The 1,088,371-nt window shown below is 43.2% G+C and overlaps 6 protein-coding genes and 1 pseudogene across 11 annotated transcripts; 2 read left to right on the top strand and 5 right to left on the bottom strand.

The window, feature by feature from the left end:
* Positions 1-2,659: 2,659 nt before the first annotated feature.
* HCCS (holocytochrome c synthase) lies at positions 2,660-11,996 on the bottom strand. The gene is made up of 7 exons (XM_016211636.2): positions 11,939-11,996; positions 11,258-11,411; positions 8,592-8,740; positions 6,184-6,332; positions 5,804-5,923; positions 4,295-4,381; positions 2,660-3,464 (listed from the first exon to the last, which is right to left on the bottom strand). Exons 2-7 carry the CDS (start codon positions 11,367-11,369, stop codon positions 3,266-3,268), a joined length of 816 nt encoding a protein of 271 aa, XP_016067122.2. The 5' UTR covers positions 11,370-11,411; positions 11,939-11,996; the 3' UTR covers positions 2,660-3,265.
* Positions 11,997-12,308: 312 nt separating this feature from the next.
* On the top strand, positions 12,309-546,379 carry MID1 (midline 1). Of its 4 annotated transcripts, XM_016211632.2 has the most exons (13): positions 12,309-12,515; positions 17,567-17,674; positions 153,483-153,633; positions 184,920-184,982; positions 450,340-451,055; positions 488,910-489,005; positions 509,522-509,629; positions 516,393-516,541; positions 522,669-522,796; positions 527,998-528,141; positions 535,326-535,487; positions 536,604-536,811; positions 542,412-546,379. In XM_016211632.2, exons 5-13 carry the CDS (start codon positions 450,396-450,398, stop codon positions 542,758-542,760), a joined length of 2,004 nt encoding a protein of 667 aa, XP_016067118.1. In that variant the 5' UTR covers positions 12,309-12,515; positions 17,567-17,674; positions 153,483-153,633; positions 184,920-184,982; positions 450,340-450,395; the 3' UTR covers positions 542,761-546,379. The 4 variants fall into 4 exon arrangements, with proteins under 4 accessions (XP_016067118.1, XP_016067119.1, XP_016067117.1 ...); XM_016211633.2 differs by lacking the exon at positions 153,483-153,633; XM_016211631.2 differs by lacking the exons at positions 12,309-12,515; positions 17,567-17,674; positions 153,483-153,633; positions 184,920-184,982 and adding an exon at positions 404,826-405,059.
* Positions 546,380-684,817: 138,438 nt separating this feature from the next.
* CLCN4 (Cl-/H+ antiporter 4) lies at positions 684,818-735,720 on the bottom strand. The gene is made up of 12 exons (XM_087813668.1): positions 735,649-735,720; positions 716,384-716,539; positions 715,780-715,879; positions 711,216-711,403; positions 709,596-709,718; positions 704,162-704,368; positions 703,981-704,061; positions 702,557-703,102; positions 700,829-701,015; positions 699,762-700,160; positions 693,172-693,388; positions 684,818-688,092 (listed from the first exon to the last, which is right to left on the bottom strand). Exons 2-12 carry the CDS (start codon positions 716,507-716,509, stop codon positions 688,002-688,004), a joined length of 2,265 nt encoding a protein of 754 aa, XP_087669794.1. The 5' UTR covers positions 716,510-716,539; positions 735,649-735,720; the 3' UTR covers positions 684,818-688,001.
* A 17,305-nt stretch (positions 735,721-753,025) lies between these two features.
* On the bottom strand, positions 753,026-846,273 carry WWC3 (WWC family member 3). Its single transcript, XM_087813300.1, has 23 exons — positions 845,996-846,273; positions 817,403-817,512; positions 811,726-811,929; positions 802,282-802,358; positions 801,365-801,444; positions 790,216-790,345; positions 786,968-787,108; positions 784,924-784,997; positions 777,618-777,860; positions 777,098-777,187; positions 775,685-776,250; positions 770,880-771,000; positions 770,043-770,117; positions 769,503-769,589; positions 768,583-768,775; positions 767,250-767,447; positions 766,696-766,847; positions 765,145-765,310; positions 761,462-761,626; positions 759,164-759,256; positions 757,196-757,423; positions 756,756-756,883; positions 753,026-755,219 (listed from the first exon to the last, which is right to left on the bottom strand). Exons 1-23 carry the CDS (start codon positions 846,271-846,273, stop codon positions 755,153-755,155), a joined length of 3,666 nt encoding a protein of 1,221 aa, XP_087669426.1. The 3' UTR covers positions 753,026-755,152.
* A 111,688-nt stretch (positions 846,274-957,961) lies between these two features.
* On the bottom strand, positions 957,962-959,598 carry CLDN34 (claudin 34). Its single transcript, XM_016207574.2, has 2 exons — positions 959,338-959,598; positions 957,962-958,873 (listed from the first exon to the last, which is right to left on the bottom strand). The coding sequence occupies exon 2, from the start codon at positions 958,598-958,600 to the stop codon at positions 957,962-957,964; it is 639 nt and encodes a 212-aa protein (XP_016063060.2). The 5' UTR covers positions 958,601-958,873; positions 959,338-959,598.
* Positions 959,599-963,706: 4,108 nt separating this feature from the next.
* SHROOM2 (shroom family member 2) lies at positions 963,707-1,066,307 on the bottom strand. 3 transcript variants are annotated; one of them, XM_016207580.2, is made up of 10 exons: positions 1,066,252-1,066,307; positions 1,033,699-1,033,850; positions 1,024,202-1,024,330; positions 1,019,101-1,021,489; positions 1,017,108-1,017,205; positions 972,853-973,605; positions 968,870-969,400; positions 966,550-966,721; positions 965,671-965,943; positions 963,707-964,550 (listed from the first exon to the last, which is right to left on the bottom strand). In XM_016207580.2, the coding sequence occupies exons 1-10, from the start codon at positions 1,066,252-1,066,254 to the stop codon at positions 964,284-964,286; spliced, it is 4,767 nt and encodes a 1,588-aa protein (XP_016063066.2). In that variant the 5' UTR covers positions 1,066,255-1,066,307; the 3' UTR covers positions 963,707-964,283. The 3 variants fall into 3 exon arrangements, with proteins under 3 accessions (XP_016063066.2, XP_087685542.1, XP_087685543.1); XM_087829416.1 differs by lacking the exons at positions 1,024,202-1,024,330; positions 1,033,699-1,033,850; positions 1,066,252-1,066,307 and having other exon boundaries at positions 965,671-965,940; positions 1,019,101-1,019,365; XM_087829417.1 differs by lacking the exons at positions 972,853-973,605; positions 1,019,101-1,021,489; positions 1,024,202-1,024,330; positions 1,066,252-1,066,307 and having other exon boundaries at positions 1,033,699-1,033,782.
* LOC148090655 (syntaxin-binding protein 4 pseudogene) lies at positions 1,042,170-1,046,546 on the top strand (annotated as a pseudogene).
* Positions 1,066,308-1,088,371: the final 22,064 nt, after the last annotated feature.

Here is a 1,088,371-nt window from a genome sequence, read left to right on the forward strand (position 1 = left end):
GTATTAACTATAACTACCAGGCTGTACGTTATATCCCTATGACATATTTGTCTTACAGAGATTGGTACTTTTGAGCGTCTTCACAAATTTCCCTTGCCTCCTACCCCCCACCTCTGGCAATCACCAATCTTCTCTGTATCTAAAAGCTAAGTTTAGGGGGGCATTTTTTAAGAATCCACATATAAGTGAAATCATATGGTATGTTGCCCTCAAGGTCCATAAATATTGTGAATTGTGAGATCTTTCTTTTTAATGGCCAAATAATATTCAATTGTGTGTACATGTGATATATGTATGATATGATATGATATATGATATGATATGATATGATATGATATATAAAGGGTATCCCAAGACAATGCATACACACTTTGAATAATTATAAAGGCAGTGTTTGTACTTCAACTGCATTTTCAAACTTCCAGTAGCATTTTAGGATGAATTTCTTGTTCAAAGCTGAGTCTGGCTGAAAATAAACATCAGTTGAGCTATCAGCTGTTAAAGTGTGTACATGTTTGGGGACACCCTTGTACAGCATGTTCTCTTTATCCACTCATCTGTCCGTGGACACTTAAGTTGCTGCCATATCTTGGCTATTGTGAATAATGCTGCAATGAACAGGGGTGCAGGTATCTTTTCAAGGACAACCATTCTTGATCACCACGCATGGCTTTGGTCATCATAAATGACCCATAGTACAAGTCCCACAGTCACTGCAGAGTTGAGGCATGAAATGTGCATCTCCTCCCTTTAGCTAGGGAAGAATAACTCCGGTAGAGGACAAACCATATTGGTGACAGTACAGAATTGGTAACTATATTCAAAAACACTTGCCGCCCTGGACGAGCACAAGGCTGTAGGAATCCTAGCATGTACCTACCATTTCATTCACTGACTGTCCTCTGTAGGGCTGAGGTAGGGCTGCACCTTTCGCCTTTCGGCATGCCCACGAGGATGCAGGGAGCGCGATCACTCAGTGAATGGATTTCAACTAGGTAATTACTAGGAATTCTCCATGTTAACCTACAACCCAGTTCACCCCCCCACCTCGTTTGCTAATACTTAGCCCAATGTACAGTAGTTTGTTCTGATTCCCAGTAGTGCTGTTTCCACAGACAACAGACTGTTTCAAGCCCTGGAGAATACTCAAAATGAATTACAAGTTATAAATGATACCTCCTATCAGGGCAGAGAAGTATTGATCCAAACAACTCCAAAAGCTAGGAGGCTGGTCTTTTCCAGGAGCGGTGGGTGTATAAACTGTTGATCTTGTCATCAGGTTTGCTTGACAGTTTACTTTAGAGGTTGTTTTTCTCAAGAAATACTATAGCCCAGCCCTAGCCGGTTTGGCTCAGTGGTTAGAGTGTCGGCCTGCAGACTGAAGGGTCCCGGGTTCAATTCCAGCCAAGGGCACGTACCTCGGTTTCAGGCTTGATTCCCAGCCCCAGCAGGGGCGGCAACCAATCGATGTGTCTCTCACATCAATGTTTCTCTCTCTCCCTTCCACTCTCTCTGAAAAGCAATGGGAAAAATAACCTCGGGTGAAGATAAAAAAAAGAAAATAGCATAGCCCTGTAAAAGGGGTACCTGCCTATGGCTCAATTTTCAGTTTCCAGTTACAACACGGTTTCCTATGCCTTATCCTGCACTTATAAAAAAAAATGCCAACAGTAATGATTTTCCTTAGTACAGGCATACCTTGTTTTATTGCAATTTATTTTATTGAGCTCCGCTGGTGTTGCTTTTTTTTATAAATTGAAGGCAAGACCCTCTCCCAGCAAAAATATCACGATTTGCTTTATTGTGATACTTGTTTACTATGATGGTTGGGAACCAAGCCCGCAGTATCTCCAAGGTGTGCCTGCAAAAATATGATTAGCAGATGAGAAGATGGCTGCCTCTAGCAGGGAGACTGCAGCCATACTTCTGTAAAGGTTGGAAGAAATGATTGTCAGTGTAAAGTTACTCTTAAGAAATTTTGAAAACCTGTTAACTATTAACTTTATTTTAAAATATACAAATATTAAATGTAGGAGAGCTTAAGTTTGTTACATTTAAAAAACTCCATGCAAAGCTGTCACAACAAAGAAATTAATACCAAATTAATCACCCCAGACTGTTAATTCCATCTACTAGTTTAACAACTCAGTATTTAGAAGTGAAAGGAGTTAATATTATCAACTCAAAAAACAAACCCCACAGTCATCTGTAACATGCTGCTCTGAGAGGAACAACAAGTTTATGGATTACTGGTACCAAGAACTTCAATGGCAAACTTAGAGCTCTCTTAAAAAAATCTGAACTGAAAAAAGGAGTTGATGCACACACTGTACAGTTGGGAAAAATACTCTCGTGTATTCTAACACTCAACAAAATAGAATCATCTTTAGAGAGCGACCATCGCTAACACTGCACCTTGAGCCAGACCTTCAAGGTTCAGATTGGGCCGGCTCAGGGAAGGCTTCAGGCCGAAGGAACAGGACTCCAAAGTGGGTAACTTGTCACACACCAGGGACAATGAGACCTGCTTGTTGGGAGCAGTTACATATCAGAACAATGGGAATTAAAATGAAAATTAAGAAGTTAAAACACATATTCTAATGCACATGCACCATCAGATCATGGGGGAGTTGAAATTATTCTAGAACAAGGTCCAGTCTGAAAAACTCATGAGAGCATGGAGAGCCAAGACACATATTAGTTTTGCTGAGAGCATTTCCAGTGTAAACCTTAACATTTTCTTCAGGGGTCACTACTATATCATAGGGAATTTAGAAATGCTGGGGACTCTTTAAAAAGCACAACTGAAGAGCTTTAATGAAAATATTTGACCAGGTCAAAGCTCCTGAGCACCATATGGGTTTGCAGGTCTATATCTTGTCAAGTATTTCAAGAGAAAACAGAAAGAAAAGCAGTGGCTCTCCTCATATTTTAAGAAAAGTGGTTTTCCAGAGGTTGTTCAGACTTTTCTAGATTAAATACACAGGCAATACTGCAGTTAAAGGGAAAACGAAGGGACTGCTTCCCACTTAAGCTAAGTGGGAAGGAAACTTAAAATGATCTGCCATCAACTGTAGTATGAAAACAAAGCTGAAAAGAACACGTACAGGCTGTCCTTCGCTAAGTGAAGTTTAAGGTCATTACCTGCTTAACCTTCCCAATACATCATGAGTGCAATTCAATTTGGGGAAAATAGTTTAACGTATCCCTCAGAAAAAAAATAGTTGATATTTTCCCATCTCTAACAAAACAGTGGTTATAGTGGTTATGAGGTCCAGCGCCACCAGGCGACCTTCATCCTGTCCCACACCGCCGAAAGTGAATCGAAAGCAGGCCGGACGTCCAGGATGGTGAACTGGTACTCCTGGTTGACCTCACCACCATCATAGTAGTCAATGATGTATCTGACTTCCGTCCCACAACGGTTGATGATCCAGTCGTGCCTGTCGAAAGGCAGCTCATACCTGGAATGAAGACATTCCGATGAGTGTTAACCTGCTCCCCGACCTGTACCCCCAGCCCTGGAAAAGAAGTGAGAAAGGTGGAGAAGTGGCGTGTGGCAAGGCCTGCTCTCAGAGCCTAACTTCTAACTGGGGAAGTGAGACTCAGAATCACAGCCTACAACACCGAAGGAAGGTGGTGCTACAGATCTGTGATGAGCCCAGGTCAGACACCAGCCAGTCTGTCTACAAAGGAATAAGGTCCACAGGAAAGAGAGCCAGCCTGGCCTGGCAGGTGTGGCTCAGTATTGAGCACCATCCCATGCACCATGAGGTCACCAGTTTAATTCCTGGTCTGGGCACATGCCTGGGCTCGATCCCCAGTAAGGGGGCGTGCAGGAGGCAGCTGATGGATGTTTTTCTCTCATCATTGATGTTTCCCTCTCCCTCTCCCTTTCCCTTCCTCTCTACCTAAATATCAATAAAGACCCCACCCCCCGACACAGATGTTTATATATATAGAACAGAGAGCTAGCCAGGATGAGTGGAGCTCTGATTATGCTGGAACAGAAGGGAGAAGCCCTAAATGCAGGGACCCAAAGAGGAGTAAGAGGAAAGCCCAGTTCAATCCTGTGATAATCAGAGGAAGTAACCCAGGAAACTGGAATGAATCTGCCCACCACCGGGCAAACTTCCAGGAGAGGAAGAAACCTACAGTTGCACACTGGCTAAGTCTTGGGAGACAGTCCTACAGTTCTGGTGAGTGTTAACCTGCTCCCCTCTGTCTGGTTTTGGAGCCCAGGGAGAGTGACCCCGACACAGGAGTGTCAGTCACCTTTCCGTGCCTCACTCACCCCATCCAGGAGCGGATTCTTGCCCGGGGTGAGTACTCTTTGGCTTTCCCTCCAAACCGGACCAATGAGGGACCACAAGGACACTCCCTAGAAAGCCCAAAGAAGAAAAGTCCATGAAAAGATTTTCTTTCCTTTGAAAAATATGCCGCTGCAGTTTCTCAATAATATACATTTTCTGTATGCATTTTATATACTATCACATTTACAAAGAAAAGTAACTGCCAAATTCAAAGAAATATCCCTATTCGTTAAAAATGTTGCCCTTTATTTCTGGATCAGGTATGTTCTCCTCCCTCCACTTCCTTCCAAATATCTGCACTGCTCTTTGCGGGAAGCCAGAAGCAGGGCCTTTCCATTTGGTGCGAGGACACAGGCATATTCTGACGGAAAAAAGAAGGGTGAAGCATTGGGCATCACACTTCTCTTTTGCATAATAGAGCAGAGCTCGTTTTTGTTTTTTTTCAGATGAACATAAGAAAATCCTATACTCTTCTTGGGCTTGGAACCAATAAATGGCCTTCATGAAGAAAGAAAATGCTGGATGAATCCCTAGGAACTCATGTAATTAACGTCAGATGAACTCCTTAAGGAAGTAACGGCACATAGGCGGAAGGGTAGTGAGGTTCTGGCTAGAGAATCTACTCACTCTCTGCAGAGCCTTGGCAAGGACATCCTCAGTGCCAGCAGCCGACTCCCAGGCATAGGGTGTTAGGAGTGGTAGCATCATGCAAGACCCTCTAAGCCCTGCACTGGCAGAGCTCACGGTCAGCCTTCTCCACAGAAAAAGGCCTATATGCTAAGACATTTTGAGATGTTAGGCCTGCTGGGGACTCAGTAAATGTTGAATGAGCACCTCCCTAGGGCCAGAAAACAATGCCGTGTCCCCTGTCCCACATGCTCTGCTTCAATGGACTCACACTCCTCCCGTTGAGAGGTGGGGGTCTCTGACTCCTCCCCTTGAATCTGGGCAGGCTGGTGATGCTCTGGGGCTTCTGAGGCTAGGTCATCAAAGCAGATGGGGCTTCCATTGGGAGCTTTTGGGAACTCCAGCTCAGGGAACCCAGCCACCACAGCGTGAGGAGCCAAAGCAGCCGCATTTAGAGGCTGTGGGTAGGTGTTGTGGCCGACAGCTGGTGTCACTCACCAGAGAAGTAAATGGGGCCATCAGAGTACTCCAGCCCATGACTGTCAAGCCAACCCTGACCACTGAGTGTTGGCAGGTGAGGTCCCAGACACCGGGGAGCAGAAATGTGCTGTCCCTACTCCTCCTTTTCTGCACCCAGGACCCGCCAAATCCAAGAGCATAATGACATGGCTGCTGTTTTACACAGCTGCATGGCGGGTGTGTGTGTGTGTGTGTGTCTGCCACACAACAGTCACTGGAACAGGCCTGCTACCTAAAATAATTTATTAAAATGACACGTCTGAATAAATGTTAAAACTCCAGAAAGTGGATATAAAATAAAAAAGATGCTGGAAGGACTTCTTTAAGATCTCAAACATACTCACGCAGCATGGAGGGCTTCCCACTTCAAGATCTCCTTCCAGGCCTGCTCATTATTCTGGTTGTGGATTCTAATGATATTATACATGTCCTTCTGGCTGATGTCGTCATCCTTCCACTTCCACCTGGGAAACAACAGTTATATCTGACCAGCCTCCTGCTATCTACACAGACACACACGCCCTGCTGGTCTGTCTCTGCAGAATCCTGGCTAATGCGCCAGCCTTGCGCTATCTTCTGAGAAGTCTGAAAATTACTCTAAACAAATTTACTTTTTAAATAAAAACTTAATGTATGTTTGGGGGACAAAGACCTCTTTCACATTTATTCTTAGATGAATGTGACAAGCAAATGTATGTTCTCAGTAGGATGCTCCCTCACTTACCCTTTCTTTAACATCGCGTTCCAGAACATCTGCTCAGAAGGATACACCCACTTTTTTTCTGAATCTGCTCTCGGAATGGATGATTCCTCCCTCACAGTAGAGAGTGCAAATGGCTGATCAGGGGCCGGTGTCTGATTAGGTGGTGGCATCTGAATAAAACAAACAAAATATTTTTTAAATATTGGAAATATGGTAGAAAGTAGAAACAAGCACTGTAATTAACTACTTTCTGGAAAGCAACACTCACACACATGACCCAGGTTCTCTATTCCACCACTGCACCAAATCTTCAGACCACTCACATAATTTTCCTTGCTCAAGTTCTCACTGTGGGTATATTTTCGGTCTCTTTCTCCTTGAGGATTAAGAAGTAAAAACGAATACCAGGATCTGTAGGCTTTTCTAAAAACCTTTCTATGGCGGGCTTTACAAAAATGACTGTTCACTCTTCTGAGGAAAAGTCTGATAGACTATATGGCACCACTTCCTGTTAAAAAATTCTTTACTTTTAGCATGTTGCTTCTACAATGAGTACATCACAGATGAGTACTGACATCCGCACACTGGGAGACTGGAGGGAAAGGATGCTTCCTCTCAGACAGAGGGGCAGCAACACCGTTATGCAACCACTCAGCCTCGACCAGGGATTCTCACTCTTAGCACTACTGCTGTTTGGGGCTGGACAACACAACATTTGGTTACTGGGCTGTGTTCTGAGCACTGTAGGGTACTTGGCAACATCCCTGACCTCTACCCAACAGTACCCCTCTTCCCCAGTTGTGACAACCAATGTCCCCCGGGGGCAGAATTGCCCTAGGTTAAGAACCACTGGCCTAGAACTACTTTTTGTAGTCAAAGTATGAAGGAATTTCTAGCAGGTGCACGTGAATTATTAAGTCACAATACAGCCCTAGTTAGGAAGATGGCAGGAGAAAAGCTGGGAGTACTGGCACCACACTGAGCATCTTACCTGCGTTTCACCACGGCGACTCTAAGAACCCAGGTCAGAGGCAGATGGGGACTGTTTGGGCTCTACTGCTTCCTAGGTGAGTGATGTGGGGCACACTGCTTCCTCTCTCTCAGGGTTGTCAGCTCTAAAACGGTGACCCCAAGACTACTGGCCACATAGAGTTATTATGAGGCTTACAGGAGAAAGTGTGTGGTGCTCAGCATACTCCAAAAGATGTGAGCAAAAGAAAGGTTTGCTGTTACTACATGTAGGAATCCCACGGGGTAAAAGTTGAGGTCTGCAGGATTCCAAAGGCTCATGTTCTGAACCACTAGAGTATTTGAAATGATCTAGACCAGTGGTCCAACGGGGTTGCTTTTAGAAATGCCTGGAGATACTTTGGGTTGTTACGACTGAGAAAAAGAGGCTCCTATGGGCACCAAGTGCATGGTGACCAGGGATGCTGCTAAACGTCCCACAGTGTACAGAGCAGCCCCCACCACAAGGAATCATCCATCTCCAAGGGCACTAGTGGCAAGGGGGAGAAACCTGGTCTCGTCCACCTTCTGCCCAACACAGCAGTCTCCTTACAGCTTGGCAGGGTCATTACTGAGTGCCACAGACATTCGTTCACACCCCATCCCCCAAATTCACTGAATCTGCCGGCACCTTGATCTTGGATTTCCCAGGCTCTAGAAATGTGAGAAATAAATATCTGTTGTTTATAAGCCACCCAGTCTATGGCACTGTTATATATGCTGTGTTAAAATATGTATTGTTTTATATACATCACCCACACTCTTTCTTTTCCAGACAAAATATTTCTAGCTCCCTCAAATGTTACCTGGTTTGTGAAGATTTCTAGTACTTTTGATAATCCTGTGCCTTCTGAAGGACAGGCCCAAGTCTGTCTGTCTCTCCATTAAAATGTGATTGCAAACATGAAACCTCGATTCCCTATGTTGTCTGACTATCACAAAATGAAGTGAGGCCATGCTTGTCTGGTCCTTGCTTTCTCGATGGCATACCACTGCTGGCTGCCACATGACGCCATGCCACCCCAGTGACTCACATGGAGGCTGGCACCCAGCTGCACCCGAAAAGGCCCCCCAATCTTGCAGTGTGCCTACAAGGTTCCCCAAGACCAGAAACACCTTTACTAACTCTAGTTGCACTCCTACTGGGACGTCCCACCGACTCTCCCGAAAGGAAATATTCCCTTGGCATGCCTTATTCCCGGTTAACACCCTCTGGCCCTTTTTGACCACTAATTTCTTTCTCAGGCACTCTCTGAACTACACTTAGTAACCCATTCTAGATTTTCACTGTGGATGGACTATCGAATTTCTTTGTTTTAGAAGAACAGAAGAATAAACCCTAGCAGTTTGCAGTTTGACCTGGGATTCCATAAGAGCATCTGCATATAAAGTTCCAGGAAGAGGAGCCGAGTGCACATTACCAGATTAGAAGGATCCAGGTCCTTATTCTTGGTTGTAGCACCCGTAACAGGGCACTCCACATACTCGTAGGCACGGTCTTGGTGGGCAGGCACAGAACTGGTTTTGCTCTCACAGGTTGAGTCAGATGGCTGTGCACTCACTGGACAACCTGAAATAAATCAAATATGAAAATGGTGTTGCCACAAAGGCAGGACATCTGGCTCTCTCAATCTTCGTCCTAAAGAGCTAAATTTCTGACCAGCAATGACCACAGGCAAAGCCAGATGTCTACTGTGGAAAGCTGCCAAAATCTAAGCTAGTTAACCCTTTAATATTCTAAAGACCAGGAGAAGTTTTCTATAAATTAACTTTCCCTTCTCTCCTTGTGTTATGCCCCTAGCAAAAAAAACCCAAACCTCCCCCCCCCCCCCCAATCTCAACATCTGCAATGGAATGCTGTGGTTTCAGTAAAGGGCTAGAAGGTACCTGCCTGGACTTACAGCTGTGAGCTGCTGCAGAGGTACCTAAGTGGGGGCTGGGCCACATTTCACCCATCTCCTTGACTCTTTAGTTCCAAGTTCCAGACAAGGCCCAGCCCCAATAAGGACACCGGAGATGAAAATGAGCAGAGGAACCTCAAAAAGGCTACCGGAGAAGTCTAATGCACTCCGCTTGTGCTTTGCTCTAGGACTAAAACAAGGCGCAGAAAACTACCATGTGGCTGAGGTTCCATTCACCGTCAGTACATAGTAAGAGTTGAGCAAGAGAAGGCAGACATTATAGAAAATGTTCCACAATCTCTGTAGGATCTAGATGCCACTCAGGAGAGGTCTGAACCTATGAGAGGAGCAGCAGGAAGGGCAGTCAATGCCCAAGGATCAAGGGTGCTGATGGAAGCAAGTGTGGGGACTGAGAAGCTGGTCTATGGCTTAAGAGAGGGGGCAAGTATCGGGAGAGCCCCGGAAGATAGCAGTGTGAGTAACGGAATCCTTGACTTAGGCAGCAGCCTTAACACCAGGAATATGCTGAATGCCAGATGCCCCACCACAAAAAAGACAAATTTCCTTTCACCTGCTTTCGTCCACTTGAGGGGTGAAGGCAGACTTGCTATACCTCCTTTCCTCTCTACCACTCAAAGTATCAATCTTTTCTGGGCCACTGATCCCAGATGGGCATTAGAAAAAAATACTGTTTACATTTTTCATGTTACACAACCCACGGCCCCTTCAATCTCCTACAAATATCCACATTCTTTACTTATGCAAATAAGTCCAACTGATAGCTCTTCTGTATACACAGCAAATGAAATGAAACCAGACAGGGCTATGATCTCCCCAGCGATGCTCAGAGCAGAAGCACACTCAACCTTTCTCAATTCTTCCCATTCAATTCTTCCCGTTTAGAGATACTCTGGAAGAGAACTAGATCTGTCCTTGTCCAAGGTCAGAGTTTTCCTGGCTTTGCTATTATGAGCTGCTGCAGCTGTAAGTTTCCTTAACTAAAAACTAGGGAGAAAACCTACCACAAGGGATTATGAGCATGAGAATGTAAACTCAATTAGGCAAAGGATTTTTGTCTGTCTTCTACACTGCCGTTCTCTCAGCACAAAACGAATAAGCGAAACCCACCAGAGACTGGCACAGAGTGGGCAGTGAGTAAATCCTTGCTCACTGACCAACGGAATGAAACCTTAGCACTCAGTAAGCATGCCATGTGGGCTCCTCCCCTCATGTCTTGAAACAAGAAGGCACACATCAGGCTGATTCAGGCCCTGGTTTATATAAACAACATAAAGCAGATGTGGATCAATCCAAAATGCAAGCTTTTCCATTTGTACCTAAAGAATGAAACGTAAGTCCTTCAGGTGATGAATTATTTTTACATAGATGAATACTGCCATGGAGGCAGGAGTAAAGTTGCCTTGATAAATAAAGACAGCTAGATCTAGACTGGGGGTGGGGAACCTTTTCTTCTGCCAAGGGCTATTTGGATATTTATAACATCATTCGTGGGCCATACAAAATTTTTAACTTAAAAATTAGCTATGAAAAAAGCTCCTAGATTTGTTGAATTTCGAGTCCCTCCTGCGGTTGCCTTGGTAGGGCCAGATCAAATGTTTTCCAACCCAGGGGCTGGACGTTCCCCACCCCTGATCTAGACCACTGTTTCTCAACCACAACCCCCTGGACATCTGGGGCCAGATGAGTCTTTGTTGAGGGGGCTGTCCCTATCTTGTGCACTGTAGGCTGTTTAGCAGAACTCCTGGCTTCTATTCACTAGATGTACAGATATTGCCTCTGAGCTGTGACAAGCAAAAATGTCTCCAGACATTGCCAAATGTCCTCTGGGAGGAGAGGGAATTGCCCCCTAAGTTGAGAACCACTGATGTAAGCACAGGCAAACTTTGGGGGTGGGGGTTATGTGTGGAACAAACACTATACTGTCATGCGTTATCTCAATTAATTGTCATAACAACTCTGTGAAGCAGAATTATATCCTCCTCTTACAGATGATGGGTTTTGAAGTAACTTGTCTACAGTCACTTAACTTTTAAGTAGCAACATAAGGACCCAGCCCAGGCTGCCTCACTCTGGGGCCTAGGAGCCTCACTAGCATGCGGTACTGCCTCTTCCCTAAAATCCTTTTGAAGATTCTCTTTTTATTTTCTAGAGAAAGGATCGATTACCTTTCATCTTTTCTTCATGCATTGGACATCCTGAAGGCTGGGACATAGTCTGGTTAGCTGAAGCATTTGAGGTCTGAACTGCAACAGCAGGGGTGGACGCAGACAAACCCATGGTTGGAACCGCAGCGTGGAATCCCAACAGTTCTAAATTCGCCTGCGTCAAAGCAAAGAGACACATTACTGCTGACGCCTGGGTTCCAGCTACTCCCTCGGAATCCTTAATCTGGACAACCATTGTTCTTCCTCCTCTTCATTTTTCCACACCTATGGGGCAGGGTATCCACTCCGCGCGACAGCTTTAATACATTACCCCCTTTGGGAAATACTAGCGTGATATGTACACCAGCCTTTGGGGGAACGTTTCTACCGGTGTGCGGATTTGGGGGGTAAAGTGAGGAGGTCCCTGAGAAACCACGTCACAGTGAGGGTTAGGCCGCAAGGCAGAGGGTCCTTGGTGGCGATCCGATGGAAGAGAGGAGGTTACTCAGTCACGAACAGACCCCCGGCCCAGGGCTTAGTGAGCTTTTGTGGGTGTGGGAAAAAGTACAGCGCACAAAAGGGAGCTGGGGAAGGAAGGGAAGGACGGCAGAGGGCAGGGTTCAGAAGGTCTTCCTCTCACGGTTGCCGCGCGTCCCACCGGCTCCGGACCCCGCTGGCCTCAGCGAGCCCGCCCCTCCGCACCTGACTCCCGTCCGAGCTGCTCCGGGCGGCCGGCCCCGCCTCAAACTTCCAACTGCGGCCCGAGCGGCAGCGAACCACCACCGCCGCCTTCCCCTCACTCGGTCACCGCAGTCGCCTCGGTCACCGCTGGCACCCCTGCGTGCCGCGACTTCCTTTTCCGAAGGCGGGACTTCCGGGTGCATGAGCTGTGACGTGCTCGCTGAAGAGAAAGAGCTTCCGTCAATCACGGGGTCGTGGTACCCGCCCCCTCCTGCCTCGGCCTATAAGCGCGAGCGCCACACTCTGGTCCCGCCCCTCCTGGCCGGCGCCTTTCTCAAGCAGAGCCCGCGGGAGTTTTTAGCCTGGGCCAGAGGCACCCCTAAAGCAAGTCTTTCTACTCCAGCTGCTTTAAGCGTAGAGGGGTTGCTTTGCAGGGGTTAGTTTTTAAATTTCTATCTTTTGAGTTGTATCTCGTCGGTTTTAATTATAGTAATGACTCAAGAAACCTCAGTAGGACTGTGGCGGACCCTGGAGATCCTAAGATGAACCAAACAAGATTCCCCCACCCAAGGCCCTAAGTCGGGGTGTGAACCGGAAGGTCTGTATTCTCACTTACCCAACAGGGATGCAGGCAACAAACCCTAGTGGTATTAGCTATATGTGGCACTAATGGAAATTACAGAGAAGTGATGTCACGTGACTGTTGTTTCTGTCTCAAATTACTATTCATCACTGCTTTGAAATTAAGATAACTTCATCTTGTTACTTAAAGTGTTAATAAAAAGCACATGCATTTAAAAATATTATTCTAAGAAGATAGAAACTTCACCAGATTCCAAAGGGGCATATGACACAAAAAGAGCAAACACTCAGTAATGGGAGAGACAGTCATGCGATTTACTTCTCGATATGTTCATGCACTCTTGGGGCAAAGGGAAGAAGTGGCTATTGTGAATATGATGCGCAGGTAGCGGATAGAAAGGAAAGAGTAAGGAACAAGAATGTTTATAGAAATGGAGCTACTAATTCAGAGTGTTAAAAAAAGAGGTGTAGGTGCCTAAGAAAACTGGTGGGATGCCTTCAACCCTAATTTCCCCTTTCCACAGGCAGACATTGCTCTTTAACTGTTTCTTCCAGTTTGTTGATCCATATTCCAAGAAACATGCACACACAGCCACACACTTCCAAAATTATACAATTTTGGGAAAAATTACGGTTTAGTATTTACATTATTATGACTGTGAAAATATTTATAATGACTGACGATAAATTTCTAGTGCAACTTTTTCACTGGATTTTAATATTTACCTTGTTTTTCCCCCCTTTTGTCTGTCTGGGTTTTAATAATAGCCTTAAATTTTCTGTCAGCATTGTAAATCTCCTCTCGCTGCACTCAAATATATCAACTACTCTATATGTTTCATTTTTTTCCCCTTGAGACCTCACTCTTAGATAAGCACCTCACCTCTGTCACTGCCAATTCTAGACTGTTTGGAAATGACTTCTGCCAGTTGTCTTCCTGAGATTGCCTTTCAAACTTTTCCTACCTTGAGTTGGATCTCTGGTTAGTGGTTACCATGTATTCTTGTTTGCATTGTTTGGGGACCATATCAGTTTTTGGAGGTCTTGAAACTCAGAAAATGTCTGTGTTTTACCCTCTCACCTGATCGGTGGTTTAGATATATAATTCTAGGTTTGGAAACCTTTCTCTCAGAATTGTTAAGTGATTGCTTCATTGTCTTCTGGATTCCATTGTTGATGCTGAGAAAAGTCAAATGTCATTTCTTTTTTCCCCTTTCTCAATATTTTTGATATCTTTCCTTTCTTCCAGTGGCCTGAAAAGGTGTGCTTTGACATAGGCCTATTTGCTTTCTTTGGCTTGGCACTTGATGGCATCATTCATTCTGGAAACCTATATATATCCTTCACTTTGGGATATTTTCTTGCATTATTAATTTTCTTGAGAACTTGCTTCCCTCCCCATTTCTTCATTTTCTTTTTTAGGGACCCTATATTACTCATATGTTGGATTCCTAAGCTGACACTCTAATTATCTTTCATTTTCTCTGATTTTCTATCACTTTTTCATTTTGTTTTATTTTTTAGGAGTTTTGAAAAATTCTCAATGTTTTTATTAGGTTTAATTTCAATATCATGTTTGGAATTTCAAAAACGTGTGTATGGATTTGTATGTATGTGTATATGTGCATGTGTATTTGTGTGTGTGTGAGTGTGTATGTATGTGTGTACATGACCATATATCAAGGCCCTGATGTGTTTCTCGTTCCATGGTAATATGATATGAACTGCTACTGTCAGACCCGAGGGTTTAGCAGAGGCAAAATCGAAGCTCTTTTGGAGTTACAAACTGAATTCATGACTGGTCCTGGTAAAATGAGTCTCCTTTCCAAACCTACAGTTGCTTATGTTTATAAAGTGCTGCTTTTGTGTTTCTCAGAGCTCCCACAATCCCCCAGTTTCTTGCACAATTCTCCTTTCATTCCCATAATTCCCATTTCTCCTATAATTCCTTCTCTCTCCCACAATTCTTCATTTTCTCTCAAAAGTCTCTACTCTCTCATGATTTCCCACTCTCTTTCACAATTCCCCAGTTTCTATCACATTTTATCTGTTCTGCCCCCAAATTCTCCACACACACATACACAGCTCTGGTTTTCTAATAATTCCCTGTATCTCCCACAATTCTTAACTGTCTCCACCAACACCCCATTATCTGCACAAATCTCTTCTCCCATAATACTGTCATCTCTCCAACAATTCTCTCTTATTTCCCACAATGCTCTCTCCCAGAATTCTGTATTCTCCCACAAGTCTCTGCTTCTCCCACAATTCTGCATTCTCTCCCATAGTTCTTTTCCCCAAATTCCCTATTCTCCTACGGTTGTTTTCCCATAAGTCTCTGCTTCTCCTACAATTCTCCATTCTCTCTCATAATCCCATTCTCTCCCACAATTCTCTGCTTCTCCCATAATTCTCCATTCTCTTCCATAATTCTCTGATTCTCCCATAATTCCCTGTTCTGTCCCACAATTCTCTGTTTTCCCCATAATCCCATTTTCTTCTCTGTGGAAATAATTAGTGGTGGGTATTGGATTTGCATTTCACTTCTCAAGTATAAACTACAGTCAAGGGCCCCCTAACGTGATTTTTCTTCTGAAGGGGGGGGATGCGGTAGACCATAGTTGTCTGAAATTGCCGTCTTACTGTTTGAAGAAGGTAAGAAGACAGCGAATAAAAAAGGCTGCAGATTTTGAGAAATATATAGGTTTAGGGGCAAGATGAGTTTGGTGTTGGTCACACTGCAGTGGTTATGACAATGTTTATCTAGGCAGTGAAATCCAAGAAGCAATTCAGAACACAGAACTGAAATTCAGGAAAGTGAGAGCTGGTTGCAACTAAGGAAACGTAAATCACCAGGTATGGTTGGACATTAAAGCCACAAGTATGAATGGTGATATCCTTCAAGGCTTTTGTTTTTCTTTGCTATCATTCCATGTTTACCAAAGAATCTTCTGAACATTCTCTTCCTAGTTGGGTTTTCCTACTAGGAAGAGAATGTGCCAATCTAAATATATTCCTGTCTCTTTAACAGTTTTATTTCTTGTAATCATTGTGAATTAATAAGTTGGGAAGAACAGAAGTAAAAGTAGAAGAAAAATCAGGAAAGTGAGGTATGAGTGGCTGTAGAACAAGGAGGGGAAGGTTCTCTTGAGTGGTTTAGACTCATTCTAAAGTGGGATTGAAGCTAAAGCCACAAAAGACAAGCTGACAAACCATTCTCTACCACCACCACATCAAACACAGTTTTCTAAGAAATATGCTTTGGAGATATTAAAATTTGTATTTTAACTCTTGAATCCTAGTAGGTACAGATGTTTGTGATATTTTTTATATGGTCTCCTTATGAAATAAAACCCAAAGATATACAGGCTCTAAATGCAGAGTTATTGGTACAAATATTTAAAAGATATAATCAGACTGTAGCAAAGGTTTGGATTCCCCCGCCCACACACACACACTAGCAATGGCAATATAAGGCTTTACATTCAAAGAAATAAATTGTGAATTATAAAGAATTAGCATAAATGCTAAAATATGTTACTCTTTCTTGCTCCTTTGCTCTGGGGGCTCTCAACTAATTTGCTCACGGTTCCTCTTCAGTTTTACCTCCCTTGATGTTACATCAGAAGCAGAGGCAGCCATGTTAGTAGGAAGCCTAATGCATGAGCTTGTCTGAGGAGTGCTCTTTTGTCTCCAAACGTCTATCTTACTAAATTTATCAATCAGTGCTCTCCAAAGAAATAGAACCAATAAGAAATGTATCTATCATCTATCTATCATCTATCTATCTATCTATCTATCTATCTATCTATCTATCTATCTATCTATCATCTATCTATCATCTGTCTATCTATCTATCATCTATCATCTATCTATCATCATCTATCTATCATCATCTATCATCGTCTATCAGGAGATTTATTTTAAGGAATTGTTCCGCACAGTTGAGAGGGCTGCCAAATCTGAAATCTGAAGGGCAGGCCAGCAGGCTGGAAACTCAGCAGAAGTTGACATTGCAGTTTTGAGTCTGAAATCAGTAGGGCAGGCAGTCAGGCAAGCGTTTCCTGAGCTCCTGCCATGTGCTAGATATGGAGCCAGTTTTGAATGCCATGGATGGGAGAACACATTCCCCACTGCCTCACCAATACTCTTGGTAGTGAGACAGGCATACCTTCAGATGATTTCATTTATTGTGGTTAATTTATAAAGTTACCGTGGGAGTATAAAGAAAATGTATTTACATATGAGATCTCCAGGTGATGCCAGTGCTGCCGGCCCAAGGTCCACACTTTGTTGTTATTATTAGTTGTTGTTTTGTTGTTGTTGTTAATCCTCACCTGAGGATATTTTTTTTCATTGATTTTTTTTTTTTTTTTTTAGAGAGAGTGGAAGGGAGGGGGAGAGACAGAGGGAGAGAAACATCGATGTGAGAGAGGCACATCAGTTGGTTGCCCCTCACACGTGCCCTGTCTGGGGCTGGGGATCAAGCCTGTAACCAAGGTACCTGCCCTTGACCCGAATTGAACCTGGTTTGTCCATGGGCTGATGCTTTAACCACTGAGCCAAGCTAGCTAGGGCCAAGGTCCACACTTCGGATGACAAGGCTTTAGAGTACCTTAGGTGTTGTTCATGGAAAAAAAGTACGGAGGTCAAGAGTAAGCATTTAGAAACTTTTGTAGCAGTTTAAAAGAGTGATTTTTATATCTGATGAATCTGATGATAAAGAAATTTGGCTTACATTTTGTTTGTTTTTTCTTTATTTTATTAGTAGTTTTTGTTGTTTTCTAAAAAAATAGTCTGATTGATCACAAATTTAAAAAATCTAGTCGTTCACTAGATAGTTCAAGAAGCCCTAAATTAAAGTACCTCATGGTGAGAGAAGATTGCTTACCTCCTCTTATGTGGAAGCAAGAGCATTTACCTAATGTTCTCAGTTACCCCAGGTGAATTCAGCTTTATAGTAGATTTAGTGAACTGAAGAGATGAGTATGACTATAATAGTATTTACAATAATAGTATAGTCAGCCCCTAACTTTATTTAAATTGTCCTTACACTTTATTTTGCAGTGTTTTGCAGTGCTGTAGTGCTGAGCACTGAGCCTCCTGAGGCGCTACACCCATGTGCTTTGAGGATCACCTACGAGGGTTCCCCTTCCCCAGTGCATTCATCCTCGGGTGAGTCTGCTGTGATGCTGCAAATTCTAACGCTGAAAAGTGACTGGTGAAATGAACATGCAGCAGGACTCCTTGTGAAACATCATGAAGTGTATGTTTTATTGTATCAGCTGAAATAGAAACAATTGATTGCAGATTATACTAGCAGTTCAATATCTAAAAGAAATTCTAGTTTCTGGGCACTTTCTTTTTGGTGGTGGTTGTGTGCTTATATCCTTTGTTCTTTGTTAGCCCTTGACGACATATCTGAGAACTGTGTGGTGGAAGAAGGGTTAAAAGTAAGAACATTGTGTCTGTTAATCTTTAGACTTCCTGAAAATTGGGTCCGAAGAACCACAGGAAAGCAGTGTGAAAACCGCCACTTTCACCCTTTAACTCCAGTAGATTTTACATTCATTTCACAAAAGTTCCATCACTAAAAACTAACTTCAGAAGCATGGTTGGGATGTTCCTTAAGGAGGACAAGTGAGCATTTAATTGTTGGGTGGTGTTTATTAAAGAGAACATCGGGTCCTTGTAAAAGAATCCTTTTCTCTGCCTTTCTTTATTGTTCTCTCTTCTGCTTTGCTCCCTTCTATCCTTCTGTCCTTCCTCCTATCCTTCTCTCCCCTCTGTTCCACCTTCCCTTGCTTGTAACAAATTATTGAGCACCTGCTATGTGCAAGACATTATACTGGACATGAAAAAGAGAGAAAAGATGTGCTTTGGCACTAAGAATGAGTGAGGCCCCCAGGCCACTGGGGTGGAGGATCTTGAACAAAAGAGATTTGATGAAGTTGATCCTCCAAAGGCCAGGGGAGAACGGTGGTCAGAGAACATTCTGTCCAGAAAGGAGACAGGATCTGAGGACAGGAAGCGGAAGGATGTACACTTCCCCTTAGGATGTGGGAGCGGCAGGAATGCCTGGCATGTGCGAGGTTAGCACCGGGTTAGTGTTATTTAAAGAAACAGGAGCCTGGTCTCTAATTTAACAGGCGCGGGGGTTGGGGTATAGCAGGTGGGGAACCAAAGGAATTTACTGTGATCTGAAAAAGAAGCCAGAGTGCTGACTCCATTCTGGGGGGCGGGCAAGAACCTTCCCTTTTTTAGTTGAAGATAAGGCTCTTCACTCTGGGCTGGAGTTCCTAAATTCCCCTTCTTCCTTTTCCGGAAAACAAGGTGTATACTTTATGCCAGCCACCAAAAGGCACTGACTGTATTTAACGTGAATTCATGAGCTTATTGTGCTATAAAGGGGTTCCTCGGCTATTTCATATGTATACATGCCCTCTCCCTCAAAATAGTTTGTATTTTTGCAGCCCACGCAGCCCACATTTTGTTCTTCAGAGGAAACATCCAGTGGCTGTGGCTGCGTAAGTTCTCATCCCTGTTCTCTGCAACAAGGCCCACCAGGTCTCCAGGCCATCTTGATGTCCCTGCTCTTCTGAGACTGGAGCCTCAGAATAGAGAGCAGGTTGAAAAATCTAAAAAGTCCCTTTTGCTTTGAGAACGATGAAAGTGGGCATTACATTTTATTCATCTCTCCGTGGTACCTCCCGCAATGGCCAGCACATGCCTAATGTACAGATGGATGGGTGGAGGTAATCGGGATGGAGAGGAAAGTCCACAGCACACTACCCAGTGGCTGCAAGATTATTCCTGCAGTGAAGAAACACTTTTTCCTCCTTTTTCCCCCCACAGGACACCTTTCTAAACCTGTCAAAATGGATGAGTGGGACGATAGACTGATGGGTGGATGGACAAGTGGATGAGGGGATGGGGTAGTGGGTGGGTGGGTGGGTGGGGGGATGGATTAAATGTTGTACATCAGTCCCTACTGACCATTGAAACTATTCAGTGTTATTAAACTATCCATATCTGAGGCATTAGGGCAACTTGGCCACCTATTTCTGAGTTTTATCTGGCTGAAGTTTGAAATCACTAAAACTTTTATTCATTTGATTCTGCCACTTCATGGATAATCTGAAATTGTGACAACTCAACAGTGATATTTCTACTTACTTTGTGTGGGTTTGATGTTGGCTTTTGCAAAGTTGTACATACATGGTTTATAAGCCTTCATATTTGGGGGGCTTTAAATGTTTTCTCACTTCTTTGGACAATGTTATAAAACATCTTATGATGAAAAAATTTGAAAAGGGATAGCATGAGTTAAAAAAAATCATAGTTAATGACAGTGGTTTAATTGGGCCAGAAAAATGGAAACCCAAATCTAGATCCTCTAAATGAAAAAACAACTGATTTGGGGTAATTACTTTGATACTGGACATTGCGGCTATGATTGATAGGCATTTATTGCAAAGGGCACCCTGATTGGTAAGATCTGTCAATTGCATGATTCTTGTCAAGTACAGGAATTGATGACTCTGTGACCTAGAAGCTATTAACTCTACATTATTAACACACCTCCACACAAATATATCATAATCTGCAATGTTAGAATTATTTGTTTTGTTTTTTAATTTTAAACAGCTTTGGAGGGAAGAATCATAACCCAAATTTTTTGGAGTAAGAAAATCCCCAGCAAAACTGCCACTGGGGGGCAATGGAAGTTCAGAAATTGCTCTGTTAGTCCCTGAGGCAACCTAGCACTTTAGCTGGTTTATTTATTCAACTGGAATTTGTACATGCAAACCACCAAGCTCAGGCAAATTTCTGGATGAGGAACACAGTCCTGGGGAAAACCTACCAAATATAGAATTAGCACCTTGGGGGACTGCCTTTAACACAAAGAGCTTTCCTTCCTTGAGCATTTTAAGAATTGACTTCAGTTCCCATCAGTCTGAAACAGAGGGAATCAAGTTAAACTGCAAAGAAATGAAACAACAAAGAAGGGTAACTATTGATCATTACCTGCGAACACATGTAAGTGCATGGTTCTAACATCATTAAGGCATTTCTCAGCCACTTGGATCAGAGTTTTGGCTAGTGTGGTTGGGCCTCAATCAGGAACTTTCCGGGAGAAAGTTTCCTGGGGAGAGGAGGGAGGTTGTAGAGTTTATCTTAACGATACTGTGAGTCACAGCTAACACTTCAGGTGACAGTTCAAGAATCTAGTGAGTCAGAGTTTAGACAGGTTTAGAAAGGTATCTTTTAGAAAACGAAGGAGAAAAAAAATGTGTCTTGACCAAAGGGATAATTTTACAGCCACTGGGTGGCATGCTGTGGTCTGTTTCTCTTTCCTGATTACCTCTGTAGAGCTTGGGACCACTGGTAGGGTTGGAGTCCAACCCTGGGACCAGACTTTTTGGCCAGCCCATGACATCAAGCATTATCAGTGTTGGGGGTCCAGACACTTATCCTCCTTGGTCTTCTTGTCTTCTCCAAGATTGAGTCCATCCAAGTGTCAACAGCACAAGGATTTGGTCCTGCTTTGGCTCCAAAGGACAGGGAGATGTGGAACTTAAGAAAGCAAGCACAGAATGTATTTGTGTGTATTACAGAAGGCATGAATATATCCAAGAAATTGTGTTGCATTCCATGTCCCCTAGGCTCTCCATTTCTAAAGCCCTTCAACCTGGCATAGGATGGCCTGGGAGTTCTAAGATTGTAGCTACGACGAGGACTCATGGATCCCAATACCCTAAGCCTGTGCCTTCTAGAAGTTGCTGATGCATGCTTCTGAGGACACTCAGAAAATCTGAAAGTATGTTATATTAGTGAAGACATTTGGGGCTTTGAGTGAAAAGCCCAACTTGAATTCATTAAACAGAGAAAGGAATTTATTGGTTCACATTCCCAGGAAGTCTGGGGGTGGGTAGGGCATAAGGAATGGCTGTATCTGGGGCTGCGCCTCTCTCTCAGCCCCGTGTCCCTTTGTGTGATGGCCTCTCTCCAAATTTTTTTAACATTCTGGGGAGTTAGCTCCTGTGGGGGTCACACACTTTCCCTTGGCTCAATTACTGTATCTGGAGGTAGAATGCAGCAATACAATTTGCAGGGCTGGGGTGTTGTAACTGATAGTCCCCCTGGGACCAGATGCAAGGGGAGAGAGAATGTTCCTCAGAGGAACTGCTGCTGGACAGGCTAAGCATCATGAATCTACATGCAAATAATTTGTCTGTATGGACAGGGAGATCAAGACGCCAAGTCATAGTAAGAGACCTGTTAGCCAGCAGTAAAATTAATCCCAATTGCAGTCTTGCTTCCTTAAATTCTACCATAGGCCTAATGAAGGTACTCTGGATTCTTGTGTAAATAAATTGGGTAATGTCTCTGCTAATTCAAAGCGGATCTATGAACTGTTTTCTATTGACAAATGCCTCTATAAAAAAGGAGCCTGAGTTGGAATCAATACAATAAGGAAAGCACCATGAATCCAATAGTGGATGCTGAAAAGAAAAGGAAACATACAGTCTAATAATGAAAAGGACCAACAGTTGCATTTGGGACTAACAGTCTGAAATTATTCCTGGCAACCCATTAAGGTCCACGTAATTATTTGCAAGGTGCCCTTAATGCAAGTGATCTGCTTGCTATGTCCATCCTAATCACTAAAAATGCATGCCCTGGTGCAAAACATAAACTGAAACAAAATAAAACTTCCAGAAACTCAGGCCGAAAATAGCTGTAAGCAAATGCTGATAAGGTATAACTGGAGACAGCAGACTCACTAAGGCCTCATGGGAGAGCCACATCTACACACAATTCCATCCTCTAAGAGAAAAGCCCTAGGCCTTGTGGTGGGGTGGCCTAGAAAGCTCTAGTTCTCCAGGCTCTGAGTGTGGGAGTCACTTCTCAGAACCTCCATTGCCTCATTGGTGAAGTGGCAAGAATACCAAGCTATGGAATTAACTTATGGGTACAAGAAACAATCATATGTTGGTGTAATCCAGGAGTCTAGGCGCTTTTTTTGTAGAGGACTGGGGAGTAAGTATTTGGGCTTTGTGAGCCACTGTCTCAGACCTAGCAGAAAGCAGCCTTAGGCAATAGGTATGTGAATGGGCGTGGCTGTTTGCCTAGGGCAGAGTTGGTTAATCCAGAAAGAGCATCACCGGAAACCATTCACATCCCTGTGTTTCTAGGAGTGGTTCTCAAACTGTGCTCACCTGGAGTCCATGAGTGTCATCCAGACTGCTTGTTAAAAAAGCACTTCCTGGGGTAGGAAAAAATGCAGTTTCTCTCTCTCACTAATCGCATTTCAATTGCTGAGTAGACATTTGTGGCTAATAGCTTTGTTAATGTATAGCCCAGACCTAGGTTGGTGCATCTCAGACTTTAACTTGGGCATACAAATCACTGGGCAATTTGGTTCAAATCTAGGTCTGGGGTGGAGCCTAAGAGTCTGCATTTCTAACAAGCTCCCAGGTAATGCTAATGGTGCTGGTCCAGATTACTCTAGTCCCTTTGAGTAGCAAGGGACTAGAGTAAACTTGAATTAGTGGTATTCTCCCACTTCAAAGGCTAGGAAATTAGTGTTCATATAACTATATATAAAGTACATAGGTATGCGTACATGCATATATGTGCATACATATGTATCTGAATGTATATGTCAGAACTTGTCTAGGCACATCGGTAAGCTTTGCAAATATAAAGAACACTTCAGTGCTACCTGTGTTACTTGTTGTCTTCACTTTATTTTCAGTTCACCTTACTCTTCTTTGGTTCACTGGAACTAAACAACAGCTGGCTGTTTAACCTTGATTTCAGTCTCCATATTCATATGTTTGCTTTTTTAAATGCACGTCCTAGGCCCTTGCATTGTGTTTCAATGTCTGAAGGTACTTAAAAGTATTTGATGGCTCGGTCTCTCTGTGGTTTTGCATACAGTGTAAGTAAATCCCAGTTCTATTTGGTTTCCTTGTAGTTGTAGATGGAATTTTGTGTCCCAGTATTTGTGGTTCTTTCTATAGATGCTTTTTCATTCTTCTTTAGACATCAGTTTGGAAAGGTTATGAATTACTTCTGAAGTGTTGTTCCAACATTTATCCAATTCATCTGGCTCGTCTGAGCCAAAGCTGATGTAACTCCTAAGCCAGGTTCTAAAAAAACAAGCAAAACAAACCAAGGAAAGAAAGGGGGGGGGGGGGAGAAGAAGAAGAAAAAAAGAAGAAGAAAGAAAGAGAAAGAAAGAAGAAACCAAAACCGAAAAAGAAAGAAAAGGAAGAAAGGAAGAAAGGAAGAAAGGAAGAAAGGAAGAGAAGGAAGGAAGGAAGGAAGGAAGGAAGGAAGGAAGGAAGGAAGGAAGGAAGGAAGGAAGGAAGGAAGGAAGGAAGGAAAAAACTTAAAATTGACTGAGTTCTTTTTGAGGATTTTTAATCTGAGAAAGTTGTTTGAGCACAAATGGCAACGAAAATCATAGTGAAATTAAAGAAATTTGTCATGCTTTCCCCTTTATTGTCCTTTAGTTTCTTTTAGGGGACAACTTTTTTTGTGGGAAAGCACCATTATGCTTAGTAGTTAATGAAATGAGACAAAGGAAGATATTAAGGACATAGCTATTTAAAACTTTTGAAAAATCAGATAATTGTCCACTAAAATTGAAGGAAATAAAATGAAGCATAACATTGGGTATGTCAAAGCAGGACGAAGAGGAAAAATATTGATTTTTACTTTAATCTCAATTTTAATTTTATTATCTATTAGTGGCCATGTGAGGTGGGAAAATTGCATTTCTTTTTTCCTTTTCTTTTTTTTGCATTTCTTTTTTTCTAATGGGACAGGATACTTATTCTGTGTACAGTTATAGATCCAAACAATTATAAGATTGTATATCATACATGAAAATAGCTCTTAATTAAAAGCTTAATTCACAGGTCTAGATTCTAGAGGAGTCAAATTCCCAAGGGAAATCAAGCTGGAGTTCAGTATTAAATGAATAGTCTATTTATTTTATTTCTTTTGTTTTAACTTCATGGATATCTCTGGGTGAAGTTTGGAGTATGGAACATTTTGTGTTTCCTGTGGATCAAATTGTGATTAATAATAGCAACAATAAGCCCTGGCTGGTGTGGCTCAGTTGGTTGGAGCATTGTCCTGTACACTAAAAGGTGGAGGGTTCGATTCCCAACCCGGGCATATACCTAAGTTGTGGATTCAATCCCCAGTCAGGGCACATGCAACCAATCGATGTTTCTCTCTCACATCGATGTTTTTCCCTCTCTCTTCCTCTGTCTAAAAAATCAATAACAAAAGAATAATAGCAACAACAATAGCTAACATTTATTAAGTGCTCAATATATGTCAGCTTTATTAATTTATTTTCATTATTTTATTTAATTCTCATTAACAACTTTATTACATAGGTACTTCAAAGTATAATTTTTAAATAGCTAAAAATACAAATCTCTTGGCGATTTGTGTGTCCTCTTTGGAGAAGTATCTATTCAGATCTTTTCCCCATTTTTTTTCTTTTTTTCTTTTTCCCCCCAAAAATATGTTTTTATTGATTTCAGAGAGAGGAAGGGAGAAGGAGAGATAGAAACATCAACAATGAGAGAGAATCATTGATCGGCTGCCTCCTGCACACTCCCTACTGGGGACCAAGCCTGCAACCCGGGCATGTGCCCTGACTGGGAATCAAACCATCACCTCCAGGTTCAGGGAGTGACGATCAAGCATCTAAATTCTAATCAAATAAAAAATAGAAAGTCAAACACAAGTGCATTCCCTAAATAATTAAATAATTCTTCGGTAGGTAGGTTAGTGCCCCAGGAAGATTTTGAAATGTCATGCCACAGCCCATTTCACCTCATTCAAAATTTGAAATAATTTTCTTAACAAAATTGTAATTATCCACATTTACCACTGAGGAACTTGATGCTTAGAGATATTAAATGATATGATAAGGGAGTCACAATAAGGGCAGACCAAAACTGGAACTAGCATCATTCTGACACTTCAGCCCACTCTCTTGTACTTGTTGAAATCCATTTTGTCCTGTGAAATTCTTTGATTTGTGTGTGTGTGTGTGTGTGTGTGTGTGTGTGAGAGAGAGGGGGGGGAGAGAGAGAAAGAGAGAGAGATTTGGGAACTGGTTTTTTAACCTAGATATTTGGGGGGCTTTTATTGACATAGTTTATTCAGACAATATTGACATTTTGACCATTTTTTCCTTTTTATAAAAAAATCTCATTATCCCTTGCCCATTAAAATATCTCTCATTAAAGGAGAAGTCTTCTCTATTGGTTTCTTAGAAATTGGGGGTAGGGCTTGCACTGAACCATCACACATATTATCTTTTCCCTTGACCACCAGCACACATTTGAGAACTGGCTAGTTAGGGGAGTTAGACTTTGAAGTTCTTAAATAGGCTTTTCCTTGGTACAAAGCAAAATGTGTTCATGCAGAATCTAAATCCATGAACCTCAGTCTGTAATCAACTCAGTTACCCAGCTTAGATCAAAGAGAGCTAATAAATGCCTTTTAGGTGTAATTTGAATGAAGATATTCTCTCTCCAATCTATCGGATTTGAAAGAATGAGGGAAAGGGGGAGATATTACATTAATTGAAGGCAAAGTTAAAATTTGTACTGATCAAGAGGACCAAGGACCAGATTTAAAGATTAAAACGTGGGATGGAGGTGGGAGGAGTGTGTGGATATGGGAACATGGTAGCATTGGTGGACTCTGCTTCCCTCCTTGGTTCTCCTGGTTCTAACCTGTTTCCCTCGCTTGAGCCAGGCAGCTCCACAAAGTAGGTGACTAGAGCAGGGCTCTGTTAAGGGTCCCAGCAGTTGGAGAGACCTGGGCTGGACTACTGCACAGAGGGGATCAGCTGACGATGACTAGAAGGTGGCAGATCCCAGTGTGGTGTTGAGGATGGATGAAGTCTTCTTGAATGTGCTGGGTGTCTGTGATCCCCATGAGTATTAGGAGAAGAAAACTATAAAAACTAACAATGGTCATGTGACCAGTCGTAGAAATGAGGATTGTAATATGCATACATATTTTCTTCTAGTTTTGATATAGATATATCTGTACATATTCATAAAATCTGTCCCTTTCCCCTCTGCCTATTATATATTATAAAGGGTGAGTTTAAACTATATTTCAATATTTAAATTGCAGAATAATGGAGAGCTATCATGACTGAACCAGAAGACAAATTACTATCAACCATTTATGGATAAAATAACAAATAGGACTTTGTGACTGCACTTTTAGGAAAAGTATGAGTGAGTTTTGGATGTATGGAGAATAGTTACATCAAGCAGGACAGAAGCATTATGTTGTTTCTTTGGAAGTTCAAAAGGAGAGTATATGGATGCTGCATCAACAAAGGGGTGGAATGTGGTAGATTATTCATTGTCAAGTAGGTATCTCTACCACCCATCCTAAGATCTGTTTGCATTGCAGAGAAGTTGGGCACTTAAAATCCTCTTCCGCACATGGTCCTGAGTTGAGGTTTGCCAAAGAGAGTAACCAACAAGTTTTTTGTTTTTTCTGGGTGAAAGAGATGCAGAAACTATTATGCTCAGGGGTGGTTGCAGTTGGATGTTGGGCAGGCAGGTGACTCAGTGGCTTTTCAAAGAGTGATTGAGAACCGGCTGCTTTGCTGGTGCAGACTGAGACAGTTGGTGAGAAGTCTCTCAGAGATTCCTGCAACTCAGAGTAGGTTTTTGTACAGCTTTTGTTAACCACCCACGTTGCTATGCCAGGCTGAGAGATTCAGTGCCTGCCTCCCTGGTCTTTCGTAGTGACTTTCTTGACTTCCTGGAATATTTAGAATAACTTTATTTTCTTTTTTTAAACATGTTTTTATTGACTTTTAGAGAGAGAGGAAGGGAGAGGGAGAAACATCAATGAGAGAGAAACATCAACATCGATTGGCTGCCTCCTGCGCGCCCCCGACTTGAAATCAAACCGGTGACCTCTTGGTGCATGGGATGACGCCCAACTTCTGAGCCACACCGGCCAGGCAGAAAAACTATTTTCTTGTCTGACTTATAAAGGTAATTGGATGGAAAGATGTGCATCTCAATGATTCACTTAAGGAAATGCTACTGGAAGTCTAACACCATAAGATCCACACAGGAAGAGGACGTGCTGCTAAGCACACTTTAAAATACAGGCAAGTTAGAAAGCACTGTAATTTTCAGTGTGACCTTGAGAACTGCATCTTTCCTTGGGCTTCAGCCTGTTTGGGGAGCCACTTGCAAGTTATCCCAGGAATCAGCAAACTATGGCCTGTGGGCCAAATCCAGCCTGTCGCTTACTTTTACAAATAAAGTTTTATTGGAACACAGCTGTGCCCACTTGTTTACATATAGCCTATGACTGCTTTCAGCATAATGACAGAGTTGACTATTTGCAACAGAAACCATATGGCACTCAAAACCAGAAAAGATTTGCTATTTGTTTTTTTACAGAAAAAGTTCGCTAACCCCCTAATTCCTACTTCTTTCAAAAATTGAAGCTTTCTCTGTCATCATCAACTTGGCTCACTTGGTGGGATTAGACTAAATAAGAATATTAATTATTTGGCAAAGAGATTTAGGATGCCTGAAATAACCTTTTAACTGGCTCAAAGTACCCACTTACCAGCACTTCTAACTGGCCTGGCAACGTGTCATAAAGTGTAGACAAGCACGCCGCTGTTGCCTGCACGGTTCCCAGGAGTCCACTCAACACGAGGACTTTCAGGAGAATAGTTCTGCTCTCTAACTGCCTGGGAGTGTTGCAGATGCAAGGATTTCTCACTTCTCTCATACTCTTCAAAGAATAAAAAGAAAGGTTTAGATGTAAAAGTGGAGCATTTCACATCTAAATTCAGCATTTTAAAAGCAATTGAAGGGCAGAAATACAGAGTAATAGTGATTAAAATGCTTTGGAAGCCAAACCCTCAGTGAGTCTGTTTGAATTATTATTTTTTTCTCAATTGGCCATGCTAATCTTTTTTATTAAGTAACACAATGGGATTTGCCCTCTCCTCTAAAAAGTGTTGCTATTAAAAAGAAACTCGGGAAAGGTATAATTTAGGACAAGTGTCAGCCGTGTTATGACATTCAGAGAGGATTCATTAGCTTTTGGTTGGTATATTATTGCATCTGCTATCATCCAGTGAGCCTGCAAGTGCATAAGGTAACGAATGCATTGAGAAATATCCATCCATGTACACATGTCATTTAAGATCAGCACGTTTGTTCAATTCATTTAAAAATGTCTTTGTTTATCTGTTTACTTAGTTCTGCCATATAGTGGATCCTGCTGTAGTTCCTGGGCATATGAGGACGGGCAAATATTGAGAGAAAGGAAAGTTCTGGAAAGATTTCTTTCACTCATCTTATTTTAGGGACCCCGAATTCATAGCTTGGAGCTAAGAGCTGTAGTGTGGCCCAGTCAGGCACCCTCCTCCGCGCTCACTTTTGGCTTATGTCTGCTTCCTGTGTTAGCTCTGCTCAGGGTAACTGAAAAAACACATCAGAGGATCATTTGTTTTGTGGAGAGAACTATAGAGTTCCATTGGACCAGAGTGGGAGCAGCAGGAAGCCTCTTGCACTTCCCCTTCCAGCTCTATAGTCTGATGTTTATTCTTCTTGACAGCAAGATAGACTGCCAACTTTGTTTTTAATTACTTGAATAAAATGACATACACCCTCCTCCCTCTTCTCAGGCCTCCCTCTGAAACCCCATCTTCTGTGTAGCCGATGCTGATGGAATTGCCGGTTTTGGCATCGGTGCGCCTTTCAGCCAAGTGAGATGAGCTGAGTTCATATCCACACCCTGAAAGGAAGCCAGAAACATTTACCCCGGCTTGGTCCTCTCTCCCCCGACCCTCTCCCTCCCCTCCACTCTTTACCTGCCGTCCTGCAGACATACCACATGTCTCTGTCGCATCTAACCTGGCACCTGAATAAACATCTTCAAGTATTTTCTAATCCCCTACCTTCCCACATCCCCCTTTTCTTTTCTTTCTTTCTTTTGTGTGTGTCTGTTTTACAAACTAGTCGAGTTCTCTTTTTTTGTATTCTAGTGTAAACATGGAACAAATGTGTAACTCATCATAATGGACATCTGTTACATGAATAGTGGGGAGCTCATATCTCCCAGATTAATCACTGTTTCTATTCATTTGGAATTAGCAACCTGTGACTTCAAGAAACTCCCTGATGAAGCAGAACACACATTCTTTTCACAGATGTATAGAAAGAGGAATAAATCTACAATTTGGCAAATGCTCCAGATGCAAAGCACAGTACATGCTTATAATAAGAAAATATAATAACTGTCTTAGACTAATACACGGTAACTCTGACAAAGAGGAATTTATATAGTCAAAACTTCTTGAAAACAGTCTCACCTGCATAAGTGTTTTCTAAACTCTGGCCCTGGAGCCTGTAGTTTCCTGACAAAGTTTTCTCATGTTATTCGTCCTCCTTGGAGACTAGAAATTCCTCATCATTTAGAAGCAAGATAGAAATTTGGAGGCTATGAAGCATAACGGAATTATCGTCTGTAGGAGCCAGGATCTTACTGGCTACACTTCTTTGTCAAGGTATGTTTTTAGAAAGAGTGCATTTCTGTGTGCTAGGACTGTGTATCCAAGACATCTATCATATACGGACCGTTGAGTAATTGAGTCCGCATAAGCTAATGATTCACAGTTGTATCCCATTGCACATTTAGACAGAATATTGCGCTCAAACCAGTATAAGGAGTGTACAGCATGTGCTGAGTCCATTTTTGCTATGAAATAATGCCGAGGTTGTTCATCTAGCAATCGTTCATGGGTCCTGTTCTATCAGAACCTACCGGTCTGATCCTGGCACTGTCTAATTTGGGATGTAAAGATGTAAACTTTTTTCTTAAAAAATGACTAGTATAATGAAGAAGCCAGATATGTCTACAATGAGGCCAGTACTGTGATATATCCTTTGATTGGCATCTGCACAGCACAATGGCCAACCTCTTCTCCATGTGCCGGAAGCAGCAAGAAGAAATTCAGAAAACACTAGAGGGAGAAGGTAGTGTCATCGCAGAGTCTTGAAAGAGGGGTATTTATCTGGGGACTTGGGGAGAGTGTTGGACATGGAGTGGGGACAGAGTAGGAATATTACTGACTGTCTTCCTTAGGTTCTGTATAATTTCTGTTCTACTTCGAGAAGCAAAGTTAGAGTGCAGAAGATGTAAGTTGGGAAATTATACATCAGGGTCAACATTTGAGAGGAATAAATAAGGCACATCTTAGGCCACTTACAGTTATTACAACCTGATGGTGGGAGAAACATGAATTCACCTCTGGTTTCCTACAATTGATCATGCTGAGGATGGACAAGATAATAAGAAAATTGTAGATCAAAAGTGGTCAAATGTTGGTAATTGATAAGGTTCAATCTAGTAGGTATAACATACAAAAAATGAAAAGTATGTTTCAATCCTGTCCCCCCTGCCCACCTATTTCCCTCCTTAAAGAAGACCACTGCTAGAGTTCTTCCAAAAGATACTCTTGCCATGTTCTAGCATTTCCACAGTGTAACATGTTGAAATGGAGCCCTTTCCAGGGTCAGTTTTGACTGGGGCATGAAGACAGTGGACACCACATTCCAAGATACCCCCAGGACAGTAATTCTAAGTAGAAAACCTGAGGACTCACTGACATGGAAGATAAAAGTCAAGAGGATAGAGAATTAAGAGGAGTTTGTGAGGGGGTGTCCTTGGAGGAAGTGGCACTGGAAGTCTCACCATTCTTTACCCCCAATGATCAGTGCTGAGGTCCTTTAACCCCTAACCCCTGTCCTAGTGAGAGGATCATCTAGGGGACCCACATAATGCAGGCCGAGTCAGCCTTGGCCATCCCTGTGGGTAGCTCTGGCATAAAATGGCCCATCATAACGGTTCCTCCTTGCACCAAATGGCAAGTATTTTATACCTTTGCTTTGACCAACTATCATTGGATGTAGGCCCTGTAAAGGATATGACCTTGGCTTTGACAGTCCTCTGCTGCTAAGTTGCAAGCTGTAGGCTTTCTGCTCGCAGTGCGCTCCCAGAAGTTGGGGCAGCAAGCATTTCATTGAAGGGGGATCCGGATAGCACACCTCAATGCCCATCACACAGGCAAGGAAGGGTATCTCAGCATTAGGACGCAAGTGTGTGTAGTGCTGGGGAAAGAAGCTAAGAAAGGACTGGGGACAGTGAGTCAGAGGAAAGGCCATGTCATGTCACAGGTATCTCCCGAGAACATGGGTACGTGCCTCAAGAAGCAGACACCCCAGAGAGCATAATCCATCTCACAAGGTATGAGTTAAATTAGAACTTTTGTAACCACTTGTATGCATCAGGATACGAGCAGGAAACCAATGGCACATTCATATTGAGTAATTTGCAAAGATTTTAGTGAAGGGTCTATTTCCAAAGGTATGGAAGCCACAAGGAAAGGTACAGTACCCTGGGGCTAGTAAGAATGGATGATGGGAACAAACCCAGCCTGAAGGGTGGAGGGGAGAGGTCAGTTTCCAGAAACCCAGAGATAAGGGGAGCTCAGTCTAGAAGACCTGCTAGCTGGGCTGTGACCTTTGGCCAACAAACAGAGCCTGGCTGACATGAGCCTGCAGCAGCGCCCTGGGAGAATTCTTCAAATTCACTCTTCTCACTTTCTCTGGTATTATACCAGGACTCTCCACTGGGGACCTGATTCATGCTGTCCATATAGGTCAGCCTCCAGGGACACAGAGGTGGCCTATAAGAGTGGAGTGTGCAAATCCTCTCTTCCCCCACTGGGTTCCGGATGGGGTACAAACCTGCAGTGATCAGTAGGCAGATTAGGTGAGAGAGAGAGAGAGAGAGAGAGACAGAGAGAGAGAGAGAGGGAGAGGGAGAGACCGACCCACCTTGCAAGTCTATACTCTATACCACCCTGAGGTCATAATACATCAGTACAACTTATTTGTTTTCAAGATGAGATACAGGATAGAATGAAACTCTGGGGTCTAGTTGAGTCACAAAATGGGTAGGAGCAAGTGAGGGAGTAGTAATCTGTACTTTGGTGTTTGCTCTGGAAAGGGGAGGAGTATCGAGTTTGATTCCTCCCTTTCCCTTCTCCCCTGAAATCATGGCTATGTTTTTGTCCTAGGTCATATGCTTGGGGACAGCTTTCTTTTCACTGAGATTTCGGAATCTGAATGAAAGGAAGTCCCAGAATTTTAACTCTGGGCCTTAATTGAAAAAATTAGTTCTGAGATATTTGAGCCTTGGGAGAAAAAGACACCCTAGTGTTGATGTTTCTGTGGTTAATTTTGTTGCTAGAGATGGATGCTTGATTCTCCTTTGAGGATGATTGCTCTTCAGTTGTGGGGAAGAAAAATGACCACAATCACCCTTTTGGTTGTGCCAAAGGGAAGCTGTAACTCTAAGCAATCTGCATAAAAATTCTTCATTGTAGGGCTGAGTTGTACTCTCACAGGAGGGGTATGTGAGGCTGGTAATCAAGGATAAACTTGTTTCCTCTCTCTAGGTCCCAGGAGAGTTTGGGTATGGGGGAGACAATGGTCAGAAATCCTCCCAGAGTGAGTGAGTAGTGGGAGGTAGGCTATACTCTGCAACATGGTGGGTAGTGGGAGCTACACTATTTTCTTTGTATTGATTTGGGAGAAAGAAAGGAAGGGAGGAAGAGAAAGGGGGAGAGAGAGAGAGAAAGAGAAAGATTGATTTGTTGTTCCACTTATTTATGCATTCATTGGTTGATTCTTGTATGTACCCTGACCGTAGATGGAACCCACAACCTTGGTGTATGGGGATGATGCTCTAACAAACTGAACTAGCCAGCCAGAGCCAGTCCTACAATATTTTTGCATCTAGTTTTACATTTTTTCTTTTGCATTACAGTTGTCTTCTTTTAGCCTCATGTGGTCAGTAAAATTTTATTAAATTATATAGCCTGGTCTTAGCAGTGCTTTTTGAAATTAAAAGAAGGGTCGTGCTCCCTGTTGGGGATGAAGATGTGAGAAGAATTAATGCAGTCTGCTGGGGCAGGTTACAAGACAGGAAGGCACTGAATCCCAGGACTAGCTGTAGCCACAAGGGCACCAGGGGGAACTGAAGCAACAGTCAACAAGTCTTTAGGACTCTCCATATCGGAGATAGCTGGGCTGGACGGCATACTGTGACATGGGGTGGAGATTTGACCACTATTATGGGACATTAAAGGGAACTGCCACCACGAGGCAGGAGCACTTGGAACATCTGGACATCAGTATTAGAGAGACTTGAATGGTTTCTCTGCTACACCGTCTTATCCAGCCGCTGCTTGGATATCTGTACTCTCCCTTTTGTGTTGTCAGATGAGGCTACTTACTAGAAAATTTTTCTAATGAAAATTAATTTCAGGTTTTTTTACTGGACCTTCCTAGCTCTCTTTTTATTTTCTTTCCTTCAGCACTTTTCTCTCCGGTTAAGCATTGCTTTGATCAAGAAGCACAGTGTATGGTAGAAGCATTGCTTTGGAGTCATGAAAACTCATGTTCAACATTGAGTCTACTTCCTACTGGCTGCATATGCTTATACAATTACTTAACTTTTCCCAGACTGCGTTTCTACAATTGTTAGTGATAAAATAGGGATACTCAACTGCAGTTACACTGTTTGATGCTCAGATTTCCACAGATTTCAGTAGTGGGAGCCTCTTTAAGTTGGTTCCAGTGTCCTGTTGAAATTACTCTATTTGTCTTTGAAATCTTCCTTGATTTCTGGCACTGCAGAATGTCCCATGCTTATCTTATATCTTCCCTGCCACTGAACCAGATCTTGAATTGGCCATTTCTCCAAGAAACTGATAACTTTCCGTGGGGAATGGAATTACAGGCCAGATCTAGGGGTGTGGGCATTTATTTCTATTGATCATTTTAGTTAACAGAGCCAGAAAGTAGATATATAGGGTATCCCCCCAAAATGTGTACACACTTTGAATGATTATAAAGTCAGTGTTTATTAACATATAGTACATTTTCAAAATTTAAAAGAATCTAAATAAATGAATAAATTTTTTTGTCGTGCCTGTTTTCAAGCAGATGACCATTCTGGTCCAGGCACTGCTGATAACGCGAAACAATGGAATCGCAAACATCAAGAATCTTTTTGTTTGGTATTTGTGCGCCCTCAATTCATCAACTGTTGCCAGTTTTGTACTGTGAACTTTATCTTTTATGTATCCCCATTAAAAAAAAAGTCTAGTGAATAAATTTTCCTTGTTCAAAGCTTGATGTGGCTTCACCCATTATTTCAAATCAGTTAAACCTGAAAATGAGTGAAAATTAAGTGAGTTATCAGCTGTTAAAGTATATATACATTTTGGGGGACACCCTATATTATATATATATATGTAACTTTAAATTTTCTAGTAGCCCATTAAAAATTAAAGCTAGGTGAAATGAATTCTAATATATTTTATTTAACCCAATATATCAAAAATTATTTCAACTTGTCATCAAAATACAAATAACTGAGACATCTCACATTCTTTGTTCTGAAATAAGTCTTTAAACTCCAGTGTGTGTTTTACATTTATAGCACACTTTGAATAATTATAAAGGCAGTGTTTATACTTTAAATGCGTTTTCAAACTTCCAGTAGCATTTTAGGATGAATTTCCTTTGTTCAAAGCTTAGTCTGGCTGAAAAGAAAGAAACATCAGTTGAGCTATCAGCTGTTAAAGTGTGTGTACATGTTTTGGGGACACTCTGTATTTAAAACTTAAGAGTTCATATTAACATTTCCAACTCAAATTAACAACACCAGTTTCTCAATTCTTTAATTTTATAATCTTAACATTTTCTCCTATGGAAAATCTTTTTGGTAACACTATTAGCATAATTCTCTGCTTTATACTATAAAATAAAGAAAATATTTCAATATTTCAGAATAACAGTACAAATATTGTTATAAAAAATAAAATAAGGAGATGAATGGTAACAGGAACAGCAAACTACTGGTTGATAAATACCAAACTCATACAGTTGTGATGAGGATTAATGATCTACGCCAGCGATTTCCAACCCTTTTCCTCTCATGGCACATAAACTAATTGCTAAAATTCTGTGGCACACCAAAAATATATTTTTTGCTGATCTGACAAAAAATAGGTATAATTTTGATTCATTCACACTGGACGGCTATTGTTGTGTTGGCTGTTGTCATTTTTTCATTTGACAATCTCAGGGAAAAGAGGGCAGTGCCTCTCACTAAATAGTCAGCTAATGCAGGTTTTAAATATTCTTGTGGCTCACCGGTTGAAAATCGCTGATCTTCAATTTCTGAGAATAACACTCTGGGCACAGTCAGAACTCAGTAAATGTTAGTGTTCCCTGCGTCCCGGCCCCAGCCCCCAGGCTCAGTCGAGCCTTTTCTTAGCGTCCGCTCGCTGTTGGATCCGGCCGAAAGGCGGCCTGGCGCCTGGGCCTCTCCCGAGCCGCCTCTGCCCGCCCCGCCCGCCCAGCTGCTCCCCGGTGCTGCTCAGCCGCGTGGAACCCTTTCACCGCCCCGCGCGCTTCTGTTTTCTAGTCCTGCTCGCAGCGCCCCATGCCCCTCCTTCCTTCTCTCCCTCCCAAATGCATCATCTATCCTTTCCCTTTTGAATCGAAGTAACTGCTTTAACAGACATTAAATTCTTATGTGTACGTGGATCTCTTTGTCTTTTCTCATGTTAATACCAGACCCTTTTATTTTAGGGACTTTATTATAATTTTAACACATTGTTGAACAGACCTTTCTTCATTATTACATTTCAAAATTTTCTTTCAGTTTTCAAACTCTACAAACATTTTCACCTGATTCAACACCCCCACTCCCCCCAAAAAAGTCCCACAATCCAAATAAACTTTGGTCGGATTCTTATAGAAATAGGATTAAACCTTTCTATTACCTTAAGTCTTCCAGAAAAGGAACCTGGCTGGTATTTCTCTCCCTTTAGAAGATCTTGTTTTAATTCTTTTAATATAGTTTTGTAGTTTTCTTTATGTAGGTTCTGTACCTTCTTGTAAAAATATATTTTAAAGTATTTTGTAGTCTTTCTTGCTATTATGATTTTCTTTCCATTTCCAGTTCGATTGATATTTTAAAAGCTATTGTTTTAAAAATAATAAAACTGTTATCTTAGGATAATTTTACATTTTACAGAAAAGTTACGAATATAGTACAGAGAGTCCCTATGTACTTCACACCCAGTTTCCCCTATTATTAACATCTTACATTAGTATGGTGCATTTGTCAAAACTAATGAACCATTATTGATACATTATTAACTAAAGTCCATTGTTAGTTCAGATTTTTAAAGTTATTTCCTAATGCCCTTTTTCTGTCCTAGGATGTTGTCCAGAAAACATTGCATTTAGTCATGTCTATTTAGCATCCTCTTGGCTATGACAGTTTCTCAGACATTCCTTGTTTTTGATAACTTTGACAGTATTAGAGTTCTGGGCATATATCTTGTAGGATGCCCCTCTATTGGAATTTGTCTAATTTTTTTTCTCATAATTAGACTGGGCTTGTGAGGTAATGGAAGACCACAGAGGTAAGGCCCCATTCTTATCACATTATATCAACAGTACATACTAGCAGCATGACTTACCACTGTTGATGTTGACCTTGATCACCAGCTGAGGTAGTGTTTGTCAGTTTTCCCCACTGTAAAGTTATTGTTTTTCCCCCTTTTCATACTACATTCTTTGGAAAGAAGTCACTATGCACAGATCATGTTCAAGGAATAAGGAATTATCTTACACCTCCCTGAGGGCAGATTATCTACATGAATTATTTAGAATTCTTCTGCACAGAAGATATGTCTAGTCTTCCCATTTATTTATTCAATTATTTATTTTTGCCATAATGACTCATGGATAATTATTTTAAACTTAGGGTTATAATCCAAACTGCTTTATTTATTTTCTTGCTCAAATTGTTCCAGGCTTATTTTGTGTATTTTCTGCCCTAGCCCTAGATTTAGCCGTTTCTCCAAAGCTCCCTGGTTCCTTTTCCTGGAGAATGGTATTAGAAAACCAAGTTCTGGGTGCTAAGTCGGCTTGTTGCTACTAGGCCCTCTCAATTGGCAGAGCAAGAATATGTTTGTAAATTAAGCTATGTATATGCACATACTTATAAATATTTCTGTGTGTGAACATTTGTGCCTACATTAAGCTAAACATGAAAAGTTGTTTTCTGGCAGTATCTATTCAATTTTAAAGGAACACCTATTTTTACTCAAAATTCCCAATTTGTAGAGTTGATTCTACAGAAATAAAACCACCAATACATAAATATATATGTAGAGGGGTGTTTATTGTAGCATTACTTCTAGAAACAAATTACTAGAAATAGCCAAGATGCTTTTTAAAATGGGAACAGTTGAATAAGTTGTGGAGTTATATAATCCTATTTTTGAAAAAAGTTAAAAAGAAATAGGTATATATTACAATGAGCCTAAGAAAGCTATATACCAAATTGCTAACAAAACTGTGGGATTTGGGAAGAGTTAGAATATTATTATTTTTATTTATATAGCATAGTATTTTATGATTTCCTACAATGATCGTGCATTGCCTTATTTTATATTTTAAGATCTGTTGAAATGATTTAAGTCACACACAGAGGGATGGATTTGAATCTACATTTAAAAAGTGCTTGGACTTTATTCCATTTATTTTGTCAACTGTAAGCTCTATGTATTGCTACAAATTATCTTTGGGGCTGCTTTGGTAGGAAACATACATGATGGAACCCATAACAAACCTTCATTCTTAAAATTATATAAGTCAGCATAGCATTTGAAAAACTTGTTTCAAATATGTGTTACTACCTGGTAAAAGACACCTCATTTTATTCCAATGACAGTTCATGTTTCTGTCTTATAAGAAAACATTTATTTATACATATTTTTCACATCTCCCTTTCAATAAAAATAGATTTTTGTCAGATTCTTAAATTGGTGGACAATCCCCTCTTCTCCCAGGACTGGTCCATGTCATTTTCACTTTTCACTTCTCTGAAATCCCAGGAAGAGGGGTGAGGTAGCTAATCCAGCATTTACACGTTGGTGACAAAATGCAGCCCCCGGTAGGTAACTCGCTGCCGCTCCCCGGGTCTCAGTGCGCTGCTGCGCGGTGGTGGCGGGAGTGTGCCGTCCTCTCGGGCTGAACGTTGCGCTTTCTCCTGCTTTCCTTCTTAAATGCGCCCTCTGACAAATTGCCAAGTCTTCTCAGTAGTGGCGAGGAAGACACGCATGGTGAGGACAGTGGAGCCAGTGCCTCGCGGGCAGTAGGCCTCAAAGCCGATGCAAGCGTGTCACTGAGAACCTTCCGTTTGCGTAAAGCTGGGGCTTGCATGGAAGCGCGTGGAGCGGATGCGCACTCTGGGCGGGGGTGCATGCCCTTCGCGCCCACCGGTTCAGCTCACCAAGTGTCGCAGGGCCGCTCTCCCTTTGGAGAGGGGGGAAACCAGTACTCGCAATTATTAAGTCGTAAATGCTGCATTTATGAAATTGCTATCAAACACTTCATTAAGATCTAAAATATAAACATTAAATTTCTAATATATATGTAAATAATTGAGTAATATTAATGACTTAGGATTGCAGGGATGTAGTTTTAGAACATTTTTAATGCTCTTGTAACTAATATTTTAGAAACGGTCTTTTCTGTCATATAGTTTGTTCTCTTCACCTTCTATAAATATTTAAGTGGTCTTTTCACACAGCCCCCTTTATGAAGATATTGCCAGCTTCTTGCAGTTGGAGAGAGCATAGTGTAGAGAAAACTGCACAGGCTCTGGGGTTAGGTCTGGGTTTAAATGTATCCTCTGTCAAGTTATCCAATACTTCACAGAGTTGCTTTCTCATCTCTTAAATAGAGATGAAAACGTCTTAAGGATTAAACTAGGTCATATATAAAGTAGCTAGAGTTATTGTTTAATAAGTGGTAGTTTTCATATATGCATGCAACAATTTTATAACTCTCTGCTTCTAAAGAGTGAGCTGATGGATGCTGCAATGAAATATCTGCATAAATGAGTAGATGAGAAATTGTGTAAAGGAAATTAAGACTTGGGCCTTGAATTAACATGGATGTTTAATAAAGAATCTAACTCCCTGTAATACATTTAATTATTATAGCCTATTATTACAAAGAAATGTCAGTATTTAAGCAAGCCCTCAAATTTGTCATAGAACTGCATCGTATAATGAATTATTTATAACTTTGGTTCATACTTTTACCAAAACAGATAGACTTTTCTCTAGAAGATTCAGAGCTAATATATTCTTCTCAACATTAATCATATTTTCTTCAATCCAATTAAACTAATTGTTGCCAATTCACAGGAAATTCGGTTTGAAGAAAACATTTATAATTTTGGGATAGCATTCATTGGAAAGCCACAAAAGCAGAACACAGATTAGAGAAACAGTTTCCAAACCAATGTCCGGGATTTTGTTTGGAATTATCCTCAAAACCCCAATTCTGGAGCTTAACTGGTAATATCAAATGACTTTCCATGTCAATTATTTTTCCTATCCCCTCCTATCCCTCCTCTCTGCCAAATAATTTACCCCTTCTAACTATGGCATTATTCATTCAACCAAACCCTCATGAATGTGAGACCGATTGAAAACTCACATGGTGTCAGAAGTGAAAATGGCTCATATTTTTTATTGTGTTACAATGAGCTATGGGCTGGACATGGTAGCTCATCCATGCTGCATCCTTTTGGAAGGTCTGATGTACCACTGACACGTGGATCCAGATGTGCCTTCCCAGAGCTGGAAATGTTACATATTTCAAAGAAACAGTTCTTTGTGTTAATATTTGAAACGAAAGCTCCTTTGTATGGTGTCCCACCCCACCCCATTCCTGGTATGAAACTACATATTTCAAAAATGTCTTGCTTATGAATACCAGGCAGAAAAGGCATCCACAGAATCATTTAGAGGGCGAAGAAGCACACTAAGCTGGATGAAGAGAAGCATAAATGAATTTTGGAAATGCTGTTTTGTTTTTCCAAAGGAGATTCCCTGGTTCCTTTGCTCTCCCTCCTCCCAGTTCTTATGGAGCTATTTCAGAGCCAAAAAGAAAAAATAGGAGAAAATGATGTTTCAACTTTCATAATGTTGCAGCATTTCTTTCCTATCTTCTCTTTGTTTTACTTTTCATGTTGAACAAATAATTCATTTTTATTGTATTTTGCCTAATTCCCTTTTTTATTTTTATTGTTGAGAGTGTTACAGATGTTCTCCCTTCCCCGCCCCCAACCATACCCCTCCATCCTGTTCCAGCCTCACCCCAGGCCTTCACCACCCTATTGTCTGAGTCCATGGGCAATGCATATATGCATATAAGTTCTTTGGTTAATCTTCCCCCAACCCCTTCTGCCTTCCCTCTGAGATTCATCAGTCTGCTCCATGTTTCTGATTCTATTTTATTCATCAGTTTATTTTGTTCATTAGATTCCATGTATACGTGAGATCATGTGATACTTCTCTTTCTCTGACTGGCTTATTTCACCTAGCATAATAATCTCCAGATCCCCCCATGCTGCCTCAAATTGCTTTTTTGTTGCTTGGCCACCATAAAAACACTAATAAAAGCCATCTAATCTATTACTAATATTTAGATTTTGCCTATGGCAATCAGTAGTTGGACATTCCTTCCCTTTCCCTACTCCACACAAGCAAATTCCTTCTCTCGTTCTTGCTAGTCCTAAACACTGTTGCATTTTTAGGGTTTTTGTCACACTTATTAAATATTTTGGGACCTTTCATAATTCTGTTGTCCACCACTCATAGTTAAGTCCTTGAGGAAATTCTACAATAAATAATACTCTTAATTCTACAGTTTGTTTCTTTGCAAATGGACTTATTTTATTTTATTTTATTTTATTTGCTTCATTCTAAATCATATGAAAAGAGTACTGGCAAATTAGCCAGGTTTCCTGTATGTGTAATTTCTGAGAAATGAGAAACTGTGGGATTCATGAATCATTAAGGGCAAAAATTACCTATCTTGTTTTGCAAAACTTCAGTTATTTTCATCTAGCTCTATTTATGTTGTCTGTGGCTAAAATTTTGTGAAGATTGAAACATCAAATTAAATGAAGAGAAAAACCAAGGGAAAAGAGTTCTCTTCCTCCTGCCCCTCCTCTTCTTTGCCATTGAGGTTTTTTGTCAATTTCTTACTAAGGAGTAGATGAAATCAATGCAAGAATCATTAGTTGCCTTTATGAACCAGGAGGGGACTCCTGCTTCCTTCAAGGAGGGATGGTGACTCTCTGAAAGGGAGCATCCATGTTCCAGGACAATATAAATACTTAAAATGTGAGAATTATTTTGCCTTGGTGTCATTTCTTTTTCTGTTTGGTAGTAGAGCAAAAGAATCACTTTTAATGTCCATCTTCTCATTGTTGTGGACTCTTTCCTTTTTATCTTCTTTGGCATGTCACTCAGTTATTCTTAGGACATTAACCAGAGGACAGCTGTATCTGGAAAAAATGTGGTTGGGATAGACCTTGCATCAAGCATTCAGACGATTATTAGCTCCTAATAACACACACACACACACACACACACACACACACACACTTAGAATAAAATTTGATTGATTGCCTGCAAACGGCAGAGGTTTAAATAAAATGTTTAGAACCTAAATGGATATTAAGATCATATTTTTTTCTTCCTGACTGTACTCTGTTATGACTAATCTAGGATTATTTTAATTCCTAGTGACAGAAAACCAATTCATACTAGATAACAAACAAACAAACAACAGAATATCTTGATGTATGTAGCTAAGAGATAAAGAATTAGGGCTGACTTTAGGCATGGTAGGATTCAGGGAGTCAAATGATGTTGTTAGGTCATATATGTATGCATCTTTCTGTCTAATCTTATTTTCTTTTTTTATTCTCAATGGTCTTGCGGTATAAAAAATTTGTTGTGATGAAGTATATATAACATAAAATATAACATTTTAATCATTTGAAGTGTATAATTCAGAGGAATTAATTACACTAAAGTGCTGTGCAGTATCACCACTATTTTTTCCAAGTCTTTTTCATCACCCTAAAGAGAGTCTTTGTAATCATTAAGCAGTAGCTCCTCATCCCGCTTCCCTTCCAGCTCTGGTAACTTCTAATCTACTAAGTGTATTTATGAATTTGCCTATTCCGGATATTTTGTGTATGTGGAACCATACAGTATTTGTCCTTCTGTGTTTGGCTTATTTCACTTAGTAACGTTTTCAAGGTTCATCCATGTCAGCAGATATCAGTATTTTATTTTTATGGCTGAAGAATATTTCATCATGTGTATACACCACTTTTTGTTTATCCATTCATCTGATGATGGGCATTTGGGTTGTTTCCATCTTTGTGCTATTGTGAATAATGCTGCAACAAACATTGGTGTACAAATATCCGTTCAAGTCCCTGTTTCCAATTTTTGAGCGGAATCTCTGTGCCCAGTCTTTATTCCTCTGTAGTCTCCATGGCTTCTTCCTCTGGCAGGCAAAGAAAGCTTGTTCCTTACTCCTCACCTTATATAAGAAAGGGAGAGATTTTCTTTCCCATTGCCCATATTAACCCCTGAAGAAAAATTCTGATTGCCAATATTCTGATCTCCACTCCTAGATGGCTCACTCTACCTAGGGAGAAGCTCCTTCATGACTATGTGACTACCAACCAACGCACTGGGTGGGACGGCAGTTCTTCATAGAAAAGAGCAGCTCTGTGTCTAGAAACAAGGGATGCTGGGGGGCAGAGGTGAGAGATGTCCACTGCAGTCTCTTTCAAAGTGTGGGCAGAAAAGTCATCCTGGTTGTTTATCAGGGACCCTTGGGTGAGTCCTTATGAATGACGTAGTTGGAGCTTTGGCAAGAATAAGGGAAAACAGAAATTGTTGATGCTGCTGATTGGGATATTAATTGCTATCACCTCATGGGAGAGCATTTCGATGACATTTAGCATGGATGAAAATGTGCAGAGGTTATAACCCAGCAGTTTTGACCTTGATATAGTCCCAAGAAAATCTCTTCCACTGTAGCCTCAGGAAACATGGACAAGATTATTCTTTGCAGTACTGCTTGTAGTTGTGAAAAATGGAAAACACCTGAAGGTTTTATCAGCTGACTAAAAGATAAATTGTAGTGTGTTCATAGAATGGAATGTGATGGCACCATTAATAATGACCTGGGTCTACAGCTATCACAATAGATAGGCTCAAAAGGGTAACACTGAATGCAAAAAATAAAGTTGTATCATAAGTGTTGTATTGAGAGCACTTATGTATGTATTAGAAAACATACAAGACCATATTCAGCATTGTTTTGGAATATATGTATATAAAATAGAAGTATAAAACCATATACTGTAAGGGTTCCCATGAAATTAAATAGAGGGACAAATAGGACAAGGCAAAAAATAAAGGAGATTTCAAAATAAAGGGATTTTTTTGTACTTTTTTTTTTAAGTTGCCCAGTGGTGTGGCTCAGTGGTTGAGCGTTGACCCATGAACCAGGAGGTCATGGTTTAATTTCCAGTCAGGGCACATGCCCGGGTTGCTCAATCCCCAGTAGGGGGCATGCAGGAGGCAGCCGATCGATGATTTTCTCTCATCGTTGATGGTTCTCTTTCTCTCCTTCTCCCTTCTTCTCTCTGAAATCAATTTAAAAAAATCTTTAAAATTAGCTCAGTTAAATTAACTATATATGAACAATTGTTAATTTAGGATGGTTGGTACTGTATTGTGTTCTTTTCTGCACTGTTCTCTAGTTTTTAAAACTTTTTACAATTAAAAAAGTAGCACATGGTTAGAGTATAAACAGAAATCAGTTTTATTCTTTAATCTAAAAAATTTTGGATATGTATGCAGATAGAGAGAAGACAGATGATAGATAGAAGATAGCTAACATATTGTGGTTTTTTGGTTTTTTTTTACTTGGTGTTTTTTCAAGTATTTATAAGAACAGGCTCTTGCCAAAATCTCCCTGCTGTGCTATCCTACTTCACGCCATTTTATATCATTTATGAGTTAGAGTGCATTTAGTCCTTAATCTTCCTTGTGCCCTAGTATTCCCCTAACCAGCAAAATGCCCAGTGTGTTTCCCATTAACCTCAAAATTCCTACCAAGATTTAGTCTTGCAGCCCTGAAATGCCTCCTATCATTTTAGCAAACAATCAGACTGCTCCCTGAATGTTAAAAGCTGGCAAAGATAAACCATCCAAATCAGTATTCCTAAGAGAAGAAAGTCCTGGGAGGTGAAGATAGATTTCAGAAATCCTATTCATACCATGAGGGAAAAGTCATTAAATAATTGTGCATGAGGCAGTTGGTGACAGCCTTGTCTCTTTCGGTTTTGCAAAAAATGATAACAAAGATTTGCAACATCTTGCTTGATTCTGAAGTGGTTAAATTTTATAATGGGAACCTTAATGGCAAGAAAAAGAATCTCAGAAACAGCATTGCTCGTTGAGCACTGACATCACCGTGTGGGAATGAGTATTGTCTTACACAATGGAATGCGCCCGATCCCTCCTCCGAGAGGGAATTTGGCTTGGTATCCAAATTAAAATACTGTTTTGAAAAATCTGTTGCATCAAATGACAGAAAAAAATTTTCTAATCCAGTTCTTTGGTCTACTGTTGGCAAAGCAATTGACAGCAAGCTCATCTAACCAGTTTGTCTGGGCCATGCTCTTGAATTTTTGATGGAGTCCAATCAAGGAGAATTGTCCTTTGGCGAACAAGCAAAAGAGCCCTAAATTCTTGGGGTGTCTGTTGAAATGGTTTTATCGGGCATAAAAGAAAGGAAAGACAATTGACTTGAAATACTCACAAGCCCTTAAGATCTTTTAGAACCTGAGCGTTTGTTATTTTGTTCTCCCTTTGTTGGGAAGTTGGTAGGTGAGATAGTGGAAAGCTGGCTTGTTTTGGTAGGTGGCCTTCTTCTTCTCCTTTCAAGCTTACTTGAAGATGTCTATCCCCAAATGAAGTCTTCCGCTCTCAAGTTCTATAACCTGGAAATAATTTGAAACTATTCAGAAATGTTATATATTTCACAGCTCTGCTCTCCAATGTCACTTGACTGGGTTTGAGCCTGAGTTCACTGGTAGGGATTCAGGGAGCCACTGATGCCATCACTCATGCTCAAGGCTCCTGTATCACTGGGGGGCAGTGGTTCTTTTAGAGAACAGCTAATGACATCATTTGACTCCCTGGATCCTACCATGCCTGAAGTCAGCACTAACTCTTATCTCTTAGCTACATATATCAATATACTGTTTTTTTTTCTTTATCTAGTTTGAATTGGTTTTCTGTTGCTAGGAATTGAAATAATCCTGAACAGTGTCATCAGCATCACGTGGGAGCTTGTTGGAAATGTAGATTCTTGGAGTCTACCCTAGACCTACTGGGGGCAGGACCCAGGAATCTTACTTATAAAGCTCTCCCTGTGATTCAGAGGCACACTCAAGTTTAAGAAGCACTGCACCAGGGAAATCTGTCCACTTGGATATAGAGAAGCCAACTCTAAGTCCCTCTACTCTTCCTCCTCCTGCTGTGGCTGAAATCAAAATGCCAAATTTGTCATCAAGTAGTTTGTGGTAGAATAATTTTAAATTGATTGCCATTGTGTACAAAGGACCTTTGGTGTTATTATTTTGGAATTTCCAGAGAGATGTTTTTCCATGAAAAAATAAATGAGGTCATCCTTAGTTGTGAAGAGGGGAATGGCAGTTTGGGATTAGTGCCCTTATAGAAGAGGCCTTGGAGTGCTCCCTCTTCCCTGGTGCCATGTGCAGCTATAGCATCCACTTAGCACATATTTGGATCCCTTTTTCCTTCAAGAAATAAACTTGGAATCAATATTGAAAAAGTCCTTCCCTGAGATTATATCTCCTCTAAGGACTTCTCTCACTGAATCATGCTGCTTTGTGCAGAACTCTTTTCAGAAACTAATTCAGCATTTTAGGTAACAATCTTCAGACAGATAGGGATGCTTCTGGTTGCAGAATGTAAATATATCATTTATATAGGAATTCCTAAATGCAGGGAACGGAATACTACCTCTAGACACTTCGCCTTCTAGTTTTCTTGGTGTCTTTTAAAGGCTTCTTGTGGAAATAGTGCTGTAATTATTGATGGAGGAGATTGAAGAAGAAAACTGTCACTTATCAAATAGCTAGTGTTTAACTTATGCTATCACACATAATATAGCAAACAATTATGAAGATAGGTTACTTGGCCCAATTTACAGATAAAGAAACTGAATCTTTACTTATTGTAGCAGGATATTGGCTGCTCAATGATGATTTACTTTTTATTCTTTTGTTAATAGAGGAACCCACAATTGCTGTGGGTATCATGTAGTCATGTGTTCAGGCAAGGAGGATAGCTCAGTCTCAGGACATGAAATATGACTGGGCCAAAGTCAAACATCATTGCTCTACCTCTTTTGTAATTATTTATTTGGGGGTGGCCCAAATAAATCTAGCCAGTTAAATGCAAGGGGACATTTTGGGGGACTGCTGTGAAAAACTATCTGCCCCGATAAAGTAGAGGCCTGCATAAACAAAAGACCTCATTTTTTCTTGCACTGGACTGCTGTCTTCTATGGATGTGGTACTTTGTTGGAGCTACAGCAGCCATCTTGCAAGTATGAGGCAAAAGCCAAGGGAGAGCTGTTGGGGTTGTCCTGCCTGGCACTGTTCTGCTTCTGATTTTCTGGTTGTGTGAGTTAACAAATCCCTATTGTTTAAGCCACATTTTGTTAGACATCCTATTACTTGATATTGCAAGTGTACATTTTGAGAACATACATGTTTATTAGGCTCCAGAATAGGAATTAGAACCCGAGTTTGACTGATGGTAAACACCATCCTGGTTTGTTCTCTCTTTCATCTGCCTGCCTTCCTGCCTTTCTTTTTCTTTTTTTAAAAAATATATATTTACAGATTTCAGAGAGAAGGAAGAGGGAGGGAGGGAGAGATAGAAACATCAATGATGAGAGAATCACTGATCGGCTGCCTCCTGCACGGCCCCCGACTGGGGATCGAGCCGCAACTCAGGCCTGTGCCCCGACCGAGAATCGAACTGCGCTCTCCTGGATCCTAGGTCGATGCTCCACCACTGAGCCACGCCCGGCCAGGCCTGCCTTTTTTTTCTAACAAAAATAAACTTTGTCTACCATCAGCCTACAGAATTTGAAGTCCTAGAAAGATGACCAACAACGAGAAGGTATATGAAAACATTCTGTTAAGTACAGTTTATTCTAGACCAGATTGTGATGAGAAATGCTTCATCAGTATTTTTCAGGTAGCCTAGCTTATTTTAGGTATGCATGTGATAAACACATTCTTCTTGTAAAAATCCAAATATTACACAAATCCAAAATTGTCCATGACTTACTCAAACTCACTTTTCCTCTTTAGAAGTAATCATCCATTCCTTGTTAGTAAGATTTCTTCCTAGATTATTTTCTATGCATTTATACATTTACATGCTTGGATCAAGATGATTTTTAGAAAATAAATAGCATTTTACTGCATGTATTGTACTGTGATTTTTAAAAACTTCACAATATAGATTTTTCCACATTAATTAAGTATATTTTACTCTTATATGCAACCTAGCGTTCTACAGTTGGAGCATGCCAATGTTTTATTTAGTTATCCCCTTGGCTAAAACAATACCTGGCACATAATAGGCACTTGATAAACATTTGTTAAATCAATTTGTCTTGGAAGTTACTTAGGGTGTTTGCAATGTTTCTGTGTTTCAAACAATGTTTCTATGTAAATTTTAGAGTCAGTTTGTCAATTTGCCTAAAATTAATCCTGTTGGGACTTTGATTGGAATTGTATTGGTGAGAATTGACATCTGTATAATATTAAGCTTTTCCATGCATTTTTTGCATATGTATTTCTGTAAGACAGATACCTTTGAAAGAAATTGATGAGGCAAATGGGATATGATTTTTAAGATTTAATAGTTACTGCCAAAATTATTTTCAAAAAGGCTTCTACAACTATTTGTACTATCAATAGCATATGATGGCGGCAATAATGGTAATGGTGATGGGGTGGTGGTGATGATGATGGTGATGATGATGGTGATGTAGTGATGAGGGTGATGGTGATGACTGTAGTGAGGGTGGTAGTGGTGATTATACCATGTTGCAAAACAACCCAGGGACTTTCTGTAATAATTCAGTTAGGTCTGATTATCCTCAGATATCTGATCACCTTCAGATTTTATTGCTCCTCATTTTGATTGTGGAGAGAAATCCTGATTCTTCAGCTAAACCTCTGTTAGAAAAATGAGGCTTGCCCGAGAGTATACATTTTATAATTGCTACCAAAATATTAGCCTAGCCCTAGGTGAATGCTTGTATTGCAGTGTTGAGTAGTGCTGAATTCCTTTTTAGGAACAGGGACTCCCACAGCCTTAAACCACTGTCATAAAGTATTCTAGAATAGCAGAAGAAGACTTCTAGAGGGAAGACAAGCAATGAAATAAAATAGTTGACTGTTGGTTCATGCTCATGTAACTATTTTGCTGAGTACCAGGAATCCCAGTTGAACTCCTCAATGTTCCAGTTCCCTAATAAGTTTCCAGATTTCTGTATATAGGTGGATCCCCAAACCTTAGCGGCAATGCTTAACTGGCTGCCTCGATTTAGAGTTTGTTTTCACATTTTAGGCTGGTTTTGCAAAATCTAGAACTCCTAACCTTCATCACAGTATGACTCGCTTATCTTCTTAAACTAGCAAAAACTATGGGCACATTGAAGACTTCTTTTGCTGCCATTTTGTGTGCATGTATGTTTAGTTGTTTCTGTTTCTTCTGCAAAGTAGCGTGCCCAAGGATCAATGCCACTAATCCAGTTAACAATAACCCTAATCAACTGAAATAACTCTTGTATATCATACTGTATTAAGCATTGGTATTTACTGTTTTACATGTAAAGTTTTGTTCTGAATGATAAATCCAATGCTTAAATAAGATGGTTGGGGAATTTGTGAATATTCTAAGTTATTTGATTCAATGATTTCAGTGTAATTTTCTAAAAATAAAAATAGAGATAACATTTAAACTTTTATATATACATATATATAAAAGTTTTAAGACTTTCAAAATATGCCCCCATGGGATGCCAAATATCATACTGTCATTATAGTCTTACTACCTCTTGTGATGCTATTGCCCAAAGGTCAACATCTGTTTTCCTTTGTATCTGCCTGAGGAGCAAAATTGAACCCAGCAGAGTCATTGAGAAAAGAAGCTGTTTTCCCACCTGATTATGGAAACAGGCTCTGGGCTATTCCAGAGAGGAACTCACTGATCAGCATCCCTCTTCTCTCCCTGGCTCTCAGGCAGAGTGCTCCTGCTAACCAATGTCAGCTGAAGTGCTGGTGAGGCTACTGCATGTGGCCCATCGTTCCGGTCCCATATAATTCTGGAAGGTCTGTTGGCTGCTATGTAGGAGCTGCTGGTCAATGGGAATTTTGCAGATTGATTCTGGACATATGTCAGAGGAGATGTATTGATTTTGAGTTAATGCATGAAAATTAGAATGCCTTTCCAGAATGTTGATTTTAAATTCCAAAAGCTATTCTTTGTCACTGCTGGGATCCTCACTTGCATGTTGAGAACCTGAAGTAGCCGAATAAGAGGCACCTTGTAGAAACAGAGAACATAACCATGCAGAAAAGAATACTTGGTCCTTACAATTCAAAGTGTGGTCCATGGACCAGCAACACCCTATAACCTAGGAGCTTGTTAGAAATACAGAACCTTGGGTCCCACTGCAGACCTACTGAATCAGAATCTTCATTTTGACAATATTCCTTGGTGATTCTTATGCACATTAAAGTGTGACAAGTACTATTTTAGGCAGTGTTAAGACTGGAAGATGTGCATTTTCACACCTGCAGTTCACCCTACTGCATAATATCACTTTCCATCACTATATTTGTGAGCATTTCAAAGGAGCCTTGCAGGAAAGTGTTTGCACAGACTTGCATAGAGAAGCTAAGGACAGAAATGGCAATAACGAATAATCAAGCAGTTAATGGTACAGCTCCAGCAAGCCCTACAATTGATAAGCTCTGTGTGGCTAGAGCAGGAATCCCCAGTGCTTTAAGGGCTGACCCTGAACAATTATAGGCTGACACTGAGAGATTATGGCCCTGACACATCAGCAAGTTTGGATGGATCAACATAAGATAACACTGTCTAGAGAGAGATGAAAGGATAGGATCACTCATTAGGTGTAGGGTTGTGCCTTTTTTATAGCAAGTCCTATCATGTCTGCACCAACTCTTAAATGTTATGAATAAAGAGAAGTGCTGTGATTGTTTTGTATTGGCTTTGGGTGGCGTATAGGATTTGGCTTTTAACTCTTGTGTCATGGACTCAACTTGGAACTGACTCATTTTCAGAATTCTGAAATAATGATATTTGACCTCATATATTTTAAAAGTGAGGTATAATTAAGCTACAATAAATTGCGTGAATCTTCATTTCAATTAAGTTCTGACAACTATATGTATTAACCATCCAAAAGAAAATATAGAATATTTCCATCATTCCAGAAAGCTCCCCTGTGCCCCTTTCTGATTAATTTAACTATTGTTTTAATTTTCATCACCATACATTATTTTGCCTGTTCTAGAACTTCATATAAATAGATTCACATACGTACTCTTGTGCATGGCTTCGTTCGCTCAGCATAACGTTTTCGAGAATCATCCATGTTTTTTATTGTATCAGTAATTCCTATTCTTTATTGCTGAGCAGCATTCTCTTGTGTGAACATACAGAGTTTTATGTTTACATGGTGATGAACATATAGGTAGTCTCCAGTTTTGAGCTTTATCAATAAGACAAGTCTTTTTGTGGATATGCATTTTCATTCATCTTAGATAATTATGTAGAGTGGAATTGCTGGCTCCTAGGAGAGATGTATGTTTAACCACTAGAAACTACCAAACAGTTCTCCAAAATAATTATACTGTTTTATACTCTGGCTAGAAGTGTTGTTCAGAAATTCTAGTTGCTCCATAGCCTCACCAATACTTAATGTAAGTCTCTTAAATTTTGGTTTAATTTGCATGTCCTTGGTAACTAGTGATGTGGGGCACTATTTCATATAATTATTTGCCTTTCATATAATCTTTTCTGAAGGGTCTGTTCAAGCAACTCTTTTCCCCACTTTTATTGTTTTTTTAAATTGTTGTTTACTTGTGGGAGTGTCACAGATGGATTTCCCTCAACTTACCTGACAAGCCCCATGCCTTCAGTACCTCAGAGCCCAGAGTGCCTCAATGCACTTTTCTCAGTTCTGCTTTTGGAAATGGCTCCCTTGCACTTGGAAAAGGCCTTGTTCATCCCAGGGGGAAATCCCTCTTCTTCCCTGTCCCAGACTTTGGCATAATACCCCTGAGTACTTGGTGGCCACTTGTGGGAATGATTGGGTGGGTTGGTGCAGACTTGCTCTGTGCCTAAGTGCCTTGACATTCTCCTCTGTCATGCCAGACTGCACGTGGCCATTGAACGTGCCCTGCAGTCTTGCTTAATGTTTCCTATCTCTTCCCAAGTGGATTTCTTTTCCACCTACCATTGTGCTGAGTGGCAGCAGTTACAGCTCTCTTCTCACCTGTGAAGGGCAATTATTTTCTGGGGATTTGTTCATTTAGGTTTGTTTGAATCCCCCACTCTCAGATGGATTTTATAAAACTTAGATTTTGTAGCTTATCAGGTTTGTTTTGGTGGTTGGGTGAGAATGATGCTCTCTTGTGACTCTGGACAGAAAGAGACACATTGCTTTAGAATTAACAAACTGAGAGGTTCACAGTAACCCAGTGTAGAAACCCTGGTGTTAGAAGAACCAAACCATTATACTTTTATGTTAATAATGTAAGGGTTAAGTTGGCATCCAGTAAACCATGATAGCTGTTGACTCTGGCACATTACTAAACATCATTGCTACTCAGTTTTCTTGTCTATAACATGGGCATAAAAAAAGTACTTGCAAGGGGTTGCTGGAGGATTAAACAAATTAATATATGTAGAGAGCTTAGAGGCATGCTTAGCTCTTAGCAAATGCCTGGTAAATGAAACACTAGCTGTTATTAATAATAATAATAATAATGACGGTTAGTAGCTATAGTATTAAAAGTTTCTTTATTAAGGACTTACTTTTTCTTGGCCAATCCCTTTTGTGTCTTAATTAAACCTTAAGTTAGAGCTCTTTCTAAAGATTAGTAAGACCTAACAGATACAGTCAATATTCCAGTTCCACAAACAAATATATTAGAATATTGTGGCTTAAAAATTGGTGCCTGTGGTAACAGTTAATATTATTCAGCAATGTCTTTGGTTCTCCTACCTTTAGGTGGTATTGTACCTTTGTGCCCATTTGACATGAGGCAGGCAGGCCTATATGATTTGCATTGGCCAATGAAATGTGACTAGAAATGTATCAGTTCTGAGCAAGTCTTTAGGAGCTATTTTGCAACCAACCCAACATGCTTTCTTCACCCAGCCATGGGGACCAAGGATGTTCCAAGTGGAGGAGAACCCTGAGTGAGGGTGATTTGGAGCAGAGTTATAACTGGCCCATGGTGGACAAGGTAGGATAAGCCAAAAATAAGTCTTTGCTTTAGACCACAGAGAATTTGGAGCTGTTTTTTACATAAGCACCACTAAGCCTATCTTGATACTGATACAGTGCATTTAGCATATAGTCCACACTATTTGCTTTGCTCTGGCTGGACAAGACTGAGTCTAGTGAATGCACTAGCCGAAGCAGAGAACTCCTGGAGACCAGAGCTTGGATGGAGGGGTAGCCAGGCAGTGAGTTCAAACCTACCTAAGACAAGGTACCAGATATTCAGCGTCCAAATCTCTCTAAAGAGCAGGTGTGGGATTCGCAACAGGAGACAGGAGGTGGAGCCAAAAGGTTTGGAGATGAGTAAAGGCAGGGATGCAACAGGAACTGAGAAACTAACCCTGGAACCAGATAAGAGGTCTGTCCTTTACGTCTCATTGCATAGCAAAGGGAGAGCCAGTGCGCGGTCTTACTGGGTGCAGCTGTTTGGTGTGTGGTGGGCTCCCTGGCTGAAGATACAAGGTCAGGTCAACAAGACCTTGGGCTGATTTATCTCTGTATGTGCCAGCCACAGTTCACACCAACAAAATTCCTTGGTACACCCCGGTTTGGAGAGCAACACACAAATTCACGCTGTTCTGGCCTTTTGTGCTCATTGTCTTTCTTAGGCTGAGGGCCTCAATCCACATTCAAAGGGAAATCACTCTGATTAGCTGGAGAATCACACTCACTCTGCCAGAGAGAACCACTTCTGAAACATCAAAACACGCATTTTGGCTCCCTTTTAAGGTACCTTGTCATTTAAATCAGACAAAATGTTACAAATACAGAACTATCCGTGTATGTTTTTAATTGGGTCAGTGATGTTAACGCAGCAGCAATGTAAGCAGAGCATTTTAAAAAAATTCTTCCAGTCCTTTTGGAATTCAGCTCATGGGCTTAACAGACATGTATTGACATAACTAACTTGTTCAACATGTCTTTCTGTAAGTTATAACTGAGGGGAAAGTAAAGCTCTGCATTAAACTAACAGACGAGAATTCTGTATTAGGGATAATATACTAATATGATACACACTAATAGGATACATATCCCAAAGTGCAGTTTCATCATTTAATGCAACATTACCTCCTACTGGGAAATAAGGATTATTTTACAGAAAATATAAATAATCTGAAGGCTTTCTGGGCAGTCAGTAATAACCTGGGATGTGAAAGAACAACGTACCATCGGCCATGTACAGCACCCTTTTATTGAAGATGATCACCAGGGTTCTACGGAGAATGGATTCTTAGGGCTGGAGAATGGACAATTCCTGTTACGATATACCAGGGACCAAGCTTTATAAAAGCTTTTTATTCTCACTTGTTCTCTTAATAAACTAGAAAGGTAAAAAATGGTTGCGTGTTTCTATTTACAGCTATGAAGTTTAACATTATTATTTATTCGTTAAGTTGTCTGTTTTTTTTTGACAATTGACTTGCCGTGGTAATAATATGCATTGGCATACACTGGCACATCCACCTGTACAGAGTAGGTGCTTCACAAATATTTGTCAAAAGTGATTTTATAAACACATTTATAAAGGTTGAAATCTACATTGTCAGAAAGCTGAGAAGAACCCTTCTGTAAAAAAATGCAGGGCAATAGTAAAGATTCCAACAGTTTGTAATACATGTATGTATGATGTTTAGGACATATATTATAGATACATAAATATATTTTTTTATATAGAAAATATTTCTAAATAACATTATCAAAGAATCTTTAAGTGTTTAGGGGAAAGTTTGTACAAGAAAGGTAGAGTCCAAGAGAAAAGCTGCCTTAAATTATTTTATTGCTTCTTTGCTAAAGGTATTTACTCAGACCATCAGAAGTAGAGCTTTAAAGTCAAAAGTCTAGAGAAATTTCAATATGTGTGAATGCTTATGTTTAAGTTGAAGAAGAATGTTGACAGAAATAAATCACTTTTCGGGAGAATTCCCAGGACCCAGGCCCTTTCATGAAAGCTCTCCTGGTCCTTGTGCAAATACGTAGTCCTTTAAAGCCCTAGCCCACGTAATTTATGGGTCTCTGTCTCTATGCCTCTGTTTATTTTTGGTGTGAAAATCCTTGCTTATAAAAGGCTAGTTAAGTATGGCACTACACAACTGTGATCCCTTTTGCCTGACTTAAGAGTTTGTACTTAAGGAACATAAACTAAAGTGGAGGTAATTCAATTAACATTCCGAGCACACAAAGGTACGCTTGCTTCTCAGCTTTAAGGCACGAAGCAGCCGTTGAATTATAGCGGTAATTGCACCACATGTACACATTCTTAAAATTCTCGTGAATCGCAAGGCCAAGCCTAATTTGAGATGTTTGTCTATCTCTGGAGAGAATCAACTGAAATAGAAATCTTGAAGCAAAAGAGCTCAGCTGCTTCTCCAACTTCACAAAACAAAAATGGTCACCTTCCATTCTCAGACAGATACTTGACTCTTCCTGTTTTCTCACCACCCATACTAATTCATCACCAACCTCTGTGGACACTAGTTTTGAAATAGCTCTTGAGTCTGCCCACCTCTGTCCATTTTCTTTGCCATTGCCCTGGTTCAGGATGTCATCTTTTCTTGCCCATATTCATGGTAACGGTCTTGTACCTGTTTTCCCTACCCCTGTGTTGTCTCCCCAACCTCTCCTCCACTCTGGTCATACTTTCAATAAAACAGAATCCCATCAAGAAGGATGCTGCAAGTCTCAGCTTAAACATCACTTCCCCAGGCTTTCCCTGGCTTCAGCGACCTTATTCTGTACCTGCCCTGCAGTCCCTCTGTTGTAACAAGTGTCACACTTGCTTGCGACCCCTCAAGTAGTTGTCTTTCTCCAGAGGTCATAAGCTCTGTGAAGATAGGGATTGCACTCACTGTGTTTACCCCAGAATCCTCGGATTCTAGCTCAGGCGGACTCTCAAATTATGAAGGAATTTATCTCAACTTTTTAATAGTAGAGTCAAGGTATGTACCAACACTCTCTAACATACAATTTTTTTCTCATGCCAGAACATTTATAGCTCTAAGGGAAAATTCCCTGAGGTGGCATGTTCCAACAGGCTTTATTTTAGTGAGAATAGTAAAATCTTATGCATTTCCCCTTTAACTAAAGGTAACAACTTAATTTTCTTCTTTTGACTTTGACTAAAATGCTAGTAATGAGATTTTAAAATATTTTTTATTTTAGGCATGATTTATGATATATTAATATGAAATTACATATAACTATGGTATAAAATGTGGCATGAAAATCTGCACATGTGTGAAATGGGGTGCGGCGTTGGTTCCCTTAAGTGTTAACATGTTAGATGACTTTTCATGCATTTTTCCTATTTCTTACTTTAACACCTTATTTACAGGTTTTTCCCCATAAGTGAAAAATCTGGTTTGGTTTAGACTAGAAGAATGTGATATAGGAAGAAAAATTACTAGTGTCTTTCTGTGTGTATTTGTATGTATGTATATATGATGATTGATTAATGACTATTATTAGCGATAAGAAAAATGGAACACTTGGGAGTTTGTGGAGCAGAAGTTCATTCACAGCTCTATTGTGAGGGAAAGGTCATTGTCAGTTCAAATGAAATCTTTCTTTCCCAGCTTTATTGAGATATAATTGACAGATAACATTGTGTAAGTTTAAGGTCAAATGAAATATTGTCTTTATTGTAAATGTTAAAAGCGTTGAACAGATTTAGTCCTTGTTATGAAAATAGTAGAAATTAATTAATAGTAGAAATAAATTTTATTTCTAATAGTAGAAATAAATTAAATTGACTTGCAGAAGTCAAAGCAAATATTAATTTAATTATGGCCACCAATAAATTTGGCATAAAATCTCACACAAGAAATATAAACTTAAATATACATGGAGATACAGAAATAATTCTGGGTGAAATGGTAGTAATCCAGAGTGGGGAGGGAGGGAAAAGTGGGTAGGGGTATGGAGGAACCATTCATTGTATTTTAGGTTATCTGATGTATTTTTTTTCCTGAAGCAGTGTGGGATTCCAACTTTAAAGAAAAATAAAATTGCCTCTGATGCAACAAAATGACCTGAAGCACACACATGCACACACATGCACACACACAGTGAGTTAAACCAGCAATAAGTGTTAGAGGCGTTCAGACATTAGTAAGTGGACGAAAATGTTGCAGTCTAGTGAATAATCCTATGAACTGAAAGATTTTTGGAAGCCCCCTACTAGAGTGACTTAAAATACGTCATGTGCTCCTTGAGGATAAAATTTAAAATAAAATGGAATCAGATGCATTTCTAGGTTTGAAACCCAAGTTTCTTACTACTTCAAATTTGAGCCCTTTGTGAAGATGGTTTAGAAGATAACAATCTATGGGTTTTTTAAAAATAGAGTCCCTCCAGAGAATTGAAACATAGCCAATCCCTCAACATAGAAAAGAATAATCACTTAAACGAGAAAAAAAAGCAAGTCATCATGTTTCACTTGGGTGTTTTCTCCTCCACATATGGACTATAAGAATCTAGAAAGCAGGGTAACAGTGAATTAATATTCATCCTGGTTCAGTTATCTTGGCTTTTAAAATGCACATTTCTTAAATTTCTGGTTTGTATAATTTCTATATTTCCCCAACCAGCCTTATATCTTCTCTAAGCTTTCACTTTAAAGGAAAAATTTTAGTCCCTTTTCCTCAAGTTTTCCTTCTTTCTTCCCAGACCTTGTTCATAATTTTTCTGGGAGTCTGTTCACCCAGAGCACACTAATGGGATATTTTGTTTTTGAAACAAAATTTAAACACATTAACACACAATCAATGATGTGTAAAATATGTATGGGTGAAGGCAATTACATAATCCAGTTATATCTTCCATAGCTAAATATAAGATGCCAATTGTTTGTTGGTTTGTAAGTGGTCATGCCTTTGAATAGATTATCTCTACTAGCTATGAATATGATGGCATAGAAGTCCTTTCTTTTTCCTGAATTTTTTAGGATATTATTTAGGACTTCTCTGAGACAGGGCTCCTCAAATATCGAGGAATCTTCTCGTGAACCTAGCTCTATGGCTGCATCCAAATATAGCTGGAGTTAATGTGTTAAGGTAAGCAACACTGTCTGCAGTGACTAGTCACCCACATGTCTCCATGACATAACCCAAGCATGGATGATATGGTGTACAGTGAGGCTCTATTGCATTCAGCCATTCAGGGGCCCAGGTTCCATACATTTTATGGCTCTACCCTCCCCTGAGGCCTCAGAAATTGACTGGATCATCTACAACCAAATGTTAGGAAAAGAAAGAGAAAATGCATGGAGAACTGTGCAGGAGGTTTCAGGGACCAGGCCTAGTAGTGACAGACATCTCTTCCACCCATATTGTATGGGCCAGAAATCAGTGATATCACCTAGTAGCATTGCAGAGAAGGCTGGAAAATCTATAACACTGAGCCTAGAAAATGAAGTTTGGTGAGTTCATTGTCTCTGCCACTATACAGATTGACCTGCTATAGTTACAGTGGCATCATGACGGTCCCTGATGTGCCCCAAATACTCTCCTATGACAAACTGATTCCTTGATTCAGCTTGAATCAAGGTTGAATGGCAATGTTGATTCCTGTTGGGTGAGACTTTAGAATATTATCTGTCATTTAAGCTCTCACGTGGATGAAGACTTTGAAAGCAGGTATTGTTCCAGGGTGAGTAGGAGAATTTCCCAGGGATATGGGGTGCCAGCTGGGTAGTGGGAATGAAATACTGCAGGGTGAGCAAGATGTTTGACCAGTTTTTCCTTACATCAGTGATTTTCAACCAGTGTGCCGTAGCAGGCACACTAGTATGCCACAAGAAATTTTGAAACATACAATACCTGACTATTTAGTCAAGGGCGCTGACCTCTTTTCCCTTAGACTGTCAAATAAAACTTGACAACAGCCAGCACAACAATAGCTGTCTGGTGCGAATGAATCAAAATTATACTTATGTTTTGTCAGATCTGCAAAATACATATATTTTTGGCGTATCGCAGAAATTTAGTAATTAGTTTATGTGTGCCATGAGATGATAAAGGTTGAAAATCACTGCCTTACATACTTGCAGTGATCTAACTGCTGACTGCCCGAGAAGGACAGGTGTGTTTTTTTAATCCTTACCTGAGGATATGCTTATTGATTTTAGGGAGGGGAGAGAGAGAGAGAACACATCGATTGGTTGCCTTCTGTACACAGCCTGACCAAGGATCAAACCTGCAACCTAGGTATATGCCCTGACCAGGAATTGAACCTGCAACCTTTTGGTATATGGGACAGTGCTGCAAGCAACTGAACCATACTGGTCAGGGCCCCAAGAAGGATAATTGTAAAGGCTGCTGGACTCTATCCTTCCTCATTACCACCACCATTCCCCCCCCCCCCCCCCCCCCCCCCGTAGTCTTAGTTGGACTCTCCAGGAAACAGACTCTGAGATGGAAATTTGCATGTAAATAGTTTATTAGGGAGTGCTCTCAGCGCCTTTGGGGGAGAGAAAGAAGTAAGATAAACAGAGAGAGGAGTTGAAATGGTCATGGGTCAAGAAGCTTTTGAGCTTAGATGGATCTTTAAAGTTGTACTGCCTTGAGACAAGGGGGAAAGGCCTTTATGTCCCTCTGCATATGACAGTCATTGGATGCAAGCTGCACTCACAGAGGGGGTAAGGTGGCTCTCTTTAGCACTGGGTAATGCATAGAGGAACCCAGCTGTGAATTATCACCATCCAACACTCCTGACACCTAGGAGTCTGGGCAGGACACTACAGCATCTACTACACTAGTAGAATCTACCTCTAAGAAATAGACACAGACCCACTAGATACACCAGTAGTTCTCCCCAGACCTGACAACCAAAAATATCTCTAGATGTTGCCAAATGTTCACTGGGAGTTCGACTCATTCTCAGTTGAGAACAACTTGGCTAGAAACTTTAGCAATAGGCAACACTTGCCATGGTAGCAGCTTCTCTATGAGCAACGGACATTTCTTTTGTGAGGTGGAAGAATTAGGAGTGTGTTTAATGCTAGTGGAAGTCCAGATGCTGACATTCTCTCTTGGGGGTAATGCACTTGTTTTATCTACTCTTGATGACCTGTCTACCTCACAAAATCTCTACAGTTGGGATCGGGTATATGAACCCTATCTTCCCCAAAGTTAGTATCTCAGCTTTTTCAAGTGTTTCTTATGGGCTACATGGTCATAGAATAAAAAGATCATAGTTAATAATCATTTGTTTATTATTTTTTTAGAAACTTTGACCAGCAGGGAAGCATGCGGATTTTGAGAAATCACCAGGGTACAGTGAAAGTTGCCAATAAAAATGTAAAATAATACAGATGTTGTTATGAAGCAGAAACATGTTATGTTTTAAATAAATCAGTATCCTTAACTATTAGCAAGAGAACTTGAGTTTTTAAAAAAGAACAATGGCATTATAATTTTATTATCTTTTTCCTAAGCATCTGGAATTTTGAAAACTTTTTGAATTAAAAAATCCCATTAGATTATTTAAATCACTCTTGAGTTTAATTGTAGTTTTGAGAATATATGGAAATGTTCTGCCTCAAATCTCTTCTTCTTTTGTAGAATCTTCTTAAATTTTTGAAAGAATTTATCTGTGAACTATCACCTAATATATGTAGGTGAAATTCAGAGATAGTCTATAAATTTTGTTTTAAATCACAGATTACTTTTATATAACTATAAAATTTGAAAAATAGAGGTATTAAAAAAAATCCATGTAATTTATAATAGTTTGATGTAATTTTTTAGCCTTTTTTTCTTTGTTTATATTTTAGTGGCTCTCCAACTTTAACACGCATATGAATTGTAGGGAGAACTTATTCAAACAGCATTTTCTACCTGCATTATAAAAGAAGGGTTAAGTATGGGTCCTGGGAAACAGCATTTTAACAGATATCCCAGATGTTTCTGATTCAGGTTCTCTATAAAAAACAGTTGGAAAAACTAATATACATTCTTATCCTGCTATCATATCAGTACCGTACATTGACTGGTTAGGAGAGGAAAGAAACTATGGATTTTTACTTTTGTCTATTTTAAAAAGAACCCTGTGCCTTATAAATATCAATTCTTTCTACAACAATAGCTTCTATTTAAGACACAACATTCATTTTCGTCTTTTAGTAGCCTTTTGGGCTATTTTTCATGGATTGGGGACCATTCAGTGTATTTGCATTGCGCTACTTGGAACAGATATGTGAATGATCCATTTCAGAATTAATAATCTCCTCTGAACTCCAAGAATACTTTACCTATATTTCTCTTGAGATGTGTTAACTCTAGGCAGGAGGTAATGGAGGAGTGAAGCAGGCAGTGCCAGTGTGGAAGGAGAGGAGTGGCATCGACCTGGATGATTGGGGTGGGGGGCAAAATCTGTAGTAATTAGCACCTACTAGGTGGAAGGGTGGATAAGAAGGGGATGTCCTAGGTGGCTTCAAGTTTGAGTTCGGGCAGCTTGAGAGGAAGGCAGCAAAGAGAAGCTGTGTTATTGAGGAATTTGGGGTTGTGGGGGCAGGGAACATAAGAAGGGAAGCATGATGCAATTCCAGGGTCAGTGAGTCATCTATTAGAGATGTGTACAAGCAGTTTAGAAAATTCGAACCATGCTTAGGTTGGTCAGGATTCCAAATAGAAAAGTAGGAGCCAAAGGAGTGAATGGACTGACCAAAAGAGTAAATGTTAAAAGAGGGCCCAAACTAAGCTGTGAAGTAGGCCTTTATTTAGAAACTAGGGAGGGAAAAAGGGGGAATAACACAGGTAAATGGACAGAGAGGAAGTAGGAATAACAGAAAATACCTGTCCTGGGATCAGGGAAGCACTTTGGGGGAAAGGGTGTGTTCATCAGGGGCAGAGCCAGCAGAATGGAAAGACTGAAATAAAGTTGTTGAGCTTGGTGGCCAGGATTTGTTGGGAGACCTTTGATAGAAGGCCAGTTGCTTAAGTAGACTTACATGGAGTGAAGAGCCAGGAGCTTAAGAGAGAACTTTAAACTCAAAATCACAGCAAGAACTTGATTGTTCCAAGTCAACTTGTCCTTGTTTTTGTTGTGGATTTCTGTCTGCAGGATAAATATTCACCTGCATTCTTCCCTGGTGACCCCTTCAGTGTAATCAGTTTAGTATTCCTGGTGCTCCTCCATGACCCCCGTGAAGATCTCTGAATTAGGTGAGACGATGCTTCAGTGGAGTTAATTGGTTCAAATGGCAGTTCACACCCAAGGCACCATGCTTTCCATCTATGGACTGACCTCTTCACGGGGTACACCAGGAAATGGGAGGGAAGTTGAACTAATCTTCTGTAACCCTTTCATTTAATGCCCACAGTGCAATCACTCCTCCTTCAGCTCACCTAACACTACCTCAAATGTTAAAACCACCCAATTCAACTTATCAGATCCCTGAAACAACTGAAAATGATATAATTCAGACATTTGAAAAAGGCACATAGTGGGGTTGGTGTGTACCTGCTTCTATTCCTTTCTAAGGTTCAAAGCACATTTTTAAGAAACAAGTTAATTTTCTTCAGTGAATCCTATTTCGTTGTCAGTTTCTAGGAATTATTTCTAGCATGGCAATACGGCCATGAACCTTTATTTAGCTTTGAAAAACTAAATTACCTAGAAGTTACAGAGTTGAATTTGAGCCCAGATTGCTTTTACTCAATTGCCAATAATATTTCCACCACACCATGCTACCTTTACAGGTCATTTTTCTCTTCAAATTTTGCTTTATACGACTAGATAGTTGACATATTTTCTCTCTGCTGCCTCCTATGGTATATAAATTCAATTAAGAAATAAAACCAAGAAAACACACATTATCAAATTGATTATGTATGACCCAGATGCTTAGGAATGAAAAATTTAGCCTTATACCCACTCATATTGCATGGGAAGCTAACAAGGAGTCCTAGTTTCCTAATGTACCTCTTGATGAGCTGGAAAAAACAACAACATAATGAACTTATGTTCTGTAACACATCTCTAATGTTTATAAATATTTTACATAAAGTCAATTCATGGAGTTAAACTCCTACAACCAGATTATGAGAACTGACAGGTCCCATCTTTTTAAGGCAACAGTTGAAAATTGCTAATTCAAAGGCATCCTAAATTATTTATATGTAAGTTAAAAATTTTAAAGTCTCAATTTTGGTTTGTCCTTATTTTCAGAGAAGGAACACATTGTTTTAGATCAAATAACAAATTGTAAGTATAGTTATATGAGATATCAACTTATTTCCAGATATCGGGATGTAGAATACCCCATAAAGCATGCTCTGAGGCACGGACTAATGTAAGTTTGAGGACACCAAGTCTAGGGAAGCTGTGGGTTTGGTTATGGATGGTGGGTGTTTCTTAAGGTAATGTGATCTGGCTGCTGGGTCAGAGGGATAGTCACTGGAAGGACAGACTTTTTGGTCATAGATGATGAGTCTCTCAGAGAAAGACTTCAGGCAGTAGCTGTGGGTCTATGGAAAATGGCAACCATCACTCAAGGGGCAAAATTGACAAGAGTTGGGAATAGGTAGGGATTGCAGGAGAGCTTCATGCTGTTCCAGTGGAGAACCCAGAGGAAAAGGAGGATTGCCACAATGGGAATTATGAGAATTACAATTGGGTAGCACTGTCCCCTCCTGGTGGTAGGACTTGGTATTCCATGGCCACATTGTCTCAGAAACTGCATCACTGAGCCCACAATAATAACCTAGCTACAAAGGACTGAGAAAGGGGGAAGCTGACACCTTCCAATCAGTTGGTCTTCGAGTCTATAGTTCCATGACGACAAATACTTTACTTTTATTTGTGTGTGGTTAAGTTTCTCAAAAGTCAACAGAACATAGTATATGACTACTGACTCTGGAGCCAAATTGCTGAGTTCAGGTATGGGCCATTGGACAATTTACTTGACCTCTCTGCAGTTTAGTTGCCTCATCTATAAGTTGGGCATAATAGTTGGGCATTAGAGATTTAAATGAGTTGATATTTGTAAAACATTTGGAACTGTGGCTGGCATCGAATACGAGTTTTCTAATTATTACATTGTCAAAACTAAAAATAAAACTTCCATGGATAAGGGAGGACTACTACAGTAATGATACAACACCAAATAATAGGGCCTCCACAAAGATTTCACTACACATAGCTGTCAAGAGAGTCATTTTGCATTTTAGCAACAACATGGCTTGTTCTTAGTTAAAACAAAAATTTGATCTGGTGTTCCATAAATGAATTCAATAGAGCAGCAATGTACACATAATTTATTTGAAAAGAAAACAAAATATTCTCCTACTCCTGTCACTATAAGTGTTTATAGGTTGCCCTTATTTAGGCAAACAAGGAGTCTTGGTGTATCTTTAGTAAATCATGTGCTAGCAGAAATGAATTTATACTGAGCCATTTTTTGGTTCGGTTGCCCTTGTTAGCAGTAGCATTTATTTTCAAGGTGATTGGCTTTAGTTAAGAACCTATTCCATGGCCTTGAAACAAAGCAGAGTTAATTTATGTAGCAAAGGATTTGTTACACTTGTATCTCAACCATGAACCCAGGTAACCTGAAAAATTGACTATGCTTTCTTGCCTGTGGACTTTTCACACACACAAATAAAAGAAACACTTTTTTTCGCCCTCTTCTTTTTAATGTAGGAAGGCATGTATGGCAGATTATATTTTCTAAAAGTTGCCACAGCAATATATCCAGTCCCAGATGTTACTCTAGAATCATGACATACTTACATTGAGAGGTGGAATCTATTTCTCCTCCTTTGAACCTGAGTAGAACTTTGGGACTAGCTCAACGAATCAGATGCAGTGGAAATGACACTCATGACTTCCGAAGCGAGGTCATAAATAGTGTTATGGCTGTACCTGGCTCTCTCTCTTTGGCACACTCACCCTTGAGATCCAGCCACCATGTTGTGAGAAAGCCTCAGCCACATGAGGAGACCATGAGTTCATTACTGACCTAGGCAAGACCTGCTGCTTGAAGCCAGCATCAGCTGCTAGAAATGTTAGTGTACTAACCTCCAGAAAATTCCATATCCCAGTCCTCAGCCTTTAAGCAGCCCCAAACTGCAGAATTCTGAACAAAACAAGAGTTGTCATTGCTTAAGATGCTAAGTTTGGGGATATTTTGTTAATTAGGATGAGAGAACTGTAACCCTAGGGCTTCCTGTTTTGGGGAGGTGTATAGTTTTTGCTTCAGGGGATAGTTAAGAGCCCCTTGTTTTCAAAAGTCAGAGAGAATAAGATCAGGGCTCAGAGAGTACAAGAAGGGAGGCAGTGGTCTAGGCCTGAAGAAGTAAAATTTCTAAGTTACAAGAATAAGAGCTGGAAGTCCTGAGAGCAGTGGAGATGGTATTTCAGTCCCAACTAGGCCTGGAGGGAGGGCAGGACCTCTGACAGGCTGGCAGTTTGGGGGCCTGTGGACCAAATACTAAGCTCTGTGGTCTTGGGATAGTAAAGGCTGTCATGATCCCTTATGTGTGTGTGTGTGTGTGTGTGTGTGTGTGTGTGTGTGTGTGTGTGGTGGGGGGATGGTAAAAGAAAAGCTAGCTGCCTTTAGATGGACCATAACTGCCAGAGAAAGGACAAGTGGAAGAGTGACAACCACATACTGAAAGACATCCGTGCAATCCTTGTCAGCCATTGGGACCCTGTCTGGTCCTGGGAAGGAAAAGGTACTCTCAGAATTTATACTGATGAAGGGTTTATATATGTGTGTATGAAAAGTGGTAGCCGTTTGTTATAGTATCATTTATCAACTGGTTAATTTGCTGGTTAATCCTTTTCTTATCAGTTTGAAATATCATATACCAAATATTTTTATATATTTGATTTTGCTGTGTTTTGTTCTATTAATCCATCTATCTAGACCGCCAAAACATTCCATTTTGGTAATTATATATTTATAATTATTTTACTATCTCATAGAGAAATGTCTTACTATTTTTGTCCAGAAGTTTCTTGGCTTACTCATAAGTGTATTCTTCCAGGCAGGCTCTCTTATTTTGTGAGATACCCTCTACCTCCAATCCCCCAAAAACTCACTAGGAATTTGATTGTGATTATCTTGCATGTAAATAGTTAAGCATGGCAGACTGAACCCAGAATCCCACTAAATGGGAGTAAAGAAATGTGTAAAGAAGATATAAATAGACAAGGGTAAAAATGAAATGGGAGACAACAGTGACAAAATTTTGCAAGTTGATAGGCAGATAGACGGGAGTTAAATGACTTAACAGGCAGAGAAAGCTGAATCCTAAGCTGGAAGTTGGGAAAGGGGAGTAATAACCTAATGTACATTGCAGAATCCTCCAAAGGATCGGGACTTGGCAGGTGGGAGAATTGGTTGAAAGTCTGTTGAAGAATTTAGTCCCTCATATCTCCATTCCAAATTTAGGCAGCTGAGCAAACATCCCTTCCCCATTCTGGCAGGAGACTTGACCTTTATTCTGTAAAGAGGATAAGCAGATGATCTTTGAACAAGACAATACTAGGCACAGCTCAAACAGAGACCAAGTAGAAAACATGAGGATTAAGGAAAACCTGATATATGGGACTTGAGATCTCCAACCTTCTTCCCTCACATGGCTCAAGAATTTTGGCAGCCAGACAGGTACATTCTATGCAGGAGGCCAGAAGTATCTTCTCTGGAAACCTAACTTCCAAGAGAAATGAACACAAGATACTCAAATCAGAGGTCTTTCAAATATCACCCTAGAGAGGAAAGCATTGTTGACAAGCAGAGCTTCCAGTCATCTTTTTAGTGCCCCACTTTTAATATGCCCAGACGGCCAATGACTGCCAGGGATTTATTTTAAAAGCAAAAACTAAGTTGAAATACAAATATAAATGGAAAGAAAAGTCCATAATAACTACTATTAATGTCTTCAGAGAAGACATAAATCTGTGAAGCAAGAAGTGGATACCGTAAAAAAGAAATATTCAGTGAACATGAAACCTTATACATTAAAATTATGATAGCAAAAACTGTTGGAAGATAAAACAAAAGGAACCCCCCAGAAAGTAGAATAGAAAAAAAGATTTAAAAAAATAGAGACTCATCTAGAATGTTCTAGAATAATTGAAGTTCTATGAATACAGGACAGAAATAACAGAGGGAAGGAAATCATTAATAAAATAATTCAAAATTATTTTCCCAGAATTGAAGAACCTGAATATCCTGATAAAAAAAGGATTAGTAAGTGTCCAGAACTATGAAGTAGACCAACTCCAAGGCACCTTATCAAGCTGGGGACAGAAAATAGATTCTACAAGCTCAAGGAGAAAGAAAAACAAGTTTCATACAAAATATCAAATATTAGATGACACCAGACCTATCAGTAATAACAGTGGAAGCTAGAAAGCAGTGGATCAACAACACACTCAAAATTCTGAGGGAAAACAACTTCAAATCAAGGATTTCATATTCAGTACCTAAAAAACAAAACAAAACTCACTTTCCATGCAGTCTTTTTCATGAAGCTGTTTGAGATATGCGTCTACAAAATTGTAGAGATAATCAAGAAAGAAAGAAGACATAGGGCCCAGTAAGCAGGGACTCCAACCCAAGAGAAAGGCTAAGGGAATACTCATGATGGTGATGAAGGCAGATTCCTGGATGGCTTCCAGTTACCGTCATGTAATGACATTTCGGTCAAAGATGGACCTCATATATGATGGTAGTCCCATAAGATTACAATGAAGCTAAAACATTCCTATCACCTAGTGATGTTGTAGCAATTGTAACATCATAGCGCAGTGGATTACTCATGTGTTTGTGGTGATGCTGGTGTAAGGAAACCCACTGCACTGCCAGTTGTATAAAGCACAACACATACAATTATGTACAGTGCATAATTTTTAATAATGATAATAAATGAGTGTTACTGGTTCATGTATTTGCTATACAAGACTTTTAATAGCTGTTTTATTTTTTTTGTCACTTCACTTATTTATTTATTTATTTATTTATTTATATTTTAAAACTTATCTTTATTGTTGAAAGTATTACAGGTGTCCCATTTTTTCCCCCCAATTGACCCCTCCACCTCGCTCCCACCCCCTCCGCAGCCTTCACCCCAACATTGTCTGTGTCCATGAGTTATGTATATATGCATATAACTTCTTTGGTTAATCTCTTCCCACCCTCCACTCCCTTCCCTCTGAAATCTGATCATCTGTTACTTGTGTCAATGTCTCTGGATCTATTTAGTTCATCAGATTCTTTTGTTCATTACCTTTTTGTTAAAGAAGACCCTTCAACATTTCCTGTAGTACTGGTTGGGTGGTGATGAACTCCTTTAGCTTTTTCTTATCTGTGAAGCTCTTTACCTGAACTTCAGTTATAAATGATAGCTTTGCTGGGTAGAGTAATCTTGGTTGTAGTTCCATGTTTTTCATCCCTTTGAATATTTCTTGCCACTCCCTTCTGGCCTGCAAGGTTTCTGTTGAGAAATCAGCTGACAGTCATATGGGTGCTCCCTTGTAGGTAATTAACTGCTTTTCTCTTGCTGCTTTTAAGATTCTCTCTTTGTCTTTAACCTTTGGCATTTTAATTATGGTGTGTCTTGCTCTGGGGCTCTTTGGGTTCCTCTTGTTTGGGACCCTCTGTGCTTCCTGGACTTGTAAGTCTATTTCTTTCCCCAGGTAGGGGAAGTTTTCTATAATTATTTTTTCAAGTAGGTTTTCAATTTCTTGGTCTCTTTCCTCTCCTTCTGGCACCCCAATAATACGAATGTTGGGCCTCTTGAAGTTGCCCCCGAGGCTCCTTATACTATCTTCATATTTCTGGATTCTCTTTTCTTTTTGCTCTTCTGGTTGAGTGTTTTTTGTTTCCTCATGTTCCAAATTGCTGATTTGATTCTCAGTGTCCTCTACTCTACTGTTGATTCCCTGTAAATTATTCTTTATTTCAGTTCGTGTAGCCTTCATTTCAAATTGGTCCTTTATTATGTCATCGATTTTCTCAATTATTTTCATCATACTCTTACTAATATCCTTGAGCATCCTTATAACCATTATTCTGATCTCCGTATCTGTTAGCTTGCTTGGATCTATTTCATTTAGTTCCTTTTCTAGAGATTTCTTCTGTTCTTTCTTTGTGACATGTTTCTTTGCCTCCACATTTTGGCTGCCTCCAGGTGTTTGTTTCTATGTATTAGGTAGAGCTGCTGTCTCCTGGAATTTGTAGAGTGGCTTTGTGTAGTAGGTGTCCTGTAGGGTGCAGTGGCTCAGCCTCCCCAGTCCCCTGAGCTGGGCCTTCTAGGTGCTCCCCTGTGTGGGCTGTGTGCACTGTCCTGTTGTAGTTGAGCCTTGGTTGCTGTTGGCGTCCCTGGGAGGATCTGACCCCCCAGACCAATCAGCTGTGAGGACCAGCTGCAGCTACAGCCAGAGAGCTGCTGTGCTGGAGACACCCCCATGGAGCAGGATTTACTTCAGTGGGGCTCTGGTGTTCACGAAGTCCACCCCTTGAGTGTGTCACTCGTGGATGTGGTAGGGTTGTAATCCAGGGTGGTCGAGTCTGACCACCAGATGCACTGTCTCTGGGGCCTCCCGGGAGGTGCAAAATCAGCCTATGCCAGTGCCTTGCCCAGGGCCACCCAGCATGAGCTACTCAGCAAACCGTAGTTGGCTGCTCCTTGTGCTGGGCTTGGAGGTGCCCAGGAGAGGCCCAGCTATGAGCCAGTGCAGCTGCCGCTGGTGCCAGGCCTGGGGCCGCTTATCAAGCCGCATGGGGCAGCTGCTGCTTGTTTGAGAGATTGTAGGAAAGTCCTAAGCATGAGGCTGGAGAGGTCACTTGCACAGAAAAGCCCCTGGAAATGGCCCGGATGAGCTGCAGGCGGGGAGGGGCGGGGCCTCCGGGAATCACGGGGCGGGGCCAAAGGCGTGAGTCAGGTGCTGGCGATTCGAACATGGCGCCTGCCCACCGGCTGTGCGGGGAGGACTCGCCACAGGAGCCGTGGCCTCCGCCAGCCCTTCTGCCCGGGAGGAAGCCGCCCTCCGCCTCTCGCCCGGATCTCAGGCAGGTTAGTCCCTCCCCGAGTGTCCCGGGTCCTTTCAGGCCGCTGCCCGGCGCTGGGCTCAGAGGGAGCGTCCGAGGGAGTCCGCGCCGGGCCCTTGAGAGGAGCTGCTGGGGCTCCCGCGGCCTCCGCGACCCTCAGGGACCGTCCCCGCTGGTTTCACAGCCCGGAGTGTGGGGGCGTCTCTTCCCGGCCTGGAGCCCTGGGCTGGGGCCTGCTGTGGGGCTGGGACCCCTCGCTCCTCCGGGAAACCCCCGCCGCCGAGATACCCTCCGAGGTTTCCCTGCGGGTGTGGGCCCGCGGCGGCGTCTCCGGGATTCAGCCGGAGCCCCCCCCATCTCCTCCAACCCCCTCCTGCCACTCTGAGTGATGGTGGTTCCCTATTTCAGCTGTAATTTTGTGGTTGCGGGAGGCAGCAGGTGCAGCTGTTACCCGCGCCGCCATCTTGTTTTCCTCCTTAATAGCTGTTTTAGAATGTAGTCTTTCTACTTATAAAAACAAGTTTGCTGTAAAACAGTATGCCATATTAAGCTGGCAGGAGCCTCATATATCTTGTGTTTACCCCGTGCCTTGATACATCATTTTCTCTTGTGCTTGATTTAATCTCGTGCTTTGTGTAGTAACATGCTGTACAAATTTGTAGCCTAGGAGCAACAGGTTAGACCATATAGCCCAGGTGTGTAGTAGGCTGTACCATCTAGGTTGCTGATGTTCACACAGTGAAATCACCTAAGGGTGCCATTCTCAGAACATATCTCCGTCAGTAAGGGGCACATGACTGTATTAGGTATAGAAGTAGGCAGAACTCTATGGAAGCCCCCAAGATTTCCATCCCTTGATACACATGCCCTGCGTGATTCCCTCCCCTGAGTCTGGGCAGGATCTATAAAAGTGATGGGATATCATGCCCATGGTGAAGTTTTGTTACATAATGAAGGTTACGAGATTTTGCAGATATAATAATGTCCCCTAACCAGTTGATATTAGGTTAATCAAAAGGGAGATTATCTTGGGTGGGCCCAACCTAATCAGGTTAGCCCTTTAAAAGATGGTCTAGAGATCATAGAGTGAAGAAGTCAGGTAGCTTTGAAGCAGCAATGATTCCCTCCTGTTGGTCTTAAAAAAGCAGACAGCCATTTTGTGGAGATCACATGGGAGGGAATGGTGGGTGGTCCGTAGACGCTGAAGACCTCCGTTCTATAACCACAAGGAACTGAATCCTGCCAAGAGCCACATGAGCTTGAAAGAGGATTCTATGCCTCAGATGAGAATGCAGCCTTGGCCATCACCTTGAATCAGCCCGGTGAGACCCTGAATAGAGAACCAGGAATGCCATGCCTGGACCCCAACCCAGAGAAACAGTGAGATACGAAATGTGCATTATTTTAAGCCACTCAATTTGTTTTAGTAGATAAGTAATACAGGTGTAGATGGCAATTAACCCAGATTGGAACATCATAGGACACTCTGCAGAAATTTATTCAGAGATGTAAAATTGTCCTACTGTCGTGACAGATGCACACAGCTTGAGGATAATTGGAAAATGTACTAGTAGTAAGTATGCACAAAACTAAGCAATCAAACACAAGACTATTGGTCACTCTAAGAAAAACAATGTTGTATGTGAAAATAGTCACAGTTTGTAATGTGACTCAGAAATAGGATTTACAGAGTCATAATAATGGAAAAACCAAATGACAGTCTCAGCAAACTTACATGATAAATACTGTAGACGAAGAAAAAGTTTTTCTTGATCCTCTCTGAGTCCTTGGCTGGGTGTGAAAACTAGACTGACAAAGACAAATTAATAGGAGAAAAGCATACAGATTTACTTAAGTTTTGGGTGAAATGGGAGCCTTCATAAGGAAATGAAGACCCAAGGAAGCAGTTGAACTTGAGTGTTTTTATGCTAGGTTTGATGAAGAGTGAAAAGTTGTAGAAAGATGTGATAGAACAAAGGGTATGAGGTAAGTGTAATAAACTGAGGGCAAACTTAGCAAGGCCTGTTCTTTCAGATTCCTGTGTCCTTTTGTCTTCAGAGATAAGGATGCTCCTTTCCTCCAGGTATACGGAGGGCATCTCTCACATAAGGGTTTTGTGTCCTGCTTCATGGAGACGGTCAGAAAGTCCTTCCTGCACCTGCCATTTCTCAAATTCCTTAAGCTGGAAATATTTAACATGATGAGGTATCATAGTTGGGGATAATATGTTCTGAACCCTGTTGATAATATTGGAGGGTTGCAGATGGGAAGTGTACATGGGGTAGGGGTGAACAATCTTCCTCTTCCATAGTTAACATAATAGATAATGGTTAGAATGGAAAAAGTCAGAAGTAGCAATATGTGCCTATCATAGTGACTATAGGAAGGGAAAAATTGGAGTTGGGGAGGCAAGCAACTTTTGTAATCAACTGATTAGGGACCTTGTTAAAACCCTGTGGAAGTACCATGCCTCTTTACAATATGTAAATGAATAGATTGGACAAAAGTGAAAATGAATCTGAAGCAAATAATTGAAATTTCAATAGATTAAATATACTTAAGATTGATTCTTGAGATGTCATTTGCATTCAATTTTGGGTTCACATCCCTCCCCCTTATGGGGTGTTTATAAATGAATAAGATTATTAATGGCAAATTCAATTAGCTTAGTCCATGTGTGAACAAATGCCACACACACAAAAAAGAAAGTCCTTTTCCCAATCACATGCATTTCCTTTGAAAAATGACCTTCAGGAAGCTAACCTGACCAAATAAACAAGAGCTGCCACTTGCCAATTTTTTCATCCATTTCAATCTGTACAATTCCAAAGAGCTTTTGATACCAAGAGTAAGTACATCCATGAAAAATGTGACTTTTCAGACTTAGAATTGAATAACACATTTTGTTAGATAGTCAGTGATTTCTAATTCTCAGCAGATATAAAAGAACTGATCTGACCTTATCTAGAAAACTACATTATTGCACTTGGTTATTATTTGAATATATGGAGCAAGAAGTAGTGCTAAAGATTTATCCTTGTGAAAATTTGATTCTTTAATCATTAAGGCTTTGGTCAGAAAAAAAATGAGAAAATGATAGTTTCCCATTTCAGACTTTTTCAGTCACTTTTTACCCATTTATTTCTTGCTCAGAAAACAAGTTTTAAAGCACAAATATCTGTGCTTTCATATTTCTGAATGATAAATTATTAAAAGTTCATTTTAGCCCAATGGTCATTTCTCAGGAAAAATTCTCAATACAAATATAAAGAATAAAAGCCCATTAAAGACATTAATCTTTTGTTTTAATTTCTTTTTCATTCCATTGCAATCCCATAAAGATACACGAATTAAGACATTTAGGGTTAGGGACAGTGAAGTTGAAGATTTCTCTAGAATGCTTTCTTCCTTCAATAAATCATGAAAACTAAATGCAAATACTGTTACCACAATATCTATGTGCAAAGTCCAAATTTTAGAACAGTTGTCAGGAAATTCCAAGGTTCTACAGCCCAATTACGTGGGTGTTGTGGCCTGAATGTAATTTTTCTATTCCTCTTTCCCTTGTAAATTTATACCTTCAGTGCTGTTCTGTTCATGTGGTAAAGACCGTGTCATAATTTGACCAGGGTATGTAATGTGGCCAAGTTCTCACTGCTCCTAAGAATTTTAACTAGGCACTCTCTGCCTTTTGATTGTTCGCCCTTTAAACAATTTTGCATTAATGCATACCATACAGAATGGCAGCTTTAAAGGAGAAAAAGCTGAGGGCAAGGATATTTATAAACTTGCAGCACCCACAGGAAACCGTTCAGTAGGACCGGGTTTGCTGTTTGAATAACTACACTTTTTAGGGCAGTCAGCTCTTCTTCCTATGCATGATGAGGAGAGAAGGAAAAAAATCTTTATATATATATTTTAATAAAAGCTGTGTTAGGCTTGCCTCATTTATCATTCAGCTACAAAATGGAAACTTGGCCTTTGTTCACTCACGATTCTAATTTTTCAAGAAAACGTGCACAGATTTGAACAACTTTCACTTCTTCTAAGTGGTCAACATGAAATGTTAAGTTTTTAGAACATGGAAACAATTTCAACAAAATAAGAAAAAAGTTTAATTTGGAGACTCAAACCCTTAAATAATGGGGATCTAGAGGGGGATTGGGAATCAAGAGAGATCAGAGATCTCCACAGTTACAATAAAACAAATTCCAGTGTGGTGCAAGTGAACATGATGTTAACATAATTAGTTACTATGATAGTGGATTTAAGGAATACATTTTCTGAACAACTGCAGGAAAATATGATTGCTGTCTAATAGAATGAAATTTTTCCTGTTTCTTGACATAGTTCTTTTCCTACCTCCTCACCTGTGTCCTTTTATCCTACTTTTCCTCTCTCCTCTCCACCTACCCCCACCCTATTTCAGTTTGTCCAAATGGAACAGAGGTGCCTAGAGATGGTGGCCCTAGCTGCCCATCCTTTTTACCCCCTTCCTTTTCTTGCATAAGTTATTCTACTTCAGAACCCCAACTTTGTGTATTCACATTCTTTTGGGACATAGGCCTCCCTTTGCCTATGCCACGTGGCCATCCAGTCACTATATGCTCTCTGATGGGGCAACTCGCAAAAGAGGGGCCATCACCACCTTGATTCTCAGATATAATCATTTAATTTGTCATTCAGCAATGATTTATTGCATACTACCATGTATCTGGCACATGGATTGCAGTGCTTATATAGGATGCTTTTTTCCCAATTTACTGTGACTCTTACACTGTAGCTCCTCCAGGCCCGACTCCACTGCCTGGCATGGTTAGCAGGCTCCTGCTTACTTCGGTCGTCTTGAACTCCCAATTTTGTCCCCCTGGACTTAAGAGACTGTCAGAAGTTCTGCTCAACTTAGCCTCTCTAGGCCCTTCTTTTGGATTGGACAGATGTCCCTAAGGAAGAAGGAGCACCTACATGGCAGGCTTATCTCTTTGCAGTTCTTTCTGTTTTTAGTTCCTTGAGCTTAAAATGGTTTACTCTATTGTTAGCTGTTTAATGCCTTAAATCAGCCGTTTTTAAACTAGATTTCCTTGGGGGAATGGTGGTTCCAGTCATCTACTCTACCATTATTGGAACCCTTCACCTTTTAAGATGAATTTCCATATCTTTCCTTTGTGAGATTATATTTCTGATATCCCTTCATTGTAGGCAGAATTCATCATGCCAGTAAACTTCTGGACACATACCTGATTAGAAAGTGTATCCATTTTATAGTAACTTATTTAAGCATTTGTTTCTCCCAAGAGGCAGTTCATGTATAAAGGACAGCATTAATAACTAAACCATGTTTATGTTCACAGTGCCTACTGTTGATGCATATAGTAGATGGTTAATAAGCATTTGTTGGTGTAAATAGTTGGCATTTCATGTAAATTTCATGTTTATAAACTCAGTGTCTCAAATAGCTATTCTCCCACCAAAAGAGGACAAAAGAAAGAAGAAAAACAAACAAAAGGGCAGAACTTATGTGTCTCTTTTAGGATACATGAGATAGGGAAATTTTAAAAAGCATATGTCTTCTTTGGTTTTGTCAAAAGAAGGATGGCAAAATAGGAAGAGAGGAGTATCGTAACCATCAAGCTTAGGAAGAAAAAAGCCCTTACACACAGATTTGGGGGGTTATTTGCCAAGATGCCAGCCTGTATGCATTGTTCAGGCTCTGTGTGCATGCCTCTGTCTCCAAAGGAGAATAACATGCTACCCAAATATCTGCCTCTAACATGGTAAAGTTGTCAAAAACCTGATAGAGTGAGAGTTCAAAAGCCAATTGGAGAATTGTTCTCAGAGGTGTCCGTCTCAGTATTTAGGTTTTCTCAGTGGATATTTGATCAATGAATTTTGTAGAAATATTTAAGAGTACAGAAAAAAAAAAAATAAGTGCATTTTTGGCATAAGGTGTGGATGGGAAAGAATTCAGCAAATATTACTATTTCCTCCAAGTGGAAATTCTTTTATAAGATGAGAAAAATTGCCTTGTTTGCAGTAGATTAGTTATTGTAGATGGCATAAGCAAATGCAATTTGTGTGGAATTCTTAATCAAGAAGTTTATACCGTAAACAGAATGTTGCCATGAAAAATCATTGCCAGATGTGATATTTTATTTCTTCACCTGTTTAATTAATTGTGAAGCAAGCAGAAAAACATGAGTAAGGGTAAAAGATTGAGAATTTCTCTTTAAAGTGGAAATATTATAGTATCAGAGTATTAATACCAATTGTACTATTCTCTAGTAAAATATGTAAAGGAATACAGGCATATTACACCCATTTTTACCATTTCATTCTTGTCCCCTTCTCATTTTCTTTCTCTATATTCTCCCTTATAAAGCCAAAGAAAATTAGCACATGGACAGTTTCCCTCTGTTTTTGAAGGATGTCCCATTCTCAGAATAGCAATAATATGCCTCAATAATGTTTCTAAGTTCAAACTTTTAGTCAAAACAAAAGAAAACAATACCTGTCATTCATATGGGATCAGTTAGGCATGGAAACCATGGTGTGACAGTCTCTGAAATTGCTTCTAAAATAATGAGGGCAGCAGACTTCACCATCATCTGTTCATTCAGCAAACTTCTAGTGTTAAAAAAGAGAGCAAGAGAGCAAGAAGGAAGACTGCAAGCATTACGAACCTTAGCACACCTGTCTTATATTGTCCCCTACAAGCCTGAGAGGTAGGTGATATTGCCTTCTTAGACCCAAGGATTCAAGGCTTCTGAGAAGCGTAATGTCTCATCCAAAGCGAGGACATGAAAGAAGAGAACCAGAACACAAACTGTAGGATCTCTGCTCTCTCCACCTGACCACACTTTTTAGTCGTGAGACAGGGCACAGATGGATGATAGTCTTGACATGTAATGAACCCCTCTGATGTAATGCAAAATAAATTAATGCCAACCCCTAAAATAAGTGTAAAAACATCCCATGATATTTCACAGTTTTCACAAGGTAACTATTGTGGTTAGTTATTATGGAAATATTAGTAAGCAAATATTTTCAAAGACCGCCCCCCTTTTTCCTTCTCTCTCTCTCACGCTTTGATGTTGTCATAGGCACATGCTTTATTTTCCATTTGTGTGATCTGGTACTAGTAAGGGTAGGAACATTTTATTCTCTGTGCATCAGAGGTTCTCAAATAAGGTTTATGGACAACTAAGTGGCCAATAGATGAACTAAAGATGAACTAAAGATGTCTACGAGAGCATTGGAATAGTGTGCAAAATGTTATGTATAGAGGTAGTTTTCTGGAGTGAAGCCTAGAGCTTTTGTTGTCATGTACGATAGCCCAACCACTGCTGTAAAACACTGGGGGTGCTAGAAATTCCAAGAAGTGGGAGAGGAGACTAAAGAATAAAAAAAGAGAAAGTTACACAGATTGTTTTTATAAGAGAAATGCAAGACATTTCACTCATCTGATTTTAAATTAGAAGAAGGATTATAAAGTCTATTTAATAGCTACCAAAATGAAGATCATTTTTGCTAACTTATACAAATTTTCCTCTGTACCCAGCACTGTTCTAAGTATTTTATATGTGTGATTTAATCCTCATAAGAATCCAATGAAGTTAGTATTATTTTTTCCATTTTATTTAAGGTACAAAATATTTTATAAATAAATATATCATAATTCTATATTACTACTACAGTACATAATGGCAAAAGACAAAAGAGAGGAAGGGAAAAAAGAGAAATAAGAATTAAAATAGAGTGAAGAAGGGACAATGGATGAAAGAGTGAGGAAGAGAAATCTAATACTGAAGATTGCTGGAAAAAAGAGAAATCATAATTATTATAGACTGGTGTGACCAGAGCTGTAAAAACACTATTCTGCTACTTGCCAAAGCCACGTGCATTAACAGATTAATCATTTTAGAAGAAAAAGGAATATATAAACCATTAGATTAAAAACATGTATAAACACTGTCAAAATTTATTAGAAGTGTTTGAATTTCAGCCTAATATTTGGAAGTACAGACATTTTTTAAATGTTCTCTTTTCTTCAATTGATGGAGAAAATCCTTATTCACACATTGCAGAAACAGACTGAGAAAATACTAGTCCATTGAATAAACATCCATTTTCCACCTGGTCTTTTGGACATTAATTAATGGTCCCTTTAGTTTGCCCTGTACATTGGTGAAATTAAGCCAAGAACTGCATAGAGACCACAGATGCATGCTAGTCCATCCTTCCTTGCTTGCCAAGTCTACCATGAAATTGAACCTGGGCTGTCGTAATTGGAAAGTAAGTTATCTATATTGTACTGAAATACTCTCAGTATGTTTAAAGTAGCCCTGTGTGCTACCCAAGATAATAAACATACTATTGTGGGAATTTAAACTGGATTCTTTCTGATCTTTAACAGAAAATTCAGGAATGCAGCAAATGTATTAGTGCAGGGAAGCTTGCATGATTTTCCTATCAAATTTAAAAAGATTTATTATGCAAGAGGGAATGGATGATTTAGGCTCAGTGTCAAGTTTCTCATTTAAAAATTTTTTCATCTTTAAAAATGTGGAGAGAAGAGTAGATTTGAACATTAAAATTGACTGTCTTTCTACCTTTATTCTCAGTGATCAGAGTGCCCCCTAGGATGAATCTTTTTCTAGTGTTTTCTAATATATTTGGTATTTGTTGCATTAAGCTGCCCCTACCTCACCCTGATCTCCCTAATACATTGTCTGCTCTACAAGACTGCAAGGCCATGACACTGTACAACTCAGTGGACCAGGGTGGGGAGCCACTAGTCAGGCTCAAAGTGAATTGTCTCACTTATGGAACTGGTTCATAAAAATTAATTTCGACTAAGTGGCTATCAAAGATCAACGTTAAATACTTTGAATTGACTCCAAATGACCAAATTCTTTTTTTCAAAAATTTAAACATATATTCTGAAGATAGAAATAGGACTTGCTTATTCACTGTTTTCTTTATGTTCACTTAGAAAAATATGTACTCCCTACTTGCCTGTTCCTTCTTATTGGACATAAACTGTTGTCACAATCAGCTCATGAAGCTGTCAGCAGGTCTATGGAGACCACTTTATGATGTCAAAGTAAAGGCAGAGTAACATTGATGCAAATCCCATAGTTATTAACAAAACAAACAGAACTAATTTAAGTGACTTTTACAGTTGAGGTCACCTCTCTGGACTCTTCCCCATTACCATGTTTCCATTTTAAAGTCACATCTTTGTTAATAATACCATGGGATTCTGAATTCGCATTGCTTATATTTTTGATAAGCCTTGGGAATACTCATGCTAGAGTTCCAATTTCCTCCGGGCATATCAGAAAACCACAAACTATTTAGAAGATTTTTAGTATTGTCCATTACAGTGCTATATTATTGCATCAGAGTTTAAAATCTTTCCTTGAATTGGGGTATTGAGTGAAAGAGAATTCAGCTAAAGGTATATCACTAAGATATTTGCAGATAAAGACCATTTGAATTAGGGCATCTTTAATTTTTACTCATTCACCCAAATAGAACATTTATTAAGTGCTTATCATATGCTAGACATTGGATATATATTAAATAGGGAGAAGACCATATTGGAAAGAAGGATCAAGCATACGCATGATGCTCAAGGAGTTTGAGTGAGGAAAACCCAAACACACAATTCCAGTACAGCATGTGAGATCAGAAGCCCGGAGCCTGTGGGACTCAGACTCAGATGATCCAAATAAGAACATTCAAGGATACATGTTCACATGATTTGAAACATTTAGCACATGTATAGAAACCTTTCTTTCCACAACTTGATTGAAGTTAACAGTTATGTTTTTTCACCAGAAAATAGTAATCACAATCCTTCAAGTGACTTTCAGCATTGATGGTAAAATAGCCTCAAAAGACCAGAGTCAGCTTAGTCCCTACTTCTAGATCTCTAGCTCTTGAGTACACTGACTCCCCATCTGTGATTTTTGAATAGTCAGTTCCACAGACTCTCCTATGGGCACATAATATTTTGTCATCTTGGAGAATGCCAGGAGGAAAGCATTCTTTATTCCTTTAATGTGTTGTTTACTTTTTGTCCCATCCTGCCTGGAATCATCTCTATACTCTCCTTCTGCCTCCTTCTAGATCCAAAGAGGAATAGGACCCTTACCCCATTTGCTGGTATAAGAAGTTACCACCAATACACATCCTGTGCTCTTTCATCCTGCATTTACTTGACAATTCCCCTAGTGGTTTATACAGTGAATCCCAAGCAAAATTACCCTGCATTGCATATACATTTGTAATGGTAACCAACAGCATTTAATGTACTTTTTTAGCTGCCTTCCGTACAAAGCCAAGAATGGGGAAAGTAAAGGACTGCTATGGGTGGATGTTGACAGAAGTGGGCATAGTGAATAAATTGAAGGTTTCCAGGGGAGCCAAAGAATTGACTGACCCTGGAGTCCAAATTAGGAAGGGCAATTTATGAACTTATTTATTCCTTTAGGTGATTATTGTGTGCCTGTTTCTTGCCAGGGCCCAGTGACTCTTTTATCCCCAGATTTTTGCTTTTTAAAAAAAGGGTTTAAGAAAGGAAATGACAGCCTTTAAGCCCAACTGTGTGACTCTACTTTCTCAGACTCCTTATACCTGAGACAGTCTGCAGTCTCAGACCTCTGACACTTCAGTCTCCAAAATTCATGGATTTTTGTGACTATCTTCTACACTATGTTCAAGGGAAGAGCTGTTGTTCACATGCCTTAAATTCTGTTTTGGCTAGATGGAACTTTCCTTTCCAAATTTATATTATAACAGGTGTTCCACTCGATAAAGAGGGAAGCCATCAATTGCAATAGAAATCAGTTAGTTGGGTGAGGGAAGGGACAGGGTGGATGACAGAAGGGAAGAAGGAAGCAAAAATGATGAAGACGAGAAGAAAAAGAAAAAATTTCTAAAAAGCTTGACACAAAAAATTAGAGGAGTTAATTAAGGCTGAAAGGCTTTGGGAAGTGGTCATTAGGAAGTCTTTAAGATTTAAAAAATGATAGTATCCAATTCTAGAAGAGTGAAAGGGCATTAAGCATTGCTAGAGGCAAAGTCAATTTGTATGGCTCTTCTGGCAAGAATCTAGAGTTTGACAAGAGCCTTAAAAATGTTTGTACCACCTGGCCGGGCGTGGCTCAGCGGTTGAGCATTGACCTAGGACCCAGGAAATTGCAGTTCAATTTCCGGCCAGGGCACATGCCCGGGTTGCGGGCTCGATCCCCAGTCAGGGGCATGCTGGAGGCAGCTGATCAATTACCCTCTCATCATTGATGTTTCTATCTCTCTCTCTCTCTCTCCCTTCCTCTCCCTGAAATCAATAAAGATATATTTTTTTAAAAAATGTTTATACCATTTGGCTTAATATTGTACTTCTGGGAATACAGCCTAAGGATATTTCTAAATTTTAAAGAAAAAAAGAGCTTGATGTACAAAAATTTCTTTCAGTAATGCTTGCATCAGTAAATAATTGGTGACAACCAATATGAATAACAATAGACATGTGATTGAATAGTTTTAAACATTAAGTAATTTCTGTCACTTGATTGAATATTAGGTAGCCAATGAAAATGGTGATTTCGAACGCCCTGTAATGTAGAAAATGCTTATATTAAATTGTTACAAAAACAAGGTATGAAAAGGGTATAGAATCACATGTATGTTTCCAAATGAAGAAAAAAATCTATGGCAAACATTGTTGGGAAACACATCAATATATGAATAGTGATTGTGTTTGAGTAGTGAGCTACAGGCTGGTTGATTTTTTTCTTTCTTTTTAATGAAACACTTTTTAAAAATTAAGGTCTTATTTACATATAATAAAATCCACCCATTTTTAGTATAGAGTGTGGTGATTGTAGTATTCTATGCAATCGGTTATCACCACCGCAATCCAAAAGCTTCTCAGTGCCCTTTCACAGTGAATCCTGTCTTCCCATCCCTGGCCCCAGATGCCTGATCTTTCTGTCATTAAAATTTGCCTCTTCTTGAATTTCACATAAATGGGATCATATAGGATGTGAGACTATAGTTTTTAAGCTTTCTTTAGTCTTCCTTTGAAATGATTCTTCAATGAGCACGTTAAAACATTACTTGAACCTAAAACATACAAATTTCAATTGCCTTTTCCACTAAAGGCAAAGCAGGAAAGAAATGAAGAACTTTGATTACGTAAAAGAAGAGATAGTTAAAACAGACCTGAATTATCAGAGAGCTCATAAAGTCTCCCCACTTAGAGACCATAAATAGATGCCTACTCACCAAGTGCTGTTGTAAGACTGACCTTCTTTCAAGGCTGAGATGGGGTAGAAGATAACTTTGTGAAGTTTGTTTGCAGCCTGATAAGAGGATGATGGAGGAGAAGAAAAAGATAAGAAGGCACATCTCTCAGCAGAAAACTAAAGGAGGCACACTTTTCCATTGCCCTGAATTCTGAACATGTGCTATTATAAATTTAACATTCCATTTAAAGAATGCAAAGCTCCTGTGACCACCCACTATGTTTCTTTTTGTTCATTTTGAATTTCTGCATATTAGTCCTTTATGTTAGGCCATGCAATTGAAATGCAAATGATGCTAAGTTAGGTATAATTATGACCATTTTTAGGAAAATTACAGTCTGAGTTACTGTATGTGGTCATTTGATTGTCTTCATGAAGACCTATGTGCTTTGGATAAGTATGAAGTATAGACACAAAGTTAAATATTGAATGACAAATGCTATACACATACTTGCCATTGGGACATTGTTTTGAGTTAATAAAGCTATTGTAATAATCATAACCTGCATGCCTTTTTTCCATACAAACAACTGTAACCTATTTTTGCCTACCTGTCTATATATCCATACGTGTGCAGCTGAGAATGTTAAATGGAAGTTGATTTTTGTTCTCAGTAACCCTCTAATACCTTAGTTATTAAAATTTTTAATTGTGGTAAAATATCCATAGCAAAATATACCATTTAAATCATTTTAAGTTTATAGTTTAGTAGCATTAAGAACATTCACATTGTTGAACCATCACACTATCCATCCCCAGGATTTTATCATCTTCCCAAACTGAAATTCTGTACCCATTAAACACAACTCCTCACTCCTCACAACTCCTCACTCCTCACTCCTCACTCCTCCTTTTCTTCTGGCAACCACCATTCCGCCTTCTGTCGCTATGAATTTGACTATTCTAAGTACCTTATATGAGTGGAATCATACAGTATCTGTCTTTTTGTGTCTGGGGATTATTTCACTTTCTATAAGGTTCATCCATATTGTAGCATATGTCAGAATTTCCTTCCTTTTGAAACCTTAGTAATATTCCATTGTATAGATATACCACTTTTGAGTATCCATTCATCTGTCAGTTGACACTTGGGTTGCTTCCACCTTTTGACTCGTGTGGCTATGTTGTTTAACAGTAGAACATTTCTAGAAATATTCCACATAGTGACATAGAGAAGCTGATCCTCTAATTATATATACAAAGATGCCATGGGCTGCTTTTCCATTGTATAGACTGTTCGTAGATCCATGACAACAGTACTGTATCTCCACTTTTCACTGAAATATAATTAATTAGTTAATTGTATGTTACTTTATAGTCATATAATAAACCAGACCAGTGCTCAGCCTTACTGAAGGACTCCATTGTGCTGGGGACTTGACAGGAATTTTCAGTCTGGAAACTTAAATTCTGGAAAATTTATTTTTGTATTATTTCTTACATACTTTTTCCCCACAGTATTCTCTAGTCTCTCTTTCTGAAATTTCTAATACTTTGGATTTAATACCTCTTAAACTTATCCTCTAATGTTTTATCTTTCTCTCTAGTCTTCCCAATTTTTTAATGGTACTTTTTAAAAATTTTTACTTTGATATGTCAAGTAATATAATCAACTTGAACTTTTAATCTTCATAAATTTTAATTTCTGTTATCATGGTTTTACTATGGTCTGGTATTTCTTTTAAAAAATATCACCCTGTCTTTCTTTCCTGAATGCCATATTTTTTCTAATCTCTTAGATGATATTCTAGTTTTTTAAAGTGTCCTTCTCCCTGATTTACCACTGTTTTCTTCAGTTCCTCTTTGGTATTGATTTTTGTCTTTCATGCTAGAGGCTTTCTGGGTCTAGGGATCCTTGGCTTCCAGATTATTAAAAGGAGCTAGTTGGTAGCTCTGGATTCCTGTGTGGCTGTTGGGGGAGCAGAGCCTTTTAGAGTTGTGGGCTTCAATGTAGGTCATTGGGTTGAGCTATTTTGTGAGGAGCCCCCAAATCTCAGGATCTGTGAGTCTTTTCTCTGAGTTGAATTTCCCCAAGGCTCCATCTCCTTCCTGGGGGGTGGTTTAATGCTGGCTGAAAACTCCTCAGTGGTAGCTCACTCATCAGTCAGTAGAACTGCCCCCTCTACACTATAGCACCCTTTTCTCTGACCATCTCTGAGTCCAGAGCACTGTCAACCTACCACCTCCTGAGAATATATCTTTTACTGAAATGAGAACAGTTTCCATATTACTTGGGTTAGGGATGATATACATTCCTTTAACTGCCTTTAAAAAAATGAACTAATTGTACTATTTTCTGCCTTGCCTGTAAGCCAATTTTCAAGGTAACCAATGGTTCCAATTCCTGAGTGATTCCAGGGTCCTGTGGTATGAATTGGCTTGCTTTGGGGGTTTCTTATTGCCATTGCACATTCCATCTGTATTTCAGCTTCCAAAATGCTGTGGATATGGCCTTTTCCCCTATGTCTTTATTCTTGTGAGTTTTGGCCCTTCTATAGCTCTGTAATTTTAGTGGATTTTGGGGAGGGTGTCAGGGCAAATGTGTGTATCCAGGCTGATATGTATAATTAGACATTAGATGTGTGAATTTTAGATTCCTACTGAATTTTCCTATCATTTAAAGATTAATTTCTAACAGTATCTTACAGAATTGTGATTAGAAAACATGGGCTGTGTGATATTAACTCCTTGGTGTTGAGATTGTCTTTGTGAACTAGTACAATGTCTTTTTTTTTTAATCCTCACCCGAGGATATTTTTCTGTTGCTTTTTAGAGAGAATGGAAGGGAGAGAGAGACAGAGAGAGAGAAACATCTGTGTGAGAGAGACACATCAATTGGTTGCCTCTTGCACGCACCCCAACCTGGGCCAGGGACGAGCCTGCAACCGAGATACATGCCCTTGGCTGGACTCGAACCCAGGACCCTTCAGTCCATGGGTCGGCGCTCTGACCACTGAGCCAAACTGGTTAGGGGTACATTGTCATTTTTATAAATGTCCCTGAATATTTGAAAAGAATCTCAATTCTCTGATGTTGTGGGGTGCAAGGCGTTTTCTAACTCAATTAGTTCAGGCTTAATTGTGTCATTCAAATCTTCTATTTCCTTGCTATGTACTGCTTTCTGAGAGACTTATTTTACAATTTACTACTATGAGTATCATCTTCACAATTTCTCCTGTATTACTTTTACTTTTTGCTTTATATACTTTGAGGCTACTCTCTCAGATGCTTACATGTTCAGGATCTTTACATATTCTTGGTGAATTTTTTCATTTATCTTTTTATGAAGATCCTTTTTACCTTAAAACTTCTTTTGCTCTTGTCTATTCTGTTTAATAGGTACCTGCTTTCTTTTGGAACATGCCTCTTAAACCATTTTTTAATTCTTTTACTATTACCTTTTCTATATTATTATATACTTTTTAAAAATCTAATTTGTTTTTTCTTTTTCTTTTTTCCCCCCACTGACTGTAGTCTTTCAGTACACTTTATTTATTTATTTATTTATTTATTTATTTATTTATTTATTTATTTATTTATTGTTGAAAGTATTACAGATGTTCCCCCTTTTCTCCCCCATTGAACACCTCCAGCAGGCATCCCCCCATGTCTTCTCCACACTGTTGTCTGTGTCCATAGCTTATGCATATATGCATCTAAGTTCTTTAATCACTCTCCCCACTCACTCCCCACCCCCCCTTCCCTCTGAAATTCGTCCGACTGCTCCATGGTTCTATATCTCTGTATCTGTCTTGTTCATCAGTTATGTATAGTTTATTGGTTGACATATAATAAACTATACATATTTAAAGTGTACAATTTGATAACTTTTAACATATGTATGCACCTGTGAATCCACCGTTAAATTCAAGATAATGAACATATCCATCACCCCAAAGTTACTTTGTGTCCCTTATTAACCCTTCCCTCCAGCCCCTCTCTGGCCCGTACCCCCAAGCAACCAGTGATCTGCTTTCTGTCATTATAGATTAGTTTGAATTTCCTAGAGTTTTATATAAATTGAATTATGTAGTGTGTACTCTTTTTTATTCTGTCATTTTTCAGTATAATTTGGGTTCATTCATATTGTATGTATAAGTAGTTCATTCCTTTTTATTGTTGAATAATATTCCATTATATGGATATACTACAATTTTTCTATTCACCCATTGGTGCACATTTGGGCTGATTCCAGTTTTGGACTATTACAAAGTAGTATGATAATTTATATGCAAGACTTTGTTATGAGAATATATTTTCTTTTGTAATGGCTGGAGTATATAGAAGGCATATAATTAACTTTTTGAGGAACTGCCCAAATGTTTTCCAAAAGGGTTGTGCCATTTTACATTCCTACCAGCAAGCAGTCTCTAGGAGTTCTAGTTCCTCTGCATCCTTGCCAATACCTGGTATGGTTAATTTTAAAATGTTTAGTCATTTTAATAGGTGTGTAATTATATCTCATGATTCTAATTGCATTTCCTTAGTGACGAATGATGTTGAGCATCTTTTTCTTGTGTGTATGTTTGCTATATGTATGTTTTACTTTTGAAGTGTCTGTTTAAATCTTTTGCACATTGGGCTGTTTGTTTTCTTATTGTTATGTTTTGAAAGTTCTTTATATATTGTAGATATAAGTCTGTGGCTTATCTTTGAGTTATGTCTCTCATAAACATCATTATAAAAACTAATTATATTACTCAATTGGAGAATATCCTCTTACAAGTAGATTTAATTTGTTTATATTTTTGCGATTATTTCTATTACCTTATTTTACAGTTTTTATTTACCAATTTTTTCTCACTTTTCTGTTTGAGTTGTCTTTATCTCCCCATTTTTTCTCTGCTTGTTGGCATCATTGCATTTTGTTAATTTAATGTTAACCTTAAAATTAAAAAAGCATACATGTCTTTCATGCAAGGTGTATTTTTTCTGGTCACTACCAGTTATAACTCTGTATTTGCAACAAAGTCCACCCTAGCATATAGGGTTCTTTAAAGATTGGAGTTTTATAGGGGAAAGTAAAGCAAGGGAGTAGAAGGTACAGGCCTCCCTTCAGACCACCATCCTACAGAGAGTCATCCTGAGCCCATGGTGCTGCTCAGCCTGCAATGCGTGCCTGTGTTGTGTGGTGGGAACCTCTCCTTCCGACAGAGTAGCATGGAAAGCATCCTCAACAGTCAGAGAAACGCACAAGCTGTATTTCAAGTTCTCAACAGCCACATGTGGCTTTTACCTACCATATTGGACAGCACAAGTATAGAGTATTTCCGTTGTCATAGGAAGTTCTACTAGAGAGCACTGATCCAGCCTATTGTATTTTATTGCTGATTATACTTTAAATCATTGTGGTGGTGCTATGTTACTTTATTGCAATCTGAATTTAATACTTTCTGTTTTTTCTTTTGACTGCTTGCTAAATATTTGCCCATCCTTTTATTTTTAATATTTCTACATCATTTTGTTCTATGTAGTCTCTAGTAAATAATATATAGTTCTGTTGCGTAACTATTAAAAAAATGAGTTTAACAAATTTATGGTTATTTTTATACTAATATGTTTAATCTTCTAACATCTTGATTTATGTTTTTAAAAAATATTTTCTGGCCCTGGCCAGGTGGATTAGTTGGTTGGAGAGTTGTCCTGTACACAAAAGGTTGTGGGTTCGATTCCTGGTCAGGATACATATTAGGTTGTGGGTTTGATCCCCTTTGGGGCAAGTACAGGAAGGAACCGATCAAAGTTATTCTCTCATATCAATGTTTCTCTCTCTCTCTCTCCCTCTCTCCCCCCCCCTCCCCCTCCCTGTCTCCCTTCCTCTTTCTCTAAAATGAATAAACATATCCTCAGATGAGGATAGAAAATATATTTTTTTTCTGTTGTCACTATTGGTTTCCATCTTTTGATGCACGTGTAGAATGTTGGTTAAGACCATTAGTTCAAGCATGTGCCTGCCTAAGCTTGGATCCCATTTCAGTATTTCAAGACTTGGCAGCTCTTAAATTCTTTGTAACTAAATGTCCTCATTTGTAAAATTTGCAAAGTGAAGATAAAAACCGTGCCTACTTCACAGGGTTATTAAGACAGCTATAGAAATAAATATCTTTTAAATATATATATATATCTTTATTGATTTCAGAGAGAGGGAGGGAGAGGGAGAGAGAGAGAGAGATAGAAACATCAATGATGAGAAAGTCATCACTGATCAGCTGCCTCCTGCACGCCCCCGACTGGGAATCGAGCCCGCAGCCCGGGCGTTTGCCCTGACCGGGAATCAAACTGTGACCTCCTGGATCCTAGGTCGATGCTCAACTGCTGAGCCACGCCCGGCCGGGCTAGAAATAAATATCTTAAATGTGCCTGGTACATAGTAAGTGTTCATAACTATCATTAGTTAATCCTGGGCTGTTTTCCTCTAGAAACTCTGAGTGTATTTTCATTATAATGATTACCATTAAATTAAAAAGTACAGCCTATGTATCTCTGTGAGTTTCAAAAAAGAAATAGTTTTTTGAATTCCATGTAAGATGAGGTCATTAACTTGCTTTTTGTTCTCCCTCCCGTTGTACATGCACTTCATGATTTTTGTTGAAATTATCTAAGCTTATAGAGCCATATTATTTAATATTGAAACTATTTTAACTCATGTACCTTTGCTTTCAAGAATGATGAGTTATTTTTGCCTTCTGTAATATAATCATAAGTATTTGACTTAACTTAGATCTAAGTGTTTGCAATGCTTACCAACAGACCTTTTAAACCTTTCTTATTTTCTTTTTCCTGTATATGTCTTTTGTTTTTAGCCAAACAGTATAACACTGTAGATTTTGAACCTGCCTTTATTTTCTTAACAAGCTCCAAGAAGCAGAAAGATTCATCCCAAGAGTAGAAAAGTAATTCAAATTCAGTTGATATGCCAAAAATGTGAAATATAAATGTCCAACTCCCTTTATTTATTCACATGGTTTGAACCATATAGTTATCTATGTTTGGGTGGTATCCATTTGGCCATTTCACTACGGGTGTGTCACTCTATACAGTGCTTTCCTTGGAGCTAGAATGCACCTCTCCTCTGCTAGGGTATCATCACATATGATTTCAATTACTGCATATACCTAGGCAACTTCTACATATGCATGTCCATTTCTGAGCCCTCTCCCTCTTTCTAGTACAATAACTCCTGGTTTAAATATGTTCTCTCTACAAGTCTGTTGTCCATAAGATATGTATTTCTTCAACTATAAGCAATGGGATTAGATTAAATGATCTCAAAGGTTTATCCTTGGAATAAAAAGTCTATGATCTATAAGTACTATTTCTTTATTATCCCACCAACAGTGCTCTTTTAAATTCTTTTAAACTTCTCCCTCTGAATTATTTTTTCACTGTTGAAGGTAGCTATTATTTGTTGGCGCATACAACCTTTGTAAAATACCCATAACCTTTGATCCTCTTGAACCCACTGTGCTGCAATTAGTGTCTCCAGTATCCAACATTCAACTGCTCACCAATTCCCTTCTTTCTTATTCATCCATACATGTTCTCAACTCTCCAAGGCACCAGAGAACTTATCTTTGGGTACCACTCAAAAAGTAGAGTCAAAAGAGTTAATACCAGTGGAATGAGGTATCAGCTCATGGGATGGTGGTTTTTTCCTCCATTTTTATTTTTCTACCTTTTAAAGATGTTTCAGTAGCACCTGACCACCTGTCGCTGCATCACTTCTTTCTTGGTTGATACTCAGTTTACTCAGAGAGTTCAAATCACAACCTTTATCTCAGGAGTATCAGCATAAATTTAGTCCAGTAGATATCGCACATGCCACACTACTGAAGGCACCAACAGAGAATGGGATAACTCCCTGGGACTGACAGGATCACTTTAATCGAAGTATGATTACTGTTGGGCCATGATGGTTTCTAGTTCCTGTTTACTCGGCTAGTCAGAACACCTCTCAGTCAATCTCTCTGTCTCTCTGTCTCTCTTTCTGTCTCTCATATTTTTCATCTCTAATCCATACCAAAAAATTTCAGGTCTAGATCCTTAAACTACTATTAATGTTGCTGTTACTACTTCTGTTACTGTTACTATGAGACTGTTACTGCTGCTGCTTATACTGCTATGGCTATTACTACTGTTAAGGCCACTATTACTGTCATAGCCACAGTTGTCATTCTCGTAGCTCTTACTCTATGGCATGAAATGGTAGAAACTTTATATACATTATCTCATTTAATTCTACAACAGCCCTTTTGGGTAATTTTCATTATTATCCCTACTTGAGAGAAGAGGAAATGATCTAAGGGAAGTTAAATAAATTTCCCAGCATGATTTGTAAGTAGTGGAGCTGTGGTTTTGAACTAAGGTCCAGTTGATCACAAAGCCCACTCTCGTAACTGCTATCAAGATCTAAGATGAAAAACTCCTGCACATAAGCTGACACTCTCTACCTCCTGGAGTATTAGCAAATGTTGGGAATAGACCCCAACCCTCTTTCTGCGTAAACCCAGATACTATCTCAGAATCCTTCAGAAAGGGCGTTGGCAGCAGCTAGGATAAATCCATCAGATTTCACATGTGAACCAAATCTGAGGAAAGCCTGTTTGTGAACCCTGCACTACATAACACAAAATGGTGCCCACCCCTGCTTTCCATTCTGTGGTTCTCCTCTGGAACTGAGATGACAGGGCACTCCCAGACACTTGAGAGACATAGTACTGTGGAGTCAGAGGCAGAGATTGAGGCTATTGCCATGATATACTCCTGTCCCCTTTCTTGAATGACACATATTGATGACTGCTTCACATTATTTGAACATTGAGTATTTGATTGTGAAGTCAAAAGTAACCCAAACATTTTTATATATTCTCCCTTAATATTTTTAATGTGCAAGTAGTTCTGTGCTTTCCACACCATTGACTACACCATCTCTCTTCACTGGAATCCATTCTTGTACTTTGCAGGAATGGGATTTACAGTATTTAGAACTTTCTGGAACTAGAAAGCTTTCAAACTATGAAATGTCCATGTATGAGAATCACCAGGAGTTTCCAGATAATTATAATTGATGCAATGAAGCAAAGTCTAACTAAATTGCATTTCCATATGATTGTGTCCTTAGAAAAATGTCCATTTATTCTTTGTGATGTTGTAAAATGTGTCAATTCAAGAAGAGAGTTCTTCCTGTTATTATGAAGCATTGCCAAAAAGAAAAGATCAATTATCCTCAAGACACATTTTGTTGAGCCTTCTCCCCACATCCTAAACACCATGTTTATGTGAGTCACACATCTGTACAATGCAGCAATTGTTTCATCTTTCCCAAACTAATAGAGATGCTAGAAACATCTGGTAGTTGATAGTTGATTCATTTTTTTCATTGCACCTTTTCTTAGGAAGCAGGGAACGCAATTCAATATGTCCCCTGAGAGAGTCTTGCATTTATGACAGGTGTGTATTTCTTAACAAGTCATTGTTTGACACCGTTGCTTCTCCTAAGTCCAGCTGGAAGTACGTTCATCTGGCAAAAAAAGAGAGGAGGAAAAGTGAAATTTGCAAGAACATTGGAGTGTCAGGTGGTTGTTGCATAAAGCATCCTGTTCACTCTAGTAATATTTATTCTGCTTATTTTGTGTAATTTCCTGCAACTGCCTTTTACAGGTCTGTCACAATGATGACTTTTTCTGTTTTGAATGTTATTTAGCTGCATACTACTAATTTATTTGAAACAGTAGTATGTGGAACTAGGAATTGATTCAACATAAGGCTTAACCTGTGAATAGACACCCCCATCCAAGCATTCAAGTATCTAAGCATCCCAGCCCCATATGGGGCTCAGAACAGCAGCAGGATGTAAGATGAGTCATTATATCCTGAATTTTCTGACCCCTTAGTATAACCCTTTGATCTCTAAAGACTTTTTTTTGTTTTAGCTCCTTGTGACCTCACTGAGATTATCTCTATTTTCCCCAGCAGTTACGATTAGCTAAGGTTATTTTTACTGAAAACATCTCGGGCTTCAAGTGGGAGGGTGAGGATGCTACATTCTTGGTGGAGGGCCTAGTGTTTGGAATTCTTCCCTTGATGTGACATAATGAATCTTAATTGGACTGCCCTTGGGCTATGGCACAGCAACCCTAGCTGACTAAGCCTGAAGGACTGGTGCAGCTTAGGGAGGGGTTCAGATGTAGCTCAAAGAAATGCCATTAGTAGGCAGATAGTGAATACAGGTCCACCTTCATGACCGAGAACATGGCTTCTACCCTACTGGCTCAGTGACTTCCTCAGTTGAGGACATGGTTTACTAGATAGCTATAGAATATTTATTCCCGAAAAATCAATGCTAATGGTGTTTATGTCACTCTTGCTTATCTCAAATTTCTCAGACTCCTAGGCACTTCTAACAATCCAGCCTTTTAGTTGGCTTAAAGTACTCTCTTCTACACATGCACGCACGCGTGCACGCACACACACACACACACACACACTCTGAATGAAGAAAAGCTCTGCTGTTAATAGAAACATTTGACTGGTCTCCTTTTAACATTCAGTGTTAGGCACAATAGGATGCTTGCCTACTGGCTTGGTGATTTCCTCATTCAATTTCAGTGACAGGGGCTTGGAATATGGACTACTCCTAATTTGTTCTTCAAAGCAAAATTTAAAATACACGCAGAATTGTATTAGACAATACAGCAGTACCCAACTCTCCTCATCCATTTCTCTCAGGAGTTATCTAGTAACAAGTTGGTGATCATATTCCCACTGGACTCATGAGGTCATTGGAGCAATGGGGGATTTAATAATTTGACCAAGGTCAATTCTAATAAAGTGTCTGCACCTCCACGTTAAATTACCCAGCTACTCCTGTTTGTATAACTTCACTTAACACACTAAATTATTCTGATTTCTTCAAAGCATCTATCTTAAAGTGGCAGAACTAATCCAAATAACCAATTTGATTTAGGCAGCACTGGGAAGTGGTGGGGCGGCTGCTTGAGCTTAGATGACCTCAGTGCCCAGGCATCTCCATCCCCTAAAAGGCCTTCTCCTGCTGATAAGTTCTGGAAGGATATTGCTCAGTTCATGCTCTTCCATTAGCTGGCATGCCCTCCCTTATCCTTACTGCCACTTAGTGGCTATAAAGAAATGTGTTTTTATGAGATATCCACTTGGAAATGGCTTTAATAATTGCTGTTTGTGCTGCCTCCAGTCAGTCTTCTTTTCTCTGTCATGAGGGTGGTCTGATGGCCTCAAGAATGCTACAAATGTGGGGAATGTGCACAAGTCTGGGGCTCTGATTTCAAGGCAATTTCACCTGAACTCCCCTCCCCTTCCTTGGTGACTGAAGTAAAGAGAACATTAGTAATTAGGTTAATCTCTTTAAGAAAAATTTCTCGATAGAAACAGTGTGTCAGCACTGGAAAAGTCACAGCAGAAAGGTGGCCTTATTCATCTTGGCCACTCTATCTTAAAAGTTTTCTTTGTCTGAGAAACCAATGCAGTAGATTTTGGAATGACCTAATGAGTGTTATATTTCTTCCATAGCAGGAAAGAGAGAAATTTCTTTTCCCAACTATGGTCTTCTATTCCTCTTTTCTTTAAGTCCCAAGAGTGGTATTTAATCTTTGAGAACATTATGCTTTGCATATGGTAAAGATTGTTAAAACCATTGGGGAAATTTACCAGGAAATTGGCACATTTTTTCCTTCTTCCTTTTCTTCCTAGAACTAACAATGATGCTAACACTGCTTTTAGTGATCTGTGAGTCGTAGTGACAGGGTGGGGTGTAAAGATTCTACCAAATCTGAACAGGCTTGCTGTGCCCATATGTTCTTGGAGCTTCACCTGAGGGAGGTGCGCCAGAATCAGCAATTCACGAAGACGTAGAGCGCTGCCTGTTATCCCAAGAGTTTCTGGAGGGGGTCCCCCAAACTTGCCTCTCTAACAAGTTCCCCGGTGATGCTGATGTTGCTGGTGCCTGCACCCCATTTCTGAAAGGAGAAGGAAGAAAGGGGACCTAGCCAATGCCCCGAGGCCAGCATCTGAGCCATCCTTCCTTGTGCGAGGAAAACCTGCGGGCTCGGTCTGTTGAAGGTGTTGGGACAGCCTGTGCCACACCACGAAGTCGCTGATTCTGTTACCACCCTGTTAGGATGCTTGAAAAGTGGGCCAATGATATATCTGCAAACTGTGACTCTAGCTTCCTGGGAGATACTCAAGGTATCTTTTTTTTTTTCTTTTTGTTCCAAGTCCTTATCTTGGAATCATTGTGTTATGAGAGAAATGACTACAAAAGCCACCAGGAAAGAAAGGTCTTAGTATGATTTTTGTTTTAACACCTCTTGGAGAAGGATTTGTTTTTCCTATGTCACATGGCTTAAAAGGTTAGTTAACCAGGACAAGCCTGGATGTGTCTGGACTGAGCTAATGAGTAGCTAAATAGTTTACCCATAAGTGCAGAGTAATCCTCATGACCATATGATATAATATGGAAAGTAATCAACAGTTTCAAAAACTGACATCACTTGGCCTATTGTTTTCATTTGACTTAACTGATAGTTCCTACATGCCTTAAAGGGAAAACTGGACTAATTAGTAGAGGAGGGAGAAACCACCTGGCAAAAAGGCAAGGCAAAATTCTAATTACTCATGAAAGCCCAGCCACAATTTTCAGTTACAGCGTGTGGAGCTGGGTGAGAAAACAGGGCAGCAAGAAGCCAGTGCCCAGCAAACATTAGAGGTAGAACATGCTGCCAAGGGACTTGACAGGTTCCAACAATGTCACAGATGCTTTGAGAAAGGAACAACTAGATTATAATAGACCAACTATTATAAATGAAGTTAATGACCATGTCTTCCTCTTCTAAATGACCTCTAGAGAGGAGTGTGTGTGTGTGTGTGAGTATTCTGACAGCTTTATGATGAATCTGTAGTCTCTAAATACAAAAGTATAAAGCTTTTTTACAATTTTAGGTTAAAATTAGTTTCTTATACTTAATGGTAGAAAGTGGTACAGAATTATAAAGTGAGAACAATAGGCTAATAAATTAACTATTGATGGAGAAACAAGTTTTTTTCAAAAAACATTTTAATTGATTTTAGAGAGAGGAAGGGAGAGAGAGAGAGAGAAACATTGATGTGTGAGAAAAACACCGATTGGTTGCCTCCGCATGTGTCCAACCTGGGATTGAACTTACAACCTAGGTATGTACTCTGACTGGGAATCAAACCAGTGAACTTTTGATGTATGGTATGATGCTCCAACCAACTGACCTACCCAGCCAGGGCAAGAAACTTAATTTTTTACCGCCCAGCTCAGCACCTCCGTGTTGTCCACTGAGATTTTTGCTGTTGAGTTAAAGAACTGGAGGACAATTATATAGGTTTGGGGCTCTGGATGCCTTCTACCATGAGGCACCTCCCATCCTGTTCTCCAGAAGGCATCTACAGAAGAAAGGTGACAAACATTTGACCAGGGAGGCGAATGATTGTCTCCTGGCATTTCCCATCTCTGCTTCTTGACTGTTGTTTCCTCATTCTGTCACCCTGCCTGCGTTAACCGGTGTCTTCATCCTGCCTTTTGTCTTCTCCCTTTCTGCCATTGCCCACACCAAAGACAGAGAATTTGGAGAATCCCAAGCAATTCTAGTCTGACCTTTAAATGACCTCAGTCTCAGCTCTTTGAGGCTCCCCCATCCAAAGAAATTTTACCATTTCAGTTTTTGTTGGTTGCCTCGGACTGGGCTAGAGAGCCTTCTTGTACTCTGTACCTCACAAAAGCAGTCCCTGCCCATGAATAGAGAATAAAAGTAATATCTAACGTATATTGGGCACTTAGCATAGTAGACATTTTTTAAGTACTTTAATCTAGCAAAGCATTTTACCTGTGTGACAACCCTAGGGTAGTTACCAAAACTATTCCCATTTTACAGATGAGAGGTCTAGGTGCCATGAGGCTAACTTATACAGATTTCCCCGGGTAGTTAGGGCAGAGCTAGGATTTGAATCCTGGTAGTCCAGCTTCAGTGTGTGCTCCTAAGCACGTGCCTGTGCTGAGATTCTTGCCTCCCAGGTGGTCAGTTCTCCCTCCTGCAGAGAAGTATGCCATCTTCCTTAAGCCCTGCCCCTACTCCAATAAGACAAGTAGTCTCACCTTTCTACTCCTTTTTACTTAGGGTCATTTTTGGTTTCCCAAGTCATGACCACAAAACACAAAGTCCTCTGACTGCGCAGGGGATGAGGCTGTTGGGGGGCCTCATGCAAATAACACTTCTGGTGTTCTTGATCTTGCATTTTCATTGAAAAAATGATTGAAATATTTTCATATCAATAATAAGAGCTTTCCTCAACTCCCCTCCCCTTTTAATATCAAGATCCCACTTTCAAGTCCTAATTAATTTAAATTTGCTAAATAAGTAAACTGGGATGGAGGTGTGTGTTTGTTTATAAAATGGCCCCATTCCATTTGAGTATGACTAAAATAGAAACCAATTTTCACATACTCAAAACATATACAAATTTACAAGAATATATTTGTACCTGTAAAGTACTTTATTCTTATAAATATTCTCAGACAAGTCAATTTAGCTTACTTTAATAAATTAGATCCAGAAAAAAAATGTTTAACAATGAGACTGGTTGGTTTCATGTAAATTTTGAGATCATTCATGTCTTTATCTAACATATATTGAGTTCCTATTGTATGCTTGTCAGGGAAGAGACAGCCCTGAACAAGGGAGATGTTTTACAGACTAGTGGTGCTTAAAGTCTACAGGGAAAGACAAATACAGAAATAAATAATTATGGTAAAATCTGATGTGAATTATGATAGTGGATGATAGATGATCTGTGGAAGCTTTCAGTAGACCTAACCATGATAGAAGTGAAGGCCTTTCAGAATATTTGGCATTTATGCTAGACCTGAAAGATTTAGAGGGTCAGTCTGGTGATGAGTAAAGGACAAGTATTCCAGGAAGAACCAACAGCATGTGTGAAAAATCAGGTGAGAAAGTGTGTTGTATACTCAAATAACTGAAAGACTATCTAGAGACAAGTTTCATTTAGCAGAAGAGCACTTCAGACCTAGAAGGGTGAAGAAAATGTCCAGTGGAGCCAGGTGTAGGATGCAGGTCACCTGACTTTAAGAGCTGGCATTCTTCCATACACCCCATGGCCTTCTGCAGATGTAGTAGACCTTTAAGGAAAGGCTGCTGCTAGTCCATATGGCACCTTTGCATGCATTAGAAATATAATCTATTTCTATATTGTCATAATAAAAATTTTTCCTAGAAATAGCCAAAAATTATGACAATAAATATACAAATCTACAGCATCTGCCATCTTAATGGTTCCCCTTAGATGTACAACATGCACAATCATGTTGGTCTCTGAGGAGTCAGATCAATCAAACCTGAAGTAGTAATCTTTAAAGCTTCTGTTGGGGAAGAGTCTATAACTATCTCACTCCAGTGGCTTTTTAATGGTTTCTGATGGGATTCCCAGTGTGGAACCACTGACCTTGACCTCCTCTCACGTGTCTCATCATCTCTTAGCTCCAGATTTATGATGCATTGCCTGCTGTAATCTTCGACATTCCTCTCTGTTCTCCCACTTGCTTGCCTCCTGATTTCTGACTTATTACTTTCCACAATCAGGTTCATTTTCTCAGTCTGAAATGAACATAACCATCAAATTATAGAAGTAGACATTTAATTTTTCCTCCTTATTAGGTTTCTCTCCCTCTCCTATTGAGTCTCTTTTTTTATGGTTGGTCATAACCCTTGTAGCTTTGTTTGGGAAGATCTCCAGAATCTCTTCTTTTTAAAAATTAAATTTATTGGGGTGACATTGGTTAATAAAATCATATAGGGTTCAAGTCTACAATTCTATGATACATCATCTGTATATTGCATTGTGTGCCCACCATCCAAAGTCCGGTCTTCTTTCATCACCATATATTCTACTCCCTTTACTCTTTAAAGGGTGATAGTAATGGAGTCTCTTCTATAAATGGCAAGCTGGAGAAAAATAGAAGGTGGACTTAAGTTAGAATAGATTTTCCCAAGTGTGTTACACGTGGGAAACATTAGTTTTACACAGTATTCATAGGCATACAACAAAAAGAGGGAAGAATCATTAATCAAGCAATCTTGGGCAACTGTGGGGTAAAAGGGGCAACCATCGTTCTACACTTCAGAGTCTCCAGACTCTGTATGCAGCATTCTTAAGATTTATTTGACCATATAAGTAATGAGGTTCTTGTCCTCCATGAAATACTCCTGCCATGTGGGACTGGTGCTCTAATCAGGCCATGAAAGGACTTGGTTCAGAAGAGAGAGACAATAGCTCATTCCTCGATGCCTACAGAGGTATGGCAAAGGAAAGACTCATTCTGGGTGGGCTGTCCATATTCCAGGCAGTATTTAGTGGCAAGGGAGGTAATGGCCAGGGAAGGCCAGAGGTAGAATCCCACCTAGGGAAAGAGAAATGGTAAAGTCTGATGATCACAGCCACCTGAGAAATTGGAGTGCCCATCTGGAAACAGGGGCTGGAAGGTAATGGTAGGGGATAAGTGTGGTACTCCAAACACCTGTCAAAGCAATGGCAGAGTGGTGAAAAGCCCTGAATACAGAGTTACACAGACTATTTTTTCTCTCTTGCAAGTATGAGGGAGATTCAATGGCCCTTGGCCATCTTGAAGCATAAACAATTATATACACCCTTTCATATTTTTACACAAATGGTAGCATATTTATATAAAGCTACTTCAGTTTTTTAAATAACAACATAGAATTCTATTGTATGGGCATGCTATAATTTACTTAGTCTTATATTGGTGGGCATGCATATGATTTGCATTCTTGCAATGCTGCAACAGATATTGAACACACATTATTTCACATGTGAGAGGATCTCTGCAGGATGAATATTCAGGATTGGAATATCTGATTTAGAAAGAATGTACATTTTTAATTTTCACAGATATTTCCAAATTGCCCTCCATAGAGGTTGAACCAATTTACATACATACACTTTCAATAATGTATAAGAGTACATTCCTCGTTTTAGTCATTTTTTTATTTTCCCTACACAGTATTTTTTAAAATATGAATTTTCAGAAAAGGGATATTTAAATTAAAAATTCAGATTTTTGTGTTTTTTGAAAAACTTGACACTGGCCTCACCAACCCACAGGCATCAGTCAGCTAGGATCAATGGTGACTGTCCTCTTTAGTTGGACAGTGAGCGCTCTGGGTTGCCATAGTCCCTAATTTTCCCATTGCCTCCCAACATTGAAGTCATACTTAAGGTGCCATTTATCATCATATATATATAAAATGTATGTGTATATAAATGTATTCATTTACACATATATACATGTAAGAGAGTTAAGAGGAATATGAAATATTTCTTATCTATAGTAAAGAAGGAAATGTGTGTTGATTGTAGGCATATTAGATACAGAGTTCAAACAGCTCTTTGCCTAGTGCCCTACTGTATAGAAAGTACTCTTGATGAAAATGTTTATTAATGTTTAGAGGCCAGATTCATTGGGAAGGGACTAGAGTTGGCTCTCCTCTTGGGGGCCTTTAGTATCTACAAATTAATGGAGTTGGAGACTCTGGAACTGACATTTAATATATGTTTATTGAACCAAACTGAAAAATCTAATTTTAAAAATGATTCTTAAACCCTAGGATGCTTTTGCTAAGCATGTGTATATTTCTAATGGTTTAGTTTTACAATCTTGATTTAGAATTAACATCTTGTTAAAAAAAGACATGGACAAGCAAAGGAGCTTCAGATATGAAAAATGGAATGTAAGAGATTCAATGTAAATGCCTTAGGTTTAACATTTTGCATTCCTCTAATATATCATAGAGAGCTAGGCTTTCATTTCTTCCTTAGGTTTTTATTTGCACTGTATGTGTTCCAGGCTGTCTGATTCCAGGGGAGACAGTGTTCAGTCATTGTCTGGGTAAGGGATGGATCCTGGGCCCTCCTTTGTCTCCTCATGCACTGCAAGTCAAGTCAAGTTACTTCAGCTTCACTTTCCCTCACCCTAAGGGGAAGAATTTGAACTTAAATATATTTTCTTGATTGAAGCACGGAAGTGAGAATACAGTGACCTATAAGGACCAATTGGGGATCAGCTAAGTTATAAGGACGGTAGCTCCACTCACCACCCCCCATTGGAGTTAGATGGGCAGTGGCCATGGCAGGTCTTCCAGCAACATTGACTTCTTAGACCACCTCATTGAGAGCTGGAAAAAAGACAGGCACTCATGTGTGGAATCTAATGAACAAAATTAGCTAGCAAACAAAAGAGAAACAGAGTCAAAGACAGAGAACAGACAAACAGCTGTCAGAGGGGTGTGGGGTTTCAGGGATGGGCGAAAAAGGTGAAGGGATTAAGTGCAAAAAAAAAAAAAAAGACAGCCATGGAAATGGACATTCAATATATTTCAAATTATGCAGAAATATCCCTAGCAAACAACAAGACCAAAGGAGATGCATTGCAACCCCAACAGTGGTCATCTCTGAGCAGTGCATGAGTGACAATTGCCATTTTGTTGTTGTTGAAGTTTCCAACCTTTCTAAAATGAGTGTTACTTTTATAATCAGCAAGTTATTAAACTATAATGATATCTCTGCAAAAAAGAAAAAGATATCAATGACAGCCCTCGGTGTTTATCTGGCTGCTCTGCCTCCACTGCTTGAGTTGTCTCTCCAGAGTGCTGAAAGTTTCCAGGGGACATGTCCCTATACTCTCACAGTGTGTCTTTGGGGTAAGGGCTTATCATCTCTCTCCTCCCCTGCTCTGGGTCTCTGTGGGGAGGAGTTTGATTGCTCCTAGTGGCCCCAAAGGAACTTCTGTTGCTAATGTCTCTCAAGGGCATTGCTGGTGCAGTTGAAACCAATGCCTTCTGTCAAGAGTGTGGATACAGGCCACCATGTCAGCAACATGGTCATCAGAATGAAACAGCCACTGCCATCAATGCCTCCACCAATGCCAGGTCCTCCTGCACAATCACATATCCTCTGATTCTTTGTGCTTCAGTAGCCCTTGGAAATTTTGCAGAAACATTTTGGGTTTTAGTAGATATTTATTAGAGTTTCATTGTCAAGAGACTCAGGGTAAATTCACAACAGCAGAATGAGGGGACAGTTCTAATACAGAACCTATGCTGTGTTCAGAATGACCCCCCCTTTTATTTTTAATTCTCACCCAAGGATATTTTTTCCCATTGTTTTTCAGAGAGAGTGGAAGAGAGAGAGAAACATCAATGTGAGAGAGACACATGGATTGGTTGCCTCCCGCATGAGCCCTGACCAGGGCCAGGGATAGAGTCTGCGATCGAGGTACGTGCCCTTGGCTGGAATTGAACCTGGGGCCCTCCAGTCTGAGGGGCGAACACTCTTACCACTGATCCTAACTGGCCAGGGCTGACCTCTTTCTTTGAAAGCTCACCTGTTTTCTTTGAAACACACTTTTTGCTGTTGACTCTTTGTTCTCAGGATGAGTACTTTTCCAAGAGGCTTCTTGGTCTCTTTTGTGCATAGATCCCTGGTGACTTCACTCTCCTGTATCTTCTTGAGGTGAAAAAAGTTGTTGTTCAAGCCCCTGCCTGAGTCTGTGATCACTGACAGCTGGGAAATCTCGATTCTCAAAAGGAGGTAGAGAAAGGAAACAGAAAAGTGACGGAGGATCAAGAAACCCTTACAACGTCAGGATGTAGGAGGAGGTTAGGGCTGTCCCCTTTCTCCCTCCCGAAATTATCCTGAGCAAGAAAGAGAAAGGAATTGTTGGGTGCCTGCTGAGAAGTGCGCCATGTTCAATATCTTCTTTAACCCTTGCAGATTCCTATAGAGCAGATGTTAGGACCCTGGTCTTACAGATGCAGAAACTGAGACTGAGAAATTTTAGTAATTGCCTGAGCTCATGCATATGGGAAAAGGCCGACTCTGGGTTCTGATTGTGAAGACCTTGACATTTCAACTGCATGATTCTGTGTTTCTGTTTGTTCCTCACCTTGTGTTAGAAGTCCTTCTGAAGTCCAGAGATGCCTCATGTCTGGCTCTATCCAACTCTGTCCTTCTTGGCCATGTAATCCAGCTACTTCTGCATCACCAAGCTGACATTTAGGAGTGGCTTCTTTTAGGCCAGGGTTTCTCAACCATGGCCCTAGTGATATTTTGGGTCACATAATTCTTAGCTGTGGGAGGCTGTCCTATGCATTATAGGTTGGTTAGCAACATCCCTGGATTCTACTCACCAGAAACCAACTGTATCCCCACTCCCAGTTGTGACAACCAAAATTGTCCCAGACATCACCCAATGTTGCCTGGGGGAGGGGGGGCAAAAATGTCCCTGGTTGAGAACCACTAATTTATGGGGTCTAGTTGCAAGGCATCTCTTCTTAGGTGACTCCACTGATCTGCTCATTTCCCTTAACACTGCCTCATTACTCTAGCCACATTTGCCATGAAGATATAGAGACCTGTACACAAAATGTGCTGGGTTGAGTGGGCCACTTGGGCTCTAGACAGACCCTAAGTGAAAGCAATGGCCCTGAGAGATGAGAGATGGGCCAGGTGGGGATAGATGGCAGGAGTCCCTGGCTGATGCTCCAATGCTCTTCTTCCTGCTTCCTTCTTCCTGAGTGGGCAAGGAGTGGGGCAGGGGTGTAGATGAGGTCTTGCCCATGCCTGCACCTCCCTCATTCCCATCCTCAAATAGATCCTGAATTTTTGTTTCAGATTCCTGTGTCTCCCCTGCCTTGTGCTTCCTGTATCCTTCACTTTTCCCTGCTTTCTGCCCCTTCCATGGAGAGTTTGGGCATCCTAGGTAAAAGGGGACACACGTTGGGATGAGTTGAATACTGTGTATCAAAGGAAGCATTACATCCTTTAATTGACTTTATTCCCTCCCAATGACATTGACTTTCTTAACTCAGCAAGTAATACTTGCCAACTGTGATTAGACATATCACAGCACACATGGATACATATGTGCGTTAACACAAACACAGATAACGATACTTTTGCTTCCACTGAAACAGTATATTTTTGTTCCTCTACTCTATTGTCTTATCTAGACACCTCTTAATTCAGGACAGCTTCAAAAGTCACCTTTGATCAGGTCCTCACCAAACTGCAATACCACCCCTGTGTCTGCTTGGCTATCTTTAAAGAATACTAGAGAAAGGTGACTCAGTCCTGATGAGGGGCCTTGGTGGTGGAGGAAAGATAGAAGGATCTCTTACCCTTTGTGACAGAATGGATGGGCCTGTAGAGTATTATGCTAAGTGAAATAAGCCAGTCAGAGAAAGGCAAGTGTCACATGATCTCACTCATATGTGGAATATAATGAACAAAATAAACTGATGAACAAAATAGATCCAGAGACATAGAAGCATGGAAAAGACTGACGAATCTCAGAGGGAAGGTGGGGGTGCAGAGTGATTGGGGAGAGATTAACTAAATAATTTATATGCATATATGCATAATCCATGGACACAGACAATAGTGTGAAGGCCTGGGGGGGGTGGACGCGAGGTAGAGGGGATCAATGGGGGGAAAGAGAGGGGGCATCTTTAATACTTTCAACAATAAAGATACATTTAAAAAATTAATTTGAAATAATTAGATTTACAGGGAGCTATAAAAAAATAATACAGAGATCCCATGTACAATACATATATCCAGTTTCCTACAGTGGTGATATCTTTCTTATACACTACAATGTCAAAATAATGAAATTGACATTGGTTCAATATGTGTATACTTCCATTCTATCACATTAGTAAATTGTGTAACCATCACCACCACAAATCAAGATATAAAACTGTTCTATGACCACAAGGCTCCTTCATGTTACCCCCTTATAGTCATGCCCACCCCCCCTCACCATATCTATACTTTGGCAACCATTAGTCTGTTCTCCATCTCTATAATTTACCTAATTTGATAATTCTACATAAATGTAATAATACAGTACTTGGCCTTTTGAAATTACCTTTTTTTCACTTAGAATAATTATCTGGAGATCCATCTAAATTGTATGTTTTAAGAGTTTGCTCCTTTTTATTGCTAGGTGGTACTCCATGATAAGAATGGACCAGTTTATCTATTCATCAGTTGATGGATATTTGGGTTGTTTGCACTTTTTGACTACTACAATAAAGCTGCTATGAATATTTTTGCACAGCTTTATATGTGGACCTCATTTTTCATTTCTCTGGGATAGATGTCCAGGAGTATTTTACTGGGTTGTATGTTAGTGTAGATATAGATTTTTATTAAAATACAAAAATGTGACCAAATTGTTTAATTTTTAGATATCACCTAGAAGATATAGACTTAGCAAAAAATATTTTATACTTTGTTAGAAAATATGAGCATAGCATTAAGATAATGATGATTCTGTAAAACAAGGATTTGTCCAGAAGGAATTTATATGATAAATATTGTTTTAGTTTTCTAATCTTATCCCATATTTCTAGTTCTTTTTCTAACCTATAATTTGGTAACAGGCTATGACTCCCCAGTGAATTCACTTGGAATGTCTGCTTTCTGCAGTAGGAAGCACAATGTCCTTAATCTCAGATCATCATTCCACTTAAATTTACTCTTTCTATGCAATTACTCATTTCAGTATAGTGAATCTGGGGATGTTTTAATGGTAGCCAGTATATTTTGTTTTCCTTTCAAGAGATACTATTTTAGTTTTGAGTTTTCTGTCTCTGTTTTTTGACAAATGTAGTTTTAAATGCCTATAAACACTGACAGTCCCTTATAGTCAAAAGGCATTACTACTTTGTGGCTATTATCTTGTGTTGCTTTCAGACTTTTAAACATGGTAGAAATAAAGCATCATTGTTTTCCCACATATGCCTAAAGACATCAGCTTCAATGGGATAACTCCAATCCCCTTCCATCCAATGCTGAGAGTCAGCTTGATGAAACAATTTCATGGTGTTTGATTTAGTGACAATTTCAGGCACTGTCACACTGTGCTTCTGGGATTCTCATCACACAGTAAGTCCAGTGACTGAAGCATGAAGAAGAAAGATACTGCCAAATGTGTCGCAACTGCTGATGTAATCTGCAGTTCACTTTGTTTCAGTGGAATAACATGTGGTGAGCCTAAACTTACTTTAAGTCAGAATGGATTCAGAACTGGAAGAGAAAATGAAAGGGGAGAGAGGACCTCATAAATTGAGTGGCACTTTAGATGAGGGCATAGCCAAGATCTTGAAAGCATATGTCTCAACCCTGGAGCTCTGTATTCCAGCCCTCAATTCTTCCTAGACAGTTCTATTGGCTTTGAGGTTTATGATTTATTGACTTGCCATTTATGGATTATTTATGCAATTTTAGTGAAGAAGATTCTGACCAATGTCATGACTAAAGGACAAAGGCTTAAACAAGTTGGCTAAGGTAAACAAAAATAAGCTAACTGTGAAATTGGCATCAGACATCTGGCCCCAGATTCTATCTTCTCAGTCAGAATTAGCTTGAGTGACTATAAGACTCAGTTTTCTCAGGAAAGTCCAGATTAAATGACCCCAATGCAAATATATATATATTAAAAACCCCAAAACCACTGACACACAAAACTATATGCATGAACTTTAGAAACACGTTCTGGGGGGAGGGACAAAGAGTACATGTTGTGCATTTTAAATATATGCTGAAAAGACAGATAAAGCCCATCTGCACTGATAGATACTGAATATTGCTTGCCTTGGGAGGTGTGAGGGGTAAATATTAACTAGGTGGAGGAAGGGAAACCTTCTAGGTAATAGAAATGTTCTAGATCTTTACCTGAGAAACAGTTGCATGAATGTATGCATGTGTAAAAATTCTTAGCACTTTATACTTCAATTTGAGCATTTTATTATTTGCATCTCAATCTATAAAAAGCCAGAGAAGAAGTTATGTAAGAACCACGCCTATTAAACATTTCTATTACATTTCTATAGCATGGCTATCATTGGCATGTTTAGAGCAGTAACCCAAGCTATGAATAAAAGATCTTAACTCATTTTGAATAAGAATGGGGGATTTACCTCTTCCTTACCACTATTCACATGTCACTATTGTTGAGTTCTGACCATCTCTCACTAAAGTTCCATGGTCTTGAGTAAAAATGCTGAGAAAATGAGTACTTCATGGCATGAAGTTGGGGCCAAGCCAAGGTGATGTCTGAAGGTTCAGTTGAAAGGTCCTGGAGACCTGAGAGGTTGACGCTCAATGCAGACACCAGAACAAGGCAGAGCTGAGCACATGAGGCTTTCTTCTCTCATTCCTTCCCTCTCTCTAAGCTCCTGGCTAAGGAAAGGAGAAAGGGAGAAAGAGAATTTGAGGTTGGAAGTGCACCAATTGGCTCTTTCCGAAATTTGCTACAGAATAATAGTATAATTACAAACAGGCAGGCTCTATTTTCATGGCCACAAGAACACACTTGAAGGCAAAAGTGTTGTGGGAGTGAGGAAAGGCATATGGTTGGTTAAAACAACTTTCCTCTTTTTCACCAAAACATTTAAATGGCTTCAGAGCCAAGGAAGGTTCATAGTCAGAGGTGCCAGTGAGTTCCTTTTTATCCCACTTTTCATCTCTGCTTTTGTTCCTATTTTGTGTCAAGGTTTAGAGAGGTGCTGAAGGATTTAGACCAGTGGTCCTCAATCTGGGGTGATTTTACCCCCCAAAGGGACATCTGGAATGTCTGAAGACATTTTTGGTTATCACAACTCAGGAGTGGAGTGTTACTGGCATCCAGTGGGTAGAAGCCAGGGATGCTGCTAAGCATGCTACAATGCACAGGGCAGCCCTTAACAACAAGGAATCCAAAAGTCAATGGTGCTGAGGTTGAGAGACCCATATTTGGACTAAATTCCATGTCTAGCATTAAGGGTGAAGGTGGAGTATGTTAGGATCTAAACTCCCAAAATGAAAATAGTGTCTTAGGAATCTTTTCATTTTATAATTCTGTTTAATATGAATTGCTATCAAAGGGCTTGGGGGTAGACCTGACATTTACAGCATTTCTCAGTGACTTTGTGGGGCATTTAGACAGGTAGGGCCATGGGAATCTATTTGTTCTTGCTATTTTGAGTAAAGATACATTAAAGTAAATGGGAATGGGGTTATATGGAGGAGAAAGTTAATACTATACAATAAAATATAATCTTTTGCAGGAGAGGGACAACGATAGCAAAAAGATCACTGGATGAGTCATCAGAAAACCAGGGTCCTGGTCCTGAATTATCATTGACCTCTGGTTCTGTGACACTGAATGGCCTGGAGACTCTTTCTTGAGCTTGCTTTTCTCATTTATGAAATGAAGAAGCCAAAGTAGATTATTTCAAAATCTCTTTTAACACTAATATTCAATCATTTGATGAGAATCAACATATTCTTCACTAAAAATGATACCGTTAGTTTTGAAATGTCTCAGACTAGAGGGATATAAAAACTGTTATCCAAGATGCTCTTTTAAAAAATTGTCTTACTATGCCTGTCACATAAAGTTCATTTCTCTATATAGCATCAAGATGTGTCTTTCTAACTTGTCAGTTTAACTGTCTGGCAAAATGTGTTCCAGGTAAAGAAAATTAGCTGTGCAGAGCTGTTCAACATTTGTTCCTAATGTTAACTTTTAAACTTTACTTAGAAAAATAATTCTGTTCAGAAATTTGATCTGTCTGCCTTCCTTTTGTATTGCTTTTGGCTCTTCCAGAACTCAGAAATGTCAATTTGTTATTCATGTTTGTCTTCACTAATCCTTTCAAAAGAATGTGAAAATGCCTCCAGTCTTTTATATTAGGAAATAACTGAGATTAAAGTGGATTAAGTCTGAGCTCCTTTCTCTTGTTCTGTATTGATGTAATGAGTAGTATCACAGCATTTAGAAAAGCAATGGGATTTTTCATACTAAACTATCATTTCATTGTATGAGCATTCTGTAGGGGCATTGATATAGTTAGGCCTGGCGACTTTTCACAAGTTAAATGCCAAGATCCTGCGGTGTCCTTCTGAAATGTTGGACAAGGTGGTGGATGGGGAAGGATTTAGAGAAACAAAAGTGTGTGTCGAGTCAAAATCTTGAAGGGGAGTTAAGAAGGGAGTTGATAGATTAACTGAGGACTGTTGACTTGCAAAACCAGTGGGAGAGCATAGCAGGGTGGGAGCAGCCAACTCAAGTGCTAATGAATTAAAAGTAGAACTGTTTGTTAATATCTTCTACATAATATCTACTTTTATCACCAAGAGTAATAGAATGTTCTCCCTGTACATGGAAGGTACTCCAGGCCTCATATCAGAAGGATAGTGTCTTTATTTATTTTCCAGTAATTACAAAGATATGCTGATCTATCCACACCCCTTCATGTAAACCTATTCAGGATGAGACACTGTGACACTGGGCAAAGCTAACCAACCTACAGAAGCTGAAATACATATGGCATTGGGCTTCAATTCTAGCCCCCAAGCTGCCATGTCAGAGACTTGAAAGACAGTGGATGTATTATGGTATCTGTTAGTTATTACTCAACTAGATTCTCTACCCAAGGCCAATGGAAGGTTAGAACCATACTGTCTCAATGGTCTGAGAAAAAGTGTCCCCTTGTTAGAGACTGGATGAGAACGTTCCTTCCTAGAAATCTGAAATCTACTGTTTCCTGTTGCTGCACTTCAAAATGGGAGAATTTCTTCTGTGAATGACTTATGTCTCCTGCTCCATAGTGACCTTCTAGCTCTCATATCCATCCAAAGTGCTGTAGGGCATGCCCCTTAAGGGTTGTGTGGGTTCCTTGTAAAGGAATGGTTTCTCAGGCCTGGCGTGACAGTTCATAGTTCATCGTGGCAACCAACAGTCCAGGATGGAGAAAGCAGGCAGTCACATATATTATTTTTTATGGTTTACTCAAAGAAATAGCAGTGATGTCAAATCTATTTTGGTTTCAAATGGGAAAATCAAATTTCAGTTCTCTATACTATTCAGAAAAGAAACATATCAGTTTAACCCAGAGCTTTTAACCTTTTTAATCTCATGGCTCACATAAACTAATTACTAAATTTCCATGGCACACCAAAAAATATATTTTTTGCTGATCTGACAAAAAAAAATTAGGTATAATTTTTATTCATTTACACCGGGTGGCTATTGTTGTGTTGGCTGTTGTCATTTTTTTTTTCTTTTTCTTTTTGACAATCTAAGAGAAAAGAGGTCAGTGCCCCTGACTAGTCAGTATTTCAGGTTTTAAACATTCTTGCTGCATACCAGTGTGCTTGCCATGGCATACTGGTTGAAAATTGCTGGTTTAACCAATTGATTGTCTTCATGCCAAACACCAATTAAACCAAAACACTCTCCTCCTTTCCACATTCCACTCACTCCAGTTGACATTGTTTAGATTGAATTGTCTTTTGTTTTTTGGATATTGCATGAACTGGACTTTACAAATGGGTATAAAAGAACTAGGAGGGAAGAGTATCTTCAGAGTATCTTCTTCACACCGGATTATTTCTCTCTCTCTCCCTCCCCCCCCCCTTCTCTTGTTACTTGACATTGAGTTTGCTCTGACTCATGGTGACTCTATGAATGAGTGACGTCCACAATGTCCTGTCATCAACAGTCTTACTCAGATCCTGTAGACTCATGCCTATGGCTCCTTTCATGGAGTCAACTCATCTCATCTTTGGTCTTTCTATTTTCCTACTGCCTTCTATTTTTCCCAGTAATATTGGCTTTTCCAAAGAACCCTGCCTTCTCATTATGTGCCCGAATTAGGAACTTTAGTTTTGTCATTTTTGCCTCCAGGGATGTTTCAGGTTTAATTTGATCTAGGATTCACATGTTCATCTTTCTGACAGTCCAGGATATCTATAGAGTTCTCACCCAACACCGTATTTTAAATGAATCAAGTTTTTCCCCAGCCTTCTTCACTGTTCAACTTTTGCATATGTATATAGTAAGTTGGAAATACAAAGACATGGATGATCTTAGCCTAGGTCTCTAATGACACATCTTTGCTGTTGATCTTTCCTAATTTTTCCATTTCTGCCCTTTAAAATTCATACTTCACTTCAACATCATGTATGATAAATGCCTCCTTAAGTGTGATTGCTTGAAATTGTGAATATTTTCAAAAATTATTCTTTGAAATCCTACTTATTTCAAAGGAGAATTCTTAGATAGAATTCAATGATGGTTTTGAGACTGCTTGGTGGTCATTCTGTCAGTATAACCACATCCTCCATTTTTTTCTGTTGAAAACAAAAAAACAGGAAGGCAAAATAAATATAAATAAATAAAAACAAATATCTGTTTCAACTCCCTCAAGCCTTGAGTTTTTCTTAAAGTTCATCTGTTCACTTAAAACATATATCTTGGAGATCACCCATGATATACTAGTATGAAAGTCAAGGCCTTTCCTTAGTGATCACTCAGCATTCCTCCTCCATAGCATTCAGTTTTGCTAGGTCTTCCTTAGAACTGTCTCCTCATCTTTGTGATCCTCCATTCTCCTTGTTTTCTCATCTCTCTGGTCACTTGGTTTTTGCTTCCTCTTTTTCTTTCCTTAATGTGGGCATTTGTCAACTCTCTCCCTTCTTCCCTCTTTCCCTTCCTTTCTTTTCATGTATTAAATGTTATCTGCGTCCCAGGAATACTGTCTGAATTCATGCTTCCAACCTGGTAGTCACTTACCATATGTGGCTGTTGAGTCTTTCTTTGAAATGTGACTAGTGTGATTGAGGAACTGAAATTTAAATTTCACTTTCCTTTAATAAATTTAAATTTAAAATGATACCCAGTTTAGTTATTGGAAAACTTTGGAAAAGTGAATCTCCCTCCCTCCCTCCCTCCCTCCCTGCCCCTTCCTTCCTTCCTTCCTTCCTTCCTTCCTTCCTTCCTTCCTTCCTTCCTTCCTTCCTTCCTTCCATCCATCCATCCATCCTGTACGAATATGGCTTTCACTACTTTTCCTTAATGGAGAAACTCATACCTTTATTCATTATAGACCCATCCTTCTAGATCCATCTAAACTAGGGTTTCTCAGCCTTAGCACTATTGCCATGTGGGAATCTGACAATTTTCTCTTGTCCTGTGTACTGTAGGAAGTTTAGCAGCATCCCTGGCCTCTACCCACTCGATTCCAGTAGCATCCATTTGTGACAATCAAAACTATTTCTAGACATTGCCAAATGTGCCCTAGGGGGCACAATCACCCTTGCTGGGCACCATTGAAATAGATATTGAGCAGCAATGAATAGCAAGAAGTGGGCACAGATCTTAGAAGAAGAGAAATGGTTTTGAAAAAAGTAGACTACCCAACAATGAGATTATTTGGTAGATTTTTCTCTACAGTGAGATTAATTTAACTTTTCCAACAAATTAGAAAGGAAATATATATATTTTACTTTTTCTCACAGGAGATAGTTAATTTTGGAAGGTCTTTGTTTTCTTTAAAAGTTTTTAGCTATAAAGAGCTAAATGGTAATAAAGAGAAATGGTGTCCTTAGAATTTTCATCTTAATTCTGTATTAAAGATCACTTATTTGATCATTTTCCCCATGTAAAAAACAAACTCCTTTACCAAAGCTCTGGAACATACCCAATAGTAAAGGGAAGAATCATATAGTTAAAGGTTAGACAAAGTGCAGGCTTAACGTTTAGACATTTCAATTAGACAATGCAAATATTCTCCTTTAAGCCAAGTGTCTGTCTCTTTAGTGTCTATCAATTTAATTATAACATTTTTAACTTTCTAAGAATTAAAGATACTGTGTTTATATCCTGGCATTTTAGTCTTTAAAGAAGACTCTAGATTTAGGAGACAGAGCGCCTTTGCAAAACAAGCCTGCCATTCAGGTTTTACAAGACAGACTTGCTGCCCAGGGAATTGTTATCAAAATTGTGATTTTAGACTAAAAATATTTAAATGTAGGCACATAAAACAAAGAAAAGCACGATGAACTTTTGGCTAGATAGTTATGCTCCTGGAAATTTAACCTTATTTTCAACTATCTTATTGAGGTCTATTTGGATTTTTATTAGCTTTAAATATTTATAATAAAAAGACAAATAATATAGTCATATATTAGTCATATACGTATTTTTTTCCTCTTGCTCCTGTAATAAATCACCACAAACATAGCAGCTTAAAACAACACAAAATCTCCTAGCACTGTAGGTCAGAAGGACAAGTTGGATTGCCTGGTTTTTCTGCTTAGGAGCTCACAAGGCCGAAATCAAAGTGTCAGCCACCTGGGCTCTCATCAGGAGTCTCTGGGGAGAGATCTTCCAAGCTCATTCAGGTTGTTGGCTCATTCGATTTTTTGTGGGTGTAGGACTGGGGTTCCTATTTCCTTGCTGGCTGTTAATTGGAGCACTTTGCTCCTAGCAGCTGCCATCATTCTCTTTTGTCTGTTTTCTCCATGGCCCCTTCCAGCAACATTGACTCACCCCCTTCTCTCATCTCTCTAACTGACTCCTCTGCCTTCCTCTCTGGCTTTTAAATGCTCATGTAATTCCATTGGGCCTGTCCAGATATTGTAGGAAAATCTCCCTACTTTATGATGAGCTGATTTGGAACCTTAATTTCATTGACAAAATCCCTTCACAGCAGTACCTAGGTTAGACTGGAGGGACATTTTAGAATTTTGCCTACCACAGCAAAAAGTATTCCCAATTCATTCCCCAGTCATAATGTTCTCACCTCTTCCACCAAATAGGTACATAAGCAATATTGTTAATTTATTGTTATCCTTCCAGAGTTTCTTTATGCATATAAAGTATAAATAAATATATAAGTCCTACTTTATTCCCATCTTTTAAAAAACATAGCTTTCCATACATAGTGTTCTTCACCTTGTTGTTTCAGGTATGACTGTATCTTAGAGAACTTTCCATATTGGTATGTATAGAACTTCCACATTCATTTTTACAGCTTTAGAGTATTCCAGTGTCTGGATGTACCATCATTTATTAAACCAATTCACTAGTAGTGGACTATAAGGTGGTTTCCTGTCTTTTACTACAACAAATGATATTGAAACAAATGCATTCTTTCATGTATGTGCTGATATATCTATAGCATGAATTTCCAGGAAGAAAATTTCTCATTGTAATAGATATTACCAAATTGTCCTCAATAAAGAATGAGCCAGTTCGTTATCCTTGCCCCAGCAATACTTGAGTAGTGGTTTCCTACAGCCTCATCAGCACAGAGTATTGCAACACTTTTAGATTTAGGCCAATCTGATAGTTGATAACTGGTATTTCCTTCTTTATCTTTCTGCTACATGATATTTGAACTTTATGACCACAAATATTTTTCTGCTTTAAAAGTATAATTTTTCTTAGAAAAAGGACACAAGTACTGATCCATGCTACGACATGGATAAACCTTGAAAACTTTAGGCTAAGTGAAAGAAGCTGGTCACAAAGAACCATATACTATATTATTCTTTTTATGTAAAAAGTATGGGATAGGCAAATCCATGGAGACAGAAAGTTAATGGCTGCCTAGTGCTGGAGGTGAGAAGTAACTACTAATGGGAATGGGGTTTCTTTTTTAAAGGGTGAAAATATTCTCAAATTAGATAGTGGTGATTGTTGCACATCATTGTAAATCTACTGAAAACCACTGAATTTTACTATAAAATGGACAATTTTATGGTGTATAAATTATATCTTTGGAAAAAAAACAAAACTAGGTTTAGTCTTTACTGTTTGTTTGACTTAGGCGTGGGAGTTATTGAAACTGTTTGAACCCCAAGTGTCTCTCTTCTTTAAAATGGAGTAGAGCTCCCACCAGGGGTGAAGAAAGGATGAAAGTTGATGATGTCTGTGGGGCCCCTGGGTATATTCTGCCCTCAACACATAGGAGTGTGCTGCCCCCTTCGTTCCCTGCACAAATCCCAGAAACAGGCCCCATGAGGACACTAAAGGACTAGTGCCTACAGGGGAATAAGTAGCACCAAGGAAAAGGGGTGAGAACTTCCCAGTCCCCCATCCCTGATTGGACTCTTCTTCATGAGCTGCTTCTGGTCTTGGGAAATCCATGAAGGAGTAGAATCAGGAAGAGCTCTTTGGAGAAATGACATGTTCATCAAAGGTCAAGTTTATAAAACCTTCTGCAGCATTAGCATGGCTAAAATGATGCGCTTTTCTTTTTCTTGAATTTTGGTATCTCTTTTCTTTTTAACCACGCGGTTGCCAAGCCCTATATAAGACAAATAATTTAAAAGAAACTCCTAGAAACTCAAAATGTGCCCGGCCGGGCGTGGCTCAGCAGTTGAGCATTGACCTTGGGATCCAGGCGATCGGGGTTCGATTCCTGGTCAGGGCACATGCCCGGGTTGCAGGTTCGATCAATGACTCTCTCATCATTGATGTTTCTATCTCTCTCTCTCCCTCTCCTTTCCTCTCTCTGAAATCAATAAAGATATATTAAAAAAGGGAAAAAAGAAACTCAAAATGTAAGGTTCTCCAAAAGAAACTGAGATGCAGTTCTTATGTGAAAGGAAATGATTAACTTGATTGAGGGTCCTTTCTCACTGTGGAGGAAAAGAGATATACATTGTCAAATGATTTTCAAGATACTGATTTACTAAACAAACATTGCATGTCTAGTTTGTTCAAAGTGTTGTGCTGGACTCTCTTGGGGGATAAAGAATCAGACACAGTCCTTGAACAGAAGGAAGAAGGGAAATCTATGTTTTTTGAGAGGCTGATTCATTCAAGCCCCACAATAGCACAGGAAGATGAGAATTACATTATTATTTTCTCATTTTTAATGTCAGTTCTTTATTTCCAAATTATATACCTATTTTTCTCTTTTCAAAACGAAAATGAAAGAATAAAATGTTAAGATGTACCCAAGCTTCACTTTAGGAAAACAGCTTCATTTTTAGTTCAGATTATTTCAAGGCAAACATCAGTAATCTGTGTTTTATATCTATGGCACTCTTGACCTATTTACTTCAATCTACTTTCCTGTTATGTTAGGGTTTTATTAGTAATGCTTTATTTTCCAAATGATTGTACATCTCCTGAACATTTATCTTTTATCTTTGATTTATAACAATGGTGAAATTTTAGAAGGCTTTGAGATATCATACATTTGGATATTAACCCTACTAAATGATGTCTATCATTCATTCATATTTTTAAAATTTATTATACCCAATTTTCAATATTAATGTGATTGAACTTGTTAAATATTATATAGTGAGTGATAAAGATTCAAATCTAGCCCTGGTCAGGTGGCTCAGTTGGTTGAAGTGTTGTCCCGTACACCAGAAGGTTGCGGGTTTGATTCCTGGTCAGGGCACATACCTAGGTTGAGGGTTTGATCCCTGGTTGGGGCATGTGTGGGAGGTGGCCAATCGATGTTTCTCTCTCACATTGATGTTTCTCTGCCTCTCTCTGTCCCTTACTCTCACTAAGATCAAATTTTTAAAAAAGGATTGGATTCAAATCTAGATCAGTTTGACTCATACATGTACTTTGTTTTCACTACTCCATATTGCTTCTCTTATTTAAATTTCTTTAAAATGTTTTTATAAATTAGGATTTTAAATGTATTAAAATGGCACTATTATTGAAATGGTTTGTATATTTTCACATATATGTAAATTCATAGATTGAAAATACAAATTTTTAGGTTAATATATTTAATATGTTTTAAATATAAGACTGTGTACTTTACATACACATGCAATTAATTAAAGCAAAAAGTAAATAGCTATATGAAAAAATCAGTATCTTTTCCATAAGGATTATATTTCTGCAAGAGCTTAGTTCTGTATTTATTTGGCTAGAATAATTTTAGACATTTAAAAATAAGCAAGATTCTTTTCCTCCAAAATGTTGACATCCTTAACATTTATGTAGAATCAGATGTTTTTTAAAAATAACTTTTCCCTTTTATGCTTCTTTGTCTTCATCCATGGGCTTCAATTGCCAGCAAAAATTGTTGGAACTATTATGTGAAGTTTTTGAAACCTGTAGCAAGAATATACTAGAGTCAGCAATAGAAGGCACATAATTCTGTTTTCAACAATGGGAAGCCATATGATAAAGGTTATACATTGATGAAAATAGTATTTTGTAACAAATTATAGAGACAGAGATAGTGAGATTCTTACCTGAAGGCAGATTTGTGTTAAAAATTCTATGAGCCTTGATGATCAGCTGATGGAAAATTTCCATTTCGATGAGCTGCTTTGACCATTTATTCAGTAAACATTTAGTGAGTGCCTATTACATACAATGCATAATTCTATAGGATTTCTGGGAAGAATGACTCTATTTTCCAAAACAAAATAGGGAATCATTTTATATTTACGTGAACACGAAGACAATGATATAGAATATTTGCAATCTCCACGATCTCAGGGAATTTCTATTTAATGTCATTATATCTATCATTTTTCTATGTATCTCTAAAAGGCAGAACAGTTGACTGTTTTCTCTCATTTGAGAACTTCTTGATTCTTAAGGCAAGGAAACATTGTAAGAGGAAATAAGAGATATGATTTCTGGCTCTAGATCTTTGGGTAACATCTAAAGAATGATTTATCATAGATGGCTTAGATGGTGTTTCTCTGCCCAGGGGAGTGGAACTAATGACCCCTGCTTATGTGCTCCAAATGACAGAAGCTAATGGATAGAGTGAGGGTGATGGATATTCAGGGTGGCATGGATCCAGGAAACGTGGGGAGGGTTTGGAATTGAGAAAGGGTACTGATTTTGAGACAAGTGGGAAGAAAAGAAGTAGCTAAAGATAGAAGAAAAGTTGAAAGGCTGTATAAGATCTCAATCTTCTCGGAAAAAGTGGATTCATCTAAGAGTGAAGTGGGTGGAGGTGGATTGAGATCCCAGGCAGAATAGAAATATATGTAGCATCTACTACTAAGCCACTAATGAGAAATCTTAAAGGGAAAAAAAATCTAAAATTCAGGGATTTACAAATGATCCTAATTAACTACTTAGGGATTTGCTCCAACATCACTTCGAAACTGATGTGCAGGATGAAAAAATTCCATTATTTGGAAAGAAGTCAATCAAGGTTGGGGATTGGCAAGGCAAGAATTCTGGAAAGTTCTAATCCAGAGGAATTCTAAGATGAAGATAAGGAGAAAACTGAATTATTGATTATTGGCACTCTTAGAACTGAGTCAACAGGCTCTTCAGCTGCATGGCTGGTATATTTCCTATCACACTGCTGTAGCAAATTGCCACAAACTTAGAATATAAAATAAAAATAATTTATTATATTACAGTTCTGGAGATCAGAAGTCCAAAATGAGTTTCATTGGGCTGAGATCATGGTGTTATCAAGGCTGGTTCTTCTGCAGGTTCCAAGGGAACTGGTTGCCTCCTCCAGTTCCTAGAGGCGGCTGACATTACTTTGCTCATGGCTGCATCACTTCAGTCTCTGCTTCCATCCTCGTATCACCTTGTCTGACTTTGATCCTCCTGCCTCCCTCTTATAAGGACCTTCACGATTACATTGGGTGCACCAGTATAATCCAGAAACATTTCCCCATCTCAGGGTCCTTAATTTAATCACATTTGCAAGTCCCTTTTGCTGTGTAAGGTAACACATTCACATATTTCAAGGGTAAGGACATGGATACCTTTGTGGGGGATGTTGTTTGTCTGACAATAGTTGGTGATCCACTAGGAAAGCAGGTGGGGTCAAGGAAGTGGGTGTCATGGGGGCAAAGGAAATGTAGCATGAATTAGGATGTGAAAGAGTTGAAAAGTCAGAAGGTTGTGGCCTATTAGAGAGCTATCTCAGTTTGAGATCTTGGTAGCAATAAATGGTCAAGCGTATTGTGATGCTTCCTTAGAGGAGAGGTACCAAATACCTCTAAAGGACAAGGATCTGTGAGGTGTGCTGTCAGAAAGGGCTTCGATAGGGTTGCTAGAGCCTTAAAGGATGATAGACACTGAAAGGGAAGACTATGGTACATGTTCGTAGTCTTAAAGGACTTGGGAAAGTGACCCAGAGCAAAACAATGAATGGCAAGGGAAACGTGTTAGAATATATGGCAAAGTACTTAAAAAACTAGGAATGTTATTGCATGTTGGTGGTGGGGCAGGAACCCAGAAGCTGCAGAGGAGAGGAGAGAATATTCCATTGCCTCCTACTCTTTCTAATCCCATCTCCGACTTATGGGAGGTGTGACAAGAAGCAACCTACCTTCCTTTGGAAAGGTCAGGATGGGAGGTAGAGCCCTAAGGATAAGCAGCAGGGGAGGATAAGGCAAGGGGCAGAGAGATGAAAGAATAGTATGTTGCAGGGAGATGTTATCCGTAGACTGGGAACCCCAAAATGATAGGAGTGGGGTTATCTTCTGGAGACTGGGCCTGAGATAATTCTGAATGGTGATAAGAAGAGTTTTCTGATGATCAGAGTGAGATGATTGTCCTTATAGCACCAAGTGCTTATAACTGAGACAGTGTCCTTTCTTCCTAGAAGGAGGTCAATGCATTCTTTTGCCAAATATTCCCCATTACAAAGAGGCATCTGAATAAAAAGTACCTATGTACAGCATCTTCACATTAAAAAGCTTCTTCACAAACTCCCGTTTCCTTGAATCCTCTACTTGTGTAGTAGGTATTTGTGTCATTGTTTTACAGATGAGCCACTGGGCTCAGATGGATGACAGGACCAGCCAAGGTCCATGTGGCTAATAAATGGCAGAGTTGGGGTTCCTAATACAAGTCTAAGCTTTCTTTTTCTTCTGCATCCAGAAAGGATAGTGGCCTGAAAAATACTGACATAATTGAAGGGAATGTGAGAAAAATAAGGGATGTTTATTAAACCACCAGATAATTTAAAAATTGCTGCTCAACAGAAAAGAGGAGAAGGTGGTTAAGAGAATTTTTAAAACTTAGGAACAAATATGAAAATGATACCACAAAATCTTAAAGGAAAAATTTATTGCCTCATGAACCACTGTTGTATTGACTTGTTGTTCATTTTGTGGTAAACCCTGAAAAAGTTGGCTTAACATTTTTCCATGTGGTGTGGACACTGCAATTCTGGCTTCCGAAATGACTGTATCATTTTGGAATTTCGAATGACAGAAAGACAATAAAACTCCCAAGCAAAACAGAGCTGAAGTCATCCTTACAAGCCCTTGAATGAGCAAAAATGCAGTTACTGAGTTGTTGCATGCACACATGCGTGCATGCGTCTGTGTGTCTGTGTGTGTGTTCCTCAGTGTTAAAGGGGGGGTTCAGAAATCACTATTCTCACAAATTAATATATCCTGGTTACAAGATTTTGGGTATAATTGAGTCTGTTCTTGGGCCAACTGAAAGGAAAATCAGATGGACAGAATGGAAATATAACTAACACTCCTCCTTTCTTGAATTTAACTTAGAAGCCGTGACTACTGAGTGAAAGCATAATTTCTTTTAGCCAGATTTTGAGAGACTGTCATTTAGGTAAGAGTTTAAACATTTTTCTAATGTTTTTATTTCCAGTGTCTGGTAAAGATATGGAAAAAGATGGGAGGCAAAGAAGAGTTGAAAGAAAAGAGGATTTTACATGCAAGTGAAATTTTTCTGTAATTATCATGAAAAGAAAATTAAACAATGTCAGAGATTAGAGAAACAAATTCCTTCAGGTGGATTTTCTCTCTCTCTCTCTCTCTCTCACCTTTCAACAAAATATTTTACCTCAAATCAATTATTCTGCTGATGTTTATGTGAAGTACTTGGGAGGAACTTTAGATTTTATTTCTGCCAATAATTTAATTATATGTCATAAGAGTTAGCTTATTTTAGCTCAACTAGTGATGAATACCTTCAGCTTAGGAACAAATCAGAGTTAAAAGATTGTAGAGTAGGGAGATTACTCATTTAAAACACTTTTCATTTTTTCCTGTGTCAGACTTAGAAGATGTACCTCCAAAGGAGACCAAATCCAGTAAGCACCTGTAATGGATTTTAAGCATGGAGAAAAATCACTCTGTGTTGCAGAGGAAATTAGGAACCCAGTAGAAGGGTTGCAAATCATATTAAAGTTGTACTTTTATGTTTAGATAGAAATTCTCCTTGACAAGCAACCAGAGATCATTACCAAACACTTTAAACTTGCAATTCTTAGTGAATGCATGAGTACTCTCTTTAATGGAAAAATGATGCATCAATTGCCAAGAGACTGGCTTCCAGAAATGCATTTCCCAATTGCTAAAGGGATGAAATGGTATATATCATAAAAGACAGGTTGTTAGGAGGGAGGGAGGGATATCACGCTACACATTCCAAAAGGAATATGGAACTATTACATTTTCAGGCTAGGAAATAAGACTATATAAAACATCGCCAGACACTCAACCCAACCTGAATGATGATGCTATTCTCCAGAAAAAGTGAATAACAAAAGGCTTTCTCAGTTCAGTGAATAACTGCAATAACAGAGAGACATGATGTCAACCAATTGGTTCTTTTAATTTTGTGAATGCACAAACCAATGTTGACTATCCTTCAGTCTTGCAGAATTGCTTCTTCATCTTTATTCCTTGCCTTCCCCTCGCTTCTCCATCTGAGATCAATAGTTACTCCACTTTGGAGGTCCAGCCTATTGCCTCCACTCTCATTTTCTCCGTCATGGCTGCAATTAGACAAGCCCAGGTTGTAAGGGCCCCCTTTTCATGTGCTATGTGTGGCAGCTTTGGTATTGTACATTGTGCCAATTTCTCTTTTTTAGGGAGGAGGAAAACATTGACTTTGCAGGATAGTTGTGAACAGAAGATGAGGTAAAGGTTTGTAAAATTCTGACCACAGAGGCTGGTATATTTGATTAATAATATATGTTCTTGTTAAAATTCGGAATGCCAGCAGTCTTCTATCAGAAAGGCTTACACAATTTTCCTTTCACTCTTTCTTTTATCTTCACTCTCCTTTACTCAACATTCATGTTGAGAATGTTCCCACCACATTTGTCTGCCAGTTCCTCCACCTCCAGCACTTCATGGACAGCCATCTCCCCTTCACCTCTGATGTTCATCACTGCCACCACCATCACTCAGAGCTGTCCAGTCTTGAAGATCTCCAGCTCTAAATGACCACCTGCCTTCTTCTATCTCTTTCATATATTACATATGTTACAGGTATTAACTCACTTAATCCTCACAATGGCACAGTTGAGGTACTGTTCTTGTTGCTATTTTAAAGAGGAAACTGGCACAGAAAGACAGTGTGATTTGTCCAAGGTCTCACAGCCAGGAAGTGGCAAAGTCAGGATTCCAAAGCAGATTAAGTGGCATCAGAGGTCTTAACCATTGCATTATGCTTCCTTTCCTGCAGTAAGGCGCTCTAAGAACATGTTGTCCACTCAATGGAATCATAGACCGGTGATTCCTTATCCGCCTCCATCTCAGGTTTCTTCCAGCTCCATTTGTCTCAATTAATTCCTCCACTGGGGTCTCATATGCCTCTTCAAAGACCTGGAAACCTCCAAGAGTGTAGTTCATCTATGTGGTTGCTCCCTATCTAGCCTCTTGTTCCTTATATCCTTCTCTTTCTCATCTCTCTTATCTCTCAGTGATGTTTCAGTTTTGTATCACTGGCCTCCAGATTTGCATTTCTCACAGCCAAATGCTCCTAAAATCCAACAGAACTCCACCCTCCCCAAAGAAGGCATTTTTTATACCAATGACTACACCATTTGTCCAGTCCCCTACTTTAAAGCTGTGGCCCCCTCTGTCCTCCAATGTTCAATGTGTTTTTAAGATAGTAGTTCTAATTCTAGTCATCTTCTCACATCTGCCTTAGGCTTTTTTCATTCCTGGTATCACCTGAGTTTCAACACTTACTAACTCTCCATTTCCTGGTTGTAAGGGCTACCCAGTGATTCTGCTCATCAGGCATCAGTATCCCTACCCCTATATGTCCTCTTCACTCTGCACCTATTAGTCTTCTAAAGCCCACTGAACTCATAAACTCAGATATTCCCAGCTCCTCTTGTTGGAGAGAGATAGAGGTTGTGTTTAGGGAACATGGGGAGTTCAATTTACAAAGGTTGGTGCTCTGTACTAATATAGAAGGCAAGTGGGCCTCACGGCTTCTGAAAGATCTCAAGGATCAGAAACAACGATCTTAGTGAACTTTAAGTGACAGAAGGAAAAACAAATTTCCACTCACTTGCTGTCTATATAACTACAGCTATAACTTTGTAAAATATGTATTTTGAATAGTAACATGAAAAACAGTCTTTAGAATAGAATAGATGGAAGAGGAGAACACACATAGAGTAGGGTCAAATAAAATTATTTTGTAGTTTGCAGTCAGCAGCATGTTAGCAGCCATCCAGTTCAAACTGGCACATGGGTGTTTTTGTGTTACATATTTAACATAAAAATGTTTAGTATAAATCCCTCTGGATCAAATATGGAGTACGTGATTCAGGAAAGCTCTAAAATAGATATATTATGAATATGCTTGATGCAAGGAAATAAATATATGAAGTGAACTAGTGAATGGGAGATGATTAGATTGATAATATGGAATATGTTAATTTCATGACAGTATATTCTAATGCAATAAGAAACAGAAAGTAGACTTAATGATTAACTTCTTTTTGTCCTTTAGGACTTAACTCAAGGTTCAACTTTCTTTGAATGTAAATTGATTTTAGAGGGAGAGGAAAAGAGAGGGAGAGAAAGAGAAACATTGATGTGAGAGTGAAACATCGATCAGTTGCCTCCCACATGCACCCCGACCAGGGATCTAACCTGCAACCTGGGTATGTGCCCTGATGGGGAATCAAACCCGTGACCTTTCGGTGTATGGAACAACAATCAACTGAGCCACACTGGCCAGAGCTGAATGTGTTTTCTTATCCTGCCTTCTAGCCTCAGGCTGAATTACTTGAGTGGTATTCCCCTGGAATCCTACTTTGTAGGGGCACATGTATCTCTTTTTGCAGTACAGATCACAGTGCATCATCATCTTTGATTTTCTTGTCTGCTTTACCATCTAGACTTGTGATGTTCAATATGGTAGCCACTAGGCACATGTGGCTATGAAATTTTAAATTAATTAGAATTATATTAAGAATTCTGTCCCTAAGTTGGAATAGCCACATTTCAAGTACTCATTAGCCACAGATGGCTAATGGCTACTATATTGGACAGTACAGATATAGAACATTTTCATCACTGTAGAAAGTTCTATTGGACAATGCTTCATTCCCTTAAGGGATTGACTTTGCCTTTTTATTTTTATATTCCCTACACCTAGCATATAGTAGGAGTTTAATAAATGTTTGTAGAGTGAATAAGTACAGGAAGTTCAAACACTGAGATGAGAAATAATTTACAACCTATATTATTTTGAAGTTATATGTTCAAGTTTCTTTTATTTGTTTGGTTGCTGCAGTGAACATTTGATTGTAATTAGAAATGATGGATTAAAGACAAAATTCCTTGAATTGTGTACAAGATTGGCAAATATATTTGTGCATTCAATTGGTCTGAGCTCCAAAGACGTTGCTTTGCCCAAGGATTAATGGATATTGTCTCTGGGTATATTGCTATCCAGCTGTGAGGGCTGCCTGCAGAAATTTGTTAATAAAGGACATTTCTCTTCTAAAATCAAATTGCCAGATTATTTACTTTCTTTTGAAGCATCAGGTTACCAAATGCACCAATACAGCCACTCTATACTGTTTTATATTTTCAAAGAGTAATCTGAAAACTAATTTTAGAAGAGATGGGAGAGAAATGCATCCAGGAAGTAACATCAGATAAAAGGCTTCCATAGCATGCATTCAGAATCAAGACATTCTCAATCAAGCCGACTTAAACCATAAAGAGAGGTATTAGCTCACAGAAAGAAATGTTAATAGATGGAGCATGTTCAGGGTGGTTGATTCTGTGATTTAATGATGCCATCAAAGATCCTGGTTCTTACTACCATTTGCCTGGGTCATCTTTATGATTGTTTTAACTTCAGGGAGGGTGACAGTAGGACATTTTCATGGTGTTAATTCTTCTAATCTGTGAACATGGTATATGCTTTCACTTGTTTGTATCTTCCTTAATTTCTTTTTTCAATATCCTATAGTTTTCTGAGTATAGGTCTTTTACCTCCTTGGTTTAATTTATTCCTAGGTACCTTATTTTTGTTGTTGTTGTAATAGTAAATGGGGTTGTTTTCTTAGTTTCTTTCTGATAGTTCATTATTGGTGTGTAAAAATGCCATCAAGCTCTGGCAGGTTTTCTCAGTGGTTAGAGCGTTAACCTGTGGACCAAAGGGTCACGGGTTCAACTCCCAGTTAAGGGCATGTACCTCAGTTGCAGGTTTGATCCCCGGCCCTGGGTCCGGGCATGTGTGGGAGGCAACCAATCAATGTGTCTCTCTCACATCGATGTTTCTCTCTCTCTCTCTCTCTCTCTCTCTCTCTCTCTCTCTATCTCTATCTCTCTCTCTCTATCTCTATCTCTCTCTCTCTCTCTCTCTCTCTCTCTATCTCTCTCTATCTCTCTCTATCTCTCTCTATCTCTCTCTATCTCTATCTCTCTCTCTCTCTCCACACACACACACACACCTCCTCCTTCCCTCCCACCCTCTCTAAAATCAATGGAAAAAATATCTTTGGGTGAGAATTAAAAACGAATGCTATCAATTTCTGGATATTGATTTTTGTATCCTGCAACTTTGCCAAATTCACTTATTAGACCTAGTAGTTTTTTGGTGGAGTCTTTAGGGTTTTCTATATACAGTATCATGTCATCTGCGAATAATGACAGCTTTACTGCCTTCTTTGCAATTTGGATACCTTTTATTTCTTCTTCTTGTCTGATGGCTGTGGCTAGAACTTCTAGTAGTATGTTGAATAAGAGTGATGAACGCAGACATCATTAAAATGTCCATAGTACACAAAGCAATCTATAGATTCAATACAATTCCTATTAAAATACCAATGGCATATTTCACAGATCAAGAAAAAATACTCCAAAAATTTATATGGAACCAAAAAAGACTCCGAATAGCTGCAACAATCTTAAGAAAGAAGGACAAAGTTGGAGGGATCACAATACCAGATATCAAACTATATTATAAGGCCATTGTAATCAAAACAGCCTGGTACTGGCATAAGAACAGGCATCTCAATCAGTGGAACAGAACAGGGAGCCCAAAGATCAACCCACACCTTTATGGTCAATTAATATTTCATAGAGGAGGCAAAAGGATACAATGGAGTAGAGACAGTCTCTTCAATAAATGATGTTGGGGAAGTTGGACAAGTACATGTAAAAAAAATGAAGCTAGACTACCAACTTATACCATACACAAGCAGAAACTCAAAATGGATAAAAGATTTAAATGTAAGTCACAAAACCATAAAAATTCTCAAGAAAACATAGTAAAATTTCAGACAGCTCTCACAACAATATTTTTGCTGATGTGTCTCCAAGGGCAAGGGAAACTCAGGAAAAGATAAACAGATGGGACTACATCAAGCTAAAAAGCTTCTGTACAGCAAAAGAAATCATCAACAAAATGAAAAGGGAACCCACTGTGTGGGAAAACATATTCGCGAATGACACATCTAATAAGGGGTTAATTTCCAAAATATATAAAGAACTTACACAACTCAATGCCAGGAAGATAAACAATCCAATTAAAAAATGGGCAAAGAACCTGAATAGATACCTCTTCAAAGAGGACATACAGATGGCCAATAGACACATGAAAAAAGACTCAAGGTCACTAATCACCAGAGAGATGTAAATTAAAACTACAATGAGGTATCACTTCACACCTGTCAGAATGGCTGCTATCAATAAATCAACAAACAACAAGTGCTGACAAGGATGTGGAGAAAAAGGAACCCTAGTACGCTGTTGGTGGGAATGCAGACTGGTGCAGCCACTATGGAAAGCAGTATGGAGATTCCTCAAAAAATTAAAAAAAGAACTGCCTTTTGACCCAGTGATCCCACTTCTAGGAATGTATCCTAAGAATCCCAAAATACCAATCAGAAAGAATACATGCACCCCTATGTTCATAACAGCATTATTTACAATAGCCAAAATCTGGATACAGCCCAAGTGCCCATCAGTAGATGAGTGGATAAAAAGCTGTGGGACAGTTACACCATGGAATACTATGCAGCTATAAAAAAGAAGGATCTTTTATCCTTTGGGACAGCATGGGGGGAACTAGAAAGTATTATGCTAAGTGAAATGAGCCAGTCAGAGAGAGACAAGTACCACATGATCTCACTCATATATGGAGTCTAATAAACAAAATAAACTGATAAACAAAATGGATCCAGAGACATAGAAGCATGGAACAGACTGAGAGATCTCAAAAGGAAGGTGGGGAGGGGGTGGGGAGAGATTAATCAAAGAACTTACATGTTTATAAGCATAACCCATGGACACAGACACTGGTCTGGGGAAGGCCTGGAGGTAGAGTGGATGCGGGGTGGAGGGGATCAATGGGGGTAAAAAAAAAAAAGGAAATCCTGTCATTTGTGACAACATGAATGAACAGGTAGGATATTATGATGTGAAATAATCCAGCCACAGAAGGATAAACACTGCATGATTCCACTTACATGAGGTACCTGAAGTAGCTAATACAGTGAAGCAGATAATACAATTGTGGTTATGATGGGCCAGTGGAGGGGGAAATAAGGAGTAGCCACTTTAATGGGTGTAACATTTCACATATGCAAAATGAACTAGTTCTAGAGATATGGTGTACAGTATAGTACCTGTAGTCAACAATACTATATTAGGCACTCAAAAATTTAAAAGGGTAGATCTTATGTTATGTGTTCTTATCACAAAAAAAGAGAGACAAGGAAATTTGTGATGAATTATCTTGATTGTGATGGTGATATTAGAGGTGCTTGCATATGTCTGAATGTATCAAATTGTACACAAGTAAATATGTGTACTTTTTCTATATCAATTCTACTGTAATAAAGCTGTTTAGAAGTAAATAAATAAAAAGCTATGGAACATTTACACAATGGAATACTACAGGGCTGTAGAAAAGAATGCTCTCTTACCCTTTGTGACAGCATAGATGGACCCTGGAGAGTATTATGCTACTCAAAATAAGCCAGTCAGAGAAAAACAAATACCATATGATCTCACTAATGTGTGGAATCTAATGAACTAAAATAAACTGAGGAACAAAGTGGAACCAGAAGCATAGACACATGGAACAGACTGGTGGGAGCCAGGGGTGAAGGGTGTAGGGGTGACTGGATAAAGAAGATGAAGAGATTAGAACATATCTGCATACCCCATGGACACAGACAATAGTGTGGTGAAGGCCAAGGAGGAGGGAGGTAAGGGTGGGTGAAGGTGGGCAAAGGGGGAGGAATGGGGGACATCCGCAATAGTGTCAACATTAAAATTTTTTAATTAAAAGAAAAGATGGCAGTAGGGATTCCAGGTGTTACCAGACGCAATGCTTTCCAAACAAAGAGGAAAGATAGTCTCTTCTGTTTCTTCTCAGAAGAATTAGGAAACTTTTCCCAGAAGCCCCTACCTGACTTTCTCTCTTTCGTTGGCTATAATAAGGTCCCACACACATTCTCTATCTAGTCTCTGGTGAGAGGACTTATCTATTACCCCAGATCAATCAGGTCCATAGCTAGAGCTGAAAATAGGTTCAGCCTCTCTATCATGAAACACATGATGGCGTGGGAGTAGGGATGTTTGAGTGAAATAGGGATTGCTTAGCAAGGAAGGAAAGGAATGCATGTTGCATAGTCAACTAACAATTCCTACTAATAGACCATCCTAATATTTTATAATATATGACTTAGAAATACTCTATACCTCAGTGGAAAAATAGATACCTTGTTCACACCAGAATATTTTGAAAAGTCAGTACATTCACTAATGGTATCTGTATTAATCAATCTTATGATGTCAACTAACTCCTAAATTCACAATTGGACTAATAGTGTCTCTTATAGTCAATAGAAAATAATGAATTGTGAGATGTAAGTTAATATTCAAGCAACCAAGTTTAGGAGGATAGAGTGAACAAACCCACCCTCCATTTATAATAACTCTGAATGAAATAGTATAATCTTCACAACCTCTTCATCTTGTCTCAACTTCTGGGATGATAGGAAATTATTCAAAATTTAGGCTACTGATTGTCAGTTGGTAGTGAGGTTGGGCAGGACCATGGCCATCAGAATCTCTTAGGGAAGCTTCTTTACATACCTCCTTTACCTTTCTGCCCATCCCATTTTCAATATGTCCCTGCTCCTCTATTCGATGGTGAGACTGAATTTTGGTGAAATGCTTAATTTTTCCTAATATTCTAGTTTTTTTTTTTAATTTCCCCATGAAGTATTAAAAAAAGAATCTTAAAATAGTAAAAGTTCTCAAGTTGTAGAATCAATATTTATTGAATACTTACCATGTGCCAAGCATGGCACTGCGCCATTTAGTACTCATATAATCTACACAGAAATTCTCTGTGGGGAATCTCATTCCTGGATTATAAATCAGACTCAGGATTTGAGAGAACTGCCAAAGGTTCCCCTGCTAGTAAGTCGGAGAACTGGGACTCAAAACCACAGCTGTCTATGTGCAAAGGCAGCCCTCTCTCCATGAAATAATTAATATGTTATTCTGAGAGTAAAGTTTTAAGCTTGTGGAAAGTGGAGCATAGCCTGTCCAACGTCATGGTTTGAGAGTCCAAGAGAGAGCTAGTAGTGGGATCATAGCAAGCCAGTGGGCAGAAGAGCAGAACCTCAGCCTAGAGTTTATTGATAAACAATGACACCTTGGGCAAAATAGTTAACATCTCCAGGCTTCTCTTCCACAAAAAGTTCTACTAGATCAGGGGTTGATAAACCATAGCCCTTGGGCTAAAACTGGACCATCACCTAATTTCATAAATAAAGTTTTGTTATTGGAACACAGCCATGCCCATTCATTAACATACTGTGTGGCTGCTTTTCCTATGCAACAGTGGAGTTGAGTAATTGTGACAGAGACCATATGCAAAGCCTCAAATATTTACTATCTGGCCCTTTACAGAGAAAGTTTGCTGACCTCTGTACTAGATCAGTGATCCTTGACTTTGCTAGTTCCTTAGAACATTTTTTAATCACTGATGTGTGGATCCCACTACCAGAAATTTTTATTTAATTGGCCTGGGGGCTAAGACATTGCTACATTAAAAAACAACACTCTAAGTAAATCTAAAATATAGCCAGAAATTCTCCAAGTGTAACTTCTCTTAATCTCTGTCCCTTCATCTACAAAATGGGGATAATAAAATTTTCCTCACTGCCTCCATGATCAGATTGGAATGGAGTGTCCAAATGTACCTTGAATACTGTCAAGTGTAAAATAAATGTAAACACATTCTTGGAAACATTTTCTGGAATCACTGGAAGAGACTTTGAAACGAATATTTTTATTCTAAACTCTGGTAGGATAATTTGGCTTAAATATGTATTTTCCAAATTTCATTCTATTTCATGTTTTCAAATCTCCAGATAGATGAACAGCACATACCTTTTCTTTCTACAGTATTTGCAGTGTTCTTGCATAAACGCTTTCGCACGTCCTCTGTAGTCTTCATATATCCCACCTTGTTACATATCTTGGGTGTTTTTTTAAATCATTTTCCAACCATTAGCTTCCTGAGCCTTCTTTCTGGCTATGTACTTCTGAACACATGCCAGTGACAGAATGCTTTCCAATCTTTTTGGACATTAGTTTCCATTTTCTCTTTAATGAAGTGCCTGGACCTGTCTACATTTTTCCAATTGTGATCTCATCAGCATCTTCTATAAAGAGGGTCATCTGTTCACAAGCATGAAGTAAAGCCTGTGAGTGTGGCCTAAACCGTGAGGTGGCCATTGCGATTGCTACTACCTGGTCTTTCTTTTATTATTCATATCATGGATTCACTTATTTCTGGGTTTCATTTTCTTTTTATGCAAACAAATTTTTATTCTAGTGTTTCTAGATTTTTTTTAACGTTGACTTTTTCTCTTTAGTTGTTTTCACTTTTTACAAAGCAACTATCATTTTTCTGATACTAGTTGTGATCTATACATTATATCAACAGTTGGTAAATTACAGCCTGTGGGCCAAATCCAACAACTGCTGGGTTTTATAAATAAAGTTTTATGGGAGCACAGCTACACCCATTTGTTTAAATATTATGTATGGTGGCTTTCATGCTATCACGACAGAGTTGAGTAGGCAGGACAGAGACTGTATGTCTCCCAAAGCCTAAAATATTTACTCTCTGACTCTACAGAAAAATTTTCTGATCCCTACATTCGATGAATACACTGATTTGTACATTAACCTCATAGTTGAGGAAGGGAATTAACTATGATATATTTATGTTTCTCTTTCATATTATAAAATCAGTTCATAGTATACTGTCTTTCATTTGTTGATTCATCCATCACAACATGTGTCATACATGACTCTAAGTTGTGGGAATGGAGAGGGAAGTGAGACACACAGGTGTCCTCTCTTGTGGGTTTACATGGTAGTATGATGACAAAGACAATCACAGACAGGTACCAAGGTCACTTCAAAATGGTAAGTGTGGTGAAGAAAGTATGACCCAGTAATGTGGTAAAAAGTGATGTGCATACTGATTCTCTGATGATCAGGAAAGTAATTCCTGAGAATTTAATATTGACATGAAATCTGAATGAACAAAGAAGTGATTATGTTAAAGTCAGAGAAAGGAGCTTTCCAGGCAGAGGGAACAGCAAGAGCAAAGACCCAGAAGAGGAAATGAGTTCGATGTATTCCAGAAATAGAGAGATGATCACACTGCTTCAGAGTTGAAGGAGGGAATGGAGGTGGGAGCTGAGGCAGTGACCAGAACTTGTCAGGCCATGAAGGTCAGAGTACAGAGTCTAGACTTTATGCTAAATGTGATGGAAAGCCTTGGGAGGATGGCAAACATGTGAGAGGCATGCTTTGATTTACATTCATGAGGGATTACTCTAACTTTAGAATGGATGATGGGGTCAGGTGTGAAGGCAAGCAGCCCTGTTATGAGCTATTAACACGATACTGTCTTCATTTACAGAGGAAACAGCAAAATTTAATGGAGCCCAGACCTCCACTTGGAAAGAGAGATCCAGTTTAACAAACTGGCAGATAAAGATGAATAAGCTACCATCCAATCTCCAAATGCGGAGTTTAGCGAAGGAGAAATCATATATATATGTTTCATCAAATGTAAGAGTGTACATTTTCTTTCTACTTCCTTCCATGGCCTCAATTTCCTATTTTTATTTGGGATTTATGTACTTACCTGAGAACTGTCTCAAATCCTGCTTTGAAAGAATTAGCTAAGACATAAAGTGATGGAGTCTGTAATTTCCAGTGTCTACTGGAAGTTCTCAAAGTGATTTTCCCTTTATTCCCTTAGATTCTCTTTGTTTTCCTTAGTGTATTAGTTTACACTGGTTGTGAAAACAGGCCCTCAGAAGGGCTTACGTAAATGATGAACTGACAATTATAATTACAATTAGCATTAAAGCATTCAAACAGTTCCTAAATTGTTCAAGGATGCCATGGACCCTTCTCATCACTACTGAACTCAGTACACTTTGTAAAATCAACTCACTTTCACATATAAATGTAGATATAAATAAGAAGTTCTAATTAGTTCATTAGTGGTAAAGAGCTCTGGCTGTGACAGATTTCTCTACTACCATTACCACTCTGAGTTACATAATTAATTAAGAGAATTCAGGGAGAAATGGCATGTTTAAACAACACTTTCTTTCATTGGTTAATGGAATGCTGGGCTCATGTAAGGGATACCTCTGTCTCAAAAGAAGCACCCTTCTGTTTGAAGTGCGGTCAGCTATTAGATACTTAATTCGAGACTGAAATGCAAGGTTTCTTTGTGATGGATTTACAGTCTCAGGCTACAGTAGAGAGGTGGAAGAGTAAACAGCACTCTGTAAACTGGAGTCTGAAGTCAAATATGCTGGACTGGTCAAGTAATGCCATCGATACATGTGACATAACAAAGACAGCAGGTACCTGCATAAGATTGCACTCTTGAGGCAGAATTTTCTCTTATTACTCTCTCTGTTTCCAGAGCCCAGAATAAGCTTGGCATGGTATTGATGCTGAAAGGTTATTTGTTGAATCAGTGAATGAATGAATGAATGGTTCTTAAGAGTGGAGGACATGTCCCTAGATAACCATGATATAGGCTAGAATTTGATGAATGCCCTAAGAGGGATATGAACAACAACCTAAGGTAGCAGAGAAGGTTTGGAGGGTAGTGAGGAGGAATGGCCTATGAGCTGGGGCTTGTAGGCTGGGCAGGATTTGGAAGGTTGGATATACTGAGTCATCCTATACTGGGAGAAAAGCAAAGACAAATACAGGGTATACACCCAGCAAATAGTTCTTCTTGCCAAGATGCCCAAATCTGAACAGTTAGGGAATATTAGAGCACTTTCAAGGTAACATATCACTTTTCACATGCCCTTAGGAATTCACAAAAAATGTATCTTATTTTTTTCATAGTATAAATTAACTGCTTTAAGTAGAATTTATTTAATTTTACTTAGTAGATGCTTATTTTAAAATCTTAATGTCTAATAACATTATTAATGATATATAAAGACAAATTTTGTTTTCACACTTAATAAGTTCCCATTTAGCAGTCTTTTAAAGTGTATTTTTTAGGTATGTCTTTTAAAATATCTAAGGTTCATGAGGCAAGGAATGAGGTGGGAGGAAGCATGATTTGTTGACAAATAAGTTATTAGCTGTGGGACACTGAGCTCATTGTTTACCAGTCACAGTGACCTCATCTGCACACAGAGGCCATAGTGCCTGGTTTACAGCATGATCATAAACATTAAATAATAGATTGGAAGACAATTAGCAGTTATAAAGAGCAATACAAATGCAATATTGGATGGGGAGTTTGGAAATATCTCTCTACTAGTTTAGAGCCTACTGCACAGTCTAAGTGAAAGAGAAGGACAGCCAGAACCAATTGTAGAAACCTGGGTAGGTTACAATGGATGTGACTGTCATTTCAGGAACAGTTTGGATCAAATTTGGTGGCTCATTCAGTGAACAAAATGCATAGGAGAAGGAGGTCATGAAACTAGCTAAAGTCTTGAACCCATATGATTAAGCAGATATCAGTATACATACATACATATATAAATTCACGCACATGCAGACAGATATGTTCATGTATGTATGTTGTGTGTTTAAGATGAGAATGGAAATAAGATTCCGGAGAATGTTCTTCATTTAATTATGCAGCAAAAATAATCTTGTTCTTTGGTGGTTTTGCCAAAGTGTTTAGGGAAAAGCATGGTTGAACTTGACACCTCCATGGAAATGGCCACCACCCCTCAAGTGCCTTTTGACAGTTGCACAAGGTAGAAGGTATGATTGAAGATAATTTTCTTAGCCATGAATGTCATGTAGCTTTAGAACAGAATTCTAAGGATGCCTTGAAGACTCTTTTACTGGAGTTTTTAAAAACAAGAGAGGTGATCATTCTAAAATAGGTAGCTTTTAGGCTGTGACAAAAACCTGACTAGATGCCCTCTCTTATTCCCCTACCTACAGATTCCCATGATCATCTGTGAAAACGGGGATTGGAATTGCAGAGAGGAAGGGAGGAATGTGAAAACTGAGCAGAATGCCCAAATTTGGCCATCATTGAATCACTAAATCACTCTGAAAATATTCATTTAGTACAAAACTGTGCCAGACCCTATATTAGAGCCCAGGGCAGCAACTCGAGACAACCTGGCCCCGCTCTCAAGCTAATCATCATGTACTGGGGGACAAAAGTACAAAATCGATTGCTGCTATTTGTAATTCATGCACCCCAAATGACACAGTTAAAATTTCTATCTACTTTCTGCTTTGCCTCTCAAGTCTCAACATCCCTGAAATCATCGCTGTCACTCCTCAATGTGTGACAATGTGACTTTGTCACAGGGGAGTATATTATCAGGACTGAAACAAGAAACCACTTGTGTGGTGGGTCCTGACATGTGCCAAAAGCTCCACTTACTTAAAAATAGCTCCCCCAGTAGTCATATGGGCGGCCTACATGTCCTACTTGAGACTCATGCCCTGGGATATAGTATTAAACCTTGAGAAGTTCCTTTAAGCTGTAGTAGTTCCCAATGAGTTCTGTGGAATATTCTTCCTCCAGAACACTGAGGTGAAAAGGAAGAGTTTCATATTTAAACACATTGTAGAAAAATCTGTACTCCAATGACCCGTCCAAGATTTTCGCAATGAACATTAACTTGGAAAGCTCTGGGCATTAAAAAAAGGCTTTGAGAAGTTTTGAGTTTCCAGAGTTTACCCTTGGGACCCTTCTTTCCATGGGACTCTTGTTAACAGCTGGTAAGGTACACAACTTTGGGAAATGCTGCTTCCTCAGATTGGGTGGCATCTGTGAAAGCAGAGAGTTGAGCCTCAGGGAAATGGAACACTAGATGAGCAAATTTGATGGAAGAGGGGAAGGAGAAGATTTTGGACCATGCATGGTCCTGGCGGCCTTCTGCCTCAGTGTTTACTTTGTACACATTGCCGGGCTGAATATCGACTTGCAGAAAAGGAGCGAAGTCCCATTCTCAGCCGCCTTATTGCTCAAGGAATTTTTAAGAGACAAGGGTGAAGGATTCCAACTGCAAACATATATACATGTGGGTGTAAGAAACATAAACAGAAAAGAGCACTTATGGGTAACAGAAGTGCCAGCTGGGACTTCAGAACTGGGTGGTTTCTGTTTGCACAGTTTTTTTAGTCCAGAGTAGTTCTTAGAGTACATAATCCATATGGTGTGTTTAAAATAGACCACATAGTCTGAAAATGGAGCTCCTGAGAAATTCACAGATAAAAATCTCAACTGTTATTTTCATATGTAAAAGCTGGAATCATCTTGTAAAGATAATTCAGGATGAAATATTTCCATTTCCATTTAAACACAGAATTATTTGGTTTTCATTGCAAAAAGCTCCAGCTAGAGCCTCCTATTAAATTCACATGCCTGAATCCAGGCGTTTTTGAAGTGTCTGTTACAACACTTCAGTGTTTAGCTGGCAGGAAAAGATATAAAGACAAGGTAGGTAAAGAGAAGACCCGGAATCAAATGTTCTAATAATAGGTCTACTGGGGAACAGGGAAAGGTGAACTGTAGAGCTCTAAGTGTGGAGGGTGCCTGACTACTCAGCTTTATCATAAAAATTTCAAGTCGTTTTCAACAATGTTCTTTGTTTAATAACTTTAATTCCTGAAAACCATTAAATGAAAAGGAGTTTTTGTTAATTAGATTAAGTAGGTACTAAATAAATACACAAATAGATGTTATAAAGGTTTGTTAAAAGTCATTTTTTATCACCCACTTTCCTTCCCAGTTTTTCAACCTTTCGAGGCTTATGGTTGGTTTCATTATACTAAAAATAAATATATAAAGTTGTAGCACAGAAATATACTTTTGGGGAACCACTAAGGTTAAATGTGATTGGGATTTAAAGTGTAGACATGCACATCTGGCCAGCAGCCATCAGGCTGTTCAGCCCAGTTGCATGGTGTAAGGACCAAGCATACATGATATACATGAAATTTCTTCCATATTATTGTATTCTCTGACTAAAAATTGTTGTGTCAGGTCAATTGGTATGTCATTGCCTAAATAATGTTGACATTGTCATTTCTTATAGTTTATTGTGCTTTGCGGGGTGAAAATTTGATATTCTGGGGAACACAGAATTGTCCCCAAAGCAATGTAACCCTTAAAAGCCATTGTGGCAAAAAAATTATTAACTGCATAGTCATTACATATTAAATATTAAGTATTTTATATTACATTTATTAAGTCTGTATTATAATAATTTCCAGCTCACTTTAAAGAATTGTGCTGTACACTTAGTGGAAGGATTTTAATTTCAGATAAAAGGATGGGAATAAATAACTTGCTCAGGGACTTATATCAAGTTTATAGACTTACAATAAATTAGGCAACATAACTTTACACTGCAGTTTTGGAAATTTTGATTCCAAACAAGTCAAGCAAAGAAAAATGAGTCTATTGGGGAAATCTCAGAGTACTCTAACAGAAGAGCGGAGCTTTTGTCTGAGATTGGCCGCTAACCAGCTCTGTGGCCTTGGGAAAGCCTCATAGCCTCTGGGAGCTTCTCTTTCCTCCTTTGTAATAAAAGAGGAGTGGTTACACTACATGTTCATTAGTGCTTCAAGTATCCACGCTCTGGAAGCTAATAATGTTTTAGTTCACCTCTTAAAGTAGAGAATACAATACATGTGGGATTTCTAATTTAAGATGTCCCCAATGGTTACAGAGTTGTACCTGTACTTATACCTATGCCTATGACTATGACTATGCCTTTACGAACTATGAGAGAGGTTAATTTGGGCATTTTGGAATAAAATCTTTCTAAATCATCTCACACCACCTTCAGTTATAGAAATTGTGGGACCCTACTAAGCCCAAAAGAATTTGAGTATTATATCAGGTTGATAAATGTAGAAACTAACAAACCATCCAGAACCTTGAATTGCAAACACATTCCGAATTGGAGTCAATAAATCACTAGATATTGTCAACACCTACTACGTGCAGTGCACTTTGCTTCTTGCTTTTGTAATCATCCCTGGAGCAGTTTGGTGCCAGATCACTGTTTCAGGAAATTAGTTGCTACTGAGCTTTTCTCAGAGTATTTCCAGAAGTTGGCTTAGTGCCACATGGGTGACTTGAAAGGTGGCATATGCTAATTTATATTGAAATCAAAATGTAAAAGCTGTGCCTTTAATGAAAGGCACCAAAAGTCAGAAAACCAAAAATCTGCATATAAAATTTAATTAGATTTATACTCCATGGTCCCAAGGAACGATAAACATTTTAACTTTACTTTTTATTGACTTTATTGGGGTGACATTGGTTAATAAAATTATATAGGTTTCAGGTGTACAATTCTATAATACATCATCTGTATATTATATTGTGTGCTTACCACCCAGAGTCAAATCATCTTCCTTCACCATTTCTCCTCCCTTTAATTTTATTTTATTTTTATTTATTTTTTAAAATATATCTTTATTGACTTCAGAGAGAGGAAGGGAGAGGGAGAGAGAGAGATAGAAACATCAATGATGAGAGAGTCATTGATCGGCTGCAGCCCGCAACCCGGGCATGTGCCCTGACCGGGAATCGAACCCCGATCGCCTGGATCCTAGGTCAATGCTCAACGGCTGAGCCATACCAGGCTGGGCCTCCCTTTAATTTTAAATCAGAGTGTCTCAAACTTGGCACTCTTGACATTTTGGGCCAGGTAATTCTTTGTGGTGACAGGCTGTCCTGTGCATTGTAGGATGTTTAGCAGCATCCCTGGCCTCTACCCACTAGATGCCAGTAGCATCTCCCTTCCACATTGTGACAAACAAAAAGTATTTCTAAACATTGCCTAATGTCTCCTGGCGGGGGAGGGGGCTGTCAATTGCCCCTAGTTGAAAACCACAACTTTATAGCAAGATAAGTTGACAATTATATTACATCACAAATGTTGTTTTCTTGAAAATGCTATGTGTGACAAGTAAGATTAGTTTGGTGCTAATTGAACCCTGCTTTAAGCTTTCAGTGCTTCTATGCTATCTCCTATTTGTGAATGGGATTCAATAGAGTTAATTTACAGCCCTTTAAATTCGTAGGCAACATAGAGCTAATTCTTAAATATGGAATAAAAGCAGGTCAGGGAATCGAGAGTTGGTCCATATTAAAATGGATGGGGAAAGATTACCTTTGAAATTGAACAAAGAAGAATTTGTTGTTGTTTTTCCTTTGGAGTTGACCTAAGAAACTTAATTTATGTTGATGGTTTTTTCCTTAAGAGTTGGAAGCAAGGAAAATAAAGCCAGACCACTGGAACATTTAAAAATTAATAAATCAAAGTCATTTCTTTCATGCTTATTTCAGTTAAGAATGTTCTCACCAGATGATAATGGATAGACTTAAACTTCCCCTGGAAGGTCATCATGCTTTTGCCCAAAAAACTTTATAATCAGATACAGGCTAACAGTATGTGAGAACATACAAAAAGAGAGAGTCCTAAGGAGTTGATGTGTGTGTGTGTGTGTGTGTGTGTGTGTGTGTGTGTGTGTTTTATAAACCAGTCTTGCCAGAAGCTGAGAGACCAGCCAGGGGACCATTGTAATAATCTAGATAATATTGGAGCAGGTAATTTGGACCTAGGTGGTCAGAGTGGAAGTGATAAGAGCAGGTGATAGGATTTGTTGATGAATCAAATGTGAATATGGAAGGAGCCAAGGGTGTCTCTGAGCTCTTTGGCCAAAGCATAAAGATAGATGGAGTTGTCATTGAATGAGATGGAAAGACTAGGAGGAGTAGGATTGGCAGCAAATGGCAGGTGGAGAGAATATTTTGGATGTTACATTTGACATGCCTATTGGAATCTAATAATGGGTGTCAAGTAAACAGTTAAATTATAAGACTATGCAGTTTGGAAGAGAAGTCTGAGTTGGAGGTAGACTGCCTATAGACATTATATAAGGTGACATGACTGGAAGAGACCTACTAAAAAGTAATGTAGAAAGGTAAAAAAGAGAGAAGAGGCGAAAGGACTAGGCACTTTGGTAATAAAAGGTCAGGTGCACAATAGCCAATAGCTGCAAACAACCCAAATGTCTATTAACAGATGAAACAAATTGTGGTCTATTCATACAATGGAGTATTATTCAGACATAAAAAGAAATGAACTATTGGCACATGCTACAACACAGATGGACCTCAAAACACTATTTTAAGTCAAAGAAATAAAAAACTAAAGATCACATATTATATGATCCTATTTATATGAAATGACCAGAATCGTGAAATCCATAGAACCAGAAAGCAGATTAATGGTTTCCAGGGATTAGGGGTTGAGAGTGACCACTTCCTGGGTTAAGGCTTCATTTTATGATGCTAGAAACATTTTGCAACCAGATAGAGGTCATGGTTGTACAACATTGTGACTACTAAATGCCACTGAATTATTCACTTTAAAATGGTTTGTTTTAGGTTATGTGAATTTCACCTCAGTTAAAAAAAAAAAAAAAGTCAGGGAAGAAAAACAGCAAAGGAGCCTGAGAAGAAACATCCAGAGGGGCAAAGGGAACAGCAGAATGGTGTAGTGTCCTGGCAGCCAGGTATAGAAAGTGTTTCAAGGGAGACAGAGTGGTGAACTTTGTGAAATGCTGCAATGAGCCATGCATGATGAGGACTGAAAACTGAGGTTGGATTTAGTGATGTGGAAGTAGCTAGTGAACCTTCAGTAGAACAGCCTTGGTGAGTGGTGGCTGCAAAAGCTGGATCAGAGGAGATTTAAGAGTTTGAGAGGCAGGAAATTGGAAACAGGAAGTAGAGACAACACTTTTAAGAACTCTTGTAAAAGGAAGTTGAGAAATGGGGCAGTATCTGGAGAAGGATTGGGTGATGGAAGAAATAACTGCATGTTTTGAAGGTGATTTTAAAACTTTGACTTACTCCTCTCTCCACTCCATAATTACTCAAAAGTTGCTGGCAGGCTTTACCATTGGAGAGGGAATGCACTTGCAGACCAATTCATCACCCTAACCTACTATTATCACTTAGGGAAGCAACACATTCAGTGAGCGCAATTATAGAAGTGCAAGATGACTGAGTGACATTTGTGTACTTATAGGGTACACAGCACACACACGGTCATATACTCTATTTACTGGCCTTGACTAAGAAGAGTAGATGCAGTATTTTTATTGTGTATCATGATGCTTTTCTGGCATTGTACTGGATTTGGACCAGCTTGTTGATACTAGAAAATGCTGCTAACTGCAAATAATAGCTAACATTAGATTAATATTTGAGCTGCAGAATGAAGTTGTAGACTGTTTTCGCTATGGCTTTATTGGCATGTTTAAGGACCCACCAAAGAAGAGCATAGCAATGAGTTAGTAAAGAAGCCAGCCTTGAATTGATGTGCAAGCCTTATTAGAACATGGTCCTAAAGTGAGAGAGTGGAGGAGTTGGAAAGAAAATGATTTTAAGCCTAGAAGCAGAGCTGACTTGTTCTGTGTTTGGGAGGTTTTCATGTGAATGGGTTTTATAATGAGATAAAGAAACTCAAGTAGCGTAAAATGCATTGGAAAAGAGAAATTGGGCTCAGAGTACAGTCTTTAGAGGAGTTGTGTTATAAATGACAGGAAATGAAGGACAGAGTGGCTGGAGGGGAATTGGGATAAATACATTTTTTAATGGAAGAAATGACATATTTGTAAAGGTGAGTTTTATAAGTTTAACCTATTCCTTTCCTCACTCATAATTTCTCAAAAATTTATGTGAGTGCACTAGCAAATCAATAGCTATCACCCTCACCTAATAGCACCATGTTAGGACAGCAACTGTGGCCCTTGTTCTTCCCTTAATTTGAAGAGTTAAAACTGTCAACATTTGTTTCTCAAAATAATAAGTAAGAACACAGCTTTAAAAATCTGCATTTCACAAATTTGTGTATTTTCCCATAATCATTTCTCAAATAAGAAGGGACACAACTGCTCTGTCCATTGGCTGGGACAGTGGCTGGGAGAAGGGATAGCCAATGTGGGGGGGACTGATGGATTCACTGGATGATCAATTAATTTCTGAGGTTTGTGTAACAGCAAACCGCATGGACATGTTGTTAATGAGCACATTGGCCCAGCCTTAGAGATGTCCCGAAGCCACTTCATCTCTATGAGAAAAACACAGAGAGCAGGATGCATAGGGAGGCGACCTGCCAAACATCTGCATTTAATTTTTCAGCAGCAGTGACCACCCAGGGGGCATCTGCTTCTTCCCAGGGAAACTCGATTACACCAGCATGAGGTACCTTAACTTCCTAGAGGAAAAATTATACCTTTGGTCAAGCAGGAAAAATCTGCTTTGGAAAGAGTTTCCCAAAGTGTTGTCCCTGCTTCAAGTTCAAGGAGATTTAGAGGGAAACTTTCTAAGCCCAGTAGTTTCCCCTCTCCTGTCACTGGCAAGTTCTGGGGGAAGGTGCATAAACTATGGGGCAAGTCAGTCAAACTATGGATGTGGTTCGAACACAGAGTGGTGGGGCATGGAGTTGAGATCTTGTGTTTTCTGCCCAGTCTGTTGAAGCCATTATCACTTGAGACCAGGGTATACTAATTGGGTGTGTTCCCGGAAGAACTCAAAACTATATTCTGTTAGGTCAGTGCTTCTTTCAGTCATCCAGAGATTTTTAAGGCTGGCCTCCAGGTGCAAGTATCTGTCAACATCCTCGAATATTCCAAGAAAAGCCATAATGTATTTGGATAGAGAACCAAGTGATGTTCATGGTGCCTCAGGTGCCACTTACCAGCCCAGGAAGCCTGCCCTGCCATCTGCTGCATTTAACCCTTTATATCAAATTGTATTCCCTTTACGTTGGCATCACTATCTCCAGACTGTATTCCTTGTCTTCTTTGTGCAACAATATGTTCTTTACCCATCTTTGTCCACTTACACATTAGGTCCAATGCTGAGCCTAAATTATTTTTCATGATTTTGATTGAATTCATTTGCTTTAGTATCTCCTGTTTTTATAGCCCTTCCTCCTGTTAGACTCTAGCACCACAAGGCAGTGTGTTATTGTTATTCCATTGCATTTTAATTAAATAGTCACCTACCCACTGTCCTACCTACACCATTGTCTTAAGGGTAGAATTCAAGGGCCTTTCTTGTCTCTTTTGTCTTCAAGCCTATCATCATGTCTAACATGTAGTGTAGCATTCCATGAATGTACATTGAATGTGTGAATGAAAAGATGAATGAATGAATAAATGAATGAATGAATGAATGAATGGGATGAACTGGCAGAGTTCACGATCTGACACACGCTTTCCACACCAGCCTGGTAGAATTAAACTGTAGACCCTAATACCGGGCTACCTGGGTTTGAGCCCAGCTTCATCCCTTATCGGGCACTGTGGCCTCTCTTCGCCTTAGCTTCCTCGTCTCTAACATGAGTGAACAGTAATACCTACCTCTCAAGTGCTGTGAGAATTACTACGAGTCATCAAGCAGGGAGAACTTCTTGTGACATGTATTAAGACTATGTAAGCATTAACCATTTTTGTATCTCTTCACTCCATGTCCCCCACTCTGTGTTCGAACCACATTCATTCTCATAGCTGATCCTTTCCCTGCCTCCTGGAATATGGTTTCCTCTCTTCTTTACTTATCATGTTCTACAACCTCTAGTTTAAAAAAGTCCTTGGCTTCCACAGTCTGTGCGAGCTGCTCAAACTGTGGGCATGAATGGCACCACATACATACCTCTGTCAGAATGCTTATATTATTTTGTAACTGGCTGTTGTCTGTCCTTCCCACAAAAATGTGAACTCCTGTAGGGTGGGGACACTCTCTTTCATCTGTAGATCTCAAGTGGGGCCCATGAACAATATTGGACCTCCCCAAATATCAGACATTGAGGGGTGTCTGAACCACAGTGACACTTCTGGGTAAGGATATATCCCTGTGTTTGATTCTGACTACGTTTTTGAGGTATTAACTGGATAAAACACTAAAGCAGCTTTCCTCCAGGAGTAACTAGAAGATTTGAAAGACTGAAAGCTGAAAGATAATATATGAATTACGAGGATCCTAAAGAATGCGAAAGCTAGCCAGCAACTTATCAAATTCCAAGTGCAGTAAATTAAATAAAACCAGAGGCTACTGAGAGAGACAGTTTTGAAAGTGATATGGTTCAGTTGGTAGAAGGAGACAGCAGCCCAGGCTGCACTGTGCTGGTAAACTTTTAGCAAGCTTATCAACCTTTGAAACTCCTCTCAAACTCAGGGTGATGTTATTGTGTATGGTCTATTATCAGAATATCCATCCTCAGAGCAGAAAAGAAACATTAAATATGTCCATCATGGGTAGAGAGAAAAAACATCTTGTGCCCTAGGGTTAGGTATACAAGTTTGGAAGCTAGGATATCTAAATTTTTTTGATATCAGTATTTTGGTTTTGGTTATAAAGAGTACTGTGTTTGGTGATATTTTTGCAGTATTTAAGGTGAAGAAATATTTTTAAATCATTGTTAGTTGTTTATTTGAATAGAGACAATATCACAAAGCAGTTAAGACTGAGGACTCCAGAGCCGGATGTCCTCAGTTCACATGCCAGCTCTACCACTTAAGGAACTTAGACAAGGTGCTATGACTCTCTAAGCTTCAGAGTTTTATCTATAAAATGGGTGGCCATAATTAGGGTTGCTGCAAGGCAAACAGACAACAATGATGTACACTTACCTTCATGGATGTACATGGGGCCTAAAAGGCCAGCTAGCCTGGCATGGTCTCACCATGCTTCTAAGGCAAGTCTGAACCTCTGTCAGGGACCTGTGCATCTTTACTGTCTTAAAATGTAATGTGGTCAAGAGATAGAATATATAAAGTGTAATGTGATCGTTCTCAAACTTGGCTTCCTAGTAGAATCTACTCAGAGTTTTGAAATAACACCAGTGTCTGAGCCCCAACCTAGACCAATTAAGTCAGAATCTCTTGCAGAAGACACCTGGGTTTCAGAATATTTTTAAAGGTCCCCAGGTGCTTAGAATGTGTAGCAAAGGTTGAGAGGAATTGTGATGGTTGCTTGATGTGGTGGGAAGAACCTAGACAAACCAAAACTAGACAGTTCAAAACTGGGCTTATTGGCAGTTCCTCAAAGAGTTAAAGATAGAGTTACCATATGACCAAAAAATTCAACTCCCAGGTGTATACCCAAGAGAACTGAAAACATATGTCAACATAAAAAATTGTACATGAATGTTTATAGCAGCATTATTCATAAGAACCAAAAAGTGGAAACAACACAAATGTCCATCAATTGATAAATGGATAAATAAAATGTGGTATATCCATACAGTAGAATATTATTCATCCATAAAGAAGAATAAGGTAGTGATTCATGCTACAACATGGATGATCCTTGAAAATATGCTAACTGAAAGAAGCCAGACACAAAAGACAACATACTGTATTATTCCATTTACATGAAATATCCAAAAATAGACAAATCCATAGAGACAGAAAGCAGATAAGTGGTTTCCAGTTACAGAGAGAAGGGGGACTGAGGAGTGACTACTAATGGGTACAGGGTTTCTTTGGGGCGTGATGAAATGTCCTAGAATTTGATAATAGTGATGGTTGTACAACCTTGTAAATATACTAAAAAATACTGAACCTGTAAGCTTTAAAAGGGTGAATTTTATGGTGTATGCATTTTATCTTTAAAAAACTAGGTCTGGTCCTTCCTGTTTGTGTGACATGGACATGTGAATTATTGAAACTGTTTGAACCCCAAGTGTCTCTCTTCTTTAAAATGGAGTAGGGCTCCCACCAGGGATAAAAAAAGGATGAAAGTTGATGATGTCTGTGGGGCCCCTGGACATGGTCTGCCCTCAATAAATGGGAGTGTGCTGCCACCTTCATTCCCTGCCCAAATCCGAGAGGGGCCTCATAAGGACACTAAGGAACTGGTGTCCAAAGGAGAATAAGGAGCACCAAGGAAAAGGCGTGAGAACTGCCCAGTCACCCTTCCCCAACTGAACTCCTTTTTTATGAGCTTTTCTGGTCTCAGGGAAGCCATGCTGGATGTTATAGACTAAACCTGTGGCCCCCAAATTAATATGTTGAAGCCCTAACCTCCCAATGTGGTAATATTTGACATGGGGGGTAATTAGGGAAGTCATGAGGGTGGGGGCCTCACGAAAGGAAAAGTGCTTTTATAACAAGAGACACCAGAGAGCTTGCTGTCTCTGTCATGTGAGGACACAGAAGCATGCTAGCCAGGAAGAAAGCCTTGCCCAGGAACCAAGTTGACTAGTACCTTGATATTGGACTTCCAGTCTCCAGAACTGTGAAAAATAAATGTCTGCTGTTTAAGCCGCCCAGTCTGTTATATTTTGTTTCGACAGTCTAAGCAAGCCAAGGCACTGGAGTAAAATCAGGAAGAGCTCTTTGGAGAGATGACACATTCATCAAAGCTCAAGTGTATGAAACCTTCGGCAGCAATATCATGGCTTAAAAGACATGCTTTTCTTTTTCTTAAATTGTAGTATCTCTTTCCTTTTTAGCCATGTGGCTGTCAAGCCCTATAGGAAACAAATAATTTAAAAGAAAACTGTGCTGTCTTTTTCTAAAATGGGAAGATTTACAGTTGAAAGCTGTAAGATGTGATTATTTTCCTTATTGTGAAGGAGTCATGATATTGAGGTTCTAATTAGTTAACAGGGCTGAATTTTTTAAAAATTTATCTTTATTGTTGCAAGTATTACAGGTGTCCCATTTTTCCCTCCAATTGACCCCCTCCACTTTGATCCCACCCTCTCCCCAGGACTTCACCCCGTTATTGATTGTGTCCATGGGTTATGCATATATGCATATAACTTCTTTGGTTAATCTCTCCCCACCCTCCACCCCCTTCCCTCTTCCCTCTGAAATATGATCGTCTGTTGCCTGCGTCAGTGTCTCTGGATCTATGTAGTTCACCAAATTCTTTTGTTCATTAGCTTCTTGTTAAAGAAGACCCTTCAACTTTTCCTGTAGTGCTGGTTTGGTGGTGATGAACTCCTTTAGCTTTTCCTTGTCTGAGAAACTCTTGATCTGACCTTCAATTCTAAATGATAGTTTTGCTGGGTAGAGTAATCTTGGTTGTAGTTCCATGTTTTTCATCACTTTGAATATTTCTTGCCACTCCCTTCTGGCCGGAAAAGTTTCTGTTGAGAAATCACCTGCCAGTCGCATGGGTGCTCCCTTGTAGGTAACTAATTGCTTTTCTCCTGCTGCTTTTAAGATTCTGTCCTTGTCTTTAACCATTGGCATTTTAATTATGCTGTGTCTTGCTGTGGGCCTCTTTGGGTTCCTCTTGTTTGGGACTCTCTGTGCTTCCTGGACTTATAAGTCTATTTCATTCTCCAGGTAGGGGAAGTTTTCTGTCATTATTTTTTCAAATAGGTTTTCAATTTCTTGGTCTCTTTCCTCTCCTTCTGGCATCCCAATAATACGAATGTTGGGCCTCTTGAAGTTGTCTCAGAGGCTCCGTATACTATCTTCATATTTTTGGATTCTTTTTTCTTTTTGCTCTTCTGGTTGGGTGTATTTTGTTTCCTCATGTTCCAAATTGCTGATTTGATTCTCAGCGTCCTCTACTCTACTGTTAATTCCTTGTAAATTATTCTTCATTTCAGTTCGTGTAGCCTTCATTTCAAATTGGTACTTTATTATGTTATTGATTTTCTCAGTTATTTCCCTAATAGTATGCTTAAACATCCTTATAACCATTATTCTGAACTCTATCTGTTAGCTTGCTTGGATCTATTTCATTTAGTTCCTTTTCTAGAGATTTCTTCTGTTCTTTCCTTTGTGACATGTTTCTTTGCCTCCCCATTTTGGCTGCTTCCAGGTGTTTGTTTCTATGCATTAGGTAGAGCTGCTATGTCTCCTGGAATTTGTAGAGTGGCTTTGTGTAGTAGGTGTCCTGTAGGGTCCAGTGGCTCCACCTCCCCAGTCCCCTGAGCTGGGCATTCTAGGTGCTCCCCTGTGTGGGCTGTGTGCACTGTCCTGTTGTAGTTGAGCCTTGGTTGCTGTTGGCGTCCCTGGGAGGAATTGACCCCCAGGCCAATCAGCTGTGAGGACCCGCTGGAGCTACAGCCAGAGAGCTGCTGTGCTGGAGACACCCCCATGGAGCAGGATTTACTTCAGTGGAGCTTTGGTGTTCACCAAGTGCGCCCCTTGAGTGTCACTCGTGGATGTGGTAGGGTTGTAATCCAGCGTGGTTCAGTCTGACCACCAGGTGCACTGTCTCTGGGGCCTCCCGGGAGGTGCAAAGTCAGCCTGTGCCAGTGCCTTGCCCAGGGCCACCCAGCATGAGCTACACAGCAAACCGTAGTTGGCTGCTGCTTGTGCTGGGCCTGGAGGAGCCCAGGAGAGGCCCAGCTATGAGCCAGTGCAGCTGCCGCTAGTGCCAGGCCTGGGGCCGCTTATCAAGCCGCATGGGGCAGCTGCTGCTTGTCTGAGAGATTTTAGGAAAGTCCTAAGCATGAGGCTGGAGAGGCCACGTGCACAGAAAAGCCCCTGGAAATGGCCTGGATGAGCTGCAGGCGGGGAGGGGCGGGGCCTCCGGGAATCACGGGGCAGGGCCAAAGGCGTGAGTCAGGTGCTGGCGATTCAAACATGGCGCCTGCCTGTGGGCTGTGCGGGGAGGACTCGCCACAGGAGCCATGGCCTGTGCCAGCCCTTCTGCCCGGGAGGAAGCCGCCCTCCACCTGTCGCCCGGATCTGAGGCAGGTCAGTCCCTCCCCGAGTGTCCCAGGTCCTTTCAGGCTGCTCCCGGCGCTGGGCTCAGAGGGAGCGTCCGAGTGAGTCTGCGCCGGGCCCTTAAGAGGAGCTGCTGGGGCTCCCGCGGCCTCCGCAACCCTCAGCGACCGTCCCAGCTGGTTTCACAGCCCGAAATTGTGAGGATTTCTCTTCCCGGCCCTGGATTCCTGGGCTGGGCCTGCTGTGGGGCTGGGACCCCTCGCTCCTCCGGGAAACTCCCGCTGCCGAGATTCCCTCCCGGGTTTCCCCGCGGCACCGGGTGTGGGCCCGGCCTTGTCTCCGGGATTCAGCCCCGACCCGCCCGCGTCTCCCCCTCCTCCCGTCTCGGTGCTGCCTCAGCTCCCTGGTTGCGGGGCTTCTGTGCAGCCGGATCAGGAGGCTCTGAGGGACGGTGGTTCTGGGTTTTAGCTGTGATTGTGATGCGGTTGCCGGAGGCGGCGGGGCAGCGGTTGCCTACGCCACCAGCTTGTTTCCTCTCAAGGGGGTTGAGTTTTGATTGGATAAGGTGAGGGCAGCATGTTCCTTTAAGTTCTCAGCATTTCTCCAATCAATTCTGAAGAACTCCCAGGCTTCATCTCTCAGTTTCTGGTCTTCAGGAACAAGAAACTAGAATTCTGGGCAACTTCTTGAGTTATTCTCTATTATACATTACTGTTAAAATACTAACATTCTTTATACTCTTTATTAATTATTATAGATACTAAAATTGTTCAATAAATATGGAATTTTCAATTTAGCATTATTTACAAAAAATTTTGTCCTATAACAAACATTCAAACACTCGAAATGATGGCAAGTGTTGTTAGGTAGAATCCAAATAACCTTACATTCAGATCTCCTATTACATTACCAACACTACCCAGAGTCATACATGGAAATTGCCATACATGGAGGGCTTATTTTTCTTCAAAACTTGTCATTTCTGAAAAATCAGTCATGTGGTCTGTATAAAGTATACTGTGCATATCAACTTATTAATATTGTATTTGCATTCAACACAAGCGTGTAACATGGCAGCAGCTGCAAAGGAGGGCTGAATGATTGGCTCATGACCACTTTTCTGTTCTCCTGTCCCAGTTCCTGAAATGCTGACGTTGTTCTTTGACTCCACGCATCAGTTTCCTGCTCTTACTTTTGACTTTGTGTTGGTGGCTTTCATGAAGCCGGTTATGTCTCTACATTGATTGTTCAGTTTTAATTCTTGGAGAAGAATTATAGGAACTTATCTCATTTCCTCAATGTCTCAATTAATTTTTCTTGGAATTTGGGTTTTAGAAACATATAAATTCTTTGACAAATGCCAACAGGGAATTCACACATGCAAGTGCTGCTTATGATAGGACATGGCTTGGCTGCCTGTTGACTCCAGCCACATGGGGCAGGCTGAGAGATACTGGGAGCTGGAGGGAAAACAGCATGCTTGCCAGGTGGGGCTAGCTCCTGGGGTACAGGCCCAGCTTCTGGTACTAGAAGAAGGTCTAGCGTGACAGATGGTGAAGGCTATAAACATACATCTGGCAGACCTGTGACCACAGGGGGTGTTACTGACCAAGGGCCCCAGTTGCTGCACTCTGGAATCAATGGTGGGGTTTATACCAAAGCCCCCCTCCCACAGGAGCTCCCTCCCAGTGGCTAAATGATGAGAGGATCCTAAGGCAGACGTGATCCTGAGAGACACAGTACCCGTTTGGTAGATGACTTTGGTTAAGATGCCCTGACAGCTTTCACAAACTTTCCTAAGACTAAAGGGGGAGACTAGGAGCTTCCACCTTCTTCCCTTCTCTTCTTCACTGGGAGTCACGGAGCGTCACAATCTGAATGCTCTCCCCGCCTTCTTCACTTCTCATCCTAGTTCCTTTCCCACAGGCATGCCCCCTAATGAAATCCTTGCCCGCTTTACCCCATCTTAGCGTTTACTTCTCAGAGGACGTGAACTGTAGGTTCAGCACCCAACCATCATGGCTACAGAAAAACAGGCGTTAGGAGATCCAGTGGGGTGTCTGACAAATGGGGCATGTACATTGGCAGTGGGAATTTTCAGCAATCTCTGCAGCAAGCAAGCAGGAGATTTCAGGAATGTTCTTCCCTGAGTTCATGGGGAGCAAGAGAGTACAGCCCTTCACCAGGTACTGAAAGGAATGAAGGGAGCACATCTCTAAGGAGGCTGAGCTCATTTCAGTTACTGAGATACAGATCACACCCAAGAGGTGAGTGGGAGACCACAGGTGAGGTGATCATACTGGGGAAAAAAGAAGAAATACAGTTATAAGAACTCAGGGCAATATCAGAGCCAAAATGGCAGCCAAGCAAGTAGGAAAGGATGTTCTAGATATTGAACCAGAATTCCTTAAATCCTCCCAACAAAGATAAAGGTTAGTTCTAGAAACTAGCACAGGATCGAACCTTCAGTTATGAAGAACAATATTTGTAGGAAGCTTGAGGGCTCAGCCATAGAAGAGAATGGAGCTACTGAGGTTCCTGCAGAGCAAGGTAAATATAATATGGCTTGAAGAATTGGGCCACCCACTGAGGCGACTCTGGCACAGTCATTTTACTGACTGTTCCTGGGAGCTAGGCTGGTTTATGAGAGAATAGACCTAGGGACCAGAGCAACAGTGGAGTGAAAGTGTTCAGTGATTTGAACTGCTTTTCGCAATTGGAAGTATGTTTGAAAATTATCCAAGTCACAGTCTGGACTTAACATATTTTGGCTGATTGATATGGATAATATTTACAGAACTATTCGTTCTTTTATTCAGAAATATTCACTGGACAACTCTGTGCAAAGCTAATATGGAAAGATGCTCAATTGTGAAGATATTTATATCTATGTTGTAACATATCAATTACTTGCACCTGAAAAGTGTATTTGCTTTGTGGAAAGTCTCAAGAAACCATGAAAAATTAAGTGTTGAAATAGCCCAATGTAATCCAAGATCATCAGAATTTAAAGTAATGAGAATGTACAGTAAATGAGCGGCTTTTAAATGGGTAACTTTATTCATTTTTATTGAGTATCCCTATAGGGGAAATCAAAGATTCTAGCATATTTCTCCCAAGAAATATGGGGTACTGGCAGCATTAAATCTGAATTTGTTCTCCAAAGAGTCCTGGAGGCCAATGTTTCTCTAACTCATACCACTGTTGTCATGGATGACCAAATTTGGCATAGCTCTTCTGGAAACAGATCTTGTGAGAAATTACAATCCAAAAACCAGGAGAAAATTGGAAGTAAAATCTCCTAATTTAAATGCAAGCTGAAATCCCACTCTTTTAGGCCACATATCTTCACTGTTGCTGTCCACATTGTCACGAATAAGAAAAAAGATGGTGCAATTGTGTTAGGTCAATGCACAGATTTGCAATCTAACATATTTAAATTTTTTAAAGCTGAATGAAATAAATTGAGAACATTCTCCCACTGTCATTGCAAACTTATCAATGGAGATACAAAAATATTTTATGAGTTTTCAGGAAAGCTGCTCTCCTAGTGTCAAGGCAAAGGCTACTCCTGTTAATTGGTTTGAGGCCGTCTGTCTCTATAGTCTTCTCGATACCAGGTTAAAAAAACCTGCATGCCATTGTCATTGCTCTGGCTTTAACATAAAGCTGCCCTTGGAACTGTGGATATATGTGGGTTGTGATGATTGCCTTCAGTGTCTCAATGATATTACCAAATGTTATGCCCAAACTGATGGCCTAATATTGTATTCTGAAAGGCAAGCTTGATTTACTGCCATGTCTGAAACTTTTATTGGAACAGGATACTGTGTTTTCTTTCCAGTGACTGCACAAGAACTATACGCTCTCTCAGAATTAGCCCAAGACACCTATAAAGCTACTTTCAAGTGTTTATAAGATTGGAATCAAAACATGAGATCATAAGTCTTTTGCTGCAAATATCATTATTTGTTTAAATGTCCTCTTCTGTCAAGTTACAATATCAGGAAACTGCTCTTATGCGTTCACTGATAGCACAACTGAAATCAGAAAAACCATGCTCAAAGTCTGCCTGAGCTAGATGTTTGTGTTGGTTTAACTTAATTGAAAGGCAGGGAAAAATAAAAATAAAATTCTCAAGTCTTTATCTTATACTGATTTACCTTAAGTTAGACAATGGTTTAATTATTTTCTCTCAATATTTATTGGACACCTACCAGAGGCAAAGATAGAGTAACAGGACATCAGGAGCTAAGACACTCTCTGTTCTCAGTGGGCTCCCATAATCGAATGGGAGTAAAGTACCCCAATTACTTTAGAACAAAGCATAAGATTCAAGGCAAGTGCCACTAAGAAGGGGCAAAGCACAGCTGTCCAGGTGACTGTACAGAAATGACATCTGCCCCAAGCAGAACGTATGAATGGCTCAGCTCTGCCATGGGCACTGATAGGACAAGTGCGCTTGGATCCAACAAAACCAGCATCCTAACCATATCTACTCTCTTGGCATATCTAATTCCTATTCATCTCTAAATCCCAAAATAGCCATAAATTCCTTTAGGAATCTCCCCTGACCTCATAGCACTCTGTATTTCTTGTATTACAGTACTTAGCATGCTTTAATCATGAGTGTTCACTTAATTATTTGAGTCTCCTAATAAAGTATTAGCTCCATGAGGACAGAGACTTAATCAGCCTTGCTTACCATGGTCTGGTACAGAGCCTACATATGATAAGTACCCAATAAATAGTTAATTGCATAAACATATAACCTATGATAATTATATAGAAAGCTTCCTGTTAAGGCTGTCATGAGCAATTGAGCAGGTTGTGCACTGTACAACTTCTGGGGACACTATTCACTTCAAAAACTTTTTTCCAGGTTCTTCCAGGAGTTGAGCAGTGTACAACCAGTATAGTCTCAAATGATGGTTTTTTCCTACCATCTGCTATGTACTGCACCCAAATTTTTCTTTGTTGAGTTAGTTGACACATAGACTTTTAGTGTCTAATAAAAGCCAGAAATTGCATTTAGTCTGCATGTCCAATGAAATTCAATAAAAATTCCTTGGAACAACTGCTTATGACTTACAAATTTTACGTTTGCATGGCCCTTCACAAGGATTAAGGTCTTGTTATCTGGTATAGCAGGAAATTGTTCGTCATTAAAGAATGCATTCTGGTGGTGGTGAAGGGATATATTCAAACAAAGGAAATTAAGACAGCCTTGAGTGAATCAGCATTCTTGTTCTTTACCTGCTTTATCCTGTTAAAAACAAGCAATCCTCTTCATCTCAAATCTTTAAAAAATAAAGAAAAGATCAGAAGGAAGAAGAAATGAAGAGAAAAAGGGAGGGAGGGAGGCAGGGAGGGAGGAAAAAGAAAGAAGGGATGGATGGGCAATATCCCAGAAGAGATGGGCAAAAAAGAAATTCAGGATGAGAGTGAAAACACTGGAATTTTAATACTTATGTTCTTTTTAGTTTGCAGTGTTATCTAAGTCAACTCATGCTGATTTCTCTGATTTTTCTCAGATACAGGGGCAGAGTCCATCTCACTGGCCCAAGTCATCAGCCATTGGTGTTAAAGCCATTATTGCCAACTAATGAGCCAGGAGATATCTATTGACAGTGTGGGCTCAGAATGTTATTCACTGGCTAGGACTTTCAGCGTTTTTGTCATCTGGTAAGTGGGGCATCTACAGACATATTTGCCAGCTGCTCCCAGGTTTACATATTGCCCTCCCCAGGAATGTTTTCCTGTATTTCAACGTTGTTCTGTCTGTAAAAAAAAAGAAAGAAAAGAAAAAGAGGAAGAAAGTAGAAAGGAAGAAAGGATTGCTGATTTCCCTATGTTAATTAATAGCTTGATAAGTATAATAGATGACTTATCTGTCCCCAAAGGATTGGCTATACTGTCTTTTGCTTGGTGTAATGCCTTTGAATGGTTCTGTTGACTTCAGGACTTGGTTTCCCTGTAATTCATTCAGATCTCACTAACTCCTCAGCTCATTTTCCTACTTAAGGATTTAAACTGTTCTTTTGGCTTTTGAAGATTCAAAAACAAATCAAGTTGGTACGTTTCAACAGTAGTTTCTAGTTAAATTGCTGATGTGGTGTGATCAACAATACACAAATATTTATGCCAATGCTAGTTTATAAATCCTGCTACTCTTTACCTATAAGAGAATGCTTATTCTCCTCTACTGCCCTGTCTCTTCATATCCAACAGCCATCTTTTAGGTGTCTGCTTCCATGAAGGAGGTACATGACTGATGCTGGAAGCCTCTCTCAGAATCAAAGAATATTCTTCTTGTGGATGAGGCTGGAGCATCTCTATTTTTAACATGGCTGTTATATGCACAGCAACACTGGAGACCTATGCCTTAGTTTATACCTCTCTCACCTTACCTATTTTTCTTATTTCATTATAGCTGTGTCCTGGTCTTACATATTCTACAAAATATGTTGCTAGACAACAAGAACTAGATTCTATGCATCTTTACTCACCAGGTGGTGCCCAGGGCAGTGTGTTGCCCAGAGAAGGCATTCAGTTTACATTTGTTGTGTTCATTCTCATTGAATGTATGTGAGAGAGATGTGTAGACAAACAAAGTAGGCCACATTTGTGCCACATTTCAGGGAGAATTCTAATTCACCAAAAAAGCAAAATTGCTTGCATCCTTGGTCATTTACCTTTTGGTTTCCAATATTCTATGAATGTAGGTATCCCTGCAAGTTTGATTTTAGAGTAAGTTCTAGAGCAGCACTGTGCAATAGAACTTTCTAGGATGATGGGAGTGTTCTGATCTGTGCTGTTCAATATGGTAGCCACATGTGGCTTATGTGACTGAAGCAATGAATTTCTTATTTTATTTTGTTTTAATTGATTTTTAGTGTATTTATTTATTTATTTATACTCGGTTTGAAGACTTAATTTCCATCCAGTGTCTTAGGTCTGTCCCAGTGGTCCTGTCCTGTTGGTGACCCTCATGGATAAAATAAAATCTGATCCAAGATACAAAACTTCCCATCTCCCTGAACTTGATGGAGTTTTAAAAATAGAAAACCTCCTTGGGTGGAGGAATCAGCAAATACTGAAGGTTCTGGATAATTTCTGTTTGTGTCTACCTGGAGGCTTTGATTTCACATTTAAGATCACATATGGATTGGCCAATCATTTCAAATGTCACTTCCTCTCCCCTTGGCCAAACCTGAGGCTTAACACCCTTGCTAATTCAACTCTCCCATAAAGTAAGTTGAAATGCCAAGATAGGTACAGAGGTGGGCCCATCTGATTAAAAACCCAACCATGTAGTTTAAAATGTCAGGCTGTTAAAATGCAGAATTAAATGAAGCAAGTAATCCAGTGATTTCCTAGCCAGGAGTACCAGATGCACACACCTGGGCCCCGTTTGTAGATGTTGACAGTGCTACTCAGTTGTAATCCTTTCCAGCTGAGTACTCTGGTAATGGACTGTGTTGGACAGTGTTTAGTTTGGATGGTTAACTTGAATGGCATCAAGAAGAAGAAGGTCACATGGGTCTTGATTTTCAGGGATGTTTAATAGACACAGTCCCCTCCTTCCAAATATGACTTAAGCACTTTGCAGGGAGGGTCATTTTAAATATTAGGGCAGTGGTTCTCAAACCTGAGTGTGCCATAGAGGGCTCATTAAATGCAGATGTTGGACCCTTACCCCAGAGTTTCTGATTGGAAGGAGGTGCCGAGAATTTGCATTTCTATCAAGCTTCCCAATGATAATGCTGGTTCAGGGACCACACTTTGAAAAACACTTTTAGGGGCATATACTATATAGGCACCATACATCCCGAATTTTCCAGGATGGTTCCAATATCTTATCATTTTATTCTTTTCTGCAAAGCTGAGTTTTAAAAAATATGTAGCTTAATTTGTGTACAATTGTGCACATATGCAGACATTTTATGCAAATACACATACAAATTAATTCATTTGACAAATATTCCCACCATATGCCAGACACTATGCTAGCTGCTAGCATTGCAGGTATGAAGCAGACAGACCACTTCTTACAGAGATTGTGGTAGTGGATGAAGGCAGAGAGTGCACCTCAAAGTAAATAAGTAAATACGATAGTGATAAAGGGCTAGGAGAATTGGAGCCCCAGGAGTTATATCAGCACCTGAAGGACATGTGACATAAACTTTGATGCTTGGGGGTTCTTCCTGGACTAGGCAATATTTAAGTTGAGATCTAGTGAATAATAAATAATTAAGTGGACCTAAAAGAGGAGTTGGAAATTGGGAGAAGGAGAGATAGAATAAATCTGGAGGACTGGGAGGCACTACGTTATGGTGCTCTGCAGGAAGTGAATGAATCTCAGTGTGGCTAGAGCATAGAATGTGAGGGAGTATTACATGACTAGGAGGGATAAGCAGGCTCAGGATCACACCAAGCCTTGTGAGCAGTGGTAAGGAGCTTGAATTCTTTCTCATAGCCTCAAGCCAAACTTCCTATCTGCCATATCCTTCATCACCTTTTTCATTTTGGAAAATATGGTCACCCAGGGGGGAAAAAAGCAAAACTGAATTTTATTTCATTAAAATGGCCCGATAAATGTATATCAAATAAGGACAACCAATGTTACAATAAAAATAAAACTTTATCTACCATGCTCTCGAAAGAACTTTATTTGGAAGGTTTGAATGTCTCTTGCCCCAAGGTAAAAACGTTTTTGCTCATTCTTAGGTCACATGTAGTTCTTATGGTTATAGAGAGCTGCAAACAGTCTTGGTTGACAAATCAGTATCCAAACCAGGATATTAATGAAAACTCTATAAAGTTGATTTAAAGGCAGCACTTTATCACTTCCCCAGGCTTGAAGCCTCCAGTGGAGGAAAGGGGCATGGGCTTGGATTCCTCCTCTTCCCCAGTCTCCCAGCATGTTGGCCAGAGGGCTCAAGGACCTGGGCATATGGAGGAGTAGGGAAGGGAAGGGAAAAGGAAGAGAGTTGGTCCTTTCAGAGCTGACTTTCCTTTCTCCATGCCTGGCAGATGTTTAAATTGGTTCTTTATCATGTGTGCCTTTTGGGCTCCTTGGAGGATCTGTGTTTGAACCCTCTGACCTTGACCATCTTGAGCTAGTCAGGTGCTTCTCTCTTCTGTTTGGTCATTTACATAATCTCCTTCCACCACCCCCATGTGGCAGATGCTCATACTGTCTTTCTCTATGTGCTGTTAGTCTAGCTGATCTCCCTGCAGCTGAGATGAAAATTCCACACATTCTGCCAATATACCACAGCTCAGTCTCAGCAGCTTCTTGTTTGGTTCTAGGGGCTCTCTCCAAAGCAGAAGGAGACTGTTTAGGCATTGAACAGCCACTGCCCAGAAGTGTGTGGTGGATGTTAATACTCCCAGGAGAGACCCTTATTAAAGGGACAGTGAGGGTCAATAGATAAATTACTTCCATTTTGTTTGATGTGACACTTCTGCGATCTGTTCTACTGGGTCCCCAGATAGTCTTGATTAGCATCGATCCCCAATTGCCCACACTATTTACCAATTCAGTAACTCATTCTTTTGTGGCCTTTTCTCTCTTCCCTCTATCACTTCTCATTCCCTCTCTTCTGTTTCAAATATCACCTCCTGAATTAAGTTCTACTCAAGTTATTATGTCAGACTCTGTTTTCAGGAAAGCCCCAAAGTGATTCAGGTTATCTTTTACTGGTATTTTTCTACCAAATAGGAAGACCAATTAGGACCCCAAACCATACCACACTTATTATCGCTCTTGTGTTGCCTATATCTTGGTGAAAGTATTCATTAATACATCACTTGACCTGCAAAATTCTGAAAGTGTGAACCATCCCAATAGGCTAACCCAGCTCTTGTTTCCACAGCCCAGCCTTAGCTTTCTTATCAGGTAATTATTTCTCTTTAATCTTTGTAATAAGACCTGGAGTCTTATTCCATGGAGGCATTGAACTAGAGAGGCTTCATTCAGACTGAGGGAAAACCTGGCACATTTTAAGATGGAGGTAAGGGTAAAATGCAAGCATGCATAAAAAATATGGAAACCTCATTCTGTACCCCCACCCAGCCCCCTGCTTCTGCATGGCTCCCAGAACATCAGGGCCAAGTTGAGAATCCATGCTACATGTTTGGAGGTCATCAAATGAAGAAGCTAGTGGGCCATCCAGATGCCCTATAGGAAGCCCACTAGTTGCCACATCACTACTTCCCTAGCTCCACACAGAGCTTGCAATCAGATTTCTAGCACTTCTACCAAGAAGCAAGGCAGCCCTGGATCATAAGACATTGAGGAATGGCTTCCAATACACACATACACAAAGGAAATAAATGATTTAAAAAGCAGGAAAATAATTTTAAAAGCTATAATTGTTATCCTCAGAGAAGGAACATATTGAATTGAACATGAACTATATAATATAGAAGAGGAAGAATCACAGAAAAATACTCTTAGAAACTAAAAATATGATAGTTCCTTCCCTCTCCCCGTGCCTTCTGATATTTTTAAGAGAATGGTTGAAAGAAATTTTCAAATAAGTCTCACTAGAAGTGAAAGAAAAAGTCAAAGAGAAGCAATGTGAGAAAAAAAATAAATTTGAATATTAATTTGGGAAATCTTATGAGTCTCACTGATTGACATTCCAGAAATTAAAAGCAGAGAAAGCAGTTGGGAGAATATTTCAAAGAACTTTATCAGTCAGGGAACACTTACTGTTATAACAATAAACTGCTAAACATCAGTGGCTTAATAAAATTAAAGTACATTTCTGGATCACATTTCTGGTAAATGCTCCTGGTTACTAGCCAGCAAGCTGCTGCTTTCCTCATGATTACTAAGGGACCCATGACTCTGCCATCCCAGTACCTTGGTATTATCTTCATCCATCTGAGAAATGAAGGAAAAGAGAATAGAACAATCTACCCACTCCCTCATTGCCTTGGCCCAGAGTAACATGTCACTTCTCCTAGCCTATTGGGGAGAGCTTATCGTCTTGCCTACTTGGATGCAAAGAGGGGGCCAATATTCAGGAAGGGGAAAAACAAAATTCAGTATTCTGAGTCCATTTGGGTTGCTATAACAAAAATACCATAGAATGGATGCCCTATCAACAGCAGAAATGTATTGCTTACTGTTCTGGATGCTAGAAGTCCATAAGGGTAACAGCATGGTTGTATTCTGGTGAAGGCTCTCTTCCAGGTTGCACACTGCCAACTTCTTGCTATGTCCTCACATGGTGAATGGGGCCAACAACCTCTGAGACATCTTTTATAAGGGCACTAATCCTACTTATAAAGACTCTACAATCATGACCTAATCACTTCCCAAAGGACCTACCTCCTAATGCCATCACCTTGGGGATTAGAATTTCAACATGTGAATTTGAGGAGACATAAATATGCAGACTATAGTTAAGGGGAAAAAACAATTCCAGTGGGAGTTTAGCTGTCTCTACCACAAAATTCAAGAAAGATTTCTAGAACTCAAACATACGAATCTCCAGATTGCAAAGATCCAACAACAGCATAATTCAAAGAATCTAAAAACCTCACATCATAGTACATCACTGTGAAACTGCAGAACATAAAGGCAAGAAGATACTAAAATATTCTAGGGAGAAAACTCAGGTCCTATATGAAAGATCAGGAATGAAAACTATTTTGGACTTGAAAACTGGTATCTGGAAGAAAATGAAGCAATGGCTTCCAAAAATTCTGGGGAGAAATAATTTCCAACCTAGAATGCTATACTAGCCAAACTATTCATTTAAAATAAGAGTAAAGCAATGCCTTTGTTCATAGCAAGTTTGTGGAGCATGGGTCATACTCCACAACAAGAAAGTACAACAAGAAAGTACAACAAGAAAGAAAAATTCTGGAAGCAGAAGATGCAACACAGGAAAAAGGAGAAGGTTGATGGTAAAGAGAAGTTTTAAGAAAACAACTGTCAGAAGTCCAAGAGAGCCCAGCCGGGTATGGTTCAGCGGTTGAGCGTCGACCTAGGATCCAGGCGATCAGGGTTCAATTCCCGGTCAGGGCACATGCCCAGGTTGTGGGCTCGATCAATGACTCTCTCATCATTGATGTTTCTATCTCTCTCTCCCTCTCCTTTCCTTCCTCTAAAATCAATAAAGATATATTTGAAAAAAAAAAGTCCAAGAGAGTAACTGGTCCTAATGGAACATAAAAATGGAGGGTACTAGGGAGGAAGTCAAAAAGGAGAAAATGGTAACTTTTTGAACTGAGAGATTTGATGGCATGTAAATCTGTATTGCCATAATTTTATACGGTATTGGAAGAATTCTCCATAGGTGAAAAAACAGCTAAGCAAAGGAAAATGAAACAATTATTAGCACCAGGGGAAAAAGTTTACAAGACAGTTACTTTAATCATAGTAAACATTTGACTTATATTTACCCAATAATACTGAATAACAATTTAACAGAAACTTATCATCTATCTATGTTTGGATGACAGGTTGAGGTGAAGGGGGGATATAAGAGAACCACATAATTATATATCAAAATGGCTAATAAATAGATGATGTCACTTAAAAAACTGGTTCTGTTATGAAACTAGTTTAATCAGAGCTAATTTTGGATTTTGGAGCTTGTTATCTTATATAAACTATTTCCCTTAAGTATTTCCAAAGCATGGTTAAGAAAGGTTTAGATTTTCCATCTTGATGGCCCAATAAGTTCATGCTTTGGTGCAGTTTCTATCCCCAGCACATGTCAGTGATATACCAAAAAGATAAAAAGGATACATGATGAAAGCAAACATTTCTGTATATTCAGAAGTATAAAGAAAAGTAAAATTGTAGGCAGAGGTGAAGCAAGAGACCACTTGGAATCTGGATCTGATAGCAGACAGTTGAACTTCTACAAAGTAAGTGAGACTGAAGTACCTCCTTATTCTCCATCTCCACTTGAGATGCACTAGGATAGGCTTATTGCTTAAAGCTGGGGATGAGGTGGGAAATCCTCTTCCCTCACTAATTAAAGAGGCTGAAAAACTTTTTGCCACTCACTACCTGAGGCCATACCTCACAGTTATCTGTGGGCCAAGCCAGTAGGAGAACTCAGACATAGTTGGTCAACTAGGAACCTAACCAAATTGCCAAATGGCTTGGAGCCCAAGTCTTGCGCACTTTAAATGGCAGGAGCCCTGATTTACATTTTAAACCTAGTTGTAGAATTAGGGTCTAGGTTTTGGAGAAAGAAACAACAAAATTACTGGAAAGAGATTGGTGATCATTGAAAAAATACCTAAGCTGAAGAATGATACGAGTCCTCGATTTAAAAGAATGCCTCAAATACCAAGGAGGATAAATGGAAATAAATCCACACCTAGGCACATTGTAATAAAGCTACAGAACATGAAGAATAATATACAAAAGGTCTTAAGAGCTACCAGAGAGAAAAGAAAGAGAATGGACTGTTGTCTGTTAGATTCCCAGCACATTCCTTCATAATTGGAAATAGATGCCAGAAGATAATGGATTAATAGCCTCAAAGTGCTGATGGTAAATGTCAACCCAGTATTTTATACCCAGTTAACTATCATTCAAAACCAAAAGAAAAATAAGGACATTTTCTGTTACACAGAGACTAAGTGAATTCATCCACACCCCAAAGACCCTCACTAAATTAACAAGGAGTGAAGAGTTTCGGCACAAAGAAATGCAAACCAGAAAAAAAAGGCAAAGTACAAGAAACAGTGGGTAGCAAAAAATTAATAAAATATATAAATGACTGTAATTAACTCTGATAAGAAATAGTTTACTTTTGAAAGATACAAAAGTAAAATTATAAACAATAATAAAAAGAGGGGGGTGAAATTTCTATGGATATTCAAGATATTAAAGTCATTGCTGTGTCCTGCAAAAGGGTGGGACTACCAAATAAAATTGTTAGAAAAATTTAGAATTGCTATGTATGCTAACATACATATGTAGTTTATTGTTTCAGGTCTTATATTTAGGTCTTTGATACATTTTGAGTTAATTTTTGTGTATGGTAACAAATATAACATTCCTACATACTAACAATAAAATTTCAGAAAAAGAAATGAAAAAAAAATTTTTTTTTGCAATTGCAACAAAAGGTATAAAATACCTACAAACAAACTTAACAAAGGAGGTGAAGTACCTATATACTGAAAACTACATTATTAAAAGAAATTGAAGATGACAAAGGAATGGAAAGATAGTCTGTGTTCATGGATTGGAAGAATCAACATAGTTAAAATGGCCATATTACTCAAAGCAATATACAGATTTAATGCAATTCCTATCAAAATCCCAATGGCAGGTTTTAAAGAAATAGGACAAAAAATTATCAGAGTTTTATGGACCCACAAAACACCTGGAATAGCCAATGCAATCTTGAGAAAAAAAGAACAAAGCCAGAGATATCACACTCCATGACTTCAAATTATACTACAAAGTGACAAAAATCAAAACACCATGGTATTGTTAGAAGAACAGACACACAGACCAATAGAACAGAATTGAGAGCCCAGGAATAAACCCAAATGCATATGGGCAATAATTTTCAACAAAGGAGCCAAAAGCATACAATGGAGAAAAGAAAGCCTCTTCAATAAATGATGCTGGGAAAATTGGAAAGTCACATGCAAAAGAACGAAATTGGACTTCTATTTATCACCATATGCAAATTATTTCTTTTTAAAAGAACAGATTAAAAAATTATTAATCCCACAGAAGTCAGAAAAGGGAAGCAAAAATAGTAGCAAAGGGGAAAGAAAGTAAAGAAAAAGAAGACACTGAAAATAAATGTAACTTGTCAGTAAAAATAAATGCAAAAAAATAATACACTTATTAAACATGAAGATTATCAAATTGGATAAAAAATAAAATAAAATATACCCATATGCTGCTCACAAGAGAAACACATAAAACAAAGTGACAAAAAATATTTTTAAATAAAGATATTTTTAAAAAGATATCCAGAGAAACACTAATTCACAAAAACAAAACCGGCATACTAACATTATAAAATAGAATGTAAGAAAAATGTATTAAAAGGGAAAAAAGAGATATTAAAAATGGAATGAGTAAAGAAAAAGTAATTATCTAATGAGACTATTAAAAGGTTTTGGTATTGGTAAAATGTTTTTGACTAGGAGTTGATTGTATCAGAAATCTAGAAGATTTCTGTATATTTTAAGTATTTTATTAACAAATTAAAAGGATTTTTAAAAAGAAAGAAACTTGATATACTAAGCAGTACAATACTGAAAAGAGGTAGTGCAGTGAATAATTTACAAAGGGCTAAGAACATATTTTCATTTACTGTTTCCTGTTTATCAAAAATAAGGTGATCAAGCTTAATAGTAATGAGGCATACAGATTTATTAAGTTCTTATTCTCAGTTTTAATTGTCTGTAGATAAATACAAACCTCTTAGAAGAACAATTCCATTTTTAAACAGCTCAAAATAAAATATTAGAATGTGTGAGTATCAGAATGTGGGAATATATTTAAAAGGCTACTTTCTGTAATAATAAGGAAATACTTATGTTGTGCAAATATAAAACGATTTGAGATAGATATTATTAGTTTGACCTGGAAGTCAGATATATCAAGAACCACATTTTCAGGATAAATTTCAGAAAAGATATGGCAGGAAATTGTCTCTATGGGAATGGATGATTATATTAGCAATCTATTTTTTGAAGGAATGCTGATACTACAGTCATATCTGTGCCCACTCCCTTAATGTACAGTTGTATGTCTTGAAAGATACAACAAAGAGAGTTGTTCTTGTTGCATTATTTGTCACAAAGTTTTTACAATTTTTCACTTACATAGTTGAGCCTCACACATTATTAACTCTTACATGTTAATTTTGTGTAGGCTTGATTGCTTTGCAAAGTTCCTGTCAGTGTTAACACAGCCTTAAAAACAGGTATTATCACTCTACATGTCCTAGTGATAGCAGGAAGTCTTAAGAATTGAGGCAATGTCACTTGAATATGCAACCTAATAATTACAAAGCAAAAATAGCAAGTACAGAACCATGTTGATAAGATAATGTGGAGTGAAAGAAAGATATATGGGGCAGAATTCTATACACACTCTGAATGTTACTATGCAAAATGCAATAATTATATTAAAAGAGAATAAAGAGCTATTGCAATTGGGCAGTAAGATTTTAAATGATTTTCTTCTCTTTTCCAAAATTGTCCATATAACTATTACTTTTATAATTAAATTTTATACTTTTATAAATCTAATATAATTATATTTTAAAATAACAGAGTAATTTGAAAAAGATTTGAAAAATACAAACTTTTGAAGCTAAGAAAATGTATCAAAGAAAGGAGAATAAACACAGCATTAAAAAGGAGGTTCACAATAGCATATTCAGCAGTAAAAAGAATGGGGGGTTCAGGCCAAGGAACAAATCAAATACCAATGCCCAGAAGAAAAACAACTCTTGAGAGTTAAGTACTTCAGATTTTTTATTAGCTCTTAGTAAATAAAGTAAGATTAAAGGAAAGCATTGGAGACAGCCAAGAGATCTTCACTCCTCAACCTCCTCTTGTTTTGGCGGTAAGCAGGAAGAAATTAAATAAAGACCATATGTTCTATTATTTTACCTGGTCAGCAGGCTGTAGACTTTTGAAAGAAGATAAAATAAGAACAACTTTCAAGAGCATTCAGGTGTACAGCTCAGCTTGGGGAGCTGAACTTTGCTTTCACTCCAAGTGGTCACAATGCCACCGAGTAGCCAGTGCTAGAACAGAATCATGCACAGCTTAGTTTCCCACAGGGCTTAAGAATTCTACTCATGACTGGCTTGGCCTTTGTCTGTCTTCAAAGCATTTCTAGCTTTTACTTATCCAAATGTTTATTCTGCCCTAGTAGTTTAATTCATGTATGAAAAAGATTGAGGCATATGAATGTGCATGTTTCCTAAATTTAAAATGGAAGTGGATTCAGAACAGGATTTTCTAAGTCACATCCATACTACAGGTTGAATGTAGTAACTTGTTCTTGAAAGTCCCTGATCTAGTTTTGTAAAAAATTTAGGTGAAATGAAAGTGAAAAATGAATGCCTTGCCACCCCCTGCCCTGCACAGAGCACCAGGCAGTGGGGCATCCATTTGGTTCTTGTGCTGGATCTTAGCTTCCTGGACTTTTCCTTCTAAGCAGGGATCCAAGAGTGATAATGGAATTCAACTTGAATGCACAACCACATCACTTTTATTATTTAACATGGAGCCCACCCAGACTCCGTGAGAAGAAGCAACACATCAGCACCGCCCAGTTAAAAGTAACTTTTAATATTTTCCCCTTAATGACATCAAGCTCAGCCTCCTGCTAGGGACTTTATCAAGATACCTATATAACTTTATTAACCAATGTCACTCCAATAAATTCAATAAAAAATTAAAAGTAAATAATTTAAAAACCTTTAAAAAGAGAGAGAGAGAGAGCTAATCAGATGATCTTCTGCTCCACCCGCAATTACTATTCTCATTAGCATGTGAGGTTATCTTTATAATGTCACTGGAATTAGGTGGGGTTCTTACTTCCTAGGCAAGTGGAAAATGTGCAGATCAGCTGTGGCATCAACTTTTATGATATCTAGTCAGTTTCCCACGATTTTATTGGTCCCTCAAATTATTGTGGTTAAAAGAATAAAAACTATGTTAACACATAGAGAACAGTGTGGTGATAGCCAGAGGGAAAGGGGAGGGATGCTAGGTGGAGGAGAGCAAAGGGGTAGAGAATAGGGATGGAAATTGACTTTGCTTGGGGTGATGAGCACCAAATGCCCTGTGCAGATGATGTTTTGAAACCCTTACCCCAATAAATTCAATAACTAATAAAAAAAGATATTCACATTCAGTAAAATATTCATGTATGAAGTAAAATTTGCACTTTAAAAGTATTATACTTAGCAGTTTGCATTCTGTTTCAATATTTTAAATTTTAAACACAAACTATAACTCCAAATGGTCACATGACATCAGAGAATTGAAGGAAGTCCAGTTCTGTCTCTTCATCTGTACAATCGCTGTGTTATCACTGTTTATATCAACTGTTTAAATACAAGAATATCCAGCACTACAGCGGATGGGAGGCACATAGTGCAGCCAATGCCAGCACAGATGATTCTGAATGTAGATGATTTGGAACTTACTCTTGGAGTGAATGCATGGGTATGAGGGAGCCACCGTGTAACTGAGAATTGATTTCCATGTAGGATTTAGTACTTATTAAAGAATAAGTAATGAAAATGCAAAACAGAACAAAAAAACTATGTTATAGCTTTGCCTGCTTCCTCTCCCTATGTTTTCGTCCTCCTGCCCATAGTTTGGCTGACCTACACAGTGTCTATTGAATTTACTAATGTAACCCCCACCAGCTGATCTTCAGGCTTTTCTCCTCATCCTACACAATTGAGGAGCCTTGATTTATCATTTCTATTCAATAGTATTTTTATAAAGATTGGCATTATATATTTAAGTCTGGGCTAATGTTTGTAATTACAGGGACACTTTAATGCACTCTTGCCTCTGGTTCATTATTACAGATTTGGGAATAGGGTTAGTAAGAATTTCTTCTAAAACTGCCAACTTTCTTGGTTTCAATAAGCAATTTTCTTAGTTTCAATAGACAATTATAGGATTTCAATAAGCAAGATAACTCTGGTCTAGAATGAGGTTGATATTTGTCATGAACTGTTATCTTCTCTATCTCCTCAGGGACTTCCTTGGAGTTTTTAGTACTCATCACAGAAAAGCTGTAAGATTACATTTGACAATTCTGATCCTGTCCAAGAAAAGAAAATCCAAAGCAAAAAATGTTACCCAAATTTGCCTGTCAGATAGTTTAGTATTTCAAAGAAGGCCTCTGATAAGAGATGTGACTATAGACAAAGAAAACTCAACACTATTATATCATAAGTTTATCATTCCTATGTTTTTTGTCTGGGAACCATGGTCTCTATGGTCTAGGGAAAGATTCCTCAGATTCTTCAAGTTTTTCTATCATGTGTTTTCATGTCAGTGATAATCTAAAAACAATAGAAACGTATTTTGAATCACAAAACCAGTCCACAACTTCTTATGCCAAATCCCTAAAGTCAGATGTCCTTTAGAATTCACATTTTTTCAGATTTTAGGAAGATTATATGGTGCATATACTGTATTATATAACACCCACAGTGGAGACAGGGAAAGCCATGAGAAATCATTCATGAATATTTCTGTAGTGAAATATGTGAAACTAAGTGTGATAAACATAAAAATGAATTTAAAAGAAAATATGAAAACTATGTCTTTGTCCAAAATGTAATTAGACTAGAAATCAATAATGAAAAGCTAGCTAGAAAATCCCCCAAATACTTGGAAATGAAATACCGCACTTCTAAATAACCCATGAGTCAAAAGAAAACCACAAGGAGATATGTAACATAAAACATGCAGAATGCAGCTAAAACAACACTAAGAGGAAAATTTATAGCATTAAATTTTTAAAACTAAAGGTCTCAAATCAATTTCTTAAACTCCTATGTGACTAAATTAGAAAAAAAAGTAAATTTAACTGAAAGCAAATTTAAAAATACAAAGGAACTTCATGGTCTGGGAAAACATATTTGCCAAGGATGTATCTGATAAGGGTCTAATTTCCAACGTGTACAAAGAACTCATAGCACTCAGCAAGAGGAAGACAAACAATCCAATTAAAAAATGGGCAAAGGACCTGAATAGACACTTCTCCAAAGAGGACATACAGATGCCAAGAGACATATGAGAAAATGCTCAATGTCACTAATCATCAGAAAGATGCAAATTAAAACCACAATGAGGTATCACTTCATACCTGTCAGAATGGCTCCATCAACAAATCAACAAATGACATGCACTGGTGAGGATGTGGAGAAAGGGGAACCCTAGTACACTGTTGGTGGGAACGCAGACGGATGCAGCCACTGTGGAAAACAGTGTGGAGGGTCCTCAAAAAATTAGAACTGGAGCTGCCTTTTTACCCAGAGATCCCACTTCTAGGAATATATCCTAAGAATCCTGGAACACTAATCAGAAAGAATATATGCACCCCTATGTTCATAGCAGCACAATTTACAATAGCCAAGATCTGGAAACAGCCCAAGTCCTCATCAGTACATGAGTGGATAAAAAAGCTGTGGGACATATACACCATGGAATACTATGCATCTGTAAAGAAGGATCTCGTACCCTTTGGGACAGTATGGATGGACCTGGAGAATATTATGCTGAGTGAAATAAGCCAGGCAGAGAAATACAAACATCACATGATCTCACTTATATGTGAAATCTAAAGAACTTAATAAACTGATGAACAGAATAGATTCAATGGCATGGAAGCATGGATCAGACTGACAAATCTCAGAGGACGGAGGAGAGTGGGTGGGTGGAGGGGGAGAAATTAACCAGAGAATTTATATGCATATGTGCACAGCCCAAGGACACAGATAATTGTGTGGAGAGGGCCTGGGGAGGGTGGTGGGAAGGGGTGGAATGGGTCATTGGAGAGAAAAAGGGGCATCTGTAATATTTTAAACAAAAATAAACAGACCAAAAATAAATAAAAGTAAACAATAATGATAAGACCCAAAATCAGTGGAATTGAAAGCAGAGAAGAGAGAAAAATCAATGAAAGCAAAATCTGTTTGGGGGGGGAAATCAATATTATTGATAAAATTTTAACCAAACTGCTACAGAAAAAAGAGAGAATACACAAATTAACAGTAACAGGAATAAAAGAGGAAATATCACTAAAGATTCTAATGGCATTAAAAGGGGAATATTATGAACAACTTTATGCTAAAAAATGTGATAACTTAAATGCAATGAAAAGAATTGCTCAAAAGTCTTAAGCTTACCATTCAAGCTCATTGAGAAGAAATGTGTAACCTGAATAATCGTATACCAAATAATGAAATGAAATTTGTAGTTAAATGCCTTCCAGCAAAGACTCTTCACTTCTACTCACTGTGAGGCCGGTATTACCCTGATGCCAAGACCAGACAAAGACATTTAAAGAAAGAAAATTACCTGCCAATATCCCCGATTAACATAGACACAAATTCCTAAACAAATATTAGCAAAGAAAATGCAGGAATAAAAAAATGTATTATGACCAAATGGGACTTATCCTAGGAATACAAAGTTGGTTCAACATTCAAACATCAGTGAAACTCTGATGCAGAAAAATCATTTGACAAAATTTAACATCTATTATGCAAACTCTCTATGGAAAAAATGGAACTTTCATTCTGATAAAGGGCATCAACAAAAACAGCTGTATAGCTAACATCATACTTTCCTGTTAAAGACTGATTCCCCACCTCCTCCAAGATTAGGACTAAGGCAAGGGTGTTTATCTTCACCACTTACAGTTCACATCAATTCCTAGCCAGTGAAATATGTCAATTTTCAAAAAGAGCACAGATTGGGAAGGGATAAATAAAACTCCATATTTTCAACAACATGATTGATTATGTAGAAAATCTCAAAGAATCTACAAAAAACACACACAACACCTTTAGAACTAATAGATGAGTTTAGCAACTTTTCAGGATACGAGATAAATTACTGGTTGTAATATAAAATGGTTTCCACCACCAGTATAGGTAAAAGTTAACCATATACTTATTTTATGGTTCAACAGTCCTACTCTGTACTTACATGAAGACATTTCTCTTCATTTGTCCACACAGAACACTGAATGTGAAAGTATTTAAAAGGTGTGTTGTTGTTTTTTAATAATCACCTAAAATTTGAAACAATTCAAACGTCCATCAGTTGGTGAATGGATAAATAAGTGGTGGTACATGTATAAAATCAAATGCTGTTTAGAAATAAAAAGGAACAAACTATAGATACAACACAGATGAATTTCAAAAGCATTATACTGAGTAAAAGAAGACAGTCTCAAATGGCTGTATACTGTATGATTCAATTTGTACGGCATTCTGGAAAAAGCAAAACTATAGGATCAGAATACAGATCAGAACAGAAGCTGCCAGGCTCTAGGGATAATGGAAACAAGAAAACTATTTGGGAGTTATAAAGTGAACTAAGTCACAAGTTCTGATAGTGAAAGAAAAGCAAACTGCCCTTTAATTTTCCTTTTAATAGCAGATGATGAAAAAAACAAATGACTGTTCTGATCCTTTCAATATTTAATGGTATGAATACTCATGAAATTGTCAGATTAATGTCATCCTTTAAAATCCTTTCTGATTTGTCAAAGCAAACCTAATTTCCATAGGCAAGGCAATGCTAACTAAAAGCAGTTTGTGAAAAGATAGAGGTACCCAATGGGAAACTTGAATGGAGGAATTTGTAGAACCTGAATTGTCAAGAGCATATTATGAAAATTCAAATGTATTAAAGTTGACTGAATCACTGAACCCTTCATATATGTTCCCTTTAGGGAGTGCTGGGAGTGCTGAATGGAAGCAGTTACTCATTCTGTTTTCATAGTAGCTGCGCTTCAGCAGATGAACAGATACATATTATTACAGCAAGACCTTCATATTCTAGCACTTTCTAAAGTAAATACCTCCTCTTCTGGATAACACAAAGGTAGTATTTTCTGATGAACTTATTAGTCAAAGGTAGTAAAAACTGAAATGAAGAGTGTGCTATAGGAGAAGTGTGAATAAGATCAGAGACCTAATTTGCCAGTTGTGAAAGGATGATTGTCTTTGACTCAGAGGGCAATAAGCTGATAAACAGAAATCCCTTGGCATCCCCCATGGGGGCATTCAACTAGTTAGGAAAAATGTTTAAAAGCACAGTATTTGCAAAGATCAGGAAACAGACCAACTTCTGTGAAAGAAAAAATTTTAAATATAGTTTGGTTGGGTTGTTTTAAAATGTGTCTGTTATCCCTTTTTTGTCTTTCGTTTTTAAATGTCTCCCATTTGAAAGATCTTCCCCTGATCCCCTTTTCCCCTCCATCTCTCAGCACCATATCTTTGCCCCTTCATACACATTGTCTCCACTTCACCCTCTCTAAATATCTTCTCCACCCATTCTAATCACTCCATTGACATGCCTGTAGTCAGTCTTGAATGATCTCAGTGTTTTCAAATTCAGTGGTCAGTTCTCTGTCCTTAACTTATCTCAAAGCACCATTCAATACAGTTGGTCACTTACTCCTTGAGGTGCTAGGACAATGGGTCCCTAGCCTGTTGCTGACTGTGGACTCTTGCTAGGGAGATACTAGGAATGAAATTAGGCTGTGGGCTTCCTAGGCTAATCTGTAAGCTCTGTGAGGACAAGCATCATGCAAGGATCATGTCTAGTACCACCTTGTGTTCAGCATCACTACTTACAGTAGTTGACTGTGAAATTTATTAATGAATAAATAATTCAAAAGACAGAAGATGAATACCTGTCTTGCTGATTATGAAACAGTGGCTCTCAACGAGGGGTGATTTTGTTTCCCGGGAGACATTTGGCAATATCCGTTTGTGGTTGTCACTGGGGTTGAGGGGAACCACTGGATTCTAGTGGGTAGAGGCCAGGGACACTGCTAAATATTATAAAATACACAGGACAGCTCCCTCAACAAATAATTCTCTGGCGCCAAATGTTCATAGTACCAGGGAGGTTGAAAAACCCCTGCTTATAAAACATCACTACAAGTAGAAGGAAGCAATGACTTTCCCAACATGTTTACTCTAAGGAATTTGATAAGTAACATGAGAACCCAATGGCTTTGGCAAATGGATCTATTACACTAATGAAAACCCTGGCATTGTCCTTCCATTGGTGAAGGTCTAAAAAGACATACTAAATTCCAAAAGGGGAACTTGTCAGAAACCAAATGTAATTGTGAAAAGGCACAATACCCTGAGAGAAACCTGCCTTGAGTACAGTTAGCTAAGTAGAAACTTAGATCTTCAGGTCCTACTGGTGACTAATAAAATCCATGAAAGGCTGTGTGTGGAGTCTTGAGTCCCATGGTATTTAAAATGCCATGTCTTCCAGAGTTGCCTTGAAAATGAAAGTATAGAATTATTTGAAGGTGGAAGCAATGCAGTGGGCTAAAGTTGAAAAGTGAGCAAAAGTGCTAATGTTTACTTTTTAGCTACCATGAAAGGCAAATATGTGGACTGCTGAATTGCACCATGGTTCAGTAAAAGAGATGAATATTCTCCAGGATGAAAAGTCATCTCTGCACTCAGGAAGGAGACATTCCCCATGATGATGACTCCATGTTCTTAAATATCCTGGCAAGTGATGGAATACATTCCAGTGAAATGTACCCTCCTTTCAGGGTTCTCTTGGGTTTTCCAAGTTTTCTTTAAGTCAGCTTTGCCCCCAGAAATAAAACTCACATACCTTGGCTCAGATCACCCAACCAAGGCAAAAAACAAACAAAAAAAACCCCACAAAAACACACACACACAAAAAAACAGAACACTTTTAAAAGGTTTGTTCGGTATACCAAAAGCAAGAGTTGCAGAGTGGATTGGACTCTTCAAAACCTACACATTTTTCAGACACAGATTTAAAAGTGCACCTTTGTTCCTGCCACATAAAAGAAAAGCAAACCTTTGTTTAATGGTTAACAATTTTTGGCAGCTACTACCTTTTAAAACGCTCCAGGGCCAAGATGACTATCTGGAGAGGCAAATTACAGATCACTTAGAGAGGAGATTATGCCATGTTGACCCGCTCTGAAGTTTGATTTTAAACAGTGATTATATTCTTATTGTGCAGGCTACATTTACTTGAGCCTTGTTATCTGGACTAAATGGTAATAGAGCAAGCAAATACATTTGTGCAAACATTGAAATAGAGCTTAGGGGCTATAAGGAGCCATACAACACAGCACTGGGTTTGGACTGAAGAAAATCTTGTTACAAGCAGAAGTTTAAACTGAGATATTAATTTTTAAAAAATTAGTACAGAATACACCAAGTTGCTTATCTTCAAATCTACATATAAATTTCTGGATTTTTGTGTGACTCAGCTGTGAACTAAAATGGAACCCATTCAAATTAAATTCTTGTCTACTTGCTAAACAAAGTGAAAGTTAAAACTGGGATGATGAAAAATTTCTTATTTGGGTTTTATTCCAAAACAAAACCCAAATTTTGTTTGGCTGAAGCTCATAATGTGAAATACGTGCACTTACACACGTGAGTGCATGTGCATGCGCATGCACACGCACACACACACACACACCCTCTCTTGATAGGATGTTTTATTAATTCTCCAGTTTGGTTGTGGCCTACTATATGAACAAGTCTTGTTTGGAGCAATGCCAGGTGAGAGAAGCAAGTCCTTTCTGGTGGCCAAATAAAGAACCTCTTCGCATGTCCCCACCTCTCTCCATTTGTCCTCTCTACCCTGCCCTAAGCTGATAGTGCCAACCCATGTATTCATGGCCAACAGAATCCGTTGGCTGCACTGTCTGATGGTCGCAGGCATCTTTTAAGTGTTTTGAACTGTGGGTTAAATGATATGCCAATTCTGCATTCTTAATATCTGCCTTATAACCCCAAATTGATGCTTTGTAATAAAAATATAATTTGGAATAGCTAAATTACAACTTGGATAAAACCTGAACTACAAACTATTTCTGAAAATTTAGTGGAGCCTCAATTATTTGGAGAAAGTAGGATCTCCGATTTTTTAGCTTCCACTTCATGTCATAAGCAAATTAAATTTAAACAAAACAGCTTTTAAAAAGACACTTTTGAAGCAATTGGAGATATTTGAATATAGACTAAATATTAGAGAACATTAAGGAATTATTGTTAATTTTGTTATTTGCGATTACATTTTATTCTATTTTTAAAGTCATTCAGGGGATTCATATTGAAATATTTAACAATGAAATGAAATAAAATACAAGATTTGCTTGAAAGTACTCCAGAAAAAAAACATACAAAAAATGGTGGTATACTTAATGAAATAAATTGGCAAACTGATGATAACCATTGAAGGTGGGCGATCAGTTTATACAGATTTATTATATGTTCTCTCTACTTCTGTACAAGTTTTTTTTAAATGCTAGAAAACAAACAACTATAAAAACAAAACAGGTTATTTCCTGGATAAAGGGAGACAATGTAAAAATACCTAGGATAATTTAGAACATCAAAACTTAAAGGGATCACAGTGGCATACCACTGCACACTTATTAGAATGGCTAAAAACAAAAGAAACTCTGACAATATAAAGTGTTGGCAAGGGTGTTAAGCAACTTTAACTCATACATTCTTGGTGAGAGTGCAAAAATGGTCAGGTCTTGCCATGGCCAGTGTGGCTCAGTTGGTTGATCATTGTCCCATGTACCCAAGAGGTTCCCAGTTTAATTCCCGGTCAGGGCACATGCCCAGGTTGCAGACTTGATCCACAGTAGGGTGTATGCAGGAGACAGCTGATTGATGTTTCTCTATCATCGATGTTTCTCTCCTTCTCTCTCTCTCCCTTCCTCTTTCTCTAAAATCAATTTTTAAAAAACCGTATTTTTTAAAAAATGGTCAGGTTTCCTTGAAAAGAGTTTTGCAGTTTCATATAAAGTTAAACATAGAATTATCATATGATGCAGCAATCCCACTCCTAAGTATTTACCTAAGAGAAATTAATATTTATATTCAAATAAAAACCTGTATGTGAATGTTTATAGTGGCTTTATTCATAATTACCAAAAACTATAAACAACCCAAATATCCTACAACAGGTAAAGAATAAGCAAACAGTGGTAGATTCATATAATGGAATGCTATTCAGCAACAAAAGGAACACACGTTGATACATTTGCTGTCTTTGGTATGATGCTCTATACCTTTCTGACTCTTGCTTTTCTTGATTTCTAAGTTTACCATATCAAATGAACATTTTTGCACAAAAACATGTACACGAATGTTCATTGCAGAATTATTCATAATAACCAAAAGGCGCAAATAACCCAAATGTCCATCAACTGGATAGATAGAAAAAATGTGGTCTATCCAAATAATTGAATACTATTCCACTATAAAGAGGAATGAAGTGATTCATGTGACAATGTGGGTGAACCTCAAAAACATTATTCTTAGTGAAAGGAGTTAATCACAAAAGACCACATATAATATGATCCCATTTATTTATTTTTATTTTTTTAAAAAATATTACAGATGTCCCTTTTTCTCCCCAGTGACCCATTCTACCCCGTCCCCCTCCCCACCATTGTCCATGTCCTTGGGTTGTGCATATGTCTGTATAAATTCTTTGGTTACTCTCTCCCCCTCCACCCACCCACCTTCCTCCATCCTTCTGACGTTCGTTAGTCTGATCCATGCTTCCATGTCATTGAGTCTATTTTGTTCATCAGTTTATTAAGTTCTTTAGATTCCACGTATAAGTGAGATCATGTGATGTTTGTCTTTTTCTGCCTGGCTTATTTCACTTAGCATAATATTCTCCAGGTATATGAAATTTCCAAAATAGGCAAATCCATAGGGACAGAAAGTAAAGTAGTAATTGCCAGGGCTTGGCGGAGGAGGAAATAGCAGGTGACTGCAAAAGAGTGCAGAGTTTTTTTATTGGGTCTATGAAAATGTTTTGGAATTAGATGGTGATGATTGCCCAACTCTTTGAATATACTAAGAACCACTGAATTGTTTACTTTAAAATGGTGAGTTTTATGGTATGTGAATTATATTTCAATTTAAATAAAAAGACTGAAGCTTCACCAATAAAATAGGAACACTTTTTTGATGCATATATTCTATAGATCAAGTATCCATCAAGTTTTGGTCTTCAAGGTGATTTGCATCTCTGCAGCTAATCATGGCCTTATGTGTTGATTTTATTGTTCTGTTGGGATTATGAATATAATTTGCTTTCACTTTAATGAATTGCTATTAAGAATAGCAATCATTTGCCACTTTCATAAAAACACAAAATTATTGATTATCTTTTATGGGTACAGATCAGTCTGCCTGAACTGAGCCTGATGCCTGGCATATAGCAAGGATTTAATGTTCATTAATATTTCCTGAATTAATGATTCTTTTGGATGAGAACAAACTCTCTTTAGTTTGAAGAGGTTATCAAACTTCCCTTCCTCAGTTATTCAGTTCTTTCATTAAAAGAATTTTACCTGAATGTTCCTCCAATTTGGACTGAGTAGCCTTAATTAGAACTGAAAACTTTTCCTTAAAACTCTTTGCCAGTTGCATGCAGCTCTCTGTGAATTCTTTCCAGCTAAATATTCCATCACTCTTTTGTTCATTAAAAGAAATTAATTCCAGCAGCTCAGCTTTGTAAACAACTTTGCAATAAAAAACAAGTGTTCACATTCAATGAATGAAAACCATTTTAGACAGGAAATGAGCTTCAGGTTCCAAATTCAGTGCCTGTGTTCCACCCAGGAACATGATTAGAAAAATATTGGAATGGGGATTGCAAAGCTTTTTCTCTAAATAATTAACTGAAGACTTTTCAGTTCCTTCAAAATTGAAAGAAATAATGGATTTTAAAATTATTTTCTGTGGTTAAGAAAGGATTCCTATATCAGATAGTATTTAGGTTAAAATGAGAAGAAACAAACATTATCCTTTATTTGCTGGGATGAGAATGATTTTTTTTTTTAATGAGAATTTTTTATTACCCATGGTTTACTCTAAGTGCTCGTATCTTGCTATGATTTAAGACATCAAATTGTAGACTTCTAATCTAGAAAAAACTTTTCAATGATCAGATTCAATATTTCACTTTACAGACAAGACATGAAGGTTCAGAGAGAGCTTAAGTGAAACGCTGTAAAATCACCCTACTGGTTGGTGGCAGAGTTTGTTTTTCTCTGCCTGTCTTATTTCACTTAGCATAATATTCTCCAGGTCCATCCATACTGTCCCAAAGGGTAAGAGATCCTTCTTTTTCACAGCTGCACAGTATTCCATGGTGTAAATATGCCACAGCTTTTTTATCCGCTCATCTACGGATGGGCACTTGGGCTGTTTCCAGATCTTAGCTATTGTAAATTGCGCTGCTATGAACATAGGGGTGCATATAATCTTTCTTCTTAGTGTTTCAGGGTTCTTAGGATATATTCCTAGAAGTAGGATCACTGGGTCAAAAGGCAGTTCCATTTTTAATTTTTTGAGGAATCTCCATACTGTTTTCCATAGTGGCTGCACTCGCCTGCATTCCCACCAGCAGTGGACCAGGATTCTTCTTTCTCCACATCCTCACCAGCATGTGTCATTTGTTGATTTGTTGATGGAGCCATTCTGACAGGTGTGAAGTGATACCTCATTGTGGTTTTAATTTGCATCTCTCTGCTGATTATCGAGGTTGAGCATTTTTTCATCTGCCTCTTGGCCATCTGTATGTCCTCTTTGGAGAAGTGTCTATTCAGGTCCTTTGCCCATTTTTTAAGTAGACTGTTTGTCTTTCTCTTGTTGAGTTGTATGAATTTTTTGTACAATTTGGAAATTAACCCGTTATCAGATGTATCATTGGCAAATATGTTCTCTCATACCATGGAGTTCCTTTGTATTTTGAGGATGTTTTCTTTTGTTGTGCAGAAGCTTTTTAGTTTGATGTAGCCCCATTTGTTTATTTTTTTCATTTTTTTCTTGCCCTAGGAGATGTATTCACTACGTGGGATGTCTGTGACTTTACTGCCTATGTTTTCTTCCAGGATTTTTATGGTTTCATGACTTACATTTAAGTCTTTTATCCATTTTGAATTTATTCTTGTATATGGAGTAAGTTGGTGATATAGTTTCATCTTTTTGTATGTACCTGTCCAGTTTTCCCAGCACCATTTATTGAAGAGACTGTCTTTACTCCATTGTGTGCTCTTGCCTCCTTTGTCAAATATTAACTGACCGTAATGGCATGGGTATTTCTGGGGTCTCTGTTCTGTTCCATTGATCTATATGTCTGTTGTTGTACCAGTACCAGGCTGTTTTGATTACAATAGTTTTGTAGTACAGTTTGATATCTCATAAAGTGATCCCTCCCACTCTGTTCTTCTTTCTCAAGATGGCTGTGGCTATTTGGGGTCTTTTTTGGTTCCATATAAATTTTTGGAATATTTGTTCTAGCTCTGTGAAATATGCTGTTGGTATTTTAATAGGAATTGCATTGAATCTATAGATTGCTTTGGATAGTATGGACATTTTAATGATATTAATTCTTCCAATCCATGAACATGGTATATTCTTTCAGTTTTTTATATCTTCCTCTATTTCCTTTTTAGTGTCCTATAGTTTTTTGAGTACAGGTCTTTTACATCCTTGGTTGGGTTTATTCCTAGGTATCTTATTTTTTTAGTTGCAATAGTAAATGATATTATTTTTTTAATTTTCTCTTTCTGAGAGTTCATTGTTGGGATATAAAAATACCATCAATTTTCAGATGTTAATTTTCTATCTAGCTACCTTGCTGAATTCATTTATCAAATCTAGTAGTACTTTGGTGGAGTCTTTAGGGTTTTCTATGTACAATATCATGTCATCCATGAATAATGGCAGTTTTACTTCCTCCTTTCCAATTTGGATACCTTTTATGTTTTCTTTCTGTCTGATCGCTGTGGAGAAAGATTTTTAAATTGCTCTGTCCACTGCATACTGTTTCAGGCAGCTGATGTGTCTGAGAGTAATAAACTTGAAATAAAACAGCTTGCTTCTAATTCCAATTCTTTTGCTTTCCTACTATATCACCTTGGGACTTTATGAAATGAGAATAATACTGCTTAACTGGAAAAGTTGTTAAGTATAATTGATGATAAATAGAGGAAACACATTGTATAGAGCCTGATAACCCCAGATGTAATCAATCAAACTGAAATAGTTATTGAGTCGCTAACACGTGTGCAAACCATAATACAAGTGTTGATGGCACCCTGAAGGACAAATAATATGCCTACCTTCATGGACTTTACAGTCTGGTGAAGGAACACTGCCAACTTCTTAGGCAATAGAAATACAACTTTCCTTTCCTTCCTTCCTTTCCTTCCCTTCCCTTCCCTTCCCTTCCCTTCCCTTCCCTTCCCTTCCCTTCCCTTCCCTTCCCTTCCCTTCCCTTCCCTTCCCTTCCCTTCCCTTCCCTTCCCTTCCCTTCCCTTCCCTTCCCTTCCCTTCCCTTCCCTTCCCTTCCCTTCCCTTCCCTTCCCTTCCCTTCCCTTCCCTTCCCTTCCCTTCCCTTCCCTTCCCTTCCCTTCCTTCTTTCTCTCTCTCTCTCCTTCCTTCCTTCCTTCCTTCCTTCCTTCCTTCCTTCCTTCCTTCCTTCCTTCCTTCCTTCCTTCCTTCCTTCCTTCCTTCCTTCCTTCCTTCCTTCCTTCTTTTCTTTTTTTTCTTTTTGTTCTTCATTCATCTGTATGAGTGAGTGCAGGAACATTTTTAAATAAATATTGTCAGGATTGGACAAGCAAAGAGTTGTGATTAATAATCCACTAAGTGATACTCTGAATTTCCTTAGGAAGGTAAGCAAGAAAGTGGAACAAATCAAGAAATTCAGTGGACTAAGTGTTTCACGCAGTAGGAATTATCCCTCAGGTGGGGAAGCAGCACCCCTTGAGGGAAAGGTACTGCAATCCTACCTTAATTTAGATGTTTCCTTTGTAACTTTTGAACATGTTAATTTCATCAGCCCCCCCACTTCCTATTTTATGTAAATATTAGATTGTAACTCAAAGAGTTTCATAAATTTAACCACGAGTCCTAAAACCATTGAAGAATTATGTTGGCATCTTTCACATTTATTATTTTTTTTCATTTACAAAGAGAAATCTGGAAATTCACTTTCCTCTCACAGCCAAGGAATTAGAGTGGGAAGTTTTGATCTAGATCAAAGTAGCACTGCTGGTCTGACTCAATTTTTATTAACTCAAACCTTTGAAGCATGAGGTTGACATTAGGTTGTTTCTGAAGCTCCTTCGTTCTTATTCTCCCGCATGTCTAGGTACTTACTTGATCCCTGTGTATGTTATGATTTTATGGAATTTCTCAGTGTATATTATAAATAATGGTGCTCAGCTTCACAGCCCAGGAAATGATTGTGGCTATGATATTTCCTCTAAAATCTTGGAACATTTAGATAATTCTATATTTACTCAAGAATACACGTATTATTTTCCAAATCAGAGAAAAATACTGTTCAAATAATTGAGCTGATCTTTCAAAGTGAATGACTCGCATGAAGGCTTCTCATATATACACCAAGAAAAGCCCCTGGCTATCTGGAAGTCAACAAAAAATAAACTGAAATAGGCTCATTGCATGAGCTGAAAAGCTTTCTCCCTCATCACTTACAGATTTGTAGTAATATTGCATCTTGAAAATACTCTGTTCGTTCACATTATTGCTTACTTGAGGCAACTAATTGTTTTTGTATCTCAAGACCAATATGATGGTAAACCTATTTCTTTTCTGTTGGAAATTCCAAGATTTTAAATCAAAACCTCTGAGTAGAGTCCTAAAATTGCTTAGTGGTGAATATTTTTCAGTGAAGCCATATCTTACAACCACATCTGCTGAACCATAAGGTTTGTCAAGCTGTGGTCACTCTCCAACTGCCCTGTGGTCTACTTAATTTATGCCCGAAGGAATGCATGAATATAATAATCAGAATATTCATAGCGCTAAGACTTAAATGATTCTATAGAATATTTACTAGTTTTGGGGTGTGAAGCTTTTACTTTATTTTCTTCACAAGGTAAAAGCAAATTGTTTATAATTTTTTTACATGAAAAACAATTTGCTTAATATTTCAACCCCAATTTTACAAAATAGTAGATTAAAACATGTATGTATGTCTTACACCAATATTCAATCTAATGAAGTGTAAAATGTTAAAACATCTTTTTGATATTTTACTGAAATTGACTCTTTTACTTCAAATCAAATCTGCAAAACATGACACAGGTTCAAAATTAAATTTCCAGGGAACTAATAAGACATTATGAAATATGAAAATATTGGAAGGTTTTTTTCTCTTTTTATTCATCTCTCTGATGAGTGTCCATGCATTTTGCCTATCCTGCATTATAGTTACATCAGTGCAAAGTCCAAGGCTGTTAAATTTATAAAATATTCTAAAGCTAGGTTAGCCAAGAATTCCACAATGTTTTATGCTACTAGAGAATAAATACACAGAAATATCTTCACAGGAGTTCCAGTTATAAAGAAGGGATTTCAAAGATTCAAGAAAAGCCCAGAGGATACAAGGAAAATAGAATTGATATCTCACTCCTAAAAGGATTAGTTTAATATTTTCTATATATTCTAACTCTCCTAGAGCAAAATAATTTGAAGTTCTCCTCTGGTTCATCCTTCTCTATTTAGCCACCATTAAGTTATAAAAGCTTATATTTCAGATGTATAATGTTTAAGAACATTAAACAAAACACCAAACCAAAGGTGAATCAAAGGATGGAGAGAATGTGAATGTTTCCTTTATTTCAACTTACTGAAATAATTTAAGGCAAGAACTTGGTTCAAATTACTTATATCATAAAATTCAAGTTAAGAGGCCATTTAATAATAATAGTGGCTTATATTCAATTTTGGTTCAAAACATCTCAAGAAACCTCAACGTAAGTTACTTCTCAGATTTAACTTCCAAATAAAAGTATATGCTGTATCTAATTTGGGGGTATGTATTATAAACATAAGTAATTTGGTTAAATTCCAAGACCCTTCATTATTAAGAACCCCCAAAATTGTTGTGCCTTGTTTGAAGTGATTGTAGCCATTTCTTTTATTTCTCTGCCCCTTGGGGAGGTTTTTTAAGTCAAGACAGGACTAACCAAGAAGTACTGAGTATAGAGCCCAAAGGACAGTCTGGCCCTGAGAGCCTTATTGGTTTCGTTTGCTTCAGAATTGACAAACTGCTATCCACAGGCCAAATTTGACTCATTGTGAGTCAAATCCTCCCATGCCCATTTCATTATATACTGTCTAGCTGTGGCTGTGTTCACCCTATAGTTGCAGAATTGAACGGCTGAACAGAGGCCATACAACTTACAAGCCCAAAATATTTATTCTCTGGCCTTTCATAGAGAACAGTTCTTACTATACCAGCTAATCTTTTCTATTTTCTGAGACCATCATGTCTGCCTGGTTTCCTTGCTTTCACCCAGACTCCTAAGTTCCCAGTCCTAATCCCCATGAGACCTTGGCTTATGTTTAACCTTTTCTGCCTATACTCTCTGAACCCCAGAAATTCTTTTGTTCCAGGCTATCATTTCCATCTCCTTCAGACAGACGCTACCAGGAATAAGATCCTCTTTACATCACCACCACAGTGTCATCCCTGCCCTCGCTCTACATTTAGGTTTAAACTCTAGGATTTTCCATCTGGTGCATATTTTGCTTGTTTTTAGGGTAGATCCCATCAGAGGGTGGTGGTATAGCATGTGAAGACCCAGTCAGCTATGCATGCTGTCCTACTGGTCTACCCAAAATTATGCAACCTGTTTCTTTCCTTTGGATCTCTTGTCTTAAAAGGGGAAGAAGCAGCAAGTTTTCCTTAGAGAACAATTCCAGTTAATAAAAGGAGAAAGAATGATGGAAATAGAATTTCTAAATAAAATAGTTATAAATAGAAATTTAAAAACCACACTGATAATTATCTCAGATGGAATCCACCAATGAATGTTAAAATGAGTGGGTAATATCCCAAGAAGAAACATAATATTTGCTTAAGTAGTATTTCTCCCAAGATATTTAGTAATTACAAAGGCAAAAATAGTAAGTTCCTAGTAGAGATTCCTGGCAGATACCATCTCAGACAGGTGATTAAAGTTAACATAACCAGTAATGCCTATGGATACCATGTACCCCTAGATATTCTTACTCAAATGTACAACCTCAGTCTAATCATGAGAAAACATCAGGCAAACCCAAATTGAGGGGCATTCTACAAAACAAGCAATCAGTACTCTTCAAAAGTGTCAAGGTCTGGGAAGAGGAACTCCTCTCACATTAGAAGAGACTAAGGAGATATGACAATTTAATGCAACGTAGAATCCTGGAACAACAACAAAAGGACATTAGTGGAAAAACTGGTGAAATCTGAATAAGTTCTGTACTTTTGCTAATGATATTATATTAAAGTTGATTCTTAGTTTTGATAACAATTTCTATGGTTACATAAGATGTTAAAGATAGGGGAAGCTGAGTGAAGGGTATATGGGACATCTCTTTACTCTTGTTGAAACTCTTCTGTAAGTCTACTGTTATCTCCAAAAGAAAAGATGAATCGTTAAAAAGAAGTCATGTATTGACTCCTTAGGGGTGTCTTGTAGGAATCATGTTAACAAAATTAGCTCCAGAAGTTCCCTTTAATCCTTTTTTACTTCCCAATACCTCTACCATTTTTGCTAACTCTACAAATAAAGGATTCTCAGATTGGCAGAATGATTAATTAGTTCCATAACCTGTACTGATGTTGCTTCCTCTCTCTAGCATGAAGTGTCCCATGCCCAGTAGCCATTTGAGGCTCTTCTTTTTTAGCAAGATTCATGCATTTTGCACTCAGAAGGGCAGCTCTTGTAGAGATCTCATTCTAAACAAACTCAGGATCAAGGGGGTGGGCGACCAAACAGAAATTGAAATATATTAGGAAACCACATTGACAGTCAGAAAACTTCTTGATGAAGGTTGGGAAAGTATTTTGCATCATATACAGAAAGCCTGAGGAGATAGTTTACACTGTAGAAAATACTGTAAGGTAAAGCAAAATGATCATATCTTCTAAAGAAGAGTCTCTTATCAAACCATGTTGGGGCTGTTGGGACAGATTTTCTGCTCTCAACTCTGCCTATTTTCAAAGAAAACTACTTTTTTATTTTATATAGTACTATTGAGTTTCCTTCCTTCCTCAATCAGTATGTAAGTGGGCCCCTCCCCTGTGTAGGTTGCCATGCTGATCAGTGTATTGGCCAATATTAAGTGATTTCATAGAAGAAGCCTGAGACTTCATGTTGGAGGAGCTCCCTTGCAGTTCCGTCTCTACCTCTGTCAGTAGATGAACCTGAGGGAGGTGTGGAGCTGCAATTCCTCAGAACTGGCTCCCCAAATTTCTTAGATATTTCAAAAATACAGATATCCTGCCCATCTTTGAAGATTCTCATTCAGTAGGTTTTGTTTAGGATTCTGATATATTCAAACAATAAGAAGGTTTGTAATGTGTAGCCAAGGTTGAATTTCCCCATAATCCTCACCAGAGAAGCATTTCAAAACACATGGGTTTGTAGAACCCAAGAATCACTATTTATCTAAAGTTCTGTGGATGATTATTAGGATTCCAGCATTTGGGAAACACTGATGAAGAGACAAATTTGGAATGCGGGCTTCAATAACTGTGGACAGTATGATACAAATGTAGGTTTTGTTATGTTTCAGTGTATCCACTGATGACAGGGTTAGCATAACACACTTCCAGAACAAATGCTGGCCTTGACTGAAAACAGTACTGCATTGAAGAATTTGACTTTTCTAAGCTTATAGAGGCAGGAGTTGCCTACGGAAGGAGTGGTATAAGAGAAAGGAGATACCTTCCCAACCAGCAAAATCATGAGGATCAACCCGCAGTCGGGGCACTGACATTTTATAGCTACTATTGCTTAATATGCAGACCACCTGAGTAGAAAAGTGATTGTGTGCTCATGAGATTGTGTCCCCACTGTCCAGGGTACAATCAACAGATTTCAGGTAGTCCTTCCAATATTGAGTGTCCCGAAGTGCCTACTATAGAGTGTTAGTTCTGTCAGATCATCATAGTTCTGTGAAAGACGTAATTTCACAAAAAGGGAGTTGTATAGACAAGTGATTTGGAAAAACATGCCATTTTATATTCATTTCATGGAGATCAATATTACCATATTTAAGACTATGATAAATCCTGCATGGCTGGCTAACGTTTAATCCAACATTTTTCAAATTAACTTTAATATAGAATTCTTTTTTTAATAGGGGGACCTAGTCACATCTGGAGACCTTGTTCGTTGGAGAAATATTGAGGAACACTGTTCTAAGGTATGAATATTGTGCTGACATCTAAGAGAATTATTTATGAGATTTAATACAGATGACAAGGAACAGACATTTATTCTAAGGAGATGAAATAAAACAAAAAAATAGGTACACAGAAAAAAGGCATTTGTTTAGTTAACCGATGAAGAAGCAACCGGTGGAAATAATGACATAAAAAAGAAAATAAATCTTCTGTTCTATGTGTCAGTTTATATTGTGCAATTAAGGGAATCAAACACGTTGTGGAACCTTAATTTCTAAGTCAAGCAGCAGGTATGATTAAATACTACTGGTTACTATTTGCTCTGTTAGTTGCTGTGGACACTACAAATGGGTATGGGGCACAGAGCTCATAATAGATTTGTGATATTAATAGTGAATGTTTATTGAGCCCCTAATATGCGCTAGGGTCCAGTCTGGTGCTGTACATATATTATCTTGCTTAGTTCCCACAATAGCCATGTAAGGTAAGTACTGAAATTATGCTCATGTTTTCTGAGGTTTGGTTCAGGAACTTTCCTGAGTCACGCTGATAGTAGTGAAGCTGCCATCTAAGGCCTGAAGGTTTCACTCCAGAAACTCTAAGCTTGACCACTATGCTCCAGGGCCTACAAACTGCATGCATGGGTCCTCACCTACTAGGCATGCAAAAGAAAGGGCTACTGGGCTTGGGGGCTCATTTAAAAATTTCCCACTTGTGCCCTGGCAGGCGTGCTCAGTGGTTAGAGCGTTGACCCACGCACCAGAGGGTCGTGTGTTCAATTCCTGGTCAAGGGCGTGCCCCTGGGTTGCAGGTTCAATTCCCGGCCAAGGGCGTGCCCCTGGGTTGCAGGTTCCATCCCCGCCCCAGGTCGGGGTGTTGGGGGGGCAACCAATCGATGTTTCTTTCTCACATCTCTCTCCCTCTCCCTCTCTCTCTCTCTCTCTCTCTCTCTCTCTCTCTCTCTCTCTCTCTCCCTCCCTCTCCCTCTCCCTCTCCCTCTCCCTCTCCCCCTTCTCCCGTCCACTCTCTCTAAAAAAAAAATCAGTGGAAAAATATCCTCAGTCCTTGGATGAGGGTTAAAAAAAAGTTTCCCACTCGCTGTGGCCTTACTTTAAAATCAACTTAAAATACGTATTTTAAATTTTATATTTTCATTTACTTGAATATATAAATATGTATGTATGTAGTGTGTACTATTTGGTTTCATCAACATTTACATAATCCCTACATTAATATATATCCAGTGTATCCCATGTATTTGCTTTAATATTCCTATCTCTTCAAGAAACCTCCTAGCCCTTGCTTTTGCAGGAACTTTATTGTTATTGAAAAATGCTTGGCCAAGTTCATTTTTACCATCCTACTTCAGTGGCAGGACGCATGTGAAATTTCAGTCTTGTTTGGACTCTGCACATGGGCAGATTTCATAGTCTGTCATTATTTCCCAGTGACATGAAATTAAAGGCCTTTCCTTGTGTTTGTTGGCAACTTTTGGCTCCTCGGTGGTACTGAGGTACTATAAGCATGAAGTGTCCCCGCTGGGTTAGCAGGAGTTTTAGTCTAGTGTGCCAGATAGCGTTTCAGGCAAACCCTACTTGTTCTTTTCTCTTGGTTGAATTTGGTCTTCTCCTGTCCCTTTGGATATTTGTTTACGCTTCTGTTGTTTTAGAATGCAGCCTTTCTTGTTTCATAGGATCCTTTCAAAATGTGAAGTTAACCATGAAGATGACAAAACACTCTTATTGAATTATCTTTTCTCGTTGCGCCTTATTCCCTGCAGTTTCTTGGTGGGGGGCAAGGGCAAGACTTGCTACTGACGGGGTGCCAAGCTGTTCACCATATCACGTCTGCTGAATATACACATGGCAAGAGCTCATGTTCAGGGCCAAGGGCGTCCTTGGACAAGCCCCTTCCTTTCTAAATCCCTTCTAGGATGACTTTCCTATTTCCTGTCCTGCTGATCGCACCCTTGGAAGGGATTTGAAGTCTGGAGTGTCTTTGATGTTTTCTTCTGGCCATGCCAAAGCCTCCCCAGGAGACAACAGGCTCTCTCCAGCCTGTGCAAATGGGTTTTTAAGTCAGTGTGTCTGCCAAGCTGTTGTGTTTCTTTGCTCTCTCTTTGATGTCCATCTAGCATGGTGCCTTGTATGCCTCACTCAGTGCCTGGCATGGTAGCAAGTCCTCATTACCATTGCCTTGGTATGGAAACCTATATAAAAATGATTTCTGGAACTCCTCCCTACCCATCTCAATGTTATTTTCTTCTTCCCATTCCATCTCCTTCCCTCTCCCTTTTACCATGGCAAACAGACATTTGCCAGATGTGAAGGAATTTCAATAAATGAAATAAAGCAAAACAAACAAGTAAAACCAAGAAGAGATAAGAACATGGTTTCTTTAAATAACAGACTGCAGAATTGGAATAAATTTAAGTGTCACTTTACTCATATACTGAGAACCTATGGTTTCAAAGCTTCAGATTTTCTGACAAGGCTTTCCACTCATCCAGTAAGCCCAGTTTAAATATATTGTGTTCTTGTTCTTTTTGAGGTGTGAGAAGGGTATTTGTGAAGGGGCTGATCCAAAAATGAGGTGTTAAGAACCTTTCACACCTATTGACACATATGTGGAAGTCTACTGACAACTTTCACTACATTCATTTTATTTTATGCTTGCTAGTTGGTTTCCAAATGAAAATTTTTTTTATAAAAGTGAAGTAAAACACAAGAGGTGCAATTGTAAAGGATGCTATGTTAAATTTAGAGTTTGAATAAGGCACAGATGTCATTAAAAATATACACAGCCCGGCCGGGCGTGGCTCAGCGGTTGGGCATTGATCTAGGATCCAGGAGATCGGGGTTCGATTCCTGGTCAGGGCACATGCCCGGGTTGCAGGCTAGGCAGCTGATCAATGACTCTCTCGTCATTGATATTTCTGTCTCTTTCTCTCTCCCCCTCCTTTCTTCTCTCTGAAATCAATAAAGATATGTTTAAAAAAAAGTTTTAAAAAATAAAAATATACATATATGTACAGGTGTTCCTCGACTTATGATGGGGTTACATCCCAACAAACCAATCATAAATTGAAAATATTGTCAGTTTAAAATGCATTTAATACTGCACTGTGGAGTATCAGTTGTTAACCCTCATGATTGCATGGCTGACAGGGAGCTGTGGCTTGCTGATGTTGCCCAGCATCATGAGAGAATGTCGTACTGTATATCGCTAGCCCAGGAAAAGATCAAAATTCAAAATTCAAAGTATGTTTTCTACTGAATACATATTGCTTTCGCATTATCATAAAGTCAAAAAGTTATAAGTTGAATCATCATAAGTCAGGCACCATCTGTACTTCAATTCCTAGACTTATAGACATCAGAATGTTCCAGTGTAACTCCCTGGGAGTGAGTACAAAGAAAGATGTTGAGACATGGAGAGGTTTAAGGAACTTGAGTCCAAGGTCATTCACTGAGTCATGTTTTCTCTCAAGACTTTCTCTAAACATTCTCTTCTCTTTCCTCCTGACTGATGATTCTGGCTCTGCTCCTTCTGGGAATCTCCAACATTCTTCTTCCTTTTCAACTTGAATTATTCTAGTTGGTGCGTGTCATTCTTTTGTATTTGGTGTTTCCCTCCAACAATTTCAGCAGATGCTGCTCTTCTTTCCTTTCCACATCTTTCAGTTTGTGACGAGCTTGTCTATTTCTGCTTCGGTCTCTGCTGTCTTGCTTATCTTGGGCGATATCTAAAATGAATGACTTGCCAATTGTAGATTATTAAAACTAGTCTAGTGTTGGCAGACTTTAGCCCTGGGATTATTTCTCAGGGGACTGGTTCAGCTATATAGAGCCATAAGATTAACAGCATCTTGTTACTTCAAATGATAATAAATAATGCACGGAGAGAGGCAATGTTTAGTGAATAGGGCAGAATATTCACCTTGGCTCTGTTGTCTCTCTATTAACTGTGAAATGGGGAGGATCAGAGGCATGTATAGTCCAGATACCAAATTTGAATGTGAGCTTTTTGTCATTCCAAGCATTCACACTTCAGTCACCAGGGATGTTTAAACACTAGACTGCTTCTCCTGAAATCCTCCCTCCAAACCTCACTTGCTGAAATGGGCTGCATCCCATTCTCTACTGCTTCTTGTAACTCAAATTGTTTGGTTGAAGATATGTTTTCAAGGTTCAACCTGTCTTCCAGGTGTAAGAGAGAAGAGCATCATTAGAAGTATCAGCTCAGCCCTTATGCTCCCTCCTTCTGGGGCGGTCATAGCTCAGAAAGTACTGCCAAAGGAATGGTCAACATACAGAGCATGGTCTCTGGCAATGTTCTTTTATGATTATGGCCGATTCTGTTTTCAAAAGGAAATGAATAAATATATAAATATATAAATAAATACAAAAACATACAAATATATAAATTTATAAAATTATACATGTATTTATGTATTTACTTATTTAAAAGAAAATCTACTTCCTGCTAGAGTGAAAGAAGGATTTATCTATGATAAAAATTATGGAAGGTAAGAAAGAGTTAAGGAAACCATTGGACCAAATGTCCAAACAGCAAAGAGTGTTGCCCTAAATACACAGTTTTTCAAATGTTTTATAGCTATTTATGGAAATTTTAGAATGTTCCTTGCACTGTCTTACGTATACTAGTATCAGAAAATAAATATAAGAGATTATCTTGGCAAACAAAAGCTTTAATATTTGATAAAAAACCAAAAATTTTGCATTGGGCACCTAGATGGCATTTAAAAAAAAGTTAAATGAAAGAATAGGCATTCAAATTATGTTGCTCATAAGAAATGGAGGCAAAAATGCTTCATTTCAACTTAATGCCAGAACCAATGTAAATTTAGAAATATTTTCTCATGAGAAATAGTTCAGAGCTTTCTTAGCAATATGTCCTAGTCAGCAACACTTACACTTATTTACCATCCTATCTTTGCCTAGTATATAATAATAGCAAGTAGAGACTAAGGGAAACAAAAGGAGAATTAGGCAAACACTCAACCATACCTAAAGTGGATTACAAAATATTAGATTGAATTATAGTCTCTTTTCAACCCCAAATGGAATCATTCAGAAGATGGTCAGAAGACAAATTAGAAGACCAACCAAGCCTGCCTTACAGGTACTTGATAACACTGGGATTAAATTGCTGTCATACCCTGAATGCTTCAGCCTAGTATTAAATATAACTGTAAACATTCAAGGTTCTTAGCCACAAATGTTCTAAGCTTAAACATTGTTTTCTATACAGAGATTTTAGATTATATTACATTATATGTTATGGTGCAACAGACAGCCCCTCCTATACCCACAAACATTTGCTGATTCTTTTGCTGTATGAGTTGGTTATCCCAGGCCTCCTAATATTCAGCTGCTGCCTGGGGGGTTGCCCAGCTGTTGTGTAAACTGCCTGTGGTTGGTAACAGAAAGGAGTAGTTTTCCCTTGGGCTCAGGCAGTTTCAATGGCTGTGTTACACAGCCCATGACACTAACCCTGGAAATGATGGGAAGCGATGACACAAAGGACTCAAATTGAAGACCAGTGTCTCTGCTCTTGCTCAAGTTGTCCCTGGTTTTGCTTGGCATGTACGAATGTGGTAGAAGATTACAGGCATTAGAATTCTATCAATTCGCATAACAGCTTTATTAATGTAGAATATGAATTGGACATATTGTGTGCTCAAGGGTGAAGGGATTTCTAAGAATGAGGTTTAACGGAACATAATGTATATGGATGAGCTCCCCAGTTCTCTCTTCTGGAAGTCCAACCCTGCTCTCCTGTGTGGATGTGAAGGCACCCCTTTAGCCATAGTTTTGAAAGGTGGGCTTTTCTGCTGCTTGTATATGTCTGAAACTGAAGATAGAAAGCCAGAAAGAAACTTGAGATTACAAGTAAATCCTAAGCTCTAGAAACCCTTTGTTATAGACAGGAAGGGACATGTGCTCATTATTTTCATGCAGCGAGAAAATAGAAGTTCAACTTAAGTTTAAATGTAGTTTAACCTAAATTCCTATGACAACTCATAACAGGTTAATTAAATTTGCCCAGGTACTTAAATGCACTAGTGAACATATTTTTTGTAGTTCTGTTTATCACACTCCAGGAAAACAGCAACTATAGAAGACGTATGTACATTTGGGGAGGGGTAGCTAACATTTCTTGAATATTTAACATGTGCAAGACTAGTACTTCTCAAAAACAAATTCTAAATAAAATTTTAGCAGATCAAATCCAACAATATATAAAAAGGATAATACATCACGATCAAGTGGGGTTAAGCCCAGGAATACAGGTTGGCATAAAATGTGACAATCAACAACATAATACACTGTATTAACAAACTGTAGAAGAAAAAACTATGTAATAATCTTTTAATGTACAGAAAAATAATTTGTCAAAGCCCAACATTCACTTTGGACAAAACCTTTCAGCAAGTATGAATAGAAGGGAACTTCCTCAAACTGACATCTATGAAAAATCTATAGCTGACATCACACTTATGGTGAAAGAGTGAAAGCTTTCTCTCTAAAATCAGAAACAAGATCAGGATGTCTATTTTCATCAACTCTATTTGACATTGCACTGGAGATTTCTAGACAGAAAAATTAGTTTATGGGAAAAGAAGATTGGAAAGGAGAAAGTAAAACTGCATTTACAGATGACATGATGGCCTATGTAGAAAATATGATGGATCTATAAAAAAGCTATATGGATATAAAACTAAAGGCACAAATGAGAAAACAAGGAAAACAAACAAAACCTCATAGACACAGACAACAGGATGCTGGTTCCCAGAAAGAAGGGAGTTCAGGAAGTAGTAAAGAGGGTCAAAAATATGTTTGGGGAAAAAATGTTTTCACCCTGAGCTAACAGTTTCTTTTAGGAAGAGAAATAATAGGCCACTTGACCTGTGGCAGGTGATGTCCCAGTGATATAGTCGGTAAAAAGGGAAGTTAACAAGAATTTAGGAGGCATAGCAAATATTGAGTGCAGAGTGGAGATTAAAGAAATGAGGCAACCCGGCCGGAGTGGCTCAGTGGTTAAGCATCCGGGAGAGATCGAGTTCGATTCCCAGTCAGGGCACATGCCTGGGTTGCGGGCTCGATCCCCAGCAGGGAGCATGCAGGAGGGAGCCGATCACTGACTCATCATTGATGTTTCCCCCTCTCTTTCTCCCTCTCCCTCTCCCTCTCCCTTCCTCTCTCTGAAATCAATAAAATATATTTTTTAAAAAAGGAAAAAAAAAGAAATGAGGCAAGGCTGGAAATGTGAAAGATGTGGCAAGAGATTGGAACCTATGGAAAAATAGTTTATGGGAAATTCTAAGATCAAGGTATGAACAAAATATTTCAAGGACAAGGATGCTGAAGGTTCAGTTTTACATCATTTGGTGCTACAGGGTAAATGCCATCCTTTGCCTCTAACCTTCAATAAAAACTGCTATACACAGAGCCTTGTGTCATTGGTACTGTGAGTCACATTTAACATAAGGGGATAAGAAGAAATATCTGTTACTTTGGACTCTCCAGGAAGCAGATACAAAGTTGGAGAAAATGCCAATGAAAAATAAGGGAGAGAGAGGCCAGGAGAGCCTTTAATCATCTAATACCTGTGAGGGGAAAGAAGGAAGGAAGGAAGCTTGGGTCGGAAGCTTCCTAGCCTGAAGTGCAGCTCTGAGACCATCGTGGCCTGGCCCATGGAAGGCCCCGAGCAAAGCCTGCCCATTAGAGAATCCGCATCAGACAGGGGTCTGGATTGAGTCCCCTTTCGTGCTCAGTCTTTGGCTGGGAGGCAGTGTAGCCTTGGCATAAACGCCACGGCAGATACATAGGTACAGCAGCTGGCAGCTATCTGCTAACCACACTCTTAGCAGATTCTCTTGAAGGGAGATCTGAGTAGTCCAACCCCCTGGCCACCAAAGAGGATAAGCTCAGAGGGGTGAGGTGGTCCAAACACTGAAGTAATTCATCAGAAGCAGGAATTGGAGTAAAAACAACTAGGAGAAATACAAGCCCCACCCACCCCCAGAGGATCTCTACTGCTGTGGGGATGGAGATACAACCAATTTAATGAGAATCAAAAGGCTGAACATGGCTGGGATGATATCTGAGTTACACCCTGACCCTTCTTATTGAATAAAATGGGGAAAGTTGAGTCAGTTCCCTTTGATCCTTCATCTGTGCATACTGTCCGGTGGTACCAGCAACTCAAAAGTAGATGGAAAAGCTCTCAACCAAAACACTTCCTACAAAATGGTCAACTGTGAAGGAGAAATAAGAGGTGTCTAGTTGTTTTGAAAGTACTTAATATTTAATCTGTAAGTGTAAACATGTCCTTGTCAGAGATCTTTGGTTCACATCAGATGCATTTAGATATGGTCCCCAATTCTGGGCATAGCTGACTGTGGACGCCAGAGGCAGATTCCAGTATAGCTGTTTGAAAGTTGCCACCAGGACAGAAAATGGGCATTTCATTATCTTATAGGGTTCAATGATCATAATGATAAAAGAAGCTACTTTCTAAATTACTTTCTGAATGTAATACTGCATTTTTATCCATACCATCAATGTCCATCTGCCCCTCATAGCAAAACACTAAGTTGATATGCATCTTGGACCTGACATTTATCTTAGGGAGGGTTGGTTTTCTCGATTGAATGTGTTTTTAGAATATATTGTGTTTATATCAATGTCCTGATTACGCTGGAGACATTAAACTACAAAAAGCACTCATTTTAAACTTTTAAAACATTTAAGGTTTTATTGTGGTTTCAGAATTTTTTCTTCCATTTAGACAACTGTGAGCATTTCCAGGGATGATCTCAGTTCTGGGCACATGAAGGACAGTCATGTGTTCCAATATCAAACCCAGATGGGTGCAATTTGTAACCCCCATGACAGGCTTCTCTGCTGTAGGCTGACCAACTCACCAGGGTTTCCCAGGACTTTCCCGGGCACTGAAAGTCCCACATCTTGAGAACTTCCACAGTTCTAGATAAATGGAATGATTATTCACTCTCCCTCGCTCTTACTCTCAAACAAGAGAAGAAAGTGCCATCAGCAGGGTGGTCATTCATCGCTGACAAATTACATTCCTGTTTACTTTCAAAGGTGGTGAAAAAGCAGGATCCCTATAGACATCTTTGATTGCTGTCACATTATTTCAAACATTTAAGAGTTATATTGATATAGGGTGTCTAGTAGATTTATTTGTAGTTATTGATTTATTAGAATATGTCCTTAAAATTCAGCTCTGAACATATCAAAAAATACTATTTATTTTCTAAAAGCAATTAAGGGATGGAAACAATTGTGTTTTCAACAATCTATATATAAATTTATTGTTTGTTCTCTGTCTTGAGTTTGATTTTATTCAGCTTTTAACTCCTTGGAGTTGCCCTAAATGAAGAAATCAAATTTAAGAGTAAACTGAACCATGCATACAATTCTTGCTCTTTTTATTTTTTTATTTATTTTTTAAATATATCTTTATTGATTTCAGAGAGAGGAAAGGAAAGAGAGAGAGAGAGAGAGAGAAACATCAATGATGAGAAAGTCATTGATTGAGCCCTCAACCCGGGCCTGTGCCCTGACCAGGAATCAAACCCTGATCGCCTGGATCCTAGGTCGACGCTCAACCACTGAGCCACGCCCGGCTGGGCAATTCTTGCTCTTTTTAAACTTCAGTTTGTGTGTGTGCATGTGTATTTACATAGACGTATATATTTCATGGTGTATCTTGCAAATCAATATATCATAAGGGAGGAAGATGTAAAAACTGGTGGTTTATTCCTCAAAATAAATTCCATCTAAGTGAATTACTATTTATTTCACAATGTGACAAAAACCAGTTAGGAATTTCCAGGTGCAGAAGTAAAAATGCCAACTTTATTAAAATGTAAGTCAAAGCAGAATCACAGTCTAAAATGGAAATGGGACTGAGGAAAAGACTGATTTTGTTTGGCAAGTACTATAAAATTCTAATTTCATGTAGGTTAAAAAAATGAAACTCCCACCCTTATATAGCCATAGAGGGAAAGACAAGCCTACACTTTGAGTTGCTGATATTTGGAGGCACAATTGATAATGTCATTGGAAAATTCCACAAACTAAATCAAATTATTTTACTAGAGGCCATCAAAAGGGAGATACAATTTGATTTTGGGAGACCAACTTGGACGTACCACATATCTATACATATCCTAAAGATGAAGTCATAGAGAAGCCACATTTTTAGAAAAGATGGGAAGTATGACTGCAACCTTTCTATGAACCAAAGAAAGCCAGTTTTTTTTCAGTGCTTTAGGTGTGATTTCTCTTAGAAAGTGACCCACGTATCTATTTATAACCTACAGATGAAGGCATAGGGGAGCCACATTTTCACAAAGATTGGAAGTGTGCCTACTTAAGAAAGCCAATCTTCTCTGTGACTTCAGCTCTGCTTTTCCTTAGAATAGTGTGCATGACAATGGGCTGAGACAGAGTATTATCTGTAAGATTGTAACTACTTTGATACCTAGTAAAAAGATCATGAGATTTGGAGTAAGGTAGACCTGGGTTCAAATCTCAGAACAATTTATATATATGAAGTATGTTGAAGACAGGTAATTGAGTGTAGAATAGCCCCTGGATCATAGAACTAGTAAGAAGCAAAACTAGCATTTGAATATCGGACATCTCACCTCAAAATATGTTATACAAAAACTAAAATTTTCTGATCAGCAAAAAACCTACCCTACACAAAGTTGAGATATGGCAGATAAAGAGCTGGTTTTATTATGAATCAATACTCTAACAACATATACAGGCAAGTCACAGAAAGGACAATGTATAGCTTTTAAGCAAACAAAGTTCCAGCTCCACCCATAATTAAATAAATTTATATTAAAACAACAAAATACTAAAGATTAAAGCCATGCCATATGTTAGGAGAAATGTGGGGAAACAGGCATTCTCTTTCACTAGGGGTATCAATTGGGGATCCCCTTTGCTATAGCTTCAATGAATTATAAGAATGTGAGGAATGTTATCCTACAAATAAGAGAATACCTAGGGCTCAATGACTTAAATAAGCCCGATTTACTTTTCTTGCATAATTCGAAGTTTGGAAGTAGGTGGCTGCTGGTTTGGGGGCTCTGGGTTGCCCTTGTCTGTTATGGTTCTCTTTACCTTCCCTTCGTGGTGGGTGGCAAGATGCCTAACACAGCACCAGGAATCGTATCTGCAATCAAGTCAGTAAGGAGCAAGGAGGAAGGGAGAGTGTAGTGCTGGCACATCTGTCCCTTTAGTAGGTAAATGAAAGCTTACCTAGCAGGTTCCAGCAGACTTCGATTTATACCCTACTGGCTGGGGCTGTGATATATTGAACACACATAACTGCAAGGGAGACTGGAAAGTGTTAGCCTAGTGATGCAAAGCAAGGGAGAAGGAAGGCAGGAACAGTTGATAGTTCAAACAACTAGCAGTATTATGTGCTACACATTTGGAGAACAATATTCATGGAAATGTATGCATATATATTCATCACCTGGGGATTATCTGTTATTCAGCATAGCCTGTACCATCAGAACAGGTATTCTACTGCATCTCATGGTTTTGAGCTACACCCACCTACAGCCCATCTGTTGCCAACTTCACCATTAAGTTAAGTCCTAAATGTACAATAAAATATCATGTAGCCATTAGGAAAAAATGGGTAAGTCTATATGGACTGAAGAGGAACAATGGCCAAGATAACACTGTTAAGTTAAAAAAGCAAGGTTAAAATCAGTGTGCATGATCTACTCCCATTTATGTTGATAAATATGGAGAGGGGATAGGTTTTGGACTTTGTATATGTCATGTATTTTATTTTTATATGCATAGAACATGTAATAGTAACAAGAGTTACTTCTGGGAAGGACTGGAACCTGGATGCCTGGGGTGAAAATTAAATGTAGTTTTCCCACCCGGTCGATCATGGCTCAGCAGTTGAGCATTGACCTATAGGATCCAGGAGATTGTGGTTTGATTCCTGGTTAGGGCACATGCCCGGGTTGTGGGCTCAGTCCCCAGTTGGGGGCATGCAGGAGGCAGCTGATCAATGACACTTTCATTATTGATGTTTCTATCTCTCTCTCCCTCTCCCTTCCCCTCTCTGAAATCAATAAAGATATATTTTTTACAAAATTTTTTAAATGTAGTTTTCCCTACATATTTTATGAGACTTAATTATTTTTACATTGTGTAAATGTATTAATGTTTTAATGAAAAGTGGCCAGCTATTTTATAAATAAAATGAGAAAAAGTGAAAAATTAAAGCATTTAGAATTTTCAGAAACACCATTTTTATTACCCCTTCAAGCTGATATAAGAATGATCCTTCATATTAGATTGTCTTCTATTCTTAAATCAGTAAATAAATGTAGAAATTCCATATTTTGCTGGGGCCAAATATCTCAATGGGGAGTGAGAATCCAAATTGTTTAGCATGTAACAAATGTGGGGAAATAGAAAACAGATTCCAGCATGCTCTGGAGGTCCATAGTTCTCCTGACTGCTCCTTTAGAATAGAGTGACTGCCTTTTTCAAAATAGCTCATTTTATGCAAAATACGCCACATTTCCCCTAACACTCCCCCACACACCCACACACACTCATTCTCATAACTACCTTGGGAAATATCACTCTTGTCCTTGCTTTACAGAGCAGCAAAAGGAAACCCAAGATGATGGTGGTTTGCTAAAGTTATAAAGAGGCATTGGAACTCTTGAGTAAGTGTGCATTCTCATCATTTAATTTTAGATAGTTGAGTTCCATATCAAATCTGTGTCTTAGGAAGAGAGAGAGAGAAAGAGAATTAGTTAAATATAGAACAGACTATGGTTTGTCATGGTTTGTGTTGTAGCTTCATATATCAGTGGGAGGCTCAGAGGAAAAGAAAAAAATTATGAGCCCCTTGCCTCCCTTAATTGTCTCAAATAAGCACGAGAGTGCTGATGAATGTGACATATGTGATAACAATGATGCAGATGGCCAAGACAGCAGACTGTAGATGCGTCAAGCTTAAAATCATGAAATGAAGTAAGATGCCAGTCAGGATAGCACACATTATGCGACATTAACAGACAGTCCCAAAATCCTAGTCATGTAGCGCAATGCGATTTATTTTTTGATGACGCCTGATAAATAGTAGATGTCTATAAAGGGTGCTTCTCTATGTCATCCTACCTCTTGAACCCAGGCTAATTGAGGTACCAACATATGAAACATCACCAGTCATGACAGCAGTGGGAAGAGAGTGCTGCAGGGCCTCACAATGGCAATAAAATTGCCCAGCTGGGAATTGACACAAGTTGCTTCTGCCCACAGCCTATCAACTATTACTAGTCACATGACTCTGTCCAATGGCAAGGGGGTTTGTTAAGTGTATATCCTCCCATAGTTCTAGGGGAGAGGACTCCCAGATTTGCATGACCGGAGAAGTCTATACCACCAGAATGAAAGCAAAGGCAGAAAGGAAGAGTCTAATGGAATGACTCTTGTAATCTCTCCACCTTGTGATCTCTCTACCTTGGAGTTTTCCTCCAGGACCTAAGAAAATTTTGGTTCTTGGACTAATTTTTTGATTAAGAGAGCAATCCTTACTACTGAACTTTGAGATCCCTAGAACATTCTTACTAGACCCGTGCGTTGGCATGGAGCTCTATTCACTTATACCCTGTCAAAATACAAGAAGGAAATGAGTCATCAAGTAAAAGAAATATTAGTAAGGGAATTAGACCAAATGATATAGATGATATAGATGTATATCAATGTAAATATAGATATATCTCTGATAGGCTGAAAGCTGGGGATGTCTAGGCAGGAACGTGTGACAGCAGTAATTTTAGAGATACCAAATCAGGACCTCGGTTCCATTATTGGTCATTAGAAACCAAGGAGTACTTTGGAAAGAGCCAGAAGAATACTTTGACTAGGTCTAAACCTGTACTGGAAATGCAAGATGATGCCATTTCTAAGAGTGGCAAGTTTAATGCAGTGAGAAAACTATACTCACAACTATAACAGTGGCTGATTGCTTAAGTATAAACATGACACTAGTTAATGTATTTGCTAATCATTATTCCTTCTTACCTGTGGCCATAAGCCTCTATCTCTGTGGGAACATATGGATGAAGTCAAAGACAATCATTCGCTTTTGTATAACAGAATGAAACCAGGTATATGCTAAGCATATGTAACAGGCTATTGAAGAGGTTCATTTGTCTTGTGTCAGAGTTACTGCTAAAGACCTCAAGGGAGAACTGGACATCAATGAAAACAGCAGAGGAAGGACCTCCAAAAATGTTCCCCTCCATAAGAGAAATTATAGCATTGACAAAATATGGTCAGAATCAACTTTTTCAGAACTCTGAAAATTAACCAAAGGCTTGCATCAATCCAAGAGCATTTATTCAAGACAAATGACTGAATCTTGGTAAGAAGAGTGAGCTTTGTGACATTTTTAATTCTCACTGTTCTTATCTCTTCCTCTTCAGCTTTTAACAGCCCAAAATCATGGTGAAAACCAGCAACCTGGTAGCTACTGTAGGGAAAAAATAGAATTAGATTTCCTTCACAGCCTCATTCCCACAGAACTATTTGACCTGTCTGTTGTTTCCCTAGGAAATCCCACTCACAAGGTTGTCTTTATTTGACCTGACTCAGAGCTTACCCAGTGCTAACAACCTTTGCATTGGGGATGTTTGTCTGAAATAATTAGAGGCATTTGTTGAACATCTAAGCTACCTCAGGCAGTGGATAACAGTTGGGGAAAATAATAGGTTAACCAAAAAAGCTTTAAAGGAAAAGCTAGGGAATGAGACGTTCACAGGGAGATTAGAAAGACTCCAATATATTATTAGAAAAATGGAGAGCTACATGCATGTGTTAAGGTTGTGTGCATGCGTAGAGCTGTATATGTGCATAAAAAAAAAAAAAAAAGACCCAAAGAGGCTCTAAACTCTCACATCTGGCTGACTTTGAGGCTCTATGCAAACACAAAGTGAAGGCTAAGGCCAAGTTGTAAACTGAGTGTTGAAGGTGTGACCCAGCATGTATACAGAGTCCCTTAGCAAAGACTGGGAGACTGATTCAGGCATTTAAGGAAATCTCTAATCGTTCGTTGACTACTAAGCTAGCTGAGCCAGAGACCCCAGTGGCCATGAATGATGAAGAATACAGACTTTATATTATTAGCTCAGGAAAGTCACTAAAAAAGCAGAACAAAAATAGCAATAGCAACAAACTGTAGGGAAAGGAAAAAAATCCGATTTTCAGGGTTGCTACATTATATTATTTTAATGTATAGTTTTCAACAAAAGTTATGAGGCATGCAAAGAAATAATAAAGTATGGACCATCCACTGGAGGAAAAAATAATCAGCAGAAACTGTGAGGAAGCCAGATTTTGGCCTTACTATACAATGACTTTAAATCAGCTATTTTAAATATGTTCAAAGAATTAAAGGAAAGGATGTCTATAGAACTGAAGAAAAGTATGAGAACGATGTCTCACCAAATAGAGAATATTAATGAAGAGTTAGAAATGATTTTTAAAAGAACCAAATAGAAATTCTAGAGTTGAAAAGTACAATAACAAATGAAAAAAATTCACTAGAGGGGCTCAACAGCACATTCGAGCAGGTAAAGGCTCCAGTATGAAAACAACAGGCACCAAATGTCCCCGCGCCTATTCACAAATGCCAGAGAACTCACTGGGAACCTGGGCGGCCTCTCATAGCTGCAGTCTCCTTACCACTTCCCTCAGCCTGTATAGGTGCAAGTCTGGGAATGCATTGGAGAATCATCAGAAAACATCTGCCAAGTTTAAGGCAAGTGATGAGAAAGTATCTAGAAAATCCTTATTAGAGATAGAGGATGGCATCTCATTTTGGGGTTGGCTGTTCGCCTATGTAACAGAATTGCTGATTTTTTTCTCTGGGACTAAGGGGCAGGGCAATCACTGGAGAGAGACAGCAAGACAGAGACCAAGGAGAATTCACTTGGGGTGAAGCCAAGATAGTTGGGTTTTCCACGAGTCAAACAGACACAAAGAAATATACTTGAGCTCCCCCATGATGGCTGCCTGTTAGGCAGGGGACCCCTGGCAAGATGAGGCTATGTGGTCACCACCAAAGGCAGTATTTGAAGTAGGTTCAAACTGAAGTGTATCTTTCACATGTGAAAATTGTGTAGTATAAAGATCAATCCCAAGGAGCCTCTAGAAAAATATATCTGAGTCTCAGGTCAGAGGGAGCATTTGTGTTCATGCACACACAGGGCCTCTGTAGAGAAACAGGAATAGTCAACAGAGAAGACTACAAAGGCATTTTTTATTTCAGGGATGTCTGCTCCAGGTACCAACACTCCTGATTCTTCTCCCTAGGCTTTGACACAAAACAGGAAGAAAGAACCCAGAAAAGGGCAGTGTGAATGAAGCTGAAAAAGCTCTCCCACTATTCAAAAGCCCGCAGTCCAAGGCCCAGATTGAAGTTGTAAACTGGACTTGACTGGGCATTTTTGAATATAAGAATAAGGAAGCAATAAAGTATGTGCCTAGGATATCTTTGAAGAAGGAAAAGGGAGCTGGAAAAAGAATGTTTGAAAGGAGTGGTTGGAGAAGAAATATTCTTGTCAATTTCTATAAACTGGTTCCATATAGATATCATGGAAATTATTATACTGAGTGAGTACATAGACCAACACAATTGTGTCATTCTTTTGTATCTAAAAAACACATCCACCGTGTAACCATGACAAACTGAGTTGTTTCTCTTCTCTGTGCCTCAGATCACTCATCCAGAAAATGAACTGGTTTTATCAAATAATCTCTAAGAAGTACCACTTTGTTCTAAATTTCTTCAGCACAGTAAGCAATCACTGTATATCAATAAGTAACTCTGTAGCACTTTAGAAATAGCCCGACTCTTACAAACACACTGGGTGGGTAGGAGAGATATCCTTGGCCCTTTTTAAGATTAGAAGGATTATGAGGCTTAGACAAAATGACTTGCCCAGGTTCCCCCAGCTGGTGAGTGGCAGAGAGCGGACTGTGAAGCAAGCCTTCTAACTGAAAAGTATATCCCCCTTCCAGTAAATCACACCACTTCATGCTTAGTCCAATTCCTGCATTTGTCATCTAAAATGTTTTCCAAAATGCTATTTTTATCTGTTAATATTTCATGCATTAGGAGAGGATTATACTTGTGAGCAAGAGAGAACATTCTGCAAGATTCCTAAGTGCTGGATCAGGTCACTGGTGGTGATGGAGGGGGCAATGCTACAAGCGTTCCCTCCCTGGATGGCCTAGAGACATATGTTTGGACTGGCCAGGACAAGAGGCAATGGGCTGCAGGGAAATGAGGAACCTGCAAAAGTCATCTAAGAAGTTTCTTCCACTGGGGCTAACACTAGAAGGGAAGAAGTCAGTTGGTGACCTGACAACAAGATCAAGAAGAGAAATGCTGGAATCTTTTTATAATTTACCTTCATAAAAATAAAAAGCCCCTCCAGAGATTTCCAGATTTACATTCAAATAGATAGTGCTGGAAGATGGGGGACCTCCAGGCTCTTCACGTGACAATATTTGTGTAAAAACTTTTGGAATCATAGCTATTATCCTAAGAATGACATCCTGGGGAAAGTGCATGTTTCTTTGGATTTTGACATCTACAACCATCTACCACTATGTGAGGCCAGCTCTTATTTACACAAAGGATCACTTTCCAACCTTCTGTCCACTTGGAATTCTTGAAGTGCTGCATTACATTGTTTGATCATGTGGTCATGTGTTTTGGGTTACCCTCATCATAAACTGCAGCTGTAGGAAAAAACTGTACTCAGTCTACTTTAAACTTAATAAAATCTTCCACATGGAAAATAAATTAAACCATCCTATTGTGGTACATGTTTATTGTGATGACAAGAGAGGGGGGTGCTTGGGTTTCTGTGTTTTGGGTTTAGGACATCGGGCTTTCGAAGCCCCCTGGGAAGTTGTCCTCTATAGAGGAAGTCCACTAGGAGGACCTCAATATGCAAAGAATGAAGTGACTAAGTAGGTCTCTGGGGAGAAGAAATTGGAGGCCAAATGATTGAGAGGCATTGTTTCTATCCTTTTCCTTCTCAAAGCTGATCAAATCTGTGTGGTCCCACCCTAAACTACCACCCCACCCAGAGAGTTTGTCACTGACCTCTAAATTGCTTAGAACCACCACCACAACCACCAAAGCCCAATGCCTGGAGTAGTGACTTCCTAGGAAAACTTTCATGAAATTATCTATCTCCTCAGAGATATTGGGCACCATAAGCAAAATACACACCAGCACATTTACATACACAAGATGCTTTTATTCATGTTCTTTATGTGATATTATAATTCAAAGCATGGGATGGTATAGATATAGATGAAAAATGGGAATGAAATGCACCAAATCTCTGTAGATACTGAACACTGGCTGAGTCTTAGGTAACTCTCCCCTGCTCATATTTTTGAGATGAGTTTGTCTGTGTTCAAAGAAATGGGGGTGGGTACCTAGCTGAAAAGAGAACAAAGGGGGCAAGAAAAGGGATTGAGAAAAATATTTTGACAAGACAGTTATTACTTTGATAAATGTGGGATCTAGGGCATGGAAGGCCCGAGGCACCTTTGAATTTCTACTGTCCCTTTTCTCCTGGGAATGCATTTTTTTTTTAATATGTCTTTATTGCCCTGCCAGGCGTGACTCAGTGGTTGGGCATGGACCTAGGATCCAGGAGATCACGGTTCAATTCCCAGTCAGGGCACATGCCTGGGTTGCAGGCTCGATCCCCAGTAGGGGCGTGCAGGAGGCAGCCGATCAATGACTCATCATTGATGTTTCTATCTCTCTCTCTCTCTCCTCCTCTCCCTTCCTCTCTCTGAGATCAATGAAATATATTTAAAGAAGTATACATATATGTCTTTATTGATTTCAGAGAAGAGAGGAAGGAAGAAGGAGAGAGAGATAGAAACATCATTGATGAGACAGCCATTGGTCGACTGCCTCCTGCAGACCCCTGACTGGGGATAGGACCTGCAACTAGTCGTGCCCTGACCAGGAATCAAACTGCGATCTCCTGGATCCTAGGCCGATGCTCAACCACTGAGCCATGCCAGCCAGGCCCTGGGAATGCATTCTGTTGTGCATGTCAAAGCATCCACAATCTAATCACCAAGAAATCCTTAAAGATTACCAGTTGCTTTTACCATAGACAATTGATTATCTGAGAACATCTGAAGAGTGTATACATCTAATGCCTATCCTTAAGGACAAACAAAATTGCAAATTAGAGTAAAACACACACGTACACTTAAAAATACATTTAACTCTTTTAATTCTAAGTGTACCGTATAACTTATTTTGGATTTTCTTGGCTGTTGACTAAAGAAAAGTAACAATTTCTTTTATGAACTGCATTATCCAATGTTAAAATAAGGCAAGCATCAATGTGACTCAAAAATGTTTGATGAAATCACAAGGGACCAAAGGAAACCTTGGTTGGTATCACTTTGTGCATGTGTGTACATGCACACACACATTCACTCGAAAAACCCGTCACTGATCAGACCCTGTAGACGTGGAACTCATTGAGGAATGGATTTGCAGAGGAATCTTGGCCACTATCCTGTATGAACCAAAAGCACAGGAATTAGAGCTTTGCCTCAGGGATCGTCTCAGATTCCCTGCAGCTTCTAGCTGGAACTGGAATGTTCCTTCCAGAGCACTAGGGAATTGCCACTCAACCCGGATTCTGTTGGATTATGTGATTCTTGGCGCCTTAATTATGCTCAAAACTTCACACCATCCTGAAAATCCATTTCAGAGTTCAGAGCTGGGTTGCCCCGTATATGGTTGCTGACAGTCAATGACAAGGGCCATAAACTATCACATAGTTTAGAACGGTGATCACAAAGTGTGTTTGATTATGCCTAGAAGTAATGATAAATGCACACGAATCTTAAATATATGTATATCAATTTAGAAATTATATACATGACTCAGGGGCCATTATATTTTATATATTATAAAACATACATAATGGAATAAAGATTAAGTAAGTAAATAATATTTTTAAATGTGTTGCTCACTGTGATGGCTTCCTCCCATGGGAAGGCTGGGTAAGATTTGTCTGTAATGGAAGTGGTTGTCAATACTTGCTTTATGTGGCTTTCTTGGTAATGTTAAATGTTTGTGGCTGAGCTATCTTCAGCTGTGAATGAAGGGTCATAATGTGGCTGGCAATGGCCTGCTTGGGTAAGGAAAATAGCTGCTTCTGGCATCTTCTTATTAACTTGAGAGCAGAATAATAATTTTACCTCAACCCATGGTATCCTTACAGAAAACTTTAAAAGCCATTGGTACATTATGTGAGGTTTATTCTAGTTAAAATTAGATAATATAATCTCTAAATGCACTTGACTAGGTTTTTATAAAATGCAATTCATTACAGTCCTTCAGAGCGAGGGTGACTGTCATAGGAACCAAGTGTATGGTGCCGATGTAAAAATCTAAATATTAGCAAATTCTAATTTCTTTTTTATTTGCTAGATAAAAATAAATTCGAATAGAAGTTCTAATCTTTTCTCCCTGTATTCTAATTGGTTAACTTGCTCACCCTGGGTAGTACACATACCCCACTATGGAGATGAGGAGAGCGGCATGGGGATCTGGGCTTTTAAGAGCCTACAGCATGAACTGTTGATCATCAAACCACAGCTCAAATGTCCCCTCTCCAGAGACATCTTCCCATTGACACAGCCCAGCATATCACTGTCACCACAGCATTTATCCTTCTAGGAATTATGCTGCTTGAATATGTATTGGCTCACTTATCTATCGGAGTGTTATTTCCTTCTTATCCTCCATTAGAATCTAAGTAAGCACCACAAAAACAGGTGCCCTGTCTACTTGCATTGCCCTTGTCCCTCAGCCTGGCAATCAGTTAACCTTTTGATTAGTGAGTTTTGTTGGTAGCCATTTGTTTCACTGTCCTCAATACAGTGGCACAGCTATGATACCTTTAAAGTGCTAAGAAGTACAACCTAGCCTTCTTCAAAACTTCTAACTACCTCTCAGATGCTAAAATGGTAATCATAGATGATGATTGGTTTGTGAATGTGGGGAAGAATTCCTAGCTTCCACCACAGAAACAAAACAAAAAAATGTTTCTAGTTCCTGTCTTACCCAAAACTACTTAAGTAAAAATTGCATGTAGTCTCAAAAATTGTTTCCTCTGTATTAATTTGGAAGGTGAGAGGATACAAAAATATTTCATGGAGCTTTCCAAATCTCAAAATGACATCTGAAGCCTAAATATTTATAATTATTGCTACTGAAATATTTATGTTTCCTAACTCAGGGAAAATAATATGTATAGAAATGGGATATGATGAATAGGGGACTATTTTTGAGCACTTTCTCTACATCAGCAATTTTACCTGTACTAGTAATTTAAAATTCAAAAATTAAAACCCTTTAAAGTAGTTATTTTTACCCTCGTTTAATGTGTAAAGACATCAAGGCAACAGAATGTGTCTAGAGTTTATTATGGCATAAGGGAAAACTAAAAAGACCCATAATTTTTACTCTAACCATTTTTCATTATTTATAACAGCAAAGGCGAAAATTTCTAAAACTTTAAATAATTATTTAATAGGTGTTATAGTAGGCAAAATAATGGCCCCCAAAGATGTTCACATCCTAGCACTAGAACCTATGAGTATGTTACCTTCCATTGCAAAAGGGAATTTGCAGATGTGATTTAGTTAAGGGCCTTGAGATGGAAAGAGCATCCTGGGTTATCCAGATGGGTTCAGTGTAATTGTAAGAGTCCTATAAGTGAAAGAGGAAGGCGGAAGAGGCAGAGAAGGAGATGTGAGGATGGAAGCAGTGTAAGAATGTCATGATGTGAGAAAGACTCTGCCAGCCATTGCTAGCTTTGAAGATGGAAAAGGCAAGGAAACAGATTCTTCCTGGAGTCTCCAGAAGGAACGCAGCCCTGCTGATACCTTGTGTTTAGTCTAGTGAGACCCATTTGGGACTTTTGACCTCCAGAACTATAAAATATTAAGTTGCTTTGTTTTAAGCCACTAAATTTGTGGTAATATAGCAGCTGTAGGAAACAAACACAGCTCTGTTATTAGAATATGCACTTCTAAAAAATCATCAATTCCTCTCTGTAGCCTCTTACATTGAGTGCATGACACATTTTGATGGCTCCAACAAGATAGTTGAGTTAGAGCTCTTGAAATCTGAGCTTTGATCATATTAGAGAATCTTTTTAAATCATGCTAATGGGAAAATAAAGCCAAGTTCTTGCGGGTGATTATTTATAGCTCTAAATTCCTATGAAAAAGATCTACTTGACACAAAGCAATAGTTATAAACTATTTGAATGTTCAGCCCAAGCCTCTTATTTTTTGGGAAATGAGCAAATAAGACCATGTTATGTAAGGAGTGTGTGCTCAACAGATTTGACAGGTAACACAAGAAACACAGGTGTCCCCACAAGGTGGTCTTTGGGCCTACAGATCATCCCTGGTTTCAGAGTCTGATACTTGGCTGTCTATAGCCTATTTCTGTAATGGAACTGATGGTATCACCTATCCAGTATTATTTGCCAAATAGAACTAGAAATAATAGCCTGGGAAATGTCCCATTCACTCGAGCTGGAAAGAATCATGATACTTGAAGAGTCTTAGCACTCTGGATGGACTATGATGTTTCATTAATCAAGCCAAGTGCTGCTACCCAGTCTTCACTACCAAGTGCAGTGGAAAGCATGATCCACCAGCAAAATGCTTTAAGAACAATCCATATGGAAACCATTGGCAATAACACATCTGGGCATTAGGCGAGTGACATGTATACATATAAAAATAAGAACTGTAAACATCGCAAGCTATTTTAATTAGTGAAATCCTATGTTCCCCTACTACCACGTGTCCAACAAAGTGTAGCAAAGTATCTCCTCTATCCTTCTCCTGCCTGAGCACCCCAGCAGGAACATGAAGAGTGAAGTGTACAGTAGTGGCTGTGCTCAGTCACTGTATCAGTCAGGGTCCCAACAGGAAGCTGGTGACACAATCCAATGGGTTTAATGAACTTTTAATTCATTAATTAATGAACTGATTAATGAACTTTTAACAGAGGGTTGGACAGGGTTGAAGGACTGATGGAGGGATAGCAGAGCAACAAGGGATTAGCAATAGCGGGAGCTGCTGATAGCACTCTTAAGTCTGAAGGGACAAGGGAAGGGGATGTTCTTTCTGGCACCAGAGAGACCTAGAGCTGTGAAAGTGGGGTATCTTGACAGGAGCCATGCCTATAGCAGAATACAACCACTGGCAGAACCACAGCAGGGAGGAAGTGGGAAGGGTTATTACCGTGGCCTCTTCTTTCACCCATCCATCTATATCTTGCCAGAGCCTCCTCTTAGCCAAACTCAACCAATTTGCAGCTGGTCAATAGTTTGGATGAAACAATCCATGCAGGTCTCTCAAGGAGAGAGAACTGGATAAAGAAAGGTGAGAACAGATGGAACACGGAAAATATCTAGCACCGTTTTTCAATTCAGCAAACATTTTAATGATCACTTACTGTGAGGCATGCTGTGTGGAATGCACGTGGTAGAAGTGATAGAAGTGGTTTCATTTGCCTTACAAAACTCAGAGCCTCCCAGGGGAAGACAGACAAGTAAATGACTATTTGATGGTAATGATAATATGATACAACAAGAATAGAATATTATGGAATCACTTAAAAGAGCAAGCCCATGTATATGAGATTAGTGAAGGCTTCTAAAGGGAGAGTCAAACCTAAGCCAAAACTTGAAGAATTCATTGGCCACCATTAACTTTTAGTGAGAACTATTCTGAAGGCTCCACACATTGTAACATGTTTAATCTTTTCAAGAGCCCTATGAGTCGGAATCCATTATTAATCCTCAATTTAAAAATGGGGAATTTTGCCCTGCCAGGTGTGGCTCAGCAGTTGGGCACCAATCTCTGATCCAAGAGATGGCGGCGGCTCGATTCCTGGTCAGGGCACATGCCCCGGTTGTGGGCTTGGTCCCCAGTGTGGGGCTTGCAGGAGGCATCCAATCAATGACTCTCTCATCACTGATGTTTCTATCTCTCTCTCCCTCTCCCTTCCTCTCTCTGAAATTAATAAAAATATATAAAAATATTTTTTTAAATGGGGAATTTCCCCACTTCCATGTCATTGAATCATTTCTGTTCATCAGTTTATTAAGTTCTTTAGATTCCACATATAAGTGAAATCATGTGATGTTTGTCTTTCGCTGCCTGGCTTATTTCACTCAGCATAATATTCCCCAGGTTCCTCCATGCTGTCCCAAATGGTACGAGATCCTTCTTCTTTACAGCTGCGTAGCATTCCATGGTGTAAATGTCCCACAGCTTTTTATCCACTCATCTACTGATGGGCACTTGAGCTGTTTCTTGCACAAGGATGTGACTTGCCCAATGTCACAGAGCTTTAGTTGGTGAATTCAGGTATTTAACTCCAGAGCTGCCTTCTTAATCACAACCCTAGAGTTAAGGAGAGTTCTAGGTTGAAGGAAAAATGCTTAATCTAAGGTACTGAGAGATCACAGTCTGTTCAGAAAACTGAAATTTAATCTGGCTGATATAAAGAAGGGGAAGGGGCCAGGTGAAAGAAATGGAGAAACGGGATTAGAGGCTGCAGATGTGACAACAGATCATGCAGGACTCCATAAACAATGTAGCAGTTTAGGTTTTAATTTAAGAACAGTGGGAAGCTTCTGGAGTGTTTTAACCAAATAAAACAATGCCTGGATTTGTACTTTCAAAAGATCATTCTAGCTGTACTAGAGAGAAGGTCTTGAAGTGGGTCAAGACATAAGTAGAACAGTTAAGAGATTGCTGCAAAAGTTTGACACCTTGACCAAGAGGCTTTGAAAAAAGGACTGTGGCTCTTTGCTGATAATGATAATGCATAGAATTCTGCATACTAATATTCTGGCACCAGAAGGAAGGCTCTGAGAATAAGCTCAATATTTTGGACTAAACTCTAAGAAGGTACTAAGAACAAGTGTAGCACAATGTCTGTGTGGATAACTATCCTCATATATGTCAATCAATTTTCCAAAACAAGAGTGAAGATATCTGGATTCTTGAGTCAATATCCCTTTCCACATCAAGTATAATGACATTTCATATCCCTTGAGGAAAGTTTGGGTTGTGAAGTCCCCTAATGTAGTTTTAGAGCCAAGAAAATGTCAGTGATCTTTCCGCTTTCCCCTTGGGCCACAATAAAATCCAGACTCTGATTAGTTGTTTGGGCGATACCTAGTCTTGTTTTAATGGAGCTGGGTAAAACAAGTAAGAAGATCCATTTTTCCCAGGACCGTGAAATGCATGTAATGGTAAGAAAATTGGGTTACACTGTGCTTCCCCTGCCAGAACATAGAGTTCTCCATGTAGTTCAATACCCCCTAAGGGATGTTCGAACCTTTCAGCATATGGTTAGTTAATCTCTCTTATGCTGGGTTATCAGTGGGTCAGCTGAAAGGTCAGAAGCCACAATAAGAACATGAGAAGTCTGAGCTTGGAGTTCTGAATTGTGGAATGACTTTTAAAAACTTGGGGTGGGGTGAGGGATGTCTAGGGTAGAGTAAGAAGGGGAATTTCCTGCTCTATTTTTGGCATTTTTTTCTCTATGTTGCCTTTTCTCTTCTAAGAGATTGAAATTATCTGCTTCTCTGATATAAAATCTGCTCTAGGTATTTCCATTTCTGGCAGCTGGTGGGCAGATGTACTGAAGTGCTGCCCCACAGAAATGTTCTCAGCATATCACTGATATTCAGCTGAGACCTGGGACACTTGATTCAAAGCCAAATATTTCTTCTGGTTAAAATATCTTGAGGGAGATGATTTGAACCAACAATATAAGCTAAGAATTTTGTGCAGAGAGGGATAAATATATGCTGGCACTCTAACGTGGTTTTATCTTTGAGGTTTAACATGGGCAAGTTGGGGTGGCAAGAAAAGGGAGCTTTGTATTAACTGTTGATCAATGCATCCTCTCGGTCATACCACATGCTTTCCCTGTACCCTTGAAAGTCATCCATGGAGCACCTGGGAAAATTCCTTACTTACAAAACATTTTTTTTAATGTTCTACTTTCATTGAAAATAAAGTCATGTTCTGCTGCCCTTTTAATAATAAAAATGGAGAGATGACATATTGAAGGAATAGGGCCTGATTTTCTTTCTTATCCTTTTAGTCCCTTATAAGTCTTCAAATCACATTGTTTGCTTTGACAATAATGAGATTTTTTTCAGCCTGGGTACTTGGGAAGCAAGTGAGCAAACTGAATTCAATACTGCTTGATAGAGCACTGAGTATAGTGCAAGTTAAAATTGGATTACTGGGTCATTATTAAGAGGAAAGATTTAAGAGGCAGATGGAAGACAACCCAGATTTCTCATGCTGTGTTGAGGACCTGGCAGCTTGAAATAACATATCTTGGTTCCAAATAAACTTATTAGAGAATTACCGGGAGAGAATAAGCATAGAATGTTATGTTCTGGTTGTGAGAAGACCTTGCCGACAATAACATTTGCAAATCTGGACACAGAAACTTAAAGAAACTTGATTCATAGTGAGGAAACACTTGAGAGTGACTTTTCTTTTTGTATGGAGGCATTATTTTTTGTGTTTCTTTGTATAAACCATACCTGCCCACTTACTGCATAATGCTTTTATTTTGTGAAGCTTCAGACTTGATTTTACTCACAGGGGAGCATCAGTGAAAATATGTTTTTGGTAGCAAATTCAGGAGTTAACTCATTTGCTTCTGAGGATAAAAGAGGTTCCTCAGTTTATTTCTGGGCTGAAATACTAACCTTTAGCATTTGTATTTGAAATACTAACCTTTAGCTAACTTTCCCTAAGCAATAAGGTAAACACCTTAGTTTCCTTGAAGAAAAACAACTGATTCCTATAGCACTGAAAACAAATGTAAATGTTGCTATAAATCATATGGAAATTTTAGTGAAACATTATTAAAATCGTATTTAAATGTAGGCAGAAGAAATAGTTTAGTTGGAAGATACTGTTGAGAAAGAAGGTACATGTAAATGCTTATGCTCATCAGGTGTGTGTTTTTTAATAGCTGTCAATGTCAACAGTCAAATGCATCGTGTTTAATATCTGTTCCAATTTAAGTACTTTTAAAAGTATCTTATATAGTAGCACAGTCTTTTTGAAGTAACTGCCAGATCCAAAGAGAGTTGGGTGAGAATTAAGCTTTAAACTTCGGCTATTCTGATGAGGGGGAAAAAAGGTCCTATCCATATGGCCAGAATTTAAACTGGACGGATGGGAATGTAAATTGATTCAGCCAGTATGAAAAAAAACCAACAGTATGGAGATTCCTCAGAAATTTAAAAATAGAACTACCATACAACCCAGCAATTCCACTTCTGGCTATAAATCCAAAAAAATAAAAAAAAAGGAAACAGAATATTAGAGAGATATCTCCACTCCTTTGTTTATTGCAGCATTATTCACAATAGCTAAGATATGGACACAACCTAAGTGTCTGACATCAGATGAATGGATAAAGAAATGTAATACACACACACACACACACACATACACACAATGGAATATTATTCAGCCTTGAGAGAGAAGGAAATACTGCCATTTTCAACAGCATGAATGGACCTCAAAGGCATTATGCTAAGTGAGATAAGCCAGATGGAGAAAGACAAATATTGTATGATCTCACTTATATGTAAAATCTATAAAATCTTAACTCGTAAAAACAGAGTAAAATGTTGGTTACCAGGGGTTGGGGGTGGGGGAATTGGGGAGGTGTTGGTTAGAGGTACAAACTTGCAACCAGTAGATAAATAAATCCTGGAGATCTAATGCACAGCTTAGTGATTATGGACAACAATATTGTATTATAAACTTCAAAGTTGCTGAGACTAGATCTTAATCATTCTCACCACAAAAAAGAAATTATAATTCTGTGGCATGGTAGAGATATTAGCTAACACTATTGTGGTAATGTATCAAATTGACACGATGTACACCTTAAACTTAGACAACGTTATATGTCAATCATATCTCAAGTAAAAAAATAGAAATTAAAAATAAGCTGGGTGGAGAGATTGGACTAGGTCCAGTTTGGTTAATTTCAGTGTACCTCGTAAAGAAGAGGCTGAGAGCCAACTAAGGTTGAAAGGAAGGTCAATGTCCTGAGTCCCACCCAGATAAAAGTTGATAGCTGCAACTGAGTCCAGGTCATGGGTTACAAATCCCTGCTGAAGGTGTCACAAAAGTGCTCCTCATTCCTCTGTGCTTCACAAGTGGGGCAGTTGAGTCCCCAGGTTACACGTGGCAATGAATGGAGACATTTTTGGTTGCCACAACTCAGGCAGAAGCTACTTGCATCTAGTGGGTAGATACCAGGGATGCTGTCAAATTTCCTACAAGGCCCAGGACAGCCCCTCACAACCAAAAATGACCCAGCCCCAAATGCCAATATTGATGAAGCTGAGAAATCTTATTGTTACACAGGCATGACTATGAGGGGCTTGTGATATGAGATCAGTATGACAAAATTCTAGAAATGTAACCAAAGTATTAGTTAGAAAATTAGAAATCAAATCAAGACCCCATTGCTACACTACCTGCTATGGACTGAATTGTGTCCCCCCAAAATTCATATGTTGATGCCCCTAATCCCCAGTGTCAATGATATTTGGAGATTTGGTCTTCAGGAAGTAATTAGATTTAGATGAGGCCATGAGGGTTGGGCGCCCTTGATGGTATTAGTGCCCTAATAACAAGAGACTGGAGAGCTTCATCTCTCTCCAACATGTGAGCACACAGTAAGAAGGTGCCATCTGTGAACCAAGACAAGGGTTCTCACCAGAACCTGACCACACTGGCACCCTGATCTCAAACTTCCAGCCTCCAGAACTGTGAGGAAATTTCTGTTATTAAAGTCACCCAGCATTTTTTAATGGCAGTCTGAGTTGGAACAATACATTCCTCAAACTGAGGAATATGCAACTGGGACCTGTATCAGAACTTAATTCATAACTTCAGCCAAACTGCCAAGTTTATCATCAATTAACATTTAATAGCCTGACATTTGTCTCATATGTGTGGCAAATAGTGTTGTCTGATTTGTTTTACTCATGAAAATTCATGACATACACTTCATAACCTTAATTATCATTCAGGTTTAAAAGTATGATTCTCATAGTAGTCATTTGTTCATTTGTCCATTCATTCAGTAAATAAGTAAGCATTAGATGACTATCAACTAAGAACATTTTCTGTCTAAACCATAATTGTTTTTACCAAATAATTTTTATAACTGTTATAGATATTTTATAACCCATGGGACACCCTAGTTTTAGACAATCTCATGGCCTTTTCTATTGGATGATTCCGGAAATGTATATTTCTGGTTCTTTGCAAATCATTGCAAACATGTGGTGACTTAAAAAAAGCCAGCTTTTATAGATGGTGGGAGCTCGGGATAGACTTCTGCCTCTGTCACTAGCTGTGGAGCCTTGGCCAAGTCAGTTTTTACTCCTTGGAGACTGTTTCATTACACACACACACACACACACACACACACACACACACACACACTAATAAAATATCACCTTTGGAATTAGATTTGCTTCCTAACCCCAGCTCCTCCCACTTAGTAGCTGAATGGCAACTTACTTCTCTGGGATTCACTTTTCTCATCAGCACATGGCAATATAATACTAATATTTTACTTCAGAAGTTTAAAGAGAATTATACATAACATGGCATGCCAAGCACAAGACCTCACACATACTAAATGGCACTATGATCAAGATAGCTATTATTATTATCACCACTATTCTAAAAAGCTCAGTGGGAAACTGCATTTTCCAGTAATCGTTCCCTCCATAAACTGCACAATTGCACATTGAGACCTTTGCTATTTGATGACTTGCGTGGTTTTTTTCTTCTTTTTAAAAACGTAAGTCTTGGCCCAGCTGGGCGTGGCTCAGCGGTTGAACGTCAACCTGGGATCCAGGAGACCGCGGTTCGATTCCTGGTCAGGGCACATGCCTGGGTTGTGGGCTCGATGCCCAGTAGGGGGCATGCAGGAGGCAGCCGATCAATGACTCTCTCATCACTGATGTTTCTATCTCTCTCCCTCTCCCTTCCTCTCTCTGAAATCAATAAAGATATATATATATTTTTAAAAAAACAAACCCACAAATTTTGGATTTTGACACAAGAGAGACTGGTACCTTAATGATACTGGCTTGTGTGTTAATGTAGAAACAAGACTTGCCTTGGCCATCACTGAACCCTCAAGTGGGAGCAGCATTCCACTACCTGGCATGCAAAGTGTGTAGCCAACCTATGCTTGGACCAGACTGGCATCAGTACAAAACTCTCTGGTATGGAGGCCTAGATTGGCAGCAGGGGCTTTTACCAGTATCATGACTTCAAGTCAGATGGGTGGGAGTGTGGCAATTCCAGGCAATTAGCCCTCTTAGAATCAGTGTCTAAGTCACAATAGGAGGTCCCACTCTGTCACACAAACACACAGAGATAAGACCTCAGTTTCCACGGACAGAGAACTGGTGTCTAGAATGATTGACCCATGCTAGTGTATAGTTTAGAGGGGAAGAACACAAAGGGAATATGTTCCTATCACCACCCTCGTGACCTATTCTAATACATGTCCCTCAATACCCAGCATTTGGCATCTGTCCCACAAAGAAATATTACAACTATTTTAATCAGAGTAAGTAATGTCAGCTGCTGTAATGAACAGTGACTTCCCAGAACACCTGTTCATTTCTCTCATGTTTGACTACAGTGCAGTTGGCCAATGGCAGTGGAAGAGTAGTTGTCTGGGAACCCAGGTTCTGTCAGTCTGGTGGTTCTGTCACCCCTCAGAGACCTTTCCTATGGCCTCAACATCTGGCCAAGAGGTGAGTGAAGAGAGAATTTTAAGAATCATGTAGGAGACTTTGGGATTCAGGCTACCTGCCTCAGGCCAACTCCATTCCCTGGCTCCACTTAACTCCAAGGGTCTGGGAAATGTTGTTTAGTTTTGTGCCCTGGAGGGTTTGCTAAGCACATGCCAATGTTTCTGCCAGAATATCATTTCAATATCTGAGGAAAATGTGGTTGAGCTTGAAATAGGATAGTTTTTAAATCAGCTGTGTAAATTGTGAAATGGATTCTCTTTATATTGTGACAGGGCAAAATTTACATTTTTTTGACAAGAAAGTAAAAATAATCAAAACTCATGAATTTCAGAGACCCACTTTTACCATGTCAATTTATCCCCCCTCATTGCTTCACCCCTCTCCTTCCAGCTTGTGCTGCTACCCTGAAATATTGAAGTTAGCTCAGGGACAGTGAGTAACTGAGCTGGCAGCAGAGAGGGGCCTGGGAGTAATGATAGTGACTGTTTCCAAGGTCCAGACACCATGCTAACCAATAGCAGTTGTTATGGAAAGGACATAACTGAGATATCACCACAGCCCATAGTCGTGAATTGTTTTCCACCCACTTCCTGTCAAAAGCCCAACTGAAATGGTTTATTCCTTCTAATAATTTATTCTCCTAGGTTAGTGTATCGTAGCTTGGTTCTACACAAAAATCACCTGTAATGCTTTGGTGGACAGACTCTAAGAAGACCCCCAATGATCTCCTGTGCCTGGTGTTCTCCTCCTTTGAATGTGGGTGGACCCTGTTACTTACTCTTAACCAATACAATATAGCAAAAGTAATGAGATGTCATTTCCACAATTATATTGCTAAGATTGTAATCCTTGTCTTGCTAGCAGACCCTCTCTTATGCTGGCTTTTATAAGGCAAGCTGCCATGTTGGAGAGGCCCACCTGAAAAGGAAAGGAGAGCAGCCTCCAACCAATAGCAAGCAAGGAACCTGGGACCTAAGTGAAACAGTCCTTAAGTAACTGAATTTTGTCAACAACCCATGTGAGCTTGGAAGTGAATCCTTCCCCAGTCAAACCTTCAGATTAGACCCCAGCCCCAGCTGGCAAATTTACTGTCTTATAAATTTACTCAGACTCTGAAACAGAGGTACCAGTTAATAAGGCATGCCCAGATTTCTAACTCACAGAAATTGAAATAATAAATATATGTTGTTTTGAGCTGTTAAATGTGTGGCAATTTGTTTGTAGCATGATAGCTAATATAGATGCTTGTTAAAAATAAAAATTGCAGGTCCTAACCACAGAATCTGTTTAGCAGGACTGGAGAAGGACTTGGGAATCTGAAATGTTTACCATCACCTCAGATGATTCTGATGTACCTGGTTTAGAAATCATCGCTCCAAACTCTCTAGTCTTTATTCTTACATCTAGTCAGCCACACCAGAAAGTTACATAACTCAGCCGTATTATTTTTACGCCCAATAGAAGTGACCTAAAAGTTCCATTTTATTGATTCTTCTCTTGGTCTATTATTTAAAAAAAAAAAAGGCCTATATTGCCCTGGCTGGTGTGGCTCAGTTGGTTGGAGTGTCATCCTGTACACCAGGAGGTGGCAGTTTCGATTTATGGTTGGGGCACATACCCAGGTTGTGGGTTCCATCCTCAGTCAGGGCGCTTGTGGAGGCAACTGATCAATGTTTCTCTCTCACATCTATGTTTCTCTGTCATTCGGCTTCTCTCTCAAATCAATAAAAAAATTTAATAAAAATTTAAAAGTAATTAATTAAATTGTTGATATTCATTTTCTATTGCTGCTGCAATAAATTACCACAAATTTAGTGACTTGAAAAAATATAAATTTATCTTACAGTTCTGGAGATCAGAAGTCTGAAAATGGTTTAATTGGGCTAAAATCAAGGTTTTATCAGGGCTGATTCTTTCTGGAGGTTCTAAGGTAGAATCTGTGTCCTTGCCTTTTCCGGCTTTTAGAGGCTGCCTGCATTCTTTGGCTTGTGGCCCCATTCCAGAAATAGCATCACTGAGACCTCTGCTTCCATCATCACATCTCCTTCTCTGACTATGACCTTCTTACCTCTTTCATTTTCTTATAAGGACTCTTGTGATTACATTGAGTCCACCAGGATAATTTAAGAGAATTTCTCCATCTCAAGACCCTTAGCTTAATAGTGTCTGCACAGTCCCTTTTTTCATGTAAGGTAATATTTATAGGTCTGGGGGTTAGGACATGAACATTTCTGGAGGGTCATTATTCTGCCTACCACAAGATTCATTGAATAAAATATCTATGTCTTGGTGCTGATAAAATATGTGTCTCTTTCTTTATATCTCAGAAACATGTAATTTGCCTTGTTTCCCTTTATGCCTTGGCTACCAGGGAGGGCTCTTGGAGCTAACAGTTGTGTTAAGTTATAATAAGTTGCTTACTTATCCAATTGTTTCCCTTGGTTTATTATTTTGTTCTTACTCTTTTATCCTTATCATAATGGTTATGTTTTGTCTGTGTCACTTATTATAAGTTGATTTGAAATATAACTAGAATTTAAAAATCCCTGTATTTAGGCTTAACCCCTGAGTCCCCTGATTTCTAATCTTTTAGCCTCCAAGGCCACCAGCCAGTGAAACATTTTCTCTCTTGGTACCTGGGCTGCCTGTACTCTATATCTCCACCTCTTCTTCTTTGTCCTTTCCACAGCCTACCTGGCCCTGCAGGCCACTCACCAATCTAGTTGTCAATTTCCTCTGAGGGACTGTGGGTGAGTAGTTCACCCTCCACTCATTGGGTAGATTCTGCTGAGGCCCTTTACTGTGATGGATGAACTAGTCTCTGAACCCTTGGTCAGCCTGCCCATTGAAGAAAGATCAACTGATCTCAAATACACTGGGCTTATTAAAGTACTTGAACAAATTGCCCTAGTAACTCCCATAATAGCCACACACCTCAGGGAGACAAATAATATTATCCATATGTTAGAAGAGGAAATATTGAGTCAAAGAAGGCAAAGAGGGCTATAGATTCTATTTCTTTGGGAAATTTATCTGGTTTCAGGATTCTAGATGACTTAGATGGATGAATCCCAATCCTGGTTTTCCATTTCATCAGTATACCCCAATTATTGTTAGAAGTGGTTTGACAAAATAATTTCTTAGCCTAATTAAAATATAGATTTCAGATACCATATTTTGGAATGGTCAGAGGAGCAGAGAATGTAGTACAAAGTTTAAAAGCATGGTGATTAAAGTGTCTGCCAAAATGTTTTGAAGTTAAGCCTATATGTTTGGCTTAACAAATGTTTATAAAATGAACACCAATATAGCCACTCTCTCCTTATGCCCAAGTTCTGTCCATGCCTCACAGACCAGATTCAATGTCCTTCAACAAAGACTAGCATAAGCCTCTTATTTGTAATATTTTTCTCATCAACTTCTAAGGCCATCTTAGAATCTTCTTGTGTCACATATCATCTGTATTTTATTTATGGTCTGTGCATGCGTGTACACACACATATTGTATGCACAGTGAATTCCTGAATTATCCTTTGATCTCCCACAAGACTCGGTGTCACTGTTTAACTATAATTTGAATATAGTTCATCAGGGAAGGAATGAGAGAAAGTGCTTGAGACCACAGAGGTCACTTATACTAGGAGTCATGTTAATGGAGGGCACCCAACCCAGGATGAAATAGTCAAGTCCACGATGTTTTGAAAGTTAGACAAGGATCAGGAAGCCAGGCCAGCCAGGGCTACTCTGGACTTTAGGCTGAAGCTGGTCTTTACTGTGTCAGCCTCCTGGGGTTGGGTGGCCTGGGAGCCCTTAAACAATGATCGGTATTAAAAGTGAGTCAGATCTTTTCAAGTGCATCTTGCTCTTGTTTAAGGAGAGAGAGAGTGGAAGAATTACTTTAAAGGAGTAGGGCATATACTACTGCCACTTTACCTACTTTTATATCATTTTACTCTTTTCAGCAGGCTTTTGCGTATACTTTTTTGATTCCAGAACATGGGAAAAATTAATTTTGCTACTAAATTTTAAACTGTTGGCCATAGAAGCCAGTCTCAAGGACATTAAGCAAATGACTAAATGTTTGTAAAAAGACACTTGCTCTTAGTGATCTCTCATTTCATTCTCAGAGAAACCTAAGAGGAGGATACTAGTATCCCTCCCTTTTTACAGATGGTGGAATCAAAGAGCCTCAAAGCGTTTTAATGGCATACCCACGGTCATCTGTCTGCTTCCTAATAGAATGTTTGTTCCGCTCAGCTGTGGTGCAGAGGAGTCTGATACATAATGAGAAAGCAGACTCAGGGATTTTGGTTCAAAGCAAGTAACCCAAGCTATTCTAATTATGGTCTTGTTGATTATTAAAATTTAGTATAAAGTGATACCAATTATGTACTGTGATTTATTTTAGATGATAATATTTGAGTACTTAACTGTGTGCAAGCCACTGGGCTCATGGGATAGGGCACCCCACAAAGTTGTCTTTTCCTGTCTTCTAGATGGGAAATAGGACACAACTTTCTTTGCTTTCAGAAACTAAATCTCTTTGTTCTATTTTTTTTTTTTAATTTCTTTGGTCTGAATCAGGCAAAGCTCTGGCTCTTAATATTTTAAGAAAAACTTTTTAAAAAATTCCATTTATCCCTCAAAAAGGCTACTTTTTAATATATCAAATGAGCTTTGGATTTCAGATAATTATGATTTTCTATAAATTTATTAATTTGATTCAGCAGATCAATTGACTTCTATGTTCTAAGCAGTATCTGAAAGCAGTGTGCACAGAAAAAGTTTGTTGTCACCTGGTACACAGGAGAAGAGTAATAGGTAGGAGACATGGGGGAGGGAAGCATGGGGGATCCAAAAATACTCTCTTATATTCATTATATAGTATTATAGTTTATTATGATGATAGATATATTATGAATATTATCATATGCAATAAATTCACTAATCTTTCTCACCTTCTCAGTTGATCATGCCGGGTTGAAGCCTGGGTGCTTTACTATAAAATCCTTTTATTCATTTATCTCTTCTATAGGTATAGAGATACATAGAGAAAGAGAGATAATCAGTAGTTCTTACCTGGGGGAGATTCTGCCCCCTCCCCAGAAGATTTGGAAGTATCTGGATACACATTTGGCTGTCGAAACTTGGAGAGGGCATGCTACTGGTATCTAGTTGGTAGAGGCCAGACATGCTGCTCGACATGCCACAACACACAGGACAGAACCCTCTCCCCATACACACACACAACAAAGAATTAGCTGACCCAAAATGTCAGTAGTGCTGAGCTTGAGAAACTTTGAGATGATATAAATAGATAGATGATAGATGATGATGATGAAGATAGATGATAAATAGAATAGATGATGATAGATAGATAGAAAGATAGATAGATAGATGATAGATAGATGATAGATAGATAGATAGATAGATAGATAGATAGATAGATAGATAGATAGATAGATAGATGACAGATAGATGATGATAGATAGATAGATAGATAGATAGATAGATAGATAGATAGATAGATGATAGATAGATAGATAGATAGATAGATAGATAGATAGATAGATAGATAGATAGATGACAGATACGGAGGAATAAAGCTAGATATATACTAAGTGCCAGACACTGTGCTCTGCGAAGAATGGCCATATACTTAATGTAAAGTCATTATGTGTCTTCACATCTCAAAATCTCATCCTTGTTTCTAGCCTATGTACAAACCCAATTCTTTATTGGGAAAAATGAAGTTTGGCCTTTCCCAGGACTTATTACATTTCTAATCAGAAATTTTTAGGAGTAAAACCACCAACACGTGTATTTCTAGGTAAAGTTAATTTTCTGTATAGATACGTAGTTCCTAGCACTGATAACAAAGTCAGCAGACTTAATCAGACTCAGATTTGGTATGCTGTTTCAGTGGAAAAGGAAAACAAATATAAGAGGGCACTTTAGAACTTTGGCTCTTGTTAAAGAGTTTATGTAATTTGCTGCATTAAAGTTTAAATCCAAGCTCACAATAATGTCACATTTATGATATAAAACTAACTCAAGATGAAATATGCAGTCCCCAGAGATATCTTCCCAAATCTATCTCCTTACTCTCCCACTTCCAACATGCCAACAATTACCAAAATCTTAATCAGTTTCTACATAGAGATTTCTTCCATATAAAAAGGTGTGTGGATCAATATCAATAAAAGACTTAGAGACCTGAGTGTGAAATTCGTGTTTGAACTGATTTAGGGCACACAGTAATCAAATACCTTTGATTGGCTGTTACATCTCACCTTGTCGAGACTATCCTGACTTATGGTTAATAGTGTTTCAATTCCTTTTTAGAAAAACACCATGGAAAGAGTAACTAAGTGCACACTGGTTTGAAGAAATTCTTAGCATGAATTAATTGCAGATTAACTGTGGGGTTAAGTGATATGGAAAACTTCTGTGAAGTTTAAGAAGAGAACCCCCAAAGACTTGATATGTGCAACTGTGAAAACTTTACTTAACCTTAGGGATTTTTTTAACTATCTTATTTTGCTTCCCATTATATCTATTCCCAGGTAGACCAAAAAGTAGATTGATTTCTAAATAGAAATACCTATTAGGAGGAAGTCAAGGCCAATTCTAAATGTATTCTGTTGGCATTGGCACACTAGAGAGTGTGGAATTCTCAAAGAACTCTATTGACATACACAGCTGTCAGTGTCAAAAGCTTGGTGATCAGTGTTTCCAAGATTCCTGAAAAACTTGCTGAACCAAAGCCATTCATTGACACATCTGTAAAACCTTCAGAATCACATAGAAAAAAATACTAATGTTTAAAAATAGAAAATGGAAGAGAAGTTTCTCAGACTCTAATATATGTGTCCAACCTATGTCAAGTCTCTAAGTTCTTTTAAAGAATGACCCTTTCCTCTGATCCCTATAGCTTAACAAAATAGCAGGGAGCACATAACAAGGCCTGGAAGTCCAACATCCTCCCAGAGACCACCAGTCTATTTCTGTATCTGTTGCTCCTCGCATGTTCCTACCTCTGTGTCTCTGTCCTTCTTGGATGGATTTTTTTTTTTTTTAATTTATCCTTATTGTTGAAAGTATTACAGGTGTCCCATTTTTCCCCCCAATTGACCCCCTTCACCTTGCTCCCACCCCGTCCCCAGGCCTTCACCCCATTATTGACTGTGTCCATGGGTTATGCATATATGCATATAACTTCTTTGATTAATCTCTTCCCACCCTCCACCCCCTTCCCTCTTCCCTCTGAAATATGATCGTCTGTTGCCTGCATCAATGTCTCTGGATCTATTTAGTTCATCAGATTCTTTTGTTCATTAGCTTCTTCTTAAAGAAGACCCTTCAACTTTTCCTGTAGTGCTGGTCTGGTGGTGATGAACTCCTTTAGCTTTTCCTTGTCTGAGAAGCTCTTTATCTGACCTTCAATTCTAAATGATAGCTTTGCTGGGCAGAGCAATCTTGGTTGTAGTTCCATGTTTTTCATCCCTTTGAATATTTCTTGCCACTCCCTTCTGGCCTGCAAGGTTTCTGTTGAGAAATCAGCTGACAGTCGTATGGGTGCTCCCTTGTAGGGAACTAACTGTTTTTCTCTTGCTGCTTTTAAGATTCTCTCTTTGTCTTTAACCTTTGGCATTTTAATGATGATGTGTCTTGCTGTGGGCCTCTTTGGGTTCCTCTTGTTTGGGACCCTCTGTGCTTCCTGGACTTGTAAGTCTATTTCATTCCCCAGGTGGGGAAGTTTTCTGCAATTATTTTTTCAAATAGGTTTTCAATTTCTTGATCTTTTTCTTCCCCTTCTGGCATCCCAATAATACCAATGTTGGGCCTCTTGAAGTTGTCCCAGAGGCTCCTTATACTATCTTCATATTTCTGTATTCTTTTTTCTTTTTGCTCTTCTGGTTGAGTGTTTTTTGTTTCCTCATGTTCCAAATTGCTGATTTGATTCTCAGTGTCTTCTACTGTTGAGTCCTGTAACTTATTCTTCATTTCAGTTCGTGTAGCCTTCATTTCAAAGTGGTACTTTATTATGTCATTGATTTTCGCAGTTGTTTTTGTAATACTCTTACCAATATGCTTGAGCATCCTTATAAACAAAATTCCGAACTCTATATCTGTTAGCTTGCTTGGATCTATTTCATTTAGTTCCTTTTCCAGAGGTTTCTTCTGTTGTTTCCTTTGTGACATGTTTCTTTGCCTCCCCATTTTGGCTGCTTCCAGGTGTTTGTTTCTGCGTATTAGGTAGAGCTGCTATGTCTCCTGGAATTTGTAGAGTGGCTTTGTGTAGTAGGTGTCCTGTGGGGTGCAGTGGCTCAGCCTCCCCAGTCACCTGAGCAGGGCCTTCTAGGTGCTCCCCTGTGTGGGCTGTGCACTGTCCTGTTGTAGTTGGGCCTTGGTTGCTGTTGGCGTCCCTGGGAGGAATTGACCCCCAGGCCAATCAGCTGTGAGGACCCGCTGCAACTACGGCCAGAGAGCTGCTGTGCTGGAGACACCCCCATGGAGCAGGATTTACTTCAGTGGAGCTTGGTGTTCACCAAGTGCGCCCCTTGAGTGTCACTCGTGGATGTGGCAGGGTTGTAATCCAGCGTGGTCAAGTCTGACCACCAGCTGCACTGTCTCTGGGGCCTCCCGGGAGGTGCCAGTGCCTTGCCCAGGGCCCCCCAGCATGAGCTACACAGCAAACCGTAGTTGGCTGCTCCTTGTGCTGGGCTTGGAGGTGCCCAGGAGAGGCCCAGCTATGAGCCAGTGCAGCTGCTGCTAGTGCCAGGCCTGGGGCCGCTTATCAAGCCGCATGGGGCAGCTGCTGCTTGTCTGAGAGATTTTAGGAAAGTCCTAAGCATGGGGCTCGAGAGGCCACTTGCACAGAAAAGCCCCTGGAAATGGCCTGGATGAGCTGCAGGCGGGGAGGGCGGGGCCTCCGGGAATCACGGGGCGGGGCCAAAGGTGAGTCAGGTGCTGGCGATTCAAACATGGCGCCTGCCTGCGGGCTGTGCGGGGAGGACTCGCCACAGGAGCCATGGCCTCCGCCAGCCCTTCTGCCCGGGAGGAAGCCGCCCTCCGCCTGTCGCCCGGATCTCAGGCAGGTCAGTCCCTCCCCGAGTGTCCCGGGTCCTTTCAGGCTGCTCCCGGCGCTGGGCTCAGAGGGAGCGTCCGAGTGAGTCCGCGCCGGGCCCTTGAGAGGAGCTGCTGGGGCTCCCGCGGCCTCCGCGACCCTCAGCCACAGTCCCCGCTGGTTTCACAGCCCGGAGTTGGGGGGGCATCTCTTCCCGGCCCTGGAGCCCTGGGCTGGGGCCTGCTGTGGGGCTGGGACCCCTGCTCCTCCGGGAAACCCCCGCCGCCGAGATTCCCTCCCGGGTTTCCCCGCGGCCCCGGGTGTGGGCCCGCGGCGGGGTCTCCGGGATTCAGCCCCGCCCCGCCCGCGTCTCCCCCTCCTCCCGTCTCGGTGCTGCCTCAGCTCCCTGGTTGCGGGGCTTCTGTTCAGGTGGATCTCAGGAGGCTCTGAGGGAGGGTGGTTCTGCGTTTTAGTTGTGATTGTGATGCGGTTGCGGGAGGCGCGGGGGCAGCTGTGACCCGCGCCGCCATCTTGTTTCCTCCCCCTTGGATGGATCTTTTCTGCATCTTGTTTTACCTTCTTTGGCCACAATGTAAAACTAATGTGCTATATTGTTTTGCTGTTAATGGTTTAGGGTTTGTTTTACTTATTTTCCAACTTTTTTAATAGTTTTATATTTTTAAAAAGTTTTGGAGAAAGCGCAGAGAGATGCTGTTTACCCGTTACTATTAACTAAATTCCAGGTTTCATTTCTATTTCCCTAGTTTCTTCACAAATGCCGTCCTTCTGTTGTAGGGCCCCAGCCAAGATGCTACATTACGTTTAACCATCATGTCTTCTTAGACTTTCCTTGGCTGTGAGTTTCTGTCTTTCCTTTCCTTTTAAAGACTTGCACACTTTTGAGGAGTACTGGTCAGATATTTTGTAAAATGTCACTCAATTTAGCTGCTCCGATCTAAACCTATGTTTCCCCACAAATTCATATGTTGAAATCCTAATCCCCAATGTGATGGTATTAGGAGGGAGGTACTTGGGAGGTGACTAGGTCATGAGAGTGGAGCCCTCATGAATAGGATTAGTGCCCTTATAAAAGACCCCACAAAAAAGAGACCCCACAGAGCTCCCTAACCCCTTCCACCATATGAGGATACATCAAGAAGTCTACAACCCAGAACACCGTGTATCCCCAACCATGATGGCACCCCGATCTTGGACATTTAACCCCCAGAAATGTGAGAAATAAATTTTTGTTGTTTATAAGCCACCTAACCTGTGGTATCTTGTTATAGCACCCCAAACAGACTATGACACTAGGTTTATCTGTGGTTTTTTTCTTGATTAGACTGGGGTTATGGGTTTGGGGGAAAATATAACAGAGGTGACATGCTTCCCCCATAATGGGTACATGCTTTCAACATCATTTATCACTGGTAATGGCTTCTTATCGATTTTTAATACCACTAAGTGCACATTGCTCTTAATTTAAAAACAAGAAAATGGCATGTTTTATAGGTTTCACTAAAATGTAATGTTGAAACTTTTCCAACCTTTAAGTTGCTGTTATCTACTCTAATATATGAATGCGTGTCTGACACGTAGTATTTGCCCAATATTACCTAGTGAATGCACAAGTATCTCTATGTCTGTCTCCATCTTCATCTATACCATGGGTCAGGGTCCCTGGGTGGGAAAAAGATGCAGCCTGGGTGTTAACCATTTGATAGCACAGCCACTGTTATTGATCTGGGTTTTAAAGGGTTAATTAAAAATAAATTTGAAAATCAATCATGTATTTTCATCCTCCTAAAACAATATTCTAAGTTTTCATTTGGTTTTGATATTTAACTGCGGTGTTTTAAAAATTGCTAATGAAGTGAGAACTAAGCATTTAGGAGTGAAAAAATACAGACCTTGGGGAATGGGGAGGTGGTTTAGAATTATTATTGTAAAATTACTTGGTTTTTTTGCTCTTTGAGGATTTTCCCCTGCGTGGTTATTTGCCATCTCATTAAAAGATAAACTCTCAACGACATCATCTTGCAACACCTGCCTGGCAAAATGGAAAGAGGCAGCCTTTTAAGAGTTGTGGTTTAATTTTTTCTGTAGCTTGACTGAGTTTTCATGCTTTACTGAAAGCAGTGAATTTTACTTTGCCAACAGGCACAATTGAAAGATGCAAAGTAAAGTGAATAGTTTAAAAATTCAACTTGCTTTATTTTATAGAACATGCATTCCCTCAAAGCCAACTTTAAAAGGCCAAAATGATTGCTAGCCTTGCTGGTGACACTGATGGCTTGGGGGTACTGAGTGGAGAAGTCAGCTTCTCCTGGGCCAAGGTGTACCTGAAAGTCATCTGCTACTGTGGGGAGGTGAGAGGACAAGGCTGAGCACAGCAAATAAGACTTTCTTTTATTTCCTATTCTTTTCTACATTGGTTATTAATAACTTTAAACGGTCCTGGCATTCTGCAAGCAATGAAAACGCCTCAAATCCCTGGAGATGGTGGTGGTTTGTGGGAGTGGGAGTGGGGTGGGCAGGGGAAATCTGTAATTGTAGTCTTCTGTTTTGAGAGTAAACATTCTGGACTAAAAAGAAAGTGCAAAACATCTCTTCCCCATTGACAGCAGATCCAAAATTCAGAGGATATATCTGTGAGGGGAAATAGGAACAATTCTAGCCTTTGCTTCTCTTTAGGTTCAAAAAATATTAAGAAAAGCATGGGTGACAGAAAGGGCTTTTTACAGAGAATCAAATACCTAAAAATCAGTTTAAAATAGAATTTCAAAAATAAACTCCTCAGGACAATTCAAATACTACAGCAAATTTGGTGTTTGGGTACTTGGACACTGAATTGCAAAGGAAAGGTTTCTTAAGATAAGCATTTGTGTTTCAAATTTCCCCCACTTGGCTCTTTATGATAACAGCTTTCGTAAATAGCATAGCAGTTGAAACATTTATTATTGGAACAGAAATGCAATTACATGCAGATGTTGTCCTGTGATTCATTGCTTTGTGCTACACACGTTTTAAAGCTGGAGGAAGGACAGGCAGGTCATCAAGTAAATGCTCTAGGCTGAGCTCCACTTATTCTCTTGACTTGAGTTATCTAATCTCTTTTGTGAGTGTTGCCACAATCTAGGCCTCTGTGGCCTTTCTTGGCAGCCTGTTTCATTGTGCAATTACTCCAACTACCGTCAAAAATGTCTCTTCATCCAACATAAAATGTTCTTTACTTAATCCAAACCTGGTTCTTTCTCCAGCATTCCTGTTCCGAGGAATATAAAATAACCACCATATTTATTCTTTCCAAGTTTCTCATTGTTTTCTACTTTTTGTCAAGGTGGGGTTTTTTTTGTGTGTGGTGTTTTGTTTTGTTTTTTGCTTTGCTTTGCAATGAATGAACTACAGTAATGTCAGATAGTGATCAGAGGTATGAAGGAAATAAAATGGGTACATTGCTATGGAACCACTGGAGGAAAGATGGCTGGTGTTGGTCCTGGTTGTCATGGGTGGCCTCCTACTGGAGAAGACTTTTGCATAAATTCTGAGGGCTTAGGTTTTAGCAGTGAAGATGCCAGGTGTACTGGTTTCCTATTGCTGTTGTAACAAATTATCACAAGTTTAATGGTTTAAAAGAACCCACATTTGTTTTCTTATAGTTCTCGAGGTCAGAAGTCGACTACAGGTCTCACTGAGCTAAAATCACGGTGTGGACAGGGCTGCATTCCTTCCGTTGGCTCTAGAGGAGAATCTGTTCCCAGATACTAGAAGCTGCCCACATTCCTTGGATCATGATCTCCTTGTTCCATTTTCAAAGACACCAATAGATAGGCAAGTCTCTCATGCCACATCACAGTGACACTGATTCTTCTGCCTCCCTCTTCTGCATTATAAGGACCCTGTGATTACACTGGGCCCACCTGGCTAATACAGGATAATCTTTGTATCTTAAAGTCAGTCGATTAACAATCTTGATTCCATCTGCAACCTTAATTTCTCATTGCCATTTAACATAACATAATCACAGGTTCCAGGGACTCTGACTTGGACATCTTTAGGAGGCAAGTAGTCTGCCTACCACACTAGGGAGGATGTTTCAGTCAGTGGGAAGAACATATGCAAAGGTCCTGAGGTCTGAACAAGACAGGTATGCTGAGGGAAGACAAAGAAGGCCAGTGGGGTTGGAGAAGGTGCTGTGAGATTAGTTTGGATAGACTGGCAGAGTTCATATTATGGAGAACTCTGTGGGCCATGGTATGAAACTAGATTGTATTCTAATTATAGGAGAATACCACTAGAGGTTTTAAGCAGAGAAGTGGCATGTCTGATGTATATTTTTAAAAGATGGTTTTGGCTTGTCTTTCATGCACTTAGAATTAAGGAGGGAATGTAAGGAAGATTTTATGAAGGTGGGAGAAAGCAAGGTACAGGATAGTTAACAAGATTATGTGCTTCTTTGAGGGTGGTTATACCTTCGAGGTGCCTGAAAAAGCTTACCTCTGGCATTTCAAAGGTGAGCTAACCTAATGCACAAGCACAATGAACAGGGCTGGCTTAAACCTTTTACTAAAGAAGTTATAGGCCTGGGTCATGGCTACCCATGTGACCTGCCCAGTTAGGAGTTTATGATCAGATCACCCTGTGAAGTTACTTTCAGTAACTGAATTTTTACATACCCTTGTTTGTATCCACAGATTGGAAAGGGAGGGGTGTAGGGACACATGGGGGCGGGAAAGAGAGACGGGGTATAGAGTGCTGGTCCTTCCTTGAGGCACCCAAAAGACATACCACAGAACTTCTATTGCATTACATATGGGCTCTTTATTCTCCCAGCTCCTCTGCTCTTGGTGCTTATCATGGTCTAGAATTGTAAATCCAGGGAACCTGAGTCGTATTTCCTATTAAAGGATATAGAAAATAGGAAAATAGCCAAAATAGGGTCCCTCTTGCCTTTGTAATCAATTTGAGTACCTTGCCATTCTGGGACACATCTTGTAATGTAGAGAACAGAGGTCTGCAAAGTATAGCCCAGGGTTGGCTGTCTGGTTTTGTAAATGAAGTTTTACTAGAACACAGCCATGCCTATTCATTTACTTCTTACCTATAGCTGTTTTGGACCACAGCAGCAGATTGGAGTAGTTGCTACAGAGAGACTTATAGCTAGCAAAGTCGAAAATATATACTACTTAGACCTTTGCAGAAAACGTTTGCTGACTCCTGACCTAGGGGACTTGGAAATGTATGCTTGTGTTTCTGAATTTGCTCTGCATCTATTTTCCAGTACTTACGTGGTTAATGCCACCATACCAAAGGCTTTACAAGTAAAAGTGCTAAGCTGCCAGTATATATTTAACTTAAGGCTAATATTATTAGCTCAGTATAGTTTTTCTACCATGTATTTTATAGACCTTTCATTCAAATTCTTTATTTATCACTATTGAACACAAGCCTCTTTCTTAATGTCATTTTCCCCCTACTCTTCAAGGTGATTTTGAACTATAATACAATCCTCTGAGGTGTTAGTTATCCAATTTTGCACCATCTGCAAATTAAATCAACTTTCTTTTATTTCATCACTCAAGTAACTGATAGAAATATTAAGAAGAGCCTGCCTCAGGACATCCTTTTTAAATGTCACTGTTTCCCTCAAGGTTCACTCAGAACCACTAATAATCTTTGAGTCTACCTTTAAGTTCCCACTCTTAAAGAAATTGGATCTAGCCAGTAATTTCCAAACTTATAATGCCAGTCATTATTCCAGAAGGGGTATTGAATATGCCTATTTAATTGATCCTTTCCTCCAGCCAAATGGTTTGCCATATCTGTCATGTCTTCAGTTGTCATGATTTCTGGTTCTCTCTCTTTCTTTGAAGTTAAGGGGGGCCAGAGGACTAGCTCTAGCCAATGAAAGGCGAGTGGAAGTATAAATGTCCCTTATGGAATGAAGTTTTGAAGGGCAGTGCAGGATTCACCAAGTCCCTGTTTCCTGTCTGAGCAACAATGGAAGTATGTGTTGAAAGGAACCTTCATCAGCCTGGGTACCTGAGTGGCTAGACATAGGCGAGTCCTGCCTGTTGATCTGTGTAAACATGCAGCATGAATGAGAAACACACCTTTGTTGTTAAAAGCCACTGAGATCTGGGGGTTGCTTGTTAACAGAGCATATCCTCGCTCATCCTGCCTGATACAGCTATTGGGCACTGTAACATTTTTCTAGAAAGCTCCATTGAAACTAGAGACCATTCTTTGTTATATCCTTTTCTGTGTGTATCCTTCATAGACCCTTATCCATAGTACATACCAATTAAATGTTTATTTCATGGAAGTGAATTAATCATGGATCAGTAGGTAGATAACTGGCTACAGTATTTAGGGAATCTTTCTTTTGTTTTCTTTATTACTTTTTTTAATCCTCACCCAAAGATATGTTTTTATTTATTTTAGAGAGAGAGGAAGGAAGAGAGAGAAAAACATTGATGTGAGAACATCTATCAGTTGCCTCCCATATGCACTTCGAGTATAGAGTCAACCCACAACTCAAGGCTCATTACTTTTTTATATAAAGAATTAATGATAAAAATAACTCCATGAACATTTAGCTTCCTGAGCATCTCCAAGATGCTTTTCAGTTAAATGTTCTCATCCTCCTCAATAGTTAGGTAAAGGACATTGTCATGATATCAGGGATGCATCAAGTTTTATCTTTGTCTGGCATTCACCTTGTTTGGCTCAGCCCAGGTTCACCCAGTCTAATCATGGTGCAGCTGGCCTCTAGCCAGTGAAAGTAACCTGCAGTTACTACAATGGGAGCACTAGCTTGGACATCTGTCCATCAGTATTTCTTCATTGACATGGAACTTCAATTAAACATTCTTGTATTAATTGAGAAATTTGGGAAAACATTAATTTCACTTTCCTTCATATAGATGTGCACAGTCATTCCCATAAGGCTGTTAGCTGGAGGAGGGAGGGAATGCCTAACTTGCTACTGGTTGTATTCCTAGGATCTAGCAAATGTCTGCATCATAAAAAGCACCAATAAATATATGTAGAATGATTTTTAAAAATCTCATTAAGAACTATCAGTAATCTGTGAGATGTACAGCCATTTTTATTTCTACTTTGGAGGTGGGCCTCAGAAATGTTAATTCACACAACCGAGAGATGGAACCGGAATGGAAGCATCTTCTGACTCAAAGGTATTTGTTCTTTCTTGGATAGAGTGGTGGATGCAGTAGAAGTAGCAAGCATTCTGGAATCTGATGGACCAAGATTTGAAGTATAGCTCAACTACTCATTAGTTATATGTCATGGAGAATTTCTAAAATTTGTCCTCTCATGTTTTCTTTAAACCATAATGGTATTTTCTCCCCTTCAAGTGAATCTTGTATTTTATTTAGTTTCCCATAAGTGCTATTTTTTGGCACAGTGTAATTATTCAGCTGTAAGTACTCTCTTATTGCGGCCCTCTATGGTTAGGTTGAATTCATGCTGCTTCAGTGACCCAACCTTTCCCAAACCATTTCTTGAGGAATCCAGAATGGATTTAGCAGAGGGTTATATTCCCTCTTTGTAATGTGCTACTTAGAGAGCCAAGCTTCATTTTGACCTTCCAACTCAATAATTATAGCCCAAGATATTTTGTGTTTAAAACCTAAATGATTGTTTGCTTAAAATTGTAAGAACAAATTTGGAGGGCAGCTTAAGGCACTTAAAGGTTTAGCCTGCCCTGGAAAAAAATGCATTCTTTGTCTTGCATCAACATGTTAATAAAGTCTAAAGTTCCTGCATAAACAGAACTTGCTTCAGTGGGAATTGTGAGAACATAAAGGGTGCAGGATCATAAATGGACTATATTAGTGAAAGCCATTTACCTAGCATGGCACAGAGTTTTTATTTAAGGTTAATGAAAGCCCAATAAGTAGAAAACACTAATATTCCTTCTAGTGGGAGAGTTAAGATGAGTCTTAACTTCATACAATAGAAATGTGTATACTGTGAACAGAAAAATGTGTGCAATATTTGTGAAGTTATATTTTCATAATATTTTATAACCCAAATTCATATTCAATAAAAATACACTTCCTATCTCATTTTATGATCTTTCTGGAGTCATTTAAAGGCAGTCACTTTAGCAGTAAGTTATGACTTCATAAAGAGTATTTTAATCAGTTACTATATTGCATTTAAAGTCTCTGGACATATGATTATTAAAAATTATATTTGAACATGGAAAACTGCCATTGTAATGTTCTTCTGCCTCGTCAAGTTGACTATTTTTGAAAATTCTAATGGTGTTAAACCCTAGAAGATCTGGGATCTTGGATGTTTCACAGACTGATCATGAGACTTTTAACCAATCACTTTATCTCTCTGCAAGTCAGTTTTGTTATCACGGAAAGGAAATAGTAACACACACTTCATAGCATTCCTGTTGCAATATAAAAAGAAATTGTATGAGAAAATCTTTGCCCAATGTAAAATGCCATTCAAAGATTAGTTACCCTTCCTGACAGTGCAATTTGTGCAATTTACTGCTCTTAACAGAAACTCTTTATGATTGGTTTGTGCTGGTGTTGGCTTAGGTAGTGTGTAAACATTCGTTCTCTCCTCTTTCCCTAGCAGAGACCTAAAATACAGCACTGAGCTATTTTTACCCAGATTATCACTACTCAAGGAGCAGTCAACCAGTGGATGAAATAGGAACTAATGATTCATTTTAAAGTAGGTTTTATTTAGCAGGCAATCTTCACCTCTGACACTCAGGTATTGGAAAGTCTTGAGTTTCCACTTTATAGTAAAACTTCAGTGGAATTGGTTAGAATTAAAAATAATGATTAATTTACTAGTGGTAGATAAGTGTAGGGGGAAAGAGCCAATTATTGGACAATTGATAGGCTTTACATACTTACATTTAAAAACTATGTTTTGAGCCTAGAGTTAGGCCTTCCCCAGAGTTCTTTTAAAAATATTTTTTCTCCCTGGCTGGTGTGGCTGAATTCATTGAGTGTCGTCTCATGCACCAAAAGGTTGCTGGTTCAATTCCCAGTCAGGGCACATACCCAGGTTTCGGGTTCTATCCCCTGTCAGGGTTTGTGTGGGAAGCAACCAGTCAATGTTTTTCTCTTTCTCTCCCCCTCTCTCTTCCTCTCTCTATAAAATCAATAAAAATGTATTTTTAAAAATACAATTTTTCTTACCTTCTTAAAAATTCAGGAAGTTGTTTAAATTTTTTTGCGTACGATTATGCAAACACACAAGTCTTATATCCCCCCTCCCCCCCCCCCGGAAACCAAATACAATCAAATAACACTTCAGTATGCGGTCTCAGGAGGGTTATTACAGGGAATAAATAGATGCCATTATGTGTCATTTCACCCATCAAAGAATACAGTAGCAATTACTGCATTGTAAAGGGAGTAGACTCAAAGTGATCATATTGCATTATCTGCTGAAGGCCTGGGAAAGTTGAGTAACTATTAGTTATTACACGCAGATAAGGGACAAGCCTCATTTGATAGAGGTTTGTTCACATTCTCTTCCTATCACATGCTCCACTCACTTCTTGGAAAATAATTTCAAGACAAGTTACCCTGGTTTTAAAAACATGAAAGACGAATGATAATATCTTATACTTTGGTTTTTCTCCCTACAATGCGTTCAGATAATATAAGGTTGGTCACAGCCCATGACATAAAATACTAGCTGTTGACTCACAGTTACACTAGAAGGGCCAATTTTACAGACTGCCAGGATAAAGATGATTTTAATTAAATCTCACAAATCCCTTTGTACTGCGACCAAACCCTACTCAGGCTGACTGACTTTGAGCCATTCTGGCGTGTGTAGAGTTAACCAGGTTACTGGATTCCTAGTTAACTTCTTTCACCAGGAATGCAATTCATGTTTACCTATATAAGGAAACCTGTTCGGCTGACCTGAGTTTGGCGGATTTTTTGCGCTGACTGGGAGGCGTGTAAGCACACAGCCTAGAGAGGGGGAGTGATTCCGAGCTGGACAGAGCAAGCTTCCTGAACGCCCCAGCCATTCAGCTGATCCGAGGCAGCCTGACTGGAGGACCTACAGGTTTGCCTTTTCCAGATCACAGTGAGGAACAGAAACCCGGTCCTGGGAAAAATGGGGAAGCCGGTGAGTCTTACCGATCTCTCTCTGCTTGCTTCTGCTAAGTAGCAGCCTCGCTGCTCTCACCCAGGAAGCAAAGGGGAGGCTTAGCTCAGCCTCTCACCCCACAGCTCCTTCCTGAGCAAACACAATGCTTCGCAAATACCTCCAGACAACTTTTCCTGCCTGTTTTGTGCACCAATACTCCACAGAGGCAATGATTTTAGCACTTTAGACATTCCAGAGAGTGTTTTTACTCGCCAAGAGTTTCTAGACCATCACGATGAGCAAACTTTCTCATCTTTGTTGCACTCTAAAACACTGGAAACGAGCCTGGGGTTGCTTTGCGAGAAAGCTGAGTCCCCAAGGAAGTAATAGTAAATCTAAGTGGGGTTCTTACAACCACAGGCAGCGTGATATTCTGCAGAAGTGCAATTTGTCACTAAAAAGGCAGTCTGAAGGTATCATTTTTCATTCATGCAGCAGCAAAATCCGTGCATCTTGCACATGTAATAAAGGACACCTTCTGAGACACTGAGGAAAGAAAGAAGCCGAGCTGGGCTCTTTGTTCTAGACAATGTAAAGAAGCTCACTCTTGCATTTTGACAAGTAGCATATGTCTATTTATATATAAGGCGAGAACGGTGAATAAAGGCTTTATGTCAAAGGCATTGCAGTCGATTGATTTAAAATGTGGCTATATTCTATAAGTATACAGAGATCTCAAGCTGAATGTAATTAAACGTGGAAATGTGAAAGGGTTTAACAGGCTTGCAAGGGAATTTTAGCTATACTCGGGAACAGCCAGTTATAGGACAACTGAGAAAGAAGAAAAAACTATTCCAACTGAGTTCTGAGGCACAGGTACAACTTCTGAAGAAAGTCTTTTTTTATAGTACAGCTGTCAAAAGTGATTTGGGAATCAGGTACAAAATTTTATTATTTTTTTTATGGCAAGGTGGTTTCTTAATTGAGTTAGCTTGGATAAGTGTTTTGAATATTTGATGGCTCATCTGTTAAAGAAATATTGTTTTCTGTCACACACAGTGACTTAATTCTGGGAGTTTAGGGAGCAGGATTGTGCTACTGATTACAGCAAGTGGCACAGGAGCCGATTTTGAATTTCTCATATGAAGAAATTAATTTCTGAAATTAATTTCAAGGAAATTAATCAGCACAAACAAGCAGATTGGAGAGAGTGACTACTTCTTTAAAAATTGCAGGCATAGCCCATCCCCTAGTGAGGCTATGGATTGAATATAGAGGACGGTGATTGCTTATTCATAACAACAAAAGCTGTGGCCAGTTTTATTTAGGGCCCTTGACTTGAAAAAGCATAACTATTCATAGTAACTCAGTCTAAGTGAGCCCTGCTCACCTCTGTGAGAAGGAAACCTAGAAAAGCAGTGCATATGATACAGTAGACGTTTTAATAAATAAAATTCTTAGTAGCACAAAAGCAGCAGAACCGGCGAGACTATTGCAAATGTTTTAAAGCTTGTTATCTCCTAGGTGCCGCTCAGAAAAACAGGAGTCTTGATATTGTGTTGCTTTCAGTGGGAATCAGTAACCCAGGAGACACAAAACACTATTTTCAAATATACGGTTAATAACAGATGTTTATACTGGGTTGTCTCACCCCGCCAATGAGATGGCCCAAAGCCAAATCAACCAGCACGTCCGCCTATTTTCCTGTGAGTTGATATGTACACAGTTATTATACACTAATTACATCAACAGCCAGGGGAATATATAACCAGAAAGATAGATAAGTCTCCTGGGGAGGGGAGGGCCGGGGGTGAGGGCAGGGTTTTTGAATCTCGTGTTTAGAGCTCTCCTTGCCAGTGGTGTCTGAATTACTGTGAGGACTGTACTCCCAGCTCCAGAATCCATTTATCCTTGGCTCCTCAGCAGCTCATTTGGGGGCAATAATAGTGATTATTGTATTTAACACTTTGGCGTTAATAAAGTTCCAGGAGGATTTCTTCTCAAACATTAAAGTTATTTCAGTGTCTGAACTAATCCTGAAAGGCAGCTAGGATGCTGTGGTGTTGCATTAACCCTTTCACGTCACTGGTACTGTGTGTTTGTGTGGATGGTTTAACTGTTCTGCAGCTCCTCAGACTCGAGAGATGTTAAAGAAGTGTCTGCGTTAAAGGAGATTGAAAAATACTGGGGGGCAGGGAAACCAGTCTTCTCAGAGAGTTAATATGCTGTTAGTCTGCTAGTATGCATTGTGACTCCCCACAAAAGTATATAGCATGTGAAGTATAGTTTGCTGCAAACTCATGTGACAGCTGACCATCCTGAGGAATGTTCTTTGAGACAAAGCTTGCCAGTGGATGGGCCACAAGCCCTGGTGAATGATGACTGGCTTACAGGCATGCCCAGATATCCATCTCTCTTAGCATCTAGGCCATCAAACTGTGCTTGGGCTGGGTTATCCCCCCAAGGTTCTCTCTGTGCTGCATATCTCCCTCAATTTCCCCCTATATTGTACAGATAAGATCAATTTCTATATCTGTCATGATGAGTCAGAGCTAAGGCACTGTCTTTGTCACTCCAGGCCAGGATCTAGATCATACAAGTCAAAATTCTGCTACACTGTGTTTACCTGGGTCTTGGGGTTCAATGTGAGAAAGTATACTAATTTTTATTGTCTTTCATGCTAGGGTGGGGATAGCAAGGCCCTCTGTATGTCATCTAGTTTACCCTTTTTATTCCATAAAAAACTTAAAGGGGGTGAGTGTGTGTGTGTTGTCCTATTTTTAAAGATCTCCTGAAAAGCTGATGGCAAAGTACTTTTTGCTGAGATCCTTTGTAACACGAAGTTATCATTTATACGTCCCTTTCTCAAACTGCTATCAGGGTTTGTTTGGCTGGGATTCTCCCACCACCAGTGTGGCCTAGTCCAGAGGCAATGACATAAAAGGACCTGGTTTCAAAAGTTATTTATTAAGTGTAAATTCTTTCCTTGGACACAGTACTAAATTTGTACACAGCATTCCTATTCCTGGTGAACTTTCTCTGGCTTTCTCTGCCTACCATTTGACATCAATTACCTTTTCAAAAACATTTTGCGTTATTAATTCCTGTTACATTCATTCAGCAAATATTTATTGAGTGCCTTTTGAAGTCCCATGCTAAGTACTCTGGAGGAAAAGCGGGTATATAAGAGACAGATGAATTTAAACCAAATCTTCATGCAGCCCATAGCATTTCTGCAGAGAAATATCATTGTTTGAAGGGTGTGCAGCATATAAAGTCTAATTTGCTACAAACTTCCTCAACCACTCACTTTTTGCTTATCACTCTAAGGGACATCCTTTAAGTCGGAGCTTCCCACCTGGTGGGCACAAAGCAGGTAACAGTCAGGTCAGGAGGTTTATGCTTTCAGTGACCAGAGAGAGGGTTTCCATGTCAGACGCATCAGGCAGATGCCAATGAACTTGGTATATATACTTCCAGAAGAAAGACACCACCTCGCTCCCTGCAGATCACCTGTAAGTGACAGAGAGCTGGATGATGCCTCTTTATGTTTTGTTAATGTAATTTTTAAGACCACACTTTCTTGGGTTGTCAGAGGTTCCTAGGGTGCCACATGAAGAAGAGATATTCCCAGAATACTGGGTAACTCGAGTGCTTTTATACTCACATTTAAGCACTGTAAATTATTAAGGTACAAGTTTCAGTGACAATTCTTTTGATGCAGACAAGAGAAGCTGCTGTTACTTCTCAGGTTGTGTATGTAAGGCTCAGAGTTAGGAACTACGAATTATTAACTGGTAGACACCAGTTGGATTTTCCAAGTATCTAGGGCATTGGCAAAACCAATTTAAACTATATTTATATTTGAAGAAAGGTTAGCTGGCAAGGTGAGAGACAGGCCTAGCCCTTCTAGTTAAATGGATAAGTACATTTCCGTTTCTCAATTAATTGCTTGCAATCACATATAAGGGAATATTCTGTGAGTGAACTTTTCAAAGAAATTGAGTTACTTTATATTATTGCCAAGCGTTCAGTTAATTTTATTTTTTATTTAAAAGGAAAATAAAAATGGATAGCAGTGCTTTGTGGGCTATAGTGTTCTCAGACATGCTTGGTACTTAATAGCTATATCTGCATAAAGAATGGCTCTAAACCACAGGGTGGGGCAAAAGTAGGTTTACAGTTGTGAGTACTCGAAACAGTTTATTCTTGTGCTATTATTTACTCATCATTGTATTATTTTCCATATGGACAGCTGTAAACCTACTTTAGCCACACCCTATATATGTGCTCATGTGCTCACACTCTCTTGTGAGTTGCTCTTCGCTTGTCTAAACTTGAGACAGAAATGAAATTAAGCAGAACCTCCTCAATTTGACAGTTTGAGTTTTAACACGTGACAGTAGTGGAATTTTGGTCAAAGAACCTGAGCCAGGAAATGCTACATTAGCTATAGGTATTGTTCTGCAACAGAGGCCTTGGTTAGTTAAACCCAAATTATCCCCCCTCCCCAAGTATCTAATTGTGCAGTTATTTAGATCTGTACTGACACACTCATCATGTATTGCCTGGGGGAACAAAACAGTATATAAACTACTAAAGAACGGATAACACGTTTACTCGAACTGATATACTTGGCTTAAAGTTGAGAAACAAAAGAATTGCAGTTTCCCAAGTTTTTCCAAAGTAGTAGAGGGTGTGTTTAGCCAAATCATCTTACACTTCTCTGGGATTCAATTTCCTCATCTATCAATAGAGACATAAATACACAATTCATTGGACAGTTATGAGTACTGAAAATGGTCATGTCTGTGAAAGCACCTAGTACAATGCTGGGCATGAGGTCAATCAAATAAGTATTAGCTGAATTGAAATGGGTGGGAGTGGATTAGACACATTGCACAAACAATTAAGAGGTTGGAGTAGAAGTAGACACACACTAATGGTCCAAATGTAACTTTGCCCACTCGGTGACTTAAAAATTTGCTTTTCGATGAAGCATGATGTAGTTTCCAATGTCTTGTACCAGGTCGTCTTTGCTTATTTTTGTTACCTGTTTGTCCCCTGTAGGGCTTTGTGTTTGAGACCCTTGTTCTAAAGGCTTCTTCCTTGTCTAAAAAATCTGTTATTTCAAACATAAGTTTCTCCTTTTAAGGTGTTTTTCTAAAACAAATAGGTTTTATAAACAAACAAAAAATATTCACTGTGTACTTATTAATTTGACAGCTTGAAAGCTTTTCCAACAGCCGTGGTGGGAGAGACAGGGCTAGTTACTGAATTTATTGATAAAAGCCATTTGTTTTATAAGTAGAACATTTTTCTGGCTTCAGTTCATAATAATGGTTTTTCAGGGGTCTTGAGGATGGACCTCTCTATAGGTGTTATGTCCCTCAAGTTTACCCTCAGGTCCCACTCTCTTTCTCCCAGTCCCCACCTGCCACATCCCACGCCAGTGGAATATAACATTTAATCTGATGTGGCTCCTGTGATGTAGAGATAATGTATGCTGTGGGCTGATGTGCCCTGATAGAGCTCACTCCTAGCTGAGGTAAGCAGGAGGCATATGGTGGTGTTGTGATAAGGAAGCAAGGCAGCTGTCTTAGTCAGCTCAGGCCACTATAACAAAATACTAAAATACTATAGACTGAATGGCTTAAATACTAGACATTTTTTTCTCACAGTACTGGATGCTGGGAAGTTCAAGATCAAGGTGTGGACAGTTTCAGTGTCTTGTGAAAGCTCTCTGCCTGGCTTGCAGATAGCCACTTTCTTCTCACTGTGTCCACACATGGTAGAAAGACAGCCATCTCCCTCTCTCTTCCTCTTCTTATAAAAGTACTAATCCCAGCATGGTGGCCCCACATTCATTACCTCAACTAACACTAATTACCTCTCAAAGGCCCCACCTACAAATACCATCACATTGGGGGTGGTTAGGGCTTCAACATAGGGAGTTGTGGGGTGGAGGACACAGTTCAGTCCAGAGCAGTAGCTTTATCAAAATGTACATCAAGTGACTATTTTTGACTTCTTTTCACTGAACTTGAGAAATCTATTGTTAGATACAACATTAAGAAAGAAAAAATTTTTTCCAATTAGACTCTAACAGTGTTTTCTTAGCATTTAAATATTTTATGATACAAATATTGAAAACATTCTTTTTGGATTATTTATATCATTTTTTAAAAAATCATACATTCTTCCTCTGCATACATAAAATGAAAATATAGGTGAGATAAACTTTTTAAGACTCCAACTTTTCCACACCATGCTATCATGTTTTGTGCCAAAATACAGCATTACTTTTAAAAGAGTTTCTGTACTGTCTCTGAGTTTCTATCAAAAGGTAACAACCAAAACTATATTCCTTTCTTAAATGGTCCTACCTGAGAATGCAGGTCCATTTGTACTTCCAGGAATATCCACCAAGTTACTGCGCTTCTTAGTGACCTAATTCTTTAACTCTTTTAACATGTGTCCAGAAATGCATTAAGAACCACATGCTTGGTGGGTTTCATAGATCTCATGGGTATCTTTCAAGACAACTTTCCTCTCTCTGGCCTGGGGGAAACCCTTCCTCCTTTCTGTTTCTTTGAGAGGCTTTTTCTAATGGGTGGGGCTTATTTCAAATAATGCCTAGAACTCAACAAAAGTGACAACAATATGAACTTCAGTACTGAGAAGGGCAGGTGGGCAATGATAATTATATCTTTCCATGACTGCAGCCTGAGCAACAAGTGTAAGATATATCCCAATATCAGCTATATTGGAAAGAATTTCCCCTGAGAATGCATGAAATAGAGTGTATCTCCCCCACCCAGACAATGCCCCAAAACCTCAGCATTAGAGAATGATTTCATTGTCTTTTAAAGCATCAGAAGTGCCCTAGTAGAAACTAATGGCTGTAGAGAAAGCAACCCCTGTAGTTGCCCTATATGCTGCTTTGGCATGGATTTCTTTCCAATTAAGACTATGTAAGAGCCCTGCCAGGCATGGCTCTGCGGTTGCACATCGGCCTAGGATCCAGGAGGTCGGGGTTCGATTCCCGGTCAGGGCACAGGCCCGGGTTGCGGGCTCTATCCCCAGTCGGGGGCGTGCAGGAAGCAGCCGATCAATGACTCTCTCATCATGGATGTTTCTCTCTCCCTCTCCCTCTCCCTTCCTCTTTCTGAGATCAATAAAGATCTATTTTTTTTTTAAAAAAAAAGACTGTAAGAGAGCAAGATGCCATGAAGATGAGATGGGATAGGATAGGGATGAGGGCAGGAAAACAGAAAAACAAAAAGGAAACGCTCAAGAATATTCATCAAATTCCTGCTCTGAACCAGACATCCCCCAAGTTAAGGTGGAAGTGGAGCCTGCACTCAAGTAGATAACAGTCTAGTGTAGGAGACAAATGCTGATGAAATGTCATGCAAACAAGGGGAAGGTTGCATGTGGAATGCAAGCTGTAAAGTGTAGCTATATGTAAGCCATGAGATTGTACTAGGAGGGTTTAGCTAAGGAGGGGGGATTAGAGAAAGCTTTCCCAAGAACGGGATGTTTAAACTGAGAGCTGGTACAAAAGAGTGTGAGTCAGTGTGTTTAGAGGGGTAGGAAATGACCAGACTGTATTAGGGAGTTTTCAACAAGAGATGACATTTGTCTTTTGCAAAAGCCACACTGGCAGCAACCTGGAGAATAGATCAGAGGGGTGTCTGATCTATTCAGGGGTGAACCAGACAGGAGCCTAGGAGAGGGGTCCAGGGAAAGAGGATGTCTACTTGTACTAATATCATGGTGGTAGAGATGAAGAGAAGTGGATGGATTTCAGTTATATTTCAGAGATGAAATAGACAGAAGTAGGTGACGAATGGGACATGGGCAGTGATGAGGTACCAGGAAGTGTCAAGGCAGACTCCCAGGAATTTGGTTCACCTAACTAGAGAGATAGTGGTATTGATTAACAGTGTAAGGAACAATGAAAGTTGACCTGGTTTGGGGTAGGGAGGGGAATTCTTTGTAGCCTGACAGAGTGGAAAATGCACAAGTTTTGAGCCAGAATGTTTTGGTGTGGGTTCGAGTCTTAGCTCACCCATTTACTAGCTGCGTGATGCTAAGTTTCTCTGACTCTCAGTTTTCCCATCTTTAAAAATGAGACCATGAACATCCACCTCCAAGGGTTGTTCGGACAATCAAAATAATTTCATATATGGTTGAAGGTCCTACACACATGAGTTACTATTATTACTCCACAAATTCACCAGCAGTGAAGCCTGGAAAAAGAATAGCTGTTTTCAATAACTTCCTGGGGTGTGGGGTGGTGCGTGAGAACCTTGACAGCTGAGATTTCAACACTCTGTAAGTGTACCTAAGTGAAGTTTTCTCCTTGTTGATAATGTACAGGGCAGCTATTAACTTTAGTTGTCTGCTGAATTCCTTCTATTTCATTCCATCCCCCTCTCCTCTCTCAGCCTGGATTAAGGAATCTCATATAGGAATAAGCTACATTGCTTTTCTCAGCTGAGATCCCTTATCACTTGTAAGAGGACTATAGGATTTAGGAAAATGTAACCTGAGAGTTTGCACTAACAGATGAGCACACTTGATTAACTTCACACTCCCTGTAGGCTTCTGGTGAAGGTTTTACCATTCTATTTTTCTAGCATCAATTTAGCGAGAATTTTGTATGACGTGTGATTCCACTGCCCTTGAGTGACCTCAGCGAATTCCTTTCTGGCTTCCAAATATTATCTCATTAAAGGGAGCCATTAAGCAGTGAAAACTGCAGCCATAGGGTTAGGAAAACCTTGGCATAGGCAAGGGAAGGGGAGTGGGTACTTAAAATTTATGGAATCCAGGTATTAGCTTCCCTCTCTGCAGGTGTCCTGGCATTGCAGGATCCAGGTCACTACCAGAATTTTCCTGTTGCCTACTTCCATTTCTTTCCCTTTGTTCTTAACACACGCTAAGTCTCTTTGTTTTAGAGCCGTACTTACCTCTCACTGAATTATCAAGAATATTATGTTTTTCATCGAAAGCCCCTTCAGTTATGTTTCCACACAAGAAATATTTATTTTCATATAGAAAAACATGCGGGAGACAGTGGGAGGCATAGCATTTTGTCACTTCACTGGTGTAATATTTGCATGGAAGATTGTGAAACGTTTTTATGAACTTACAGATAACTATGCTGTACTTGGTTCTCCACCTGGATATTTGAGATTTTCCTACATACACCCAGACTGGGATTTGGGTGTGTGGGAGGAGTGGGTAAGGAAGTGGAATGGAAGCCCTTATCAGAAATAGGCACATTTTTAAGAGCTTCCTCTTTCTACTACCTTCCTCTGCTTTCATAATTTTTTTTTCTCTACATGGTCCACTTTGATGCAAATCATTTCAAGATATAAGGGCAGTTTAAAAAGGCAATTCTAAATCTGAATTGCATCTTCCAGAGGCGTTGCCACTTCATTTCATGGAGACCCATTTGGCTTTAGTTTTGCTAAGTTCAAAGCAGGAACATTCCATAGGAACTTCCAAATAGCACGTGCAGTAGTAGTTGCTCCAACTCTGGATGTTTTAGGAATCACAGTGCAATAGAAGGAAACCAGAGCTAGCCAGTGTCACACCAGAGAAAGACTTCACTTTGCCAGTGAATGCAGTTACCTGCCATTAAATCATTTGCCAACAGTTCAAAGATAATATAGGAATCTGGTAGAATGATCCATAGTGAAGATGGCTGTAAAGAGAAAACACATCAAACGTTACAATGAATGAAAAATGGTGAGAACTTCTGTTTCCAGGCCCCCAAATAAAGCTCTTGAAAAGATAAAGATGTGAGCTTTACACACCATCAGGCCTTCTAGTCTGTTTATCCTGTTCAGAAAGACTGAAATGGAGGAGGAGGAAGGCCTCTGCCAACAGATTGTAGGTCATAAATTAGTTAATAAAATATGTCCCATGTTATCTCTAAAACAGCTTATTTTATATATACTTGTCCATTTGATTTGTTTCTCTGCTTACTCAAGGCTGTATTTTGGTAGCATAAGTCAATATATAAGTTTTAGATTATACAAAGTTTATTTATAAATGACCTGCCTTCTGTGGAGAAAATAAAAGTGGGGTGTGTATGTGTGTGTGTTTGTGTCTTGTATATAATTTATTGCCGTTGATCAGGAATTTCAATATATAATACTAGTGATTCCAATGTATATATTGTTATATGCCAAAATATATTGATTTTACCTTAAGATTAATTTTTATTGCTGCTTCCTAGACATTTCAGGGCTTATATAGTTCTAGTAAAATATTTCCATGTATTTTTATACCTAGTTCTTGTTGACTGGAGTCACTATCAATGATAAAGCAACACTATATGCATCTGTGTACATTTCTTTGTATATTACATATATGGAAATGTATGTGTCCATTTGAAAGTTTCTCTATAATAAGGACAATAAGCTATAGCCATTGTTTAGTGATATTTTTCAAATTCAGATGAAAGAATAAGAAAAGAAAATGTGACAATATTTTAAGACCAAGTATAATGATTTAGAAGATAAGTGGAAGTCCAAAGGAAAAGAAAAAAGAGGGGGAAAAATAGAGAAGCAGATGTTAGAGGAAGTGACGTCCCAAAGCCAAAAAAATCTACTCACCCCTCCCCAGCCAAACACACACTCCATATCTAAACAAAAGCCCAGCACACAAACGTGGAGGACTAAGGGATCAAGAAAAGAAGGGGCAAGCCACACATTGCTAGGAAATACTAGAGACCAAAGGGGGGAGTGGGCAGACGGGGGGGGGGTGCGGGGGGGGAGGACACAAAAGAAAGGAGAATGAATGAAACTTCAGGGTAAATGCTTGCAAAGTTAAAACAAGTGAGCCAAAAGGGAAATACAGAAGAAAGTAAGAAATGAGGAGGTGACATAAAAAAATCAAGAGGTATGAAATGAGACAAGTGGTCATTGTGCTTGAGCTGGTGAATGGCTGAGAAGACAGTCTTCTCTAGGGGTCTTGAAAGGAGGATTAGACACCACCAAAATGAAGGTGGGCACGTGGAAGAGAGGAAGGAGAGAGCAAGAATGAGGCAAAGGTGGCACTGTTAGCCCACATGGGAAGACAGCCGGCCAAGCAGTGGGTCCCAGAAAATGGCTGCATAATAATGTCCTGATGGCATTCATCCCAGTGCAGCTGGCCCCTGAAGGTGGCCGAGCTTGTCTAATCCATAATTAGTTCTATCTACAATAGTAGTGTAAATGCAATTTACCTTTTAAATGTCCCTACCCAAAAAGGCTTGAGTAGCAGGAATTGGGCTTCTAGGTGGTACTCCAGTGGAGGTTGGCTATTCCTGATTGAATAAATGATGATTCTAGGGTGGTGACCGGTAGCTTGGTGGCCTAAAGAGTTAATCCTCCAAATGCTTCCAAACTCCCAGAAGTTAGTTATTAGGCCAGCAGTACCTTGCTTAATATTTATTAAATACTTTGAATTTCTGAAGAGGAAGGGGAGGGAGAGGTTGTCGTGTATCAATTCATTTCCACTGTCAAGCTTTACCCAAGTACCCACTGCTTGACTGGGTAACTGCTGGGCTTAGAGCCTGCCCAAGAAATTCCAAATCCAGTCTCTTGTGGTTTGGACTTGCTCATTTATTTTTACTGTGATTTTGCTCTTAATAACTTATGTTTATAATTCAGAAACCCAAGGAATTGTTTTTATGGCAATCTCAAATCTTATACTCAATCACACGTTTCAAGGCCCACTTTCAGGAAACAAGCTTGATGTAGCTTGTTCACAGTGAATTATTAATTCTTACCTGCAGCATGGAATGAGACCAAGAGTGGTCGAGGAACACTCACCAGTTGTTGACTCACAGTTACACAGCTGCATTTAAAACTCCAGTGGGCAATTCTGAAGATGGCAAACTTTACTTTGATACAGTGCCATAGTACCTCCATTAGTGCCCTGGTTAGAATGCAAACATCTGCTTGCTTTTATTGCCCATGTGTTACTTAAAATGGTCTGTTTCTTTATGACGTAAATCACTGGAATCAACTGACTATTTTGAAAGACTTTTTTAGTGTTTCCCTTAAACTATCACTCTTTACAATTGTTTAATAGATAATTGGCCCTTTAGGTACACAAAAATTACAAAGATCATATTTTCTACTTTTGTGACCTTTTTCAAGGATGACATTATGGCAAAAGTACCCTGGCCTGCTGTGGAACTTGTCTTTGGGGACTGTATGAAATGTAGCTCCATGCTAGCACAGTAGGTCAAAAGAAACTCACTTTGCCATTTACTGAATATAGAACAGTAGACCTGCTGGTTTTTGCTCACTGACCACAGTTTTGTGGACTTGCCTAGTTCAGTTTGCCCTGCAAAGGTTTGCTACTTTCTCCCCTGCATATTTATCTTACCCTGGCAAGTACAATCTATTTGCCCTCCAGACTGTATGCATGTCCTGCAGGTAAGTACAGGGCAGCAAGGATCATCACTTTAATTCCAAGGCATTGGCTGTATTTTAGAGCCTCTTGTTATGCAATTTTTCTTACTTTTATGGTAATTAAGGTTCTGAAGCCAGTGAGACTTCTCAAGAAAATGAGAGCCATGAAACAAAGGCTCTACCTATGGGAGGAAGAAACCCATCAATCATGATCTCAAATACTAGAAAAGATTGGCAAAAAGCATAATGAATAGTAGAATGGCTCTTAGCCTACTGATTAGAAAGGCTTGGGAGGACATATCTATACATACTATGTCTTTTAACTTGTAGAATGTTACCAAGTGGACCATCGGGAAGGGGACTCTCATGATATCCATAAAATATGGCGTACTCGGATCCTAGGATTTCGTGGAGGCAGGAGGCTCCCATGGGATTCCCAAGGGGACAATATTGGAAGATGATAATTTGAAGATTATGAGAATTCCTGAACTTTGCCAAAGAATTAAGACAAGGACTAAATGAGAACTGCAAGAGACCAGAGGAGCACATGTGGAAATGCTAGGTTATAATGATTGATTCCCACACGGCATCGATTTGTTTCCTGCTCTCTCTGGGTTCCAAAGCTGAATTGAAGAAAGTGGAAAGAAGGAAATGAGTGTGCACCAAAGGAAAACAATTAGGGGTGGGGGAAAGAGCCCCCATTGCTTCATGACTAGGAAAAAAAGAGTGGGATGGAGAAATTTGAGACCATTGCATGGAATAACAACTACAATGTAGGGGTTAAGAAAAAGAATATAGTGTTCTGTATGTCACAGATGGAGGGAATGGGATGTGAGTAAGGGAGATAAAGTGCACTTCAAATTAATTTCATTTAATTCATTGAAAAGACTAGATGAGTGGTCTTGGAACTTTTTCAATATGTCTAGGTATATTCTCTCTCTCTCTCTCTCTCTCTCTGTCTCTCTGTCTGTCTCTCTGTCTCTCTCTCTCTCTCACACACACACACACACACACACACACGTTCACATGATACAAATTGTTCCCCCATAAATAAACCAAAATAAAGCTAATATCTGTGTGTGTGTGTGTGTGTGTGTGTGTGTGTGTTGCTTCCTGTCCCAGATAAGGAAAGATGTAGAAAAAAAGAACTCAATTTGATTTCACAGCCCTCAGCTTTCCACAGCCGCCACCATCAGCTGTTTAGTGACTTGTAAGGGGGTGCAAAAGGCATAGGCGTTAGAAGAACAAACTCTTGAGCTACACAGACCTCAATTAGAATTTCTGCTGCCACTTGCTAGCCAGACTTCGTGCTCTTAACACTTAACTCTCTGACCTTCATTTATTTTATCACCTGCCTGCCAAGTCATTTGATAGGACTAAATTAGATGTATGCACAGTATTCTGCACAGAGTAAGTAAGTGCTCAATAAATGCTGGCCAGTATCATCCCCTATAAGTTCCTACAGCCTAATATTTGATAAACATGTGAGCTATGGAACTGTCACTCTGAAGGACAAGTCATATAAAACACACTGTCTTTGGGGAAGAGGGTACCCACTAAAAAGCTTTTGAATTTGTTGCTTAATACTGCTTTCACTCCAAATCACTCAGAATTGTTTAGACTCCCTTCAGGGGTCTGTGGAATTGGGCAGGGCTTAGGATCTCTTTGTTAATATAGCTAATGAAAAGGATTGATAGCATGTCAAGACAGTGACCTGCCAGAGTTGAAGGTGGACATTCATTCCCTATCACCCCACTCACTGTGTTCACAATGGATAGCTTTATACCTTTAAAGAATCTTTCTGAGACTAGATCAACCTAAAACTTCGCATGTAAAACATTGCTTAAATAAATTTGAAGTAATGCTACTAAAATATTTAGTTATGGCAAGCAAACGTTGTAAGGTATGTTGGCTCAAAGCTAGCTTCTAAGATTTTTGCCTGGAGACAAATTCTCTGTAAAATGCTTGAACATATTAAGTACAAAGTTAAAATTTGTTTGGAAGATGGTGTTTTACCCAGACTGGTCTTTTGTTTCTTCTTGGATCAGAAACATGTTAGTCCTTTTAAAAATATACATGCCCCGAAGACACATTTCAAGACAGCAGAAACCCTAATCAATAGCAAACTTCTATTTCTATAAATACACAAAAATGGCAGCAATACTGAATGAAAGAAATTAACATCTCTCACCATTTCCTCTTCTTGTCACTCTCAAGGAAATGTTCTTTTGATGGAAAAGAAAACCATGTTGAAGTCATCCTAAGATTATTAATAATTGTAAGTTTTTCAAAGCACCTCATTGCTGAAGTCTACTTACCATAAACACTTAATTTTACTTACCCTCCTCAGATTCCGAGGCCCAGATGAATGATTTGTTTGCTTGTTTTACTGAAAGGTAGATTACAAAACTATTCCTCTATAGTATTTTATAACAAAGACCACTGAGGACAACACTTAGGATTTCCTGTCCTTCAAATGAGCTATATGAAAATTAAAGAGCACAGACCTTGCTTGCTAAGTTACCTTAGAGCCTTTAGTAAAGATGTTTGTTTTCCTTCACACATGCCTGATCCTTCAGAGTTCTTATTTGTCATAACACTTTTCTGTGGAGGTGTCAGTTATTCTCAATCTTACAGAAAAACCAACAAGGCAGGAAAACCTAAGAGCTCAACATCAAAGGGCTTGAGACAGCCCTATCTTATGGCCAGAATTTTGATCTTCTGGTGAGACCATAATTTGGTTTTTTAACTAGAAAAGTGGTGGTAGAAACAGAAGCTGGGCCTGCCAGCTCACCTGGCTGGGTATCCATTGCCTCCTTTCTCCTTTATTGTTCCACGAGGACTCCTTCTGAATGACGGTACCTTTGTTTATCCACAACCTCTCCAAGCATGCTCTCAAGTTCCATTTTGTAGGTAATGATGTTTGTTAAACAGTATTCAAAGTGGTACATATGAAATTCATTTTTCCCACATGCACATGCAAATAATGTTCACAGTAAAATTATTTAGAGTCTATGCAGTATCACCAAAGATTCAATTTAGTTGGTTATTATTGTTCACTGTTCATTCAGCAATTTTTCTGAACTTCTTGTGTTCAGGGAAATCTGCTGGATACCTAAAGATAGTCAGAATATTGTCGAGAATTCAGCATCTTGTACAACCTTAACATGCAGTTTAATAGAGGATGAAGCAACCCTAATATAAAACACAAGCCATTCATTTGTTCAACCACCATTTATTAGGTACCTATTTATTAGCCTATGGAGACACACGTCTCCTGCCCTCAAGGAAATTACAGTTTGATAAAGAATTTTAAATAGGTGCTAAGTAGAAGCACAAACTCAACATTTTCATTAGAAACATAACTTAAATATAGCAAGTGTGAAGAAAGCTGTGATCTGTTGAATGTCAGAAATAACAACTCTGGCTTATGCTTATATCAATATTGACCTCATAAAGACTGTGTAATTGACAGAAAAGGACTGAAACCGTTGTGTTGGCTGTTCTTTTTCAACTTATTAGCAAGCTGTGGTTTACATTTCCATTATCTACTTGAAATAGTTCTGAAGAGGTTGAAGACCTTGCTCAAGCTTTAGTGAGCTTCAGAATCTCCAGATAAGAGATGGTGAGGAAGCAGAATGAACAAATTCTCATTCTCCCGGTCTTGGGCCCCAGAGACTGCAATTCTAACAAGTTTGCAGGTGATGATGCTGCCGCTGGGCCTAAGACCCTATTTTGAGTAGAACCATTTTCAGATATGGATGCACTGTGGCAGTGCCTCTGAGATCCTGAGGAGAGAGTGAAAGGTGCTGGGAAGTCTGCACTTCTGGCCATTGCCAGTAGAGTGAAAAACAATTGCCTCATCTAAGACAGAAATTAAATAAATTCTTCTTTGGGCTGTTCAGGACCTCAGAACTTGTCTGATAAGGCTTTAGATTTGAGGAATTGTAATTTATCAAAACTGGTTCAACCCTCCTTAGCCAGTATAGTCAACTTGTTAGCCATACAGGTGCATAACCTGCAGGCCTGATGAAAAGGATTTGTTTGCTGTAGTCACAGAGCTTTGGAGTTTCTAGTTCCCATACACACCTGAGAGAATTATTAAACATTGCATGTTTGCACTTTGCTGTTCCTGATCATTTGCTGCCCGTGCCATAAGGCAGTCTCACGTTATGAGTGGAGAAGCCACACAGACCCCATGGAGGGAAGCTGTGCCAAGGACAGATGATTGGATCTGAGCTCAAAATGTCCCTAAGAGTCAAGTAAATCATGTCCCTTCTTCCAGGATGAGAAACACCCTGTGTTTGGCTGCTTCCATCTGTAATTTTACGGTTGCAGTGTGGTAGGATGAGAGCATAAAATGATGAGAAAGAATGGATTCCTTGTGCTTGCTCATTCCTCACTGACTGTCCTATAACTTGTGACCTTTTGGAGTTAGTTAAGGTCTCTAGCCTGGAGTTCCTGGGCCTATAAAACGAGAATCATGATGGCAGGAAATTTTTAAAGGGCCTTTACCATGGCATCATTCATTATCTAGTGTTTTGTGATAATGTTAAAAATGCTTATTTTGAAATATGTGCAAAGGGAAATTTTTAGTTATAAGAATGAAATTATCATTTAGCCCAGAAACTGCTCTCTTGGACATTCATCCCAGAGAAATGAAATATTCACACAAATACCTGCACATAAACATTCATGGAAGCTTTATTCATGTTAGCCTGAACCTAGAAAGAACACAAATGCCTTTCAACACCTATAGGGTTAAACAGGCTGTGGTACATCTATATCATGGAATACTACATAGCAATAAAAAGGAATGAACTACTGATACATTCAACAACATGGATGAAGCTCCAGGGAATTATTCTGAGTCAAGCAAGCTAGTCCCAAAAGATTATATACTGGATGATTCCATTGATATAAAATTCTTGAAATAATAACTTTTTAGAAATAAAAAACAGATTACCGGTTGCCAGAGTTAGGGATGGGGGAAAGGAGGGAGGTGGATGTAGTTGTGAAAGGGTAACACAAGGAATCCTACTGGTGATGGAACTCTTCATATCTTCATCCTGGTGGTAGATAGACAAATCTGCATATGTGAAAAGATTGTACAGAACTAAATATACATACACACACCAGTAAAAGTAAAACTGGGGAAATCTGAATAGCTCAGTAGATTATATTAATGTCTACATTCTGCTTGTGATATTATACTATAATTTTCCAACTGTAACCATAGAGGGAAATTAGGTAGAGGGTACAAGGGGTTTCTTTGTGTTACTTCTTCCAACTGCATGTGAATCTGCAATTATTGCAATAAAAATTTCAATGAAGAAGTTGTTTTTAAAGAGATACAGAGCTTTGTTTTTTATGAGCCACCCCAGTAACCAAAACCTGGTGTTAATATGAATTAAAATGTCATTATACTCAGTAATTTTCACTAATTATTTATCAATGAATCTTCTCTACTTTTGTAAACTTTCTGAAAGTAAACTATTTAACATATATAAAATAATAATAAGTATGATCCTCTGCAGCAGGAAATGGCAAACATTGGCCCATGAACCAAATCCACATCACCATCTGCTTTTATACAGCCCAGGGGCTAAACATGCTTTTTACATTTTTAAATTAAAAAAATTCAAAAGAAGAGTAATATTTTGTGACAAGTGAAAACTATATGAAATTCAAACTTGTCTCCATAAGTAGTTTTATTGGCACACAGCCACACTCATTCATTTATGTATTGTCCATGGCAGCTTTGGGGCTTCAAGAGCACAGTTGAGTAGTTGGGATGGAGACTGCCTGACTCATAAAGCCTAAAACGTCGACTATCCAACCCTTTACAGAGAAAGTCTGTCCACCTCTACACTGGAGGGATAATTTCCCAGGATTTGCTAGTCTTCCCATTGTCACTTGGATTTCCTAAGGTAGCCCTGACAAGACACATGTGGTTTCTAGGCACTCCCTGAGAAAAAATAAGAAAAAGAGTGCTTAAAGTTCACAACATAAATTTGATAGGAAAATGTCCTAAGTATCACTGCCTGAGTCAGTACCATGTAATCTTGGGTCATTTTGGCAGAAACATCACATCTTTACATGTTCAATCGATAAGGCAACAGACATCTATTTAGAGAGAGCGAACCAGGTTTCTCTGGAGCCTGGCAAAAAATGTAGTTTCAGAGTGAGTCAGACTTGGGTTCAAGTTCAACTCACCAATCAGTCATTTATTTGCCAACTCTGTTACCCATCTTTCTGGACTTTCTTTACTCTTCTTTAAAATAGAGCTAATGATACCCAGCCTCAGGGATGTTGAAAGGATTCAATGAACTCATGTCAAGTGCCTGACATGCAGTGGAACTAAGCAAATGCTAGTCCATGATGGGAGGCCATTTGTCTGGGCTCTGCATGCCTCATTCAGTCTAACTCTCCATCACTCAGTCTAACTCCAGGATCTACAAAGAGGCATCCGAATTCTTTTTCAAACCTCACTCCAGCTCCATTTTCGCAGTGTTCTTCACAGGTGTCTATGGAGTATCTTTTTTCAAAACTAGACCATCTCCCTGTTGCCCAGACTTCTCCACTGAGAACCCAAGTGTAAGCTCTGACACAATGGAATATAAATCAAATCTATTTTTCAATTATAGGATGAAATCTGTCTTTAGTGCTGGGGGAAACCTGCAGATTGATGTTATCCCCGTAGGTTCATTACTAGTCTTCAGGAATAGGCCAATTCAGGTTTTAAAATGTTTCCAGGCCTTCAGGTTATAAGGACAACCCTCTTTCCGAAATCGTACAGTCTGAAGGGAAACATGCAGGGGGGCTGGCTTGCCAGGTCATCGTAGGCATACGTTCAATTCTAAGTGCTCTGTCTTGCAATTAATTCTCCACACTGGTTCAATGGGGACTTGGGAGTGCTTCCCACACAACTTCTCCTCGGACCAGTCAGGCTGGTGGCTGGGAGACCTATGTTCTATGCCACACACTGTGGAAAGGACATAAAATCCACTCAGGTGTCCTCCCCACTCTGGGCCAGGCCGAGCAGGATTGGAATGACCCCAGTGCTAGTGAAGACACGCATCCCCAATCATTATTTGATCTCTCATAGAGATGCTGAGAGAGGACTGTTTTAAGGTGCTGGTGTTTATCTAGTTTCCAATATGGTAGGATATTGGCATGACTGAAAGTAGGGTTGGGGGGGGGGGAGTGTAAAAAAGCTCATGAATGATTTTTTTTTGGATAGAGTAAAATGAGTATTTTTGGAGTATGTCAGTCTTTTTGCTTCTGAGCTATGGTTTAAATTACTTAGTTTATTTCACCCCTCTTACCCATGTGTCTTAAAGATATGGCAACCTAACAACGAGCAGGATACAACTACTACATGTATGTAATGAGCTAATACATACTTTTTCTTTGTGGCCACTCAAGTTTAGTTGACTAGAGATAAATGAAAATTGTCTGTCCACACTGTAGCCTGCCTCCTACCCTCATTGCTCTGTCAAAACTGCCCCCCAAAATGCCACTGCTGACCTCTTCTTGGCTGAATCCACTCAGTACTTTAGCCTATGCTGTACTTCAACTCTGTCATATTTTATATTACTTTGTCCTGACATTTCTTATGCATTCCTTCCTAGATCTTTAATTTCAAGGACCAATATGATTTTTTTAATGGAAGGGACTAATATGAGCTGCTGACTCTAAATTTTGCTACTAATGACATAACCAAAAAAAACACTCTTATACAAAAAGACAGCAAAAAAATGGATATTTTACCATCAAAAAGCACAAGTAGAACATAACCTTAGAAGAGTAGTCATTATATTAAATAAATTTAGCTTTATAAAAATTATTAAATTGTCTACATTTTCTTTCACTACCCTCATTTGAAACTTCATCATTAATTGCCAGTTAGATTACTTGAAAATAATGTTTTCAAAATTAACTGCAGTAACATTTGTACTTACCAAAAAGGAGCAGTTATTTGCCTATTTCTGATTTGTTTCATACAATAAGATCTATTATGGTTCATAATGTGAGGAACTTGAATGCCATGATAGAAACACATTTGGACAATTGGAGTTCTACATCCTAGATTTATAGATCTCTCTAGTTGAGAAGAGTGTAACTTGTTCATAAATTTAAAATATATTAACATCAGAAACATCGGGTTTCTACTAGAACATCTAAAGAGCTTGGAAACCATCACTTCTGCCCTCTCAACAAGAAAAAGGCTGAACAAACTGAAAATCAATGATTTTTCTTAGCTCCATCAGAGAATTGGAGTTCACAGGACAAACTTGTTCCCAAAACTGGAGAGACAGGCAAATCCAGAGACTATAGATCAGTTTACCTGAAGCAGAAACCACTGGACCTAGTAGCTGGTAGTAATACTCAAACTATAACTTCAGTGAGTTGCTGGTGGCTGCATATAGACTAGTTTAAGAGTTTAAAACTCCTGGAGACTCAGTCTAAGTGGAGCCTGCAGACTTTTGTGGGTTTCACCTCTAGGATTCCCCACCAAATTCTCACTGTGAAAATCAGAAAAATTCCCTTGTGCTTTTGCAGGGTAAGGGGAAAAGTAACCATTTTGAAATACAAAAGTAGCCATTTGAAATAAGCTCATGGGGAAAGTAACTATTTGGAAACAAACCCAGAGCATTCTTCACAGCAAGGGAAAAAGTGTAACAGATCCTTATCTGACTTGAGAGAAGGGAAATTACCTAATTCCAGCCCCCTCTAGCCTTACAGTCTTACCTAAGAGGAAAAATAATAGCTGAGATGCACTTGTGAATATTACAGCTCAGGGGCATAGGCACACTAAAAACTTAAGAACTAATCGTAGGATTATAGAATGTTTCCCCCCCTCACACACACACTCCATGTTAATAGGGCTCCTGTATAATGATAGTAGATAAGTGAAATAACTGCAATGCTCAGACTTTATTTAAGAAGGAGTTTCTAAGGAAACACAAATACAACAGGAGAGGAAAAGAAAACAAAACAAGGATATTGTTGAAATTGAAGCCTCTGACACAGCTACAACAAACAACAAACACAGCCTAACTCCTAGGTAGATCAAGATAAAACCTATGTCTCGGTTCCTCTTACTCAATACATCATGTCCCACCTTCAACAAGAAATTACCAAGCATTCCAAAAAGCAAGGCAAACCAGAATCTGAAGAGACAAAAGAAGAGTCAGAACCAGACTCAGATATGGTAGAGATTTTGGAGTTATCAGACCAGGAATTTAAAATAACTGATTAATATGCTAATAGGTCTAATGGAAAAAATGGACAACATGCAAGAACAGATGGGTAACATAAGCAGAGAAGTGGAAACTCTGAAAAAGAATCAAAAGGAAATGCTAGAAATGAAAAATACCATAACAGAAATGAAGAATGCCTTTGATAGGCTCATTAGTAGACTGTGCATGACCAAGGAAAGAATCACTAAACTGAAAAATAGGCCAATAAGAAACTTTTCCAAAGTGAAATGCAAACAGAGAAAAAATAATGAATAAAAGGGAACATAATATCCAAGGACTGTGAGACAATTACAAAAGGTATAATGTACACACAATGGGAATAGCAGAAGATGACAAAAGAGAGAAAGGAGCAGAAAAAATAATTGAAATAATAATGGTTGAGAATTTTTCTAAATTAATTACAGAAACCAAACCACAAATCCAGGAAGTTCATGCAACACAAAACAGAATAAATACCAAAAGTCTCTACCTAGCCATATCATATTCAAACTGCAGAAAACCAAAGACAAGCAGAAAAATCTTTAAAATATAGTAGCAGCTACTTATTATGTGCCAAGCATAATATAATCATTTTACTTACATTATGTCATTTAATTTATATGGAAATCTCCATCTCAAGGACTTTATATTTACCCCCAGTTACAGATTATAAAACTGAGGATCAGGGAGATTAAGGCCACTTGGTTAGTAAGTGAAATTGTCAGAATTCAAACTCAGGGCTATTTAACCCTAAAGGCTGTGTGTCAGTACTAAGAAATAGTGCTGATGGGGCATAACTTAGTATAATGAATAAGCGTCAACCTCAGAACAGAAAGTTATAAATTTCTGCATTCAGTTAATAAAGTTTAGAGCTGTGGTTACCCATTAGTATGGAAATCGTCAAACATAAATTGTCACTTTTAATATTTATAGAAAGGAACTGATATTGAACATAAAGGCCAATCTGTAAATGAAGAGGGAAACAAAATCAAACAAAAAGGGGGAATTTTTTAAATTCCAACTGAGCTTTGACTAATTTTTAAAGCCAAGGGAAATAACATAATTTCTCATATTACTAAATGTAATTGGGCCAGAAATTTTTTGAATTTCCGTCTTTACTCTCCATTTATTACAAAATAAAAGCTCTGTCAAAGCTGGAAACTTTCTGATCCAAAGGATTGTTCCCTGATGATGAAGCTAAGCCCAACAGAGCTACCCTAAGCAGCCAGGATACCAAAATGATTCCCAAGGGAATGACTCAGTAGGGAATGAATCCCCTACTTTTAAAACTCAATTTAGGTTGGAATTCTCTCTAACTCCAGCCTGGTTATATCAAGTGATTTCTAAAATTTCTGTTACTCAGTATGTACTTGTTCTTTGTTCACTTTTATTAATTCATTACATCTATGTATTAGTTCACTGTTTTTCTGCCTAGTGATTGCACCCTTTTCTGTTCTATGCTTTTAACACAGAAGTTAAGCGAAAGTATTAGGCCCAGGGGCAATGTGTTCACTGTACTGTTTTAGTCCATTATCTGGGTATGATATAGTTGGGGAGTTGAGGTATCTGTCACTTTGAAAACTAGCCTCATTGTCTTCTGTGGGTCTCAAACTGGTGGCTACGTGCAACAAGCCAATTGGTTTTATTTGGCCTTTCTGTGAGACCCTTGTATTAATGATCTATTGCTACCTAACAAATTGTCTGAGACTCAGAGGCTTAAAACACACATTTATTATCTCATAGATTTTGTGGGTCAGGAATCCAGGCACAACTTAGCTGGGTCCTCTGCTGAGGGCCTCACAAAGCTGTGATCAAGGTGTCCACTGAGCTGGGGTCTCATATGGAGACTGGGGAATAATATGCTTCCAAGATCATTTGTGTAGTTTTGGGCAAGATTCAGTTCCTTGAGGGCTGTTGGACTGAGGGCTTTATTTCCTTTCTGGCTGCCAGCCAGAGGCCACCCTCAGTTCCTTGCCATGCAGGCTTCTCCAACAATGCCAGCTTGCTTCATCAAAGCCAGCTAGGAAGAGAGCCTGCTAGCAAGATGAAGATCACAATATTTTGTAACCGATCATGGAAGTGCTTCCTCTCAACATTGCCATATTGTCTTAGTTAGAAGCAAGTTACTTAAGGGAAGGTAAATACCAAATCACGAATATGAGGAGGTAGGGACTATTGAGAACCATCTTATAGGTGCCTACCACAGCATTTATGGTGGTTTGAAGGACAGCATAATTAGGTCACTGTTCTGTGACCTAACTTAGTCAAAAAGACTTCTAGAGTCAGAAATGAGTTTAAATCCCAGCTCAGTCACTGCCATTAACTCTGGACTTTGGTAGGGTTTATTGACTTATTTAGGTCTCAGTTTCTCCTTTGGGAAATATGGGGATAAAAATTCTGGCTCTGCCTCACAGTTGTGAGAGTGTAGGAAAAGTACCTGCTGGTCTCCCACATGGTGGATGTAAGTGTTCAGTACATGGTAATAGCCCTTCACCACCCTCATGGCTATAACTGAGACTTTAATCAGTCTTTTTGGTATCTCAGCCCCACCCTAAACCTTCTGGAAGTTCTGGAAGTATGTTGACTTCTCATGATTGTCGTAATATCTCACCAGGGCCACATATTGATTAACTCAGTAATGAATGCTTTTTGGTAATGATGGTTTCCAATCATAATATTTTTATTAAATAACCCAAAACATTCAATTCTGACCTGATACTGTTGTAAGATTTTTTTCTGTTACCTTCATGCCATGGCCTACATGTACAATTAGAAATCTAAGCTTCCTACAAACTCTACAGTATTTGTGCTCCTTGCACTCTGAATGCTGGTCAATAATTGATCATTTTGCCCAAACTCAATACAATTCTCTTTTTAAATTTTTGAGGGCCTATTATGTGATTAGAAGTTAAGTCTGCTTATTCATTATTCCTCACTAATATTTGCTTGAGGGAAGAGAAAAGGAAGAAGGGCCAATAAAACTCACATTAAAAAGCTGCCAGTGATCCCACTTCTAGGAATGTATCCTAAGAACCCTGAAACACTAATCAGAAAGAATATGTGCACCCCTATGTTCATAGCAGCGCAATTTACAAAAGCTAAGATCTGGAAAGAGCCCAAGTGCCCGTCAGTAGACGAGTGGATAAAAAAGCTGTGGGACATTTACACCATGGAATACTACGCAGCTGTAAAGAAGAAGGATCTCTTATCCTTTGGGACAGTATGGAAGGACCTGGAGAATATTATGCTAAGCAAAATAAGCCAGGCAGAGAAAGACAAATATCACATGATCTCACTTATATGTGGAATCTAAACATAATGAACTGATGAACAAAATAGATTCAGTGACATGGAAGCATAGATGAGACTGACGAATCTCAGAGGGAAGGCGGGGATGGGTGGGAGGGTGGGTGGAGAGGGAGAGATTAACCAAAGAATTTATATGCATATATATATAACCCACGGACAGAGACAATAGTGTGGTGAAGCCTGGGGTGGGGGAGTGCGGAGTAGAAGGGGTCAATGGGGGAAAAGGGAGACATCTGTAATACTTTCAACAATAAAGATAAATTTAAAACAAAAAGCTATGTGCAGAAACTAAGATGCAACTGGCTACATCACAGTAATATTAGTACTGGTGGCCTGGTAGGTGAGAGGGTTTAAGGAAGGCTGTCCCTCTTTAATTGAATGTCAATCGGATGACCTAAAAGTGCTGCTTGCTAATATTAGATATATTACAAGGTTGATCCTAATACCAGTAAGAACTAAATGTAACGTGATTCACTTTATAAATAAAAATTCCAATGAGATTCAACAAGAAGAAGAAAATTCACCCACAAATACCATTATGATGAGCAAAAAAAAATCAAAGACACATCTTTTTTTATTTCAATATGTGTATCATCTATTTGGACCCACAGTATTCACAGTTATATTCAGGAACACGCAAACAGATGACTGCGAACTAATGAATGACAATGAAATGCCAAGTGTTTACAAAACAGTTTCTAAAATTCCTACAATGACCATACAAGACTGACATTCTTGTTTTCTTTTTTTTCTTTCCTTCTTTCCCTTTTCTTACCCCTCCTTTCTCCCCAACTCAACGCTCTCCTTAGAAATATGAATGAAGACCCTCATAAGCTCATAGGGATTAAATATGCCCCTCGCCACAAAGTCTGCAATGTTTCTTCTCCACCTTTCCAACTTGCCCTAGAAATCTAAGGGAACATAAATCAACAATAGAAGCAAAGCAGAGTGAGGAATCAAAGTGGTAAATTGCTGTTGTAAAGCTGAGAATACTTGAAGCAATGATATTTAAAGAATTTGGATGAGAACTTTCAGAGGATATAAACCAAAATAGGAGAGGGGAGGGGAGCATCGCCATGTGCCAAGCACAGTTGCCAGACCCCTAGGCAATCCAAAATAATGAGCAATGTATCTGCTTTTGAGGGGCTCCGTGTCCTGTGGACAAGGCAGACTAGTCAGGACATGTTTTAATGCAAGGTGAGGGAACACACTGTGGGAGGGGAGCTGCAGAGAATAATTGCTCTAAAAGGAGAATACAAGGAGTTCTACAGGTCACAGCCACATCTTGGCCCCATCAGCAAAGCCCACTGCTAATGCAATACCCTGCCACACTCACTAGGCATCAATAACAATAAAACATCTACTGCTTGGGAACGCAGTGCTCCAGTTTGCAGCCCTGTTACTGCAGTTGAAGGCGCTTTCAAAGGTTAGCCCTTTACTCAAGGCCTGCTTTCTGTCCAGTTAAAGAGCTGGCAGAATAAAAAACAGTGAATTGGCAAAAACTGGAGAAGCAAACACTTGTGAAATTTTCAAAGAGTAGCAATGCATCAAGCATGGGGTTTTGCATATTTGCTTGTCTCATAGAGGGAGTAACATACAGGAATGAGGAATGATACTTAGTGACAAGTACTAATATTGTCTGGTGATGCACTTAATGCTTAGTATCCTATCAAATATACATCTGATTTGGCATCAGGGTGTAGAAAAACCTATGCAACAATTGCCGGATCTCGTTTCAGTGGTTCCATTCAGCATATCCTTGCAATGGGAGCCAACAACTCTGCACCCCAGGGTGATGACTTACTCTTCCAGATAGAGTGAGAAAAACATCAACTATATGCTTGGACTGAGCCGGCTTCAGGGCCTGCATCAGCCCCTAGCTGGCTACATGACCCCAGCAAATTACTTAACCTCTCAGTAAAATGAGAAGTTTCACCTACTTCGTAAGGTGAGTAGAGGACTGAATAAAATAATGTACATAGTAGCGCGCATTGCAGGGTTTCTGTTCTGGTGGTGATGGTATTTTCGTAAAGAGAGCTGATAGATATTGGCATTGGAGACTACACACAGGCTGTTAGAGCCTGGTGGCTTGCTCTGAGTGCTTAGGCAAGCTGAAGGGGAGTGTGCTGTTCACAGGCCTGACTTATTAGGCCCCACTCAAAATATGACTCCAATTGTCCTCATACTTCCTAAAGAGTTCGCTTTGAAATAGTACTTTACCTCTGAAAATAGGAGATAGAATACAGTGAACGCCTGGCCCACCAAGACAATCACTGTGTGGTAGTTTGGATGGGTTAAACTATGTTTGGTCACCTTAAAATTAGCAACTAAATTTTTGCAAAGAAGTTATACTGATAAATGTATCTTCAGTGAACAGAGGGATGAGAGACAAAACAACATCATGCTTTACTCAAGTAGTATTCAAATCATTCATTTCCTTGACTTGTAACTACAAGATGCTCTTTTTTCATGACCCAGTTATTTTAGAAATTATGTAAAGGGTATTTGGAAGCATTTAGACTCCTTCCCTAAACTGTATCCATCATGTCAGTATGACCCCAAAAGTAGCTGTTGAATTAGTTGACGGGAGACCTATAGAAAAGAAGGGTGTTTAAATTGTCATTAATAAAAGTTCAAAAGTTCTGTAATCAGGAGTTAGATTGGAGGCCCTGACTTTCTACACACGCCACCCTCCACATTTGTGGTGAGCCACACTGTTCTTAGAGAAGAATGCTGAGTACACGCCTGCCTTCTCGGACGAACCACATTCTTTCCAGCTGATCACCCTGAACATGGCCTAGTTTGGGTTTTGTTAATAAGAAAGGCAAGGTATTAAACAGATCACAAGATGCAAGCTACTCATAGAGGGCTTAAAGCAAAACCACAAGTTAGATTGAGATGGACTATGTCAAATATTTTTGTCTTCAGCCCAAACAAAACTGTGGGGCTTGTGTAAAGCAAGTCATTAACTCATCAGAAAGAAAAAAAGGAGGAAAAATTATACTAATTGACTTTTCATCTCTCTGTAAACAAAAATTATACCATTTAAAGAAATTATACCATTGATATCAAATATGCATCTGTTGTGAAATCAAAAACCATAGGTCAGCTCCTGTGTGATGCGAAATAATCCATGTATGATTGGCGGCAGCTTTTAAAATGCACTTTTTCAATTAGAATAAATTATTCCCGGGCAAATAATAAAATTTATGAAGACCCCCAAAGCAAAGCTTTTTCGAAGTCCGCGTCAGCTTTACACTAGGTGGCTGGTGTGGATTTATGTTCGGTATCTTGCTTGTTCTTCCTTCCCACCTTTTGCCTCTTGGTGAGCAAACTCACAACCCCATTCCTCCATGGGAAAGCCAGCGTGTAGAGATTTGGTTGATGGCCTTTACTGAGTAATGGCAGATAAGAAGTTTTATGGGTAGTGAGATTTAGACTTGGAGGATTTACTCTTGGATTATAACCAAGACAAGGGAATGAGCCAGTTGGAACACATTTTCTTTAGGTTGTCTTTATAGATTGTTTGTGATTAATGGCCTTTTCAGAATTGTAAAATCTTGTAAGGCCGATACCAGGGCTAATTCTGCTCCTTCTGTTGTTAATCTAAATATATCGTCATTAAAAGAGGTTAGTTATTTTAGCAAAAGGCAGAGACAAACGACTTGTTTTTTCATTGGTTTCAAACTAAAACCAGCTCTCTTCTTTTCCTTTAAAGAGCTCTTCGTACAAATATTATGATCTTTAAATGTCTGGTTTGAAACTAGTTTTAAGATCCTTCCACCAACTGCAAATATTGCTGAGTCTCAGAGGCATTTACAGGTCCTGGTTGTTTTTAAAAAGTGTAATCTTGGCATACAATTCTTGATGAAGGCATAAAATCCTGCATTGAATTTCAAGGAGTCTTCCTACAAAAGCAGTCCTGGCCTTATGGAATTTCAGAAAGATGCTGAGAAACCACCAGGACTCCAACAAAGCAACAAGGGCAACATGTGTACATTCTGGATTGATGCATTTATAGTGTCCAAGAGATAAAATGTGTCAGCATATGTTAAAAGAGGAAAACAAAGAGTATTAGCTGATCTTTTTTCTTCTAGTTTTTTATGTACAGTGTCTTGAACAGTGGTTTTCAACCTGGGGTGGTTTTGTCTGGAGGCATTTTTAGTTGTCATAGCTGAGTGGTGAGTGCTACTAGCATCTAGTGGGTGGAGGCCAGGGATGCTGCTAAACATCCTACAGTGCACAGAAGCCTCCACCACAAAGAATTATCTGATACAAAATGTCAATAGTGCCTAGGCCAGAAACCTTGCTTTAGAGTCATCTCTGAGCCCATAGAAAGCACTAATTGTGTGGAGATGGAGTGGGTGGGTATGTTTTCATTGGCTCAGTATATTTGTGAATTAAGGAAAAGGTCAAAGGCTTGACATTTTTCACCTTCCAGTCTCTTAATGGGTCAACTGTTATTTCAGAGATTAAAGGGGAGAGAAGATAGGTAAGTGCTGAATTTATAATGAAGTCATGTTCCTTCTTGTTTCTTGATTTGCTTCCAAAGAGAAAAGAAACGAAATCACCCACAGAATGAAGTTTATACTTATTTTATCCTTGGGTTAATTAAACAGAAGCTAAAGGGTAGTCACCATTTGGAGGAAAGTGGTATCCATGTCTTAATTGTAGATTCCCCAAGATGCATTGAGTAGTGAGTTGGTTACTCTGAGGTGCTGCTCCAAACTGTCATTTTACTCTGTGATTTATAGGGTGTGTCACCTTCAGTCACTCAGTTCAAGTTCCTTAGCTGTTTGTCTGCTGACTGGTTTCTACTCAACGGTTGATCTTGGGGTTGGGAGCAGCTGGTTTCTTTTAAATGCCTGTGTCTATGTTTGCTGCATATCTATGACAATGTGTTCACACCAATATAATTATGACTGCATTAGCACTTGCCCTGTAAACCACATGATTCAGGGCTTTATGAGTAGGTCATAAAAACTCCAGGCAGAAACTTGTCTCAGACATGGGGCTTTGGGGGTGGGGGCAGTTGTAAATGGTCAGTGTTGGTGAGGACCTTCTGAAGTTTGTAATCATTGGAACCCCCATTTATTGGGTAGCCCTTTGTAGAGCCAAGACTATGTGCTGTGGGACTTAGATCTTTAATCATTTAGCTAAACATGGGACCTTGCCAAGTTTCATCCACAATCATTAATTCTTTCAACAAATATTTGAGTGCCTAAAATGGGCTGGGGCAGGTGATCCTTCAATGAACAGTACAGAGTTCATATTCTACAGCTTATATCCCATTGGATGGAGAAGAGGCAGGGAGGGAGAAGGGAGAGAAGGAAAAAGGGAGGGAGGAAAGAAAAGGGGAGGAAGGAAGGAAGGAAGGAAGGAAAGGAAGGAAGGAAGGAAGGAAGGAAGGAAGGAAGGAAGGAAGGAAGGAAGGAAGGAAGGAAGGAAGGAAGGAAGGAAGGAAGGAAGGAAGGAAGGGGGGAGGAAGGAGGGGGGGAGGAAGGAGGGGGGGAAGAAGAAGACAATATCAGGCGGTAACTGCTTTGGAAAAGATTAAAATAATGTGTATTATTGCTCCTTTAGAAGAATAGACAAGGACAATATCTTGGGAGGTGACGTGAATAAGGAGTCAGCCATGGAAGGGCATTCCAGGCAGAAGAAGCAGCTAGGATAAGCCTCCAAGGTTTGATGTGAGGGAAGACCCATAGGCTGGTGCAAGACGGGCCAGGGAAGATCCAGCACATGTGATAGCCAATGAAGATGGGTATCTAGGCCCTTCTAAATCTGGGTGAAGGGCTTGACTTTTTTTAAGGGTGAGTTGTGAGTTAATTGAAGTTTCAAATAGGTCTCTCTCGCAGTTGTGGGCAGAAGGAGCAGGGAGACCAGTTGACAGACTGCTGCTGAAATCTAGATGGTGATGTTGTGAACTTGTACGCAGGACCTCATATGCACCCCCTTTTGGGGAAAGAATGCAGCTGAAGAACATTCAGGGAGTGAAGTGCAGGCTGACCACCACCTCCTGCTAGAGGTACCATTACATATGATCTCTGTGATTAGGAGGGATGGGAAAAGAACGTGGCTTTTGATAGTCAGTTTGTTCATCTGTAAAATTGGGTTTATAATGCATAATCTACAAAACTGTAGGAAGGATCAGCAAAGTATAAAAAGCTCCTAGCCTGATTCCTAGAGATAATAATTTTCTATCCAGGCAAATCTGTCGTTAACTCATATAAACAGATCAAGTATCCATGGCCATTTTCTAGGGATGTGAGAAGGTGAAGTGCTACCTTTTCATTGCTCTCAAGGCATGACAGAGCCCCTTTTGTGTTCAAACTGATGTATATAGGGAACTATCCAAGTCGCTGGAGTTATTTATTTTTCAATTGATTGATCGATTGATTATTTCTTTGCTGCTCTTCATTTTCCACATCTTCTCAGCTCCTATTTCTCTTTGGTTTCCCACATTTGTAGGACTTCTAATATATATTGCCTCAAATTGCCTTCCAGAAAAATAAAAGCACTGTATGAGAATGTCCTAGTCCCTTTTTAAAAATTGAAATATAATTTGTATTCCATAAAATTCACCCTTTTAAAGTGTACAATTCAGCGGTTTTTAGTATATTCACAGAGTTGTGCAACTATCACCACTATCTAATTCAGAACATTTTCATCACCCCAGAAAGAAACCCTGTGCCCCTTAGCAGCCACTCCCCATTTCCTCCCCCCAGCCCTTGGCAACCACTAATCTGCTTTCTGTCTCTATGGATTTGCCTGTTCTGGACAATTCATATAAGTGGAATCATATAATATGTGGCTTTTGTGTCTGGCTTCTTTCACTCAGCATTATGTTTTCAAGGTTCATCCATGTTATAGTTAGCTCCTATTTCTGAGCTATATATTTACTTGTATTTTTCAAAGTAGGATTATTTTTGCATAGTAGTTATAGTTGGTAGGGAATTCTACCAATAACTTTTATTTGATCACAAGACAGAATAAGTGTTCGGTTAGTCTGAGTTGATTGATTTATTGTCATTACCTTCATATATCTTACAACTAGAATATTCTCCTCTTGGTACCACTGCAGTATTTCCATCAATGATTTCATTTTCCCCCTGGTTTTGTTCTCCCTTGTTCTCAGTTCATTTTCCCCCCTTTCTTTCTCTATAGTCTTATGTTGGAATGACACTATAATCCATGGGCAAAACCTGGCTTACCATCTATTTTTGTAACTAAAGTTTGATTGGAACATGGTCATACCCATCATTTACATATTGTCTGTGGCTGTTTCCATGTTATAACAGCAATGGTGAGTTGTTGCAAGAGAGACCGTATGTCTCACAAAGCTTAAAATATTTACTAACTTGCCTTTATAGCAAAAGCTCGCTGACCCTGATTTAATGACTGACTGAGGACAGGACCTCAGTATTTATTTGGTTCTAATCAGAATGATTTGTGACTCATTGTGACCTCTTTGGGCTGAGACAACTCATTGACAAAATCATGAAGGTGATAAAAGCATTTGTTGAAATAACTGTTTTCTTCTACACAAGAAGGTTAAAAAAATTATTTCAATGAAAAAAGATGTTAGAACGTTTCTCAATATTTCAAGACCGAAAGAATGTTGTTGAACATAACTGTTACCTTGAGGATTATAAATGTCATATTATAGTCACACACACTCATACATACCACCCAGTGGCATACACATGTGTATCAAACTTGACAGCAGGTGAATTACTTAAACCTTCCTGAACTCAGAAAATGCAGGTTTCCTAGGAGCTCTAGCTGGAGGCTTTCCCGATTGCACCAGTTCAGCTCCCATTACAATCAGGACCCACATGTCTGGATTCTTGTAGTAAAGCCCAGGCAATTTTCATGTCATTGCTTGGCCTGTTTTATCTGGCTGAGACATTGCCCCAAAGCACTATTTGGCTTGGATATTGCTTCCTTCCTTTCCTCCCTGAATTTGAGGAACAACAAAGAATTTACAGTCATATTAGCCCTTGTGTTTTCTGAACAAAACTGAAACATGATCTTTTTTTATTATTAATTTCCAATGCCTCCCTTGTAAATATTCCCCCTTTGATAGCAATCTCTTTCTTGACCCCATTGTGCCCTGGCTAGCCTCTCATTTGCCCCATTATTGTTACATTTTATCTTCCCACTGGCCTATGAGCCTTTGAGAAAAGAAACTGCTTTTCATGCCTCTACTCTCAATGTCTAATGAAGAATGTGAAACTGCAAGGTGCTGAATAAATGGCAGTAGAATGCATGCATTCATGTACTTAGGACTTCAAGCATTTTCTTTCGCATAAGTTGTTTTAGTCATCCATGAATTCTTTATATTCATATTATTTTATAATAATTTATTTCATTAAAATTCAGGTGTCTGTCTTCAATGACATTGTCTGCCCTTTAATGAATCCATTCACCTGTTATTGACAAAACAGCCATGTTCCCTGTGGAACATACATAATTTTGCTGGGTCAGGCAACAGGTATTACACAAAGAATTAAAATACTAGCACACATACACACATTTAGAAAGTATGATAAAAGCTCAGGAGAAAAATGATTGAGGGCAATAGAAGAATCTATACAAAGAATAATAAAAAATCTATACTGATTTAGAGTGAGGACTGTGAGTGTCAAGATGCTGGCCACAAACAAAATTCACTTTATATTCAAATGAAAATTTGTTAATGAAGAGGTTACTTCCGGAGGTGGGGCAGAGTTATAGGAACACAAAAGAGATGCCAACTTAACCAGAAAGTAGCATCCGCTGGAGGGGCAAGGGGCAAGTGCTTAATGAGAGCTGGAGCTCTGGTGCTAGTAAGAGGACGTCTTTTCCAGAATGGAACCCAAATAGGAAACAGGGTGGAAATACCTGGACATCCATCTCTTCCAGCCCTCAGATTTCTTATTCATGCTTCCCAATAGCAGAACCCAACCAGGAACCAGCTAGCAAGGGCCCTTAAGTCATACAGACGCATGGGGGTCGGGCACAGAGCAGGTTGGAGAAGGACGGAAAAGGGGTAAGGAAGTGGGGGATGAAATGAGAAGTTGGGCAAAGCCTTTTCTAGGCCATGATATTTAAGTCATGATAGGAAAAAAGGATTTAGTGGTGGAGGCAGGTTTCCAGTTAGAGGGAACAGAATGTGTGAAGCCTCTGAGTTGGGAAAAGAACTCGGGGATCATTGTGGCTAAAGCAGAGTGAAACAAGGTGAGGTATGAGGTAAGCACCTTGTAGGTGTTAAAGCAAGGTTCAGTGTTATCCCCAGTGCAGTGGGGATTTGTTAAGAGGGCTGAATTGCAGACAAGCTGTTCCTGGTGTGCAACAGTCTGAGGAGGGAAAGATGGTGAGAGCTTGGCTAAGGGTGAGGCAAAAGAATGAGAATTCATTCCCCTAAAAATGGAAAATCCCCCACCCTTCCTAATTATGTGTTATTAGCCCACATTTAGAAAACTTACGTTTTCTCTTAATCTCACAGAAAGGTAAAAATAGGATGAAAGCATTTATTTAAGAGTAGATTACTGATATTTTTAATCCATTCATCATCATGGGATTGTCCATTCCTCTAGTTTAAGGGATATAAATTTCCTCATCTAAAAATCTAGAAAGAGGATTTGCCTTAGCAAAGAATTTCTAAGCCTTGACACTATTAGCATTTTGGGCCAGATAATTATCTACTCCAGAAGCTGTCCTGTGCATTATAGGATGTTATAGCAGCATCTCGGGTCTCTACTCGCTACATGCTACCCCCATCCCAAGTTGTTACAACCAACATGTCTTCAGTTATTGTTGAACATCCCAATACTCTGGTGTTGCTGTTCTTTCTTCTACATGGGGTTATTTTACAGCTATTTTCCCAGGGATTTAGGCTTCCCTGAAAGCTAAGGTGATGCCTCATTCTTCTCCCTGACCCCACTTCCTATGTACACTGTCAGCAACATATTGGGAGATATATATATGGAATAAGTGAATGAACATTGAAATGGACTTTAAATGTGATACAGCTTTGAGCATGGGATTGGAATTCAAGGAAACTTAAGTCATTCATTCCCACTACTGGTTCTTCTGATTAAAGAAAGGATCACTAAAAAGAGTATAGGTCAGTTACATCTCAGGTTGTATGATGTATTTCTATTTCACACATAATTACTTCAAATAAATCCATTAAATTTTACAAATTTGTTAATTGTCTAGATTGGATTAATTCCTCTAGTCAGATTCAGTTAATCAACTTCTCTGAGCTGCATCTCCTTGAGTTGAGGGAATGTGATGGCTGACACCTGAGCTTCGAAATCAGAATTTGGATCAAATTCTGGCCCTGCCACTTACTACCTGGGTGATATCACCCAAATGGTTTAGCATGCCTTAGTTTCAGTTTCTTCATCTGTAAAAAGATGGTGATGAAATCTCTCTCACCATTAAATTTAAAAATGTGATAATGAATGTAAAGTGCAATTTCTAAACTGTAAAGTACTATATAATCATTAATGAGACTTAATCAGAGGTCGCTAGGGAGTCCTGTTTGTTTATTATGTTTTTCTAAAAAATTTTTTTAAATTTGCTTTTGTTTGTACTACATTTCCTCTGTCAGGAAAAAAATATATATTTCTTCTGCTTTTCTCTAAGTAGAATGTTCTTTTATTTTTCTAAAATCTTAGTTTTCGTTACACAAGTAATACATGGAAACATTTTTTAAAATATTTAATTACAGTTGACATTCAATATTATTTTATACTAGTTTCAGGTGTACAGCATAGTGGTTAGACAATTACATTATTTAAGAAGTGATCCTCCTGATAATTCTAGCACCCACTGGCACCCTACATAGTAATTACAATATTATTGACTCTATTCCCTATGCAGTACTTTCCATCTCCATGACTCTTTCATAGCTACCAATTTGTACTTCTTAATCCCTTAACCTTCTTCTCCCAGCTCCCCAAGCCCCCTCCCATATGGGAATCCTCAGTGCATTCTCTGTATCTATGAATATGTATGTTTTGTTTGTTCATTTATTTTGTTCTTTAGATCCACATATAAGTGAAATCATATAGTATTTGTCTTTCTCTGACATATTTCACTTAGCATAACACCCTTTGGTCCATCTATGTTGTCTTAAATGATAAAATTTTATACTTTTTATGGCTGAGTAATATTCCATTGTATATATGTATCACTTCTTCTTCCACTTGTTTGTTGATGGGCACTTTGGTTGCTTTCATGTGTTGACTACTGTAAATAATGCTGCAGTGAACATAGGGACGCATGTATCTTTTTAAATTAGTGCTTTTGATTTCTTCAGATAAATACCTAGAAGTATAATTGCTGGGTCATAAGGTAGTTCTATTTTTAATTTTTTGAGACCCCTCCTTCGTACTGTTTTTGTATTCTTCCCCTAAGTTTCTTGAGCATCCTTACAACCAGTTTTTTGAACTCTGTCCCTGGTAAATTGCTTCCCTCCATTTCATTTACTTCTTTTTCTGGAGATTTCTCCTTTCATTTGGGACTTTTTTTTTTTTTTTTTTTTTGGTCTCCCCATTTTGGCGTCCTCTCTGCATTTGTTTTAATGTATTAGGTAGATCTGCTACATCTTCCAGTCTTGGCAGGGTGGCCTTATATAGTAGGTGTCCTGTGGGGCCCAGTGACACAATCTCCCTCATCACCTGAGCCAGATGCTCCAGCAGAGTCCCTTGTGTGGGTTGTGTGTGTCCTTCTATTGTAGTTAAGCCTTGATTACTGTTGCCAGGTCAGTGGATGGGATTGACCCTCAGGCTGGCTGGCTGTGAGGACTGGCCATGACCACAGAAGATGAGGTGCTGTGTGGGTTGAACCCAAGGAGTAGGATTCACCCCAATGGGGTCTGGTGTCTGCTGAGACCTACCTTTTAGTGTTCCACTTGTGGAGCTAATCAGGTGGTGGTTGGTTGTGGCCTAAAGCCAGCCACTGGGTACATTAGTTTTGGGCCCTAAGGCAGGCCACCAGTGCAGGTCACTGTCATTGCTGCCTGTGACTGGCCTGGGACTACCTGTTAGGAGCTACAAAGTGATCCATGCTTGGTAGCTGCCAGTGCTGGGCCTGCATTCCATGGAAGGGTCCACGTTGCAAACCAAGGCTGGCTGACACCAGTACCAGGCCTGGGGCCAGTTAGTAAAAGGTCCAAGGCACCCTGAAAACTGCTGCCATCTGCCATCTGCTTGTATGTTTCAGCCACTGAAAAGAGCCTGCAGCAGGGCACAAGTTGGGTGAGGCAGAGTCTCAGGGAATCACCAGAGTGGGGGCAAGTGGTATTTACCAGCTTAATACAGATTCAGATTCGGCACCAATGCTGGGCCTGAGGCCACTCAGCAGAAGTCTCAGGGTACACTGAGGCCAGCCATCACCAGCCTGGGGCCCGCAGACATTTGCAGTGCTGTGGGGCCTCAAGGAGTCATCAGGGTGGAGCTAGTGGTGTTGATTCATATATGGTCATGTGAGGGGAGGACTCAACACAGAGACAATGGCTCCCCTCCCTCCAGCCTTCCTGCTGAAGCCACACAACTCTTTCTCCCTGTGTGTCTCTAGTACCTCCTGAGCTTGACAGAAGGAGAGTTTCTAAGAAAGGCTGCAATGAGAGTCCAGGCCAGTTGCGGTCCTAATTGATTGGGTAGGGTGGGTTCTCAGGGAGTCATCAGGTGGAGCTAGTGGGCTTTGACAGCTGAATGCAAAATCAGATTTGGCTGAGTGTGGGAAGGGCTCAACACAGAAAGATGGCACCCATGGGCTGTTGCTGTTTGGAAAGAGGGCTCAACACAGGGACAATGGTGGCCATCCCTCCAGCTCTTGTCCTGAAGCCACACAACTCAGTTTATTTTTGTATTTCTCTGGCAGCCCCTAGCCCCAGCTTGACAGAATTCCTCAAGAGTCTTTTTAAGGAAGACTGCAACGCAGGCCCAGGCTTGTTGAGGCTGAGAGAGCCTCTGGCCATGTGCCAGTTGGGTAGGGCGGGGTCTCAGGGAGTCATAGGGTGGAGTTAGTAGAGCTCACCAGGCTAATGTAGATTCAAATATGGCTATGCGGGTGGAGAGAGCTCAATGCAAGAAAGATGGCACCCATTGACTCAACACAGGGACAGTGGTGGCCATCCCTCCAGCCCTCATCCTGAAGCCACACAACTCAGTTTCTCCCTGTATGTCTCTAGTGGCCCCCCAAGCAGCTGTCCCTTTGAGAGAGCCCAAAGTGAGTGCCTGCAAGTGAAAGTTCGTGAGTTGGACCTTTAAGAGGACACCTGGCTCTCCAGCAGCCTTCCTTTTCACCTGGATAGATGGAATCCCCAATGATTTTCACAGCCAGATATTATGTGGACTCCTCTTCCCAGCATTGTTGTTCTAGGCTGGGGAGCTCAGCGTGGGGCTGAGAACCCTCACTCCTCAGTGGGGACATTTGCAGCTGAGATATCCCTCTATATTCTCAGCCACTACACATGGGTGTGAGGCCAAGCCATGTGCATCTCCACCATTCCTGCCAGTCTCGATGTAGCTTTTCTTTATATCCTTTCTTGTAAGACTTCTGTTCAGCTAGTCTTCAGATGGTTGTCCAGGTGGATTGTTCTATAATTAAGTTGTAATTTTGATATGATCATGGGAAGAGGTGAATGCAGTGTCCACCTACTCCATCTTGACTGGAACTCCTGGACACATTCTTGTTGTTATAAAGGATTCAAACTAGCAAAAATACATAAAGTAGATTTATGAAAAATATATTCCTCATTACCCCCACTACCATTAGTTGCTCATTCAAAGGAAACCAGTTTTAACAGTTTAGTGTTCACTTGCTTTTTCTATATTTTCATATGTATTTACTTTATTTTTTTACTTAACTAAGATTATATAATTTGTACTGTGACATTTTTTCTCAATTATCCATATGTCTTAAAAATATTTTTTGCCATTATGTTCTTTAAAATGGTGGATTCTTGAAATAAATATATTGTCTTGTCTTGGACTACCAGCCTGTTCTCCATCTAAATTAAGTACCTACACTAAATTAGAAAGTATTGCCTAGAAACCTGCATCTTTCCAAGCTTCTTAGAACAGAGTGAAAAGAACATCAAATGTATCATGTGTGGATGGCTTCTTGAATTGTGTGCTTTTCCACCATGGCATAATCAGACAACCTAAAATTTTTGAAAGTAGAACTTGTAAGGGGAGTTGGGATTGATGTTAGTTTGTGAGTTTCCATAATGAAAGATACATAGAAAACTGTCAATTGTATTTGGCATTCAGGTATTCAAATCTAATATGAATGCTGCCATTGCCCATTGTTGGAAAGTAACATACGTTTCCCATTCACTTTTGTGTGAAGGCATTGTGAAGTGTAAGTTGTTTGGAGTGCTGTATTTGTGAGTCAGTGTGGGTATGTAATCCCTATAAAAGTCTAATGAGGTTTATTACATTGATGGCAGAATATACTTAATTATTAACCACCTTAATGTTTGGTTTGGTGTGGTTAATTTCATGTATTTTATAGGTTTGTAAAAATAGGATCAAGTATAGAACTCTGAAATAAAGCAGAATAAATTGTTTTCTTCTTTTCTGTAAAAATAAGCATTTTTTTTCTTTTGTAACAAAATATTGATCCATTTGGAAGTCTAATATCGTTATTGAAATTGATGGGAAAACTACTTTTATATCACCAAGAATACATTTCTTCAGTAGGGGTGCCATTTTTTAAAAAGCTACAAATCTGTTTTTAATCTCAAATTTAGTTAAGGAACACTTCTGATGGAAGTAGAGGATTGCCAAACAAAAATGCTTTCCTGCTGCTAAAGAAATGATGAGGCAGGCACTCTGTTTATTTTTATAACAATGTATTTTGATCCTGTGACAAATGTTTCACCATGGCTTTAACATTTTTCCTATTCTAAACTAAATTGTATATGTTAACATTTTGATCTGTCTTGACTTCTAAGAACACTAGGATGCATTGTTGGTGTTGAAGGCTTTTCTTTCTGGTTTCATGTGGGTTTAATTTAATTACATGGTTGATGAATGTGTCCTATTTGCAAAGTATCGGGTAGGTGCTGTCGTGGGATAAAAGATGATTAAACCAACAGTTCTCCATCTGACGGAGGGCAAACTCATCCCTAAGTAACTTGGGCACAAAGCAGAGAGTAATAAGTACTATTAAGAGAGTTAGGAAAAAACACTGTAGTAGGAAAACAAGGAGGTAAGTTAATTTAAATAAAGAAAATCCTGGAAGTCTTCTTGGAACAGGTGAAAATATTGAAAGATGGGTGACATTTAATAGATCACTATGAGAGTGCTGGGGTTGGAAAGCAAACATTTCTATGTAGACTGGAAAGCTTAAAATACAGCTCAGAGATGACACTGTGGCTGTCTATTTAAGGGTATAGTATAGGGAATAGACAAGACTGTCCAATACGGCAGCCACTAGACACATGTAGCTATTTAGATTCAAATTAAACTAAATAAAGTTAAAAATGCTCTGTTATACTAGCCACATATCAAATACTTAATAGCCACCAGGGGCTGCAGGGGTTTGAAGGAGTGGTGGAAAGATTGTTAGTCAGTGTTTCTCAAATTTTAGCAAGCACCCATAGGGCTTGTGAAAACATTAATTGTTGGGACCCACCCTCAAAGACTCTGAATCAGTAAGTCTGGGTGGGACCTGAGATTCTACTTTTCTAACAAGCTCCCAAGTGATGTGGATGCTGCCAGCCCAGGAACCACACTTGGTGTAGTACTGTTCAGTGCTTCTCAAATGCTCACTGTTTTAAATCTCCAATGTCTGGTATACTGATACATTTATTTTCAATGGTATAAAATGAATTACTAGAAAAAGGCTTTTAACATTTTTAACTTACCAAATTGAAGACTGTATTAGTAGATTTGATAGACATATAATTACAGTTTGATGAATATAATCAGAACAAATATAGGAAAGAATGTGTAGAGAGGTTTCTAAACTATCACTTCCTATTTCTCTCCGTATCTCTGTGATGAAGCACACCAAGGGGTTCATGGACCAAGCTGATCCATGTTCCACACTGTTGTAGTTTGAATGTTGGCTGGAGGATCACACTTCATGCTGTTTGTGATAGTGGTTGTTCACAGCTTTCGGGCAAGGAAATGATATAATCCAAATCATAGGAAGAGAAATGTGACAGCGGAGAGGAGTAATGGAGAAAGGACACTCTAAAGCTAGGGAGACAATTCCAAGGCCATGATAAAAGTGAGGCAGAAGGAACTAAGGGCAGCAGACAGGAGGGGCCAGATGCCAAACACACTGAGGTCATAGAACCAACAGGATTGGGCAGCTAATTGGATGTGGGATGTGAGGAAGAGGAGAAATGTGATGATGACTTTGAGGTTTTGATCCTGAGCGACTGGAAGGGCAGCAATGGCCTTCACCAAAATAGGAAAGCAAGAGGTACCTGAGTCACTTTGCACTGAGGAGCAGATACAAACCCTTTTTGTTATCCCTAAGATCAGATTTAAGCTTCATTCATCTGTGTGGCTTTCCTGTAGGTTATTAGTAGCCTATTGTTTCGGTGCACTTTATAAGTCATTATTACACACATCAGAAAAGCATGCTGTCGGGTGAGCGACTCATATGAAGATTATTTGCATGTGAGATGGACAATAAAAATGGTACAGAAAAGTAATATTCTAGTGATCCAAAGTACTGTACAGCTTGCAAGTACAGGAGTGGTCCAGAGCTCTTAAAACACCTTGAGAGCTTTATACAACTTAATCTCTTGATATTTAGAAAAATGTATTGTTGTGTGGGTTTTTGTTTGTTTGTTTTTTAGAAAGGAGTGGTTTTTTAATTGATTTTAGAAAGAGGAAGAGAGAGAGAGAAACATCGATGTGAGAGAGAAACATTGATCAGTTGCCTCTTGCATGCATCCTGACTGGGGATTGAACCCACAACCTGGGTATGTGCCCTGACCAGGAACCAAACCCACCACCTTTTGGTGTACAGGATGATGCTCCAACCAACTGAGCCACCAGCTAGGGCTGTATTGTTGTTTTATATATACAAAAATGACATCTCCAAGAACAATGGAGATGGTCAAACTTACTGGAATGTATTACTAATTATCCAAAAGATCATTCTAAATACCATTTATTTACATATGGTAGTCTGGTGATGGAAGTCATTAGATAGGTACCATTTTAAACCCACAAAAGCAAATGATAAAGTTACCTTTGAATTTAGCAAGAGTTATGGAATATTTGGAGACTTCAGCAACAACAAATTGATGTCATAATAATGCACTAGAAAGGTTCTGGGAAATCTCCTGGGGTTACTAAAAGCAATTTTATGGTTTTCTTTCTTGTTCAAGATCCATAACACATCCATCAGATTTAAACCTACAAACAGCAGTACAACCATCTTTAGAATATTATTTTAAAGGGACCTGTACATCATAGGGTGTATGCCAGGAATATCACTGTCCTACATGTTTGGGGCAAATTTCCATGATGCCAGGCAATGAGGTTTTATTTTCAAATATAACTGTTACTCCTTATGCTTTTCAAAAGGTGGATAATGCATCATTTCCTATATCAGTGAAAGCTCTTAAGTTCGCAAACTAAAGGAGATTTTGTTTGTAAAAAGTTGTTTTAACTCAAGCAAAACCATGTTTTTCCCCTTTCTTTTTTTTTCTGATTTATCTAGGTCATTTCAATATTTCATCCTCAGCTTAAACTATAAACACTCAACCTGTGTAAAGGAACTCAGGGATTCATTGTCACTTCCTTCATCCATGTTTCTTTGAGTCTGGCTGGATTCTTTGCTTCTCTCCTCCCAAACTGTATTTAAAAATATGTTCCTGGTTGAAATTAATGTTTCAACAATTAGTTTAGCTTAACTCCCAAAACAAATTAAGAGATTTCTTTCTCTATTTAGGACCAAGTGCCTGGATTAAGTTTTTTACTTCTTTATGATGTTCCCCGCAATTTATACGAATACAATTCCTACTTTCAATTCTCCACCCCTCCCCACCCCTCGTACCTATAGAGCCCTGGTGATAGATAGAAATTAATGACATAAATTGTGAAAGCCACAGGATTGAGAAGATATCTAATTTTCTCAGCTAACGGACACTTTAAAGGCTACTGGGAGTTAGGCTCATGTTATGTGTCCACACTAAACACATGAATAAAGGTGGGCTCTCTCAAAACTGTTACTTTCAAAATAGAGACTTGCAGAGAATCCAGCCTTTATCCACCATTCCCTCTCTTTCTTGTACTTTAATATCTTTATCCCTCAGTCCATTACATGCTCAGTTAACCCCCAACTTCAAAATTTAGTATAAAAACAAGTACTCAATTACTTCTCCCTCAACCCACCCAATCCTCACCCTGTTGCTCACCCAACTTTCAACAGAACCTCCTAAGAATCATGGACTATTATCTCTACTTTCTCCCTCCCATTCACTTTTCCACCTGATCTGGCTTCCATCCCACAGCTGAACTATAGTTACTTTTGCCACCAGCACCAAAGACCTGCCATGTTGTCAAGTCCAATGCCCCCTTCTCTGAGATCTTCCCACTTGACCTCAAAATAGACTTTATGCTGACAATTCCATTTCTAGCTGTCTAACCCAGGCGTTTTATGACACAGCTCTCTCGAAGTTTTCCTCCCACCTCCTTCTCCTTTCTTTTGCTGATCCCTTTTCCCTTATGAAATCCTTCAAGGCTGCTGTTTTTCAGGGTGTGACCCCAGCCCCTTTCTGGTTCTTGCTCCTGGCGACAACCCCTTTCACCTCCTTGGCATCACCATGACCTGTATACTGCAGACTCCCAATCCAATATGTTTTACCCCAACTTTGTTCCAAATTCCAAGTGAGTGCACCACAGGCACTCAGACTCCGCACACATGAAATTGAATTCCTCTCCCTGTTTGTCCCCATATTAGTTTCCTGTTGATGCAGTAACAGATTACCACAAACTTAGTGGCTTAAACCAATGCAAAAAGTCCAAAATGGTTAGTTAGGCATTACTGCCTTTCTTCTGGAGGTTCCAGGGGAGAATCTGTTTCCTTGCCTTTTACAGCTTCTAGTGGTCACTGTGTTCCTTAGCTCATGACCCGTTCCTCCATCTTCAAAACCAGCAGTGAAGCATTTTCTAATCAATCTCTCTGTGTGCGTGTCTATCTTCCTCTCTCCCTTCCTCTCTTTCTCTCCTCCTCTCTCCTCTCTTCCTCTCTCTCCCTGCCTCTCCTCTCTCCTTTTTCTCCTCTCTCCCTCTTTTTCTCCTCTCTCCCTCTTTTTCTCCCTCTCTCCCCCTCCTTTTCTCCCTTTCTCTCTCCCCCTGTCCTCTACTTCTGTCATCACATCTCCTTCTCTACCTCTGACCATCTTACCTCTCTCTTAAAAGACCTTTGGGTCCATCTTAATCATCCCCAAGGTCCAGAATAATCTCCCTCTCTCAAGGTCCTTAACATAATCACATCTACAAAAATCCTTTTGCCATGTCAGATAATATAGTCAATTTCTAGGGATTAGAACATGGACATATTTGAGGCTATTTTTCTGTTTACCACCCCCCCCCAAAACATTCCTCTCTATGTCTTCTTTCAGTGAATACTTCTCCAGCCACTCAGCCAGTGAAGTTGGAAACTTCTGAGTCATCATCCACTCCTCTCTTTCTCTCATCCCTTTCATTGAAAGTTTCCCAGTTTCTATATGTGCTACATCTGAACACCCTCGTAAATATACCATCTCTCATCTTAATCATCACTGTCTTTATTTAGGCCCTCTACTTTTCTACCCTAGACTCATAAAAAAACACCCAAATTTGCTTTCCTGCTTCCTGTCCTGTTCTATTTGATCAACTCTCAGATCCTGTTTCCAAGCCCCAGGCCTCACCATTCCCAATCCCTTTACCATGCTTATGTGACTTTGTTTATATGTCCTACCTGCTTGGAATGGCTTTCTCCCTTCTCTACCTGATACTTTGATTTATGCTCCAAGGTCTGCTCGGTCCTCAGCACTGCAATGCTTCCCTGCATGCTCATGTAGAGGGAGTCACTAGAGCTTGTGCAAGCACAGCACCTGGTGTTTTTAAACACAGTGACACTCTTCACCATTTCTTGTAGTTCTCTGTCTCTGTGGCTGTTGTTCTGGCATGTGATAAGTTTTATAAGGGCAGGAAAGGTATATGTAACTTCTCATGCCACATTGCTCCTCGGTGGAACCTGCTCTCACTGCCAGGTAGACTTGCAGCTCCTTTGTCTGTGATCCCATTGCTCCTTGTTTGCATATCTCTTTGCCCTAGAAATAACCCTTTGTGTGGCATTGGGTATTTATTTCCTAGAGATTCTGAATAAAAGGACTCATGTACCTTTCCATCTGTATGTCTCCTGAACATGGCATCAAAGGGAATGGCACATAGTAGCTGCTTAATATATATTTATTGAATAAATAATTGAAAATAAGTGAATTAGCTAGGATACCTGTTGCCACCTTCTCCACCTGGAAAAACCTGACTCATTCAACTGTTTATTTCCCTGTTTTCTTGTCTCTCAGGCTGGACAATATGCTGAAAGGAGGGACTGTTTCTAGTTTATTGTAACCTAGTTACAAAATAGTATCTAGAACATTCTAGGCACCCAATAATTGTGTGGGGTTGAATTTTTTTTTTTATCATGCTGTAAGAACTTAATTCAAAAAAGTTAAATAAAAGTTGAATTTGGGTGAGAAGCCTGAAATTAGATATTTGGGCTGTTATGAATACTGGAGTAGATGTCAAGCTTTCTGTAGCTTACTTGTTTGGGTTAGCCTGAGGTTAATCATTTCACTTTTTACAATTTTGTGTCCTCATTTTGAAAACTTGCCTGTCCCTACCTCATAATATTATTGAGATCAAACAGGATAAGGGAAAGGGCATCTTGAAAAAAGGCACAAACTGCTATATGAGTGCAATTTATTGTTATGATTCTGCTTTGAAAAAAAATGGTGTTTTGCTTTGTCTTATGGATTATGGCTCCTAGAAATTCTTCTTCATGCTGATGGAGAAAGAATAAGGGGAAAGCCTTAATGCCTTTCTATCATCTGGACAGTTGCTGTAGGAATTTCATGTCTTCTCTCCATCTGGCCCTCCTAACTCTTAACTAAATATTGAGAGTAGGTTTTTCCCTCATCTACCTGTAAGGAGCTGTTTCTATAGGAAGCTGAGGTTAAGAATTTTTGAAGCTATCACCAATTAAATTAGCAGAAAAAATATCTTACTCCTTGGGGGGTCACCTGGTTTTGAATCAACATGAATATTACAGGCTGGCATTCTTGGGCCCCTTTACCCACAACAGGGAATCTAGGGTATTTCAGGGAGGCCAAGCCTAGCTTGCAGGGGCCCGCATGATACAACTCTTTGACAGGTAGAAAGAAATTTAGTGTCTCTGTCTGATGCGGGGGCTTCATCAATGCCTGCATTATTCTATTTTGTAACACTTAATGCTATGTTTCCCTCATGAGGCTTCTCAGTGTGATATTTAAAACCAAATAATTAATTCATGTCTGCATTAATGAACATTGGACTTGACCAGTATATAAAAATGCATAGATACTCCCTGCCTTCTTGCTGCCCTTCCCCTGCCCTCTCCCATGCTAGGGAGCCACTAAAGCACATCTGACTTGTGTGGTCTTTGGTGTCTGATGTGGAGAAATATCTAATGTGAGGTTTCTTGGCCCAAATTCTCCCTTTTCCCTTTTTTCTTTCCAATCTGCCTTGCCACCCAACTAGCATTTCTTGCAACTCAGTTTATTGTAAGTAATCTATTCTCATATACATGCTCTATAATCCTCATTCTCTATCCTTCCTCACTCCCAACTCCTGCCTGGTAACCTTGGTAAAACCTTCCTTGGTCTTGGTGTTCTCTCTCCCTCTCCATCTCCCTCTCTCCCTCCCTCCCTCCCTCGCTCCCTCCCTCCCTCCCTCCCTCTCCCTCCCTCCCTCCCTCCTCACCCTCATCTCCTACCCCACTGCCCAATGCCATTTAGGACGTCCAAAATTCCATTGTAATTTGCTTCCTACTAAAAATGAAAGCATTCTAGGTCATCCATGCCAAACAGAAGAGGGGTTAAAATTATACCACTTTGGCAGAGAAAAGAAATGTTGAGTTTTTAAATGGACTTAGATATAATAAAGAGCCAAAGATGTCAATCTCTGAAGTACTTGAAAGTGCTTAGAAGCCCCCTTCAGAATTTTTAAAATGTCTTTATTGATTTCAGAGAGAGGAAGAGAGAGGGAGAGAGAGAAATAGAAACGTCAACAATGAGATAGCCATTGATCGATTGCCTCCTGCACGACCCCTACTGGGCTGGGGATCGAGCCTGCAACCTAGGCATGTGCCCTGACCAGGAATCAAACCCTGATCTCCTGGATCATGGGTCAGTGTTCAACCACTGAGACGTGCTGGCAGGGCTCCCCCTTCAGAATTTGACAAAAGCCTTTGGCCACCTCCATATTCTCTTCTAATCAAAGCAGCTTTTCCAGGAGTATCAAAATTCAACTTGAATGAATTTTTTAAAGTATTCCTAATAAAATTTTTTTGTTTTTCACAATATTGTTTTTTGGTTATTTTCTCACAGAAAGCCTAAAGGCTAATTTACTGTTACTTGTAAATTGGCTATGGAGGAGCTTTGAAAACAGTGATTTTGAAATTCTTGAACAAGGTTAGCTTAATTAGAATTTACATTTAAGCTTCCAAGGTGGTTCTTCCCAAAGACCAATGCTCGTTTAGATGTGTAAGTTCCAACACATAGGTTAACGATCACTCTCCAGATTCTTTGTCTTTATTTTTATTTGTGTTTCATGGAACATGTGCTCCCTGCTCCAAACAACCAACTTGAACATCGACTATTGGCCAGTGTGTGAGCTGGACCTGCTTATATCCTGCATTGACTCTAAACTCTTCAACTAATTTTTGCAACAGTTATCCAGAGTTTCTTTTAGTTTTATACCTTCATGACCTCTATGATCCCAGATGAGGCATTTTTAATGCAGGTGTGCAGATACCGGAACTATACAGGACAGGTGTGAAAAAGAAAGATGAGAAAGGGAGCACACACACACACGTTTGAATGCCATAGCTACCGGCTTTGGAGAGAGCATTAAACCCCAGGGAGGACATTTACTAGCTCTGTGTCTTGAGCAATTTCACTTAACTTCTCTGTAAAAATGGGATGGGAAAGAAGTAATAGCTTCTTAAAAATATTTTTTCTTTTTAAAAAATTTCTTGGTAGTTAATATAAACACCTCCTAAACCATCAAAACTAATGGCAAAAATGTAAATTATTGCCCTCTCCCCACCTGAATAAAGAACTATGCTTATAGTGGCTATTAGCCACATGTGGCTTTTTTATTTTAAATGAATAAAAATTAAGTAAAATTTAAAATTCAGTTCTGCAGTCCCAGCAGCCACATGCAAGTGCTCAGTCGCCAAATGTGGCTAGTGGCGAATGGCAGATATGGAACAGTGCAGATAGAGACCATTTTGGTCATCACAGAAAGTTCCATTGGACAGCAATGCACTAGAGTATTACTCTTGACTCTCAGTGTAAGATAGGTCTACAATGACACATTAAGGGACACTGTTTTTATTCTTATTTAATTCTTTAAGAAAGTGCATTCATTTTTATCAAGTATCTTTTATTACCTCTTGAAATGTTCTTTCTCATAGAGTATAGAATGCCATTCTGATATTTCTGAAATAAATCATCCTGGTTTGGGGTTATTTTTATTTCAAAGCTTTCCTAGACTCTATTTATTACTTTATTTTGATTTTTCATTTTTAAGTTCATAAGTGACATTGGTCACTAAAACTTTTTCTTAAGTTTATCAAGTTTTAGAATTGAGGCTATAATTATCTCCAAGAAAGGCTTTGCTAATGTGGGGAATAGCTACTCAAGAGACTTCTGAAGAATTCACCAGCAAATCCAATAATTTCTCGGTGTCCTTTAGAATTCTGAGTTTGGAATGGGGAAGGCCACTTAAAACTCTCGATTTCTTCTCTTATTCATTGAATAAGCAGTTTTCTCCTCTTTGTTGAGGTTTTAAAGTTGAGGTCGTCTTCTCTTTATTGTTTGATTCTTTGTTATTATCTTGTTTTTAGTTATGGTGAGTTCTCAGAATGCTGGTTATGCGCACCATTGAAATAGCCCCAAATCCCCAATAAAATATAAGTAATTTTAACTTTCTGTTACATTATGTAGCTGCCTAAAACTTAGAGTTTATTATGTAGATTTCACTTTAACTAAGATATGACATTCATGTTAATGAAGATATGCTTTATGTTTTAATTAAACACTTTCAAAAAGATTAATGATTGTATCAGATTGTTTTCATATCAATTTTTAATTAACTTGGCATGATTTGTTGATTAATTTTTACTCAAATGCCATTTGTGAATGTATTTTTTTACATTTCAATAATTGGACTTCAAATTAGTGAGGGCAGGAGAGATGAAAATATTAATTTTAAAGAGTTGGGTAAATGGACTGTTGGAAGGTCTTAGAGGCATGTGCTTTGGGACAAGACAACAAAATTCAGTAAGTTTGTGTCACTCCCCAGCCAGGGATTTGTTACACAACCTAGCTTGTGCCAAAATGGAGCAAAGGACTATGGGGGTTCATAGAAGTCACAGTCTTGATTTGTCAAAAGGTTTCCAATACAGCTTAGCTGTCTTAACAATGCAACATAAACATAGTGTGTAAAACAAGGTAAAGTGTAACCAGGAAAAAAATCTAGTATTTAAGTTCAAAAAAGGTCCACTGCGCAACAGCAGAATTGGGGAGATTTGGATTAACGTGAGTTCTAGTAAAAAAACAAAAACAAAAAACCTTGGTATCAGTTGACTAAAACCTCTAACATGAGACAGTATGACATGTGGAGACCAAACAATGTACTCTGAGGCTGTGTGAACCCAGTCATAGTGTCTAAAATGGAAAAGTCATTGCAGCTGCTGTTCTCTACACTACTCAGAACACAGTGATTAAGTCAGGAAAGGCAGGAAATAGCCAGACTTAAATCACACACGCACATACACAGGTGCACACACACTGGCTCTCAGGCAGTTCACCAAAAGCTAATATGTAAATTTCATGATTTATTAAAAAATGGCATTAGAACACTCCAAACAGCTTCAGTAGATCTATTCCATCTTAGTATCTGATGATGGGTTACATGTACATTTTCTATACAATCAATTTCATAATTAATAAAGCATTTTAAATGTGTTCAGAAATAGACGATCTCATTATTACTAATCTAAATGTCAGAATTGATTTTTTCAGCTCGAATTAAAGACTTTAATGTACTTTGGTTTTGCAATAATCTTTCAGCATGTTTAAGAGTTTTAACCAATATATTTTTGTGATCCATTATGTCCAATTACATATTTATAATTAATGTAGTTTTAAAATTAAGCTACCATTCACTCAACCTTTTGTGTATCCCTTCCCAGCTTTCATACTCTCTTTCCACTCCTTTATATGATTTTCATAGCCAATCTTTCGATAAATCTTAACTGTTTTTAAAAAATAGTTTAATGATGATATATCATCAAACCATATAATGAATTGTTTTGGTAATTTATTAATTTTTGCTTTTGATTTTAAATAATTTGAATTAAAATTTAACTTATTCTTTTTTTTTTAATATATCTTTATTGATTTCAGAGAGAGGGAGAGAGGTAGAAACATCAATGATGAGAGAATCATTGATCCGCCGCCTCCTGCACACCCCCACCTCCTGCATGCCCCCGACTGGGGATGGAGCCCGCAACCCGGGCATGTACCCTGACCGGGAATCGAACCCCGATCGCCTGGATCCTAGGTCGACGCCCAACCGCTGAGCCATGCCCGGCCAGGCAGTTTAACTTATTCTTAACTTTAAATGTTGATTTATCTCATCTGTTTTTCAATTTGTATTTAAAATTTAACCCATACTTAAAGTTTAATTTAATTTCTATTTAATTTAAATCTAAATTTTAAAAAATGTTAATTGCTAGATATAGTATTGAAAGACTGATAGCCCATTAAAAATTAGATAACTTGTTTAAAGTAAAAAAATCAGGGAGTGTCATTTGAAAGCATCCAGACTAAAATCAGAAGTAGCTAAAACAGTTCCATTACAAATAAAGTGCCAATTTTTTAAATAAAATGGCTTTTCGTGCAGTAAATATACTCTGACTTATCTTTTGTGAGACTTTTCGTATTTTTAGGATTCTTCTGCTACCTTTAGTGTACTTAACTTTCAGAAAATATATACCAGTCACTAATATCCAGCATTCCGATAAAAACTATTTAAGTGATTAAACATATAATAGGTAAATTTGGTGTATTTGGCTTCTTGGAAAATTAGTTTTTGGCGATTTGGCCTTCCTGTGTGAAAGCTAGGTAGAGATCCTAATGTAAGTTTATGAGGTGTAAAAAGGATCTTAAGGGAGATGGTGTTGAATTATTTTCTACAATTTTAAGAATATATCAAAAGCAATTGTTAATTATGATAAAATGAGTGATTTAGACTAGCTGGGCAGGTTAATTTTCTCTCATAAGGAACATGAATATCAGCCCCATAATTGTTGAAAGGGATATTTCTTCCGAGTCTCAAACCTAATTGGTGGCCTACATTAACACTGGCCTTGGAAAAGTTTAGTCAGAAACTCATTCAGATTTTTCAGTAAGTGATCTTCCAATGAATAGGTAATCTTTTGCGTACTTTCTTCATATGTTAAATTAAGCCCCTGGTAAATACACTAGACTCACCTTCTGCATTACATCACCTGAGATTTGCCTAGTTTGATCCAAAGTGGAAATGATCACTGTCATTTCCCAGAACAAAGGGTGCAAGGACATGAGATCCCTTTGAAAGCACAGTGAGTGAGCAAGTGAGACAATCCATTGTACAAAGCAGGTCCTCGGAGGCTAATTAAATTTGGAGAGAGAAACTGAAAATAGGCTAAAGTGCTTCATGTATGGGATCAGTCCTAAGACCTTTCCTCATAGCGTAAAGCTCATTGTTTTTAGTGTTTTCCATGTTAATTCATTAGCAAGGGTAACTTGCACAGCTTCCGATCTGAAGGAAGGGATGAGGGTAGACCCTGGCTGACAGGTTGCCATAGTGATGACATTTGAGCTTCTTTGCAGTGGTGAATTTGATTAGTCAGTTCAGTGTTTTCCCTCAGTTCACTTCGTTACACAGGAAAAGAAACTCTTAAAAAGATTGTTTCATGTGTATTTGTATTTGATTGAAATATAAATGTTTTTCATGCCAACTCATCTTTGGAAATGGCAAAACAGTCAAAAGCCCATCTGTACCATCTCAGCTAAGAGTTTACACAAAAATCGGTTTGCCCTGACTCCACAATGAAACGAAACGTGAAGCCGGTGAGTAGAAGCAAACAGCATGCTTCATGCTAGAGTAGTTGTAACTCAATTATCTTTCCTCCTTCTGTCCAGGCCGTGTAGAGCTTCAGGGAAAGATTCAAAGTCTCCATATAATTGTGTGGATTGGTTGGTGAGCTGGTAGCTCATCTCCTTATTGAAAAGAACACGAGTGGAAAAAAGAAAGTGAGGGAGTTCAATGCCATCTTTGTTTGCTTAGAAATGTATTTGTTGATGGCCAAGCCAAATCCAAGGTGTTTTAGGTTCTTGGACGCTTCGGGGGGGCGGGAGAGAGAGAAGAGAAGGGATCCCAGTGGAAATGGGAACGCTTTTTGTTAGAAGGAAGTCTTGTCATCTCTGTTTCAGAGGGCGTGTGACAGGGAGTCCCAGGGCACAGAGGACTGAGTAAGGAGGGAGTGTGCTTCTCTCTTTTCTCCTATCCATTTACCTTTGTTTGGTGGCCCTGATTAGAAAAAAGAAAAAAGAAAAAAGGAAAAAAACACAAACAAAAAACCACCTATTAGCAAATAGCCAGCAGATGGCGCTATTTGGTTTAGTGCTAAATTAGCTTCCTGGCTTGGTTTTGTTTTTTAAAGCAAGTAGCATAAAGGTTTAGCGTTTATTTTCACCTTACTAGCCTCTCACAGATCTGTCTAAATACCAGTTCTAGCTGTTATAAAGTGTCATCATAGGTCATTTGGTTACATTCTCTAAGTTCAGGAAATAAAGGAAAATAAAATAATATGGCTTTCTTTTTTAAAAAATTTATCTTTATTGTTGAAAGAATTACAGACATCCCTTTTTTCCCCCATTGGCCCCTTCTACCCCGCACCCACCCCCCACCCCAGGCCTTCTCCACACTATTGCCTGTGCCCATGGATTATGCATTTATGCATATAAATTCTTTGGTTAATCTCTCCCCACCCACCTTTCCCCCTTCCTTCCCCCTGAGATTCGTCAGTCTGTTCCATGCTTCTCTGTCACTGGGTCTATTTTGTTCATCAGTTTGTTTTGTTCTTTAGACTCCACATATAAGTGAGATCATGTGATATGTCTTTCTCTGCCTGGTTTATTTCACTTAGCATGTCATGATATTGTATAGTGCAGTATTGTTATCACTTTCAACTTTTTGAAAATGATAGAAAATTCGAGGAAAGAGTAGTTTCCAGCCTTCACCTTCTTCACACACATGAACACGCACATCACTGTCAGACAGTTCTCAGGAGTGTATTATCTCCATATACTTGGTTTCATAGAACCTCATTGCTCATCTGCTCACTCATTGAGGTTTGTAGCCACTGCTACAGAAAATTTGGCAAATACTGTAGAATGAACCTTAACAAATTGACCAAAGGGGAAGAATGTATGAGTAACCGTGTTGGTAATGGCCATTTCACTCCTGGGGGGAGTGAGGAGGAGGGTGGGTCCTGTGATGTGTAAGGGTCCTTCCAGAACTAACAGACTTTATAGTCTAATGATAATTGAGCTCTCAGAAGGGACTGTAGTCAGCGCCATAGTCTTATATGCCCAGAGCTACAAAATCCTCAATGGTTTCCTGGAGGCAAATGGGGCACATAGAGTCCACTCCAGAAATCCTGCAGCTTTGAACCTGTAAAGTGATGGCCCCTTTCCCTTTGTTCAACAGGAACATTATTTCCTGATTGCTAAAAGACAATTCAGGTGTTATTAATGATTTTCTAAAGTCTGAGGCTGGCATTTACTTTTACTTTTGCTCTTTCTTCTTTCTTTCTCTTGGTGCGGAAAGGGTTATATACAGTTCCATAGGCCTTAAACTTATATTACATTATTGATGTTACAAAAAACGAAATATTGCCCAAACTTTTACATTCAACTTACAAATCTTATTTTTCTGCTTATAATTCTACTAACTTTTTTGTATATAACAAGAACAAATAGTTTCACAGAGGGTTTTGGTTAGTGTTGAATCAATTTAAGTTGAACAATCTAAACTCAAACAGTTGCTCTCATTTCTAAACTTAATTAACTAAAATTCTTTATACATTTTAATCTACATGTATAAAGTTAATATATTCTGTTTTCTGTTTAACTATTCAAGTACCTATCTAACTGGGCAAACTTACAATTAACTGGCAGAATCTTTTTAAAAACTTAAACAACTTTTATAAATCAAATGCATGCATTCATCTATTCAACAATTATGTATATTTAAGTTCATCACCATTTGAACTTTAAATATTTCAACTTCTTACCATTAAAACTTTAAAACATTTAGACTTTTGCCATTTAAACTTTTCAATATTTAATTTTATTAACTATTTAAAATATCCATACTTGTTTGGAGAATTGAAAGTTCACTGGAAGAGTCAATATTATTTACCAAACGGTAAATTCTGTTATACTTTTCAACTTACAATCACAAGTCTAAAATCAATTTCACATTTAAAATTGGAATCAAAAGCCTAATACATTTAATCACTTGACAAATACTGACTACACAATTATGTCCATTTTGTAACATACCATAATCTCTTACATATAAAAAATGTTTTCACTCACATACCAAGATTGGCACTACAATCACTGAATGTATTCCTAAACTTAAAATAAAAGGACCCCATGAAATTCATTTATTAACTCAGTTAAGTTACCATCATGGGTTGACTAAGAATACTAACATGGTGACCGAACAGTTAGAGTTTGACCCAGGATGCAGGACACGGAGGCTTCTGTTATCCAGGGTGCATGCCCTGAGCCTTGAGGGGCTTTATTTACGATCACCATGTCAACATGAGATTCTAAATCCATTTCTTTACCCCGTTTTTTAATCTGATTTGGGTTGAAAGAAGTCAGCTTTATTTGTATTGTCTTTCTAGTAAAAACTCTTAATATATTTTAATTCAAGTAATTACTGGACTGAACTAAAACAGGGTTTGCTTGCCCAGCACCCCTTTCAGCAAAGCCAACCCACTGACATCAGGTGGTAGTGAAGGAAGGATTTATTGTAAAGCACTCAAGAGTGGGGAATGGGCAGCTTGTGCCATAAAACCTGAACTTTCGTGCACTTATTGGTTTTAAAAAGTTAAATTGAGGGTAGGGGTCTTTTACATATGATCAAGATACTCTTGGGTATCTTCTGATTGGTTGGAGCTGGAGTTACAAAGAGATATTTTAGGATTTCTCATCATCAACCCTCCGGCGCCATCTAGTCTGGGGTTTATGTGGCTGTGGTCAGTGAGAGTCAGCAGTTTTCTATCTTGTGGGGGTTCTGGTTCCTGTAAAACAACTCAAGGTATACGTCAGTATGTTATCTGTGATTCCAGAGGGGGATCTACTGCCCCAAGACCTTGATTTATGCCTGAGAAAGTTGACTTAGGTGAATGTAAGGAAAAGGGATTCGGGTCTGGTTTCTTGCAAGTGAGAAACTTGGGGTGGGGGTAACTTTGCTGAGAAGGGATTCTGGCTCTGTTTCTTTCTCATCTGGCTCTAAAGATAACTTGAGGTCATTCCATGGAATCCTGAATAAGTTTCAATCCTTTGGTTCTGTTCCTACATGGAAGATTCCCACATGCCCACATCAGCTGGATCCTCGGATCTGCTGCCCCTATATAGGCAAGGGCTCTACAGTTTATCATAGACCCCCCCTTCCCCAAACACCCTCCCAAGTCAGACAAGGTTTCTCAGCCTCAGCACTATTAACATTTGAGACCAGATAATTCTTTGTTGTGGGGGCTGCCCTGTATACTGTAGGGTGTATAGTACCCTCCTATATATCCTCTATCCACTAGATGCCAGTAGCAACTCCTCCCTCCAGTTGTGACAACCAAAGATGTCTCTAGACATGACCAGATGTCCTGTGGTTAGCAAAATCACCCCCACACCCCACCCACACACACACTGAGAACTACTAGCTGGGGGAATCTACTGCCCACCAAACACAGAGCAGAGCAATAGGACCACTTATGACATGACCGTGTTGTTCTTTTCCTTACATCCCACCAGGGTGCTCAGGCCTGCTCCCTGCCTGTCTTCCTTTGGGTGTTTAAGTATACTCTCCCTGCTCAGACCCTAAGGCAAGACTCTTGGCTTCTGGTAATTGAGAACTGTTTTTTGTTTATTTTATTTTGTTTTTTTATTGTCTTTGTGAGCCTCCATGACATAGACAATATGCTTCCTAGATAAAAGGGCTCTGTGTCAGCTTTTAGCTTTGTATTAACTATTGTTATACAAATTCTGCTATTAAAGACATCCATTTATTTTCATATAGCATCAAGAAGTGAGCTTTAAAAACACTAATATTTCTATACATGCTCGTTGTCCACCCTAGGAATCCAGTTCCACATGAATTTCCTGACTCTATCTTTTTTACATTAACAGTGATGAACTGGAAATTTTTAAAAAATCTACATTGGCAACATTTTTGGTAATAATATTTTGAAACCAAAAATAATCAAAATCTGGGCAGTAAAAGAAAACACAAAGTCTTAAAACCTGGGAATCCAGACAGGCTCAGAGATGAAAGGGAATCCTATGGCCTGATCTCACACACTATATGATAAATCATTTTTTTCTGGGAGATGAGAGGACCTGCATCTTACCTCACAAGAGGACTATACTGCTCAGTCTAACTTTATCTCCAAATACCACCCTTTGAAATTAAGGACAAATTAAATTACCCAATAAAATAAATGAGATTGCTGAAACCCATCATGGTCAATGAAACATTTTTAACTGTGGAAACCTGGAAAAAATTCATCTTTAGCTAGTTCACCCTGCAGCAGGCTTGGTGGAGGTCTTCATGAACCATTCACCAACATCTGCACACCAAACTTAGCTTGCACATGAATGCTTTCTTAAGCATGTCAGGGCAGCTGGGTTAGTGTGAACTCAGTGGACTTGTATGCCTTTCCCTAACATGTTTCTTATGGGCTGAGCATGTTAGCCAGTCTTCACAAGGGTGAACCATGGTGATAATTGGGTTTGTGTGAGATCCTGTTAACATGAGGCGGAGCTAAATAAAAATGGTGTTAGAGTGCATGTTAATAATGAGTTTTCAGAAGCCAAGGAGAGATTCCACGTGAAAGTCTTTGAGGAAAATATGTATTTGCATTGATAGTCCTGTTGGCTCCCATTTGGAAAACAAAAAGTGTATTATCCGATAGGATCACCATCAAAACAGGATTGAGTAACATGCAAATAGGTGGAAATACTATTAGATTGGTGCTATCTAGACCCAATGTTGGTCTATATGGAAATAACAGAATGAATATCCTAAACACAATAATTAGATAGAAATCAAATTAAATCAACATGCCAGAAGGATTTGTACTGAAAATTTCTGTCCTGAAAATGTTAGGAAACTGGACCATGAGGATAGATACAATGAACAGAATCTAACCTTGTAATTGTCCTACACAGAACCTAAAAAAAAGTCTAATATTTAAAAGCAAGACCAACAGATATTCACATATAGTGTTGATAGTACATTAAAGAACATATTTGAACTTTAGTGTGGCTAATTTTACATTGTCATGACTTTTATCTCATAGTTTAGTGTTTATAGTAGCTGTCTGCATACTATGGCCCACCTGTTTTGGTATACAAAGTTTTATTAGCACACAGTCATACCTATTTGTTTACATATAGTCTATGATTACTTTTGTGCTACAATAGCAGAGTTGAATAGTTGCAACAAAGACCATGTGGCCCACAAAGCTGAAAATATGTACTATCTGGTCCTTTTCAGAAAAAGTTTACTCACTCCTGGAAAAATCATTTGACAGTCCTTTCCAAACTAAGATTATTTCTATAGCTAGAACAGAAAGGAAGGCAAGCATTTTGTTGTTAACACTATTTTATATACAATGGGTCATGGTTTTAATTAGAAAACTTATAACTTTTACCCAATACTTATTTGAGGGAGTTGATAGAAGATAGGGGAGAGAAAAGAACATTCACTTTTTAAGGAAGACATGTAATGATCTGTTATGCTTGATTTTCTTTCAAAAAAATTTTATATTTGCAGATTTGTCCATAACATGAAACTTGTGTCCAGAGCAATATAAGTAGCTCAGTGGGACTTACCGTTTTGGTAAATCATCCCTTTTGGGCACTGGGCAAAAAGAATGGCAGACTTTATACTGAATTTTTCAAAAGACCTAAGGTAAGGAAAAGAGAGGAGTTATGTAAGTGAAACCAGAAGAAAAGGAGCAAAAATTAAAAGAAGAAAAAAATCATTGAATACAAATAATGACTCAAATATAAATAGACTTTTTCTTGCATGTTGTACTAAATAAAAACAATAGCTAACATTTATTGTTCTACCATATACTAGGTAAAGTACATACTTTATCTATTGATTCCTACTCCTCAAGGAAGTGTGGTAATAACTGTTTTACAGAGGCACAAGCTGAGGCTCTGAAAGATGAAGGAACTTTCCCTCTGTATGAATATATAGCCATCTGACTCAAAAGTGAATGTGTTTCATTTAGGATTCTCTTAAGATTTTATGAGTAATGTTATACCATCATTATATCCAGTTTAAAAATAGGCCCTGGCCAGATAACTTAGTTGATTAGAGCATCACCCCAATATGCCAAGTTTGCGGGTTCAATCCCTGGTTTGGGCACATACAAAAATCAACCAATGAGTGCATAAATAAGTGGAACAAGAAATCAATGTTTCTCTCTCTCTCCCCTCTCTCTCTAAAACCAATTTTTAAAAGTTGTCACCTTTAAAAAAATTAAAAATAAACTGATCAAATGAACCACTACCAATCAGTGCTATAACCCAAATCTGCCTGGTAGTGATTTAATTATATGTTAGTTAGTTGATGCTGCATAACAAACCACCCCCACATGTAGTGGCTGAAAACAGTTATCATTTATTATGTCTCCCAAGTTCCCAAGTTTGCTGATCAGCTGGATGTTGGCTTATCTGGTCTTGGCTTGGGAAGAGCTCTGCTGCAAGTGCCTGCCATCCTCTTGGGACCAGCAGGCAAGCCCAGGCATATCATTCACATGGCAATAGCAGAGTTTCAAGAGAACAAGTAGAAACTCTCAAAGCCTCTTGAATCCTGGGCTCAGGACTAGCAAACTGTCACTTCTCCTCATTCCATGGGCAAAACAAGTCATGTGGCCAAGTCAAGAGTCAGAGAAGTATACTCTGCCCACGGTGTACTATGGCAAAGGGCTGAGATACAGGTGGAGGTGAAGGATTGGGCCAATCTTTCACTCACAGGTTAATAAAAGTACTTTATTCCAAATGTTATAAGTTTGGATTATCTGAAAACCAGACTCAGAATTGTGCTTATTTTTTTATTGTAATTACCCTGTAACCAAAGAGGCAGCCAACTATTGTTCTCCACCAAGACCTCATGAGAGCAACATCTGAGGTCCACATGCAGGATCCTGGACGTACAACCTCACAGAGTTCCTTGGACCCTTTTCAACCACCTGAATTCTGTTTTATACTAAACTCTGCCCCCAAAGTAGCCAGCACTTTAGAGTACAGGCATATTTTGTCTTATTGCACTTTGCTTTATTGTGCTTCACAGATGTTGCGTTTTTTACAAATTGAAGGCAAGTGTCTCCAAAAAGATTCTGGCTCACTTTATTGTGGTGGTCTGGAACTGAATCCACAATATCTCCAAGGTGTGCCTGTACTTGGTTAGAGAACAAGACCCTGTTGGTACCTGGTAGGGTACATTATTATTGCTTAAATAAGGAAGTCTGAAGTTAAAGAAAGCAGCATCTCCTTCAGCTATAGAAGATTCAAAAGTGCACAGGGTGTGTGTGTGTGTGTGTGTGTGTGTGTGTGTGAGAGAGAGAGAGAGAGAGAGAGAGACGGACAGAGAGACAGAGACAGAGAAATGAAGGGACTGAACGTAGATTCCACATAATTAGACTCTTGTAACAATTTACTTGAAAGTGCTGGTCTACATTTTGGTAAAAGAAATCATTTTCTTACTGTCCTTTGTTTTGAGTAAGAAATAATGGTTGATCCCAGCTGTGTGATAAGATAACTTCCTGCAGTTCTCAGGTACTTATCCAGTCATTAATCGAAAATAAAGGTGATAGTGAAGCTTAGACAATTAGTTTCAAGGCAGGAGGTATTGATTGGTGTGGATATTCTGTAGATTCTCTTCAGCTAGAAGAGCAGGCAAGATAACTATGGATTTTTCCCAATGATTAGCAGGAGCTGAGGGCAATGCAGATTTTTCAATATTAATACAGTTTTCTTTCTTGGTTTTGTTTTGTTTTTTTGGTTTTTTGAACAATACAAAGACAACTTCATATTAACACCCCCCCAATAATACAGCCACAAAAGCACATGTAATTTATGAAAAGTTTATGGGGACAGTATAAAAAGTAAATGTAAACTTTTTTCATTTTCTTTGCTATCTGAGGCATATCCAAGAAAATAAAAGTTATTTTACAGTTTTACAATAAAAAATGTAAGTGATATTACATTCTTCTCATACCTTTAGGGAGAGGGGATTTAACAAGTAAGCCAGCAGAAGAAAGAAAAGAGAAAGGTGAGCAGGATTGACAGTTACCACTGTGGAAAATGGTGCAATTGTAGATTTATCAAAGACAGTATGTGCTTTTATTTCCACCGGAATGAAAGCCTTCACTTTGACTACCATGAGCGTACACTGCGCATTCATCTGTCAGAGGTGTGGTTGGTGGTTGACTTGATGCGAAGTGTTCAACTCCGAAAACAGATCAGTTTGGAAAAGTGCTTCCCAGAATGGTGGGAGGACTACATCCACAAAGGTTGTGTGTCCTCAAGGGGAGGCCTGAGGAAGCACTTTAGGAGGGACCCATGTTCTCAGAGGGTCAACTGACAAGTCCAGCCCAGATTCCCATTGGGCCTCCTCTTGCCTAGTTTATCAGCAGTTGAGTTCACTTGCTTAAAATAATTTTGATATGTCTGTAAGTTGAGTGTTACCAACCACATGGACATTTCCTATGCTAGAGAAGTCAGTGCCTGATTGGCCCTGAAGAGACGAGTTGAAAATGGAAACTTGTTCAGATGAAATGTGTGCAGAGAGTCACTTATCAAACAGACAGCACAGTGAAATCAATGGCAAGGTGACTAAAGAAAAGCCGGGGGCAGACAGGGGAGGCAGTGGAAGGCTCAGTTGGAGCACTCTGGAGAATGGAGAGTGCATAGGCGCTCCCAGGGGAGCAGGTAAAGCAAGGTGGCTTCACAGTGGGCGAGAAGGTGATTAAGGTTATCTTGACAGTGGGTATAGATCACCAGAAACCTTCCTTATCTCACATCACCTTGGAAATCAGATGGGGTGTGTCTGTTTCCAACCCCTTCACACTGCAGGAAAAAGTTCTGAAAATCATTAGAGCCACTTGCCCCACAGCCTAGAGGTACCGCATGCAAATTGAACCTCCCCTTGACCTCCTTCCAGTATACTGTAGTGTAAAATGAAGCAACAGCACTTAGAAGAAAATGTTTCAGAGGCTCACTGTATGGGAACATCCATCCTATCACCTGGTAAATTACTAGAGAATTTGCATTATTTTAGCCGCCTTCATCAGTGCACAATTAGAATAATGTACATGTTTTCAGCATCCCTTGAAAATGGAGTATTTTCTATCTGGGAGCTTCTCACAAGGAAATGAGTGTTTTACAGGATAAAAGATGCAAAATGGGAAAGGCTACGTGTGGGGAACATCTGTAATCATTTCCCTGCCAGCACAAAATGAATTAACTGTGTACAGATTTTAAATAGTTCACTTCATCTACTTGTTGTGTGCATATTTGTGATTTTCATACTTTAAATTTTTGTAGCTTTTCTTAAAGCTTGAGTCACAAATGCTAACTCTATTTGAATTACATCTGGAGGAAAGTGACATGGTAAAAAGTACTATTAAAGGTTGTTTTCAAGAAGACATGGAGCCATTTGGAGACCTGACAAAATTCTTTGTCAATGGCCTACAGATTCAGATGAGGCTTAATAAAGAGAATAAATAAACCAATTTAGGACAGAGAAGCTTTGTATTTTGCCTTGATAGATAAACCAGTCTTAATGCAAAATATAAAGTGAATTATGAGAGCAATTGATATACATTAATATGATTTAAAACCATTACCAGGATTAATAAATAAACTTTTGAGTTACTCTCAAATCGGTATTGAAATTATTGTTTCTTTCTTGTACATATCAAGTTAGTCAAACAGAAAACCTGCTTTATAACTAACTACATTGTTTTGAATACCAAGCCTGAGCAGAGCATTTATTTTCTCATTTTGATAGAGTTCCATTTTCTGCTGAAAAGTAAAATCCAGTGATAAAAACATCCCCTTAAACTATTGATATACTCTTCTTTGAAAAAGAAGAGTTCAGATATAAAGTGTCAATAATTAAAAAGTTATTTTCTAATGAGGCAGCTTCAGAAATACTAAATTAAACCCAAAAATGACATAAAAACCCCACACACTTTTTGGAGCCGCATGCATAAACCTCAACAATTGCAGTAATTACTCATTTAGCTTTTATAACCGAGATAACTTTTTCTACGTTCTACCCCATTGATCTTGCATAAGGAGATCATTTAAACCACTCTTTGGAAAATGTTTCTAATGGATGCTTGTCAATATTTTCCTGATGGCAGTGCTGGAAACCTCAGTCTCTGTCACCGCTTTCATCTGCAGGCGATAGACGCACATGCCATATTTTATGTGGTCCAATTAAGGAGCATGATTTTCATCCATAAACTCAGTAATCCAATTTCAACCAGCCTCAGTTGTGCTAGCACAGTGGACTAGATCCACGTGTGATCCGTGCACCAGCCGCCTCAGCATCAGCCAGGCACTTGTTAGAAAAGCAAGTTTTCGGACTCCATCCAGACTTACTGACTCAGGAACCCAGCAACCCGGCTTGGCAAGCCCTCCAGGGGATGCTGATACACACTCGAGTCTGAGGACCATTATACTAGGATGTTTGGGTGCGTACCGGAGGCAATTAAAATGCAATGAGTGAGGCTGAATGCTCCGGGTATTCGTGGCAACAAGGTGATTTTCAGTCTGGGGGCTTCAGAGAGGAAGTAGTTTTTAAGCAGGGTGAGCGCACCTCTGATTTCTGAGGACAGCATAGGGATAACCTGACAATGCAATTTGGGTCCGGTCCCCTGGGAAGTCACTGATATCCTTTACAAGGGAATTGGGACCCCTCTCATTTTAACTTGCTCTGAAAGTCCTTATCTGCCACCCAAGCTTTCAGCCCAAAACAGGAGGCTTGACTTTTTGCTCTTGATGAATTTCTCATCCATGCGCAGTGTGTGTTTCTTTCTGGAGGATGAGACATTTTCACAACCGTGTGCTGCATTGTTTCCACATTCTTTCTTTCTCTGTGTGTTGGAGTGCGCATATACCTCCCCCTCCTGATATATGCGTAAATGACTGGACACGCAGCCTTGACCCAAGACTGTGCGTGTGATTTCACATGGTAGGAATGTCGGGGATCTCAGGCTCCTCGTCTGCAAAGGGAGGGACTTGGACTGGGGAATCCCAAAGGCCCTCGCTGCAAGTCTGCAGACCCTACTTGTTTTCACTTGTCTTTCTTAGTTTGCTATATAATTTAGCATTTTAATTAGATACAATCAATCTTAATACTCTATTCAAAATGTTCCTCCTGAAATTAAAAGCTTCTTATGAAATTTCTCTGCTTTGCTGCAAACACAGTGTCCTGATTTTTAATTTCACTGCTCACTTGCGAATGATTACATTACACTTAATATCAAATACTCTGAGAAACTTGTTTGAAAACGCTTGCATAAATAAATACATAGCATGGGATTTTTTTTTCCTTCTAAAGAAGCTTAATTTATATGGACTACAGAAACCTTCCATGTTGTAAACAGCTGTTTGCTCTATCCTTTTTTAAAAAATATATTTTTTTATTGATTTCAGAGAGAGGAAGGGAGAGGGAGAGAGAGAGATAGAAACATCAATGATGAGTCGTTGATCGGCTGCCTCCTGCACACCCCACACTGGGGACCAATCCCGCAACCCAGGCATGTGCCCCTACCGGGAATCGAACCGCGTTCTCCTGGATCCCACGTTGATGCTCAACTGCTGAGCTGCGCCCAGCCAGGCACTCTATGCTTTTAATTTGGCTTCCCCATGAGACTGTCTGTGTGCATGTGTGCATACATAGAGAAAGGAAGCTATCTTCTTGATATTGCCTTCATTTCTTAAGGTGGTGTCATGTCACCAAGAAAATTAGTGACAGATTCACATCACAGAGGACAACTCTATTTATTAGATATTTTTTTGAGTCCACCTTCTTTTCTGCTCCCTTGTAGTAAGTTTGTGGTGTGTACGTGCAAGCATGGGAAAGCATTTAGCAACAGAAAATGAAAACAAGCCACATGCCCTTTTCACCAGCTGTCCCACCCTAATTTTGTCCTTGGATTTCTTTATTTCGGTCATTCTGAAATTTCTGGAACTCCGTTTCTCCAAAAACCATAACAAGATGCACTCGCAATACGCTCCTAGGCATCCGCTGGTAAATTGCTGACATTCTTTCCCGCTGAACTCTGCTGGCTCTCACTCCATATTTATTAGTTCATCTGAAATTCCACAGCTGCCACCTGAGCTTTCATGCTGTCGATAAGGACCCTAGGCCTGAGGGTGGGTGAGATTCTGGTTTGGCTGGGCTATAGTCTGCCTTTTAGCAAATGTCTCTGCTAAGAAACAGATAAATCTGTTCTTTTTCTCATGCTTCCTGGGAAATGACAGGTAACTCCCCTTGCTCCATGAAACATCATTTGACATTTAGTTTGTTGGTTTTTAAAATTTTTTTTTCCATGCTCATTGCCAGGTTGTTACTATCTCTCATCAGCAACACTTGAAAAAAATCTGTACAATGGACAATAGAAATGATTCAATATGCTTTATTTTTTTCTACTTTTCATTAGTTTCAGGAAGGGAAGTAGATTTTCGTTTCCTACAATCTTCCCTATGAGTTCCTTTTACTGCTCTGTAGCCTACTGGAGGACGTATTTGGATTCCCTTTGCTTTCTGCTTGTTTTTCCAAAGCATCTCTGTTTAACTCATCAATGTACAAGCAAACTTCAGCCACAGTCCACCTTATAAGCAGCTGAGTAAGATTTACACTAGTATTTTCATGCTTATCCCCTTACATAAATGTCATTCTAGGATGGCGTTTTCACACTTTTCCTATAAGTTTTCTGGCATTGCACTTTTGGTATGAGAAACAGCCTGGTTAAAAAAAATCACATATCTTAGAATCAAACTTATAAAAAAAAAAACATTTTTAGCATAATGTAAACCTCAACATTTTCATGTGTTTGGGGCCCACTTCTTTGAATTTGGATACCTAGAAAACAATAAAAATAAAAATTATGTTTGATGTATTTTGCAACTGAATAATTACCGTTTTTGAAATAGAGACTTTTCATTTGTGATGTGAACTTTCCAAGGGCAAAATTCCCTAGGTCTGAGACTGATGGTGAGATTAAAGGGTCAATGGAAAATGGCCTTCTGGCCCCACAGGTCAGGCTAATCACATCTGCCGCATCACACAGTGCACCTCACTCAGGAAATGAATACAGATAGAGGGAGGTTTTCTTCTTCTCAGCCCTGCTCTGTTAGGGAATTCTTTGTTTGCAAAGATAAAATTCCATTTCAGGGGGTCTTACAGGAGAACATTCAATAGAAAAATTCTCTACATTATTTCAACAGTTTATTTGTGTTAAGGTTATTTAGAAAAGCATTTTTTTACCTCAAAAATATCATTAATTTTATTTCTTAGTGAGAAAAGCTAATATTTGAACTCATCACTCCCGAAGGCGTTCTGTACATTTTCTTTCAAATGGTGGCTCAGTAGCAGCAGTGGGCTAGCAGATGGCAACAAAAGCATCTTGTCTCTTCTTTTCTAATAAGACTATTTGGTGTCAGTAGGTGTCAGAAAACTCACCTGATACAAAAAGGTCTTGAGTTGAACAATATCTCTCTTTAGGAATCCAGCATTCAGGCAAATATTTCACTTGCCCTCAAAATAGTTTTGAAAAACAAACTGCTTGGTTCTTCCAAATTTTTGACAACTTCTGAAAGAGATAGAAATCTCTTTCAAACATTCTCCATCTACTTATTCACATGAAGCCAATCTCTACCATTTGTACAGCTTTTATGGAGATTTGCAAAGGGCTGATAAGGATTTGAATTTCTTACTTGGACTCTTGACAACTTCTACTAAGAATATATTGTCCGCCTCGCTGGGCATGGCTCAGTGGTTGAGCATTGACCTAGGATCCAGGAGGTCGCGGTTTGATTCCCGGTCAGGGCACACGCCCGGGTTGTGGGCTCCATCCCCAGTCGGGGGCGTGCAGGAGGCAGCCGATCAATGACCCTCATCATTGATGTTTCTATGTCTCTCTCTCCCTCTCCCTTCCTCTCTCTGAAATCAATAGAGATATATTAAAATATATATATATATGTTGTCCAGGTTATATGGCTTAGTAGCCTAAAACTTCAAAGAGCTTTGCTTAGTCAAAATTACTTAGCCTTTTTTAGTCTTTTTATAATTGTGGCTCTTAAAAGATTAAGAAAAAAATTTAACGTTCTTTTTAGCATCCAGTTTTCCACCCACCAGTAGTTACATCCATATTTTCTAAGTGTAACTATCTTTTGGCCACAATATGAGAATAATTTTACAACTTTTAAAAATTCTCCCCAAAACTCATTTTCAAATTCCAGGTAAAAAAAAATGTTTCAGACCTAAGGGTTTTTAGAGTTTTTTGACCAGGGCTATATTTTCCCAAAATTGCATTTTTATCCTCTGAGATTTTTAAGCACCTTTCATTTAAAAGTTTTTAAAAAAAAGTGTGTCCTGGATATATCTAATGAATAGTCCTTGAAAACAGTCACCTTATTTATAAATTCAATTCTCTTTCCATTCATAGGACGAACTTTATCCTTCCTCAGGGCATGTATTTAATAACCATTAATGAAATCTGAAATTATATATGAGCACTGAGACCCGAATTTGCTACTCATTTTTTTTACAGTGGAAATTTCATAAGGGTTTTGGCATGGGAACACAGCAGACATTTAAGGCAGATGGAATAATACAGTTGGCCACAATGGCTCCGAAGGAATCATAACAGTTTATAATCAATAATTTGCTTACTAGAGAAGACAGTCTTTTCAGCCAAACCAGCACAGAGCATACTGTTCACCCTCTCATCTAGCCAACTACCGCCACCGTTCTGCAATCTTGTGACTCCGATGGATGTTACATCTGTAGGGTGGGGGAATCAGCACTCATTTGTTTTGTCTTTTAAGATTTCTGTTTCCACCCTCCACTCCCCACCATACATCCTGTTCCCATTTCCCTTTAAAACTGCAAAAGCTATTTGAGCAAACAGGGGCAACAGGGGCCAGATTTGGCAGGCAACTGCAGAAAGGGGCAAGACTTATGGAGGAAGAGGGTCCATCCTAACTGATTCTAGGTCGGAGACTGCCAGATGAAAGGGGCCTTGGGACGCAGGTAGGGGCAGGGCCTTTGGAAGTTCAGATGTGTTTTGATTGGGCATGTTGAGTAAAGTTCTTGCAGAATTTTCTTTTGAAAAGGAAATGGAGAAAACTGTAGTGGACTCCAGACTCTGAAATGTGAGGTTAGCAAGAGGAAGGCAGAAAAACATGTCTTTATCTGATGGACTATGTTACAGAACAATGTCCCAACTTGGGTGCCAGTTTCCTTGCAGAGGATGGAGAAACCTGAGGCCCAGGAGGCCAAGGAGGAAGGGGTCTGGCAACTGGCCTCCATCTGCTTTTGCAAGTCTCGAGGTGGAGGAGCAAGTTGACCGTGCTATCTACTAGGTAGACAACCCTGCATTTTCTCATTTAATCCTCTCAATAGCTCTGTGACATAGGGATCACGATTATCCCTTTTGCTAGATGCCAGCCGGAGGCACAGGGACTCTGGGTAACTTGCCCAAGTTCTCATACTTTGAGAGGGTAGTAGGATTTGAAGTAAGCAGACTGAAGAGATCACACTCTTGGTCCCTGCACTATACTTCTTACCATGGCATTCAGGGGGGCAGGGAGAAGGAAGAAGACTAATTTCAAACTCTGCTGCTGTGTGAAGCAAAGTCCATTGCAAGAGAAGTCAACTGGTTTCCTATGACTCAAGGAGAGGAATAGCCACTGCAGGGAGAGCAGGGTGTTTCTTCTGAAGCTTTGGGAGAGGACAGAGAGGGCAAATACTGACAGTTGATCAATACCATGGAGCCTGAAATTCCATTTTTATTTTAGACAATAAAGACACTTGTTTTAAGTGAGAAAATTACCTGAGAAATCACGTAGCTTGCACTGACATTTTATAGTTTTCTGCTGAAGTGGCAACATCACAAGCACGCATGACTGTGATACTGAGGACACAACCCTACACCAACCCCACATTCCGAATCATTGGCATTTCCCCTCAGCAAATGTGTGTTCACAAATATGCTTCTAAATAAAGACTCACACTTCATCATCTGTCTTGGATAATTCCAGTCAGGCCAACAGCAAATGTAGGTTTATAATTTCAAGTCTTCATGGTCAGTAAATCTGAAGATGGCCATGGATTGGAGAATGTTACTGGGTTACTCAGCAACCAGATCGTGACATTGATGATCATGAAGTTTAGATGGCAGCTTAGAACCAGTGGTAGGTAGTAGCTACTAGGGAACCCAGAGTGATCTACAGGAGACCCAAATACCAACTAGCTCCAGAAGAATCATACAGGTGCTTGCTAAAAATGGAGATTCTTGGGTCCCTCCTCATATCAGTGGACTCTGAATCTCTGGGGTGTGATCTGGAGATTCACTATTTGTAAATAGTGAGTCAGATGCTCAACCTGCTTTGGAAACCAATGAGTAGAATATTGCTCCAGAGGAGTCCTTGGCACAATAGCCAGCTTATCTACAATTATCTCTTTAGTCACCTTAGTTTTGCCATCCTTGTTCCTAACAGCACTGCTCTTTTTCAAAGTCAGTGCAAATTATAATGTGCACACAAATCATCCCGTTACAAATCAAACTCTGATTCAGCAGGTCTGAGGTAGGGCCCGAGATTCTGCGTTTTAACGAGCTCCCAGGAGATGCTAGTGCTGCTGGTCCATGGACCACACTTTGAGTAGTGAGGCCCTGGTCTACTCCTCAGGCTCATTCCTTTATAATGATGACATATCTACTCTACCCCTTTGTGCCTTCCTCTTCTAGGTAATCTCCGCAATTTATGAGTATACTATGGAGACAAAACACTTTCAGTTCTAGTCAAATATTAAAGAAGGGCCCCTGTAATGGAAATTTCAGAAAAGTTGAAAGAGAAGGTGAGGAAATAGTGGCATGAAGATATACAAAACATTCCACATTACATAGTGCAGCTATGCACAAGGATAGCCCTAGAGCCTCTCAGAAATAATCTGCTCTGCAGGAAAAAAAATGCATGACCCAAGAGCTGACTGCAGAGGAGCAGTAGAAAGAAGGGACTCATGCAATAGCAGCAGCAAAGACTGTCTTGCCTTATGGCAGCACCTCAGTGTGCCTCCCACTCCCTACAGTACTGACATGCCCTACCACAGGTTTCTCTGACACATTTAAATAATGAGGCTGAAAGTTCCAGGGCTCAGATTTCTGCTTAACTTATAACCCACTATCTACTATTGCACACTGGGGATGAGCCATTCTTCTTTGAGGCGATATCACATACATACTATACAACTACCAATGCGTGTATTGATAACCTTGAAATTGGTTTTATATCTCCCTGCTTTGTTTTCCAATCATTCACTTTATTATGATTATAGTTCACAGTAGCTTTGAGGGATGGGTTAATTCATAACAATAAATTACTCAGGTGATAACTACCCAACATTATAGTCAATTCATATAAATTAAGAGTTGTCTAGATGTAAAGGCATCAATAACCTATAAATATGCATTTATTTATAACTCAGACCCCCTTCTCAGTTGTTAGGATAGTATATAAATCTTGAATGCTAGCAGTATCAACTTGTATGATCTCAACTTGCTTGTTGTTTAATTTCAGACTTCACAATGTGTACCTAATAAATCAAAGGTGAGTTTTCACATTTAATTGTTTTCTGTCCCATGGGGAGTGCTATAAATTGAACCTGGACCTGGAACAGGGAAACCCTGGCCTTGCTGATGCTGCTGGCTCTGTGTCTTAGCATCCTGACAGCTTACTCGATGGGCAGGGGCTAAAGAACAATGGAACTGCTTGAAGTAGGGCCCTGTGCACAACAAGCAGGGGAGAGGCCAGTCAGGTGGGAGAAGCTGGAGCCAGTTGTCAATGGGAAAATATAGTCCTGGGACAACAAGACTGTATAAGTTTCTAATGATTTGAGACACTAGAATTTCATCTAGAGCACACTAAACAGGTCACAGAAGCTTAAAGAATTGACACAGCTAAAAAAATGTTTCCTCCTTTTCCCCCTGCAAGCTCAGGACTAATGTTTGCAGCTTTTGGTTTTGAAGAGACATAGATATTATATGAAGAATTTTTAGAAAGTGTGGACAGATCTTAAATGCATAAACATAACCTCATAAAATAACTCAGAAACTTGGGGTTTGAAGGATGGGATACTTAATGGGTAGCTTCCAAAGAAACACAGCAGGGAAGTTAATGAGATAGACTTCCATGAAGAAATGAGTTTAAGGCCTAGAGAAAAAATTTAAAAAACATACACACAAATTATTATTTTAGTTTCTTATTACCCATATCCCTTGCCTTAATTAGGAAAATATATACAGCAGTTAAATGAGGTCATGAGGTTGCGATTTTGGAAGATTTGCTCTCCCTTGAAATTCACAACTATTTTAGTTTAAAAACAGGTTGTGAAAGTTTTTTGAATCCTCTGACTCAGAGATTTCTAAAAAACTCAATCTCAGCTGCCCCTGCATTAACTCTCACTGTCGTGCTAATCCTCATCAACTCTATCCTCTACTATTATGACAACTCTTCCTTCCTCTAGTCTCCCCCCATCGCACCCACCCTTCCCCCATCCCAGGCTAACCCTGCTAACACCCAGATTGAGCACCTAACTCTCAAGCTCCAAAGCCTTCGGAGTCTCCCCTCCATCTACTTAGCCTGATAGCAATGGCATTGACAGTGCAAACAGCTCTCTCCCCAAGCCTTTCTCCCCTCTTTCCATCACCTCTTGCCTTCTCCATAGCAACTCACATTATTTTTATTTAATAATTTATGACTTGTCTGTAGTGCTGGAAAAATTATTATTACCTTTGTAAATGATATCAGAATTTTTTAAAAAGTATTTTTAATAGGCCACATAGGATGGACCGTGAAATCTCAAGTGCCTATTCAAGCAACAAAAATCAATTCCTAAAGCACTGGGCATGACACAAGTGGAGAAATAGGTTTTGCCCCTAAATGGAAGGCAAGTAATTGCTTTGCCTCATGCAGAAAGAAAAATTTGGATTTCCAAAGAACTCTATAATGGAAGAGAGAGCAGGTGGCTAGAAAGAGGTAGAAGGCTGTGCAATTTGACAAACCAAAACCTTCAGAAAAGATTCCTAAACTCAAGGATGTTTGGATGGAAACTCTAGGGGCAGAATTTCATGCAAAAATCAAAGAGGCAGTGGTCGAATGTGTAGAATCCAGGGAGCTGAACAACTTTAGCAATGGTAACCCACTGGAAATTCCCAGAAATCTTGGCTTCAGATTTGCCCAAGCTTAAATGTTGGTTGTGAACATGGCCATGGGGTGTCAATCATACTGAGATCTCAAGGGATACAATGGCCCTCAGCTACAACTAGATCATTTCAGAAAAAAGATTAACGCTACTACACCAGTATATTATGTTCTAGCCACAGTCCTCATTGCCTCTTTGGCTCTTCTGAACCCTTGCACTGCCCTACCATGCCGACTCCAGGAGTATAATTCTCTCTGCCCAGAAGCACCTCCAGCTCCTCTCTGCCTGGTGAACATCGAAGCTCAGATAAAACATTCTCTCTTTTGTATCTCCTTCCCTGGCCTCCTTCCAGACACACATCATTGCCTTTTCCTCTGGGATCTCACTGCCTTGTTAGTCCTTGTGTCTGGGTCTGTTTCAGTGGGCGAACTATTCCTCTAACCTCAATGTAAATACACAGAAGATGCTCAGTATATTAATTGATGGACTAAATCTTTGCTTCAATTCTTCTGTATACCTGTAGAAATGGCCTTTGTCACAACATTAATTCCTCTCTTGTCTCTAGGAAAACATTAATCATTCTTCCATACATTGTCAAGCTTTTTAGAGTTTATATTTATCAAAAGATGGGAGCTTCTCAGTAGCATTGTAAACACATAGGGTAAACTTAATTTCCACTCAAAAGTAGTGATATAAACATTTATTAAATACTGTGTATTTAGCACTGTGCTAAAGGCTTTGTGTGCATTTTCTCATCTAGTTGTCACCTAGAGCCAGGTATTCAAATGATCTGGGGAGCTTCTTTCTCTGGTCTCTGCATGCATTTGCTTGTCAATGTCATTTTCTTCCTCAGCAGACCAGCTTTATCCGTGTGATGGGAAATGTGGTTGCCAGTACCCTGGCCAGCTTCACCACTGGAAAAAGGGGTTTGCCCTAGACATGTGTGAACCAGTACCCTGATCTCGTTTATTAAATCCCAATGGCATGATTCTGGTCAGCCTGGTTTGAGTCATTGCCCAAATCCTTGGACCAGTTATAGTAGCTGAGGTGGGGGTGGTTTTGGTGGGTGTTGCTCTTATTTGTAACCCCCACTAGAGCCTATATTGGCTGGGGATTTCCCCAAAATAACAGGGGGGTCTGTCAGTAGAAGAAAGGAGGAAAGTGGTCCTGGGCTGAAAATAAGCATACATTGAAGTTACAGTATCATGCCCCTGTTAAACACAATGAGAACTTGGAGACTTAAGGAATTTATGTAACTTGCCCAAGGTCGCCAGGCAGAAGGATCAGAATTTGAACCCAGGTTAGCCAGACCCCAAAGGCTATACTCTGGCTTCTGGGCTGTGTTGATCCTGCCAGTTACATAATATGTCTGCTTAATGTCGATTTTGAGCTATTTCGCTAGTTAGCTCAGAGCTAAAGTCCCTTTCTGCTTTTGATGGGGCTGATTGAGTCAAGAGCATGGGCTGGCTCAGTGAGTCCTAACGAATGAACTCACAGGACCCAGGTCTTTCAGAGAAGAGCTATGAGCTATCAGGTGAGCAAGTAGCAGAGTGTGAATCCATCCTAATGCCATCGACCTTCATTACTAGTAGAAAATAGCACAAAGCATACCTTTTCCCACAAGGTACCCCTAGTACCATCTCAGTATGAGAAGGGCCTCAGGCTTTCATTTCCCTTTCCAGATCTTACATTATTCCTAACAAGACTGCCTTCCTTTTCATTTTCCCTGCAGCAACGGCCCCTGCTGGGTTGAGAGGCAGAGCTATCCTGCCCGATGTTATCACAACCCCCCCCCCCTCCATTAGTAAGTGGCAGCCTGTGTTCAGTTGCATGTTTCTTAGCAACCACCATACATCATGTCCTTTCCTTTCATTTGTGTCTTCCTTCTCCAACCTAGGGGGCAAATTTAGTAAGAAATGAACCCCTGCCTTCTCAAATTTCTAAGCCATGGAAACCAGAAAATTGACAATGATTGCATTTTCAGTCTCTCAAAATGATGACCAATTTCATGGGCTGGGGGGGGAGTTGTTGGGGGGAGCAGAATCCTTTTCTTACGTATTGGCCATGGCTTTACAAAGCACGTGTGATTTATAGCATGTGTAAACTCATCTTTAGGCAATTGATTTAAACTGAAATTCTTCATAAGATTAAACATGTCTACTGCGTTGTAACTCGCTGAAGTGCTAGACGTGCGTTTAAGCCTAAACATTTCAAAACATAAAGACTGCTTTCTTACAAGTTTCTATCAATAACAGCTAGTTTCCGTAGCCTATTCCTTTTCCTATGGTATGCACTCAGTATGGTTCTGTTTGGGAGGAAGCTTCCCAGGACAGATGCTCAATTTCTTAGAGCCAGCCAACGGCTTGTTCTTATTCTGCATACATGTGAATAAATAACTCCACACACCCCACCCTAAACACAGTTGTTAAGATTCTGGACCATGGAACAAAGACTAGAATTCTTTCTTTCACAAAGCCTGGAATCTTGGCTTTAATTTATATTAATCTGGTTTTGTATGTTTACTTTTAGTTTGCATTTTTAATGCTGCTGTTTCATATTTATCTTTGGCTGATGTGTTCTTCTCCCATCATCACCACATCTCTGTAATTTAATCTCATTTTTTGCCGTTGTTGTTCTCAGATATAGCCATTTAGGTTGTTTGTACCTACATACATTTGGGACACTGCGAAATAGTTTATCAGACAGTGTTTCCTGCGCAAATCATAAAAACGGTCACCCAGCCCTAGACTCAGCCTCTGTAACGCATCATGTTCCTTCTAAGCCACAGTGGTATTCTTCTGTCTAGACGCAGTCTGTTTTCTAGAACAGATGACTGTAATTGAATATGTCAGTTTGCAAGGAAGACTTGCTTCTAATAAGCTTTTAATCCCAAGTAACAAAATTTAGCAAAATGCAAAGACAGTATATTGTTTAAAGGGAGGCTTTTGGAATGGATGTTTTTGGCTTGGCTCTACTAAACTGTTGTGTAACCTTTCCCCTGAACATAATCTGAAAGGACCAGAAAAGTCAAGTCCACCTCATTTGTTTGAATGCCCCCAATAGGATTATCTGTAGACCAAATATTCAAACACACTTGGTTTTAGTTCACTTGATAGGTTAGAGTTAACGCATTAGTCGTAGAGACTGCCAAAATCAACCAATTGTTCCAATGACTGGAGATTTGAAATGCCACAGGGACACTTATGTTAGAATGGGGACACGAAAATCTCATAGTCTTGTGAAGAAAATGAGTCTAATTTTTCTACTGAGAATAATTTGTAATTATTTGAAGAAATCAAGAAGTCAAGGATAAAGTATCTTGCCCTCTGGCTATTTAAACCACAAGCAATTTGTCTTTCATCATTTCAAGTGTTTTCAAGGTACTAACAAAGAAAAGCCCTAATAAGGTATTGTAGAAAATTCCTTTCCTTTGCTATTTGAAAAAAAAAAAAAAAGTAGATTTAGTTCGGTTGGTTGTTAAAAGGACTAAATTTTACCTTCTGCAGTAAGTACATGGTGCCTTTGGCAGGCCAAGGATCCAAATATGTAGAAAGGGGATTTTTTTCTTTTTTTTAACATAGTGTTGTTTTCATGAAGACCCTCCTGCTGTCCCTTTCCTCCTCAAACTCCCTTTATTCCAGCTTCCCAGTTTCTGGCCATAATCTTGAGCGTCATGTAAAATCATTACTTTAACATTAATCCTTCATTCCTATTAAAATGCAATTCCAGAAGAGGGGAAGTAAAATATGGAAAAAGAAACTAAGTTGGAAGATTGAGGCCTCAATATCAAATTTATCTTATTTCAAAATGCCTCCTAGGTTTGTTTATTCCTACTGATTTCTGTTACCAAGAGCTTTATAGAAACATATCATATTTCTTTATTCTCTTGAATATAGCTAGTTTTAGTCACTTATTCCTCCAGACATCCACTCAATTGTAACCTTGAATGTCATTTTGTCACAGACTAATTTTCCTAGAAAGACAAAGCACCTAAGTTAAATGTCATATACATTTTTTTCTCTTAAATTCCCTTTCTTCTTGAGACATGATTTTACATGATTCATTTCAGAAGTTGCTGATTTAGTAGACTGTCTCCCCACACCCAACAGTGGAATCAATCTTCCATTCAGTTTTATTTTATGGTGTTCCTATGCAAGCTCAGAAATTTATGAACAATTGTCTCCTTCCCCCAGTGGACAGGCTTGGAACAACTACCTTTCTCTAGATTCCTAATAACTGTAAAAGGAACAAAGATTGTTTTCAAAGACTGAAATCTTTTTTTAAAAACCTAAGAAGAAAGGAATGTATTGGAAAGAAATAAGAAAAAAAAAGAAAGAAAAGAAAAGAAAAGAAAAAAGAAAACATTTCCTTGTCCTACCTTGTTATCATTTACATTAATTCAGGGTTTAGCCAAGAGCCCAGCCTTGATCCATCTGCACATCTTATCTTCACACAGATCCCGAGCATGTAGGTTTCTCACCATCTCAAAACATTTGCAGAATTCCTCCATCCCTTGACCCTCTTAGTGTTGAAATTGGTATTCTTAATTTATTTCCAAAATCTGTAGTTCCTCCCCAAATCAAATGATGGTATCATGAAATACTTACCTTCTAATATCCTATCAGTAAAATTCAACCCTTAAAAGTCCAACGTTATCTTCTGGTCTTTAGAAATTTGGAGGCATTTAAGGAAAAATGATGTTGACAAAACACAGATATTCCTTTGCAGGATCATAATGAACCTTTTTCATGCATTTCCTCTAAGTCAAGCTTCATCAGTTGTTAATACACTTTGTTCCAATGTTACACTTGAGTTCTGATAATTTTGCCTACTTTTCAAAAATGGTTAGGAAATATTTCTGTGGATTTCTTTGACTAGACTTTGAGATAAGTTACTTTTTGGTGAAGCTCTTAATCCCATCTTTCAAAAATGTTTCTAAATGAGCAAGCCCACAAAACAAGAGTCCACAAACAACATCCTAGACTAATGTGCAGCACTGAAGGATAGAATTATTAATCCACAGCCTGAGATAACACTACTAAAAATAGTAAGTGCAGGTAGGGGCATTTTCTGTGCTAAGAACTTTACATATATGGATTTATTTAACCCTCACAACTAGGTGAAGAAAATATTATTAAACCCATTCTACATTAGAAAAACTAAAGCTCAGAAGGAAAGAAACTTGCCCATAGACATACAGCTAGTAAATGATAAAACAGGGATTTGATTCCAGGAGTCAGTAATTAATCACTGTACTGCACTTCTTTTTCCTCTTTATTAAACTCTGTAAGTTCTCTGAGCACAAATAAAGGTCAGTTTACTTTGTATCACTCATATGGCTTTATGGAAGGCCCCCTCCTGTGGAGTGAGAAAAGCATGGAACTTGAAAATTAGAAGAAGCCCTGATATCGGCCCATGACCGGCCTTGACTTCTGGACTAGTGTTTCCTTATCTCTAAAATGCCATCAATAATTCCTACCTCATAGCAATGCGAACACGTAGCTAACCCCAAGTCCTGTGTAAATCTGAAGGGCCACATGAGCACAAGGTAACCTCTATCCACGTATTTGACTTTCTCCATTTATCTTTTCTCCATATGACATATGGCATCCCAGTTCTCAAAAATAGGGAGAAAAGAGGTGATCGTGCTACAGTTCTAGAATATCTTTAATGTATGTGTCAAAGGCACATGAGATTTATTTTCCAGCATGTAAGCATTTGTATCAACATTTTCTAGATCTATGTATCTTCTTGGGTTGCAGTTTGGAGCCCTCTCTGACAGGAGGTCAGTGCCCACACGTGGGGCATGAAAGTATTCAAAACAGATGCAGCCTGTCCCCTGAGGCCTACCCTCTGACTGATTCTTTCCTGAGGTTTAAAACGCTGTGGCTATATGCTCAGAAAAGAGAGTCTACATTTTAGGTAGAGGGGCCAGTGACATGTCCTTGAATCATTCCAAAGTCCATGTAGTGCCCTGATATTCTCTGAAAATATTTGATGGGAAGTATAACATTTTAGCTTTATCACTTTTTTTAATTCCTAAGTTTCCTATGCTAATTCCTCTGAAGGCAACTAGGAGGGATTTCACAAAATTATGATCTCTGTGATACTTTTTCATTGGATTGGAAAGAAGGCTCTTAAGAACACACATGGGCCCAGAAAAATCATAGTTAGATGGAATCTTAGAAGCCATTTATTCTCACTTCCCACCCACCACTGCTACAGGAAGGCACTAATATAGCTCCTGTTGAACATTTCCAAGAACAGGGAATCCATCTACCCACACACAGGAACAGGATGTCTAGCCATGAAATTCCATCTCCTCAACTGCCCCCACCAATCTTATTTCTGATCCCTGGATCTTTGCTCAATTTATCCAACCAACTGACACCCTTCCCAACACATACCAGGTCTTCTGCTGTTTGGAGAAACGAATACATTGCTTTTTTGCCTGACAAAATATTGCCTGAATCAAAAGAAATGCTAGAATTAAAAGCAAAATAAAACAAGACCAAAAAAAAGCCCTGGCACGTGAGACAAAAGTTTAGGACATTTTTTGCAGTTAGCAGAAAATTGCTATACGGTGAAGGTGTATACTAGTATTCATCATTAACCAACAGCTATAAAAAGGGAAGATGAGACAGTACAACTAGTTAGTGAAAATAAGTTCAGAAATGACTCGGGGGGATAAACAGGTCTAAAACTAGAATTGCTAGATCAAATACAGGATGCCCAGCCTGCCCAGAGTGGGTCAGTTGGTTGGGCGTCATCCCACGCACCAAAAGGTTACCGTTTGATTCCTGGTCAGGGTGCTTAACTGAGTTTCGGTTTGATCCCTGGTTGGGGCATGTATGGGAGGCAACCAATCCTTGTTTCCCTCTCACATTGATGTTTCTCTCTTTTCCTCTCCTTCCTCTCTCTATGCATGTCCTCAGCTAAGGGTGAAAAAAAAACACAGGACTCCCAATTCAATATGTATTTTAGAGAAACAGTGAATAGCTTTCTAGTATTGGTATGTCCCAGATATTGCATTTGTCTTTTTGTCTCTGCCACTCTGTATCTCTCCTCTTCCTTCCCACTTTACCCCCCTTTCCAGAGTGTCCTGTTTCTCTCTCCCTCTCTCTGCATGGAATATACTTATCCTAAAAAATATTACTTCTACTAAAACATTGTTCATGATTTATCTGAAATTCATATCAATAAACTGTATGTGTGTATGCCCACTGACTTCCTGGAGAAAAAAGATTCCAGACAAAGTATCCTGATACCAGAGCCATTGTCTTTGTTTTTTGGGGTCTGAGTCTTACTCCTTCCTGGGCAGGGCCTCCCTCTGTTTACCAACAGGAGATGGTGTGACTGGTAAAATCTGCCGTGACCTTGTGAAAGGCTATAAGAACTGCCGTGGGTGGTCCTACTTTAGGGTTACAACTTCTGCTTCCCACTCCAACCCTCCCTGGCTTTACTCTAGCATTTCCTGTTATGTGTATGCTCTTCTTCTTCTGAGCCTAATGGGGCGGGGGGAGGGGGGAAGATAATGTCTCTTCATGTAACTCATCAAGACAGCCAGAGAGCTGTCTACATCTGCGATGAGATCAGGACTGCCTGGTGATTCAAGAGGTGACTTAAGCTCCCTGAACTTGGCCCTCTGAGGTTTGCATTTCATGAGAGAAGCAGCCCCAGGAGGAAATCACAGGGCTGTCCAACCGCACAGCTGGCCCATGCTGATACTGCTCCCAGGTTCTGCCCTAGCCAGTGGCTTAGCTGCCAGCACGGTCCCGATGGATGGGCACAGCCACTCTCTTGCTCTTTTTCTTTTTTTTTAATTTTATTTTTGTTTAAAATATTACAGATGTCCCTTTTCTCCCCCAATGACCCATTCCACCCCATCCCATCGCCCTCCCCAGTCCCTCTCCCCACCATTGTTCGTGCCCTTGGGTTGTGCATATGTGCATATAAATTCTTTGGTTATTCTCTCCCCCTCCACCCACCCACCCTCCCTCCTCCATCCTTCTGACATTCTTTAGTCTGATCTATGCTTTCATGTCATTGAATCTATTCTGTTCATCAGTTTATTAAGTTCTTTAGACTCCACAAATAAGCGAGATCATGTGATGTTTGTCTTTTGCTGCCTGGCTTATTTCACTCAGCATAATATTCTCCAGGTCCATCCATACTGTCCCAAAGGGTAAGAGATCCTTCTTTACAGCTGAATAGTATTCCATGGTGTAAATGTCCCACAGCTTCTTATCCACTCATCTACTGAGGGGCACTTGGGCTGTTTCTAGATCTTAGCTATTGTAAACTGTGCTGCTATGAACATAGGGATACATATATTCCTTCTGATTAGTGTTCCAGGATTCTTGGGATATATTGCTAGGAATGGAATCATTGGGTCAAAAGGCAGCTCCATTTTTAATTTTTTGAGGACCCTCCACACTGCTTTCCACAGTGACTGCACCAGTCTGCATTCCCACCAGCAGTGTACCAGGGCTCTCCTTTCTCCACACCCTCGCCAGTACATGTCGTTTGTTGATTTGTTGATGGAGCCATTCTGACAGGTGTGAAGTGACACCTCATTGTGGTTTTAATTTGCATCTCTCTGATGATTAGTGACGTTGAGTATTTTCTCATGTGTCTCTTGGCATCTGTGTGTCCTCTTTGGAGAAGTGTCTATTCAGGTCCTTTGCCCATTTTTTAATTGGGTTGTTTGTCTTCCTCTTGCTGGGTAGTATGAGTTCTTTGTACACTTTGGAAATTAGCCCCTTATCAGATACATCCTTGGCAAATATGTTTTCCCAGACCTTGGGGTTCCTTTGTATTTTGAGGCTGTTTTCTTTTGCTGTGCAGGAGCTTTTTAGTTTGATGTTTTTTCTCTTTTTCTATCCCTCCTTTTGTCTCTACCAGTCTGCACCTCTCCTCCCCTTTCCTTTGTATCTCCCCATCCCTTAAGAGTGTCCTTGTCCCTCCATCCTTCCCTCAGTTTTATTTCTGTCTCTCTTTTGTCTCTGCCAGTCTGTCAGTCTCTCTCAGTCCCCTTGTGCTTGTCTCTTGCACCTCTATCTTCCATCTTTTTGTTAAGCCTTTCTCTCCTTTATTCTTCTCCCATGCTCCCATTCCTCCCTCCACTTTGACTTCCCCTACACTCCAGTATTCCTTTGCTCCACCCTTAATTTCCATCCTGCCCCTCTTATTTGTCCCTTCCTCTCACCCTCTCCCACTTTTTTCCTTTCTCCCTCTTTCCCCTCTGTCTTATGCATTCCCATTGGTGTCACAACAGAGGTGGCATTTCTGAGACTGGCAGGGACCTCCTGTGATATTTGTACTTTCAGGCTCTGCAATTGGCCATGGTGACAAGTTCAAGATGGGTTTGGCCCAAATCTACATGTCAAAGCTGCTTAATTGGGCAGCAGGATCCATCCAGAGGGCAGATTTACTGAAACAAAGCACAGTCTTTTCTGGTGCTCTTTGAGCATGTAGATGATAGGGTCTCATCTACAAGGGCCCTGGTATGTGTTTGACGCATTTGCTTGGTTCTGCAGAAACCAGTTTTATAAGAATTATGAGAAAATCCATCAAATCACTCTTATCCTTGGAGCTTATGTTGTTCCTAAGCATATTTCAAAGGGATCAAAATAAAGTTTTCATAAGCTTTGTTCAGAATGAAAAGCAGTAATCTAGACTCTATTTCCCAAATCTGAATTTGAAGGGGAAATATAGAGACTATTCTGAAATAAGAATGTGCACATATATGTGTGTGTGTGTGTGTGTGTGTATGTGAATGTATCTATACTACATATATTTATATATATAGTGTAATATACAGTATAAATACAATAACTCTATACATGTACTTCCTCAAAAATATATTGTGTGTATGTGTAAACTGTATCTGATCATGAACCTATACTGTGCACATATATATATGTACAAATTCTCTAAAGCCTGTGGTTGTGTATAAATACCTGATTAAATAAAGAGACTGTTTACAATGTTATCACAAACCATGGTTATGGAGGAAAGAATGAGGAATTTGAGGGGTTCTGATTTTACTTAAAGATATTATGCCACTTCTTGGTTTACATTTAAATTAGGTTTAAGCATTTCATAAGAAAGATATCTTAAGTAGCTCTCACATATAAGTGTAAAAGGAAATGAGCCCTAGCTCAAACAATCCTTTGGTGGCAGGGGAAGAAAGGCAGCCCTGGCCAAAGCAAAACTCTAAATTCAGAAGTTTGACGTTCTGGTCATGAATGGACTCAGTCCACATGGCAGTGTGTCTTTTCTGTTTTCTGCTATGTATCCAGGGGCTGAAGACAGCCTGGTGACCTTGAGAACAACACTCCACCTCCATCATCAAACCCCAACACGTCTGAATAGCCGTATCCTTGGTTGTCTTTGGGGGAGAGGAGTTGGAATCTTGAACAATAACAGCAAAAAAACAACAACCTGGCTTATGAACATCATGGACAAAATGTATTTCTGCTCTTTCCAAAGAAAAACTCAATAATAAAGCCATTGTGAAGTATTACTTTAAAAACAGCTCCTCCCACCCGCCTCTCACAAAACCCTCCAATTTCAAACTCCATGCAAAAATAGCAATTAGAAAAAGACAACAATTTTATATTAAGGATATCATAGCTAACCTTTGACAACTGATTTTAATTAGTTTACAATATTTACTCCATGGTAGAGGTCAGAAAAATATTAGAAGGTCACATACCCTGGCAGTGGACCTCAAAAATCATAAATGAGTATATGGAATTATATGCAGGAATTCTTTGTCTTTAGAGGCAGAATGTTTTGAAGTTTGAATAAGAAATTTAAACAGAACTTTTAACTTGATACTCACCTATACATAAAATTAAACAAAAATTCCCTAACCTTGTTTATACAGAAGAGATGATAAATTTTCTTTTAGTGTGGGGAGAAAAGGCAAAAACAATTTACCAAAGTGCTTGTACCATTTTACACTCTTCACCAGTGGTGTATGAAGAGTCTTCTAGTTGCTTCACATCCCCTCCAACATTTGGCGATGTCAGTCTTTTTTATCTTTACCCTTCCAGTGATTATGAAACAGTATCTTCTGGTTTTAATTTATATTTCCCTGATAGCAAATGATGATGTCAATTGAACACTTTTTTGTGCTTATTGGTAATTCATATACTTTTCATTTTGAATTTTCTCTTCATATGTTTTACCCATTTGGGGGTGGGGTGATTGTCTTTTTATTATTGAATTGTAGGAACGCTTTATGTATTCTAGATATACTTAGTGTGTCAGATACATATATCTATTAATAAGTTCAAAGCATCAACTTTTAACTTTGTTAAGTAGCTACTATTTATTGGCTTTCTATTTCACTGTTTACTGCTTTTATCTTTATTTTTCCTTCCGTTACTTTGGTTTTAACTTGTTCTCTTTTTTTCTAGCTACCTAATGTGTAAATTTAGATCACTGATTTTAAACTTTTCTTTTTTAAAAAATATTTAGGTCTACAAATTTCCCTCTAAGCAGTGTTTTAGCTGTGTCTCACAAATTTTGATATAATGAGCTTTCTTTTTCATTCAGTTAAAATTAATTTTTTTCAGTTTCCCTTGTCATTTCTTCTTTTACTCATGGATTATTTAGCAGTGTGGTGTTTACTTTTCAAACATTTGGAGCTTTTGAAAAGACTTAATTTTTTTTGTCTACTTGTTTTATCTGTTACTTAAAAGGATGTATAAAAATCTACAACTATGAGCATAGATTTGTGTTTTCTTCTTTAGTTCTGGCAGTTTTTCTTTATTTCATTTCAAACTCTGTTATTAAGAATGTATACATTTATTGATGGTATGTCATCCTGATGATTTGCCCTTTGTCATTATGAAATGTTCCTATTTGTCTTGGAAATATTCATTGACTATCTTATCTAACATTAATATAGCCTGGCCAGTTTTTTAATGCTGAGTATTTGCATGGTATATGTTTTTCTGTCTTCTTAAATTTGTGATTTTGTACTTAAAATCCATCTGTTCTACATAGCATATAATTAGATATTTTCTTTTTTAATGCAGTCTGACACTCTCTGCCTTTTAATTGGTCCCTTTATATTTAGTGTAATTATTGGCATTATTAAGATTAGGTCTACTACCCAGCTATTTATTTTCTATCTGTCTCCTGTTTCAGATACTTTCTTTATACTCTTGCCTTCTTTTGAGACTAAGAGAGTAGTCGCTAATAACTGCAAATATTCTTTCATCTCAAATATTTTCAGGATTTAACTTAAATATTTTTTCTGTATACCTTTGCACTTGAGATATCACATAAATTAAAATTATGCTAATCATATATAAATAACATAAATTTCAACATTAAAGGATAGTCATAGTAATAGAGTAATTGCTCTTCGAATTTTAGCCACATTTAAATTATCTAGATTCCAATAAGAAGTGATGTCTTATTTCTGATCTAGAAGGCTGGTTGGTTGGAAACATTTCCAATCTCCTTAATTTGGGTATCATATACTTTGATTTGATGCTTTTTTCTTGTAAAATCAGAATAATCACTTTTGAAATTATATCTCAATTTTTATTGCTATATACTTACATTTCCTCATATTCTTTCTGTATGTATTTAAATATTCAAAATCAAGCAAGGCTTGCATTCAAATCTGCCCTCTACCCTCATAACAAAATATATGCTAAGCTAATTGTATTATATTTTGTTAAATGAAAATATATGTTTTTAAAGTCTTTAGAAACATCTAGAGTCTCTAAAGTACCTTTTCTAGAAGTAAAAGAATTCCCATTGTACAACCTATTTTGATTATTTTAAAGATTCGTGTCCAAGCTCTACAGTATTTAGAGTGAGTTGTGTGGGTTTTTTTGGGTTTTTTTGTATTTTGTATTAAATTTATTGGGGTGACATTCAATAGCTTGAAATGAACAGTTGAATGACTTACAAAAAGTTCATTTTATTAACAATCACAAGTACCTTTTCAAAAGCTGCATTGGGATATCATCTGCATAAGGTATCATTATTATAGCTCCATTTGCAAAATTAAAAAGTTTAAACACTTAACTTTTAAGTGAATTTTTTTCCCTTTCAGAAAGTCACATGATGACATATACTTGGATGGACATAATGATTTATTTCATTTTTTTTTTTCAGTTCATTTTCTCTTTATGCTCATGACTTAAGGAAGGATTAGCATTCAGTAGCCAAGGTTTAAGAATGTACCGTTGATCCACACAGGCAGACATGGTTTGAAATTTAATTTGGTCGGCCGCTGCTTTAGCTGGACAAAGAGAGAGGAAGGTGATAGCATGACTAGTGCTGTTGTTGTTGGAAATATGACCCTCCACTTTTGAACGGTTCCCAGTTTGTCTGCAGGAGCAAGCCCCTGTGACATAGGAGTGCAGTCAGAAAGGACAGTGAGTGAACATGGATGACAGAAGTGTCTGTGCCACTCATTCATTAGGGACTCACAAAGGGGCATAGAAACTCTGGGCTTTTGTGGGGATTTCTAGCTTCATATCAAATGTCTGTTGAGTAATTTAATTACATGGGCATGGTAGGAATGACACAGTGGTTACATTAATAAACTGAAGCATTAAAGAATAATAGCCCAGTTATTGCTGAATTATGGGAAACACGCTGCCTATTCATTCCTGGTGATATTAGAAGGCAGAAGGAGGGGGCATCCTACTTTGCACTCGTAATGCATAAAGAAACAGTTTCTTGCCTCCCTAGACCTGTGGAAAACCTAGTACAGTGGAAAGCCCAAAGTCGCACCCAGTAGCATAAGTCTTGCTTTGTTTAAGATGCTTAAAATATCATGGTGCTAAATAAAATTGACCTGAGCCAGACATAGTAATGAGCATGTGCTGCACAAACATCTCCAAATAGCCTTTGCAACAAATCTTAGTCCTAATCATTCCCATTCACTGTCCTTCGCCTCTTGTTAATAGAATCCATTTTTATGATCATAGGCTACCACGTTGGTAGATTCAAAGAAGTAGCCTATTATTTAATAGAAGCTAAAGTAATTTTTCATATTCACTCATCCCTTCCGGTGGACTGAAAGCAAATGCCCTTTTCCCTCCTGTACGAGCAAGGAAAAAGGAAAACACACTTTATTTCATATCACTTTTCAAGAAACATTTATTGAACTGTGCCAACACTGTTCCAAGAACTGTGATGTGGAAGAGGCAGAAGAGATGAAGAAAATGCGATTGGTCCTTGACTCTGGTTCTAATAGAGGAATTCATAGCTTCACAGCTGGCCACCTACTTCCATTTCACCCATGGAAATTTCTCTGCATAAACTCCCATACTCATCATCTTGTGACCTGGGTTAAAAAAATATCTTGATGACTTCTAAAGATCCGTACCAATTCTAAAGTTCTTTGAGGCTATAAATTCTGAAAAATTTATTTCAAGGGGAAAATAAACATTTCACTTGCACAAAAACCAATCACAAGTTCTCAGAGTGTCCAGGGTTCAATTCCGCCAAGGGCATGTACCTCAGTTACAGCAATCAATTGATGTCTCTCTCACATTGATGTTTCTCTGTCTCTGTCTCTCTCTCTTTCCCTTCCACTCTCTCTGAAAAGCAGTGGAAAAAAATATCCTCAGGTGAGGATTTAAAGAAAACAAAAAGCAGTAGAAATGCATATTTTTCCCCCTTCTCCTCAAAACTGATTTTAAAAGCCATTATATGAAGGCCCTAGGTAGGTTGCTCAGTTGGTTAGAGCATCATCCCAATACACCAAGTTTGCGGGTTTGATCCCTGATCATGGCACATACAAAAAACAACCAATGAATGCATAAATAAGTGGAACAACAAATCTATTTAAAAATTAAAAAAAAAAAAAAAAAGTTCTTTGAGGCTATAAATTCTGAAAAATTTATTTAAAGCAGAAAATAAACATTTCACTTGCACAAAAACCAGTTGCAGTATACAGAGAATGGTCCAAAGAATCACTCTTTAATAATAGATGTTATATTTTAAGTTTGGGGGTTTTAGAAAAATCTTTGGGAATTCAAATTTGAACAAGTCAAATAATAAAATTTGAGGGAACTGAGGGCTTATTTTCTTCAACTAAACTAGAGTGGTTTAATTTTATGGACCAAATACAAGGTTGAACTGTCCCTGGAAACATATTAGCAAGCAAGCCATTTCCCAGGGGAGGCAGAGACTGTTTACTCTCACAAAAGTCACTTCCGCAGTTACGCCTTAGATCGGTGGTTCTTGAGTTGAGCATGCAACGGAATCATATGGAAGACTGGGTAAAACACAGGTTGCTGGGACCCCTCCTCTGAGTTCTGATTCAGTAGGACTGAGATGGAGCCTGAGAATCTGCATTTGTCTCCATCTATCCCCTCCTCCTTGTTGATGCTGCTGTCCCGGGGACCACACTATGACACTGCTTTAGACTGAATGACAGTGCTCTTGAGTCTCAAAAGAAGTTGCAAAATCTCCTCTATGTTAGCAGAATGAAGACAATTTTTCATTTAATTTGGACCTACACATGGCTCTGATGAGCTAGTCCTTCAGAATTCAAAAGGCAGAGTTTAGAAATAATAATGAAAGAGAAACAGTGTGAATTTTCATTCTGCTACATAACAGAGACTTCACAGAATGGAGATTTGAATGCAGACTTAGTTCTTTGCTTCAGTTCTTCTGAGTGTTCCATCAGGATCAGGAATTTAGGCTTCTAGCATTTGCTAATGGCATCCCTTCCCAGCCCCACTTTGTCCTGTGCCACGGGCACAGAAGAGAAATCCAAGTGTTGCCCGCTGGTTCCTGTGCAGCCACAAGCTTGAGAAAGAGCTGAGTTAGCAGTCCCTGGCTCTCTGACCCACGCTGACCACAGTTTGGCCACCAAAAATGTGGGTCAGCGAGTTGCCAGGATGCTAAAGTGTAGTGGTTATAGAGACCAGAACTCTAACGGTGGAGCATGTGTTGCTGCCACAGTTCCCATGATGGGAAACGAGGGCAAAGGTAAACTCTGCTGTCCTTGGACCCGGTTCTGCTGCACTATCCCCTTCTAGAGCCAGCTGCCCCTTACACAGTTTTCTTTTTCTCTGATAAATTCTGCCAGATGGTGGTTTCATTCAACCAGTCTTGGCTGTTGAATTTTAGTCCAATGTGTCTTTATTACTCTGTTCTTTTCTCAGAAAAAGAAATACTCAACCTAACTTTATATTACAGAGTGATACCTGAAATCCCCAACCTTCAATCTGAGGCTGAGTCATCAGCCCCTTAGTGCTAGAAATGCCTCCTTCTCCATTTTGATTTTGTCACAAAAAACAAGGAAGTAATTCTATTTAAATGTTTGCTGTTTTTCCCTTGTGAGGAATTAGGTTATTAGATTCTATTAATTGTCTTATATGGGGCAAGCCAAAATTATCAATTTGTAAGAAATTACAAATGCTGCTTAGTTGATATCCAGAGAGTCTGTGCTTGCTGGTTCTGGATTAAATATCTAGTGAGAAATCAGGCTTAGATAAGGCAAGTCTGAAAGAAAAATCTCAGGATGTCTCAGTTATCATATGCCTTCCCTGCATAGCTTTATCCACAATCAGAGGCTTAAAAACACATAGTGAATTTTTAAAAGCTTCTACCTTGTTCCATTAAGAATTAAGGAGGCTCAGCTCTAGGAATATAGGACATATTAAGAGTAAGTGTGAGACAGTGCAGGGAAGAAAAATTATGTGCGTGCTCTGCAAAGTTCATTGGCCATATTGCTTCTTTTATGCAGTATGTTCTTCTTTTCCTAAGGATAGTGACCCTAAGCATGCCATGTGGTTATGTCCACTAATGGACAAAGATTTTAAAAATTCACTATTATTTTAATATTGAATGTTTAACATGACCAATATAAAAATATTTCTTTGAAAAATTGGTTACATGCAGCTTTATCCCTATTGAGTAGAATACATTTCTAATTTTTATATCAGATCTCAAGGACCCAGACAATGGTATGGTGAGGGACTGGGGATGGGAGTGGGTGTGAGGTGGAAGGGATCAATGCGGAGAAAAGGGGACATCTGTAATATTTTGAACAAATAAAAAAAAAATACTATTCTACTCCTTTTGCTTTCCTCAAAACCAAGTCTCTCTTAGGCAGAGTGTTTGCTGGGAAGGCATGTGTGGACATTGAGAGAGATGCAATCTGGACCTCTGGGTGCAATGAATGATAGCTTTGGTGCCTGAGTTTATTCATTGAACTTCTTTAGGGTCCTGAAGTGGGCACAGTTGGATTTCTAGATAAGGGCTTGGCACCCTCAGTGTCACAGTGACATCATCCCCAGGAAGAAAAAGAGCGCTTTTGTTTTTTGTAGTAAGATGGTAGGATTCACCTACCCTGCAGGGACATTCGTCCTGAATTGCTTACACAATGCTATATAGATTTTGAGCTCATGGCCAATGTCTCATAACCACAAGGCTCTAACCTGAGGGAATAGCCCTCTCAGGAAATGAAGCCCCACACTGATTTCACTGGTTTGATCTGACATCTCCGCTGAAGCTTGCTGCGAGGCAGGCAAATTGAACCCGTCCCCCAGTTTCTAAAAATTAGAACTATTTTCCCTATGGAAGACCACACTTTATGAGTAAAAGCATATTGGAATCCTATGATGGAAACTCCAGTCAATGAAGGTGACTAACAAAAAGAGTAAAACCGTAGAGCTGACCAGATGACAAAAAGGAAAAGCTCCTCCATTTATTTTCTTTGTTTTTCTATTATTCTGCAGAGAACTAGGTACTAAAGAATCTATTTGAAAGTCCCAGCTCAACTGACACCCCATTCATGAGGCACTTCAGGTTTTCCCAGTTGGAAATGACCTTGCCATCATCCTCTGAACGATGGAGCACCCATACCTCATTTATTGAATTATTATATTCGACTGCGTGTTCTCATTCTTCTTGCACATATCTTATCTTCTTTCCTAGACTATCAAATCATTCAACATGAGCATCATAACATAGACATCTCTGTTTCCTAGGAAAGCCAGCATCTTACTCTGACAGTGCTCAAAACTACATGCTAATTAAGCACATGTACAGGCAGGCTACATATTTTACAGAGCCCAGTGCAAAATGAAAATGTGGGGGCCTTTCTTTAAAAATTATTAAAATTTCAATTTCAGAACTGGGAAATGAAGAGACTATATATCTTTAATGAAATACCACTGTTTTCCTGAATTTTCTCAAATGACTTTTTAAAAATCAATTTTCATCCTACTATGTATTTCTAAGAAGCCTGAGAATGTCCATGTGATGCATGTTTTTCGTGACAAATTCCCTTATGATTTTTAATAGCACAATCACAGAGGGTGGCTTGGGACTGGCTCTCACAGCACCTTTCATTCTTAAATGAGGCTTGTTTATGCAAGTCTGCGAGACAGGAGCTCTACAAAACTAAAATGGGAGAGCAAAGTCTGCCCTGGAAAAATCCAGCTGCTAGAAATGTGGTCTTGTCCAGATAGTGAGAAAATAATTGTCTCCAGGTTTGATGAAGGGTTTATAGCGCTAACATTTTAGGATGAAATACAGCTGGTTTCAAATTCCACTGACAACTCAAGATCAGGCTAATTTCATGTGGTTTGGGGTTTTCCAACTATTTTTTTGCAGTGTACCTCTCAGGACTTTTTGTTCCAGAAACACCCCACCAAAACTTTTTTATTTTACTTCAGCCCCCAAAAACTTACTGGGCAGCATTACTGATTCTCTCCAGCAGAGGGAACCATTACACCTCCATCCATTCTTGAGGTCCCCATTGCCAATCTCTCAAAGGGGTTCTTTAGATCCTGGACCTGGACACACAATCCCTCTGATAAGGGGGAAATGGAACTAGCGAGGAAAAGACAGTTTTACTTTCCAGAGGCAGCAGTTTCTGCAGCTCTAACAGAGGCTCTCTGTGTCAGAGGTTGCTATTCAGTTTCTCCTCAGGAAAACTAAATCTAAGACATAATTTTTGTTTATGTCCATGTTCTGAGCTAGATCTCCAGTCACCTGAGCAATTCCTTCTGCATAAATAAATAAATACATAACTAATACAAACTAGCATAAGATAGATTTTAGTTTTCCTCTTGCAGACTGATATTCATGAATTCTACAACTTAAATGAGCGGAGGTTTCTCAGCCAGGGAAGCTATTCTTGCAGTTTTCATGGCCTGTTTGGTGAGGAAGACCAATTCACTTAATTCCTGCTTGTCTTAGGTTTTTGTTTTTCCCCATTGGAATGGTCATTTAAATAGTTCTCATGGAGTAAAGATTTGTCATCTAATTAATAAACAAGTGGTCAGCATTGCTAAATATCCGTATCATGTAATATATACTTAAAGGGATTGAGGCTCCAAATTCACATTTGTTTCTGTAATTCGCTATGCATTTATAATAACAACATGTACTTCGGTGGGTTAAGCCAGAGGGACGGATCCTTTTACATGGCAAGAGGGAATATTAGAACTAGAAGGGGCTTTTGAGAAATTTACATTCCCTGTCTCCCAAGTCTGGGCAAGAGCATCATCCGTGATGTGACTTTTTTTTTCAGCAATATGCTTGCTTTTAAAAGTATACTTGGCATAGGAGAATATTAAGATGTTTTTTTCTAACCATACATTCACTGAGATGTATAAACATATAGCCAAATAACTGTGGGTGGCAATTTAAAAATATTTCTATGCATAATCCCCAAATAGCAAGCCTGTGTCCTACAGAAGAAAGTCTCCTGCATTGAGTGCAAAATGATTGAATGGGCCTTAACTTTCAGAAAGATATGTTTTTAGATTTAATTTCCTTTGCCCAAGAAAATAGTTGTTGTTTTTGCTAGCATCATTTGTTAAGGAAGTTTTTTGTCCTCTTAATCCTTTTATTCCAAGTTGAACTTTGGATGGGGGGAATTCCATCCTGTGTTTTGGGCACAGAATGGCCATGGAAAATATTTGTTGATTGATTAATGTTGCTGAAGCACTAGCAAAGAATGCTGTATTTTTTGATCTGATAAGCCAGAAACTGACAAAATTATACTTGATATGAATTTGTCTCTGAGTTTGAAACATACAAATCTTTCACATCTGTTATTACTCAGTCCTGTGAATATGATATTGGGTTAATTACTCTCATTCACACTGTGGAAAGCTGTCCTTTAGTTCTGATTACAGAGAGATCTATCTATTCACATGTACACATATGTATGGAAAATGTCCTATTTAGCACACAAAAAACTTTTAACATCTAACTTCATTTGTGAAAAAAGATCAACTTTCTAATGCATGCCAATCAAATCATTTCTCTAAAAACTGCAATATATATACTATACAAAAGAGAGCGTTATGTCTTGATGAGGACGAACTTAGAATAATAAACACTTTTTTGAAATCATCCTATTTTACTGATAGAATTTTATTTTATTTAAACAAAGCCCGGCATTCTACATGTTATCACTAATTGCTTTAGTGGTTATTTTTTTTCCTTTTGTCTGGCGATATTGTTCCCTTATGTTAGCATCTTGGCAGGCTCCTGGGATGTAAACTCTTTTCAAGCTCTACCAGACATAGCCTCATTTCTTTCCCCTTTTCATTGTGTTTGGAATATTATAAATGAGGCTATTGTCATGTTACACACGACTTACTTTTCTCCATGGCTATCCAGAAGTTACGTGAGCAATACCACTAACACAATGGAAACACAAAGCATGTTAGGACGTTCCAGATAGATCGCTCGCATTTTAAAAGGGCTATGCTAGTTCTACACAAGATCAGCAACTCTCAAAGATGAACAGGTGGTGCTTCTTTCAAAAGAGGAATTCCCGACTTAGGCATGAAGGTCCTATGAGCGGTATAGATTTTGGGGTTCACCAGCCACATCATTAGGGCTCCCTTGGATTTGAGGGTCTGCCGTGCCCTCTCCCACTCAACTTGAACTTGGGCTTCGCTTTAAGCTGTGCTCCGGGAGGGCATGCTTCTTCCCTGGGCTTGAGCTGCTCACATGCTGATGAATGTTTCTGGTGGTTTGGGTGTCCAGGCACTGGCACAAAAAGAGGCTTTCCCCTCAGCCTTTGCTTGCATTTTCATTTTCTTTTAAGAGCAGTCTTTGCAAAATTCAAAGAGAAAGCATCTTGCTATGAAGAGTGTAAGAGGAAATTCTGGCAGAGCGTAAAATTCCAAGTGTTCTAAGTACAGTAGTGCCCCCAGGAAGAATAGATGAGTAAACCAGGGCGGCGCTATAATAGTAACAAGAAACAGCGCATTCTCTTTCCTCTGCGTTCCAGATCTCATTGTCACAGGGCATGAAGATGCCAACATGAACGATGACGTTCTTTTCACAGCTTGAAATGGAAGTGAACGCAGAGATGATAGGAAGAATTAACTATTGCCCTCTTATCATGAAAAGACTGAACATGCCCAGGAAACTTCATTAAAAGAAGGTACCCCATTACTCCTGGCCTGAAATTTACTAAATGGCAACACTTAGGTTCTAAAGATCTTTGGACTATCTCAGCTAGTGGGCTTTCAGTCTACATATCCATGAGATCACAGGCTGCACTGAAAATGAGATTTTAAGTGAAGATCCCAGCCCAGATTTTATAGTTTACGTTGTTAAGGATAAGGGAATATCTTGATTTGTTCTTGAGTAACACAAACCTAGAACTTCCTTAAGAAATTCCCTCTGTTTCTGTCTATTTCTCCACTATTTTTTAGCTAAAGCAATGGTTTTGGACTTGGGCATATTATCAGCATCATCTGGAACACTTGGTAAAGCCCACTGAGCCTAGCGCCAAAGTTTCTGATTCATTTAGCTCTGGGGTGGGGCCTCAGAATGTGCGTGTGTAAGTTACTATTATAGCACTGTCTTGGTTTAATCATCTAAGTTCCCAGGAGATGCTGATACTGCTGGTCCAAGGATCACACCTTGGGAACCACTGAGCTAGTCTCATCATATAGGGGTCTCTTACTTTTTCAAGGCCTTGCAGAATCATCTGGCTGGTCTGAAGGACTTACTTTCAGTAGGAATCCTCCTTAACTCCACATCTGATAATTAAAATGAGTTTACAAAGGAAAACAGCCAAACCTTTCATAACTTTTTCTAGAACCCAAAGATGTATCCAGTGGTTCCTTAAAGAGAAAATGCACATTTCTCACTGATCCTCTTCGCAGTTTTTTCCCTCAACTACTATTCTTTGAAGACCTTAATGTTACCTAGGCACTGCCCCTCTCTAAAAGTTTCCTGATATGAAAATGAAGACTGCCCTGACCGGTGTGCCTCAGGCGTTTGAGCAGTGTCCCGTGCACCCAAGGATTGCCAGTTTGATTCCTGGTCAGAGCACATGCCCAGGTTGTGAGTTCAGTCCCTAGTCAGGGTGCATGCAGGCAGCAGCCAATTGATGTTTTGATCCATGTTTCTCTCTAGCAAAGGTGTTTCTCTCTCTGTCTCCCTTTCTCTCTCTCTCAAATCAATAAAAACATATTTTTAAACAAAGTTAACTTCTACATATAACCTAGTCTAGAGTTAAATCTTAACAGCACATGTTGTTACGGCTGATAGTGCTTGAAATAATTATTCAAATGTCAACTTCAAATCCAGAAATTGAATCTGAAGTAAATTAAATCAGGGTTTCTCAACTTTGGCACTATTGACATTTAGGGCCAGTAATTCTTTGGCATGGGAAGCTGTCCTGGGTATTGTAGGATGTTTAGCAGCATCCCTGTCTGTACTCACTAGTTGCCAGGAGAACTTCACCCTGGTTTTGACAAATAAAAATGTTCTAAACATTGTCAAATGTCCTGTGGCAGGACAAAGTCATGCCTGGTTGAGAACTGTTACTTTTAAATCATTCACAAAGTCACTGAAATGTAGAAAAGAATTACAAGGAACATTCATAAGAACCTACTACCCTAACTCACTTGACTTCTCTTTCAACATTTGGCTGGCACAACCCTTCATACACTGCCTCTCGTATCTTTACCCTTTGCCTCCTCAGCTCAGGGACCCTAACCTTTGCTGCTTCTCTGTCTGCGCAAGAGGGAGTATCCATGAATGGGGAAGTAAACCAGAAGTCCTAAACTCCTAATATTGTATATGGGGTCACTGTGCCTGGGAGTGTTTTAATCATGTTTCGCATCATGTACACCTCTATAGTTCTATTAATTTATAATTATTGGAGTGTTTTGTTTGACTTTAGTAGTCACTGTAAAAGGCTTTCTACTTACAACAACACAGAAAACTCTCATTAATTAACTGTCACTTTCCTTTGCCCGGCCGGGCGTGGCTCAGTGGTTGAGCGTCAGCCTAGGATCCAGGAGGTTGTGGTTTATTCGATTCCCGGTCAGGACACATGCGAGACTGTTCTTCATCCTGGCTTCTCAGAGCATCATGAAACCAGCTCACTAATATAAGAGAGAGTATGACATAGGGAGGAAGGGCACTGAAAGGTTCCTCTGAATAGCCCATGCATTCGTATCTCTCCACTGCTTTGGACCAGGGGCTGGTGGTGGGGATGTGGGTGGGAGGTGCCATAGTACCATCATTGAGGAGGAAAAAAGAAGAAGAGCTACTTAAAGAATTCAGCAGTCAGCCTGAAGATGGGACATGGCTGGTTTCTGCCTCTCACTGTTATGGTGACAATATTTTCAGAGCACAATCAAGGAGCATGGTCTGACACAAGAATTTGTGTTATTTCCAGGTGTGAAGAACATCTGGGAAAGGGAGATTAGAAGTCAACATGTTGGAATTTTCCATGATATTTACGTGCATTATGTAACAGGAGAAAAGAAGTGAATATACAAAATCATTATTCCCCCATATATACTGGCTAATGTGATTGGAGCATTTATGCCCAGTGCCTGAATGTGGTGGGTGATCCATCAATGTTTGTCAGAGAGAGGAAGGAGAGAAGGAAGGAAGTTGGGAAATATGGCCTGGTTTCCTCCAAAGTAGGGAATGGCCTGGCTGGAAATTCTTAAAACAAACTAATAACTCTCAGATGGTTGGTGGGGTTGAAAATAAATACAAGTTTTAAGGAAAGTACATCATGTGTATTAAAACCTACACAAAAAAATATATCCTATTAACAATCAGTCCTACTTCTAGGAATTTGTCCTACAGAAGTCATTGGACAAATCTGCTATCATGAGTATGAAATGATGATAATAATAGTCTGTATTAGAGCCAAAATATTGTAAATGATCTAAAGGAACAACAAAAGTGGATTGGTTGAAGTAATGAATGGTATGTTCCTACAATGGAATATTATATAGCAGTTAAAATATTAAAAAGGAAGATTATAGGATAGTATATATGGAATAAGCAAACAAAATATTTATAGTATAGTATAGTACAGTATGGTATATTTATGTGGGCAAAATTCTGGGAGCTTATACAATAGATTGCTACCAGTGACTGACTTTGGAAGGTGGTCTAGCTCATAAGTTGTTTTGATTTACATCCCTGGATTTTGTAATAGTTCAACAATGACTAAGAATTACTTGAGTAATTTTAAAAGAAAAATTATTCTAAAAATAATTCAGTGTGTAGCCACCTCATCGATTTATCCTGATCACTAACTGCTTAATATAGTAACAGCTTTTTCTCGAGAGTTATGGTAAGGGACTCATTCATTTGTTAGATATGTCATTTCACTATACCCAGGTTTTGATTGCAAAGACATCATTGTTGCCCATTATGTTGTTGCCCATTACTTATTAATTTATGTAATTTACTAATTGCATGATTATGTAATTTCTGTGACTTATTCATACAATAGAAATAATCATATAATTCTAGAAAGGAAAAAGTTGGCTGCTGCTTATTTTAGTGTAACTTCTGGGCAAAATAAAAGCAATGGACACATAAAATTGGTCCTGCATTTCTAGTAAGACACAAGTAATGAATTGCTTCATTCTTTTAAAGCATAGAGCAAAAAATACTACCTCCAGTAGGTACCTAAACCCTTTACTGGCATACAGTTTGGGCTGCCTCCAGACCACCCCATCAATGAACCCCCCTGAATTTCCTGCTGTAGGAATTCTCTCATTGCCAGCAATGAGTTCCCACACCTGTAATAACAATTGACCATGAATGTTCAATCGCCAGGTAGCCTCTTTCCCCAGAGAACTCAAGGCACGTAATCTTCCCCAATGGTTAGACCCATAAATTCAGGGCAGTTAAATTGAGCTGTCTCATTTAGAAGTGAATAATCACTTTTTAAAAAGGAAGAATCTGCTGTCTTCCTCTCTCCCCACATCCCACACACTCCCTCCTCCAATCTTGTCCAGACTTTCTGACTTTTTCACTTCCTTTCCTGAAGTTTGTCTTTTGAATCAGAATCGTAATTGTGGTTAAAGATGAGTATACTAATTAGAACAAAATAAGAAAGTTTCACAAGAGGACTACAGCTTCTAAAATGTCATACCATCCAAAAAAGTACAAGATTCAGAAGAAAGGACCAGTGATCGTTAATAAACAGCATGTGAAATCTGTGCCATGTAAGTGAATCCACTTGTATAAATTTGGACTCCAGTTTAAATTTTGGTGGGTGACAACTATGACGGCGGTCAGAATTTGCTAAGTGCCTCTGGCTGCCATCATTCAAACAATTTTCCTCCACTTTCAGAAACTTGTCAAGTCACCAGATTATTTCTTAGATAAATGAGCCAAAAAGGGCAAAACTCTCCTAACCGGCCTGAAGCCTGCAGCTCTGTCTCTGCCAGATCTTAAAAGACTGAGAACTCTACAATATCAACCACACAGTTCATTGCACACGTGGTACTTCTAACAATGGGAAAGGAAAGACACCATCAGCCAACAGCTTTGTTTTCTTTTGTGAAGCCAATGACTGATTTACCTTTTTGGTTATTATTGTTGTTGCAAATTGGCACAATCAGTTACTGAATTGTTGAACAATGTCAGTTTTTAGGTTAAAAACTTCTTTTTTATTAATTAATTTATTTTAATTTTTATTGAACTTACTGAGGTGACTGGCTAATAAAATTATATAGGTTTCAGGTGTACAACTCCGTAGCACATCATCTGTATGTTGCATTGTGTGCTCACCACCCCAAGTCAAGCCTCCTTCCCTCGCCGTTTACCCCCCTTTCCCTCTCCTACCCCCCCACCCCCTTCCCTCTGGTGACCACCATGCTGTTGTCTGTGTCTGGGAGGTGTTTTTTGTATGTGCTTAATGCCTTCACCATTTTCACCCAGCCCCCAAACCCCCTCCCCTCTGACAGCTGTCAGTCTGTTCTCTGTATCTATGAGTCTGTTTCTATTTTGTTTGTTTATTTTATTTGTATCTACATATAAGTGAAATCATATGGTATTTGTCAAAAACTTCTTGAGTACTCACATATTAGAATGTTGGAGGTCAGAATAGTGGAGGTTTCGAGTTACCTCAAAATAAAACCCTTTGAATTGACTCCATTGTTTCCCATCTGGTTTATTGTAGGGTTTCTAGGCAGGATATATCTTACTTCACACAAAGGATATGTTCCTAGAAAGCTAAACCTTAAGAAATTACCATTGTGCCAGTCAAAAATGGTCAGATATCATCAATTTCATAGTGTTCAACCTAAATATGTGAAAATAATTTTTATTAAACCAAATGTCTTTCATTCACTCTAGGGAAATGTCACTGATTAAATACATTTTATAGTAAATGTCAAGGTAAAGTATGGGATCCCTTTGTAAACTTAATAATGGCAAATGAATTTATCCCTGTGGTTCCATATTCTGTTTACTAAAAGCAGGGCATACCTGTTGTCTGAGAAATAGCTAAATGGAGGAAAGGAAAGCCAGTGTTGGCCCTCTGTTCAAAGTGAGGCTTGCAGCTTCTCACTCCCAAAATACCCTCAGGAATGCTTTGGAGAAGTGAATCCCTTTAGTTGCACTTTCTTTTTGTTTCTCTCAGGAATTTCTATTTTCTCTCTAATAGGAGTCAAGTGACCTAAGGAGAAATTAACCGATGTGTGGTTTAGCCCAGAGACCCTAGACTTCCATTAATTTCCCTTTTTCGTTCTGACCTGCTAACCACCCTCTTCTGCTCCAAACTTACATCAAGCTCAGAAGGAACTGATTTGAATCCTGAATTTAACAGAATGTATCCTGACTAAGAATAGGAATTATTTTGTTGCTATTCAATTACTTCTTTTTTTCCCCCCTAACTGGAATAATAATTAAAAAAAAAAAAAAACATGAATTATTTACACATGTCTGAACCATCAGCCCACATTTCACTCCCCTAAAATAAAAATAGTTTCAGACAATATGCATTTTAAGTAACTACTAAATGTTAATATTAATATCCTGGCATAGAATGCCCAGACATTTATTTTTATGAAATATATAACCTAAGATATTCATCTATATCAGTAAAATGACCAGATAATTTCTACAAACCATTTTCCAGTTAGCTGATTTATGATTATATCTCTTTATTCAATAGTAAGTTCTTGGCATTGAAAGATTCATTCATATAGCTCTAGCAACACGGTGCATTTATTTAAACCACACTTGACTAGTGGTATATAAATAATCTCCGCAAACCATATTGATTTCCCAAAGGGAATATTAAATGCTAAATAACTTCACAAATTGGAAGCAGTCCTGTCTCTGTGTTCATTTTTGATATAATAAAAAATGATGACATTGTAGCTAGCTTATTTTTAATAATTCACACATTGAGAGCAAAAGAAAATATTACACCATTGCTGGGGGACATGAACTTGCACAGTATAACACATCACCTTTTCTTAATGAATGATAATGGGTTGACCAACATCGGGATGTCTGCCAGGGATTAAGAATGTGTCTGTTCATAATGGGGCTATAAATTAGCTTAGTGGATTATTCTCCAGATAGCAGATACATAAATAGCTCAAAGTTTTTAGGAAGAATATAGGTTATACATCTTTTATTAATCCTCACAGAATCTTTATAAAGTACATACTATCCTAATTTTGCAAACCAGAAGAATAGACAATGTATTGCTCTTAGGCAATGAAAATGATTTTGACTCTACTGGCAAAGTATGGCTATTTGTTCAAACAAGTCTCCTTTCCCTCATGGACATCTAACTGGACTCCATTTCCTGGCCTGCCTTGTAGTTAGCAGTAGTCATGTAACTGAGTTCTTATCAGTGGAATATCAAAATTCTAGTCCTGTTCTACAAACACCTCCATTGCCATCTGCACACTCTCTCTGCCCTCTATCAGTGGTGAAGGCCAGAACTCCAAATACCGAAAGGAAAGTAGAGCCATAAAGTTCTCAAAGCCTGAGTCCCAGAGTCTTGGTGCAGAGAGGAGCATCCCAGAAGACCTGAAAAACCAGGATCATCCATGTAAGACTGTTGTGTAATTGTTGGATTGCAACAGTTAACCTGCCAGGACTAATACCACCAATAACCTGAAAATACTGTAATAAACCTGAGAGTATTGAACCTAACAACCTTTGCTTCTAGCCTCCCCAAATTCAATGCTTTCCTCACTCACCCAATTGTAGAACTGTAATTAGCTCCAACTATATTATGGATCACTATGTTTTTATATTCAGTTAACATTTTTTGAAAGCATAGTAATTTATGGTACACCTTCTTTCAGGTAAGTCGACTATAAAACATATTTCTATAGAGCAAGGTTGATTGACTTTCTTTTCCAAACTAGTTAGTTCTACCAAAAAAACTTTTGATAGAACAATGTGAAATCTTTTTCTGAGGTGACAGTTACATGACAGACTCTACATTATGGTAGATGACTGGGTTTTCTGGGTGTTGTTTTTAAGGGAAACTGTATATCTTACAGAAGAGCCTCAGGATGAGTAGGAGTTCCCTTAACTCCTTAAACACAAGACTCTTAATATTGTTTTCATAAGAGCAGTGCTTCTTAATTCAGGGTGAGTTCTTCCCCAGAAGATATTTGGCAAAGTCTGGAGATATTTTTGATGGTCATAACATGCGTGTGTGTGTGTATGTGTATGTGTGTGTGTTTATATGTGTGTGTGTAAGGGGTGGAGACCAGGGATGCTGCTTAACATCCTAAAATGCACAGGACAGCCCTCCCTAGCAAATTGTCCGGTTCCAAATGTCAACAACACAGAGGTTGACAAACCCTGGGCTAGCTTATGAGCTCCGTGAGGGCGAGGGCTGTGTCTCTTTTACTCATCATTGCATCTTCAGCAATTTGCAAAGTGCCCAAAGCATAATGAATACTTAGTAATATTTGTTCAATGAATAAATGGACTGAGCCCCTCTCAATCAGTAAATCAGCTGGGAGTAAATCAGCTGGAGCGCCCAGTAAATCCCTGGGCTCTCACTGAACTGTGTTTTTCTTTAGAAAAAACTTCATAGGAAAACTTTGACCTGTTAATGACATAATAAGTGAAGCTTAGAGCTAAATGTGCCTTTAAAATGTCACAATTATGTAGAAGAACTAAAGTATAAATAGGAAAGACTTTGCAACCACTTCAAAAAATGAGGTGACTGATAGAAAGGTTACTGTACCTCTGCACAAGGTGCTGGGTGGACAAAGAGGTTGGGGTAAGTGTTGCACTAGGCACTGGTTTAAAAGCATTCATTTCTATCTCCTGTCCCAGTGAAACTAACACCGTATGGTTTGGGTGCAGCGGACACTAACTAGTCTATCAACAAAAGTTATAACAGCTCTCCGAAATATGTATATTTAAGGGATGTTTTCACAGTAGATTAGTTTTAGTGATTCATATTAGGATAAATTTCGTTCCTATTTGTCAAACATTGGAGATGAAATAAAACTGGCATTTAGTCTATATTGATTTTTTTAAAAAAGAAACTATTTTGAACCCACCAGAGGAAAAGAAGAAATCATTATGAACAAAGCTGGTCTTATTTTAAGCTGTCTTCATCTCTTCTCCTTCCTTATCCATTCTACCCTCTCTCTGTCTCCTTTTCTTCCCTCAAAAGTGACAATGGTTGGGGTATTTGGTATAGAATATAACAGAGGAATTTTAAGTAATTGCTCTTAACCAGCTTTCTCAAAATGAATTGTTCTAGATGTCCACACACAGCGGGTACTATGGTCATAGAAATTGAGGAAACACTTGAACAAAGTTACAGAAGTGTCTTTATACAGGACACCTCAGAGCGTTCGCGATGGCACTTTCTTGGTTTTATGATATTCTTAATGGAAAGCGTCTCAAGGGAACATACTTTAGAAGCATTTAGAAGTTGTGGGGCAACTATTTCCACCCTTCAGAGAGCTCTGTGCTTGTACTCAGTCCAGATACTGAGGGTGCCTGATTGTTGTGCCTAAAATAGAGACATATAGATAAATAAGCACATCATTTTTCAATGGAGATAGCTCCTAAAATGTATAATTACATATATAGAGGAGTATTTATTTTTGTTGGATTAAGTCTATCACATTTCTAACTCTCAGAAAAAAGGAAAATCCAGATTTTATGGTAAACATGCATATATAACATTTAATACTATGTCAAGCATTAACAATTCTTTTGACGCTATTAAGTTCTCTGCAAATTTGATGTTCTGATGGTAGCACTATTATTTTTAGTGAACTTCTTTGTATGACGCTTAAATTAACACTTGAAACTGGTATAAGCCAGAACGGAGAATGCAAGTAACAAGTTGGGTGTGAAATGGTGTGACATCTTTGGGAAAAATAATTGAGAAGGCACAGACCCAGGCATCAGAGTTCTTGTTGAATTATTCATTTATTTAACAGATACTGATGAGAAGTTTTTGTATGCCAGGGATAGAGCACGAGAGAGAGAGAGAGAGAAATGACTGTCCTTGTGGAATTTGTATCTTGAGGAGGGGAATGTTGGCAGATTGACAACATAAAATTAAATGTGTAGACCGGCTGGTGTGGCTCAGCGGTTGAGCATGGACCTATGATCCAGGAATTCGAGGTTTGATTCCTGGTCAGAGCCCATGCCTGGGTTGTGGGCTCAATCCCAGTGGAGGGAGTGCAGGAGGCAGCCAATTCATGACTCTGTCTCATCATGGATGTTTCTATCTCTCTTCCTCTCCCTCCTTCTCTCTGAAATAAATAAAAATATATTTTAAAAATAAAGAAGTGTGTAAGCTCTGTAATGATTAGAAGGTGGTCAGTGCAATGAAGAAAAATAAAACAAGGGGTTTGGGCGAGGCTGCAATTTTAAATGAGGAGATCAGGGAAAGCTTCATGGGAAGGAGACAATTGGGAAAATCTGAAGGAGAGTGAGCAGGTGTTTGAGGGAAGAGGGTTCCAAGTATTGCTTGCTGAATCTATTACTTTGGGCAGGTTACATCTCCTACCTAAATCTGTGTCTTCATCATTAAAGTGGGAACAAATTGTACCAAAAAACTGTATTTATTCTGGGTGATCCAGTGAGGTAAGATATGTAAAACCTTTACATAATTTGTAGCAGGTACTATAAGTTACTATTACTATTACCATTACCCGGTTGATTGTCATGACTCCCCACCCACTGAGGTTATCCATTAGGATAGATATAATTTGCATACCATAAAATTTAATCATTTTAGGTGTGAAATTCAATGTTTATAAAATTTACAGAGTTGTGCAACCAACCCTCATAATAATCCAGTTAGAACATTTCCATCATCTATAAAGATCCCATTTGCCCACTGACTGTCATTCTGTTACCACCCCAATCCCTGGCAACCACTAATCTACTTTCTGTTTCTATAGATTTGCCTTTTGTGGACATTTCTTATCAATGGAATCATACAGTATATGGTCCTTTGTAACTGGCTTCTTTCACTTAGTATAATGTTTTCAACATTCATCCATGTTGTACTATACATCAGTGATTTCTTCCTTTTTTATTACTGGGTAATATTCCATTGCATGGATAGACCACATTTTATTTATCCATTCACAAGATGATGAACATTTAGGTTATTTCCACTTTTTAGTCTTTCTCATTTTTAAAATGAGAAAATTGAATTGGAAGAGAGGATTCAAAGCACCTCAAAAATTCTTAGCCCACATCTTATTTTGTGTTGCAAAAAAGATGTATTAAACATTGACTTTGATGGCTAAAAAAATCCTGACTTTAGATATAATGAACTTATGACTATCTCTTTATGTTTTGCTGTTATTTAGACTGTATATGCTGGTAGCTCAATATGCCATTTAATTTTGTGGTTATTGCACACTATAACATTTTAACAAGAAATAGTAAAAATACTTAAAGGTTAAAGATGTCAATGTTGTGATTTTTGGTTACTTTTCCTGGTATACTTTATGTTTGCTCCAGGAATCCTACTGTCGTGATAAGTTTCAAGCTAAGATATATTTTTTCAAGCTAAGATATATTTGCATTCCTAAATTATGTTGTTCATTGCAGTGTCAGGTTGGGCTCCCATAACAAAATACCACAGATTGGGTGACTTAAACAACAGAAATTTATTTTCTCACAGTTCTGGAAGCTCAAAGCCCAAGATCAAGGTGCCAGTAGATTCAGTGTCTGATAAATGCTTTCTTCCTGGATTGTAGACCTGCCCCCTTCTCATTGAGTAGTCACATGGCCTTTCCTCAGAGCATGTTCTAGAGAGAGAGCAAGCAGTCCAGTGTCTCTTCTTAGAAGGACACTAATCCTATTAGATCAAGGCCCCACCCCCATATTTAACTTTAATTACTTCCATCAGGACGCTATCTCCAATCACAATCACATTAGGGGTTACTGCAGTTTACTTTTTGATAACTATCAATGAACTTTCTGGATGGTTAAATGAATGTTGGGAAAGATTCTTATTGGGACAAACCTGAGTTTTCCTTCAAAAAAACACTGGTATTTATTCAGTTTAGTCATGGATTCAGAAAATGGTGTATGTTTATAAACAAATAAGTAAGATAACTGAAATAAGTCTTGATGTATATATGATTTAAATTATTTAAAAGAATTTTTCATATGCATTTTCTTCACTTTAAGTAATAAAACTATGCATCAAACGCAGTTTGAAGATGTATCTTTCTGAACAGATTATCCACATTTTTGGAAACATACTATATATAGTAAACATTCGTTTTAGAAAAACAATTTCAACCTAGGACTCTTGACAGCTTCATTTTCAGCCCACTCAGCTAGGATGAAAATTTTGCTTCCCAAAGAGAGTTGGCAAAATAGTTTACTTGCTGTAATTAAAAAAGGGGAAATGTCTGAACCACAGTTGTCTTCAATGCTAATGTGAATAACCAAATGTTATTTCCAGTGGATTTTATTTCCTCATTCTTGGCAACTTGGTATAGCTTTGTGCAGTTGGCAATCAGAAACCTTTTCCTCGAGATAAAAATGTTCTTCATGTTAAACGCATAGTGCTGTAATTTATCCTGCACATTCACTGTACACGTTCAGCTCAATAATTTCAATATGGAACCCAAGTTCAATAATGTCAAATTTGAACACTTAGCTTTACACCTTTTCTTTAAAAATCATAGCAACTATGTACTTCTGGCAGAATATTTCATGTGGTCAATGTTATTTACTTATACAATTGGAAAATGACTTGATTGCAACCATGTTGAAAATCTTTGCCAAGGTATGAGCTTTTCTTACATTGGATTTTTCTTTATGAGAAGAACTAGCTTTATTTTGTGATTTTATTTGGTACTGCTCAGTGACACAATCTGGCTTAAGAGACATGCTCGACAGATCTTGATACAGAAAAAAACAAATGGAAGAATTTGGATTACAGATCCTTGCAGATGAACTGCTGTAATAAACAACCAATGTCCGTTAGACTACAATATTAAAGTTAAGTATATCACCCTGGTATTGGGCACACAAATAAGTAAGTCATTGATAACTTCCAGATGTTTTACTTTTTTTAGCTGCTGCTGCTGCATCTCCTCTACTCTCCCCTTCTTCTTTAAATGGAACAAGTTTAAATTCTGAGCTCCCCAAAGAAACTTTTCCAAGTGCTCCATTTCTAATGGACCAATCATGAAATGTCATCATTGTGTATTTGGGAAGAGACAATGGGGGCTGCAGGGGAAGCTGGGAAACTGGGGGGAGGACAGCTCCTTATTTTGTCCACCTAAGCATGTTAAAGTGGTGTTTGGGCAGACTTTGGCCACTGCCTATTGTGTGTATGTCAGTCTTACATGAAGGCTAAGATGCCTTTGAATGGCTTCACCATTTTTGCCTGGCTCCATGGGTCCTATTTACCAGCCTTGAGATGCAGATGGAAATAAAATCCTAAATCTGTCTGGCTAAGATGTAAGAACTAAGGAGGGGATAACACTTGAACACTAATGGGATTCACACTTTGTTAGAAAACAGCCTTGTTGCTCTAACCTTTGCTTGCATCAGCAGCGGCTGCTTAAGAATATTTGCTTTTCTTCTTCCCTGTGAGGTTATATTAATTTCTTTTTCCAGCTTAATGGTCTGCCTGTTCTGGATTTTACATTTTTTTAAAACAGGAGTTTTCAGCACTGCATTCTCAGTTGTTTGTGTTCAGGCTTGCAAGTTACTCTTTAGTTGTCTAAAAAAATGATTTTTGTCTTCATAATTTCAAAGAAATTTTTAGATAGCATTAAAAAAATAATGCTAAAAATCTGCAAATCCATTTTCTCATTGATATTGGAAAAGAACATTACCATTGCATATGTAGACTTCACATCATCATAGAGTAACACTGACCTGGGTGTGTGTGTTTTTGGTTTTTGGTTTTTGGTTTTTGCCAATTGTATAGTCAAAAATGTTGACTCTCCTTAAATTTTATCTATCTAAGGCAATTCCAGTTCTTTCCTTCAACTATCTCAAAGCTGCCTCCTCTTCCTTTGTCCTGCTACTATGTAAGATTTTCCCCCTTAATCTATTATTTGAAATCCCATTTTCCTAAATGTAAAGAACTTTTAAAATTTTTCTTTTCCCCGTTTCCTATATTCATATTTTCCACAGTCCATGAGATACAAAATATATTAATATAATAAAAATTATAATAGATTTTGCTACTTCATAGGATAAATCTACCTTTCAACTGCATTACAGTAAAACTTCATTAAAGTATCCAGCTAGCCATTTTACCTAATCTACATACAAGTGTCTATCTAAAAACTGTGATATTAAGTAAAAGGATCTAAGCAGATTTTAACATTTCAAAGAGTATATTTGCAATCATCTGACTTAAATTATAAACTCTGTCATGTTCACAAATGCATTTTGTCTCACAGAGACTGAGTGTGGCACCGCCAAGAAGTACAGCATAATTTTTCAGGAGGAAGGAGCAAACTCAGGTAACAGCTCTAGGGAAAGACGAGCCAAACCTATAAGAACAGGGCTAGAGAAAACAAATGATGTGTCCAACGTACTCCTGCAAGCATAAGTCACAGGCGCAAAGCTCCAAGCTGCAGCCTTCAGTTTGCAATGGAGCTGCTTCTCAAAAGGGCTACTCTTTGTAGAGGGGTAGGGGGAGGGTTTTCCAAGAATGTAGTTATTTAGTGATGGTTAAACTGGCAAGGCCAGCTGCTGGAATAAAAGTGTTGGTAAAGCTTTTTCTCCATAGGACACATCAGTCCCACATATTTGCACATTTGCGGCATGACCTACAAAACATAAGAGGCTTCTTCAAGGAGCCAACATGAAGTCAGAGATGGAGAAAAGCTTTTTCCTCTTCCTTCTTAGCTTCAGTGACTGGACCCTGTGAAAAAAACAAAAACAAAACTTACAAAAGACAGATTAACAGGACAAAAGGTTTATTTAATATGCATGTGGGGAGAGGAAACATTGCACCCGCCGCCTCCCGCAACCACATCAAAATCACAACTGAAACACAGAACCACCGTCCCTCAGAGCCTCCTGAGATCCGGCTGAACAGAAGCCCCACAACCAGGCTGCTGAGGAAGCACCGAGACCGGGAGGAGGGGCGGGGACGCAGGCAGGTCGGGGCTGGATCTCAGAGACGCGGCCGCGGGCCCACACAGGGTGAACCCGGGAGGGAATCTTAGCAGTGGGGGTTTCCTGGAGGAGTGAGGGGTCCCAGCCCCACATCAGGCCCCTCAACACAGGGCTCCAGGGCCAGGAAGAGACGTCCCCACAACTTTGAGCTTTGAAAACCAGCCAGGACTGTCGCTGAGAGTCACAGAGGATGAGGGAGTCCCAAGGAGCTCTTCTTAAAGGATCCGTGCACGGACTCACTCAGACATCCTCCCTCTGAGCCCAGCACCGGGCAATAGCCTAAAGAAACCTGGGACACTTGGGGAGGAACTAACCTGCCTGAAATTGGGGCAAGAGCTGGAGGGGCAGCTTTCTCCCAGACAGAAGAGCTGGCAGAGGCCATAGCTCCTTTGGCGAGCCCTCCCCACACACAACCAGCAGGCAGGTACCATATGTGAATCTCCAGCACCTGACTCACACCTTTGGCCCCGCCCCGTGATTCCCGGAGACCCCACCCCTCCTTACTTGCAAGCTCATCCAAGCCATTTCCAGCAGCTTCTCTATCCAAGTGGCCTCTCCAGCCTCATGCTTAGGACCTTCCTAAAATCTCTTAAACAAGCAGCAGCGTGACCCATACACCTTGATAAGTGGCCCCAGGCCTGGCACTAGCAGCAGCTGCATTGGCTCATAACTTGGCCTCTCCTGGACAACACCAAGCCCAGCACAAGGAGCAGCCAACTACAGTTTGCTGTGTAGCTCATGGTGGGTGGCCCTGGGCAAAGCACTACAGAGGCTGACTTTGCACCTCCCGGGAGGCCCCAGAGACAGTGCACTTGGGGGTCAGACTCAACCATGCTGCATTACAACCCTACCACATCCACGAGTGACACACTCAAGGGGCGCACTTGGTGAACACCAAAGCTCCACTGAAGTAAATCCTGCTCCATAGGGGTGTCTCCAACACAGCAGCTCTTTGGCTGTAGTTACAGCTGGTCCTCAAAGCCAGTTGGCCTGGGGGTCAGTTCCTCCCAGTGACACCAACGGCAGCTAAGGCTCAACTACAACAGGTCAGAGCACACAGCCCAGCTCAGGTGACTGGGGAGGCTGAGCCACTGGGCCCCACAGGACATCTACTACGTAAAGCCACTCTACCAATTCCAGGAGACATAGCAGCTCTACCTCATACATAGAAACAAACACCAGGAAGCAGCCAAAATGGGGATGTAAAGAAAAATGTCACAAAGGAAAGAAAAGAAGAAATCTCTAGAAAAGGAACTAAATGAAATAGAACCAAGCAAGCTACTAGATACAGAATTCAGAATTTTGTTTATAAGGATGCTCAAGCATATTAGTAAAAGTTTTATAAAAACAACTGAGAAAATCGATGACATAATAAAGTACCAATTTGAAATGAAGGCTACACGAACTGAAATGAAGAATAAGTTACAGGGAATTAACAGTAGAGTAGAGGATGCTGAGAATCAAATCAGCAATTTGGAACATGAGGAAACAAAAACACCCAACCAGAAGAGCAAAAAGAAAAGAGAATCCAGAAATATGAAGACAGTATGAGGAGCCTCTGAGACAACTTCAAATGGCCCAACGTTCATATTATTGGGTTGCCAGAAGGAGAAGAAAGAGACCAAGAAATTGAAAACCTATTTGAAAAAATAATGACAGAAAACTTCCCCTACCTGGGGAAAGAAATAGACTTACAGGTCCAGGAAGCACAGAGGGTCCCAAACAAGAGAAACCCAGAGAGGCCCACAGCAAGACACATCATAATTAAAATGCCGAAGGTTAAAGACAAAGAGAATCTTAAAAGCAGCAAGAGAAAAGCAGTTAGTTCCCTACAAGGGAGCACCCATACGACTGTCAGCTGATTTCTCAACAGAAACCTTGCAGGCCAGAAGGGAGTGGCAAGAAATATTCAAAGTGATGAAAAACATGGAACTACAACCAAGATTACTCTACCCAGCAAAGCTATCATTTAGAACTGAAGGTCAGATAAAGAGCTTCTCAGACAAGGAAAAGCTAAAGGAGTTCATCACCACAAGACCAGCACTACAGGAAAAGTTGAAGGGTCTCCTTTAAGAAGAAGCTAATGAACAAAAGAATCTGACGAACTAAATAGATCCAGAGACATTGACGCAGGCAACAGATGACCATATTTCAGAGGGAAGAGGGAAGGAGGGTGGGAAGAGATTAACCAAAGAAATTATATGCATATAAGCATAACCCATGGACACAGTCAATAATGGGGTGAAGGCCTGGCGGGGGGGAGTGAGGCGGAGGGGGTCAATTGCGGGGGGAAAATGGGACACAGAAATGAAATGAAAACACAACAAGGCAATCAGACCTGGAGGCTTATATACTACTTTAACAAAGGGCTATAAATTGCTAGAGAAGTGACAAGACAACAAACAGAAAAGGTCTTCAGTCTTCTAGGGGCAGTAAATTGTGAGAAGGTAAACACATGGGAGAAATTAGTGGAAGATACGGATTATTTCATAAGATTTGATTATGTAGATTTCAGTGTTGTCTCCAGTGATAAGAGTCGTCTTCTATTCCTGATATGGGAACGTGTAGGGAGACACATTCACGAAGGAAATTTTATGCCCTGCCTTTAGGTGATGGGGGAGGGTAAAGAGCTTTTTCTGTGTCTGCTAGTTCTCAGTTGCCTTCAGCTCAAATTAATCTATGCCAAAATGACATATTTTGGGATAGCATATTTTGATCCCTGTCAATGGGTATATAATTGTAGAAGTGAAAAGTGGGGACAGTGAGGATATTTATCCCCTCACTATAAAATGTTACCCCACTGCCCTTTCTGAATCACTTTTAGTACAACATTCAAAATAGCATGCCCATATAAACTTAGTCTACCTTACTGTTAAATGTGTACTCTGTCCAAAGTTGTGCACTAGTCAAACATAAGCAGGGCATTTAAATGAAATGTGTTTTTGAAAATCTAAGATGGACCATCATTTACATTTTATTTCATTCAAGGGTGAATCACAAATCAGTGTTATGAGTCTATCTCATTTCTGTTTCTTTTGGATAGTTGCAGAGGATGGGAGCGGGACTCACCACATCAGAATGTCAACATGTGATCGGGCCCTCCCTAGTTAATGGTCCCTGCTGACAACAACTAGAATCTCAGCCTGCCTGACAGGGTCATGGCTCAGCAGAAAACATGTTCTCTCCATCACTGTTCAATTTGTTAGAAAGATTTTAGAAGCACATATCAAGGTATGCTTCATGGTACTTAGGAATAAGAAACAACTGGGAAAAGCCACATCAATACTTTGAAGTCTATATATTTATAAATACTGTATTTTAAAGGGTTACATCAGTGGTTCTCAAGAGGAGGAAGGCAATTCTGTCCTTCAAGGGACAATTGGCAAAGTTTGGAGACATTTTTAGTTGTTATAACTGACATGTGGAGAGTGCTGCTGGCATCTGGTGAGGAGAATCCAAGGATGCTACTAAACATCCTATGACGCACAGGACAGCTGCCCCCAAAACAACCCCAAATAATAGTACCATGATGGATAAACCTGCTTTACATCAGAATGCACTGCATGTCAGTGTGCTTCCACCCCCTGCCTCCCAACCATAGCTCCAAAAACAAACCACCACTGCAGTACACTCACAGACACCACACCAGATATTTAGAAAGAGACCAAAACCTTCAATCAATTCATGAGAGTCTAATGTGTGTGTTTTTTTATTTTTATTGAATTTATTGGGTGACATCGGTTAATAAAATTATATGAATTTCAGGTGTACAACTCTGTAATACGTCATCTGTATGTTGCATTGTGTGTTCACCACCCCAAGTCAAGTCTCCTTTCATCACCGTTTATCCCCCTTTATACTCTTCTACTTCCTCCCACCCCCCCTTTTCCTGTTGTAATCAGGAGCAGAATAGAGAGCCCAGAAGTAAACCCACACCTTTATGGTCAATTATTATTTGCCCAAGGAGGCAAGAATATACAATGGAGTAAAGATGGTCTATTCAATAAATGGTGTTGGGAAAACTGGACAGATACATGCAAAAAATTGAAACTATACCACTTTCTTACACCATATACAAGAAAAAACTCAAAATGGAGTCTCATGTGTTTTTAAACAAACATGCTAAATCATCAGTAAAGATATTTGAGATTTTCTCTTCTTTTAGACTTTAAGTGGATTTTTCATGGGAAAAAAGTCATCAGTGATGAGTAGATCTGGGCAGCCCTGTATATATCTTCTCCTTCTCTAATCTTATAATATTTTGAAAGCTCCTGCTAACATAGACAATCTCATTTCCAAATTCTCCTGCTACAAGCTTTTTAAATTTTTCTCTCAGTATTTCTTTTGGTTTTGTTTGGACTCATAGTTTGAGTTTAGGTAATGTCCCCTGATGGGGTCTGGGATCCCAGTCCTTTGAATGTTGATCCTTGGACGGATCATTAGAGAGCCATTAAGAGCTGGCAGTGGTGTCCCTTTGTAAACTGAAGTCAGCATTCTCACCCACTGAGAGTATCCTTGTTAATCCATTGTTTCTATTTCTTGGAGGAAATAGCAGATTTTCATAACTGAAAAAGCAAAACCACCAAATAGATTTCTGAAATAAATGGATTCACTGATCTCCCAATTATAAATGGGATAAAAAGGTACTGGGAACCTAGGGGTGTCCCTGAACCCTATGTTTCTTGAAATGAAGGGAAGGGATACCAACTGTATAAGAAAGTAAGGGTAGATGAGAATTGTTCTAGTAATTACTTCTTAAAAAACTGTTTTCAGAAAAAAAACACATGGGCTGATTGTGGACAAAGACCAGTCTCCTGTTTTGTCCAGGTAATGCATTTATTAGCCAGGGTGTAGCTGGGTGAAATTGTTGATAGAGACCACTTGTACAGTCAGTGTTATTTTTGGATACATCATTCTCCTACAAACAAATCCTAAGCTAGCTTTCTGGGCCCTCTCCTGGTATAGTGCAGCACTGTCCAATAGAAATATAATGCAAGCTGAATATATAATTTAAAATTTTCAGGTAGAAAAATGAAAAACAAAAGAAAAAATATAGATTAAATTAATTGCCATAATATTTAACCCAATATAGCCAACACATAATCAGTATTTTTTTAAATTATTGAGAGATTTTACATTCTTTTTTTCTTGCTAAACTCCAGTGTGTAATTTTACATTTATAGAACATCTCAGACTTGCTACATTTTTTTTTTTAGTTCATTGATTTTAGAGAGGAAAGGAGAGGGAGGGAAATAGAAACATCAGCGATGAGAGAGTCATCATTGATCGGCTGCCTCCTGCACTCCCCCAACTGGGGATTGAGCCCACAACCTGGGCATGTGCCCTGACCGGGAATCAAACTGTGATCTCCTGGATCCTGGGTCAATGCTCAACAGCTGAGCCATGCCCAGCCGGGCTGGACTCGCTACATTTCAAGTGATCGATAGCCACTTGGAACTGCTTACTGTCATATTGACAGCACAGCCTAGCCCCTGCCTATTTCTCCATCTCCATCTATTTCTTCCCTCTCCCTTGTGAAATTCACATTCCAGCTTTGGTGAACTTCTTTCAACTCATCACCCCAAGTGTTGTTTCTTATATCTTGGTCTTTGTACAAGTCTCTCCCTGGAACACTCTCCACCATCCCTCCCACCCTACTGGTGAATGCCTATGTATTCGTCACAAAAGTTGATTCTTCTGGGGGGAAAAAAGCAAAACCTGTTGGGGAGGAAAACTTCCTCTTACCCTCTTAGGTTTAGTGATTGGGGACCTAGGAAATTAAACTGACAAGAGACAGGTTAGTGAGAGAACAGATAGAGTTTATCAACATGTGCAATGTGAGTGCCTGGTGATAACTCAAAGGGGTGCTTAGTTAGAATTTGAAACTTATCTACCTAACTTAGTAGGAAAATGGAGTGGAGAGAAAAGACTTCTATGCCAAGAACAAGTGGGTTTCTTTAGGAAAAGTCAAATGGATCTTTAGGAGAACAATTGGGAGATTTTTTAAAAGTTTATGATAAGATTTGCTTATACAGGTATGAGCAGTTTTGTGACTTTGAAACTTTCCTGGAGAGGGGATTTATGGTAGGTTTACTCTTGGTCTTTCTCCTCGGAGTAGAAGCTACCCTGAGGAAGGAATTTACGGCAGTCCTAATTTCTCAGAATTTTCTGCTTTTAGTCAGATAAGGGAAGCTCTGAGAAGACTTCTGTCTGCATCTGTTGAATCTCAAATGCCTTCAGCCTAAAGAAATATTTATACCAACTCTGGAGTTCCAAGTCAGTGCCCACAGAACCATAGAAAAGGTTAGATTTTGCTGCTCCTTGATGTAATGCTACTTGCACCTCTCATTCCATAGTTTGCATTCACTTTATTAACCCCTCAAGTTCAGTGTCTTTCTTCCAAATAGACTACAACCCCTGGGAAGGCAGGAAAAGCTCTGCATTTCCTGCACATTAATGTGAACTCATCATCTAGGACAGTGGACTAGCACATAATAGACCCTCAATAAATATTTGTGGAATGCATCAACCAAATATAAATACTACTGGAGGAGAGGAGAGGAGAAATATCTTTATCTTCTACCCTTCTAAGTTCTTAGCGGTGGGCTTCTGTAACAAAACTCATATTAACAAGAGAAAAGCATATACATTTATTTATTACAACTATTACATGGCATAGGAGTCTTTATAAACAAATGAAGACCCAGAGATGTGATTAATCCTGTGTTTTATGCTAGGTTTGTTGAAGAGTACAAATACTATTTAGCAAAAAAAACCACAACGGAGTAATGATATATGTTAATGAAAGGTTAAGATCAGTGGTGCGTGGGCAGGCTAAATAGCCATCTCAGACTGGTGAATAAAGAAAAATTGAATTTATTAAAAGGGGGTGGGGCTTTCCAAAGGGGAGGGCTACACAGCACTGAGCCAAAGGTTATTGGGTCCATGATGGCAGCAAAAATATAGTTGGGACAGTGAAGCAAGGAGGAGCATAGAAGAAGCAACAGGAGAGCCTAGGTGGGCTGCTCGGGCTCACTGAGAAGTCAGAGAGAGAAGGGGGCCTTGGAGACAGATTCAGGGGGTAAGCCTGGGATGAGCTGCCACTGCCCATTGCTCCCCTGGTTACAAGTCGCGTGGGGTCCCCTCGGAGCAATGGAGATGGTGCTGGTGTGCTCCCCTGGTGGGGAGCATGAGCTGGGTCCTTTGTTCTGATCATATTTATCTCTTTTTTGAAGGTGGGAATCTTAAGGGTGGTCTCAGGGCAGTGTCTCAACAGAATAGTCATCAGCTTTCCAGGCGTGCTGGTTCAGGGTCGTGGTCTCCACTGACTGGTCGGTGCGGGGGGTGGGGTGGGGGGGGCGTTGTTCATTAGTCAATGTATCTGGTCCTGAGGCAGCCACTTGTCTGGTTTCACTGCTTTTCTGGGCCTGGAGCTGAAATACACCTGGGGACTAGTTGTTATCTTTAGGGAGGAACCCTTCCATACCACACTACCAGAGATATGCTAGGGGACGATAGATTACCCTGGGGATAAAGTTCTTGTTTCCCCAGTTTCACGCCTTTTTGGGCATGGGGCTTCCTGGTGAGTTTCTGTACCTGCCCCATCTAACAATTAGTACATGGATCACACTCAAAAACAATTTATTTAATGAAAGAAGCCACACACAAAAACTCACATATTGTGTGATTCCATTTATATGAAATGTCCAGTAAAGATATCTATAGAGAAAAGAAGGAGTTGCCTGGGGCTGGGGGTAGGAAGAGGGATAAACTGTAAATAAGCACAGGGATCTTGCTGAGGTGTGGAAATATTCTAAAACTGAATTTTGTAGTAAAAGCAATAGTCAAGAGTGTCAAATTCGGCCCAGCTGGGCGTGGCTCAGTGGTTGAGCATCGACCTAGGATCCAGGCGATCGGGGTTCGATTCCCAGTCAGGGCACATGCCCGGGTTGCGGGCTTGATCCTCAGTTGGGGCGTGCAGGAGGCAGCCGATCAATGACTCTCTCATCATGGATGTTTCTCTCTCTCCCTCTCCCTCTCTCAGAAATCAATAAAGATATATTTATTTAAAAAAATAAGCCAAAAGAGTTTCAAATGTGGGTTATTGGATGAAGCTGGATTAAACACTTATAATATAATTGGAGTCATTTGTGTGACACTAGGAAAATATAGTTTTAACTGAATTCATAAACTGTTAAACCAGTTTATATAAATTGTGTCATGTTTGTATTTAATTGCAGTCATTTCCTCTTACTTGACCCCAATTGAAATCTCTAATCCTTTATGCTAGAGTTTTTCCTTCAACTCTTGAAAGGTCATTCAGCCCTAATTCATAAAGAGTTCTACTGTCAACCCTTAATGACAAAACCATTAACATCCTGAATAAATACAGTTCCTCTTGTTTCTGGAAGCTACTGGTGTCTGATCCTCCTTTTTGGAACTGGATCATTATTCACTTGAATCACATGCACATACACATACACACACATAAACTTTATTCATCCAAGGAGTCAATCATTGAATCGTAAATTTAATCTCTCATAAGTAAGTTCTCTGTGATGTGACATGTGCTGTAGGAGTGAACACCATATTTCACATCAGTGATTAAAATGTATTATTATTATTCTCACCCGTGACTAATTTGAAGACAAATTATATTTATTTTAATGAAATATCTTTTTTTAAATTGTATTTTATGTTGTTGGTGCTCTTTTTCATTACAAGTGAAAAAAGAAAGTTATTTTTATAACCCTTAAATACTTTATATCAACTAAATGCTTACAGATAGCTAAATAATTAATTCTTCCAATAAGCAGAAAAAAGAAAAAGTACCTTGCCAGGGAGCATTCTAATTAGTGTTCAATTATCTAAAAAAATTAGGTCAACCTTTCTGACAATCAACTCAGATTGTTGTCCTCTGAGGACATTTTGAAGTACCTTTTAATTTTCTATGAACATTCATTATAAGACTATTATAAACTCACTATCTTTAAAAAGTTAAACTATAATCCCATCACAGAAATATAACCAATGTTCACATTTTGATGTAACTTCTCTTAGAATGTTTTCAATATAAACATAAATGTAATACGTAATTCATTTCTTTTTTTAAAAAATATATCTTTATTGATTTCAGAGAGAGGAAGGGAGAGGGAGAGGGAGAGAGAGAGACATCAGTGATGAGAGTCATGGATCGGCTGCCTCCTGCACGCCCCCGACTGGGGATCAAGCCCGCAACCCAGGCCTGTGCCCTGACTCGGGATCGAACTGTGATCTCCTGGGTCCTAGGCCAATGCTCAGCCGTTGAGCCACGCTGACCTGGCTTTTTTTTTTTTTTTAATCCTCACCCGAGGATACTTTTTCCATTGCTTTTCAGAGAGAGTGGAAGGGAGAGACAGACAGAGAGAAACATGGATGTGACAGAGACACAGCGAGTGGTTGCCTCCAGCAGGAGCACCAACCTGGGCCAGGGATTGAGCCTGCAACTGAGGTACGTGCCCTTGGCTGGAACTGAACCCAAGACCCTTCAGTCCACAGGCTGATGCTCTAACCACTGAGCCAAACCTGCTAGGGCCATAATACATTTCTGTACGAAGATTTATTCAACAAACATTGAGCTTCTATTATGTGCCAGTGTTATTTCCACTGGATGGCACCAGATTTGCTGTTCTGTCACCTCAGCCTTCACTATCATTTGAATATCCTTCCGTGTCAATCAGTCAATTTGGATCTGTTACATCATTTTAAGGGCTGCATAACTGTGACTGATTATATTTTCCAAAATGACCACAATAACCTTTTCACTCACCACCACTCATTTTCTGAATTCTGTCATGTCACACCAAACAGTAGAATCTGTGTCCCCTTATCCTGAACCTGCCTCATTTACCAGATGTGATGCCACGTGACTTCCATGAGAGATCATAACAGGTGACATAGCTTCTGCCTAGCCCTCTCTAAGGACACTCACCCTTGGCACCCAGCCACCATGTTGTGAGGAAGCCCAGCTCACATAGGAGAGTCTGTGTCTTGTAGCCAACAGTCAACAGCTAGCATCAATTTCCAGTCTTCAGATGACTACAGCCTTTAAGCCACAGCAGCTGAAGCCAAGTAGAACAGAGGCGGCAGTCCCTGCTGAACCCTTCCCAAATCACAGATTTATAAGCAAAATGCATATTACTTGTGTTAACCTACTAAGTTTCCAGGTGGTTTGCGACAGAGCAGTAGGTAACAGGAATGGCACTTCTAGGCATCCATTCCCCAGAATCACCATTGCAAGTATAAAATGTCACATGTTCAAGCAAAATAATGCAAACCACAGGAATGCCCAGCAGTAGACTGATGAATCTGTAGCACATCTGTACAGTAAAGGACCATGTAACTGCAGAGAGGAATGTCAGTTCTCCTCTATTTCATAGCCATTGCTGATTTTTCTTTTAGGTGGTAGTTTATTTTCTCTTTTCAAAGGTTAAGCACTTGTTAAACATGAAGGAGATGGGCCCTTTGTCCCCATTCATCTTTTCTTTTGACTTGGCTTATGCGGTTTTTTGCCATGTAAGTTTTTTATTTTTATGTAGGTAGGTCTACGAAGATGATAGATAGATGATGATAGATAGATGATAGATAGATAGATGATAGATAGATAGATAGATAGATGATAGATAGATAGATAGATAGATGATAGAGATAGAGATGATAGATTAGATAGATAGATAGATAGATAGATAGATAGATAGATAGATATAGATAGATAGATGATAGAGATAGAGATGGTGATAGATGATAGATAGATAGATAGATAGATAGATAGATAGATAGATAGATAGATAGATGATAGATGGATGGATGGATGGATGGATGGATGGATAGATAGATAGATAGATGATAGATATAGATGATTATTTAAATATAGATGATTAAGATAGAAATACAGATAGAGATGAGATATTGTTTGGATTCGTTACTCTCCTTGTACTGAACATCTGATATTTAAATAGGTGAAAAGATGAGAGCTGTAAAGATATTAGAGCTTTTATTTGCAAGTAAGGTTGTGTTAGAAGTTCAAACGGATTAACCAAGTATTATTTTCAGTGTTAAGACTAGTGGTGCATACTGACTGGTACAGGGAACAGCTAAGACAGAATAGAGCAAAGTGGCCAAGGTCAATTCAAGAGATATGTTACTTGATAATGAAAAACAAAGACAATCTTTTATACTCAAGAAAAATGTGATATTAAATGAGTCCTAGTAAAGTCTGAAAGTATATGGATACTTTAACTATCTTTGCTGTTGCTTCCATATAATTTTACTGTGAAGGCTCTTAAACTTCCTATAACAGAAAGACATTAGTCCCATTGTGCAAGTGTGTAATAGTGATGTTTTAAAAACCCAGATGTTCCTTTTGGAGGTGACAATTTTGCTGTCAGGTGGTAAACTTTTAGCATATTGAGATCTGCAGTTTTGTTTAGTCTTGCCTGAGTTCTCCACCCAGTACATTCCTCTTTCACCCTACTTCCATCGCTCCAGCCAAGGGGAGTCAGAAAACAGAAGTTAAGAAGGACAGATAAGTTACAGCATTTGCTATGCACCCCGGGGCTCATTTTGCTATTGAGGTGGCATTGTCACCAAGCAGAGGCAGTTTTCTTTCGAGAGAGGAGAGGCTGGCTGGGGGCCTGGGCTAGGGGGTGCAGCCAGGACCGTTATGTCACAGGTTGCATTGTCTCTTGGGAAACTCATCCATCAAACCGTCACCTCTGCTTCTATGCAGGGTCACTGCAGAAAGAGGCGGCATGTCCCCGTTTGGGCATTCTGAAGCGTTAGTATGTAGTGGAGCTGGTGGTGAGAAGCCGGTTCGTTTTGTTTCAGAGGCACAAATGGCATGCTGCCGAACACAGGCGCAAGCCCAGCCGCAGCTCCTTAGAAATGATGACTCCAAGGCAAAGAGCCCTCATTGCAAAATCTAGAACTGTGCCATCTGCTCGTCTCCTCTTAGATTTATTCCTTTCAAGGTTCTTAATGACGTAACAGAAAGGTAAGTCTTGATTTTAAAAACTTGAGGGCAAGGGGGAATTCCAGATTGATTAAAGCATATCTGACATATACTAAGATATCTGTTTTCAGTTTGGAGGTGATTTGGGTTTGTAAGGTGTGAATATTGTTGTGAAACATGAAGGTGAACCCCTGTCCTCTGGGAAGATATGGTAAACTTTAGCTCTTAAAAAAAATCATGCCTTACAACTTAGCTATTTACTTTTATTTCATATCCTAAAAACATGATTTTGACAAAATGAATTTTTGCAAAAAAGGTAATTTTCAGGATCTTTGATAGAGCTTGTAGATCCACATTTTCAAATGTGACATTCTGCCTTTTCTTGATGTTATCAGTTGATTCACTGTTTGGGGAGGACTGGAAGGCAAACAGCCGTTCTCAGTGGTCCCAGGCTGGGACTTGGCGTCGGGTGGGTGAGGGTCGCAGAGGGCCGCTCCTGCCCCGAGGGCTGGCCCTGGGGGAACCGGGCCGCACACCCCGCCCCCGCCGCCCCGGGAGAGGCGCTTCTGCAGGAGTCGCCTGGCGCGCGTGCCGCCTTCCCGGCGCGGGGATCGGGGACTAGGACGTGCTTTGTGAGCGAAAGCCTGGGAGAGGCTGCTGGGCAGGAGCCAGAGCGAGGGCAGGAGGACTTCGGCTCTCCCGGTCCCCTCGCTGGAGCGGCTCTAGGAAGCCAGGTGCCCTCCTAGAGCAGCTGGGGCTCGTCCGCTGGCGCCTTCGCGGGAGACACTGGTAAGGCTCCGTCCCCATGGCCCCGGGTGCTGCCGTCGCTGCGCCGAAGCGCGGGTGCGGGAAGGCAGGGGAGCTGGTTAGCGGTCCCGGACACCCTGCATTGTCCCCGCCCGGTGGATGAGAAGGGCGCTGTTCCCTGCACAAAGGGCTGCGGCCACAGCGTGATCTGACTTTCCCAAACTTGAACAGCATCACTTTTGGGCAACTGCCTTAAGCAAAACATAGGCGCCGGGGTAACTATAACCCATATAGGCATGCAGTTATTTATAGGACAATCTTATTTTTAAAGGGGAGGGTTAAAAAATTTATTTTCCTCCCACCTTCCAAGTTCTTCTCGCTGAGCTAATAATGAAATTAACAGAGACAAATTAACAGTAGAAAATAAAAATGTAATACATGTGCATGGGGAATTCACATAGGCATGAATGTTTGAGGCAACAGTGGGTAGATTTCACATTTTTGGATAAAGGAGAAGTGGGAGGAGGAGACCTTAGATATCAGAAGTGAGAATGGGCTATTTACAAGTAGTTGAGGGAGAGCAGAACACACGGGGCAGGCAAATTCTTGCCACCCAACCCACAAACAATGGGACACAGGGGGTATCTAGCTAACAGGCTTGGAGCCTTCCTGCTGGGGTGAAGATTCTTAAGGTGATTAAGCCAAAGCTCCCTTCCTAAAGCATTTTTTTCTGTCTAAACCTCTTGGGCAGGAAAGGGGGAGGGTCAAAGGTCCTTTCTGACTCTTTCGTTTCTTAATAAATAGCCTAAAATCAATATCCCAATAAACAGCTGGTGGCAAAATTTTGGTTCCCTTCAACAGCATGTATATCTAAATTTGATCAGTTTGGGGGTGCAACTGCATGTGGGTAGGAGAAAATTGGGCTTTTCTAGAAAATTCCAAATTTTCTCTTTCCTGTGAGTATGTATTTCCCATCACATATGTCACCTGTTTTGAATCTAGGGCTGTGCGGACCAAAGCCACTGCTGATAAACCAAGTGGTCCCAAAAGTAAGTTCCAGACAACGTAACATAAGGGGAGAGGAGTCCCACTAAAATGAGGAAAACAGAACTTTGAGTTAGTTCTAAAGAACTTTAGATTCTCTATCTGTTACTCAGTGATTGTTCTAATCAGAAAGAAAAAATGAGGAACCTGCCCCACTGTCGGAACGAATAGGTACCATGTCTCCTTCGGCATTTTCACTGAATCAGCTGGCTCACACCACCTTATTTGGAAAATGTTACTTCTTACTCCCTAATTCCATTCTGTTATTTTTGGAATTGACTTTGGTATTTCTGTGGCGATATGTATGTGTGTGTGTGTATATATATATATACATCCTTTTTATTATAACCTGGGAAACTTGAGCCTGAATAGTTTAGAAATATATTAATTCAATTTGAGGCAAATTATCCCTCAAGCAAATTACTAAAGTCCTTGTGAGTTGGATCGTGTGTGGAAGATAGACGTGACAGACAGCTGTTGTTTCTGTGATGGACAAGTACAGAAGCCTGTCCTCAGAATGAGAACCAAATTCCTGCAAGCCCTGCCCGCCCTTCCCCCACCCCGCAGGAGAGAGTAGTAATCTTTGTTGTGGTGGTTGTTTTGCCCTGAGAAAGTCTGGATGCTGCCTGATGTAGCTGACTCTCTGCATTTCCCCCCCATTAAAATAAAACTAAAAGCTTTGCTCTTTGCAAGGTTCCAGTGGCAGATGTTTAGTCTGTGAACTTAACACGTACCAAATAATACACTTCCTATTATTCCAGCTGAGTCTGTGCTTCATGGAGAAAACAATGATCAGGTGCAATGATTCAACACCCACTAATTACCCACGGCTGCAACTTGCACTTCAATTAAAAGGCGGCCGGTAGAGTTTTTTCTATTCGATGTTGCAGTCTTAAAATGATCTGATTATTAGAATATTCAGAAATTGAAAATGACATTACTAAATAACAGGTTTTTAAAAGTATGTAACTATTTAAATAGTTTCTTTGTATGAACACCTGAAAAATATATATGCTCTTTCTTTAAAATGAGCTAATTATTTGCCTGAGGTGTCTTTTGCAAAAAAAGAAAGAAAGCCAATTCCCTTTCAATTTCCATTCTTCTTCAACTGAAATGCTAATTCAACCCCACAGTTTATCTTTGACTTTAGGAATTGTTTATGGAACACAGGCAGTTAATTTGGGGGTCCTGAATGTGATATAACAGTTAATCAATTTATCTGTGAACTCTGGGGATGCCTGGCAGGTTTTCCAGGTTTGATCAATATTATTTACTATTTTCGGCTGCATGCTGGTTCCATCTGCAAAGACTATTTACGTTCATAATATTTGAGTCCAAGAGCGTTGAGTTTATTAGAATTGATTTTCTTTCCAAGTTGATCTTTTAAAATACTTTTGCTGATCATTTTTCATGACTACCCTGTGAGATTTTCATTCATCTGGCATATATTTATTGAGTGCCTGGGCATCAGTCGTGTGGCCTGTGTTTGCTGGTAGAGAGAAAACTCTTTTGGTGGGGCTCCCTGTAGAGGCGGCCAAGGCCAGAAGGGAAAATACCAACTCTTGCTGTCCTACCAATTGTTTGCATGTTCACATGATTCAGTTGCAAATGTGGTTTCAGCAGCAACAAAAAAATGCTCATTCTCCTGAATTATTGCTACATTAAAATATATTACCAACTACTTAGAACCTGGTAGTCGCGTTAATCAATAATCCTCTCACATTTCACAAGACCTAATGTGTGTTTTTCTCTTCCCTGTGCATTTAAATGATTCAAAAGTAAGATTTCTCATTAATTCATCTGGCCATTACACAAGTTGGGGAAATATGGACAGAAATGTTTGAACAAGCTTAAACTTTACAGCTTATAAATTACCATTTTTTTCTCATTTTGCCTTAACATGTTAATTTGTTTCTGTTAGATGGTTTTTGTTAAATGTTTCATTTTGTTAAACGATATATCACACTGATGGACACAATTTATAATATATCAATAGGAAAAGGACATTGTGGGAAAGAAATGAAAGGTTCTTGAATCCACCCAGTAGCAGATGCTGCCCTGGCCTTTTTACAAGCATGTTATCATTTAATTTCTTCAACAGTCCTGCAAAATAGGTATTATAATGACCATTTTAAAGATGAAAACACTGAAGCTCGGAGAATTTAAGAATGTAATCATGTCATGTGACAACTAAGGTAGCAAACCCAGATCTGTCCCCTGCTCTCTTTAGCCACTTCTATATTGCTGTCTTAATACCCATATCTTTCTTCCCAGATTCCCTATCAATTGATAATTCCCTACAGCTTATCTTAATACTTCCAGAGAATCTCCCTGGACAGTTTAAGCTGTTCCCTAACTTCCTTTATGAGCTTGCAACCAATAGATACAAGTACAGAGTGGACAGGGCCTGTACATGTCTATGTGTAAAAAATGCTTTTGAAACATAAAGGTTGAAACAACATATTAGATTAAAATGTACAATGCAGCACTATAGTTAACACTGCTGTATGATATATAGGAAAATTGTTAAGAGAGTAAATACTGAGTTTCATCATAGGTAGAAAATTATTTTATTTATAGTGTATATGAGATGATGGATGTTAGCTGAACCTATTGAATAATCATTTCAAAACATGTAAATTAAGTCATCATGCTGTACAGCTTAAATTTATACAGTGATGTATATCAATTATTTCTTAATAAAACTGGAAAAAAGAATGCAGCATATTAGATTTGCTTGGTTGGGGAAATGAGAAGTAGACTTGGTTTGGTTTTGGACCATGCCTGCTCTGGTTTTCACCGTATATCTAGGGGGCCTCAGTCTGTGAGAAAGCTGGGATGCAATCGTGTCTCCTCCATTATTTGTGTAGAGATATGGTTTTCATCCTCTCTCTCAGCCTCACTTCATGCCTCCAGCAGGGGAGCGGAGGAAAGGGCAGGGTTGTAGATACCTGAAAAATGCATCCCCACCCCTTCTAAAGCATGAGTTGAGAGAAAGGAAACAACAGCACACCATTAACAACAATGGCTTCTAAATGTGTCAGTGCATTACTCTAGCACATTCATAGTATAATCACTGATTGACCCCAACACATTGATTTAGTCAGCACTATCTATCTAATTGCCTTGTGTATTGGTATTCTATCACTGCTGTAACAAATTACTGCAAATTTAGTATCTTAAAAGGACATGAGTTTGTTTTCTTACAGTCTTGGAGGTTTGAATCCCAAAATGGGTCTAAAACTAAGGTGTCAGCAGCACTGCATTCCTTCTGGAGGTTCTAGGGGAGAATCTGTTCCTTGCTTTTCCAGCTTCCAGGGGCTACCTGCATTCCTTGGCTCATGGCCCCCCATCTCTCTGGATTCTGTTTTCATTGTCATGTCTTCCCTGACTCTGCCCCTCCTGCTTCTTTTCGTCCCTTACAAGGACTCTTGTCATTACATTGCTCCACCAGGCTAATCCAAAGAAATATTTCTATCCCAACATCATTAATCACACATGCAAAGTCCCTTTTGCCATGCTTTGGAGAATTAGAACATGGACATCTTTTGGGGGGAGCATTATTCTGACTATCACACCTTTTAATATTTCTTCATAGCTACATGATTTTTATTTATTCCATGATCTTGTAGGTAATGGGGAGCCATGAAGGATTTCAAATGAAAAGGTGAAATAATCAGGTTTCCATGTTAGAAATCTTACAGAGAGAACCCTATAGAAATAGAGGCCCAACTAGGACACCAACTGTAATGCAGGAGAGAGAAGTTGAGAGTACAGTTGCGACAGTGTCTGTAGAAGAGGGGACAGGGAAGAATCTGAGAGAGATTAAAAAGAGTGCATTGCCCTTGTTGGGTGGTTCAGTTGATTGGAGCATCATCCTGTACACCAAAAGACTGTGGGTTCAATTCCTGGTCAGGACACATACCTAGGTTGTAGGTTTGATCCCCAGTCAGGGAGCATATGTGAGGCAATCGATAGATGTTTCTCTCTCACATCAATGTTTCTCTCTCTTCCTCTCTCTCAAAAAATCAATAAAAACATATCCTCTGGTGAGGATTAAAAAATAATTTTTTTGAAAAGAGTGCATTGGCAGGACAGCTGAGAGGAAGAATTTTGTGACTTGGATAACTCTGGTGGATAGTGGGGAGGTAGAGGGATGGATGACTCTGAGAAGATGTATATATACTACACTAGGAGCTGGGGATACGGTGGTGGACAGAAATACCTCCTTACTTATGTAGCTCAAAATCCATCTGTGAAGACCCTGATAATAGCAATAGCAATGACTCATATTTATTGAGTGCTTTATCTTATTCCAAGCACACTTAATCTTCATACCAACCCTCTTAGGTAAGTATTAGAATCATTATCATCCAGCTTTTCAGATGAAGAAATTGAAACAAAGAGTTTGTATGATTTGCCCAAGTTTGAACAATTTGCAAGCAGAGGGAAGGGATTTGAAGCTTAGTAGTCTGACTCCAAGGTTCATGGTTTTAATTCTTACAGTCTACTGTGTCGGTTAACAATTAATTACGATTTTATGAGATATTTAGTATGAGAACAATCTGTAAATTTCCATAGAAGGAAAATAGGGATAACAGTTACTGCTATCAAGATAAACTGAATTTTTATGGGGCAAATTCCTACAGACTCCTGGCCATCAGGAGGAAGTGATCTATGATAAAATAAAACATTTGTATGGGGCACTGGACTGGGCATAAGAGCACAATTAGAGAAAGATCTTATTTCCCTGCTCTCTAAGAATTTATATCCACATGGAGAAAACCATATTGCAATCATAAAAAATAGATGATATATCTGCAGTAAGATATATCTGCAGTAAGATATAGACCTTTTCTGAAAGGAAATGGGAAAGAGCAAGGCAATGAGAAGGTCAAGCTGATCAGATGCAGGGGTGTCACCAGCATTCATCAAATGACTCAATGTGCTGTGCACTTTCTCCACATTCTCCCATTTAATCCTACTAAAATGGGATTTCAAGCCTTATAGATGGAGAAATCAAGGCAGAGAGGTCAAGTTAAGGAACTTGCCCAAGGTCACAACTTGATCCACAGAGTGGAATTTGAACCGCAGGGTCTCATTTCCCACTCTGCTGTGTGTGTGTTTAAAGGATGTGGGTACAATGTACCAGACAGAACTGTCTTTAAATAAAATTTTTAAATGCCTAAGGAATCCTAAAATCATGTTACATTTTTAAGGTCCTGGTATCTTGATATGGTTGTTCTTCATTATTATTATTATTATTGACTAGTCTGTTGGGTGGGGCTGCCCTGTGTGTATGAAGTTTTGAGTATCAGTGTAGGTGGTCTTTAAAAAAAAAAAAAATCATCCTTGCCAAGAAAGATATATGTAAACATCTTCTTTTTATCTTCTTTAAACTATTCTATAATCTTTGTAGAAGTTATAATGTGAAATTATAGACAAGTGCCTATGGGCTCCTAAAATTATATATATATAGTAATAATATATATAGGGTGTCCCAAAAATGTACATACACACTTTGAATAACTATAAAGGCATTGTTTATTAAAATATATTTCATTTTAAAAATTGAGCTATCAGCTGTTAAAATGTGTACACATTTTTGGGGACACCCTGTATATGTATATAGTAATCATTAGGTAACAAATACCAAGAGATATTATTGGTAGGAATGTGGCACACTCTTCTTTCTTTTATAGCTAGACAGCCCTGAAGATATGAGACCTTGCCCCTTAATTTTGCTCCATAATTTATGAAACAGAAAAATTTAGATTTGTTTAACCTTTTCTACTGGATGTTTATTTAACAAACAATTACTTGGTATCCACTGTGTGTTGGGCACACATTTCATTTTATTTGTTCCTGGCAGTTCTTGTTAGGAAGGTTCTTCACGGTGGAGGAAGGAAAGCCTCAGAGAAGGCGCAGCCGGACTCGACCTCCTGGCCTCTGCCCCTTAGCCTGGGAGACTTGCTTCCATGCCCTCAACCACCTACCTAAAACGGGCGCTCAGAGCCGCCGCGGAGGACGGAGCTGCCCGGCACAGCTAACGGAGAGCTTGCCTATATCCCCATGACCTAAGTTAGGCGCGTTTGGGGATCCCTATTCCTATTTATCAAGATAATCTGCAGCTTGCTTTAATGAAAGAGGATATCAAAGCCCATTTGTTGAAAGGATAACTTTCTGCAATTTTATGATTTGGTTCGAAGTGAGAAGTCCCAAAAATATGTGAATTCTAAAAAATAGCTTGCTAGCCAATCGCTGAGAGATTTACATTCAAGATGACATATATTCAGGCTTACACTGCTGACTACATGTTGGCAAAACACTTTTGGTGAGCCTTCCAGATGTCCTAACCCCCTTTGACTTCTTGCAAAGCTCATGACACGAAGGGGACAGAGCTGGGATTATCATCCCAGAGCATCTGACCCTGGGTTCAACGCTCAGAGTAGGTTACGATTAGTTTTAATAGTAAATAATACATAATTGCTGACAGGTGCCTTTGGGTATTGGGAAATAGCATTTAAAATAATGTTTTCAGTGATATATTGCCTACAGGAAGATGTCATCATGCAAGCTTAATAGCAGTGCTCGAAGGTGAGAATTTGGTATCATGTCGAAAGGGAAAGTTTGTTCAGAATTTTTCATCCACCATGAGGGAATCACACATCTCCGAGTGTGTCTTATGCTTATAAGACTAACAATGAAAGAAGCTAAAATCCACAGTTAAAACCTAAATAAATACAGTCATCAATATGCCAATAAGATCTGCAAAGATAACTAGCCTGAGCTTTCGGTTACATTATTTCATTCAGTGAATTGCCTTTATAAAATTCACGTCTCCTCGGGCCACGGTAATACTGGCTTATTCTGCCCTGCAGTTCTGTTCCACGAGGGTAGGTTAAGGCTTTATTTCCACTAATCCAAGTTAAGGTGGCCAACAAATTTCATTTCCATATAACTTCAAATAGAAAGAGGCTTGAAGCTACTGCAAACACAGGCTTGCTCACTGAATTTGGATTTGATAACACCTACCCTCTTGCCACATGACAGCAAAAGCAAACATTCTAAAACTTCTTATAAGTAACAGGAAATATCCATCTCTGTAAATTATGTGAACTCTCCCTCATTGGTAATGCACTGTATGGCCCCAAGAAAAGTGTCGGAAAGTGGCACATAATTGGGACATAACAGAGTTTTAAGCCTTATATTTTTGGAACAAAACTGTCCTAAATTAAAATAAAAATGACATGCAAATGAGATTTGTATGGCTAAATGTGGACAGAAGGGCTGTAAAGATATCGGTATGTATTAGAACAACATGAATAATTTATTTTATGATGTAAAACCTAATAAAGATTTAATGATCACCCATATGCCTTTAAAATGATATGAGAAACAGCAATATGGTGGGCAAATATAGGCAGTTATTACAACTCTGTCCAAACACTGTTTATAACTCGTCCTATGTTAGTTCCTTTGTGGAAAACGTGGGTCACACAATGATGCAATAAATGCTTGCAAAGAAGTTTCTGTTCCAAGATCCTCATTCAGTGAATGCTTTTCTCTAAAACCATGAAATAAACTCTAGCTTCAGAATGGAACTAACCAATTTCTGATTTATAAATGTAATGATTTCAATATCATAGAATAATTACAGTGAAGAAAAACTATTTTAGGGGCTTGTTTTCCCACAAATATTATTGGCCGGTTGCTTTGAATTCCATTTGAATGCATGCTATGGAGTCGTTGAGTCCATCGTTTCTTGGTTATTCTTCATGGATGAGTTCCAGTTCTTTTGGTGATAGAACTAAATGCTTACAAGATGCTGTGTAGCAGCAATGAAACAATTAGTTGTTGAGAAGCTTTGGGGAAATCACTCAAGCAGCGAATTAATTATTGTGATTCTGGTCTCCCCTCACAAACGCTGGATCTCCGAAAGGATCCCCCACCCATCCTGGTTCCTGAGGCTCTTATTAAAGGTGTAAATTTCATAAACATTTGATAAAACATTATGAAGTCTCTTTCTGTGCAATACAACTGGTATTTTTTCCAGACTTGTATTTCCATAATTAAACATCCTAAAATACAAATCCCATTATTATTTGTTATGTCTAGTCAGTAATTAGACCTCAGCTGGTAGGGCAATTTCAGAACAGAGTTTACCAATTTACATACTAATCCAGCAGAGTCTGGTGGGACATGATTAGCATAGATTCAGTCAACATCTTAATTAGCCTGAATCCCAGCATGCATTCTGAGGTGCCTCACCCCACCCCCACCCCTGTGGGTCTTTTTTCTTCCAAATTTCCGCTCCTCAGACGATATTTTCCAGTGTGCTTTTTCACAGGCGAAATGGTTGCATGTCAAAGTGCTATGCCTGGCAAGACATTTTGTGTGAAGCCCTAGAAATGTGAGAAATCTGCCAGGCAAATGACGGATCCACAAATCTGAAGTAACACCAAAGTACCAGTGTTAGGTTAAAATATACCCACCACCACCCACACTGTCTCATCCCAGACACTGGATAACAAGGTCCATAGGCCGTGCTCAATATATGAGAATCTTATTTCTTTTCTAAGACACTGGAGCAGGCTATTCCTCATTCCTGTCCACAATCAGGAGCCCATTTCATTATTTCGCTTCTCACATGTCAGGAAATCCCTTAGACCTACCGGAGCCCCCACATGTTGCGTATTTAAGCCTCTGGCCTCTCCGTCTACCCATCGTGGAAGTGGAGAGCTCTGCGGAGCTCCTCGTAGAGCTGAGAACTTCAATTAACTGATCTCCTTAACCTCCTCTTCTTCACGCTGAATGTTTCCAGCTCCCGACTCTTTCCTCTTAGGTCCCTTCCTTCAGCTGTTGGATCGTCTTTGTGGCTTTCCTCTGAACTCTTTCCAAGCTCTCCACACCCCTCCTTAATTGTGGAGTGCAGAACTAGGCGGGGTACCTTTGAAATGGTTTGAATGGCCAGATTTCCTCAGGATAGGTATTTAAAATGTCCTGTACCTCCATATTCAACTTGCTCCTATAATCAGTACTTGCTATTAGTTAGCTGGCTAGCTTTGTTTATTCCCCTCCCATTTAAAAAATTGGGTTTTTTTCTATTTGTGTGGTATTCTATAACCCAGAGGGGATTTACTCTGTTTACTTTATAATATTTTATTGCAGCTTATCATGTGCATTTTGAGTTTCAATTTCAATTTGCAAAGCTATAAACCACTGGTAACTCCTGCTGAGGTTTGAAGTCATTTGCGAACTCAGTGTGAGCATTGCCGATGAATTAGTGCCCAAACCGAGGACATGAAGACCTCTGTGGAAACTGGGATGATACCAGGAGGGTACCACTCACTAACAACTTCAGCTAAAGGATTCACTTCTCTTGTTTGTTTGCTCTGTCACCTTCCCTGCTTCTGACCTTTGTCTCATGACATACTTGTTCCCTCTCTTTTTTCTGTTTTCTTTTTACTCATTCTTTCTTCCTCTCCATCTCTTCCACTTTCATTCAACACACCCCAGTTACCCCTGCTTGAGATTATTCCCAGCCAGAAAATTTGTCTAGTTATCCTGGTGGGGAGTGACACAGGAGACCATGGAAGAAGAGAAGCATCTCACCCAGTTTTCCTTGTTAGCTTTGTGCCAGCTCAGCTGGAATAAGGCCCGTGTGGGACACAGATAAGAACAAGTCAGAAGCACCAGCTGATGATATTGTAAAAATCAAGGTGAAGAAGAGAACAGGGGTCACTTCAGCCCCTGGAAGTAGCAGCCCAGGAAATGTTTACATCCTTTCTCTGGGCAGAGTGTTGCTAGGTTTGTGCATAAAGACCAATGTAATTCACACCCAGGCCAGGCATATGTTTTAAATTCCAGAAGGTGTCCTAGCTTGCCTTAAAAGCCAGGGTCTGTATTGATACCTCTCTAGAAACTCAAGAATCTTCAAGATTATGAAAGGTTTATTCATACATCTTTGGATATTTTTTAATAGTTGTATGTCTGTGGTCAAGAAGCAGGTGTGAGGACTTTTGCATGGATGTCTTTATAGCCAAAAATATCTTGCTTTTGAAAACAATAAAGCTATAAAAGCAGTTCAAATATCCCCTACTTTTTCAGGGGTTACTGATGGAAGAACAAACACCTACACTGGACTTTTGTTTGAGTGGTTGGTTGGTTTAGCTTGCTTTTTGTTTTTGTGTGGCCAGTTGAACTTATGTATGTATGCATTTGTTATAACCTAAAATTTTACATTTCTCGCCAAAAAGTGGTTTGCACTCTAGATGTAGAAATGATAAACACACCCTTAGTTTCCTTGTTTCCCATTCTAATTCCTGATGACTCTTCTGAAATCATAGTGAGGCAAATACACTGTCCCATTTTTCACCTGACCAGACCCACAAGTGTGTGAGAAAAGGGACTTTGGAGTTCACTAATTACAGTAAATGACAAAAGGCATCAGAGCGACTTGATCAGCTCTGGCTAAGCAAAGGAATTATTGGTGGGGATATAAAATGATGCGGTCATCTTGGAAAATAGTCTGGAGGTTCCTCAAAAAGTTAAAGTTACCATATGACCCAGCAATTACACTTCTAGGTATATATTCAAGGGAAATGAAAAGACATGTCCACACAAAAATTTGTACATTAATGCTCATAAAAACATCATGTACAATAGCCAGAGTGGAAACGATGCAGATGTCCATTGACTGGTAAATGGATAAATAAAATCTAGTATATGCATATAATGGAATATTATTAAGCCGTTAAAAAGAACGGAGCGCTGATACATGCTACATGGCGCTAAGTAAAAGAAGCCAGCCACACGGGGTCACAGGGTGTAGGATTCCATTTGTAGAAAATGTCCAGATTAAGGAAATCCACAGAAACAGAAAGTAGATTAGCGGTTGTCAGGGGCTGAGGCTGGGGGGTAGTAGGGAGTGGTTCCTAACGGTTACAAGGTTTTATGGGAGAGAAGCCTGTTCTAAAATTACATTGTAGTGGTAGTTGTACAACTCTGCGAATATACAATTAAAACATGACTTACGAACATTAAATGAGTGACTAATATGTATGTGAATTGTATGTCAATGACGCTGTTAAAAATGAAAAGAAAATGAATTATGATACAGAGCCTGGTGTTCCTAGATCATTCACAAAATGCTTTTATTTGTTACAGTTTAAAAAGAGATGACTAAATTCTCTTATCATTTTGATTAAACATTTTCTCCAAGTGACACCAATGCAGACATTAACAAGACAGTTTAAGCATGGTTGTGGCTTTAGAGAATGTGTCCCAGAATGAAGTACCTTGAGCAAGGATGTGGAATCTGGGCTTTAGTCGCCAACTTCGCCATTAAAATGCATTACAAGAGTAAGCCAAAGGCTGGAATCTTTGGTAATTAGCTGCCCATTTTCTCAATGATAATAATGGTACAGACCTCTAGCAAGCTCGCAGAATTACATTAGAGCAAAATTAGATGTGTACTATCATGGCCCCTTAAAGAATGCCATGGAAATGCAAAGCCTTAGTACATAACCAGCAGTATGTATTATAAATATCAAATATATGTACGCTTAATATGTTAACATTTAGGTTGAATGTGCTGATTCCTGTGGTCCTCTTGATCCTGACATTGTATGATTACACATCTCCCCTCTGCACACACAGTTACACCCAAATGAAATATGAAGGGACAGTTACATTAGATATAATTTTTGTTTGTGAAAACCAAATGAATATTTTATATTCCTTTTTAAATCTCCATACTTCACTAATGTAGGTGAGGAATGAGAAAGCATGGCTTTAACTTTTAAGCTTTTAAAAAGAGAACAAGAAAGTTAAAGAAAGTGGGAGGCCAAGTGATACATACAACCAGGTTTATGGGAATTGTAAATGCTGTTTAAATAACTACTGAAAGAGCATCTGAAGCAGTGCAAGCAAATAGATCTTTCATTCCTAATTGTTTACAGAATTGTTTTCTGAATGAATTGAAAATGTGGGGCAAATAGCATTTTTGTTGAAAGTTAACTCATTGTCTAAAACTTCTTTGACTCCAGATGCTCACACACGTGCTGGAATAACGCATCATATGGTTCTGTAATTGTAATGCTATAAGCTCTGCTGAGCACATTCCTCTGCAAGTTGGAAGAAGTACATTTCTATTCTGCATCAAAAATAGATTTCGCTATAACTTTTCTATATTTTGAAGTAGTTGAAGATACTCAAGAGGTTGCAAAACTAGTACAGAGAGTTCCTGCGTACCCTTCACGTAGCTTCCCCCAGTAAGAACATCCTTCATAAGCGCATATAGTGTCAAAACCTGGAAATCAACAGTGACAAAATAATTGAGTTTCATAGTGGTGAAATTTTCCTTAGAAACTGGGCTACAAATTATCACAGAATTTCAAGTCTCAAGTGTCACAGCTGACTATTTTCATTGGATCAAGCTTTTATTATGGAAGGGTATCATTTGATTCTTCATGTAAATAAATGTTGCCCTAGTGTTGTTGTTGTTTTTAATTACAAGTATTGAAACCTAGATAATAGTGGATTTTATCTTACATTTGTATCCAAAAATACTAATAAGCTCCATTTCAAAATATATTACTATATTTGAACTCTGCATTGCTTTCAAACAACACTTAGATCATTAAATTAGATCCTCATTGTTCCCTCAGAGGTGGCAGGAGTTATTAAAATGTATTCTGCATATTTTGTTTCTGTAATTATGTCTAATCAGTGTGATTTGATGCTGTAGTGAAGTAATTAAAAACACATATTTGAGATAGAAGTGGGAAACAAAAGAGAAACTCTCCTACTTTGCTTCTGAGTGACAGAAACTGATAGAAAGTTGAAATATTAGACAAGACCAGCAGCCTGGAGACAAAAATGTGTTAATAGGTAGAGAATGCAAAATTTCTATAGAAATATCTTGGCTTTAAAACAAAAGCAAGGGCTTCATCATTGTGTATTCCCTTTCCCCTGCAGAATGGATTCTGAGAGATGCTGAGATCTCATAAATGTGTCCAAAGACCAGTTCACAGAACCCAGGGAGTGAGGCTTTCTCAAAGAAATGCCTTCCCATGCTGCGTAAATGGCATGTGTCAGGGGGGAAGGACCCCAGAGCCTGTGATTGAGCTGGGGCTGCTGTGGGCCCTTTCCTTTGTGCCCGGATCATTTACATGACTTAGACACAACAATGAGCTCCATGGTCAAGAAAACAAGACACTTTGCCATAGCAACAGTTTCAGAATGTGGCACAGCTTCGGTGCTGTCCCTGAGACACAGAAAAGTACCATAAAGAAACATTCCTTACGAATATGTTTAAAGGTTTCATTATTCCGCTAGTGGTTGTTTCAGATTCCACTGGGTTCAGGTTTTATTTCCGAGGCCCATCTTTCCTTTGCTCCGTGAGAATGTGCTTTGTGTAGAAGTTGGGGACACAACCAAGGGGTCAGAGGGTGGGAAGACATACTTGGCTGTGATGGAAATGGAATGCTTGAGGACATGTGCAGAAAACTATTAATCCTATCCAGGAAACCATGTAAAACTCAGGAATGTAATAGACATCTCTAAGTCATTGTTGGTTTCTTTGAAGGTATATAATAAATGGCCCTTTTAGTGTTTGCACTTTTCACTTCTATCACATATCAACATGTGCATATAATACAACATACTTTAGAAGATCATAAGGAAATGAACTCCACACTCAATGCTGTTGTCCAAAATACACAACACATATGTTATCAAAGCTGTAATTAAGCTCCACTATTTTCCTCTTCTTTCAAGGTCATTTCCTGGCATCATAAAATTTTCCTGCTGAGGAAGTCCTCCTTTTAAAAATGAAAACAATAGTACTTTCTATAAGTTTGAATCTAACGCAGTCTGGTAAAAATTTCACCGAAGAAGGAAAATCAGACAGGGAAACCAGATAAAGAGCTTTAATGATCAGTGATGACAGTTGGATATATTTTTGCTATGCAACTTACAGTGGGTTTCACTTTTAGGAGAAAATTAGAGAACTTTATTGTTTGCTGGCGTGGAGAGTCATTATCTTGAGATGTTTGTGCTTCTTCCAAAAGACACGCCTTCTGTGGCATATGCGCCCTGCCCTTTTCCTCGTCTCAGTTCCCCTTCATTGATTTCTGGGAAGTAGCCATCCCCTAACACAGGGCCCGCTTATAGTGATAGATGAGATGCTGGCCCTGTGCACCTGACTCCATAGTAATGTATAAATTAGTTATGAGCTGGTAATAAAAAACCCTAAATGTCCTTGCTTCTTGGGGAGCCACAGATCCCAGGGGTCGCCAAGCAATGAGAGATCAAACTGGACTCACCAATGAAAACACAATGAATTATTTACACACATCGGCACTTGACATTGGTATCATTTGAATCAGAAGATCCTTTGTTTGCTTCATGCTGCATTGATTTCTTCTCCGAACACTGTAAGTTTGGGTGCATTCTTGTTCAGGCCAAAAGGAGATGAACAGAGAGTGAGTGACCAAAGGTAAGCTCTGGGTGTCAGATTTTATGCACATGTTTCTTGGTGATGTCATAAAGAAAGCATTGTTGGATAGTACAGTGATATTTTAACAGTCTTGGAATCACAAAGCCTGTGTGTGAGTACAGAGTGCAAGGCATGGGGTGGGGGGGTGAAGAAACAATTCTAATTCTCTTATCTGAGGCCAATGAAGGCAAATTCATTTAAGCAGAACTGGAGAGAAGTCTCCAGGGAGAAGCCTTCCAAGTAAAATCCCACTGGAGAAACTTCAGCAACACTAGACAGGACTGTCTCTAATTCGCGTCTCTTGCTTACTCTGCCGTCCTCTAAAATGATTTCTTGAGCACAGCAGGGCTGGTGAGTTTCATTGCAGAAACTTCTGGCTCTATATCATAGGCATTTTACGTGCTAAATTGTGCATTGTGAGAATAAAGCGTGTCCTCTCAAATCAGGATGCCTCTAACATTTAGCCTACTTCAAAGGAAGAGCAGGTTTGATTGTTTTTGTGAACCTGGGAAGAGGAATAATAATCTTTGTTTTGTAAGTTCTCTAATTTTTCAGTTGAAGGGCTGCCATTTGAGTGCTGGGGATTTGGTGGGCTGAGGCTGAACAATCGGAAAATTTCATTAAGCTGAACCAAGGCTAATTTTGAAGCAGTTTTAATACATTCCCTATTAAGAAGAGCGATCTGATTCCCTATCCTTCTTTTCATGCTTGAAGAATCTCAGGGTCCTTGACAAAGTAATGACTGCAATACTGAGGGCAAGCAAACGGAGCCCTCTTCAGATGGTCGGCATTGCCACCCAGATGCTGAAATTGCTTTTGTTTCTTGGAAAGTTTATCATTCAGAACTATTAAGAATTTTTACACTCTTTGTTAGAAGATTTAGATAGAGGTCTTTCCCTAATCAATTTTGACACCTTGATTGCTCACTGCCCCCAAAGATGTAAACATATTCAATATTTAATTCATTTGTACAAGTGAAGAATCATAATTTTCTGGACCACACAGAGTCTTTGTACAAGTTTTGGATCTACTCTCTGCTTTTGTACTAATTCCAAAAAAGTCAATGAAGTCTGAAGGCACTTGGCAATGGAACTAACCAATTTAAATTCTGTGCTTCAGCCTACGACCAAAAAGTCAATGTTTCATAAATATTTGAACATAGTTATTGGAACACCCCTGGTTAGCTTTTTAAGTTCTACTTTGCTCTTATACAAAAAACCATATCACAGTATCATTCTCCCATAAAAACCTGCAAAGTAATGTTTAAATATCTTCACATGAAAAGAAATTGAATTCCAAAAGTTTATTGCCCTATGGTTACTGGACACAGTAACTGATGCCCATGTTATAGATGAATCCAGTTATAACCAAACATGTTGCTTATATTCCTCCTTGGTTCACTTACTCTACTCTGAAGAAAATCACTCAGACTCCTGGACAGAGGGCAGACAAGGCCTGATGCAGCTGATGCAGTTCACCCATCCAAGTGGTTCTGTTCACCATCACAGCATAGTGCTCTTTACCCCCAAACTGGTGCCATTACCTTTGTAAATCCAGTTCCTGTCCTTTGAGGCATCTGATAGGTGGGCTCTTGTCTTTGTTTGGGTTCTCCTGGATGTAGATCTTGAAATAGAATTTCAAATACAAGTGATTTATTTGGAGGAGAGAGATGGGGGAGGGAAAGAAACCAATAAAAATGTGTTATCAAGTAAGTTATCACTATGGACACTGGAGCTTAAAACTATTGGGGAACTCTGGGAGACAGTGTAAAACTACCCGTAGGGGTATCTCATCCAAGTGACAATGGAATTGGGGTACTTATGTACCACTTGGGTCACTCTCTGTTTGAGGACTATACCAGGCCAGAGGTGGGAGACTTTAATTTATCAGCACCCCTGTCTGGCCTGCCAGAGCAAACAAAAGTTGGCTCTAGCACCAGAGAAAGCTCTCTGGCAATAAGATGTAGAGGCTGGCAGTTGGGCATCAGGCAACCAGGCAACGAAATGGAAAGGCTTAAGGAAATATGAGTAGTGCATTGGCCTATCTGGTTCACACTGTTGGGAACTAATTTCACTGCCTGCCAGCCCCATTGGCAGCACGCACATTCCACAAGTCCCTGAGGTAGCCTTGTCAATATTCTTCCACCTGGAAGAGACGTAATTTACTCGTGATTTCTCATTGGAAAAAGTCACCTCTCCTTCTACTGTATACAGTTTCTTATCTGGATATGAGAGCTCATAGAGATTCATCTAACTTCCCAGGCCAGCTCTATATCAGACAGAGGATAAACTAGAAGAATAAGAGCATGGGAGTCTGGGCCTAATGGAACAGAACATCCAGGGGGGAAGCTGGCTGTCAGCAATTGGCAGGTGGGTAGCTCTCCTAATTGCAGGAAGAAGTCCGCACAGACAAGTGAAGAGTGGTAGCAGTAGGTCCGATGATCAGTAACAGATGGAGAGTCACATTGTCAAGCAGTTGGCATTGTGAAGAGCCAACAGGAAGTGGCAGGTACAGAACCTTGGCAAATGCCATGGGAAGAGGTCCAACCTGCATGTGTTTGAGGGTTGGTATTCCATAGTGAAGTGGGGAGATAATACTTTGGCAGCTTGTGAGGACAAAGCATAGGTGGATAATGGTAATATAGGGGTTGGAAGAAGCTTGGGATTTAGGGTTATAGTTTAAGTCCCAGAATAAATTAAATTAATAGGGCACCAAGTCAATGATGCAAGCACAGGAAGGGCTATCATTTTAGTCAGGACTTCTTTGGGTTGTGAATGACAGAAGAAACAAACAAAACCCCCCACACTGTTTTATCTTTTAAAAATTGAAACTTTGTTTGTGTTGGATGTTTGTGTGAGAGGAATGTATCAGTTATCCAATGCTGCATAACAAGCCATCCTAAAACTTAGTGGCTTAAAACAATAATCATTTGCTCATGATTCTGTAGGTCAGCAGTTAGCTACACTCAGCTGGTGGATTCTTCTGCTGGTTTCACTTGGGGTCAGTCATATCTGCAGTCAGCTGGGAGGTCATCTGGAGACTGGTTGGTTTAGGAAGCATCAGCTGTGTGCTTAGATCATATACACCATCTATGTAGAGCATAGATCTCATATACACCATATGGAAGCATGCTATATATGATCTATGCTCTGCATGTCTCTCATCTTCAAGATGGCTAGCCTGGACCATTTTATATGTTAATTGAAAGGTTCCCAGCAGCAAGAGAGGGCAAGCCCCAAAGCACAAACTTTTTTTAAGCCTCTGCTTGCTTCACATTTGCTAATGTCCCATTGGTCAATGAGAGCCATATAGCCACACCCAGATACAAGGAGTGGATAGATTCCACTTTTTGATGGAATTTGTAGCCAAATTCCAAGCAATCTACTTGAGAGGAGGGAAGCTAAGGACACAGAATCAGGAATACTACAGTGATAGATCACCTGTGCGTCTCATCTTTTCTATTCTCTCTCTACCCACTTCAGTCTATTAGGCAACTGTCTTGACAATGCAGGGGCTCTGGTCACTTTCAGCTCTTGGGCCCATATCCTTAATGCATCATAACCTGAGAGGAAATTATTCTCTTGTCTTAGGCTCATTTAAGAAAATTCTGAATTAAGATGACTGGCCTGGCTTGCATGTTGGAGGGTGAAGATGAGTGACTCTCTCCACAGATGGAATTCCACAGATGGAAACAGAGCAGAGTATGCTATCTCATGGCCCTTAGCTTAAGACATTCCAGGGTCTAAATTGATTGGGTACTTACTATACATCAGGCATTTCCAAAGAAAAAAACAACCCCAAAAGACATATTGGCAAATATTATTTCAATCTTCCCAACAATTTGTGATGTGAAGTATTATTGTTCCCATTTTTTGAGGAGGAAATTCAGGCTCAAATTATTAAATAACATGCAGCAGATTTTGATCCAAGCCAACTAGATTCTAAAAATCAAGGTTTTTCCACTACATACTGATAATCACCCCCAAAAGGCATGTTTAGTGAGTTGAGAGACTCCTGTTACCTTCCTAAGAGGTCTTCTCCAACTTATCATGTAGATTACAAATATCACATTTTCCCACCAACACTCCCAGTGTCCCTTACCATATTCTATTTCCCCATAGGGCTCACCCTCTCTAAGGTATTATGTAATTCATTTGTTTATTGTATTTCTTGTATATTTTCTTTCTATCTTGTTATGGAAGTACATCAAAGACAGAGATTTTGTCAATTTATTTTACTGTGTATTCTGAGTATCAAGAACAGTGCCTGGAACATAGCAGGCACTCAGTCAATATTTATTGAATGAGTGAGTGAATGAATCAATCAATCAATCAGAGAGAGTCTTCTGTAGCACATAGTCCTATTATTCCCCTTCAACTGCTCCCCCTCCCGTGGGTTTTCCAGGATTTTATATATTTTTACCTCTCCATTGCCCTGTCCATTCTGGCATATGTAGGAGCACCATAAATTGTTTTTAAATAAGTAACTGGCTTACCAGAGAAAGGAAAAGTAGCTAATGCTATTAGAAGGGTAAGTTCTTTTCATGACAAAAGTGTTTTCTCTATTTAAATTATAGTTTCCAGGTACAGGAAGTACATGAATAAATTTATTATATAAGACCAAATTCCTTTTGGTTTCTATATTTATATGTACATTTAATTATAACTATATTAATATCTATACCTAGATGTCCTAGTTAAAGATTCAGTTGACCCAGCAGAAATTCCATCTTTGCTGAGAATAATCTTTTTCTCTTCTCAAGCCCTGTGTATAAAACATGCTCCTCATAAATAATTCATTGTGTGAATGGCCAGAAACGATGCATAGATATTTCTAATGTTTCACTAAAGAGTTTAGTTAATTGAAGCTAAAGAACAATTCTATTAAAATGTTGGTAGAATTTTTTGTTATTCAAGTAGAACGCTTGGCAGGAACAAATTTCACAACATACATTTTTTGGCAATTTTCTCTTGCATTCCTATGAACAAAACCTTAAAAGGTATGGCTGGGAAGTATTTTCTTTTCTAAAAGTGACACTAGATTTTGGTCTTATTTTTAACCTCCATCACCCAAATAATTAAATTTTGTTGTTTTCAAATTTGGGAGGGGGGGCATTTTTCTGACAATTTCCATTGTCATATTTCAATTCTTGGATTTTTTATGAGAAAATGTTTTCCTTTTTTAAAAAAAAAAAAAAAGTAGGGTTTTTTTCTACCTTTTTGATCAATAAGAAAATTTAAGGCAGGCATAGACCTTATCTTCAATTGTTAAGAACAATTTTCTGAGAAATGTGCTGTGATGACTTTGCACTAATAATACCTGGTGCCAATGATATTGTTTTAGAGAACTTTGGTTATTACATGGGGGTTGATTTCTAAATCAGAAGACAGGAATAAAAGGCAAGACATAGGAACTACTGAATTGGAATCTGAACTAGTTCATGCCTTAATTAAGCTTATATTTTATTCATTAATTTACATGTTTGAAGGGTAATTTATAAAGCTGGGAAAACAGCTAATACTTTGAAATACAAACTCAAGGGTAGGAGGGTAACCTGTCTGGAAAGAGCAGATGGAGCTGGGGCACCTGGCAGGCACAGTGAAGCAGGAAGCTGAGGGCAGTAAAGCTTTACCGAGCCCCAACAACATGCCTAACTCCCTCCTGAATGCTGAAGCTACAGAAGTCAATTAAACAAGTCCCTGTCCTTGCTTGGCTTCTATTCTAATGTAGGATGACAGACAATAAAGCAATATGTCCCATGTGTCAGTGAGAAGCGCCATAAAGACAAATAAAGTAGGATACGGGAGCTAGGGGGCTAAGAAAGAGAGGAGCAAGGAAGTTTGTCCTATTATATATAGTGTTTAAGAAGGCCTTTAAAAAAGATAACAGTTGAGCAGAGACCTGAAGGAAGCAAGAGTGCAAATCATGCTATTAACCCGGGGCAGAGAACCCCAGGCAGAGAGACCAGCAAGTGCAAAGGCCCTGAGACGTGAGCGTGCGGTGTCTGTCTTGCACTGATGGGCTCAGAGCGGCTAGAGCAGCGTGAGTCAGAGGAGACTGGGAAAGGTGAGTCACAGCCATGAGGGCCTTTTAGAGGCCTGTAAACATTGCATGCATTTTGGCTTTTACTCTGCAGGAGGTGGAAGTCGAGAAGAGTTTTGAGCAGAGGAGTTCAAAAGAATCACAGCCTTTAAATAGGCTAGGGAGGGGGTGCAGGGTGAATTCGAGTAAGCACATCAGTTAGGAGGCTTCTGTAGGAATGTAATCAAAAGATGGTGGTGGCTTGGACCAGAACCGTAGGACATAATGAGAGGTCATTAGATTCTGGGTGTGTTTGGAAGGTGAGATTGACAGGATTTCCTGATGAATTGGACATCGGATTTGAGAGAAAGAGAAAACCCACGGGTAACTACAAAGATTTTTGTCTGAGCATTTGGCCGTGTTTTTGGCTGGCTTTTTAAAATATATATGTTTATTTTATTTCAGAGAGTGGAAAGGAGAGGGAGAGAGAGATAAAAACATCAGTGATGAGAGAGATATGGCTGGCTCTTGCTTTTAGGGATTGTCACATGTGCATGAAGGGCCAGAGATGGGACATACAGGAGCAAAAGTGTTCCCATTAAACTAGCCACGGTATTCAAATCTGACAAAATGAAATGAAAAGAATATCGAGGCTTCCATCAATAAATTAAGTGTAAAAGGAAGAAATGTAGCTTAGCAGTCATGAGTAAAAACAATTAGAGGGAATAAGTTTAATGTGAGCTAACAGGACCTAATATTCTGTTAGTTTGCAGTAATAAATTTACATCTCAAGGTGGAATCACGATTGCAGCATCCCCTTTAGTTTTCATTCAAATAATAGAGCAATTGAAGCTAAGCAAAACAAAAGATCATGAGAAGACATGAGCATATATCATACGAGAACAAGTTTACTAATTGGATGAATAGCTCAGAAGCAGATGAGCCAAGAGGCATGATTGTCTGCAAATATCTGTGGGGTTTTATGTGAAAGCAGACTTAATTTAGTCAATATGACCCCTATAGGTAAAAACTACTGCAAGAAACACTTGAGCTCAATGGCAGGATAGCTTTCCATAGCAGGCACGGATAGTGCTCTCCAGTATCTGAGCTCATCTCCATTCTTGGGGCCCTGACACACTATGTGTCCTACCTCCACACCTTGTTAACTAGGTAGGGTCATGTACCTAGGTCAGGCCAATAAAGTGTGGGTCGGACTGCTGTATGCTACTTCTAGGACTGACCCCTAAAGCCTCCTTCAAGATTTTCCCCATGTTCTCTGTTCCCTTGCCTTCTGGCCAGATGCAGAGGACCCAGGGGAAAACTCTGAGGCCCTAGAAGATGGTAGGTGGAAGGAGCCTGGGTATGTGAGAAGAGCCAGAACAGGAACTCCGTGTAAGGCTATGATATGAACATGAAATAAGTCCTTATTGTGTAAAGCCAGGGAGATTTGGGGGTGGGTTGAGGAGGTACTTAGCACAGCTAGATTTACTTACCCTGACTAATATATCTTCTAATTTATATAGCTGTCCAATTGTAGAAGGGATTGCAAGGAAGGGAATGAGTTTCATGTCCCTGAATATGTTCAAGAACATCCACTTAGATGTGAAACTCTTGAGGAAAAATCAAGCTAGAGATAAGTAACTTGAGTAAACAACCTAGAGTACTTTTAAAAATTTTCAGCTAAGGTGTCCTTATCTTAGTCCCATACCTAACTGAGAGGTATGACATTTTACCCCCAAGTGACAGGTTGTATAGTTTCCAGTGAACTGTCTTTGAAGTCCTTTGTTTTCATAATATTATCCTAACCATGAATGCAGTTTCTGTGTTCTTCTATACAACCTATCTGTTTATTTTAATATATTATTAAGGTTAGAAGGGACAGCCCTGGCTGGTGTGGCTCAGTTGGTTGAGTGTCATCCCATGCACCAAGAGGTCATGGGTTTGATTCCCAGTCATGGCACATGCCTGGGTTGCAGGCTCAGTCCCCAGTGGGGAGTGTGCAGGAGGCAATTGATGTTTTTCTCTAATTGATGTTTCTCTCTTTCTTTTCCTCTCCTTCCCTCTTTCTTCCTCTCTCTCTCTAAAATCAATAAAAACATTTTTTAAAATGTTATAAGGGACATACCATTACTGAAGAGGACTATTTCTCTTAAATCTTCCAGTGAGGTAGACCCGTTAGGATTAAGTGTTTAAAATTAATATTTTCAAAGTCAAGTATATCAAAATAAAAAAATTCATATTTAAGCCCCGTTTCAAGTAAAATACAAAATCAAAATTCAAATGAGAATATACATTATTTTTCATCAGGCTAAAGTTTAAGGTCATTTCCTATGTTAAGTCAATAGTATTCCACATAATGGAGTTATAATTTATGTTGCCAGCTAGGGTTCTTTGGAAAACACTGGAGACTTATTTATCATTTCGGTAACTTATATAGAAATTATTTTCATTGCATTTTTTTTACTTAGATGAATAAAAATTATAACTTTGTTATTCTGCCTGCTTACAAAAGCAGTTGCTATAAACATGATACAACTCATAAAACCAAAACTGTGCTGACATTAGCAGGAGCACGGCTTGTACTTGCTCGTATCTCAGCTAGAAGGAGAGGTGGATTTCTCCTTTGGCATTTTCCCATAACCCACATCTTCCTTAAGACCGGCCTTGCCACACAGAGTGAAGTGCAGAAAGTGTGTTAAAAGCTGCAGAAGATAACGTGCCTAGTCTGTGCTTAAAACAAGGAAGAAAGAAACTGTGCCTAAGGACATCATTTTCCTTACAGGCCTTCTTCCCAGTAGATGCTTAGGCATAAGCAGTACCTACTAGTGGGGCCAGACTCGTTCTATAAGGAGTAGCTGCTTTGCTTCCCTAGGGAGAATTTGCCCACATATTTTGTGTACTTTATGTGATATTTTAAAGTCATTTACCCATTTTTATTTTAATATAGATTTTGTGCTAGCTTCCTTAATTATTAATTTACCTTTCATTTTTAAATGAAAGCAGGAAAAATGAAAAGAGGTTATTGTAAATTTAAGTAAATCTTCTTGAAATTTAACAGTAATATGACACTAGAAGAGTCGCAGGAGAATCAGGTGGGATAGTAATAGGAGCCAGGCCACAAGTGAATTGCATCACTTTTTCCCACAACTCAAAACTCAGTCACATGATTGAAACTATTCATGTGAGAAACTGGGAAATAATGCTCTTCCTGTGTGTCCAAAAAGAAAAATAAAATACAACAGGATTTGATGGCCATATAGCAATGTCTCTGCCATGCCAGTCGTCTCATGTATAATAAAACAGTTAACAGTAATTAGCATGTGCTTACTATGTGTGTGCTTACCATTTCAACAGGTAGATAATACTTTGGATTCTATTTTGCAGATGAAGAAATTCAAAGTCAGATTTGTTAAAGGATTTTTCTCTCCCTGAATCACTCATCTTACCCTCTTATTGGTTTGAAATGAATTGGTTTTCTCACAATATTAAATTTGGCTTGTGTATAAGTTAGTAAACATTTCAAAGTATCATAATTCAGCCTTTCATATGGCATGTTTTAATTGGCTACATTTGGTGACTTGAACAACACAGATTCTCTTTTCTTTTTTTAAATTTTATTATTTTTTTGTACTTTTAAAACCTCTATTGAGATAAACTTTGCATACCATAAAATCCATCCATTTAAAATGTATAACCAAATATTTTTAGTATAGCCAGATAAATGTGCAATCATTACCACAATCTAATTTTAGAGCATTTCATTATTTTCAAAAGAAACTGTAAGCACGAACAGCCATTCCCTATGCCTCCCTCAATTTCCAGCACTAGGTAATTGCCTAATTGTCTTTTTCTTTTTAAAAAAAAAAATCTCACACACATAGTTCCAGGATGGGTTCATTGGCATAACAGTGCCATGAAGAATCCGGTGTGTGTCAGTTTTCCACTCTGCCTTCCTCAGTGAGTCAGCTTATTAGCAGGTGGTTGGGAGCTTCAGGCATCACCTCCTCGCTCCCCCATATCCAAAGGCAGGAAGTGGAATTATTCTTTACACATCCCCGTTTCCCCTTTTAATCAGATACTAAAGCCTTTCCTAGAACCCTACTAGCAGACTTCCGTTACTATGTCGTTGGTCAAAAGTGATTTGCATCCCTATGCCTAAACTAGCCACTGGCAAAACCCATGGGACTACCACAGTCCTTGGGAGAGACTGCTGTTAGCATAGGTGAAGGGGCAGGGCCACAGGGCAGTCAACCAGCAGTGTCTGCCAGGTATAATCTCACCTTTTAATAAGTATTACAAATGAACAATAAAAGAGAAAGACCAGAGCAGGGTTTGAATCAAAGGGCTTTGGAAATTATGTAATTCATCCCTCACTTTTCAGATGGATAAACTGAGTCTCAAACAGGTTAATTGGTTTTTCAAGGATGTAAAACCAGCTAGATAAGGGTAGAGGTAGAACTAAAAGTGAATTTTCTGATGGCCAGTTTAGTGTATACCTATAAATATCACTGCTTAGTAGTCAAGAGACTACTGATCACAATATTATGATACATTGTACTTGCTTATTTGGGTTTTGGTTTTTCCCCTGTGAGTATGAACTCTTCAAGGGAAAAGAGTGTCTTATTGAACTTTGACTCTCCAGTACCTAGCATAGTGTCCTATATACAAGAGTAGTACACTTCATGTTTGTACGGTACAGCATTTAACCACTGTTTGCACTTAATTCATACCTAGAGGTGGGTGAAGAAACTGAAGCAGAGGCTCACCCAAAGTTATACAGTCACTGAGGCATTGTAACAATAGCACAGCTATAAAAACAAATGCTAAAATATACAAATAGAGGGAGAGCCTCGGGGAAATCTTTCTTATTATTTCTGCTCATGTGTACATGTATGAAAAATTGAGCTGATGGCAGTGGGATCTCATATTTTTCTGCCAGAAGTAAAGGTTTAAAAATCAGAATTAGGATAAAGCCTGTGACTGGAGATTATTGAGGAATTTTGTTCAATTATTTTTCATAAATATGATGGGCACACAGTGATGTGTACAAGATGAAAGGAAAATTAAATTTTGACAACTGGAGGAAATCCCTAAAATGAGGAATGAGAAATGTGGCTAATTTGTGGTAGTTCCACTTCTCTTTTACTTGCATATAAGACCATTCTGATGCTCGATGGTCTCACCCAGGACCACACTTGAATGGCGATGACTGTATTTTCCATCGTTACCCACAAAGGGATGGAATTGTTCTGATGAGACTCACTAAATGCTTTGGACACATGGAATCAGATGCATCCTTAAGCCCATAATCACCACCAGTCTCAGATTATAACCTATCTGTTTTTTGAACCATGAGTAGTATGTGCCTTTTACTCTCCTATGTCCAAGTTATTATTTGTTTCCTTGCAGGTTTGGGGGATATAAAAAATGAGCACTTTTTTATATCAACCCTTCTAGAGACTAATTCTCCATTTGAAGTTAGAATTTAAAAATGCACAATACTCTTAACAGTTTTATAGAGATGAGTTTGACCCTTCCCAACGTCATCTATTTTATTTTGTGGGGGTAGTACTGGGGAAAGGCCAAATGGCAAGTAAAATTACAAAGTGATTCATCTTTTATAGAATGGTAAGCTAAACAAACAAACTAATAAAAATGTCAAAATATAGATGTGGTGGTGGTAAAAATCCTGGATCAGGAACTAGAAGTCCTAGATCTTATTTCCTGGCCCTGCCTCCTCCATCATTTAAACATAGGCAAATACTGACCATTGTTTACCTTCACTAAAGAGTATGGATTCCTGTTCAAACTACCTCCCAGATTGTTGTTTAGATTGAAGGGTGTGAGTGAATGGGATAATGCCATATAAATCCTAATTCACCAGGCAAAGATTAGGTCCCTTGTATCGCCTATCCATTCAAATTATATCAGGATCATAGTGAGAGAAGAAGCCTCAAGTATTTACCCATCACATCCTCCTATTAAAACATGATTCAAATATGCAAAAAAGGGCAGCTTTCTTTTCATTACTCTAAGCCTATTTTACACCTTCTTGTTCTGCAGAATGGCCTATAGAAAAATAAAGTAAGGAAATGCTGCTTTCTGAGTCTCCCTCTGAAAGAATCACAATATATAATAATATTTTAAAGACTCAGAGAAAACTTAGTTGACAAAGAATATTCCTCTCCCCCCTCCCCCCCGCACAATCGTTGACGTCTCTTGGTTCTGTTCTAAAGGAAGAGATAACTCTTCTCATTTTTGGCAACAAACAAAAATGTGTTTTTCAGAAATTTTTCTTCTGAACTTTAAAATTTCTTCTATTTTGAGCAGAAATGAAGGTGAAAATGTCCTTCCCTTTAAGTTTTTCTTAACATCAGAGAGTGGAAAGAAAGAATAGTTTCTGGGTCTTTCTCATTAGCCTATTTCTGTTTAAATTACACCCTGTTATATTTCCTTTCCACTTATATTAGGTCACCATGTGATGTAGCCAAATACACTTGGGGACTGTACCAGAACGTTATGCCTGGTGGCCTCTTGAAGCCAGGTAAAAAGCTGGAACTAATTTACAGTTATGCTGGCCATTCACCCTCTTCCCAGCCTGTTCTTATTACAAGTACCACTGGGCAGAACTGAACTCTGCCAGCAAGCAATTGCAGAACCATCAAAATTTAGAGCAGGAAAGGATGAAAATGTCTGATGTAGAGTCAGCACTTGTCTTAACCTGGATCCCCCAGAGCCGATCCTGAAGCACAGCCTCCTTGCAGGAAGCCTATATGGGAAGTGGCCTCAAAAAGCAGCAGTGTGGGACCGGGGAATAACAGAGACAGTGGGAAAGCTGGGCCAAGAGCATTATCAAGTTAGTTGCTCCCATAAGCATTCCCAGGGAGTGTTCTGAGGAGCCTACCAAGTGCGTCTTACAACTCATCTTTGGGACAGCAGGTTCCTGTGCCCCATCAGTCTTGGGTGGCTCTATAAGAGTCAACTCCCTGTGCTTCTGGGTGGTTCATCCAGGAGAGCTGAGATGTGAGTCCCATGTCCTATCAGAAGAGCTCCTGGAAGGAATTGAGAAGCCTTTGTGACACCCAGATGCAAGACACCATCAGTCGCACCCATGGGAAATTGGTTGAAGCCCATGTAGAAATGGTTGCCACGGTGGTAGCTTGAAGGAAGAGGTGGCGATGAGAGGACTTGACGCAGCACCAACCCTAGTGGTTTCTCTGAGTGAAGTCTAGCCCCTCGCTGCCTCCCTGAGGACACTGAGACCCTGAAAGGATAACCGAGTTGGCTCAGGACACAAAGCTTGCCAGTGGCAGAGGGAATTGGAGACAGCTCTCCTGACTCCCTGTTCACTGGGGCTTTCAGCCACATTGCAATGCCTCAGCTCTGCATTTGCTGTGGTCAGAAATCATGAGAGCAAGGTGCCATGCGGTTGTACCCATAAAGTTTGGGAACAAGTTCAAAAGTAATGTCTGGTTTCAATAATGGTAATAACAACAGAGAAGCTAATGCAAGATAGAACAGGATCAATAAGTAATGAGCACTACAGTGAGTGTCAGTGGAATTCGAGGGAAGGCAAGAGAGGCTTAAAAGGAAACTGGGCTTGGAGACCTACTATTTGCGTTTGTAATCTGTGTATCTTACACTCTCCAAGTTTGGGAGGTAGTAACATTTTTGTGTCTTCCTTGGAAATTGTGCTGTGTGGCTCTAATGGGAACTCTGGCCCCTGTTCTGGAGCTAAGAATAGCTGAGATACTAATTAGGTTACTTGACAAATGCTGGAGAGGAATTCCTGTCCAGAGAATTCATAACGGGATCTCACGGCCAGACCAAGGTGGACTCTCACTGGGGTTCTTGTGTCGCCACAGGCATATCAACCACCCCTTGCTTTCTCGTTTGGGAAATAATATGATATACTAGAAACCTCTAAATTTAAATACTTGAGTATCAAGATATATTGATCTCTAAATTCAAAAATTGTAAGTTCAATTATTCTGATACTCAAACATATGAGTAATAACAAAGAAACATCGTGGAGGGAAGGCATAAAGGTGGGGTTTGGAGTGGACGTACGGCCCTAGGGAAAGGGAAAGCACGGAGATAACTGAGAGGAAGGTAAAGGAAGTTTCTCTTACTGAAATTTAATCACATGTCTGGCATTTTTTCCCTTAGGAATTGGTTCTTTTGTTAATCAGAGTAGGCAACAGTATTATTCTTTTATCAATGCACTTAAAGGGCACCATTTTAATGAGTTAATGTTAAGGTGTATATTTAAGTGCCTAGTGCATAACAATAATAAATGACTGCCTATTAGCAATCCTTTTTTTCTATAAGAGAATTTTGTCCATTCTTTCCCACTTCCCCTAAGTGCATTCATTCATATTATACTTTGTACTTAAAGAATAAACTTTTGCCCGGCCGGGCGTGGCTCAGCGGTTGAGCCTCGGCCTAGGATCCAGGCGATCGGGGTTCGAGTCCCGGTCAGGGCACATGCCCGGGTTGTGGGCTCGATCAGTGACTCTCTCATCATTGATGTTTCTGTCTCTCTCTCCCTCTCCTTCCCTCTCCTCTCTCAAATCAATAAAGATATATTTTTAAAAAATAAATAAATAAATATTTTGAATTCAGAACATTTTTACATTTACAGAACAATTGCAAAGATAGTACAGAGAGTTCCCACACACCCTTTATTCAGCTCCCCTAACATTAACATCTTACATGACCATGGTACATTCGTCTAGGCTAAGAAATTAACATTGGTACATTTCTATTAATTCCTTGTACTTTTAAATAGATGCTCTCTATTTTTAGGCATTAATTAGGTACCCAGATAATTCTAATGTTGATATTTGATTGAACTGGGATACTTTGTGAATGAGCAATAAATCGGATTTATATTTCAACATTGGACACACAGAAGTTACCATGGGTCTTTGGTGAGGTGGTTGTGGTCCTATGAGATTTCCATCGCTTCTAGCTGCTCTGGGAAAATCAGGTTAATTACTAAAAGTAAGTAAAGCTGACCCCTATTGAAACCAATTTCAAAATCACCATGACTCTTTTAGAAACCTTCAAGTCCTTTTTTTTTTTTTTCCTAATTCAATATCACTTTTTACTTTATTTATTTTTTAAATTTATCTTTATTGTTGAAAGTATTACAGGTGTCCCATTTTTCCCCCCCGAATGACCCCCTCCACCTCGCTCCCACCCCCTCCCCAGGCCTTCACCCCGTTATTGTCTGTGTCCATGGGTTATGCATATAACTTCTTTGATTAATCTCTTCCCACCCTCCACCCCCTTCCCTCTTCCCTCTGAAATATGATCGTCTGCTGCCTGCGTCAATGTCTCTGGATCTATTTAGTTCGTCAGATTCTTTTGTTCGTTAGCTTCTTCTTAAAGAAGACCCTTCAACTTTTCCTGTAGTGCTGGTCTGGTGGTGATGAACTCCTTTAGCTTTTTCTTATCTGTGAAGCTCTGTATCTGACCTTCAGTTCTAAATGATAGCTTTGCTGGGCAGAGCAATCTTGGTTGTAGTTCCATGTTTTTCATCCCTTTGAATATTTCTTGCCACTCCCTTCTGGCCTGCAAGGTTTCTGTTGAGAAATCAGCTGACATTCATATGGGTGCCCCCTTGTAGATAACTGATTGCTTTTCTCCTGCTGCTTTTAAGGTTCTCTCTTTGTCTTTAACCTTTGGCATTTTAATGATGATGTGTCTTGCTGTGGGCCTCTTTGGGTTCCTCTTGTTTGGGACCCTTTGTGCTTCCTGGACTTGTAAGTCTATTTCTTTCCCCAGGTAGGGGAAGTTTTCTGTCATTATTTTTTCAAATAGGTTTTCAATTTCTTGTTCTCTTTCCTATCTTTCTGGAACCCCAATAATATGAATGTTGGGCCTTTTGAAGTTGTCCCAGACGCTCCTTATGCTATCTTCATATTTCTGGATTCTCTTTTCTTTTTGCTCTTCTGGTTGGGTGTTTTTTGTTTCCTCATGTTCCAGATTGCTGATTTGATTCTCAGCGTCCTCTACTCTACTGTTAATTCCCTGTAACTTATTCTTCATTTCAGTTCATGTAGCCTTCATTTCAAATTTGTCCTTTATGATGTCATCGATTTTCTTAATTATTTTCGTCATACTCTTACTAATATCCTTGAGCATCCTTATAACCATTATTCTGAACTCTATCTGTTAGCTTGCTTGGATCTATTTCATTTAGTTCCTTTTCTAGAGATTTCTTCTGTTCTTTCCTTTCTGACATGTTTCTTTGCCTCCGCATTTTGGCAGCTTCCAGGTGTTTGTTTCTGTGTATTAGGTAGAGCTGCTGTGTCTCCTGGAATTTGTAGAGTGGCTTTGTGTAGTAGGTATCCTGTGGGTCCCAGTGGCTCAGCCTCCCCAGTCCCCTGAGCTGGGCCTTCTAGGGGCTCCCCTGTGTGGGCTGTGTGCACTGTCCTGTTGTCGTTGAGCCTTGGTTGCTGTTGGTGTCACTGGGAGGAACTGACCCCCAGGCCAATCAGCTGTGAGGACCCGCTGCAGCTACAGCCAGAGAGCTGCTGTGCTGGAGACACCCCCATGGAGCAGGATTTACTTCAGTGGGGCTTTGGTGTTCACCAAGTGCGCCCCTTGAGTGTCACTCGTGGCTGTGGCAGGGTTGTAATCCAGCGTGGTAGAGTCTGACCACCAGGTGCACTGTCTCTGGGGCCTCCCGGGAGGTGCAAAGTCAGCCTGTGCCAGTGCCTTGCCCAGGGCCCCCCAGCATGAGCTACACAGCAAACCGTAGTTGGCTGCTGCTTGTGCTGGGCTTGGAGGTGCCCAGGAAAGGCCCAGCTATGAGCCAGTGCAGCTGCCACTAGTGCCAGGCCTGGGGCCGCTTATCAAGCCGCATGGGGCAGCTGCTGCTTGTTTGAGAGATTTGGGGAACGTTCTAAGCATGAGGCTGGAGAGGCCACATGCACAGAAAAGCCCCCGGAAATGGCCTGGATGAGCTGCAGGCAGGGAGGGGCGGGGCCTCCGGGAATCACGGGGCGGGGCCAACGGTGAGTCAGGTGCTGGTGGTTCAAATATGGCGCCTGTCGGCTGTGTGGGGAGGACTCGCCACAGGAGCCACGGCCTGTGCCAGCCCTTCTGCCCGGGAGGAAGCTGCCCTCCGCCTGTCGCCGGGATCTCAGGCAGGTCAGTCCCTCCCCGAGTGTTCCGGGTCCTTTCAGGCCGCTGCCCGGCGCTGGGCTCAGAGGGAGCGTCCGAGTGAGTCCGCGCCGGGCCCTTGAGAGGAGCTGCTGGGGCTCCCGCGGCCTCCGCGACCCTCAGGGACAGTCCCCGCTGGTTTCACAGCCCGGAGTGTGGGGACGTCTCTTCCCGGCCTGGAGCCCTGGGCTGGGGGCCTGCTGTGGGGCTGGGACCCCTGCTCCTCCGGGAAACCCCCGCCGCCGAGATTCCCTCCCGGGTTTCCCCGCGGCACCGGGTGTGGGCCCGGCCGCGTCTCCAATTCAGCCCCGACCTGCCCGTGTCTCTCTCTCCTCCCGTCTCGGTGCTGCCTCAGCTCCCTGGTTGCGGGGCTTCTGTTCAGGGGGATCTCAGGAGGCTCTGAGGGATGGTCGTTCTGTGTTTAGTTGTGATTGTGATTTGGTTGCTGGAGGCCGCGGGTGCAGCTGTGACCTATGCCGCCATCTTGTTTCTTCTCGTCTAATCGTTTTTGAAAACATAGAATATCTCTTTCTGAACAAAAATTCCAACGTGCTATATAAATGTGATGTGCTCAGAAACATGATGGTGCAGATGGCAGCACTCTTTTGGGCATGATGTTTGACACAGATGACATGATAGATCCAATATTTTGAAAGGAGGCCCTGGGAAATATCCCAGATGAGATGGCTCATTGGGGACCTTACCAAATGGAATTTGTGGGCCTCTGTCCTAAACACATGTTTTCCAGCTAGGAAAGCTGTGACAAGAAAATTCACCCATATGCATCTAATGGTCAGGTTCCTCTTTATACACACACACACTCATACACACAGAGCTTTGTAAAAATTGAAAATATTTTGATTGCTTAGAAATATTTATTGCTTAAAAATTAAAATGAGAAATTCAGGTGCCAATCTCCGATGGTCCATCATTTATTTGAGATAATTGGAAAGCTGGAGATAATTTTGGATGCTAAGTTGGTTCTCAACTGCTTAGCCACACCCAGCCAGGCCGGTTTTTCTTTATAGGTTACTTTCTTCTTTTCCTTGGCTGCCTTGAGAATTCTTTCTTTGTCATTAATTTTTTCAGTTTTAATACAATGTGCCTTGGAGAAGGCCTTTTTGGATTGAGTTAATTAGATATTTTGTTTGCTTCTTGAATTCAAGGATCTAGCTCTCTCCATAGGTTTGGGAAGTTCTCATACATTATTTATTTGAATAGGATCTCCATTCTCTTCTCCCTCCCTTCTTTTTCTGCTATGCTTATTTTTTTATTGCTCTTTTTGATGGAGTCACATAGTTCTCATAGAATTCTTTTTTTATGTCAAGTGTCTCTCTTCGTCCCTCTGTGTCATTTCTAGATTTCTAATCTTCCATGTCACTAATTCTTTCCTACATCTGGTCATTCTTGCTAGTTCATTCTTGATCTCTTTTATTGAGCTCTTCATCTTCAGAATTTCTATTTGGTTCTTTTTTAAAGTTTCAATCTCTTTGGTAAAGTACTCAGTTCGTTTATTGATTTGGTTTCTGAGTTCATTAAACTGTCTATCTTTGTTTTCTTGCATCTCATTGAGCTTTTTTAGAGCCACACTCTTGTATCTCTGTCATTTAAATCACATATTTCCATGTCTTTCAGTTTATTTTCTGGAGATTTTTCATTTTCTTTCTGAGCTGCCTTGTTATCTTGGTTATTCATGGTATTTGATGTTTTTCTTCTCTGTCAAGGCATCTGTGTATGAGTGGCACTTCTCTAGCCGATTAATATGAAGAGGTCTTTCTATTGTGTTCCATTATGTGGCACTGAATCAAAAGTTTTTTAGCTCTTTGTACTTCACTGGCTTTTCAGATCTCCACAGGGTGGTGGAAAATGGCCTGTGTTCCCTGGGAATGTGGGCACCTCCCCAGTGACCTGGTTGTTCTGGTCCCAGGGTACCAACTTCACAGGGGAACACAGTGGGCAATGGCCTCTAAATCCATGAAATCCCAGTGCATTCCCAGCAGCCAGATGTTATCAGCAGTGCAGCCTCAGTGTGCAGTGGGTGGGGTGCGTTGGGGGAACCCAGCCGCCTCCTTTGTTGCTTCACCTTCCCAGCAGTGGTGACCGCGGACCTCCCCCTTGTGCCTCCACCTGACCTTAGGATTAGTTGCAGAGTGCACCCTTTGCTCAGGAGAAAAGGGTTTCCGTAGTACCAATTCTCACATTTGCAGATAATGTGCTCTGCAGCCCAACACGAAGGGTGAGGGGAGGCGAGCTCTGGGAGGTTAAGGGATGCCAGCCAGGCTCTTTGTTTCTCTGTCTGTAATTCCTATTACCAGACAATCATGGCTGCACCTCTGTGCTTCATTTCTGTCCAGGTCACTGGGCTCAGCTGTAGCTCATACTGCCAACTCCTGCACTAAATCTATTTGCTCCTTTCTGAAGGAAGCACCAGCCACAAACTGATTCCTCCCCTCTCTGGGCTGAGCTCTACAGTGAGTTCTGGGCTACAGGGCTGTGTCCGTGGCTCCTTTGTGTTCTTTTCTCGCCTCCTTGGTTTGCTCCTACTTGCACAACTTTAGACGTTTCAGTGCACAGATCTTAGGCATGTTTGTGCATTGAGTGGGGAATCATTTGTTGAGTTATAGTTGTTCAAATTGTTGAAACTTCAAGGGGAGAGACGGAGGGGATATGTCACATCACCATTTCTCTGATCTCACTACCTGGTACTAAGCTCATATCGATACTGCTTAATTAATGCGCAAGCACAAGGAAAACTCTACCTGTTGTCAGAATAGCCCAATTTGTCAGCATGAAGTCTCTACATCATCTGTGATAGACTTTGAAATTTATGAGCTAATTTCAGTTCCAACGAAGTCAATTCTGGGCCACTGCCTTGAAGTTGTTTAAATAGTAACTTCCATTTGCACAAAATCTTAAGAATACCAATAAGGTGGCCTCTGACTTCTTTAGCTTTTGACATTCAGCCACCAGAGGCTGCTCTGAGACCATTAACCTCCTTTCACTCAGGGTCCAAATCCCAATGGGGAAACCTGTAAGGACTGATTTGGCCTCCACAGCTTTGAATTGTCCTCACTCAGTGCGGTTCCCTGGTGGTCTGCTGTTGGAGTAAATGATTAATTAGAGTCAAGAGGAGGTGCTGAAAGAAGACAAAACTGCACATTACTGTTTTGCTCTCCTCCTTATTTTTAAACTCTTAATCTTGTTCTATTTCTTTTAAGTAAAAGAGAATTGGTCAAGGCTTTCCTACTGGCATTTGCTAATTTTTCATCATTTTCTCTCTGTTACTATATTTTCAAAGAAGATTGCTGAAGACTTAAAAAAAAACCTTTATTCCATAATATTTACTTCCACATGGTTTCTATTCTTCCACATTTTACCAGTGTTTTATAGTTGCTTTCATGCTGTTCCCTCTGTTTTATTTTTTTAAATCTTTGTCTTTCTCCTTTAAGTCTTTCTCTTTGTCTAACAAAACAAAACAAAACTTAAATGGAGTATCTGTAGTTAAGTAAGAAGGATTTAAAAAGGTTTCAGTGCCTGTAATGTATTTTGTATTTAGTCTTGGACAACTAAACACCGATTTAGTTTCTTCATGTGAAACTGCTTTTAGTCTTCTCAGGCAAATACATGATTGTGGTAGACATTGATCAGCCATGAAAAACAACTTGTTCTGTGTTACTGTTAAATATGTCACCCTAAAGAGTATACTTCTATGAGAATAAGTCACTACATAAAGATGTACAGTTTTAGACCCATGGCAAATGCCAAATTAATAGTTTTGTAGCAGGCAAAGCCATCAATATGTAGATGATCTGGAGAATTTCAATAATGCAATTCTTGATTTCTAGACTCTTCTTTTGCGGAATTCCACGTATGATTGAAAAATGTATAATTTAATTATGTCTTCTTAAATATGCTTCATTTTCTATAGATTACAAAAAACATCTATTGAATTTGAAGGAAAGTGAATATCTATTTTATTAGTTTTTACTTATAGTCAGAGATAAAAATTTCAAGATTTCTTTTGCTCATAAAAGAAATTTTTGATATAACATGAACCACTCTTATTGTTTGTTGATGTTATATTCATAGAATGGAACAATCATTAGAAGCATTTGAAATGTTTGATATTTCACCTCCAGTGCAATCATAATGGTAGAGATCCTTACTATAATAAATTCATGACTAAAGTAGGATACAAAGTGGCTTATGTTTTCGGGTAGAATAATGGCAGCCATAATATGTAAATTGGCCCATATTTCACTAAATGCTTTGTTAAGGAAGGAATACAAATGCCAGATTCCTTCTCTGTGGTAGGCTCTGCTTTTCAACTTGCCCCAACTAAAGAGAGAACCAGAAGTCACTTGCCCATGAGTAATACCTTATTAAACCATCATGATTTCATGTGATATATTTTTTTTCTTGATTTGTATGCCTGACAATTGACTTCCTAAATATCACATTTGAGCCCAGCCAAAAATTAAAAAATAGACCCACTGAAGTAATATTAGGTCAGCTTTGTGGGATGCATTAGTGGCCTATCTGAACAAAGACGAGGGACTCAGGCACAGAAAATCATCACATGGTCCTGGCCCTGGAAGCCTTGCAGATGCATTGTATGACTCATTGTTAAACATGCCGAGAACAGACAAATTCCAGATGAGTGAAGCATCTGCTGATCCAACTGCCGTTAGGTAAGTTGCGTGATATTTGTCTTACTTGCTCTTCCTTAAAGAACTACCACTGTGTTTCCAACCGCTCCTGAATACCACATGTGAAATTCACAAAGCAACTGTATTAAGATAAAACTGTTAGCGTTAAAGACAGGCATTTGAATTAGTACAACCCCTAGGCCAGTTATACTTCACTAAATTGCATAGGCTTTAAAATACCAGGAGTCAGTTTTTTAAAATGTATCCATAGCAACCTCTTTGTCAAGGGAATAGTTACCTGAAAGGATACACATCTTTTCAAAGAAACAGGGAGAAATAAAACTGTATTAGTTAACTGTCAGTGATATTACTTGGGTTTAAATTTGATTAGGGGCTTGATTCAAGAGGAAATAGGAACTTTTTTAAAAAAAATTTTTAATTGATTTTTAGAAAGGAAAGAAGGGAGAGGGAAAGAAAAACATTAATATGAGAGTGAGACATGGGTTAGCTGCCTCCTGCAGGCCCCCTACCCAGGATCAACCAACTGAGCCACACTGGCCAGGACAGAAATGGTAACTTTTAAGAAATCTTTACAACTTACATGTTTCTTCCCAGTAGAATATGTTTTCATGTCTTCTTGATCACCAAAGGGTTCTTATATATGAGACTTTTATTAAAATACCGTGAAATAACTTTGGGTTTCAGATATTTAAGAAGAAATCACAGCCCTCCTCATGTTCCTGCCCACAGCATGCCTACCGTTTTCTTAGAAAGCTTCTTCACTAGCGTACACAGTGGTTATTATCCTGAAGTTTTGCTGCACATAGGTCTTTGGTTACTTCATGGATATCTGTTATCAGACAGGACACGGGATCATGTAAATGTCCACAATCCTTCTCCTGTGAGGTGACCTGATCTAAGTCATCCTGTTTCCAAGAAGCTCCCTCTGATGGAGTGACCTTTCATTTGGTCATGTTATATGACATAGGCAGGGGAAAACCAGAAGTGAGGTGAGACAAAGGGGGACTTTAGAACTGAGGAGGCTGAAAATCTCCCATCTCTTGGATAAGGAATGTCAGGAAGGAAAATCTTTTCCTCTACTCTCTTAGGTTTAGTCACTGGGGCCTGTGAATTAAACTAACAAAAGCCAGATTCACAGGATAAAAGGTACATGCACAGGAGTTCCCAGAAGAGGTTTAGTGAAACTCAAAGAAGCTGTTAGACTCAAGGACTTATATGACCTTTTCACAAAGAAAAGAGGATCTGGGCCCTGATCTTAGGCAGATAAAAGGAGGGCAGAGAACTCTTCCTGCATCTGTTGGTTCTCAGTTGCCTTAAATTCAAAATAATCCTGATGTCAAAGTAGCATATTTGGGAGTGGTATATTCTGATCCACTTCAGGAGTTAAACACATAAAGCTTGAAGCTTGTATTAGCTAATGTCAGTCAGGGCTGGCTTCTTAGGCAAGCATGCTGTCACACAAGGCCCCAGCTTGGTTTAATGATTGGCTGAATGGGTATGGCTGCCTTCTAATAAAACTTTATTTATGGACACAGAAATTTCTATTTCATACACGTTTCACATACGTTATAGAATTCTTTGGATTTTTTCAACCATTTAAAAAATGTTAAGAGTCACTCTCAGCTGGAGACCACACAGTAACAGGTGGTGGGCAGAATTTGGCCTGAGGGCCTGAGTTAGCAGACCTCTCATCTAGAGAGGTGGTTCCTAAACCAGCAGTGTCAGCCCCACCTGGGAACTTGTTCAAAATGCAAATATTCAGGCCCCACCCCATACCTGCTGAATCAAAAACTCTGTGGTGGGGCCCAGTAATTCTGTTTTTTGAACAAGCCCTCCAGGGAATTCTGATGCTTGCTCAAATTTGAGAACCACTGATCTAGACTGACCTATGGTTCTCAATCTTGGCTGCTCATTCTAATTCCTTAGGAGAGCTTTTGAAAAAGCTCCCTGCCAATGGTCAGCCCAGATCAATTAAACCAGTCTCTGTGGGTGAGACCCAGACTTTAGTATATTTTAAATCTCCTCCAAGTGATTTAAATGGGCAGACAAGGCAGCTAATGCTTTCATTGTACAAATAAGGAAACAGAGTTTAAGCATCTTGCTCAAGATACATAACATGAAAAAAATAGGTATGGCACAGACTACTTTCAGCATTAAAATACTACGTTTGGTTATGGAACATGTTTGCTAGAAGTTTCAGGGGTCATGTTATCTTTTATTACAAGCACTGATTAATTAAAAACACATCTGGAAACATGCCCTAAATAAAATGAAAACTAGCTTTAGAATATCATTAGGCCAGACAATGTGACTGTAATTGGAAGAAACAGCAGGGCAGAAGCTCAGGACAGTCCCATCTGCAGGCACTTTGGGGCTGAGTGGGGACCTTCAAGACTGTCATGGAGGACAAAGTCCGGAGAACAAAGCCCGGAGCTACCTGCCAGGGGCTCAGCGATTGTCACAGCCTTAAACGTCATTAACTACAGTGAGAAACCAACAGTTGAATGCATATCATGGGTTTTATGACTCTTCAGTACTCCTAAGGCCTTGGGCATTTTTTGAAGGGAACTTTGAAACGATGAGGGCTTTGTTCTGATTTTCTCACCAAGGCTTCACCTTGTCTGTGTATGCCACGGAAGGAAGAACACAGGCCGTTCACACAAAATGGAGCTAGAGAAAGTGAGGCATGGGTGGAAACTGGGTCATGTTGTGATTACAAGTGAAGTACAAACACATACAACCAACCATTGGATGTTTTTACTGTTTTAATAGCTACCCCATCATAGTACAGGTTACGATTTTTGACCATATGCTGGGTTCTCATCATTCTGTGGTTAAGAGTATGTTTTCAGGGGCCAGTCAGCCTGAGTGCATAAACCATGATCTGTAGCCCCCTAGCTTAGTGACCTTGGCAAGTCACATTGCCTCTGTGCCTCAGTTTTCTCTCCTAGAAAATGGGGATAATAATATTCTCATATGGGTAAAGGAGAATTAAACGTGCTCACAAGTGTCTGGCATCTAGTAAGCACTCAGTAAATGTTAAATGATATTTTAAACAAATCGCTGGATTCAAAGCACAATAACTTTAAGGGAGAATAAGCACATGGGCCATATTCACACAGTTATTAAGTGACCAAGTTGCTATTTGGACTAAGAATCAACTGCATTAATTGGGATTAATAAACCAAATATTTATGGATAATTTTTTTCACACATAATATAAACATATCCCTGGACCTTCTTTTTATCTGGATGATTTTATAATGTCTGCGACTCTTCCCATAGGAGACTGAAGCATGGAGGTGACCCTTCCTCCTAAAAGCTCCTCCTGCTGTTGTCCCCATCTCAGTAAATGGTGACTCCATTTTTTTAGCTGTTCTAGCAAAGAACTGGGAAGTCGTCCTAGTCTCCTCTCTTTATCTGAAACATTCACTCCATCAGCAAATCACATTGGCTCTACCATCACAATATATACAGAATCTACCCAAGTCTCCCCAACTCCACTGCCACCCCTGTCCCAATCCACCACCATCTCTTACCTGGATGACTTGGTTGACCAACAAAGCCTTCTCACCAACCTTCCTTCTACCCAACAGGCTGCTCTCTGTTACCAAATTAAAGGGGTCCATTTGCCTGTGTATCAAAGCCCAATCAAATGCAAACAGGAATTTGTAGTCAAGAAAGTGAAGGTTTATTTTTAAGGAAATGGTGTCATGCCTGGAGTCACAGGTGAGCTCGTGTTCAAAAACCCGATTCCCTGACGGCTTCCACGGGATGGGTTATATGGGGGGGGGAATCATTAATCATTGTGGCTAAAGTAGTTGGGGTCATGGGCTCTACTGATTGGTTGGGGCCAGGGTAGGGAGTAGCTGATCAATATATCAGGTCCTGATGTCAGCCATGGCGTTGTTCTGTCTGGTTTCATTAGGGTGTGGTTGGTAGGGTTGGTCAGCTTTCCTGGGCCTAGGGTTGAAACACAACTGAAGTCAAGATGTCTTTAGCTTGACTGAAACACTGTTTCTGTGGTCAACAGACCTGAGGCTTTCTTCTTACGACAGTTGGACGCTGACCAAAATCTAATGTCCTAAGGGCTTAATGATTCAGGAAGAGAGTGGATGGACAGAAAGAAGAAAGGGTCATGTTAAAGAAATGGAGTTTTTGTGTGGTTACATCTCCACCCAGCAGCCACAATGAACTCTAAAAAGTCAATTTGCTGTTATCCCTTTGTGGCTCCAAAGCCTTGGAGTTTCCCCCACCTCACTCTGAGGAACACTCAAAACTCTTCCAGTGATCTACTAGACCCTAGACGACCTGCAAACACACACACACACACACTCACATGCATTCCTGAGACCCCAGCTCCTACTACTGTCACCCCTACTCACTCACAGGCTTCTTGCTGTCTGGCCCTAGAGCTTCTGCAATTACTGTTCTCTCTGCCTCGATAACTGTGTCCTATCCATTGCCATGACTGAAAGTCTTGCTTACTCACTTCCTTAGAAATATGCTGCAATGTCACCCTATAAAATACTAACTTCCTTACCCCACCCCAACACTCCCTACCCCCTCACCAGAACATCTATAACCATCAGACCCACTTTGTATTTACTTGTTCATTTGTTTGTCTATCTCCACCAGAAGGTATGCTCACAAGGGAAGCCCTTGGCAATGTCTGACACATAGTAAGCACTCAATAAATACTTGTTGAATGAGTGATTAGCCATTCCAGCATGAGAAAGGTATACCACCACATCTTGATTAGCATGAGGTAAGGCATGAGAACTCCTCAGCTTTTTCTTATAGGAGACACTTGTCTTTACACTTGAGATCTTCAGATGCTCTGGGAGTGATGAAGATCAATTCATAGAGAGCTACAGATATCTGTATGTTGCTAATGAGGTCAATGACTAAATCACCGATTCACCAATTAGCCTTGAGTAAGGAAAAAACCTCCACAGGCTGCATTTCTAACTGGAAATGAATCATAGAAATGTATTCCATTGGTAAAGCCATGGAGAGATTCTGAATGGAGAAGGAAAACCTCATTCACAGTCCTAAACAAATAGCCCTAAAATCCACATCTTTCCCTACATAGCACAACAGTGACATCTTTTTTTCATGAGGATTACCCCATCAATAGGCATATGTGTGGTTTTTTCCCCACCTACAGATGATCAGATGAACACAGACCAAATTTGGAGAACCATTAAAGGTAAATAAAAATCAAAGTGCTTCAGTTTGTTTTCAAATGTAATGGGAAATTCTTGGTTTATCTCGAAGATGTAGTGTGAGATAATTTGGAAGTTAGACTGAAGTTGGGGATTTCAGAACCAGATCAGAACTTGAGTGGTAAGTCCCAGAGTCCTGTATGAGACCCAAGGGATGAGGGAGCATTGTGGCAAGTCATGGATGTGCTGGGTTTTAATGCTTCTTGGCAAAGGAAAACTGCATCAGGATGAGGGTGACAGCACCATGTGCTAAAAAGAGCATGGACTTTGGAGTCAGAGAGAGATGGGTTCAAGTTTCTGATATACTATACAAACCATGAACTTGCTGCATCTTTGAGATGGCCTGATGTATAACTGGTCCATGATGGATATGGGATTCCTCTCATGTCCTCCTGTCCCATGCAGCACAAATACCTCCTGCTGGGTTTTATTGTATTAAATAGCACATCTCTAGTGCAGGTATCCACTTTATAATTTAAGCTTTAACTAAATTAGACCTCTTAGAGTCTGGTTTATCAGCTGGTTTTGAATTTCTTCAATTGGGTTAGATTACTTTGTCCAGTTGAAGATAAGTATCACCATTGGTTGGTTTCTAAAGATGACCATAACAAAATTATATTTTCCCCATGTGGATACAGTTTAGGAGAAATATTAGTAGGGATTTTTGATTAAACATAGACAAGGTTATGAATAAGAGTACAGTTATATTGTTCATTGTATGATGTTATTTAAACCACTCATTAAAATAATTTTAAACAGGGGAACTATTTATAAAATAAGCTAGACAGGCAATATAAGCCCTTTCTTTTGTAAATTAATAAATCAAAAGAGAAATAAAAGGAAGCCTCATTTGAGTGCAGTTTCTCAGACATTTAGAGCTCTTTAATGAGTATGGAGAAAGCTAAGGCACTAATACACAATGTTTGCATTTTTTTCCTTGCCAGGACTCAATATGTTTACCTTGCATCTTGCACCAGCAGACAGGAAAGCCTATCTCAGTATGTGTGCATTTCCATAGTGGTCCCCAGCGGAGGTCATGATGAGTCATCTAGTTATAAGGAAATAAAGACAAATATTATTTCATTGGATATTAAGAGAGTAAAAAAACAACAAAAAAACCCTGACTGTGTCTAGCAAAGGAAAGAGACATGTAAACCATAATTCTGAAGTAGTTTTTATCTTTACGACCATCTTAAATACAAGTATAGATATTATGTGTGAAGTGGGAGAGCGTTTTCACCATCAGAAAAGAAATGCAGCCATTTCAGCAGTCTTTCGGTGTGTTTGAGGAGAACCAATCTAAAGAATAAAGCGTTGTCTTTTTACAAGCAAGGACGCAAATCCTGCTCAAAGCTTCTTTTGATTAAAAGTTCTGTTCACTTTCTGTCCATGTGATTATAAATGAACCAGCCTGACTTGCTTATTTCTAATGTATAAAAACTGAGATCTGGTTCACAAAAGTAAAATTTTTAATCTCTAAGATGAATTTAAAAATCCGCTTTGGGCATTAAACTATTAAACATTTGAAAGACTAATCCTCTCATACATAAGAAAAGAAAGAAGAATGAGGATGAGAAGTGAGGTGGCAATGTGCAAAGCAGGAGCCAGCGAGTCCCCACACGAGAGCACTGAAATCGAGAGGAGTGCCAGTTGGGAATGAGGAAACCGGGGTGTTTGAGTAGTCTAATGAATTACTAGGGCACCCAGATTGCAGGGTCTTCATTCCTGGAGATCTAGAAGTGTCTGTCTAAAACAGTTTGGATGAGGGCTGTCTAGTATCTGCTTCTCAGTACACATGGCCAATCAGTCATAAACAGAGCAAATTAAATCTGTGATGGGGGCAGAGGAAACGCCAATCACATCATATGTTCATGACATAGTGACCTTGCGCTTAGGGTTTAGAATGAGCCATCAGGCACATAACTTCTCTAATGCTCTATCTACCCTTACTCTTTGGTCAACCGTGGGCCAGATAATCATAAAATACTGCTAGTTTATAGGAAGTGGGCTTAAGGACAAGAAGTTGACTTCATAACCAGCTCATATATTTTATTTTAAATTAATTTAAATTATATTGGTTTTATTTTTTACTTTATTTTTCAATTAGGTTAGACATTCAACATTATTTGTTTCAGATGTATAGCACAGTGGTTAGAGAACTGTATAATTTAGGAAGTGATTCTCCCCTATAATTCCAGTACCCACCTGGCACCATACATAGTTATTACAATATTGCTGACTGTATTCCCTATGCTGTGTTTTATATCCCTGTGACTATTTTGTAACTACCAACTTGTACTTCTTAATCCCTTCACCTTTGTCACCCAGCCCCCCAAGACCCCTTCAATCTGGCAACACTTTGTATCTGAGTCTGTTTTTGTTTTGTTTTGTTTGTTCATTTGTTTTGTTCTTTAGATTCCATATATAAGAGAAATTATATGGTAACTGACTTTATCTATCCGACTTATTTCATTTAGCACAATACCCTCTAGGTCCATCTATGTTGTTGCAAATGGTAAAATTTCATTTTTTATGGCCGAGTAATATTCCATTGTTTATATGTACCACCACTTTTTTGTCTACTTGTCTATTGATGGGCAGTTGGGTTGCTTCCACATCTTGGCTATTGTAAGTAATGCTGATATGAGCACAGAGGTGCATATATCTTTTTGAATTAGTATTTTGGATTTCTTCAGATAAATACCCAGAAGTGTAATTGCTGGGTCAGAAGGTAGGTCTATTTTTAATTTTTGAGGAATCTCTGCTGTTTTCTGTAATGGCTGCACCAATTTGCAATCATACCAACAGTGCACTAGTGTTCCCTTTTCTCTGCATCCTCACCAACACTTGTCATTTGTTGATTTGTTGATGATAGCCATTCTCACAGGTGTGAGGTGATATTTCATTGTAATTTTAATTTGTATTTTCTTATGATTAGTGACCTTGAGCATCTTTTCATGTGTCTATTGGCCATCTGTATGTCATCTTTGGAGAAGTGTCTATTCAGGTCCTCTGCCCATTTTTTAATTGGATTGTTTTGGGGAGAATGTTGGTGTTGAGCAGTATGGGTTCTGTATAAATTTTATCTTCTTTCATTCAGTAGGTGGTCTTTTCATTTTGTTAATGATTTCCTTTGCTGTGTAAAACTTTTTTGTTTAATGTAGTCCCATTTGTTTATTTTTTCTTTTATTTCTCTTGCCCAAGGAGATACATCAGAAAAAAATATTTTTAAGAGTTATGTCAGAGAGTTTACTTCCTATGTCTTTTTCTTGGAGTTTTATGGTTTTGAGTCTTACATTTAAGTCTTGAATTCATTTTGAGCTTATTCTTATATATAGTGTAAGAAAGTGGTGTAGTTTCATTTTTTGCATGTATCTGTCCAATATTCCCAACACCATTTATTGAATAGATTGTCTTTACCCCATTGTACATCCTTGCCTCCTTTGTCATATATTAATTGACCATATAGGCATAGGTTTATTTCTGGCCTATCTATTCTGTTCCATTGATCTACATGTCTGTTTTTATGCCAGTACCATGATGTTTTGATTACTATAGCCTTTTAGTATAGCTTGATATCAGGTAGCATGATACCTCCAACTTTGTTCTTCTTTCTCAAGATTGCTATGGCTCCTAAGGGTCTTTTGTCATTCCTTATATAAATTTTAGGATTATTTCTTCTAGTTCTGTGAAAAATGTCATTGGAATTTTGGTCAGAATTGCATTGAATCTGTAGATTGCTTCAGGCAGTATGGACATTTTAATGATCTTAATTCTTCCTATCCATAAGTATGGTTTATGCTTCCATTTATTTGTATCTTCTTCAATTTCTTTCTTCAGTGTCTTATAATTTTCTAAGTACAGATCTTTTTTTTTCTTGAGAACTTGTAATCTAAAGCTGGTAAAATGTATAATCTGTAGACACAAAATGTGTGATGTCTTAATGGAACCCCCCCCCCCAGGGCCATTTATTTAATTAGAAATATTTTTTAAACTATATTTAGTTCGTTTATGTATACTGTTCACTTTTTATTTTATTGTTAAACATTTACCAGCACACCACTGGATCTCTACAAACTGCTTTATGGCACAGAGGAGGGAAAGAGATTAAGTTGCCCTGGGGCATTTGGAGAAACCACAAGAGTGGTGACATTTGACCTTGTAGGATGGTGGGGCAGTGGGCCACAGGAGAAGAAAAATGGGGGAAACTTTGAAAGGGCACAGTGATTGCGGGCGCAATCCCAGCTCATATTTACCTTTGAGGTGATGACAGCAGAAGGCAAATGCAGTGTCAAGAAGTTTCTATTGATAAGGTGATAAATAGATGTGCCTTGGGATTTAACTCCAGCGATATTTAATGGCAGCAGCTTTGGGTAGCTCCCTGCGTCCCGGGGCTGAGGGCATACCTAGGGCAGGAATAGATGCAGTATATCTCGAAGTGAATCAGTCCTTTGGCAGTGGGATAAAATGCTGCTTCCAAGACTCCTCAAACCTCCTGATCAGATTCCCTTGGAGCAGGGGCAGGAGTTCAGGGATTTGCATTTTTAACAGTCACCCCAGGAGTTTCCTTGCACATTCAAGTTTGAGAACCAATATTTCAAAGCTGGTACATCAGTGGTTCTCACTGGGGCACAGTTTTACCCTCCATGGAACATTTGATAAATGATTAATATTGTCATGCCTGGCTGGTGTAGCTCAGTGGTTGAGCTTCAACCCATGCACCAGGAGGCCAGTTCGATTCCCTGTCAGGGCACATGCCCGGGTTGTGGGCTTGATCCCCAGCATGAGGGGTGTAGGAGGCATCTAATCGAAGTTGATATTTCTATCTCTCTCTTCCTCTCTCTTCCTCTCTCTCTAAAATAAATAAAAACATTTTTAAAAAATATTGTCATGACTATGGGGGTACTATGGCATCTAGTGGGCCGAGGCCAAGGGTGTTGCTAAAAACCCTATAGTACACAGCACAGCCTCACCACAGACAATGATCTAACCCCAAATGTCAGTAGTGCTGAGGTGGGAAAACTCTGGCCTAGGTCAGAGTGAAGAGCTCTGCAGTAAGTATCAAGCTGAAGTCAGCTTGTGTCATCAGGCCGGCCCTTAGCCTACTAAGGTGGGGGCCAGGAGGAGGTTATGGACCTCCAGGCCCAGATATTGGGGCTGCCAGATTTTCACAGACCTGGGCAGAGCTCGCATCTATCAAACCCATGCAGATGACACTCCTGCAGCTGCCCATTCCTTATTTGGTAAGTTGTTGTTTTTTTCTCTGACACCAAAAATTTAAAAATATTTATTGAATTATTGTTACAAAATTTTGGGCACTCTTTTAGGAAAAAATATGCCACTAGTGCTACCCCAAGCAGTCTGCACTCTGCTTGCATTCTTTTGAAATCTGAAAGGCAGATTTGCATTGAAATCATATTGGCTAAGAGTTGAATTAAGTTATTGTTTATATGGAGTTAAGGAAGCAAAGTTTGGAAATTTTTTTAAGTCTGGGTTTAAGGTTCCAAGAAGGCAGTTAGCTTTCCTCCCATTCTCCCTGAGATGATGATAATAAGTTCTCCAGATCAACCCTGCAGATAAGGAGAACCATGGTGAAGGACGATCACACTTAATTTACACTTAAATTTTTTTTTCTTAACCAAACATCAGTGTTTATTTTACTAATAACAATTTTATTATCTAAAATTATGCCTCAGGTCCTCAATAGAAAAAGATTCCTGTTTATATGCTGCATTTCAACAGGTCTGTGTGCATGCATGTTCTGGTAAGATTTTTCTTAGATGGCTACAGTTCATCTATATGGAAGTGAAGGACGTGACACCCTCCTCCCTTGATTGTTCGTTTCGGTTAAGGTTTTCTGCCTAACAATTTGGTTTTCCTCCCAGTGTCTTTGCAAAAGTAGGACTTGGGATGCAACGTTTTCAAAATAGGGCCGAGTGTGGCGCTTTGCTGACTGAAGTAATTCTGCACCTTCCAAATGCTTTGGTGTTTTTAGGGAGCTCTTAAAGGCAAGGCCTTAAGGTCCTGAGCCAGTTAAGCTTCGAGCAGCCCCCAGGGCTGCGAGATAAGAATAGAACTCATCTTTAACTTTTGGAGCTTTGGGCAGTGTTTCCAGCTGCTTCCAGTCATTTAAATCCTGCTGGCTCGCTACCCCTGGCGCGGCAGCCCCGGCTCCCAGGGCCCGCCCCTTCCTCCTGATTGGCCAGGCTCCTGCGGGGCCCACGCCGCCCACCTACGACGTCCCTGAGACCCGATTTGAAATAAGAGCCAGGCGGCCCTGCTTCCCGGCTCCCGACTTTTCATAGGCTGGGGGAGATCAGCTTGAGAAACTTGACATTGCCTTGGGCAGAGTGCATGTAGCAACAGATCAAAGAAAAAGCGGAAGAAAACGTGCTCTTTGCCGCCCGTGGATCTCGCCGAGCTGCTTTTGTCTTGCGGGCTTCTGCGGGGTTTGGCGCCCGGCTGAAGACCGCCGCGGCTCCAAGGCGGCTCGCTCCCTGCCGGATGGGTCATGGAACTCGAAACATGAGGCAGGTAGGCTCGGGGCTGCACGCGTGGAGGGCAGGGCGCAGCGCGGATCGCGGGAGCGCTGGCCGGATAAGCAGATGCCTGGCTAAGGCAGCCCGCTTGGCGTGAAGATGGGGCTGCATTTTCCTAAGGGAACCAAAGAAGCTGATTTTCTGAGGTGCACCCCCTCCCATCCCGTCTACTCCCCCCTCCCCTCCCCACCCCTTCCCACTTTTTCCTTTACTGGTGATTGGTGATGTCAGGCAGTCATTGTAAAGGGCTTAAAAGAGGTTTGCATAATATGTAAATCAAGACCAGTTTGCCGTCGCTGGAATGTATTGTGCAGGATCTATCCGAGCTTTTAGCCTCTATCCTATGCTTTGAGTTAGAATAAAGACAACTGAATATCCTGAAAAAGAATTACACGGGGCCTCTTATCTCATTTTGGCTTCACATTCTCAGCACTTACTGGTTTTATGGCTAAGAAGGCGGAACCAGCTCAAAATGAGCACAGACTGTCCTTCCAGAAAAATGCAGATTTATTTTTCTGTTGTAGGAGTTTTGAAACTGTGTTGCTTCTGGACCTGAAAAGACAACCCTGAAAGTCGTGAACTGAGAAAGGGCTCAGGGATTACTTAAATGAGTCTTTGAAAAGAATTCTAAACCTGCATCTTCTTCCATGGCTCCGGGGCATGATGATAAAATTCCTTATCAGCCCAGGCAGAGGTTTACAGCTTTGCCATTAAAGAAAAGAGTGGGTGTAGGAAGCTAAGAAAATGTTGTAATTTACAACTCACAGTTATGGAAGAATCTTATGTCAATATTTAATTATCAAGATCAATACTCAGAAGGGGAAGACAGAACTGGGAAAACGTGCCAGTAGGCTGGCGAGGGCTGAGAATTACAAGAGGAGTGATTGCTTTTGCCAGCTCTGAATAAATCTGGGTAGGAAAAGTTAGCATCTTCACTTTTTCTTCTAAGTGTGTTGAGCACCTGGCCGCCCTGGGAGGTTTGGGGGAAGTGATTTGCATAGGAAGCAAACTTTCCATTTAGGGGCCTGGGACAGGGGTTTAGAACTTCCTGTCCCTTTCCTGCAGCCCAGGGAAGTGAAGCAGAGCCCCCAGGAATGTTCAGGGGCAAAGACCCCCTGCCCTCTTGCCTCCTTGGTAAATTTCAATGAGTGCAGAAAAGCACACTTAGATGAGCAAGTGCCTAGCAAGTGCCATGTGTTTGCAATGAATTGCCCTTGCCTTGTTAGTGACTGGGTTTGGGGCTGTTTCTTTAAATTCTGCAAACTCACAGTCCTACCCCATTCTTTTTATGTGTAGCAATCAGATGGAATGGGGAAAAGGAATGAGAAGCCTAAATGGACAGGATTTAAAAGGAAAATGAGGGACGTAAAATATTTTTGACAAAGGTCCTTGGCTGGAACAAAGAAGTCATTTGATCCTGTGTGGAGCCACCTGTCCTCTCCTCGATGATGTCTGAGATCAGTTTTCAGAATCTCTGTTCCCACACAGTTCCTCTGGAGCAGTGGCACCCCTAGTGCCTGGGGCCAAAGGCATGCTGTCCTGAGCTTGGCATGATTTTTATCATGCCTGGCTCATTGTGGCATTCATGTGAATTGGAATTCAGCCCAGTATTGAAGTGTTAAGGGTACACATGTAGTAACTCCTCAGTTATTTAATAAATGGACAACTTTTTGTCCCACAACTCTATGTCTAAGAAAGTATTGGTCTGTTTAGTACTTGGGAGAAGTGTGGGATGGGGTGGGATGCAGGGGAAGAGAGGGGGAGAGTCATTACTCACCCAAAGAATCGGGCAGTCCAGCATTTCAGGAACCTAATACATTGTTTCAAAATAGCTAGAACAAGAATGTAGAGAGGAGAGAGGTTATTGGCATGTATTAATCCTAACTGCATTTGGGTTTCTCTTGGAGGGAAAACTGACTGTTGCATCCAGGCAGGGTGAAACATACCTACCAGCCAATTTGTCATCTCAGCCCTGCAGCCCCACTGGACTTGCAGGGTTAACTCTCAAACAGGTCATGTGTCATCAGCTCAGCAATGAAATCCAATCTCTTTGCTGAGGAGTGATCGGTCCCTAGAGCTGTACAAATGCCGAACAATAGTGTGGCAGCCAAGAGACCCCTGCCACTGACTAGCCACAGCGGGTAGCCAGAAATTGCCAGCGGAACTCAAAAACTGCTCAAATGCCGATGAGATTCACAGGGGTTTTACCTTCTGCCAGGTTGGCAGGGAAAGAGTGGTGTAGAGGTATAATATTCTTTGAGGGTCCCCAAGGTCATGCTGAGCTAGGCCAAAGAAAGGGATAAACCTGATTTGCCTTTTTCAGGAAGTAATTTTAAGGTGTGTGCCAACCTTTTTTTGCACTCCGATCATAAATGGGAAACTTTCCTGAAACTTCCTTGAGAAGGAATTTGCTATGTTCCCAGGCAAAAGGAAAGGCATGGCCACCTGTTCTAGAAGCCCAGCCAAAAACAACAGGTTTGCCTGTGGCATTCCCGCAACTGCAAATATCCTCCCTGAACAGCACGCCACCCATTGTCCCTACTCATGAGAAGAACAAATAATTCTTTCTCGAACTGGGAAAAAAAATCAGGCTCCCCAGACAAAATTGCCTACCAGACACATTTTGTGTTTTTAATATCCTGATGACTTTAGAAACCACGCCAAGAGAAGAAGGTGCGCGCTCTGTTTCTGATGGACTAAAACAAATCACCACAGTTGCCTTATAGTGTGAAAGAAAAAGAAGGTAGTTAGCCAACGCTTTAAGCAGCTGCTAAATTCTTGCAAGGCCAGGATGGTGCCATTATAAGGAAGCTGTGACTCAATTTGATTAGCCTGTTTTGCATTCTTTAGATTGGAATGAAGATGCCCAAGGACATCTGGTTTAATAATGAATGTCTTTGTATTAATCTTTCCTCTGAGGATTAGGAAGTGCTTTGCAAACACGATCTATTTATTCTCTTCCACGTCCCCAAGGGACAATGAGGTGGCAGTTTGATCCTCATTGAACAAAAGGGGAGGTGAAGCCAGAGAAAGGTGAACGATAAAGATACCAGCAAGTTCGGTGCAAGTCTGAGTGTATTCTTCTCACCCAGAAAAGCGAATGACCCGTACAGTCTTGGGATCAGCCGTGATGGTCTAGGGACCGAAGCAGAGCTCTCCTATATGTCCTTTCCTTACTCTTTACCCAACACGGAGCATCTCAAGAATGTTTTATGGTTTGCTTCATTTGAGAGTCAAGCCTGTAAAAGTTTAAAAGCATTTCTGTTCTCATTTGTCCCAACATTGAGATCTGGCAGCTTTTATGACATCAACTAGAAAGATACTGTAACTACCCAGAATTTAAAATATGTACCCGAGAAATGTTCCCTTTCAGCAGATGTTTTAAGTTTTGCACGTGGTGTGGAGGTCCAGTATCTTTAGCACATATTAGAATTTTCATTTCTCCCCTGCTATCTCTCCTTTGCAGGGAATGCTACAGCCGTAAGATTTACTGTCAGATTAAAGATGTTTATTGGTTGACTTGAAGTGTCATTTTGGAGTTGGCCTTTCCTTGCCATTCCTTATGACCTGCATTAGCAGTTTGCTTGGCTATGGACCACATAGGCTGCAAACAAATCCTTTAATTGGTAGTTGCATGTTATCCGCAGACATTCCAGCAAGTTTTAAGGGTAAGCATGTATGTAGATGTCTCCTGGCTTTGATCCCTTGTGTGGTAGATAAATAGACATCCAAGGTAGCTATGGCAACCTGGGCTGTGCCTTGGTGACAAGGGGTGGGGGGAATTTGGTTACTGGACAAAGAGCAATTTTTTTTATTAGAAAAAGGTGGTGCCCATCAGGACATTTTTAAACCCTCATTATTTGAGGATTCCAGTTGATCCAAAGCATTTAGATTTTTCTCAATAGGCAAAAAGAATTACTGGCTAACCACAGCCAGAGTATTTTGCAGATGTAGCCTAAATGCTTCTTAATCAAGTGGTTGCTACTTTCAAAAAACAACTTGTAAAATGCAAGGGAAGTCCAACATATTATATCTGTATCCCTGTTGGATTTAGTGTGAATGTTTGTGTTTTCAGAAATTGGTGGGATTTTATAAGGAAAAGACCAAGCTCCAATAGGGCAATGTGCATTTCAGTGATCCACCTGCAGAGGTCAGGCTTGAAGTGTCTATGATGGAAGGCCAGGCGATGACCGCTACTGCTGGGAGCCGGATGGGAGTCAGAAAGAATTCCTTTGCTTATTTGGAACAATTAGTGATTCTTTAATCTTGTGACCAAAACCATGATGAAAACGAGTTCATTCAAAGGAGAGAATATCAAATACTCTGTGATTAAAGAAAGGGCTACAAAGCCAGGTCAAACTGGAATCTAATCTCCATTTAGATATGGGACAGTTTATTAACATGATTTTTTTCTGGCTCATTATCAACTTTTATTTCACATGAAACTGGAAGGTTTTTTGCCTAGTTTTATGAACTGGCATGCTCTAGAAATTTCTAAGTAAAAGGACAAAATATTAGGGACCCTTCCAAATCCACAAGATTTTTTTTTCCCTCCAGAGGAAAATATTCCTTTGACAAAGATCAGGATGGTTAATGACCTACACAAGGTCAGGTGGTGTTAAGGAGCTCAGAAAATTAAGATACTGGAAAAAAATACCTAGAGGGGACCTTCCTAAAAACAAACACAACAAAAACCCTAAGAACTTACCTGCTTTGTGCTATAAAAGAGAAGTTCTGGGTAAAAAAGGCAAAAAAGGGGGTAGTGGAGTGGGGGAGAGGTGATGACTATTTGTAGTACAAGTGGATTTGAAACTTTTATATACAGTCAATTGTTTATGAGCATAATGCAAAGGTTCTTAATTTCTTTTACCATTTAAGGACATATACTGAGTACTTACAGAATTAGTATATTCATTAGTTCATCCAATAAAGCTATTTTAAATGATTATCATCATTTTGGGGCTACAAATATGATTTTGGTATGGTCTCTACCCTCAAAGAACTTTGGAAGATCTGGTGTATAGTTTACTGTCCAATAGCACAGTGTAAGTTATTCATGGGCAAAATGCCTGCTCATTAATAACTATATTTATATGGATAAGAATCTGCTTGAGAAATTGATCATAACCAAAATCTTACTGAACTTAGGAGACTTGAGAAATTATTTGTAATTGTGAAATTTATTTAATTTTTAAAATATTCATTTGTAGAGGTTTATTAATTCCTAATTAAAATTAATTTATCATAATTATTAAATAGTAATTAATTAATGTTTCTTAATAGAGAAAAAGAACTCACAGGCAGCCTGCAATCTAGAGCTTTATGCTCTAAGAGTTTATTGTTTGAAAACCAGAAAATTTTACAGTGAGAAGTGATGCCATGATTTGAGGCAATCTTAGAACACTATTAAAAAAATAACCAGTCTGATTAATGTCAGATTAAGCTCTGAGTTTTGAGTTCACACCTCCATGTCATAGAAGGAGAGCATAGAATGGAACACAGAAGGAGAGAGAGTTGCCATACTGTTCAAAACAGGCCAGTCTTGGCAGTATTTGAAATAGAAAGGTGAAAACTAGTGCAAATTTTTCCTTTCTCCATCCTTCTAATATTCTCTGGGACCTACTGGGGTGTCTCTCCCACTCCTAACCGAATATACAGTGAGTTGGGTTTTCACAATTGCCCATCTTCCCACCCTTTCCTCCCCTATCTCCAAACCACACTATTTTCTCTAGACATCCAGATGTTGGGAGAGAAGTAATATGGATGAGCTAAAGCTCATGACTCTTATCCCTTTAGCCCTCAGGATGAATCATTAATTGGGGAAATAGCAGGCAGTAGAGCCTAAAGCTGAAAAAATCATGATTGCGCTTTCAGGGACATTATTTGTGGGCAAGGTCGTGCCTTTGGCAGGCAGCACTTGTGTCTGCCAGTGCGGTCAGACCTGTTCACTTGTTTTTGTTTCTCAGCATCCTTCCTGAACTTTTTTCACTGGGGTCTTTGTGAGTGACGGCCAGGGAACCACAGGGGACCGGCTATTCAAGAGGAGTAATGGCATTTGTGGGTTTGGGTTGTTTGTAAATACACTCTTTGTAAGGTGAACACTGTCTATTTCGATTAGAATACATGGAAAGAAAATACCTGGAGCTTCCTCTTATCCACACAAGTAATTGAAATGGTGTATTATTTCCAGTTAGTTGTTTGCCTGTCCTGGGACTGAGTTACTCCAGAATAAGACTTACATCTAATTACTTTTAAATCTCCAGGTCCAAGCACAGTGCTTGGCACACAATGAGAATCATTAAATATTTTACAGGCACATGCTGGATGAATTTTAGCAGGAAAGAGAATAGAAAATACTTCTTAAGATCAGAGAGGATACGAGGAAGAAAGGTCATTGGAAAGGTTGAGGGAATAACTAGGACTAAATAAATTAAAATTAGAAAAACATTTAAAATGTGTTGTAATTGCTTAACCGTCTAGTCTATTCAGTGGTGTTTTGGGAGAGGACACAAACCAGAACATTGCAGGCAGCTTGGCTTATACTCCTCATGACGGGGCTACAGAAATGGTTAAGAAATGGGACATACCCTTCAATAGCTCAAAGCCGTAGAGCAAAGATAGAATCTGCTGTTTACTTGTATTGAGCCCAACCTGATGTTTCAGGCCTTTGGCCCATGTTCAGTTGGTTTATTTTGTCAGGTGAGGGGCATGCCCAAGGTCACTCAGCAACTGAGAGATTGTTTCTAGAAGACTGAAGTCTTCCACTCTACTCCATGCATATGGCAGCCACATTTTCAGCAGTGAAATTCAAGACATATGCTGGACAAAACATTTTCACTGCTTCTGGGTGTGACAGACCTTCTGAGAGTTATGGTTAAAATGATGAAATAAAAATTTCTGAGACATTTAATGGTTTATGGAGAGACAACAGGACTCATACATTTTCAAAGGGCCCATGAGTTTGACGATGTTATCTGTCATATGTCGAGTTGTGGAGTGTGGCTTCAGTTGTGTATATTTTGAAGTGGTCTTCTCCAAACAATGAAGAAGTAAGGAGCTATTTGTGGACAAGTGGAATTCGTTGAATGCCCTGCTGAGTTACCAATAACTAGATAGATGAATGGCTGGTTAAAGCAATATGTCAATGGAAGGCATCACCAAATATTAGAAATCTATTTGTACCAGATAGAGTCTTCTATAGGAGAAGTCAGACGAGTACTAGTTAAAAAAAGAGTACTAGTTAAAAGTTTAGTGTTTGTGGGTTGAAATTTTAGCACAGAGAAAGGCTTTACCTTCCATCAAGGAGCCAAAGATATGATGAGCAAGTTTACATCTAGAACCTGAGCCTTCTAGACTCTGCATCTTATTCTCTTTTGACTGTACCACATACCTTCTACTAAGATATAATTTGGATGTTTTGGAGTCACATGCTAATTTAATGTGCTAATAAATTATAAGACAATTTGAATGGATTGATGGTTTATAGTGAGACAGGAATCAGGGAAGACTGATAACCTTTAGGAGAAAATATCATCTGAAAAATCCAAGTAGTCAGATAGTCTTATATTTGGGTTTTGTGCTTCTTTTGTCTATATATTCTTTGCTCTGATTTTAGATAAGTGTGAAAATGTCAGAGTAAAAACTAAGGGGATTATGTTTATACAGAAGAAAGTTCAAAGAGTGAGATGGGTTCTTTTTTCTACAGATTGATCAGCTGTGCATTTTGGAAATAGTGCAGGAAAGTGGAATGGAACAAATAGAAGGGAGAAGAAAGTGTGAGTCATTTTAGTCAACATATAGGGAAAGCAGAATAGAAAATGGCTGTTCGGTGAGTGACTTAGTTGAGGTTTTTTCATTGGTCAATGCTTCATCTAAAGTGGATTTCTGGAGTTATTGATGCTGCTTACCTTTTTATATGGCTTTGGGTGAAAGAAGGAAAAAGAGTCCTAATTGAAATGGGTATGGCTTTCTGAATAAAGAAAGACATGATAGTGGACTATTAAATAATGAATATTTATTGCTTAATGCTTCTCAGCTTTAATGCTTCTCAGCAACTTTCTCAATGTTTTTAACATTTCTCCTTTCTAACATTTCATGTCAGAATTGCATGGTTCACATGTAAACTACATTGTTTTGGTTTAACTAACAAAGATAGTGATAAGACATGAATTGTTTGTGACAGCCCTGAACATTGATAACAGAAGACATTAATGCCTGCAGACACAGCCTACATGGTAAAATTCTGGAAGCAAAAATGCTTATTATGTGAGGCCAACGTGCTTTGACCTAGTTTTGCTTTTCTGCTTGGAAATTATGTCAGTATTAGTTACATCATCCCCAAGGATGAGCAATTTCACATTCTTGTTTATTTCAGCATCATTTTATTAGTTTTGTATATTTAGTTCTGATCTCCAAGAAGCCAAACTAATTCTCATTGACTTGCATTTCCCTTTTGAAATGAGTCTTCTGCATAATAGAGAGGATTTTATGTATTAACAAAACAATCTAAGATGCAGTCTTCAAAGACATTCATTTCTCCTTGATCAGGAGCCACTGCCCTCTTGAAGGCTCCAAGAAGCCAGCCAGTTTTCTGCTGATCAGAATTAGTCTTCTTTTCTTTGTCTTATGGGGATGGAATAGATTGCTGCCCCTAAGACTACCATAGTTCAAAAACTAAAAACCAAAACATGACAAAGAGGCTGATAAGACATTTCCCAGCTCATCATTCTTAAATTTGTCCATTGCATATTTCTGCTTTATTTATCCAGTAGAAACTGGCCTGACATTTTTCCTATTTAACATTTTTATTGAATAATTTTCAAAATGAACTATTTCCTCAGTTGATTTCAAACACTTTTTTTTTTTTTTTTGGCCACTTAATACTTTATATCACCAAGGAAAAGGACCATTTAATTCTTTGATACATTTATGAATTCAAATCTTCAAAGAGTGTGAGTTCTTCCAGTGATCAACTTACATCAAATTTACAAGTATAATTTGCTGCTAAAAGACCTTGAACGGTTTTTGGTGTACATGGTTTAGCATTCCTTATTAACAAATGTAATCACGCAAAAGCCCACAGAATATGTATTTGTGGTTCCTCTTCAAAAATTGACCATTTGCTTTGGTTTTCTAATTAAATCCCTTTGTTGTTAGCTACTTTTCAAATCCCCTGTCTGAAGGCGGAAAACCTAAGAGGAAGTGTCTCCTTCAAAGTATTACCAAACCAATTGAATTTTAACCAGGTAAATTGCTGATTAGCTGTGGATCATTTTAACAAACAGTAAGAAAGTAATTGGGATAGGTGCAAGTCCTGTGATCCTAGGGGGCTTCACATGTTTGAGTTGACTCAGAGTATTGTATTCCATTTCTGGTCCTTATGCTAATTTGAATACTAGTACCCTGAAGAAAAAAAACTTGTTTAGAGGATTTCTGGAATCCTTAATTGGTTTATGAACGTTGTCACCCCTAAGCTTCCCAAAGTTATGAAATATACTATACGTCTCCTATAGTGATATCCATTTATAGGTATTGATGGCAGACTCCCAGAAATTTTTCTGATTATCACAGGCAGGTACAAATATAATTTCCTTATCTTACATAGATAGTAGCTTTCCATATATACTATCTGCACCCTATTTTTTTCCACTTAACGATATATCCTAGAGATCTCTCCATAACAATACACAGAGCTTCCCTCCTTTTTTTAAAACAATTGTGTAACATTCCATTGTGACAATATACCATAATTTATTTGACCCTTCCCCTATTGGTCACATGGGTTGTGTGTAATTTTTTGTCATTAAAACAATGTGCATAGAAAAGTCTCATGCATTCATCAGTTTGTGTAGGGCAGGTGTGTCTTTATTATAAATCCGAGAAGTGGGATTGCTGGGTCAAAGGGTGCATGCAGTTTCTATTTGATGAATAAGTAAAATTGCCTACCCAGTGAGTCCCTCACCAGAGCCCCCGCAAGAGTGCATTGTCCAACTTGTACATCTTTGCTAACTTAATACATGACAGGAGGTATCACTGTGTAGTTGTACATTTCTCTTCTAAGTCATGTTGAAAATGTTTGCACATATTTAAAGGCCATTTGTATTTCTTGTGTGCAATGTCCACATCCCCTGTTTCAGATTGTTCTTTTTTTTTTTTAATTGATCTTACTAAGTGGAAAGGAGGGAGGAAGGAAGGGAGAGAGGGAGAGAGAGATGTAATGTTAGAGAGAAACATCGATTGGCTGCCTCCTGCATGCACCCCCAGACTGAGAATTGAACCTGTGACCTGGGTATGTGCCCAGATGGGGAATCAAACCCACCACCTTTTGGTGTACAGGCTGATGCTCCAACCCACTGAGCCACACTGACCAGGGCCAGATTGTTCTTGATATTCATTTTTAGATATCTATCTTTATAATCATTCACCAGAGTGCTATATCTTGTTGACTGTCCCCAAGTATGTTGCAAATAATCCAAAATGACTCCTGTAGTAATATAGCTAATTCTAAAAATGTTATGTGAATGGAAGTGGAGCTGGTTCACAGCAGACATTCATTTGGGAGCCTAGATTTCTAGGTCTATTTATCACTTTCTATTCTACTCTTTAGCCAGTGAATATCAAGGGGCTGAGCTTTATAAAACAAAAATAACCTCTAAAGTGTTGAAAGCTTGCTCCTGAGTGTCTAATTCTGGGAGGATGCTTATGTTATTAGTACTCAGTTTGTTGGAATTGTGACCATTTTCCAAAGAAGTAAGAGGTTCTACTTAAAATACTCAAGACCCTGGAAAAGTCTTTAAGGAAATAGTATCTGCTTTTCCTCTCAGAAAGCAAATGTCAAGGTGCATCATTTATAAGAATGATTTTAATATTTCTGCACATTGGGGTGGTTCTGTATCAGCCTTCTTTAAGACTGTGGTTTTATGATCAAGACCAACTAGAGGAGAACAGATGCATGGGTCTAAGGCTTCAATGTATGTTCTTTCTTTTAATAAGGAAAATCAATTAGTTTTTATTAATACGCACAGCAAGTACTTATTTTATGGGACTTATCCAGCTACTTAATCATGTGTGATTGCAGTTACCTCCCCTGTAAAATGGAAATAATAGTCTTAGTACCTATATTATAGGATTGTTATGAAGATTCAATGAGTTAGCATTTGTCTACCACTTGGAATAGTACCAGATACAGAGTAAGTTCTGAGTATGCATTAAGTAAGTTATAGATTGGTGGTTATCAAGAATTGTAAAGGGTTTGAGACTTTACCTTACTTGCAAGCCTACAGTTTAGCCTGCCATGGTTTCCTGGATGTTGGCAGAAGACATGAGACTCCTGTGTCAGAGACAAAGGACCTAATCACTCAAAACACATCAAGTAACATGAACTTCATATTCACATTGGTTCTCTTTGCCTTCCAAATCCCACAGCGCAGCACAGGTGGATGTTGTGCAGGTCGTGGGTTTGCCTCAGCTATGGATTCTGAGCTGAGGTAACCTGAATTGCTTATAATGGACAGTAAGCATGCTTGTCCATTGCTCTGGGGGGAGACACTATGTCTTCCAAGACTATTCACTAGACAAAAGTCCTTGAAAATATAGTCTGGAACAAATGCTGCCAGTGCCTCTGCTTGTAAAATGTGTAAAATTGCTTGGATCCATGGAGAATTTTCTCCCAGTGAAGTGTCTGGCAACCTTTGCCTCCTCAGAGCCCTAAGAATTCTACAGAGAACTGCTTGGGGCAGGAAGAGAGTGATTTTGTGCAGACACGGGAAGAGGGAAGAGATGAGGAAATAAGAGCCATCCTCTAGTACCCAGCCATTTCAAGAAGAAGAGCTTGGTGTTTTATTCTGCTTTTTGGCTCTTCTAAAATATTTGGCTTCTGATTGAGATTTCATTTGAACAAAGGCATCTTTCTTTAAAAAAAAAAAAGAAAATGCCAGAGCTAGTACAATGGTGTTTGACATTATTTTGACAGCGATAAAACTACTGTTTAATTAAGAGAATCCCTCCAGGCAGTAGATTTGAAAGTATAATATCAAAGACCCCTTGGGTGAGGATGTTGATGAGTCACTTCCTAGCTCTCTGACCTTGGGTTGATTCCTTAAGCTTTCCAAGTGTTCTTATCTATAAAATGGAAATACTATCACCAACTCATAGGGTTTATGTAATGATTAAATGAAAAACTATATATAATAAATATAAAACACTTAGAGTATTGGTTGCATACCACTCATTAAGAGATGTTAACTTCTATTTTTCTGGAAACAACTTAAGGTTTCAGAGAAGCTGGGTTTTATGGACTTTTTTCTTGTTAGCCTCTGAGTAAATACACACACACACCCATAGACATAGGCATGCATATGTGCACACATGTACACACAGTGGAGTAATGCATTACATGAATATAATGATCTATTCAGGCAGATATCTATGTGTATGTGCACATGCATGCACAGTGCATATATATTTGCATCTATATTTAAAAATATCCCTGTAAAGCATGAGAAAACTGTAATGTGTTACTAGAAGTACTGTATACCTTTGTAGGATAGTCTCCCAATATGCTAAAACAAGACCAAATCTCACTGATGGGCATGATCACTTATCATTAGTTTTCATGTGTTAAAGAAGAAAAATTATTCTTACACTTGTTAAAACAGTAGGAAGACTTTATTCAGGACTATTCCAATAGAAATAGGGGAGAGAGATCTAACTCAACTACAAATACAGCACAGACAGCCAGGAATTTATAGAGTTATAGAAAATTACTTAAAGGAGACATCAGGATAGGGGGATTCTTGCTAAACCAACTTAAGAGGATTCTTACTGAAGGTAGGCTAAGGTCATCCAATATCATGGGTGGAGGATTCTCTCTAAATTGACTAAGTAGGATTATTTCTAACACTGGTCTGTGCAGGCCCAGCACAGACTGAGATAATAACATAATATTGACCAACTCCATAACTGTGAGTGTAGCCACTTGGATGCTCTTGTTTCCCAGGGCTCTGTTGGTATGAAAATACGATTTTTAAAAAGTGTTTCCACTTTGAAATAGTTATAGATCCAGAGGAATTTGCAAAACAAGGTACGAGAAGGTCCTATGCACCCTTCACCCACCCCTGTCCCCCATGCTTAACCACTGGCAACCAGTGATCTATTCTTCATCTCTATAATTTTGTCACTTTAAGAATATTGTATATCCCTGGTGGGATGGCTCAGTTGGTTGGAGTGTCATCCCATCCACCAAAAGGTTGCAGGTTCAATTCCTGGTCAGGGCACTTACTTGGACTGTGGATTCCATCCCCGGTCAGGGCACATGCAGGAGACAACTGGTAGATGTTTCTCTCTCACATTGATCTCTCTCTCTCAAATCAATAAACATATCATATTCTCAGGTGAGAATAAAAAAAAGAATATTGTATAAATGTGATCATGAAGTATATAACCTTTTCAGTTTGGCCCTTTTTTTAACTCAGCATAATTCTCTAGAGGTTTATCCAAGTTGTTTCATGTATCAGTTGTTCGATCCTTTTCATTAGTGAGTAGTGTTCCATGGTATAAATATACCACAGTTTAACCATTCACCCTGTTGAAGGATATTTGAGTTGGCTCCAGTTTGGGGCTATTATAATAAAATTGCTATGAACATTTGTGTGCAGGATTTTGTGTGATAAATTTCCGTTCTTCTGGGATAAATGCCCAGGAGTGAGATTGTGATATGATAAGTAAGCATGTCCATCTATGAGATGTGCGAAGTGTGTTTAATTTTAATATACTGCTCAACAGTTTTTCAGGGTGACTGAACCATTATACACTCCCACTAGCAACATATCGGTGGTCCAGTTTTTCTGCATCCTCCCCAGCATTTGGTATTGTCTCCATTTTTATTTTAACCATTCTGGTAGGCGTGTAGTGGTATCTCACTTGTATTTTCTTTTAAGAGATAAAGAAATACTTCATAATCCAATGTAAGTGTGTTTAATACCTCCCAGGTAAAATTCTCACACCCAAATGAACCTATCTTTGTGCATGACTGAATTGTTAAAATTCCCTGTGATTGCTGGGTCTTCAGTTGAGCCCCTGGATAAAATATTGATGAACAAAAAAGGAGAAGTCTTGTACAAAATATGTCTTTAAACACAAATTGGCCTTTAATTTATACCCTAAGAAGCACAGAGAATTGATACTTACTAAAGATATTGATTCGTCGCTCCCTTTCCTTCCCTCTCTCTAAAAATCAATAAATCTTTTTTAAAAATTAAATATTTCTGTATCAGTTATACAATTTAAATTTCACCTTTGTTTTTCACCCTTTCCTCATTTTACTAGTAGCAGAATATAAGTTGTTATAGTGTGCTCGAATTTGGACATAGTTATCATTAATTCACAGCTGTAATGGCCATGCCATTGAATTGTACTGTAATACAAATCCCCCAGGAATGTTGAGCCAATCCAGAGTGAAGCTGTTCTTTCTCAGGAATAGAGACTTATAAACTGCCTGGAAGTATCACTCTAGAGGAAAGTGTGTCCTGAAGTGTTCTTGTTCTTTTCTATGTGCTTGTGATCCCAGCAAAATAACTCAAATTATACTTAAATACAGCAAAGGCTCTTGAGAATGTATGAACTTTAATAAGAAAATTAACCAAGAAAAAATACACCGAAATACAGATTGACTCCCAAATAATAGAATACATTTGTAAATGAATTCGTTTCATAGTATGGCAAATAATACTCAAAAATACTTGAAAATGCTTAACTCTTTTTTTAAAATTTTTTTTATTTTTGTTCAAAATATTACAAATGTCCCCTTTTCTCCCCAATGACCCATTCCACCCCATCCCACCCCCTCCTCAGTCCCTCACCACACCATTGTCCATGTCCTTGGGTTGTGCATATGTGCATATAAGTTCTTTGGTTAATCTCTCCCCCTCTACCCACCCACCCTCCTCCATCCTTCTGACATCCTTTAGTCTGATCCATGCTTCCATGTCATTGAATTATTTCTGTTCATCAGTTTATTAACTTCTTTAGATTCCACATATGAGTGAGATCATGTGATGTTTGTCTTTCTCTGCCTGGCTTATTTTGCTTAGCATAATTTTCCCCAGTTCCCTCCATGCTGTCTCAAAGGGTAAGAGATCCTTTTTCACAGCTGCGTAGTATTCCACAGTATAAATGTCCCAGAGCTTCTTATCCACTCATCTACTGATGGGCACTTGGGCTGTTTCCAGATCTTAGCTATTGTAAACTGCGGTGCTATGAACATAGGGGTGCATATATTCTTTCTGATTAGTGTTTCAGGATTCTTGGGATATATTCCTAGGAGTGGAATCACTGGGTCAAAAGGCAGCTCCATTTTTTAATTTTTTTTTCTTTTTAGAAACCTCCATACTGTTTTCCATAGTGGTTGCACCAGTCTTCATTCCCACCAGCAGTGTACCAGGGCTCCCCTTTCCCCACACCCTCACCAGCCCCTCGTTTGTTGATTTGTTGATGGAGCCATTCTGACAGGTGTGAAGTGATACCTCATTGTGGTTTTAATTTGCATCTCTCTGATGATTAGCGATGTTGGAAAATGCTTAACTCTTTAAAAAGTGCCCAAAGGGACTTATAGATTATGTTGAGAGATGGCTTTGGAGGGAGAAATATTACATCCTTATGAGCCAAGAAAATGATCCTCCTTTGTTTATAGGATTATATAGTGTAATTTTTACTTCTAAAATAATACATATTCTTCCAAAAGTTCTCTGTGAAGTTATATAATTTCATGCATCCTTCATGTAACGTCATTTAAGACCTGTGTTATAGTAGCATCATGCCCACTTCCATTTCCTACACAGTTCTTATGAACAGAGCAAGAGGTTCATTTATTTTTGGAGTTACATAACAAAGGGGTTCTAGAATCCAAAATAACATACCTCTAATTCCTAACATTGCCTGACAAGTTCTATTTTGAGGTACAGTGTCATGGTATAAACCTAATAATGTCATCTTAGTCCCCAGCCATCCTCATCTTTGCCGTCTTTTATTCCTTTATATGCAAGGATTGTGTAAGGTGACCTTTTAGGCTTATAATAGCTTCTTACAAATTGGGATTATTGCCATGAATGTTGAGCTGAACATTCACTCAAATCCATAAAATGTCAGTAAAGGGGGAAAAAAGGCTTCAATTTTTGGCATTTCTTTTAAACAACTCTTTGAATAAGTCCTTGAAACCTGTACAGTGGATGGTCTGAGCTTTCTCAATGCCTAGCATGCAATTTATTTATCTATCTGCTGAATGTATGGATTACTGGATTAATTAATGGAAAGTGAATTTTAAAATGTAACATACTGGTTATGTGAGGTAAAAATGTCACTTCCATGTAATGGAACAGCATAATTAAAGCTATAGGAGTTTTCACATACTCTAGCTGGTACTAAGCCTCATTGGAGCTTCTCAATTTGTAACATAAGAATGCAATATTCAACAGAAGAAAAGATTTGTCAATTGTAAAAATGTATATAGGAGAGGCAATTCATGGTTTTTTTCTGATCACAATGCCTTCTAAAAGCATTTCAGGCTATACATTAGTTTTGAGATTTTTTAACTTTGAACCAAGGGTAGAAAATGTAGCTTCAAGACTTCTGATTAGTTCCAGCCTAAGGCAATGGAATGCTTCTAGATTTTAAATTATTTTGTTCTTCATAATTAATGTCAAGGTACAGTCCTCCTATGGTTCATGATTTTCTTGTAAAAAACACAGACTGCCTTGTGTTTTTCAATTTCAAGTTTTCTTATGGAGCTCTTGTCTAATGATCATTTTAAGAATCTGCGTATAAAGAGTATTTACCTTTCATATATACATTTTTTCTTTTAAATTCCAATTTTTTTTTTTTTTGCCCAAATCCCTTTTTTTTTTTTAAAGGATATAGTATTAAATATCTGGACAGGTTAAAAATGTCTAACATTTACCTATAAATGTTAACTAATGCTTTCCTTTTTCATCTGCTAAATTGCTGCATAAATGCTTTAAAAATTATGTTACCACTGACATTGAGACATCATCTTTATCACTTTAAAAAACATACCATTCTATGGGTTGAACCATCATAGCTGCTTTAACTTAAAAATCTCCACAACTGGGTTCCTTATCACCACCCTTGCCCCACGCTCTACATCACCAGGAGTCACAAGTCTTTGGTTCATTTCTTTGTACCTTGGCCCCTTTTGAATTACTATAATGTCACCAGTACCCCCTTTCTAATGGCCCCAGAAATACTAGCACACAGGGGATTCTCCCGAGGCCCATTCCGATTTGGGACATTGTTGGCAGGTACAAAGTGTGTCCTCAGATAAAAATCTCTATGTGTCTCCCTATTTCTTTTACCCATGTTTGGCCCCCTCTACACAGCACAGAACATGTGCAGTTACTCTGTTCTCTGACAACACTTCAAAGACAAAGCTAACAGGGCCTTCTGGGGGCAATTTTCCAGGTTAAATATGCCCAGATGTGTTTGATTTGGACTCTATCCTTTAGGATCAAGCAATGTTAGTAAGTACAAATGTCCAACAGTTAAATGATCTGTCCGTGGAAGAGACTCACCTGATTGGAGGAAGGAGATACTGTTCAGCTTCTAGTACTCAGTGATATTAAGGCCACTATTTTAAACTCTCACTGTCTGGATTATAGAGACTTTGCCTAGCTTACTTCTGGAATGGAAATTCTGAGTCTTTGCTAGTGAGTGAGCAATAACGTGATGGCAGGCATCTAGGTACTAAGAAAAAATCATTAATGGACAGGGTTTGAATTTTGTTCCCTTTGCCTGTCTGGTACTCCATGGATTATCACGGTATCTCGGTGTTGTTACAGGACTCAAAATATTAATGAAATAAAGGAGCCCTAAGATGGAAGGGAAGAGAGTAAGGAGCAGGTAAGGAGAGGGTGAGGAGTCGGGAGCTTTCTTCAGATCTGCGAAGCTGAAGGCAACTTAAGTTATTTTGAACATCTTAAGAAATTACATCATTTTTACATAAAAGGCTAGAACTCTGGAAAATACAGACAATGTGTTGGCAATACGATGTTTAGGGGTTGACAGATCAAGTGGGGTCTAATGAAAAGTAGTTCGTGAAGAGCTGGATCTGAACCCAGGCCCGTCTTGTTCCCCGTCTTGGACAGTGCGTGGTGTGTACCAAGCACTCGTGGGTACTGGCTGAGGGAATGAGAGAAGGGGCACGTGGGGGGCGGCGCCCCAAGGGGCTTTGCGCAGACTCGTGGGAGTCCCTGTGGACTCTAAGAAAAAACTGCGGGCTGTTTTTACCATTTCAAAGAACTCGAAGGAAATTGTACACTCATTACTTTTAAATGATTATTTTCATCAGATACTTCTAAACCTGGAGATTTCTGAAGTTAAAAGTGAAGAGGTTTTCTTTAAAAAAATGTTTTTATTGATTTCAGAGAGGAAGGGAGAGACAGAAACATCAATGATGAGAGTCACTGATCGCCTGCCTCGTGCACGCCCCCTGCTGGGGATCGAGCCTGGGACCCCGGCATGTGCCCTGACCAGGAATCGAACCGTGACCTTCAGGTTCATGGGTCGATGCTCAACCACTGAGCCACAGCAGCCTGGCAAAAGTGAAGAGGTTTTTAAAAATATCTTAAGTGAGAGAAGCCAGCCATAAAGGGCCACATATTGAATGATCTATTTATAAAAAATGTCCAGAAAAAGCATATTTCATAGAAACAGAAAGGAGATTAGTAGTTGCCAGGAACTAGGAGGAGGGAAGAATGAGGAGTGGCTGCTAATGGGTGTGACATTTCTTTGTGGGGTGATGAAAATGTTCTGGAATTAACTAGTGGTGATGGATGCATAGCTCTGTGAATATACTGAAAACCACTGAATTGCACTTTAAATGAGCGAGTTTGTGATATGTGAATTATATTTTAGTAAAGCTGTTTTGTAAAATGATAAGCACACTCCCAGCATTTAAAAGGGGGGGAGTCCGTAGTGGTTAAAAGGTCAGGAAGCACTTGCAATTTTATGTAGATTTTATTGCAGATTAAAATACTTCTATTCCATCTCCAAAGGGAACAAGCAGAATATTCCTGCAGCCATAGAGAATGGAGGTAGGCCCTGCTGGTGGTGACTTCCCTGCTTCCTTGGCCCCAGTAATTAGGAAAAAGTGTGGATGTGGAAGTGTAGCAACCACAGTGCTGAGAGCTAGGTCATGAGACTTCCCGGGTCTAGGGACAACTTCATGCTCTCAGGGGGTAAAGTTTCAAGCTGTTTTCACCATTCTCATACCACATAAATCTAGGCCCGGGATCAGAAAACTTCTGCGAAAGGGGCCAGATAGTAAATGTTTTGGGCTTTGTGGGCCATGCAGTCTCTGTCAAAAGTGCTCAACTCAGTCATAAACAATAGGTTAGGAATTGACAGTGATTGTGCTCCAAAATATGCCCTATTTACAGACACTGAGATTTGAATTTTGTATAAATTTCACATGTTGCAAAATACTACTTTTGATTTTTTTCAACCCTCAAAAATATAAAAACCATTTGTAACTTCCAGGCCACACAAAACAGGAAGAGGGCCATAGTTTGCAGACCCCAGCTCTAGGTTAATGGCTTAGAAAGGTATTCAACTAATCAGCAGGTTGTTGCAAAGCCTGTTAAATTCTTTAAACCAGTGTACAATTTAAAGCAATAAATAATGCTAAATTATGTTTAAAGGCCAAGCTATCGAGAGACTAAATTGCAACAGTCAACTTTTTGGCAAATTTTGAAAAATCAGCCAATAAGATCTTTTATAAAGAGTATTTAGAGTATAATAATGCTACATTGTGTGGTTTCAAGATTTTTATTTTCAAGCCAGGGAAGCTATGGATATCTTGAACATAGGCCTTTAAGAAGTCTGCCAAGGCTGTGCATTTAAAGCCCTGGGAATTCTTCATTGCCCCTGGTTGCTGAATTTTAACAGCAAAGTTATTCATTAAGTTCACATTTTTTTAAACTACCAACAATGCTTCTTTATACTTTATCTGCATTTGATACACTTCCAGAAAGATGATCCTTAATTTGACTAATAAGTGTATACATTGTCATTTTAATGACAAGTAATTTACGGAAAGAAAACTCTTCAGCCAGTGTGTCTCATAAATCTGGAAGTAAAGGTCCCCAATGCTCCAGTCCACGAAGGAGCAGTTGCTGTTAGATGGCTCCTACAGGATGCAGCCCCAAGACACTGGCAATACTGCCTGGGTAATGAGCTGGAAATGCAAAGGAAAGAGAACAGTTTGAAATATGTTGGCCATTTTATATTATACTCTTTGGGTTTATTTTCCAATCTGAGCACCAATCAGGAACATAGAGGTATGGCCTACTCTCTGTAACTTCCAAGTATCCCCCTTGGTTTTGTCATAGAAAGATTTAGCTCTATTAATTTGCAGAAAAACAAAACTTATATTGACTAGAATCATAAGAGAATTCGGGGGGGGGAGATCAAATGTTGAGCTCACCACAGTTTTCAGCATAAACTTCAATCTTTAACTGATTATTTGATACATTAATAAGTCAAGTGCCCACTGAGGCCACAGTTCTCAGCAGACTGTGTAGGTATCCAAGATGAATTAAACATGGGCTCTGTCCTCAGGGGGCTTACGGTTTACTCAACTTTATAGAAAAACCAACAGAAATGTTCAAACAAATGTGGCAACTGAAGAACTTTGTTATTAATCCTAAAACTTTTTCCTTATGTTTGTATGTACAAATACATAATATATGTATGAAGTATGTAAAGTATATACATAATGTATATAAAATATGAAGTATATACATAATATATGTATAAAGTAATGAATATAGCATCCTAATGTCAAATGATTCTTTCTACATCATACAATACTCTGTCAAAGCTAAAGTCTGTCTTAAAGAAGGTTAACTGTAGCTTTGTTTTTAAAATATATTTTTAATAATTTTTTTTTATTGAGAGAGAGAGAAATATTGCTTGGCTGCTTCTTATATGCGTCCTGACTGGGGATCAAGCCCAAAACCTGGGCATGTACCCTGACCGCAAATCGAACCAGCAACCTTTCAGAGCGCATGACAACATTCAACCAACTGAGCCACGCCACACTGGCCAGGGCTTAACTGTGGCTGTGTTCTTGTGATCATGGAAGAGATAAAGAGATGGAAAGCATTTTGTGCAAACCGTTACCTAAATTCTTCTCACAATGATATGTAAGTTTTCCCAGTTTCTGTTATCTGGGCCTTTACCTCCTTGCAATTCTGAGTTAAATATTACTATTACTCTTTTACAAATGAGGAAAATGAGGCCTAGAAAGGTTTAAACTGGGCAGTAGATACTAGAGGTGCTAAAATATTGGAAAGACTTCAAGTTCAGCCACATCTGATGCCTAATCCCTTTCCTTCTCTTTGCACCTTAGCATGTAGCTTAGCAATCACTGCTTCTGTTTTCCCTACAGAAACCTTAGGAGAATCAAGGCATGGTAGAGTATTCAGACTTCCACTTATCTTCTAACATAATCCTTTGAGCAGCCCATTATAGGAAAATAAAGGCATGGAAACCTAAAGAGGAAAACGAAATGTTTTAGATGTACAAGGAAAAGTTGTAAGCAGGTAATGTACAATTAAAGTTAAGTATATCAGATGGATGCATGAGCTGGAGAAGATGTTAAGCATGAGGTAAACCAGGTGGTGGAGGGCAGGAAGATCGAGAGCACCAAGAACTTGATCATTAAGTGAAGGTGATAAAAATCCTCCTGAGGGCCAGTTGATTGGAGCAGGGGTAAAGACCTAGGACTTGAGTGACAGGATTGATTACAAGTTCTCAAAGGATTGAGAAGATCAGTGAGAGGCCCAATATTGGAAACTTTATTTGAACTAATTGTCACTGATCAGGGTCTGTGACCTAGGAGATAGATGTTGCCAGGATGCCACTCATTGGTATGATTGGTGTAATTGGTATGATTGTTAAGAAGGGAAAGTGTATTAGTTTACTATTGCTGTGTAACAAAGTACTACAGACTTACAGGTTAAAACCACACCCATTTATTAGCTCATGGTTTCTAGGTCGCAAGTCTGGGTGACCCACTGTGTTCTCTGCTCAGGGTCTCATGAAGCTGAAATCAAGGTGTCGGCCAGGCAAGCTCTGACCTGGATGCCATGGGGAAGAATCTGCTGCCAAGCTCACTCAGGTTGTTGGCAGAATTTATTTTCTTGTGTTTTTAGGACTGAAGTCCCCATTTCCTCGAATTGAGGTCCACTCTTTCTTCTTAGGGGCCATTCTTCTCATGTGGCCATCTCCACCTTTAAAGCAGCAATAGCACATTGAGTCTTTCACACATATAGACTCTCTCTAAATGTCTCTTCTGGCATCAGGTAGAAAAAGCTCTCAGTGTCTAAGGGCCTATGTGGCGAGGTCAGGCCCATCCAGATCATCTTGCTCCCCTAATGTCAACTGTGCTGTGTAACACTCTACACTCAGGGAAGTGAAAGCTCACGTTCATAGGATTTGGGGATTAAGGCAGACATCTTTGGACCACTATTTTATACATTATGCCTATCACAGAAGGTGATGAAGATTTTCAGCTGCCGCCTTGCTCCTTTGTGAGCTGTGTTGCCTACAATAACAATAGCTTTGTGGGCAGTTAGTCCACTCTCTCCCAGAGTTAAAGGGCAGATGAGAAACTCTATGACTTTTCCTTCCTCCTGATACTTGCTTCTTCCTGCAAGAAAATCTGTGTGTTTGGTCATTCTCTTCTCTCTGTGGCCACCTCCTGGGTGTTGGTGCCAAGAAACACGTCAATTTAGGCAACTTAAGGTTTTTGGGAAGAGGCATGATGCAGGCCAAGACAGCACAAGAGGGGAGGGCAGCACAGAGCAAGAGCTGGTAGGTGTTAAAATGCAGACCCACTGGTCCTAGGCCTTTCAGACACGATCTGTTCATCTGTCTTCAGACAGATGCCTCCTAACCCAGACCCCACTGAGTCTTCAGTAAGAACATGGCAGATACAACATGTGCTGACCATGGGCATGTCGCCAAAAATCAACTCGTGAAAGATCTGCTTCATGGAACCCCACTTTCTCCAACTCAGAAATAGGCTGGAATTTATTCAAAAATGAGACATTTAAAATGGAAAAGCTCATCTTTTGAATTCCAGCGATGTAAGCACCACTATTGACAAGTCTGATGCTGCAGCATAGTATTTCACTACCTTTCAAACATTTTTTCCTACCCACTCCCCTCCATGGAGTTTTCTATCTATATATCTGTGCTTTGCACATAAAAATAATAAGATTTTTTTGCCACCAAGAACTAATTTTCTCCCCCCCCCCCCCGGGGGCAATGTCACCCTCATCGACAGTGCATATTGTAATGGGGGAAAAAAAGAAATTGCCCATATTTTAATATTTATTAAATCTTCTGCTTTCATGATCTTTTTGATTTGGCAAGTGGTAGTAATATTTCAGTTGTACTAAAAGGTACTTGAAATTAATCCTGAGAAATCAGAAGAGGCTTCAGACATGAAAAATCACCCAATATATTATATTTAAAACAACAACTCACAAAACAAAATGTAAAGTATGGTCCCATTTTTGTGGATATGATGTACAGAAAAAATGGCTACTAGAAAGATCAATCTACTAAGTGCTGTTTCTTAGCGGTTAGAGTCTTCTCCAGGCCTTTGCTTTGAGGGAATATTACAAATGAATAGGTATTACAATTCTGTCAAGAAAAATACTATTAGAAAAGTTAACCCTTTGTTGCCTTGAACATTAAGGATTAATGGGCAGTGTAAACTTAATCATTCACATGTAGCAAAAGGAGAAATATTTTGTATGGCTCACTCATGACTCCTGTAGATCTCCAGAGGGCTTCCTGCCTCATAGTTTATTGTTGCATTCTTCTTAATTCTGCTTGACCACATGTACATTATTTTCTGAAAAGAAATACCACCTACTAGAGAGTGTTTCTTCTCTTCTAGTAAGGTTTTGGTGTCCCCAGAGCCCCCTTAGTCCTATTTACTTTGGATATTTCAGGGGTTACTGTAGGATTTAACTGTGGTGAGTCGTTAAGCCCTCTTTTTAAATTCACAAACTGCCTCTAATCTTAGAAAAATGTCAGGTTACACTTTTGAGAGGCTTGGGAACTTGACATTTTGTAGCCCAGTTGGGGTGTAGGCTGCTTCCATTCTGAGCACCTTGTTCCAATTTATGTCAGAGGGAATTATATACAGGTCAGGGCTGAGAGCAGGTTATAATTAATGGGGTGGACAAGTGGATTTTTAGTGTTTCATAAAATAAAATGGAAATCACATGTGCTTGGAACTGTTGTGTGTTTTAAAATATTTACATTTATTCTAGTAAACATTAATTATAACTGATATATTTCTCCTGTGAACTTGCTAACTGGGAGGTCACAAGCCATTGTTCACTGAGTAGAAAGGTTGGATGACAAGCTAGTTCTATATATAATTTTTCTCAAAGAGTACTTGGGGAGATATTGGTGAGTGAACTCGTGGAAGTAACCCAGTCTTAGGTTTTCCTCCTAATTTTCTCTCACATTTAAAGCACCCACTTGCCAATATGATCCAGATGTCAGTTTTTTAGGGGAGATTGGGGAGTGCCTAGCTTGTGAAATTCCTGAATGGATCCTAGTGAACACACATGACCAATGTTTAACTACTAGTCTTTATTTTATTAAAGTTTAGAAGTAGTTGAAGCACAACCAGAATCTACGGCGTCCACGTTTTCTTTACATTCGTACATCAGAAATTTCCAGTTCCTTGCAGATGTAGCAGCAACATGTTGCTGAGGAAAGAGATCTTTAAAAAAAACCAAAACACCACAATTTTCTCTTATTACTGATTTTTAGAGAGAGAGGAAGGGAGAAAGAGAGAGAAACATCAATGTGTGAGAGTCATTGATCAGCTGCCTCCTGCACACCCACTACCAGGGATCGATCCCACAACCGGGCATGTGCCCCGACCAGGAATGGAGCCAGCAACCTTTCAGTGGACAGGATGACACCCAACCAACTAAACCACACCAGCCAGGGGGAGGAAAGAGATGTTTAAGAGTTAGAAAAACCCAGATTCTAAACTGGATTCTGCCATGTGCTAGCTATGTGGCCCTGGACAAGATGCCTTAACTCTGAGCCTCAGTTTCCTCATCTGCAGAATAGGGAAAGTGATACCTCCTTTTGAGGGTTTGGGTGGGAATTAGAGACAATTTATATAAAGTGCCTGGCAAATTGTAGGTACTAAAAAAATGTCAGCTACGAGTATATGAAGGAATGGTCAAAAAGAAAAGGGGAAATTCATAGGAAACTTTCTATAAATTGCATTACATGTCACTTATTTCAGTGCTAGGTATATTAATGCATTCTTTGCCCAGAAGTCTTCAACTCCCCCAGGTAAATATTATTTCTTTTAAGTTAATCATTCCTTTTATAAATATTCTTCGTTTTATGCAGTGAATAATCAATATCGGCACACTGTCTGTCAGGGCAGAATGGTTAACTAAGCGATGCCTCATGAGCCCTTTTTGCCCTTTTCCGAAGAAGCTATTTGAGTATTTAATGGAAAGGCAATTTCACATGAAGTTAACAGGCAGTAACCTGCACCAGCTCCTGACTCTGCTTCTGCGTATGCGCCAGAAGAGTGATTGGTGGTTCTGCATGGGATGGGCCACTCGTCCAAGCCCTTTACCCAGACCCGTGTCCGCTCAGCCTGGAAATCACTGTGTTGACGAACGTGGAGCCGCATCACCCTTGTGCCCCTTATACCACTTTGAGTGTCTCAGCTTGGAGAGTCTCTGCAGAATTCTCCAAGGTTTTAGAGCTGTAGTAGTCTCTGAGGGGGTCCTTTAAATATGCCTATATTTGAGGGTCACCACCTTTCTTCAGGGCAAGACTTGATGAAGGGATACTGAGAGAAGATAGTATAAATAGTCAAAATGAGCAAGAAGAAATACCCCATTGATTATGGGCACTGAGTTGTAGATTGAGATAGAAAATATCTACTCAGTACATATATTCTCAATATATATGTGCCCAAGACACAGTAGTCAATAAAAATTAATATATAAATGGGTATGTTTATGCCTTATAATAAAGTCCTATTTTTAAGGTATAACAACTGTACCATTTTCAAAATGGCCATTGTCCAGAAGCACCAAAACTGCTACTGAATTTGGCATCATTGATCTAGAAGGAGATCCTCTAAGTCCGTAAGTGAGATATGCCTTATTCCTTCAGCTTCATTCAGTCCTTTATGGAAATCTTGATGAAAATCCTATGTGCCCTGTATCTAACAGAGTTCCTGGCAAATAACAAGATCTCAATATAAATTAGATTTTGCCTAGTGCTGCTTTGAGGATGAGTGCACGATAACATCCCTCACTCACCCCAGAAAATGTGTGTGTGTGTGTGTGTGTGTGTGTGTGTGTGTGTGTGTGTGTGTGTGTGTGTGTGAGAGAGAGAGAGAGAGAGAGAGAGAGAGAGAGAGAGAGAGAGAGAGAGAGAGAGCGAGCGAGCACACAGGAGCCCCATTCTTATTTTTCCACATACAGTGCAACTTATTTGAAATTGGAAAATGATCTTAACTGACATTTTCAAATCTTTCATCCAGTGCAGGAATTCTTTGTATAATAATGTTCCCCAAAGGGCAGGAAGCCTGATGTAAGACTAGAGGAATCTTTCTGTTGGGCGGTGATTTGATTCAGTAGTGTTGTTGTTTGGTAGCTCAAGGTGGCACAGTATGAAGTTCTATGGGAAACTGAAACATGGAGCCCAAGTGAGGGCTAAGCCGCTTGTGACCACATTATGGAGGGGATGGTACTGAGAGCCAGTTTTGAGTCATCATGTTCCACCATGAAACCTAAATCCTAGTGCTTTCTCAGCGAGTTTAAATATATACATCAAAGGAATTTACAAGGTCTTTAATTTATGTTAATAAAATTGATTGGAAGTACTATAGTAAAAGTACTCATTTTTTTCACTTGTTGAATATCAGGTAGAGAAGGAGCAATTTTTGTCAGTTTCCTTTAGCATGCAAACATAACAAAAACTCAGTTTACCTGAATTTTTCCAAAAGAATCAAACCTCTCTATTAACCAGTTATCTACATTATACATCCCCAAGAGATTTCTGAAGTACAAGGAAGAAGGTGATGTTATGGATTAATGTAAACATTCAACTTATTCTCTTAAATCTCCCCTATTTATGATTAAAGGAAAGGAAGATCTTTACAATGAAGATCCCAAGGAGCAATAAAATTTGAAATTACCTAAGAACCTTTAGATCTAGTATGTGGTTTGTAGTTACGCAAGTAAAATGTACCCAAGTGTTTTAGGAACATTTCAGTGAGGATTTTAAAAAAAAAAAAAAGTTTTCTATTTGGGGTTCAGATAACTAGAAAATTAAATTAACCAGAACTTTCCCATTTCCAGAGAATTTCAATTAATTGTGCAGTTTGCCCGCACTTTTAGTGTAATCTTAGTTTCCATGCAGAAATGAATTTCATCTTATTTCCTGAAAAGTGCCTAGCACAATGAACACCTCGAATGAACAGGACAGTGTGGCTTTTTGGTTTTGGATTTTAAATATTACTATATATCTATGTCTATACATATGAATATGTCTGTACACTTGGAGATAGAGCTCGCTAGCTGGCAGAGCTATTAATGTTTAAAGAAATGCTAGTAGTTCATGTTCTCACTATGATTTGACTTCTCCCATCTTCTTTCAAGTACATTTTTCCCCCTTTCAAACCTGCCATTTAGAATTGGGAAGTATTTTTCTAGAAATAGAGCAATGCTTTCTAGTGTGTTTCTTAAAGTAGTGCACAGAATGAACTGCATCATGGTAAAAATAATTTATAAGTGAAATGATAATGTTTTGCTAAAGATAACCAGGAACGAGGAGCAAAACCCCTCAAGTAGCAGCGAGGCCAGATGGTTGGTCTGTTTGTTTGTTTTAATGTGGCCATTAAGTGGGAAATTTTGCTTGATTGAGAAGACACTGGTCTTGATTTTCATTCAGCAGTTTTGAAGGTCTTTTTAATGAATATATATATACACACACACGCAGTTTTCATTTAGCCAATTGATAATTTGTGCCATTGTGAGATTGTGCTGATGAGAATGTGAAGTCTTAATGATAAAGAAATAAATGGGTTCCCAAGTCTCAGCTATGAAATAACTTGGAATCCGCACGCCACCCTACAAACCTCCAGTCATTACCATCTCCATCATATTGTTGTAGTGTCTGGTGTTTTGTTTTGTTTTCTTTTGCTAACCCAGAATGGAAGAAAGGCTGTTTACCACAGTGGGTAACTAGGGTTTTGTGAGATGCAGGATAGATTCGGGGGAGAAAATAGAATTTGTGGAGTTCAACACTCCAGGGAGCTAATGTGCATAAAGGACCTGAGCTTAATCCTTGGAGCTGCCAGTCAGGATCATGAAGAAGAAGCGCCCATGCAAAGAATTGCTTCTGGATGCTGGTTCTCGGGGGTGGGAAGGGGATCAGAGCACCCCATTTGGACTGTAATGTTTTGGCAGTTGATGTTCCTAGGAGGTTGCCTGGCAGTGGCTCGGGCACAACAAAGCCCCCTTCTGAGAAGTCACCCTGCCATCGTCTGGCACCCTTTGCCCAGCGCCCCAGGAGAGAGCAATTTCCCAATCTGAGTTCTAAGGAAGAAAATGAATAGAGTTGTGAAACAGAATATTTGCATCCATTTATAAGAGAGAGTCACTTGGAGGAATTTGTAATGGAAAGAATAGATTTAGACAACTGTCAGAACTGTTTGGAGCCCTGCCGTGAATCAGGTGTCTGTTGATTTAAACAGGGACAAGCTAAAGAAGCTGTATGACAAGGGATAACCCACCAATCTTTGCCATAAAAATGATAGATCACACATTAGAAAGTTATTTTAAATGCAATGCTTTCTCATATAAATGTGATTCTTTTCTACAATTAACATTCATATTTATTATAAAAATAAATGTATCTCTACTTCAATAAGATAGCCGAGCCACCTTGAAGTCTCACAATCCTTAAAGCTAGGTATCTTTTCATAAGTGAGTTTTAAACTCTAGATTGTATTTCAAGTATTAAGTCTTTTCATTTCCAACTTCACTTACATTCCAAAAGCCAGCTGCTTATATAATTTGATTCAATGTAAGGATAAAATATACAAGATGGAAGTAACGCTTATTAGCTTAAAGTGAAAGTTTTTTCAAGGCTCAAATAATCCCAAACAAACAAATAAGACACAAACCAATACAACAACAACAAAAATACTTAGGATCAAGCCCCTAAGATCAAAGCTTTTAATATTAATTTCAAGACATTAAAATTTTAATATTTCCTGTTTTATAAATTACATTTACAATTTCTCTCAAAGATACAACAAGCAACCATTTGGATAATGCAAGAAAAATCAGAGTTTAGCCTGCCCTGAGAGTATTTTTTAAAAGATGTTAGAAGCTTCACGGAATTTGTGGGATTTATTTTCATACAGACTACAAATATGTATTTTTTACATTATTTTTGCAGATGATCCAGCCTCCAAAGAAACATTTTTTTAAAAAATATATCTTTATTGATTTCAGAGAGAGGAACGGAGAGGGAGAGAGAGAGATAGAAACATCAATGATGAGAGAGTCATTGATCGAGCCCACAACCGGGCATGTGCCCTGACCGGGAATCGAACCCCTATCTCCTGGATCCTAGGTCGACGCTCAACCGCTGAGCCACGCCCGGCCGGGCCAAAGAAACATTTTAAATCTTGGTTTCTAGGCCAAGAAGTCTTTGGGTTAGGGATTACTCACTCTCGGAGAATGACTTGCTTTATAACCCCCTCTATGCCTGACACTCTGTCCTGTCTTAAGCTTTAGTTGTTTCACTGGGGAGTAGCTGGCACCTACCACCCAGACTTCCCAAGCTCTTCCTTGGCTTCTGCTGCAGCTGCAACATCAACAGTAACTCTTTATTCTCCCATAACAATTCTCTCTGTGGTCATCTCCCTTCTAGCTCCTTCTTTAAGAAATGGGCTCTAAATATCATGATTCCGCTGCTACTGCGATTTCACCTCGTCAGTGTATTTCTTTATTTTGAGATACCTTTTGTTATTGTTGTCATTGAAGAGAACAATAGCTCTCTCAGGCAATGTTACCTTCTAGTTTTAATTCATCTTTGATCCTCCAGGCATGAAGCCCTGGCTGTACCAGTTCATTTCCCTCCCATACTGTTATCCTACTTTCCTTTTCCTTCCTGAAATTTCTTCTCCTCGAGAGGCAAAAGCAAAACCAATGACTCTTGAAATGTCTCTCTTAATTTCCTTCACACCCTCCCCTGTACCCTTAACTGCACGTCCATGGTTACTTTCAACTGTAGGTTAACATCCTACATCCTGCCATCAAACACTCAGACATTCAGGGAATTCTAAGTACCGCAGTTCCTGTTTTGTTTTTTGTTTTATTTTTTTGGGTCCACCGTGTGATCGTGGCTTTTCTCTCTCAAATTTCATTGCTAAAATAAATAGAGGTCACTGCTTTCCAATAATTCATCGCTTTGTCTTTTCTTGTAAGAAATAGTAAAAGTTGTATTTCAATGTCCTAAAAAACAAATCATTCCTTAAGTAAATCTGAAACTAAACATTTAACAACTTGAAAAATTAATTAAAACTTTTTGCCCAAATGCTGGGAAGTTTTATCCTGAAATCAACATGTTCTTTGCCTGTGTATTGCTGGGGTAAAAGCCAAAGTATCAAGAAAGCCTGCACAGATATGAGTAGAAATATCTTCTTAGCTAAAATAGACCTGTACCCACCCCTCTACCTTCTATCATATCACCCTTTTTACTTCTTTCATTTTATGTATGGTTCTTTGAAATTATCATGTTTTCTCATCTATTTGCTGGTTTATTTTACGTTTTGCTCATTAAAGCATAAGCTCTCCCAGGGTGGGCCTTTGTTCTCATATTCATCAGTGCATTGTTAGTGCCCAGAGCAGTGCCCGGCACACAGCAAGACCTCAAAATACCTGTTGAATGAAAGAATAATCAGAGAAGTTACTTTCTCATGGTTTTACTCCAGAAGTAGTTCTAAAATAAAAATAATGCTCAGTTAAAGAAAACCAAATGAACGTACATATAGGATTTCTAATATGATAAAGTAACAAAACTAGCTTACTCTTCCAGACTCTAAAAATGAGTCTAGGTCAGAAGTGAAGAGTTGAAGTTGCAGAGCAGATTCAAGCTGATTTGGGACTAATAAGGAAGTTATTAAGGGCTCTGTTTTTGGGGGGCAAAATCTATGTGTGGGGCCTACCTGCTCTTTACCCATTTTCCTGGTTCATAAGCTGATGTTAGAGAATGGTGAGAATGAAGAGCATGGAGCACTTTCTTGGGACTCCTTTTACCTTTGATCTTCCATGGCTCAAGGGTAATTCAATGTCATTTAACTGCCTCTGTTGTAACTGCTAGAAAGCCTAGTGGTAATATGGTTTCTAGTGACCACTATTGGCCAGATATTCAGGAGGAAACAGAATCTGTTTCTGCTGGGAAATAATTCTCCATGGATCTCTCAAGTTTCTCTACCACTTGTAAGCTGAGGTGCTAATGGCCTTTGTTCCAGACTATCTTTTCAAGAATGTTTGTATAGTGAACAGCCTTGGAAGATGGAGATAGTGTTTCCATCCTGGGTAGAAGGCAGGTTTGTTTACTGTCTATTTTTTTTTAAAATATATCTTTACTGATTTCAGAGAGAGGAAAGGAGGGGGAGAGAGAGAGACAGAAACATCAATGATGAGAGAGTCTTTGATCGGCTGCCTAGCCCGCAACCCAGGCATGTGCCCTGACCGGGAATTGAACCCCGATCTCTTGGATCCTGGGCTGATGCTCAACTGCTGAGCCACGCCCAGCCGAGCTGCTGTCCATTTTAATAAACATAGTGTCTCTCTCCAGGGCAAATGTCAGGCAGGTTTGCTTGCAGTCAGTCCATAATAAAAGAGTTGGGTGTCCTAAGATTGGGGTTGCTCAGCTCTGATGCAAACCCCCTGCATACGCAGCATGCACCTGGGATGCTGTGTGGAACTTGAGGGGACTGGGGAACTGATGTGAACATGAAACACATGATGCTTGCTATGCCCTAACTAAAAGTGTCCTTTGTCTCTGATTCACGGAACTCGTGTATTCTGCCAGCATCCATAAAACTGGTCAGCTAACTGAATAGCTTGCAAGTATGAAAAATCTGGAACCCTTCACTGTTTTTGATGGTCTCACTTGCCCCACCCCTGCCAAGGTTCCTTATTTCCTAAAAATTAAAAAATTCTGGTAAAGAATTCATATGGGACAGGGAGCAGGAAACTGAAACTTCAATATCATGGTGGGATCCAATGATAATGAATAAAGGTATGTTAAAGTCTAGGAAACAGCCCGGCCGGGCGTGGCTCAGCGGTTGAGCGTCGACCTAGGATCCAGGCAATCGGGGTTCGATTCCCTGTCAGGGCACATGCCCGGGTTGCGGGCTGCAGCCGATCAATGACTCTCTCATCATTGATGTTTCTACCTCATTCTCTCCCTCTCCTTTCCTCTCTCTGAAATCAATAAAGATATATTTAAAAAATAAAAAGTCTAGGAAACAGATGAGATGGCCAATATGAAGACATTAATTAAAGAGTAATTGATGTTAATAAGAATGCTAGTTTATTAGTCATATAGTGTTCCTTCATTCATATAAGACACTCCATGAACATTATTGAATAAATAAATGGATTTATGTCCTTCCTGTTTCCAAAAGTGGTTTGAAGAGGTTTCCAATAAAAAATGCAGATAATTAATGTATTCAAAGAGGAGTGGGAAGAGGTGGTTCAGGACTAGAGGGGAAGAAGGATGTGATAGCTCCAAGTTTGCCAGGCACTTAGTTTCAAACTCTGTCTCACTTAATTTTCAAAGGACCCTTTGAGATTGCTCTCATTGTCACATTTTACCGATAAGGAAACTGTACAAGATATGCAGAGTATCTGTGAATATAAGATATGTTGAGTAGCTGGCTCCTATCTGCCTTTGCTAGGAAATGGCAGAGTCAGGATTTGAACTCAGGTTTATCTGGTTTCAAGGTACATGTTTCTTTGCACGACACCACACTGATGGTCTCAGCCCAAAACTGGACCAAGGACAGTTGAAGCAATTGAGCTCACGGCTTAACTCCAAGTTTTCTGACAGTACATCAAAGAGGAAGCTGGATTAAATGCATCATCTAAAAGAAGGAAGCCTATGAGTTCTTCTGTCATCTCACCATAGAAGGAAAGGATGGGAAAGAGAAGAATAGTAGCAGAACATAGAGAAGAGGAAAAACCCTGCAATTTCAGATGCAATAGGAGATAGGATATATTATTGACTTTTCTGAACCCCATTAGCTTAGAGACTGCAATAATAATAATAAAATAATAATACAATTCTTATCTGTGATAAATCCAATAAACTATAGGAACTCTGATGATCTTATTAAATACATTGTCATACTAACAGCTTTAGCAAAATTTGCATCAGAAGAAAAGTAGATGATACAAGCCTGACTTGAGAAGGCCAGACTAGTTAACATATTAATGTTAACTAGTTGGTTGTGGTGATTGTTTCTCAACCTAGAACCCATCACACAGCTTCTCCAGGAGTTCTTGAAAGCTGTATTTAAAAGTTTTATTTAATAAAGGTTTTATTTAAAGTGTAAATTAGAGTATACTCTGAATGGAGATATTGTTCTTTTTGTAGAAATTTCAACATCCTTAGTAATATATACTAAGTTAGCTCAGTTACGTAATTTAGAAAACAGTATCATATTTTAAATAGGGCAAAACGTAGATCTGAAAATTTCAAAAAGTGGATCAGGGTTTAAAAAGTGAGTGATTTAATGTGATTTGAAAGCAGTTTTAATTTTATGGTACTTTATGTGTGTGTTTTCCTGATAACCTAATTTTACTGCCCCAGACTTAAAGGTCTCTTGCTGCCCTAAAACTAGTTCATCCATCAGTGTTTAAATCTGTTCAAAGTATTTTTGCTCAAATTTCTTCCAAGATGCTCCCGCCTTTGTTCTGTAGGAATGCACAGTTCACTCTGTTCTTAATATCCTGTTTTCGTTTGTCAGCACAGTTGTCCTTTTCATTGCCATGTTCCCATCGTTCCCCCTCTCATGTGGTGCTTTACAATAACAATTCAGAACAAAAGAGTCACTCCTCTTTCTGTTGCCTTAAAAAAAAAAAAAAAAAAAAAAAAAAAAGCTTCATCCCTCAACTGTAGTGCTTCAGTGATCATGGGGAACGTTTAAAGCATGTTCTTCATAATAGTTAACCAGGAGTTGTGAATAAAGGTTACTTTGCTTTATTTTTCAAGATCGCAAAGTAGCTGCAGGGTATTGTGAGCATGAGGTTTTTGTGTGTGACTAACTTTGAAGTTGAGAGGAAAAGTGATTTCCTTTGAGAGAAGGAGCTATCATATTTGAGAGAATTTCCCAATCGGTTCATAAAATAAGAATCAGTTACTGTGGAGCACTGTCATTACCTCAATGAGTCATGGGACCGGATTGGTTGTTCCTGTCATTGAACTTAAGCTTTCCAGTGCTCAGAGAACAACTGTGAAATGCCACATTGGCCATCGTCTTAACTATTTATTGAGGCATTTTTCTCCTGAGGGATAATAAGTGGGAAGGGTGGAGTGTGCACTTTCTCTGCCTTCTAGAAAAGTCTTTTATAAAATAAGAAAATGTTTTCCCAGGTGGCAAGTGTTTTTCCAGGTGAAATCTATTTGCTTGCAGAAATCGAGCTGAACTGTTTTGTCTTCCAGAGACTAGACCTCTTCTGCCATTTTGCTCATCTCCAGGTAACCTTTTCAGATAAGAGGGGGTGTTTTTTAAAATACATAAATTATGTACAGGTTTCTGGTTGTGCACAGAGGAAGGAAATTTTCTCTAATAAAAGAGGTCTGTGAAGAGTGAATTCTGCCAAGTCCCAAGTAATTTTGCAAAGGTGCTTTTGTATATGTATGTGCGGGGGTATGTACATATATACATGGACATATTTATATATGGCTACAAAAACTAATTCTATTATAGACAAATATAGGATTTTATATATACATGGAAATAGTTCCATGAATGTATATAAAGCTGCCTACGGAACTGTAAATACACTTGGAGAAGCACTCAGGCAGCAGTGTTGAAGCGTTTTTCATCTGTGGGTGGAGTCATAGGATTCAGTGGCTTCCATTTCTGCCACCATCAGCTGTGGGCTGCTCTCCTGGAAGGTCCGTTTAGCCTTCTGTCGGGAGGCTAGCTGTGACAAGTTCCTACTCTCTTCCTTCTCCTTCAGGTCTGCTATGACTGTCCTCAGAACCAATGCTTGCCTGACACCCAGTACAGCATGGACCTGGAAAACATCAGTCATTTTCAATATAGTATAAAATAGGTTCCATTTGCCTTTAAAACTGGATGCTCTATTCCTTATCATAAACTGTAAAAGATATGGAATGTCTGAGACCCTCTGACAGTGGAAAATTTCCTGTGAAGGTTGTCAGAGTATGCTCTTTAGAAGATCATACAATTTGTTGTTGTTTATCATTTTCTTTTGTTTTTGAGGGGTGGAGTAAATGTTTGTTTCCTGATGTTTCAACTTGAGATGTTCAGGCTAATTTTCTACTACATCGCCAAATTGTCTGAGGAACTGTGACAATTTTAATGTTTTAACAAAAGCAGTGCTTTTAAATCTGTTGATTAAAAGATCTTGCAAATTCTGTTTGATGGTGTACATGTGTCTCTTCCATGGATAGTAAAGACTTCTTAGGGAAGTCATCTGTATGTGAAATTGAGTAATCTTTTTGTTTATTGTTAAAAAACAAATGAAATTATGATTTGTACAGACATAAGCCAAGGAAATACATGTTTGCATTTTGATGTCTAAACATGTGGAGTGTGCTTTGGTTTACCGTGAGGTGTTGCAATGGCATGAAAAGTAGGCGTCGCGATTTGCAAACTGTGCAACATGAGGAAGAAGCTCTTGCCTCCTGTTTGCCCTTTATCAAGAATGTTCTTTGGACACCTTTGGTGGAGTCTAGATGTCTGGTGTATAAATGGACGCGTGCAGGTTTGCAGTCAGCATGTTTGTTTGGTTTGGCTTGGTTTTTTTACTCTTTCCTGGTGATTTACTTTAGTTGCGGTTTCTTGTCTTGCATCATGATAAGCAACATCCTTGAAAGAGCAGCAGCGCAGGACACTTTTTTTTTTTTTTTGCTTTTAGGAAGACTATTTTCTCTTCTTCCTTTAAACAACCAATTTTTACAAGATTACTTCCCATTCTCAATTCACTCTTTCTTTCATTATGGAGACTGAAATTTGGGACACCCATCACAGATTTGCTGTGTGTGTTTACATATGTATTATATGCATATATGCACATATGATCCATATGTATGATATGCTCTGTGTGCATAATATGTACATATATGTATGCAGATGCAAAACTTATGTGTGTACATATGTACATATTTCATACCCACATATTTTCAGCTTTTCAGGATGGGAGACTGCAGTTCTGATCTCTATTTTTGGAAGAAAAAAGACTCTGCTTTATTGTGTCTGTGCAAGAGAGCATTCTTCCTGATGTAACATTTTTTTAAAAACTTCTTCCAGATACTGTATTTTAATTCAGAAGATAGATGCAAAATAATAAGTATATTATAAAAAATAGCAAACCAACATCCAGAACATAATGCGATCCTGTGCTCAGTAGGACACTGAAAGGACCAAAATGTGAGGGAGGCAAGCGCCCATCACCGACCCTGGGAGCTGGGTGGGACTCTGTTGGCAGCATGGAAAGCTGGCAGCCAGTGTTCAGCTGTAGGACACTGACCCACTGCCAGTCCCTGTGAGCAACAAGGGTATACAAATCCCAGTGCCACGTTGCCAGTTTTGGGGCGACAAGGCAGTGGGTGTCTTTTCACTTGGTTTCCGTTGAACGCCGAGTGGGCGAGCGCGCAGGGGGCCGCGGCGGGGTCCGTGCAAAGGCGTTTGGAAGCCAGAGGGAGTTTTGATCCTTCAGCTCGGCAGCCTGGCGGGGTGGATGAGGTGGAGCTGGCCTTCCTGGAATTGTCGCGTCGATTTTCCTGTTGTGTTTCACTGTTGACGCTCTCACAGACACACAGGACTGCTCCAGCACTGCCTGCCACCCACCATCTGGTCTCGGTGGCCTGTCTGTCATTTTGTGGGTTCCCATCCTCTGCCTACGGCGATGTTTCTTCTAAAAGAACTAGGGTGCAGTCCATTGGTGGGTATTCAAGGTGATCTATTTGTAAAAATCTGGAGAGATGCTAAAAGAACTATTAAGAACAAATATGTTACTTCCTGTTTTTAACCTGTTTATCAGACTTTCAGTAGAATAAATTGCATTTCTGAGGCTGTTATGGGGGTCAGTTGCTCTGGAGAAATCAGGGTTGTTTTATTGCATTGTCATTTGTGTCTTTGCTTGTGCGCCTGTGTAAATGAACTGCAGAAGGTGTATTTAAGCATTCTGTTAAGTAAACTTGGGAGACTAGGTTTCAATTAAAATAACCAGACAGTGTGACCTAGCTCCCATTTCTCCTTAATTTTTATCATTAAAGCCTTCATATCCCTAAAGACATCTGTCATGCTTTCAAATGATTCTTTTCAGGAATGTTCATTCATTATTAATCAGGTTGCATGGTCAAGAGATATGTGATTATTTTAAAGAATGTCCTAGAGATCCAATTACTAAAAAATGAGTGTGTTATAGACAGATGTGCAAGTACAGAAAAGGTTTTGTGAAGAGTTTAATTCAATTAGCATGAATTCCATCAGGTGGATGTTTGGTGAAATTAAAGGTCTTCCCTGGTCCTCACATTAGGTATCAGGTAAAACATTTTAACTTTAATACTCCTTAGAATAAAAATGAAATGACAAATTATCAAAAATATCTGTTGTCTTAATTAGTTATTTTAAAACGTGAGGCTAATGCTTCAGTGCTTGTCTGCTTGTCATTTTTTTTTCCAATCAGTTCCTCTGGTGCCCAAAAATTCGGTTGGCAACAATTCTTAGTCGTCTGTCACTGATAAAGTAGACGAGCTTGCGTGTGTTGACAGTCGGAGGTTAACCACAGTAATATTTCACAGGCATTACCTATTGAATGTTACGGGATCACTCTCTTTTTTACCTGTGCCTACTCAATGTATTATTTATACTGTTGCTTTAAGAACCTCTTTGCCTTTTTACTGCGCTCTGCCATAATCTGGGGTAGGACATAGCCTCTGTTGTGATAATTTCCAGTCTTTCAGAATGCCATTAAATTCAGTGGGACTCTTCCACTCTTTCCCTCTCTTCGTGGCCCTGTTTTATTGTGATTTACTGACACACCTGTGTCTCAGATCAGCCAGGGTACTAATCAGTAAAGTAGCATTTGGGCAGCGTGTTTATTCTGTGGTTTTTATAACTCAAAGTTAAATACTAAACCATGACTGAATATGGAGACATTGAGTGCTTATGTTATTTAAAGTACTCTGTGGTGAGTTCATCTTGGATGTAGCGTCCAGTTTTTATTGCGTTTCTGTTAGATCATGTTTTGTGGTGAGAGATTATGTTACCTGAGAGGAGAGCAAGTCCCTCTGAGTTTAGTCCCCATTGTATACCCTGCCTCACACACTGAAATTAATTTTTAGTGTTTCACAGTTCCAAAGTTGTGAGTCCTCTGAAAGTCTGTGTTTCTGCTGATCCAAGATAAAAGCATCATTTCACAGCCCTAAAAAAAATACTCCACCTATGGTTCTGTAATAGGCATAATCTCATAGCAAAAATCCAGATGGCAGTGAGTGAACTAAATCTTAATTACCCATGTGAAGAGAGGGAATAGGAAATTGACTTGATTGCATTTCTGAAATTTACATTTATTCATAGCATTTCTGATGCTGTCTCTTTTTCATGACACTTTTAGGAGTTTCCCTTCCCAAACCATTTTTATGTGGCTAGGTGTAACATTATGCAGTTTTGACAGTGTGTTTTTCATCTCAGTTATGTTTTGGTAAATTTACCATCAGGCTTAGTTTCCATACCCCAGAGGGTATTTGGAAAAACACATGGAGGAAGTGCCTTGGGAATCATCTGGGCAGTGGCTGAGAGCCTCTGGTATTAACAATTGATCACAGGCCACCCAGTGTTGGTATCCAAGTTTATTCCTTGGTCTAGTGATTAATTAATTTCCCTCATAGTGATGGCTTTCAGAACTTTACAAAGTGAGGGTTTGAAAGTAAAATTATTGGTGGCCAGAATGCATGCTCTTAGGCATATACTCCAATTTATAAAAATGATTATTTTTCATGAGCCATGCAGGTGTGACATAGCATACATGTACGGAAGCATTGAGAAATTAATATACCTATGATTAAAATGTCAGTGCCTCCATTAAGAGAAATTTGGAATGAAAAAGCTCATGTATGGCATGCTGACAATCTAGTATCTTATTTTAGTAGGTTATTGCACCCATAGGATGCACTTGATGTGGAGACTCCTAATTCTTGGTCACTCCTTGAATATATGGGTGAAATTTTCATACTCTTGAGGTTTTGAACTGGAAAGCCTGCTCATTGACTTTGGCCACGGGATAACCTTGCAACGTGTGCCCTCTTCACAGAGGTCCTAGGTATTTCTTCATGGTGCAGGTTATCTTCATTGTTTCATAGCAGAGGTCATGAGAGACTGCAAGGAGTAAAGTTGTAAAATTCTAAAATGAGCTACCAAGCAGGGTGGTGGCGAGGGTTTAAATGTTTTCTCTGCATTTGACTTGCCAGGTCAATAGTTTAGTCTCCTACTTCAAAAAAGGAGGCCAAAAAGATGTATCCAACAGACATGGACCCCCTTAACTTCCATCTCCTTGGCCTATAACAATAATCCATAAGGACATTCGTCCTGAGTTCCCCATCTCCCTTCTCAAGCTCAGTCCCTACATCTGAACTCTTTAAGCCCCAGTGTCCTTTCTCTTTCACTGGGAACTTTCTCCTTCAATCTGTTTCCTCCAAGATCCTGTACCTTGGAGAAAAGAAAGCCCTTCTCCCTCCAGGAAAGTCCTCCTCCTGGGATGAGTGCTAGCTCAAGATAATGATACCTGGAGCCCAGAGGAAGCAAGGAGCCTTCTGCCCAGGACATTATTCTGCCTCCCCCAGAGAGGGAGGAGTAGAAAATGTGGCAAATTTATGACTTGTTTTGATCAGGAGAATGGAGACACCAGGAGGAGACACCAGGAGGGGATATCAGGGGTCTGGTAGGGCAGACTGGTTTGGGACAGAAGCTGATGAATCCCATGAGATGCACACTCTGAGTTGAAGCACTTACAGGAAATGAAGCAAGGAATTGTCAATAGTGCAGTGGGATTCTGGAAAGAGATGGCACTGCAAGGTACACACCTTGGAGTCATTCTCAGAGAAGCAGAACATGAAATGAATAAATAACCTGGTTTCTTGAAGGAAAGCTGGAAAACACCTAGACTTTGATGAGCTGGAAGGAGCAGTGGTGGAAGATAGAGGAAAACCAAAAAAGCACAATTTCAGTGATGTACAGGATGAGAGAGGGAGGCAAAGGAGGAAGGGAGAGGTGTGAAAACATTTACATCATTGTTTTCATCCATTTATTAATTTCCCCTTTTAAAGAAATGATTTCCTCAGAAGTCTTTAATATGTAAGAGTTCCTTGAAGAGATGTCTGGCATTCAGTGTGCCCCAGGATGCAGGGATTAATTTAGGGATGTGGTTAGAGTGAGTGCTAGAAGGAACTGAAGGGAACATCTGTGGACACTCACCCAGGGACACACAGCTAACAGAGCCGAGCTGTGGATCATTCTAGAGCACCTGGTCACCCTCCAGCTCTCTCCTTTCACTCACTCTTCTGTGCCTTGCTCTAGACTACAAACCTCAGAGAAGCAGAAATGCGAGCTGTGAATTGTTGCCATTCCCTGTTTGTGGCAAGGGGTTCCCACGCTTAGCCACATCCTCCTCTGAATGAGGACCAATGAGCCCATTGAGAAAAGTGTTGCTCTATAGAATTTCCTGACAATGATATGCAAGTGTGATTTCCTTCCATTGTAGTGACACTTAAGAAGCCCCCTCTCTCTCTTTTTAGGCTTGGAAATTAAATTATGGTAGTTCAGAAAAGAAAAGATAACATTTTCTACATAGTCTACTGACACCCACATCTATGTTCATGGTGAACCCCTGTTCATATTCTAAAACCCACTTGGCATGTTGCCTCCTTCAGGAAGCTTCCAAATCCCCTCTTTGGCATGTGTCTTTTGTTATGTTGCATGACAATTTGTTCAGATTTTCTCTCCCCTAAGATCACTTAGGCAGAGACTAGGTGTCACCGTTCCTTGTCCCAGGACCAAACACCTAGAGGGACTAATATTTTGTGAAAGAATGAATGGCATTTTCATTTCTCAAAAAAATATATTTTAAAGAAAACTGGGAAATAAACCCTGCTAATTTTTTAAAGTGTGTGTGTGTGGGGGGGGGGGGGGATGGAATGTATGCTTACTGGTAACATATTGTTGAGTAATTTAACAAAAATGATATCTATACCATGGTAAACTCTAGATAAAAGTAGAAAAAAATGGGATCCACTATAGATGTCAAATCAAAAATCCCCTTACTATTGGCAGCATACAGGCAAAAGATTCAGAAAATTGGCTGAACCTCACTTTGCATCTAGATATTTTGTCATCACTTAACACATTTAACTAGTGTTTACAGCATACACATTTGTACAAGCACCATGCCAAGTACTATAGCAATAAAAAAAAAAAAGATCCAGTTCTGAGCAGCTGTTATTAAATGTTTCTTACATGAATTGCCCCATAGCATTCAACTTACATCATTTCCACTGATGTCAGGGTGAAATCCCATTGCATATCATTTCCTGATAGCACTTGAAACTTGTGTGTTCTTGTCAAAGTCTTACTCTACCATCCTTGCCATTGTTGCCCTCACAGCATTTTCTTCATACCTCTCTGAGAGTGATTTTCATTTATATTTTGACTAGCTGTACATGTCTCTATCTTCTAACACACGGGCCAAATCCAGCTTGCTACCTGGTTTTGTAGACACAATTTTACTGGGCTGCTACACTCATTCATTTACGTATTCTATATGACTCCTTTTGCATGCTACAATGGTAGTTGAGCAGTTGTAACAGGGACTGTGTGGCCTGCAGTGCCAACAATATTGACTGTCTCTCCCTTCATAGGAAAAATTTGCCACCCTCTGTTCTAATACATTGAGAGATCCTTGAAGGAGGTGATTATGTTTTTTTCTTTTTGGTTTTAACCCCAACTTCAGTACATTTATTAATCCAATCAATGAATGCTTGAGTCTTACTATGTGCAGGACACTGTTCCAGTCACAGGGACATCCCTCAAAGAGCAAAGCAAAGTCTCTGCTCTCGGGAAGCTTATATTCTAGTGGTGCAGCAGTGGGGAGAGATGGAGCAGTGAACAAACTAATCCATATGTCGGTGATCAATGTTCTGGAGAAAAACAAACAGATGGAGGAAGGCTTGCTGTGAGGGGTGGGTGGCAGTGGTGGTAGCAGGGGAATTGATTTTATGTGGGTTCACAGAGAAGGTGACACTGGGGCCGAGAGTCATGTGCATTCCAAGACCTTGCGAGGGGGAGACAGGACGTGCTTGGCATGTTTCAGAATCACAGGAGGCCATTTGCCCAGAGCAGAACAAGGGGTAGTGTGGGAGGAAATGAGGTCACTGTCTGAGTCTGTGTTTTCTAGGGCTGGTGGTTTTTTTTTTTTGGTAAACTTTTCTCTGAGTGAGATGGGAAGCCCCTGGAGAGTAGAGCAGAGAGGCAGGCCTCATCATGTTTGAACTGTATTGCTCGCTTCTGAGTGGAGGACAGGCTATGGAGGCAAGGGCAAGGGTAAGAGAAGGCAGGAGACCATTTAGAAAGGCATAGTGATAATCCAGGTAAGAGATGATGTTGGCTTGGCCCATGATCATAGAAGTGGGATTAGAAGGATGCCAGATCTGGCTTCTCAAGCCAGCTCAGTGACTGACATTCGATAAATGTCTGTTGAACAAAATGTCAACCTGTCCATTGGGGTCAGCAGTGGAATCACCTCTAGAAATTCAGATTGTGTCACTCTTGGATGGACGCCTGGCACTTGCTTAAAAATCCTATTGTCATAACTCTCCAGACGTAACTGTTGCTCATCCCTCTGTTGAGATCCATCAGTAGGTGTTGTCTTTGTTTCACCTGAGAACAAAGCAGACAAAAAGGGCTACATTTTTACTTTAATTTACATGCTTGTGATGGGAGAGAGAAGAAATGAGAGATAATTCTATTTTTCCATGATTAACCAAAATAGTGATTAGTAGGTAAAACCTTTCAAATTCTTCCAAGCCACCTGTAGAAACAGTTGGCTGGGACCAAGCAGAGGCACTAAGTTTCTCACAACAGCAGCGCTGGGCTTTGCATGGCAGGTTACAGAAAGACAAGCAAGCTTTTATATTTCAAACCCTGGCTGCCCATTTGTTCTTTCTTATGTAGTTAATTGATATTAGCGAATGGCTGAAGAGTTGTTGTTTTTTAAGATACCAGGCTTCTGTGAAGCCAGCAGCTCTTTAATTTTTAACAAGCTCAGCACATACACTGCTTTTAATGAGCAGTTAGCATTCAGTTGGTAGCAAGATGAGCATTAGTTGAATCAAAGCACCACATGGCACTTCTGAGGGCTGCTAGTTCAGAAAGGGTCAGGGTTTCTAGAAATCGAGAATTTTGTAAATAAATGGAGGTGTGAATACAAAAAGGCTGATTGTCGGGATCACTGAACATAGCTCTGGATGTGAAGCCTTCCCATAAATCTGGCTGAGAAAAACCCCTGGAGGGGCGATTTGAACCTCGTGTCCACCGGGTGACCTGCACTGTTCTCCCACAGCTGCCAGTGGGCTGCATCTAATGCGCCCGGCGCTGCTCCGCAGACCTCGGCTAATGGGCTTGAAAGGGAGAAGGTTCGGAGGCCTGGTTCCCAGGCGTGCTAATGAGCGTGAGGCCTCTTCCCCTTAACGAGCCGGGGGCTTACAGGGATCCCCCCCTTGGAAAGGAAGGCAGGCAAGAGTTCACAAAAGCATCAGGTCCTCATGGCAAGGGGGGTGTGCAGCTGGGCTACCCCAAAGCAGCCTGGAGGGAGCAACAGAGCTGGGGGAGGTCGTGCCAGCCAACATGGCTCTGAGCGTGAGGCTGGACCTCCCGCCAGCCTGGCCAAGCCCTTGATGGGAGTTTTAGCCCAGGGGAGCTGTGCGGTGTCCCTCAGCAGCCTGCAAGCCTCTTTGGAGTAATGCAGCTACCTTCAACTGCTTTCTAAACTGTAATCATTACCACTGTTATAATTTATCAAATGAATATTGTAGCCACTAAAATTCTTGTTCTAATTAACTAAACTGGTATTAGTCATCGGTATCCAACCTCTCCGCAGCCACCAAAAAGGCCCTTAGATATTTGTCTCTCCTTCTCTCTGCCCACCCACGTCCCATCGCTGGGTTAGACAATAGAATTATTCAGAAGAGTAACAAACACATGCCAAAAACATCAGTCATCTTTGTGAAAGTCGATGTTTTTTCTCAGGAATATATTTTGCAAACTGACATCCCACATTGAAGCCTTCTTTCCACTGAAATCATGCATTTGGTTTCATACACATTTCATGCCCATTTCTACAATAAGTGCCTTTCTACTCTCTGAAGCCTGGCTTGGTATTGCAGAGTAAAAAGTCCTTAAAACACATATACATGAATATGTAGGTCCATAAATTCAAAGTTATGAAAGCCCCTATAGTTCATTAATTAATGTTTCTACATGTTAATTTTCAACGGAAGGTAAAACTTGGCTGTCACACAATAAGATGATTGTGATGAGATACAAATTATGAAAATTACAGTTTCAATAACTTGCCAATTTGGAGTAAGACCTTTTAAAGAACAAAATCCCCCCCCCCCCCCAAAATTGCTGCTTTCAATGACTGGAACTTTGAGAAAATGTTAGCTGGTGTACTGGCTTAGGGCTTTACCCTCTCCTTACTTCCCCAGTGAATAGAAAGAGTTATTTGGAATGTACACAGATTTACCCTTCCATGAGCTGTGTTTGGAATTATTCTGAGGTGCATTCAAAGCTGACAACCCCCCATGGCTGACCCCCTAGCACCTAATCAGATCTTACGTTCTGTTTCCAGATAGCTGATCAGCTTCCTTGGAATCTGCTGATGACCCAGGAGAGCTTTGCCTGAAGATGGAAACATTGGAGTCGGAGCTGACCTGCCCTATTTGTCTGGAGCTCTTTGAGGACCCTCTGCTGCTACCTTGTGCACACAGCCTCTGCTTCAACTGCGCCCACCGTATCCTGGTGTCACATTGCGCCACCAACGAGTCCGTGGAGTCTATCACCGCCTTCCAGTGCCCCACCTGTCGGCATGTCATCACGCTCAGCCAGCGAGGTCTAGACGGGCTGAAGCGCAACGTCACCCTGCAGAACATCATCGACAGGTTCCAGAAAGCATCGGTGAGCGGGCCCAACTCCCCCAGTGAGACCCGCCGGGAGCGGGCATTCGACGCCAACGCCATGACCTCCGCCGAGAAAGTCCTCTGTCAGTTCTGTGACCAGGATCCTGCCCAGGACGCTGTGAAGACCTGTGTCACTTGCGAAGTGTCCTACTGTGATGAGTGCCTGAAAGCCACTCACCCAAACAAGAAGCCCTTCACTGGCCACCGTCTGATTGAGCCAATTCCGGACTCGCACATCCGGGGGCTGATGTGCCTGGAGCACGAGGATGAGAAGGTGAATATGTACTGTGTGACCGATGACCAGTTAATCTGTGCCTTGTGTAAACTGGTTGGGCGGCACCGCGATCATCAGGTGGCAGCTTTGAGTGAGCGCTATGACAAATTGAAGGTTAGTCCGACCCGCCTTAAGCCAACCCCTTTCTGCCAGCAAATGTCATGGAAATAAAAAGTGTATTCACTGCTCGCTACATGGCAGGTGGAGGTTTGCTCTTCACCTTTGTTATCTGATTTGTTTTAGCATGTTTTTTGGCAGCCCATAAATGTTACACAATCAGGGTATCTTGTAAAAGCTGACTGCTGCTTGTAGTGCTAGCGTTGTCAAGGTGAGGGCGAATTTGAAGAATCTGGATCATTTGCAATCCTTGCAGTTGAGAGACAGAGACAGTTAGAGGGAGAGGGGAGAGAAAAAGAGCGAGATCAAGAAGGAATGGCAGATAAAATCTGGCTTTGGGCATTTATTTTCCTCACTTGTCAGGGAAAACTAATTTTGTTCACATTGTACCTGTATCTAGTTACCACACAAACAAAAGACTAGGAGGAGGAATGCCTGAAGCGAATGTGGGATTTTATAGGACATGTGACCTTTTATTCCTGGTGGAAATGCTATCCAGCTTATTGGGGAACTAGAGTGCTCTGACCATCTCAGGTTTCACGAAAGAATTCCTTTTCGTGCAGGCTTTTTATTTGGTAAGGTTACAGGCAAGGCCGTTTGAACTTCACTTTTAACATGAAATTATTAACTTAGCTGCAGCTCGGGGAATGATAATTAATATGACTATACGTCAAATTAAAAAATCTCTCTCTAAATATGGATAGAATGCACCAGGGAGGAAATAAGCCAAGTCTCCAGATGTCTGTTCAACTTCAGACTACGGTGGGTCTAATTATTGCAACCTCAGCCGAGAGAGTTTGCTCTCAGAGTGAGATACTATGTTCACCAGCTAATTTTAGTTCACAAGATGTCAATTAAAAGGAAAGGAAGTATAAATTAAGAGCTTTGAGTAAATATATATTGAAGTCCTTCCTCGGGAAAAACACACACCATTTTGTTGAGCAAACAAAAAAAGGAATCACATGATCAAAAGAGTATTACCACTCAGAGCACATCGTCACCTTTCACAAATGGTTCCTATCACTTCTCAGCACGATTGGATGCTTGTGTTGCCTGGGACCTCGCAGTTTATTCTGTGACTCTGGGATTAACAGACCACACCTGTAATTTGGTTTGGTTATTTCTTGTTATGATGAGAGAAGTTGATATGTGAAGTGAATCCCTGCTTCCAAATGTCACTTGGGGAACAAAAGCATCACCTGGGCAGCATGCCTCACTGAAAGTGTCCAATGATGACTGGTGCAAATCCATCTTTAAATGTCAAGAGGAAGTTAAGCCCAAGGATTTAGTGATATAGACAAGGGAAGACAGATGATGACTGGTTTTCTAGTGCAGTGCACGGCAGTAGCCAGAAACACACTATACAAGTTAATAATATCAAAGGCGATGCATGTATGAATTGTGCCTCTAAAACAAATTCTTCAGAAATCAATATGGCTGTCAAATGTGAGAAAACAAAATGAGCTCCCCCCACCCCCTTTTTTATTGGGGACAAAATGTTTAGGATGATTAGACATAGGTGTTTTTGTTTTCCAAAATGTAAACAACTCTTTTTGTTCCCCTATCAAAAATTTCCTTTGATTGAATTAACGCTGCTTTTTAATGATCATTTGTTAAAATGCCACAATGATGTTCAATAGTCAACAGCTCCCGATTTGATATTTAAGCCTGGTAGTCAAGTTTTCCTCTTTACTTGTAAACTGTCACAGAGGAGTTATTAATTATGGATATAACACCTCCAAATTTATGAGGCGATGCTGTCATGTTCTAACCCTTTATGTGATGAAAACGAAACTCTTCAATCATGAGCCCTGCACACTTGTCTAATCAAGCCAGTGGTTTAGCGGTCGTTGATATTGTCACCCGGAGGGCCTGGCAATTAACAATGTGGCATATTTTATCTTCTAATTACAGAAATATAAACATATAAACAGCACCCACTGCACCAAAACACATTTACAGCTGCTCAACAAAATATACTTATGAGCATTTATTTATAGCCATTTAACAAAAATGTGCTTATAAGCACTTAAACATACCAGGCTAGCATAACATGTTTGTGCTAAAACATGGCACTTGTGTTAGAATAAAAGAATCATAAACATATATGACATTTGGGTATCTGTGGTATTTCAGTTATCACATATTTATGAACATATGTACTTCCTTGTGTTTTTAAAACCTCAGTACAATAAAAACTGATTTTTAAAGAAATTAACAGCATCCAAACAGGACAAAAACCAAGGAAGTGTATTTTTGTTAATTATTACTTTGGCCTGGAAAAGTAAATGCGTCTGTAACTGTGTTTTTCTGAGACTTTAGCATCTCATACAGAAATGGGCTTGTGATGATGTGAAGACACAAGGTGTAGAGAAGGCCCTGACCAGGTGGCTCAGTGGTTGGAGCATCAGTTTGGTTCCCGGTGAGGGCGCATACCTCTGCTGCAGGTTCGATCCACAGATATGGGGGGCAGCCGATCGATATTTCTCTCTCATGTTGATGTTTCTTCCTCTTTCTTTCTCTCTCTAAAATCCTCTGGTGAGGATTTTTAAAAAAAGAAAAAAGAAAGCGTGCAGGAATTGGAGGATGCTTTCATTGATAAGACAATAGATTTGCTTTTTTGATTTTGGATATGTAAGGTCTCAGGTGTCTCCTGTTTGAAATTGTTTTTGTCCTTCTGTTAGTAAAAGTCCATTTTTTGAAGAGGGGAATTCTGCCTTGATTATGAAGATTAATCATTTCTTGCAACACCACTAAACTTCAGGGGACATTTTTACTCATATTAAGTCTCAGTATACATGTGTTTATATGAGGAACTGGCATACACTCCTGCACATTACAATTTTTCCTAGGCATAAAAGAAAAAACTCCATTAAAATTCCAACATGTAGAATTCATGCAAATAAAATCTTCCACATCATCTGAAATAGCATCATGTCAGCAATCTAATGCTTCCAGAGACTATGCATTGGAAAGCACTCATAAAATATTGAAGCAAAGAGAAAATTAAACCAGCATTTCCTGAACTCTATTTGAAGATTAAAAAGAGAAAAGTCTTCCTGCCAAATGAATAAGTCTCTAAATGGAGCATATCATAATGTGGACCTTTTTACATCCTTTTAATTGAATTTTGAGAAGCCTGTCAGTCCTGCAAACTTGGATTAAAAGTTTGGTCTGTGAGCCACATAACATATAAGAGAATTTAATAATATAATGCATTCCAGAGTTTTTAAGGAATTACAACACAGTAATTCCTTTTCTTCTGTTCCAACATACAATGTTGGAGCTCTTGTTTCTTTTCTCTAGTTACACCTATAAAAATATACAAACTGAGGAAAATTGACCTTTCCTTGCCCTTCAGTTTCAGCATAGCCCCACTTCAAGATAGCTGACGCTGAAGTTCCAAACCATTGTCTTGCTCTTCTGACTCTAAAAGTTGGCTGAGGGAGTGGATATTTATAATGCTTGCTTCAGTGGATCATCCCATTGGAATTTTGTAATTGTTTGATAGAGGTTCCAATTAAAGCTCAGCTTTTCTCTGTAGCCCTTCTTATCTGGGGGTGAAGACTTGGGATTTCACTTTTGGGTTTCATTTACAGACTATAAGGCTCTGTATTTTTGAAAGTCTTGTAGTTGGGAAAGTTGTAAGTAGATACTGAACTAGATTTTTTTCTGTAACTTGTTTCTTCTTTGAAAATAGTAGCAGGGCCTGGCTGGGCGGTTGAGTGTCTACCTAGGATCCAGGCGATCAGGGTTCGATTCCCTGTCAGGGCACATTCCCAGGTTGTGGGCTGCAGCCAATGAATGACTCTCTCATCATTGATGTTTCTATCTCTCTCTCTCCCTCTCCTTTCCTCTCTCTGAAGTCAATAAAGATATATTTTAAAAAAAAAGAAAAAAGAAAGAAAATAGTAGCAGGTACAGTACAGGTTCCAGTGAAAGGTGTGTGGGTGGTGCAGGTAATGGTAGAGGCCAGGGATGCTGCTACATCTTACAATGTGAGGGTGGATCCCCACCACATAGAATTATCTGGTTCCAAATATCAATAGTGCCCAGGCTGAGAAACCCTTGTCTGTGAGAAGAATTTACTGTTTGTCACTGTGTTAATTAGCTAGGGCTGCCATAATGAGGGACCACAAACTAGGTGTTCTAAGTGAGAGAAATGTCTTGTCTCACAGCTCTGGAGGCCAGAAGTCCAAAATCAAGGTGTCAGCAGGGTTGATTCCTTCTGAGGACTGTAAGGGAAGGATGTGTTCCAGGCTTTCTACCTTGGGTTGTAGGTGGCTGGCATCTCCCTGTGATCCATCACCTGGCATTTTCCCTGCGTGCTTGTCTTTCTGTCCAAATTTCCCTTTTTATAAGGATACCAGTCATACTGGATTAAGGGCCCACTCTTCTTCATTATGACCTTATGATAACTATACTTGCAATGACCCTATTCCTAAATAAGGTCGCATTCTCAAGTATTAGGGGTTAGGACTTCAACAAATGAATTTGAAATGGGGGGCCACAATTCAACCTATAATAGTCACTCCAGGGTATACCTAGTTATCTAGTCCACTGAACACATGTTATGTCCCTATCAGGATTTAATCACCTCAACTTAGGCAGAGACCTTTGGCTCACACTCTCATCACTCACCTAAGACTGAGCACAGGGTCTTGTAGATAATTAATTCTCAATAAATATTTGTCAGCTGCTTCATTAATCATCAACTATTAACTTGACATGAAAGTTTAAATTAAATTCATAATGACATTGCAGATATTCATTCAGATATACGACAAAGCATATGTAAGATCATTTCTAAATAAGAATGGAGCAAGATATCATATTTTATCCAATTGGCAGTAAACTATTATTTTGGTCTACGTTGCATTTTGTTGGCTTAAATTTAATGGTGTCAATTTGGATAAACTAGATCTCAAATAATTGTAGAACAATTCACATTTGTTTCATGCTGATATATGATAGACACTTGATAATCCCATTATACCTATTATGTCATTTATCCTCCCAACAACCATATCTGGAATACAGGTTTTTTTGAGAAATGATGGAAAAGTTGTTATATGCTTAATAAATGAAGACAATATGAGCAGACACAGTTCTCCTTCATGGGGCTTATAGTCTAGTACAGAACTGCAATAGGTAAGTATTTTCTCTGTTGCTGGTGGAGGTAGGCACACCATGCCCAAAAGCAAGAACATCAACCCCAGACCTGAGAGATACAGAAAAGCTTCCCAGAAAAGAGACCATTACACCTACCATTTCCAAGCCTTTAAGAAACACTGTCAAATTACTAGATATCTATACATTTTCTGGTATCAGTCATTCTTTTTAATTATCATTACATATTACATTCCCTTGTGTAATACTACATATATATTTTTTAACTAGTTCACAGTAGTTCCAGGCTAGATTTTAATCTAAAATGTAGATAGACATATCTTAGGATGTTTCGCCACATGATGCCACTGGGACATATAAATAAGTTTGTCATGTGTCTCCTAAAATGTTTTGGTTATATGGGGGTCTCACCAGTTCCAACCGGCCCCTTCACAATGCAATTCTGCTTGTGCTGTTTGCACAGGAACAATTCTGTAGTCTGCACTATGTTTTTAAAATTCCCATGTGGTGAAACTATTGTTTCCAAATATTTGTAAAATATGTTAAACTTATATTTTAAGTTTCTTACTTTGGTACATAATTATTTATGATATACAGAGTAGAAGAAAACATCTCCAGGAATATGTTTTTAACAGGGAGCTCAAGACAACATCCTCCCTGTCTCTCCTTCTCACCTGTCTATTCCTCCTCATGAGTCCCCGCTCCCCCTCCTTCACGAGAGGAGAAGGGTATAGTATTGCCTGATTATTTATTATTATGGGAATCATTTTTGATAAGCTCAGAAAGTTCTATAAAATTCACAGACAAGTACACAAGGTACCTTTTAGTCCTGTGGATATGTAAACAAATGTAATTCTTGGGCATGCCGCTTACAGTTCCTGTGCTGCATTATACTCATCTGTAAAACATGGCCAATAACATACTTCCTTGCATAGAAACTTGGGAGAACAGAATAAAATGTTTTATGTGTACCCTCAGCATTGGGCCTGGCACCAGGGAAGTCTGCAGTATGCGTTAGAACATTACCATATATGTTAGCAACCGGGGGGAGAGTGTGATGGTTGAGATGTGGACTTTGGAGGTAGACTGCCTGCCAATTATTTTTTAACCACTGCTTGTATTATTTGAGGGTGAGATAAGGATTCATGTTGTTGCTTTAATGTGTTTTGTAGCTTTGTTTCCAAAGCATCTGGCAAAGGGCAGAGGCACAACAAGGAATAAACACTTGTTGATGGACATGAAGAATTGATGGGTTGGAAGTGTTTCGGGATTCCGAGGAGGAAGAGATGATTCTGGTTTTGAGTAGACAAGAAACCTCGCTTCAGGGCGGTGGGATTTAGCTGCTATGACAGATCGGTGGATTATGCATCAAAGGAGAGTGAGGCATTCTTTAGGAGTGAGGCCAGCAGAGACGTGTTGGCAGGAATCTGCAAGACGGTTTAGGGATTCTAGACAATGCTGGCTAAAGCACGGGTTGCTGATTGAGCGACCGGGGAGAGTGTTGGAAGAGTCATGTTGGGAGGAGATTTTGGAAGCCTTTGAACACCAGGTTAAGGGTTTGGGGCACTTGTCCTCTTCTCTGGTGGGGTAGCACCTAAGTAATTTTGTTTTTGAGAGAGGCTCCTGTATATGTTCTGAAGGTAAGGTCAAATGAGGTTGTCAGAAGGATTAAGGTTACTGTGTGCACTGAAGAAATAAAAGCGGGGGAAAGACATTCACATTACTCTAGTTTTTGTGATCTGTTTTTTAATTGGCAAAGTGAAGTCGTATCATAGGTCGAAACCCACCACATTGTCAGCAGAAACATGTAAGAGTGTGAGATTCAATATTGCCCATGAAGATGAAGAAGAAATAGGTGCCATTGCTGATCGGCTCTTGGATCCAGGCCCACATGCAATTCTTTTCTGCTTCCCTTGTGCAGCGACACACTGGCAATGGCATGTGCTTATTTCTTCTGGCTTTTTGATTCACTACAAGGAAGATGCTGTTCCAACCTCTAAATCCTACTACAAACCTAGGTAACATTTTCAAGCCAGAAACAACCTTGGAGCTCATGTTCCTTCATCCCCATTCTGCAGATGAGGAAATTGAGGTTGAGAGTGGTAAAAAGGAGTTGCCCAAAATTACATAGTTTGATGACTCTGAACTAGGACTAGAACACAGTTCCCCCACTGCCCAGTTTTTTCTGTGTGTCTTCAGCTACTTCCTATTGCAGCCAACAGCGCCAGCTTGGACACAATTGCCTTTTGAGCGATCCAGTCATTTCTGATATTTCTTTTGAGGTTTTGAGAATAAATCCAGTGATTTTATGTGATTTTAAACACACACTTGGCTTGGCTGTAGGCCACCATCATGGACATAGGATGATACCTCTAGAGCCACCAAAAAAAGATGCCCTAGATCCCCATGCTGATGTTGAGCCAGTGTAGAGACTTCATGGCAGGAGCTGGGTTCACATAGATAGACCCAGATGACCTTGGGGACACCACAGAGGAAAGGTGATGCTCATGTGAAAACAAATGAATCATAATTGCAACTTAAATGGGCTCACTACTTTTTTTCTTAGGGTAGTTTTTTCCTAAGTGTCTTAATATACAGATAATTATTAAATTCCATTTAAATATATAAAGTGAGTAAACATAAATGAGGAGTACCTATTTGTGCATGGTATTTGAAGTTAAGTTGAAAAGTTTTGAAAGAGCACAATTTATCTTGACCAGTTACAAAGTCAAAGCTAGTACAATTTGCTGAAATTACATTAACTAAATATTTTTTAAGGCTGTGATATTCAAAAGTCTCTTTCATTCTTTGTCACTGACAAACCATAAATTAGGTTATTCTTTGAAAGACTGGTACATTTTTTTGACACTGGCTAGGTAAATAATAAAGAGGATATGAGTGGTCTGAGAAGGTGAATGTGGATAAATATTACTTCATTTCAGTATGTGACATAACCATCCTGGGAAAATCTGATAAAATGGCATTTACAAAATCTACTTCAAACTTATTCAATTTATATTTTTGACTTTTGAACATAATACTTAAGGTGTTTCTGTACCCATTAGGATAGCTTTTAAGCTGACAGAGGAAAACACATTTTCTATTTCTCATCAAAAAGCAAATGCTTGTAAAGTGTTTAGCATGGTGATTGGCACATAGTGAGCATTCCATGAACACGAGGTATTATTATATCTGGGCATTTACTGTTACAATAAAGACTTCATTGGTGTGATCCAGTCATGAATTTCCTGACTGTCATAAATTACTCAGCAGTTATGGGGTCGATTGGTGTTTCTGGCTGACATGAGAAACTTTGAACAACCCTCAGGGGAATTATAATTGGGTGGAAGCTTTGATTTGTCCTTCTTTCTAAACCACTCTAAGTAGTAAAATGGACTTTTAAGAAGCAGTGAGTAGTTGACCAAAGAAATGGCTTTGAAAACAAGCACTGTTTTGAAGTTCATGGGGGATGAGCTAGTCTTTCATGCTTCTGGTTTATCTGATGGAATCAATGCCATAGATGTCGACGGAGGACCTGTGACTGCTTCCTAGGAGAGAGGAGCTGGCATTTGGGTTTATGCCATGATTGTCACATTCAGACGTGTATAGACAGATGTGACAAATATAGGTGACATGACACACAGGCAGCCTGGACCAATCACAAGCTCAGTTGGTCAGCTTTCTTTTTTGTTGTAGACTGCCTTTGGTGTGCGAGTGAAAAATGGACCACGCTGGCCTTGGGCTGGGTGTTAGCAGCGCATGTGGTCGAACAGGAAGAAGGGCTTTCACTATCGGTTAGGACCAGAGGAGGGGGACAGCTCTGAAACGAAGGCGCGTGCAGACGGAGCAGGCATCCAGCCCTTCCATTGTAGCTGCCTGGGGTATTTTGTTCTCCATGCTCTTTTCTGTGCCATTGGACAGAATGCATAGAACAGCAGTATTATCATCTGTCTCCTCCCTTCTATTTTCTTTACTACTTATTGGGAGGAAATCAGGAAAATAGTGATTTTTATTCACCATTATAGACTAGGCTCTTATTACTGAAGCAATATAGAAAGCATGAAAGCTTCTATCCCCTTTGTGCCTTTATAAACAATTTTCCCCCATCTGCTTTATCGAACCCTGTTTAACAAAACAAAAACAAAACGAGAGAAAGGAAGCCTTATTTATTCACCCAAGGAATAATTGGTGTAGCTAACGAGATAAGCCCTGGGTAAACTCTGGGAATGCAGAAATGAACAACAAAGATAAGTCATTGCTTCCATGGTCTAGAGGTAATTATAACTTGTGATGTGAGTATATAAAAGGGCTATGAAAAGAGTTCCATGAAACTCAATCCATGAGATAGTATTTAATATGAATAATAGTAAAAAATTGCTGACTTAAGTGTGGCTATCTAGAAATTGCCTAATTCCGAAAACTAAAGTGAAAACTCATTTCAGTGAAAAGTAGTGGTCAGAGAGAACAAACAGTGACATTCACACTGTGCATTCCTTTAGAGTGACAGGTAAGGGAAATATGAAGGTTCCAATCTATGGTAAAATCTGGGCCAGATCCTTTCTTATTAAAGGTCTACTCTTCATGTACTGGACTCTCCTCACTTGCTTTCCTCAGAGGTCTCTGTTTCCTTCCTGAATTGGGCTAATAGGTCAGGTAAATATCCAGGCTCAGAAGCAGTTTGCGGCATTTCCACTCTGAAAGGACCCATCTAGGAAGATGTTGTGAGTGGCAACTGGGAAAAGTGCCATCGTGTTGCCAAGCCAGCTGACTGGCGTGCGTGGTCTGTTCTGGAATTTTTATGAACTTAGGTGTTCGGGTGAATATCCTGGCCTGATAAGAAAGGTTTATTTCCGTCTCCTTTGCCCCTTGGCGTGGTTGTCCAGAGCTTAGTTGCTCTTAAGTTGCTGTCATCAGATTGAAGGCTGAGAGGAGTGAAATGGGCGGGATTTCAGACTTATGCTTGCTAGATGACCTGTTGCTTCTGGAAGATATAGGAGACATAGGGTACTCATATAAGCCCCACCAGAGGAGCTTGGAGGGAGATGCTTTTTTTACCCCTGGATTGCTGAATCAAGCTCTAGATTGTCCCAGCAAACAATGGTCTCACCCATTTATTGTGTTCAGCTTGTTAAGTGAAATGGTTCCAGTTTTTCTTTTATTCTGGAAATTCATCTGGAAACATATTAGGCAGGGCTCTCATGCTGCCTCCATACTTCCAGAAGAAAGTCTTGTAGGCCAGGGCTGGGTTGCAGTAGAGGGAGGGGGAGCTATCTTTCAAGATGCTGCTTCAAGTTGTTTTGAGGTGTGGTTCAAGGGTATTTGTGGATTCAACACCAAGAACCAACTATTATCAAGAGTAATAACTAGATTTGTAAATCTCCAGATTGACAGTTTGCAAAGCACTTTCAAGTATTATTTGATCCTTGGAACAACCGTGTATCCCCTGCAAAAATATGAGAATGATAATACCTGCTCATTAGGGATCTTGAGAGGATTAAATGAGATAATATATAGTTCCAAGTGTCTAGCCGGCGTCTAGTGGGTGGGAGAAGCTCAGTAAATAGGAACCTTCTTAACCATGCAGAACTTGAGGCCACAGGAAATTAAATAGTTTAACTATGGTTAGAGAAATTGAAGTTCGGGAGCTCAGACTCAGGTACCCCATCTTGCCCCTAACTAATCATCACCTGTGATTAAGGCAGAAGGAGCTGTGGCTCAAACATGCCATACTTCAAAAAATTAGCAAGAATAAAAAAGAGCTTGGGTGATGGAGAGACAGAATACTTTTGTATTAGCTTTTGACACAAGGGCTCCCCGAACTGAGCAAAGAAGTTTTCTTTAAAGTGGTGATTATGATTCAAGATGATCTGTTTCCAGTTCTAATATAAATAGAGAAGTAAAAAAATACAAAGCTGAAGTATGGAAATCCATGTGGAATAATTTTTATTTACTTACAGTAATGTTATTTAATATTCATCAGCTACTCTATACATGAGTTAAATGAAGAAATTAATGAATCTCTGATGATCCTTAAATTCACTTCATCACTTGAAATGTGATTATTTATTTGCCCTGGTTAAAAATGGAAATTCAGAATCTTGGTCTATGAGTTTGACATTTCAAATCTCTTAAGAGACCTAAATGAGTTCTTCTTCATATTTAGTTATTTTTGGTGAAGCATGGATGCAAATAAAAATGGCCACCACATGTTCGTCAATAACAAAGCTTTTTGGCCTGTTATCCGTTCTTCTTTCTAGCATTGCTTATCAGAATTGTAAGTTTAAATGAGTTTCTTAGGCCAGAATGTCTCAAACATAAATGCAGACAGGAACCACTCGGGGGTCTTGTCAATGCAGATTCTGATTCAGCAGGTCTGATACGGGTTTGGAGTCTGATTTCAACTTGTACCCTGGACTTGCCATTTTAAAGTTGTGTGAATTTAGGTTGAGGGAAAAAAAAAACAAAATAAACTTCTCTAAGCCCCATGTCCTCATTGGTAAAACAGGTAATAATTTAGGATTGAACCCTGTGACTCTTGACACTTGGGAAGCCCTGGACAAAAGATAGTGGCTCATCTCCCCGTTACTATTTTACTCCCTGAGGGCCACCATGTCTTCCCCTCTTTATTCCAAATTTGAAGACTTTTCTTCAGTTATAAAGACAATATAGCTTTGTCTAAGTCAGACAATCCAAAGTTTATATAAATAAAAGTGAATAATGTCCCTTCCCAATCCTTCCATCCTTTCCTCTATTAACTCCAGATTGTTCTTAAAGGACCAACTCTTGGCTCACCAAAGCTACCCTAGCATAGCTTTCCATAAAATTCTTTAATCTCAGACATTCCATATCGTTTTTACCACTCCTTCATAATCATATAGCATTCCGTATTATTTTGTAAACATTCTTTGGGCACGAGCCCTCCCACCCCAATCATTTGTCCATTTCTCAAGCCCAGTGACTGTATTTTATAGTTCTTCCATATCTGATTACTCATTTTTCAATGACTAGAACATTTTTTAAAATGACAAGGTATTTTATCAGCAGTAAATACTTGTTGAAACAAATGAAAATAGCTCATAATAGTTTAATCAGATTATGGTCTCTACTATGTCAGTAGAATTTGCCCATCAGATAAAAAAGGAAAACTATAGCCCACCATCCATTCTTTGGAATTTTGAATACATAAGCAAGCAAAATATTGCCTTTCAGGTCTCTGCATTCATTTCTGAATCTACAAATTGCTCCCCAATGATTACAAAAGGACCATTTATTTTTTTTAAAACTTTAGTTCAGGTGGGGGTGATGAAATATTTGCTATTCACAAGAGGTAGAACAAAATAACACTGTATACATACACATACAACACTGATACACACACACACACACTTTCTGTATATATATTTTGTTCCCTGCTGTTTCAGTACAGTTTTATTCATTCCATTTTGAGGCAAGATGATAAATCATGAAGACCTTAGGGTCAACTTAGCAGAAGACAGTTGCCTTATTATCAGAAGTTGAGGGTCAAGAAAGCTGATACTGGCATCTAGTGAGTCAAGGGGTAATGTTAAACATCCTAAAGGCACCAGGCATCTCCCATGGCAGAAAATCCTTCTGCCCTAAACATCAGTGGTGCCAAGGCCGAGACACCCTGAACTGAATTGAAGCATTTTTGCTGGCAATGCTCACCTTCACTCTGAGGCATTTACTTGTTTGTGTGACCTCCAAGCCAGATCCATTTGAGAGGCAGAAAGCCCAGCCTTTGCAGAACCCCCCTCCCGCCATCTGTGGCTGCCCTGAGTGGCAGGCTGGCAGCCACCCCAGGGCTCTGTGCACTGCAGGCTTCTTCCACCCCAGGCGCCCAGCCTGTCTTGAGCAGTCTGGGCCTGCACATGCCGTCCTCCGGGCTATTTCAGCAATATTCAAACCTCCAAAGGCTTATTAAATAGTCTTTAATCCCTTCCCAAAACACGATTTAGGTGCAGTTGATACGATCTGCTATCCCCCAGATTTCCTAGCTATTGCAGCTCATGTTCAGGACTACCTTCCAGGTGTAGCTGTCTGTATCAGAGACAGCCTGGGGCTTTCTACCAAGTGGAAAGTCTGCAGAGAAGCAGGCTGGCAGCTGAGAGGTTCACTCAAATGGCTTATATTTGATGTATAATCATTTTAATTGTGATATATTCAAAGTGAATTATTTCCATAGATCAAAAGTCCCTCATTAAATCTCTTAGTCTGTTTTAAATCTGTCTTCCAAAGGAACTGTTTATGTTTACATAGCTCTGCATCTTTATCTGTGCAAAACTGTAGATTCGAAACTCCTGGGGTGGAAAGACTTGGAATGGCATTAATCAGATGTGAGTCTTCAATGCCGAGGCCGAAGTGATTTAGGCATAATTCCCGTGTTTGTTCCTGCAGGCAGATACTGTGTATTTCACAAGAGGTTCATGTTGTGAAAGCCCTGAGCTGGAAGGACCTTTGTCATTGTCTCATCCAGTGGTTCTCCCCCTGGCTGCACATAGATCACCTTGTGTAAAGTAGCCCAGCTCAGTGGAACATGATATTCTGAGGTGCCAAAGCTCAGGCCCTGGGATTTCCCCCAAACTCCCCAAGTGATTCCAGTGTGCAAATTTGGTTGAAACCTTTAATCTTACCCAACCTCTCAGTTACAAATGGGGAAACTGAGACCAGATTAATTCATAAAGGCAAGAGCTAGCAAGCGTTGTATAAGAGCCAGCTACTAAAAAATTGCCGGCTTTGCAGGCTGTATAGTTTCCCCTGGGACTGTTCTAGTCTGCCCCGGTGTGAAAGCAGCTGAGACAATACATAAACAAATGGGCATGACTGTGTGCCAGTGAAGCTGTATAAAAACAGGTAGCTAGCCGTAGAAGTTAAATAAATACCTTTATGTAAGTTAAGACAAGTATCTTAGTGTAGATCCTCTTAGTCTGGGGCACAGAAAATTTCATTATCTGTGTTCTTATGAGAGGTCGCATTTTGAAGATATTTATCAAATTTAAGATAATAATCATCACGGTTCTACTAAAGTTACAAGCCAATCAATAGTATTTCTGTTTTTAAATTTATCTTTATTGTTGAAAGTATGACAGATGTCCCCATTTTTAAATCAATACTATTTCTGCCTGAGAGATTTATCAGCTGGAAAATCAGAAAATACGACGATATGATCAGAATACCAAAACAAGAAGGGGGGAAAAAACATTCTGCTAAGGAAAATGGGATCTGATTTTCTTTCCAAGCAGTGAAAAAATCAATGGTAAATCTCTAATTCTTCATCATTGTGCTGATGACTTAGGAGGGATATTTTATTTAGATTTATTTTGAATAAACCTGAGCAAACTTGAATATTATATCTGATAGCTAAAGATGCCTCCTAGGAGACCTTGGGAGTGGCCATGGCGGTAAGGCTGAGGTGGTGGACATGATGCCATCACAATGAATGTGGAGAGTTATATATTTGACTCTTATTAGCCATTTGTGTAGCCCTTCCTCCAAAATGCACTCACAAAAATAGATTTCTTGGAAGGTCAAAAAGCCATTGAATCTGGTCATTTTCCTTGGAGATTGATTTATCTGTAATTGGTAATTACCTATATTTTTTAGAGAAGATGACTTTATCTCTTCCATGTTGTGCCTAAATGATACATTTGATAAAAGTGTTTGCTGTCCTGAAAAAAATCACGGCCATATTTACAAGGATAAAATTGCTTTCTGTCAATGATTTCTCAGAATGGAGAAACATTAGAGATGGTGAAACAAAATTAATTTGTCTCCCATGGGAAGTGTCTCTTATCTATCTCTAGGATCCCCTACTTATGATTCCCTCCCCCCATGATGTCCCTCTTTATGTTGCCATCATTGAACTGGGTTCACTTAAGGGGCATTAGAGAAGGACACCATAGGTAATAACGTTATAGAGAGAGACATCACAGATAATAGAGGGGACACAGGAGATTAAAGCAGTCCAATACTCCATCTGACCACATAAATAATAGTGATTATACTTTATAAGGCATGCCCATACTAAATTATAACATGCATAATAACAATAGGTCATTTTATGCTTACATAATTGCTGTTTGTTTCCTTTCTTGCCTATTTCTGTGATATTCATGGTCATTGGCTTACAAGTTTTAGAAGACACTGGAAACTGGTTGAGATGAACGATTTCTCTGAGGTTTTGTGCAGTAATCCTCCTGACATTATTAAGTTTTTCTGAATCATATTTGGTTAGAGGTGACTTGCAGCCCCACCAACCTTAATTTGAGTTTTGTCTCTGCCTCACATAAGTTTGCTTTTGAGGTTTCTGAACATCTTTATACCTGAGTTCCCAAATGATAAAACTGGCCCTAACAGCTGCCTCTCATGGCTTATGTGAGGAATATATAGGTCGTGCCTCTAAAGGGTTGAGTAGAATGTCTAGTACTCCAGAAACCTCCAAGAAACAGTGATAAATTATTATCTTTAGTGCTATGATTGTTACTCTACTCTTTGACATAAGGTGGCCTAGGGTGCAGCCTGGGGCTTCATCACAGATGTGTGTGAGGTTAGAAATGCAAGAGGGAGGAACACACTGGAGGATGAATTTATCCCGCATGAATGTGAGGACAGCTATATCTAAGTCTGCTTTCTCCACTTTGCTTACTCCACCCTAGAAAAACTTTACTGCTGCCTTAATCTTTGATTCTCAAGGCTCAGGGGAAGAGTCATTTTTCCAGGGCTGTTGAGAGTTATATAGACCTAAGTGATTTTGTGAAATAACTGTTCCAAAGGAGTGTTCTAGAAGATGAGCAGTATGAGTTAATATGAAGCGTTTCTTCTGATAAGGAGGTATTAGGTGATAAGAGAGCTGCTGAAGGTTGAACTGACCCTTATCCAGGTAAGCTCTGCCAGTGGAGTTGTCTTTGTAGCATGGACAATAGGTATAGAAAATGTTGAGAGAGAAAAAAGTGTGTGTTTGTTTCACGCTGCCATTGGGGGGAAAAAAATACAAAAAAAAAACAGCTATGAAGAAGACACAGTGTGGTCATTAAATGCCACCAAACCCTTGAATGATTTGTTGGAATTTAATGATGATTTATAAATTGCTGAAATTAAAATAATTTTCATTAAACAAAAGCAAAGCATTTCAGAACACGGTTGTTGTTTTCAAAATTGAGGCAGTTCTTCATTTTACTGTTTCTAAATATTGGTTTATTTGGGCGGGGTGGTTTGCTATTACTGCTTAAAGAATAATTAGTGCCTTAAAATATTTTGAAAATTTTTCCTAAGTAATAAATTCCATGTAATAAAAGACAACAAGCAGTGAGTAATGCCAGAACATTCCAGGCTTGCTCCAAATATCATGGCAGGATGGAGGATACAACTTCACGGGGCCATGGAAGTTCCTGCAGGACATGCTATTGTGTGGGAGCTCCATTTAAAACACATTGTCAATATTCAATATATTTTTAAAAGCTCTGGGTATCTAAACTATACACTTATTCCTTTATTTATTTATTTATTTATTTATTTATTTATTTATTTATTTATTTACTGCAGTAGCCAATACTGCCAAACAGAACTAAAGAAAAAAAGAAAGAAAAACTAAACAGGCGAATCATTGACTTCTATAAACTACTGTTAAAAGCAACCAAACAAAATAACCCGAGCACTGTTTGAGGGCATTAAATGGCATCATTTCGGATGTGTTTCTTCCTCCCCCACCGCTCCTCTCCTCCTTCACCCAGAAATAATCATCTTGTCACTACAGGCACGTGTCCCATTTTGCAAGATGTTTACCGGGGCCCTTTTCATTGGTGGCCTGGATATTGGTGTCACTTTCACCCTTTTGGCAGCCTAAAGGATTAGCAGATGCATTGAAGGAAAACATGAGCCATTCTATGATTGTAGACTGAGCAAAGGGTGAAGAACAAGCTTTTATCTTCTTATTTCAGTCATGTATGACACAAGACGTAGGCTCCCAAAATTACCTTCAGAGTTTGTCAGCTGGTATCACAATAGCCTACCACGTGTTGAAAGTCTCATTCATCTGGGCCCAAGAAACCACCTTTTCAAAGAAAGAAGGGCTGAATCTTTCATTAATATTCTTTACCTTGGGTTTCACAAGATATTTTTGTTTACATCCAGATATTTTTTTCTGTTTAAAATCCTGAAGTAAGTCAAGGTGTACATATGTACTGATCTAATTCTCATCTTTAAAAAGGACAGCCTGTATTTCACAAAATCAAGTTTATAGTTATGTTGAATTTTTACTATTTAGGACAGCACCATTTTTACCTGGTCTGAGTTCGTCTGTCTTCCTTTCCTTGCAAATTTGGATTGAAAACTTGGTCAGGCTAAATAGATCTCCCAATAATTGATAGAGATCTAAATAAGAATTAACACTTAACAACAGTTTGGGAGACACCTGTGGTATTCAGAGATAATGATAGGGAATACTACCTATATTTCTACCCCTAAGTTGGATTCAGTCCTATTATTGTTTATGAAACTCTAAATTAGGTCAATGGCCTAGAATTGGTTTTATTTTGAGTGAACTGGACATTAAAATGAAGACTTTTCTTCTGAAAAGTCTTCTAATAAAGATTTCAATTCATGATAGAAAAGCATTTTCTGAATTAAAGTATTTTAATTAATTCCTGCCAAGCAGTCCCAAGCATGTCTCTTCCTAGAAGGGTTTCTTCCACGTGGTAAGGTTAGTGTTGACTGAGGTTTCAAATTCTCTATGTTCTAACCAATGTCACTTAAAGAATCTTGCTTACTTGCTTTTCTCCCTTACGTGTAATCTTGCAAATTCCAACCAACCGTCTGTTTGAAGCACTGACTCTCTTTGGCATCTCAGTTTGTAAAACCAGTGCAATATGTTGTACTCATACGAGGCATTCCCTAGAGATGTTACAAGGAAGAGAGCAAACCCAATGAATGAAAGGAATTAACCTCTTAGAGAACGATGCCATAAGAATCAAGACATAAATCTACTCTAGAAGTCAGATGGTGTTGGGGAAAATAGGCTTTGGAATCAAATGGAACTAGGCCTGGAGGCCATGCTCTAGCATTCACCAGCTTGTGTGGACTTGGGAAAGTAGGCTTGAGTACATTTCTTCATCAGTAAAGATTAGGGTAAGAATACCTTATGGCATTATTAAGAGAGTAAGAGATAAAATATAAAATACTCAGCACATAGTATTATGTTCAGTAAATGGGAGCTGCTATCGCCATTACTGCTATTGGAGTGCTTTTACTAGGTTGCTATTACGGCTGCTACTGCTACTATTATACTACTACTATTATTGTTACTACTATGATTCCTACTGCATGAGGAGGGCCATGTGGAAAAGGAATCGCCTCCTCCACTTCTAAACAAATGAGTTGTTGCCTCATCCTAGCTCACCTTGCCAATCGGGATAGGAGATGACCAAGTGCTTTGCAATAAGGGAAACTCAAGAATAACTCATGGAGAACTTAAACGACCAAAGAGAATATGAGAACCCATGTATGCTCCCAATGCTGAGTTTGTGTGGCTGTGAAAGTTGTTTTTCTAAAATTGAATATTGTCAAAGATGTTGAGTTTATCTCATGGTCAATATTTTATCTTTCTCGGCTGACAAAAACTTAACACACTTCAAAATGGATTAGAAGTATGCAGATTTTGATGTGTGGATATTATCAGGAACATTTATATACCAGTGAGTGTGTCATATGGGGAAAATTATATGGTAGTCAAACTGAGACCTCCACATAATGAACTGGAGTTGAATTGCACAAGAAATTCTTTATTTTAATCCAAAAGAAATTCAAGTATAGTTATGCTGGTATGTGACATAGTTGGAGTATTTTTTAAATGTTTTGAGTTTAAAGTAGAATGGAATGGAGTACTTCAGTATACCCACCACCAATGTCCATATATATTCCCATGCAATTCAAACATTTATTGATCCTACTCAATGTTTGGATAGGAAGACACTAAGATTAACCCAGTGATACCTTTATCATTAAGGAGGTTACTATCTGATAGACCTGGCTGCTATATTTAATCTATGATCATTTTTTTAAACTTTTGCTTTTCGTTATAAACTGGTATAATAGTTGAAGGAAAGAAAATCTTTAGAGCAGCAACGGTTCAAGTCCAGTCCTCTTATTCTTCAAGTTTTTGTTTAGACACTATTTCTGATGTTAATCACCACATTAATTAATTCTTAAGTTCCCACTGCAGCCCTCATCATGACTTTTTCATTTCTTACAACTGGCAGACATTGGTAAATAATGAGCTACAAGGTATTTTAATGTCTTGAACATTTATTCCAACAGCACAAAGTGCCCTATGGAGACATTGCATATACTAGTAGCAATGAGCAAATGTTTCTTTTATTTTTATAATTGTTTTGGAAAACCATATGATTGCCAAAGACAGCATACACATGGTCAATTTGGATTCATCCCAGCCTTTAAAAAAAATCTGCAAAGCACATTAATGGTTGTAATGTATACAGTTGAGGTTTTTTTAAACATGCCTTCCAGCTGTACATTTGTAATGTTTAATTTAGGTGAAAATTCTATGAAGGATTTAATTTATATGATTCAGAAGTTTGTTAACTATTTTAAATGGCCATTGATTTTTGCCAAATTCCATTCTGTGTCATAAGAACATTGTCCACACTAGGTTCTATTAGTGGTGATAAAACTCCCCTGATAGATTTGACTCTTAAGCCAAATGGTGGAATTTGCCTGGAAATAAATGAACCCCAGTTCAGGGGAGTCTAATTAGGCTTGGAAGATCTAGTGGAAATACCTAGCTATGGAGGGTAGCTCCAAAAGTCTTTGAAGTAAGGTGTTTCTCCCTTAAACTTCCCACCTTCCCACCCACCTCCCGATTCCTCTATCGGACTCTTCATTTACTCTGCCTGTGCTCAGAAAGTTCACGCTTGGGGTTTTTATTTTGTGATTTGAACTCATTTTTTAATTTTATTTTACATTTCTAGGATACCTATTGAAACGCACTAAACTACAACTTTAGGCTTACATGTTTAGGGGATACTTTGTTATAGTACAAAAGGCAAATTTTAAAAAACGACTTTAGTGTTTTCATTTTTAAACCCCCATTATACTTTAGGACTAAAGGGAAGAAAGTTCTTGTCAATTAACAACTTCTTCCTGATTTTTAATCTTGATGTATGTAATTGGTTATCAAAAGGGGTGCTTCAGAGTACACCGAAGAATATTTTCTTCAGATTCAAGTTTTAAAGTTAGTAATTTCAGATATTGAATAGTTGCAATAACCAGCTTTGAATTACTAGAGGGAAACTCTCTTACCAGCACCTGAACTCACTGTTTTCTGTTTGTCTATAATCCAGAAACAAGTGTCTACTAATTTCATCTGCTAATATGGGACAGCAACTTTCTAGGTGAAAAGTAGAAGAGGTAGCCCTGGGAGTGAGGCCCTTGTTTTCAGCACATATAGAGAAGAGATTTAGGGTTTAAGGCAGAGGAGACAAATAGGCCTGTTGCCTTTGGTATTTTCCATAGAATGTCAGAATGCAAAGTAATTAGATCCTTCCAGAAATCTCTCAATAGAATCAGAGGTGTCCATATAAGAGAACTGGAAAAACTTCCAACTCCCAGGCAGCACCAAGCATATAGTTCTATAATCTGAAAACATTTTGCACCCCCTAAATTAATTCTCAGGATTTGGGACCAAAGTGTCAAATTATTTTTCCAAACTCTGTAGGAGCTCTAATTCACCTCCCCTTCCACCCATCCATCCACCCACCCATCTACTCACTCATTCACCCATCCATCCATTTCTTTAGCAGGTATTTGTTGAGAATCTACTAGGCAGCAAGCATGGCATTTGAATCCAGTGGAGGAAAAGAGAGAGAGGAGCCCTGTCCTAATGAAGCTTCCCCTCTAAGTGGCTTCATGAGTCTTTTCTACCTGAAGTCCTCTAACTATAAGAAGAGGCAGGGAGAGTCTCAGTATATGTTACTAGAGAACATTGGCACTGGTTGATTTAACATTCACCAAATTAACTATTTGGGGTGGGATCCTCATTACCTACACTGTATATTCAACTTAGGTGGAATCATCTAAATTGGGATGATAGAACCTTCATGATCTTTGAGTACAAGGATGGGATACGAGGACTCAGATGATCAAGGACAAACTGATTCTCATACTTAGTTTAAAGCAATGCATCAGACTCTGTAATTGAGCTAGTTTAGCTTTGAACCTCTTTCTGGGAACTGCAGAACATTCTGCAGACAACAGTTACAATCCTTTATGTGAAATACAAGCATCCCAGGAAACAGACTAAGGTCACAGGGAGAAGTCTTTGGACTGATTTCATAAGTACTTAGTGCTATGAAGAATTTGGGAATTTCCCAAATCTTGGAACCTTGCAAAGGCCTAATGGGGTCTACTCTCTAAAGGCCTTTAAGCAGAATGCAGAGGTCTACCTGAGCTTCCATTCCCATCTACTAAAGCACTTGCATGATGCTGGTGAATGGAGGCCCAATCACCCTATCTGTCATCTATATGACAGGAGTGTGGTAGAGCCACTTCTAGTGAGCCCTGATTTCCTCTGTAAAGACTCAGGAAGTAAATAGTCATTAAGATTCATGCAAGCAGATCTGGATTCCACAAGGAGCCAGGAACCCACCTACCCACTATCTTTCAGCTTCTCTCTGATCCCAGGGGCTGACTGTAGCCAAAATCAAACTCTCTTGCATCCCATCCTTGAGTGAGCTCATAAGGGGCTTCCTTTTTCAGACCTAGGATTTTGTCTAGAACTAGAGTACTCTTGGAAGCTAGAGACCCAAGAGCAGGAGTATCAAATTCTCTAGCAATATCAATCCATCTGGACAAAACAAAACCTGTCTTTCTGATTAGTACGCCTCCAAACTGGTCCACATATATTTTGTGGAATAATTATATTAACCTCTCTCAGGGCACGTTGAATTACCTTTGTATCCTGAGCACCAAAGATGCTATTTTTTATTAAACCAACATGGAGGTCCTCTTAGATACATGTTTTTTATTTTTAAAACTTGTATTGGTTATTGGAGAAAACTATAGCTGCAAATAGTGTTAATTTTCAAGAAACTGGTTAAATGGTAAAATTTAGGAGACTATTATATTCAAGTTTAATCATGAAGAGAAAGTTAAGTATCTGGCTCAGTTTCTTTAGTTATCATTATGTGAAATGGAATAACATTGCAAAGAAAAATCATATAAAAGACTAGAAATCACAGTGCAAACATGTGGTTGAAGAAGTATTGGAGGTCACAGGTAGTGTAAATTCTCTGATTATTACCAGACAGAGAGGAGCTTTATTTTAGGGAGATGGATCACTATTAAGTCATCTGTCTGATCTAGAGCCAGCAACAAGATCTAATGATTTCATTCCTGGATTATTTTTAATATATAGAATTAGAGATATATGGGGAACGTTTGCTATTTTAATAGTATGATTTCCTCCTAAATTGCTTTTGTTAAGGAAAGGAAAGTTGTGTTGGAAGAGAGTGTGTATTTTCTTAGTAATGCTTCGCAATTCCTTGTCTTACAATTCAATAAATCATCTTACACCTGTCAGCACCTATGGTCTAAGTTTATTGCCCGATCCATTGAGTAATAGATAACTCCTTGGCCGGAGAGCAATTTCTGAAACTAATTTAATCAAAGTGTTTTTATAGGATAGTGAACTCTGGCTTGATGTCTCAAATATGTATTGATGTCTTCAGAAAAGTGTGATTTAATCCCATCCAATTTTGAAATAGAATTAAGATTTGGCTTTATGTGATTTCTATTATAGACAGAAAGTCTTTAGTTGTGTTAATATTATTCATGTGCTTATTTATCGAGCAAGCATTTATTGGTGCCTCTATTTGCACAGCTAACCCTCTGCTAGGTTCTGAAATGCTGTAGGAGAATTTAAAAAATTCTGAGTTGGTTGAAAGACACAACCAAAGACTCAGAAGGAGCAACTGACATGGCAGTTATTGGTCGATAAGGAATCCAGTGTAACTGAAGTTGAATGATCGTTTTCAGGGTGGTGGTAATTATAGTTAGCTTCTACTGAGGAAATTCTAGATCTACTGTCATTTTTAGGATTTTGCATGCCAACTCGGGAGTTTGAACTTGATCCTTTAAGAATGAATAGCTATTGGACTTTTAAGAATGTGATGTTATAGTTATACAAGCTTGCTGGGAAGATTACTTTGGTGGCCACCCATGGACCCAAATGGCTGGGAAAAAATGAGAGGAATGAAAATCAGCAATTATGGAAGAAGATAGTTAGAATGGTAACCTAGGGAAGAAAAGGAAGGCTAAAGCCAAGGGGTCTTTTAATGAACAACCAAACAACCTTAGAGGGTAATTAAGGCATAAGGCATGAAAAAGAGGCTAGAGTCTAAGATTGTGTTGTGGGTCTAATCTGGGCAATGGTAATGTCCTTTGTAAAGATTAGAAAGTGGGAAGAAATATCAAAGGGACAAATGATGCAGTTTAAGAAAGTTGAGTTTAAAATAACAAGGAAGTATCAATGCTAAAAGTTGATATAGAAGTGGAAATGAGAGATCAAAGTTTAGGTCAGAGCTGAGATCTGAAATGGAAATTTGAATATTATCAGGACAGAGGAGAAAGCTGAAGCCATAAAAGAGTTCATGTTTGCTGAGGGAATATGTATCTACAAAGTCACTGTTTTGTCATAATCGTTTGGAAATGGAAAGAAAATGTTCTGGCGAAAAAACTCACTTGCAGTCAAAATTACTCAGTGCCGAAAGTCTGCCTTTAATTATAGTAAATGTATTTGATTTGAAAATGTATTTATTAGCTATATAAGTGATAGTTCATTCAGATAAAAGTAATACATCAGAGAAAGACAGTGGTTAGTGGAAGGCCACTGCAGGATTTGCTATCACCATTTAATTCTTAAAGGTGTCTCTGATGTCATATGCTAACGTTCTGCCTCCCTGGAGTTTCCTATCACAGTGGTTGACCGAGGTCATAGACATTTGAAAATCAAAGGACAAAAGTCACACTAAAAAGTCCTGAGAGTAACGTTTAACATGTTTGCCTTCAGTTTGATACATTTTGTGTCAGGCCAAATCTTAAAGAGGTGCACTGACTCCAACTGGGGGGGACGGACATTATTTTTTCATCATAAACAGATGAGTTTGGGTCCTTTGCTGGCTGACTGCCCTCTCCCCCTTTCAACACCACTTAAATTTTTTTAAAACTGCATTTATAAATAATTGAGAATACACTAGGGCAACTTCACCAAGACTTTTTTTCTGAAACATTCTGAACATCTGAGTTCTATCTGCTTTTTTATTAGAAAAAGCAATTCAGAATTGTTAGTGATAATGAGGTAGAAAGCGTGGTTGGCTGAGGTGCATGCCGATTCCCAGCCTCCCCTCGGGGAGACGTCGATCACACCCGCCCGCCGCCCCGTCCTCCAGCCCCCCTGTTTCCCGCTGTGTCTCAGCAGCACCCCCTTCCGTTCTGCTTCCTGGTCCCCAGCGGAGCCTGAAGGAACTAGGGGGAAGCCCAAGAACAGGACCTGATGGCAAAGCCTGAGTAATCGGATCAGAAGGTGTCCATGAGAAAGAGCAGCACAGGGATCCCTTACCGCGCCTCCCCCCCCTCCCCCCTTAGCTTCTCCTCCCTTTAAAAATTTTACCCCGCCCTCCACTGAAGGATCTTACAGTATTTCAGTAAGTGGTTCTCAAACTTTAGCACTGGGGAGAATCGCCTAGAGGACTTACTAAATTACAGCTTGCTGGGCCCCACCTCTGCACTTTCTGATGCTGCATGTCTGGGGCGGGGCCCAAGAATTTGCCTTTCCAGCCAGCTCTCCAGGGAGCTGCTGCTGCTGGGCCCTGGCACAGTTTGAGAACTGGTCTCCATTCTAGACTATACTACGGGACAGGATGAGACATTATAATTCATGATTGTTAAAACTGGCAGGTCTCCTCCCAGTTCTCTGAATACTGGACAGTTTTCTCTCACTGGGTTAAAACCAAATGGCTTTAATATTTTTTCCTAAGCCACATTTATTCTTTGACTACCTCTTTTGCAAAACATTGTGTGTGTAAACTGAAATATATTCCAGGGAAATGAGAATTAGTTCATTTCCAAAATACATTTTCCCTTAATTTGTCTTTAATCATATATACACAAACCAACTCTGGGAAAATGGCTTGATAATTTTTGGTAAAGCACCGCAAATTAAATCATTAACTCTCCAAATTTTTATTTTTATTTTTGCTATCAGACAAGTGGCCATCCATCACAAACAGAATGCTAGAGACAAAGATGGAAGGAATGAAATATTATCACTGTGGTTTCCATCATTGCAAATCTTTGCATTTTATCTTTTAGACTACAGAGGAGTTTCTAGTCTTCAGGGCAATTGTGTTGCTCGAGTGGACCTTTGAAAGAATCTGCATAGGGCAACAAATCTATTCTTTTGTCATCAGAGTTCTTAAATTTTTTCCCTAAATCTTTGATTTACTGTGTAAAAAAAAAAAAAAAATCTTGTCAAATTATAAACATCTGTTACATTTCTGGAGAATAATTACTGTTAAAATCAAGAAACCAAATTTGCTGATACTAACTAATACTATTGCAGAGTATAAATTGAGGGGCCCATTCAGGAGTTCTTTTTAGATATTAGGAATACTTGAATGATTCAACAAAGCATTCCCCTATATTTTCAAGTCAAAAAAGCCCTCCGAATTGCTTAACACTAATAATCAGTATTCCCGGCTAAGCACTCTTGCGTAAAGTTCCTGGGGTTTCCTATGATAAATTCATATAAATTCACACTTCTAGCTATTTCTACATATACTTTTATTCCTGTAATTATTATATACATATGATACATTACAAAAATATTCCTTCTATTCTGTACAAATCTTAAAGTGAAACACTAGTAAGTTGAATAAATTACTAATTTTTGTTTGCTGTATCACAGATCCAGCGGCTTAGCAACCTGACTCCTCCATTTTGAGCGGTAGTTCTTGCTCTTGGCTGCACATTAGACTCTCCTGAGGAATTTTAAAGATCCCAATCCTTGGATCTCGTTCCAGTCTAAATAATTCAGACTCACTGGCGGGGAAGGAGGTGTAGACCGACATGGTGTTTGTACCGTTCCCCGGGTGATTGCAGTATGCAAGCTGGTGCGGGAACCACTCACCTAGTGGACGGTCATCATCTTGCTTCCTTCCATAACTCTAATGTTTCTTTAATTTCAACTCAATCCAAATTATCCTGATTGGACAAAGAATGTCAGTCCTACTAAATGAGAAAGAAATGGCTGGGTAAAGGCGGTGAAGTAAGGGACAAAGGATGCAATGAATTCAAGGAATTTGAGATTCAAACATGTAAAACCCAAAGAAGATTCTGTCTTTGATGGTTACTCAGGGCTGAGATACAATGGCATGCTTTCATATTCGTCTTTGGTTCTCTAGGCTGTCCCAAATGGGGAATTCTCTTACAAAGCATTGATTTTGTAAATTCTTAACAGACCAGACCCACTTTTGATAGAATAAGATTTTAATCTATTTTTTGAGCCAAAGAGTGTAACCTTCCTTGGCTTTAATACTTTCTGCACCACCCAGATGGGGAATGAACTTTCTGAACAATATGAATCCTTCCTGGGAATGCCACAAATTCAAGAGCAAAGCTGACCATGTATTACATTTTAATAATAATCATTTTTAGCAGCTAGTCCAAAAAAGTATATTCTTCTTAAATCTAAAAATTTGAGAATATAAATATTGCTGTAGAAACAAAGCAAATCATAGTTACCTATGCAAAATTGTTAGATCAAAGACTCAACTATATTAGTTTGAAATGTATTCAGTATATTCACTTCACCCAGCATGAAATATCTGCAGAGTGCTGAAGTACTGGCTTAGAAAAAATATTTGGTCTTCCCACAGTATCTTAAAAACAAAACTGCATTTCCATTCATTGAAAGCTAAGCATCCATCATGAGACATTCAGGTCTGGTAAAAATGTTTGATGGTATCAGTTAAAACCCTATTTAAATAGAAAGGCCAGAACATGTTCTTTAATGAGTATCTGGCAATGTCATCATCTACTTAAGACAGAGGAAAGGGGATAAGATCAAAATTATTCAATCTCTGAGTGATGGAGGAAGTAAAACTTGAAGTGACATATACAAACAACGTGTATGACATCCATCAATATCAGGGGATTTCATAGACATTAATTATCTAGTGTTTTAAGCCCCCCTTTGAGGTGTATTTTATGATTAAGAACAAAGGAAAACAAAATTGATGGAAACAGCAATCAATGAGTAATTCCACATTTGGTGTGCTCTTATAAACCCAATGCTTTATACTTATTCGCAGAATGGAATGAACTAATCCTCACACTGTGCCTTCTTTGTTCACTCTTGACTATGTTCTTGCTATAGCAACTGTCATCCAATTTAAGATCCTTTCTCACTCTTTCCCAGTCTGAGTCTTGTGCTTCTCTGAACAAAAGTTAACAGAGAAATTTATTCAAACTTTGTGTTTTACCCACAATTCATGCTATTTTTTTTCTTTTACAAGTTAAAAATTATTGTGGTAGCCAACAAAAAGAGACTAAATGGATCTTCTTTAGAATTAGGCATATTCCTACACTGTCATAGCATGGGTTGAAAATATTAACCAAATTGAATTATATTAAAATTTTAAAAGGGTTTGGACCAACAAGGACAATATTTTGTACTAATTAATAAAAAGTGTTTGGATTATTTTTAAAAAGATCTTATAATATTTTTCAACAGCCCATAAGTGCAAGGGAGTGTCTGTGTTCCCATAAAACTTTATGGACACACAGAAATTTGAATTTCATATACTTTATATGTGTCACAAAATTTTATCCTTCTTTGTATTTTTAAAAATCATATAAAAATGTAAGAAAACCTTCTTAGCTGGCTAGCTATACAAAACAGGCAGGTGGGCAGGATTTGACCTGTGGGCTGTAGTTTGCAGGCCCCTGGTTTAGAAGATTAAAAATTTCCCCAACTTTCATTTGAGCAAAAATAATGAACTTCTACTAGCCTGTTTTCCAATATTTTCATAATCCTTTCACCATCTAATTCTTTTTTTTTAATAGGTGGAAATTATCAAATTGCATTTTTTAATTTTTATTATTTTTTAATTTATCTTTATTGTTGAAAGTATTACAGGTGTCCCACTTTTCCCCCCCAATTGACCCCTTCCACCTTGCTTCCACCCCCTTCCCAGGCCTTTACCCTTTATTGAATGTGCCCATGGGTTATGCTTATATGCATATAACTTCTCTGGTTAATCTCTTCCCACCCTCCGCCCCCCTTCCCTCTTTCCTCTGAAATATGATCGTCTGTTGCCTGCGTCAGTGTCTCTGGATCTATTTAGTTCATCAGATTCTTTTGTTCGTTAGCTTCTTCTTAAAGAAGACCCTTCAACTTTTCCTGTAGTGCTGGTCTGGTGGTGATGAACTCCTTTAGCTTTTCCTTGTCTGAGACGCTCTTTATGTGACCATCAAGTTCTAAATGATAGCTTTGCTGGGTAGAGCAATCTTGGTTGTAGTTCCATGTTTTTCATCACTTTGAATATTTCTCACCACTCCCTTCTGGCCTGCAAGGTTTCTGTTGAGAAATCAGCTGACAGTCATATGGGTGCTCCCTTGTAGGTAATTAATTGCTTTTCTCTTGCTGCTTTTAAGATTCTCTCTTTGTCTTTAACCTTTGGCATTTTAATTATGCTGTGTCTTGCTGTGGGCCTCTTTGGGTTCCTCTTGTTTGGGACCCTCTGTGCTTCCTGGACTTGTAAGTCTATTTCTTTCCCCAGGTAGGGGAAGTTTTCTGTCATTATTTTTTCAAATAGGTTTTCAATTTCTTGTTCTCTTTCCTATCTTTCTGGCACCCCAATAATACGAATGTTGGGCCGTTTGAAGTTGTCCCAGAGGCTCCTTTATGCTATCTTCATATTTCTGGATTCTCTTTTCTTTTTGCTCTTCTGGTTGGGTGTTTCTTGTTTCCTTATGTTCCAAATTGCTGATTTGATTCTCAGCATCCTCTACTCTACTGTTGATTCCCTGTAAATTATTCTTCATTTCAGTTGGTATAGCCTTCATTTCAAATTGGTCCTTTATTATGTCATCGATTTTCTCAATTATTTTCGTCATACTCTTACTAATATCCTTGAGCATCCTTATAACCATTATTCTGAACTCTATCTGTTAGCTTGCTTGGATCTATTTCATTTAGTTCATTTTCTAGAGATTTCTTCTGTTCTTTCCTTTGTGACATGTTTCTTTGCTTCCCCATTCTGGCTGCTTCCATGTGTTTGTTTCTGTGTATTAGGTAGAGCTGCTATGTCTCCTGGAATTTGTAGAGTGGCTTTGTGTAGTAGGTATCCTGTGGGGTCCAGTGGCTCAGCCTCCCCAGTCCCCTGAGCTGGGCCTTCTAGGGGCTCCCCTGTGTGGGCTGTGTGCACTGTCCTGTTGTCGTTGAGCCTTGGTTGCTGTTGGTGTCACTGGGAGGAACTGACCCCCAGGCTAATCAGCCGTGAGGACCCGCTGCAGCTACAGCCAGAGAGCTGCTGTGCTGGAGACACCCCCATGGAGCAGGATTTACTTCAGTGGGGCTTTGGTGTTCACCAAGTGCGCCCCTTGAGTGTCACTCGTGGATGTGGCAGGGTTGTAATCCAGCGTGGTCGAGTCTGACCACCAGGTGCACTGTCCCTGGGGCCTCCCGGGAGGTGCACAGTCAGCCTGTGCCAGTGCCTTGCCCAGGGCCCCCCAGCATGAGCTACACAGCAAACCGTAGTTGGCTGCTCCTTGTGCTGAGCCTGGAGGTGCCCAGGAGAGGCCCAGCTATGGGCCAGTGCAGCTGCCGCTAGTGCCAGGCCTGGGGCCGCTTATCAAGCCGCATGGGGCAGCTGCTGCATGTTTGAGAGATTTTAGGAAAGTCCTAAGCATGGGGCTCGAGAGGCCACTTGCACAGAAAAGCTCCTGGAAATGGCCCGGATGAGCTGCAGGTGGGGAGGGGCGGGGCCTCCGGGAATCACGGGGCGGGGCCAGAGGCGTGAGTCAGGTGCTGGCGATTCAAACATGGCGCCTGCCTGTCGGCTGTGTGGGGAGGACTCGCCACAGGAGCCATGGCCTGTGCCAGCCTTTCTGCCCGGGAGGAAGCCGCCTTCCACCTGTCGCCCGGATCTCAGGCAGGTTAGTCCCTCCCCGAGTGTCCCAGGTCCTTTCCGGCTGCTCCCGGCGCTGGGCTCAGAGGGAGCGTCCGAGTGAGTCCGCGCCGGGCCCTTGAGAGGCACTGCTGGGGCTCCCGCGGCCTCCGCGACCCTCAGGGACAGTCCCCGCTGGTTTCACAGCCCGGAGTTGTGGGGACGTCTCTTCCCGGCCTGGAGCCCTGGGCTGGGGGCTGCTGTGGGGCTGGGACCCCTCGCTCCTCCGGGAAACCCCCGCCGCCGAGATTCCCTCCCGGGTTTCCCCGCGGCCGCGTCTCCGGGATCCAGCCCCGACCCGCCCGCGTCTCCCCCTCCTCCCGTCTCGGTGCTGCTTCAGCTCCCTGGTTGCGGGGCTTCTGTGCAGCCGGATCTCAGGAGGCTCCGAGTGACGGTGGTTCTGTGTTTTAGCTGTGATTTTGATGCGGTTGCGGGAGGCGGCGGGGCAGCTGTGCCCCGCGCCGCCATCTTGTTTCTCTCCCACCATCCAATTCTCACTGACTAATTGGCCACTTCTCTCGAGTCCCGGTGGATGTGCCGTGGCAGCCCTGAGTGTGGTGCTGAGAATTCAGGAACCCCAACAGGGCCGAATGGAGAGAGCAAGCTGGGGAGCTGCCAGGTTGGACGCTCCTGGCCTTACACCCGTGCTCTAATCTCAGGAAATGCTTCCTGTACGTTCCAGTGACGAAAGTTACAGTCATTTTCTCTGAAACATTTCTCTCCATGCATAAACTTTGCAGTGAAGATCATTATTTTTAAGTTAGAGATTTTCGAAGGTTCCTAAGAGTTAAGCTTCCTTTTCTCAATATTGATTCTCAAAACTAGCAAATGTGTTTATTGGCCAGTTGCTCACCTCTCTTATTATAGTCAGAAATAGGGCCAGGGATGGGGAGTGAACAAAAAACACCATTCACATCTTTAACACTTGTAAGTTAGTAGTTGTCATTGGAGCTGCTAAAATTATAACTAAATGAACATAACTATACTAAGATTTTATTTATCTTCCTTAAAATTTGAAAGCTCCTCTAGACCATAAACAGTACTTAAAAATTGTTCTCTTTGTATTATTGACTACCAGATTAGAATAATAAACACTGAACTCCTGATAATAGCATTTATAAATATGTGGAGCAGATTCTGTAGAGTTAATATAGAAATATGAAATCCTGACAAGGTAAATGCAGTATCACATATCAAAATGTTTTAAATTGTAGTCCATGGAACACTAGACTTAAATTTGTATGCAGATTGGGTTTTTATTATGTTTTGAAGTTCCCTGGGTGACCTGTATTGCCAGGGCATTTGGAAATGTTAACTATCATAGCCAACAAAAAAAGGCATTAAAAAAAATCAAACCACCATAAATCACACGTATTTGTGGTCTGTCATGAGTTGAACCTGAAGATAGCCTTAAACTCCTGCAATGTAATTAAAACATCTTAAGAGTTTAGTTACATATAAAGAATTTATGCTTTTATGCAGGTGGCATGTGTTAATGTTAATACGGCAGTGTTTTCATATTAAGGGTTGTGATTCAAGTTTCTTAGAGGGAAATATACGGCTTGTGGCACTCAACATTGTTCATATCCTGATCGTGCTAGATGGCGGTGTTGGGTGTCAGGGCTACAAACACAGTTCCTGAATGTCGCTGTGAATATGATAGAATGAAACAAGCCAGACCTGTGTTTGCCTTGAAAGGTATCCAGACTTAATATTATACTTTAAAGACATTCTGAAGCATTGACTTCGGTATAAGAGCAAACATCCTTTAAGGCCTGGACAAACCCGAAAGGAATTACTGAAATCTCCTGTTTCAGGCATGCATTTTAATAGTAGTGCTCAATGACAAGTCATTAATTCCCTGCAACCCGACTCTTAGGTACAGGTCTCCAAAGGCTAAAATTAGGGGTATTTTTGTCTGCTTACCTTGCTGTTTGGTTTGGTATCCGTGTATGTAGAAGTACAAAGCTCATCTGTTAAGTTCGATTTACTATTCTCAGCTGGTGTCCACATCCATGCCTAAAGGCTCGTATTGAGATTGGTCCTCACAGATTGAATTATCAACTCAGATCAGCCTTAAAGGAGGTTGAGTATGGCTCTATGAAAATGCATTAGAAGTGTATGCATTAAGAATAAACATTATAGGACAATTAATCATCCTTTCTGCATAAAGCATGCAGGGAAACCTCATTCTTTAAGGAGCACATGTTTTTCAACTTTGTCCTTCACAAATTTGATTTTTATGCAGTCTTTTGCTCAATAGTAAGAAACCAAATCTGCCTCCCTGCATCTTTTTGTTTAGAAGGATGATCTTGAATTCTTTATATTCCTCTTATTTAATGGCGGTCCTGGAGGAGAGTGTTGAATTCCATCAAGTAGCTACAAACTAACAAAAGCCTTACCCTTCTCAACAAATAGCCTTAGCACATCCTTTCCCTTCCCAGAATAAGAGTACTGTTGGGGGGCACCTAAGGAAGGGGTAGTAAATAAAGACTCGGAGCAACTTGACTTTGGTTCTAGATAGAATTGGGGTCAATGAAAATTGCTAGACTATTTATATAAACCCCTGTTTATAAAAATTTGTTCAACAATATAGTATTTGCCTTCCTAGAAATCTTGTGGTCTGATGAAGTTACAAAGTATTTAGAATGCTTGTAAACTATCAAGCCCTTCTTCTTGGGTTCAGACTCAATGCTACCAATGAGAAAAGCCCTCAAGTGTAGATGGCACTCTTTTAACAATCTATAGTAGTTGTTAAATGGACTAACTAGTTCGTTGATTTACTACATTAGATTTCAGGGCCGTCCTGTGAATATTCAGTTTTCCATGCTAATTGTCCTCATAATGAGTATTTGAGGATTTATATTGGAAAGGAACTAAGCCATGATAGGTATACAGCAGGCACTGAATACATACTATGGTTTTGTTATGCTCTCTCCTGGGTAGTAGCATTATCTTTGCAGATGAATTCCAGAGGAAGAGCATGTGCCCAGGAAGGAGCTTAGCCTAGGAGCCTGGTTTTTGTAAATAAGGTTTTATTGGAACACAGCTCTGCCAAACATTTACATATTGTCTATGGCTGCTTTCTTACTAAGACAGCAGGAGAACCAACTAGTTGTGACAGAAAGCAAATGCCAGCAAAGCCTGAAATAGTTATTACCTGGCCCTTTACAGAGAAAGTTTGCTGAGTCCCATTCTAGACTCCAATGCTCTGCTGTCCAATAATGTACCCATTAGCTGCATATAGCAGCTGAGTGTTGAGATGTGGCTGACGGAACTGAGATGTGTTATATGTGGAAAACACACACAAGATCCCAAAGGCTTAGTAAAAAGAAAGAGAGAGAGAGAAAGAGAGAGAGGAATGCAAAAAGCTCATCAGTTTTTAACTATTGATCACATGTTGAAATAATATTTTGGAGACTGAGTTGGGTAAAATACATTATTAAAATTAATTTTACCTGTTCCTTTTCACATTTTTTAAGATGACTATTAGAATATTTGAAATGTGACTTGCATTTGTGGCTCACATCAGTTCTAGTGACAGTTCTGGTTTAGAACCTCGAATGTGAAGGATATATGACCAGTAGAAAAAGGTAGAAAGAGGGAAGGTGGGGAAAGAGAAAAAAAATATCTTGTATTTGCATATATCTTTCAAAAGCAATAAAATCTTCTATTAATTTGGCTATTTCTCATAAGAGGGAATACTTAAAAATAATGGACTAGGTTGTCAATAACAAGGTTTTAGTTGAGTTCTCCCAGAAGAAGACCCTGACTCAGAATTCAAACTCGGAGATTATCTGGGAAGCATCTGTCAGGTAGAAGGGAACCTGGGCAGGGAAGGGAAGGGAAGAGGGTGTTTTCATGAACAGGTTCTTGCTGTGGGCACCTGGGCTCCTCCCAGTAGAGCTCTCTGGGAGATTTGAGGGAACAGGACTCAGACTGATCCTATCTGGCAGGTGAGGAACCTGGGCTGTTCATCTACCAACTGCCAGTAGTTGCTGGTTGAGGGCTGCTCCCAGGGGCATCAGCCTCCCCTTGTTCTCTCCCCAGCATGTCCTGCCTGGGGCCAGATAAAGCCCTGGAGCTGAAAGGAATCCTTATTTGCAGCAAAGAGCCATCAGCCAGCTTGAGATCAGTGACTACCTGAAGCATGAGGTTGGGCCCTATAGTGCCCGGTACTAACACCAAACTGAATGTTTTATCTTGTAATCCATGAATTCAACAAACATATGTGGAGTCCCTGGTGTATGTATTCATTTTCTCCTCTGATCTTAACAATAACACAGATAAGTAGATTTATCATTATCTACACATCATGGATGAGAAAACTCAGTCCAAGGGTCATTTGTCCAGGAGAATTCAGCTGGGATGGTAATTCCAGTGTCCTCACTCCACATGGGTGGTCATTTATGCCTGACTCCTTGGATATCCACAAAGCTCAGCTCCATAAGGAGATGTAAATATATGATCTTGAAGTGAGAACAGGAAACTCAAACTTTTGGGGGGGTTGGGGGTACTCCTTAGATATCCATAGGGAAGTAGATACTTATATCCACTTAGTTCCAAGACTCTTATGCCGAAAAGTATTCTATTTTGCCAAAGCACAGTCAAAATCAAGAGGTTATAGGACCTGCTGACCCCCACACAAGATGTTAGTAATACAGCTAAATTCTAGAAAACTCCACAGAAGTCCCTGTAGTGGAAGCTTATGGATGCATGGTTCATTGAGGACTGGATTTTGTTACCTTCCCATTACCCACGCTCTCTTCAAAAGTGTTGTCAGTCCCTTTGGTATTTCTTGGAAACAGTCTCTCTCCCAGCTTCATTTCCCTTTATTATACCTCTAACTGACTGGGTAATTCTTTGCGGACATCAGTAACACTTGTACTATTTAAATTTGAATAACCCCAAAGGATCTAGATAGGTCAATATGTTTAAACCACAGGCTTTCGTCTATATATTAGTTGATTAAAAACAGATTTTATACATGATGTATGCTTAATCAAGGGAGGAGGAAGCAAGCAGATGTTTGTAAAATCTAAATGTGTTAGACTATATTTATTTGGCTCTCTTTCTGACTAGCTTTAGAAAAGTCATACCTATGACAATTGAACTGTAAACAGTTGGATGATGTGTTTCCCTAGAAATTTCCTGCCCCGAAGGGTCAGCCAAAAAGAAAAGTAAAAGGATTCCCTAAGATTGACATAAGAAAAGAAGTTGACAAATATACCATAAAGTAATCATATTTAATAATGGAGTGCCTCAAAATTATGCTCTAGTCTCTGACCATAAAGTGACTAATGGTTACCATTCATTTAATCCAAGCAGTAGGAAAACTTTGGCTTTTGTTGTTGCTGTTAGTAAGAGCTTTGAAAGCAAGTGTTTTTTTTTTGATGCAAACATGAAATCATTAAGTTGCACCTAAATTACTCTGTCTGGTTCATTCTCCAAATTTTTGTTGTATCTCATCCTTTGAGAAATGATCATTTTTTTTCTGCTTTAAAATATTTATAATTGAGACACTTTGAGTGTTTCAAAGCCAAAAATTAAAGATTTTGTATCGGTTTTCCAGTCCAGGTAAAATATGCACAAAACCTTCCTCTGAATTCCGAACACATGAGAATTATAGATGAAATCTATTAAATGGATTTTAAAGAAGAATAACCAAGCTTAAACATAAGTGGAAAGTCTCCAAAGACCAGAAGTGAAAGAAAATGCAAAGTGGTGAAGGGAGGCTGAAGCTGGGCTGCTCAAAAGAAGTAGAGATGAGCTGGGGCAGCGAGGACCTGAGGGGACACATGGTGGAGTGTATCCTGTACATGGCAGGAGCCTCAGACCGCCCTGTACACCTGGAGGTCAGAATACCCCATGCACACTCTAGGCTCAAAGGGTACCCTCCCACTTTCTCAAGGAAGGCGAGGCACTGAGTCAAACCAGCATCTGTTCCTCTATGGCACATGGGTGTCTTGTGGGAATGCCCCCTCTGGGGAAACAACCTCAAGCCCTAGCAATAGAGTGGGCATCTCACCCAGCTGGGCTGTGACAATCCCTAAATCACAGCACAAGGAACAAAGCTCACATCAGATGAGCTGTGAGACAAAAACTGTAAGACACTAGATGAAATCAGATTCTTGGGAAACGTTATACAAACACAGGAAAATATGAATTGCCTTTTCTCAAAAGAGCTTAAGAATAAGTATGTTAGTTCTCTTAAAATTATGAAGGTGGGAATTGCTTCCTGGGAACATGAACAGAAAGTAATCCAACAAGATGATGTGATAAAGAACCTACTGGAAATGAAAAATGTGATCATTGAAATTTAAAAAATTTGTTAATAGGATAAACACCAGATTAGTAAGCATACGTTGCCTGGCCGAGTGGCTCAGTTGGTTGGAGTGTTGTCCCATACACCAAAAAGGTGGGGGTTTGATCCCGGTCAGGGCGAGGATGGGAGGCAAATAATTGATGTTTTGCTCTCACCAAAAACTCCGTTCATCTTTCCAGCCTCAGAGGAAAGACTGTGTTCTCTTGGAAACCTTCTCCAGGCAGCCCTGATTACAGCATCTCTCCCCCAATTGCTTAGCCTCCTCCTTATGGACAGGGAGGACATATTTTTATTTCTGTTTCCCCCATATCTCTCTCAGCCTGGCATATAGTGGAAGCTCATTACGTACTTGTATGAATGGATAAGTACATTAATGAATGGTATAAATAAATAGCATGCAGAATGAGAAGCAATGGAGAACTTTTAATGAATCTTACTCAGAAGAGAAGTTTATTGTGGTTGAAAATGAGATTTAATAATCATTGTGGGGAACTTGAAAGTTGATGTTCTAAAGGAATAGACAATAATTCTAGATTCTTGAGGATAGTGATCTAAGAAATACAGCATTCAAGGAAATTTGATCTGGCATTGATAGGTTGATAGGCAAAAAATAAAAGCATGGACAGTAAAAGGTACTAAGAGTGAGTAAACTTCTTAGAAATGCCTATAAAAATGGCCATAATGTCAGCAAAAGCTGGACAATTCATACCTTCCTCCAACGGGTTGGCCTCAGCCTGCCCACAAGATGGTAAATTCTAAAAATCCAATAGTAGTTGATCTGACGTGGGAATACATTCTTTATATTATTGCCATTTCTTATTCAGATAAAGGAATAGAAATTCAATGACCTCCCTTCTGCCTAGTTCACAACCTAAAAATAACCTATAACTAACCATTCAGTTAATTATTCCTGAGTTAATGGAAGAAGCAGGAACCAAAAGAATGAAATTGGAACATTTTTAAGAGTTCTTTTAAATGCGACTTTTCAAAATTCAGTTTAAATCTATAAATACTTAAAGCTGCATAGACCTCATTGAGGTTTCTGAAAAAATATATCAGTTTTCCTGAGTATAAGTAATTTGTGTATAGTAAAATATTAAAAGTATGCAGAATAATATTTTTCCTCTCTTTTTTGAACAGCAAAACTTAGAGAGTAACCTCACCAACCTTATTAAGAGGAACACGGAACTGGAGACCCTTTTGGCTAAACTTATTCAAACCTGTCAACATGTTGAGGTGAGTAGCTCTGTGTAGTGTGTTTCATATGAAAACTCCTAGGCCACGGTTTTTATACCCTCAACCTTTATATTTTTAAAACTGGAATCTTCTTAAAATTAGATCTTTTGCAGAAGCTAAATCTATAAGATGGATGAAATTGGAAGGAACTAGAACCTCAAAGACTCTCTTCCCATCAACTGCTTTGTCCTGCCCCCTGCTCCCATCACAGCATTCCCTGATCCCTCTTTATTTTACTTAACATTCCTAATATTGTAGATTCTAATCAACCTTATAAAGATCAGCCAAGAAAAGGCACTGTTTAAAAGGCACTGTATTGGCTGCTGTAACAGATAACCACCAACTTGGATGGCATAAAACAACAGAAATTTATCCCACAGTCTGAAGGCCTGGCCGCACTCCCTCTAAAGGCCCTAGGGGAGGATCCTTCCTGCCTCTTCCCACTTTCTAGTGGTTTTTGTAGCTGCAGCAGTCTAATCTGCTTCTTTCATCACATGGTCTTCTCCCTGTGTGTCTCTGTATCTGTGTTCAAATATCCTTCTTACAAGGACACTAGTCATTGGATTAGGGACCACCCTACTCCAGTATGAACTCACTTTAACTTGAGTACCCTGTTTCCAAACACGGTCATATTCACAAATACCAGGCATTGTACCTTGGGCATATCTTTGGGGGAACACAATTCAGCACACTACAGGTGTGTATTAAATGCATCTTGGTTGTCAGATAGGTTTCCATGAAATTGACCACAATTGTGGCTTGTTGGGATTAAGTCAAGAGTGTGTAGGCAGCAGTGACAGCAAGGGCAAGTTGCAGAACTCAGATCTTTCTGACCCTCTGCTTAGATGGATTTGCTTTTGGCAAGAATCTCTCCAGGGAACACTTTGAGCCTTGTTGATTAAACAACATTGTAAATAATAGTGAACAAGCATAATGCTTTCATTATTGTAGGGTAAAGTGAATATGTATTATAGGACTAGATGGATGAACAAAATGGAGTTACCCCAGTGTTACATCTTATTTTTATGATGTGATGGCATTTGATGTTTAGTACAATAAGAAAGAATTATTTCTCTTCAGTAAAAAAAGTTACCTGTGTTTTATGGGGAAATCTTACAAATGCTTTATGGGTTGGGTGATTATTTCATTCAGTTTTAGCTAGTTCCTTCTTAAAGCACTAGTGTCTGGTTTCCATTATGGTCTGTAGTCATTTCAGAACAACTGTCTTGTTCCTAATGCAATATATTAGTATGGCTTGAATTTACAAAATGCTATTCACCCTAACATGTAAAATTACATTCTATAATGTTCAACAATTTCAAATGAAAGATAGATGTGTCATTCAAGAAATTTATAAGCAGATCTCATTTTTATTTCAAAAGATTAGAGATTTAGTTGAGAAATAAGCTTTTAAAATAAAGCTATTACTGAATTGATTGTAGCAGACTTGCAAATAGACACATACAAGCTATTAGAAGTTATTCTGGACAAGGACTAAAGAATATCCATTCCTTTCACTGTTGTTTCTGTATACATCCTTTGGAATAGAAATAAATGTTTGTGGGTGAGTAAATTTGGTATTTGGAAAATTTATTCTAGATAAAAATTAAAGAAACTTAATTATGAGTAGAAAAAGTATGGTACTAGCAGTAGCTATTTTTACATGTTCCCTTAGTCATAATTATTAATATTCTCAAAGTATAATTTTCAAAAAATTGAGCATCTAATTCTCACATAATAATGAAATGACAAAGCAAGTAGTTCATTCTATAGAAACAGAAGATGTGTTGGGGGGTGGTATAAGTAGAAACTGGCTTTGGAGAGATGAGAGCTGGATGGACTTTATTATTGCTTCTAAGTTTGAACTTTATTTGATCTTGAAGTGTTAGTGAGGGTTCAAAGAACACAAGGACCTGTGTAACTTTCACAGTTACAGTCAGCATCCCTAACTTTTCAGGAAATATTTTTGGTTATTGGGAATATAATGTGGATATCTTGGTGCAAAAGGATCACATGTCCAAGGGAAAACATCACAACACTACTAAACTCCAACAGGTTAGTGGCATTTTTAAGCACCAGCATGATAGCCTTTTGAATCGGCATAGTGGAAAAGAATTTCCTGGTTCACATCCCATGTTCCTAGACTGTATTTCTTCCTTTTCCTCTTCCTGAAGGTGTCCTTGTGTTTTAGTCCAAGTTCTCCTCAGGAAAATAATCCCCATGCCAGCTGGAGCTAAAAAACTCAAAGCTCAGAGGCAACTCTCAATTGTTGTAAATGAAATCAATGAGTTCCCACGGAATCCTGAGGAAATGCCACATCCTTATAAGTCCACACCTCCTTCCTGGGATTCACTCTGCTTTTCTTTAAAATGAAAAGAGTTTGAAGGTCTCCCCCATCCCCATTGTTTTTATAACTTGTTTTTAAAATAGAATAAGCAAATGAAATAGTTGTTTTGATAGTAAGCATCAAATCTTTTTAAAAGTAGAGTATGGAGGGTATGGAGGCCAGGTCAGCTTAGGAGGTAGAGGCATCGAAAGAGCAGCGTCAGCTACACGCCCAAGAAACGTTTGTGCGGTCGGGCAGCTAAGATTCGAAAACCTGCTGGATTTTTAGGCACTGGGTTTTGTTTTCTTCAGGAGAGAAATACAATAGAAAATTCCACTGGGATGAGTTTGAAGTCAGTTATATATGGGGTGTAGGACAAGCCTATGGGAAGCGATTAAAATTTGGGTCAGCTGTAAAACTTAACATTTCTAGGTCAAATATGCATGTTTTCTCTTCATCATCTCATCCTTTTCTTTTAAAAATCAGAGGACCTACTTCATTAGTTAAGCAAATACTTAGAATCACTGATGTGTACCAAATTCTTCACACATTCTGAGAACCAATTTCTTTCACAGGGAATACAACACCTGGGCACACAATAGATGTTCATTTTGGGAATTACTGGTGGCCAGTGACTAAATCCACAGAGATGATAAAGAAAAACTACAAAAGGGTGATAAATGTCATAGTAGTTTGGAGATGATAAAGGCTTACCTGACCTCACCGTCCTTGCCCAGGCTCAACCTGGAAAGTTGTCCTCTAAACCAGCATCCCATCAAAGTCCTGGCATTGGCCCCTTTGCCTTTTTTGCCTTGTTTGTAATAACTTTTTTTTAAAAATTCCTTTTTCTATTGTTTTCACACTAAATTTTTAAACTATTTTTTAAATTTTAATAGAAATCTTGCTCTCTTATTGGCTTTCTCGGAGTTTTTCCAGTGCTAGGTGACATGTAGAATGACAAATTTCTTGTAGGTAAATTAAGTGCCATTTAATTTGATTTTTGTTCAGATGTTGACCTCTCTAAATTGAAAGGGAAGATGGTGATGTGTTATAGTGCCTTGTAAGAAATGGTGAAAATTGACTTGGGAAAACAGATGAGGTCTCTAAAAGACTTTTTCAGGCATTCACTAAGCCCTAAAGGCATTCAGTTGTACACTTTGAAATAAGGGGGGAAATCGCTGGGAAGATGAACTTCCATGTTCAATTTTGTTGTGCAATTTTATGTTAAAGCACTTTCTCTCTCTGGAAACCTTGGCAATTGCTTCATCTAGATCCACTGGATTCGGACCAGCATCTGAACACCAGACATGCTGTTTGTGTCTTGTGGACAGGTGTCTGATCTTGGATGATGTGTCTCTTGCTAGGAGCCAACTTGAATATCCAAAGTCGTAATCCATTTTCACTTGCAGATAAGGGTTAGATTCCTACACCATCTGAACCCTTGTGAGAAAGCTCTCAAGGTGTAATTTGAGTCAGATTCTAGGCCTCACTAAGCTACATCAATACACAGTCATCCATGGCTCTCCATGTAAACAGCTCTGGGATAATGATAATGCAGTGGTGCAAATATGATGGCACCCAGAAACTAGGTTGTGATGAGCCACTGTGATAAAGGCTGATCTCCCAAGGTCAAGTCTTATGATTCCCAAGACAAAGGAGAAAAAGAGCTCTCAGCTGCACAGAAATTCATCGTCTCTGGAGAAAATTCATGTTTTGCCTCCTGCATGTGTAAAAGGGCTGTGTATCCAGTTTACTCCAAATTTGCTAAAATTGACAATTCATGAAACAAATTTAGCTTTGCCCAGGGGAAATGAAATTTACTGTTTATTAAAGTAATCTGTAGCACATACTTCAATGTCTCTCCTTAGATTCGGTGCTCTTGTCTTAAAAAAAAAATTGACTTATAAAGGATGTTGGGACCTGTTACCTTCTTAATTATATTCATGAGAAATAATGAGAAGACATCAGTAGAAAGTCTTCCAGTATTTTTGAATAAGAAATTAATCTATGAATGAATGAATGGATGAATGCATGAATATAAGGCTAAGTTAGTTTAGTCTTACTTTCAAAATAACATTCCCAAGTTTCAGCTTTGAAACTTTTCCCAAAAACATGATCCAACCTTTCACTATCTGCAAATCTGTCCATTTTGGATGGAATGACTATTGTGTCATATTCAGAATTCTACCAGGTGGCTCGGATTGGAGTATTATCGCATGTATGTGCCTCTGAAGACAGTCCCCCTGACATATTTGAATTTAGTAATGCAGATTTCCAAGGCTAATGCTCAGATGTGAAATAATCAGCCTTAATTGGGGGCCCAGTGGATGAGCAATAGGAATGAAGAGAGAAGATATGGTTTTAGTGATGTATTTTAATGTGGTTTCTTCACATAGTACAAGAATTCTTTATCACATCACCCCTACACTGTTCCACACACAATTTCCTTGCCTTGAAGTATTTAGATGCTTGACTAGAGCAGCAGGGATGATGTTTCTGGCACGATATAAAGAATAATAAGAACAGGTTGTTTTAAAAATGGCCATTGTAGTTCTAACTCAGCTTTCACATGAGATTATGGTTAGTTGGGTGGATCCAGTTGAGAGAGTCAGAGAGGTACAAGAGGAATAATCCCAGGTGAGAAGGTGACTATCAGGTAGAAGATTGGGTCCCATTTTTGCCCCTATGAATGCTATTCAGAGACAAGCATGATCCCAACCATGCACCATTTTGTTAACCAATCTCTTTAGTTTCTGGTTCTTAAATTCTTTTTCTCAGTAAATGAATATAAAATTGCTTTTTATGATAATCAAGCTAAAATGATCTTAGTTACCAATTCTGAGAGAAACGGGACACATCATCTTTTACCTTCATTCAATTGGCTTCTATTTTTAATTGCTGAATGCTTAGTGAAAACTGAAGAGCTTTGTTCTAATTTTGAAATTCCCCAGCAAAATAATTGAGTCATGCATATAAAATGTTCATTAACAAGAGCATAATTGTAGCACTGGTTATTTTTGTTTGAAACAGAGAGATGAAATTTTCAATTCAGCTATTTAAAAAGCCTGAGGCTACCCCTGAATGAATGCAAAGGCCTTTCAGTGAGGAGCAGCACAAATAAAGGTTTTTACAATCAAGTGAGGTAACTTCCCAGCCTAGGAATTTATAATAGAGGTTTTACTATGTTTTTAAAAGTATTTTCACTAGATATAACATCAAGAGCATATACATGAGGTGATGAAAATTATCATAGTAGCCTAACTCTCTAACTAGGCAAGCTCCATATCAGGCTGTGATGAAGTTCAAGGAAGCCATAGATTGGAAAGATGGTTCCTTGTCCATCCTTGTAGGTGTTGTGAGGAGATGATGACTCTATCGAGTGCTTATAGGTCCACAACAAGGTATAGCCTGTAGTGTATTGATAGCAAAAGTGTTAGGACTTCTGCAAATATGCACAAAAAACAATAATGACCTAGCTCCTATCACTTCCTGATTTAATTCTCTTAATAGCCTTTGGGAGGTAAATGTTATTCAAATGACCAGAGGAATGTGATTTGAAGCAAGACACAATAAGAATTAGCCAGTAAAGAAGCAAACTGAATCCAATCAAATAGTAAAGCAATTGAATGTCAGCTACTCAAGCTGGCTGATAGAGTTGAAAGAGATGATTAAAAGGTTATTTCTCATGGCAAGAAACAATACCACATGCTGGGGAATTGGAAACACCGTCCAACCCACCATAACAGGGGCCCAATGAGTATGCAGCTGTGGTACCAGTAGAACCAGTGAGCCTTCAGGTCTTGTGAATTATTTTTAAATCTTTGGTGATTAATCCTTGACCTGGTAACCTTGATTTCTTTAAGATGATCAGTTTGCTTCCTTTAGGAAATAAAGTTCTTTTGTTCTTCCTTACCAAGAGCTTTCAGAATTATGTTTAAAGATGAAGACCTAAATAATATCCAGAGAATCAATATTTTGTGTAACAATTTAAGACTAAAACATACGTTTGTATTTTAAGGGTTTGTAGCATTTAAGAGACTATGACATATTAAAGAAACTTGACAGATTAGCTTTGAGATTCCAATCAGAAACATATAATTTATTTTAGACCTGTGATTTTATGTTGTAAGCATAAAACACTTTGTTTCAATTCAAAATTGTAATGTTCAAGAGAGCTTGAGTTTCACTACATTTGTAAGTTTAATTTATTAGATTTCTAAGAGCTACTTAAGGACTTGGGGAGGTTTACCTCGTTAGGGTTTTATTTTTACCCCATTGGGCATTTCAAGAACTTATAAAATAAATTGAATATGTTACATTTATAAATGCAATTTAAAATGTTGCAGGAATTTGGTGATAAAAATCTGAATAATGATTTTTATTTAGATTAGGTGAGAATTGACTGGAAGAGGAGCTTGAGGGTACTTTCTGGGGTGATAGAACTATTTTATATCTCATTAATAAGCATGTGCTGTGTGCTAAATGCAAGAGATACTAGGAAAAGTAAGCTACTGTCCTGCTTCCCAAGGAGTCCAGCCAGCTAGCAGAGGGAATAGCCATGCACTTAAAGACAATGAGGATTCCGGCCCAAGGACTGCATCTATATCAGCAAATCACTGTGTAGTTTTCCTTAAGCTTTTAAGTTCAAATTATGAATCTCATTATTCCACTCATAAATTTAAAGAATTTTATAAAACCAAGAATAATCACTCTCAGGAGTCCTTAAGTCAATGTTTGATTAACTCAAGTTAAACAGACTCTAGTCCATTAAACAATCAATTTCAACTATAAATGAGATGATTAAGTTCCCGTAAAGATTTTTTTCAATTGAGGTAAAATTGACATACAAGTCCTAGTGTGGTGCTTTGCCCATTGCGGGCACTCAACAAGTACATAGGGTTGCTTTGTGTATTGTCCCTGGGACACCGGTCACAACCTCTTCATTCACGGAGGGATCAGAGCACCCTCATTTCCTCTCACTGTAATTCCTTAACTACGAAGACTGTTGCAAAGAGCTCTGGAGACCAGTAGCCTTAGCCACCTATATTTTAAGCTGAGAAAGAAGTCAAACTTGACATTGAGAAGCAGGGGCTGCATCGAAAGTTTAGTTCACTGCTTGAATAATAAGCACTGAATGGAAATGTGTGTGGTTCCCAGAGTTACAAATAGGGTTTGCAAGGGGAGAGGGTTGGCTTGTTTCTCTTTGGTGCAAAATGTTTCTTCTTTTAGCATGTTATCTGAAAATGATGATGCCAAAGGGATGAAATCCTAAAGGAAAGTGGGTTTTTCCATCTCTGATATAGCCTCGAGCTAATCTTAAACGAAAGAATGGGAGCCTGGGGAAACAGTGCCAGCAAATGCCTAGAGAACAAATGCCAGTGCTAACCTGGAGTCAGGCTCTGGCTACTTAAACAAAGGATTGCTTTAATTTTTGCAGAATAAAGTATTTTTTCCCTTCTGTTTTTCATGAAATGGCCTTAAAGAATTCCTCTTGTTTGTGGTCTCAGAAAAATTAGAACTATGCCCATGAGGCTGGCTTTTAAAGGTTCTATTAAACAACAAGAAGGCTTTGTTCTTAGTAATAAAATTAAAGCAAGCAGTGTTTCCATTACCTGGCAGGATGCCGTCCCCACCATCCCCAATCCTGACAGTCGTAAAAGGAGCATTCTGTTTCCCAGGTAGGGAGGTGAGAAGGCAACATCTGTCAGGTTTGTATATAGAAATATAGTTGACCTTTCAGATAATGGAGTAATCCCTAACTCAGGTTTTTATAATTCAATTTTACTGCAGAAATTATACCTATTGTAGATTAAAGCTGGAAAGCATTGTTTTAGAAAGACAGTAATTCCACGGTGAGTTGAAATGATGGAAAAGTGAAGGGCCTCTAGATAAACAAAGGTTATTTTAGTCTAACGGAATAGATTCCGTGTGTTTTCTTTTCCAGGCAACTTTGCCTGCCACTGCTCAGATTTAGACCCATTTATGGTCAGTTGCAAATGAATGTTTGTAGGTAGATTGTGGCCCCGAAGTCAAGAATGACCAAGGTTAGGCTAGAAAGCACTGTTAAATGCCAACTCCATTCAGCCCCACAATTAGTCCTAAGTCATTGGAACTATAGAACAGCGACTTTCAACTGGTGTGCCGCAAGAATTTTTAAAACATGCAATACCTATTTAGTCATGCAATCTTTTAGACTGTTAAAAATGACAACAGCCAACACAATAATAGCCATCTGGTGTGAATGAATCAAAATTATACCTAGTTTTTTGGTCAGATCGGCAAAATATATTTTTTTTGGTGTGCCATAGAATTTTAGTAATTAGTTCACGTGTGCCACGAGATGAAAAAGGTTGAAAATCACTGCTATAGAACAAACTGGACAAATGGGACCCCTGTGCCCTCCGACATCCACGACAGCCCTTCTTAAGAAACGTCCCTATTGAAGTCCCTGTAACAGAAGCGCTCCTGTCTGTAGCTGTCAGTGCCAGGCCCATGGAGCACTCACCAGTCTTCTAAGTCCCCTGGCCTGAGAGCTTCTAGCTGCAAACCACTAAGACTCTGGCTGGGGGCTTTTTGCTCATCCACTGCCAGCAGCCTTTAAGCAGCCATTGATGAGGGATATTAGCTAAGTCCTGCTCTTCCTCCCCAGCAGCTGGAGTGTTCTGCACTGTTTCCCCAGGTTACCCATCGGGATTCATTTCCAGGTGCCCACAGTGGTCCTGGGAAGGCCTTTCCTTATCTCACTCCCCTCCCCTTACTGGTGTTTCCTGGCAACAACTTGTGCTTCCAGCCTAGTTTCATGCCCTGCTTCGAGAACAGAATCCGCAGACCTCCTCTAAAACGGCACGATAGCACAAACCCCTTTTTCCCAGCGTAACCATAGCTCAAGTGTTTAATTTCCCTAAACTCTCCTCTCTTTCACTGTATTTGAATAAGTGTGAATATTAAACACTAGGCAACTTAAGATATTTAAAAATCAGTCTACCAGCAGCTGGTATCTTAGTGTGACAACCAGGCGAGATGTTTCATAGATATCACTTGTGGGTGCATCAGAAAGACAGAAACAGAGCTTCACATTTTCCAGTTGTACTTCCAAGTGCAAGCTTTATTGATGACTTAATCAAATATGTTTCCCCACTGCAAAGAGCAGGGATCCAGTTCTCATTCTTCACAACTTTGCAGGGGAGCAGATGGCATCTATACTTGAGTAACTGAAGCCTGAATAGGAGCTCAACTTTGTATTTTTCCAGTACATCTCTATTCAGGAATCATGGCAAACAACTAAAAGGAACGCTACTTAATGAGAAATGGCATGTAACACTGAAAATGAGTAATGGAAGGTCGTGGGATAGAAGTTTCCTCTTTCCATTAGAAATGACTTCCCTTCCCTGAAACACATCACATCACATCACATCCATCCTCCTGGGCACTCATTTAACTATCCTCTCCTGTGAGTGATCTTTTGGGGTGTTTTGTTTTGTTTTTTTAGCTCTGACCACAATGTCTAAAAGCTAATTTTTGCCAAATACATTTGTTGAAAATTACTTGAAAGTATCACTTTTTGGGAACTTTATGAAAAAGACTTCATAGAGACAAGTGCCCATGACAGGTTAATTTTTTTCTGTGTGCCCAACCCAAACGGAAGGGTGTGAAGCATTTGTTTTATAACGTGTGTAATTAATGAGAGAAAGGAAGGGAGGGTTTTTTTGTTTTTGAATGAATTATGAGCAACACCTTCCATTCTGCTGGTTCTATGGAACTGCTTTGAACAGTTACCATTAAACAAAAAAAGAAAAATCTGTGGCATTAATGCCAAAAATGCAAGATTGAAGTCAGTTCAGTGTAGTCAGAAAAACATCCTGGGAAGAGCAGCATTTATTACAACTGACAGAAGTCAGCAGGACATCACAGGGAAAGTAAAAACCGTACTGCAAGTATATTTTCATTTTCAAATCGAAACCCAATGAATGCAGTAATTGCAACTGTTCATGCCTTGAAAAAAGAAAACGAAAATTTATCAAGCACCTACTATGTGCCAGATAGCTTACAGACATTTCCATGGAAAGTATGCAAATAAGGAAACATTCTCACAGAAATTCAACACATTTTTCAAACCTGCAGCTTTTTGACTGCAAAGTCCATAATCTTTTGCTCTGTGCTAGAGGTTGGTAAACTGTGCCCCTAAAGCCAAATCTGACTCATCACTTGTTTTTGTAAATAAAGTTTTTGGAACACAGCCACACCCATTTGATTATATATTGTCAATGGCTGCTTTCTTACTACAACAGTGGCACTGAGCAGTTACAAGAGAGACCACATGGTCCACACAGTTAGTCCTCATGTTATATCTTGCAAAGCCATTGTTTTGGCAAGTCTCCAGGTAATCAACACAAGCTGACGGGTCCTAGAACCTACCATGTTGATTCTATATGGATATTCCAAATAAACAGAGTTTATTAGCAATAGTGATAGTTAGAGTTTCTTGAGTAATTACTATGTGGGGAAACATTTTTCAGTGGTGTTTTATGTACTAATTAATTTAGTTCTCACCACAGTCCACTACAGGGTTTCTCTGCCTCAGCACTTGTGACATTTAGGCCACACTGGCTGGATAATTCTCTGGTGTGGTAGGCTGTTCTGAGCATTGTTGGATGTTTAGCAGCATCTCTGGCCTCTACCCACTAGATGGTAGAAGCACAGCCTTCCCTCCCCTCCTCTCTACCCCCAGTTGTGAGAACTAAAAATGTCTCCAGCCATTGCAAATGTCCCCTGGGGGAACACCTGGTCTACCAGGTAACAGTTGGTATTTTCTTCATTAAGCAGATGAGGAAATTGAGAAATGGATAGTTTAGGCAAATGCCCAAGGACTTACAACAGTAAGTAAGGAAGACCTGGCATTCAATCTAAGGAAGACTTCTTCAGGACCCTGAGTTCTGACCTACTGCCTTTTCTAGCCCTGTTCACACTAAATTTTTTCGCCTTGTTTGACGATTTTGTTTTACTGAAAAATTAGCAACATCAACCACAGCTTGGATGGGCATGTTGTGTATGCTACTCTTAGGAGAAAAATTTCATGTGTGAAGCTTCAAAATCATAGGCATTAGCAGTGGCATTCTGGTGGGACAGTTTTATCATATTGTTACAGTTGCATTTCATTTATAAGAAGACTTATTGCCCAGCTCACCACAGTGTGTTGCAATATTTAATAGCATCTCACTCCTTATCCAACATTCAAGCTTCATAATCTTAGAAACCTCAAGAAAAGGGGACTTACCATGAGGTTCCTGGGAACTATATTTTGTTCTCATAGCAGAAATAGAGCAAAACCCTGTCTGGGTAGTTAATCAAAATGTAAAATTTCCAGCACGCCACCCTGCGATAAAGGCTGGAGTACATGTAGCTTCTTTCCATGTCTCCACTCCTGCTATTTCCCACCAAAAGCACTTTATGAAGGGATTCTGTTTTTATTTTTCTGAAAAGCCTTTCTTAGGCTTTAAAAGTTTTAGTCCAAATTTTTCAATATGAAATTTACATATTAAATATTTAAAAATATTGTCCTAGCCTTGGCCGGTGTTGCTCAGTGGTTAGAGTGTCAGCCTGCGCACTGAAAGGTCACGGGGTTTAGGTCACGGGTTCAATTCCCGGTCATGGCACGTAACATCAACGTGTCTCTCACACTGATGTTTCTCTCTCTTCGCCCCTCTCCCTCCCTCCCTTCCACTCTCTCTAAAAGTCAATGGAAAAAATATCCTCGGGTGAGGGTTAAAATTACATATATATGGTCCTCTACTTCGGCTTCTCCTCCAAAGACAGGGACCCTGGGAACTTAGCCACTCTTCTCACCCTCGTCTACTTGAGCTAGGTCCACAAATATTTGACTTTGGTGTGAGAGAGTTTCAGGGTGAAGATTACATATAAACATATTAGATGAATTACAGTAATACAGCCTGCTCTTACTCATTTCTGCTTGGCTCAGTTTTATATACAAACTCAAGTATTAGAGTCCCTTTCATTGTTCCTTCTGGCAGCTCTGTCTCACTTCTACCCCAGGGTCTGGAATGTTCATCACAGCTGCCTTTGGCAATAAAACCCAAAGCACCCTCAGATCCTCATGTTTCTCTTTGCACTTGGTCAGCGGTCCACCACAGGGCCTAGAGCCCACTAAAATACAGGTTTTCCCTGTCCCCTCTCCTTCCTGGCCAAGTGTTTAGCTTATCTGCAACTCGTGTGTGTTTCAGTTGCCCTGGGCAGAGTGGAATGAAGTCCCCCAGTGTTTGTTTTCTTGAGCATGATGGAATTGTTATAGACTTATGACAATATGAAATAAGAGTGTCGTTAAAATATAATAACAGTAACCCCTTTATATTTGTATGCAGAATGAAAATTACATATTCTTATTAATAGAGAAAAGTGCTGTTGAATTTAAACAATAACATCAACATAGAATCAGATAAAAAAGAATTTTAACCTTTCTCAGGGTCACCTTAATTTGAATCATGGTATAGCATTGCTTTTGCCGTGAGAAGAGATTTTAGGCCAATTTATAAAGTAGACTTTTTAAACCCCCACTGTTGATAGTGATTTCAAGGATAGCAAGGTTTGGAGTCTTAATCCAGAGCGGTTGCAGTTTGATCGTATAATTTCAAGAGTGAACTAATGTTGGGCCAATGTGGTAGGGGGCTCTACTGGGCTGCACAGGTCAAGGGGCACCATTCTGGAGGATTCGAAGTGAATGTTGGCCTTTGGAATTGTGCAATGCCAGCACCCCTCTTTCTTCAACTCCCTGAAATAAAATTTCCTTTCTCTAACACATCGGGATTATCTTCTCCTAGGCTCACTCCAGTGTTTGCATCTGTGAATGAATAGGAAGTGATCTATCAAGTCAGCATATCCTTCTCACAAGAAGAATTAAAAGGTTTTATTCTGAAAATCTAGAGATGGCTAACTCATTCTAACAAAATGAGCTAATGAGGATTTCTAAAATGCATGTTAATAAGTAGCCAGATATTTCCCCCCATTGATGTTTCCTCCTTAGAGTTCCATAAAATATTTCTAAAGATGTTAAGGCCACACATGTCTGAAATCTAATGATGTTTATACCCTGCCCTGAACATATCATTTTGCAGTTAAATACAAGTCAAATGAAAAGAGCAAGTTTTTCGAACTACTTAGAAACTGTTTACAGACTGCTAAAGAACATTTCACAGACACGTAGTCCAATTTTTAGTGTGTGTATGTAATTAAATCCCTTTAATGTTTATACATATATGACAAGAACAAAATAATAAATGGTCTGCTTCACCCCACCCCTTCTGTGAAATACTGTAAAACGCTATTATACCTTAAAGCTTAGCAGTGGGACTCTACTGGCCATTGCTAACAAACTGCCCTGGAGGAAATAGCCAACCCATTCGTGTTATCATTAATTAATCTGAGGAATAAGCACGTGTAACTGCATTTCTAGAAAAGGCAGATAAGCTGTGTACCCAGTGGCAACTTACGCAGGACCGCAGCTGATTATTGGTGTCTGATATGAGTGTTAACAAGGCTGAGTGGCCCTCAGTGCTGAATGAGATCTCAGGGCTAAGAAAGTCGGACATGAGTCTTGACCTTCCATGCTCACTTCATTATTCGACTATCTAATTTATCTTTCATTAGGCTGTAACAGGATCAGAAAGTCAGTCTGTCAAAGAGAAGCAGCAAAATCCCCATAGGAATAGGAGGCAGTGGGTGAACCAGTCCCTACTGGCTAACAGGAGACTGTTCTTCTGTTTCTTACTTGCATAATTTCCCTTCCATTTCTACCTTTCCTGCCCCCCAAATACTTATAACTATTGTGGACACACTAGGTAGTAGGTAAATACAATCGATTCTCATTATTCACGGTACTTATGTTCTATAAAGTTGCCAGGAGCACTGAATTGGCTAACACTGAACCATTGCTCTTAAGGGAAATATGCGTGCGTGCACGTGCGCGCGCACATACACACACACCTCTCACATAGATTATAATCCTAAATCCAAAAAACAAGTCATCCTGGTAGTTTCTATTTTCTTGTTTTATAAAAGAGAAACAGAAGTTCTGAACTGTTAAGTGGCTTGCCTGAGGCTGCCTCACTAACAGATGTCAGAGCTGGGACTCAAACCCCATCCCGCTGGCCCCAGAGCAGAGCTTCTTGCACTGCACTGGCCCTGTGTCTCCAGCCTGTGGTCACACAAGAGCTGAAACAAGAAGGCCGAGTGCCCTTGTTTGATTTAAGCTGGGTGCTAGTAGAGTGACTCAGATCTTTCCATGCTCTGGGAATATCAGCAAATGGATGTGAAAAGGCCACAAGTATTGATTCGGGGGTTAAATTAAATTTTAAATTTTAGCATGTTGAAAAATCTGCAAATACAGAATCTGCAAATAATGAGGACAGACCGTATGATTTGTGAGTTAAATCAGAGCCTGTTCAAAGCAGAGTCACATGTACACAATGGAATACTACTTGGCCATAAAAGAGAAGGAAATCTTACCCTTTGCAACAGCATGGATGGACCTGGAGTGTATTATGCTAAGTGAAATAAGCCAGGCAGAGAAAGACAAACACCATATGACTTCACTTATATGTGGAATCTAAAGGACAAAATAAACTAACAAAATAGAAACAGACTCGTAGGTAGAGAACAGACTGACAGCTGTCAGAGGGGGGGGGGGTGAAAAGGGTGAAGGGATTAAGAAAAGAAAAGCAGGAACAGACAACAATATGGTGATTACCAGAGGGGAAGGGGAGGGAGGAAGAAGAGGGCAAAAAGGAGGTAACCGGTACTGGAAAGAGACTTGACTTTGGGTGGTGAACACATGATGCAGTGTGCAGCTGATGGGTTATTGAGTTGTACACTGGAAACTGTATGGTTTTATTAACCAATGTCACCCCAATAAATTCAGTAAAAAAGAAAAAAAAAGCAGAGTCGTGAGTGCCTGCAAATACCTTTTTCACATCTTTTGGCTGGTTCCTTTCATCTCCTGGTAGACTGGTCAGAGGATTTTTGTGTGACCACCAGTAAAAAGGATCCTACTCTCAGCCATATTCATTAACAGGGTACATTACCCTCTCTAATTTCCTTTATACGTGACATGATTTGAAATTTTTATTTATTGATTAAATTGTTCAGCCTGTTTCTCTATGCTTATATGTAAACTCTGTGATAGTGAGAACTTGGTCTCTCTTGGACCTCACTGCATGCCCAGTACTTGGAATGCTGTCTGATGCACTGTGAGAACCCAGTTGCTGTTATTAGAATGGATAGATGAAGGAATTAATAATTGGATGTAGCTCTTTCAAAGTGAAAGCCGCAAGTGTTCTGTAAGAGTTTCATGACCTGAGCTTGCACGACATCAGCTATGCTGCTTGCTGCCTCAAAAAGGTGTTAGGGCCTTTTAAGAGACATCATCATAACTCCTGAAAGGAGAAATAAATTCTGAAAGAATTGAGATGGGATATAACCTTAGAAGAATTAATTTAGGGCATTTTGTAAAGAGATGAAGTTAGTCCTATGGATTAGAAGACAATGATGGGGAGAAAATGATGCATTTCCAGATGAGAAAGGAAGCTGTAACTCCAGATGTGGAGAAACATGCTTCGCACATGGCTGAGGCCAAAACAGGATGCGGTGAAAGTGAATGAGTATCACTGAAATGAGAATAAGAGTAACACGGGAGAGCCTGGAATGGGGAAAGGGCTCAATTTTAAGCTATATTTTGTCCGATGATGTCAAGGGCTCTAAAGGATAAGGGCCCCATTTCCACTGTTGTCCAGAGGTGGCATACAATAGTCACTCACCTACCACTGGCCAGCATTCCTAATTATTTCCACTCTTGTCTTTAGGTTAAGGACCAAGGAGACAAGACACAAAAGTGGAAGTATAGGTCTATGAAAGTAGGTTTTGAGATCGTTTCTTGCATCCTTAGGTTGGCCCTACTCAATGTATTTCCATCAGCCTTCGTGATTTCTGAATCAGAAAATGTGAATCAGAAATGAAAGCTAAAGTCATAACCAGGGGTTGCCAGCTTTCAAACCAAACCTTGGAACTAGAAACACCTGAACGCACTGCAAGTAACCAATAAACCCTGCCATGTTTGAATTAATAGCCCATTTAAGAAATGAAGTCCAACCAAATCAGTAACTTTTTTAAAGTGCTATATGAAACAGCAAAACTGTGGAAAACTTTGTAGTAGAAGAATTTGAGAAATATAGGATAGCGTTCAACTTATTTTATTGTACCTTTTGGAATATAAGAATGCTAGAGTTACAAAATTTGGAAGCTTCATCAAAGTAGAAAAAGAGATTCAACTTTCCTTGTTTCAAAAGGAGAGTCAAATCCATATTCTTTGAAAGATCTAAGGAAAATAGTTGGCCTAAAATGAACAGATCATGTTTCTAAATTTCTGGGAATTTATAATTTCAGGCAGTGGTGGTTGTGGTATGAGTTTTCTCAAAACATATTTGGCTCAACAAAGTAGATCTCAGTCCATGCTTTATTGTAAAACAAACCTATCCATTGTAAACACTGAATAGTCAGAATTCAGATTAAATTGAACCCATGTTACGATGGCAGCTAGGACAGTTTTCCTCCATAGAGTAACCCAGATCCCAGTGATCTGGAGAGTAAAATGGTTCCCAAACCAAATCATAGTCTATTAACAAAACTACTGCTCAGTGCAGACAATACTATCTCAAATTTGTCCATAGCTTCATAATGTTAATATTTCCCCACATATTATTTCATGTATTCACCACAATAATCCTACTGGCTGAAAGAGCAGATATTACCTCATTTTACAAAATAGGAAACTTAGAAATGGAGATATTCCTTTCCTAATATCATCATATGAGTAGAGCTAGTACTCCACACATTTCATGGCACTTACTCTAGGATTACTAGCGAGGTCTCTTCAGGCTTAGTCAAAACCAGAATATCTTTAAACACAGGATATGTTAGAACAATATCAAAACCTGAGGACCTCACAATATAGTCAACTGACTTATGACAGAAGTGCTAAGGCACTTCAATGGAGGAAAGAACAGTCTTTTCAATAAACAGTGCTTAGACCCCTGGATATTCATATGTAAAAGAATGGAGTTGGACGCCTACTTCACATCACACACAAAAGTTAATTCAAAATGGCTCATAGACCTAAATGTAAGAAACTTTGAGAGGAGAACAGGAGTAAATCTCCATGACCTTGGATTAGGTTTCTTAGCTACAACACTAAAAGCACAAATGACAATAGAAAAAATTTTAAATTGGACTTAATCAAAATAAAAACTTTTATGCTTCAAAGAACACCAACAAGAAAATGAAAAGACAACCCACAAAATGGGAGAGAATATTTGCAAGTCACATAGCTGGTAAGGGACTTGATGAATATATAAAGAAATCATACAATTCAATAATTAGAAGACAAGTGACCCAATTACAAAGTGAGCGAAGGATCTGAATAATCATATTTCCAAATTAGATATATGAATGGCCAGTAAGCACATGAATAGGTGCTCAACATCACTAGCCATCAGGAAAATGCAAATCAAAATCACAATGAGATACCATTCCATACCCACTAGGATGAATTTTTTAAAAAGACAATATCAAGTGTTGACAAGGATGTGAAGAAATAGGAACCCTCATATATTTCTTGTTGCAATATAATATGATGCAGCCACTTTGGAAAACAGTTTGGCAGTTCCTCAAGTTAAGCATAGAGTTGACATGTGACCCAGTAATTCCACTCCTATACCCAAGAAGAAAGAATACATATGTACACACAAATTTATACATGAATGTTCATAGCAATAGTATTTATAGTAACCAAAAAAATAGAAATAACTCAAAGGTCCATGTACTAAAAATGGACAAATAAAATGTGGTATAGCTCTAAAATTGAATATTATTTGGCATAAAAAGGAATGAAGTACTGACAAATGCTACAACATGGAAGAATCTTGAAAACATGTTAAGCGAATAAGCCAGACCAAAAAAAAATCACATTGTTTGATTCCATTTACCTGAAATGGCCAAAACAGTCAAATCCATCAAGAGACAATGTAGATTAGTGGTTCCATAAGCCTGAAGGGGTGGGTAGTTAGAATGTGGAGTTTTTGCAAATGGGTTTGGGATTTCTTTGGAGACTGTAAAAAATGTTCTAAAATTAGATTGTACAACTGAATATACTAAAAACCACAAAACTATACACCTTATAAATGGATGAATTTTATGATATGTGAAATATATTTCAATAAGGCTGTAAAAGAAAGTCAATGTCCTGCCTCCCCCCCCCCCCCCCCCATTAAAAAATCCTTAGGACATAATTTTGTGTCTACACAGTCCTAGAAAACTAATAAATCTAATACCTGCATATTGAGTGCTTGCAATATATCATGACAGCGACTTGCTTCATTGTATTTTACCTTGTTTCTTTCTGGAAGGTCATTTTCAGTAACCGTTCATTCAACAAATAGTTTTTTAATGCCTATTCTGTGCCAGATGTGGTGCCAGGTGCTTGGGATAGATGCCTCATTTAATAAAGCAACCGAAGGTCCCTGCCCTTATGGAGCTTGCATCCTATTAGATTTACCTTGGTTGAATGCTCAAGTACGACATAGTTCTTAGGGCTCATTCTAGGAGATATTTTTCAAGTGTAGGGTGCTACTTCCCAGAAATTTTGCTTTTGCCATCATGATGTGCCCATGGTTTCAATGTGATACCATCCTTATCACAGCTCAGTTGTAGTCAGCTATTAAATTAAATTTGAGGTCAAGTAAATGTTTCCATAGATATGTAAATTTATGTGAGAAGCCTCAAGGAGAAGTAAAAATGATGACATAAAAGTAATAAGTAAGGGAAATTGAGCATAATGATTAACTTCCTTGAAATATTAGCACGAGTTCCACTTTCTGTACTTGTCCATCAATGCATTTTTAATATTTTCTTTGTTATTAAACATTCATCAAATATGTCTGTGTGCTAATCGGACATAGAACAGGATCTGGTGGTCTGCTGCAAATGGCCAGTGACCATCGTCTTCTCGATAAGACGATGTCTTGAGTAGTCTCTCTGCTGTGTCTTATAATGATCAGGAATAAAAGTCAAGGAATCCTGGCCTCGGAAACGGGACATGATTTCTGTGAACAGCCACTGATGGCTTTTTATCCTGAGCTCCTGACCCTACTTCCAGCTTATCTCATTCATAGTGCATGAAATTACTTCAGTTAAATAAAGTATCCCAAATCAAAAGGGCTTAATTAATGACTGGGCCAGGTCTCCTCCTCGAGATATGCTAGAGTAATCAATGCTATTGTCATTCTCTGTAACACTGCAGCTTCTCCTGCACTGTGTTAAAATCATAAAACTCATGCAAGCTATCTTCATTTCCCACAGCTGTGGTTTCTGGGTTTCTGTGAATAAGCATTTTGGAATTGTCATGAGATGGAGGAAATAGCATGTGCGGAGTATTTCCCAAGCCCAGTTGCCAAGAATGAGCTAATTCTAACCCTCCCTTGCATACAATGAGTCTTCAAAACTTCAAATACAAGCGTTTCTGTAACGATCTATCTTTCCAGGAGAATGGCATGCTTTCATTGCAGAACCTTGGTCTTTCAGAAGTATACCAGAAGTGAAATTTAAAATTATGCCATAAGATTAATAAAATACTTAACTATCTTGTGTTTTAGTGATTAAATACAAAGTTGATGTCTGTGCTTAAGAGAAAAGTTTAAATGAATGTGATTTAACCCGTTACCTTGCTTTTGGAAAATTTGTCCTCCATAAATAATATTCGTTTTTTAAACTTACTTTTTGTTTGACAGGCCAAAATTGCACTTTCATTCAAAATATAAACTCAGGTATTGCAAATATATTTCAAGTGTCAATTTCCAACTAATTGGTAATAGGTATGTACATGCTGTGTTAAGAAAGGGTTTGAGGCTGAGTCTGGCTTAGCAGAAAGACTGCTATTATTGGATAATAATTTTTTCCAGGAATGCAAGATGAACATGTAAGTCCTATATTTGCCATCCCTGCATAATTGGAAGAAGAATTAACCTTTAAATATCTCTTCAGCGATTACCAGAAATATACTAGTCTACATTCAAACGATCATTAACTGAAAACAAATGCCAAATTAATGCTTACCATTTTATCTATCCCATAGGTCAATGCATCACGTCAAGAAGCCAAATTGATGGAGGAATGTGATCTTCTCATTGAGATCATTCAGCAAAGACGACAAATTATTGGAACCAAGATCAAAGAAGGGAAGGTATGATTTCTAGGGCAGATTTCATATTCTCTAGCTGGAGAAAATATCATACCTCCATGGACTTCAGTACCTTAGGAAATACTGAATATCTCCTTGTTCTGTATTTTCTATAATATCCTTATAAGTCTTTAAGACATAGTTCAAAGTCCCTCATTTGGCCATTTTTTTCCTCCACCACTTTCTTTGTATTGTCATGGTCTCCTGTGCACACACAACTCTAGGAGGCAGCATGGAGCTCTGGCCTATTATAGCCACTGTTTCCCATCTTTCTTCTCTATGAGAAGGTGAGTTCCAAAGACAAAGAGTTCATTTCATATTTATTGCTGTTGGAGCAATTAACACAGTATTAAATGTTTAAATGAATCAGACTTTATACGTATATGAAAATTCTGAAGTGCTTTTTCATGTCCTTGAGGAATTTAGATATGTTTAATTTCATGGTGGCAAAACTCCTGTACTTTCACTATATCATACACCTCTTTGTGGATATATTAATAGTACTTCTTTCTAATGTTTGTACATTTAAATTTCCTATGGTTTTACAGTAAACTATCAAGAAAGCAGTTTACAAATTTATATTATATTCTTTATGGCCACTTGCATATTCAAAATTTATTCAGGAACTGTTGGTAACTTTAGGATCCATCAGTTTATTTTTAAATTACTCATATTTATATTGAAATACTTATAATCCATTTTATTTTACCCATTTCTGGGCCACCCTCAAAAGATAATGTTGTAAATATTTAAAATAGAAACTTTCATTCAAGATACAACAAATTCATGCATTTCTTTTATTATTGCTCATAACTATACTTTAATAAAATATGTATAATTAAATCAAATTAGCAAGTAATAAGTAGTACACAGAGTTTGTAATAGCTAATATGTGTTCTGTTTTCTACAAAATTTTAAAGCTACTTCTAATATTGTATAATATTAAAATTACTTTTTCTATATAGATTAAAAAATATTTATGCATGTACATTGTGTTGGTGATCAGAAAAGTTGAAGTCAAATCAAAGCGAATAGTTGTTGAAGCTGTTACAGTGAATTAACAAGTTAATATGCAATTGTTCTCTGGCCAAGGACTGACTCAGATGTGTTGAGAAGCTACTTTTCCCCATATACAGATTGTACAATTTAGAAGAGCACTGTGTCAGCCCGGGATCCTTACAGAATATATTTCTTCTTCTATCATCATGCACCACGTGTGTATGTCTCTTAATACCTGACATCTTCCAGTTCTCAGACACATGACTGCCTGAAATGTAGCTGCAATTAATTATTCATATGAGTATGGAAGGTAATTTGTTGCCTTACACGATCATGTGCAGGATCAGCTCTCAATGCTTGTATTAGTTTCTTATTGCTGCTGTGACAGATTACCACAAACCTGATGGCTTAAAACAACACAGATTTATTATCTGCCCTTCTAGAGGTCAGAAGTTCAACATCAGTCTCACTGGGCTAAAGTCAAGATTTCAGCAGTGCTATTTCTTTCTAAAGGCTCTGGAGTAGGCTTTTGCTGCTTTTAGAGGCCATGCACATTCCTTGGCTCATGGTTTCTTCATCCCATGATTCTGAACTTTGCTTCCATCCTCAGATCTCTTTCTCTGACACAGACTCTCCTGGTTCTCTTTTATAAAGACCCTTATAATTCCAATGGGATCACCATATAATCCACTAATATGATGAGACTATTGAGATTTGGTAAAGCTGGTACTGTGTACAGGAAACTTGATCATATTACTTTTTAAATTGCTGAAATTTATCACTTTTTAAAAAGTGCATATTTGTTCAGGGACATTATCTCAGAAGGCAATGTTAGAAAGCAAATGTTACTTGGAAAAGATCAGGAACCCGTTCAGCTTTCTCTTGAGTTACTATTTGGCACATGACCAGGGACTAGTTGAACCCAAAACCCTGGAATTCAGTGACTGAATCCTTGGCTGGGGCATGTAGTGTCAGTTATAAGTTTTGAAGAAAAAAAGAGCATGGATGCCAACACCCTGAAAATCTGAGGTGCTGAGCAGAGAGGGCTAATATGGATTTGGTGCCCAGTGCGGATGCACAGGATGGTGGCTGGGCAGTCTGAGAACATTGAATCCAGAGAGGAGACAGTGAGGCCCTCTAACCAGCACTTGGAATTGGGGAGCTGGAGGAAGAACTGGCGGAATCATGGGGACCACAAAGGTGAATTTCACCTACTTCTTGAGTGCCTCCATCGTCTCTGGTGCCAATCACAAAGCCATTAGACCTAGTGGGAACAAGCTCACCACAAATCCTCTCACTGGGGAGGTTGCCAAGCAGGAGATGTTGTTGTACATTAGTACATACTGGTCATTCCTGCTCTCAGAACATTGTGCATTCTTTGAAATAAATAGTTCAACAGGCTTTATACTTATATGAACTGCACAGTCTCAAGCCATGAGATATCCCGGGAAAGAATTGTCTTATTTCTTCAGTAGTGGGGGGTAAATTTCATGTCAACACATGAAAAGCTGATGGAAAATTCCAGATTAAGCAAATTATGCATTTTATGTTCAGACACAGATCTAAGATAGAAGGCCACAGCTAAAGAGATAAAGGGTCTTTATCTTCACTGCTTTTATGTACTCTAAATCTCCGAAATTTAAGATAATCAACTTGGGCCAAATGTTCCGGCTTTTCTTTAGCCTTATAGAGATGCTGAGTACAGGCCTCATTGTCAGTTCAGATACTTGTGTCAATTGAGGATCAATTGTTTGGACATAGCAATTTTGGAGTAGGAATCCTACATACATATAAAAGTATTTAAAATACATTTAAAGAAAAATAAAGGGCTACTTTTGAAAGCACACGTAAGGTATAATAACCAACCAATAAAATGACATAAATAGGTCTGTGTCCTCACTAAAAGGACATTCCAGCATACAGAATATTTCCATGATGAGTACGGAATGAACTGCAAAGATTACACTGTAACAAACACACTTCCCAAAGGACAAAAGAACAGTGCCGACTCAGAAAACTTTCCCCTGCAGCAGTAATACATGCATACAGAGACTCTTCATATGCATCAGTATCTAGTTATTTCTTTTTAAAAAATCAAATTTCATGTTGTCAGATTTTTCAAATAATACGTTAAAGAGTGTTTTCTAATGAGGAAATTAGGATTTTGCTAAATGCTCAGTGTCTGATTCTGAAGTGCTATACCATGTAAAATAGTGTTTCACAGAGTGTGGTACAAATTGGTGCATTCAATCAGAATCATTTAAGTCAGCAACCTTTTTTTGTAAAGGTCCGGGCCAGATTATAAATATTTTAGGCTTTGCCATATGGGCACTGTTGCAAGAGCTCACCTCTGCCCAGAGTTGTAGTGTGAAGTCAGCCATAGATGATTCATAAACAAGTGAATGTGGCAGTGTTCCAATAAAACTTCATTTACACGAACAGGGTTAGTGCTGGATATGGTCACAGCCATAGTCTGTGAACACCCAACTTGGAGCAGTGGTTTTCTCTCTTCTTTTTTTAATGAAACCTATAGTAAGAAATGCATATGACATCAAATCCGGCACAGACAGACACACACTCACGAAAACGTTTTATAAAACATAACTTGCCGTTTCTACCAGGAATGCACTCTACTACTCTTTTTCTCCTCCCCTCTCCTCCTCTATTTAGTTTTCTAAGTACTAGTCCTGCGCATACTAACGATTCATCACCTACAGATCAAAAAGCATTCCTTGCTTGTTAAAATGCTGATTCCTGCTGCTCTGCCAATTACAGCTCCTTACCTAGGATATTGGGGAGTGACCGCAAACAACTCATTTTTCTTTTTTAAAAAAAAAAAAAAAAAAAGACCCCCAGCTGATTCTTGTGCACACTGGGTTTGAAAAGTTCCAATCTGGTCCATTGGATGGAATTGTACACTGAACTAAAATTAAAATTATGCCAACAATTGTTTTCTGTAAAACATTCTCATATTTTCAAAGGACACTCTCATTTTACCTTGCTTCAACTTGTGCATGATTTAGGACTTTTTTTCTCTTCCACTTATGTCACTTTTAATTTCCATATCATGACTGAAGAAAAGAAAGAAGAAAATGGAGTGCAAGCATAGTTACATCTGTAACCTGCGGTCACTAATAAACATACCAAAAGGATAGGTGGCTGACATGAACTTATTCTAAGGGAATATTTTGACCTTATTTTTCTTTCATTAGAATTGTATTAAACACCTTCAATTCTGCCATGTAATTGAAAACATTCTTTATGTGTATAATTAAATATTCCATTTACTTGCTTTGTTCTAAGGACTCGAAGTTCTTTTTCCTTCCTCTGACAATTTCTTATGGATGTGTTCTCGTATCTTGAATTGGACTCTGCCTCTCTTAGCTTTACCTCTAGATATACTGATGTTAGAAGCTAAATTCTACTTGATGTAAAGTAAGTGTTATTTTTATTCAGCTAATGAACACAGTTAATCTGCTGCAGATGGTCACAATAATTATAAAGAGTTAAGTATTTTAGCAGGCTTAAGATCACATACTGTTTGCCCAAAAATTTTGACACTTCTTTCCTTAAATCTTTACTTTCAAGAATTTTTCTCTCTTGCCTGAAATCTTGTGGCTGCTGCCTCTCAATTCAGCATTCATTTCCTTTGTTTTCTGTAGTACAACATAGCTGGAATCGGACGTTCCTCTGAGGCCTCCAGCTCTGACATCTCCTTCCTTCCTTTTCTTCGATTAGACTTGCATGGGGATGATAATGATGACTTGGAGAAAGAAGGAATTTCTTGGAGTTAGCAGGAATTCTGGAGGAAGCCTGAGCCAGCCTTGTCTGGAAGACAGATGAACTGGCCTCCTCCCTACCCTTTCACCCAGGGCTGTTTTCCATTCCGGAATGATCATAAAGCTGGCCAAGACCTGTCCCAGGCTGTGTGGATGCGGGCACTGGGCGCACGGCAATTCCAATTAGCAGTCTAATTTTATCTTGGCTTCTGGCCAGAGGGCTTCATCTCACTGCACATTTCAAACACCAGAGCCAACGGTCAAGTGGGTTACGGTGGCCTTATCTTGGCCTGCCCCAGAGGTTATGGTCAATTACGTTTGAGGGTCGTTTTCAAGTAAGACAGAATCAGGAATTGGAATGGAGGCTGGAACCAAACATGTGTTTTTATCCCGACTGGGAAATGCTTATCAAAATAGTTCTTAGTTATCAAGTAAGCACAAAGTGCCTGGAAATGACGTTCCCAGTGAGGGGAAATGGCCCAGCTGTGCTTTTTTTGGCTTTCTCTCATCTGCTCAACAGGAAAAATATTAATCAATGGAAAAAATTCTCCTTTTCTGTTAATTTAACACGTGAGTTTTAGATAGTATGGGGAAATAGCAATACCTAATGTTTTTACATCACAATTTTTTTTTTTTTTTTTTTTTTTGCAAGTTGGAAGTTTCTTTCCCACATAAACAAAGTTTGGAGGCAAATTTCTAAGGCTGATGAAGCATCTCTGCTCTCATCAGGGACCGAGGCTCCTGCTTTGTAGCTCTGCCATTGATGTACCGCTCCCATCCTTTCCCTCTCTCCCTTCTTTACTCCCTCTAGGACTTGTTCCATTAATCATCTCCTCTCTTCTGCACCATCCCTCTCTTTTGAGGGAAGGACCTTATCCTGTAAGCATCCCTCCTTGTAATTACTCTTTTACTTACAGCTACCAACTTATTTCCACCCTAGTTCACCACACTTCTTTTTTTAAAATTTTATTTTTGTTTAAAATATTACCGATGTCCCTTTTTCTCCCCAATGACCCGTTCCACCCTGTCCCAGTCCCCCTCCCCACCATTGTCCGTGCCCTTGGGTTGTGCATATGTGCGTATAAATTCTTTGGTTACTCTCTCCCCCTCCACCCACCCACCCTCCCCCATCCCTCTGACATTTGTCAGTCTCATCTCTGCTTCCATGTCATTGAGTCTATTCTGTTCATGTTTATTAAGTTCTTTAGATTCCACGTATAAGTGAGATCATGTGATGTTTGTCTTTCTCTGCCTGGCTTATTTCACTCAGCATAATATTCTCCAGGTCCATCCATGCTGTCCCAAAGGGTACAAGATCCTCCTTCTTTATAGCTGCATAGTATTCCATGGTATGAATGTCCCACAGCTTTTTTACCCACTCATCTACTGATGGGCACTTGGGCTGTTTCCAGATCTTAGCTATTGTGAACTGTGCTGCTGTGAACACCGGGGTACGTGTATTCTTCCTGATTAGTGTTTCAGGATTCTTAGGATACATTCCTAGGAGTGGAATCACTGGGTCAATACATCACAATTTTATAACGTGGATTGCAAGGAACTTTTTAGAAAATGGCTTTCACTGAAGCCACACATTTGTGCCTCTAGAGATGTTTTAGTTTCTTGATGGCACAGCTGAAAATTGAGGATCTTGCAGTAATTGTGTGTCGTAGGTGAGGGAAGAGGCCTGGTGACCCTCTGTAAGTTACCACTGAGCACACCTTTTCCCCCCATCAACAGGGAAGCAATTTGCAATTCAGTGTTTCCTCATAAAACAAATGAGCAACACTTCTCCAAGGAGATAAAGAATACCTAAGACAAGAGTCTCATAACAGATCGCCATATTTCACTATCTGTCTATGCCTACTCTTTAAACTTTTATTGAAGGACGACTTACATACAACAAAATGCACATATCAGAAGGGTCCAGCCCCATGCATTTTCACTACGCCAGAGACACCAGTGTAACCCTCTCCATGCTTTTGTTCAAGGTGATGAGACTTCGCAAGCTGGCTCAGCAGATTGCAAACTGCAAGCAGTGCATCGAGCGGTCGGCGTCCCTCATCTCCCAAGCGGAACACTCTCTGAAGGAGAACGATCATGCGCGGTTCCTCCAGACGGCTAAGAATATCACTGAGAGGTGAGTGAGTGCGGGGCTGCTGCGAAGTTCTCAGCTGCTGAGCTTCTGTGCCTGGGGTGTGATTGGTTGGCCTTGCCCTGGCCTTGCTTTTGTTTTCATTTTCAAGGCTGAGTACCAGACAGAACAGGCACTTTGAGTTGCTTTGTTCCAGCTGAAGATGCTTCGTTTTGACATGTCAAAGCCTTTTCAGTAGCAGCCTGGAGTTCAAGGCCTTTGAAACAAGAGTCCACCAGTTAGAAAGAATAAAATCTGCCTGCTTTTAGGGGGGGAAAGTTTATGATGGCACACAACCAGCATGCATTGTGACCCTCAGACCTGATCTTATCATACATTTGATAGTAAAGAATCAGAAAGAAGGAAAAACGTAAAAGGGAATCTTTTCTTCCATCTCAAGGCTCATCTATTGGAGAAAAATGGCCCAGGTAGCGTTCTCTGTTAGACCTATTTTTATTGGGTTGAGTGGCTTCACCTCTACTGAAAAGGTCAAGGTCAACTCACATGGGAGAGAAATTATCAACCTCATACGTCCTGCTTTTAAAATACCCTCTTTTCCAGGATAGGCAACATACAAATGATGCTATGTGAATGTTTAGTTCGTTAGTAAAAGTGGCATGGTCAGTGCTCCTTCAGTACGTGTACTTGATCAGCTTAAAAATTAACTGGCCTCGCCCTGGCCGGTGTGGTTCAATTGGCTGAGCATTGTCCCATGCACCAAAAGGTTGCTGGTTCGATTCCCCATCAGGTTACAGGTTCAGTCCCTGGTCAGGGTGCCTGCAGGGGGCAACCGATCGATGTCTCTCACATCAATATTTCCATCTCTTTCCCTTCCTCCTCCTTCCTCTCTAAAAAAATTAAAAATTAATTAAAAAAAAAATTACAGGCCTTCACTGCTGCAGACACCTATAGTGATTCTAGTGGAGCCAAAAAAAAACACCTAACACCACCTTTGTGACATCTTCAATCAATGCCAATGGCCTTGACTTTTTATTCATTCTAATTTTCACAGTCAACTGCCCCTTATACAAAGCAGTAGTAGAATCCTATCACTAGAAGACCCCAGATAGCTCCTTCGTGCTGGTCTTTCTCCTATAGCAGGAGTCTGCAAACTTCTGTAAAGGACCAGACAGTAAATACTTTCAGCTATGCTGATTGTAAGGTCTCAGTCACAACTACTTGACTCTGCCATTGTAGCTCTACAACAGCCTATATAGATAATATGGAAATGAATGGACGTGGCTGTGTTCCAATAAACCATTTATCAAAAACAAGCAGCAGGCTAGATTTGGCCCGGGAGCTGTACTTTGCCTACCGTTGCCCTAGGAAAAAAAATACCATCTTAGGACCTGAATTTCTTCAAGGAAGGAGAAAGAAAACTAACATTTATTAAGTGCTTGCTTATGTTGGACACTGTGCTAATTCTCAAAATATCACATAGAGGTAGGCATGGATATTTTCATTTTCACCATTCTTTCAATGAAAGCAATAATGTACAGTATTTTTACAAGCCTCGTTTAGTATCCAGCCAGCTTCATTGTGATATTTGTTATATTTGAGAAAATTCCCTTCCGCAGTGGTTAGATACTTGTCTCTTCCAAAGCACAAGGGTAAGAGCTCACTATCATCCCTTTTATATCCTGAGAATGACCCTCTGTAAGAGAAGCCAGTTTCTTTCCTCATGACTCCTAGGCTCCAAGTGTTTGTGTTCGTGCTCATATCTGGACTTCATCCAGTCGCTTTATATTCATCTGAAAATTAAAAACTGCAAACAGCACTAGTACTCATGTACCCAGGGCACGCTACTAGACAGCGATTACACTTATGTCATGATTTCCAACTGAGATCCATGAGTACTTTTCCTCCAACTATAAATCATGGGATACCCAGATGAAGTGGCTACTATGAGCTGCATTTCTCAGCAATCCCTAAAAATTAGATCAAGTATAATGAAAAACATCTCACCTAGCGCGGGAAGACAATAATGACCTCATAACAGTTAAGATTGAACATTCTGAAAGAAGGCCTGCATTTGAAGTACAACACAAGTGCCTGCACACCCATGTGCGGTCTCCCTCACATACAGCAGGTCGTATCTGGTCCCAGTCAGCTCTACCTATAACAAGGCCATTCATCAAGAATGGAAGCATGACTGATTTCTCTTTCTACAAGTGAGTTGGATCATACACTATATTCTCAAGCCTCACTCGTGTGTAGTTCTGGGTGTGATTATCTGCAAACTTTTATAAATTTAGGTTAAATAAGCAAAACTATTCACTAAATCCAGGCATAAGAAAGTGGGCCTACTACTTATGAGAAGCCTAAACCACCATCAAGTTTGAATACACAGTGCCTGTAAAAACGTGCCAGGAGTCTTTCCCTCTGTTTCTATATCCCCACTCTCTTCGTCTCTATTTGTCAATCCTCTTGGTCAATTTCTGAGCCTTTCTCTTTTTCCAGCAACTGAAATGCAGTAAAAGGGCACTGGGCTTGGACTAGGAGTTGGGAAAACTGGGTTCAAATCCCAGCTCTGCCACTTCATAACTGTGATTCTTTGGATTTATTCATGAGTTGTTTTCTACTTAGAAAACTGGGCTCATAATAGCTACTTCTGTCAGTAGCTGTGATAACATTGCTAATGACTCGTAAGTAAGAACAGGCCTTAAGCATCGTAGATATTCCTTAATGTTTGTTGGATTTATGTTTTCATGTTTCGGTATGTCAGTAAGATCCTTCCTTGCATTTCTTTATTTTAGTGCTGGTCTCTGTCTGTCTTTGTTCTTCAACAGTTAATGTTCTCTAGCATGTGACTTCTTGGTTCTCTGCTTCATATTGTGTCTACCTTGGGCTTTGGTGCCTGCATACTTCTAAGTCACCTTTACTTTTCTGTTGAAGGGTGGAAAGCCCAGAACAAACTTTTAATGCTGCAGGCCTTCCTAAAGTCAGTCTTGGACGCTACTTTTCTTCATTATTAAATCACTAAGACTAGATTCACCTACAAGCTGCATCAAACTGAAAGGTTTTCAATTCAGAAACATCAAAAAAACCCAAAAGGAGAGAGAGCCTTAAGCTTTACATTGTAGGAGACGCATGTGCTTTGGAATCACATGCTTGGCTCTGTGCTATTGCTTAGTAGTGACTATGGATAGCACTGGGCTGCTCCTTAACACCTGTGAGTAGTTCTGCTCATAAGCTCCCAGCAGGCAGGACCCACAGCCATCTTGTTTTCACCAGTGTAGCCTCAGCACATAGCAAACTGCATGACATCAATGAGTGAGTGAACAAATCTATAAAACAGAGCTGATTATTCCTACCTAGTATGGTTGTTGGAGGGAAAAATGAAATAATGCAGTAAAAATATTAGCCCAGCTCCTGTCACAAGTTGAGCATGCAACAAATGCTAATTCCCTTCCTTCCCACTCATTATATGGATGCCAGTGGGTTGTACCACATACCATATTCTCAAACCACACTAATATATAGGTCTTTGGTATGATTGTATATGTATCTTTATAAAATTACATTAAATAAATAAGCAAAACTCTTCACTAAATCCAACAGAAGAAAGTTGGCCTACTTATGATAAATCTAAAATTAAAACCACTCATAGTAGCAAATTATCAAGCTGCGACACAGTGCCCTTATTTGCCCCAGTATATTAAGAGCTTAACACACATACCCACAAACATGCAAACACATGTGCATGTACACACAGAGATCCATGAGTGTAAAAGCAAGGAATTGAGAAAGTGGTATTTTGGCAATTTATCTGAAAGGCCAGAAGATGGGCAACAAGGATTTGGGGAATAAAAACACAGCCTAAAATGTTGAATTTGGCAGATGTCCTCTTGCCTGTCACTCCAATTAAGAATTTGAAATTGTAGCCAAAGATAAATATCTTTCCTTTCATCAAAAAATGTGTTGGTGTTAAAAGCTACAGTAATCTCCAAAGAGTCTTGCTGTCAGTCTTTGCCTCTCAGGTTTAGGATCTTCCAGCCTTTCCATTCCTGCTCCCCAAAGTTCCCACCATCCAATGGCAGGCATTTTTAACAGTGTCTCTTTGACCAAAGCATGTTTTATTTAATTGTTTGTGGACCATAGAACCAGGAGAAGCTTAGGAATGAAATCTATTTTGGATGAGCCTTAACAGAGGCTTCTGCCACTGGATGGAAAAAGTGCTAAAGCAAGATTATCCATTCAAAGCAATTGAGATCCTCTAGCCTGTTGAGCACAAGATCTGTGTCACAAGTGCACCGGAGGGAAATGCAGTAGAAAGTTAGGTGCTTATTTCATGATAACGCATTCCAATTCTCCCTACTGGACATCATGAAACAGAATTTTTATTTTTATTTGAGGAGTTCAATTGGCACTATAACATTTATTTGTTTTAATTTTATTTTTCAGTTAGAGTTTACATTTAATTATGTTGTATTAGTTTCAGGTGTATAACATTTCTTTTAACTTGTCTACACTGTTGCAAATATTTTGGGCTCTTCACTACATGGCATATTTTAAGGATTTAGTATTTGTTGAATATTTGTTGAACAATTCTAGGATCTCTCTGAGTTTTAAAGAGTTTTTGTGTTTATGGGTCATAAGGAAAGCATTTTTTAAAAGTTTTTATTGATTTTTAGAGAGAGGAAGGGAGAGGGGGAGAGAGAGAGAGAAACATCGATGTGAGAGCAAAACAACGTCCCCTACCCAGGATCAAGCCTGCAACCTTTCAGTGCATGGGACAACACCCAACCAACTGAGCCACACCAGCCAGGGCAGGAAAGCATTTTTAAAATACACTTTGACCATCTGTGAAAAAAATGCCTAACAACTATCCCTTTATCCATTAGTTTCAATTAGCAGTTGTTAGTCACAATAATTAGCCTAATTCCCTTGGGTGGAATATTTAGCAAACAAAATCACAGCTCTGTTATTCACTGCTTCTTAGTGAAAGGGTCAGGTGGTGAGTTTAGATTCTCCACTCACATTCAAATACTTGAAACTCTTCTTTTGGATCCCAATGTCATTTTGACTTTTTTCTCTCTCTACTTCTTTCCCACCACAGCACTGAAAATGTGCCAGAAATTACAGAAACTTTCAAGTTGCATATAGAAATGCAATCATAGAAACTTTATTTCCAAAGATTTTGAGCATTTTACAGGTGTAAGTTATTTTTATTGAAATGAAATTTGCCTAACAAAATTAACCATTTTAACATACACAATTCAATGGCATCTAGTACATTCACAGCATTGTACAATTACTATCTCTTCTCAAGTTCCAAACTACTTTCATCACCCCACAGCCATAAGCAGTCATTCTGCATTGCTCCCTCCCCCAGCCCCTGGCAACCACCAGTCTGCTTTTTATCTCTGTGGGTTTGCCTATTGTGGACATTGGTACTTACTAATACCTTGCTATATGGTTTATAAATGAGAAGTCTAACTAGCACTCCTCAATGAAGAGGAGAAACAGTGCATCCATTGGGGGAATTTGTGAGGAAGCTCATGAATATTTTCCATGCCATCTGCTGGGAATATGGTGCAAGAAAATGAACACAAGGAGAATGAAAACGAGCCGGACAAAAAGTCCTTTTTTAATGTTTATTTTAGAGAGAGGCTAGTAATTGATTAAACTAATCCAATATCTGGAAACATTCTTTTTTAATCTTTACTTTGCCTTTTATGCAGTTTGAAATTTGGGAGACTCCTCTTTGAAGTGGAGCAGAGTCGAGTCTGAAAGGAACAAACAGTTTCCCAGACATATGTGTGAAGAAATGCCTGCAGCTATGTGCTTCTAGCTGGGATTAGATGTGATGGGGCCAGGCTGTTAAATACACAACAACATGAAATATGAATATTCTTTTGCCTCCACGGGGAGGGCTTTTCCCCCCTCGATAGTAAAATGGAAGAGGGAAGCCATTCTGCTGTTTTTCCACTTCCCTTGCCTTTTCTTTAAACTGGAGTTCATTTGTGTTGTGTCACTGTGTTGTGCTGTTCCCAGAGTCTTTTTAAGGCTCATGTGTAAAAACAACACTATTTTTAAATGATATTTCTTCTCCGTAATTTTTTTCATTCTTATGCAGGTATAGTGAAAGCCATCTTGACATTTCTAAAAAGTTGTTTTGTTTAAATTACAGAGTCTCCATGGCGACTGCATCGTCTCAGGTTCTAATTCCTGAAATCAACCTCAACGACACATTTGACACCTTTGCCTTAGATTTTTCCCGAGAGAAGAAATTGCTAGAATGTCTGGATTACCTTACAGGTATTGTCTTTGTGTGTTTGGGTTTTTTTAATGTTGTGTATATTCAGTGAAACAAATACTTTGCCACCAGATCCATTCCCTAAAAACCAGAGATGTAGGCTTCTGATTTAGGAGTGGAGTCTAATATTCCCGGAAACGATTTCCAGCCCTTTTTTTCTTCAACCAAAACAACATAGTCCAAGACTAATTGGGGATACAGGAAAAAAGCGAATGTTGATCATTAAAAGCATACTTAGCACCATTTCCGTCACTCTCAGAGTGTGGGTAACACAAATAATAGCCTTGTTGGTCATGAAAGAGATGCATAGGGTAGCATGGCTATTTTCCATTTCATGTCAGTGTGGCATCTCACTCTACAGTGCTTTTGCAGAGAAAAAATGATAGCTAACTTTGATAGCTAACATCACCCTCCTCCAGCTCTTTGTATTCACAACCTTGTTTAATCAACGTAACTTTGAATTGAGGTAGAATATTATAACCCTCATTTTGCAAACGATGGGGGTCATTCATCTTGCTGGAGGTCAGATAGCTAGGGAGTAGCAGAAGCAGGATTTGGCTCCAAAGACCTCTGCTCTTTCTAGTAAAAAACTGAATTTCATCTTGGCAAAGGTCACCATGGCAAAATCCTCCAAATCACGTTTGAATTCCTTGGGCCGTGTTTCAATCCTGTGCTTTCTGATAGGCATGATTGGGGGGGGGGGGTAAAGCTTAAAAAACCAAAGCAACAGCAATAAAAGAGAACCTCAGGCTACTCCTATTCCTAACCATGCTTCCAAATTTTTATTTGCTGTTAACCTCTAAAGTGGGAACTGAAAACATTTGCTAGCAGAATGCGGACTGTTTAGACGACCTTGTTTGTGTTAGCCGAAGCCACTGATGCCTGTGACTGCAGGAAGGCTCTATGGATACAGCGAAGCCAGATGTGCGCTGAGCTCAGGCCATGTGGCCCTCGAGAGACCACATCCCTAACTCAGCACAGCATCAGCATCAGCATCTCCACTAATTCCATGTGTGTGTGTTTATGGGAAAGCAGAGCAGGAGAGAGGAAGCATTGTGCGGTGTTTGTTTTCACAGTCTGTACAGAAAGCAAGGAGTTCTGTGTTCAAGGAGCATTGCACCCAGATCAGTTTTTTCTTTGCAAGGACCTGAGGTGCCACTTTTAGCCTCTCTGCATTTACAAGGGAGGCAAGGCACCCCGCAGACTTCTTATCTTATGTCATTCTTCTTTCAAACCACACCGCTCCTTTCAAAGAAAGAAAGCAACTCAGAAAGCATTGACATGAAGAGCCAAGCTTGGTTTCAACTATTTATGAATATAATGGAGTCCTTTTTTAAGCTTTTAACTCTGAGGTGTATCTAGACTAACACTATCTACAAGCACTGTATGCGATGATAGAAACATTCTTTATCTGTGCTGTCCAATATGGTAGCTGCTAGCCACGTGGGGCTATGGAAAACTTGAAACGTGGATAGTGAGTTTTTACTCTTATTTAATTTCATTAAATTTAATTGAAATTTAAACAGCCACGTGTAGTTTGTGGCTGATGTGTTAGACAGCCCAGGTCTAGGACTTTCTTTGGCCGAGCTGTTTTTCATGATGACATCCTGTTAAAAATCATCTTTGTTTTTTATATTATTTGGTAATGAGTGTGGTTGCAACAACAGAAAATCCAATAAGCAGTGACCAAAGCCATCACGGAGTCTTCATATCATGAAGCAGGAGAATAGAGGCACGTGATCTAAGGGGGGTAGCAGTTCAGTGATAACCGTGCACCCCACTCTTTCTCTTTCTCTGTTCTGCCACCTTCATTGTGTTGCCTTCTGGCCCCATAATTAAAACACGATAACTCCACCTTCAAGTACTGTTCTCAGGTTATACACAAAAAAAGAGGGGCAGAGGGGAAATGATGACAGAAAGCTCTGTCAGCCAAGTTTATCTTTGTTTATCAGGAAGACAGAAAGCTTCCTCGGAAGACCCACCTAGCGAACTTCTGCTTGTGTCTTGTGGGCTAGATCCATGTTGCAAGGCCATGCCCAAGGGCAGAAAAGACTGAAAAAATATTTGGCTGGGCACATGGCCACTCTGCACAAAATCAGCATCTTGTTGACAAGAATATGAACTCCCTATTTCCCAATAATTGTTTAATAGTATTTCAATGATGTCTGCCCATTCTAATCTCTCTGTGAATGCCAAAGTACTGATTAAAGGGGAAATTATGAAAGTACTTTGCACTGACTAGTAACATGAACACCATATATCATCCCGATGGCTGTTTATGCCAAACTAAAGACCATATGGGGTACCTGCTATTATGCCTTCTTAGCTGTCAACTTCAAATACAAATTTGGCCCATTTCTAGACATAACATCAATCCTGGCCATAACATATGATGCTTGGCTGATATTGCCAAGTCCAAATAGTTTATCAGACATTTGTAAGCAGGAAATGAAGTGTTTGTGGAGTATTAGCCCACCATTCCTTATGTCCTGTTTATGATAGAGGCAAGAAAATCCCAGTTCTGGTACCAGGGCCATGAATATTGAAATTGGCAGCATGCTTCTGTTCTCATTTACAGTAAATTGGGTATTGACTTTTCAGGACATAACCATTGGGTTTCTAATCAAAACAGGGTTGGCCTGCCTGACTATAAAAACAAGATTTTTTTCCTTATGACATGCCTCTAAGTGGTATGTCAAGTTAATAACCCGGAGAGGTGACATTTCCTCCCTTACGGCAGCTATTGCCATGTGTCTCACAGCTACTTGCCTATTTAAACATAAGTTTTCTTTACAGTTAATCATATATTGCAATGCAGAAAGAACAAAATCTTTCCACAATGGTTGATGGAGGAATAAATCAATGAACTATTTAGATTGTGGGAGAATAAGCATTTCTCCACTCATCCATGCAGGCTGACCCCACACTAACAGAGACTGCACAGACAATAAGCATGCTTTCCGATGCAGCCAGGCCTCCCCCACAAGATGCATCTCCTGAATGCTGTCCCTGAGTCATCCACATCCAAGTCACAGCACATGACACTAAACCTTGCATGTGGCTACTTCAGAAGACAAATGTATAAATGCATATGCCAGGAAGAATGCTTTAAGGGCTCTGTAGAACCCTCTTATCATAATGCAGTGCCTTCCACATGTAGGTATTCAATAACCAATAGACAGAGCTGGGCTAACTGACTTTATACAGCAGATATAAAAGTCACTTGTTTTGTACACTTTTCCTGGATGCGTCTTCAGGTGGCAAAGTGAAGAATACTAAAATAATCAGTTTTAAATTTACCATTTTCATAAGCTTTTTTCCCCCTCTCTGGGTTTGCTTAGGACTCATGAATCCTAATGAAAGTTTAGAGCATAAAAGAACTCTGCAATAGTATAAGCAAAGTTTGCTACTAACTTGTAGAATGCAGCTATGTTTCTCCTTTTGAAGTTAGGTTCTTTTTTTAATCTTTATTGAGAGTATTACAGATGTCCCCTTTTCTTTTCCCCCCATTGACCCCCTCAACCCTGCACCTGCACACACCCCCCAGGCCTTCGCCTCACTATTGTCTGTGTCCGTGGATTATGCATATATGCATATAAGTTCTTTGATTAATCTTCCCCCCCCACCCACTTCCCACCCCTGCCTTCCCTCTGAGATTCATCAGTCTGTTCCATGCTTCTATGTCTCTAATTTAATGTAATTTTCCATTGAATTTATTGGTGTGGCTGGTTAATAAAACCATACAGATTTCAAGTATACAACTCAATAAAACATCATCTGCACACTGCATCGTGTGCTCACCACTCAAAGTCAAGTCTCTTTCCATCTCCATTTACCTCCCCTTTGCCCACCTCTACCTGCCCCGCCTTTCCCTCTGGCTAACACCATACTGTTGTCCGTGTCTGTGTGTCATCTGTATCTATATATACTTTGTTTTTCACTTAATCCCTTCACCTTTTTCACCCAGCCCCCTCCCCTCTGACCACTGTCCATCTGAAGTTAAGTTCTGGTGTACAGAAAGTAGAAATAAAGGCCTGGATTGAGTCTCATAAAACCAGTTGCTAAAATCTATCCAGTAGAAGCCAACTGAAAATCATTATTTTGGTAAGATTTAGACGTCTCTGCTCCAGAATGTGTTTAAGACATAAAACAGCAGCCTTCTCCAGTGATAAAGTTAACCAAATGCCGACAAATCATGTTTTCCTTGGGAAAGGAAAATGTACTTCTTAGATATGATGGATTGTTAATCTTATTCTTAATTTGAAATATCACCTATAAGTTGAAAAATGAAAAGGAAATAGGGCCACACTAGGTTTTTTTTATAAGGCATCAAAACATCTAATGAAAGAAAATTTTCAAACAATTATTTGGCTAACACTCCAGTATTTTTCCAATTGGATACAATTTTAAATATTAAAATGTATTATGGAATTGTACACTTGAAACCTATATATTTTATTAACCAATGTCACCCCAATAAATTTAATAAAAAATTTTTATATAATATATGCTATTAATAGTGGAGTTAGCAGATACCCTTTCCACACTGGGCATAATATTTACTTTTGAACTGAGTTTAATCTACTTTATCAAGTTAGGGAATTCTCCTTTCATTTCTGTTTTATTAATTTTTTTTTTTAATTATGTGACATTACGTAGCTCAGAGGTTGGCAAAGTTTGGCTCACAGACTAAATCTGGTCCTCACTTGTTTTTGTAAATAATGTTTGACTGGAACATTGCCAGGTCCATTAGAGTGCATATTGTCTGGCTGCTTTCATGATGCTAAGGCAGAGTTAAGTTGCTGAGACAGAGCCCACAAAGCCTAACATACTTACCATCTAGCCCTTTACCAAAAAGTTTGCCATCCCCCCAATGTGGATGAAATGTCAAAAGTTTATCATCTTTATTTTTTGTTTAACATGTTTTCCTTCGTGGATGAGAGAGTATTACTTGCTTAACCTCCTAAACTTGTTTTCAGGATAAATAGAGATAAGTTCCTACTGGCAGGTTGAAGTCACACTACCCATTAAAAATCACACTGATAACAAACCAACCAAATGTTGTTTGGATTGGGGTCGCCATCTCCAGGAGAACAGTCCTGATGGACCTGTTTAGAAAGGCCTGCTTTGACTGTCAAACCTCTCTGACATATATCCCAGAGCTGAATGCTTCTCCATTGATGAACTTTCTTGATGCCCACAGCTCCCAACCCTCCCACAATTAGAGAAGAGCTCTGCACAGCTTCCTACGACACCATCACTGTTCACTGGACGTCCGATGATGAATTCAGTGTGGTTTCCTATGAGCTCCAGTACACCATATTCACCGGACAAGCCAATGTTGTCAGTGAGTACCGCACACCATAGTGGTTTCTCTGCCTGGTGACTGTTTTCTGATAGACTCTATTTCTGAATTTAAACATCAAAGGAAGACAAGGAAAGAAAAAATGCACAATATTTATTGGCTTGTTTTTCCTAACCAAGAAGATGATAGCACTCATTTGTATATACTAGTAAAAATAACTGGCCAAATATTGATGAAAATTAATGATCTCTAGCAAACTACATGGATGAATCTTACAAGCATATTGTTAAGAGAAAGAAACAGGAAACAAAAGAATATATGCAGTATGATTCTATTTATACACTCATGACTTAAACTGTTTTGTTTAGAGATGCATACATCGGTGTAAAAACTATAAATAAAAGTCAGGATGACGGTTACCTCTGATATACGAGGGGAATGGCACCATTGGGAAGAATTATACAGGGGTTCATGGGTTAACAGCATTTTCTGGTTATAGTCTGGTTATTTCATAGTTACATCATGCATACATTTAATTTTATGTACTTTTCTGAGGGTTATTTCATAATTTAAAAAAAAAAAAAAAAAGATTTAATAAAATCAATAGCCAAGAATACCGGAGACCTGGTCCCATTCAGAAGAGAACAGGGCCATCATTTGAAATGTTAGTAATTGGCCCCACCTGGGAAGAATTTCAGACCTTACTTGAAACACAGGCAGGCGCCTCTCTCACTGGGCCCGTGACTATTTGATATCGGAGATAATTCAATGATCTCACTCAGCAGTAGCTGGCCAGAGAGATGGTAACAGAGGAAACACTCCCCCCACCTACAGAGTTATCTAAATTGACTTGAGTAAATGGCAAAGGACTAGAAGAATTGACTTTTCAGGGGAGGTTTGAAATTTCTTTAGCAAATAAAAATAGAATATGTCAAAGTAGAATAGAATAGAGGTTACTTTTCAACAAAGAAATGTTTTGAATAAATTCACATCTACTTAACCTGCTCTTATTATATAAACCTATTGTCTCTGAACTACACTGTTCTTTTCTAGCACAAGTAAATCTGAGGCATGTGATGCTTAAAATAGAAATTTTATTTAGGATTAGTTAAAAGAGAGTCACTGAAAGACCCCGCTTCTAAGTGACTAAAGTATAAATGGTTCCCCCTGTCTTCCTCATATCCCCCCTTTCGCAGCTTCCTTTCCTCAACCCTCTGCCCTTCCACTCCTTAACTGGCCTGCCTTGGAAGCTTTTATGAAAATCTTACCAGAGATTGTATCAAATATTCATTTAAAAAATGAAATTTAAAAGATGGTCAGAAATTCCAAAACAATCAGAAAAGGACACATTGAGGGTCTGAGAAGAGTAGATAGAAAATGGAGGGATGATTTGTTGCAAAAAGTGAACTGAGATCAATAAGCATTGTGTCAGACTCAAAAAACAGAGGGTCTCTGAGAACACACAGAGGATTGATAGAAGCAACATCTGCTGATGAGCAAATAATGTAACCAGAAAAAGGAACATTTGGAACCATGCTATACCTAAAGGTTGCCTCTTGGCCCACAGAGTAATGTTATATTTCTCTGAAATTGTTTTTGCTTGATCCAAGAAAAATTACATCAGTTCTCTATTGCTGTGTAAGACATTTTCCAAAACTTAGCAGCTTAAAACAACACCCATTTATTATTTTAGTTTCCATGGGCCAGGATTCTGGGCGCAGTTTAACTGGGTCTTCTTCTTAGAGCCCATAAGGCTGATATCAAGGTGTTGGCTGGGCCACATTCTCATCTGGAGGTCCAATTAAAGAAGAATTTACTTCCTAGCTCCTTAGATTGCATTCAGAATTTATTTCATTATGGTTGTGGAATTCATGGGAGTTTGCTTCTTCAAAGTCAGAGAGAGAGGGAGAGGGAGAGAGAGACTTTGCCACTTCATGTCTCTCATCTCTAAAGCTGTTCTTTAAAGAGCTTGCTTGATTAGCTCAAACCTGCCTGGAATAATCTCCCTTTTAATTAACTAAGAGTCAGTTTATTAGGGACCTTAGTTACATCCGCAAACTCCCTTCACCTTTGCCATGTAATGTAGTATCACAGGAATGATGAAGATGATAAGACCTTTCTCCTTTGCCATATCTGTTGATTAGAAGCAGGTCACAGATCCTGCCTACACTCACGGAGAGGATTATACAATGTCATGACTAGCATGGAGGCCACAAAAGGGCATGTCCACCACAGATGGTTATGTCGCTCCTAAATTTCTTGAATCAAATTACCATGTTCCCTGTATTCGTTGATATTTGCTGCAGAGCCAACAACCACAAAACCTAAGTAGCTTAGAACAATCAAAGTTTATTGCTTGTGCATCTGGAATCAGCTCGGGGTCAGCTAGGAGGTCCTGCTAATGTTGGTTAGGCTCCCTCACATGTCAGGCTGATAACTGGGGCAACTCAACTGCTACACAGCTCTCTCAGGCAGCTAAATGTGACTAATTTGACTTCCATGCTGTTGGCATGGAAAATAATACAAAAACAAGACATACAAATGGAATAGATGAGAAAAGGCTGTACCTGCAGAAATTCAACAACAGTAACACTATTGAGCATAATGAACTCAGGGTTTTATGCTGGGTGATTCCAGAGAAGGTATTTTGTTCCCGGAAACCAGTTACTACAAGAAAATAAATACAAATGGCTTAATGAAGATTATGAACCTGCCTTATTTAATGCGCACATGCCAGAAAGGCGCGTTCTCCCAGGACAGATGGGAACAGTGGAAGTGCAGGTGCTCATCTAACTGGGGTGCCCTCATCAGCTTGTTGGTATCGGGATTTGTTCGTCTATTTAATGTCCATTGAACCAGTGCAGTGATGTCTTGATGCCAATAGGATCCAATTGTAAGAAAGAAAGAATTTAGGTAAAAAGATAACTGAAACACAAGAATTTTCAAATTATTTTCTTCTCTAATACTATACATATTTGTAGTGACTGAGAGAGACCCGGATTTGAATCCTAAATTTGAACCTCACTAGCTCTATAATTTTAGGCAGATGTTTTAATGTCCTCTGAATCTATTTCATCCTCTGTAGGAAGAGGCAGTGTTTTAACCTCACATGGTTGAGAGAACAGAAGTAAAGGCCTTAGTTCTATGTTTGGCACAGCGGTAGCACATAGATATCCATAGTTATTATTCCTGCAAAAATACAGACTATACTCACCCATTATTGCATTTTTAAAGGCTGATATTTCTGTGATATGATAAAGGTTAATAATGTAATTTGCCAAGATTATATTCTACATAATAGCATTTTACATGATCTTCATGTGAAAAGCCCTCCTTTAATGTCATCTGACCATCTGTCCTATCATTTGGAGGAATATCCTTTGCAGATCTTATAATTCTCAAAAAACTGGCTATAGCTTCTTATGCCACTAGGAAATCTTCTACTGTCTCTAGTTTATATTCCTTCACTTGTCATAATAAATTCTAGTTAATCCCCCTGACTGACTTTAATGAAGGAGAATTACATAATATCTATGGGGCTCTTTAATCTTATAAAAGATCCTACTAATCAAATTCATACGTTCAAATGCAAAATTAATGACATTGGTAATTTTTTATTTTTCATTTTTATTAACAGACTCACAATTACAGATGTTAATGAATTTATTAACAAATAGATATTTATTTTTACAATGTTGTTCATGTTGCTTACCCAAAACTACTTTTACTGCATCATTTGAAATCTTAAATATGTGCCTTTTCCCAGCAGCCTATTTTTATTATTAGCAAAAGTCAAGAGATTTGTTTCTTCAAGATTTAATGGCAAAGAAGCTATCTGTATTTATTTTAGTCAGTTTGAAAACATTCATGAAAGTTATTAAACATATACCGTTTTTATAGAGAAGAAAGAAAAAAATGTTCATTTCTGTCCAATCTGTTAGACAAAGGAAGTTAGAAGCTGGTGTGTGGCCTCTCCAAAGGGTGTCCAGTTGCATAATGTTTTATATATAATGTTTTATGACAAGATGACAGTTGTTATACAAGGCTATGAAATCCCCAATGTAATTAGGATCGTGTAATGAGCAGCATTATGTAGGGAAATGCTCCTGACCCGTTGTGAATGAGAAACAAAATGTACAAAGTTGAAAAACTCAATTAAGTCTCATTATGGACTAATTATCTTCCTAGTTTCATTGTTGTTTTAGTACTTCAAGTGGAATTGGGAAAGGTGAATGTTGGAATACCCTGGAAGATGATTGAAAATGAATTTGGAAAAAAGTGAAGTTTCAGTCAGGATGGTTAGTGGGTGTTTCATAAAGAGATGAATAAAACCTGGTCAACAGTCCTGACACAGTGGGGCATCGAGGCAGAAATGTCTGGCGCTTGGCGCCATGTGAGGAAGTTAAGTGGTGTTGGCGCAAGACCAACACTAGCAATGCAATAATGGTGTATTCCAAGATACCCCACTTACTACGGCCCCCAAAAGAAAATGGCCAGTGTTGCTTTCTTGGCATTTTTAATCAACCTTTCAATTATTACCCTGGCAATAGTAATAATATAAAAGTAAACCTAAACAGTAATAAGTGGTTAGTATTCACGAAGCTACGTTGTCCCAGTGTAAAGCTGTCCAATGAAATTTTACTACTTCATAAACATTTTGTTCTTTTAATATTCAAGGAAAAAATTAGTGACCTCTTCAAAGTAATCAGGATAGTCAGGGTCCCTTTTTTTGTTTGGAAAAGGTTTATGAAACATTACATCTTCTTTGTTGGGTTAAGACTTTGGATTGTAGGCCAAGTTACAGTTTGCAGTGATTCCAGACATCTGCTTTATGATGTTGCTGAAAACAGTCCCCTACCACATTAAACCCAGCTTTGAGTTGTACAGTGATGTAAAGTTTATTGAAACATTGTTACATTTGCTTTCTTTGACCACAATAGTCATTTTACTGTAACATATGCAATTAAACAGAAAGAGTGTAAATGCAGTGGCATTGATGGGATTGTCATTGATTGTACTGAATGCTGTTATTTTCATTCAGGCCTGAGTGCTCTTGACAAAGGTCTAGGAGTATGGATAGAAAATCGTAGGTAATAGAAAAGCTCGTTGTTTTGTCTTATTGCTATTGTAACATTATTATTAAATATCTAAAGTGAGTTACAGGCTTCTTGGGGCCAGAGTTCAAAATGACCCTTCTTTGCTTGGATCAAAATCTACTATTTGGCTGTGGCACTATCCGGAAATATTAAGTTTATTACAGCCACGTTCGAGGAAAAGGTAAGGTGAGAAACTAGCGTAAGTGATATGCGGTAGGGAGAGTCTCATGTTACTAAACTATTTGTGGATGTTTTCCTGGGCCTTACACAAGTAAGAATTTGTAGGAAAACAAAGAGCTAAGGGGTGGGGGTGAAGAGTGGATGGTGCCTTAGCTGCTCTGCTGTATCTCCAAACATGCACACACACACACAACCTCTTCTCTGAGCCTCACATTCTTTCCTTGCTTCATGCTGGCTTTGTCAAACCTGGCAGTCCTCCTGGTGAAAATGTTCCCAGGTGGAAATGTAAAGAGGTGATAGAAAAATCACAAAGTCAGTTACAAACTATGTCTGAAAATATGGTGTGCCCAAGACACAAATCATATGAGGGGAATTTTCACAATTGACAAAATACTTTTATGTTCTTCTCGACTGTGAGACTACCATGAGCAATGTTTAACTCAATAGTTGGAGAAAGTATTTAGTAGGATTTAAAAGCAGACTTCTCGGGGTGTGAATACCTTGAAGTGCAATGCCAATGCCCTAGATTCTCAAAGAGGTGAGACCAAAGAAAGATTAAGGGACTGCTTCTTGAGAGTATGGTAAGGTATAAGTTGCCTCAAGATCGAAAGAACTAACCCTTTGACTTACAAATCCACTGACAAGAAAGGACGGAGAGGTGAGTTTAGAGCCCCTCAGGAAGAAGAGGGGCCAGGCCCTCCACCAAACACTGGTGAAGGAAATTCACCAGAGTCAGGAAACTTCATGACAGCCCAGTCACCAGGGAGCTGGGAAAAGGTTCCATTAGAGTGGAGATTGATGGGTAGAGAGGGGAGAGAGGAGAGTTGGACCCAGTACCAAAGAGATGTTTTCAGCATCAGCCAGCTGCAAAACAAAACGGGCTTCCTTTTTCCTGTGTGTTCTTCCAAGCATCATAAATTCTCAGCCTGCTCCCCAACCCACATCCTGCAGAACGCAGCCAGAGCAACAGCCCCGCTCTACTCGGGAACCAGGCGTGCTAGGGATGCAGCTGGTAGGAATCCCTGCGGACGCTTTCCTGAGACCGCACTGGGCCCTGAGCTGCACTGGTGCCGCTGCTACAGGGTGCTCTTAGGAACCCGTCTCCCGGACTGGTTAATTACGGCCACAATAGTGCTGGATCTCACACAACCCCCAGGATCATTTTCTTAGCTCCCTGTCAGAAATTAGCTTGGACTTGGCCAGTCTCTGCTGGCTTCCCTCCTTCCTCGGCTGGGCAATGGAGCTGTTCCCTGTGCCTCATCCTGTCCAGATGAGCACACTCTCTGCGAGTGTCCTCCCCATGGCAATGGCAGAGGCACGAGGGGGCAACAGAAGTCCTCAAGGCCTTGTAACGCGTCCTCTTGCAGCTGGCGCCTTGGCATTTTAGCCTCACCCTATGGGTTAGAGCAAGTCACATGGGCACCCCAAGCCATGTGAGAAGGGAATATACCCCATCTCTTTAGAGGAAGCTACTGTCAAGTCACTTAGGCCTGGATCCAGGGCATGGTGACAAATTAGAGGCAAACATGCAGTCTACTACATCTACATTAGTAAAGTCAACTTCTCATACGGCACTCAGGTCCCCTCTCACCGTCTGTGAGTCTCCGAGTTGATGAGATGTGAACATTTAATGGTCATCAGAATGAGAATGGGTGTGAGGGCGGGGAGGAGGAGTCCGTGCTTCAGGTGCCAGACAGAACCACCTTTGCTGCTCTTATTCATACTGAACAGAATTTGCAGTATAATTTTAAGTGTTTTTCCATTTGGAGCACACAATAAGAATATAACAAGTTGACCTACTAGAGGCAGAGCACTGAGCACTCAAGCTTATTGGTTGTCTCCCTAAGAGGTGACAAAACACTCCACTTATGGGCCAAATAGCCTAAAATTATGCAAATGTTGCCCTGTGCTTGTGCCAAAGAACTGCACCCCATCTGGTTGTCTTTGCAGGTCTATGTAACTCGGCCGATAGCTGGATGATTGTGCCCAACATCAAGCAGAACCACTACACTGTGCATGGTCTGCAGAGCGGCACGAAGTACATCTTCATCGTCAAGGCCATCAACCAGGCGGGCAGCCGCAGCAGCGAGCCCGGGAAGCTGAAGACAAACAGTAAGTGCTGTACGCTCAGCAGAGCTGTCATCTCTCCCTTCAGAAGAAAGAGCTGTCCCCCTTTCTTTCTCTTTCCTCTGCCTTAGGCATTGCTGACAACCTCAGAAGCAAGTAGCGAGCCAACGGGGACTAGTGCATTTTGCACCAGATACTTCGGGTTCCCAAACTGACTACTCTTAAGGGCAATGAGACCATTAACTTGTCTGGGCTTCAGACTTTTCATTTTTAAAATAAGTAATCATGGAGGGGTTCTTGTGAGAATTAAGGTACATATGTGTATATGTAAGTCTGACACACAGTTAGGGCTCTAACTGGCGGATACCGTTTTCTGTAGCAGATTAGCAGATCAGCAGATCAGTAAGTCTTCAGGAATTCTGTATTTCACTCCAGATATCTGACTAGGCCTGTGGCTCTCAATCAGGCATCATTCTGCCCCCTCACCCCAGGTGGGACATTTAGCATTGTCTGGAGACATTTTTGGTCGTCACAGCTGAGGCGGATGCTACTGGCATCTGGTAGTTTGAGGCCAGGGATGATGGGACAGCCCCTCGACAAAGAATGCTCTGGTTTATACATGTGCCTCGCAATACTGTCATCTCTGTCCGTGTCCCTGCCCGCATGTGTTTTGATTTATCTTTTCTTGACATCTTTTTGCTCTAGCGATAGTATGTTCTATAACACGGTACTTCTTTACGTAAGGCCTCCCACAAGAAAGCAAACTGGAGTCTGTCAGTATAGTGCCATGTTCTAGGATTGCCTGCCAGCCAGTTAACAGAAACAATAACTGTTTTTCAGGGGACCCTCCTTTAACCCATATCCTATCCTTGATTTCAGTAGCCAAATAACTTTATTTCACTCCTGATATATGTGTCTATGACACGTACTCTTAAACATGAAGCTAATTTCTCCTCTTGCTGTTTCTGCGGATAAATGTTTTTGGAGATTAAGTAAGAAAAATGAATAAATACATGCACCAAGGTTAATTCTGTAGAATATATCTTTGAGATAATGCCACGAGTGTGTTTTTAAAGTCTGATTCTGACAATATGTTATTGGTCACATTGAATAAACAGTCCTTTTCCTCTTTCTCTTTTTGTTTTGTAAACTTGTTTCTAGGCCAGCCATTTAAACTGGATCCCAAAACTGCACATCGAAAGCTAAAGGTGTCTCATGATAACTTGACAGTAGAACGTGATGAGTCATCATCCAAAAAGAGCCACACACCCGAACGCTTCACCAGCCAAGGGACCTACGGCGTAGCTGGAAACGTGTTCATTGATAGCGGCCGGCATTACTGGGAAGTGGTCATAAGTGGAAGCACATGGTAGGCAATTATATCTCTTGTCTCCAATTATAAAAAGGCGCATCTCACTCTATACTTTGTCAGCATCAACCCATACTAGGGTCCATCTTGAAGAATATGCAGAAAACCTTTATCAGTCAGCTGTTGCTACAGCCATGCTGCATAACAAACATGCCAAAAGTCCGTGGCTTCAAACAATAATTATTATTACTCATTAACATCCATATCTGTGGATCAACTGAGCAACACTAACCTCAGCTGGGCCTTGCTTTAAGCTGTAGGTTGGATCTAGGTCTGTTATGTGTCTCTCCATCCTCTTTGGATATGTGAGCTGCCCAGGTCATGTCCTTCTCAAGGAGCCCAAGAGCATAAGCCCAACTGTGCAAGGGCACTTAAAGCCTCTGCTTCACTGTGTCTGCTCACTTCACATTGGCTAGTCGCATGGCCAAGCCCAAAGGCAGTGGTGCAGGGAAGTATATTCTTCCCATGGAGGAGAGAAGAGGGGGTAAATATTTGCCAAGCAATCATCTAACCTACTATTCAGCCAATAAGAAAAATAACTTGTTCTAAGTCTATCTAGTTTTTATTTACGGCAAGAACTGTAGCTGATGATAGAGCCTTCATCCCTGGGGAGAGCTAGTATGCTAACACTGCTCTTCCATGCCTTAAAACATGGGTCAGCAAACTACAGCTGGTTTTGTAAATAAAGCTTTACGGGAACACAGCCACGCCCATTCTTTTCCATCTTATCTATAGCTACCTTTGAGCCACACGGCCGAGTTGAGCAGTTAAGACAGAATCCTACGGTCCACAAAACTGAAATATTGACTCTCTGGCCCTTTATAGAAAAAGTTTGCCAATATCTACTCTAAAACATTACTTTCTAATATTTTAAAAGAAAAACTAGTTTCTGTTGCCTTGTACACTTTAGGATTCTAGACTGGGCCAATTTATGCAAATGGCCGAGAGCTGAAGGCTGTGGGGAAGCAGTGATCCTGGGCTGGGAATCACTTCACAAGGTCTGGTAGATCTAGCCCAGGGACTTTAGCCTAAGGGTGCAGTCTGGGCTGGAAGTAATTTACCTTGTCAGGTTATCCTCACAAAGCTGACCTTGCCTGTTCCACAGCCACACACTGCCCATCTTACTCTGGCCGGCTACCTCACAGATACCTGTTTGCTATTGCTCAAAGAGGGAGCTATTTTATTTTTATTTAACCAGCTCTCATCTAGCACAACTATGTGCCAGGCACTAGCCTAAGCATGTTATAAATGTTGACTCATTTATCCCAACAACCCTACAAAGGTAGGTGCTAGTATCCCCTTTTATCCCCTAGTATCCCCTGAAGCACATGCCCAAGGTCACAAAACTCATAGGTAGCAGAGTTAGGAAGTCTGCGATCAGACTGCAAGCTCTTAACCAAGGGTCCACAAACATTGCCTGTAAAGGGCTGGAGAGGCAATATTTCTGGTTTTGCAGACCAGATGATTTTTGTCGCAATTATTCAACTCTACTTGTAATGGGAAAGCAGCCATAGACCATATGTCTGCGAATGGGTGTGGCTGTGCACCAATACAACTTCATTTATAAAAATAAGCAGAGCGCCAGGTCTGGCCTGTGAGTTGTAGTTTGCCGATCCCTGCTCTTAACCAATATGCTGTATTTTCTAAACATTATAATTACTCTTTAGGGCTTACAGTGCTATACTTAATGAGTAGTGGCTTAATCCTTGCTTTGAAAAAAGCTTAAAAGTGCATAACCTGAAGATGATGAGTATTATAACAGTGTTATTTTTTTATATAAGGATGCTAAAACACTTCTCATTTATTAAAAAATCTTTCAATTCAAATTTATGCAAATAATACATTGTGTCAAAGTGCCTTATAGTATTGGCTTAAGTCGGCTGAAATTTAAGTGAAGTCACAAGTTTGGGTGTCTCATTTCTCCCAATAGTGGTGCCTGTCTTGACCAACCAGTAGATTTTCTTCTGTTGTGATCATCACAATTCTCTTTGCTCAGAATCTTTTCCTGTTCCAACATCCTGCCAGAGGATGGAAAATGAATCCTTCTGCCCCACTTGGCTCTGGTCCAGACTAGCATTTACAGTTTTCAGCTACACTGGGGCAAGATAAAAGCCCAAAGGAAAATACAATGAATTTTTGCAGGTGCAAAAGAGCAAACATTACTAGTTAATTAACGTGCTGTATTAATCTGGGATGTAATCCAGTGTCCAAATAATTACAAGTCCATTAATAATTATTTATGATAAATGATACCTGATCATTATGATCTCATTCCCATTGATGAATGGTGCGGGAAATTCCACCAGACCACTTCAGTTATATAAACACAGATCAGCATTACCTTGAAAACACCCTCCAGATGTCAAAACCAACTCATGAAGGGGAGGAAATTTAAAATTAATTGCCACACTTTGGATTTTTACAAACCTGATTGTGTCAATTTCAGAAAATTCTCATGTAAAACATAGTTGAACATTTCCTGGGAGGTTTTAGCAAGCAAGGGGTGACCCTTACAATCAAGTTCCTATGACACTTTGATTTGCAACAGCTAATGATACATATATTTTCTCATGATATATAGACTTGACTTTAAATTAACATGCATGTTATGATCTACGCAATGGGGCATGTTAACATTGCTCGGAGAACCATAATTTTTACACTTTTTTAATTCTCTGAGTCTCACTGTGTAACTTAATGGAACATTACCTTCTGCCTGCTCCTTTCAAGTTCAATAGAAGTATGTGCATAGGTTTTCAGATTAATGATAATATAATGGTATTTTCCTTTGCTTAATGGACTACGCACGTAGTTATTTTCTTATTCTCTGATGCTGCTAATGTGCACTTGATTTTGATGAAATCGTGTTAAGTAAACATGGGTTCACGCGAAGATGACTGGGCCACAAGGCAAAAGGCAAGAGGGCGAGATCCTGGATTTTGCTCCTAATTTTAACCTCCGTGGTTTCCCATTTGCTGAGTGGAGTCAGTCATACCTGCAGCAGCTACTTCCTAGGGGGTTCAGTTAGGGTTCAAATGAGAAATAAACGTCAAAGTTCCAAATTATCTGAAAAATGGCAGCGGTGTCTACCAGGGCATAGAGAACGTCTATGGGGAAAATACAAAAAAATTGCAAAACAAAAATCTTCCCAAAGTGTTTCGGTTAGGGTTCAACACAGAAACAGAAGTCACCTTAGGTTTTCCAGGGAGGAACGGAACCAGATGCTTACTGGAGCCCGGCAAGGGCTGGGGGCACAAGTCAGGGAGCCTGCTGATCCAGTCCATGAAGCCCCGACATGCTATGGGTGCCGGAAGGCTACCCGCATCCCAGAGGCAAGTGTGCCCAGGAGCTCGCCCAGAAGCTTCTGTAAATCTTGCCCCTGCTGTCTGCTGTCCGGAAAAGAGTGTTTCCCCTCCTCTTAGAACTTCTGAATCTTTTGCAAGGTAGTCACGATGGCAGGCCCTGACCCACACTCCTACTGGAAAGAGGATTTTGGGAAATACAGCCCTAGGAATCTCCCTGTGCCTGTAGGGTAGGATTTATGAGAGGCTGAATTGATGGCAGACAGGTTGGCACACTGGGCTTAATGGATTATCGATTCCATTCTCTTTTCCAATTCAACGATGGTGTGTTACATTCATTTTTAAACGTACCACTCTTAAAGTGATTGTACCTTAAGCCCAACACATGAATTTTAAAAGACTGTCATTTTATCAAAGACCAATGAAGTTTTTCTTTCTGCATTGGGTATGGTACCATATATCAATATCTAATTAGACTAGTTTGTGCTATAATATATTAAAAGTTGAACTTTGAATCATTCACTCTTTGTTACAATGATGGGTTTTGCTTATTTTCATAACTGAAATACTACAAATATTACGGAACCATACCTCAATAGGGTAAAAAGAGATTAAGAAGCTTAGGTCATTGTAGAAAGCTTAACTTTTTTTTTTTTTTTTTGAGCAGTGAGATAACATTTAGAATAACCAGGATATACATCTGCTCAAAGACATTCAGAATTCTTAAAAGTGTAGTAGGAAATACAAGCAGAAGGGCTCTTGGTAATGATGAAATTACACAATTTCTGGTGAGAGAAGGCATTAGAGAATGTCGTTTCAGTTTGTGGCCTTTTGAGTCCTCCTAGGTTTAAATTCTGAACTGTTATTTATTACTAATGTGTCACTGGGCAAAAATAATAAAACAACAGCTACTGAATGTTCCATACCCAAGTACCCATCAGTGGATGAGTGGGTAAAAAAGCTGAGGCACATTTACACCATGGAATACTATACAGCTGTAAAGAGGAAGGATCTTTTAGCCTTTGGCGCAGCATGTGGAGGGACCTAGAGAGTATTATGCTAAATGAAATAAGCCAGGCAGAGAAAGACAAGTACCACATGACCTCACTCATATGTGGAATCTAATAAACAAAATAAACTGATGAACAAAGTGGATCCAGAGACATAAAAGCATGGAACAGACTGAGGGATCTCAGAGGGAAGGCGGGGAGAGATTAATCAAAGGAGTTATATGTTTGTAACCATAACCCATGGGCACAGACATTGGTATGGGGAAAGCCCGGGGGTGGGATGGATGTGGGGTGGAGGGGATCATGGGGATAAAAAGGGGACATCTGTAATATTCTCAACAATAAAGATAAACTTAAAAATAAATAAATTCTGAACTGTTATTTATTAGTAATGTGTCATTGGGAAAAAATAATAAGTTACTGACTGTTCCATACCAGGCCTCGTGTCCAGGATTTTACATGTATTTTTGCCTTTACTCCTCAAAATAACCCTCAGAGATGGAAACTGTCATTATCTCTGTTTTATAGATGAGAAAACTGAGGCTGAGTGGTGACAAGGAACTAATCCCCCATAAATGAAAATCATTCTCCATGCTGGCCTTCCGCAAAGCGCACCTCAAGTTGTAGAAAATGGCAGACATGGCATCAGTTGAAAAATTCAGTGGTCAAAAGGAGAAGTCTAGGATGGTACTGTTCATGTAGACATGGGCCATGTGCAGCCATTTAAATAATTTCACTGAGTTAAAATGCAATACATGGGGCAGGGTGGAATGGGTCATTGGGGAGGAAAGGGGACATCTGTAATATTTTGAACAAAGTAAATAATAAATACAATGCAATACATTTAAAGTTCAGTTTCTCACTCTGAACAGTCACAGTTCCAGTGCTCAGTAGCCACATGTGGCTCCTGGCTACCATACTGAAGAGAGAAGAACATTTCCATCATGGCAGACAGTTCTATTGGACGGTGCTGGTCTAGAGAATTCATTGTGTGGGTCATCGTGAGGGTAAAAAAAACAAAGGCAGCAAAGCACAGAGTTCAGGTTCTCTCATAATGTCTGAACTGGAAAGAGGCATGCGGGTCCATGCGATGGCCCCTTTCTGCCCGCTGTGTGGTTGGGAGGGAAGATGATGAACGTGTGTGTCAGGGCTCTTGCCAAGCTTTTCCTGAAGGACATGAGCAGGGACAACAGAGAAGCGAGTTCTCATGACCCCTGAGGACCAGAGAGGGTTTCACGTACACATGCCACGTGCTCACGGTTTAGCTCTTGCTGTCTCATTTCTGCAGGTATGCCATTGGCCTTGCGTACAAATCGGCCCCAAAGCACGAGTGGATTGGGAAGAACTCTGCTTCCTGGGCACTGTGCCGCTGCCACAATAACTGGGTGGTGAGACACAACAGCAAGGAGATCCCCATCGAGCCAGCCCCCCACCTCCGGCGCGTCGGCATCCTGCTGGACTATGACAACGGCTCCATCGCGTTCTACGATGCTTTGAACTCCATCCACCTCTACACCTTTGATGTCTCATTCTCGCAGCCTGTGTGCCCCACCTTCACCGTGTGGAACAAATGCATGACCATTATCACTGGGCTTCCCATCCCAGACCACCTGGACTGCACCGAGCAGCTGCCCTGAGCGCCTGGCCACGTGGCGGGGATTTCTGGTGAATAGGAAGGCTCGTGGCCACCCTTTAGGGGGCAGAGAAAGCACGGGCTTGCAGAGTGGTCAGATCTCACCAAAAAGTATCCAGAAATCAACTAAGATAGGTCTCCAAGTGGGCGATTCCCTGCCCCGTCCCCCTTTTACTGTGTTTTGTATTAAGTACAGTCTTTAATACTTTCTTTGAAATTTTTTTTGTATTTACAGGAAAGTTTATAGATTATTTATGAAAGAAACATAACTGGGATTACAACTCTTTTAGGAATTAATTTGGTTTTGCACATTAAGAGGCCAAAAGCTCTTTACAACCTTTATTTCATCACAGTCTACAACAGTGCATAACAGAATATGCAACTACTTTTAAAATGAAACATAGTTTTGAACCTAGTAAGGAAGTAAATGGGATTTCTTACTCTGCCTTATCTCGAGGTGTTTTAACTGTGATGTTGGAAGCTTTTATTAGGTCAACTACAATGGAGAACGAAAAAGAGAGTAAAGAATTGGCCTTGGCGCATGGAACCTGCCGTGGCTGATGGCTGGTAGGATAATGTTGGAAAGAAAGGTTCTGAGACATTTGGCCATATTTTGCCCAGCTTTTTCCAGGATTAAGGATTCAGGGAGAACATTAAGAATGAGATTACAACTGAAAATAGTCACTTTGAATCCTATTGATTATTCAGAAATTCAAGCTGATTTGTGTTTTATCAGAAGTAGGATTCTATTTCATGATAGAAACCTATTTCATTCTTCCTCTTAATAGTTTCTTTAGGCCTGTGAAATTCCTTCACTACATTTAATAGCTGTCCTACTCCCCACCCCCCCCAACTCATTTTTCTTTTGTCACCAGAACTAAGACACTAAACATTTTCTGTCACAAATGGCAGCACCACTGGGCATTGACTTTGCTGTCCAGGACATCAACACGTGGCCCCAACTGCCACTACCGTGTCCAAATATAAGTCACCCCCAAAACACTTAATGAGTTGATAATGACAAGGGACGTTGCATAAATGACTATTCACTAGTATACGTGCCCCAAAAGTTATTACAAACTGACCTTTATTAAACACATCTTGAAAGTTGTAGAAGTCCCCCTGTATATTCTAGTATAGTTTACCATAGAGTTGTAAGACTAAAAAAACACAAATTTGCTATTCCCACACTGGCACCTGCTAATAGAATATCGAGTGGGACCCTTGGCATGCTGGTCTGACACGTTGGAACGGCCCATGAAGTAAGGCTTTCTCGGGCAGTCCTCGGACCTGGAACCTGGCATTGGTTCACCTTGACGAAGGGCGTGACACCTATGAATCATTTCATTCGCTAAAACCTTTATCTGGGCTACTGGATCAGCCACTTGGACTGAATGGACTGGTGGATTTAGGCCTTGTTTATGGTGATTGTTTTTAACCAAATCAGCCCATTGTTCCCTTGCACTCGGTTCACAGACCCACTGTAGCAGCATCACATTATGTGATTTTGAGTCTGGGCTATCGCGGCGGCTTCCCAGTGCTTCTGCCCTCTTCACTGGCAGATACTCTCTTTTTCTTAACAGATAGAGTCTATATATTTACTATATTATTTATACCCAGATGAATATTTTGATAGCTACTTAGGATAATTTCACATCTAAAAGATGGGCACCTCAACGGGAAAAAAAATGAATCATTCTCTGGAAACTTAATAGGATTTTCTTACAATATAAGAACAATGTATATTTGCCTTCCCAGAAGAAACTGAAAGTGTTGTCTTAGTAATTTTTACATGCTGTTTTTAGTGGCTGGATAACAGATATTTTAATGCACTTTGTACATTAACAGGTGTTAAATAAAAGGGTCTAAAACTCTTGGTCTCCAGGTACCAATAAATGCTACAGTTTGCCTTATGATGTTAATATAAAGCATTTACCAGAAGAACAATATTTCCATGAATATAATGTTTTTCAATATAAAGCAGTTGCTACTCAAATTTTCACTGCAAGCTGTTTAGGTTATGTTTTGACTATTTTTATAAGGACAAGGGATGTTATAATTTTGTTGTGGAAGTCTCACTCCTTGCTAACTTAAAAACATTGTGGCTAGTAGCAGTTATTATGTCCATGTTGTCATATTTACAAGAAAATATGTATATGGTGAAAGTCCACATTGTTTACTTTCATTACTGTAATGATGTAGAAAAGATTGCCGTGTGGATTTTTTTGAAAGTCAAAAAATATATGCTATATACACTTGCTGCAGTACAATTCTTTAAATGGATTGGGGTCATGGTGTTTTGTTTTTGAGGTCCTTACTTCACAAGAAGCATTGTAATTCGGGGGAGAAAGAGGTGGCAGTGCCAATTAAATTAATGCAACAAAACTGATGCAGTGCCAGCCAAGATTGCCAGGTCCAGCATCATGCTTACGTGAACAGTGCTGTCACCATCCTGAGATTCTTACTACTTGTTGAACAAAGAGCCTGCGTTTTCATTTTGCACTGAGCCTCACAAATTACACAGCCAGGCCTCATAACAAAACGCAGAGACGCGGCACCTCTCTTCTTGGTGTATACAAATGAAGAAACCTGCATCCAACGTCAAAATGGCTGGCCATGTAATTCAAGTAGGAATCTCAATGGATTAAGATGAGAATGGGCCCAGAAGATTTTCTTTCCAGCTTTAAAAGAAAATGACTTCAAAAACTGACTGCAAATATTTATGATGGTTTCTGCTGGAGAAGAGGAAAAGGGCAGATGACAAGCCGCCATTTTATTATGGTACTGATATAGTGACCCTAACCTTCCTGAGGAACCGAACTGGCACCCTCCAGTGAACGTGGAATCCCACTTTGGCTCCAGGCACATGTGCATTGCTTGCAGAGACACGCATATATGCTCACTTACACGTGCTTTTGGTGTTGGGAAGTTGATGATCTATCCGATCTACCCTTATAAAATGTTAAAAAAGAATACAAAGACAATAGTGGGGGGCGGAGGTTGTTTTTAAAACAGTGCTTCTCAACGAGGGGGCCATTTGCCAGTGTCTGGAGTGATTTTTGGTTGTTCGAACTTGGGAGAGAGTGCTACTGGCATCTACTGAGTACAGACCAGGGATGCTCTTCAACATCCTGCAAGGCACAGCACAGCCCCACCACAAAGAATTGTCTGGTGAAAATAGGAGTAGTGCCACACATGAGAAACTCTTGCTCTTTGGGGATTTTTTTTAAAGCAAAACTCTCGCAAATATTTTGTACTTTTTCTATAACTAATTCAATGCCTGATATATCAAAGAGAGAAGAAAAGAGGACACCAAAATCTTCATTGCAGTCAGTGGCTCCTTCACTTTCAAAAATATTTGCAAAATCCTCACAAAATCTGAGATCTGAAAAGCAATCCAAGCCAATGTAAATGGGAATCCACTGATTAGTGTCATGAAGATCCAGTTGTGATTTACTGAGTTTGTAGATGGAAAGTGGGCTCTCTAGGCTGCTCCTTTCACCTGGACAAACTCAGTTCCTGGTACTCGAGTCACACTGCCAAGCCCTCACTCAGCCCAGACTAATCTCATCATTGCTGTTGCTTTCTGGTTTAAAATAAAGTCATTTTTGTGGTTCCAAGGCCTTCTGTCTCTGCCTGTCTCTGTTGCCCTTTATTTTGTGTTTTTACATCCACAATTTCCGCAAATATCTATCCAACTTCTTCTGTTCTTTTTGTACTACTTTGCAACATATAATTCATTTTCCTTTATGCCTGAAATTTGCTCGCGTCTACCATCCCAACTCCCTTCAGTAAAAGACTTCAAAATAGCACCCAGGGATTTTAAAAACACAATAAAAGAGAACCTATATGGGAATGGAGACCTGGAACAAGAATGGCTCGCTTTTGAGTCTTACAGGTTGGATGGAGGAGGGGAGGGCAAGGATGATTTGAGCAGGAGAGGGAGGGTCGGTCGGTCGGTACAGTGCGGTCTGGAACAAGCCCATCAGTTGGTCCATAAATCTATCCTCAGTGCCATCCTCTGGCTCACAGGCCTTGACTTTCTCTCATTAGAAACGCAGGCCCCTCGATCTGAGCCGGCGCTGCGCAGTGGGTCACGCTCTGCGGCATCAGCACCGCCTGCGCGCTTGTTGGAAAAGCTAGCTCTGCAGCCCTGCTCATCAGAATCTCGGGGGGGGGGGGGGGCAGGACCCCAGGGGCAAGCAGAGTTCTAACAAGCCCCCCAGGGGATTCTGATACTAGTGCAAATTTGTGAAGTGCTGAATGTGTTTTCAAGGTAATTTGCTTTAGAAGCAGCATGATGTAATGCAGCGATTCTTGACCTGCCTGAGCATTTAAACCACCCTTTTAACAAATGCTGATTCCTGGATCCCATCCTGAAAGATTGGGGATGAATCTAGAGTATGGCCCAGCATCCTGTACTTTTTTTAAAAACTGATTCTAAAGTGCAGCCAGGGTTGGCAGCCAAGGCTATAGTCACAGGTCAGATGTGGCAACTACTCATTGCTGCAGCTGCAGAGTGAAAGCTGCCGTAGAGGACGTGTAACTGCACGGGCGAGGCTGTGTCCCAATGAAACCTGACAAACGGCGCGGGGCTGCGGTCAGCTTATGCTGCCCTTCAGCTCCCGCTGTAGCGGATGCCGCCCTCGGGGCGTGCCCACCGGTCTCCTCACTCACGGCTCAGCCACGGCCCCTCCTGGCTCGGGGCCTCAGTGAGCTCTCAAGTCCTTCCCTACTTTGAATCGCATCAATTCTGAAATCACAGAACTCATGGAGAATTAGAGCACTTAAGACAGGGCCACTAAGGGCTATTAGAAGATTCTTTCATTCAACAGAATAGGGTGTGCCAGTTCTAATGATTAGCTTCACCTCCTTCAGAATTTTGACTTGAATCAGCCCTTCTCACAAGTGACAGGTATGTAAAATATACTCCCTCTCTAAGAGTTCTGAAGTACATTTCATTTGAACTTTGAAACTGAACAGGCACTGCTGTAATTAATCACCTTTTAAAGTCAACTAGAAGGGCATGTCATACACTCCAGAGAGTAGCCTACCCTCTTAAAAATTATTTTTAAAAATATAGAAATAAAATATGTTGAAGAACATATTACTTGTGATTATAGTGGGAGCAGAAAAAGGGAGACACGTGGAACTTGCCAAATCCTTTTCCCGTGAGGATCATTCTTACTGTGCGATGCACATTCAAGAAAGTAGTTGTCCTGTCTTAATATGGGCGATTTATGGAAAGGAATTCAGGTCTCCCTTTGGATCTTTTTCAGCCACATTCAAAGAGAATTATAAAAGTGTGATTAAGTAGGAAGTATAGTAATTAACAAGCAAATATGTCATGGCTGAAAACCAATTACCAATTAAGGAGAGACACATAAAAAAGATTTAATGAACATTGGTTTTTTTGCATGGTCTATTCTCAAAGTTCAATTTTTTATTATATTCATTCAAAGCTGTTCAGATTCAGCAAAGTATTTCAGATAAAGTTTATCTTACACCTTCCCTAATCTTATTCTCCCTTCAGCACCTGCCCTCTCTCACCTCCTCTTTTCTGTCAAGTTTCTCGAAGGGTTGTTCACATGTTCCGCTTCTATTTCCTCACCTCTCATTATACCTCCATACCTCCCCACACTCCATCAGGCATTCGGTGTTTTCACTCAAATAGTGCTCACGGATGTGAAAAATAGTGTCCACATCAGTACATATTCCCATTGGTGTTTGGCCTCATTTTGACATACAGCAGCTTTTGGGATGTTGACCACTTCTGTTCTTTCCTAATCTCTTCTTAGGCAATGACATCTATACCACCTCCTCCTTCACCATTTTGTGCAAATGTCCCCAAATTTAAATCTCTACATCTAATTTCTCTGCTGAGCTCAGCCTCATATACTGACCTCTTTAGGATGCCTAAAGCACACCTCAAATTTGACATGTCCAAAATGCACTAATGATCTCTCCCCAGAACCTTGCCCTATCCAACCAGTTTCATGAGTCAAAAAACAGAAGTTCATGTTTCATGTCTTCCTCACCTAACATGCACAATTGATCACCAAGTCTGTTGATTTTTTTATTATGTTTTCATTATTGATTTAGAGCGAGAAGAAGGGAGAAGGGGAGAGAGAGAAAAACATTGATGTGAAAGGGTCACATTGATTGGCTGCCCCTGCACACCCCCCGCGGGGGATCAAGCCCATAACGTTCAACTAACTGAGCCACGCCGGCCAGGACAGTTCTGTTGATTTTCTCTCTTAACACATTGTATGCGGGAAACATATTTATACGTTTTACGTTGACTGGTAGTAGAGCGCGCGATGAAAACTACCCGCAAACAATGTGTTAAATATCTCTTTAACTGATTTACTCCTCTCCACATCTCCACACAACCTCCAAGTCTACAGCTGACATAACCAGCTAACTGGAGTTGCACTTACATAATTGTCACTTGCTGGTTCACTTCATCCCACATCCTATATAATCCAGGTGCAAATAAAATGGGCTCTAGGACATCACTGTTAACTTTGGTCTTGGAGAAGTTCCCCTCTAACCTTGGTGTCCCACCTCCTTGATAGTTCCACCCAATTTTCCAGAAACCAGACTCCCTATTCTTCATGACAGTATCACAGAGTCCCAGCCTTTCTCATTTCTTCTCTGTAGCTGGGCTCTCTGTCCCTGAACTCCCTCTGACATGATCTGCAGCACATACTCTGAACTTCATAGTCAGCAGCAGCTCTCCGCTTGGAATTTCACCCCATGCCTATGTTGCCTGCTTGCTCAACTTGACCTTAAGTCGTCAGCTAGGCGCTGCTGCCATACTTCTTTGTGTGGGTTGAATTATCTGTTTCCTTCATTACTTCAGAGTCTGTTCCCATGTTCCCAGCTCTGTTGCCTTACAGCCCCTTTAAAACAAAGTGGTCACACCCATGTTTCCCAAAGATCTACTGACTCAAGAACAACTCCAGGCTCGTCTATCCTACACTATATTTAACCTACAAGAAACTCACTTTAAATAATAAAGATATCGATAGATTAAAAGTAACAGGATGACTAATGATACAGCATGCAAACACTAGTCAAAAGAAAGCTGGAGTAGCTGTATTAACAGCAGACTAAGTAGACATCCAAACAATGAGCATTGCCTGGGAGTCAATTCACTTAATAAATAAAGCATAATTCCCTCCTGTTTCCATTTGCTTTCACCCCCAAAAGAATGAGAGTGAGAACAATGACAGGGTCAGTTGAAGAAAAGAGTCTGGAGTTAGAAAATTTGGAGCAGGCCTATCTTAATGGAGTTGGCTATGCAGACTTTTGGTTGAGCCTACTTAATGCTTTTTGGAGTCTCTTGTCAGTACCCAATAAATAGGTTACTGAACATGGTGACAGAGATAAATAGCCTTGGTTTAAATTCCCATGTCAAGCCTTGGGGTGAAACCAGCTTGGTGAGGCCAGGTTCAGAAGCAGCAAGAGACACAGACAAGAATGAGCGTCCAGCTGTCAGTAGAGAACTATGCGTCCAATCAAGGCTCCTGACCTTTGGCCCCTGAGGAATTGGTCCACACAGAGAAAGGAGGGGAGGTGTCCACATGGCAGCATCTGTTATTGGTTGCCTCTTGCTCCCTCCCCGCATTCCAGACCTGGCATTCAGGACATCCTGAAATGGAGAAGGTTGCTGTTGGGGTGTGTGTGTGAAACTTTCAAATGATTGACTAAAAGCAGAAGTGCCAGGGCGTGAACCCTCAACCTTGGAGTTCACAGGGGCCAGCTAGCCTGCAGAGCCCAAGCCCTTGATCCTGCCGGACAGGCAGTTCTCATTAAGCGATGCTGCAGGATTTGGTGCCAAAAACACAAGGCCGCCTGCTCCCTCCTGAGCTCAGTTTCTAGGCCCTGAAATACATGTATTTTTAAATTCCCAAGTCAATCAATCTTTTCTTGGTGGAATTGTTCAAGCAATGCTAACATTTGTTGAGCAGAGGGTTAGAGAGCAATTGTCCTCACATATAACCACATGGGAAACATCCTAAGCATGGAGGACACCGCACAGGCCTCCCACTCCCTGCAGGGAACCCGGCCAGAGAGGCTCTCGTGGACCAATGCAGAAGCAGCACTCTGGGCTCCTGTTTTCAGGACTCCAGAGAGTGCCTGCACATTTCAAAGGCAGCTCATTCTTCCTGAGGTTTTTGCCCTGAAAACCAGGAAGCCCTCAGGGACAGCTCTGACTGCAGGAAAATCAGCACAGCTCATGATAACATCCGAGACACAAATGTGAACAATTTTCCTTGATGCTGTCAGACACAGCCGTCAGAAACATCACCAAAGTGGAATGGCCACGCTCCGGGCTGCAGAAACATTCTGCTGCAGGGAGATTGAAATCATGACACCTTCACAGCCCTGGAAGGAAATGAGATGACTGAGTGTGAAAATGCCCCAGTGAATTGGGTAAAAATGAGGAAGTTGTTCATTCTTGCTAATTACCGTCTGGGTGTCAAGTTTTCATTTTCAATTTAGGCAGGATATTACAAACTTTGTTTGCTTATGTATTTTGGATCTAAGGAGATTGCCAAGTATAATCTTCTACCCTCATGGACACACAGGACAGGGAAGGTAGTGTCTGTTGAGTGTATTTTCCATAAGTGCTTTTTTCCCCCTCACTTCACTTGTTCTGTGGACAAACTGCTCTGATGCCCTGTTTTTACTGTTCTTCATTCTGTGCCCTTGCTGTCCCTCTGTAAAACTGAGCTTCTCCACCTTGGCACTGCGGACACTTGGGGCTGGATAATTCCTTGTTGGGACGGGGGCTGTCCGGCGCACTGTATCATCTAGCGCATCCCTGGTGTGTACACAATACCAGTAGCGCATCCCCCTCCCAATTATGACAACAAAATATGTCTCCAGACAGTGTCAGATGTTCCCTGGGGGCACAATCACTCCTGTTTGAGAACCAATGGCCTAGATGAACACTTTAATTATAATATGAATGTTCTATCATTAGAAGATTATAATGTTACATCAATGTTCTATCATTATAACATTCCTTCTATCCACAGAATCTTCTCATGTCACCTTCCTACCAGTTTTCTAACCCTTCCTCTCTGCTCCCAGGCAACTAAGTCACTTGTGGGGTGTCTGTTGATAATACAGCCATTGTCCAGCTCATTCGTTCAACGTTCCTGGTGTGCCCAGGGTGCTGTCAGTAAAGTCGGGAGGGAGGGAGGGAGGGAGGCAGGGAGGGAGGGAGGCAGGGAGGGAGGGATGTGGGAAGAATTAACACCTCCAGCTTCTCCCTGGATCTGGAAGCTGCCAATGAGCAAATACCCAAGAGATCTGACTCTAGGTATACCAGGAATTCAGGTAGAGAAATATTAGTATACTTGCTAACAATATTATACAAATTATTATTCCTGCAAAAAACTAAGAGATTGAGGTTACAATGTGTGTTTTTAAAAATACCTAAAAGGAATTTACTTAAGCTCTCAAACTATTTTTTGCACTGCAAAAATGGATTATTTCTGGACTTTCTTGCAGCACAGGAAATACTGGCACCCTCATCTTCCAAATTAGACCTCAAGGCAAGACACTACTTCTGGTGATGACCATATGATTGCTCTGCTGTCAAGAAATTACTCTTGTCTTCCCAAGGCTAACAAGAGAATAGTAGTATATTTGCTTGTTTGTTTGCTAACCGCTGGAAACATATTCTACATAAAACATGGGAAGCTTGCTTTTTGAAAGAATACAGTAGCCCCAAGTATAGCTATTGTATCTTTTCTTTCTTCCTCCTTTACACGGTTCAGAAGAACAAACCCATTTTTGCCTTCCCCTGAGGGACTTTTTTCCATTAGAACTTACACACCCTGAAGGTAGGGATTGTGCTTATTACTTTTTAATGTCTCTGGTGCCTAACATAGCCCTTAGTTTAATGTCTTCAGTGGACATTTACTACAAGTAGGAAGAAAGGGAAGGAAGAGAGAAAGGAAGGAGGGGACAGAGAGCGAGCAAAAGGAGAGAACAAAGGGGAGATGGAGGAAGGAAAGAAAATGGAAGGGGAAAAAGAGGAGGAGGAAGGGGAGGAGAATATCGATGTCAGATTTACGTATTAGTCAACTCAAATTTGTTCCAAGATCTAAAATATTTACACAACAGTAAGCCTAAGCAACTCTCATTTGTTGCCATATAACGCAGAGGCCAGCAGCGCCCCGGCGCGCAGCGGCTCATGCGGAACAAAAAGCAGCGAGGTGCCGGCTCAGACGGTCCAAGAGACGCAGGTGAGTGAAACTGGCCACAAAAGAAAATAAGCAACTGTGACAAGGCAATAGATGCTCAGCTTTTCGAGTTACATACATTCGCATTAACTTAATAGCAGAAAAGAGAACAGGCTCTGCTTTGGAGCCATAAAAAAGAAACAGAATTAGAATAAAAGAACAAGTTTAGAAGTCCTGCAATCCATCCCATGACCTTCAAGCAAAGCCAAAAATTGTTTATTTTCCTTTCCTACAGCTTTTTGAAGGCAACTCTACTTCTTGAAAGGTCCTCTTTAAATCACATCAATTTTTCAACTCTCAAATTTAGTCTGTTTTCTCCACCCCAGTAATGTATATTTATTGAAGAAAATTTTGAAAAATATCAAAGAACATAAAGGGAAAAAGGAAAGCAAAATAAATGCATATGGTATTCCAGGAATCATTTAATCAATGAAATTTTTCATTTCTGAAAAACCCCGTTTCTGCTACGTATTACATATGAATCATTCTGCCTATTCAAGACCCAATTCTTTATTCACCATTAATGAGAAGTGTTGTATATTTTTGAAGTGTGTTTAAAAGTCTTATTTTAGGACATGGGCCAAAAGGCAAGGTTCTCCAACTCATTAACCTGCTCCATAAACTTTAAACCACTGTTTCCTACGGGAGAAAAACATACCTGGGAATAGAGTTACTATTTTAATTCTTTCCTTCTATTTCAAGAGCAGTTTATCCCCATTTCATCTGAATGAAAATTACTTGAGAATGTTTCCTCCCTCGTGCAATAGGGACTTAACAATTTAATTCTGGTTAAGAAATCCGATTGCTTCACTAGCTCAAAGAACCAGAAGCTAAACAAAAATTAAGAACCAAAGGAAATCTGTCATGATGGCGGAGGGAGCCCCGTGGAGGGTGCCGCCAATCAGAGGGGCCTTTGGACGGGCTGCACCTTCTGACCTCATTAACCCTCAGCAGAGTCTCTTTGGGCTTCTGCCATGAGGAGGAGGAGCGTGGCCCCTGTATAGTGTTTGTCCACAGCTATCTCCCAACCGTTTCCTTTCCAAAGAGGAAAGGGAATTGTTGGGTTCCGTTTGTATGAATTTCATTTGTTTTTCCACTTCAGGATTATGTTCTTTGGCTGGGAATTTGGGAATTCTGCTTCTGCAAGCCTCAGCCTGAAAGCCATCACTTCTCCAACTTCTCCAGGTGGGAGCTGGTGTCCAGGCCACTCAAGGAGCCTTCTCGGCTTCCAGGGGGCTGGCAAGCAGGGCTTCCTGCTCTGCTTAGGGAAGTCTGCTCGTGGATCTGGAGGGGGGCTGCTTTCCTGGACCTAGCGCTGGGTCCATGCCCACATTTTAATGACACGTTGGAGCCAAGTACTTTGGCTGATTGGGAAAGCTATATGCTTGCTTGGGGCTCTTTAGTCATAAAAAGCCTTTGCAGGCTTTGTTCCCAGGCTGTTTCCACCTTGGCCTTGGGATTCTGAGCTAAATAGTCTGCACACTGTTATCAATGGTCCAAATACTCTGCCAACATATTAGGGCTCTCCAGTGTGGTCTGGCCTTGCACAGAATCAATAAAAGACATAACCTCTGTCTTGAAGACCTTGTGCCCCGAAAGCCTGGTAAGCACATGTAGATATGAATGCCGACAATCAATCATTCACAAACATCTGAAACGTAGTAAAACCTTGTTAATCCACTGTTGCTGATCCCAAATAGCATGTAATTCAAAGCAACTGCTGTTCCTGCCTTCCATTGTTCTTTAATGAATATATTAAATAACTCTAAACTGATGGTGGGAGGTTTGTTTTTTCAGGTCCCTGGCATTTCAAATTTTTAAGATGTTGCTCTAATTTTATTTTCATGATTAAGTAACTGATGTTATTTTTCTATATCCACCACTCAAGTTCTCCCTAAGAAACTTTTTTATTGGAGCTACAATGGCATTAGTGTTCTCATCAGAAAGCCAAGTCTCACATTGTCCAAAGAAATTGTTAACATCAGCTAGAAAACCAAGTGTAGGTTACTGACTCCATTATTTAAAGGAATTTTTATCTGATTTTTAAAATGATATATGTTTATTGCGGAAAGTTTTGAAAATAAAGACTAGCACAAAGGAAAAACAAAAGAATATGCTCATGATCTCATACGCAGAGAAAACACTGGTTTATTTACCTTAAGGGCATGGAGATGTTTACCAGAAGATATGGAGAGAGTAAGAGAGAGAGAAAGAGAGAGCTTTGTTATCTGCTCTTTTCACTTATCAAAAAAACCCTGATAGCTCCTTTATACTAATTTGAATCCAGAGTAAAAAATGCAGTCACTGTTGCCAACATCATAACAAACTCTATTTTCCACAAAGCAGAATTCATGATAAATTAGACACAACTTCCATCTCAATTCCTGAAGTAAAGAGAAACTCATTCCAGGAAGTGAAAGTACAGATTGAGTCCCAATGACAATTTTATATGCTCAGTGCTACATTGGAGGAGATTGTGTTAAACCAGTGGGTCTCAGCTTGGGGTAATTTTGTCCCCCAGGGGACACTGGCAATGTCTAGAGACATTTTTGTCTGTTACAACTTGGGGTCAGGGTGATACCAGCATCTAAAGGGTAGAGACCAGGGATGCTACTAAACATCTTACAGTGCACAGGACAGCCTCTCCAACAAAGAATGATCCAGCCCCAGATATTTTAAACTCATCCCATCCTTACCACAGAGAATCACAATTTAACAGGACACACATGCAGAAAGAACAAGAGACCAAACTGTCCACCTTTGTGATGACTTGGTGGGTGGACAAATATTCTGAGAGTGCAGCATGTTTAAAAGCACTGGTGTGAAGACGAAATGAGTATAAAATAGTGCCATACCTGGTACACTGTAAGTGGTTCAATAAATAGCCACTGTTACCATTATGGGCTAAACCTAGTAATTTTTAACACTTGGTTTCCACACTGAGATGCACATTTGAGATGTCCTCTAGCCATGAACAAATTGATAAAGGGCTCTCAGAAAAAAATGGAATTATTTCTTTAAGAGTTCATTTGTATTCTAAACAAGAGCAATATATTATGTGGATGGAAGCCTTGTTTTGGTTACCTTTGTTCTGTAATCATGGTATAATCAAGTGGTCTAAGAAATTCTTCAAGCTATAGACTGCTTCCCCAATGCTAAGCACCTTCTAATGACAAATGTTAAATGAATTTGTGGTAAATGTTGTAACGATATTCAGTTGAACAGTTTTCCAGCCAAGTAAATCTTTGGCTTCAGAATTCTAGACAGCTATCATCTGGCTGTCCTTCCCAGCATTAACTAATCACCAGTGAAAAATACAACTGTCATTCACAAATCATATCAAAGATGGGAACAGCTGGAATCAAATTCAAGAGACTGCATCATTTTATCATCTTGACATTAATCATTCTACATGGATAGCACAGGCAATCTGGAGCAAAGAATAATTTATGTTGCAATATAAACGTTAACCATTTAGGCCTGGGAGACTCTCACCCTCCTCCCTCCTCCCAATCCAGAACATCCCTAGAGACTCAAGTCCAAGGATTACATGAAAATGTTTTATGAAACATTATTTATAAAGTAGCCATGAGAGCTGGGGGGGGGGTGGGGGGTGGGAAATCCTCATATAAACAAGGCTGAGCTGTCTGGTCATCTAAGTTAGGAGTCAGCAAACTAGTTTGTGGGCCAAATCCTGCCCACTGCCTATTTGTCTATGGACTGCAAGATTAAAATTTGGTGGCATGTGAAAGTTACATCAAATTCAAGTTTCACTGCCCATAAAGAAAGTTTTATTGGCACATAGCCAAGCCCATTTGCTTACATATTGTCTGCGGCTACTTTCAATCTACAATGGCAGAGCTGAGTAGTTTCAACAGAGACCACATGACTGAACAAGTTCCAAAATATCTACCTGACCTTTTACAGAAAAATGCTTGCCCACCCTAATCTAGGGATCTAGTGACTCAACATTATTTCTTTTATGCAATAATTATAAACTTTACTAAATATCTGTTGGGTTTTACCTGTCTTACCACTGCTCCCCAATAGAATAGCACTCCAGTATCCTGATGGGCAATTACACCTACCCTGTGGTGAGTGGTCTTGGTGAAAACATAATTCTCAACTCACCCAGCCAATATATCTGTTACTTCCATCTTAGTGTCCTTTGATCTGACTTCAGGGGGACCTCCTTATGAATTCTCCATGTATTCATTTGACAAATATGTATGGAGCATCTCTTATTTTCAGACACTGTGCTGGTCTTTGCACAAGGTAGACCAAGTCCTAGTACCCATGGAGTATATGTATCTAGGATAGATGAGAAACAAACAAATAAACAAGAAACTTCAGGGAGTGATAAGTGTTACAAAGACAATCAAAGAGGTTATGTGACAAGGAGTGGGAGAGGTTGGCTAATGTAAATCAGCAGTCAGGAGCCGCATCACCAAAGAAGCCGTGTGAAATGTGGACTGCCCATTGACAGGGACCTGGAAATGTTAAGGAGACATTAAGGAGACATTAAGCCTAAAGATAAAAAACTGGAAGTCATAAGTCTTTAAGGAGAAATTTAAATCCTCAAGCATCTAAGGAGAGGAGAAAAGGAGTGAGGGAAATGTGATCTCCAAGAAAACCAAAGGAAGAAATGGTTTAAGAACAAGAAAGTGACTCTGATGAGAGTAAGTTTGAGGCATGTCTCTAAGGGATAGGCCAGCATTGGTCTGACATAGGTTTGCTGGTGTTACAGTCTCAAATGCGGGCGGCCCTGAGGGACAGTGGAGAAAAGAAATCCCCTGAATGTACAGTCAAGTAGGACATCTCATTTCCCCCTTTTCCTGGGATAGGAAGACAGAAGCCTGAATTAGTTTCAATACTGAATCACAGGTGGTGGCTAAAGGTCTGGATGGATGGTTCTTCGGTGGAAAAAGCAAAAATGGAGGAATTGGTAGGAAGCAATAGTCATTGCTGAATGGACCTGGAACACTAAACCTCCCATGTCATATTTGAATGCTAAGCCTGCCAAACCATTGCAAAGTGTTCCATTTCCAAGAAGCAGTATGTAAGAAAGTGTAAATGTCCACCAAAAATTTTTACACCCTCTCCTTAGTATAGAATTGTCACTAGAAAACGGCTACTGAGCCAAAGGCTGCATTTCCTAGCCCATTTTGGCTCCCTTTGTTACAGCAGGTAATCTACCCTAACTGATATAAACCTGAACCCTGGATGAGATGACATACACCAGCCACCCCTATCTGGCTAGCAAATTGCAAGTTATAGTCTCATAGAAGTGACTTTCCATCACATTTGCCATATTTTATTGGTTAGAAGTCACTAGGGCAGCTCACACTCAGGAGGAAGGGATTATGCCAGGGCATCAATATGAGGAAGCAAGGATCATTAGGGATCATACTAGAGGCAGCCTGCCATGCTAAGTAACATAAAGTAGTTGCAATAATGGAATATTAATCCCTCTCTCCCTCTTTATGATAAAGTGATGGCCTTGACGTAGAGGAATCAGCAGAGAGCTACCTTGAACAAGAGGGTAGTTTTTGGTGGGGTGGGTACTATAAAAGGATAGGTCCCCAGAAAAAGGATAGGACTGCCACAATGCACATATTTCTTGTTCAGATAAACAAGATTTCCTTGAGTTGAAACTTGAGATTTAATATGACCTTCTCAGTGTTTCTCCCTTTCCCCAAATTGCCTCTAAAGCAAGCAAAACAATGAGACTCCAGGAGGAGCCAAGTCATGATCAACATGTGTCATTAACTTGGGATATATTAGTCTATATATTTTTCATAGTTAAATAATTTTGAATAACAATAAAAAGACTGTTCCAATCCTGAGACTCTTCTATTTTGGAATCGAAGGCAGGAGACCTGGATCATACAGCACCGTTCCTTTGCCCATGACTCCAACAACTGACCTCTTTTGGTTATTTTAATTTAGTTCTTGGTGCTAAAAAAATCTCAAACTAGGCTAAACTATGTTTGGGAGATGAAGAAGTGAATTGAGCTTTTTCTAAATTATTTAAAGATGCCCAGAAACCATTCTGGAACACCAGTATTTATGAGGACCAAATGAGGGGAATGTAAACAGTGAAGTGCTACCCTTACTTATAAAAGTTCTTCAAATGAAAACTTGCAAGGAAGTTTGATCCATAAAACAGATAAACCCAGAGCCATCTGATTAAAATTTGAGTGGGACATGCAGAGCTCCATCTGCCATAGTACCTTTACTTTCCATAAGTAGACACTAAAGATGTTCTGTAGAGTGGACTTGAAAACCACTGGGCTGCACACTGGAAGGTTCTGTTTGTCTTTGTGTGCATTTACTCTCCAAGGTAAGTAGGTCTGCTGGTTCACCCTGGAGATACTGGCAGGCCAGTGCTTGTTAGACACAGCCTAGAAGTTGCACTTGGAGAGCGTATTTTGGAAGAAGTTGGATGTTTTGGAGCTAAGAGTTTGCCCCCTTCTGAGACCCAAACAAAATGGGGGCAGGGACTTACTTAGCCTAAAAAAGGGCTGAGCTTGGAGAAGGATGAGGTATAGAAATAAATGCTTTAAGGAAGATTCTGGAAAAAAGCTATGCAAAATCACTTCTGACCCAGCCTTGGAAACATGTGTCTCTAGTTTCTTGAGATCCACTTTCAGAATTTAACAAAGCAAATTGCATTTAAAAATTTAAGTAACTGTGGGAGGCTACCCTGTTAGAATTTTCCCAATGGTGTGTTGGCGTGGCCTCCACCAATTCAGATTCTTCCTTCTCTTTGAATTGAATTTGTTACTTTAAATTTATATACATTTTTAAGTTTCTGAAGACTTCATATAATCATTGTATTTTGCTCATGAGCCCCAAACTTAAATTAAACCATTTGGACAACAAATTCTTGGAATCTTTACATACAGTGTTTCCTTATTTGTCATACATTTTTACTGTATTAATGGTGATGACTATAAATTTTTGATAATGTCAAATTATTCAATACAAGAACTTTTCCAAAGAAAAGAACTTTCATATTAAGTTTAACTCAAACATTTGCCTGCTATTTTTTTCCAGTTAATGATATTGACATTTTACTATATTAGTTCATTAGAGCATGAAACTTCCTGTCTTGTTTCTGAAAAGCTATTTTAGTACTTCATATAAAAGTAACTCTATACCACTGAGACATAGCAAATGCAATGAAACGATCAACCACTTGGGGGGGGGGAGCACTGCAAGCCACTAATCATTATTTTAAATGGAGCACATTTTAGACCTCTCACCTCATAGAGGCAGTCCATACTTTTTACCACAATAGTTTCTCCGAAATATCTCTAAACACTAGAGTGGTGAATAGTGGACCTTTTTTTTTTTTGCTTGTTTTGTTGTATTGGAAAAGCTTGTTCCCCCTTTCCATAGGTCTGGGTAGATGTGTTAATTTTTTTTTAAGAATATTTTTAAAAGAACCTACCTGCAGCAGATTCTATTTTTCTAAAGTTGGCCACAAATATATTTCCTGTCCCACATGTTCTTCTTAAAGCGTGTCTTAGCTTATCCTCCTGTCAAAAAGTAGGAGTCTAGGCTAGGCTCCTTCCTCTGGAACCTCATTGAGCTTATGACTGCAGTGACTTCCAAGCCTGGTTATTTGGGGGATGTTCACTCTTGGAATCCAGACACCATGTTGTGAGGAAGTTCAAGCAGCCACATAGAGAGGCCACGTGCAGTATTCTAGTCCCTGCCAGACATGTGAGTGAGCCTCCAGATGATTCCAGCCCCACCTGTTGAGTACCACCCCCCTTATCTTTGATTCTTCCCAGGTGAGGCTCTAGACAATGCAGAGCAGTCACAAGCCATGCCTCTCCGCCCTATCCAAATTCCTGGCCCACAGAGTTATAACATAATGAAATGGTTTTGTGGCACTAAGTTCGAGGTGGTTGTTATGCAGCAATATTAATAGGAACACTGACTTTCCATTTGGTTGTCAGTTTAGTGACATGATATTGTTCTTTCAGCCCTCAAATATCAACTGAGCACCTCAAATGTCCCAACCACTGTGTGGGTACCAGAGATGTGGAAACAGGAGAGGTGGCTCTTGCATTCCAGTAGTTTACTTTTAGCAGGGAGAGACTGCTTGTAAACCAGTTAGTGCAAGAATGGGTTTTAGGTAACATGATGCATTTGCAGGGCCCAGGCCAGAGTTCAAATAGAGGCCTGTCCAGAGCATAGCCCCTCCTATTCCCATCTCCAGCTTCCCATTGCAAAGCACAAAAGGCCTCAAGCATATGAGAGTGGACACCCCAACTTACACATCCAAGGGCCATCTGAACATTCTGCAAATAGCTGCCCCTTAGCAAATTCTCAGGCCTGGAGGTGTGTGCAGCAACATGGTCTGCCTTCTCTTTGATACATGAAGGACATTGGGAAGAACCCATACAGGTATGGAAGCAGGCTTGGGCATTTGGGCATGGAATTCCTATGTCTCGGGTCCAGGGGCATAGTCTAGAAGGGAGCTCTATGTCCACTTAGTCCAATCGAATCCTGGGCTTGGGGAAAGGGATAGGCACAGGAGGACCTCAAAGCACGAGGCCCGAGACTGGTGGGTCCCCTGGGTCTAGAGAAGACATACTCAGGATACAAAGTGGAACTGTCATTCTAACTCAGCCACTTAAAAAAAGCATCATGGACTAGATGACACTTGCACTGCCTCTTGAAAGATGCATTTGTCTGGAAGTAAGATTGTTGGTATAGATGCACATTTTGGTATTGGTATTATTCAGGTTAATCAGTACACTGAGAATTAGCTAGTTGACTAAACATTTTCCTTTTACATTGGTTTTGGTGCAATGTAAGAGTTACAATTTCATACACAAATGGTCATCGCAAGGGGCCTGATGGGAATTGTAAACCTGAGCCTTCTTCTGGGCTCCCACCACCACCTGTACATGCAACTTTATGAAGGTAATTAACCTCTCTGAGTCTGGGAAAAGAGCTTAGAAGCCTCGTACCAGATGTGCAAATCCATAAGCAAACAGACTTAAAATTCTTTCAAGGAAGGTATCACATAAATGAACTGAAAAACCACCAATTGCTCATTGCTCCAAAGGAAATGAGCACCAGAAAATAAAATAAAATAAAATCTTAGTTTGTTAATTAACGGCCCTTCAGGTTAAGGTGTGGTGTCAGCACTTTCTATAAAGGGACAAAGAGAAATGTTTTTGGCTTTGCCAGCCAGATAGACTCTATCACAACTACTCAGTGCTGCCATTGGAATGCAAAGATAGCAATAGACAATATGTAAACAAATGAGCATAGTGGTGTTCCAACAGAACTTTATTTACAAATACAAGCAGAGGGCCGGATTTGACCTAAATGCTGTAGTTTGCCAGCTCCTGCTCTTTGTTAAATACTATCCGGGGCCATTCTATTATGAAATGAAAATTTTCAGTCATTATATTCAAAATAAAACTAAGCAATATGACCCTAATCTTGGCTAGGACCTGCAGAATGTGCTAGAAGTAATCAGCAATATTAATGGACACTTTTGCCTTTTTGTGAGATGGTTTGTTTTGAAATGAAACAAGACCTCCATCATCATTAGACACAGCACAGATCATTGGGATTCTGTGCTCACTGAGTTAATCATATAGGATAAAAATAAAAGAGCAACATAAAAGAGAAACATTTTTCTAAAAATAAAAGGCTATTTTTATTTCTCAGATTACTTACCTTTCTTTGGAATGTCATTTTTCCTAAAACCATTTCCATCTCCAAAGAAAGAACTATGGAGACTGTGTTTTACATTTTTTAATTAAAAATATGTGCAAGACACATAGATAAAATGAAAGATCTCAAAAAGATCACAATCAAATAAGAGAGAGAAAATAAGACTGGAAACTTCCACAATATAAGACAGCAAGGCGAGCAAGGCCAGGCCCTGCCCTAGGCTTGTATTGTTTTGTTACATCCCTGAAAAGGGGAGTTATTTGCGGATGTACCGTGTCCCAGAGACCCTACTTGGTCTGGAAAATGCCCTTCTCAGCAGGGAAAGCAGGCACTTGCCATGCAGGCCTGCTGTGCTAATGTGGCTAGGACAGAGGAGTCTCATTGTGTTCATGGCCCAGCCCTAGCAATGCAGAACCTGGGGCAAGGAAAGCAAAAACAGTTCCAGATCCCGCCACGGTGGACTTGAGATTGATGAGATATTCAGTCCTGGTCTGGGCTGGCTTAGAAACTGCTCAGGAAAGAACATAGAGGGCAGTCCCTGAGTTAGGCTGGGGAAGGAAGGCAGGGTTGACAACGGGTGACAATGACCTATTATTCTTGTCAGTATAGGGCCAACAAGGTTAGTTGATTCTTAAGACCTTTCCTGAGGCTGCTTGGTACAGATTAACAGTTTGCATAGAGAATGTTCCTTTTTAGTGTGGCACCTAAAATGTCTAAAATCTGAAACAAATCCCCTGAGTATAACTTAAACTATTCAGAGACTAGGAAACAATATTTCACACCACTTAAGGTTTGTCAACCAATGGTTGTTGACACCAATTCAATGCCAACAGGAATCCCCAATTTGGGGTGTGGTGAAGAAGGAAACTTTATTCAGTGCAAACAGCTCAACAGTGATACAGCATGGCTGCGAGAACAGCTCAGGCCTGGGCCAGGCCCCTCTCTGGCTAGACAGCTCCACTCCACTCTGCTTGCAGATATCTTCCATGTTTCAGGTCAGCCAGAGAGACTCAGTCTTCAGTGGAAAGGGAAAGTGAGGCTCTCTCAGCCAAAGGGGAGCTGGCTTATATGGACAGAAGCCCGTGCCCTTGATCCCTGACTGGTCTGTCCTCATGCAAATAGGGACTCCAAATCCTTATAGTTTGATTGGTCCAAAAGGCACTGTCCTGATTTGTCAGAATAGAGCTGTTCTGATTGACCAGAACTGCACAGCTCCAATTGGACGGGGAAGCCTCAGTCCTATTGGTTGAAATAGAATTCCAGGAGCTCCTTTTTAAGGGCTGCTCAGATGGCAGAAACATGGTGCAGGTATACAGTTCAGCTCAGGCTTCTCCACGAAAAGCAGGCTTCTCTGTGAATTGCAGTTTGCGGGAGAGGCCCCTGTGCAGAAAAGGCTGCTAATTTGTGCCCAGTTAGCTACCAGGAGCCCTTCTTAGTAAGTGTCTTTTTTCTTGGGGTTCACAAGTTAAAATGTGCTCTGCCAAGAGCATATTCTGTCTTCTCTAGTCTCATTTTCATAGTGCTGTTTTGATTTGCTGTGTGAATTTAAGCAGGTTATTTAATTTCTCTGTGTTTTAGTCTTCTCACCTTACCAAAATGGGGGGGAAAGAAATGGTTACCTACCCCATAGGGCTATTGAGACAATCAATGAGCTAATGCCCATAATGTGCTCTTATGGGCAGCTATAGTTTTGGTGGCCCAGATTTCATCTACTTATATTAATTATGTTGTTATTTTCTGTGTTTTATGATGCTTTGACATTTGGGGCCTTGCTGATCCTGGGGAGACTACCCTTCCCAGAACTCTGTAATTCCTATGGACAGGAAACCAATCAATCCATAGCCCAGCCCTGCCAACTATCTCCTTGATCAAGCTCTCACAACTTGAGCCACTAACCCAGTTATGGTCTGACTTGTGTCCCCTGAAAATCTATGTTGAAATCCTAACTCCCAATATGATGGTATTAGGACCTGGGGCCTTTGGGAGGTGATAAAGTTCTGAGGGTAGAGCCCCATGTTGGGATTAGTGCCCTTATGAAAGAGACCCAGAGAGCTCTCTTCCCATGTGAAGACCCAACAAGAATCTGCAGCCTAGAAGAGGGCTCTCACTAGAACCCAACTATGCTGACACTCTGATCTCAGACTTCCAGCCTCCGGAACTGTGGGGAAGAAGTTTCTGTTGTTTATAAACCACCAAGTCTATGGTATTCTGTTAGAGCAGCTTGAATGGATAAGACAATTCCCCTGCCCTAATAACACCCCAGGGTCAGCTACCAGGCAACAAGGGGCAATCCCTATATCCTGAAGCCCACTGAAATTATTCAAACTGGCCAACCCCTAGTCTGTCTGTCCTACATTATGCTTTCTTTGTTGTGAAAACCACAATAAAGGCATTGCTCATGATTTTCCCTTGCTCCTCTGCCTCCTGACTGACTCACTCTGGTCCTTCCCCATGTGGCCCTGTGTCACAGTGTGTTGTGATTCCTATTTTTAGAGATCTGTGAGTATGAACTTCTTTCATCACAATTATTTTCATGTCTGTGCCTCTTACCATACTTGACTAAAACAAATCCCAGGTACATTTTAACACACTATCCTTCTCCTGTGTCTGTAGTTCAGATCCCTCTGGGGCACTGTATTGGTTGTCTATTGCTACATTACAAATTACCACAAACTTGGCAGCATAAAATAACACAAACTTATTATCACACAGTTTCTTTAGGTCAGGGAATCAAGCACAGCATAGCTGGGTTCTCTGCTTCACAGTCTGTCACAAGTCTGCATCTGAGTGGCTGGCCAAGGCTAGGGTATCATCTGAAGGCTTGGCTGGAGAAGGATCTGCTTCCAAGTGTACATGGTTGTGGGCAGGATTCAGTTCCTACAGGGTGGTTGGACTAAGGACCTCTGTTCCTCACTGGCTATTGGCTGGAAGTTGCCCTCTGATCTTTGCCCATATAGACCTCTCCAACATGGCAGCTTGCTACTTTAAAATGTGCAAGCTCAGAAGGTCACAATTCTGATAACAAGAGAGAAGTCACTATCTTATGTAACCTTATCACAGATATGACATCCCATCACTTTTGGTGTATTCTGCTGACTAGAAGTGAGTGACTAGACACAGCCTTACTCAAGGGGATAGAATAAACAAATGCATAAATACCAAGAGTCAGGGATCATTGGAAGCCATCTTAAAAACTGCCTACTATATAGCCCTGGCCAATGTTTCTCAGTGGTTAGAGCATCGGCCCACCAACAGAGGGGTTACAGGTTTGAATCCCAGTCTAGGGCACATACCTGGGTTGCAGGTTTAATCCCTGGCCTTGGTTGGGGCGCATGAGGGAGGTAGCCAATTGATGTCTCTCTCTCATATTGATGTTCCTCTCCCTACCCTCCCTTTCCTCCAGTCTCTCTAAAAACACAATAGAAAAATATCTTCAGGTGAGGATTCACAGAAAAAAAATTAAGATAAGCTGCCTACTACAGGAATTATCCCTCTTTCATTCTTGGCTCATATGTTTCAAGTGATGCTCCCCTGATTCAGGAGTGGAGCATGTGATTAGGCCTCAGTCAATCAGAACACCACATTCCCCAGGCTTTGTAATTACTGATTAGTTAGAGTAGGCACATCACCCATTCAGCATCAGTAAGATTCTAAAAAGGCACCTCTCACTCTTTTCCATGAACTTGAACCTAAGAAGGTACAAAAGTCTAGACAGCTGCCTCCATCTTGCCTACAAACGAAGTTTGAGGTAGAACCAATATAGAGTAGATGGAGCCAAGAAATGGAAGGTAAGAAGAGGCGGCGGCAAAAAACATTGCTGGACAGTTAAATAATTTTAAATGGCTAGAAACAGTCATCTCATGTTGATGGGGCCAAAGGACGTACCTACAAACATACACCTTTCTTTCCATCCTCAGCCCCTTTTAAAAGCTGAACTGAACACAAAAGTCCCCTTATTTTTTTGATGAAAAAAGCACCGAGTCTCCTGTTTAACAAATATAAAAGCTATGTGCATTACTTGGCAGAGTAGACACAGCGTAAGATATTTTAATTTTTAAAAATAAAGTTACATACAATCCTTTGAGGTGTTCACCAGTTAATATTTAGACCTGAGGATTTAAAAATAATCAGCATCCATAAAAAGCAACCTCTCCCCCTTTTTTCTTAATGCTTTTTTGACCAAAAGTGTTTCGTAGACTGAACTCTTTAATGAGGGAATATTTATATGACATACCAAAGCAGATGTGAGTCTCATTTTATGAAATCCAAACCCAGATGGTCTTTTCTTTCCATTGTCTTATGTAATTTATATGAAAGCAGAACATGAAAAAAAATTCAAATGTAATTTCTTTTCCACCATTTATGCTTAATGGCCCTGTAATCACTTTCATGGCCTCAGTTTCTCTGCCGAGTCTCCAGAGGGTCTGTGGATTACTTCATGTCACGGAGGTGCTTTCCAGCCATTGGAAATGCCCAGTGAGAGTGGAAATGTCTGTTATCATGAAACATGCATTTCCAATTTAGGTTATTCCACCATGTGTCCTCCGTAGAGAGTCCAAAATACTCTTCTAATTCGAATCAGCCCAGAGGATATAAACTAAAAGAAAGACCCATGGATGGAAAAAAAAATGAAATAAAATAAAAAAATGACCCTGAGCTCAACTTCTTTAAATGAGTTTTCTTGGGGAACATTCTATTTCGTTTGGTCATCTATGGGGAATGGAAAAGAGGATTGAGGGATGAAAGAGAGGAGAATACAAAAGGGCTGTGAGAGGTGTCTAGAAATTTCTTTTTGCTTGAGAATTCCTGGAATATGATGGTGAGAGGGTTTAATTTTTCCACTTGGCTTAGTGACAGTTTCTGCCACCTTCCCAGACATTACCTTGACAACCAATTCATGCTTCGTTCTTGAGAATTCGTTAGCAGGCTCAGGACAGAATAATAACAGCCATTTAGTTATCCTCTATTTAAAATTGTATTTGTAAATGTTGGCTTCAAACACTCTAAAGGGCATTTGGAGCTCCGTGGATTACATTAAATTGGACTGTGTAATGCAGTATTCTTTCCAGCACCTCATAAATTGCACAGGATTCATATATTCACAGTGTAGAGATATCTTGGATTCTCTTTGAAATTAAAAATTATTTTCTTTTCGTTTCTTCTTGAATTCAATTCCCACACTCCCAAGCCTGTGAGTAATTGAGTGAGCAAGAGAGGACCAAGTTCTTCCACCAGCGACCAGATACCAGGAGAGTTTCGAAGGGGAGAGAGTCAGTGATTTGGGTCCTAAATGACTATAGCTGGGTGCAGGCAGGGAGGGAGGCCTAAGCAGCCAAAAGAAAATTAATATCAGGGCCTTGGGCATCTCAGGTCTAGAAATTTCCACCGGCCAAGGAGGGCTGAGCACAAAATTCTCTGCATTTAACACAAGGCATTTAGTGCTTTGTATTTTCCTCTTTGTACTTCTAAAAGTGAATGCAAAAAAAAAAAAAAAAATTTTCCACATTTGCAGGCAACAGCTAAGAAGCAATAAGAGAGTTAAAAAAAATTTACACACCATTAAACTTCGAGTCCCTCATAACACTCTGAGCTTTTATGACAGATGCTGAAAATATGTGCCGCCTGAGTAGTGCCGGGGATCAGGTCAGGTCCTTCGTCATTTCACTGTCTTTTAAGTTTATTTTTTCAGGAGATGGACCTTAAAACGTCTTGTATTTCCCATTCACCAAGTCCGTCCTTCCGACAGCACCTTGATTCCCCTGACAGTGTCCTGTCAGCAAATATAAGTCAAGAGAAGCCAGCTCTACCCAGCAGGTCCTGTGACTCCATCCAATTCCGAGTGCCAGCAGAGCTGTGTTCACTTTCCCTGCCTTGGAGACATTCCCCTTGGACTTGACTGTGAACACGGAGTCACAAGGAAAACTTAGGTGGGTGAGGATTACGAAATCACAGCTTTTGAATACACCCAGTGTGTGATGCTTTTCCTACGGACTCACTGTGGAACGGGCCCAGGTCTCAGGGGCACTGTGAAAGTAAATGAAAAGCACACAAAGCCATGAAGGTTGCTGCATGGACTCCGGTGTTTTGTAAACGTTGATGAATTAGAAGCAAAATCGTCATGTCGTTGGTGACTGTCCATCCATAGGTCAGAAGTCTCTGCTCAATAGCAATTTAACCATGCACGACTAATATCTCACTTTTTATATCTAATTAGTGGCCACTGCATGCTGCACTTTTTATGTGGATGTCCTGATGTTGGCACAGCAACGCAGTCCACCCACCATTAGAAAGAAACTTACCTCTTCTTCTAATTGAGGAAGAAATGAGGACATTTGGTGGTCGGATGATTTATATCTGCTAGGCAGCTTCACATATTTTTAGAGTTATATCAGTGACTAAAACCACACAATAAATACCTCCAGATTCGGAGAACTCTTAATTTTTTTTTTAAACACAAACCTTCAAACCTACGAAATGTTTTGGTCATTTCCATAGAGCACAATTGATTTTAATAACTCAGTTATCTTACAGAGAGCCTTAATGAGTACCACCGCTCCCCCTAAATAGAAATAGTTTTGAATTTTAAGATCTTATAAACATAAAAGTATATTATTTGATGATTTTTTATGTAAATAATGTCTTGGTATATTTCAGCGGCCTGCCATTTCCACAGCAAATGCATTTTGGTAGTGAAACCATATTTTCCCCATTAGAAATTTCGTTTTAAATGAAGCCTCCCCTATAAAAGAAAAGATAAGCATCTAATTCAAGAACCCTGGGAGTTTTGAGCTAGAATCTGTGTCATGCAGCTTATGGCTGTCTTTGGCTGGAAAGGTCTGGATATCCGCACACAAAAGCACACTGCTCTATGCTTGCCATGTTTTTAACTTTAATCTCTGCTATAAAAAAATGGCATTGTTGGCCCTTGAAAAGCTTTCATTGTCAGGAGGAAATATAATAACCATTCCTGCACAGAGGCCAGGTGTCCCACAGTAACAAGCCTGGTGATAGAGGGGCGCCTCCTCTCTGATGACCGTGCTGGGCTGATCTTGCTGGGACGCAGTCAAGACGCTAACAACCTTGCACGTGGGGACAGCCGGGTGCACCGCACCATCCCACACAATGGAGCTGGGCTGTGGAGGGAACTGCTGGGCGACTTGGGAAATACAATAAGCTTGATCTCTCATGTGGGAAAATCCACGGTGTTTAAGAGCTTCATAAAGTGCAATGCTTTTGTCTCTGCGTATAAAGTCCCCAGTAAATTCTTACATTACCACCATTGTAAAACACAGCAACGGAAATGCTGAGCTGTGCTATGTGATCCCCAGTGGCAAAGGTTAGGAAGAACCAAAATTCATAATGACTTCCAAGAAAATACTCTTAGAGTGTAATTTAAGGAGGCTTTACGGACATAATTTTTAGTGTGATGCAGAACGTGCTTTCATGACATACACACCCTCACCAAAATGGTAACCCTTCACAAGGAATATTGACAAGAATAAAAAAGATGAAAGGTCAGTAGGGAAATGAAGAGGGTGATCATTTGCCACAATTGGCTCTGCTACACGAGTACAAACAGGATACAAATCGTTATGTAGGATGCAGTGACGAGCACTCTCCATAGGAAAGGATGCTGCTTGCTTTCTTCATAACTGTAATTTCAGTGTGTACCTCGAGCCTGTGATTTGAGGCTGAGGCAGGCACTTCCATTTACTCATCATAGCTCACACGCAGTGGGCACTAGTCACTCAGACTTACACAAAAGAGGTCACTGGATTTTCCCATGTGCAGACCCCAGTTCATGTGCGTGTATCAGTTTCACTGTGCGGTGGGAATAGTCAATGAGGAAGTGAGCACAGACTCTCTCATAAAGCTACTGGGAAGACAAAACTCATAGATCATATCCTTGCTATCCACTAATGTGGGCAGTGGGGTGTTATGGTTAACTACCCAGCTTAATTTAGGATTAGCCTAAATGCATCAATTTTGCATGAAATAAAGGACTATAACATATATTTAATATAGAATTAAAATGCAATAAAGTCCACAAATTTAGAAAATGTATTTTATTCAATAGTCTAGATCAGGGGTTGACAAACTTTGTCTGTAAAGGAACAAATAGTAAATATTTGGGGCTTCACAAGCCCTACCATCTCTGTCTCAGCTGCCCACCTCTGATGTTGTACAAATGGCATGGCCATGTTCCAATAAAACTTTATTTACACAAACAGGCAGTGAGCTGAATTTGGCCAGTAGGCCATGGTCTGCCAACACCTGGTCTAGAACAACCCTGCCCAATAGAAAGAAATATAATGGCAGCCTCAGAGATAGTGTTAAATGTTTAGTAGCCACCTTAAGAGACATTAAAAAAAAAAAAAAACAGGTAAAATTAATTTCAATAGTATATTTTATTTAACCCAATATATAAAAAATATGATCACAAATGTGATCAGTATAGAAATTATTAATGAGATATTTTACAGTCTGGATTTATACTAACTCTCTGGAATCTAGTGCATATTTACAAACACAGCACATTTCTGTGCAGACTGGTCATATTTCAAGGACTAGTGGCTGCTGTTTTGGACAATGCACATTTAGAAGCTTTGACACAATCGTAACTAGTTCCCTAGCATTAAGATTTTGTCCTTCACTATGCTAATTGATGAAGCTAGAATTACTGGTGACAGGTGCTGCATGTGGTCCTCCCATGGAACTAGCAGTTAGGACTCACAACAGAGAAAAGGCCCTAGGTCCCATGCCCTATGTTCAGAAGATGGTTAACTGCTGAGGTTCCCTGTGCCCCTGGGGGACACCCTGACAGCGGCCTGTCAGCAGAGTGGATACAACAACCCCACCCCATATAATGTCAGAGAAGTCATTATGAGGGATGCAGGTTTAATGACAAGATGACTTCTCCCCTCCAGGAAGAGGCAGAGCTCCTAGACCAGATTCCTTCCCATGATCAAGGGAGAGAGCTCCCTGAAAAGTCTCTCAGAACTACCTGCAAGAGGGGAGCCAAACCTCCCATTCTGTGGTGGAATACTTTCTTAGCTACTGGACCTGCAGTCCTCCCCGGGATTCCAGGAGTGGTGAGAGGAGCTCTGGGAGAGGTGGAATATGCCAGTGAACAGAGGGGCAGGGGCAGTTTCTTGATGGATTTGCAAGATGGATCCCACCTGTGCCTGTGGAGTCTCAGGCTGAACTCAAAAGTGCTGGATCTTACAAGTAACTGTTGGCAGAGATGGCTAGAGCCACAGCCCTAACTTTGGGCTGTGGGGAAGGAGAGCTGTGATGGGGCTTAGACAGTGCTGCCTTAAAATGCAAAGGACTGTATCGTCTTAACCAACATGAGACTGTTGAAATAACTGCAAGTGACAAAGTCATGGAATTAGACTGAACTGAATATTCGGAGGGCCTGCTGTTCAGGGCAGTATGCTGGTTAGTAGTTATTACAAGAGTAAAACCATTTGATTTCTATCCTATGGGTTGAGATTCTCCCAATAATAACATGGTCTCCATCCGTAAGGTTTTCACTCAATGGATACAGGAAACTGGAAGTCTGTTATAATTATAAAGGCTTGAGAAACATAAACAGTTATGAAATCTAAACTAAATTTTCCACATAAACGAAAGCTGTGGCACTACAGACAAGACAATTTCAAATAGAATCACTGCTGAGAAAAAGAAAAGGAGCCCCTGACATGCGGGAGCTGGGGGTGCTCCCAACAGGCCTGGGTGCTCTCTTGTTGAACATGAACAGATTCACAGAACATCAACATCAGATAAGGCCACCCTGAGACCGTGATGGATCAAGACAAAAACAAGAGTCCTCTGTAATCATATTTGAACACAGACAAAACACCAACAATGTCCAAGCCACAAAATACAAAACTTCTCCCTCTCCTGGCTAATACCAATTGCTACTTCTTTGTCAATTGCAGCTTTGGTCTTCTAGTCGTCTCTCCTCCTGGATGAAACTTATTGTGATACCCAATCCCAGAATTACCCCACTTCCTGAGGTCATGAGAACCAGAGCAAAGTCCTGCTTCCTTATACTCTCCCCAAAGTCACATAACATGAGTTCAAATCCTATAATAAATGTGCCAGGGGTCACCAGAACCACTCCCAAGTTTGGTGATGCACTAGGATTCAGCATATAGTCATACTCATGGCTAAGATGTATTACAGTGAAAGGATACAAAGCAAAATCAGCAAAGCATAAAGGTTCGTGAGAGAAATCCAGAAGAAACCAGGGACAAGTTTCCAGAGGCCTCTCCCAGTGGAGTCACACAAGATGTGCTTAATTCTTCCAGTACTGAGCTGTGACAACATGTGAAATGTTGTCACCAGGGAAGCTTGTTAGACACTCAGTACCCAATGTTTTTATTGGGGGCTAGTTACATAGGCACTCCCTGCCTACCATGTACCACAATTCCAGACTTCCAGAAGCATCAAGCCACTCTTACCAGTTAGGGAGTGGTGGGAACTATCCCCAGAGTCCAGATTCCCAGATGAAAGCCAAGCCGGCCTTGCAAACAGGGCTTTGAAAGGATAGCAATCTCAGACCTGCATTGTTAACTATTTTCTGCACAAGTCTTTTACAGCACCCTCTTGCCGAGATGCCCCACTGGCCCCCAAGGTGTGTGTTCTCTCTGTCTGCAAGTAAGAAACCCAATTTTTTCAGCTCCAAGTGTGTTCCTAAGGCTCTTTAGCTGGAGGTCATTGACACTATCCAGAGTCAGTGTGGAGGGATCTGCACCAGGGAAACCCTGAAATCCATCCTTACTGGTCCAACGTTGGCCCTAGGAGCCCCACCAGGAGTAGGACTGCAAATCTGACCAGACCACGGACAACAGGCAGTACGATGCTAAGGAAGTAAAGCAAGATGAGCCCATCCTGTGGCTGTGAATATGCATAGCAAGCAGCCACTCAGTCTGTACGTATATATCAAGCACCTACTGTGGGCAGGACACTCTGCAGAGGTTGGGGGAGGACCAGGCTTTTTCCCTGCAATGAGGGAAATAAGGCATCAGTATCTAAGAAGATAAATAATAAAGGATTTAAATGATCACAATATCCAAGACACAGGCAATGATTCAATTATTGCTGATTAAGTAAAGGGAACTGGGAACTAGTGCTGAGTGAGCTGTATGCCTGGAATATATTATCAGCCTTGATCCTCATAGCAACTTCCTGAGATGGACATTGTGCCCACTTCGTCCTGGGTAGTTGGATGTCAGGAAGGAGCATTCACTTGCCCAGGGTCCAATAGTAGGTGGCAGAGCTAGAATTTGATTGCAGGATCAATGGGCTGGAAATCCCGAGCTCAGAGAGTTTCCATCGGCTCTTAGATTATGCGACTCCCATGGCCCCACATTGTAGAGGAAGTAGGGTGATGGGAGCAAAGGCATGAAGGGAGAAAAAGGCAGATATTGTGGAAGGATGCCCCAGGGAGGGTGTTTGGTTTCAAGCAATCGAAACTCAACTCTGGGGATCTTAAAAAGAAGAGTAATTAATTTGGGAATTGAAAGTGTAGCAGATAAACTCAATGAGATGGCTTTAGAAATAGACCCAGAAAACCAGGGGGTGGGCAGGAGCTAGGGAACAAGGGGGGTCTGGTAACTGAGAGCAAAGCCTGGTATTTACACCCTGGTCATCTGACTTCCTTTAACTCTCTTCATAGGTTCATCCTCTTGTCAGGAAACACAGACCAGGGCACAGAGGGCTCCCAGGGCAATGGAGCACAGCCACTGCCCTCAAGGGCATCACAAACTAATAGGGGAGCCATTTGGCATGTAAAAATAACAATAAAAGCAGTAGTCATGGAACAGCATCCATAAAATGCTAATGGAGTAACAAAAAAGTAACAAGAGGGGCACAAGAGAGCTTTATGAAAGTGTCTATATTGCCTGAGAAATGTTCTATTTCCTCACCTTTTGTGTCTCAATTCCCAAAGCAGATTGGAAGCTATTCAAGCATAGGGAGTGTAATTTCTAATCACTTCTTAGAAAAGAACCCCTAGCACGGTGTGGGAATGTGCACCAGTGCCCAGGGTAGACATCTTTAGTTTGATTTTATAGCCCTATTTCCCTGGGCAAGGGTAGGCTCAGCATCTCGCCCAACACGGTTACCAAAATCCACTGCACTTGACCCAAGATATAACATTTATTCTTCATTGCTAGCATGGACATGTTATGGAAAACATTAAAGTTTGCTGCTTTGAATCATTGCCATTTTATACATTTTACTTAATTCCCAGATTAATAAAATGCAAAATAGCTCTCCTTAAGTTAACTGTTTTCATTGACAATAGTTACCTCCTTCAGTAGTTTAACTGCATTTGGTGGAATTATTTAATCTATACCAAGAAACTAGAGACTTCAGAGTGTATCCTGTAAGATGATTTCATTAGTCCACTTTAATCACTCAAATCACAATGTCCCTCTATTAAGCTCTTTAAGTTCACATGAAAAATTCCTTTGGAAACCAGACACTTTGTGCTATTGCCAAAGTGGAAGCCCTTGCAATTACATTGGTGAGAAGAGAGATTCTCCACAGGGAGAGGTAGCTCTTCCCAAGTAGGAGGGGGGTGAGTCACTTGGGAGATGTTTACCTGGTACATATGTCCCCAGGAAATCCTAATTTCCCTGCTTACAATGGGGTCCCTTGCCAGAGTAAATTCCCGTTGCTTTGTGGGAGTGGGTATTCCCCCATAGAAAGGTGGGAACCTGGCTTAGGGAGAGAGGTCAACTTGCAATTCAGAATGAGTATCCAGGTATGCACACTTTGATGGCTTGCCCACAACAAGGTCTAGTTCTTGACCTTCACTGAAGTAGGATGTCTGATAGGTGGTGAGAACATCATCTGCCCCCAAGAGCACTGATGATACATGGGCAAAATCTTTACATTTTTAATAGACAGTCTCCGTGTAGCCCATCTCTTCTCTGCTCTGGCAACATCAACTGGCTCAGCCACCATAGATAAAATCGGTTTGAATTTTCCTGATGAGAGTAGGAGGAACCCCTAGCATATCAGCAGCTCATTTACAAACCATCTCTTTGGCTTCTTGTTTCAGATGGCCAATTTTCTCCATTTTGATTTTTATTAGCTTTGCTTTCAGAGATTTACATTTCTTGATCTTCTCCTAAATGCAGGGTGGATCCATTCCTATACTGGAGCCTTTTTGCATCAATTTTAATAGCTGAGCCCCCCAATAGCTGATTCTCCTACAGCAAGTGGGATTGCTCGTATGAGTTTCATATTTACAGTAAGTAATAATAGTTACCCTTTAAATGCAAAATACATTATTTCTCATTGTTTCAAATACTTCAAAAACCATCTCATATGTTATCAAGACTAATCCTATTCATAAGCATAAGGTCAGTGTTAGATTCTAAATTTGGGGGTTGTTTTGGGTTTTACTTAATATCTTCTTTTACCTGGTTATTGCATGTGACCATCAGAGCCAATCAGTCCATCTTTCTTGGTCTAGTTCTAACTTTTTCTGAAAATATTTGGCTTATGTAGAGTTCCCTATATCTGACCTTCTCTACTAAAGAAAGGAAAAAACTTAAATGATACTTTATAGATAAGTACATGCTTAATAGAAATACAGAACACCATTTTAAATCAATACTCCTTTATGTAATAAAATTAATATAAGAGAATACTTCCCATTCTTGTCATCTTTATTTTTTTATTATAACTTCCTTTTGGACACTTTATATGTATTCATCATGGATTCATAGACTCAACTTTCTGGTAAAAAACAAACATTTCATACCCACTTTGTTTTTCCTTCCAGCAAGATATAAAATCCGATAGTCACAAAATGTTCTTTTAATGAAAAATAGAATTAGAAGCCCAAATCTGGACATTTAGAGTACATAGTCAGGACTTATACCAATTGGCTTTCAGGTCACCTTAGTGATAGAGCTAGAACAATTCTTCTATTTAAGGTCATGACTTCATATGATTATTTCCATTATAATGCTAATACTAATAAATGTCTTTAAAATTTTTGTTTGCATCTAAATTTTTAATCCTTTATGATATTAAATTGGCCAATGATTTCTTGGATATGACACCCAAAAGAAAAAAATAGGTAAATTGGACTATATCAAAATTTAAAACTTTTGTGTATCTAAGGACACTACCAACAAAGTGAAAAAATATTTGCAAATCATCTGATAAAGGGTTAATATCCAGAATATATGAAGAACTTCTACAACTCAACAACAAAAATTTCAATTAAAAATTGGCAAAGGCCTTGGCTGGTGTGTCTCATTTGGTTGGTCATCGACCGTGCACCAAAAGGTTACTAGTTCGATTCCTGGTCAGGGCACATGCGCACGTTGGGGGTTTGATACCTGGTAGGGGGTATGCAAGAAGCAGCCAATCAATGTTCCATTCTCACATAATGTTTCTGTCTCTCTCCCTCTCCCTTCCTCTCTCTCTAAAAATCAATAATAACAAAAAAACTTTTTAAAAAATTGGCAAGGGACTTGAATAAGCATTTCCCCCAAATATATCTAAATGGCCAATAAACATATGAAAAGATCTCAACATCACTAATTATTAAGGCAATGAAAATGAAAACCACAATGAGATACCACTTCATACCCATTAAGATGGCTATTATTTTAAAAAATCAACAGAATATAGCAAGTGTTGGCTAGCACATGGAGAAATTGGAACCCTTATGCACTGACAATGGGAATATAAAATGGTGCAGCTGCTATGGAAAGCAGCATGGTAGTTCCTCAAAAATTAAAAATACAATTACCATATGTTCTAGCAAGTCCACTTCTGGATATATATTCAAAAGAATTGAAAACAGGGACTTGAATAGATATTTATATACACATGTTCACAGCATGATTCACAATAGCTAAAAGGTGGAAACAACTCAAGCATCCATCAGTAGATATATGGATAAACAAAATATGGTTTATAAACTCAATGGGATATTATTCAGCCTTAAAAAGGAAGGAAATTCTGACACCTGCTACACATGGATGAACCTTGAAGACATTATACTAAGTGGACTAAGCCAGTCACAAAAGGACAAATACTGTATGTTTCCACATACATAATGTACCTGGAATAGTCAAACTCATAGAGACAGAAAGTGGAATGGTGGTTGTCAGAAGCTGAGGGAGGGGGAAATTAGTTGTGTTTAATGGGGACAGACTTCCAGCTTGGAAAGATTAAAAAAGTTCTTAAGATGGATGTTAGTGGTGGCTGCACAACAATGTAAATATACTTAATGCCACTGAACTGTACACTTAAAAATGTTAAGTTTTATGATATGTATGTTCTATTACAATAAAAAAGATATGGAATTAAAGAATTATACCATTTGAGATACTCTTGAAGTATTAACCAATATGTAAAACTATCAAACATAGTGTTTCTACTTCACACACATTTTGATCAAATACAGAAACATGCACATCTTCAAGAGGCCTAATTCACTCTGGGTAACTCTGGAGATCTATTTAACCAGTATTTCTTAAGCTAGGGTTAAGGCAGGCCTTGAAACTTCTGCCATTTGATGCACATCTTAAGTGTGTAGATGTGATTTTTTTCCCCCTGGTGTCTGTGGTTTAATTAAGATTCTCAAAAGACTAGGACACTATACCTTTTAAGGATGCCTGAAAGCATTGAGACCTTTAGCTTTGACTAAAATGTAGTCACTAAGCTGACATTAGAACTGACGTGGAGGTGAGGAATCAGGTGAGAAGACAAAAGTACACAGGAGGCAGGTAACATGCATCTCCCAGTTCCCATACTGCTATTCAGTCCTGTTCTCCAAGGTCTATTGCATATGGAAAAACAAAGACATAGCCCTGTCTTTATACTGCACCCATGTGTGTGTGATTACAATACATTTGCTGGGGAAAGACCTTCATTGTTTTAATTTCATTTGCTTGATTATAATTTTATTTAGCTCATTCTTTGGTTATAGAGTGGATTTTTCACATTACTGCTGGATAAAAAAGAACCATTAAACTCATCATGAAAACCTCTCACTATTCATTTGGGGGTCTTTGATAATATTTTTCAAACTATCTTCAGATAAGATTGTGAGAAGGTGTTTCAGGTGTACACAGGGAGGGAAGAAGCCAAGCTGGACCTCCAGACTTTTGACCAGCTTCAAACAAAGTACTTTTGCTTCTTTGTAACTGTCTTACACATACACATACTTCACTGGAAAATACTATGAACTTTTCTGAATTATACAAACTCCACCGAGTATCAAGTTTGGATCAGTCAGTAGAGACTAGATTGTACTACAGTAACACACAGCCTCCAAATATCAGAGTTTCAACAACCAAACACCTCATTCTCTCTCACATGTCTGACATGTTTGTACAGGTTTATGCTCATTACAGGCACTCAAGGAACCAGGCTGATGCAAGCTCCAAGGTAAGCAAAAGGGAAAAGCTAAATTACGTGAGAACTCTTAAAGAATCTCTTCCCATTTTTTTAACCATCCGGCCACACCTACCTTCAGGGCAGTCAAAGGAGAGAGACCCTGTAGTGTGCCAAGAAAGAGGAGAATTAGGATATTTGTGACAGCACAAATAACCTCCATAATGATTGCATTACTTAAGCCACAATCATGTGAGAAGTGTTTTATAAAATGATTAATAGTTTACTTAAAGTTCGGTTTGGAATTATATAATCTCAGAAGATGAGAAAAGTCTGTAAAGGAATTTCCCTACAAAATATTATTTTTTTCTATTTTTTAGAAGACGAAAGGCTAAGAAATGAACTAATCATATTTAGGATTCAGGCAGTGAGTATGTTTGGGCCTACCAGTGATAATTTTGTACCAGTTGGCATAAGCTAGTCAGAAGACTATTACAATTTGATGAATTTGTCTCCACAAATTAGATAGAGCAGTTGTGCCACAGTAAATAGACTCACCCTTCCAACCCCCCTTCCCCACCACTTCTCTGACTGGGCCTGAGCAGAAAGTAAACCAATGAGAGGACAAAATCTGAAGCTGTAAAAGGAGGGGGCCAGTAAAGAACCACCACAGCCTTTTTGTAATGGGCAGGAGTGGGGTGGGTGGGGCACGGAGAGCAGGCAAAGATCTGAAGGGAAGGGCACTGGCATTGAGGTATTACACCCACCCTATTCATATGCCCCCCTAACACCCAATTCTCTTTCCCTGCTTTTATCAGACAGGAAAGATGAGGACAGACCTTCATGACCCAACTAAGGGACATGAGAGAGGATTAATCCCACACCAGCGTAAGCCACATCTTAAAGGAAAGAACAAGTTATCCATTAAAGATACTATCATAGAGCCAAGGTGGGAGGCAACTAATAGGATTCTTCTCCACACCCACCTCCCTTTTAAGTGCTTTGGGTGTTGGCAGCATAATTTGGTGGAAACAGGACATATTGGTTGATCTTGGGATTACTTAAATAGGCTGACTTTAACTCAAGCTAGTACAAAAGTACGATGCAAAAGAACCAACATTCATTCATCCATTCATTCAACTTACATCCAGTAAGTAGGCACTAGCACTTAAACATGTTAAGGCAGCTCCCTACCCATGCTCCCCAAATATTATATTATAGATCACATTTCTACAACGTGAAAATGACTGACTCAGCTTCACATGAAAAACAGTGGACTAGAATACAGGTGTACCTCTTACCCTTCCTAAAATCCCTTTCTTTAACTCCCATGACTATACATACATTTACAAAACAAAAGGCAGAAACCCAGGACAACAAAGAGAGGAGATAATAAGATCAAACTCTCAGCAGCTGGTGGGCAGATGGGTATGATAATTCATCTAGCAGGCTCAAGAAAGTAGAAACCTAAATCAGTAATGGAGAAAGCCAAGGGAAAAAACAGTATTATGGATTCCCCACCCCCAAGGCTCAGGAACTCATTGGCTCAGATACTGCAGCAAAAAAACAAAACAGTGCAAATGTGGAGCTAATGATAGAAGGGTTAGTGGGATTGTTATTTCACAGAACTAGAACAAATAATTCTAAAATTTTTATGGAAACAAAAAAGACCCTGAATAGCCAAAGCAATATTGAAAAAGAACAAAGTTGGAGGCATTAAGCTCCCTGGTATCAAACTATGTTACAAAGCCATAGTAATCAAAACAGTATGGTACTGGCACAAAAACAGACACAGAGATCAATGCAATGGAATAGTAAGTCCAGAAATAAACCCATACATATACAGTCAGTTAGTCTATGACAAAGGAGGGAAGAATACATATGGGAAGGAAACAGTCTCTTCAATAAATGGCTTTGGGAAAGCTAGACAGCTATAAGCAAAAGAATGAAACTGGACTACTGGTCTTGTACACAAAAATAAATTCACAGTAGATTAAAGACTTGAATATAAGACCTGAAACCATAAGAAAAATAGAAGAAAAATAGGCAGTCAGCTTTTTTACATCACTCTTAGCAATATTTTTTTTGGATATGTCTTCTCAGAAAAGGGCAACAAACCAAAAATAAACAAGTGGGACTACATCAAATTAAAAAGCTTTTGCACAGCAAAGGAAACCATCAACAACTTACTAAACAGAAGAAGATATTTGCAAATGACTTAATGTCCAAAATATATAAAGGGGTTAGTGCCCAAAATATATAAAGAACTCTTAGAACTAAATAATTTTTTTTTAATTATCTAATTAAGAATGGGTAGAGTGCTGGTAGGAAAATTGAGAAAATCGGCCACAAAATTCCCTTAAGAGACAAAGACGGATGTCCTTGCCCCTCAATATTATGGGGGTTCACCCATCTCAAGATTATGATGGCCAAGTTAGATTATCATCTTACAGGCATTCACTATGGCAATTTGAACCATGTTTGCAGGTTTGGGACCGAGTTCATGATTTTCAAGCTGGCCATCAGGAAACCAAGGAATAAATGCTGCAGGAGAATCAACAAACTTCCCAGTTGTAACTTTGACCTCTGAAGATGAAAGGTGAAGGCAGGTCAGGCTCCTGGAAGCTTTATTTATACACAGAAGATTCCAATCCTCAGGCCCTGCCAATCACAGAATCAACACAAACACTAAACTCACCTAAACATACTCAGGACTTTTTTCTCCCTGATCTTTTTTTTTTTTTTGTAAATAATTTTTCCTGAAAATATACGTTTCCCTGAACATCACATTTCATCAAATTCACAATTCTCTTTGACATTATGTAGATTAGGGATCCCAGGTAAGAGAACTTGCTCAAATTCTAAAGGCTGGTTATTGCTCTCCTCTATGCGGACACTGAAATTACAGAGAATGGAAAACTGACAATAACAAAAGCAAAAAACAAGCAAATAGCCTTCCTTTCTACAATTTGTTGAAATAAATTATTCCAGGCACTTTTATATGTGTGTGAGTATATTTTTTAAGCAAAACTGGAATCATTTAATATAATCTCTTCAGAGACCTGTTTTCTCAGAGTAAACATTTTTTTCTGTCATTCACTCCTGGTTTCTCAACAACACAAAAATATGTAAAAGGCAAATTTTCTTAAGTGATTTCTTAAACGTTCCCTTATTTATCTCATGGATGAATCTTCTGCTCCACAAAAAAATGGAAAAATGGTTTGGCTGGAAATCAAGCAACTTCCCTTGTACCTCTAGGCCTGCTTGCTTCTATGTAAAACGAAGGGTTGGAAGAAAGTGTCTCTAAGATAAGCTTTGGGAGGGAAGAGCCTGGTCTTGGAGTCAGGGGTGTGGATCTTCAGTTCGCCCCATACTGGACAGAAACCCTATGCTAGTTACTCAGCTTTACCAAGTGCTGCTGTCCTCTGTGTAAAGGGACTGAAATGAACTCACTTTAACAGGCTATGGCATGGGAATTTCCCTGTCTGAAATTCTGGCTGGGGCCCAAAGCTGAAGACAATGGATAATGCTAGACTATCCATAGAGGAGTCACTAAGTGACTCAAAACTGACCCTGTGACCCTCATTCATTGTTCACCACTTGCCTGCACACAAAGGGAACCCAGCCACTGAGATGAGATTGCCACATGTAGAAAGGCGGTAGAGGGCTATAAGTTTGCTCTCCCCCACTTTGGGAGAACAATCAGGGTACTTTCTCTACCTCCTACAAGAATAGAAGCCAGCCTCAGAGACCTCTGTTCTTCCCCTTGTCCCAGAGTTTGGGCCACAGAGACTGGCACCTGATTCTTGTCTTGCTGGGTAGGTTTAAAGATGACAAGAGCAGTCAGAGGCTGCAATTGGCACAGCCTACACCTCCAGAGTTCCATTGGGAAAGGGGCGGAGTTTTTCTGAGGCTAGAGAGTGAAGGTAGCTGTGCCAGAGTAACACATGCCTGCCAGAGTGTGATGACCCCAACGCAAAGGGCTGTGAGGGGCACATGTTCAGAGGAAAGCTACAGAGACAATGGCTGGAACCAGAAGCTAGGAAGAGTCCAAGGTCCGACAGAAGCAGAGCACCCCACATCCCACAAAAGCACTGCACATGAGAAAGCTCCAGGTTTGGGACAGCTTCCCACATTAGCCCCCACGCCAGACTGTGAGAGTAGCAGACCAGTAGAAAGCTTAGCTCCCTGATTTCCCTCCCTCCTCTGGCTGGACACTGTGGAGGAGGCAGAAGCTGCAGGAAGATCGAGAAGGGACAGAAGTGAGGAAAAGAGACCCTGCCCCTTTTCTTCACTAAGGTTTCCAAGCTGGGCAGACTGAGCAATGGGAAAGCCAAGAAATTTGAATTGCATTTGCTATCAAAGTATCAATTTAGATTGGACCAGAATTCTTAACTAAAAATGAGACTGTTCTAACATGCCCAGGAAAAGAAAAAAGAAAAAAACACACAAAACTATGGGCTCTGCCTGAGATTTGATCTGGTGGGACAGGGATTAGGGAAGGTAGATGCAGCTCAATAGATTTTAGGGGTAATGAAGGGAGGAAAATATAATTGTTCCCTTGGGAAACCCTACAGCATTCATCTCAGTGCTGCTCACCCATACATCACCTGGAACTTGTAATGTGCCTATACATCACCTGGGGCTTGTTAAAATGCAGATTGATTCAGGAGACCTGGAGCCAGGAATCTGTGTTGCTAAGAAGCTTCCAGGTGATGCTGGCATTGCTGGCCCATGGAGCTCACTTTGAAAGGCAAGAATCTACACCAAAGGTTGGCAAACTCTAGCCCATGGGCCAAACCTGGCTCACTGCCTATTTTTGTAAATAAAGTTTTATTGGAACATAGCCTCATTTACTCTTTTTTGTATTGTCAGTGGCTGCTTTTACATTACAATGCAGAGTTGAATAGTCACTGCAGAGATATATGGCCCACAAAGCTGAAAATACTTACAATCTGGCCCTTTATGAACATCCCCCTCACCTCTACTAGAGAGGAAGGGGATTTTTTTGCCATAGTTAATGTATTTCTTCTACAAGAACAATGGGTGTCTTAGTGGCCCAACTAAGATGGTGGCCCAACAATGAAGCCCTCAACCTGTTGTCTAAATACCCTCACTCCCTACTTTCAACTCTAACTTGGCCATTTAGGGAACAAAGTCTCCTTTACTGCTGCGTGCAGATTTGGATGGGTCTTGTTTTGGCCACTGAGCTCAGTGCAACATGCATCGGGCATTGGTGGTCATGGGCTCCCACACCCAAGGTCACTCTGGAGCTGCTCATGTTCAGTTACTTCTTAACTTCAGGACGAAACTGTCTCCTCACAAACACCATAACCCTAACCTAGCAGTCCCCCAGGAGTCTGTCAATACAACTTCTCTGCCTTAGAGTCATTCTTCCCTGACCCAAAACTCATAGCAAAGACCCTATGGAAGCTCTGTTTTGTCTTCTTTGGCCCTGCTTGATTGTTTCTGAAACAAGATCCTGTGAAGGTCACAGGTTCTTCACATCTTTGCCTGCCGCCAAAAGCTGCATCACTGGCCAACACTACCTTCAAGTCAACATCCTTTTATCAAATATCTATGAAGCACCTGCTGTATGCTGGGCACTGTCTTACGTGCTGGGATTTCTGCTGTGAACAGGACGAGTGCCTGCCCTCGCCTTCGGTGACCTTTTCAGTCTGTGCGTATATATAATAGTCTCAGGGGCTACTTGGGGCTTTAATGACAGTCTCTGTAAGATCTTTAGATGGAAATTCCTTTTACTTACTCTAGCTTCATATCAGTTAATCTCTAAATTCACATATGATTTGGTGAGACATATGACTTTGAGAGTCTACAAAAGAATGTGCCAAACTTGAAATGAATTATAATGCTAACAAGGGTGATTTAGGCCCAACCAAGAGATGGGAGATAGAAATTCTAATAGAAATACTAGAGAAAAGTCAAGTATTTGTCAATGATTGCTTTGGAGTGGCAACTCTCCCAAAATGGAAGGGGTCCCTCCCAGTGAAATGTGACTAGTACTCTCTGCAGTTGACAACCTATCATTATTATATCCAGCAGACATGCCCTTCTTGCTCATTGGAAACTTCTCCTTGCTTAACTTTTAAAGGGTGAATTTCAAAGACGTACTGAGGGTGTCAACCATAGGCTTCACTGATTTTAAAGGCTTGTTTGATCAAAGCCAGTTGGGTATGATTTCAGTTGGAGTTTTCTAAATGATACCCCAATATCTATGGTAACTGGCTATGGTATATGGACTACAAGGAATATACTATATATGTGGTATATGGACTATGTAGTATATTACATATATACTATATCATATATACCACTTCATTCTACAGATAAGATGGTGATCCTATCTAGTCTCTGAACATTCTGGCATCAATAAGTAACAGGCTGGAAGATGTCCATGCCTCTAGGACATCTTCATGTTCCTTCCCCCAGTCTGCACCTACAGATACCCAGAGGGACTCTTGACTGTTCTGATGCTAATGGTATTATCATGCACATCTTCTGACCATTCTCTTTTAAGCATGCATGTTTTCAGGCACTCTGATCTCCCCTTCATTTTTCAGAGTCTGAAGATGCCACGAATGTGCTCATAATCCTGTTTATGGGAGTTGGAAATAAAAGACAGAGCTCCAGTGACTTGCTCTGAGATATCAAATTAGAATACTCAAGAATACTCATTAGAATACTCAAATACTGAGATACTCAATTAGAATGCAGGTCTCCAGGGTGTTTTGTTAAACTCTTCCCTTCACTAAATGTTACACATAATAAATTTCCAAGGCAGCACCATTCCCGGAATGTATAGTATACATTACCCAGGGCCTAGTAGTGTTAACTTTGCCACAGGTGCCTTAAGACTCACTTCTGTGTTTGCTTCTCTGTTGGTGAGTTTTTAGAAGAAACATTAAGTTTTCACCCACATAGAAAGAAAACATTATTTTCCATAAATGGTCTTTGAATGTACCTGCTCCTTTTCCAAGTTTACCATCTTAGAGATGATTCTTTTCCAAAAAGTTGGTCAGCCCACTGGAAACAGTAGTATCAATTATCTAAATAAATGGTCTCTGTATTTGGATAAGTAAACAGGTTATTTTCCTCCCAAAGCTTTTGGGTCTCTATGGGCCATTTTAGTTAATAATAAAAACAGATGAAATTTATTTAGTGTGTACCCTTTACAAGCAGTGTGCTAGGTACTTTACATAAATCTATTGGTACCTCACAACCACCATTCAAAGATACTATTATTATCATCATAAACATTTTGTAAGTAAGAAGCTGAGGTTTTGAGAGGACAAGTAATTATCCAAGGTGGTAGGGCCAGGATTTGAACCCATGGAATCAACCTCAGGCAGCCCGGCCCTAAGCCACCTCTGTATCTTTTTTCTCTGGTTACCACTAAATCTGCAAATTGAAGTTACTTTAAGAGACAGTTGGGATTGCTGGACATGTTCAGTCATCTCTCTCTGCCCATGCAGCTTCTCCACATGGCTAGCTTGAGTTTCTTCACAGCATGGTGGCAGGCTCTCCCTACAGCAAGGCCTCTTATGCTTTAGCCTTGGAAATTCCAGAATGTCAATCCTACCATAGTAAGTAGAAATGTTCTCTTTTGACTATTGTTTTATTCTATTTTGAGAAAAAGCAAATTGCTTTTCTAATAATTTGGTTTTTTCTTTTAAATGGAAATAAAATAGAATCCAACTCTGAAAAGAGATTAGTTATGTTTTTTTAATGACTGATTTCATTTTTATTGCTCTTTGTATGAGTAGATTATCATTCCTTCTCTCTTCTTAAACTCCCTAGTCTATTTTTGAGCAAACTGAAGACATTTATCCAAACAGAGCTCTGAATTTCATTTCATAACCAGAAAAGCCACCATCATCCCCACTGCCAACAATAAAACAACAAAAATTTCTCAGTTGAGTCCACCACAAAAAAGATGCCACACTGCCATGGATTTTATTATATGTAGACTCATTTGTCACTGATTCCTCAGCTCCATCATGGCCTCCAGCTCAACACATGGGTTTTAGCCATATAAAGGCCACTCCATCATTTATCTGAGAGAATGACACTTTGCAACAGAACAGTTCAAATAGCAATGGAGGAGGAAAACAAGATGGCGGCGCGGGTCACAGCTGCCCCGCCGCCTCACGCAAGCGCCTCGAAATCACAACCAAAACCCAGAACCACCATCCCTCAGAGCCTCCTGAGATCCGGCTGAACAGAAGCCCCGCAACCAGGGAGCTGAGGCAGCACCGAGACGGGAGGAGGGGGAGACGCGGGCGGGTCGGGGCTGAATCCCGGAGACGCGGCCGGGCCCACACCCGGGGCCGCGGGGAAACCCGGGAGGGAATCTCGGCGGCGGGGGTTTCCCGGAGGAGCAGGGGTCCCAGCCCCACAGCAGCCCCCAGCCCAGGGCTCCAGGCCGGGAAGAGACGTCCCCACAACTCCGGGCTGTGAAACCAGCGGGGACTGTCCCTGAGGGTCGCGGAGGCCGCGGGAGCCCCAGCAGCTCCTCTCAAGGGCCCGGCGCGGACTCACTCGGACGCTCCCTCTGAGCCCAGCGCCGGGCAGCGGCCTGAAAGGACCCGGGACACTCGGGGAGGGACTGACCTGCCTGAGATCCGGGCGACAGGGGGAGGGCGGCTTCCTCCCGGGCAGAAGGGCTGGCGGAGGCCATGGCTCCTGTGGCGAGTCCTCCCCGCACAGCCCGCAGGCAGGCGCCATGTTTGAATCGCCAGCACCTGACTCACGCCTTTGGCCCCGCCCCGTGATTCCCAGAGGCCCCGCCCCTCCCCGCCTGCAGCTCATCCGGGCCATTTCCAGGGGCTTTTCTGTGCACGTGGCCTCTCCAGCCTCATGCTTAGGACTTTCCTACAATCTCTCAGACAAGCAGCAGCTGCCCCATGCGGCTTGATAAGCGGCCCCAGGCCTGGCACTAGCGGCAGCTGCACTGGCTCATAGCTGGGCCTCTCCTGGGCTCCTCCAGGCCCAGCACAAGGAGCAGCCAACTACAGTTTGCTGTGTAGCTCATGCTGGGGGGCCCTGGGCAAGGCACTGGCACAGGCTGACTGTGGACCTCCCAGGAGGCCCCAGGGACAGTGCACCTGGTGGTCAGACTCGACCACGCTGGATTACAACCCTGCCACATCCACGAGTGACACACTCAAGGGGCGCACTTGGTGAACACCAAAGCTCCACTGAAGTAAATCCTGCTCCATGGGGGTGTCTCCAGCACAGCAGCTCTCTGGCTGTAGCTGCAGCGGGTCCTCACGGCTGATTGGTCTGGGGGGTCAGATCCTCCCAGGGACACCAACAGCAACCAAGGCTCAACGACAACAGGACAGTGCACACAGCCCACACAGGGGAGCACCTAGAGGGCCCAGCTCAGGGGACTGGGGAGGCTGAGCCACTGGACCCTACAGGACACCTACTACACAAAGCCACTCTACAAATTCCAGGAGACATAGCAGCTCTACCTAATACATAGAAACAAACACCTGGAGGCAGCCAAAATGTGGAGGCAAAGAAACATGTCACAAAGGAAAGAACAGGAGAAATCTCTAGAAAAGGAACTAAATGAAATAGATCCAAGCAAGCTAACAGATAGAGAGTTCAGAATAATGGTTATAAGGATGCTCAAGGATATTGGTGAGAGTATGACGAAAATAATTGAGAAAATCGATAACATAATAAAGGACCAATTTGAAATGAAGGCTACACCAACTGAAATGAAGAACAATTTACAGGGAATCAACAGTAGAGTAGAGGACACTGAGAATCAAATCCGCAATTTGGAACATGAAGAAACAAAAAACACCCAACCAGAAGGGCAAATAGAAAAAAGAATCCAGAAATAGGAAGATAGCATAAGGAGCCTCTGGGACAACTTCAAGAGGCCCAACATTCGTATTATTGGGTGCCAGAAGGAAAGAGACCAAGAAATTGAAAACCTACTTGAAAAAATAATGACAGAAAACTTCCCCTACTTGGGGAAAGAAATAGACTTACAAGTCCAGGAAGCACAGAGGGTCCCAAACAAGAGGAACCCAAAGAGGCCCACAGCAAGACACATCATCATTAAAATGCCAAAGGTTAAAGACAAAGAGAGAATCTTAAAAGCAGCAAGAGAAAAGCAGTTAATTACATACAAGGGAGCCCCCATACAACTGTCAGTTGATTTCTCAACAGAAACCTTGCAGGCCAGAAGGGAGTGGCAAGAAATATTCAAAGTGATGAAAAACATGGAACTACAACCAAGACTGTTCTACACAGCAAAGCTATCATTTAGAACTGAAGGTCAGATAAAGAGTTTCTCAGACAAGGAAAAGCTAAAGGAATTCATCACCACCAGACCAGCACTACAGGAAATGTTGAAGGGTCTTCTTTAAGAAGAAGCTAACGAACAAAAGAATCTGACGAACTAAATAGATCCAGAGACATTGACGCATGTAACAGACAATCATATTTCAGAGGAAAGAGGGAAGGGGGTGGAGGGTGGGAAGAGATTAACCAAAGAAGTTATATGCATAACCCATGGACACAGACAATGATGAGGTGAAGGCCTGGGGAGGGGGTGGGAGCAAGATGGAGGGGGTCAATTGGGGGGGAAAAAATGGGACACCTGTAATACTTTCAACAGTAAAGATAAATTAAAAAACAACAACAACAACAAAATACCAAATAGTAAGGGAAATGTAAGAACCAAGGGATTTGGATTTCTCCAACTTTGTCTAAAAAGTTAGATGGACTCTTAACCAAAGTTAAAATCTTTTGGTGACAATTAGAATAACATCCCATTTTTTCTACTCTAGCCACTTTGTGGTGATAGAAACAGTATCAGACCTTTATCTTCCTCTACCTTTGTTTTGTATTTGTTTCATAAAGCAGGTTTTCTCTAAAAGAACCAAGAGAGTAAACCCGGGAATAAAGATGCTTTTAAACCAAAAACCTTGTCTCTGTGGAAACACCTGTGACTAGAGACTCTGCCATAACCATGGCTGTGCTGTGGGGTCATTGCGTTCTTTTGTCTCTAGCTGACAATGGCAAGCAGGGGAACCATCTGGTCTGGAAAAAGCATCTATTAAATAAAACACATCTGAGTGATAAAATATCCTTTTTATAAAAATAAAACTTTCAGAGAGGTGAAGTTGACTAAAAGAGAGATTTTGTTTTTTTATTTTAATGAGACTTTAAAATGTTGTTGTTGACTTATTTGGGAGCTAAGACTTGGCGCAACAATGAAAATTACTAACTTAAGTGGATGAGTCAGCCACACCCACCTTCCGGTTGCTTGGGATGAAGTCCTCAGTGACATGATTATCTTCTCAAGAGTGAAAGAGTGGACATTGTCCTCGGGTTTGTTGTCTTAATGTTGACTAAGCAAGAGAGATAATGACAAAAAAAACCCACGAAACACCAAGCTCTCCTGGATTGCTGGAGGCCTAGGATGATGTCAAAGATCCTGCAATGTACAGGACAGTCCCACAACAATTATCTGGTTAAAAAAGGTTAATAGTGCCAACATTGCAAAAATCTACCATAGGGTGCTCATCTGGTGCCCCAAGCTTCCCCAGGCATCTCCCAGAGGAGGCCACCTCCTATCTCTGGCCTCTGACCCGTGGGGACGCTCTCAGTTGATCCCATCCCCTCTGCCTGTTCCAGTCCCTTTGGCCTGGAGGGGAGGTCAGGGCTCTTCACAGCCCACCCCAAAAGTCATCCTTTGTGTTGTAAAGAACTGGTCTCCAGGCAGTGCCATCAACAAGACCAAAACAATTATTTCATTCCATGGTGCTTCTTGATTCTTTATATAGCACATGCTTTAGCACAGGAGCAAAGGATAAGATCACATGTGCATTATACTTAACCCTATTTCTAGACAGAAAGCCAATCATGAACGAACACAAAGGATTTCAGAAACATTGCCTCATTTTTTTATTTAGTGACTCTTTAGTTAGCCACCAGGTAAAATACAGAGTCCCAGGGCAATTGGAATTTCAGATAAACAATGAAATTTTTTTTTGCTATAAGTATGTCTCAAGCAAAAATAAGATCTCAGCAATGTCAAAAGGCCATATTTGATATATTTATTTAAAAAAAAATTCCTTGTTTATTTGAAATTTAAATTTAACTGGGTATCCTGTTTTTTGTTATTGCCTTGGGGGGGGGGGGGTGTTTTTTTAATTGTTTCTTGGCCAAATCTGGCAACTCTATTTTCCGTATATTCAGGGCAGTATCAAGTATGAGCCTTGAGTTCCTTCTCCTTCTGGTGGCTTCTATTTTTCTCTCCCCTTCCTCTCACTTCCCAATTCCTCTTCCTAAAATGGGTGCAAACTCTCCTTGTAGCACTGTAGACCACTCTCCTGAATAACTCTGACACATTTTTAATCCCCCTTTTCACAAAAGAGGGACAAGTTCAGGAGTGATTGTGGGTTAGGCATCAGAATCCTTATTCTGAAAAGTCCTACATGAAGAAAATTAAATGCATTGAAACTGAATGTAAACATGTTACTATTTTCATCAGACTTGGCTTTGAAAAAATTCTACTTTACAACAAATATGAATTATTAAATGATTGAATTCTTCATATAATTCCTTTATATAGAAAATTTCCCTTGGACATTCAACATCTGATTTAATTTGCTACTTGAATGATACACTTTTTCAAAAATATGGACTCAAAGAATGTTGGAGAAATAAGTATGGAAGAAAAGAAGGGAAAAAGAAATCTGGGACAAGTAAAAGCTTTTGCAGAAAAAAAAAAAAAAAAGATGAGCAGTACTTGACAGGGATTATTTGTAAGCTCTCAAACATTTAAAATAAGAAAGAAATGCAAGTGGAGAAATTAAATTATAAGTCATGTGTGACCTCTGTAATCAGATCATAAAGTCTTTACAAATGAAGAGTAGAAGCCAGAATACAAGCAATCATACGAACATCTTATTTATAGTGTTTAAAATTCCTGTGACTTCTACCATTTGCAGGGTCTGTATGTTTTTCCCAGAAAGGACACACTACGCTTCATCTACTGATCAACATCCGTATGTTTCATGCAAAGGAAAGGTGAGTTTCAGAAATGATAGCACAATGCTAATAGTTCAGAAAACGGACTCATGAAGGCAGGGACTTGATCTATGTTCACCTCTTTTCCCCTAGTACCTAGAACAACACTTAGGCAAAAACAAACACTTGTTGAATGAGTGATTATATAAGCACAATCATGATATGTCCACTTGCCTTTGTTTACACGCCCTATGAAGTGAATGATGATGAAGCATTCCTTGTGTAATAAACAGAGTAGGGGATGGTGTTGAAGGACACTTGGCTGATTCCTCCCGCCAGTCCTTCAATTATCACCAACCACACTCCATCCCCAAGGGCTACAGTGCTTGAAATTCTCACATTTGTGATGCCTTCTCTTCAAGGAGGGGCGATATCTACCAAGATTTATTAAGCATCTTTCCCCTCTGTGCTTGGCACCGCAGTAAGTACTTGAAACAAAGCTGCTGTCTTCAAGAAAGAAGAGTGAGACGTAAAATATTAGTTTCAACTTAGAGACCTGAGTAAGCTGTGTACCCTTATAGCAAACCAAGCTGCTCTAGAATCCCACAGCAGGAACATTACATAGAGGAAAGGAGCTGAATCTTAAAGGTCATATACAAGATTCTGCAACAGTCAACACAGGCCAACTACCGTAACAAACAGCCCCAGACCTCAGGGCCTCGACACAGTAGTTCTTATGCTGCCGTGAAGTCCAGTGTGATGTCCCCCATCACACAACTGTTTCAGGCAGCCTTTATCAACCAGGCTCATTCTGTTTTGGGCTTCCACCAACTCCTCCAGCCTCAGAGACCTCCAGAGCCTTGACCCACCCTGCTGAATTCTCTCTAACTGGCCAGGCGGAAGCGGCAAACGTCAGCATTGCCCCCAGTCCCTCCTATGTATACATTATCTCATGGCCCACTCAATGCTAGAGTGTTCCTGTGGACCCAGGAGGAAATGGAAACCACTCCATGAATTTTGCATTGATGACTCCACGGGCACCAGAAATGGAAGAGTAAACCAGGCAGAGGAGGGTAGTGAGTCTTGATCAAATGAAAAAGGGAGAAACCAAGAGGGCAGTTTAAAGTAGGAAGAAAAGTTGGAGAAGTCAAGGGCTCTAAAGGAAGGTGACAAGGAGCCATGTGTGATATATCAGGAGGGAAAGGAACCCCTAAAAATAAAGGCAGAGGGGAAGAATGGTGTAATGACCAGAGAGAGGAATGAGACTGGATATTGCCAGAAAGATAGATGGAGAAGGCTACTCTGGCCCCAACTCCCTTCTAGAGTTCAGTTTATGATTTACTTATTAAATCTTCATAAAATTATATGAACATCCCTGATTTATACGAATCTAAGGCTTCTTTATACTTCTTTCTCCTTTCTGCAAGTTATAACAACAAGAAGCTTTGAAAGTGGTTAATAAATATACAGGAATGTGGTCTTTCTGGAAAAGCCACAGGGGAGGGACTGAGTGTACCTAATATTTATGTAAATTTTAACCACATAATGGGCAACTCAAGAAATAATGATGTGACTGCTGGGACCCATCGCTTGAACTGCAAAAGTGTTTTATTCACAAGGAACAGCCTGCTGCTCTGTCAACAATGGAGGCTCTGCATTTAGATCAGTTTTAGTGGGAACTGAAAATAGCAAACCTAAATATTAATGGACTTAGTGATGTCTGTAAGACACAAGCAATCTAAAAATGGATGTATAGCGTGAAGACTTGTTAGTCGCACTGAATTTTAAAAGTACAGATATAATAAGAATATGTTACTGGAACATAAAAGAAGTTGACCTCGAGATAACAGATCTACATGTTTTCTTTTGCTTATTGTGCCCTTTCTGTTGCATCAAAGAGGTGGAGAAACATATATGAAAATATAAGATTCATCTCCTTACTGGGTGGTTCTTTGAGAAATGAAAGACTATGAGACAATAAAATGAATGCTTTAATTTAATAAGTTACACAAGGCTGGAAGGGAAGCGAGCAGAGTGTTCATTTATTTCCCTCTTTTTATTTTCCTGTAATTTTCCTACTTGTTTATTCTTCTGTATACAGAGTGGTTTTGCATCTGTTCTACTTATGCTCCTAGTTCAATGTTTAAATAGTGCCCCTCTGTTTTCCCCATTCTGTCCAGAACTAAGAATTTATTTGCATCATTATAATGTACCCCTCAATTTTATTACCATCTTCAACTCTTTGCAAATGGCTTGTACATCTTCTACCATAAGTTCCATTTAAAATTTAAATTCTCATGAGAATCACTTGCATATTCCAAACCACCCCTAATTTATAATTTTTTCATTTCCTCAAAGGAGGCACATGTATTATTTTAAGAGCCAAGACTGATAGATACAAGAGTTCTCGGGAGCCTTGGGCTCCCGGTTTGGGTTTGTGCCTACTCCACAGTCAGCTTGATTCCTGCAAAGGAGGGTGAATAGCTGGAAATTCCAAGTAGGAAAGTACTCCTTGGTGTATCACTCTAACAATTAGTCAGCCCCGCTTGATTTTAAAACAGCAATGTTTGTTTCTGCAAATAAATATGATCTAAGAGAAAAGCCTAAAAAACCCTAATGTATTTTTTAATGGTACATTTATTACCACTCTACTGCTCTCATTACAAATATAAAAGGTCATTAAAATGTAGAAGACTTTTGTCAGATTATTTAGCTCTCAGGACAAAAATAAGCATTTAATAGCTGGTGGAAATTAACAACTTGGTCCCTTACCAGGAAACACGTCAGTTCCTCTCTATAATTCCTCTTCAACATCATAACTTAGTCAAAATAGATTTACACTTGAGAAGGTCACATATATTCCCCTGGGAAACACTCTCCCGTTCAACTACATTTTGATGCATGACTGTACAAAGAACAGGACATTTTATAGCACTTTCTGACTTCCCTTTCTCAGCTTCGGAACTGCAAGACACGAACAACAATGGGAGATGTCATTTAAAGCAAAGACAGTTAAATTTGGTTTCGTTTAGAGTTAATTGTATATTTTGAGTGATTCGGTTTTGGCAAAATCCAAAACATATTTTGCAAATCACTTTTCCCATTAAATGCTAAAACTCTTTATTTTTAAAAGGAAATGTAAGCCATATGTTTGGAATTTGTTTACACTAAAATTATAAAAATATATATTTTATTCATGTTCCAGAAGCTTTCTGCACCATTTTTTACCTCTTTCAAGCATCAAGGACTTGTGTATTGCCAACAATTAATGAGAGCAAAACCATAAATGTTAGAAATATTGATCTTATGATTCCTTCTGGTCTGACCTTAGAAAAACATGTCTTTAGTTTTCAATCACCCGTTGTAGAGAAAAATGTTCTTTCTTTGGAGAAACCCATACCAAACAGAACCAAACTGCATTCTCATTGTGTCGGGAGGTTTTATTTTGCCTACACTTATCAAACTGCTTGACCAAATTAAATTAAGACAAAAATTAAATTCAGTAAAAACAAGACAAAAACAAACACACAAAAAAACACAGAAATTGAGAACTTTTGAAATGCTTATTTATTAAAAACCATATCCAAAATTGTCAACTTGAACTCATGGGGTTCGTTAAACATAAGAAGGTATCACACAGTCACAAATCTCCCACGGGAAAATAAGGAAGGCCAAGAGCAGATAACGGCACCAGATGTGCCTTTCTAATGAGGCTGAATGTGAAGACGAATTTATCTTCACCTAGGATCACGAAATTGTCAAAGCAGGGATCCACCAACTGTTTCTGAAAAGGATCCAATAATAAATATTTTAGGCTCTGCAAATCACATGGTTTCTGTCACAACTACTCAATTCTGCTACTGTGGTGCAAAAGCAGTCACAAGTAATACATGATGAATGTGTCTGGTTGTGTACGAATAAAGCCTGATTAACCAAAACAGGGGGAACTTGGCCCATGGCCATAGTTTGCTAAGGGCTGTGGCTTAGAGGTACTTCACAAAATACATTACTTTATTTGGTACATATCTAAGGTCATATTTGGAAAAAACTGACTCTGGATGCTGAAAGACACGAATCAACTTTTCGCCCGGCCGGGTGTGGCTCAGTGGCTGAGCTTCAACCTAGGATCCAGGAGATCACGGTTCGACTCCCGGTCAGGGCACAGGCCCAGGTTGCGGGCTCGATCCCCAGTGGGGGCCATGCAGGAGGTGGCCAATCGATGACTCTCTCATCATTGATGTTTCTCTCTCTCTCGCTTCCTCTCACTGAAAATCAATAAAAATATATTTTTTTAAAAAAAGAATCAACTTTTCATCTCTTCTACTGTTTGCATTTTTGGGACTCTCATTTTGAGATGCAAAGAGTTAATTTGTGAAGAGACTGAAATTTTGTCCTTTGTGCTCATAAACATTAGTCAGATGCCTAAAGTTACCAAGGCAAATTTAACCCTTCTGAAGTTAGTGTATTTGCGGCCTACTTTGCACTGTCAGACCTTGTATCATGGGCAGTATATTCTTAATAAATATGAACAACACTAAGATGTTTGAGCCTGGTCTGGTTATCCTGTCTCCAATGTGCTTTTACTAGTGTTTTTGCATAATAAATACACTATGTTGACTTGTGGTCAATGGTTGCAAACCTGAACCTTGGACCGAAGTCTTATGCTTGCATAGCAGTCACTGAGAGCGCAGGCTGTTGTGGAGACAGGCCATGCTGAATCCAACATCTCATCTGCCACTTACTAGCTGTGTGACCTTGGAAAGATGTCAATGTCAATGTTGATGCTTCTCTCTTATGGTAATAAACTATCCATGTTTATCAGGGCATAGATTTCTGAATAAACAACAGAATAAAAACTACACTTTTCAGCTTCTCCTGCAGGTAGTTGTAGCTACATGGCCAAGATCTGGAGAATGAGAACAAAACTGATATGATTTGTTAATTGTTTTCTCAAGTTTAATAGGAAGTGTTTTGTTTATATGTGGATTCTCTTTTATCTTGCTTGGGATTCAGTGAGCTTCTGCATATTGATGTTTTTCATCATTTCTGAAAGTTTCTCAGCCCAACCACTTCAAAATTACTTCTCCCCAAATCTTCCTGTTCCCCCCTCCTCTGTTTCTGAGACTCCAAATAAACATATATTAAGCTTTATCACTATCTTTTGCCTCTCTTCCCTTCGGAGTTTCAGCCTTTGGCTTTGCATACTTCATTTTGGACTATTTCTTTGAGGTTATTCTCAATCTACTGCTAATATAGTTTTTTTCTATTGTATTTTTCAGATCTAAAATTTTTATTTGGCTCTTTTTCAAAATTGCTATGTCAATTTTTATATCTTACAGTTCCCTGCCAAGTTTTTACAATTTTGTTTTTATATTCTTCAACATAATAATCTTTGTTGTTTTATAATCTGAATCTGATCATTCCAATCATTGTAGTCTGCAGGTCTTTTTCTGTTGTCTGTTGTTTCTGTTGCCCATATAGTCTTTTCTCCTTGCATGTCTAGTTAACGTTGATCATGTGCTTGACATTACATTAAAATTATTATTTGTGGAAATAACTTGAAGACTAAGGTAACATTTTCTTAGTTATGTTTATCTCTGCAGGGGTCTGGAGCTAGTGCTTACATTCAAGTATTACCTTGATATAAGTTCTAGATTTGAGATTTTTTGAGGGAAAATCATATGTTTGCAAAGCTAGTTTTCAGATGAGGCAAGGGTTAATTTACTTCCAGTTTACCTTTACTTCTAGGACACAATCCTTTGGAGCCCAGCCTAAAGAGGCTTCAAACCTTTGTTCTCCTAATCCTTTAGAGCCACCAAAAGGACAACTAAGTACCCCCTGGAACGAAGGCAGCTCCAAGTGCTTTGCTTATTTTTTCTGAGTTCTCAGCCTCTCTAGGTTGTCAGTTCAATAATTTCTCAGCATCTTATTAGCTCTTGGATGCTTCTTGGGTTTTAAAAATAATCCATATAGCTTTTTTAGTTGTGGGAGGGTTGGTTCACATTACTCAAAGTGGAACTCCTGAGACTTCCACTCATATTCTTAAGGGGGAGGTAAAGTATACTTTTCTTCCTTCCCTAATAGCCATCTTTACTTTGAAACATGGCTGAAGTAATGGCCAATCTTAGAATATGAAAATCAGTAAACCACTTGAGGGGAAGGCAGAGAAACCAGATAAAAAGAGCCCAGATACCTGGAGGCCTTGTTGAGCACAACAAACATACAAACCTGGACTGCTTATCTTTAGACTATTACATGGAGTAGTAATAATTCACTGCTGTTTTGGACCTCATTACACACAAGCTAACAAGCTATATTCTAACTAAAAGAACAAGTCATCAGAATGATGGTCCCAATTCTTCCCTTGACTTCAAGAAAGCAGGATGCAAGCAGGCTTAAGAAGCACTTGCGTATTTCTCATCCAATGGATTGCTCGTGCACCCCTGCCTCTACCATGGGAAAACGCATGAGCTAGCCTGCAGAAAGCATGTAAAGGGCATATGGAGGAGGGTGAACATACAGTCCAGTCAACTCAGATGAGGCCATTCTAGATTTACTGCCCAGGTGAGCTCCAGTTTACTGTAGATGAATGAGCAGGCCCAGGCAAAACCAGCAGAACCACTGGCTAACCCGTACACTCAAAAACCATAATAAATGGTTGTTATAAGCCACTGATTTGGGGGAAGGGTTGTTCTAGAGCATTAAGTGTGATAAGATCTAATGATTACATGGAGATAATTCTAATACTTACTTCATAGTTTCATTTTTAGACCAAACTGAGGTATTTCTAATATGCCCCTTAGAACAGTCACTAATATATAGTAAGCACTCAAAAAGTATTATCTATTCATATTATAGTTACTGTTGTTATTACCGTAACTATTACTGAGACTCACAATTCCTCCAAGCCAGGAAATTAAGTGCTTATGAGATATAACTGACTCCAATGCCTAAACCACCAAAATTTTCTAAGGTATTGTTAGTCCCTTTGTTCTTCTTCCCTTTTTCCTTCTTATAAAATCTCACCTCTCATATTTAGTACCTCAAAGACCATTTTGCTGTTTCTTTTGAGCATTGCAGAGATGAAGCCTGTGAATACTTGGGTAAGTTCTTAGGTGTTTATCTCAGACTTGGCATAGGGAACAACTAGTCTGAGTGATAGATTGCTGAGGCAGGACTCATAAGGTGGGTGTTAGTCCTGCTTTCTTCACTGACCAGTTGTAGAACTTATGTAAGTCACCTCAGAGCTTCAGGTTAAGTTTCTTCACACAAGGACTGAGATATTCAGTGGCAGACTGGATCTTACCTGTCATTGCATCCCCAGGGCTGATACATTATAGATGCTTGGTGAATGTTTGTTGGTTTTATTGAATGGAATTGAATCAAACTGAGTGAATTGAATTAAGGAAATTGGCTAAACCTCATAAAGTTCCTTTTCAGCTTAGTGTTTCTATGATTTACCACATTTCTTCTTTTAAATCCCCTCTTTTAAACAACACCTCTCCACTATAAACAAATGAAATAAAATCAAGTTGGCTTCCAGTAGAAGTCACTTTCATTCTTCCTTCCCAATGGATATTATTCTTTGAAGCAAACTATTTGGAAAAGATGGGAATATTAGCCATTTTCTGTGTATCCATAGACTTTGTTTTCCTAAAGTGACAGGCTAATTTCCTCCCCTTATCTCTTCAACCTTGCACCAGTGAATATGCTGTGGGAACAGAGGGGCAGGGCTCCAGTATCAGGAGAAAGGACTGACTTTTTCTATTATAAATTTAATGCAATAATAAATTTTAATAATTACTGAGAAATCATGACATGTGAAAGCATGATGGCCCTCAGTCTTCCACCTTAGAACTTGGAAGCAAGCCTACAATTTAAATCTTAAATTGGCCTCCTTCATAATGGTTTTCTTCAATATGTTTACTTAAGCTTTTCAACATGTTTCCTATTCATTGTTTGGTCCGAATTAAAGAAAACAAAAATAGTTTACTGTAAATAGGCCTGTATGTATGTTACTTTTGCAAATAAAATAAAAATTTTCTCTTAAAGCAAGAACTAAGATACACTATCATAAGGTTGTCAGGAAGGTGGGCATGAAGTTAACAGGGAGACCAAATAGTATATTAGCTATCAAGATGGCAGCTTTGGTTTTGAGTGGGGAGGAATTCTGTACAACTCTGTTTCACTTGCATTTTCCCAACACCAACATTGGGAAATGCTAGGTCTGAATTGTCTAAATTGTCAAAATGTCAAGTGTGATTTTATTTGGAAAGTTTTTGATGCTAACCTGATGAGGTTTTGAAATTAGCCATAAATATGGCCACAGACCTAAAATATTTACAACCTGGCCCTTCATAGAAAAAGTCTGATAAACCCTAAGGTCAGGGAAATGCCACCCCCATTCTTAGGCCTAAGCTACTTTTATCCTGGATGTTGGTGAAAGGAGCTGGCATTTTCCTTTAATTTGTGACAGCCACGACTTGAAGTGGCAGGTTTTGAGTTAAAATAAGTATGTGCTGGTGACCATTCTTCTTGTTCTCTCTGCCTGTCCCTTTTCCTTCCCTCTTTCTTTCCCTCCTTTTGAAAAATGTCAAACTTTGTTCAGTACACAGAAGAGACACTACACCTGTCAGGACAGGGGAGGGAATCAGCGCGCTGCTCACTGCCACGTGCAGAGGTGGCGGCAACATTCACTTTGCTTAGAAGTCAGGAAGGATCTGCAGAGCTGGGCTCAGTGGCGAGTGGAGACCTGGTGCTGTTCTGTGTGACTTTCATCTGTACTTTAATGTGCAATCAAATCACCTGGGACATTGTTAAAAAGTAGATCCTGACTCAGTAGGTCTGGGGCAGAGCCTGAGATTCTACATTTCTAATGAACTCCCAGGAGATGGTAATATTGCTGGGTCAAACACCACTCTTTGAATAGCAAGGTGAGCACTGGTTCCCAAACAAGGCTGCTCTTTGCAATCTCCTGGGGAGTTGTAAAAATGCTAATGCTTGAGTCCTGCCCCCAGAGATTCTGATGAACGTGATCTGGGGTGTGACGGCCAGGGCACCGGATGTGCAGTTGCCCAGTTGATTCTAACGAGCGGCAGAGTTTGAGAGAAAGTGTTCTAGAGTTCGGGAGGTGAGAATTGGACTTGGGTCAGTGATGACCATTCTGAAAAGGGATTATTGATAAATATGAATAGGGATAATATTAATTCTAAAATCAACTTGACCGTCTACCCATCACCCATCAAGTAATTTCTATAAACCATCCTCCATTATAGAACTAATTTGGGCTATCAAGGGAATCCATGTGATTCAAAGTTGGATGCACTTTACAAATAAGTGATCTGATTTCATTACTCTTTTTCCTGGGAACTACGCCTGGCCAAGCTGTGATCAGCTTCCTGCCTCTCATTGTATCAATAAATACATCAACATCAGGCCACTGGGACCTCATCTACAGAGAGCAGAACATGCAAGACAATCCAACAGTTAATGTTTTAGACTTGTCTCTTCCCATTTCCAAATTACATACTTATTGTATTCAGGCAAAATCAACATGAGGCCAAGTCTGCAGATGTTTGAAAACTTCCAGATGATTCCTTAAGTTGTTCGTTTTTTATCCCAATGTAAAGATGCCTACATTTATGGTCTTTATTGTATATCTTTAAAGTGTTCCAATAAACCCAAGCGTTCCAATCCTATCTTCCATGTGTCCAGACTAGGATAGAAGACACATAAATGTTTATTACCAAGACTAGAATGCTAGTCCATGTATCCCCACCCCCAATCTGGCCTGTCAGTGCCTAGGTCTATCTGGGCTATACTTCATAGATTATAGTCTTTAGAACCTCATATTCTATTCCTTCAAGGATTAGAATCCATTTTTAAGGTGAGTCTCTCTTACACCATACCACCACCAATACTACTTGTATTCTCTTCATTGCACTCTATTTTCTCAGGGTAATTGATCCAGTTTCCAGCTTATATCACATCAAAAATGGCTACATCTGATAAACTCAACCATTTTTACCTGTGCTGCACAACCTGTCAAATACAGTTCATCCAATTACTATTCAGTGGTTTATATCAGTGGTTCCTAAGTGGGTCCTTGGACCAACAGCACCAGCAGCACCAAGAATCTTGATACAAATGCAAATTGTGGGGCCCTAACCACAGCCAACTGACTCAGGCTTTCTGTGGGTGGACCCAGGAATCTGTGTTCCACAGCCCTCCGGTAACTCTGATATGAGCTCAAGCCTGAGAAGTGCTGGAGTAGCTTAACTGCAGCCATTCTGTAGTTTTGTGATCCTGCTCTCACCAGGTGTATTAGATTAGCTATGAAATATGCCACCACCGGATCTCAGTGACATGCAAGTACAATCAGTCCTTTCTCATTCATGGATTGCTCACTGCTTCTGCAGGCCAGCTGGGGAGCTCCTCTTCACTGGCGTGTTGAGTCCAGGTGTGCTCCATACATCTTATTCTGGGCTCAGGCTGGAGGAGCAGCAACTACCTGGGCGTGTAATTCTTGTGGCAGAAGTCAGAAGCTCCCAGAGCACCAGGCCTCTTAAGGCCCAGCCTCAGAGCTGAGACATCATCTCTTTGCCCTCATTCCATTGGCCCAAGCTGCTCGCATGGCCAAGCTCAGTGGGATAAAGAAATACACTTCCATGCTGGTGACTGGGGGCAAGTGAGGTGGGGTGGGGCAAGGGGAGTGAATATTTGCAGAACAAAAACCTAATAGAGCACATCGGGCCAATGGGTAAATAAACCCAGTGTAAATCTTGCCAGCTACAAAATGCAATTAAATTCTATTAGGCAACAATGGTAATCAAGTGAGGACAGCATTTCAAGAGAGTAGCAGGCAGCTTATAGAGGTTGTGTCATTCTTTCATATTCAAGTGATAAACCCTAGATAAAAAATTTCCGTCCACATTTCCTTTCTGGTTCTACTTCTAAAGAACATATGCAGTATGAACTGAGAAAAAAATCAAGGGAAATGCCTGCTGTAGCACTTTCTCCCATGGTTATTTCCACTTTGAAAAGTTGAGCAAACATTTTTCTCTTCTACTGTATTTTTTAAAGAAAACTCTCTTAAATTCCCATCACTGACTCTCTAACCACATTCAACTGGCAAAAGTCAAAAAGAAACATATCTTCCCTGAAGATATAGTGAAGCCTGCCACTACTAATAGAATTAACCAGGGACCACTCACAGAACCCTTACAGGACTGGGGACAACACCATCATACCCTGGGGTGTTGAGAAGGCAGCTTAAAATTCCCTGATGACAGGACTGAGAGAGCTTTCATTTCCTTAGCTCAGTGGTTGGGATATTGGGCCCAATAAATGTTTGATGAAGTGAAAATGCATGGATTCTGCTCAAGATGTCAAGTAACTGGCAAATTCTAAGCTAAAAGCCCTATTCAAAGGGGAGCAAAAGGAAGTCCACCTGCCATGGGTAAGACACTCAAAGGTGAATGGACATGTGGAATGAAGCAGAAGCACTCCATCCAAGAGGGCAATGAAGTTTACTGAACACATTTTGTAGGATAGGGTTAGTTGAAGAATTTCTAACAGGGAGAGATAGTCTAACACCTCTAGAGGGAACTCCCTGTGCAGGCTGTGTGTACAATCCTGGTTTATCTAGAGCTGTGGGCAGGACAGATTTTCAAAAATAGCTCTATACGGAGTAAAGCGCAACTTTTTGGGAAAAGTAAGATGTTTGTTAAATTCCTGGTCTGGAGCTCCAGCCCTGGCCTTGTTTTTCCACACTGTTAGACACTAGGCAAGTTATATAGACCTTCTCAGCCCTGGTTTCCTCCTCCATAGAATCGGGATAGTATATCTGGGTGGCTCTGAAGCTCAGTTGGCTTTGTATGTGAAATGATCCACTGATATGCAGAATATTCTTACAAGGAATGCTAACACTGGGGAGAACTGGGTGATGATGAACTCTCTGCCCTCAGAGGGACTGGTTGGAACAGACAGCGTGGCTTATATAAATGGCACACTTGGGGTTCTACAGCGCACAGCCTCTACAACTGTATGCTGGTCTGCCTCATTTCCCATCTAAAGGCCACACTGATGAACAGATTTTCAAAGATGGTACAAACATACCACTATACTCACTGAGAGAGTTCTTGATTGTGGTTGGTAGAAAAAAATGTTTCACATTTAACAATAATATTAAAAAACCCTTCAGACACTAATAGAATGATTCCCACAAACACTGAGGTGATGGGAGCAACAGAGTTGGCATTTTTCTTACAATTTTGAAGGTTTTTTTAAACTTTATAGGTATTATCAATTTCAGTGTTTCATTTGGGAGGCAGCATGGGAAGTGCCTTCCCTTTAATTCCCTTCCTGTTTGCTTCCAGCATCACCTCTCAGAGAGGGGAGCAAAAGAGGACACATTCCAGAAGGACCTCAGTCCCTCAGTTCCTTACACACATGCTATGAGCTAGGCATTTAAAGGTAAATGAGGTACCATGTGGAATGAAGCAGAAGCATTCAAGTGACAGCAGTAATACAGTGTCCCAAATCTTGCCCCATTTCTCACTATTTGTGGTGGACACACCCTAAGGTGGCCCCCAATGAGTCACTATCTTGTAGAATTCCCTCCTTTTGAGTATAAGTGGAAGCTGCAATTTGTTTCAAACCAATAGAATATGGCGAAAGTGATGAGATGTCATTCCCATGATTAAGCTGTTATATGGCAAAGGTGACAGAATGCCACTCCTGTGGTTACATTATTGAAGACACAATCTTAGCAGAATGAAGGGGCTCTCCTGCTGGCCTCGAAGAAGCTCACAGCCATGTTACCAACTGCCTACAGAAAGAGCCACATGGCAGGAACCACTGGCAGCCTCTACGACCTTAGAGCAGCGACCAGTCAACAGCCAGGAAGATGCCAGAACCTCAGTCCTACAACACCAAGGAAACAAGTTCTACCAACAACCTGAGGGACCTTGGAAGCACAATCTTCCCCAGTCAAGCTTCTGATGAGAATGCAGCCTGACTGGTACATTTATTCCAGCCTTCTGAAGCCTCTAAGTTTGTGGTAAGTTATTGTGCAGTGATGGGAAACTAATCCATGTAATCCTCTACTGTGTACATCTAATACATATAATACTATATTAAATTCTATTGTTGTTATAATTAATCATCAGTTTAATTCTCTAATAGATTAGAATCTGAGGTGTGTCCTATTCAGAGAGATAAACCCACTGTGGGCTTTTGAGTGGGAAAGAGAAGCTGGGCTTTTCTACCCCACAGCTCTTTCCCTATAAGAACATGCACATTGCTCAGAAGTCACCTCTGCAGAGTGGGAAATCTCTTGGGTGTCTCCCTCATGAGCAGCCCATGGCCAGAAGCTCACCAATTCTCTGGATCACAGAAAACCACACAGAGGCCTTTATGGTTATCTAATTTGATTATTACTGCACTAAAGTTACCCTCAAGCACACAGCCACCTCTCAACTCTCACAGCATTCAAGGGGTTTATAGTTAGAAAATACTCTACTTTTCCCAGTTAGGAGGGAGACTGCAGGTCTGAATTTTGAAGAATTGTAAACTTCAGCATGTTTTGTGGCATTTGACTTGTTTTTCAACATAGATTTCAGGTTTCTTGGTTGCTATTTAAGAGCTTACAGAAAATAGAGATGTTGCATATGGTTTCTAAAATGTGGTCCTTTAGAATAAATTGCATGTAAGCACAAAAAATGTATAGTAGCTCTGATATAAAGTGGTTCTTTTATTTCTAAACTTAAATCACATTTTTATATCATGGGTAGCAATTTCTATTCCAAATCTCATGAGCTGTTCTTAGTCAAACTTTCGATCTGGCTTGGAAGTTCTAAACAATAGTAAGATCAATGCTTTAGAACACATTGAGAACTGATTTGATTTATAAACATTCCCAAACACCCAATTCTTCCTCTGTTCTATTGTGACATGGTCATGGACTCCTTAAATAAATGGCTGCTGAGTATTCTCAAACTACATGAAAGTCTTCAACAAAGTGTCAAGTTGAGTCTCAGTACAAAATAATTCATTTTAATTCATGTTTTATCCTTAATGTGGTACGTGACTGTGGAGATATTTTCAACTCTGATGTTCAATAAACCCATAAAAGTTTTCAGTATCTCCCAAGTCCCATGGTAAACTCTCCATAAATTTTACTTTTCTTCCTCTCCAGGACCTTAAAGTCTGAACTTAAATGGTCATAACTGATCATCTAAATCTATTACATTTTATAATATTTGACTGTTTTCAGAGACTATCCATATATCAGGAGAAATATACAAGCCTGTGGTGCAAATCCATGTGACAAGAAAGACAATGTTACTTTGACTTTCCACTTCATTCTGGCCTTGAGGTTAGCATCAACCATAGCGAAGATGGCTCCTTTAACGCCATCTAGAACAGCTGCATCATGGCCAGGGAAACAGTCTTCACGGCCTTGCTACTCAAAGTGTGGTCCATAGACCAGCAAGCATGAGCATCTCTGGGAGCTTCTTAGAAATGGGGAATCTCAGCCCCTCTCAAGAGCTGCTGAACCAGAATCTACACTGAACAAGAGCCTCTCGTGTGCATGGTAATGTCAGAGAAGCTCCACTCTATGGCGAAATATAAACCCAGGTGGATTGGGCGCCCAGCCTTTGCTACCAATTCTCCTGTTTTCCCCAGTCTCTGTAAACTAGATGTTGAAATGTTGAGCTTACACTCATAAGTGACTGCCTCCAACAAACTATAGCCTTGCGTGGCTTCTGAGGTTCTAGCTATGGTCTTCACACACCATCCGAGGACATTGGTGCTAACAAGAAACAGCAAGGCCAGAATGAAATCTATGTGGAACAAAGAAACACTGGCAGCAGAGGCTTCCACACCAAAATATATAACAAGATTGAGTGCAGAGAATGAAGCAAGCCATTGTTGTCCGAATCCAAGTGGATTTATGAGAAGCTGTTCTCAAGGTGCTGATAGTATGTAATATTTCATGGTCCAACATTTCATTATGATTTAGGTGTCATGGAAAATTAAGAGCAATGCCATGACTATGTGAGATGTTAGCACTAGGGAAGTGGGTAAAAAATACATGGGAATCTGTACAATCTCTGCAACTTTTCTGTAAATTAAAATGTATTCCAAAATCAAAAGCTTATTTTTTAAAAAATACACAATTTGGCTTGCAGTTTAGGAAAACTTTTTGAATGATCTTATTTAAAGACCTAAAAAGTGGGAAAATATTAGAGCAATGGAAATAAACATAGTTCTTACATATTCACCATGTTTTTCCACCCTATGTCATAACAGCATATACCTATTTGCTTATCAAACCCAATGGGGTACAAGGGCATGAAAAAAAATGAGTAATCATAACTAAAGTGCCAGAAATTCATTAATATATGTTAGAAATGTGAAATTATGGTAGAATCTCCCTTCAGCAGTTTGTCTCATCCCTTCCTGCATGATATATACAAGAAAAAAATTTTAGTGGAAAAGGCAGTGAAAAAGTGTATACTTAAAAGGAGCTATAGCTATCATCCCATATATGAAGTATTCAAATTTTATTTTATTGGTCAGGATTCTCACTGGCAAACAATGGAATCCATTCTCTGGTGAGTTTAAGCAGGAAAAGCGTTTATTGAAAGGTATTCAGTAGCTCCAGAATCACTGGGAGGGCTGGAGAAACAAATCCAAGGCATAGCTTCCAGGAAAAATGCCAAAACCATGCTGCAGATTAGCCTAATTTGGGGGGAGACGCCACTGCTGTTTGCTGTTGCCACCACCAAGCCCCTAGTGCCAGGACTTCAGCTTGATTGCAAATGATAGGGCTTCCAGCCTCCGGCTCTTCTGCATCAGGAGCTCAAACTTGCAGCCATCGCCTGCCCCCTGAAAGGCAGCCAGCTGGAGCGTCATCGCTGCCAGCAAATGGAAGCTTGCTGCAAGCCTGTTTTCTTCCTCACTCAGCCCTGAATCCAAGTCTTGGATGGGGTTTTTATTCCAAATGGCAGAGCCTTGGTAACATGCCACATCCTAGTCCTCAAAGAGCCTGGGAATGTGAGCTCTGATTCTACATCTGGGAGATAAGACCTAGGGTGACCAACTAATCCCCACTGGGCCAGGATTATGGTTTTAGCAGTTCAAGTCCCACATCTCGGGGAAACCCCTCAGTCCCAGACAAACCAGGACAATCGGTCACTCTACTGAGACTTCATAACCTGTACATTTCCCCAAGTATTGAAAGGCTTTGAAAATGATGGGTAGCCACAACTATGATGGAAAGATAAATTTGAGGCAATTGCACCTATAGTCAAATTGGTCACTACACTGACTCATATTTGTGATAAATTGACTCATCTCCCTTTCTATTCTCCTCATCTTCCCTAACTCAAGTATCCTAGTTTGTCCCTGTAAATACATAGTTATTTGTATAAAGTGCAAATAATTTTCCTGGTCACTTTGCATTTCTACGGTAGGCTATTTGTACTTGACAATTACTAAACTGGATTTAAAGTAGCTTTTACATTTTCAACATCTCCTCACCCTAACCACCACCATCACACACACACACACACACACACACACACACACACACACACACACACACACACACACACACACACCCACCCACCCACCCACCCACCCCGGGCTAGTTTTCAGGGCAGGTACTGGAAACTGTCCAGCACTCAATCCATTTCACTTCCAGCATGGCTTTCTGTAACATACACTCTAGAACACTGGAAACCTTTCCAGACTCCTTTGCAGCTAGGCTTTTGCATGAGACCTAGAGTCCTGAGAATAGCTATCAGTCTCTGAATGCTGCAACCCCTGGTATTTCACTGCAGCATCTTGGCCACTCTTGCCCTTGTTTGTTCTGCTCCAGCCACACCATTTCATTGGTTTTCCTTCAACACACCAGAGACGATAGGGCTTTAGACCTCTGTACTGGTTGTTCCTTCTGCCTGGAATGCACTTTCCAAATATCCACATGTCCTGTTCCCTCAATCCTTCTGGTCTTTCTCCAATGTACCTCTACACCGAAGCCATCTCTGGCCACTTTTCTTAAAATTACAACCCATTCCCTCATACTCCCAATAACCTATTTCAGCTTTAATTTTCTCCTTAGCACCTAGTACCATCTAACATATATTTTACTTCAGGTTTTTTTTTTCTTTATTGCCCCTTTCTCCACCTAAAATGTAATATCCTCTAGGGCAGTATTTTTTTTTCTGTTTTGTTCACTGTCCTATCCCTGCACCCAGAACACTGCAAACACATAATAGGTGCACAATAAACCATAGTTGTATAGATGACTAAAAGATGTCAAGTTGCCCCGGATTAAGCCCAAAATATAAAACTACCTCAATAAAAATGCAAATTTTTTTTTAATCCTTACTTGAGGATATTTTTTCCATTGCTTTTCAGAGAAAGTAGAAGGAAGGGAGGGGGAGAGAGAGACATCAATGTGAGAGAGACACACTCACTGATTGGTTGCCTCCTGCATGCACTCCAACCAGGGCTGGGGATCGAGCCTGCAACCAAGGTACATGCCCTTGGCTGGAATCAAACCCAGGACCCTTCAGTCCACAGGCCAACGCTCTAACCACTGAGCAAAACCAGCTAGGGCAAATGCCAATATTTTTAACAGAAGAGCCAAAGTTGATATGGAAAATTAAATAAGAAAAAGAAATCCATAAAGTTTCTTGAAAAAAATACATAGAATAAATAAAGGGGGACTAGCCTTATTAACACGTTATAAAGCCACAACACCTTCAATAGGGTTTAGCATGGAAATATAAAAAGGTCAAGTCAGAACTGAAAATCCAGAAATAAACCCAAATACATCCAAGAATTTCAGTATTTGATAAAATTGACATCTCAAATCAATGAAAAAAAGATAGATTTGTCAATAAATTAGGCATGGTATAACATTAAAAATCTGGGGAAAAATAAAAATCCAAAAATGTTCCATAATTCACCCATCATACAAAGATAAATATCAGATAAATGAAATATATGTACTTTTATGTTTTATATATATATAAACATAACATATATAACATATATAACATATATGTTATATATATAATATATAACATATATATAACATATATATAATATGCCAGTACTAGAAAAAAACACAGCAAATTTTTAGGTCTCAGAATGTCAAAGATTTTTCAAAGCATCTACTGATATAATTACGTGATTTTTCTTTTTTAGCCTGTTGATTTGGTGGATTGTATTAATTGATTTTCAAATGCTGAACCAGCTTTGTATACCTGGGATAAATCCCACTTCATTGTGGTATGGTGTATAACTCACTTTATACATCACTGGATTCAATTTGCTAATATTCTGATGATTTTTGTACCTATGTTCATATATATAATAGAATATTACTCACCATTAAAAAAAGAATGAAATCTTGCCATTTTCAAAAGCACTGATGGACCTAGAGGCTATTATGCTACGTGAAATATGTAGAATCTAGTGAACAAAATAAAGAAACAAAATAGAAACGAAGTCATAGATACAGAAAACAGACAGCTGTTAAAGGGGAGGGGTGGGGGGCTGGGTGAAAAAGGTGAAGGGATTAAGAAGAAAAAGAAAGCCTCACAGACACACACAACAGCATGGTGATCACCAGAGGGAAGGGGGTGGGGAGGTGGAAGAGGGCAGAGGGGGGTAAATGGTGGTGGAAGGAGACTTGACTTGGGTGGTGAGCACACAATACAATACACAGATGATGGATTATAGAATTGTGCACCTGAAGCCTATATAATTTTATTAACCAATGTCACCCTAATAAGTTCAATTTTTAAAAGACCAAAAATTTTTTATTTTCTCTTCTACTGGCTTAGAAGTTAAAGCATTACAAATTTACCATGAATACTTAACAAAGTATAAAATTAATCAATATCTTAACTCTTTCCCAACAAATTCAAAGACCTTAGAACACAACTCTAAAAATTTCTTCCCACCTCACACACTACTTCTCTGCAATATTTCAGACAATATTTTCACATTGTTAATTTGTAAAGATAATGTTCATTTATACTTCCATATGCTTTTATAAATATATATGAACACCATTTTTTCTTGCATCTCAAATATTTGTGCTGAATTTACTTTCCTTCATCTTAAATATATCCCCTAGAAATTCCTATTATTCATCCTTGTCCCTGAAGTATAGTTTTACTGAGAATACAATGCTAGGCTGAGGATTATTTTCTGCCAACATTTAAAAGATAGTCTCCATTATCTGGTTCCTTTGAGAATGCAAATGTCTTTTCTCAATGACTGCAGTTTTATAATTATATGTCTAGGAGGAGATTTCTCTCTATTTACCATTGTTGGTATAAATGGTGTTTCTTCCATCTTGAATTCATGATTTTCATTAGTGTGGGCAAATCTCAGCCATTATTTCTTCAAGCACTTTCCCTCCCCGCTTCTGTCTATTCTTTCCTTATGGAACTCCAATTAGATGGACAGGACGCACCACGTAACAACGTGCTGGTCAGCAACAGACCGCATACGCGACAGTGGTCCCGTAAGATTATAATGAAGCTGAAAAATTCGTGTTGCGCAGAGATGTTGTAGCCATTATAACATGGCAGCACTATGCAGTGCCCCCCGTTTGTGGCGACGCTGGGGTACAGTGTTTATAAGTCTGCAGTCATGTGCGGCAATGCCCCGGGCCCTTGGACTCCCTCACCACTCACCGACTCACGCAAAGCAACTGCCAGTCCTGCAAACTCCATTCATGGTAAGTGCCATCTACAGGTGTACCACTTTTTAAAATCTTTTCTACCATATTTTTACTTCACCTTTTCTATGTTTAGATACGTTCAGATGTACAAATACTTACCATTGTCTTACAATGGCTTCCAGCACTCATTACAGTAATATGCTCCACAGATCTGCAGCCTGGGAGCAACAGGCGAGACCACATAGCCTGGATGCGCAGTAGGCTGTACTATCTAGGTTTGTGTAACTGCACTCTATGATGTTCCGATAACGATGAAATCACCTAACAATGTGAATTTTGAGGGAACACAAACATTCAGTCCAAAGCCTTGTGTAAAACATAAAATTCAGTGGATTAAATAACTATAAGTCAAACATCTGTGTAACTCCCTGCCAGCTCAAGAATTAAGACATTACAAGTACTGCAGAAATCTCCACGTATTCCTACTCAATCACAACCCTGCTCCTCCCCACTTTAGGAAATATTCTCTGGCATATCCTGCCATGTCTTCCTTATTTTTGCTTACAGTTTTACTACCTATGCATGCATATATCTAGTTTTAATTACAATGATTTTTTTATTTCTAAAAGTTCAATGTAGTTCTTTTGAAAACCTGCCTGGATATTCTTTATTATTTCCTGCTCCTTGTCATTGTTATTCCATCTATAAACATTTCATAGACACAGAGTCCTTGCCGAGTCTTTATCTGCTAATCCCGCCTTCTGTCCTGGTAGTCTGCATCTCCTAGTTATTGTTTTTGCTGACTCACTTGTATTGGCTTATTTTCTCACGTATTTAGTCATATTTTTATGGCGAGCTCATATTTATTGTTCTTTCCTCTATCAAGATTTGTATTGACCTCTGCTGAACTCCAGGAGTTACATATCTGGAACTACTTTAATTTAATTTATTCACATTCAGGGCTAGCATCAATCTGAACATCAGAATCTAAGTTATAGCAGGTCCATGGTTGCAGACGAACAAAGGAAGGTCTCAGTACAGTCATCGTCATCCCTATTGATATCATCATGATGTTATTTTTCACCCAGAGCCCCTTAGCAGGGTCCTGGCTCATGCAGGAGTTTCGGGGCCAGCAGCCTCAGTTCCCAGTTTTCTCCCCACATTCAACCTTACCTATCCTAATAGCGCCATTTGTGCCCAAGACAACTTTAAAACTTCTCTTTCCCCTGCTGACTTCCCTGGTCTAATCACTCTTGCTGTGATGATTATTATCACCATTTTGCCTTTATAACTTTCCTCCCCTTTATTGGATACTCAGCATTGCATCAAAAAGTATATTGTAATTTATCCAGACACTGCATGTGTTACAGCAACAGGGCTTTTCACACGTCTAGTACCCTAGAAAGCAAGTTTCCCATGTCAAAAATGACTTTCAACAAGTGCAAAGGTAATAAGAGAAATGCAAATTAAATGCACATTGAGATATCATATCTCATGTATTAATTCAGCAACTATAGAAATAAGTTTGATAACAGGCTCTTGGTGAGAATTTGGGGAAATAAGCACTTATTTCGTATGTTACTGGTGGGAATATACACCAGTACCACTTTTAGGGAAAGCAATCTGGCCATTTCTGTCATAGTTATAAATACATACACTGTTTGACCTGGAAATTACCTTCAGGAATTTATTTTACAAGTAGAGCACATGCGAAGCTTATTCATTGAAGCATTACCTGCCATAGGCAAATATTTCAGTAAATTACAGTCGATGGGTGAAAAAGATGAAGGGGTTAAGAAGTACAGATTGGTAGTTATAAAATAGTCATGGGGATGTAAAGTACAGCACAAGAAAAATAGTCAATAATAACATAATAACTGTGTATGGTGTCAGGTGAGTACTGGAAATACTGGGGCGATCACTTAGAAAGTTATGTAATGTCTAATCACTGTGGTGTACACCTGAAACTAATATAATATTGTACATCAACTGTAATTGAAAAATAAAAAATTATCCTAAAAGAGAAAACTGAAAAAAGCAATCAAGATGCAAAAAAAAAAGACTATTATGCATTATTTTTATAAATGACATTTTAATATACTCATATGATGCAATATTCAAGATACATCTTCAATGGCAAGTGTAACATGTAGAACCGTGTGCATTTTATGCTGTGTTTTCAAAAACGTATTTTTTATTTATTTTTTTGAAAATATGCTTTATTGATTTCAGAGAGAGGAAAGGAAAGGGAGAGAGAGAGACAGAAACATCAATGATGAGAGAGTCACTGATCGAGCCCGCAACCCGGGCATGTGCCCTGACCAGGAATCGAACCCGGATCGCCTGGACCCCAGGTCCACGCTCAACCGCTGAGTCAGAAACGTATTCTTCTGCTTGTTTGGATACTCCTAAAACATTGCAATGGTGCATAGAACATTCTGTCGTGTCTGCTGCCTCCAGGTTAGGGAAGTGGGTGCCTGAAGAAGGAAGGTAAGATGGAGACTTATCATTGTAACCCCCTTTGTCCTTTTGCATTTGAAACCATGTGAATTTATCACCTATTTGAAGAGTTCCTCAGATTGCCGTGGGCTTCAGCAGCCGTGCTGAAGAGTAAGCGCGAAGACAAACTCCGCTCTCTTCTCCGTTTGGCCTAAGGCTGTTCCCACCCCGAGCCAGAGAGTGTGGAGCAATCTGGAAGCCAGGTTGTCCAAGAAAGACTGGATGAGCCAGTGCTGATTCATTGTCAGTGCGATTGCCTCCTGACCTCTGCAGGTAACTGGAACGAATCCTCCGGCTCTTTGTTTTATTGCTTTTCCCCGGAAATTTGTAATGCTGCAGATGGTTGTGTTTTTACAGGAATTTAATGCGCACACACGTACAAAACTCCAGAATCAAAGTTTTGAAAAGCAGCAGTTCTCTCTCTTTCTCTTGCTGAGGTCCTGTGTTTTATGTTTGGTGCTCCTGACCGACAGCTTGGACTTGAGACATATTACCAGGACTTGAGAGATGTCGGAAGGAGGAGTTTCATTCCTTGGTCCAAAAACTTGGGAAAGGAAGGAGATAAGTAGGTTTCTTGAGTGAGTGCAATCATACAGCATGCACAACTTTGGAATTCAAAATTAGAACTAGAAAATTCAATGTTCAAACTAGGAAGTTCAACATTCAAACTGAAAATCCACCATAGGAAAAAGCCACATTCCACCACTTGATTGCACAATTCTGTTTCCAAAAACTGGCAAAAATATAAATGCCACAGAAAAACTTAATCTTTTGTTTTGTTTTCCACTTTGTCTTAGGATGAAATGTTTCAGGTATACAGAAAAGAATATCTATGCACCTACAAAAAACCTTTGTCAAATCTTATACTTTTCCCATATTTGCTTCACATAATTGTTCTAAAAGAAGAAATAATTTTGGATGCGCTTTGAGGTTCCTGTGTCCCTCTCCCTCATCCATCTGTTTCCCTCCCTCCCAAGAGGTAACTGTCTTCAGAATGTGGTGTTTATCACTCCCATGCATGCTTTAGGCTGTTACAGCATATGCAGGCATTCACAAACAATCTACGATGCTGGTTTTCATGTTTTAAACATTATATACATGATCGTCTGGATCCACCATTCATCAGCTTCCTTTCTGCATTCATCTTTTTCTGTTGCAGCACATATAAGCTATTTCCATTTTTCCCCTTTACCAAAAATGCTGCAGTAGACATTTTGTACTTGTTTCTGTGTGTACATGTGAGGCACTTTCTCTAAACTAGGAGACAACTGGTGTTTGGATATGCCTCCCCTTAATGTTTCTAGAGAACAAATTACAGTACTTTCAAACATGGTCAGACCATTTTACCCAAAGTTTTCTAGGTATGTTCCCCAGCTTCAGGAAGCAGCAGGAGAAAGTACATTTTGGATCCAACTACTAATTTGGCAAATAAATCTGCAGCAGACGCTGTGGGCACCCCACCCATGTCGCCCCCACTCTTAGCACTTGAGTGCATACCAGCCAACTCCCAGGCCCCGCATTGTGTTTCGCCTGAGAACATTCCCTGGCTGCCAGAGACAGCCCTGCTGTGGGAGCAGCAGCAGCAGTTGGGACGGCTGGAGAATTCACGTCCCCTGGGAGCTGGTGAATCAATACCTCGCTCCTTCGTTCTTTAGGCAGGATAATTCTGAGCCATGTGTTTTATCGATATTTTTGGAGTGCCCAGCAAGATTAAGCCACAGTTGCACAGTGATAACCTGCTTGATATCAAACCCTTTATTCAACAATTCGCTCTTACTTCCTCTCTCCCACCAATGGCCCGGGACTATCTACCAAATAAACTACTTGCACTCAAACCCTTGGCATGGGATCTGTTTCGGGGGGAAACCGAACTGGACTCCAACTAGCTCACATGCATATGCATTCAGATGCCGCTGACGGACATAGGTTTGGGGGAAAGGTCGGCAATTGTAGTTTGCTTATAACCACACCACACAAAAAAGAAGAAGAAAGAATTTGCATATTATTCAGAGACAGGATACAGTAACCACTTTGTTGTTTGGTTCTTGGGGAAGATTAGGCAACAATCCCATAAATAAAGTGCTAACAACTGCTACACCAGGAAGCTTTCCTTTGAAAGTTACACCTTATTTTCCATTCTGAATATCTTCAAGTGCAAAGGGGCAGTGATTTGCATATAAAAATCACCTTATTTGCCTGAATTTGAAGAAAACATCTTTCTAAAGCCTAGGTTTTGGTGTAGCTTTTTGTGGCCTTTTCCTTTTTGTTGTTCTAGTTTATTATTTTCCAAAGTTGCACAAAGAAGCAACAGCTCTATGCATGAGCACTGGGCAGCAGGCACTGCACTTTGATCTTTGTTTTGTGGAGAATACAAATTGATTACTTTTCTAAACTTTTTAGCAAATTTTTAATAAAAGAGCATTTATTGCAATGGACTCTGCAGACATAATGTATAGCACTTTTTTTTAGCTACAAATTGTGAAGTGAAGTAAATCATTAGTCACAGCAAGGCCAAGGCTACTGCTGTGCCCTGAATGTTTGTCTCTCCACAAAATCAATATGTTGAAATCCTAATCCTCAAAGTGATAGTATTAGGAGGTGGGGTATTTGAGAGGTGATTCATTCATAAGGGTGCAGCCCTCATGAATGGGATTAGTGCCCCTGTACTAGGAAGTGGGCTCTCACCAGACACTGAATCTGCCAGCACCTTGATCTTGGACCTCCAGCCTCCAGAGCTGTGGGAAATAATTTCTGTTTAAGCCAATTAAGTCTATGGCATTTTATTATGTCAGCCCAACGGGACTAAGACAAGTACAGAACATGAACCACCCTATACTGAGTAGCAGGCAACCACAGTTTGAAGTCTCACTTTTCGTATTGATGGAAACAGCTTTGGGCTCCAGGCAGAATTGCATATTTCATTGCAGTGCTGGATTAACTGACGTGTGAAGACCTGTCTTCATATTCAAGAACTTGTTTTCATGGTTAACGTTTTTTCACTGCATTTATTAAGACACATGCCACATTGATGGGCATTAGGAAACTCATACTTAAAAACTCACCATCTAAAGTGGAGTGTGATTTGAGTATTGTATATCTGGCTTTGTAGACCTGGCTTGAAGTCCCAACGTGGTCGGGTTTTGTGTGTGTGTGATAGGAAAATTACTTAACTTCTCTAAATTCAGCATCCTCATGTGTAAAATAGTGATAATCATTGTTCCTATGTCATTGATGTCTCCATAGAATTTTGTACCTTACCCTGTAGCCTCTGCAATGGGGAGAAGAATACTATAATTTGTAAATCTTATCAACAAAAGCAAAGTGGCAAAGTTTGTTTTGAAATAATTTTTTCTAACTACCTTTTATAATTAACTCACATTAATGTAAAAAAATTATAGAACATACAACAGTACAAAAAATAAAAATGAAACATTCTCCTATCACCTGGAGAAAAGTATCAGTAATTATTATCTTTGTATATGTTGTGACCCCCAATTTTTACACAAAAATATCAAGTATACCATTTTCTACTTGAGATAAAGTATAAGCTACTAAAAGTATCATGAAAAGTGTCCCACATTATTAAATCATCTTAATAATGTGTTTGCTTGTTTATATGACTAGTTGGCATTACATCTAATGAAGGTACATAATTTATTTAACCAATTTAGTCAGTTTCCTGGGCCTTTGGATTTGTCCCTTCCCAATTTCTGATGCATCAACGACATTCTTTGATGCTACACATTTATGTATATGCATCTCTCTTTCTCCTGAATTCCTAGATGAGCAATCACTCGTTCAAACAATAAGAACACTTTTAAAGTTTCTGATACCTGTGCCAAATTGTCCTCCCTAAAGCTTGTTCCTATCTGCACTGATTCATGTTGTAAGGAGGTGCTTGAAGACACAAAATATTTTATCTGACAAGAGTTACTGCAGATGCTATGAAAGAAAGAAAGCCTCCAGATCTCACACACCTGGTCTTATTTTAAGTTTGGCTTGAATTTGCACCTCAACACATTTAGAAATTTCAACATGTCTTGGTTCTCTAGAAGCTAATGAACAAAATGAGGATGCTAAGTCATGAATACCAAGTTTGTCCCTGCAATTATCATTTAAAATCTGTGACGACTGCTAGGTTCCAGAGGGCACAGGCAACTCTGGTTGTCTCTTCATCTTAAGGACCTGCCTCCCATCTATTGTTTCATGTTCTGGCTTCACTGAAAGAACTGCTCTGTTACGCTCCCCAGTTGTACTGCTCCCCAGTTTCGTTGTGAGATGTGATCTAAGGTGCTGAATTAAACTCTAGAAGGTGTTAATGGATAATATTGTGCTTTCTTTCACTCAGCACTTACTGGCAACAATTATGTGTCAAAGAGCTCTGCTAGGAATGAAGATGCAAAATCTAGAGGCCTTCACAAAGAAAGTAACTTTTAAATTGCTTGAAAATGAGGACTTCCAATGTTTAACTCAAAAATTGTCATAGCACAAAAGAAGAAAATACAAATGGCAATAAAAAGGGGGGACCCAAAGGCTGAGTATTCCTGAAAGTGATGGCATACTAATCAGCTGCACCAAATTGCCTGTGCTCACAGCTCTCCTAACTCACATCCTTCTGTGCAAACTTGAATGACAGCAAGAGTACCCCAACCCCAAACCCGATCCCAACTCCAACCCTAACCCCAACCCCAACCACAACCCCAATCCCAACCCCAACCCCAACCCTAACCCTCCACGTTTCTCCTACTCTTCCACACCTTCGTTAAGAAACTCCTCAAAGAGCTATCTTCCGACACTAAAGAAGCCACATTGGTTTCAGCTGCTTAGATTTTTGTGTTCACAGTAACTGACAAGACGGCATGCTTGCAGCTGCCTGGGCGATAGGAGCCCTTCGTTTCCTGCAAGACGATGCATGTCTTCCTGGGCTGCTGCATCTTCTGCATCCTGCTGCCCACGTCAGTGCCCCTCCCCAGTGTCGCCTCCTGCTGCTCACTCCCCGTCTCCCTGAGGAGACTTCCAACAACCTCTCCTGGCCTCTCCATACTCCATCTATAATATCCTTGTTTCTTTATTTCCACCCCTTTGACCTTCTAGTCCACCAATCTTGCATGTTATGTCTGCTTGCCTGTGTTGAGCCACATTTTTCTCTTCTTCTAACCCACAAAAGTACCTACAGAAAAATCCAGAGAGAAGCTATAAGCCGCTGTATTTCAGGAAGACCTCAAATAGAGATTATAATTGTTGCATATGGAAATCTTATAGGAGCTTCAAAAAAATCACAGACATGTTACCCTACATAATGCCCTTACTTTTCAGCAGGGGTGCATTTGACATGAAGATGCTATTCATTGATTTTGAGGCCACACTTGCTTGTGGCTATTTTCAGCTCCAGAGAAGTTAAAAATCATGAGCCCAAGGCTGTTGACCGTGTTCTCTCCCCATCCTTCCAGAAGCAGCTGTTTGGAGCAACTGACTAATTTCCCTGGAGAATGGGGGGCTTGTTAGGTCCACGATTTAATGACTGTTTTGTCTTCTACAAATTATAAAATGCCTCTCTACTCTGCTTCTGTCTGTATTTCTCTTCTCTCTTCCTACTAGCACAGATACTTGTATTTCCTACCAAATAAGTGAACTGAAATGAGAGTCCATTTATTCACATTCATAACATCAGGAAAAGAAAATAACTGCTTCTGTATTGTGCTAGAACCTGCCAGGGTGAAAGTCACATGATTTATGCCAGGGTCTACTGACCTCAGCACTGCTAACATTTTGAGCTAGACAATTATTTCCTGTGGGGGGTTGTCCTGTATATTAAAAGATGTTTAGCAGCATCTTTGGCCACTATCTACTAGATGCCACCAGCACCTCCATAACAGTGATGACAATAATGTCTCCAGACTCCAAATATCCTCTGGGGGACAAAATCATCTTAAGTTAGGAACCATTGGTATACACTACATGGAGCATGAATGTTCCCGAAGTGACATGAGCTTGGATAAAGCCAAATTTTGTTTACTCTCCATGAGCTAATTGGGTGCCAATTACCTTGAATATAAAAATTAATAAGGTTCATCAGGCTAGGATATGTATATAGGGTATCTTAACAATATAAGGCTATTTATAAACACATAAATAACTTGGAACTGCTTCCATATTGTGCTAAGTGATTATTTGAGAACGACTAACCTCACTACTCAATGGAGTGACAGAAGAAATTAGAAATAGTACATAGAGGCGCCTAGCATTGCACTGGGTGTTTGAACTCACGGGATCTATCTAGTTCCAGAAAATAAAAGGAAAGATTGACCAATTAATTGGGCCAGGATAGGTTACATAGGTTGGCCATAGTGGTCAGGATGCTGGCACCAGGTACGGGGTGCAAAATTATCTAATAGAGTAAGAGAGTATTTAGTATCTTCCAATACTAAAAATGCCACATTGTTATGAGTATTATGAGTATTTAGGGCTGACCCAGAAAGCATATTTTTTAAAAATTTGAATCCAGTGCACTTTCCATTGTCCTAGTGTGGCTCACATGGTTGTCTACCAGCAGCATATCCAAATGGAATTAATCTATGTCCTATTAGCTCACATACCCACACTCCAACATCTACAAGCACATGATTTATTTCACCTACACAGATGATGCAAACACCACTGTAATGTTAGCACTGAGCCCAAACACACACTCAGAAGGCGAGGCCGTGTCTTTCTGGCAGAACCTCACTGGATTCCAATTTTTTACTTATGTGCTGATTTGTTCATTACCTGTGGATGTTTCCTACTTTATAACCAGAGGCTATCCTTATCTTTGAATATGTCACAATGTTCCATTAAGCAAGCATTAACTTTAAGACTATTTTATTCTTTTATATTAAGATTGTCTGTCCTATCAAAAAAGAATATTTGAAACTTTAAAAGAAATTTTAAAACCCCAGTTCTCCTGATTATTTAACTATATAAGAATAAAACATGCATTAGTCTGATTTTTAGATAACAAATGCAAGAGCTGATAATGATTCCTGCAAAGGCTTAACATAGACTTTTCTCATGTAAGTCAGTGTTTCCCAACCTGGCTCACTCATCAGACTTGCTAGACAACTTTTAAAAATCCAGTTCCCCAGGTCCCATCCTGAAATTCTGACTTCATAGATCTGAAGTCAACCAAGGCATTTGCATCCCTTAAATGTCCCTGTGAGATGGTATTACTACTCACAAAGATTCCCTGTGGCTCCCTGGGGAGAACCATACTTCATAGACCCACCTTGGAAAGGAATGAACTTATTATTTTTTCTTTTTTTATTAAATTTATTGGGATGACTTTGGTTAATATGATCATATAGGTTTCAGTAAACATAAAACTACCTACGGCCATTCCTCTCATGAATCACAGAACCTGTAGTGCTGTGTGGTCCAAACTGTATATCAACCCATGGCACCAAATTCTGAATCTCATTCACTATACTGAAAATAAATATGTGAATTCTGTATGGATTTTTTGCACCATTCAGCCTGAAAACAATCCTTGCTTGTTCTAATTCCAGCAATTCTCTGCCTCCCTCTCATCCTGACTTGGGTTCACCAAATCAACTCTGAGATAAAATCAAAGCTGGAGATAAAATAAAACATAAATTGGCTAATTGGGTCCTTGCTTGTGCTTCACTAAATACAGCAAACACTGTTCCACCTGTTCAAAGGCCAGAGATTGCCTGACCATGAGGCAGAGAGATCACCATAAATTCATGAGTTGATGATTTTATCGAGAAATGTATGTTTCTAGGTTCACTTAAGCACAATTTAAGTATTAAAAGAAAAAAGCGGTGCCCACCCGGGCGTGGCTCAGCAGTTGAGTGTCGGCCTAGGATCCAGGCGATCAGGGTTCGATTCCAGTCAGGGCACATGCCCGGGTTGCGGGCTGCAGCCGATCAATGACTCTCTCATCATTGATGTTTCTATCTCTCTCTCTCCCTCTCCTTTCCTCTCTCTGAAGTCAATAAAGATATATTTAAAAGAAAAGAAAAGAAAAAAGGGGTAATGTATCACCTGTGCAAAAAAAAAAAAAAAAAAGCAACTCTTGGAAATTCCAGAAGAAATGCTCAAAATAGCCAGGAAAGACAGAATTATTTCAATTCACACCTGCATGTATTATTTCTAAAATAGTATTTGATGCTGCATCTCCTTGTTGTTCTCTCTCAGATCCTAATCTGATGGCTTAAGTAAATGTGTGTGTTTATTCTTTTGATTCATTCCAGGGGCTTTGTGAATTGGTTGGACTTAAATATTAGTGGCAAAGGAAGGGAGTCTTTCTCCTTTTTTTTTCCTGGCCCAAGTCACAAGGCTAAGAGACTCCTATAGTTGTTTCTGGACATTTCGTAATTCCAAGCATGTTGGAGATATAAAGAAGAAAGGAACAGCTCAGTGTCATTAACTTTCAAGGAATTACCATGAAATGAAATTTAAGCCAATATAAAAATGCAGGTTAGCAGGATTGGTATTAGTCTTTACCTTTCTTGGATTTAATTACATGCTAATTAGATCAATTTTATCAGGTAGAGTGCCCTTCCATCATTAAATAATAAGAGGTCTGTTTCTACCCACAAAGTACATTTGTATATGAATGTACATAAAAATTTCTATCATCAAAGGCTTAACTAGACATGCAGGACTCATAAAGGGAGAAAATATGTGCCATAAATATTAGAGTTTTAAAACTTGAAACAAATTTGAGTTATGAATTTCCAGCTCTGGGGCAGGAACATGAGAGATGGGGTGTCTGAGTGATTTCCCTGCACAACATGCAGAGCATTGTTTTGCATCACTGTAACCCAGCACCAGGGCAGTGAGCGGAGTCCAAACTGAGGCGTTGTGTTTCTGCAAAGAAATTTAATCATAAGAGACATCGTATGCTAAACACATCATCCTTCAAGCTCTCCTAATATAATCCATCAGACAAACTACATCAATTAAAATAATGTAACAAAACACTGAGGAAAGTAGGAAAGAGAAAATTGCTTGTGGTACTTCAAAGGTACCACATGTACCCCGAATTCCCCAGAGAGTTTCCTGTACGGTAAAAATGCAACGTGAGTGAGCATGCTTTCCAGCTGCACAGCCCAAATGCAGAGACTGATGAAGAGGGCTCAGGTTCTAGCTCTTCAAATAAAACTCCAGGTGTTTACCTCGAGGATTGCCTGGAAGAGACAAGTACAATTGGATGCCTAGAAATGAGACTAAAGGAGCTTAAATGTGAAGCAAAAAGCATCCATCCAGAATTGACTTGTGGCCCCAGCACAGGAGATGCGAGATTGTCGTGATGTCCAGCTCAGCAGGGGGAAGGCCCCTCCAGGATGCTGGCCCTGATCCATGCCAAGGGAAAACACAAGCCCTCTCACCCCACCCTGCATCTCAAAACCCAACTCATATGCATACTTCAGGGGAAAAAAGGGGACTAAGTCACATTGGATGGTGCTGAAATTTTCTTCCACAGAAGAGACTTCTCTTGGTGTGCTATTAATTTAAAGGGCATCTGGCCAAACAATTTATGAAGGTGAAGCCTCCAAGGGGGTAAAAAATGAAGAAAAGGGATTCACTTTTTTTGAACTTTTCTGTTAAGGAAATGGTTTCTATTTGCTTGCAAAGATGGGGATTTGAGTCTTTAAATATACTGCCCTGCCTGTTTTTTTGAGCATACCCAAAAGAATGTGCTCAAGAGCATACGAATGTTGGGCTTGATTAAAGCTGTGGGGATGACAAGGTTCTGGAAATAAAAACTGCAAAACCAGTGACTTTCCACACGCTGGCTGTGACTACCAGGGTAATTTCATCAGGTGATTAAAGGCTGTGCAGATACAGCCCAAAAAGCGAGGAGGACACATGGGTGCGCAGTTTTATGAATGGGATAATGAATTTAGGGTGAGGATCACTGCCAAGTCAGGCTGATAGGCGGTATGGAAATGAGCTCTTATTGTTTTCAAGCACATTAGTTGACCAAGTCATTGTGGGTCCGGTGGCTGCATTAGAGATTGTGGTGTTCTCATAAATTCACACTTGAGGCTACTGATTTATTACAAATGAAAAATGGGCTTTTCTTTTCATCAGTGAAGATGGTCAGGATCATAATTCAGATCATTCAACCTTCAACTAGGGGTATGACTTGCAGAGAGAGCTAGAACAATCATTAGGTCTAATTCTCAAAAGTGTGAGAGTTTTCAATGTCTTCCTTTCTTCCTCCTATCTTCTTGTCTCTTTGATGTGTCCCTGGGCCTCATTTTCTAAACTTCAGATTATTGTTTTGGCAGTTTCTTTATATTTGGCAATTTTTGTGCACTCAAGCCTCATTTTGAAGATTATGCTTGTGACATTAACAGATACCTCTTGCGCTCTTATGCACTAGTCCCTGCCCTTGAGCTCCCTGTTGTGCTAAAGGGCATTTATATTCTGACTCCCCTACTAGAAAATAAAACACTAAAGGATAGGGACAGCATTGTACTCTGCTCTGAACCCCAATGCTGGGTGTAATGCTTGCCTTGTATAAAAATCTCAACAAAGTTTTTCCAACAATTTTTCAAATAAAATTTTTCAAAGAACTTTTGTAGGGATGAATAGAGGATGCACCAACATATAATTCAATGTTAAGTGGAACACTTGGAAACTGTTTTCACAATTTAGTTTCTCTTTGTCAAAAATTCTAAAATATTTTTTAACATCATATACAAAAAGAAGCAGATTCTCTCTTTTCTAGTAAAAGAAACTGCCCTAGGATGTGTTTTTCCTCAAAATCACCTTCACATGGCTCCACCTCTGGAGAACCTAGCAGGGATGACTTATAAGGGTGGGCTGGGTCTAGAGAGGTCCCTAAGGCCAGTGCGATAGCCCCAAGCCCCCACTCTGACACACCCCAGCAGAGGTTCTGGGAAAGAGTGGACTCTGCAGAGGGCTCTCTGGTGCAAGGAAGTGAGTCAGCACTGAGCTGGAACAGCCCAGCCACAGGTGACAAACAAGAAGTACCGCACACTGAAGGCTCAGGGGCCCCCAGCTAACCCAGCAGCCCAGGTGGAGGGAGCACTGAATGAGGGCTCAGCCCAGCTGCCCTGTGTGCCAGGGAGAAGAGTTGCACACAGGACAGCAGAACTGAACTGTGGAAGAAACCAGCACTCCCCCACTCGTCTGGGCGCTCCCAGGGGAAAGAGCCCATGGATTTTTTCTTTGCGTGCTCCAGCGCCCAGCACAGGGTCAAGCTCTGGTAAGTGCCAGGGGATGGATGTTGAGCGAACTAATTAATTATTGGGGACCAACCCAGAAGTAGTTGGTGTGGCAGACACACACTAGGGTGGCCCCCATGATCCCCGCCTCCTGCTGTTCACGATCTGTGTAATCCCTCTGCTTGAGTGTGTGCAGAGCCTAGAACTGGTATCTAACTAATAGAAGGTGAGATTTCATATGGCAAAGGTGACAGGACGTATGTGCACATAATTACACAATCGGGGGGCCCATCTTGCTAGAGTCTCCCTGTCCCTTCTTGCTAGCACTGACAAAGAAGCTGCCATGTTAGAGCTGCTAGTGGAGAGGGTTAGTGGGCTGGGTGTCCAACTGCCAGGGAGAAACTGGGGCCTCAGTCTGACAACCTGACGGGAACCAAATGCCATCAACAACCTGAGTGAGTTGGGAAGGGGACCCTGAGCCTCAGAAAAGATGGCCACCCTGGCCAACACCCTAACTGCAGCCATGCAGAGGATCTGAAGCTGTGCCATAAAATAGTAAATGTGCATTTTGTTTTGTTTTAATGTGCTTTTATTGATTTTTATTTTTTTAAAGCAGAGGAAGGGAAAGGGAGAGAGAGAAATATCAATGTGAGAAACATCCATCAGTTGCCTCCTGTACACAGCCCGACTAGGGATAGCACCTGAAACCTAGGTATGTGGCCTGACTGGGATCCAACCTGCAACCTTTCAGTGCACAGGATGATGCTCCAACCAACTGAGCCACACCAGCCAGGGCAAACGTGCATTGTTTTAGGCTGCTAAGTTTGGGGTAGCATCGTTGCGTGGTAATAGATAAATAATGCAACTGAGCAGTAATGAAGTCCAGCTGTGCCTGCTTGCCATGCACCATAGACAGCCACGGAGTGGTTGTGCGGTCCTGTGCCCAGCACGGAGTACACACTCAGTCCTGTCTTTACCTGAGAAGCCTGGAGAGACGATCCTATTCATCCACCCTTTTCTATGTGCACTGGCTGGTCTTTAAGTAGAAAAGAGGGACTGACTGTCCCAACATTTCTTCTGTCTCCATCACCACTTCTCATCTCCAAGTACCAGTGGCCCACGCCAAAATGCGCCACAGCTCATATCAACCGTTTCACACAGATTGGGCTGTCTCAGCACAGTTCATAGGCGGTAAGCTTTATAGATACAATTTTACAGTTTCTTATGGGCCTTAAAATACAAGAAAAGTAGGAAAAAGAATATTCTGGCAGCTGAAACTGTTAGAATCACAGAGTGATAGAAATGGAAGGGATCCCAGAGATTTTGGGGTCTAAAACTCTCATCTCACAAAATCGGAAACTGGATCTAGAGCAAACAGGAGAAAGATCCAGGATCACACAGGGAGATAACTGGTGGGCTGCCAGTTTTTCATTCACCACTCCTTCCTAACATCACGTTCATGCCCTTCAAATTCAGGGTAAGGACCCCTTCAGTCTCTATCAGTCCATGACCCAAGAATTTTCCCAAGTATTATGCCTACCTCTGAAATAAATCCTTCCCCTCTATTTAATTTTTTATTATTTGTCTCCTGTGGTGACTTTTATTTTTTAATTTATTAAAGTATAGGTGATATACAAACTTATATTAGTTTTATGTGTACAACATAGTGTTCGACATTTATATTCCTTCCAGTGTGATCACCACGAGAAGTCTAGTAACCCATCTCTCACCACACAGTTATTATGATAATACTGATGGCGTTTTCTATGCTGTACATTCCATCCCCATGACTTATTTGTTTTTATAACTGGAGGTTTGTATCCCTTATTCCCCTTCACATTTTTCACTCATCCTCCCACCCTCATCCCCTCTGACAGTCATCAGTTTGTTCTCTGTATCTATGAATTTGTTCCTGTTTTGTTTTATTTATTTGTTTTGTTTTGTTAGATTTCACATATAAGTGAAATCATATGGTATTTGTCTTTCTCTGACTTATTTCACTCAGCAAAATACCCTCTAGGTCCATCTGTGTTATTGCAAATGAGAATATTTCATCCTATTTATGGCTGAGTAATATTCCATCACATGTACATCTTTATCCCTTCATTTATCAATGGACACCTAGGTTGCTTTCATATCTAGCCTATTGTAAATATGCTTCAATGAACATAGGGGTGCATATATCTTTTTGAATTAGTGTTTTCATTTTCTTTTGATAAATACCCAAAAGTGGAATTGCTGGGTCATTATGGTACTTCTATTTTTAATTTTTTCAGGTAACTCCATACTGTTTTCCATTGCGGCTGCACCAGTTTACATTCCTACCAACAGTGCATAAGGGTTCCTTTTTCTCCACATCCTCACCAACACTTGTTTTTTGTTGACTTTTTGATAAAGCCATCCTGACAGGTATGAGATGATCTCCCTGTGGTTTTGATTTGCATTTCCCTGATGATTAGTGATGCTGGATTAGAAGAATTAATATTGTTAAAATGTCCATACTACCCGGAGCAATCTACAGATTCAATGCAATCCTTATCAAAATACCAATTACATTTTTTCATAGAACTAGAACAAATAATCTTAAAACTTATATGGAACTACAAAAGGCCCCAAATAGCCAAAGTAATATTGAGAAAGAAGAAAGAACAAAGCTGGAAGTGTCATGTTCCCTGAAATCAAAGTATAACACAAAGTTATAGTAATCAAAACAGCATGGTACTGGCATAAAAACAGACATAGAGCAATGGAACAGAATAAAAAGCCCCCAAAATTAACCCACACTTACACAGTCAACTAATCTATGACAGGAAGGAGGCAGGAATATACAATGGGGAAAAGACAGCCTCTTCAATAACCAGTGTTAAGAAAACTGGACTGATACATACAAAAAAATAAAGCTGGATCATTTTCTTACACTTATACAGAAGAAACTCAAAATGCATTAAAGATTTAAATGTAAGACCTGAAGCTGTAAAACTCCTAGAAGAAAACATAGGCCTTAAACTCTTTGACATTCCTCTTAGCAATATTTTCCTGGGTATGTCTCCCAGCAAAAACAAACAAATGAGACTATATCAAACTAGAAAGCTTTTGCACATTGAAGGACACCATCAACAAAACAAAAAGGCAACACAACAAATGGGAGAAGATATTTGCAAATGATATATCTGATAAGGGGTTAATATCCAAAATATATAAATAACTCATACAACTCAATATCAAAAAACAACAACAAACAATCCAATTTTAAAATGCTCAGAGGACCTCAAACAGACATTTCTCCAAAGAAGGCAGACAGATGGCCAACAGAAATATGAAAAGATGCTCAACATTTTTAATCTTTTATGTATTTAGCTTTCCAAAATGCTGCTGAAATCCTGGAGAAGGATCATATGAGATGAAGGTCCTGGCTGCTGCCTTTACCAGAAGAATTTACTCAGTTCAGGGTCCCATTTTAAAATACACTTAAAATGACAGAAGTTTAAAATAGGACTAATGCTGGGAAAGTTCCATTGTTTGTTGAGCTGTTCTGGGCTCGACCTTTGGACTCACATGACATTCTTCTGTGCCCAAAGCTAGCATTGGGCAGTTTTTCAAAAAAAAAAAAAAATGGGTTCTCTAAGATTGGACAGCATTTCAAATTTCCGTAATGGGGGTCATTACACACTTTTAAGACTTGAATAGCCCCACTGCCTCCTGGTTGGCTGTTGAAAAACACAAAGGGTTGTCAGAGTTTAGGCGAATTGCTCACATTTGGGGTTTTTATGTATAATTTTTAGACATATGAAAGACAAAATAAGGTGCAAAAGCCCTTTCATAAAAGACCCCATCTGCTGCGAGGAAAATATTGTTATCATGTGTGAAAATTCAACTACATGGTTAAGGGGGGAAATCAGAGTGTAATCTAAAAGTAAAAAAAGATCACGTTTCCTTAAATTCCATCTCTTACTCTGTCTCCTCCAGTTCATTCGGTGTAAGATACACACAGCAGACTTCAGCGCTATGCAACCGTGGCCCCAAATACAGCATTTGCTTTTAATCATGGAGGACCTGATTTTCATTCACTTAAAGCCGAGGGTAACCGCGAACTCATGCGGGGTTCAGAGCCGGGAAAGCCGCCCTGGGCCCGCCCCTGGAGGAGCGGGCGGCCCGAGCCGGGGTCGCCGTGAGCTGCTCCCCGGCCGGGTGTCCCCGGCCCGCCGGCGCTGACTCAGCTGCCAGCTAACGGGGCGCCTGAGCTTGGACACCTCGGAGGCCTCTGCCCACTTGATGTTTCCAGGGCTAAAGGTCTCTGCCTCACTGCTGGATTTACTCCCTTGGTCCTCCCTGAGAGGAGGTGGGACGATGACTCACGGCCAGCAGGATTTGAAAGAACAAACACTGACTTACAAATCGCCAATTTAAGAGATTTGTCAGAGTGTGTGAATGCAGTCTGAATTTAAGGTCATCTTCGAAACATTATTAATGTTGAAGAGCTGTTTTCCATCTCAATAAAATGCTAAGAGTCTAGAGAGATGTTCTGGACAGGCTTTTATCTTAGGAAAAAGAAAAACTGTAGCATTAAATGATACCACCATTTACCAATTGTTCAGAACAGGTGCCATTCATCCCCAGCCTTCCCTGCCCAATGAGCCTGAAGTTCTGTTGATTCTCCAACTTTTCTTTTTTATTGTTTATTAAGAGCTGAGTAAACACAAACGAATATGTAAACTGTGTTTTTAAATCATTATAAACTATGTTCCTTTGCTTGCATTGCTGAGTTAATTCAAGAAAATGAACATTATTGTTACTTTTTTCCCTTTGTGCCCCGCCCCAAACCCACTGCCTTCCTAGAGGTATCAGCCTCAGCACTGCCGCTGTTCGGGACTGGACAGCTGCTGCTGGGCGAGGCTGTCCTGTGCATTGCAGGGTGTCCATCAGTATACCTGGCTTCTGCCCACTAGATGCCAACAGCCCCTCCCAGACAAGAAAACTATAAATGCCGCCAATTGTCCCATGGAAGCCAAAATCACCCCTGGTTGAGAACCATTGCTCTAAAGGTAAATCTTATCCTGAATTTTGTGTTTATCATTTCTTTCTTATAGTTTTATCATATATACTTGCAATGTTATTTAGCTTTGCTAAGTATTTTTTAAATTTTGCTAAATATTTAAGAATTTAAAAATTCTTATAAATCTAATTGTTAAGAAAAATACATACAAAACTTAAAATTAAGGCAAAAGATGCATTGAATCTACTCATCAATTGGTAGACAACTAATAACTTTATAATACTGAGTTTTGTGGCAGTTTAAAATATGTCCCAAAATTCCTTGACATTCCCTTCAAAATATAGAAGCTATTTCTCCTACCCTTGAATGTGGGTTTGACTTAGTGACTTGTTTCCAATAAATAGAAAAGCAGAAGTGGCAGAAGTGACCACATGACTTCAGAGACTTTTTTGGACCTCTCACTGGTGGGGAGGGGGCATGTTTAGCCAGCTTTCAGGCTTTTTCTTTATAAAATATTAGGGAAGTTTTGTTCTACTTCTTGTTTATCAAGGTTTTTTATAATAAATATTGAATTTTGCTAAAAGCCTTTTATACATCTATTGATATGATTATATTTCTCCTTCACTGTTTTAATTAGTAGCATCAGTTGATTTTTCTCTTTTTAAAAAATATTACATTTCTAACCTAGACATTTATTTCTAAACAAATTGTCTCAATTTTGGAAGCAGAAATGAGGGTTCAAGACTTAACTCTCTGTCAAAGTGGTTAACCTATCCAATATGATTGTAACCTTAGCAAGCAGAGAAATATAACTGATTTTTTTGTTTTATATGTACTCATAAAACAATTGTATTTATTATTGATGATCCTGAGCTACTTTAAAGGGAAATTTGCCCCAAGTATAAGACATTCTGGAAAAGGCAAAACTGTGGAGACTGTAAAAAGATCAGTGGTTTCCAGGGGAGAGAGGGATGAATAGGTGGAACACAGAGCATTTTTAGAGCAGTGAAACTAGCCTGTATGATATTATAAAGGTGAACATGTGTCATTATATATTTGTCAAAACCACAGGATGTACAACACCAAGAGTGAACCCTAATGTAAACTGTGGACTTTGGGTGATAATGATGCGTCAATATAGATTCATCAATTGTAACCATTCTGGTGGGAGATGTGGAGAGGGAGGCTGTGCACACTGTAGGGGAAGGCAGTGTATGGGAAAGCTCTGTACTTACCACTCAATTTTGCTGCAAATCTAAAACTGCTCTAAAAAATCATCTATTTTTAAAGGGGAATTTGGTTCTTCTTTCATGTTGGAACTGTATATTCGGGTGATTAATGGGCTCTGGTTCTATTTCTAGAATTGACACACACTGAAACATGTTTGAAACATGCTTTTATAGTTTTTCATTTTGCAAAGGATGGAATCGGGTAGAGGGGAAATGAAGAGAAAGAGAGAGATGTAAACAGTTTTTAATATTACATTTCCATGATTTGAGATTTTAACACTACATTATTATTGGAAAATATTTATGTTTGCAAAAGCCTGTTATGGGTGAGGATTGTTTTGATTTGTATTGCTTTGTTTTTCAAGAAAACAGAAGCTATTATAAATAACAACCCACTCAATGCCACAGATGAGTTAATGTTACCAGATTTTGTGATACTGTGCACTTGAAATTACATCTTGAGATTACAAGCATAATTAAGTCTTTCTGATGTATATATTTGTTAATCACTTTTTCTCTACTCTGCTTCTGCTCTTAGTGAAAGTGAGATATTTGAACCCACAATTTAGTGGACTCTAGTTGTGCATTTGTTGTGTGGGTAATGCATGTAAAACACCATGCAAAAATGCTGTGGTTCAGCCCTTCTAGAATGAACTAGAAGACCTCCTCAGAGTGTTAACAAGCTACCCTGCCATCTGAACAATGTTTCACTCACAGACTCAAGTTAAAAGAATAGAGAGATTCTTGCTGAAAGCAAGCCAAAGACTTAGATATTCAAAGTGGGGGATGAAGAACTTGATCAGATATCAAGGGTGATAGGATATCAAGCCTGGCAAGGACAGGATGGCCACAGAAGGCCAAGGCTGAGGCCTAGTTGAGAAGAGGGCTCAGAGGAGCCTAACTAAAGTTTGGCCAAAGAGAGAATCTTTGTCACCCTCTACATATCAGTCAAGATTTACATCCTCCTGTTCTGGCAAACTCAAGGGCAAACACTGATCTTTCCTAAGACCTCTGGTTGAAAATGACTGATGGCCATTTGACTGGTCTCCATGCATATTTTTGAACCAACCACCATGTCTAGTGTAATGTACCATGATTGATCAAACTTGGTTTATGTTTCCTCCCCTGTAAATGACAAAGAGCCCGCACTGGGACCATATAGAAGAGGAGAGAAGATTCTCAAAAGAACCAGAAAAGAGAAGATGGATAAACATGCCAGGCACTCAAAATTTGTGATTGCCATGGTCCATTGCATTCATAGTATACATTTTCTGTAAGACTTTGAATTCATAATAGCAAATAGAAATAGTGATAATAGAAAGTATTTTAGATGTGGCTCACCCATCCAGAACACTTAACAGAATATGCTTTGAATTATATTTATTTTCCTTACCTCCCAGAATGCCCCAGTAAAAACCCACCCTCTCTGCTTGCTTTCGCTAGACAGGCAACTCTTCCATCTGCGTGTGATAGACCACTCTTACCTGTCAATTCTATTCATGAAAGCCCACCCTCCTCTAGGGCCTCAATAAATGCCACCTCCACCATGTTGCTTGTCTAATTGGCTGGTGCATGTCTCATTGCTTACAACCCTGCAACCCCTTTAGATTGTGAGTTCTTTAAGAACTGTCTCCTATAATGTGGTGTACACATTAGACAGCTTCAACATAGCTCCACGATTGAAGCTGGAGTTAAATAAAATTTGCTTAATGAATTAATATATTGATTCCCATTTATTACGAATGCATTCTGAGTGTATAAACTCTTAGTTCTTGCATTTTTCCAAAGCTTTGCCTTAAACTGAATGATTATTTATTTAGGAGTTCACTTATATGACCATCTGTAGACATACTAAGAGGATAGTTTAAATCACTCTTGTTAATCCCTTGGAACTCTGTCTTATCACAGAGAAAGCAGTCAATTGGAAATCAGAAGACCTGGTGAAAGTATTGACTCAATCTTCTTATCTGTAACTTGAGGGATACCTCTAAGGTTCTTTATAGCTTGAAAACAATTCTGCGGTTTCTTATTGTTCCCTATGTACTTGTGGTCATTTGTCATCTTAGGGACTCTCTTCACACTACTTACTTTTAATGTTGTAGGTCTCCCAAACTGCCTGATTATTTCCTGATGAAACAATAAATACTTTTTTCTTTATTGCACTAAATATTTTATCAAGAGCCTTCACAACAAGTGCACTTGATTTTCATAAGAATGCTTCCTGGTAGATATGATTTTCCCCATTTTAATTATAAGAACACTGAGGTGCAAAGAGGTCTCATGACTAGTAAGTAGAATGTCAAGTGTTGGACCCACATCTTTTAACTCCAAGGCCAATGCTCTTTTTACTACTCTGCAATGTCAGGAAAGAACCCAGGAAGACACGTTTTTGTGTTTTTGTACAAGATGAACAAGAATATAAATTTGTATTTGAATATTCATTATAAGACTGGCCTGATCTTCAGAGAAAGGCAAGTAGGACTCAGATTACATGGCCTCAATTCTCATGAACTGGACTAAGAGCTGGTGTCTGGAAATAGAAAGGAGATGATGCATGGACTCTCTTAGCCCACATTTGGTTATATTTTCAATAAAATTAGAGATAGTGCGTAAGTATTCAGACGGTCAAACAAAAGTGCACTTGAAGAAACTCCAGGCAGAAGGACGCTGATGTACCAACATGCAGGCCTGTCTATGATAACCTCGGAATGCTTGTCCGAAACCTCAGAGCGTGTGCCCCGAAGGAGCACCCCTGTGTCACCTCCCCTACCTCCACCTCGATCCTCTTCCCCTCTCCCCAGCAACCTAACTGAACAGGAACCTGGCGATTTCTTTCAGAATGGCTCTCCAGGGGCACTCCCCTAGGGGTTATCAATTAATTTTCCTGGGGTTTTGAAAGCCACTCAACTTACAGGGCTCTACCCCTTTTTCCTACCTATTTTTTAAGGCTATTTTTTCCTTACCATTGTTATTGATGATCCCTCAGATTTTAATAAGACTTAAGACCACAAATCCAGCCCCTGATGCTAACCAGCTGAGCCCCTGCACACTACTGTTGACTGTCACTCAGCTGGTGTGACCTTCAAGCTATTTTTTTGAAATCAATATTTTTAATATGGGTCAGTGGCATGATGTTCAGAGAGAGAGAGCTGTTCTCAGTAGGTTGAAAAGGGAAAGGCAATGAGGGGAGGTTACCACCATCTGTGAGGAATAACTGAGGGAATAAATTTAATAGCAAATTTATACAACAGCAATGACCATTAAGCAAGCCATTTCAGCTACAAGAACTGAGCCAACTCAAAAATGAAATGAAGTGAAATGAGAATAGAGGGGAGTAATGAAAACGAACTACCTTTCAAGTATCTAATGTTCACATGCTTTATATTTTCAAAATTCAACTGGTTAACTCTTATTCCAAACTGATCTTGCACATGCCTCTAAAAAAAACGAGGGAATTCAAATTTCCCAAACATCTACAAATATGTCAACCAAATGAAGGCACACAGGAATTTGTCTGTGTGTGTTTGTTGGAAATAGGGAGGTTCCTCACATCCTCCCCTTGGAAAGAAGAGTAGGTGCCTCTCTCAAGATTGCAACTAACTAGCTTTTTTGGCCCTGTGCAAGTTACTTATTCTTTTTTTTTTTTTTTTTTAAATATATCTTTATTGATTTCAGAGAGGAAAGGAGAGGGAGAGAGAGGAACATCAATGACGAGAGAGTCATTGATCAAGCCCGCAACCCGGGCATGTGCCCTGACCGGGAATCGAACCCTGATCGCCTGGATCCTAGGTCGACGCTTAACCGCTGAGCCACGCCCGGCCTGGCCTTATTCTTTCTGATACTCAGTTGCCCCACATGTAAAATCAATGTAGTTATACGGGCTTCAGAAATTTCTGGTAAGTAATAAGTGAAATATGTGTGGAAAACACCCATTCCAGTTCCAAGCAGGATGGATGATCAATTATAGAAAGCTGCTGTATTTTTATTGCTGTTATTAAAGTTCTGCATGTCAATATCTAGATGCATGTCAATATCTAGAACAAAGTCTAGTTCTGTATGTCAATATTTGAATATCTGTATGGCAATACATAGATATCTGTAGGTCAGTATCGAAAACCAGGGACTCTGCCACCATTCTTCCATCCGGCATGTAGACTGAGAAGGATTTCTTAGCTAATAAATTACAGGTCAAGAAATTAGGAAAAATTAGTAATATAACAACTTTGTTTTCTGGACTACATATTATTTGCCTTTCAGCTGGAAAATCAAGGCCTAAATGACATTAAAACAGCTGTAAGTGCTAAAGAATATATTTTTGTATCAAATATATGGAACATTAATACATATATATGGTTTAAATTGGTAAATATGTTCATATACCTTACATTTTAGCATGCTGCTCTTACATAAAGACTATGTGTGGTAGGCTGAATAGTGACCCCAAAGATGTCCACGTCATAATTCCTTGAATCTCTGACTATCTTACCTTACCTGGCAAAAGGACTTTGCCAATGTGATGAAGTTAAGGATCTTGACATGGAGACATTATCCCAGATTACTCAAGTGGGCCCAATATAATCACAAGGGTCCTTAGGGGAGGAGGGAGGGAGAATATATAAGGATGGAAGTAGAGTTCAGAGTGGAGAGAAGATGCTACACTGCTCGTTTCGAAGATGGAGAAAGGGGCTATGTGCCAAGGAATATGAGCAGCCTCTAGAAGCTGAAAGAGGTAAAGAAACAGATTCTCCGTAGAGTCTCTAGAAGGAACACAGCCTTGTGGACCTATTGTAGACTTCTGACCTCCAAAACTATAAGATAATAAATCTGTGTTGTATTGAGCCACTAAGTTTTAGTATTTTGTTATAGCAGCCATAGGAACTCATACACTACAGAAATATGGTACGACTCAGCACCTCTCACTGAGAGCCCTAGAAATGTAAATTGCCATACCTTGCACTTCTCTTTCTGGACAAGGGTAGGAAGCTTATTACCCATTTGTACCTTAACAATTTGGAAGCTATGATGATGTATTGGAAAAATGTCTAGCAAACACCACCACAGCACTACTCTGTCATTATTTTTACCTCACTGTATGCAGATAAAGGTATCCTGAAACAGATTCCATGTAAATATGACCTGGAGTTTTCGATGCCTATTGTCATCTGCCAAAGCTCTTGTTTGCAAATTCAGATGAACCATTTGAAAAGAAGATTATGTCACAATTTATAAGAAACACAGAGGTAAGTGGGATCACCAGTAATTTATTGTTCCTTGTCCCCAAGGCAATATGGAAATGCAAAAACAATAAGTGAAATTACAGTCTTTCTCATGGGAGTAGTTTTTTTTAACTTCGAGTATTAATAGCCATCAGTTCTCTATTACTCCCAAAGTCACTCACAGTGTTTTCCTCTGCTGGGCTATTTTTCAAGAACTTCCACCAACTTCCCTTTCCCATTTTCTCTTCATACTGGGTACTATTTGACAAAAGAATAATCTTCTAGCAAATTAGGGGTTTAGACAAGTGGATAAAAAAGTTGTGGTTCATATATATAAAGGAATATTACTAGGCCATAAAAATAATGAAATCTTACCATTTGTGACAGCGTGGATGGACCTAGAGGGTATTATGCTAAGTGAAATAAGTACACCAGAGAAATACAAATACCATATGATTTTACTTATATGTGGGATCTAAAGGACAAAATAAATGAGCAAACAAAATAGAAACAGACTAATAGATTCAGAGAACAGACTGACAGTTGCCAGAGGGGAGAGGGGTTAAGGACTGGATGAAAACGGGGAAGGAATTAAGAAGTACAAATTGATAGTTACAAAATAGTCATGGGGATGTAAAGTACAGCATAGGGAATAGAGTCAATAATATTGTAATAACTATGTAAGGAGCCAGGTGGGTACTGGAAATATCAGGGGGAACACTTTGTAAAGTATATGATTGTCTAACCACTATGCTGTACATCTGAAACTAATACAAGATCATATTAAATGTAAACTGTGTTAAAAAATATATAACAAATGAATAGTTGTGTAGTCAAAATAATAATAATAATAATAATAATAATAATAATAATAAATAAAGTTGTTGATTAGAGAGGAAAAAAACTGGGAATGTAGATGAAATTCTGCCTGGAGCTATGGATAACACCTTGCTGATTTCTTTGAGGTAAATGTGATCCTAAAAGAAAATTTCCCAGGCTTTTCTGAAACACTTTCTGGCACTAAAAGAAAGCGTATGGATTCCAGGTCTGTGGCATCTTTGATCTAGGACTGCTCCAGAAAGTGCATTCTCCATGCATTCTCTATTTCCTAATCTGCTGTCCCCTGGTCTATTGCTTCAAATTCTCAATCAACGCAAACTTTCCCTGGCCCCATTGATTCTTTCTTCTGTGAGCTCCCTCCCTCCCTTCTTACTTTATTTTTTCTCCTGTCTTTTTTTTCTCTTTCATTTCTGTCTTTCTCCCTCTCTCTCTCCCTCTCTGCTTTGACACAGGCCATTTCAAGCAAATTTTCCTAACCCTCAAATGCAGAGGGTTTCTTATCAGACTTCACTGGAGCAAGTTGATTTTCCAAGGGCACATAGTTGGCCATGAGTGTCGGGAGCTTTGGAAGGCCCTGGAGAATTTTTAACAGACTTTCTAGTTGGAATTAGCCATTTCCATGTTAATGTCAGACTGCAGTAGGGAGGCCCACAGATGGTGATTCAGAGGGATTTACACCCCCATTAACTTCATAGATTAGACTCGAGGTAAGGAAATACCCATGTGCACAAGAGAAAATAAATTCCTAAATAGCATGGCATCAAGTGGCTGGGCTAGTTCTTTTGTAATCTGATGTTTATAAGGTCATGTCTTACAAACATATGGGAAAATCAGAAATTGCTTCCTGGGCAGCAGGAGTGAGTATGTGGTTACTGACTTGAGTGTCTTCTCAGGGCCTGAGTCAAATTCTCATTTTGCCACTGATAAGTTTTGTGACTTTGAACAAGTTAATTCAACTCTCTGAGCCTTAGTGTCCTCATCTGAAAATATCTGCAGTGTTGTACTTGCCTCATAATGTTGTTCTGAGAATTGAATGATAAAGGGCATGGAAAATGCTTAACACGGTTTCTGCCCCATAATAAAACCTAATAACTGTTAGCTAGAATTAGTTTATCATTGGGAGCTGCTACAACAAAGTACCACCGACTGGGTGGCTTATAAACAACAGAAATTTATTTCTCACTGTTCTGGAGGCTGGAAGTCCAAGGTCAGAGCACCAGAATGGTCAGGTGATGAAAACCTCTTTTTGCTGTGTCCTCACATGGTGGAAGGAGAGAGGGAGCTCTCTGGGGCCTTTTATAAGAAAATTAATCCAATTCATGAGGCTTCTATCCTCACGACCTAATCACCTCCCAAAGGTCTCACCTCCTAATACCATTACATTGGGGATTAGGATCTCTACATATGAACTTGGGGAGGGACACAAACATTCAGACCATAGCAGAGAAGGTAAAAGAATTTTTAGTACTTCCGCGCTTATCTGATCTAAGTTAATATCCATAACGACTCCACCCAGCACATCATGTGAAGTCAGAAACTCTGAAGAGTCGGAGACCTCATCCTACTGGACCTGACCAGAGGCACGAGGCTTTCTGGATTAGAGACCAGACAACTTATCACTCAAGGCAAACCAGCCAGAGTAGTATCTTAGCACCAGTTCCCCAAGCCCTCATCCCCACAGGGCGATGGGATGGAGGCCAGATGTTATGTCCACATGTAGCAGGGTTGTCCCCTCTAAGAGGAGCCCCCAGGTTAGGAGACCTGCAGCTTCTATAGCCCACTGCACATCTGCCTATCCTCAACTCTGAAAAAGAAAGATGACTCATGAAGCAAACCTCACCCATCTGGGGTCGGGGAAGCCTCGCACTTCGCTACGCTGAATGCAAGCAAATGGCTCTGAGCTCAGTCCCTAAGTCTCTCTGACTTAAGGGTGACGCTATCTCTAGCTTCCGAGGCCTTTGCTCAGAAGACCTGAACCCTGCGGAAACATGAAAATAGTCATGGAGAATCATCTCCCTACTGGTATCATCCATACTAGACAAACAACAGCTGTCTGCCTTGGGATCAGGAACAGGAGACACCGAGGCTGGTCATAATGCCAACTCTGCTTCTATAATTTGTTCCCACAGCTCATAAATAGTATTATTTATTGTATTTGTAAGAGCCAGGTCTTAAAGTACTTAATTCAGCTGACCTATTTGGGTGTACTTGGGAAAGCAAAATAGGCTATAAATTACTGAACAGCCCATTGACACTTTTCCTCAACATACCCCTCTCATTTGGACTTACTACTTTCTTCTCCAACATTAAAATTGAACTTTTATTGGTTCCTTTTCTTTGGGGCATTTTAAAGTAATATTAAAAATAAAAATTTACTTTGAGTATTAATGGAATCTTCTAAAGAATTTGTATTTCACATGGAACACTGTTAATAAATATCCCAAACTTGCAAATCCTAAAGATTTCAGACAGGGAGATATTTTGGTGGAAGATATGTCTCATACAAGACATATCTCCAATTAACAGCTACAAGCATATTCATGTACATTGTTTTATTCAACCCATTAAAACACCCAAGGCAGAGGCACTTCAGAGGAGGAAATAGGGAGTTCAAGGTTAAATGTGCCTTAGAGGTTAAGTAGAGGTAAGGTGCACTATGGATCCATCTTCACGTTTGAAGGATGCTGGGCTTTTGTTAGCATCTGCACATTTCAAACCAGTGATTCTCAACTATAGTGTATATGTGTTGGGGGCAGTTCCTTAGAAGGGTCACTATTTCAGATTTACCTGGATGGAAGTTCAAATCATGACTCCCTTCAGAGAGTTTGCTACCTTCCTTGAATGAAAGCCACACTGGTTTGGGGAACCTTGTTACTGAGAGGATAGTGACCCAGTCCGGGGATGTTCATAGAGAAAAGTCCCTGAAAACTACTCATCCAATGTTATAGTTAATCAACATACTTTCAAATGGTTAAGAGAAACAATTTTATGTATTCATAGAGATATGGTCATAAAATTAATACAGAAATTTTTAGTGCATTCTATTCTGGAACCAGTGGTTTATGCAGCATGCACACAAATATTCATATCACTATCTTTGCATAATTATTTTTCAGTCTTGGTTTCCTTTCACTTAAGCAGGAGCATATAATAGTTTTACTTCTGTTTATCTTTTTACAATGACAGCTAAAGGTTACATCTCAGAATGTGAAGTCTGACTTACGTGTGGTACTTAAATTCTAATAATAATGAAAACTAACTCATCAGTGAGAACCCTTTTGGAAAAGATCACTCAAGGAGAAAATTGTTCTTGACAGTGTTAAGAGCACTGCTCCGCTCCACCAACAGGCAATCATGAAGCACGAGAGAAAATCAGCATTAGCATCAGATAACATTCTTCCAGATGCCATCAAAATTCCTCTCATCTTCCACAAGCACAATACTCTGTTCCTCACCACCTGTTTCATTTGAATTAGCTGCCAGAGAGAGGAGAGGGATGGTGTACATTTCACTGTTCTCGATTTCCCAGAAGCCAGACTTTATAATGTAAAATATTTGAGTTTTGTATATTTCTTGAAGTGGGAACATCAAAGGAAACCCAAGACAAACAACAGCCATAGGTTGTATTCTCCTTCTGCTGAATTTGTAGTGCAGGCAGGCCTTCTTTACTATGGCAGCACAGGACTATAAAAAGGACTGTGCAAGCTGGGGAAGAAATTATGATTGCACTGTGAATTACAAAATTTATGTCAAAATATTAAAAACTCTCTTCCCCAGCTGGCGTGGCTCAGTGGTTGAGCATCGACCTCTGAACCAGGAGGTCATGGCTCGATTCTGGTCAGGGCACATGCCCAGGCTGCGGGGCTCGATCCCCAGTAGGGGGTGTGCAGGAGGCAGCCAATCAATGACTCTCATCATTGATGTTTCTAGCTCTCCCTTTCCTTTCCTCTCTCTGAAATCAATAAAGACATATTTTTTAAAATACTAAAATCTCTCTTCTGTCAGTTATAAATGCACAGGGAAATAAACATAGCAAAACTTATATTTATCAAGTACACTGTAATTTAAAACATTAGAAACATTAAGAATCACAGTGTTGGTTGGTTTGTAAAACACTTAAATAACTTACAATGGAGCATCTTTTCTGAGCTTGGAAACTTGTCATACTCCATTCTAAATCTGGCTGCTTACATTTTATCCTTTGTTCCTTCAATACCATAAACTATCTCTGAGAGTTCCTTCAGTGTGAAGATTTTTGCCAGCATCACTTCCCCTGGGACAGCTTCATTGTTTCTGTCACAGCCACTCTCCGCGTTTATGTTGATATGTTTGGTCCCCTTCACTGAGTTTCCCTGGCTGCACGTCTAGAGTCTCTCCAATGGCAGCAGCAATATTCCTACAGTGAGCTTTCTCTTCTTAAGTTCCATGTTTGAAGTGAGTTTCACTTCCACTGTTGTCTCGTTTGCTTTCTTTGATGCTTTTTCCTCCTTGTTGCCAGTCCCCTCTCAGTCACCATTTTGCATACTATCACGTGAGTTTATCGCTGAGGAGCAAGGAGGCGCCACAGCTACATGCTCCGCTGTGTGTGCACTGACGGGCAGATGCACTCATCGGTCATGTTTGAAAAAAGGGCTGGCCAATTAGCCAAATGCCCAATACTCCAAATGCCCCATGTGCTTAAAGCCAATTAAGTGAAGGATCAATTTTCAAAATGATTAATTTGCCAAATGACCAACTGATTGAATTTGCCAAAATTGCTCATTGGTTAAAACCTTCCTTTAAGGGATAGTCTTCTTGAATATATTCAAAGAAACAAATATGCTATTCTTAGGATCATATTCTTCCTAACTACAGTAAATAAAAATATTAAATCATTAGGTTGTAGAATATAGTCAAGAATATATTCAGTATATTTATAATATAAACATTTTCATAATAATATATTCAATAAATAATTCATTAACATGGTTTTCCACAAATATGAACACTAATGGAAAACACATTCACAAAGTCAAAACTAGCCTAAAATCCAGAACTTTTGACAAGGTAATGTGTCTAGGAAAAATACATTACTTGACCAGACTTAAGAAGAACATTCTTAAAATAAATGTTTGGTAAACTTATATACTTCGACAAATCAGGCATTAGGTATTTTGGTCATTGGGAAATTAGTTCTCAGTAAGTTGGCTCTTAGCCAACTGGTTTTCAGCAAAATGTCTCCCAGCTCACCTCTTTGTCCCCCGCACCCTCCACCCTCTAGGTTGGTTTTGATGACCCTGCCGCATGCCCCCGATGTCCTGTACTCCTCTGTCGTGGTAACTGTGCTGTTTTTAACCTTGCTTAAATGCCTGCCTTCCCTTTCCACTGCTAGCTCCATCATGTCAGAGACCTGTATTTACTTTTGTGTCCTAGCACCTAGCATAGAATAAACACCACTTCCATAGGAAACATTGACTTATTTTTCCAAGCCAAGTGCCACACTGGTGCTTTGCATGCATCATTTCATTTCTCCTTCTTGCAGTCCTATGAAGTGGGTGAGGTTATTGTCACCATTTTATAAATGAAGAAACCAAGGCTGAAGTCACACAGTGAATAGATGATGAAATAAAGTTCAGAACCTGCTAAGCAATTTCTCAGTATTAGGCATTTCATAAACATATGCTGAATTAAACACTTACTAATGTTCATTCATAGAGCAGCTGCTTGGGAGAGTATTGTGTGCCAGGAACTTCTGTCTCCATTGCCTCCATGGAACACAAGCAGGATCTTTATGCAGCAGGAGTGGGCTTTGAGCTGGGCCCTCAGGAATTACCTCTGAAACCCACTGCAGAACTAGTTCAGCATGAGTGTTGCTACCTCTCTCTTAATCAAGGAGGTGGAGACCAGGAAGCCACCTCTGGAACTGTTGGCTCCAGGGGCTGCAGCATACATGGTGGGTCTGTACCCAAAAAAAAGAAAAGGAGAGAAGGAAGAGGGGAGGGGAGGGGAGGGGAGGGGAGGGGAGGGTAGGGGAGGGGAGGGGAGGGGAGGGGAGACTGCCCTGGACCCAGCTTTTCAACCTGTGCACTGGGATCTTTGGTAATGCAGAAACAGAAATCACCCAGGCTGAACCCCGTGAGCCCAAGAGACATGCAGAGCCTTCTGGCTATAAACTGGAGGCTATAATACTTGTACCAAACTTCCCTCTGATGTGCCTTCCTGTAAGCTTTTTAAATTTAGATTTTTTTAAGGTCTAAAAGGTTGTGTTGCAGGTCATGTTTCTATTAATATTCCCCACTAAATAGTCATTCACTTGGGAACAAGTAAAGACTTAAATGTCCCTGACACAGGAATATATTTCTTTAATATCTTTATTATAAAGGCCAAATGGAATGTCCCCAATATTCTTCCCTCTCACATTTTCATAAATTTCTAGGAGGAAAATGTGACAATGAAAAGCTACCTTCTAACATAATGATCACTAAGCATGTATTGCATACCTTCTCCTTCGAAGGCATGGAGCTAATGCCATGCATATACTGACTCATTTAATGCATCAGCACTCTGAAGAAGCTCTGTTCTCATCCCTGTTTTCCAGTTATGGAAGCTGAGACACAGAGAAGGTAAGTAACACACCCAAGGTCACACAGGTAGGGGGCATTGGAACCCCGCAATCCCCCGAGTCTGACCTCCAGACTTAATCACTATCCTTCATCTCATCACTTTATTACTTCAACAGACATGTATGGAGCATCTTCTGAGGTAAGACCCTATGCTAGGAGGTGAGGGGGCAAAGCTAAGACCCAGCCACTAGTTTTACAACATGTGCCCTCCAGTTGGGGGTAGTGACATATAAACAGGCCATCTGGCCCCAGGTCTTCACTCTTGACTATTCCATATCCTTCCACTAAAGACAACTCATTTGTTTTCATTTCTTTGGTTACTTCAAAGTTGTACTTTTCCATACAAATGAGTAATATTTCAAGTTTATTTCTGAAACTTGTTAGTTTGTCTTCCCCTACTGGGAAAGGGTTTCCCAGGAAGACTCCAAGTGTTTCAAAGGCATAATTTATACACAGAGCCTAAGAGTGCACATCAGCTGGTGGCTCAGGGTTCCTGTTGCTTTGCTTCGCTTTACAAATGATGAAAGGGGACCAAGTAGTCATTTCAAAATAGCTCAAGTCCAGGGAAATGGAAATTAATTCAAACTAACATAAATATTTACTAGGGTGACTTTAAAATGTTACAAATGTTGAAATATTGGAGAAGGAAAATGAATTATGGTGACAGAGTATATTTGCTAATAGTCTTTGGTTGCATTTGGCAAAAATCAACTTGAGCTGGTTTAGGCAGAAAGGGGATTTATTATAAGTCTACAGGGTGTCTCATAGAACCAAGGGAAGTAATGAAGTTAGGGCTCAGGGAGGAAATGTAAGCAAGAACCAGAAAAGAGGCCCAAAAAAAGGCTGAGGTATGTGTGTGCGTGTGTGTACACGTGTGTATGTACACAGGTACATACATGCATGCCGTTGATTGGCTTTTTCTGCTTCTCTATTCTTGTGACAGAATATGGCTAACCTAACACACTCTCAATTAAAATGCAACCATTCCAAAGACACTGAGTTCAACTGTCTTTTAGTACAAATTGAAGCTCCGAGGAGAGACTCTGATGGCCCACTGAGTCATGTGTACAATCTTGATCTAATCCATTTCAGCCAAAGTTGGCATGGTCACATGTCATAATCAAGGCTTCCCAGAGGGTTATCCATACACCCAGGCTTCCAACAAATATATATTAAGTGCCTACTAGACCAAATACTGGGGAAACAGTCATCACCACATGGGCATTTTCATCCTTGTGGATAGTTCTTAAAGGGAGAGGACAGCTTATGACCTACGTAAACTCCCCCCAAAATTTCTACCATATGATCTATAAGTTTTTAAAAATTGTCTGAAATCATGCGAACTTACTATATCATAGGGCTTTCCTAGGATCCCAATCCTAATCTTAATCTTTAGCCTTTATGCATTTACTCCTTTCTTTCAATAACATTTATTGAGTCTCTTCTGTGTATTAGATGCCAAGGAGACTAGGGTGCATAGTTTTGAAGGGCTCAAGTCCCTTATGAGGGATTCAGACTTTTGAACAAAATTCAGCAAGACATTTATTAAGGTGCATACAGACATATATGTGAGAATATTAGGGAACCAAGGGGTAATGAGGTTCACTCAACCCTGGGGCCAGGAAGGGATGGAAAGCTGATTTTGTGTTGCTCCACCCTTATAATATTTAATTATTATGTATTACCTAATTGTATTTAATTATTCATGGAGGAACCTTAAATGCATATTACGAAGTGAAAGAAGCAAATCTGAAAAGTCTACATAGTGTACGATTCCAACTATATGACATTATGGAAAAGAAAAACTATGGAGACAGTGAGAAGACCAGTGGCTGTCAGAGGATAAGGGGAGCAGGGAGGGGTGAACAGGCACACCTGGGACTCGCGGCCACAGGATGGGGAATTTACCATGGATTGTCATACCAAGGGCAGTGTACATTCAGTGGCATTAAATACATTCGCATTGTTGTGTAACCATCACCATCATCATCTCCAGAACTCTTCATCTTCCCAAACTGAAACTCTGTATCCATTAAACAACCCATTCTTCCCTCCCCTGGCCCCTGGAGCCCACCATTCTACTTTCTGTCTGTATGAATTTGCTAAAATTTCTTGAGGCGTGAAAGTGGATGAATGCAAACCAATTGAGACTTTAAACTAGCATAAAGCTATATACCCATAAACGACTTGCAGGGGAATAGAAAAGATGAATGGATGAGTATGGGATTTATCTAAACTAGTAGCACGTGCTGATGTAAATTTCCTAATAAGTGATGTTCTTGCTAAGGAATCTGCCCTAACACCCTGTCACCTTCTTCCCACACCACACATCTCATTTCTCACCAGATCCAAAATGGTCTTTGCGGCATTCATCTCCTTAGACTAAGAACTCTAATGATCGGGGAAGAGCAGTGGAAAATCAAAATACTATGATGCCCATTTTTTCTTTTTCTTTTTTCTCCTCATCTTTAAAAGCTGACATTACTGAAGAGTCTGAGCAGAATCATGTCATCAGCATCAGGTGTAGAAAAAACCCTCCAACAGGCCAGAGGGGGCTGATGATGCCAGCCAGGTCTGAGAGGTCACAGCACGGGAGTGAGCCAGCATTCATCTGGATGCAGAGTTCAAAGGAAACACGAGGAAATTCTAAGTTCAGTAAATCCCCAGGCCAAAGGTAGACTTTTCAGTAAATTAATAATCTCTGAGTGACAATCGATGAGTTCTTTCAAAGACATTTCCCTTTATGCTGCCCTGACCCCTAACCTTACAAAATTAATGGACCCTGTCGCAGTGACTTTTTTATTACAACTTGGTTGCTCTCTTTCTCTCTCCAGAAACCTTCGGAATGCCAGCTAATCAATTTATACTTTGGCCTTTCTGCAAAAGCTGGATGTTTGGCACCTTTAGTTTTTATACTATTGATTTTAGAGAAGTTTGTTTTAACAAAAATTTAAAAAGTAAAGGTTCAGGTGAGAAGCAAAATAATGTTTCATGAATGCATTGGGCATATACCCAAATAAGCAGCTGTCAAATTATGTTTATAATGCTGTGGTTTTCTTTCCCCAATAATATAGATTAATATTGTAAAAGTCAAAAGTGAAAAACTATGGGTAACTCTAAATGTAGACCTCAAAGCTTAGTTCAGGGGTTAAGCTGTATGTTGCACTACAATCAAAGGGGAAATACTAAACTGGCATTAAGGGAACTAGAACTGACATGTACTGAGTCCTCCCATGAGCTAGGAGCCCTGCTAAACCCTGTGCTTGACCTTACTACAACCAGGGCAGCTACTACCCTCCGTTTTGCAGATGAATAACTTGTTTAAGGTCACATAGCTGAGAAGTGGCAAATTAGATTCAAATTTTTTATTCATTTCTTCATTTGAAATTAGTTATTGGGTGCCTAAGAAGGGCCAAATGTAGAGGGTCCATCATTAATCTTCCTGGAAGTCCTAATATGTACCAAGCACTCCTTTATATGAATTATCAAGAGTCCTCATACCTATACCTGAAACTAACACAAAATAATATGGAATGTAAACTGTACTTGAAAAAAATTAAAAAATAAAAGCGTTTTCATACCAAGCCCAGCAGTCAGATGACATTATTATCTTTGTATTGACTATGGAAGCTAAAGAGGATGAATAGTTTTTCCGAAGTCACATGGTAAGTAAGTGATGAAGCTAAGTTTTGAATCTAGATCTGTCTGATTGCAAAGTAATATTTTTATTATTGTGTTTTAATTAACCTCTCTTAGTCTCAGTTTCTAGCCTATAAAATGGGACTCAAAACAGCTCTATTCATAATAGCATAAATGGCCGAAAGGTGGAAATGACCCCAGTGCTCACTGAGTGGTGAATTCATAAACAAAATGTGGTCTACCCATACAGTGGAATATCACTGAGCCATAAAAAGGAATGAAGTGCTAACATACCCTACGACATGGAAGAACCTTAAAAACACTGCACTAAGTGAAAGAATCCAGACGTGAAAGACCACACATTGTGTATTTCATTTTTAGAAAGATTTAGAATCATAGAGACAGAAAGTAGATTAGTGGTTGCCAGGGGCAGGTGGGCGTAGAGCTGGCATGCAGGAATCACCTGGCTACAGCATAATCATCAGGTTAGTCCACTAAGTTTTCATAGATTTTGTTTTTCATTTTAAAATGGTCATCATTTTTACACTGTTACAGAGCAAATAAGACAGTAACATATATGGTCCAATTTGTATGGCCAACTGCACATTATTGTGACTGTCCCCTCACACATATAAGGGCAAAATGTTTTCACCTCTTAAAGTAGAGGCTACAGGAGCCCGTCAACTACACTGAGAAAACTATCAAGTCACCTGCCCCCCTAATTCTAATTCTTCTTGCCAGTTGAGCACACTCTTTTATTGAGCAACATGGTTCTCTGGCAGCCTAGACAATAAGGGAGTAAGAGTTGAAAATTAACCACATTTTAAACTGTCTTTCCAAGAAATTAATTGCTTTTTCTGAAATGTATATATTTCAAAAAGGAAAATGAGTTTAAATATTGCTAGTCTCAACATATTTAAATTGAGCCAATGTAAAGGAATATGTTAAATCCATTTTAAAGGCTATGCCCATTCCAGACCCAATCAACGTGATAGAGCACTTACACTCTTTAAAGTAAATGTGAGCCCTCTTTAAATACCACCGATTATCACCTCTATGGCCTGTCAGTTTTAGCAGAACTAAATATAGCCTCAGATTCCTTCTTCCTTTCGGCCAGAGAATCCTGAACTGGGAAACATGTAGCCATCTGGTTCCCCTTTGGAATTGCCATGTATTATAATATACACTCACATGTGATAGAAGAAAATGCAGGGAACATATGGTGCGAGAGTCCAAAGGCATTTGAATGATTGCACCAAGGGCCACTTTTAGCTCATTTTATACGTGGCCGGAATAAAAAAAATTAAAAATAAACTTTTTGCCAAGTCATTTGCAACAGTGTATTTGTTTGCCCAGTGTGATTGCATCCTTAATCCATTCTTTTGATGTTAAATCAGAAAGTGACAGTGAAGCAGAGGGACCATTAATCAACAGGTTACGACGGGGTCTCTCTGGCATCCCTCTCCACTCAGAATGTCATGTCAACCAGCACATATTGAGGCAATTCTATAAATTGGGTTATCTTGAGAAGGGGAGAAGTCAGCAAGAAGAAAAAAGATGGGAGAAAGAGCATAGCAAGCTCAAAGAAGCTCGAAATTCCTGATTGGAATCAAGATGCTGAGCTTATGTGACGGGCTGTACCCACAGCTTTGTCTGCCTGTAGAGCACGTGGTTGTGGATTTAAGGATATATGTTCCCAGTTCAGTGACCACAATAACAGCCTGGTATAACTGACTTGCCTTGATTACAGAAGAAAATAATGTATTTTCCCAATAAAATATTTTTCTCTCTAAAGCAGAATCTTAATGTTCTCTCAACCCGACTCCTAAAAATTATCTTACTTTTTATTTAACAATTACTTAGGGGAACTGAGTGAAAAAGGTGAAGGGATTAAGAAGTACAGATTGGTAGTTACAGAATAGTCACAGGGATGTAAAGTACAGCACAGGGAATATAGTCAATAATATTGTAATAACTGTGTATGGTGCCAGGTGGGTACTGGAAGTATCAGGGGGATCATTTTGTAAAGTATATGATTGTCTAACCAATATGCTGTACACCTTAAATTAATACAAAGTAATATTTAATATAAACTATAATTGAAAAAATAATTTTAAATAAAAAGTGTAAAAAATAATAAACATTAAAAAAAAACAATAACTTATACAGCACTTATTACATGTGGGGCATTGTTCCAAGGGCTTGCAAATATATTAACCCTCATAATATAAATATTATATATTATATTAATTATATTATATTATATTATATTATATTATATTATATTATATTATATTATATTATATTATATTATATTATATTATATATGACATAGGCATAATTATTATTCTCTTGCCTATGAGAAAACTGAAGCCAGAAGTAACTTGCTCAGGGACACAGAACCAGTAGGGGGCAGATCTGGAACTCAAACCTATTTCTTGAATCATTTTGTTAGGAAACAAAAAAAAGAAGAAGATATACACTCAGTTATGTCAGGTAAAAGGGGGATATCATAATGCATGTGGACTACTTGGAATTAACCCTGGAGCTGAAAGCCTCCAGCAAGCACGAGGGACTAGCACTCTCTCTGCCTCTCAGTGACAGTCCAGTCCGTGTCTGCCAGAACCTCCCCCTCTCTCTGCATGTCTCTATGCCTCCAGCTTGCTGTGGCCTCTCATGGTTCCTACCCTTCCCCACAGATCCTTGCACTTTTAGCTGTGATCTACAGTGCTCTCCTTCTTCCTCTCTTTGCCTCCAGATTCTCCAGAAAGTGGCCGGTGGCTCTATCAGGCCAGACTACATTGTAGTTCCCTGGACAGCCTGGTGTTGCCTTCCCTTGGGTCAAGGCCACTCTTGCCACTGGACTAGTTACATGAGTGTTGACAACTAGTCTCCAGGGAGGGCTCCTGAGAGTTCTCCCCACCTCCACATGTGCATGCTGTAAGAAAGGATTCCATTTCCCTTGTCCTTGAATCTGGGCTGGCCTGTAATTGAATTACATAGATAAAATCCCTCCAAATAATGGTAAACTTTCAAAGTTAGGTGCATGAAGAGCTGGAAAAAGCAGAATAATCCATTAGATGTGTGAGTAAGAAGACAGCCTCAGAGATGGTGGAAATAGGGGCCTGACACACAGCAAAGGCGCTGCCCGGCAGATGGCAAGAGCACTTGCAATGCAGGGTCTACTAGACATGTCTCCTCAGTCCCTCCTTCCCCACCCTGCCTGAATTTCAGGCCATGGTGGTGGCCAGCTTGCAAGCACACTGCTGGTCTCTCCCCTGGACACCATGCTGTGTCTCTCCATTTGGTTTGCTGGGGGAAGGGGAGGTTCTCTGCAGAGCCCGAGCTCATTAATCCACTTGCACAAGTACCATCCAGATGTCTGGGAGGTTAATGTGCCTGCTACAACCTCAACTAAGAAGAGATGGCAGTTAGTAGATAAATGTCTCCACCTCCCATGCTTCAGAGTGACAATTCTTAGGCACATTGTACACAGTTTCATAGGAGTCCCAGGTAGGACTGAGCCCATTGCCCACAGCTGTGACCCACTCATTAGCACATCCTTTATTAGTTTCTCCACCCTCCCTGCCTCCCTCTCCCTACTCCCCTGCTTCTGGTGATCGTCTCAAAAATCTTTTAAAACCTGCATTGAAGTCCTTATCACAGGTGTTCATCTCGGGGACTAAGACCCAGAGACAGCTGGAAATGAGGGAAAGAAAAGATGAGGTGCTGAAGGAAGATTACATACCCTGGGTGAAAGGTGAGGGGCTGATTGAAGCCAGAAGGGTCTTTACAAAGACAAACCTCCTAGGTCCCAGGTTGCCCCATGGCTGACCTTGCCTAAAGACGACCTCCCCATTATATCCTGAAGGACCAGGCAACCATTGGCTGCAATCTGAACACCTGGTCAGGGCACGCTTCAAGAAAGTCTCTGTAATAAAGGATGCAAAAAGTCACTAACTATTGATACACCCAACTTGGATGGATCTCAGGGGTATGCTGAGTGATCAAGCCTATCTCAAAGGGTCATGCACCAATTCCATTTATATAACCACCCTGAAGTGACAAACTTATAGTGAGGGCAAACAGATCAGCAGTTGCCAGGAGCTGGGGTTGGGGGAAGAGTGTGACTATTAAGGTGTAACATGAGGGTTTTATTTTTTGTGCTGATGGAACAATTCTGTATCCTGATTGTGATGGTTAATTGAATCTACACATGTGCTCAAATTTCAGAGCCCTGGCCAGGTAGCGCAGTTGGTAAAAGCATCATCTTAATACTCCAAGGTTGCGAGTTCGATCCCCTGTCAGGGCACATACAAGGAGCAGCCAATAAATGCATAAATTAGTGGAACAACAAACTAGTTCTCTCTCTCTCCCTTTCTCTCTCTAAAATAAATAAATAAAAATATTAAAAATTCATAGAAATACACACACAAGAATACTTTAATAGTATTGTATCAATGTTAATTTCCTGGTCTTGACAATGTACTCTCTTTACGTAAGGTATTGTCATTGGGGGGAGCTGAGTGAACAATACACAGGAAATCTACTATTTTTCCAACTTCTCAGTTTTAAACTATTTCAAAATAAAAAGGAATAAAACTGAAAAACATTTTTTTTAATATATCTTTATTGATTTCAGAGAGAGGAAAGGAGAGGGAGAGAGAGAAACATCAATGATGAGAGAGTCATTGATCGAGCCCACAACCCGGGCATGTGCCCTGACCGGGAATCGAACCCCGATCACCCGGATCCTAGGTCGATGCTCAACCGCTGAGCCACGCCCGGCCGGGCTGAAAAACATTTTTTAAAATGGAATGCCAAAAGCCAGAGAGAGAGAGACAGAGAGAGAGAGAATGAGAGAGACAGCTTTCTGTTTCTTTTCCTTCAAAGAGCTGCTATGGCCATATTACTGGCATCTAAGGGTGAACTAATGAGATAACCCATGTCAAGGGTCTGCTCCAGTCTGTTCAGAACAAACATTATCAGTTATTATTATTGACAAAGATAATATAAATTGTTACTCCAGCCACCTAATCAGCCAATAGGCTAAGAACCTAGTGAAGGCATTTATTGTAGTGCTTAAGATAAGGGTATTATCTGAACATTTTCTTTATCCTGATTCCTCTCGGCCCCAACTGCTAAAGAGAATTTCAACTTGGCAGAATGTGATTCAAACTGAAGTTGGGAAATGGAGGGGCTGATATCAGTGACCAGGAAAGCAGTCTTTGATCGGGGCATCATCCAGTGAACTTTATGCAACAATTGCATTGAACCTAATCCCGATGAAAAGAAGATCTGCCTGCCATATGTATGGCTTCCACACAGAAGGCTCCGGGTCTGAAACGCAGGCGCGCGCATGCGTGTCTGAGAGTCCCAGGGCATAAGCAGCTATTTGACTAAAAGCCATATGATGGAACAGAGAGCTGGGGCCAGGTGGTGAGGAAAAGGCTAGCAGCCACATGAAGGGAGAATCAGTCACTGCGAGCAGATGTTAGAAACCAAAAGTAGGTTATTGGAAGGAAAGCAGAATTATCAGAGAGCCTGCAAAGTTTAAATCCTTTCATGCAAGCAATTAATCAGGTCATCAATGGGAAATGTTTAACAATATTTTAAAAATTATTTTAGTAGCCTAAGTGTTAAAGAAACCTTGAATGTTAAAGCTGTCAAATTTTAACTTAAAAAATTCTCAAAGGTAAATATTCCATGACCATCTCCCTTGGGCCACTTATCTTTTAACAGATTAAGGGCTGCAAGTTCACAAGTCATGAAAACGGGGAAGAGAGAATCTACAGTGAAAATATGAACAGCGGGCAGGCATGGTGTTTGTCTGGCTTCAAAATGGAAACCTTTCAACCCGAGTGACAATAGCACCAGTAGGAACTCACTGTGAACCCCAACAGAGAGCCTTCAAAGACAGAAAATCAAGGCCACGCTAAGAGATATCTAGCCACTCCCCACATACACACAAATCAGACTTTAGAGCAGTGTTTCCCCCACCCAGATTAAGCTCTAGACCTGCCTCACTATTCTAAACTCTCTATGCTGACACCACTACTGCATTCAAGCTTGTGTCTCCCAATGGCTGCGGGACAAGCTTGCCAGAAATAAAGGACCAGAAAAACCATCTGACTCAAAGTTTAGCAGAAGTAGAAGGGCAGAAACTGTTATGGAAATAAATGGTTTGTGTATAAGAAATCTGTTATACAATTATGTGTACTTTTGTATTAATTCAAAATTCCCCATAATAAAATACAGAGGAGGAGGGAAAAAATCCCTAATATTTCATGGGAGCTTTTTGAACGACGATTTCTGGGAATTAGCATAATTCATGGCTTTATATTTGGCAAAATTCATATAAAAGAACACTATAGCTGGAATCATGGCCAGTATTTTATCTCGGAATAGCGTATGCATTTTGTTTTAATGATTTCTCTAGTCCCTGAGAAACTATAAGGGCTCAGCTGGCCCCTTAATCTATATGACATTTTTATGACAATTAAAATATCACCCCAAGGAGGGTCTTTCATTCTATTGTCAGATTTTATTGGGCTAGCATAAGCTAACAAAGCAGAATAAAATTATACAGTTAAGGTTATATTTAAAACATCAATTTATTACATTTAAGGCTATACCAAAAATATAAACTGGCCTTTGGTGTCAACCAAACAAAATTAATCACACAGATGATTAATGTCTGATTATAATTTCTCCCTAAGAGTAAGTTTCTTTGTCTGGACCAAAGCTAACAAGCTTCATCCTTCCAAACACAATGAGAATTTTAACAGCAACTAAACATCATCTCATGTCCTTTTGTGAGTCCCTTACAATATAGTCGTCCCCCTCCATCCTCAAGGGATACTTTCTAAGACCCCCAGTGGTGCCTGAAACCTCAAATAGTACTGAACCCTATCTATACTGTATTTTTTCCTAATCATACACACCTTTCCACTTAAAGGAAACACTTTACGGCCTCTCTTTGTCATATCTGAATTGCCAGCATCACTACTCTTGCACTTTGGAGCCATTTGAACACCTATACTACACCACCACACAATCAATCTGATAACAGAGACAGCTATGGAATGACTGACGAGCGGGGGGTGTCTACACAAAGGGAGGAGATGCTGCACAAAGGGAGGAGTCACAACCAGGGTAGGATGGAGCAGAACAGCCTGAGATTTCATCAGATTTCATCATTATTGTTATTCATGATAAGTATTGGAGAATTGCTAGCTCTTTTTCTTTCTCTGGAACCATTAACTTTTTCAAAAAATTCACTATCCCCTTGATCTGGTTCCATTACCAATCAATCATATTTGGCCAAAGATCCTGAGCTTAGTCGCAGAAGATCACATGTTCTTGCGTGGTCTAATGCGTGTCAAAACCAGCTAAACTGTACAACCAAGAGGCAGGCTTTAAAAATACAATTTCCCAGACCCACTGAGTTGCAAGCTTCAAGGAAGTGCTCAGAAATCTACCTTTTTAAGAAGCCCCCTCATGTAGCTCTTAGGCAAGTGGCCTGGGAGCATCCATCCAACTTGTTTGGCTGTCGCCTATGTGGCAGGGCTTATAATCAATGTCAAGATCCATTCTGTCAGCCACAATCCGAGGTGCTTCTCACACCTCTATACAATATCCAAACTTTGCTTTTATAGAAGACAAACCCAAGAAATGCAAGAAAAATACAAGACATGCACCAAAAAATGTTTTTGTAATGAACTGCTGTCTGTGTTGTAATTTTCAGGCTGATGTTGCTTGTTCTTGGCATCAGTATTTTCAGATGTAAGGTGGATTTTAAAGTCTATATAAACTGGAAGGAATAAAAGTTCACACAGCATTGCCTCCCAAAATGTCACTAATATGAGGATGGTGGCCACTGACGTTACAAGGTTCACATTTGATTATTCCTCTTGAATATCAACATTTTTCTAGCTCTCACTTCAGAGTAAATGCCCTCTCTGGGTAATGCTTTTTCAAGCAATGTCAGTTTTCATTTTGCTTTTCATAAAGCTGTATTGTCCCAAGCAGACAGACTGGCAATAGAAATTATATCCCCAATGTAAATGAGACAGGGTACATCACTAAAAGCCCATGCGCACGGCCACCAGCACATGCCGAGCAGCATCTGCCTGGGGCCACAGGGAGCCCACAAACACCAGGTCAGCTTGGTACTCTTGGGGGTCAGGTATGATGTCCAAATAGAGCCACAGCCCTCTTTTTACTTTGCTTAGTCCCGATAGAGCTGTTTTTACTCTTTACTCTGTCTTCACAGTGTTTAAGGGGTGGTCTTGATCAGAGTTCACCTAGCCAAACAACAGCAGTGGCGGCGGCAGTGCCCTTTAGGGGGAATTTTCCATTTTTCCCTGAATTAACTTTTACAACAACCCTAAAAGAATAATAATTGTATTGTCCTCTTTTAACCAGTGAGGAAAGTGGGGTTAGTAAAAGTCTAAGTGGCTTGTCCAAAGGCAGGGGGCGATGGGTGGAGGGGCCAGTACCTTCCCAGGATGTAAAGCTCTTGGCACAGCCCACTCCTTCCACTTTGCCATGTTGTGAAAGGGTGAAGCTGGCAACCTTCACTTTGCCTTCCTTTTCATTGGTCCGGTTTCAAGAGTTAACCATTCTAAAATATTTGTACTAAATTGGAGTGGGGGGATTCTTAGAGACCAAAGAGTTTTAATGGGCCCATTGAATTTTAATGAAAGGGAGGAAGGGAAGGGAAAGAAAGGAGGAAAAGAGGAGAGAAGACGGAAAGAAAAGAATCTGTTGCTGGTGGTAACAAACCAAACAGATATAACCCTCGCAGTCCAGCCACCCACAGGTCCATCTGAGCACTCCTGATTTTAAATCGTCATCTCCAGCTTGAAGAAATTTTGGTCTGATTCCCTTAACCAAAGCCAAGCTTATATGCCAAGTTCAGAGTCCCTATTTTACTCCCAGCCCACTAACAATTGTCAGGGTTTCTTCTTGTTAAAACAGTGTTTCATAAAGAAAAAATTATATATGTGTATGAATATAGATATATATATATAATGTGAATACGCATAGAGTTTGGTGCCTTAAGCAAATAAATAACATATCCATTCTGCTCAAAAGGAATTAATATGATTGATTCACACTATTGTAATTTTCATTTCCATGTTGCTAAATTTTGATAATTTTTATACAATCAGTCAATGCCCTATTTTCACTGATGGCTAACACAGTGGAATCCTCTTCTCCCCAAAGAGAGGTGTATGACTAGTGATGTTTGTTGGAGTGGGAGGAAGGAGATTTGGTCCTGGTCCCAACACAGCTGCAAACCTTTGGTAACTCGCTCATGCTCCCTGGGCCTCCACCTACTCTTCTGTAAAATGAGCTGGGACATCCTCCTTAAAAGTCTAGTGCTTGAACCAGCAGCAGCAGCATCACCTAGAAACTTGCTAGAAATGCAGAATCTCAAGCCCCAGCCCAGACCTGCTGACTTAGTATCTGATTTTAACAAGACCGCTATGATTTGAATGCACAGCCAAGTTGGTGAGGCCTTGGCGTAGATGGCCTCTGTAAGTAGAAGGCACCTCACCTGAGGTTCTCTGCATGGCCTGGATTCTCGGCTCTCGCTGAACATTAGAATCATCTGGGCAGCTTTTAAAGTTCTGATGCCCAGACCAGTTAGATTTGAATCTCTGGCAGTGCCAACCAAGCAAGAATCCTGTTTAAACCTCCCCAAGTGATTCCAATCTGCAACCCTGGTGGAAAGCCTCAGCCTATTTCTCCCCTTCTTGGGCGCCCTGTAGCTCACTGTCTCATGTGTTATTTACTCTACTGTGCATGCTTTTTCCAGTCTCCAGGAGTGAAACAGAATTTGATCCTTTTTGTTCTGACCACTCTTTACAACTGGCTGCAGGGAGATGACAATGGCCGCTGTCAGCCACCAAGCCCAGGAATTTGGCATCCACTTTCAGCATCTGGGATTTTGGTTTAGGGGCAGCCAACCAATATTTGTCACAAAATCACCAAAAATGAAACCACCACCAGTAACACCACCTATTTATTAAGCACCTCTGGGTTGTAAGCACTACAGAATGCCAAGAAGTGGAATGCTAATTTCTATACACACACCCTTTCGTCACTCAGGAGAGATGATCAGCAGAAGTGGATGTCCTGCAATTTGATTCAGTTGAGACACTAACTACCCAGAGTTAGCAAAGACCCCACAGGTTCAGGCTCAGTCCCACAAGACTGCTCTTACTTCAGATGCCAGCCCCAAATGGGGTCACCAGGGTACTGACACTTCTGCACGGCCAACTTCAAATTTGGGGGTTCCCACAACCCACCCCCTCAGGTATAGTAATTCACTAGAATGACTCCCAGAACTCAGGAAAGCACTATACTTACAACTATACTTTATTATAAGATACAAATGGACAGCCAGGTGAAGAAGTACATAGGGTGAGGTCCAGAAGAAGCCTAAGCACAATATCTCTGTCTCCATGGAGTTGGAGTGTCCCACCCTCCTGGTACTGATACGTCCACCAACAAGGAAGCTCCCCCAAACATCATTCTGGATTTTGGAGCTGTGAGCCAGGAACCATGGATGAAGACCAAGTCTATACTTCTGTTATAAATCACAGTATCACAACACCCTCCAGAGAGAATAGAGACAGAGAAAGACCTTTCTGGTGGTGAACGGCTGTGCCCAGCTCAACTTTGGGAGAGTTGGATGACCTTTTCTATTTTGAGAAGGTCAGGCCATCTGCATGAGGCTACCTATGGCTTATCATGAATCAAGTAAGCCCAACAGAGAACTTATGCAAATTTTGTGCCTTGAGGAAGACATCAGCCTTCGTGGCTTTTGGCAGAAGGTGTTAATATTTTTTTCATTTCAGAGGTAGCATCAGAATGAGCAGAACACATCCATTAGACGTGGTCAGAGACCAGCAGATGCAGACATGTGTAACTTGGCAGCTGTACGTACCAGGAACTAGAAGGTGCTATTTCCCATAAGTAAAATCATGGGTCATTAGTCCTTGGCAGGTGAAAACCTATTACTCGGAATTTATGAATTGATAATTCTATTTATCACAAGGATATGATGACTCATTATTTTCCCTCCCAGAAATAAAGCAAGTTTTTCCTTTCTTGTGGTTTCCATTGAACATGTTTTTGATGCAAGGTCAAGTGAAGAGGAACTATTGCCCTTTTTATCATCTACAGGTGTGTCTCACTTTACGCAATAGGTAGAGTTCAGAAAAACTGACTTCATTAAATTTCTGAATAGGGAGTCATATTTTAAACCCACAGTGAGAACGACCTACTTGAATAAAACTTGTAGTGAACGACTGTCTACTCCATTGGTAAGTCCTTGTTCTTTCACATGGACCATAATAATGGTGCAAATAGCTCCCCTTTCTTGCAGGCTGCCTCAATCTCTTTTGTGAGGCAGAAGTGAAAAACAGGCTAAGTGCATTCATTCATTAATTTTTTATCTTACACAGAAATGAAGACTCTAGCACAAGACCATCTAACAAGTCACAACCTATTTTTTAGTTTTGCAAGCTTTTGAAATTTTATTTTCTATGGCAAACACTGGGCAAGTAAAAGGGCAAAGGTTGGCAAAGCCTTCCAATTAACTGGGCATTAAAAATTCCCTGTGGGTGTCCCGCAGAACTATGACTGTCTCCAGAGGGCTTTGGGGCCCGGGACAAGTCACAAGGGATAACTGAGTCCTTAGTACTGAAATATATTTCCTCAAGCAAAATTAGGTTAAAATGAACTTCAAAGCCCCCTCAGGTCAGGAGAAACTGGAACATAAATGCCAGGCTCCACAGAATATAATGCTGTGATTCAAATAAAAGAAGTCATCACAAGAGAGGAAAAGTCACGAAGGGCAGCATTCAACTATTTGTTGGCAAATGATTACTGTGTCTCTCCTCACTGTGCCAAGGATGTGATTCAATGAGGTAATAGGCACCTCCACATATTTCAAGAAACTCACAAAACAGGAACGGAAATACATGCGCATGTGCTATGAGAACAAGTCTCTAATTAAGTACTAAAAAACCTAGAGGGTCATGGAGGGCCTCACAGGGGTGAGCATCCAAATCTTATTTAAAAATACCCATATCCTTTAAAAATAAATAAATAAAAAGATCCGTGTGTATGTATGTAGATGGATATACACACTTCTGAAGCTGGGAATTACAAAATCCTTGGATAAATTTGACTTCAGGCTGGTTATTCTGCAGACAAATGCAGCCTCCTCATATTCCTTGAATCATATATTAGCAGCTCCTCTTAAAAATACAATCTCCCCACTTTTCCATTCTGTGTTTATACCCCTCCTGGTTCTAAGTTCTGGTGGACAAAACCAGGCTAAAGGGAATTATGAAGTTCATGAACATGTCATTATAACATGATATTCATAACATGGTAATGAATATAGCTTTCTCATTTAAAGGTATCTACCTTTTTAACTTGATAATGAAGTATAGTTTTGTCTTTTAAAGACACCTACCTTTTTAGCTGGGATTGGAGATAGGATGTTAGGTGAGTCACTTCTTCCAGCTGCATAAGTAGAGAATTGAATTTCTTTTTTCCTGAAGTAGAATCCTGAGGGAAGAAAACAGTCCATTGGTGGATTTCAAAGACAATGAGTTTATTTTCCTAACAAGAAATTCAACTATAACTTCCCCACAAATTATTTCAGTTTGAATAGCTAAATTCTAAAAGGCACATCTAAGGAATAAATGTCCAAATAACAGAGACTATTTTGTCTTGCTTGAGAATGTACCACCAGCATCCTGAACAGTGCTTGATGCCCTGCAGAAGCTCAATAAATGGGTGGATGGGAGGACGGGTGGGTGGATAGGGTGTTATCCTGAGTATAACACCCTGGGATTTTTGTCAAAGAAACTAAAGGTTCTAATCAGCTCCTGAAAAAGTAATACTTGGAAGTTATAAGATAAACCTATAGCATATTCTTTGGAGTTTGTGGTAAATATCTATTTAACTTACAATTAAAATGGATATAGTTCTCTTTCCATAGCATGGTTCATTTATTCTCAGCTAATCCTTTTATTATCTTTACAAAGTCACAGATTAAGGAATCTCTCTGGCTATGTTATAAATTGATATATGAATTGAAATCAAGATAACTATACTCAGAGTGTGGGCAAAACAGGTAAGCAACAGGCCTTGCATATTGTTGTCTCCACCAGGTTTATTTCTGTCCAGATATGCTCCATTTCACATCTGCTTTGCCTAGTGCAAGGCCATCTCTGCTGTTATTTGTGCCTGGAGGTCATCACACTGTCTACAATGAGTGCTAAATCACTTCTCAAGAAAAGGACACTAAGAGCTACAAAAGTCTTTCAAATGCAACTTGATTGATCTTTATCTTCAGATAGAGGCTTCTGGCCCAATGATAAAGAATTTCTTTCTTTCTACTGAGTGGCAACTGAATTCCCTTTTCCAACACACAGTGATATTTTTATTGATTTTTTGCAATTGTTGAGATGCATCGAAGCTTTCTTCATTTAGTCACTTCCTTTGACCCTTGGGTGAGATATTAGGGGGAAGGTAAGGGCTTCTCCTCATCACTCCCTCATCCTCTCAAAGGACAAGGTCTCCTCTATACCCAGCATTAACTTAGTCAATAAACCTTTAAAGCATGCACCGTACTGAAGACTGTTACCCAGGCAACGTTTGATTGCTCCCTTGAAAGAGCTCATGGTCTAAGGTACGGGACAGAGTTAAAAGAATAATTACTTTCATTCAAAAAACTTCTAAAGAAATATTTGCTAAGGCTCAAGTACAAGCATGAGAAAGTGGTCACAGCAACTTTCTGAGCATAACAGCCTTTCCCAGACCTTTTTGAAAACCAGGGTTCTACCTTCACAACTTAAAACACAAAAATAAACAGTCCCAGGGGAGGTTACAAATCTAGCCCAGTGCCTAAAGCACAGTGTCAGAAGATAGTTGGAGGGAATGCAGACTGGTGCAGCCACCATGGAAAACAGTATAGAGGTTCTTCAAAAAATTAAAAATGGAGCTGCCTTATCATCCAGTGATCCCACTTCTGAGCATATATCCAAAGAAACCTGAAATCCTAATTCAAAAGAATATGTGCACCCTGAGGGCATATGGCGGCACTGTGAGCAGCAGCAGAGGCCCCCGCTCCCAGCCACGGGCTCGATTTGCTCCTAAACCCTCCGTAGCCAGCTTGGAAACACCAGAGAAACATACCTGAGTGGACGGGGTGCGAGTGGGGAGCCCTGAGGAGACATCACGGAGGCCGGTGAGAGAGGGGGCGTAGGAAGGGGGAGACCCCCTGAAGCCTGTGCTGGGCTCCGAGCCCCGAGGCCTCGAGGCGGCAAAGCGCCCCCCATCGGGAGTGTGGACGGCGTCCAAAAGCGGGGATCCCACACCCGGAGCGACGAGAGGGGAAGGAGCGCCCCGCGAGGAGCGCAGAGGGAACCAGGAGTGCCCGCAAGGAGGCTACGGCGCCTTCCCAGCGAAACAAAGCTGATGGCGGCCAGGGCCTTCCTGGGAAACAAAGCTGATGGCGGCCGGCGCCTTCCCGTGAAACAAAGCCTCTAATGGCAGCCGGCGCCTTCCCGGGAAACAAAGCCTCTGATGGCGGCCGGCGCCTTCCCGGGAAACAAAGCCTCTGATGGCGGCCGGCGCCTTCCCGGGAAACAAAGCCTCTGATGGCGGCCGGCGCCTTCCTGGGAAACAAAGCTGACGGCGGCCGGCGCCTTCCTGGGAAACAAAGCCTCTGATGGCGGCCGGCGCCTTCCCGGGAAACAAAGCCTCTAATGGTGGCTGCAGCCGGCATCTAATGCTCAAGGTGCAGAACATAGAAAAGGCTGTCCCAAAGTCTGTGGCACCCAAGTGGTAAGGGACCAGAGTCAGGGCTAAGCAGCCGCACACGGGGACCCTCTGCCTCCCTGGGGGCCACTGTGCTGAGCCCCAGAAAGCGCTGAATCTGCGGGGCGCGGGGGAGGGGAGGAGCCCTCCCGCCCTGAGCTCTCGGTGCCGACAGGCTGGGATGGGTGACCCGCCCTGAGGGGCACGGTGGTGGTGCGTGGAGCCGCCCCAGCTTTGCTGAGACCAGCTGTGGGGTGACCTGCGGGGAGCTGACTTTGGGTCCCCTCCCGCTGGGGGCCTTGGCACATGGGCAGCTGGACCTTGCGGGGCGGACTCTCTGCCTGTGTGTTGCTTTGTGCGTTTGTGAGTCTGATCCCGGAACTGGCTCCCACCTTCCGGCATGCGCCGGGCATCCCAGCATGCACTGGGCGGACAGAGCAGCAGAGGCTGGGATTGGGGTCTGCACAGATGGTCTGAGGGGCGCACCTGGAGCAACCAGCCAATCAGAGCTGGGAAGGGAGGGGCGGGGCTCGCCCTCCTCTCCTGCAGCCGGGAGCACCGCCCCCAACAGGAAAGGGGCGGGTCCAAGCTCAGGCCACGGACACCCGGCAGGGCACAGTCCTCAGGGGGAGGGGAGAGGAGCTCACAGGAGGACATCACAAGAACAAGACTCTCAGGGACTGTTGTTTGGGAGCTGGAGGAAAAGCTGAAAACCCTGCTGGGGGCTGGCCAGGCAAGGGGCTCACTGGAATGTTCTTTAATCAAACCCACTACGCCCAGGCTGCCGAAATGACCCATACAGAAAAGGCAACAGGCAGAAAGCAACCTGAACCGCAGCGGGACAGAGCCTGGGGAACTAGAATCGGGGGACAGGGTGGGGACTGAGGAGCTGGCTGGGGAGCAGAGACTAACTCCCGCAGAGTGAGCGCCTGACAGCGACACCTCTAAGGGGAGTGATACCCTGGGCTACACTAGCCACCCTGCACCCTGAAGACCCTACAGAAGACTCTGGAGTAAGACCAGGCAACTACAAGGTTGCAAAATAGCTGACTATAGGAGGTGGCCCACGGAGAAGCTCAGATCAACAATCTACCTAAGGACACCTGAGCCAAACCTGGACACTCCTCACATTGGGTGATACACAAGCACCTCCCAGGAGAATGGAAATCAGCACACAAAACAGTGACCCTCAGACAACATAAGCTGCCCAGAAGAAATGCACCTGATTGATTATCTTTTTTTCTTCTGTTTTTTTCTTTTGTTTTGGTTTATTTTGGGTTTTTGTTTTTATTTGCTTTTTGTGTGTTTGTTTTTTCTCTTTTTCCCTTAGGAAGAAGAGAAAGGGGAGAAAATTTGTTTTTTCTTCTTTCTTAAATTTTATAATAATTTTTAAAAAAACATTTTTTAACTAAATTTTTCTCTTTTTTTTATAAAAGAATTTTATCTTGCTTAGCTTGTTTTTAGTTTTCTTTTGGTTATTTGCTTTGTTTTGTTTTATCCTTGCTTCTACTATCAAGACTTTCTTGATATCCCTGCTTAACAACTGGGACTTCATCGTTATAACCAAGTTTACTGCTTTCCTCTATAGTTTCCACCAAATCTCTTACCGGACTCCCTCCCTGCTTGGCTATATATCTCTCTCTCCTCTCGATCCATTGGCATAACTTTTTTTTCTTTTTATTTTTCCTTTTTCTACTTTTCTTTCATTCTTTTGTTATCCTCCCTTCTGTCTTCCTGTCTTTTTGTTCGATTGTTAGTTTCTCTTATTTTCTTTATTGTATTTTTGTTTTCTCATTTTCAACTATTATCCTATTCCTATTCACTCTCTTAATTTTTTGCTGGCCTTTCTTTCAGAATCTTTTCTCTGCTTCTGTTATCTCCCAGTAGCTTCTCTATTCTTTACATTTTAGTTTATTATTATTTTCTAAATTTTCACCAGTATTTACAATATACATCTCTCTCTCTAAGCGTTACTTTTCTTTCTTTCTTTTTTTAAGCATTTGTGTATGTGTGTGTGTTCTCCCTTCGCTTTCCCAGTTCTATTTTCACGTGGGTTGTTTTCATTGTGACTGTCAAGATATTTTGTAAGATACCTCTTGTTTCCTGGAAGTTTAGTTGTATATTGTCCTGCCTTGCCAGCACCCTTACAACGGCTTACATGACGAGGTTGGGGCTGAGACACAGTTAGCCAACCTGAGAGGAGAGTCCTCCCAAGGACTAGTCAATGACAATCTAGCCCCAACCACAACAGGGGAACATAAAGAAATTACAAAAGGGACACCCACAAGAGAAACATGCCTAGAGCAAAGAGCTCAGAAATATAAGGAAAACACACCTCTGGGCTCCACTGGACCCACAAGACAAAATCCATTCCCACAAGACTGGGAGACAGCAAATATATCTAATATATAGATAAAAACACTAAGACCTACCAAAATGGGGAGACAAAGAAACAACCCCCAAATTAAAGAAAAGGAAAAATCACCAGAAAAAGACTTTGATAAGATGGAGTTAAGCAAGTTATCAGAAACAGAGTTCAGAGTATTGATTATGAAGATGTTCAAGGAACTTAAGAAGACACTAGATGATAAGATCGAGGACCTTAGTGAAAACATGAAAAAAGAGATACATAACATAAACAAAACTCAGACAGAGATAAAGAATGCTGTATCTGATATCAAGAATGCACTGGAAGGAATTAAAAGCAGGCTTAATGAAGCAGAGGACAGAATAAGTGGCTTAGAAGACAAGGTAGAAAAAAATCACACAATCAGAGCAGCAAGAAGAAAAAACACTTAAAAAGCATGAGGACAGTCTAAGGGAGTTTTGGGACAACATGAAGCAAAACAACATTTGCAGGAGCCCCAGAGGGGGAGGAAAGAGAGCAAAGGAAAGAGAACTTGGTGGAGGAAATAATGATAGAAAACTTCCCTAGGCTGGTAAAGGAGAAAGCCACACAAGTTCAGGAAGCACAGAGGGTTCCAAACAAGAGGAACCCAAAGAGACCCACTCCAAGACACATCATAATTAAAATGGTAAATGTCAAGGACAAAGAGAAAATATTAAGGGCTGCAAGAGAGAGACAAGCAGTGACCTACAAGAGAACCCCCATAAGGCTGAGAGCTGATTTCTCAACAGAAACTCTTCAGGCCAGAAGGGAGTGGCATGAAGTTCTCCAAGTAATGAAAAGCAAGAACATGCAACCAAGATTGCTTTATCCAGCAAGGCTATCATTTAAAATTGAAGGTGAAATACAGAGCTTCCCAGACAAAAAAAGGCTAAAGGAGTTCAGTACCACCAAACCAGCATTGCAAGAAATACTAAAAGGACTGCTTTAAGAAAAAGAAGGAATAGTGAGAGAAAGGTACATCAGCATAAAGGGGGAAAATGGCATTAAATAAGTTGATATCAATAGTAACTTAAATGTAAACAGAATAAATGGTCCAATCAAAAGACATAGGGTAGGGGAATGGATAAGAAAACAGAACCCAAATATATGCTGTCTACAAGAGACCCACCTGAGAGCAAAAGACTCACACAGGCTAAAACTGAAGGGATGGAATAAAATATTCCATGCAAATGGAAAGGAAAAGAAAGCTGGAGTAGCAATTCTTATTTCTGGCAAAACAGACTTCAAAATAAAGACCATAACAGGAGAGAAATATAGTCATTACATAATATTAAAGGGATCAATCCAACAGGAGGAGATAACCCTTATAAACATTTATGCACCCAATATAGGAGCACCTAAATATATAAAAAATTTCTTGGGGGACTTTAAAGGGAAGATTGACAGCAACACAATCATAATGGGGGACTTTAACACCCCACTGTCATCATCGGACAGATCATCAAGACAAAAAATCAACAGGGAAGCACAGACCTTAAATGACTCACTAGACCTAATGGATTTAATTGACATTTACAGAACATTTCACCCCAAAGCAGCAGAATACACATTCTTCTCAAGTGCACATGGAACATTCTCAAAAATAGACCACATGTTAGGGCACAAGGCAAGTCTCTACAAATATAAGAAGATCGAAATCATATCAAGCATCTTCTCGGATCACAATGCCATAAAACTAGAAATCAGCCACTATAAAAACACTCAAAAATATTCAAACACATGGAGGCTAAATAGCATGTTATTAAACAATGAATGGGTTACCAATGAGATCAAGGAAGACATCAAACACTTCATGGAAAGTAACGAAAATGAACAGACAACAACCCAAAATCTGTGGGACACAGCGAAAGCAGTCCTGAGAGGAAAATTCATAGCATTACAGGCCTATCTCAGGAAACAAGAAAAAGATCTAATGAACCATCTAACATAACAGCTAAAAGAACTAGAATGAGAACAGCAAGAAAAGCCCCGAGGAAGTAGAAGGAAGGAAATAATACAAATCAGAGCATAAATTAATGACATAGAGACTAAAAAAACAACACAAAAAATCAATGAAACCAAGAGCTGGTTCTTTGAAAAGGTAAATAAGATTGATGCACCTTTAGCCAGACTCACTAAGAAACAAAGAGAGGGCCCAAATAAATAAAATCAGAAATGAAAGAGGTGATATAACAACTGACCCAACAGGAATACAAAGAATTGTAAGAAAATACTATGAGCAACTGTATGCCAACAAATTAGACAACATGGAAATGGACAAGTTCCTAGAAGCATACAACCTTCCAAAGCTGAATTAAGAAGAGGCAGAAAGCCTGAATAGGCCAATAACAACTAATGAAATTGAAGCAGTAATAAAAAAAAACCTCCCAGCAAAGAAAAGTCCTGGACCAGGCAAGTTTTACCAAACATTCACAGAAGAATCAACACCTATTCTATTCAAACTATTCCAGAAAATTCAAGAGGAGGGAAAACTCCCAAACTCTTTTTATGAGGCCAGCATCATCCTAATCCCAAAACCAGATAAAGATACTACAAAGAAAGAAAATTACAGGCCAATATCCCCAATGAACATAGATGCTAAAATCCTCACTAAAATACTAGCAAAGCAGATCCAGCAATACATTAAACAGATCATACATCATGACCAAGTGGGATTTATTTCCGGGATGCAAGGCCGGTACAACATCTGCAAATCAATAAATGTGATACATCACATAAACAAAACAAAGGGAAAAAATCATATGATCATATCAATAGATACAGAAAAAGCATTCGACAAAATCCAGCACCCATTTCTGATAAAAACTCTCAGCAAAGTGGGAATAGAGGGATCATACCTCAACATAATAAAGGCCATATATGACAGACCTACAGCCAACATCATACTCAATGGGCAAAAACTAAAACCATTTCCATTAAAAGCAGGAACAAGACAGGGATGTCCACTTTCACCACTCTTATTCAACATACTACTGGAAGTCCTTGCCACAGCCATCAGACAGGAAGAAAACATAAAAGGTATCCAAATTGGAAAGGAGGAAGTAAAACTGTCATTATTTGCAGATGACATGATATTGTACATAGAAAACCCTAAAGACTCCATCAAAGTACTACTAGATTTGATAAACAAATTTGGCAAGGTAGCTGGATACAAAATCAACATCTGGAAATCAATGGCATTCTTATACACCAACAATGAACTTTCAGAGAGAGAAACTAAAAAAGCAATACCATTTACCATTGCAACTAAAAAAATAAGATACCTAGGAATAAACTTAACCAAGGATGTAAAAGATCTGTGCTTGGAAAACTACGTGACACTGAAAAAAGAACTAGAGGAAGATTTAAACAAGTGGAAGAATATACCATGCTCATGGATTGGAATAATTAATATCATTAAAATGTCCATACTACGCAAAGCAATTTATAAATTCCATGCAATTCCTATTAAAATACCAACAGCATATTTTACAGAGCTAGAACAAACATTTCAAAAATTTATATGGAACCAAAAAAGACCCCGAATAGCTACAGCCATCTTGAGAAAAAAGAACAGAGTGGGAGGGATCACAATACCAGACTTCAAACTGTATTACTGTAATCAAAGCCACTATAATCAAAACGGCCTGGTATTGGTACAACAACAGGCATATAGATCAATGGAACAGAACAGAGACCCCAGAAATCAACCCATGCCATTATGGTCAGTTAATATTTGACAAAGTAGGCAAGAGTATCCAATGGAGTAAATACAGTCTCTTCAATAAGTGGTGCTGGGAAAATTGGACAGGCACATGCAAAAAAATGAAACTAGACCATCAACTTTCACCATACACAAAAATAAACTCAAAATGGATAAAAGACTTAAACATAAGTCATGAAACTGTAAAAATCCTGGAAGAAAACATAGGAGTAAAGTCACAGTAAGGTGAAGCATCATTGATGGCCCTTCCCCATCCATTTCCTCCCACATACAACCAGATGCGAACTCTTTCAATCTATCAAGGTTTTGAATCTAAAGTCTCTTTTAAACAGTACATTGAATTTGAAGTACCTCAGGGATCTCCAGCTCTATCTGAACAGGAAGTTAGAGAAACCCGTCTGGATTTCCAGAGATAGGTCAAGGCCAGGATGGAGAGGAGATGGTCAAAACTGAGAGCCTGCATGAGCTTGCACAGACAAGAAGGCCAAAGCGGGAGCCCTGCGAGCCCCATATTTATGGGTTGGAGGAGAACATTGTTCATCTCAGTGTGTCACACAAGCCCAGAAGAAATCTCAGCAGCAAAATTTCAGGTGCTTCAGAAGGTCAAGAAGAATCCAGGAGGTCGCAGAACCCTGGTTGAGTGCCCCTTTGCTCACGTCCGAACTCCATCTGTCCAGGCATTAGCAAGGATCTGGGTGATGGTGGTAGCGTGCCCTTTTAGCATCTTCAGCCAGTCTCTGAGTATCAAGTCTCCTGCTGAGATAGTTCCCGTCGGTGCCACTCAGATCACTAAAGACTATTGACCAAGGCAGGAGCATCATTTGGGAGGTCTGAACCCCAATTCCTGCCTTCTTTCCTAGGCTAAATCCTCTCATTTGTTATCTTCTAACTCCCATTTTTCCACAAGTTTCTGGGGGTTGTTGATTACTTCCGTGGCAGAGCAGCAGGCCTAAAATTTACTTCACTCTGAATTTGTGCACAATCATGCTCAAACTGCACCAGGAGGGATGTGAAAGGGGGTGGGAAAGACCTGCCAGTCCACAAACCTGCTCATACTTGGTTCAGGGAGGATTGGGAAGTGCACATCGGAAGCAGGATACAGCATGAGGTCAGCTGAATCAAATGGGAGGTGACAGCTGATTTTTGAGAAGGCATTTTAATGACATTTCTAAGCAAGGAAAGAATAGTTGCTGACAGCGGTCGCTACTGTGATAGCAGACGATTTTCTGGGGCTTTGACGAGGAAGGCATTTTGTCTTAACCAACGTGTCCATATTGCAAATGCCAGACGGTCGGCACGTGTAGCACACGGTTTGTGACATTTGAAACCTCGGATGCTGGCCTTCTCTGCTCTTTCATTCTTTCCAAACCTACTGTTTCCAATATTTGCCTTTGAGGATTATATAGTAAAAGACAAGATAAATTCATTGCTCACCATTCCTGTAACATTAGTTTGCCAAAACTAAACTATATAGCACAAGAATGAATCAAATCTGAGCCCTAGTGCTTGCATTTTTGTACTCCAATAAGATGGGTGGGGATTGCCCTGGCCAGTGTAGTTCAGCATTAGAGCATTGGCCTGAGCACCAAAGGGTCACAGGTTCGATTCCCAGTCAAGGGCATGTACCTGGTTTGCAAGTTTGATCCCCGGGCACAGTCAGGGCACATGCAGGAGGCAACCAATCCATCTGTCTCTCTCACATCAATGTTTCTCTCTCTCTCTCCTCTGTCTCTACCTCCCTCCCTCCCTCCTTCCCACTCTCTGAAAATCAATGGAAAAAATATCCTCAGGTGAGGATATATTTTTAAAAAGATGGTTGGGGATGTAGGAGGAGGGGAGAAGCTAAACTTCAAGAGGCAAAAAGCAAAAACATTCCATTCACCTCCCTGATTCTGGGTATCTCCTTGGCCCACACACTCATTTGCAAGAAGCTTTGCAGTGCCCATTTTTCTCAGCCTTGATGTATGATCTATAAAGTCCGTGAGCTAGCTTAGCATAAGGTGTCACATGATTCTTGCTGCATTTAACATCATGATTTTGCAAATGAGGCATATATTTTGTCAAGCCAAAAATGACTAATTGAGTATCTGCCATAAGGTCAAACCAGAGAATGGCAAACTATGGCCCACGGGCCAGATCCAACCCACCGCCTATGTTTGTGTGGCCCACAGAGCAAGCTAGCACTGTGATCCAGGAGACCAGCCAGGGCATCACCCTCCGCCCCAATTTCCCCCCCTGCTCCCAGAAGTGGCTGCTGCTTAGGGTCCATACTGGTTGCCAGCTACACATTGGGGCCTCTGCTGTTGGCACCTGCGGAGCAGCGAGTAGCCCAGGACCCTCCAGCCAGCTTCCCATGTTGAGATAGTCTGGCTCTTCAGGAGGAGAGAGGAGTGTGCTGGGACCTGAGGTCACTGATCAGGGCAGTGTGCCCCCCCCCCCAACCCTCTCCTACTCCCCTGTTCCACTTCATGCCAGGCCCCAACCCTAGGGTTGGTCACTCTTCCTCTGGAGGTCTCCAGCAGATGGTACTGAGTACAAAGTTGCCCACCACCCAAGACCAGCCACCTAGGCAAGTGGGGCGGGGTGGGGCAGGACTCTTCTTGTTACATCAGAACCTACACAATAGCCTCAATTTTGCCTCTTAGTTTTCAAAGTCAGAAATATTTACTACCTAGCCCTTTACAGGAAAAGCGTGAGACTCCTGGTATAAATTTTTATAAAATATTTTCTCCAAGAGATTAATCATGAAGGTGAGGAGGGGATAGAGAAAAGGGAAGTCTCAAGAGCCTATGTTGGAAAATCAGAAGTTCTTAATAAGTATTCAAAAAAGAAATGTAAGCTATATATTACAAGTATAGCAGAACACACACAGTTCTGAAGATGCATTCATTCTTTACCCTTTGAGTCATTTGCACACCACCCTTGGTTATATTGGGTATTTGAATGCCACCTGCTGGGCACAAATGGCCTCCACTCATTGGAAATGATCATTCGTACTCCAGAACAGGACAGTGACAGCTGGCATCTGCTTGCATTGCCTGTGCTGGGTTGCACTGCACGTGACAGCTGGCTGAAGAACTGGAAGCAACTGAAAGGTGTTCCCTGCCACTATCATGTTTCTTAGTCACAGCCGAGCAGGCTTCCTCCACCTCTTTATGGCGGGGCTGTCCTGTGATGTGTAGGATGGTTTCAGCATCCCTGGTTTCTACTCATAAAGTGGGTTCAATTGTGTCCCCTTCAAAAAGTATGTCCATATACACCATGGAATACTACACAGCTGTAAAGAAGGATCTCATACCCTTTAGGACAGTATGGATGGACCCAGAGAGTATTATGCTGAGTGAAATAAGCCAGGCAGAGAAAGACAAACATCACATGATCTCGCTTATATGTGGAATATAAAGAACTTAATAAACTGATGAACAGAATAGACTCAATGATATGGAAGCATAGATGAGACTGACGAATGTCAGAGGGATGGAGGAGGGCAGGTGGGTGGAGGGGGAGAGAGTAACCAAAGAATTTATATGCATATATGCACAACCCAAGGACACAGACAATGGTGGGGAGGGGGACTGGGGAGGGGGTTGGGATGAGGTGGAATGGGTCATTGGGGAGAAAAAGGGGCATCTGTAATATTTTAAACAAAAATAAACAAACAAAAGTATGTCCAAGTCCTGGCAGTGTGGTTCAGTGGTTAGAGTGTCGGCCCATGCACTAAAGGGTTTCGGGTTCAATTCCTGGTCAAGGGCACATACCTGGGTTGCAAATTTATCCCCAACCCTGGTCAGTGTGCATGCAGGAGGCAATCAATCAGTGTGTCTCTCTCACGTAGGTGTTTCTCTCTCTCTCTCTCTCTCCACCTCCCTCCCTTCCACTCTCTCTAAAAGTCAATGGAAAATATCTCCAGTGAGGATTAACAACAACAACAAAGTATGTCCCAATCCTGACCCCCAGGACCTGGGAACGTGACCTTATTGGGAAACTGTGCCTTTGCAGATGGAATTAAGTGAAGGGTTTTGAGACAAAATCATCCTGGATTCAGGGTGGGCCTTAAAATCAATGACAGGTGTCCTTCTAAGAGAAAGGGAAGGGAGACATAGAGGGAAAGGCCACATGAAAGTGAAGGCAGAGATCGGAGCAATGCAGCCACAAGCCACGGAATGCCAAGGATTGCTGTCAGAAGCTGGGAGAAGGGCATGAAACGAATTCCCCTCAGAGTCTCCAGAAGGGACCAACTCTGCCAATGTCCCTCGGGCTTCTGGCCTCCAGAAATGTGAGAGGATACATTTCTGTTATTTAAGCCCCCAGTTGGTGTTAGTTTGGTAAGGCAGCGTCATTGAACGAGCATGACCCACTAGACACCAGGAGCTCCCTCCTCTAGGTGTGATGAGCAAAAATGTCTCCAGATATTGCCAAAGGTCCCCTAAGGAGCAGAATTGTCCCCAGCTGAGAACCACTGTGCTAGCATTACACCTTCCAAAATCTAAAGGGAAGAAGTCTTCCAATCGAACAGGGAGATAAATGCCAGCCAGTCGTCACACCAACTGAACCCAGGTCAAGACCTTCGACCTACTGGGCAGATAGGAAAGGCAACTGCATTGAGGGGGTTGAAATGTGGAAATAACCAGTACCTTTCTCTTTGATCATTAGACATTCTCTTTGAAGCACCACTGGACACAGGCAGGACCCCTTTTTAACCTGTTTTGATTACTAAACATTAAGAGAATTGTAATCACTTGATAGCAAGGGGGGAGGTCAAGTCCAGCTCCCTGGAACTCAGCACCCATCACATGTTCAGGAGGTCTTTCCTTCACAAAGGCATGTTTCTGGGAGAAAATACACAAAGGGGCAGCTCTGACTCTTGGCCTTTTCCACTACCAGTTAAATCGAGATGCTGACTTCAGCTCAATTTCTGGGGAAATAGTAGGCCATTTCCAAAAAGAGGGTGACAGGATGGTTGCTGGTTAGAAGTGGGCTCAACAATCAGGCTGCTTGGTTTAGGAGTAGAGCTCTGCCATGCTCTAGCTAATGGAGCTCCTGTGAGCCCCCAAACCTCCCTACCCCACAGTCCTCATCTGTACAATGGGGGAGCCATGGCCTACTCAGCTCAGAGTGAGTATTCAAAACTGTGGTGAATGGAAAAAGTGCTCAACTTCGCCCTGGCAGGTATGGCTCAGTTGGCTGGGTGTTGTCCTGTACACTGAAAGGTTGTTGGTTCGATTCCCAGTCAAGGCACATGCCCAGGTTGCAGGTTTGATCCCTGCAGCGATCGATACTGCACTGCCACATCAATATTTCTCTCTCCTTCTCCCTCTCTCTCTAAAATCAATAAAAAAAATATTTTTAAAAAAGTGCTCAGCCTGGAGTCTGACTGGCAGAGTAAAGTGTTCAGGAAATATCTGCTATTCTTATCCAGACTGAAAGTCACTCTTGAATTAGCACACCAATCTGGTGAGAACATAGAAGTTATGGGCGCTTTGAAAGCACAGCTAGAGGCGCAGAGCTGCAAACCATTCTGCTCCCGCCTCCTTGAACCCTCAAGAAAGGGTTTGAGTTGCAAACAGTATCCCGGGATTTGCCACCAACCCGGCGTCTCCCTGGGAGAGTTTTGAGCTGGTGAACTCAGCTGTCTTGGATGTCTCTTCTCTAAAGATTTCTGTGCTCTTTCTATCTATAGGTATATTTTTATTTCCCCACCACGGACTTGGCTATTAGATGCACCTGCTGGATACTTTTCTACTAAGTAAACAGAATCACTTTCTTATATTTAAAAGAGAGAATCTATTAACCAAATCCAGAAATACTGAAATTTAATCTCATTTCTATGCTTTCTCAACAATGAACACCAAAAGCATTTCCAGTCAGTGGGGCATTTCTTTTCCCTTTGATGTGACATGTTCAGCAAAGTCACAGGCATGGACTCCTGAGCCACCAGTCTCTGTGTCATTGACAGCCTGCCACACGTCTCCACAGGATCAGTTTGATCAAAGGTGCACCAGGGCTTGGAGAGTCTTCTTTCACAGTCTGTCTTCCGAAGCTCAGGATCTCTCAGCTGAACAGCCCTTCTCAGGCCATGAAACACCCAGCCGATTACCATTTTCTTTTGGCATGGACTGTTTTTTGTGACATCTTACACAATTGCAGATCTGTCTCTTGTGAGGAAACATTCAATGTCTCCAGAAAACTCTGCCAGGATTATTTTCTTGACTTATTCTTTAAAAAATCACAACTAAAGAGTAGGTTTTCAGTGCTTATCCATTCTGCAAAAATATGTAACAATTACCATCAACATGCAAAATACTCAAACTGACACTGAAGACAATGTGGACATACCTCCTTGACCTTGAGAAGCTCATAGATTTGACCACCCAATCCGAGTTTTCAGAATTCCCACTTTAGATATCAATACTCCATGTTAGCTCCGATCTGAAGAAGTAAACTAGAAGTCCAAGTTATCACATCTGCTTCCAAAGACTGCACTTTAGAACTGAAAATTAAGCTACTATGTAAAGCAAGGCCTGCTCTCGGGAACTCTGAGAGTCCAACATGAATGTCCAACAGCAGACCTGAAACCGTCATGAGCGCACATGGTCCCGCCCATCCTGGAAACAGCATGTGCTTGGCAGTTCTCATCTTGAGGCCCAGTAATTGCACAAACATGCCCAGTTCAGATGGTGTTTATTTCCCCCACAACAGCCCTTTCTTGGAGTCTGCAATCACTGTTTATCCTTTCCCATGTCAGTCTGCGGGAGGCCCCCTCTCTGCTTTTCTTCTCCCCTTGGCAGCTGGTGCTGTGTATGTTTGGTTGAAACAAACATTCTTCCCCGGAGCTTGCACGTCTGTCCCCTCGCTCTGGGCGACCAGTGCGCGGCCTTGAATTATGCATGTCTCGGTGCGGTTCTCACACTGGGAATGGCAATGTTTTGGAGGGGAGGCGGGAAGAAGGACTGAGGACAAGGCCAGATTCTCTCACCCCCATGCCACACCGAGGTGTCCCCTCCCCTCGATGAGCCTTGACTGATGATGCCTCTCTGTGTTCCATTGCAGGGACAATTTGGAGCTCACGTTACAATATGACTTCTGGGGCCTTTGAAGTTCCAGCTGCAGGGGCACAGGCACCGGAGTGATTAGGGGCCCAGCCTGCTCTGGGAAAGGGATGGCTGCACAATTGAATACGAAATGCAATTAAAAGGAGCACCTGGGCTGGATTGGAAGCAAAGAATGTAACTTTGGCTCCAAGCAGAAGGGGGCTCATTTAATCACACAAGAATGTTTGTTTCCACAAAGTGCTTGATTCAGAAAAACCTGAAACTTTAAAAAACAATAAAGGAAACAAAACCGAAGAACCCCACAGTGTGCAATTCACGAATTCTTGCTAACGCCTGGGTGCCCCAGGTACAAGCAAGTTAGCTGAGGCTCCCCTGGGGTGCCAGCGAGACCTCTTCTTTCTGCTGCCCGATGTTTTCATACTTCGCCAGCGGCCACGGATTCTTACCTTTTCCATCCTTCTCATACTCATTCTGCCCCCCTACACCCAGGGCTAACTTCCCAGAGGCAAGACCTGTTTCAGGTGTATATTCTTGAACTTAAGCTACATCCCAATTAGCTGTTAAACTCGGGAGACTGGGCTCTGGCCCCAGACTTTCTGACTCACTAGGTCCAGAGTGGGGCAGAAAAACGTGCATTTCTAACCAACTGCCAGCTGACTCCTGCTGCTGCTACTCTAGGGACCACACTTTGAGAACCACTGGGTTAGGCCAACCAGTTAGACTCAGAGACTAGTCTGAGCTACGGGGAGTTGTCACATTGTAGGAAAAAGTTCCTGGACTTAAAGGCACCAAGAAGAGCCAAGCTTGAGCTCTAGGCGGACTACCACCTGGCTGTGTCCACCAGGTGAGTCCCAGAAGCTGGGGGTTCTCAAAGCTGAGCACACACCCCACCCAGCAGGATTGAATGAGAATGTCAGGCATGGCCCCAGGGCATCGGCAAGCTGTGAAACCTCTCTGATCCTCAGCCTCTGAACAATGGGTACCAACATTTTCACTTCCCAGGACCACTGAGAGGCCTAAACACAAATAAATATGAAAACCCCTTCATAAGTAACAAAGTCCCAGTCAAAGGTTAGGGGTACCTTCCTCACAGAAAGCATATTTAAATTTTAACAGAGGTCACCAGTGCCTCTGTAATATCAAAGTCGGGACAGATTTCTGGCACAGGCTAAGCTGTTGGAGAAACTTGGAAGATAGAGAAGCATTTGAACGCTTTCATTCTATTCCACCAACACACACGTCTTCCCTCACTTCTGTTTTTAAAGCTCTTCATATTTTCCATCCAGTCTCAGAAAGGAAGTTAAATTAGCCCTGAGGGCGAGCCAGTGGTTTGCCCATCTTAAGCTACCCAGCCAGGAGTCAGCGAACTTTTCCTGTAAAGGCTGATGGTCAATATCTCAGGCTTTGCAGGCTGTGCAGCACTCTGTTGCCACTACTGAACTCGGCCATTGTCAGTCAGAGGCAGCCACAGACCAATCAGCAACAAATGGGCGTGGCCGTGTGCCAACAAAACTTTATTTACAAAGACAGGTGGCTGCTGGGTTTGGCCTGCGTGCTGTAGTTTGCCAACCACGTCTCCAAACCTTCAATAAAGACACAGAAATGTTCAAAGGTGACTTAAGAAAGCAGCCAGGAATCTTTATGAGATGTAACAAGCAAAGACCACCGAAGGAGGGGGCCAAGGCTGATCACACAGCAGCTGAGCCGAAGGGTGTTCACTTCGAAATACCCAGTTGGTGCAAGATGTGCACCCACACAAATGTCCACTCTCCCCTAAATTGTTGCTTTCTGCGTAAAGTCGGGGACACTCTTCCCCAGCCACCCAGACACACTAAAGCCTGTCCCCAGGCCTTAGATGCCCCACTCTGTCTCTGCCCAACAGCAAGGCTTTTCACCCAGCTTCATGAAAACTAGCCAGAACTTCTGAACCCTCACACTCCCGGCCCCAGAGCTGGGCTTCCCTTTGTAAGCCCAGTCCTGTGAGATAAAACTTATCAGTCTAGTTAGCCACACAATCCACTCCTTTCCTTAGGCACCTAGCAGCATCCTGCAGAAGCACTGCCTCCTGGAAGCCCTCTGGGAGTGCATCCCCACCGCATGCAGACCTGCTGGCTCTCCCTCTTTAATAACTAACTGAGACCTTGACTCTTATGCATGGAGCAGCTGGGCACTGGGCAATGCCCTCGAGAAGGTTCGTAGGTGATCATGCAAACCACCTACAGCCATTCCTGGAAAGGACCTGGTCTTTCTGGGGACAGGCTGAAGTTGGAGAAATGTGCAAAAAGGAAACCTGTTCATGGAAAGGAAGCCAGCTCTGATTTCCGCTTGGTTCGTATCTGCTGGGAACAGGTGGAAGCACTGAGAGTGGGTGTGAGTGTGTGAAACAAACACAGAGCCTGCAGAAGGCAGGAATGTTCCACCACCAGCAAGCACCCTCTGGACGCAACCTGTCAGGCATCCTGCACGCTGAGAATTTATGTATGTGCTTTCCATTCTGACAGAATCTGTTTGGATTGCGGACGGCTGTTTAATCTCTGACATATGTGCTCCACAACAAACGCTGGAATCGCATAGAAATTGCTGCCTTCGTTCTGGGAGCCAAACCCTGGGTTTGGAGGTTTGGAAATCCCCACAAGGTGCTCTTTGCTATTGCTCATTCCGAAAGAAAAAAACCATTTCTTTGATGAAATGCAACTGTAAGAAAACTGCCAAAATTGGTGCTCCCTATCTACCTTCTCAGATAGTAGCTCTTTCTAGCCAATTAACTACCAGTGAACTGGGAGAGCTGGAAAAACAGGCACGCCAGTCCCCTGGCTGTGTCATCCCAGAAGACATAGAAGTTTCTGGTCCTTCCCTGGCCAGCATGAGCTCAGTGGTTAGAGCATCAGCCTGCGCACAGGAGGCTCATGGATTTGATTCCCAGTCAAGGGCATGTACCTGGGTTGCAGGTTCAGTCCTTGGCCCTGGACCGGGCCAGTGCAGGAGGGAACCAATTGATGTGTCTCTCACATCAATCTCTCTTTCTTCCACTCTCTCTAAAAATCAAAGGAAAAAAATAATCCTTCAGTGAGGAATAACAAAAAGAAGAGGAAGAAGAAGGGGAGGGGGAAAAAGAAGAGGAGGCGGAGGAGGAGAAGTTGTTTCTGGTCCTGTCCCAATTCATGAAAGCCCAAGAAACTTGCCCAACCCAGACATTTCTCTGCCAGGCCATTTCCATTCGCTCTAGCTAAGCTCCCAGAATTAAACCTGACGAGTTGTCACCTTTTGGACAAATCCTGTTTGTTTCTTCTCCCCCTGTTTTTTAACTACATTGTGCTGAAGGGAAATATCCAATGCCCACAAAAGGCTGGTCTTTCATGAGTTTTACTAATGAGACTTATTTCTAACCTAACACCATGCCGGTGAGATTTTTCCATCTGGAAGTGTAGTGGGTATTGGGTTTTACATTGTCTGAAAATAAGCAAGTTACACACACTCTAGTGTTTCATGAACTCTTGCTCCAAATTTTAAACTAATCAAGAGTTCAATATTTACATATATTTATGCTTTTCTGCTCTCCAAGCCAGCACAAAGCTAAAGAGAAATAGAATTTCCTACCAAGTGGCTTCTTTTCTAATAATTTCCCATTAATTTGGAGTTGGAGGAAAGTTTTGTTTTGTTTTTTTACATCCCTTAAGAGATCTGAGATTTTGCTTATTTGTTTTGTTTCTTTTGGTTTTTGGAAAAATGACCTCAGAAAGAGTTGGAAACAAAGACAATTGGTTAGCCCACCCTGTGTTTGGTTTACGTGTCTTACAATTAAACTAAAGTGTACTATGTCCTTTAAGAATATAAAATTAATTAATTTCCAAGAGAGAAACAAGATGGCAGCGCAGGTCACAGCTGCCCCCGCCCCTCCCGCAACCGCATCAAAATCACAACTAAAATACAGAACCACCGTCCCTCAGAGCCTCCTGAGATCCAGCTGCACAGAAGCCCCGCAACCAGGGAGCTGAGGAAGCACCGAGACGGGAGGAGGGGGAGACGCGGGCGGGGCGGGGCTGGATCCCGGAGACGCGGCCGGGCCCACACCCGGGGCCGCGGGGAAACCCGGGAGGGAATCTCGGCGGCGGGGGTTTCCCGGAGGAGCAGGGGTCCCAGCCCCACAGCAGCCCCCAGCCCAGGGCTCCAGGCCGGGAAGAGACGTCCCCACAACTCCGGGCTGTGAAACCAGCGGGGACTGTCCCTGAGGGTCGCGGAGGCCGCGGGAGCCCCAGCAGCTCCTCTCAAGGGCCCGGCGCGGACTCACTCGGACGCTCCCTCTGAGCCCAGCGCCGGGCAGCGGCCTGAAAGGACCTGGGACACTCGGGGAGGGACTAACCTGCCTGAGATCCCGGCGACAGGCGGAGGGCGGCTTCCTCCCAGGTAGAAGGGCTGGCGGAGGCCGTGGCTCCTGTGGCGAGTCCTCCCCGCACAGCCGGCAGGCAGGCGCCATGTTTGAATCGACAGCACCTGACTCACGCCTTTGGCCCCGCCCCGTGATTCCCGGAGGCCCCGCCCCTCCCCGCCTGCAGCTCATCCAGGCCTTTTCCGGGGGCTTTTCTGTGCACGTGGCCTCTCCAGCCTCATGCTTAGGACTTTCCTAAAATCTCTCAAACAAGCAGCAGCTGCCCCACGCGGCTTGATAAGCGGCCCCAGGCCTGGCACTAGCGGCAGCTGCACTGGCTCATAGCTGGGCCTCTCCTGGGCACCTCCAAGCCCAGCACAAGCAGCAGCCAACTATGGTTTGCTGAGTAGCTCATGCTGGGGGGCCCTGGGCAAGGCACTGGCACAGGCTGACTGTGCACCTCCCAGGAGGCCTCAGAGACAGTGCACCCCGTGGTCAGACTCAACCACACTGGATTACAACCCTACCACAGCCACAAGTGACACTCAAGGGGCGCACTTGGTGAACACCAAAGCCCCACTGAAGTAAATCCTGCTCCATAGGGGCATCTCCAGCACAGCAGCTCTCTGGCTGCAGTTGCAGCTGGTTCTCACAGCCGATTGGCTGGGGGATCACTTCCTCCCAGTGACGCCAACAGCCCACACAGGGGAGCACCTAGAAGGCCCAGCTCAGGGGACTGGGAAGGCTGAGCCACCGGACCCTACAGGACACCTACTACACAAAGCCACTCTACAAATTCCAGGAGACATAGCAGCTCTATCTAATACATAGAAACAAACACCTGGAAGCAGCCAAAATGGGGAGGCAAAGAAACATGTCACAAAGGAAAAAACAGAAGAAATCTCTAGAAGAGGAACTAAATGAAATAGATCCAAGCAAGCTAATGGATACAGAGTTCAGAATTTTGTTTATAAGGATGTTTAAGCAGACTATTAGGGAAATAACTGAGAAAATCGATAACATAATAAAGTACCAATTTGAAATGTAGTCTACAGGAACTGAAATGAAGAATAATTTACAGGGAATTAACAGTAGAGTAGAGGACGCTGAGAATCAAATCCGCAATTTGGAAAATGAGGAAACAAAAAACACCCAATCAGAAGAGCAAAAAGAATCCAGAAATATGAAAATAGTATAAGGAGCCTCTGGGACAACTTCAAAAGGCCCAACATTCATATTATTGGGGTGCCAGAAGAGGCAGAAAGAGACCAAGGAATTGAAAACCTATTTGAAAAAATAATGACAGAAAACTTCCCCTACTTGGGGAAAGAAATAGACTTACAAGTCCAGGAAGCACAGAGGGTCCCAAACAAGAGGAACCCAAAGAGGCCCACAGCAAGACACGTCATCATTAAAATGCCAAAGGTTAAAGACAAAGAGAGAATCTTAAAAGCAGTAAGAGAAAAGCAGTTAATTACATACAAGGGAGCCCCCATACGACTGTCAGCTGATTTCTCAACAGAAACTTTGCAGGCCAGAAGGGAGTGGCAAGAAATATTCAAAGTGATGAAAAACATGGAACTACAACCAAGACTGTTCTACCCAGCAAAGCTATCACTTAGAACTGAAAGTCAAATAAAGAGCTTCACAGATTAGAAAAAGCTAAAGGGGTTCATCACCACCAGACCAGCACTACAGGAAAAGTTGAAGGGTCTTCTTTAAGAAGAAGCTAATGAACAAAAGAATCGGACGAACTAAATAGATCCAGAGACATTGACACAGGCAACAGATGATCATATTTCAGAGTGAAGAGGGAAGGGGGTGGAGGGTGGGAAGAGATTAACCAAAGAAGTTATATGCATATATGCATAACATATGGACACAGTTAATAATGGGGTGAAGGCTTGGGGAGGGGGTGGGAGCAAAGTGGAGGGGGTCAATTGCAGGGGGGAAGTGGGACACCTGTAATACTCTCAACAATAAAGATATATTTTAAAAAATTAATTTCCAATTAAAGATGCTGGGAGGGCTTCATAACATGATAATATGATAATATCTACCATTTGCATGGTGTATTCCAAGCCAAGTGCTTTACAGTGATTGAATCACTAATTCTCACAGCCATGCCACTGGTCAAGAGCAGTGGCTCCCTCTACAGAGATGGGGAAACGCAGGGTTAAAGAGGTTCAGTCCCTTGGACAATGTCACACAGCCAGGAGGCAAGGGAGCTGGAATTCCAGTGCAGTCGTCTACGTAGTGTAACTCCCTGAAAACTCAGTATTGAAATTGTTAGAATGTTGGTTGGTTGTTCTTAGGATACCATTAGACCACAGATGTTTCCAGGCATGGTGTTAATACCACTGATATGCCAAAGGCTTGATTTATGTCTCCAACCCCAATGATTCCCCTGAACTCTGGACTTGAATGTCCATCTGATTATCTCCAATGTAGCGCTTCCAAAATGCAGCCATTCACCTTGTCTAGCCCATCTCAGTAAATGGCAACTTAGTTGTACCATTTTATATGTACCACTAGCAAATCTGTTGGCTCTATCTTGGAAATAGATCCAGAATTCAAAAACTCTGGGGCAACCCTCTATCGTAACTCACCTACTGGCAATAGCCTCCTAGCTTCTAGTCTGTTATACAATAGCCAGAATGGTTTGTGTACAGTGCAAATCAAATCGTATCATTCCTCTGAGTCCCATGTCTTTACGTGGCCCTACAGGACTCTGGAGCATCTACTTGTGTCTACCCTTCCCCACAAGGAAAAACAAAACCAACTTCACATACCCCACTTCCTCCCTAAGGACCACACATCCTGCAGCCACTCACCCTTGGCAGACCTCCAGCAGGCTAGGCCTGTTTCCACCTCAGGATCTTTGTACTTGTTCTACCCTCTGCTGAGGATGATCTTCCCCAAGCTGTCCTTGGGGTTGGCTCCCTCCCTTAATCAGAGGGGACTCCTCTCTCTGCCTCTTCTAGGTCAAACGTATATAGGCATTCTTTGTGCTGTTTGTTGCTGTTTTTTCAAATTTTCTGTCAAGTTGAAAATTTTAAATAAAATACTGGTGGGGCCCGGCCCCTGTGGCTTAATTGGTTGAATGTCATCCCATGCACCAGGAGGTCACCACTGGATCCCCGGTCAGGGCACAAGCCCAGGTTTCCAGCTCGATCCCCAGTAGGAGGCGTGCAGGAGGCAGCTGATCAATGTTTCTTTCTCATTGATGTTTCTCTCTCCCTCTCCCTTCATCTCTCTGAAATCAATAAAAACACATTTTAACAAATGCTGGTGGGAAAGGACGTAATTCAAATCCTATGGTTCCCAAAGTAATACATAAAAATTTTCTGTTGAGAGGATGAAAGGATGAATGCTAGATCACTACCCAAGCTGTGCTTCCCAGGTTCTGTGCACAGGGAACACAGGTGGCCTGGGGACAGTGGTCCTGCCCCATCCTTGGAAATGTATAGCCTCAGTCTGAATTTTTTTTTGGCTATCACCTGCCAGGCTAAGAACAAGGGGTTTTAAAGGTACCAAACTAATGTCACAATCTTGCACGACAATCTGAAGACTGGGTCTTTAGCTTGGCCGGATACTTCAGCAGTCACCAGAGTTGGGTCTTCAGAGGTTCTTCTCGGTGGAAAAGCGGTGAAATTGGTACCTCTTCCATTTACATGCTTCTTGAGGACTCCGTACTTGCTATATTTTTAAAAATAGAGTTCAAATATTTAATTTTTAATAAGGTGCCAATGTTTACACAGTGTTACAATAAAAAAAAAAAAATTACTTTGTGGTCGTTCCAACACCAAACGCGAATAGATCTCGTAAAAGTTGCACGTAGGCCCGTTCCTGGCACACCAAGGGCGGCGCAAACGTCGCTGTGACCACAACAGTGCAAACGAGCCAGCTTCACGTGCCCTGAGTTAGATACGCAGCCCCTCCCGAAAGTCACTGCAGACACTGGACACGAGCCCGATAAAGCACCGCCCAGCGAGATTCAAACAAAGGCATACGTGACAATTAGTAATTCAGGTCTCCAACCCGGGTTCTCCTGCAGCTCAGCACCTGTTAGTGACCGCTGAGCAGCACCTGCATGTGCCGATCATTTGAAGTAATCAGCTCCCACCTAAGCGAACAAACTGCTCAGAGTTTTTGTTTCTCTGACTTATTAAGGCCAAAAATGTATCCACTGACCTGTCCCCTTCTTTGCAAAGTCTTGGGGAGGGACCAAATGAAGAAACTCGAGATCGCCTGGTTCTGAGTAACAGCAAACACTGAATGCTGATCTGCTTCTAGCACGTTCCTTTCTCTACAGGCCAGGCACACACCTGCATTCCCAGGGGATGCGCTGAAAAACCAGAACTCCGCACATCACTTTAGGGACACTTTATTTGGTGTCTGACTTCAAGGACACAGTTTCTTAGTAACAGAGGGAGAGCAACAGATAGGGCAATGTGCCTGGTTAGAGAACGCCTTGTCCATTGTGTATTTAGGTTTATTTACACTAAAAAAAAAAAAAAAAAAAAAAACTGATTCAGAAAGAATCCAGTAAGTTTTACAAATGCCTAAAGCCTTTGGTTCTGGAAAAAGGAAACAAAAACATTCCTGTGAAAAAATGTTTATTTCATCTCCACATCCCAGTTCTATGCATCTTGCTCATCAGATCACCTAGGAAAGTGATGAAGTTCAACATCTGGATACAGTAGATACCTTCTGAATCCCTACCCACGTGCTTTTTAACAAGAAGGAGTGGGCAAGCTGCGCAGCACGCTCCCCATGGAGTTTGGCTGGTGGGTGGGTGGACCACATGGCCGAGTTAGGGCTCCAGGGGAGGAAGGCAATTGGCCCTGGCATTCCCCATTCCAAGCTCCCCCATCCCTGACCTTAACCTGCCTGGCCTTTAGTTGAGGAGAGAGGAACTCCACAACAAACCAGAGGTTCAACTTATGAAGGAAAACAAGGTTAGGTTACTTAAGTCAAGTAACAGTCTCAATTCTTTCCCATGAATTCACAGACATCCCTACACTAAGCACTGGGGAGAAAGACACAGCTCCCCTTGGTGACCTTGGCCCAGAGTGAACTGGCCCCTCACCCCTCCATGGCCTCAACAGGCAGAGGGGGAAATTCTGTGGTGTCATTGACCTTTGGCTGTCTCTTCACTGTTTCGTGCTCCCTTTTGAAGCTCCTTGTTTCAGCTAAAAGGGCATCCTGGTTTATCTAAATCCAGGCCATGACTAATACTCTCTGGGGAGGCCACGTGGAAATAAGAGGGGAACTATGTGAAGCAATCCTGAAGACTTTTTAGGATTTAAAGTCCAGGAAAATCCAGCTTCACTTGCATTTGTTCCATGGAAACACAATAATAATACCAATATTAGGGTCTGTTACTCAAAACTTATGTGCTGTGAATGAGACAAATTTTATTCTATAAGACCGAACATGGAGTTCTCTACTAATGACCAGTACATTTCCACTCTGAACTGGCTAGCTGAGATTATTTGGGAGGGGGCCAGTTACAGAAACAAATGTTCCATAGTTTGTCAGGATGATCTGACAAATGTCTTAAACACATCAACCGGAAGGTTTCATAGAAATGCACCTTTAGCTAAGTTTTTATCCAAGAGGAATATTATTATTAGGGCTAAGAAATGATGGATTCTGACTGGGAGTTTTCTGTCACATCTGAGAGAGGTCAGAAGAGAATGTTCAAAGAGGTTCAGCAAGCAAGGGTAAAGAGGACAGGAAGGACAATGACAGGGACACAATGATGGCATCCAACACAGCAGACAACACTTCCCTCCCAAGGACCAACCCCCACTTCCTCATTAAGAGAATTTAACTCTTGTTCAGAGAGTAATACGCCTCGCTAAACATTGTCCTTCACAGACTCACGTGCAGCTGGGGGAGCCATGTGACAAAAGTCTAGCGAATGGATGAAAGCTGGGCGTCTCTTGGAGAGCTTTGTTTTCTTGATATTCTCACTGCACCTGTTACTTGTCTCTTCCTGCTTAGAAAGCAAACATCGTACCTAACAGTTCAGTAACCATCTTGTGACCATGAGGCAATAAGCCAAAGGACAAAGGATGGTGGGGGAAAATTACCAAAGAGTGTGGACCCTCGATGACATCATGAAGATAGTCCTGAGTGCCCAGCCCCAGGTTTGCTATGCGGCTCACCACTGTTCATTGGGCTTTCCACGATTTGCAGCCCAATGCACGCCTGATACATCAATACCCAGTGATGAGACTGAGAAGGATGAAGACGACTCGGTGCAAAGAGAACAAGACGAAGAGAAAGAGCAGACAGGTGACTCTCGTTCACACAGCTCATGCAGCGGCTCTAAAAAACGCAGCTCCATTCCTTCCCCCAGAAGAGACAGGAGTCCCGGCTGAAAGAATCAAAGCATCATTACGAAGATGCCCAATGCTTGAATTGGCCGTCTAGGATTTAACTCTGTCCTTCTGTGCTTTGATTGCTGGTATAAAAGTGCATGCTTATACATTAAAGCTGAGCATTTTGCATCCCACAGAGAAGAGAATGGAACAGATTTAGAATCAATTTAGTGTTTCTCTTGCAATCCATTTGGAGGACTTCCCACTGAGAACTCGTATGCCTCACCCTCTCTGCAGCCGTATATAATAAGATCTGAGAGGAAAAATAAGTAGTAACACTGGGTAGCCTGACTCTTGTATAGGCTATCTGGAAATTAAAGCACACTTATGACAAGCTGGCAGCATATAGGATGCATCCCATAGAAAGTACTGGACTGATCAATATTTAAGAATGCACAGGCAACAGCAATAAATAAATGAAGCAAATGCAATGAGGATGCAAATCCGTGATTGGGTGTGTACACTCTCAAAATAAGGATGGCTCCCTTTGCACAGAAGGGAACACAGTGCAGCACTGAACGTTCCAATAGTTCGTCCGGCAGTCCCAAGATGCTGGTCTTGCATAGAGAAACGACTTCTTCACACCCATCAGAACAGGTGATCCTGATGTTGGTTCGGAAACTGATGGATAAGCAAAATAACAGACTGAGAACAGGAGCAAGAAATGGGATAGTCATGCGTGACCCCATACTTGCAGCTTTCACTATGTTTGGATTTCATTTCTTCTTTTCCAACAAAGTAAGTGCAAATATCTTCAGTCTGATTCAGTAACATAGCAGCAAAACTTCAGGAACCAATAAATAAGGACACTGACACACCAATACCCCTCTGCCTTTTGGACTCAAAGCTTCACAAACACCAGCCTTGAACAGAAGGGCAAACATTTCTTGATTCAGCATTTGTGTTCCATTGTTTACAGCCACCCACATGCCCCAGAGCAGTTAGTAAATTCATTAACAAACACAATTTGAAACTCTTAAGGGGTTAAAGCTATAAAATGTCTATTCATTGATGTATTTTTTTAACAAAAGTTTTCATCCTTCCTCCCTTCCTTTCAAAGAACGCTTTTGAATCGTTCATTAGGATAATAACATATTATTTGTTTACTTCTTTTGAAATGACACAGTTGTTGTATTTTTCTCAAAATAATTGCCATCTTGTTTCTAATTAAACATGATGGATTCAGGGTCCTGGTTTGCCATCTGGGCCATATGTCTCAGAACATCCTTTTTTGTGATGATGCCAAGAAGTCTCCTGGAGAAGAAACAAAACAGAAAAAAGGGGTCAACCTTGCAATACAGACTCATGCCTTTCCCTAAACACCAGTGCCTTTTTCACCTGGGCACACAGAGAGACAACATTCCCAGCTTCCCTTGCAGCTGGGTGTGGCCAAATGAGCGAGCTCTGGCCAGTAGCATATGGATAGACATGAGAGATGCCGCCCCAGGCTGCCCGCACATTTCCTCACACTCTCTCCTCAGCTGCCAATCAGAGACAGAGGAGCCAGTGAAGGGCTCTGAGGTCACAGGGGACTGAGTTAGGAGCCGCCAGATTCAAAGACTTGGGTCCTTGAATGACTGTGTGTTGCAGAGCCCACACCTACTACAACCAACACTGAATATGACATGGGAGAAAAATAAACCTGACACATCAGGCCACTGAGATTGCAAACTTGTTTATTACAGCATAAACCTAATATGACTAAAACACACCAAAAAATGAGAAACAATGTAGAAAGCAGAATAGAATTAGAAAACGAGTATTTTTTAACCCCCAGTGTAATAATGAGTTTAGTCAATAATTATCAATGGACTCCAAAACCACTGGGTAAATGGTTGCTGGAAACCAGAAATTGTACATGGCCTCAAAGGATCCATCTACAGATTACATACAAAAAGAAAAATGTCCCTTTCCAAGTGAGGGTTCCGGCCATCACCACCTCATCCAAGTAATGGAGCTTATCACCAACGAGGTCCGAAAGGCTGACATTATGACGTCATCTACTTTGAAATGTTGCCAAAAACTACTTAAACCAAATCAAACCATGAGGAAGCAATCAAACAAATTCAGAATGTGAGCCTACTGGTCTGGACTCTTCAAAAAAATCTATGTCACAAATAACAAACCAAAAAAGGCAAGGAACTATTTTAAACAAACATCCCCTAAAGAATATTGTTCAGCACTAAAAAGAAATGAGCCACCCAGCCAAGTAAAGACATGGAGGAAACTAAAATGCATATTACTAAGAGAAAGAAGCCAGTCTGAGAAGGCTGCGTGATTCCAATCCTGTGACATTCTGGAAAAGACAAAACTAAGGAGGCAGCAAAAAGATCAGCAGTTGCCGGGGGTGTGGGGAGGTGGGAATGTTTAAGGCAGTGCAGCTACTCTGTATGATACAATAACGGTGTGTACATGTCGTCCTCCACTTGTCAATACCCATAGAACATGCAACACCAAGAGTGAACCCTAATGTACACTATGGTCCTTAGTTAATAATAATGTTATCAGTATTGGATCATCAATGGCAACAAATATAATATGCCAATGAAGGTGTTAAAGAAAGGGAAACTGAAGGAACAAGAGAGGGAATATGGGAACTCTGCACTTTTTGTTCAATTTTTCTGTAAACCTAAAACTACTCTAAAAAAATTAAGTCTATTAATTAAAGAAAACAAAACCCTTAGAGGGGAAGGGGCTGCCTGAAGGGAGGAGGTGGTGAAGAAGGCTAAAGCCAGGAATTGTTTTTCATTCTAGCTGTTTAGAGCTACTTGACTTTAAACATGTTCATATAGTACTTTGAATACATTTCTGAAACTTATCAAAATGCAGTCCAGCTGATGACGCCCCATAAAGCAAGACGCTCTTACACTAGATCTGCAAGCCAAGTCTGAGTCCTGACCGAGCCTGCCCAGGCTGTCACAACAAAGCACCACAGACTGGGTGGCTTCTGGCAGTTCCGGAGACTGGAAGGCCAAGATCAAGGTGCTGGTGGGTTTGGTTTCTGCAGCGGCCTCTCTCCTTGGCTTGCAGACATCGCCTTTTTGCTGTGACCTCACATGGCCCTTTTCTCGGTTCGAGCATCCCTGCCATCTCTTCCTCTTCTTATAAGGACACTAGTCCTATTAGATTAAGCCCCACTCTTATGACCTCACTTAACCTTAATTACCTCCTTAAAAACCCCATCTCCAAATACAGTTACACTGGAGGTTAGGGCTTCAACATAAGAATTTGGGGTGTGGGGGAGCAACACAATTCAGCATGTTCCTTAGTAGATGACGAGCTCCTTGGCTTTATTTTTAAACACTTTTTGAGCCTTCTCTAGTTCTCAGGCAAACACATGCTCAGTAAGATGATTAAACCAATGTTGCTTTGAAAAATATGACTTGTTAAGTGTTTGCAAAGTGCTGAGAACTCTACTATAACACACCACACACACACACACACACACACACACACCCCTCCCCCATCCCTCCCCCATCCCTCCCCCATCTACAAAGCCTGGATTTTATTTCCTTATCTTCACCCTGGAGACAGCATCAAAGATCAGGCATCTGCCTAAAGCATCCTGACAGCCTCCCCTTCGAGCACCGCAACTACAGTGTCTGACAGTCCAGCTGGTTACAGCGGTTCTGGGGACACACAAATTCAGCAGCTGCCTTGGGTGCCAGCATCAACTGTGCCCTGGCCCGCGACAATAATTATCACAGAAGACACTGCACATCTGCCCGGAAGGAGGTGGCATCAAATCCAGCAACGATCATTAGTGCCTGGAAATGTTTTATTTGATTTACATCAAGAGTTTGCTCTTCCAGCCCCTTTGGGTAGCAGTTCAAGTGAATCTGATGACTGATAAATGGCCAATCTATGACCATGAATGTAATTCAGATTGAAGCAGCTGAGCTATTCTGGGGAGGCCACCAAGCAGAACTTGGGGAAAGCTGACATCATCTCCCCAGCTCGCTTATCCTTTCTAGGTCCTGTGTATGGAAAATTCCACCCAAATTCGCTCTGTGCCCCTGTAGGCTTCCTAGACACCGGCATTCTGGGGACAAAGACTTCTCTGGTTCCTGGTCTGGTGTCACAATTACCTTGGACCCCAGGCCCTGAAAAATCCTGCAGATGATGCTGGTCAACAGGACGAGCTGGGCTTTCAGCCACCAGCAAAGAAGGCACATGGCGACAGAATAATCAAAAACGCGCGCTGGCTTAAGACGTGCCTGCCCTGGCCGCCAGCCCGGGGAGATGAAAGGCCCCGCACACAAGGACCCCTGGCCAGCACTAACGTATCAGCATCTGTGTTTGTTTAAAATATGTAGAGCGAGAGAGAGAGTGCGATTTTGTTTTCTCCCAGAACATTCGGAGCCAATTTCGGCACCCAAATCTTCACAGGAAAACCTCGTGGGGCTCCATGAGGTGCGGGCGGGCGTTAGGAACAGAATTTCCTGCCAGCCCTGGAAATTCCAATGATAACTGACATTGGATTATTATTTTAAAGGGAAAGAGAAACTGCAATCCACTTGAGACGACATGAGTGATCCCGGTAGTATTTACACCAAGCGCTAGAAATTCAAGTACATAAATGGGCTTCAGTGTTTTGCAAAGTGGGGTCCCACAACCAGCAGCAGCCCCTCGGGGCTTGTTAGAAATATACATTCTCCGCCCCCCTCCCTCCCACCCTCCCCTGCCCCAGACCTGCGCTGGGGCCCAGCATTCTGGGTTTCCCATGGAGGTTTAATCCTCAGAGATTCTGACGCATGTTCAAGTCTGAGGACCACTGAGTTCCTTTAAAAGCCACAGCAAAAAAATCTCTAGCCTGAAACATTTGTTTATTTGTTCCATATTGATTGCCTTTCCCATGTGCAAGACTTCTCCTAGTTGCTGTCAGAGCTGAGGACCACACTTATCCTGTCAGCTAGGAGTTCTCTGGGCCTGTGTGCAAATCCAGCGCCTTGCAGAGCACTGTGCCACTGTTAGCAGGACAGTGGGAAAAAAGCAGAGTAAAGATTACTCACTATTCTCTGGCTATCCTCTGGCATCCAGTCCATGGTCAATTGCAACACTGGTGACATTTTGGGCTGGATGATCCTTTGTTGTTGTGGGGACTGCCCTGCGTACTGTAGGGTGTTGAGGAGCATCCCTGGCTTCCACTCACCAGATGCCAGCAGCACCCTCTCCCCCCGAGTTGTGACACCCAAACTCTCTGGAGAACAAAATCACCTGGGTTGAAAAGTGCTGGATTAAACTGGAGTCCAGTTTAATTGGTTCTGGAGTCTATAGAGGCCTAAGCTATATTCGGGCGATCAATGTCTCCATAACCCGGACCCCACACCTCCTGCCCCCAGGCCCTAAAGGAATGAACTGGGCAGACAACCCTAGGTGCCAGGCTACCCTGACTGAGCCAACCTTTTCCTCCCACCAAGTTTCTGAGGCCGTGCAATCTGGGGTGCGCCTCTGAGCCCAAAGCATGGCCCTCAGGGCACTGCACCTCTATCAGCATCAAGACCCTTCGTCTTTGTGGTGCTGCCTGCATGGCCGGCATAACACAAAGCAAAGGGATATTGCTGTGGCAGAGACGGTGCCAGGGTGCCGCCACGTCCCAGCGCCCTGATGGTGTTTGTGTTGAAAGCATGAACTTGTTTTAAACACACTGACAATTTAGGGAACAAGCTGAGCAGAATGCAAACTTCACATCTGCTTCTGGGGATTTCATCCACGAGAGACTGCAGGTGAGAGCAGCAAGCTGCACCCAGCTGCGTCTGGGGACAGGGATACCCCAAATGCTCATGTCCAGGAGCCAACCTCGGAGCTTTCCCAAGGTGAAGTAACGTATTTATTGTCATAGTGATATATTTCTTAACCATTTAACATGTCCAAAATGGTACTACCATTTTTATTACCTTCCCATCTTTTTCTTTAATGTGTCACTGATGAAGTTTTTGAGGACTGTGCCCCTAACCCTATTTTTCTCACGAGCCCTGTGGCTTTCATTGCTCATTTGTGCAGATGATCAGTGCCGTGACTTTGAGGAGTGTATATGTCACATTACAGCAGAACTGGCTATATCTTCTCCCTGAGCCCGGTGTCAGCTGGGCAGTAGAAAAGCAGCCCTAAGTCCCCTCCTTTAGCTCCTCCCCTTTGTAGTTCAGCCTGCAGCCTCGGGCCAGGCAGCAGCCTCTGCCACCTTCCGGGCTGCACTGGCCCCTGCGCTGGGTTCCCACCGCTCCCGGCACCTTCTCCTCAAAGCGCGCCCCACGCTTACTGCCGTCCTCCACAGGCGCTGGTCCCTGAGCCCCGAGGGCTGAGGCTGAGGCGGCGCCCGGCCGCGGCACTCACCCGCTGCGCGTCACCAGGCACTGGCGGAGGCCCAGCTTGCGGAAGATGTCCACCACCGTCTCCATGGGGGTGTGGTCCGTGACCGTGAAGGGGCTGAGGTTCAGCACGCGGCGCAGCTTCAGGGGCTGCGGGCTGCTGGCCGGCAGCTCGGGGGGCTCCTCCGTGAAGTACATGATGGAGTTGCTCACGATGCCCTCCTGCCGCTGCCTGGCGTTCTCTGGAAGGGGCAGGCGGGAGCATGAGCCACACCCAAACCCGCCGGGCAGCTCCCGACCCAGGCCCCGGGAACACGCACCTTCCCCCTCCTGCATCCTAGAATCCCACAGAAAAGGGGCTCGGGGGGCAAACTCCATGTTCCTTTTTTTTAAATCCTCACCTGAGTGAGGATATTTTTTCCTTTTTTTTCTTTTTGAGACAGAGTGGGGGAGAGGGGAGGAGAGAGACAGACAGAGAGAGAGAGACATCCATTGCTTGCCTCCTGCACGTGCCCAGACCAGGCCCAGGTATCCAACCTGTAACCCAGGTATGTGCCCTTAACCAGGAATCGAACCCACGGTCCTCCAGTGTGCAAGCTGATACTCTAACCACTGGGCCACACCAACCAGGGCCAAACTCCACATTCTTAATGATGGGCTTCAGCCAAACATCTGTGAAATCAGTCATACTGGGCAAGGGTCCGCCTGCTGTGACCCAACTGTTCATTGCCAAAGTCCTGAAAGATGGGCCTGAGCAGGATGGCTCCTTTGGGGGACACATTGCTTCCCTGGGCTCCAGGGCATCCAGAAGGCCCAGAGCCCCCCACCCTTGCCTTTCTGATGCTTCTTCACCCGATCATGGGCTGAAGTTTGACATCACAAGAAACCTCACTTATCTGCCCCATGACCTTAATACATTGGTTTTTTACAAACTTACAGTTGGCCCAAATGACATTGTGAGTCCTGAAAGAAATAGAAAATTAATAGGATCATCCCAGGCTCAAAGCCCAGAAATGCAGCTCAATCCCAAATATGATCCTTGGGACCAAGGAAATACCCCTAGAAAAGCTGCATCTCTCACCCCTTGGATCTCCTCTCTTAAAAATGGGCCATTGTGAGGATATCTCAAAGAGAGATAGTAAAACTGTTATGGTAACAATTAGCCTAGTTCTATCTATAGGCAAGGCCATGTGAAAGAGAGCTGAAGTGGGGTAACAGGAACTCATTAGAATACAGCATTATGCAGTGCTAGAAAGCCAGGCTATTTTAAGTCACACATGAAACAAATCCATCGGTCTCAAGATATTTCTCCAAGGCAATTTTCCTTCTGTTGGAATTTTAATCTTTCTTTTGGTTCATGGGAAAGGGTTAGCAAAAATGTATGGCAAGGCTTTGCCTTAAAACAAATTCTGGTTTCTATAATACAGTTTTCGCTTTCTCAAAGACTACTATTCACCTATATTGTTCTTTGAGAACTAAAACTCGAACTGCCTGCGCTAAGGCCGTTTACTGCAGGAGAGACTCCAGTGGAAAACTGGAGGCATTCAGGTCAGGCTGAGTTTGCAAAAGGGTCTCTGTTTAAAAGAGGAATGGAGGGCCTGGTGGGAAGATACTTGCACATTATTTGGGTCAGGCTAAATGTAGTTACATCAAATGGGATATGATTCAACCACAGATGCCGGATGACACTGAGGCACAACATGTTTTCAAACGGAGATGCTACACAATGCACACTGAGCACTTGTCCTCTAAATCAAGATGGTTCCATCCTGGAGCACTAAGGCAGAGGCAACAGTCAACACATACTATTTGCTCATTTTCATGCACCATTTGAGTCTCAAAGTCCCACATGGCAGGAATCCCATCTTTCAATAATCTGGTTCCACGTTAGGAATGGATCAAGCCACACACCTCAATCAAGAACTGATCACATGGATTTGCTGAACCCCTTATAAAAACCAAATGCAACTTAGGAAACTGTCAGTCGGCTTCTTGAAATAAACAAGCTGACATTTCCTCTGCAATCTACCAACTGGGTTAGAAGCCCTGATTCTAACGGCAGCTAGCTCAATGGATTCTTGCTCCCCAGTGCATTCCCAGTGCCTGGACAATGTCTAGTATACAGCAGACACAAAACAGATATTTGCCAAATGCGTGCATGAACCAATCAATCCAGGAGTGAATGAGGAGTGAGTGAGCCTACTAAATGTTGGTGGACTTGTCTTTGTCTGCCATGTAGAACAGAGCCTGTTGCACGCAGGAGGCATTAGGAATGAAAGCCCATGAGCTAGCCACTGCCAAACAAGGAATCGAAGGCAGCAGGTGGGGTCAGAGCCAGAGGTCTGAGCTGTGCTCGTTGCTACTCCAAGAGTGGCAGCTGCTGCTCTCCCCAGAGGAGCTTTGCTAGGAACTCTATCAGAAAGACTTTTCTTAAAGCTTTGAGCTCGGGGAGTGGGGGCGCTATGCACAGGCTGAAAGCTGGTGAATGGAAGAAGAACCAGCAAGAAAGCTCTGCGCATCTCTCCACTAGAGTGAACCATCTACTCTCAGTTTGGACAAGAAATCTTCATCGGTCACCAAAATGCCTGCAACAAACTTTAGCATGTAAGCTCACAGAGGACAGAGACTGGCTGCTGTCACCCTGTGCTCCAGGTCCTAGGAGTATGGGGGCACATGTGGATACGTAAGAATATTTTCTATGTGGAAGGATTCACTGACTCCTCCCCCAGGGGATGACCCAATGCTATAAGAGAAGAAACTCCCACACCCCACGGATTCATGGGAGCCTTTGTTAGAAAAGAACTCCTCTCCAAAAAAAACCAATGTTTACATGTGTAAAAGACAAGAAGGAAATACACCTAATATTAACCATGACTTTCTATGGGGTTGAGAAAGGGGGGGCTTTTTCTGTCTACTCTTTTCCTTCTGACTTCCCCAATATTATATAAGTACGTATTACTTTCACTTTAAAAATGTAGTAAACTTCATTTTTAATTGTTTTAAAGATCAGACAGTTAAACTGTTTTTAATAAGGAGGTTTATTGTACATTCTGCCAGAACTAGTATTAATGGCCACAGCTTCTGGAAAATGCTGTACATTTTAGGAGCACCTGCTAAGGTCATTCAACTTGACGTTCCACTTCCTCACAGCAATACGATCAGAATGCCAGGTGCAGAGCAGATAATTAAGAAAGTGTTGGTAAAGTGAATTTTGCAAACTATGATAGGCCAAGAAATTCTAAAAGACTAGAAATACTCACATAGCCAGTAAGCTGTTACAATGGCTTTAGAACAATGGTTCTTGACTGGGAGCAATTTTGCCCTACCCTCAGGGGACATTTAGCAATATCTGGAGACACCTTTGGTTGTCATAACTGGGGGATGGGGTTCCTACTGGTATCTACTGGGTAGAAAGCAAGGATGTTGCCTAACACCCTACAGTGCACAGGACAGCCCCTCTCTATAACAAATGAGCCAGCCTGAAAAATCACCAGTATTAAGGTTGAGAAACTCTACTTTGGAGTAATTATGTTTTTAGGGCTGTAATACTTTATCATTCTCCTCATTAAAAATGCTTCCATAGCCCTGGCCAGTTTGTTCAGTGGTTAGTGTTGGCCTGCGGACCAAATGGTCCCAGTCAAGGGCAAGTACCTGGGTTGCAGGTTTGATGCCCAGCCCTAGTCAGGGCAAGTGCAGGAGGCAACCAATCGACGGGTCTCTCTCACATCTCTTTCCCCCACCCTTTCTTCCACTCTCTCTGAAAATCAATGGGAAAAACATCCTCGAGTGAGGGTTAACAAAAAAAATTTTAAATGCTTCATAAAAACAAATGTAATTAACAAGAAAGGTTAAAATGGAAAATTAGAAGCAACTATAGTGGTGGTCAGTAAAAAGATGATGTGATAACAAAGTAAAAACTATTTAGAAGAAAAAGCAGATTATTTTATGATGTCATAGTTTACAAAGGCATGGAGAAGTCCCTCTTATATGTTTTTATCCCCAGCAGGAAAAGCAGACTGTTCTCCCAGGAAGAAACCTTTGTCCCTAAACAGCCCATCCAACAGATCTAACACTTATCTTCTTATTCGGCCCTGGTAAGCATCTCCCACATGCTGGAGAACCGTCATTAAATCATCCACCAGACAAAAGAATCAGAGTTCCCTTAACTCTTGCCCATAACTCTAACTTTCCATCCCTTTAATCATCTTTGTGGCTTCCCACTGAGTCCTCTCTCAACCATCCTCACTTAATTGCAGAATTCAAGACTGGGAGAGCCCGAGCCCTGCTGAGCATGGAAAGAGCTTCATATTTGCAAATGGCACCAAGGAGTAAAGTCCCATTTCCTGGAAATTTGAACTGGGGCCACGCAAGGCCCACTGCTGGTGTGTGACGGTGAAGAGGGCAGCACTTCCTAGGTGGTGCCCAAGAATTGCTCTCTAACAAAGGCGACAGCAGTGGTTTCGTGTTGCAGAGGGACTGAAAATAACACATTTTCAAGCGTCACCTGAGCAGCTGCTACAATTCTTAACATGAGCTGTAAGAAAAATCCTTATTTGCCTTATTTACCATTCTTTTCTTATCCAAACTATCTTGGATCTATCTATCATCTTGGCTCCTAATTCCCCTGAAAGTGTAATTGGCATGAAATCATTACTAGCTAAATGCTGTTGTCATATTTCCATATTCACAAAAGGGCATATAGTTCTGCAAATATAGCTCACAAATTTCTCCACCAGAATCCAGGACTCTTCTATTTCCACATATCAGGAAAACAGCTTTTCTGATTGCTCAGAACAAAACACTCTTTGCCTTTTCACAAACCATGTAAATAGCAGCCTCTACACCGTGCTCGGTGTGATTAAAAGCATATAGGTATTATTTACGCCGAGTGTTGCCTCTTCAGACATTCCAAACATAGCTTCCAGAGGAGCACACGGTTGCCAAGCTTAGACTTCTCCTCTAACCAGTTGATGACAATCGCTGCTTCCCACTTGATTACAGTAATGGGTTTCAGCAAAATTAGTAAACTGTCTTTTAGCAGGTGTGCCCAGAGCTACACAACAGGTAATGGATTCTGTGACATTTAGTACTTTCATTTTTTAATTTCGACCTTTGCTTAAAAGATTTTAGGGATTGAATATTTCCTAAAGACTGCTGATTACATTATTTTAATACAAACCCAATCCTACTTATACAGCTTTTTTTTTAAATCTCCTTTTTTATAAGGCAATATTTATGCCTAAAGGCACCTATCTGCTGAGTGGCAGGACTATAATAAAGAGAAACATCGCTGAAAACTTGGCACAGATGTGCCAGTGTCCAAAATATAAAGTCAGCTGTTGCTTTTGGAAGGTAAATATGTTTGAGCAACAAACATTAGAGGATATAGCTTATCTCAAGTTATTTTTATAAAGCCTTTGATGAAGATCCATTTAAAGATATTTTCAAAGCTATTTAACATGGCAAAGAGCTTTGGGAATTCAAAGGGAGAGCTAAGAGATAGTTAACAAAGGGCAGGGAGAGGCAAAGGGTTGTCCGTGAAGGTGCATTCCCAGTGGGGAGTTCGGCCACCATACCCAGGCGAGTTCCACTGGCAAACTTCATGAGCACTCTGAAAGATGGCATATACAGTAAAATTGCACACCTGAGCTGCACCCTGGGCCCCAGCTGACGGCAAGGTGCTGGGATGGTGTGCAGCTGCTCCCAGCCGCGCCGCGACGGGAGGTCCACCGAGGCTCCGCCAGAGGAGCCGGAGGCTCACTGCTCCCCCTGACCAAGACCCCCAGCCGTTCACATGCAGGCCTTGCTCTTTGGAATCCTCATCCTGCTCCCCTTCCAATGCGGCCATCGCTAGGCTGATGGGGCCCGCAGGCTTGCTCCTCTGAGCTGCCTGTCTTTGGGACACCTCACCCGGGCATCGTCCCCTCTCTCCTCCGCCAACTCGACAGGCTACCCCTCAGCGCAGCTGATTTCAGTTAGCGCTCAAGGAGGGAAAGCATCGCACGGAACGGCCATGATTTCTGCTCGTTAGCCCACGTGGGCCTTGAACTGGCGGGATGGGACATAATGTCATAAAGTGAAGTGAAAGGCTTGTGTGGAGCCGAGAGGCATCTGAGGCAAAGAACTCACCATCTCAGTAGTTCACGTGCCTGAGAGTGTCTCTCTGAAAGCAGCTCCCCCCGGGCCAGGCCAAGCTTTCCCATCCCTTCCTTCTCAGCTTTGCCCAACAGTGAGTTCCCTAAAAGGCAGCAGCTGCTTGCCTCCTAGCAGGACTGGGGTCCAGGTAGCTTCTTGCAAATGTGGTGCTCATCTTCCAGACAAGAATGCCCCTCGCAAGACCCTGCTCCTCACAGTGTGACGTGGGACCAGCAGCATAGCACTAACTGGGAGCTTGGGAGAAATGCAGAGCCTCAGGCCCCACCCCAGACCAGCTGAATCAGAAGCCGCACCTCAACCAGACCCCCAGGTGACACGAATGCACATTCAAGTGTGAGATCCCCTGGCTTAAAGCCCTCCTACCTTTGTACATTCTCTTGACCCTCCTTGAGAATACAGGGGGTACAAAGGCTGCCATTTGCCTCTTAGTAGCTCATGAGTTTTCTCCTCTTTACTCACTTATTGCAAGAATCAGTTCCCTCCTCTGGGCAAATCCGATGAGGCGCTCAGAGTCCCTGGAGACCACTACAGGGAAGCCGTTGAAATCAGTCTCTTTGATGAGCGTCTCCACGTCCTCCACAGTCATGCTGTCCTGGGTGAGCACGGACAGCGGCGGCTCTCCCCGCCGAGGCCGCATCACGTCGGTGGCCAGTGTGCGGTGAGTGAACTCATCCTTCACATCCAGAAACGGGTACCCATTTAAGTGGATGTGGGCCTCGTAGATGCCTTCTTTCCCGAAGGCATCAGCCACCCACTTGCTGGTCACAGCTGCCGCCATCAGGGGTACAATGTATTCCAGACCACCCGTTAATTCAAACATGATGACCACCAATGACACCGTCATCCTGGTCACTCCACCTGCAAGTTAAGAGAGGAGTGAAATTCCACAACTCAACCCCAGACCCTCAGGAGGGCATGAATCGTGGAAACTGACAAGCTGGCTGTAAATTCTCCTTAAGGCACATCCCAGGCTCCTGGCACTAGGAACACCAGACAGCACCTCAGCGTTACACCTGGTTGTCATTTTAAACAGCAAAATCATTAACAAAAAGCACAAAAATGCAAAACACATGGCACTAAATAGACCACAAGGAGGACATCTGTGTCCAGGTGGAGAACTGAATCCAAAAGGTAGACCTTCACCTTAGTCAATTCAGCTGGGGACCTACGTGCATGTCGGATAACTACAATCTTCCACTGCTCTGCAAGTGTCCAAGAGTGACTGTGAAGGCCCCACAAGCATTGATTTAGGGGGTACAAACAAACTTTAGCACGTAGACAAATGCCCAATTATGGATTCCACGAATGAGGATCGACTGCCATCAAAGACCAGACAGAAGCCTTGGTATGTTAAGCTACTGAGACTGAGGGGTTTACTCATCACAGCAGCACAACTTCTCCTATCCTGAGCATGCAAGTGCTCACGTCTTCCTCTGGCCAGTCCTCTAACCCCGATCAGCCTTTATGCTGGTCTGTCTCACCTTTCCCTGCACCTCCCACCCTGCCTCACCCACCCCTGGCTGTACCTAGGCAGGCTGCTGCTCCCACCATTGCGTAAAGTCCCGGGGTGACACAGTCCGCTCCGGGCCTGCACCAGTTCCTGAAGATGATCCAGTCATGGTGATGGTAAGCCAGCTGCTCCACACCGATTCCCACCATCCTGCCCGCCATGGCTCCCACAGCCATGCTGGGGATGAAGAGGCCCGATGGGATCTCCAGGGAAGACACATGGGGAAAGAAGCATGAGAGAAGTCCCAATTCCAGCCTCCCCACCCCCAGTACACACCGTCCCACCTCAAAGAGCTTGCATTTTGCTTCAGTCCTTAAAAGGAGGTGTAACACTTTGTAGTGGGTCAGCTGGGAAAGGTGGGACAAGTGACTGCACCTGCCTAGTCAGAGAATGCAATTTTCCACTTTCATTTCCCAGCCTTCAACAGCTGGCCCAGTTTGCCTGCTGTGGATTAAAGAATGATAAGCCCCACTGCAAATAGCATTCAAAGCGAGCATCTGTCATTTCAGATACTCACCGCTGTCTTGTTCCCCTTGCATGTCCCTCAGATTAGCTTTTAAAATTAAATGTCAAGCCATAGCAGGAAAATGGAAAAAAAGAGCCTGTGGCCGTTCTCAGGTGGAATAAAGAAGCTGACAGTGGCAGAGCAGCCACCCTGGATCTTCCAAAAAGCTTTCCTCAGCTAACTGCCCTCTCAAATATACAGTGGCCAAACACCCACTGGGAAGGGGGCACTGCCCTCTTCCCAACAAAGTCCATTTTCTGAAAAGTATTCTGAATATTTTCAAGCCAGGTTAGAAGCAGCACAGAAATAGACTATGTGAACTAAAAGATCTTGGTAATAGCATGCTTTCTGTTTTGCTGTGTGAAAACACATTTTATCTAGTGATCAAACACGTGCTATAAAACACGCCTGACTCTCCGTGTCCGTGGAGATTGCTCGTGGCTATGATACTGAGTGGGAGCCACATCTATGCCCAGCCCAGAGTGTCATCAATCTCAAAATGGAAGTGGATCTTTAACCAAATTCCAGGTAAGTTTAGATCCTTGAGTGTGATTTCTAGAGTTTAGGACATTCCTGAGGAAATTGTTCCTTTCTGAGCTGCCCCTTATCCCTCGGCCACTTAATCCCCCAGAACTTCAAAATGGACCTTTCCCAGCAGGCACCGGAAGATGAAGCTAGTGTCTTGTCAGACACAAAAATAAAAATCCCTTTTCTAGGAGAGAATGCATCAGAAACAGTAGCTGTTTAATAAAGTCCTCCATCCTTGTTGTCAGGGCAAAAATTCGTTTGTGCCTGACCATTACACACTAAAGTGTAAACTCTCTACATGGTTTCTTAGACTGAAAAAAAAATCATAAGAATAGCACACAGAAAGCAATAGTAATGGGAAACAACGGGGCTTCTGGAGGATTCTCAGTGTTCCACTTCTGATCCTGGTGCTGATTACACAGGCATGTGTTTCGTGAAAGTTCACCAAGCTGCATACATCCCTGTGTGAATGATGTGCTCTGAGCCTTGGCTTTTCACTTGTAAAATGGGATTAAAATCTAACTCATAGGCTTGTTATTTATCAAAATTATAGGTTCTTGTTGATTAAAATAATGTCAAGGGCCCAGCACAAGACAACATTCAGTAAACATCAATCCCCCTTTCTTCCCGTCAAAATTTCATTTTGGCCATTAGGGTGCTTTCCCAAGAAGGACGTGGGTGGCCCACACATCTTCCTTCCCCTTCACTTACCTTCATGCCAAAGGTAAATATGGTGATGACGATTTTGAAGATCAGGGCCAGGGCCAGCTGCCACATGGCCGTGTACACCCCGTGCCCGGCCGGCCTGTCGGGAATGTCATCCACAGGCCGGGTCATGTTGGGGTCGTTGATGTAGTCACAGAGCTGGGAGGACTCGAGGGCCCCGCAGTCATTGAACAGCTCGGAGATGAGCTCGCTCGTGCTCTGGCGCGTGTAGGGGTTGGGGTAGGCGATGATGGCGGTGATGGCGGTCACCACAATGACCTCTAGCACTGGGTACTTCCCCAGCTTGGTGGTTTTGCGCCTCCTGCACCAGGCGATGTTGCAGCGGATAAAGAGGGTTCCCCACAAGCCCCCGAAGACCCCCAGCAGGATGAAGGGAAAGAGCTCGGCCATGTACCAAGGCGTGTGATATTCCACGTAAAAGAGAACAAGGCGGCTGTTCCCAAAGGGATTGATGGATCGCAGCGTGAAGGCTGCCACCAGGGCCGCGAAAAAGGACCGCCACAGAGTCTTCAAGGGAAAGTAGTAACTGACCTGGACGGACAAGTAGAAAATTAGAGACTGGCCAAAGACAGGCGGTACTCACTTCCTCGACCTAGGTTTAATTATGACCCAAATGCGCCAACAAAGATATTTAGAGGACTCTATGTCTAAAAGTGGAATGGATACTAGTCAAGGTTTTTTTTGAACTATTTTTAAGAGAAATGAAAATATTTATCATAATTCTGCTTATGGCACAGAGACCCTCCTAAAAGCAAATAAACCTTTGACTTTGATTCTACAGACAACAGAATAGATCAAGGGTTGGAAAGCCCTGGCCTAACAAACGTATCTGAATGGTGCATGAGCTAAGAAACAATTTTAGATTTGTAAATGGTTGGGGAGGAATATTTTGTGACGTGAAATATTCAAAAGAAAATCACTATTTTGTGACACATGAAAATTCTATAAAACTCAAACTTCAGCATTCATAAGGAGAGCTGTGTTGGGACACAGTCATGCGAGATCACATGCACATTGTCAGCGGCTTTCCCACTACACACAGGGCTGAGTGGCTGTGACCAAGACCCGGAGACCCACAAAGCCTAAAATAGTTACTATCTGGTCCTTCACAGAAAATGTTTGCTGACCTCCAGAATAGATCTATTCGGGTTGCCAAAAACAAAAATATGCTTAATTAATTTGGTTGTGAGAAAGAGAGGACACTGCAAATCTTCCAAAAAATTTATATTGGCAATTTTTCAAAACAGATACTTAGCAGCAAAAATCGTGGCTCCTTAATGAGCTGCAGGAATCATGTCACTGCTCCTTTGAGTCTGGTCCTCAGAGGGCCTTAGATGGAGGCCTAATGCTGAGCTAACCATCCCTGTATCCCTCAGCCAACACCCACATTCCCTGGCCCCCGCGCTCACCTCTTCTAGGCTGAAGAGCACGCCGCCAATTGGAGCACCAAAGGCCACGGAGACTCCAGCTGCGGCTGCAGCTGAAAGTACCTGCAAGGCAAAGTGTCCATGTAGCCTGAAGCCATTCATGAAAACAAGCGCCTGCGGGGGGGGGGGCACCTCCCAGTACAGAGAAGCTGAGCCTGCTCACCTCACGCCTCTTGCCCTCGTTCTTGCTGTACTTGGAGAAGAGGCTGCTGAAGAAGTTGCCACAGCAACAAGCCACGTGCACCAGCGGCCCTTCCTTCCCAAGGCTCAGGCCCGAGGACACTACCAGCACCAGGGTGACGGTCTTGATCAGCAGGGTCCACTTGCCCAAGTAGCCCCTGATGATGAAGCCACTCAGAATGGTCTTTATCTGCAACAGAGGACAGAAAAGAGGAGGTGTGAGCTGCCTCAGTGCCACAGCTGGAAAGAACTCATTCCCCTGAGAGGTATCGCTCAAGCCTAGAGTCACTGAGTCACATCGAAGAGAGGCTGCTTTCATTTCTGATTTAGCTATAGCTTTTTAGTAACAGAATTTATATTAGCATATAATTTTATATTATACTAATGGAAATGTGAAACTAGTGCAATGCATAGCCAATCTTAATTATTCCTAGAGTGGTAAGATCATAATGAGGGCTGAAGAGTAATTATCAGAGTCTCATTTTATTTGTGGCATTTTATCCTGCTCACATTACCCTCTGTTGTGTTGAAAAGAGACATGTAGCTATTGATTTTAACTGTTAATTTTTAATTATTGAAAGATGTTCAAGACACAGAGAGAAAGCTGTGTGACAAAGCACACAGAACAGCATGTCAATGGAACTTCAGGTCGTGTCTGTGGGTCAAATGCAAGCCCACTGCCTAGTGTTGTATGAACCACACACTAAGAGTGCTTTTAACATTTTTAAATGTAATACATAAAACAAAACAAGACTCCTAGCCTTTTAGTGAGAAGAGTTGCTCCATTTTGCCTCTTGGTTCACAAAGCTGAAAACATTGACTGTCCTTTTCCAGAAAAGTCTGCCAATCCTTGCCGACTCCTGCTGCAGGGAATTGGTTTATGGGTGTTCACCTCCAATTCTTTCAACTGTTGTATGTGTGTGAAAATATTCTTAATACCATGTTGGAAAAAGAAGATGCTCAATGTTTTCTAATAACGCACCTCAGAAGGATGTGAAGATGTGTGTATCCATGACGACCCCTCCCTTCCGATTCCTGCCCTCTTGTATTGAAAAGGACTTTGACAACAGGTAGAGTTGCCTCACTCCGTTTTCAAACCCACCACATTCCGTAAGTGCCACATAATGGCTTTCTTCCTGAAGGTGCACATGAGTTTGCCTGATGCTTTGAGAATTCAACTGGGTGCCAACCTAAGTGACGAACTTCGTATATTGGAGCCCTCTTCCTCCAAACTATATTCTTTGCGATACAGAAGCATCACCAATGGGTAAGTAACTTTTCACCTGAATGGCTGAAATGGAGTAAATATTTACAGCTGGCAATTTACAACCCTGTAATCATAAATTAATTAGGACACCGAGTAAATCAGCCAGTGAAATTCATGGTCAGTTTCTGTTTTTCCATTGTATAATAAACAGGGCAATGTTATCTCTTGTCAGTGTCTGGACATTTGCATCACTTCAAAGTGTCTTCTGAGTGGGCATTTCTCTGCCAAGGAATCAATTTCTCAAAGAGCTATAGCAATCCTTCTCAACCTTGGCGCTCACTGGACTCACCTCAGGAATCAGAACCCCAGAGATGTGATGTCATTGGTGTGAGGTGTATCCTGGGCCTGGGGGTTTTTACAGTCTTCCCAGGTGATTCTAAAATGCAGCCCAGGTAGAGAACCACTCACTGCTCCATTCCAGGAGAAAGATGGAGAGCATGTGAGAAAAACTCAAGGCACTCCTTCCCGTAGAACGTGACTAAGGTCTTCTAGCTACACAATCAGATGCTATTTCTTGCACTAGCTGTTAACTAACAGTGGTTAAACTGACCTTTAACAAGTAGCACTTGGCCTACTTGAGCCTGGGCATCTCAGATTCATTTACTTGAGGGGTGTTTTATTATGCCTGCCGCAATCATGCCCGTTTGTGTTGCCTTGAATAAAATTATCTGTAATTTTTTGTCAGTTAGTTAATGTGAATTTGGACCCTAGGGTAGAGTTGAAGAGCCTCATACCATTTAGAAAATTACACGCATCTCGATTACCTGAGCCTCCACCAGCCAGGGCATGTGGTAAATTGAACAATGTCATAGGTACTTTTTAATTCTCTAAAATGATTTGATAAAATTGCCATGATCAAATTAGGGACTAAAGAAAGTAAATTCGTTCCCACTAGATGCCCAAATCCAATCACTTGCTTTAATTTGAATTAATAGAGACCAAATCAAGCAGGGTTTTAATGAGATGAACTTCAGCGGATTTATTAAAGGAGTTAATAAATATCTGTGAGAGCGTTCGGGTTTTGTAATGAAACACCAGCTCAAAGCAAGTTCTAAGAGGACATGATTTCTTACATAGTCAATAGCGGTTCTGATAATGAAGCAAACAAAATAGAAAGAGGACTCCTATGCCCGGTCCTCTCTAAATCCCCAAATCCAAGAAGAGTGTTCGCATTTAAATGCGCTTTAGAGCCAGTAGACAAGAGCATTTCTTACAGAGAAAAATGTTCTCTCAATTTGCATTTAAAATGTTTCCAAAGGAATTTTCATTCTGTCATCAAAATGCTTCAGAGGCCAATGCTGGGGAGGGTGAGCAATTTTTAAACCACGCAGAAGTTCCGTGCGGTCCCCGCTTGTCGGACACTGCACGCCCCGTAACAGCTGAAAGCAGATCAGTCCAATGATGGCAGGCATGGTTCCCAAATAGCTTAGTGAGTGTCTCTGCTAAAACCAAGAGTGGCCCTGCATCTCAATTTGAGTGCAGTCAGTTTACATAGTTAGTTGGGTCTTGACTGGGAGGAAGTTCTTTATATCCAGAAACAATTTATTTCCATTTGTTACTCTGCCCTTTCCCTCCAAGAACTGGGGTAGGTACCGTAACCTTAGTAATATCAAGCTCTATTATAATAGTGAAACTTTTGCTACTACTGAGTCATGATAACCAAAACTTAATTATGAAACCTCCACTGGGTTACTGACACTTTAAAAGACTATTGTGAACTCTTTTATAAATGCAGGAACGGATGGTACATAGTATATGTGGTTAAAAGCATATGAATGAAACAAGTGCCCATGTGCTCACTGCCACACTTGGGAGAACAGTGGGCCCTTTGAAAGCCCAGTGTGGGCTTCCTCAGGGGGCCCCCTCCCGCACCCTGATCGCCTCCTCGCCGCTCTTTGCAGCTTGGCAGTGTGCGCGTCACTAAACGATGCTGCTGCCTTCGGGCTGTTTAGCAGCATCGTGTAACTAGAATCATGCTTTATATATTCTTGCGCGACTGACTTCTGTCACTTGAATTCACTATGTTGAGTTTCATCCCCATCAGTGTGTTCCTTGCACTTTGCTCACATAGGAAACTTCACGCTGAACTCAGCATTGTGCCCCTTTTGACAACTCTCACGCAGAGAAAGACACGGGCTTCAGATGAAGACAAAGTCCGGGCCCTCCGGGCAGCTCAGGTTCCAGCTCCCTGTGGGGGTGCAGGCCCACCCACTGTGCCTGCACCCCCACTTCATGGAAGGCGAAGATGGCATTGCCGTCGGCCTTTCACAGCTGCTTTGAGTTTCCCGCCAGTTCTCCATTGGCCATCTCCTTATTTTTACAAGGTGGCTTCAATCAAAAAATGCCTGCTGTTGGCAGCGGGGTGATAAACTAAGATGCCAACATCCATCGGTTCTTTTTAACGTCCGGGGTGCCGTAGGTCATGGGTATTAAATAAAGTACAGTAAGTTCTGCCATAATTGTTTTGAAAACACAAATTTGTTCCAATGCGATTCGGGCACTAGGGAAGAACTTGAGCATAACAATCTCGCACCTGTTTACGCACAATTTCATCCGGGAGAAACACGGGGTGAGCACAGAAAACGGCACCAGCTGAGCCCAGCCGGGCAGGACGGCACAGGCACGGGCCTCAGACACCTGCCGGTTCACACGTGCACTGGGGAGCACACATGGATTCCTAACCATTTCACGTGTGCAAAACTGGGCTAGTGTTTTTATTGGGCTCCTCTTTCTTCCATGTCACCAATGGAGTTTGTGAGTGTGGTGCCCCAAGCCTTCTTCGCCAGCAGCTCTGTTCGTATTGTGTGATTGTGCAGAGTGCTGGGATCCTGCAGTAATATGTTCATATAAACCCTCACAAAGTCAGCATGATGGTAAGATCCTATTGTGAATTAAGGACAATTAATATACCCTCAGGGAGCTAGAGAGTGGGCAGGCTCTAGAAGCTGCCACAAGGTTTTTGTTAATTCTCCATATATCTTCTTGGAACAAAGGACCATTTAAATTTCCAACCCAAATTCCTAACTTTTTCAGGGCTTGGATTGAGCCCTCCTCCCAGTAAATTCTATTGGGGTTTCATGCCCCTCTATTTCATCACTTTGACTCCCATTGCGCATGTCCAAAAGTTTCATTCCATCGTCTAGTTTTTATTGCGCATGTGCCGAGTAGAGGAATTTTTTTCTGTCACTCCTTGAACCAGACATGTCAAGCTTTTCTCCCAACAAGCTTTTAATGATTCGAGCCCTTTCCATGAACCACCTGGGCCAGCGGCAGTGTTGGCGGCACCAGCGAAGCGTGTGGGTCGCCATTATCGCTCACATCTTGACACTTGCTGTCTCCACTGCCTCTGGGCACAGCTGAAGCACCGACCCAAAGGAGAACTGAGCCGCACAGCTCATAGTGATCATCTAAGAACTTGCAGGTTATTTCTGGCTAAAATGTTCACTCTCTGGGCTTCTCAGGAATTAGCCCAATTATCGTTATTCTACCCAGTAGATCATCCTGGGATTGAAGTCTAGTCTCCGGCGTTCCTCCTAATCGATGAGGTCACTTCCCTCATACTTAGGTTGCATGGAAGTGCTGGAAAATATCAGAAGTCTGAGCTCACGGGGGTGCGTTCACAGTGCATGCCCTCACGTGGAATTGGGTTTTGTAAAGACTGCTATTACTTGTCGCCACAAGAGCAAATCGTGGCAACGGAGTTTACCCATCAGCAAACCTTCTGAGCAACAAACTTCCATTGTTTCTTTCTGCATTACATTGCAGATCTACCACAAGTTACAGAAGTACCACATTTATGGGTGTAGTTAATGAATTCTGATCCCACACGCTTTGAGGGTTTTGTGTGGTTTACAAACAGAAGACTTTATTCATCCGAGAAACAATAGAGCATAAATCCTGAATATAGAGCGTAAATCCTGAGTTCAACTCCCAGTCTACCAGCTTAGTGACCTAGGACAAGTTACTTAACTTCTCTGTGCTTCAGTTCCTCAACTATCAGATGAAGAATAACAGTGCCTACCCCACAGGTTCATTGTAGGGAGTAAATGAGTTAATAGGTGTCAGATGTTTGGAACCTGTCTCGGCCGCTAAGTGCTCCGGAATTATCTGCTGTTCTCTATCCGCACAGGAGAGACTCGGCCCCACTCACCTCCGGTATTCCCGAGCCGCAGGCGTAGGGCGCAAAGACGCGCACCAGGGAAACAGCCAAGAACGCAAACAGCAAGGCCCACAGGATGTACAGCAGGTAATTCAGGATGTAAGCGCTGGCGCCCTGACCAGACACAGAACGAGAAGGAACGGGTGAGCTGCGGCAGGCCCGTGTCCCGCCCTCCCCGTGATGTTCACCGCATTGGGCAGCTTCGGTCTGGGTCCCAGGTCGAGGAAAAGGCAGCGTTGCTTTTGTCGTCTGCCACTACTGCTACAGTAGACACCTGCAGACACAGCCAGCATCGGCGGCCCCTGGGCGTATTAGGAATGCAGAGCCCCAGGCCCCACCCCAGCACTACTGAATGAGACACTCCCAAGGAGTTGGGTGCCCCGCAGAGGCCCTGGATGCATGCTAACGTTGGAGAGGCACTTCTAGACCGGGCAACTTGTTCTCTCAGAACAATTCATTGAACCATTTCTCCCAAATGACCTGATGTTTGGACAAAGCTTTCTGGACCAAACACAGTCTGGGCTCCTTGGTGCTCAGGCCCTGGTCTGCTGGGTGGGGACCACATTTCTCTGGGTCTCAGCTTCTTGCGACCATCTGGATGACTCAAGTGCAGGGCAGAAAAGCAAGGTCACCTACAACGCAGGCCATGGCCATGGCCACATGTGTGCCTATTAAATGCAGAAACATGCTCCAGGAGGCTGCTTGGCCCTTTACACTCACATATATTCACACCTATGTGCTGAGAAAGCCAAATGAAGAACACATATCACCCGCTTTGAAATGTACCTGTTTCAGACTAAACATAACTTCTCACTTTTGCTAAAGGTAATTCTTTGAATCAAAGTATAAATCTTAGAAACGACTAAAAAGATGGACGGCCATGTTTCCCCCCAAAAAATATACTGCAAGTAGGAGAGAAGAAATAAAATATGGTGCTCGGCCAGTTTTGCCTGTCCACTGCTGCCAACCCCAGGGGATTTATTCTGGAAGTGATGGAGAACACTGAGAATGTGTGAGATTTCAAGATCCCATCTACTTCTGAGAGTTGAAGAAATTAATTTTCAATTCACCGGGAAAGAGGTTTAGCAAAATGTCAAAGGGCATTGCAAACGTCATCAGCTGAAGTAAGTCCATCGGGCAACAAAAGTGGAGGCAGGAGGAGATGAATACATTACATTTTCCGAGAAGAGTTCCAATTGAACCATCTTCGCATTTCCCTCAATGTGAACCTTGGCAACCCAGCTCCCCCTCACCTGGGTTTCTGCCCCGTCAGTGACCTGTAGTCATTGTGATAGCCACGGAATTTGGTGAGAAGTTAACCCTTTTCCCAAACTAAGAGTTTTATACGGATCTGAAGCTCTAAGGGCATGAGGGCCAGCGCCCAGTCTGTGGTTCGCCACTCCCCCCTGTGCCTGGGCATTCCTGCCATAGGAGGCCCAGAAACATCCTATGCCATGTACTCATAAAATTCAGTGGAAGGTGACAACTTAAACCACAGTGAGCTACCACCTCACACTTGAAAGTGAAACCACAGAGTCACACGCCCAACGCTGTCCCGAAGTGACTGCTGAGTGGCAGCGTTCCCATTCGGGACCCCGCCCAGAAACCCACCTCTGACTGATTCACCAGCAGTTCTGACCATTTCTGCCACAGGGGACACTTGTCTCTGTCCTCAAAAGTGGTCTCAGTGGAGGTCCAGCAGCACTGCTCATGGCTGTACCAGAAGGCAGACAGGCAGATCCCCTCCTTCAGGTCGGTCATCCAGTCCACAGCAAGGTCGATGACCCCGGCCAAGGTGCCTGCAAGAAACAGCAAGAGCCATTTAGAGGAATCGCCCCACGATGACATGGTGAGAACACACCCCACGAGGCCAGCACAGGAGCACAGCAGCCGAGAAGGCCACATACCAGAGGAGGACGCAAACTCCCACAGGTGCCACACACAGGAAGTTCCTTCATTGTCATGAAGTCTCCTGAGCATTTAGGACGTGGGAGAGGCAGTGCCCAGCCCAACGAGGCACAAAGGCCATGATGTGTGGTCCTCGGTTGCTTTAATCAGGCAGATGAGGGACATGCAGGTCTTTGCTCATCATGAGCCACCAAAGCCGAGCAGCTTGCAGAATCCATCCCTCCAAAATTCCAGAAATAGGGTGCGTGCACCCTACAAATGACATAACCCCGTAACGGCCTCAGCAGCAGGAGGCTGGGGTCACACACATTAATGTTTCTCAGGAAAGTATGACAATTCAGACAAAATGGAGGCATGATGACAGCCTCACTGTTCAAGTAAGGTTTGGCCACCAAATGGGAACCAAACTTGGAAAGTCTCACTTATTTGAACTTTCTGGATTTTTTAAATTATTGTATAAGGGATAGTGGATCTATATAAGTAAATAACCACTTTAAAGTCTGGTAGAAGTGGGATAAAATAGAGTGTGCACTGGGCCACAGAGGGCTACCCTGGGTATCTTTCCAGAATAAGCTAATCAAGTCTTTTATCAAGGGAGGAAATACTCTCGGGCTACTAAATTTTTCAAACTTTTGTTGAATCCTTATTATAATATCACACCTACCTGTATCAACACCAGAGGCATCCACATACCCTCACTGGGGCTCACCCCTCCCTGCTCCTCCTTTGTTACATCAAAACTGCCCATTGTTCTTGGGAGAACGCCTGAATCCCCAACAGGCCGCAGACTCAAACAGCTGGCCCCTCGTACCTATCCAGCCTCATCTCTCTCCATCACTAACCCCCACACCCGCCCACTCCATGTTCCTGGAGCCCACCAAGCTCTTCTCTCTGCACCATCTCAGGCAGCACTGTCCTCTCCACACCCAGCAATCTCCTATTTATCTTCCAGATTCTGGCACTTACATTACCTCCTTCAGGAAGCCTTCCTTGATTCCCTAAGTTTGGGTTAGGTATAATTCCCAGACATTTACCCATCACCATACCTATCATATCCTGATACCATGATTTTATATACATACTATCTATATAATATATATTATATCATGTTGTATATTGTATAGCATGTTACAATGGTGTAGACACTTCCAAAAATAGTCTGGAAGTTCCTCAAAAAGTTAGAGGTACCATCTAACCAAGCAATGAAATGAAAACACACATCCACACTAAGACTTGCACACAAATGTTCACAGGAGCACTATTCACAACAGCAGAAAGTGGAAGCAATCCATATGTCTGTCAACTGCTAAATGGAGAAAGAAAATGTGTTACACCCACACAACGGAATAGTATTTGGCAACAAAAAGGAACGGAGTGTGGAATGGCACGGATAAACCCTGAAAACGTCACGCTGAGTAACGGAAGTGAATCCCAAAAGACTACATATTGTATGAGTCCACTTACAGGAAATGTCCGGAACAGGCAGACAGAGAGACAGAAAGTAAATTGGTGGTTGCCAGGGGCTGGGAGGAGGCAGCGGACACTGGAGCTTGATGGCTAAAGGGCATGGAGGTTCTTTGGGTGCCGATGAAAATGTTCTAAAAGGGATTGTGGCGATGACAGCACAACTCTGTGAATACACTAAAAACCACTCAATTTTATACTTTAACTGGGTGAATTGTATGGTATGCAAATTATACCACAATAAAGCTGTTATATACATGCACACACACACAGTGCATGAGGGGCATGAGGCTCAGGGAGGGAGAAGTGTACTTTTAGAAAAAGTGATCAGGGAATTCCTCAAGGGAAAGATGACATTTGAACAAAGACCTAAAGAAGGTGAGGGAGGGGTCCTGCAGATAGCCAGGAGCCAGACCCAGTGATCACCCTGAATTCCACCACCATTCATTCATTCATTTATTCATTCATTCATAATCACATTATCCCACACCCAGTCTTCCTGCCTAACTCTGCTTCTCACAGTCCTGAAGTTTCAGCTTCCTTCTATGTATGGAATATCAGCAACGCCCAGTGGTGATTGCTGATAAACGCTTCACTTGTGGAGCAACAGCGACACCCTGTGGTGACTAGTAATAAATGCCTCGTTAATGCTTCTTTCCATGGAGCAACAGTGACACCCAGTGGCGATTCATAAGAACTGCTTTGTTGATGTTTCGTTCCGTGGAGCAACAGTGACACCCAGTGGTGATTCATAATAACTGCTTCGTTAATGTTTTGTTAATGCTTTGTTCTGTGGAGCAACAGTGACACCCAGTGATAAATCCTGATAAGTGCACTGCAGAGGAGACCCTAGATTTCTCCATCTCAGGAGTCAGAAGATAATGTCCAGGATGCCACTGAGGAGATGACAGGCCAGGCAGTGGGACACCTGAGTCCTCTCCACCAGCTCTGGAACAGGAAAGTGAATGGGACAGTTTGGTGGATTTCCCTTCAAGGTACATCCAGATCAAAAGAACACTTTGGCAACCTTCTGTCAGTATCATGTCATTCTTGCCTTCCTCCTATATTCGTTTGCTGATGTGTCCATGAGCTCGCCCTTCTCCAGTGGTTCTCACCTTGGCTGCACATTAGAATCACAGGTGGAGGGGGACAGGAGGAAGTGAAAGGGGTCTTTACTCAATGCTAGGGCATCATCTCCAAATATACTATTTGAAGCTCAGGCAGAAGTATTTTTTTTAATTCCCCAAGTGATTCTTCATAAAAGAACTGACAAAAATCGGGCTGACAGTGAAGCCAACTGGTCAATATCAGGTTAAAGACAGCCTAATCAGGCCCTTAGATTAGTCAATAAATCTACACTGTGCTGTTTATTCCAGCAAGATGCCAGAACATCTATCCTGGATTTCTTCATTCCTCTATTCATTTCTCCTCCTTAGGAGCCAAGGATAATGATACAGTGTATGATTTTAAAATCTATTCTAAACAAAGACATCAGAATTCACAGCAAGCTCCCACCTTACCTACCTTCAAAGGTCTTCATAGAAGCAGCCAAACAAATTGGTGGCAATACACCGAACATCCATAAAATCTAATTCCCTTCCAACACTGCTGCCATTACACACTGGGAACATCACTGGGAGAGAACAGACTGGGAGAGATGTACGAACAGCTGCTGTGACTAGAAGGAAAGGAGTCCCCCTTAAGCACTCCTCTTGGCTCTTTTTCATATGCTGAGGACAATGAAGCCCTTCCTATAATTGTATATGGAACAAATGAAGAAGCACCTGGAAATTGAAATCCTCAGTAATCACAAAATCTGTATCTGTGCCCCATTGGTGTTCTGTCTTTCTTAGAGCATTTGCTATATTCCACCCATATTATGGTCATTGTCTGGTCCATCCTATAACCATAACTCTTTTGCTATTATAGGCAGGGGATTTTATTAAAGGAATCTCTTTAGCACGCTCAAATTCTTTATTCTAGACATTAACTTTCCAGCCTCCTAAAAGGAAGTAAGCTTCAGGAAACAATTTCCATGGAGAGCTGGTACACTGGATATTAAAAGTGCAGGTTTCTCCTCCACATATTCATTCATTCACTCTGGAAGCATGGTGCTGGGATTATAAAATGAAGGACGCAGAGTCCCCGAGGGTCTGAACAATGAATGGGCTGGAGGTATCTCCAGCTCCTGAGGTGTCTCACATTATTTTGAATGTCTTGGGATATTTGCAATTCATTCCAGGGTCTCCTAGTATTAGCAAAAGCCAGTCTCATATGGCATTTTATTATTAAAGATCAAAATTTCCCCATACTTTCTTGCCTTCTTCATAAGCAAGTAGTACAGAATGTAAAATGTGTGCTTTCAATAAAATTCAGTATGGCCATAGACTTTCACACTGTGCGGAGAGGCCGGCCAGCTCTCCAGTTACAGCTCTCCAATGACCACACTCGGGCCCTGCCTTCGGATCTTGCCTATGGATGACAGATTTTATGTTCAATGCATGGGCGTGTATTTTTTTGATTGATTGATTTTAGAGAGAGTGGAAGGGAGAGGGAGAGAGAAACGTCAATGGGCTGCCTCCCTACTGGGGACCAAGTCCCCAACCTGGGCATGTGCCCTGACTGGGAATAGAAGCGGTGACCTTTCAGGGGCTGGTCATGTCTTTTGCTCTTGGATATTTCAAGTACTAAATCCCTTGCATGAGATAAAAGAGAAACACTCCATTTTCAAAATAGCATCCCAACAGCTGGCGCTTCGGGTCTTGGCACCTCCGCCTTGCCCCGGGAGTACCCTTCCACGTACCTGCCAGCAGCCCGATGAGCAGCATGACCACCCATCCTGACCAGGCATCGAGCAGGCCCTTGATGAATTCCCACACGGACTCCTTGCTTTTGCTGGTTATCTAGAAACAAAAGACACAGCAGTTCATCCGGGTTTATTCTCCAACTCGCACCTCCTTCCCTGAAACCTTCCTGGGGAAACAGGGTGGTTGGGAAGATGAATGCAGTTAACCAACTGATTTCCCACTCACATTATTCTTTCATTTACCTACCACCATGACAAAATGGGCTTTCTAGTTCAAAAACTTCACTTAATTAAACAAACTTACTAAGTGCAATTTAACATAGGTTAAAATAGGAAGTTATTCAAAATGGTGGCACTGAATCAATGTCTCCCTTCAGAATGACCACTTCTAAAGCTGTGTGTGACACAACCTCCCACCCAAAGCCTCTGGTATTGTAGTTACCTGACCGTATCTCTGCCTCTCCCACAGCCCTCCCCTTCCTTAGAACCTGGTCCACCCATGACAACCAAACCTGAGCCCGAGCTCCATAACTGCAATGGAAGCCCGGCCTAGCCATTTAAAGGAATCCCCTTCAATGTGTCTTTTATGAACACCACCTACCTTTCGGTGTCTGTCAGTGTCCCGTGACTTTTCCCTCAGCCAGTCAATGGTGTGGAAGTCCTCATATGTCCCCACGTCAGGGAATGGCTCATCGAGAAAATCCATCAGGTTCCCAGAGCCGCTCATGGCTCCTGCATCTAACCATGCTAGTTACACCTGGGAGAGAAGACCTGTGGTTAAAAACGTAAGCAGGATGTCTGCACAGACCCGGCAGAATGACCCACTTGCACCATTTCTTATATAAGAAAGAATTATTTCAGTGTAGCCATCTCTGCTGCAATTAAATATATATGTATATCCATACACACACAGTCTGTCTTAGTCAATATGAGCTGCTCTAACAAAAATACCCTAGACTGGATGGTTTATAAGAAACAAATTTTATTTCTCACAGTTCTAGAGACTAGGAAGTCCAAGATCAAGGTGAAGGCAAACTAGGTGTCTGGTGAGGGCCTGCTTCCTGTTCAGAGATGGCCATCTTCTCCGTGTGTCCTCACCTGGTGGAAGGAACTTGGGAGCTCTCTGGGGTCTCTTTTATAAGGTCGCTAATCCCAGTCACAAAGGTTCAGTTCTCATAATCTACTCACCTCCAAATACCATCACACTGGGGATTAGGTTTCAACATATGAACTTAGGAGACACACACATTCAGTCTCTAGCACAATAAATTCTTGTTATTCGCAGAACCATTGGAAACAGCAAAATTACCAATGAAAAGACACAAAAATGTGGAAAATGTGGCACTAAACAGATTGAAAGGACCCTTGTTTACTGTGTGAGAGCTGAAAGAAGGCTACGAAGCACTAACTTCTCCCACCTCGGCTAGAAACGTGCATTTCTGGAGCCTCAAGCTTTTCTCCACTCTGCAAGCGCACATGTTTGTGAATGGATGGGAAAGTGCCACATGCACTGATCAGGGGCTTACAAATAAATGTTAGCAAGTAGGCAAATTCACAAACACAGAACCACAAATAATCATGATCAACTCTATACATTTCTGCAAACCCTCATGTTCTGCAAAAGCAAGGTGTCAAAATGAGAGGGCTGGAGGGGTAAATGGGGTTGAGGCATACCACGCAAGATCGAGTCATTGCAACCAAACCAATCACTGGCTCTGCTCGGACATAAAATAGACCACTCAGGAAGGCAGCCCATGTGGTTGTCACCATGGATGTTCAAAGTGCGTAGCAACAGTAGAGTGAAAATGCTGGCAAGACTTTGAACTGACTGGTGGGAACAAAGGTAACGTGCAGAGGGCAGTGGCCCTCCGTGCCAGGGGGCTACCATGGGGATGGACAAGGGGATGGGCAAGGAGGGCAAGGACCACCTGCTACATGAGCCATCCTATGCTCGGAACACTTGTGTTCCCCCCCCAAAAAAAATCATATGCTGAAATCCTAATTCCCAATGTGATGGTAGCAGGAAGTGGGGTATTTGGGAGGTGATGAGGGCATGAGGCAGTGCCCCATGAATGGGACTAGTGACCTTATAAAAGACCCCAGAGAGAAAAAAAAAAAGACCCCAGAGAGCTCCCTTATTTGCCCCTTCCACCATGTGAGGACACAGCGAGACGTCTGACTGGGAAGAGGGTCCTCGCCCAACCATCTGGCAGCTTGATCTCAGGCTTCCAGCCTCGGGAACTGTGAGAACTAAGTGTGTATTGCTTAGCAGCCACCCGCTCTGTGGTATTTTTAAGAGAGAAACAAATGGCTACAGCAGCTGGAATTGACTAAGACAAGCACCATGCCACGCAGGCAGCACAGGCCCTGGGCAAGGAGCTCTGGGCTCACATGCTCACTTTTAATTTTTCTTAAAATATATAGTCGAAAGGGCACCTGCTGCCAGGGCGGTAGCAAAGTTGAGGGTTTACTCCTTTCCTGCGTAACAATTCCACTCCCACTGTCCAGGCCCTCTTGTCTGAAATGCAATTGCAAATAAACCAAGGCACCGTCCACAGTGCTCCGCGTCGGAGCCTGGCTGCGGCTCACGTAGGAGCTCGCTGGAGACGGGGAAACGCTTTGCGGCGGGGCCGGTGCCCACCAGCAGTTCGCAGAAAAAGCAACGCACTCTCACAGAGGCAGGAGCTTGGAGCGAGCACGAAATAAAAAGGGCTTTGGCAAGGAGCATGGAAATTTGAATTATAGGACGAGAACCACAAAAGTGCTGGGTAAAGAGGTGAAGGGTAGTTATAAAAATATTCAAGCGCAGGCTTCTCACTGCTTTATGTATTTTTATGCATGGAGGGCTCAACCACGACCTGGTGGAGCTGCATTTTAATCAAATTGAAAAGTCACTACGGGCAAAGTGGTGTAATCACCTTACAAGCAATAAAGTGGCCATAGTGATTGATTTATTGACCATCTGCGCAACTCAGCCACTTTAAAACGAACAATTTGAGGTTTGAGCCATGCCAAGCTGAAAACTATATGGGCTGATGAGTGCCCAGGGAAGAATCGTGTTGCATAAGTAAGTAGCAACCAATAATAAAAGGGAAGGAGTAAAATTAGAAAGCAAAGAGTCATTCCCATTTTTACAAAAACAAGATGGTGAGAGCCTCATATTATATGTAGTAAAGAAAATCTCTGATGGGAAAAATAAGATGGGGAGCCCTCATGAGAAAGACCCAGCCAGCACATAGAACTGCAGAGACTTGGATATTCTATTAAAAAGATCATGTTACCTGCAATTTAACCAAATCTCTAGTCAAGTGACAACTCCAGGCAATAATGGTTGAAACAAAAACTCACTCTGGAGAACAATTACATCTTTAAATGCCATGGTCATGACAATTAGACACATAATTGCTAATGGAAAATAAACGTGATCTATTCTGTACATCTAATCAGGGGCTTCCCTGGGCCCAGAATATGAGGGCGTCACTTCTGAGGTTGGGGTTAAGAAAGACAGGAGTGCCAGGAGAAGTGTAGGGTGAGGGCATCCAGATCAGAAAAGTGGGAAAAATTTGATCTGGGATCTATCTGGGGGATGTGCATGGGTAAGGAATGATAATCCAGCCAAACCTGGAAGCAACAAGGAGTGAATTCCAAGGACTGGCTAACTGGGAAATAAACTTAACCCATGTAAGTTCAATATGGTACAAGGAGCAACCTGAAAAGGATGCAAATAGCCACTTTCACTTTCAACAGCAGATGATAACAGACCCTGTCCGGTAAAGCTCACTCTACCCAGGGCACAATGAAGACAAGCACGTGTTGACCGCGGTAGTACCAGTGGTATAATCTATGACTTCAGTGTTGAAAGCAACTCTGAGGGTTGGCTCCTCCTCAGAACAGGGATCTGTGCCATTTTAAGGAAACCTGGACTTTGTATAGTTGGATACTGGCAATAACAAAATGGTTTCTAGCTCTGGCTGGTATTGCTCAGTGGTTACAGCATCAGCCCACACACCAAAGGGTCTCGGGTTCTATTCCCAGTCAAGGGCACATACCTAGGTTGCAGGTTCATTCCCCAGCCCAGGTCAGGGTGTATGCGGGAGGCAACCAATCTCTCTCTCTCTCTCTCTCCACCCTCTCTCCCCCTCCCTCCCTCCCTTCCACTCTCTCTAAAAATCAATGGAAAAAATATCCTCAGGTGGGGATTAACAGGAAAAAACAAATGGTTTCTAGAAGACAAAAGAAAGCATGAAAGCAGCCAGATCAAGATGAAGCACAGGTTCTAAGAATAATCAAGTTTTGACCGAATATAAAGGAATATCCATCCCAGGCTAGTAAGAGTTACCAGCATCTGACCAAACGTCCGGCAGAAACCCACGCCTTTGAGTGTGCCGTTTCCTCCACCCTGAACGGCTTTCCTGTCCTCTCTCTGGAAAGTTCCTGTTCACCCTCATGATTCTGACCCATCTGACCCTGTCTGTGCATTAACTTCCCCACAGGGAATTGGAGGCTTCCTCCTTGGCAATCCAAACACATTAAAACATGATTCTATGCCTGGCCTTATAAATATCTTTTCCTGAAAACTCCTCAAGGCTTTTACATTATTAGAGACTATTGTCTTTCCTTCAAATGAAATACTTCTATTCAAAGTGGAAAGGCCAATAAATGAGAAATTTGCATGAATCCCATCTGGCTGTGCAACTTCAGCTGACCCTCGTTGACCCTCACCGCCTCTTCTCGAACACTCGAGTCCTGGGATGGATGGGCCATTCCTCAGGTACTTTCCACCCCAAGGGCATGACACAGACACCAAAACTTAGTAACAGCCCCTGTCACCCCCTCAGGGACCAGCAAACGTTTTTTAATTTATCAAAACTATTTGTCTCTGCCAGATACCAGCTAAGCCTGTGGAACTTTCCAGAAATTTCAGCTACCTTCACTGCCAGATCTTTATATCAGTCATTACAAAGCAGAAAAATCAAGCCCTGGTCCATGTGGCTCCGCAGTTAGAGCACTGGCCCACACACTGAAGGGCCACAGGTTCGATTCCTGGTCAAGGGCACGTACCTGGGTTGCAGGTTCATCCCCAGCCTGGTCAGGGCATGGGAGGGAGGCAACTAATCAATATGTCTCTCTCACATCAATGTTTCTCTCTCTCTCTCTCCCACCCCTCCCTCCCTTCCTTCCACTCTCTCTAAAAATCAATGGAAAAAATATCCTCAGGTGAGGGTTAACAACAATTTTTTTAAAAGCAGAAAATCATTAAAAAGGACCCTTCCCTGTTGGTGAATTGAAAACTTTAGATGCTCTGTGTGATAATCTCACACCTTCAAAAGCTATCCTAATATCTGTGACCACTGTTGCCCTTAACACTTAGAAGTGGGGACCAAAACGTGTCATTCAGAAGAGACCACTAACTAGATACAAAAAGCAAGCGGCGCGCAGGCGGCGGGAGCTGGTAGGAGCCAGCCCAAGGCCACAGGCCCACCTGCCAGCGGAATTTCTCTCCCTCTCCCGCAGACCAGAGGGAAACGGCGTCAGGAAACCGGGATTAAGCTGAGCATAATCACAGGGCAAGTCCAGGAACGGAGTTATCTACAATCTCTCCGTTTCTCCTGTTCTTTGTAGAATTTCAGTTTTAGTAAACAAAAGTAGTAAATCTAACTAACATGCCCATTTTTGCTACATTCCAGAAACTGCTCTGAGCTACTCAACCGGCCTGGATCTGGGGAACGTGTCTGGATTACCTGGTGGTTAGCATTTTCAGCATTTTTTCGCAAAAGGAATGCACCCACATAACCAGCACCCAGATCAAAGACCAGACCGTGACCAGGCCCCAGAAGCCCCCTTGTGGCCCCTTCCAGGCCCTACCCTGCCCCTAAAGGTAATCACCATCCTGACCTCACACCACAGCCTCACTTTGCCTGGTTTTGAACTTTATATAAATGGGATGTTCTGTTCCCCACTTCTTTTGTTCTACATTATTTTCTAAGATCCATCCCTGTTGTTGAGTGTCATTATCATTTGTTCATTCTCTTTGCTTCTATAACCACAAACTTTTTCTGTTAAGGGCCATATGGCAAATATTTGAAGATTTGTGGGCCACGCGGCCTGTCACATAGAAGCAGACAGAGACCATACAGAAGTCAATGACTGGGCTGTGTTTCAATCAAACTTGATTTACAGACACTGGAATTTGAATTTCATATCTTCATTTGTCACAAAATATTATTCTTCTTTTGGTTGTTTTTCATTCATTAAAAATGTAAAAACTGGCCCAGCCGGGCGTGGCTCAGCGGTTGAGCATCAACCTAGGATCCAGGCGATCGGGGTTCAATTCCCGGTCAGGGCACATGCCCGGGTTGCGGGCTACGGCCGATCAATGACTCTCTCATCATTGATGTTTCTATCTCTCTCTCTCTCTCCCTCTCCTTTCCTCTCTCTGAAATCAATAAAGATATATTAAAAAAAAAAATGTAAAAACTGCCCTGGCTAATGTGGCTCAGTTAGTTAATGGCATCATCTTTACACCAAAATGTTGCCAGTTCGATTCCCAGTCAGGACACATGCCGGGGTTGCAGGCTCAATCCTCAGTGGGGGGCGTGCAGGAGGCAGCCGATCAATGTTGCTCTCATATCGATGTTTATCTCTCTCCCTCTCCCTTCTTCTCTCTCTAAAAATTAATTAAAATATTTTTTTAATGTTAAAACCCTTCTTAACTTGAGAGTCACATAGAAACAGGCAGTGAGTTCGATGTGGCCCACAGGATGACGCATCTCTCCAACTCTTGCTTATAGTATCAGTTGTGGGAAGAAACTCTGTGTATTCATCCATTCTACTGTGGATGGATATGTGAGTGGCTTCCTGCTTGGAGCCATGACACAGCGGCTGCCATCATTTTGCATTTTTACACCCACCCACACACGTCATTGGAGACCTTCCACTGTCCCCTCCTCTGTTGGTCCAGCCATGACCAGGTGCCGTAAGAGCCTGACCACTTTATGCCAGGATTCCTCTCCTGAATCAGAGCATGTCGCCTTATCTGCCACCTTGGTCTCTTCACTGAGCCCCAGAGGACTTGGGCAGGTGGAGTAGAAAGTCACAATTCCAATTAAAAGTCTCCAGTCAGCAAGGAGGGCTGGTCACCACAGGGTAAGTACCAGCAGGTTTCTCAAGCAGCAGAAGCGGGGTAGAAATTGCCACCAGCATCTCATCTGGGTTTCAGGAGCCTTTCCAACAAACTGTCCTTGTCATCTTTCTCCTTCCTGTCCCCTCCTAGTGAGTTAACTGACACCCGGGGTTAGCTATGTTTCCTGCAAAGGCTGACGAAAACTATTTTCAGCTTTGCGGGCCATACAGTCTCTGTCGCGTTTACCCCGCTCAACCCTGGGAGCAGGAAGAAGCCCCTGACAGTGGTAAACGGAGGCATGTGGCTGTGTGCCTGTGACATCATAGTGATGGACACAGGCAGTGGGCTGGCTCTGTGGTTTGCTGGCCTCTGCTTTAGACCAAGCATGTACTGGACTAGCAATGCTTCAACCTGAAAGCTTTGGGAGAATAAAAGGTAGTTACACACACACACACACCTGCATGCACATGTGCACATGCTTGACACACAGGCACACTTTGAGGTTTCTATGACATCCTACAATGAGAAAAGTGTCTCCAACTAATTAGCAGTTTTAATGCTACAAGATCCCAGATACCCTTGGTCCATGAATAAAAATACAACCACTCCATTGCTCTGTAAACTGTTCACGGCCAACAGAGCTGGAAGTCAGCCACAGCACAAGGCACCGTGAGGGGTGTTGGACACAGAGAGGAGAGGACCTGAGAACAGGAGCTCAGAGCCAGACCTTAGTTAGGTGGCAGATAAAAAAAATACCCCCCAAAATCTTCATTTCTTACAGATTTGCAGAAGCTCCAACAATGAATCAATCACTCCCTTACAGAGTCCCTTTCCTTGCCACCTATGTGAGCTCAGGGGCTTACGTCTGCGGGCCAGCAGTTTCTTGGTGCCCTTGGTCTCACAGGGGGTGTCACTGCACCACACAGCCACCAGAGGGCAAGCAGCCCTTCTGCCTGGAGCATCTCCCCTCCTACCCACCCTCTGACTCAAGTGCTTCTTCCCCCAATGTGCTGGCAACGGATGAGTCTCAAACACGGCATGTTAACCAAGTCAGACACATCAGAATACAGTCTGTGATTCCCACCTATATGGAATTGTATAAATTATTTCACGTGTCGGCTGGCGACACAGATGTTTCCTTTACAATCCATGAAGCCATGTGTTTAGGCGTCACATACTTTTTGGCGTGTTTGTGATACTTTGCAATTTTAAGAAGTTTAAAAGTGTGGTCTGCCCATCGGTAAACGTAGATTCTTAGGCACAGTTTTCATGTGTGGTTTTGGCAGCAGGGGCACCCATTCCTTCTGCTGGCATCAGTATTATCATCGTTCTTTAGAGCACAAGCCCGTCCCCACTCTTGAGGTCCCTGAGGTTCAGGTAGGGGGGCTATGCTGGAAGGAAACCCTCTGGTCACAAGGGAAGGCACTTCAGGGTTGTCTGAAAATGCTCACTTACTTTTGAGGCACACTTTCATTGTTGTTGTTGTAGTTGTTTGTTGAGGGTTTTGTTTGTTTGTTTCAAGAAGAGTGGGATGCTCTAAAATAGGCCCTGAAAGCAGCGTGGAGAGTGGCCTGGAGAGGGTAAGGCTGAGAGCAGGGCACGGTGGGGGCAGGGAGCTTCTGGGCCCCACAGCCAGGCTGGGGCCCAGCATCAGCCCACTTTATAGGTGAGTGCACTGCAGCTCCAACACCAGGCACAGTGACTGCCTACGGGGCATGCAGGGGACCCACTCAAGGTTGGGCAAGCACAGCGGAGAAAAAGGAAGTCTCTCTTTCCAGGGTGGCTGACCCAGGAGCCACCAGCCCCACCGAATGTCCACAGCAGGGAAAGGAAACCGGGCAGCCGAGACCAAAGATAAACACACCAGTGGCTCCCAACAGAGGCAATTCTGCCCCCAGGGGACACTGGAGAATCACATCTGACAGGGGCACTACTGGCATCTAGTGGGTGGAAGCCAAGGACGCTGCTAAACATCCCACAGGGCACAGGACAGCGCCATGCAAAGAATGATCCAACCCCAGATGTCACCAGTGACAAGTTGAGAAATCGAACAAACAAGCAAGAGCTACAGAAAGTCCCCGAGGCCAGCCGGCCAACCTGCTTTGTCTGCTTTGTGTCCATCCTAGTGGAGGAGGGAGAGGGAAGTTGGTGTGAAAGTCCCTTTAAACTCTCTCAAGAAGTTTCTGAAATAAAGTTGGATTAGCTGATCAGAACATTTACTACAAGAAATCCTGTTCCACACAAACATTCAAACTGTTAGACTACAGCACCGTAGCTACAAGCAGCTCATCAAACCCCAAGCACACACACAAAAAAACAACCAATAAAACTACACCAAGACGTATCACACTCAAATTTTTAAACCAGTGAAAAGGAAAATACCTTAAAAGCAGCAAGAGAAAAAAGACACATATGTACAAGGAAAATTATTCAACTGAAGTGCCATGAAATACTTTCTTTCTCCTGGAAAATAACTGTCCCATCATCCCTTATAAAAATGATCTCTCACTGAAATCAGTCAGGTCAAAAGCGTGAGCCCCTGACAAAGCACAGGCACCAGAGCTGGCAAGTCCACGTGCAGTGGGCAGAGGACAGGGACTCCCCACGGCATCACAGGTGGGGGCACGTTCACTGGGGCAGGAGGAAAGGGGGAGATGCTCACACAGAAAACCACATCCCACCTGTGCAAATGCCAAGGGCGCGAAGTGACCACCAGGCATCCAAATCCTATTGCCATTTAGGGGCTACTGTACCAAAGTCTCCAGGCCATGAAGATGGACGTGGGGATATACATTTTCAGGAAATATAGGCAGTTGTGCATTTACTTAAAATCAATGCACTCAAAGTTATCATCAATATGCTGTAACTTATCATCAATATTCCTAAACCTTGCACGAAGCTCCTCTCCTCCCCACGCTGGGGGGAATCCACACCATGAACAAATGTGAAGCCATTGGAGGATGGTGGCACTACAGAAGGGGCAAGAGGGCAGCAGCTACAGCCTGGGGAGCTGACTTCCCCTCCGTAAACGTTGGGCTCTTACCAGCTGTATTTGCTACCCAATGCTGCATAACAAGTTACCCCAGAACTCAGCAGCTACACATAAACGTGTGACCTTAGTTTCTGAGGGTCAGGAAGTCAGGAGCGCTCGGCTGGGTCTTCCTGGCTCGAGGTCTCTCAGCAGGTTATAGTCAAACTATGGGCCCTGGCTATAGCCATCTGAGGGCTTGATGGGGGCAGGAGGTCCCACTTCCCAGGTGGCTCCCAGACGTGCTGACAAGTTGGTGCCGGCTACTGGCGGGAGGCTGGGGTTCTGCTCCACCTGCATCTCCACAGGACTGCTTGGTGTCCTCAGGACATGGAAGCTGGCTTCCTCCAGAGCAGGTCACCCAAGGGACAAGGTGGAAGCAGTACAGTCTCTTGTGACCCAGCCTTGGAGGTCAAACACCATTGCTTCCACCGTGTCCTATTGGTGGCACAGGTCAGCCCTGCATGGTCAGGGTGGGAGGGGACTACACGTGGGCATGAACACCAGGAGCCAGGGTCATCAGGGTCTACCTTGGAGGCTGGCCCCACCCCAGTCACAGCTTTTCGTCTCAGCTCTCCCCCTTGCCCGCGACCTCACCAATTTCACACTCATCTGAGGTCATGGGGTCTCACTTTTTTCAACGCAGACACCTTTAGGGTGGTGAGGGGCCACAGCTCATTCGCGCCCCAGCTAACCCTCTAGACCCCAAGCCGGGCTCCCTGGAGGGCAAAGACCCAGGGGTATTGACAGTGAGAAGGGCCCCTAGTGGCCGCGTGGTAAGGGGCCTAGGGCCACAGGACCAGCAACAGTCCCAAGTCCCAACAAGGGGGAAGGTCAGAGACAAAGGACGTGCAGAAAGACATGTGACAATTAAAATTTGCCTGTTTCAAAATTTTGCCTGCAGCCAGCAGAGTGGGGAGGGATGCTTCCTGTTCCCCCGCCTTCCTCTTTGGCCGGCCTCCCGGGCCGCCGGCTCTGCTCCCTCATCAGGGGCTCCCAGAGGCCTAGAGAGCCTGTATGGGCCCCAACCCTCCCTCTGCGCAGGTTCCTATGGCCCCAGGGTCACCAGCTATGTGTCCCATGTTGGAACACAGCCTGCGAATTGGAAAGGGAATCAAGCCAACTTCACGTGGCCTTGGGTGAAATAATGGGCTCGGTGTTCCCACACCCCACCCCAGGGGCCGGGGAGAGGGGCAGGAGGTATCTGCGTGCCCCTTGCCAGGGCCAAGGACTCACAATGTCCCCAGAGACTCCTTGTCACAATAATAATAATAACAGAACCAGATGGTGGGGGGCAAGGGGGAGAAAAGGGGAAGACAGCTGTAATACTCTCAACAATAAAGATAAAATAATAATAATAATAAACAGCAGCTTCATCTAGAGCATCGTGCTAGGCACATCTCAGATATTCAGTCCTTAGGGCTCTGACACTCCCTGAATGAAATACTGTCACCCTCAGGCCCACGTTAAACAAACCGAGGCAGAGGAAAGGTTAGGTGACAGGTCCAAGTCTCACAGACTGGAGCCCAGGTCTCCAGGGCCCTTCTTCCACGACAACCCAGCAGGCCTCGGGGTGAGAGCCTAAGTCGGGCACGCGGTTACCTCTGACTCCCAGCGGGGGAAGGCTCCCACCTCCCCGAAAACACTGCTGTGTTAGTTCACTGGGGCGGCGGCCGAGCACAGGACAGAGGCTGGGCGGCTCTGAGCACCGGGCAGAGACTGAGTGTCACAACAGAGAAGACAGCCTCAGAGTTCCGGAAGTCTGACGTCACTACGGTGACAACAGGCTGGTTCCTTCTGTCCCAGGAATCTCTGCTTCTTCTTATAAGGACACCAGTCAGACAGGGTCAGGGTGCACCCTAATCGCCTCATTTTACCCTGATGACCTCTGTAAAGCCACTGTCTCCAAATAACATCGCATTCTGAGGGGCTGGGGGTAGCTTCACATGTGAATTTTGAGGGACAGGATTCAGCCCATGACAGCTGCTCTGTGTCCCTCCCTCTCCTGGGACTTCCTCAGCCTCACCTCCTCTGACCATGTATCTCCACAGCAATCTCTGTTCCGCTTGTGTGGGGCACTCCTTCCCTTCATGGGAAAATCAAATTTAACAGATACTGGTGACTTGCAACTTTTTAAAGGTTACATGCCCTGGCCAGTGTGGCTCAGTGGTTAGAGTGTTGGCTCACACTGCAAAGGGTCTTGGCTTCGACTCCCAGTTAAGGGCAGGTAACTGGGTTTCAGGTTTGCTCCCTGCCCCGAGTGGGGGTGCGTGTAGGAGGCAACCAATCCATATGTCTCTCTCACATCGATGTTTCTCTCTCTCCCTCTCTCCCTCCCTCCCTCCCACTGTCTCTGAAAAGCAATGGAAAAAATATCCTCATGTGAGGAATAACAAAAAAAAAGGTTATGTGCAAGGAGTCATCAGATTTCAGATACAGTCTCGAGGTGTCCCTCCCATGTCCCCAGAACAAGGCCACAGGGAACATGGCCCAGGGTGGCTCAACCCCCTTCTAGCTGGGGGGCCAAGGCAAGGGCTGAACCGACAGTCAATTTGTAAGGTCACAGAGGTGCTGATAGTGGCGTGACTAAGCGAAGAGGAAAAATGACTCCTGTCATGGAGGCGCTCGGCCTCCTATTAACCACAAGGCTCCTGCAAGCAGCCAGCACCTCCAAGGGTAACAGTGGAGGGAAAAAATGTTTCCCATTCAGCATCTGCAGCCAGAAAGGACATGAAGAACCAAGAGGTGGAGAAGCTCAGTCAGCCCACAGACAGACGTGGTCAAAACTGCTGGGAGGGCACAAGAGAAGCAGGCCCCGCTGCCACCCGGCCACCAGGGCAGGAAGCAGACTTCCCGAGGGGGAGCAGCATGCAGGCTCTGTGTGCGGTCTGCCTCTGGCTAAGCCCCAGGCCTGCCCTGGGCATCAGAGCTTCTGCTAATGGGAGGGTCCAGGGCCTGCCCCCAGCCCTTCTGGACTCCCCTATGTGACTTCAATCACCTCGGACAGGGAAGGCTCTGGCCTGGGACTGTCACCAGTTCAACCAATGGCCAGGCTCCATGCTCCCAAGAATCGCACAAAGACCAGCAGACAGTCAGCAAGATCCCCAGGAACAAAGCTGCCAAGGGAAACAGGTCCAGGAGGAAGGAAATACAAGATGATGGGGGCCTATGCATGGCAGGGGCAGGGAGAGCTCAGGGCAGGTGCCGATGGGCGGGAATGATCTGGCCCAGCGAGCATGCGGCCTGGGGACTCAGCCCTCAAGCACAGAGAACAGCCCTCAGGCACAGAGAACAGCCAGCTCACAGACTCAGTGACAAAATGTGCTGGGCTCAAAGGGCAGTGAGAAAGCTGTATACAGATCTAACTGTGACTCCAAGAATCACAGCCACCAAACAGTAACCTGGGGACTCAGGTGAGTACATTCACAATAAGACAGCCAGAGACCTTTCTAGTATCATATGCAGAATGTACACACTGGTTCCTTTGCTGTCCCTGTGATCACCACCCATCAGGGGAACACTGCCCTGACTGGGACATGAGGCGCCATCTGGGAGCATGGTAACTACACGGGCCCAATTCTACCACCTTGATAGGCAAGGCCCACCCAGGTGCCCAGCACAACACTGCTGCTGAGTGAGAGGCACAGTCAGCTCACCTGGTCACCCAGGTCACTGCTCGCCCGCCGCCCTGCTTTCCGCCTCAGCTACCTCTGACTCTCTTATAGGAGCCAGAGTCACCCTTTCCAACACAAGTCTTGACATATCACTCCCCCATCCAAAAGCATCCAGTGGCCTTCCATCACACCTAGAACAGTCCAGGGTCGGTGGCCCTCCTGCCAAGCTCGGCAAGGTCTTCCCCACTACCCCTCGGAGCATACACCTTTCCCACAGAGTCTTCTCCGGGTTCCTTGCCTCTGGGTGCACCGCCCTCCCTGCAGCTCCTGAAATGCACTGGGCCTAGCCTCGCCTTAGGGCCTCTGCACTGTCTGTCCCCTCAGCCCTGAGCCTTCAGCCCCCTCGATGCTAACAAAGCTCTCCCACACTTCCTCTGGGTCCCTGTTCACGTGCTAGCCTCAGAGCAGCCTTTGTGACCACTTGTCTAACGAGCATTCTCTACCCATCACTGTCCATCCTCGCCTCCTGCTATATTTTAACTCGAGTGTCATTAACAAGAGGGCATGAACCTTGCCCATTTGGTTCCAGTATATCCCACTGCCAAGAGTGGCAGGTCTCAACTGGGGCAATTTTGCCCACCAGGGGACATTTGGCAATGTCTGGAGTTTGGCTGTCCTAACTAGGGGGTGGAGCAGTGGTTAGTACTGGCATCGAGTTGGTGGAGGCCAGGGATGCTGTGTAACACGGGACAGTGCACAACAGCCCACACCATAGACTATCCAGTCCCAATGCCCATACTGTCAAGTTAAGGAAGCCTGGCCCAGACACAGCAGGGACCCAGCAACTATTTGCTACTCGAGTGAATAAACGATGACTATTGAGGCGCACAGTTATGGAAATGCCTTTGCAGCTCTCGTGATACTGGTGGTCTTTTCTCAGGATGCTAATATTTCACTTACCGTTCCTTCAGCGAGTACTTAATGAGCACCTGCTATGCCATGTGCTCTGCTCGGTGTCTGCAGTGGTTAATGGGCCACACACAGTCCCTGACCTCAGAGCCTAGAGGGAGAAGAGAAGATTCTGTAGAGGCATCCAGAGACGTGGATGCGTCCCCGCCTCTGTCACTGCCGGTCACGTGACTGTGGGCAAGTCACCGGACTTCTCCAGACATCTTTTCCTCATATCAAAGTAACATAAGGGTTACTCTGATTTGAAGCTAGCTTCCAACATGTAAATTCTATGCATTTACAATGGAACCTTGGTTCTCGAACTTCATTCGTTCCGGAAGGCTGTTCCAGAAGCAATTGGTTGGAAAACCCAATCATTTTTTCCCATTAGAAATAATGTAAATTGAATTAATTTGTTCCAGACCCCCAAATGATGCCCTGTTTTAACTTTTCTTATATACAGTACATGTCTAATTACTGTTTAATCTATAAACAAACACTTCTTTTCTTAAATTTATCCAACCACCCCCTACTAGCCTCAGAGGAATCCCTCTGAGCACTTGTTCCAGGCCGTGTCTTTCAGGAGGGCAGCAGGCTGCATTCTCACTCTTCACATGTCCCTGCCTCCCAAATGCTGTTCCAGGCTAACTGCTTTACGAATCAACAACAGTTTTTCTCCCTCTTCAATTGCCTTGCTCATAGTTTCTGTCACACCCTTAGCAAGAGCAGCACTCTTGATAGTCTCTTTGTGTGTTAAAATTGGGCTAGTGGATTTCGCCAGCAACAAAAGCATTATCTCCTTTGCTGCCTGAGAGCCGCTTTTTGTCATGCTAAGGTATCAATGTGAAAGGGTCGTCAGGTCACTGGGGAAGTTTAGTTCAACAACCGAGACTTTTTTTTCCTCTGTGAACAGCTTGGTTGAGAACTAAATTGTTTGAGATGCGAGACATTTGAGAAACAAGGTTTGGCTGTAATTGATCTGAGGATCAGTTCCTCTTTAGCATTTTTACATTCATACAATACCACCAGCATTGATTACAAAAGCCTTGGTGATCCACATGTCCCTCAACAGGGGACTAGTTTAATAAATGACCCCTCGAGGGGACACGCTGTGAGCGTGCTGATGTGAACTGATCTCCAAACAAGGGCACGTGGAGCTCCGGTGAAAACGCTCCCCACTCCCACACCTCCTCCATCACAACCCCCCACCTGTCTAAAGAGTCTGCATTTCTTTCTTTTTTAAACTTTCTATTATGAACATTTTCAACTACACAGAACATTATCCAGAGTCCAATGAGGAACACTGATGGACTCAACAAACGTTCCTATTGGGCCATATTTGCCTCATCTCGTTCTTTCTCCACTTACCAGAACCATTGAAAAGTCAATTGTTGATCTAGAGCAGTGGTCCTCAAAGTGTGATCTGAGGACACCTAGAAGGTCCCCAAGACTCTTTAGGGGGTTCTATGCTGTCAAAGTATTTTTATAATAATCTTAAATTATTTACCTTTTCTATTCTGATTCTCCTGTGAGTGTACAGCAGAATTTTCCAGAGGCTACATGACATGTGATCTTGCAACAGACTGAACATAGAGGCAGGTATAAATTCATGTCTTCTATTCAGCCATTTATTAAGGACATCTCCAAAAATGTTTTTTAAATGTAAGAAGTAACTTATTCTATCATGGCACTTCATCCCTGACCACTTTAGCATGCATCTTCAAAGAATAAGACTCTACAAACACACAGTGTATCCACTGCTGTGTAACAAAGTATCTCAAAGCATCTGAGCTCACTGTTTCTGTCTGCAATCCAGGAGGGCTTAGCTGGGTGCTTACTGCACCACAAAATATCACATCTCATAAAATGTCCAGTAGTTTCTTCGTATCAGCTGGTAGGCAGTCACATAAACATAACCCAGGTGTCCCCAAGTGCCTATTATAGATGTTTGTTCAGGCTAGGATCCAATTAAGGACTACCAGCTATATTTGGTCATCGTCAAAGACTGAATGTGTCTTCTCTAAATTCATATGTTGAAATCCTAACCTGCAATGAGACGGTGTTAGGAAGCGGGGCCACTGAGAGGTGATCAGGTTGTGTGGGTGGAGCCCTCGTGAATGGACTAATGCCCTCGTAAGAAGAGGTCAGAGAGCTCGCTGGCTCTCTTCCTGCCATGTGGGGACATAAGGAGAAGGCAGCCATCTGTAGCTCCAAAGAGGGTCCTCACCAGAACCCAACCATGTTGGCACCCTGAGCTTGGACTTCCAGCCTCCAGAACTGTGGGAAATAAATGCTTGCTGTTAAGCCACCCAGTCCCTGGAACTGTGCCCCAACAGCAGTGCTGACCACGACAGTTAGTCTCATAAGTCTCATTTGATGGAGAATCCTCCCCCTTTTTATTTTCTTGCCCAATATTGACGTGTTGCAGAGACAGGGCCCAATGGCCTACTGAGAGCGCCGAGACATCTGAGGCACACAAGGCTGGCAGCAAGGGCCACTGTGGGATACGGGATACAGGGCAGCTGCCTGGAGGGCCCGGAACGTGACTGTAAGAACAGTGGCCGGGAGAGGGTGGCAGTGGTTGCTGCGCCCAGCCTTGCACAGCGGCTCTCTCACACTGATCACCAACCCTCCCTAGGAGACCAGATTTATGGGGCCAGGAGAATCCGAGAGAGAGCTGATGGCAGGGGAATGGGGAGAGGGACACATTGCAGTTCCAGGCCGGGTGGAGGGGGGTGACAAGGACAACTGAACTGGCTATTCTAAGCCCCCACCTGCAATGCCACAGCCATCGCCTCATCCTGTCTCTTGGGAATTCCCAAGCATGCAGACCTTTCTTACATCTATCTTATCCCCCCAAAGAGCCAAGGGAGCAAGACAGCAAGTGCAGTGGCCCCATTGTATGGATTCAGCAGCTGCTCCGAGGGGAGGGGCTATGAGCAAAGCTGCCCTACCAAGTGGCAGAGGACAGACTTTAGACACAAGTCCTGCACTGAAGCTTAAAGCATGTCACCCCCACCGACTAGAGGAGGTGTCCATGTCAGGGGCCCAGGGCAGTTTGTCTTGACCTCCTCAACCTGCGGCGGACATTGCCACCACCCCCTCCCCCCATCGGCACCACCAGTGCCCCTCATCTCATTTCCTGCTCATGCTTTTGCAGGTACCATTTTTCCCACCTTTGCAACAGGAGAGAGACTCAACTGTTAGTCCACCCTCCGGATGCGAGTAGCCCCATACAAGGACATGTTGCAGGTCTGCCACACACACACACGCTGACCCAGTGCCTGGCGGTTTCCTCTCCCTGACACTGTGCCAAGCTGGCTTCCCAGCTACATCCAGCACACAAACAGTCCTCCCCTTCTGGCAGAGCTATTTCTGGAGCCTCACAGCATAAAAGAGCCTCCCATTGTATTTCCAACATATACAACATATGGAAGGGAGTCCGATCTCTGAGCAAGGGCTCAGCATCAAACAAACCATAGGAAGATGAATTCGAGAATACCAGAGCTGAAGACATGTGGGGACCTTCTAAATCAGTGGCCCTCAGCCAGCCAATGGATGCCCGCCCACACACACAGGGGTCAATGCCTGTTGTTACAACTTGGACAGAAGAGAAGGTTTGTTACTGGCACCTGGTGGGTGGAGGCCAGGGATACTGCCGAACATCCCACAAAACACAGGACACCCCCACCATGACAGAATGATTCCACCCCAAATGTCACTAGTGCCAAGGATAGGGAACCCTGTTCTAAATTCCTGGGTTACTTCGAGTATGAGGAAACTGAGGCCCAAAGACACCAAGTGACTTGTCCAAGGTTACACAGCCCCAAAGCCAGATGTGGAATCCAGTCCAGGACTCCCTCTCTACCATCTGCTCGGCTCTGCTCGGGCCGGGCTGGGCTGGGGCAGAAGCGAGGATGGAGACCCGATGAAGCCAGCCTGAGCCAAATGAAGAACGTGGCAATAAAGAAATCCCGGGTTGCTGCAGCCGCGCAGCGGGTGTGCGGCCTCTGAGGGGAACGCCTGCTTCAATTACCAACTAAAGCGGCCTGGCTGTGCAGCTCCCCACCAGCTGCTGCTGGGCCACACTTCACGGTGAGTCCCAACACAGCTCCTGGCTGCCACAGCTCCTGGGGGCTCCGGCCTTACAGGAAAGGAAGCCACGTTCTCCTCCGAAGGGCACCCGCGCCTGTCCTGGCCTCATGTTGTTTTTGAACCAGAGAAAGGAATCTAAACACAGGTCTGGACCTGTCAAGGGTCCATAAAAATCCCACCGAACTGAATAGTCACCTGACCCCCTTCCATCTGTGGCTGAGTCATCATCAGCCCCTCCATTCAGCAAGCTAATTATTCAGCAAGGGAATTCAAAGAGCACTGGGAGTTCTTGGGCTTGGGTGTCATCTCCACCCCACCCCCTTCCAAAGACCATTTTGTTTTTAAGAGATGTGATGTTACGAGAGCTGATGTGCTTTCTCATACCCTAGCGTGTTATCTCTAGAGGCTGCAACGCACTGCATTGTAGTGTAGTGTAGTTTGTTTTATTGGATACTGTTATTTTTAAATCTACTTAAAACACCTGAAAGGAAAAAAACTACATTTATGACATATCCCCTTGAAATGCTGGAACCTTGCAAAACAATGCAAAACAATTCTATCACATATCTAGCTGTTTAAATTGCTGACAGAGAAGTTCCCCTTCTGTCCAGAGCAAAGCAGCTTTTGCTTTAAAGAAACAGAGCTCGGTGCTGAGGCCGAACGGGTCAGGAGGATTAGTAAATGGGCCATTCTTTTAAGAAGCACAGTGACAGCTGCAAACGGCTGAGTTATCTCGGCCAAGCCCGCCTCTCTTTTATAATGCATGTGTCGGGGACCATTCCAGATTTTTTCCCCTCCTGAGCAAGAGGCCAGGTCTTCCTGTTTGGCCCCTGCACACTTTCCCAGGATGAACATGCAAAGATACAGGTCACGCGTGGCTGCAAAAGCCCCCCTCCATCCCCCCGCAGCCCCGCGCCTGGGGGCCTGCAGACTCGCGGCTGCCGGAGGCCCCGCCAGGGCTTTCTGGGGGGCCGCTGGGCTGCAGGCCTGAGGCCCGGACTCGACGGCGACGCGCACCCCTTACCTGCAGTGCCGCATGGTGCAGCCGGGCCACCCACCTGCACAGCACCCTAGAGCATCCTTTCTTCAAGGCGAAGGCTGAGAGCGCGATGACGTCACCGGAGGCGGGTCCCACGCCGCAACGTGACACCGTTGGGGCGGGTGGTGGCAGCGGGCGGGCGGTGGCAGTGGGAGGTGGCGGGTGGGCGGGAGCGGACCCTGGAAGTCCCTGGGGGTGAGGAGCGAGTGGCCGGGAAGCCCCGCTCCAGCCTCCCTCGGGGCTGAGCTCGCGGCGCGACTGGCCTGGCTCTCCACCAACTACGGGAAACAATCGCACAGAGGGAGAAATCCAAATGATTACAGGCTCCACGCCTGTAATAGGATTGCAAGAGAGCTCGAAATAAGGGGAATTAGTAATGGAAGGAAATAATTTAGAGTTTTCTTTTTCAAGTCTTTATCAAATGCAATGGAGAAGTAAATATATTTTCTGCAAATTGAATTGACAGTTAAAATGTTGAGTGCACAGACATACCTTGCATAGAGGGTCAGTGTTGCACATTGCGTATGAAACATGATAGCAAACCCTTTCATTTGAAGCACATTCATCATGGAATATTATACCAATTGCACTGATGAATCATGCTTTTAATTACTCTCAATAGCGGCTTTCCAATAGTAACCTGGATTTGCCAAAGAAAAAGATAGTGACAACATATTTATACTACATCTGATTATTTAAAATCAGGCCCTTTTGCATGATCATGGTTGTACTCATGTCTGTGTTTCTTTTCTTAAATCCTCTGGAAAGGAATCTGATCTCTCTGACATGACAGAGTTAATTCCCAGTAGCTCATTATTTCACATTTTCTAATTTTTATCACATCCTGCAGAAGTGAGTCATCTTATTATTCCAGCAAATATGCATAATGTCAACATCTCCCTCGCACAACTGACAGCAGCCTTGCCTAGAAAGCCTCAGACAACTCCAACTGTGGTCACTCAGAGATTTGAAATGTCATATTTCAAACTTGAGCAGCGAACATAGCAACTTTTCCTGCCAAACCACATAAACGCATCTGAACTGTGAAAGGACAAAAGCAGGAACTGTCTTTATTTGTATTCCACTTTCACATACACTGGTTTACTTGCACTTGAGTTTGAATCACCATTTTCACATTCCCCTGCTCGCGCCCCTGAAAGGGGTGTGAAATAGATTGTTTTACAAGCCGGCGGGCTGACTTACTATTTATTCCAGCAGCCTTCATGCCCTTCTATATTTAACCCGGGCATTTTACCACCGTTCCCTCCAGATGAACAAAATTTCTGTTCAGAGGCCAGTCTCTAATTTAAGGATAAATATGGCCCTCTCCTGGCCATTGATTATTTTCAACACATTTTAAAAATCAACAAAGTGGCCGTGCGGTTTTCTAGGTCACTCTGCTCTAGTTTGTTTTTCACAGTAATAAGCAACTTACCTTTTGCTTTCAGATTCCTGAGATATAGAGTTAAAACATTACCAAAATCCCCTGCTCCTGTGGGTTCAGGGCCTGACGGAGACAGAAACTGACAGGCTCCCTCTCCTGTTAGAGGTGACAGTCCATTTCAGCCTCTCACGCCCAGGCCTCACCACCCCACCCCCAGCCAGCCTGGGAGCATCACGTGCTCGGCTCAGCCACTCAGCCTTGCCCAGCTGGCTCTGTCACCTCTTGTCTCTGGAGGCCCGGGTAGGCCAATCTCCTTCGCCTACATTTGGTGCATTCATGCCCAGAGAGAACCCGGTGTCCCTGACACAGGACGCCCTGCAAGGCTGCACAGACTTCTGTGACAGGAGTTCCAAGAATCAATGGGGGGAGCGGTTGCTATAAAATGCCCTCCTGAGGTCTGAGGTCTGAAGTGACTTGCTCTGTGTCTCATAGAGGCACCTTCCTCCACGTGGGTGATACTTTGCCCGTAGGTTAGTTTCACCTTCTGTTTTCAAGGTGATTGCTTAAGAGTAAAAATCATTACAGCAAACAGGCAATTCAGAAAGGCAAAAAACTGGGACATGCAATTTTCAACAGAATGAGATGCCTCTTCCAACAATCCCCACACCCACCCGTGGAACTTGTCATTTTGGCAGATTTTTTTAAATTAAAAAAAAAAAAGATACCACCCATGAGAATGTAAATTGAACAGTCTTCCTGGTGGGCTGTTTAGCAATTTTTACCAAAAGCCTCACAAGTATGCATCGTTTGAAAAACACTATGGGCCCCACAGCTGTGGGTGTCATTTGCTGCAGGAATTCGACCTGGCAGGGAATACAGAGAATCACCTTGAGAGAGTTTGCTGCGGTATTATTTATGATCTCAGAGCACCAGAAGCAAGTTAAATCTCCAAAAACAGGGTGGGTTAAATCATAAGACATCTGTTCAATGAACTTAAAATGAGCATGGTAGTAGATACTTTTTGACATGGAAATACCTTCGCAGTTTATTAAATGAGAAAAAGCAAACTCCAAAGCATTATGTGTTGATCAGCCCTTCTAATGGAAGTAGGTGTGATATGTTTCTATCTACACAAATACCATAGTATCTGAACATAGAAAATTTAGGAATCGAATTCACGAAAGTATCAGCCAGTGGTGGGATTTCACTGCTCAGCGGGAAGAGGGTGTTTTACATGTTTCCTCTTTCAGCTTAGCCGCATTGTCTGCAGTTAACATGTATTGCTTATGTAAGAAGAAACAGTTACCGTTGCTCGTTTTCTTAAAAGCACTATAGTAGACAAGTGATCCTGGAATAAACATTTTTGGCTACTTTTTTATTGATTTTTAGAGAGAGGTGGGAAGGGAAGGGAGAGGGATAGAGAGAGAAACATCGATGAGTGTTAGAAACATAGATTGGCTGCCTCCTGCACGCCCTCTACTGGGGATCCAGCCCGCAACCTGGGCATGTGCCCTAACCAGGAACTGATCTGGTGACCTCCTGGTTCATGGGTCAATGCTCAACCACTGAGCAACACCAGCCAGGCTTGGCTACTTTTTAATGCAGATTTCATTACTTGAAGAATCTCAAACCTTAACCTTGAAGCCTCAAAAAAATAATTCATAGTCATCCTAGATTGTTCTGTTCATAAAAATCTCTTATTTAAAAAAAAATTATGTTCCTTTATTGGAGCAAAATTCCTGGACAGTCTACAGCAGTGTATTCACTAAACAGAGGCCTGTGCAGAAATTACTGCTATTCATCTAGACAGGTTTCATTATGCTTTGCCTATTGATGGACTAGTTCCATTTATAAAGCTCTACACATCCAAAAGCTCTGAATTTGACCGGGCTGCCCATTAACTCATCTCTGAAAACGTCAAGTGGCACTTCATTTTAGCTACTATATTTTACAGCTTTAAAAAGCTTAGGCATTAGGAAGCTTCTCAAAATGCCGTTCTGTGCCCAATAGCACTCAGCAGACAGAGCAGAGTCCAGCATCTCGCCCAGATTCACGCAGTCGGGTCTCATTTGAGACCAATAAGCTAAATAGCTGGTGCTTAGAGACAAAAGTGCACCTGACCTGAGTTTCTTAACCACCAATACGGACTCCTACTCTGTGAGCCCGTCTTCTCAGCCACCTTGTAGAGCACCAACAAAGACGTGCCAGCAACAGCCCATGTGCAACTTGGCATTATTGCACCAGGTTTGCCTGGTGGTGGGGACAGGCACTGTTATTATAACCAGGTAAACACAGACCCATTTTTTAAAATATGTTTTTATTGATTTCAGAAGAGGAAGAGAAGAGAGAGGAAAAGAGAGAAACATCAATGATGAGAGAGAGTTTATTGATCAGCTGCCTCCTGCACACCCCCGGCTGGGGATCAAGCCCGCAACCCAGGCATGTGCCCTGACCAGGAATCCAACCGTGACCTCCTGGTTCATAGGAACATAGACCCATTTTTTAAATGTCAACTTGAGCCCCAGCCAGTGTACCAGTGGTTAGAGCGTCGGCCTGCGCACTGAAGAGTTGCCAGTTTGATTCCTGGTCAAGGGCACGTACGTGGGTTGCAGGTTCATTCCCCAGCCCCAGTCGGAGCATGTTCGGGAGGCAGCCAATCAATGTCTCTCTCACACATTGATGTTTCTCTCCCCCCCCCCCACTGCCTTCCACTCTCTCTAAAAATCAAGGGAAAAAATATCCCCAGGTGAGTGTTAACCAAACAAGTAAGCAAACAAACAATAACCTGCTGGCTTGTGCACTGTCTGTTTCGTGCTGTGCTGCGTCAATGTGTCCAGTTGCTTCTTGCTGTTCTTTTTCTCCCCGTGAGCGAATCCTGAGAGGGTGCCGTCTTCTCTGGCTTGTGGGCCGGAGGCCATCCGGTTTCTTCCTTCGAAGGAGGAGTGAAGACTGGCGTTTGGGAGCCACCCTGGAAGAAAGTCCGAGACTCAGACGGAAGGGCAGTTACACGTCAGAGAGGCCCTGAGAACCGCTGCTCAGAAAAATCTTGAGGAAACAAGATGCCAGCCAGGAACTGGGGTTAATGTTTAATCGTCCAGCAGTCCAGCCAGGCTCAACTCCTCTTCCATTTAAATTCACTTCCTGTTATGCCCTGTGGAGGTAGAAAGTTCGCCATTACATCCTGCATGAAACAATTCTTCAAACACTCACATTACAACTTTTGAGCTTTCATTTCTCCATATTGGCACCTTCGTTTTTCTCACGGATTTTCTGCTTTTTATCCCTTTGAATCCTTTTCCTGTTGATCATCTGCTGCTGAAACATCTGGCAACGTATGGGGACATTTCTGGCTGCCACACTGGGAGGGAGGTGCTGCTGGCATCCAGTGGGCAGCAGCCAGGAATGCTGCTCAACACCCCACAGTGCCCAGGGCAGCGCATGGCAGAGAATGTTCCAGCCAGGGAATCAGCAGTGCTGAGGTGGAGAAGCCCTGGTCTGTGATTACTTACAAAGTATGATATGATGCCCAAAATATTTCATTTCCCAGGCATTTTTTTTTAAATATATCTTTATTGATTTCAGAGAGAGGAAAGGAGAGGGAGAGAGAGAGAGAAACATCAATGATGAGAGAGTCATTGATCGGCCGCAGCCCACAACCCGGGCATGTGCCCTGACCGGGAATCGAACCCCGATCACCTGGATCCTAGGTCGACGTTCAACCGCTGAGCCACGCCCGGCCAGGCGCCCAGGCATTTTTAAGAGTTCACCTTTGTATAATGCGGTAGAATTCTGCTCATTATATTGCCTGTATGTTCCTACACAGTTGATGTGCAGGCACTGCCAAGAGTGGTTATTTAGGGGGCCAAGGACCCAGTGGCTGGGGCACAGAGGTGAAAGGGAAGTTGTCATAGGTGTGGAAACACATTACATAGTCAAAACCAGTTTTCAAGCCCCCTTACATCAGTGCCACAAATGCTACCAGATTCTCACAGCAGCCTGAGAAGGGAGGGCAAGTATGCAGTGGCCTGTTTTGCACACAGCCTTGACCTGACATCAGTCACCCGCTCCACTGGCTGGGGTGCCCCGTAGTTGGGGTCCTCCACCAGGTGCCCCGGCTTCTCACCCTGGCACCGTCCTCACTCCCTGCGGCCCTCCACAGCACTTGCCAGGTTATATCCAAATCGTTTACTCACATATGCCCCAAGCTCCTTAAAGAGAGGGGAGCTGGAGTTACCTGTCTTTGAAAGCCCAGTGTTTAGCACTGTCTCCAATATACAGTGTTACATCAGAACCAAAATTGTCTCCAGATGTTCTCAAGCAAAAATGATCACCTTTCATCATACACCCATCTTTGAAGTAGGACATGACCGGAGTACAGGATTAGTGCCTGGGCTATTTTGCCAAGCCTCTGTAAGCCTTGATTTTCCCTTCTGTGAAGTGGGGAGTGATAGTAGTCTTCATAATAATGTTCACCACCACATGGGGTGTTGTGGGGCTAAAGTGAGAGATCTGGAAAGAGTAGGCAATGTCTTGCAGAGCCGTAGCAGAAAACACAAGGCAAATGTGGATCCCTAAACATGCTTGTCAAAATATCCTTCCACATTTTGAGCCAAGTGGATGAAGTTAATAAAGACTTTACACTCAAACACACATACACACACACACACACACACACACAACTGTACACAAAGCCCCACGTGGACCAATTTATTTGCTTGCCATAGTCAACTGCATAAACGTAGTTTGTGGGGACCTGCAGGGCGGATAGCCTCTGGCTGGTTGGAAATGACTGTTTCTCTTGCTCAGTAATGCAGAGTCATCAAACAAACAGCCTGCTTTTATTTTAAAATGTGACATTTTGCTCATTGTGAATTTTTGCACTAACTTTGATTTTTATAGATATTATCTTAATTACTGATTTTTTTATTTTTATTTTTGGAGCCCACATAAATTTTGCACCCAAGGCAAGCACATTCCTCACCTCCTCCAAATTCCAGCCTGACTATCTGGTAAATTCTTCTGTAAATGGTGGGTTTGCTAAAACCTAGAGGCAAGGACCCTCTTTCATCTGTCTTATGTCCTGAGCTCCTGAGCATCTGAGCACATTCTATGAATGAATGAATGCATTACCTCACACCTATCTTGGTGCTATACACATGACCAAAGCCATAAAAGATTTGAGGAATAGCCCTGGCTGGTGTTGCTTAGTGGTTAGTGCGTTCACTGCACACCAAAGGGTCACAGGTTCGATTCCCGATCAAGGGCATTTACCTGGGCTTCAGGTTCAATCCTGGGCCCCAGTTGGTGCACCTGCAGGAAGCAACCAATTGATGAGTCTCTCTCACATTGATGTTTCTCTCTCTCTCTCTCTCTCCCTCCCTCCTCCTTCCCTTCTACTCTCTCTAAAAATCAGTAGAGAAAATATTCTCAGGTGAAGAGTAACAAAACAAAACAAAAAAGACTTGAGGACTAGTGATTGATGCAGAATATACAACCTAGCCTTTCCGAGGCACTCTGAGCTGTGGGCAGAAATTGCGATGGCCATTTGAAAGCTGAAAATGTGACCATATTATCCTGACATTTATCCAAAGGGACAGCCTTGGGGGAGGTGACGAACAACAGCTTTAAAAGCCCTCTGCACTTTTGCGGTGCAGTTGTTGTCACGGGCACTGTCCATTCTAGAAACCTGGGAGGAGATCCTGGATCCCCTAAGGAACCCTCCACTGTTTTCCTCTCTGACAACAAGCACTGTGTCATTGACAGTGTCTCCTTTTTCTCCTTGGGGGCAGGAAACTCAGATTGTGCTAAGGTCATTCAGTAGGCTTGCCTCCTCCAATTGGGTGTGCTGGCCCAGGTTCAATAACCCAGCTCTCCAAGGGCAGGGATCGGGGAGCCCTGATCTGTAGCATTGGCAGAATCCCGCGGTGTAAACTCTCCCACCATTGCTGGCTGCAGACTCCTGGGTGTGGAGAGGGAAAGTGACACAGCATGTCTCCCTACACAGTCCATGGAGGTAGACTGTTTGCACCTGGACAAGGGGCAGCTTTTCTCACCTGGAGACCTAGCCTTTGAGAAAACTGATACACGCCCAGGTGCTTTGGATTGGAAATATGAGTTATATCAGATTGCAGTGCCTCTGTATGGTAGGCACAGGTTTCTATTTACATTTAAATTATTGAAATTAACAAAATGTAAAATTCAGTTTCTTAGTCACATTAGCCACATGTCAAGTGCTCGACAGCCACATGTGGCTCATGGCCACCAAAATTTTAGTGCAAACACGCCACAATTCCATCATCGCAGATAGTTCTGTTGGATGATGCTATAAAGCATGTCTTTTCAATTAATTCCACTGCAATAGAACAGTTTCTGTTTACTGCCTGGGGGATTGCGCCTGTAACTGCAGGACAGGAAAAGCAATCTGGCCAGTGCGTGCTGGTGGGAGGGCGGGAAAGCGCGGATCCCAGAGGGCCACGTGCCTCGAGCCACGGCGCCCAGGCAAGAGGCTTCCAACACCACGAAGCACAGCTTCGGCCTTTGGACTTCCCCAGGGGCTGGCAAATCTTGTTCCAGAATAAGAGGGGAACAGCCCATCATCTGTTTCCAAGCAAAATTGAGATTCATAAGACTAGCACACACATTGGAATAAAGGAAAAGGTTCTTCAAAGATGAGTGCTTCTGCCCAGCCAGTGTAGCTCAGTTGGTTGAGCATTGTCCCTGGTTCAATTCCCAGGTCAGGGCATGTGCCGGGTTGGGGTTCAATCCCCAGTAGGGGGGGTGCAGGAGGCAGCTAACCAATGGCTCTCTCATCATTGATGTTTCTATCTCTCTCTCCCTCTCCCTTCCTCTCTCTCTCTAAAATCAATAAAAACATATTGAAGGGAAAAAAAGATGAGTGCTTCTGGGGATGGCTGAATAATGACCCCCAAAAGATGTTCGCACCCAAATTCTGGGGACTTGTTTATATGTTACCTTAGGTCATAGCTCCTGAGATGGGGAGGCGATCTTGGGTGATGTCATCACGAGGGTCCTTACGAGAGGGAGGCAGGAGGTCACTCAGAGAAGGAGATGTGACAACACAAAACATGAGAGAGACATTTGAAGATGCTGCACTGCCAGCCTTGAAGATAGAGCCAGGGACCAAAGCAAATGACCACAGGCGGCCTCTAGAAGCTGGAAAAGGCGAGGAAACTCGCTCTCCCCTGGAGCCTCCAGAAGGAACGCAGCTCGGCTGACAGCCTTATTTTAGCCCCGTGAGACCCACTGTGGGCTTCTGACCTCCTGAAATATGAGAATAAATCTGTGTTGCTTTATGCCACTAAGTTTGTGGTCATTTGTTATAGCCACGATTGTCACCTAATAGAGCTTTGACCCATTGATTCGCTGGTTCCTGTCGACCCAGCGCACGGACTGCCCACAGTGCCAAGCTTTGGAGTGACCTGCTGCCCTGCCCCTGAGCTCATGGTCCATGGGGACAGAGCCAGGAGATGAGTCTTTCCCGTCGATGCTGGGCAGGCTCTAAAGAGAAGCACTGAGCTTTCAAAGTAGAAACTGCCAGTGATGGAAGGAAAAATACAAACACTGATGCCATCGCCAATGCGCCCAGGACAGCTCAAGTAGACAAGAGCTGAGTAAACATACAGAAAACTCAGACACGATCAGTAATCAGAAAAGTAGAGCTGAGTGTATTACGTATGTGTAGTGGGGGGAAGAGTGTCTCTCCCAAATTTGTGTTCACCAGGACCTCAGAATATGCCCTTATTTAAGGATCTTCAAGATGAAATTTGAAGATCCTTGGGCCATAAATCCAATGACTTGTGTCATCTTAAGAGAAAGGAGAGGGATAGTTAGAAGCAGAGAGATACAGAGAAGACCACGTGAAGGCGGAGGCAGAGCTTGGAGCCCCCAGAGGCTGGGAGAGGCTTTGAGGGAGAGGGCAGCCCTGCCAACGCCTTCATTTCAGGTTTCTAATGTCCAGAGCTGAGAGAAAATAACATTTCTGTTGTTTTGAGCCACCTGGTTTCTGATCATTTATTGTGGTGATCCCAGGAAACAAAAATGTATGTAGCAATCAATCAATTCCTGAAACCTCATTATGCACAGTGTGCCTGCTTTTCATGGAACATTCACAAAAACTGACCATATCATAGGCCACAAAGGAAATGTCAGTAGATTCCAAAGAACAAAAATAACACAAACAGGATAGTCTGACTATTTTGCAATTAAAATAGAAATAACAAAAATTTGTCAAGGCTTATACATCTGGAAAAAAATTTTAAAGACACATTAATAAACACCTCTTGGATCAAAGGGGAAATACAAAGTGAAATTATAGAATTTCTTAGGAATAATGATCATGAAAACTCAACATATTAGTTGACAGAGAAAAGTTGATAGCACTAAATTGGTTTCAAATAAAAATAAACACACACAACTCAAACAACTACAAAAAGACAACTGAGACACAAGAAAACAGAAAAAATAACTAATAAAAATAAATAAAACAACCCTAGTTGGTGTGACTCAGTGGTTAGAGCATCGGCCTGCACACAGAAGGGTCTCGGGTTCGATTTCTGGTCAAGGGCACATACCTCAGTTGAGGGTTCGTTCCCCGCCCCCAGTCAGGGCTCATGTAGGAGGCAACCAGTTGTTGTGTTTCTCTCACATCAATGTTTCTCTCTCTCTCCCTCTCCCCACCCCACTTCCACTCTCTCTGAAAAGCAATGGAAAAAATATCCTCAGGTGAGGATTAACAAAAAATAAAACAGTATTTCATAAGATATAAAACAAAAAAACAGGAGAACTAACAAAACCAAAGGTCAGTTCTGTTTTAAAAAGAAAAATACCCCAGTAACTAACCTAATCAAAGAAAAACAAGGTAGAAAACACAAGTACAAAAAGTTGAAAATGACAAGGGGAAAAGACCCATCAAAATAAAGGAAATTACAAAACATTCCTCTGTACAGCTCTCTACAAATAAATTGGAAAACATAGATGAAATAAATCATTTTTAAGGAAAATACAACTTACCAAAATTGACCACAGAAGACAAATCCAAAAATCTCAATTTCCATAGTTGGTTTTATAAAAGCAAGCGTGGTTCTCTGTTAGGAAATCTATTAATATAACCAATCATGTTTTTAAAGTTGAGGAAGATCGTATGAGCATCTCAGTAGATACAGAAAAGGAATTTGAAACAATCCAATATCCATTTATGTTAAAAACACTCAAGAAAACAGAAATTGATGAGAGAGATTGAGATTCACCCCCTAAAGCCAGCATTTTACTAAATGGGGAAATACTGGCTTTTTCACTGAAGTCTGAAAAAAGATATATATAACCATGAGTATAATTGTATTTATCTTATCGTTATTTTCCATCATTATATTGATACAGAAAATAAAATAGGCCAAAACCTGTCAAGAAATACCCCAAGTCAATGAGTCGAACTGTAAAGCATTCCTGACAGACACAGAAGGAGCCTTGAATGAATGGGAGGAGATACATCCTTGGTTAAGAGGGTTCCACACCATAGGATATCAGTTCTCCCCAATTTGTAAATTTAACGCAATTCTGGGAACAGTGTCACCATTTCCCTGATGGAACTAGACAAGTTGTTACAAAGTCCCTTTCAAGGAATAAGCAAGAAGAACCAAGAAAACACTGAAGAAGAAAGGGAGGAGGGCCAGCCTTAGCAGGCACTAAAACAGACCAGTAAGCATCTGTAATTAAAGCAACCTCGCTCAGAGGAAAGCACACCTTAGGCCACGCCGAGATCACTCTCACCTCTGCCGGTGGCAAAGCCTCACTAGTGTGACAACGTTGTACTGGTGATGTTGTGGGGAAACTGTCGCACGCATTGTTGGTGAGAATGTGAAGTGGCACCCACCCTAGGAGGGGAAGGTGGTGATACCCTAGCTGAATGCCATATGCATTTGCCCTTGACCACGGGACCCCACTCCAGGGGATCGATCCCACAGAGACCCTGGCGAAAATATGAAGAGCTGTTCGCCGCAGGCTTCGCACTGCTTAATTATTTTTAATAGAAGACTAGAAGCACCAGGAGATGGTGGAATAGACTACAGTGCCTCCACTAATACAGAGTGCAAAGGAGGGAGAAATGGAGACCACTCTGGGGAGGTGGGAATGAGTGGACGGAATCTGCATGTGGAGTGGACGTGGATTCGAGGGAGCCAGAGGGCAGATGGTAGTGGGTTGAATGATGACTCTCCAAAAGAATGTGAGCATGACGTTATTTGGAAAAAAGTCTTTGCAAGGTAATTAAAGATCTTGAGATGAGTTCATCTTGGATTAACTGGTGGGTCCTAAATCCAATGGCACGTGTTCAGAGACAGAAGAGGAAAAAGAGAGAGACACAGAGGAAGGGGTGGTGTGAAGATGGGGCAGAGGGTGGAGTGATGGCTCTACAGCCAGAGGCCTCTAAAGATGGGCTGGGGGTGCAGCCCAGTGACTGGGAGAGACAGGAAGGAGCCTCCCCCGGAGCCTTCGGGGGAGCTCAGCCCTGGCCCTGCACTTGCCTTGGTTTTAAACACTTCTGGCCTCTAGGACTGTTGAGAATAAATTTCTGTTGTTTTAAGCCACCAAGTTTATGGTACATTGTTACAGTGGCCAATATAGATTTTGGTGGTCTCTTGAAGTGACAAAAGGCAGGTGTTTGCTGTGCTACCATTTATCAGAGAGAGGGGAGCAAACATAGATGTGTACATACTTGTGCATGTATATTCACCTGTACATGTGTGTCCATCTCTGTGGACATGCATGTATATGTGTATATATATTATATATCTGCTTATATTAAAAACAGTGCAAGGACAAACGATACTTCTCAAATGGCTGCCGTAAGGAGAGGGAGGAACAGGGGAGCAGGATGAGAGTAAACTAGACCCCTCTGATACACCTTGTGTTGTAGGTTTGTCTTTGGAACCATGTCAATATTTTACATAATTATACAATGAAATTTAAAATCCAAAATAAAGTGAAATACGTATGTGTCTGACTGATAGCTTAACCACATAGAAGTATTCCAAGTTACCTGAAAACACAGTAATTTGATGACATATCTTAGTAAGATATGCCTTAAGATCTAAAATAACACAAGAGAAACATCAGTTTTCTGTAACTATATGTCAGTGGTCATGTTCGTACTTTTATCTGACACGATTATGTATCTCTGTGATATGGAATAAAGCAAAGGAGTAAATTATGTGAGATTCTACTTCTTTCATCCTTTTATCCTACCTTTAAAAAAAGGAAATATTGTCTACCTACAGAAAAGGCATAAAAACACTGACCAATCCAGTAGCAACGAGTACCCCCACCCCTGCCACCAAGAAACCAAGTGTCCCTGGAGATGACTGTTTCCAGCCAGAAACATCTGGTCATGCAGAAGAGTGAGAAGCCACCTGAGACCCTGGGCCCATAACCAAAGGGAGCCAACCAGGAGAGGTTCCCCACCAGACGGGAGACTTTCAGCACCACTACAGGTAGCAACTCCAATGGATTCCAGCACACTAACATATTTAAATCCATGTGTTAATGATACTAAAAACAATCCCCCAAAACAAACTGGCCACCATTGTACAATGCTAGGGAAACAATCCATTGTTTTTGAAACTGGTCAATAAAGATAAGAATCAAGCATTTATCCAGCTTTTCCCAAATAAACTATCACTGGGTGACCAAATAGATGAGGAAATTTCTCTTTACAAAGAGGTATTTCAAAGTAACTAATAAGTTAAAATTTGATAGAATTAGAATTATCATCATTTTGCAACCCTCAGTGAATTCATGAATCTAGGTGTTGATGGGTCTTGCAAACATTACAAAAGGAAACATTACAAGTCATCTGATGGATGAACATATGAATGTCCTGCCACCCACTTCCGCCCAAAGAAAGGGAAACATGAGCTGGCATCTGATCAAGCTGCTAGATCCAACAGGTTTTTTGTTTTTTACCCCCAGTATTTATTTGCAGGAAATAAAGTTTAAAGGAACAGGGATACAACAAGCAAAGTCTAGAATGTGGGGGGCTAAGAGGACATGTACCCTTGTTTCTTTGACAAATGACATGGGTATGTGTGTGTGTAGGGTGGTGACCCTGCAGATTAAAAATAGACACAACTGATCCCTGGGAAACAAGATGGCAGAGTAGGTAACCCGCCGCCTCCCGCAACCACATCAAAATCACAACTAAAACACAGAACCGCCATCCCTCAGAGCCTCCTGAGATCCCACTGAACAGAAGCCCCGCAACCAGGGAGCTGAGGCAGCACCGAGACGGGAGGAGGGGGAGACGCGAGCGGGGCGGGGCTGGATCCCGGAGACGCGGCCACGGAGAAACCCGGGAGGGAATCTCGGAGGAGCGAGGGGTCCCAGCCCCACAGCAGCCCCCAGCCCAGGGCTCCAGGGCCGGGAAGAGACGTCCCCACAACTCCCCACAACTCCCCACAACTCCGGGCTGTGAAACCAGCAGGGACGGTCCCTGAGGGTCGCGGAGGCCGCGGGAGCCCCAGCAGCTCCTCTCAAGGGCCCGGCGCGGACTCACTCGGACGCTCCCTCTGAGCCCAGCGCCGGGCAGCGGCCTGAAAGGACCCGGGACACTCGGGGAGGGACTGACCTGCCTGAGATCCGGGCGAGAGGCGGAGGGCGGCTTCCTCCCGGGCAGAAGGGCTGGCGGAGGCCGTGGTTCCTGTGGCGAGTCCTCCCCGCACAGCCGGCAGGCAGGCGCCATGTTTGAATCGCCAGCACCTGACTCACCCTTGGCCCCGCCCCGTGATTCCCGGAGGCCCCGCCCCTCCCTGCCTGCAGCTCATCCCGGCCATTTCCGGGGGCTTTTCTGTGCAAGTGGCCTCTCGAGCCTCATGCTTAGGACTTTCCTAAAATCTCTCAGACAAGCAGCAGCTGCCCCATGTGGCTTGATAAGCGGCCCCAGGCCTGGCACTAGCGGCAGCTGCACTGGCTCATAGCTGGGCCTCTCCTGGGCACCTCCAAGCCCAGCACAAGCAGCAGCCAACTACGGTTTGCTGAGTAGCTCATGCTGGGGGGCCCTGGGCAAGGCACTGGCACAGGCTGACTGTGCACCTCCCGGGAGGCCCCAGAGACAGTGCACCTGCTGGCCAGACTCGACCACGCTGGATTACAACCCTGCCACATCCACGAGTGACACTCAAGGGGCGCACTTGGTGAACACCAAAGCCCCACTGAAGTAAATCCTGCTCCATGGGGGTGTCTCCAGCACAGCAGCTCTCTGGCTGTAGCTGCAGCTGGTCCTCACAGCTGATTGGCCTGGGGGTCAGTTCCTCCCAGGGACGCCAACAGCAACCAAGGCTCAACGACAACAGGACAGTGCACACAGCCCACACAGGGGAGCACCTGGAAGGCCCAGCTCAGGGGACTGGGGAGGCTGAGCCACTGCACCCTACAGGGCACCTACTACACAAAGCCACTCTACAAATTCCAGGAGACAGCAGCTCTACCTAATGCATAGAAACAAACACCTGGAAGCAGCCAAAATGTGGAGGCAAAGAAACATGTCACAAAGGAAAGAACAGAAGAAATCTCTAGAAAAGGAACTAAATGAAATAGATCCAAGCAAGCTAACAGATAGAGAGTTCAGAATAATGGTTATAAGGATGTTTAAGCAGACTGTTAGGGAAATAACTGAGAAAGTCAATAACATAATAAAGTACCAATTTGAAATGAAGGCTACAGGAACTGAAATGAAGAATAATTTACAGGGAATCAACAGTAGAGTAGAGGACGCTGAGAATCAAATCAGCAATTTGGAACATGAGGAAACAAAAAACACTCAACCAGAACAGCAAAAAGAAAAAAGAATCCAGAAATATGAAGATAGTATAAGGAGCCTCTGGGACAACTTCAAAAGGCCCAACATTCGTATTATTGGGGTCCCAGAAAGGGAAGAAAGAGACCAAGGAATTGAAAACCTATTTGAAAAAATAATGACAGAAAACTTCCCCTACCTGGGGAAAGAAATAGACTTACAAGTCCAGGAAGCACAGAGGGTCCCCAACAAGAAGAACCCAAAGAGGCCCACAGCAAGACACATCATCATTAAAATGCCAAAGGTTAAAGACAAAGAGAGAATCTTAAAAGCAGCAAGAGAAAAGCAGTTAGTTCCCTACAAGGGAGCACCCATACGACTGTCAGCTGATTTCTCAACAGAAACTTTGCAGGCCAGAAGGGAGTGGCAAGAAATATTCAAAGTGATGAAAAACATGGAACTACAACCAAGATTGCTCTACCCAGCAAAGCTATCATTTAGAACTGAAGGTCAGATCAAGAGCTTCTCAGACAAGGAAAAGCTAAAGGGGTTCATCACCACCAGACCAGCACTACAGGAAAAGTTGAAGGGTCTTCTTTAAGAAGAAGCTAATGAACAAAAGAATCTGACGAACTAAATAGATCCAGAGACATTGACGCAGGCAACAGACGATCATATTTCAGAGGGAAGAGGGAAGGGGGTGGAGGGTGGGAAGAGATTAACCAAAGAAGTTATATGCATAACCCATGGACACAGTTAATAACGGGGTGAAGGCCTGGGAAGGGGGTGGGAGGGAAGTGGAGGGGGTCAATTGGGGGGGAAAAAGGGATACCTGTAATACTCTCAACAATAAAGATAATTTTTTTTAAAAAAGACACAACTACAATGAGACATCACTTCAGACCTAACTAGGATGGCTCTGATCAAAATGACTTAACAAGTGTTGGCCAAATCATGGAGGAATTGGAACCCGTATCCACTGCTGACAGGAATGTAAAATGGTGCAGATGCTTTGAGAAAGTCTGGCAGTTCCTCAAACAGTTCAACATAGTTACCACATGACCCAGCGATCCCACTGTTAGAGACAGAAATGAAAACATCTGCCCAAAACTTGAAGTGAATGATCATAGCAGCAGTATTCATAATAGCTAAAAATATCCAGCTGGTAGATGGATAAACAAAATGCGGTCCATCCACACCATGCAATATTATTCAGCAATAAAGAGGAATGAAGTTCTGACACACGCCACAACATGGATGAACCTGGAAAACACGATGCTGAGTGAAGGAAGCCAGACACACAAGGCCACACACTATATGATTCCATTGACATGAAACGTCCAGAACACGCACATATCCAGACAGAAAGCAGACGAGCAGTCGCCAGGGGCTGGGGGGAGGGGAGAATTAGGGATGACTTAATGGGCACAGGGTTTCTTTTGGCGATGATGAAAAAATTCGACAATTGATTGTAGTGATATCTGCACAGCTCTGAATATACTAAAAACTGCTGAATTATATGCTTTAAAAGGGTGAAATGTATGGTAGGTGAATTCTATCTCAAGAAAGCTGTTACCAAAAAATCCAGGTTGGTCACTGCCAGAGATGACGGTAGTGGGATGGAAGAAATGGGTGAAGGGTTTAAAAAATACATAAAGATTAAAAACTCCCAATAAATGGATCATATTTGGATTCTGTTCAGTTTACGAAAGAATGACCGCCCTGGTTGGTGTGGCTCAGTTGGTTGAGCATCATCCCATACACCAAAGGAAAAGTCGCCGGTTCAATTCCGGGTCAGGGCACATGCCCGAGTGGTGGGCTCGATCTCCAGTAAGGGGGCGTGCAGGAGGCAGCTGATCGATGTTCTGTTCTCACATTGGTGTTTCTCTTTCTCCCTCTCTAAAAATAAATCTTTAAAAAATCTTTAAAAAAGAAAGACCTATGAGACTACTGGGAAGTGAACCCTGGACAATGACATTAAGGACTCAGTAAACATTAAGACACGATAAGGACAGGGGAGGCAGGTGGAGATGTAGAAGAAAGATCAGCCATGACTGAACCGTGCTGAAGTGGGGACAGCTACATGTGTGCTCATTTTACTATTGTTATACCTCTATTTTTATGTTGAAAAAACAATATACATTTCTATATATTTAAGTCTCTGTAATTAAATTTAAAATTTTTATTTAAAAAAATCACACATTTCCATTTTGTTCTTAAGGCAGATTAGTTTAATTTTATAGAAGAAACACTTTCAAGCAATACAAATGACAATTAGAACAGAGATGACTACTGATTAGAACTAATTCCCACAACAGAAGGTTACTGGTTTCAGCAGTGATGATTCGATGATCAGATGAAGTGAAGATCAAATTCCCTTTTCCCCGTGTCTGGATTCAAACTGCTGATGAACACAGCAGAGTGCTCTTAATCACTAAGCATGGTGTAGACAAGTTTAAACAGAAGATGCAAATACCCCTTAAGATGATAAGACTCCACTTTTTCACGAGTGGGTGCTTGCGGGGGGGAGGGGCAGTCTTAACTCATTGGAAGCTGCAAAATCAAAGCAGCTGCTGCAGAGGCAGCCAGGCCGTGTGGCCAGGGGCCTCTCTCACGTGAGGGAGGGTCAGTGATCTGCCCTCCACATCCCCCGAGCCCAGAGGCAGACAGTGGTTGCTGAAAGTTTCAACACTGCAGGCACGGAGAGGGCCTGCCACCGTCCTCCCAGCTCCACGATGCTGCCTGCCAGGCTGCGATGCTTTGCATGTCTCTATCTCCGTCGTGGGTATGTGCACAGAGAAATCAGCCAAAAAACAAAACGAAACAAAAAACCAGCAGAGTAGAGGCACAAATACATAGCAAGAGATGACAACTGTCAAAGCAAAAGTTTCAGTCTTACCACCACTGACAAATTCCATTGCCCGTGACAGGTCGCGCGTCAATGAAATACTTTTACAAAATTCACTTTTAATAAATGCAAAAGGGAAGGTGGCTTATACAAGGGGGCAATTATAGACTAATTAGAAGAGAGACATTGATTAAAAAGGGGGGCACCCCCAAGGGAGGGGCAGAAAAATCTAGAAAGAGGGAGTTGTGTTTTCTTTTCTAATTCATGTGACCACCTCACTTACTTCTCTGAGGCCTCAAAAAGGAGAGTGCATTTCATATATAATAAATATGCATTAGGCAAAATATATCATTTCGCATTTTAAAAGAATAATGGTATTTTCTATTACATAAAAAAAAAATTTCTCATGAGCTACTTCTAAGATTTCTTAAGAAATATTGGGTAGATTCCAGTACTGGGGGGAAGGATTCTGATTTCAATCAAATAACTCACATCCTCTCCTGTGAATGACTGGCTGGGTAACTGAGTCACCGCACACGCTTCCTTCCCCAGAAAAGCGCCTACAGAGGTCAAGCCAAGGTCAGAACTGTCAGAACTGCCGTCGCATGGGCGGAGTCACTGACTGATGAGAGTCACGTTTCTAGGTCCCTTTCACTTTCCTTCATGACAGAGCAGTAGAACGAGAGCCCCGGTCAGATAGGGCACACTGGGAGGGCGGCTGTCCAGGTTGGTGCAGGGCAGTGTGGGCAGCCATGTGGGCAGGCAGGCCCCAGCCGGGGCCGCTTCAAACTCGAGGGGAGCACAGAACCATGCGTGATGACGCAACACAGAAACGAGGGGTTCTCAGCCGCAGTCCCCCAGGAGACCGAGTTCTGCGATGCATGCATGTGAACTACGGCTGAGCCCCGGGGTGGGATCTAAACAGAACGTAATGAGTGTGACAGTGGACAATACACATGATAAAGGCACACATGAAAAGCTGGTACAAGTGACAAATTTAGCACAAAGTGTTTGCATTTCTGTGTCAGAAACAAAACCGGCCCCAAAGTTCCATTCTACTGCATGACAAATACTGAAGAACAAAATTTCAGCCTTAAAATACATTTTAAAGTCAGTATTTTCCTTCAAGGAAAAAAAAAGTACTATAAATAAATTACAATACAGTGAATTTGCCTGAACTCACTTCGTTTCTGTCTTCCAGCCTTTAAGTCAAATAAAACAGCGTAAAAACTGTACACTCTTAACATGATAGTTGATCTTTTATAAAATAACTTGTCTTCAGAGATGTCAATTTCACAACAAGGAAAAACCAAGCCCTGTTGCCGTCACTATTATAAAATATATATGTATAGATATATGTGTTTTTTTTACAAAATGTGTATATTAATAGCTTTGCACAAATATTTTAAAAGACAAATTTAGCTAGTCTAAGAACTTCATGAAAATAAAACAGGAAGATAAATACTTCATGTGTACAAAGCACGACATCAAACATCATCGGCGGGCAGAGGAGGTACGTTAATCCTTGGTCTTGTGAAAAATGCTATCTTCTCCCTGCGATCAGAAAGAATGCCAGGTTAGAAGCTGACATAAACGCACTGAGAACTGCCGGGAGGCTCTCAGTACCAAGGAAAGCTTTTCTTACTCATAGAAAAAACTGAATTTAAATCCCAACAACAAATCTGTTTGTATAGAGAGTCTACGTTTTAACAGAAGTTGCGAAGGCCCGTGAGGGCAAGGGTTTGTCTATAGTGCCTAAAACAGTGCCAGCTATACAGTAGGCATTCAGTAAATGTTTGCATTATTAATAAGTGAATAAGAACAATACAAATGAAGGTGTTCTAAATCATAACTGAAGGAAGATAGTTGTAGTGATTTATGCTCTTTTATGATGGGGATGTGAAAATACAGGGGGGGAAATTAAGGGTGTGCCCAGCCGGCGTGGCTCAGTGGTTGAGCGTCGACCCAGGAACCAGGAGGTCACAGTTCGATTCCTCGTCAGAGCACATGCCCAGGTTGCGGCTCGATCCCCAGTCAGCGGCGTGCAAGAGGCAGCCGATCAATGATGTTTCTCTCTCATTGATCTTTCTCTCTCCCTCTCCCTTCCTCTCTCTCTAAAAAACAATAAAAATGTATAAAAAACTTTTTAAAAAAGTTAATGGTAAAAGTCAGGTCCATATTATTCAGCCATAAAAAGGAATGAAGTTCTGACACATGCTACAATGTAGATGAACCTCAAAAACATTATCCTAAGAAGCCAAGTACAAAAGACCACATACTGTATGTATGACTCCACTTATATGAAATGTCCAGAACAGGCAAACTCATAGAGACTGAAGCAGATGAGTGGCTGCCAGAGGCTGGGGGAGGGGAATGGGGAGTGACTGCTAATGGGTACAGGGCTTCCTTTTGGGGTGATGGAAGTGTTCTGGAACTAGACAGAGGGGGCGGTTGCAAAACACTGAGTCTGTACTAAATGTCACGGAATTGCTCACTTAAAATGGTTGATTTTATGCTATGCGAGTGGATTAGGGAAAACTAATCTATGCTATTCAAATGCAAGGCAGTGGTGCCTCCGGTGCAGGAAGTCTGAGGCTGCTGAGGTTTCCTTCTTACCTGTAGGGTCTGGGACAATTCCCTGAACTATATCACACCTACGGCATGTACCTCCCTGTACGTATACTATGCTTCAATCAGAAGTTAACGCAAAAGGCCAAGGCGATACAAAGATAGATACATATGTAAGTCACTGTGTTTACAATAGCAAACATTTGGAAAGAAGCAGGTTATAAAGTGGAGTATTCCGCTAAATTATATCTATTAGGTGAGCCATTACAGCCAACAAAGGGAACTGACTGTGTGGCAACACGGGGTATTTTAATTTAAACAAAGCTAAATGCAAAATGGAACCCATATTATTATTACAAGTAGCATGAACAAAAGTGTCTAGGAAAAAAGATCAGAAGAAAACATCTAAACGCCAATCGCATGGGGAGTCCTGTTTTGTGGGTTTTTTCAAGGCTTACATAAGTTTTTATGATGACAAAGGTATGACAGTAAAGAGTGGGAAAGTGAACCCTGGTTCCCCACCTGAAGGTCTGCACTTGGATGGGCTCTTTGTGGTTCTGCCCACGCAGCTGGCAGACCCCTTTGGAGGCCTTCTTCAGCATCTTCTCAGCTGCCTGTTCTTGATGGAAGTCAAGTTTGGTCTGTCTGGTCTGGAAAGGCAACATTGGATGAACCAGACGGTTTACTTCTAGTTTTAAGGAAGAATGAATGAAGCCACTCCCAGCTCTGGGGACACAGAGGGGAGAAAGGCCTGCCCCGCCCACTCCCCCAAAGGAATCTTCATAGCCGCTACTCAGACTCACACCTCGAAGATGCGAGACCCTAACACCCCACCACAAAGCAGACAGGAAGCCCAGCTTGGCTTGCTGAAATAAGTGTTTTACCATCTGAAATGCTTACTTCCAAACCCGCCAGCACTGGAGCAAAGGGCAGTGGCCATGACCAGGCCCTGGGCCACTCACCTGCCTCTCTGCTTCCTTCAGCAGAGTCCGGAATCGCTCGTCCCGCAGCACCCAGTGCGGGAGGTCGGTCTGGCCTCGGAGCTGGGCGTCCTCCAAGCGCTGCCTCAGCTCGCGAAGGGTGCAGATCTCCTCATTCAGCTGCCTCTGCCGAGTTCTCGAAGCCTGGAGGTCCAGCTCCAGGTCCAGGGAGGTGCGGGCCATGAGCTCGGCCAAGGATGACCTACAGGACTACAGGAGACCATGACCATGAGCACACACGTGAACCAGGCACACGGGCACCAAGTGGCCAGCAAGTTCGGGTCTTCTAGAAGGTTCTTCCCCAATTCAAGAACACAGGTGAAGCATAGGTATTTCTCTTCACATGGCCCAATGTTAAAAAAAAAACACATGGATTTGGGCGAGATTAATTTAAAGCTCTGGTTCAATATCAAGTTAGTGACAGCAAATTGTTTTCTTTAATGATGATGGCTGTATTTGCAAAGGTGTAGAGAAACAGACCCTCTCATATGGGGCTGGAAGGATCAAAAATGGGCATAATTGTACTAAAGTACTATTTCACAATATATATCAAAAGCCAAAAAATGTTCATTTTCTTTAGTTCTGCAATTTCATTTTCACTTGCATTGGAAGGACACAACTGATGATGTGCCCAAGTGATCCAATTAGGGCTCATGACAGAAAAAAATCTGAATATATAAGAGGAAACTTATTAATAAATTACAAGGCCAGCATAAAATGTAGCCATTGGGAAAAGTTGACCAACTATTGACACCTCTGAGATGTCACAGGTTCAATTCCCGGTCAGGGCACATGCCCGGGTTGTTGGCTCAATTCCCAGTAGGAAGCATGAAGGAGGCAGCTGATCCATGTTTCTTTTCAATGTTTCTCTCTCTCTCCCTCTCCCTCTAAAATCAATAAAAACATATTTTTAAAAAGAAGAAGAAAAGTCCAAAGACAAGCAAAGAATTCTGCATGTGCGTGGAGCTGAGAGCAGTTCTTCCTGTCCCATGGGAAGCAACCCTGGGAATGGCAGTTACTACAACAAAATCAAGCCTACAAGCACATCAGCATTGTTCAGCAGACTAAATAACTGTGTGCTTTTTACACACACTAACATCATCTGCACATATGCAGAATTTTAACGCAAATATGTGATGTGACTTAGTAAATATAAATTCATTTCAAAGCATTGCTGAATTCATAGCCGAGCTCAGTGCTTTTCAACCAGAGGTGGCCTGGCCCCCAGGGGACATTGGCGATGTCTGCAGACATTTCTGATTGTCACAATTGGGGACAGTATTGCAGCTCTATATCCTCCAGTGCACAGGGTGGCCCCATGACAAAGGAGGATCCAGGCCAAAATGTCAACAGTGGTGCTGCTGAGAAAGACTTTTGCAGCTGGATATTTTCTTAGCATTCTCAATCAGTGGTTACTTGAAATACAACTGCCACATGGAAATTGGGGATTTTAAAAAATATGTATCTTTAAAAGAATCTTTGCCCAGAAAAGACAGGGAACCACTGGCTTACAAACTAGAAGCAGCAAAACTTTGTAAAGGAGCATGACGTGGAGAAAACGCTCGGTGGGTGAAGTAAACAAAAAACCGTAGAACAGTCCTGTACAGAAGAATGCTTGATGCTGAAAACCAAATGTTCTCAACTATACATACTCCCTGGTCCAAAAAGGAAAAAAGAATCTCTATGTGCAATAGTTGTTTATTAATTTACATTTAAAAATGTAAAGAACATGAATTATCTTACATCTCAGATCATGATATTACCTTAGGAAATTGAGAAATATGGGAAACATTTTGACAGCATTATGCTTTTATAGTTTTTATCTAAGTAAACAAGGGAATAAATGTATTACCTTTTGATTAACGTTACCTAAAAGATTACCTTTTTAAAGGTTTGTAAAAATAACTCGCAGGTAAGTGTAGATTCCATATTAGCTCACGTGGCACACACCTGCTTATAGCGAAGGGTTCGTCTTTCCAAAGTGTTTCGGACAAAGGGAGACTTCCGGGGCAGCGTTGAACTGTCGCTGTCACTACGATAAAGCTGCACCAAAAAGAACGAGGTTCAGATACTTTCTCAGCAACTCAATATTCCTCTCTGTACTCTGAACTGGGTTGTTTCCTTTCTCACAGGCACTCAGATGTATTTATAATAGTAGTGCTTTTACTGAGAGTCCCGGTTTCAGTACAAACAAAGCCTACACAGGAGTTTTAAGTAAAACGAAATACAAAAAAAAACGGGGAAAAATGAGCAAACCCCCCCCCCCCACCCCCAGCCCAGCCCTCCTTCATGTCCATCAACCGAACCACCTGAGCTCTCCAGGCTAATTGAGTCAACAAAACTTCAGTCCCATCAACAGCAATGGTGACTTGATATGGTATGTGACGCTCATGAGAGCCAGCACTGTCCTCAGTGCTTTCACTTTTCATCATTGTCATTTGCTGTATTTCTGGTTTGGGCCAGATCCAGGGAAAAAATGGCTTTCCAAAAAAGAGGACTGTTCCTGGAGCAGAATAAGCCGGCTTCCCAAACACCCGCCATGCCAGGCAAGGGAAAAGGTTTGCCTTTAGAAAGAAAATAAATAATGCCTGCTTTATGGCAGCCAAGACATTATGTATTCCATTTGGTGCGGGTTCTCACTTCAGGATCAATGTGTATCTGTGTGCAAGCCAAAGTCCTTGCCTTCCTGGCCTTATTTTCCACGCCAATAAACGCAAAATGCTTAGGCAGCACAGAGGCATGGCAGCTGACAGGCCTCCCGATCACTGGGAACATGTATGAGAACAAAGAGGTCTCTGAGAGCATGGTGGGTAAGCGCATGCTTTAAGGCGGGGTGCAGAGCAGACAGGAGCTGGAAGCCTTCCTCTGGGGAAGTAGAGGGTTTCCTCCTCCCCACCTCTCCTCCTCCATGAGCAGGCTGGGATCTGCTCCACAGTGTCCCACAAGAGTCTAGGATAAGGAAGGGACGTGAGGTGGCCTTCAATCTAGTGCCTCCAGCCGCCTGACTAAGCATCGGTCCCCTCAGGGCTGAATTCAGATGGGGCAGGAGTGCCTGGGCCAGACCCTGAGCTACCCAGGGGAGCTGTGATCTGCACACCTCGCTTCTGTGCCAAGGAGAGCAGCAGGTCTCACGAACACGGCAGAAGGGCAGTGTTTGACCTCTGCAGGGGCTGGAGACCACAGTCAGCCATGCAGGCAATAAACTGTGCCAACACGACCAATCCCACAGAAACCCTGGCCCAAGGCTCAGGGCAGTTTCCCCGATGGGCAGTGCTCTGTGCGTGCTGTCACCTGTCACTGCTGGGGACAAATACGAGCTGTCTGCGCAGCTCTATGGAAGAGACCAACCTGAAGCTCGTGCCTGGTCTCTCTGAACTCGGCCCTAGGTGCCTCTTCCTTCTGCTGACTTTGGTCTATATCCTGTCACGGTAAACAACCTTGATCACGAATATAATAATGGCTTTTTGAGTTCTGTGAGTCCTAACAAATTACTGAACCTGAGGGTGGGCTTGGGGACCCCTAAACCGCACTCCCAGTGCTTCCTGCATGGGTCTGAGGGCCTGTTTATGTCGTGTGATTGAACTCTGGCTTTCCCCTAATGGGCCAGCTCCTGGGCAATCCCTTCAACACGATCAGTCTGGAGGAGCAGGAAGGGTCTCCCCAATCCCATGTCGCCTCTGGGACGCTGTGTCAAAACCATTACTGCTTAAAAACCCTTCTCTTCCCTAGTCTGTGCTGTCACTGTCACCCTGCCACTGTCTGCCAACCTCCAACATGCTGTCCCTTCTGCAAGGACCACAGTGGGTTGGCTCTCCCTCTTCACCTAGTCAGGGGTCTCACCCCTGCGTGCACATCAGAATCATCTGGAAGCGTCCCAGAGCTCCGATGCCCTCAGCAGCCCGACTTGCCCACCTCAGCCCCACTCAGCAGAGCCCACTTTTGATTTGTTATCCCTTAGACCGATGCAGAAGCGAGTTGCCCTGCTTCCTGACCACAAGTCGGCGCACACACAACACTGAAGGTCTGGCGGGAAATGTATTAGAACCGGAAGGAATCCAGTTAGACAAGCGCGGGCAAAGCATGGACATGAAATCAGCAAGGATTCATATCCACACAAGCATGCTGCTCATTTACTGCGATTAGTTGTGAGAACACATATGTCTTTTAGCACAGAGTAAAAATTAAAATGCAACCAAGGGGGGGGGGGAGGAAAATTTCTGTTTTCGGTGGCAAAGAATTTCGACTTACTCTGCAAACATACTGGCTCCGTGCCCCAGGCGAGAAAGTCTGGGAACGGACAATTGTGCTACTGCGGACGAAAGGCGACGCGCGGGCCCTGCGGCTGGGCCGCTCCTTCGGCAGAATCGCTAGTTCTTCGGGGAAGAGGTCTTCTGTGTTGGTTTCCTTATCAACCTAGACAGTAATTCATTTATTACCACGACTTTTTCTGGAACACAGAAATGAACTTCGCATGTACCACCACGTTCTTGCCTTCTCCGCTTGGAGCTCTAACTGGCGTTTCACACTTAACACATCCAAACCTGAGTTTCTGCTATCCCAACCCCTCCTCCTCTGACAAGGATCTCTACTTGCCATTTTTCATGCCAAAGAAGTCCCCGTGTCATTGTGCACTCTGTTCTCTTTCGCACACCCTGTATCTGATCCAAGATCAAATCCTGTATTCAAGACTACGCATGTTTTGACCGCCTGTCACAAACCCTCCATCTGGATCACCGTAGTCTTGGGCCCAATTCGTGCAGTAGGTTTCTCACCCATGTCCTTAATTCCATGCCTGCCCCCCTTCAATCTCCTCTCAACACAGCACCCAGGAGCTCCTGCTAAAATCGAAATTAGACGCAGCCATTCCTCTCCGAAAAGTCTACCTGAAAGACCTGAAAACCTGAGTTTGCTACCAAGAATGGAGAGGGCGTCTAAGCTGCCCCAACCTGATCAGTAACCAAGGGAACACAGTAAATTCCTAAGTGAGGCCTTCCGTGGAGCTAGTCACGTAGGCTCCCTAACAGTCCCAATTACAAAGATAAATGATCATGGAAGGCAGAGCCTGTTCTTTCTACATCCTGATAAAGGTTTCAAAATAATTGCTTCCAGACCCATTCCCATGACTCCCTGACTCCAGATATGTGATGACCCTACCTTATCTGTGCATTCCCTCCCCCATGTGGAATCGTTTCCTTGAATGTATGGAACGCACTGAAACTGCTGACGTGTAGCCGTCTCTCAGTCCTCCGGCCTATAAAAGTGCTCCTCGCTCACTTGCCTGAAGTCAGACGCTGTTTCAAGGCTTCTTGGAGCTCTGCTCTCGGGCATGTCCTCCATTGGGCCCACATCAAAAAGTCTTTTCTGAAATCTACAAAGGTCCAAGTCTTCTTTTCATCAACAAAACAAATACTTTCACACAAATGTTCACAGCAGCACTTTGAAATAGCCAAAAGGTGGAAACAGTCCACATGTGCAGACGGAGCAGATAAAGGAAATGTGGCGGGTCGTACAAGGGAATACTCCTCAGCTACAAAAAGGGCCAAGTCCCAAAAGATACCACAACATGGATGAACCTTGAAGGTATTAGGCTGAGTGAGAGAAGCCAGACATCAAGGCCACATATCAGATGACTCCATTTACAAGAACCATCCAGAACTGGCAAATCCATAGAGACAGGAAGATCAGTGGTTGCCAGGGGTGGGGGGCAGGGAGAGGATGGGGAGTGACTGCTCATGGGTACAGGGTTTTACTTGGGGGTGACAGAAGTGTTTTGGAACCAGACAGAGGTGGTGGTTGTACAACACTGTGAATATACTCAATGCCAGTGATCTTCACTTTGAAATGGTTCGTTTCATCTTATGTGAATTTCATGTCAATAAATTACTTTAGGAAAAAATCAACAAAAAACCTTAAGTCAGATCATGTCACCAGTTTCCTAACTGTCTCAGAAAAAAAGCAAGAGTCCTGAGTGGGCGCTATATGATCTGTCCCCTTTGCTTCCTGTCCTCAGCTCCAAGGTTCCCCCCTTCCATACACCCCCAGGCCAGCACCTGCGGCTTCCTCTACCTGAACGCCCTTACCCAGACCTGTGCAAGGCTCCCAGGCCTCCTCCCTTAAGATCTCTGCTCAAAAATCACCTTCTCCATGACCTTCCTTTCTTTTTTATTGTAAATAACACATAATGTGAAATTTACCACAGTAACCATTTTTCTGTGTACAGTTCAGTAATGTCAAATATATTCACATTGTTGTGAAACAGATCTCTAGAACTTTTTCAGCTTCCCAAATGGAAACTCTGTCCCCAATGAACGCTAACTCTGCATTTCCCTTCCCCCACCCCCTGGCACCCACCATCTACTTCCTATCTCTATGAATTTACTCTAGGCACCTCAAATTAGTGCAATCGTACAGTACTCGTCCTTTTGTGACTGGCTTATTTCACTTAGCACAATGTCTTCAAGGTTCATCCATTTGTAGCATGTGACGTGATTTCTTTTTTAAGGCTAATATTTAATTGTATATATGCACCACATTTCCTTTATCTATTCATCCATCAGAGGACATCTGGGTTGGTCCCACCTCTTGGCTACTGTAAATAATGCTGCTGTGAGCATGGGTGTGCAAATATCCCTTGGAGACCTGCTTTCAATTTTTTTTATATATATCCAATGGTGGGATTGCTAGGTCAATATGGTTGTTCTGTTTCATTTTTTGAGGAACCTCCATAATGGCTGCACCATTTTACAATCTTTATCTCTCTAAAATGTAAATGCAAATTTCTACTTCTAAATGTAAATCCTTTCTAAGATGGTACATCTTTCTGAAGTATAAACCCCACCTCTCTACCGCCTCACCCTGCAGTAGCGCCTCTGACTCTCAAACATCACTGTATTTCACTGATTCACCCATCTGCTGCCTGCCTCCCTGAGGGCAGGACTTCATGTTTTCTTCGCTGTTGCCTCTGCAATGACCAGCAGCTACCCACATACTCAGAAAGAGAATGCAAACGTGGTGAGGAACTAACTACCAGGGAGTCTGGGTGGAGGCTATAGGCAACTTCATTGTATTAGTCTAGCAACTTTTCCACCAAGATTTGAAGTGTTTTAAAATGAAGAGCTGGAGGAGTAGGACACACCTCCTAGCCTCCCACAGCCACTCCCCATGAGCTGGGCCAACACTTCCGAAGGGTTTCGGAGCTGGACAGCAGCAATGACTGGGCCCCAGCCCCGCATGTCCTCCGAGATGCCCCATGCGCTGTGGCCTGGGAAGCTGCTGAGGGAGTGGGTTTCACTTCTCTCAGTATTTGTGTTGGGGGTGAGGTCAGGGACATGGTGATAAGATATTTTGATGAGCTGAACAGTTTGGAAACAAAATTTCAATAGAGCCTCAATATGGTATCTTCCAACTGCACTGCTTCTGTTCTTAACATCCCGAAGGGAGAAAAGCAAGTATCCAAAACTGTGGGACCCCCAGAATAGCCTGCACTGTGGGTGGCCCTGGAGATGGGACTGAGCCATCATCAGATGGCATGTGAAGGAGTAAAAGTCAACCCTCTTTAGTGTAGTTGTCCTTTCTTTTTCATTTAAAGTTAACAAACATTTCTATGGTCTCGCTTACTGATCTTAAGCCAGTCCCTGCTTTTCCTGGGCTCTCAGTGAAATAGTGCCTTCACTATTGCCCCCTAACCCAACAGCACATTTCCCACAGCCACAGTTACCAGGGCTGTCTGTTGGTCATCAGGGCTGTCAGTCAGCCACTTCTGTCATTCTACTCCTGTGTCTGAGCCTATCAGCTTCAGTTTCCTTTAGCCCTCCTACCCTGTCAATTCCCTCCATTTCACCTGAAGGCCATGGGGCACACGAGCTCTCGGCCAGCTGCAGTGCGGCAAAGCATCTGGGGTTCCAGAAAACCCCTTTTCCTTTGCTACTTACCTTCCGAGGAGGGGGCTGGAGTTTCTCAACACTGCAAGGATCTGCCTGGCCCACAAATGGCTGTCCATGGATGGAGTCCACAGTGGTGCAGCAGGGCTCTGGGTTTGGGGGGCTGGTCTGGGTGCAGCTGCTACAGCCACTATCCACCGAATCGGCCTGCCAGCTCCTAAAGGGGGACATGGCAAAGGCCCACAACACGCTCACCCAAAGTGATGGGTTCACTGCTGCACTCAGAGCACAGTAGCAGAGACACCGGTATTTGCTTCCAATCATTGCAGACAGTTGCTTTTCTTATAAAATGCACTTATGGCCCGGCAGGCATGGCTCAGTGGTTGAGCATTGACCTATAATCCAGGAGATCCCAGTTCAATTCCTGGTCAGGGCACATGCCCAGGTTTCAGGCTTGATCCCCAGCAGGGGCGTGCAGGAGGCAGCCCATCAATGACTCTCTCTTGTCATTGATGTTTCTCTCTCTCTCTCCCTCTCCCTTCCTCTCTCTGAAATCAATAAAAACATATTTAATAAAAGTAAAAGTTCACTTATGTTTTCTCGGGAAGAAAATGCTACAAGGCCTTTCGTTAAGAGGCTCCATCTGCCTTCATCACCCAACAGCACCGCTGAAGATGCGAGAATCCTGAACCCCCTCCTCAGGCCCCTTCCAGCTTCCTGCCTGGGCCTGAATACAGTCCTCTTACCCTCAGCCATGCCCTTCCCTCCATAAAAGAAATTCCTCTCAAATAAATCCAGGGAGAGCTACAGGAAGAAGCGGGAAGCTCTGGAAATATGATGCTCTTTATGGAAAACTGTGGAAGTGAAGCAACGTGAAAGCACCTCTGGGAAGAATCAGACAGAAGCCAATTGACTCGAGATGCTGCTCATGTGAGTTACTCCTCTGTGGCAGGCGGCTCTGTACTGAGTCACAGGGTCACCAGCAGGCCTCTTCTGGCAAAGCGGAAGGGCCATCACACGCTTCCACTCAGATGAAATGCCCAGACCAGGCAAACCCAGAGAGCCAGCCAGCAGACTATGGTTGCCAAGGGCTGATGAAGGAAGAATGGGGGTGACTGCTAATGGGTATGGGGTTTCTTTTTGGCCTGATGAAAACTGATTGTGGTGATGGTGGCACAACTCTGTGTACTGAAAGCCACCAAATTGTCCACTTTAAATGGGTGAATTGTATGGTAGGTAGATTATATGTCAATACAGCTGTTGAAAAAAAACTTAAAGGGACATTATTGTATTCTCTTTGGGTAGAATGGAGTCATTCAATAGTCCCACGCTTTAAGAGAAATCGCGGAACAGAAGGAGAAGGTGAAAAGCCTACATGGAGAGCAGGGGGACAGAGGTCACAGTATTCTATCAGCATTCTATCCCCCCTCAGAATCCCCACTTCTGGGAAGAATCGCCCAGCACTTTCTACAGAGGCAAGTATGCACCCGGTGACACAGCTCCTCCCAGAGCCACACTGACTAGCATAGCGACAGCCTCGTCTCCTGACATACCAAACAGGACACCACCTCCCTCCTCCCTGCCAGTCCCAAGGAGCCTCACCGCTCGGACACAGCCTCGGTCTGCTCCTCCTTCCGCTCCATGTCCAGGATCTCCTCCTCCGTGTACTCCAGCTTCACCCGCTCCTCCGCCAGCTCTCTCTCCACCGCCTGCAGCTGGGCTGTGGTTCTAGCCAGCAGCACCGTCACCGCGTCCTGGGGGAGGACAGGGACCTGTCTGAGAACTAGCTCAGACCAACAGGTGTCCTTTCCTCCAGGCTGGCGTCCATTCTTAGCTGCTCTCCAGTGGGAAAAAATCTACCCCACTGTTAACAGCAAGACAGGAACATGGCCTTTTCCTGTAGCTGAAGGCTGAAGTTTAAAAACAGCCAACGTGCCACTCACGATCATGAACACGCTTGTGTTAAACACTATTGTGAATGGCGGTGTGCATCCATATGTTCCATTTCTATGACTTCCTTGGAACTACACTCCTTCAGCACTACATTCTAAGATTAAGTCCACACGGATGCTTATTAGAGAGGACCTGCCCCAGTAAAAGCCAGTCTCAAAGCCAGGAAGCCAGAGCAAGCTGCTCTGCAGGCCAGGCACACGCACCGTCTTCCCAGAGGCAGCAGCTGCCGCGACAGCAGCGGCGGCGGCGGCATGCGTGGGGTCCCGGGTGCCACTCTTCTCGGCTCGCTGGCTCTCCCTTGCCCTGGGTGGCTCGGGGCTGGTGAATACCTGGACTGAGTACCAGCGCAGCTGCATTTCACTCGGACTGTTACAGTCGGCCAAATTAATTTGAGCAATGCCCTGCAAGGGTGTTAAAAAAAAACAAAAAACAGTAGAACAGGCACTGAGTGATTTCACCTTAATAATCAATGTGAATCTTCTAAAACATCAAGGTCATCCCTCAATCCTAACCAGAGAAGAGGTACGATGTTTCACTGTCATTCAAACTGAATCCAGTAAAATGAAAGTGGTCACAGAGGATCCTAACAGGGACTGGGGTGGTTCCTCTATTGCTTATTCAGCCCAATCAGAAAGCGCTAGAAGGGGAACAGGGGCTGAGAACGGCCAACCTGAAGTGGTGGGTTGGGTTCAGGGTCTGCTGCTTGTTACGTGGCTGATGCTCTCAGGAATTTCTGAAATCAGAGAGGCTTGGCTGAACTCTGCAATCTGTAATTCTGCTGCTGAGGGGCCAGGACCAAAGGGCAATACTCCAACCTTGGAAAGAAATCACTCTGGCCTCCAAGTCCCGGGCTGGCATTGGATGGCTGGGTACTGAAGACAAACTGCCCAATAAAATATTGGGCATCCAGATGAATCTGAATTTCAAATAAGCAATTTTTTTAAAATGTCATTATGTCCCAAATCCTGTATGGGACATACTTATGCTAAAAAAAAATATCTATAGTTTATTTGAAATTCAAATTTAACTGACCAGCTTATATTCTTATTTGACAAATTTGTCAACATTACTTAGTTCCCACAACTAAAAACTGGGCAAGTTAGAAGTTCTTGACTAGGAGTTTTACAAATATTATTTGAGATAATATACTTAGAGTACAAAATACGTGACAATATAACTGGTTTTGCCATCCTTTTCTGTACTCCCAGTTACAGAGACCCTTAAGAGGACAATTTCTAAGCAACCCACCACAGGAAACTGGTAGGAAGGGACAGAGAGGAAAGGAGGGAGGAAGACAGGGGAAAGAATGAGGGAAGGATGAAAGGGAGATGGAGACAAAGAAAGGGGGGGCCAACATGACACAAAGACTAAGAAAGAAACAGGGAGAACAACAAAAGACAGAGTTGTGAAGAAAGAATGGGAGACAAAGAAAGAATGCTGGAAACACAAAGAAACAAAGGAGGGAGGCAGGGAAGGGAGAGGATAGGATATGCGAATGGGGGGGGGAGGGAGAGCTCGCACATGCGTGGGCCATACCAGCAGTTCTTCCTGAAGCTGCGGATTCACTGAACATACATATAATTGAAGGGACTTCAACGTCAACATGCTTGAATGCACGGGGATTCTGAAAACGTCATTAAATACCAGGGGGGCCTGGAATTCCACAGCCTTGGAGCAGTAGGTGTCTGGTGTGCTGGAGTCCAGCGATGGCAGGTAGACACGGATGTGTCTGGAAGCAGAGGAGAAAGAGGCACACAGGCTACTGACAGTCTGCATGATACCACGTGCAAACATGCGCACATGACACGTGGACCCATTTGGACGCCATGGGCGGAACTACCAGGTCTTTCGGACAAAGTCTTTTTCTCAACTAAGAGTAAGTCCAAGGAATTTATGTGCCCTGGAGATTAGGGAAACCCATGCACAAAGAGCAAGACTTCAAAGGCAGTAGCCAGGAGTCAAACAGAGGTTCTGCTTTCCCGTGTTGTTGGGAAGATATCTGCACTGATCTCCCCATGGCCCCTGGCGGGTGTGGGGGGGAACCACTGGCACACAGCAGAGGCTCAAACACTGGGGAATGTGGAAAGTCACCAGGGAGCCCTCAGCCACTTCCACCCAAGCGCCTCATTAGATCAGAGCTGAGTGTGGCTTCATTACCACCCAGCCCAGTGACCCAGATGGACATTTTAAGCCCAAACACAGCCCATGATGAGCATCTGGCCACTTTATTTGTATCACTACACAACAGCCCGGCTCCATGAACTTCATCTGCCTCAAATAATGAAACAGACTCTTTAAAACTTAGAGCCCTGGTTTTTAAAAAAGACACTCTCTGGTTTTACTGTAAAATTCAGGTTCCAATAGGTCATTCCCCAACCCTAGCTGCCAATCAGAGCAGTCCAGGGAGTGGTACGGGCCAGGGAGGCCTCGGCTGGTGGGCTGGCTCAGGAGCTTACATTTTGCAGTCTTCCTTCACGACCAGCCCAGCGAAGTTCTTCAGCTGGAGCACATTCACGAGGAGACATTCACTGCCACTGTCATGCCTAGAAAATAAAATACTAACTCACAAACCACAAACTTCCCACAGTATATAAATGCATCTGACTAAACTACAGAAACCGAGGCCAATTCTGCCACCCCCCCGCCCCGGGGGACACATGCAATGTCTGGAGAAATTTTCTATTGTCATGACTGGGAATGGGGGTGCTCCTGGTATCTGGTGGGTAGGGACCAGGGATGCTGTTCAACACCCGACAGTGTGCAGCACATACCCCAAAACAAAGAAGGATACAGTCCCAAGTATCACTAGTGCCAACACTGACAAACACTTGACTGAAACAACAAGAGTGAGCAAAAGAGAATCTGGGTATCTAAGGTGGTGAGCAGCCCCGATCGTATGGGTTCTTCCATCCCTCCTGGCTTGTGTGTGGAGGTGTGAGTGGGCCCCAATCTACAGCTCATCTTTACAGCACCAGGAAGGAGTCTTCTGTACTCACCAATACCCAACATGGATCTGCGGTCCTTCGATGACACAAGCGTCTCCATGTGCAGACTCATCAGCATCTTCAATCCTGAGCACAATGGGAAAGTCACAGGGGTTACTCCACAGCACTGCTGACTATGGGTTTAGCACAAGCTCTCTCGTGTTAGGGGTGCTTTGTACTGAGAGCAGCTTTATTAAATTACGATATAAGTTGATCAATTCTTCCAGTGACTCTGAGGGCACAGCAGGTCCCCCGGGCGATGATGCATCTCGTTGGGTACCTGCCTATGAACTGTTATATTTTAGAAAATAACTGCGTGCCTGTCAAAACCACATGATATTCAGGGCGAAGTTCAAAAATGAGCTTCTGGAAAGTTTGCAATAAATGAGATGAAACAATGACGGTAAAGATAACAAATAAAAATAACACCCCAAGTCCCAAAAGGTGCTTCGTCATTGCCAAGCGATTCCTCCAGCTAAGGAGAGGAGGAAGTCCATTTCTGATGTGTCCTTTCTAGCAAAGCAGGTCAGGCAGGTCTCTCTCGCATGGATTCTCCTTTTCCTGCTCTACTAGGCTTAAGCCTTAAACCCACCAGGGCCACAGAGAGAAGTCGTCCTAGAACCACAGGATGAGGGCCGGCCTCCAAACAGCACGCTGAAGCCAGAGGACTTTTCTGTGGAGGTTGCTAAGGCCCAACCTCCAACGTGGAGAGAAGCCAGAAAAGATCCCCTCCACCACCAGGTACACACGAAGTCTCAGGGTGTGGAATCTCAGTGTGGGTCCCTTTCGTGCTGATCAGGAACCTGTGGGATGGCTGCTTGGAAGAAGGAGACAAGATCAGCTTCTAACCTTTTGGTTGGAGGTTCAAATACCCCGCTATCAGTAGCCAGAGAGTAATCCGACAGGCACGCAGAAACGCGGCGCGCTCTCCTCTCCAGCCTCTTGGCGCTGTCTTCTCGAAGAGTCACTGCTGCAAATAAGAGACGGGCGGGGTCAGGAGACAGCACGGGAGGCCAGGCACCGTGGTGCGAGGAATGAACACTGGGTTAGAGCGCAGACACAGTTACTGTGTTCCCGAGACACGCCACCGTGTGCATGCGTATGTTTCAATACGCTGCACTTGACTTTCTTTTAAACATTGAAAAAAATCAAAGAAATAGACTTCTGGCTACTTCTTTAAAAGCTCCTGAAACTGTTTTAAGTCTCTTTTCACCTCCTAAATGAGAGCAGAGAACATGAGGTGACAGTGGGAGCCCCTTCACATTGCACTTTGAGAGACTGTCAAAGACCAGGAAAGAAGTGTGAGCCCAAATGGGGACAGCAGGTGAGCTCTCTGAGTGGGAGCACATAGTTTTCATTTCCTTCTTGATTCTGTTTGGTATTTTCCATGTTTTATATAATAAACATAGGCTAGTATTTTACAATCAGAAAACAAAAATTTTTTTTAAAGTATCCAAATAAACCGTAACAATATGTAGTGACTTTCAAGTCAGAGGACGCGGTTGGGCCCAAACTCAGCCTTTGAAAACTTTTCTTTGAACAGCAGCCTAGCTTTCCTGGGGTTAGAACGCTACCGTTTCTAGGCAGCTTGTTTTTGTCTTATATCTATTTTAATCAAGAGCCTAAGGTAACCACTGACACTTTTCCTTCCTGCCATTTCTTCAACTGTTTCTACTCCTTCCCTCAGCACCAAGTGCTTTGTAACAAAACCAACAAAAACCAGGCCTGTCATCTTCCTGCAACACGTGGACTATGTCCCCGGGCCCCCAATTGGGCCTCTCTGTGACACGGGGATGCCTCCTGTTAATAACGCAGGTCCTCTGTTGTCTCTGCTTTTCTTCAGTCATCTAAGCTCCAGAAATTGAAAATCTAGATACCTGTGCAACCCCCAGGTTGAGGGAAATTAGTGAGTCCACCTACAACCATCTCCCTTTTCCACCAAATTACTATTCACACACCAATGAAATCCAAGCATGTTCAACAGCACACAACACAGATAGGCTATGGTCCTTGGTCTCACAATCTTAACCAGGGTGGCTGGAGGCACTGACTCAAACTGTATATCAGGATCCCCAAGCCCAGCTCTTCTCGTTGCTCCCGCCATCTGGAAGGGCCCAGAGTCCCCAGCTCTGAATTGCAGATGGAACCTCTTGGTTTAACGCATAGATCCCAGGAAACAAAAACTACCATTTTCACTCCCAGCCCTGACACTCGGCCTGGCTCCAACATGGCCTTCTGTTCCTTTAAGCCTTAAGGGAATAACACTATGTAATAAGCACTTCCAGTGAAGCAGGCGGTGCAATTCTGACAGTTTCTCTCTCATTGCCAGGTGGATGAAGAGACAAAGGAAATGAAAGAGTTACTCCTCAGTGACCCCAGGCTCAGCCACTGAAATCACGGAGCAACTGGAAGCAGAGTTGACGGAAGGAAGTGCGGTCAGCAGTTGCCCCAGGTGAGAAAAAGGCGCACAGGAGAGCCCCCTCCCTTCACACCCTGCCGTCTGCTCTCAGGCTTCAAGGCAACGAGATGGATCATGGGAGCAATGCCAGTGAATCCTCCAAACAGTCATTTATAAAATATCAGCTTTTCATCATTAAAGACACACAGACACACAGACACTGAGACCTACAGACATCAACACTGCTTGACAAAAAGGAAAAAAATATAATGAAAAGCACACTGCAAGCAAAGCTGCCACTTAGCATATCAAAGTAATGAAAGCCATTAAAAATCTAGTGGGAAATACATAGAAGAATAAAGACCAAGCTTTTAGAAAAGCTCCTCCCTACATGGCTTTAGTAGGCATGACGAATTTTAATGTTTAAATAACAACAGTGGTAATTGTTGAACTTCATTAAAGTCCAACTATGAGATATGCCCTCTTGGCCACACCCCGACCATCCTGAATGCACGGACTCATCGCACAAAGATGTGTCACAGCCTGACCAACAAGGTGAAGGAGAATTGCAAGGTCACTTACAGTGAGCGTTTCTGTCGAGTCGCATGAGAAAAAGAGATAAAAAAAAAAGCACAAAGTGAAAAAACTGCAGAATTCAAGCCAACAATTTTAAACAGAGTATGAATATCATAAAAACATCAAGGAAGAGATAAGCAAAGTCAAGGATTTCATAGATTTAGATTAGCAAATGCCAATGGAAATAAAAATTGAAAAGTATTTCAAAACGATGACACATTTGACTTTTAAAATTCAGGGAAGATAAAACTGCGGTAAAAATGTAAAAAATGTTCACGATTACAATCTATTGCCATACTTCTCTGCATTACCTTCTGTTCCTGCAAACTGATTTTAAAAACACGACAGAAGGTTGTGTTATATATCCTAGGGCTTGCCTTGTAGGTTTGGGCAATTTTGAATTTTATCTTACTAAAATTGTATCTAACTAAAACTTGCTTGAGGTCAAACTTAGGCTGTACTGTTCCTAGTGAGACTGGAATAGAAAGTCAGAGGAAACTATGTAACCTTGGGCTTCGGAAATGAAGGGCAGGGTAACCTGAGTGCTAAGGTCCTCGGGAACTTATGAAACTACAATGGCTCTGGGATCAGGCATGTCCACAAGCACCAAGGGAAGCAAAGGAGTCACTTGTGTCCGAGCCTGAAGCTGGTTACTCAATCCAGCCCTTTAGGAGCACCCATCAGGACCCCCATTCCCTTGGTCATTTCTAGTTTGTAAGATCAGTCAACTGACAGTGTCATACAAGAATATACCAGCAGGTGGCAGCATCTCACCATAGTATACGCAAATACCTTTCAGTCTAAGAAGTTTGAAGCATTATAACATTGGCAACAAAGGGCAAAAGAAAAATTAAGAGATCAGGATCAGAAATTAAGTCAACTCTTCTCTTTCCCACCATGTCTCTCCCCTGGCCTAAAAGGGCCCTTGGGCCTTGTGTGCATTTTCTGCAGAATGAGACTGATACTCTTGTATCTCAACCTTTAAAGAGAAGTTGGCATGGGGGGCCAGGGGCACTGAGAAAGTAAGCTTAAGCAACAACAGATGTGCAATTCAGTCCTTATTTTGTATTTTCTTTTGGAAATGAAAGGAGTAAACATGGAGCCCTGAACCTGTGATTATAAAGAACAACAAAGCGAATGAAGATCACCTGTATATGTAAATTACAGAAACCCTGTATCTGAGGATATGAAAGGTGTGTTTGCAAACACAGAGGGGAAGGCACAAAGTAACAGATGCCAAAAAGCCCTGGGGCTGCCTCAGAACATAATGGGTCTCTGGTTAAGTATGTAAGAGTTAACAGAGACTATTATTTTATATGTATATATAGTAACCAATGTGGTTAGATATTTTTAAAAAACCAATGGTGGTGAAAGGAAGAGTCCATAAAGATCACCTCATTCAAGGGCAGGGAAGCTAAGACTCAGTCAAGTCTGGGGATGTGCTCAAGGTACCCAGCTAGCAAGTCAACAGGACAGGGGACAGAATCCAGGCCTATAAGCTGCGAGTCCGAAGCTGTTTCCACTATACCACCCTGGTTCTGTATTCACATTTTATTTCTACCCTTTGCTACTAAACTACTCAACAGTATGTGACCAGGATTTCTCAGCCTCAGCACTACTGACGTTTAGACTGGGTCGTTCTCTGTGGCCGGGCATCCTGTGAGCTGTAGGGTGTTGAGCAGCATCCCTAATCTCAGCCACTAGATGCCAGCAGCGCCTCCCGGCCAGCGCCCTCAGTTGTGAAAACCAAAAATATCTCTGGACATTGCCAAGTATCTCCTCAGGGACAAAACGCCCCTGGGTGCCATCCACTATGCAGTAGAAATTATCCAGTGCTCACCTAATAGAATGTCTAAAGCAGTTTTGCTGTGCAAATAAAAATTAAATAAGCTTAACTTCAGGAATGAAAGGCCTTGTTCTTGATCTTCTCTCAAACCCGAGGAAGTTAAACTTTCTGGAGATTGGTTCATAAAAGTAAGCAGGGTCAAGATAAGGAGGGTTGAAGCCCAGGCCTGCCTTGTGCACAAGCCATCAGCTGGCATACTCTCTAGAAGAGCAGTTTGGTTTTCCATGTGGGCTACAAGCTGACAGACCTGGCATCAAGTAGAAGCTGAATTAACAGCAACTGGATGGATAAAGTTCCCAGTGGCTACACATTTCTCGGTTTAAAGACCACCAGAGAAACTGATCTGGCAGAAATGACTGATGCTTTGAAATTATACCAATTATTTTCATTTCCACTTCCGATAGAATTACGTCCTTGAAAACTACAAGGACGAAGGATGAAGAGATGAAGTCATAAAGACAGAGGAAGCAGAGATTTCCCTGGGCTACACCCTGGAGAACTCACTGAGGCCCTAGCACCTCCCTATAGGCCTCTGGATGTGGAAGACTGTGTTTCTCTTCCCCTCATCTTCATCAATTAAGCACACCCTGAAAACAAGCCAAACACCTGGGAAAGACTCTTTTGCCAATTTTGATGACCTTTCCAGGACAGACTGGGGAAGGCCCCACATGACAGCGGGCCAGCGTCCCTCATCCTAGCGAAGGTCCTGAATTTAAAGCTCACTGTGTCGCTGCAGAGCCAGCTGGCCTCAATGCCCTTACACACGACTTCTTCCCTGAATTTGAAGCCTTCCTCCCAGGACCAGGGAAACCCACAGGACTTGTCAATACTTACTTGTACTGGTGGCAATGGCAGCCACTTGGGGTCCTCGCTCACGAGGTCCTTCCCCATCCCCGGGGAATGCATGCTGCGGAAGGGACGCCGTGCCCTGCAAGTCTTCCTCTCCCAGTGCAGAGGCCTGAGCCCGCAGTCTGTCTAGGGTGCCCAGACCTGGCACCTCCAAACTGTCCCCCAATGGGGCCAAAGGCGAGTCACGAGAGGCTGGGAGGAAGGGCGTATCCAAGGGCGAGCTCGGTGGAGAAAGGGAGGACAGGGAGGAGCGGGAGGACAGGGAAGCCAGGGACTGAGGCGTGTCCAGGGAGCGCCTCTGCTTGTGGAAGCCCACGGGGCCCGGGGGGTCTGAGAAGGGGACATCTCGCCCTAGGGAGTCGAAGGGAATCAGATCAAAGCGCAAGAGCTGGCTGCACTCGACATCAGGTTTGTCGTACTGTGGCAGGCCGTAGATGTCGGTGAAGCTGACAGAGCTCAAGGAGCCCCGGCTGGAGGCCAGCGAGCCCCGGCTGGAGGCCAGGGACCCACGGCTGCTCCCCGAAGACACTGTCAGGGTGCTGGCAGACAGGCTGAAACGAGAGAGCCCACACCCTTAGGAAAGCAGCTGAAGATGAGCACTGGAGCCCTGCTGTTCACCACAAAGCTGAGCAGCTAATCTCTTCCTTCGGGAATAGAATCTTCCTCATCCTCCCATGAACCAGAGCATGTCTTTAAACCCCTGTGAGCACTGCAAGGCACCTTCATTAATATTCCTCTTGTTTCCTTTCAGTGTCTGTAGAGAGCAGTAGTTAACATCAGGGGTCATGCCTGAGTTCAAGGTCCAGCTCCCAGGAGGACTAGCTGAGTCCACGTGGTCAACTTATTTGCCCTTTCTGAGCTCCCCACTTCTGGCGGCTATGAAGGAAACAGCTCCTATCTCCTGGCCTCTTTCGAAGAATAACAGAAAATTCTACATAGAAAGCCCTTAATGCTATGCTTCACAATACAGTAAGTACTTGAAAACAGGAGCTACTATTGAGCATCCAAGTCGCATTTTAAAATATCCATAACCAAAAAATATATATCCATAACCTTTTTTTAAAATAAAACAAAATAAAAAGGTCCATGTGTATGTATGTAGATGGATATACACACTTCTGAAGCTGGGAATTACAAAATCCTTGGGTAAATTTGACTTTAGACTAGTTATTCTGCAGCCAAATTCAGTTTCCTCATATTCCTTGAATCATGTATTAGCAGCTCTTCTTAAAAATATAGCGTCCCCACTTTCCCATTCTGTCTTTATACCCCTTCCAGTTCTAATTTCTGGTGGAGAAAACCAGGCTAAAGGGAATTATGAAGTTCACGGACATGTCATTATAACATGATATTCATAACATGGTAATTAATATAGCTTTCTTGTTTAAAGGCACCTACCTTTTTAGCTGGGACTGCAGATAAGATGTTAGGCGAGTTGCTTCTTCCAGCTGCATAAGTAGACAGTTTCTCTTTTCCTGAAGTAGAATCCTGAGGGAAGAAAACAGCCCACTGGTAAATTTCAAAGGCAGTGAGTATATTTTCCCAACGAGAAATTCAACTATAAATTCCCCTCAACATGATTTCAGATTGAATGGCTAAATTCTAAAAAGCACATCTAAGTCATAAATGCCCAAATAGCAGAGACTAGTTTGTCTTGCTTGAGAATGAACCACCAGCATCCTGAATAGTGCCTGATGCCCTGCAGAAGCTCAATAGACGGGCAGACAGGTGGGTGGACAGAAGGGAAGGCACACACTCCCTCCACCTCCTTTCTGCTTGGCGAGGAAGCAGGCCAGGCAATAGCTGCCCTAACCAAGGCCCTTCTCAGGCCATATGCAAGTTCTCTGGCAGAGCTTTTCGAGTTGGTTCTTCATAAGAAGGTGGGTGCTGCTCCTGGAAGTGTGGAGGCCAAGCCCACCTTTCCGTGGCGCCCTGCACGGAGGTGGCCCGTGCGCGCTGGATCTCCTCCTCCAGGCGCCTCCTCTCCTCCTCTAGCCGGGCCACATCTTCCGCCGGCCTTCTCTGCTGCACAATGAGCTGCAGCTCCTGAAGCAGGGCTTCTTTCTCCTTGACAAGCTGCAGCCGGTCCCTGTCAGCCTCAGCCATGCCCGGCCAGGACTCACTGTCCAGCTGGGCCAGTTGCTGCTGGATGTTGGAGACTCTGCAAGAAACAGAAACAGAAAAATCCATGAACTGACAAAATCGTCTTCACACATTCTCAGCACCATCGCAGTGATTCTAGAAACTCACTTTGCTAAGTAAACACGGAAATTATTGCAGAGTGACCCTTACATCACAAAAATAAAGAATTGGGGAATGACGTGTATAAAAATGACGTGTAAGTCCTTTGCATAATCTCCCCTGGGCTGACACATCAGGCTTGTGTCAAGGAACTGGCAAAAAGGCTGGCTGTCCTCCACACACTGCGTGCTGAGCAGGTTCAGATCCATGGTTTCTTACGTGGTCCTGTCCCAGAGCAGGAGGGAAATGGCTCTTTCCTCCCCACCTCCCATCACCACCAGCTAAAGCACCACTGGACATGTGAGTGGGGCTCCCAGCTTCCTGCCTGCACTGCTGTGCCTGCTAACACCACCTTGACAAAGTACAGGAGAGATGTGCACCCATGACAGCACTTCTGAGTGAGGGGCTCCAAAGCCCGGTGCTTCGTGGGCTCTCTCCTGCTCCAGAGACCTTGACTGTGTGTGAAACTCCAAAAACCGTGCAGAGAGCAAATAGTCAACAAAAGCTGAGCGCACAGAGCAGTGCGTGCATGCGCCAGCAAATGTATGGAAGGGTGAGAGTTGGCCCCGGTGAGCGTGGGCATGAGCAGGGCATGAACTCATCAGCCACACTAAATGTGTCACCGCCACCGTCCTCAAGGTGCAAAAACACAGACTCTATTGTCACTTTCCACGTGCCTCAATGTCCACGTTGTTTCCCCAGCAAACAGACCGCACACTTTTTGTGTCCTAGGGTGTTGGCGAATGCAGATTAAGTGAAATAGATGTGCTCAGATTTTCAGAGCATCCTTTCAAAGCAGAAATAGCATGTTTTTCAGTGTGAGTGTTATCTGTTTCCAGACAGAAACAAGGGGCACCAGACTCTACTCAAACCCAGCACTGTGGAGGACAGAGGTTGGCATGCATGCCCAAAACAAAACCCAGATTTCTCGGGAGTCAAAGGGAGCTGTGAGGACAGGTAAATGGCAGGCGCACACAGTACTGCAGCCTCTAAGGAAGCAGTTCTCATGGCAGGGTCCCTGACCCCCAGCCTCAACATCACCTGGGAGCTGTTACAAATGCAAACCTCGAGCCCCACCCAGACCTACTGATGGTGACATTCTGGGGACATGGTGGGGCAATTTGGGTTTTAACAAGCCCTCTGCTTTCAGGCAGCCTGGCTGGTCTGGAGGTGGCCCACTGGCCTTGGGGCTCTCAGGGGCTCGCATCAGGGACCAACGTGATGATCCTCACCAAAACAGGAATGGTGAGAGTGCTCCTGAGACTACCAGTTCCTGTGGCCAGGGCACATGTCACTAATCAAAGCTGGCATCCTGCCCACTGGATCCAGAATCCTCAACACTGTGCTCCCTGCAGGTACTGCCAATCAACTGGCGCTGGCCCATGTGTTAAAGCTTGTGGCCAGCCCTGCACCAAGTTGGGCTCCTCCTGAGCTAGACATGAGCATGGGGACCAGTCACCCACCAGAGGACCAGGCAAGACTCCTTCTTCAAGTACCAAGCCAGTGAGAAAACGCAGAGCAGACAAGCTATGGTTTAGATGTATGCATTTTACTCACGTCCAATGCCCCAAGATGGTCAAGAAAATAGTTGAACGTCAGTAGCTTTATTAGGCAAGTTCTTTCCTAACTTAAAAACTAATTTCCTGAAAATGTGTTGGAAAATGGTGCCAAATCATGTCACTGAAAAAACTAATGACAGAGGCAGCTGAAAAGAGTTAGGAATCCAACTGGGGTTAGGCGTCCACCTATGTCTAATTAGTGTAATTAAAATTTATGGCACTCATATAACCAAAACCCAAGGAAAATACACTCTAAGCAGACCCATAAATAAATCAGTGCCAAATCGGACACTATACTCAGTGAAAATTCTGGAACATTCTACTGGAGATCAAGACAAGTCAAAGATAAGGAATAAATGTAAAAGAGATGAAGAACAATGAGCAAATCCATTGTGTCCTCATAATTTTTCATTTCAATTTAGCGGATCAACAGGAAAATCTATCTGAGCCCAGCCAACGTTAGTGCATTGCCTTGTAATATGTACTAATTCTCATACATATGCTGCAAGCAGGTGTATGTTAAAAGCACTCCTTTTGAGATTTCTGAGGTGTACACATCAGATCAAGATTCCTTTGAGTCAGCTCCAGGTTAGCTGAAGTGCTACAAGGATTCAAGTTGTTGAGGGTGACAGAAGATGCAAGCCTAGATAATCCTAGTCTTTCCTAGAAAATCTCAAGGAACAACACTATCAGAAAAGAGAACGGGGGGCAGGGGGAGGAATTGTATGAGAGAGGAGAGGCAAAGGGCAAATTTCAAAAGGTCTGCCCACTGTGGGCATCAAACAAGTAGTACTGTGGCCCAACTTAAACACTGTAGTATAACTTTGCACAGCTCACGAGAGAAATATGCAAAGACATACAGCGAGGGGCAGCCTTGGGAGCAGATACAAAATCTGGATGAAGCTGACTTCATGCGACCCATCTGGAAAAGCTGTTTGTGCTGTGCTGAACACTAGGCAAGCATTTCTGTGTTTAAGAATCATACTTTTTTTTAAAAAAAAAAATTCAATTCCACAATGATGCAAATGACTGCACATCCATTTCAGAGCCATACGTGAGTCTAGAAGAACACTGGCATCTTTTGCGAAATGCAATTTCTTTCCCTATACCCACACTCTGGATGCAGCCACGTGGGACCTGCTCTCAGCCAGGTGGAGAGAGCACATGTGTCTGTCTGTCTGCACTGGAAGCCAAAAGCTCTAGAAGGATTCCTTCAATGATTCTTTGTACTTTCGCCAAGGGATAGACAAGACGGCTTTGCCCTTAAAACAATGTGCCTTGTCTACCATGCTGCGAGGCTGGAAACAAGCCACCCCAAGGAGCAGCCTTAGTGTCAGGTTTACGGAGGAAACAGACTTTCCGCCTCAGGCCAAACACGGCTGCACAGTTCCAATGCTACATCCACGCCAAGCAGCTGACCCCAGGCTTGGAGCCCCCTCCTGAGAGTGCCACCATTCCAATTCTGGGTAATACAAGAAAAAAAATTCCAGAAAGGCTCTTTTCTGAAATATCACTTCAGTGAAATTAAATACATGGAAGCAAACTGAGGTCATGATTAAAGTTTACAAAAAAGAAACTTTCCCAAGTTCATTTTTAAAGAACTGAGAACAACTTAAAATTGGCGAGGGTTTTTTTTCCCTATAGGTCAACTGTATTTTTTATTGATTCTTATTTCTGATAGGTAATATATTTTATGGCCTGTGTATAATCTCTCACAAATGCCTTTAAAGGCTTTAAAATCCATGTCCCTGTGTTCATGGTGGTGAAGAAATGAAAGCCAGTCCTCAGTTAAGCATTCAGGTTTCATATTTATTATGTGACTTCCAAATTCAATTCCCCGAACAGGTCTAGCGTGGACAGAAGTAAAACAGGAATCCTTTTTCCTTTACTATTTTTGCCCAAACACCTTTTCTGTTACAACCCAGGCACCAGGAAACCATGAATGGAAACCTGCATTTATGCTGCACATGCTCCTTGGACCCTCACAATTCACATGAAAGTCTTAAAATATGATTTGAGTTTTTCCAAGAAAAAATGCCCTTTCTGTATTACACAGTTTTGAGGCATTTTTACACAGCCAGAGTAATCCCCAATTATTTGATTGATAGCTAAATTCTGCAGTCTACTATATATTTTCCCATGTTTTTGAAATACTGCTGCTTCCTGGGACGGAAGTAACAGTCCAGGCAAGCGCGCTCCCACATGACCGTGATGGGATGTGGCGATCCCGATGCTGCATTCCAGGCCGAGGTGTCAGCCTAGAGCCTCGGCCTTCAGATTTCGATCACAGCAACTGATCTGATACCCGTTAAGTTTGCTCACCTTCATTTTCTTTTTGTAAATATCCATGTAAATGAAAAGCACAAGTTCAAGAAAATCTCAGCTGAGATCTAAGATGAACGATGAAATCACTTCAGCTGATTGAACTAAACATCGATAAACCAGTGTCCACTTGGCTGAACTCTTAAGTCTACACTGGAAATCTGAGAAGTCTGAACCTAGAATAGGCCGCGTAAGGGTCTACTAATACCCTGACATTCCTCCCTGCTCTCACATCTTTTCCCCTTTGAATGAACAGATCTTCAGAGAGCGATGTCTTTAAATGAAAAGCAGACAGTCTGCAGGCTTCTTTTTCTTGGCCTGAACGGGGAAGAGGGAGCTACGACGTCAGGGATGCTCTCCTTTGTTTCTCATAGCTGTGCCCCACCCCCAAAACCCAGATACACAGTCACTTGAGAAATGAAGAAAAAATCCAAGCGACTGATCAAATTCCACTGGAATCCTAACACCACACTGATTCCTGACAACGGATGAACAGCAGGACCCATCCTGGCAACAAACACTGAGACACAGAGAAGCTGGATGGGTTGAATGTTTTGTTCCTATCTGGACTGCGAGTGTTTCTATGGAAACAGCTACAGTTTGTGCACAGTTCTGGAACAAGTGCTCTTAGGTTAAAAATAAGGAGCTATCTGCGTCATCGAGATTGCTTCAAGAAGACTTGCTCTTCCAAACTGGCCTTGAAAAATTCCAAAATTTTTAACCAATAAATTTTAACCAATATCCCTATCATAAGGTCTGCCCTGAGAATCCAAAGTGATGTTACTGAAGAGAAAAGAAGCAGCTGTTTGGGTGCATCTCACATAACGCAGAGCTGAAAATATAGAACTAGTCATGATGTGGGGGTTTGGTCTGGAGAATTCTCTAGAAATCATACCACTATTTGGAATGATGAGTCCCACCACTTCCACAAACATCCTTAGAATTCAAATACATATGGGACCCCTCATTGTCCGCAATACTGTATTTTAATGATTTCCCAACTCTGGAAAAAATCGTACATCTAGACACACAAGCAAAGACCTCTCTGAAGTACATGCATGGGGACACTTTTCCCAGTTTAGAAATGCAAAGCCCAGGAGGTTTTGGAGGTTTTAGAGGTTTTGCAGGCGGTGGAATGATTTTGGATGACACTAAGCCACCTATATCACCCAGGATCATCTCACTATCTCAGGATCCTTAATCCCACCAGATGCTAAACGCACCTCCCCAGAGTTGTAACAACCCAAAATGTCCCTAGACATTTTGGGCCAGAAGTCCCCTGGAGGGTCCCCCTCCCCCTGCTGGGAACCCTGCTAGTGGGAAAAGGACAGTTAGTGCTTGTCCAAGCCACCCCGGGAGGTCTGTACTACATGTCCCTACTTTTTAAATGTTGCCAGTGCAGCCCCAAAAGGCCTTTCTGAGGAGTCCCTACTGTCCCAGAAAAGTTGAGACACTGGGGACAGGACCCTCCTTTGTGGCTGCAGTGTCTTTTAGCACATTTCCAGCAACCTTGAAACACTACCTTCAGTCAACAGATACTGACCAAGGGCAGTGTCCTCCCCTGAGTAATTTTCTCAAATACTCAACTTTTTACCCAAATGTATTATCTCGACATACCATCTCTAGAAAACAAAGATACCATTTGCTCTATTTGGTAAATGTCACAGCAAACACGTAGCAATTATGTTCCCAAGTGTAGCAACCACCTAGTTTCTGCGCTTTCGACAACACAGCACATTCCAGCACCCACGTCGCGCAGTTCCAGTGGGAACATGCGAGAACGAGCAAAGGGACACTCCAGGGGGACAGTGATCCTGACCCACACCAGCCAGCTCGGAGGAGGAATGAACCGAGATGGGGAATATGAGCTCAGAGATAAGCGCGTGGCCGCCTGGGCTTGGCCGCAGTCCACGTGCAAATGGAAAGCCCACCACGAGTACCTCGGGGAAAGCCAGGAAGGATGGGGGAGACCGCCTGGGTGAACAAAGGCCCGTGTCAGTCCCAGCCGGCCCTCCAGCGGGGAGTCAGATGATCTGCTTTTGTTGCTATTTTTACATTTTCTGAAAAGGCAACAAAGTGGTTTTCCAGACATCCATGAATGATACAGTATACTGAACAGCCCCAATGACTGGGCTTCCAGAAGGGACCCCTCACCCCACTTGGCATTCCACTCCTCCTCCCCCGCCCCCCAAGATAACAGTTCCTATGCAACAAAAGAAACTTTAAAAAGATATGCTTTACAGCTTTCCGAAGCACATATTTTGAAATCATTTGGTTTTAAGACTTTCCAGAACGCAAAAAAGAGAGAATCTCTGAAGAGAGGACAAGAAAGCTAGGCAGGGTCAGAATATTGAAAACAGGGACCCTGCAGACATGGGGAAAACTCAACATGCTAAACCTCCCCTGTGCCTGTGACAACTACATACTACTTTTCAATGTTGCCCAGGCCCTGTGGCTAAGACTGAGAGGCAGGGAGAAAAGACAAATTTGAAAATGCACGAACAAGGTCAAGTCTCAATTTTCTGAAGGCAGATGACTTACAACACAGGTTAACAGAAATGACTGCCTTTCAATTCTCTGTGAGCATTAAATAGGTCAGGTGCTGCTATCACCTGTTGACCTGATCCTTATGAAACTCTCTTTCAAACCAAGATACATGACTTTTTCCATTAACCTATAGAGTTCAAAGCTACATATTAAAAGATAAAACCATTTTGCTTAAGCTGGTCTGAAGGACTGATGCTCAGATGAAAGGGGTGAGGGGCATAAAGGAAGAGAGGAGAGAAAAGAGGGTGGGAGGGAGGGAGGGAGGCAGGGAGTTCTGAACTATCTGGGAGGATAGGAAGAGCCGAAAAAGTCTCTATTTTTATTAAATTGTGTCTTTATAACTATTCACTATCTTGAAAATTTCACCATTTTAAATATACATGAAATTTTGTCCATGTATTAAGAGGCTACACACAAAATGAAGATATTTTCTTTTTTATTCTATCAGACACTGCTTTCCAAATAAAAGGTGGACAATCACACATCAGAATGCTGAACAAAGTCTTTCCTGGGAGAAAGAAAGGCAGCAGAAAGATTTGAAAAAGGGGACCTTACCTCTTTCTGGCTTCTTCATACTGCCAATTAAGCCGGACTCGGTCCACAAGTCTTGTTTTATCATCGAAGACAAACTTCCAAAACGGGGGTGGGGGTGGGGGGGGAAGGAAAACATATTAAAAACATATTTTCAAAGTAGAATATTCATTTAAATTTCAGCAACAATGAAGAAATTTTAATTCATCTTTCAGTTTCCATTTTTCAAAGGTCTGGAAGGAAACACACGGAATACTACTCAGCAGTATATTCTCTCATTCCCTAACAAATGCAAAATGAAGTTCTCCTAAGAAGTCACCAGATCTAAGATGATGGGCTAGCTGTGTGAGGGATGGGCTACAGGACTCCTCCAAATGTTCCATGGCCTGTTAAAGAACCAAAGGAAAAGGAAAGAAAGCTCAAGATTGGGGCGCATCACTTTAGGAGTTAGACTTGAAATGCTATGCTCTGCTATGACCACTAGCTCTACTTAAATATTTTCATACTAATTACATTGAAGTCAACAAATCCCTAAGCAAAAGAAAAAAAGACCTGTATGGGAGGTAACAGTAGCTCCCCCTGGGTACTTCCCTTCATTCCTGGAAATACATGACTCAGTTTCAATAAATTGCCTCCATCTGTAGATCTTACCTTACTAGACCATATATTAGGGCTACTAAGCTTCTATTTTTTAAAATAACCTCGTCAACAAATATTTGAAACTATTCTACTTGAATGATTAGCAATGAATTTACTGATACACATCGTGTAAGTGCATCCACGCAGCTCAAACCCACGTAGCCAGCCACTCTCCCCTGACATTGTCAGAAAACTATCAGAGAACCTGCAATCTAACCTGTTTCTCTCAAACTAGTTAATAGTCTCTAAATTCTAACCTTATGATAAGCAGCAAAATTATTCACGGAATTCACTGAGTCTTGTACTTCTTTCCTTCCCTCCTGCCAAAACCTTTAGGCAAAAAATGCCAGACGTTTTTGACTTACAGATTCTTATCGTGGTCACCATATTCTTTAAACCAAAGATCCTGGTCAAAAACATCTGATCCTACTTTTAAAAACAATGAGGGGAAAACTGAAAATAGGGCTTTTCCGGGACATCTAAGACATAAGAAGTCATTATTTTCTCTACTATAGTCCCCTCAAAGAGGCACTATCTGCCAAAATTTCAGAATGTTAGCTAATTATTTAAAACCCAGAGGTTTTTGTCAATGGTTTTTCCCTTTCTTTTTTCTTTTTTAATTTAATTTGGGGGAGGGCATTCTGTATTCCACTGATATTTTATCTTTAACCCCAGAGGAAAAGAAGCCATCCAAACTGCTTTTCCATTTGTAACAAATAAATTATAAACTTCACTTGATGACATTACAGCAGTAGTGCCTTCAAGTATTCACCACCCTGCTTCAAATGACAACTGCCGACTGTATTTCTGTGGCTAAGTCAAGGTTTCACTAATCATCAAAAAGGGGCATTATGAAATTCTTTCAAGTCCCAAACAAAATTAATTTTAATTCAATTCAATTTCCTGACATTCTTTTAGAAGAATAAAAAATAGCAACAAAGTATAACCCAAGGATGACACAGCCACAAAGCCTTTGAAAAATCACTGTACTAAGCCAGAGATCAGCAAACTAAGGCCCAAAGGCTCAATCTGGCCCACCACCTGTTTTTATAAATAAAGTTTTATTGGAACACAGCCCTGCCCATTAGTTCACATCTTACCTATGGCTGCTTTTGCATTACTACAACACAGTTGAGTAGGAGTGGCAGAGACTGCGTGGCCTAAAAGGCCTCAAATATTTACTATCTGCTCTAAAAGTCACATGTCTGGCAAAAAGACATCTGAACTCAACTCTCAAAAGGACTCTGCCATTTTTAAGGATCTGAATCACAAAGTTAGAGGTAATAAGCCATTTAATTTCATCCCAGGCCAATGAACCTAAACAATTCTAATTCTGAAGAGAAAGTGGAAAACTAAAGCACACGAGTGATGGCCACACAAATGCAGCCCTCTTCTCTGGGCCCGCTCAGTTCTTTCCCCGTAAGCATACCTCTCCGATAATGTCGGTCTGAGACCCAGCATCACAGAACTGGTGAGAATTGCCAAGTGCGCCTGGATGGTGAGGGAATTCTTGCAGAGGGTCAGTAAGAGAAAAGTTATTCCTGAAGCCATCAGTGAGCTTGGCCAGGCTCTGCAACAGAATGAATGAGCCGCTTGAACAAACATGGCCATGCGTCTCTCTCTGTCTCTAAAAACAGTCATTTCCCTCCAGGTCCAAGTCGGCAGCTTCATCACTGGAGGGCTGGCCACCCCAACCCCCATTCCCATTAGATTTCAAAGAAATGTCCGGCACCACATGCACCTTTAATACAATTCTCAGTGATTTTAATCAGATAGCAATTGAGTACTCCTGGCAGAACATGAATAACATAGAGAACAATTGTGGTACCATTTTTACTGTTTTCCAAAACTTTGTGTTTCCTTAAAAAAATAAAATAAAAAGCATCCCCTCCCAAAAAACTCAAACTCATAGAACCAGAAAGTAAAACGGAGGTTGCCAGGGGTGGGGCGGGGCAGGCGGGAGGGATGTAGAGATGTCGGTCAAAGTGTACAAACTTCCTGTTATAACATGAATAAGTCTGGGATGTAATGTACAGCAAAGTACCTGTAGTCTACAGTACTGTACTGTATACTTGAATGTTGCTAAGAGAATAGATCTTGAAAGTCCTCACCACACACACACACAACAAAGATAACTATGTGAGGTAACAGAGGTGTTAACTAACTTAATGGTGGTAATCATTTCACAATATATATGTGTATTAAATCTTCACATTTTACACCTGAAATTTACACAATTTTGTTTGTGAACTGTACCTCAATAAAGTGTGGGGGGGTGGGCATTCACATCTCAAATGTTCTATCAATAAATAAGTCTGAGATTAATGCTACCTTGAGATCTTTATAAACCACACAGAAGGTGAAAACAGCTCCCAGACAATATTTACACATTTTTATAACCTGACTTTTCAATAATTCTACATGGTCAAAAGTCACCTCATAGGTACACTAGTTTGCCAAAAATCAGAGGAAGTATGTATTCTGGCCCACAGAAGCCCTCTGGGTAAAAGTTAAAGAGAAATGAGATTTTCTAAAATTTTTTAAGACTATTTGCCCAGCCAGCCTGGCTCAGTGGTTGAGCATCAATCTATGATCCAGGAGATGGTGGTTTGACTCCTAGTCAGGGCACACGCCCGGGTTGTGGGCTCGATCTCCAGCAGGGGGGCATGCAGGAGGCAGCTGATCAATGACTCTCTCATCATTGATGTTTCCATCTCTCTCTCCCTCTCCCTTCCTCTCTTTCTGAATTCGATAAAAATATATTTTTTAAACGACTATTCTGCAGACACCAGGATGCCCAGGTGCAGTGTAATGCACAAAGCTGGTTCTGGATCTAGACCAAGGCATCCCGCAATGCACTGATATTATTAAGCTCATATAAGAAAGACAAAACAGCTTAGTTGATTTACTAAAAGATAATGCAACCCATGTCTCTTCCTGGAGCTTCTCAGAGAAGATGCTGGGATCTAAAGCTTCTTCAAGAAGTTCTATCTCCAACCTCCAGAGTGGAGAACCCAACTGAGGCAACTGGATGGCTTTGCCCCGGCTCTGCACACTCAGCAGGGCCAGGGCAAACTCAACCTCCTGGGGTGAGGCCTCCATGTCCCCGTGATGGAACACTACCTGGCTCAGGCCCAGGGTTCGGGCTTAGACTAGAGGGGTAACATCTACAGGGCACCTCTGTGACACGCTCAGGGTGTCTCAGTGAATGACAGCTGTTGTCCTTGCTACCAGTGCTTGGAGAAAATCTGACAATTGACCTCTCATGGCCTGGAGAGAGTGTCTAAAAATACAGATCTCTGGGTCCCATGGCCAGAGATTCAATCCAGTAGGCCTGGGGTGGGGCTCGGTAATCTGCAATTTAATGAGCACCATAGGGATACTCTACAGTTCTCTCCTGTCCTTGACCTTAGGAAGCAATGCCCTGCAAGGCAGTTATGTGTGCATGTGTCTCATTTCGCCCATGAATCTGAGCTTTGCTTCCCAGATCCTTCTGTGTCTTACATTCTGCAGAATCAAGACAAATGCCTACCAAGCGCTAGGTGCTCACTTAGTGTGTTGAGCAAAAAATAAAAGCTGAAACAGAAACAATTGAATGCAGGCCAGCACGGAGCAAAAAGACCAGCATGCATCCATTTGCAAAAAGTCACCTTTTTCTAAGAACAGCAGAAACTATAAGAATTAGAAGTGTAAAAAAATAAAGTAACATAAAGCTGCAATGATCCCAGCCATATAATTAAATCTATGCAAGTGGTAGAACACCACACAGCTGTATTGAGGGATGAAGAAGCTCTCTGTGCACAGACATGGAAAAAGGTACAGGGTACAATCGTTCTGAGGGAGCTGGTGAGACCAGCAGGTACAGTCCTGGTAGCCTGTGAGGGTCACTGAGCATGTGCTCACCCTGTCGTGTGTCCGCAGAAACACAGCAAGGGTCCACGAGCTAATAAAAGTAGTTATAGGTAGTGACGGAAGGGGGAGACAGCAAGGCTTCTTATCATAGACTTTTTGAGTTATTTTGATTATTGAACAGTATAAATGTGTCACCCATTGTTGTGGCTTGAATTGTGTCCTCCAAAAATGATGTTCAAGTCCTAACCCGTGGAACCTGTGAATTTGAGCTTATTGGAAAGAGTCTTTTTAGATGGAATCAAGTTAAGACATGGTTATACTGGATTAAAGTTGGTTCTAATCCAATGATTGGCGTCCTCATGAGAAGAGAAAATTTAGACACAGAGACACAGGGAGAACACCATGTGATGACCAAGGCACAAGCCAAGGAATGTCAACATTGCCAGCAGCCACCGGAAGCTGGAAGAGACAGGACGGAGCCTCCCCTAAAGCCTTCCAGAGAGAGAGGGGCTCTGCCGACTCCTTGATTTCAGACTATGGCCTCTAGGTTCTGAGAGAATCCATTTCTTTTGTTCTAAGCCACCTGGTTTGCAGTCCTCTGTTATGGCAGCCCTAGGAAACTAACACGCATTATTTTAACTATATATGTATACACAGGCATAAAAGATATATATGCATATATAACATTATATATACGTGTAGTCTTATAATATATATGAATTGTGCATATGATAAATATGTAATATTTTTAAATTCTAAATAAAGGAAAGAGAGACAGGCAGGCAGACAAATGGACACAGGCACTGAAGAGCACCGGCCTCTAACCTGCATCAGGTCCCGCCTCTCCTTCTCGCCTGTACAAATGGCTTTCTTGATGGTCCGGAGCTCATTCATTATAGCCTGTGCCTCATCCAGCTTGTAGTTGGTGTGAGCATTGGACATCTTACGATCAATCCTGGTTAAAAAAGAAAACTATTGTCATTTCATTTGACATTATCACATTCCATTCCATTAAACAACAAAAAACTCAAAAGCTTCATAGAAAGGTGGGAAACAGTTACAACAATGTTTTGGCAAAAGAAGGTAAAGATCCCATACAATTCGCTTGCTGTGGGGAAGAGAGAGAGATGAGACTGTGCCATGGCAGGTGGGGGTGACGGTACAGTCAGGATTGTACTAATAAGGCAACAAGACCATCAACCTGAGTGACTGCCTGAGATTTTAAACTCCCCTCTCTGAGAGGAGATCATGTCTTACTCATTTGTCCCCAACACATGGTCAAAAACGTCCACTAAATAAAGGTACAACTGAGTTGTGTGCAAGGAGAATATATGGGAAACAGCAAAAAGTAGTGAACTTTCATTAACGATGCCTTGTACAAAAGTTGGAAACTCCTGTCTCCTCTGGGTATCTCTTTCTTTTATCTCATCCTGGTTCTTATTTATCACACTCTTTCTCTCTTCTACCCGTAACCTACTTAATTCTTTCCTTCAATCCAAATATCCCTTCACCCTTCCTTTCTTCCATGCATTAAAACTTCCTTCCTTTCTTCCTTCTTCTCCTTCCTTCCTTCCTTCCTTCCTCCCTTCCTTCCTTCCTTCCTTCCTTCCTTCCTTCCTTCCTTCCTTCCATCCTCCCTCCCTCCCTCCCTTCCTTCCTTCCTTCCTTCCTTCCGTCCTCCCTCCCTCCCTCCCTCCCTTTCTTCCTTCCTTCCTTCCTTCCTTCCTTCCTTCCTTCCTTCCTTCCTTCCTTCCTTCTGTCCTCCCTCCCTCCCTCCCTCCCTCCCTCCCTCCCTCCCTCCCTCCCTCCCTTCCTTCCTTCCTTCCTTCCTTCCTTCCTTCCTTCCTTCCTTCCTTCCTTCCCACCCCTCCTGTCTCCCCGCCGCCCCCGCCGGCCCCTGTGTGCACAAGGCCTGCTTCCGGCTGGTAGAAGCAGAGCACTAACCAAGGTGAGACTTGGTTCTGGCCGTCCTTTGTCACGTCCTCCATACCTAAGTCTTGAGTCTTAGAAGCCCTCAGGGCTAAAGTAATTGGGATACTTTGGTCCAGAAATGGAATGCGCTCCTCTAATGGAAAGTCATTAGCTTGCGTTTCACGTCCCAGCCCCACCACGATACGGCTTCTGGTTCTACGCTGCTGCCCCCGTGTTAACTGAAATTCTGGACCCGTAAAGGCCAGCCCAAGGTCCCTTACTTTCCATTCACAAAAGCATCCTGCCATGCTGGGGGATACAGTGACACTGCAGCTCTATAGTGGGACCCTGGGCAAGTCACATCACCCCTTTAAACCTTAGTTTCCTCGTGTCTCACATGGGGACACTAACAATGTTTCTCCCATTTAATGCAAAGATGTAAGGAAAGGGCTGCCCCGGCAGAGGCCTGGAGTGTCATGTTTGTGGTGATTATTACTATTACCAAGACGATGCTGAATCTACTTACTCATGGGAGAAAAAGTAAATAATTCACCAACCCCGGTACTTTATTATCATTAACAAATTCCTGGCCACATGCGTCACAACTCACAGCAAAACTCAGCACTGGAGCTGATCTGAGCTGTCAGCGCCCTTGGAATAAGAGAGGACAAATAGCACGAGCAGGAAACCATCCCCTCCCCTTGGAAAAGGGCTCCAGGGCTCGGCTGTGCTGTGACTGCCATCAGTTCCGAATGAAATATTTACGAAAACTGCTCCCAGGTCCTCTTCCACGGAGAGCGGATGCAGGCGCACCATGGGACCCCACACATTAAATGGTGACACCCCTACATCCCAGCATGGCCTGGCCATGTGTTTTTCCACTTCAGCCCTTCTACGGAGAACCAAGAGTCTCTAACGCAAGACAGCAGTAAAAGGCCATCCATCTCACATCTGCCAAGGAAGTGGCCCAACTTTTCTTGTGGAAAAAAATCTAGACTCATTTACATAATAATGTCTTCTTGTATTCATCTTCTGATCAAAGGCTTCCCAATACGGCTCATTTATGTCACAGACCGCAGCCCACATAGGCTGATGAAGTCTGGAGAAAAGGTTACAGCATTTCCAGACAAAAAACCCTAAGGCCAGAAAAGTCTGACTTCTCTGTAACAGTCAATGACCACGGCCTGTGCTAACCAGGTCTGCTGGCTCCTCCAAAGTGACGAACACAGCAAATGGATCCTCACCCGACACTGACACCTGTACAGGGAAGTGAAAGTTCACGGCCTTAAACAAAATTGTTTCAACTGCTTGAAAATCAGTGCCAGTCAAACAGCCATAGATGCACACCACGGTTCAGGCTGCAATGAGAGATGCTGCCTACGTCAGTCCCACTTTGTACTTAAGTGTTGTGATTTCCTTTTGGCTTTCACAGCCATAAAGCCTCAGTGTGGCCACCAGGAAACCCAGGGATGGAGCCAGCGGTTTCTCAAAGCACCAGGTTCTACGCTGGGAATGGCTGCCATGCGGAGGAAAACAGGCTGCAATTCCCATGAGGGAGAGGGATCAGCAGCCCTGTAACACCGCACAGGGCCTGCGAGTTCAACTTCAAGGTCACACACGTGGGCTCTGGCCTTAGCTCTACCCAAGCACTCTGAGACCTTGAAAGAGAATGAAGACTGGCCTAGTGCAGCTGTTTTCAATCAATTCCGAGGGTGTCCCCACGTGGTGAGCAGGAGTAGCTAAAGGGAGAGCCTGCTAGGGCTTGGGGACCCTCAGCACTGCTTCCGAAGCACCTCCCCCCGTTTCCAGTCTCAGCTATTCTGGTTCTACAGAAGATGTTTGTGGGGAAGGAAAAGGAGATAGATTCCACTGCTTAAAAAATGTGAAAGGTATTCGAGAATATGATCTCAGTGTTCTAGGAAACTCTGAAATACTATCATTTAAAAAGAGTTATATATTATTGTAGAACACATAACTATATAATAAAAGATATATAAGTATAACCTTACATGAACATTGTGTATAGTATGTATCAGATTACATTATACAGTTATGCAAATAGCTTATGAAAATAGTTCAATGAATCAAGGACCTACTAGGGTCTTGCTGTGTGCATTCCATTTTTCACTTCCTTTAATCCCCTCAATGGCTTTATAAGATAAGCATAAGCATCTCAGATTTTATAATGAAAAAACTGAGGCTCAGAGAGATTTAACTAGGTAGCCCAAGATGACAAGCTAAGATGTGACAGAGCCAGGGTTCAAACCCCCATCTCCTAATCCTCAGTCTGCATTGGATGTCCCCGATACCACAGGTGGACGCCCACTCAGAGTGGCCAAGGCAGGGTCCACAGGATCAGACACGAAGAAGCGATGTTTCACAGAATTCAAGCCACTTCCATTTTCCAATGTGATCAATTTACATCTAACAAAACTTCAAAGGACAGCAAAGCTCATCCCTCACACCTGCCAAATTCATTTGGGAGTTTCCTCCCCTTTTGCAAATTCCCTCTAGAACTTTGGTAAAATTCAGAAGATGTTCTCAATGATTTGGTCTTTTCTAAAATATCAATATATTCTGTTTCATAAAGAAAATCATAACATCTGTGACTGCCAAGGAACTCTTTTTCTATTTAAAATTTTAATTAAGAGTCCAAGACAGTGTTTCTACATGTCAAAATGATAGAGAATTGATAACTGCTCGACAAAAGGTGATACTAGGACACACATTATTAAGCAGTGTGCTATGATCTGAACGTGTATGGTATCCCCCCACCGCACTCCCGCTCTACCCCAAATTCACATGCTGAAGCCGATACCCAGTGTGAGGGTGTTAGGAGGCAGGGCCTTTGGGAGGCGAACAGGTCGTGAGGGAGAAACTCTCATGAACGGGATCAGTGTCTTTATAAAGGAGGCCCCACACAGTTCCCCTGCCCCTTCCCCACGTGAGGACATAGCTAGAAGGTGGCCATTTATGAACTGGGAAGCAGGCTCTCACTAGACACAGAACCTGACCATGAAGGCACCCTGACCATGGACTTCCAGCCTCCAGAGCTATGGGAAATACAATTCTGGTGTTTATACGTCACCCAGCCTGTTATTTTGTTATAATAGCAACCCAAACGGACTAAGGTACAGTGTAAAAAACCCAGTACGCAGGATCTGCGGTCTTTACTTTTCCCCTCAACACTTTGCAGCAGTTTTGGGGACGTTAAGTGACTTGCTCAAGGTCACACAGCTAGTAAGAGGCACAGTGAGGTTCCCACTGAGGCCCCTCACACCAGCACTCATCCCTTTCACTGTGGAGTTAGCAATACACTCAAAGTCAAGGCCTCCAGACTCGCACTGTGTCAAACTGCAGGCCACCCACACAGTCAGTCCAACGTGGTCCCAAACTAAACTGGGGATCTTTACGGTCTGCTCTTGGAAGAGATGGTTAGAGAGAAAAGAAGAAGATAGCTCCAGGTGATGACCATAGTACTATCGAGAAGGCATTTTTGAGATGTTTATCACCACCCTCTTCCTCCCACTGCCCTAAAGTTTCCAGGTTTGTTGTTCGAGTTAAGATGTCAAGAGAACTGCTCTGGCAGAGGTAAAACCAAACGACTTCTTAAACCCACATCTTGAAGAAAAGGGCTGCCAGGCCTCTAAAGATATTCCCTGTTAATACCACACATTACAACCCAAAAGAATGAGAAGTTTTGTTACGGCTCTACCTTTTACATCACCAGCTCTGGCAGGGGGCCTCGCGTGAACCTCAGAACGCTTCCGGCAGGTTTCTATCAACAGCAGGCCCTGTGTGGAGCGCCAGACCTGTCCCGCAGCAGGAACAATGCTCTTTTTGTTTCCGCCCCATTTCTGTATGTTTTACTGTTATCTGAGTAGTGCCGGGCTTTTCGCACGGGCTGTACCTTATGTGCTATGTTAATGGGATATTGTTGGTCTGAGCCTGCTCTAACTGTGAACAATCTTACTTGCTTCTGAAACCACAAAATCCCCTCGGACAGAAAATGCTAATTCCAATATCCAATACTGCCTCATGCTGGTCTCGAGCGCTCAGAAGAGAGTAGTCACTCTTATTTAAGGAGACATGGGTTTAACTTCACTCATACCACCCCCACAGGAAAGAAGTTCATCAGGCAATTAAAAGGCTTGAAGCAAAGGGGCCACCTGGCTAAGAATGTACCTCATGGAAACTAGTTATTGGAACATTTCATTTACAGCTCTTTTCTGTGACTTGAACAGCAGTAATAAGGAATGGGGCTTCTTAACGCACAATGTGTAGCAGGGAAGGAAATGCTACAGGGTAGTTAATAAGAAGGTGACTGGCCGATTTACAGAGACCTCCCGAGATCCTCACAGCCCAGGCCCTCACCATGAGGGTCCCAGTGTCCAAGAATGAAGAGACTTATGGGATAACTCCCTGTGGGCAGGAGCAGTGACATCAACCACTCTGCATAGCACCCGGGGAGCTTCATTCATTCCACAGTGCCCTGCCCTGTGCCTGGAGTTGTCCGGGCCCTGCGGCTGGAGTAGGGACCAAGGCAAAGTCCTTGTCCTCATGCAGCGTTATGTTAGTCAAAGAGGCGTATGTCAGGCAGCAATCGGTGTTTTAAGAAAAACAAAGTTGGGTTTGGGAAGAGAATGAGACAGAGAGAGGGTCCCTTTTTAGATGCAGTGGGTAAACAAGGGTCTTGTTGAGATGTCATTTCTCTAGAGAGGTATGGAAGGAAGGAAACAAGTGTGCAGAAATTTGTGGGGAAGAGTGTGCCAGGCACAGGGAGGGAGAAGCAAGCTCCGGTGCAGAGACCAGCAGGGTGGCCAGCAAGGTCACCGGAGGTTGGCGTACGTAAGGGTGAGACTGTAGGGAAGTGAGGTCAGGAGAGGGGGCAACGTGTCTATAAAGACTGGACTGTATTCTAACTAAGAGAGAGAAAGTCACTGGGGGCCACCAGCAGTGGACATTTTAGAAGAATCCCTGTGGCTGGACTGTGAGAATGGTGAGCCATCACAGCACTCGGCTGAGCGCTCCCGGTGGAAGCTGTGAGGATGGAATGGGTGCCAGGCACGAAAACAGCACACTGTGAAAGACAGACAGTAAGAAGGCAGTTAGGATGGTGCGCCCCTCAAAGTGTCTTGGGCCATCATGCCAGCACTCGGGGACATTATAGGTGTCATGGCGGAAAAAGGCTTCAATGGCACGTAAGTGTGGGAAACTCGGGCTGAAGCAATGTTAAATGAGCTTCCTGGCTGCAGGACAACTGGGAATCTAACACGAGGCGCGTTCCAGATCTGTGCGAGATCTAGAATAACTAGAGGGGGAATCTCCCCACACCCATTGGCACACTCGGCATGGCCTTGTACATCACCCATCTGGGAAAGTGTGCACAGACTAGCTCTGAGTCCTCCCCCTTGGCCCCTGGGTGCCAGTAATGAGGTACAGTAAGATAATTCTTCCAAATAAGTGTCAGAAACGTCAGAGAAGCAGAGCCCAGTAGCTCTTTCACTAGAAAAGCCCAACTTTCCTGAAGACTTTTGTTCATCAAAAATGTTGCTCGGATTTTCTGAAGACGTTTATAAAGGGCTTCAAGAAAAATGCAAATGACAACTTCACTGAGATGCTATCTCTCACCTGCAAGACTGGCACAAACGCAAAAGCGTGACAACACGTTCTGCTGGCAAAGGCGTGGGAACATGGACACTCACCTATTCGTGTTGGGAATGCAAAATGGTGCAACCCCTAGAGGGGTGAATGGCAGTATCTCAAAATACCACCAATGCATTTAAGCCTTTGACTCAGCAAACCCATTTTTGGGAACTTAGGCTGAGGTCTCTCATATCTGCATGTGCATAGCATTAGGTGAAAGCTGATGGGCAGCATTATAAGTGGATGTACCAGGCAGACAATGCCAGAAACCACCAATCGTCTGCATACCACAAAAAGAGAGCCAGGGAGTGTGTACCTCTGCATGGAAGTAACACCACCATCTACAAAGCATACATACCTCCAGAAAAGGGAAGCAAAAGAAATGGAACTTGAATCAGAGGAAGCCCCTCGAACTAATGACAGCAGTTGGCATGAATAGCAGGAGCAGGTTAAACGACACCATGCGTGTTCAGGCAGCAAAATCCACTGTCGGGGCAACTCTACTGGAAAAGCAAATTTGCTTCTTCAATAGAGTTGTCTGAAGGAAAAACACAGGAGGGGGCTAGAGATTAAGAGACACACCAGCCAAACGTACTGTGTGGGCTTCGTCTGAACATGGACCTGAACAAACCAGAGAAATGGGCAAACTTGCTGGAAAAGGGACACTATCAAGAGATTACTATTCAGTGGGGCATAGGTGTTACAGTTATGTTTTCAAAGAAGCCCAGAAGTTTGGGAGAGATACGGATGGATTAAATGTGATTCTGGGATTTGCTTCAATAAGGCAGTAAGTTTGGGGATGAGGGGGTGTGGGACCAAACAAGATGGGCCGTTGTGTGTTAGCTGCTGAAGGGGGCTGAGGGGTACTGGAGGGGGTCCATTATACTGTTCTCTCTACTTTTGTGTATGTTTGACATTTTCCATCATTAAAAGTTTATATGTATTACACACACACACACACATACATATTCTATCATTAACCCAGAGGCTGTGTTCATGGCCAGCTCCCATCTACAAAAATTAACAACATACATAGACTCAAAAAAAAAATACAAAAGGTTCTTTTTTCCTCACTTGGACCCAAGTGTAATGATGGATTTTCTTGCTAGCCAGGAAAGTTCACCAAGATAAACAAGTCGAGTTTTAAATGTTATGAGCAGCCAAACTCCTGGTGAGGTGCTCTGGAAAGGAATACACTGGATATTCTGGGAAGCCAGACAGCACAAAGGTTTCTAGAGGAAAACGAGGGTCTCGGCCTTAAATCGAGGTTGGCAATAATATCCAAGAAGCCCAGTTATGGACCACAACGCATGGATTCTCTGTGCTTGGAGTTAAAATTGGACAGTAGGGGCAGGGTAATCACCTTACCAATGCCTACCAAAGGTTTTCAAAATTTCTCAATAAATAATACCAAGCTGCATGACACGATCCAAGCGTAAGAGCCATCTTTAGTACCGGAACTGTCTCCGTCTCATGCAAAGGCCAGGTAACTCAGAGGAAGGGATAGGATGACTTCTACTTGCTAAGAATTTTAAGCAGGCCCGGCCGGGTGTGGCTCAGTGGTTGAGCATCGACCTAGGATCCAGGAGATCAGGGTTCGATTCCTGGTCAGGGCACATGCCTGGGTTGCAGGCTCTATCCCCAGTTGGGGGCGTGCAGGGGGCAGCCAATCGATGACTCTCTCATCATTGATGTTTCTCTCTCTCTCTCTCTCTTTCCTTTCCTCTCTCTGAAATTAATAAAGATATATTTGAAAAGAAAAAAAAAAAAGAATTTTAAGCAGGGCACAAGTGGCCATGTTTCCTCTCTTTTCTGTGAGTTTGTCACACAATAAACACGTACAGTGACAATGTAGCATCTGATTAAACACTGCCTTTTGAGGCAGCACTATCTGGGAAGCTAGGGTGGGTATCCCAGGATCAAGGCCAGGTCTAGAACTTTCCCCCAGGCTACTTCTCAGCCTCCACCAGGCTCTGGCAAGAAGTAAGGACTGTTCCCTTGGCAAGGGGCTATTTACCGTTGCTGCTCCCAAGCATGGGATCTTCCTACGGAAAGTAGAAAGAAAACGCAGACAGCACGGGCCCTGCTCTGTACAGCACAGCTCACACTCCGAGCTGGCTACAGGTGTAAAGTTACAATCCCCCGCCCCCCATACTGGCTCTTGCTTCCTGTCCAACAATCCTGGAGAAACCAAGGCTGCCCTTTCCTATTCTTAAAACTACTTTTACTACAAGTGCTGAATTTACTTCCTAGCAATGCCAAGGGGAAGGGCTTTCTCAGTCACCTGAGCCCTGGCACCTTTTCTTTTCTAGAACAGCGATTTTCAACCTTTTTTGTCTCATGGCACACATAAACTGATTACTAAAATTCTGCGGCACACCAACAACTATGTTATAATGTGTTATGTTTTTTGTCAGTCTAACAAAAAAAATAGGCATAATTTTTTTTTCTTTTTTTGTTTTGTCAATCCTCACCCAAGGATATTTTTTCCATTGATTTTCAGAGAGAGTGGAAGGGCAGGGAAGGGGGAGAGAGGAGAGAAAGAGAGACATCGACTGACTGCTCCCCTCAAATTCCCCGACCAGGGCTGGGGATCAAACCTGCAACCCAGGTATATGCCCTTGACCGGCACTCAAACCCATGACCCTTTGGTGCGCAGGTCGATGCTCTAGCCATTGAGCGACGCCAGCCAGGGCAAAATAAGAATAACTTTGATTCATTCACACAAGATGACTATTGCTATGTTGGCTATTGTCATTTTTTTTATTTGGCAATCTAAGGGAAAAGCAATCAGTGTCCCTCACTAAATAGTCAGGTACAGCATGTTTTAAAAATTCTTGCGGCGCACCAGTGTACCTCTCATAGCACACTGGTTGAAAATCACTGTTCTAGAGTTTTCAGTCTTAAGCTGATGTTGCAATATAAGCTTTCTCTTCAAATAAGGAAATGGAGATGGCTGGAGTGATGGCGGCCAGGCAGAGGGACAGGAGCTGGGCCTGGCAATCCCGCTACAGAAGCCAGAGCCCACCTCACTGAGAATAGCACCAGGCGATTCCTGCCATCAACTGAAGGCTGACTGGGTAGTGGGCGCTGGTGCTGCCTTCTGGACAGTTTAGCCAATCACTGTTGGTATGGACTGAATCGTGTGTCCCCCACTCCCCCAATGGGATGGTATTTGGAGATGGGACCTTTGTGCGGTGATTAGATTTACATGAAGTCATGAGTGGAGCCCCATAATGGGATTAGCATCCTTGTAAGAAAAGGAAGGGACACCAGAGACCAGAGATCCCTCACAATCCCCATTCAAGTGAAGACACAGCAAAAAGTGGGTCCTCACCAGATACCGAATTTGCCCGTTCCACTGATCTTGGACCTCCACCCTCCAGAAGTGTGACAAGTGTCTGCTGTTCGAGCCGCCCATTCTCTGGAATTTCGTGACAGCAGGCAAGCTGACTAAGACAATCCCATTGACAGTGAAAACAGTAGGCAAAGAAGGTGTAAAGCGCATGCCCAAGTTCAGCAAATGAAGCCGGGCTCTGAAGCAAAAGAGAATGAATCTTGACCACCAAGCATACCCTTTCTTAAAAAGTTAATTCTTTCAGACCAACAATATCACCATTTATAAAATACTCTTTGTTCATTGAATTTGCTCACTTAATACAGCTCACAAATGATGATATTCATCCACAAACTCTTAGTAGGGATACGTTTTCATTGTAAAGATACCAACAGGAGGAAGACCTATAGACCAGACTGTCCAACAGAACAGTCTGTGGTGATGCAAATATTCTATTAACTGTGTTGTCTGATGCAATGGCCACTAGCCCAGTGGTTCTCAACTGGGAGCTAACGGGCCCTCCAGGGAACACTTGGCAAAGCCTGGAGACACTTTTGGCTGTCACAAATGGGTGGGAAGATGTTACCAGCATCTAGGGGGCGGAGGCCAGGGATGCTGCTAAACATCCTATGATGCATAAGACGGCCCCACCACAGAGTTCTCTGGTCCAAAATGTCAACTGTGCCGAGGTGGAGAAAATCTACACTAGCCACATGTGACTACTGAGAACTTCAGATGTGGCTACTGAGACTGGGGGGGGGGGGGGGATTTTTATTTTATTTCATTTTAATTAATTTGATTTTAATTTTTAGAATGAAAAAATTTAAGAGACCAAAATCAACAAGATTGGAATTCAAATTTAAACAGCCATGTGCGTCTTGGTGAGCACAGCAGCTATGGAGAGTGTGAACAAATATAAAATAAAGGTCTTGATTCTGATGCTCATCAGGAAATAATGAGCATAAACAAAATCATAGACGCAGACCCCTGAAGCTTTAGGACTCGGGTCCAGGCACCGAAGAGGCCAGCACCAAAGGAAATCACAGGCACTGCTCCCTTCCATCACAGCAGGCAACTCACTCTTGCAGGGTCTCCACCCCCTTCTCTTTGTACTGCAGTTCTTGCTTCATCTGGGTCAGTTCTCGTTTTAATCTGGAAAGCTAAAGACAAATAACATTTTTTTTTTCAAAATGTAGTTGCGAAAAATGGTTTCTACAGTTGTTACCACTGTCACTCAAGTTTCTGATTAGCTTGCAATTCATGAGACCCTCTGCTCTCCCCATGAACTTCCATTCACACAAATAAAATAGCCTCCCTGGAAGAACTAACGGCCTTGCTTACATACCAAAGTTCCAGAGCTTATTTTCTTTAGCAAGGTATTGATTTGCTCATTACAATTAGCAAATTGTGTAGCACTTTGTCCATCTTCCCTTCTCCTTGCTACTCACAGGGCCCACGAGTGAAGCCCTGCTGCTGAGAGCGAGGTCTCTATCATCTGGCGTGCTTTTTGGAACAGATTCTGGAACCCACTCTGGGCCTGCGTTAAAGCTCAGAGGGTGGGCCTGGGAGCTCACACAGTTACCCAACTCCCCAGATGTTTTTCTGAGGTGCACTAGAATTTGAGAACCACTGGCCCCAAAACATATACTCTGCTTTAGGGACTGAGCCACCACAGCGGGAGGCTTCATTTCCAGGGTGTCGCCAGTGCTTTGATACAAATGTAACAAAATGAACCCCCTCCTCAGACAAGGAAGACAAAGGGCTGTAGGGGTGGGAGGAGGGTACACATAGGAACACAGGCTACTTTTTGTTAGATGGGCTGAGGTTTTAAAATGAAACATTTTCCCTCCTACTCGAAAAAAGTAGAGTGTACAACCAAATATAATAATAATCCATGAAATCAAAAATCTACTAAAACATGAGTCTAGTTAGACACACTGACCACCCTAAAACGAACACATAGGACATCTGGTTATGGAAACACATATTTTACTCACCCTATCCCGACGACTTGCTATTTCTGCTTTAATTTGGTGTGGGTCGTACTTGGTATTTGTTGAATATCCAGAGAAGGCTAGACAGAAAGAAAAGACTTTACTTTATAATGGATCCTTTAAAATAAATAAACACACATAGATAGGAACTTCTGATTCTCCATATGAAAGGATTAAGTCTCAGATTTACAAGCTGGCACTGGCTTCTAAAGAATCAACATTTCACGTTCTCAAATCTGAATGTTTGATTTTTGTATGAAGTCTGTCTACAGGAGCCCACATAATAAACCAGATGGCTACAGGTAAATCAAAACTCTGCTTACTTCGACTGCAAAACTCCGAGGCTTAAAAACCACATACACATGGGGAGGGAGACATCTGATTAAGTATGGAAAACTGCTCTTACTGTGTAAATAGCACACACACTATGAATCATTTTTACTTTCTTTTAAAATGTGCACACAGGGAAGTCTCGGGAAGGATCAAGCCAAAGTGTCAACTGTGGTTATTTTCAATGGTTTCATTAAAAAAGTTTTTATTTTCTTCATATCTAGTCTCTAGATGAACAATTTTTGACGTAAGAAAGAAAAAAATACTAAACATCTATAAAATGAAAAAGCTTTCTAGTAATGTGCCAGTATCTGACAGGCTTGAGAAAAAACCATCTTTCCAGCTGTTTGTTCCAGCAGCTTGTTTCTGATGACTGTTTGGCTAAAGCACATCACAGCTGAGTGTGTTCGTAAACAGTACAGCGCACGTGGTTTAACCTCCTTCAGACACAGCTTCACTATGAGTAGCTGGTACCTGAGGGTAAATGAGACGTGAAGAGCTGTTCATCTGTGTGTGCTGAGCAGTTAGTCCATTTCTGTCTGTGCACAGAGCTGTAAGCCCCTTCTGCCATCTCAGCAGCTGGAGCGGCTAGTGGCTGCTGCTAATTCCATCACTCCTGTCACCTCTGTGCGCAGCTATTTCCTGATGCTTCTGTCTCCTGGCTCTGAAGCGGCGGCTGAAGCCTTCAGGTTTGGGGCTGCAGTGACTTGGTTTCTATCCCTTCCTGAGTTGGGGAACTGCTCCTCTGTCTTCATCTGTGGTCACCCTACACTGGTGTCATCTGCCTCTGGGTCATTTTCATTAATGTCACCTGCTCAGAAGACCCATTGGCAGGGGCAGCATCTTTCTTTTACTCCTTTGATCTGCGGTCCGAAGGCTGTCATTGAACTAACTAGGTGCCAACACCTAGAAACTGGTTCAAAACCATGTCCTGACTTTCTACTGGGAAGGATGGCTCAAGGCCAACAAGAGGCTTCAACAGTAAGATTATTTAACAGGCCAACTATATTCAAAGTTAATGTGAGCAGCTGAGATACCTCCTTTTTAAAAAACAGTTCTAGCCCCAGCTGGGCGTGGCTCAGTGGTTAAACATCGACCTAGGATCCAGACGATCAGGGTTCGATTCCCGGTCAGGGCACATGCCCGGGTTGCGGGCTGCAGCCGATCAATGACTCTCTCATCATTGATGTTTCTATCTCTCTCCCTCTCCCTTCCTCTCTCTGAAATCAATAAAGATATATTTTTTAAAAATAAAAATAAAAATAAATAAAAAACAGTTCTATGGCAAATCTACTATGTAAGCCCCCATCAGTCAGAATTTCGAGCTTGAATCCACTGGAAAGAAATATCTGGAGGAGCCAAGTGTTTGCCAACTTTATGTTCTTATATTTCGAATTGTAATCTCTCAAGACATGGAGCAAAATGTTTTTAAATAGAATTCTTTCTCAGATGAAGAATGTCTATTTCCAAATCTTGCAACTTCTATCTTGTCTGGCTTTGTTTTCACTGAAGATCAGTAATGAATCATTTCTATAAAATCTCCACATTAAACTCCTGGGACTTAAAAGTTTCTCAGACCTGAGTTTAAGGGGCTTCCACTTGGGACCCAGATAACATGCAAATGGTCCCAGGGTTTGCTGACTCCTCACTTCCACTCTGTCAACTTGTCACCTTGCAGTTGAGGGAGACCATGACGACAGTTAGCACTGAGACCTTTCCCACTGGGGAAGAAAGTAACCCCACCACCAGAGTCGAATGTTAAACATCAGCAACAATGATCTGTAATCATTGCCAAAAAACTTGAGGAGCGTGTGGGAGGTGAAGTAAGTACAACTGGACAAATACAAGGCAACCTGTCCACCCCCCCATTCCTAACTACCAGCACCCTGAGGCTGTCAGGTGTCCACCTCACCCCAGGAGACTTAGGAAGTAGGACCTGATGAAACACAGCATCCCTGAGCCACCGAATCCCCAACAGGAAGTCACCCCACTTGCAGGGCTGCTATGAAACAACTCACTTCCCTACTGTGTGGGCCCGTGGGAGTTAAGTCTTTTCTGTGACTTACAGCTGAAACCATCCTAAATCACAGACTACATCTTACTTATATTGATACCATTCAAGGTACCCTTGCTACAGCCTCTAAAATTATAAAATTCCAGGGCAGGGATGAGGGAAAAGTCAACTCAGTTACCTGAGACAGTGAGTACATCTTATCTTCAAACGCTAAGGAGAGTTGTGAACACTGGCGAAGCTTTTAATAGTATAATCCGATTTATACAAATCCTCATTTCCTTATGTCTGCCAGAAAGTCTAATGGAATCCATTTCTGGAGTCCAAGAAATAGCTCAGGACTCCAGACAGCATTTTTAACAGCATGTACTCCACATCATTTAGAAAAAGTGTCTTCCTCTGTTAAGACATGTCTGCAATCCTAGGGTTTACGATAAATACCAGACTTTCACCTCTGAAGCTTTCTTCTCTCTTGCAGAGCTGAGTGGGCAGAGCTATTAAATAGCTTAAGGAGTCCACTCAGGTGTACACTGTTGTTGGGGATGATATAATCACAAGGTTTTAGTTTAGCTGGACCACAACAATGCAAATTATTGCACCTTGGTATTACAGGGTGCCTTTCACATTTATTTCATCTATTCTCATAAAAATCTTTGTGAGAGATGGTGATTATGCTCCCCCACTTTAGAGATTAAAGATGGAATTTGTAGTGACCTGATCTGCATTATGTCATTAAGTCACAGAGGGACTTGTGAATGGAACTTGGGCTCCTATGGGCCAGCTGTCCGATATCCTTTAATCAGCCTGGCTTTTCCAAAGTAAGAAGGAGCGGTCCTTCAGCTCCCCAAAGCCCACTGCCCACTAGGTGAACTAGATCTGTGTATTTAACACTCAAAATGCTACAGACCGCAGTACATATGGCGGATTTCAATTTCCCAGGTTATCGAAAGGGGGAAACTGTGTGTCTGTCTTTGTCTCTTGTCTCCTCTTCCACACAGGCCTCCTCTGTGTGCGAGAACCTAAGGTCACACCCCAGGGGGATGATATGCTTTAAAAGACCAGCAGTCGTCTTCAAAGACGTCCTCTGGACAGATGGCTCCTCAAGACCAGGTGCGCCTCCAGGCATCGGCACTGTAGGGGGTTGCTCAAGGGAGCCAAGGAGACTGGCGGAGAGGAGGCAAGCCCCGACAGATTCCATGCTGACAGGTACTAATTACCAGAGCAGCGATAACCAGGCCAATGAAGGAGGGCAGGACATTTTTTTTAAAGCACCATAAGCAAAGGATCAAAAAAATCAAGCCCACTCAAGACCTCCAGAAGCACCAAATCCAAAGCAAGAATCCTGTCTAGAACAAACGAGGGGATTATCTCTCAGTAAACGTGTGTACTCTGCTACAACCTTCAAGATTGAGTCTTGCCAACTAATACCTGTAAAAAATGCTGTGTGATCCATTTTCTCCTGCTTGCTCCAACACGCTTGCAGGAGGGAAAACAAAGGGCTGAATGGATGGACTTTGGCCCTTATCCTAATCTAGATAGTAGATGAGAAAGCCTTCAGCAGAGAACTGAAGGAAGATAGTCTTTGTGGGAGGGCCTTGGGCTGCAGAAAGAATGTTGGCGGGACTGATCACTGATAAGGTCAGGCTTCACCACCACCTAACTCAGGAATTCAGGGTGGATCAGCACTTTCCCAACAGAGATAAGGCTGACTCTTTCCCAGCCACCCAGAGAGACTTTTCATGTAGACTTCTGGGAGCTCCTGGGAGCCAGGGTAACAAATAAAGCCATATTCCTACTGCTAAAAGAGTCACTCTAGAATAGTGGGTCTCAACTCTGGGAATCACTTGCGGAGCTTTTTAAAAAATGTCTGGCCCCACTCAAGGCCAATTCAATCAAAACCTCTGCCCAAGCAGCAGTAGTTTTTAAAAGCCCTTTGGGAGATTTTTGTGTGTAGCCAGGCAGCATTGAGAACCACTGGTGTGCAGACCAGGGACTGGGAAACTTTGTGAAGGGCCAGATAGTAAATATTTTTGGCTTTGTAGGCCATACAGTCTCTGTCTCAACTCAACTCTGCCATTGTAGCTGATGTAGACAATAGGTGAGTGAATAGACATGGCTGTGTTCCAATAAAACTTGATTTAAAAATACCCTGACTAGACAGTACTTAGCCTGTGGGCCATCCATAATTCGTTGACCTATGGTTCAGACTACAATTTACCACATGTAAGAATCCCTTCCAAAAGATGCTGCAAATGGTCATATACTTCATCTGAACACATCCGGAGGCTAGAGTTTCTCAGGAAGAATGAAAGAGTAACTCCAGAAAAAAAGTTTCTGAAATAATGAATGTATTTAGTGTTAAAAGGAAGGCAAACAGCAGGACATATTAGCATGAAGACAGTAGGAGAAAACTACAAAATGGAGCTATAGAAAACATACCAGGACTGGGTAGCAAACAGCTAGCTCTCAAGTTCACACAAATAGAGTTAGGTTCTTAACCTATGGGGACATGTATGCTTAAGTCCAGCAAAGCACCCAAGTCTGCTTTGGTCAGGGACAAAAAAGATCAAGGCTCAGATATTCTTAGGTGCAGGTGGTACAATACTGACACCAAATCTTTCCTCTCCAACAAACGGGGTTTTGTTCTGGTGATTTCCATAACTCGGGGAAACCAGTGAAGGGTGTGGACAAGATGTGCTTCCCCTCCTCCCACCCTCCTCTGTACCCTTCTGCTCCAGTATTACACATGGCTGCTCTAGTTCACTCCTCTGTTCACCATTACTGCTTCATTTCCCCCATAATAAGTCATAAATTGGGTCCCCTACACTTAGTGTCCCCATGTTAAAAATTAAATAAATAATTCAGCAATCCTACTGTGGGCCATGAAAAAGTCAAAAAGTAGAAAGTGCTCTGCCTCCCACTTGCCCCATTCAGTGTTGCAAAATAGTCAGATGACTTGTCAACTTACAACCGGTCTTTATTTCCAGATAACTTGAACAATGGGAGGGCAAGGTGTTCCAAAAACACAATCGGCTCTTGTGAGCTGCCTCTTCCATGTCTAGGAAAGAGTACAGAGCACTGAAGGCTACATATACAACCAGATCTGGACTCAAATCCAAGTTCTCCCATTGACTGGGTATGGAACCTTGAAGATAATTCAGCCTCCCCAACATTCAGCTCCTCGCGTGTCCAATGAAGGTAGTAGCATCACCTGCTTCACAATGTTGCAATCATAACAATGCACAGAAAACACTAGTTCACTGAATATTGCTTCCCTTAGCTTCAAGTCTTTAACAATGAAAGAATAATGGGAAATAAGTCCAAAAACATTTCTGTTCCTAGGACCAGAGCAAGGGTACACCTCTCCACTTTAGATGACTAGCACAGAGAGCAAGCTGGGCTGTGAGAGAACCTGTATGGCCAACTGCAGTCCAGGAATTCTACAGATCCTACCACCAGCAGCTCCTGATGTGGGCCCAGACCTCTACAGGGGACATCTGTTAGATCATGAAAATTCAAGCCAACAGGATCACTGTCTTAAACTTAATCCTGTGGCCAAAAGTAATTCATTTGAGTAATATCTAAGAGTTTTCCTCATTATAACTGGTAGTTCAGGTTAAATGGCAAATTGAAAGAGCTTGATCAAAACCCCAGGGACAGCAGCAACCTGACAAACCACTTGAATTAATTCCAGATTCCATTCATAGTCTGACATAGGACCCAGCAAGACCCGCTGGCATCTCCAGCCCTTCATGAAAACTGCAGGCCAGGTCTGGCTTCCAAGGCAACCAGCACGAGTACATGCGGAGGTGGTGTCTAGGCAGAGGCTTCTAGTGGGTCAGGAAATGGAATCTGAGGAGCATGTTAGAATTTCAAGTCAACACCACAGTCATGTTTCCTCTACTGAAGGTTTCTTCAGATATCACTTCGAAGACAGCATCTTAAGAACTTTTTTACTGGGCATTAATGCAATTCCATGGAGCACAGGAAGGAATGTGAGTGAGTACAATTCCCTATTTGCCCAAATGTGAAGGGAGTGCAAAGCCCATGAAAATATAAAAATGGATGTTGAGGGATGGCCCAACTCCGCAGGACTAGAAGTTCTGAATGCCCTTAACCAGCAGCCTGGGTTGGATTCACCCTCGCTCCTCTCGGGCTGGGTGTGGAATCCCACAATCCCATGGGCTGCAATAAGGTACTCCTATATATGCATCCTCAAGGACTCCAGTCCTCAGTCTCCAAGCTCACTGCAACTAATGTCCTGGTTGCGCTGGTATAGTAGCTGGTAGGTAAGACACACCTTTCCTAGGCAATGTTTCCTTTCAATCACTGGCAAGAAACTTCTACGTTTTTCTGCCATGTCCTTCTCTCCCGTTCTATTCTTGGAAACACTGATCAGAGAGCCTCTTTGGAGACCTAACCAAAAGGGACCATGGAACAGATAAGGTGCCTGAAGGCTACTGGGAGGAAACACTCTATTAGGTTGAATCATATAAAATTACCAATATTCAGCCCTTTTTAAGCTACAGAAATGACAATTTTATATGGTTCAACCTAACTTCTACCAAGTAACTTTCTGAAAGGTTTAGAATCACTAGCTCTATGTTCTCAGAAACAGTTAAAAGCCAATGCTTCAGCTAGATGTGACTTCAAGGCACCGAGTCCATGGGCTTCCAATCCTATGAGATCAGTTAAAAGGGACCATATGCTGGGCCATAAAAGTCATCTTAATAGATTTCAAAAAACTGAAATCTTACATAGTGTAGTCTCTGACCTCAATGGAATTAAATTAGAAATCAACAACATGACATCTTTAAAAAGCCCAGCAACTTACTTTTCCAGAACCCCTGGGTCAAAAAATAAATCATAAAGGAAATGAGAAAATATTCTCAACTGGCTGAAAAGGAAAACACCAAATTTTGAGGGATGCAGTTAAAGTGATACTTCGAGGAGACTTTCTACCTTTAGATGCTATGTGAGAAAATAAGAAAGGTCTGAAATCAATGATCTAAGTTTTCACTTTAGGAAACTAGAAAAGGAAGAATAAACTGAAGCCAAACTAAGTAGAAGGAAGGGAATAATAAAGAAAAGAAGGCAATAAAACAGAAAACAGACAAGAAATGGGGGGGAAGGTAAACCAAAAGCCAGTTCATTGCAAAGATAAATACAATCGATAAAATTTCAGCTGCACTAAGAGGAAAAAGAAGACACAAATGATAAAGATCAGGAATGAGAGAGGACACCACCACAGAGCCTCCAGGAATTAAAAGAATTATAAGGGAGCTCTGCGAAAACTTGACAAACTTGACTAATTCCCTGTGGGCTAATTCCAGCTCCTTACCTGTTTTCATACTTTTATCAGAACAAGCCACACACATTGTCTCTGGTTGCTTTCGCAGTGTAATAACAGGGCTGAGTAGTTGCAACGGAGGCAGTATGGCCCACAAAGCTGAAAATATTTACTATCTGACTCTTCAGAGAAAAGATTACTGAAGGTCAGATTAGGTGAAATAGACAAATTCCTTGAAGCACACAAGTACTGGGACTGATTCAAGAAGAAACAGAAAATCTGAACAGACCTGTATCTCTTAAAGGTACTGATTTTGTCCTTAAAACATTCTCACAAAGAATTCCAGGCCCAGATGGCTTTTCTGGTGAATTCTATCAAATGGCCAGGGAAGCATTAATACCAATCCCACACAAACTCTTTCTGAAAAGAGAGGCAGTGGGAATACTTCCCAATTCATTCTGTGAAGACAGTATTATCCTGATACCAAAATTGGAGAAAGACATTAAAGAAAACCTATGGAGGCACAAAACCAGCCTCTCAAAATCAGCATGGGCTGACTCACCACATTCTGAAGGGCAGTTAAACTAAAAAACAAAAAATCTAGGGCATACCAATATCTGAAGAATGAGAGAAAACCACCTGGGAACAACATGTCATTATACCTGAGGCCCTACATCTCTCAAGGCATGTGGTAAGAGAACGATCTGAAATTCCTGTTCCAGGGCAGGGGAGAAACCCCACCACTCTTCCTCACAACTAGTAGGGCTTATTCACCTTCAACAGCAGAGACAATAAAAGAGACCTATGACCCCTTGGCCTTAACGCCATTCTGACCTGCAACACAGAATAAAAGCTTTGACCATGTCCCTAATGTTCAGAGCTCTGTCACCAGAGCCAAATACCTTGCAGTATGATGGTCATGTCACAGGTAACTCTTTCCATGTCTCAACTAGACTTAGGTTTTTACAAAATAAAACCTGGCGGCACAGACTTCATACATTTTCCCCAAGGTCACTGGCAGCCAGGACAGTCACAGCCGTGCACACTTGTGGCAGGCTGTTAAATGTGGCGACTCAGTTGGGAAGGGTCCGACTCAAGCAGTGACTGACTAGATCAGTAACAAAACGCCTTGACTTCTGAGACTGGACCTGGTTCCTTCAATACCTGAGCATCTACTGAGTACTAAAGAAACAGGGGCCTCCAGCAGCCTCCAAAACTAAGAAGGCTTCAGTATGTGTCCATCTAACTTGAGGGGCAGAAAGAGTCCCCAAACTCCCTGGGTTATACTGAGCTCCTCCACTTTTGGTGGCTCCCCAAGAAAAGACCCTACAAAGAGATAGGTACTTGACATGTGTGAAGGCTCCTGATCTTTTCTCCAGGATCAACAAAACCATGTTTGGAATTTCTCAAGGATCACCTGACACAGTGCTAACTGCAGAGGTCTCCGGGTGAAGGCTTCTTCCACGCTGACAAATGTGAGACACAAGGTGGTTTTGTGTCACTAACTGAAATTGGCTTGGTTTTTTTCCACCTTCCCCACCTGAATGTAAGCTCCATGAAGGCAGGGAACTTTCCTCTCTTAGGTGCCACTGTATGCAGTGCCTGGGCACAAGGTAGATACTTGATAATATTTGCTAAAGGAGTGGCTAGCAGATGACCATCTGATTCCAGTGCAGCATACTGATGGTCTAACAGTGCGCAAATAGAAAATTTATGAAGCTGTCCAGGCTTAGTGAAGTTTGGTATTTGCGGATAACATAGCAGAGAGATGGCTTTTAAAGTCACACATGTTAACCAAACGAGTCAGTCAACTCACAGCTGGCATACGAGCGGCTGTCATCCTCACACATTTTGTGCAGCTGCTGGAACTCCTCCTGAGCCAGTTCGAACCGCTGCTGCTTAATCTGGTAGATTTCTTTCTTGGCATTGAGGGCCTCCTGGGCTACAATTAAATATTCCTTCAACATCCGTTCTTGCTCTCGCCTCCACTGTTCTCTGGGGTCCTCAATCTGGGTAAGCTCTGAAATTAAAAGCATAAGACGTGAGTGAAATAAAACAGACATACACACAAAGAATGTAAGTGACTTCAAAGTCATATCTTTAGGTTGGCCAATAGTCCCGTGGTTATGGGACTAGTCGATATGAAAATGGATTACCAGGATAAACGTTATGGAAGAGTCTACGTAACAAGCCTTCCTAAGTGTGGAACACCTATTTTTACATGCACAGTTAAAAAATGAGGGGAAAAACTCTACAGATATAAAATAGTTCATGGGAGGGGAAGACAATACCAGGCAATTTTTCACACTGTAAATAACTGTTGGCAGAGATGAACCAAATGAGCTCATTACTGTCAGGCTAACAGATTTCCAGCCCTCTGCCCTCAGACTTCTTTGACTAGAGTGCGGTCCACTCCTCTGCCCTCTGACTGGCTTGCCTCCCCCCCCGCCACCCCCCAGACCAAGCAGCCCTTCTGCATTCCCCATGGACTTGCTTGTCTCCTCCCATCCATAAACTCCCCATTTCCCACTCTGGCTTTCTCACCCTACAAGCTCCCGTAAGGGCTCAGGCTACCTCTGGCTCCATCCTCTCTCCTGAGCTCCCATCTTTGCTTCCCAACTGCCTCCTAGACGGTTCTCCACCTGGACAGAACCAAAGTAATTCTGAGTCCTGCATCCAAAGCAGAACTCATTCTCAGGCAGCTCCCCGAACTGAAACGAAACCAAACAATGACACCTGTGCATTTGTTCATGCTGCTCCGTCCTTCTGCCCACCGAGAAACCTTAACCTCTTCCAAGTCCCTTCGCAGAAGCACCACTTTCTGAAGCCTTCTCTGCCCCTCAGAGCACATATATCTCTAGGCAATGGCTAGGGCTGCTGTTCCTACCACTTAGCACATAATTGTTTTTATATTTCTTTGTTTCTCACATAAAGTGCAAGCCCCCAGAAGGCAGGCGCACAGCCTCAGTCATCTATATTCTCAAGACCCTTCATCAGTCTGAAACCCAGAAGGCCAACAATTGTTGACTGTGGGCTCAATGAAAGAGGAATGAAAGGGGTGGTCTGCTCCAAGGACAGAGGACTACAGTCCCAAAATCAGATTCTTAGACTGAGGGGCAGACTGAGCAAACAGGCAAGACGCCCAGAGTCAGGAAGGACTCGCTCTCTTCAGACAACGACTCTCCTAGTGGAGGTTTCACCAGAAGTAAAAAACGGAAAGCAGTGTCCCTGTTCCAAATGTACAGTCCCCAGGCTATGATGGCTCTGTTATAATACTGACATATTGATAAACATATGCAGGCTGCTGTCAGCTGAAACAAAATGAGAGTTTAGCCCGGCCAGGAGTAGCTCAGTGGTTGAGCGTCGACCTAGGATCCAGGCGATTGGGGTTCGATTCCCGGTCAGGGCACATGCCCAGGTTGAGGGCTTGATCAATAACTCTCTCGTCGTTGATGTTTCTATCTCTCCCTCTCCCTCTCCTTTCCTCTCTCCGAAATCAATAAAGATATATTTTTTTTAAAATGAGAGTTTATAGGAGAGAAGGGCTGGTCAAATTTCCCCACCCATATCCTAAGTAAATATGCAAAATAATCCAATGTAATATTACTTGGCCATGAAAAGGAATGAGGCTCTAACAGATGCTACAATGTGGTTGAACCTCAATGATGAAAGAAGCCAGACACAAAACATCACATAGTATATGGTTCCATTTATATGAACTGTCCAGAATAGGCAAATCCATAGGGAGGGAAAGGAGACTGGAGGTTGCCAGGGGCCAGGAGACTGAGGAGAAATGGGGAGTGACTGCTCATGGGTTCGGGGTTTTACCTGAGGGTGATGAAATGTTCTGGAACTAGATAGAGGTGGTGCTTGTAAAATGCCACTGACCTTTACACTATCATGGTTAATTTTATGTTCTGTGCATTTCACCTCAAAATGGTTAAAAATGTAAATTTTATGTCTGGTTTACTTTCTGTCTCTCACACACACACACGCCCAGGAGTGCTTGCTAGCATGTTTCAATAAGTTCTCCTTTGAAACGCCTTCCCTCCAACACCCCTTACCATCCTTTCACACTGCCACCCCAGGGCCCTCCCAGAAGCCTCTCCAGGCCTTAAAAGCTCACACAGGGAAATAAGAAACTAAAAAATCAACAAGAAGTAGAGCCTTGCCCTAGCCCCGGAGTTCAGATTCAGCAGGCCTGGGGCAGCAGTCAGCACTGTCTGTAACTGCCTGGCATCTCTGACACTTGTTTAGCTGTGGTACCCACTGCGCCCACTGGCATCGTTCGCACTCTGTCCAGTGTGCTGGAGGGTCCCGGGCACCTCAAAGGTGGTCAACCCTGGACCCCTCTGGCCCCTTACCCTACTGTCAACCTGCACAGTCCAGTTTAACGTAGCAGGCCTCCTCAGCTGCTGTGTCTTTTGAAAGCTGTGCTATCAAGAGTTGGATTCTCAGGGGCCAGTTTTCTGGAATGAGGTCTTTGGCCCCTTATGCACAAATTATTACAACAATAACCTTTCTTGTTCCTGAAAAAATAAAAGAGATGGGTTCTCTGAAGGTCCCAGAGGGAAGAGGCAGTATGACCCGCATGCCCCATGGTGCTGGCTCATCCCAGTTATGCTCACAGTGGCATTAAGAAAGTCCTAATGTCTAGAGTGTCCTGTCGAGTCCTCGAGGGTGGAGGCTGGGTCTCACTTTCCTACATCCCCAGGGCCTACAGACTGGCCAGAACAGAGAAGTGCTCTCTAACACTTGCTGTGACTCAGCACGCGGGGGGGGGGGGGGGGGCATGGAGGGATGAGCAAGCTGAGTTTACAAGAGACAAGCCAGAACAGATCCCCGCCTCAGCCACAGGCAGGCAGGCTTTCCAGAAAGGTTGTGTAAGGCAGATGCCTGTGCTGTTCAGTCATACCACCTGCCCCAGGAGGCCAGAGCCTGGGGTGAAGCCCGCTGTGCGCAAGCCCAAAGCACAGCAACCTGGCGGAGCAGCCTCACCTGTGGGAGTGGCTTTAGCCTGTGGGAACTGCCCTCCCTTATGGGAGCAGCCCTCCCCTGTGGGCGTGGCTCTCCCTTGGGGGAGTGACCCTCAGCTGTGGGAACTGCCCTCACCTGTGGGAGTGGCCCTACCCTGTGGGAGTGGCCCTCCTGTGGGAACTGCCCTTACCTGTGGGAGTGGCCCAAACCTGTGGGAACTGCCCTTACCTGTGGGAGCTGCCTTCACCTGTGGGAGTGGCCCTCTCCTGTGGGAGCTGCTTTCACCTGTGGGAGCTGCCTTCACCTGTGGGAGTGGCCCTCACCTGTGGGAACTGCCCTCCCCTGTGGGAGCAGCCCTCACCTGTGGGAGCTCCCACCAGCACCTGGAAAAGCAAGCTCAGACACCCCAAACACACACAGACTCAAGGCACTGGGTCAGCCAAGGTGGTGGATCCACCTAGATAGAGGCCCTCTTGCTACCCAGATACCTGCTTAGGAGGCCAGGGCTGTACTGATCCTGAGTACCCAATCTTTGGGTAAGAGCCATACTAGCGTGCAAGGCCGAGTGCCACGTATCAGGAACTCCACTGCCCCAGGACTGCCCCAGGAAGCCTGGCCAGTCAGGTTTCTTTTTTTTCCCAACTTTTTATTATCTGATTCAATGCACATAAAATTAAATTTCAATAAATATAATTAGAACAAACAGAAAAGGGAAAGAGAAAAATAACAATTAAAAAAACTGTTGTTCATTGAAAATGTGCACTTAAGATTAATATAATTTCTGTGTCATTTTTTGTTCTTCCATTGTAATTGAAGAAATTATGAGTGAATAGGTAGTTCTGTAGAGTAGACTATTTTTGGGTATACTTTAAATAAATACCATGCAGATTGGTATTTTTAAGTTTTTAATGTGATAAAATTAGTCTGTTTGTTCCTTGCCTATCTGACCAGAGTGGACTGAACAATGCTACCCTCAGGGACTGATATGTATCTAAACTGCTCCTATGTTCTGTTCTTTCTTGTTTCTTATTTTTCAATTACAGTTGACATTCAATATTATTCTGTATTAGTTTCAGATGAAATATCAGGGGAACCACTCTGTAAAGTACATGGCTGCCATTCAGGAGGTGAGTCGGCAAGTGACAATGAAGGAGTTGGCCCTAAAGACACCTGGGCAGATCACACTAAGGGGCTATGCAGAGCCATGGAACCAGAGTGAAGAAAGAGCTTTAAAGTCACTCTGTGGTAGGCCTGGTGCACCCTCAGGCCCTCCCAGCTGCCCTGCACTTAACAAAACAGAGGACAGAAACACAATAAAGGGAAGCCATGCTTCATGTCCCCAGCAGTAAAAAATGACAATGACAGAAACACTAGAATGAAAATGGGAGAGAACAAGAAAGTGTGGCTCTGAGAGAGAAATGGCTCCCCGGGTGCTTCCTCATCGAGGAAGGCTGAGGAAGAGGCAGAAAGCCAAGAGGGCGGGGTGGAGAACAGATCCAGAATGAAATGGGGCCTGTGAAGGAAGCAGGGCGGGTCGCCTTCGGCACTCCTGACATTTGGGGTGGGCTCATTCTCTTGTGGGGCTGTTCTATGCACTGTAGGAAGTTTAGCAGTGCCCCTGGCCTCTACCCACTAGATGCAGCAGCACCTCTGCCATGCATGACAATCAAGTATTAGCAGATATTACTAAGTTTCCCTGGGAGGCAAAATCAGCCCCGGTGAGAACCACTGCTCTAAGCAGTTCTACAAATGCGGCAGGCATGGCTAAGGACCCAGGATTTTAGCTGTAGTCTTTACAACATTTCCTCCCATCACACAGACTAAAAAGGTTTGGTGAGTTCAATTTAAACGTATAAGCCAAAATGACGTTATGGCAACCACTTGGGTAGTTCATTGTACCAATAATATGTAAGATCCACTTTGCAAAAATCAACCTTCTCATTGTGAGAGGTATTTCTAGTTCCAAACTAATTGCTGGGAAGTGTATTCCTTATATTAGACACTAAACCCCCCCATCAGCCCTGGTCAGATTGGCTCAGTGGTTAGAGCGTCGGCCACGGACTGAAGGGTCCCAGGTTGGATTCCAGCCAAGGGCACGTACCTAGATCCCTGGCCCCGGTCAGGGTACATGTGGGAAGCAACCAATCGATGTGTCTCTCTCACATTGATGCTTCTCTCTCTCTCTCTTCCTCTCTCTCTCCCGTTCTCCCTCCCCCTTCCACTCTCAATTAAAAGCAATGGAAAAAATATCCTCAGGTGAGGATTTAAAATAAAAACCCTCCATCAGACATCTGCCATGCAGTCCTGAGTAGCATACAAGCAAGTTAGCTACATAACTGCTTCGCTTTTTGAAGAACTCAGCTAATGAAACCTTCAGGTTATATTTATGAAATCCAGTTGAATGCTGCATTGGGCAGTAAAGGTGGTTTTGCTTTACAAAAAGAGTTTTTAGCATCCTTGAGGTCAACATGAAAACTCATTCACACATAATGACTCAGTTGTGGCACTCTACTTACTATTAATGTGGTCCATGTAATAAATTCCAATTTGTTTATCATACACCGTTTCCCATCCCAAAGGAAGTTCATCCCCAACACAATCGGCAAAGGTCAATGGCTTTGTTATCCTGCAAAACAAAATTATAAAAGGAAATTTCAAAATCAGGTCAATTTCGTGTGAGTTTGCTGAATCGACTCTAGAATCAGGTTTTAATACATAATTATATATTATCTTATCTAACTGGCTGGTTTTGCCCCAACTTTGGGTTGGAAAATTAAATCACCGGCTTTGCCCTAAGCAATAATCAGTAAAAATATCAGCACACTCACAGTTAAAAGCATTATTATCTCAAAGTGCAACTTAAATACCAGGGAAAACAGATATTGAAAGTTACAAAACAGGTAAGACAAGCATCTTCCTCCAAGCAGTGTTTAATGAGGTGATGACAGGGGAATGTGGCTCTTCCAGGGGACAGCAGCTCCGCTTTGTTCTCATTCCCTGCGAAATGTCCCCCTCCCAACCTTCTATCCAGTACAGCTTCCATCTGTCCAAAATGGAATCTTTCTATGACCGATGATGATCAGTTAAGGAGTTAAATATTAACCACTGACCAAATGCGAAAATCCAAACAGGCATGGTAACAATACGAGGACATGCCTACTGAATACTGCCTAGGCGCCTGATACAGTAGGAATCAAGATGGCAAAGGGTCCTTTTCATTTTCTGGAGAAAAACAACAAAAGCACATTGTCTGCACACCTCTCTCCTTGAAGTAAAGCTGATTAAAAACCTTGGCTTGACACAGATAGATAAAGGAAAGGTTTCCAGATGGGCTTCTTTATAAGTATAACTCTCCCCTTCCCCACACCCCATGATCACACTGATTGACAAGACAGCTCTTGTATAAAATGGGCCACACCTATAATTGTCTAAGTCGGGGCTGCTATCTATTCGGGAGTCTGTATAAATGCACACTGACTGGCACGCATGGGAATCCGATAACCTAAATTTCACTAACTCAAATCCTCCCACATCCTCTGCTCAAGTCCCTGGCCTGAGGAAAGTGAGACTGCACAACCACAGGAAACCCCACAAGACCACTATAAGTTTTGAACATGTTATTCCCCCAAACTGGTTCAGCGACAAGGCTTTGTCTCTCCCAGTAGCATTTAGAAATTGATGAACAGCATCAGAATGGCACTGATCAGAATTTATCTTCATTTTAAACATATGGTTTTAAGAAATTAGCGTCAATATCAAGACAGAAATACACAGATGGTGAAACATGCTGCTGACTTCCTCTCAAACACGATGCACTCAAGACCCTACAACATCAAGCACGGAGTTTGCATGGTCACCCACAGAATCGGTGCCTTGAAGCGAGCCGATGAGGAGTCATGCCTGTCGGTCTCCGCACCCACAGGAAAATGAACAAGTCCTTGCTGCTGGTCTCATCAGTCCACAGGGCCCACATTTGGGGCTCGTTTACTCTCCCTTGACAGCAGCTTGGACAGTGATGAGGTTTCCTAGCTCTCTAAGACAGAAGTGGTAAACTAGAAGGCAAGGACGGGGATCCCATGCAGCAAAGGGGGCAGCTGACAGCAGAGAGCAGATAAGCCCACTCACTGGATTCATCCACCACACTGTGAAATACACTCACCTGCAGCAATTTCTTAAACAGTTAAACAAAGAATTTCCATATGACCCAGCAATTCTATGCCTAGGTGTATACCCAAGAGAAATGGAAACATGCCCACACAAAACAATGTCCATACCAGCATTACTCACAACAGCCAAAGGTGAAAACAACTAAGGGCCATCAACTGATGAATGGATACATAAAACACAGCCTAGCCACATAATGGAACATTATTCAGCCATAAAAAGAATAAAGTACTGACACATGCTACAACATGGAGGGACCTTGAAGTCATTGGACTGAGTTAAAGAAGCCAGGTACAAAAAGGCCATGTGCTGTGTGGTTCAACCTATAAGACATGTCCAAAACAGGCAAATCCATAGTCAGACAGTACCAGTGGTTGCCAGGGGCTGAGGGAGAGAGGGAATGCGAGTGAGTGCTAACGGGTATGGGCTTCCTTGGGGGTGATAAAAAGTTCTGGAGCTAGATAGTGGTGATGGTTGCACAACTTTGTGAATATACTAAAAATGAATAAACTGTACACTTTAAACGGTGAATTTTATAACATGAGAATTATATTTCAATTTTCAAAACTATGATGAAAGGAGCATCTCTGTGTATAAAGCTCATCATCTATATTTATAATTACTTTTTTCAAAAGATTCCCAGAAAAATTTACAAGGTCAAGGATGTGAAGCTCCTTTCTCCATATCTTAAATTTAATGTAAAAAATCCAGACAGTAAAGTGTAAAGAAAAGGAGATGAAGTCACCTATAATCCAGAAACCCTGGATTCATACTTTAGCTTCTTCTCTCTCCATTTCCTACATATATCCTCAGCTGGTATCATACTTGATACAATTGTATCATACTTGATACAATTTCATACACTGATTTCTTTCATTTGTATATTTCTTCAGGCCCTTTAACTCTTTGTCAGCAGCGCCGTCTATCATTTTGGAATCTTCCATTATGTGCAGTAAACCATAATTTACTTACCAGGCACCTCAAGTCATCTATTTAGGCAGGTTCCAATTTTCTGCTCTTTATTGTAAGGAATGAATATGAGCTTATTGTAAATGCCTGACATATATTGCCAAGATGCCTGACCATCAGCATACACACCTCCCAGTGAAATAAGTGACAGTCTTTTTCATCACCCTCTGGGAGATCTTGAACACATTTGTTCAAGGGCTCAGAATCAATCCATATGGCACAAGCACACTTTCCTTTCAAGGAACAAGCTGGTAGGGAGTACAGTGTTAGTTCAAGAGCATTTTCAGGAAGTGGGGGAGTTGGGAAAACATGGTAAGCAATGAACTAATGAGCAGGGTACACACTGATGCCACCCTTCAAAGCGTGCTCTAATATTGTATCTTACAAAGACCCTTGTGATTATATTGGGCCCACCTGAATAATTTGGAATAATTTCCCCGTTACAAGATTCTTTAGTTAGTCACATTTGCAAAGTCCCTTCAGCCACGTAAGGTAACATTCAGCCCGGCCGGGCATGGTTTAGCGGCTGAGCATCGACTTGGGATCCAGGAGATCGGGGTTCGATTCCTGGTCAGGGCACATGCCCGGGTTGCGGGCTCAATCCCCAGTCAGGGGCGTGCAGGAGGCAGCCGATCAATGACTGTTTCTATCTCTCTCTCCCTCTCCTTTCCTCTCTCTGAAATCAATAAAGATATATTTTTTAAAAAACAAAACAAACATTCACCAGTTCCAGTCCTCATCAGGACATAGACATCTTGGGAGGCCATCATTCTGCCAACTACAGACAGCCACTGGGGAGGTTGCAGGGCCAGAGAGGCTGGGCAGAGCAATGGATGGCAGTCCAGCGACTCAAAGACCATGCCCTGCCTCCTGGCAAGGCTCAGGGCCTGGGATATCTGACATCAGTTACACCAAACTACAGAAAATTAGAGGTGGGCAGCAGACAGTGAGAGTAGAGAGAAAAGTATAAACACTGATTCTTAACACACTTTCTTTATCAAAAACAGGCCAGGGCAAGCCGATGGCACGTGCACTGCACTCTCCAGTCTCCTGGGACAAGATGACCTTCATATTTCCAATTCCTGCTTGTTTTCAACATGCTATTCAGAGAGGATACTCTTCGTCCCAATTTCAGTCCCAAAGCAGTCTTTGAGAAATGATAATGACTTCCTGCACTTCTTCTAACATACCTGACTCACAGTGAGTTGCAGAGCCCACAGAACATGGACAGAGTCTGTTTGGAGTTACTTATGCAGTGGATTGGGCCTCATTTGCTGTGCTAGTTGCTTCCCCAACTTCAATGGCATAATATCGACACCAGCGAGCCAGGCTTCTCACTTAGCACTGAGCAGGTCCCTGAACTCCCTGAACTTGCACTAAAACACTGATAAGCACAGTCCGGGACTTTCAGCAGATTCCCGGAGATGGTAATTACCCCCAAAAAACAAAGTTGAGAAGCTCTTTTAGAAAGATTCCTCATTTCTCTGTCAAGTTTAAAAGAGCAGTCAATGTACCACAAACCTGCCACATGTGTCCTGAAAAGTCATGAATAATCACAACATTTATGTTTTAAGTACAGACACTTAGTTGGAAAACATGTATACACTGGCTTGTCAATTGTCATCAAGTCCCAATTCTAGAATTTAGGGTAAAGAGTCATCACACCTAGAACTCAGTCCAAACATTGCAATTGACATTTCAGTGTATTAACGTAGCACGAGGGACCCGATTTTCGTGATAAGAGTCTTAGAATCATTCTTGAATTACATTCGTGATTTCTGTGTGAAAAGACTGTTTTCTTGAGAATTAAAAAAAAATAAAATTATACATTCTCAGTCTTTTCACCAACTCCAATAGAAAGCTAACAGTTGCGGTTCACAGACAAATTCCCAGACTAATCTGAAGAACAAACAGCAAAGACATTTCAAGGGAAGAGAAGACATGGAGGTTTTTATGAATGGCAGTGTAGCCATGAGACAAATGACCACAGAGAATGGGACATGGGTGAATCCCTTCCCCTGAGTATCCCAAAACTGAATTTGCAGGAGACCTCCAGTCTCCAAGGCCTGGATTCAAAAACAAAGGTGCTTTAAGTATTGACAAGTTTCACCACTATCCTTTATGCCTCAACCAGGTAAATCTTACTCTGATTTTTCTAAGTGTCATTCCTGGGAACAAAACCTCATTTGGGGATGCACTTGTCTTCCTAAGCCTCCACAGGCAAAGCCAGGGGCCAACATGTTCTGAGGGGCACAGCTTTGCACAGTGGAGAAACAGGCCAGCTAACCTGAAGGGAGATGGATGGTAGAGTCTGTTCACAGTCAACTCACCCAAGTTTGAGGGTCAATGTTGCTGATAATTCAATGGGGAAATTAACCAGGTCACAAAGCCCCACTTCAAAGCATGGCAAATGCATCTTTTAATAGTTACAATAAAACGTTCATGCCCGATCAGTTGAGCCAATATTTACCCAAAGTGATGAAGGAGCAACAATGCTAGCACTGCCACCAAACCCCTGCTTCATTTTCCTCCTGGGCACACAGAAATATCACATCTCCCAGCTTCCTGGGCAGCGGAGTGGAACCATGTGGCCGGGCTCTAGTCAATAGGCTGTGGAGGGCAGAGGTAATGTACACCCCACACCCCTTCCAGGCTTGTCCCCGAAGCTTCCTGCAGGACCCTCCATGCCCTCTCTCTAACCTTTCCTTGTCAGCCAAAAACAGGCAAACCAGTAGAGGATGGCCGCTAGGGGCTGCATATTTGTGTGCCCCCAAATTCATATATTGAAATCCTAATGCCCAATATGATGGTATTGGAAAGCATGTCACCCGGCAGGATCCCTCAGTCACAAAAATAACAAAAAAAAATAATTTCTCATCAAGCCCATCAAGTACACAGTCCTGAAAACACTGTGCTCATTTCCACACATAAACTCTAACATTGTAACTTAGAATAAAATAAAGACATTCTCTGGCCCAGTTTTGGAAAGGAAGCTGTCTTTTCTTTGGCCAGCCTCAGCACTTTCTCTCTCCTCTACTCCTGGGACATTTATTAGGACTATAAGTGGTTATCTATTTACATCGCATCTCCCTTAATGTTTGCTACTTCTGGGCAAGAATGGCACCTCCTCCAGCTGAGCACCCCAGCAGGTGCTCCACTGCAAACACAGGGTGAACCGCAGACTTGACCTGCTCCGTGGCGAGTGGGGTCTGCCACCAAATCTATGTCTACGGCAGCTCTAGAGCTGAGTTGGGTGGTGCTGTCTTAAAAGTATATATGCTCGTGAGCATGTGTGTAGATCTGAGGCTTGAGGGACTGGATCTGAGGGAAGAGCCTGTGCAGGCTGGAGGGTCCTCGCCAGGAGACCCCAAAGTCAGCTCTGGGCCTTCCAATATTCTGCAGCTGCCCGCCTTCAGTAGCCAGTCTCCTCCAGATGGACTGGGTGGGTCCTCCTTCCTGGGCTCCAGACTCGAGGAAGCTGGCCACCAGGGAGAACCCCAGCCACAGCAGTTCATCCAACAGGGAGGGTGGAGAAATGATGACTCCCAGGAGAGTCTGACTTCTGGAAGTTGCCTTTCCAAGGAGGAAGCACACAAGCCAGTGTTCCAATACACACACACACACACACACACACACACACACACACACACACAATGCAGATCAGTGGTTATTGGGGAGTGGAACAGGGAAGGGGACATGGGGGAGATGATGGGAGATGGGAATGTTCTAAAAACAGATCATGGTGATGGTCGACCAGCTATGTACATTTACTAAAACTCATCAAACTCTGCGAAAATGGGTGAATTGTATGCCATGTAAATTACACTTCACTAAGCTGTGTTAAAGATACACACACACTGAGGTTCCTAGTAAGTACTATGAAACACTTGGGAGGAGAAAACAATCAGAAAACTCAGGTGCTGTCGCTAGCTTCACTGCCACCTCACTTACGTTAAGCTATCACATGCAACTGGCGATTTTGATCCACAAATTCCAAATCACACTGTCATGAAACTGTGCTTTTGGTTGTGTGGGACACGAAATGGTCTCCTTCCTTTTGGAAGCAGTCAGCGTATTTGCAAAGGCCATGCTCCAGGATATACCCGCAGGTGGACGCATCCAGTCACAGAGCACCGAAGTGGGTCCCAGCCCTGGGCAAAGCCCGCACTGCACTCGGCCGGACAAGGAAAGTTTCCTTTAAGCAGCACCACAATTTTCAAAGGTGCAGCCATTATCACCACCCCCACTTTCCCGAGGAGGAAGCTGAGCTCAGGGATGCACATCTGAGGTGGCAAGTCCTGGCCACAGGAGTGGGCAGTGGACTCGGAAGAATCTTGAACGGGTCCCCAGGGCTCTCTGCACCCCCACTGAACTCGGGGAGGAACTTTCAAGCAAAAATTAATAGGTTCCGGTCCAGCCGGGCATGGCTCAGCGGTTGAGCATCGACCTAGGATTCAGGAGATCAGGGCCCAATTCCCGGTCAGGGCACATGCCCGGGTTGCGGGCTGCAGCCGATCAATGACTTTCTCATCATTGATGTTTCTACCTCCCCTCTTCCTCTCCCTTCCTCTCTCTGAAATCAATAAAGATAACTTAAAAAAAGAAATTAATAGGTTCCAAGAGGCAATCAGGCAAGGAACCACTACCCTGAGGAAAACACTAGGAATAAAGATGCAGCAGGATTGCTATAAGAATAAGCAGATATGTACCATTTTCTGCTTTTTAATCTTTTGTTATCTCCCTGCCCTCCTGACCAATTTCTACTGATTGCTCTGATCAGGTACAGGGGGTAAGTTCATGACCACCACCAAGTTCATATGGCCTAAATGCTAGCTGAGCATCTCAACATAGTCCTTTAAAATAAAATGCATCATTAGAAAAGTTTGGTTCTCAACTTACTACTGAATATAAAGGACAGGAGGGGATATTTAAAAGTTAAAATGGGAAGTTTTAAGGAAAAATTTAGGGGGGAAAGAGACAAATAGCAACAATTGATGGGAGAAGTAAATTCAGCTGAAATGCGGGAGGAAAATGGGCCTGGCCAAGGGGAGCGAAGAGCCCGACAATCACATTCTTTAGAAATGCCATCACAGGGGGAGGCAACCCAGGATGGTTCTGGTCATCTGTTCAGACAAGCAGCACACAGCAGTGGCAACGTCACAGTCCTCTGGGCTCTGTGATCTGTTTCAGCTTTGCGAATAGTGCCAAGATCGAGCTCTCCCCTGTGTGTTGTACCCAGTTGCAGAAAGACCCGCACAAGGCTTCTAAGAGTAAAAGCAAAGGGATTTTATCACCCACCCTTTTCTGCATTAATTAACTCTCCCAGCCCACCTCTCAAACACAACTTTCAGCAGTCACTTAATCTGTTTTCTTTTTGGCAGGAGAATTCCACTCTTTATAGATGCATCTCTGCATACATCACCAACTGAATCCATGAACAAAGGCACAGGGGAAAATGCCTGAACATCTAAGACACTCAGTCATCCATCAAGCTCATGAGAAGTAACACGCGCCAGGCAAGGAAAGCTTGCAGGGACAGCGGTTCTTTTAGGTCTTGGATCTCTCTGGGAACCTGAGATAAGCTGTCAATCTCCTCCCTAGAAAAATGTGCCTACACATACACCCAAAATGCTGCCCTCACATATGCGCAAAATGCTGCCAGTCCGGCAAGTCCAGTTTTGAGATGCCTGTTCCTAGCTCCCCGCCCAGGGGAAGAGGCACCAGGTAGGGAGCACAGCTCCTGGGGGAAGGGCTGGTTTTACCAGTGGTGGGGTCAAGGTCTCAAACCCACCCAGGAAAGAGCATCAAAGCCACTTCTAACCTGCCCTGGGAGGGCAGACGATGACACTGATGGATTGTGGACCTGTCTTGGCCCCATGCAGGTGGAGAGGGTGAGCAGGGCAAAAAGAAGCCTCCCCCCAGCCCCCTGAAGGCACGGGCTGTCATGACAAAGAGCAGGGCATGGGAGGCAGGGCGTGCTATCATCAGATCTGCTTTGGAGAAAGATCCTTTAGGCTGCAGAGAAAGTGGATAGCAGGGAGAGGGACTGGACGTGTGGGCAGGAAATGAGGCCTGAAGAGCACTGGGCCAGGGCAGCAGTGACAGGGGCCAGGTCTTTCAGCCTCTGTGAAGCTACTCACCAGGCCCTGAGCAGGGTGAGGTACACAGCAGAATCTCAGGTGTCTGCCACAGAAGAGTCACAGGAACATGAGCGGTGCTTTGCAACCATTTCTGTTCACTTCAATGACCCTAATAGTTTCCCTCCCAAGGGCCATCACAAGGAGGCACTGAGTCGAGGTCTTCTGCAGTGTATCTGCTCTAATGCATGCCTACCCAAGGGACAACTCGTTATGGGTGTAAAGGTGTCTGCAACACCCCCTCCCGTGAGACCCTCCAAGGAGGGATGGATAGACAGGGATAGATTAACAGAAGGATGGATGGAAGAATGGTGGGAGAAAAGGAGGGAGGGAGAGATGGATGGGGGACAGACAGACAGATGGACAGATGAAGAACCCATCTACATAGGCCAGTGGGGAGGAAACCTCTTGAAAAGGAGGAAGCGAATGTTACGAGTTAAGAGAAAACTGCCTCCTCCTGTTGGGTCTCTCCTGTAAGCCAGAATTCCCAAATCAGATCCCTTAGGGTTTATAAGCAAACACATTCTGGGCAGGATTGGAAGACCAGAGGGCAGCCCAGTTCCTTTGTATCTTAGTTATGCTTTTTTTTCTGTAGATCACTGTCCTAATTGGGATGCTGGGAGGTAACTAAAGAAGGGGCCGAACTCAATAATAACCACACACCAACCAAGGAGAAATTGCCCCAAAACTTGCTAGTGATCTGATTTTCAGCAGGGCCACTTTGAAAAGGGGTGGGTTTGTTGGGGTGGCACAGAGAGAGGCTTTCCTGCACTGTCCATTGTGGCAGCCACTAGCCACATGTGGCTAAAGTTAATTTAAATGAAGTAAAATGGAAAGTTCATTCTTTAGCTGTACTAGCCACTGTTCAAGTACTCAAGAAACATGTGGCCAGTGGCTGCCAGACTGAACAGGGCAGGCAGTGAATGTTTCCATCATCACAGAATGTCCCAGTGGACAGCGCTGCTGCAGAGTCAAAGGGCAGTGAGAGGACGTTGGTCTCTCGTGGGAAGGAGAGTGGGTGAGACAGGGGAGTAGAGAGAGGCAGTGAACAGCAGTCCACTGAAATATTTTCTTGTAAGTGCTTTGGTTATTGGTCACAGAGAAAGGGTGGCTATAAAATTACTTGATATATCATCAAGTTTGGGTTCCTTTGTTTGCAAAAACAAAAAAGACTAGAGAAGACACCCCAACACAGCAGTAATTATAGGTAGAGGGCTGGATGGGACTGTTTATAGAAATAAAATACTGTAAGTCATTTTTTTCAAAGGAGTTAGCCAGAATCCAACATGGCCTCTTCTCTTGTTCTCTTCCCACGAGCCTCAAGGACAAGTGTGGCCATCATTGACTGCTTCCTGGGTTCCCACTTCTCTACCTCGAAGAAGGGCAGGCCAGGCAGCAAGAGTGGGAAGCACATGACTCCAAGGTGCCTGGGGCCATCAGACGTCGGCCTACAGACGTGTTCAGTCTGGTTTGCAGTGCTGGCCCTCGGAATGTTCTAAAACCCCCACAGGTTGCCAACATTTAAACTGAGAGTTCATTACAAACACCTAGATTTCTAACTCTCCTGAAAATCGGAAGAGCTGGAACACAGGGATTACAGTCAGCAGAGACAGAAACTGGGTGAAGCTGAGCAGGGCCACTCGCTAGCTTGCCCAGTCCCCACTACTCCATTACCTCTGACATGTGGCCATTTGGTTGGGGGCCCAGTCCTGGTGGGCATTTGAGTCTGTAATCACCACACTGAGGTGAAGCGCAGAGGTGGGAAAAGCCTTCCCAGGGAATGGCCTAGAAAACAGAAGGCATGCAAGGGAGTTCCTGCCAGGCAGAGGCAGGCATGAAGCTTGGTACAAACGATGCTCACGGTCTCAGGCATGCAATCTTGGCTAAGGATGAGAGAGCTTGGGGACCCCACCGTAGGAGAAGCACTATGAAAACTATAAAGTGCTACTCCTTGTATTTAAAAATTCACTGCAGGAAAGCTATTTGAGATGTGAGGTGCCAGGAGTTAACCTCAAGGAATTCAGCTCAGCCAGGGAGCAAATAAACAACAAATTCCCACTACTCGATAAATTCTGTGAATGGCAGGGCACAGATAGAGGGCTGTGGAAGCTAAGAGGAGGAAACAATTCAACATTAATATAGATTATTTTTATGGTCAGCAAAATATCAAACCCATCTCCCATCTCATGCTCCAAAACAATAACACAATGGCATTTAGAGCTATTTGACTTTTCTTTCCCCTTTACAAACTTCAGCGTTTCTAGTTTCCAAGGTCAAGGTTTATCTGCCCAAGTTTCGTGAAGGGGTTAAAATCATAGTCAAATATTCATTCATTACTGTGAACCAGATGGAGTATCATGAGACAATGGATTCCCACCCTGGCTGCTGTGAGAATCACCGGGGACATCTGGACTGGCCCAGGAAGTTGGACTTAATTGGTCTGTGGTAGAGCATGAGCAACAATAGTTTGTGAGGTTTTTTTTAATATATCTTCACTGATTTCAGAAAGAGGGAGGGAGAGGGAGAGAGAGAGACAGAAACATCAGTGATGGGAGAGTCACTGATCGGCTCCCTCCTGCACACCCCCTACTGGGGATCGAGCCTGCAACCCGGGTATGTGTCCTGACCAGGAATCAAACTGAGATCTCCCGGATCATAGGTCAATGCTCAACCGCTGAGTGACACCAGCCAGGCAGCAATAATAGTTTTTAAATGTTCTCCAGATCATTGTAACCTGAAATCCAGGTTGATGCTCAAAAGTAAATGGTCATCCGTCTCCTGCACTCGAGGAAGCTCCATGGAGAGGGGAAGATGGCAGGTGAGTGGAGTCAGGAATCATATATGGGAAGCACATGATCAGTTATCTTAACCAGCCTCTGCTTTTCATACTGAGAATTTCACCTCAAATATTGAAAATATCTTTAGAAGTGTAATAAAATAATTATTGATTCACCCACCGAGGGGTGAGTGATGGAACTGCCATTTGCCAAGCGCAGGAAAAGCTCTGGGAAATGAGAGACAAGGACAAGCCCCAGGCAGTCTGGCCAGGTGGGGAGAAAAGAAAAGCACCAGTGAAGCCCATGGACAAAGTAGGCTCGGTGGTATGTGCTTCCTTGTGGTGAAATGCAACACCCACCCCAGCGTCACTTCTCCTTTCCTGGAGGGAGACAGTGGTCCTAAAACAGGAACCAATTTTTCAAATTGGCATAGGGAGCACGTGCTAAGCAAGAAATGTACAGCTGACCAGGAGATTATTCAAAACAGGTTCCTTTACCTTCTTTCTCTAAAGTCAAACATGATTCGGCACATAAGTGAAAGGGTCCTATAAAAACTGCCCAGGCAAAAATACCCTTTGCCCTGACTTGGAATTTCAGAAAATACGTGCGCATCTATGGAACCAAATCCCTGTGTGGTATCTTGTAGTCTCCCTTCCCGCCCATCAAAATCAGTTCTTAGGAGTCCTGTGTTGTTCCCAAAGTTGTGTGCAAGAAGTCATTTTAGACCAGCGGGACACAGGGGAGGGGTCCAGGTGACAGAAGGTCCGCACAGGGAATGCGGCAGGCCCACAGCCCTTAGGAGCCCAGGCGCCAGAAGGGCCCCACGCCCAGCTTCTTACCGCGTGAGAACGTCTTTCACTGGAAAGCTCCCTGACCAGCCCCAGGACCATCCCACCCTCTCAGCTAACCTCTGGAGCTAAGGGGACACGAAGTAGGGGAAAGAGGTTGATGGTATCTTTCTTCAGAGGGGGAAACTGCAACATTCCACATTCACATGATTGAAGTGATATTTCCAACAAGCACCAACAGTGCTCTCTCCATCAGCAGAAACCGAAAAGAAATACGTGCGTAGCTCAAGTCCTAATGTGAATGCCATGGGGCCCTTCCCAGAAGAAACAAGCGGACAAAATGTCACGTCCTCAGAGGCCGGCCAACATGTCAAGTCTAGGTGGTACTTCAGGGAGGCTGGGCCATCCTCTCATGGAAGCAATCATGATGAGGAGCAGCCTACGGCACACTTAACAAATACTGTGCATAGAACTTTCGGGGGGGGCAGGGAGCTGCCACCAGCTGATTCTCTATGGAACTATGGGATTCTGTTGCAGTGCCCATTCAGTTCGATCGTCAGTCACCTTAGTGAAACTACTGCTTCACCATGTGGTTTTTTTATTTTGGGGTGGAGGAGGGGCTTATCAGAACACCCTGGGTAGCTTGAGGATAAGGGGCTGCATTTTGGGGGGTTTTTGTTCGTTTGTTTTTTAAGAAAGCTTCCCAGGCACTTTGTAGGAAACCCCAAGGATCACTGGTCCAGATCAGTGGTTCTTGAGCCTGGCTGCTAATCAAACCCAGCAGGGGGACATTTTAAAAATGGTTAAAAATGGACACCAGCTGCAAATCATATATCTGATAAGGGTCCAGTAACCAGAATATATAAACTCCTAAAAGTCAACAACAAAAAAGGCCAACAAGCCAAAGTAAAAATGGGCAAAGGACTTGAATAGACATTTGTCAAGATATACGAGTAGCCATCAAGCACATGAGAAGATGTCCACCATCGTTGCACATCAAAACCACAATGAGATGCCATCTCACAGCCACGAGGATGGCCTTTTTTAAAAGCAAACAAACAAACAAAACCCAGAAAATAAGAAGTGCTGTCTGTACTATAATAAAATGATGTCCAGCCATGAAGAGGGATGAGTCCTGACACATGCCACAGCAGGGCTGAACCCGGAAACATTATGCGAGACTAAAAAGGCCACAGAGCCTATGATCTATTTGTAGGAAATATCCAGAGTTGGCAAACCATAGACGCCGAGAACAGACTGGTAGTTGCCAGACCTGGGGAGGAGGGAGCAATGGGGAGTGACTGCTTAATGGGTACAAGGTTTTCTTTTCTTTTCAGTGGTGAAACTATTTTGGAACTAGATAGAGGTGCTAGTTGCACAACACTGTGAATGTACCAAATGCTGCTGAATTAACCATTTCATATGGTTAGTGGTTAATTTTATATCATTGAACTTCACCTCAATCTTTAAAAGTGGGGGGAAATGGATATGAGGGAGCTTCCTGGGCCCTGCTGATCAGGACCTCCTGGGGTGGGGCAGCGTGTGTGCACGTGTGTGTGTAGGTGTGCATACAAATGCAAATATACAGCTCCCCAGGTGAATCTTACATGCGTCTAGGACTGAAAAGCATGCAACCTGAAATTGATATAAAAATAAGAGTACTTCTGTGGCTGAGACCTTAGAAGCTTACCTGACGCAACACTCTCCACGGGAAAGGAGGGTAAAGAGTATGGCATGCTGCCCCGTCCTCTCTCTGAAAAAATAAGCATTTCAAACAACAAAAATAGACGTGTCACATTCAGGAAAATGAAGGCAATCACAGCTATGGGGCCCTCAAGAGCAATCTAACCAGGACGGTGTATGAATTCAAAATCCTGCCCCCAGAACGATGGAAGGACCCACAGTTTAGTCCGCATAGATGAGCACAAAACAAACTGGAAAGGTGTCCTCAGTATCAATGAACCATGCTGTGCTCCTTGCAAACACCAAGGAAGGGCAAATGTTACTAGACTCTTATGAGAACCAACAAGGACCAAAGGGATAGGTGAGGTTGCAGCCAAGGCCAGCTGAGCAAAAGGGAAAATGGCAGAACTCTGAGCTGGCTAACCACCCGTGGTTAGAGATGTCATGGGGCAGAAAGGACCTGGCCACCTGACTGCTGATGGCCAACGTTCAGTCTGTAATTCCTGTGGGACCTGGACAAGCAAGACAGACACTGAAACAGAAATGCTGCCTGTGGCTTCAAGTCTAGGATGTTCCAATTCTGTTCACTGTAGATAGTCCCTGTAGGTATTTCAGAAATCTGGTTTTACTAATACTGATCAAAGGTGATGCAACATTTTTTCACTAAACAGTTCCACTACAGTGGAGGTGGTCATCATGAGGGGCCCTTATACATGGTATTCATCTGCTCCTTTATAAGCAAACTGTACTACAACTCTTTCCCCAGCACTTTCCTTTTCTGGCTTGTGGAAAGTTCTGACTTGGACCCTAAATGTAAGACCTAATTCAAAAGAACAGTGGGTCGCACTCCTGTCTCACCTTTACTTTCATGAGCCGGAAAAAGAACTGCAATTTCTTCGAAACCCATTTATTAATACAAGAATGAGAACCTTACTGTAGCACTGCCTTTTTGGTGAGGGGAAAAAAAAAAACACCCAACCACTTCTTAACACCTCCCAGCTTTGCAAACACTACCAGCCAACTGCTTCCCCAAATCAATTCCAGTAACTTATATGCTGGCGGTGCCATTATGTCATTGGTTTGCTTCATGGAAAATTTCCCAATTTTCATTTATTTTAGTGCTTTGGAACATGCCAGGGCACCTTCCTTAATTCCAGGTGGAGAGGTAACGCAACCAAACACCACTGAAACATCAGAGACCCTGGGAAAGAAAGGAAAGGCATAGAGGCATTGTGTTGTTTCTCTTACACAGCAATGATCTCCGCCAACACTGACTACCTCCTGGGGAATCCAAGTGTAGCTCTTGCTCCTATCCCACCACCTGGCTGGAATTATTCCACAAGGTTTTATACTCCAAAAATGATAAAAGTAGCATCTACCCCCAAAGTAACACGCTAGGGTAAGGTATTATTGTTCAACGGTGCAAAAGGGGATGACACTCGCTCCACCTGATGCAGAGTGGCAACTAACCACCCCGAGACAGATAAGAAGACAGTGATATGTTTCTCTACTTTACATAACAAGATAAAAATTAGCCCATCTGAAGGAAATGCAGACTTTGGACTCCAAATATTTACTGAGCTGGCACTAGATTTAAAACTGAGTTGTTGACAATGACTCAGGAAAAACAACTATTTTATTCGTTACATGTTTATATAAAACTGTATGGTGCTCCCTGTTTTTAAAGGAGCTGGGTGATAAATGGCACAGAAAAGGGAATTATCTCTGTTAATAATTTTAAAGGCATGATAAGGACATGAGTTCTTCTTTCAAAATTAAAAGTGTGTCTAAAGCCGCGAGATAGAGCTGAGGGTTGGGAGTTGCTCCAGCAGGAATTATTGGTTCTGGCCACCACGGTAGCACTTAAAATGCAAATGCTACCCTGTTCTCCCCTGAGTACATGTGAACTCAAGAAGCTATTTTTGGTAATCCTTGACATTTTTGTCAATATGCCATCTGCATGGTGACATTTTGGAGGTTTATGATATTGGAGGGGGAAGGGTTTGATTTCTGGTGTCTTGGCTTTTAACAGTGAGATTAACACGATGACAATTTTGGATCAACCTGAGCCACATCGAACACAGCATGATCTATCTGAGATGCCTCCTGAAGCATGCAAAATGGTGTCACAGTGCTTCAGAAGCAAGTCACAATGTGACAAAAGCGCTGCAGAGTTGGCCACCATGTGCTGGAGCCGTATCGGCTTAGATCACAAACCACCCAGCCATTAGAAAGCAGCTACCTACCACTTTTCTTTTAAATAATAATTTAAAAAATCAGTTTCCAAACACAAAAATTGGTAGCATTATATGGGCATTCCAAAAGCATATCAAAGTCTTCTCTAAAGACATACCCTTAAGGTACACAGCTCAACTGCCAGAACAGGAACAAAATCCAGCTGCCACATTTCCTGTTCCATGGAATTCCTCCACCACAGGCCCCCCAGCAACTAAAACTCTTTGTAGCATGAAACATTAGCTCTTCACCTGTGTACTGTGTTCAGCTTTATTGAGATGCAATTATACAATGGACATATACCATTGTGTGTGTTTAAGGGATATACTGCATCGACCTGATACACTTATTTGTTGCAATATGATGACCACTGTAGTTAGCAAATACCTCATCACATCATATAATCAGCATTTCTTTTTTTACAGTGAGAACATTTAAGATCTACTCCCTTAGCAATTTTTAAATACACATTATCAATAATATCAATTAGTTCCCCAGAACTAACTGTATTTTTAATGAAAATCTTTCTAAAAGTAGTTCTTTCCCTGCCTTATATATACAGTTGTCTTAATTTGTCTGGTATTGAAGTGATCCAACTTCCCCTGGTTGCCTTATGGCAGATGCAACATCCCTTTTTAGGGGGAGGAGGGAGAGAAATTCTACTGCGGGTTCCTTGACTAAAAAGTGCCCACCTGGCTCTTAGGATTCCGAGCCCCTTCTCTCTAGTTAGTTAGACTCCCCTCTGGGATCTTATCCTGCACCCTCCCACCCCATCCACCCCCACTGGCCAATGGTTCCCTTGATTAGACCCCATACAGCAAATGTTTTGTGTAAAGGGCCAGATAGTCAATATTTTCAGCCTGCAGCCACAGGGTCTCTGTCCAGTGACTCAGCTTTGCCCTTGCTGTACAAACGCAGCCACAGACGATAAACACGTGAGTGTGGCTGTGCTCCAATAAAACTTTATTTACCAACACTGAAGCTGGAGTTTACATAACTTTCACAAAATACTACTCTTCTTTTGATTCTTATTAAGCCATTTCAAAATGGAAAGCACATTCTTATCTTGCAGGCTGTCGATAAACAGGGTGGACTGGATTCAGCCCAGGGGCTGCTATTTGAAAAACCCTGTCCAAAGATTCCCCCAGGGCCAGCCATCAATTTGGAAAAGTTTCCACTCAATAAACATTGGTTTGTCAACTGACGATAAGCACTGTCATTCTGGCTGTACATGTAAGAAAATCTAGCCCCAAAGAAATTCAGGAACATGCACAGGTGGTAGGAGCTGACTGCCCATCCTGACCTTAGGGCTGACCCACCCCCATCTTGGGATTGCTAGTTTATGTCGGTCTTTTGTTTCTGGGCTGCCTTCTCATCTCCTGGAGGAAAAGGGCTAGGTGATCTTAATGGTCTGTTCTGCTCCATCGCACCAGGCACAGACATAGCATCTAGATTATTAATGTCTTAGTACATGTTAGTTTTTTGGCTTCCTGTCCCTAACTTTAGAAAGAAATGTGAAATATTTTATACTTCTCTCTTTCTCAAGGTAACCAACTTTTATAAAAGCTAAATTACGTTGATCTCTTTTCTTTGATCTTCAATTCACTTTTCTTAAAGGATGCCAGCTGCTCCCATGGGCAAAGTTCGCACAGCTGCCCTCAGTCAGGATCACAAGATGGTGGGTCGCCTGCATTAAACCAAAAGCAGCACAAAACCAGATCCCTACAACATGGGTGAACCTCAAAAATATGATGCTGAACGAAAGAAGCCCGACACAAAGGGCCACGTATCGCGTGATTCCATTTATATGAAATGTCCAGAACAGGCAAATCCATAGAGACAGAAAGCAGATTGCTGGTTGCCAGGGGCTGGGGGATGGGGAGTGACTGCTAATGGGTACAGGGCTTCCTTTTGGAGCAAAGAAAATGTTTTGGAACTAGACAGAGGGGGTGGTTGCAAAACACTGTGACTGTACTAAATGTCACTTAAAATTGTTCGCTAAAAAAACGAGTAATTTATGTGAATTTTACACCTCAATAAAAATACATTTTTTAAAAAGATGGTGGTAGAACTGTGTATTCTTTTTTCTTCTTTTTTAAAGTTGATATCCATCACCACACATAGTTACAAAAATATTTTTCCTGTGATGAGAATTTTCAAAAATCTACTTTCTTGTCCTGGCCGGTGTGGCTCAGTTGGTGGATTGACCTGTATACTGAAAGGTCGCTGGTTCACCAGTTCAATTCCCGGTCAGGGCAAATGCCCAGGTTGTGGGTTTGGTCCCTGGTTGGCTTGCATACTGGAGGCAACCAATCGATGCTTCTGTCTCATTGGTATTTCTCTCTTTCTCTGTCCCTCTCCCTTCCCCTCTCTCTAAAATCAATTAAGCCCGGCCGGGCGTGGCTCAGCGGTTGAGCATCCACCTAGGATCCAGGCAATTGGGGTTCGATTCCCGGTCAGGGCACATGCCCGGGTTGCGGGCTCGATCAATGACTCTCTCATCATTGTGTTTCTCTCTCTCTCTCCCTCTCCTTTCCTCTCTCTGAGATCAATAAAGGTATTTTTTTTTAAAAAAATCAATTAAAAAATAAATGAAGAAAAGAAAAGAAAAGAAAAGAAAAGAAAAGAAAAGAAAAGAAAAGAAAAGAAAAGAAAAGAAAAGAAAAGAAAAGAAAAGAAAAGAAAAGAGAAAAACTCAATCAGGCAGCAATTCGGTTGCCATGATGCCGAACAGTTCATTTTTTACTAAGTTTTTCACTGCTTTGGTTGCATTAATTGGTTGATCAGTCACATGAAGTGCATTAAACTTCATAAATGAGTACAACAGGCTTCATAACGGCCTACTATTAGGACAGCATCATCCCCTGTTTAAAAACGCTAATTTTCTCTTAGAACTAGGCCAGTGTGCACGAAGGATATTTCGGGACAGAGGAAAAATGGAGGGGAGGGTGTGAATATGAGCACTGCAGCCAGACCATCCCTGCACTGGTCTGTGAATGCCAGGTCCCATCATGGAGATGGGAGCCCAGCAGGCCAGCTGGACATGACCCCAGCCTAGTCTCTGACCTACCACTAAGGTCGTCCTGGGCCAGGAAGACCATACCTCCCTCCATCCCAAAATTCCAACCCCTCACGTGTTTCACTGAAATATGCCCACCAGTCCCAATGTAACTGCCCCTTCCAAAAATTACAACTCAGGAAAAAAAGGGCAAGAGAAATTTTTTCAAAAAAGACAGGAGGAGCAATTCTCATGCAGTATGCAATAAAAGAGATATTTGTTAAAATTTTGAAATTCCAAATGCACAGTGACAAACTGAAAATATCCACCTAAGATCAACATTGTTAACTGTAGTGAGCTGTAACATCATCATTAGAAACCCAGTGTACTCAAGGCTCAAGGTTGGGAACAGAAAGTTGCCAGAGAAATTTACACACAACTGACAGAGTCAGATGAAGGAAGGAGGGGGGAGGCAGCCGGAGGGGTGGGAGGGCTTCCTAAATTCATGTGTATAACACCACCCTGTTCGCCTATGCTGATTTTCCTCCTTTAATTCTTTGAAAAGTTTGTATATCCACATGGTTCAAAAACCAAAAAGGATAAAAGATCTGTTGCCCACCCCAGCCCCATCTGCCTCATCTTCACCATTCCCACCACCATCTCCCCCAAACAGGCACACAAACACATTTGAACACAGATACTTGTTCCTCCCTTCAAGACATGCAGGCTGGGCCACACCTGGCCCCTTCTGCACCTGCATGTGCCATAGGCTTCCGCGTCTCAGTCCTCCAGACCAGCGGTTTTCCAACCTGGCTGCAATGTGGTGCCCTACGTGTGAACCATTCAAGCTGCCTTGTACCTGAGGCTGCCGGTGTGTGGGACTCAGGCTCTGCGCTCGGCCCCCTCACTCATGGACCTTCGCCCAGTTCCACAATGGCCCCAGTTTATATGGGAAGAAAGCAAAACTCAGAGGTTAGAAGGAGGTCCAGTTAGATAAATGACAGCCACAACCCTAAGGCAGGTCTGTCCAGCTGGTCCACAGAACAAGGGCACCTTCTCCTTGAAAAATAAACAAATGGTGATCTTTGCCCAATTTGCAGAGAAAAATTAATAAACTCATAAAGTCAATTTTAAGATTTCCAACTCCAATTTTGTTAAACACCAGCACCCCCTATATCACTTTTCCACTAGCCCTGGCACAAAATGGTTGTGACTCGGCTACACACTGCAATCCCCAGGGGAGCCTGGAGCTCCCTGGCCAGGTCGACCGCACACCGCCCCAGCGGGGAGGCCCACTCCTGGTTATCAAGGAGCCGAAGCCAACAGAATAGGAGCAAAGCAAACAGCTGATCACAGCCAGCCCAGACCTCGCTTTTTCCATCAAGTACACGAGGTTATGTTTATATTCTGACATTGTAAACATATGAATGGTCATTTTTCTGTGAGTAAAACAGTTGGCAGTTGACATAATGGAATCCAAGACATAGCTATTTCCTGTATTCTGCGGGGAACGCCTCAACAGGGAGGGCACCTCAGGGCGGCTTCCAAATGTGCTCCAGCCACACAGTGGAACAGTATTTGGCAATGAAAAGAAATGGAGCATGATCCGTGCTGCGACACAGATAAACCTCGAAAACATTATGCTTAATGAGATAAGCCAGACACAAGGCCACAGATTATTTTACTCCATTTATACAAAATATCCAGAATAGGCCAATCTCTAGAGACAGAGAACAGGTTAGTGGTTGCCAGGAGCTAAGGGAGATGGGCAGTTACTGGTCATGGGTACAGGGTTTCTTTGGGGGATGATATTGGTGATGGTTACAAAACCTTGGGAATATACTAAAAACCACTAAATTGTGTACTTTAAAATGGTGCATTTTATGATTATGGGAATTATATCTCAATTGTTTTAAACAGGGATAATTTTCTGGGCAAATCCAGTTCACCCACACACTCAGGGCTCCCTCACACTGGAGACAGGCACCTTCCCGCAAACAGAGCTCTGAGTAGCAAAAACGATCCATCTCCCACAATGGCTGCCTGGTGTCCTGCCCAAACTGCATGCAGCCTAGAAATGGATTCGCCTTGGCCGTGCTCTCTCTCCTGGTGGCACTGAGGCTGGTGCACAGGAGTTGCTTGGAAGATCTTCGGCCAACTGCAGGGCTTGTCCCCTCGGGCTTGGCCCAGCCAGCTCCTTTCCTCCGTCCCTCTCTCTCCTTCAGCTCCTTGAACTTTAAGAAATAAAAAGAGGACCCTCCAGCTGGAAAATGCTGGAGATTCCACAGCCCCATGAGCAGCCTTTCAAGACACCCCTGCCCTGTCCTTCTAGAGCTTCTGAGCAAAGGCAGAGGCAATCCTCTCCTGTTCCTTTGGCTACAGAGGGAATCAAAATATCTGGGGGCATCTCAAGCAAACTGATACTCCATCCACCCACCCACCCACTCCGCACACACACTCAGAAGGCCAGGCCAGCTCTCTAGGTTGCTGCAGAATACTGAACTGTTCACAGATTCATTTTCTTCTGTTCCACTTGACACTCAGTAACTATCTATCAGTTGAGAATATTCTAAAAGTTGAAGAATACACTCGTACTAAAATACATCCCCAACCTTTCATATGCTGGTATTACTATTTCTTATGGTATAATAACTTCAGGGTTTGTCCTATAAATATGTTTCATATCCGTTCTTCATGGAATCAGAAATCAGGCCTCTGTGGTCTTCCCCTCTGTTATGTAACTGTCGATCTGTTTGAAACAAATAGCTCCTAAACATGAAACATTGTAACCACGTAGACAAAAGTAGTTCAAGGTTCTCAGCCAGGCCATATTGCCCTGCCTGCATGCCCCCCCCCCCCCCAGCGGACACTTAGCAATGTCTGAAGACACTTTTGGTTGTCATGACTTGGAGGGGTGTGCTACCAGCATCTATGAATAGAGCCTGCAGATGTTGCTAAACACCTGACACTCCACAGAAAGGTCCACAACAAAGAACTACCCAGTCCCAAATATCAACAGTGCCGAGGCTGAGAAACGTGCTCTAGAGGAACACCTGCCCAGCCTAATGCATTAGGACACTGCCCATCACCAATACAGTAAGGTGAGTAACTCAACACACTTCTCTATGTAACCACATGGGGAACACATACAATCAGCAGCAGCCAAAACAGCGAAGGCTTCTGAATGGGGTTAATAGAAGGCCTTCAGGTTGACCTCTGGATGAGTCTCAGCTCCTCCTAAGATGTCAGCAAGATTCCTTTTGCCCCCTCCTGATTTCACCTGCCTTAATCAAGCATTAGCTAAATCCCAGGCACTTCATTTCCTTCACAATTCCTCTGACATAATCCCTGCCTTTTCTAGGCCTAGTGCCCCGGATCTCTCTAGCTCAGGCCCATCACCATCTGTGAAAACCACTGATGGTTTCCAACTGGCCTTTCTCTAGGAAATCCACCCCGCCCACTGTCCCATATTTGGCAAGCTCATCAGATCTGACTTGGTGCCTAATGTGAGCAAGACTCCAGGCTCAGTCCACAAGAAATAAGGACCCCTAGGGATGTGGTGAGGAGCCAGGGAGAAAATAGATATAAAATGCTTAGTATGATACCACCTAAGCACGCAATAAATGTTAGCTACTGGGGTTGTTCTTAAAGACACCCAGCTGACCAGATGCTTCCACGCTCGCGGGGAAACAACGCATTAGTTTCCTACTGCCGCTGTAACAAACTGCCACAAACCAAGTGACTTAAAACAACACAATGCATTATCTCACAGCTCCAGAGGGCCGAAGAGCAAAATCAGTTTTATTCGGCTAAAATCGAGGTGTCAGCAGGGCTGTGTTCCCTCTACGGGCTCTAAGGGAAAATCTAGATCCTGGCATCTACAGGCTCCAAGGAAAAATCTAGGTCCTGGCCTCTTCCAGCTTCCAGAGGCTGCCTGCATTCTCGGCTCATGGCCACGTGTCTCCCAATATCTGCTTCTGCTATCACATCTCCTTTTCTGTCTCTGACCCTCCTGTTTCCCTCTTGTAAAGACCCTTGTGATTATAGGGGCCCCACCAGATAATCCAGGATAATCACTTCATCTCAAAATTCCTAACTTAATCCCACCTACAAATGTTATTTGCCACAGAAAGTAACTTATTAATAGGTTTCAGAGACCAGGACATGGACATCTTTGGAAGGTCATCATTCTGCCTACCACGGGGAGGGGTTAAATATCAGACAGCAATGAATGCAAGATAAAATAACCAGTGGGCATAACGTGGTGCAAGAGAGAGCTGAACTCTGGAGTTGGACAAAGGCTGCCCCTCACTGGCTTTGGGAAGCAAGGTTACTAAGTCACCCACCCTTGGCCTAGTTTCATCACCTGCCCACCTACACTTGTACAGCCTCTGTGGGCTTTCCGTAAAAGCATCACACAAACGCCTAGAGCACTTGGCACATGGTAAGCACTCCACATATGTCCGCCATAACCACAGACCCAAGGGATTCCAGCGGGGAGAAACCAGGAGGTAGCAATAGCATGGTGATGCCTTAGGGGGAAGGACACAATTGCACTGTGAGCCCAATGGAGGTAGGGACCTGTCTGCTGGTCCACTGCTCACCACTGGAGTCCTGAACCCTGGAAGAGTGACTTGAGAGGCTGTGCGGCAGTGAGTGGATGGATGGATGGGTGGGTGGGTGAATGGAGTAGGGACTGGGCCATTGGGTGGCATAATGGAAAGAGCACTCGTTCCTGGTCAGAAAACACAGTTCAAGTCCCTGTCCTTCCAACTCACAGAAAGACACACCCCTTGACTGTAGCCCTCAAGTACAAAATGAGGAGTCTGAACAGGACAGCCCTAGCTCTTCCAACCCCAACACTGCAGGATTCTAAGTTATGTGTGGTCTTGCCCGAGTCTTACCTCCCTTACAAAGGCTCTGGCTCAGTCAAACTGTCCGATTCCCTCATTTATTCCGAACACACCCAGCACTTCCTCATCTCCAGTACTTTTCTCATGTTCCCACTTTTCTTCTCCAGCGCTGAGAAAGCACGAGAAACCCTCAAGCCAGGAGACAGATGGATAGATGAAAAGATGCCCCCCGGCTCGAGTGAGCCCTCTCTCCTTTTCCCGGAAGCCACCACCAGCTGACAACAGTACCTGGTAGCCACCACTATCTTCATTTAGTATGTCTGTCTCTCATCCCCCAGACGAACGTCCCCATCCTCCATCCCAGCACACCAGAGGCCAAGAATCTCTGTAAATAGTTCATTTTACTGGGTTTAAAGGGAAATAACTGAACTCAACAGAATTTAACTCTGCTTTTATTCCATCAGATCAACTTGATTTAGTTTGTTGGAAAGGCCTCCAACATTAGCAAAAGGGCCTGGGCTGGAAGCAGTTCACCAGGTTCACCAGGTGACCTTTACATGTCCCCTGACCCAAGGGTTCCTGAAGTAGAACCTACCCGAGAAGGTGAAGCACACTACTTCCACTTCCAAAATCAGAGTGAAAGGGAAGAAAAGGAAACTTAAGAGATTTCCAAACATCCGGGAGCTATTTCTGGAAATGAATGACTTTTCCATTCACTTAAAAAAAAAAAAAAAAAAAAAGGAAGGAAAGAAAAAGAAAGATATTAGACCAAGAATAGACCAGAAGTGGTTGTTGATCATCTCAATGGAAGAACATTCTTGCAGGAGTCCACCCCTCATGTCCTTAAAATCAAGACACTCCCCCATGTTCATACAAACACTACCTATAAATGAAAAATGGAGAAATCATTACTTGTTTATCGGAAAGTTTATATAATCCCAAAATAGACTCATTGGGATAAATACAGCAAACGTCCTATTAATTAATACTAAATAAGCGTTCCAAGAAGGTAGCAATCAATGACGTCATCTGGCTCTGTTCTGTGGAGCTCCAACCTGGCAAATTCCCAAACCGTGGATTTTCTCCTTAAAGCAATAGCCTGTCCAAAGGACTTTTAATATACCATAGAATTCCTCCATGTGGAGCAGGTCAAATCCACCTCGTGAACAAATGGATCCCTAAAAGCTTTTATTACGATATCATCTAGGCCTCCCACCATCATCATGATCATTCACACTCTGTTTGGATCTCAAATGTGATATGGTCCCTCATTCTTCAGCTGCTCAAGGCTGGCATTTCCAGTAGTGTGCAATACAAACTGAGCTAGAGCAAATAGAACATGAAGTTTCAACCACCCAGTCCATCTATAGCAGGGGTGGGGAACATCCAGCCCGCAGGCTGTATACGGCCCACGAAATCATTTGGTCTGGCCCTGCCAAGGGAACCACAGGCGGAACTCGAAATCCAATAAATTCAATTAAACATCTGACTAAATATAGCAGGCTAATTTTTTCAGTTGATAATTTTGTATGGCCCGCAAATGATGTTATAAATATCCAAATGGCCCGTGGCACAAAAAAGGTTCCCCACCCCTGGTCTATAGGATAGTATCAGTGCAACCCCTCAGGAAGCAAAGGTATGTACATATAACCGTCAAAGGCACTAGATTTTTCCAAAGGAAGCAAAAATGTTCTTCCCATATTTTCCACCTAAATGGTAAATACCTTTTTATAAAGTGGTCATTGAGCTCAGAGTTAATATGTGTAGACTACCACATAAGACTCACCCACAAAAATTACCAGCCACAGAAATGGTGAATTAACTGTATTTTTTAAGAAAGTTTTTGGGTACGATTCCAAAAACTATGAAAATTATTCTCACAGTGCTGATCTGCAGAGGCAGTAAGTTTAAGCCTAAGGTGGGTTCAGAATCAAACTAAAGAATTCTGTTTTGAAAATACTGAGATGTTTACAGCCACATTTGTAAAGATGTTTCCTTAGGCTTGCAACCCCTTTGTTGTGACTTGAAAAAGAAAGTACAGCTACAATCATTCACCAGCATGCCCTGCACTGGCAATATCAAATGCTGTTAAACACCACAATAAATGGAATGAACAGAAAACTCTAGAGGAGATTGTTTACCACCTTGGCCCTGGGTTACTTTGCTCTAGCAGTATATTTTACCCTATTACAGTTTGCGCTAAATTATATATGCGATGTTTTAAGTCAGCAACAACTTGCACCTAACCTACTACACTGAAATTCCTCCATAATTTCAATTTCATTTTTCATTTTCTATTTATCTGCCTCTATCCTGTCCGTTCTGTCTGTGGAAGCTGTTTGGGGCAAGTCCTCATTTCTTGAACACCGTTTTCTGATCGTATGAATCAAAGGCGACTCAAAAGGGGTTTTAACTGTCAGATGCATATGGAGAAAATGTGCTCCAACACAGTTTTCTCCATATAATAAAACAATGCCAACTTTGAAGGATAACCGGTCACCTATAAAAACCGGCAGGGTTCTGTTTTGAAAGGAGAAGAAGAATGACTATTACACCATTTACACCCTTCAGAGACTCCCCTTAAATGTTTGTGGCTTGCCGAACATTCCATACATATTTCGGGCAAGGTATTATGGGAGCTGAAGTGCAAGCTGTCCCCTGCTGAATTTTCACTCACTATAAAAACAATGTCTCATAAAAGTATACACATGTTTTTACTTTACAAAAAATGTCAAATATCCACTTTTGTTCACTCAAAAGACACTTCTAGCATTAGAAACAAGACTTTTTAAAAATCTCAAACATAATCGATGTCTGCAAAGGGGGAGAATGTCATTGAGTAACAGCTTTCTGGAAGGAGAGACATAGAAAACGTGTGTGAAACGCACAAAAGGAGGATTCCGCAAGCTGACTTCTGCAGGGTCTGCTCACCTATGTCCTGGGTCATACCGTAAAAAGGGAAATTCTTACGTTTATACTTTTCATCATGAATCCCCACTCCAATGTAACCACAACTGTTTTATATTATCCTCATAAAATAAGCTTTAGCCTTTTCTAAGCAAAACGCTATTCTTAATTGGTTCATTTTCCAGTTGTTTGGGTTTTTAACACACACACAGTATAAAAGGGCACCACATTCCAAGCAGTTCTAGCAATTCCAGAACCATCCAAGGCTTGATCAGACAGCTGTGGCTCTGGCCTTTGGTTAAAATTATAATATGATCTCACCTGATTTTCAAAATAACTAAGCATCCTTTTAACCCATAAAAGTGTGCTAGGATTATCTAAGTTTCTGATTATCTTAAATAAAGAGAATGTCAGGGAACCACAATCCTTTTGCTTTGTTTTGTTTTTCCCTGTCTGAACCCAGAAAAATCTTCAAACAGTAATTCAGCAGCTTCCCTCCCCCAAAGTTTATTTTCAAACGCCAGTGCCATGCAGCGCTGCCTTTCCTGTGTGCAGGTAGGAGGAAGCAGGCGCGATGTCACCACTCGTGGCCTTTTCAAGTCCTAAAGTCACTGGGAAGCCTAGAGTATTTCCTTTCTGGCTCTCAGGCCATGGACAAAAGTTGCTCCAGACAGGACAAGATATCAGATAACTATTGGAAACACTCGGTTTCAACAGAATTCCCAGTTCCGTGAAAAATGCATCTCTCCAAAAGCAGCTAAGCCATTGAAAAGGTTCAAGAAAAGCATCATTACGTGAACTTAATTAAATGCAAGAATCCATAGGATTTATTTACATGAATAAGACAACTTAATGCCCTATTCACATCTTGCACAAAGAGGAAACATAAAATTCAACTCTTGTTTTTCGTTTTTTCCAAAAGCATCTGGGTCTAATCATAATCCCTTCTGGCAGCAGTGCACAAGGCTGTTTCAATCAGAATTTTAACTCAATGTTTAAGGCGCTAGAGAGTAAGTAACCATCGCAGCTGGGAAGAGGCGCTCCCGGCTCCCAGAGAACTAGGAGCCCCTGAGGTGTCCCGTCTGGCTGCAGTCTCTGGATGGAAACTAGGCTGAGCCCGACAGACAAGGAGCCCACACCGCCAAGCTGGGGCGCAAGTCTGTGCTCCGAGGTGACAGCTCATCTGGCCACCGCGGGGCCGGGGTGCTTGCGGGGCCAAAGCCGGGGGCGGTGGGCCGCAGAGGCCCGGCAGGGATGGGCGAGGCCGCGGCGGAAAAAGGAAAAGAGGGCCATCCGTCAGCCCCGGGAGAGGAAATTCCAGGCGCCCAGCTCCCAGGCGCCGGTCACCGGGTGACGTGAGGGAACCCAGTGTGTCCGCCGCGGCGGGGGCCCGGAGGAGGCCCGGGCTCCGCGCTCCGGGGCTCGAGGCCGGGAGAGAAGGTGCCTCGATCCTCGGCCCGGGCCCCGGGAAGGGGGGCGTGGGGGCGCCCTGAACGTCGCCCAGATCCGGAGACCTCCCCGGCGTCCTCCAGCCTCTCCCCGAGCCTAAGGGATGGGGCGCCCGGGTCCCGGCCCGGGCCTCCCGCCGGCGCCCTTACCGGTCTCGGGGGTCGATCCACGACGTCTGGCGCGTGTTGTGGTCGATGTAAAAGACGCGGCCGTCGTAGTCGCGCGCCTCCTCCCAGCCTGCGGGCAGCGGCAGCTCAGCGCTGTCCCGGGCCCGCAGCGGCGCGGAGGGCGCGGGGGGCGCGGGGGCCGCGGCGGGGGGCGCGGGCTGCGGCGGCTCCCGCGGGGGCTGCGCGGACGCCGGCGGCTCCCGCGGGGCCTCGCGCGCCTGTCCCCGCCGCCGCCGGCGGCCGCCGCTCAGCCAGGGCATGACGGCGCGGGCCCCGCCGCCGCCCGGCCGCCCCGCGCGCGCCGCCTCCTCAGCCAGCACTAAGGCCGGGCGCCCGAGGCGCGGGGGCGGCCGCGGGGAGCCGCCCGCCGCGCCCGGTGCATCCTCCGCCGGGCGCCCGCGCCCCGGCGCCCGTCCGCCACCCGCTGGTTCCGAGAGTCGCCGTGCGCGCAGCCGGCCCGCTCCGCCCGGGTCGCACGAGTCGCTGTCGCGCGTAGAGTCACAATCCCTGAGCTGCTGCGGCCGCTGCTGCCGGCGACTCCTCAGTTCCCGCGGCGCGCCCGGCCATCTTCGTTCCTCAGCGCGGCCCGGCTGGAAGGGGCGGGGCGCTGGCCGGTCACGCCCCCTTCCCGCCCCCGGCCCCGCCCCCTCCTGCTCCGTTCCCAGGCCCGCTGCATCTCCTTCCATCCCCAGCAGCTGCTCCGCCTCCAGCCTCCCCTGGGACTCCTCCGCTCTCCCGCTTCTCTACCCTCAGCCCCCGCCCGTCCGCCGCTTCTCCTCCTCCGCCCCGGCCGGCTGCTCCTTTTCCCCCATCCAGGGCTACTCCTCCCCCAGTGCCCCGCGCGCTCCTCCCTCTCCCCTCCCGCTCCACCCCCCTCCCGCCTCGCCGGGAAACCGCACGGGGGCCAGGATGGGCGCCACCGCGTCCGTCCGCCCCCGGGCCACCACGGAGAGGAAGGGGGGCCGGGAGGACGGCGCCCCACCCGGGCTGCAGGCGCGGCCTGTCTAGGGCTGACTCCTTGGGGCCCAAACAATTCCCGGGGGGAGAGGGCGGTCACCTCACTTCACCCACTCCCGGAGACCTGGGGTCCTCCCCTCTGCCCTCTTGGGGTGTGGGGGAGCTGTGCCCTGGGTCTCCCGCATACCCAAGATGGTCTCCCGAATGTGGGTAAAGCCCCTGAGGGGAAACCGTGGGAGCTCGGTAGCTGGAGGAGGAACTCGAGGCCCCGTCCTCTTGCGTGGGGAGGGAGGACCACCAGGAGGTGGGGAGCTGGGCAGGTGGCCACTTGGTGTCCCTGCCCGGAGAGCTCCAGAAGGGCTTGTCCGCAATCCCCACCCTGGGCCAGGCCCCCTGACCTGCCCTGAGCATTTCCACCTTCCAGTCTGCAGGATCCCGTAGTTTGAGCACAGACCCAAGTAGGCCCCTGCTGGGGAGGAAGCCAGGTCAACTCCTAAAACATGAAACCGCAACGATAATTTATGTTCCACTCACATCCCATAGCTGGGAAAACTGAAGTCCAAAGTTAGGGTTCTCTCTTGCTCCAAACCCCCCAACTACTTACTGCTCCAGATCCCTGGCCGCAAGACTTAATGTCAGGAAATGTAGGAAAATATCAGGGCGGTTATAAAACACTGTTAGTGATGCAAAACTATCTACTGAAAACTCTAACAGGGCTCCGAATGGAGATACATAGGGAAAGGACTAGAGGGAAACGGTCCAAAATGCTCATAGTCATTTGCATTCCTTTAGGGACGATTTTTAAAAAAATTACTTACCTTCCAAATTGTTTGTACAATGGTAACATTACTTTTAGAAGGAGAAAGTTGTTTTTAAAAAGAAGAATGTGGAAAGCATGGAAACTGCTAATTGGGACATATCCAGGGAAGGCCTTTCCTCCCCTCCTCCCACCACAACACAGAAACTCCCTTGCTGCCCGAGTATCTGCCCCCACCCGCATGTTATATGCCGGAAATTCCATCACTGGAGTCCTTTTAGTGAAACCTGGACGGTTATGAAATGTCCAAGGGAAAGTGGGGAGAGTATCAAAAAAGCAAATACTTGGTGATTTTGTAGTTCCAGGGACTGCCCAGTGTGGAGTGCCCCCGCTCTGACATCTTCCCTGCTGATTGGCATGATTTATGGCCACTAGGGCCGCCACTGCCTTCTTTTCCCCTCTCTTCCTGCCCTCCCTGCAGACACCTTACCACCCTACATGGCCTGGCCGGCGCTGCATCCTGGCCCTCCCAGGCACCGTGTCATCTCAGAATTTCACAAATCTGGGCGCTTTCACTGGAAATTGCCCTGAATGAGGCTGGAGCGTATTGGAGTGCAGCCAGCCTCTGAAGAGGGAGGTGGAGAGAGAACACCCCTGCACTGCAAAGACTCCAGGAAGGAAAGGCAAGATGAAAGTATCAATAAAGAGGAAGGGGTGGGGGAAGCTCCATCCATTAGGAGCCGAGGCCTTTCACTGTGGGTGACAGGTGAATGACTACACCTGTGATGTAGTCATTCAGACTGGCAGCGAGGGTGCGCTGGAGACCTACTACGTGTAGGACTTGTGCTGGTGCTGGGGTGCTGCAGAGAACAGGACAGGGTCTGTGCACTCCCCGCTGCCCGAGTCTGGGACTAAACGAAAAAATAGGTACTATGACTGTGACTTGTTTACAGTTGAAGCCAGGGTGCCAACCTCAAACTGGGGACTCGGGAGGCCTTGTGAGACCAAAAGGAAGCCGTCTTGGATGAAGAAACTAAGGCTCAGGTCTTCAGATTCCCGAGTTCTGAGCCCTTATTCCTTGGCACGTGGACCTGCTGTCATCAAACACTTGTTGATTTGCATAACAGATGCAGCGCCCCACCCACATCTCCTTGGCTTGGGCTGCTGCCTTTCAGAGGATTAGTAGCGGCTGACAGATGTCTGAGATGGTCTGCCCACCCCCCAGGGACTCATTCTGCACTTTGACAGCCCAGCCCCCTTGCCTTGGTGGGACAAGCGCTAGTGCACCACACACCCAGAGCTGCCATGGGCTGCCCTGGCTTTGCTAGCTCCTCCCTGCCCTAGCCTGCCTCCCATGCTGCCATCAGCCAGCACCCCCATTCATTCACTTGCATAAGAACCCCCATCTCAGGCACTGCTTCCACGAGGCCTGACCTCGGAGAGTGTGCTGCGCTGGCTCCCTCCCAAGCACTTAGCAAAGGTGCATTGTTTGATTATCATAACAACAACTACAGGTATCCCTAATGGCATTTGCACATGAATAGAGAGCTCAGGAGTCTGACAAGGCCTGCTTGAGACCACAGATTAGAGACCCTCCCTGAAGAAGTTTTATCCACAACCCCTGGATGGCCCGGACTCAGATAAGTGAAGGAGGCCCCTTGCATTTGTCTTCCTAAAATGAGCCAACTTGGAAGAGGACAGAACTTGAGGTGACCGAGGCCTGTCTATTGCATCATTAGTCCTTTTGACTTGTAATGTTTTTCCAGGCAGCTGCTGATTGTCCCTAAAGACCTGTGCAGGGGGTTGGGATAGAAGAGAAGTTGGTAGGCAGTGAGGGGACTCTTAACTCCCCAGCTTTGCCATAAATTAGGGAGTCAAGCGTGTGTGTGTTAATTGTTAGGGAAAATAAGGCCTGTCTTTCTTACAGTCAAGTGGGGCTTTCCATGTTGGACAAAACACACACGCACACAAAGCACTGTAGGCAAGGAATCTTTAGTCTTAGCTGAACACACAATTATGCATTCTTTATTGCCCCCATGTTAAAACCTCAGCCTCGCCAACAACAAAAGTACAAACATTGTAGCAACCTCTCCTCCCACCGAGATTTCTGATGGAAAAACAACTCAGGAAAAATCCACTTAGGCTCCGGGCAATCGAGACGCACATGCTGGTCCTCCTCACAGACCCTCTGGGAAATCCCCTTGCAGAATATTTTCTTTAAAATGCTTGTTAAGGAGTAAATCCAACACACTCCTTGCATGCCAGACAAGCAAGCACAGAGGTTGAAGATTTTTATTCTTAGATTCAGCCTTCTCTCCCCACCCCTCTTCCCAAAGGATCACCTTTGTTTTAAAAAGGAAGGTACAGCCCTGGCCGGTTTGGCTTAGTGATTAGAGCGGTAGTCTTTGGACTGAAGGGTCTCATGTTCGATTCCGGTCAAAGGCATGCACCTCGGTTGCAGGCTCAATTCCTGCTCCCGGTCAGAGCATGTGCAGGAGGCAACCAATCGATGTGTCTCTCTCACATCGACGTTTCTCTCTCTCTCTCTGCCTCTGAAAAGCAATGGAAAAAATATCCTCGAGTGAGGATTAATAAATAAATAAAAGGAAGGTACAAAATTTCATCTGTACACATTCAATACTTGAGAAAAGGGAGCACCATGAAGGTTGCAATCATCATGTCTCAAATGAGAGAAATAAATACTGCCAAAGAAGTCTTGCTTACTTGTGTAAACAATCAAGTGTTCTAGGAAGTGACACATTGGGTAATTCTGTACAATGTGCTAAGAGGAAAACGGAAATGGGCCAGATTGGGTCTAAAGAAGAAATCGCTCATTGTTTGACATTCTTCAAATGCTGGAATAATTACTCGGTTATGGGCACTCCCCATATATTTAAATAATGCAAATCCACACACTTGGGAGGAGATTAGATGTAATTCTTGCTAATTCCTGTCTTGCTGGTTTAGAGACTGCAAAGGAAGAGAGAAATACCGAGATCCCTAAACCCACACCTCTCCCTGGGCTCTGGGATTGGAATGGGGAAGGGGCGGGGTTATTCCTGGAGCCTTTATTTCAGGCCTCTATCTCCTTAACTTTGGACACCTATTTGACTTGTGATCGGAAAAGTCTTTGTTTAGATCTTGTGTGTGGACAGGGAGACCGGGAGCACTTTTCTCAAATGGGACTTCCTGGATTTGTGTAGATGCGCCCAGTCTTGAGGTTAAGTGGCTTTCTCATTTCCTAACGGGCCGCTCCGAAGAGATGCAGGGTATCCGGGCAGTCGGCGCGTGCCCGGGCCGGTCCATGTCTGCGCTCCAGCCTGCGCTGCGTCGGCTTCTCAGAGCAGAGCGATGTCCTTGCAATTGGGTTGTGGCCATCGTATGGTAGGAGGACTCCATTCACACCTGGGTTACTCAAATTCAGATGTCAAAAATGTTAGACCAATTTCTCTCCCAAACTTAGAACATTCGTAGTCACCACTTCCTTCCTCTCCAGGTCTCCGCTCCCAAAGCTGCATTTTTACTTTTCCTTCCCAGCCCATGGGTTATATTCAACACAGTGCTAACGAGCCAATTGGAAATGTGTCCCAGGCAGACCATCATTTCGGGAAGACGCAGCTGCCCTGAGCCAGCCTACTACACACTTCCTCCTGGCTGGATTCTCTCCTGTTTAGGATTACGACTCTGGTCCCCTGTGTATTTGGGAAAACAGATTCTTACACTGCAGACCTCGGCTTTACGAGCCAAGCAGAGCAGCTTGGAAGGCTCAGGCTTGCAGAAACGAGGGGGGGGGGGGATTTAGCCGACACAGAAACGAGCAGTCTCTGGGTCATTAACAATATTTTTTTCATTTGATGACACCAGCATTATAAATTAGTCTCTTTTGTAGCATGAATGGAACAGTTTTGGAGCACATGTAACCTCACTAGATCCTAGAGCAACAACCCAAGGTGGTGGTTATATATCAGTGGTTGTCAGCCGGGGCGACTGTGGCCCCAGGGGAACATTTGGCAGTGTCTGGAGACATTTGTAGTTGTCATAACTGGAGGGACGGGTCCTACCGGCCTCCACTAAAGCTCAGGGATCCCATTGGACCTCTGCAGTGGTCAGGGTTCTCCAGGGAAACGGAGGCAACAGGGTGTATATACAGGTGTCCCAAAAAATATCTACACATTTTAACAGCTGATAGCTCAATTTTGAAAATGAAATGTATTTTATTAAACAGTGCCTTTATCATTATTCAAAGTGTGTGTAGACATTTTTGGGGGACACTCTATATATCAAGATTCATTATAAGGAATTTGCCCACGTGATTCTGGAGGCTGACAAGTCCCAAGAGCTGCAGTGAGTAGACTGGAAACTCAGGCCCGCCGATGGTGGAGTTCCAGTCCAAGGCCAGGGGGCTCGAGACCCAGGAAGAGCTGAGGTTTCAGTTCAAGTCCAAAAGCAGTAGAACACTCATGTCCCAGCCCCATCTGTCAGGCGGCAGCAGCTGGCGGGACAGGAGATCTTTTTGTTTTAATCAGGCCTTCCACTGATGGGACGAGGCCCACTACTTCTGCTGTCCCCAGTCTACCGATTCAAAGATCCGGCCCGTCCAGGAGCCCCTCACAGAGGCACCCACAATCACATCTGACCCAATGCCTGGCCCTCAGTGGCCAGGGCAGGCTGACACATGAATTACCCGCCATACCTCCCGACTCCATCACCAGCTGCTCTGTTTTTAGGACCCGTTCTGCTCTAAGCGTGGTTCATGGACCAACAGTGCAGGCATCCCTGAAAGGCCCAGCCCAGCCCCATCAGCTTGCAAAGCGCTGTTTTACCCACACGGAAGGGGGTGGGGGTGGCATCTAAGGAAAGCGATTTGACAATATTGATTCAAAGAGCCATCTGGGTAGTGTTCTTGCTACTCAACATCATAATCAATAGGAGCGTATTTTTCAGCTAAGAGGTGCCAAACCCTGCCCTGTCACTAAGCAAATGCTCACACATGCTCCGAATCAGCACATTTAAGAGCCTGGATGTGTTTGTCACTCGGCTTTAGGCCATGTGTCCATGAAGTTCAGCCAGACTTACCTGGCACAGAAGCAGAAATGGGCAAAAGGCCAGCCCCCAGCCAACCACACTGTGAGCCACGTTTGATTCTTGCCCGACTTGGTTTTCCTGGTGTTCCCACCAGGACCGGCTACAGCTTGGGGTCTAGGTTTTGTGGTGCAAACTGAAGAGCTGGGGCCCCGTCTCAGTCGGTTCAGGCTGCCTGCACCACGTGCCACACACGGGGTGGCTTATGCACAACAGAACTTTCTTCCCCACAGTTTTGGAGACTGGAAGTCCAAGATCAGGGTGCCAGCACGGCCGGCTGAGGACCCTCCTCTGGGTCACAGACTTCTGGCTCTGTCCTCACTCGGTGGAAGGGGTGAGGGAGCCCTGCGAGGTCTCTTTTAAAAGAACATAGATCGAATTCATGAGGCCCCTTCATTGTGACCTAAGCACCTGCCAAGGGCCTCACCTCAGAGAGCAAAGCCAGGGACGGGGCGGGGGGAGGGACTCCTGTAGAATTTGGAATATCCAAGAATGTACATGCTCCTTCCGCCATCATGAAAAGAGACACACCCAGACATGAAGCGCCTCTAAGGATGAAAACACCGTGGCTGTGAGGCAATTCTGCCCCAAGACCTGCACCCAATCTCATCAAGGCATCTCCAGAGATTCCGTGGATTCCAGAGCTCTTATTAGCAGATAAAAGGGTATCTGGGATTCTTGGAGTGCAAAGGTCTTTAGAGCTAGAGGGAAAGTACATACTTCGAGGACCACAGAAATGCAAAATCCAATCGAGGGGTCAAGCTGCCAGTTACAAATGTCCCTGGGTACACAGAAGAATCAATATGTGTACAGCTTAAAACGAAGGGTCAGGGTCTTGGGACCGCCTCCTGGGAAGCAGGGCATTGTGGACACAGCAATCATTAATAGACTTCAAGTGGTCCATTAGGGTCACTGACAAGAATCCAGCCGGGGCCAGCCCCAGTCCAGGGTGACTATGCAGGCCAGTCACGGGATGGTGACTACCATGTACAGGGGCGATTCTCAGCTCCAGGAGGATTTGGGAAAAGCACAGAAGCTTTTCAGAGAGTCACAACTCTAGGGTTCACATCTGCGGTGAAGAAGGAATGTGTGCCCCTTTGACATTTTGAGCGTTTGTAAAGTTTCAAAGAATTTCTGAGCTTTGGAAGCCACTGCAAATGTATAATTGGGTAATGAGTATAAACTTGTGATTTTAGTTGAAAACAAATTTTATATACAATAGTGGCACATTTGAAGAGAACTAAGTTTCACTGTATTTATCCTTTTAATTTATTGGATTTAAAAGTTATTTGCATACTTGGGAATGTATTTGTTCACTGAGACAATGGAAGTGATTAAGAAGAGAACCGAGTGCAATAGACCAGGAGTTTTAAATGTACTTTAAAATTCATGGACGTGTTTAATTACCTAAGTTTGCAAGAGAGACCAAGTATTTTCCAAAAGCCCCTTAAAAAGTGGTCACTATTATTTGCTAGACTCAAAAATGAATTTAAAAACAAAGAAAAGAATAAAGTTTCTAAGCTGAACTTAAAAGGTTAAAGCAAAGCTAAGCATTTGAAGTTGTAACTTAAATAAGTTGACTATCAAGTTTGTAAAACTCAATACATCTTTTTTTGTGCACGCGCGCACACACACACCACTTTTGAGAGCTGTAATCACCACTTCTGAAGGGCCGTCCATTGTCCAAATTACGGTGCTTACATTAAAAAAAAAAAAAAAAATCACAAGTCCATCTTTGCAACCCTATGTCAATAATATGATCAAACACCGATATTGTTTATCAAATAAATTCCACCCAAACTCAGAAACCGTGCTGGGCCCTCCAGAGCCTGCTCGGAGCTGATAAGGTCTGATACGATTCAAGGCGCATTCCTGCTACAGCACTCGCCTTCTTGGCTTCATGCGCGAACCTGAATCCAATTCTCTGCCCGTGTCATGTTCTCACCCATTAACAGATGTGTGTGTGTGTGTGTGCGTGTGCGTGTGCGTGTGTGTGATTGGTTGTCATCTGAATAAATTATTTCATCCCTAACCAACTGATTTATGTTCCTTATCAAGGACCAGCTTAACTCCAAGCCAATTTCGCCAGGGGCTGTTTGCACCAGTGTGTGCTTTGCCAGGGACTGAGCTCCGACCGACTGAATTACAATGTGGTCTGATTGTGCCCAACGTGGTGAGCGTCACACTCTGCGGCCCACAGAGCAGCACAATCGGGCCTCACTCCACACCTCCGGAATCAGAATGTGCTTTTTAACCAGAGCCTCAGGTCATTCCCAGGCACATTAAGGTTGGGGAAGCATCGGTCCAGACCAGAACTCCGGTAAAAGCGAGCGCCTTTATGGTAATGTTGTGTTGCTTGAGTTTCATGCTCGATAGAGTACATCGCAGCATTTATTTATTTTAAATGAAAAGCTGACAAGTTCCAGTTCAATTAAGTCCATAAGCTGTCTCTACAAAGTATTAAATTCTGTGTGTATTTGTTACTGAATTCATGCGAATGGTGCTTGGGTGATTGGAATATAAACATGCTACATGAATGGGTCGACGGAAGTCTCCCATGACATGGAGAGGGGTGGGGATATCTACTGTAACCAGCTGAGGCCCTAGCGCCCTAGGAAGTGTGGCAAGCTCCAGCCAGCTCAGCTATCACCCCAGGTAAAGTTCTGGGTGGGTTAAAGAAGGTCATAAATGCATTTCTGTTGCTCATATCAGGAAGGGGAATCTATTTCCCCTCCTGTGGAGAGGTCACCTCGTGACTTACTTGCCCAATCTAATGCAGTGGAAATGATGTTCTTGGGCTCCCATCCCCAGGCCTGAGAGAACCGGCACGTTCGCATTCTTGCCCCTGGGAGTCAGCCACCGTGTAAGAAGCCTGGTCACTCTGAGACCTCCGTGCTAAAGGTCGCCCCAGAGAGCCACGTGGAAAGGAGCACTGAGGAGCCGAACTCTGGAGGTCACGGCTTCTTGCACCTTCCATCCTGGACAGCCGTGCAGCCCGGCGCATGGCTGCGGCCGATTCCACGTGGAGCAGAAGCATCATTTAGCTGAGCCCAGCCTGACCCACAGAATCACCGGCAAACGCTAAACTATTGTTGTTTAAGCCATTAATTTTGGAAGTGATTTGTTACACAGCAATCAATACCTGTGACAAATGCGTAGCCCTGTATCATGCCAACCTAATTCCTAGTCATCATAGAATAGATCTGCCCACACCAAGAGGAGTCCCTCCCCTAACGGCGGGGGCAGGTAGTGAGGAGAGGAAAGCAATGAAAGCTGAGATACAGAAGAACTAAGAAACAGAAAGCCACAGAAAGCAGAAGACATTTTGGCCTGCTTTGATCTAACTATATGTTCCCAGATGTGGCCAAGGGATGCCCCCCATCACTCCTTTTCTTTCTGTAAGTTCCGCTGAAGCATAACTTACTTACAGGTAGATGCACAGATCAGCAGTGTGACCTTAATGATTTTCACGACGTGAACTCACCCATCTCACTGGCGCCTAGATCAGCACTTGCGATGCCCCCTCATGGCCTCTTCTGGTCACTGAACTGTCCCCCACAGGGTTACCACTCCTGACTTCTATCAGTGTCGGTCAGTTATGCCTGTTTGGAAACTTTTTTTTAATCCTCACTTGAAGATATTTTTTCCATTGCTTTTCAGAGACTGGAAGGGGGAGAGAGAGAGACATCAGCATGAGAGAGACACATCAATTGGTTGCCTCCCCCTCTGCGCAGGCCGGGACGGGGGATCGAGCCTACAACCGAGGCATGTACCCTTGGCCGGAATCGAACCCGGGACCCTTCCGTCTGAGGGCTGACACTCTAACCACTGAGCCAAACTGGCCAGGGCTATTTGGAAACTTTCTGTTTGCGAGATTCATTCCTGTTGTGTATAGTTGTTCATTTGGTCTCAGTGGGCTGATTTTATCTAAAACAAAGGTTGGCAAACCTTTTCTGAAAACGGTCAGGTTGTAAATATTTTAGGTGCTGCAGCCACAGGTCTCTGGAGAAGCTTCCCATCTGCCACTGTCACTTGAAAGCAGCCACAGACCATATACAAGGGAATGGATACGTTTGTGCACCAATAAAACTATCTTTATTGACACTGAAATTTGAATTTCATATCATTTTCAAGTGTCACACAATTGTATTCTTCTTTTGATTTTTCTAACCAGTTAAAATGTAAAAAATACTGTTTTCACACTTTACTTTTTGCCTAACTAAATGGTTTTGTGGGTTGTTTTTTTTAAGTTCCCAGATGTCAGAGAGAGAGCAGGAGAACAGGAATTCGCAGGGAATGTAAAGTGAGGCATTCCTTGGGGCTGGCAGTGAGACGTTATATATATCAAACACCTTAAAAATGCTCACACTCTGACCATTTCTAGGCTTTTCTCCAAAGAAAATAACCAGAGATGTGCACGAAGATGAATGGGCGAGGATATTCATCGCAGCATTATTTATAATATTAAATAATTGGAAACAGACTACAACTTTCAGTTCTGGCGATTGGGCAGATTGAGTAATGCATCCCATGCCCCTCATATTTCCACAAATACACAGACATGTTGTATAAAATACAATGCAAATATGAAATACATGAGCTAGCCAGAGAGAAACGTCACTTTCCTGGGTCAGGAGGGGACTGTATCCCAATACAGACCCTCACTATTGAGGGCTGGGGGGGGGGGTTGGTTTTGGTTAATCCGCACCTGAGGATATTCTTTCCATTGATTTTTAGAGAGAGTGGAAGGGAGGGAGGGAGGGAGGAAGAGAGAGAGAAACGTTGATGTGAGACACATCTATTGGTTGCCTCCCCCACATGCCCCCACTGGGGCAGGGATTGAACTCGCAACCTGGGCATGTGACCTTGGCAGGGAATTGGACCTGAGATCCTTTGGCGCGCAGGCCAACGCTCTAACCACTGAGCCACCCCGGCCAGGGCAGTTTCTTCTCTTTTTAAGAGAGTCATCCAACAATAATATTTATCTCTTCCCTTTGACATTGTCAAGGTTGGATGAGGTACCGGGAACAGCTACAAATGTCTCAATCCCAGCGCGATTAGGAAGAAGGACAGCAGAGAAGAGAAACGGCCAGGCCCAGGCCCATCGCGCCGTCACAAGCTGGCGGCTCAAGCTGCCCTGGAGACAGCGCCTCTGGGCGGCCTAGGAAAGGAGATCCGCACCCTCGCTGCTTGAGCCCGGGAAGTCGTGCTTTCTGACTGCTGCGTGCTGCTGTGCAGTGCGGGGGCTCCCGCGTGTTGTGGAGTGTTGTAGCTGCACTCTGCTTTTCTTAACCAAGCCCCACGCACACCCAGCTCCAATTAGTCACTGCTACTGTTGCTGTTAGTCTTGAGCTAATGGACATACATAGAACCCCGCATACAACAGTCAGTCAGCACGCACATGGACCGGTTACGAGGTACGAGCACAGACGGCAAGTCGGAACGCACAGCGAAAGGCCACGATGGAACAGGCGCGCTGCGGGGGAAGACGAGCCGCAGCGCAGGACAGGAAATCTGCGAAGCACCCGGCCGTCACTGTGCCCGCAGCTGGCCTGTGGCTGCCCAGCCTCCCCTGCCCCACTTCGCTGTGCACCTGCGACGTCGACCTGTGTGACTGAGCCGGGTGCTCGGGTCCCCTCTGGTCTGCGGGCGCAGCGCCGGGGAGCCCGGAGGCCGGCCGTGCGCGCTCCCTGTCCGGCTCCCGCCCACGGGCAGAGCTGGCCCGAGACCAACACTCAGCGCCTGTGAACAGTTACATTTCCCGGGCTCTGCTCACTCCCGCAGGTCCCAGCCTACGGAGGCTCCGAGGTGTGGCTGTCCTGCAAGCCACCCAGGCAGCCTGCCCCAGTTTCGGGGACACATCCTGACTTAAGGCACCAAAGCCCCGGTCAGACAGACTCTGTTACAGCAAAAGGCAGCAACCAGCGCAGTTTCTCGAGTTGGTACCCAGCTCCCGGGTTCTCACGGGGCGACGTGACAAGGGCCCCGTGTCCTGCGCGGGGTGGGAGGAGGTGCCGCGGACAGGAGCCCGCGGTAGGAAGCCGGCCGTTATCGGGCGGCCGCCCGCCCATCCTCCCCGCAGACGGCCGCCGCCATCCGGAATGCAGGCAAATCCCCGGGGGCGGCGGGGGCCCGGCGCTTCCCCGGGAGGTGAGCAAAGGTCTCGGGATGGGAAGGCCGGGGATCCTGCAGTGTCTTCCCCAGGGCACGTTCCTTACGTTCTTTATCTTTATTACGGCCACTATCTCCGGCTCTCGAGGCTGGCTGCCACCCGGCCATCCTGGAACAAAGGTTCTCAGGGCCGTTTGCTCACAGGAGCCTGACCAGGCGGAAACGCCCAGAAACCCTGGGAAAGTTGTTGCCCAACGCTTGCCCCGCCGCCCCAGCCCCGAGGGAGCGCTGCCGCCTGCTGCCCACTGCGGGTGCTGCGCCCGCGGCGCCCCGCCGGCCCCCGCCTCCGCCGCCAGCGCCTCCGTGAAGCTCGCCTGAAATCCCCGGGCGTGCGCCCGCCGCCGCTTCCTGCAGACCCCGTCGGAACGAGAAACACATTAAAAAATCTACAAGCCAATAAGGAAAACACAAACGACCCAAGCGGATAATAAGCGAAGGCTACCGATGGGAAACGCACCAAACTCGAAACGCGCTGCCTAATGAGCCTGAAAAGGTGCTTAACCTCGAAAACACTGGCAGCCACGCCTCACACCACACGGAGGATGTGAGGAAATGGGGCTCGTTTCACGACTGGCTGAATTATAAACCGGAGTCGTTCGGGGGTGCGACTGGGCCTGTGCAGCGGGACGGAAGGGGCGCCCTCGGGAACGGCCGTCCAGGCCCGCAGCGCGGCCGCGGCCCTCGCACACCCGCCCCGTCGCGGGAGCAGGGCTGCCAGACACCAGGATCCACCTGAACGCTCGCCAACACCAGAGTGCTAGCAACTTATATTTATAACGATAAGAGAGCAGGTAAAATTCACTAAGTCTCTCTGAACACAGGCAAACCTCAAAATCATAATGATAAGTGAATAAAGACTACACAGCGCCGCCCGGCGCGGCTCAGTGGTTGAGAGTCGACCTGGGATCCAGGCCATCGGGGTTCAATTCCCGGTCAGGGCACATGCCCAGGCTCTGGGCTCGATGGATGACTCTCTCATCATTGATGTTTCTGTCTCTCTCTCTCTCTCTCCCCCTCTCCTTTCCTCTCTCTGAGATCAATAAAGATATATTAAATATATATATATACATTTATGTGTGAATGTATATTTCACACATAATTGTATATTTCACACATAATCGTGATTACATTTAGGTGTGGAATTGAAAAACTCTAACAATACTATATTGTTTATGGAAGCAACTTTTGAATGAAAGCCTGACATCCAGGATAGGAAAATAAACACCAGCTTCAGATTGGAGGTGACTTTCAGATGGAAGGATAGAAATTAACTGGATAGAAGGACCTTAAACTCGGCCTGTAAACTTTTCTTTCTTAAAAATATCTGAAGCAAAGACAGTAAAAATTAAAATGCATCAAATTTGAGTGGTGATTACTTGGAAGACTATTATATTTTTCCATGCATATTTTCTACCAGGGAAAAGCTTTTATCATTTAAAGCCAGCTAAAATGGCCTCGCTGGCCAATTTACATCAGTTAAACAAGTTACGATGTGTCCAAGGGCTGGAACCCAATGCAACCTTGAAGAAACACCATATCTAAGAGGACAGGGAAACAGGGAACGGCTCCAGAGATATTTGACGTGAAAGGGTGAAATAGAAAACTATCGTATAGGTGGCACCTTTTCTTTTAAAATGTGCAGCTTCCTTTTTTCATCAGGAATCTTCAACCATTAAGGTAAACACCACATTTGCAACTTTGGCTTCATCTGAGTACTGCGTTTTCACCTATAGATTAAACACTGAATATAGTCATTTTATTTCTAAAAAAATTTAATCAATAATTTCTGCAAAGAACATGTCAAAATCACTGAAAAATACATATAATACCGTGTTAAAGTTCAGACCCAATACCTTGAACTAATTTTTGATCTTTATTTGATGGGTTTGTGCTGCCACCAAGTGGACAAACAAAAGGAAGCTCTACGAGTGTAGAATAATTTTTACAAGCCAGATGTGTTCTTTACATATTGATAAAGATACTACATATAACTTACTATTAACAATTAACACATGCTCATTTTAAAACATCTAGAGCACCCAGAAAAGTAGAAAGGAAAAACTCACCAATAATCTCACTTTGCCATTGGTTCCTGAATCCGAGTTGTTGGGCGGATGAAAGATCCACTTACAGCTGTTCTCTCCCGATAAGTCAATTTTTTAGCTCTTTGGGTGCTGACCTGGAACTTAGTTTGATGCTTGATTCTCACTTTGCTCACCTATCTTCAAGCCACTTAAAAAATATACAATTGGACCCTGTTCAATTATTTTGGTTGCTTTAAGATCTCTCTTCTTTAAGATTTCCTTTATGATAAAAAAAGTAATGAGCATGTTACATATACCATATGAATGTATGTACAAATATGTATATACAACATTACTGAAATTACATGATTCTCTCTGTAATGTAAATTCCAAATGGGGACTTGCTGCGCCGTTACATGCACTTAAAATGTAATAGATCTGGTCCTGGCGGGGTAGCCGAGTGGGTTAGAGCATCATCCCAGCACCCCAAGGGGGCAGGTGTGATGGCCGGTCGGGGCAAATACAAGAACCAAGGATTATTGCAAAAATAAGCGGAACAACAAACCCATGTTTCTCTCTCTGCCTGTCTCTCTCTCTCTCTCTCTCTCTCCCTCTCTCTTTCTCTCTCTTTGCCTGTCTCTCTCTCTCTCTCTCTCTCTCTCTCTCTCTCTCTCTCTCCCTCGCTCTCATTCTATCTCCCTTCGTCTGGCTCTTCGTATCCTTTCGTCTCTCTCTAAAATCAGTCAATAAATAGAAATACATTTGAGAAAACACTGAACCATACAACACCCACAGTCAATTTCAGACCAAATGCAGTGAAATAATTTGTGCTCTTTATTTCATGGGCTTGTGCTGCCGCCCAGTGGACAAACAGGAGAATGCTTCGCGAGTGTAAAATAATTGATGAAATCCTGATGTGGTCTTTACATGCAGATAAAGATGCCACATATAACTTATTGTTAAAATTAATACTTGCTTTTTCTACAAAATTTAGAGGGCCCAGAAGAGTACAAAGAAAAGAAAAAGTCAGCCATCATCCCGCTTTGTCATCGGGTCAGGATTCTGAGATCCTGGGCACGGGAGAGAAAGGGCAAGGGGCAGCGGTTCTCGCCTCATAAAGTCAACTTTTCTGCATCCTCGGTGCTCACTTTGAACTTAGTTTTGATACTGATTCTTGCCCTGCTTACCTATGATTGAGCCTGTTTGAAGAACATTCTAGTAATTTGACCCGGCTCAGATAATTTGATGCTTTAAATTCTGTCTCGTTTCAGGGTTTTTGTTTTGTTTATTGTTACGATTAAAAATGTTGTATTGAAAGTGTTCTACATAGCACGTGAATACACATATTTGAAATTACATCTCTGTTTCCGTAGTGTACATTCCAACAGGGTCTTGCTCAACAGCTACATGCATTTATGAATTTAATAGAGCTTGACCTGGCCGGGTAGATGAGTTGGTTGGAGCGCCATGCTGACATGCCAGGGTGCAGGGTTCGATATCTGGTCCAGAAAAATACAAGAAGCAACAATTAATGCATAAATAAGCGGAACAACAAATCCATGTTTCTCTCTCTGCATCTCTCTCTCTCTCCCTCCCTCCCTCCCTCCCTCCCTCGCTCTCATTCTATCTCCCTTTCTCTGGCTCTTCCTCTCCTTTCGCCTCTCTCTAAAATCAGTCAATAAATAAAAATAAATTTGACAAAACACTGAACCATGCAACACCCACGGTCAATCAGACCAAATACAGGGAAATAATTTGTGCTCTTTATTTCATGGGCTTGTGCTGCCGCCCAGCGGACAAACAGGAGAATGCTTCGCTCGTGTAAAATAATTGATGAAATCCTGATGTGCTCTTTACATGCTGATAAAGATGCTACATATGACTTATTGTTAAAATTAATACTTGGTTTTTCTACAAAATTCGGAGTACCTAGAAGAGTGCAAAGGAAAGGAAAAGTCAGCCATCATCCCGCTTTGCTGGTGGCTCAGGATTCTGGGATCCTGGCGGGGGAGAGAAAGGTCAAGGTGCGGCAGTTCTCCGAAGAGTCAATGACTCGGCTATTGGGGCGCTAACTTTGAACTGAGTTTTGACACTATTTTTGTTTTGCTCACCTATCTTCAAGATTATTAAAAAGTAATACTAGCAATTGAGCTCTGATCAGATACTTGGGTTACTTTAACTTCTGTCTCTTGTTTAAGGTTTTCGCTCTTTTGTTATGATCAAAAATGTTGCAGTGAGCATGTTACATGGAGTATATGAATGTATCTATAAACATGTATATATAAGTTTAGTGGAATTACATGATTCTTTCTATAGTGTAAATTCCAAACGGGAACTTGCTGCGCCCTTACATGCATTTAAAATGTAATAGATCTGGTCCTGGCCGGGTAGCCGAGCGGGTTAGAGCATCATCCCCACACCCCAAGGGGGCAGGTGTGATGGCCGGTCGGGGCAAATACAAGAACCAACGATTGATGCATAAAAAAGCGGAACAACAAATCCATGTTTCTCTCTCTACCTGTCTGCCTGTCTGTCTGTCTCTCTGTCTCTCTCTCTGCCCGTCTGTCTCTGTCTGTCTGTCTGTCTGTCTCTCTCTCTTTCTCATTGTATCTCCTTTTCTCTTGCTCTTCCTCCCCTTTCCTCTCTCTCCAAAATCGGACAATAAATGGAAATAAATTTCAGAAAACACTGAACCATACAACACCCACCGTCAATTTCAGACCAAATGCAGTGAAACAATTTGTGCTCTTTATTTCATGGGCTTGTGCTGCCGCCCAGTGGACAAACAGGAGAATGCTTCGCGAGTGTAAAATAATTTATGAAATCCTAAAGTAGTCTTTACATGCTGATAAAGACACTACATATAACTTAGTATTAAAAATTAACACATGCTCATTTTAGAACATCTAGAGCACCCAGAAAAGTAGAAAGGAAAAACTCACCAATAATCTCACTTTGCCATTGGCTCCTGAATCCGAGTTCCTGGGCGGGGAAGAGAAAGATACACTTACAGCTATTCTCTCCCTAAAAGTCAAATTGTTGCTCTTGGGGTGCTCACCTGGAACTTAGTATGATGATTCATTCTCACTTTGCTCACTGATCTTCAAGCCACTTAAAGAAAATACAATTAGACCCTGTTCAGACACTTTGATTGCTTTAAGTCTGTCTCTTGTTTAAGATTTTTTTATGATAAAAAATGTTGCAGTGAGCATATTACAGATAGCATATGAATGTATGTACAAACATGTATATACAATCTTAGTGAAATTACATGATTCTCTCTGTAATGTGAATTCCAAATGGGGACTTGCTGAGCCATTACATGCATTTAAAATGTAATAGATCTGGTCCTGGCGGGGTAGCCGAGTGGGTTAGAGCATCATCCCAGCACCCCAAGGGGGCAGGTGTGATAGCCGGTCGGGGCAAATACAAGAACCAAGGATTACTGCAAAAATAAGCGGAACAACAAACCCATGTTTCTCTCTCTGCCTGTCTCTCTCTCTCTCTCTCTCTCTCTCTCTCTTTCTCTCTCTTTGCCTGTCTCTCTCTCTCTCTGTCTCTCTGTCTCTCTCTCTCTCCCTCGCTCTCATTCTATCTCCCTTCGTCTGGCTCTTCGTCTCCTTTCGTCTCTCTCTAAAATCAGTCAATAAATAGAAATACATTTGAGAAAACACTGAACCATACAACACCCACAGTCAATTTCAGACCAAATGCAGGGAAATAATTTGTGCTCTTTATTTCATGGGCTTGTGCTGCCGCCCAGCGGACAAACAGGAGAATGCTTCGCTCGTGTAAAATAATTGATGAAATCCTGATGTGGTCTTTACATGCTGATAAAGATGCTACATATGACTTATTGTTAAAATTAATACTTGGTTTTTCTACAAAATTCGGAGTACCTAGAAGAGTGCAAAGGAAAGGAAAAGTCAGCCATCATCCCGCTTTGCTGGTGGCTCAGGATTCTGGGATCCTGGCGGGGGAGAGAAAGGTCAAGGTGCGGCTGTTCTCCGAAGAGTCAATGACTCGGCTATTGGGGCGCTAACTTTGAACTGAGTTTTGACACTATTTTTGTTTTGCTCACCTATCTTCAAGATTATTAAAAAGTAATACTAGCAATTGAGCTCTGATCAGATACTTGGGTTACTTTAACTTCTGTCTCTTGTTTAAGGTTTTCGCTCTTTTGTTATGATCAAAAATGTTGCAGTGAGCATGTTACATGGAGTATATGAATGTATCTATAAACATGTATATATAAGCTTAGTGAAATTACATGATTCTTTCTATAGTGTAAATTCCAAACGGGAACTTGCTGCGCCCTTACATGCATTTAAAATGTAATAGATCTGGTCCTGGCCGGGTAGCCGAGCGGGTTAGAGCATCATCCCCACACCCCAAGGGGGCAGGTGTGATGGCCGGTCGGGGCAAATACAAGAACCAAGGATTATTGCAAAAATAAGCGGAACAACAAACCCATGTTTCTCTCTCTGCCTGTCTCTCTCTCTCTCTCTCTCTCTCTCTTTGCCTGTCTCTCTCTCTCTCTCTCTCTCTCTCTCTCTCTCTCTCTCTCTCTCTCTCTCTCCCTCGCTCTCATTCTATCTCCCTTCGTCTGGCTCTTCGTCTCCTTTCGTCTCTCTCTAAAATCAGTCAATAAATAGAAATACATTTGAGAAAACACTGAACCATACAACACCCACAGTCAATTTCAGACCAAATGCAGTGAAATAATTTGTGCTCTTTATTTCATGGGCTTGTGCTGCCGCCCAGTGGACAAACAGGAGAATGCTTCGCAAGTGTAAAATAATTGATGAAATCCTAAAGTAGTCTTTACATGCTGATAAAGACACTACATATAACTTAGTATTAAAAATTAACACATGCTCATTTTAGAACATCTAGAGCACCCAGAAAAGTAGAAAGGAAAAACTCACCAATAATCTCACTTTGCCATTGGCTCCTGAATCCGAGTTCCTGGGCGGGGAAGAGAAAGATACACTTACAGCTATTCTCTCCCTAAAAGTCAAATTGTTGCTCTTGGGGTGCTCACCTGGAACTTAGTATGATGATTCATTCTCACTTTGCTTACTGATCTTCAAGCCACTTAAAGAAAATACAATTAGACCCTGTTCAGACACTTTGATTGCTTTAAGTCTGTCTCTTGTTTAAGATTTTTTTATGATAAAAAATGTTGCAGTGAGCATATTACAGATAGCATATGAATGTATGTACAAACATGTATATACAATCTTAGTGAAATTACATGATTCTCTCTGTAATGCGAATTCCAAATGGGGACTTGCTGAGCCATTACATGCATTTAAAATGTAATAGATCTGGTCCTGGCGGGGTAGCCGAGTGGGTTAGAGCATCATCCCAGCACCCCAAGGGGGCAGGTGTGATAGCCGGTCGGGGCAAATACAAGAACCAAAGATTATTGCAAAAATAAGCGGAACAACAAACCCATGTTTCTCTCTCTGCCTGTCTCTCTCTCTCTCTCTCCCTCTCTCTTTCTCTCTCTTTGCCTGTCTCTCTCTCTCTCTCTCTGTCTCTCTGTCTCTCTCTCTCTCCCTCGCTCTCATTCTATCTCCCTTCGTCTGGCTCTTCCTCTCCTTTCGTCTCTCTCTAAAATCAGTCAATAAATAGAAATACATTTGAGAAAACACTGAACCATACAACACCCACAGTCAATTTCAGACCAAATGCAGGGAAATAATTTGTGCTCTTTATTTCATGGGCTTGTGCTGCCGCCCAGCGGACAAACAGGAGAATGCTTCGCTCGTGTAAAATAATTGATGAAATCCTGATGTGGTCTTTACATGCTGATAAAGATGCTATATATGACTTATTGTTAAAATTAATACTTGGTTTTTCTACAAAATTCGGAGTACCTAGAAGAGTGCAAAGGAAAGGAAAAGTCAGCCATCATCCCGCTTTGCTGGTGGCTCAGGATTCTGGGATCCTGGCGGGGGAGAGAAAGGTCAAGGTGCGGCTGTTCTCCGAAGAGTCAATGACTCGGCTATTGGGGCGCTAACTTTGAACTGAGTTTTGACACTATTTTTGTTTTGCTCACCTATCTTCAAGATTATTAAAAAGTAATACTAGCAATTGAGCTCTGATCAGATACTTGGGTTACTTTAACTTCTGTCTCTTGTTTAAGGTTTTCGCTCTTTTGTTATGATCAAAAATGTTGCAGTGAGCATGTTACATGGAGTATATGAATGTATCTATAAACATGTATATATAAGCTTAGTGAAATTACATGATTCTTTCTATAGTGTAAATTCCAAACGGGAACTTGCTGCGCCCTTACATGCATTTAAAATGTAATAGATCTGGTCCTGGCCGGGTAGCCGAGCGGGTTAGAGCATCATCCCCACACCCCAAGGGGGCAGGTGTGATGGCCGGTCGGGGCAAATACAAGAACCAACGATTGATGCATAAAAAAGCGGAACAACAAATCCATGTTTCTCTCTCTACCTGTCTGCCTGTCTGTCTGTCTGTCTGTCTCTCTCTCTCTCTGCCTGTCTGTCTCTGTCTGTCTGTCTGTCTGTCTCTCTTTCTCATTGTATCTCCTTTTCTCTTGCTCTTCCTCCCCTTTCCTCTCTCTCCAAAATCGGACAATAAATGGAAATAAATTTCAGAAAACACTGAACCATACAACACCCACTGTCAATTTCAGACCAAATGCAGTGAAACAATTTGTGCTCTTTATTTCATGGGCTTGTGCTGCCGCCCAGTGGACAAACAGGAGAATGCTTCGCGAGTGTAAAATAATTTATGAAATCCTAAAGTGGTCTTTACATGCTGATAAAGACACTACATATAACTTAGTATTAAAAATTAACACATGCTCATTTTAGAACATCTAGAGCACCCAGAAAAGTAGAAAGGAAAAACTCACCAATAATCTCACTTTGCCATTGGCTCCTGAATCCGAGTTCCTGGGCGGGGAAGAGAAAGATACACTTACAGCTATTCTCTCCCTAAAAGTCAAATTGTTGCTCTTAGGGTGCTCACCTGGAACTTAGTATGATGATTCATTCTCACTTTGCTCACTTATCTTCAAGCCACTTAAAGAAAATACAATTAGACCCTGTTCAGACACTTTGATTGCTTTAAGTCTGTCTCTTGTTTAAGATTTTTTTATGATAAAAAATGTTGCAGTGAGCATATTACAGATAGCATATGAATGTATGTACAAACATGTATATACAATCTTAGTGAAATTACATGATTCTCTCTGTAATGTGAATTCCAAATGGGGACTTGCTGAGCCATTACATGCATTTAAAATGTAATAGATCTGGTCCTGGCGGGGTAGCCGAGTGGGTTAGAGCATCATCCCAGCACCCCAAGGGGGCAGGTGTGATAGCCGGTCGGGGCAAATACAAGAACCAAGGATTACTGCAAAAATAAGCGGAACAACAAACCCATGTTTCTCTCTCTGCCTGTCTCTCTCTCTCTCTCTCTCTCTCTCTTTCTCTCTCTTTGCCTGTCTCTCTCTCTCTCTCTCTGTCTCTCTGTCTCTCTCTCTCTCCCTCGCTCTCATTCTATCTCCCTTCGTCTGGCTCTTCGTCTCCTTTCGTCTCTCTCTAAAATCAGTCAATAAATAGAAATACATTTGAGAAAACACTGAACCATACAACACCCACAGTCAATTTCAGACCAAATGCAGGGAAATAATTTGTGCTCTTTATTTCATGGGCTTGTGCTGCCGCCCAGCGGACAAACAGGAGAATGCTTCGCTCGTGTAAAATAATTGATGAAATCCTGATGTGGTCTTTACATGCTGATAAAGATGCTATATATGACTTATTGTTAAAATTAATACTTGGTTTTTCTACAAAATTCGGAGTACCTAGAAGAGTGCAAAGGAAAGGAAAAGTCAGCCATCATCCCGCTTTGCTGGTGGCTCAGGATTCTGGGATCCTGGCGGGGGAGAGAAAGGTCAAGGTGCGGCTGTTCTCCGAAGAGTCAATGACTCGGCTATTGGGGCGCTAACTTTGAACTGAGTTTTGACACTATTTTTGTTTTGCTCACCTATCTTCAAGATTATTAAAAAGTAATACTAGCAATTGAGCTCTGATCAGATACTTGGGTTACTTTAACTTCTGTCTCTTGTTTAAGGTTTTCGCTCTTTTGTTATGATCAAAAATGTTGCAGTGAGCATGTTACATGGAGTATATGAATGTATCTATAAACATGTATATATAAGCTTAGTGAAATTACATGATTCTTTCTATAGTGTAAATTCCAAACGGGAACTTGCTGCGCCCTTACATGCATTTAAAATGTAATAGATCTGGTCCTGGCCAGGTAGCCGAGCGGGTTAGAGCATCATCCCCACACCCCAAGGGGGCAGGTGTGATGGCCGGTCGGGGCAAATACAAGAACCAACGATTGATGCATAAAAAAGCGGAACAACAAATCCATGTTTCTCTCTCTACCTGTCTGCCTGTCTGTCTGTCTGTCTGTCTCTCTCTCTCTCTGCCTGTCTGTCTCTGTCTGTCTGTCTGTCTGTCTCTCTTTCTCATTGTATCTCCTTTTCTCTTGCTCTTCCTCCCCTTTCCTCTCTCTCCAAAATCGGACAATAAATGGAAATAAATTTCAGAAAACACTGAACCATACAACACCCACCGTCAATTTCAGACCAAATGCAGTGAAACAATTTGTGCTCTTTATTTAATGGGCTTGTGCTGCCGCCCAGTGGACAAACAGGAGAATGCTTCGCGAGTGTAAAATAATTTATGAAATCCTAAAGTGGTCTTTACATGCTGATAAAGACACTACATATAACTTAGTATTAAAAATTAGCACATGCTCATTTTAGAACATCTAGAGCACCCAGAAAAGTAGAAAGGAAAAACTCACCAATAATCTCACTTTGCCATTGGCTCCTGAATCCGAGTTCCTGGGCGGGGAAGAGAAAGATACACTTACAGCTATTCTCTCCCTAAAAGTCAAATTGTTGCTCTTGGGGTGCTCACCTGGAACTTAGTATGATGATTCATTCTCACTTTGCTTACTGATCTTCAAGCCACTTAAAGAAAATACAATTAGACCCTGTTCAGACACTTTGATTGCTTTAAGTCTGTCTCTTGTTTAAGATTTTTTTATGATAAAAAATGTTGCAGTGAGCATATTACAGATAGCATATGAATGTATGTACAAACATGTATATACAATCTTAGTGAAATTACATGATTCTCTCTGTAATGTGAATTCCAAATGGGGACTTGCTGAGCCATTACATGCATTTAAAATGTAATAGATCTGGTCCTGGCGGGGTAGCCGAGTGGGTTAGAGCATCATCCCAGCACCCCAAGGGGGCAGGTGTGATAGCTGGTCGGGGCAAATACAAGAACCAAGGATTATTGCAAAAATAAGCGGAACAACAAACCCATGTTTCTCTCTCTGCCTGTCTCTCTCTCTCTCTCTCTCTCTCTTTCTCACTCTCTCTCTCTCTCTCTCTCTCGCTCTCTCTCCCTCGCTCTCATTCTATCTCCCTTCGTCTGGCTCTTCGTCTCCTTTCGTCTCTCTCTAAAATCAGTCAATAAATAGAAATACATTTGAGAAAACACTGAACCATACAACACCCACAGTCAATTTCAGGCCAAATGCAGGGAAATAATTTGTGCTCTTTATTTCATGGGCTTGTGCTGCCGCCCAGCGGACAAACAGGAGAATGCTTCGCTCGTGTAAAATAATTGATGAAATCCTGATGTGGTCTTTACATGCTGATAAAGATGCTACATATGACTTATTGTTAAAATTAATACTTGGTTTTTCTACAAAATTTGGAGTACCTAGAAGAGTGCAAAGGAAAGGAAAAGTCAGCCATCATCCCGCTTTGCTGGTGGCTCAGGATTCTGGGATCCTGGCGGGGGAGAGAAAGGTCAAGGTGCGGCTGTTCTCCCAAGAGTCAATGACTCGGCTATTGGGGCGCTAACTTTGAACTGAGTTTTGACACTATTTTTGTTTTGCTCACCTATCTTCAAGATTATTAAAAAGTAATACTAGCAATTGAGCTCTGATCAGATACTTGGGTTACTTTAACTTCTGTCTCTTGTTTAAGGTTTTCGCTCTTTTGTTATGATCAAAAATGTTGCAGTGAGCATGTTACATGGAGTATATGAATGTATCTATAAACATGTATATATAAGCTTAGTGAAATTACATGATTCTTTCTATAGTGTAAATTCCAAACGGGAACTTGCTGCGCCCTTACATGCATTTAAAATGTAATAGATCTGGTCCTGGCCGGGTAGCCGAGCGGGTTAGAGCATCATCCCCACACCCCAAGGGGGCAGGTGTGATGGCCGGTCGGGGCAAATACAAGAACCAACGATTGATGCATAAAAAAGCGGAACAACAAATCCATGTTTCTCTCTCTACCTGTCTGCCTGTCTGTCTGTCTGTCTGTCTGTCTCTCTCTCTGCCTGTCTGTCTCTGTCTGTCTGTCTGTCTGTCTCTCTCTCTTTCTCATTGTATCTCCTTTTCTCTTGCTCTTCCTCCCCTTTCCTCTCTCTCCAAAATCGGACAATAAATGGAAATAAATTTCAGAAAACACTGAACCATACAACACCCACCGTCAATTTCAGACCAAATGCAGTGAAACAATTTGTGCTCTTTATTTCATGGGCTTGTGCTGCCGCCCAGTGGACACACAGGAGAATGCTTCGCGAGTGTAATAATTTATGAAATCCTAAAGTGGTCTTTACAAGCTGATAAAGACACTACATATAACTTAGTATTAAAAATTAACACATGCTCATTTTAGAACATCTAGAGCACCCAGAAAAGTAGAAAGGAAAAACTCACCAATAATCTCACTTTGCCATTGGCTCCTGAATCCGAGTTCCTGGGCGGGGAAGAGAAAGATACACTTACAGCTATTCTCTCCCTAAAAGTCAAATTGTTGCTCTTGGGGTGCTCACCTGGAACTTAGTATGATGATTCATTCTCACTTTGCTCACTTATCTTCAAGCCACTTAAAGAAAATACAATTAGACCCTGTTCAGACACTTTGATTGCTTTAAGTCTGTCTCTTGTTTAAGATTTTTTTATGATAAAAAATGTTGCAGTGAGCATATTACAGATAGCATATGAATGTATGTACAAACATGTATATACAATCTTAGTGAAATTACATGATTCTCTCTGTAATGTGAATTCCAAATGGGGACTTGCTGAGCCATTACATGCATTTAAAATGTAATAGATCTGGTCCTGGCGGGGTAGCCGAGTGGGTTAGAGCATCATCCCAGCACCCCAAGGGGGCAGGTGTGATAGCCGGTCGGGGCAAATACAAGAACCAAGGATTATTGCAAAAATAAGCGGAACAACAAACCCATGTTTCTCTCTCTGCCTGTCTCTCTCTCTCTCTCTCTCTTTGCCTGTCTCTCTCTCTCTCTCTCTTTGCCTGTCTCTCTGTCTCTCTCTCTCTCTCTCTCTCTCTCCCTCTTTCTCTCTCTTTGCCTGTCTCTCTCTCTCTCTCTCTCCCTCGCTCTCATTCTATCTCCCTTCGTCTGGCTCTTCGTCTCCTTTCGTCTCTCTCTAAAATCAGTCAATAAATAGAAATACATTTGAGAAAACACTGAACCATACAACACCCACAGTCAATTTCAGACCAAATGCAGGGAAATAATTTGTGCTCTTTATTTCATGGGCTTGTGCTGCCGCCCAGCGGACAAACAGGAGAATGCTTCGCTCGTGTAAAATAATTGATGAAATCCTGATGTGGTCTTTACATGCTGATAAAGATGCTACATATGACTTATTGTTAAAATTAATACTTGGTTTTTCTACAAAATTCGGAGTACCTAGAAGAGTGCAAAGGAAAGGAAAAGTCAGCCTTCATCCCGCTTTGCTGGTGGCTCAAGATTCTGGGATCCTGGCGGGGGAGAGAAAGGTCAAGGTGCGGCTGTTCTCCGAAGAGTCAATGACTCGGCTATTGGGGCGCTAACTTTGAACTGAGTTTTGACACTATTTTTGTTTTGCTCACCTATCTTCAAGATTATTAAAAAGTAATACTAGCAATTGAGCTCTGATCAGATACTTGGGTTACTTTAACTTCTGTCTCTTGTTTAAGGTTTTCGCTCTTTTGTTATGATAAAAAATGTTGCAGTGAGCATGTTACATGGAGTATATGAATGTATCTATAAACATGTATATATAAGCTTAGTGAAATTACATGATTCTTTCTATAGTGTAAATTCCAAACGGGAACTTGCTGCGCCCTTACATGCATTTAAAATGTAATAGATCTGGTCCTGGCCGGGTAGCCGAGCGGGTTAGAGCATCATCCCCACACCCCAAGGGGGCAGGTGTGATGGCCGGTCGGGGCAAATACAAGAACCAACGATTGATGCATAAAAAAGCGGAACAACAAATCCATGTTTCTCTCTCTACCTGTCTGCCTGTCTGTCTGTCTGTCTGTCTGTCTCTCTCTCTGCCTGTCTGTCTCTGTCTGTCTGTCTGTCTGTCTCTCTTTCTCATTGTATCTCCTTTTCTCTTGCTCTTCCTCCCCTTTCCTCTCTCTCCAAAATCGGACAATAAATGGAAATAAATTTCAGAAAACACTGAACCATACAACACCCACCGTCAATTTCAGACCAAATGCAGTGAAACAATTTGTGCTCTTTATTTCATGGGCTTGTGCTGCCGCCCAGTGGACAAACAGGAGAATGCTTCGCGAGTGTAAAATAATTTATGAAATCCTAAAGTGGTCTTTACATGCTGATAAAGACACTACATATAACTTAGTATTAAAAATTAACACATGCTCATTTTAGAACATCTAGAGCACCCAGAAAGGTAGAAAGGAGAAACTCACCAATAATCTCACTTTGCCATTGGCTCCTGAATCCGAGTTCCTGGGCGGGGAAGAGAAAGATACACTTACAGCTATTCTCTCCCTAAAAGTCAAATTGTTGCTCTTGGGGTGCTCACCTGGAACTTAGTATGATGATTCATTCTCACTTTGCTCACTGATCTTCAAGCCACTTAAAGAAAATACAATTAGACCCTGTTCAGACACTTTGATTGCTTTAAGTCTGTCTCTTGTTTAAGATTTTTTTATGATAAAAAATGTTGCAGTGAGCATATTACAGATAGCATATGAATGTATGTACAAACATGTATATACAATCTTAGTGAAATTACATGATTCTCTCGGTAATGTGAATTCCAAATGGGGACTTGCTGAGCCATTACATGCATTTAAAATGTAATAGATCTGGTCCTGGCGGGGTAGCCGAGTAGGTTAGAGCATCATCCCAGCACCCCAAGGGGGCAGGTGTGATAGCCGGTCGGGGCAAATACAAGAACCAAGGATTATTGCAAAAATAAGCGGAACAACAAACCCATGTTTCTCTCTCTGCCTGTCTCTCTCTCTCTCTCTCTCTCTCTCTCTCTCTTTCTCACTCTCTCTCTCTCTCTCTCTCTCGCTCTCTCTCCCTCGCTCTCATTCTATCTCCCTTCGTCTGGCTCTTCGTCTCCTTTCGTCTCTCTCTAAAATCAGTCAATAAATAGAAATACATTTGAGAAAACACTGAACCATACAACACCCACAGTCAATTTCAGGCCAAATGCAGGGAAATAATTTGTGCTCTTTATTTCATGGGCTTGTGCTGCCGCCCAGCGGACAAACAGGAGAATGCTTCGCTCGTGTAAAATAATTGATGAAATCCTGATGTGGTCTTTACATGCTGATAAAGATGCTACATATGACTTATTGTTAAAATTAATACTTGGTTTTTCTACAAAATTTGGAGTACCTAGAAGAGTGCAAAGGAAAGGAAAAGTCAGCCATCATCCCGCTTTGCTGGTGGCTCAGGATTCTGGGATCCTGGCGGGGGAGAGAAAGGTCAAGGTGCGGCTGTTCTCCCAAGAGTCAATGACTCGGCTATTGGGGCGCTAACTTTGAACTGAGTTTTGACACTATTTTTGTTTTGCTCACCTATCTTCAAGATTATTAAAAAGTAATACTAGCAATTGAGCTCTGATCAGATACTTGGGTTACTTTAACTTCTGTCTCTTGTTTAAGGTTTTCGCTCTTTTGTTATGATCAAAAATGTTGCAGTGAGCATGTTACATGGAGTATATGAATGTATCTATAAACATGTATATATAAGCTTAGTGAAATTACATGATTCTTTCTATAGTGTAAATTCCAAACGGGAACTTGCTGCGCCCTTACATGCATTTAAAATGTAATAGATCTGGTCCTGGCCGGGTAGCCGAGCGGGTTAGAGCATCATCCCCACACCCCAAGGGGGCAGGTGTGATGGCCGGTCGGGGCAAATACAAGAACCAACGATTGATGCATAAAAAAGCGGAACAACAAATCCATGTTTCTCTCTCTACCTGTCTGCCTGTCTGTCTGTCTGTCTGTCTGTCTCTCTCTCTGCCTGTCTGTCTCTGTCTGTCTGTCTGTCTGTCTCTCTCTCTTTCTCATTGTATCTCCTTTTCTCTTGCTCTTCCTCCCCTTTCCTCTCTCTCCAAAATCGGACAATAAATGGAAATAAATTTCAGAAAACACTGAACCATACAACACCCACCGTCAATTTCAGACCAAATGCAGTGAAACAATTTGTGCTCTTTATTTCATGGGCTTGTGCTGCCGCCCAGTGGACACACAGGAGAATGCTTCGCGAGTGTAATAATTTATGAAATCCTAAAGTGGTCTTTACATGCTGATAAAGACACTACATATAACTTAGTATTAAAAATTAACACATGCTCATTTTAGAACATCTAGAGCACCCAGAAAAGTAGAAAGGAAAAACTCACCAATAATCTCACTTTGCCATTGGCTCCTGAATCCGAGTTCCTGGGCGGGGAAGAGAAAGATACACTTACAGCTATTCTCTCCCTAAAAGTCAAATTGTTGCTCTTGGGGTGCTCACCTGGAACTTAGTATGATGATTCATTCTCACTTTGCTCACTTATCTTCAAGCCACTTAAAGAAAATACAATTAGACCCTGTTCAGACACTTTGATTGCTTTAAGTCTGTCTCTTGTTTAAGATTTTTTTATGATAAAAAATGTTGCAGTGAGCATATTACAGATAGCATATGAATGTATGTACAAACATGTATATACAATCTTAGTGAAATTACATGATTCTCTCTGTAATGTGAATTCCAAATGGGGACTTGCTGAGCCATTACATGCATTTAAAATGTAATAGATCTGGTCCTGGCGGGGTAGCCGAGTGGGTTAGAGCATCATCCCAGCACCCCAAGGGGGCAGGTGTGATAGCCGGTCGGGGCAAATACAAGAACCAAGGATTATTGCAAAAATAAGCGGAACAACAAACCCATGTTTCTCTCTCTGCCTGTCTCTCTCTCTCTCTCTCTCTTTGCCTGTCTCTCTCTCTCTCTCTCTTTGCCTGTCTCTCTGTCTCTCTCTCTCTCTCTCTCTCTCTCCCTCTTTCTCTCTCTTTGCCTGTCTCTCTCTCTCTCTCTCTCCCTCGCTCTCATTCTATATCCCTTCGTCTGGCTCTTCGTCTCCTTTCGTCTCTCTCTAAAATCAGTCAATAAATAGAAATACATTTGAGAAAACACTGAACCATACAACACCCACCGTCAATTTCAGACCAAATGCAGTGAAACAATTTGTGCTCTTTATTTCATGGGCTTGTGCTGCCGCCCAGTGGACAAACAGGAGAATGCTTCGCGAGTGTAAAATAATTTATGAAATCCTAAAGTGGTCTTTACATGCTGATAAAGACACTACATATAACTTAGTATTAAAAATTAACACATGCTCATTTTAGAACATCTAGAGCACCCAGAAAAGTAGAAAGGAAAAACTCACCAATAATCTCACTTTGCCATTGGCTCCTGAATCCGAGTTCCTGGGCGGGGAAGAGAAAGATACACTTACAGCTATTCTCTCCCTAAAAGTCAAATTGTTGCTCTTGGGGTGCTCACCTGGAACTTAGTATGATGATTCATTCTCACTTTGCTCACTGATCTTCAAGCCACTTAAAGAAAATACAATTAGACCCTGTTCAGACACTTTGATTGCTTTAAGTCTGTCTCTTGTTTAAGATTTTTTTATGATAAAAAATGTTGCAGTGAGCATATTACAGATAGCATATGAATGTATGTACAAACATGTATATACAATCTTAGTGAAATTACATGATTCTCTCGGTAATGTGAATTCCAAATGGGGACTTGCTGAGCCATTACATGCATTTAAAATGTAATAGATCTGGTCCTGGCGGGGTAGCCGAGTAGGTTAGAGCATCATCCCAGCACCCCAAGGGGGCAGGTGTGATAGCCGGTCGGGGCAAATACAAGAACCAAGGATTATTGCAAAAATAAGCGGAACAACAAACCCATGTTTCTCTCTCTGCCTGTCTCTCTCTCTCTCTCTCTCTCTCTCTCTTTCTCACTCTCTCTCTCTCTCTCTCTCTCGCTCTCTCTCCCTCGCTCTCATTCTATCTCCCTTCGTCTGGCTCTTCGTCTCCTTTCGTCTCTCTCTAAAATCAGTCAATAAATAGAAATACATTTGAGAAAACACTGAACCATACAACACCCACAGTCAATTTCAGGCCAAATGCAGGGAAATAATTTGTGCTCTTTATTTCATGGGCTTGTGCTGCCGCCCAGCGGACAAACAGGAGAATGCTTCGCTCGTGTAAAATAATTGATGAAATCCTGATGTGGTCTTTACATGCTGATAAAGATGCTACATATGACTTATTGTTAAAATTAATACTTGGTTTTTCTACAAAATTTGGAGTACCTAGAAGAGTGCAAAGGAAAGGAAAAGTCAGCCATCATCCCGCTTTGCTGGTGGCTCAGGATTCTGGGATCCTGGCGGGGGAGAGAAAGGTCAAGGTGCGGCTGTTCTCCCAAGAGTCAATGACTCGGCTATTGGGGCGCTAACTTTGAACTGAGTTTTGACACTATTTTTGTTTTGCTCACCTATCTTCAAGATTATTAAAAAGTAATACTAGCAATTGAGCTCTGATCAGATACTTGGGTTACTTTAACTTCTGTCTCTTGTTTAAGGTTTTCGCTCTTTTGTTATGATCAAAAATGTTGCAGTGAGCATGTTACATGGAGTATATGAATGTATCTATAAACATGTATATATAAGCTTAGTGAAATTACATGATTCTTTCTATAGTGTAAATTCCAAACGGGAACTTGCTGCGCCCTTACATGCATTTAAAATGTAATAGATCTGGTCCTGGCCGGGTAGCCGAGCGGGTTAGAGCATCATCCCCACACCCCAAGGGGGCAGGTGTGATGGCCGGTCGGGGCAAATACAAGAACCAACGATTGATGCATAAAAAAGCGGAACAACAAATCCATGTTTCTCTCTCTACCTGTCTGCCTGTCTGTCTGTCTGTCTGTCTGTCTCTCTCTCTGCCTGTCTGTCTCTGTCTGTCTGTCTGTCTGTCTCTCTCTCTTTCTCATTGTATCTCCTTTTCTCTTGCTCTTCCTCCCCTTTCCTCTCTCTCCAAAATCGGACAATAAATGGAAATAAATTTCAGAAAACACTGAACCATACAACACCCACCGTCAATTTCAGACCAAATGCAGTGAAACAATTTGTGCTCTTTATTTCATGGGCTTGTGCTGCCGCCCAGTGGACACACAGGAGAATGCTTCGCGAGTGTAATAATTTATGAAATCCTAAAGTGGTCTTTACATGCTGATAAAGACACTACATATAACTTAGTATTAAAAATTAACACATGCTCATTTTAGAACATCTAGAGCACCCAGAAAAGTAGAAAGGAAAAACTCACCAATAATCTCACTTTGCCATTGGCTCCTGAATCCGAGTTCCTGGGCGGGGAAGAGAAAGATACACTTACAGCTATTCTCTCCCTAAAAGTCAAATTGTTGCTCTTGGGGTGCTCACCTGGAACTTAGTATGATGATTCATTCTCACTTTGCTCACTTATCTTCAAGCCACTTAAAGAAAATACAATTAGACCCTGTTCAGACACTTTGATTGCTTTAAGTCTGTCTCTTGTTTAAGATTTTTTTATGATAAAAAATGTTGCAGTGAGCATATTACAGATAGCATATGAATGTATGTACAAACATGTATATACAATCTTAGTGAAATTACATGATTCTCTCTGTAATGTGAATTCCAAATGGGGACTTGCTGAGCCATTACATGCATTTAAAATGTAATAGATCTGGTCCTGGCGGGGTAGCCGAGTGGGTTAGAGCATCATCCCAGCACCCCAAGGGGGCAGGTGTGATAGCCGGTCGGGGCAAATACAAGAACCAAGGATTATTGCAAAAATAAGCGGAACAACAAACCCATGTTTCTCTCTCTGCCTGTCTCTCTCTCTCTCTCTCTCTTTGCCTGTCTCTCTCTCTCTCTCTCTTTGCCTGTCTCTCTGTCTCTCTCTCTCTCTCTCTCTCTCTCCCTCTTTCTCTCTCTTTGCCTGTCTCTCTCTCTCTCTCTCTCCCTCGCTCTCATTCTATATCCCTTCGTCTGGCTCTTCGTCTCCTTTCGTCTCTCTCTAAAATCAGTCAATAAATAGAAATACATTTGAGAAAACACTGAACCATACAACACCCACCGTCAATTTCAGACCAAATGCAGTGAAACAATTTGTGCTCTTTATTTCATGGGCTTGTGCTGCCGCCCAGTGGACAAACAGGAGAATGCTTCGCGAGTGTAAAATAATTTATGAAATCCTAAAGTGGTCTTTACATGCTGATAAAGACACTACATATAACTTAGTATTAAAAATTAACACATGCTCATTTTAGAACATCTAGAGCACCCAGAAAAGTAGAAAGGAAAAACTCACCAATAATCTCACTTTGCCATTGGCTCCTGAATCCGAGTTCCTGGGCGGGGAAGAGAAAGATACACTTACAGCTATTCTCTCCCTAAAAGTCAAATTGTTGCTCTTGGGGTGCTCACCTGGAACTTAGTATGATGATTCATTCTCACTTTGCTCACTGATCTTCAAGCCACTTAAAGAAAATACAATTAGACCCTGTTCAGACACTTTGATTGCTTTAAGTCTGTCTCTTGTTTAAGATTTTTTTATGATAAAAAATGTTGCAGTGAGCATATTACAGATAGCATATGAATGTATGTACAAACATGTATATACAATCTTAGTGAAATTACATGATTCTCTCGGTAATGTGAATTCCAAATGGGGACTTGCTGAGCCATTACATGCATTTAAAATGTAATAGATCTGGTCCTGGCGGGGTAGCCGAGTAGGTTAGAGCATCATCCCAGCACCCCAAGGGGGCAGGTGTGATAGCCGGTCGGGGCAAATACAAGAACCAAGGATTATTGCAAAAATAAGCGGAACAACAAACCCATGTTTCTCTCTCTGCCTGTCTCTCTCTCTCTCTCTCTCTCTCTCTCTTTCTCACTCTCTCTCTCTCTCTCTCTCTCGCTCTCTCTCCCTCGCTCTCATTCTATCTCCCTTCGTCTGGCTCTTCGTCTCCTTTCGTCTCTCTCTAAAATCAGTCAATAAATAGAAATACATTTGAGAAAACACTGAACCATACAACACCCACAGTCAATTTCAGGCCAAATGCAGGGAAATAATTTGTGCTCTTTATTTCATGGGCTTGTGCTGCCGCCCAGCGGACAAACAGGAGAATGCTTCGCTCGTGTAAAATAATTGATGAAATCCTGATGTGGTCTTTACATGCTGATAAAGATGCTACATATGACTTATTGTTAAAATTAATACTTGGTTTTTCTACAAAATTTGGAGTACCTAGAAGAGTGCAAAGGAAAGGAAAAGTCAGCCATCATCCCGCTTTGCTGGTGGCTCAGGATTCTGGGATCCTGGCGGGGGAGAGAAAGGTCAAGGTGCGGCTGTTCTCCCAAGAGTCAATGACTCGGCTATTGGGGCGCTAACTTTGAACTGAGTTTTGACACTATTTTTGTTTTGCTCACCTATCTTCAAGATTATTAAAAAGTAATACTAGCAATTGAGCTCTGATCAGATACTTGGGTTACTTTAACTTCTGTCTCTTGTTTAAGGTTTTCGCTCTTTTGTTATGATCAAAAATGTTGCAGTGAGCATGTTACATGGAGTATATGAATGTATCTATAAACATGTATATATAAGCTTAGTGAAATTACATGATTCTTTCTATAGTGTAAATTCCAAACGGGAACTTGCTGCGCCCTTACATGCATTTAAAATGTAATAGATCTGGTCCTGGCCGGGTAGCCGAGCGGGTTAGAGCATCATCCCCACACCCCAAGGGGGCAGGTGTGATGGCCGGTCGGGGCAAATACAAGAACCAACGATTGATGCATAAAAAAGCGGAACAACAAATCCATGTTTCTCTCTCTACCTGTCTGCCTGTCTGTCTGTCTGTCTGTCTGTCTCTCTCTCTGCCTGTCTGTCTCTGTCTGTCTGTCTGTCTGTCTCTCTCTCTTTCTCATTGTATCTCCTTTTCTCTTGCTCTTCCTCCCCTTTCCTCTCTCTCCAAAATCGGACAATAAATGGAAATAAATTTCAGAAAACACTGAACCATACAACACCCACCGTCAATTTCAGACCAAATGCAGTGAAACAATTTGTGCTCTTTATTTCATGGGCTTGTGCTGCCGCCCAGTGGACACACAGGAGAATGCTTCGCGAGTGTAATAATTTATGAAATCCTAAAGTGGTCTTTACAAGCTGATAAAGACACTACATATAACTTAGTATTAAAAATTAACACATGCTCATTTTAGAACATCTAGAGCACCCAGAAAAGTAGAAAGGAAAAACTCACCAATAATCTCACTTTGCCATTGGCTCCTGAATCCGAGTTCCTGGGCGGGGAAGAGAAAGATACACTTACAGCTATTCTCTCCCTAAAAGTCAAATTGTTGCTCTTGGGGTGCTCACCTGGAACTTAGTATGATGATTCATTCTCACTTTGCTCACTTATCTTCAAGCCACTTAAAGAAAATACAATTAGACCCTGTTCAGACACTTTGATTGCTTTAAGTCTGTCTCTTGTTTAAGATTTTTTTATGATAAAAAATGTTGCAGTGAGCATATTACAGATAGCATATGAATGTATGTACAAACATGTATATACAATCTTAGTGAAATTACATGATTCTCTCTGTAATGTGAATTCCAAATGGGGACTTGCTGAGCCATTACATGCATTTAAAATGTAATAGATCTGGTCCTGGCGGGGTAGCCGAGTGGGTTAGAGCATCATCCCAGCACCCCAAGGGGGCAGGTGTGATAGCCGGTCGGGGCAAATACAAGAACCAAGGATTATTGCAAAAATAAGCGGAACAACAAACCCATGTTTCTCTCTCTGCCTGTCTCTCTCTCTCTCTCTCTCTTTGCCTGTCTCTCTCTCTCTCTCTCTTTGCCTGTCTCTCTGTCTCTCTCTCTCTCTCTCTCTCTCTCCCTCTTTCTCTCTCTTTGCCTGTCTCTCTCTCTCTCTCTCTCCCTCGCTCTCATTCTATCTCCCTTCGTCTGGCTCTTCGTCTCCTTTCGTCTCTCTCTAAAATCAGTCAATAAATAGAAATACATTTGAGAAAACACTGAACCATACAACACCCACAGTCAATTTCAGACCAAATGCAGGGAAATAATTTGTGCTCTTTATTTCATGGGCTTGTGCTGCCGCCCAGCGGACAAACAGGAGAATGCTTCGCTCGTGTAAAATAATTGATGAAATCCTGATGTGGTCTTTACATGCTGATAAAGATGCTACATATGACTTATTGTTAAAATTAATACTTGGTTTTTCTACAAAATTCGGAGTACCTAGAAGAGTGCAAAGGAAAGGAAAAGTCAGCCTTCATCCCGCTTTGCTGGTGGCTCAAGATTCTGGGATCCTGGCGGGGGAGAGAAAGGTCAAGGTGCGGCTGTTCTCCGAAGAGTCAATGACTCGGCTATTGGGGCGCTAACTTTGAACTGAGTTTTGACACTATTTTTGTTTTGCTCACCTATCTTCAAGATTATTAAAAAGTAATACTAGCAATTGAGCTCTGATCAGATACTTGGGTTACTTTAACTTCTGTCTCTTGTTTAAGGTTTTCGCTCTTTTGTTATGATCAAAAATGTTGCAGTGAGCATGTTACATGGAGTATATGAATGTATCTATAAACATGTATATATAAGCTTAGTGAAATTACATGATTCTTTCTATAGTGTAAATTCCAAACGGGAACTTGCTGCGCCCTTACATGCATTTAAAATGTAATAGATCTGGTCCTGGCCGGGTAGCCGAGCGGGTTAGAGCATCATCCCCACACCCCAAGGGGGCAGGTGTGATGGCCGGTCGGGGCAAATACAAGAACCAACGATTGATGCATAAAAAAGCGGAACAACAAATCCATGTTTCTCTCTCTACCTGTCTGCCTGTCTGTCTGTCTGTCTGTCTGTCTCTCTCTCTGCCTGTCTGTCTCTGTCTGTCTGTCTGTCTGTCTCTCTTTCTCATTGTATCTCCTTTTCTCTTGCTCTTCCTCCCCTTTCCTCTCTCTCCAAAATCGGACAATAAATGGAAATAAATTTCAGAAAACACTGAACCATACAACACCCACCGTCAATTTCAGACCAAATGCAGTGAAACAATTTGTGCTCTTTATTTCATGGGCTTGTGCTGCCGCCCAGTGGACAAACAGGAGAATGCTTCGCGAGTGTAAAATAATTTATGAAATCCTAAAGTGGTCTTTACATGCTGATAAAGACACTACATATAACTTAGTATTAAAAATTAACACATGCTCATTTTAGAACATCTAGAGCACCCAGAAAGGTAGAAAGGAGAAACTCACCAATAATCTCACTTTGCCATTGGCTCCTGAATCCGAGTTCCTGGGCGGGGAAGAGAAAGATACACTTACAGCTATTCTCTCCCTAAAAGTCAAATTGTTGCTCTTGGGGTGCTCACCTGGAACTTAGTATGATGATTCATTCTCACTTTGCTCACTGATCTTCAAGCCACTTAAAGAAAATACAATTAGACCCTGTTCAGACACTTTGATTGCTTTAAGTCTGTCTCTTGTTTAAGATTTTTTTATGATAAAAAATGTTGCAGTGAGCATATTACAGATAGCATATGAATGTATGTACAAACATGTATATACAATCTTAGTGAAATTACATGATTCTCTCGGTAATGTGAATTCCAAATGGGGACTTGCTGAGCCATTACATGCATTTAAAATGTAATAGATCTGGTCCTGGCGGGGTAGCCGAGTAGGTTAGAGCATCATCCCAGCACCCCAAGGGGGCAGGTGTGATAGCCGGTCGGGGCAAATACAAGAACCAAGGATTATTGCAAAAATAAGCGGAACAACAAACCCATGTTTCTCTCTCTGCCTGTCTCTCTCTCTCTCTCTCTCTCTCTCTCTCTCTTTCTCACTCTCTCTCTCTCTCTCTCTCTCGCTCTCTCTCCCTCGCTCTCATTCTATCTCCCTTCGTCTGGCTCTTCGTCTCCTTTCGTCTCTCTCTAAAATCAGTCAATAAATAGAAATACATTTGAGAAAACACTGAACCATACAACACCCACAGTCAATTTCAGGCCAAATGCAGGGAAATAATTTGTGCTCTTTATTTCATGGGCTTGTGCTGCCGCCCAGCGGACAAACAGGAGAATGCTTCGCTCGTGTAAAATAATTGATGAAATCCTGATGTGGTCTTTACATGCTGATAAAGATGCTACATATGACTTATTGTTAAAATTAATACTTGGTTTTTCTACAAAATTTGGAGTACCTAGAAGAGTGCAAAGGAAAGGAAAAGTCAGCCATCATCCCGCTTTGCTGGTGGCTCAGGATTCTGGGATCCTGGCGGGGGAGAGAAAGGTCAAGGTGCGGCTGTTCTCCCAAGAGTCAATGACTCGGCTATTGGGGCGCTAACTTTGAACTGAGTTTTGACACTATTTTTGTTTTGCTCACCTATCTTCAAGATTATTAAAAAGTAATACTAGCAATTGAGCTCTGATCAGATACTTGGGTTACTTTAACTTCTGTCTCTTGTTTAAGGTTTTCGCTCTTTTGTTATGATCAAAAATGTTGCAGTGAGCATGTTACATGGAGTATATGAATGTATCTATAAACATGTATATATAAGCTTAGTGAAATTACATGATTCTTTCTATAGTGTAAATTCCAAACGGGAACTTGCTGCGCCCTTACATGCATTTAAAATGTAATAGATCTGGTCCTGGCCGGGTAGCCGAGCGGGTTAGAGCATCATCCCCACACCCCAAGGGGGCAGGTGTGATGGCCGGTCGGGGCAAATACAAGAACCAACGATTGATGCATAAAAAAGCGGAACAACAAATCCATGTTTCTCTCTCTACCTGTCTGCCTGTCTGTCTGTCTGTCTGTCTGTCTCTCTCTCTGCCTGTCTGTCTCTGTCTGTCTGTCTGTCTGTCTCTCTCTCTTTCTCATTGTATCTCCTTTTCTCTTGCTCTTCCTCCCCTTTCCTCTCTCTCCAAAATCGGACAATAAATGGAAATAAATTTCAGAAAACACTGAACCATACAACACCCACCGTCAATTTCAGACCAAATGCAGTGAAACAATTTGTGCTCTTTATTTCATGGGCTTGTGCTGCCGCCCAGTGGACACACAGGAGAATGCTTCGCGAGTGTAATAATTTATGAAATCCTAAAGTGGTCTTTACATGCTGATAAAGACACTACATATAACTTAGTATTAAAAATTAACACATGCTCATTTTAGAACATCTAGAGCACCCAGAAAAGTAGAAAGGAAAAACTCACCAATAATCTCACTTTGCCATTGGCTCCTGAATCCGAGTTCCTGGGCGGGGAAGAGAAAGATACACTTACAGCTATTCTCTCCCTAAAAGTCAAATTGTTGCTCTTGGGGTGCTCACCTGGAACTTAGTATGATGATTCATTCTCACTTTGCTCACTTATCTTCAAGCCACTTAAAGAAAATACAATTAGACCCTGTTCAGACACTTTGATTGCTTTAAGTCTGTCTCTTGTTTAAGATTTTTTTATGATAAAAAATGTTGCAGTGAGCATATTACAGATAGCATATGAATGTATGTACAAACATGTATATACAATCTTAGTGAAATTACATGATTCTCTCTGTAATGTGAATTCCAAATGGGGACTTGCTGAGCCATTACATGCATTTAAAATGTAATAGATCTGGTCCTGGCGGGGTAGCCGAGTGGGTTAGAGCATCATCCCAGCACCCCAAGGGGGCAGGTGTGATAGCCGGTCGGGGCAAATACAAGAACCAAGGATTATTGCAAAAATAAGCGGAACAACAAACCCATGTTTCTCTCTCTGCCTGTCTCTCTCTCTCTCTCTCTCTTTGCCTGTCTCTCTCTCTCTCTCTCTTTGCCTGTCTCTCTGTCTCTCTCTCTCTCTCTCTCTCTCTCCCTCTTTCTCTCTCTTTGCCTGTCTCTCTCTCTCTCTCTCTCCCTCGCTCTCATTCTATATCCCTTCGTCTGGCTCTTCGTCTCCTTTCGTCTCTCTCTAAAATCAGTCAATAAATAGAAATACATTTGAGAAAACACTGAACCATACAACACCCACCGTCAATTTCAGACCAAATGCAGTGAAACAATTTGTGCTCTTTATTTCATGGGCTTGTGCTGCCGCCCAGTGGACAAACAGGAGAATGCTTCGCGAGTGTAAAATAATTTATGAAATCCTAAAGTGGTCTTTACATGCTGATAAAGACACTACATATAACTTAGTATTAAAAATTAACACATGCTCATTTTAGAACATCTAGAGCACCCAGAAAAGTAGAAAGGAAAAACTCACCAATAATCTCACTTTGCCATTGGCTCCTGAATCCGAGTTCCTGGGCGGGGAAGAGAAAGATACACTTACAGCTATTCTCTCCCTAAAAGTCAAATTGTTGCTCTTGGGGTGCTCACCTGGAACTTAGTATGATGATTCATTCTCACTTTGCTCACTGATCTTCAAGCCACTTAAAGAAAATACAATTAGACCCTGTTCAGACACTTTGATTGCTTTAAGTCTGTCTCTTGTTTAAGATTTTTTTATGATAAAAAATGTTGCAGTGAGCATATTACAGATAGCATATGAATGTATGTACAAACATGTATATACAATCTTAGTGAAATTACATGATTCTCTCGGTAATGTGAATTCCAAATGGGGACTTGCTGAGCCATTACATGCATTTAAAATGTAATAGATCTGGTCCTGGCGGGGTAGCCGAGTAGGTTAGAGCATCATCCCAGCACCCCAAGGGGGCAGGTGTGATAGCCGGTCGGGGCAAATACAAGAACCAAGGATTATTGCAAAAATAAGCGGAACAACAAACCCATGTTTCTCTCTCTGCCTGTCTCTCTCTCTCTCTCTCTCTCTCTCTCTTTCTCACTCTCTCTCTCTCTCTCTCTCTCGCTCTCTCTCCCTCGCTCTCATTCTATCTCCCTTCGTCTGGCTCTTCGTCTCCTTTCGTCTCTCTCTAAAATCAGTCAATAAATAGAAATACATTTGAGAAAACACTGAACCATACAACACCCACAGTCAATTTCAGGCCAAATGCAGGGAAATAATTTGTGCTCTTTATTTCATGGGCTTGTGCTGCCGCCCAGCGGACAAACAGGAGAATGCTTCGCTCGTGTAAAATAATTGATGAAATCCTGATGTGGTCTTTACATGCTGATAAAGATGCTACATATGACTTATTGTTAAAATTAATACTTGGTTTTTCTACAAAATTTGGAGTACCTAGAAGAGTGCAAAGGAAAGGAAAAGTCAGCCATCATCCCGCTTTGCTGGTGGCTCAGGATTCTGGGATCCTGGCGGGGGAGAGAAAGGTCAAGGTGCGGCTGTTCTCCCAAGAGTCAATGACTCGGCTATTGGGGCGCTAACTTTGAACTGAGTTTTGACACTATTTTTGTTTTGCTCACCTATCTTCAAGATTATTAAAAAGTAATACTAGCAATTGAGCTCTGATCAGATACTTGGGTTACTTTAACTTCTGTCTCTTGTTTAAGGTTTTCGCTCTTTTGTTATGATCAAAAATGTTGCAGTGAGCATGTTACATGGAGTATATGAATGTATCTATAAACATGTATATATAAGCTTAGTGAAATTACATGATTCTTTCTATAGTGTAAATTCCAAACGGGAACTTGCTGCGCCCTTACATGCATTTAAAATGTAATAGATCTGGTCCTGGCCGGGTAGCCGAGCGGGTTAGAGCATCATCCCCACACCCCAAGGGGGCAGGTGTGATGGCCGGTCGGGGCAAATACAAGAACCAACGATTGATGCATAAAAAAGCGGAACAACAAATCCATGTTTCTCTCTCTACCTGTCTGCCTGTCTGTCTGTCTGTCTGTCTGTCTCTCTCTCTGCCTGTCTGTCTCTGTCTGTCTGTCTGTCTGTCTCTCTCTCTTTCTCATTGTATCTCCTTTTCTCTTGCTCTTCCTCCCCTTTCCTCTCTCTCCAAAATCGGACAATAAATGGAAATAAATTTCAGAAAACACTGAACCATACAACACCCACCGTCAATTTCAGACCAAATGCAGTGAAACAATTTGTGCTCTTTATTTCATGGGCTTGTGCTGCCGCCCAGTGGACACACAGGAGAATGCTTCGCGAGTGTAATAATTTATGAAATCCTAAAGTGGTCTTTACATGCTGATAAAGACACTACATATAACTTAGTATTAAAAATTAACACATGCTCATTTTAGAACATCTAGAGCACCCAGAAAAGTAGAAAGGAAAAACTCACCAATAATCTCACTTTGCCATTGGCTCCTGAATCCGAGTTCCTGGGCGGGGAAGAGAAAGATACACTTACAGCTATTCTCTCCCTAAAAGTCAAATTGTTGCTCTTGGGGTGCTCACCTGGAACTTAGTATGATGATTCATTCTCACTTTGCTCACTTATCTTCAAGCCACTTAAAGAAAATACAATTAGACCCTGTTCAGACACTTTGATTGCTTTAAGTCTGTCTCTTGTTTAAGATTTTTTTATGATAAAAAATGTTGCAGTGAGCATATTACAGATAGCATATGAATGTATGTACAAACATGTATATACAATCTTAGTGAAATTACATGATTCTCTCTGTAATGTGAATTCCAAATGGGGACTTGCTGAGCCATTACATGCATTTAAAATGTAATAGATCTGGTCCTGGCGGGGTAGCCGAGTGGGTTAGAGCATCATCCCAGCACCCCAAGGGGGCAGGTGTGATAGCCGGTCGGGGCAAATACAAGAACCAAGGATTATTGCAAAAATAAGCGGAACAACAAACCCATGTTTCTCTCTCTGCCTGTCTCTCTCTCTCTCTCTCTCTTTGCCTGTCTCTCTCTCTCTCTCTCTTTGCCTGTCTCTCTGTCTCTCTCTCTCTCTCTCTCTCTCTCCCTCTTTCTCTCTCTTTGCCTGTCTCTCTCTCTCTCTCTCTCCCTCGCTCTCATTCTATCTCCCTTCGTCTGGCTCTTCGTCTCCTTTCGTCTCTCTCTAAAATCAGTCAATAAATAGAAATACATTTGAGAAAACACTGAACCATACAACACCCACAGTCAATTTCAGACCAAATGCAGGGAAATAATTTGTGCTCTTTATTTCATGGGCTTGTGCTGCCGCCCAGCGGACAAACAGGAGAATGCTTCGCTCGTGTAAAATAATTGATGAAATCCTGATGTGGTCTTTACATGCTGATAAAGATGCTACATATGACTTATTGTTAAAATTAATACTTGGTTTTTCTACAAAATTCGGAGTACCTAGAAGAGTGCAAAGAAAAGGAAAAGTCAGCCATCATCCCGCTTTGCTGGTGGCTCAGGATTCTGGGATCCTGGCGGGGGAGAGAAAGGTCAAGGTGCGGCTGTTCTCTGAAGAGTCAATGACTCGGCTATTGGGGCGCTAACTTTGAACTGAGTTTTGACACTATTTTTGTTTTGCTCACCTATCTTCAAGATTATTAAAAAGTAATACTAGCAATTGAGCTCTGATCAGATACTTGGGTTACTTTAACTTCTGTCTCTTGTTTAAGGTTTTCGCTCTTTTGTTATGATCAAAAATGTTGCAGTGAGCATGTTACATGGAGTATATGAATGTATCTATAAACATGTATATATAAGCTTAGTGAAATTACATGATTCTTTCTATAGTGTAAATTCCAAACGGGAACTTGCTGCGCCCTTACATGCATTTAAAATGTAATAGATCTGGTCCTGGCCGGGTAGCCGAGCGGGTTAGAGCATCATCCCCACACCCCAAGGGGGCAGGTGTGATGGCCGGTCGGGGCAAATACAAGAACCAACGATTGATGCATAAAAAAGCGGAACAACAAATCCATGTTTCTCTCTCTACCTGTCTGCCTGTCTGTCTGTCTGTCTGTCTCTCTCTCTCTCTGCCTGTCTGTCTCTGTCTGTCTGTCTGTCTGTCTCTCTTTCTCATTGTATCTCCTTTTCTCTTGCTCTTCCTCCCCTTTCCTCTCTCTCCAAAATCGGACAATAAATGGAAATAAATTTCAGAAAACACTGAACCATACAACACCCACCGTCAATTTCAGACCAAATGCAGTGAAACAATTTGTGCTCTTTATTTCATGGGCTTGTGCTGCCGCCCAGTGGACAAACAGGAGAATGCTTCGCGAGTGTAAAATAATTTATGAAATCCTAAAGTGGTCTTTACATGCTGATAAAGACACTACATATAACTTAGTATTAAAAATTAACACATGCTCATTTTAGAACATCTAGAGCACCCAGAAAAGTAGAAAGGAAAAACTCACCAATAATCTCACTTTGCCATTGGCTCCTGAATCCGAGTTCCTGGGCGGGGAAGAGAAAGATACAGTTACAGCTATTCTCTCCCTAAAAGTCAAATTGTTGCTCTTGGGGTGCTCACCTGGAACTTAGTATGATGATTCATTCTCACTTTGCTCACTGATCTTCAAGCCACTTAAAGAAAATACAATTAGACCCTGTTCAGACACTTTGATTGCTTTAAGTCTGTCTCTTGTTTAAGATTTTTTTATGATAAAAAATGTTGCAGTGAGCATATTACAGATAGCATATGAATGTATGTACAAACATGTATATACAATCTTAGTGAAATTACATGATTCTCTCGGTAATGTGAATTCCAAATGGGGACTTGCTGAGCCATTACATGCATTTAAAATGTAATAGATCTGGTCCTGGCGGGGTAGCCGAGTAGGTTAGAGCATCATCCCAGCACCCCAAGGGGGCAGGTGTGATAGCCGGTCGGGGCAAATACAAGAACCAAGGATTATTGCAAAAATAAGCGGAACAACAAACCCATGTTTCTCTCTCTGCCTGTCTCTCTCTCTCTCTCTCTCTTTGCCTGTCTCTCTCTCTCTCTCTCTTTGCCTGTCTCTCTGTCTCTCTCTCTCTCTCTCTCTCTCTCCCTCTTTCTCTCTCTTTGCCTGTCTCTCTCTCTCTCTCTCTCCCTCGCTCTCATTCTATCTCCCTTCGTCTGGCTCTTCGTCTCCTTTCGTCTCTCTCTAAAATCAGTCAATAAATAGAAATACATTTGAGAAAACACTGAACCATACAACACCCACAGTCAATTTCAGACCAAATGCAGGGAAATAATTTGTGCTCTTTATTTAATGGGCTTGTGCTGCCGCCCAGCGGACAAACAGGAGAATGCTTCGCTCGTGTAAAATAATTGATGAAATCCTGATGTGGTCTTTACATGCTGATAAAGATGCTACATATGACTTATTGTTAAAATTAATACTTGGTTTTTCTACCAAATTCGGAGTACCTAGAAGAGTGCAAAGGAAAGGAAAAGTCAGCCTTCATCCCGCTTTGCTGGTGGCTCAAGATTCTGGGATCCTGGCGGGGGAGAGAAAGGTCAAGGTGCGGCTGTTCTCTGAAGAGTCAATGACTCGGCTATTGGGGCGCTAACTTTGAACTGAGTTTTGACACTATTTTTGTTTTGCTCACCTATCTTCAAGATTATTAAAAAGTAATACTAGCAATTGAGCTCTGATCAGATACTTGGGTTACTTTAACTTCTGTCTCTTGTTTAAGGTTTTCGCTCTTTTGTTATGATCAAAAATGTTGCAGTGAGCATGTTACATGGAGTATATGAATGTATCTATAAACATGTATATATAAGCTTAGTGAAATTACATGATTCTTTCTATAGTGTAAATTCCAAACGGGAACTTGCTGCGCCCTTACATGCATTTAAAATGTAATAGATCTGGTCCTGGCCGGGTAGCCGAGCGGGTTAGAGCATCATCCCCACACCCCAAGGGGGCAGGTGTGATGGCTGGTCGGGGCAAATACAAGAACCAAGGATTATTGCAAAAATAAGCGGAACAACAAACCCATGTTTCTCTCTCTGCCTGTCTCTCTCTCTCTCTCTCTCTCTCTCTCTCTCTCTCTCTCTCTTTGCCTGTCTCTCTCTCTCTCTCTCTCCCTCGCTCTCATTCTATCTCCCTTCGTCTGGCTCTTCGTCTCCTTTCGTCTCTCTCTAAAATCAGTCAATAAATAGAAATACATTTGAGAAAACACTGAACCATACAACACCCACAGTCAATTTCAGACCAAATGCAGGGAAATAATTTGTGCTCTTTATTTCATGGGCTTGTGCTGCCGCCCAGCGGACAAACAGGAGAATGCTTCGCTCGTGTAAAATAATTGATGAAATCCTGATGTGGTCTTTACATGCTGATAAAGATGCTACATATGACTTATTGTTAAAATTAATACTTGGTTTTTCTACAAAATTCGGAGTACCTAGAAGAGTGCAAAGAAAAGGAAAAGTCAGCCATCATCCCGCTTTGCTGGTGGCTCAGGATTCTGGGATCCTGGCGGGGGAGAGAAAGGTCAAGGTGCGGCTGTTCTCCGAAGAGTCAATGACTCGGCTATTGGGGCGCTAACTTTGAACTGAGTTTTGACACTATTTTTGTTTTGCTCACCTATCTTCAAGATTATTAAAAAGTAATACTAGCAATTGAGCTCTGATCAGATACTTGGGTTACTTTAACTTCTGTCTCTTGTTTAAGGTTTTCGCTCTTTTGTTATGATCAAAAATGTTGCAGTGAGCATGTTACATGGAGTATATGAATGTATCTATAAACATGTATATATAAGCTTAGTGAAATTACATGATTCTTTCTATAGTGTAAATTCCAAACGGGAACTTGCTGCGCCCTTACATGCATTTAAAATGTAATAGATCTGGTCCTGGCCGGGTAGCCGAGCGGGTTAGAGCATCATCCCCACACCCCAAGGGGGCAGGTGTGATGGCCGGTCGGGGCAAATACAAGAACCAACGATTGATGCATAAAAAAGCGGAACAACAAATCCATGTTTCTCTCTCTACCTGTCTGCCTGTCTGTCTGTCTGTCTGTCTCTCTCTCTCTCTGCCTGTCTGTCTCTGTCTGTCTGTCTGTCTGTCTCTCTTTCTCATTGTATCTCCTTTTCTCTTGCTCTTCCTCCCCTTTCCTCTCTCTCCAAAATCGGACAATAAATGGAAATAAATTTCAGAAAACACTGAACCATACAACACCCACCGTCAATTTCAGACCAAATGCAGTGAAACAATTTGTGCTCTTTATTTCATGGGCTTGTGCTGCCGCCCAGTGGACAAACAGGAGAATGCTTCGCGAGTGTAAAATAATTTATGAAATCCTAAAGTGGTCTTTACATGCTGATAAAGACACTACATATAACTTAGTATTAAAAATTAACACATGCTCATTTTAGAACATCTAGAGCACCCAGAAAAGTAGAAAGGAAAAACTCACCAATAATCTCACTTTGCCATTGGCTCCTGAATCCGAGTTCCTGGGCGGGGAAGAGAAAGATACACTTACAGCTATTCTCTCCCTAAAAGTCAAATTGTTGCTCTTGGGGTGCTCACCTGGAACTTAGTATGATGATTCATTCTCACTTTGCTCACTGATCTTCAAGCCACTTAAAGAAAATACAATTAGACCCTGTTCAGACACTTTGATTGCTTTAAGTCTGTCTCTTGTTTAAGATTTTTTTATGATAAAAAATGTTGCAGTGAGCATATTACAGATAGCATATGAATGTATGTACAAACATGTATATACAATCTTAGTGAAATTACATGATTCTCTCGGTAATGTGAATTCCAAATGGGGACTTGCTGAGCCATTACATGCATTTAAAATGTAATAGATCTGGTCCTGGCGGGGTAGCCGAGTAGGTTAGAGCATCATCCCAGCACCCCAAGGGGGCAGGTGTGATAGCCGGTCGGGGCAAATACAAGAACCAAGGATTATTGCAAAAATAAGCGGAACAACAAACCCATGTTTCTCTCTCTGCCTGTCTCTCTCTCTCTCTCTCTCTCTCTCTCTGTTTCTCTCTCTCTCTCTCCCTGTTTCTCTCTCTCTCTCTCTCGCTCTCTCTCCCTCGCTCTCATTCTATCTCCCTTCGTCTGGCTCTTCGTCTCCTTTCGTCTCTCTCTAAAATCAGTCAATAAATAGAAATACATTTGAGAAACCACTGAACCATACAACACCCACAGTCAATTTCAGACCAAATGCAGTGAAATAATTTGTGCTCTTTATTTCATGGGCTTGTGCTGCCGCCCAGCGGACAAAGAGGAGAATGCTTCGCTCGTGTAAAATAATTGATGAAATCCTGATGTGGTCTTTACATGCTGATAAAGATGCTACATATGACTTATTGTTAAAATTAATACTTGGTTTTTCTACAAAATTCGGAGTACCTAGAAGAGTGCAAAGGAAAGGAAAAGTCAGCCATCATCCCGCTTTGCTGGTGGCTCAGGATTCTGGGATCCTGGCGGGGAAGAGAAAGGTCAAGGTGCGGCTGTTCTCCGAAGAGTCAATGACTCGGCTATTGGGGCGCTAACTTTGAACTGAGTTTTGACACTATTTTTGTTTTGCTCACCTATCTTCAAGATTATTAAAAAGTAATACTAGCAATTGAGCTCTGATCAGATACTTGGGTTACTTTAACTTCTGTCTCTTGTTTAAGGTTTTCGCTCTTTTGTTATGATCAAAAATGTTGCAGTGAGCATGTTACATGGAGTATATGAATGTATCTATAAACATGTATATATAAGCTTAGTGAAATTACATGATTCTTTCTATAGTGTAAATTCCAAACGGGAACTTGCTGCGCCGTTACATGCATTTCAAATGTAATAGATCTGGTCCTGGCCGGGTAGCCGAGTGGGTTAGAGCATCATCCCCACACCCCAAGGGGGCAGGTGTGATGGCCGGTCGGGGCAAATACAAGAACCAACGATTGATGCATAAAAAAGCGGAACAACAAATCCATGTTTCTCTCTCTACCTGTCTGCCTGTCTGTCTGTCTGTCTGTCTCTCTCTCTCTCTGCCTGTCTGTCTCTGTCTGTCTGTCTGTCTGTCTCTCTTTCTCATTGTATCTCCTTTTCTCTTGCTCTTCCTCCCCTTTCCTCTCTCTCCAAAATCGGACAATAAATGGAAATAAATTTCAGAAAACACTGAACCATACAACACCCACCGTCAATTTCAGACCAAATGCAGTGAAACAATTTGTGCTCTTTATTTCATGGGCTTGTGCTGCCGCCCAGTGGACAAACAGGAGAATGCTTCGCGAGTGTAAAATAATTTATGAAATCCTAAAGTGGTCTTTACATGCTGATAAAGACACTACATATAACTTAGTATTAAAAATTAACACATGCTCATTTTAGAACATCTAGAGCACCCAGAAAAGTAGAAAGGAAAAACTCACCAATAATCTCACTTTGCCATTGGCTCCTGAATCCGAGTTCCTGGGCGGGGAAGAGAAAGATACACTTACAGCTATTCTCTCCCTAAAAGTCAAATTGTTGCTCTTGGGGTGCTCACCTGGAACTTAGTATGATGATTCATTCTCACTTTGCTCACTGATCTTCAAGCCACTTAAAGAAAATACAATTAGACCCTGTTCAGACACTTTGATTGCTTTAAGTCTGTCTCTTGTTTAAGATTTTTTTATGATAAAAAATGTTGCAGTGAGCATATTACAGATAGCATATGAATGTATGTACAAACATGTATATACAATCTTAGTGAAATTACATGATTCTCTCGGTAATGTGAATTCCAAATGGGGACTTGCTGAGCCATTACATGCATTTAAAATGTAATAGATCTGGTCCTGGCGGGGTAGCCGAGTAGGTTAGAGCATCATCCCAGCACCCCAAGGGGGCAGGTGTGATAGCCGGTCGGGGCAAATACAAGAACCAAGGATTATTGCAAAAATAAGCGGAACAACAAACCCATGTTTCTCTCTCTGCCTGTCTCTCTCTCTCTCTCTCTCTTTGCCTGTCTCTCTCTCTCTCTCTCTTTGCCTGTCTCTCTGTCTCTCTCTCTCTCTCTCTCTCTCTCCCTCTTTCTCTCTCTTTGCCTGTCTCTCTCTCTCTCTCTCTCCCTCGCTCTCATTCTATCTCCCTTCGTCTGGCTCTTCGTCTCCTTTCGTCTCTCTCTAAAATCAGTCAATAAATAGAAATACATTTGAGAAAACACTGAACCATACAACACCCACAGTCAATTTCAGGCCAAATGCAGGGAAATAATTTGTGCTCTTTATTTAATGGGCTTGTGCTGCCGCCCAGCGGACAAACAGGAGAATGCTTCGCTCGTGTAAAATAATTGATGAAATCCTGATGTGGTCTTTACATGCTGATAAAGATGCTACATATGACTTATTGTTAAAATTAATACTTGGTTTTTCTACAAAATTCGGAGTACCTAGAAGAGTGCAAAGGAAAGGAAAAGTCAGCCTTCATCCCGCTTTGCTGGTGGCTCAAGATTCTGGGATCCTGGCGGGGGAGAGAAAGGTCAAGGTGCGGCTGTTCTCTGAAGAGTCAATGACTCGGCTATTGGGGCGCTAACTTTGAACTGAGTTTTGACACTATTTTTGTTTTGCTCACGTATCTTCAAGATTATTAAAAAGTAATACTAGCAATTGAGCTCTGATCAGATACTTGGGTTACTTTAACTTCTGTCTCTTGTTTAAGGTTTTCGCTCTTTTGTTATGATCAAAAATGTTGCAGTGAGCATGTTACATGGAGTATATGAATGTATCTATAAACATGTATATATAAGCTTAGTGAAATTACATGATTCTTTCTATAGTGTAAATTCCAAACGGGAACTTGCTGCGCCCTTACATGCATTTAAAATGTAATAGATCTGGTCCTGGCCGGGTAGCCGAGCGGGTTAGAGCATCATCCCCACACCCCAAGGGGGCAGGTGTGATGGCTGGTCGGGGCAAATACAAGAACCAAGGATTATTGCAAAAATAAGCGGAACAACAAACCCATGTTTCTCTCTCTGCCTGTCTCTCTCTCTCTCTCTCTCTCTCTCTCTCTCTCTCTCTCTCTCTTTGCCTGTCTCTCTCTCTCTCTCTCTCCCTCGCTCTCATTCTATCTCCCTTCGTCTGGCTCTTCGTCTCCTTTCGTCTCTCTCTAAAATCAGTCAATAAATAGAAATACATTTGAGAAAACACTGAACCATACAACACCCACAGTCAATTTCAGACCAAATGCAGGGAAATAATTTGTGCTCTTTATTTCATGGGCTTGTGCTGCCGCCCAGCGGACAAACAGGAGAATGCTTCGCTCGTGTAAAATAATTGATGAAATCCTGATGTGGTCTTTACATGCTGATAAAGATGCTACATATGACTTATTGTTAAAATTAATACTTGGTTTTTCTACAAAATTCGGAGTACCTAGAAGAGTGCAAAGAAAAGGAAAAGTCAGCCATCATCCCGCTTTGCTGGTGGCTCAGGATTCTGGGATCCTGGCGGGGGAGAGAAAGGTCAAGGTGCGGCTGTTCTCCGAAGAGTCAATGACTCGGCTATTGGGGCGCTAACTTTGAACTGAGTTTTGACACTATTTTTGTTTTGCTCACCTATCTTCAAGATTATTAAAAAGTAATACTAGCAATTGAGCTCTGATCAGATACTTGGGTTACTTTAACTTCTGTCTCTTGTTTAAGGTTTTCGCTCTTTTGTTATGATCAAAAATGTTGCAGTGAGCATGTTACATGGAGTATATGAATGTATCTATAAACATGTATATATAAGCTTAGTGAAATTACATGATTCTTTCTATAGTGTAAATTCCAAACGGGAACTTGCTGCGCCCTTACATGCATTTAAAATGTAATAGATCTGGTCCTGGCCGGGTAGCCGAGCGGGTTAGAGCATCATCCCCACACCCCAAGGGGGCAGGTGTGATGGCCGGTCGGGGCAAATACAAGAACCAACGATTGATGCATAAAAAAGCGGAACAACAAATCCATGTTTCTCTCTCTACCTGTCTGCCTGTCTGTCTGTCTGTCTGTCTCTCTCTCTCTCTGCCTGTCTGTCTCTGTCTGTCTGTCTGTCTGTCTCTCTTTCTCATTGTATCTCCTTTTCTCTTGCTCTTCCTCCCCTTTCCTCTCTCTCCAAAATCGGACAATAAATGGAAATAAATTTCAGAAAACACTGAACCATACAACACCCACCGTCAATTTCAGACCAAATGCAGTGAAACAATTTGTGCTCTTTATTTCATGGGCTTGTGCTGCCGCCCAGTGGACAAACAGGAGAATGCTTCGCGAGTGTAAAATAATTTATGAAATCCTAAAGTGGTCTTTACATGCTGATAAAGACACTACATATAACTTAGTATTAAAAATTAACACATGCTCATTTTAGAACATCTAGAGCACCCAGAAAAGTAGAAAGGAAAAACTCACCAATAATCTCACTTTGCCATTGGCTCCTGAATCCGAGTTCCTGGGCGGGGAAGAGAAAGATACACTTACAGCTATTCTCTCCCTAAAAGTCAAATTGTTGCTCTTGGGGTGCTCACCTGGAACTTAGTATGATGATTCATTCTCACTTTGCTCACTGATCTTCAAGCCACTTAAAGAAAATACAATTAGACCCTGTTCAGACACTTTGATTGCTTTAAGTCTGTCTCTTGTTTAAGATTTTTTTATGATAAAAAATGTTGCAGTGAGCATATTACAGATAGCATATGAATGTATGTACAAACATGTATATACAATCTTAGTGAAATTACATGATTCTCTCGGTAATGTGAATTCCAAATGGGGACTTGCTGAGCCATTACATGCATTTAAAATGTAATAGATCTGGTCCTGGCGGGGTAGCCGAGTAGGTTAGAGCATCATCCCAGCACCCCAAGGGGGCAGGTGTGATAGCCGGTCGGGGCAAATACAAGAACCAAGGATTATTGCAAAAATAAGCGGAACAACAAACCCATGTTTCTCTCTCTGCCTGTCTCTCTCTCTCTCTCTCTCTCTCTCTCTCTCTGTTTCTCTCTCTCTCTCTCCCTGTTTCTCTCTCTCTCTCTCTCGCTCTCTCTCCCTCGCTCTCATTCTATCTCCCTTCGTCTGGCTCTTCGTCTCCTTTCGTCTCTCTCTAAAATCAGTCAATAAATAGAAATACATTTGAGAAACCACTGAACCATACAACACCCACAGTCAATTTCAGACCAAATGCAGTGAAATAATTTGTGCTCTTTATTTCATGGGCTTGTGCTGCCGCCCAGCGGACAAAGAGGAGAATGCTTCGCTCGTGTAAAATAATTGATGAAATCCTGATGTGGTCTTTACATGCTGATAAAGATGCTACATATGACTTATTGTTAAAATTAATACTTGGTTTTTCTACAAAATTCGGAGTACCTAGAAGAGTGCAAAGGAAAGGAAAAGTCAGCCATCATCCCGCTTTGCTGGTGGCTCAGGATTCTGGGATCCTGGCGGGGAAGAGAAAGGTCAAGGTGCGGCTGTTCTCCGAAGAGTCAATGACTCGGCTATTGGGGCGCTAACTTTGAACTGAGTTTTGACACTATTTTTGTTTTGCTCACCTATCTTCAAGATTATTAAAAAGTAATACTAGCAATTGAGCTCTGATCAGATACTTGGGTTACTTTAACTTCTGTCTCTTGTTTAAGGTTTTCGCTCTTTTGTTATGATCAAAAATGTTGCAGTGAGCATGTTACATGGAGTATATGAATGTATCTATAAACATGTATATATAAGCTTAGTGAAATTACATGATTCTTTCTATAGTGTAAATTCCAAACGGGAACTTGCTGCGCCGTTACATGCATTTAAAATGTAATAGATCTGGTCCTGGCCGGGTAGCCGAGTGGGTTAGAGCATCATCCCCACACCCCAAGGGGGCAGGTGTGATGGCCGGTCGGGGCAAATACAAGAACCAACGATTGATGCATAAAAAAGCGGAACAACAAATCCATGTTTCTCTCTCTGCCTGTCTGCCTGTCTCTCTGTCTCTCTGTCTCTCTCTCTGCCTGTCTGTCTCTGTCTGTCTGTCTGTCTATCTCTCTGTCTCTCTCTCTGCCTGTCTGTCTCTGTCTGTCTGTCTGTCTGTCTCTCTGTCTCTCTCTCTCTCTGCCTGTCTGTCTCTGTCTGTCTGTCTGTCTCTCTCTCTTTCTCATTGTATCTCCTTTTCTCTTGCTCTTCCTCCCCTTTCCTCTCTCTCCAAAATCGGACAATAAATGGAAATAAATTTCAGAAAACACTGAACCATACAACACCCACCGTCAATTTCAGACCAAATGCAGTGAAACAATTTGTGCTCTTTATTTCATGGGCTTGTGCTGCCGCCCAGTGGACAAACAGCAGAATGCTTCGCGAGTGTAAAATAATTTATGAAATCCTAAAGTGGTCTTTACATGCTGATAAAGACACTACATATAACTTAGTATTAAAAATTAACACATGCTCATTTTAGAACATCTAGAGCACCCAGAAAAGTAGAAAGGAAAAACTCACCAATAATCTCACTTTGCCATTGGCTCCTGAATCCGAGTTCCTGGGCGGGGAAGAGAAAGATACACTTACAGCTATTCTCTCCCTAAAAGTCAAATTGTTGCTCTTGGGGTGCTCACCTGGAACTTAGTATGATGATTCATTCTCACTTTGCTCACTGATCTTCAAGCCACTTAAAGAAAATACAATTAGACCCTGTTCAGACACTTTGATTGCTTTAAGTCTGTCTCTTGTTTAAGATTTTTTTATGATAAAAAATGTTGCAGTGAGCATATTACAGATAGCATATGAATGTATGTACAAACATGTATATACAATCTTAGTGAAATTACATGATTCTCTCGGTAATGTGAATTCCAAATGGGGACTTGCTGAGCCATTACATGCATTTAAAATGTAATAGATCTGGTCCTGGCGGGGTAGCCGAGTGGGTTAGAGCATCATCCCAGCACCCCAAGGGGGCAGGTGTGATAGCCGGTCGGGGCAAATACAAGAACCAAGGATTATTGCAAAAATAAGCGGAACAACAAACCCATGTTTCTCTCTCTGCCTGTCTCTCTCTCTCTCTCTCTCTCTCTCTGTTTCTCTCTCTCTTTCTCTCTCTCTCTCTCTCTCTCTCTCTCTCTCGCTCGCTCTCTCTCCCTCGCTCTCATTCTATCTCCCTTCGTCTGGCTCTTCGTCTCCTTTCGTCTCTCTCTAAAATCAGTCAATAAATAGAAATACATTTGAGAAAACACTGAACCATACAACACCCACAGTCAATTTCAGACCAAATGCAGGGAAATAATTTGTGCTCTTTATTTCATGGGCTTGTGCTGCCGCCCAGCGGACAAAGAGGAGAATGCTTCGCTCGTGTAAAATAATTGATGAAATCCTGATGTGGTCTTTACATGCTGATAAAGATGCTACATATGACTTATTGTTAAAATTAATACTTGGTTTTTCTACAAAATTCGGAGTACCTAGAAGAGTGCAAAGGAAAGGAAAAGTCAGCCATCATCCCGCTTTGCTGGTGGCTCAGGATTCTGGGATCCTGGCGGGGGAGAGAAAAGTCAAGGTGCGGCTGTTCTCCGAAGAGTCAATGACTCGGCTATTGGGGCGCTAACTTTGAACTGAGTTTTGACACTATTTTTGTTTTGCTCACCTATCTTCAAGATTATTAAAAAGTAATACTAGCAATTGAGCTCTGATCAGATACTTGGGTTACTTTAACTTCTGTCTCTTGTTTAAGGTTTTCGCTCTTTTGTTATGATCAAAAATGTTGCAGTGAGCATGTTACATGGAGTATATGAATGTATCTATAAACATGTATATATAAGCTTAGTGAAATTACATGATTCTTTCTATAGTGTAAATTCCAAACGGGAACTTACTGCGCCCTTACATGCATTTAAAATGTAATAGATCTGGTCCTGGCCGGGTAGCCGAGCGGGTTAGAGCATCATCCCCACACCCCAAGGGGGCAGGTGTGATGGCCGGTCGGGGCAAATACAAGAACCAACGATTGATGCATAAAAAAGCGGAACAACAAATCCATGTTTCTCTCTCTACCTGTCTGCCTGTCTGTCTGTCTGTCTGTCTCTCTCTCTCTCTGCCTGTCTGTCTCTGTCTGTCTGTCTGTCTGTCTCTCTTTCTCATTGTATCTCCGTTTCTCTTGCTCTTCCTCCCCTTTCCTCTCTCTCCAAAATCGGACAATCAATGGAAATAAATTTCAGAAAACACTGAACCATACAACACCCACCGTCAATTTCAGACCAAATGCAGTGAAACAATTTGTGCTCTTTATTTCATGGGCTTGTGCTGCCGCCCAGTGGACAAACAGGAGAATGCTTCGCGAGTGTAAAATAATTTATGAAATCCTAAAGTGGTCTTTACATGCTGATAAAGACACTACATATAACTTAGTATTAAAAATTAGCACATGCTCATTTTAGAACATCTAGAGCACCCAGAAAAGTAGAAAGGAAAAACTCACCAATAATCTCACTTTGCCATTGGCTCCTGAATCCGAGTTCCTGGGCGGGGAAGAGAAAGATACACTTACAGCTATTCTCTCCCTAAAAGTCAAATTGTTGCTCTTGGGGTGCTCACCTGGAACTTAGTATGATGATTCATTCTCACTTTGCTCACTGATCTTCAAGCCACTTAAAGAAAATACAATTAGACCCTGTTCAGACACTTTGATTGCTTTAAGTCTGTCTCTTGTTTAAGATTTTTTTATGATAAAAAATGTTGCAGTGAGCATATTACAGATAGCATATGAATGTATGTACAAACATGTATATACAATCTTAGTGAAATTACATGATTCTCTCTGTAATGTGAATTCCAAATGGGGACTTGCTGAGCCATTACATGCATTTAAAATGTAATAGATCTGGTCCTGGCGGGGTAGCCGAGTGGGTTAGAGCATCATCCCAGCACCCCAAGGGGGCAGGTGTGATAGCTGGTCGGGGCAAATACAAGAACCAAGGATTATTGCAAAAATAAGCGGAACAACAAACCCATGTTTCTCTCTCTGCCTGTCTCTCTCTCTCTCTCTCTCTCTCTCTCTCTCTCTCTCTCTCTCTTTCTCTCTCTGTCTCTCTCTCTCTCTCTCTCTCTCTCTCTCTCTCTCTCGCTCTCTCTCCCTCGCTCTCATTCTATCTCCCTTCGTCTGGCTCTTCGTCTCCTTTCGTCTCTCTCTAAAATCAGTCAATAAATAGAAATACATTTGAGAAAACACCGAACCATACAACACCCACAGTCAATTTCAGACCAAATGCAGGGAAATAATTTGTGCTCTTTATTTCATGGGCTTGTGCTGCCGCCCAGCGGACAAACAGGAGAATGCTTCGCTCGTGTAAAATAATTGATGAAATCCTGATGTGGTCTTTACATGCTGATAAAGATGCTACATATGACTTATTGTTAAAATTAATACTTGGTTTTTCTACAAAATTTGGAGTACCTAGAAGAGTGCAAAGGAAAGGAAAAGTCAGCCATCATCCCGCTTTGCTGGTGGCTCAGGATTCTGGGATCCTGGCGGGGGAGAGAAAGGTCAAGGTGCGGCTGTTCTCCGAAGAGTCAATGACTCGGCTATTGGGGCGCTAACTTTGAACTGAGTTTTGACACTATTTTTGTTTTGCTCACCTATCTTCAAGATTATTAAAAAGTAATACTAGCAATTGAGCTCTGATCAGATACTTGGGTTACTTTAACTTCTGTCTCTTGTTTAAGGTTTTCGCTCTTTTGTTATGATCAAAAATGTTGCAGTGAGCATGTTACATGGAGTATATGAATGTATCTATAAACATGTATATATAAGCTTAGTGAAATTACATGATTCTTTCTATAGTGTAAATTCCAAACGGGAACTTGCTGCGCCCTTACATGCATTTAAAATGTAATAGATCTGGTCCTGGCCGGGTAGCCGAGCGGGTTAGAGCATCATCCCCACACCCCAAGGGGGCAGGTGTGATGGCCGGTCGGGGCAAATACAAGAACCAACGATTGATGCATAAAAAAGCGGAACAACAAATCCATGTTTCTCTCTCTACCTGTCTGCCTGTCTGTCTGTCTGTCTGTCTGTCTCTCTCTCTGCCTGTCTGTCTCTGTCTGTCTGTCTGTCTGTCTCTCTCTCTTTCTCATTGTATCTCCTTTTCTCTTGCTCTTCCTCCCCTTTCCTCTCTCTCCAAAATCGGACAATAAATGGAAATAAATTTCAGAAAACACTGAACCATACAACACCCACCGTCAATTTCAGACCAAATGCAGTGAAACAATTTGTGCTCTTTATTTCATGGGCTTGTGCTGCCGCCCAGTGGACACACAGGAGAATGCTTCGCGAGTGTAATAATTTATGAAATCCTAAAGTGGTCTTTACATGCTGATAAAGACACTACATATAACTTAGTATTAAAAATTAACACATGCTCATTTTAGAACATCTAGAGCACCCAGAAAAGTAGAAAGGAAAAACTCACCAATAATCTCACTTTGCCATTGGCTCCTGAATCCGAGTTCCTGGGCGGGGAAGAGAAAGATACACTTACAGCTATTCTCTCCCTAAAAGTCAAATTGTTGCTCTTGGGGTGCTCACCTGGAACTTAGTATGATGATTCATTCTCACTTTGCTCACTTATCTTCAAGCCACTTAAAGAAAATACAATTAGACCCTGTTCAGACACTTTGATTGCTTTAAGTCTGTCTCTTGTTTAAGATTTTTTTATGATAAAAAATGTTGCAGTGAGCATATTACAGATAGCATATGAATGTATGTACAAACATGTATATACAATCTTAGTGAAATTACATGATTCTCTCTGTAATGTGAATTCCAAATGGGGACTTGCTGAGCCATTACATGCATTTAAAATGTAATAGATCTGGTCCTGGCGGGGTAGCCGAGTGGGTTAGAGCATCATCCCAGCACCCCAAGGGGGCAGGTGTGATAGCCGGTCGGGGCAAATACAAGAACCAAGGATTATTGCAAAAATAAGCGGAACAACAAACCCATGTTTCTCTCTCTGCCTGTCTCTCTCTCTCTCTCTCTCTTTGCCTGTCTCTCTCTCTCTCTCTCTTTGCCTGTCTCTCTGTCTCTCTCTCTCTCTCTCTCTCTCTCCCTCTTTCTCTCTCTTTGCCTGTCTCTCTCTCTCTCTCTCTCCCTCGCTCTCATTCTATCTCCCTTCGTCTGGCTCTTCGTCTCCTTTCGTCTCTCTCTAAAATCAGTCAATAAATAGAAATACATTTGAGAAAACACTGAACCATACAACACCCACAGTCAATTTCAGACCAAATGCAGGGAAATAATTTGTGCTCTTTATTTCATGGGCTTGTGCTGCCGCCCAGCGGACAAACAGGAGAATGCTTCGCTCGTGTAAAATAATTGATGAAATCCTGATGTGGTCTTTACATGCTGATAAAGATGCTACATATGACTTATTGTTAAAATTAATACTTGGTTTTTCTACAAAATTCGGAGTACCTAGAAGAGTGCAAAGGAAAGGAAAAGTCAGCCTTCATCCCGCTTTGCTGGTGGCTCAAGATTCTGGGATCCTGGCGGGGGAGAGAAAGGTCAAGGTGCGGCTGTTCTCTGAAGAGTCAATGACTCGGCTATTGGGGCGCTAACTTTGAACTGAGTTTTGACACTATTTTTGTTTTGCTCACCTATCTTCAAGATTATTAAAAAGTAATACTAGCAATTGAGCTCTGATCAGATACTTGGGTTACTTTAACTTCTGTCTCTTGTTTAAGGTTTTCGCTCTTTTGTTATGATCAAAAATGTTGCAGTGAGCATGTTACATGGAGTATATGAATGTATCTATAAACATGTATATATAAGCTTAGTGAAATTACATGATTCTTTCTATAGTGTAAATTCGAAACGGGAACTTGCTGCGCCCTTACATGCATTTAAAATGTAATAGATCTGGTCCTGGCCGGGTAGCCGAGCGGGTTAGAGCATCATCCCCACACCCCAAGGGGGCAGGTGTGATGGCTGGTCGGGGCAAATACAAGAACCAAGGATTATTGCAAAAATAAGCGGAACAACAAACCCATGTTTCTCTCTCTGCCTGTCTCTCTCTCTCTCTCTCTCTCTCTCTCTCTCTCTCTCTCTCTTTGCCTGTCTCTCTCTCTCTCTCTCTCCCTCGCTCTCATTCTATCTCCCTTCGTCTGGCTCTTCGTCTCCTTTCGTCTCTCTCTAAAATCAGTCAATAAATAGAAATACATTTGAGAAAACACTGAACCATACAACACCCACAGTCAATTTCAGACCAAATGCAGGGAAATAATTTGTGCTCTTTATTTCATGGGCTTGTGCTGCCGCCCAGCGGACAAACAGGAGAATGCTTCGCTCGTGTAAAATAATTGATGAAATCCTGATGTGGTCTTTACATGCTGATAAAGATGCTACATATGACTTATTGTTAAAATTAATACTTGGTTTTTCTACAAAATTCGGAGTACCTAGAAGAGTGCAAAGAAAAGGAAAAGTCAGCCATCATCCCGCTTTGCTGGTGGCTCAGGATTCTGGGATCCTGGCGGGGGAGAGAAAGGTCAAGGTGCGGCTGTTCTCTGAAGAGTCAATGACTCGGCTATTGGGGCGCTAACTTTGAACTGAGTTTTGACACTATTTTTGTTTTGCTCACCTATCTTCAAGATTATTAAAAAGTAATACTAGCAATTGAGCTCTGATCAGATACTTGGGTTACTTTAACTTCTGTCTCTTGTTTAAGGTTTTCGCTCTTTTGTTATGATCAAAAATGTTGCAGTGAGCATGTTACATGGAGTATATGAATGTATCTATAAACATGTATATATAAGCTTAGTGAAATTACATGATTCTTTCTATAGTGTAAATTCCAAACGGGAACTTGCTGCGCCCTTACATGCATTTAAAATGTAATAGATCTGGTCCTGGCCGGGTAGCCGAGCGGGTTAGAGCATCATCCCCACACCCCAAGGGGGCAGGTGTGATGGCCGGTCGGGGCAAATACAAGAACCAACGATTGATGCATAAAAAAGCGGAACAACAAATCCATGTTTCTCTCTCTACCTGTCTGCCTGTCTGTCTGTCTGTCTGTCTCTCTCTCTCTCTGCCTGTCTGTCTCTGTCTGTCTGTCTGTCTGTCTCTCTTTCTCATTGTATCTCCGTTTCTCTTGCTCTTCCTCCCCTTTCCTCTCTCTCCAAAATCGGACAATCAATGGAAATAAATTTCAGAAAACACTGAACCATACAACACCCACCGTCAATTTCAGACCAAATGCAGTGAAACAATTTGTGCTCTTTATTTCATGGGCTTGTGCTGCCGCCCAGTGGACAAACAGGAGAATGCTTCGCGAGTGTAAAATAATTTATGAAATCCTAAAGTGGTCTTTACATGCTGATAAAGACACTACATATAACTTAGTATTAAAAATTAGCACATGCTCATTTTAGAACATCTAGAGCACCCAGAAAAGTAGAAAGGAAAAACTCACCAATAATCTCACTTTGCCATTGGCTCCTGAATCCGAGTTCCTGGGCGGGGAAGAGAAAGATACACTTACAGCTATTCTCTCCCTAAAAGTCAAATTGTTGCTCTTGGGGTGCTCACCTGGAACTTAGTATGATGATTCATTCTCACTTTGCTCACTGATCTTCAAGCCACTTAAAGAAAATACAATTAGACCCTGTTCAGACACTTTGATTGCTTTAAGTCTGTCTCTTGTTTAAGATTTTTTTATGATAAAAAATGTTGCAGTGAGCATATTACAGATAGCATATGAATGTATGTACAAACATGTATATACAATCTTAGTGAAATTACATGATTCTCTCTGTAATGTGAATTCCAAATGGGGACTTGCTGAGCCATTACATGCATTTAAAATGTAATAGATCTGGTCCTGGCGGGGTAGCCGAGTGGGTTAGAGCATCATCCCAGCACCCCAAGGGGGCAGGTGTGATAGCTGGTCGGGGCAAATACAAGAACCAAGGATTATTGCAAAAATAAGCGGAACAACAAACCCATGTTTCTCTCTCTGCCTGTCTCTCTCTCTCTCTCTCTCTCTCTCTCTCTCTCTCTCTCTCTTTCTCTCTCTGTCTCTCTCTCTCTCTCTCTCTCTCTCTCTCTCTCTCTCTCTCGCTCTCTCTCCCTCGCTCTCATTCTATCTCCCTTCGTCTGGCTCTTCGTCTCCTTTCGTCTCTCTCTAAAATCAGTCAATAAATAGAAATACATTTGAGAAAACACCGAACCATACAACACCCACAGTCAATTTCAGACCAAATGCAGGGAAATAATTTGTGCTCTTTATTTCATGGGCTTGTGCTGCCGCCCAGCGGACAAACAGGAGAATGCTTCGCTCGTGTAAAATAATTGATGAAATCCTGATGTGGTCTTTACATGCTGATAAAGATGCTACATATGACTTATTGTTAAAATTAATACTTGGTTTTTCTACAAAATTCGGAGTACCTAGAAGAGTGCAAAGGAAAGGAAAAGTCAGCCTTCATCCCGCTTTGCTGGTGGCTCAAGATTCTGGGATCCTGGCGGGGGAGAGAAAGGTCAAGGTGCGGCTGTTCTCTGAAGAGTCAATGACTCGGCTATTGGGGCGCTAACTTTGAACTGAGTTTTGACACTATTTTTGTTTTGCTCACCTATCTTCAAGATTATTAAAAAGTAATACTAGCAATTGAGCTCTGATCAGATACTTGGGTTACTTTAACTTCTGTCTCTTGTTTAAGGTTTTCGCTCTTTTGTTATGATCAAAAATGTTGCAGTGAGCATGTTACATGGAGTATATGAATGTATCTATAAACATGTATATATAAGCTTAGTGAAATTACATGATTCTTTCTATAGTGTAAATTCCAAACGGGAACTTGCTGCGCCCTTACATGCATTTAAAATGTAATAGATCTGGTCCTGGCCGGGTAGCCGAGCGGGTTAGAGCATCATCCCCACACCCCAAGGGGGCAGGTGTGATGGCTGGTCGGGGCAAATACAAGAACCAAGGATTATTGCAAAAATAAGCGGAACAACAAACCCATGTTTCTCTCTCTGCCTGTCTCTCTCTCTCTCTCTCTCTCTCTCTCTCTCTCTCTCTCTCTTTGCCTGTCTCTCTCTCTCTCTCTCTCCCTCGCTCTCATTCTATCTCCCTTCGTCTGGCTCTTCGTCTCCTTTCGTCTCTCTCTAAAATCAGTCAATAAATAGAAATACATTTGAGAAAACACTGAACCATACAACACCCACAGTCAATTTCAGACCAAATGCAGGGAAATAATTTGTGCTCTTTATTTCATGGGCTTGTGCTGCCGCCCAGCGGACAAACAGGAGAATGCTTCGCTCGTGTAAAATAATTGATGAAATCCTGATGTGGTCTTTACATGCTGATAAAGATGCTACATATGACTTATTGTTAAAATTAATACTTGGTTTTTCTACAAAATTCGGAGTACCTAGAAGAGTGCAAAGAAAAGGAAAAGTCAGCCATCATCCCGCTTTGCTGGTGGCTCAGGATTCTGGGATCCTGGCGGGGGAGAGAAAGGTCAAGGTGCGGCTGTTCTCTGAAGAGTCAATGACTCGGCTATTGGGGCGCTAACTTTGAACTGAGTTTTGACACTATTTTTGTTTTGCTCACCTATCTTCAAGATTATTAAAAAGTAATACTAGCAATTGAGCTCTGATCAGATACTTGGGTTACTTTAACTTCTGTCTCTTGTTTAAGGTTTTCGCTCTTTTGTTATGATCAAAAATGTTGCAGTGAGCATGTTACATGGAGTATATGAATGTATCTATAAACATGTATATATAAGCTTAGTGAAATTACATGATTCTTTCTATAGTGTAAATTCCAAACGGGAACTTGCTGCGCCCTTACATGCATTTAAAATGTAATAGATCTGGTCCTGGCCGGGTAGCCGAGCGGGTTAGAGCATCATCCCCACACCCCAAGGGGGCAGGTGTGATGGCCGGTCGGGGCAAATACAAGAACCAACGATTGATGCATAAAAAAGCGGAACAACAAATCCATGTTTCTCTCTCTACCTGTCTGCCTGTCTGTCTGTCTGTCTGTCTCTCTCTCTCTCTGCCTGTCTGTCTCTGTCTGTCTGTCTGTCTGTCTCTCTTTCTCATTGTATCTCCTTTTCTCTTGCTCTTCCTCCCCTTTCCTCTCTCTCCAAAATCGGACAATAAATGGAAATAAATTTCAGAAAACACTGAACCATACAACACCCACCGTCAATTTCAGACCAAATGCAGTGAAACAATTTGTGCTCTTTATTTCATGGGCTTGTGCTGCCGCCCAGTGGACAAACAGGAGAATGCTTCGCGAGTGTAAAATAATTTATGAAATCCTAAAGTGGTCTTTACATGCTGATAAAGACACTACATATAACTTAGTATTAAAAATTAACACATGCTCATTTTAGAACATCTAGAGCACCCAGAAAAGTAGAAAGGAAAAACTCACCAATAATCTCACTTTGCCATTGGCTCCTGAATCCGAGTTCCTGGGCGGGGAAGAGAAAGATACACTTACAGCTATTCTCTCCCTAAAAGTCAAATTGTTGCTCTTGGGGTGCTCACCTGGAACTTAGTATGATGATTCATTCTCACTTTGCTCACTGATCTTCAAGCCACTTAAAGAAAATACAATTAGACCCTGTTCAGACACTTTGATTGCTTTAAGTCTGTCTCTTGTTTAAGATTTTTTTATGATAAAAAATGTTGCAGTGAGCATATTACAGATAGCATATGAATGTATGTACAAACATGTATATACAATCTTAGTGAAATTACATGATTCTCTCGGTAATGTGAATTCCAAATGGGGACTTGCTGAGCCATTACATGCATTTAAAATGTAATAGATCTGGTCCTGGCGGGGTAGCCGAGTAGGTTAGAGCATCATCCCAGCACCCCAAGGGGGCAGGTGTGATAGCCGGTCGGGGCAAATACAAGAACCAAGGATTATTGCAAAAATAAGCGGAACAACAAACCCATGTTTCTCTCTCTGCCTGTCTCTCTCTCTCTCTCTCTCTCTCTCTCTTTCTCACTCTCTCTCTCTCTCTCTCTCTCGCTCTCTCTCCCTCGCTCTCATTCTATCTCCCTTCGTCTGGCTCTTCGTCTCCTTTCGTCTCTCTCTAAAATCAGTCAATAAATAGAAATACATTTGAGAAAACACTGAACCATACAACACCCACAGTCAATTTCAGGCCAAATGCAGGGAAATAATTTGTGCTCTTTATTTCATGGGCTTGTGCTGCCGCCCAGCGGACAAACAGGAGAATGCTTCGCTCGTGTAAAATAATTGATGAAATCCTGATGTGGTCTTTACATGCTGATAAAGATGCTACATATGACTTATTGTTAAAATTAATACTTGGTTTTTCTACAAAATTTGGAGTACCTAGAAGAGTGCAAAGGAAAGGAAAAGTCAGCCATCATCCCGCTTTGCTGGTGGCTCAGGATTCTGGGATCCTGGCGGGGGAGAGAAAGGTCAAGGTGCGGCTGTTCTCCCAAGAGTCAATGACTCGGCTATTGGGGCGCTAACTTTGAACTGAGTTTTGACACTATTTTTGTTTTGCTCACCTATCTTCAAGATTATTAAAAAGTAATACTAGCAATTGAGCTCTGATCAGATACTTGGGTTACTTTAACTTCTGTCTCTTGTTTAAGGTTTTCGCTCTTTTGTTATGATCAAAAATGTTGCAGTGAGCATGTTACATGGAGTATATGAATGTATCTATAAACATGTATATATAAGCTTAGTGAAATTACATGATTCTTTCTATAGTGTAAATTCCAAACGGGAACTTGCTGCGCCCTTACATGCATTTAAAATGTAATAGATCTGGTCCTGGCCGGGTAGCCGAGCGGGTTAGAGCATCATCCCCACACCCCAAGGGGGCAGGTGTGATGGCCGGTCGGGGCAAATACAAGAACCAACGATTGATGCATAAAAAAGCGGAACAACAAATCCATGTTTCTCTCTCTACCTGTCTGCCTGTCTGTCTGTCTGTCTGTCTGTCTCTCTCTCTGCCTGTCTGTCTCTGTCTGTCTGTCTGTCTGTCTCTCTCTCTTTCTCATTGTATCTCCTTTTCTCTTGCTCTTCCTCCCCTTTCCTCTCTCTCCAAAATCGGACAATAAATGGAAATAAATTTCAGAAAACACTGAACCATACAACACCCACCGTCAATTTCAGACCAAATGCAGTGAAACAATTTGTGCTCTTTATTTCATGGGCTTGTGCTGCCGCCCAGTGGACACACAGGAGAATGCTTCGCGAGTGTAATAATTTATGAAATCCTAAAGTGGTCTTTACAAGCTGATAAAGACACTACATATAACTTAGTATTAAAAATTAACACATGCTCATTTTAGAACATCTAGAGCACCCAGAAAAGTAGAAAGGAAAAACTCACCAATAATCTCACTTTGCCATTGGCTCCTGAATCCGAGTTCCTGGGCGGGGAAGAGAAAGATACACTTACAGCTATTCTCTCCCTAAAAGTCAAATTGTTGCTCTTGGGGTGCTCACCTGGAACTTAGTATGATGATTCATTCTCACTTTGCTCACTTATCTTCAAGCCACTTAAAGAAAATACAATTAGACCCTGTTCAGACACTTTGATTGCTTTAAGTCTGTCTCTTGTTTAAGATTTTTTTATGATAAAAAATGTTGCAGTGAGCATATTACAGATAGCATATGAATGTATGTACAAACATGTATATACAATCTTAGTGAAATTACATGATTCTCTCTGTAATGTGAATTCCAAATGGGGACTTGCTGAGCCATTACATGCATTTAAAATGTAATAGATCTGGTCCTGGCGGGGTAGCCGAGTGGGTTAGAGCATCATCCCAGCACCCCAAGGGGGCAGGTGTGATAGCCGGTCGGGGCAAATACAAGAACCAAGGATTATTGCAAAAATAAGCGGAACAACAAACCCATGTTTCTCTCTCTGCCTGTCTCTCTCTCTCTCTCTCTCTTTGCCTGTCTCTCTCTCTCTCTCTCTTTGCCTGTCTCTCTGTCTCTCTCTCTCTCTCTCTCTCTCTCCCTCTTTCTCTCTCTTTGCCTGTCTCTCTCTCTCTCTCTCTCCCTCGCTCTCATTCTATCTCCCTTCGTCTGGCTCTTCGTCTCCTTTCGTCTCTCTCTAAAATCAGTCAATAAATAGAAATACATTTGAGAAAACACTGAACCATACAACACCCACAGTCAATTTCAGACCAAATGCAGGGAAATAATTTGTGCTCTTTATTTCATGGGCTTGTGCTGCCGCCCAGCGGACAAACAGGAGAATGCTTCGCTCGTGTAAAATAATTGATGAAATCCTGATGTGGTCTTTACATGCTGATAAAGATGCTACATATGACTTATTGTTAAAATTAATACTTGGTTTTTCTACAAAATTCGGAGTACCTAGAAGAGTGCAAAGGAAAGGAAAAGTCAGCCTTCATCCCGCTTTGCTGGTGGCTCAGGATTCTGGGATCCTGGCGGGGGAGAGAAAGGTCAAGGTGCGGCTGTTCTCCGAAGAGTCAATGACTCGGCTATTGGGGCGCTAACTTTGAACTGAGTTTTGACACTATTTTTGTTTTGCTCACCTATCTTCAAGATTATTAAAAAGTAATACTAGCAATTGAGCTCTGATCAGATACTTGGGTTACTTTAACTTCTGTCTCTTGTTTAAGGTTTTCGCTCTTTTGTTATGATCAAAAATGTTGCAGTGAGCATGTTACATGGAGTATATGAATGTATCTATAAACATGTATATATAAGCTTAGTGAAATTACATGATTCTTTCTATAGTGTAAATTCCAAACGGGAACTTGCTGCGCCCTTACATGCATTTAAAATGTAATAGATCTGGTCCTGGCCGGGTAGCCGAGCGGGTTAGAGCATCATCCCCACACCCCAAGGGGGCAGGTGTGATGGCCGGTCGGGGCAAATACAAGAACCAACGATTGATGCATAAAAAAGCGGAACAACAAATCCATGTTTCTCTCTCTACCTGTCTGCCTGTCTGTCTGTCTGTCTGTCTGTCTCTCTCTCTGCCTGTCTGTCTCTGTCTGTCTGTCTGTCTGTCTCTCTTTCTCATTGTATCTCCTTTTCTCTTGCTCTTCCTCCCCTTTCCTCTCTCTCCAAAATCGGACAATAAATGGAAATAAATTTCAGAAAACACTGAACCATACAACACCCACCGTCAATTTCAGACCAAATGCAGTGAAACAATTTGTGCTCTTTATTTCATGGGCTTGTGCTGCCGCCCAGTGGACAAACAGGAGAATGCTTCGCGAGTGTAAAATAATTTATGAAATCCTAAAGTGGTCTTTACATGCTGATAAAGACACTACATATAACTTAGTATTAAAAATTAACACATGCTCATTTTAGAACATCTAGAGCACCCAGAAAGGTAGAAAGGAGAAACTCACCAATAATCTCACTTTGCCATTGGCTCCTGAATCCGAGTTCCTGGGCGGGGAAGAGAAAGATACACTTACAGCTATTCTCTCCCTAAAAGTCAAATTGTTGCTCTTGGGGTGCTCACCTGGAACTTAGTATGATGATTCATTCTCACTTTGCTCACTGATCTTCAAGCCACTTAAAGAAAATACAATTAGACCCTGTTCAGACACTTTGATTGCTTTAAGTCTGTCTCTTGTTTAAGATTTTTTTATGATAAAAAATGTTGCAGTGAGCATATTACAGATAGCATATGAATGTATGTACAAACATGTATATACAATCTTAGTGAAATTACATGATTCTCTCGGTAATGTGAATTCCAAATGGGGACTTGCTGAGCCATTACATGCATTTAAAATGTAATAGATCTGGTCCTGGCGGGGTAGCCGAGTAGGTTAGAGCATCATCCCAGCACCCCAAGGGGGCAGGTGTGATAGCCGGTCGGGGCAAATACAAGAACCAAGGATTATTGCAAAAATAAGCGGAACAACAAACCCATGTTTCTCTCTCTGCCTGTCTCTCTCTCTCTCTCTCTCTCTCTCTCTCTCTTTCTCACTCTCTCTCTCTCTCTCTCTCTCGCTCTCTCTCCCTCGCTCTCATTCTATCTCCCTTCGTCTGGCTCTTCGTCTCCTTTCGTCTCTCTCTAAAATCAGTCAATAAATAGAAATACATTTGAGAAAACACTGAACCATACAACACCCACAGTCAATTTCAGGCCAAATGCAGGGAAATAATTTGTGCTCTTTATTTCATGGGCTTGTGCTGCCGCCCAGCGGACAAACAGGAGAATGCTTCGCTCGTGTAAAATAATTGATGAAATCCTGATGTGGTCTTTACATGCTGATAAAGATGCTACATATGACTTATTGTTAAAATTAATACTTGGTTTTTCTACAAAATTTGGAGTACCTAGAAGAGTGCAAAGGAAAGGAAAAGTCAGCCATCATCCCGCTTTGCTGGTGGCTCAGGATTCTGGGATCCTGGCGGGGGAGAGAAAGGTCAAGGTGCGGCTGTTCTCCCAAGAGTCAATGACTCGGCTATTGGGGCGCTAACTTTGAACTGAGTTTTGACACTATTTTTGTTTTGCTCACCTATCTTCAAGATTATTAAAAAGTAATACTAGCAATTGAGCTCTGATCAGATACTTGGGTTACTTTAACTTCTGTCTCTTGTTTAAGGTTTTCGCTCTTTTGTTATGATCAAAAATGTTGCAGTGAGCATGTTACATGGAGTATATGAATGTATCTATAAACATGTATATATAAGCTTAGTGAAATTACATGATTCTTTCTATAGTGTAAATTCCAAACGGGAACTTGCTGCGCCCTTACATGCATTTAAAATGTAATAGATCTGGTCCTGGCCGGGTAGCCGAGCGGGTTAGAGCATCATCCCCACACCCCAAGGGGGCAGGTGTGATGGCCGGTCGGGGCAAATACAAGAACCAACGATTGATGCATAAAAAAGCGGAACAACAAATCCATGTTTCTCTCTCTACCTGTCTGCCTGTCTGTCTGTCTGTCTGTCTGTCTCTCTCTCTGCCTGTCTGTCTCTGTCTGTCTGTCTGTCTGTCTCTCTCTCTTTCTCATTGTATCTCCTTTTCTCTTGCTCTTCCTCCCCTTTCCTCTCTCTCCAAAATCGGACAATAAATGGAAATAAATTTCAGAAAACACTGAACCATACAACACCCACCGTCAATTTCAGACCAAATGCAGTGAAACAATTTGTGCTCTTTATTTCATGGGCTTGTGCTGCCGCCCAGTGGACACACAGGAGAATGCTTCGCGAGTGTAATAATTTATGAAATCCTAAAGTGGTCTTTACATGCTGATAAAGACACTACATATAACTTAGTATTAAAAATTAACACATGCTCATTTTAGAACATCTAGAGCACCCAGAAAAGTAGAAAGGAAAAACTCACCAATAATCTCACTTTGCCATTGGCTCCTGAATCCGAGTTCCTGGGCGGGGAAGAGAAAGATACACTTACAGCTATTCTCTCCCTAAAAGTCAAATTGTTGCTCTTGGGGTGCTCACCTGGAACTTAGTATGATGATTCATTCTCACTTTGCTCACTTATCTTCAAGCCACTTAAAGAAAATACAATTAGACCCTGTTCAGACACTTTGATTGCTTTAAGTCTGTCTCTTGTTTAAGATTTTTTTATGATAAAAAATGTTGCAGTGAGCATATTACAGATAGCATATGAATGTATGTACAAACATGTATATACAATCTTAGTGAAATTACATGATTCTCTCTGTAATGTGAATTCCAAATGGGGACTTGCTGAGCCATTACATGCATTTAAAATGTAATAGATCTGGTCCTGGCGGGGTAGCCGAGTGGGTTAGAGCATCATCCCAGCACCCCAAGGGGGCAGGTGTGATAGCCGGTCGGGGCAAATACAAGAACCAAGGATTATTGCAAAAATAAGCGGAACAACAAACCCATGTTTCTCTCTCTGCCTGTCTCTCTCTCTCTCTCTCTCTTTGCCTGTCTCTCTCTCTCTCTCTCTTTGCCTGTCTCTCTGTCTCTCTCTCTCTCTCTCTCTCTCTCCCTCTTTCTCTCTCTTTGCCTGTCTCTCTCTCTCTCTCTCTCCCTCGCTCTCATTCTATATCCCTTCGTCTGGCTCTTCGTCTCCTTTCGTCTCTCTCTAAAATCAGTCAATAAATAGAAATACATTTGAGAAAACACTGAACCATACAACACCCACCGTCAATTTCAGACCAAATGCAGTGAAACAATTTGTGCTCTTTATTTCATGGGCTTGTGCTGCCGCCCAGTGGACAAACAGGAGAATGCTTCGCGAGTGTAAAATAATTTATGAAATCCTAAAGTGGTCTTTACATGCTGATAAAGACACTACATATAACTTAGTATTAAAAATTAACACATGCTCATTTTAGAACATCTAGAGCACCCAGAAAAGTAGAAAGGAAAAACTCACCAATAATCTCACTTTGCCATTGGCTCCTGAATCCGAGTTCCTGGGCGGGGAAGAGAAAGATACACTTACAGCTATTCTCTCCCTAAAAGTCAAATTGTTGCTCTTGGGGTGCTCACCTGGAACTTAGTATGATGATTCATTCTCACTTTGCTCACTGATCTTCAAGCCACTTAAAGAAAATACAATTAGACCCTGTTCAGACACTTTGATTGCTTTAAGTCTGTCTCTTGTTTAAGATTTTTTTATGATAAAAAATGTTGCAGTGAGCATATTACAGATAGCATATGAATGTATGTACAAACATGTATATACAATCTTAGTGAAATTACATGATTCTCTCGGTAATGTGAATTCCAAATGGGGACTTGCTGAGCCATTACATGCATTTAAAATGTAATAGATCTGGTCCTGGCGGGGTAGCCGAGTAGGTTAGAGCATCATCCCAGCACCCCAAGGGGGCAGGTGTGATAGCCGGTCGGGGCAAATACAAGAACCAAGGATTATTGCAAAAATAAGCGGAACAACAAACCCATGTTTCTCTCTCTGCCTGTCTCTCTCTCTCTCTCTCTCTCTCTCTCTTTCTCACTCTCTCTCTCTCTCTCTCTCTCGCTCTCTCTCCCTCGCTCTCATTCTATCTCCCTTCGTCTGGCTCTTCGTCTCCTTTCGTCTCTCTCTAAAATCAGTCAATAAATAGAAATACATTTGAGAAAACACTGAACCATACAACACCCACAGTCAATTTCAGGCCAAATGCAGGGAAATAATTTGTGCTCTTTATTTCATGGGCTTGTGCTGCCGCCCAGCGGACAAACAGGAGAATGCTTCGCTCGTGTAAAATAATTGATGAAATCCTGATGTGGTCTTTACATGCTGATAAAGATGCTACATATGACTTATTGTTAAAATTAATACTTGGTTTTTCTACAAAATTTGGAGTACCTAGAAGAGTGCAAAGGAAAGGAAAAGTCAGCCATCATCCCGCTTTGCTGGTGGCTCAGGATTCTGGGATCCTGGCGGGGGAGAGAAAGGTCAAGGTGCGGCTGTTCTCCCAAGAGTCAATGACTCGGCTATTGGGGCGCTAACTTTGAACTGAGTTTTGACACTATTTTTGTTTTGCTCACCTATCTTCAAGATTATTAAAAAGTAATACTAGCAATTGAGCTCTGATCAGATACTTGGGTTACTTTAACTTCTGTCTCTTGTTTAAGGTTTTCGCTCTTTTGTTATGATCAAAAATGTTGCAGTGAGCATGTTACATGGAGTATATGAATGTATCTATAAACATGTATATATAAGCTTAGTGAAATTACATGATTCTTTCTATAGTGTAAATTCCAAACGGGAACTTGCTGCGCCCTTACATGCATTTAAAATGTAATAGATCTGGTCCTGGCCGGGTAGCCGAGCGGGTTAGAGCATCATCCCCACACCCCAAGGGGGCAGGTGTGATGGCCGGTCGGGGCAAATACAAGAACCAACGATTGATGCATAAAAAAGCGGAACAACAAATCCATGTTTCTCTCTCTACCTGTCTGCCTGTCTGTCTGTCTGTCTGTCTGTCTCTCTCTCTGCCTGTCTGTCTCTGTCTGTCTGTCTGTCTGTCTCTCTCTCTTTCTCATTGTATCTCCTTTTCTCTTGCTCTTCCTCCCCTTTCCTCTCTCTCCAAAATCGGACAATAAATGGAAATAAATTTCAGAAAACACTGAACCATACAACACCCACCGTCAATTTCAGACCAAATGCAGTGAAACAATTTGTGCTCTTTATTTCATGGGCTTGTGCTGCCGCCCAGTGGACACACAGGAGAATGCTTCGCGAGTGTAATAATTTATGAAATCCTAAAGTGGTCTTTACATGCTGATAAAGACACTACATATAACTTAGTATTAAAAATTAACACATGCTCATTTTAGAACATCTAGAGCACCCAGAAAAGTAGAAAGGAAAAACTCACCAATAATCTCACTTTGCCATTGGCTCCTGAATCCGAGTTCCTGGGCGGGGAAGAGAAAGATACACTTACAGCTATTCTCTCCCTAAAAGTCAAATTGTTGCTCTTGGGGTGCTCACCTGGAACTTAGTATGATGATTCATTCTCACTTTGCTCACTTATCTTCAAGCCACTTAAAGAAAATACAATTAGACCCTGTTCAGACACTTTGATTGCTTTAAGTCTGTCTCTTGTTTAAGATTTTTTTATGATAAAAAATGTTGCAGTGAGCATATTACAGATAGCATATGAATGTATGTACAAACATGTATATACAATCTTAGTGAAATTACATGATTCTCTCTGTAATGTGAATTCCAAATGGGGACTTGCTGAGCCATTACATGCATTTAAAATGTAATAGATCTGGTCCTGGCGGGGTAGCCGAGTGGGTTAGAGCATCATCCCAGCACCCCAAGGGGGCAGGTGTGATAGCCGGTCGGGGCAAATACAAGAACCAAGGATTATTGCAAAAATAAGCGGAACAACAAACCCATGTTTCTCTCTCTGCCTGTCTCTCTCTCTCTCTCTCTCTTTGCCTGTCTCTCTCTCTCTCTCTCTTTGCCTGTCTCTCTGTCTCTCTCTCTCTCTCTCTCTCTCTCCCTCTTTCTCTCTCTTTGCCTGTCTCTCTCTCTCTCTCTCTCCCTCGCTCTCATTCTATCTCCCTTCGTCTGGCTCTTCGTCTCCTTTCGTCTCTCTCTAAAATCAGTCAATAAATAGAAATACATTTGAGAAAACACTGAACCATACAACACCCACAGTCAATTTCAGACCAAATGCAGGGAAATAATTTGTGCTCTTTATTTCATGGGCTTGTGCTGCCGCCCAGCGGACAAACAGGAGAATGCTTCGCTCGTGTAAAATAATTGATGAAATCCTGATGTGGTCTTTACATGCTGATAAAGATGCTACATATGACTTATTGTTAAAATTAATACTTGGTTTTTCTACAAAATTCGGAGTACCTAGAAGAGTGCAAAGAAAAGGAAAAGTCAGCCATCATCCCGCTTTGCTGGTGGCTCAGGATTCTGGGATCCTGGCGGGGGAGAGAAAGGTCAAGGTGCGGCTGTTCTCTGAAGAGTCAATGACTCGGCTATTGGGGCGCTAACTTTGAACTGAGTTTTGACACTATTTTTGTTTTGCTCACCTATCTTCAAGATTATTAAAAAGTAATACTAGCAATTGAGCTCTGATCAGATACTTGGGTTACTTTAACTTCTGTCTCTTGTTTAAGGTTTTCGCTCTTTTGTTATGATCAAAAATGTTGCAGTGAGCATGTTACATGGAGTATATGAATGTATCTATAAACATGTATATATAAGCTTAGTGAAATTACATGATTCTTTCTATAGTGTAAATTCCAAACGGGAACTTGCTGCGCCCTTACATGCATTTAAAATGTAATAGATCTGGTCCTGGCCGGGTAGCCGAGCGGGTTAGAGCATCATCCCCACACCCCAAGGGGGCAGGTGTGATGGCCGGTCGGGGCAAATACAAGAACCAACGATTGATGCATAAAAAAGCGGAACAACAAATCCATGTTTCTCTCTCTACCTGTCTGCCTGTCTGTCTGTCTGTCTGTCTCTCTCTCTCTCTGCCTGTCTGTCTCTGTCTGTCTGTCTGTCTGTCTCTCTTTCTCATTGTATCTCCTTTTCTCTTGCTCTTCCTCCCCTTTCCTCTCTCTCCAAAATCGGACAATAAATGGAAATAAATTTCAGAAAACACTGAACCATACAACACCCACCGTCAATTTCAGACCAAATGCAGTGAAACAATTTGTGCTCTTTATTTCATGGGCTTGTGCTGCCGCCCAGTGGACAAACAGGAGAATGCTTCGCGAGTGTAAAATAATTTATGAAATCCTAAAGTGGTCTTTACATGCTGATAAAGACACTACATATAACTTAGTATTAAAAATTAACACATGCTCATTTTAGAACATCTAGAGCACCCAGAAAAGTAGAAAGGAAAAACTCACCAATAATCTCACTTTGCCATTGGCTCCTGAATCCGAGTTCCTGGGCGGGGAAGAGAAAGATACAGTTACAGCTATTCTCTCCCTAAAAGTCAAATTGTTGCTCTTGGGGTGCTCACCTGGAACTTAGTATGATGATTCATTCTCACTTTGCTCACTGATCTTCAAGCCACTTAAAGAAAATACAATTAGACCCTGTTCAGACACTTTGATTGCTTTAAGTCTGTCTCTTGTTTAAGATTTTTTTATGATAAAAAATGTTGCAGTGAGCATATTACAGATAGCATATGAATGTATGTACAAACATGTATATACAATCTTAGTGAAATTACATGATTCTCTCGGTAATGTGAATTCCAAATGGGGACTTGCTGAGCCATTACATGCATTTAAAATGTAATAGATCTGGTCCTGGCGGGGTAGCCGAGTAGGTTAGAGCATCATCCCAGCACCCCAAGGGGGCAGGTGTGATAGCCGGTCGGGGCAAATACAAGAACCAAGGATTATTGCAAAAATAAGCGGAACAACAAACCCATGTTTCTCTCTCTGCCTGTCTCTCTCTCTCTCTCTCTCTTTGCCTGTCTCTCTCTCTCTCTCTCTTTGCCTGTCTCTCTGTCTCTCTCTCTCTCTCTCTCTCTCTCCCTCTTTCTCTCTCTTTGCCTGTCTCTCTCTCTCTCTCTCTCCCTCGCTCTCATTCTATCTCCCTTCGTCTGGCTCTTCGTCTCCTTTCGTCTCTCTCTAAAATCAGTCAATAAATAGAAATACATTTGAGAAAACACTGAACCATACAACACCCACAGTCAATTTCAGACCAAATGCAGGGAAATAATTTGTGCTCTTTATTTAATGGGCTTGTGCTGCCGCCCAGCGGACAAACAGGAGAATGCTTCGCTCGTGTAAAATAATTGATGAAATCCTGATGTGGTCTTTACATGCTGATAAAGATGCTACATATGACTTATTGTTAAAATTAATACTTGGTTTTTCTACCAAATTCGGAGTACCTAGAAGAGTGCAAAGGAAAGGAAAAGTCAGCCTTCATCCCGCTTTGCTGGTGGCTCAAGATTCTGGGATCCTGGCGGGGGAGAGAAAGGTCAAGGTGCGGCTGTTCTCTGAAGAGTCAATGACTCGGCTATTGGGGCGCTAACTTTGAACTGAGTTTTGACACTATTTTTGTTTTGCTCACCTATCTTCAAGATTATTAAAAAGTAATACTAGCAATTGAGCTCTGATCAGATACTTGGGTTACTTTAACTTCTGTCTCTTGTTTAAGGTTTTCGCTCTTTTGTTATGATCAAAAATGTTGCAGTGAGCATGTTACATGGAGTATATGAATGTATCTATAAACATGTATATATAAGCTTAGTGAAATTACATGATTCTTTCTATAGTGTAAATTCCAAACGGGAACTTGCTGCGCCCTTACATGCATTTAAAATGTAATAGATCTGGTCCTGGCCGGGTAGCCGAGCGGGTTAGAGCATCATCCCCACACCCCAAGGGGGCAGGTGTGATGGCTGGTCGGGGCAAATACAAGAACCAAGGATTATTGCAAAAATAAGCGGAACAACAAACCCATGTTTCTCTCTCTGCCTGTCTCTCTCTCTCTCTCTCTCTCTCTCTCTCTCTCTCTCTCTCTTTGCCTGTCTCTCTCTCTCTCTCTCTCCCTCGCTCTCATTCTATCTCCCTTCGTCTGGCTCTTCGTCTCCTTTCGTCTCTCTCTAAAATCAGTCAATAAATAGAAATACATTTGAGAAAACACTGAACCATACAACACCCACAGTCAATTTCAGACCAAATGCAGGGAAATAATTTGTGCTCTTTATTTCATGGGCTTGTGCTGCCGCCCAGCGGACAAACAGGAGAATGCTTCGCTCGTGTAAAATAATTGATGAAATCCTGATGTGGTCTTTACATGCTGATAAAGATGCTACATATGACTTATTGTTAAAATTAATACTTGGTTTTTCTACAAAATTCGGAGTACCTAGAAGAGTGCAAAGAAAAGGAAAAGTCAGCCATCATCCCGCTTTGCTGGTGGCTCAGGATTCTGGGATCCTGGCGGGGGAGAGAAAGGTCAAGGTGCGGCTGTTCTCCGAAGAGTCAATGACTCGGCTATTGGGGCGCTAACTTTGAACTGAGTTTTGACACTATTTTTGTTTTGCTCACCTATCTTCAAGATTATTAAAAAGTAATACTAGCAATTGAGCTCTGATCAGATACTTGGGTTACTTTAACTTCTGTCTCTTGTTTAAGGTTTTCGCTCTTTTGTTATGATCAAAAATGTTGCAGTGAGCATGTTACATGGAGTATATGAATGTATCTATAAACATGTATATATAAGCTTAGTGAAATTACATGATTCTTTCTATAGTGTAAATTCCAAACGGGAACTTGCTGCGCCCTTACATGCATTTAAAATGTAATAGATCTGGTCCTGGCCGGGTAGCCGAGCGGGTTAGAGCATCATCCCCACACCCCAAGGGGGCAGGTGTGATGGCCGGTCGGGGCAAATACAAGAACCAACGATTGATGCATAAAAAAGCGGAACAACAAATCCATGTTTCTCTCTCTACCTGTCTGCCTGTCTGTCTGTCTGTCTGTCTCTCTCTCTCTCTGCCTGTCTGTCTCTGTCTGTCTGTCTGTCTGTCTCTCTTTCTCATTGTATCTCCTTTTCTCTTGCTCTTCCTCCCCTTTCCTCTCTCTCCAAAATCGGACAATAAATGGAAATAAATTTCAGAAAACACTGAACCATACAACACCCACCGTCAATTTCAGACCAAATGCAGTGAAACAATTTGTGCTCTTTATTTCATGGGCTTGTGCTGCCGCCCAGTGGACAAACAGGAGAATGCTTCGCGAGTGTAAAATAATTTATGAAATCCTAAAGTGGTCTTTACATGCTGATAAAGACACTACATATAACTTAGTATTAAAAATTAACACATGCTCATTTTAGAACATCTAGAGCACCCAGAAAAGTAGAAAGGAAAAACTCACCAATAATCTCACTTTGCCATTGGCTCCTGAATCCGAGTTCCTGGGCGGGGAAGAGAAAGATACACTTACAGCTATTCTCTCCCTAAAAGTCAAATTGTTGCTCTTGGGGTGCTCACCTGGAACTTAGTATGATGATTCATTCTCACTTTGCTCACTGATCTTCAAGCCACTTAAAGAAAATACAATTAGACCCTGTTCAGACACTTTGATTGCTTTAAGTCTGTCTCTTGTTTAAGATTTTTTTATGATAAAAAATGTTGCAGTGAGCATATTACAGATAGCATATGAATGTATGTACAAACATGTATATACAATCTTAGTGAAATTACATGATTCTCTCGGTAATGTGAATTCCAAATGGGGACTTGCTGAGCCATTACATGCATTTAAAATGTAATAGATCTGGTCCTGGCGGGGTAGCCGAGTAGGTTAGAGCATCATCCCAGCACCCCAAGGGGGCAGGTGTGATAGCCGGTCGGGGCAAATACAAGAACCAAGGATTATTGCAAAAATAAGCGGAACAACAAACCCATGTTTCTCTCTCTGCCTGTCTCTCTCTCTCTCTCTCTCTCTCTCTCTGTTTCTCTCTCTCTCTCTCCCTGTTTCTCTCTCTCTCTCTCTCGCTCTCTCTCCCTCGCTCTCATTCTATCTCCCTTCGTCTGGCTCTTCGTCTCCTTTCGTCTCTCTCTAAAATCAGTCAATAAATAGAAATACATTTGAGAAACCACTGAACCATACAACACCCACAGTCAATTTCAGACCAAATGCAGTGAAATAATTTGTGCTCTTTATTTCATGGGCTTGTGCTGCCGCCCAGCGGACAAAGAGGAGAATGCTTCGCTCGTGTAAAATAATTGATGAAATCCTGATGTGGTCTTTACATGCTGATAAAGATGCTACATATGACTTATTGTTAAAATTAATACTTGGTTTTTCTACAAAATTCGGAGTACCTAGAAGAGTGCAAAGGAAAGGAAAAGTCAGCCATCATCCCGCTTTGCTGGTGGCTCAGGATTCTGGGATCCTGGCGGGGAAGAGAAAGGTCAAGGTGCGGCTGTTCTCCGAAGAGTCAATGACTCGGCTATTGGGGCGCTAACTTTGAACTGAGTTTTGACACTATTTTTGTTTTGCTCACCTATCTTCAAGATTATTAAAAAGTAATACTAGCAATTGAGCTCTGATCAGATACTTGGGTTACTTTAACTTCTGTCTCTTGTTTAAGGTTTTCGCTCTTTTGTTATGATCAAAAATGTTGCAGTGAGCATGTTACATGGAGTATATGAATGTATCTATAAACATGTATATATAAGCTTAGTGAAATTACATGATTCTTTCTATAGTGTAAATTCCAAACGGGAACTTGCTGCGCCGTTACATGCATTTCAAATGTAATAGATCTGGTCCTGGCCGGGTAGCCGAGTGGGTTAGAGCATCATCCCCACACCCCAAGGGGGCAGGTGTGATGGCCGGTCGGGGCAAATACAAGAACCAACGATTGATGCATAAAAAAGCGGAACAACAAATCCATGTTTCTCTCTCTACCTGTCTGCCTGTCTGTCTGTCTGTCTGTCTCTCTCTCTCTCTGCCTGTCTGTCTCTGTCTGTCTGTCTGTCTGTCTCTCTTTCTCATTGTATCTCCTTTTCTCTTGCTCTTCCTCCCCTTTCCTCTCTCTCCAAAATCGGACAATAAATGGAAATAAATTTCAGAAAACACTGAACCATACAACACCCACCGTCAATTTCAGACCAAATGCAGTGAAACAATTTGTGCTCTTTATTTCATGGGCTTGTGCTGCCGCCCAGTGGACAAACAGGAGAATGCTTCGCGAGTGTAAAATAATTTATGAAATCCTAAAGTGGTCTTTACATGCTGATAAAGACACTACATATAACTTAGTATTAAAAATTAACACATGCTCATTTTAGAACATCTAGAGCACCCAGAAAAGTAGAAAGGAAAAACTCACCAATAATCTCACTTTGCCATTGGCTCCTGAATCCGAGTTCCTGGGCGGGGAAGAGAAAGATACACTTACAGCTATTCTCTCCCTAAAAGTCAAATTGTTGCTCTTGGGGTGCTCACCTGGAACTTAGTATGATGATTCATTCTCACTTTGCTCACTGATCTTCAAGCCACTTAAAGAAAATACAATTAGACCCTGTTCAGACACTTTGATTGCTTTAAGTCTGTCTCTTGTTTAAGATTTTTTTATGATAAAAAATGTTGCAGTGAGCATATTACAGATAGCATATGAATGTATGTACAAACATGTATATACAATCTTAGTGAAATTACATGATTCTCTCGGTAATGTGAATTCCAAATGGGGACTTGCTGAGCCATTACATGCATTTAAAATGTAATAGATCTGGTCCTGGCGGGGTAGCCGAGTAGGTTAGAGCATCATCCCAGCACCCCAAGGGGGCAGGTGTGATAGCCGGTCGGGGCAAATACAAGAACCAAGGATTATTGCAAAAATAAGCGGAACAACAAACCCATGTTTCTCTCTCTGCCTGTCTCTCTCTCTCTCTCTCTCTTTGCCTGTCTCTCTCTCTCTCTCTCTTTGCCTGTCTCTCTGTCTCTCTCTCTCTCTCTCTCTCTCTCCCTCTTTCTCTCTCTTTGCCTGTCTCTCTCTCTCTCTCTCTCCCTCGCTCTCATTCTATCTCCCTTCGTCTGGCTCTTCGTCTCCTTTCGTCTCTCTCTAAAATCAGTCAATAAATAGAAATACATTTGAGAAAACACTGAACCATACAACACCCACAGTCAATTTCAGGCCAAATGCAGGGAAATAATTTGTGCTCTTTATTTAATGGGCTTGTGCTGCCGCCCAGCGGACAAACAGGAGAATGCTTCGCTCGTGTAAAATAATTGATGAAATCCTGATGTGGTCTTTACATGCTGATAAAGATGCTACATATGACTTATTGTTAAAATTAATACTTGGTTTTTCTACAAAATTCGGAGTACCTAGAAGAGTGCAAAGGAAAGGAAAAGTCAGCCTTCATCCCGCTTTGCTGGTGGCTCAAGATTCTGGGATCCTGGCGGGGGAGAGAAAGGTCAAGGTGCGGCTGTTCTCTGAAGAGTCAATGACTCGGCTATTGGGGCGCTAACTTTGAACTGAGTTTTGACACTATTTTTGTTTTGCTCACGTATCTTCAAGATTATTAAAAAGTAATACTAGCAATTGAGCTCTGATCAGATACTTGGGTTACTTTAACTTCTGTCTCTTGTTTAAGGTTTTCGCTCTTTTGTTATGATCAAAAATGTTGCAGTGAGCATGTTACATGGAGTATATGAATGTATCTATAAACATGTATATATAAGCTTAGTGAAATTACATGATTCTTTCTATAGTGTAAATTCCAAACGGGAACTTGCTGCGCCCTTACATGCATTTAAAATGTAATAGATCTGGTCCTGGCCGGGTAGCCGAGCGGGTTAGAGCATCATCCCCACACCCCAAGGGGGCAGGTGTGATGGCTGGTCGGGGCAAATACAAGAACCAAGGATTATTGCAAAAATAAGCGGAACAACAAACCCATGTTTCTCTCTCTGCCTGTCTCTCTCTCTCTCTCTCTCTCTCTCTCTCTCTCTCTCTCTCTCTTGCCTGTCTCTCTCTCTCTCTCTCTCCCTCGCTCTCATTCTATCTCCCTTCGTCTGGCTCTTCGTCTCCTTTCGTCTCTCTCTAAAATCAGTCAATAAATAGAAATACATTTGAGAAAACACTGAACCATACAACACCCACAGTCAATTTCAGACCAAATGCAGGGAAATAATTTGTGCTCTTTATTTCATGGGCTTGTGCTGCCGCCCAGCGGACAAACAGGAGAATGCTTCGCTCGTGTAAAATAATTGATGAAATCCTGATGTGGTCTTTACATGCTGATAAAGATGCTACATATGACTTATTGTTAAAATTAATACTTGGTTTTTCTACAAAATTCGGAGTACCTAGAAGAGTGCAAAGAAAAGGAAAAGTCAGCCATCATCCCGCTTTGCTGGTGGCTCAGGATTCTGGGATCCTGGCGGGGGAGAGAAAGGTCAAGGTGCGGCTGTTCTCCGAAGAGTCAATGACTCGGCTATTGGGGCGCTAACTTTGAACTGAGTTTTGACACTATTTTTGTTTTGCTCACCTATCTTCAAGATTATTAAAAAGTAATACTAGCAATTGAGCTCTGATCAGATACTTGGGTTACTTTAACTTCTGTCTCTTGTTTAAGGTTTTCGCTCTTTTGTTATGATCAAAAATGTTGCAGTGAGCATGTTACATGGAGTATATGAATGTATCTATAAACATGTATATATAAGCTTAGTGAAATTACATGATTCTTTCTATAGTGTAAATTCCAAACGGGAACTTGCTGCGCCCTTACATGCATTTAAAATGTAATAGATCTGGTCCTGGCCGGGTAGCCGAGCGGGTTAGAGCATCATCCCCACACCCCAAGGGGGCAGGTGTGATGGCCGGTCGGGGCAAATACAAGAACCAACGATTGATGCATAAAAAAGCGGAACAACAAATCCATGTTTCTCTCTCTACCTGTCTGCCTGTCTGTCTGTCTGTCTGTCTCTCTCTCTCTCTGCCTGTCTGTCTCTGTCTGTCTGTCTGTCTGTCTCTCTTTCTCATTGTATCTCCTTTTCTCTTGCTCTTCCTCCCCTTTCCTCTCTCTCCAAAATCGGACAATAAATGGAAATAAATTTCAGAAAACACTGAACCATACAACACCCACCGTCAATTTCAGACCAAATGCAGTGAAACAATTTGTGCTCTTTATTTCATGGGCTTGTGCTGCCGCCCAGTGGACAAACAGGAGAATGCTTCGCGAGTGTAAAATAATTTATGAAATCCTAAAGTGGTCTTTACATGCTGATAAAGACACTACATATAACTTAGTATTAAAAATTAACACATGCTCATTTTAGAACATCTAGAGCACCCAGAAAAGTAGAAAGGAAAAACTCACCAATAATCTCACTTTGCCATTGGCTCCTGAATCCGAGTTCCTGGGCGGGGAAGAGAAAGATACACTTACAGCTATTCTCTCCCTAAAAGTCAAATTGTTGCTCTTGGGGTGCTCACCTGGAACTTAGTATGATGATTCATTCTCACTTTGCTCACTGATCTTCAAGCCACTTAAAGAAAATACAATTAGACCCTGTTCAGACACTTTGATTGCTTTAAGTCTGTCTCTTGTTTAAGATTTTTTTATGATAAAAAATGTTGCAGTGAGCATATTACAGATAGCATATGAATGTATGTACAAACATGTATATACAATCTTAGTGAAATTACATGATTCTCTCGGTAATGTGAATTCCAAATGGGGACTTGCTGAGCCATTACATGCATTTAAAATGTAATAGATCTGGTCCTGGCGGGGTAGCCGAGTAGGTTAGAGCATCATCCCAGCACCCCAAGGGGGCAGGTGTGATAGCCGGTCGGGGCAAATACAAGAACCAAGGATTATTGCAAAAATAAGCGGAACAACAAACCCATGTTTCTCTCTCTGCCTGTCTCTCTCTCTCTCTCTCTCTCTCTCTCTCTCTGTTTCTCTCTCTCTCTCTCCCTGTTTCTCTCTCTCTCTCTCTCGCTCTCTCTCCCTCGCTCTCATTCTATCTCCCTTCGTCTGGCTCTTCGTCTCCTTTCGTCTCTCTCTAAAATCAGTCAATAAATAGAAATACATTTGAGAAACCACTGAACCATACAACACCCACAGTCAATTTCAGACCAAATGCAGTGAAATAATTTGTGCTCTTTATTTCATGGGCTTGTGCTGCCGCCCAGCGGACAAAGAGGAGAATGCTTCGCTCGTGTAAAATAATTGATGAAATCCTGATGTGGTCTTTACATGCTGATAAAGATGCTACATATGACTTATTGTTAAAATTAATACTTGGTTTTTCTACAAAATTCGGAGTACCTAGAAGAGTGCAAAGGAAAGGAAAAGTCAGCCATCATCCCGCTTTGCTGGTGGCTCAGGATTCTGGGATCCTGGCGGGGAAGAGAAAGGTCAAGGTGCGGCTGTTCTCCGAAGAGTCAATGACTCGGCTATTGGGGCGCTAACTTTGAACTGAGTTTTGACACTATTTTTGTTTTGCTCACCTATCTTCAAGATTATTAAAAAGTAATACTAGCAATTGAGCTCTGATCAGATACTTGGGTTACTTTAACTTCTGTCTCTTGTTTAAGGTTTTCGCTCTTTTGTTATGATCAAAAATGTTGCAGTGAGCATGTTACATGGAGTATATGAATGTATCTATAAACATGTATATATAAGCTTAGTGAAATTACATGATTCTTTCTATAGTGTAAATTCCAAACGGGAACTTGCTGCGCCGTTACATGCATTTAAAATGTAATAGATCTGGTCCTGGCCGGGTAGCCGAGTGGGTTAGAGCATCATCCCCACACCCCAAGGGGGCAGGTGTGATGGCCGGTCGGGGCAAATACAAGAACCAACGATTGATGCATAAAAAAGCGGAACAACAAATCCATGTTTCTCTCTCTGCCTGTCTGCCTGTCTCTCTGTCTCTCTGTCTCTCTCTCTGCCTGTCTGTCTCTGTCTGTCTGTCTGTCTATCTCTCTGTCTCTCTCTCTGCCTGTCTGTCTCTGTCTGTCTGTCTGTCTGTCTCTCTGTCTCTCTCTCTCTCTGCCTGTCTGTCTCTGTCTGTCTGTCTGTCTCTCTCTCTTTCTCATTGTATCTCCTTTTCTCTTGCTCTTCCTCCCCTTTCCTCTCTCTCCAAAATCGGACAATAAATGGAAATAAATTTCAGAAAACACTGAACCATACAACACCCACCGTCAATTTCAGACCAAATGCAGTGAAACAATTTGTGCTCTTTATTTCATGGGCTTGTGCTGCCGCCCAGTGGACAAACAGCAGAATGCTTCGCGAGTGTAAAATAATTTATGAAATCCTAAAGTGGTCTTTACATGCTGATAAAGACACTACATATAACTTAGTATTAAAAATTAACACATGCTCATTTTAGAACATCTAGAGCACCCAGAAAAGTAGAAAGGAAAAACTCACCAATAATCTCACTTTGCCATTGGCTCCTGAATCCGAGTTCCTGGGCGGGGAAGAGAAAGATACACTTACAGCTATTCTCTCCCTAAAAGTCAAATTGTTGCTCTTGGGGTGCTCACCTGGAACTTAGTATGATGATTCATTCTCACTTTGCTCACTGATCTTCAAGCCACTTAAAGAAAATACAATTAGACCCTGTTCAGACACTTTGATTGCTTTAAGTCTGTCTCTTGTTTAAGATTTTTTTATGATAAAAAATGTTGCAGTGAGCATATTACAGATAGCATATGAATGTATGTACAAACATGTATATACAATCTTAGTGAAATTACATGATTCTCTCGGTAATGTGAATTCCAAATGGGGACTTGCTGAGCCATTACATGCATTTAAAATGTAATAGATCTGGTCCTGGCGGGGTAGCCGAGTGGGTTAGAGCATCATCCCAGCACCCCAAGGGGGCAGGTGTGATAGCCGGTCGGGGCAAATACAAGAACCAAGGATTATTGCAAAAATAAGCGGAACAACAAACCCATGTTTCTCTCTCTGCCTGTCTCTCTCTCTCTCTCTCTCTCTCTCTGTTTCTCTCTCTCTTTCTCTCTCTCTCTCTCTCTCTCTCTCTCTCTCGCTCGCTCTCTCTCCCTCGCTCTCATTCTATCTCCCTTCGTCTGGCTCTTCGTCTCCTTTCGTCTCTCTCTAAAATCAGTCAATAAATAGAAATACATTTGAGAAAACACTGAACCATACAACACCCACAGTCAATTTCAGACCAAATGCAGGGAAATAATTTGTGCTCTTTATTTCATGGGCTTGTGCTGCCGCCCAGCGGACAAAGAGGAGAATGCTTCGCTCGTGTAAAATAATTGATGAAATCCTGATGTGGTCTTTACATGCTGATAAAGATGCTACATATGACTTATTGTTAAAATTAATACTTGGTTTTTCTACAAAATTCGGAGTACCTAGAAGAGTGCAAAGGAAAGGAAAAGTCAGCCATCATCCCGCTTTGCTGGTGGCTCAGGATTCTGGGATCCTGGCGGGGGAGAGAAAAGTCAAGGTGCGGCTGTTCTCCGAAGAGTCAATGACTCGGCTATTGGGGCGCTAACTTTGAACTGAGTTTTGACACTATTTTTGTTTTGCTCACCTATCTTCAAGATTATTAAAAAGTAATACTAGCAATTGAGCTCTGATCAGATACTTGGGTTACTTTAACTTCTGTCTCTTGTTTAAGGTTTTCGCTCTTTTGTTATGATCAAAAATGTTGCAGTGAGCATGTTACATGGAGTATATGAATGTATCTATAAACATGTATATATAAGCTTAGTGAAATTACATGATTCTTTCTATAGTGTAAATTCCAAACGGGAACTTACTGCGCCCTTACATGCATTTAAAATGTAATAGATCTGGTCCTGGCCGGGTAGCCGAGCGGGTTAGAGCATCATCCCCACACCCCAAGGGGGCAGGTGTGATGGCCGGTCGGGGCAAATACAAGAACCAACGATTGATGCATAAAAAAGCGGAACAACAAATCCATGTTTCTCTCTCTACCTGTCTGCCTGTCTGTCTGTCTGTCTGTCTCTCTCTCTCTCTGCCTGTCTGTCTCTGTCTGTCTGTCTGTCTGTCTCTCTTTCTCATTGTATCTCCGTTTCTCTTGCTCTTCCTCCCCTTTCCTCTCTCTCCAAAATCGGACAATCAATGGAAATAAATTTCAGAAAACACTGAACCATACAACACCCACCGTCAATTTCAGACCAAATGCAGTGAAACAATTTGTGCTCTTTATTTCATGGGCTTGTGCTGCCGCCCAGTGGACAAACAGGAGAATGCTTCGCGAGTGTAAAATAATTTATGAAATCCTAAAGTGGTCTTTACATGCTGATAAAGACACTACATATAACTTAGTATTAAAAATTAGCACATGCTCATTTTAGAACATCTAGAGCACCCAGAAAAGTAGAAAGGAAAAACTCACCAATAATCTCACTTTGCCATTGGCTCCTGAATCCGAGTTCCTGGGCGGGGAAGAGAAAGATACACTTACAGCTATTCTCTCCCTAAAAGTCAAATTGTTGCTCTTGGGGTGCTCACCTGGAACTTAGTATGATGATTCATTCTCACTTTGCTCACTGATCTTCAAGCCACTTAAAGAAAATACAATTAGACCCTGTTCAGACACTTTGATTGCTTTAAGTCTGTCTCTTGTTTAAGATTTTTTTATGATAAAAAATGTTGCAGTGAGCATATTACAGATAGCATATGAATGTATGTACAAACATGTATATACAATCTTAGTGAAATTACATGATTCTCTCTGTAATGTGAATTCCAAATGGGGACTTGCTGAGCCATTACATGCATTTAAAATGTAATAGATCTGGTCCTGGCGGGGTAGCCGAGTGGGTTAGAGCATCATCCCAGCACCCCAAGGGGGCAGGTGTGATAGCTGGTCGGGGCAAATACAAGAACCAAGGATTATTGCAAAAATAAGCGGAACAACAAACCCATGTTTCTCTCTCTGCCTGTCTCTCTCTCTCTCTCTCTCTCTCTCTCTCTCTCTCTCTCTCTCTTTCTCTCTCTGTCTCTCTCTCTCTCTCTCTCTCTCTCTCTCTCTCTCTCGCTCTCTCTCCCTCGCTCTCATTCTATCTCCCTTCGTCTGGCTCTTCGTCTCCTTTCGTCTCTCTCTAAAATCAGTCAATAAATAGAAATACATTTGAGAAAACACCGAACCATACAACACCCACAGTCAATTTCAGACCAAATGCAGGGAAATAATTTGTGCTCTTTATTTCATGGGCTTGTGCTGCCGCCCAGCGGACAAACAGGAGAATGCTTCGCTCGTGTAAAATAATTGATGAAATCCTGATGTGGTCTTTACATGCTGATAAAGATGCTACATATGACTTATTGTTAAAATTAATACTTGGTTTTTCTACAAAATTTGGAGTACCTAGAAGAGTGCAAAGGAAAGGAAAAGTCAGCCATCATCCCGCTTTGCTGGTGGCTCAGGATTCTGGGATCCTGGCGGGGGAGAGAAAGGTCAAGGTGCGGCTGTTCTCCGAAGAGTCAATGACTCGGCTATTGGGGCGCTAACTTTGAACTGAGTTTTGACACTATTTTTGTTTTGCTCACCTATCTTCAAGATTATTAAAAAGTAATACTAGCAATTGAGCTCTGATCAGATACTTGGGTTACTTTAACTTCTGTCTCTTGTTTAAGGTTTTCGCTCTTTTGTTATGATCAAAAATGTTGCAGTGAGCATGTTACATGGAGTATATGAATGTATCTATAAACATGTATATATAAGCTTAGTGAAATTACATGATTCTTTCTATAGTGTAAATTCCAAACGGGAACTTGCTGCGCCCTTACATGCATTTAAAATGTAATAGATCTGGTCCTGGCCGGGTAGCCGAGCGGGTTAGAGCATCATCCCCACACCCCAAGGGGGCAGGTGTGATGGCCGGTCGGGGCAAATACAAGAACCAACGATTGATGCATAAAAAAGCGGAACAACAAATCCATGTTTCTCTCTCTACCTGTCTGCCTGTCTGTCTGTCTGTCTGTCTGTCTCTCTCTCTGCCTGTCTGTCTCTGTCTGTCTGTCTGTCTGTCTCTCTCTCTTTCTCATTGTATCTCCTTTTCTCTTGCTCTTCCTCCCCTTTCCTCTCTCTCCAAAATCGGACAATAAATGGAAATAAATTTCAGAAAACACTGAACCATACAACACCCACCGTCAATTTCAGACCAAATGCAGTGAAACAATTTGTGCTCTTTATTTCATGGGCTTGTGCTGCCGCCCAGTGGACACACAGGAGAATGCTTCGCGAGTGTAATAATTTATGAAATCCTAAAGTGGTCTTTACATGCTGATAAAGACACTACATATAACTTAGTATTAAAAATTAACACATGCTCATTTTAGAACATCTAGAGCACCCAGAAAAGTAGAAAGGAAAAACTCACCAATAATCTCACTTTGCCATTGGCTCCTGAATCCGAGTTCCTGGGCGGGGAAGAGAAAGATACACTTACAGCTATTCTCTCCCTAAAAGTCAAATTGTTGCTCTTGGGGTGCTCACCTGGAACTTAGTATGATGATTCATTCTCACTTTGCTCACTTATCTTCAAGCCACTTAAAGAAAATACAATTAGACCCTGTTCAGACACTTTGATTGCTTTAAGTCTGTCTCTTGTTTAAGATTTTTTTATGATAAAAAATGTTGCAGTGAGCATATTACAGATAGCATATGAATGTATGTACAAACATGTATATACAATCTTAGTGAAATTACATGATTCTCTCTGTAATGTGAATTCCAAATGGGGACTTGCTGAGCCATTACATGCATTTAAAATGTAATAGATCTGGTCCTGGCGGGGTAGCCGAGTGGGTTAGAGCATCATCCCAGCACCCCAAGGGGGCAGGTGTGATAGCCGGTCGGGGCAAATACAAGAACCAAGGATTATTGCAAAAATAAGCGGAACAACAAACCCATGTTTCTCTCTCTGCCTGTCTCTCTCTCTCTCTCTCTCTTTGCCTGTCTCTCTCTCTCTCTCTCTTTGCCTGTCTCTCTGTCTCTCTCTCTCTCTCTCTCTCTCTCTCCCTCTTTCTCTCTCTTTGCCTGTCTCTCTCTCTCTCTCTCTCCCTCGCTCTCATTCTATCTCCCTTCGTCTGGCTCTTCGTCTCCTTTCGTCTCTCTCTAAAATCAGTCAATAAATAGAAATACATTTGAGAAAACACTGAACCATACAACACCCACAGTCAATTTCAGACCAAATGCAGGGAAATAATTTGTGCTCTTTATTTCATGGGCTTGTGCTGCCGCCCAGCGGACAAACAGGAGAATGCTTCGCTCGTGTAAAATAATTGATGAAATCCTGATGTGGTCTTTACATGCTGATAAAGATGCTACATATGACTTATTGTTAAAATTAATACTTGGTTTTTCTACAAAATTCGGAGTACCTAGAAGAGTGCAAAGGAAAGGAAAAGTCAGCCTTCATCCCGCTTTGCTGGTGGCTCAAGATTCTGGGATCCTGGCGGGGGAGAGAAAGGTCAAGGTGCGGCTGTTCTCTGAAGAGTCAATGACTCGGCTATTGGGGCGCTAACTTTGAACTGAGTTTTGACACTATTTTTGTTTTGCTCACCTATCTTCAAGATTATTAAAAAGTAATACTAGCAATTGAGCTCTGATCAGATACTTGGGTTACTTTAACTTCTGTCTCTTGTTTAAGGTTTTCGCTCTTTTGTTATGATCAAAAATGTTGCAGTGAGCATGTTACATGGAGTATATGAATGTATCTATAAACATGTATATATAAGCTTAGTGAAATTACATGATTCTTTCTATAGTGTAAATTCGAAACGGGAACTTGCTGCGCCCTTACATGCATTTAAAATGTAATAGATCTGGTCCTGGCCGGGTAGCCGAGCGGGTTAGAGCATCATCCCCACACCCCAAGGGGGCAGGTGTGATGGCTGGTCGGGGCAAATACAAGAACCAAGGATTATTGCAAAAATAAGCGGAACAACAAACCCATGTTTCTCTCTCTGCCTGTCTCTCTCTCTCTCTCTCTCTCTCTCTCTCTCTCTCTCTCTCTCTTTGCCTGTCTCTCTCTCTCTCTCTCTCCCTCGCTCTCATTCTATCTCCCTTCGTCTGGCTCTTCGTCTCCTTTCGTCTCTCTCTAAAATCAGTCAATAAATAGAAATACATTTGAGAAAACACTGAACCATACAACACCCACAGTCAATTTCAGACCAAATGCAGGGAAATAATTTGTGCTCTTTATTTCATGGGCTTGTGCTGCCGCCCAGCGGACAAACAGGAGAATGCTTCGCTCGTGTAAAATAATTGATGAAATCCTGATGTGGTCTTTACATGCTGATAAAGATGCTACATATGACTTATTGTTAAAATTAATACTTGGTTTTTCTACAAAATTCGGAGTACCTAGAAGAGTGCAAAGAAAAGGAAAAGTCAGCCATCATCCCGCTTTGCTGGTGGCTCAGGATTCTGGGATCCTGGCGGGGGAGAGAAAGGTCAAGGTGCGGCTGTTCTCTGAAGAGTCAATGACTCGGCTATTGGGGCGCTAACTTTGAACTGAGTTTTGACACTATTTTTGTTTTGCTCACCTATCTTCAAGATTATTAAAAAGTAATACTAGCAATTGAGCTCTGATCAGATACTTGGGTTACTTTAACTTCTGTCTCTTGTTTAAGGTTTTCGCTCTTTTGTTATGATCAAAAATGTTGCAGTGAGCATGTTACATGGAGTATATGAATGTATCTATAAACATGTATATATAAGCTTAGTGAAATTACATGATTCTTTCTATAGTGTAAATTCCAAACGGGAACTTGCTGCGCCCTTACATGCATTTAAAATGTAATAGATCTGGTCCTGGCCGGGTAGCCGAGCGGGTTAGAGCATCATCCCCACACCCCAAGGGGGCAGGTGTGATGGCCGGTCGGGGCAAATACAAGAACCAACGATTGATGCATAAAAAAGCGGAACAACAAATCCATGTTTCTCTCTCTACCTGTCTGCCTGTCTGTCTGTCTGTCTGTCTCTCTCTCTCTCTGCCTGTCTGTCTCTGTCTGTCTGTCTGTCTGTCTCTCTTTCTCATTGTATCTCCGTTTCTCTTGCTCTTCCTCCCCTTTCCTCTCTCTCCAAAATCGGACAATCAATGGAAATAAATTTCAGAAAACACTGAACCATACAACACCCACCGTCAATTTCAGACCAAATGCAGTGAAACAATTTGTGCTCTTTATTTCATGGGCTTGTGCTGCCGCCCAGTGGACAAACAGGAGAATGCTTCGCGAGTGTAAAATAATTTATGAAATCCTAAAGTGGTCTTTACATGCTGATAAAGACACTACATATAACTTAGTATTAAAAATTAGCACATGCTCATTTTAGAACATCTAGAGCACCCAGAAAAGTAGAAAGGAAAAACTCACCAATAATCTCACTTTGCCATTGGCTCCTGAATCCGAGTTCCTGGGCGGGGAAGAGAAAGATACACTTACAGCTATTCTCTCCCTAAAAGTCAAATTGTTGCTCTTGGGGTGCTCACCTGGAACTTAGTATGATGATTCATTCTCACTTTGCTCACTGATCTTCAAGCCACTTAAAGAAAATACAATTAGACCCTGTTCAGACACTTTGATTGCTTTAAGTCTGTCTCTTGTTTAAGATTTTTTTATGATAAAAAATGTTGCAGTGAGCATATTACAGATAGCATATGAATGTATGTACAAACATGTATATACAATCTTAGTGAAATTACATGATTCTCTCTGTAATGTGAATTCCAAATGGGGACTTGCTGAGCCATTACATGCATTTAAAATGTAATAGATCTGGTCCTGGCGGGGTAGCCGAGTGGGTTAGAGCATCATCCCAGCACCCCAAGGGGGCAGGTGTGATAGCTGGTCGGGGCAAATACAAGAACCAAGGATTATTGCAAAAATAAGCGGAACAACAAACCCATGTTTCTCTCTCTGCCTGTCTCTCTCTCTCTCTCTCTCTCTCTCTCTCTCTCTCTCTCTCTTTCTCTCTCTGTCTCTCTCTCTCTCTCTCTCTCTCTCTCTCTCTCTCTCTCTCGCTCTCTCTCCCTCGCTCTCATTCTATCTCCCTTCGTCTGGCTCTTCGTCTCCTTTCGTCTCTCTCTAAAATCAGTCAATAAATAGAAATACATTTGAGAAAACACCGAACCATACAACACCCACAGTCAATTTCAGACCAAATGCAGGGAAATAATTTGTGCTCTTTATTTCATGGGCTTGTGCTGCCGCCCAGCGGACAAACAGGAGAATGCTTCGCTCGTGTAAAATAATTGATGAAATCCTGATGTGGTCTTTACATGCTGATAAAGATGCTACATATGACTTATTGTTAAAATTAATACTTGGTTTTTCTACAAAATTCGGAGTACCTAGAAGAGTGCAAAGGAAAGGAAAAGTCAGCCTTCATCCCGCTTTGCTGGTGGCTCAAGATTCTGGGATCCTGGCGGGGGAGAGAAAGGTCAAGGTGCGGCTGTTCTCTGAAGAGTCAATGACTCGGCTATTGGGGCGCTAACTTTGAACTGAGTTTTGACACTATTTTTGTTTTGCTCACCTATCTTCAAGATTATTAAAAAGTAATACTAGCAATTGAGCTCTGATCAGATACTTGGGTTACTTTAACTTCTGTCTCTTGTTTAAGGTTTTCGCTCTTTTGTTATGATCAAAAATGTTGCAGTGAGCATGTTACATGGAGTATATGAATGTATCTATAAACATGTATATATAAGCTTAGTGAAATTACATGATTCTTTCTATAGTGTAAATTCCAAACGGGAACTTGCTGCGCCCTTACATGCATTTAAAATGTAATAGATCTGGTCCTGGCCGGGTAGCCGAGCGGGTTAGAGCATCATCCCCACACCCCAAGGGGGCAGGTGTGATGGCTGGTCGGGGCAAATACAAGAACCAAGGATTATTGCAAAAATAAGCGGAACAACAAACCCATGTTTCTCTCTCTGCCTGTCTCTCTCTCTCTCTCTCTCTCTCTCTCTCTCTCTCTCTCTCTTTGCCTGTCTCTCTCTCTCTCTCTCTCCCTCGCTCTCATTCTATCTCCCTTCGTCTGGCTCTTCGTCTCCTTTCGTCTCTCTCTAAAATCAGTCAATAAATAGAAATACATTTGAGAAAACACTGAACCATACAACACCCACAGTCAATTTCAGACCAAATGCAGGGAAATAATTTGTGCTCTTTATTTCATGGGCTTGTGCTGCCGCCCAGCGGACAAACAGGAGAATGCTTCGCTCGTGTAAAATAATTGATGAAATCCTGATGTGGTCTTTACATGCTGATAAAGATGCTACATATGACTTATTGTTAAAATTAATACTTGGTTTTTCTACAAAATTCGGAGTACCTAGAAGAGTGCAAAGAAAAGGAAAAGTCAGCCATCATCCCGCTTTGCTGGTGGCTCAGGATTCTGGGATCCTGGCGGGGGAGAGAAAGGTCAAGGTGCGGCTGTTCTCTGAAGAGTCAATGACTCGGCTATTGGGGCGCTAACTTTGAACTGAGTTTTGACACTATTTTTGTTTTGCTCACCTATCTTCAAGATTATTAAAAAGTAATACTAGCAATTGAGCTCTGATCAGATACTTGGGTTACTTTAACTTCTGTCTCTTGTTTAAGGTTTTCGCTCTTTTGTTATGATCAAAAATGTTGCAGTGAGCATGTTACATGGAGTATATGAATGTATCTATAAACATGTATATATAAGCTTAGTGAAATTACATGATTCTTTCTATAGTGTAAATTCCAAACGGGAACTTGCTGCGCCCTTACATGCATTTAAAATGTAATAGATCTGGTCCTGGCCGGGTAGCCGAGCGGGTTAGAGCATCATCCCCACACCCCAAGGGGGCAGGTGTGATGGCCGGTCGGGGCAAATACAAGAACCAACGATTGATGCATAAAAAAGCGGAACAACAAATCCATGTTTCTCTCTCTACCTGTCTGCCTGTCTGTCTGTCTGTCTGTCTCTCTCTCTCTCTGCCTGTCTGTCTCTGTCTGTCTGTCTGTCTGTCTCTCTTTCTCATTGTATCTCCTTTTCTCTTGCTCTTCCTCCCCTTTCCTCTCTCTCCAAAATCGGACAATAAATGGAAATAAATTTCAGAAAACACTGAACCATACAACACCCACCGTCAATTTCAGACCAAATGCAGTGAAACAATTTGTGCTCTTTATTTCATGGGCTTGTGCTGCCGCCCAGTGGACAAACAGGAGAATGCTTCGCGAGTGTAAAATAATTTATGAAATCCTAAAGTGGTCTTTACATGCTGATAAAGACACTACATATAACTTAGTATTAAAAATTAACACATGCTCATTTTAGAACATCTAGAGCACCCAGAAAAGTAGAAAGGAAAAACTCACCAATAATCTCACTTTGCCATTGGCTCCTGAATCCGAGTTCCTGGGCGGGGAAGAGAAAGATACACTTACAGCTATTCTCTCCCTAAAAGTCAAATTGTTGCTCTTGGGGTGCTCACCTGGAACTTAGTATGATGATTCATTCTCACTTTGCTCACTGATCTTCAAGCCACTTAAAGAAAATACAATTAGACCCTGTTCAGACACTTTGATTGCTTTAAGTCTGTCTCTTGTTTAAGATTTTTTTATGATAAAAAATGTTGCAGTGAGCATATTACAGATAGCATATGAATGTATGTACAAACATGTATATACAATCTTAGTGAAATTACATGATTCTCTCGGTAATGTGAATTCCAAATGGGGACTTGCTGAGCCATTACATGCATTTAAAATGTAATAGATCTGGTCCTGGCGGGGTAGCCGAGTAGGTTAGAGCATCATCCCAGCACCCCAAGGGGGCAGGTGTGATAGCCGGTCGGGGCAAATACAAGAACCAAGGATTATTGCAAAAATAAGCGGAACAACAAACCCATGTTTCTCTCTCTGCCTGTCTCTCTCTCTCTCTCTCTCTTTGCCTGTCTCTCTCTCTCTCTCTCTTTGCCTGTCTCTCTGTCTCTCTCTCTCTCTCTCTCTCTCTCCCTCTTTCTCTCTCTTTGCCTGTCTCTCTCTCTCTCTCTCTCTCCCTCGCTCTCATTCTATCTCCCTTCGTCTGGCTCTTCGTCTCCTTTCGTCTCTCTCTAAAATCAGTCAATAAATAGAAATACATTTGAGAAAACACTGAACCATACAACACCCACAGTCAATTTCAGACCAAATGCAGGGAAATAATTTGTGCTCTTTATTTAATGGGCTTGTGCTGCCGCCCAGCGGACAAACAGGAGAATGCTTCGCTCGTGTAAAATAATTGATGAAATCCTGATGTGGTCTTTACATGCTGATAAAGATGCTACATATGACTTATTGTTAAAATTAATACTTGGTTTTTCTACCAAATTCGGAGTACCTAGAAGAGTGCAAAGGAAAGGAAAAGTCAGCCTTCATCCCGCTTTGCTGGTGGCTCAAGATTCTGGGATCCTGGCGGGGGAGAGAAAGGTCAAGGTGCGGCTGTTCTCTGAAGAGTCAATGACTCGGCTATTGGGGCGCTAACTTTGAACTGAGTTTTGACACTATTTTTGTTTTGCTCACCTATCTTCAAGATTATTAAAAAGTAATACTAGCAATTGAGCTCTGATCAGATACTTGGGTTACTTTAACTTCTGTCTCTTGTTTAAGGTTTTCGCTCTTTTGTTATGATCAAAAATGTTGCAGTGAGCATGTTACATGGAGTATATGAATGTATCTATAAACATGTATATATAAGCTTAGTGAAATTACATGATTCTTTCTATAGTGTAAATTCCAAACGGGAACTTGCTGCGCCCTTACATGCATTTAAAATGTAATAGATCTGGTCCTGGCCGGGTAGCCGAGCGGGTTAGAGCATCATCCCCACACCCCAAGGGGGCAGGTGTGATGGCTGGTCGGGGCAAATACAAGAACCAAGGATTATTGCAAAAATAAGCGGAACAACAAACCCATGTTTCTCTCTCTGCCTGTCTCTCTCTCTCTCTCTCTCTCTCTCTCTCTCTCTCTCTCTCTTTGCCTGTCTCTCTCTCTCTCTCTCTCCCTCGCTCTCATTCTATCTCCCTTCGTCTGGCTCTTCGTCTCCTTTCGTCTCTCTCTAAAATCAGTCAATAAATAGAAATACATTTGAGAAAACACTGAACCATACAACACCCACAGTCAATTTCAGACCAAATGCAGGGAAATAATTTGTGCTCTTTATTTCATGGGCTTGTGCTGCCGCCCAGCGGACAAACAGGAGAATGCTTCGCTCGTGTAAAATAATTGATGAAATCCTGATGTGGTCTTTACATGCTGATAAAGATGCTACATATGACTTATTGTTAAAATTAATACTTGGTTTTTCTACAAAATTCGGAGTACCTAGAAGAGTGCAAAGAAAAGGAAAAGTCAGCCATCATCCCGCTTTGCTGGTGGCTCAGGATTCTGGGATCCTGGCGGGGGAGAGAAAGGTCAAGGTGCGGCTGTTCTCCGAAGAGTCAATGACTCGGCTATTGGGGCGCTAACTTTGAACTGAGTTTTGACACTATTTTTGTTTTGCTCACCTATCTTCAAGATTATTAAAAAGTAATACTAGCAATTGAGCTCTGATCAGATACTTGGGTTACTTTAACTTCTGTCTCTTGTTTAAGGTTTTCGCTCTTTTGTTATGATCAAAAATGTTGCAGTGAGCATGTTACATGGAGTATATGAATGTATCTATAAACATGTATATATAAGCTTAGTGAAATTACATGATTCTTTCTATAGTGTAAATTCCAAACGGGAACTTGCTGCGCCCTTACATGCATTTAAAATGTAATAGATCTGGTCCTGGCCGGGTAGCCGAGCGGGTTAGAGCATCATCCCCACACCCCAAGGGGGCAGGTGTGATGGCCGGTCGGGGCAAATACAAGAACCAACGATTGATGCATAAAAAAGCGGAACAACAAATCCATGTTTCTCTCTCTACCTGTCTGCCTGTCTGTCTGTCTGTCTGTCTCTCTCTCTCTCTGCCTGTCTGTCTCTGTCTGTCTGTCTGTCTGTCTCTCTTTCTCATTGTATCTCCTTTTCTCTTGCTCTTCCTCCCCTTTCCTCTCTCTCCAAAATCGGACAATAAATGGAAATAAATTTCAGAAAACACTGAACCATACAACACCCACCGTCAATTTCAGACCAAATGCAGTGAAACAATTTGTGCTCTTTATTTCATGGGCTTGTGCTGCCGCCCAGTGGACAAACAGGAGAATGCTTCGCGAGTGTAAAATAATTTATGAAATCCTAAAGTGGTCTTTACATGCTGATAAAGACACTACATATAACTTAGTATTAAAAATTAACACATGCTCATTTTAGAACATCTAGAGCACCCAGAAAAGTAGAAAGGAAAAACTCACCAATAATCTCACTTTGCCATTGGCTCCTGAATCCGAGTTCCTGGGCGGGGAAGAGAAAGATACACTTACAGCTATTCTCTCCCTAAAAGTCAAATTGTTGCTCTTGGGGTGCTCACCTGGAACTTAGTATGATGATTCATTCTCACTTTGCTCACTGATCTTCAAGCCACTTAAAGAAAATACAATTAGACCCTGTTCAGACACTTTGATTGCTTTAAGTCTGTCTCTTGTTTAAGATTTTTTTATGATAAAAAATGTTGCAGTGAGCATATTACAGATAGCATATGAATGTATGTACAAACATGTATATACAATCTTAGTGAAATTACATGATTCTCTCGGTAATGTGAATTCCAAATGGGGACTTGCTGAGCCATTACATGCATTTAAAATGTAATAGATCTGGTCCTGGCGGGGTAGCCGAGTAGGTTAGAGCATCATCCCAGCACCCCAAGGGGGCAGGTGTGATAGCCGGTCGGGGCAAATACAAGAACCAAGGATTATTGCAAAAATAAGCGGAACAACAAACCCATGTTTCTCTCTCTGCCTGTCTCTCTCTCTCTCTCTCTCTCTCTCTCTCTGTTTCTCTCTCTCTCTCTCCCTGTTTCTCTCTCTCTCTCTCTCGCTCTCTCTCCCTCGCTCTCATTCTATCTCCCTTCGTCTGGCTCTTCGTCTCCTTTCGTCTCTCTCTAAAATCAGTCAATAAATAGAAATACATTTGAGAAACCACTGAACCATACAACACCCACAGTCAATTTCAGACCAAATGCAGTGAAATAATTTGTGCTCTTTATTTCATGGGCTTGTGCTGCCGCCCAGCGGACAAAGAGGAGAATGCTTCGCTCGTGTAAAATAATTGATGAAATCCTGATGTGGTCTTTACATGCTGATAAAGATGCTACATATGACTTATTGTTAAAATTAATACTTGGTTTTTCTACAAAATTCGGAGTACCTAGAAGAGTGCAAAGGAAAGGAAAAGTCAGCCATCATCCCGCTTTGCTGGTGGCTCAGGATTCTGGGATCCTGGCGGGGAAGAGAAAGGTCAAGGTGCGGCTGTTCTCCGAAGAGTCAATGACTCGGCTATTGGGGCGCTAACTTTGAACTGAGTTTTGACACTATTTTTGTTTTGCTCACCTATCTTCAAGATTATTAAAAAGTAATACTAGCAATTGAGCTCTGATCAGATACTTGGGTTACTTTAACTTCTGTCTCTTGTTTAAGGTTTTCGCTCTTTTGTTATGATCAAAAATGTTGCAGTGAGCATGTTACATGGAGTATATGAATGTATCTATAAACATGTATATATAAGCTTAGTGAAATTACATGATTCTTTCTATAGTGTAAATTCCAAACGGGAACTTGCTGCGCCCTTACATGCATTTAAAATGTAATAGATCTGGTCCTGGCCGGGTAGCCGAGTGGGTTAGAGCATCATCCCCACACCCCAAGGGGGCAGGTGTGATGGCCGGTCGGGGCAAATACAAGAACCAACGATTGATGCATAAAAAAGCGGAACAACAAATCCATGTTTCTCTCTCTACCTGTCTGCCTGTCTGTCTGTCTGTCTGTCTCTCTCTCTCTCTGCCTGTCTGTCTCTGTCTGTCTGTCTGTCTGTCTCTCTTTCTCATTGTATCTCCTTTTCTCTTGCTCTTCCTCCCCTTTCCTCTCTCTCCAAAATCGGACAATAAATGGAAATAAATTTCAGAAAACACTGAACCATACAACACCCACCGTCAATTTCAGACCAAATGCAGTGAAACAATTTGTGCTCTTTATTTCATGGGCTTGTGCTGCCGCCCAGTGGACAAACAGGAGAATGCTTCGCGAGTGTAAAATAATTTATGAAATCCTAAAGTGGTCTTTACATGCTGATAAAGACACTACATATAACTTAGTATTAAAAATTAACACATGCTCATTTTAGAACATCTAGAGCACCCAGAAAAGTAGAAAGGAAAAACTCACCAATAATCTCACTTTGCCATTGGCTCCTGAATCCGAGTTCCTGGGCGGGGAAGAGAAAGATACACTTACAGCTATTCTCTCCCTAAAAGTCAAATTGTTGCTCTTGGGGTGCTCACCTGGAACTTAGTATGATGATTCATTCTCACTTTGCTCACTGATCTTCAAGCCACTTAAAGAAAATACAATTAGACCCTGTTCAGACACTTTGATTGCTTTAAGTCTGTCTCTTGTTTAAGATTTTTTTATGATAAAAAATGTTGCAGTGAGCATATTACAGATAGCATATGAATGTATGTACAAACATGTATATACAATCTTAGTGAAATTACATGATTCTCTCGGTAATGTGAATTCCAAATGGGGACTTGCTGAGCCATTACATGCATTTAAAATGTAATAGATCTGGTCCTGGCGGGGTAGCCGAGTAGGTTAGAGCATCATCCCAGCACCCCAAGGGGGCAGGTGTGATAGCCGGTCGGGGCAAATACAAGAACCAAGGATTATTGCAAAAATAAGCGGAACAACAAACCCATGTTTCTCTCTCTGCCTGTCTCTCTCTCTCTCTCTCTCTTTGCCTGTCTCTCTCTCTCTCTCTCTTTGCCTGTCTCTCTGTCTCTCTCTCTCTCTCTCTCTCTCTCCCTCTTTCTCTCTCTTTGCCTGTCTCTCTCTCTCTCTCTCTCCCTCGCTCTCATTCTATCTCCCTTCGTCTGGCTCTTCGTCTCCTTTCGTCTCTCTCTAAAATCAGTCAATAAATAGAAATACATTTGAGAAAACACTGAACCATACAACACCCACAGTCAATTTCAGACCAAATGCAGGGAAATAATTTGTGCTCTTTATTTAATGGGCTTGTGCTGCCGCCCAGCGGACAAACAGGAGAATGCTTCGCTCGTGTAAAATAATTGATGAAATCCTGATGTGGTCTTTACATGCTGATAAAGATGCTACATATGACTTATTGTTAAAATTAATACTTGGTTTTTCTACAAAATTCGGAGTACCTAGAAGAGTGCAAAGGAAAGGAAAAGTCAGCCTTCATCCCGCTTTGCTGGTGGCTCAAGATTCTGGGATCCTGGCGGGGGAGAGAAAGGTCAAGGTGCGGCTGTTCTCTGAAGAGTCAATGACTCGGCTATTGGGGCGCTAACTTTGAACTGAGTTTTGACACTATTTTTGTTTTGCTCACCTATCTTCAAGATTATTAAAAAGTAATACTAGCAATTGAGCTCTGATCAGATACTTGGGTTACTTTAACTTCTGTCTCTTGTTTAAGGTTTTCGCTCTTTTGTTATGATCAAAAATGTTGCAGTGAGCATGTTACATGGAGTATATGAATGTATCTATAAACATGTATATATAAGCTTAGTGAAATTACATGATTCTTTCTATAGTGTAAATTCCAAACGGGAACTTGCTGCGCCCTTACATGCATTTAAAATGTAATAGATCTGGTCCTGGCCGGGTAGCCGAGCGGGTTAGAGCATCATCCCCACACCCCAAGGGGGCAGGTGTGATGGCTGGTCGGGGCAAATACAAGAACCAAGGATTATTGCAAAAATAAGCGGAACAACAAACCCATGTTTCTCTCTCTGCCTGTCTCTCTCTCTCTCTCTCTCTCTCTCTCTCTCTCTCTTTGCCTGTCTCTCTCTCTCTCTCTCTCCCTCGCTCTCATTCTATCTCCCTTCGTCTGGCTCTTCGTCTCCTTTCGTCTCTCTCTAAAATCAGTCAATAAATAGAAATACATTTGAGAAAACACTGAACCATACAACACCCACAGTCAATTTCAGACCAAATGCAGGGAAATAATTTGTGCTCTTTATTTCATGGGCTTGTGCTGCCGCCCAGCGGACAAACAGGAGAATGCTTCGCTCGTGTAAAATAATTGATGAAATCCTGATGTGGTCTTTACATGCTGATAAAGATGCTATATATGACTTATTGTTAAAATTAATACTTGGTTTTTCTACAAAATTCGGAGTACCTAGAAGAGTGCAAAGGAAAGGAAAAGTCAGCCATCATCCCGCTTTGCTGGTGGCTCAGGATTCTGGGATCCTGGCGGGGGAGAGAAAGGTCAAGGTGCGGCTGTTCTCCGAAGAGTCAATGACTCGGCTATTGGGGCGCTAACTTTGAACTGAGTTTTGACACTATTTTTGTTTTGCTCACCTATCTTCAAGATTATTAAAAAGTAATACTAGCAATTGAGCTCTGATCAGATACTTGGGTTACTTTAACTTCTGTCTCTTGTTTAAGGTTTTCGCTCTTTTGTTATGATCAAAAATGTTGCAGTGAGCATGTTACATGGAGTATATGAATGTATCTATAAACATGTATATATAAGCTTAGTGAAATTACATGATTCTTTCTATAGTGTAAATTCCAAACGGGAACTTGCTGCGCCCTTACATGCATTTAAAATGTAATAGATCTGGTCCTGGCCGGGTAGCCGAGCGGGTTAGAGCATCATCCCCACACCCCAAGGGGGCAGGTGTGATGGCCGGTCGGGGCAAATACAAGAACCAACGATTGATGCATAAAAAAGCGGAACAACAAATCCATGTTTCTCTCTCTACCTGTCTGCCTGTCTGTCTGTCTGTCTGTCTCTCTCTCTCTCTGCCTGTCTGTCTCTGTCTGTCTGTCTGTCTGTCTCTCTTTCTCATTGTATCTCCTTTTCTCTTGCTCTTCCTCCCCTTTCCTCTCTCTCCAAAATCGGACAATAAATGGAAATAAATTTCAGAAAACACTGAACCATACAACACCCACTGTCAATTTCAGACCAAATGCAGTGAAACAATTTGTGCTCTTTATTTCATGGGCTGTGCTGCCGCCCAGTGGACAAACAGGAGAATGCTTCGCGAGTGTAAAATAATTTATGAAATCCTAAAGTGGTCTTTACATGCTAATAAAGACACTACATATAACTTAGTATTAAAAATTAACACATGCTCATTTTAGAACATCTAGAGCACCCAGAAAAGTAGAAAGGAAAAACTCACCAATAATCTCACTTTGCCATTGGCTCCTGAATCCGAGTTCCTGGGCGGGGAAGAGAAAGATACACTTACAGCTATTCTCTCCCAAAACGTCAAATTGTTGCTCTTGGGGTGCTCACCTGGAACTTAGTATGATGATTCATTCTCACTTTGCTTACTGATCTTCAAGCCACTTAAAGAAAATACAATTAGACCCTGTTCAGACACTTTGATTGCTTTAAGTCTGTCTCTTGTTTAAGATTTTTTTATGATAAAAAATGTTGCAGTGAGCATATTACAGATAGCATATGAATGTATGTACAAACATGTATATACAATCTTAGTGAAATTACATGATTCTCTCTGTAATGTGAATTCCAAATGGGGACTTGCTGAGCCATTACATGCATTTAAAATGTAATAGATCTGGTCCTGGCGGGGTAGCCGAGTGGGTTAGAGCATCATCCCAGCACCCCAAGGGGGCAGGTGTGATAGCCGGTCCGGGCAAATACAAGAACCAAAGATTATTGCAAAAATAAGCGGAACAACAAACCCATGTTTCTTTCTCTGCCTGTCTCTCTCTCTCTCTCTCTCTCTCTCTTTCTCTCTCTTTGCCTGTCTCTCTCTCTCTCTCTCTGTCTCTCTGTCTCTCTCTCTCTCCCTCGCTCTCATTCTATCTCCCTTCGTCTGGCTCTTCGTCTCCTTTCGTCTCTCTCTAAAATCAGTCAATAAATAGAAATACATTTGAGAAAACACTGAACCATACAACACCCACAGTCAATTTCAGACCAAATGCAGGGAAATAATTTGTGCTCTTTATTTCATGGGCTTGTGCTGCCGCCCAGCGGACAAACAGGAGAATGCTTCGCTCGTGTAAAATAATTGATGAAATCCTGATGTGGTCTTTACATGCTGATAAAGATGCTATATATGACTTATTGTTAAAATTAATACTTGGTTTTTCTACAAAATTCGGAGTACCTAGAAGAGTGCAAAGGAAAGGAAAAGTCAGCCATCATCCCGCTTTGCTGGTGGCTCAGGATTCTGGGATCCTGGCGGGGGAGAGAAAGGTCAAGGTGCGGCTGTTCTCCGAAGAGTCAATGACTCGGCTATTGGGGCGCTAACTTTGAACTGAGTTTTGACACTATTTTTGTTTTGCTCACCTATCTTCAAGATTATTAAAAAGTAATACTAGCAATTGAGCTCTGATCAGATACTTGGGTTACTTTAACTTCTGTCTCTTGTTTAAGGTTTTCGCTCTTTTGTTATGATCAAAAATGTTGCAGTGAGCATGTTACATGGAGTATATGAATGTATCTATAAACATGTATATATAAGCTTAGTGAAATTACATGATTCTTTCTATAGTGTAAATTCCAAACGGGAACTTGCTGCGCCCTTACATGCATTTAAAATGTAATAGATCTGGTCCTGGCCGGGTAGCCGAGCGGGTTAGAGCATCATCCCCACACCCCAAGGGGGCAGGTGTGATGGCCGGTCGGGGCAAATACAAGAACCAACGATTGATGCATAAAAAAGCGGAACAACAAATCCATGTTTCTCTCTCTACCTGTCTGCCTGTCTGTCTGTCTGTCTCTCTCTCTCTCTCTCTGCCTGTCTGTCTCTGTCTGTCTGTCTGTCTGTCTCTCTTTCTCATTGTATCTCCTTTTCTCTTGCTCTTCCTCCCCTTTCCTCTCTCTCCAAAATCGGACAATAAATGGAAATAAATTTCAGAAAACACTGAACCATACAACACCCACTGTCAATTTCAGACCAAATGCAGTGAAACAATTTGTGCTCTTTATTTCGTGGGCTTGTGCTGCCGCCCAGTGGACAAACAGGAGAATGCTTCGCGAGTGTAAAATAATTTATGAAATCCTAAAGTGGTCTTTACATGCTGATAAAGACACTACATATAACTTAGTATTAAAAATTAACACATGCTCATTTTAGAACATCTAGAGCACCCAGAAAAGTAGAAAGGAAAAACTCACCAATAATCTCACTTTGCCATTGGCTCCTGAATCCGAGTTCCTGGGCGGGGAAGAGAAAGATACACTTACAGCTATTCTCTCCCTAAAAGTCAAATTGTTGCTCTTAGGGTGCTCACCTGGAACTTAGTATGATGATTCATTCTCACTTTGCTCACTTATCTTCAAGCCACTTAAAGAAAATACAATTAGACCCTGTTCAGACACTTTGATTGCTTTAAGTCTGTCTCTTGTTTAAGATTTTTTTATGATAAAAAATGTTGCAGTGAGCATATTACAGATAGCATATGAATGTATGTACAAACATGTATATACAATCTTAGTGAAATTACATGATTCTCTCTGTAATGTGAATTCCAAATGGGGACTTGCTGAGCCATTACATGCATTTAAAATGTAATAGATCTGGTCCTGGCGGGGTAGCCGAGTGGGTTAGAGCATCATCCCAGCACCCCAAGGGGGCAGGTGTGATAGCCGGTCGGGGCAAATACAAGAACCAAGGATTACTGCAAAAATAAGCGGAACAACAAACCCATGTTTCTCTCTCTGCCTGTCTCTCTCTCTCTCTCTCTCTCTCTCTTTCTTTCTCTTTGCCTGTCTCTCTCTCTCTCTCTCTGTCTCTCTGTCTCTCTCTCTCTCCCTCGCTCTCATTCTATCTCCCTTCGTCTGGCTCTTCGTCTCCTTTCGTCTCTCTCTAAAATCAGTCAATAAATAGAAATACATTTGAGAAAACACTGAACCATACAACACCCACAGTCAATTTCAGACCAAATGCAGGGAAATAATTTGTGCTCTTTATTTCATGGGCTTGTGCTGCCGCCCAGCGGACAAACAGGAGAATGCTTCGCTCGTGTAAAATAATTGATGAAATCCTGATGTGGTCTTTACATGCTGATAAAGATGCTACATATGACTTATTGTTAAAATTAATACTTGGTTTTTCTACAAAATTCGGAGTACCTAGAAGAGTGCAAAGGAAAGGAAAAGTCAGCCATCATCCCGCTTTGCTGGTGGCTCAGGATTCTGGGATCCTGGCGGGGGAGAGAAAAGTCAAGGTGCGGCTGTTCTCCGAAGAGTCAATGACTCGGCTATTGGGGCGCTAACTTTGAACTGAGTTTTGACACTATTTTTGTTTTGCTCACCTATCTTCAAGATTATTAAAAAGTAATACTAGCAATTGAGCTCTGATCAGATACTTGGGTTACTTTAACTTCTGTCTCTTGTTTAAGGTTTTCGCTCTTTTGTTATGATCAAAAATGTTGCAGTGAGCATGTTACATGGAGTATATGAATGTATCTATAAACATGTATATATAAGCTTAGTGAAATTACATGATTCTTTCTATAGTGTAAATTCCAAACGGGAACTTGCTGCGCCCTTACATGCATTTAAAATGTAATAGATCTGGTCCTGGCCGGGTAGCCGAGCGGGTTAGAGCATCATCCCCACACCCCAAGGGGGCAGGTGTGATGGCCGGTCGGGGCAAATACAAGAACCAACGATTGATGCATAAAAAAGCGGAACAACAAATCCATGTTTCTCTCTCTACCTGTCTGCCTGTCTGTCTGTCTGTCTGTCTCTCTCTCTCTCTGCCTGTCTGTCTCTGTCTGTCTGTCTGTCTGTCTCTCTTTCTCATTGTATCTCCTTTTCTCTTGCTCTTCCTCCCCTTTCCTCTCTCTCCAAAATCGGACAATCAATGGAAATAAATTTCAGAAAACACTGAACCATACAACACCCACCGTCAATTTCAGACCAAATGCAGTGAAACAATTTGTGCTCTTTATTTCATGGGCTTGTGCTGCCGCCCAGTGGACAAACAGGAGAATGCTTCGCGAGTGTAAAATAATTTATGAAATCCTAAAGTGGTCTTTACATGCTGATAAAGACACTACATATAACTTAGTATTAAAAATTAACACATGCTCATTTTAGAACATCTAGAGCACCCAGAAAAGTAGAAAGGAAAAACTCACCAATAATCTCACTTTGCCATTGGCTCCTGAATCCGAGTTCCTGGGCGGGGAAGAGAAAGATACACTTACAGCTATTCTCTCCCTAAAAGTCAAATTGTTGCTCTTGGGGTGCTCACCTGGAACTTAGTATGATGATTCATTCTCACTTTGCTCACTGATCTTCAAGCCACTTAAAGAAAATACAATTAGACCCTGTTCAGACACTTTGATTGCTTTAAGTCTGTCTCTTGTTTAAGATTTTTTTATGATAAAAAATGTTGCAGTGAGCATATTACAGATAGCATATGAATGTATGTACAAACATGTATATACAATCTTAGTGAAATTACATGATTCTCTCTGTAATGTGAATTCCAAATGGGGACTTGCTGAGCCATTACATGCATTTAAAATGTAATAGATCTGGTCCTGGCGGGGTAGCCGAGTGGGTTAGAGCATCATCCCAGCACCCCAAGGGGGCAGGTGTGATGGCCGGTCGGGGCGAATACAAGAACCAACGATTGATGCATAAATAAGCCGAACAACAAACCCATGTTTCTCTCTTTACCTGTCTCTCTGTCTCTCTGTCTTTCTCTCTCTGTCTCTCTGTCTCTCTCTCTCTCTCTCTCTCTCCCTCGCTCTCATTCTATCTCCCTTCCTCTGGCTCTTCGTCTCCTTTCGTCTCTCTCTAAAATCAGTCAATAAATAGAAATACATTTGAGAAAACACTGAACCATACAACACCCACAGTCAATTTCAGACCAAATGCAGTGAAATAATTTGTGCTCTTTATTTCATGGGCTTGTGCTGCCGCCCAGCGGACAAACAGGAGAATGCTTCGCTCGTGTAAAATAATTGATGAAATCCTGATGTGGTCTTTACATGCTGATAAAGATGCTACATATGACTTATTGTTAAAATCAATACTTGCTTTTGCTACAAAATTTACAGGACCCAGACGAGTGCGAATAAAGGAAAAAGTCAGCCATTATCCCGCTTTGCTGGTGGCTCAGGATTCTGGGATCCTGGCGGGGGAGAGAAAGGTGAAGGTGAGCCTGTTCTCGGAAGAGTCAATGAGTCAGCTATTGGGGCGCTAACTTTGAACTGAGTTTTGAAACTATTTTTTTTTGCTCACCTATATTCAAGGTTATTAAAAATTAATACTAGCGATTGAGCTCTGATCAGATACTTGGGTTTCTTTAACTTCTGTCTCTCGTTTAAGGTTTTGGTTTTTTTTTATGATCAAAAGTGTTGTAGTGAGCATGTTCCATGTAGTATATAAATACATATATAAACTTGTATATATAATCGGTAAAATTACATAATTCTTTCTATAGTGTAAATTCCAAACGGGGACTTGTTGAACTGTTACATGCATTTAAAATGTAATAGATCTTGTCCTGGCCGGGTAGCTGAGTTGGGTGGAGCGCCATCCTTACATGCCAGGGTGCCGGGTTCGATATCTGGTCCAGGAAAATACAAGAACTAACAATCAATGCATAAATAAGCACAACAACAAATCAATATTTTTTGGTTTGTCTCTATTTCTCTCTCAATCTCCCTCTCTCTCTTCCTCTCCTTTCTTCTCTCTCTGAAATGAAGTAACAAGTAAAAATCAAATAAAACCCCCACATAACTATATACCGTGAAACAGTTTTTGCTCTTTGATGGGTTTGTGCTGCCACCCAGTGGACAAACAGAAGGATGCTCTACGAGTGTAGAATAATTTTTACACTCCAGATGTGTTCTTTACATATTGATAAAGATACTACATATAACTGATTATTAAAAATTAAGACATGCTCATTTTAGAACATCTAGAGCACCCAGAAAAGTAGAAAGGAAAAACTCACCAACAGGGTCTTGCCCCTGCCATTCCCTGCTGGGGCGTCTCACTCTCGGCAGAGGCCCCAGGGGAGGGGAGCCCACGGCGCCTTCCCCGTTCTGTCCTGTGTCCCGGGGAGGAGCAGGGTCTTAGGAGCTTATGCAGGGGCCATAGCGACGGTGTTCACGCCGCCAGTGAAACAACCTGTCGTGTGAACAATGTGCTTTGGGGGCAGGAAACTACCTCTCCTGCAGGTGACACTATTATTTGCTTTTAAAAATTATCATTGTCATTATTTTTAAAATACATTTTTATTGATTTTTTTATAGAAAAGATGGCAGCGGGAGTGAGTTACATCAGTGATGAGAGAGCCCCCACCGATGGGCTGTGCACTGCACGCCGCTTGCTGGGGCTGGAGCCCCAGCCCAGGCCCGCGCCCTGGCCGGGAATCAAACCCGCGGCCTCGCGGCGCGCGGTCCCGCGCCCAGCCGCGCAGCACGCGCGCCAGGTGCCGTTCCGGGCTTCCACGGTGCTGTGGCGGGCACTGCGCCAGAGGGCCCGGGGTTTTCCCCAGCGCCACCTCCCACCCCAACAAGCCACTGAGAGCCTCTGTGCCGCGCCACGCAGGGGGAGGGGGAGCCCCCCGTGGCCTGTCTGCCACAGGAACGCCACGCTTCCCGGTGCCCCAGCCAACCCCGCACACTCTCCAGGGCTGCCCAGCGGCTGCCGGGACAGAAAGGGCAAGGCCACTCCGGAACCGGGAAACCATCAGCTCATTCGGCACGTGGCAACTGTCACCTCCTGGTGTTTCCCCAAACTCCGAGCTGGAACCAAGGAGAGAGCTGCTCTGTCTCCCTCTGTGAATGCCGTCACCAGTCACCCCTTCCTTCCTGGTGTCCGCGACAAAGGTCCTGGCACACTGCCCAAAGGCCATGCGGCACCTCTGGCTGTGGGTTACCTTGGAAGGCTCTCCATGGCAGAGAAAGAATGGAAGACATGCCACCAGCCCTCACAACACCCTCGCTGTGTGTTGTACCAACAGGAGATGCATAAGCTGAAATCAATGAAAACATGTTTAAAAAAAAAAATAGTTGTTTTTTCAAACGCTGTGCTCTCACAGGCTTAAATATGCTTTGAGAAGGAGGCCAGGTCACGTCAGCCTTCGGGGTTCTCTCCCGGGAAGCCCATACACCCCCCGCGTGGGGCTCTGACATTAAACTGTTTCTCACTTTTAACCTATGAATGGCTTCTCCCCAGTCATTTCTTTAGTCTTGGCTGAGTCCTTTTAAACATCTGAGGAGCTGTGAGCAATCAAGCAGAGGGTGTGTGTCACGTTCCTGATTGAATATTTTTGGAGGCACTTCTCACACAAGACACCCAGTTAATGGTCGCTGAAAGGTTCCATCAGCCAGTGAATGAGCTGAAGTTGTTCTCTCCTGACTTGGCCTTAAGCATGATTTTGGTACGTAATCAATTGAGGGTATTAATGGGAGGAGGGGCTTACAACTTCCCCAGGAAGCTAGTTGGACCACCCATGAATTTAGGAGAAAAAGGCATTTTTTCCCTCTCCACAAGGGCATACCTACTGGGTGGGGTTCTGAGAGCGGTTACCTAGATTTGTAGAAACAAGACCTGTGCTGACCCAGAACAGAATCAAGGCTCAAGAGGTAGTAACAAGTTTAACGACAGGACAATTGACTCTCTTCAGTAAATCAAAATCTTTTTTTTTTTTTACAAAAAGGGCAAAGGGGATGTGGCAGGGGGACTGGTTTAAATTCAGACATAAGAGGCAGAGTGAGCCCCTTGTGTGAAAAAAACCAACCTGTAGAACTACTTTTTGAGGCATTTAAAAATTCGGATAAGTGTCTGATAACAAGAAATAGTTGTTAATTTTTAAGGTATAATATGGTTATGCAAGGAAATGTCCATTTTTAATTTTAATTTATTTTTTCTAAGTATGTTTTTATTGATTTCAGAGAGAGGAAGGGAGAGAGAAAGAGAGAGAAACATCAGTGATGGGAGAGTCATTGATGGGCCGCCTCCTGCACGCCCCCTGCTGGGGATCCAGCCCACAACCCGGGCATGAGCCCTGACCGGGAATCGAACCGTGATCTCCTGGTTCATAGGGCGATGCTCAACCGCTGAGCCACACCGGCCGGGTGGAAATGTCCATTTTTTTAAGAGGCTAATGTTGAAGTGCATAGGGATGGAGGAACATGATGTCTGGGGTTTGCTTTGGAGTCCTTCTGAGAAAGAAAAATAGGTTAGAAGGGAAGAAGGGAGAGGGAAAGCAAATATGGCAGAATCGCGACAACTGCTGAGCGTGGTAATGGAGATGGGGGCTTCCTTATACTATTCTACGTTTGCACATTTGGGGAAATTTTATATGATGGACAGATGTTCCGACCATGCCACAGGGAATAGTTATTTTTAGTGGAAGTTGAAGAGGGAGATGTGAGAGTCCCAGAAAGTCTAATTTGCATACAGTAGGTGTATAGTATCGATGATTTGCACAACAGTAATTACAATCCAGACTCAGGAAGACAGGTGGGGCAATTGAACTTTTTGGATTTTTATTTTTAATGGAAGTTAAACAATGAGCCAAATTTGGACACAGGAGGAAATGGCCGCTTTCTGCTCCAAACGGCCTTCGCCACCGTGCGGCGTCCTCGGAACCTCACGCCTCCGGGTACACCTGGCTGTCGGGGGGCAGCTGGTAGGACAGGGAGAGCAGCCCGCTCAGCACCATCATGAAGGCCGCCAGGACGGCCACCGGCACGGCGCTGCCCGGCTCCTGGCGGTCGGGCCTGAAGGGGATGTTGAAGGCGGCCGGGAAGTCTATGCCCTCCCTGCTCATCACCGCGTGGTAGTTCCAGATGACCGTGACCGCCAGCGCCACCCCGGCTGTTATGTTGAGGGCGCCCGAGGCAATGAAGAGGGTCCAGGTGGCATTCTTCTGAAGGTGCCCCAGGTACACGTTGCCCAGGCCCAGGACGATGAGCACCTTCCCCAGGAGCCCCAGGATGCTGGAGGCCAGCAGGAGGTTCTGCGCCACGCGGACATCGAGAGGCAGGTAGGCGTCGCTGTAGGCGTAACGGTGGCACTTCATGTGGGTCTTGTAGTAGTTGGCGTGGTGGTACGTGCAGACTTTCCACATCCCCACGGTGGCCAGCCCGGTGGGGAAGGCGGAGCTGTTGTCCACGTACCACAGCCGCCACTCCGCCAGGCCCATGGATGTCATGGAGAAGATCCACCCCACGGTGGTGATGGCGAAACTCATTACTTGGTTTTTGTGGCTGTAGACGAGCAGGCTCATGGTGGCCGCGTGCCCAGGGGAACGACAGACCAACAGCGGGCACAGCGAGGGCGGCCCCCCGGGGGTGCGGGTGCTAGGTTTGGGAGGGAAGCGTCACACTGGAGAACGGGGACACTTGACCCTCAGGCTCTGCAGGTGAAGGGTGCTTTGGCAATGTTCGCCGAGAGCCTCAAAATGTAGCGACTTTCCCCCTGGGCAGGTCGCTGGGTGCCCAGAGCACCCTCCGATGCAGCGAGGCTGCCGGTCAGGGCGCACGCAAGCAGCAACCGACAACTGCAAATAAGCGGGCAGAACATAAATCAATCTCTCCCCCTCTCTCTCTCCCTCTTCCTCAAATTGATTTTAAAAAATTGTACAAACTTATGAACAGGCAATGGCACTTCTGGACATTTGCCGGAAGGCATAATTAAGGTTGGCTACAGCCCTGGGCAGTGTGGCTCCGTGGCTAGAGTCTCTGCCCTCGCCCAGAAGGCTCGAGGGTTCGATGCCTGGTCAAGGGCACGTACCTGGGTTGCAGGTTCGATCCCCGGCCTGGGCCAGGGCATGGGTGGGAGGCCAGCAATCCATGCGTCTCTCTCACATTGACGTCTCTCTCTCTTTCTCTCTCTGCTGTCCCTCCCTCCCTCCCTCCGTCCCAAAAGCAATAGAAAAAGTATTCTCAGGTGAGGATTAATAAAGAACCCCAAAACTAACCAAACAAATGAAACAGACACAACAAAGAAGGCTGAGCCCCTAACCAGGGACGTCTCCCGACGGAGCAGGCGTCTCCGGACAGCAGCCAGCTGGCCGGGCAGCCCTGCGGACGCGCGCAGATGCCCTGGACGGTCCTCCGGGCGGCTCGGCTCAGCCACGCAGTGGGCCTGGCGCCCGACTCCGAGGCCCTCCTCAGCCTTCCAACGGGTCACCGCATTCCAGCCCCTTTGTCCTCACCGCCAGGTCCTCTGTTGCTAGGTCCTGAACACAACAGTACGTTTTCAGTTGACGATCAAAATGTGGCCGCCTTTTCTCCGCCGTGCCCCCTCCCCCAGCTTCCCAGGGCAGGCTATGTGCACTAACCGACCACCCAAGCCCACGCCCGCGCCCTGCGGGACTCCAGCCTCGCCTCCTAATCACTCTCTCCCCTGCCCCCAGAAATGGCCTCTAACATACCACCCGGAGGCAAGGACAGTTTAAAAGAGCGATGACAACATACCCCTGCAGGTGTCAGCAGAAGCAGCCAGGTTTAGTTATGAAAGACCAGCGACAGCCAGCACCTTAGGGAATCGCCCTTTCCGTGCGGGATCGGCCTTGCAGTTGAGCATGCTTGGACGCGGCGTCCATGAGCGGGGTCAATGCAAGATGCAGGCTGACCCCTCACTGTGAGAAGCTGGCCTGAGGCGGGGGAGCGCACATAGGGCTGCTGTAAGAAGTGAGGCTACCTGCCCGGGCTGGTTTGGCTCGGTGGTTAGCGCATGGGCCCGCACACTGATGGGTCCTGGGTTCGATTCCAGCCAAGGGCACGCACCTCAGTTGCAGGCTCCACCCCGGTCGGGGCATGAGCAGGAGGCAATCAATTGGTGTCTCTCTCATGTCAATGTTTCTCTCTCTTCCTCCCACTCTCTCTGTAAAGCAATGGAAAAAATATCCCCAGGTAAGGATAAAAAATAAAAGTAGGGCTGCCAAAAAGGCACATGGGCGGGGGGGCAGCCAGCCAGCACTCAGGACTGTATTTTATATACGAGTCAAAGTTCCACTGGGATCCTTTGCTTACAGTTTCTATGATAAGGAATTTATTCCAAGCAAATGGAGATATGTACCAAAAAATCCTGAAAACCCAGTTTAGAGAATACATCCAGTAAGCCATTTTATATCTTTATAGTGAAATATTACAGAGAAATTCAACACGATGTTGGAGATTAAATAAGGGGGAAAGTTTCCAATATTGTTAAAAAGTAGGTTTCAACAATGTGTGATTATATAACCTTGTTTGTTAAAAAACAAAAAGAGGGAGTTGGACGGAGAAAGGGGAGGGAGGGGAGGAAGGGAGGGAGAGGAAGGAAGGAGGGAGGGGGGAGAGAGAGGGAGGGAGCAGAGAAGGGAGGGAGGGGAGAGGGGAGGGAGGGAGCAGAGGGAAGGAAGAAGGGAGGGAGGGGTGAGGGGAGGGAGGGAGGAGAGGGAAGGAAGGAGGGAGGGAGGGGTGAGGGGAGGGAGGAGAGGGAAGGAAGAAGGGAGGGAGGGGTGAGGGGAGGGAGGGAGGAGAGGGAAGGAAGGAGGGAGGGGTGAAAGAGGGAGAGATGGGGAGAGGGGAGAGAGGGAAGGAATGATTAGGTGTGGTGACTTGGCAGAAGCCAAAAATAACACTAAAATGTGTGCATAGGAATCTGTCCACTTTTTAAAATATGTAATTTGCATGAACTTTTCCCCATTCTAAATATTCGCTCTTCCACCTAATTTTGAGTAACTTTTATAAAAAAGAGTCCCTCCCTCTCCATTGCTAGCCTTCGGCTCCCTCAGGCCTGCTCCATAGCAGGGAAGGCGGTTCCCCCAGGGCCAGGCTACAGTGAGAAAAACTCGGGGGCGCACACTCACACCTCCCCAACCAGGTCCTGAGCACAGAACAGTATGAGCCCAGCTGAGCTCACAACAGCTCTTCTCCAATACGGAGGAGGAGAGGAGGCTCCGAGAGGCTAAGCCACTCCAGACGCAGGCTACTTGGCTCCAGGAATTTGGCGTAGGGGGCAGGACACGTCAGAGCCACGCCTTGGGGTGCAGGATGGAGCCTCTGGATGGCCCCAACACTGCTCCCTGCAGCCACACTGGGCCACAGGGCCGGAGGGCTCCAGCTCCTCCCACCGAGGTGCAGTACATCCCACCCCTTGAACCTTGGGTTGGGCCGGGAGACCCGATTTGGGAGGTTTTGAGCTTGGACGCACTTCTCACTGGACCCACGGCGGTGTTATAGCCACGGTCATGCCGCATGACTGTGGTAACAGGTAACCGACCTAACCCACGTCCCGCTCTGCCCGCCTGCTCACTGACAGGCCCCGTCGAGACCGGCAAACACACGCATTAGCAATCCCGCAACTCACACACGGCTCAGGGACCTGACGTACGGTGAGGGCATTCTGAGTCTTTAAAAAGAGTTGTAATAGCCCTGGCCGGTGTGGCTCAGCGGTAGACCATCAGGCTGCATCAAAGGGTCACGGGCTCCATCTCGCGCCGCGGGAGGCAACCATCTGATGTGTCTCTCACACGGATGTTTGTCTCTCTGCCCTGTCCACACGCCCTCTAAAAACCGATGGAGAAAGTATCCTCGGGTGAGGATATTTTCCGCACAAAGAGCTGTGATCATGTAGGTAAATTAAAGACATGCTCCACGCACTCAAAGACACTATTTATTTCGTCAGAGTCAGGCAGGGTGATGTGTGGAGAGGTAAGAGGTCAGCGTCGAGCACGAGTCTGTCCACGTTTCCACAGTGAGCTGCAGGCAACACCCGGGCTGGGCGCGCGGGCTCCGAGCCAGCCACCACCGAGGCACGCAGGACACAGCACCAGACTGCTTCACCTGCGGCAATGTCACCAGAGACACAGTACGTACGTGGACTCGCTGCAATCTTTGGGTCCCGATAACCAGACACTGGAGAGGCAAACGGGGGAATGGACAGGACAGTGTGGTCACAGAGGCCTTGCCACAAGGGGACTTGCATTACATATTGCCACATATAAGAGAGTCCTTGAAGACATCTGGGTACAGACGCACATTCTATTAGTCACATTTTACACACACATCATCACGACGGTCACAACACTGTACGGGAAGGGGGAAGGGTCACAGATAAAAGCGTTTTCTAAATTAAAAACCGAACACAAGGAAATGACTGTGGTTGTCCCCTGAGGGAGGACAAGGAGCTCCGTGAGCAGCCGGCGTGACCTTCTCCGACGTGGCCAGTTTTCACAGCAAGCGGTGGCTCTTCCAAGTCAAGACAGCTTAACGCACAGGAAGGAAAATTTCTGCAAAGGCATTTATCCTTCCGGTGTGGTTCAGTTGCCAAAAAGAGCATTCACTGCCTGCACGAGTGGAGCCTGCCGTGTGCACCCACCTACGCAGCACGGCGACGTCGCGACACGGCACGGAGTCCGGCGGGCTGCCCTGGCTCAGCAAGCATGGACAGAGGTCCCACGACACTGGTGTGCGTGTGTGGCTCGTTACGCAGCAGGTCACTGCTGCCAGAGACGTCTCCCCACCTGCTGGAAGAGTTCTTTACAGGAGTAAGGGGAAAAGCGGATTAAAATATCCCTCCATCAAACAAATGTCCACATGTCACCTTGACATGAACTCACCCAAGGGGATCTCCCCCAATCAACCACGCATTTCATCAGATAGCATCCGAGACGAAATAACGGCTCTACAGTGATTTAGGTAAAAATAGGGTTACCCCCAGGCCATTGGCGGCTGACCAGCTTTCTCCTGCGCTTGTTCGCCTCCCACAAGTCCTCTTTGGTGAAATCTCTTGCCCACATTTCAACGGGGCCGTTTGTTTTCTTACGGTTGGGTTTTACAGAGTTCTTTATATATTCCGAAGATGATCTTTTGTCACATATGTGATTTGTAAGTATTTTCTCCCAGCCTGTGACATTTGTCAACTGCAAATTGACACCATGACACTGTTTGTGTGTGTGTGTTTTTAAATGAACAGACTCTCTTTAGAAGCTCACAATGTTAACCAACATAAAGGGCCCAGTCGGCCAACTCTGTGGCAAAGGTACAGGGAACCCCGAAACAGTGGGTCTCACAGGACATGAAACGGGGCCTTCGCGTCACGCCGACGATTGAAAGGGGCAAAAAGAGAAAAGTAGCCAGTTACCATTAGTGACCAAATGCACACAACATAAATGTTCTGGGGAGAAGGTAATTTAAGAACGATCCCACTGACCTCGGGAAACAAATCTCTAGCAAGCACAGAACTACCGGACACATGTCTAACCAAGCCATTTCCCGCTACAGCAGCACACCCGGCCCACGCGGCCGGGCGAGACGGACCAAAGCCATTCGCTTTGTGCATGGGTTTCAGAGCATGCGCGCAATTCAAGTGGCGGTTTTAGAATGAGTGAGCCCAACACACAGGCTATGCATTTCACAGTTGGTTTTTAACCACTTGGAAAGTAGTATGTTAATAAATTATCATCATCATGCGTGTTTTGCACAAGATGAGAGCACATTACATGGAGGAGACAACGAACGTTAACACCTCTGGATGGACACAGATAAAGCACGGCAGCCCACGCCCCTCGGGAATCACGAGGAGACGTGCGCAGGGTCTCCCGCTCAGTTGCTGCCCGAGCGGCTGGCTCAGCAACGGAAGACGGAGGAAGGGCAGAGCGACCCCTGCCAAGGGGCCCTTGCACACAGCACGGGACCGAGCCCACGGTCTCCACTGCAGAAACTCACCAGCCACCAGAGCCCATGCCACATGTGGATCCTCGTAAAGGAAAACGCTCCATGGGAGCCACTCTGCTCGGCACGCAAAGGGAAAACCAGCAACTTCAATGCATCATCCCAAACGAACACAAGTTATTGCTTCTCTAACAGCCACGTTGTTCTAGGAGGGCTCTTGCTACAGGACATCATCGCAGGCCGGGGCTCCGCGCACCCTGGGGACCGGTGCTCACAGGCCTGGCCTGCGTCCCCGCCGGGAGTGCTCACTCACTTGCCCCGCTCGGGCTGCAGGCTGTCCACCAGGCACTTGAGCTGCTCCTCGCCGAGGTGTATCTTGTCCTCCAGCTCCCGCTGCTCGATGATGAGGGCCGACTTCATCTTTACGAAGTACTCGTAGTCTGCCAGGCTCTCGTCGCTCAGGTAGCTGGCCAGGATGTCAAACACCACGCGCTCCCGGCGGTCCAGGTTCTCCTTCAGCTCCTTGGCGTCCTCGTGCTGCTGAATGAGGACCCGCTGCTTCTCAAGCAGTGATTGCTGGAGAGAGGGAGAGGGAGAGGGAGCGGGGGGGAGGGAGGGAGGGGGAGAGGGAGAGAGGAGCCTGGTGAAGACTATGGCAAAGGGAGCAGCTTGGCCGACGCCCCAGAAACACCACAAGTCTGGGGGCCGGAGCGATGGAGCATTGACGGGCATCAGAGAATCCTGAAAATGTGGCCAGAGAAACCTCATGGCTGTGGCGGGCCCCAGCCCTCCCCCTCCCATAGGTGCTCATGGGCCTCTCCCCCCGTCCAGTGCCTCCCATGGGCCTTGACCGGCTAACTTAAGAAGTAATCATGATGGCCACACGTGTGGTCGAGAGACTAAAAGCCACAGAATTCTGGGATGCTCAAAACATGCCAAGGACTGCCCTGGCTGCCGTGGCTCGGTGCTTAGAGCGTCACCTCACACACCATGAGGTCGAGGTTTCCCTTCCTGGTCAAGGGCACAGGCTTGGGTTGCAGATTCGATCTCTGGCCCTGGTTTGGGAGTGTGTGGGAAGCAGCCAGCCAGTCGATGTCTCTCTCACATCGATGTTTTTCTCTCTCTCTCTCCCACTCTCTCTAAAAATCAATGGAAAAAATATCCTTGGATGAGAATTAACAACAACAAAATGCTGCAGAGACCGGGGGGAGGGCTTCCTGTGTCTGCGAGTTCATTTTCTACCCGGGAACAGGAGGGACGTCTTCCACAATCTGCCTCCGCACCTTGTAACGGGTCAGCACGTCTGCCTCTGAAAACCTGGGCTTCCCCAGGCCTGACACACAGGTTCTCATCCCACAATGGCTGTGCAGGGGACCTGGCCACCGAGAGGCACTGGACGTAGGGCTGGGATGACGTGGTGAAGCCACCTCGGCCACACACAGTTAGGGAAGTAATAGCCCGTCCGCTCCTCCTCTTTGTGATGGATCCCTAGGGAGGCTGGGAGGGCGGTGCAGCCCGGCACCCACGAGGACACGCTATCCCTCAATTAAAGACGAGAGCGCCCTCCACATCTCAACAGCATCCTGCACCACGAGGTGGACAGGCTGCTGTGCTCAATGCATTCACTCAATACCCCAAGGGAAACCTTCCCGTGGGTCCCCCCACCCGATTTCCAGCTCAGATGCCTCATACATACCCGATCACCAGGAGAAGTGTTGTCATCCAGGTTGTTGAGGGCATTCTCCACCCGGGCCAGGCGCCCCGACAGAGACAGCAGGAGGTTCACCACCTTGTCCAGGTCCCCAATGAACATGCGGAACTTGTCAAACTCATTGGGCTTGCAGACATCTTTGGCGACGGCCTCCACCTCATCGCCAAGGGCGCTGTTGGCCTGGATGTCCTCTAACAGGCTCTCCCGAGCCTCCCGCAGCACCTGCAGCTTGCGGCTGATGCTGTCGATGAGCTCCTGCTGCGGGGCACAGGGTGGCACACAAACACGCGTTAGGGGCGCGAAACTGGAGCGCGGAACCTGGCCGCTAGCCTGCCGAGGGGCCTCCACAAATAGAATTCAGCTGGACCATGCACGAGTTTATTTTGCGTCACCCAATAATAGAGCATTTATAAGACCAGGGGAAGGATAATGACTCCTGGTTAAAGCACTGGCATTTAATTTAGAAATAAAATAAACCTGCCCTGGCCAGTGTGCTCAGTAGTTGAGTGTCAAGTCATGAACCAAGTTGTCCTCAGCTCGATTCCCTGCCAGGGCGCATGTCCGGGTTGCAGGCTCCATCCCCAGTAGGGGGTGTGTAGGAGGCAGCTGATTAATGATATTTCTCTGCCACTGATGTTTCCATCTTTCTCTCCCTCTCCCTTCCTCTCTCTCTAAAATCAATAAAAAGACAACAGTGGACACTTAACCACAGGGTTTAATATGATTGCCCCAAATGTCACTGTCCTGCATGACAGGCAAGCACAAATGCCCCCGACACGTGGTGCAGGGCCCCTGCAGGGGTGCCGATGTGTGCCCCCTGCCCACCCCCGAGTGCACCGCCACATGGAATCTCGGCTTCTCTACCTTCTTCACGGACAGGTCGTGGTCCAGGTCACTCCCCGAGTCCTCCTCGGGCTCCTGCTGCTCCTGCAGGTCCTTCATCTTGATCAGCAGCTCTGCCTTGGGGGCCGACGTGCTGTAGTACGCGGAGTTGGTGGCCAGGGACACGGCTGCAGGCACGCTGGGCTCCTCCCTCCTGGGTAAAAACGTCAGGACTGCAATCAGCTGTGATTATTCACACAGACATACCATCAGCTCAGCAACCCGGGCTGTGATGAACCATGGCGCTCACTGGAGGACGCCAGCCAGGGAGACAGGCAGCAAACGGAGGGAAAGGTAGGTGACAAGGTTAGGACTACAAATACCTTGCCAAATGGATGCTAGTAAAGTCTAAGGCATGTGCTTTCTAAGAAGGAGGAACTTCGGCCTGGCCGGTGTGGCTCAGTTGGTTGAGCACCATCCCATGCACCAGGAGGTCATGGTTCCATTCCCGGTTAGGGCACATGCCCAGGTTGCCAGCTCGGTACCCAGCAGGGGGTGTGCAAGAGGCAACCAATTGACGTTTCTCTCTCATCAGTGTTTCTCTCTCTCGCCCTCTCTCTTCCTCTCTCTAAAATCAATAAAAAAAAAAATTTTTTTTAAAGTGTGTGTGGGGGGCTGGAAAAGTCAATAAACAATGATGTATAAACATTTCTGCCTGGGCCGGAAGAGGACAGACAGATGGTTTTCTCCAACAGCCTCCAAGATGCATGAGGACGATGTGAGTGCTGCTGTCTGTGAGAGAGGTACCCTCACCCTGGCTGGGTGGCGGGGTGGTTAGAGCCCCCCCCGCCCCCCCCCCCCCCCCAAGGTTGCAGGTTTGATCCCCAGTCAGGGCACATACAAAAATCAACCAATCAGTGTATGAATAAGTGGAACAACAAATCGATGTTTCTCTCTCTCTCAAATCAATCAATAAGTAAAAGTTTTATTATAAGAGAGGCACCCTGCACCCCCCTACCCCCAGCCACATTTGCTCCCTCTTGCTCTGGTCCTTGCCACACCCTATTTCTCCTGTCAGCAGCTCTGCCCTGGCACTGCAGCCTGCTGTCGGTAAGGATGCTCATGGAGACGGCACATCAGCAAAAGACAGAACCAGAGGCACCTGCGCAGGCAGGTGACAGGATGACATGGGCCAAAGAGGAGTCTTTGCAAAGCTGATCAGAATGATTTCATTCACTCAGATACGTATATAGCTCTGTGTGTGTGTGTGTGTGTGTGTATTTTAATCCTCACCTGAGGATATTTTTTCCATTGCTTTTCAGAGAGAGTGGGAGACAGGAAGAGAGAGACAGAGAGAAACATCCATGACATCCATGTGACAGAGACACATCGATTGGTTGCCTCCTGCACACACCCTGACCAGGGCAGTAGATCGAGCCTGCAGGGCCGGAATCAATCCCGGGACCCTTCAGTCTGAGGGCCAATGCTCTAACCACTGAGCCAAACCAGCCAGAGCTGTATCTCCCTTTAAGAAGCATGCGTACTTATGTATGAGCCTCCACTCCTCTCATCACTGGTGTCTCCACCTCAGCACTAGTGACACTGAGCAGAGATCAGTCTTTACTGGGGCATACTGTGCACAGTGGGATGATTAGCAGAATCCCTGGTTTCCACCCACCAGATGCCAGCAGCACCTCTCCCATTTGTGACAACCAAAACTGTATCTGGATACTGCTCACTGTCCCCGGAGGAAACAACAGCCCTACTGAGAGCCAATGTGCTGGAGAAAGGAGCTCGCAGGCATCCCTGAAACCCACACTGCCCTCAAGCTGAGAGGTCCCAGAAGCAGCAGGATTTTCACATCTTTGCCAAGCCCTGCAGTCATCACCCTCAGGAATGCTATCCGAAATGCCTCAGTCTCTCTTTGGGGAGGGCCACAAACAGCCCAAAACTGCTGAGTACCAGGGGCAGTCCTTATGGAAACCCGTCCCCACAAAAGCAATCATGAAAATACACAAACACGCCCTGGCCGGTGTGCTCAGTGGTTAGAGCCCCAGCCCTTGAACTAAACGATCACAGGTTCCATTCCTGGTCAAGGGAGGTTACCTGGGTTGCAGGTTCAATCCCTGGGTCCTGGTCGGGGCAGCTGCAGGAGGCAGCCAATCGATGTGTCTCTCTCTCTCAGTGAAATTTCTCCCAACCCCCTGACCCACTCTCTCTAAAAATCAATGGAAAAAATATCGTCAGTGAGTATTAAACAGCAACAAAATACATGAACACACATGCCCCCTCGCCCTTTTAAGTCTAAGAGACACCAGCAGAACCACAAAGAGCAAACAGAGCCTGGGCGGCAAGCACTCACTTGTCCTCCGTGGTCCTGGGAGAGGGGATCTTGGGCAGCAGCTTCCTGCGCTGCTGAGCCTCCTCCAGCAAGTGCTCGTCCTTGGGGAAGATGCCCTCCATCAGGTCCATGGTGGTCCTCATCTTCACGCTGGGATCCAGGATGTCCGCCAGGGACCTGTCCTTGCCCACAATCTCCCTCGCCAGCTCCTCTGACTTCAGGTCCTCAGCCGTCCTCTCCCGGGCCTTCACGTAGCTGAGAGCAGGTGGGGAAGCTGGGCCATCGGGGGTGCTTGGGGGACGGGGGATGGAAGGAGGCACAGCCCGGGGCTCAGGCTCAGTGCCCGGGCGGTTGTACAGACAGAAGCGGGAGTAGGACTGCTCCGAGGTGCTCAGTGTCTTGATCTGGTCTCTCTCCAGCCCACTGGGCAGAGCGGGCAGCTCGGCGGTGCGGACCAGGCCCTGGCGGCTCTCCCTCTCGGGCTGGCTCTCCGCGTGCACGATCTTGATGGGCACCATCTTCACTGTGGTATTGTCGATCACCCGCTCGATCCTGCAAAGAGGAGAGCCGTGAGCTGAGAGGCAAGGCACGCCCAGGCCCAACTCCCACCTGCGACGAGAGACGGGCTGGTGTCGCCCTGTACCTGCATTCCCCACCCAGCACTCAGGCCACCCTTCACACGGCTGTCATACCAGGGAGGTGAGGGCCTGGCTGCAAACTCAGGACACCTGCTTCTCTGTTATCTGAACTGACTCACTAAGCACACACTTTTCCTTAAAAAAAAAAAAAAAAAAAGTTCCTTGGTACAAGAGGTTGGACAGGCACGGGAACACCCCCAGAAAAGAGAGAGAAAATGGATTAAAACAACCAGGTGAACAGAACGGGGCTGCATCCCAGGCACCCCAAATGCCAGCTGCTGCCCTTGGCCGCACCTCATTGGGGACCCTGCAGAGGGGGGCCACCAGGACAAAATGTGTTCCAAGTATTTTCACAGGACGTATTGGAGAAACAGCCACCTACTGGTGCCCAGGAAGGAATAAAAAAAAATCCAAAGTCACAATCTGAACTCTGAACTCATTTCTAACTCAGTGGCTTTAACTTCACCTCTGCAATGTGACCCTAACAAAGCGAGCTTTACGGGGCACAAGGGATGCTGTGTGCTCCAGATTAAATGCTGTTCCACCTTTAACCGGTGGCTAGGAGAGCAGAAGGCTCTCTCCCCATTCACAGGGTACAGTGTGCAAGCTGAAATGAAATCAGTGGACATTCTGTTCTCCTGCAGTGGAACAAGGAAGAGCAAGTGTGTTTAATCCAAGTGTTCGTATACGGTCCCCACAACGCCGCCTTGAGAGCAGATTTTAAAAGGCTAACTATGCATGCCTGGCTGGTGTGGCTCAGTGGTTGGGCATCGCCCCGTGCACCAGGATGTCGCTGGTTCGATTCCTGGTCAGGGCACATGCCCAGGTTGCGGGCTTGATTTCCAGTCGGGGGAAAGCAGGAGGCAGCCAATTGATATTTCTCATTGATGTTTCTATCTCTCTCTAAAATCAATAAAAACTTATTTTAAAAAATAAATAAGAGGCTAACTATGTAGAAAACAGCACTTAGATGGGCTAAACTTTTGAGGGAAAATTCTGGCATCTTATCCAAGCAGCGACAAACAAGAACCTCTCTACATTCTGTTCGTTCCACACTTGCCAACCATGACCACCGGTTACTGACTTAAGTCAGCCAGTATTTTCCCACGTTTGTGCAGAAATGTGGTTTCCAATGAAGGGAGAAGCATTAGGAAAAGAAATAAAGGACAAGTTGACATAACTTTCCAAAACAGCGTCCCTCCCTGGTCATTTTTAAGCATTGAAACTGTGCAGACTTCCCAAAGGAGTTAAATAAACTTTTACTTCAAAATGAGGAGAAAGCACAGCGGATTAGACCTCACTGCGGGCAGGCCTCATCAATTCCTAATCAAAAGGCCCCCCCCGGGGGGGGCAGCTGGTGTGGCTCAGCTGGTTGAGCATCCTCTCATGCACTGAAAGTTGGATGGCTCCATTCCCGGTCAGCGCACACGCCTGGGTGGCAGGCTTGATTGCCAGTGGGGGATGTGCAGGAGGCAGCAGACCCAGGCTCGCTCTCATCAACATTTCCATCCCTCTCTCCCTCTCCCTAAAATCTACAAAAACCCATATAATATACAAAAGAAAGGCCCTGGTGCCCCTACGGTCTCAGGTGCTCCCAGAGTGCAGCTCCCTGCAGGTAAGTCACCCGCTGCCACCATCAGAGGGCGACTGAGAGGCTGTTTAAGCGACACCTGCACTGTGAGCGGCCCCGCGCACGAAGCTGTGGCTGCACGTCGCCCTCGGAAACACAGGATGGCATCGGGCATGCCCGCTGCCTGCTGAGTTATTTTCAAGCTAAAAGAAAAACAGCGTCAAGAGCTGCGAGGGCCGCTGCCAGATGAAGACTGCCCGCTTCTCCCGGTTCTCAGTTCCTCCCAGGCACTCAGGCAGGAGGGGCGCAAGCTCGCGGTCGGAGCTCTCGGCCGGCAGGCCCCCCGCCCACATCTAGGGGCGACTCCACGGGCGGGCGCACACACCCGCTGCCGGAGATGCTGACCCCGCACCAGGGAGTGCGGCCAGCGGGGCCCGGCGTCCTCACACGGTGTGCGCGCGCCCACCCTCCCGCCGTGAAAAGATCTCACCGAAAGAGAGCAGGGCAACGCCGGCTAGTGTGAGAAACGCCACCTGGCCGCGCGGCCTCGTGCTCGGGCGAGAACGCAGCCCTGGTCCGTACCTGCCCGCGCCTGTTGCACGTAAGCGTTTGGAGCTTGGACAAGGGGACCGGGGACGGTGTACCACCTCGTCACATCTCTGTGGGGCGGGGCGGGGCGGGGCGGGGCGGCTCCCCAACAAGTTAGAAATCCACCGGAGCTCGGCTTCCCTCCACGCTATCCCCCAGGACCGACTCTCAGTCAACGTCGGGAGTGGAACAAGGCACCAGCCATGCGCTGGGCGGGAAGGACGCACGCCGCCGGGGAGACACGCTGCGCAGGCAGGACGCACCGCCCGGGGAGGACGCACGCCGCCGGGGGGGAGACACTGCGCGGGGAGGACGCACGCCGCCGGGGAGACACGCTGCGCAGGCAGGACGCACCGCCCGGGGAGGAGACACTGCGCGGGGAGGACGCACGCCGCCGGGGAGACACGCTGCGCAGGCAGGACGCACCGCCCGGGGAGGACGCACGCCGCCGGGGGGAGACACTGCGCGGGGAGGACGCACGCCGCCGGGGAGACACGCTGCGCGGGGAGGACGCACGCCGCCGGGGGGAGACACTGCGTGGGGAGGACGCACGCCGCCGGGGAGACACGCTGCGCAGGCAGGACGCACCGCCCGGGGAGGACGCACGCCGCCGGGGGGGAGACACTGCGCGGGGAGGACGCACGCCGCCGGGGAGACACGCTGCGCAGGCAGGACGCACCGCCGGGGGAGGACGCACGCCGCCGGGGAGAAACGCCGCGCGGAGATGACGCACGTCGCCGGGAGACAGGCCGCGCGAGGAGAACACACGTCGCGCGGGGGTGACGCACGACGCCGGGGAGGACGCACGCCGCCGGGGAGAAACGCCGCGCGGGGATGACGCACGTCGCCGGGAGACAGGCCGCGCGAGGAGAACACACGTCGCGCGGGGGTGACGCACGACGCCGGGGGACACGCCGCGCGGGGAGGACGCACGTCGCCGGGGAGACACGCCGCGCGGGGAGGACGCACGTCGCCGGGGAGACACGCCGCGCGGGGAGGACGCACGTCGCCGGGGAGACACGCCGCGCAGGGAGGACGCGGAGCAGAGAGAGTAAGCACAGCGCAGGGAGACGGCAGCACGAGGTGCAGGGGAGGTTTGGGGCGGGGGTCGCCGCACCGCTCTCAGGGGACACACCGAAAACCTCCTGTGCGCCGAAGGGAGCTAGTGGAAGAGGGAGAATGCGCGAGGCCACCGTCCCGACCCATACCGTGTTGAACTGTCCTCCTGGATGAGCAGCGGAGGTTTGTCCGTGAGCTTCTGGGGGGCGAACTGAGGAGAAGGGGAGCGAGAGGTCTCCATTGCGGATGTCTGCTGGGGCCGGAACGTGGAAGGGAGCAGTGCTTCCCGCGTAGGACAAGCTGGGGGCTCATCTACATGCTGCCTGCCGTGCTCCCCGGGGGCCTCCGGGCCGTCTGTGGGCTGCGCACCAGTAAGCTTCTCCGCCAAGGCACAGGGGCTGCGGGACAGGGACAGGCGATCCACGCACACCTCCAGGGCTGCGGGAGACGGCTGGGGAAGCGGCCTGCCAGGCGAACCCAGGTGATTGGTCACATATGTACCCACAGGTGCACCCAGGTGTGTAGCCGCGGGTGTGCCCGTGGGGGTGGCACTGGCTGATCCCCTAAAATGCCTGGGCTCTCGCTTGGGTGGTGGCGGCCTCTGCGGGGCAGGTCTCTTGGCGAACAGAGTGGCATTCACAGACCGAGGGTCCTGCCCCCGAGCGGGCTGGGCCAAGAGGCCGCTCTGGGCTGGTGATCCTGGGCACACTGGCGGCAGTGGGTCTATAGGCGTGTGCGCCTCTGAGTATCTATAATCCTGAGGTAGGGTACACGCTCTGCCACGGCCCTCCTGGGGCACCTCTCCAGTTTCCGGGGCGTGAAACAGTTCAGACACGTGGGCGAGGTGCTGCAAGTCCAACTGCGCTCGAGGACTGTCTGCCGGACACTGGGCATCTGCTTGTCTAGAGGAAGAACAAACATATATGACCAACTGACTCCAGGGACATTTTCCCGAAGGAGACCAGACCCAGATCTTGCTGCTCTCCTCAAGTCACTTTGACTTAAATCCACAGGTATTTTTCTACCCCTGACCCCATCGCAATTCTGGGGGCCCATCAGAACTCTGACCTATTTACCAGCAAGCCCCATGGGACACGTTTTCCTGGCAGCCGTCGCCCTCCTGTGGCCAGGGCGGGAAACTGCACCCCAGCCACGATTTCCCAGGCCTGGGGGTTAACAGGTGCCCCAGGCCCACCTAGGGCGCTGCGCTGCATGGGCCCTGGCCTTGTCCCTCCTGCGACGTCCCCAGGAGAAAGTGCTCCTCCAGGTTCACTGGGTGCTTCAGAGCAGAACCAGCATTTCAAGCGGAATCACCTCCCTGACCCCTTGTCTTTCTGTCAGCCAGCCAGCCACCCAGCTAGCAAGGCCCCATGCCCCGCCTTGCACTAAGGTAGGTACAGATGTGGGACCCCCGCCCCAAGCCACAAAATGGAATGCCTGAGCATCTGGAAATATTACACAAGAGCTCAGGCGCCCCTAGGTCCTTCCGAGAGGACAGGTTTGTCCCCAGTGAAACCTAAGTCGGGACGATTCACAAATGTTTGCATGACTTCCAGTCAAGGCAAGAGTTCTCTTCAGTCAATAAAGACAGCCCCGAGCTGTCAAAGAAGGCCCCTACCCTGGCGGCCAAAGCAGAAAGCCGGGCCACGGGCCACAGGGCTCCCTGCCCACCTGTCACCTCTTACCCAGCCAGAAGGCCAGCACACATGCTCCTGGGACTCACAGCTGTCCAGCGCCTTATAGGACACTGCACTGCCGGAGTCGAGGGCCCCTCCCAAGTCCTCAAGAGAAACGTCCCTCCAGGCTTGGCAGATGCTTCAGAGCAGAACCCACACATCACACTCAGTTCCTCCCTAGGCCCCCTGTCAGGTAGGTGTATCTCCACCCCCCACCGACCCCCAATCATGCCGATGGCAAGCACAGAGACGGGGAACCGGCCCAGGCCGCACAGGGAACCTGAAAGTGGACAGGTTCGTTTTCTCCCTACAGGCGTCCCTGGATGATGCATCCAGTTGGAAACCAGCTGACAAAAGGCAGCCCTGTGGAAGAGCTTAAGAAAACGCCAACCCCGCCTGGGAAGTTAGGTTTCGGAAACAGGCTAGGCACGCATGAGACACACCGACGGCAACCCACACAGCCCAGAATGGCGGTGAGTGGCTTAGAGATCACACAGCCAAGCAGCCGTGTGGCTGCGAATTAAAGAAGGGCAGTCACACCGGGCCCCAGACAACACGGTCTGAGAGGGGCAGCCCCCATGGCCTACTCGAGGGGGGAAGGCTCCGGGACCCCCTTCAGTTCAGGCCTTGGGCCTGTTCAGAAACTGAAACAGAATTCGTAACCGCTCAAAAACGAATCCCCACCCTTTCCCTTCACACTCCAGGGACACAGGAACGGTTTCCTCTCGTCCCTCTAAAAACTTTCAACTCCAGCATCCACCGACCCCCATCAATGCACCGGGAACCGCTGTTTCAAAAACACCCACCACCTCCCAGGAACGGACGGTAAGATCAGCCACAACTGGCTGTTCAAGTCTCGGGGCCTTTGGCTATCCAGACTCACGATGATGTGATCACGAGCAAGGACTTCTGTCTGCAGGGTGCCTCGGACAGGCCGCGCTGAGAGGCCCACGCTGGGACTGAGGTGGAACTCGCCTGTGGGAGCAAATCCCACGGCGGCCCCCACACCCCGGGCCAGCCCCACGGAGGCCTAATCCACTCAGAGACACAGACCTGCTGCACAGTCTGGGCTCCTCCCGTGTCCTAGTCGGGGCACCCTGTGCAGAATCGCAGGGTACTTAGCCCTTTCATTACCAATAACCCACTTCTGCCTTCCATGCAACAAACGTACGCGTGCATTTATACGCGTACACAAAAGCATGCATGTTCATCTGTGTTGCAGCTCAACCTCTTGGCCTAACACCACCAAACTGACAAAAGGCCAGCAGGCCACACCTTGGCCCTCACGCTGCCTCCTGCAACCCCAGCGAAGGGATGAAATGGGCCCCTGGCTGAGGCCCACTCGAGGCAAGAGTTGTTTTCCCTTCAGGAGACAAGTCTGAGCTGCCAGAGGCCCTGACAAGGGCAGCGCGGGGAGAACTGGTGCCCCTCAGGTCTCTGACCTATTGACCAGGAAGCCGGATGGGAAGCATTTTCCTGGCAGCTGTCGCCCTCTTGTGGCCACGGTGGGAAAATGCACCCCAGCCGTGATTTCCCAGTCTGCTGACTAACTGGTGCTCCAGGCCCACCTAGGGCTCTGGGCTGCCAGTGCGTTGGCCTTGCCCTTGCTTCGACGTCCCCAGGAGAAAGTGCTCCTCCAGGTTCACTGGGAGCTTCAGAGCAGAACCAGCATATCAAGCCCAATCACCTCCCTGACCCCTTGTCTGTCAGCCAGCCAGCCAGCCAGGCCTCACGCCCCGCCTTCCACTAAGGTAGGTACAGATATGGGACCCCCCCCCACCACAAAAGGGAAAGCCTGGCATCTGGAAATATTACCCAAGAGCCCAGGCGCCCCTGGGTCCTTCAGAGAGGACAGGTTCGTCCCCAGTGAAACCTAACTTGGGACGATTCAGAATCGTTTGCCTCACTCCCAGTCAAGTCCTCAGTTCTCTTCCGTTGATAAGGCCAGCCCCAAGCTGTCAAAGGAGGCCCCGACGCCGGCGGCCAAAGCAGAAAGCCGGGCCACAGGCCACAGGGGCCCGGCCCACCTGTCACCTCTTACCCAGCCAGAAGGCCAGCACACATGCTCCTGGAAGCCCCGCCCCCTTGTGGCCAAGGGCCAGTACTGCCCCCCAGGACACTGCTCCCTGGCCTGGGCCTCACAGCTGTCCAGCTCCATCTAGGGCACTGCACTGCCCGAGTCCAGGGCCCCGCCCAAGTCCTCAGGAGAAACGTCCCTCCCGGCTCGGCAGACGTTTCAGAGCAGAACCCACACATCACACTCAGTTCCTCCCCAGGTCCCCTGTCAGCTAGGCGTGTCTCCAACCCCCACCCACCCCCAATCATGCCCATGGCAAGCACAGAGACAGGGCCCCGTCCCAGGCGCATGGGACTCTGAGAGGACAGGTTCGTTTTCTCCCTCCAGGAGGCCCGGGATGCTGCATCCACTTGGAATCCAGCTGACACAAGGCAGCCGTGTGGAAGAGCTTAAGAAAACCTCAACCCCGCCTGGGAAGTTAGGTTTCCGACACGGGCTAGGCACACATGAGACACACCAGAAGCTACTCACAGAGCCCGGAACGGCGGTGAGTGGCTTAGAGAGCACACAGCCAAGCAGCCGTGTGGCTTCGAATTAAAGAAGGGCAGTCACACCGGGCCCCAGACAACACAGTCCAAGAGCGGCAGCCTCTGGCTCCCGTGGCCTGCTTGAGGGGGGAAGGCTCCGGGACCCCCTTCAGTTCAGGCCTTGGGCCTGTTTCGAAACTTAAACGGAACTTGTAACCGCTCACAAACGACTCCCAGGCCTTTCCCTTCACACTCCAGGGACACGCAACGGTTTCCTCTCGTCCCTCTAAAAACCTTCAACTCCAGCATCCACTGACACCATCAATACACCAGGCACCCGCTGTTTCACATTCACCCACCACCTCGCAGCAACGGATGGTAAGATCAGCCACAACTGGCTGCTCAAGTCTCTGTGTGTTTGGGTCTCCAGACTCACGATGGTGTGATCACGAGGAAGGACTTTTCTCTGCAGGGTGCCTTGGAAAGGCTGCGTTGGGAGACCCCCGGGGCACCGGGATAGAACTCGTCTGTGGGAGCAAAGCCCATGGTCGCCCCTCCGCCCCCCAGAGGCCATATGCACTCAGGGACACGGACCTGCTGCCCAGCCTGGGCTCCTCCCGCGTCCCAGGCGGGGCACCCTAGGCAGAGGCACAGGGCACTTAGCCCTTTCGATACCCATAACCCACTTCTCCCTTGCATGTTACACACACACGCGTGCATTTACCCGCTTACAGGAACACACGCCTGTTCATCTGTGTTGCAGCTGAATCTTGTGGCCCAACACCAACAAACAGACACCTTTGCTGGCCACACCTTCGCTGACACGCTGCCTCCTGCAACCCCAACCGAGGGATGAAATGGGCCCCTGGCTGAGGCTCACTCGAGGCAAGAGTTGTTTTCCCTTCAGGAGACAAGTCTGAGCTGCCAGAGGCCCTGACAAGGGCAGCACAGGGAGAACTGGTGCCCCTCAGGCCTCTGACCCGTTGACCAGAAAGCCTGAAGGGACATGATTTCCTGGCAGCCATAGCCCTGTAGTGGGCAAGGAGGGAAACTGCACCCCAGGTGTGATTTCCCAGGCCTGGGGGTTAACAAGTGTCCCGGGCACTCCCAGGGCACTGGGCTGCAAGGGCCCTGGCCTTCTCCCTCCTGCGACGTCCCCAGAGAAATTGCTCCTCCAGGTTCACTGGGTGCTTCAGAGCAGAACCAGCATTTCAAGCCCAATCATCTCCCTGACCCCTCGTTTGTCAGACACACAGACAGCAAGCTAGCCAGCCCGGCCCCATACCCCGCCTTACACTAAAGTAGGTACAGATGTGGGACCCGCGCCCCAAGCCACAAAATGGAATGCCTGGGCATCTGGAAATATTACACAAGAGCTCAGGCGCCCTGGGTCCTTTAGAGAGGACAGGTTCGTTCCCAGTGAAACCTAACTCGGGACGATTCAGAATCGGTTGCCTGACTCCCAGTCAAGGCCAGAGTTCTCTTCCGTTTTAAGGCCAGCCCCAAGCTGTCAGAGGAGGCCCCGACCCTGGCGGCCAAAACATACAGCGGGACCACGCGTCACCGGGGCCCCGGCCCACCCGTCACCTATTACCCAGCCAGAAGGCCAGCACACATGCTCCTGGAAGCCCCGCCCCCTTGTGGCCAAGCGCCAGTACTGCACCCTAGGACACAACTCCCTGGCCTGGGACTCAGCTGTCCAGCCCCATCTAGGGCACTGCACTGCCCCAGTCCAGGGCCCCGCCCAAGTCTTCAGGAGAAACGAACCTCCAGGCTTGGCAGACGCTTCAGAGCAGAACCCACACATCACACTCAGTTCCTCCCCAGGCCCCTTGTCAGCTAGGGGTGTCTCCACCCGACACCCACCCCCAACCATGCTGGATGGCAAGCACAGACAGGGGACCCGTCCCAGGCCACAGGGGGACACTGAGAGAGGACAGGTTCGTTTTCTCGTTCCAGGCGGCCCTGGATGCTGCATCCAGTTGGAAACCAGCTGACACAATGGAGCCCTGTGGAATAGCGTAATAAAATACCAACCCGCCTGGGAAGTTACATTTCGGACACGGGCTAGTCTCGCATGAGACACACCGAAAGCTACCCACACAGCCCGGAACGGCGGTGAGTGGCTTACAGAGCACACACCAAAGCAGCCGTGTGGCTGCAAATTAAAGAAGGGCAGTCACACCGGGCCCCTGACAACACGGTCTGATAGGGGCAACCCCCGGACCCCGTGGCCATCTCGAGGGGGGAAGGATCCGGGACCCCCTTCAGTTCAGGCCTTGGGCCTGTTCAGAAACTGAAACCGAACTCGTAACCGCTCACAAACCCCATTCCCCGGCCTTTCCCTTCACACTCCAGGGACACGCAACGGTTTCCTCTCCTCCCTCTAAAAACCTTCAACTCCAGCATCCACCGACCCCCATCAATGCACCGGGCACCCGCTGTTTCACATTCACCCACCACCTCGCAGCAACGGACGGTAAGATCAGCCACAACTGGCTGGTCAAGTCTCGGTGCCTTTGGGTATCCACTCTCGTTTGATGGGATCATGACGAAGGACTTCTGTCTGCAGGGTGCCTTGGACAGGTGGCCTTGGAGACCCACGCTGGCACTGAGGTGGAACTCGCCTGTGGGAGCAAAGCCCACGCCCGCCCCCCCGCCCGGGGAGGACATATCCACTCAGGGACACAGACCTGCTGCCCAGCCTCGGCTCCTCCCGTGTCCCAGACGGGGCACCCTGGGCAGAACCCAGGGCACTCAGCCCTTGGATAGCCATAACCCACTTCTGCCTTCCACGTTACACACGTACCCCTGCATTTACGCGCCTACAGGAACGCACGCACGTTCATCTGTGCCACAGCTGAATCTCATGGCCCGACACCACCAAACTGACACCTTTGCCGGCACGCTGCCTCCCCAAACCCAACCAAGGGGTGAAATGGGCCCATGGCTGACTCCCACTCGAGGCAAGAGTTGTTTTCCCTTCAGGAGACAAGCTCTGAACTGCCAAAGGCCCTGACAAGGGCAGCGCGGGGAGAACTGGTGCCCCTCAGGCCTGTGACCTATTGACCAGCAAGCCTGAAGGGACGTGATTTCCTGACAGCCGTCGCCCTCTTGTGGCCAAGGTGGGAGACTGCACCCCAGCCATGATTTCCCAGGCCTGGGGGTTAACAAGTGTCCCGGGCACTCCCAGGGCACTGGGCTGCAAGGGCCCTGGCCTTCTCCCTCCTGCGACGTCCCCAGAGAAATTGCTCCTCCAGGTTCACTGGGTGCTTCAGAGCAGAACCACCATTTCAAGCCCAATCACCTCCCTGACCCCTTGTCTGTCAGCCAGCCAGCCAGCCAGCCAGGCCAGATGGCCTGCCTTGCACTAAGGTAGTTACAGATGTGGGACCTCCCCCCCAAGCCACAAAATGGAATGCCTGGGACCTAGAAATATTACAGAGAGCTCTGGCGACCCTGGGTCCTTCCGAGAGGACAGGTTTGTTCCCAGTGTAACCGAACTCGGGACGATTCACAAACGTTTTCCTAACTCCCAGTCAAGGCCAGAATTCTCTTCCGTTGATAGGGCCAGGCCCGACCTGTCAAAGGAGGCCGCGATTCGGGCGGCGAAAGCAGGAAGCCGGGCCAGCTGTCACCTCTTACCCAGCCAGAAGGCCAGCACACATGCTCCTGGAAGCCCCGCCCCATTGTGGCCAAGGGCCAGTACTGCACCCCAGGATAATGCTCCCTGGCCTGGGACTCTCAGCTGTCCAGCGCCGTATAGGACACTGCACTGCCCGAGTCCAGGGCCCCTCCAAGTCCTCAGGAGAAACGTACTTCCAGGCTCCGCGGACGCTTCAGAGCAGAACCCACACACCACACTCAGCTCCTCCCCAGGCCCCTTGTGAGCTAGGTGTGTCTCCACCCCCCACCTCCCCAACCATGCTGGATGGCAAGCACAGAGACGGGGCCCTGTCCCAGGTCCCACGGGGACCCTGAGAGAGGACAGGTCCGTTTTCTCCCTCCAGGAGGCGGAGGAAGGCGCATCCATTTAGAAAAAAGCTAACACAAGGGAGCCCCGTGGAAGAGCTTAAGAAAACGCCAAACCCTCCTGGGAAGTTAGGTTTCCGACACGGGCCAGGCACCCATGAGACACACCGGAGGCTTATCAAACGGCCCGAGCACAGCGGTGAGTGGCTTAGAGAGCACATGGCCAAGCAGCCGTGTGGCTGCGGATTAAAGAAGGGCAGTCACACCGGGCCCCAGACAACACAGTCCAAGAGCGGCAGCCTCTGGCTCCCGTGGCCTGCTTGAGGGGGGAAGGCTCCGGGACCCCCTTCTGTTCAGGCCTTGGGACTGTTCAGAAACTAAAACCGAACTTGTAACTGCTCACAAACGACTCCCCGGCCTTTCCCTTCACAGTCCAGCGACACTGCAACGGTCTCCTCTCCTCCCTCTAAAAACCTTCAACTGCGGCATCCACTGACCCCCATCAATGCACCGGGGAGCTGCTGTTTCACAAACACCCACCACGTCGCAGCAACAGACGGTAACATCTGGCACAACTTGCTGCTCAAGTCTCAGGGCCTTTGGGTATCCAGACTCACATTTGATGTGATCACGAGCAAGGATTTCTGTCTGTAGGGTGCCTTGGACAGGGTGACCTGGGAGACCCACGCTGGCACTGAGGTGGAACTCACCTGTGGGAGCAAACCGCACCCCCACCCCCCACACCCCCCGGAGGCCATATCCACTCAGGGACACAGACCTGCTCCTGTGCCTGGGCTCCTCCCGTGTCCCAGACGGGACACCCTGTGCAAAAGCCCAGGGCACGTAGCCCTTTGGATAACCATAACCCATTTCTGCCTTCCATGTCAACACGTACGTGTGCATTTACACGCCTACAGGAACCCACTCCCGTTCATCTGTGCCGCAGCTCAACCTCCTGGCCTAACACCACCAAACTGACAAGAAGCCAGCTGGCCACACCTTCGCCGGCCACACCTTCGCCGGCACGCTGCCTCCTGCAACCCCAACCGAGGGATGAAATGGGCCCTTCCTGAGGCCCACTCGAGGCAAGAGTTGTTTTCCCTTCAGGAGACAAGCTCTGAGCTGCCAGCGGCCCTGACAAGGGCAGCGCGGGGAGAACTGGTGCCCCTCAGGCCTGTGACCTATTGACCAGCAAGCTCCAGGGGAAACGATTTCCTGGCAGCCGTCGCCCTCTTGTGGCCAAGGCGGGAAACTGCACCCCAGGCGTGATTTCCCAGGCCAGGGGGTTAACAGGTGCCCCAGGCCCACCTAGGGCGCTTCACTGCAAGGGCCCTGGCCTTGTCCCTCCTGCGATGTCCCCAGGAGAAAGTGCTCCTCCAGGTTCAGCGGGTGCTTCAGAGCAGAACCACCATTTCAAGCCCAATCACCTCCCTGACCCCTTGTGCCTTTGTCAGCCAGCCAGCCAGCCAGCCAGGCCCCACGGCCCGCCTTGCACTAAGGTAGGAACAGATGTGGGACCCCCGCCCCAGGCCACAAAATGGAATGCCTGGGCATCTGGAAATATTACAGAAGAGCTCAGGCGCCCCTGGGTCCTTCTGAGAGGACAGGTTTGTCCCCAGTGAAACCTAACTCGGGACGATTCAGAATCGTTTCCCTCACTCCAAGTCAAGGCCAGAATTCTCTTCCGTTGATAAGGCCAGCCCCGACGTGTCAAAGGAGTCCCCGACCTGGGCGGCCAAAGCAGAAAGCCGAGCACAGGCCACAGGGGCCCAGGCCACCTGTCACCTCTTACCCAGCCAGAAGGCCAGCACACATGCTCCTGGAAGCCCCGCCCCCTTGTGGCCAAGGGCCAGTACTGCCCCCCAGGACATTGCTCCCTGGCCTGGGACTCACAGCTGTCCAGCCCCATCTAGGGCACTGCACTGCCCGAGTCCAGTGCCTTGCCCAAGTCATCAGGAGGAACGTCCCTCCAGGCTAGGTGGAGACTTCAGAGCAGAACCCACACACCACACTCAGTTCCTCCCCAAATCCCCTGTCAGCTAGGTGTGTCTCCACCCCCCACCCACCCCCAATCATGCCCATGGCAAGCACAGAGACGGGGCCCCGTCCAGGCCCCAGGGTTATCCTGAGAGAGGACAGGCTCGTTTGTTTTCCCTCTAGAGGCCGAGGAAGCTGCACCCACTTGGAAACCAGCCGACACAAGGCAGCCGTGTGGAAGAGCTTAAGAAAACGCCAAACCCTCCTGGGAAGTTAGTTTTCGGACACGGGCTAGGCACACATGAGACACACCAGAAGCTACCCACACAGCACGGAACGACGGTGAGTGGCTTAGAGAGCACACCGCCAAGCAGCCCTGTGGCTTCGAATTAAAGAAGGGCAGTCACACCCGGCCCATGACAACGCGGTCCGAGAAGGGCAGCCCCGGGTCCCGTGGCCTCCTTGAGGGGGGAAGGCTCCAGGAGCCCCTTCAGTTCAGGCCTTGGGCCTGTGCAGAAACTAAAACCCAACTCGTAACCGCTCACACACGACTCCCTGGCCTTTCCCTTCACACTCCAGGGACACGCAACGGTTGCCTCTCCTCCCTCTAAAAACCTTCAACTCCAGCATCCACCGACCCCCATCAATGCACTGGGCACCCGCTGTTTCACATTCACCCACCACCTCGCAGCAACGGACGGTAAGATCAGCCACAACTGGCTGCTCAAGTCTCTGTGTGTTTGGGTCTCCAGACTCACGATGATGTGATCATGAGCAAGGACTTCTGTCTGCAGGATGCCTTGGACAGGGCGCGCTGGGAGACCCCCGAGGGCTCCAGGGTAGAACTCGCCTGTGGGAGCAAAGCCCACACCCGCCCCCTGCCCTGCCGAGGCCATATCCACTCAGAGAAACGGAACTGCTGTCCAGCCTGGGCTCCTTCCGTGCCCCAGACGGGATACCCTGGGCAGAACCCAGGGCACTTAGCCATTTCCATACCCATAACCCACTTCTGCCTTGCACGTTACACACGTACACGTGCATTTATGCACCTACAGGAACGCACGCGAGTTCATCTCTGCCGCAGCTGAACCTCGTGGCCCAACACCAGCAAATTCACACCTTTGCGGGCCACAGCTTCGCCGGCACGCTGCCTCCTGCAACCCCAACCGAGGGATGCAATGGGCCCTTCCTGAGGCCCACTCGAGGCAAGAGTTGTTTTCCCTTCAGGAGACAAGCTCTGAGCTGCCAGAGGCCCTGACAAGGGCAGCGCAGGGAGAACTGGTGCCCCTCAGGCCTGTGACCCATTGACCAGGAAGCAGATGGGACACGTTTTCCTGGCAGCCGTCGCCCTCTTGTGGCCATGCTGGGAAACTGCACCCCAGGTGTGATTTCCCAGGCCAGGGGGTTAAGGGGTGTCCCGAGCACTCCCAGGGTGCTGCGTTGCAAGGGCCCTGGCCTTGTCCCTCCTGCGACGTCCCCAGAGAATCTCTGCTCCAGGTTCAGTGAGTGCTTCAGAGCAGAACCAGCATTTCAAGCCCCATCACCTCCCTGACCCCTTGTCTGCCTGCCAGCCAGCCAGCCAGCCAGCCGGCCAAACAGCCAGCCATCCAGGCCCCACACCCCGCCTTGCACTAAGGTAGTTAAAGAGGTGGGACCCCCGCCCCAAACCACAAAATGGAATGCCAGGGCATCTCGAAATATTACACAAGAGCCCAGGCGCCCCTGGATCCTTCAGAGAGGACAGGTTTGTCCCCAGTGAAACCTAACTCGGGACGACTCAGAATATTTTGCCTGACTCCCAGTCAAGGCCAGAGTTCTGTTCCGTTCATAAGGCCAGCCCCGAGCTGTCAAAGGAGAAAGCCGGGCCTCGGGCCACTGGGGCCCGGCCCACCTGTCACCTCTTACCCAGCCAGAAGGCCAGCACACATGCTCCTGGAAGACCCGCCCCCTTGTGGCCAAGCGCCAGTACTGCCCCCCAGGACACAACTCCCTGGCCTGGGACTCAGCTGTCCAGCCCCATCTAGGGCACTGCACTGCCCCAGTCCAGGGCCCCGCCCAAGTCTTCAGGAGAAACGAACCTCCAGGCTTGGCAGACGCTTCAGAGCAGAACCCACACATCACACTCAGTTCCTCCCCAGGCCCCTTGTCAGCTAGGGGTGTCTCCACCCGACACCCACCCCCAACCATGCCGGATGGCAAGCACAGACAGGGGACCCGTCCCAGGCCAAAGGGGGACACTGAGAGAGGACAGGTTCGTTTTCTCGTTCCAGGCGGCCCTGGATGCTGCATCCAGTTGGAAACCAGCTGACACAAGGGAGCCCTGTGGAATAGCGTAATAAAATACCAACCCGCCTGGGAAGTTACGTTTCGGACACGGGCTAGTCTCGCATGAGACACACCGAAAGCTACCCACACAGCCCGGAACGGCGGTGAGTGGCTTACAGAGCACACACCAAAGCAGCCGTGTGGCTGCAAATTAAAGAAGGGCAGTCACACCGGGCCCCTGACAACACGGTCTGATAGGGGCAACCCCCAGACCCCTTGGCCATCTCGAGGGGGGAAGGATCCGGGACCCCCTTCAGTTCAGGCCTTGTGCCTGTTCAGAAACTGAAACCGAACTCGTAACCGCTCACAAACCCCATTCCCCGGCCTTTCCCTTCACACTCCAGGGACACGCAACGGTTTCCTCTCCTCCCTCTAAAAACCTTCAACTCCAGCATCCACCGACCCCCATCAATGCACCGGGCACCCGCTGTTTCACATTCACCCACCACCTCGCAGCAACGGACGGTAAGATCAGCCACAACTGGCTGGTCAAGTCTCGGTGCCTTTGGGTATCCACTCTCGTTTGATGGGATCATGACGAAGGACTTCTGTCTGCAGGGTGCCTTGGACAGGTGGCCTTGGAGACCCACGCTGGCACTGAGGTGGAACTCGCCTGTGGGAGCAAAGCCCACGCCCGCCCCCCCGCCCGGGGAGGACATATCCACTCAGGGACACAGACCTGCTGCCCAGCCTCGGCTCCTCCCGTGTCCCAGACGGGGCACCCTGGGCAGAACCCAGGGCACTCAGCCCTTGGATAGCCATAACCCACTTCTGCCTTCCACGTTACACACGTACCCCTGCATTTACGCGCCTACAGGAACGCACGCACGTTCATCTGTGCCACAGCTGAATCTCATGGCCCGACACCACCAAACTGACACCTTTGCCGGCACGCTGCCTCCCCAAACCCAACCAAGGGGTGAAATGGGCCCATGGCTGACTCCCACTCGAGGCAAGAGTTGTTTTCCCTTCAGGAGACAAGCTCTGAACTGCCAAAGGCCCTGACAAGGGCAGCGCGGGGAGAACTGGTGCCCCTCAGGCCTGTGACCTATTGACCAGCAAGCCTGAAGGGACGTGATTTCCTGACAGCCGTCGCCCTCTTGTGGCCAAGGTGGGAGACTGCACCCCAGCCATGATTTCCCAGGCCTGGGGGTTAACAAGTGTCCCGGGCACTCCCAGGGCACTGGGCTGCAAGGGCCCTGGCCTTCTCCCTCCTGCGACGTCCCCAGAGAAATTGCTCCTCCAGGTTCACTGGGTGCTTCAGAGCAGAACCACCATTTCAAGCCCAATCACCTCCCTGACCCCTTGTCTGTCAGCCAGCCAGCCAGCCAGCCAGGCCAGATGGCCTGCCTTGCACTAAGGTAGTTACAGATGTGGGACCTCCCCCCCAAGCCACAAAATGGAATGCCTGGGACCTAGAAATATTACAGAGAGCTCTGGCGACCCTGGGTCCTTCCGAGAGGACAGGTTTGTTCCCAGTGTAACCGAACTCGGGACGATTCACAAACGTTTTCCTAACTCCCAGTCAAGGCCAGAATTCTCTTCCGTTGATAGGGCCAGGCCCGACCTGTCAAAGGAGGCCGCGATTCGGGCGGCGAAAGCAGGAAGCCGGGCCAGCTGTCACCTCTTACCCAGCCAGAAGGCCAGCACACATGCTCCTGGAAGCCCCGCCCCATTGTGGCCAAGGGCCAGTACTGCACCCCAGGATAATGCTCCCTGGCCTGGGACTCTCAGCTGTCCAGCGCCGTATAGGACACTGCACTGCCCGAGTCCAGGGCCCCTCCAAGTCCTCAGGAGAAACGTACTTCCAGGCTCCGCGGACGCTTCAGAGCAGAACCCACACACCACACTCAGCTCCTCCCCAGGCCCCTTGTGAGCTAGGTGTGTCTCCACCCCCCACCTCCCCAACCATGCTGGATGGCAAGCACAGAGACGGGGCCCTGTCCCAGGTCCCACGGGGACCCTGAGAGAGGACAGGTCCGTTTTCTCCCTCCAGGAGGCGGAGGAAGGCGCATCCATTTAGAAAAAAGCTAACACAAGGGAGCCCCGTGGAAGAGCTTAAGAAAACGCCAAACCCTCCTGGGAAGTTAGGTTTCCGACACGGGCCAGGCACCCATGAGACACACCGGAGGCTTATCAAACGGCCCGAGCACAGCGGTGAGTGGCTTAGAGAGCACATGGCCAAGCAGCCGTGTGGCTGCGGATTAAAGAAGGGCAGTCACACCGGGCCCCAGACAACACAGTCCAAGAGCGGCAGCCTCTGGCTCCCGTGGCCTGCTTGAGGGGGGAAGGCTCCGGGACCCCCTTCTGTTCAGGCCTTGGGACTGTTCAGAAACTAAAACCGAACTTGTAACTGCTCACAAACGACTCCCCGGCCTTTCCCTTCACAGTCCAGCGACACTGCAACGGTCTCCTCTCCTCCCTCTAAAAACCTTCAACTGCGGCATCCACTGACCCCCATCAATGCACCGGGGAGCTGCTGTTTCACAAACACCCACCACGTCGCAGCAACAGACGGTAACATCTGGCACAACTTGCTGCTCAAGTCTCAGGGCCTTTGGGTATCCAGACTCACATTTGATGTGATCACGAGCAAGGATTTCTGTCTGTAGGGTGCCTTGGACAGGGTGACCTGGGAGACCCACGCTGGCACTGAGGTGGAACTCACCTGTGGGAGCAAACCGCACCCCCACCCCCCACACCCCCCGGAGGCCATATCCACTCAGGGACACAGACCTGCTCCTGTGCCTGGGCTCCTCCCGTGTCCCAGACGGGACACCCTGTGCAAAAGCCCAGGGCACGTAGCCCTTTGGATAACCATAACCCATTTCTGCCTTCCATGTCAACACGTACGTGTGCATTTACACGCCTACAGGAACCCACTCCCGTTCATCTGTGCCGCAGCTCAACCTCCTGGCCTAACACCACCAAACTGACAAGAAGCCAGCTGGCCACACCTTCGCCGGCCACACCTTCGCCGGCACGCTGCCTCCTGCAACCCCAACCGAGGGATGAAATGGGCCCTTCCTGAGGCCCACTCGAGGCAAGAGTTGTTTTCCCTTCAGGAGACAAGCTCTGAGCTGCCAGCGGCCCTGACAAGGGCAGCGCGGGGAGAACTGGTGCCCCTCAGGCCTGTGACCTATTGACCAGCAAGCTCCAGGGGAAACGATTTCCTGGCAGCCGTCGCCCTCTTGTGGCCAAGGCGGGAAACTGCACCCCAGGCGTGATTTCCCAGGCCAGGGGGTTAACAGGTGCCCCAGGCCCACCTAGGGCGCTTCACTGCAAGGGCCCTGGCCTTGTCCCTCCTGCGATGTCCCCAGGAGAAAGTGCTCCTCCAGGTTCAGCGGGTGCTTCAGAGCAGAACCACCATTTCAAGCCCAATCACCTCCCTGACCCCTTGTGCCTTTGTCAGCCAGCCAGCCAGCCAGCCAGGCCCCACGGCCCGCCTTGCACTAAGGTAGGAACAGATGTGGGACCCCCGCCCCAGGCCACAAAATGGAATGCCTGGGCATCTGGAAATATTACAGAAGAGCTCAGGCGCCCCTGGGTCCTTCTGAGAGGACAGGTTTGTCCCCAGTGAAACCTAACTCGGGACGATTCAGAATCGTTTCCCTCACTCCAAGTCAAGGCCAGAATTCTCTTCCGTTGATAAGGCCAGCCCCGACGTGTCAAAGGAGTCCCCGACCTGGGCGGCCAAAGCAGAAAGCCGAGCACAGGCCACAGGGGCCCAGGCCACCTGTCACCTCTTACCCAGCCAGAAGGCCAGCACACATGCTCCTGGAAGCCCCGCCCCCTTGTGGCCAAGGGCCAGTACTGCCCCCCAGGACATTGCTCCCTGGCCTGGGACTCACAGCTGTCCAGCCCCATCTAGGGCACTGCACTGCCCGAGTCCAGTGCCTTGCCCAAGTCATCAGGAGGAACGTCCCTCCAGGCTAGGTGGAGACTTCAGAGCAGAACCCACACACCACACTCAGTTCCTCCCCAAATCCCCTGTCAGCTAGGTGTGTCTCCACCCCCCACCCACCCCCAATCATGCCCATGGCAAGCACAGAGACGGGGCCCCGTCCAGGCCCCAGGGTTATCCTGAGAGAGGACAGGCTCGTTTGTTTTCCCTCTAGAGGCCGAGGAAGCTGCACCCACTTGGAAACCAGCCGACACAAGGCAGCCGTGTGGAAGAGCTTAAGAAAACGCCAAACCCTCCTGGGAAGTTAGTTTTCGGACACGGGCTAGGCACACATGAGACACACCAGAAGCTACCCACACAGCACGGAACGACGGTGAGTGGCTTAGAGAGCACACCGCCAAGCAGCCCTGTGGCTTCGAATTAAAGAAGGGCAGTCACACCCGGCCCATGACAACGCGGTCCGAGAAGGGCAGCCCCGGGTCCCGTGGCCTCCTTGAGGGGGGAAGGCTCCAGGAGCCCCTTCAGTTCAGGCCTTGGGCCTGTGCAGAAACTAAAACCCAACTCGTAACCGCTCACACACGACTCCCTGGCCTTTCCCTTCACACTCCAGGGACACGCAACGGTTGCCTCTCCTCCCTCTAAAAACCTTCAACTCCAGCATCCACCGACCCCCATCAATGCACTGGGCACCCGCTGTTTCACATTCACCCACCACCTCGCAGCAACGGACGGTAAGATCAGCCACAACTGGCTGCTCAAGTCTCTGTGTGTTTGGGTCTCCAGACTCACGATGATGTGATCATGAGCAAGGACTTCTGTCTGCAGGATGCCTTGGACAGGGCGCGCTGGGAGACCCCCGAGGGCTCCAGGGTAGAACTCGCCTGTGGGAGCAAAGCCCACACCCGCCCCCTGCCCTGCCGAGGCCATATCCACTCAGAGAAACGGAACTGCTGTCCAGCCTGGGCTCCTTCCGTGCCCCAGACGGGATACCCTGGGCAGAACCCAGGGCACTTAGCCATTTCCATACCCATAACCCACTTCTGCCTTGCACGTTACACACGTACACGTGCATTTATGCACCTACAGGAACGCACGCGAGTTCATCTCTGCCGCAGCTGAACCTCGTGGCCCAACACCAGCAAATTCACACCTTTGCGGGCCACAGCTTCGCCGGCACGCTGCCTCCTGCAACCCCAACCGAGGGATGCAATGGGCCCTTCCTGAGGCCCACTCGAGGCAAGAGTTGTTTTCCCTTCAGGAGACAAGCTCTGAGCTGCCAGAGGCCCTGACAAGGGCAGCGCAGGGAGAACTGGTGCCCCTCAGGCCTGTGACCCATTGACCAGGAAGCAGATGGGACACGTTTTCCTGGCAGCCGTCGCCCTCTTGTGGCCATGCTGGGAAACTGCACCCCAGGTGTGATTTCCCAGGCCAGGGGGTTAAGGGGTGTCCCGAGCACTCCCAGGGTGCTGCGTTGCAAGGGCCCTGGCCTTGTCCCTCCTGCGACGTCCCCAGAGAATCTCTGCTCCAGGTTCAGTGAGTGCTTCAGAGCAGAACCAGCATTTCAAGCCCCATCACCTCCCTGACCCCTTGTCTGCCTGCCAGCCAGCCAGCCAGCCAGCCGGCCAAACAGCCAGCCATCCAGGCCCCACACCCCGCCTTGCACTAAGGTAGTTAAAGAGGTGGGACCCCCGCCCCAAACCACAAAATGGAATGCCAGGGCATCTCGAAATATTACACAAGAGCCCAGGCGCCCCTGGATCCTTCAGAGAGGACAGGTTTGTCCCCAGTGAAACCTAACTCGGGACGACTCAGAATATTTTGCCTGACTCCCAGTCAAGGCCAGAGTTCTGTTCCGTTCATAAGGCCAGCCCCGAGCTGTCAAAGGAGAAAGCCGGGCCTCGGGCCACTGGGGCCCGGCCCACCTGTCACCTCTTACCCAGCCAGAAGGCCAGCACACATGCTCCTGGAAGACCCGCCCCCTTGTGGCCAAGCGCCAGTACTGCCCCCCAGGACACAACTCCCTGGCCTGGGACTCAGCTGTCCAGCCCCATCTAGGGCACTGCACTGCCCCAGTCCAGGGCCCCGCCCAAGTCTTCAGGAGAAACGAACCTCCAGGCTTGGCAGACGCTTCAGAGCAGAACCCACACATCACACTCAGTTCCTCCCCAGGCCCCTTGTCAGCTAGGGGTGTCTCCACCCGACACCCACCCCCAACCATGCCGGATGGCAAGCACAGACAGGGGACCCGTCCCAGGCCAAAGGGGGACACTGAGAGAGGACAGGTTCGTTTTCTCGTTCCAGGCGGCCCTGGATGCTGCATCCAGTTGGAAACCAGCTGACACAAGGGAGCCCTGTGGAATAGCGTAATAAAATACCAACCCGCCTGGGAAGTTACGTTTCGGACACGGGCTAGTCTCGCATGAGACACACCGAAAGCTACCCACACAGCCCGGAACGGCGGTGAGTGGCTTACAGAGCACACACCAAAGCAGCCGTGTGGCTGCAAATTAAAGAAGGGCAGTCACACCGGGCCCCTGACAACACGGTCTGATAGGGGCAACCCCCAGACCCCTTGGCCATCTCGAGGGGGGAAGGATCCGGGACCCCCTTCAGTTCAGGCCTTGTGCCTGTTCAGAAACTGAAACCGAACTCGTAACCGCTCACAAACCCCATTCCCCGGCCTTTCCCTTCACACTCCAGGGACACGCAACGGTTTCCTCTCCTCCCTCTGAAAACCTTCAACTCCAGCATCCACCGACCCCCATCAATGCACCGGGCACCCGCTGTTTCACATTCACCCACCACCTCGCAGCAACGGATGGTAAGATCAGCCACAACTGGCTGGTCAAGTCTCGGTGCCTTTGGGTATCCACTCTCGTTTGATGGGATCATGACGAAGGACTTCTGTCTGCAGGGTGCCTTGGACAGGTGGCCTTGGAGACCCACGCTGGCACTGAGGTGGAACTCGCCTGTGGGAGCAAAGCCCACGCCCGCCCCCCCGCCCGGGGAGGACATATCCACTCAGGGACACAGACCTGCTGCCCAGCCTCGGCTCCTCCCGTGTCCCAGACGGGGCACCCTGGGCAGAACCCAGGGCACTCAGCCCTTGGATAGCGATAACCCACTTCTGCCTTCCACGTTACACACGTACCCCTGCATTTACGCGCCTACAGGAACGCACGCACGTTCATCTGTGCCACAGCTGAATCTCATGGCCCGACACCACCAAACTGACACCTTTGCCGGCACGCTGCCTCCCCAAACCCAACCAAGGGGTGAAATGGGCCCATGGCTGACTCCCACTCGAGGCAAGAGTTGTTTTCCCTTCAGGAGACAAGCTCTGAACTGCCAAAGGCCCTGACAAGGGCAGCGCGGGGAGAACTGGTGCCCCTCAGGCCTGTGACCTATTGACCAGCAAGCCTGAAGGGACGTTATTTCCTGGCAGCCGTCGCCCTCTTGTGGCCAAGGTGGGAGACTGCACCCCAGCCGTGATTTCCCAGGCCTGGGGGTTAACAGGTGCCCCAGGCCTACCTAGGGCACTGTGCTGCAAGGGCCCTGGCCTTGTCCCTCCTGCGGCATCACCAGAGAAATTGCTCCTCCAGGTTCAGTGGGTGCTTCAGAGCAGAACCAGCATTTCAAGCCCAATCATCTCCCGGACCCCTTGTTTGTCAGACACACGGACAGAAAGCCAGCCAGCCCGGCCCCATACCCCGCCTTACACTAAAGTAGGTACAGATGTGGGACCCCCGCCCCAAGCCACAAAATGGAATGCCTGGGCACCTGGAAATATTACACAAGAGCTGAAGCGCCCCTGGGTCCTTTAAAGAGGACAGGTTCGTTCCCAGTGAAACCTAACTCGGGTGATTCAGAATCGGTTGCCTGACTGCCAGTCAAGGCCAGAGTTCTCTTCCGTTGATAAGGCCAGCCCCAAGCTGTCAGAGGAGGCCCCGACCCTGGCGGCCAAAACATACAGCGGGACCACGCGCCACTGGGGCCCCGGCCCACCCGTCACCTCTTACCCAGCCAGAAGGCCAGCACACATGCTCCTGGAAGACACGCCCCCTTGTGGCCAAGCGCCAGTACTGCACCCCAGGACACTGCTCCCTGGCCTGGGACTCAGCTGTCCAGCCCCATCTAGGGCACTGCACTGCCCCAGTCCAGGGCCCCGAACAAGTCCTCAGGAGGAATGACCCTCCAGGCTCGGCGGAAGTTTCCGTTCAGGACTTGTGCCTGTTCAGAAACTAAAACCGAATTCGTGACCGCTCACAAACGACTCCCGGGCCTTTCGCTTCACATTCCAGGGACACTGCAACGGTTGCCTTCCGCCTACGAAAAACCACCAACCCCAGCTTTCCCCGATCCCCATCAACGCTACCGGCACCCGGTCTTTGACAAACACCCACCACCTCGTAGCAATGGACAGTAACATCAGCCACAACTGGCTGCTCAAGTCTCGGGGCCTTTGGGTATCCGCACTCACGTTGATGTGATCACGATCAAGGACTTCTGTCTGTAGGGTGCCTCGGAAAAGGGGGGCTGGTAGACCCACGCAGGTTTTCGGGTAGAACTCGTCTGTGGGAGCACAGCCCACGCCCTGCCTCCTGCGCGCCCCAAAGGCAATATCCACTCAGACATACAGACCTGCTGCCCAGTCCGGGCTCCTCCTGTGTCCCAGAAAGGACACCCTGTGTAGAAGCCAAGGGCACTTAACCCTTTCGATACCATAACCCCCTTCTGCCTTCGATGTCACACACGTACCCCTGCACATACCCACCTACAGGAACGCACGCCCGGTCATCTCTGCTGAAGCTCAACTTCGTGGCCTAACATCACCAAATTTACAAGAGGCCACTGGGCCACACCATGGCCAACACGCTGCCTCCTGCAACCCCAACCGAGGGATGAAATGGGCCCTTCCTGAGGCCCACTCGAGGCAAGAGTTGTTTTCCCTTCAGGAGACAAGCTCTGAGCTGCCAGAGTCCCTGACAAGTGCAGCGCGGGCAGAACTGGTGCCCCTGAGGCCTGTGACCTATTGACCAGCAAGCCTGATGGGAAGCATTTTCCTGGCAGCTGACTCCGTCTTGTGGCCAGCGTCGGAAACTGCACCCGAGCCGAGATTTCCCAGGCCAGGGGGTGAACAGGTGCCCCAGGCCGACCAAGGGCCCTTCGCTGCAAGGGTGTTGGCTTTGCCCCTCCTGCGATGTCCCCAGGAGAAAGTGCTCCTCCAGGTTCACTGGGAGCTTCAGAGCAGAACCAGCATATGAAGCTCAATCACCTCCCTGACCCCTTGTCTGTCAGCCAGCCAGCCAGCCAGCCAGCCAGGTAGCCAGGCCTCACGCCCCGCCTTACACTAAGGTAGGTACAGTTGTGGGACACCCCCGAGCCACAAAATGGAAAGCCTGCGCATCCGGAAATATTACCCAAGAGCCCAGGCGCCCCTGGGTCCTTCAGAGAGGACAGGTCGTCCCCAGTGAACCTAACTCGGGACGATTCACAACCGTTTCCCTCACTCCCAGTCAAGGCCAGAGTTGTCTTCCATTCATAAGACCAGCCCCGAACTGTCAAAGGAGGCCCGACCCAGGCGGCCAAAGCAGAAAGCCGGGCCACAGGCCACAGGGGCCCGGCCCACCTGTCACCTATTACCCAGCCAGAAGGCCAGCACACATGCTCCTGGAAGCCCCGCCCCCTTGTGGCCAAGGGCCAGTACTGCCCCCCAGGACATTGCTCCCTGGCCTGGGACTCACAGCTGTCCAGCCCCATCTAGGGCACTGCACTGCCCGAGTCCAGGGCCACTCCCAAGTCCTCAAGAGAAACGTCCCTCCAGGTTCGGCAGACGTTTCAGAGCAGAACCCACACATCACACTCAGTTCCTCCCCAGGTCCCCTGTCAGCTAGGCGTGTCTCCAACCCCCACCCACCCCCAATCATGCCCATGGCAAGCACAGAGACAGGGCCCCGTCCCAGGCCCATGGGGACCCTGAGAGAGGACAGGTTCGTTTTCTCCCTCCAGGAGGCCGAGGAAGGTGCATCCACTTGGAAACCAGCTGACACAAGGCAGCCGTGTGGAAGAGCTTAAGAAAATGCCAAACCGTCCTGGGAAGTTAGTTTTCAGACACGGGCTAGGCACACATGAGACACACCAGAAGCTACCCACAGAGCACGGAACGACGGTGAGTGGCTTAGAGAGCACACCGCCAAGCAGCCCTGTGGCTTCGAATTAAAGAAGGGCAGTCACACCCGGCCCATGACAACGCGGTCCGAGAAGGGCAGCCCCGGGTCCCGTGGCCTCCTTGAGGGGGGAAGGCTCCAGGAGCCCCTTCAGTTCAGGCCTTGGGCCTGTGCAGAAACTAAAACCCAACTCGTAACCGCTCACACACGACTCCCTGGCCTTTCCCTTCACACTCCAGGGACACGCAACGGTTTCCTCTCCTCCCTCTAAAAACCTTCAACTCCAGCATCCACCGACCCCCATCAATGCACCGGGCACCCGCTGTTTCACATTCACCCACCACCTCGCAGCAACGGATGGTAAGATCAGCCACAACTGGCTGCTCAAGTCTCTGTGTGTTTGGGTCTCCAGACTCACGATGATGTGATCACGAGCAAGGACTTCTGTCTGCCGGGTGCCTTGGACAGGGCGCGCTGGGAGACCCCCGAGGGCTCCGGGGTAGAACTCGCCTGTGGGAGCAAAGCCCAGGATTGCCCCCCTGGCCCCCCGGAGGCCATATCCACTCAGGGACACAGACCTGCTGCCCAGCCTGTACTCCTCCCGTGTCCCAGACAGGGCACCTTGCACTGAAGCCCAGGACACTTAGCCCGTTTGATACCCATAACCCACTTCTGCCTTGCACGTTACACACGTACGCGTGCATTTATGCACCTACAGGAACGCACGCACGTTCATCTGTGCCGCAGCTGAAACTCCTGGCCCAACACCACCAAACTGACAACTTTGCCGGCCACACCTTTGCCAGTACACTGCCTCCTGCAACCCCAACCGAGGGATGAAATGGGCCCCTGGCTGAGGCCCACTCGAGGCAAGAGTTGTTTTCCCTTCAGGAGACAAGCTCTGAGCTGCCAGAGGCCCTGACAAGGGTAGCGCGGGCTGAACTGGTGCCCCTCAGGCCTGTGACCTATTGACCAGGAAGCCTGATGGGACACGTTTTCCTGGCAGCCGTCGCCCTCTTGTGGCCAAGGAGGGAAACTGCACCTCAGCAGTGATTTCCCAGGCCTGGGGGTTAATAGGTGCCGCAGGGCCACCTAGGGCGCTTCACTGCATGGGCCCTGGCCTTGTCCCTCCTGCGACGTCCCCAGAGAAACTCTGCTCCAGGTTCAGTGGGTGCTTCAGAGCAGAACCAGCATTTCAAGCCCCATCACCTCCCTGACCCCTTGTCTGCCTGCCAGCCAGCCAGCCAGCCAGCCAAACAGCCAGCCATCCAGGCCCCACACCCCGCCTTGCACTAAGGTAGTTAAAGAGGTGGGACCCCCGCCCCAAGCCACAAAATGGAATGCCAGGGCATCTCGAAATATTACACAAGAGCCCAGGCGCCCCTGGATCCTTCAGAGAGGACAGGTTTGTCCCCAGTGAAACCTAACTCGGGACGACTCAGAATATTTTGCCTGACTCCCAGTCAAGGACAGAGTTCTGTTCCGTTCATAAGGCCAGCCCCGAGCTGCCAAAGGAGAAAGCCGGGCCTCGGGCCACTGGGGCCCGGCCCACCTGTCACCTCTTACCCAGCCAGAAGGCCAGCACACATGCTCCTGGAAGCCCCGCCCCCTTGTGGCCAAGGGCCAGTACTGCACCTAGGATACTACTCCCTGGCCTGGGACTCAGCTGTCCAGCCCCATCTAGGGCACTGCACTGCCCCAGTCCAGGGCCCCGCCCAAGTCTTCAGGAGAAAGGTCCCTCCAGGCTTGGTGAAGGCTTCAGAGCAGAACGCAAATATCACACTCAATTCCTCCCCAGACCCCTTGTCAGCTAGGTTTGTCTCCACCGCCTACCCACCCCCAATCATGCCCGATGGCAAGCACAGAGACCGGGCCCTGACCCAGGCTCCAGGCCCCAGGGGGACCCTGAGTGAGGACAGGTTCGTTTGTCCCTCTAGAGGCCGAGGATGCTGCATCCACTGAAAACAAGCTGACACAAGGGAGCCCCGTGGACGAGCTGAAGAAAACGCCAACCCGGCCTGGGAAGTTAGGTTTCAAACACAAGCTAGGCACGCATGAGACCCACCGGAAGCTTATCAAACAGGCGGGGAACTGCGATGAGTGGCTTACAGAGCACACAGCCAAGCAGCCGTGCAGCTGCGAATTAAAGAAGGGCAGTCACACCGGGCCCGTGACAACACGGTCCGCCAGGGGCAGCCCCCGGTTCCAGTGGCCTGCTCGACGGGGGAAGGCCCCGGGACCTCCTTCACCTCAGGCCTTGGGCCTGTGCATAAACTAAAACCGAACTCCTAACCGCTCACACACGACTCCCCGGCCTTTCCCTTCACAGTCCAGCGACACTGCAACGGTTTCCTCTCCTCCCTCTAAAAACCTTCAACTCCAGCATCCACCGACCCCCATCAATAAACTGGGCACCGCTATTTTACAAACACCCACCACCTCACAGCAACAGACGGTAACATCAGCCACAACTGGCTGGTCAAGTCTCCGTGCCTTTGGGTATCCAGACTCACGTTTGATGGAATATTGACGAAGGACTTCTGTCTGCAGGGTGCCTTGGACAGGTGGCCTTGGAGACCCACGCTGGCACTGAGGTGGAACTCGCCTGTGGGAGCACAGCCCACGCCCGCCCCCCCGCCCGGGGAGGACATATCCACTCAGGGACACAGACCTGCTGCCCAGCCTCGGCTCCTCCCGTGTCCCAGACGGGGCACCCTGGGCAGAACCCAGGGCACTTAGCCCTTGGATAGCCATAACCCACTTCTGCCTTCCACGTTACACACGTACCCCTGCGTTTACGCGCCTACAGGAACGCACGCGCGTTCATCTGTGCCACAGCTGAATCTCATGGCCCGACACCACCAAACTGACACCTTTGCCGGCACGCTGCCTCCCCAAACCCAACCAAGGGGTGAAATGGGCCCATGGCTGACTCCCACTCGAGGCAAGAGTTGTTTTCCCTTCAGGAGACAAGCTCTGAACTGCCAAAGGCCCTGACAAGGGCAGCGCGGGGAGAACTGGTGCCCCTCAGGCCTGTGACCTATTGACCAGCAAGCCTGAAGGGACGTTATTTCCTGGCAGCCGTCGCCCTCTTGTGGCCAAGGTGGGAGACTGCACCCCAGGCGTGATTTCCCAAGCCTGGGCATTAACAGGTGCCCCAGCCCACCTAGGGCATTGTTCTGCAAGGGCCTTGGCCTTCCCCCTTCTGCGACGTCTCCAGAGAAAGTGCTCCTCCAGGTTCAGTGGGTGCTTCAGAGCACAACCAGGATTTCAAGCGCAATCACCTCCCTGACCCCTTGTCTGTCAGCCAGCAAGCCAGCCAGCCAGCCCGGCCCCACACCCCGCCTTGCACTAAGGAATTTACAGATATGGGACCCCCCCCGCCACAAAATGGGATGCCTGGACATCTGGAAATATTACACAAGAGCTCAGGCGCCCTGGGTCCTTCTGCGAGGACAGGTTTGTCCCCAGTGAAACCTAACTCGGGACGATTCAGACTCGTTTGCATGACTCCCAGTCAAGGCCAGAGTTCTCTTCCGTTCATAAGGCCAGCCCGGAGCTGTCAAAGGAGGCCCCGAACCAGGCGACCAAGCAGAAAGCCCGGCCAGCAGCCACGGGGGGCCCGGCCCACCTGTTACCTCTTACCCAGCCAGAAGGCCAGCACACATGCTCCTGGAAGCCCCGCTCCCTTGTGGCCAAGGGCCAGTACTGCACCCAAGGACAGCGCTGCCTGGCCTTGAACTCAGCTGTCCCAGGCCCATCTAGGGCACTGCACTGCCTGAGTCCAGGGCCACGCCAAAGTCTTCAGGAGGAACGACCCTCCAGGCTCGATGGAAGTTTCCGTTCAGGCCTTGTGCCTGTTCAGAAACTAAAACCGAATTCGTGACCGCTCACAAACGACTCCCGGGCCTTTCGCTTCACACTCCAGGGACACTGCAACGGTTGCCTTCCGCCTACGAAAAACCACCAACCCCAGCTTTCCCCGATCCCCATCAACGCTACCGGCACCCGGTCTTTGACAAACACCCACCACCTCGTAGCAATGGACAGTAACATCAGCCACAACTGGCTGCTCAAGTCTCGGGGCCTTTGGGTATCCGCACTCACGTTGATGTGATCACGATCAAGGACTTCTGTCTGTAGGGTGCCTCGGAAAAGGGGGGCTGGTAGACCCACGCAGGTTTTCGGGTAGAACTCGTCTGTGGGAGCACAGCCCACGCCCTGCCTCCTGCGCGCCCCAAAGGCAATATCCACTCAGACATACAGACCTGCTGCCCAGTCCGGGCTCCTCCTGTGTCCCAGAAAGGACACCCTGTGTAGAAGCCAAGGGCACTTAACCCTTTCGATACCATAACCCCCTTCTGCCTTCGATGTCACACACGTACCCCTGCACATACCCACCTACAGGAACGCACGCCCGGTCATCTCTGCTGAAGCTCAACTTCGTGGCCTAACATCACCAAATTTACAAGAGGCCACTGGGCCACACCATGGCCAACACGCTGCCTCCTGCAACCCCAACCGAGGGATGAAATGGGCCCTTCCTGAGGCCCACTCGAGGCAAGAGTTGTTTTCCCTTCAGGAGACAAGCTCTGAGCTGCCAGAGGCCCTGACAAGTGCAGCGCGGGCAGAACTGGTGCCCCTGAGGCCTGTGACCTATTGACCAGCAAGCCTGATGGGAAGCATTTTCCTGGCAGCTGACTCCGTCTTGTGGCCAGCGTCGGAAACTGCACCCGAGCCGAGATTTCCCAGGCCAGGGGGTGAACAGGTGCCCCAGGACAACCAAGGGCCCTTCGCTGCAAGGGTGTTGGCTTTGCCCCTCCTGCGATGTCCCCAGGAGAAAGTGCTCCTCCAGGTTCACTGGGAGCTTCAGAGCAGAACCAGCATATGAAGCTCAATCACCTCCCTGACCCCTTGTCTGTCAGCCAGCCAGCCAGCCAGCCAGCCAGGTAGCCAGGCCTCACGCCCCGCCTTACACTAAGGTAGGTACAGTTGTGGGACACCCCCGAGCCACAAAATGGAAAGCCTGCGCATCCGGAAATATTACCCAAGAGCCCAGGCGCCCCTGGGTCCTTCAGAGAGGACAGGTCGTCCCCAGTGAACCTAACTCGGGACGATTCACAACCGTTTCCCTCACTCCCAGTCAAGGCCAGAGTTGTCTTCCATTCATAAGACCAGCCCCGAACTGTCAAAGGAGGCCCGACCCAGGCGGCCAAAGCAGAAAGCCGGGCCACAGGCCACAGGGGCCCGGCCCACCTGTCACCTATTACCCAGCCAGAAGGCCAGCACACATGCTCCTGGAAGCCCCGCCCCCTTGTGGCCAAGGGCCAGTACTGCCCCCCAGGACATTGCTCCCTGGCCTGGGACTCACAGCTGTCCAGCCCCATCTAGGGCACTGCACTGCCCGAGTCCAGGGCCACTCCCAAGTCCTCAAGAGAAACGTCCCTCCAGGTTCGGCAGACGTTTCAGAGCAGAACCCACACATCACACTCAGTTCCTCCCCAGGTCCCCTGTCAGCTAGGCGTGTCTCCAACCCCCACCCACCCCCAATCATGCCCATGGCAAGCACAGAGACAGGGCCCCGTCCCAGGCCCATGGGGACCCTGAGAGAGGACAGGTTCGTTTTCTCCCTCCAGGAGGCCGAGGAAGGTGCATCCACTTGGAAACCAGCTGACACAAGGCAGCCGTGTGGAAGAGCTTAAGAAAATGCCAAACCGTCCTGGGAAGTTAGTTTTCAGACACGGGCTAGGCACACATGAGACACACCAGAAGCTACCCACAGAGCACGGAACGACGGTGAGTGGCTTAGAGAGCACACCGCCAAGCAGCCCTGTGGCTTCGAATTAAAGAAGGGCAGTCACACCCGGCCCATGACAACGCGGTCCGAGAAGGGCAGCCCCGGGTCCCGTGGCCTCCTTGAGGGGGGAAGGCTCCAGGAGCCCCTTCAGTTCAGGCCTTGGGCCTGTGCAGAAACTAAAACCCAACTCGTAACCGCTCACACACGACTCCCTGGCCTTTCCCTTCACACTCCAGGGACACGCAACGGTTTCCTCTCCTCCCTCTAAAAACCTTCAACTCCAGCATCCACCGACCCCCATCAATGCACCGGGCACCCGCTGTTTCACATTCACCCACCACCTCGCAGCAACGGATGGTAAGATCAGCCACAACTGGCTGCTCAAGTCTCTGTGTGTTTGGGTCTCCAGACTCACGATGATGTGATCACGAGCAAGGACTTCTGTCTGCCGGGTGCCTTGGACAGGGCGCGCTGGGAGACCCCCGAGGGCTCCGGGGTAGAACTCGCCTGTGGGAGCAAAGCCCAGGATTGCCCCCCTGGCCCCCCGGAGGCCATATCCACTCAGGGACACAGACCTGCTGCCCAGCCTGTACTCCTCCCGTGTCCCAGACAGGGCACCTTGCACTGAAGCCCAGGACACTTAGCCCGTTTGATACCCATAACCCACTTCTGCCTTGCACGTTACACACGTACGCGTGCATTTATGCACCTACAGGAACGCACGCACGTTCATCTGTGCCGCAGCTGAAACTCCTGGCCCAACACCACCAAACTGACAACTTTGCCGGCCACACCTTTGCCAGTACACTGCCTCCTGCAACCCCAACCGAGGGATGAAATGGGCCCCTGGCTGAGGCCCACTCGAGGCAAGAGTTGTTTTCCCTTCAGGAGACAAGCTCTGAGCTGCCAGAGGCCCTGACAAGGGTAGCGCGGGCTGAACTGGTGCCCCTCAGGCCTGTGACCTATTGACCAGGAAGCCTGATGGGACACGTTTTCCTGGCAGCCGTCGCCCTCTTGTGGCCAAGGAGGGAAACTGCACCTCAGCAGTGATTTCCCAGGCCTGGGGGTTAACAGGTGCCGCAGGGCCACCTAGGGCGCTTCACTGCATGGGCCCTGGCCTTGTCCCTCCTGCGACGTCCCCAGAGAAACTCTGCTCCAGGTTCAGTGGGTGCTTCAGAGCAGAACCAGCATTTCAAGCCCCATCACCTCCCTGACCCCTTGTCTGCCTGCCAGCCAGCCAGCCAGCCAGCCAAACAGCCAGCCATCCAGGCCCCACACCCCGCCTTGCACTAAGGTAGTTAAAGAGGTGGGACCCCCGCCCCAAGCCACAAAATGGAATGCCAGGGCATCTCGAAATATTACACAAGAGCCCAGGCGCCCCTGGATCCTTCAGAGAGGACAGGTTTGTCCCCAGTGAAACCTAACTCGGGACGACTCAGAATATTTTGCCTGACTCCCAGTCAAGGACAGAGTTCTGTTCCGTTCATAAGGCCAGCCCCGAGCTGCCAAAGGAGAAAGCCGGGCCTCGGGCCACTGGGGCCCGGCCCACCTGTCACCTCTTACCCAGCCAGAAGGCCAGCACACATGCTCCTGGAAGCCCCGCCCCCTTGTGGCCAAGGGCCAGTACTGCACCTAGGATACTACTCCCTGGCCTGGGACTCAGCTGTCCAGCCCCATCTAGGGCACTGCACTGCCCCAGTCCAGGGCCCCGCCCAAGTCTTCAGGAGAAAGGTCCCTCCAGGCTTGGTGAAGGCTTCAGAGCAGAACGCAAATATCACACTCAATTCCTCCCCAGACCCCTTGTCAGCTAGGTTTGTCTCCACCGCCTACCCACCCCCAATCATGCCCGATGGCAAGCACAGAGACCGGGCCCTGACCCAGGCTCCAGGCCCCAGGGGGACCCTGAGTGAGGACAGGTTCGTTTGTCCCTCTAGAGGCCGAGGATGCTGCATCCACTGAAAACAAGCTGACACAAGGGAGCCCCGTGGACGAGCTGAAGAAAACGCCAACCCGGCCTGGGAAGTTAGGTTTCAAACACAAGCTAGGCACGCATGAGACCCACCGGAAGCTTATCAAACAGGCGGGGAACTGCGATGAGTGGCTTACAGAGCACACAGCCAAGCAGCCGTGCAGCTGCGAATTAAAGAAGGGCAGTCACACCGGGCCCGTGACAACACGGTCCGCCAGGGGCAGCCCCCGGTTCCAGTGGCCTGCTCGACGGGGGAAGGCCCCGGGACCTCCTTCACCTCAGGCCTTGGGCCTGTGCATAAACTAAAACCGAACTCCTAACCGCTCACACACGACTCCCCGGCCTTTCCCTTCACAGTCCAGCGACACTGCAACGGTTTCCTCTCCTCCCTCTAAAAACCTTCAACTCCAGCATCCACCGACCCCCATCAATAAACTGGGCACCGCTATTTTACAAACACCCACCACCTCACAGCAACAGACGGTAACATCAGCCACAACTGGCTGGTCAAGTCTCCGTGCCTTTGGGTATCCAGACTCACGTTTGATGGAATATTGACGAAGGACTTCTGTCTGCAGGGTGCCTTGGACAGGTGGCCTTGGAGACCCACGCTGGCACTGAGGTGGAACTCGCCTGTGGGAGCACAGCCCACGCCCGCCCCCCCGCCCGGGGAGGACATATCCACTCAGGGACACAGACCTGCTGCCCAGCCTCGGCTCCTCCCGTGTCCCAGACGGGGCACCCTGGGCAGAACCCAGGGCACTTAGCCCTTGGATAGCCATAACCCACTTCTGCCTTCCACGTTACACACGTACCCCTGCGTTTACGCGCCTACAGGAACGCACGCGCGTTCATCTGTGCCACAGCTGAATCTCATGGCCCGACACCACCAAACTGACACCTTTGCCGGCACGCTGCCTCCCCAAACCCAACCAAGGGGTGAAATGGGCCCATGGCTGACTCCCACTCGAGGCAAGAGTTGTTTTCCCTTCAGGAGACAAGCTCTGAACTGCCAAAGGCCCTGACAAGGGCAGCGCGGGGAGAACTGGTGCCCCTCAGGCCTGTGACCTATTGACCAGCAAGCCTGAAGGGACGTTATTTCCTGGCAGCCGTCGCCCTCTTGTGGCCAAGGTGGGAGACTGCACCCCAGGCGTGATTTCCCAAGCCTGGGCATTAACAGGTGCCCCAGCCCACCTAGGGCATTGTTCTGCAAGGGCCTTGGCCTTCCCCCTTCTGCGACGTCTCCAGAGAAAGTGCTCCTCCAGGTTCAGTGGGTGCTTCAGAGCACAACCAGGATTTCAAGCGCAATCACCTCCCTGACCCCTTGTCTGTCAGCCAGCAAGCCAGCCAGCCAGCCCGGCCCCACACCCCGCCTTGCACTAAGGAATTTACAGATATGGGACCCCCCCCGCCACAAAATGGGATGCCTGGACATCTGGAAATATTACACAAGAGCTCAGGCGCCCTGGGTCCTTCTGCGAGGACAGGTTTGTCCCCAGTGAAACCTAACTCGGGACGATTCAGACTCGTTTGCATGACTCCCAGTCAAGGCCAGAGTTCTCTTCCGTTCATAAGGCCAGCCCGGAGCTGTCAAAGGAGGCCCCGAACCAGGCGACCAAGCAGAAAGCCCGGCCAGCAGCCACGGGGGGCCCGGCCCACCTGTTACCTCTTACCCAGCCAGAAGGCCAGCACACATGCTCCTGGAAGCCCCGCTCCCTTGTGGCCAAGGGCCAGTACTGCACCCAAGGACAGCGCTGCCTGGCCTTGAACTCAGCTGTCCCAGGCCCATCTAGGGCACTGCACTGCCTGAGTCCAGGGCCACGCCAAAGTCTTCAGGAGGAACGACCCTCCAGGCTCGATGGAAGTTTCCGTTCAGGCCTTGTGCCTGTTCAGAAACTAAAACCGAATTCGTGACCGCTCACAAACGACTCCCGGGCCTTTCGCTTCACACTCCAGGGACACTGCAACGGTTGCCTTCCGCCCACGAAAAACCACCAACCCCAGCTTTCCCCGACCCCCATCAACGCTACCGGCACCCGGTCTTTGACAAACACCCACCACCTCGTAGCAACGGACAGTAACATCAGCCACAACTGGCTGCTCAAGTCTCGGGGCCTTTGGGTATCCGCACTCACATTTGATATGATCACGAGGAAGGACATATTTCTGCAGGTTGCCTTGGAGAGGGCACGCTCAAAGACCCACGTGGGCACCAGGGTAGAACTCGCCTGTGGGAGCAAATCCCAGGATGATCGCCCTCCTGGCCCCCCGCCCCGCGGAGGCCATATCCACTCAGAGACACAGACCTGCTGCTCAGCCTGGGCTCCTTCCAGGTCCCAGACTGGGCATCCTGTGCAGAAGCCCAGGGCACTTAGCCCTTTCGATACCCATAACCCACTTCTGCCTTGCATGTCACACACGTACGCGTGCATTTACCCGCTTACAGGAACACACGCGTATTCATCTGTGCCGCAGCTCAACCTAGTGGCCTAACACCACCAAACTGACAACAGGCCACTCGGCCACACCTTGGCAGGCACGCTGCCTCCTGCAACCCCAACTGAGGGATGAAATGGGCCCCTGCCCGACTCCCACTCGAGGCAAGAGTTGTTTTCCCTTCAGGAGCCAACCTCTGAGCTGGCAGAGGCCGTGACAAGGGCAGGGCAGGGAGAACTGGTGCCCCTCAGGCCTGTGAGCTGTGATCAGAAAGCCTGAAGGGACGTGATTCCCTGGCAGCCGTCGCCCTCTTGTGGCCACGGCGGGAAACTGCACCCCAGCAGTGATTTCCCAGGCCAGGGGGTTAACATGTGTCCCGGGCACACGCGCGGCACTGTGCTGCAAGGGCCCTGGCCTTGTCCCTCCTCCGACGTCCCCAGAGAAACTCTGCTCCAGGTTCAGTGGGTGCTTCAGAGCAGAACCAGCATTTCAAGCCCAATCATCTCCCGGACCCCTTGTCTGTCTGTCACTCAGCCAGCAAGCCAGCCAGCCAGGCCCCACACCTCGCCCTACACTAAGGTAGGTACAGATGTGGGACCCCCGCCCCAAGCCACAAAATGGAATGCCAGGGCACCTGGAAATATTACAGAAGAGCTCAGGCGCCCCTGGGTCCTTCAGAAAGGACAGGTTTGTATCCAGTGAAACCTAACTCGGGACGATTCAGAATCGGTTGCCTGACTGCCAGTCAAGGCCAGAGTTCTCTTCCGTTGATAAGGCCAGCCCCGAGCTGTCAAAGGAGGTTCCGACCTGGGCGGCCAAAGCAGTAAGCTGGGCCACAGGCCACGGGGTCCCGGCCTGTCACCTCTTACCCAGCCAGAAGGCCAGCACACATGCTACTGGAAGCCCCCGCCCCCTTTTGGCCAAGGGTAGTACTGCACCCAGGACACTGCTCCCTGGCCTGGGAGTCACAGCTGTCCCAGGCCCATCTAGGGCACTGCACTGCCCTAGTCCAATGCCTTGCCCAAGTCATCAGGAGGAACGTTCGTCCAGGCTCAGCGGACATTTCAGTGCAGGCCTTGGGCCTGTTCAGAAACTAAAACCTAACTCGTAACCACTCACAAACAACTGCCCAGCCTTTCACTACACACTCCAGGGACACTGCAACCGTTTCCTCTCCTCCCACTAAAAACCTTCAACCCCAGCGTCCCCCGACCCCCATGAACACTACAGGCACCCGCTGTTTGACAAACACCCGCCACCTCGCAGCAACGGACGGTAACATCAGCCACAACTGGGTGCTCAAGTCTCGGGGCCTTTGGGTATCCGCACTCTGGTTTGCTGTGATCACGAGGAAGGACTTCTGTCTGCAGGGTGCCTTGGACAGGCCGGGCTGGGAGACCCACGCGAGCATTGGGGTCGAACTCGCCTGTGGGAGCACAGCCCCTGCCCCCCACCCCCCGCCTGGCAGAGGCCATATCCACGTAGAGACAGAGACCTGCTGCCCAGCCTGGGCTCCTCCCGTGTCCAAGACGGGTCACCCTGTGCAGAAGCCCAGGGCACTTAGCCCTTTCGATAGCCATCACCCACAACCCACTTCTGCCTTCCATGTTACACGCGTATGCGTGCATTTACACGCCTACAGGAACGCACCCGCGTTCAGCTGTGCCGCAGCTCAACCTCCTGGCCTAACACCACCAAACTGACAAGAAGCCAGCCGGCCACACCTTCGCCGGCACGCTGCCTCCTGCAACCCCAACCGAGGGATGAAATGGGCCCCTGGCTGAGGCCCACTGGAGGCAAGAGTTGTTTTCCCTTCAGGAGACAAGCTCTGAGCTGCCAGCGGCCCTGACAAGGGCAGCGCGGGGAGAACTGGTGGCCCTCAGGCCTGTGACCTATTGAGCAGCAAGCGGGATGGGACACGTTTTCCTGGCAGCCGTCGCCCTCTTGTGGCCACGGCAGGAAACTGCACCCAGCCGTGATTTCCCAGGCCAGGGGGTTAACAGGTGCCCCAGGCCCACCTAGGGTGAGAATTAGCGCCAGAAACAAAACAAAAGATATAGTTATAATACCAGATCATAAACTAAGCCAAAAACCATTGGCTTCAGGTGTCTTCCCTTTTATCACAACTCCATGTAACCCCAAATTCTGAAAATCACACATCTCAGATTGTTGTCTGATGTTACTCAGCTGAATCGTATTTGAAATGGATTATTCACCCAGTAGGCTTCAGGTATTTATTGTATGAAAATGTATTTTATATGCTTGACTACAATACAAAATGTCTATGACACATATATCTGTGTGAAGTGCACACACACATATGTACATATACATACATATGCACGTATGTGTGTGTATGCATGTTAAATATCGTACAACAATTTTTAGTAATTCCATTTTTAATGGCCTCCAAGCATGTTTAAGGGCCCACTGGCTAGATTTTTTTTAACCAAAATCATTAAATAAGAAATGTCATGTAAGTTATGCCCAAGAGAACGCCACTATTGGCAGCCGACTTTATGCGGCGCTAGCGTGGAGGAGTAATTTTAGTCCAGGGTACTGCAGCTGCCTCCCGCAACCCTGCAGGCAGAAGGCGCGGCTGCTGACAGGAGCTTGCGCTATTTGTAAATGGACGGCAGAGATGTTACGTGTGTTTCATATATATTTATGTCTTTTTTCATATGAACATTGACAGCAAATGAGGCGAACACCACAGCCCACAGGGTCGGATGTGAATTTTTTTTTAAACATGTCTTTATTGATTTCAGAGAGTGGAAGGGAGAGAGATAGAAACATCAACGATGAGAGACAGTCAATGACCAGCTGCCTCCTGCATGCCTCCCAGTGGGGACTGACCCCACCCCCGCGGCATGTGCCCTGACCGGGAACCGAACCACAACCTCCTGGACCATAGGTCCACGCTCAACTGCTGAGCCACGCTGCCGGGCCGGGTGTGATTTTTAAGGGGAATTTGAGTCCCGGGCTTCTCTCCCCAGGAATCAAAATTTATTCTGTCTGAAAGGGACCTTAGGAACTGTTTCATCCAAACTCCTTATTTCATGGGTGAAGAAACAGAGGGCACATCCAAGCGGGGGTGGGGTGGGGGGGGAAGGGAACAGACCCACGTCCCAGTGTCTCAGCCCAGCCAGGGGTCTGTGACTGCAGCCCCTGGGATTCCTATCCCTGCATTGTTGGCGCACCGGACGCAAGGCGTGCAAGTTAATGAGAGGACAGGCTCGGCACCTCGCTCTGCATTCAGGCATGTGCACCTGCAGGACCTGCCAACATCGGAGGCTCCATGACACAGCAGGAACCACCAGATTAAAAACCAGCCACGCAGCCCGGGAGGTATGGCGTATTGGTTGAGTGTCAACCCATCACGCAAGAGGTCACCAGTTCAATTCCCAGTCAGGGCACATGCCTGGGTTGAGGGTTCGATCCCCAGTACGGGGTGTGCAGGAGGCAGCTGTTGGATGTTTCTCACTGATGTTACTATTTCTCTCCCTTCCTCTCTCTCTAAAAGAAAAAACAATCAATAAGAAAAATATTTAAAGAGCAGCTGTACACAGGGGTGCTGCATCACCAGCCATGAGAACCCATCACTGAGGCCAGTGTGCTTGTTGTGAAATGAACCCAATACCCATGTTGCGAGCCAACACACACGGGTGAAAAAGCTTTGTGAACTTTGAGGAATTAACACAAAGGATTCTATACCTGTTTCTAAAGGTGGAAAATCTAATTAAACTCTAGGATCTCTCTGGACTTCCAGGGAGGTCTACCCCTCCCAGAAATGACCTGACTACCAACCGGCTGCAGGAAAGCCAGCTGGAAAACACAAGCATCCCATGGCTGGGGAAACCCGGGCTGGACGGGGGACGCAAACCACCAGCTCTGCCTTCTACTGCCTCCCCACCTGCACCTTCTTCAATTTTATTTTTATTTATGTTTTAAAAATATGTTTTTATTGATTTTAGAGAAAGGGAGGGAGAGGGAGAGAAAGACAGAAACATCAAGGATGAGAGTCATGGATCGACTGCCTCCTGCACGGCCCCTACTGGGGGATCAAGCGGCAACTGGGGCCTGGGCCCTGACCAGGAATCCAACCGTCACCTCCTGGTTCATAGGTTGACCCTCAACCCCTGAGCCATGCTGGCCCGGCTCTTCTTTGATTTTAATGCACAGAAGAGGTGCTGAGAGTCAAGCAAATGGGTTCTGAAGGCCACATAAGGGACAAGCTTCTGCAGCCTTCCGAATTCAGAGGTGGACTCGGGGAGAGCAGGCGGTCCATGCCACACAAGCCACAGTTCGTGCGTTCGCCAGGGCCATCGGTCACTCTGGCTGGGCCACAGGAGCCTGTGCAGCGCATATGGTCAACACCAACACGTATGCTTATTTCTAGTACTCTCTTTAAAATACTGCTGTGGCCTGTGCTTTGTTCATGCACCCCTGAAAAAAGCCTGCAGGCATTTTTCCTTAAGGTGTGTGCGTGTGTGAGAGAGAGAAGTGTAAAATTTTTCCACGACGCGTAACAAAAGCACAGAGCTGTTCCTCTTTCTACCCTCCATGAAATGCTTTTCTGCAACATAATCATTAAAAATGTACACAACGTGCCCTCCAAGATCCTGCTTTTCAAAGAAAAGAAATATGCCGACCATCCAGGAAATCTGCACCAAATCTTCGGTTATTTTCAGATGACACGCGAAAATATTATTTCCCACTCATTGCTTCTATCAGCCTGCAGACAACGTGTGAGGCAGCAGGCTGTCTCGTTATAAACGCCGCCAGGCAGATTTCTGCAAACCTGTCTTCACACTTCCTCCTTGCCTTTCACCTGGCACGACCAGCGAACATGCATTCCGCCAGGCCGCCCACCCCTGCGAGCCTGCACCTGCAGACGCAGTGTGTGTGTGCGCACGTGTGTGCACACAGATGCCGCCGCAGTTTCCCCATGACACAGCGCCTGCCCTCCCTGCACACACACAAAAGCACGCTCAGGCAGAGCCGCGGCAGTCCCACCGTTTAGAAATACGGCCAAGACGAACCATCTGTTTCTCTTACCAGACTACAAAAAGAAAACACACACACCAAACACCAGGAAGCCACAGCTCGTGCACAGCAGACGTGCAAAAGAAAGGCATGCCACACCAAGGACAGCGAAGCCCAACAGCTGGAGCAGCACCCCCAGCACCCAAGAATCCATGTCCTCCGCTCACATCCCCCCCACGCAAGGAGCAGGGTGTGTGTGCATTTCCCCACAGAGCATTTTCTTCATGACTAAACATGCACACCCGATTCCACTGCTATTTTTTCTTTTTCATTTGGATGCGGCTGACTCACCATTTCCTTTCAGTATCCACATGCAAAGCCTCAGTCGTAAAAACGCTCATTTCCCACTGTTATGCCAAAAGAAAAGGCATAAAAGGCAAGGCAGGGGGGGTCCTTGCGCGCTGCTGGGGCCCCGACCCAGCCTCCGGGGTGACCTTGGCACAGGGGAGGGGGCTCTGCACGACGTCCACATAGCAAGGAGCCCAGTGACAGCAGCCCAAGCCTGAGCGGAGAGCACCGCCCGGGAGTTCCCAGCGCGCTCTCAGCCGCCTGCCAACAGCAACCCTGCAAAAAGCCGCCGGAGTCTGCAGACACACGGCCGGCGCGGGCGCGCGCGGGCGCACAGGCGCGGGCAGAGCGCGCGCGCCCGGGATCTGCACCCCGCGGTGCGTGATTTTTCATCTGCAGGCAGAACAATGCACACGCAGGACGCGTGCCGAGCTCCCCGGATCCCCCCGCTCCGCTGCACGGCAGGCTGACAAGCCCGAGCCGCTCTTTTACAGCCCAGAGAACAAAAGACGCGCCGGGGGTCCCAGCCCCCGCGGCGGCAGGAAAGCAGCCCCGGCTGGAGGAGGTGCCCAACCGGGACGCCAGACGCTTACCCGGCCCCCTGGGCGCGGCGCTGCCTTCGGGGACCCGCGGCCCCGGCCGGCTGCCGCCCCGAGGCCCGCCCTCCGCAGCCAGACTCCCGAGGCCACGCTCCCCACGCTGCCCGACTGCGCCGGCCGCCTCGCGACGGCCCAGGGCAAGTCCACGCAGGCTCCGGCGGCGCGCACCTCCGTGAGCATTTCACGTTACTCCGCCGACAGCGGCGTGCCCAAGGCTCCTAGCCTAAACCCCCAAACGCTTGCCCTCCTGAACCCCCAAACGCTTGCCCGCTAACCTACCAACCCCCATATCTGGGGTGTAGTCGCTGGAAACATCCAAAAGCGGCCCTGGCTGGTGTCGGTCAGTGGTTAGCTTGCGCGCGTGCACGTGCGCCCATGGGCGCGCACGCACACCCCCCCCTCACTCCCCGCCCTGCACGAAAGGGTCACGGGTGCGGTTCCGGATCAAGGGCACGCCCCTGGGTTGCAGGTTCCATCCCCGCCCCCAGACGACCCGCTTGCTTGCGGGAGGCAAGGAATGGATGTGTCTCTCTCACATGGATGTTTCTCTCTCTCTCCCTCTCCGGCTCTCCCTTTCACTCTCGCTAAAAAAAAAAAAAAATCAATGGGAAAAATATCCTCACTCCTTGGGTGAGGGTTACAAATAAAAATGATAATAATAATAATATTCAAATGCGTATTTCACATCTGGCGCGTGCACTCTCCGGCTTTTTAACGCGCTCATGAGGCATGGAACCGTGCAGGTAACCCAGTGTTTGCTGAAGTTTTACTGTGCACGAGGCGGTCAGCCAAGCCAAGAGGTGGTGGCTGACCCTGACCTACCCAATCTGTCAGCTCATCATGATCTGTACTGAAAGTCCCCGAGTCCAACCTCCCTGCCCAAAGCAGCTGAGACCGCAGGGCCTCGCCCCTCCCCCAAGGAAGGACCCCCCCCCCCCAGGCCCTGACCAGCCCCTTCCCACTGGAGAGCCCCCCCTCCCCTGCCTGCACTGACCTTCAGGACCGACTTTCTCCTTTCAACCTGCTTCTGTCTACCTCTGCTAAGTTCACAGCAATTCTTTCTTTTTTAAAAAAGTATATTTTTATTGATTTAATTTTAGAAAGAAAGGAAGGGAGAGGGAGAGAGAAACACCAGTGAGAAAGAAACATTGATCGGCTGCCTCCTGGGGATCAAAACGGCAACCCCGGCAGGTGCCCTGACCGGGAATCGAACCTGGGACCCCTTGGTTCATGGGTCAGCGTTCAACCACTGAGCAACACCAGCCTGGCCACAGCGATGATTTCTGACTCTTGCTCATTGAACCAAATAAGACACGCATGTCTCCTGCTATTATATTTGTATATAACAGTATGACTGCTACTTCAGCAAGAGCGACTTTTCCATGTTTGGTTTTGTTTTTACACCTACTTGATCTTAAGCACTGTGCTGATGCATTAACATGAAATCCATTAAACATTTAAATAAGTCTGCAAGGAAGGTTGCTCTGGATATCCCACCTTCCGGGGACACGCGTTATTAGCAGGCTTCGGTGGCCTGATACCATTGCGCTGAGAGAGAAAATGACGACCTCACCCTGTGTTTTCCACTCCAAGCCTACATTCTTTTTGTTTATTTGTTTTTTAGCTAACCCTCACCTGATGATATTTTTCTGCACTGATTTTTAGAGAGAGTAGCAGGGAGGGGGAGAGAGGAAGAGAGGGAAACACTGATGTGAGAGAGACACTTCAACTGGTTGCCTCCTGAAGGAGCCCTGATGGGGCCAGGGATCAAACCTGCAACCCAGGTACGTGCCCTCAACCAGGATTTGAACCTGTGACCTTTTGGTGCCCCGGCTCACGCTCTAACCACTGAGCCACACTGGCCAGGGCCCAAAGCCCACGTCCTTTCCACTCCTTCCCCTCCTTCCCACTTGGGTGGATATACAAACTCCCAAAGCTAAACCACCAAACATGAGAAAAGTAAAATGCAGATTACAAGAGAAGTGGATTTCACACTGCAGCAGAATCATCAAAGAAGCCGCTTTTCAAGTGTCTGTCTGGACAGAGAGCCATTCAGGCCCCCGATTCCCAGCCCAGGAAGCACTCTCACTCCTCGCCGGGACCAAACCCAGGGTAACTGAAACTGTGGTAAGGGGGGACTATTGTACCAAAAAACTCACCCTTTGAAAGTGTAGCGTTCAACAGTTCCAGTGTATTCACGGCTTCTCCCCCCGTCGCTACGATCTAATTCTGGTACGTATTCATCAGCCCCTAAAGAAAGCCCATGCCCACGACAGTCACTCCCACTGCCCCACCCCTTCATCCCTGGCAGCCACACATCTGCATTCTGTTCCCCGGATCTGCCTATTCTGGGAATTATAGACATTTGGAATCACGCGCTACACAACTTAGCTTATTTTTATTACGTCGTTAAATATGTCTCCGCCTCGTCACAATCCCGGGAGAAGGCAGGCCGCCCCGCCCCGTCCGAACCGGACGTCAGGGTCAGCGGTGGGCCCCGGCTCCTCCGACTTGCCCTCAGCATTTCAGGTAGTGAGAACTCCCAAGGCCCTCTGCACACTTCCTCCCCCCTCTGTCCCGGGTCTCACTCCACGCCCCCTCCCAGCGCCGACCCAGGCACCCGGAGGCCTGGTTCGACTCCGGTCAGGGCCCATGCCAATCGATGACTCTCATCGCTGGTGTTTCCATCTCTCTCTCTCCCTCTCCCTCCCTGTCTCTGAAATCAATCAAAACGTATTTAAAACACAAAGCAAAACACCTCCTCTCCGATAATGTGAGGCCATGAGGTCAAACCAGCAAGTCAGCAAACCTGCGGTGGCCCGTCCTGCCCGCCTTTCCCAAAGGCAAGGAGAAAACAGCTGCAAAGGGCTGCAAGCGCTCCTGGCACAGGGAGGCGGCTGTGGGGGGAGCTGGGCCTGGCGCTGGGCCGGGCCCTGGAAAACCCCAAGCTTCAGTTCCCTCCCGTTACCCCAGCTTCCTAATTACCCGGGAGCAGTTGGGGACCGAAAGCCTCAATTGCCCCTCAGCGTTTGAAGGCCCAAAAAAGTAACCGTCCTCTTTAAAGCAACAATGAGGCGGAGCTCGGAAGGGAAACCTGCGCTTTCTCCCTCTGGAATCTATTCGTAAATCAATAACGGGTCCCGAGGTAGCGCTTAACCTCTGTCCACCCAGCGGCCGCTCAGGGAGGACAGGAAGGTGGCCCTCGGGTGGGTTTCGGCTCGTTTGTGAGTATTGTGAACAAAGAGCGTGATTTCGTGCGAACTCCGCTCTGCGGCTGCCACTGGGATGTGTTCTCATCCCCCCTCCTCTCCCATCCGAGGTGGCAGGTCCCACCCCTGCTCAGGGCACATTTAAGAATTAACAACAAATCGATGCCTCTCCCTCTCTCAATTCAACGAAACGAAACGAAAATAAAAAATAAAGTAATAAAATAAAATAATAAAATAATAAAATAAAATAAAAAATATAAAATAAAATAATAAAATAAAAAATAAAAATAAAATAAAATAATAAAATAAAATAAAAAACAAAACCCACAACATCTTGAACCCCACAAAAATGTCCTGGGATTGCATGTGCAAACAATAATTCTTATCTTGACACTGTTCTGCCATCCCAACAAAGTACAACAAAAAACATTTTTTATTATCTTGCACTGCCTGAAATTTATACTTTGTTTTTACTGATTTATTTAGTTTTGTTAACCTTTCCCCAAAGAGATTTTCCCATAGACTTTTAGGGAGAGTGGGAGGCAGGGAGGGGGAGAGAGAGAAACATTGATGTGAGAGAGACGCATGGACTGGTTGCCTCGGGCCCGTGCCCTGGGCCAGGGATCAATCCGTCAACCTTTCCGTGCGCAGGCTGACGCCTAACTGCTGAGCCACACCGGCCAGGGCCAACCTGTACTCCTTACACAGACACGTTTACATGACTTTAAACTCAAAGACACTATTAAGCATCCTGAAATCTTCCCATTACAGGTTCTGTGTTTGGTGAGTAAAAGACAGGCCTCTGCCTGCGTCTCCATTTCTTTTATCCTCAAACGCGAGGTTTCCAGGGCACTACTTCTTGCCAACGCTCCGGAAAATGAACTCTCTCTGTGAAAAGCTGGCCACGCGGTCTCTGCATTCCTCCCCTGGAATTTCACCGAGGCCCGCCACTCCCTCACAGCACCCGCAAGCCTGCAAATTGCCGGGTTCGGAGCTCAAAAGGAGAAACCTCGGGGACCGATCTCCTCCGAGCGGTGACGCAGCCTGCCTGCAGGCCCGCCCGCCACATGCAGCCCAGGGCCCCTCCCACGCCTCTGGACCCTTTCCCCGCTGAGAGAGCCATTTTCAATACACACACAGACACACACGCGCACACACGTGCACACACACAGTATACACATCACAGCCGTTCATTAGGACGATTCACAGCAGAGCAGCTTAACTCCAGGCCCACGAACCTTCTGCAGCTTCAATTCAATGAGCTCAGGGCAGAGTGCAGGCGGGAAAGCAGAGTGCCCTGTGCACCACCCACCCACCCGCCCGCACCCCCACCCGCAGCTCGCCCTCTCAGCCGGGCCCGGGAGCTGGCTTTGAAGACAGTTCAGCCGGCGCTCAGCTGGGACTTGCTCGGAATCCGGCGATAAAGCCTTAATTGTGCTCCAAGCTCTGCTAAATGCGGCGGGCGTGTTACCCGTGGGCTTTCCCTCCCCCCCGCGGGACGTCGCTCGTGTCTCGCACAGCACACACGAAGTGCCACGCCCGGCTCCTCAGAGCCACGGACACGTCGATCCCCTCGTGCGTGGGTAACAGCTCGCCGTTTAAAGCCCAGTGAAATGGAACCCGGCCCATGGGGCTCTCACAGCAGACGCTGAAGCTGGTTATTCCGCTGGGAAGCCAGGATTCTGAGGCTGGTGCCTGATGTGAATGTCGCACCCATCACCCGAGATTCTCCAGGTGCTTGAGAAATCTGCACGCAGTGACCCCGCCGGACACAGTTACTCCCACCCTCCACCAGCCCTGTCCAGCGGGGTTACCCCAGGGCTCCTGCGGGGCCCCTCCTCCCTCCTCCGCCTCCCTCTGGCGTCAAGGGCAAGGCGAAGACACACTGTTATTTCATCTGAACTCCTCCCTGGCTCCAACGAAGCGACCACACTCGCAACACTTTAGAATTAGGGCGCACACACTGTCCTTCGCTGCTCCCACCCACCTTCTCGCGGATTCTCTGCTCTTCCCTGCGGGAGCCGGTGGACTGCATGTCTATTTTAAAGCTGCAAATTAACCCGCTACATACAATCTCTGTGAGTGACACTCTGACTCAGAGGCCCAGGCCCAGCGACCCAGCTGTGCACGAGGCTGCCGAGGCTCCGCTAAGCCAGCACTCTGGATAAAGGATTTTATTCAGGATCACCGGGCTTCCTCCTTCTGTCAACATAAAGAACCTCACTGTACGGAAAACAGTAGCTGTTTTCAGGACCGAAAATACCACGATAGCATTAGAAGGCGTCACACCCTTGAGACGCCTCTTCTGGCAGCAGGGGGCCGCGGCTCTGGTCAGGATGGGGGGAGGGCACCCAGGGACACGGGAACACCCAGTTAGCAGCCCCTCCAGGTTTGGCCAAACCCAGACCCCGACCGTGTTAACCAAGCATTCACGCACCATAAACAAACCCACCCCCAGAAGCCTTCTCAGTCACCCCAAGCCCAGGTTCTCCTACCTTGGGGTGGGACACCCGTTCTCGGCCAGGACGGTGGAGGAACATTCTCCGTGCTCACCAGGGTCCTTTGCTTGCTGCCGAGGTCCGACGGGAGCTTCCTGCCAAGGGCAGCAAAGGGAGACGGGAGTCAGCAGGCTGCTGTCTGCAGGACATCTATTATTACGAAACCCCTTCATTGTGGGTTCGCCCTGCGAGCCTGGACCACGAGGGCTGACGCAGCCTGCTGACTGGCACCCACACCCGGCCACGGGGCTGGCGAGCTCAGCTCTCCAAAGTGTCGCGCCCAAACAACTCCACCAGACCCTGGCCGGCGTGGCTCAGTGGTTAGAGCATCGGCCCCCACACCAAAGGGTTTCGGGTTCGATTCCTGGTCAAGGGCACATACCTGGGTTGCAGGTTTGAACCCCGGCTCCGTGTGGGGAGGCGACCAGTTGATGTCTCTCTCTCACATCGATGTGTCTCTCTCTCCCTCTCCCCCCTCCTTCCACTCTCTCTGAAAATCAATGGAAAAAGTATTCTGAGGTGAGGATTCACTCACACACACAATAGAAAACAAACAAAAACAAACAACAGAAACAAAACAACATGACTCAGATTCGCCCACCTCGGTTCTGGGCAGAGCTTGTACATGAGGTCTGTGAAGCTGTAGGACACGTTGGCCAAAAAAACCCCCAAGCCCGCTGGTCACCACTCACTGCGGTGAAGCCTCGAGGCCAGGACTTGGCAGCGTGTGGGATTCTGGTCTCCCGACTGAGCGAGCACGGGATTCTCAGGGTCACGCTGCGCCGGCCACAGCAGGGCCCCGCCAGGGCAGGGACAAACGCTCCCGGAGTCCAGAACCCCGATTCCACAGGGAACAGGCTTGACATCAACTTTAACCATTCAAAACGCTTACCTCAAAAAAGTGCAATAACGCCCTGGCCAGTGTGGCTCATTGGGTTGAGCATGGCCCCATTCACCTAGAGGTTGCCGGTTTGATTCCCGGTCAGGGCACATGCCCGTGTTTCTGGCTCGATCCCCAGTAGGGGGCGTGCAGGAGGCAGCTGATCAGTGTTTCTCTCTCTCCCTCTCAATAAAATCAATAAAAACATATTTTCTCAAAGGTGCAACAGTGTAACCATGCATTGCTTTTTAATTACATCGGTCCCAGAGCAATGTTTAAAAAAATATCTGGAGGAAAAAAAACTAAAAAGAACAGATACTAAAAGTATTAAACAGTATCCAGGTTAGAAAAGCGGCTGTCCGATGTGGCCTTAACCCCTTCCATGAAACACCGCTCTGCATTTCAGAGGACAACTTACCATGTTCTACAGTTTTCTCCAAGGTCTTTGCTCGGTACTAAGGCAGGGACAAGCTGATGGGGAGACAGAGACAGTGGCAGCAAGGCAAGGAGAGGGCCCTGGCTGGCCTGGCTCCGTGGCTCCAGCGTCAGCCAGTGCACCCGTGTCTCGGGTTCGATCTCCCGCTCCAGTCAGGATGCATGCAGGAGGCAAGCAATCAATGTTTCTCTCCCACATCAATGTATCTCTCTCACATCAATGTTTCTCTCCCACATCAATGTATCTCTCCCACATCAATGTTTCTCTCTCACATCAATGTTTCTCTCTCACATCAATGTTTCTCTCTCACATCAATGTTTCTCTCTCACATCAATGTTTCTCTCTCTCTGTCCCCCTAAAAAAACATACCAAAAAACAAAAACAAACACCAGCAATGGAAAAAATATCCTCTGGTGAGGGGTGAGCATTAACATGCCCCCCCCCCCCCAAAAAGAGGTGCTGAGACTGGGCTGGGAGCTCCAGGCGCGGGTCCAACCCCAGCAGGTTAAACCCCAGGAGGCAAAAGCAGCCCGGGTGCCCCCAGACCCCTTGGCGCAGCCTGACGCCGCTGGAGCCCCGTGGATGCCGCGACCGTGATGGGTGCCGGTCGTGCCGACGCTGGCCTTGTACCCGGGGGTGTCCTACACCTGCCCGAGCTCCGGGGCGATGCTCACCTGTTGGTAGAGGTCTGTGGACGGCGACGACCGCGACCTCTCGTGGACATAGCGCAGCCTTTCGCGCTGGTCCAGGCCCGCCTCCAGGATGTCGTCGGCGGAGTGGTACCTGCCCGCGCCGCGGGCCTCAGGGCCTTTGCCCTGCTTCCTCCATGAGGCCTGATACTCCGCAAAGGTCCCGAGCCTCTGCGGCGGCTCCGATGTCCCCGTCTTTCCCGCGCTCCTGGGACCGCCGGCGTTTTCTCCAAAGGACGTGGTGCGCGCCCTGGGCTGGGGCCGCGGCTCCGCGCCCTGGTCCCCGGGGCCAGAGGCCCGCGGCCGGTCCGGCTTGTCCTTCGGGCCCCCGGGGAGCGCCTGCCTCGGCCCGGGCCGACTCAGAACCGGCCTGCTGGTCTCCTCAAAAAACTTCCACCTGTCCGCGAACGTCCCCACGGCGTCCTCGGGGCGCGGGCGGGGGCGGCCACCCCCGGAGAGCCCCAGCTCATTCATTTTCTCGGGCTCCGAGTAGGACTTGAGTTTCTGCTCCCCCGTGAACCGCTTCCGGCCCCCAATGCGGGCCACGTGCGACAGCCCCCCGGCCCCCGACACGCCACCTGCGGACGAGGGCGGCCTGGCGGGGCCCGCCTCCCAGGGCCGGGGCGCAGCGGCGGGGCCGGGTTCCGGGGACCCCGCGTCACGGTCCGCTGGGCTGGGGTCCAGGTCCCGGCGCTTAAACGACGTAGCCCTCAGGACGCGCGCCTGGGCCTCCTTCAGGTGGTCCTTGTAGGTGCCCGGGAAAGGAGCGCCCGGGGCGTGCGCGCCGCGCCAGCTGCCCACGTCTCCGTCGGCCTCGCCGGGCGCAGCCAGCGTCACCGAGCTCCGGCTCTTCTGCAGCCGGGCGCGCCGCAGCTGGATCTCGTTGCGCAGGGTGGTGGCAAAGCGGTCGCTCCTGCGCGCGGGTTTGCCGCCCTGCGCGTCGAAGGGCGCGGGCCCCTCCTGGCCGCCGTCGGGCCGCCGGGTGCCCTCCCGGGCCAGCGAGTGCAGCAGGGGCGTCCCGTGCGCCGAGATCTCGCTGCCCTCCGCGGCCGCCCACCTGAAGCCCTCGGCCGCTCGCTTCCCGCCGGCGCCGCCTCTCTGCGGCTCTTCCATTCCCGGGGAGCGGCCCCCCACGCCTCGGTCCCCCGGGTCCCCCTTGCCGCCCTGGGCAGCCGGGGCCTCCTGACTCTGGGGCAGGTGACCACGGGCTCTGTGGCCCGCCGGGTGTGCGGCGGGACCCTCGCGGGCTCCCCCGGGCGAGGCGCAGCGCCAGGAGCCCTCCCGGAGCTGGGGCGCCTGTGCGCTCCCCTGGCTGCCCTGTCTCGTGGTCGCAGAGGGGCAGCGGCTCTGCCCGGCGCCGTCCCCCTTGCGGTCAGCCGCACCGGGCCACCTGGCCTGCGCCGGGCCGTCCTCTTGGAAGCAGTGGGCGGGGTGCTCCTGCGGCGCCCCGGCGAGCGCGCCGCGCGGGGGCTCCCTCGGCATCGCGGGGGCGCCCCTGGGGCCCTCGGGGAGGAAGGGGCTCTCGTGGCTGTACTGGCGCGGGTGCTGGCAGCCGTAGGACGGCGGGAAACGCACGTCGGTGCTGGAGAGAGAGGCCTGCAGCCGGCCGGGCGCCCCGTGGTGGGCGGAAGGCCACGCGCAGTCCAGGGGGGCGTCGGCCGCGCAGCCCGAGCTCCCGGGTCTCCTGCCGTCCCCGGAGCGCGCCAGCTTCCAGGGCGGATCCGCGGGCTCCGGTCTCCAGTCGCCGCGGGGCTGGGCCCGGCTCAGGCCCGGCAGGTGCTGGGCGGAGGCTGCCTCGGAGAGCGCGGGGCCCTGGGCCTTCTCGTGGCTCTTGGTGGCAGCGAAGCTATCGCTGCGCAGCGGGGGCGGCGGCGGCGGCGGCGACGCAGGTGCTTTCTTCTTATCGGGGACGTGCCAGACGGGCCCAAAGCTGGACCTCCCCGAGGTGGGCGGCCTGGGCTCGGGGGCGTCCTCCGGCCTGGGGCTCCTGCTGCTCTCACGGGGGCCCCTGGGGGGGCCGTACCCCAGCCTCTCCTCCAGGCCCGGTGGGTCCTGCCGGCTGCCGCCGGGCCGGGACGCCTCCCACAGGCCCACTTTGTACAGCAGGTTCTCGGCCGAGGACGCATCGGCCTTGGGCAGCGTGTGGTCGGGGGTGCTGGAGCTGGTGCAGAAGGAGCCGTAGGCCGAGTCCCGCTTGCTCGGCCCGCCCAGATGGTCGATGCTGCTGCTGGACTTGGCCGCCGACAGGCGCCCGGAGGGGTAGGGCTGGGCGGGCTGGTCCAGGCTGTCCACGCTGCCCAGGGAGCTGAAGTGGTCCGAGCTGCGCTGCAGGTTCGTGGGCTCCCACGCGCCCGACAGGTCCTGGGAGGAAGAGCTGGGCAACGAGAAGGGGCACAGGGACAGCTCGCTTTAGGATCAGTCACGGAAAAGGGGAGAGAGACCACCGCCCTGCGCAGACAGGGCACAGCACCGGGAGACAGTCACTCTTCCTAGAATGGGAAGGACCGAGCCCCGCGGACACCTTGCAGTGCCTCGGGTCTGTCTCTCGGTGCATCCAGGACCCTGCTGGCCCCAGAGGGCAATGCCTGGGTGAACACGGCCCCCCATCAATCATGTGTTAACTGTAGTGGTTGGCAAACTGAAGCCCAGGAGCTAAATACGGTTTTTAAATTGGCTAATAATGGTTGGGGGAGGGGGTTGGTATAGGATCAAAAGAAAACTACCGCATGACTCATGAAAATGACACAAAGTTCAAATGGATGGGGCCAGTCACAGCCGCTTGACACAGTCTGGGGCTGCTTTCGAGCTGGAGGTGAGGGGCAGCAACAGCCCTGGCCGCAGAGTCTGACACAGTCACCCTCTGCGGTCCACAGAACACACCGTGGACCCCTGGTTTAGCATATGAGGCAATGTTATTATCAATTATGAACACAAAAGCAATCAAATGAGAATGGTTTTAAAATTCAAAGGGAAAGTGGAGAACATCACTTTCCCAAACCCAGCTATTGAAGTAGCAGTTGCACACTGTCAGTTTGCAAACGTCTGGAAAACGAGATGACTCGGGCGACAGGCTTTCTCTGCACCACCACGCGCTGCTGTGTTCAGGTACCTGATCGAACCGTGCAGACTTCCTTGGAACTGCACCTGAATGCCCAGAAGATAGGTTCCTGACTAGGACAGGGCCTAAGAGCAGGAAGCGAAAACTCGGGTGTACTACAACCAGGGAGACACATGGTTAATTCAGGAATGAATTCTTCAGGGAGGGCGCAACAGTGGCAGTTCTCAATAGTGCAACTATGTATCCAAATATGTTAAAGGCTTTCAGTAACGCTCAGCAGAGCTGGAACATTTACGCTTCAATGTCAAACACACACACACACACACACACACACACACACACACACACACAAAACAAGCAAACAAACAAAAAAGCCACCTGTGGCTACTTTAGGTCTGGGGAGAACCGGGATGAGAGGGAAAACCCTGTGACCAGGAAAAGGCCATGGCAGTGAATGGCTAAGTCGCCCGAGGGAGGACGGTGAGCGTCTCCCACCCCTTCCCATGAGGACAGGCCAGGTACCCTCCTCAGACACCGAGCACGCCCCTGCCCGCCCTCACCAGCACTCCCGAGGCGGCTTTTCCACGAGCGCCCAAGTCCAAGGAGCTATTAGTAACGCGTAAGTACTGTTTCCGCAAAGGTGCAGGCAGAACGCCTGTTTCTTTAATCAAGAAACCGCCAAATGGGCCTCATGGAGAGCCCATCACAGTAAGTCGGCTCAATAATGAAATAAAAGCCCGCTTGTCAACTGAGTGGTAAAATCTGTGGTTTTTCAAAAACACCCTGGGCTCCCATTAGCACCATCTCCTGTCGCTTTAAACAGCTAATGCCGTCTTCGACACACACTGCCTTCACTTCACATGGGTACTTTGCAAATTGACGGCAGACTAGTACCGTCAGCCGAAAATTGATTCTGACATGGCGGCGTTAGTCCCCAGCACACACATATAGGCACAGACACACTTGCACAGATACACATGCACACCCACACATGCATGCACACACTGATAAACACATAAATCAACACATATAGATACACATTCGAGCACACAGATACACATGCATGCACACCCACACATGCATGCACACACACACATGCACACAGATACACGTGTGTGCAGAAAGCATGCACGCTCACACACATGCATAACAAATGCACATATGCGTGTGCACGCTTGCATGGACATATGCATACACACACACAGTCATGCATACACAAACACACATGCATAAACAAGTGCGCACATAGATACATTCAAGCACACGCCCATGCACACGTATCAAAGCCACACTATTTGCTATTGCTGTAACTGTCACCCTTCTAACAGGACAGCCGTTAGGACACTGGCCACTAACCTGAGGTGGCCAGGCAGTGTCCTACGACTAGCAGGAGCCTCCTCAAGCCAACACCGCCACGGTGCTGTCGCATGCCCGCCTGGCATTAGCCCTCCAACTGTGAAATGTGGGTTCCAGGTAGGCGAGGTGGACCAGCACTTCCCCTTCCCCCGACCCACAGCTGCCACGGCCCCCATCTCACACTCAGTGGTAACCACGGGCGGGCTCAAGACTTGTCGCTGCCCCGGCACGCGGGCTGCGAAAGCTCCGGCTTCCCTACCTCCACAGCAGCACCCGAGGGAGCTCTTGCCAAATACACCGGCCCAACCCAGGTAGCTGCGGCCTCTCAACCTGCATGTCAGCCTCTCTAAAGAAGGGTGTGGCTGTGGGCACAGGGGTGGCTCAGAACCACCAACCCGGGCCCAGGCTCTGGGTTCGTCCTTAAATAACATAAACGAGAAAGCAACGTGTCCATCCTTGCTCTTGGCGTTTCCGTTTTTGTTTTCAAGTACTGCACACCTGTCTGCACAGTGGACACATTCAGAGTCCCACAGCAACGGCGTGTCCGTGGCCTGTTCTCAGGAAAACAAAATCGCCCTGAAGTGAAGCGAGGGACCGCCACGGCAGGGCTGGGGGGTCCTGAGTGTCTGCAGGGGGCCACAGTTCCCATCCCAGCGGGGAGGGTGTGCCTACCTCACGTGGTGTCGGCCCTGCCAGGATGGGCAGGCGCCGGAGGACAGCGGGCAGGCGGGCGCCTCGGGGTGGCTGTCGGAGAACTTGGTGGCATGCCAGGAGTGAGGCCTCCAGCTGAGCTCATTTCTCCTGTAAAAGAACGCAGGCGGCTCAGGGACTGCACACGGGGACAGCGTCGTGCTGAGGCTGGGAAGAAGTCGCCGCAGCTTCTACGCCACATACAGCACCGTGTTCAAGTGCTGCCACTGTCCCTGGGCACGAGCACGCTTTTTAAAAAATGTGTTGTAGTTAAGTAAATCTTGCCCGCCCCCCCAGACCACAGAGGGAAGCTTCTATGGGTCCCGTTGGGCACAGCTGGCCCGGCCCCTCCGCCTCCTTGAGGCTGGAGAAGCGGCTGGGCCGCAGGGAGCTCGACGCGTCCCCAGCTCAGCTGGGTCGCAGCTCGGATTGCTTCTCTCTGCATATGTCCTCACTTCAGTAAATGTGGCTCCGTCACAGTTAACTAAGACTAACAGGCATATAAGCCTCTGAACCTCTCGGAGGATCTATTACATCATCTACAGGTCCCGGTCATGTGTCCCACGAAGCCCTCGTCCAACAGGTGCAGTGCAGGGCTTCTGAGCAGGTGTGAGCCTCCCCGGATCCCACTCCAGTCCTGGCCACACCGTGGGGGGTCTCTTAGTTTTCTGGCCACACCTGCCCAGGTGAGACAGGTGTGCCAGGTGGAAATCCCTCCACCTGCCGGGGGAACGTAACAGCCTCCAGGCACCTCTGGCACGTCCAGGCCTTCGGTTTAAGACAGAAAGAACCTGGCAGTGGACGGCTCCCCACCACGGAGCCTCCATTGGGCCCCTTTGGGTAGTTGCGGGAGATCAAACGTTCTCCCGAGAGGGCAACACCGTTAAAGAATATTATGCAATAAAGAATATTAAAGGAAGAACCAAAATGCCCATATAACCTAAACCCCCTAATGACTCGGTCACAAAGGAGGAAAAACACCTGGGTGGGGGAACATGGAATGTGTTGACTTTACGACAGTTTCCCAGGAACTAAAGCACAAAGCAGGCGGATTCCTCACAGCGCAGAAGTAAAGGGGTCGTGAACCCGAGACTGTACCTCCTGGAATTTCTCCGGATCCTCGTGAGGAAAGTCCTGGCCTCATGAATTTCATTTTCAGATGGCGTTCCCTGTGCTAGAATATCCACAACTTCTCTCATTTCCTTTAGAGTTAGTTACTGAAGGGAACAGACTAGACTAACTGAAACAGAGGCAAAGAGAAAAGGCGGGCTTGGAAAAGAAAACGCTTTACACTCCGGCAACATGTCGAGCCGGCCGCTGGGACTCCTGGGGTGGGGCTGGGGTCACTGGCCAGTGCTCCCCGGGCACATGCTGTCCTTCCTTTTAGAAAGATAACACACAGATACGTGTCTCTCTTTCAAGAAGACACAGCCAGCCCTGCCGGTGTGGCTCAGCGGTTGAGCGTTGACCTAGGATCCAGGTGATCGGGGTTCGATTCCCGGTCAGGGCACCGGCCCGGGTTGCGGGCTCGATCCCCAGTAGAGGGCGTGCAGGAGGCAGCCGATCAGTGTTTCTCTCTGCCTCTCTCGGAAATCAATAAAAACATATTTAAAAGAGAAGACACATAGTCAAACGTTAACAGTACTAATCGGGGCTACTTTTTAAAAAAGCAAATGAAACCTGGTAGAAACACCTACAACCTATAAACAAGGACATCACAGGCACTGGGGACAGTGACGTTTTCCTGAACTACATGCGTGCGGTTGTCCTGTGACTTAATGCACAGTGAACGCATTTGGGGTCAGAGACGGTTCCAGCCGGTTTGTTCAAAAGCACCTGAGGCCTGAAACGGCTGGATTGGTGACAGTAAGAGACAGAAGGCCATTCGCGCCTGCGTGCGGGTCACCCGGTCACCGTCCTGTGAGGCTGCTGGAAGGGAAAGCTCTAGGGACAGAGAGCGCTGGTGCCACCTGCAGTTCCCACAAAGTCACTGTCCCTTTGCTCAGTTTCACACCCGCCCCTGCAGCAGAAATGACTGACAAGAGCAGATTTAAGACGCTAGGCCAATAAAACTGTGGCGTTCCTTCCCACACAAGATACACACGTGCTCACGTGGCTTTATTTATTTATTCACTATTTTAAAATATGTTTTTATTGATTTCAGAGAGAGGAAGGGAGAGGGGGAGAGAGAGGGAAACGTCAATGATGAGAGAGTCATGGATCGGCTGCCTCCTGCACGCCCCTGCTGGGCATCGAGCCTGAAACCCGGGCCTGTGCCCCGACAGGGAATCAAACCGTGACCACCTGGTTCGTGGCTCGATGCTCAACCACTGAGCCACACCGGCTGGCATTCTGGTGGCTTTCAACCACTCGTCCCTGGAAATGTGCGGCCATGAGGGGCACAAAGACAGGTCCCAAGCGGCGCCAGGAGGGGAGAGCAGAACACGGTGCCGGGAGGCCCAGGAGGCCACCGCCAGGCTGTCCTTGTGTGGGGTGAGCCCCTTGCTGCCGTCGTAAACCATATATATGGTGACGGGGGAAAACGGGACTTTTTGGGTGGTGGGTGCACAATGCAATATACAGATGGTGTATCGTAGAACTGTACCTAAAACCTATATAATTTTATTGACCGATATCACCCCAATAAATTTAATTAAAAATAATAATTTCAGCCCTATGTGGCGTGGCTCAGTGGTTGAGCACCGGCTCACGCACTAAGAGGTCACTAGCTCGATTCCTGGTCAGGGCACATGCCTGCGTTGCTGCTCGATCCCCAGTAGGGGGTGCCGGAGGCAGCTGATCAACGTTCATGTTTCTCTCTCATCAGTGTTTCTATGTCTCTCTCCCTTCTTTTCTCCCTAAAATCAATAAAAACACATTTAATAATAATAATAATTATAATTTTATATGCTAGGTAGTCTTTTTTGTTGTTGAAAGGATGGGGTTTATATCACAAATACAAAAAAAAAAGCTAGGATATCCCTCAACATGAAGAACAACAGCTCTAGATACCAAAATTCATTTTTAAAGGGCAATTAGACCAGAGCTGCTTCCTTCCCCCTCCAAAAATAAAAAAATGCCATGAGTTCAGGATTATTTTTCTAACCTTTTCAAATGCAGCAAATAGGCCCAGCCTCACAAAATAAACAAGGTCTGCATTTAGTGCCCAGGAACTTGGCCAGTCTGACAGGATAAGATCCGCTGGCTGGGAGGCCAAGGTCGGGCCAAGGTCACCAGCGTGGGGGGGGGGGGGCGACACCCAGTACTTGGCGTAAGAAAAAGTCAGTCCCTGGCAGCGTTTGGGGGGCATTCCTACAGCAGAGAGCGCTTTCCCCGGTAGTGCTCAGACAGTGCCATGCTGTGGGCAGTGACATCACCCTGATAAAATCTGCAGTCCGATGGGGTAAGACTCAGGCAGTTCCTGCCTTCACACGCGAGAAAAATGAAGCAGAGATAAAAATCCCCAAAGGCCCTGACTGGCTGAAACTGATACAGGACATCAAAGCTGCATTTGAAACAAGTGCCAGGCCCGGCAGCGTTCCCACTGGCACCCCGATCTGCCCTCGCGGGGCCAGGGCAGGGCCCTCGGGCGGCCTCCGGCGTCCCTCCCGGCTGCTTTAGCAGAAGGGACTGTGTGGAAGTCTCATGTCATGGACACAGAACTGGAGCAGCCCCAAATGATTCGGGTTTTTCTATTAACTTTTATAATCTTCCCATCAAGGAACCGGTTCAGCCTGGCCGGTTTGGTTCAGTGGTCAGAGCGTCGGCCCACGCACGGAAGGGGCTCGGGCTCGATTCTGGCCAAGGCCATGTGTGCCTGGGTTGCGGGTTCGATCCCTGGCCCTGGCCGGGGCACCTTCGGGAGGCAACCAATCCGTGTGTCTCTCTCATGGTGATGTTTTTCTCTCTCTCTCTCCACCCCCTCCTTTCTTCCCTCCCTTCCACTCTCCCTAAAAAGCAATGGAAAAAATATTCTCAGGTGAGTATTGAAAAAAACAAAGATACGCAAGACACTGAAATGCGCAACCATTCGTGGAACCGATTATAAGGAGCCCTAAGCATTAGCAGCAGGTCTCAGGAGACTTACCTATAAGCACAGAGAAAAAAATAACAGAAACATTTTCTGCATGTCTGCGCAGACGAAACCACCAACGATTTAAAGTCATCCTACAGACATCACTCGCATGCACTGCAACGAAAAACCTTTCTGCCCGTCTCAACTTGACCTAGACTATGAAACATTCTCACGTAATTAGAGATTCATCCGATTAGCAGCTCACGCTGTACCTGACGCCTAAATCTGAGCAGAAGCCTCTTCTCCCCAAACGAAACAATTCTGACCTACACGGCTTTTTCTCTCCCGATTTTAATAAAAATCAACACTGGCTTCATCACAAGAAAGATATTTATAACGATGTGTGGTGACGGATGTTAACCACACTTATTTGTTATCAATTTGCCATAGGCACATACATCATATGATTATGTTCTACACCTGAAACTAACATACGTCAATTACATCTCAGTTTTAAAAAAGCCATAACGGAGATGACCCCAAACAAGTCAGGGTGTCTCTCCAGCATAAATCTCTAGCTCTACTCTGTTTTAACAAGAAAACAGACACAGCAGCCACGGGCCGTAATCCCCCAAATGCTCAAAAGAGAAACTTGCCCCCGAACAAACGGAAACTTGGCCGTTAAACAAATGACCTCAGACCACCCTCTCAAAGCGCCGGGTTGTGCCAACGCCCAGCAGCGTCCGCACTAAGACACACACAGTCCTTCAGAATAAACACGGTTCTGCCCCCGGGAAGAGCCCTGGAAAGGGGGCGGGCGGGGGGGAGGGGACAGACACACACACAACCTGCCGATGTCCCAGCCATCCCTGGCCTCGGGCCACACTGTTGCAGGGAGGGAGCTGTTTCCCAGAACGTCAGCAGTGGGGCCCCACGCAGAGCCGCCAGCTCAGGCAGGAGCCAGGGGCACGGGGACCCGGCACAACGCCGCCTCGGTGCCAGCGAGTGACACCAGAAACCAACACACGTGCTAAGAAACGTGCCCCTAGCAGGCCCAGGTGGTGCCGCTGGATGTGAAACGTTTCTTGAAATGCACCCCCGGCCAGGCCGTCTGGCTGACCCGATGGCCCCGGCTCAGGCCCTCCTCCCCGCGGTGCTAATCCCACGCCGACTGCGAGCTTAGCGGACGCAGGGACATAATCGGAGTCGCAAAGGGGCTTCCGGCTGCCAGCAAGCAGGCGGGGAGTGAGTGGCAGGAGCGAACCGTACGCGTAACGGGGCGAAACAGCTGGCGACGCCAGCCGGGCTGAGAGCGCGACTCGGTGAGGCGGCAGGCGGGCTGCGCCGTAAGCGAGACGCAGGTCACCATTTCAATTCCTGAGGCTCAAACGGGAACGCAAGCTTGAGAAGGCAGTTTACGGCGGGACACTGAAAAGAGATTTCCCCCGGGGCGCCTAAAATTATATAGACTTTTCAAGAGCGGAATGTACAGTAATTTGCTCTGAACTGAGGAAAACGGGCGACGGTCTCCGCGCTCTCCACGCAGGGACAGCAACAGCCCCAACCGCAGCAGGCCGACAGGCCGCGCGCACAGGCGCGTGTTCCTCCCGCACGTCCCCGGGGGGCGGCGCGGATCAGGAAAACGCCACAGGGGACCCACTTTCCGGTCTTAATCTTTTCCAATCACAGTTGCTGAAGCCGGCAGTTTACGCAGCGGCAAAACAGCCTGGGGCCGGCTGTGAAAATACCGGCACCCAGATCCACCCACAAAGTGCCCGCCAGGATCTCCGGAGCGTGGCCTGGACACCCAGGGAAAAAGTGCAGGTGACAACCGGACAGAGAAACACAACAAAAAAGTCACCACACCCACCCTGACCTTTCCTGCGAGGACACTTCCTTGGCTGAGCAGAGCGGGAACAGCAAAGTGCTCAGGAGGAAGGGCAAGGCAAAGGCTCTCTGCTCAGCTTCTCCTGGCCTGACGGTTGACGGACAGCTGGACAGAAGCCCGCACTCCGAGCCACCTCGCTGGCCCCGGGCACCGCCTGGGCATCCTGAAGGAGAACATACGTGCCTTGGTGGGGACTCCGATTTCAGTTCTTTGTTTCCAGCCGACGCGGCTCTGGGAGAAGGGAGGCGCCCGCTCTCATCTGCCTGGGAAAGAGGCTTCACGGCGGAGATAGCGATCCCGTGCCTCCTAGCACATCGCTCCCCAGCCGGGCCTCAAACCGATGACAAGATACTGCTGCCCAGGACCCGTGAAACAAGACGCCACGGCCTTGGGAAGGCGGCCGCCACATCCTCTCCCGGCTGCTCGGGGCCCACTCACCACGCCCGAGGAAATCAACCAGCCTGCAGGACAGGGGACTCCGCAGGTGTCGCGGGTGGCCAGGGTCATTACGGGACCGCAATTCCCTTCTTTTCTTTAAATATGTTTTCATTGGTTTTAGAGAGAGAGGAAGGGAGAGGGAGGGAGAGGCAAAACCTTTGACGAGAGTCACTGACCGGCTGCCTCCTGCATGCTCCCTACGGGGGATCGAGCCCTCAACCCAGGCATGTGCCCTGGCTGGGAATCGAACCGGCGACCGCCTGGTGCATGCTCTGAACTCAACCACTGAGCCAGACCGGCCGGGCACGGTTCCCGTTTTGTTTACAAAACCATGGGTATGGTTTATACACAGATGCACACACCCCTTTCCCCAGAACCACCACACGTGCCCTGGCCGCCTCACCGCTCAGGGCCCCAACCTGATTTCTGTCTCTGTCAGAAAGGCCACCCTTTCTCAGGGCACCTCAGGTGGGCAAGTAGCTGAATCAGATTAAACAAGGGTTGAGTCGGCTAATTTATCATCTGGCCATACTCTTGGGCAGGAGCGGGGAACCTTTGTTCTGCCAAGGGCCATCTGGATATTTATAACATCATTTGCGGGCCATACAAAATGATCGACTTAAAAATTAGCCAGCTCTGTTTGGTCAAGCATTGAATTAACTCACCCCTAATGGGGCGGCTGGAACGGCTTCTCTTTGGTGAGGCCTCGACAGGCAACACCAAAGGATTTCTCGGGCCATGTATGACCTGTGGGCTGGACGTTCCCCACCCCTGCTCTTGGGTAAGGAAGCATATGATATTCCTGCATTTGTGGCTCAGCCTATGAATTACTGACACAGAGACATTTTTATAAAATAGCCGCTTTTGCAAAGAGCACTGGATCCATTTTGGAGCTCTACGTAAAAATGCTAGAAAATGCTTACTAATCTGTGAGACGGGAGTCAGCTTCATGGACGCCTGGGGATGGAGAAAGGAGAATCGCGAGATGCCGGCAGAGATTTAAATTTATGCGGAGAAGAAGCCATGTTACTGATTTAAGAGAACCCACTTTGAAAGCACTCAGGGTGGCTCAATTGGTTGAGCACGGTCCTATGACATGTCCCAGTTGTGGGCTCAATACCCAGTAGGGGCGTGCAGGAGGCTTTCGGGCTCAATACCCACCCAGTAGGGGGCACACAGGAGGCTTTCGGGCTCAATACCCACCCAGTAGGGGGTACGCAGGAGGCTTTCGGGCTCAATACCCACCCAGTAGGGGGCGTGCAGGAGGCTTTCGGGCTCAATACCCACCCAGTAGGGGGCACGCAGGAGGCTTTCGGGCTCAATACCCAGTGGGGGGCGTGCAGGAGGCTTTCGGGCTCAATGCCCAGTAGGGGCGTGCAGGAGGCTTTCGGGCTCAATACCCAGTAGGGGGCACGCAGGAGGCAGCCGATCAAGGTTGCAGTCTCATCGGTGTTTCTATCCCTCTGTCTCTCTCCTTTCCTCTCTAAGAATCAATAAACTATTCTTTAAAAAAAAAAAAAAAAAGTCATATGCTGCTAAATGGTAGATTTAAAAATGATTAAGATAGCAAATTTGTTATGTCTATTTTACCACAATTAGAAATTGAAACTTTTTTTTTTAAGCGGACGTATCTATAAACGCATGTGTGTGTCCCCCCAGCTGGACTTAGAGGCACCCCTCCAGGCCAGGAGATGCCGACACCCCTGGCAAAGCCAGCACTCGACAGCACGGACGTCCTCCATTCACTGCAGAGTTTCCCTCTGCTGAGCGTCCAGGATCCCAGAAATGACACTCTGGGTCCGGGATGTGCCTGTTGAGACGCGTTGCCAAGCCGCTCACCGGGGAAGTTGTCTCATTTGTCACCTAAGCAGCATCCTAACAAGTCCTTGTTTCCCACAAATCTCCAGCAGGGGGCACTGCTGCTCTATCAGAGAACCCGAGACGCAAAACCTAGTGTCTCATTGGAAAATAAACAGATTCCTGAACATCTTTTTATATGCTTATTTCGGTTTTTTTTCCCCTTAATCCTAATCCAAGGACATTTTTCCATTGCTTTTAGATAGAGTGGAAGAGAGGGAGGATGGGTGAGAGAGAGACGTCAATGTGAGAGAGGCACATTGACTGGCTGCCTCCCGCACAGGCTGGGACAGAAAGGGGAGGGGTTGGGGGACACGGACCTGTAAGCCAGGCACATGCCCTTCACTGGGAATTGAACCGGCGACCCTTCGGTTCAAGGGATGACATTCTAACCACTGAGTACACCAGCCAATAGATGTTTCTCTCTCATCAATGTTTCTCTCTCTCTCCCTCTCCCTTCCTCTCTCTAAAATCAATGAAAACATTTTTAAAAAAAAAAAAAAAAGGTTGCTGCCTTTGAATAAAATGTTTTGATTTATTTTTTATTTATTCATTTATTTCAATATATCTTTATTGATTTCAGAGAGAGGAAGGGAGAGAGAGATAGAAACATCAATAATGAGAGAGTCGTCATTGATCGGCTGCCTCCTGCACGCCCCCGACTGGGGATCGAGCCCCCAACCCAGGCATGTGCCCCGACCGGGAATTAGTGATCTCCGGGATGCTAGGTCGATGCTCAACCGCTGAGCCACGCCCGGCCGGGCGTCAATTCATTTTTTAAAATTTACAGTCAACCTCGGAAAGAGCGCACTAATTCTGCTAAAAAGGGCATGAATCAGGCAGCTACAAAATGCAAGGCGGAGAGTTATTTCTACACGGAAGCCAGCCACAGGTACCTGCGTGGCGTCCAGGAGCCCTGTTCTAGCTCGTGAGCGTGAAAGCACCCCACCTTTAACTTCGCTTTCTAACTTCTGCAAATCGCCCACACCTCTATCCACAAGCCAACATCCAGGGACCGGCCGCTGGCTCCCTCAGACCTCAGCACAGCTCAGGAGCCCCTGGCACCCGCCTCTCCCATCCACCTGCGGTCACCCTCTACCTTCAGCGCAGCCTGCCACTGGGTGTAAGCGATGGCCAACAACACTGCTCATTTGGAACAAAAACAGAGTGTGCTTCTCTGCCAAGAAAATAATCTACACACTGCCAAGGAAAGATACGACCATTCAAATTCACTTAATAAATCAAAACAAACAATAAACCATCAGTCGCCCAGGGTCTTACCTTTTCACCACCAGCTTCAGCGTCTTGTGGGAGCCCTTCACCAGGCAAATCGCTTCCTGTCTAAACCCCGAGAGACCGACGTCGTTGATGCCCACGATCTCGTCTCCGGCCAGCAACTTGTCCACTGCTGCGGCTTTGCTTCCTTCTTCAACCTGCGACAAAGGAGGGCGGCCAGTGAGCTCCCCGCATGCGCAAAGCAGGTGCCCGGGACGCGGCCAGGAGCGCAGCCTGCCTGCCACGACGCCTGCCGCCCGCCCCCGGCCACCCAGGCCCCGTGACCGGCCTCCAGGCTGCCGAGGAGGGAAAGGGACCACCTGGGCCCCGAGGCTGCCCCGGTTCCCACGCGGGGGTCCGTCTCTGCCAGCACGTGGGCTGCCACTCGCCCAAGGAACAGGGAACAGCACGAAAAGCTCAGGGACACACGCAACCAAGAACAGGGACTCACTGCCCGAGTCGCCTTTATCCACACAGCAATGACCGACCACTTCTATAATTCACGAATCGCTTCTCAAACATTAATCCCGTACCTAGCTCGATGACCTCTGTAACAGCTTTACTGAGATACACCCCAACACCCTGCAGTTCACCCAAGAAATAGCGCAGTGAATGCTTCCTAGTCTATTCACCCTGCTGCTCAACCACCTCCATCGTCAACTTGAGGACCCGTCGCTAACCCCAAAGAAACCGCAGGCCTATTAGCAGTCGCTCCCAGATCCCGCCAGGCCCCGCCAACCGCTCGTCCGCTTCCTGTCTCCACGGACCTGCCTTCCCGGGACAGCTCGTAGAAAATAAGTTACACAATATGCGGCATGTTGTGTCTGGCTTTTTTCACGCAGTGTCATGTTGCAAGGTTCATACACGTAGAGCGCGTATTTCTACGTTCCTTTTCATGGCCGAGTAATATTCCACCGTACGGAATGCCACATTTTATCCATTTGTCAGCGGATGGCTGTTTGAGTTGGTGTTAGATTCCGGCTGTATGCTGCTGTGAACCCTGGTGTCCAAGTTTCTGTGTATGTATCTGCATGTCTCTTGGGTATATATCTAGGAGTCGAACTGCTGGGCACTACGGTGAGCATTCTGAAGAATGGCCAGGCTGCTTTCTTTCTTTTTTAAAAAATTTATTTATTGATTTTAGGGAGAGAGAAAGGAACATAGATTTGTTGTTCCACTTATCTATGCATTCGTTTCGTTTGTGCCCAACCAGGGATCGAACCTGCAACCTTGATGTACCAGGGCAATGCTCTAACCCAACTGAGCTACCTGGGCAGGGCCTGCCAGGCTGCTTTCTCCAGCGGCTGCCCCACTTTCCATTCCACATCGGCGTACGCAGGTTCCCGTTTCTCTCTCCATCCTTGAGATTTCATATTCCCCGATTTCTCTGATTATAACCCTAATGAGATTATTCTAGCAGGCCGTGCATAGTAACATATTCACTACTCAGTACTAAACGCATATGAATCAATGTGTTGACTGGTTCCCTAAACCCTGAACAATCTTGATCTTTAAATACTTAACCTGACTTTTCCAATGTAGCAATAACGGAATTCGGCCTTGGTCGGTGTGGCTCAGTGGTGGAGCGTTGGCCTACACACCCGAGGGTCTCAGCTTTGATTCCCAGTCAAGGGCACGTGCCTGGGTTGCAGGTTCAATCCCCAGCCCCGGTTGGGGAGCCTGCGGGAGGCAACCAATCGATGTGTCTCTCTTACATCGATGCTTCTCTCTTCCCCCCTCCCTCCCTTCCACGCTCTCTAAAAAAAAAAATCAATGGAAAAAATATCCTTGGGTGACGATGAACACATCAGAGAAAAATCGAATTCAGTACGAACGAACCGCGTCTGTGTTGTGCACTATAACCTGCCCAGCCGTGGCCCAGGAGCCAAATCCAGCCAGCCGCCTTCTTTTTTGGAGGGAGGGGGGAGTTTAAATAAAACTGTATTGGATTACGACCACGCCCCTGTCTACATATGGCCACGGGGCAGAAAGGAGAAGCTGAACCCACAAAGCCAGACATATTTACCGCTTGGCTCCTGACCAAAAACGTTGGCCGACTCCTGTTTTGGACCGAAAAGCCATTATCCTTGCAATCTGCCAGGGAAACGTGAGCGTAACGCATGGTCACGCAGAGACTACTGTATGATTTGGAAGTCACTGCCCCTCGACGGTACACTCCGGCGAGCCCAAGAAGTACTGCAAACCCAAGGATTCGGCCAAGTCCGCACCGGCCGCGAGCGGGCGGCCCCTCCCTGGGCAGTGGCGGAGCTGCGGACGGAGCCCTGACAACGCCTCGCTGGTTCCCCAAATGCCCGCCTGGGTCGGAGGACAGCTGACCTCTGGGGGGGACGAAGCAATCACTCGCTGCATGTCCACTCCGCACGCAAAGCTAAAGCCCACTCCTCACAAACTTCTGAAGCAGTTCCTCCCGTGAACAGCTGCTCCACACGTCTGGACGGTTTCATCCCGACACAGTAACAGACGGGCTGTGAGTAAGTTCCCACCTGCCCCAGATGACACCCTCGGCCACAGGTAACAGCCAAGGCGCCGGTTCCACGCGGCGCAGGGCCCGAGGTCCGCACGGCCTGCGTGAGAGGCCGAGGGGCCGTGCGGGGGGCAGGTCCGGGGGGCAGCTGGCTGCGGGAGGAGGTGCCCGGGGAAAGGTGACCCACACATGGAGTGGCCCCCGGCAGAGGGTAGTGAAACAGTGGAAGGCGGGGGGACCAATGGAGGCGACCTACACAGAAGACAGACCCACAGACAGGAGGCCAGCAAAGACGGGCCCCTGGGCCCCACGCCGAGCGGGGTCGTGTGGGGCGGGGGCTGGCCCACAGTGCAGGGCGCAGGGAGAAGGTGGGCCTCGAGAGCTGGTTCCTACCTGGAGGCAGGCACAGGCTTCGGACAGCACCTCGCAGACGAACGCGCACACCGGTCACCCAGGGCGTGCTTAAGACGCAGGTTCTCGGGGTGGGAACTGGGTGGAGGGGGGCCGCGGGGGGAAAAGGGGGTCATCTGTAATACTCTCAACAATAAAATTTAAAATAAATAAATTTGGCCGGCCGGGCGTGGCTCAGCGGTTGAGCGTCGACCTAGGATCAAGGCGATCAGGGTTCGATTCCCAGTCGGGGCACATGCCCGGGTTGTGGGCTCGACCAATGACTCTCTCATCATTGATGTTTCTGTCTCTCTCTCTCCGTCTCCTTTCCTCTCTCTGAAATCAATAAAGATATATTTTAACAAACACACACAAAAAACAAAAAATAAATAAAATAAAATAAATAAATTTCCCCGGGGCCCATTTGGCTCAGTGGTTAAAGCATCGGCCTGCGCACCGAAGGGCCGTGGGTCCAATTCCCGGTCCAGGGCAGGTACCTGGGTTGCAGGTTCGATCCCCAGCCCGGGGCATGTTCGGGAGGCAACCAATCCATGTCTCTCTCTCACATTGCTGTTTCTCTCTCGCGCTCCCTCTCCCCCCGCCTTTCCGCTCTCTCTAAAAATCAATGTGAAAAATCAGGCGAAGATGAACAACAACAACAGAAAATGAAGACCCACAAATGCAAAAGCACCTCTGTTCCCGTGGGGACCAGGCGCACGTGGCCCCGGAGCAGCGAGAGTGTGGGCGCCGATGCTCCCCTCCGTCTCGGGGTGAACATGAAAAGGCTTAGTGGCTAGAAACACGAGAGAGAGCCCGGCCGGCGTGGCTCTGCGGTTGGGCGTCGACCTGGGATCCAGGAGATCGGGATTCGATTCCCGGTCACGGCGCAGGCCCGGGTTTCGGGCTCGATCCCCAGTCGGGGGCGTGCAGGAGGCAGCTGATCAATAACTCTCATCATTGATGTTTCTCTCCCTCTCCCCCTCTCCCTGAAATCAATAAAGACATATTTTTTAAAACACACAGAAACAAACAGCCGCGCAGATGGGGAGACTTTCCGAAGAGGCTCTGGATGTGAAGATGGGTGGAGACGGGAAGCCGGGCCTGAGGAATGCCAGCCTGGGAGGGAGCGAAGCTCTCGCCGGAGCGTCGGAGGGAGGAAAAGGGCAGAAGGGGAGACTGGGAACTTGACCTTGAATCTGAACCACATCCTGTAGGCACCCGGGCCCAGAGGCGGCGGCCTGCACGCAGGGGAGGGACCTTACGATTCAGGCGCATACATCTGGGAGGCTGGTTTCGCAAACTTCTCCTGCCTGCGAACAAGGTGGGAAGGACGTGGGTCCTGCCAGGTACCAACTTGGTCTTTGCACCGGACAGAAGCAAGGGTCGGACCAAGGCCGGGCAGTGCAAACTAACGTAAGCAAGGACCCAGGGCGTCCTTAGGAGGAAGCACTCCTGCCCTCAGTGGTGACCTGAAGGGCGGAGCAGAGGTCTGCGGCCCCGTGGACGCCTTGACCTTGAGCCCTGTGCAGAAATCACAACGACCAGAGGTCAAAAATGAAAAAAGAGCTTTTTTTGTTGTTGTGAATGCTCACCTGAGGGTATTTTTTCCATTGATTTTTAGAGAGTGGAAGAGAGGGAGGGGGAGAGAGAGAGAGATCCATTGGTTGCCTCCTGCAGGTGCCCACAGCGGGGCTGGGCATCGAACCTGCAACCCAGGCACGTGCCCTTGACCAGGAATCGAACCCGAGAGCCTTCGGTACGTAGGCCAACGCTCCAACCACCGAGCCACGCCGGCCAGGGCAAAACCAAAATTTTTTAAAAGTGCAATGATCCTATTTCAAAGCCCATGAATCACACCGCGGTGTTATCAGCCATGAGCATCTCAGGAACGCCTCCCCTTCCAGACAGGGAGATCCACGGGTGACAAAGCAAGGCCTTTTGTTCCACCAGACAATCGCTGACGTCACCTCCTGCGTCTGGCTCACTGAAGCCCTTGGCTCACTCGTCCCCCCGGAGCTCGGCTGCTGCCGAGAGGAAACGGGACTCAGCCAGGAAAAGCACCCGACGGCGAGATCCTCGGATGGCAGAGAAGCCCGTGGAACGCTCAACACCTGCGGCCAGGCGTGTGCAGGCGTGAACGGAACATCGTTCCCGGCCCCGCGTGCGGGGCGATGGCAGCCAGGAAGTCCGGCTTCCCGCAAAAAGGCGTCAGGAAAGGGAAACCCTCAGCAAACAGAAGGGAAAGAGGCGGAAAGACACTAAGGAAGATCCACGCGCAGAAAGCAAACTGTAACCCACGAGCCACGTCTTATCACGGTCCCCCCCGCCCCCTGGTCCCTCTTCTCAGCAATATTTCACCAACCGCTTTGGAAATGTATGTTCTATAGTCGCTCCAGAAATGTGTTTAAGGGGGGAATCCCCCTCACCCCACTCTGAAGCAGGCTAACACTAACCACTGAGCCACACCGGCCAGGGCGTAACTTCATATATATATTTTAAGTTCCTATATTAATTTTAAGGCATGTGAGCCATGAAAATAAAAATTGGGTCATGTCATTTCATGATATTAAACCGTGTGTGAGCGAGGCCTGGGCGGAACCCGAACTCGGCACTTCGCACCCTCCCCTGGGCAATGTGCTTCCTTCCACCTGTCACCCTGGGACGTCACGGAAATCGCTCCTTAGAGCAGAGCCGGAGCTACACGGCGTCTTGCATTTTCAGCACACACGCCGGTTCAGAACGGTGCCCAGATTCAAATGCCTGGGCACTGAGCCTCAAAACAACCCATAAAATTTCAACCACAAAAGAAAAATTCCTTTCCTCATGGCTGACCACAGAAAAATACCAGAAGGCAAGACAAATGATAGAACAATATTTTTTAAATCTAACAAAATAAACCCCAAACCCACCCACTACCAGCACCGGGTGTTGGGGCTGGTGCTTAGCAACGCGAGGGTGTGTCCTGAGGCTCACGGGGGCGTGAAGAAGGGAGCCCGGCCATGTTTCTCTTTCCCTTTCCCTTCCTCTCTCCGAAAAGTAATAAAAGTATATATATATATTTTAAATAAAGGCAGACGTGGCCAGGCCAGGGAGCTGGGCGCAAGGCAAATGACAGCGGGATGAGCTCCTCTACAAAGGGGGCATGTGGCCCCCAAAAACGTCGAGGGAAGACTCTCCAGAGGTGCCAGGCAAGGGCAAGATCTGGAGACTGCGATTAGCAGCCAGAAATCAAAACAGAAACAGAACGAAACCGCTGACCGCCCTGGAGCGGTCCCGAGGGAGGCAAGGAAGGGGACTCTGCCTCAGGTCCTTGGGAGCGACAGCTCCAACCGGGCGGCTGGACAGGGAACCCGGGGAGGAGCCTTCGTCCGCAGCCGAGTGCCCCCCCTCCAGACGCGGGGAAGGCCGAGCACCCCGGGCCTTTGCAGAGCCCGCGCAAGGAACAGCTTCTGGACAGGGAGCGTTTTCTGACGGTCACTGCCTGTCTGCCAGGGAAGCTCCAACGCAGAAACGGAAAGGCCTGTAAACAGCCTCCGCCAGCGCCGTCCCGGTTATCGGCGCGGTGCCTCCCGCGGCGCGCACACGCCTCACGGCCCGCGCTGGGTCCTGGCGCATCTCTGCGCGGCCGGCTGCACCCCGCCGAGCGCGGTCGGTCAGCACCGGGCGCCGGCGGGCCACCGGCCGAGGCCAGGCTTCCCGTTCCAGCCTCGGTTCCGGCTGCTGCAACGCACAAGGCAGCCAGCCGCGTGGAACGAACAGCGCGGCCCTACGCGCGTGGCGACTCCCGGGCACCGCAGTGGGTGGCTTCCCGGTGAGTTTCACCCGCAGCACCTGGGTAGCCTCCCGGGAGGTTCCACTGGCACCCCAGCTGCCCAGAGAGCTCCCTGCCTGCCAGCTGGCACGTGGCGCTCGGCGAACTTGTCCACTGGCCCGTGGCCGCAGTCACGCCCGCTCTGTGGACACCTGGGTCTCCGAGGGGCAGCTCCGGCCGCCTTCCTCGGGCAACCTGCCTCGGCCTCGGAGGCGGGGGTGCTCCTCACGGCGGCTACCCCGCATTCCTTGGCATGCTCTACGCCTGCCCAGCGGGGCTTGCTAGTTAATAGTTACACAGCCATAAATCGATACTAAGTAATCATCTGTTAATGGTTAATTCTGCACACTTTTCCGTACAGAGCCACATAGTAACAAGTGCTTTAGGCTTCGTGGGGCCTCGGGTCTCCATGGCAACTGCCCGACCGGGAGACATCAGCACAGGGCTGGGTTGGCATCTGCGCAGCTTGCGGACTCTGGCTCCGTATGAAGCATCGCCCGTTCCAATTTACTCTGTGGTTCTTACCGCCCAGCTGCACCCTGCTGGGTATAAATTCTACGTGACCAGGGCAGGAACAGAGACGCGCCCGGGCCCTGGCAGCACAGGCAGGAAATACGAGAATTTCAGGCCACGGAGGGCACGGAGGAGCCGCCGAGTTTCCAGGGCAGGTGTAGGAGAGACCAGGGGTGATCTAGTCCCAAAACGTGCCCCTTACCACTCCCTTAACTAGGAGATCTGGGGAAGGTCCCTTAATTCTCCTTTGTCTGCCGCCCCCCAAAACGGTGGTAAGAGTGGATCGCCTCACATCCCACGACGGGCCCGAGAATGAAAGTGAGACCACGATGAAAATGTTTTGTAAACTCTAAAGTGCTGCACAAGTACGTTTACAGATCATTTTATTTACAGTCATTTATCAGTGTCCAAAACGGAAGCACCCGAGACAACCAACAGAACACAAAACGCCCCCCTCACCCCCCGAGTGACGCGCGCGGGGGGGGGGGGGGGGGGGCGGCCCACAGGGAGCTCAGCCAAGGCCAGTCCATCTTCCCCCTGGGCCCTCGGGGGCCGTGCCGCCTTTTTATTCCTAATTCTTATTTTTTTGTAAACCCTCGCCTCTCTGTCTCTCTCCCTTTCCCTCCTTCCCTTCCTCTCTCTAAAGCATATCCTTAGGTGGGGATTAAAAAAAATAAAATAAATAAAAGAATCAGCTAAGACAGCGAGTTCCTTGCCTGACGCCCTGTCCCCATCCTCCGACTACGGAAGGAAAAGCCCAGCACAGTCCTGGCCGCCCAAGCGGGTCTCAGACAATACAAACCGTGGGGGCACCGCGCCCAGCCGCTCCCGCCCGTCTAGGAGCCAGACCCGCCGCCCGAGCCCTCTCTTCCCGGGCCTTTTGGAACCGAGCAGTGGGAACATCTTGGGGCTGGCTGAACAGACGCGCCTGGAATTCCTTAATTCTGCAGCTTTCGGAGTGAAAAGCCATCTGAAGAGCCGACGGGCGATCCAGAGGCAGGAAAGGGACCGCCGGACGTGAGAACAAAGCTCTCCAGCCCACAGGGCTGCTTATTTTCAACGGATGCTCCCAGCCAGCAGCTATTTCAAAGCATCGGCCGCTCGTTCCTTCAGATACGGCGGCCCCTGTGTGACGCATCATAGGGCCACTCAAAGGGAGCTCGGCCAAGGCTAGTTCACCTTCCCTCTGGGCGCGCAGGGGCCCCTTGGCCTTTTCATTTTTAATTTTAATTTTTATTTTTGTCAATCCTCACCTGAGGATACTTTTGGGAGCGGGGAATGAACCGCAACCCGGGTATGTGCTCTTGACCGGGAACTGAACCCGAGACCCTTCGGTGCTTGGACGGATGCTCTAACCACTGCGCTCACTGGCCAGGGCGCCCTTTGTCTATTTATTGGGTAAAAACACGGGTGATCTCATCCGTCACGAGGGCTCTCTTTCTCTCTGAAAAACTCTTTTCAATGATGTCGCCACAGATTGAAAGTTTGTGCCTGCCCCGAATTTACTTGCTGAAATCCCAACCCCCGGGGGACAGTGTCAGGAGGTGGGACCTTCGGGAGGTGATGAGGTCATGAGACCCCATTGGCCTTCCAGCCTCCACAAGTATGAGAAAGAAATGTTTCTACTTCCTAACACACCCAGCCTGTGGTATTTTTCCCAGCAGCCCAAACAAACGTGGCCAGACATCAAAGACGGCGTGGAGGACACAGGAAGGTCTGGGGTGCACACGCAAGTCGGGACGGGGCTGCGTGTACAAAAGACTTGAGAGGGGGCCCTGGGGACGTGGCAGGTGTCACCTCTGAACATGCAGCCACTGCCCGGGGGCCGGCTCCTGGGAGTCCTGTGGAAATCAATACCTGCGTCCGCAGCTCTTCCAAGGTTTTAAGTTGTTGCTTTTTTAAAAGTATTTTTTAATTAATTTTTTTAGAGAGACAGGAAGGGAGAGGGGGAGAGAAACATCGAGGCACTGCCTCCCGGACGCACCCGGACTGGGAATCGAGCCTACAACCTGGGCATGTGCCCTGACTGGGAATCGAATGGGTGACCTTTGGGTGCACAGGACAACACTCCAACCAACTGAGCCACACTGACCAGGGCCTAAGTTTTTGAAGAAGCTGAGCATCTGGATTTTTACGTCCTCAAATGTCGGCACTCCTTTGCTTTTGAAAATATTTTTTTTTATTGATTTTTAGAGAGAGAGGAAGGGAGATGGAAAGAGAGAGATAGAAACATCAATGATGACAGTCATGGATCTGGATCGGCTGCCTCCTGCACGCCCCCTACTGGGGATCGAGCCCGCAACCCGGGCATGTGCCCTGACCGGGAATCAAACCAGTCACCTTTTGGTGCAGGAGATCAACCTGTCGCAATAAACAAGAAATTTACGATCAGGCATCATTACCCGAGCCAAGCTGAGGTCAGAATCTGCTTGGGAATTAACATTAAGACAAAACTTGGACGGCAGTCACCCAGAAAAGCCATCGTGTACATCCCGTTTACATGCCCTGGGAAAATATGGACCCCACGCCCCAGTAGTTAGTCTTCTTTCTTCTCACCCCAAAATACTGATTTCCTAAGACCTCACCACTCCCAAAACTACAGAGGCTGTTTTACCATCGATCGTTTAAGGTAAAAACTGGATAGAAGAAAAGGGAACGGACTTCAATAACTTCTCTGAACCACAGCTCTATGGACATGCCTCATACAGAACCTGCCCTTGCCTGGGCTGACAGTTACGGACCACAAGGAAAGATTTCCCTAAGTCCCTCCGTTCCCCTGAAGGCAGAGAAACTGGAAACGGCTCTACATTCTCTTGGCATTCAGCCCACAAAGGAGCCCCACCAGGCCCTGAGGCACCACGTGCAAGTAGACCCAAAGGGCACACTGTCTTTTAGAGATTTTGTCCGGCTTGCCCGAAACTTGTTTTGCTTGCAGCTGGGCGACGTAAATGTTGGTGCATGTGAAATTTCCAAAATATGAGAGTCACAGCTTATTGCCCGTGAGTCCCTAGAAGCAGACGAAATGGAAAGACGTAAGTGTGAAAGAAATGATGCCTTGGAGGAAGTGAATGCACTCAAGGAAAAATTATTTGACTCGGAAAAGGAAACAATGGGCAGAAGAACTCCAGAATGGGAAACAAACTTTGCCCAAGAAACTGCCCAAGTTAAAGACAGCGCGCTTGGAGACGGACCACGAGGACCGCCGGGTGGCACTCCTGTTTGCGCAGGCGCGGGCCACACCTGGCCGCTCAGTGGCGGTGCCCGGAGCGTACCGGGCGAGCCCTGGCAGACACAGAACACCCATTCCCACCTGGCTGTTGCTCTTTCACGCAGAAAAATGTTTTGCCATCTTAAGAATTCTGCGAGAAATTTTACTATTCCATTCATACCATAAGGCCCATTTTAATTGTTAGATTAATTAGAGCCCCAGAATTTCAGCTATTGGAAGAATCTGGAAGGGAAGTGATACTCTTTGTAGGAACTGTGCAGTTCATTGATTTACAGTATTTTCTGTACTTGGCTGGCTCAGTTAGAACTGATGTGAGGGTTCTGGGTTCCCTACCATGAGCCACTGTCTTCTGGCTATTCAGGGACCACATTCTTCATTCTTGAACCGATTGTTTCACACGTGCCTATGATAACTTATAAGGGGGACCTGGCAAGGGAATTTAACCTCAGTGGGAAGGCGGGAAGGAGAGCTGGAAGTGATTAACCAAAGAACGAATAAGCATATATGAACTGCCCACGGACACAGACAATGGCCAGGGGGGGCTGGGGAGGGTGGGAGATGGGTGGGGGGGAGTAAGGGGGGGGAATGGGGGATGTCTGTAATACTCTCAACAATAACAAAAAAAAGAAACCAAAACAAACAAAAAACCCCACTGTCCTGCTGTAGATATGTTTTCAGTGAAGAAGTAAGACGCATTGCATCTGCCCGACAAACCGACCAGCCACGAGTCATGATGCTCCTGCTCGCTGGTGCTGTCCCGCTTACTGACACAGGGATGGCCTGAGAATGCACGTTTTACAATAAAATTATGGTGCAAGGGACTGAGGGCTGGACAGTCAGCCATAGCATCTAAGTTGTTTAAATGCTAGAGGACTACGGGAGGGCAGGTATTTTATTACACTAAACACAGTCCCCATCTCATCAGTACTGTTATTGCTCCACCACAACTGGAGCTAGAAGCAAACCAAGGCAGCCAGCTACTATGTAACTTGTAACGAAGCTACTACGTAACTTGTAACGAAGCTACTACGTAACTTGTAACCAGGCTACTATGTAACTAACTTGGAACCCTCCTCGGTCACAGACAACCCTGGAGATTTACACTCCTCCAATCAAGACGAGACTGCACAAGAAACCACTGGTTGGCTTTTTCCACCAGCCAACTTTCACAGGCAAAAGCTCCCCTCCTTATAGTTATGTTTATTTCTCCCGAGTTCATTCGTAGCTTAGGGAAGAAATGGAAACAGTCCCAAGTCTTTAAAATAAAGAGACGCGAACTGGCGAACTTTTCATCCCCAGGCGTGCCGCAGCCTCCACCAAGGCAGGGCAGGCTCGGGACCCTGTAGATTGTGCTTTGGGGGCTGCAAACTTGGACAAATATGTCAGAATTTCCTTAGGAGCCCACCTGTACTGTTTTCCAAGTCGAGGACTGAATCAGTCACTGGTCAGAGGAAAACACCGAGTTAATTATGTGCCAAGTTTATGACGGGCAAAAGGGTGCCAAGCTAGGCACAGAGATGCCGGGCGCTTGACACACCTTAGAGCATCGTTCTGTCCTGGGTCCAGGTGGTTCGACACTCATCAAGGTCATAGAAAAGCTTCAAGGTCAAGGCTGTTTTTGCAGCTGGCCACAGCCCAGCTTCATTCCATCTCCAACGCTTTTTTCGATCCTTCTAGGGACAGAATCTGATGCAAAACATACACTTATCTTTTAGAACTGACATGAAAATATTTGAGATTTTTAATTACTGTCTTCAAAAAAAGGGGGGGGAGGCTGCTATCTCCCATGACGGGCTCTAAAAACATTTCTGCCCAAGGATTCTGAAAACAAAATCAGTGTAGCTTAGGGACGGATTCCAGACATAGCTAAAATACCAACACGAGTGGGGAAAAAGTCCTTTTGCCAGATTTTGACGTTGAGGGCACAATTCTCAGGTAGGAAAAGGTAAATTTCAATGTCCTCCTTTAAAAAGAGGCCCTTGAGCCCTGCCAGCATTTCTCAGTGGTTAGAGCACTGGCCTGAGCACCAAAGGGTCTCAGGTTCGATTCCCAGTCAAGGGCATGTACCTGGGTTGCAGATTCAATCCCCAGCCCAGTCGGGGCACGTGCAGGAGGCAACCAATTGATGTGTCTCTCTGCCTCTCTCTCCTTATCACCAGTTCAATCCTGACTTTAAAAAATTTCACAACTTCAATGCCACAATCATCATTCTTCTCTCGGGTCTAATTCAACAGTCTTAAACCGCAATCCATCCATGCAGACTGCACTAATAGGTGTCATGTGTGTCCTCAGGAGAAACTGAGGTAAAAGCAAGTTTTGAGCAGGCCCAGCTCCAGTGGAAATTCAAGGAGGTGGCAATTAAGAACCAAGCCTCGGGTGCCGTGAAGAGACAGATCTCAGCAGGTGGTCTGGGCATCGGCAGGTAGTGCGTTGGGTACCCACGGGACTGCTTAAGGCACAGAGGAGGTGGGAGGACCCTTCTTGAAGGCAGAGCATGGAAAAAAAAAAGTCTCGTTAACTGAAAGTGCCAATTAATCAAAGCTTTAGGTGGATGTGTTGCCGGGAGGTGGTATCTGGTTTTGCAGACTATCACATAGCCTTTTCCTGGGCAGTAACCTCCCCCGGGGATTTGAAGGCTCCCGTGGCCCAGCCAGCTGGCGGTCACCCCCCCCCCCCCCCAACCAGTGCAACGTGTCGCCGTCAACTTCACAAGAGACTGCGCTTAAAGAGCAGGCCTCTCTCTGGGCCCAGGGAGTGAGGCGATGACAGGCCTCTTCTCCACCACGGTGACCTCCTGTTAATTCACAACTAGACCCTGACGGGATAGAATCAATTCCAGTCACCTGGGGGGCATCCTCCGCTCGGAGCTAAATTCCAGGCTAAACCGTCAATAAGTAACAGTTTCCCTACAGAAGAAGGTTTTGAGCTTTGCCTCTTTATGAAAAAGCAGGATAGAGCTGGCCCGCAAAGCAGAAGCTGACGAATAGGGTGTAACCAGAAAGCAGCAGTATTTGGGGGAGCGGCGGACACAGAACCTCTGGACCTCTCCACACTCCTACACATGCCTCCTGGAATAGCGCCTACTGTCCCCGCCCGGGAAAGTACCGAGGGAGTGGGCAGGGGTGCGGGTGGGCGGAGCGGACCAAGGACCCACGGGGCTCCGGGCCATTCAGGGCTCCCAGAGCAAAGTGCGACTTATTACAGAGAGCCAGGGAATCAGGGGAACCACGGGACCAGGCACCGTCCCAGGGGGTTCCGGAGAGTGGACAGGAACAAAGCGGGAAGTCAGCGACGGCCAGGGCAGAAACTCCGCCTCTGCCCCACCCCGCCTGTGCCCAGGCCCTCCGCCGCCCAGAGGCACGAGGCTGGCCCAAGGCCCCCCGATAGGCGGGGAGTCTGGACCACTGCTCAGCATTAAAGGACTGATCCACTCCAGAGAGCCCGGCGGAGTGAAAACGCCCAACGCTGAAAGGTCACACGTGGCACGATTCCAATTATGTAACAGTCTTCAAATGACACAGTTATAGAGAGAACAGCCGGGAATTAAGGCGGGGCGGGGGAAGCCAGTGGGGCCATACAGGGGCCCCAGGAGGGATCCCTGCGGGGATGGAAACAGTGTATCCCGTCACGCACATGAATGCCCTGGTGTGATACTGTTACGAGGGCTTTGAAAGCTGTTCCCGGCACACCTCACTGGATTGCACGCTGCTTTATGGTGCTTCACAGGTGTTGCATTTTTTTAATAATTCAAAGGCAAGACCCTCTGCCAGCAAAAGGCTGGCGACCCGTTTCACGGTGATGCCCACTGTCTTGCGGCGGTCTGCAACCGAACCTGCGATATCTCTGAGGTGTGCCCGTATGTGCTTACAACTGCATGTGAATCGACAGTTACTTCAAAATAAATGTTTGATTAAAAAAAAAGATGGCAAGGAGGGGATCACGAGGCTGGGACTGCTGTGTCCAGCCGTCAGCTGGCACGTAAGTTAGCACAGGCACTTAGAGGTGATGCCAGAGGGCGGGCCCCACAACTGCAGTAAGGGCGAGAAGACTGAGTGTAATAACCCCCAGGTCTCGCTCATACGCCAGGGCGGGCCCAGGCCTGCCCCACGGACTTCCTAGGAATAGGACGCTTTGTACAACTGGACGTTCATCAATTACTCTCCCAACGAAAAAATGTTTCTACTCATTCCCCGAGCCCTCACCCACCACGCCCCAGTCCCTCTCTGCAAAATACTGTCTCGCCCTGCCGGGCGTGGCTCAGCGGTTGAGCATCGACCTGGGATCCAGGCGATCAGGGTTCAATTCCCGGTCAGGGCACATGCCCGCGTTGCGGGCTCGATCAGTGACTCTGTCATCATTGGTGTTTCTATCTCTCTCTCTCCCTCTCCTTTCCTCTCTCGGAAATCACTAAAGCTATATTTAAAAAAAAAAATACTGTCTCTGAAACCCCAATCCTGTCCAGCAGACCAGGCCCTGTGCCCTGAACATCCCTAAGGCGAATGTCACTCCCGGGGCACCCAATGGAAACAAAGCCCCAACCGATGTAGAGCGGTGTTCAAGAATCTCGAGATCCAACTCCTTCCCACTGGTGTGAATGCTATCACCTGGTTAGCCAGGCTTAATCTACAAGGAGATTCGTCTGGTCCCATGGATATTGAGGTGAAGCCAAGACAAGCAGAGTAAAAATGTCTAACAGCCTTAAGAAACCAGAGTGAGAGCCCTGGCGGGCGTGGCTCGGGGGCTGAGCATCGACCCACGAACCAGGAGATCACTGGTTTGATTCCTGGTCGGGGCACGTGTCCGGGTTGTGGGCTTGATCCCCAGTAGGGGGCGCGCAGGAGGGAGCAAATCAATGATTGTCTCTCATCAGTGTTTCTCTCTCTCTCCCCTTCTCCCTTCCTCTCGGTCTCCAAAACCAATAAAAACATTTAAAAAAGATATCAACATGAGGAAACCCAACACATCAAAGATGACATCCCAGCAGCTAATCCCCCCTTTAAAAGTGGGAAGTTATGTGTCTGGGAGTCCAAACTGTACCACTAAGACACCCCCCCCCCCACCACCGCCACCAGACCTTACCAGCCTCCCACCGTGCGAACATGACATGAAAGGAAACCCAAGAGCAGCGTGTTAGCGTGACGCCCAGCCCGCTATTCAAACAGCTCCAAAGTGGCCGGGAAACAGTGGGCTTTCTGGGAGGCAGACGCCCACCACGGAGCCGCCAGGCCTGGGCTCGGAGGCAAAGCAGATGCCAGATCCGTGTTCGAGATGGCGCTTCTCCGGGGAAGGAGGACTCTTCTCCGGGGAAAGATGAAAGGGACCACAAGAAGGTCAAAGCCACCAAACATTTTCAAAAGAGCCCTTTGAAGAAAAGCAAAAAAAAACACCCAAAAAACCACTGAAATTCAGCAAAGAAAATGAATGAACTGTTATTGCTACCAGCAATAATAGGGCTCTCACGAACATAAGACTGAGTGGGAAAAACTCAATGCAAAAAAAAGATATTTACGCCATTTATATAAGGCAAATAGAGGCAAGGCTATGGGGTGAGAATTCACAACAGCGGCAGCTCTGGGCAGAGGTCTGCAGGCACCTCTGGGGCTGGGACGTAAAGAGCAAGGTCGTTCTTCGGGATCTGGGTACCGGGGTACACAGCCGTGTTCAGTCCATGAAGAGTCGCCCAGCTGTTTGAGTCATTTTGGGGTCACTTTTGTGAATGCGAGTTCTACTTCATTATAAAAATGTATTAAAACTGGAGGCAAAGCATAAATTTAACTAGTATTAGTGCTTCCCTGAGAGTAACAAGCTCCTCAGTGTGCCTGTCAAAGGCATACATCCGGCCCCGCCGGGTGGCCCAGTGGGTGGGAGAGTCATTCTGTGCCCCGAAGGCCGGGTTTGATCCCTGGGCAGGGCATACCCCCAGGCTGCAGGTCCCATCCTCAGTCAGGACGAGTCCAGGAGGCCACCAATCAATGTATCTCTCACACATTCATGTTTCTCTGGCTCTCCCTTCCTCGAAACCTTTTTAGAAATATTAAAAAAAAGTGCACATCCGTATCATAACCACATACGATGTATTTGAAAATTCCTGTACAGTTAAACTGAGCTTTAAGGATTTTTTTTTTTTAAACAACAAGCCTAATTCGTAGAAGGTTTTCAGATCTCCCGGACGAGCCCCGAAATTGAAACGAACAAGGCCCTGCCCAAGAACACGGCAAAGTCGTTGAGTCCCCAGGTCAGCCCGTCCGCGGGCCGAGGGGTTCTGCTGAGATTAACCCCCCAGCTGGATCTGAGAATGAACCAAAGCTTTAAGAAGTGTCCCTCAGTGTCCCCAAGGCCTGGTCCACTCCCGAAAGGTTGGAATGTGGTGTTGATGATAAGGTCACGATAAGACACAGAGAAGGTCATGATAAGACACGGACAAGGTCATGACTGGCGGAAGGAGGGGGTTGGGAAACCTGCACCGGCCCCCTTAGGGGCAGGTGGATGTCGTCACCAATTCATTGTTTCCCGATCAGCAGCCTGGGGGCCCCCTGCTGCAGGGTGGGGGCCCTGCCATGCCTGAAACTATCACTGGGAAGAGAAAAAGGGCTCCACCAGCCCCAACTCCTAGCCTCCAGCAGGCCGGAGAAACAGGAAATGTTATTTCACTTAAAAGGGGTCAGTGCAGCTGACTTGGGTCCTTGCTGCCCCCAGGGACCTTGGTTCCTCCACTCCTGCTCAGCTCTGCACCCAGCCCAGCTCAGCTCCAGGCCCTGCCCATTCCATGCCCAGCCCAGCTCCACTCATGCCCAGCTCCATGCCCAGCCCAGCTCCACTCATGCCCAGCTCCATGCCCCACCCAGCTCCACGGCCTGCCCAGCTCCATGCCCCACCCAGCTCCACTCATGCCCAGCTCCATGCCCAGCCCAGCTCCACCCATGCCCAGCTCCATGCCTTGCCCAGACCTTCCTGCCCCGCCCCGATCCATGCCCAGCTCAGAGCTGCTCGCTCTCCTGGCAGGCCAGAGGAAAACACAAGCTCACTCCAAAATCATCCGTGGCCAGAAAAATGGGTTCCCACTGGCGCAGCCAGGCCAACCTGGGGGGTGCACACAACCCAGGGAGGGAGGGTCCTGAGTGGACCTGTGGGAAGAGCGTGCACACCACGTGGGCTGCAACAGCACCCAGTGGCCCCAGGCATACACAGAAATGAACACCAGGCCACACAGTGTCACCAAACAACGCTGCCAGTGGAACCGGAAGACGGCTCCACCCCCACCTGGGACGAGCAGAGGAAACTCTAGGGAGGGTGGGTTTCGGGGTGGCGTTGGAGCAGGGTGAGGTGCACAATGCAAAGCGGAAGGACAGCTCTGGGGGAGGGAGCGCGGGCGGGAAACGGAGCCGCAGCGAGCACAGGCGGGTCTGACAGCGAGGAGCCGGGCGGCTGCTCGGTGGGTCCTCAGGCCCAGGAAGGGACACACGGGCCGGGTGCACCCCTTTTGGCCAGGGTGACTTCGAAGAGCCCAGGCCGGGGGTGGGGCTCGGCTGGTCCCAGCACAGAGACTGGGAAGGGCAGAGACAGAGTGACAGGGAGCCAGCCCCGCGAAGGACCAGCACCCTCCCCGCCCGTCCAGGACCCAGTGCTCCCACCCGTGAGGACAAGTATCCCGCACTCCGGGTCACGAGCCCTTCAGGCAACAGCAGCCTGGCCGCCTCGTGCGCAGGGCAGTGTCGGGAAAGGGCCTGGCCGGTGTGCCCCAACGGCTGAGCGTCAACGCGGGCCCAGGCGCTGCTGGCTCCACTCCCAGTCAGGGCCCTGCCGGGGCTGCAGGTCCCTCCCCGGTGGGGGCGTGCAGGGGGCAGGCCGTCTCCGCTCCACTCTCACTCCCTCGCCCTTTCTTTCTAAAAATCAATAAAAATATTGTTTAAAAATAAAGGGCAAAGCAGATGCTCTGGGAACAAGTTCCAGTTTTCTCTCTATCCTTCCCTCCCTCCTTTCCTCCCCCCCTCCCCAGACAGACCTCACCCCACCCTCAGGAAAGGTGGTAGAGAAGGAAGGGGGGCGGGGAGAGGGAGGGACAGACAGACACAGACAGACACAGAGACACGGTGGGCCTGGGCTCCCGCCCGCAGCACCGGTGGAAGGAAAGGCAACATTCCTGAGGCAGCTCCGTCCGCTCCCTGGGGAAAGCAAAGGATCCGAGGGCACCCGGTCCTGCCCCCCCAGCCTTTCGTTAGCCCGAGAGGAAGTGGGGGGAGACCCCTTTGCAAGCGCCAGCCGCAGGCATTTTGCTATCAGATTATGCGCCGGCCTTAGGCTCACCGACGGGGGGAGGGGGTGGGCACTGACTCGCTCTGAGCGTCTGATTTAGGACCAGGAGTGAGGGTTCTCTCACGAGCACCCCAGGACCAGCGGTGCCTCAAAGGGGGAAAAAAAAATAAAAAAATTTCAAGGAAATCGCTCCGAATCCCACAGGGACCTTCAGGAATTTCTCGAACTAAAAATGTAACCCGTCATCAAGTAGAAACGGTAGGTTAGGGGGGAAAGGGTCCAAATTCCCCCAAATTTGTGGCTTTAACAAGAATCGAAAGAGAGGAAACCGGGGAAGCCATCAGTAAGAGCGGCATGCCCAACACCGAAAGCCAGTGGAAGCAGCCGCCAGGTCACTGCACCAGACGGCCCAGGGACGCCGTGCGACTTCGGGAGGCTTGCACCCAGGAGGCTGAACCTGCGGCCGGCGCAGCAAACGTCCGCGACGCTCTGTGCTCCGCTCACGGCGAGGGGCTCGCGGCCCCGCAACGCCAGGCTCAACTATTTCCCCTGCTCGGTGGCACCGAGACAGCGAGCGCCCGCGTGGGGCACACAGCGAGCGGAGCAGCCGGCAGGAACAGAGCCGCCACCTCCCCAGGCCCCTCTCTCCTGGTGTCTCCTCCCTCCCCTCCTAAGAGTCCAAGGGGGCCCAGGTTTTCACCAGCCATGACACAAGACCAACGGAGCAGGGGCTGTTAAACACACCGAAAGGCAAGCACAACGATTTATACATCTTACGCATTGTAAGAGCCTTGGCGTACGTTTTATTTCTACCATAGTCACTGCCATGAAGGATACGAGGAATTTTTGATCTACTGATTGATTTTGAGAGAGGGAGGGAGGGAGGGACAGAAACAGCGATTTGCTGTTCCACTTACTGATGAATTCATTGGTGCATTTTTAATTTTTTAAAAAAAATATATCTTTATTGATTTCAGAGAGAGGAAAGGAGACGGAGAGAGAGAGACAGAAATATCAGTGATGAGAGTCATTGATCGCCTGCAGCCCGCAACCCGGGCCTGCGCCCTGACCCGGAATCGAACCCCGATCGCCTGGATCCTACGTCGACGCTGAGATTGGTCGATTCTTGTACGCGCCCCGACCAGAGATTCAACCTCAGCCCTGGTGTATGGGAAGGACACTCTGACCAACTGAGCCACCCGGCCTGGGCAAGGAGCCAAATAATTCTTTTTAAAAAATATACATATATCTTTATTGATTTCAGAGAGAGGAAAGGAGAGGGAGAGAGAGAGAAACATCAATGATAAGAGAGTCATTGATCGGCTGCCTCTTGCACGCCCCGGACTGGGGATCGCGCCCACAACCCGGGCCTGTGCCCTGACCGGGAATCGAACCCTGACCTCCTGGATCCTAGGTTGACGCTCAACCACTGAGCCCGGACAAAGAATTCTTAAAACTGGAACACACCTTTCAGTCTTTACGAACCCTACTTGGAAAAGCCACGTTTTTTGCAAAGCAAGTTGTACACCCCGTTCACGTGCCCTCTTAAAAGTAAATCTTCACTATGGACCCGTTTTAAGTTATATAAAAACATAAAGACGTGGGGCAAACTCTCCCCGCATTCCGCCTTCGTCGCCTCTTCTCTCTGTTGCATGTGCACCGTTTAATTACAAGCACGTGCCGTCCCGTAAAGGCCTCATGAACAGCAGCCCCACGAGCCGCAGAAATTCCCCGGGTCCAAACCAGTTCGCAGGATTCTCTACCTGCTTTCACTGAGCAACTCCGAAAACAGAAGCAGCCGGTTCTAAGCCCGAGGTTAAAATGTTTGCCTGCTATCAGCCGCTCGCTGGAACCTCAGATAGGCATCGAGGGCGCGCCCTGCCCCGCGGCTTTCAAGGGCCTGCCGTTGGTTCTGAGCAGTTCCTGAGGACGAGGGCGGTCGGGGCCTCAGGGGCGGTTTCCAAAGACTCACTCTCAGGTGCTCGTGTGCCGCAGGGTTAGGGGCTCGGGGAGCCCTAACACATTAACAAGCAGGGTTAGGGGCTCGGGGAGCCCTAACACATTAACAAGCAGGGTCAGGGGCACCGGGGAGCCCCTAACACATTAACAAGCAGGGTTTCCTTTCCCACCAGATGCCAGAAAAATGCAAGTGACGAGAGAAGGGGACCTGGCACTAGAAACACCCTGCAGCCAAACCACGGCAGGTGACCAGCAAAAGTCCCCGCCCTCCCCGCAGCCACCTAGTCGCTGCGGAAACCCAACACCCGCTGGCACTCGGGACACACACACAGTGGCTGGTGTCGTCCAGTGCACCCAATAGGAAGTGACAGAAATAATTAATAAGCGGTGTCACCTGACCCTTCTCAGTGCCGGCTATCTCAGCACCAAGGGCCACCTGCTGAAATTTCAGCGACGAAAGGGACTCCGCCGTCGGGCGCGTGCAGGCCTCGGCCTGGGTTTCTGATTTCCCTCCTTGGAAGACGGATGGCCGGGCGGGCACGGCCGGGTCTGGACACAGCGCCAGCCCCCTCTGCCCGTCGTATGCATGTGTTTGTTCCAAATAAATTAACACGCGAAGAGGGTGTCTTAAAACTCGCTTATGTGACGGTTTGGTTTCCTTTTGACGTAACTCGGGAGGGCCTAGGTTTGACTTGCTGAACTTTTTTGAGAAGAAAGGGTTTACTAGGAAGGGCTGCTCACGATTCTAGACACTTCCATGCAAATTCCTAACCCTGCTTCCTCAGTAGTCAGGACCCGATCTACGCGGCGGGGTTTGTAACTTCCCAAGCTCCGAGACACGGGACCCTAATAACTACACTAGCAGCAGGCCCCTCAGCCATTTCCAGCTCTCACGGGGTCGGCACGAAGCCCATCCAGCCAACTCCTGTCCGTAAGTCCCGACTTTACTCGGCAGGAGCTCCTGCTCCCCAAGGGAATGTCTGGGACCACCGGTTCCAGCTCTTCTACTGACCACTGTGATCCCCACGCACGGCGGCCTGATCCAGGACGTGGGACAAGCACCCCCCTAGGCTGGGAGGACTGGCCGCAGGGCCCCACGGAAGCCACCCCGCCAGGCCACAGAAGACGTGGGGCCCAACTGCACTGTGACCCCACGGAGGCGGAGCTGGAGCCTGAGGGGCACAGGGCGGCGGGTCTGACCCTGTCCTGCTGGCTGCCGGCCATTAAGAAAACAGGGACACACAGTCTGGCCGGTGTGGCTCAGCGGTTGAGCATCGACCCATGACCAAGAGGCTGATTCCCGGTCAGGTCAGGTGCCCAGGTTGCAGACTCAATGCCCGGTAGGGGGCATGCAGGGGGCAGCTGTCCGTTTCTCTCTCTCTCCCCCCCATCCTTTCCTCTCTCTCTAAAATCAATAAAAACTTATTTTTAAAAAAAGAAGAGCGTCCCAGAGATGAGGAATCCCGTCCGGGGCTCAGCCCACTGTCCCAGACACCCCGGCTCTCGCCTCCACACGTTCCTCCCACATTCCGCACGTGCAGGGGGGCGAGTCGGGACGTGCGCAGGCCCCACCTCTTATCTTAAGAAAACCCCCGGGAAGGACGGGCCTCCCCTCCGCGGGCGAAGGCCGCCTCCGCGGAGCTGTCAGTTTGACGGAGCTGGGGATTTCTGTCCACGCTGCAGGAATTCAGAGTTACTTCCTGAGGTCAGACAAAGACGCCACGGAACACATTTTTCAAATATCTGGTTTATTAGGTTTTTCTAGCAATCCTCTGATATTTAAGAAAACCCACGCCTGCTTACGAGGGACGGCACAGGAGCCAGGAAGGGGGCAAACATTACCACGTGGACGACCTTGAACACGGACGCCGCCTCAAAGCAGCCAGACACACGGCCGTGGTGTGTGACCGCGTGCAGACGACACGTGCAGAACACGCAGATCCCCCTCGGGTGAGACAGCGAGTGGGACAGTGAGCGACGGCTTCATGGGCACAGAGGATGTTTTGGGGGTGGAGGTGACCCCGACTGGACTGCAGTGGTGGACACACAGCTCTGCATTTACTAAGAACCACTGAATTGTACACTCACAATGGGTGAATTTTTTAAATAAGCTGGATTTGCCCGGCAGGCCATGGCCCAGCGGTTGAGGGTCGACCCAGGATCGAGGTGATCGAGGTTCGATTCCCAGTCAGGGCACACGCCCGGGTTGCGGGCCCGATCAATGACTCTCTCCTCATCGATGTTTCTATCTCTCTCTCTCCCTCTCCTTTCCTCTCTCGGAAATCAATAAAGATATATTTTTAAAAAATAAAATAAAATAATAAGTTGGCTTTCCTTTATTCGAGGGAAAACCACCCGTGGATTAGGGGAGGACAGCGTGTCACAAGCAGAGGAGCCTGGTCCCCAAGTTTGGAGAATGTTAGAGACAGGAAATCCTACAGCTGCCTAAAGCTGTGACAGAAAAGGGGGGGGAGGAAGACGGGGAGGGAGACAGAAAGGAACAAAGAGAGCGGCTAAGTCGGGAGCAGCCGGGGCAGCCCAAGGCCCCAGGGAGCCAGAGGGAGCCCGGACGGAGGGCAGGTGTCCCCCGGGTGCCCCGCAGGTGTCCCGCAGGTGTCCCCCGGGTGCCCCGCAGGTGCACAGGCGAGGCTCAGACATGCTCTGAGCAACGTCCCGCTCCAATGTGTTGGGCACCATCTAAGTATCAGAAGCACGTCAGGCCTCAGAGGTCATGGGACGAATGCTGCAAGGTGGGCTTTCCCCCCTTTCACAGACGAGCAAACTGAGGCCCCAGGGTTACATATTTCGCCTCCGCTCCCTGTCAAGAAAAAAGAAGACTGGAACGAAGGAACTGGGGTGCAGGAGGCGAAGGAAGGGAGGGGGGAGGGGAAAGAGGGGGCAGACAGACAGACTTCTGAGAAATCACTCGCCACATACACACCCATCCGTGCATACAACCCCCCCACCCCCGTCCCTTCTTCCCCTGGACTCCGAGCAACAGCACAGCGTAAGTTCCGTCTTTTACCTGAGCCCGCTTGTCAAGAGGAGGAGTGAAATCTCCTGACTCCCACTTTTGAAATGGAAATATTAGATCACCCTGTTTACAGTAAATATGGGTCTTGTGTTTTTCTCAAATCAGTGAGCACAGGGTAAAACCTCGTTTCCCTGGCGACGCGGGCAGACTCTGGGCACCGTGACCCCAGAGGATGGACAGAGATGACCTTGACAGAGATGACCTTGACAGAGATGACCTTGACTGGCGGGGTCAGCCGGCTGGCAGCGCCAGTGCGCCTTCCAACGCCGCCCCCTGGTTCTTGGCGCTTCGGGGGCTGGAGAAGTTTCAGCACAAGTCCCAGGGGGAGCCGCCCAGAGGGGGTGCCCACACCCTCCCCTTCCTCCCGGGCCTCTCCAGCCAGGCCCGCGAGCAGCAGGTCCGCTGCGTGTCTGCCGTGGGGCCCGTTTCTGCGCGTCTCTGAAAACCCCCGCGGCGCTCACGCACTCAGCCGGGCCCCTTTTCCTCCTGGAGGATGCTCATCCGAATCCCGGGACAGGCTGCCGGGCCGTTTCAGACACCGCCCATCACCGGGGCCGTGGGGGCGTCACAGGCAGGCAGCGGAGGAAGGTCTCTCCTCCGCTCCGCCGTCCCCGCCGATCTCCACCCAGCTCCCTCCCGCAGCAACCCTCCCCCAGACTGGGGCTCCCGCCCCTGGCCGTGTCCCCGACGCCCCCCGCAGAGGGCCTGTCCAGCTGCCTCCTGGACATTTCAGTTACAGAGAGGGAAAATCAGGCTCCACAGGTCGCAGGGCCCACCCGTGGCATGACTGCAAAGCCGGGAACAGTTTCCGAGTCTGCTACCTGCTGGGACGCTGTGGGCAGAAAACGGGGGAACTACAGGAGGTGGCGCTGAGGGCCAGGAGCGCCGGGCGGCAGCGAGAAACCAGGCAGGCGACCATTGGAAAGAGGTCGTCGCTGCACCAGGGCCTGGACGGACAGGCAGACAAAGAGAAAGATAAACTCGTGGGGCGAGGGCAAACCGCAGAGGAGGTGGAGGAACAGGCATCTGAGAACAGAGGGGACGGTGTCCTTTGTACTGAGGTGACACTGTTTAGGTGACAGCATTTCTAGGGACACCGTGCAGGACCAGCGGAGACAGGAGAGAAGCTGCCGTCCAGGCAGGAGGCGGGAAAATGGGGGGGAGGGGCTAAAAATCAGCATTTTGTATCAAATGTCATAAGTAACATAAGTAACAATTTCTCTGTTGCACAGGAAATTAGAAGATCAAATGTTCCCAGTACTGACTAACCTATGGAGACAGTAACAATGAGCGGCCGCCCACCCTGGCCGGTTTCCCTCAGCACTTAGAGCATCGGCCCTCGGACTGAAGGGTCCCAGGTTCGATTCCCAGCCAAGGGCCTGTCCCTCGGTTGCAGGCTCGATCCCCAGCCCCAGTCAGGGCCTGTGTGGGAGGCAACCCATTCATGTGTGTCTGTCTCTCTCTCTGTCTCTGCCTTCCACTCTCTCTGAAAAGCAACGAAAAAATATCCTCAAGTCAGGATTAAAAAGAAATCAGTGGCCACCAGGGGTTAGGAGGTAGGACTGAGCAGGCGGAGCAGAGGATGTTGGGGGCCGTGAAATTACTCTGCGAGACACTATAATGGTGGATACACGAGTCCAAGCCAACAGAATGCCCGACGGCAGGAGTGACCCCTAACGTCCGCTCCGGACCGAGTGACCTCCCTGTGCCAAGGTAGGTTCACACTTAGAAACAAACGTGTCACCCTGAGGAACGATGCTGATCACGGGGGAAGCTGGGGTGGGGCAGGCGCAGGCAAAAAGCACATGGAGATCTCTGTACCTTCCTCTCAATATTACTGTAAATCAAAAACTTCTCTAGAAAATAAAGTCTTAAAAAAATAAACCAAACATCACCCCTATAATTTCTTATTTCCAGCCCACACACCTCTAATTGGAAAAAATGCCTTGCCATAAAGAGACCCTGAGGAGCCCTGGCCAGGGTGGCTCAGCTGGCTGTGAGCGTCAGCCTTTGCGCCAAAAGGTGGCCGGTTCCAATCCTGGTCAGGGCCACACACCCAGGTTGCGGGTTCAAGCCCCGGCTGGGTGCATACAGGAGGCAACTGATCGATGTTTCTCTCTCTCCCTCTCCCCCTAAAAAATCAATTAAAAAAACAGAGATGCCGAGGAAACAAGTCTGCACTTATTTTATGTGAATTGCTGAAAGCCTGGGCTGGGATCACTTCTTTTTATGACTCTTTAGAAGAATTATCTAATAATTCATAGAATTTTTTTGGAAAGGACACAGCCCCAAACAGACCTTCTTTCAGGAACCCTTATGTTCTGTCAGACACTATCCGGCCACAATCCGGCTACGTGACCTTGGGGAGTGCCCTTTACCTCCCTGACAGTGTTTAACCCTTCCCACGGGGGTGCACGGCTAGATGTCATCAGGGTGTGCAGGGGACGAATGAAGAAACGGAAGGGGCGTCATTTTAAGAAATGAGACCAGCCAGACAGGGGGAACGAACGGACGCTAAAACAGCTCACGGAGGACGTGACCAGGTCTGTACAAACAAAAAGCAAAGTGGAGAAAGAGGCCTGGGGAGGATACCCAAGGTCCCTGGTGAGCCACATCACAGACTTTTCAATGAGCTCATCGGTCGCTCTGGATTCACCTCCTCCGGACGACAACGCCTGAGCACCGGTAAAGGCTAAGTGTCCAGTCCTGCTTTAAGGACTGCATGAGCGGAACCCTGGCCTGGGCTGCTCAGTGGTTAGGGCATCGCCCCGTGCACACAGAAGGGTTGAGGGTTCGAGTCCCATTCAAGGGCATGTACCTGGGTTGCGGGTTCGATCCCTGGCCCCGGTCAGGCTGCATGTGGGAGGCAACCCATCGATGTGTCTCTTTCACATCAACGTCTCTCTCCCCCTCCCTCCCTTCTACTCTCTAACAAAATAATGGGAAAAATATCCTCCAGGGAGGGTTAACAACAACACAAGGAACTGGATGGGCGGAGGGCTCACGTCCACTCAGCGAGGACCCACGGAGCTGGACTGTGTACACGAGCCCAGAGCACAAGTACCACCTGCCCTCCAGGCCCACACCACGTGTCCTACTCACACAGACTTCTCCTGAGGATGCGAGGCCTCCCTTCCAGGTCCTCCCTGTCCCGTCCCCCTGCCTCACCCCCAGGAGAACCCCTGCAAGGGACCCCGGGCCCTGCATCGAGCGACGGGTCCCGGGCGGCCGTCTCCCCTCAGCACGGCTTCCTCGCTGGGTCTCTCCGCCTGCCCGGAGCACTGCACAGTGGTCATCAGCGTCTCTGGCCTCCACCCGCCAGACGCTGGTTGCCAACCCCCCGCCCCCCTGTGGCAACCGGGAACATCTCGGGCACTGCCCAGAGTCTGGGGTGCACTCACGCCCGGCTGCAGTGTAGCTGGGAAGCTCTGCGAGACTGGGCAGGAGACAGGACCCCTTTCCGTCTGTGGGCAGTCTGCTCGAGAGGCTCGGCCGGCAGGAAGGCGACAGTGGAGCTGCGCTTTAGGGTGGGGGAGGGGAGGCGCAGGCCCTCCCGCTCCGGGCAAGCTGAGGCATCTTTCAGTCTCCCCATCTGGGCGAGTCCGTGCATTCCCTCCTCCACCGAGGGCGTGGATTTAAGCTTTGGTTTCTTGCAACTAAAACAGCTCTGGCTCCCTCCAGTTCTCGGTTCCGAGAGCCAGGCACACGGTGAGCGGGCTTGCGGGTCTCTCCACTGTGAGCATTCCTCGTGCCCAAGGTCCCCGATCTGAGCGCCCCAAGGTGAGAGGCAGCATTGAACAAGGAGGTCCACGGGGACGCTGGACGTGTAGAGACTCACAAGAGATTTCAGCAAAAACAACATGCCAAATACCACCCAATAGTGGAAGCATTCTCAGTCATCACCGAGGCGGGGAATTGCAGAAGCACTGGAAACACACACAGAATCCTCAGTCTTGGAGAGGAGACTCTAGTTCACCGTCAACACGAGAGCCAGAGCGAGAGTGGACAGCTGCGGGTGCCGTCCACCCCGGGGCGCTGGGAAACGGTGGTACCAGGGCACCCCCTCCAGCCGAGGACCACCTGTGCCAGTGAGGCCAGCGGGCCGGCACGGCAGATAGGAGCGCGCTCGGGAGGCTTCCCAGGAGGCCCGGCTTTGTCCAGGCGTGTGGTCTCCTAGCAGAGTGAAGGATCGCCTGCTGTCTTCCTTCGCCAGGACGACCAGCAACCATGTGTTCGTAAGTAGCAGGAAGACAGTCCCCGCGGGACCCGCAGCTCCCTCCTCCCCTCTCCTCTCCTTCACAAGTGCAAGGTCACGTGAAAACCCTCCCATCTGGCCGCCTGCTGCCGGGGAACCGCCCTCTACTCCAGGAACCAGTCCTCACCCTCCTTTTGAGCCACGACCAGGACGATTTCTACTACAGCTGAGGCACAGAGACATCAGGTATTTGACCTTCCGACCTTGCCAAGGGAACACCTGGCAGATCAGCAAGCCGGGTGGCAGGGACAAAGGGGGCCGGGAGCGCAGGGCGGGCCCCACAGCGCTATGCACACCCCAGTGTCCTCTAAGCAGCTGAGCCTGTGACTCACGCCCCGCCGGCCACACACTAATCGGCATTTACAGCCACACCTCTGCCCCGGAATCGGGCTCCCTCGGGCCTTTCCAGGTAACCAGGGAGTGCCCATCGCACAAGCTGTGCCCACTGCCTACCCGCCGGAATAGAGGGCTCCCTAACACAGGGCCGGCCTGCCCTTCAGCGGCCCCACGACCTGCACATGCTCTCTGGTTATATCGGGTATTTTCCAAAGCTGATGGGAGCGGTGGTGCTGGCCCAGCATCCCCGACCCCCAAAGGTGTGTCCTTCCCATGACGCAATACTGACAACGGCTACCCAGCGTCCTCCAGGTGCAAACCCGCACAGCACCCGGGCCTACCCTGGGGATGCGAAATCACCTGACGACTTTGAGAAGCCACTAACCAGTGATCCCCGGGAGAGCTGGGTCGGAGGGTCTCCCAAGCGAACCCACGCACCAGTCGCCGCATGAGGTCCGGGCCTTGCTCTTCGTACCCAGAAAGCGCGCACAGTAACTAACCTTGCACCCACCCCACTGGAACGCTGTTGTGAGCTTCTCTGGGCAACAAACAGGTGCCCACTTTTTCTACCCTGAATCACACTTTCTATCTGACTTGGGTGCTAACCTGGCTGGTGAGTCATCAGCCACCAGTAACTTCTCTACGCTGAGGTTCTCTGCCTGCTTCTCACACATGGAAAAAAACATCTTGGGCCCTGGCTGCACAGCTCAGTTGGTGAGAGCGCCCTCACGATTCGCCAAGGTTGTGGGTTCGATCCCCGGTCAGGGCATGTATAAGAACCAACCGGTGAATGCATCAGTAAGTGGAACGGCAAGTCAATGTTTCTCTCTCAATTCAATTTCAGAAAAACAGAAAAAAATGTCTTATGCAAAGACTGGCTCCCGACCTTTGGCCCTAGAACCCCTCACATACTCTTATCACCCTCAGGACTGAAAGGGAAGCAAAGACTATGTAGCCAGCCGCCCGCTGTCTGGACAAAGAGTGGCCCTAAAATCACCTCTCCCAGGACGCTGGCTGGGCAGCTCTGGCCACTGCCACCACTGAACCACACTGTCAAGCCCCAGAGACGCTAGTGGGGGAAGCTCCAGCTACAGGGGTCAGCACAGCTGCCGGAGGCCAAAGGTCCAGGTGGGGCCACCTGGAGAGCTGAGAGCACACGTGGGACCCTCTCCCTGTGTCAAGGTCTCCGGCGGCCGGCACGCACAGCCCGGGGGGATGAGCACTGAGGAGTAACAGTCCTGTACTTTTCTCCCTGTAACACACAGCCCTGCCTATGGCACCAGGAGCACAGCTCGAGCACACGGCGTGCGATAAACAATGCCAGGGAGCGTCCCCTGCCTCGGGGCTGTGCAGACCGGCCCTGACGCCCGGTTCCCGAGCAGGGAGCCGGACCAGGGTGCATCGCCCGCGGTGTGGCTGCCAACCGGGCAAGGAGCCGAAGTGAGCGGGGATGCCCCTTCACAACGCCGGCTCATTCCTTTTCTCATCCCCAGCCGAGTTTATGGGAACTGGACACCGAAAGAGTCTCAGTGCTTTCCCGGGGCCCCCGACAGTGAAAATCAAAATTTCACACCGTCACGGGATCCTTGGTACGAACGTTATTTTCATGAAGTGAGGACTAATTACACAAAGAAACGTGGTCTCTGCCAGGGGAGAGAGTCCTAAGGGCAACTACCCCGGCGAACGAAAAGGGCTGGGGGCGGGGGGCGGGGGGTCCCCAGCCAGAGCTCAGGGTGTGCCCTGCAAGAGCCACCTGGGAGTGTTTGCTGGAGCGTCTCCCCCTACGCGCCCCAGGCCCTGAACCCTAACCCAGGTGTCCTAAGAGCAGGACACAGCCCCACTGCGTGGCCGGCGCAGCTCAGACACTGCCCACTTCCAAGGGCAGAATTCCCCTGCTGGGATCTGAGCGGCAGGACACCCGGAGCGCTCCCGCAGCCTCCCCTCCTCGCTGCTGGCCCGGCCCGGCCCGGCCCGCGGCTCAGCTCCGGCGCTGCCTAGGAAACGCTTCCAAAATCACGTCGCTGCAAATGCATTATCCCTAGAGCTCTAGGTTTATGGATCCCAACCGACGTGCTCACTTGTTCTCACTAGAAATCAATGATCCTTTAACGTTCAAACCGCTGACCTAAAAAGACCTGAGGGAAAACGTAAGCGTTATAGTTAGCGTACTTACTAACCTCCTTCACCTAAAACCTACAGGCTGCTTCTCCACTGAGATGTGAAACAGGATTTCAGGATGGCTACCAGAACCAAAACACGCCAAAAACAAACATGTCTTTGTCCAGTCTTCCTCCCTCTTTCTGAGGAAAGTTAACTCCTACCCGACGAAGCTTTCGTGGCACTCGATACAATTCCACGGGCACCGAAGGCAGGGCCACAGAAGTCAACTTGTATCACTTATGGAGACAATTCTGAAACTTGTATCACTTATGGAGACAATTCCGAAACTTGTATCACTTATGGAGACAATTCCGATACAATCTCACCATGATGAACGAGAAATTTCTGAGACTGTGGAGAAGATTTATTCGATTACCTAACAGGTTCTTCTTCGAGGATGCGGTTAACTTGGCAGAAGCCACCTAGCCAGAACGACTATGAATCTGGGCAGAATTGGACAGGTGACTCATCTGATGAGTTAACAGTTTCGTGGTGATTAATCCGTCTATATTGGGCTACGGCTTGGGGCTGACTTACAAGGCCAAGCCGGGCCTTCAATGCCGCTATTGTAACTGGGTCCCCAAAACTGTTTAACATTCACTCCGCCTCCCCATCAGACTGAACTTGAAATTACCCTCTTTCCTACCAAGCGCACGGCATTGCTACGCCTGCTGTGTCGCCCGTTAAAGCAGGGAGCACACCGGCCCGGGCAGACGCTCTCCAGAACTGCTTGCTTCTGGCCCTTCAGCCACCTTGTCACTTTACCCACTGACATCACAATTACGATGGACTCGCAGGCTGCATGTTATTTTTAAAAAGAAAAGGAGCCCTGGCCGGTGTGGCTCAGCTGGCTGAGGGTCCTCCCGTGCACCAGAAGGTCGCCCGTTGGGTTCCTGGTCAGAGCACACGCCCGGGTTGCAGGCTCACCCCCGGTAGGGGGCGTGCAGGAGGCAGTCGACCGTCGATGTTTGTCTCTCTCATCAATGTTTCTCTCTCCCCCTCTCCCTTCCTCTCTCTCTCAAATCAATAAAAACATTAAAATGTTAAAAAAAAAAAAAAGGGGGGGGGAGACGCTAACCTTCCCTTCCCAAGGAGCCCAACCAGCGGCTCTGCCGGATTCATGGCATCCTCATTTTGACTCCTGTTTAATAAACGGGGAAAAATTAAGTCCATGTGACTGTGATGGTTTAGCTAGACAAACTGCTTTTGAAGAATTCTCGCTTCCAAAAGGGAATTTTGCCCAACCAACTGCTTGGTTTCCTGCAGAAGCAGTTAGGACAGAAAACGCACTTAAGGGCAAAGCAGGCCGTGTATTGTCAGGAACCGCTGGGAAGGGCAGGTGCCCTGGGAGAGGCCCCAGCTCCCCTGCTCCCTGTGGCCCTGAGCAGACGTGTCAATACAGCACTCGCCCCACGTCCTAATGCACCCGGGCAGAGAGAGATCCAGGAATGCCCTGGATGCACCTGTTCCCTCCACGGACCTTTCTGGAGGCACCGTCCACATGTAGGAGCTGGGGCTCCCATCCCTGCTGAGCCCTGAACCCCCCCTGGCAGGATGGGAGAGGCCACGGCACCTGCAGCCACACACCTAGGCCACATGCCATCCGCAGCATCCCCCATCCAAACACCAGGTGGGACCTCCTGTGCCTCTGGAGTACCACTCAGATCCCTTGACTTCATCGCCACCAGCAGCACAAGGCTTCCCAATTCCTCCCCCACCCTTGCACCCATCTGCCCTTCTGTGGCCAGAGGGACCCCTGCCACCACCTCCTGCTTAAAAACCACCCAGGGCTCCCTGTGCCCTGGGAGCAAGGCCTGGGGTCCCGCCCGCCTTGCCCACCAAGGAGGCCTCCTTGCCTTCCTCTAGCCTGCAGGAAAGCAGCTCCCCCAGACCCTGACCCCCTCCCCAGGCATCTGCCTATGGGTCGGCCAGCACCCACACAGCCGGATCCGTGTGCCATGCACACGGGGCCATCGAGGAACTGCCCAGGGGACAGGATCTGTGAGGGGCTTTTCTGGCCGGCCTCCTCTCAGCCAGGTCTTTGCAATTCAAGAATAAAGCTGAACACCTCCACCCATTTCCTGTTATCAAATACCAGCTTTACGAGCCCTAACTCACATTCCATACAACTCACCATTTCAAGTGTGCAGCTCCGTGGTTTTCAGTACACTCGGCGTTGGGCAACCATCACCAGTACCTAATTCCAGAACATTTCATCACCACAAAGAACCCTATGGCCATTCGGAGATCTTCCCCATCCCTCTCCCCAGCCCCTGGCAACTGCCAATCTGCTCTCGCCAATCACATCAACGTGACATCGACGGGATCATACAGGATGTTCTCGACCTGTTCTCTTTCTAACACATTTTTTTTACTGATTTTTAGAGAGAGAGAGAGAGAGACAGAAACATCAATGTCAAAGCAAAACATCAATCGGCTGCCTCCTGCACGCCCCCTACTGGGAATGGAGCCCACAACCCAGGCCTGTGCCCTGACCCGGAATGGAATCGGCAACCTCCTGGTGCACGGGAGGGTGCCAACCAACGGGAGGGTGCCAACCAACGGAGCCACACCAGCAGGGCTGCACGTGTTCATTCTGATGCAAACCGCGGGGGGGGGGGGGCAAGGCTCTCGACAGCAGTCCTCAAACTGGAGCCAGCATCTGAATCACCTGGCCCATTCCCCGCCAATCCCCAGTTTGGGGTTCAGTACTTCAGTGGGGCCCAAGAGCTTGCACTTCTAACAAGTTCCCCAAGATACTGAGGCTGCTGGTCTGGGGGCCAGGATTTGGCCCAGGATGCCTTGTTCTGTGATGAGTTATCACAAGGAATGCTTTCTTTTTCAGAAACACCTAAGAGCTCCTTCCTTAGTCTCTATACCCACAGCCCCCCCCCCCACACACACACAGGTCCCCTTGGCCCTCGATCACAGAAAAGGGGCCCTGCAGGGCCTGCTTGGTCCTGGGGATACTCTGACCTTCACCCCCAAACTCTGACACATGGAGAGCCCAGAGGCAGTGTGCAGGTTAGAGACGACTGCTGTGGAAGGTGAGGGAGGGAGATACTTAGGGATGAGTCGCTGATTTGGGGCTAAAGCTATGGACAGGGCTGGCAATGCCCGAGAATTAAGAGAGGTGACGGAAGAGGAAAGAATGGTCACCATCTGGATCACTGTGAGTTTGGGGGTCCTGCCCAGGGTCCGGACTGCACATGGAGATTCACAGGTAGTCTGCAGACATCCACTCCTTCCAGGGAGCCCAAGGGGCCACAGAGGTGAGAGACGAGAGATAAGGGAAGGACCTTCGAGAAACCAACACTGCAGTGGACGGCAAAGGCAAGGTCCAGGGAAGGCCGCCTGTGCAGAAACAATGAGCTTCCAGGAGAACAAAACATCTTTTTCAGACGGGGTCATCTCAGGATTAAACTCTGGAAAAGCAGCCCAGTTCCCGTCTCAGGGCACAAGGAGGAGGTCCTTCAGCCGTCTGCAGAGGAGACTGTCCAATTCACCTGGGCACGTGAAATTTCACAACCAGGCAGAGCACCCTGAGGTGCCATCGCTTCTCTCCAAACACCACCCACTGGAAACGGGGGAGGAACTGGAAATAGTGCCCCCCTCTTCCTCCCAGGCTCCTAAAACTCTGGAGACATCAGCTGGATCCGATCTTTATGACTAAAGGCACACAAGATAAATCTGACTCAGGCAGCGGCAGGCCTATCTTTACAAGTCCAGATGTTTCCTTTCCAAGCTTTCATTCAAGATTCAGGGCGGCTCACCATGAAGGAAAATGAAAGGAAAGGCTGAGCACCATAAAAAGCACACCATTGTCTAAACACTCGCATACTCGACCAACACAAAGCCACTCCGTCGTCCAGAAGCTAGGGTTGTTTTTCATAGGCCTGTCTAGATAAAGCTAAATGATAAAACTCAATATATTCCATAACGCAAAACATGTCATTTTTTAAATTCCAAGCGGCGTAAACAAAACCAAGCTTCCTTTTAAGCTATCACCTGATTCCAAAGATTGTCAATAACGTAATTCTTAAGAGAATTACCCTGAAGCAATTAATAATTAGATCTATACGGTGCAAAACAGAGAATTCTGCGGCGGAGGAAAATCAATATAGCTATACTGCCAGAAACAAGATTATTATAGGTTTTGACGAATCTTTTACTTTATTTCCATTTTTCCCCAAGACAGTTACAACGTTTCAGCAAGAAAAACACAGTATCACTGGGCTTACACATTTACAAGCCTACGTACAAAATTAGCAGAGGTAAGTATCCCAGTGCTTACAAATTTGCAAACATACGCACAATTAACACAGGCAAGAGCTGAATTTCATCCGCTTCAGCATTTTCAAGCCAGGCAAAGAAATACCTTCCCCTCGGCTCTGAATGGGAGACAGAGCTACCAGTCCCGGGCTCAGGCCCCGAGCCCCCACCCGCAACACCCTCCCAGACTTTCTGTAGGTGCTCACAGGAGCACCTCCTGTCCCGCCCCCGGCTCCCCACACCAGCGCCGCCTGGGAATCTATGCACCTACATGTCCTTTTCTTTGATAGTCTAACTCTAGCGGCTATAGTTCTGTTCCAGGGGAGGAGGGAGTCATTAATCTGATAGAGGCAGCCCTGCTAATGAGGAAAGGTTTTATATTTTAAGGAAATGTCTTTATTGGGGTCCCCACAATTCCCCGGGGTACGCGCGGCCAAGTTTAGCTTCGAGGGACGCTGGGAAACGTAGTCCAAGAGCGTGTCCATGAGGAAAGGGGGCTGAGGACGCGTGGCCTCCACGCCTGTGGGTCCCACCACATGCCTGGAAGGGCTCTACTATTTCAGCTTCACCTTTCTTACGACTGACGCTTCCCAAACCACTTCTCTGAAATTCCGTTCTTCTGCGCTGATACGAATGGACCTGAAACAGCCACCCTTCATTAATATAAAAGGGAACATTTTTATTAAAAATAATTGGGGGAGGAAAGAATCGTTCCAGTGAGCTATAAAAAGCCCAGCGAATGTACCGGTGCTGGACAATGGATGTGTATTTTAATGAAATGCTTCAAGTCCCACACGAAATGGTCAAAATCAGTAACAGAATCTCTAGGAGAAACGTTAAAATGTTGCCGCACAAAAATCCAGCCTGGAGTTTTTCCAGAGTAAACGGATGGTTCAGCACATTAACGTGACTTTTTACAGCTTTCCAAATTCTTAATGAAGCAGGATTAATTAGGGGAGGGAGAGGAGAGAGGAAATTTCATTCACCGGAGCTAGCTTTACACATAACCTCACTTAACCCCCATGGTAATATACTAAAACAGGAAAGCTTCCAGCGTTAAGGATTAGAAGTCAAAGGCAGAGTGGAAGACCCAGCCACGTCTACAAGCATCGCCACTGATCACCGGCGAGGACCTGCCCTCCAAACGGGCACCACTGTGAGCAGGGACAGAGGCGACCGCTCTCGCCTCCCCGGGCAAAGCAGGGCCCCTCTGAGCGAGCGGAAGTCCTCCAAACCTCTCCGCACCATTCCGATCTGCCGGATACACCAGAACTGCATCTTCAGTAGAGCAAAAAATTCCTCCCTCACAAGGTCCGACCAGCCCCAAAGAAACACTCGAAGCTGTGGGCCTTCGAGGAGCCCAGGGAAGCAGCCTGGCCAGACCACCCCCCCACACACACAGAGCCTCCAAGGAGCACTGGGGTCACCCGCTCTTACACACCCGCGGACAGCAGGGCGCGGGACACTGAGGAGGGCCTCCCTCTAACGGGGAGAGAGAAGCCGGAACAAACTAAAAGCAGCAGAGCTCAGGAACGGAACGTATGCAGGAAGATTTAAACAAACCAAAACATCTAAATAGCCTCAACGGTAAGAGAGAAGAGCCGCGAAACGAGATCAGTGTGGTATCAACAAGGAACATTCGAGAACAACGAGAACTTCGCAATTTGTAAAAAACGAGGGGCACCCATTTACAACTCAGTGGGAAAACGGGAAGATAAAGTTGCACAAAGTCCCCCAAGAACAAAAATACAAAGAAATAAAAAAATGACATTTTTAAAAAAAACACGAGAGCCAGTTCAAAGGGTCCAGAAGCAGAAAGGCGTGTCCCTTCCTAGCAATCCTGAACATGCGTGCAGAACAGACCACCACCTGCAGGGTGCCCAGGACAACTGTCTCAAACTGAGACTTCTGTGCCAAACACCACATTCACTGTTGAGGTCCAATAACGACATTTTCAGACACAAAAGGCCTCAAAACACTACTCCCCGTGTGTTTCCAAGTATACAGCGGTACTTTGGTTTTTGAACGTTTCAGGACGCGAACAGTCTTCCAGAACGGATTACATTAGAAAACCAAGGTACCACTGTATTAAAAGATTTTTTTACAAATAGGGAAGATCTGGAAGATGAATCAGTGATAAGTACATTAAAAAAAAAAGCAAAAAAACCTCCACAAAGTACCATTAACCTTAATGATTGTGAAAACTTGTGCTGGGAGGCGGGGTGGGGAATTATAGTTCATACCACCGGGCTCAGCACTGATAGGGCCTGGCAATCGAAGTAAACACTAAATATTAATTCAGTGGTCCTCAAAGGGGGTGATTTTTCTCCCCAAGGCACATCTGGCAATGCCTGGAGACGTATTTCGTTGTCATAACTAGGTTGGGGTTGCTACTGGCATCTAGCGGGTGGAGACCAGAGATGCTGCTACACACCCCACGGGACACAGCTCCCAATGACACAGAATTATCTGGTCTAAAATATCAGCAGCGCTAAAGCTGAAAAACCCTCTTCTAACCACAAGTACATGGGGAGTGTGGTGGGACGGAGACGTAGGGGGAGAAGGCCAAATCCCAACCTTCTATAGTCGGAAGTCACTAGTCACCTCCCAAAGGAACAAACACAAGGCGCAGCAATACAGCAAGTAAGCAAACGCCATGGAAAATCGGCTACAAAGTATCCATCCATCATCATCCCCAGGGCGGAGGAAATGAGCTGGGGTGGGGGCTGGCGTGGCCGCAAGCCTGAGGAACCACTTTGATAAAAACAAAAACAAAACTCAAAAAGATACACTAACACTGTATCCCCTCCCGTCTATGGAGGAGTAAAAATGTCCTGAAAGCTCTCAGAAGCCACCCTGCCTGGGCTCTCTTTGACCTTCACCGAGTGCCTTCCATAGGAAAGCCTTAGGCCCCTTTGGCCAAAGGACAGACCATCGGCACCCCTCCCTAGCCCACGGAGGCAACCGACATTCCCTACAGCTAAATACCCCAGGGATTGAAAACACAGCCCAGGCCCTGGCTGGTGTGGCCCAGTGGTTAGAGCACTGGCCCACAGACCAAAGGGCCTAGCTCAAGGTCACAAGGGCATGACCCCCTGGGTTGCAGGTTCGATCCTGCCCAATCCAGCACCTGCGGAGGCAACCAGTCAATGTGTCTCTCTCACATCAATGGCTCTCTCCCCCCACACATACCTTCCCCCTTCCCCTCTCTCTAAAAATCAAAGGGAAAAAATATCCTTACGTGAGGATTAAAATTTAAAAAATTTTTTTAAAAACCAGCCCAGGTACAAAGTGGTACTTTTGCTTTGCCATTCGGAACACCTGGCTTTTGAACGGAAAATAAATGATTTTCTAATGGTTACTCCAGAGTGCTCGTCCTAAGGTGTGTTCAAACTGTTGAACAGAACAGGCTCCTTCTTGTAAGGGACAATGCAAGTGTCCGATCCAACAGGGTCACAGGGAAACAGTTCTTCCAGGGTAGAGCCCGGGGTCGGGCGATGTCCTGAAAGGCCAGGAGAGCACCGGGTAACCCTGCGCCTTTTCCGACAGTTGGCAGCTCCAGGGCGGGGAGGGGCTGCAGAGCCCCGCCTCCCAGCCCTGCCCCCCCATCCCCAGCCTGGCCACAGCATTTGAAAGTCAAAGCAGACAGACCTGAATAAAACGTCTGTTCGGCCTTTAAATCCTCAAATGATCCTGTCGAATGTTTATGCTGTGCCCGGGATAGGAGAAAAGCTCCCCAGAGCCCGGAAGAAACCCACAAACCTGGTTTTATTTGTGGCTGAGGCAGAACAGCCTTGGCAGGGGGGCCGCCCACACACTGTCCAAATAGAAAACGGGGCCCTTTCGCAGCCAGGAGGCATTTCTCTGGCCCGGAACGGAAAGGTGGGTTCAGAGAGCCCAGCTCACCAGGACAGGGTGAGACGCTTTTTCTCGGGCCTCTCATTATCACAGCCGTCTCCATTTAGCTCTCGGGCACCCCGGGTTTCATTTTCCCAAATATGACTGTTAGGGCATGTTAAGAAATACCCAAAACTGACCCGGGAAGAGCCCACCCATCCCGGTGGAAAAGTGTGATTGATATGCAGCTTACGCTCGCAGCTTTCACACCAGACAAGCCCCTGGATTTACAGATGTGAGTCAAGCCAAATTCATGTCTAAGAGAAAGACTCCTCCACCAGCCGAGCTCAAAGCCCGGGCACCAGCCCCGGGATGGGACCTTAGGCTGCCTGCCCGCACCCACGCCCTGCGGAGGACCCAGGAACTCCCAGGGCCCAGGATGAGAGGCGGCAGGGCCCAGGCAGGCGCAGGCCGGGGCAGGGTGACACACAGCCATCTGGCCGCGGCTGGCCTGCCAACTGAAAGGGCCTTTCAGCACAGGAAAGAAAACTCACCTCTTTCTAAAACCGCGCCATTAATTCTTCAATACAAATGAGCCTTCAGAATCACGCTCACCCCAACAACTCAGAAAACACTGCGGCTGGGACCTCACAATGGCAAGTGGTGGCCGTGGCGACCACAGTGCCCAGCACCTGGGTCTCCTGAGATGGCAGGAGCCCGGCCCTCAGCACCAGCCCAGCCCTCACGGCGACCATGCATTTCTGTATCTCTGCCGGGCCCCAGTAAAGCAGCAGCACCCCTCGGTGCAGGTACAGATGCAGGGCTGTTCTCAACCACAGAAATCCAGCAACACTTGCCCTGGCTGGTGTGGCCCAGTGGTTGGAGCATCGGCCCTCAGACCAAAGAGTCAAGGATTCGATTCCTGGTCAAGGCGCGTACCTGGGTTGCAGGCTCAATCCCTGGCCCCGGTTGGGTGTGTGCGGGAGGCAACCAATCAAGTCTCTCCCATTGATGTTTCTCTCTCTCTCCTCCTCCCTCTCTTCTACTCTCTCTAAAAATCAGTGGAAAAAATATCCTCAGGAGACGATTAACAACAACAAAATGAGCCCCTTCTCAAACCTCCGAGGCCCGTAGATCAGTTGTCAGTGCCGCCCACCCCCACCCAACCCCCACAGGCCAGCCTTGGCCTTGAGCGTTCCCCCACGGGGGAGCTCTGGCTACGATTTCCATAGGACACATGCACCTGGCTGTGTGACGCCCACACCCACGGGCCCTGATTCCCTTCAATCTCGCCTGCAATGTCCAACCAGAAAGGACAGATTTGCCTCACATCTGATGAAATGTTTTAACAGTCTGAACCCCATGAGAGGGTGAGTCAGGCTGTGGGCAACCCAATCCTCAGCCCTCCCAACCCCTCTGGGCGGTTCTGTTCCCCCAAAGGCAACCTGAAATGGGGAGCGACCCTTGGGAGCAGGCCAAGCCCTATGAGTGTGTCTTGTGGGGCTGCTGGCCGAGGCTCTGACATTCTTGGGGGGGAGGGGGTCTCCAAGACAGGCTGAAGGAGGGGCCCAGCTTCATTCCTTCCCCTTCACAAACATTCCCGAGGCTGCAGGGGGCCTGCTGACATCCAGCTGGGGCACCAAACGCTTCCTGGAATTCTGGGCCCGCCCCCCCATTCCCCACTCCCACTGAAGTTTCCCCATTTGCTGGACCGACGGGGAGAGGAACAGGCACGGAGAGCGGGACCCTGGGCAGGGACCTGGTACCTACTCGCAGGTCCTGAGAGTCCCGCATCCAGGTGCAGGCCCTGAAATACAAACAGGTCGAAGGCTGGCACTTTCTCAGGACACAGGCATTGTTCTGCTCGCTTCCCCACAGCAGCCTGGAGAAGCGGGTTGTGTGTGTTTTCCAGCCCCAGTAAAATGTGAAGCTCCAGGTCGGCGTGGCCACCTGCAGTGGGAGTCTGGTGGCACTTCACACAGGCACTTCAGATTCCAAGAATGCCACTCCCGGGACAGGACGTCAGATCCCCTGCACTTAAAACTCGACCCAGAGACAGCCCTTACCCAGCAGCCCCGCTGGATGCCTGTAAAACGCAGAGCTCTCTGCAGTTCCGGCTCCGATTTCCTCTCTCCAGCTACAAAACTGTGGATGAAGCAAGTATTTGTTTGAGTTTTACTATGTAAATAAAGCCTTTTATCAGGGCCAGAGCCTAGGAAGAAAACAGCCCTCCCTCAATGGCGGGCCATGCCAGGGGCCTCCAAGCTGAAGGCCCCACAGGCAGTGTCTTCAAAAACAATAAAACGCTAAAATTCTCACAACGCAAAGGTGGCACACATGGTTAATCTGGGGAGGGTGCTGTCCCACCCGGGGGCATTTAGTAGTGGGTAGAGGCCAGAGATGCTGCTAAACATCCTATAGCACAGGACAGCCCCACAAGACAATAACCCAGCCCGGCCAGGCGTGGCTCAGTGGTTAAAGCGTCGACCTAGGATCCAGGCGATCAGGGTTCGATTCCCGGTCAGGGCACATGCCCGGGTTGTGGGCTGCAGCCGATCAATGACTCTCTCATCATTGATGTTTCTGTGTCTCTCTCTCCCTCTCCTTTCCTCTCTCTGAAATCAATAAAGAGATATTTAAAAAAAAAAAGGACAATAACCCAGCCCAGAGTATCAATAGTGCCAAGGTTTAAAAACTATCATCAGCCCTGGCGGGTGTGGCTCAGCTGGTTGAGGGTCATCCCGTGTGCCGAGAGGTTGCCAGTTCCAGTCCTGGTCGCCGGCCTGATCCCCTGGCAGGGGGCGTGCAAGAGGCAGCCCATCGATGTTTCTCTCTCATCACTGATGTTTCTCTCTCTCCCTCTCCCTTCCTCTATCTCTAATCTCTAAAGCCAATAAAAACGTATTTTTTAGAAAAGTTTTTTAATAAAAAAATTTAAATAAACTGTTCTCAAATGGATGTGAGGGAGTTATTCAAGGTGGCACTGCAACTGATTCCAGACAAGAGCAGCTGGCACCGACTGGAGGGAAAACCAGGGAGGGTCGGGGGCAAGATCTGGCCCTCAGGGTCCTTCTCAGTCCTTGCCCGGTTGGCGACCTCAGGGAGCGTCTGTACAATGGGCTACGCAAGGTCTCCATCTGAAGGTCAGGGAATGAAGCAGCCTCGTTGGGCACCCCCCTTCCCGTCCTACAATGCCTGCTCCTGTGAGGCTTTCTTATGAGACCTCCTTGTCACAACAAGAGTGTGTCCTCGCACTGGGTCCAGCTTCTCCAGTCAGACTCTGTTAAATAGGAAATGCGTTGTCTAAGACCCCAGAGCTCTCACCTATAAACTACTTAATCACAAAGTCTGTTTTTTTAATCCTTACCCGAGGATAAGTTTATTGAGTTTAGAGAGGGAGGGAGGGAGAGAGAGGAACATTGATATGAGAAACACCAACCAGTTGCCCTGACCTGCCGGCAATCGAACCCACAACCTTTTTGGTAAACGGGATGACACTCGAACCCACAACCTTTTTGGTAAACGGGATGACACTCCAACCAACTGAGCCACCTGGCCAGTGCTTACTCACAAACTTTTTTAAATGCAAAAAAAAATTTACAAGAATTACTATCTAATGATCCTAGAGATTTTTCTGTAGCTATAGGCAAAGATCCAAAACTCCATTAGTCCAAATCCTGGTGGTGAAACAATCGTCCCCCGTCTCCACCACGAAAGCCTATTTCTGCTCTTTAAGTGGTCAGGAGTGGACACGCGTTCCTTCTAATAACGGCATAGTCCATTACCAGCCGCTGTCAGTGAGCATCGCTGATAATCCAGGAGGGAAGACAGGCATGTAACATGCTGCTGGTGCCGCTCACGTGTGCGTGTGCCAGCGTGCATGTGCGCACCTACATGCGAGTGTGCGTGAAAACATACCACGGAAGCCCCGGCTGCTCTGAATCCTCCCCATCCTAAGCAAAGAAACCACAACCCTCCAGGCACGTTGAAGCATCCATAAAAACTGTTACATGAGCCAGGTACAGACCCTCACGGGGCAGGAAGCCTGGGATGCCCAGCAAGGGACAAAACTGGGAAAACACGAACCTGGTCTCCAGGGGAACCTTTCCTCCCCCAGCACATCACTGGTCATGCGGCTTAGACCCCCTGAGCATTCATTTCCTCCCTAAAGATAACATCTACGCCTCAGGTGTATTTCAGCTCCAGGCCCAGAAAAGCAGTAAAACCAGACAAGTGGCTGCCTCAGGACCAGATACATTGACTAATGACCCCCCCACACCCCCCCCCCCCCCGCCCTGGCACCAACCAATCAGTGGAGACCACGACCCTGAACCAGCACACCCAGAAAGCTGATGACTATTCTATTGTGACACTCCCCTGAAACCTCCCCTAAGATTCCCACCTGCAAGAAAAAGAAATACACTCAGGACAAAGGGCCCAGTGCAGGCTCCCTACCAGGGGAGTATGCCAGAGCCATCTCCTTCTCCCTTCTTCCCTCCGAGGGGACCCCAGAGACTTGCAACCAGGGGAGCAATGGGCCACGGCAGCTCATCCCAGGCTTCCCCCCGAACCCGTCTCCAAGGCCCTCTTCTCTCTCTGACTTCTCAGCGAGCCCGAGCAGCCCACCTAGGCTCTGCTGTTGCTTCCTCTAGACAAGGTCCTTGTTTCACTGTCCCAAGGACATTTTTGCTGCCATCAAGGACCCAATACCCTTTGGCTCAGCGCTGTGTAGCCCTTCCCTTCGGATATCCCCAATCCCTTTTAATTAAATAAGTATAATTTTTCTTTATTTACCGTCTGAGATGGTTATTTAGCCTGCCCACGCACCACCGACCTTAACCTTTCAAAAAAAAAACAAAGCGGCAGTTTAAGGGAGGGACACACGAGCATCTCAGATAAGAATCACAAGCATTTTTGTCTGCGGAACCCTGAAGCACAGTCCAGAAAGGCTGTGTGTACACTGCTACTGGCCCAGCCACTAAAACTTTCCCCAAAAAACACCCTTAGCAACTACCGTGGGAGCTAACCAACAGGCCGGAGCAGGAGCAAACTGCCTCATGTGCCCTGAGAAGGCCCCAGGGCGTGTCCACTGGGTGGTATCGCTCATCTCCTCTAATTTCCAGAATGGGCACCTCTTGGACACGGAGAACAGGAGGCTGCTAAGAACGCACTGGGCTTTTTAGAACTTTGGGGGCCTCTTGGGCAGAGAGAACAGGCCACTGGGTTTTTTACAACTTGGGGTACCTGTTGTCAGATGGGTACTAGATTTATCAGGGTGATCAACGTCATGACGTATAAACATGTGATCGCTGGGTTGCACACCTGGAACTCATCGAATATTGTCCGTCGACTAGAATTAAAAGCAAACGAACGAAAAAACTGGTATGCAAAATATAAGAAAACGGCGGTGCTTTGGGGTCGCTTTGGTAAAACAACTAAATCTGAAAGCGACTCCCAGCTTTCTCACACTGTGTAAGGCCGAACAAGCAAGACTTCACCTTAAATAATGTTTTACAACTTATTCCACCTGCTGTAAAGGCAAGTTCGAGGAAGACACGGAGGGGGAAGGGCAAAATTAGGTTTATAGTTGTCTGTGTGGGCAGTGATACAGTGATTAACACATAATGATACAGGAATAAACTGTGTTTCCTGTACTCGCAACTACAAACCTACTTTTGCCCCACCACGAACGCTGAATCCTGTATCTTTTCTTAAAAAGAATACTATGACTTGCTGAACATCGGAGTAATTCACCCAGAGTCTTTTTTAACTTTTACCACCACAAATGCCCCGTAACACCTTTACTTAAAAGGTACAAGCAAGCCCTAGCTGGGTGGCGCAGTTGGTTGGAGCACCCTCCTGTACACCACAAGGTTGCGGGTTCGACTCCTGGTCAGGGCACGTACCTAGGTTTCCGGTTGGATTTCAGGTCTAGGCGAACGTAAGAGGCAATGGGTCAATGTTTCTCTCTCCACCCCTCCCCAATAAAAAAAAAAGTTGATACACGAGTATATATTTTTTAAAAGGCTACAGGCAAAACACACTTCAATACACAAACATGTGTGGAAAGTTCCCTTGCGGGGCCAGCTGTAAAATGCCTGCCCACCAACTTTTCAGGGAACCCTGTTCAACATAAACTCACGGCCCTGTACGCAAGCCTCCCCTCAGGGTCGCCAGTTCTGCAAATGCAAACACGAGAGAAAACACGGCAGAGAAAAGTTTGCTGCCTTCTTTGCTACCCGAACAACAAAGCCACACAACTTCCCAAACTGATGACCACACTTGGGGGGTTAGCAGTCGCCAGACCCCTTCCAGCCGAGGTGAGGCTGGAAAGCCCGGGCAGCCGGTAGGTCACCTTCAAGCGCTTCCAGTAGCCAAGCACTTTTACATTTTAAAGGGAACTTTGTCCCTAGGAAGAACCCGGCCCAACCCTTCCCCAAACAAACACACCAATCCACACTTAGAACCAGGCGACAGGAGGACTATTTGGCTCCTACAGCTTCGGCCGGTCCATTTCAAGATGGGTTTTTTTTTGGGACAAGAGAATTCAGTTCTAAAGCACCCCCCTTCTCGCCCCCCACCCCCGAGGCAAAACACATTCCTGGTGAGACCCCTTAGGGGGTTTTTATTATTGGAGCTGAAACCCAGTGTTACGAAGGCGCCGGAAAAGTTCCTGTGCGTTTCTGCAGGTCTCCGGAGCGCCAGGGGACTGGAAGCCGAGAGTCAGTAAATATTTATGGGCTGATGGGAATCGAGAAGCTGGGCTGGCGGCAGCTGCTGGGCTGGGTTTCCTAGCGATAAGGGTGCAGGTCCGCGGGGTGCAGACCCCAGGGTCCACAGGCGCACACACGGGGGGGGGGCTCCGTACACTCCCGGGCACGTGGCGGCGTTTCTCCCCGGCCCCTGGGCAGCCCTACAGGTGCAGGCTGCTGCTGGCGACACCAGGAGTGACAAGGGACCCTGCCGGGCTCCTTCCCGAAGGGGGAGGGGAGGGGACCCGGAACAGAAGCCATGTAAACTCTGCTCGGAGCCCGGAGCCAGCAGGGCTGCTGGTGGCGCCCGGGCCACACACCTACCCGCGTCCCGAGCCCACCTTCCCGCAGGTGATCCAAGCAGACGCGCGCCCTGGAGCCGGGGGCGCGATCGCTCCGCTCCCGCCGGCGCCCCCACCCGCTCCGAGCCCCCGGCTCGCCTGCGGGCTGTCACCGCACGGGTCCCGCGGTCGCCCTACCTTGGTGATCACCAGCGGCTCGCCGTGCTCGCGACCGCCCTTCAGGGTGAAGCCCCACGGGGCGCCGCCGTTCAGCTGCACCTCCACCAGGCGCCCGCCGTCGGCCGTGCGCGCCTCGGCCTCCGCCAGGCGCTCGGGCCGACCGCGGGGCTCGGCGCCCTCCATGGCGCGGGGCGCGCAGGCTGCGAGGCCCCTGAGCCCCCCGGGCCCGCCCGGCCCGCGCCCATGCACCCCGGGGGCTCCGGCTGGCCGAGGGCGAGGGGCTCCGGGCGCCCGCCCTGCCGCCGGCCACCGGCGAACTTGCGCCGCAACTTGAGAGCAAAGTGCCGGCCGGGCCCGGGAGGGAGCCGGGAGGGAGCCGGGAGGGCTGGCGGAGGGAGGGCGGGCCCGGAGGGGGCGGGCCGGCGGGGCGGGGCGGGGCGGGGCGGGGCGCGGAGCGGCGGGCAGGGGGCGGGCGCGCCGGGGGCTCGCGCCGCTCGGCGGGCAGGGGGCGGGGCGCGCTCTAGCCCGCGATGTGCCCGCGCGGGGAACGGGGAGGGGGTTGGCGCCGGAGCGCGCCCTCGGGGCTCCCCTGCTGCCTGGGACTGGAAGGGGCGCGCTCCAGGCGCGCGCTGCGCTCAGGGGCCGGGGGCGCGCGCTCGAGGCCGGGGGCGGCCGGGGCTGTGACCGGAGGCCCCGCCCCTCCCCCCGCGCCGGCGCCAGGGGCCCTCGGAGGCTCGGGGCTCGCCCGCCCCCCTCCCGGGAGACCGAGGCGCGGCAGGTGAGGCGGCCGGGGCTCCGCGCGGGGCGGGCCGGGCGGCGGTCGGAGTCCTTGGCGCCTCCATCTTGGGGCGCGCGGCCGGCCCAGAGGCGCCTCCTTTGTTGTCGCGGCCCGCGGGCTGCGGGCGGCCGCGCAGGTGAGGCCGGAAGCGGACGGGAGCCGCGCGCGCCCGTGGCCGGCCCCGCGTGGACGCACCTGGCCCCAAGGTCCGGGCCGCCGGAGCGCTCCGCGCGCGCCCACGCTGCCGGGGCCGAGGGACAGAAGGCGCGCCCCCCGCAGCCAGGGTCCGGGCGCTGGATCTGGCCGCAGGAGGGACTGCCCGTCCGCCCACAACCCCGCCTGCAGCGCCCAGCCCAGACCGGGAGGTCTCCTGGTCGGCTCTGCCTGTGCTTACGTCCCAGACATTTTTTCCTGTTCAAACCCAGTTCTCACTTTTTTGGACTTCTGTCTCTAGGTCTGAAGTGTCCAACGGCCGCATCCCCTACAAAGGGGACGCGCTGGTCCGGTATTATTGAATGTTTATGAACTAAAAGGGCGTCCCACCGATCCCCACCCTTTTCCGATTTCCATACAAGTCAGGAATAAAGAAAGAGCTGCATGGGTAGGTATTTGCATGCTTTGCAAAAAACAGAACAAAACACACAAACAATAGTCTCTTGCTGTTTGTAGTTATGGAGCTGGGCGCTGATGGACACCTGTTTCCTCAAAGCAGCTCCCTGCGGGGACTTTTTGCAGGTGGCGACGCCGGGAGTAAGGCCAGAGGCCGGGCAGCGCTGGGCTGACTCGGGGCCCCGGGGCCCTGTCGGGGCGCTGCCTGGGCAGAGCCAGGGCGAGGAATTTCCACTCTGGTCGCTTTCCTCGGGGTCCAGTGAGGGATGTGCATTCCGTGGTGCACACTCCGTGGGGGATCTTTGTGACACCCGGGCGATTGAAACAAAAGTGCAGACCCTGCTGGCACCTTCCAGGCCACAGGGCCCTGAAGGCCTCTAGTTGCAGGAATAAGCTGCTTTATTTCTTGGTTTCCTTTTTAAACAGCGCGCCTGAAAGAATGGTCACAATATGTAAACATTGATACAATGACGCGATCCACCAAGTTTGTTCACATCTCCCCAGTTTCCATGCACTCTTTATGGACTAGAGCTCAAGTTATTTTAGTTTTTTGTTTAAACCAAAAAAAATATATATATATTCATGAAAGTGGTGGAGTTTCAAAATTTTGCTTTTACCTTTCCCATGAGTAGCTGGGGGGGGGGGGGTGTCAAGCTTTCCAGAACACCTTTAATGTGGTATTTTTTAATTTTTTAAAAATATATCTTTATTGATTTCAGAGAGAGGAAAGGAGAGGGAGAGAGATAGAAACATCAATGATGAGGGAGTCATTGATCAAGCCCGCAGCCCGGGCATGTGCCCTGACCGGGAATTGAACCCCGATCACCCGGATCCGAGGTCAACGCTCAACCGCTGAGCCACGCCCGGCTAATGTGGTATTTTTTTAAAAGGCAAGTTTAGTCATCTCCTGCTTGACCCGCAGTGTCCCTCAGTGAGCGTCCCCAGGAATTGAGAACGCACAGGTGTGATGGCAGGTAGGGGGAAGCTGACGAAAGGACTTGGCCTTTCGTCACCAGTGTTTGCCAGCCTCTTGATGTCTGGAGGCTCTTACTGCAGACACTGGAATTTAGCAGAGCTGACGATCTTGGTCCCATGATACAAACTGAAAGCCGCCCACCCCACCCACCACCTCCCCTCTCTCACCTCCTAGGGGTTTTACCCTGGATCTGGTTGTTATTGGGACATTTACACACCTCTAGGGGAGAGACTTCCTTCCATGCAGGGGACTGAGGGAGAGAGCCTGGGTCCCCTGTGCTGGCTGTTCCCTTATTTGTGCACCCCAGATCCAGAGTTAGCATCCGAGGGCTCTGCCCTCTCAACAGCCACAGCCTCTAGGAAATAGTAATTATCGTTCACGGGGACCCTACTATGTGCCAAGAACACTATATAAATGGACTCAGGCCCTGTCGGCACACTTTCTGGGAGTGGGCATCACCCCCTTCTACAGAGGAAGAAACCGACCGCAGAGGGATTCGATAGCTGGCCTGAGGTCACTGAGCCCAGTCCCCTGAGGGACGCACACTCTTCACCTGGCGGGGAGTGAGGCCAGATTGCTTACTGGAGGGCAGCTCTTTCCTCCATGTCTGTTAAAATCCCCTGCTGGGATTGTATTAATGTCCAGCTCTCCCTTTATGTCCATCAAGGGAGGGCGGTTTTCACTGAGCCAGTCCGTGGAGTTTCCTCTGTGAGATGTTTAGACACTTGGCCACATTTTCAGGTTCCCTTGATCTCCAAACACCACCTGCCCGGCAGGAAAGAGGCTGAACCTACCCGGCGGGGGGAAGCTCTGCCTGCAAAACTGGAGGCTCCTTCGGGCCTGCCGAGCTCCCTTCTTCCGCTGTTAGGACGGGCCCTTTAAGATGTGGTGCCTGACGGCCACGTTGCCTGCTGGCAGCCAGAAGGGGCTAAATAAATGGGAGTTAAAACATATTTTTAATATAAATTTTTACCCATAGTGAATGAATCAGTCGATAAATAAAAGGCAAATTGAGCCCGGCCGGTTTTGCTCAGTGGTTGAACACCGACTCATGAACCGGGAGGCCGCGGTTCGATTCCCGGTCAGGGCACATGCCCGGGTTTCAGCTCCATCCCCGGTAGGAGGCGTGCAGGAGGCAGCCGATCAGTGTGTCTCTCTCACCATGGATGCTTCTCTGTCTCTCTCCCTCTCCCTTCCTCTCTCTAAAATCAATAAAAACATTTAAAAAAAAAAAAAGATAAATTGAATCAACTTTCCAAGAATACTCAATAGCTAATCCACTTCATGAAGACATAGAAATACAATACAACACCTACCTTTTCCAGCGAGGAGCATTTAAGTGGGAGTACTTAGCTGGCCCCACTAGTTTAAAAGTCTTTATATTTTAAAATACAGTTTTAAAAAGACATTGGCTACTTTTCAGTCTGGCTTTTTATAAAGTAGCCAATGAGGGTGTGTTTCTTGAGCCTTTTACACGCCCGGGGAGGGGTGGGGGAGGAATGTAAGGGAATGTAAGGGATGCAGGGCAATAGGAACAGTAACTGGAGCCGCGAACACAAAGTAACCACTCAGAACGCAACTCAGTGCGGCAGGGTTAAGAGCAGGCGTGGATGTTTTTATTTGTCATCTTTTATTGTGGAAATTGCAAATGGACACAGAAGTAAAATTCTTATTTCATCCCTGCCGGCTGTTTTTTGTGTGTTTTTTTCCCCCTGAAGAATTTGAAAGCACTTGCAGGATGAATGACTGAGCTGTTATTTTTTTGTGTGTGTTTTTGTTGTTGTTTCGTTAATCCACACCCAAGGATACTTTTTCCCATTGATTTTTAGAGAGAGTGGAAGGGAGGGAGGGGAAGAGAGAGACACGCACACACATCGATTGGTTGCCTCCTGCACACGCCCCAACCTGGACTGGGATCGAACCTGCAACCCGGGGCCTGAACTATTACGTTGAAGGCCGAGAGGAAGTGGGCTGGGGTTCAACATGGGGGAACCCTGAGCCCAGGAATGCTGTTTGTGTGGCGGTTGAAACCCTCAGGACCAGAAGGCAGAAATCCTGTCCGTGAGTGTACAAGTGGCCCAGCCCTGTCCGGTTCATTTTGAATCTCTCTCCGAGCCCGAGCCTCAACTTGCCCTCCTAGGGTGTGTGTGTGGTGGGGGTTGGAGTGTCGAAAACAAGTGGCTTTCTGGTTGAAGTAACTGAGTCCAGTGGCCAATAAATGGCAATTGGTGGTCCAAGGACAGGAGAGAGGCAACCATGAGTTTCTTTGGGGCGTGTTGAAATATGAAGCGCCTCTGGGATACTGTTGGTTTCCTGGGGCTGGCTGTTGCCACAAATTACCATAAAACTGCTTAAAACAAGAGAAATAGCCCTAGCCGGGTGGCTCGGTTGCTTGGAGCCTTGGCCCGTACACACATCAAAACGTTTCAGGTTGGCCCAGCTGGCGTGGCTCAGAGGTTGAGCCCCGACCTTTGTATGATCCAGGGGGTCAGAAGTCTGCAGCAGGGCCATGCCCCCTGTGGAGGTGGTCGGGGAGAACCTGTCCCCTGCCCCCTCCTGTTTCTGGTGGCTGCCTGCGTTCCCGGGTTTGTGGCCATATCACTCCAATCTCTGTCTCTGTCCTCACACAGCCTTCTTGGCCTCTGCCTGGGCCCAGGCTCCCTCTGTCGCTCTCCCACAAGGACAGGCGAACAAGGACACTTCAGGGCCCACCTGCAGAATCCAGGATGGTCTCTTCATCTCAGACTCCTGAATTTAACCCCGTGGGCAAAGACGCTTTTTTTCCAAATATAGTAGCAGTTCCAGGTTCCAGGAGTTAGAACCTCTTATCTTTGGGGAACATTTGTCAGTTTATTGTGGGTATCGGATGGGAACCATATCCAGACACTGAATTTCTGGGATTTTCAACCTTGGTCTGGGAGAGCCAGGGCTAAAGCCCACACTGGTGACACTGCTGATTGTAAGGAGCTGCAGAGCAGGCTAGTTATCTGCCTACCCTGGGGGGGGGGGCCTGGGGAGGCTTGTCCCACCCTCAAGCCAAGTGACCACTGCTCCGCTCTCATAAAGATACCAGAGAGGAGACCTTACTACTCCAGTTTACGGGGTCTCCATTCACTGTGATCCAAGCAAGGGTTGTAAATGCTGGCAAGAGACAAAACAGTTTCCTGCAGGAAAAGGGTGGAGATGTCATCGGGTCCCCAGGTCTGAGTGGCTCCCTTGCCACGCAGATGCGCAGGGAGCCAAATCCAGGATCAGCTCTCTCCCCCCGGGGCCCCTGGTGGGAGCAGGGACCTGGTGCTTAATGAAGAAACCCGGGGGCTTCAGGGAGGGCAGAGACCAAGAGCTTAACCCCCGTTTCAAAATTCAAAATTAGGGAGACCTGTTGAGAAGGAGGGAAGGAGGTGGTAAAAGAGCAGCCAGGTGCATGGCCCTGCCCACCATCCTCCAGGGCACACACCTGGGGGTCAGAGCTCAGCAGGCCCAGGGCGTGGGTCCCCCGAGCGGACGGGAGTTTTGATGCCAGCCTGATAACCTTGCCTTCGTTTATAACATTCTCTGGGGAAAACATTTTTAAAATCTGAGAACACCTTCTGGGACCCGACTGGCTTGTAGCTGAGGGACAGTTTTGCCAACTACATTGCAGTACAAAAATGCGATGCCCGAGTCCCTCTATTCCGTTCTCCAGGGGCCACTTGTGAGCAACGGAAGCACCTTCCATGCGCAAACCCTCACTGCGTATGTGAGTTCAACAAGATTCCCCGAACTCAGGGCGCAGCTTCCGGGCTCCAGGCTGGCCTCCTGCGTGGGGGCGGGGCAGGATCCCCGTTCTAGCTCCACACTGAGAGAGAAAACGGGGTACCAGGGGAGGCTCTCAGAGGAGGCACCGCGGGCTGGCATTTCCCGCCGGCTCCAGAGCACCCTTTGAGAACCATGAGTGAAGCAGCTCAGGCAGACCCTGGCCGGGTAGCAGAGTTGGTTAGAGCATCGTCCCTACACGCCAAGGTTGTGGGTTCGATCCCCGGCCAGGGCACATGCAAGAATCAACCAATGAATGCACAAATAAGTGAAACAACGGCCCTCTGAAAGGTGGGATTTTTACTGTAACGAGCAGATTTCTTCCGGGCGCACGCAGGTTTCTAAAGATTTAATTGATCACGGTAATGCTTTACTTTGCATAATGACACACTGTGGAAGGGCCGCGGGAAGCATGGTACAGCTGACTTTGTTTTTTAAAAATATATTTTGATTTTAGAGAGAGAGGAAGGGAAAGGGAGAGAGTCATTGATCGGCTGCCTCCTGCGCGCCCCCTACTGGGCATCGAGCCCACAACCCGGGCCTGTGCCCTGACCGGGAATCGAACCCGCAGCCTCTTGGTGTACGGTCGGACGCTCCAACCAAGCGAGCCACCTGGCCCACGCTCAGATAAGTGTTTCCACCGGGTTGCGGTCAGGCTGCTTATCTCGCAGCTGTAGGTTGCTTATCTGGAGCAGGCTGGGGCGCTGACCACAGCCAGGCCCTTGAGGTTAGCACGGATTTCCGATTTCCTTCTCACCGCTCCGGCACTTGGGCGGCCGTCATTCTGAGAGCAGCCGAAGCCTGAGGTTCACGGGCGGGTCTCATCCTCTTGGTGAGACGTGGGATTTGTTAGACACGAGGCCGGACAGAAGGGTTTCTCTTCCTAGGGGTGCAGATGGCTGTTAGAAGTTACTGAAAAGGTGCCCTGGGGGGCTATCTGCTCTCCGTCCTTGTGAGGGAGGCAACCAATCCCTGCGTCTCTCTCACATCGATGTTTCTCTCTCTCCCCCTCCCTCCGTCCCTTCCTCTCTCTAAATACCAATGGAAAAAATATCCTTGGGTGGTATTTTTGGGTGAAAAAATATCTTTGGGTGAAAAAGTTAAAACAAAAACTTTTTCTCTTTTTGAGCAAAAAGGTCCAAATGTCAGTGTAGAGGGTAAGGTGGCATTGAACTCAAAGCTAGAGGGTAAGGTGGCATTGAACTCAAAGCTGGCATTCCTCATGACAAAGAAGGAGAGCAACGTCTTTACACATGCAAATGGTTTCTTACCACGCAGGAACGTAGAATTACCTACGCTCCCAGGCACATCAGGAAAACCACAAGAGGTGGCCTTGCCTGTCCGGGTGAGAACACCTTCCTTGGCCTAACGTGACCCCCCATTGACCTGCCCTTAGTGGTTCACGTGAGCGAGCCTGCCCGTTTATTTGCGGCTACACTCTCTCTGTCATTAAATATTTATATTAAAATAATAGCGTTAGCTACTCAGGTCACAGTCAGCTTTTAATGTATTTTTTCTTAAAATATATTTTTATTGATTTCAGAGAGAGGAAAGGAGAGGGAGAGAGAGAGAGAGAAACTTCAATAATGAGAGTCATTGATCGGCTGCCTCCTGCACGCCCCCTGCGGGGGATGGAGCCTGAAACCTGGGCATGTGCCCTGACCGGGAATCGAACCCTGACCTCCTGGATCCTAGGTCAACGCTCCACCACTGAGCCACCCCAGCTGGGCTGAATGTATTTTGGTTTCCTTTTGTTTCGCTTGGTGTTCACTCCGTCACCCAGCTCCATCGCGACGTCCCCTGCGGTTACCTTTGGCACAGTTACCTCAGCGGACGTTCAGGGCTGGTCCTGCTTTGCTGAAGCTGCTTCAGCTGCGGTGGAGACGAGCCTCTGCCCAGGTCAGCCTTCCGCCCGACCTTTATTTACGCAGCGACCGGCTAGCTGGCTTTCAGAGAGAAAGCCTTTGAAATGGTGTGTAGGGAGGCGGGCTCCTTTGTGACTCGAGGGCCGCTTGGAGGGCGCCGGACGGCTCACCTGTGCCAGGAGCCCGCGTGCGCGTTGGCTCCTCAGAGCCTGGCCTCTTCCTTCACCTCCACCCGCGAGCATTCTTCAAGCCTCTGCCCAGAACACTGTCCGGACGTGCTCTCTTCCTCCACACAAATCCCTTTGTCTCCCCCCGACCTTATCTGGCCTCTTCCACGTCGGCCCTCTTCCTCCCAGCATCCTGGCCTCGGTCCCAAGTTAGTCCCGAAAGCTTCTCGCTCCCTGGGGGCCCGCGGCCCGGAGGATGTTACTCATCCCTGCCGCCCTCTGACTTCCACCCCTGACTTGCCTTTGCATTTAGGGCCTTCCGAGCTCGGTCGGATGCTGACCCATTTGTCAGCGTCTATTTTGAACTAAGCCCTCCCCAGCGTAGATGGGGCCCTTTCTCTTTCAGGTTCACGGACAAACGCTATTCCAAGCAGCAGCCCTGGCCAGCAGCCCCTCCTGGGAGCCTGCCAGGAGCGGAGCATCTTGGGCCCCACCCCAGGCATCCTGAGCCACAGTCCGCTTTTCAACGACATCTGCAAGGCAGTGCTCAGTCAAGCTGGTGTATTCTGCTCTCAGGTCCGAAATTATTTAAATGCCCCGCTATTCGAGAAAAAGTACAATTTAATTTTAAACCACACTCAACCCCTAACTCTTTCCGCCCTCCTTCCGCTTTGATAACTAGTTCATCCACCCGGCGCTGGCCACGCCTGCGCCCTTGACGTGGCCTCCAGGGCATAGCAGG

The sequence above is a fragment of the Miniopterus natalensis genome, chromosome X (assembly GCF_054644295.1).
Source record: "Miniopterus natalensis isolate mMinNat1 chromosome X, mMinNat1.hap1, whole genome shotgun sequence".
NCBI lineage: Eukaryota > Metazoa > Chordata > Mammalia > Chiroptera > Miniopteridae > Miniopterus > Miniopterus natalensis.

Excerpts from the sequence above, each read along its gene's own strand:
- HCCS (XM_016211636.2), bottom strand. The coding sequence starts at position 11,369 with ATGGGTTTGTCTGCGTCCACCCCTGCTGTTGCAGTTCAGACCTCAAAT. Across the intron at positions 8,741-11,257 it reads GCATGAAGAAAAGATGAAAG|GTTGTCCAGTGAGTGCACAG; the intron begins GTAATCGATCCT and ends GATTTATTTCAG. Across the intron at positions 4,382-5,803 it reads TGGGAAGCCCTCCATGCTGC|GGAGTGTCCTTGTGGTCCCT; the intron begins GTGAGTATGTTT and ends TGGGCTTTCTAG.
- MID1 (XM_016211632.2), top strand. The coding sequence starts at position 450,396 with ATGGAAACATTGGAGTCGGAGCTGACCTGCCCTATTTGTCTGGAGCTC. Across the intron at positions 522,797-527,997 it reads ATGTCTGGATTACCTTACAG|CTCCCAACCCTCCCACAATT; the intron begins GTATTGTCTTTG and ends TGATGCCCACAG. Across the intron at positions 535,488-536,603 it reads CGGGAAGCTGAAGACAAACA|GCCAGCCATTTAAACTGGAT; the intron begins GTAAGTGCTGTA and ends ACTTGTTTCTAG.
- CLCN4 (XM_087813668.1), bottom strand. The coding sequence starts at position 716,509 with ATGAGCGGCTCTGGGAACCTGATGGATTTTCTCGATGAGCCATTCCCT. Across the intron at positions 711,404-715,779 it reads GCTCATCGGGCTGCTGGCAG|GCACCTTGGCCGGGGTCATC; the intron begins GTACGTGGAAGG and ends TGTTTCTTGCAG. Across the intron at positions 701,016-702,556 it reads TATTTACCTTTGGCATGAAG|ATCCCATCGGGCCTCTTCAT; the intron begins GTAAGTGAAGGG and ends TCTTCCCTGGAG.
- WWC3 (XM_087813300.1), bottom strand. The coding sequence starts at position 846,273 with ATGCCCTGGCTGAGCGGCGGCCGCCGGCGGCGGCGGGGACAGGCGCGC. Across the intron at positions 771,001-775,684 it reads TGCCATTGCCACCAGTACAA|CAGTGACTCTTCGAGAAGAC; the intron begins GTAAGTATTGAC and ends TCTTATTTGCAG. Across the intron at positions 769,590-770,042 it reads CAGATCCATGTTGGGTATTG|GCATGACAGTGGCAGTGAAT; the intron begins GTGAGTACAGAA and ends TTTATTTTCTAG.
- CLDN34 (XM_016207574.2), bottom strand. The coding sequence starts at position 958,600 with ATGAGCCTGCTCGTCTACAGCCACAAAAACCAAGTAATGAGTTTCGCC.
- SHROOM2 (XM_016207580.2), bottom strand. Across the intron at positions 1,017,206-1,019,100 it reads CCACAGACCTCTACCAACAG|GAAGCTCCCGTCGGACCTCG; the intron begins GTGAGCATCGCC and ends TGCCCTTGGCAG. Across the intron at positions 965,944-966,549 it reads ACGACCTGTCCGTGAAGAAG|CAGGAGCTCATCGACAGCAT; the intron begins GTAGAGAAGCCG and ends TGTGCCCCGCAG.